Raw genomic sequence first — 1,153,433 nt, forward strand, 5'->3', positions numbered from 1 at the left:
GCCAGTTCTGCTAACACTAGGGCTCAGTGTCCTCATATTAAAGTGGGCACAGGGGCACAGCCCAGCCTGTTTCGCTGGGTGGTTAAGAGGACTGATTGTGCATAGAAAGGATGTCATGTTATAATTAAGGGTGTGAGCACTAGAGGCTGAAAGATCAGTTTCGAACCAATAATGAATCATGGCTTTGGTCAGATTTCTAACCTCTCCAGCTCTCAGATTTTTCATTTGTAAATCTGTAAATTTTATTTGCACTAAACTCTTAGGACTGTTGTAAGGTATAGATGAAAAAATGAATGCAATGGATTAAACAGGACCAGTATATAGTAAGCTCCTAACAAATGGTAGCTTTAAAAAAATACATAGCTATTGAAGAACAAATGTTTTCATAACCTGTCATATTATACACAAGTAGGGTACATTATCTACTCCCTGAATGGTTACAAAAAAATAAAACAATATCCCAGAAGTAAAGGGCTGTTCCCAAACCAAACGGTAATGTACTACTCGGACACACCCTTTCAGGGTGTTTCATTGAAAGGAAGGATCCTGGGCCATACAGATGTAAAGGGAAGCTGATACTCCAGTCTATACATCTTGGAGACAGCAACTATCAGTGTTTTCTCTACCAGCACTAATACTTCCTCCAATCTGCAACCAAGGATTCATTTATTTATTCAATAAACATCCATGAAGCAATTACCAATTATGTGCAGTGTGAAAGTATGTAGAAATCGAAAAATGAATAAGGTTCAACTGCTGTCCTCAAAAAACTTACAGTCTAGTTGAGGGAGATGAAAAGACAAATAAAAAATTAGCCACCATATAGAAATATAGAGATATTAAGTCTAGGATGCTATGAGGGCACATACAGGGGTCTCTATAATGAGGGGCTGTCCCAAGCCTTCCTGGAAGACATAATGAGCTGAATTTTAACAGGGAATATAAATTTGCTATTTGAAGTGAGAAGGGAGGGTGTTTTAGGTATGAGATTTCCGATTTCCTAATCTATAAAATGAAAGAGTTCAACTAGATGATTTCTTAGATGGCAAAAGGGGAGTGGGAAATTATGAAGAAGAAGCTTCCTTGCAATAAATCCTGCTTATCGAATCCTCACTGTGCATGTGGACATGAGGAAACATAGCACTTAAGGGAGCTGCTAAATTGTAAGAACAGGTTTTAAAACAAGGGATGAAGCTGGATTTTGATGTGGTCATAAGGTATCCAGGAAAATCAGTGTGGAGCTGTGTGGAGAAAGGATTGAAGGGGTAGAAGCAAAGAAATGGGTAGCAAATAAGTCAATTGGGGAAAAAATAAGGATGTAACTAAAGGCCAGAGGTTGATACAAAGGGGACTGGAGGCTGGGTGCAGATGTGTTTAGGAGGTCAAATTGACAGGACTTGGTACCTTGGTGGAGAGCAATAAGAGAAGTCAAGAATGACCCCCAGGATCCTAGCTGGGCCCATGGAACCATCTAAGAGCCCCCTTATTAGGCATTTAATGAACTCTCCCTTCATGCCCATAGGATCTATGATCCTTATTCTTTCTGAAATGAAACTTACAATCAAATAGGGGAACTGAGCATGTTAACACCAGATGTCCTCCATCTTTGTTTCCAGTTTGGAGTTGTTCTGCTGTTGTTTTACAAAGGTGGAAGGACTAGACCCTAATGACATCATGGAGTTATCATGGAAACTTTGGCTACCAAAAAAAAAAAATTAGCCCCCTAATTTGTCTAAATCATGGATTACCTTTTTGTTATCTGTAACTGAACACAATCCTAACTGACACTTGACTCCATGACCTAGAACAGCAAACAGACTTCTCATAAATGGAAATAGTCATGTGAACCCAGCACAGGCAGCACAGAAAACAGAGTGAACAGCTCTGCTTTGAATGGGGATGGGGTGGGGGTTGCTAGAGAGCAACAACTGGTCAGGAAGGCTTTCCAAAAGGACAGAACACATGAGCTGGGTCTTAGAGAATCAGCCCTGAAGGAGAAATAGCATTCCAGGGCAAGGGGACACGTTTCCAAAGACAAGAAAAGTATCATGGCATGATCATGGAGCTAAAATGACATCATCTGCCTGGGGTAGAGGACACATGTGGGACAAGGTGGGGAGTAACCTAGGAAAGGGTAGGTTCCAGGTCACAAAAAAATTTGTGAGATCTTGGGCAAGTCTTGAACCATTCACCCCCAGCTATAGAGGGGTCTACCCAGAGGAGAAGAGAGCTGTGAACATGGGCTGCCATGCAGCCAACACTTGCAGAACCCTGGCTGGAGGTTCTGGTTTCCTGGCAGGACATGAAGTTTCCATGGGAAGTGCTGTATCGCCCGGCCCCGCCTCCCTCAATTTCATACCGCATGGTGTATTCCAAGGACTGTGCTGGCATTTCGGTTTGAGCACTAAGTGGTGACTCAGAATGAACAGAAGTGTGGACAACTGTTTACTAAGAAGGCAGCCTTTGGTGTGACAAATTAGAGTAGGCTGCTGGATTGTGCAGTACTCATGAGCTAGGCAGCTTGGAAATAGCACATACCATTGCGCTGGGCAGTTGATTCATTTCTTGTCCCATCATGCCAGGCAGGGCATCACAGACCCACAGTCCATCCAGGCCAGGAAAAGTGTTTATGCTTCTGACAGTGCCCCAAATGCCCTGGAATGTTCCCTCCAGCATCCTTTGTATTTTATATTTCTATCATGCAAAATTACAACACTTTATTGAGACTATTCATACTTTGAATTTACTTAACCTCTTAGAGCCAGGAGACCAGTTTACAGAGAGCATCACAGAGTTTTAGAGTCAGCATATGAGCTTCTGGATCATCAGACAATCCCAATACTGTTTTTAATAGCATTTTAAAAACCAACAGACCTTGATATTTGTTAGGTACAGGAAGCAAGGAGTTAGATACTGTGGAAATACAGATAATGAAGACATCATCCCTGTCTAAAATAGTCGAACTCATAGAAATACAGAGCAGAATTGCAGTTGCCAGGGGCAGGAGAGGGGGAAATGGGGAGATGTTGGTTAAAGGGGACAAAGTTTCAGTTACGCAAGATGACTAGGTCCTGGAGATCTAATATATGGCATAGTGACAACAGGTAGCAACATTATAATTGTAGACTTGAAATTTGTTAAGAGGGTATATCTTTAGTGTTCTCATGACAAAAAAAGGGAAAGAAAATGGTAACTGTGTGGGCGATGGCTCTGTTAACTGACTTGATCGTGGTGATCATCAACTAAGGCATACATATATCAAAAGATCATATTGCACACCTTAAATATTGGGATAAGGCTGAAAATAAAAATTTTAAAGTAATAAAATATAGCAAAACCTGAAAACAAAGAGATGTGATTCCTGGCCTTAAGTTTGTATAAACTTAAGAGCATAGCCTAGCTTGGGCTCTAGGCTAGCAAGCCAGCAAATTGGAATTAGAAACAAATCAGAATTCAAATTCCCGCTCTAGCACTGACAAAGGGCATACACCTAACTTATTCCCTTCACCTGTCCCAGCTTCTGTCTCCTCATCCACAAATGGGATAATAGGACCTGTCTCCCCGAAGGATGTGATTGGAGATAATGTATGTAAGTGACAAGTGCAATGGATGGTGGAGGGTGGTCGATCCATAAATGATGGCTATTTCTGTTTTCAGTGGAAAAGTTGAAGTTTAACTCAAGGCAATTGCAAAAAAAGAGTCAAATGGCAGTGCAAAATAATTGCTGAATTCATGATTTAAAGTGTCAGGGACTTCCATGGCCACACATCATTCTCCCGGGTCTTGCGACAAACCTGTGAGGAGTATCCCCATTTGCAGATTTGCAAACTGAAGGTAGAGAGAATGTAAGTGGCTTGGAAACACTTGGTAAGTGGCAGAGCCAGGTTCTGGTTCTACGTGCTTTCCACACTGCAGAAGCTTCCTGCCAGGTGACTAAGGGCTTCAGTTCAGAAGAAGGAGAAATCATGATGCTGAGGTGGGCTGGCAAGGTATTGGGGGTGGGGGGAAGCCCATCATTCAGTCTACCAATGATTACTAAGCACTTATTGTTTGCCGAGCACTGTTATGAGCAAGAGAGACAAGATCCCTGTCTTTGTGGGGCTTGTAGGGGAGGATTTGAAGAGCCGGGCAACAGGGCATAGCGGATGTAGAATGTGTACCTACGCTCTTCAATGAACCTGAGTCCACTCACATGCCTACCTAAAATGCCACCATCTCTCTGCCAGGGGTATTGTCTGGGCCACTTCCCATTTACTGGTCCTTACTTGTCACTTTGCACCTCACCCATGGTGGAACTCTTGCCCATAACTCCATAGTCATCTCACCTGGATCTGCTCTGTCCTCCTGGCCTCATTTCTCTTCTAAGTACCACTTATGCAAGTAAGAGGCACTCAGGTAGCATGCTCTCTAAAACCCCTGTGGGAATCACCCCAGCTGAGCTGGCCCCCACTCACCCACCATCTCACAGGGGATGAGCAATGAAGAAAATGCCAGAAGTATTTGTTGAGTATGACTGAACCCATATGCTGGAGTGAGAATGACTTAGGTTTGCCTATTGGTTCACACACACACACACACAAGGGTTTGTGCATGCAACTCAATCACCAAATGTGTGTTTGCATGCATATTTACTAGATAAAACTTTACTTTCCCCCATTAGGATGGAGGTTCCAAGAGAAGAGGTTTTTGTCTGTTTTATTCTCCAGAGAAGAGTCTCAGCACAAGGTAGGCCCCCAACAAGTACATGATGAATGAGTGAATCCGTGTGGCCTACATGGATGCCCTTCACAGGGAGAGCTCTTGGGTGGAGTCGTGCTCTGAGGAACCTATGCTGGGGTGGGAGGGAACCTCCCAGGCTGAGTACCAGGCTGAAGTAGTGCAAAAGTGCTCTTCAGAATAAGGGGAGAAGATTTAGATGTCACAGAGGGAAAAGAAAATCCAGGAGCAAAGGGAGATCATGGGTGTTGGGCTGAGAAGAAGCCCATGAAAAGAGGGAGCCTTGCCAGTGGGTTCCAGCCCTGGGAAGTTCACTGTGGATTCCATGTGACCAAATACATGACAGTGGAACATTCTTGGGGTGAAAGGGTGATACCCAACTTTATTCCCGCGGTGGCAGGTCAGTCACTAGAATCCTGTCCACTCAGAGCGAGTCTGCATGCAGCAAGCTGGTCTCTGCCTCCAGGCCTCTCTGTCCACACAGTCATCCTGTACAGCTGTCCTCTGGGCCTCTCTGGTACTAATGGTTCAAAAGCAAGATCTTCCTGCAGCCTTGCCACCGTGTCGCCCAGACCACTGGGTGGAGCTCTTTATATAGAGTCAACAGCAATGTACTGCCCACACATGTTAAGTGAGCTAGCCAACCAGGGCCAGGTGAGAATCCTGGCCACAGGACCTTTCATTTTATCCACAGAAGGCCCCATTGAAGGCTCTGTATTAAAGGGGCTAAGTGGCGAAGAGGTTTCTCTAACAGACTTTATGAACCAGATTTCAAGTATTGTATGTTATGAGACTTTTCATCCAATCGCCCTACAGGACCACCAGGCATGCCCCACACTGCTTCCTTCTACTCTTGTATGGGGGTTTGGGGGGGTGAGGGGGTTGTAACCAGCAGAGAGCAGGCAGAGCTAAAAAAAAAAAAAAGACAGTGACAGCTGACAGCTGGGTTCCATCTATTGCTGTGGGTTCTGATATAAACTCACAGGCACTTCCCCCAGGGCCTGGCAGGGACCACCAGCCAGCATTTTCAGAACAGACTCTGCTGTGGCCCAGCTTAGCCCTCTTCTTCCAGAGTCTTCTCTATGTTCCACACTGTTCTTGTCCAGTGCTGCTGGACTGGGATGGGCATTGTCCTTGTATAGGAACCTTATTACTATTTAAATTAATTACATTCGGTCTCTGCTAATGGGATTGCACTCAGGTGCAAAAATGTTTATCACTCGGACTTTAAGTTTAGGTAGTATTCTGAATACATTTTGAAAGACACTGACTGTTGTCTATTATGCAACCTAGAATGGCTTCACTCTCTAAGATGAATGCCCCATGTCTTTGCTGGCTGTATTGCCTGGCTCTCTACAATGGCTGGAGAGAGTTACACTGTTTCTTTTGGCAGAAAGAGTCCCTTCCTGATTGGACTCCACTGGGAACCTAGATCCCCATCAGATAGCACCATAATTCTCCCCACTTAACACCCTGAAATGTATGTTTCCACAAGAGAAGCCCAGGGGAGTTATCTTAACCATCCCAGGCCTGTAAAAAGTAGGGCTTTCAGAACCTGCTTCAAAGAGTACCTGGAGACCCACCACGATTCTCTGAGGCATTTCTGCAAACCCTGGGACAGAACAACAAACAGTTATTGAGTAGACTAGCTAAAATTACAAACTTAAGTTTGATCAAAAGAGGAGCAAATGGTGAATTAATAGGCAACTTGGGCTAGAAGCTCTATTACTCTTGTGCTGGTGTCACAGTCTGAGATGCTGTTCAATAGGTGGCCCAGACCACAAGTGTTTGGATCTATATCCCCAAGCCAGCATGCCTAGCTGCTATGCAGACCTTCTCAGTACCCCTGCTCCAGACTCTTCAACATGATATATATCCCTGCAGTAAGGGAAGGAAACCCCAGGGGAAGCCACTCAACTTTCTGAGTGTGGTTAAATTCTGTGCTGGAAAAAAAAAATGTAGTGTCTTCCACTGAAAGTCAATGGTAAGCTATCTGAGTTCACCCTCCCTGTGTCCAAACTCTTAAAAATTATTTTCTTTTTCTTCCTTCTGGAGGTTACTTAAGTGAGCTTCATTTTCCAAGTAGACAGTGTCTGGGCACCTCTTTTATTGGGCCAGGTTGCATTGCCAGGATTCTGAACAGTCAGAGTAAAGGGTTAGCTTTCGCTTTGCAGTCTTAGTAATGTGCCTGCAGCCAATAGAGACACTTCCTGTGCATAGGGAGCCCAAAGCATCAGCTTCTGGTGAACTCAGACAGTGGGCTAATCTTCATTCCAGAGCTGCTGGAGCATCCTTATCTTGTAGCCAATGCAAAGCTGCAGGTGCACTGCCCACCCCAATGGGCAGCCTTCAGCAGGACTTCATCTAATCCCCAGGGAGTCTATGGCAGGGGTGGGGGGTGGGGGTGGGCGGGGGATGGAGAAAGAGGGAATCTACAGAACTCCAACTAAACTCTCTTAACTGCTAGGGAAACCTGGCCTCTCATTAAGCTGGTTTCAGGCCATTCTGCCTGAAGAAATCAATCAGACCAATTCTGCTACTGGGAACTGCCTCTCGGTTCTGGGGCCCCTGGATTGACCTTTTTTTCCTCCCTCTCCTCAATTCTGGCAGCATTTTCCATTCCTGAGGTCTTAAGAACAATAATACCAAATCATTACAAGACAACCACTGTCTTGGGTAGATAGCCTTTCCAGAGAACTCAGGGAACTCTTTGACAATAACAGTAGCTAATGTGCAGAGAGCACTTACTATTAGCCAGGTATTAATGCTCTGTTTGAGTTCTCTCATTTAATTCTCAAACCTGAATGCTCACAAGCCACATAAGCTGAGTTATTTGCTGAGACTAAGAAAGGTTAGGTAGCTTGCCCACAGTCACATGGCTAGTAACTGGGACGCCAACACCTGGCTTTCTTATTCCAGCTCCTGTGCTCCTGCTCCTGTTTCTCGTTAATGAGCTGCTACCACCATGAAATCCCTCTTACAGTAAGGCAGCTCCAGATAAATGACCTGCCCAATGGAGAAAGTCAAAACTAGAGTCAGAGCAGTGGTTTCCAACCTGGAGAGTTAAAAATACACCAGAAAACAATGCCTAGGCTGCATCCTTAACACATCTGATTTAACTGATTTGGGAAAGGACCCAACATTGGTATTTTTAGAAAGCCTTCCAGGAGATTCTAAAAAATGCAGCCAAGTTTGAGATTCTCTGATCAGTTTGCCAACTCCCCATCTAAAGCTCAACTGACTGAAATGCTTCACCATCTCATACTCCAGCCAGTCCAGCTGGGAAGTGCCTGGGGTGGGCAGCGAGGCCACCCTGACACAAACCTGTGGGAGCTGAGAGCATTTGCTCAGTTCATTCACCTGTACAAATGGAGAGAATGAGATCTCACAGAACTACCGATCACATCTGAGGATGTAAAGTGCTCATCCTAGCATAGAGGGGGTGATTAGTGAATGGCAATGGTGGTGTGCACAGTCGCCAGAAGTTTTCTGAACCTAGTCTGAGCCTTTGGTAAAACACTCCTTCAAGTCAGTTCTACACCCATGGGTGCGCATGCATGTGCACACACACACACACACACACACACACACACACACAGAGCAGCATCTTTACACCTACGTACACACCCAGGAAGCGGCCCCTTCAGCCACATTCTCTGTGGATAAGCCATGATGACAACTAAGTGAAGTGTCCGGGGGTATCAGGGCTCATCATGGCTGTTTGCACTGTCTGAGTTTGCAGAGGTCCAAGTAGGACCTCCCAGTGTGGAGGAAACACAGAGAGGAATCTTTTACTACTCACTTGCCTAATCATTTCCACTTAACACACAGTGAAAGCAGAACTTCATGACACACTTGCCTGTCTGACAAAGGTTCTGCTTTTTCTAGAAGATCTTGGAAAAAGAAAAAAAATACAAAAACTTGGCCATGAGTGAGGGAGAGCTTTTCAACCTTTCATCCTTTCAACTGGCATCTGTGGTTAGTTTCCTCAGCTGTATGCCATCCATTTGAGTGCCCAAACCTGTGCTGGGTGAAAAACACCTGAGCTCAGGTTAGAGACGTCACTGCCCCAGAATCAGCAATGGTCCCAGGGAGAAAACAGATACACAGGCAACCCCCATTCCAGCTGCTAGGCCCTTTTTGCTGAGATGCCTGGGAAAACTTTCCATTCTGTGGTGAGCACCCTGTTTCAGGAATTTCGTGGCAATGTTGATAATCAGCCAAGTATGCATGAGTATAAGCTAATGGTTATCAAACTATTGAGACACTTCTGAATCAGTTGGCAAATCGCCACTGCCCTGACTACACTCACCACCCCAACTAACCCCCCAAAAACGCAGCACAGGAAGGCATAACTCCTGACACCCAATTCTCCAGGGCTCTTTTCTTGTGATTGGTTAGTGCCTGTGGCAAGTGGGCAGGCTATCCAGCATTCGGAAGTTTATCCCTGCCTCTTAGTAAGTGGCAGCTCAAGTGTTCCTATATGTATATGTCTTTATCTACTTGCCATGATCTACTTGCAAGAGAGAGATTAGGGACCTGTCTTGAAGCTGCATATACACAAATTCATGGGGTTTACTTCAATTGTAAGTCTATGTGGGATAGCTTAGGGGAACTATGGCTATTTTAAGGGGTTGAAGTCCTTGCTGCCAAAACCACTTCTTGGCAATGCTTCCACTCTAAATTAAAAATTTCAGGATGCCTATATTTCCAGGTAGTTCCCCCTCATAAAAAAAGAAAATGAACTCAATATATGGAAATCCAAATAAATGTATTTAAAAAAATTTGTCATTCGGAAAGATTGATAGTAGGGTTCCATTATGTATGAGACTTTCCCTATTGGGAGGCTTACAAGGAATGCATTCTGACAAAATATGACAGCCCCCCATAGCTTGCACATGAGAAGTTGCTACCAAGAGATAGTGCATCCTTCAAGAACAGTAGCATTACCCAGAGGGGTGCCCCCAAGGAATGACTGTCAAATGATGGACAGTGTAGTCCCAGGCATGAGCCCTCAGACTCACTCTTTGCTCTTCCCCTGCTTTGCTCAGTGTCAAATCTCCTGCCCTCACTGCATCTCCTGCCTTCCTGCTAGATTTGACCAATGGAAGGCATTGGAGGGTAGGAGTAAGGGAAAAGCCGAGGTATTTCTCCTCCTCCTCTCTATCTCAGACAGCGTCCCTGGCTGCAACCTACAGGACAAAGCTTTCAGCTTCTGCCAGGACAGCGACCCCTGACCTCCTGCATTTCTGCCTCCTCCTCCTCCTCCTTTTCCTCTCCAGATGAGGTCATTGACTTACTCCTGTTGGTAATCTTGGGCTGCCACACTGGCCCCTGTTGGCTTTTCCATATCCACATCACCTGTGCAACCAATTCCCGGCATGAAATTCCCTGTTTCATTCCATGTGGTGTCTCATTTTCCCATTGGACCTGGACTGACATACTTGACTAACTTCCCTCCCCTAGGTTTCAGTTTCCTTGTTTGTCAATGAGACTGGAGGAAATACTCACCAAGCCTTATTCAGCTTCATGCTATCTATGGGTCTGGGGCCCTGCGTAATAGGGGGCCTCCATGTATTAAAATGCCCTTCACACTTCAGGATAGTCTGAAAACAAGTACCTCATTCTGTTTTTCCCAAAGTAGTTTTCATTTTGGACTGCAGCTTCAAATCCTTTCTTTGGAAACAGGCAGGGTACAAATAATAAAGAATATATTTTTACTATGCCATTTTAAAAGCAACGGAATCATTGTTTCTTTCTCACCCACTTCATAATTTGACATTTCCTTATCTCTTCTCTAACTGAGTGCTGGAGGTTTAGATAGTTTCCCTCCAGCTTTACCACTCTGTCATTTGGTGGTGTGGCCTGTGTTTGTGGTTGTCTTCCCAATTCTTCTTTTTTCTTTTCTAGATTTTTCTAGGGTTTGGGGCCACATAAATCATCATCTTCCTGGACTGAGATCATTTCGTTTCTCTTGAAGCTCCCACCCACACCCTGGATCCCTCTAACTGCCTTTCTCGGCACCCTTGGAAACACTTAGCTGTCTTCCAGGCTGCCGTGGGCGGCCACTCAGAAGCTACACATGGACCTGTGTTTAGGTGGACATGGCTCTGCTGGCTTTCCATTTTGCCTCTCCAGGCACTATGCTGTAAGCAACCCCTCACCTGCCCATGCCACCTCACTCCCCAGGCAGAGGTCTCACTGAGCCTGGCATGGAGCAACCCCAGTGGCCCTTGCCAGGCTCTCTTCAGCAATCCTAGTGGCTGGGCCCACAGACTTCCTTAGCTGCCTCTTGAGAGCATGGGTAGGAAAGACCCCTGCAGCTGGAGGGAGTTGGAAGCACATGTTTTTTGTAGCCGGATCCCTGTCAGGAGTGATTCAGCAAGGCAGTCCCATGTCAGCTTCCTAGAACAGACTCTGAGAGGAAGAACAGGGATGGCCACACATGTGGCCTCATAGAAGCAGCTAGAGGGTTTTGGAGTCAGATGTGGTTCCATTGCACACTCATTTTAGGAACTTCTGTAATAAAAATAGTAATATTTATTAAGCTCTAGCTATGTGATACATACAGTGCAAAGTTTTCCTGCATGCATTTTCTTGTTTAATCCATGTAGTCATATGGGATAGATTTTTCAGATGAGGAAACAGGCTGAGAGAAATTAGGCAACTTGACCAATAAATACCATAAAACTAGAAAGTGATGGAATCAGGAAATCCCCTGGGTCTATCTGCTTTCCACAGTCTCTTTGCCACATTGCAAATGAATTATATTTTCCAAGTGTCAGTTACTGTTACTGTGTCTTCATATCAGAACATTAGGGCCTATCTTGTAGTATTATTTCATATTCTCTGTCTTTCTGTCTTTCCTTCCTATGTAACGCTTGTTGAACTTCTATTTATCTATGCAATGAGTTACATCTGGATAACAGTAGGATTCACTAGCCAGAAAAACAATGTAATTTCAAATTCAATACATACGTAAAATTTACTTACTGAGTTTCTATTTGGGGTATCTTTCTTAGGAGTTATGGGGGCTTGAACTCAAATAGGTCCTCAAAATGCACATGAAGAATTCATAACACTGTAAAACAAGGGAGGTTCATCTCCCTCAGCCTCTCCCCATGTGCACACACACACCCTCCATCTGTACGTGGGGACCACGGGAGTGGCTGCAGTATGAGCAGAGCCAGCTTTCAGGGTACAAGGAGAGCCATCAGATCTCGTTTGGGTGTTTTCCAGCTGAAGTTCTGATGGAGAACTATCTCAGAATCAGCTTTGAGGCAGTGGGCTGACCCTGGGAAGTTACTTGGAGGTAGCCGGAGCCAGTATGGGAGCAAGACAGCATCCCTTTCCATTTGAGAATTTGACATTCAAGGTCTCAATAGCTTAGAAGCATACTGAGAGGGCTTTGAGGGAGAGTGGGGTGGGAAGATAGGCAGAGTGCATGTAGCACATTTGCAGAGCCATCACTTGACTCCCTTCTCTTGAAGACAGGTGCGTCTCAGCAGGAATGGGTTATCCTCCTCTCGGGGTTGCCTATGCGGAGGAACCCTCTAGATATCTAAAGCCAAACTCATTCCTGTGGGGAAAAGGAATCAGGGAAGGCATAAGTTTAATGAAGGAATTTGAAGGTTTTTTCAAGGAAATGAAAGCGTGAGAGGTTTTAAAAGAAAGTGTCTGAAATTCATACCACCCCATCCTGCGGGGTTGCAAACCAGGGTTTGTTACTGCCCTTCTGGTGGTTGACTGCAATGGGCAGCTCAGTATCAAGGAAAGGGCAAGAATTTTCTATCCATTTCTGATTGATGACATGCCTATTAGTCATCTCCTCTCTCTCTACTCTGCTCAGCAAATGTGCTGCATTGCACAGCAGCCCCTGTGAACTTTGGCAGGGCAGTTTAATGTTAGCCAGCCTGGCTCAGTGTGTGAATCTTGCTGTAAATCAAATGAAATTCCCATGACTGCTAAGAGACAGAGTATCTTTAAGTGTCAATTACCATTTCCCTCAACATAGCTCAAAATCATCGATTGTATCTTTAGAAGTTCCATGATATCCTAGATTTAAAATGACGTGGTTTAAACTCCTGACCATTTCCTACCTAGGTAACTTTGGCAAAGCTACTTCTCTGAAACTTATTTTTCTTCTCTGTTAACAGGGAATGGTGATGGGGAAAAATTTCATAAACTGCAAAGCACTCCATCTGTATTAGTTTGAACTACTCAATATGATTCACATATGAGAATGTATGTGAAAAAGACTGACATTAGAAAAGACATCAAAATACAAATGATTATGAAGGGAATTCCTGCCTTTTCACTTATGTATTATTTTTACCATGTTGGAGGTAGATATTAAAACCTGTGGGATGTGAACAAAAGGTGACCTGACACCTCAAAATTAGTATTTATGTTTTAAAAAGGAATTTGGGGATTATTTCTTGGTAATTCTCTATATAGAATAATGGTTTAATATTATTATTATGTAATATTATATAGTATTAGATTAATATTATTAAGGACCAAGCTCTCCTGGTTCATTTTAAGTGTGATTTTACAAAATGTTGTTTTGAGCCCAATTTGCAGAGACACAGTATTGTGGCATAACAGGTAGATGCTAAGCTTTTCAGTAGACACTGGCAAATGAGACTTTACATACCAGATGAGGAATTGCAGCTGACCTTTCCATGATCTGTATATGGATACCTCCAGTGGGTATATTCTGACACTGCTAGTGGAGCCCAGCCATGGGTTTATGTAACTCTCCTCTGAGCAGAGAAAAATCCCTTCCTTTGGTCCTTTTGCCACTGAGCAATCTCTGGGTTTGTCCACTGGGCTGCGTCCCTTACACCTGTGTCAGGGACTCTGTGGTGGCTCTGCGGGGCCCCCAAACTCCGCCCCTGGCGCCTCTGCCTTAGTTCCAGCGGGGCATGGTGCTGACACACTTTCTGAGGCCATGTAGTATTCCTCATGCTCTTCCTGTCGGAGCCATCCTGACTGCAGATAACTAAACAGCAACTGCTTGGAATCCAGCTACTTGGACTTTGGTATTAGATTATCATGGTGCACATCCTGACAGTGGTAGTGGACAATTATTGATGGTGGGACCCTGGGCAGAGTCCTGGAGTTGTCAGTGCCTTGAGTTTCCTCATCTGTAAATGGGGATCATAAAATCTATCACAAAACTTTTTGTAATAAAAAGAGGCTTTTTTAGCATGGTGCCTAAGAGGTATCAAGCTTTCAGTAAGTGATGAGTATCATTGCTGCTATTGTTGTCATTACTACTGTTAATATATATTTTTAAATTTTTTATTAAGCTGTGATTGATATACACTCTTATGAAGGTTTCACATGAAAAAACAATGTGGTTACTACATTTACCCATATTACCAAGTCCCCACCCATACCCCAATGCAGTCACTGTCCATCAGTGCAGCAAGATGCCACAGATCCACTATGTCCCTTCTCTGTGATACACTGTTCTCCCCGTGATCCCCCACACCATGTGTACTAAACACACTACCCCTCAGTCCCCTTCTCCCTCCCTCCCCACCCGCCCTCCCACACCCCTCCCCTTTGGTAACCACTAGTTCATTCTTGGAGTCTCTGAGTCTGCTGCCATTTTGTTCCTTCAGTTTTGCTTCATTGTATACTACTGTTATTATTATTATTATCATTATTGTCATGGACAGAATCCATCTTAGAAGAACTAGAACAATGTAAACATCAGCTTAGTCCTACTACAATGACTCTAGTATAGGACTTTGTGGCTAGAGGTTGTATATATGTTTACATACAAATGTGGATGATGCTCTCCAGAGCACAGGGATAATCATCTACACTTACATAGAAACCCAAAGCTGGATAACTAAAAGCCAATTCTTTTTTGACTTTGGAATGACCTTCATGATTTTGTTTTTCTGCACATTTGCCTCCAAACCGCATTTAGCTTGGATTAATATAAAAGCAACATGAGATATGTATTCTCAAACATACGTCAACAAACTTAGCAACAGGAATAATCCAAAGTAGTTGAGGGACAGAGAAGGAAATGCAATTGCATGTGGTTTACACAGTTGGATTCAGTTGACATAGAGAGAACCAAAAGCATCTTGAAAGAGAGGGAAAGAAGAAGAGTGATGTAATGCTCAAAAAAATAATAATAAATAAAACAAAAGCAGGAATTTAACTGAGCCAGAGATCAGGAGCTCTCCTGTGGCTCTCTGAGAGATGCTAGAGAGTCTGCCTGGAGAGGAGAAGACTTAGAAAGCCCTGGTCTCATTCTTCTGTAGTTTGAGAAGCCATCATGCAGAGGAAGGAATTTTTTCCCCACAGTGGATAAACAGGATCAATGAATTAGAATAAAAGAGAGATCAAATTTGTCTCAACAGCAGGAAGACCTTCTTAACCATTGTAGTGTTCCCCCAAAAGGGAATGAATGGCTTACCTCTGGGTGCCTATTTCTTGAAGGGTTCAAGCAGGAGCTGTGTACTCACATCTCAGGGATGTTGTAGATGGTATTTGAGTGGGGCAGTGGTGGTCGCAGTGACCTCTCTGATCCTGTTTAAGATTTAACAAAATTTTACCAAGATACAGAATTTCTATGCTTTGTTCCCCTGAACATAAAAGTAGACATAATGTCATTTACTAATCCCATCAAATGGATTGCTCCTTATTAAAATATGCAAGAAATGAAATTTGTAACTATGCTGAATAGATATTATCTTTGAATGTTAAAAATTTATTAATATACAGCAAACTATTTTCAACTTTCCAAAATAACTTTTTAAGATCTATATAGGAGAAGAATCTCTAAAAATATCTTTCAAGCTTTAAAAAAATTATATGGCTATCTCAAAGACATGAGAGAATTACCCTCTGTGTGTTATATCAGGCAAATATTTCAGAAATCCTGATTTATAGTAATATATCATTAATAATTGCACTCATTAAAAATCTCCCATTTTGAGGATCTGTATGCCATATATGATTCTGACAGCCCCCTAGGAGGTAGATATTTTTAGTATTCCCATTTTACAGAAGAGAAAACTGAGGTTCAGATACATCAGGAACTTGTACAAAGCTACCCAGCTACATGTGGAGCTGTCTGACTCTATTCTTTCCACTGTGTCACACTTCTTCTCGACCACTTCCTATCTTGCCTGAACAAACACAGTTCAGGTCAAACATACAAGCGATGATGACGTGCCCCAGTCAGGCCTCCCAATCAAACCCTATAATTTCCAAGTCTGAGTTGGAAATCCTTTGGCTCTGTGTTCTTGTCTGGTCTGCCCAGGAAAATGTTTATTTTGAGATATGCCTCCCTCAGAATGGCTGGATGTGTGTTCCATGGTCATTCATATATGGACCATTTTGAGCTGCAGGTACAGTCTCATTACTTCATCTCACAACTGAGACTGCCACTGAGCCCCCTGCTCCCAATTTGGGATCTGTTTCAAAAAGGGTATTAAGGCTATTAGTAGGTCATGTAGGCTATAAATAGAGCCCTGGGCTTCAGCCAACTCACCATGTTTATGTTTTGGGGTTGCACTGCAACCGTTGTTGGTAATTATAGACGCGTGGGTGAAGATGGGTACCGATGAATAGTTCCTCCTCTTATTTCCTCTTTGCACAAGGAACACTGCGGGTGTCTGAACTTACAATCCCATCATAAGGTGCCTCATGTCTAGTCACTGCTGTAATTCCTAGCCAGCTGAAGTAACTAGAGAAGTTAAAAGATTTTAAGGCAATCCACATCACCATTTGGTTAAACAACCCATGTATTCAATGCCTTCTTCTTGTTCAAAAAAGTAACATCAAAAGAATGTTGCTTCTCATTCCACCTGTAGATAGAACAAGCAAGATATCCCCTTTGTGATGACAAAGCATTTTTCCATGGTCTTTGTAGATAAATGTGTAAGAGGATTCATGAGTCTAATTAAGTGATAATCCCCAAGATAATTCAATGAAATAAATGGTGCACCATGTCCAGTAAATTGTGGTGATCTGTAATATAGCTCCTTTGGTACTCTGAAGGTACATGCAATCTCTTCACTAGAAAGGGGCAGGGGCCCACCTTTTTCCAGCTTTTCTCTTGGTTCTCTGGGGTGCCAGGAGAAAGGGTTACTCACAGCCTAAGAATGCTCCCTGAACTGACAATGTGGCTACCAGAATACTTAGGCACATTTGATTCTAACCCATGAGTTGACGACCTTGGACTGTGACAAAGAGACACCAATGGAATTAGAAAGAGCTGAGAGAAATAAAAGAAAAAAATGCTGTTATCTTCAAGATACGCACTTTGAGGACAGTCCTCCCTACTCTTCAATCCCACCCCATGCTTTTTGGCAATAGCAGAAAGTCAACTAGTGGGAAAGAGAGAAACTGGAGATGTCTGTGAGGATACTCGTCCCATTCCACCTTACAGGCTCCTGTGGTGTTCTACCTTTTCCCGCCCTCATCTAGTTCATCTGCATGATGACAGGCTAAGTAGGTAGCTGTTTACGCTTTTTTTAGGATTTGGGCCAGGGTTGGCATAATGTGGTGCATGAAGCCAAGAGGAAGATACCCATGTGGTATCCAAAATCAAGATTCTGACATCAAAAAAGCATGGGACAGGTCATCAAGTAAAAGGTAAGCAGGGAAAAAGCCAGTCACAAAGGATTGTGTATCACATGAGTCCATCTGTACGAAATGTCTGGAAGAGGCAAATCTAGAGAGATGGGAAGTTGATTAGTGATCACTTAGGGCTGAGGGGCATGGGAGATTGGAGGGTGATGGCTAATGGGTGTGGGATTTCTTTTGGGGGTGGTGAAAATGTCCGATTGTGGTGATGGATGTACAACTCTGTGAATATGCTGAAATCCACTGAAGTACACACTTTAATTGGGTGAATTGTATGGTATGAGAATTATATCTCAATGAAACTGTTAAAAATAAAAGGTAAGAAGTGATACATTTGGGGAGCTGAATCTGTGGAAAAGTAGAAAAGTTGAGTGACGAACAGTGAGATGGATAATGTTAACAGGTGGTCTGCTGAGTGGTCCTGGGAGGGAGGTCGAGCTGCTCCCAGCAAGGGTTTTATGCAGTTCCAATTACAGGTCATGTGTTTTGAAAAGGGCTGAGATGGATACTCGTCTCACGTAAAAGACCTCTGGAGATCCCAACAGGATTACTCTAATCTACTCCCTCCATTTTAGGGGAATCAATTTCTTTAATGGTAAAGCCTGGTGAGTTTGGTGGAGCTCACTCCTGTGGTAGAATTCTATCTATAGAAAAATTCACTTCTTTTCACTTCCTGAAGCCAAATTAGAAGTTTAGTTTGTGCATTTTGACACCTGGGGATTAACTGCTCTTCCAGGTAGCAGTATTCTTCTGTTTGTATCGTATCAGGGCTTCACTCAGAGTTGCAGAGCTGGCCAGTAATTGGAGTAGGAAAGTGGTCTTAGTTATAATCAAAGAGGAAACAAAATTATTCCAGTATTTAGTCAACAAATAATGAAAGAGGAGGCATTTGTACAAAGTCTAGTTCCACATGCAGTGACCTGAGACTTTTCATCCAGTGTTTAGCATGCCCTGGTCCTTTATAACTCTCCGGCCACTTCTGCCACTCTCTGTCTTATATAGATTCAGAACTGAGCCCCAAATGTATGTCTACATTTTTCTTATGTTGTTTCTTCTATCTAAAACACCCTTTCTCTTTCTTTATACTCAACTAATTCTTACCTGTTCTTCAGGAATCTTCCAGAAAGCCTTCCCTGAATTCTCAGGATGGTTTAGGAATCTGCCTTAAGTTCCCACAGCACCCTGTTTATACTTTAAAACACAGTTGCTGCTTTGTAAAGGGGACGATCCATATATCTCTGTGTCTCTCCACTGGTCTGGAAGCTCATTAGGGCTCATCACCATGTCTGCCCATCTTCAGCCCTGGACTAGTTTTCTAATTCTTAGTAAGTATGTGCTGAAACCCTTCATTGCAATGAGGCTATGCAGTGGCCACCTGGGAGATTTGACCAAAGAAATTTGGTGCCATTCCTTATAACCCCAAGTATCACCCCCAAAAATGGTCCCATTCAAAAGGATCATGGAGTAGCAGGTTATTCTTAGTGTCCATAAGGCCTAGCACAAGCAAGTACACAGTAGGCTCTCCTCAAACATTTGCTAAACTGATGTATTTATAGTCCTTGACTGTCATGTTTTACTATCTTACAACCCACACTTTCTACACCTCAGGCACTCCTTCCCCTAAACTGTTTCCATACACTGAATTCTGATATTCATTCATTAGCTAATAAAAAACACTGGGAGTTTTTCCATAATGGAGCTGTACAAGTGTTCAGTTTTGACAGGAGCACCATCTTGGTAATGGTAGATTCATGTAATCATCTGATTATTCAAATATTCATTTACAAAAATGAGTGGGAAACAAAAAAATAAAGTGCTAATATTAGTGAAAATAAGCAGAGAGGTCTCATCAATTTAATAAAATTAAGACAAAAATAGAAATCATTAGGTATGCTAAGAGTGGCCAGTCTTCAGCCTCAGTTGGATGTTCAGTGGAGGACAGGTTGATCATATGTCAATTATGAAAAAAAAGAATAAATTAAAGAGCATGGTGAAATTCTGGGAGTATAGTGTCAAATATAGTATTTAAAAGGCAAGGCAAGTTAATATTTTTATAATTATTTTTATGCCTCTGGGAGTCCTCCCACCCCTTAATCAAACCAAGTAATACCTAAGTCTATTGTTTGATATCTATCCCTTTGATTTTCAAATGTTTTCAATTTTAAGATGCTTTACATATCACAGAAGGAAGTGACCTGTGTTAGATTAGAGATTTTTTTAAGCCTTTTCCAGCCCAAAAGCCTTTGGAAAGACGAACACTTTAAGAGGAAGTAATAGCCAATGGAGGAAAAAACTCGATTAGGTGTTGGTACTAGCCTTATTGCTGAGTGTTAAAAGCATGAGAATCAGACACATCCAGATCACCCGGCAATGTGTCTTAAATTCTTTAATCCTCTAAGTCTCAGTCTCTTTGTCTGTAAAATGAGGATTCTAATAGAACCCACCCAGAGGTACTATTACCTACAACATGCAAATGGGTGAATATGTTCAATATGCTTAGTCCAGTGCCTGTTACTTACTCTGAGCTTATAATAGAGAGGCTATTCCCTAGGAGGGAAAGATGCTAGAAGAAAAGAGATAGGAGGGGCTAAACTTGGCCTACTTCACAAATTATCTGGGCCCCTCCTGCCCCCAACCAGAATCCTGAGCTCTATTAACAACTCAATTCAGAAACACAACTTCTATTACTACTCCGATCTACCCACTGGGTCACTCTGGCTTCTGAGGGGGTGAGTGGGAGTGCGCTGTTTATTCAGCTAATGACTCCTTCCAAGTTAGAGAAGTTGGAAACCCTGACAATTGTTCCACCCATTACTTCTTTCGTTTTACCACCCCTGCATCAGGCATTCAGAAGGTGTATCTTCTGTATTATTGTCACATCTGCATTTTGATTTTTCAGTTGTCTGAGGTTCCCAGTCCTTTGAGATAGGTGATTTTGACTCTGTGATCATACAATTAGAACAGGCTGGGTTTAGGATATGCTGTTAAAAACACCACCAGGGCAGGCGTGCCCTGTGAAGGATGCTGGGTACCAACTCCTCCTGAGACACACATTCACCAGCCTGGGCCTCCGGGTTTGCTTCACCCTGCCATGCTTGGGACTGTAACCCCTTTCCATTCTAATAACACTCTTGCCTAAGTCAATCTTTAGTGGTTTATTAGAATTTAATGACATTAGTTTTTTACTGTTTAACATTTGTTATTTATTACTATTATCCCCGCTTATTCAAAAATTTTGAGAAAGCTTGTACTTCTAAGACTGTATCTGGACCTCACATGCCCTCAGGGAGCAAGCCCTGTTACAATATGGAATCCAAAATGGGAGGGGAGGAATGGGGTGTGGCAGCAAAAATCATGGAACAAAATGAAAGAACAAAATAAAAGAAAAATACTCAAGACTATGATGCCAAAGTATCAAGCCCAGGGCCTAGAACATGGCAGGAAGTGATCAATAGTTTAAAAGTCTACAACATTTCTTATAGAAAGGCTGCCCTAGCTTTTTCACTTGTGAAATAACTTGCAGACAAAATCAGTAGTCCTAAATATTTTGGTGACCTTTCTCCTTCATAGACAAGCCTTGTCAACACTCGGATTCTCCATGTACATGCCTCCCACATTCCGCCACCTACCCTAATGTGACGTCCACATCCACTGTCTCACTGTGGTGGCTCTGCTCCCAGATCACCCATCATTTCATGCCGTGGGCGCCTCACTGGCCTTCTTCAAGTATTCGACACTGTTGGCCAGTTTCTTCATCTCAAAATCCTCTTCCGTGCCTTCCTTGACCCCCTGCTTTCCCTTTTCCTTCTTTGTAGTTTTCCTTTCTGACCCCTTCCTCTTTGCCACTCCTTTCAGCTGATGAGCTGAATGATCTGCCCTGGCTTTCTCTCCTTCCATCCTTCTCACAGGTCATCCTCTGCCACTGTTTTATCTACCACTATATATAAACTCATATTTGTTTCCTCCTCTCTGACCTATCTTTTGAGTATCAAACCCACATAACCAAGTGCATACTGGGCCTCTCCACTTAGGTGTCCCCAGGCATCTCAACTTCAACATTCATGAAAGTGAATTAATTCTCTCTTACCCTAACCCCCTCCCTATGTCATCTATAGTCACTCAAACCAAAACCCTGCATTCATCTTAGATTTCTCATTTTTCTTTAACTCCCAACCCCTCCCTCTACTCCATGTTCACCAGATCTTGGGAATTCTTTCAAAAACTTCTCTAGTTCTTTCGCACTCCCACTCATTAGTTGTAACTCACATCTTTCCTGAATTATTTTAATAGCCTCCCAACTATTTTCCTGCCTCCTGTCTCACCACCTTCAGACCTGTTCTCTCCTCAGATACCCAAGTGACCTTTCTAAAATGAAAGTCTGGTAAGTCACTATCTTACTTAAAGTCTAACCATTGTTTACATGGTGAATAAAAATCCCTTTGCAGAGCCTGCAAAGGGCTCTTTGACAGCCCTGATATTTCACCTCTACTTTTCTCCTTCCCTCTCTCCAACTTATACCTACCTGGCCATCAAAATTCTAGAAATTCCCCCAAAGCATCATGCTGTTCTATGTATGTGCACATGAAAATGTCTATATTTTGTATTTGCATCTCATTTCAACCTAGACAAGTGCCTATTTATCCATGAAATCCTAGTCCAAGAACTAGGTCTCTAGTCTTCTCTGACTCTGCCCCTTCCCCTCCTTAAGAGAGCTGACTACTCTCACTGATCTGCCACAGTATGTCTCTGTAAGGTGTCTACCACACTTATTCACATGTCTGTCTCTCTGCTGGACTGAAAACTCACTAAGAGTGGGGGTGGGGATGATGTCTTATTAATCTTTGCCCTCTCCCCTGTGCACAGGACATGCAGTAAAACAGACACTTGTTCCATGTGTGATCAATAAGAGAACATAGTGCCTCATTATCCTTCAAATCAATGAGGATTAAAAACCCAAGAAGCCACCATTGGCAACTTTAGTTTCAGTCTCAATTGCTCAGTCTGGGCAGCTCAGAACAGCTTCCTGAGCCCTCCACCAGTTCAGAAAGCATCCAATTTGCCATGAAGCACTCACAGTCATTTGCTGAAGGGAAGTCAGCAGTGATCCTGCCGATAAGGTGGCCTTTGCCTCTTTGCGTGCCAGTCTTACACCCCACAGATTGTGCACATTAAAGGTCATGGTCATGGGCAGTCCTTATCAATCAAAGCATCAAAAGAGAAAAAAAATCCCACTCTGGAATATATAGTGAGACATATTGGTTTCAAAATATTGCACATTGTTAAATGAGTAATGTTAATGTGACCTCAGAATAGTAAACACACCCCCACATGGATAATGATATTAGTTGCATTATCTGAAAGAACTGAAAAAGCAACACTTGGCTCCAAGGACCTTAGAAGAGATGTCTGCCTAGATAATTCAAGTTCCATCAGGGCAGGTAAACTGTGTTTTTCTAACTGCCCCCCCACACACCCCTACCCAGTGTGGGCACAGGCATTCCCATACAAATCTTTCTGCTGGGGTAGGGTGTGTGATTTGGGAGAAGGGAAGGGAAGAGGGAGCACACAATAAAGAAAACAAAGGCCTTCATTTTCTAAAACTGTCACTCACTCTGATTGGGAAAGAGTTTCTCAAGAATTGTGAATGCCTGCACAGGAAGTAAGACTTCATCACACGGCTAATAATCAGCTGCGGGCTAGTCAGGGACTGGTTTTTCCCTTCCGTGGTAAGAGGCTGGTCCTTGGTGAGTGTGGACACCTTCCCAGCAGCCTCATGGTCATCTGAAAGCATCCAGCAGCCATCTTTCAAAGCATTTGTGTGGCCTGGTTCTATTACATCAGACTCACGCAAATGACCACATGGAAGGGCTGGGGAAGCAGGCAAGGTCATTCTGCAATTTCAAAGGGTTTTCATGGAGCCAGACCATTCCCTCTCCCCCACAAATAGCTTTTTCTAAACTAAACAGCTTATGCAGGGCCTGCACATCTATCAAGTTAAACAAAGTGTACTTTCTTTTTGCTCTCCAGACAAAATGCCTTTGCCCCTCCTCTGTGACACCCAGTTTTCACCCAGAATCCAGCATCTTTAGGTCCTCTTATCTTTAAAGGAAACAACCCAATCAACTAATTTACTTCAAGGTGTTAACCACTCAAAAGCCACTCACTAGTGTCTACATTTAGAAAAGAGATAAGTACTTTACACAAAGGAATGACTCTCTAATGGTGAAATTTCTGGCCTTATCAAAGGAGCTGGTAGAACTTTCCAGTGCCTCTCAAGTCCTACTGCATTGATGACGACCAATGATGAGGATACACAAGTGTGCACCTCATGCCTAGGTCATACTTCATTCCCTGACAAGATGCTGGTAGCTTTCTTCATCGTTGTCAAATTGCTTTTATGCAGTGCCTGCTATAGCTTTTTGTTAGAAGGACTGGGTATAATAAGTTAAATACCAAGGTTATTTGCCCATTGCCCAAAGATTCTTAGCATGTTACCACTCTATCCCAGACTTCTTTGACAGAGAGGACACAGACTGAGGAAGGGTGGTGAAGTCGTCATCACATGAGCCTGTAGGTATGTCAATTTTAAGGCTCAAGTCATATGATAATCTTACAGAAAAGTGCTCATCCATTCATTTATTCAATAGTCTCTTATCCAGCTCCCACTGTGCACCAGGAATTGTTCCAGAGATGCACCAAAAACTCAAAATTTACCAAGTTCCTGCCCTGGTAGCGTGTAAGGATGGGAATCAGTTTAAACTATTTCCATCCATCTCTAGAAAGCAGAACTGGGACAAATGGGTAGGAGTCTCAGGGAAGCAGATTTCTGTTTCATGTAGCACACAACCAAATATGGAATGGTTATGAGCTCCCTGTCATTGAAGGGGATGGGAAAAACCTGCATGACTGCTTATTGCAGATATTCATGCATAAAGCTGGACTGGTTCTCCTGTCTTCAATTGTTTCTTTTAGTAGCAGGGATTTTTTTTTTAAACAAAATCTTGCCTTCAGTTTCAATATATTAAAAAGCAGAGTCATTATTGTACTAAGTGGCAAATATGGAACTAGAGGCCTCTGTGATATTCCTCTGTCCACTAAATGTTAGATATCCACAAGCCTCGGAGCCACTAGAGAAGATCGTGAAGCTCCCAGCCTACCACAGGGTCATGGGGATCTGTGAATCTGTACAGGGTGGCACAGGTTTCTCACCAGAGTCTTCCCCTCCCTTTACCTACTTCTACCTTGTCCTAGGAGACTCTGGTGAAGCCAGATAAGAGAGTCAGAGACTCTAGGAATATAATAGGACACTTAGTGAATGCTCTCAGAGAATGTCAATATGAGTCAATGACATTATTTCACTTGAGTGGACCTGAAGATCGTGGCATAGCTTCTCCAACTCCAAAAAAGCCCATACCTGGGATCCTGAACCTTGAGGAAGAGCCAATGTGGTTCCAAAAGATGAAAAGGTCCTGAGGGAAGAGGGCAAAAGCCCAGAAAGAGAGAAGGCACTCACAGGCCACTCATGGAAACATGTAAGAACTTATTTGCACCATTCTCTGGTGACCCATGTGTTTATCTTCTAGCATAAGGTTTACTTTCTACCAGTGGACTCTAGCATCACACCCTCTCAGACGTAGCAGGTGCAACTGAGGGACTGCACATTATTCTGCAATCTGGAGCAGGAAGTTAGAGAAGCAGCCTCCCTTCAGATACCATGCCTGGAATGTCCCATCCCCACTGGGTACAGTGTGCTAGGAAAGAAAAGCCTTCAGGGACACAGACGACTCTGGGCCAGCAGCTATTCACTGGCTTCAGGCTAGTAATGGGGTGTGGGAGAAGAGGATCTGACAACTGGAAATAGAGCTCAAAGTCATCCCAAGCAAACAGCTACCACATAGAGCTTCAAGTTTGGCCAATCAAAACCTTAATATCCCCCCAGCCAGAATTTTCCTGACAGACCCAGAAAAGTTCTTCAAAACTACAGTCACATCTTCTAGCTTCACAAGTCCACAAAGTTGCATGCTAAAGTAAGTGATTCAGCTGAGCTCTTCTTAAACCCATTTTTTTCCAAAGTGTGTAACATATGAAACATGATTTTGGGGGAGGAGATGTTAATAGGTGTTATTCAATAGAATTCAGTAGTATTCAATACTACTTGAGGAAACTGATCCAAACAAACCTAAGCAGGTTTCTTTACTGCAGGACTTTTTGGAGCCTTGAAAATGCTAATATGAATTGTGACTCTCCAAAAAGGAAATGTAGTATATAGTATTTCCTCATCCTCACAGGGCAACTTAAAGCACTCAGTTTTCCTGAAAGTCACTTTAGAAAGTGCTGTCATAGTCAAACACTTAACCAAATTATATGAATTTATACTTTTATCTTTCATTAAAGTAAGCCAGTATTTTCAAAACAACCATCTTGGGAGATAATACTGCAGATAGATGAATTGTCTACATACCTGAAGTTTCAAACACCAAAACCATTTTATCTGAAAATCTTTCTAAAGTGTAATACGCACATCTCTACTTTCGATTATTAAAAACAAAACAATACATTTCTGAATACAAATGTAAACAAATGCTTATTTTTAAAAGCTTGAAAATTTGGAGAAGAAAAAATAAGGCAAAAGTTACTCATAAACCAATAACTGTTAACATTTGGTGTAATTTCTCTCACCTTATTCTGCATAAAATGTATGCTGAAACATATGCCACAATTCAATGAATATTTTCTATAGCATTAAACAGTCTTTGAAAATATCTTCTAATGGCTCTATTATTGTCTGTAGTATAAATGTATCAAATGTCATTTAACCATTACTTTCATCAAATAAATCAGTTATTTTTATTATAAATAAGGATGAACATCTTTTTGTAGAAATCTGTGTCTCTATTTCTATTTCTTTTGAATAGTACCTATAAATAAGTGAAATTATTATGTCAAAATATTATAATATCTGTAGGCTCTTGGTACATATTGTCAAATTGCCATCCAGAGGATTTGTACCATTTATGTACAACCAGAAGTGTATGAGAGTGTTATTTTACCACACCCTCATCCACATTACATACTATCATTCAAGAAAAATCAGTGGTAATTTGATAAGTTAAAACTGTCATAACTTTTCACTTTTCATAACCAGTGAGTTTAAACATTTTTATATATTAATTTGGCACTAATATTGTCTTTTATGAATTGCCCACATATAATATGCTCACTTTTATTTTGTGGCCTTAATATTTTTCTTGTTCATTTGCATAACTTCTGTTAAGGTTACTGTTATGTTTGTGACAAATAATTTTACAACTTGCTGCTTACCTTTTAATTTGGTTTCTGATTTTTAATATGTAAATGTTAATATCTATTTATATGAAAATATGGATCCTTTTCTATTTTTATTTCTTCCTTTGCTTGTCTACTTTGAAAATCCTTTCTTATTCAGAAGTCAGATGAATATTCACTAGATTGCCTCTGGATGCTTTATGGTTTCATTTTTTAAATTCTTTTTAAAAATTATGGTATGCTGCTTTTTAAACTGAACAAAACATTTTCTAAATGACTCAGGGTCACAGTTTTGAACAGCACTTAAAGTTTTAGTCCATAAAACAAAACACCCCCAGGAGCCACTCAAGTAAGTAGAGAGAATTTTCCCCATTCTGTGACCCCAGAGTCCTGTGATTTGCTAGTTCTGTGGCTGATTTCAGTTTTGATCTCTTATCTTGACATTAGGCTCCCAGTTCTCATTTCCTATTGCAGACAGTTGTCCGATATTCACAATTCTCCCTACCTTCAGCAGCTCGCCCACCAAATAACCACATTTGTGTTACTGTGAACTAAGCATACGTACAGTTGAGCCTAGATATGGAAGGCAGAATAATTCCCTCCCCCCTGCAAGATGTTCATGTCCTCATCCCTAGAATCTCTGGATATATTACATTATATGGCCAGGGGGAATTCAGGTTGCTGATCAGCTGACCTTGAGATATGGAGATTTTTCTGGATTACTGGGTGTGCTCAGTGTAATCACAAGGGTCCTTATAAGTGAAAGAGGAAAGCAGGAGATTGAAAGAGGGAAGCTGGAGTGTCAAAGTGATTCAATAAAAAGACCTAACCAGATACTGCTAGCTTTGCTGATGGAAAGCAGCCAGAAGTCAAGGAATTTAGGCAACTAGAAGCTAGAAGCTAGAAGCTGGAGAAGACAAAAATGTATTCCTCCCCAAGAGCCTCCAGAAAGGACTGCAGCCCTCCTGACATCTTGACTTAGTCCAGTGAGACCCATTTCAAACTTCTGAGTTCCAAGACTGTAAGACAATAAATCTGTGTTATTTTAAACTACAAAGTTTGGGGTGATTTGTTACAGCAGCAATAGGAAACTAACACATCAGGCCTAGGAGTCTGCTAAACTGAGAAGACTGCATGGGCTTTAGTGCATGACCTCAATAACTATTTTGGTTGCTCTGAGATTTTGTTTCCTCTACTCCTCCTCCCAATTATTTCCATGGTTGCTTGGAAATACTACATCCAGATCAGAGCCTAAGAAGGGTATTAATATTTTACAAGAACTGGCCCCAACAATTTAAGTACAAACATTGGGTGAAAGGATGAAGTAAAAGGAAGTTGGAGAGACAAAGTATTTGAAAAGTTTTTCAGAGAAATCACAAGGTAGGACCTTCTACCCAGTTTGGAAGAAAGAACATCCAAGAGAGGGTCATGACCCCTGGACTGGGTGACAGCATCACCATTTAATTAACATTTACACTGGGTCAGATAACCATCCCTGTAGGTAAAATCCCCTGTCTCTGAAACACTGGATAGTTCAAATGAGACACAAAGAGTCCACTTAGCAGAAAGACTCTTCTGGGAGTAGGGCTGGGGGGTTAAATGGATTTTGTGCCTCCAAGAGCATTGGATATAGACCAAGTGGTAGAGCATGAACTAGCACACTAAAAACTCAGGTTGTTCTCAAGAACAGTACACAAATAAGAATAAAGCAGGATCAGAAAAGAAGGTGCCAGTGCTGGGCAGAGGGAATCTGCCTCTAAAATGCACTAGGATGTTTGCCCAGGTGTTTCAGTGGAATCTGTTGTGATGACTTTGAAGAGAAATCTGAAGAATATCATCCCTTTATTTCTGTATCCCTAATGTCTACCACAGTGTCCTAATATAGTAAGTGCTCAATATATTCTTGTTAAGGGAATGAACAGATGAATGGATTTAGTAACTCTCTGCCATCTTTAAATCCCACTTTGGATCTAATAACAGATATAATATCACTCCTTCATAAAAGTTGCCAACTTTAACATAAAATACTAATTCATGCAGCCCTAGCTCAAGTTTACTCAGGAAGCCAGAGAGCAAGAAGGAATTATTTTATTAATGTATCAGAATTCTTTTTATTTTAAGGGAAGAAAAAAAACTGGCTTTCTCTGAGTAATAAGATTTGGGGTGGTATTTGAGAGAGAAAAACAAAATGGTTAAAGGTAAAGAGAGAATACGATGATATCTAAAGATAATAATTTAATGTGTATTTTTAATAACTTGATGTATGTATGGCATTCAGAGAGCAGGACCTGGTATAAATGCACTCAGTAGATGGTAACTACCATTATTATTCTTCTGCATTTTTACATGTTCTTCAATGATTAAAAAATAATACTCAGAAAAATAACAAAGTCATAATTTACAAGACAAAGAATAGATGGGATTGTTAATTTATGAGAAAGGGAATTAACTAATGGGTGATGATAGGATACTCTTTACATGTATAGGCTGATAGATATGATATACACAGGTATGAGAACAGAGATTTAAATATATTTTCTTGGCTGTGTTCATTATTTAAAGGATCATATAGTGAATCTTCTACTAAAGAATACTTCTTCAAAGTGATATTAATATTATAATTTTTTCACACAATGAGTTTATATATGGGGTCTCATTCAAATAGGACAACTTAGGATGAATAAGACAGAGTTTCACTCAGGGTCTAAGAACATAAGCATCAAGATGAAGATAACATAGAGATCAGATATTTGGGCAGTGTCAGTTAAGCCATATCTTTTAGAGAATAAAATACTCTTTCAAAGTATTGGCCAGGGCACTTAAAGAGTCATAAGAATTGACAGCCACCTGAGACCAAATGTAAGAAGAGATCAACTCTTATAAAAAAACAAAATGAAATAAAAACATAAACCAATTAAAAACAAAAAACAAATGAAAATCCTCCCTTTTAATTAGGAACTGTGACTCCATGTTTGCTGTTACAGAGAAGGGGAGAAGTCAGATCCATATGCTGTCCTCCAGGAAGGGCTAGCCTGAGTGTGGATATGAGGCTGCCAGTGTAGACTGGCTAAATAATACACTTTCAAAAGAAATGACTGTGCAGCCTTTTCCTTTTTTGATTATCAAAGAAAGGTGGTTAATGTACAACTTCAAGACCACTGTATTAATTATTCCAGCACTTTTTTCCCAACAGCCTGCCCTCCAAAGTCCCTAGATATGCCAATAATCTGAGCCCTTGTTCTTGAGAGAAATGTACTTAAGCAATCACTTTAGACCTAAGTGAGGCCCATGTTGATGTTACAGTTGATGTACGTGAGCACCATTGTTCAGCTCACATTTGTGGAAACCGACCAAAAAGATAGTAGATTCTTTTGTTTCTCAAGCCAAGACTTCCAAGCCCTTGGAAAAGAAGTTGCTAATCACTGACAGGTAGCGTGGTTCACTGATAAAGAGTTATGCCAACCAATGGTCCTTTGTTTTTTGATGGGGCTTCTAGTGAAGTGAAAAATAAACGGAGCAGCACACACATTGTGACCTTGATTTTGGCAAAGCATTTGACCAGGTCTCTCATAATGTCCTTGGAGAAGCTATGGCCTGGAGGATAGTAGATCCAACGAACTGTTCTTTCAATGGCCAAAGAATACTGCCTAATGGGCTGACGAGGGAGTCTCTCCTCTTAATGCTTCAAGGCAACTAAACTGTCCCAACACTTTAATCAATTAGTCCGGTGAGGCCTGGATTAGATTATACAACATACTCACTACCACTGGGAAGAGTCATAACTCATGGTCCTGGTGGCAACTAGGAGAAGGGAACAGAAGATCTCCAAGATGCATTAAAACTTTGGGCCCAGGGAGACATTGCCTAAACCTGGTTGCACATCAGAAACACTTGGGACTGGGTGGAAAGATACAGACACCTAGGCTTAGCCTTACTTAACTAGGATTTCAAAGGGGTAAAGTTTTGGCTTTTTTTTTTAACTGCTCAGGTGATCCAGAGGCAATCAGCCCAGCACCCCAGTGTTTTAGAAACACTGCATGAGTGGAATTTAGTAAAGAAGCTTTTCTAGGGTCATAATGGCCCTTAGTTAGTAGTCTACAGGTATTTCGGGGCTTTCAAACTGTGAGAAAATCCTTGCCTGCACTGGCCTGATGATCCGACCTTGACTCCTCCTGCGGGCAGAGCAGGGCAGAGGAGAGGAGGAGCAGAGCGCCTGGGAGAGCTTTCCTGGCTTTACTGTCTGCCAGGTTTGGAGTCAAGCTTTGCTTCTGTGACCCACAGCCAGGCAAGAGAGGGCGTGGTGGTGGGGCGCCTGTGTTTCCATTTCCTCATTTTAAAATTTGAGGATTTAATGAGACACACGTATAAAGGCTTGTCTGGCACAAAAGTGATCAACTGACGCCAGCTGTTATTATTAATAGACTGTTCAGTAAACTCCCCACTTTGTGGATCTTGAGTCTGTAGTTTCACCAGAACATGCTGTTTCTGCTGCTCTGCCCAAAGAAGAAAAGCAGCCACCATTTATTGACCATCAACTGTGTGCTGGGCATCAAATCCCTCACAGATAAAATCTTATTTCCTTTAATTGTTACCCAAACCCTAGTTTTCACATATGAGGGACCTGAGAGTGAGAGGTTAAATGAGTTCCCACAGATCACCCAGCTCGAAAGGGACAGACACCAAGAATTTAGCTAATAAACTTGTACTGAGGGCTCGCCACAGCACTTCATAAATGGTTAATATAAAGAGCGGAGAAAGCTTTGCCCTTTGGAAAAATCTAAGGAGAGAAATTTTGAAACTGCGCGGGAGGAGGGAAGTCACACCACCTACACTCCCCATTACCTGAACACTCAGCAACCAGCCAGAGGAAAAGCCCTACAAACAGGCGGTCATTGCTTGCTGTCTTTCTCTCTCTCTCTCTATCGCCCTCTTACACACATACACACACACTCTCTCTCTCTTTCTCTCTCTCTCCTCTCTCTCTCTCTCTCTCTCTCTCTCACACACATCGCCAGCTAACTTGTTTAGAATTACAACACCTCCCTCATAGCACTCATTCTTTTCACTTGCTTTATTTTTCTTATTACTTAATCACTATCTCACATAGTATCATTCTGATTACTTATCTTGTTTATTGTGACTCTTCCCCACTACAATGTTTGCTCCTTGGAGGAAGGAATTTTTGTCTATTCTGATATACACGTGCCTAGAACAGCATGGCACTCATTGACAGTCAATAAACATTTGTGGTATGAATAAATGAATGGAGGGATGGATGAATGGAGGAATGGATGGACGGAAGGATGGATAAATACAAAAAGTCTAGCAAGGTGTCAGTCATAAATGTTGAAAGAATTATAATTTCTTTAAATAGCTCATATTCTGGTTTTCTGTTATAAATATGTTATTATTTGTAACCTCAGTTGTCCAGGTGTTACTTATTTAAGCTGAAGTGAGAGCAAAGATAGGACTGGGTTTATCTTCTAGGAGGTGAATGTGCTGCATATTTTTACAGGCCCCTCAAACCCACTCTCCACCCTTCCTCATTGTGCCCTGTGCCCTGTGACCTCTTTGAACTGAATTAACAAGCACTCTTGACCTTTGGCTTCCAGCTAGGAAAAGAATGAGCTTGGGTTATTCCCCAGCTCTCCGGCCTCTACTGAAGGCCCAGCACCTGTCCCGCACCTTCTCCATACCCCTCTTCTCTCTGGTTTCTGTACCTGCATCCACCCTGGCTTCCCTCAGGCCTGGAGCTCTCCATTTTTGCAGGACCTGGAGTGCTTCACTTGCTTTGCTAGTCATCTTAATTCTTCCCACACCTTTTAAACAGTCCCTTTACTAAATTTTTCTCAATTACTGGTTGAATGTGCCCCCAATTTCTTGCTGTGTTTCTGACTGATAGAGTGTGAAATGGGGAAATGCACCCAAAGTTAGAAGAGCTGAGTTCTAATGCCCAGTTTCACCACAGGCTTGCTCAAGCTTAACCTCCTTTCTGGACTCAGTTTCTTCATCTGAAAACTAGGAAAATTGGGCAAGATGACCTCTAACATTCTACAATTTTAAGAAGCCCTTTGCTTAGAGAACAAAGTTGTTACTTCCCCATTGGCTAGAAAGTGTTAACTTGATCCAGATTCTGGAAAGGGCCCAGTCTCCCAGGAATGGAACTGATCCATCTGGGTGCAGCTATACTACTCACAATAAAGCTGAACTTGGCAAGAATACGGCCAGCAAAAGCCAGTCCCTTCTTTGCCCTCATGTCAGCTTCACAGCAGTAATTTCCTGGAAAATAGAGATTACATTTTTTAAACCATTACTACACAAATAATACATATTTATAATTTAAAAAAAAACAGTATTTGCAGCTATTTAAAAAGATCATTGCTTTCAACACTTACAATTGATACCTTTGGGTTTTTTTTTTCTATTCACTCATTCATTCCACAAATATTTATTGAGTGCCAGTATATGCCTGGCTATTAGGCATATGGACATAGAGCAGTGTTGCATTACTGTGAAGTATTTGTGTTGCCAAATTAGAACTCTGGATGCTACCTCAGTTCTCCACTTTGGTATATATAATACCTGAAGAATTATGTAATCTGTTCTCTGAGCAGTGTGTACACAGGACACCTAAGGTTCTGGGAGGGTGACCTTGTCTGTTAGGCCAAGTCAAACCCTTTTGCTATTTGACTAAGCTGCTCTGTCTCTGACAGCCTCCAGTTTCTAGTAAAGAGTCTTTTTCAATCACCAACCCAAAATATCAATAATAAAAATAGATGGGGAAGAACACCCTTCCAGGAAGTGGAAAATGTTTAGCCAAATAACATTGGAAGTTTTGGAGTAGTGTCCTTGGAAGTCAGAGCAGATTTGCAGCAGTGACCTTCATCTGGCTGCCTGGGAAATGGATGTGTCCAAGCTGACCCAGTGATCACTGGAGTGGCTGCACGTACAGCTGGATCAGGACAGGCTGTCTGACACTTTCCTCCACTTCATCTCTCCCCATCTTCACGCTGGTTAAGTAAAGCTTTATTTTGTTTTGAAACATATTGCATCATGCTCTGAGAAGCATTAATATCAGCAAGAAATGGATTTATTTATCTTACTGACTCTCTTTTTTAAAGACTATCTAAGACCTAGACTTACTTCAGTGAGGGCAGAAAAAGAGCCAGCAAGGCTCTCCTGGGAAAAAATCAGAAATGATTATCACCTCATCTTTGACCATGGAAGGCTTCCTCAGAAGGCAAATACATTAGCTGCTGGAAAACTGTATTTCACATAATAATGACTCAAAGAATTTTGTGAGTATTAATGAGTGAGCAAATGACTCTTAATTAAGCCACATTTAAATATTTAATATTTAGCAGTATTTAACATTTATCAAACAATGTTTTGAATGTATAAGGTATGAACAGAATGGGAGATGGAAAAAGAGAAGGACAAGGAAAAGGGGGTCCCAGGGCCCAGAGTGAGACTGCGTGCACCATAGGGCAACCTGCTTTCTGTTTTGCACCAGACCCATCTGTAAAATGAAACAACAGTACCTTCCCCATAGGGCTGTTGTGAGTGTAAAATGAGTTAATGAAAATGCCTATATAGGACCTAGCACATGGAAAACTGTCAATAAATGTTAACTAATACCCTTCTCTCCTCCTCCTCTTTCACTTCCATATTCACACTGAAAGGGCTTTCCTCATCTGCTCCTAGGAAATCCAACTTCCTTCTGGCAATCAGCTATACCTGTGTGCCCTTCCATATATTATGAGATGAACTGATGGTTCTCCAGTACCCACATTAGAGGCATTCGAAAACTTTAAGTAAACTTGACACTGAAATTAGCTTCAGTCAGCAACAATCCCATCTGAGACATTCTTCCTGAGCCAAATACTATCACTATTCAAAGAGAATGATGAAGCAACGTGGACCACAGTCAATTTGGTGACTAAAAAGGTAATTTAGGTTCTTATTCCCATTCAGCCAACAGATATTTATTAAATGCTTGGCATGTTCCAAGTCATGGCAGGAATACTGGTGAATCAGATATTGTTCGTGCCTTAGGAGAAATTTCCATCAGAGGGTGGGGGAAAGTCAGATAGTGATTGTTAGTTTGGGTACAAAGTGATGTGGGCCAAGAGAAGCCCAGCTAGAGTACTGTGGACCTCCAGTGACAGGAGGGACTGGTTTCTACTGAGGACTCAACAGGGAATGCAGTTCATACAAATGTGGGTCCACCAAGGCCTGCCATGAGTAATGACTCAACTTGTCTTAATACAATTACCTTAGGCATAAGGATTGAGTCTTTGTATAGGGTGTTCCATTCATCAGTATTGTATGCAGGCCAAGTCTATCATGCCTTATGCCTTTATATCAGCAGTCTCCACAACCACCACCCATAACCCTCCCACCCACTGCAGTGATGCATCCAGATTTGAATCTTGACCCGTGCTTCTTAACATCCTCATCCTGATCAAAATGTCCCCATTAAATATCCCTTGTCGGCCCCCAGGTAGCAGTGGGCCAGTCCTCAGAGGAGCGCTCACCAGCACTGTGGGCATCACATATTTGACATAAGGGAACCCTGAAGTCATGAACATACTCTGCCTGTGTTTAAAGCTGTGGCCCATGACATTGTAGATACATAGTCAGTGGTAATAACCAACCAATGGATTTTGATCAGTGCAATAACAACTGGCCAGGCAACCTCAAAGTTGAATGCAACTTCAGTTTAATTATCACAATGAAATCTCTGTGAATGGCATCAGCTAGGTTACATTGAGTGCAATTTCTTTACCCAAATTTGGAGGCCCTGACTGAAAAAAACCACAGGGCTTCAATACGTCAACAGCTAGATTTATCAGATGAATAGTAAACATTTTTAGATAAAACATTATCACAAAGAAACAATGAAATTTGTTTCATATTTTAAGCCTGCTAATTGCAAAGATGCATGCATGTAGCTTTGTAGATGTCTTTCCAAGTTGCATCTATACCTTTGTCAGTATAACATCATCTTACCTCTGTGTAACACTGTATGATTTGGGTAACACTCTTACAAGAGTCTCTTACAAGATGGTATTCTGGAAAGGTCAGCACTGTGCCAACCCACCCACAGCCTCTTCTGAGGGGATGCACCCTGACCACACTTCCTGCTTGAAGGGGCAGGCCCAGGCAGCCATGTTTAGTACTCAGTGCCTGACCTCCTCTGTCCATAGATGATTGGCCCTGGCCCAGGCACCTGAGCCAATACTACATCAGCCATAGGCTGGTCAGGGAATTATAGTCTGCCCTGAAAGATGGACTGGACCAATCAGATTCTCTCTGAGGACCCTGAACTGAAGCAAATGTAGTCTCCGCGAGTACTAGGACCAGAAGTAGACAGGTAGCGTGTTTGTTACTTAACCACAGAAATCAAAGATCCATGAGCAACTGCCACTGAAGCTGTGGGAACCTTTGTGAATCTTGAATCACCTTTGAGCTCTGGGCTCCCTGAGGCCAAGATTTAGTATGGCTCCTTTTCTTGGGTTTCTATGAACATTGCTTTATTGTACATAATATAATATGCTAAGGCCCTTTGTCTTGAGCTGTCTTGAATGGCTTTCTGTTACTGCAAGGAAAATAACCAGATTAAAACCAATGGGAAATTAAAACTGACTCCCAACTGAACTCCTAGGCTGCAAGGCCTTCTAGAGAAATCCTAAGAAGAAAGACAAACAGGTGACACCTTAGCCATTACTGGGAAGGCAATAGAAATCAAAAAAAGAAAAAAGGGAACTGAAAACCTTTAAAGACTATTTGGAAAGTTTGTGTGTGTATGCCTCCCTGCTGGGTGTGCAATGACTTGTAGAATCAACACCATGAATGGAGAAGACGGCATCGCTGAGTTCTCTCTCATGAGCAAAACCTAGCATTTAACAACCAAACTTAAAATAGGCTATGAATGAATGACTGCTGGTTATGAGATATGCTAGATGCACAGGAATCACAAGTGACTGAAGCGAATTCACAAGAAAACAGAATAGTAATATTTGAGACAGCTTCAAAAGCAGGTGCCTGTTTTAGGGTGTGTCTACATGGCCCTGGTTTTTGTTTCCACTGAACTTTGGAAACTAAATGACGCTGCTCTCTATTTAAAAATGTAAATGTATTGATTCATATAGACTGTGTCTAAATAGAATACAGTTTCCAAATATCTCCTCAATGGGGCAAAGATATTTCATGGCTTATTGTTAAATATAATTTGACCACTACCTAAATATTTCAATCGACTAGAAATTAAATTGTTTATATTTCACCCATAAAGACATCTCACTAGTTTTAAAAATAAACTTTATAAATTGAATTTTCACCACTTAAATAGATTTTTCTCTGCCTGTTCATATAAATTGTGTCTTCTTGCCATGGTAAAGCAGGGTGGTGAAGCAGTTAAGTTACGGACTATGGAAACAGATGAGCCTGGGTCCAAACCTAAGCTCAGTGCTTTTCTAGTCTTCTGGCCTCGGGAAAGTTACTCCAGCAGCTTCTTTATTTTTAAAGATAATGAGAATAGCAGTACGTAGCTTATAAAATGTTGTAAGAGTTAAGTGAATTAAGGTAAATAAAATGCTTAACATAGTGTCTGGTCCATAGGAAATGTTTCTATTATGATCTGTATTATTTTCATTGAACTCAAAAAGTAAATCATTGACTAAATGCAAGTACTGTATTGGGTGTGTACTTTTGTAATCTTGTTTAAAACTTAAAATAGGAGGCTAGGAATTATCATTCCAATTTTACAGTTGCAAAACTGAGGCATAGAAAAAGTTAACTAATATGTTAAAGGTTACCTAGTTACTGAATGACAGAGTTAGGGTTTATTCATTCACTCATTAATTCATTCAATGCGTTCTTATTAAGTAATGGCTACACGCTGTTCTAGGTGCTGGAATGCAGAGAGGAACCACGCAGACAAAAATCCTTGTATTCATGGAACTTACCTTCAGCTAGGGAAGACAGTCAAAAAACAAGAGACGTCAGTAAGTGTACAGTAGTGGAATAGTGGGGTGTGCTAAGCAACTAGGGCAAGGGAGGGGAGAGGGAGAATGTGTGTGTGTGTGAAAGGGTGGGGGTTGGAGTCCAGAATGTAATTGGGAATAAAACAGGTAACTAGGGAAGGTCTTACTGAGAAAGGGATGCTTGAGGAAAAGCCTGAGAAAGGAAGCAAGCCAGGGGGGCACCTGGGGAAAAACTTCCAGGCAGGAGAAAGAGCATGTGCAAAGGTACTGAGGCAGAAGTGTGCCTGACATGTTTCAGGAAAAACAAAAGGACCCCATGGCTGAAGCAGAGAAAATCGGCAGAATAAGACATGAGGTCAAAGACGGGAGGTTTGGGCTGATATTGGTATCTGATAAGGAGAACCCTGCCCATATTCGTGCTAGCTGGGGTTCTGTCTTCACAAAGTCAACACATCTGAAAGGAGCCACTGACGGAAAAGTGTCCCATCTTCTCCATCCCGTAGAGAGAAAAACCCAGGGTTGGCGTTATCAGTCAGGTAGTTCATCGGAACTGGAAACCACCTAACCAGCATCCCCTCAGCAACTGGAAGCAGCCATGACGGTGGTGCTCAGAGCCCTTGCAGAATGTGCTGTGGTCTTTCTGAGCTCATCACGGCACCTTCCTATGCAATAGTTTCAATTCAAGGTCATTTTTGGCTCCTTTTCAGTAGCAGACTCAGAACTAGATCTATTCAAGTATAGGAACGGTGCAGACACATTAATAGCCAGACCCCAGTGGGAGTTTTATTTTCCATTTCCTCCTCCTCCATATTTATTTGTTTCTTTATCTCCTCTGTGTGGTAAAGGTGACCTTGCATGATATTTTCAGATGCAGCTTAAGAAGAGCAGGTGGAGAATGAGAGGAAATCACCCTGTCAGGCTCTGAAGCTGGGGAGCCTAGGTTTAAATTCCCACTTCTCCACTTAAAAGCTGTGTGACCTTAGTCAAAATGCTCAACCTCTTGGAGCCTCAGTTTCCTTATTTTTAAATTGGGGATGATGATAATATCCACTTCTAGTAGGCTTATACTAGAGAATTAAATGAGGTCACTTAACTGTTTTACAATTTAGCCAAAACTGGGGGTTGCCTCCCATTCCTTTCCATTGCAATGAGACGGAGATTTCAGGATTCTCAAATGTCCTAATGATGTTTCTTTTTCCATTTCCACTCAAAACATGTGAGAATTTCCTGCATGCTTTAATCTTGCTACTGAAAGTTCTATTCTTCTCCTGCTAGGTGGTCCCAGCCCCTCAAGCTGACAGGTCTCTTGAGTTCTTGAAGCAGATGCAGGGAGGTCTCAGCCCCAGCTCTGGTCTAGGGAAGCAACTGGCCCACTGCCTCAGATAGGGAAAGTGTTCCAGTTGCACTTATGACCTTCCTTGGGGCAGACTCTGAGCTTTTCTTACTTCATGTGGGGCACTGAGGGAAATGTTTGCAAATTCTCCCAGTGAAATATAAAATAACAAGTATGCTTCCTTTCTAAGCAAGGAAGTTTTCAGCAAGAGAATCTGCTGGGGTTACATTTTTCCTCTTTCAGTGTAACTTATCTTTTTGGAGAAGAGCACACAGAATTTGGTGAATGCTGTTTAATGGTCACAGCTTATTAATCCTATGCGATTCTGTAGAAAAGGAATATACCACTACATGATTATGTCAGAAAGCCTCCCATGACTGGGATATAGCAAACAGTCAATACTACTGTTGGCAGTAGTATAAATTAGTGAAAAAATCGACACATTGGAAATAGCTATGGAATTTTATAGGAACAGCCAAAATAATTAGTATCATTATAATTGAAAAACTGTGTCCTGGAAATGTGTCTGGGGCTCACTGATTCAAACAAATAGAATGATATTTTCTTATTGTCTCAGATAACCATTTTTGAAATCACTTATCATGGTTACTGACTAAGAAAACCCTTAATCTATAGGCAAATCCCCTTCAGATTATGATTTTTAAGTTGCTCAGGCCTGTCACCACACAGGCTCAGTAGCAAATGGTAAGATGACTTTAACACAAACCCCTGAAATGTACTTAAAGAAAAGCCATAGGAAGGATTCCTCACAGGCAAGAAGCCTAGTGTAATACGGATAATCACCCCAACTTGCCTCAATTGTAAATTCAGATTGATATGTGCAAGGATTTTTTAAAGGACGAAAGAGAGCACAGTTTAAAGATAGAGACCCAGTAGTTCCATTCTTAGTTCTATCCCCAAAGTCATGTCCACCAAAAGACATGTACAACAATGTTCATAGCAACCTTATTCATAATAGTCCAAAGTTGAAAACAACTGTCTGACAATAGTAGAATGGACTAAATGTAGTACATACATTCAATGAAATACTACTCAATAATTAGAAACAAAATCAAACAAATCTATTGCTACATACAGCAACTTGATGGATAAAACATATTGAGGAAAATAAAAACATATGTACTGTATGATCCCATTTACATGAAGTTTTGAAGCAAACAAAACTAACCTTATGGAGATGAAGATCAGATCTCCAGTAAACCTGGCCAGGATTGGAGGTTGGGGAGGAAGTTATGGAATCAGAAGGTTACAAGGAAGCCTGACTGGATGCTGGGGTATTCTTGGTCTTGATTGGCGTTCCATGGGTATATACATATGAAAAACTCACCATCTACACATTTAATAGTTGTGCAGCTTACTATGTGTAAGTTATACCTCAACTGTAAAAAGGAAAGTAAGGAAGCAAACAATTAAAGATGGAGGTAAACATGATCTATGCTTTCTGGAAGGCTTTTGTAAGACTCTGGGATTGCAAACCCAAGAACTATGACTTCCCTGTGAGGAGAGAAAATGTGAATCTCATACAGATACACTGATCCCAGGGCTACATTGTGAAATATTTGTTAATCCTCAACCAGCATGACTGAAACCTGCATGTGCCAGGTGGTGGGCTAGTTGCTGGCAATACAATGGGGAGCAAGACTGGTGTGTTCCCATTCTATAAGGAGGGACAGCACTTCAGAAAGAAACCACACACCTAACTTTGTAATTTTGAAATATGACATAGGCTATAAGTAAAGCATAGAAGAGATTTTCTACGAGAAAGAAAAAGAGGTGGCTTAGGAGTAAAGTCTCCCTGAGAAAATTACATACGAACAAAGATGCGAAGGTTGGGTAGGAATCAGCCAGAAGAATGAGGGAAGGGAGAGGTGAGAGGAGGGGAGAGAAGGGGTGGGAAAGGAGGGGAAGAGAAGGAAAAGAAGCATGGGTAAAGGCCTTGAGCTCACGGATCCACAGTTCCGGGAGAATTCCAGTGTAGCTAAAATGTAGTGAATGAGGGGAAGAAAAGGGAAATGGAGCTGAGGGAGGAGGAGTGGACTGGGCCAGGATGTGGAACACTTTCCAGGCCAAGATTAGGGTTTAGACTAAATGACAAGTGTAGTGCAAAGAGTTGACAGGACCTAGCATTTTAAGTAAGATCTGATTTACATTTTCAAGAGATCACTGGTTTCCAAGAAGAAAATAAACTAAAAGAAATAAGGACAGAGTCAAAAGAACGAGGTAAATCTATTGAAATAATCCAGGTCAGAGAGGACAATTTGAATTAGGATGATGGCAATGGAAATGGAGAAAGCAAATGGAAATAGCCAGTTGTTCTAACTTATTTCATCTTCTGGTGACTTTTCTCCATTGCAGAACTCACTCTCTTTCTCTCCCCTTCCACTCTATTAAAACACCATATATATACTCACTAGCTGGATCCCAAATGTGATGAGATTGCAATAACAATGGTGCATCCCCAGTTCCTTACTGATAAGTCCAAGTGCATTACTCAGTTCCAGAAAAGAAGATCAGGAGTCATTACTAGCATTCACTCAGCATCATCTATGTGCTGGGCATCATGCTGAGTACTTCATATTTGTTGGCTTGTAGACAATGATGGACTGAATGTTTGGGTTCCCCATACTAAATTCATATGTTGAAATCCTAACCCACAATGTGATGATATTAGGAAGTGAGGCCTCTGGGAGGATATTAGGATATTGGGAGGATAATAGAGCAGAGTCCTCATGAATGGGATTAATACCTTTATTAAAGGGCCCACAGAGAGCCCCCTGGTCCATTCTACCACGTGTGGACACAGTGAGAAGGTAGTTGTCTGTGAACCAGGAAGTGGGCCCTCCCCAGACATGGAATCTGCCAGCCCCTTGAGCATGGACTTCCCAGCCTCCAGAGCTATGGGGATAAATTTCTGTTGTTTATAAACTACTCAGTCTATGATACTTCTGTTATTTCAGCCTGAATACACTAAAATACATCCTAAATTGGGTATCATTATTCTCATTTTAATAGACAAGGAAAGTGCAGCTTGAGGAGATTAAATACTTTATGGCAGTTTTATAGCTATTTTAAATGGCAGACAGGATTTGAGTTTAGAGTTATATGATTCCAGAAACCTTGCCCTTTCTATTACACTTTGCAGATAATCCCTTTATCAAAGGGATTGATATGTCATTTTAAGTGACACCCATCAGAAGGAGTAATCCAAAGGAATGATTCTCTAATGGTGAAATTTCAGACTCTAAAACACCTGGAATGAAGGTAGGTGCCTTTTAGCATCAGTTTGCAGGGTGTTTAGGATCACAGCACTTACTATAGGGAACTCCTTACTCTAGTTTGACTTGTGACTGACTAATCACCAGCCCAGCTCCATGCACAGAAGTTGAAGGCTGGTGATGCCTGAGGGCAACCACAAAGGGGCGGGGGTGGTCACACAACCTCCAAAAGCAAAAACAGCAAAACTGAGTTCAGCTCAGGTTTGCTTGTGCAGGTACAGCCTTGAATAATTCTGGGGCATCTTACATTTGGTTTCACTGTGAGTCAAATCTCATTTAGCTCCTGCTTCCAGAAATAATACCAGAGTCTTATGGGGAGGGAGAGAGAAAGGGCATGAGGGGCTTACCCATTTGGGGTTTCTTCTGGCTTTGATAGTGACTTTGCCCAATCACCACAAATGAATGTCTTTGGGGCAGCCACATGATCAAGGACATTGTATCCTGGGACATGGGGCAGAGGGATGAACCAGCTATGGTTTGCACAGAGATGCAGAGCCACTCTGAGTGGTACAGAACAAGAAATTTGTTATAAAGATTAGACTTTGCACAACTGTGGTTGCTGGTGGAGTCAAGGGCAGGCTGTTGCCTCTGCACCCGGTGGGGTGCACCTGCAGTTGTCAGTATCAGAAAGGAACATAGCACCTAAAGGAGGGCAAGAAACACACATTTGAGACATGGGAAACACTGGAACCAGCAAGCACGAGCCCAAACCCCCAGCTGACTCTTGCTGCCTCCACCTCGGTTTATGTCAGGGACCTGCAAAGCGGCACCTTCTCTGTTGCACTGACCACACGCAGGGCAGGCCTGCAGCTCAGGGGACCGGGGGGAGGAGTCTGGGCGGGAGCTGGAGGAGCTGCAAGCCCAGGTCCACTCCATACCCCACTAGACCAGCCTGAGCTAACGGGGGCCTACCTGGCACCTACACCAAGTGAGGAGGCCTGCCTGCTGCTTCCTCCCTGCTGCTTTTCCAAGAGCAAACAGGTTCCTCTTGTGTCCAGCCCCAAACTGGAACCACAGGTTGAAAGATTCTGGGAAACACTACCAGCTGAGCTAAGTCAACACAGTACACTGTGACATCAAAGGGAGAGCTCCACAGACCAGTGATTAGGTGAACTAATAATTTCACAACATGCGCAGGGTGTACAGAGAATTCCTATTCATCTTTGAATGGGGCAGCCCTGGCCAGGTCTTTCTATAGGAGACACTTGAAATTCAGGCATGGAGTGGGTTAGAGCTGGGAATCAATTAATAAACTATTAGTGAGTGTTAATGATCTGCAAGGCACTGTCCTCAGCCTCACTGGAGGGGTTCAAAGAGCTTCAAGATAGGACCCTGCCCTCACTATGAGAAAAAGTAAGACAGACATAGTACCTCATATGCATTCATACATGGTGAGACCTGGATGCCTACAAGATACTTCCAAAAGCTGCTTGGTGTTTGGTGTGTAGAATAGGCTTCAGCATCATCAGACTGAGTTCAGCTTAGCCTTGACCCACATAAGATGTATGATTTGGGGCAACTTACATACTTGCTCTGGGCCTCCATTTCTTGGTATATAAAGTAGAAGTAGCAGTAATACTTCATTCATAAGTTGATTATATGCATAAAAAAGCTCAGGTATATAAAACACTGGCATATAGAAGATACTCAATAAATGGAAATGGTAGGCATTTTAATTTTCCCCATCATTGTATCATCATCAATATCACTGTTCCTTCTTAGACACAAAGCCCACCTGCACAAACACGTGCCACAGACCCACTAATATGCAAAAGACATATGAGTGCCCAATCCCTTAAAGAAACAGCAGTTGGAATAAAGCAATGTATTTTATGTATTTCTTTGTTCATTCAACAAATGGTAGGGCCTACAACCATGCAAGACACATGTGATCAAAACATGTTATATGTCTCAAATGAATGGTATAAATGATGTCCTTAGTACTTCAAGTTCAATTCAGCAAACATGTTGTGGGGAAGTTGGGGTTCCTATGACCAGGATCCTCACTGAACTTAAACCACCTGATGATGTAACTGGCCTGTTGCTAGACTACCACTTCCACACCTTTAGGCAATATGCTATTATTGCTCTATATAGAGAGCTCGGCCCAGTGCTCTGGACAGAGGCAGAGACACTAGTGCTCAACTTGCCACTGGGAGAACAAGCTGGGTAATAAACCCTTTCACCCCAAAGAACGTTTTGCTGTCCATTTCTTTGGTCACATTGAATCCATAGCGAACTTGTCCAGGGATGAAACCCATTGGCAAGACAATTGGTGACAGTTGGCAAGGTTCATTGTTGATCAAGGAAAAAGAGAGACTTCCCTTATGGGAAGGAGGCTTCAGTGGGCTGCCCCTGTGAATGGGGAGACAGTAGATTGTCCCCCAATGGGTATGTGGTCTGAGGTGGCTTGCCTCCTAGAGGACTGGGCCCCAGCCCAGGACTGGAGGCAAGTGGAAGTGATACCTGAGGCAGTAGGGGTAGCCCTTGGTATAGTACTTAGGTCTTTTGAGAGACAGAGTGCCCATGAGGCAGCGGGGACTGTGGGTTAGCTGCTTCTCACAGTATTAAAAAAGTCTACAGTATAGAAGGACATGCTCCTGAAAAAGACCCAAGAAATGGTGGCACAAGAACATGAGCTGCAAACTTCTGTGGATTCCCTGAAGAAGGAAATAGCATTGATGTGAGAGGAGGCAGCACGAGAACACCGTCAGCGAGGTGGCATTGAAGAGGTAAAAGATTCCTTACAGAATGAGACAGCAGTGCTGCCAGGTGCTCTGAAGGAGGAAAAGGCCATCAAGGAAAAAGATGAACTCCTGAGGGAAGCACAGGGGAAGGTGGCATGAGAACACCAGCTGCAAAGCACTGAGGTGAAGGTAAGAGAACTGAAGACTGAGCTGGCACTGCTGTGAGGCACAGTAGAAAAGGTAAAGGTTGTAGCAGAGGAGACACTCGGGGGAGAGGAAGGGTGCCATTAGCCCCAGAAATGGAGGAGCTGGGGAAGGATGAAGGGGTGGTGCTGGAGGCACTGACCCCTCCTGTATTGAAAGCATGCCGAGTGGTTCTAAAGAAAATAAAGACCCAGCAGCTGAAAGTTCCCCAAGGAGAGGAGCAGCCCCCTCCCCAGGTCGTGGAGCACTCTATGCTCCACCCACATACTAAGGATGAACTGGTGGATTTGGGCTCCTGGTTTAGGCAGAAGCCCTCAGAGTCAATATTAGCTTGGCTCCTGCATCTGTGGGACTTAGGGGTGGATGGAATTGTTCTGTCAGGATCAGAGATGGGAAAGCTGGCTTCCCTGACAGTGCAACCCACCTTGAGGCAGGGATTACAAAACGCACATCGGACCCCAGGGAGTCATTCTCTGCTGCATTTTGTGCTGTGTGGCCCAATCAGGGTGATCTACCATCCTCTCCTGTTATATGGCAGATGTATGCTGAGCTCCAAGAGGTGTTATGAGAGCTAGGCATAAGAAATGCCATCTATAGTCCAGAGAATTATGGCCCAGATGGAAAGATTTTCACTATTGGGATGAGAAATATTGTGCCTCAAATGGCGCTCACATCCCTCTTTGGGTCTCTAGTGGCCATTCTTTCCCCTTGCTTAGGGCATCCCATAAGTGAGGTGACATGTACAGTAGCAGCCTTAGGAGAGGCTGAAGCAATGAGAACACAGAAAGAAATAAGATCTGCTACTCACAAGAATTTAAAGGGCCCCATGAAGGTTACAAGGACCCAGATGTGGGTTGATATAATATGGGCAGGAGCAGATGGAAGGAAATTAAACAGGAAGTCAAATAGGATCTTACTAGAGCTATGGCAACAACTGAAACCAGAGCAGCAGTTCCAGCCATTAAGACCAAAGAGGCAGAGATCAGATACAGAGCCACAAGCCCAGCCTGTGTATTTGCAAGACTTTCTGCTAGAGAGCGAGCCAACCTCACTTGAGCCCACACAGGAAGATGATTGGGGAATTTCGAGGGGAAGATTGAGGTATCTGCCCTGAGGGACCAGGCGGGGACTGGACAACACATGTTGGAATAGCTATCCATTGGTCCCCAGTGAACATACAATGTGTCCTGGCTCTGGTGGACACAGGGGCTGAATGTTCACTGATTCATGGTAACACTGAGCAGTTCCCTGGGACCCCCACTATCAGAGATGGAAATGGGGGTAAAGCTATCAGAGTGAAAAAAGCCCAAATCCCTTTGGGAATAGGGAATCTACCCCCAAAAGAGTATACTGTGTATATGTCTCCTATCCCTGAGTATATTTTGGGAATTGACATCCTGCAGGGTATTTGGTTGCAGACCACTGCAGGTGAGTTCTGACTGAGAGTACGTGTGGTGAAGGCAGTTCCTAGGGAACATGCTAGGCACCCACCCATAGCTTTGCCGGTGTCTCAGCGGGTAACTAATACCAAACAATACAAATGCCTGGAGGGCATAAAGAGATTGAAGAAACTCCAGGAGCTGGAAAAGGTGGGTATTACAAAGCCCACCCATAGTCCTTTCAATTCTCCTGTGTGGCCAGTAAAAAAGCCAGATGCCTCCTGGCGTATGACTGTGGATTACAGAAGATTGAATAAAGGTATACCCCCTATGCATGATGCTGTCCCCTCTATTGCAGGCCTGATGGATACTCTCAGCCATGAACTAGGAACATATTATGTGGCAGATCTTGCTACTGCCTTCTTTTCCATTGATATTGAGCAGGAAAGTCAGGAACAGTTTGTCTTCATGTGGGAAGGACAGCAATGGGCTTTCACCATCCTTCCCAGGGATACCTCCTCAGCCCCATTATCTGTCATGGACTTAAATTCCAGGACTTGGCTACGTGGGAGAAACCGCCAATGGTACGGCTGTACCATTACATTGATGATGTCATGCTCACGTCCAATTCTCTTTCAGATCTAGAAGGTGCAGCACCCTAGACTGCTGCAACATTTACAGGAGAAAGGATGGGCTGTGAACAGTACCAAGGTTCAGGGACCTGGTTTGTCTGTCAATTCTTGGGGGTTGTCTGGTCAGCTTAGACCAAAGTTGTACCAGAAGCAGTTGCAGATAAAGTCCAGGCCTTTCCTACCCTTACAACTGTAGCATTGTTACAGGAGTTTTTGGGTCTTCTAGGCTACTGGAGAGTCTTTATCCTGCACTTGGCACAAATTCTGAAGCCCTTATACTGGTTGGTACAAAGGGCGTCAGGTGGGACTGGGATGTGACATGTGCATCTGCCTTTACTACAGCATAACGGGCAGTCAAGGCTATGCAGGCCTTGAGTGTGATAGACCCATCAAGGCCCTGTGAGCTGGATGTTCATATGACTGAAGACAGTTATGGCTGGGGTCTCTGGCAGCGGCTTGAAGGAACTCCCCAAACTATTAGATTCTGGTCACAACTCTGGAAAGGGGTGGAGGTATGATACATTGATAGAAAAACAACTGGCTGCCATGTATCATGCCTTGCTGGCTACAGAACCCATCACTATAATGGCCCCAATAAATTTAATAACCACCTATTCCATCTTGGGGTGGGTATAAGACTGGACCCAAAAGCCAAGGAGTGGTGTGGCACAAACACCCACACTGGCCAAGTGGGATGCTAAGCTACAGTAGCGTAGTGCCCTCTCTAGTAGCCCCTTGAGTGAAGAACTCCAATGTTATTGTGGCCAGTGACATATAATAGTGGAAAGCAGGAAGAACTTGCTTTTGAACCATTAGTAGCTGAGAGTCCTTATTGGGAGGGAAGAGCCCCTATACCCAAAGATGCATGGTACACAGACAGCTCCAGCCATGGGCCACCCTCAAAATGGAGGGTCATAGCTTTCCATCCTAAGACTGAGACAATAAGGATGGAAGATGGTGAGGGGAAGAGCAGCCAATGGTCAGAGTTGTGGGCTGTGTGGCTTGTGATTGGTCAGAAGCCCTCCCCTATAGTTGTCTGCATTGACAGCTGGGCTGTCTATCAGGGCTTGACCCTGTGGCTACCAACCTGGTACCATGCCAACTGGCTGGTTGGCCACTGACCCCTTTGTGGGCAAGAATTGTGGCAAGACTTATGGGTCTGTGGTCAGACAAAAATAACTACAGTATACCATGTGACAGGTCATTTGCCACTGGCATCCCCAGGAAATGATGAAGCAGATAAACTGGCTCAGATATGTTGGTTAGAAGGAAAGCCTGCATCTGATGTAGCCCAATGGTTACATCAGTGTTTGTTGCATGAGGGGCAAAAGACAATGTGAGGCTGTAGCCCATTGGTGGGGCTTGCCTTTGAGCTTTGAAGAAGTTAGTAGAGCCCGGCAGGAGTGTGTCATGTGCTCCAAAAGGGACTTTTACTGAGTTCCACAGCAACATGGGACAATAGCTAAGGGGCGTATACCCCTCATCAGGTGGCAGATAGACTACGTTGGGCCTCTACCTGTGTCAGAAGGATATCGGTATGCTAAGACCTGTGTGGACACAGCTGGACTTCTAGTTGCTTTTCCTACCCCTTGTGCAGACCAGCAGGCGACCAAAAGAGGCCTGGAGCATCTCTTTGCTGCCTATGGCCGACCACAGGTAATTGAGAGTGATCAGGGCACCCATTTTACTGGACATACACTGCAAGAATGGGTGTGACAGCTGAGAATCAAATGGAAGTTCCATGTGCCATACAATCCTACCACAGCAGGCATGATAGAGAGGCACAATAGCTTGTTAAAATCCAGACTAAAGTCAGATACCTATAGTCTGCAAGGATGATCAGTCCGCTTATGGACTGTGCTATGGCATTTGAACCAGAGACCCCGAAAGGGAGCCCTGAGGCCCACAGACATGTTAACACATACAGCCGCCTCCCCTGTACAACTGCAAGTAGAAACCAAGGAAGAATCACTGAAGCCGAGGTTTGGCCACCATGATAATATCTTGCTGCCAGCACCAACTGCACTGAACACCGGAGATTTCATTGAGTGGACGTGGCCTTGGACCTTTCGACAGATGGACCAATGATGACTGGCTCTCCTGGCACCTTGGGGAAAAAGCCTGGAAGCTGGCCTCCTGTGTATTCTTGGAATAACAGCAGAGTGACCCCCAAAGTTCACAGTAGTATATCCTGAATGGCCAGAAGGTAGTAGCATCTTACCAGGGAGTTTTATTTTATCATTATGGCCTGTGCATGCACCTCCAGTAGTACTATTTATAGACCCTTTAGTAACCCCCATGGGGAAAGAAGTGAAAGTATGGAATACTAGACCTGGAAGGGACCCCCTTCCTGCTACAGTCCTATCACAGGACCACTCTCTTGCATGATCCTACCTGATGGACAAGATTTGCCTATGTCAGTGTCATTAAAACATGTGTCTTATTGCCCCTAAAGTCTTTGTGGATTGGGGACCTCCTCTGGCTTGAGGATTATTATAATTTTTGTTACCAGTATCAAAATCTTGTTGTATCTTACTTTTTGTTATCTCTAAGTTGTTGTTATCCTCTGTTGCTGTCATGGGATCTGGTTACAGTGCTCCAGCTTTCTTGCACAGGGACCATTGCGGAAGATTGCAAGCATGTAGATTGTAAGGTGAGAATCCTGCAGGGGTGGAGGGTGGGGAAGTTGGGGTTCCTATGGCCAGGATCCTCACTGAACTTAAACCACCTGATGATGTAACTGGCCTGTTGCTAGGCTACCACTTCCACACCTTTAGGCAATATGCTATTATTGCGCTATATAGAGAGCTCGGCTCAGTGCTCTGGGCAGAGGCAGAGACACTAGTGCTCAACTTGCCACTGGGAGAACAAGCTGGGTAATAAACCCTTTCACCCCAAAGAACGTTTTGCTGTCCATTTCTTTGGTCACATTGAATCCATAGCGAACTTGCCCGGGGCTGAAGCCCATTGGCAAGACACATATCCTGGGACTTCAGAGAGGGCTTAAAAGGAGGAAATATCACTGTGGCTTACAAAGGTCAAGGTTTCAGAGAGCATGTAGCATTGGGGTTCAGCTTTGAAGAATGGGTGGTGTTCACATGAGGCAGGAGGGAGGTGCTCTTGGAGCTAGGAACAAGGTGACTATTGGGCTGGATACTGGGAACAGAGTAGGTATGTTGGATAATAAATAGGTCAAGAAGCAGATTGTGCATTACTTTGAATGCCAAGTTTAGGAGTTCAGATTCTGTCTCATGGGCACCAGACAGTCATTGAAAGTCACTCAGAAATGGATCACAGTGAAAGCCATGTTTCAGGAAAGCTCATGTGGTAAGTCTATGGGCTGTACTGAATTGGGGAGAGCCTGTAGAAAGGAAGGCAAATGGATATTCTGTCACATAAATTCAGGAAGTACATGGAGGTCTCAATTGAGACGAGAGTACAAAGAGGAATGCGAGAAATATTCTGAAGGGAAGGAGCAATAGCCCCTGGCTCTGACCTGCACAGAGGAGCAAACAGATGCTAACGATAAGCCAGCATGGCAAGCCTGGGCAGCACGAGGAGACACAGAGAAGCTGGGGGTGGGGACGAACAGTCAACAGAGGCTGTGTCATTGTGGAGATTCAGTGGGTACCATGGAAGGTCTGGAATAACCTCCCTGTAGGTGGGTTGATAGCAAAGTGGTTGCATGTGAAAGAAGGGCTGACTGAACTGGGGGAATCCCCAAGTGCAGAGCATGGCAGCAGGTACCAGAGAAAGAACCAGCAGACATGTAGCCTCAGTAAACCTAAAGTATCCAGTTCATTAATGGAGGTAGCAAAGACTTCCAAACTCTTCTTATTCTTCAAGATCTATCATGTTCATTTCTACAAGAGTAGAATCATTTTTGCAGACCTGCCCAGTGGCTAAGAACAAGAGAAAACACAGACTATCTGTTGATAACATGAAGGTTCCTGTGGCCAGGATTCTCACCTGGCCCTGGTTAGCTAGCTCACTACACACGTGTGGGCAATGCATTGTTATTGACTCTATATAAAAGAGACCTGCCCAGTGCTCTGGGCAACATGGTGGCACAGCTGCAGAACTGCAGGAGAGCAGAGCAGAGACTGGAGTGGTGGCAGTGCAGAGGACAGAGACTGAGACGGCTGTGGGGGCAGAGAGGCCCAGAGGCAGAGACCTGCTTGCTGCATGCATGCTCACTCTGAGTGGATGGGATTCTGGTGATTGACCTGCCTCTGTGGAAATAAAGTTGGGTATAACCCTTAAGTCTTACACCACAAGAACGTTCTACTGTCATTTCTTTGGTCTCATTGAATCCATAGTGAACTTGTCGGGGGCTGAAACCCATTGGCAAGACGTTACCCTAAACAAGAGAGACAATTATTCACTGAGAAGAAGTTGAGTTAATGCCCACATTGGGGTGGCCATGGCTGCAGTCAGAGTCCCTTGAGAATTCAAAGAGCTGACAAGTGATAAAGAAGGGACTGTTTACAGAGACAGACAGCAAGGACCAGCCACGGTAGTGGTTGAAGAGGAGGAGAGGGAATACTGCTTGGCATCTAGTGAGGACCGCAGGGTGGAAGAGGCTGTCCAGCTGGAGCTGCAGCTCTACTGCCCAAACCTCCAATGGTAAAGGAGAGAACAAGAGGGATAACTACCCCCAACCTTTCTCTCCTCCCACCTTCTCATTTCCTATCAACAGGTCTCGCTAGCCAAACCCCAGCTGAAGCCACAGATAAGGAAGTCTAGCTAAGGCAACCTGAGGGGCTCGGCTTCCCCAGGCAGAGGGCAGGGTAGAAAGGGTGGAGAATGGATCTTGGGGAGAAAATGGAGAACAAACAGAACATTGACTTATTATGGGTCCTTAGTTCAATGTCATCTCGTGAGAAGTAGAAATGATTAGCTTTCATCATGAATCATATACATTTGTATAACATTTTATGCTTCATTAAGTATTTTCACATAATTATCCCTTTTTGAGCAAAACAGTTTCCCTGTGAAGTAGACAAGACCATGTTATTCAGATCTGAAGACCACGGCAGTTAAATGATTTATACAAAGTTATGGTGTCTTGCCAATGGGTTTCAGCCCCAGGCAAGTTCGCTATGGATTCAGTGTGACCAAAGAAAATGACAGCAAAACATTCTTCGGGGTGAAAGGGTTATACCCAACTTTATTTCCAGGTGGCAGGTCAGTCACTAGAATCCCATTCACTCAGAGCGAGTCTGTATGCAGCAAGCCAGTCTCTGCCTCTGGGCCCCTCTGTCTGCACAGCCGTCCTCTGGGCCTCTCTGCACAGTCGTCCCGCACAGCCATCCTTTGGGTCTCTCTGCCTGCACAGTCATCCCACACAGCCGCCCTCTGGGCCTCTCTGCCTGCACAGTCATCCCACACAGCCGTCCTCTGGGCCTCTGTCCTCAGCACTGCCACCACTCCATCCTCTGCTCTGCTCTCCTGCAGCGTTGCAGCCCTGCCACTGTGTGATGCCTAGAGACTGGGCGGAGCTCTTTTTATAGAGTCAACAGCCATGTATTGTCCACAGGTGTGCAGTGAGCTAGTCAACCACGGCCGGGTGAGAATCCTGGCCAGAGGAACTCTCATTTTATCCACATATGGTCATACAGCAAGTAAATTGTGAAGTTCATATTAGAAATAAGCCCTAAGGCTTCTAGGCCAGTGTTCCTCCCCAGGTGAAATTAACTTACCTGGGAGGGCTGCTCTGTTGTGAAAGGCATTAGGACACAGATATCCTTAATGTGGCAAAACCCTTATGGCCCTGTCCTGTCTGGGTGTACAGGGCCTTTTGGGCTGTTTTCAATCAGCAAATATTCCTGACACTTCAGTTATCCCAACTCAAACAACAGTGCACTGTTTAAGAACTTTCATAAATTTCATTCAGCTGGATGCAATGAGAATAATGTAAGTCAAAGCTTTGTGTGTATCCCCTCAAAAAAAAGCCACCCAACAAAATACAGATTGTTGTAAAGGAAACATCTAAGCTAGAAAAAAAAGCAGCAACACAGGCTCCATGTTTCAGGAAACTGGCTCTAATTCTTTCATCTCCATCACCGCGTCTTGTCACAGAAAGTGTCTTCTGTAAGGAACCCCAGGTTTTCCACTCTCCTACAAATAAAAGCAAAGGCTTTTTACATGTTGGCAACTCCAAAATTGTATTTGAAAGGTATATTTTTTATCTTCCTTATGCTTTGTGTCTTGTCATTTCCATATATATCTTCCCAAAATACTCTACTTCACTGTTACAACTTGGGTATATATATATACACAATATGTTACACATATTGGGTTGAATTATGTCCCTCAATAAAGCTTTGTTGAATCCCTAACCCCCAATATGACTTTACTTGAAAACCAGCTCTGTACAGAGGTAATCAAGTTAAAATGAGGTCATCAGGACAGTGTCCTTTAAAAAGGGGAAATTTGGACAGAGACAAGCACCTAGACAAGGCAAATGATATGAAGAGAGGGAGAAGATGGATGTCTAGAAGCCAAGGAATGCATGAGGCCCCAGGAGCTAGGAGAGAGGCCAAAACAGGTCCTTCCCTAGTGCTTCCAGAAAGTATACGCACCTATACTCAAGATGTAGCCAGAAAACGGTAGTTATTTTCTTGGCAAAACTCAAATTTTTACAGAAAAATGCCCAAAAGAATGTTAGGAAATGTTATATACATTAAATATTGCTCTTCTTTTCTACTTCTGGAGAAGAGTTCTAGTGACAATATGGATTAGTTGTAGTGACAATGTTTGATGTATTGATACCTGAATTAATTAGGACTCTGTTGGTTGTAAGTAATAGAAATTCCATCCCAAAGTGGTTTAAGTAAGAAGGGCAACTTGGCTCCTATAAAAGAAAATGCAGATGTATTCTGGCTTTAGACATGGTTTGATCACAGCTCTGGAATAATTTCTATGTGAGTCGTTTACTCTTGCCTCTTACGTATGGTGAGTCCTTCCTCAAGCTGGTTTCCCTCACAGTAGCAAAATGATCACAGTGGCTCCAGTGTGCATGTCTGAACCCAACATGTCTCAGAGGAAGAATGCTTCTATGCTCCAGAATCCCCTGCAAAAGTCCTGGATGTGGTGCTAATCACCACTCCTAACTAATTCTACAGGAAAGCCAAATGCTGACTGGCTTATACCTGACTTGTGTGGTCCAGTTGTTGCAAGAGGCCTGGCATTCCCTGATGGCTGAGATAATTCAGGGCCTCCTTCTAGAGCTGGAGATGAGTGAGCAAACCTCCAGACCACTACTGGATGGAAGATGAGTAAGATGGGTACTGAGGAATTATGACAATGTTTATCTAGTCAAGGACTAAACCTAATCTTTACATATTAACCTTAACAAAAACCTTACTATATCAATGTGGAGATCTGATGTTTAGAAAAACATGAGCTTGAGCTATAACCAGCTGCTAGAATATGGAATCTGGAATATGAAGGTTTCCTTTCATATATTAGGAGGAGTTGTGAGGAGGTGAGATTATATTTAATTTATTTATCAAGGACTGTTCCTGTTACTATGACTACCTAAGAAGTTATCTCAAAACTCAGTGTCTTAAAATAACAATAATTATGTATTCTGTCTGTTTCTGTGGATCAGGAATTCGGGCCCATCATGATTGGGCTAACATCTGATATCCCAAGTATCTGGTTGAAGGTCTCTCCTGTGGTTGTAGTATTTGATGGCTATGGCTGGGGTCATGTCTGAGGCTTCCTCCCTCACCCATCTGGCACCTGATCTGGGACAACTCCAACAGCTGAGGCTCCTTAGCCATCTCTCTCTGTTCCTATATTGTTTCTTCATGTGATCTCTCCAGTGTGGCAGCTTCAGTGGAGGGCTCCCAAAGTGTGTGCGTGTGTGCGTATGCATGCGTGTGTGTGTGTGTGTGTGTGTCTATCCAGAGACAGAGAGACAGAGATGGAGAGACACGCAGGTCCGTATTACCTAGCCTTGGGAGCCAGCAGCCTCACATCCCCAGCACTCTGCTTGTCAAGGCAGCCACAAAGTCCCATGGGGCTCAAGGAGAAGAGAAATAAATTCTACCCCTTACGGGAATTTACAGTTCAACATAAAAAACAGGAAAGAGATGGTAGGAGGAAGGTGAGAGGAATGGGTGCAAGGAAGAGAGGGAGGAGAGGAATAGGGTGTGGGCTGAGGAGGGAATCTGCCAGTCTTACGGTTTGCTGTGGAAACCTTTTGTCTGTTCCCCTTCCACAGCCCATTTCTGGGCACTTTTCCTCACCCCTCCAATTCACACAGGTGCAGTGTGAGCAAACGCTATAGTAAAACGTGATCCTCTTCCCCAGACTCCATACTAAATGCAAAAATAAGCAGCCTGAAGGAGCACTTGTAGGGAATATAAGTGTTTGTAAACACTGGTTGCATTTCTTTTCAATATTACCAGCTAACATTGTTGAGTCTTACTAATATGCCAGGCTCTGTGCTAAGCACTTTCTATGCCTTACATTATTTAATCCTTATAACAACCACAGTGCATTTTGCAGAGGCAAGTTACCTGTGGTTCCAGGGTTGAGATGGGTAGAGCCAAACCCAAGACTGCCAGCTCTAGAGCCCCTTACACTTCCCTATATTAAACTGTCAATCTAGCATAACCTTTTAAAAAAGGTGCTCGTTACAAAAGTAACAGTCAGACTCTGTGTGTACGGGTGGTCACTGTAAAATATGGATAAATAAAAGAGAAGAACATGAAAAATCCTATTCTCCCGACATCCAGAAATAACCAGTGTTAACATGTTGGCATATGTGCTTTCAGACTCCTGTATGCCTATACACACTATTCTTTAATAAAAATGGAGTTATACAGCCTATACAGTTTTGTAATTTTTGTTCATGAAACAACATGCATGCATTTTTTTATCATAAAATACTTGTCTATTCTATAAGAGGCCATGAAGGGCTCCTATATTCCTTTGAATGGATGCAGTGTAAGTTATTTAACCAATCCTTAATCGTTAGATATTAGGGTTTTGTTTTTCAGTTTTTCACTCTTGTAAGTAATAATTCTGTGATGGATGTCTGTGCGGCTGAAACCTTCCAACTGGGCTCCTCACAACTCTTCCACACCCTATGACACATTGCAGCTGGAGGCATCAAGGCGTGGCTCGCTTCCTCTGCTTGGAGTGCTCCTCACTCTCCACTCACCAGCTAACACACGTTGCATTTCAAATCCCAGACAGAATGCAACTTCCTACAGGAAGCCTTCCTAGAGTTCCAAGGTTAGATCCCTTGGTTGGTTGTGCTCATGGATGCTATGCAGCTCCTTCACACATTTAACATTATTATGATTAATTAACTGTTTATATAATTCTTTGTCTAATGGTGATCCTCCCCACTAGATTATTAGTTTTATGAGGACAGCATCTGTGACTCTATTTTTACTGTGCTAACCCCAGAGCCTAGCAAGGGCACAGAGTAGGCACTTAGTAAGTATCTTTGAATAAAAAATGAATGGATCTTTGTGGACACCTTTGATTATTAAATAAAGCCACCTTTGTGGTTCAAACAACCCGCACATTTTTAAGACTTTTCACATATTGCTCAATTGTCCTCCAGAAAAGTGTAATAACTCTCATTTTCATCCTACTGTGTAGAGGGCAGATCTCCCTTATCTGTCAAATCACTACTTACTAAATGCCAGTTTGTAAAATGATTGGCCAAATTGCATCAATCAGTATTGGAGTTTCCCCCCAAGTCAATTTAGAGCACAGAAACAAAGAGTAAATTACTATTTTGCAAAATGTACTCTGAATCTACAGAGCAGATGTTTCTGCTTGTGTATTTATTACTTTATGACATTAGTTCTACTCTCAGATCTTAGGTTGCCTAATTATTACAATGATGACTACCATTTGCTGGGAACCTAGTACATCAATACACCATGCTCATGCTTTTCTTTCATTGTTTCATTTAATCCATGTGCAGCCCTAATGCAATAAATGTAATGATTACTTTTAATCACAGATGAATAAATGAAGCACAGAGAGATTAGGTGATCAGCCTGAGGTCACACAGCAGCTAACTAATGAAGGAGCTAATATCTGAATGCTGATATTTGATTCTGGAGCCTATGCTCTTAACTAAGTATTACACAGCTTCCAGTTTCAACAAACAGCCCCTACCTTTTCAGATACCACTTTCAAGTTGCCTTGAGATTAAAAAGAAATCTTGGATGCAATACTATTTCAAAATCATTCTTCTAGAGAGATAATTAAGTGCCTGCTAAATACCATATGTCTTACATTAACTCATCTTCAGTATTTTTATTTCAGTATTATTATTATTGTTGCCATTTTTCAGATGACAACTGAGGCGCACGTTATTTATGTAAGTTACCCACACAGCTAGGAAGTGGTAGAGCCAAAATCTGACTGTACAACCTGTAACTCTTATCCAGCTGAATCCCAGCTATTACATGTTATTCATTAATCAACTTTTTTTAGCCAAGAGTCTTATGAAACAAACTCATCTGCTATAGAAGTATGTGAATAGGAGACAGAAGATTCTAATTCTAACATGGGCACTAACGAACTTTGCAATGTTGGGCATAGAGAAATTATGAACTCTAAAGTCCCTCTCAATTCTGAATTCTGCAACTCTGCAGTGGGCAGTGGAAAGAACATAACTTTGACATCAGAAAATGTGGCTTGCCACTTTGTAGCTGGTGGATCTTGGCCATGACAGTTAAATTTTCTGAACTTCTATGTCTTCATCATTGAAACAGGGATAATGTCTTCCTTGCTGTATTATAAGAATTAGAGCTAACACATTGGGCCATTCCTAGCATGTAGTCAGCCTCAGTAAAGGGGAGTGACGCTGGCACCAGCACTGGCTGTGCTGATGGCACAGTGGTAACCTCCTGTTATGTCTGTAAGCCTCAGTCTCACTGTCGGGCTCTATACACAGATTCATTCTGAGTAACACCTAAAACACATGCACCCCGTGAACTTTCCTGTGACTGTGATACAAAGCTTTTCAATGGATCTTCAGGCCACCTTCACTTGTACATTAAGTCTGAAAACGTACAGTCAGAGTTGCGTAACTGTAAGGCTAGCCTGTTAAGGAAGGGGTGCTTCTTTTCCTCCTTCAAATCGTTTTTCAGCAGCTTGAGGCATTCCCCTTGTGGGCGTGCGAGCTCCTCAACGGCAGCAGTAGCTCAGGCAGCTGCAACCACAGGCTCAGCGCTGCAAGTCAGCATGCGGAGCACCTGGCCTCCTGCAGACCCAGAGCTCCAGAGCGGTTCCATCTGCTGGCTGCTTGAAAGGAGGATGGCTAAGTTTAAAGGCCTCTGGGCTTGCCAGAGAAGTGAATGTGTAGGAGCCAGTGGTCCCTCCCTCAGGATGGCACTGATACTGGGAGAACCTCTGGTCAAAGCCCGACAGGCCAGGACCACAAAAATGCTGGAAGAAGCAAGACTCTCAGATGACCCTGCGTGCACTCAAAATGCGTCCCACTCTGTGGCCCAGGTAAGAAAGTGAAGGGTCACCATATCAGCTCAGGGTCATGTTACAAGAACAGCAGACCATTTCAGATACAGGACAAGGGCCCCAGGAATGGGCCCTCTTCTGCTTGGTGGCCCTCAGCCCTGTTTGCACTTCAATATCACCAGGAGAGAACAACAGGCAAAAGATGTGGGCAAATATTATGATAGCTAAGTCTTACATTGAGCTCGCTATGTACCAGGCATGTTTAAATACTGAATCTCCAAACGTCGAAGGGTAGATAGCCTCACTTCACATGAGGAATGGGGGAAACAAGGGGTTAAATAACTGGCCTATGGTCACACAGCAAACAAGTGACTAAAACAGAGTTTGAATCTACATAGTCTGGTTTTAAACACCAAGCTCTAAACCACTGTGTCTCACAAAAGAAACATTACTGGTCAACATGAAAAATTGCTTAACCTAACTGGTGACCAGGGAGAAGGTGTAGTGAAATGGATGTGCTCAAATAACCTGAGAATACACATTGGTCTTTTTAGAAAGATGATTCGTCGGTGTCTATCAGAGTGTAAACTGTGAATTCCCCTTAGCCCAGGATTCCCCTTCTAGTAATCTATGCCATCGGAATACACAAAAAGTTTTATGTACAAGGATGCTCACATGTGGCACCATCTGTCCAAGATCTCTAGTCATCTCTGTACATGACTCAGAGTAAAGCACCTGACACTTGTTAGGAGTGCCAGAACTGCCTGTAGGAATACATGAACAATACATATTTATTTAGCTGAATAATGATATGTTTGCCCAAGTACTTCAGTATTGCTACTAACAAGTCAGTAGTGCAAGTGTGACTGACCCAAGTTCTGTGAAGCTAAGAAAAATCAGAAAGAGGCTCTGTGTGCCAGGAGGACGGCCGTCACCCACTAGGTCATCTAGGTCCCCTGCTCTGGGGCTTCTGGTTGGAGTCAGCCAATGGGAGACATCAGCAGATTAGAGGGGAGGAGTGACAGCTTGGAGAATATATCCTACATCCTCCCCATCAGCAGCCCTCTCCCTTGGTGCCAAGTTGCCATTGCCTCAGTGGCTGAAATTCCTTGCAGCCCCAGCTCTCTCCAAATGGTCCCTCTTTCATAGCTGTGACTCACACTGGTTTGGTGACACCTCTCCTTCCCCTTCAGGTCTGGAAGAGGGGGTAGTCTCTGGTTGTGTCACCATCCACGTTGCTTCCACTCACCTGTCCTCAACTCTGTAGATAGTGCCCCCACTAACCAGGCTTTCATTAAAGCCCCTCCACTGAAACCATTTGGTTTGACCAGGATCCTAAGTGATTCAACCTCTGATTTTCATCCACTGCACATTTGTTCAGCACCCTCTGCATTCTGGGAAATCACTCTGTCACTGGGGTTACCAGCATGAGGAAAAACAAGTGGCAGACCAGATTTAGCCCAAAGGCTGAAATTTGCCAACCCTGGTCTAAGCGAGTCTAAGCTGGTTGGCTTGGTCTACCAGCTGTTCAGGACCTGGTTTCCATTTAAATTTATCTCCTGACCCTCTTACTTCACACTTTACTCTCCATCAATACCACGCCTCTCACAATCCCTCAAATGCACTACATACTTTCAAATATCTGTGAATTTGCACTTGCTGTTCTTTTCTACAACCTTCCTTCCCCATTCATATACCTATGAAGCATATGCTTTCAAGACTCCGTGCACTGAAGCCGTGTCTGTAGGTGCCCCCTTCGCCCCTGCCGCAGAGAAGAATCTTGCCTTCCCTTTGTCGCCTTTTGTTTGCCCCTGCTTCCATTACTGACCTTAGCCCTTTCGGGCCTTTACTTATTGATATGTCTGTGCCCAGTTATGCAAGGGGATGATGCCTGTGCACAGGTGCTTAAGAAATGTTAAATCGAACTGAGAACGAGGCACCTCTCAGTAAAGTTATTTCAAGTTTGCAAGACACAACTCTAGTTTTTGCCTGTGGACCCAACATAATTATTAATTAGTGCCCCTTTTAACTCTCAGAAGTGACCCCAGCTGGATGATAAATAATACAGTTTTCCTACTTTTCAGCATTCTTTGAGCTATATGGCACAGTGGGCTACCTGCTCATCCTTTCTGTGGGGCCAACAATAGAAGGGCTCAGGGTCTCCCTTCCTGGTGTTGGCCAGCAGATCAGTATTCCTGGCTTTCCCAGGCCCAGCCCTGCACAGCCATGGCGTCAGGCAGAGAGAGGTGGCCCAAGCAGCCTCAGCTATCTGCGCGTCCACACAGCCCCGTGGGCTAGGGCCGGCCAAGGCACCGAGAACAGTAACACTGCAAGGAGGGTACGATCCCATGCGGTCAGTGATCTCTGCCCCATCCATGACACAGAACAGCTCTAATTGAAGCCAGGGCAATGGGAAGAGAGCAACAGGACTCTGCGCAGTATAGGAAATTCTTCAAACCCTGGCCCCACTAAGGACAGGCCATTTGTGGTGCCTTTATATGCACAACAGGGGAGTACTTCATTGCAGCGACCCCCCCTCCCCAAGTCATAGCACTGGCTTCTGGACAAGGTGCCCAGAAAAGACAAAGGGAAACATGGAATGACCATTTCCCCCCACACCTCCTCCACTTGTTTGACAAGCAGTCTGGCTGCCCTAACCTCTTCCCTGAACTTCCTCCCTCCTCCCCCACACCTCGGACACTCCCATCTCTGTTCCCTGGGCCCCTCCCAGGAATACAAAATGGCCCCCTGGGAGTGGGGCTGCATAAGGAGCCCATGGTTTTTTGAAAGCTGTGTCAAATCCAGGAGCAGTTCCCACAGCAGTCACACCTCTAAAGTTAGAGTGATAGGCAACTGAATATATTTACCAAAAAGGGGTCTCTCTGCATGAGAATCCCAAGATGTTATCTGTATGGTCATCTTTGCAAATCTGCCCTCCTGAAAGGTCACACTTATTTTCAAGAGAACAGAGCTCCTTTACCTCAAGATTCTAACTCGTGACCTTGAATCTATGCTCTGAACTTTTTGCTTAATAAATTATTTGAGTAGCTTTTGAATAATTCCCACCCCAGCCCCTGCTAAATTCAATTTTTCCAAAGAGACATACCTCCTTCACTGTATATCAAACAACACCCTGCTTTGAAAATACATGCCAGTCACCAAAATTCAAACTTAGAAAACAAAATGAAGTGATCACTAGTAGACATTTGGAAGGATTCTTTGTGTGATGAGCACTGACTGCAGAGTTTCTTTACAAACTGAAAGTGCTCCTGAATTTAAGTGTTTATTTGTGACTCCTTAAAGAACTACTGTCAAATAAAGATCATAAAACCATAACAGAAGGAATATAGGAATCAACTTATTCCAAACATTCCTCCCCCCACAACAATGTACATTACATAGAATACAGATATGCTTAATATATAACCAAAAAAATTAAATCCAAAAAAAGAGTAAGGCAAACCAATTTGGTGGCAAAGCTGTGAATTCTGAGGCTTTTCAGTAAATCGGTGGTTTATTGCCCACCTTGCACAAGACACTGTATGGGCTTAGAATAGGGGATCATAGCTGAACAAAGAATGCTCCCTGTTCTCAATGAGCTATCCATTTAGAGGATAAATAAGAGGGAATATAAACGCTTCACTAAGACAGAAAATGAGCTATGTGATCTTAAACAGTTTACGTACCCTTACTAAGTAGGTTCCCTCACCTATAAAACAGAAAGTTCGTGTCTCACAGGATCTCTGTGAGGATTGAATGGGATGATGTGGCTAAAGAGTGTAGTACAGCACCCCGGAATAGAAACGGCCATCATCAGACATTAGCCGTACTGTGTGCCTTACACTGTCATTATCCATATGTGCCTTACACAGTCATTTCAGCAAAGTAGAAAGAAGAGATTATTCAATTAGGAGAATCAAGAAAGGCTGGGTGGTGGAGGTGAAATTTGAGCCGCATCTTAAAGAATGGGTGGGATTTCAGGGAGAGGAGATGGGGGATGGGGTGGCCCATGATAAGGAGATGGGTCAGCTTGAGGAGGAGTAAGGACAGGTTCAGCAGGAGCGCAGGGCAGGTTTGGCTGGCATGAAGGACATGGAACAGGGAGAAGCAGGAGGTAAGGCTGGCAACAGAGGCTGAGATCAATTGTGAAGTATAACCTTCCCAGCTAAGACATTTGAGTGCTACCCTATGGGCAATAGGGATCCACAGAAGGTTTACGAGGAGTAGAAGAACACTTTCTGGGTTACATATTTGAGATACATTTTTATGGTAGCAGTGAACCAAATGGAGAACAGCAGAGAGACTGATCAGAAGGTTAAAATAGCCTGGGCAAGAGATAAGAGGATATAACAAAACTCAGAGACTATGGAATACAAATGAAGAGGACAATGGGAGAGACATTTTGGAGGAAGATCAGCAGGCCTAGTTTAAGGAAGAAGGGGAGGTGGGTCACCTTCTCTTCCAAGAAGTCACCACTCTCACCTAAGCACTAATTTAGGGGAAAAGGAGAGGTGAGTCACCTTCTTTTCAAAGGGTTACCACTCTCACCCAATTGACCCACAGATTTTAAACTTGGGTACAGATGCCATTAAAAAATTTGGGAACACAGGAAGAGCAATCAGTTCAGGGGCCAGGTGAGAAGACATGTGTAGCTACAGTGCCTGACTTTGAGGCTTCTTCTGGCAAGAAGGCCTTGAATGGAAATTAATCTTCCTGTTTCCTCATCTGCAAAATGGGGATATCTGTGTATATTCCATAGCTTTCAACAAATAGCTTTACTGACTTCTAAGTTTGGGTTTCTCGGAGGCTAGAGTCTATCTAGTCATGATTCACTGTAATTTTGGGAGTAAATGAATGAATCACCCCTGTAAGCCTATTTAAATCTATTACTACTTAGCCAGGAAGCCTTAAATAGACTGCTAAAGTCAACTGTGGGCCCAGCATTCTCAAAGCATCGAGTTGGAAACCAGAAGATGGGTTTCATCTGTTTGCTAAATGTCAGTTCCTCTGGTGTATAAAATTCCAATAGTGGTTACTGAGATTCTACAGTTTCTTGGCAACTTGGATGAACATTATAATATTGCAACAGTCAGGGTTAGTCAAGAAAAGAAACTCTACTAGGCTGTTTAATAGAGAAAATATAATATAGAGATTTGGTTAAATAGGTGTTGGAGGACTGAAAAGCAAAATGAAAACACTGGGCTAACACCAAGGTAACAACTACAGGCAGTGGCCACCACCATGGATAGCAAAGAATGGGGTCGTCAGAACCCACAAGCTTAGAGGAAGGGCCAGTGGAGCTGGGGCTCTGACGTCCCTGGAGGGAGTCTTGCCTGGCTAGGCATGCTTTAGTAATGGGGGCATTGAAGCTGTTTCTAGAAGTACTGGAAGGGGCTGAACCCAAACCAAATGCCCCTGGTGGGTGATGCTGACATGAACAGCCAAATAGGAAGGAGCAAGTCGCCTGTCCCCTGCTCCTGCCCTCCTGCCCCCTATTAGAGGAACCTAACATGAAGCCAGCTATAAAGGAGAAATACAGTTTGCAGAGTCCCAGAGGCACAAAGAGACTACAGAAGGCTGGCTTTGGGGCTGAATATCTATCATGAAGACTTTCATACAACACACGATTTGAGAAATATCAGATTGCTCTATTTTCTGAATAAGCAACCACAAAATATAAAAACTGATTCAGATAATGGAGTACAGAATAGAAGTATTAAGCTATTTTTCCTGCAAGCTTCAAAGAAAAGAAACGTGTGTGTGTGTGTGTGTGTGTGTGTGTGTGTGTGTGTGTGTGTGTACTGGAGGTACTTGTAATAGTAGAATCAGTTACGTATAGAGACTGAGGCAGACAGACCCCCTCTGGCTTACACTCTCGTGTAATCCCATCCTTCTGAGTGTGGGCAAAACCTGGGAATAGCTTCTAACAAACAGAATACAGCAGAGGTGATGGGATGTCACTCTTTTGATTATGTTATGTTATCTCGACTCTGTCTGAGCCAACTGGGGTGAGAGATGATTCTCCTGCAAGTCTTCAAGAAGCAAAGATCAATGTTGTGAATTGGTGGTGGCCTCTGTGACCTGAGTGAGGGCAGTTTCCAGTCAACAGCCAGTAAGAAGCAGCGATCTTTGGTCATCAAACCACAAGGAAGTTGAATTTTTTCAGCAACCTCAATGAGCCTGGAAACAGATCAACCCCCAGAGCCCTCAGGTGAGACTGCAGTCCAGGTTAACACCGATTGCAGCCTTCTGAGACCGTGAGCAGAGGACACAGCTAAGATGTGCCCAGACCCTGATGCATGGAAACTGTATTAATAAATTAAACTGTGTTAATAAGTGTATGGTGTTTTAAGCCACTAGCAATGCAAAACTAATACAGGGATGATCCTTATTTCTCTATTTCCCATCTACATTTAATATTTGCTTAATGTTTATTGTGCATTTAACATGGTCCAGATGTTTTGAGTCTTCAAGAAGCCAGTTTAGTAGAGAAAGCAGACAAGTAACCAGGCCATTCCACCCTAGTGTGATGTGTTCATGAGTTAGGTGCTCCTGAGGGGCTACAGGGTCTGGAGGAGGGCAGCCTGACTGGAACAGGGGCATGGGAAGGCTTCAAAGAAGAAAGTCTTGGTTAAAAGAAGATTATCTAGTTAACCAGGAAAGGGGGCTTTACTCAGAGGTCCAAAAAAAAATAGATTTTTCTTGATTGCTTGCTGATCAATTTTCTCCAACTTTATACATGTAGCAGAAATCAGAAACGGTTCTTCCTTAAATTGTTTTTCTTCCATCAGATTTACACTCATATTCCAGCATTCAATTGAAAATCCAGAATCTAGAAGAGTAAAAAAAAATGTGTGCTGTACTTAAATATGTCTCCTGATAGAGATTAGATTAGCGATTGTTTGTCTTAATAACCGGCACTTCCTCTTGAAACTGTGCCCAAAACAATCTCAAAAAGCTCTGATTTCATGAAACGTGTCACTTCCTCTCCAGTCACAGCCCCCTTTTTCCTTCCTTCCCCTGGGTCTCACATTTTTTTTTTAATGTAATGCTGTAGTGTTTGAAATAATACTCCTCTTTGGCAGGCTGACATAACTTCCATTTTTCTGGGGAGAGTTTTGATCTTGGCCAAGGTCACAGAGAGGGTTAGAAACAACAGAGCCCAGACTCGGCTCCTCTCCCGGGGAGCCTCTAGATGAGCCCCACAGCAGTCTTCTTGCCATCATGTGAACTCAGAACTGCCTCCCACCCACACCCAGTCTTCTCAGGCGCCTCCTACCCTTCTCATAACTTCACAAAGCTAGTTCTGCAGGATCCACATACATAACCAGCTCAGCCATGCCTCCCATTTACATGCTACTCAAGGAAACTTTGGGGCAGAACCAGGACGGTGGGGACAAGATCCCCCCCAGCTCAATGTGGACCTGATTTCACTCAGCAAAGAAGTAGAAGAAAAAGCAAATGAAAGAACAGAGAGAAGGAAAAAGGCAACCACATTCAGTAACACCAGCGTGACCAGCTGCAGGCTTTTATGAGTGTTTGGGCACGGGTCTAATGCCTGCCTCCATTCCTGTCTACCACACGTCAGGCCCCCAAACGCCTGCTGGTCAGCCCCTCAAGCACCTCGAGTCATCACGGAAGCCATGTGGGGAGGAGCTCTGTCTCCCGCAAGTTCCCCCAAGTGCCGTGTACACCTCCCACAAGGGCAGTATGTTAGTGACATAAAAACACTGCGGGGCTACCATCTCCTCTAAGGTGAGCTATTAACATTTCAGAGGGCGTGAAGAGTTACCACTCTTTTAAATAAAGCTAGTGCCAAGGAACCCACATTTAAAGTTCTAAAACAGCAGCTAGTCACCCACTACCACCCACAGATCTAACGATTGAGATTTTCTTTTTCAGCTTGGCCTATTATTTATTTAGAATCCAAACTGATTCCTACCTGTATCATGCAGTGACTCAAGCTGACATCTCAGAAGCATCCAATAGCACAGCTGCTCTCCCTTAAAAAAATACCAGCGAGCTTCTGTCACGTGACTTCCATAGTTTGATAGACTTGTCCCAAATACAAGAGTGTTCATGGACTGACCTGGATCACCTGCTTCTCCCTACCTTGCTGAGACAATGCTCAGGCAAGAAACGCCTCAACTGGAGGTATCCAAAATGGAAGCAGAGGCAACGACTCCTTCCCAGGTAATGAGGGCTCATTTCTATTTCAGCGACGGCCTTCGACACACTGGTAACCATTGGCAGTGGCTTTGAAGCCAAAATTATGGACTTAACACTTGGTCCAGTTTTCCTTTTATTTTCTTAATTGGAAATCTTGAGGAAGGATTTAGGGTGGGGGGTGCTGGGGATGGATGGGGGATGGGGATGGAAAACAAAAATAGATCCTCTCTTTAAAAAAATACAATTAACTTAAAAATTAAAAACTGAAGTTTAAAAAAGCAGGCAGCAAGAGAAAACTTTCCCTAAAGAACATCTTTGCTGTATGTCAATTAGTGAGCCTGTTCTTACTGTAGGCTTTCTTTGCTGCCTCAGAGCCAAATCTTCAGCCTCCCACACAGATCTGTGAAACCAATTGTCTTCCCCAAACATGTGGTAACCACAGAGAAGTGAAATTAATAAAGCTGCTCCCAAAGATAATTTCTAAAGATGGCATTCCTACTCTAGTTTGAGGCTTTTTTCCCCGCGGCCAAGTAGTGGCCTGCAGGGGTAGTAGGAGCGGTTGGGTAAGCAGCTGGGGACTTTTTTTTTTTAGAGGTTTTAGTTTAACTTAGCTGTTTTTATTCGGGGACTAGGTTGGAGGGTGGGGGGTGTAATGGAGAAGAAGTAAGGGTAGAGGCCAAAAACCCAATAGCCAGCAATTATGACCAGATCAAGTGAAGCCTGTCATTCCTGACAAACATGCGTGTCAAAGCCGAGGGGGGTTAAGGCCTGCTCTCAACGCCCCCACCAAACCCCTCCATTTGTGTCTCCCATAATCCCCACCTTGGTTGAAGGCTACCACTTAGGAAAGTGTGGATGACATACCCAACCTGCCACCAAATGAAGAAGGCCCAGCTCCGCCCCAGCCCGAACAATGCCAGGAAGAACAAGCAAAGGCCATCAGTCTCCATTAGGAAGACAGTATTTTCCTCCCATATTATCCTATCTGTCATGTCTTCCTCCAACTCCAAAGGCCTTGCTGTCTCATACATCATCATCATCTTCTCCCCACAAAGATGCAGAGCCCAGGGGAGGGGTCCTTTTTTCCTTTTTGCCCACCATCCTGCCCTGGGTGGCCAAGGGCTTTCCCCATGACAGCCGCAATGCTCAGCTACCAGGGGAGACATCTGCATCCCAATGAGGCCCAGGGCTTTGAAGAGTGGGGGAGGAAGGCACTGACAGCCAGTGTGTAAATCAGAAGTTTAAATAAACTTCCACAATCTCTGGAGGCCTAGAGGGGGCTCCTGTGATGCTGAGGGGGAGAGGGAGAGAAAAACCTCAAAAACCTAGGGATATGGATACCCTTAGTCTTGACAGAGCAAGGCAGCTTGTCACTGAAAATTGAAATATTATTAATCATAGTTATATTTAATTAAGCATCATGTACCAGCTTATTGAATTCCCACAACAGTCTCATTTTACATTTATAGAACATTTTTTTAGGGGACAAAATTGAGGATTTGAGTATCAGCCAAAATTAGAAGAACCCTATTTGTCTGATTCTAGACATTGTTACCGATTACTACAGTGTATTAATGGTCAGCAATGGAACACCCTAGAACTTTAGCATATGTCCTGAATAATAATATTAGTAGTTATTATTCTTTGAGACCTACTATGTGCCTGACCCTTTTCTAAATACTTTACATATATATTTTCATTTAATACGCACAATTAATACCACCTTGAAAGACATGTATTACTAAAATCATTATCTCCATTTTATAGCCCGGAGATTGGAATTTAGAGAAATAAGTAACTCACCACGACTCCCACTAGCGATTGCTGGAGTTGGGATTCAGACTCAGACTCCAATGTCTATATATAGCCAATATAAACTCTGATCTGCTGTCCAAAATCTGGACTATCACAGTAAAAGAAACCAGCCATGGAATGTGGGGGCACGGCATTCATCATTGGGTTCCTCACCAATGATAATCTGGATGAAATCAGTTGAAAATGAACCTCACAGCAAGTCTCAAAGGAGAAAACACATCACCAAAGCGAAGAAGACCCAAGCCTTTCCTTGGTTTTGAGAGAGGAAGCTTATTAGCTTATTAGCTAATGTGGGTATGAGTTCGGTTCTTTCTCAGCATTAGCTTGCAGAGCCACGGCTTACTCTCCAGCAGGCACTGCCATGGGCAGAGCAAGGAGACCAGGGACTGCCAGTCAACAACCAGCAGGTAGGGCTCTAGCTCCTGAGCCTGCCAGCAGGGTAGGATAACCCACACTTTCAGCTTAAAGGAGGCACTAGCTTGTCCTGAGCCCCTAGCAGTTCAGCTGGGTAATCCTGCGTGGCATGTGACCCACTGCTTAGGGACTGCCTTCTACTATGACCAGTGGTGAGCCACAACAACAGGAACTCAAGCCAACTCAAAATGATTGTAAGAGACCCTGTTGGTTCCTAACTACATGTCAGTCATTCCCCTTTCTTTCTGTTAACAGAATGCTGAACAGCAAATCCTCCTCTTCACAGTCTTATGTTTCACTATACCCATAATGGTGACTCCATTTCCTTTGCTAGTGAGACTAAACAGTGAGCAAGTGATAGCCTTCTGGCCAACTAGCTGTGAGAGATGCTTGCAGGGGGGCTCTGGAAAACTTTCTGCTGAATTAGAACAAAAAAAAGATATACACAGAGAAAGCAATGATCTTTTTTCTTCCACTAGAAATTGTCATGACAGATTGTGATGGCTGGAACTGCAACAGCCATGTTGCCACCTCAGGCTCTCTCCCCTATGGCCAATTTGGCCACTCTGAGAAGGGCAGCCTGGAATGATAGAAAGAACTTGAGTCCTTTATGGTACTGTTAAATCACTAAACTAACCAACCCTAGAGCTGTCCTACTTTGGACTTTGTAAGATATATATTTTCCTTATGCTTCAACGCTTCAACACAGGTTAGTACAGGAGAAACACTGGTATATGAAATTAAATAAAATAATCCACACTAATCACTTTCAACAGTGCCTATCACACAGGAAACTTTAGCTATTATTACATTCACCATACATGTGTAAAGCTCCAAGCTCTGCCTTCTTCCCAGTCCCTTGAGTAATGGCTAATGATGAAGGTAATAGGTCTGTGTAACCCATTTCAGCTCTTCAAAAAGTCTCAGAAATGTTAGACCTCAAAACATGTTATTTGAACCATGACAACAATCTGAATGGAATCTACACAAAGCAAATAAGTTCAGAGATTTGAGCTAAGACTACCACCTCATCTCACCTGACTGCAAAATCACAAATACCTTTAATAAAGGGCATCGTTTAGAGATTTCTTATGAATTTCCTGGCCTTGTTAATTAATCGGATAAAAAATTGTGTCTCTCCTCTTCTTTGTAAACTGTACACTTAGGAAGGAAAAGCAGTAATATTCCCAGGCAACATGCACATATTATGTAATAAATGCACACTACAGAATCTTTGGAAAGGGTGTGATTTATAGTTGGATCCTGCTTTGAAGCATACAATTTTTCACTTAAGGCTAATTAGAGAATTCTTAATTAGCAAATCTTCCATCCAATAGATGAGACAATGAAGATTTTTCAAAACCACTGTACTATTTAGTTCTCCTTTTCTCACTTCAATGAAACAAACTAGAAAAATCTCATTTATAAAAATCTGTGTTTAAGGCCTACAAAACTTACAAAACCAGGAGATACTCAAGGAGAATCGAGATAATGTGGAACTCTGGTCCCATCCTTGATTCTGATTTGTTTTGTGATTTGGAGCAAGTCATGTCCTTTCTGGTCTTGGTTTTCCTACCTATGAAATGGGGAGGTCAAATTAGATCAGTTTTTTATCAACCTCAACACTACTAGTATTTTGGATCAGATCATTCTTTAGATGTTTTAAAGCATCCATGTCATTTACCCACTGGATGCCAGTAGCACCCCTATTCCCACTCCAGCTGGAACCATTGAATATATCTCCAGATATTGCCAAATGCCCTGTGGTGGTGCAAAATGACCCCAGCTGAGAACCACTGAATTCAATCAGGAGCCATAAATGCTGACAAGGGCTAAGCTCTTATACAAATGAGAAAAATATCAGATGAAAGAAAGGCAAATTCCAGAGCACGAATCCTATCAAAAGGGGAGACACTCTTCATCTCTAGTGGACTCTTACTATATGTTACAATTGTTTGAAAGAGGGCATAAATCCCATGATTATGTGAAATATTTTAACACTTTTTTTAGTACTGTCAGTTCATTCTTTATAGCAGCTAGAAGGTGGGTTCAAGAGTTAGATTGCCTGAGTTTGAATCTCAGGTTTACCACCCACCAACTTCAATATTAGCAAGTTCTTCAGCATCTCTAGGCCTTGGCTTTCTCACCTGTGAAATAAAGATAATAATAATGCCCATTTCATAATGTCATTGTAGGGATTAGATAGTACAACACATGTAAAGGCTTGGGATAATGCATATAGTTCATGCTCAATAAATACTAACTGTTATTATCCTTAAGATATAAAAACACTATAAAGCCAAACTAAACATATCTATAGAACAAGTTCAGCCTAGAGGCTCCAGGTTTACAACTCTGTACTGTAGGATTTCAAGGGTCTGTTCAGGTTCTGTGCCTTATGATTCCATTTTATGGAAGCAAGGATACCAATCAACTTCTGATTAATTCTATAGCATCTTGCTGAGGAGATAGAGCTCTGAATCTAGCAAAGATCAGGTAACCAGAAGAGAATTCTAATCAAATGCCAAAATATGTGTCTTTTGAGATCAAAAAGAGAGGACGAAGAGCCATTGCTGCTTCACATTTAAGAAAAGATTGGGTTTTGTTTCTCTTTATAAAAAAAAGTACATGAAAGGGAAGAACATCAAATTTGGAACCTGTCATCCTCAATAGTACCCTTTTAACAGATACTATGACAATACAATGAGTTATTGTTAACTTTCAAGCTAAAATAAATCGACAATTATAAGTTGGTGTCATTAGCCCACATGCTTTTCAGCAAGATAGCTGATAGAGGCAATAATAGATTGGCTTCTCCATCCTTATCCTCCCACTGGAAAGCAACATATCCACTCCTGATCAATACTTAGATCTGAGTTACTTATAACACTGTCAGCATGAGTGTCTACTTCACTCCAGGGTGGAAAAATGAGACAGTTTTACAAAAGTTAGGTAAAACATTAAATTGCCTTGAGTGAGATGTTATTCTAGTCTAGAGCCACATAACCAAATCAGCATTATAGAGAATTACCAGAAACCAAAGGAGTAGCCTGAATAAATGCTGCTGATTTTGTTAAAACTATTTCATGGAGGCATGTGGTAGAATGAGGTCTTGGTAGTCCATGTATTTGAATTACATTTCAGGGAAATGAGTTGTGGACATGGCTTACAGGCTTTAAACTGAATAGTTTGCAACATTTGACCCATAATTCCCTTCCCAGGAATCCGTGATTAGGAAATATTCAGAAACTGTAATCAAAATATATGCAATAGAGATGTTCTAGACAGTGTTATTTATAATAGAAAAGTAGATACCAACATAAATAACCAATATTAGAAGAATGTAAAATAAACTAAGGAATTGCCCTAAGATGGACTGTGTGGCACTGCCAATTATAAATGGTATTTCAAAGAGTATTTCACTACATGGAAACTTGCTTAATATACAATGATTTGCAAAAAGGTGATAAAAAATTGCATATCCAGTGTGATGCTAATTTGATGTATATGTATGTATTCTTGAAAACACTGTACATCAAAATATGAACTTGAGTTATTGGTGGGTAAGATTGTAAGTAATTTTCATTTCTGTTTATAAACCTCTCTGCATTTTCTAAGTCCTTACATGGCTGGGTTGTGCAGGTTGCATCCTGCAGAAGGGAGCCAGCCCATGGGGGCACTCTGAGTCAAGTGCCCATGCACTGCATCTGTTCAGAGTGGATGACTTTTTAAATTCGTATGATGGCACCATGCAGGATACTGATGCCCTGTTGTATGTCTATAGTCAGAAAAACATATATATGTAAAAAATAATAATAATCATATATGCTAAGGCTGGATAAGGGTCTGTGAGGAACCTGGGCTTTTACAATTTAGGGAGCCCTCTTTGTGAAAAGAATGCAAACTCAATTATAAATTTAGTGACAGATGTGAATTTCCATTTAGAATGAGAAAATAAATAATCCTAGAGATTTAGATATTGGACCCTTTCTCCCTAGGTAATTTACCAGAAATGTTATATAGAAGTACTTTCTGCTTGCAACCTGGCTCCCCTCCCCAGCTGAACACTCTAAAACTCCCAGCAACTCTCAGCTCTCTTGGGGGCCCATGCAAGTGAGGGATCCTGGAGCTTAAGTTCCATTAGTGCCACAGTAAATATGGCTCTGATCTTTGGGAAAAGAAAAAACCATATAAACTGAGTCATGTGCTATTTTCACAGGTAAATTTACCTAAATAATATGGTTCCCAGTGAAATAGTCCAGAAAGTAACTTACATAGGCAACACTACTAAAAGAACCATTTTATTCCAATTTACTGAGCAACTGGAAGTTTACTGTTCTAAGAAGAGAACAGAGAGAATGGAAGACGGCAATGTTTGAGGAAATTATCACCAACAACCTTCCAGAAACAAAGATAAGCATCCTCAGATTGAACGAGTGCTACCACCACAACCATTAAATGCCCAAGTGCCCAACAGAATATTTTTAAACTCAGTGAAATCCCAGGACCTCAAGAAAATATAGAAAATACTAAGAGAAAAACTACTTCTGTAAGACAGAAGATTTTTAAAAAACATCTTCAGATATTCAAGTCTCAGAAGATTTAGCACTCACAGATGATCTTCTAAAGAAATACTATAGAATGTACTCCAAACAAGGAGCAAATGAACACAGAGGAAAGGAGTGGGATCTAGGAAACACTTGTAAGCAAAGGATACAGTAAATGGATTAATTCTAAGTATGTATTTACTTAAAAGTACTGCTTGTCATAGCAATTTGGAAGTACCATTCTGGATTATATGAACACTGGAAGTGAAGGAAGCACCAAGAGAAGTACAGGTCCTTGTCTTGGTCTAGAGAAGGACATACACTGACTAACTCATGTCTTTATTATTAAAATATATGTTCATGTATATGTAATAAAAACTAAAATGTAAAAAAAAAAAACTTAACCAGTAAAAGAAGTAACAGGAGTATATAACTTTAAACCAATAGAAGGAAAAATGGAACAAAGAGCACTTATTTTTATGTATGTAACAACATAGAAAATTATATAGGATAATACCGAACTAATCTGTGTGTGTCTTTGGGTATGTGTTTGGTGTGCATCTATGTGTATATATCTGATGTGAGTCTGGGTACAAATACTGTTCTATACCATTTTTCTTTTATATAAGGAAATAATTTATTATATACAAAAATAGGATCATACTGTACTGTTTTGCCTTTTCTATATAGCATGCCACAAATGCCAACCTAACATGTCATATAATCAACCTGTCAAATAACCCTGAGGGGTACTAAGGCCAGGAAGTACCTGGGCCCCACAGGTCACTGTGATTGGCCCTGGAAATAATAGTGGAGCTGGGAAAGTTGCCTCATTTCCCCAGAGGAACAACGCTGTAGATGAGCTGCTACACACTGGCCACGAACCAAGGACTGAAATATCACCAGTTCAGCCCTTTCATGGAGAGCAGAGGCCCTAGTGCAAGGAAAAGAAGGCAGCTCAAGTTCCCAAATCTTGGTCAGCTGAGCAGTCCAGTCTAATGGTTCAAAGCATTCCCGCCAGAGACAGACTGACCAGGTTCAAGTACCACATCTATCACTTTCCAACTGTGAGACTTCAGCAGGTCACTTAATCTTTCTGCTCCTGTTTCTCATCAATAAAATGGTGATAAAAATGGATCCTCCCTAATAGGGATGTGGTGAGAAATAAATGAGCTAATATTTGTAAATTACTCCATGCCTGGCTCATAAACAGCGTTAGTAATCCATGAGGTTGACTAGGATTCGGGGGAAGTGGGCAAAGGTGTGAATGGAGCAGGATGAACCATGGGCTAACATTTGTGGGGCCGAGCATTGGGCATACAGCATTCTACTTTCAGGGTATTTTCACATTCTCTATAATTGAATTGCTTTGTAAAAAAAAAAAATTCTTTAAATATTAGCTGTTATGATAGGCGGTGCCAAGGGATTCACTGTGGTCATAGCTCGTTACAATGAGAAAGATAAGGTGCCAGTACACAAAGCAGCTGTTAGACGCTGATACATATCTCATCTATTCTTGCTATATGGGGCCATCTTAGAGGCTCTGACAAGGTGTTGACCTTCCTGCCCTTCCCTACCCCCTAAAAGTCTGTCCCTCTGGCAGCCTCACAGATGCCTGAAATACTTGCATTGAAACCTCAGCTTAAATTGTTATAATGTAGTCGAAAAGGAGGAAGGGGGAGAGGAGTGGGAGGGAGCAGAACTAAATAGTTAAAGCAAAGCTGCTATCATCGTCCTTATAAAACACACAAGTTGATTCTCTTCTGAGACTAGATTTTGATGGGAAGAAAAGGGACAGAACATGAGGAAGCAAAGGGGAGGTACAGAGGTGGGGAGGGAGGGGGACCTAGACGCGAGGCAGAGCTCTCTGTCCAAATGGGCTTTGTGATAGCCCTGAAGAAAGCACAAGAAATTGCTGCAGGAGAAAGGAAAAGAGCCTTCCTAGTCTCACTCCCCAAAGCATGGTCCAAAGCCCAGCAGCCCGAGATCACCTGGGAGCTTGTAGGACAGGTAGAACCTCAGCCCCACCCCAGACCTAGAGAACCAGCCTCTGCACTTGAACATACACAGGTAAATCTCATGCACTTGGAAATGTTAGAATTTTACTGCCTAATGCAGTACCTCAACAAGACTGGCCCTTAGTAAATGTAGATAGCTGCCTGAATAGGTAGAGGAAAACAGTGCTATCTTTGCTTGCATTCAGTGGCCTTGCATTTATTCTGTATCCATAGGGTGTATAGAATGGTGTAAGGCAGTGGTTCTTTGGTTTGGAGCCCTGGTTGTGGGAATCACTTGGGGTGCTTATAACAACAGTCAAGCAGGACCCATCTCCAGAGATTCTGATTCAATTGGTCTGGGAGGGAGTTAGGTTAAGCTGGTGTCTTTTTTGCAAGTAATGGAACTCTCAGTGAGCTTCAGGGATGAACCACTGATCCCACCCTCAACGAAGACGAAGGCAGTGAAGATGTCAGGAGTCAATGTCATAGAAGGAGGGAGTATTTATCTCCAACTTGTATTGTCCTTTTTCCTGCAGATGTCCCAGAACATATAAACCTATAGCTGGTCAGTGTGTATGCTTGGAGGGGAAGGAGGCTGATGTATCTATGATGGAATTTACACTGTTGGCCTCTCCTCAAGTAGATTAACATGTTGCCTGAGTCATGATCCCTTTGGAAATATGTTTCTTCTGGCCTCTATCTTTCTTCCTACCCCCTTGCCCCTACATAACACATGTCACATATAACCTGGGTAGCCTCAACTTCTAGTGAGTCTCCTTTCTTTGGCTTCCTTGAACTCAGGCAGATTAAGCAGAGCAAAGCTGTAAATAAATGAAGCCGTGCTTTACATAGCTGTCCCTGAACCAACTACCAATATGTGGATGTAAGTTAACTCCTCGCTGGTTGGGAATTACTTACTTCTGAAATACCCCATCAGTAAGGAGGTGCCCTTTAACATAACTGGTCCAGTTGCATCTCTTAGTATCCACTGCTAGAAAATTTAATAAAGTAATCATGTCCTTTGCTCGTCTCTCTCTTTAACTTATTTCAATTAATATTACACCCATCACAAGATAAGGACAATGGGAAGTTGAAACTTGGGCCATGGTTTGTGTACTTTTCTCACTAAAAAACTTTTAGCAGAAAACTCAAATGTCATCACAATAACTCAGAATTCATCAAGGCAATTCAGACATCTGAATCCCCTTTCCTTTGTTTTTATGGGTCTTATTCAGGGAGAAGAGAAATGGGAAAATGAATGATGAGTGAATAAGCAAAGCTAAGTCCAAGTTAAGGAGAAATAAATTAATACATGAAAGTCACAACTTGTGATGAAGGAGTGTGTGTAGGTGAAATTAGCTCTACCTTTCAAATGCTTTGATCTGTCTGAACATTCGAAAACTTTTAAAGGCATGAAATGCCTGTGCCAAGGTGGCTTCATGGAAGGGAGAGAAGTGATTAAAGTCCAGGCTGCCTGTCAGAGATGCTGCAGTCTCTCCTACCTTGCGATGCTTCTCTGGAGTTCTCACTTGAGAGCAGGCTGCCACGTTTGGGAAGAGACAGCTCCCTCACGCTAACTCCTCCTCCCTTTGATGCCTACAGAACTTGGCCATTAAAATCTGCCTTGGGCTAAAACTCAGCAGGCAAGTTTCCAGTCCAGGAACAGATTTGACAAAATTTTAATAAAATTAGAACCAGATAGGCACTGAGGGATTTGAGTTAGAGAAAAGTGTATCTATATATGCAGACAGGTGAGAATGGCCAAACTCTCACGATGTGGAATGCTACATAGCAGTAACTCTTGGCCTACTGGCCTGTCCTACACAGCTGCTAATATCCTTGATCCATGAATCACACAGGGGGTTGTGAGTTTCCTTAGGCGCTGTTAAGGCATTGAAAAGGTCCTATGTTTGGGTGAATTTTGCTAACTTCAGTATTATTCTGTACTATTCAGTACTGCTCTGTAGCTGGCAAAAGAGGGTAAAAGCTTTAAGAAGACCAAAGATATTTCAAGTCATTTTTAAGTGAGGCATTTCATTAAGCTTTGTTTTAAATTAGAATGACTGCATTGTTTGAAAACACAAAAGTAGCTTCTTTTGAAAACTTACTTGTGTAATTTTTAACCTTTCTATAAAATTCTTGGTACTTTAAGAAAAGAAGATTAGTTTCTGAATATTAGTAGCCATTATACCTGTATGCCTACTATAAGAGATGTGGTTGTGTTTGCACTTCATTCAAAAACACAGGAAAAAAAATCAGAGAAACTCAAAATATTTAAGCTATCTGCTCATTTGCTTTTGCCACCTTCCTTACCACTCACTTCCACCACACAGGGGAACTGCAAGTTGCAGTCCTGTCCTTCACCATTTACTAGGAACTGTAGGTACTCATAGTGATGGAATCTTTCCATTACTTTGGGTTTGTACTCAATATGTTACCAACACTTTATAGAGAAGCATTGGAAACTTCTTCTCTAACGACTTAGTCTTGACATATACAGTAAAGACCGTCCTGGTGACTCTTCAAATATGCCTTATAGATGTATTATGCCAGCAAAGACTGAAAGAACCCCACAAAAATGCCTCATTTGTGCCTTTTCTCCAGTTGTTCATTTCATGATGGTCAAAGACAGACCATGTTCTAAGAATGCTATGCAAATTATCTAAAATTAGTGTGAGACAATTTTCACCCTACCCACCCCAACTCTCCTGATGTTAAAAAAGAATACAAATCAGAGATTATAAGCAGTTTGGCTCCCATGAATGGTTGCAACCTAGTACCAACAAAGAAAATACATTTGCTAAACATTCACAACCAGAACCACTCAACTACCATTTGATCCTTTGGGGATTCAAACTGACATAATAACATTAAAATTGTAGGTTTTTTTAAAGCATTCAAAGAAGCCAATCTATTGTTTTGGTTTAATTTATGTTTTCTTGCTGCATTAACAGATTAATTTTGTGAATGTATGTATTTTTATTCTATTTTTCCTGACCTCATAGACACAAGGAGTGTGCTTAATCTCTGGCACACTGCAATACCAGAGCTAAACAGATGTGAAAGGCATCCAAGACAAACTCTTCTAAAAGCACATCCTCACTTTTTTCCAGGTCAGCTCTTCTCCTTAAAAGTGTGTACTAACTCCTAATAGAAAATTTATGTTTAATGTTTCCTGGATTTTGTCTTCAGGAGAACCCTTCGCATGATTGCAAAAGTACTCTGGGCCAGAGTCAGAAAAATCCTTGTTGTGAGCCTTTAGGAAATGTTTTATTTCTGGGTGTAGTTGCAGAGTGGACTTGTTCTTCTTCCTTGACAAAAAATCTATCAGTTGATTGTTTTTTTTCCCAATGTATTTTGGATCAGAACCCTCAAGGTCTCATGTGCCCATTAGTCTCTGCCTAGGGTCCAAGATCAGATGACTTCCCACAAAGCCAAATATGGAGAAAAAACAAAACAAAACACAACTCACTGTGTCCTACAAGAGGAGGAAGAAGTTGGATGTTCCACTTTCACAACAGCTTAGACTGTATTCCTATGATGCAGTAAGAGCCCCTCCTACATCATGCACGTGTTCCAAAGGGCTATGGCAGGTGGTATTTTGCTATCACTATGCTTAGCTTACAGCCAGTAGTAGATAATGAGCAATTCCTGATCTTAGAATGCCCTCAAATTTTTGATAATTTACAGACACAAAATGACTGGTAAATTACCGGCAAACAAGGTCTAAGATATATTTCTGAGGAACAGCTAATAAATGCACCAAATCTATTTTTCAGAACCCTTCATTTCATAATGGCCCATCATGAAGTTATCTACCATAAACACGTCATCCCTAATAAGAGCCCTAGTTTCTAATTTTAATACACAAGCCTAGTCACTGCTAATTTCTAATTAACCCCCTAGTCAATGAGGTTCCCTTATAGATTGACTGAATGGTTTTTAAAAAAATAGAATGATGGGACACCAAAAGATACTATGAGCTGTCAGTACACTGTCTTCTAGTTATTTTGACATAGAGATGACTGTTATGACTCAATAAATCTATTATTGGAATCAAAACTTTTTTAAAAAAGTGATTTATCATTGTAACTGAGCAAACCCACAAATCCAAAAAGTCATGTGGCCACAGGATCACATGGAGTGGTGAAGTGTCAGCCACAGACGTCTACCAAAAAAACACTGGTATTTTCACTTGCACAATCAAAACAAACTCTTACTAAGGGCTTATGCTATGCCAAGAGCAAAGTATATAAAATGAATGAAAATAAATGGTTAAGAAATACACAACAGAACAAATCAATAAAATGTGATAATTACTATTAGTACAAGAATTGGAAAGTATAATAGGGGCACTTACAGGAAAGAAAAACTTTTAGAAGGAATCAAGAAGGTGCTACAGAGAAGGTAACTCGATATGGGTCTTGAAAAATGAATAGGAGTCATGAGTAGAAGTATCAGGCAAAGAATATATACATCAACAATAATATTTACCATTTTGAACAAAATGAAGTTTAGAAGTATGAAAACACACATTTCCAAGTAATTGGCTTGGCATAGCTAGAAAGGAGGGCTGGGGAGGTGAGGGCACCATGATTAGGAAAAGATAGTTGCGGGATTATGAAGAGCCATATATATCCTCCTAAAGAGGAAGGAGGGGAACTACTAAATGCTTTCAAGCAGGAGTAACATAATTAGTAAGTAAAGGATATATAGGAGGAGATATTTGAAGTGGGCAAGGAAGGCCAATATTACACCAGCTAGTGAAAGAGGTAATGAGGACCTGAACTATTTGTATGTTTTTTTGTTTTCCACCTCACTCCAGAAAAAACTGAAGTTAGTGTCCAAGGATACATAAAATATGCAGTGGTATAAAATAAATGTGGAACCAAAGAAGAATGAAAAACAAGCGGCAAAAATTTCCTTTTGAGATGAAGCCACATATCAAGGGTTAAAAATAAGCATTCTACATATTTGTTTGCCAATTGTCCAAGAGAAGTACAACTCACTGTCCTGGGTATTGACATGAGACAAAAATGTCTCCTGAGTCAAAGGAGGCCTCTGTGAGGTCTGGAGGCTAGCTCCCTGAAAATCTGGTTTGGTACAGGGTTAGATTAGATTTGAAGGAGTCCTTCAAGCCATCTTCTCTTCAAATTGCTTTTCTGGGCTGAGATCTTAATAACTGGGTGGTCCAAAGATAGAAAGGGCTGTAACTAAAGAAAAGACTTTGGCTAATTTGTGCTGGCATTGAACACAGGTCTTTCTGTCTTAGTAAATGACCAAGTTAGAGGAAGGACTGGTATCTTTTATAAAATTTCAGGATGTCTTTTTATAAGAATGGGGTGAACTATAAAAGAAAGCCTTTCTCCATGGAAGTGAGCCAAGGGAGCTAACCTTCCCCATGCAAGCAGGGAAGGTCCTGAACAGAGGCAGAGAGGATGAAGGTGGAGAAGACAGGAGAGATTTGAGAAATATTTCCAAGGCATAATTAGTTGGACTATCACTAATTGCATGTGAAAAATAGGGAAAAGAAAAGAGTTGAAGTTGCCTTGAAAGTTCCTTGCTCAGGCACTTGGATGAATAGTGGTGATAGAAGAAACAAAATGGGAAAGAATAGGTGGGATATCTGGAAAAGATGATCAAATCTACTTTTGGTTGGAAGTAAGATGTTCTGGAAGCAGTTAGAAATATGAATATAAAGCTCCAGGGAAAGGTCTGGAATGCAATTATACATTTATAAATTACTGCCCTCTTGGAAGCAGATAGAGACCTAGTAGTATATTAAATCTCCTGGGAAAACCCTAGACAGGAAAGGAAAACAAGAAGGGAGATGGGAAGAATAGAGGGGAAAGGATGGAGGGGAGTACACTGGAGAAGGAACAGTGAGAGTTAGGCAGATGACAAGGAGTTATGAAAAGAATCAAGAAATAATTCAGAAGTTGAGTTTCTGCTAGGAAACAGCAATATTGCAGAAGCACACAGAAGAAGAGAAGGAAATGGCCATTTGAGCCATCCCTGAAGATTTTGTCCTTACAAACAGAGGTAAGGACCAAAAAGATGCCTCAGGTCATCAGTTATCTTAGTTAATGACAGTTTCAGCAATCTTCATGAGTTTCTGTGGAAGTTATCTAAAGTCAATTCTAGTGGCCTGATACATGGTAGAAGATAAAGAAATGGAGAAAGCATGGGTGGACTACTCACACAAGAAATCTGATAGCAAAGTGAGGAATGAGGATAAGCAGTAACTTGAAGATGAAGTAAACTCAAGCAAACATTTTTGGTTGATAGGTGTATCAAGGAAAGGTTAATTACAAGTGTGAAACTGTCTCTTAAGTCCAACTGCTAGCATTTCTATCTTCACAAGAAAGTAACTTTATGAATTAGGGAAGCAATAAATTACAAATAACAGAAAACCAAACTAATGTGCTGGCTTCAAGGAAGAAGAATTTATTTGTCTCAAGTGACAAGAATTCCAGAGGTAGAAGTTGAAGGCTAGGGCAGTAGCTCAGTTACAGCATCAAGGACCCTGACTCTAAATATTGTTCTGTTCTGCCACCCTTAGTGTGCAGTACTTGGTACTTGATTCTTGTCATTCATGATTGCGGATGATTGTTACAACTTGAGGCTGCCCATCTGCCTTGAAGAAAAGAAAAGAGAAAGGGCAGAGCAAAAGGGAAATAACTACTGAGTCTGTCTCTATTTCTGAGGAAAGGAAAAGCTTTCTCAGAAACCTCACTCAGTTACTTCTGCTTATATTTCACTGGCCAGATTGGTGTCACATAGTCACCACTAGCTAGAGGGTGACTAGGCAAAAGGGATGACAAGTTAGGGCAATCCTCACTATCACTCAAAACAGGGTCTGTCACCCTAGTGAACAGTGGGTCCATTGTTTGTAGGTGAACCTCCAAAATTAAGATAAAAAATTTAAAATATGCCTGAAGTTAAAGACAAAGGTAATTACATACTTCTTCCATCTACCCACTTGATGTCAAGAGCTCCCAGAAGGTTGAGGAGAGTTTGTGTTAAAAAGACCATTGTCACTGCCTTGACCCTGGCAGGCAGAGCACTAGCCCAGACCTCGGCTTTAATCTTCCACTCTTAGACCATACCTCACACTCTTCTGCTTGTTGCAGACATCTAAAGACCCATAGCCACCACCACTCCTATTTCTTTAAGATTTGATCGCCAGGCTCAATCAGTATCACTGTCAACCTTACTCCTGACCTAATTCTTAGTGATGTCAGTATCCAAGTAGGTGACTTTCCAAGAGGCTGGCCTCTTACTTCCATACTTCCCTATGATGGTCTTACTCTCCACCCAAATTCAGCTCTTCTTTGTCATGCCCATACTTTAACCTAGTCCTTACCAACAGCCACATCCCTTCCATAATCTCTATTTCAACCATCCTACTTTCTGTCTTTCACCTTCTATTTCTCCAGTTCTTTCCCTCTAGTGCCTCAACTTTGAAAATTTTTCTACTGCAACTGAACCTACAATCCACTGGGATCTACCTTTTTACTATCCACAACACCTTTGTTGCCTCATCCCTTTACTTACATTCCATTATCAGTTACTCCCTTGGGTCTACCCTCAGTTCTCTTGCTCGGTCTTCCCTTTGTCTTACTTAAAGGACAACACTCAATCCTAAATGAATCTAACTCTCCACCTACTTAGGGTCTGTATCCAAGCAGTTGAATATGACTGGAAAAAAATATAACATGCTGAATATATTCATTTTTAAGTGCTTGACCACTAATCTCAAAAGGGCCCTGAATGCTGCCTGACAATCTTACTGCATTTTGATATTCCATTCACCATTCTTCAAGGCTAGACAACCATCCATTGCCTTTTCCTCTCTTCCAAACCTCCAACCTCTACTCCCCATTGGTTCTCACACTTAGCTGATTACCATCCTTCTTATTCCTCTTGAGAAAAAAGTGGCAATCAGAAGAAAAATTCCACGTTTCACTACCACCTCTTCCCACAATACTCTGCCCATAAGCTCTGCTTCCCACCTGTTACTATGGGTGAACTCTTCAATCTCCCTGGTCTTCCATTAGTTGCTGCCCATCCCTGGGTTTTATCTGCCCAAAGACATAGCTTCAGTAATGACCTCTGTCTTACCCAAATTATCTATGAGACTTCTTTTTTTAAACCATTTCCATCAGCATTCAAATATGTTGAAATTTCTCCCATCTTCAAAAAAATCATTTGTTCCTCATATTTCCCTCTAGTTGTCACCTAAAGTTACTGTTTCCCTTTGAGGGAAATTTCTGTAAGGAGTTCCCTATTCCTGTTGTCTCCAATTCCTTTCTCCTTATTCTTTTTTGAAATTATTCCAATAAGACTGTTGTCCCAGTCATTTGGCCAAAACCCTCCTTTAGGTCACCCCTGACTTTGAAGTCACTAAATCCACAGTCAACTCTCAGGCCTCATCTCACCGGACCAAAAAGCAGCATGTAACAGGTGATCACTCTGCCTCTTCAAGACACTTTCCTCCCTGCAGTCCAAGGACATCGAATCCTCCTGATTTCCTCTCAAATCATTGGCTGTTCTCTCTAGCTGGTTCCTTCTCTTCCTCACAAACCTAAACATTAGGTTGCCCCAGGTCACAGCCATCAAAATTCATCTCTTCTCCATGTGTATGACTTCCCAGGATGGCAATCTCACTGAGTCACACAGCTTTAGTATCAGCCGTAGACTGATGACTCCCAACCTCACATCCAGCCTGGACTGCTCCCCACACTTCCAGATTTGTATCTCCAGCTGCCTACATGACACCTCCACCTGGAGTTGTAATAGTCATTTCTAACATAAGATGTTCAAAAACTAAATCTGATCTTCCTCATTTCTCCACCCTGACCCCCGTGCATGCTTCCCTATCTCAGAGGAAAAGCTTATGGTCACCCTTGACTCCATTTCCCTCTCACCTCATATCAAATCCATGAGCAAATCCTGTTGGTTCTTCTTTTTAAATCTCTCTAGGACTTAGCCTTTTCTTACTTCTCCACTGCTACTATCCTGGTTTAAGCCACCATCACATCTTGCCTGAATTAGTGCCATAGCTTCCTAGCTGGTCTCCCTGCTCCCACCCTTGTCCCTCTTTAGTCTATACTCAACATGGCAGCTAGAGTGATCACTTACTATCTCACTCACAATAAAAGCTGAAGTCCTGAATTGGCTTCAAGGCTTTACATCAGAAATTCCTGCCCATTGTGATGTGAATCTCTTTGACAGGATGGTAGATTCCTTCTCAAAATAACATTTTCAAAGCATAAAATAAAATACATGGGATTAAAAAAGAAACCAACTATACTGAGATACACTGAACAAAATTATGTTTAAGCTCAAATTTGTGATATATCAATATATGAACTTCCTCATTACATTAAATAACAGTACCGAGCAGACACCACATATAAGACTGAATAAACTGGATAATCTGGTCCCAGCTACCTCTGTCCTCAGCTCCCACCACTCTCTCCTCCAGTTCTTGGGCTCCAGCCACTCTGGCCTATTTGCTGGTCCATCAAACATTCTTCTGCCCCAGGAGCTTGTCATTTTCTGTTCCTCCAAATATCTGCACGGGTTATTCCTGCACCTCCTTTAGGTCTCTGATCAAATGTCACCTTGACAGTGATGCCTTCCTGGGCCACTCTGTTTAAAATGGCAACTCCTCTCCCATATACCTACCCTGGCACAACATTTCCTGTTTTATTTTTCTCCATAATACTTATCATCATCTGAAAGACAGACAAATAGATGAGAGCTAGATAATGTCCTGGCTAATTTTTTTGTCTGTCTATACACACACACACACACACACACACACACACACACAATTTCCATGAAGGCAGGGATTTTTATCAGTTTTATTTATTGCTGTGTTTATAGCACCAGGCACAAATATTTATTGAAAGGATGAATGAACATAGTGAATCCCTCCATCCCAGATGAGTGAATCTGAAGGCTGCCCTTTTCTGAGCCAGGTGTCAGGCAGTGACCATGTTCAGAGAAGTGACTGCCAACTTTGCCCAACGTTTTGTAAGATCAAAAACCTATTGTCATATAGTGGCCCAAATGAGACTGATTACTTTGAAAGCTGCACCATGGAGGACTAGGCAGTAGACTGATCCCTTGACTGATGTTTGACCATTTGACACTTGCCCAAGGAGAAAGACCTGGCCACAGCCATTCTTTCTCACGTCAGAGACTTTTAAATAAAGTTGCATCCAGATACCAAATATAAAAGGAGAGGAGAGAAAACTCAGTGATAGATAAGATACTACAGGAGACTGTCAGAACCTTCACAACAGAATAAAATAATGCTCAGGGTCTGTCAATGAAAGAACACACCATTTTCTGAGCCAGAGCACCATCTAATCTATGTATGGTGGCACAGCATATTTCTCCCCAAAGATACCGATTTCAAACTATGACTATTGATCTCTATCTAACTCAGAAAATTAATGGTCCCAAAGAGAAAAAGTGACTGAATTGTTGGAGAATTTCGGACAACATATAAGAGTAAAACTAAAGGGTTGTGGCAGGGTCTGGACGTGCTAAGTGTGAGTGTCCCAGTTTTAATCCATTGTGTCTAGAATAACATAGAATTAGGACTAATAGAGTTGATTTGTTTTAGTTTAATGAAGATTTTGTTTAGTTTTACTTCGAATCATTTCCATTTGAAGGCTCCATGAAGTCATCCTGTTTTTCAATGTGACTAAGGAGTACGAGAGCCAGAAATGAAAAGAACAATGAATCAATCTCTGTAGACTACAGTTTACTCTCAGAGAAGCATGTTAGGGTGATGAGGGTGTAGGTCACTGGGACAGGAGGTAACTTCTACCAGATGGCACTAAGAATATCCAGGAGTACAATATCATTAAGGGAAAGATCTGCTTGTTCTGTCTCTGCAAGCCCATATTCCTGCAAGGATGCAAGTTTTCCTTTTGTGATGTCTTCTGCCCTTCAAGATTTCTTTTTATACCCATTTCATTTGATCTAACACATTAGTGTGATAGGATTGATCCCAGATCGTACAGTTTCCTAGGAACATTTTTAAAACTTTAGGCTCTGGACACATCTTAAACAGGTATATATATGACATAAGGTATGAAATATCCTCTGAGGCACCTTCTCACTTCCCCAGGTTACCTGACTAGCCTGTTAGCCCCTCATCTACTGGTCAAGCAAAAGTTCTAGGAGTTACAGAAGTCAGAGGCCCCAGGGTCAGATTCACCTAATACCCATCAAAGTGCCAACAGGCAGAACTGGTTTGGCAGCCTGAAAAACTCAGGTACCTGAGGAGGGGGAGAGAGCTGAAGGAGGCCATTTGTGGGGCTTCCAGCACTTTGTCCTTCCCCGACAAGCACAGCATATCATAGGGTAGCTGCAATTCCTGGACATTTCCCTGTGAATGTAGGTGATTCTCTAAGTTTAAGGACTGGAGTTGGTTACTCATTTGGGGTGTCATGGGTAGCAGGATCTGCCAACCTGCCCTGGCCTCTCTGATCTCCTGCCAATCCCCCCATTTGCTCAATCAGGACAAAGTACAGCTGACCTGGGAACTTGGGCAACACAGTCTGTTGTGAATGAGAGTTGGCAAAGATCATTACTGGGCTTTCCATAGAGCCAAGGTGGATGTGGAGGGGGGTTTCTGAGGTTCCCATTGGTCTAGGCCAGGTTGGGCCTATGGAAGCAGAGAAACAGAAGCCACTGAAGTATTTATTACAGAAGGACTTTAGAGCAGGGAATTGGTTATACAGCTGGTAAAGGAGCCAAGAGTCAAACAGAGGATGGTGAAGACAACCCAGAAATTAGCAAAGTAGGGATGAATAGTAGCTTTAAGTTGGAAAGACACAGAATAGATGTGGAGGTATTGGAGTGCAGGGCCAGCAACCATGAAGCAGCCATCCAGTGGGAGCTGGAGCTGCAGAGGACACCCAGGGCTGCCAGCAAAGTCACCTGAAACCTCCCGTCTCTTGTCAGTCCCCTCATTTACTCAATTGGGACAAAAACCAGCTGACCTGGGAACCTGGGCAACACAGCTTGTAGGATCAGCTCCTTGCGGTAACAAAGGGTGGGCAGGGAAGGATGAGAAATGATCCCAAGAGTAAAATGCCTGAGACTGGCATTGCAGTCACTTCTCTGAGCATGGTCTCTCAGCAGAGTGGCTAGCCACTCCCCAGAGACTTCCACTGTTGGAAGGAGGAGTGTGGTGGGCCCAGGAGTCTGCCCTCCAAGGATGAGAGAAAAACAGTACTACCCAATGGTGCCGACACTTTCAGGCCAAACATCCAACAGGCCCCAGGAGAAGGCAGCAGAAGGTACCACCCAGGCAAAGGAGCTGCCTCTCACGGGAGTCCCCATCACCGGTACGAGAGCAGACCAGCGAGAAACCAGTGGCTGGGGCATGCTCAGAAGCACCCGATCCATCCCAGTTGGTGAGTTTCCTTCCCACTCATGTACCGTCACCTCTGGGAAAACCTCCTTGCCTTCCCTCCCTATGATGAAGGTATACAGGTGAGCTCAAGGTCCCAGAGGAGGGCAAGGGAATTCCTTGAGACATGGATAGAAACCATGCAGTTGGTGTTTTAAACTGGACAGTGGCTAAGTATAACAACACCTGATTTGGACTGAATGTTTGTTTGAAATGAGACTATTCTAAACCATAAGTGACTTAAAAGTTTTAGTGTCTGACCTAAATTCACAGTTTAGATGAGATTTAGCATCTGTGCTTCCAAGAGGGAATGGAAACTTGTCCAAGAAACATAGTGCTTTCATAAAGAAAATTAAGCATTGTTTGCACATAGCTGAAAGGTGACAATTCCATCATTTCCAGTACACCAAATATACAGGACACCTGTCAAGAACAAAGGAAACAGCTGGAAAAGGATTTTCATCACTGTAAATATCAACAGGGAAGGCTGGACAGCAGTGAATGCAGCACGATGGGCAAGGAAAGCCCTCCTTTTCCCTCTGATCAATCCCAGAAGATCTCATGAGAAAACGGATATGTGGATTTTTTTGCAGTTAGGAATAATGACTTGGCAGGGTGGGGTATGGAAATTCTGGGCAAATGATGATCCTTGTGGAAAGTTCAAAACAGTAATGAGAATGAATGGGCGAAAGGGGCTTTGTCAGAGGTGTGTGTTTATTAAGCTCTTGCCTCTCAGCTACAATCCACTCTTCCACACTCTGTTTTATAATATGGGGCTGGGATTTGGCAGACCATAGTTCACTTTTGCCTGTTAGATTCTTTTAGGTGCTGCTCAGGGGGGCAGCAAGAGACTAGAGGGGAGGAGGAAGGGGCTTGGTCATCCTTATTTTACTTTTTGTTTAGATTGTTTCTATTCTATGGCCTTTATCTTAGCAGCAGCTGTTGCTTCCAGTTCCCAGCGTTTGTTCGTCACTCCCAGCACTCAGAGGAATCTGCTCCCACTGGCCAGCGTCCCTTCTCAGTGGCTTTTATCTCAGTTCTGTGTATCCCCATCTCCAAACTTCTGGTTCCTAATCACTCAATCTCCTCTATCTGTTCCCTTAGCTACTTTCTGTAGCCAAGGTTTCTGTGATACTTCAGTTTTCCCTTTTGTGTGTTTTCAGTTCTTCAATGCCTTTTAACTAATTCCTTATTAAATTCTATTTAAGTGAGGGAAGATATACTGTTTGCCTTAAATCAGTGACAAAAATCTGTACATCAAAGTTCAAAATATATCATAAACATGTTTCTTTAGCAGATTTACATGGGGCAGAGGACCATAAATAGATGTGTGTATCAGGTGCTCTTGTTGGATGACCTTAGTGCAGAAAGTCAGGCCATTTATCAAAATCTTGAGATTTACTGTTGAGTCTACTTGATGTAATTCCTGCATATTGAACACACAGGGACAAGTGGAACTGCTCTGGGTCCTGATTTGTCATTAACACAGTCATCAACCCCAGATGGGGCATTTAGGAACTCCTACCAATTATGGGAAATATCTTAGAAATGTCCTGGAAGAGAAGACAGCCCAGCAGCGATGCTATTGCTTCTTGAGGAGGATACTGACATCGAGAAGTGGCCCACTGGGTCAAGCACCATGGAGACCAGCAAGAGGCACAGAGAATTTCCGTGTGGGTTTAGGAGTGAGAGGATCTTCAGTGATCTTAGTAAGTGTCGTCTCTGTGGAGCGTGGGTGGCAGAGGCTGGCGTGGACAGACTCCAGTAGTGAGTCAGGGCAGCCTTCTGATGCATCATTTCATTAGTGCTTGGGAGTCACTGCTAGGCAGGTGGAGAGCCATGTGGTGTCTATGAATGCCGACCTCCAGCACTCCCATTAGCACCAATTGCAGTTTATGCACAACCTGGTGCATAAACTGAATCTAATAAGAGGTCTGGGAATTTTTATCTCCTCCATTCATCTTCAAACAGACTACAGAGAATTTTTCTCTCCACTCCCAGTAGCCTAAATCCAGATGATGCTCTGGAAATGTTTAGTGCAATTCTCCCTTTCCTAAAAAAGGTATAAAAATGCATCTTACTACCACAGACGGAAGATTTTCTCATCCCTGTTGCTTTCTTCTGGAAGGGAGATGGATTTTCTCAGTCATGTGCAATCACATGGAGGATGGAAAAGAGGATGAGCATGGTGGTCAGTGCCTGAAGCTCTGAATTTGAACAGCATGGGCTTGCATTCTGCCTGGGCCCAGAAACTTACTCAGCCTCTCTAAACTGCAGTCTCTTCATCTGGACTGTAGAAGAGATGACTTTCCCCAGTGGGCTGTTGTGGGACATAATCAAGCATCTAGTACTGAGCTCAGCATAAAATAGGTCTTTCATCAATTCTAGCTATAGTTCTAAGTAGGTGTTTTCAGGAACTTATTTAAAAATCATTACATTGTATAATTCTAGCTTCCGAAATGCCTTCAGAGAAAATAAATTTTAAACTCTGCTCATATGCTCTCTCAGGACGTTTGCAAGTAATTTGAAGACTTCTTTCAGGGCAAGCATGCTGATTACGTGTTAGGTTCATTCCCTGCACACCCTCCACCTCTCTGTTGATGTCTGGGTTAGAAGAATTTAAGAATCTTTGGGGTTAACTGGAAGAAATGAAGGCAGCACTCCCTCTGCCACCCCTGGGATCTTCACACTGGACTGAGAGGCATCCCAAACTATAAAGGGTGTAATGAGCATTTGAAATGTTCCTCTCCAGCAACCTCCCATTTCCTGCTGCAATGGCACTGATTTCTTGGGATCTTTTGTTTGCTGGCTTGCTTCAGGTGATCTACCCTCCCTGACTCTCAGCTCCACAGGGTATAAGAGTCTACCCTTATCCAATGGGTCATAGTGATTCATTCAGGGGTGGGCATGTAACTTAAATTGGCCCAACATGGTGAATTTTAGGAATCTGGCAGGAAATTATGGGTCAAAATGTTTGCTTTCCTCTGATAGGTTTGGCCTTGTGCTGGGAAAAACCTGGAGCATCTGAGGCTATGAGGTGAAATGTGGAATGAATCCAACACAAGAAAGAGCATAGCCAAGAGGAGAGAAACCTGAACTCCAAATCAAGTCAAAGACAAATCAGTATCTTCAGTTTTCAGTGACCAAAGACAGTAAATTCTCCATTGTGCTTAGCCAGTTCAAGCCTGGATTTTTGTCTCTGACAAGAGTTGTGACTGACACTACAGGCAACTGGAGAGTATCTGAACCAGTACTCATTGAAGGAGATGAAAGCCTGATTTGTACAGGGTTGCTACAGAAGTTAGGATTGATTGCTTTCCTTTGGACACTATATTCTATATGTCTGTCAAAGAAACTCCACTGGCTGCATCTAACACAGAAGTGAAAAAGCAGAAATCTAACTTAAGTGAAAAGAATTCACATAAATTTGTAAGGTATGTCCCTAACAGGCTAAACTTCCATGGTCATTTTGCAGATAAATTCTGGTAAGAGCAAATACACAATAAAAATAACATAATGCCTTGTAACTACCAATAACAATTATAATGTATTGACCCAGTATGTATCATCTTTAAGGTAGTATTAATATGAATTTCTTAAAAGATTATTTTCAGCTTTGGGGGCACAGAATATAAATACCTTTTTATTTTGTGCTCAATAGAGTCTATTTTTTACTTGCTGTCTCCTGCTTCTCCAGAGATATGCATGAAGAATGAAGGTATTCCTTGTTAGGAGGGCACAGGTCAGTAGGACCTGGTTTGCTCCCACATGCTGCAGACCTAGGGAATGTTGAGAGAACTGGTAGCTGGCTGAGAAGAACTAAGGTAAAGATTAGTGAACAGGTTGGATCCTTCTCCGCCCTCTGTCTGGCTGTCCCAGGAAGATGAGCGTTTTTTCAACCTTATTCTCAATGATTTAGTTAAAACCTATCCCTACAGGGCTGGGGAACCCTGGACATGGCCTTATTCTCTTAGGTCACATGAGCTTTTCCTCTAGACTGTGCTTTTATGCAAATAGAAAAAGGCACTGCCCACTGTGTGGTCAGATTAGAAAGGAGACTCCTCCCTAGGCACCTAAATTAGCAAAAGGTGACTGCTCTGGTTGAATGCAGCCATGCAAGGGGTCCAGGGGCACAGCTGGGAAAGCAGAGCATGGGCTGTATTTTGGGCTCCCCCCATCCCTTGGCCAGCACCTTTGTGAAGTGAAGGTACTGCACACCCATACGTGGTATCTCTGCCCTAGATGAGCCCTTTCTCCGGCAAAGAAGAGAACACAGTGGAGAATCAAGCCAGGTACTACATACCAATCCATGAGGTACTGTAGGCCCACATACATAACCTCAGTGGAGAGCTAATTGGAAAAGCCATAAGGAAAAGCAGTCTCAGCATCAAGAAAGAGAACCAGATTTTTCCATTTATTTTTTAATTTTAAAATGCCAAACATATGGGAGAGTATAAACATCTGTGTAGATACTATCAATCACCTAAATTTAACAATAACATTTTATATTTTGTGCAAATCATTTTAAGACCTCCCACAGCAAGCCAGTGTCAACCCCTTTTCTTTCCTCCATCTCCAAACTGTCCTCCAGTTGATATCTGTTCTGTTCATGCTTGTTTTTAAGGTTTTCATTGTGTATTTGTACATATACAATATACATGTTTTTAATATGATTTAGATGTACATGTATACTAAATAAAAATAAGCTGCATACATCATATATTAACATATAGCAAATATATAAATGTAACATATAATAAATCATGTTAATGATATAAAACTTGATGTGTTTTTCCATTTTTTTCTAAATGGTATAATTCAAATCTTTCCATAGTTTGCTGTTCCTATTCCACTATTATCTTTCAGTAATTTATCACATTAGTATATGTAGCTCTATCTCATTCATTTTAACTGCTGTATAGAATTGCATTAAATGACTAATTCACAACTTATTTGTCCGTATGTTTATTGATGGGCATTTAAATTGTTTCCAACTTTGTGCTTTTACAAACAATGAGCAATGAAATTCTCATGTCTGTCATTTTGTATACATGTGCAAGATATTTTCTAGGTTATACACCTAGAGGTAGAATTTCTGAGCTTTGGGATGCACATATCTTCAGTTTTGATAAATATTGCCGATGTGCTCTCTAGAGTAGTCTTACCAATTTACATTCTCACCAGCAATGTGTGAAGATGCTTGTTTCCCCACATGCTTGCCGAAACTGCTTTTATCAGATATTATCATTTTGGCCAGCCTCAACGGTATAAAATGGTATCACACTATGGTTTTAATTTGAATTTCCCCTGTTATTAATGAGATTGAGTTGCATTTTCTGTGACTGTCCAGTTCATATTATTTGCCATTTTTCCTAGATTGCCTTTTCTTATTGATTTTTAAGAATTAAAAAAAATTTTCACTGAAAATTCTTTGTTGGTTGTAGGCATTATAACTATCTTCTTCAGTCTGCAGCTTGCATTTTAATTTTGTTATGTCTTTGTTGGTACAGAAGTATTTCAAGATAATAATATTCAAAAACCTCTTCCTTTTAGTGTAGGCCTTTCAAGACATAGTTCCCTGTGTTTGCTCCTCAAAGTTTTAAACTTTCCTTTTTATGTGTAGGTCTAAACTTCATCTGGAATTTACTTGTGTATATAGTGTGAGGGGGACTTTTTTTCCACAACTATCCCAGCACTTGGATAATTCTTCTTTCTCTATAGACTTGTATTGACCTGTCTGTTATTCCTATGTATTCATGAGTCTGTTTCTGGGACTATTAGATTCTATCAGCCTGTCTCTCTGTGCACAAATACCAAACTCTTTCATTACTCTCAGAAAGAGCAGATTTTTCTGATACCCGAAATGACACCTTTCTTTGGGTGAGATGTGAACACCTCCAGGAAGGGCAAGGCTGTAAGTCAATGACAGTATGATGTGCATATCTTGCTTGGATTCCTCCTCATCTGTCAGTCCCTGAGAGAAGCTTTAACAGAGAGAATCAGAAGGAGCTCCAGAGCACTCAGGGCTTCCAGGAGAGGGGGAGGAATTAGGCTTGGACAGACAGGCTCAAAAATGGTATCTCCAATTACTCAAATTTCTTTGAGGCTTGTCCGTGAATATAATAAACACGGTTGTCCATTAATATGGTATTTTGATATATAAATATGCCCCCACAGCATTCTCTATTGCTTCTTACCATAAAATCATAACCAGAATCATAGCTTACATATTGACACATGGGCTAAACACTGGATATACATTACTTTATTAAATCCCATAACATCGGTAATTTCCCTGAAATACACATGAGAAAACTGAAACTCAGAGAAGGGAAGTGACTTGTCTAAGATCACACAATCTAGTTAGTAGTAAAACGCAGTTTATATTCCTTTCTACTAGATTATACTGCCCTCCATGTTGTAGAATGTACCACACTAGAGTAGGATTATCTACTTTTCAGGGGAGAGAGTGAATCTTATTTTACCATTATGTCCTCAACTCAAGCATGTGATGTTAGTCACACAATAGGCACTCAATCAATATTTGTAGACAAGAATGAATAGACGCGTGTTTGCTGTGGGGTCTGTGGTTTCTGAGTCATGAAAGGCCTAAGTGGCTTACTTAGTAGGCTGCAGGAGAAGAATCTTCACCTTACTTCCTCTGAAAGTCATGCAAACCCCTTTTCTCCTTATCCTCAAATGATGAGCTGAGTTACAAACACACAGTATACTTTCTACACAGATCCTAGGATTAGACAAATAAAATTGGGGTCAGTGCCTGCCACACTTCCAGACTGGATATTTGCTACCAACCTCTAGAAATAATCTTTCCACTTTTTAGATATCTCAGCATCACTGGCTTTGTTTCTGAGACAACACAACTTTTCCTCCTCACGAGGCTGTGTGCTACATCTAAAAAGCAGCTTGCCGCCTGACGCCACAAGGACTGTGGCTGTAGTGGGGATTCCCAGCTAGTGCAGAGGCCCCTGCTGCTGGGCGGAGTTCCCCGACATGAGAAGTGAGTGGGCCACAGAACTCACTGGTCTCTGGTCTCTGGGGGATTGTCAGCCCATGACATCTACCCTGAAGAACTGTTTTTTGGGGAACATCTGCAAGGGGTGGGGTAGGGAGGTTAGCCTGTATTGGGTGCTGTTTTTTGGAAGGTGTAGATCTCTCCCCAGACTCTTCAGAGTTAAATGTATTGATTGATGATGACTTCATAGCAGGTAGGCTTCTATCTCCAACCTCCTTGGATTAACCAGTCAGTTTACTGTCTCTGAATTGAGCTCGACTTCAGACCTTACTGAGGCCCTATAGGAACAATATCCCTTTTCCAACCGTAAGCTTTCCGGCTGAGATAGAGTGTCTCGATGTTAACTTCTTTGTGCTAGGGACTCACACCTGCTGTGGTGATCATTCACTTGGATTCTGCAGGTGACTTGCAATTCCCTAGAAGCTCTGTACTTTCTGACCACTTCCCTGACTTAAGGCTCCCAGATCAGCCCTTCCCACCAGCTGGCTGGGTCTGGTCTCAGGTGCCACACTCCATGCCATGGATTCTCTCCTTGGGTCCAGAAGCACAGCTGTCTTGACACACAACCTTGAGGCCTAAAGACCCCTTTCTTTCTAAAGTCCACATGTCCATTTGACAATTATTTCCTGAATACCTACTGTGTCCTAGGCACTCTCCTAGTCATTACAATAATAATAGGTGAAAGTCCCTGCCCTCAAAGATTTAAAAGTTCCAGGAGAGCAGAGAGAAAAATCTACACACAAATAAAGAACTATTCAGCATAATATCCTGTCCTCATGAGCAGCATTGTGAATAAAAAATAAAGTTAGAGAACAGGGAGTCACATGGGGACAGAGTGTCACTTCAGATAAAGGAGCCAAGGAAGATGGTAACATTTGAAGGGATACCTGGATGAATGAGGGAGAAACACCTGAAAATCTAGATCTTGGCAAAGGGGCCAAGGTGGAAACAAGTTTGACAAGATGGAGGAATGGAAGGTAGGCCATGGTAGCTAGAAGAAAGGGAGAGGGGACCAAAGTGGAGGGGAGAAGGCCAAAGAGACAGGCAGTGGCCAGATCACAGATCGTGTGGATATGTGAGGCCATGGTGAGGTATTTTGATTGTTCTCCAAGTGTGTTGGAAAACCACTGGAGGATTTTGAGCAGGAGCATGACATGACCTAATATCTGTTTTTAAAACACGTGTGAAGGACAGACTGCAATGAGCAAGAGTGAAAGCAGGGAGCCAGATAGGAATCTATGACAGCAGACCAGATGAGGGATGGCAGAGGGCACTGGAGGGGTGGCGGTGGGGTGATGAGAAGTGGTCACATCAGCATATATTCTGTCAGGTCTTACTGATGTGCTGGATGGGGAATGTGAGGGAAAGTTGACTCCTAGGGATTACCTGAGTACTGACTTGATCTAGAGGTCTGAAATGAGAAAGCAAGCTTATGAAGATGTACTCTTCATCATCTACTCCTTTTGGAGACAAAGCCTCTTGGCCCACTGGATCTCAGCCTAAATCCCCAAACCATCGACTGGCATCTAACTCAAATTATAATCATGGGAAGGACTGAAAAGTGTCATGTATGTATATGCCTTGAAAACTGATCTAGTGACAGTGAACTCCCAGGAGAGCTGTACTAGAGATTCCTGAAGCCAGTCTAGGGCCCCTCAACACCCAGAAATTACATTTTGATCATGGATTTAATCACAAAAAGGCCCTTGCTAAGCCTGGCACATGTGTGGTCCATGCCTCACCTCCCCCTACCTCCAAGTCCACTATAATCAACAATGTCATTCTTACTCATTGAGACTGGATGCCACCTCATGTTCCTCACTGACACAGCACTCCCATAGTCACTACTGATTAATCAGAACCAGCCTGACAGATGATTTTCGTTTCGGCTCCTGAGTTATCACAACAGTTTAGTTCTTCAAGATCTAAAAACTAGGATACCTAGTTTAGGTGTCTAGGTAACTAGGTATTAGATAGCTAGGATACAAGATCTAAAAGAAAACCTACACATTGAAGGTATCCTTGACAATATCCTATCTAGGCCGGCCTTTGACCATGTTCTGAGTGGAGCAGGAAAGAAAGTATATTTGCTAAGTTCTACACAGACTATACATAGACTACACCATCTATTCTGTTTCAGCAGAGTTCATCTTTGATGACAATGTTAATCACACCCAGGCATACTCAGGCCTCCAGTGCCCTGTGGTCACTAACTACACCACTGTGCTGTCCCTAACAGATTTGCCATTCCTGAATGATTCTGTAGGCCTCATACCTTTGCTTACTTCCTCAACCAGGACTTCCATGTCCCCATTCTCCTTGCACATGATACTAGGTGGTAATAGGTTAGACCATATAACTTAATCCTGCCAAGATGTCAATCAGCTTTTCCCACAAAATGATGCCTTACCCCAGTAAAATAGATCACTCTGTAATTCCTTTAAGGTATGCTAATAATGGAAATTCCTGGAATGGTGCAGAACTTCTGGGGAGAAAGGTATTTCAGGGTTTGGGTGAGGAGAAGCTTTTAGTACAAGCATTATACCAGATAGGCAAGAGCCTAGGTGGGTCACCATCTATCACTGCATGCCATAGAAGTAAACAGTCCTTTTCTGCTTATGCCCAAAATAAAGGAAGAAAATGCTCCCAAGAGCCATTTTTAACACTCTTTGGGGCAGAAGAAAACTAATGTGCTATCCTAATTCTTCTAAAACTCTCCTACCAATTCTACACACATAATACCTCAACTTCTAGGTACTATTTGGAATTGATTTCATCCACACCAAACTACAGGATGAAGAGGCTGAGAAGGGAAATTTCTTAACTGTATAGTTCTCTGACCACATCCTGCCCAGAAAGGAGTGGAGAGGCTGAGCTGTGGGTCACTGCCCAAGGTATCTAAATGCACAGGCCATTTTTTTTTTTTTGGTTGTTTATTTGATTTGGGGCTATGCACTTGGATTTTTGAAAAAAATTCTCAAATTTTTTTAACTAACCCCACCCACACAAATAGAATGACTCACCCAGAGGGGTCTGAGTTGGTGTCTGGAAAGGCAGTGAGATTAAACAACTGCTTTAAAAAGCAATGTCCTAAATTATCTCTCTAGGAAGAAAGGCCCAGAGAGAGGGTACGCAGATACTATTTCATAGATATTATCAGACAAAGTCCCAGCAGAAAATAATGGCACACCGAAATTGTGTAATATGAGGAGACTGTATGATAAAGAGGCTCTTTTCAGAGAAGTGGTCAGGGTTTGGGGTAACAAGAAATTGTGTAGCATCTGGGGCTACAACAGTGCTACTCCACTTACTCTCCCCTAGGCTGAAGAGGCAAAAGAAAGGAGCAGTTTCCAAGGAGGAAGGATTGTGAGAAGAGGGTCCCTCATAGAAAACATGAGCTATGACATAGTATTGGAACCTGGTCAGTCCACACTGTCACCACAGGAAGGGAAGCAGGAGAATATATATACCGCAATTTTACTCTTATCTAATTGCCAGATCTCCTGCTGGTGCCTCCAGCTGCCCAGTTCCAACAGGAAGCTCAGGGAAAGAAATCCCAGTGGTCTTTCTGGGGAGGAGCAAGAGAAAGGAGCACTTACTGGAACCAGAGAGGGTAGCTGTATGAAGGTGCCAATGGAAGCTGTGATCTTTGTAGAGAGACATACTAACATTAGAGTAACTCAGCAGGGAGATCGCCAACTCCCTCATCAACTACCCTCCAAGGCGAGGGCAAGGTTGTCCATTGAGACAGTCCATACAGTGTGGCTCCCTGGGGTAGCCAGCAAGATGGAGAGGAGCAGAGAAGGGGTACACAAAGAAGATACCATGCATATTATCTGTCAGTGTTGTTTGGAGAAAGACTGAGGACAGTGATGCATGAGGTTAATGTTAATGGAGATGAAGTTGACAAACCAACTTCTTTACATTATAGACTGTCACTTATGGCCAGTTAGATCCTCAAAGTAGAAGAAATGCCCAACCTCAGGCCAAGGCAGACCATGGGTCTCTTCCTATCATCAGTTCAAATTCAGTAACTAAATATTGGATGGCACTATGGGATTTCTTTCATGCATGGCAAAGGAAATGGCAACTATATTGTGGGGCTAACCTTAAGCAAACAGGCACTTTCCAAGAACATTTGCATGATTGAAAAAGCTACTATGTTAGTGGTCCAAGAATTGACAGTCATAGTATTCAGTGGGCTTGACTACTCCAGAGCCCTGTCTATAAAGCTGCCAAATTTAGCTTTTGTGATTAATCTTTGAGTCACTAATATCAAGTGCCTGCTATATCTCAGATACCAGCCACCCCAGCTCATCTCATCATTCCTGGGCATACCTTTCCGTTTTCTTCAATTATATTTTGGTATATGCTGATCCCTCTCCCTGATTCCCCCTCCCTACCCTGGTCTGGTAAACTCCTATCCTTACTTCAAAGCTCACATTGGGTATCACATCCTCTTGGAAGACTTCCCAACTTCCATTCTGAAGGCTGAGGGTGCTCCCTCCCTGAGGTAGCTCTTGGCCCATCCTGCTATTATGGCAGGTATCATAATATAGTGAAATACATCTATCTACATGTCTGTCTCCTCAGCTTGGTGGGAGCTACTGCTTAGCCTGTAAGAGACTGGTTTTTATTAAATTTTAGTATGTAAGTATCTTTGAAAGGCACGTGTTAGGCACTTATGGGATTAGGTGTAGAAGTGACGGTGATATGAAAGGAAATAGGTAGAAAAATAAAGAGTAATTGAAGTCTCTGATCCCTGCCCTAAAAAGAAGGGTAATCAGATGAAATTACAGGATGCCCAGTTAAATCTAAATTTTGGATAAGTAACAAACAATTTTCAATATAACTTTTAAAATATATCTCACGCAAATAAATTAAAATATTGCATGGGACATATATATACTAGAGAATTATTTAACTGAAATTCAAATTAAAACAGGCAACCTGTATTTTATTTTGTTAAATCTGAAAAACCTATTCAAAAGACTCATACTCCAGTTGATGATAAAAGATGTGACTACATGGGCCATTAGCAATAATTATCAGACAGAGCATGCTAAGAAAATAAGAGCAGTTAGGGAGAGCTAGGGGAGGCCCTGGTGGCACAGGCCCAGAATAAGTACTGATTTTTTTCAGTATAGCAGGTTCCTGCCAGTAAACATGGCTTCTCTCTGGCTACCCAAGCTTGCAGAATCACAGTGTGCTTGAAAGCACCCTGGATTTGAAAGAGAAGATCTGGGCTTAAGTTGCAGGCAGACAACTGACCAAGCTGTGTATCTTTCAGAAAATCACTAAATTTCCCTTAGTGTCTTTTTCCTTTCCCATAACTGGGAAATGATTATGAAAAATAAAAATAAAAATAAAAATAAAGAAAGAGAAAAAGGAGGGGTCTTTTTATGTACTTAGAATCTTCCTGTAGCTTTGCTCATGGCCCTACCTTTTTCTGCTTCCAATCACTGACAGACACTGGCCTCTAGGCATGAGACAGAAAATTAATACTTATTCCATGCCTCATCCCTCAGAATCCTCTCTATCAGCAGTCAGCAAGCTTTTTCTGTCAAGAACCCTACAGTAAATCCTTTAGGCTTTGCAGGTCATCTAATTTACAAATTATAAACTATTTTAGACTTTTTGAGTTTCTGTTGCAACCACTCAACTCTTCCATTGTAGAATGAAAGCAGCCAAAAACAATACATAAACAAATGAGTGTAGCTGTGTTCCAGTACAATTGTATTTGTGAACATGAAAATAGAATTCATATTTTCATATGTAGTGAAATATTATCATTCTTTTGATTTTTAAAAACCTTATAAAATGCAAATAACCATTCTTAAATGCAAATAACTATTCATAAGAAAACTGACAGCAGGCTAGATTTTACCTTTGGCTGTGGTTTGCCCACCCTGTTCTATTTGACCTAACTGTTAACCTCCGGTAAACTCTTTACCCCAGAGGGGTGGTCCATCTCCTACTAATTGTGCCCTGGAGCAGATCTGGGAAAAGAGCTGGTCTGAATTCTTATCCAGCCCTGGCCCCTGATTATAGGGTGAATCCAGGAAAATTATGTCACTACTTCCAGTCTCATCCTTCATCTGTTTAAAAAAAGACTAGGGTGAGGGGGCATTATATTTAGCAAGCTGCAAAATAAAGTGGTTGGGAAATACAAATGAGGCCAATAAGGACAGACACTTAGCAGGGACGGTCCAAGTGTTGAGAAATATTGAAAATCATATGGCAAGAAAATAGAGAAATCAAATTGTTTTCCTTGTAAAGTTTCCACCATGATATTTTTACTTCATGGAAAGCAGAGTAATGTATGAGGTCATTTTTCCTTCACACACAATTCACTTTCATGGAGTTCATAAAAAAAACTAAAAAAGGGGAAGTTTTTCTCAGCAGAGGAACCCCAGTGCATTTTCTCATGAAGGCCCCATTTCTGTCCCTGCCCCACCCCTCCCCTTTCTTTCTATGCTTCTCCCCACCCCCATCTCCACAACTCCCAGCATATCCCACTTTTCTCAGTTAGAGATAGACCGCATCTCAATTCTTCTCTCCTGCAGGATTGTGGCACTAACATATACCAGGTATACTGCAAAGCCAGGAACACAGCATAGCTACAGTGCTTAGAAATTTTACTTGTTTTGATGAAATGATATCAGAAAATAGAAATAAATTAAAGAAAATCCTTAAAAGCTATATAAGTACAAAGTGCCAGGTAAACAATGAAACAGAAAACCCAAGTACATAGAGAAAGATGCTTGTTTCGATAAACTGGGAATTTTTTGCTGGTGAGACATGGCAATTAAGTTTAAATGACAATCCTAGGAAATTTAAGAAAAGGGCCCTCCAGGTGATAGGAGCAGAAAAGATGAGGTTTTGACAGAAGTAGAAAGCATCCATCAGAATGTAAGGATAATTAGAGATAATTATAGTCACGTGCAAGGGTGCCAGAATACTGGTGTCTACCCAGCAAGTTACAATAGAGTCAAACCTCACTTTTAATCACTTCTACTGTGCCATTTGTATTTCTTAGCTGATGAATCCTTCACAAACAATCTCAGTATACTTGCAGAGGATTTGGTTCGACCAAGGTCAAAGGAAGAGGAACATTCTCCATAGAGTCTTATTCCCTTTCTGATGCTTAAGTAAATAGCTTAACAGAAGCAATGTGGAAGCAGCAAATTCAGGACTTGGTCACTTTTTTAAACCAAGTGAATCTGAAAATGTGAACTTCTTTGAGCCTCAGTTCCGTCATCCATAAAATGGGGATAATGTTCTGTTCTACTAACCACACAGCTCTGTTGTGAAGCTCAAACCACATGACACAAAAAAAGGCTTTACAAATTATAAAAATGTAAGTGATTTTTATGATTATTATTTTTATTGAGGAAGCAATAGTTGTTCAGGTGGGCTACTAAGCTGTTAAACAGCTGCTTCAGTTAGTTGAACAGATGACTTGAAGGGTTAACGAGCACATGTCTCCGTCATCACTTAGGCCCTGGTGAGTCAGAGCTCAAGAGCACGAAGCCCAGATCATGGGCTCCATGGGACCAGCTCATCTGACTTGGACAGCAGGAGCTTTCAAGTTAAAGAAATCTGGGATTGAATCCCATCCCCACCCCTTCCTCACTAGGCAAGTCCCTTTTACCACCCAAGCCTCAGTTTTCCCATCCCTAAAAATGGGACACTACTTACGGGATTGTTTTGAGTTTCAGAGATAGCATAAACTATCTCTGGCACACAGTAGGTTTTTCACAAGTAGCAACAAGTACTGTAAAGGGAAGAGGTGATAGCTTTAAGCCTTACTAGCTATTTTGCAAATGTATGTGGAGATTGCTTATGTGGACAATCTGCTCAGAATCCAGTCTTATTTCTTTGAAAAACAAAGTCCCAAAGACATGGCCCATTGATAATGTGATTTGCATCTAAAAATGACAGTACATTATAAAGCAACTTCTTTCAGTTATATTTCATTATGTCATAGTTCCTGAGATACACCAGACAGCTTTGATAATTTGACCTAAACCGGCCATAAGAATGCCCTGTGCTCAAAACTGTCAATCTTCCCCATCCCCCAACCCTGCCCCTCTACTTTGTACCCCAAACTTCTGCTTCACTTTGCCCCTACATTTAACAAAACACTCCAGCCAAACTGGACATCTTGCTATTTCCCACAGTCATCCTCTACCTGGAAAGCCTGACACTGTCCTAAGTTAGGAGTCTTGGAAACAGACAATGAGCTGCTGAGATATGTAAGCAGGAGGCTTAGTGGGGAGCTCTCAGTAGGACCTGTGAGGGAGCAAGGGATACAGGACTGGGTAAAGGGAAAAACTGAGCCATGATGTGTCCACAGCTAAGGTCTCGGCCGATCCCATGGGAAGCTCTGGAGCTGGGATGATCCTGTAGGGGTGTCATAAATTACACCTAGGGGCTGTGTGCTTTACCCCACATTGACCGGTCATTGGAGGCTTTCCCCAGGCAGGAGGCACACCTTTGGCAAAGGCCAGTTCCCAGAGAGGTACTCCACTGAGATCCATCACAGCCAACCCTCCCTGCAGCTGGGCAGTGTGTGTCTCTACCTGAAGGGGCATCTGGGCAGCAACGCTTTGCATCCACTACTCCCATTTCCAACCACTGCCTGGCCCTCAAGGTCCATATTCACCACTGCCCCACCACAAGGCCCACTCTGACCCTATATTCTCTCCCTCTTCATACTGGAGATATAGCCACCCCACCTACAAGAGGCACTTCCAGATGCCCCTTGCACTGCCACCAAGTTCAGAAGTACAAAGCTCATAATACATACTTGGTACCACTTCTCAAATTCCAGTGAATGTTCAGAATGAGAAACTTATATCCATTAAAACACAGGCAGTGATATGTGTTCTTCTTATAGTTAAAATTTCCAAGATCTCAGCATATTTAAGCATACTTTTTGCTTACTAGTCTGGTTCCTCATTTGGTTTATAGGAAAGAATATTTCATTGGTAAGGATACAATTCTATTCTTACACAATATCCATGGGGTTTTCATTTCCTTTATTTGATGAACAATTTTTCTTTATAAAGTATTCTCTTGAAAATACAACAAGAAGTACTATATATTTAAAGAAAAAGTCAGACTGAACAAGCAGTCAATTAATAAGAAATCTGCCAAATTATACAAATTACACAGAAGTATCAGCCATAAAGAAAATATGATTGTAAAGAGAACCCAGTATTCAGTATAAGCATACCTAACCAGTTTCTTTAAGAAGTGAAGACATGAATTAGTGTCATATTAGTGTCATCATTTTGCATATTGAAATGATTTATTGGAACAAAAATATGAAAATCATTGCTTTGCAATGGATAGGTTACATGAACTTTTAAAGATTGAGTAAAATGCATTAGTGAAGCCAAATTCTTCTACCAAATGGAAGAGATAACTATGTGGAAGATGTATTTGTTTACATACATTTATAAAAATTATATAAAATACATTATGTGCTTATATTACTTTATTGGTATTTATATACATAAGCATGCCCTCCTAACAAATTACATATAGCTTTTGTCCTTGGGAAATTACACCACTTCACTCTGACAGACCATTTGCAAAGTGAAGGTATCTCTGAAGGTCTATCTGAAGTATCTCCAACTCTAAGTCAAGGATGACTGTTTATATATGATCCCCTCAATGTACCACCCTTAGACCCAGGCAAGTGGCCCCAGTCCCATCAACACCTCAGGGTATCTGCGCTCTGGAGGTCTTGTGCAATATTTTTGAAGCCTTCATCAGGTGCCTGGGATCTACCAGGACTAGCAGTGCCATCTGGATGGAGCACCTCTATCCAGACCAGGATTTTCATGGGCTCTGGCCCCCACTTCTCCTCTTCAGGCACTCTCCAACCCTCTGCCCCAGGATGGGGCCAACCATGTTCTCTCACCTCTTGGCTATCTGAGGCCTATGGTCAGGCTCTGTTCCAGAAGGTTGTCCTGGCAAATGGGTCACCCCCACTAGCCAGCATGGTGTTTCTTCACATAACACTGGGCCACCAGAATGATGCTGGCATACTGATGTGGGTGACTCACTCACACTGGCCATAGGATTATTGAGGGCTATGGATTCACTGTCCCTTTGGGGCTTGAGCCTGGCATATGTGGGCCTGTCAGTATACCCACTGCAGTGCTGCCTCCAGTCTATAGAACCCCAGGGCGGTAGGATCGCAGCAGGCATGCTCCATCCTGATTGACCATCCCCCACCTTTGTTGCTGGCTTAAGGGTGGCCACCCTGCTCTCACATGCTCCTTGCCACATGTCAGAGGGTCCCCAGGAATGTTCTCACTCATTTTCTCCAAAGTTTGGAGACTGTAACTCCACAATGCAAATGGCTACAGACCCTTGTAGTAGTTGTCCCCCTTGACTTTGATCAGTGTGGTGACACTGTATTTTCCCCATTGGTCTTTTTGTGGGATTGGGACCACTCTTCTTAATAGGCCCATAGGACCCTCTCCCAACATCAACACTGAAAGAGATGAGTAGGAATGCAGTAATTGGATCCTAAAGTATTCAAGAAAAATGTGTTATTCTACATTAATACTATAAAATTGCAAGCAGTAAACCTAACATGGCCAAGAAACAAATTATTCCCATTTTTCTGCATACTCTGGATAAGCTTGCATTTACAGTCATCAGCAAAGAAGCACAGTAATGATTTCTAAGAATCACTGGAGATCAATATTTACAGGCAGCACAATGGAGGATGAGTACCATAAGTAATGATATGACTAGCACTAAGTGAATGGTTATGAGAGACCTAGGGAAGTAAGATCTATTCGCATTGCTTCAATAATACAAACAGACTCCAAACAGTTGTGAAATTGTAACTAATAACCTATTTCTCACCTTTTTCCCATGGTGAGAGATATGAAATTAGCATGCACTGACTGGACAGTAAACAAATATGTAAGTATCATTTCTTCACCCATGATTCTAAATCTTCATTGATAAATTCCTATACCTCACATGAGTTTATTAATTTTACATGGGTTGTAAAATTACATGTCATTGATAAATTACTATACCTCATATGGGTTTATAATTTAAATTAAATTATTAATTTAATTAATTTTTTAATCAAACTGTTTATCTGTATAAGGGACCTGCAAAAAACATCTTTCCAGGACCTTGTACAACCTAGAGGTGACCCTGATCCTATATGACTTTTAAAAAATCACCCTGAAACCTAGAAACACTGAATGAACAATTCCTTTCACAGGCCCTTTCTCAGTGCAGTAAATTCTGTGAGCACTTTCCAGATTGTGATGAGTATCACTGTTAGAGTCATTGATGATCCTCTGTAGCCATTCAATGGAATGTCTTCCAACTGAATTTCTGAAAAATATATTGACTCTTAAAACCAAAAAATGTTGAGACTAATGAGACCATTTCCCTTACCCCATGTCAGTCATATTCTCTAATGCTCTCCATTCTTACCTATTTTTGTTATCCACTATTTAAAGAGAAAATTCTATAATTGTTTTAAATTTCAAATAGAGGTCATTCAGATTGAAAGACAACCTAGAATAGCATTGACCCACCAAGCTCGCTATCAGTCCCAGCTGCTTCATCTTCTTTATTCCTTTCACCTTGAAGTATTCTAAAACCCAAAAGGCCAATAAAAATGTTCCCTGTTCTTCCTAACCTCCTGAGCAGGGACTCCATCACTCTCGCCAATCACCCCTTCCAATGTCTAACAATGTTCACACTGCCTCCAGATGAGGAATTCATCCTTGACTTGATAAACATCTCCCTTGTATTGATTGCCCATGTGTCTGGGGTCCTAACCAGAGACAGCCAATGACCCCATACAGTCTACCCAGACAAATAAAAAACTTTTTTAAAGGGGCAAGTAACATTTCCACAAAGACTTCACCTCAAATCCCTCTAAATTTATCTGTTGCTTTCAAACACAGACTCAAAGTATTTATTTCTTAAAACTTTAAAGAAACTCATTCTCAGACATGCTGATAAATCCCTTCCCTAGCAGAATATCTTAGTCCCTCTGATAATTCTGTGGTAAGCTATGAACATCAGTCCATTTTCTTTCTAGTGTTTTTGTTTTTGTTTTTGTTCTTCCAGTTGAACTTTTCCTAATCGAAGTCTCTGGATTTTAACCCATGTGAAAGAAAGTAACTTATTATTCAGCCTCTTATCTGTTGGGGGGTTTGCTTGACCAATTTTCTCAATCCCCACAAAGTAGAAAGGTAAAGTTCCACTTTGCCAGCTTGTAAATCCAACTCCACTGTGGTAACACACCACCACTAAGTCCTTTTTCTCCCTAAAATTGCAAAAGAACACATTTCCCCTTAGATCTCCCCAAGCTAATGCCTAATGGCTTCAGAGATTTTGGGGCACATGTGACATCTAGATAAGAGAAGCAAAAGCTAAACTGCAGTTACATTGTAGCAGCTATGAATTTTACATGTTAAAAAGTGGAGCTCTCTTTTATTCACAGTAAATGAACTTAAATTAGTTCACAAACTGACAGTGGAAAAGTTAAGCTTGACAGTCAGATTAAACTTAGTCACTGTTTATCCAGTCTCCTTGAGAGGCAGTCGTCAGTCACTGTAGGGTGCTCTCTCCCCTTTCTTTTTTCCTTACACACACCAGGTGATCCAAGTTGGGGCAGGGGACTTTTGAAACTTCCTGGCATTAGTCTGAGTCATCAGTAGGTGTGACACTCAAAATACCTAACAAGCAATTGGAAATAGGCACCAACCAATCAGAACAGACACCAAATGACACAACTGATGGGGCCTTGCTGGTGAATATCAGATGAAGTCAACCTGGCCCATCAGTACCCATCCACTGACTTCCAATGGAGGTTGTTCTTTGATCCCTGGGGACTACCACGGTACTTGCAATATCTGCATCCTGCTCTGTTCTCAGGTTTGTGGGTCCTCAAAGGTCATGCAGACAAATCCAGAGGCTTTCAGGTCACTTGGCATCTAGATATGAGAGAGTAAAATTAGACTGCAACGGTTCACATTTGTAACAGTTATGAATTTTATGTGTTAAAAAATGGTAAATGTAAAAGGCCACCTTACATACTCATCTTAGAGGAATGGGAAAATTTTGACTCTCTGGCATCTCCTGGGGCTGCAGGCATTTTGGGGTGCTGCTTTGACTTTCTCTGCTTAAACTTTTCTGTTGACTTTTACACTTTGCTACTGCAGAGCCATGCTGTAATGGGAGACTTACCTACAAGAATTGCTTTCTCTCTCTCTCGAGCTAGGACAAATACAAATCCAGGTATTCTGATTTCAAATTCCATACTCTCTTCAACAAAACACAATGGCACCCCCAATTAAATCACATATATTTGGGAGCTGGGACAATTTCCCTATGAGATCATTCCCATCTAAAAAAAAAAATTGTCTTTTTTTTAACATATCTATTGAAGGCTATGGCCAAAAACACTGCTACTCACCTATATGCATGTTTCTCCTCTTCTTTTAGAAAAGGAGACACATTAGAAATTTCTCAGCCTCTTTAAGTGACAAAATATAACCGAGTTATGGCAAATGGATTGTGAGAAAAAATGATGCAAACCACTTTCAGGCCTATTCTCTATGATCACTTTCACAATTCACTGTGTTCTTTTTCTTATCCCATTGGTTGCCCAGATGCAAAAGAAATAGTGGAAATGACTGTATGGAAGGAGTAAGGGCCCCTAAATGACTACATGGAGCAGCAGTAGCCTGTGATATGAATGAAAAAATAAACCTTTAATGGTGAAAGCCATTGACATGTTGGGGCTCTTTGTTATAGCATAGTGCTTAATCCTGTCTAGTACAAAGATCAAAGAAAGTAACATATTTTAATGCCTAGGATACAATGACATTGAATATTTTAAACAATAAAAAGAAGAAGGGGAAGTTGTCTTTGGTTTTTAGTGTTCTCTTATATTTGACAGTGAAAAATCTTAGTGACTAACTGGTTCAGAGAAGGTCCAGGAGTGCTAAAAACCCCCCTGCTCCACACACACACACACACATTTTGCCTTATATTACATAAAATGGTTCTTAGATATGATGGATTCAGGCTTTGAAAGAACAGAAACTTATAAAACTGGGTGGGCAATCTTCTTCAAGAACATAACATACAAATACAATTAGGTCCAAAAGTAAATAATTATTGAGAATTAGAAAATAAATTACAACAAACTAAAAATTCTTAACACTGAAAAATGCTGTGTCACAAAATCCAAAAAACATGACATATCTTTTATTAATTAACTACCTGACACACCTATATGATATTTATTCTTACTTTTGTGGCTGCATACTCTATCACCCCTTTCTATGACAATGATCTTTATTTCCTTAATAGAGAGAACAGAAAGATAAAGAATTGATCAAGTTTGTTTTTATTATTGATGCTAATTTTAATTTTAAATATGTGCATATTTAAAAATATTATCAGTTTTGGGAAAACCTCAAGTTCCTACCATATATGAACTGTAAGGTTTAGAAGGATTATCCACAGACTGGCTTTCAACTCTGTGTATTTCAAACCTTGTTTCTCTTCTTCAGTCTACATACTTCCAGTGCTGGGGACCCTTAAACACATTGATATCAAGGTAGAACCTCTGCCCTGAATCTCTGTGTCATGATATCAGGTGAGTTGGCACAATGGGCAACATAAATTTTCCTGGAAGACATGAGTATACTGAGATAACTAGTCATAACATGGAAGTAACTGAAAATACTATAACTATATCCCACTAAACCCATACTAAGTGTATCCCCAATTGTAATTTCTCTACATCGGATTTTAAAATTATGTAAAATAACATGGCTTCCCATGGACTACCTGATATGAGAAATGTAACATGAGGTAGTGAGATAGTTGGGAAGGGAAGAGTGAACTTAGCTGATTGCAGTTAAAATATCTAGAACTTTTCCCTAGGAATGAATGTTTTCATGAAGCTCAGGCTGATGCCTAAAGTTAGGAGGACACACGGCTTCTGGGGTTAAACACTCTACTCCCAGATTGCAAACATTGTTCAGGAAATTCTACATCAGCTTCATGACCACATTTGCTGAAAGCTAAGCCTTTTTTTAATGCTTTCATCAGGTGAAACAAAATAAAATCTCTTTTTGAAGTGGGTGCAATCCTATCCCACGTATCTCCCTCTCATTGCAACAAAGACAGTTTAGCAGTTACACTGAATTTTGTGTGCTTATAGGAGGCAAGACCATTCACTAAAGTGTCCAAGGTACATAATAAAGATAGACATGACCTATTGGCACAAGAAGGGTGTAAAGCAGTCACATTAACTAAAATATGACCCTCTGAATTTTTTAATTACTTAAGAGGATTGAAATGGAGGGTGGGGTGAGATTATCCAGGTGGGTTAGAAGTTGGGTGGAATTAATCTGGGAAGGCTCTTGGGGGGAGGGGGGATGTGTAATTTAGGGCACTAAAAGATACTGGTCAGCATCAGGGCTGCTCTGTTTACCATGTCCAGTGTCTATAATACTGCCCAGCATAAAGTGTTCAATTAAAATTTTTGGCTTGGATGAATGGATGGATAGAAGGAAGGAAGGTGATGGTGAGGGGAAGGAAGCATGGGGAGAGGTTGGGGGAGGGGAGAGAAGGAAGGAAAGAAGAAAAGGTAAAGGAAGGAGTAGGGAGGGGAAGGAAAGGAGGAAGGAAAAAGTCCTTTGCCTTAAGTAAATCACAGATTAGTGTGTCTCAGGTTTCTCACCTATAAATGAGTATGAAGAGAGTCCTTCCCTCATAAAGTTGTTGTGAAGATTGAATGAGTTAGTACACAGAAATCACTTGTAAGAGCACCTGGTATTCAGTCAACCTCAGTTACTACAGTGAATATTTGATCTTCACTTAGTTCCTTTGAGCTATTATTCAAGGCATCCAGCAAAAGAAGATATTGTTACTGATTGGCACAGAGAGAAGGGAGCTGAATTAGAAGAATAATTAATGAAAAATCTGTCAGGTGACCTGAAATCTCTATTCTAAAATTTCACAATTTCATGAGAGAGTCAGGAAGATCTGGGATTTGATTTTTAGGCAGGAATGAAAAGAAGAGCATGCCCTGTGATGTGGCCAGAAGACTCATCTCAATTGGGTAAATGCAATCAATAACATCCTGTTAGGAACTTCTTGTGGTCTCAAGTAAATATAGGCTACCTGAATAAAAGATAAACCTTCATTTCCTCTCTATGTTGTAGCATGATGATTTAGCTATTCCTTTGAAAGAACCAAACCAAACCAAACCGAACTGAACAAACCTTCCTGGTTACATGTGTCCATTGTAAAATATAAGAAAAAAATGGTGTGAGATTGTAGGATGTATTTAGGGCATTTGCAGAGAGGAGCATTAGAAATGTGGAATACAATCCAATGGGCAAGTCATTATAATTACTCCTGAGATAGCCTACTAGGGAAAAAGTATCATGAGCTGTTTAATCAACCCAGAAATGTGGGGGTGACTAGTTATAATTTAGGTGTTTTCCAATTAGCTAATACAAAACAGTAATAAATGGCTAGCTACATTCTTAACACAATGCTTCCATATACTTAAAGAGAGTTGTTGTAGAGTCCTTTTACAACTTTGAACTTGACTTGGGATATCCATAAAAAATTTTATTTATCAAAATTATAATACATTATTTATCAAAGTCATGGTCTTAAAAGAAATTTAGGTTCACAAAGGAAATATGAAAAATTACTGAGGCATGAAGTGGGGGCTATTTTAACTTATAGGTAAGCCATTGTGAATAATGAATCCTTTAAATAGGGACAAAGTTGAGGTCCAGGCATAAAAGACCAAATCACAACTGGTCTCCCACCATTTATGATCCACTGTTGCTCTTAAGGACAGGCAGTATCATCTTCAACACTACCCACATTTAACATTTTATGAGATGTACGGCAAAGAGCTGGTTGTTTCAAGGTGATCCCATGGAGAAATGTGGAAACACTCTCTTCAGGCAATTTACAAGCAGCAATGGCTCCCCTACTTGAGTTCAGCCTGAAAGGTCATCTCACTTCACTTGGCAAGATGAAACCAAAGGTTTTCCCTGTCAAGCACAGACCTTCAGACCTAAAACCTCCAGAACACATTTATAATCTTAGTGTGATCTAGTACTAGTATAAGGGTGGGATTAATAGTTTTACTTACACCTCAGACTAATTTTTGAAAAATCTATACTTTAGCTCATTTGTGTAAACAACACTAAGGATTATTCTCAAAAGGCATCTTTCTAAAGTAAGGGTACAATTTTAGAATAATATTTCATTTTTTAGCACATGGGCCTCTTCATTAAAGTAAAATCATATCTATTCAAATCCCAATAACTAATGAGGAAGAAGCATGGAGAAAAGAGCTTGATGCTTAAAGTCAGACAAACTTAGAGTAAGATTTCAATTTATTAGAAATAGTACCTGGAATAAGTTACTTGACCTGGACAAGCCTGAGTTTCTTCAACTGTAGATGGAACTGAGGAGCCTCACCTTGTAAGGTAGCTATGAGAAACAATATTATGTTCCAAATAAATAATAGGGGCTTAATATATACTCTGATTATTAGTTATGATCAACATGAAGATTTTATGGTAATTCAACACAGACCATTAATAGACGTAAGTTCAACTCCTGAAGGCCCAAAACTTAGGGGTATGATATTAGACAAATAAATTCAATTTCCTCATCCTTAAATGAAAATAGTATTGCAATCCTTGTAGAGTATATAATTTTAATCATGAAATATCAAAATGCAAAAATCTTCAAAAATTAAAAGCACTATATAAAGAAATATTAATATAATTGCTAGTACTATTAAAATAGCCAGATATCATTTGTGTTTTTGTTTTTTCTGCTTTTTCTGTCCTATTTCCAGTTGAAAGTTAAGTGTTTTATGTTCATCTAGTCTGGTTCTGCTAGTGTGATAGGAACAATGGCAAACCACCTTTGCTCCCTATTCAGTTGAAATATGACATTTCCTGAACTGAAATGATGCAATTCTAGATAGGATGTGGTGAGAAAGAGTTCAGAAAGAGTATGAAGCAATTTCTCCTCCTGGAACGTCCAGGAGGAATCCTCACCCACTGAGCAGGTTGTAATTGTCTGGGACCCTTTCTTCATGATCCTGGTGGTCTTCACCTCCTCAGCTACTCGCTGAGCTTGCCTACTGCCCTTTTGACTGTCTCTGACTCCTTCTGCATGTGTCTTTTCTCCCCAGCTATGAAGTGCTCTTCTTGGGGCCAAAGTCTGTATTTTAATTACCTTTGACCCTTCCATATCACTCCCTATTCTTCACATACTACTGATTAATTCTAATCTTGGGTAAATCCTTCGTTTTTACTACTTGTTACCTGAATATGGAAAAATGATTGTTCAACAAAATAACAAAGAATCCTGAGTTTCTCCATCTAGTGAACAGGATAACAACACTTGGTGCTTTACAAACATGACTTCATTTCATCCTCCCAGTAACCAAATGAGGTAGCCAAGGCACAGGAGAATAAAGTAACTTGCTCAAAGGGTAAAACAGTTTGCCAAGTTCGTGAGGAGTGAAACCAGGATTCTGACCCAAGGCCATACCACCCCAATATTTTTGACACTGGCTTTTGCCTCCAAACCACAGTTTCAAAATTTACTTTGGAATGTCAAAGACCTTGCATACAAACCAATTGCTAATTGTAAGATTTTGATTTGTGGATTTGTATACACATTAACTCTCTCATTTTATGAACCAAACCCTTTTATAATGTTCAATGTTATTTAAAGTAATAAAACTGCCCTAACTCATAAATAATCAGTGTCTACAAATGGTACCAAGGAAGAGTTTGCTTCCTGTTGACAGGGTGATTTATCCATTAGGTACAGCAGACACAGTGCCTACACACCACAAAACTTTTAGCAGCCCATGAAATTCTTCTAATTTCCTTTAAAATAAGAAGGAAAAAAATGCACTTTCAGGTCAAAGGAAATGTAGTGATATATATATAACATTAATATATTTATCTTTATACCAATGTAACTATGCAATTTATTTATTTATTCATTTATTTATTTTATTTTTATGGAGGAAGGGGCCCCTGATGATAATAATGTGTGCAGCCCCCTGAATGTCTACTAATGGCCCCACCTGTTGGCTGTGTGGAGTTTGCCAGCACTCTCTGTGTTACTGATGCAATTTCTCATCACACCTGCCTCACTCAGTGGCCACACTATTGCTGATTGGTGACTTCTAGCTCTACCCTGCAGATGTCAAGTGCAGCAGAGAGGTCTGGTTTGTAAAAAGGCATGACGCAGTGCTTTGGCATACCTAGCATATAATGGGAGTCTGGTATGAGGTGTTGCAAAGGTGGTTTCCTTCTCCCTTTCAGCGTGGGTGAAGAAACATGGCTTCTGGGGTGTCTACGTCACCCATCAGATGAGGGTTTTCTGGCCACAAATTGTCTAGCCATGAGAAAACAATCCACAGCAAAAGGATATTACAGAGAGGAAATAAAAATTGTCAGAGAAAAACATTTTAACTGCTTAGTGGGAAGCATTCTTAAATCTAGGTTCTAAGGAATGTGCTTGTCACAACCAATAACAACAATGACAAAACAGTTAGGTCACCTGGGGGCCAGGCCCTAGAAGGGAAGACTCTCCCCAACTTGTGCCTGCTTCATGTCAGTTCTTTCCCCTCCCCAAGCCCATAATCTTCAGCTCTTTGTAGCAAGCTCAGCTTCCAAAGGTTAGCCCCAAATACCTACAAAGCTTGAGGCAGGCTTCGGTAAGTCAAGGGACCTGAATGAGAGGACAAGAGCCATTTTAAATCCAGCTGGGCTGGGGACCAGAAAGACTTTTGGATTTTAACTTTTGTTATATTTGAACTGCAATAACCTTTATCCTCAAGTCTGGCTCGTGAGTAATGAATATAAAGTCCTCCTTTCAGCCTCTTAGTTTAAAGAAAGAGGAAGGAAATGGTCCATTGTTTTTCTAACCTTGCAGTTTCCTAGTGTAAAATGGAAAATTGAGGATGGCAAGTGAAAGCGGCAGGCGTCTCTACAGAAGGACATCCGGTGAGGCCAGGGCTGCTCCTGAGGGGGCATATAGGCACTGTGGGGCAATGGAGGGCAAGGATAAAAACCAACTGAAGTGAATTTCTTTTAGCAATATATAGTAATGTTCACTGCAACCAACTTTTTATTCCGAAACTTAGTATATAGTCTGTCCATTCTATGTCTTAAGCCCAGGGAAAGAAAATCTTCTTGGTTTTACACAAAGTGGAATAGTGCATGAGTGGCAATTTTCTCCAGCTCTGAGAGCGTTTTTGTTGTACCCAGAACAGTTGAAAGAGGTGACAGAAAAAGTTTTTTTTTTAATATTCTGTTCTGTTCATCCACTAATTTGGTCAAAAAGAGCTCTCAAGTTTGTTCAGCACAATTTGACCTTCCTAATAATGAAGGTGATTATGGGGCCCCCATTAGAGTTTTCAAAGCGCTTTGTATGTAAGAACTGGCTAGAGTCACCCAGGGCCTTAAAAGAAAAGAAAACCATACACTTGCTTTGCTCTTAGATGAGCAAATTTCATGAGTAATCAGAAACGACCCCTTTCTTATCTGGCAACTGCCTCTCCCACGCGGCTCTGTCAGAACAGAGAGTCTGGATCAGCGCTCAGGAGGCAGAGGCTCTCCCCAGGCCTCCCTTCTCTGGGAGCCTCCATCCCTTTCTCTGAGACTCAGTTTCTCTTCTGTAAAACCAGAGTTTTACAGAATGTGCTGTAGGGCTTTAGGATTGGGAAAAGGTGAGCAGGAAGGTGCTGCCCACCTCTTCATAATCAGAGCAGACCCCTTTTGTTGTACAGAGAAAGCTCTGAATTATCTTTCATTAAAAAAAAGTTAGAAAGCCCTGAGACTCAATGATCTCTACAGCACCTTTTATTTTGGACAAATTGTGACTACTAGTTGCTTACTTTGAGTGAACTATCCCTTAAGTCAAGCAATTGTTGGGATTAGAGAGTACTTTTTAATTCATTAATATTTATTAATTAATTGAGATGATTTTATCCTAGTTAGTAGAAAGTTGAATTCTGAAGAATCAGAATATAGGGGTGGTAAGTCCTGATATGAAAATTAAAGGACAAAGGTGGGGAAAGATTAGAGGAGACTCAGTGTATGGTAAGGCCTTACCTAGGGACAGCAGGCCTTAGCGGGGCAGCAGCAGGTGGCGATGGATACCCAAGGGACCCCAGAGAAGGCCCTGGTCAGCAGCCAGACCCACAAGCCTTTATTGGCCAGTGGCTTTCACATATGCCATTTTACTCATTCTTTACAAAGGAATAATTATTATATCTCCATTTTCCAGCTGCAGGAACTGAGTTTAGAGTGGCTAAATGTTGTTCCAGGGTCATCCAGATCATCAGTTCCAGAGTCAGAATTTTGGCACAAGGGAAGGAGAGATTTGCCAAATGGAAGGTGGAAGAGAAGACCAAGTTTCCTGGCCCTCTTTTCCATTTTGTTCCAGTTGCATGTTAAGCTGTACAGTCAGCCAGTCACCTACCATTTATAGCCCTTCTGTTTCAGGCTGTTGTTGGAAGAAGAGCAAAGAGGAACTATTCACTGTCTTTAGCTTCAAGAAGTTTACAGCTGGTAAGATGTGTATAAATGTGGTAGTATTAGCATTATTCACCCAATATTTCTCTTCTCTAACCAAACACAGAGTAGGCTATACATTTCTGCTTCATTATACTTAAATGTGTCCATGCTTCTGCCAGTGACACTGAGCTGAAATGATGTATGCCACTTCCAGGCGGAAGCTTTAGGAGTCTGGGCTCATCCACTCCTCTGTTTCCCTGGACCATGATAACTGGTGATATGTCCCATGGTGGGTGCTCCATCAGCCTAGATCCCCAGGGAGGCCAGTTTGGAGTACAACCTCAGACACACGATATGGATGTGTGTCTAGTAAGGAAAAAATACATTTTGTTTAAGCCGTTGAGAGTTTTGGAGTTGTTTGTTATCAGCATTACCTGGCCTATCCTGACAAAGTAGTAAATATACACCATGGCAGATATATTATGAAGCAGAGGTATATGTCAGTCATCTTCCACGTTAGTTTACCTACAGCAGCAATTCTCTTAAAAAGAGAGTTGTTAGGGGCTTTTTTCTTCATTTTGAAACCTAGCAAAATACATTTCACTCGCCTCCTATACTGTGGCCAGCAGGCTTCTATTCTTTAATTGAATAGTGTAAATGTTAATAAATGCCATTGATATAATTTATTATTAATTAAAATTTATTTCAAAGTTCCTACATTGTAGACTTATACATGTGGATGTAAACTTGAGGTATTTTTTTTTACACCAATTTCTTAACCATGACAAACTCACGGAAAACTGGACATGTGGAGGAAGGGAAGGACCTTAAACAGATAGGGAAGTATAGAAGGAACTTCCATTTTTCCCTTTGCAGAACTTTTTTGACTCACCCCATCAATGGCCATACAATAGTTTTAACCAATTCTCAACTTCAACCTTACCTTTCTACATTACTAAAATGCTGTTGCATTACTCATTACAAATACAATTCTCTGTTCTGATTTTTGCCCCTTCCATTGAGTTCTCTATACCCTAATTCTCCTCTAAATTCACGAAGTATCATTAAAAGTTAACAAGAAACCACCTGTAGACTGTGGCCTGGCTCTTTGCCTTGTATGAGTTTCCTCACTGACCTTCAGAACAACCCTGTGAGGTAGTCATTCTTGTTGTAGATTCTGTAAATGAGGGAACAGGAGTTTTTAAGGGCAAGTAACTTATCTGAGTCCCACAGCCGTTAATTGGTGGAATGAGGCAGTTTGCCTTTGGAACCTACACACTTTGCCCTCACACTTCCTAGGTCCCCTAGTTATCTTACTACTGAGGAGCACTCCTCTGAAGAGTGACTCGGGCATCTGCAGCCTCAGTCCCCTATTCACGCTATCACGTGGTTTAGGAGCAGCAGGGAGGCCAGAAGCACAGGGCTTTATGGGGCACAGAGAGCCAGGCAGCCAGAACACAGAGGCCACACACCCCTGAGAACAGACTGTGCGGCTGGAGGCAGCCAGCCAGAGCCCACTGTCCTGGGGCCTTTCTGAGAGGTCTTAAAATAGCACCTGACAAAGTGGAGACACACAGGTATCTCATATGACTGATCTCTGGAACTCCACGGATCACAGGAAATGCAGAGAATCAGAGGTCCAGGTCTGGGCCGGGCTTTGTTGTTAACTAGCTCCGTGGATTTAGCCATTATACTAATAACCAGCCTCTCAGCAAGGAGCGTGAATGCTGGTTCCAAGTACTGTGCTCAGCACTTCATATGCATGCTCTCATTTCATTTGCTCTTCCGCAAAACTACAAAGAGTAAACGCTGCTATTATCTCGCATTTCAGAGATGACAAGTGACAAGTATGTGACTCATCCAAGTACAAAGATAGGAAGCAGCACAGCCAGGATTTATCCTGGCCATTTTCTTTCTCTGGGCCTCAGTTTATTCATCTATACACTAAGAAGGTTGGGTCTGATGAACTAAAAAATCTATTTCAGCTCTAATACCCAGGCTTTTACACTCTGTTTCAAAGTTCTGTTTACACAGCGACACATATCCGGAGAATGTGAGATATTCAATTATATATCCTTGAATTTGCAGAATACAATTTGTACCACTCTCCCCTTTGCCCATTTTGTTAGAATTGGCCAGAATGGACCAAATTCTGATCAATGTAGCTACTTTTGCTGCAGCTCCTTTTATTAGAGAGTGCTTAGCAAATTCACTAGGAGATTCAATCCTCAATGACAAAGGTAATAATGAGAAAAAGATAGATGTTCGCACATATGCCTTTTTTTGTAGTAAAATGATGCAACCCTTTCCCCATCCTTATAGGTAAGGTTTATAATGTGGAGAAGCAAGTTGGGATTAAAACTAACTTCATCCTTTTCCCACAGTGCTGACTGAGGTTAACATGACCCCTGTGGTCAGTTCACTTGGGCAAGTTTGCATGTATTCATGATTTTAAGTCAACAAACTAACTAACAACAATCCCTAAATAATGAACTTTCTCTAGGGGCTTAGTGTTTCCTTGATTCTAAGCATCTAATTCTAGATAGCTTTGAACTTGAGGCTATAGTAGAATCAGCCAAATATGCCAGGTCCTGGACCCATCCTCAGAATGATTTGTGATTTAGGGTGGAGACCCAGAATCTGTATTCTTAATCTTATCCCCCAAGCAAATCTGATGCCCATGTTTTGCGGACCACATTTTGAGAAATGCTGCCTGGTCCAAGCACTGAATTCATTTACCTTCATTTTCCTCTAAAGAGATATAGCCATGTTGCAACAACATGGATGGACCTAAAGGGTATAATGCTAAGTGACTAAGCCAGGCAGAGAAAGACAAATACCATATGTGGAATCCAAGAACAAAACAAAACAAAATGAACAGAATAGTAGTAGACTCATAGATGCTAAGAAGTGACTGTTAGTTACCATGGGGTGGGGGTGGTGCGGGTGGGTGAAAGAGGTGAAGGGGAGAAAGAGGCTCAAAATCTCAATCATAATATAAATTAGTCACAGGGATGAAAGTATAGAGAATTTAGTCAATAGTCTATAACATCTTTTTATGCTGACAGTAACTACACTAGTTGGGGTGAGGATTTAATAATATATATAACTGTTGAATCACTATGTTGTATGCTTCAAACCAATATAATATTGTATATCAACTATACATCAATCAAAAAAAGAAGAAAAAAGAGATATAGACTGCCCCTGACATTTTTGCTAGAAACAAAGCATTTAGGTCGATTTGGAAGACCAATTCAGTTGTGGTTTGGTTTGTTGGGGAGGTTTTATTGTTTGTTTCTGTCAATTCAGATTTTTAATTGTGGCACACAGTCAATGCCCAAAAACATTCGTTCATGTTGAACGAAAAAAACATCACTATTTGACTTTTTGCTGTATAGCGAATGAACAAATTTTTCATTGAACTAATACACTCCTTGATTTGGGCTGTCTTCACGCCATTAGTCACCGTCTTCACGCCATTCCACATGGTTACTCAATAGTGCTTCACCCCATTCCCTTGAAAAAGTTCTATTTGAAAGTACCATCCTAGGGCAACCATGTAATTTATCATCCAAAACAGGACACTTGTAACACTTGTAAAGGAAGCACTATTTATAGTGTCCCTAGGACAACAGGCATAAAACAAGACTGTCTGGGAGAACTGGGAGATAAGATCAACCCTACTTTAGCCCGTTAACAAAGGAGATCACTAGGAGGCCACCTACTTGCCCAAGATTCCAAAGTGACCCCTCCTTTCTGATCCACAGTGTGGATCAGACACTGCTTTGTCTGACAGGACTTTTCATAGGACCTTCAGCTGCCTAGCCACCAAAATGTTTATCACTGCTGCAAAAGCAAGGGACTGGGTCTCTCTTTTTCATCTCCCTCACAATTCCTAGCCCAGGTGCTCAAGCAAGTGTGCCATATGATGGAAAGGTGAGCTAGGTAGCAGGATTCACTGGTCATATGATACTTAGGGGGCTCCCACCCAGCCTAGGAGGCCTCCCGTGGTAGGGGAAATCCTTTGAACTATAGAGCCAGAAAAACTGGGTTTGCTTTCTAGGTATGTGATCTTAGCACAGTCACTTAACTTCTCTGAGCCTTAGTTCTCTGTACCATAGGATTAATAATGTTAACCTCATAATGTTGTTAGGAAGATCAAGTGAGATAACATATGTAAATCACCTAAAAGGACCTTCTAAACATGGTAATTTCCTCCCACCCCACCCTGCAACACTGATCCTGCTGAACAAGAGTGATGAACTAGAAAAGGCTGTCACCACTTACTGTTCTTTTTTTTTAACAGTGTTTTAGTTACTACTGCAGCATAACAAATTGCCCCAAATCTAGCTGCACAAAAATAACCATTTTATTATGCTTGCTGATCATGTGTGCCAAGAGTTTGGAAAGGACATGCAGTGGGGTGGGGGTGGAGGGTTTGCTCTGCTCTGTGACATCAGGGACCTTAGCAGGAAGGACCTGAAAGCTTGGGGTGATTTAACTTCTGGAGCCAAGAATCATAGGAGGCATTTTTCACTCACATTTCTGGTGGTTAATGTTGGCTGTCACCCAGAAGGCCTATGAGTGACCTGGGTTTCCTCACAGCATGCAGACCCCTGACTTCTTACATGGTGGTTTAGGGCTCCACAGGCCAACATCCCAAGAGAACCAGGAGGAGGGTTAGGGTTAGGGTTAGGGTTAGGTCTTTAATGGCCTAACCTCAGAAGTCACATGGTGTCACCTCCACCATGATCACAAACCAGCCTAAGGAGAACAGAGATTCCACCTCTGGCCAGAAGGAAAGTCAAAGTCACCGTGTAATAACATTGCATGGGATTGAAGAACTTGACCTGGCCATATATGGAAAGTACAGTCTGCCACATTTTCCCTTTAAATGACCATGTGATAAAGGTACATAAATTTTAAAAAAGAAACCACCATATACAACACCTCAGAATCCCCAAAGGCTCTTTGATTTTCTGAACTTCAGAGATAGTCTAGGCTTTGGTTAAGCTGGCCAAGTCCCTGCCTTTAAGACACTAAGACATGGTTTTATGAAGTAAATTTGTGCCCCTACTTTTTAAAGCATTTATTGGTGAAAAACCAATCCTTATCAAGTCTAAGTTTTAGAAGATGGACATTCATATTTGGTGAGTTGTATGAGGAATTTACTTGTATACCAAATAAAATCTTAACCTGGCATTCATGGCCTCTTACAACCTGGCCTCTACCTCCTGTACCCATTTTACCTCCAGCTACACTGAATCACATGCCATTCCTAGAATAGGCATATATTTTTTGCCATGACACCTTTGTTTGGGCTATATTGTCCTCTCCCTGGAATGTTCTTCCACCCATGCCTATCAAAATCCTACCTGCCCTTCCATGCCCAGTTTCAGTGTCATCTCCTTTCTGAAGACTTTCCTGGTTGCCCATGAAGGTAATTGCTCCTTTGAAACTTCCAGAGATATTTATATATGCTTCTTTAATTTATACCACATTTCACCTCACATAAACGTTTCCATTTCCCAAGGTCCATATTCAAACTACACCTCATTCTTTCCCTCTGTCCTGATCCCCACCCTTAACTGTTGTTAAGAAGAAAACACTATTAAAGTGTTCCACCAGTTTTGGAAGTAACAGGTTCTCACCTGGGCAGAAAGTGTTGGCATCAAGAGGTGGTGAGGCATCAAAGTGCTAATGGGGAATCGGAGATGAGTCAGGTATGATTGCCGCTAGCCAAATGATCTCCATCTTGTGTCTCTCATGATATCTTCTTCTTACTACTCTGCTCTGTGACACACATACATACATAAACAACTTAGCCACTTAAAAGCATTATGAGTCTTTATGAGGAGTGCTATATTTTTTCACCTTAAAATTATCATTTATCTCAGAAATGTGGAAATCCATTTTTTAATGAGGAAATTTGTCTCATTGTTATTTCTTTTTTGTCTATTCAGGTCCTCTGCCCATTTTTTAAATTAAAATATCATTGATATACAATCTTATAAAGGTTTCACATGAGTGACATTGTAGTTACTACATTTACCCCTATTATCAAGTCCCCCCCACATGCCCCATTGCAGTCACTGTCCATTAGTGAAGTAAGATGCTATAGAGTCACTACTTGTCTTCTCTGTGCTATACTGCCTTCCCAGTGCCCCCCCCTACATTATGTGTGCTAATCATAATGTCCCTTAATCCCCTTCTCCCTCCCTTCCCGTCCACCCTCCCCACCCCCTTTCCCTTTGGTAACCACTTGTCCCTTCTTGGAGTCTGTGAGTCTGCTGCTGTTTTTTATTATTTCCTACTTAGCAAGAATCTCTTCAACCCTTGGATTCTTATTCCTTGCTCAGAACAACATTTACCTAACTCCCTATGGACACTCCTTTAATTTTTTATTTAATTAAAATATAATCATTTTATTACATTTTTATAAAAATATACTTTACTTAAAATATAAATAATTATATTTTAAATTACATTGACTCAGACTTCAAATTACATTGTATTTCTTTCTAACTGGACCAAAGGGAAAGTTTGAGCAACTAATCTCTCACTAAATACAGCCATCAAAGGGAAGAAAATCCTCCCCTTGGTAACTTTAATCCCATCTGAGGAAGAACACTCTCATCAGTTCAAGCACAAAAGTCCTCTTGCACTATTTAGCCTCACTTTTCATGCCAGAATTATGACTCTCCTTCATATTCCATTACTTGTTTCCTCTAATCTTCATTGTATTCATGACTTCAAATTTCACATCTTAAATTTCAGCTAGTACTTACTGACTTAGAGCAGTTTAACTAATTGCTGTTAAAGATTCATTATCTAGGTCACAGATTCACTCTAAGAACAGCACTCACCAGAATGGGTAAGGATTGGGAATCTCTCCTGTCCCTGTTAACCCCATGAGCTAAATGGTCTCTTGCTTTATGCATGTTCTCCTTCAAAATTCCAACAACTGACCCCAACAGCTGACAACAATCACTACTTAACCAAAAACAACAGCATTATTTTAACATACTAAATGTCATCAAAGAAAGTGCTACCACTTAAGGAGACAATCTACTCTACCCTGTCGAATAGTCAAAAGTGGCCCAACCTACTAATTTACCACGCATATGGGAAACCTCAGCCTGTCTCAGAATTAATTTTTCAAGCGATATCAAAGTGAGGTAAGCAAACAGTGGACATATCAACCCTTAGTATTATGTGATACAATTCATGTCTCATTGAATGATTTATTCAGTAGAACTATAAATATTTCTTAAGCACCTACTCTACCCAATCAAGGACACTATAACCCAATAGTTACCAGTATTTAGATTTTACAGATCAGTAAAATCCAAAAATACTTGATGAACTAACAAATACTGCCAACTTTTTATTTTTCTCAGGAGGGCAAAGACATGAAGATCAGTTAATCTCCCAGTGAAAGACTGGACCAGGACTGGCTGTTGGTATAGAGTGGTAGGTTAAAGGTAACTTAAGTAAATGGTCAAATCCACAAGATGAGAAAAGTGATCCTCTGGTCTCAAAGTTAAAATGTTAAAATTTGAATGTGGTAATTCACCCATACCCTTAGCCAAATTACCATTGCTTTGAAGAGGGATAGCCCCCAGAGTTGTAATAACTAGGCAGTTTTGTTTACCCAGCTCCATCCTTCCCACCAGATTTCCAGAGATGGGCCCACATTGTCCTACCTAAGGGTTTAACCTCTGCCAGAGTCTTAAGCTAACTCTCATCAATGGGAAAATCTTGCTGAGTAATCCTGAGCCTATCAAAGTCAGTCCTAACTCTAGTTTTGGTTACTGGGCTTTCTTTGTGACCTAGTCTGCAACTTTTAACCCAGTTTCTGTTATTCTCTTCTAATATGATTCCTGATGCCTTCTAATGGCTCTTTTCCCAATAATCCTAATAATCCAGATGGGCATTTACCCCTAAATCTCAGTCCCCATGGCTAGGCTTTGACAGTTATACCCTAGCTATTCCCAGCACCACTCTCACCTCAATAAAACATGATTGACTGCTTGCTCCCCTTCCTATAGCTGGAAACTCCAGCTAGGCTCTTTCTGAACTTCCTGCCTGAAAAGTTCTGGCTGGACCTGAAAGTACTGCATATTATCGGATTTTGCTGATGCCACATTTCACCTAAAATGAATGAAACTGGCAACCCCAGAAATCATGTGCAACATTTTGCAGGCATTTGTGTGTAGGTGTTTTTCTTTAGAAAGAGCCCTCAGCCCTACTTAGGTTCTAAAAGTTCCAAGATAAAACCACTGCTCTAGGACCATTTTCCTGACTGATAAATCTGAATTGTATACTTCAGGTTAGTATTTATTCTTATTTTATAATAAAGCCATGCTTTAATGAGGAGAAAGTATTTACCAAGGATCCTCAGTATCTGGAGAAAACCAGATTTAAGTCCAGTTTTCCTATTTATTTTCTAGTTCACCTCTGGCCTATGTACCACCTTTCATCAAACTGCTTTTACATTTTCCTCTGCTGGTCATGCTACCACTGGCATCTCAGTTTTTAAACAAGACAATAAATACAATGCTTGGCATATCATAAGCACTCAATGAACATGTCAGCTTTTGATACTATTTCTCAATCAAGTAGGGCCTCTTAGTTTAAGAAAGTGAAAATTCATGTTTTCTTGGCTGTTCTCCCTGGAAAACACTATCAATTTAATTCCTAGGCATGACTTTTCTCAAGGAAAAGTAAATTCCTCCAGATGTGTCCTCAGTTTCCAGAAGTCTAAGAGAGGCATAAGCGATCAGCAAGGTGCAGACTGGTCTCAGAAATGATGCTTGTGACCCAATGCCTTCACAAGTGTAAAGAAGTGAGGTGATGGCAGCCAACACCTGTCTGAGTAAAACTGTGAGGTGCTGTGTGAAGCTTGTGAAGGGCACGCCCTCCACCTGGCAGTCTTCCTTCCTCCTATCATGCTGTCTCCTACTGACCCTCTTACTCTGATGGTTAATAGCTGATGCATTTATTAGCTGGTAAAAGGAGAGCTGACAAAGGTAAGGAATGAGAATTCATTAGCACCTCAAAGAGAACCTTAAGTTCTGTGCTGAGGTTTCCAACAAGCTACATATCTTGTGAAGGAACAGCCCACGCCATGGTGTCCAGAATGCTGGATATCCCAGGCCTTGGATTTGATATTCCTGGAATATCTCAACTTCACCTCTGGAAACCAATTCCACTAGGTAGGTTTTCCTCTGTGTATCTCCACCTGGGTAGCTCTGGCTTCCCACTGGGTGAGTCTTGGCCTACTACTTCAGAAAGATTCTTAAATCTTAATCCTTTTGCAAAATCTCTGACCTGTGGTCATTCAAAATGTGTCTAGCTTGATGTTATCATACCTCTCACAATTTGACTTTTTTCTTATTTCTACTCAAATTCTTTTATTTACTTACATATATATATATATACCTCAAGATATCTCTACGACTTCTGCCTTGAATTAAGTCTGTCATTTAATTCATTAAAGACAGTAAAACTGACAAGAGTACAAAGGTGGTCAAGATAGTTCTTGTATGCGAAACTTCAGCCTCAACTTAGAAATCAAAAAAATTATTAAGCAAGTCACCCTCATGGGAATTCTAATCATGAAGCAATTTCTACTGATCTCTGGAAATTTTTTAACCCCATGATGCAGTAACACATCTACTTATTAAGTTTTTGGTATTTGATAACAACCGGGGTATTTAATTTTTACCATCCTCCAAAATGGAAACTGTCCTTAGTTCATTACAATCAAGTGAATGTAATTTAAATATCAGGGCCTTTGGAAAACAGAACTCACCTCTCAATGCAAAGAACAAATATTTGCATTACCTATTTATATTAAAAAATGCAGAAATTTCCCAAGCATTCAGCCAAGCTATAAATTTTTATAACTTCTTTGAATTGTTAACATTTTTTTAACACACTGCATTATTTCAGCTTTGTGAAGGGCTCAATAACAATCTTTCTGGTCAGGAAAAAGGAAAGGACATTAGAATAAAGAATGCAGAATAAATAAAAACAAAACAGTACAGCCCGTACATCCACTCATACAAAGACAACTTTCATGGTGAGCTATAAGCAATTATAATAACACAATGTCCTTCATGTTGATTTCAGCAGTGAAAAGAATTTCTCTAGTTATTGAAGACTTTCCTGGCCAAGTTTCAGAAAACAAATCTGATTCTATCCTAATCTGACTTCTGTGCAATGCAAGTCATGCACATTTTAAACACTGATATATAATGCTGCCATTCTTCTACGAACTGTTAACAGCTGTAGAAACTATTATAGCCAGCTTCAAAACATGTCTGTGTAGTCAGTGCTCCCCAGACACTTAGCAATCCCAAAGCTATTCCTGGACTCACTCGGATTGCAGTGCGAACACAAAGTTTTGATTTATGTTGGTAATGAAACAACAAACTTCTGATCTTTCCTCTAAATGGCCATTCAGATTACATGAACAGCATGTGCTTCAGGGGAAAGTGGAGGGCAGAATTTACAGAAACAAAAAGGAAACAAGAAAATAAATGGAGGGGCCACCCACAGTTACCTTAAAGACAATGCACAGTTATATAAAGCAGTGTCTTGGAGTTACATCTTGTGGCCACAAAGGCACTTGTGCTTAGAGAGAAAGAGATAGCAGCAGAGGCTTGGGATGAGGAGTTGACCTAGCAAGAGCATGTGCAGTAAGTAGAGACAAGCAGAGACATGTATAAAGCCAGTGAGAGACACGAACACACCCAATGTGCCAGCCTGGCTATGAGCAAAGATGCACAAAAGCCATGGGAGTCTCATTTAAACTGGAAGTTCCACTTCACTGAATCACGACCAAAATCCCCTGAAGCTGACAAACTCGTGCAAGGGAATTTTTTAGTTGTAGCAATCCAACTGCACCCAAAAGCACAGTGTCCACTGGAAATCTTCCTTAAGCTATGAGGTTCCCTTATTCACATTTGCTAGCTACAACTCAAAAATTTGGAAATGCTTCCTCTAAAATGTTTGTTTCAAGCTAACATTACAAGATGCCACCTAATCCTGCATCTAAGTTGTTCATAAAGAATGGAAATATTGATATGTAAATAAAACTCAAATAATGTCCACTTCTGATGGTAGTGATATAAAGAAATTTCCAGAGGATATTCCATAGCTTCTGTTTCCCAACTTAGAGAACAAGAAGGTGATAAGCTTGTACCTTCTGAAGATAAGTCATTTGCTTACTTCCCTCCCTGATGACTATGATAAAGAGGAGAAGCCACAGTATTCACTCACTTCTCTGTCATTGAGAATGCTCTCTACACTGAGTAGAGGAATAGACACCAGAAGAAAAAGAACAGGCCCAGCCTCTGTCCATAAGGAGTTCCAAATCTAGTTGGGAAAGGAAACATGAATAGGTTCAGAAAAGAAGTGAAAAATAGAGTAGCTTCAAAAGTGTTGAGGGTGTATACAAAGGGAGTAATGTAAGTGAGCTGAAGTTAAAGGGCTGCATAGCTATGGGCAAATTATTCAGTCTCTCAGAATTCAAAGTCAAAGTATAACTAAAATGTTAGGGAAAGCAAGGTGATAGGATAGCCGTAGTATCTACATAACATATTGTTCACTGTTTTTTGTATGTATTAAGTTGCAAACAATAGAATACTCATTCCAATCATTTAAATAAGGCTATTAAGTTATCTTGTATAACCAGAAATTTCAAAGTAGATCATTCCAGGTTTGGTCCTGTGACTCAGGATCTTTTTATCTTTTTGTTCCACCATTTGCTACTGTGAATGTTTTCATCCCATGATTGCTATTCCATGTTGCCAAGAGGGATGCTCTAGCTCCTGACATCACATGTATGTTCATGACAGGAAGAAGAGGGAAGGGGAAGTCCCAGTAAGCTCTCCTCTAATAGTTGTCCCTTTTATCAAGAAAATAAAAGCTTTCCCAGAAGCCTCACTCCAAGAGAATTTCTATTTAATGGCCAGAAATGTATCATGTGGCTATCACTAACACCAAGTAAAGCTGGCTTCCTATTATGTAAGATAATCTCTCCTTATTTAAGAAATTTAGAGTTTGTCTTCTGTGAGCCCAAAGCTAACATGGTACTATTCCCGTCAGCACATGTCCTAGGTTCTAAATTTTCATTAATAAGCTTCTTTCACCAGCAACAGTATCAAGCTCTTACCAATTTCCAGCTATCTATAGGACACTGTGCAGATCTTTGATAAGCTCCAGTTCATTTACCATCCTACTCCATGCTCTGAAGTCCATGTGGTCAGAAAATCCAACCTCTGTCATGGTGAGGGAGGACTTTTGAGGCTCAGCAGGCTCACCACTTAAAGACTCTCTATTTCCCCTCAGCTACCCACAACCCACCTACATGAAGTGCTGCAATAATTGTAGGAGGGGCTACATACACTGCTCCTAAAGTCATAGGTGAAGGAGCATCAGAAGCTTAAAGAAGAGCTATGCAAATCATGAAATAGTTTGATAGAAAAAAGAAATTTGTCTATAAAAAAGTGGCTGTAATTTTGGGCTTTATATTTTTTTATTCTTACTATAAGAGATATGTCTTGTGCACAAATTATATAGAAAGATGAAAAAGCTGTAAACATATGAAAACATATTCAGATACAGATGTATTATAAATTGGAAAAAATAGTATTTGGTTCTATTAAATGGTTTATTATAAATAATCTTTATATAGAAAAAATTTATAATGTAGTTAAATGTCTAAAATATCACCTGACACACATACACGCATTTTTTTTTCCAGAAGCAAAGTTGTCACACACACACAACTGCATGCCTGTCATATAACAAAATCTTGTAAAAGAAAATAATGTATTGTTCTTAATACTTAGGACTTCCAAAGTAAAATATCTCTCTTTACAGTCAATCAGAAGACTTCTCTGAACCCAATTTCAATGTTGCTTTAAAAATGCCCCCTCACTTACTCCTTCTTGCATAAGGGCAATACACTAAAAGGGCTCTAAATAAATACTTTCTACCTTGGAAGGGAGAAAAACACATTGTGAAGTTGTGTTCTATGTTTAGCATGCTTATAGGACCTTAGCAGGACTTAGCATCAGAATTGGGACCAGACTCCCAGCTGAATAGGCAAAGTACTTAATCTCTTTATAACGTAGTTTTCTGTGTACTTCTAAAACTTGTGATTTCATACATTTACATTTCAAAGCTGTTATTTAGATCAAAAGTTTTTGAGACCAAATGAGATTGTCAATGGTACCTAGAACCACGGAGGCCAAGAGAGCTATAAACCTAATCTGTTCAGTGCCACCTTCAGATCCAAATGGCTGAGGTTAGAAATGATTCTATCAAATGCAGAGTGGAATGCTAGCTTCTGGACCAAATGAAAAAACTGTCAGTGACTAGAGTTCAAGATGTTCTGGGAGTGCAATGGAAAGTACCATAGCTGACTTTTAAACAAGCATAACTTTTCAAACTAGAAAGGGCTCTAAGTAGGTACTTTGAGCAGGTATACATTTATCCTGAGGATGCTGCTATTGCTTACAACATATGGAGAACTCTGATCATTTCCTTCAGAACCTTCAGCAAGTTCTTAAGAATATCTTCAATTATTAACATCCTATTCTAGACTTTAATATGTTAAGTCTTTATCGTTTAAAGATTTCTTTCACTTGGGAGTAGGTGGGAAGAGTTTAAGAGGAATGGTAAGAAGACTGAAGTAGGTGGTGATGCTTTGAAGGACAATCCAGTGGGTAAGGTTGGTTATTAAACTAAGTTGGTGCTATTTTGCATTTACCTTATTCACCAAAAAGAATAATTTTCAAATGGGAAAAGATAAAGCAATTAACATTAAGAGGGCACTGAAGTTAAGATAGATATTAGAGAATAATTGTTAATTTAAATAAGAATTATACCCATGTGAACACACACACAAAAGAAAGGTTATAAAAAAACACTCCAAATGGCAGGCATACTTCATTTAATTATGCTTCACAGATACTGTGCTTTTTGTAAATAAAAGGCTCATGGCAACCCTGCACCACACAAGTCTATTGGACCATTTTCCCAACTGCATTTGCTCACTTCATATCTCTGTGTCACATTTTGGTCATTCTCATAATATTTCAAACTTTTTCATTGTTATTATATTTGTAATGGTGACCTGTGGTCAGTGGTCAGTGACTATGACTTGCTGAAAGTTCATAGGATGGCTAGCATTTTTTATTTAAGGTATGTATACTTTCTTAGACATAATACTATTGCATAATGTAGAGTGTAAATATAACTTTTATATGCACTGGAAAACCAAAATTTCATTTGACTCACTTCACTGTGATAATCACTTTATTGTGGTGGTCTGGAACCAAACCCACAATCTCTCTGAGGTGTGCCTGTAATCACAGAACCACAGTTGGTGACATTTAAGAAATCAAGGAGAAAGGCTGAGAACAGATCAAAGTTTCTGATTTCAAAGGGAAGGTACACGGTGAGAGAGGAAAAAGCAGAATCTAGAAACCACGTTGTTTCTAGAAAAATTCTAGAATAGAATGTTCAACAGATGGCCTCAATAATAAAATCCTACAATAATCAAGCTCATAGTTTTACAGACTTGATAACATGGAGAGTAAAAGAGACACACTGACTTGCCTAAGGTTATAAAACTGAGCATAATGGGGAAATCAAGACAATAACTTGGGTTATATCAGGTATCTTAGAATACTTAAAAAATTAAAGTGATGGTCACACGGTGGAAACTGGGTTCAGAAACAGATCAACAGAATCCACAGTCACAACAAACTCATATTTAATAAACAATTAGACTAGAAAACACCACAGAGTCACTGTATCTTCATTCCAGCAAAGCATTTTATGAGGTATCTGGTAATATCCTTGTAGACAAAACGGAAAAATGAAGCAGGGTACTGGTAACAGCTGGGAGGATATAGAAGAATTGGGTGGTTAAAAGTCATAGTAAATTAATGACTGGATATCACCTCTGGTGTGCTACAAGGCTCACACTGGAATATCATTAATGACTTGGGTTAGAGATAGCAAAAACATGTTTATCAAATATATACTTCATAATAATAAAAGAAAAATTGACCTAGAATTTAACAAAAAACTATACATACACACACAAACACATACATAACACTAAACACATATAATTTCTAGCAGATACAGGATGTGAAGAAGCTGGCTTATAATGGTTCACATAATAAGTTTAAAAGTAAATAAGAACAGCAAATAAGTGTTATTTGACTAAAAGCTCAATATAAGCCACCAGGGAGGTAAGGGTATCTAAAAAGGCAAACAAACTTCAAGTTTCTGGTTCCACATGTAGGAAGCTTAGAAGTTGCCATTCTATCCTTACAACAGGAAGATGAACAGACTGAAAAATCAATTTTTCTTGGATCCACAAGAGAGGGGAGGCCACAGAGCAAAGATACTTGACCCCAAGGCAGGAGAGAGAGGCACAAAGAAGGAAAATATTTTGAAATACTCCAGAGTACTCTGTAGTTCTGCATAAGTCCAGCCCTCAGGAGAAGCTAATGAACCAGAGCCTAACCTTCTGGGCTACTCTCAGTACCTAAATGGCCTGGGAGAAATACCTAACTCCAACCTACTGTAGTCATTCCATACCACCTTAGAGGATAGAAAAACACAAGAAACATTTGTGAAGTTCACAGCCCAGAGGCATGGGCTCACTAAAAGACTAAACCTGATCACTGACTACAGATCACTTCCCCTCCCCACATTACTAAAGGCCTATTAACAGCAGTTCCTTTTACCCAGCCCATCAAGAACAAAATTACAAGACATACCAAAAGGCAAAAGTCACAATTTGAAGAAATAGGGTAAGCAATGAACTAGACACACCGATATGTTGAAATTACCAGAGCAGAAATTTAAAACAACTATGATTAATAGTTCAAGGGCTTTAATGGATAAAGTAAACAACATACAAGAACAGCCAGGCAATGTAAGCAGAGATATGGAAATTCGAAGAAGGAACTACAAAGAAATGATAAACAGCAATAGAAACCTCTAATACTGAAAAGCAAAAAGAACAACTGAAAAGATAGAATGGAATAGCTAAGGATTGTAGGACAACTAAAAAGGTGTAACACATGTGTGATGGAAATACTGGAAGAAGAAGAGAGAAAGGAACAGAAGAAATATATGAAGCAATGATGTAATTTCCCCCAAAATTTATGTCAGACACCAAACACAGATTCAGGGAGCTCAGAGAACAACAAGAAGGATAAGTGCAAAAAAATAAACCCAATAAAATCCAAACCAAAAAAAAAAAACAAAAAACATGTAGGTATATTGTATTCAAACTATAGAAAATCAAAGATAAATTTAAAATCTTGAAAAAAAGTCAGAAGAGGTAAAAACACATAGAGGAACAAAGTTAAGAATAACACCTAAATTCTCAAAAACCATGCAAGCAACAGAAGAGTAAAGTGAAATGTTCAAGTGTTGAGCAAACAATACAAGCAGCCTAGAATCCTGTATCCTATGAAAATATCCCTCAAAAGAGAAGGAAAAATAAAGACTTTCTCAGACAAACAAAAATTGAGGGAGTCTGTTGCCAGTATATCTGTCTTGCAAGAAATATTAAATGAAGTTCTTTAGAGAGAAGGAAACTATATAGGTCAGAAACTCAGATTTACATATAGGAAGGAAGAGCATCAAAGAAGAAATGAGTCAAGGTAATGTGAAATTTTTATTTTTCTTACTCTTAATTGATCTAACAGAAAACTGTTCAAAATAATAATAGCAACAATGTACTCAATTATTTATGCTTGTGTATACATATGTTTATGTATGCTTATATAAAAGTAAAATGAAGGACAGCAGTGATACAAGGGATGGAAGGGAGGAGTTAGGATTTTTTTGTTATTATAAGGTACTCACACATCCATGAATTGGTACAGTGTTACTTGAAAGTAGCCTTGGATTAGTTGTAAATGTATATTGCAAACTCTAGGGCAATCAGTAGGAAAAGACATACATGCTCACAAGGGGGCAAAATGGAGTCATATAAAATGCTGAATTAAAACCACAAAAGGCAGAAAAAGAGTGGAAGACAAAAGAGGAATAAAAACATGGGCAAAAAATATAAAACAGTGACAAATATAGTAGATATTAATCCAACTATCTCACTATCTCAATAATCACTTTGAATGTCAATGTTCTACATATACCAATTAAAAGACAGATTGTCAGAATGGTTCAAAAACAAGATCCAACTCTACATTGTCTACAAGCATCCCACCTTAAATATAAAGACACATATTGATTAAAAAGTAAATGGACAGACAAAAATATACCATACTAACACTAATCAAAAGAGAACAGAAGTAACTATATTAATTTAAGATAAAACACACTTAAAGCAAGGAAGGTAAGCAGTGATAAAGAAGGGCATTACATATGACAGAAGGGTTGATTCTCCAAAAGACATAATAATCTTTAACATGCATGTGTACAATAACACAGCATGAAAATACATGAGGCAAAACTGATAGAACTACAAGGAGAAACAGATGCGCCCACTATTATAGTTGGAGACTTCAGTATCCCTCAGTCAGAAATGGACAGAGCCAGTAGGCTAAAAATCAGTAAGAACTCAGCAACATCAATCAACTATCTGTAACAAACATGTATAGACTACTTCACCCAACAGCAGAACACATATTCTTCTCCAGCGTGCATGGAGCATTCAAGATAAACCACATTCTGTGCCACAGAAAGGCAGTCTTAATCTGAGGTGACCCTACCCAGAGAATTATATTCCATTCCCAGCCCTGGGTTTCCTGAAGGACTTCTACAAACTCAATCAGTCCAGAAAAGGGTGATTGGACAGTGAAAGCCAGAAACATAAGGAGAGCTGAAGTATCTAATATGCTTAGCATGCAGAAGAGAAAACTTAGAAGCTGTAGGACAGTTAATTGTCTTCGAATATTTGGAATGAATCATGAAAGAGAGAAGACATTATATGTCAAAGAAAAAATTCTGGCTGCAGATTAGAGGAAGGCAGTTTCATCTTAACATGAAGAACTTCCTTATCAACTGCACTAGCCAGCTAAGGGATGACTGCCTTATCCACATATGTCCAACAATGGGCTCTCCAGCACCGTAAGGGCTGGACGGAAGTCAGATGACTACCAGTCAGGCATCTCTGAGAAGCGTTCCTGCTGCTGAGTCAAAGGATGAAGCAGATTATTTCCAAGAGTCCCTTCCATAGTTAGAGTTGGTTTTTGTTCCCAAATGGTATGACCATGAGGTTCTGAGACTGATTTTCTCTCACAGCTCAAATGCCAGTTCTTTGGATCACTTAAAATAAATGATCTTAACTTTTCCCAAAGGTTGTTATCCATGAAATTTCCAAATATGAAAACTAACATCTTTTCCCAATTCCCACACTGCCTCTTTCTAAGATGTTAAAATGACTGTTAACTTGGTTAAAGTGCCAGCTTCAGGTATTATTTCCCTATATTTGCCTCCTTCCTGTAATTGTCTCTCTGTGGCTCCTTAGATTCTGAATCTTCTTAATGAGCTGCCAGGTCTAAAATTGGCTCTCTGCCTAGTTTGGGGTTTCCCCAGATAAGAGGTGTGAAAAGACACATCACAACCTTGGCACTGGGGAAGTCCCAAGGCCCCTAGAGAGCTGAACTATTTTATTTTAAATATTAAATAGAAGAGAAGATTGACTAATGAGTATGGGAGAGAGGGGGATTTTCAGTTGTAAAATAGTGACTAGATACTATTTTCACACAAAAAAGATAATTTATCTTCACTGATTCATAAATATATACTTCCTTGACTGATTGATTCTTTTATCAACTGTCTGACACTGAGGCTGTACCATCAGAAGGGTCAGGTCCAGGTTTACTAGCATTACGACTAGGTTATACATTAGCATTTGAACCAAGTAGAAAGTTTGTGATTACTTTTCTGAAATACTGAAGAAATCTTAGGCAGATGATGCCTAAATGTTACCATATACCTAAGGTCTGGGACAAAGTTTTTAATAACTTTCATCTGTTTACATTTAACTGGAAAATGCCAGTAAACTTTGGAATATATTTGTTCACTTTCTATGGATTAAAATGTGACAATCCTCAAGTCATCCAGGTTCTTTTAAAAATTTTTTCATAGTAACAGCCCCCTTTAATAGACCAGAGAAAAAAATTCTGGGAAATAGTCTATGTCTAATCAAGACTATGTGTACTTACTGTCTGAGCCCATCGTGTAATGAAACAGAAACAGCTTGTGTGGGTCTACTCATCTTAACTGCTAACCAGGTGGGTCAAAGAATTGGCAGTCACCTTGTCTAAAAACTAACAAAGGAAATTTCCTAGTTAAAGGAATCGGCATGAGAAAATGACAGACAGGAGATGGAAGATGTTAACTCTAAGCATCCAAACCTACACCTGGGTGCTGAACTTTAAAAGCCAGGCAAGATGGAAGGAGTGGAGTTCATACAGGTTAACACTCTAAGGGCCCACAGCTTCCTCTTCGCTGCTCAATCCTATATGAAACTTGTGTGTAAATTGAGTCTGATAACAACAAATCTGTTTCTCTGGAGTGGCTTTGGCTCTTCTCAAGTAACACCAACAGGAAGGGATCGAGGGCTTTCAGAGGATAACCCACCAAGATGGCCAATAGAAGAGAATAACTCCAGGGAAAGATAAAAGTCTAAAGGATAGGAGTTATACATTATTAATGAAAAATTATATTTAGTATACACTAAAAAAGGATACCCTAAAACTAGTTTAAAGCTACCAAGTTTATTTCTGCCTTAGAGACGCTTCGAGGAGTGTTTTACCCAGATGTTACCATGGCTGGCTCCTTCTTGTCCTTTAGGTCCAGCTCAAATGCTACATTCACATTTCTCTCAGTTTCCAGACTAAAGTAGTCACCAACTTACATTCACTTTGTTATCTTTATCCCTGTACTCTGAGCATTTTGAAATTATCTTGTTCTTTTGTTTCTATTGTCTATTCCCACCTTCTAGAAAGTAAGCTCTATGCAAACAGCAATCCTGCCCATCTTGTCACTATTATATCACTCACCCATAGAAGAGCACTTACTACATGGAGAAGTGTTTAATATCCATTCATTGAATGAATGAGTGACCAAATCGGTGGCAGAAACTTCTGAGTTTTGATACCTCAGAACTAAAGGATTTTCTTGTTTTTAATGGATTTGCTAACAAATTTTCTTGTGAGAACTTGATTCCCCAATAAATACCAGGTAAATGAAGCATGTAAATGGGAAAGCCCATTGTCAATGACATTATCTAAGCAATTGAAAGAACAAAATTTCTAAGCACATGTTATTATTAGAAAATACAAACTACCAGACAATAAAACACATTCATAAAATAAAGTTCTCTATTATTTACTGTTTCTGACCAATACACCATTACTTCATCTTTTTTCTGACCCCCAGGGAGCTGCTGTATACAAGAACTGTCTTTTTATTTCAAAAGCAACTTGATAAGAGTAAAAACAACTTTCAAAACCCTACCAGGAACTTAACTTTGCACTCCAAGCATCTTTTTTACCACCTTCATTGTGTGAAATGATATCTGTTTTATCCATCCTCCCACCAACTCCTGCTAAGAAACGTAAGCAGAGTCCCAAATCCTATATCTGGAAGCACCAGAAGACTGGGGATATATACTTCTATTATCCCTATCAATAGTATTTCTTGCTACACCAACATGCCAAAACAATCACTTGCTAAAATGTGAAAATCCCACAACCAGTAAGAAATACCAAAAAGATTTTTCTTTGCAGACAAAATAAACATTGCCATATGAAGTGTATATTGTGAATTAAATAATTAGAAGCTGGATGCCAAAGGGCCAAGGTAATAATTGCATCCACCAGGCTTCCTACATTTTTTATGATAGACTAAGTTGTGCAGGGACTATCTATGGCTAAATGGGAAATTCATTTTCACAAACCCTGTCCATTTAGTCAGAAAATACTCTGTTTTAGCTTTAGTGCAAGAAAACCGCACCATCACATAAAGTCCATTTTGTACATCTAAAAATACAACATGTCAAAGAGGAATTTGCCGCTTGTCCCTGGCTTTCAGCTATAGTGAATAGCTGTGGGCTTCCCCGAGCAGGAGCACAACAGTCTATGCAGGAGAGAGCACACACTGCTGACTGCATCAGGAGGAGAGGCCACCAAAAAGGAACACACTTGCAGGAAATTTCAGGCAGGATTTCCAGAAGGTTGGAGAGAATTCCATTAAGTTAGCCAGACTCCATGCCTCTAAGGGCTATACCATGCACACAAGGCCAAACAAAAATGTGTGCCTCTTCCACAGAAGCATGAGTCAGAGAATACAGCTGAGCCTTGGTCTTGCACTTTCCTGCCTGGATTCCTCTGCTGTCTCCTTTCCAACAGGTTGCTCCCAATTCTTTTGTGGAGGCCTGAGTCAAGCTGCATATCCTCAGAAAAGCTTTTCCTAAACCATCTTGCCTACAGCTGACTTCAGTGTATTTTGTGAGCCCCTGCTTGTCTTTCTCAATGTGTAATGGGATGCTATACACATCCCCATAACCTGCTTCTGTTCTCATTCTAGCCCGTGTGTCCTGTCTACAGGTACATTATAATCTCTTCACCAGGGATGGATGCCCCTTTTTCCCCAGAGTTTTGTACAGTACTTTCACAAGAAAGGTATTTAATAAAGACTGGAGGAATGACTTAGCAAATTATATTCTCAGAGGATTCATTCCTGAAAACCAGGGGGTCCTAGTGTAAGAGCTGGAGATTGGAGAACACTGAAATGTGACTGGAGGGGAAAAAAAGAATTAAACGTAGTAGGCTAAGGAGGAAGAGGTAAAGAACGACTGACCATCCCTTAGGAGAGGGCCAGGAAGAACCTTTGGACCCAGCAACACCATTTCAGGGCTGAGCAGAAGATAGGAAGCCCAGAGGGGATCCAGGAGGGACAAAGACTCAAGGCCAGGAGAGAATGGTGGCACCAAAACCAAAACAGAGGGCTTCTGAAAGAATGTACTACATGTTGAGGCAAAAGTGAGATAATGTGAGCATTTCTGGGTGTATGTGTATGTGTTTAAGGGGCACCCTGAGGTGGAAGGAAGGTAGAATGAGGGGAATGGATGATACAGCACAATCAAGTTCACTTACTGGACACTGAAGACTGGTTAGGCAACATTTTGCTCCCAAACTGCTTTCTTGTCCCAACTGCAGCCCCAGGGTGTTATCTTCCCAAACCACACTAGCTCTGATGATGTTTGAGGACTGAAACCTGAGAGCTTCCAAGGTCACCAACATGATTACTGTGCTCATTTCCATGGTGATGCTTTCCAACACTTCACCTCACTCTTTTAAAGGTAGAATAAGGACTAATTAGGTAATTCCCTCTAGCTCTAAATCTCTCTGGAAATCAAAAGTTGTCATGGCTGAGCTCAATTCTCCTAGTGTCCACTGCTGGCCATTCTGAGCAGCCTTCCTAGACGACCTGACCCAATTAGATAGAGGAGCCCAAAAGAGCTTCCCAATGGGACCAAAAGGACCAGCATAAGATGGAGGCAGAGGCAGTCCCCCTGTAGGGTACTTTCCAGACTTCAAGTACAGCTCATCCCCTAGGCAGTGATACACACGGGGCCATAGCGCTCTCTTCCTAGTCATGTCTGTAGGCAGAGTCCGGCATGCTTCCTAAAGTGTACCTCTCACCAGGGAAGGGAGAGGAGGGGAGTCCCAGTAACACATTCTCAGATCACCTTACTTCTTTGAGCATTCATGTTAATGCTTCATACCTGATGCTTAGACATCTCAAGTTAGACTGTTTATCCCCCCTCCCCTTTTTAGTAGAAAGAGAAAAGAGGAAAGCAATTCAGAATCTGCTCTCCCTTCACTTGGGCAAATTACACATTAAAGCAGCATCTCCACATCATATTTTCTTCCTCCTCTGCAGTGCTGTCCTCACTTCCCCCAAAACTTCCCATTTACCATCTCTTTTAGGAGTATATTCAAGAATGTGCCCTGCTTGGAAAAGTACAAAAGGAATAAACCCCACAGTCACTACATATGCTAAGATATTCATGGTATCATCCTGGGTTCTGCTAAAAATAGATGTAGTATTTGTCTTCAATAAATATATAACCCAATACATGAATTTCCCTCCCATCCCTGTTCCCAATGGTAAGGAAATGGCCCAGATGGCACTGTCTTGGATTTCCATTCTGGGGCTTCTGCTACTTTCTTATAGGTTTGTTAACCGTATTAGCGAACCCCAGTAAAGTGAATAGCCTGAAGCAAGAGTTTCTGAAGGAACTAAATTGCGCAGGTTCATTTTTACAAAATTTTAAAACAAATCTACTCCCATCTAATGTTGTCTTGTAAAATGTTTGTAGGAAGTTTCTTTGCTCAACAGCTTATTAAGTATCTTTCTATCAGTAATATAATTTAGAGAATTGCTATAGAATCTATGGAGTTTCAAGGTAGTAAGAGACATTTGTTCTGGTCTATGGTACTTCAAGATCATTCTGTTGACAAGAGCTTATTTCTGTGTATGTTGCCATAATCTAAAGAGCACGGTTTGACATGATTCTGACTACCCTGGACATGGTCAAGATGGTCTTGGATTGTGCCAGCAGTTTTCACATTCAGTCCCTGGATTTCTATTCACTTCTTTTTTATTGATGGTAGTTCACAAATGTTTGTTATTTTAGGGTAGCTTTACAATAAACAATAAGGGGTAATTTAAGTAATGTAACATGAATCCACAATCACGAAGGATTTTTTTCCTAGTTACTATTCCTTTGGAACAATTTAAACTTCTAATCAGTGTTTTACCTTGTCTGTAATTACCACTCTGTGAAATCACTCAGGAATATTTTGATTTTAATGGAAGGAACGAGTTTCTAAGAGTCCAAACTTCTCACACTATAGCAGGTATTTGGGAAAGTCAAGTGGAATTTGGGACCAGGAGTGTTGTTCCAGTAGCCCCCAAAACCACTCCAAACTGGAAGTCTGTCTGATTAATTTGTTTTATCTCTATTAAAACTTCACTTACTAAAGATTATCTAGACAACCAAACTCAACACACTTCATTTATACTGAAATGCTTTTAAAGGAAGAAATTGCCAAAGTCTTATTCTATATTATTATCAAGTAAGGGTAATGTCCCCCCAAACCCCTGCCCAAGGACTTCTGTCAACATCTGGAGATGTTTATGTTTATTACAAGGTAGGGTGGGGTGAGGGGAATTGACTCTACTGCCATCTAGTAGGTCAAGGTCAGGGATACCGCTAAGCATCCTCCAATGTGCAAGCCAGCCCCCACAACACAGCATTAACCAAGGCAAAATACTACCAGTGTCAAAGTTGAGAAACCCTGCTTTATACAAGCTAACCGCTATAAAGTCTGTATTTGGACGATATAAAAATTACTGCCAGTCAAAGAACTGTGCCCATGGTAAGAGTAAAAATGACCATAATTTAGAAGGATTTGCACATTTTCTTAACATTTCTGGAACATCTTAATTCTGGCTCTGAATTATTTAAATTACATTTTCAAAACAGTCAATTGAACAAAATGAAGAGGCTTTATATAGTTCATGTAAGTTTTTCTATTTTGGAAATGAGAGTTTTGATTAAAATTGGCATTTCTGAAACTCTAATTGCTAGTTATTGCTGAGGAAAAAAAAAAAAAATTTCCAAGCCCAGCCAGATGGGAAGTCTCAAGATAAGAAATTACAAGCCAATGTTCATATTTCAATCAGAAGAAAAATTCTGTTTAAATATTCTGTTTATACATTTATAAATCTGCTTAAATAGTAAGCAATGCATTGCTTCAATTAATTCCTAAACTGCTATTACCTGGCTAATTTTCTAACATTGGGTTTAATTCCCCAAATTTTATTAGCTTACTAATAAGCAAAACAGCATTTTTATAAGAACACTGTATAATAAGGACTCTAAATTCTAATGGAATCAGACTGGTTTCTGATATGGTAAATGGCATCTATTTGTAGATGTATAATCTGCCCGTATAAACTTAAATTGTCCATGTTTCAAAACCCTTTTCTGATTGAAATACAATGAAGTGTTTCAGTTTATATTCATAGAACCAGAGCAACACAAATGTCTTCTTGATATTAAGTCTTAGGAACATGACCTCCGTGTCTTAGGCAACTTCTGCTCTTCTGCATCAGAAAGCTCTCTTTTTCTCATCTGCCTTTCTTCCTTTTCTCATCTGCCACTTCCCAGGAGAAAGGGGTGACAGATGTGAAAGACTCACAGTGGAGATATGTGGGGAGAAACCACCGTGGTTCCTTCTGTCACCCATAAAACTGAAAACTGTCCCCAAAAGGAAGAAATGGCCAAGTGAGGGCTTTCACTTACTGAAATTAATCTCAAACCCTTCCAAACATTAGAATCAAGCCACACACACAAAAAAGGTTCTTTTTGAGGAGCTAGCTTTTTGTAGATTTATGGAACTGTTTCCTTTTATTCAAGTCTGCTGAAAGCCACTGAAAAGAACTCCAAATTGAGGGACATCTTTTGCTAGTTGCTTGGGTTTGACAAATAAAGCAATCATCGAAATCAAGGCATGTGCACTGCTTTTAAGAGCCCTATTTGACATAATACAGCAGTGGGATGGCTAAGCAAACAATTGGCATTACATAACATAATCTCTTAATGTTGTAGAACCAACAGTCAAATCTCATTGCTTTATTGCTTACAAAGAGTTGATGATAATAAAGTTGATTGTTAGTGCAAAGATATGAAATGTTCAGTAGTTAAGAGTTGTTAATGAAAGCAAAGGAACACAAAAGAGGAAAAATAGGTTTTAGCAGCCCAAATTCATTGCTAATTATTTGTGCATTCATTATAGGCTGACCAAGGCTAATTATCTAATTAAACTAAAGCACTGCTGCCTTAGAGAAATTTCTTGCACCGTGATGTTGCTTGTTTATTACCTCAGCAGGTCCTATTGAAATGTGCAGTTAACTCAAGGCATGTTTTGCTTTCCCCAATAGCAATACATGGCACTCTTGTTTCATGATAATTTATGCTTAAAATGAAAAAAAAAAAGTTGTCCCTTAAAAAATACTGCAGAAACTTAATAATAATGGTAAGCATTATTCTAAATAAGAGCTCTTGTTCATTTTATTACATGATTTATATTCAGAAAATGTCAGTATAATCTGCTTTAGGTAAAGACAACACAGACACAAAAGAGAAATCAAATATTATATAAATATTACTGAGTATTCTCGCAATATGTCATTTTTAGAAATACACTTTCAAAGTGTCTTTTGTGATGCTCTGCAATATTTCATGGTATGAAATTCTATTATTTAATTTCATGTAATTATAATTTTTTTAATTCATAAGTTTTCCTTAAGCTAGAAGGAAAGTGGTAAATCATTTAGACTAAATTCTTCACTTTATAAATAAGGGAAGTGAGGTTCCAAGAAGTGAAATGACTTACCCAAAGTCACATAACAGGTTGCTAGAACCAGGAATAGAATTGATATCTCTCAGTTGATTGTTCTTTCTTCCTGAATTCCTGTTGTTCCACTTTCAAATTATACTGTCATTTCTCATACTTCATCTACAATGCTATAACAAAGCATCTAGTTGGAAAAACTTTTCTTTTTTCAAAAGAAGGCTTTAATTAGTAGCATTTCACTCCACGTATAATACTATCCCTATTTGTTTCTAGTCAGTCAAATGTCTCAGGATATATTTTGTTCCTAGGCAATGTGATTCTAAATTGGTGAACCATAAACCACCAAGCAATATTTATTTGAGAAGCATGCCTTGAGAAAAATATTTCCCAAGAAAATACAATTTTATTCTAAACAGTTTTTCCCATCTTTGCTTCCCTTAATCCTGAGATACGATGTCTGTTACCTGCAAGGACACAATACTCAGGAGCCTTCTCCTGCCCCTTTTGCAGTCATTTTTCAGGCAGGCACCAGCAATGAACGTACACTTTTTTTCTGCCAAGTTCAAGAAGATGATTTTCCCTTTCACTGCCTCTTGAAGATGAACATCAACTGTTTCACCACTTGTGATTCAAATCCATTAATTAAAATAAATATAAAGTAAAAATCTGTCTTACAGCCAAGAGGAAAAGGACAGATGGGGAAGCGGAGGAGGTGGAAATAGCTGATGTCTTCTCAGAAAAACAAGAAGCATAAAATTGGGGGAAAAAAAGTTAATTAAGAGAGGTAAAGGGTGTTAATTTACAGTTCAGAATTATTTTGGGTCTCAAAATAATTGCACTAAAGGAGAAGAGGAAAACCTATTATCAAATTGGTAGGAGGATATTATCTTAAATCATCTCCAAAAATGGTACTACCTGGCTGTGGGCAGTGTTTCAGCCTGAGGATAGCAAAAGCTTCTTCCCTTATAGACAGACTTGTGAAAGCCACACCTATTTTCCCCCCTCAACCTCCCTGTGCATGCTCCTGATTTTTTATTTCTTTCTCCCTTGCCTCCTATTGCCTGAAATAAGATACTGGTCAGGCAGAGAAAAAAGGAACCAGTTTAAGTCCTTCATCCCAACCCTACACACAATTGTCTACAGTTAGAAAACAATGCCTAGGGGTTAGACCACACAATACAACCTCTGCAATTTATTGGTACAATGTGTACATCTCAAGTCTAACCTGAACACTAAAAATTCCTGAGCATAGAATATTTAACTGAACAGCCTGTACAGCAAACTGATTTGATTTCAGCAGAGTTACTGTATAAGACCTTAAGGGACATGGACAAAGCTAAGAGAATTGGTATAATAATTTTCAATAAGTGAGATGGAAGAAAATATGTACATTTGGGTTTGTCCAAATTGTCCTTATAATTGTTTCCGTTATCCATGGTGGGCTATTAAGATACAGCAAGAATCTTAAAGATCATCACTTTGAATCATGAAGAATTTGACCTAGTGAACTTAAGAGATTTGCTCAATAACACACAGCTAGTCAGTAGCAAAGCCATATCTAAAACTAGTTCTTCTGCCTTTGGAACCATTCATTTTTTTCTTACAATTTAACATTCATTCGTGATAATCAATGAGAAATACATGCTAACATTTTTTAAAAAGTGAAAGCCATAATATAAACCCAAAATATTTCAAATAAAATTAAGTATAAGTAAATCAGTTTAAAAGTAAGAAAATTTTTGTATCAATTTATTTGCTATGTTCTATACTAACAGAAAACACAGCTATCAGAGTACTGTGGCAAAAGCTACTGAAGAACAAGAAACTTCCTGACACTTTAAAAAACAAACAACTGCAGGCTAGGAACTCTGAGCATATGAGAATGCCAGTACTTTTATACTCTCCTGGCTGGGTCCCAGTATGATCAAACAAAATGGGGAAAAATGAATTCTGAAGGAAGATGTGGGAAAAAGTCAAAAGGTAATCTATCTTATGAATTAAAGAAAATAAGACCTCAGAAAGAGAAGGGCCAGGGGAAGAAGGATAAATGACAAAAAAAACACCCCTAGTTACCAAAGTATGAAGAGAATATATAAATGATCAGGTAGAGTTAAGCAAAGCGGATATGTGTGTGCATGTTGGCTGAGGGCTCTTCCAGTTTTTCTTGGTTTCTGGTTAATTAAGCAACTGTTAAAAAAAAAAATTCTCAACTTTACTCATGCTTCTGTGTGCTTCTCCCATTCCCAAAGTTAATAGACATGGGCAGGAGATGAGATTTAAACTTTATCAGTCTTACCTATCACCACATAGCTGTCAACTCACAAAAAAGAAAATGTGGAGAGAATATACTTTAAGAAATAGACTGCCAAAGCAACAGCTCCTCAGCAAGCCCTGTCAGCTCCACTTACAAAACAGACGTCTAATCTTTACACAAGTTCTCTTATCTTTCCTCTGGGTTACAAGCTCCAATCAGGGTTCCTCTGCTGTTACATTCCCCGCACCACCAATCTCTGAAAAATGTAAAACAGATTAAGTCAATTCTCCCAAAGCACTCCAGAAGCTTCTATTGCACTTACAATAAAATTCAATTCTCTACCATGGCCCTCAATTCTCTAAAACCCCCTAATCGTGGCCTATAAGGCCTATCTAATATGACCCTTGTTTACCACCCCAACTTCATCTCCCTCCAGGAACTCTGAAGGTTAATAACCCCACAGGCCTTCATTCTTAATCCCAATTATACCGAGTTCCTTCCACCTGGTCAAAGTCATGGTATCCAATACCCAGTTTAAAAACCGTCCTGCTGTTTCCTTGTCTTGGAATGTTCTGACCCCAGATTTTTTCTTGGCTGACTCCTTAATATTCAAGAGCCGCTCAAATGTTACCTTTTGGTCATTCCTGACAACCCAGTGTACAGTAACAACACACACACACACACACACACACACACACACAGATATCATGCCACCCTATCATCCTGTTTTGTCTTCATAAATTTATCTCTGACTGAAATTATGTTGCTCATTTATTTGCACTGGGTAACAACCTCCACCCCTAAAATATACACACACACTTGCAGGTAAACTCCTGGGACTGCAGATATTCCTCGCCAAATTCCCTAAGCCTAGAACAATGTGTAGTACCTGGTGGATACTCACTATTTATCGAATGAAAGATTTCATCTATCTCCAACTTTCCCCAAATCTTGTTTCTGCCTTGTATTTCTAGCACCTGTTCACTATCACATGCTTTCTTTTCTGGATTTTTTTTGGTCTTCATTCTTTTTACTGCAACACAAAGAAAAACAGAACAAGGAGGGAAAAAAAGGAGGTTAATGGTAACAGAAACATGTTCAGCCAATGCTACTGCCAGTGGGGCAGAAGGCTAAGTAAAGTGCTCCTTAAGGGCAAAAGCTCTTAGGATTGATCTCACCCATTAGGGCTGCTCTTAAGGACAGCATCAAAAGGAATTATGGAGGAAGCCTCTCTGTGGCATAAAAAAAGTACCACATGCTATGTGTGGACACTGGGCAGTTCTTAAAAATGACAACATGCAAAAGATTCAAATGCAGCAGCTTTGACATCATCTGGGAATCTGTACTTTCAAGAACTCCCCCGGGCGCTTCTGATATAGGCAGTCTTTAGAAACTCTGAACTCTTGGATCAAATAAAGAATAGCAAAGACCTGAGGGATATTATCAGGTAGATGGTTTAATCAATAGAATAATTTTTAAAAATCTCTGTCTTGAAGCTCTCAAGTCAAATTCCATTTCAATATTTGCTACTATTTAAATCCATTGGTCTTTACAGCTTTTAGCTGTTTGAAAACTATAATAGCTACTATGCTGTGAATGCTATCACCAGTGTTTTACACAAGTATCTTATTCCATTTTATAGATGAGCTGCAGTTAAATAAGTACAAACAACTATTAAGAAGTGACAGACTCAGAAATCATCAGATCTGTACGTTACTAAAGTCTGTGTTCTATGGAGGCTATACCTCCCACCAAGTATATGTTAATAAAAGTACCAATAAATAAAAATCCAGATTTGTAAATGAAAGGAAAGGATTTCTTCTAAAATTCCTCACTTGAGAAAATATAAATATTCCTTAATATAAATATTCCTTACTTTAGTATTGCATGGGATTTTATTACAAGGTGAACTTTGATGGTACACTTAAATACCTTAACAATGGCATAGCAACTTCTGAAAATGAATAATCTCAAGAGTCCTTTTCTAAAACAAATAATCACCCTTTCAGTCAAAATTACCAAATATTAAGAACTGGTTCATTAATTATAGATCAAACAGTGGTTCTCAAACTGGGCTGAGAGAATTAAGAATCACTTGGGAAGCATCTTAAAATAAAAATTCTAAGCTTCAAACCAGTTCTTCTGAATTATGTCTCTGGGTATGATGCTCCAATGCCCCAAATGTTTATTTTTATAAAGCTCCCCAAGGGTTTTTGATGAATAACTAGGGTTCCAAACAAGTTAGCCAAACCCCAGGATTCTAAAAGTAAGTTGAGGTCTGATAAGGGTATGGTCTAAAGACAAACAACTTTCAAGTAGCACAATAGTGTAGAAAAACAATATCCTAAGTCCACATTTTAGCACTTTTAACACCAATTCAAGCTGCTGTTTTGGTAAAATTGTACTTATTTCTGCTCTGTTGCTTAGGCCTTGGCTGTTACTATCTTCAGGGAACTTACTTCCTCATCTGCCAACTGGGAATAATAGTGCTTACCTTTTAAGAGTTGCTGTGAGAATTAAACAGTATAACATTCATTAGGTAATGCACTTAACACAGTGCTTGGCATATACCGAATGCTCATCAGTAAGTTACACGGCCCAGTAAAAAAGCATGCCTTTTTTTTTTTTACAGAAGAGTACTGAATTCCTCCAATTACAAAATGAACAAAAAACTCATGTTTAGCTTTGGAAGTTGAAAAGGACTTTATATTCACGGTAAGGTGAAAAGTCCAGGGTTTGCCTGATTCTTGCACACCAGTTCCTCATCAAAATCATCTAATGATTTCTGGATGATGACCAGGAACCTGTATTTTTTAAAAGATCCTTATTCTCCAACCAGACGCTTCCTAAGCAAACCCAGGTTTGATAACCATTTGTATACACAATCCGTGACCAGAGCACAAGGCCTCTCCAGTCCCAACAAAGAACTATCATGCTCGACACCGGAAGAGTTGGGTCATCAGACTCTGATGCAAACAACAGCTGGGGACGGCTGTGCAGAGTAACCATCACGATCACCAGGAATAGCTCGACTCGCTCATCTCCCAAGAAACTTAGAAATTTATGCAAGCGCCTTTCCCGTAATCCCCGTGGCAGACAGTACTGCCTAGGTGGCCACAAAGGGCTAAAGTTAACTCAACAACCTCCTTCCCAAGCATAAAGCCAGAGGAAAGCGACCCTGGATAGCTGACCAAGCCCGAGCGGCGCCAGAAGGTTAACGACCTTCTTGCCCTGTAACCTGTGATGGCCAAGAGCCTCCACCACCCCACAGGCCAGCTGCCGGAAGTGCGTCACCCCGGCCTGTGGGGGATGCCGGGAGTTGTAGTTCACTGCGTCTCTTGCTCCTCAATTCTTTTTTCAAACAAACGAAGACCTTGAAAACTTAAGGTCACTTTATGGCCAACAAATCTAATCCTTCCCTTTTCCGTCTGACAAAGGGAACGCTCTTAGAGCTCATGCAGAATATCGGACTACAAGTCCCAGCATGCCCTGCAAGGCGCCCGGAGCGACTGTCCAACGTCGTAGGTGTGGACTGCTTGAATGGAGCGTTCGGAGTAAGGCAAACCCTGCCACCGTCCGCGCGGACGGTACCTGCTCCCAGAGCGTGAGTGTGGGGTGTGGACCGTGCGCGTGCGCGCTGGGAGAGGGCGCGAGACGGGCGCGCCCCGCCGTTGCGGGCTCGCGGCTGCTGGGATTGGCGGCAGCGGTGCCGCGCGCCCTAAGGGCCGGTAGTTGCGGGGCCTGCAGCCTCGCCCGGGGCTGCGGGCAGCTGTGGCGGCGGCCGGGGACCGCAAGGGGCGTAGGAAAGCAGGGGACGAAGGGGGCCGGCCTCGGCGCGCGGAGGAACAGCCGAGCATGCCCCGCGACAACATGGCCTCCCTGATCCAACGGATTGCCCGCCAGGCGTGCCTCACCTTCCGGGGCAGCGGGGGCGGCCGCAGCGCTTCCGACCGCGGCACGGCGCCAGGCCCCGAAGCGCCGATGCCGCAGGGCTTCGCGGAGAATCTAAACAAGCTAAAGAGCCTGCTGACCCAGGTCCGCGCCGAGGACCTGAACATCGCCCCGCGAAAGGCTACGCTGCAGCCTCTGCCGCCCAACCTGCCGCCCGTCACCTACATGCATATCTGCGAGACCGACGGTTTCAGTCTCGGCGTGTTCCTGCTCAAGGGCGGCACGTGCATCCCTCTGCACGACCACCCGGGCATGCACGGCATGCTCAAGGTGCTCTATGGCACCGTGCGCATCAGCTGCATCGACAAATTGGAGGCGGGCGGCGGACAACGGCCGAGGGCTCCTCCGCCAGAAAAGCAGTTCGATCCTCCGCTGCAGGCCAGGGAGCGGGATGCCGTGCGGCCGGGCGTGCTGCGTTCGCGGGCAGAATACACCGAGGCCAGCGGCCCCTGCGTCCTCACTCCGCACCGGGATAACCTGCACCAAATCGATGCTGTAGACGGGCCAGCCGCCTTCCTGGACATCCTGGCCCCGCCCTACGACCCCGACAACGGCCGGGACTGCCATTATTACCGGGTGCTGGAGCCCATCAGGGCCAAGGAGGCCTCTGGCTCTGCCTGTGACCTGCCCCGAGAGGTGTGGCTCCTGGAGACCCCTCAGGCCGATGACTTCTGGTGCGAGGGGGAACCCTATCCAGGTCCCAAGGTCTTCCCTTGAAGCTGCCGGCGCCCGGGAGCTGTGGGCCGAAGACGTGACCTACTCAGATCTGGGCCTGGCTGCTCGCGACCAGCCACAAGGGCTCCCTCCCTACTCCCAGCCCTGGGCGTTGGATCTACTGGAATGGGCTGTAGCGCTTCCTCTGGAGCCTTGGGAAGCTCTGGCGACTGGACTGCCGCCACCCGGCATGGTTATGGGGGTGGGGTAGGCGGGGAGGCTAGGTTGTTTCCTGGCTCTGTCACTATCACCGGTGTTTTGATTAGCGGGGCAGAGGGCCAGGGGACTATCTGAAGCGCTTCCATTCTAAAGCCATAACGAGAATACTCTTCCCTCTTTTCCCCATCCTATAAGAAATACACTAAATGAATTTCTCCCTCCCATCCCTTTGAGTAAATAGGGTCTGTTCTCCACTCATGTCCTTATGCCCTTTTTCTCCTTATTATAGTTTTAAGTTATTAACTGTGCATGACCCAGTGGTTTGAATTGTTTTTAGTTCAAGACATTGGTAAAAATTAGGTTTAAAGAGATGAGCTACTGTTTAAAGTAAGCTGTCCTATTTAATTAATTCGTTGTAAAAAATTAAATCATTTTTCCGGGGTTGATAGATCACCCGCAAAACAGAACTATGCATATAGAGGGCAAAATTTACTTTCCTACCCTTGCCCACATCTAGTTTACTCCAGCAGCATCTACTAAGAAATTCAGCACCTGCGTTATCTCTGACAAATGGTCACCTAAAGCTTATCTTCCCTGTGAATCTCTGTATCTGTGAGTTGAACAGATTTCTTGTTGAAGATTCACCTTTAATGCAAAAACTGTATTATCCTCGTGACTTTTTTTTTGTCTTAGTGTAATTTAAGAGGTGATAGGATAATTGTGGGTAATTGTGTATTTCCTAACCAGAAGATTCAGAGGAGCTGAATCTGTATGCTTCCAAACAACTGAATGTAAAATACCCCTAGCCAGCTGTTGAATTCCATGCCCCTATATAATTGCAGTATTTTCCTGCAAAAGGAGAGAGAAGTGCTGATGACTGTTTCAAATTCTATCAGGAGCTCTAATGTTCCAGGGCACTGGTGGTTCCAGCTGTTTCCTGGTGGCAGTGTTCTAAGAACTCTCTCCCTACAGGAGAGAGCCAGTGCTTGCTTCATCTAGTGTGGTTTTCAGTAGGAAGAGAGGGAAGGCACAGCTATCAAGTCTAAGAGCTTGAGAATTAATTACATTTTAGGGTACCAAAACTTAAGACAAATTTGGTACCATTTTAGGGTACCAAAACTTAAGACAAAACACTTCCCACTCCCAACCTCTCGAAATGAACAGTTGTGCTATCTGTGACTGATTTTATTTTTGCCCTTTTAATAAGCTGAGCAACTTTACCTTGTTTACAAATGTACTGACACCATTTGCTTCTGGCCATGGAGCACTGTTGTTTCCCCCTTTTTACTACTTACAGGATTCCTTTTTTCACAAAACTTTTAACAAAACAAACTGTAGAAATAAAAACATTAAACTTTGCCTAGCTGTTGTCTAAGCCCTCTTGATTGACTGGTCCATGTGGCAGTCGAGTTCTAATATACGTAATAAAGGGAGGTTTCCTCTTGGAAAGTGTTGACCTTGTAGGAAAACAGTATGTGCCTTTGCCTCCTTATGCACCCTGGGTTACAGAGACCCAAAGGGAAGGAATGTTTTTTCCCAAGTTTAGAATGAAAAAGCAAATTCTTCATGAATGATTTTTTTTTTAACACAAAAATATGCTTATTCCACGTGACATGCTACTATGTTGTAAAACTTGAGGAAAGAATAATGCCTACCTACCATTTCCTCCAGGATTGCTCAAAGTATTTTATGGTAGCTTCACTTTCTGGTGTGATTGAATATACCTTAGGGGCAATTTGAAGCATTTCTTCATGCCATTAAATTTAAAACTAAATTCTAGATTTTAAAAATGATGATTTTTCTTAGAAATGTGTTCACAAATGGCTTTTTTTCTTAGCACAATAATGAATGTGGATGGTTCTCAATCACATGCCTACCTGTTTTGAAATATATTGTAGCAGAAAGTTGATTAACTTAAAAAGATTGTTTATAGGCACGCATGTTATAGTACAACTTGGAGTACATTAAGCTAACCTTCAAAAATTCATTCTGGCAATAAGTAATAGAAGAGAAATTGTTTTTCCAAACTTTATTATGAAAAGTTCTCAAGTATAAGCAAGTTGAATGAAAAAAACTAAGGTGCTTTTCAAAAGAATAACTGTAATTGTTACAGGCCAAAACAGCAATATAATCTCTCTCATATAGTTCAATAAGAACTGTGAAACTTTTGGTTCACTAATAAATTCTGAGTAATTAATGGTGAAAAAATGTAACTCATATAATGAGCCACTAAGGAAAGAATATTCTTATTACAAAGACAAAATGGTGCAGAAAAACCTTGCATCTCTGTGCATAAACTGTCAATCATGACTGATTTCATGTGCTGCTATTATATTTCCATATATTCCTGCAATGTACACTGTTTTAGTAACAACTGTGGGAAAAAGTCTTCCCTACAAAGACTAGTGAGCACAATGATACTAATTGCTTAACTTTTCTGTTGAATAACAAATACAATAATGTCCTAGAAGTTGTCTAAGTACTTCTAAAGCTTTTTAATTCTCTGGTTCTTATCACTGGCCAGTTTCATCAATGGAGAGTATGTGTACCTTCCTACTACTTTATGAGAATTGAGGGTTTACTAAGCCTGATGTACATGGGTTGCATTTACACCAACTGTTGTTTGGTTCTTATCAATGGCCAGTTTCATCAATGGAGAGTATGTGTACCTTCCTACTACTTTATGAGAATTGAGGGTTTACTAAGCCTGATGTACATGGGTTGCATTTACACCAACTGTTGTTTATTAACAAAGGTGGTGGGCCTGTTTTTAAATTAGTGTTTGTCAACAGGAGTAAGCTCTCCCAAACACACCTTTTATTCTTTTTGCATTGTCCCCTTGTAGGAGCCTTAGTCTTGGCATCTCAGGTGGACTGTGTCATCACTTCGCTGTTATAAATGACTTTGAGTCTTTGTGCTGTAGCTCAGTTGCTCAATGAAAAAGCAATATATCTTTTTTTCAGGGCTCTGCCCACTACTATTCAACTCTAACCTGAGGCAGTGCCACTCCTATAACTCTGGTCTGAATTCAGTACTCAAGGTTATAAACAGAAGCGGACCACTGATCACTTCAGCGCAGTCATCTACTGTCAAAAGAAGGAAATCATTTGTTAAGCCCCACATAGACACTGAATCTTCAGATCCAGGAATGTTTACATTTCTGGAACAAAACTGGTGTATTTATGGAAAATAAAGGCATGTTTGAAAATGTTTAGATGTAAATCTTATTTGATTATTGCTAAATGAAGGAAAATACTGCTATGATGCTACAATTTAATTATAATTAAAGGTTCATGGTCTGTAAGATTGTTATACTAAAATCTGGTGGTCTACAGTCCAAGTAATAATAAAAACTTAAAATTAATAGTTGATTTCCATAAGAATGAGCTTTGAAATGTCTGAAAATACATCTGAAACTAATGTCTTACGAGACTGTTTTGCTACAACAGAAAAAAGCTCCTTATATATTTAACATAAAGAAAATAAGCTAGTGAAAATCTGAAAATAAGCTACCAAGGAAAGAATCTTTGGACTTAAGTATTTTCTTGTCTTTCCTTTTTCTGTAAAATTTGTTTCATTTTAGTTTAGGCTGGCAGCATTTTAGGTGCTTGTGATGATTCTGAGTGTTCTTTTCCCTAAGAAAAAAGAATTGTATTGGACAGTTATAATATCACTACAGCCATTTTTAATACATACCAAACAATTTGCCTTCATTTCATTAGCAGGATGTTGAAATTCAATAGCCTGGTTTACAAATAATTGAAAACCTTATTTAGGTTTAATAGGCCTATTTTTAATGTGCACAGAACCATCTCAGATGCATTTTGACCTCTAAGGAATTATTCTCCAGGAGTTTATTTGTAATCTCAGTAACAGCTGAAACTATTATTCAATAAAGCATATTGAATATAAGTAGATTTAGCTTTATATGTATGCTTGATTTCTTGAGCAAAGTAAAACATGAGACACCTGTGAAAAGCACCCTGAAAGTTTCAAGCGAAGAGTAAAATTTGATTAAAGATCGATTACCATGTTGAAATGAAGGCATAGAAGCCACAAAGTTGGCTGTCAGAAAACACAAGGCGTGTTCCTTATGGTATGTTAGGCCACTTCACTAAGCCTCCCAGGTGAAAGTGATTATGTAACTGATTTTACTCATCAAAATGTATTTAATCTTACTCTCTTGAAGATGACTTTTAAAATGCCTTTTTTAGTCTATTGCTCCATAAACAATTGTTTACATTATTTTGATGGAAGGTGCTCTGAAATTAAATTTGGCAAGAATATTACAGATCTAAAACTTTTGTGTACTAAATTTTAAAAGGAAATTTTAGTAGGAGAGAAGTATTCATTAAAGACATAACTACAAAATGTGGCATTGCTTTACATATATTTCTTTAACAAAATTGGCCAAGCAAGGATGATAATATGCTGACAAGCTAGGAAATATGAATCTAACGGATTAACACCAATCACCAGAACAATGTGACTGAAGTTTAGAAATGTCTATCTAGTAATTATTTTAAAAAAGCATTATGCATCCCTAAAATACATACAGGGAGGAAACAAGAAAAGGGTTAATTTACCTCCACAAATTATATCTCAAATTCTAGTGCTGGTAAGGGCAAAAAGTTTCTGAGAGTAGCTGTTGCTGAGTATTGTTCTAGAATATAGGCCATCAATTATCAGCCACAACTGAGGGAGTCTAACAGTGGCAAAGCAAGATGACAGGGTTTTCAGATTACATAGCTAAACTGGGTGTTCCAACATGCTATATTTGGGTAAGGATGCAGAAGCACTGAATGAACTTCAATGACATTAGGCCTAATTTTAAAGGTAACTTTACAAAGATATCCTTTTGCTTGGTATGACTGGTAACTTTTTTGATGAATTTATATTTTAAACTACAGGAGGCTTGCAGTAAAATGAATCCTACAGTGTAATTCTTTTGCAAACGATTATCCAGTACCACAGAGGACTACATTTACTTATTTAAGTCAGTCTGTCTTAAGATTTTCTTAAGGCTGATGTACACCTTATCTAAATTGGGTATTTTGATAGTCTGTAGATGTGCCACTTCTATGGCAGATAAATGATCCTCCCAAATAGGGGTAACTGGGGAGAGAAAGCTGAAGAGAAATGAGTCCTGGGGTAATTCCTTTGACAACCCATTAATGCTGTCATCAGCAGTGTCTGAGTGCATTTTTTATCTAAAGAGGCGATAGCACTTTTCAAAAAGTTTTCTGTGGTCATGAGACTAATCCTGGAACCTAAAAGTCATTTCCAGCTTGACCACGCCACCACACTTTCCACAAAGCCACATCTCGTTTGAGTGGCCCTGGTCAGGGTTCTGAAGGCAACCACAAATTGTGTAGTCTCCGAGTGGGCACTTGTTTGTAAGTATTTATTTTCCGGAGCCCACTCAGGAGCAGAGAGAAGCTATAGGCTGTTAAAGAGGACGGAACAATGAGTCAAAACAACAACGCCTCCCCACTTTTACACTAATGCATAGGGGAAAACCCCAAGACACTAGTGTTTGATTATGAATGGAGATTGCTTTGGGTGAAAGGACCAGTGTTGAGAGGCAAGCAAAGAAAACTTGGATATCCTGGCTTGGTTAAAGCTCTAAAACCCACGGATGACTATTAAATTCCCACCCTACTAGTAAATCTTTCATAAATGATTTCTGCAACAAAAATATTGTTGAAAAGTATTTATTTACACTATAGTCATAAACCATCCATTATTTGAACTTCAGTTAGTGGTTTTGTGTTAGAATAAATCATTGATATTTCCACAGCTATTAAGAGCTAATAACCAAACAAGTCAGCTCCGGTAACATTATTTACATTCTTACCTGCAATTTGACTACAAAGATAACACTTTTAAATCACAAAACAGAGCATACAAAAATATACTTTCTAAAAAAAATTCCAAATATTAATAGGCAGAAATATACAGCCACACTAAACCCAAGGGAGTGATTTTTTTTTTCCTTAGTAAGGCAACCCATTTACATGCAGACCCTGTAACACTGTCTACATCACACAAGGCACCAAGGACACTTCCAACACAATTGCATGCAACCTAGTTTCAGAGAATATATGTACATCCCCCTTTAATAAGTTAACCTCTGACATTTTAAGAGATCATAAATGCTTTACTTTTTTTTCCCAAAGGTTCAGAACTTGGAGAACAGTGCACATCAAAAATACACACAAAATCTGAATTGGATATACACTGAAAAAATAGTCTACGTTTGTCAAACAACTCAAAAAGGAGCAGATATTGCTATGTCCCTCCCATCACATTGCACTTCTGTTCTCTGGGTTTATAATACATATTGCTTAAAGGGTTGAGACAACTAGATAAGCTTCGATTGACTGTTCTAGAGCCACAGAATGCAGTATAAAGGCCATGCTTCACTCACTGGACAGCATCCCCCAAATCAGTCCCAAGCCATAAAGTGCACATCAGTTTTGCTTCTGTCTTTTTGCTGTCCCCACCTGAAGGGATCAGCATCTCCCAACCTACTGCAGAAAAAGTCTCACGCCAACTCTGACATCAAGTCAAAAACCTGTAATGGGTCAAAATAAAAGTGAGGGGAGCAAAACCTAGTCAAACAACCCTTAAAAGCAGGGTCAGGCCTCTGCCCTCTAGGCCTTCACCCAACCGTCTTCTGAGCCACTCCATTTCCTTAGGCTGCTAGTCAACTCAGCCAAAGAGAGACTAAGGTGGGCTAAGTTCTAGAAAAGACCCTCTTCTAAAAGGAAAGGAGGGCAGTGCTAGGCTCTGCCAAGGCCCTTTGCCCAACGAAGGGAAGGATGGGCAGGAAAGAGTGGTAGTGTTTATCGTGCAACTCGAATGGACAAGCGAGCAAAGGGCCTGCGGGGCCTCGTGGAGCTGGAACGTCAGCCTGAGCCTCATTCTCAAGGAGTCCGGGTCCGAGAGGAGCACGGGACAAGGGGCCCTCCACCAACAGTGCCGCTGGTGCTGCCGCACAGGGGCCCCCCCGCCTGCGCACCCCCAGTGCACGAGGCTGTGGAGGCAGCTGGCACCGACGAGGAGGGGGCACTGCTTTTGCGCTCCTTCTGTCTCAGGTGGATCTTGGTGTGGCGCTTCCTCTCGTCACTGCGGGCAAACTTACGGCCGCAGTAGTCACAGGCAAAAGGCTTCTCGCCAGTGTGGGTGCGAATGTGGGTCGTGAGGTGGTCACTGCGGCTGAAGTTGCGCATGCAGATCCGACACTGGAAGGGCTTGTGCCCTGTGTGGATTCGGATGTGCCGTGTCAGCTCGTCAGAGCGGGAGAAACGCCGGTCACAGCCTTCTGCGGGGCACGGATACGGCCTCTCGTGGACTGGCGTCTTGCTAGGCCTGTTGGGGTACTTTCGAGGCCTCAGAATGGGCCGCAGTGGCAGGTGGTGTGGGTTATAGGCGGCCGCAGCCACTGCAGCTGAGCTGCCGCTGGGCAGCCGGGGTCCCTCGCTGCCTCCACTGGCCCCTGGCCCTGTGGACCCAGTAGGGGGTCCCCCCAGGGTAAAGTTGCGGATGGTGGAGAGTGGAGTGAGTGGAGGGGGGACTCGCAAGGAGTCCAGCGGGCAGGGAAAGGGCTTGCGGTCTGGGCCAGCTGTACCATGGAGGTCTCTCTGGCACTGGGACGGGAAAAATCCAGGATAGTCTGGAATCATGGGGAAGAGCCCTGGATCCGTGGCTGGCTTGGGGGACGGGTAAGAAGGAGGTGGTGGGTATGCCAGAGAGGATGAAGCAGAGGTGGTGGCTGCCGACAGAAATGCTGAGGGGTCCTGGTAGATGTCTCCTGCACAGCCAGAGTAAGGAGGAGGCGGTGGTGGTGGAGAGTAGAGATGGTCCAGGTCAGGCTGGGTCTGGGACATGGTGCACACGCCCAGGGGTCCTGTGGCCAGTGGGTTGGGGGAAGCAGAGGTGACGCTGGATGAAGCTGTGGTCGAAGCTGGGGAGGTGACCCCTTGCAGGATGCCTGCACTCACAATATTGATGATGCCTTCTGGATAGCAGCTGGCAGGGTACTGGGGGTCAATGGAGAACTTGCCCATGTAAGTGAAGGTCTGGTTTCGGGGTGCAGAAACAGGAGCAAAGCTGCTAGGATATGGGAGATCCAAGGACCTCTTCTCTCCAGTCATGTCAATGTTGATCATGCCATCTGAGGGAGGGAAAAGGAAGAATGGAGGTGGAGTGATGAGCAGCTACTAAGAATCCCTTCTCATCTCCCCTCACACGGGCCCTTCCTAGCCCAGGATCCTAGCCCTGCAGCACTGGGGCAGAGTCCAACAGGCGGAGAAATTGAGGCCCAGAGACAGTAAGAAGAGGCTAGGCCAAGATCCCACTGTGGCAGCCAGTGACAGTCTGGGACTCAAGCTACCTTCAGGAAAGCAGGATGAGCTTCTCCCAACACCCCCACCCCCAACCCCCAACCCCCACACAGCCATCTGTGGCTCTAGTGCCCATTAAAAACACCCAATAATAGCAACAACAATATTAAAAATTCCCCATCTGCCTGGAACTTCTCTCCCTCTCCTTTGTCTAGGGTTCCCATGGCTGGGGGTTCAGGACAGACACCACCCAGAAGACTGATGCCAGCCAGTGCCGAGAAGGCGCCAGCCCAAGAGGTGAGCCCAAGAAGCAGGTCAGTGATTTCCGGGCTGCTTCCCATCCCGGTGCCTTCTCTCCCTCTCCCGCTGCGCTTCAGCTGACGGATGCTGGAGGGAACCCGGCGCTGAGGTGGATGGAGCCTGTAGGTTTTCTTTCCCTTCCATCCTTCTCAGCCCTACCCGACACCCGCACGCCCCAGCCCAAGGCAAGTGGCGGGGCTTCGAGGAAGGAGCGGGGCCCGTGGGAGACCACTTTCCACCGCATCGCCAAGGAAACCGGCAGCACCGCTGCTCCCGCGGGCCTCGTTCAGCCAAGGGGCCGCCGTCCGCGGCTGCCCGCCCTCCTCCTCTTCCTTGTTCCCGCCCCGCCAACCCCCTCAACTTCGCGGGCGACGCGCAGGTGGGGGCGCTCCTTCTGGCCGCACGGGGAGCGCGCTCAGGGATGTTCTCCGGGTCCACTCTGCCCATCAAGGGGCAGCGGACGCTTTCCTCTGGCGCTTCTCCGCCTCTCGGTTCTTCAGGCGTGCGGCATTTCTCCAAAGCCCCGAACTTTCCCATCACTTTGCCTCAACCTCGGGAGAGGGGAGGCCGGGGTGCAGCCGGCCAAAAGGCCCGCACAAGTCCCGAAGCCTGGTGGGACACCTCTTCTACTCTCCTGCCCGCGCCCACCAGGGGCTGGCCGCGCTGCGGCGCACGCACGCACGCCCGCTCGCTGGCGACCGACCTGGTGCATCTGCCCGTGCGCCCAGTTCTAGCGCGCTGGTTGCTACTCCCGCGAGCTCCTCCTGCACCCCCTTCCAGTCTTCAAAGCCGGTTCAGTCAACACCGTCCACCACGCGCCCTAACCTTCTCATCGAAGTCTTCCACACGCACGGCACCCCACCCGCCACCTCCGAGCTGCGTGGGTCCCGGCCCGCGAAGGGAGCACGCGGCTTACCTCCAGCCACTCCGGTCATCTGGTCAAAGGGGCCTCCCAGTTCGGCATTGGGGAAGATGGTCACCGACGTGGCGGCGAGGTCCTCCACCGGGTAGATGTTGTCAGACAGCTGGTGCACAAAACCACTGAGAGTTACTGGGATTTTGTCTACAGCTTTGGCGGTCATCATTTGCTCCTCGCACAACCTGGAGACCCAACTCCCTCGCTACCTGGAGTGTCACAGAAGCCGTTTTGGAGAGGGATTGGACTGAGCCTACGTTGGTATCTCTTTTTGCCCTCCACACTTAAAAGCAACCACAAAAACAAAAACAAAAAATCCACCAGAAATAAAACTAGCAAACAAGTTGCTGGGTTTTTTTAAGAAATAAGAAAAATGGTTAATTGCCACTGACTCTCTCCTGTGTTCCGGCTGGGAAGCCAGGAGTTGCTGGTGTAGTGTTATTATAACAGTCAGTGTGTCCCCTCGCCGAGCTATTAATCAATTGCAGCTCTCTCGGTTAGACGGAAAGTGTTGCTCTAAGTATTTATGGGCAGGTTCTCAATGCCCGTGACGTCGCTGCCCATATATGGACTGAGGAACAGGGCTGGGCCAGGCAGCATTTGCCGTCACATGGCCGATTTGCATACCGGCTCGGCTGCGCGGGCTCCGCCAGGCTCGCTACCCTCGGCTCACTGCCCGCTGGGATCCGAGGGGGTCTAGGGGTGCAGCCTGAGCCGCAGCCGGGATACAGGGCGCACAGCCCAGCAGGGAGCGGGCGCGCCTGCGGTCCGGCTCCGGCCACCCAGGGAGCGCGAGAGGGTCCGCGCTGCAGCAGTGTCTCTCGGGGCGGGGAGGAATTCCGGTTCTTCGGGACTTTCCAAAAAAGGCGAAGATCCGGTGCTGGCGGCTCCTCCTCCCCAGCCCTTGTTTGGGAACCATTCCGGAAAATTAAACTTCGGAAAGAAACCGAGCGGAGCCGAGACACTACAGTCAAACCCCTACTCACTTTCTTGGCAGCTCAAAACCGCAAGCAAAAGGAGGCAGCGAAGAAAAAAAAAAAAAAAGCTGCATGCATTCACGGAAGCTGACTGCTTTTTTCTGAATTACTTGGTGGAAAGAAGTGGCTGGTGATAAGAGTGAATGCGGTATTGCTTTTTTGGAAAGTCTGTTCTATTTATACAGGAGCGAAAACGGAACAGGTTTGGGGTTGTTTGTTTGTTTAAGTATTTCGAGCACCCTGGGGCTGGGGCGGGGTAGACCCTAGGGGAACAGAATAACTGAGGAGCTTCGAGAGAAATCCTCAACGGGAGACACCCTGCTTCCTCTGCCCGCGCGCTACTGGCCCCCCTTCAGCTGCTGCGCGGAGCGGGCGCCCTTCCCAGCGCGTCTGGGCGGTCGGCTGTGTGGGGGCGTCCAGATGGAAGCTTGGACACTCACCCTGCCCCGCCACACACACGCTTTCTTACACTCACACTCCACTTCCGCTACACACACTCCCGCCCCCGCTGACTTCTTCACACACCCACTCGCACACCTTACGCTACACACCTCCCTGTTGACAGCGCGCCAGTGCGCCCGCCTCGCTACCAGAGTGCCCGGACTTGCTGGACAGGGGGTCCGTCGAAGACTCATCCTCACTCTCACTGCCAATGCCGGCCGTCACCGCTGCCCCGACCCCCGAGAGCCTCCACTCCGGGGGTGCCCCTGCCCGCTCCCGAGCCCTACGCCAGAACACACACAGTAGGAGGAATATTCTTTCTTTCCCTCGCCAACAGCCATCTCCAGGAGCCCAGCCGAGGTCCTGAGTGGTAGTAAACAGCGTCGCTAAAGCCAGTTGCCAAGCCGCCATCACCCCACACACGTTTCCCTTTGCGGGGGGGGCGGGGAAGGAGGGGGAACAGAAACAAAAAACCTGACTCCTAAGGGAACCTTTCTGATTAGTTACCAAAGCAATTTTTAAAAACTTTAGAGGTCCAGATAGCGGCGGGTTCTGGCTCGCTGCACCCCAGCTCCTACCCCCCGTCCCGCCCCAGGCGCTCTCCAGGCCTCGCCGGGCCCCCGCGGGATGCTGGTCCTAGATGCCCAAGCCTGGAGCGCCGCCACCCGCCTGGCCCTTTCCCGCTCCAAAGCCGCCAAGGCCTGGGCCAGAACGTGGGGGCAGCCTGTAGGTCCCAGCCCGGCCCTTTCCCGCCTCTGGCCCGGACGGCCCCAGCCTCGTGGGGCCCGCGCTGGCGAGAGCCACGGCGCCACGCCGTGGGGAAAGCGCGGCGCTGCAGGCGGCTCTCCCTCCGCTCACCTGCCGCGGCGGCCACTGCAGCTAGCCCGCTTCCACCCGGCCCCGTGCGCGGCGGTCAGGACCCCGGTCGGTTGGGCGCGGCCTGTACCCCTCCGCCCCAGGGAATAGCGCCGCTTCTTTCCTGGTACGCCGTAAAATCTGTACTCCCGCGGCCGGCAGTCTTCCCGACTTCAAATGCCCAGAGAAAATTTGGGAAAGTTTCTCGCTCGCGCCGCGCGCTCTTTTCCAATTGAAAATAAGTATAAACGGGAAAAAGAAGGAAATCGCAGCATGGTTGGCACCCTGATAGATACTCCACCCTCGGCAAAAATGTGCAGTCTCCTTTCTTAAAAAAAAAGAAGAAGAAAAAGAAAAGAAAGCCGCATTCTTACCACGTGCGCCAGCCCGCTCCGCCTGTGCTCCGGCGGGTCCCGCGGCCCCCGCGCTGACCACCTGCAAGACGACGCCTCGGAGGGGAGCCCGACTCGCATCTCCAGCCCTGAGTCCGAAAGAAGTGAAGGGGAGCTGAATTATGCAAATGTAGGTTGCGGCAGCAGGACTCGGGTTACGGCCCCCGCCGGCCTCCGAGGTGAGGCACCCACCTCAGCAAGCGCGGGCGAGGCGACTGCTAGCGCTTCGCTCCTCTCCACGCACATGGGCGGGCAGGCGGGCGAGTCTCCGGGGCCGCCCCGCGGCGGGTGCTGTTGGCAACCCCGCCGGCGGCCACCTCCCGCCACCCGGAGGGGGAGCTCCTGGACGCCCGAGTGCCGAGCGAGCCGGGCGCAGAGGACACAACGCAAGCTGGGGCAGCCTGGGCGAGGGAGAAACGCGGGTCTTTGGCTGCTACCCTTCCAGAAGGAGAAGGCTGAGTAGGGTCAGATAGGGCAGGGGACGCCACCGAGGAGAGGCGGGCTTGCCAGGTCCGTCTGAAAGCACGTTGGAGTAAATGGGAGGGACTGACCCTCTAGAATGATTCGGAGCTTTCCAGCATCTCACACCTCCCTTAAGAGCTGCGCCACCTCAAGCCCGCGGTGCGCCGGGGGTGAGTTGGGGGCAGGGGCGACCAACAGCGTCTGGAAGGCTATGCGGGCTCCCAGGAGAGTGCCTGGAGCCAGTGCTGGGAGGCCATCCCTGAAACTCCGCTGTAAACGGTCAGTAGATACTTCTGTAACCCTTTTTTCTTTAACGGTAATAATGGAACAAAGTCTAGGCACACTCACTGCAAGCCAGCCACCCTGTGGATGGATAATAAGTTCAGAAAACTGAAGTTACTTGCCGAAAGTCACGCAGCTGAAAAGTGGTGGTATCCAAACTTGGAACTGGCTCTTCTGACTCCAGGTACAGTGCTCTGGTCGCTACATCACTGGCGCAGAAAAGCCCAGTTCCGGAAAGAAAACGGTTCTTTGAGCATTGGGAGCCTGGCTCAGCACACTACAGAAGAAACAGGTCACTTCTCCAAGTTCATCTCTTTTCTTTGGAATTTCTGAGTTTTGGGGCTCTCCAGATCTATGTTATGAATGGAGTGACCAGATTGGCATAAAGGCAGCATACTAATAGATCCTTTAATTAAAGAGACGCCAACCCCATCGGTATGCTTCCTGGAGGGAAGAAGTGTGAAAAGAAAGAGGTAGAGACATACACAAATTCTAAAGGTGTTAACAGAGTAAGATACAATGCTGGGGAGGAGGTAAGGAAGGGGGTTAGAATGTGGTAGTTGAATACAGAGATGTACTTTAGTCTCTACTTTTAGGCACTCGAACTTATTCAGATCAAAAACTTAACAAATAAATGTCTTTCTTTAAAACAGAGTTGTCAAAATGTCCAAGTAAATGAGCATCTCCAAGATGTATCAGGGTAATTAAAAGAGTAGCAAATTGATGCCAGATTCTGGTTTGCTTTGTCCTGATTCCAGAAAGTAAAAGAGGAAGGAAGCAGAGCAGCCCTTCAGCAGGCTTGCCTCTGCAGGTGGAGGATTAGATAGGGTTGAGGAGGAAAGGAGGCAGCCTGCGGATCCTGCCTGGCTCTCAGAGTCCCCTCTCTGAATGGTTTTCACCCTTTTCCCCCACAATGTGGACTGAGATTCACAATCAACCATGAGGCATATCACAAATAATTTGTCTTGTCAACATTTGCATTTTGTTGTACTAACATTTTGGGGCATGATTATGTGCTATTACTGTTATAAAGTCATTTTTACTCATTTCCATTCTAATACTGCTCCTGGAGTGGGAAACAAAGGAGGGTCAGAATTGCCCTTAACTGTGGACACACACAAGGGTGTGGATCCAGAACTTGAATGGCATAGCATGTGTGAATCTCAGTGAATATCAACCTAATTGCCAACTCTGCCATGCAGCCAAGCCTTTTTTAAAGGTGCCTCTGTGTGCTCAGTAAACTGATAAATGTTTCCCTGTATCAAGTCAACAGATATTTTTTGAGCATCTACTATGTGTCAAGCACTGTGCCAAATCCTGGGCATAAAACCAGGCCTGGTTCCTGCCTCTATAGAGCTTGCAGTCAATTACACAAATACTCAGTTAAAAACAATGACAGTATTTGACCCCAATGAAGGAAAAGGACGAAGGACCCAACTGAATCTAAGAGGCTGAGGAAGGCTTCTCTAAGAGGAAATCTGAAGGATATGGAAGGATGGAGGCAAAGTCAGTGGGTAGCATTCCAGATAGAAAGAGCAAGTGTGGAAAGGCTCCGAAGTGGGAGGAAGCAAAGTGCATTTGTGAAATTAAAGTCCAGAATGGGTGGAAACCTCCAAACCACCTTCCATGCTTAGTACACTGGGGCTAAGGGTAACCAACAGAGACAGCCCCCTTGAAAGTCTCTCCCCCCATCCCCCAAGAGATTTTTAACCTCTACAGTGACTCTCCTTTTTCTCTGTCATTATCTTTTCTGACTAAGGACAATGGCATTATAAGTTTTACATTTCAGATTGTTTTTTTACCACTCAGCTTCTGGAAATGAATAACAACATGCCAACAAGATTTCAGCAAGAGAACATATACAGAAATCCTTACTGACATCAGCATTATGTTTCAGTGGCAGTCTTAATGAAATAATATTCCTTAGTTGTCTATTTCTCAATAAGGAAATGACAGACAATGTGAATTTTGTCCCATTTAAAATGAATAGAGTGAAGAAGTATGGCTTTTCCAGTACAAACACATCATGTCAAGCCTGCAGATCACTTTTCGAATGCTGGCAAAATATAAAAGGTAAACCAATGCATCATTTATCATGATTGTTTAAGACAAGGTACATATCTACCTGGGATCCAGGTTAATAAGTGTTACTCTCAGTCTGCTCATAAAGGTTCAAAGCAAAATCTCCATTCCAAATCATACCTTTTTATGCCTTTAAATTTTAAATCTTTCAGCTTATACATTTAATTGTATGAAAAATAATGTTTGTTGTAACTAAAGAATTCCTGAATTTTTTAATGCACATATCACGGGACTGCTTACATTACTAGGTAACCAGAAGCAATTTCCCATTTTCCAAATAATGACCAGGAGCTTCATTTTTATATTGAGAAAAGGACAGAGCAAGTCAGTGCATCCAGTTGTCAGTTGTTTTGCAGCATTTAAACCAAAAAAGAAATAAATTCAAATATTTCATACATCAATTGAATTATCTTCAAAGAATGGTCAATGTTTCTTGTGGTTAAGATTATGAACTCTGGATGCCCATTTGACCTGGGTTCAAATCCTAGGACCTAGGTTCAAATCCTAACTCTGACACTACTGGGCTTTTTGTTCTTAAGCAAGTCATATAACTTCTCTATGCCTCAGTTTCCTCATCTATAAAGTGGACAAAATTATTTAAATATCTCATATGGTGTATTGAGGATTAAATATAGTAATATATGTAAAGCACATAGTACACTGGTACATAGTATCACTCATTGTCAGCTATTAAATTATTACTACTGATTATTCAATTATTTGGACAGACACAATACACAATATGTGTACTGAGGATTATATATAGTAATATATGTAAAGCACATAGTACACTGGTACATAGTAGCCACTCATTGTCAGCTATTGAATTATTACTACTGATTATTCAATTACTACACTATGTGCTTCTGTGTTCATTGCTTTATTCTTCAAAACCGTCTTGAAGATTAGGGCTTTTTATATACATTTTACAGATGAGAGAAGTAAGGCTCAGAGAGGATACAGAGCTTACCCAAATTCACACAATTTGGAAGTTGCAGAGACAGAATATGAAATCTATTCTCTCAATTGGAAAAGCCCACATCTTTCAAGTACATCATGTGACACATAGCACCCACAGCAGATAAGAGTAGTGTTACTTCAAATATTGATATATAAAATATTTGTGATATTTATTCCCTAATTCTGAGTTCCAGCTTCCTATAAAAATGATGATGGCGTTACCCAGGAAGTTCAGGTTTAGTTTGTAAGGAGAAAAGTGAACCGAGAAAGCAGCAGTTATTTACATGTAATTTATAACAAGCTATATATATACCCTTGTGGAAAATGTCATCTAAACTTGGAAAATCAAGTTCTACATTAATAATAATCTAACTGACATGATACCTTTTTCCCAGAAGATCAAAATGTGCCATGATAATATTATTATTTTCCCAAGGAGGTTTAGAAATGGAACAGAAATTTAAAATTTACAAAGAGTGGGTTAGGGAGTGACCTGCAAAATCTGGAGACAGTGCTCCGTAAGAGACATTTGTGGCCTTAGTGTAACTAAGTGTAGTCTTACTTCATATAACTAACTAGTACAGAGGATGTGCCTTGTGCTGTTGGCTCATATGCTCTATGCCCATACATTTTCAACTCCATTGTAAATTTCCTGAAGACAAGGACCTCAAAATGCTCTTCCTGTCTGTATTTTAGCAAACAGAATTCTGGTTAGGAACCCATATACATCTTCCCAGCAGTAAGAGGGAATAAGGCCTGGCCCATCTGAGATTTTTGCAGGCTCTCTTATCTGAGAGCTCCTAATGAACTAATTCTGGCCAAGCTGTGGCGTGCTATGCCTGATGATTTCTCCAGGAGATGCTGGATTTCAGAACAAGGGCAAGGACCCCAGAAAACATTCTCTGAAGGGATTGTTTTCAGATATGTCCCTTTTTTTAGAGGTTTAAATCATGAAGTTCTGGGCTGCCACTCTGCTCTCAGCACAGCAAGTGCCCCTGATGTGGTAGCAGCCACAGTGAAGACGTTGTACAGATGTCTACCTAGAAGCCAGGTTCAGGCCTCCTCCCCTCCTTGCTGACTCTTTCATCCCATGCACTACTGGTCACAGATGCAGGGGGATGAGAGCATCTGGGAAATGGAAAGGACTCAGGGCAAGGAACCCCAAGACCCCCTTTCCCATTCCACCTCTGCCACTGACTGGTGGTATTATCCTGGGTTGGTGGTTGACACTGGGAGGAACCAACTGTGCTTCCTGCACTCCCATCACTCAATCCTTCAGTAACAGCCTTGGGAGACAGGTTATTCTTTCTTCATATCTGATGATACTTCTTAAGCATATGCCACAAAGATGTAGAGACATCACATTCCCTCATGCCCGCCCAGAATTTTAAATAGCAGCCCCAAAGGCCACAGTGTTAGAAAGAGAGTATGAGTTTTTACTATTTTGAGTGAGGAAGGTGGTGGGGGCAGAGGAAAAGGACTGGATGGATCGAAGGAGAATGTCAGAATCTGGTTTTGGGGGCAGCACTGTGTAGTAGAAAAAGCACTAGATTAGGAATCAGGCTCAGAGGTGTCTCTCCATAATAATAATAATGTCTTTAAAAATAATAATGCTAATATTTATTGAACATTTAAGGGTACTAAGGACTCTGCTGACTTTGTTGCCTTATCTCTTAAGTCTACCAACCATCCCATGAAGCAGATATCATTACTATTTTCACTTTACAGATGAGGAAACTGAGTCACCAAAGCCCAAGCCATGGAGCTACCTAAGTGGAAGTGCCAAGATGTGAACCCAAGCAATCTGACTCTGTTGCCTGTGCTCCCAGTACCTTCCCTAGCCTGTGAAACCAGACAAGCCACTTAACCTCTCTAAGCCTCATTTTCTTCATCTTTACAATGGGGTTGGGCATGTCTCCTTCAACTGCTCTTGGCCAGAATATCATGGTGAATCAAAGAAACAGGATCAAGAATACATTCTGAAAAGCAGAGTACCATCTGCAGGTCTGGTCACTATCTCCCAGAGCCTTTGTTTGGGTTGCAGGACTTTCAGCACAGAAGTGGATGCGGACTGGGATAAGACAGGAGGCAATGTTTATGATTCGAGATCAGGGACAAGACATCCATGATTGAACTTTCTAGCCTGTTTGCTTGCTGACCAATCCGAAGGCCCTTCACAGTGGCTTTTTATCCCCCCACCCACTGAGGATGCTCCAGATCTGTGTACTGCTCTTGGTTCTGAGACGGGGTTGGGGAAGGTACCCAGGGGGACTGGGAGCCTTTGGAATGAGTCTTTGGCAGGTCTGTTTTTTCCTGGTGCTAATAACAATCCTAGACACATGTTCACTCCTTCTTGGATCCTAATAATTAGCTAGAATGCATCTTTCTGCTCAAGGGCTGTTGTGCCTGAGAAAATATTGTGATCGCCATTGATAATAGAACAGTTTCAATCAATGGCCTTGTGAGAGCACAATCAGAGCCTCCCCAGAGACCTGGCACCTCCCAGCATTTTAGAATTAGAAAGTTTGCTTTTTAAAAATATGATTATTTAGGATACAGACTGTGGAAACTCCAGAGAAAGGAAAACTAGATCCTTTCTTTTTTTCTGTTTGTATTTTATAAACAAGAGACACCAAAGACATGACTGAAATGACCATTTTAGCGTCTTCTGTTTTGTTCTGTTGATCAGAAATTTAGAGACGGACAATGTATTAACAAGACACTTATTTTCTTGCTTTTCCTGCGTTTCAGGCTTTCCATCACAAAGCTGTTTCATGTAATGGCAACTTGAGTGGAATGTAACAACAAAAAAAATGGAAAATGGTATCTGGAAGCCCAATATGTATATCTGTATTAGGTAAAAGCTGTTGGTTTCAGTGGAACTGGAGTGGGCTTGACTCCTTCCACTCCATGCAAATTCCCCAGGATCTAACATCCACTGCTGTGACTTATGGAGCCAGTCCACAACATGCTAGGGCTGGGGCTACTTCGCTAGGTGAACGAGAGAGCAAGTGAAACATAGACGTGGGCCTGTCTCACTTCCAAATGCTGGGACAAGCTTGCGGTGTTTGTTAATCTATATGCCAGGTACTGTGTGAGATGCTTGAGATGCATCAGTAAATATGACTCCTTGTCTTCATGTAGCTTATAACCTGGAAGTTCTTGTGTTTTTAATTCCAAGAACCAAAAGAGAGAAAAACTCAGTTTGTAATACCTTCCCTTGTCTTTAGCCAGAATCACATTTAAGCCACCCAAACTCAGGTACAAATCTCTCATAAGGCCTTTAGAGAAAGAATATCAAACTTGCTTTGGTAACATATTCTAGTGTTTAACACACTTATAAGACATTCTTCAGAGATGGAAAGCACCCCCTTTATATTCTGCATTTTATTTTGTTTTCTCCTCAGGAAAAATGAAAGTAGTCATGAAGTTCAGAGTAAGAACCAGTCATAAGCTGGAATATATAGTCCTTACCCTTTTCTGTTTAACACAGAAAAATTTGAGTTCCTGTAGCCTGCTCTCAGAACTTTGCCTTTTGATCCTTTCACCATCCATGTCAACTCTTTGATGAGCTTCCTAATTTCCCACACTTCCCAGTGCATGTAAAGCCTCATAAGACATTTTATGTGCCACACCACCCTTTCCAAGTCCTTTCACACCTTTGAGACTTGAAATATAACCCCGTGATGGTGGCAAGGCCACGGTCGCCTTCCCCACTGCCCGCAGAAGCCAGGTGAGACCCAGAGAGGCCAAGTTACTTACCTAAGTTCACAGAGCTAGTAAGGAGGCAGAGCCAGCATTCCCAGACAGGTCACCAGGTGCTGATGTTGAGACCTCTGTGTAGTTCTAGCTTCACTCATTGGTTGGGAAGCCTCACGCATGTGAAAGCTTGTGACATCCCTAACACGCTTGGATGGCTGGTGGCCAGTTAATATTTAGGTCATATGATTGCTTCCATAGGTGTGCGCAGGCCCTGTTCTGCACCCTCGTGTCATCTTACCCCCAACAGGAAAGACTGGAAGCATACTTCAACAGTAACAACTGACCAACCAGATTCTAGCCTTCCAGGTCATCAAAGGTGGTTCAAGGCCACCAGCCCCAAGTCCATCCTTATGGTCCTCATTTGTCCCATTTCTGTGAGGCTAGCACTGACTCACTGGTCACCGCCCTCCGGGTTATCAGTCTGTGGTGCAATCAGAAGATACTCGTGTGTGGGGTAGCTGCAATGTGGTTGGGTCTACCCTACTGGGATGACCAGCCTGACCAGGGGGTGGAGACAAATTCATCAGCTTCATCAACAGAAGGCCTTGATGGATTTGTTTTATCTAAACTTAGCTAACCTATGTCACAGTCTGCTCAAAGATGGTCACCATAGTATTTTCAGGTGAAATCTTTTGTGATTATGGCTAACATTTGGCCAATTTTAACTTGTTTCTCTAATGGGTAACACACCTCCCCCCATTTCATTCCTGCCCAGAGGGTTGCTAGAGGATGATTAATACAATGGAAGAAGGTGACGTGCAGACCCAAGAACCGGCCAGGAATTGTGCTGGTCCATCTTCAGATCTGACTCATCAGAATCCCAGTCCCAATAATCTGTATTGAAATAGCACCAACAAAGAAAATAACCTTTTAAAAAGTTAAATTTGTTGCTGAGCTGACTGCCAATTACAGTTTTAAAAATCCACACTCCTTACCATGGCCTACAAGTCTTTACATGCCCTGGCTTACCCCTCTCCTCCACCAACAACTCTGTCCTCTTTCTCCCTGATTACTTAACTATCTCAAGCTCATTCCCATCCCAGAGCCCGTGTGCTCAGTACTCCCTTTGTCTACAATGGATCCTGCCCCAACCCTTTAATCATCCCCAGGCTAGTCCTTCTGCAATAGACCAAATGTTTGTGTTACCCCCAAATTCATTTGTTGAACTCTAATGCCCAGTGTGATGTATTTGGAAGTGGGACCTTTGGGAGGGGATTAGGTCATGAGGGTGGTGTCTTCAAAAATGAGATTACTGCCCATATAAAAGAGGCTCCAGAGAGCTCCCTTGCCTCTTCCACCATGTGAGGACACAGTGAAAAGACAGCCATCTGTGAACCAGAAAATGGGTTCTCACCAGACCCTGAATCTGCTAGCATCTTGACTGTGGACTTCACAGCTTCCAGAACTGTGAAAAATAAATTTCTTTTGTTTATTAGCTACCCAGTTTATGGTATGATGTTATAGCTGCCCAAGCAGACACTTTCTCATTCAGCTCTGAGCACAAGCCTTCCCTTCCCAACCCTCCTCACTCCTCCCTCATTACTCTGTCCATTTCTGTGCACTGTTCTTGGTGCTTGGCATACATGAGGGTAAGGCCCATAGCCACCTTAACCATCACTGTATGCAAACCCCAAGAATAGTGCTAACATAGAGGAGTATGCAGTAAACATTTGCTGAATGAATGGAATGCATGAGAAATGGTCAGCCCGGTTTGGGCTCCACTGCCTTAATAAGGTTCCTTTCCCTCCCTGGCTCCCAGTTCCCTATTTTTAAAATAGAAGTATTAGTTTATGTAGCATCTAAGGCCCCAATACAGCTTTGGCAGCCTATGAGCTGGCCCTGAGGACCCGTGGGGAGTCCAACGGGCGGCAACCTGAGCATCACCCCAAGCTGCTCTATGCTTTTGTAAATAATGGTAGCATCTGGAGTCACAATAAAGCAAAACAGATTAGCGCCATGGAAGAGGCCTCTGTCCTTCCAAAGAGAAACAACTCAGGCTTTGCTTTTTCCTAGGAAGAGGTCAGATAATTCTGATAGGAATTGTTGTCTACAAAATCTCATTGATTGAATCTTGTTTCCTTGCTCGTGCTAAGGCATTTGCAAACAAATGTAGCAAATCAATTTCCAGACATATACTTGAGTTATGCTTAGAAGGTAGACTTAACTGAATCTGAAAATCCAGGGGTCTCTTTTTACATTTATAAATAAAGTGATTTATTGTTTTTCAATCTTTAGGTAAGACCCAAGGATTCCATTAATTCTTTGAAAGGGATGTTCCACTTAAAATGATACAGAATATAATGGAAAAGAGACAGTTAGTAAAAGGAAAAGAAATGATTTTTCTACCTAATTAGAGTACAGACACCTAAAGTAATTTGTATTCTTTGGTCTAAGGCATTTAGGGCTGCATATCGTTTTTGAATGAATTCTGCTAAATTTCAGTAAATACCATTGTTATCAAATTTGGCTTTGAATACACTAATAGCACTTCTGTAGGCTTATTTTAATTTCAATGATGTATTTTAATTTAGGCTATAGAAATGAAACTACAATTTATATAATTTTTAGAAAATCAAAAATAAGTTGACCAAGAATAGGTTGGCTTAATTGGGGCCTGGTTGTTTAAAAACACACACAAATCTATGTGTGAGGTAAAGAGAAAATGGATGTACAAAGAAAGAAGTCAATTTTTTTATTGTCATGTTCCAAAAGAATAATAGATTTCACATGTAAATTGTAACTGACAGTTATATCAATGTCACCTGGTAGAATTGGGGGGCCAGTGCTGAAAAAATAATCCACTAAGTATTTTGGAGGCCTAGCAGGTGGTAGGCCCCTTGCCAGAGGTTATAGGGAATGAAAGATGAATCAGACAGAGTCTCTGCCTCTTGGAACCAGTAGTCCAAGAAAGAGGTAAGGCAAGTGCATAAATAAATAGAATACATGAAAGGCACTATCAGAAATGTTCAAAAATGTTGTTATGGGGTCCCAAGAAGGGGGAGACCTATCACAGGTATGGTAGGTGGGAATCAGATAAGGCAAAGCACATTAAGGTTACTCATTTTTCAGATTCAGCTGGAGCCATGTCAGTCATAGATCAGTACCCCTCTCTACCTTGCACCTAATACAGTGGCATGGCTGTGGGAAATGACCAATAAACATTGATAAATTAACTAATTTGTTGATATGCAATAAAAGACAAAGGAACCATATTCCAAATGTATGCAATAGCAGCCAATTGGTGGAATTAATGGATCCCGGGGACTTACTTGAAGACTGGTAAAAAAATGTTTGGCTACATAGTTGCAAATGCACAAATGTACGTTCTGTATGTACTTATCACCTTTTGTTTTCTGGGCAAACATTATTGAACCCAGTCAAGAAAGAAGAAATACACATTTTTGTGCAACCTACTCAAAAATGAAGGAGGCTACATTCAGAAGCAGCTAAATGTTCTTTTTCCATCAAAATGCTCTGATAATTATTTCACATACACCTCACCAAAAAGTGGTTATGTGACTCTGTGAAGGGAGAAGTTGGGCCCCAAGTTGTGCCAGCTTGGTTTTATATAATAGGCAGAAATGAAAGTTCAGCCTTGTGCAGAGGGCTGTCAGTCTAGAGGACCCTTCAGGATATGGCAGGTTCCTAAACAGAGAATTTCCCCACCCACCTTAAGCCCTTGCCCCTGGCCCCTTCACAGTTGCTCCGCCATTGACTGATAAACTTAGGTCTGGGTGCTCTGTGCAGGCAGCTCCTCTGGCATCCAAGGCCCCTGCTAGAAATGAACCATGAGAAACAATCAGCCTGTGAATTTTAGTTTGTCACCTCTTCTTGCACCTCCACAGGGCTCCTGGAACTGAGAACTCACTTGAGCTACAGTCACTAAGTTTGCAGAGCCGGGGAAAGCCCATTTCGTAGCGGGTGTCCCTTTGCATTAGACTGGGGTGCCAGAAATCAGGAACTGGGGGCACACACAGGGCCTTAGCACCTACTCTGCCCCTGCCTTGTACGTAGCTTCTCCCTTAGTGAGAACCTGGGGAAGTCTACAATGAAAGTCTCTTGATAAGGCAGTTGATAGGAAAGACAGAAACCTGTGCCTGGCTCTGGCCCACAAAGTTTCTACTTGGAGTAGATTTTCAGAACAGAAAATTGATTATTTAAACTTCCATGAATTAAAAAAAAAGAATGGACTTCAGTTGGTTCTGTCTCAGTGATTTTAATTAACTTTCAGAAATCTACAGCAATAATTGTTACCTATGATGCTATTACAGATAAAATGTGATGGGCATAGATAAAATTAAATGTTAATTGGTATAATTACCCACTTAATATTTTAAGATTTGTTATCTGTATTTCTCTGCTTTTAGTTTATTATATACTGCAGTTCAATATGAAGTTTTTTTTTTTAAAGAACTTTCTCTTCATCTCCACTAAGTTATTTTTCACTTTGACTTCTCTAGTTATTAGTCAGAGATATAATAATAATTTTTCTTAAAGTGCAGGCTGCAACTGAGAATTTCCAAATTTCAGTGACTCATCTCTGGAGCAGTTAAGTCATTTATCCCCAAACCTCAGACTCAGACGTTGTGCCAGGAAGGGGATTCAGGATTCCCCATCCTTGTCACCAAGCATCAGTACCATAACCACGTGGGATGGCTGTCATTGGCCAGTCAGTGTGAGCTGCTGTAGTGCCTGCAAGAAGGCCTTGGAGAAGGTCTATAATTTTCATTTCCCTCTAACCAGTAGCTCACATGGTTACTATGTCAGCATCATTGGACACATCATGCTGCAAACTTATGTCCTATTGCCTAACAGTGTGGCTCAGTGCTAATCTTTCAAACTTCAGTCATTTTTATTCTGCACTATTATTCACTTTATACTTTTCTTTAAATGACTTAATGAATAAGTATATTTTTAAAGGAAAACTTTATATTACTACTGCAAAGTAGAAACCTGTATCATTTGACAAAATAAAAATTAATCATAAGATTAAACACATTGGAGTTTCCAGCCAACCCAGTGAAGTGGCTGCTGATGCTCAGATTCTGGAATAAAAAAGATCAAATGTGGGGAAACTAGCTCACTGTTTAAGAGCAAAGGCTGAGACAAACTCTCACTACCATTTTATATAATGTGTATAAAAAAAAATTGACCCCTGTCTGAGGTTATGGCTCAAAGAAGTGTGTAAAGATAGACACAGCCTTATGAATAGGACTTCAACCATGCCACCAGCTGACTAGTGTATCTGATGTGTGAATGAAATAACAATAGGAACAAAGAAAAAAAACTGATTAGAAATCTTGGAAATAGAAAATATGCTAGTGGAAGTAATAAAACAACTTAATAAAATAAAAATCAGGGCTAGAGATATTCAGAGAGAGTATTATTAAATGGGAACATATTACTGAAGATTCACTAGAACATGACACAGAAAAAATGTGAAGATGAGGTAGAAAAGGAAGAAACAAAAAGCAAAAAGAAAGCTCACCTCTTCAGTGAACTTTTTGTAAGTTCCAAGACAAGAAAGAAAAGAATTGTGGAAAAGCATTATATGAAGAGAGAATACTTGCAAATTTTAGCATGATGACCTAAGGTTGAAAGTGTGTTGTAAAACGCCATTCACACACAGCTCTTTGGCTTACACTACCATTCTCCACCAAAAGGAGCCAGAGCTCCTTAGAAATGGCTGATTCAGGGCCTGGGGCAGGAAATACACGAGATGAGCCTGAAGTATCTTGTATTTCCCAAAAGTAAGATAATAATAGGCTAAACAAACAAAATACATTGTGGGAGGTACGTCAAAGAGATACAGGAGCCAACTGAAAGAGCTCCTAAGGACCAAAGCTGAAACAGCTTGAACAACAAAATAAAATATTGAGCTATAACCCAAAGAATACAAATACCATGAGTCCATACTGATATAAATAAATAAGGAGATGGAGGAGAATAGACAAATCTCCTATGCCAAAAATTCTAAATAACTTACGTAGATACTTTGCCCTTGAGGAGGAGACTCAGAAATCCTTATTACTTAAGCATGGGTTTCACAGAGTGACTACCTCACAAGGAGAACCGTATGGAAAGGGAGGGGAAAAAACAATAACTTCATAGGGAGAAACCTGACCAACATTACCTCAAGTCAGGTGATCAAGGTTAATATCAACAGTAATAAGTCATACTGAGAGTATGTACCCTCACTATGATGTGATGAGAATGGCCCTCCACTGAGTGATCTTCCAAAAAACACATTATTCCAGGATAATTATGGGGAAAACATTAGACAAATCCCCTTTTGAGATACATTCTATAAAATTCCTGACCAGTAATCTTCAAAATTATGGAGGTCATCAAAAATGAGAAAAGCCGAAGAAACTGTCACAACCAAAAGGAACCTAAGGAGACATAAGAGAGCATGTAATGTGCTATCCTGGTGCAGAGAAAAAAGGGCATTAGGGAAACTTGAGAGAATAGCCATATAGTTTGGACTTTAGTTAATAATAATGTAGCAACACTGTTCATTAACTGGGGACAAATGTACCATAATAATGCAAGATATTCATAATTGAGGAAACTGAGTGTGGGGTATTTGGAAACTCTGTACCATCTTCTCAATAACTCTATACATAGAAAACTGTCCTAAAATTAAGTTTCTTGTTTTTAAAAGTGCAAGTGACCAAGCAAGGCTAAACAGAGACTCACTGGAATTGGAATAAAATATAGAACATCAAGGATAATGAGACCATTCTAACAGCAGCCAGACTAAAAAGACAGTTTACCTACAACTATAACTAAGGTACAGTTAAACTTATTTAATCAGCAGTAATAGAAGCCACATAACTGTGGAGATAAATCATAAAAGCACTGAGAGAAAACAAAATAACAGTCAACTTAGAGTTTTATACCCATATAAACCATTATCAAAGGCAAAATGAAGCCATTTTCAACATAATATTTACTATTTACATATCTTAATTAAACTAACAAAAGATGCACATGAAGAAAGATAATTTTGAAGAATAATTTAGTTGGAGGTGGAGGATCTATACTTCCAGATTTCAAAATTTATTATAAAATTGCTCTATGTTAAAAAAAAAAGATGAATTTTTATACCAGAATACACCTCAAGTTCAAAGTCTCAGTATTGCTGGAAGGCCAATGGAACAGATTAGGATCTAAAAACACCCACATATATATGGTCACCTGAATTATGACAAAAGTTCACTGCAATGTGACCGAAAATAATGGTCTTCAATCAGCAGTGCTAGATCAATTAGCTCTCCATATGTCAAAAAGGAACCTTGGCCTTACTTCATACCATATACAAAGATCAATTCAAATAGATCATAGAACAAAATGTGAAGGGAAAATCAAAAACAATGAGCAATTTTTTAATGATCCTGGAGTGGGAACAAGATTCTTAAATAGCATATAAAAGTACTAACCACAAAAGACAATACTGATTATTTAGACTCCATTAAAAAGTAAAACTTGTGCTTATCACAGATACTTTAAAAGAATGAAAAGGCAAGCCACAAAGTAGAAGATATTTGTCATAAAGATATCCAACAAAAGACTTGTGTACAAAATAAATTTTTTAAAAACTGTTACAAACCAATGTTTAAAAGGTGACCTGATTTAAAAATGGCCAAATTCTTGAGCAAGTGCTTCACAAAATATTATGTTTATGGTAAACAAACTTAAAAAACAATTTCAATATCCGTAGTCATCAGGGAAATGCTAATTAAAACCACTGTATATCACTACATATGTGCCAAAATAGCTACCATTTTTAAAACTGAAGATAGCAAAAATTGGTGAAGATGTGGAGCAGCTGGAACTATTACTTACTCCTGGTGGGAAGTTGATACCATTTTGGAAAACTGGCAGTATCTTCTAATACTGAAGATTAAACTGCTATAAGAGTTGGCAGTTAACTTCTCAGGTATTAAGCTGACAGACATAAGTACATATCTACACCAAAAGACCTGTACTAGAATATAACCAGCAGCATTTTCTATAAGAGCCAAAAAACTGGAAACAATCCAAATATCCTTCAGAAGAAGACTGGACAAATAAATTATAGCATTTGCAAACAATGCACAACTAGCCAGCAATCAAAAACCATTTACAATAATGCAGAAAAATTTCACAGACATAATGTTGAGTGAAAGAAGACAGGCATATATGAGTGAGTGCATGATTGACTTTATATAAACTTCCCAAAACAGCCCAAACTCACACATGATGATTGAGATCAGAATAGTGGTGATTTTTTGTGTTGAGGGCAATGTCTGGGAGGGACACAACAGAGGCTCCCAAGGTGCTAGTCATGTTCCTGATCTTGGTGGTGCCCATCACTTGGGAAAAATTAACTGAGCTATAAACTGAAGATTTAAGCACTTTATGTACGTTATACTTAAATAAAACTGATCCATAGCCTCCAACCTGGCAAAGGAGGAAAAGTAATACAGAAAGTGTAATGAATTCAATAGAGATCAATGGAGCTAAAAAGAGAAAAGAAAATGTATAATTAACAGCACACCCAAAGTACGTGACAGAAATAAGTCTGTATGAGTCAAAACCTGCCATATCTATAAGTAGATTAAATTCCTGGTTAGATGTTAGAGATGATAAAAGATTTTTCAAAAAATACAAAATCTAGCTAAACACTGCTTGTAAGAGTCCACCTAAAAGCAGAATCTATATTAAAGTTTAATTAAAGTGATAAACACATTTGATAAAGCTATGTGATGGGTATGTGGGTATTTTATTATTCTTTATATTCTTATGTATGGTTGAGAAAAGGAAAATGTATCTGTTAATTGGAAACAAAACAAACTTTCACATTGAAACTGGGTCCTGTTGCTTATTGAAGGCTTTGAGCTTGAGGCCTACTCCACTATAAAGAAAGATTAGCAAACACAACTGGCACAGAGATGTTCCTTTGATCCAACCAAATGGATAAAGATAATTTAAAAGGAAATACTTTTCTCACTCTGCAGAAAACTGTTACCATCTAAAGTCATGTTACCCAGCATGGTAGGGGAAGCCCACACTAAGGGACCCTGAAGCCACAGGGACCGGAATCCAGACCCCAACACACACCACCCTATTTTCCCATCTGTAAAATAAAGACTAAATCAATCTTGCTAGCTCTTACAAGAATGAGAAGAAATGGCTTTTGTGATGTGCTTGGAGCACACAGTTGCCAATCCATGGCAACTGCTAATCAGCTCAGTCTTTTTATTATGTTTTACTGTAAGTTTAGAGTTTTTAATCAGTAATCACCCCTCTGCCCCATCCAAGGCTCTCAGCCAAGGGCACAGTATGACTTAGAAACTCAAAGAACAACTGGGTTACCGCAAGCTTGACATTTGCATGCTAGTAGGTCCTTTGTAGAATAATTTCTTCCTTTATACTTTATGGAGTTGATAGGACACTTTCACAGTGAATAGACATGGAAGGCTTTAGAAAGTTAAAAGCACCTTCCTAACAAAGGAAGTGTTAGTCCTATGATGAATACCATCGAGGGTGTTAAATAAATGGCAACATTGTTCTTCTACATGTTTATAAGAAACAGATAAGGCTATCTGTTCAATGATAAACCATGTTTTTTGCTTACTTCTGAAGCATACCATGCTCTTCTGGATAAGTATGGCTGCTTTCCTTACCACCACCTCCAGAGCGAGTCAGGAGACTTCCTGTGTGCTCCCATGGCTGGGGTACTACGTTGACACACTTGTCCATTTTTCTTTTTTTCCCAACATACAGTAAGCCTCTTAAAGACAAGACCTTTGTCATTCCTGCTGTAGTGTTCCTCACACCCTGCCCAGTACCACAGCCAACCCTCAAAAATGGAGCCCAATTCATGGTTCTGTGACTTAGTAAATTGTATTTGTGCCTGTTTCCTCATCTGTAAAATGAAGTTTAAAATGGTCTTAGGGTTGTATTATTAAAGACTAAATGGAGTAACTCATGCAACATGTGATAACTTAGCACAGTGCTTGGCTCTTAGCATTATGTAGGTGTTAGCTTTTATTATTGCTGTCATATTTAACCCTGAGGGAGAAAAAAGAACAACATTTATTGCATTGTCACTTGTTACTTTCTGTGCTGACTCTCATTCCTCACAACTCTATGAAATGGGACTTATCATTCTCATTTTGCAGATGAGAAAAGCAAAACTCAGATAAGTCACAGGCTTACAGATTGTCACACAGGTAGTAAATAGCTGCATCCAGGTCTGTCTCTACCATACTTATAGTGTTAGAGTATAAGTATATATGGAAGGGGGGAAGAAGTATTGATTCACCTTGGATTGAAGGAGCATCTACCTAAGACAGCCCAAAGGGAAATGCTAGTCCCTGAACTCACGCTCCCAATTCCAAACAAAGGTAAGATTTAATGACTGCAGAAAAAGCAAGAGGTAGAAGAAAGCCTGCTTAGCTCTATTGAATGCAACATATCCCCAATTTTTTTTAACATGGGATCCTTTTTTTCAGGACTCATCTAATACTGTGTTGAACTAGTTTTACATGGAATAAAAACTGGGAAAGACTCAGTCTGCAAAAACCTAAAATTCAATCTGATACTTCTATGGGAGACCTTGTTTACTAAGAGCTGACAATGGTGGCCAAGGGCCCTCTGCAATCCCCAGATACATATGGCTTATCTTGCCCCGTATTGTAATTCTTTTGTTAGATTAGTTTTTCATATTCAAAACATTCCTATAAAATTTTAGATCTCTAGCTTCCCCTAAAGTATCAGCAGATACACCAGCAAAAGATCCACATCCCCATGCAGCAACAGTAGGCTAGAATTGAGAGACTTCTCCCCTCTTAAAAAAAAAACATGTTTAAGTGCCTTCCATTTTGCCACAGACCTCACCATGTCCTGTTAATGTTCTGTTGTCTATCCAGTCTGCTTTATTCATTTCGTTATCTTCCTGGTCCCTGTTGGACCTTTGCATTTATGACATTGCTCTAAGTGCTAGGAGAAAGAGTGACTTCATGAAAAGCTTTTGGGAGGTCTTGAAACTGACTTACATCACATCTGAACTCTTACCAACTTCAGTGTGAGATGAAAAATATATAGCAAACATTCACTAAGATTCTACAATGAATTGGTTAACTTACCAGGCTCTTGTGAGAAAAAGCACAAAGAAAGATATAACAAAGAAAAGATAACAGATCCTAGGCTGATAGGGAAGACAGACAGATAAAAACTTGCAATACAATGTGATAACTGCTCTGAAAGTGGCATAGCTAAAGTGGAGTAGATGAAGTGGTATAGGTATAGCTTTCCCTAGGGGAAGCCCACCAAGGCTTCCAGAAGCATGATACATAAGTTGTAACTTGAAGTTCATCAGGTAAAGGAGAAAAGGAAGTAGAATCCAGAACAGTGGAACATGACGTGTGAGATTCATGGTGAAGGACATCCCAGTGTGACTGAGAAGTTATAGGTTGTTTGGTAGGGCTGGTAAGCAGAGACTGCAGGGTGGAGTACTTGGAGATACAAGCAAAAGGTGAGTTGAAGCAAGACTGGCCAGGTCTTTCACTCCATGCTAAAGGGTTTAAGCTTTAACCTACAGACCAGTGCTCTTCCATCTTTTTTCAATTAGGCACACCTATTACTTAAATATTTGTAAGTCCATACTACCAAAAAATGTGTTATTTATTTATAAATGATATAAACACAGTAACAGGATCACTAACACCCAAGGCACAAACATAGATTTAGGATGGCATTCTTACTAAATTCAACATGAATTCGTATATCAAATAGTCTTTGTTTAAAAACACAGAAAGGTAATTGTTGTAGAAGGTAGAAGTTATAAACAGTAGTGAAAAATCATATTTAGTACTTAACATCAGCTACTCTTTTCAAAGTATAAATGATTAAGGACCTAAAAACATTTTCAGATATTAAATGTAGTTAACTACTGAAGGGTCACAATTAATATGTTATAATAGTTAATAATGCCCAGGTTTTTCCAACACCAAACCATATGTTTAGGTCAGGGGTTCCTACCTAAACTATAATAAATGTTCATCCTGTTGAACAAACATGAAAAGACATCTCTTTTCCCTTAGAAATTCAACAAAAGTCTTCATTTGCCTAAAGAATTAACAGTTAAAGCTGAACAATAATATAATAGCAAACATTTATTAAACACTAAAACTGTGCCAGACATCATCATAAGCAGCCTACATACATTAGCTCATTTGATTCTCCCCCAAATCTTAAGAATTGCTATTAGTGTCCTTGCCTTACCAAAAGGAAACTGAGGCACAGAGATATTAAGGGTCCAAGGTCACAGAGTTTGTAAGAGGGGATCCTGCATATGAACTCAGGCAACTGCATACCAAAGTCTGTGCTCCTAGGTACTCTAGTACAAGAATGCCCATCCATAAATTGTTTAAAATAGAGGAAAACTAAATATAAATTCCATAAACTATGGTAGATTTCCAGTATGGAGTCATACATTCCCACTAAAAACATTCTTTCTCAGAAAAATTTAATGACATAGGAAATGTTTATGAACTATCAAACAGAAAGCTAAATATGATAAACGACATTTATTGAGTGATTACTGTGTTCCAGATTCATTCCAAATGATTTGTAATGGGGTATCTCAATTACCTGCTAATTTCATGTGATACACACTTTTTCATTCCTGTTTTACAGATAAGATAAAACTTCCAGAAGTTAAATTATTTGCTCAACATTACACAATCTTGAGTTCAAATGTGAGTAGTCTAAGTCCAGAAACAGTGCTCTTAAATAATAGTCTATTCAACTTCCCCTTTATTCTCCTATAAAATTGAATGCAATTATGAACATCCATTAATTAATTAATTCACTAATTCAACCAACATTTATTGAGCACCTGATATGATCCAGATACTTCCTAGCAATGGGCTACAACAGTGAACAGGCATGCAGTGTTCCTACATTATATTCTAGTGGGAAATAGACATCAAAGCCCTCATTACTATAAAGTTTACTGAGCACTAAGACAAGGGAAGTTCTAGGGTGTCTTGGGAACCAGTAGTCTAATTAATTCCTGGTATGGCAAATCCCTTCTAAATCCTATAATGTTTTATATTAGACTGGGCAGGGCACAATTCTGATGATCAATGAGCACTGCACACATCCACCTTGTGAGACAGGCAATCTCTAGTTGTTCCTTATTCAATGGTTGACCAGCTACCTTGGCCACAGATTGAAATAGGACCTGTCATAAGTAGCTGTCTTAGGCAATGGTTGTCATGTCCCTGGTACCCAGAATGAGAGCAGGAGAGAAAGAGAAGGAGAGGGGACTGAGGATTCACAAATGGATACTCTGGACAGAGACTTAAAGGAAATCCACCAAAACGCTACCATCAGATAACTTGATCAGTTATCTCCACATAGGAGGTGGGTGATGCCATTTCCTTTTGTACATTGATATTTGCCATATTTTCTATAGTGGATAATGTGTTGCATTTATGCTTTTGAAATATTCTAATTGACATTTTGTATATGTGGTCTTCAAAACTCCAGACCACCTATACAAAGACAGTAACTTGTAGAAAATAAATAAAATAACCAGTTAAAGAGATTCAACATCTTTCTGACTACAGGAATCAAAATGCTATGTCTTGTTGTTTTTTTAAATTGTGGTAAAATGCACATAATGTAACATTTCCCATCTTAACCATTTTCAAGTGCACAGGTTAGTGGCAGTAAGTGTAGTGTAGTCACATTGTTAGGCAATCATCAGCACCAGTCATCTCCAGACTTTTTTTTCTTCTTGCAAAACAGAGACTGTGCCCATTAAATAATAACTCTCCAATTCCATCCCTCAGCCCCTGGCATCAACATTGTACTTTCATCTCTATGAATTTGACTACTCTAGGTACCTCATGTAAGTGATGCCTCATACAGTTTTGTCCTTTGGTTACTGACTAATTTCATTTTAGCTTAATGTCTTCAAGGTTTATCCATGTGGTAGCATGTGTCAGAATTTACTTTCTTTTGAAGGCTGAATAATATTCCACTATATGTATATATCATACATTTTCTCCCATTCCATGGGTTGTCTTTTCACTCTGTTGATTGTGTTACATCCCATTTAAAATTAGTTATCTTTGTGAGGACTGGGGGCATGAAGGAAATTGATTTTTTTCCCAGGCCAGCAATTTATGTGGAACTGACTGAAACAGGGATGGCCTCAGTTGTGTGACCAACCATTCAGAAGGCTAGAATGGATGCTTGTGACTTTTGGTATGAAGATATAATAGCACAAGTAAGGAAATTTCAGTTTTTGACACATCTCTCTCTCTGATCCCACATCCAAACAAACCCTCCCAATTCTTCCTTCTCCAGGATGGTTGCCTCCATCCTTCCTTTCCATTGTTCTGCTGTCACCCCCCATTCAGACTTCTGATTCTGCTGTAGAAGATTTCCAAAGAGCTTAATACTGTTCAGAATGCCATTGTGGAAAATACAGGATGCAAACTAAATATTCCATACTCAAATAAATTTGTGAAATGCTGGGTTAACAAAAACTAAATAGAATTTTAATATAGGTCTTTTCAGAGACTATACTATGCTAAGAGTATTGCAAATCTCCAAAAAAGAGAGTTAATGTTCAGGTTTTCTAAGATTTAGCTGCTGAACACATCTAGGGAGGGGCTTGGGAGAAGCACTATTGACTTTGAATAGGACCTAGAAAAATATTAATATACAGCAATAGCTCCCTAAATAGCTCTCTCTGCCTCCAGTCTCACTGTCCCTCAGCCTTCTGATCACATCACAGTTGAATTAATCTACGTAAGATGTTGCCCAGTGGTATTTCCCAAAGAGTAACAAAGGAAGCATATCAAAGGCTCTAGGCCTAAGGAACCCTTCTAGATATTTTGCTAACTGTGCCTCACACAACCCCTACATTTCCATGTATTAGAATGTCCTACCCAGAGAAGGTGAGGCCTTGTTCACCTTCCTACAAAGATGCCCTCATGCTGTTCCCTGGCAAAACCCTGCCATCTACTGGGGTCCATCTCTTGACCTTGCCTTTCTCCAGGCACAGGGAATCTCCTTCATCCAGATTCCCTAACACCTTGCATGGTGTCATACCTTCATTATCTGGATGTTGCATTATCCCTCCTATTGGATTTTACTTTGTTTTGAGGGTAGGAAACAATGCTTTCTCCACCTTTGAATTCTTTATCTTTCCTAATATTTACTTGGAGTTTATTTCCTCTGTCTTCTAAAAACTTTTTAAAGTCACACAAGTAATAAATGAATACATTCTTGTAAAAATCCAACCACCAAAATATGTAGAGGAAAAAAACAAAATCCATTCTCTACTCCTACCCTCCTCTTTTCCATTTATGGAAGTGCTGAACTATATTTAACCATTCCCCTTTGAAATTTAGTTTGCTTATTTTTTCATGATAAAATTAATGCTGCAATTAATGTCCTTGTGCATATATCCTTATGCTCATTATATGAATGATCTGATATGTAAAACAAGGATAGAATGTTGGACAAATATTAAAACATAAGCAATTCTGTTGCCGACAAATTATCCACTAAAAAGCCAGTACTAACAATAAATATGTGTTGAATGAATAAGTATCAAATTATAATTCTCTAAAGACCTTATCTCTTTGGTCCAATGCCCAGCACAGGACCACACACAGATAGACAGTCAATGCACATTCCTGTTTAGCAACAGTGGTAACCAGTTTTAAAATTCCTATCAGTTGAATACAGGATGGGTAGCAGTTTGTGAGAAAGCAGTCTAACGGTCCTAGCTGATTACAAGCTTAATACAAGGCAAGATGAAGCAGATCTTTTCAAAATATCAACTTTTGGGTTATGTTAAATAGGATAATTTCCAGATCACAGGATCAAATAATCAATTTAATTCAAAAAACATCTATCCCATAGACTTCTGTGAGCCACTTTACATATTTTTTCAATTTGGGGCACTGGTCGTAAGGCAGTCATTGACAGCCTGGGGCTCACTCAGGATGATGAAAGCTCTAATGCCTCACCAGAGGCAGAGTCAAAAATGAGATATTTAGCCTAGAGAAGAAAAAACTCAGGAGGCCCATGATAGCCATCTTACACTTGAAAGGCTGACACGGGGGAAGAGGAAGCAGATATGCTCTGTGAATCAGAACTAATGGGTGGACTTGTCAAGCAGAGAGACTCCAATCCAGTATAAGCTGACCACTGCTAACCACTTAGGTCATTCAGCAATGAAATAAGCTGTCTCATGAGGTAATGACGTTCCCATCACTGAGGAGGTTTGCAGAAGAGATGTGTGGACTTTGAAGGACCTTGCAAAACCTATCCTGAAGAGTAAGGCATCTCTTGGTGTCCCATAAGCATGGACAGAAACCAGCTTCCTTAGGGCAAAGCTCCTTCCATTTATCCCAGCACCTCAATCTACAGTACCTTGAAGAGTTCTCTCCTACCTTTCTCTCTAACTGTGGTAGGGAGTGGTAGAGCACATGCCATAGAGCTGATAGGCTTCCGCTAAGATATTACTACTTGCAAATCCCTGGGGAGCAAAGAAATACTATTACAAAAGGTCTTTGGGAAGAGGGCAATGCTTAATCCAAAAAGGGGGCTTAATAATAGTGAAGATTATAAGCATTGTAGTATTTTAGTGGAGGCCATATCTGAAGGCAAAGGAACAACTCCTGGTACCCCTATAGCCTTATCACAGAGGTGGGGTCCAGTTCCACTCTGTGTTGGCCAGGCTCTGGGAACCAAAGAGGGAAGGAGTACATCAACATCTACAGCATGAAGATTTTCCAATTTAGGTCCAGCAATAAGGCTAATGGATTTTTGCCCCGATATTATCATGGTCATCTACCCCATCAAGACCCAAACCAAAGAACTGAGGGGATAAATAATTCCTTAATTTCCTCCTGTCTTTGGATTCTGGGTTGCCTGTCTGCTGATCATGCAAGGGCCTGTGAGCCTTTTTCAAGTGTCCCTGTTGCTCTTGTGCCCCACTCAGGCCCTCCATCCCTTCGCTAGGTAAGTCTGCCCACTCCCTGAGGCTCCCACCCACCTCGTAGAGGCCCGTTCCAAGTATTATGGTGATGTCAGTGGTTTCTGGCTCCTTGCCTGCAGCCCACGCTTTCCTCCACAACAAAAATGCTTCAATTCTTCTGCCCCCATTGCCTTTCAAGTCGCGGGTCCCCAGCCAGCCACAAAGGGCTCTGTTCTCCTCCTGGTGTCTCCTCAGCACAGACTCAGGACTGCCCGAGGGCAAGGGTTGGTGGGGAGGGGGAGGAGAAACTCGGGGCCTTCACAGACCCTTTTCACGGCATAGCGAGGAAACTGAGGCCCTGAGAGGAAAGAAGATTCACTCGAGGCCATACAGAGTTGGCGACGGAGGTGCTGCTGGAACCCGGAGTGCCCCACACGGTGTCCAGTCTTTCTACCCCATAAGCTTCCGTGGCAGCTCAGGCTGGGACTGCTCAGTCTGGTTTTTACTTTATGCATTTTATAAGCAAAACCCCCTCCTGTCCTCTTCTTCCCTCTCTTCCCCCTTTTCTTTCCCCTTCTCTCCTTGTTTCTCTCTGTGACTCTTCTCTGCCTTTTCTCTGCCTCCCGTCCCCCTTCCCTTCCTTACATCCCTTCTTTCTTTCACTCCTTCTCTCGCTCATTCTCTCCCACAAGAGCTGCTTCCTCACACAGGTGTGGTGTCCTCCACAGGCTGAGGAGGGGGCAGAGGAGGACTGCGTGTCCACGCCCGCCGTGGTCAACTGGGTCACGTTCCTCCAGCCTCCATTGTCTGACTCTAGTCTCGGTTGTCTGTCTGTTTCCTTTTAAAGGGGTGCAATTTTATTTTCCTTTATTTTCTTTCCCTTGACTGGAGATAGAAGCAGTCACTATCAAGTAAAGGAAGGGTGTTTTGCTGCTAATTAAGGTGTTCCCCCATTGAATACTTTGGGGCGTGAGGAGAGGGGTAACTGAGAAGGGAGGGTGGAAGTCACCTGGAAAGGGAGCACTCGCTGAAATGCCAATGTTATCTGATGAAGCGGGTCAGTGTGTTCTGCTTCAAACGCTGACAATGAGAGAGGAGTAGGAGTGCAGGTTTTGCAATCAGATACCTGGATAATGTGTAATAAGTAAGGAACACAGATGAGATGGCCTTTTATTATTTTTCTAACCTATGCTGTCAGGTTTCACATATGAAATGGGGGCAACATATTCCTCTATGGGGTCCCCAGCATGTCCCCTCAAGTGGGCCTGGGGCTACTCCTCCCCTTGGGACTCACAACTTAGACAAGGCTAGGCCACTGGGGCAGTGACAGAGACTCTTTCCCCAGACCCACAAGGGCTGGAAAGAGCACCAGGCGAGGAGTGAGGAAATGGGGGCCCCCTCATCCCAGGACAGCATCATCTATTCTGTCTGATACTGAGTAAACCATTTCACTTTTTGACACCTGGATTTTCTCATATCTGGACTGAAGGAATTAAACCATGTAAGTGGTTTTCAAGTAATACTCCATGCATCCCCAGGGCTCACTACAAATGTATTTCCAGGTTGTACATACAGAAAAAAGTGTCTGTCAAACACTATGTGGAAGGTTGAGACTTCTAGAGAAATCTTCTCATTGCTTTCATTTGTTTAATATATTAGGCTTTTAGGTAAGATTTAGTTTGAAAAAGAGTTCTCCTAAAGTATGAAAATCACCACAGATTATTCCTTTCCTTAGATAGTGGCTGTAGAAAGGTATCCAAATCCGGTAATAAGATGTCCTCTGGGAGTGAAAGAGAAGTCAGCCTAAAATGGCTCAGAGCAGAATTGTGTAGTCATCTCAAAGACACCAAGCACTTTCCAGGGTGCCTGACCTCCCAGTCCTAATGATATGTGTGTATGTGTGTGTGTGTGTGTGTATGTGTGTCTATGAATTTATAAGGCTTTCTTTGTCTAAAGGTTTTCCACTAAGGATGGCTCAAATACAGCACACGTATCACTTCCTCCTAATCTTGTGCCCATGACAGGCATCTCTAATCAACTGTCACTTTCCCACCAAGTCTAAATGTGGCCTCATATTTCTTCTCAACACTGAAGGAAGCCCTTAACAATCAATAAAACTTGTTCATGAAATGAAATCTGTCTTTCATCCCTGCATTTAAGCATTTGAATCATATAAGTAACTCCTTTTGTTTAGATATCTGACTCACCAAGCAACCTTCTGATTAGAGCATAGTTTCCCATGGAGGTTACAGAAACCAAATGGACTTTTCAGAAGATAAGAGTATCCAGTCTTCCCAATAATTTTATTTTTCAATAGATTTATATGTAAGTCTCATTAATTCATTATTGATAATCCTTCTTCTAAAACATATTATCTTTCTTTCAATATGATGACATATTAGGTATCTTGAAACTTCAAGGTCTGAAAACCAAACCTTGGACTCCAGCAGATCCACCTGTATAACATCCCTCAGTGGAGAGCTATCTGGACCACCAGCCTTCTCCAGATAACTTACTCATCATCTTTTTTAAATATAATAACATGCACCTTTGTTTCTTTCAAATTTCCATGGTGACTACTAACGTAACTCCAAAATGAGGTTTCTCTGACTTTAAAGGGATGTTTGCCACTTGCAAAGTGAGCTGAGGTCAGAGAACAATGTTTGCCTAGTATTGATGAGAATATATCCAGCTTAATGGAAACAGGGCAAGAATGTGGAAGTCTAGAAACAAATCCCAAACCCAAGTCCCTCCTGCAGCTCTTGTTTATTAGATCATCTTCAAACTCTAAATCAAAATTTGTACACACCAGCAAACATAGGGCATCTTATCATGAGCGTCTACTCTTCTTACCTGGTTTCCAAAGTGATTTCAGAGTCATCCTAAGAAAATAAGAACTAAATGCTTACCAAGCAAAACCCTTTCAGAATACAGCATATATTGACCAGAGAATCATTTGTCCTTTAATCTGTTTTCTTATTTGGCTTTGTTTGTTGAGTCAGTTCACTAGAGAAACTCACTAAGGCCAGGCTGGTTCAATCTTCCATGTATGTGAGTTCTATAGACACAGTCTGCACCCCAGGGGCCATTCCTTCTTTTGAAAAACTAATTCAGGCCTCACACCTGCCTATAACAGGTCCCATAATTTTGCACAGATGAGTTAGCTCCAAAGCATATAAGCTTCCCTTGTGGAAATGCTTAAATACTCCCAAGATACCAATCTTAGACTTGAACCATGAGACTACCCCACCTGTAAGAGGCTGAATTGGGTCCCCCCACCCACCAAAATTCGTATGTTAAAATTCTCACCCTCAGTCTCTCAAAATGTGACTATACTTGGAAACAGAGATGATAAAGTTAACAAGAGGCCATTAGGGTGAGCCCTAAACCAGTCTGACTGATGCCCTTAAAAGAAGGAAATTTGGACACACGGAGACATCAGGATGCACATATATAGAGGAAAGACTATGTGAGGACATAGGAAGAAGGTGATGATAGAAATCAAACTTTCCAACTTTGGTCTTGCTCTTCTAGCCTCCAGAACTATGAGAAAATAAATTTCTGTTGTTTAAACCACCCAGTCTGTGATATTTTGTTATGGCAGTCCTAGCAAGTCCTGCTTCTCTCTGTTGTTAAGGTGGATTATAACAACCTCACAAAAATTCAGTGAATACAGTGGCCATTTCAGTCAAGCTCGTGGTAGCACCCACAGTGATATTCTGAAAGTAGAATACAAACACTTCTTTTGAATGTGGTATCTTGTGAAACTTGTTGGCGAAGTGTCCTATTATCAGGTTTTGCCTGATTTACCATGCAGGCTATGTTTGTCTGTAACATGGTCCATTTACAACACTGAGATCAAAGTAATCTTTTTTAAACATATGCAAAATTGTGTCACATCTTTGTGCAAAGCCCTACAATGGCTCCCCTTATTCCTGAAAGTAAAGCCTTCCAGACTCCAGGGCTCATCTTCCTACCTCCTACTTCTCTCTCTGACTCCTTCTGCTCCAGTCACCCTGGCCTCCTTGTTATTCTGCAAACAGGACTGGCACAATCCCCCCTTGGGATCTATGCACTAGCTGTTCCCTCTTCCAGGAATACTCTTCTCTCAGATATCTGCTTGGCTAACTTCCCCACCTCTTTCAAGTTTCTGCTTAGATAACACCACCTCAGTGAGACCCATCCTGAGCTTGCACTGCTACTTCCTGTCCCTGCCCCTCCAATACCCAAGTCCCCTTCCTGTGATTTAATTGTCCCTTTTTCCACAGCACTTGTCATATTCTAACATACTAGCTAATTTACTTAATCACTATGTGTATTGTTTACTGCCTGTCCTATTCCCACAGAGAATGTAAACTCCATGAAGGCAAAGATCTTTGTTTGCTTTACAGATGTACCTCAAGCACCCAGGACAGTGCCTGACACATAGTGGATGCCCGATAAATTTTTTTCAATTCAATGAATTGTGTTTTGCATAAGTTAGGTGTTTCTATTTTCTAAGACTAGAAATGACTAAACTCAAGTTTATCCATCAGTGATAAGAAATGTACAGTAACATCTCTCCTGGCTTTATTCTTATGCTGTATAGAAATCTAGAGGAGGTAACTGACTTCTAGGTCTTGATTCCTATGATTCTAAGATTCTATCAGAACACGTCATAGAAAACAGCCCCTAATGGACTGGCAGCACAAATGCACCGTGCATTACAGGCAGTGACCCAATATTATCAATGCCAAAAGCACCAACCAGTACATTCATACTAGTGAAAACTTCAGCAGATAGGTTATTTAGTATCACAAAGTCAAAATGAATAGTTGACAACATTTTCCACCTTCTTAGAGTAGTCTGGGGAAACTCTGCCTTATTCACCAAGAAGACAAGAACCAGAACTTTGGGAGGTTTTTAATATCCTTGAAAATGACATGGGCCAATATTTTTTAACAACCTAAGCCGAGACACCTGTTGACCACCAGGCTAGATGGGAACAGACTTTCAGCAAGACAACACCTTAATTTTTCTGGCTGTACCACTTCCTGGTTAATTCCATGGCACCTAATTTGCAAACCAGATTATTTTCCCCAAAGCAAGCATTTCTGATTGTGCCTAGGCTGAGAGTTAAGACAACTCCCCAACCCAGAGAAAAGGCAATTCTAAAGGCAGCAGTTCTTTTAAGTCTTTATTCTCTGGGGAAGTGTAGAGACAGAATCTCTCAGAACTAAAAACCATTTCTCCTAGGTATCTGTCAAAGTTAAGTTCATTGCATTTTTTTCCTAGAATCTCTGCCTCTCCTAATGAACAATTTTGGATATCCAAAGACAAGCCAGGAATCAGGTATGGGGGGAGCAAGAGAAAACAAACCTGTCAGCAGTATTCCACCACAGGTGGTTTTTTCTTACTTCATGGTCAAAGATGCTCATACATTTTCTATGACATATGTCATTCACTCTCAGAATATGTGTAAGGAGAAAGCCTCGCAAGCATTTGATAAACAGCAAGTTCTTCCCTCCCTCCTTCCCTCCCTCTCTGCATTCCTCTTTTCTTCCTTTCTTAAGGAGTCCTCCCTAGGCAGTTACTATTCTAGGCAGAGAGACACAAGAACTGGTCTCTCACCCCAAGACACTCCTCCTCTAGCAGATACAATAACTCCTCTATAAGAAGATAAATGCCAGGGAGGAGATGGGTGCCCAGCACCAGAAGCATGGAGGAGGGAGAGGACATGAATGAGTTCTACTTGAAAAGGGAATGTTGTCAACAAATGCTTCCCAGAGGAGGTGCTGTTTGAGCTATACTTTAAAGATATGAGGCAAAATTTGCAAGGCAGAAAAATAAAGGCACTTGGTTCAAGTGGCCTTTGCAGAAAGCGACCTTTGTAATTGAATTTTCCATATGCTGTGTCCAAATGGCATCAAAACAACTGATCGATGAGGGCAGAAGTTAGCCAAAATAGTTGTCTGATCTTGGGCGGGTCAAAAAGGAAAAGCACTGGACTGATTTTTTTCACACATGTTGACAGAGTCAAGTAAAATGGAAACATGATCTAGATAATCCAAACTCAGAATGATTCTCTTGGTCCTCCCAACAGTATAATCAAATAATGGAACATTCCACCTCCTGTCTTCTGTTTCCTATATGACACATCTCCAGAGAGATGGTGGCCGAAAGACCATGAGCTCTGGGAAGTGTGGTCTCTGGATCTGACATCAGCTATAGAGACCCAGGAAAGCTGGAGGCACTGGCCTTATTGCTTTCTTTGTGAAACAGATTCCAAAATCCAGAATGAAGGGGACTTGAGTACATGAACTGTTTCATCAAATAGGCAAAGAGTTCAAGCTCGAAGATGCTATAGTTTAGCCCACTTCTTAAGAGGATCATGGAGTCTGAGAAGTGGAAGTGACAACATCATTCTAATGAATGTTTTCATTTTACTCTGAGGAACCTGGGCCCCAGAGATGAGGTCACACAAAACTAGTGACAGGGTCAAGACTAGAACAAAGTTATTTTTACTTCTACAGAACAGCTCTATTCAGAAAATATCCTCTGCATTCTCATGGCTTTACTCATACCCCATTTTCACAGGGAAGAAAGAGCAAATAGGAGTGAATGAAATGACATACCAATATGTAAAGGTGATATTCCAGTGGAGTCAGAATATGAGGTGAAAACTCTGCCTTGGTCAGTTTTACCCTTGAAAATATCTCAATTATACACCCTACTGGAGGCCAGGAGATTCCTTCTCAAAAAGTCTAACACAGCCAGGTTTTCTACCTAGTGTTGGAAAAATGTGTTGCTTGTTTAGCTGAGCACAAAGTATTTAGCTTACATCTGGGGCTATGCTGCGTGAAAAATACCTATCTCATAAAATCACACCCAGAGCAGGTTAACTAGTTCATGCAGGACTGAAAGCTCATAAAATCACACCCAGAGCGGGTTAACTAGCTGGTGCAGGACTGAAAGCTGCAACCTCAATTCTTCTAACCGCACAGGAACCACGTAGCCCTCCTACTGCTCTAGGCAGTTCCACTTTTGGCCCCAGTCAAATTTCACCTTTGCAAGATTTCCTGCAGAACCTCTGTGGAGTCAGCCTTTCCCCTTTCTGTGGTCCTCATTACTCATACTTTAAAATTCTGTTTCTATTACTTCTTCCTCAAAGTATTTAAAAATATTTCCATATCATCTGAGCAGGTAGGGTCATATGTGTTTCCAAAGCAGCTAATGAATTTGAGAATATAAAGGAAAGAGCACGGACAGGCCTCAGAAGACCTGGAATTCAAATTGTGTGGCCAGAGTCTGAGGGAGAAACCCAGGACATATTCATTAACTATTACAGAAAAAGGGACTATGTAGCAAAGGAATGCGCAGGGCTAAGGGTGCCAGCAAAGTCCGATGTACAACCTGAGCCTAGCAACAACTGGGAGCTTTATGTCCCTAGTTCTGAAGAGACAAGAGGAGGAAATGGTTCTAGACCTGGAGAGAAGGCAGCAGACCAGAGCTGTGGCCTTTGATCAAAGAATGTGACACTGGCCCATGTAGCCCAGCAAGGACCTGCCCTCCTCTCATCTCCCAATCTTTTCCTTGCTTCCCACACGATGAACACAAGGGGAAAGTCTGGGGGCAAGAGGGCTTGATCCATATAGTTCAGAAAGCAGGGTGGAAAAGGAGGAACAATGAATCTAGAGGGGCAAATAGATTATCCAGCACAGGATTTGAGTTCTATCCCTTTAGATGAGTCTCCTTACTGTCTTGATCCTTGGAATCTTTATTAGTAAAAATGAGTGGGTTGATTATTAGTCTCTAGGTTACCTCCTTGTATAACACTCAATGATGCTAAGACTCTAGGAAAAAAATTCTTACATATTGATATTTTAGATTCCTAGAGGCAGATACTCTCAGTAGGCCAGGATATATCAGCTGCTATAAAATATTTATTGAAACAGTATGTGGAATTAGAAATCCATGCATTTGTAAGATAATTCAATGCTTAATAAATTTCTAAGAAAAACTAGCTATTACTATTCAGCATTTCATAGTTTAAAAAATGTTACTTTATGCAGCCCTGTTTATGCCACATACTAATGTGTATCCTGACAAATTGTTCAGTTCCCTTTTATGGTGAGGCCTCTGCTTGGCCCTTGGTCTCTAACTGACCTCAGTTACCTTATCTGACCTCTGTGGGGCTTTCTTCAATCATTTGTAAAAATATATAATTTGCCTGTCAAAGCATTTTGTTTTGCTATGGGAGTCAGGAGGCAACCTCTTCCAAAAAGGATTAGCACCCAGAGGCGGCAGAACCCTGAGATCATAGGAAACCTTGATGTCTCCAAACAAGGGTCGTTTGTGGGCAGCCTAGTTGCAGAGGTGGGTACTGACCATCACAGATTGTTGGTTTATTTTTTTCTTCCAACCAAGCTATACTGAGTGTTTGCCAGCACTGTTCTGGACACCTGGGAACAGCTGAGAGCAAAAGGAGGCCCCAGCTTCTAATGGAAGAAGATTCATGATCCAAAAAGACACACATATGAAACACACAGATAGGTAAGATACACTGAATAATGGTAAGTGCAGCAAAGAACGTATACAAGTGGGGTAGAGGGGGAACCGCCTGAGCCAACCAAGGCTTGGGAAGAGGTTGACTTTTGATATGAAACTTTTATTTTAAATATTTTGTGGGTTTTTTTTGCATACATACAAAAATGTTCCAAAACTCCCAAGATCTTAGAAGATAGTGACTAAAAGATTCAAATTAGTCATGTCCATTTAAAGGATTTAGAAATACAAGTCTGAGGACTAGAAAAAATGAAGCATCATAAGATGAATGATTTCTTACAATAACCTGTAAATGTTTGTGTAAATGTATCCTAAGGACTGATTGTTGGGTCCATGGGCACCTGGGTGTGGGGGCAGGGGGCAGGGAAGCAGAGACTAGACATGTCTAGCATTAGGAAAGACAGCAGTAGACGTTGAGGGAGAAAGAGTTGCTGAGAGCAAGAAGCTGGCTCCTGTGGACACTGGGAAGGGTATTAGTTTGTGTTATGTAAACCTGAAGCTCCCTGCATATTTATACATGTGGAGTGGTCATCAGGCAAAGCAGATTCCTGGGATATGGGATAATTACAGTGGCTATTTATGTTGTTGCACATAGTTCAGAGATATTTGAGGTGTGCTTAAAATTATTTAAACCACTTTATTTTATTATCAAAATGATTGCAAAGGTGGGGCTCAGGAAGAAAACATTTAATGATGTTTGCCAAATACTCTTGTATAAAATAAGGTCTCAATTCACAAGCAGAATTTTGTCCTTTATGTAGGAGTGTGATAAATGTTGAGGCCAAATCTATCATCTTTTTGCATTTTCAGTTTAAGGAAATGGCCATTATCTGTCAGATCTGGAGCTTCCATGATTCAATGATGAACTAGCTCAGAAAAGAAGCCTTAATTCCATATAATGCCACAGAATACAATCGTGGCTTCAGATCTTTAGACTGCACATCTGAGCTAAATTCCATGGTAATTGAAACTTAAATTTCCATCAGCACAAACCAAAGGTATGATGTAAAAAAAAAAAAAATTGCTCCAGGACCTCAAAAGATTTAACAAGAACTGGCTAAAAACTTTATGTCTCAGCAATATGACAGCTTCAGCAAACCACAAAAATCAAAAGGTTGTCCCTATATCAGTAGGTTATTTTAATGAAATTCCTGGAGATATTGTAAAAGTTCTTGAACTTGAAGTCTTGGCAGGTGTGACAAGTGACCAATTAAGTGATTATATTTTCTCTGCTCTGAGCTCAGTACACTGGTTGATAAGATGATTAGCATGTCAGCTGATAACCTTAATATTAACTTCAGAGATGGAAAATTCTACCAGCTTAAAGATGTTTTTTCTAGAAACTGATGACTAACTTCATCAAAGCATTGATGAGGATTGATTCTATTGATACACTCATACCAGCTCTGTGAATAACTCATCTGATGATTTTCCAGTTTTTAAGGAAAGTTTTTCTTGTAAAAATATTATATTCATATGATATGATCACCAAATAATTTTATGACTTATTCAAAGTGCACTGCAAATAGTATATTAAATCCAAGATACCTGAGATGGATGCCTTCTCTTGAAAACAGACTAAAAATGTTCCACATAGATCATGACTCTAAGAAAAACAAAAAAATAAAGTAAAAAAATTTAAGATTCTAACTCAAAACGTTGGTTCTGGCTTTATGTAAAACTGTTTACACTATTTTACATGTTGTTTTTTCTAAAGCAAGGGCCAAAACATCACTGAACACTATGTGCTTCTCTAGCAGTATGCAAAAGTTGTAAGTCAGTCTAAGTTTTCACTTTCATTTCAAAATAAGAATTGTGAGAGAATCACTAGCAGTGGTTTTCACTCTGGTTTAGATCTGTTCTACTGCTAACAGATGAGTTACTTATAAAAAGTATAAATTAGATGGACAGTGACTGTAATGGGGTATGTGGTAAGAACTTGATAATGGGGGGAATCTAGTAACCACAATGTTGCTCATGTAATTGTATATTAATGATGCCAAAATAAAAAATAATAAATAAAATACAAAATACAGAGTCTAAATCACAAAACTTTGGGAGAGATAGGTCTAAAAAGGGTCTATCAGTAATACTGGATTCAGCTGCTGGGGGAAGATTATAAATAAAATCATCCAGAGGAGCCATAAATCCCTTTCAAAGCACTGTTCCTTCTTTATCATGCAATGATCTTTGTAATGAACACCATGTCCTTAAATTATAGTTTAATGAGAACTTACTAGCCTAATGGGCAAGGAGAAAGTATCTACACATGAGAAACAACTGAATATGCTGAAAGATGGTTTTGTCCTGTGTATATTAGTATCCCAGTCTTATTTCAGAAGCTCAAATTTGTCCTCTCTGCTGGGTACACCATGAAGGAGAAGCAAATTTCAGTAAATAACAGTTTTGAAGATCTTGAAATATCTTCATTGAATAGTGAACTTGCAGACTCTGTTAGTAACTTAAATACTCAGAAGACTTGGTTAGAGAGATATTTGATAAAATTAAACAAAATACACAGTTATTGAACAATCTGAGTTCTTCAAAAAAATCCAAGGAAGGTTATTTGCTACCAGCATCATTGTTAGGTAAATGATAAAACTGAGAAAGCAAATATTATATTAAATTATTATACATACATATATATGTGTGATAGTTTTAGATTTACAGAAAACTGAACAGTTAAAATAGAGTCCCATATACCTCCTTTCTCCTGTTTCATAGTTTCCCGTATTATGAACACTTTGTATTAGTCTGGTATATTTGTTATAATTGATTAGTCAATATTGATGCATTATTATTAACTAAAATTTTATACTTCATAGGGTTCACTCCTTGTGGTATACAGTTCTATGGATTTTATCATGGATATTGTTACCAAAATTTGTATTTCTCATTATCTAATTTTGTTCTTTTATACTAGGAATACAGATTCATAAATATGTATAGTGAAATGCAATGTAATGTCTATACTTTGTAACACTTTCCATATAAATAAATTATAGGGAAAAAAGTCATTGGTTCCTAGTTTTGGTTCATAATAAAAGGACACGACAGACAGAGGGCATAGGAAACAGCCTGAGTAGTTCTGGGAAAAGAGATTCCAAAATGTGAAGACAGAAACTACTTTGACCACAGTCTTATGCACGAGTGTCACACATCCTTGTCTTAGCAGTTAAATGCCTGGCTCTTTAAATGCACCTCTGACATTAGAGGCCCACCCATAGGAACTTCTGACTGCCATCCGTGACCAATCACTGCCAGTCAGCCTTACCAGCTCCCTTTGTACAGCAGAAACTGACACCTCTCCCACTTTGCTTCAGGGACCACCCTTAGCCATATCATGTACCTCTCTCTGCCTACTGTCTTTTATATTCTGTGCTCCAGATGGATCCCAGCCACTTGGCTTTTATCCAGCAAAAATGGAGAAGACACATTTCTTTTCCTCGAAGAATTCACAGTGGACTTAGTAGCAGGAATTACCAAGTGGTGGCCCTTGAGCTGCCTCCAGCCTCTGGATGTGTTCAGTTTTATAGCAAAATGCTGTCTCACATGCTGTTTTAATTTTGAATTTGGTTGTCAACAAAAGTTAGAAAATTTCATACACAAAAAATATTGATTTGTAGCTTCTCTTGAAAAATCAGAAGCAACCCTGCACTCCCATTGCTAACAGTCAGCTGGAGTTGAGTGGCAGCTACCCCCTTTCAGACATGGTAGGTGCTCTCTAGTTTGACACAGTTCCCACCTCTCTCTATTGTATTACACGTAGATCACTTACTGCATTTACATTATTTTTCTGGCCTCTGTAGACAGTTGAGTTTGCAACCCTTGAACTAGCTGGGCAAAACAGCCTGGGAAATCAAAAATAGAACCCTTTGCCAAGCCCCACCCCTCACCATCCCCTAACAGAAAAAAACAAATGTTTGAATATGGCCACTCATGCCTTTTTGTGCCAAGGAAAACCCTAAGACCACATTTTTCTTTCTCTTATAAAAGTGAGGTTCCAGCTGGTTCAGTGAAATGCCCCTTTATGGAAAAGATCTTCTGACCACTGACCAAATTTTTAATTTGGAAGCATTATCCAAAGTGTCTCTTGAACTGGAGATGATCAAGACAGACCCACCATGCTTGGACTTGAAAGACCTTATCCCCCTTAGGATACTCTGTTCCAAGGATTTCACAAGCTCTCAACTCCCTGACCTTAGGAATTCTGATTTGTACCTTTAGAGAATCTTCATCTTTGAAGTTACCTATAAGCTAACGGAGCAAAGGGTCATGTCATTTTCTTGCCTCTCGGACTGACCAAAATGTAGCAGAAGGCACCAAAGATGTTTCTCCATGCCTGCCCTCCTCATCCTAGGCTCTCTATCACTTGCTCCCAGCCTCCTGGAACTACAGCTCCATGTTCAGCCAATTCACTTTAACCAAGCCCATAAGGACCGTTCAAGCCTTTCCTGTTCTGCCTCCTCAGTAATAATCAAAGCATCAAAAACATCAATCACACCATAGCTTTGCTTGCCTCTTGTACCTGGCCACTGAGACAAGCTGAAGTTCAAAAGTTGGACCTGCAAGCAGACATTTGCAGAATTTGGACCTTATCCAGCATGAAGTGAAGGCCAGGAGGTGCATCGAAAGTACCTTTAAGATAGAGGTCCTTGCAAGCATGCCCCAGGGGCAGCCTTCAATAGACATGGTTTGTTCACCTCTGTATCCTAACACCTGGAATAGCGCCTAACATATCGAAGATACTCAGGATTTGTGAAATAAATGGACAACTCTTGACTTCTGTAGCCTTACTTGCCCTGATCCTGGGCTTCTGATTTTTCCTTCAGCCTCTACCTTTGGCATCTTTCACTAACAGACTGATTCAACTTTGGCCTCCCAACATTTTGGATCTGACATTTACTTTGTCCTTTGCCATAATAATTTATAATACTTCTGTTTTCAGTTTTTTATGCTCTGTGTTTCTCCAAACAAATGAAAAGAACTTGGGAGGCCAAGTCATTTGACTTCCCATTCTAGTTGTGACAATGGGTAAGTCTTGTAACCTCCCTGGGCTTCATACTAAAAGGGGTTGGATGATCCAAATAAGGGAAATGCATGCGATATCTTCTACTTGCCATTTAGGAATGTCAAAAGTTCTGGAGAGTCTTGCAGTAAAGACTTGTTTGATACTATTTAAAGGTAGCATTTTCCAACACTGATTTGATTAAGCCTCTCTTTTTCCCCCCAACATAATGTCTATCAAGACATAAGGAATTTAGGATTCCAGGTAACAGACATTGGGAATTGCTAGAATAGAGACTGGTCTGCTTGAGGACTAACATTAGCTGGTGAAATTCACTTGCATTAAAGTAAAGAGAAAAAATACCTCATCACCAAGGAAATGGTATAATATTAAGAGATGACAGGTCTGAGAGCATCATCTGAAAGGAAACTACAGTGTCCCTCTTTGCCAACTTCCTTTTGTTGGTTCTGTTTTATGGGTCTGTCATTCATCAGCAATTAATGAGACCAAGTGGAGTCAAAGCCTCCACCTTCTTATAGGGGGGATCTAAGTTGGATTGAGAGTAGGGGGTGGGGAGCCAGCTGCGCCTTTTTATCTTTGGTGACAACAAGCAGTTGTGTTCCTTCTTGGGTAGTCACCGGGTTCATGAATAGTGCCACAGTCTTTTAAAGCCAGGACTGCTCTTTTGATCTACAAGTTCATATGACTCTACCATGGGCAAGGCCTTCTGCCCCAGTCCACCCCCTGCCCCTTCCTGTGTTTGTCCCTGCCCTTGCAACTGGTTAGGCTCCCAGCCAGCACAAAAGTAGTGATTTTCCCAATTCAGAGAAATAAAGGAAAACACCCCCCTCCCCAATTTTATGGTCAGTAGTTGTAGGGGAGATATAATAAATCGCTTCATTAAGTAAATGAAGCTTTTAGATAAGTGAAGAATTGTATCACTAAAGCTATTCTTCAAAACTTGTGAGAGTTCCACATGGTCAAAGGTTGTCATGCTGCCATGGAGATGAAATTTAAGTATAGAATTTGAGAGACTTAAGCTGACATGGTTTTCTCCTTCGCAGCTCCACCCTGCTGTTTGGTATATATACAAAAAAGTGTACTGTAAATTAAATGCAACTTCCAATGCGAAGGGTTAAAGAGCATAGATAGTTTTTTAGAGTAATTTATTCTTATTTTTATTCTTTTAGAATCTATTCAGTTTGAGTAATATTGATATTGATGTGTATCAGTCTTACAACAACTTCTAGGAAGACCCAGGCCTCCTGTCAGCCACAACAGTACAAGGGAGGTGGAAAGGGGAACCCCATCGCTGGTGTCACCGCTACCAAATGGAGCAAGAGCTTTGGTATTTTCTGACCAAAACTCTCTTTCTTTCTTCCTGCGCCCAGACATTCACTTGGTTCTTTGTAGAGCAAACCCCACGCATAAGTAAAAGATGAACAAAAACATCTCCTGCCCCGTGACTAACTTCTCATTTTTAGGGCTACTCTGTAAGACTCAGACATTACCTCCAGAAGATTCCAGCTAAGATGTAGTTATCAAGGGTGGGCTTTCCATTCAAACACAGACACAACCCATTATTTTCCACGTATTCTGCTGTGCCCCCTTCCTCTCCCTTATTCTGCTCCATTCCTGCTGACCTTACTATTGTTTGAACACTCCAGGCATGCATCCAATTCAGGGTTTTTGCATTTATAGTTCCTTCCAAATGGAATGCTGTTCCTTGGATATACATGGCTTCCCCTCTCCTTACCTAGAAGCACTGACTCATGTCAGTTTGGCAGTGAGCCTGTCCTAACCACCCTACTTAAAACAGCTGTTTCTCCACTCAACGATTCCTAGCCTCCTTCTTTGCTTTATTTTTTTTCCCATAACCCTAACCACTATCTAAAATATCCTTTGTGTATTTACTTTATTCATGACCTGCTTCCTCCACTAGAACGTTGGTAGACAAGGGCAAAGATTTTAGTCTGTTTTGTTTGCTAGTATGATCTTGGCAATACAATGTCTAGAACAGCACTTGGCCATGGTGGATTTCCTGACTATTTGTTGAATGAATGAATTGCCTAGCTTACTGCCACCTAACAAAGATCAAGACTATGAGACTAGGAGCTTTAGGACTAAGAAGTTTTGACTGTAGCTTTGGTGAACAGTTCCAGGAAAAGAGTCTGAAATCAGAGGGCTCTAGGCACAGAACTGGCAAGCACAGGGATAAAAGTATTAAAGATACTCATTTCTCAAGTCACAAGAATGGTACCTAGTGGTGTTTTAAGCAATTCTCCAAGTCCTCCTTCCTACCGTCTATGAGTTTCTTCTCATCACCAGAAGATTGCAACCCTGTTTACTACTAATAATTAACCCGTTACTCCAGGAATAGCCAGTGGTGGATGGCTCAATCAAAAACAGACCCTGTTTTGCTTAAATGCATAGATGAAGGAGACTCCCAAACTTTGCCCATGCAGCAGCTCTTCTGCCCCAGTAAGTGCCACTTCTACAATGCTCCAGCCTCCACATTAAGGTAGTCTTCCAATTCTCTCTGACCCTCTGTATCCAACTAGTTTCCCAGCTATTGTGATTTTATTTCCAAAACACCTCGTGCTTCCTTCACCTCTCTCATCCTTGTCACCACAGCCCTAATCTGGGCCTCATTAGGTCTCAGCTGGCTATGGCAATAGTTGCCCAGCTGGTTTACCATTTCCAGTTTCTTCCTCCTTCACCCATGCTCTAAACAGCTGCCACAATAATATTCTATTCACAAAGAACAATAATGTCACTCTCACTATTCTTACAATTACAAAATGCCAATAGCTCCCATTACACTTGAGAAGGGTCCTTTAATCTACCTTCCAGACTTCCCACCCACTAGCTCCCTAAATAAACCCGCGGCTTTAGCTGTGTCTACTGATGCACCCAAGCACCTCTTGCCTCCCACATGGAATGTATGCTTTCCTTCCTCCCATCTTGGTTTCTTCCTCCCCTCCTCTGTATGCCCCCTTCCAACCATGTGCCCCATTCCTCTCTCCTATCCAAAGATCTCTCACAGCCTATTTGTTAGTTCATTCAGTCAGTCAGAACAGAAATTGGGAAAGCTCAAACCTCTTTTTCCTAGATTTCCTACGTCAGAAATGATCTTCCTCTGTGTATCTCCTGTGCATGTACCACATGCTTCCTTGCTGAGGTGGTTGTTCTTATAGACATCATTATTTCTCCAGCCAGTCTCTTTGTGTGGCCCTTGAGGGCAGAGACTTTGGTGCCTCTCTTCTATTCCCAGAGCACTTTACAAGACAGCTTGCTCATAGCAGATGCCGAGACCTATTTGGGGATGCTGATAACAGTACATCTCACCGGTCCTCTCAGGGCCCCTATAATCCTTCCACCACCCAGAAGTATTTCCCCTTCTCCCATCCCCACAGTCAATGGGGCTCACAGTCCCAAAGGTGACTAGTTGTTATTCAAAGCTGAGTGAACTAGAAGGCCAGGCTGGAAAATAAATGTTACACAACTTCATCTAAGATTAATTTTCAAAAGGAAATCATCAGGATGAGAAGAACAGAGACTTGATTTACCAGTTGAGGCTGTTGTACCAGGTGCATACACATAATTTATGTCCCCAATGCCCTGTGGCACACACTTGGGTATCCTGGGTGCCTCATTTTTTGGGCGGGCAACTTGGTGGCATATAAAACAAATCTGGAATTAGAGGGGTAATGTGAGAGCATAAGGATAAGAAAAAAAATGGAAGGAAAGAAGGAAGGAAGGAGAAAAGAAGAAAAGGAGAGAGGGAGAAAGAGAGGGAAAGAGGAACAATTTAATTTCATCTTGCCAGGCAAGAACACTGTAAAAGGAGATAATCAGGAAGATATCTTAGCATGCCAGTGTGTAGCCACTGCTGTTGGGTGTGACTTCCTGGCTGTTTGGTGTGTACCCTGCCTTGCCATCAGTACAGACTTCCCACATTTACCAGCTTCCATGTCCTCTCTCACCTTAACTGTGAACTCACAGAGAAAGAAGCATGTCCCTTTATCTCTCTGTCCTTGGTATTGGGAGCAGCATCTGGCATATGGTGGGCGCTCAAGATACGTGTACTGGTGATGTAATATGAAGTTGAATGCCAGTGTTGTGCTTTTTGTTCTAGCCAACTACCACCACCTGTGCAATTATGTTCTTCTTTCAATTGGTTCATGCTTTTTATTTTTTTAACTTTATGCCATTCTTTGCAATACATCTGTGAAATCAAACAGATTGATGAGTGGGTTATATTTTTCCTAATACATATTAAAATAAGTAGCTAACTATTGAATGGTATTCATCCAGGTAACATCTAAATCATTATACCTGTTGTAGGCAGATGACTTTTGGGAAGCACTGATTAGACTTTGTTCCCTAAAATTGTGGAACAGTCAAGTGTATTATTATTTCTATACCTTAGGTCTTTCAGTAGTAATCTGGCACACATTCAACAATAATATCTTCAGAAGAAAGTTAACACTCTGTGTTTAAATTTTTCTGTATACAAACTATTTAATTTGTGGAGCACAATTTGTATCTGAGGAGAGGGAATATTTTGTCTTCTTCCCAAAAATGGTAGTTAGGTCAAGTCTGTTCTTAAGAAGGCATTTAGCCATTTTAGCAATCAGTGATGATTTCTGACTTTTCTCTCTCACTCACTGCCTGCCCCAAAATTTTCCCTAAATCTGAATGATCTACTTGGGAAACAACTCTAAAAATTCTCCAGAAGATAAATAGATGAAGTACACAAGCAGATAATTCACAAAAGAAGAAATTTAATCAACAAGGATAGGGAAAAATAAGCAACTCTATTAGGAATCAAATAAATGCAGATTAAAATTATGCATATAATTTTAAACTTTTTAAATGAGGGATTTTTAAAAAATAATGCTTAATGCAAGTGAGGGTAGGCTAAAATTGATTTTCTCAGACTTTGCAGGAAGCTATGTGATGCATAGTGACTATATGAACTGGTAAAGTATTTCCAACACACAATTTGGCAAAGTGAATCAAGAGTGCACAATTGTAATGAGGCCTTTGATCCTGTGTCCAGTGGTGCTTCTGTTTCTAGAAACCTAGTCTGTGGAAATAATTCTACATATGGAAAATATTGCATGCATGAATGTTACTGTATGAGGTTACTATATTATGTATACTAGTGAAAATTGAGGAAGGACCAAAATACCAACAATGGAGATAGCGAGTAAAATTAGAAGTCTTTATCCATTCAGTGGATGATCATGTAGTCATTAAATTAGATTTATGAAAGCATTTTATGACATGGCAGTATGCTTTGGGTATAATAGGATATAAAATTGTATAGATAATAATAATTATGTAAAACTATATGTATGTAAGAAGTGACTTCGAGGAAATGCCCTTGTCCCTCTCAAGAGCAGTGTGCATAATGCAAAGTGCATGAACTCTGACATCAGATTGTCTGTGTTTGCAGCTCAGCTCTCCAGCTTATTAGCTTTGTGACCTTGGGCAAGTTTCTTAACTTCTCTAAGACTTAGTTTTCTTCATCTGTAAAATGTAATAGCTGTCTCTCCATGGTGTCATGAAGAGTAAGTAAGATTATGTATGTTATCATTCAGCAGAGTGGCACCGACTAAATAGTTAGTTATTCAACCGCAAATACTTATCCATCATTGACTATGTGCAAGACACCTAATATGCTGTTAAATCATGGGGAAATGTCATCTTCTTCTGTTTCCTGCAATATGCTTACATTACCTTTGTAAGGAAGCATTCCACTGCACCCGCTTTGGTCGGCCACACTGTCGGCAGGCTACCCCAGGAGCAGACTTACCACTCTTCCTGGCTTCTCTCTCACCCCCTCCAAATTGAGGATTTGCTCATGTCACACCACTGCATTAATATCATCACGGGGTCCCCATTGTTTGCAAGATGACCTTCAACATATTTACATAGGGATTTTCAAAATCTGGCCTCAATCTGCCCCTTACTGTCTCATCTCTTACCGTTTTCTTTCTGCACTGTCTTTTCCAAACACCCTACCTCCGCCATCCCAAACCTGCACAAGACAACTACTGTCAGAAACCTCGATTTTTTGAGGCATTACACTGAAGTTCAAGAACTCTGGCCTCCTTTAAAATGGTGTTTCTTGGACCCATACCCCTAAGGATGCAGATTCAGAAGTTCAGAGTGGGACCCAGGAATCTGCTTCATAAACATCCTGCATGATTCTGGATGGATCTGCTTCAAACATCTGCATAAGTTCAGGAATATCATCTGAGAAACACGCTGTTATCTTCTCTGCCTGGTAGGCTTGTTCTGCACTCTGCCAGACACACTGAGAAGTTTGCTGTTTCCTGCCTTCCTCTGGCAAAGATGGTCTCCGTGGTCTTTTATCCAAACGTCTACTAAGGCTGTCATAGCCTTGTGCTGTCCTTGCTTACTTCTCTAGCAGGCTACCCCATTGAACTGTGAGCTCCTAGATTTCAGGGACTGTTTCATTTAACCATACTGTTCCCTACCCTGCACAATAACTGGTACATGTAGGCACTTACAGATGTCTATGGGATGTATTCAGGCTCTCATTCATTGGCATTAGTCATGCATGATTGGATGGTTCCACTGTCTACACTGAGCTCTAGGTTCATCTGAAATTACCAAGGCTGACCTTACTGATGCTGATAATTGGCTCTGCTCACTTACTTCTCAGGCCATGCAAAGCCAGCACACTTCCTCACATGTGTACTGCAACCACATAACTAGGATGCTCTTGGAGAGGCTCTGGTATCCAAGCCAGACACCATGATGGCATGTGAACTTCAGTCTGGAGAAGTTAACTAACCTTGAGAATCATACTGCAGAATGTGAGCAGGGCACAGACCCGGCTGGGTGGTTGTCCTGTGCCCACATCCCAACAGACTCACCATGAGCTTTCCTGTTTAAATGCTAGAATAGCATAGTGTTATTCATATGGGCCTGAAGCCAGACTGTCTTGGTTAGGAAATGTTCTATACCCTCTCTGTGCTTCAGTTTCCCCATCTGCAAAATGGGGCTAATAATAGTACCTAACTCATAAAATTGTTGTGAAAAGTGAATAAAATAAAATACATACAATCTTTAGAATGACATTTGGTATATAGTAACTGCTCAACAAATGGCAGCTTTTATAATTAGATTTCTGAGCTATAACATGGATTCAATGCACACTTTAGATTAGAATTTTTGCTCCGGCCTTTTTTTCCAAACACATGTTAAAATTTTCTATAGCAACCTTTGTCCTTGCTTAACCCCAACCTTGGGTATCTGACTATTATCTATCAGATTGGCTTCAATTCCACAGGACTTGGAAAAAACATGGTAATACCAAGCTAATAGAATCTCTAGTGTGTCAGAGATAAGTCTGAAGTTGGAAAAATATGGCAAAAGAGAATGTAAGAGTGTACCATTCATGGGTGGGGGGGAGGAAATTAAGCATGCCCCAAATGAGAGGATGAAGAGAGAGACTTTGAAAAATAAAAGAGCACATAAGAAAAAGTTCTTCCCGTTCAAAATTGCTAGCAATATCTTATATGAAAAGATGCCTCCCCCTTTTACCCCTTTGTTGGGCAAAAAAAGAACTGACATTCAAGTCTGCTTTCGGTGTGAGAGCTGAGTGTGGAACTCAGCATTTTACATAAGCCTCTTTCAGTACTCATTTGCAGTCATTATTTTTCTGATTTTACAGAGGGGAAACTAAAGAGCTACATTGCTAATAATGGCAAAACTGGATTCATACCCAGCTCTGAGATAGCTCCAAAGCTCCAGAGTTTTATGTTTCACACACTCTTTCCTCATTGCTCCTAATTATGCCTCTTGCAAACTTTAGAGTGGTGTTTCATAGCCTAGACATTAATAGCAAATATTTATCCAAGGCCAGCTTCTAGTTCTAGCTCTGTAGTCCCCAAAGCCTGTAATGAGGAAACACCTTCAGTGATGCCCCCTGAGGAAGTTCTAACTCCTATGACCTCAGAATGTGACCATATTGGAAATAGGGTCATTGCAGGTGTAATTAGACTAGTTTACGATAAGGTCGTCTTGGAACAGGGTGCCCCTTACTCAGTATGATTGGTGTCTTTAGAAGAGAAGAGACACTGAGAAGACACATGAGGCAAGGATGCCATGTGAGGCACAGAGGCGCTCCAGCTGCATGCAAGCCCAGGGACCAGGGAGTGCCAAGGGCTGATGTCATCCCCAGAAGCTCGCAGGAGGAGAGCAAGGATTCTCCCCTACTGGTTTCACAGAGAGCAGGGACCTGACACCTTGATTTTGGACTTCGAGCAGGGAGACAACTGTGAGACAATAAATTCGCCGTTGTTTGAAGCCTCCCAGTTAATACTTTGCTATAGCAGCCCTAGAAACTTTAGTTCCCGCCTGGAGTTGTGAAAGGTGTTCTTTCCCACCTGTGAAAATAAGCAGAGGACGTCCTTTTGAGGGCGTGGGCTCCTGAGGCCTGGGCTGTCTGCTGTCACTGTGGTTCTAGAATGGCGATCATGACAACAACATCATGGCAGATGCTGCTGGCTTCTCCCCAGTCGCCATCCTTCCCTGTTTGTGCTAGCAGGCCCTTATTTTACTAAGGGGCCTTTTAGTTCAGCAACCTCCTCCTTTTACCCCTTTGTTGGACTTTATGCATTTGAAAAAAGTTTTGATTGGACCCGTCAAACCAAGTTAGCTTCTTCCAGCCCAATTGGGTTAGTGACACTATTTTGGAGTTCAGGGATCTACCAGGTTGCACCATCCATGTGCAAAAACCAAATAGGGTTTCTGTATCCTGCCTTGCCAGACTTGAAAATATGGAGTACATGATTCATCCACCAACTCAAAAAATTAATAGATTTGGTGGCTTGTGTGGCATACTTACCAGCACTTACTAACAGACCCCTACACCACCACCACTGGCAAACCCACAGAGATGCAAGTAGTCATCTCTCTTCTTTCCTCACCCTCCCTCAAAACACACTGGTCATTGGGCACATTTTTAAATATTTCTTCTTATTCAAATTGAACTTGATAATTTTATTTCATAACATGTTTTTTTTTAATTTACTGTTTGGTTCCACTTATATGAAGTTCAAATAATATAAGCAAAAGAATATAAGCTGTTGGAAGTGAGGAGGGAGGAGTGGATTTGGGGAGGAGGTAGGAGGGGCTTTGGGGCTGTGGCCTTTCTTGGGCTGCCTGCTGGTCATTTTATATCACTTGTGGTTGGTGCACTTTTCTGTGTCTCTGCTGCGTTGCAATGATTTGTTTATACATCATATTTAGGCTCCCACTGATCCTAATGTTCTTTCTTCCACAGTGCTGCTTCCACTCAAGGGCACCCTAAAACAATGCCTCTTGAAAGGCTGACTTAATAAAGGATCCCAGGTTAAGTAATATCAGGATGGCAACCTGGACCCCAACTACTAGGTTTTACCCCTGATCAGGTCTGCCTCCCTATTCCTCCCATTGACACCACTGTCTAAGGGTTCAGAGTCAGTTCCTAACTCACATTTAAAAAGAGGTGTTGTTTTTGTTTTGTTTTTTTTTACCAATTTTATTTCTAGAAAATTTTCTTACTAAGAAGGTCTTCCTATTTCACATGAAATGCTTTAAGGCCTGTTTCACCATGAATTAGGTTCTTTGACTATGCAGCTTGTATCTTACATAATGACCCTGCTCCCCCAAATCACACCTGTATTGCCTTTAATTGAATTTATTAAACTGATCACTTATGTGAGCAAGAGCATTGCTTTCAAAACGAAGCAGTAGGCAAATGACTAACTGCTTTCCCATCTGCTCACATTCTGCACTGCCTTCCAGGGGTGTTTACCTAATATGTAAAGTATGTGAATAAACAAAATACAGTTTTTAGAGGAACTGCTCATTACATGCTATATCACAAGACACTTCCATCTTAGTTCAAGGAAAAAAAAAACCCTTAAGAAATGCATCTGCAGACAAATTTCATTTATTTTGAATGTCATTTTGCTCACTCATGTACAAGGACTTAGGAAATAGTGACAGAATAAATTTGCAAAATTTTATCTAAGGCTTTTAATTTCTTTTGAAATATTTAATCAAAGATCATAAGAACCCAAAGTTTTCTCAGTCTTCATGCTGAGAACCTCTTTTGAAGAAAGCTTCATTCATTCGATAAATATTTGTTTGTTATCTGTTGCAGCAAGCTAAACTCTGTGGCTGTTTTTAAATACATATATCACTCAGAGCATTTAAAATTATCAAGGGAGACAAAAATGTGAAAGAAGGCCAGTAAAACAGATGATGGAAAGTACCAAAATAGAGGAACTGAGGTTATGACCCTGAAGGAGGTAACACTGACTCGTGAAGAATAGAGGGAATTTTTAACTTGGAGGGAAGAAGGTAAGTCATTCCAGGCAAAGCAAGCAACTTTGGAAAATGCAATGGAGTAAAGGAGACAACAGGGAAATATTGGAATACAGCAATCAAACAATGTTCCAGAGCTTTTGGAGAAGGCATTAGGAGTTAATACAGTCCTGAGAAGAAGAGTGGAAAACAATTTTGAAGTTTGAATTGAGAGTGTAAAAAGTTCTCCAAAGCAAACAGGATTGAAGATGTATTGTTACCTGGCTTGCATTCTCTCTCTCTTCTCTCTCTCTCTCTCTCTCTGTGCATGTGTGCTAAAATATATAGAATGTAAATTTACCATTTTAACTATTTTAAGTGAACAGTTCCGTGGCATTAAGTACACTCACATTGCTGTGCAACCATCACCACCAGGCATCTCCAAAACTTTCTCATCTTTCCCAACTGAAACTCCATACCCATTAAACAATAACTCCCCATTCCACCCACCCCATCGCTCACCACTCACTGGCAACCATCTACCTTTCACCTTTCTGTCTCTATGATTTTCACTACTCTATATACCTCATGTAAGTGGAGTTGTACAGTATTTATCCTTTTGTTACTTGCTTATTTCACTTAAAGTTTTCAAAGTTCACCCATGTAGCACATGCCAGAATTTCCTTCTCTTTAAAGACTGATTAATATTCCATTTATGTATATATACCACACTTTGCTTATCCATTGATAACCCAAGTGTCAATGAGCATTCGGGTTGCATCTATCTCCTGGCAATTGTGAATGAGGTGGGGCAGCCTTTGGGGTGGGACCTGGTGGTAGGGGTAACCTGTGAATGAGAGCCCAACAGCCCTCCCCTCTGTAACACAACTTCTGGCTGGAAAAAGATGTAAACAAATGATTATCAAAAGGAGTGATATGATAAGTTCAGTGGTGCAGGTGCTGTGGGAGCCCGGGAGAGGAGGGCAGTAAGTTTGGCTAGGCAGTTGCCAAAGGAGGAGATACTGGAGCTGGTTCTTGTAGGATGAGTAGAAGTTCACCAAAAAAGGCATTCGAGGCAAAAGATGCTGTGTGAGCATAAAGGATAGGAGAGCACAAGGAATAGAAAGTCTCGAGTGGAGGAAGGTGAGGGGGGATTGGGACCTTAGGAGAGCTGGAGCCTCACTCTGGGGGAACCATCTTCAGGATGTGTGTAGAAGGTGACATGAGCCACTGTGTGCTTGGGAGAGGTGACACTCCAGGCAGTGTGCGTGGAGGTGTAGGCTATTTGGGCTTGGCCTGGGCAAACGTGTGGAATGGTTCATGCTCCTTCCATTTCTCCCTGGATTCCTTCACTCCTTTTGTTTTCCCCTCACCAAGGGGCTTTATGTCATTCTCCCCCCACCCTCACAGCAAACCCAGATCCTGTGCCTGTTTATACCAAGTCAGAAGAGGTGATGCTATGTGCCCCCTTTAAGGAGAGCTCAGCATTGCCAGCACTTGCCAGCCATGTATCAGGCATTGTGTTAAGCCAGTTGTTCTCTCACATTTAAACATCACAAGATGTGTATGATGTCAGAAACTCTTAGCTGCAATTTAGGGGTAGAAACTGGCTCAGAAAGTTTAAGTAACTTGCTCCAATTTACAGCCAGGCAGGGCCAACGAGCTGTGCTTCAGACACAATTGTTCTGATTCTGATCCCAGTCTTAACCCCCACACGGATCTGAAAACCTCTGGAAGCCTTGCCCTGTCAGACCACATATTTGCAGTAACAAAGTCCTCAATACTCTGAGCCGTCAACAGATAGGGAGGCCGGGTGGGAAGGAGGGCTGAGCCTCAGGGAGGAGACCGTCAGTCCCTCACAGAGGGCGTTCCGGGCCATGCTCCTCCCGTACGCTCAGAAGGGGCAGCGCCAAGGGCCCGTACACCTGTGTAGGGGCCTACAAAAATGTTTTCTTCTGCTTTAAATTCAGAACAAAAAATATATATAATTTTAGGACAAAAATATTTATCTATAATACTGATACATTTATCCTTAAGAAAGGCAATCATAAAATAGAATTTTAATTTTTTTTAGTGGAGAAAGGGATCCTTCAAGGTAAACATGCCTAGGGTCCACAAAAGTCAGAATGTGACCCTGGTCTGGCATTTTCCACTTTTCCTTCTGCTACATTCATTTCGCTCCTGAGTTCTCTCTGCCTCTCGTGTATGTGCCATCGGCCCTTTCCCTCTGCCCATATTCTAACTCAGGCCCTTTCAGCACCACTGCTGCAGCCTCCTATCGCATGGACCCACCTTCAGCTTCTCTTTTCCCAACCTCTTCCTAACTTGCTCTTTGATCTGTTTTTATTTATTTGATATTGTTACAGAATTGTATTTATTTTCATGGTTGTGTGTGTGTGATGTGTTTAGCCACAGGATTTGGAGTCACTTCTGTCCCTTAGAGGTAGGCCCAATCCATTTTTTCAATAATAAAATATTAGAATTGGTAATATGTAACCTCTGCTCCATAACCAAACCTCTGGACTGAAAGATAAGAATGGAAATGAGAGAACACCATCAACAACTTCTGGGCCTCCCCCAGGTCCCTACCTGCTTAGCTGTTGAGGAGACACAGTGTAAGCAAAAACCGGCATTACCCTCACACTACAACCCTCCCTGCATCTAGACCTCCACCCTGGTTAGCATGAGGAGTTTGGCTGCAGTGACTCATTCAGACATTCTGTGTTCCAAATGATCTCCAGAGACCTCATTAGAAGAAAAAAGTGGTACAGGATGAGGGAGAAGCCCAGGGCCATGCACAGAAACACCCGCTGGCAAGTGTCCTGGGATATGACCTGTTTATTTCTCTCTAAGGTCTCTATGGAGGTCACCTCTGTCCAGAGGAAAGAAGCATCTGTCTCAGAAGATGCCCAGCCCCAATATCTGAGCATCAAGGAGATCAGACCCTGGTACCCAGAAAGCTATCAGCTCTAAATTTCTACTTTCATTTAAAGCACTGCTTTAAAATGTGACTTTAGGCAATAGTTTGCTTATACATATGTTGCACAAAGTATGTAATAATAAATACATTGATTATCTACCATAGGCAGGACCTTGTGCTAAGGGGAACAGAGAATTCAAAAGTTAAAACTGGCCATTCCTGCCTCCCACAGGGTTTCAAAGTAGTTTGGCATATGTATGGGATATTCGCTGAAGCATTGTTTATAACAACAAAATGTTAGAAACAACCTACATATCCATCAAGAGGAGAAGGGCCAGATAAAATGCAGCACACTGCCTTCGTGGAATACAGTAGAGTAATGGAATGGAACTATAGATTATACATGTCAGCATTAATAGATCTCAAAAACATATTGAGTGAAAAAGTCAGTTTGTAAAATGATGCATATTGTATAATACTATTTATGCAAACACACACATATGAAAATAATATTCTATGTACTCTATGAATGCATAATACATCTGCATGTATAAATATGTTTTTAAAACGATATAGAAGGACACACACCAGTTTCTCTCTGGGAGAGAGAAAAACTATATGAGTCTAGATCAAAGGAATCTTTTGCTTTTTCTATAATTACTCTCATTTTTTTTAAGTAATTAGGAAAGCGTGGCCTACGCACATGAGAAGCAAGGTAATGAGTTCATCGATAACCACAACAGTATAAGTGACATCACAAGGCAGAATGGATTTATTGTCCTGCGATCAGCATATGCAATACTAGCTGGGAATTTAGAAGAGGAAGATCTTGCTGGGTGCTGGGAAGCTCTGAGGAGCCAAGGAGTTAGGACTTCCATGAAAGTCTTTGGGAAAGGGAATGCTGTGACAAAGGTGGAGGTTTGTAAAAACATCTGGCCACAGGTGTGCAATACAACAATTTGCATTATGAGTGGTTGTGGGGTTTTTTTTCCTCATACTTGTCAGGCCTGGAGAAATTGAAGAACACAGTATTTCACAAGCTAAGCTCTGAGAGGAAATCAAGTTAGGAAAATGAGGGATGCTTTGGTGTAACCCTTAAGGCAAATAAACAAGTGATCAGGCACTCCCAAGGATGTCTGGGGGGGTCAGTGAAGTTTACTTATCAGTTTCCTTCACTGAACTGTGAGCTTCTCAGTGGCTGGGGCTACATCTTGCTTCCTGGAGCCCCAGTGCACAGAACTGTGCATGACATCGTATAGCAGGCGAATACTTGTTGACAAATGGATGAATGAATGAACAAATATTTCAGAAAGGTCAAAGAGGCTAAGGACAGCAATGAGATTTGCTACTTGAATAGCTGGCTCTCTTTAGCTTTCACATGATTGTCCCCCCTTCCTCATTCTCCACTCCCAGACCTCTCCCTTAGAGTATGGCTGTCACTTGCCGCTGGCCCACCCCATCTCCCTTGGATGACTCCATCCCTAAATCCTGGGGTCTTTTAGTATGGAAGTGGGGAGTAGCTGTCAATCCCCAGGGAAGCCCAGTTATACCAAGCTCAGAAGAGGATAAAATAAAAAATCGTTTGGAGGACTGAGCAGGGAAGATTCTCACAGAAGTTAGGTGTGGGGCAGCAATGTACATTGGCGGGTTGGGCAGAAGTGGAATTCTTACAAAGGCAGAGATAATATGAGCCTACAGGACAAGAGGATCAGGTTGGTGGAGGGACTGGGGCCAGATTTCGGAAAATTGGATGAGGAACTAGCTCATACAGAGGTTTTCAAATGTGGAACTCAGAGATCCAGGATTCCACAGACAACCGCGAGTGGTGTCCCCAAACAATGAGGGTACTTTTGCCAAGGAGAGAAGATTAAAAATGCCAGAGGGGTCTGTTCATTTATTATCTCTTTTAATGTCCTGGGGTTCTGAGTAAGATTTCATTTGGAAGAAGGAGACAAGGGCAGGAGCAAGAGAGAAATTGAAATGCCGAGAGAGAGATCATTCTGCCATAACATTTGAGCTCATAAACCCTCTCTCTCTCTCTCTCTTTCTCTTTCTCTCAAGAAGTGTTATCTTTTATAAAAAGCATTCTAGGTGGAAAGGTTCTCAATGTGTATTTACATTGGCCAGACACAAGACAAGAACTCAACCAAAAGATAAAATTCATGTGGAATTACTGGAAATTGCCCATCCTATATCTTTCTCAGGACTGGGATTACCCACAAGTCAAAATTAAGAGACTCAAAGCCCAGGGTATGGAAAGCAGGGAGATGGAGATGACTGGTGTTTGGTTTTTGTTAATAATCATTAACACTCTATCGAGCATTTCTCAGGAGCTCTGCTACCCTTGCATGCATAAGCTTCTTAATTCTCACAACAGGCTATAGTGTAGACCCTATTACTATCCCTAGCAAGGCTCAGAGAGGTTGAGAAACTTGCCCAACAACACAGCAGACAGCAAGCAGCAGAGCTGGGCTTTGAACCCAGCCAGGCAATGCCCTCAAAGTTGCTGAAGTTAAGCCCGTGCAGTAGCATCTTCCAAAGAAAATTCCAGAAACTCTGTCTCTGTTGGGATAGCTGCCTTCTTGGACCCTTAGGTGGACTGACCACACCTGGAAAATTCATTCCCTTCTGGATGCCACATCTTCAGAGAGCTTAAAGGTATTTCACCTTTAGCTGATGAATAGGAGGTTGTAGGATCTGACCAAGAAAAAAGGGAAGTGAAGACATTTAATTTAAAGAAGAGAAGATTAAAAGGGGAGGCGAGCTATCTCAAATACTCAGAAACCTTTCTCAAGGAAGAATGACCAGACTTGTTTCGTGTAGCTCTGGGTGACAGAACTATGGTCAAGGAGGAAGTAAGAGAGACAAACTTTAAATCAGTAGAAAAAAAATGGGTTTCCTTAGACCTATTTGAAGATGAAATTGGCTACACTAGAAGCAACGAGCACTCTATCAAAGGGAGCAATCAAGCAAAGACTGAGAATCAGGAATTATGATTGCTAAGAGGGAACTCATAGTGGGTAGAAGATTAAATTACTACCAGAGCCTCTTTGACATGAAGATTCAGAGGTTTATAATTACGATGTTTCATAATTTTCCTTTTCCTTTTCAAAATTTCTCAGTGGGCCAAAGACTTAAGAAGGAACTCAATGGACATTCCAGCCACGGAAACGTATTGTCTTATAAATTCATATATTCTGCACATCTGTGCAAAGGGAGCCCCACCTATAACAGAGGTCTATACGTAAGTCATCAGGGGCAACATTTTTTACACTAATAGTACAAGTCAGAATAAATATCATCTCCATTTGGGAGACAGTCCTTGACAGAAGGGAATTGGCCTGCTTGATTAGGAATATATGTCAGGCACTGATAATAGGGAAATCCTTTTCAGCCGATTCCCAGAACCTGAACAGTCATAATGAGACCGATTTAATGAGCCTCCTGTTCTACAATATTAATTACAACCCTGTCACAGAATGCAGCCTACTCAACATAAAAGAGGTGAAATGCACAGGAATTGGACTGCATTCAGAATCTTTCCCCAGATACAAATAGGCTTGCAGTCATGTACATATGTCTATAGCAAGCAAATGGATTTAACGCCTTCTTTAAGCTGTTTGGGAGAAGTACTTATGGAGTCAGTTTAAACAGCAGAAATGTTTGTCTCTCAGAATGCATCTACCCCAAATCTTTCTGGTGAGCCTGATCAGTCCCAACTTGTTTTACCTTGGAAAGAGAATTTTAAAAGAGCACCAAAGGCCCTTCTTGTTGAGCAGGTAGGCACACTCCCAGCTCTACCTTTGGTCAGGTCTCACAGATCTCTCCCCTTAATGAAACAGAATTTCTATGGGTAAAATTTAAGCTGGAAATGATCAACAATCCAGTTCAATAAATCACCACCAGGAGCTTATTTATTGCAAAGTACCAGCCACCAGCTACTGTTTTAAGTATTTCAGTTCATGTGGTTATCACAAAAATACCCTGCGGTCAGTGCTGTGTGCCCTTCACAGGAAGCCAAAAGATGTTAAGCTGTTTGCCTAAGGGCACACAGCCAGTTTGGTGGAACCAGGATTCAAACCCAGGCTGACAGATCCAGAGGCAGGATGCTTAACCACAAGGCCATGCTGTGCACTATGTATCCACAGTTCATCCAGCAAGTATGAATGGAGCACCTCCTACATGCCAAGCACTGTGGGCAGAGATGAATAAGACACAAGCTGTGACCAGGGCAGTTGGGCAATTCCAGCAGATAATAACAAACTGTTCCATTCCCTGGAGGTCAGCAAGGGCTTCTGGACATGGTGAACTGTAACCAGAGACTTGGAAGACAGTAAGAGTTGGACAGTGAGTGGAGCGGGAGCCAGAGGAGGAAGAGGTCACAGAGAGCCCCGCTAGGATCACAACAGCAGGAGCAGGAGTACCGACGGGACACCGAGGAGCTACAAGCAGAGAGGAGAGATCTCCCTGACAGGATGGACTTGGAAGGGAGCAAAGCTTGAGCTAGGTTCTTAAAAATAAAGTAAAAGAAGATGGGTGGTATATTTGATATATAATTGAAATTTCCTATTATTTACCTGTTCCTCTCACTCTAACTCAGACCCAGGGAACTTTGCCACTTAGACAAAGGGCTAACTCCAAGAGTTAATCGCCTGCCAATCAAAAGAGGCCACAGTGGTTCTTTTCTCTTTTCTTATGTGGGTAGGACTTTGATGGTGCAAAAATCAGGGGTGTCTGATGAAAGAGGCATGGGAGAGGACAAATGTGGAATCCTAAGCCTCAACTTGGGAAGACTGTGGTTATCCAGAATCCAGCACAGAGCAGCAAAGCCTATGTCCACATACCCCAAGAGTCCATAGGCCTGAAAAGTCACACCCACCCGGCTCTGACCCCAGAGCCCAGTAACATGCAAATCCACAAAATTGTCCATGCCCACTGCCAGCTCCCCACCAACAGAGTGTATGTAGCCCTGCCCAGACCACCAGGCTCTCCCCATCTCCATCCTGCTTGCCTCTGCAGTGGTTCCCCCATTCTAGCAGACATTGGGATCACCTGCAGGGTGGGTTGAACCACAGACTGCCGGCCCCACCTTCTGAGTTTCTTATTCAGTAGGTCTGGAATGGTGCTGAGATATTTGATTTCTAACAAGTTCCCAGTGATGCTGATGCTGGTGGTCCCGCCCCTTGAGAACTGCTGATTTCTCCTGCAAGTGTCACTGCACATTTAATACATTCTGCAGAGACAAAGCAACTGCACACAGGCCGGGGAGTCAGGGAACTGCATGAGTTCACATGCATATGCACCACGTGAGTGCTGGGAATGACAGTGAACTGGGAAATTCAGGCCCCAGAAAAGTGGGCAGCTCACTCAGCTCTAACCTATTCTCCCTGGGTGTCACTGCAAGCCCAATATTGCCAGGTCTTCGAGCTTTCCAGAGAAGGCAGAAATCCTGATTTTTTTATATAAAATGTACCAATTTTTCAGAGTTGGTTCAAGATTTTTAAAGTCACAGCAGGATAGGTCAGGTGACCTCTTATGACTTTAGTTCTTCATGGTTTGGGCTCATGGTAAAGTGTTCTGATGATAAGTTCTGGCCCACCACAGGGAGGAAGATTAGAAACATGTCAGTGAGGGCCGCTCACCCCTGTTATTCTTTACAAAACTAGTCTAATCGTGAGAAAACGCACACACCCAGATTGGGGGGCATTGTGCAGGACACCTGACTAGCAATCCTCAAGAAAATCAAGGTCATAAAAGCAGGGAAAGACTGAGAGACTATCACAGCCCAAAGGAGTCAGGGGAGACTGACAGCTAACTGCAGTGAGGGGCCCTGGACCAGATCCGGAGGCAGAAGAAGGACATTAATGAAAAAATTGGTGACAGCTGAGCAAAGTCTGAAATTTAATTAATAGGAAGGTACCAATATTAGCTTCTTAGTTTTGACAACTGTACCATGGTAATGTAAGATGGGGGAAAGTGAGTGAGAAATATACAAGAACCTTGTTTTAGATTTGAAACCTTAATGTAAATCTAAAATTATTCTAAAATAAGGAATTGATCCTAAAACAGTCAGTAAAATATAACTTTTTTTGTTTTAAAAAAGTCTGCAAGCCAAATCTCCTTCATGGGCCACCTGTTTTCAGCCTTAGAGTGAAAAAAAACAAAAAACCTCTTGTACTTCATAGAATCCTTACCCTAGATGTGCTATTGGTGTCATACAGGAAAAGCTAGAGTCTCAAAAAGCTTAATTCACTTGTCCAAATGTAATGACAGAGGGAGGTCACCTCCATGTCTCCTGCCCTGTCCTTCCGTCACCACTCCTCACTTCCTCCTGTCCTTTGTTTATTTCAGATACGAAATACCTTACTTCTTCCACCAGCTTGCAAACAATCTGAAGACATGGCCCATGCATGATTCATATTTGTAAGTCAGCGTCTCTCACATTCAAGGGATTTAATAAATAGTTCTATTTTTATTAATAAGTTGAAGAAGTATTAACTCATTTGTTATCTCCCTCACTGTATCAGGAAATGGCTGTCAAGTAATCAACTGTGCAAGTTGCTTAACAACTGTAGGTCTTAGGTTTCCTCACCTATAAAACGATAGGATTGAATTCGCTCCTACTAGAAGTGTGGTCCATGGACCAGCAGCACTGGTCTCACCTGGAAGCCTGCTGGGAATGCAAAATCTCAGTCCCTCCCTACACCTACTGAATCTGAATCTGCATCATCACAGGATTCCCTGAGGTGATTTGTATGCTCCTTAAAGTTTGAGAAGAACTGGACTAGTTCTCTAGATCACCTAAGGTGCTTAAAAATGCAAATATTTAGAACCATGATTTGTAAGATTTGCATGGCGAAAATATTCCCACCACAGCCGATTTCAAGTACCCAATGTGATGTCACTGAACTCGACATTGGGGAAGGATGGGCACAATCGGTTCCTCACAGGAGGGGGCTGCAGCCCTCCACAGCACGTCGCCCTTGTTTTACCAGCACTCAAATTCTCAGTGAAGCAAGCTTACCTTGGTTCTCACTGAATGCCAGTCATGCACTCATCTACTAAAGGTTGTGGAGGGGAGCACAAGGGTACAAAAGATTAGGCAACAGTATAGAGTGATTAAGCACCCAAGCTTTAAGACAGGCCTCCTCTCAAATCCACATCTGCCTCTTAGGACTGTGTAACCTTGGTCAAATTGCTTAACCACTTTAAACAACTTATTTTACAGAAATAAACAAATATATGTGTGCAGTGTATACTTATACATACATACATAATATTTTCCAATTACTAAAGAATTGTATGTCTATAAATATATTCATAAATATTGTAAACACAGCCTCAAGGAGCTTTGGGTCAGCCCATATAAGGTAATATTAACATATTCTAATTTATAAGTTGGGTGGTATTCATTTCATTACTTATTTCATTATTTGTCCTTTAATTACACATATAGCATACAGTCTTTTGAGTATTATTTATTTCACAATAAAAAAGAATAATACAAACCTAAATGAAGTTAATCACTAAAATGTGTCATCTCATTATCCTCCAGCTCATCCATGTTACTGTCTGGAAAAGTAAGGTCATGACCCACTGGTAACTTGGCTGAGAACTTGACTCTGCTGGGATGTCAGCTGGATGCTTGACAAAGCGGTGGGCATCTAAGTCTCTTTGTAGGTTATGACTGTCAAACCTGAAGAGATGTGAGGGGACCCCATTCATCTAAGAAGGAACATTGTTTCTGCTTCATGGGGACCTGAGTCAGAAATTCTGTCACCGCCACTGCCAGCAGTGCAGACCCAACTAAACACAGGAGGCAGGCTCAGAAATAGGGGCTTGGGCAAAGTACAGAGTGACTATCAAAACACACAAGCCATTTTTCCTCTTCCATTTGAACACTCTTCAGGTGAAAGTCTTCCCTGCAACTTAAATAAGTTATTCATACTCTTTCCAAAAGGGACCCACTCAACGCCCCAGCCATCTCCCCCTTTTCCAGATGATGTCTTATTTTAAGGCACTGAGGGATGAAACGTGCCATACCAGGCCAGTGGTGGACAGCAGGCACTTGGCCCTGACAGCCAAGATCATAGGCGTCTCTCTGGACCTCAGGGTCTTCCCTAAACCAGCAGGATGGGTCAAGTGACCTACCAAGCCTCTTGCAGCTTCAGTACTCAATGGTGGGGGGCCATAGTAGAATTTTCTGGCACTATGTCCAGGCTTATTAGGGGGAGGAAGAAATCAGCACTTCCAAATCACATCACCCCTTTGATTTCTTATGCTTTTCCTGCTTTGTTTCTTGTAAGATATTTTTATGTAGGAAATAAATAGTGAACAGTTCATTGCATTTGGCGAAACAAGTAATAAGAATAGATAATGCTCAAATAATGTATCAGACATCACTCTAAGTTCTTTACAATATATTGATTCAACTGAGGAAGATAATATGTTATCATTATCCCCAATTTACAGATGGGTAAACTGAGGCATGGAGCCTTGGTTTGTCCAAGAGCATACAACTTGTACATAGCAAAGACAGGATTATGAACCCAAGTGGTTTGGCACCAGAATGATGTTTTAACAGCCATGCTACACTGCCTTCAAATTGTACATTATCCAGGCATGTGCCTGAAAGAGTAGCCTTTCCTTGAGAAGGTAAAGCTGGCGGATCCTATTTTATCAAACTTGGAAGCTATTCAGAATCCAGAAGTTTGAAGTCTCCATTTAGAATTGTTTTTGTTCCAGATTATAGAAATGATTCTCTGATATTGTCTGAAAGGTACCCAAAGGTTTGCCTTCACTTTTCCTTACCAGTCACTTCTTAACAGATCAGCAGTGGATGGTTTTCAAACACAGGACAAAGGCTGTGCAGAGCCCACGTAAAGGTAGGACACAGGGCTCTAGTCATCCAACCTCTGGCCTACGAAGCTGTGCACCTCGCGGGCAGTGCCTCACCTCTCTGGACCTCAGACTTTTCATTGTAAGATACAAAAGTGAAGATAGAGGACTTCGAAGGTCCTTTGTCTTTCTAAAAGAGACTGTGAGCCTCTATTCTTCCCCCAGCTATACGGGTTGTTAGCGATGAAGCGATAGGGGAAATGACAAGCAAGTTTCAACAGTGCCCTGAAAGCAGACACCAAACATGTAAATGCAGATCCCAGGAATGTGAGAGAAAGCTCTGGCATGGCCTTCCTATTTCAACGAACAGCTAATCAATGCAAAAATAGCCAGGTAATTAATTAGATGCCACCTGTTCATTTTCAGACTTTGCTCATCATAGACTCACTCTTTAATCCACCTATTTTTACCAAAGTTCATCCCAGGCCCAGAAAACATAGACAACGAGAGACCTTTCCCCCTCCACAATCCTTCTGCACATTGCTTTTCACATATGACGATACAAACAAAACCTTTGAAATATTCAACACAAAATGTTTGAGACTTCCAAAGTTTGTGAATCATAACATATCATTAATCTGTCCAAAACATGACAAATAGATTATAAGTTCCTTCGTTATACCTCAGTATCTGATGAAGAGCAGGCACTCAACAAATATTTATTGGTTAATAGCAAACATGTTGATACCAGTGAAAAATCAAACTCACATATATGCTGATGAAACCTCCGCAGGCTTCTCCAGGGTTAATGAGGTCCTCCATTCAACATCAAACCAGGCAGTAAAACCTCTTCAGCATTCATCCCAGTAACTAATATCTTCCCATAACATCCGGTTCCCAGACTGCCCTCCCATGCACTTCTCTGAGGAAAAGGTGGGAAGGATCTAACACACAGACACTGATACCTGATGCTTGGGAAACCCTAAGCTTAGGACTTGAGGTTTTGATGGGTTGTCTCCCAAACCTCTTACCCATTTGGTTTTGTAACTTACAGAGGTCAGAGCCAGTGGAGTTGATAAGTGAATGAAAGTACCTGGGGAGGGGAGGACAGGCAGGATTATTTGTGAATTTAGGAAGTCACAGTACAGCAGCCAGAACTACCTTCTCTCAAGAAGCTAGTGTTATTACTTTGAGGGATACTAGATGACCGGCCTGGGAAAAACCTGCCTCATGCAAGGCAGGAGGCTGGAATCAATTATCTTAGATAGTGTCTTTGCATTCATGACAATGGGGCAGCCCAAGGGGTTTTTGTGTGTGTGTGACCATTCCTTGAACAGTGACAAACATCCATGTTCAGCTTGAACCATAAGTTAATTTGATAAGGGGGTATGAGGGGAATCTGTGCTCAATTATAGAAGATGATTGGTTTGTCTAAAGAAGATTTAAGCTTTCGTTATCAATGTCACTATCTGAAGGTATTAAGTGACCTTGGACCTCTGTTAGGATCAGGGGAAGAAGATCTTCACCCTTGGCAAGTTTAAGTACGTCTCACTTATCCAAAGCAACCATTAACCTTACAAAGCCAGCAAGGTTCCTCACTTAAAAAATTCTAACTGGAAATGAGACTTAGCCGAGGTGTGGAGGGTCTGGTCCCCGAATTTCAATACTGAAGAGTAGAGAATGCATGTGACTCTGGGCTAACTTTTCACTTTCAGTTTACAGCATTCTTTCTCTCCTCACAATCATTATGAGTGACTGTCATACTCCCGTGTAGTGTTATATAGTTTTTTCGACTTCTTAAACACCTTCCCAAATGATATCTCATTTGGATCACTTGGCATTCTATTAAAATTTTCTTTCTTTCAGCCAGTTCTGGAATCCCTCTCAACTTTCTATAGTCAGGCCTTTCGTGACCTCCTCTAAGCTACCCAGCTTAAGAGAACAAAGGGTGAGGAGCGTTGCTGTCCAGAACTGTCTGCAAAGGCAGAAATGTTCTGTATTTGCACCATCCATAGAGTAGCCACTAGCTCCATGCAGACATTCAACACATAAAATGCAGCCAATGTGACTGAATAATTGAATATTAAATTTTATTTCATTTTAATTAATTCGAATGAAAATAGCCACACAGGACTAATAGTGCCATATTGGCCAGTGCCATTCTGGGGTATTTTCACAGTACAGGCTGGAGGTTAAACTGTCAGTCATCATTACTTAACCTCCTTTCATTTTCCAAATAGAACTGATTTCCACACATGAAAATTCAAAGATTTTTCAAACTTGAAAATAAGCTTCCATATAGTGCACACATCTTAGTGCTGAGATTGTGTGCTCTTCCCTCAAATGCAAATATGGCTCAGCACAATGTGCAGCAGTAGCAACTTGATTCTTCTGTAGGGTCTCGGGACCTTAGCATCCCTGCTGGGAGGGCGCCACGCTCTCAGGCTTGTGAACCCGCCACCCTGCACCCACGCAGCTCTGGGCTTCTGAAGAGTGCCCTTTGTCTCCTTGGCTTGTGTGTCAAGGAAGCAAAGGGTTCTGCTGCATGGCAATTAATCAAATGGCCCACTTCCACCTTTGATCTGGGAGAAAATAGTCAAGATAACACTGAAGAGGAGAAAGTAAGAGACAGTGACAGAGAAATGGAGGGGGGAGGGAGAGGAGAAACTGTGCTGCAGGGAAAGGGAAAAAGGAGAGAGATGCTGGTAGGGAAGGACATGGGTGTTTCAAAGAGAGCCAGATATCACACCTGTGATATAATATTCTTCACACCTGTGAAGAATAAGAATAGTCATATTCTTAGAAAAACCAAATGTCTCGCACCACTGAAGTCAGTTCCTTTTCTACTACTGTCCAAATGCAAGCCCCAAGATATCCTAACTCAGATTAAAGGCTTGATAAATGCTTATAGGGAATAGTAGGTTTTGCTAATATCTGTTAAGGCCCTGCTCCAAGGCCCCTATGTCTGGTTTTCACCAGGTCCTCAAGAGGTGTGCTCAGCACTCAGAATAAGTCCTGACTAAGACAGTATGCACCGGGGAAAGGAGGGGAAGCCTGCAGGCCTCTGAGAGCTCCTGTGGACATTTAAACTTCCTTTATCCTTACTGAAAAACCAGAAATCCACGATTCACTGCAGAGAAGGCAGAAACTAGTAATCATTTGTGATTAAATACAAGAGCTTGGTAGCAAAACCCTTCTTGAGGCCTTGCAGAGTTTACCTTTAAATGTAGCTCTTTAGACAATGGTTAAGTGGAAGGTAGCCCTGAAGGAGCGGATTGAAAAAGAAATGGTGTTATTTTGTTCAGCTTCAGAGAAATGAAGTATTCAAAAACAAGGGTTATGTTGGCATTTGTTTTGCTTTCCTTAAAAAAAAAAGAGCTATAATATGTATTCCTTTTGTACATCTTAAAAACATGTTAGGGACACACTGAGCTGATAGATATGAAAAATTATGAATATTCTGCTCAATAATTAAGCATGTCTTCTTTTCTTGGCCCTTTTAGTGACAGCATTTCCTGCACAATCCATTTCAATCCAATTCTTTGATATTTAAAAAAAAATGGAGATTCCTCTAATTGATTCATAGAGAAAGTTTATCCAAAGGAACTGAGAAAAATTAGGTTTGGAGATAATGGCCGGAGCGTTTTTATGAGGCCATCAGTTGGCATTTACAGGGGAGATTATCCAGAGATGCAAAAATTGATCTGCAGTTTTTCTAGAGAACAGCCTGGATGATTTCACTTGACTGCATAAAAACACAGACCCAAACACACCTACCCTCTTCACAGTTGTGAGCTCAGCTGGATTTGGGACCAGGCTACCTTCTAAATGTTCTAAATGAGGTGCCCAACCTCCTGGGTTCTGGAAAAGATGTCCAGTTTTCCCCCACCAGAAATTGGAGTCTGGTTATATCTGTCACAGGTGAATGGACTTGTCCTCAGCCTACCCAACTCAAACACTCTAGGAACCTCTTTGGAAACCACAGAACATCATTCCATGCTTGATTTTGCACTAAGATCTTTCAATGGTTTAACATATACAGCACGTAAGAGCAGGTGTTCCCTCCTCCGCACCTGAGGAGGCTGCAGAGGGCATGCCATTCTCATTAACAAGGCACCATCTCCGTGTCTTTCCTGAAACAGGCTCACCTTGTTTCAGACAGGAGGATGGGGACAGAGGGTCAGGCAGTATCTTGACTACTTCATCTCCCTGGGGAATGTTTGCTTGCAAACCAAAGAAAGACATGAATGAACATTAAGATATGGCTGGTCTCTAAAAACCACTGGAAAGTTTCTAAAGTATCTTGAAGGACAGATCTTGGCCTTAGCCTGATCGGTTCTCACGTATACTGATCCAAATATAGGGGAAAACTCAACAAGTATCTCCTGGTCCCATGTATTATCAACTGGAATTTTAGCCATTATTTTGTGTAAATGGTTGGAATGGTAAAGAAGATTTCCAAATCTGAAGGCTCAAAGATTCATTCTACTTTACTAATCTGCAAATGAAATACACATTTGGGGTCATTAGTGGCTTACACAAGCTGACAAAATACTATCCCTTTATAAACAGCTGCCCCATCAGCTCTGGACATTAGCTAATCTAAAGTACTATGTAACAATGAAACGCTGCAAAATCACAGCATGTTACTATTCACATATAGCGCTGAGAAGAGCACCTCCTGTCAGAGGTCCACCCACAGCCTTCACTGAGGATTTGGTGTGTTTGTGTGTGTGTGTGGTGGAGGGGGTTTGTTGTCCATGATTGTGCAAGCCTGGAACCTGCCATCTCCATAGACAACTTGTTCAAACCATGAGCATTTCCTCACCTTGGCCTGGCTAGCTGGCTGCAGGCCTCCAAAAAAAAGAGGGAAAGAAAGTATCACTTTTGTCAAAAAAATTCATGTTGTTTCCAGACAGTGAATTGCTTTTGCATGTCATGATTGTTATAACAAAATTAAAAGAAGGTGGCTGCTCCACAAAGGATGGGAGAGGATGAAAAGAACCACATGAGGGCAAAAAATTAGCAGGCATAAAAGTCTTTGTGGCTTGATGAATACATTTGTTTCAGAAAAATAATAACACTTATCAAATGTTTATTACATAACAGACATTGGGCATGCATTATTTCATTTACTTCAAATACATACAGTCCCAGGAGGTAGGCATTTGGGCGCACTTTTACAATTGAGGAAATCAAGTTTTGTCCAAAGTCACACAGATGGTAACAGAGAAAGATAGGGTTTATACCCAGGTAATCTAACTCCCAGGCCTGACTCAGTCACTATTGTAACAGCCAGACAGTGCCTCTTGAGGGCTTCTTGTAACCCAGCTGATATCTTGTGAGCAAAAAAAAACTTTTCCATGTCACATTTCATAGTTACCCACCATTACATTGTGGATGCTGACCCTCCAGAGGCTTTTCACTGGCTCCCTCTCTAGGGCAGAGGGCACGGACCATCTCAGAGGGAGCTGTGTGCACAGGAAATCAGAGCAGGCACAGGTGGCCAGCACAGGTTCACAAGGACCAAATCAGGCCAGACGAAGTCCAACCACATTTTCTGTTTAATAAGGTTTAGTCTGCTCAATCAGGGTACATGATGTATCTGATTTTCCACAAGATATTTGGCCTAACTTCTCAGGATGTTCTGGTGGACAGGATGAAGAAATACAGTGATTGGAGTTGTGCAAACTCTCCTCCCCTAAGACTGCTGGTTAATGGACTGGTGTCAGTCCCAGACACTGCTGACCAATCTTTTTATCAACCCAGGGAGCCTGAAATTGCGTCTAGGTGCTCCTGTTACCTTTTTCCTCGTTCCTATCGCTGCTGCCAGTCCCATCCACACATACCCATGACCTGCTCTCCAGACCATGCTTTCTTTTGTCTCTAGTCATTGACTCATATGATTTCCCAGCTTGGAATACTATTTTTTCTCTAATGCCACACCTTTCATGTCTCAGCTAGAGGTCATTTCCACAAGGAAGCTTTCCCTAACCACTGCCCACCAAGACCAGACGAGGTGCTCACCTCTGGTCCTCTCTCTCTTGCCATGTGTGTCCACAACATGCCGTACTGCTCTCATCATACCATTTATACCATTTAAGGCATACTTTGTTGATGACTCATTTATTTACCTCATTAGACTATGAACTCCAGGAGGGAAGGGATATGTCTATCTTGGTCATAACATCCAATATCAGATTGGTATTTAGTAGGTGTTTGATAAATATTTGTGCAATGAATGATCGAACAAAATCCAATAATCTTGGATTGATGACAAAATCAGAATCCAAAAAAGGTGCAAATAATCTGGAACAGTGGGGTGAGCCCAACAAGAATAATTTCAACTGGATTATTGTAAAATAAAATGCATGGATGTAAAAAAAAAAAAAAAGTCCCTAACACAAACTAGGTGAGAGACACATGATTTTAGCAGCATACGTAAAAAAGCTGGGATTCTTAATTGATTATGAGTCAAATTTGATAGGGCTACCCAAAAAAGATCATGTACTTTCAGTCTTTACAGTTAGGAGCAAAGTATCTACAAGTAATAAATTCTGAGCTGGTCAAACCACACTGAGTACTGTGACTATCCAGGTGCTGCATTTTAATACAAAAGATGGACAAACTGACCACAGTTAGAGGAAAATAATCAGAAGGAAGAGAGTATTGGAAGCCAAGTTATACAAAGAATAGCCAAGGAACCTTGGGTTATCCAGCCTAGAAAAGATGATTTAGGAAGAGAGCATGAGCATTGTCATGTGGAAATGAAATTAGACTTGTTCTGAATCTCTCTTGAAAGTAAGACCAGCATCAGTGGTAGAAGCTGCAGGTGGGGAAGAGAGATTTCCAGTTCAATATAGAACCAGCTGTAATGGGATCAGAGCTGTTAGAAAATGGATGGAGGGGGTTGGGGGAGCTAAAGATGAGTGGGAGCATCTCCATGCCTAGAAGTCTTTAATCAAACAAGTCTTAAACCAATGGATGCCCATCTGGAAGGGATGTCATATTGGGGATTTTCAGAACCAAATGCAAGTGTAGACTTAACAACCTCCACAAAGACACTTCCAGATATTTCAGGAAAGAATCTGTTGCCCTCATATTGCTGCATTTTAGTAACATCCTCAAATTCACATGCTAGAGGCAGCCACATTGCTCAGCCCCACAACGCTGAACTGTTTTACTTCTGTATTGTTGTTTCTCACCTTGAAACTTAGAGTCTCATAAGCTAAAAGTTAAGAGACCTAGTTTCTAGTCCCAGATCTGCCACTAAATAGCTGTGGGCTTATCATCTTGTTTAAGTTCCATTTCTTCATTAGTCACTTAGTTCTTTCCACATTAAAGTTCTAAAGCATTAATGTTTCTCAGACTTGGTCCTTAGACCATAAGTATCAAAATCACCAAGGGAACTGCTTTGACATATAGATACTTGGACCTATCATAGAATTTGTGAGTGGAACCCAAGAATATGAATTTTTATTAAAGTACTATAAATTGTTAACATGCACATTGAAAATACACAATCAACTCAAAAGAGTCTGTGTTCCCTTGAGATCAGAACAGCAGATAAACAGAACTGAGGCACAGAAAGGTTAACTGAGGTTAGCCCAAATCTCATAGCAAAATCAGATTGTTCCTAGATGAAAATACTCAGGTTATTTCCTCTTTTCTTCGAGTTCCTGAAGACTTTTATGAGGAGGTGGGTGAAGAAATAGAATAGTCTCCAAGACTTGAGTAGTAAGTAAGACTGGAGAAGCCCTACACCCTGTCTGGTGAGGAAGCAATCAGAGTTTTGTTTTGTAACAAGAAGAAGCCACCATTCTGCAAGCCTCCAAAAGCAGGTGAGTCCTAGACAGCAGGTGAGTGCCATGACAGACACCAGATTGCAGGGAAAAGGGCCAGGTTAGCCTGTCAACAAGCCACTCCTGCACACATTTACACCTTGGGAGCCACATGAGTCTGAGTTTGAGAAATTGGGAAAATGGAAAAGCAAGAGATGCTCTTAATGAGCTGAAAAGCCAGGCCCTGGAAGCAAACCTTTCACATGGAGCAATGACACTATCATAGGAGTATTCATCATCCAGAAGCAGCCCTGTGAAAATTTTTTATTTCCCTCCCCAATTTCGAGGTCCCAGAGAGCCATTTTCCCAAATTTGCCATGAAACTCTCTTGGTTTGAAGACCTGGTGAAATTAGTAGAGTTCTTTATTTGAACTGGTAAAGAGAAGTTTGTTTTCGAAAGCCATTTGGAAGCAGATCCCACATACATGTATGGCTATTGCCGCTAACAAGTCCATTTTCTTATATATATTTTTACTGCGGTTTTCCCAGTGAAAACCCAGTGAGAATCATAGCATAAGTTTTCTTTAATCTATATTTTAAAAACATATGACATCACAGATTTTTTAAATCCTGGTTTGTCCTATAGCTTATTACCCAGGCAAGCCCTCTAAAATAACAGTTTTACTAAATCAGTTGCTTGCATAAGGCTTACTGTCTGATATTTAAGCTGAAAAATCCCAGATGCTGGCACATTCAACATTTATATATTTAACAACCACCTCAAACCCTCCCCCTCCTCCCTTCCCAAAAGCAAATCCACGAATGCTCATCATAAATGTAAATATTGCCTAATACAGGGTTTCCAACTGCTCAGATGAAACACATTGAAATAGTTAAGACTACAGGTGTTCTTATGAACATGTCAAGTATGGGAGTGTTCACAAACCAAAACAACATTTGATGCCCCTCTCCTCTTAAAAAGGATTGAAAGGCTTTTCTTATAAATCATGGGCTGTGGTCAGTCACTAAGTCCTCATCACAGTGAAACTTCTGGCCGCCTTTCCTAAAAGGACACCTTCTACGTTTCAGCTCTGAAGTCCCTTAAGTGCCCCCACCAAGTCAGCTAGAATGCAAATCAACTCTAGGAAGACACCTCAACCAAACACAAATATTCCTAATGCTGAGAAGACTAAAGAATAAAGCTTGTCTGTGAAAAAATCTAATTTCATATTCCTATCTGAGAGTCATCAAGTAATACTGCTGGAAAAATAAAAAGTACCTTACCCAGAAACAGTCGAATTAAGCAGATGGATTTTGACAGGATCCGCATAATTAAAGTTTCCTCTGCAGCTTTAGAAACTCCTGTTCTGAAACCCATTTTGTCAGCCAATGCTAAAGAATGTTTTTTGGCTCAGGAACATAAGATCCAAACAGTTCTAGTGGAGAAGCTGCCTAGAAACCTCAGACACTGCCTTTCAAAGAACAACTCTTTCCCCTGGAAATGGACCCTGTCACTGACATTGTCATGTTAATTGGCCAAACTCAAACAAGTCATCTCTTGAACCAGCAATGGGGAAGACATTGGTTCAACTGTTTTAAAACTTTTTCCTAAAGGAAAAGAGACATGCGAATAGAAAGTCAGCCTTGGCCATGTTAGTCCTTAACAATTAAGCACCTACGACCAAAATGCTTCCGGTGAGCTGCTGCCAGCCAAGCAGCCTTCTCCTTTGCACTCTTCATTTGGCAATAAGAAAATGCACACAGACCTTAAAACTCCATCTGATAATAAATGGATGGAGGTGGTATGAATAAATTGTCATCCACATATAACTCAAAAACTTTTATCAACCTACAGTTTTGCTTTTCTGAACCAAATTTCATTCCAGACCTGTTCACAAAAAGCATAAATCTAGGTTTAAAGGTGAAGCACTGAGGGTCCCATGGAGCTTGGCTCCTGAGGCTTGGCCTCTTCAAGAGGTAACCAACTGAGGGACCCAGGGAGCAATGCAAAGGTACAGCCTTCCTCAGTAGATGAACGGGGCAATTCCTCCAGCCCTATGCTTCCCACCTACTAAAAGGAAGTGAAGTGAACAACATTCTTAAGATGGGATTTGGACTTCTGGGCCTGAAGGTAAGGTGGTGTGCAACCGAAACCGGTGCTGTTTCTGAGTCATTCCTTTCCTGGCTCTGGAAATGTCGCTGGCAAAGCCCGGAGGAGGTTGACTTGGTTTCTGGGGCTCTGTAGCTGGAAACCTTAAGGCTCTGTCTCACCACTTCCTGGACAAGAAGTTAATTTTGACAGACTTTTTCTGCCTATTTCAGATCTACTACTGAGGACAAAGCTTTTAAAATGGTTAAAATAAATAAGTGGCAGAATTAGAAAGAATAAGTGGAAAAATCTGTTCCATTTAGAAAGAGTTGATTTTAAATACCTGAAAACTCATAAATGTTGGCTACATTACAGTTTCTGTAAAACTCCTCCCATTGACTTGAACCCCCCCAAGCATTTGTTTGGAGGAGTCACTTAAGAGGTTCTCTTACCTGAAAGGCTGCAAGAACTGGGTGCTGGCAAGGGTACAGAATGACTCTTAGGTTTAGAAATCAGATGGTGCTGGGCCACTAGTGTTGTGAAATAATCTCGCCTCGTAGGAACAAAGCTGCAGACTCCAGCAGTGTATGCCTGAAAACTATACAAGCCCAGGAAATTGACCCCCTCCCTAGAAGTGAGCAATGAGTCAAAATCGAGATTTAACTAAGTGACCTGGAAGCCAGGGCTGGCTGACTTTGGGCAAGTTCAATGTGGCTCTGTAACCAGGTCCGGGATGACAGATATTTCTGACATTCCCCAGAGGAAATCCACTTAGACATTTTGGGGGGGGGGTGCCTTCCCCTACCACCTAGAACTGTGGTCCCAGGAAGGAAGGAGCAGGGAAAAAAGGTCTCCAAAGTTTGGGACAGCTATTTAAGTCACTTGATCCCAAAGTGTTTACAATGGGAAAAATACATTGGATTCTGGGTTGGGTTTAATATAAGTGATGTAGAAACAGAAATGTGAGTATAGAACTCTACCTTGGTACTGGTATTATGCACAGTTGGAAGAAATCAGTAGTTTCTAAGGGCTGGGCCAATTTTAAAAATCACTCTCCCCTAACCTACCACCCTGGCCCCTACACACTCACATACACACATATATATTTTATACAAGTGAAATCAGGCTGAAGAACTATATGTCCGGTCCTACTCTGAAGCCTTCAGAGAACACCTAATCTTATCTGCTTATGTGACCCAAGAGAAAATTGAGGTTAGAGAAAATTGTGACTTACCCAAGATATAGGCAAGCCTAAAGCGCAGGCACCCAGGCTCTTAATCAGTTACTCTTCCCTCTGCACTACCTAAAATGTCAGACAAAGGACTTAACCCCAGTAATAGGCCCTAACAGCCATCCTTCCACCCCCTTCATCTACAGCACATGTGTTCACCAGTGGGCGTTTCCATGGCCTGGCCCCTCCTGCACAGCTCCCACTCTCACCCCTCAACCTTCCTACACCCTCAGCTCCAGTCTAAGGTTTGTCAGCTAAGAAGCCAAGGGTGTCTCCATTCATTTCAGTGAACCCACAGAAACATAAAATTGGGTGGCTCCAAAATGGTAATCTGAGTCCAGTGGAGCTGGAACACTGTGTTCACAGGAGAAGGGCAAAGGATGGCTGGAGATGGATGGCAGTGGAAGGCGCTGTGAGGAGAGATTACAGTGGGTCTTGGATGTCCTGCTGAGAGGTAGGGAATAAAAGAGATTAGGAGCCTTTCATATGCATGGGCCCAGTTTGCTTAAAAAAAGATGGATTGATAAAAACAATTGTATTTCTTCCCATGTTTGACATGTGTGATCCCACTGGCATGGACGCTCCTTAAAGGCAGGGACAGTGACTGTTGTGTTTACCGCCTCCCCAACAGCTAGCAGAGTGACTGGCGTGCACAAGTCCTGCAAAGAGATGGGTCACTGAAGGAATGCAAACACATCTACAGACATGCAGCTCCCCTGACATTGGCTATGTGTTAGTTTTTGTAGCCAACATTTGTATTTTAGAAAGTAAGGATAGCCCACTTGGCATTCCCCCTATAGTTTTTCTGCACCAGTTATAAGAACAGTGGGTCAAGTTATATATTAATATTTCTGTTTCTATATCAGTTTTATGGCATCCACCACAGAATACAATATATTCTCCCCATTTTAAACACTTCAGGATCAAGCAACTTCTATATCCTTTCCAAACCCTGAAGACAATTATCAGGAGGATAGAACAATAGCCTGGTAGTGAAGGAGCTTCTCCTGCTGGCTCAGGCTCTGACTCACACCTGACCAAGGACAAATCACTTAACCTCAGCTTGCCTTGTTTTTACTGTATGCAAAATAGAGCTGATAACAATTCAACTCCTCCTTCCCTCGGAGGAATAGTCTGAGAACTGGGAGATGCTATCTGGGAAGTGATTAGAGTTCCTAAGAACTGGGCTCTTAATACAGAAGAGTGTTGTTCTCAGGCTGTGCTACAGCTGCTGTTTTTCAGCATGAAAGGTAGATATTGTGGGGCCTTGTTGGCAAGAATAGGAAGCTGTTGCTGTGTGTTGACACAATGATACAACAAGCAGGAAGGCAGGCACCTCAAAAGTTTAATGATTCTGATTTCATTCATTAAATTCCTTCTTCCTCACCTCAAACCACAATCTCCACTATTCTTCATGGATTGGTGTTGTTTTTTTCTTTCCAACTTTCCCCAGCTGCCAGGACACCTAAAGAAAAACAAAACTCATCGAAGACATAAATATATTTTCCTAATTGAATCATACACTAAAGAGGGACTGTTGCTTCTTAAGGAGTCACTTAGTTCATTCAAGCTAATAAAGAATTTCTGAGCATATTCTGTAATGGAGATATATCAAGATGAACAAAAGATAGAGCTGTTTTCTGAACAGGACTCAGATAGTCATGTGTGAATTTAGGGGAACAAGACAGAAAAGTCACTGCTCTGGAAAAATCAAGATCATATAGATACTGTATGAATTAAACATGATTTTCTGCTTTGCAAAGCTCATAGGTGGTGGCAGAAACAAACAATTAATTAAAAAACGAGGCGAATTGTAAGTGACCTCTAAGTAAATTTGCCTGAGAGCACAGAGCAGAGAATATGTAATTCAGACTGAGCATTAGGATGAGGTATTCAGAGGAAGAATATCTAAGCCCAGGGATGGCAAGTTTCGCAGCAATGAGATCAGGGTGTGCAAGCCACAGAAATATTAGACTGAGTGGGACAGGGATGTTGATCAGAGTTGAAGTTATGGATGCAATATGTATTTGGGGGATGTGTTGGATGTGGTTAGAGATGGAAGGGATTTTGGAGAAAGCTTGCAAAAAGTTAGTGAATGCTTGCTGAGAAGCTGGGGGGAATTCATATTTGCATTGGTAGGCATCACAAATTTTGAGTTGGCCAGTAGAATATAAGCTCCTGGAGTCTGAGAGATGAGTTGGATGAGTACTGCAATAATCAGGAAGGGGATGGTGAGAGCCTGAAATCACTTCTGTAAATGGCTGAAGATAATAAAGAGAGGAGACAGAGTCAAATCAAACAGGGTTGCTTACAAACTGGATGGAGTTCTTGAAGCAGAAGGAAAGGTGAAAAATGATGTCCAGGAGAACTGTGGTCTAACTATTCCTTATGCTTGCACTCTTGGCCCAAATGGCCACCCTTCTTTGCCAAGACCTATGACCTAGAGTAGAACTACTTTATGATTTAGCATGAAATCCTCACACCAGAGCAAGAATAAAGTACTCTTTAGACTGGATCACCATAACCGAACCATATCCACAGGGCCACAGAATATCAATGGTAGGAAAGAAGTAAAAAAGAGTTGGAGAAAAGGAGAGGAAAAAGCAAGGGAGGGATGAAAAAGCAGGAAGAGGGGTGAATGTCTGCTAGAAATGATGCCTCACTCTCATTGCCTTTCCCAATTCTAGGGCTTAGACATTGATCTGAAAGAATATCCCCTGTTTCCACAGCCTAGAGACAAGCAGCTGTTGCTCTTGGACTTTTTCAGTGCATAATAACTTCTGGGGACTTGTTTAGAGCAAAGACCTCTTTAAACACAATCATACTCTCTCAGACCTGGAATTGGTAATGATTGGAGTTCTATTTGAAATGTCTTAGTAATAAATAAATGATTTCATTCATTCACTCATTCATTCATTCCGCACCTGGTTTGACTGCCCATTATGATTTAAATTCCTCTATGAATTAATTCATTCAACATTCAACCAAGTTTGTTATGCACCTACTGTATACAAAACTTTGTGCTAGGTGTTAGAGAACCTGAGGTGACCAAAATTAACATAATCCTGATTTCATGAGCTTAAGCTCTAATGAGGGAAACAAACATTAAAGAAATACAGGTATTTTAACACGTAAGCACTTTAATAACAATTCTGCCATGAAGGAATAGAATAGGTACCAAAGGAGCGATCAGATTTAGTCCCATTGATCCCCATAGACTTGAAGGACAGGAGGAAGTGTGCTGAGCAAAAAGAGGAGGTAAGAGTATTCTGGGCAGCAGGAGCTATGTGAAGCCCTCAGATGGGCCTTGTGGCATAACAGAGATCAGAAAGGACAAAGTGGCCAGAGCACAGAGAGCAGCAGGAGGTTCTATGGCAAGTCATAGAGATGAGCCCTCTCTGTTTCCTGTAATTACTGCTTTAGCCCTTAGCAGAGCAAGGTTCCAGAACATATGAACAAATGCAACTTGGAGTACTGAAGGTATTCTCACCTACTGGCAATAAGATACCCCCGGTGTGAAATCCATCTTTATCTAATTGTGTGAGGTTGGATAAAATGGTTTCCACAACTGTGCTTATGCTGGGAAGGACCTTGCAGACCTAGAAAATTGCAAGAATGAAGATATGATGTGATCTCACTTTCCCTCTTTATTATTCATCTGTCTCATGGTGGTAAAACCAGTATTGGGGCTGCTATGGAAGACTTGCAGAAGTAAGTATAGTTAGAAATTTTGGTTTTAAAGTATTGAGTTGCAATAATATAATGCAATTCATAAAATCAAATTCTGTGTAACTCAACTTTCTCTACAGCATAATATCCCAGTAACTTTAAAGATATGAAAAGAAAAAGGTATTTGTACATTCTGCACTATTCCACTCTATTTTGCCAAGACTTTCTTTGAACAAAGGGGTGAAGGATTATATCAGTGCAAATTCAAGTACAAAACAGAATTCATCCCCAGATGATTCAAATGAAAAGACTTCCATGACCAAAACATATATATGTAGTTAAGAGCCAGGGTTAAGGGAAGAAATAAACAAAGGATGCCGAGCCTTCCAGGGAGCAGGAAGAGTGGAAGCTGTTTCACCAAGACCAGGACTGAGGATCAGGAGAGGGAATAGTGTTATGCGTATCCAGGACAGAAGCAGCAGCCATGCAGGAAAGAAGCTGGGAAGAATACGTGCTGACACTTCTCTCTCCTGTCTCTCCAGGGTCTCCACCACACCTCCTTTTGCTGAACCAAACTGCAAGCCAGTCACCACGGGAGGGGGCGTGGATGACGGAGTCCCCAGAGTCACCCTCTGGGGCGTAGAGCAGGGAGGGAAGCGGGGCATGGATCCCAAAAGGGAAAAAGAATAAATGAAGAATAATCAACACAATTATAAAGAGAAAATATGTTGTGACTGCAACAGAAAAGGAAGCGAAAACTTCTGGTTATATAACATATAAATATTCTAAAAAGAAACATACAACATGTAATATAATATATAATATACTATAATATATGATCAATTCACAAATATATCTACTTTTATGTTATACCATATGTCAGCAGTTACAGATATTGTGCACATCGTGCAAATGTATAATACATATGTGCATATATATATATTTTTTCATATGTAGGTAGGTTGAAGACTTCTGCATGGGCAAGATGTTCTCACCCCATGGGTGGCTGATGCTGAAAATGAGCAGGGGCCTACCCTTCTTTGCTCTTCTTGCCTGCTATGTACATGTGTCTGGCATTGTCAAAGATTTGCTTCCAAATAGAACAGGTTGTAACCTTACTCAGTGTCAGTTCCATAGGAGGTGAATGTAGTAGACACTTCTCAAGGTTTACAAGGTCCCTTCTCTCTGGGAACAAGCCTCTGATTTGCAAGAAATGGTGCCCAACAGCCATACTTGTATGACAGATAACATTCTTTTAGAGCAGATGTCTCTCCACCATCCACGCATCAAACCCTTTCCTTTGTTTCAGGATCCAGTTCAAATGTCATCTGTCCTGTGGAACACGACCCTCTCTCCACAGTCACGTTCTTATATCTTTGTAATGCTTTATGTATTATGTCAGGTAACAAAGACATGTCTTATATTTATTTCTGTTACCTTCTAATGGCTGGCATGAATGAACTGTCCCTGTTATTTTAAATGTCCATGACTGGATGAATCATGCTGGGGTATCAAAGTGATACCCTGATCAAGCTACAGAGGCATTCTTCTCCATTGGGAGCCTCTCTCTGATTCTTTAGGGTTGGAACCTGCATTGGGTTTATAGTCTTACTTACCTTCTTGGGAGAAAATAGTAGAAGTTAAGGGGGAAAAGAACTCCCTGTTCTTAAAGCATATAACTCCAGTGTCTAGACTCAAATGAAGTCAAGAAAATGGTAAAAGACACAGATGAATCCAGACAAGCATAGAAGAGTAAAACACCACTCTTTCTATCAACCAGTCATTTAGTCACAAGTCCAGGATTGGACCCAGCACAGAGAACTTCTCATCCATGGATACACCTCCTTGCCTGGTAGCTAGAGAAGGAGATGTCAGGTGCTAAATGTCATTTGAGGCCAACAATCCATGGGGGGGGGGGTCACTAATCTATAGAGGGGCTGTAACAAAATATGATCCTATAAAGCGATGTCAAAAAGGACTCTTAATCTCTCTTTTCACATGCATAAGTAAGTGTACACTGCATGTCAATGAGTTTTCTCTAAGCAGCCAGGCCATTGAAAACCATTTATGTGGTACCAGGTATTATTTTAATGGCATTAGTCTAAAGGTCAAGCAGTACAAAGAAAAGCATCCAGGAAGAAGCCCAACAGCTCAGGCAGGTAATTGAGTGCGCAAATCACTCCATCACCATAGCACTTAGTTGCATTTTGGGTTATTTCTCCACCGGATGGTGTAGAAATGGTGTTCTTTTCTCTTCTCTGTTTATGTTACCAAGCAGCCATCAAGACAAACATTATTCTTCTAGAAGTAACACTGCAATTGGCGATAGTCTATGGAGAAAAATGGGACCTTCACTCTAGGAAAGAGAGGCCGGGAGAGTCAGTTACCAGCTTTTAGAATGAGCCTCAAGTATCATAGTGAAGATTGGGACAAAACTGAGAGTGGGGGTGGAGCTTTAAAAACATGGAAATCCCCAGCTTCTAATTCCAGTTTGGAGACCTGGCAGACCAGACTTTTGTGGAAATACTTGTGTGATTCATTGCAATGTCTGCTTGCTACAGCTATAATGACATCCCTTTCTCCATCCATTTGTCTGTCCAAACATCCAGGAAGCATATATTTAACACATAAATAATAGTGATAATAATAAGTAGCTAGAATTTCATTTATTTCTCATTACATGCCAGGAACTGGACCCAGTGATTAATATAGATGAGCTCTTTCAATGCTCATAACAACCCTAATATTCCTATTTAACAGATTATTTAACTTTTTTAGAGCCTGTTTGTTTTTTTTTTTTTTCAATCAGTAAATGGAGCAAAAGAACATGCTTTATAAAATTGAGAGTATAGAGGTATATACTCTAAAATCATGTAGTGTAGCTAGCACAGATCCTGGCACATTGTAAGCACTGAATCAGTGGTATCTACGGTATCAAGTGGATGGATTCTTTTGAAAGTTCTGAGAGAAATTTAAAAATCTTAAACATTCTTCCTCTATCTCTCACACACTTCTGACCTGCCCTCAAAGTTGGTTGATGTATTCTGAAGGAATATAAAACCATTTTGAAATTAGCTTCAGCAAAATAGTTCTACCCTCAATTTCATGAAGCATTTTCTTATTCTCCACATAATATTGAAAAAATGAGGCTCTGAGAAGTTAAATAATTTGCCCAGGTGCATACAGCTGTATGAGTCAGGCTAGGATTTGAGAACAGTTCTCTCCTATACACAACCAATAACTAAACTACATTGGGTTCATAAATCTATAACCTAATCCTAACCATGGGGCGACTGGTAGCACAGCTTTCAAATAAGTGCTAAGAGGTTGCTGGTGCTGGAATGGAACATTTTCCTAAACCCTTCCTTCTTACCCAACGTAACCACGTTTTTTCATTTTTGTTTTTAAAGAAGGAGGAAGGGGAGGAAGAGAAAAAGATAAATTAATTTAGGGTCTAGATGATGCCAGTCATTCATTGTACTAATTCATCTCACAAAAGTGATATGCAGGAAGGCAGCATTTCTCAAAATTCGCTAGCCGTAAACGGCCAAGTATTGGTCTTTCAGGAGCTCTGCTTGAGAGAGGAGAGAAGATAAAGATGGAAAGAGACAACATTCAGGAGACCCAATGTCAAAGGTCCTTTAGAGAAACCTACTAAACTATCCCTCCTCACCCCACCGCCCCAAACTTCCCTCCATGTGTGGGAAGCTGAGGGCGTTTGCCTTTCTCCCCTCCCGTGAGTCACCAGGAATTCTGTCCCATTGCTTATCAGAAGAACAAGCTGTGGGCAGGAGATTTCCTAAGAAGAAGGGAAAGACTAGAAGTGCAGATGTTGAAGAGGTCGCAGGTGCCTGATGTCACTTAGCCTGGAGTAACTCAGAAGGAAGCTGTCCCCTTTGCCTCAGCACCACAGACAGACATACACTGTCTTTGGAATAAAGTTCTATGATTTGTAGCCAAGAGCTGCTGAGTCCCCAAACAAGAGCTTGTGGAAAAGACAGTAGTTCTCTATACTACGTAAACCTCCTCTTGAAAATCAAAACTCTTTTTCCAGACTAAGATTTCTGAGATATTTGTAGTTGATACAACAGTAGGAGAAACTCACAGTGATTCAGAAGGGATCGAATTGGGTCTGTCTTTGTAAGGATGCAGGGAAGTGTACAAGAGCTTGCCTTTAAGGAGCAGAGGGCTTCTCCCAAATAAGAATGCCAGTCCTTAGGAACCTGAGCAGAGGGAGGGGAAAAGATGCAATCCAAAGGGGGGGTGTGTTTCATTCAGGTAATGGAGACCTACATAATTTGGAATGCTCTCAGGACATCACAAGTAATAAAGTTTGCCCCAAACCAGCATCTTACAGGCCCTAAATATGGTCAGAAAAGAGAAGAGCCATCTGATGATCAGTCAGGACTAGGAAAATATGATAATGAAGGAATATCATATGTGAATGGTTCTTCTCTTCTTGGAGAGACAGGCTCGGAGGTGAAAATGAACTTGAGTCGTCATTAAATCATCCTAAAGAAGGCACAGTGAAGGAGGGTCAGGCCAGCCTGAAAAGGCCGAAGTGTTGAATGAGCCAGGGAGAAAACCAGAGAAGTACTCACTAGCCAGCAGATCCAGCTGGGGAGATTCTTTCTCTTTCATGTTATCTCTATTGGTGGCCTTCAGAGCAGGATGAAGCTGCTGGTGGCCCTGGCTGCAGTTCACGCCAGTCCTTGAAGCTTCATCCTGAGGCCCCCTCCCTTGGCATGCCTAGTGACTGGATAGGTGGCAGCCAGAATCAGTGAAGATAGTTCTGGAAGGGCCACTGTTTTGCTCTGGTTGCTGCCAAAATCAGTCTCAAATGATGAAAAAGATGCAAGAAGGAAGGGTCTGCCTAACTAGCCAGGACATCTCGCCCCTTTTGCAACCCCTTGCCTACACATTCACTCCCTTGGCAGGGGGTACAAGCCTCTGACTGCTACTGTTCAGCTGGGACCCTTCACTCTCTCTGCTGAAGCAACAGAAACAAAACAAAGCAAAAACGCTTCTCATCCCAGGAAAGATGAGAAAACTGTTCTAATCCTATCAAACTTCCACATGGACATGAGGAGAAGCACAGGATGACACACCAGAGCCAGAGAAACGTTCCTGGGTAAGGCCAGAGCTGCAACAACAGTTTGGTTCCTAAACTGTTTGCATCCCTCTGACATAAAAGTGGGTGCCATTCAGAAATGGGGGTTCCAGATAACAGAAAGAAGTGTGGGCTTTTATTAGTTATTACTAAATACTTATGTCCCATTTATCACTTATTGTTGACTGTAAAAAACCCAGTTAAGGAAATTTGCATGGGGCTTTTGATCAATAACAAGCCAGCCTAGCAGAGGGCCCAATTTCTGACTGCTCTGCCTCTGACAAAGGTCCTTTGTAAACTCGAATGCCCCAGAGCACAGGCTTGGAGCTGTGTGGCTTGCAAGCAGAAAGGAAAAGGGGGAGAAAAAAGGAAAAGAAAATCTTTTGCTTTTGTCAGCAGAAACTTAGTACTGAGAGCAGAGACTTCTTAAAGGCTAGGGCTGCCAGGAATGATGAGGACCAGGATACACTAAAACCCTTTGGCAGATTGCCTCTCCAGACTGATATCACAGCTCTGACCTGGCTGCAGAGGTCTCTGAAATGAAGCTGCAAAGCTGGATATGAATTTCCAAGCTTCTATGACTCCCAACTCATCCCCCATATAGCCTCTAACTGGAGGACTCACTGTTTTCCAAACATGCTTCTATGCTTTATGGCTTTAATGCCTTTCTTTTCACTGGCTGTTCACCACTTGGCATGCATTTCGTCACCACTCCTGCTGACTCCTCCACCATGAAGCCTTCCCTGCTCTCTCTAGCTTGGCCATATCCTTCTCAACTTTGAATTCCTGTAACTTTTTATTCCTATCTTTCTAAAGGAGCTTGTTATATTCCACTTTTTATTATCATTATTTTGGGGTCTTTCTTGTTTCCCTGACTAGTATGAAAGATCATAGAGAGTGAAGATATGGTCATTTCATATTCTGTTTTCCACAAACATGGAAAATTGCACAATTAGAAGAGGTGGGGGTTTAATAAATGTTTCTTAAGTAAATGAATGAATGAAATAAATTGCATTCTTCTCTCTTGAACCTACAGGTCCTTCAAAAGACCATTAGAACAACCCTTACTCTCTCTGCAGTGAACTGCAGGGATGAGTTGCAACATCAACTTCTGGAGAGCAGAAGAATCTAACTAAACTCAGGAGCTTGCCAAAAAATGATGTTCTAACATTAAGTCAAGTCTCTTTTATGCATGGCCCAGGAGGTCATGCTACTTTCCTATCCAAAAACCCTCTTGGGGATGGTGTTTAAATTCAGGGAGACTATAACTCAGAGCTGTCAACACTCACTCCACTTGCTTCAGCCTCACAACTCGACTCTGACTGCAAAGCAGCATTCTCCCCATCTGTAAGTGGAAAAGGAAGTCTATGTCTATTTTTACAGGACTGAGGGGGAGGCAAAAGGAAGCATTTCATTTCATTTCTATTTCTTCTATTGGCCTCCAACTATCTGGCCAGGGTTTTCTATTTCCAAAGCTTTGTATTATGTAAACATAGGAGGGTCCTTCTCAAAAACAGAAGCAAGCTCTGCTAATTTCCCATCTCCCTTCTGGCATTCTTAGAAGCCTAAGTATCTTGATCCAGGCAAATATGTCTTTGGCTACAAGTCATTTATGATGGCCAACCTCAGGTCAATAGATTCAATTGACTCTGTGCATCCAAGATATTTACAGTACCCTGTAGTTGAAAACTTTCCTAGTGAAAAATCATGCCCACGACTTTTCTGTTAGGCCAATTCACACACAGCCAAACATGTTCCCATTGAACAAAGCCTGCCAAAGCCAAAAATAATTCTTAAGGAAACTTCTTGTAACCCGTCCCATAATTACACAAATAAGTCAGGCAAAAAGTGACTTGAGAATTATACCATCCATGTCTTGATGCTTATGTGGACTATGTAGCCTGAACTAGTCCTAAATAGTAGACTCTCCCTACCTGCCTCCCTGTTGAGGAGATGTGGCAGAAGGTAGACAAACACACAGGTGCAAGCTCCAGTGAACAAAATGTCATTTTTCAAATCATCCAACACAAACATGCCTTTGAGATTACTACCAAAGCTGGACAACCTTCATGGCCCCATATCAAAGAAAGAGGGCTGGGCCTGTGCCCTAGAAATCTGAGATCTAAGATTAGAAAGCTCACCTTGATGCAGTGATGAATCAGATGAAATTATAAGAAAACAAGAATTATTTTTATTTTCCCTACCTTTATCCCAATCACTCTGATTTCAGGGAAAGAATTTCTGGAACCAGGATACTATGTAGATGAAGTACATTAGACAGCTTGGAACTATTCTAGACTCTTAGCCTTCCAGTCTACCGAGAGTGGTAGCAGATGGTACAGAACCCAGTCTGTTTTCAAACGTTCCATTTGTGAATAGAAACAGGCACTTGGACAGATTCCAGTTGGTAGATTCAATGAAGAATAACAGAAGCCTCAGATTCCCCCTTGGTAAAACAAAGGAGTTTGGGTGAGATATTCTCTGAGATCCCTTCCAGCTCTAATATTTTATGATTCTCAGTGGTAAACATGAAAGGATTTAGAATGGCCAGTCTCATTTCTCCCATTAAGCTCTAGGTGAACTGAGGGCCAGTATTACATTGCATCATCTCATGTACAGTAATATGTGAATGACATTACACAATGCCTGCTTTTATCAATGGGAACACTCTTCCAGCAATAATGTAATACCCTTGAGCTCATTCTGGACTTCTTTGTTAGCACCCAACCCAGTTGCATTGTCAGGAGCTACAAGAACATGACATAGACATTGGAAGCTGGAGCAGCTGACGAGGGCAGGCGCATAAGGGAATGCCACAGACTAACAGCCCATAGTCTTGTTCATGCTCACAGTGGTCACTTAGTGAATGCCCAGTGACTAAGAGTGAGTAATGTAGAAACACTAGTAGACTTGTTAACTGCTTAGAGTCAACACCTTTGCACCTTGCTACTTTGCTGGGACCAGGCCTCAAAGGGGGTGGAAGGGAGGGAATTCAGGTTTAGGAGTACTTTCAGAGTTCCCATATGTGGGGGCTCTCATTTATTGTTGTTCCATCTCCTAATTACATGGGATGGACTCTCTTTCAGTAACATATCCCATTCATAAGAGATTTGGCACAGAGCAAATTTTGAGTCAAATCTACACACTTGATTCCTGACTTTGGCTTCTATCCTAAGTCCCTGTCAGCTCTCTAATGCAGGATGCACTAGAATGAAAATCAGAGATCCTCAGTTATCTCATGTCTCTACCCTGGATGAGTCTCAGCAGTTCTCCTTTCTTCTCAGCTTTGGAAGCTCCATGACCCTGTGAAATTCTCTGCAAGCACTACTCCTGGCCGAAGGCACCAAGTTACAGCTCTAAAAGGAGGGAAGGAAAAGTTACCAGCCTCAGACAGTATAATCTTCTTTCTGCTCTCTACAAATGTCTCACCTCCCTACTCCGATCTCAGTAAGGGGTTGAGTTCAGTATTGTCCTTTAATAGCCCACTTAATGCTATTTGTCTTTGGAAAACATGAGTAACCAACACCTATCCTATGTGTGATACTTTTGTCATATAAAGATAAATCCTCTATAGACTCATTTTCACATGACCATTCTTTGAACTGTTTCACTGAAATTGACGCACTATTATTTGCTGGATCCTTCAATTCTCTCTCCTTTGGTCTCTTAGAGCCGGGCAGCAGGATACAGTTAAGAAACAGGCCACGGTCATGGGGCAGAACTAAACTAATTGGCCATATAGAAACTACATTTGGGGAGAAATAAACTTTTGATAATAAGACATATTTTATATGGAATAAGAAGAATTTTAGGCTAGAATAAGTTTTCTGTCCATTTTGTGCTACTGTCTCTCCAAATCATATCACATTCATAATGTCAGAGGAAGAATTAGTTAACATTATAAAAGGAGACACCCAGCATAGCTCCTTCCTTTAAGGTTCTGATTTTTCTTTATGCTCATTCCCCCTTTGTGGGTATTCTTCTCCTCTTGTCAACTCATATTTCACTGTTTTCACTTTAAGTGCATTGAACAGGTTGATATCCTTCATGCTTTAAAGGTGTGGCTGCACGTGGCCTTGGACAAGCTTGGAGGACTTATTCTTTTTCAGGGAACTTAAAGCTGACATATTCCACTAAGCCAGTCATTTGCAATCGAAAAACAGTTTACACTGAACCAAAGTCACCAATTAGAAGTCCATATAGATAATCTCATTAGGAGATATTTGAATTCTTACACAGATAGATATTTAGATAATCTCCAAAAAGTAGAAATACAAAACCTAGAATGGCCACTTGTGTGATGAGGCTGAGGTGAAGCACCTGGATGAGAATTCCTATAATTTTAGAATTTGCACAGATTCTTAGAAATTCCAAAGAGGTATGTAAAGAAAAGGACCTCAACAGATTCTGTAATAATTATCTAAGGTGTACATTATGGTTCCCTTTCAGAGACTGGGTCATGGGGAAAGAACTAGGTTAGTGCTACTAGTCTTCCCCAAAAGGATGAGGGCCTTGTCATTATCTGGGACATCTATCTGTTTTTCCCCAAAGTAATTTTTAGAATCATGTCTTGGAAATATCAGGTATGTGATTTTGGGACTAAGTGACAGGACCTGACTGTGATATGGGGAAGGTGGCCCAGCTAGCTTATGCTTAAAGACATGTGACATATCTTACAGAGTTATTTTGGCTTTTGGCTTAAAGGATTCTTCATTTTAACATGACTACTAAACAAACCATTAAACATTGTGGTGTTTCTTCTCACTGAATCCCATGTATCTTCAACCCATTTCTCAGGCTTGCCCCCTCCCTGAGCCTCACCCTGTTATTGTCCCTCATATCCTTCCTGGATCTCTGGGTGAGGCTTGAGTATGGTGAGAATCAGAGACAGAGTGTAACGTGGGGATAGGGAAATGTTGCTTCTCTTACTTGGTAAACAAAATATTTGCAAAAATTACTTGTTAATAGAAAGCAGGAATTTTGCATTTTTGCTACAGCCAAATGGGTAGCATTAAGGTGCTCTGCTTCTTGCTAAATAATCTGTGGTGCTCAGAATCAGTGCTTTATGGCACCACAAAAGCCGATGTCCAAGCAATAGCTCCTTGCCCCTATCACCTTCCTGTGGGAGCTCTAACAAGCCAATTAAGAATGCCTCTCTTCTCCTCCCAAATTTTGAATGGATGGAAATATAGACACTGGAATCTGCTTCATTATAGATAAAAGCTAGTATTGGAGATGTGAATTAAATGGGTAGGCACATGGTTTCCTAATTCACATCTGAGTAAATCAGACTTACTCAACCAGGCACTGGTAGAACTGGACAACCTCAGGCCTAACTCCAGGCAGACACAGGTGGCTTACCTCATGGCAGAGGAGGAAGTGAGCCTAGCCTGAGGACAGACTGCTCAAAAAAGGCGTGGGAAAAGATCTACCATGCTTGCACTATTCAAAAGAAACCTGTAATGGCTATATATATATATAGTATATTTTAGATCAAAGAATATTACCAGGAATAAAGAAGGGTTTTCCTGTTTATAAAGAAGTCAATTCATCAAGAGCCCAGAACAATCCTAGACATTCATGTGCCTGATAACAGAGTTTTAAATTACATGAAGCAAAAGCTGATAAGAACTGAAAGGAAAAACAGACAAATTTATAATTACAGCTGGGACTACAATGCTCATCTCTCAATAATTGATAAAGCAGTAGACTAAAAAAACCAGTAAGGATAGAGAATAGCAAATGGGTCTTTGGTCCAAATCCAGATCATGGTGGGTTAAATATAGCCATACCCACTTATGTATTTTCCCACTACAACTAGATATTTGAGTAGTTGTGACAAGAAATGCATGGCCCACCAAACTGAAAATATTGACTATCTGGGCCTTCACAGAAAAAGTTTATGGATATCCAGACCCCTAATATTCAAGACTTGACAACATTATCGACCAATTTGACATAATTGATACTATAGAACACTCCATAGTACAGAAGAACATAGATTTTTTCAAGTGTACATTGGACATCTGCCAAGATACACCATATTTGGCCATAAACCAGTTAAAATACATTTTTAAAGGACTCAAATGTACAAAATCTATCTTCTGACCATAATGGAATTAAATTAGAGATAAATAACAGAAAGATCTTAGGGAAGTCCCCAAATATTTGAAAACTAAATAACTCACGCCAAAAATCTCATGAGTCAAAGAAGAAATCAAAAGGAAAATTAGAAGATACTTTGAATGATATGCAAATGAAAACAAAATTTGCAGACTACTGCTAACACAGTGATTAGGAGGAAATACATTGCACAAAATGTCTGTAGTAGAAATCTTAAAAGTTCTTGATGACTTCAGCTTTCACATTAAGGAGCTACAAAAGAAGAAGAAACTGAACCTAAATGAAGCAGAAAAAAATGAAGAGCAGAGCAGAAATAAATGAAGTAGAAAACCAAAAAAAGCTCAGTGAAAGCTGAGTATTTGAGAAAAATCAATAAAACTGATAAACCTTTAGCCCAACTGATAAGGAAAAAAAGAAAGAAGATACAAATCATGTCAGGAATGAGAGAATATACATCACTACAGATTTTACAGATATTAAGAAGCTAGTAAGGTAGTATTTTTAACAATTTTATGCTTACAATTTCAACAACTTAGATAAAATGCACAAATTCTTTAAAAGCTATAACTTACATAGTCAAGAAAAATAATCAGAATATCCCTAAATTTATTTTTTAAATTAAATTTCTGGTTTAAAATTTTCCCACAAAGAAGAGTTCATCCCAGGTGGCTTCACTAGTGAATTCTATCAAACATTTAAGGAAGCAATAATTTCAATTCCACATAAAATTTTAAAGAAATTGAAGAGGAGGGAATATTTCTTAACTACTCTGCAAGAGTAGCATTACTCTGATACTAAAACCAGACAAAACCATTACAAGAAAAGAAACTATGAACCAATAGTTCCATGAAGTTCATGAATATAGATGTAAAAATTCTAAACAAAATTTTAACAAATTGAATACAATGATATGTAAAAAGGATAATACAACATGACCAGGTGGAGTTTTATCTCAGGAATGCAGGGTTGGTTCAATATTCAAAATCAGTCAATATAATTCACTATATTGTCAATCAAAAAAGTCAAACTATATGATTATCTCAGCAGATGCAGAAAAAATATTTGACACAATTCAATATACATCTCTAATAACTAAAATATTTAGTAATCTAGGAATGGAACAGAACCTCCCCAGTTGTATAAAGGGCATTTATAAAAATCTGAATGGAGAAAGACTGAGGGCTTCCCCACTGAAATCAGGAACAAGTTATACATATCCACTTCACTTCTTTACAACATTGTACTAGAGTCTCTAGCCCTCTAGCCAGAGCAGGAAGGTAAAAAAATAAAATAAAAAGCATCTAGACTAGAAAAGAAGGAGCAAAACTGTATTCACAGATGACATATCATATACACAGAAAATCTTATGGAATTATAAAAGAACTGTTAGAACTAACCAGTTTTGCAAGGTTGTGAGATACAAAATGAATACAAAAAATCAATTGTATTTCTATAAACTGGCAGTGGACAATCAGAAGTTGTATTTAATCAACAATACTATTTACAACAGCACCAAACATACAAAATACTTAAGGTTAAGTCTGATAAAGGATGTGTTAGACTTGTACATTAAAAACTATAAAACATCACTGAGAGAAATTAAAGAAAACAAATAAAAGGAGGGATATACCTTGTTCATAGGTCAGAAGTCTCAATATTATTGAGATAAATTTCCCTACAACTGATCTGTAAATGAAATGCAAACACAATCAAAACCTTAGCAGAATTTTTCTTAGAAATGTTCTATTATTAACATGTTTAATGTTAATATGTTTAAATATTATCTAACAACATGTTTAAATATTATCTATCACATTTAATCTCCATAAATTTATGGAGTAGGATTTGTGGGATAATAATTCCCATTTTCAGATGAAGAAACTGAGGTGAAGCTAACATGCCCAATATTTCAAATGAGTAAGTGGTAGAACTGTGATATGGAACTCCATTTGACTCTAGAATCCTTGCTCTTATTAATCACTCTACTGTACATCATAACGTGCTTTCCAGGAAAACAAAACATCAGGTGCCACAACTCTGAAAGGAGCCCAGAAACCATTTTATAGAAATCCAACAATTTAGCAAATGAACATTTAAAAATTACAGAGATGAAGAATTTAAAATAACTTTTCAATACTCTGGAAGCACCCACATAGTTCAGTCATTCATTCATTAAATATGTTGTGAGTGTTAAGTACAACATGCTTCCTTATACACCAATAACTGCTTACATACCAACAATTGATATACGACTATTACATCATTGAGATTCTGTATTAGAAACATGTTTAGATTAGTGTAAACTATCCCATGCACGTTAAAGTAATAAAAACAGCATTTCTTTGTTTTAAAAATCCCCTTCTTTACAATCTCAAATTGGATTTCTCCCTTCTCTCAATTACTTCCAAGCTTTGATTATGCAAGGCTCATAAAATGTCTTTTTTGGCATAATAAAAATATAGTTCTAGCTGAACCACAGGGGGAAAAAATAATCTTTCTGTCCAACTTGTCGACTGTTATCACAGTTCTGTGCTTAGTAGAAAATACATATATGGAAATTAGTATGTCAGAAACAGAGCTTGAAGCCTTAAAGTACATAGTTAAAATCCAGTATCTATTTAATTTTAGATAACTAAAACCCTTTCTATATATACAGCGTGAAGTACAATACAGCAACCCTCCTTACCCGAAGTTTCACTTTCCATAGTTTCAGGCAACTGCAGTCAACTTGTCAACTTCATTGGAAGTAGATGATCCTCCTGATGTATTGTCAGAAGGCCAAGAGTACCCCACTCTAGTCACAATGCCTCCATCAGTCACCTCACTTCATCTCATTATGTGGGCATTTTATCATCACACATCATCACAAGAAGAAGTGTGGGTGCAGTACAATAAGATATTTTGGGCAGAGACCACATTCACATAACTTTTATTACTGTATATTGTTATAATTGTTCTATTTTATTATTAGTTATTGTGGTTAATCTCTTACTTTGCCTTATTTATAAATTTAACTTTGTCATAGGGATGTATGTCTAGGGAAATCATAGTATACATAGAGTTCGGTTCTATCTGTGGTTTCAGACACACGTGGGGATCTTGAGACATATCCCCTGCAGATAAGGGGGGACTACTACGAAGTTTTCTTTAACCAACTTCTACTTAATCAGCTCACCAGATTAGCTAATGATCTCCATTCCCTCTACTAACCCAGTGATCAATGACCCAAACACACTGGAGACTTGTAACTATAGACAGTTCTGCAGCACACACTTCCGATTAAGTTGTCTGCTCACCAAGAGTAAATTGTATTTGTTCCCAAATCTACTTATGCTGGTTCTGTTTGTTTTTTGACTTATGTAATTTAATCAAGTATTATATAAACCCATGTAAGTATAATATGAGTGCAAAAAAGTTTATGGTTTCTGTAAAAACTTAGTTGAATGTTTGAGTTGCCTTTGAATCAAATGGCAAAATAACTAAATTTTTAGAGGTTTTTCATAAAATTATAGATTCTGCAAGAATTCTCTACTCATGAGACAACTTTGCACATGTCTTCAAATTTCAGTAAAGAACCCACTTCAGGGATAATGAAACTTGAAAAGTAGATGAAGAATTGTAAGTGTGGTTTATGCAAGAAAGATGACAAGAAACTCAGTAGGCAAAGATAAGGCCATGACCCTACATAAAAGATTGTCTAAAGACATATGTTTATACATGTAAATTTTAAATAAAATAGTAAAAATATATGCATATCTTATTATTCCTCACTCTTACCCTTTAATCTAACCCAAAAAACTACTAGCTCTAAGAGCATAGAATAAGAACACTTCTACCGAATCGATGCTCCCTGGGCTAATTCTAGATCAATTGTAAACTAGGAGAACTTCTCCTTTTCTCCCCTTAGAATCATAGTTCATCTGACCTGCTTGCTTCTCTCCCCAGTTCTGCCCCCATAGCCGATCAGTGCCTACTTGGTCTAATCTAGCAGTATTAAAGCTTGATTGAGAATCACAATTATCCTGGGAGCTTTAGAAAGACAGATTTCCTCCCAGAGCTAGTTCCCAAGGGGTACCCTTGTAGAGGGACGGTAAGGCCAGGAATCTATTTACAAAGCTTTCTAGATGGTCCTTGTCATCAGCCAGATTTGGGGATTATGACAATTAACTGAAGCATAAATGACAAAGAATACAAGACTGCAGGTAAGATTTAAAAGTTACCTGTAGGTCAAAATGATAAATGTTGAAGATTTACACAATTGACATTTCATCGCAATATGTTAGTGGTTATTAAAAAATTGCATAGGAAGGAAAACAGACTGCAAGGAAAAAATAAGCCTCTTAAGTCTCATATTTTAGGATGATGTTCAACAAAAGATGAAGTGAATTTTCTTTAATATGCAAATTGCAAATTCTTGAAAGGACTTTTAAACTTTTAACTGCAGTAGAACCCTTCCTTCCCATGAAATCTCATGGAAAAAAAGTACGCCAAACAGAACAAAGTGCACTATTGTGGCTGATGGCTGAAGGCAAGGAAGTGTCCATTTAGTATCCCCCTCTTCCCCTGTAGAGGCCCCTGAACAATTTCTTGGAACCCCTAAGGGAATCACAGGCAATATTTTGAAAACCACTGGTGTAACCAAAATCTACAGAGAATGGGAAGTTCCCTCAAGACACAGCTGTAGATCTTGTCATCCAATAGCAACTCTCTTGACCCAAAGCAACCCTCAGAACGGTGCCACCAGAAAGGCCACACTGCCCTTAAGGCTTAGTGTAAAGACATGCTTCTCTGACTTGCTACTGACTCCCCATTCACATCCTTCTCATGGCTTCTGGTTATTGAGGACTTCTACTCATGGATTCTGTGCACTGCTTTTTCTCTGTACCTCTCTACTGTCTTCTATATCTTTTGGAGTCTCCCATATTTAAATGCCTAAAGAATCTGATTGTATTTCCCATGCAACATTCAGTATAGTTAGTCTTTTGGGGCAGAGGTGTGTGTCAAGCTATCTTTGGATCACAGGCCAAGTATAGATAACTGATTATCTGAGTCAGTTGCCACTCCCTAGAATATTTTGTTAATGATGCCTGGGTAATGGGATCATATGATATAAAGTATAGTGACATGTTTATAGGGAGCCAATTTAAATTGCTTTTTTTTAAGGTGGGTTGTGGGTGGCAGGTCCTCGGATCATCATGTAGTATGTGGGGGTATTGGAATCAATCAATAAATATAAATTTAAACCACAGTATAAAATAAACAATTGTAGTACAATTGCAAGGCCAAACTCATCTGACGTTATATTGATAAAGTTACCAAATTTAAGTAAAAGCATATAGAGAGGAAAAGCATATATGTTTAATTGTGAGTTTTAAATGGGGAGAGATTTCCTCCATTTTAAGTCTCCACTGTGATATGAATAGCTTTTCATTTAAAAAGAGGAATTAAAAAATCATTTCTACTCTTTCTTTCATAGGAAAATCCAACTATTTTTGAAATGAAGGAAAAACTTCAAGCATACATTATGAAATATGAAGAATCTTGGGACTAACTGACCACTTCAGTGATTATGAAAACTGTACACTATTTTCAAAAGCAGATTTTTCACTGTTCTTCATTAAGGTCTGATTACCTCATCCATTAGCATTTGGCTCTTTTATTACTATGATTGTGAAATACTGTAGACGTTACCACTAATGGACAAAGAAAGTTGACATGGTTATCTTGATTAACTCATCAATAATCATTTGGAATAATTTTTCTTCATTCAGTGAGTGGATTGTTTGCATGCCCTATAATTGTGTATATTAAGGTGCAGGAAATTAGCATAAAATTATCTACCCTGGAGAGCTAGTTTCCACTTCTAATACCACTAAAAGTTAGTTCAGACTAACATTTGAAAGCTTTGTTGAATGAGTGAAAGTAAAAAATGTTTCCTTGACCATTTTTCCCATAATGCTATTATACAGACAACCTTTCATTTTTAGGGTCCCACGCTTATGAAGAGCAATATCAGAAATACTACAACATTACTAAATCCTCCTTCTTACTACTTTACTTTTGATAAGGAAAAAATATCAATCAGTTCTTATAAAACAATGTAATGGCACTTTTTATAAACAGAAAGTTGCACAAGGATATTATTCCACACTCTCTTCCTCTGATGAAAAAAGTCAGAAAATGGTGACTCTTGAATTCTCTTTCTTAGAATGGAACTGAGATTTTAAGTTAGTTTTACATAGTTTTGGCTTCATATCTCAGCTACTTTCAGAACAACTTAAAAATGCAAAACCTTGGTTCTGGAAGATTTCTTGTAGATCATCTGATCTAATCTAATCCAGAACAGAAAAACGAGACTATGTGATTTACCCAGTCATTTACTTAGTAAAAGACAAGATGGGACCTCTCACCCAGATCTCCTGACTTAAGTCCAATAATTGCTTTTTAAACCACAAGGCATCATTATCATGAATACCCTGAATCTGGCATGAATACAGACATGAAGACAGTATGGAAAAAGTGTCTAGGGGACATATGGAGAGATTTCCAGGTTGCTTTTCCCTCTTTGGCAATCTCTCCTTAACCAGGCTCAGGAATGTATTGATTCTGGCTGGTCTCTATTCTCCTTCAGGAACTTAGACAATGACTTTAGCTGTTGTCTTATCTCAAAAAGGCCTTGGCAGGATGAGTCCATTTGTTTCAGGTGCAGGTGAGCATATCAACAGTGACTGACATAATCCTATAGGATTTGATTTCTGGTGAACTTCCCAGCAGGGCTTACCTCAGTTGATGGAAGTAAATGATAATCACTTCGGGGTCACTGGTACAGTTCCTTCATAGACAGGCAAAGTTCTCAGGGAAATGCAGTTCCACGACCACAGACTGGACTTTGAACTTCTGTCCAGGCATCTCACAAACACACACCCTAGTTTACAATGGGGAGAGGATGTGAGTGGGTCAGTGACTTACAACTTGGCATTACATGACAGTTGCCATTGATCTTGGTGATGCTATATATGTAACTAGATACTGAAACCTTTGGGATTTTGGAAATATTTGACAAAATCCGTAATGCTGTGACTTTAGGGAAAGAGTAGTGTAACAGAAATATAATATAAGCAATATAAATAATTTAAAATGTTAGTTACCACATTAAAATGGGTACAAAAACAGATGAAGTTAGTTTTAATAATAAATTCTATTTAACCCAATATACCCCAAATATTATAATTCCAACATGTAATCAACATAAAAAATTACTGAGATATTTTACCTTCTTGTATTAATTCTAAGTCTTCAAAATATAGTGTCAATTTTATATTTTCAGAATATCTTGGTGTATGTGTCAGAAATACTTTCAAAAACTTAGTTAAAAAAATGGATCCCTCTACTCAAGTTGTTTCAAATATACTTAAGTTTCCAAAAATTTAATCAATTATCCAAAAATCAATTTCCTTTAGTACTTGCATCCACATTGACAAAATTGGTTAAAAATAAATTTAACCAAAGAAAATTTGATTCGACTTTGAAGCAAAAGCATATCAGTTTCAAAACTATATGTGTCCAAGTTAGGTAAATTCAGCCTCTCCTGTGTCCACTCACTATTATTATCAAACTCAAAATATTTTTAATACATTGAAATACAATGCTAAATTTTTCAGTATCAATAAAGTGTTCAATTTTCCCTTGTACTATTGTCAGCCAGATTTCGTGAAAATACTCTCCATATGGATTCATGTCATTAAAATGTGTAAAATCATTACTAATTTGTTTTATGAAAGGTTCCCATTTCAATATAATTTTTCTGTCTGTCCAGCTAGGTCACAAATGAGTTTTCCTTTTTCTTGGAGCTCCGGTTTAGCTCGTTCACATGTGCCGTGATATCAGCGAAAAAATGTAAATTACACTGCCATTTTTATCTTTGATAATTGATATTTGTCAAGCATTGTTTTTGTTCCAAGAAAATCAGAGTTAACAATACAGAAAATCTGTAAAGCTCTTCCATAACTCAGCCATGAACATTGGCAAAGAACACAAGATCATTAAATTCATTGCCTTCTGTATCTTTCAACAGTCCCATAACTACTGGTGACTCATAGCATATGCACATATATATTAAAGGACCTTAACAACTATATCCATAACACTCTCATAGAGTCTGTTACATCAAAGTGAACACAAATGTTTTCCATATATATCATATACGTCATATAAGGGAAACATCAATCCCTTATTTTAAAATTCCAATGAATTTGAATTTTTAACCTTATAGAAAAAAAAATGAATTTGTTTTATGAAAGCTGATACAGTGGGAGTGCCATCCATTATGATAAAAAGTAATTTTTTCCATATCAAGCTGAAACTCTCCTTTGACAGTTGTAAAAGATTCAAAAACTATGTACATCATGAGTTTAATATTAGGTCAGATATTGATAATATTTCTTTGAGAGATAAGTAACCGGGAAATATCTCTTATGTCACATGGTATCTAACACTAAGGAAAAGTATTTGCAATTTTTCAAATTTTGAATCAATTGATCTTTTATATTGTTGGAAAAAGTCATGTTTGGGTAACTGGTGGCTTAATTGAAAAATCTTTACTTTTTATAAACAATCTTTCGTAGTCTTTTCCTTAGAATTTTCTGTCAAAACTTCCATAACAGTAATAATGTTTTACCCATCTTTCCATCCAGATAGTGTATGTGTGTGCATATGTGCGTGTTTGTACATGTGCAAGAATGCAAGCAGTTTTCTAGTTAGCCAAGGCATAGCTCAGATCCTCTGAAAAATCATTTAAAAAAATTTATGGGACATTAAAGTCTGATTTCAGGTGACTCTTCTCTTCAATATTTTTTGACTGTTAAGAGGAAACTTTTTACCATCTCTTAATATTGTTCACTTTGTTATGTTAAAAAATAAATTTTATACAAAAGACAGGTGGTTTGACTTTGCTCTGCCACTGCAAATTACAGTTGCCTTTCACTGTGAAATATACAATGTACCTTTTTCCAATCTCTTTTTTCCTTTATTGTTGTACTACTTCTGCATCTCCACTCATTTTCCATCAGTAGTACGCCTTCATTTTAAATTTAAAGTTAATTCACATTTATTTTTAACTAGAAAAATAATTTAATTATATTACAGCTAAAATAAGAGGCGTTTCAATTTATTAATATTATGGTGACTCATGCTGTCTGCATACCATATTCAAATAAACACATTATTGTGTTACATCAATGCATAGAAAAAAATAATATGAATTGAATCAATTTGTTGACACCAACTACCTGATTTTGTGTTTATGTATCGCACTAGAAAAACACACACGCCCAACACATGCACTACAATACAGTATCGAACACTAAGCAATGTACGAAACGTAGCCTTACCAAAACAATAAAATCACATTATAGGAAAAATATACAGCTTCAGTTTTTTAATTTAAATTAATTAAAATTAAATAAAATCTAAAATTCAGTTCCCAGTCATCCCAGCCACATTCAGTTGCTGGATAGCTCCATGCAATGGGACTACGGTATTGGGCAGTACGGCCGTAGAGTTTTATGGACTACATGATGTTTGAGAACCGATCAATGTCTGTTGTTTTTTGTCTTTCTCAATAAATTCGAATTTCACATTCAGTTTTAGAGGCTTTACACTTTTTTCTCTTGGATGTTGTTTGCTGTTCCAGAAGCTGCCACTTGATGAGGATTAGGAGGCGTTTGAAATAGACACAGGTTTCAGGCTTTCACGCAGAAATGGAAAGGAAAGAGAAAACATGTACACACTCACCTAGGCTTTCTACATTTGGAACATTCAGAATTTGTTATATCTTCTTTAAAAACTGTGGGGGGAATAAAACAGATAAGAAAAGATAGCTTTTAAAAATAACATTTTTTATTTGTTAGATTCATAAAAATCTTTTTATTTTTCTGAAATATGTAAGTGCATCTTGTTCTTCTGTTGATAGGATGCCCACATCAGGTCACTTTCTTCCAACTTAAACCCAGCTGCTCCTTAACCTTTAGTTCTTTGTAACTATGCCTTTCCTGTCAACAAGACTAAAAGTATCTTGGTGACTTTGACTAGCAACAAAAAAATAATAAGCATAATGTTTGTCAAAATAACAAAACCTCTGATTTCAATAGTGTGAAATGATGCATTGCTCACAACAATGAAAAATATCCAGTAGTAGAGATTTGGGTAAATTTTCGCACATCTGCACAACATAATGCTCTTCAGCCTTTAGAAATGATGAAGTAAATAGGTATTTACATGGAAAGATTGCAATAAATGTAATAAGAGCAAATTTTACAACAAATATTGCATCATCCCATTTATGGTTTAAAATGTGTGTATGTATATAATATGTATGGATAGATGTATACTGCATATGTATATTTAAATATAAAAGTCTGACAATATTTAATAGTGTTTCTTTTAACCTTTTAAATTTCACTGTTTACTATGGACTTTTTTTTTCTTCATTTTGTTTTTCTATGGTTTATATAATAAAAGAGCACATTTCATGTTTTTATATTTTAAAATATAATATTGCTTAATTCTTTTTTTTTTAAATCACTTTCTATAATTGCCATTCCTGGCTACCTCTAATACATACAGAGCCCTTCCTTGCAGGTGAATATTCTAACCAGTTTTAAACCTGGATCAACCTAACGAGTCTAGCTTCCACCATTTCTGGCATTTTGAAATCACCAGACAAAACAAAAAAAAAGGTCGAAAAATATTTAAGTGAAGATTTGTCCACAGTGTCATAACTACTCTGCTCTGTGTATGTAATGAGATTTTTGAGATTTATGGTAACAGGCCATTTTCCAATACTTTACCCTTTTTATGAGCTTAATATGGTGGTTAAAGCAAAGGACATTTTAAATTGACTGAGTCCAAAGTTCCGTGTGGTTTCCTGGCCTCCCAGAAACGCGGTGTGACCTCCACCCTGGAGAAAACCTCCCTGCTGGGAATCGAGGTGAGCAGCGCAATTGTCAGCCTCCCTGGTCTGCATCTGTACACCAAGCCGCAGCTTCTCCGTAGCTGCAGGAGAGCTCCCCTTCATTTTTTTTTGGCTCTTTTTAGTACAGAACAGATGCTTATCTTCCTTACCTATCAGTGCTCTGTCTCTGCTGGAACAAGCTTCTCACCAAAAGGCTCTGCTGCCATTTTCGTCAAGGCCTCAGAGATGAAGTAATGAGGACATGTGTAGATAATGAAGGGTAATAAAAGTATCATGTCATTTGATAACAGGATGCCAGCCCTAAAGGAGGTCATGGACCAGTTAGGAAAGAAAGGGCCACATGTGACCTGTCGTAGGAAAAAGCTTACCTTTCAACAAGCACAAAATAATGCAGAATGGACTGAAGTTTCTAAATGCTCAGGGAGAGGTAAAGATGGGGCAAGATCAATACCAAAGAACTTCAACTGGGGGCATTAAAGCATGGATGATTCTTATATAAACAATTTTAGGGAAACAGATGTCAACGCGAAGTCCCTCTCCTCTGGATGCTGACTGCTTAACTTTCCCAGAGAAATAATTCCTCAGAGTCAAAGCTCTGAAGACCTCTATTAAATTGAAAGGTTAATAAGAGGATAAAGCAGTTATCAGCCTTTCATTACCACCAATTTCATTCATGGGTTATCAGATTAGCTAGCCAGCCATCTAGCTGCTTCTGAGGAAATAGAACCCAGATGGAAGCATTTTGATGGAGAGGAGCATGAGGTGCCAACATGGGCTCTGGCCTGCAGGTGTTGAGGATGGAAGGATAGAAGAGGGGAAGGATAGCTCAGGAGTTGGAGCACAGGGAGAAGCCAAGAGACCAGTAAAGTCTTTTGAGAAGTGTAGAGGGCAAGGCCATCAACTGGTGGGCAAAGCAGGGAGGAGAGGAAGAGCATGCCCCAGCCTGCTAGAGGCTTTTGGAGTTCACAGGGCCGCTCATTCGCCACCCCAGCTAAAGGCTGTTTGCTCCCTGCCTTGCCTCGCTGTGGTTCCCCAGACAGAAGTGGCTTTGTTGCTGGGTGAGCGCTGGGGCCGGCGAGCAGCTGGGAGCATCTGGACTTCCTGGTCGCAGCCTTTCTCCTCAGAATGCCTTGCTGGGACCTCCTAGTCACGAGCCTTTTATCTCCTGTGTTTCATCTGATTCTCATTGAGTATATTCTGTAATTTGCTTTGTCAACTGCCACTCCCAAGGAATCATTACCTCTTGATCTCTTGTAGTCAATCCATTTTTTTGTTCTGGCTAAAACTGTAATTTCTTAATTAATTTTTTAACTTAAAAATGTACCTAAGTTCAAAAGTCAAATAGTCTAAAACATTTGTCACTGAAAAGAGCAATTCCTTGCTTTTCCCATCTCACCCAGATGCAACTACATTTCTTCTAGTGATTTTTTTCCCTCTTAAATTTACCCCAATTCATTACATAATATAAATATACTGCTACCCCTTAATTCACCAATTATAGATATTCTGTATTGACTTATTATGGCAGAGGAATATTTTGCCTTTCTCCCAATACCCTTCTCCTCTCTCATCTTCCCAATTAGTTACATCATAACTTTGGGGTCAGCCCATTTTAAATATTTTAGTTATTATGATTCAGTAAATACTCTTTGCTGTTAAGCCATGTAGGATACTATGGTTGTATTCTTGCATAAACTTTTTTCTTTCCTGGAGTCCATAATTACTTCATTTTTTTCATTTGCTTAGTTTAAAAATAGAAATTTCATCAATTTGCATGTCCTTCTCAAGCAAGGATCACGCTAAGCTTCGTTTTCTCTTTTCACCAGTGGTGCACAGCCACCCGAATAAGTGCTTCCATCTGCTTTGAGTGTTGATGGCTGTTTCCCTTTCATTCAGAATCCCATAAAGCTATAGGTCCTTCCTGATAACAAAAATTACCCCAGATGACAGAATCAACACTGAGCCCTACACATCACCGTTCTCCATAAGTATTCCCCGCTTGGTTTGTGGTCTATGATGGTGCTCTGTATTCAGCTCCTGCCAACACCTTGACGTATTCCGTGGTAAACCAAGGCTTACCCACTAAGGCTCGACACAATGAGCCAAGACACACACATCATGGGAAGTGGAACCAGCCCTTTACACTGACTTTCAGAGTCCTCAAGAGGCACTGTAACTCTGGTACCTGGAGGTAAGACCTGTAGAAACCCCATTCTTCTGGAAGATATTTTAAATTTAGAAATAAACAAGTGGTGTCTTAGAACCATCAAAGGAAAACAGGATGTCATAAAGCCTGGACCTTCACTCAAAGCTTATTGGATCTTATTTGACACAATTCTAGGAAACATGATGGTTTCACAGTCTTCAGCAAGTTAGAAGTAGTCTCAAACAGTAAAGGGGTGTTAATAAGAAAGATACAAGAGCAGCAGTAGACAAAAAGTTCAACTTGCCCTTTAGGCAAGAACAACAACCTAAAGTCAGAACTGCATTAAGTGGCAGCAAAACAAATGTTTATAATTATGAGTTACACATCACTCAAAAAGGCATCTTTCACATGTTTCTCTCTCAGATTTGAAGTCCTGCTACTTGGTGGAACCCACTTGAGTTATCTGGAAAATATGTGTAATGCTTCGCTCTTGATGATGCCAGAAAAACAAGGTAGATTAAGCTCCATTTGGTCTTAACTCTCTGCCTGGGAAAGCCCTCATTTTTCATAGACTGTATTTCTCAGAAACTTTGCCTGAAGGCTTATAAAAATAAATTTGAGTAAAACAACAGGCATTTGTTTTATTGCATGTCAACAAAACCTGCAACACATATAATGTAAAAATTGTTTTCAATAGTTTTACTTTCTCCCAGGGTGTCATGTAATAGACAAAAATATCTGAAATATAAGCATTTTGTGCAGAACAGATCTCCAGCTAGGCAAAGCTGATAGCTGTATTTTATATCCCTCTTTCCAACTAAAAACCAGGAACTTGGTCTCAAAGGAAAAAGAGGCGCCATTAGAACCACATTGGAACTGGAGAGTTAATAGCCTTATGGTCATGCTTGACCACCAAGACTTGGGTAGGAAAGCTTTGCTTTCCCTAAAGAACATACATTTGTTTCTTCTTTTTCACACTGAAGACAATATGTGTGATTATCTTATTCATGTCTTCTTCTCCTTATTAACGATGAGCTCCATGGTACAGAGAACACATCTACTTTTCTGATCAGTACCTCCTTAGAGCCCAGCACAATGCCTGGAACCTAATAGACATTTAATAACCTATTAAATCTATTGAATTAATGCCATTGAATGATACTCCTTTTTCACTGTGGTCCTCGGGAACCTCTAGGCTAAGTTTACAACTTCTCCACTACTGTATTAATGGTTGAATGGTGTTCAAATCTGTACACTTATTTTTTCACCCTCTTTACTTTCTATTTTAATATTAATTTCCACGGACACAAATTTTTATTTTTATTTGGTTGTATTATTGCATGTCTTTGTGCTGTGGGTCATCTTAAATCAATTGTTGGACAAAGTGGGCATAAAATAATAAAGTTACAATTAAAAATAGGTTATCTGCTACTATCAATAGAAACATTCTCACAAGCCTACTATTCACTTCACCTAATTTCTCTTAGATTAAAATGCTGAGACATTTCCTTGGAATTTGTACCCACTTAGTTGAACAGTAGCCAACATTTACTGAGTATCATTCACTATTTCAAGCATCTCATTGTTCTAACTTATTTAATCCTCACAACTGCCCTCACATGCTAAGAATATTTCTCAGAGGTGGGAAGAATCACATGGAGAAAGTGTCACTAAAATTGGAGCATTCCCTAGTTTGTCGATCAGGAATTTGTCAGTTACAAAAAAGTTTGGCTATCCATAACACACACTTAATAAATAATGACTCAAAAAAATAAAGGCTTATCTTTCTCACACAACAAAAACTCCACTGGAAGGCATTTAGGGGCTGGCATGGAAACGCCCTGTGCTGTCTTATATTTCTAACTGACCTTCCCTTTGTAAGTCTTCATGCTTGTTGCTTCATGGACCAAGATGGTGGCACCATCTGTCATCATATCTGCAGTCCAGGCAGGAAGAAGGGAAATGCAAAGAGCAAAAATGTTGACTGGCTGAGTAAGTCCCCTCTAACAAGAAAATTGCTTTTCCTAGATGCTTCACCTGTGACTTTCACTTACAACTCATTGACCAGAAATGAGGTCAGTGGCTACTCCTATGACTTAGAAGGGAATCATGGAAATGTTTTTTAGGCAAAGCACATTGCCACCCCAAATACAACTGAGGTCCTATGTAGAGGCTATCAGCAGCATCTCTAAAGTTCTCATATATGGGTAAACAATACCAATACATCATGAGGACCATCACATTATAGAGAGATAATAGAATGGGGCCTATTTTTATTCCTGTGCTTCCTAAGTGCAAGATGATTTTTAGACTTTCTTTGTGCTATAGGTCTAGATCCAATTTCCCACATATAATCATATTTGTTTTAATGACTTTCTTGTGCACTGAGATATCACTTGATAGTCTGCCCTAGTAGAATTTCTGACAGTGGTCTTGCAAATATCCTCATCCAAAAACTTTCAAAATCCACAATTAAAAAATTAGTGTATTTAAACTCTCACATACACAAATACACAAAGACCTCCTCTTCCCACCAAAAAAGTAGTGGGAAGCACTACTTGGCATCAAGTAGCAGAGAACTTGGGAATTAAGTAAATAAAGAACATTTAGAGATAATCAAAATTAATTTTAAGGAAAATGATACTGTCAGGGTTTTCAAAAGAATAAATTGACATAATGAAGTATTTGCAGTATTTTTTTCACCTTATGTGAAGGGAGTTGTTTTCCCAACAAGATGTGAATATCTGTTACATAAATATTAAATATAATTCTTATAATTACAATGGGGAGGAAACCTTTGAACACTCTGGTTTAAATTAAGTTTATTTCCTCTATCCAAAGTCTTCTCTAGCAAGACAGTGAAGCTCTAACTCCTACAACTTCTAAAAGATTGGAATCTAAGTATGAGTTGAAGAAGTTGATTTTGGTTCCATCGTGAGGCACTGTCACTGCCCAATAGTATTCTCTACCGAAAACAACTTAATAAAAATATGCAAATATTAACAAACACCTTTAAAATGGTCAGAACTAGACAGCTGAAAATAAGGCAGTAGGTCTCATAGAGGAATTTGGTTGCATTCTGCTTTTCATTTTAACTTCTTTAGGTTTGGTTGGTTTAAGGTGTGTGCTTTAAGGGAGAATTCAAGATATCTGTATTCTGTGAGCCAAGTACTTCTGTGCTTTACTGTACCAACAGGAATGCCTCCCCTACCTTCTTTGCCCTGTTGGAAATCTGTTCTTCCTCAAGGCTACACTTTCCAAGACCTTCCTTGTTACCTCTGACCACCCCTCTCTCCTTCTCCATAATCGAATAAAATTCATTATATTATTACCTGTGTGTATCATGACCTTATAATTTATCATACAAATGAGGACTCCTCTGAGAAAGAATGAAAACACTATTAACTAGCATGTCAGCTCAACAGGAGTCTGTCAGGAACAACCCAGGCAACCTAAGATGCACAGTCACCTTACTTATTTGATTCAGGGATCTTTGATGTCCATGATGGCTACATTCCTGTGATTTCTAGAAGGTCAGAATCATGAAAGTAGGTTCAGGTTCCTGGCTGTCTCATGAATTCCATTGCATTTAGACCCATTTGTGTCTGAACATCACCGATACACTGTAAGAAAACCGCCTTTTTGAGTTCTATCTCTCAGTTGATGACCCTTTTTTTTTTACAAAGAAGCAACACCCTTAGAGACTTCACACAATGGGATGTGGACGGAGTGGGTGGTGGACTGTTTGCTAGGTTCACAAACCAGCTAAGTGACAGACACCCTTTTAGCAGCCTCAGCATGCATGCAGTTAAAATTCCTACCTCAGCAAAGTGCCAGATTGCTACATCATGATCCTCCTTGTCACTTCTTGCAACTTAAAGCATGAATGCTGAATGCACAGTAATTGTATATTGCCTAGACACTCTTAAAGTTTCAAGATTCCATGATTTCAATGAAGTCCTTGTTCAAGTGTTTGAGTTGCTATGAAGCTGGAATTTTTTGGGTGGGGTTTTGTACTACTCTACAGGAGTCCCAGTGGCCCATTTCCTCAGAAAGATGGAGGGACCCTTTTCTATCTACACATTAGTATTTAAGACTATTTATGCCTAGAACCCATCCTTCTCCTCACCACCAAATTTCTGGAAGACTTGTCTACACTCTTCACTTACCCTGCATTTCTCTCTATTAACTTCTGGCTCCTCTGTACCATGGGAACTGTTCTGACAAAAGCCAACAGGCAGGAACTTGGAAAAGTCACTGGAAACTTTCTCAGGTTTTATTATACCTGAACTCCTCCCATTGACCATTTTGTCACTGATGGATGTTATTCTCTGTTGGTTTCTGGCAGGCCACTCCTTCCTGGCTACTTGGTGACCCTTCGACCACTTCTTGAATATCAGTGTTCTCCAAGGTTCTGTTCTGGACCCTCTTTCCTCCCAGGTATCACATTCTTTCCTGGCAAACACAGTGATACCTATAATTTCCACCAATACTACACAACCAGCAATCACGGGCTCTAAATTTTTTTAATCCACTCCAAATTATTCTACTTTATGTATTTTATAAAAGTTGCTTTTATTATGTAATTAACCATGATTTTATTTTTGGAATTTCATAAGAATTTTCCCCTTACTATTCAAATGCACCTGTCTTTGTAGCTTGTCACACTATCCTTTGTGTATGGATATTTGATTAAGTAATTTGCCTTACCTTCACCACTTGATAGTGTGAGTATGGGGGGGTAAATCATATAACCTCTTTGTGCCTCAGTTTCCTCATCCTATAAAATGGGGTTAATAATATTAAGTCCAACTTCATGTAATTATTGGGAAGATTACAGAAGCTAAACTATACGCAAAACACTTGGAATAGTACCTGGCACTATAAGTCCTATATCCTTAACTGTTATTATTTCATATAGTCAAGACTCTCATATCTCTCTTTAAGATCCATCCTCTTTTGTGAGCATTAAACTGCCTGTTCACATGGTGGTCCCATAGGTGCCTCAGTCACAACACACTCAACACTGAACCTTTTATTTTTCCTAACAGACCTCCTCCTCTATTCCATGTTTGCATGAGTGGTATTACCTACCACTGTCAGCCCAACCATGAAATATCATTGTTACTTTTAAGTGCTCACATTCATCTATCTAATTGGCCATGTTATTTCTATCTTCCAAATGTGTTAGATTGAACCCATGTCATCATTATAATTGTCACTCATCTTCTCTCAGCTTGACCCTCAGAACTTCCTTTTCCACTGTTTATAAGTCTGTCAAGCACTCCAGTGTCTATAATAGTACAAACCAGTATAACTTTCTGCAAAGACAGAAATTTCTTTCTATGCTTTCCAGGATGGTCCCAACATATGGCTATTGAGCATTTGAAATGCAGCTAGTGCAACTGAAGTAATGAATTTTTAATTATGTTTAATTCTAATTAGTTTTAACACAAATAGCTTCTTATGATTGGTGGCTACCAGGTTGAACAGCAGAGATCCAGAGAATAGAGCCCACACAACCTGGCCTTGCAAATCCTACATCTTTCATCCCCTAATGCCCTATACTGTGACCCCAATAGTCTAGTCATCCTTTCCCAACACTTCTTATGCTTTTATATATCCATGTTTTTGCTAACTGTGCCCTTTTCCTAGAAGGTATTTCTTAGGTTCTCTATCTGATGAACTCCTATTCAGCTTTGCAAACCTAGATCAAATGTCACGATCACTCAGAAGGCTTTACCAATATCACATCCATATAGATACACACATTTACTTTTTCTTCTGTGCTCCCTAGCAGTTTGCATTAATCGCTATTACGATAGTTATACCACATTAGGTTTTAACTATTTGTTTGTCTCCTCCCAAACTATGATTTACTGTAGGGCACTCCAGTGTCCTCCAGTGTCCCTAGCTCAGTATCTTGGACTTATTGAAATGAACATTTGTTAAGTGCATGAATGAGTAAATGAAACAAGAAAACTAATTTGATCATGACTGCAAAACCCTACTTTGGATTTCTGGGCATTTAGCATATTGTGTTTCTGTCATTTTTAATCATCTTCAGTCATTGATACAGTGCCTGTCAAAATACCAGTTAAAACAACTGACTTTGAAATGGGTTTGCCAAAGATTTAGGCTGGTCATTCTGATTCTAGATTATAAAGGCTCTACCTCAGTACTAAATCAGATTATTGGAAAGGCATATCTCTAACATCCCTCAGAAATACTGAGGACTACAATTTAACACTATGTCTTCTTTTTTTTCTCTCATTACTATAAGAAATGGTCATGTGGAAAGTAATTTTCAATAAAATTCTATCAAAGACACTGTTCATTATGTGGTTCAATGCTCCTTATAGAAAGACCTATGTGAGAATTATTTTAGAATAGTACTAGGAAGATTCTGTCCTTTATAACATAACTTACACACATCCTTTCATTTGCTAATGACAGCTACATGGCCCTTCACATGTTCCTCTGGCTGCCAAGAAGCTTCAAGTTAAGTTGTATCATTGCAATTAGTCATTTTTTTAATTTTTAAACTCAAGGTAAATACCATTCTTTAATCTCTGTCTTAAAAATTTTATTGGATCCATGCTATTTGTTGTTAGTCAACCCAGATGCTTTCTATCAAAATATTTATCAAATATTCTTTCAGATGTTATAAATATTAAATAAATAAAATATATAAGTTTCCCCTCTTATACATTCATCTACTTGGCTATATTTATATTTTCTCTCAGCAGATCAATTTCTTAGAGACAAAAACTCACCTTTTCTCGAGAGGATTAAAGATGGCAGCATGAGAGGTGAGACAGAGGCTTCCTCCTAAAACCGCATATAATACAAAAATATAATTAATACAACTTATCCTGAAAGAGCAGCAGGAAAGAGGACTGCACCAGACTGCATACACCTGGAGAAAAGAGCAGACCTCACTGAACGGGGTAACGTACCAAAGCTGTGGTCCAGCAGGACCCAAGCCCTTGTCCCACCCCAGCTCACCAGCTGGAGGAAATGGAGCAGGGAGGGAATGGAGGCCTGGGACTGCTGAACACCTAATCCGGAGATCTGCTCTGGGAGCACAAACCTGCATTTCATGTGCTTAGATGGTACTCTCATGATTAGGGGGTTGGAAAGCGAAGACAGGTAGAATTCCTGGAGAAACTGAGATTTGAGCCTCTGGTGGAAAGCAGATCCATATCCAGCTGCTCTGGGACAAAAGAAAGGCAAGAAGTCTGAGAGACTTCCTAACAAGGAAGCCCTTAGCAAGAGGGCTGCTAAAGGGGCAAGGATTGCACAGAGCTTACTGCACAGGAGAAAGGACAGGTAGACAAAATTGGGTGCACTCTGCCCAGCAGGTTGGGAGCGTTCATGATCTTCAGGTGCTCCAGCTCCCTGGCTGGCTATACAGTTCCAAGGACCCCCTCTGTGAAATGCAGCCTATTGTGCCTTTCTCCCAGCCAGCCCCACCTGGCTCAGAAACCACCAAACCTTACCCTGGCATTAGGCCAGCCAGAGGGAAGATCTGTCTATAGCAACTACAAATGCAAAGCATAGAAGCTTATATCTGTGTGCTTGGCCCACTGCTTCAGGCAGTGGAGACAAGCATAGCAGCTGGGAAGCAGGAAACAGCTCTTTCCTCACCTCAGGCACAAATACCACTCCCCTGCAACCCCTAACATTGCTTTAGGGGCTTAGCAGTACCAGAGAATAGAGCTTCAGGACACTAGAGGGTGCCATATACAAATATGAACCACCAAAGGAATCTTGTTCAAAGTAAAATTATTAATACAACTCCTGAAAAGGGTTTAAATGACATCAACCTCGTGAATCTTCCTGAAATGGAGTTCAAAATAAAAATCATTAACATGCTCATAGAATTACAGAAAGATATTCAAGAACTCAGGAATGATGGTCAGAGATCCAATCATTGAAGAACATGATGGAGGGTATTAAAGGCAGATTAGATATTGTGGAGGATATGATAAATGAAATAGAAACTAGAGAAGAGGAATACAAAGAAGCTGAGGCACAGAGAGAAAAAAGGATCTCTAAGAATGAAAGAATATTGAGAGAACTATGTGACCAATCCAAATGGAACAATATTTGATTTATAGGGGTATGAGCAGAAGAAGAGAGAGAAAAGTGGATAGAAAGTGTCTTTGAGGAGGTAATTGCTGAAAACTTCCCCAATTTGGGGAAGGAGATAGTCTCTCAGGCCATGGAGATCGACAGACCTCCCAACACAAGAGAACCAAGGAAGACAACTCCAAGACATATAGTAATTAAAATGACAAAGATCAATGATAAGGACAGACTAAAGCAGCCAGAGAGAAATAAGATCACATACAAAGAAAAGCCCATCAGGCTATCATCAGACTTCTCAGCAGAAACCTTACAGGCCAGAAGGGAGTGATATGATGTATTTAATGCAATGAAGCAGAAGGGCCTTGAACCAAGACTACTTTATCTGGCAGGATTATCATTTAAATTTGAAGGAGGGATTAAACAATTCCCAGGTAAGCAAAAGCTGAGAGAATTTACCTCCTACAAAACATTTCTACAGTGTATTTTGGAGGGACTGCTATAGATGGAAGTGTTCCTAAGGTTGAATAGCTGTCACCAGAGGTAATAAAACCACAGTAAAGAAAGTAGAACAGCTAATTACTAAGCAAATGCAAAATTAAATGAACTATCTCCAAAGTCAATCAAGGGATATACAAAGAGTACAGAATATGATACCTAATATATAAAGAATGGAGGAAGAATAAAAAGGAGGAGAAAAAGAAAAGAACCTTTAGATTGTGCATGTAATAGCATATTAAGTGAGTTAAGTTAGACTCTTAGATAGTAAGGAAGTTAACCTTGAACCTTTGGTAACCATGAATCTAAAGCCTGCAATGGCAATAAGTACATACCTATCGATAATCACCCTAAATGTAAATGGTCTGAATGCACTAATCAGAAGACATAGAGTCACTGAATGGATAAAAAAAACAAGACCCATCTATATGCTGCCTACAAGAGACTCACTTTAAATCAAAAGACATACACAGACTAAAAGTGAAGGGATGGAAAAAGATATTTCATGCAACTAATAGAGAGAAAAAAGCAGGAGTTGCAGTACTTGTATTAGACAAAATAGACTTCAAAACAAAGAAAGTCACAAGAGACAAAGAAGGACATTACACAATGATAAAGGGGTCAATCCAACAAGAAGATATAACCATTATAAATATCTACGCACCCAACACAAGAGCACCTACATATGTGAAACAAGTACTAACTGAAATAAAAGGGAAAATAGAATGCAATGCATTCATTCTAGGAGACTTCAACACTCCACTCACTCTGAAGGACAGATCAGCCAGACAGAAAATAAGTAAGGAGACAGAGGCACTGAACAACACATTAGAACAGATGGACCTAACAGACATCTACTGAACTCTACACCCAAAAGCAGCAGGATACACATTATTCACAAGTGCACATGGAACATTTACAAGAATAGACCATATTCTAGGACACAAAAGAAGCCTTGATAAATTGAAAAAGATTGAAATTGTACTAACCAGTTTCTCAGACCACAAAGGTATGAAACTAAAAATAAATTATGTAAAGAAAATGAAAAATCCCACAAACACATGGAGGCTTCACAACCTGCTCCTAAATAACCAATGGATCAATGACCAAATAAAAACAGAGATCAAGCAATATATGGAGACAAATGACAAGAATAATTCAACACTGCAAAATCTGTGGGACACAGCCAAGGCCGTGCTAAGAGGAAAGTCTATTGCAATACAGGCCTACCTCAGGAAAGAAGAACAATCCCATATGAGCAGTCTAAACTCACAATTAATGAAACTAGAAAAAGAAGAACAAATGAGGCCCAAAGTCAGTAGAAGGAGGGACATAATAAAGATTAGAGCAGAAATAAATAAAATTGAGAAGAATAAAACAATAGAGAGAATCAATGAAAGCAAGAGCTGGTTCTTTGAGAAAATAAACAAAATAGATAAACCCCTAGACAGACTTATCAAGAAAAAAAGAGAGTCTACTCACATAAACATAATCAGAAATGAGAAAGGAAAAATCACTATGGACACCACAGAAATACAAAGAATTATTAGAGAATACTATGAAAAATTATATGCTAACAAGATGGATAACCTAGAAGAAATGGACAACTTTCTAGAAAGATACAACCTTCCAAGGCTGACCAAGGAAGAAACAGAAAATCTGAACAGACCAATTATCAGCAATGAAATTGAACTGATAATCAAAAAACTACCTAAGAACAAAACCCCTGGACCACATGGCTTCTCTTCTGAATTTTATCAAACATTTAGTGAAGACCTAGTTCCCATAATCCTTAAAGTTTTCCAAAGATTAGAAGAAGAGGGAATACTTCCAAACTCATTCTATGAGGCCAGCATCACTCTAATACCAAAACCAGGCAAAGACACCACAAAAAAAAGAAAATTACAGACCAATATCCCTGATGAACATAGCTGCAAAAATACAAAATATTAGCAAACTGAATTCAAAAATATATCAAAAGGATCATACACCATGACCAAGTGGGATTCATCCCAGGGATGCAAGGATGGTACAACATTCGAAAATCCATCAACATCATCCACTACATCAACAAAAAGAAGGACAAAAACCACATGATCATCTCCATAGATGCTGAAAAAGCATTGGACAAAATTCAACATCCATTCATGATAAAAACTCTCAACAAAATGGGTATAGAGGGCAAGTACCTTAACATAATAAAGGCCATATCTGACAAACCCACAGCCAACATTATACTGAACAGCGAGAGGCTGAAAGCATTTCCTCTGAGATCGGGAACAAGTCAGGGATGCCCACTCTCCCCACTGTTATTCAACATAGTTCTGGAGGTCCTAGCCACAGCAATCAGACAACACAAAGAAATAAAAGGCATCCAGATTGGCAAGGAAGAAGTTAAATTGTCCCTGTTTGCAGATGACATGATATTGTACATAAAAAACCCTAAAGAATCCACTCCAATACTACTAGATCTAGTATCTGAATTCAGCAAAGTTGCAGGATACAAAATTAATACACAGATATCCGTGGCAATCCTGTACACTAATGATGAACTAGCAGAGAGAGAAATCAGGAAAACAATTCCATTCACAGTTGCATCAAAAAGAATAAAATAACCTAGGAGTAAACCTTAGCAAGGAAGTGAAAGACCTGTACTCTGAAAACTACAAGGCACTCATGAGAGAAATTAAAGAAGACACCAATAAATGGAAACATATCCCATGCTCATGTATAGGAAGAATTAATATTGTCAAAATGGCCATCCTGCCTAAAGCAATCTACAGTTCAATGTAATTCCTATCAAAATACCAACAGCATTCTTCAACGAACTAGAGAAAATCATTCTAAAATTCATATGGAACCACAAAGACCCCAAATAGCCAAAGCAATCCTGAGAAGGAAGAATAAAGCTGAGGGGATTATGTGCCCCAACTTCAAGCTCTACTACAAAGCCACAGTAATCAAGATAATTTGGTACTGGCACAAGAACAGACCCATAGACCAATGGAGCAGACTAGAGAGCTCTGATACAAACCCAACCATATATGGTCAATTAATATATGATAAAGGAGCCAAGGACATACAATAGGGAAATGACAGCCTCTTCAATAGCTGGTGTTGGCAAAACTGGACAGCTACATGCAAGAGAATGAAACTGGATTATTGTTTAACGCCATACACAAAAGTAAACTTGAAATGGATCATTGACCTGAATGTAGGTCATGAAACCATAAAACTGTTAGAAGACAACATAGGCAAAAATCTCCTGAACATAAGCATGAGCAACTTCTTCCTGTACACATCTCCTCAAGCAAGGAAAACAAAAGCAAAAATGAACCCATGGGACTACATCAAACTAAAAAGTTTCTGTACTGCAAAGGACACTATCAACAGAACAAAAAGGCATCCTCCAGTATGGGAGAATATATTTGTAAATGACATATCCAACAAGGGGTTAACATCCAAAATATATAAGGAACTTACACGCCTCAACACCCAAAAAGCAAATAACCTGATTAACAAATGGGCAGAGGATGTGAAGAGACAGTTTTCCAAAGAAGAAATTCAGATGGCCAACAGACACATAAAAAGATGCTCCACATCACTAATCATCAGGAAAATGCAAATTAAAACCACAATGAGATATCATCTCATACCAGTTAGGATGGCCAACATCAAAAAGACTAAGAACAACAAATGCTGGTGAGGAAGCGGAGAAAGGGGAACCCTCCTATACTGCTGGTGGGAATGTAAGCTAGTTCAACCATTGTGGAAAGCAATATGGAGGTTCCTCAAAAAACTAAAAATAGAAATAACATTTTACCTGGGAATCCCACACCTTGGAATTTACCCAAAGAATACAACTTCTCAAATTCAAAAAGACATACGCACCCCTATGTTTATCTCAGCACTTTTTACAATAGCCAAGATATGGAAGCAACGTAAGTGTCCATCAGTAGATGAATGGATAAAGAAGATGTGGTACATATACACAATGGAATACTATTCAGCCATAAGAAAGAAACAACCCTACCATTTGCAGCAGCATGGATGGAGCTGGAGGACATTATGCTCAGTGAAATAAGCCAAGAGGAGGAGAAAGACAAGTGCCAAATGATTTCCCTCATTTGTGGAGTATAACAACGAAGCAAAACTGAAGGAACAAAATAGCAGCAGACTCAGAGACTCCAAGAAGGGAGTAGTGGTTACCAAAGGGGAGAGTGGGTCGGGAGGGAGGGAGAAGGGGATTGAGGGGTATTATGTTTAGTATACATGGTGTGGGGGACCAAGGGGAAAACAGTGTAGCAAAGAGAAGGCAAATAGTGAATCTGTGGCATCTTACTACACTGATGGACAGTGCCTGATTTGGGGTATGGGTGGGGACTTGATAATATGGGTAAATGTAGTAACCACATTGCTTTTTCATGTGAAACCTTCATAAGAGTGTACATCAATAATATCTTAATTAGAAAACAAACTAACAAAAAAAACCTCACCTTTTCTCATCTGCTGCATCCTCTCTGTGGCTGTCACAAGGTCCTGCAGATATCAGTGCTCAATATGGTTCTTGATTAATGGTATGAAAGCTAATTAATTCAGCCAAAATGTAAGTTTTGTGGTCTAATTCTAAAATACATATTTTTAATTATTTGCAATGCTCGAGCTACTGTGTTAATAAATCCTAAAGCTGACAATAACAAAATTATGTTCAACCTCATTAATAATCAAAGTAAGACAGATCAAAATACTAAACTACTATTCTTGAACTGTTTCATTAGCAAAGATTTTTTTTGTAATGATAAGCTACATGCCGGCAAGCTTCCTGATAACTAAATGGAATTCTAATCACTGGCGGTGAGAGTGAACATTTCTAGGAGAAAAAAGCTTCAAAAAATGATTATGTATTTGATACTGCAACTGCATTTCTAAGGATTTTACCATAAGAAAACCATAGATGTGTGAAAAAATGTTCAAGGATGTTTTCACAATAAAACTTTCAATAACAAAATTGAGTATAACCTGTCAAATAATAGAACGGTGATAACTGGAAAAAATGTTGCAATTGGGCAACATTTACCCATACTCTCTACCTAGCAATTCTTTTTCTATGTGAAGTAGTATACCTAAAAGGATATTTATTTCAGCATTATTAAAAATTTCCAACTCTAAGGAATTAGATAAATAAAACTTGGAAACTTTATGTGTTGTGGAATACTAAGCAAATATTTATTTGGTATTGTTGAAGAAAATTTATTGACATAGGAAAATGAACACAATAAATTGTTTTAATACAATTATAGTATACAAAACACAGTATCATTTTGTAAATAAAAACTATGTTAAGGTTTAGGTATGCCTTGTGCTTCTTTGCATTTTTCAAATCATCTACAATTAATAGGTAGTACTTTTTAAAAATCTGAAACTCTATCTAAGACAAGTATACATTTATGATTTTAAAGTGTCAGTGTGGAAACAGCTAACAATAAAATGCCAGAACCTTCTGGAGAAAGTTGTTCTGTAGGTGTGGATCAGACACTTTATACTATCTGGCCTCAGGCACTTTACAGAAGCTCTATTAGGGCTTCATGAAGTGCATTGCTCAACCACTTGGACAATGTCAGTAAGCCAGGGCTACTGAGGCAGGAGGCTCCAGACCACTCCAGAGCCCACACACAGACCAGAGCCTGCTCTCCATATTTTCCAGCTGTAACCACCACCGAGCCCAGCACCCCATTTGTGAGTTCTCCATCAGAGAGGCTCAAAAGCCAGCAACATCTCTCTCCAGAAAAGAGCCCAACCTCTGGGACAGAGACAGGAGGATGCAAGAGAAAGTGGAGCCTGCATATTTTCTCTTTAGCAGCTGCACCCCACCAAACAGGCCTCCCCTTACCAAAAAAAAAAAAACATGTAAAACACAGTGTTTGCTTTCTGATCTATTTGAAAATTACTATTTGGATGCACTAAGTAGTACTAAGAAGTCTGAAAAGAGTTAACATCGCTGGCAAAGTCCCAAATCCACTTCCTTATTCAATTTAATTCAATTTGGAAAATGCTGCTGAGCACCTTAACACAGCAGGTAACTACTAAATGATGCAGAATACATAAAAGGTGAGCATCTACTAGAAGTCAAGTGCCAAGCTTAGACTTCACATCCTGATTTCTCATATCCTCTCTATTACCCTGTAAGGTAGTTGATGTGACCCCCATTTAACAGATGCCATAGAAACACAGGGCAGAAATAGGATTTGCTGAAGCCCAGATACTAGATAGTGGAGCTAAGATTTGAACACAGATCAGCGTGATCCCAAAGTCCATGTTTTCCCCACTGTTTATCAATTTATCAATCTCTAGCATAGACATTTATAAGCCATGCATAGAGTTTACAAGTCATGCATCCAAATATCTTTAAAAAGATTTAAAAAAAACAGGTCATATCCTAGAAGCTCAGTTCAAACCTGAAGGAGGCAAAGGAAGGGGTGCACCCCTTCTAGGGAAGCTGGAGGAAAGTCTTCACTAAGGCAATAGACACACCTATGCTGGGCCGTGGGGTTTCCATGGGGTTCAGGCAGGACGGCAGCACAGGCATTCTGGTGACTCCCAACAGCAAGGGTGAAGGCACAGAGGTGAGACCCCAGGACTGTGCCTGAGAAATGGTGAGCATCCGTGGGCACCTGGAGGCAACAGGTGGAAACACAGCAGGCAAGGCAGGCTTGAGCCAAGCAAGACACGGAGGCCTGAATTATCCCATGGGCAGTTTTTGAGCAGAAGAACAGCACAATCAGAATTGTGCTTCAGAATATTTACTTAGAAGTATTTGGTCCAGTTAGTGTTTTCCCCCTTTTAATTTCATAAGGGAATTTTTATCTGAAGAGCAAATAATGACCATCTTGAAAGGTTGGGGGGATTTTGTTTTGTTTTTTTCCTTTTATGCTTTTTAGTGTGTGGATTTCCTTAGCTAGTTTCTTAACCACAATGTACATCTGACTGTTTAGGGACTCACTGTCTGAGCCTCACATATTAGTCTTTAATTACAGACTGATGTTATTTTCCCATTCACCAAAGTACTTCAATAAGGACAAATGTGGATTGATTGCTAAGATATTTCAATCAGCTCATCTTGGTTAATGAAGAATATGGACATTGCTGAATGGGGGAGTCCATCTGTCCCCCCTTAGGAGCTGTGTCACTTTAGCCTTACCACTTACTAAAATCAGCTTAAGTGGCTTCGTGTTTTAGTATGGAAAGCTGAGCTAACTGGACAAAACCAATAGAGACTTAATTTCGAAGCTGAAAAAAAAATTGTACATGAACATAAAGAGCCAGAGAGATGAATATGGCCTGCTTTCTTTTTTGTTGTAACTCTTCAATGCTACCTGACAATCAATTCAATTTAATATAACCTCCTGGGAAGCACACTTTCTTCCTAAGCAGGAAACCATAAAATTCAGAAATACATAAAAGCAGCTTGCATCTGGAAGAGGAAAGACAGGTATGCTTCTAGAAGAACACCCATGACTTGAACCCCGAGGATTAAGTAGTTGCCACTGCTCATCTATCAACGTTTCTTTTTTCCCAGCGTGAAGACTGCGGTTTAGAATGTTGAAAACCCCTCATTCAATATTCCAAAGATGATGAGGAGTACCAGTTCTGCAAACGAAAGTCCAGGGGCAGTAGAAAGTATCGTGATCAGTTTTGATAACGACATGGGAGGCAGGACAGGTGACTGTCTTCAACCCAGTACCTCTGCCTTCCTCTCCCCGCCAACCTCACCCAGACCCCAGCCCTCAGCACCTCCCACCTGTGCCCTCCTTTCCCTGCTCCTTATGCCAGCTCAAGCTTCCGGGGAAGTTGCACTCTCACTCTGACCATTCCCAACTCTGTGACAGCTCCGTTCTTCCTACTGCTCTGGATTTGCAAGCAGCTCTCAGAGGATCACCTGCATACAGCGGACAGGCCTCCAGGGTAGGGCAGGGGGCATGGCATTTGAGAGGTGGGTCCCCGAGCTTCAGAACTTCGCCCAAAACTAATCATTTTCATCTGTTTTGTTCTCTGAACTTCACTTAATATTTCTTAGTAAGTAAAAGCTTTCATCACCCAAAGAAGCTTGAGAACCACTGAGGTACATCATTGCAAGACTTGGTTCACATTTTTCATTAGGTCCAGTGGCTTCATGGCATGGTTTCCCAACCACTTTCTTGCCCATTGTTTCTCAGATATTCAGTCTGTTCCAGCTCCCTCCAAGTCATAAAGAACTCTTCCTTCTTGGAACTCCTTATTAGGAACTTCGACTCATACCATGCCTGCATCCCTTTCTGATGCATTTTCATCCCTGTATGTCTTATCTGCGGGAGTGGAGCAGAGGTCCCAGCGGAGGTGGAGGCCCCACCTGCAGAGACATGCAGCACTCGTTCACACCTGGGATCCTCACACCTGGCTCTTTCCTACCTCCCTGCACAGGCCGACACCCTTTTCCATCCCGGCTCCACTGCCCATTCAGAACACTGAGCCCTTCTTTCTCGCAGCTCACCTGTGTCCTCTCTCACTCATTTCCAAGGCACCAATCTGTTCTGACCTCCCCTCTTCAGATCTAATCACACCTACTCAAGACCACATGATGTAGCATGTCATTATCCCCTGCCTTTAATTGTTCTCGGGCTGTTTCAGGTGTTACTTCAGTCTCCGGTGCCTGAGCTGCAGGCTCACTGAGGCTGTGCACTGGGTCTTACACACTTCTCAGCAAAGACAGGTGGCCCGATTACCTTTTGGCAGAGTCCACTCCGAGGTCACTGGATGAATAAGCGCCTCCTTAATTCCAACCAAAGAGAATTTTCTTTCTGTTTTGAAAGGCTAATCCTACCTTCATTTTCAATGCTACAAATCCCTGATATAAAGTCATGACGATGAATAAATCAGCACGTTTTACAAGGAGAAGCTGCAGCACTGTTGACCCCGTTTCCATCCTTGTTAGGCTTCTGTAGTTGTAATATTTGTAGTTGTAGATAACTGCAGTGGCGGTGTTTGTGAGGAGTCATGGGGCCCACAATCCATGAGCAAAATGGGGAGTGACCCCAAGGCCTCCTCAGCGCCGGAAGTGCCGAGCTGAAACTGACTGCTCTCGGCACTTTCCCAGAGGTCGCCAGATCTCAGTCCGCACTGCCCGCGCCGCAGCTCAATTCCCCGGGGCCTCTCTGCGTCCACCTTCCTCTGTTTCTATGGTTTCTCAGCTTCCCTATAGCTTCAGAATGTTCTCTAGACACCATCCTCTTTCTGCAGCCCCAAATGCTATGAGATCTTACAGTTCACCACCAGGTGAACTTTCCACCCCAGGTCCCTCTGTTCAAATCAAGAGTCCGTCAGATTGACTCAGCCCAGTGCAGGGCTGGGTTCTCCATCTGTCTCGTGTCCAAAAGGAAAGAAGGAGGCATATAGTACGAACAGGGAAACCAGTGGATTATGTTTTCTAAACATGCTATTTTCTCATAAAGTTCTTCTTAATTCAAAGAGCATGGGCAGAAGGAAATCAGTAACCTGAAACCTATCTGGGTTAGACTGAGGAAGCCTAGTCAGTCAAAGCTGAGTATCCATCCTCTTAACGATCCATAAGTTTAAACAAACTCAAACTTTGCATCCAAATTTGAATGCTCTCTTAAACTAAAGGGCTTACATTCTATTATATGTAGAACGAAGCCTTTAAAAACACAATCTTGTCTGGTTCTCTCAAAAGAAATTCATGCTTATGTGATTTTTCACTGTGAATATCATTATATCATGGGATTTTTTTTTACACTGGACAGTATTTGTTGTTCAATAAAGAATATTTTGAGATATAAGGTGGGGTGTGAAGATCAGCACTTTTTCTCAGATGAAAACTCATAAAAAGCAGATTTAAAAAATTCTGTCAGATCTTGATGTTGCCAGTCTTATTTTCATTTAAAAAAACCTGTTGTCCTATCATAGTATTATTGGCCCTATGGTTCTCCATTCTGCAATTTTTAACATAGAAATTGTTTCCATAAAGTGAAGACCAAAAATAAATGAGAATTCCCACCAGATCCCTAACAAAAACATAGTCAAGCTGTAAATTTCAGAAACAAGAAACATAATTCTCCAGTAAAGAATTATGGAGACACAGGCAGCATTTTATGGACTGGAGGTGTACAAAAGCAAAACCAAACCAAACATTTTTGAAATCACTTTACCTTCGGTGATAACAAATTATTGAATTTTCTGCCAAAGGAAAGACTTATAGAACCCACAAGACTCAGACTTAACAGCAAACAAATCAGTGTTATTGGACATTAATGATTTCTGAGTCTTTGAGATGGATTTTATAGTCAACGACAATGATTCTGTCTTACTCACACTGAATCGTGTAGAAAGGAAGAATTTTGAAATTGGCATTTCCCACAAAATTTATGCCTACAACTGAAGGCAAACACTGGTTTCCCCTAGTATCTTTCGACTTCACCTTTACTACTTCAGTGTGAGAGTAGAGCTCCCTTAACAAGGTTTTCGTGTGAAATTAGAATGCTGCTGTAGGAAAGAAGCTTTTCAGATCCTTCCTGCTACCACTTTCTTCCTGATCCTGTAGATACACTCTGATATATACAGTATTGCCTTTGCCTAGATTCTCCCTAATAATCTACTTGACACAATATACACATGACTATATTGTTATTTTTATCAGACAGGCAGATCCTTTCTTTCTGACTCTGAATATAGAGACAACACACTGTCTGAGAATTGATGGCTGCCACCTCTGTGCTCCCTTGGCCAAGATACCTTCATTCTAACCAAGTCGTATAAGTTGCCTTACATACAGAGTAAGCTAATCAAACCTCAGCAGCCTCCCTAGATGGTACTGCCTGAGGAAAGAGTCTCTCCACCATCATTGTCTCTCCCAGGTCCTCAGCATTATACTTCTGGATGTTAGTGTCCATCCTTGGCCATCCCAGACGAGCACATAATCCAGGGGGAACTGCACTTTGCAATTCAATCTTAAAACAAGTATTTTTTAGGCCACTCCTCTTCACCCTCCAAACTGATTGTATAACCTAAGTCTCCTTCCTAAATGGAATTTCTAGAGCTGCCTGACACTTACGAGAAGGGAATAGAGGGCGGGAAGGGGAAGTGAGTCAGGAGAGAAAGAGAGAGAAAAGGAGAGGGAGGAAGAGAAATGGTTAACATATTTTAACCCCCATATGCCTGGAATCATGTTAAGTACTTTACATGCTTTATCTCATTTAATCCTACCAAGAGCCCTAAAAGGGAAGTACTATTATTGTGCTACTCTTCAGCTGAGAAAATTGCAAAGGTTAAATAACTTTCCAGAGTCACCAGCAAGAAGGAAAGCCAAATACTCAGAAATTGCCAGAGGATTGAATAAATGATCTTATCACTAGCCATCACCTTTCCCCTGGCACTTCAATGTGGGTAAGAACAAGAGTAAGATAAAAGTAGTCCATTTCAGGCACTGTAGCATTTCAGGCATACACATACACATTCACCTGCCTGTCAGATTGGATTAAGTGTTTAGTGTACTTAGCCAAGGGTATGGAAAATTATTGGAAGTGTGGCAGCCACACAAACAGGAGTGAGTACAACATACCTTAGTGTGGCTTCTCACTGCTCTTAGAACTGCTGAAGTGGGGACACAGCCAGGTTTTGGAGACAGCATCCACAGAAAGTAAGATCTATCAGAACATGGAAAACCCAGTTTTTATTCCACCAGGATTCCAGACAAAATTCCCATTCCAGACAAACTTCCACTAATTGGTGTGCCTACATTCTGGGAATACTTACAAATATTGGGTTCTCCTGCTTCTTGAATCAAATTCAGCCTTAGGGAGGCCACTGCTCCTCCAAAGAGAGAAACCAGTTAGAAACACCAGAAAGAAACTGCTCAGGTGCTACTGAGCAGCCTCTTGGCCTCAACTTCCCCAGCTAGAGAAGCCAGTTCCCTACACACTCAATAAACCTCAAAATATTTTTTCAGTCTAGTATTTCCAAAAGGGTGAGCCACTACTCTCTGTGTCAAAATTTCTTGTTGGAAAATTTCATGCCTCATCCACCCTGGATCTACTGAATTAGGGTATCTAGGACAGGAAACCAGAAATAAGCATTATTAACAAGCTCCTAATGCTGCCCCTGTTCACTAACATCTCAGCATGGCTGTATAAGGAGAAGATGCTCCTGGCTTGCAAGGAGAGTCTCATTTATGTGAGATTAATTTTCCATTTAAAACATTCAAAACCCATTACTGTTGCAAACTTTTTATTCCAGAGCTTGGCTTTGTAGAAGGATTCAGGGACCTAAAGTTTCAAGCTTTCTGAAAATTGTACTCATTAAACTACATGTTAATCATGAATCAGAGATGGCACATTATCCAACCCATTAAGCTTTTGTATGTTCTTGGATGACTGAAGATTGAATAAAAATACAAATGATCCAGTGGTTAAAATAATTGGCTATAATGAACAGCAAAATTAATTATAAGTGACCACATTGCTTATCCAATTGACCTAAGTCATTAGCAGATATACTGAGCGGGGTAAAAATAAGAAGTTTTTTGGCTTCTACCAAGTACTCAATCAGCATCCACTGTAGTCTCAGGACCTCACTGCCAGTGCAGGGTATATATAGAGGAGACAGTATATGTGAAGCCAATGATGATCCTCTAGAGAAAAATCCTCTATGAATCCATGATAAGAACATAATCTATTATGAGATCCTGAATTTACCATAGAGCAAGAAGAAAACTGTTAACTTTTATTTCAGTTAAATGAACTCTTCTGTACCACCAAGATATCTTCTGATTTAGCTAAGCAGTGACTTAACTGAATTAGCATGTCTACCAGTGTGTTTCATGGAACACCAGCCCTAAGCAATGTTGTGGTGGAGATAGAAGTGGATGTGGAGGCAGAGCTTCTAGAAAAAATACTTTCGGAAAATGCAATATTCTTGAGGACCTTTTGGAGAATCACAATGCGAAAAGGCATATGAAAGGTTCTGGGAGTCCAGCAGGAAAGAAACTCACTTCAGTTCTTCATTAGTCAATGTTCTTGGCTACAGGCAGCAGAACAAACTCCGCCTACCCTAAAGAGAAAAGGGAGTTATAAAGAGGATATGAAGTAGCTCACCAAATAGATGGAATGCTGGAAAACCTAGGATGTCAGGCACAGAAAAACATGGAGTCCCAGCCACCGTGAGTCATCTTGTGTCTTCTTTGACTTTGTGTCATTCCCCAGATAAACATCTCAGTAGGAAGCATTTGAACAGTCAAGCCCAGGTTAGAGGCCCATTCTCTAACCAATGGAAGCAAAGAAAATTATCATCTACCCCATCAAATTTTTTACAGGAAGCAGTGAAGACTCTCACTTCAGCGTATTTACATTGTATGGTTCTGCCCCCTTGGACTCACACACCCAGTAACAATTTTCCAGCTCAACTTTGTTTAACCCAATGTTTCCCAAATTTTTCTACCACCATTTCGTCATGTAACACCTATTAACAATAGAATACACTTTTGCAAATGGGGAAAATAATAGCCAATGGGGTATGAGATTCACATGTAAATGGGGTATATGAATAAGGTCTCACATAGTTAGTATATCCTGTCACCAGTGTGGTTAATTTTAAAGGTATACTGAGCTGTCAGTTATGCTTGCAATGGTATTCTGAACAGGGCACCCCTAGAAAGAAATATATACTGAGGCAATATATTCTAAATGATCCTATTCCTCCATTTTTAAAAATCTGCATGAACGTTGAGTCAAATGAATCCCAAGGGCAGCCTTGATGGGGAGGAATTAACGAGAGGGCTATCTGCCATCTCTGGATGTGTTGAAGGGGGTCATTACCCTGTGGTCTCAGTAATGGGAATGAAGATGGTTTTGTTGTATTCTCTCCATTAATACAATTAAATAATCTGCAGGGCACTTTATATTTCATAGTGTGCTTCCACCCACCTTTCCACTTTGATAGTAAAAGCTCTGGGTGGATAGTTCTCATATGGGCCCAGGATCCTCTGAACTGCCGCACACAGACCTGCCTCCTTCTTGTTCAGCATCAGGCTGCCGCCCTGAGTCACTGCTTCCAAGTGTCTCTGACTATGAAACGTCAGCAGCTACAAAACCGTACAAGACTACATGCCGAATATGAGATGCCAACCAAAGGAAAAATGTACTCCCTGCCCCTGGAGCACGAAGGCGTCTGTTGTTTGTGTCTCCAGCTTTCCCACACTTTCGAGTCCAGAGCATTCACAGTCAAATTAATCCCCAGAGAGTAAATGAGCTCAGTGCAGGGGAAATGAGGCCCAGTGAGGATGCAGCTGGCCCACACGACAGGGAGAGAGGAGCAAAGCTGAGCTTGACAAGCCTAGAAGTTTGAGACAGTCATCCAGCTGCTTACAGCCCCCAGAGATGACAGCCGTTCAGCATACTGGTTCTGCCTTAAAGTCTCTAAAAAAGCATGGGCTACATCAGCCCCTGCCTGCTTTTGCCTCTGTCCAACCCATGTCAGACCCTTAAGGCCTGCCTTTTGCAGGCCCAGCTGTGCCCAGCATGTGAGTACCTAACCTGGCTGCTCCTCCCCACTGATGAGTAGGGCCTGGGTGGCCCACACCCGTACACCGGGCTACAGCTCTAATACTGAACCTGACAGGTCAGCCAAGTGGTTGCCAGGACGTTGCTACTTCCACTCCAGTTTTACCAGGTCTCTGAAATCAACCATGTTTCTGTACCTTCTCGTTAACTCTGACTCTCTATCGGGTAGGGTTAGATTTGGTTGCACCTAGTTTAAAAAAACCTGAATAATGAGGCTTAAAACCAAAAGTTTTATTTCTTTGTGTAAAAGAAGCCCAGAAGAAAGTGGTCTGAAACTGATAAGCTGGCTCCACAAAGTCATAGAGAAACTTTGGAAGACACAGGAGATTTCCTATTTTTCTGTTCTCTAGGACTCCCGTGATGCAAAATAGCCCCCAGAATGCCATCCGCCACTACCATATTTCAGGCAGTAGGAAGGAAGAAGGGAGGACACAAGGTACTTTCTTCAGCTGTCTATGCCTCTTTTAAGGAAACTTTCCAGAATTCCTTCAGAATTTCTTCAGAATTCCTTCTTCCCATATTTCAGTGGGAAAATCTTGGCACATTGCCATAGATAGCTTCAAGGGAGGCTGGGGATGTTTTATTGTTGCATACCTTGCCATCCCCAATAATACAGGGATTCTACTAGTGTGCTGGGATTAAATCCATGTTAATACAAGCAGTCACTGGCTGTTCGGTGGCTCCTCAGCTACCAGGGTGTCAGGTTCCTCTCACTGCAGCTCCACCATTGTCAGCGTGGGACAGCCACATTGTCTTCATCAGACGTTTGTGCTGCTATAACAGAATATTATACCACGGGCTGGGTGGTCAAACAACACATGTTTGTTTCTCATGGTTCTAGAAGTTGAGAAGTCCAAGATAAATGTGCTAGCATATTCGTTTCTTGGTGAGGACACTCTTCCTGGCTTGCTAACGGCCGCCATCTTGCTTGTATGCTCACATGCTCTTCTCTTTGTGTGAGTGCAGAGAGAGAGAGAGAGAGAGAGAGCTCTGCTTTTTCTTCCTCTTTTTCTAAGAACACTGATCCCATCCTTATGATATCATCTGCACTTAATTACCTGCCAAAGACCCCATCTCCTAATACCACCCCTGGGGATTACAGCTTCAATGTATGAATTGAGTGGGGGGATATAAACATTCAGTCCACAATACAGACAATTCATAGTCTGTAATGGCTGCTCTTGTTGCAGCTTTCACATCTATAGTACAACTGGCTAGCAGGAAGAGAGCCAGGAGATTTAAAATATACTTACATGTATCACTCTGCTTACATCTCATTAGTAATATCATCACACCTAGCTGAAAGTCAGTCTGAGCAATAAATTCTGAGTGACCAATGTGCCCAGCTAATATTTAGGAATTCTAATTCTGGAAGATGGTAAAATGCATATTAGAGACAAGAATAAATTTGTCACCACTTGTTTTTAAGAATGGATGTAGGATAAGTGATTAATAACACTTACCATTACCATACCTTTCCTAAGTCCAGTGGGACGCCCACTAAATGCTGAGACTTACCGTGGTCAGGAAGCTCTGTCACAACCTTGATCCTTGGATTAAATCTTTGGGACTCGCCGTGTTGGATTGGATAGATTTTGCCAGCTCCTTTGGGGCCTGAAGTGACCGTGTCACCCTAGAGCTGGCCAGTCATCCATCCTAACCATCCCCTTCCCCTCCCTAAGCTTTGCTAAGAGCCCCCAGCATGTTTATATTGCAGGTCTAGCCAGTTTTAACAAGAAAGGATTATTGGTTACTCGAAAAAATGTCCACCATTTTCTGATCTTGAAATAGGTTTAGTCTCATGAAAGTGCCTCTTTTTAAATTGACCTTTTGACAAAACCAGATGGGTTTCCATTTATAAACAGAAGCACATGAATGAATGAATGAATGAATGATTGAAAGAAGTAAGGTTTGGGGTTCAACTCAATCATTGAGCATTTTATATTTGTCCTCTGCATGATAACTTAGGAAGGAACTTGCCGATTTTAACCAATAAAAATCTCAAGTTCAGCCCAGCATCATGACATAAAATAGTAGCCAATAAACACTTTTAAATAAGTATACCATGACTAATCGCTATTTTGCCAAGTTCAGAAAAATTTTTAAGTTTAGAGATTATAGATATATGTCTGGTGGTCCTGTGTCAGAACAACAGATGTCAGCACATTACCCTTGGGAAAGTTATAATACTACCATAATGGCACCCAAGTTCACGTCATCCTCAGGACAGGGACTGGTGAGAACACTGACTTCACTATAAGGAAATTTGTGTTTGTGTCCCAGTTTTGGCACTTTTTAAACATTGGAGTTCAAGTTTCTTCACTTACAAGAGCCTCAGACTCTTCTTTTCCCTGATGAAGGTAACATCATGGGGCTGTGAAGTTAAGTGACCACATATGAGGAAGAAGCTAGCACTATGTTTGACCCATGGGAAATGGTCAGTAATCCTCCGAATCTGAATTTACATAGAGAAAAAGGTCAGTGCGACACTAATTAAATACAGCATCCATCACTCTTTTTTAAGTACTTAAAAAAAACTTCGTTCTGGGTTTCCCATTTTAGAAAAACAAACTAAATATTTTCAAAGCTCTGTAACTAGTTTAGTATTTAGTACAATGAGCTAGTCAGTTATTTTTCATTTAAAAATATAAAAGCTTGTATTGGAAATTATGTCCATAAAGTCCATTTAGTTTTACAACTTAATTATATGTGGTTAAACTTTATTACCACATTTAACAGGTATTAACCTAATTCTTTTTAAACAAAAGCAATATTTGACTGGAAGTGAACCTGAAGTTGAGGGGGAAAAAAGGAACTCCCTTAAAATATTTCTTTAGTATTTATTTTTCAGGAAAGGTCAACTCAGCTAATGCATGAGGTTGCTTAATGTCTTATTTGTGTTATCTCAGTATTTTTAGTAAAACAAATTTGTTACTATGGTGTTCAATTTTAGCATTAGCACGAAATAGGCCAATATCAGGAAGGCCAAACCAACTGTGAGCTTTGCAACAACACATTTTAGTGAGCTGGGTTTAGAATTAGTTGAAACAATTTTTAAAACTCAGGGAACAGCTGGGAAAGATGAGTATTTTAGGTGGCTTAATCTCTTACTGTATTCTGGAATATTTGTCACTTTCTTTTACAATAAAACCAAAAAAGAAAATGAATCCATGCAAGTGTTGAAAATACATTTACTTTTAATCTTCATGTACTTCAGATTGAAATCAACCAGAATTTCTACTTTCACATGTTCCTTTATAAAATAAAATATTCTTAAATTTCTCAATAAAAATCCGTAACAGTATTAGGTCCTTAAAATATGTTTCATATAAGATATTTACAACTCATAGCTTCAGAAGTTGCCAGCATACATATGCATGAGCAATAATACAGACTTCTTGGGTAATTATCTGAAATTCAATTTGACTCTACAACTATTTATTAACTAGAGTATAATCAGAGATAACAAGTTTATGTAATGAATGAGATCCACACTTCACAAGCCACCGTATCAGCATCACCGACTATCATTTGTTGAGCTCCCCACTAGGTATGTAACCATATTGTAGATTAAAGAGATACAAAGGTATATAAAATACAGCCCCTGCCTCAAGAAGTTTGTATTATATATTATTTTTAATGTTAATAATGCCAGCAAATTCCATTTGTACACTGCTTTTAAATTTATAAAATGTACCTACTTATATCCATTATTTCACTTAACAACCTCAATATCTTTATAAGATAGTTGCAGAACAGGTAAAACCATTTTGTTTTATAGATGGCACGAGCCTCAGCAGGATAAGATAACTGGTGATTTCCAGATGCCAGCATTCTGGAAAATCTCAGGCAAACTAATTAGAAACCCCAAAACACCAGAAACCCAAGATAAATTGAATGCCTTTCTGGGGAAAAAAATTCAATGCTCAAGACGATTGTTCTGTTATTTTTCCCTCTGAAATGTGGCACCACCCCCAATAACACTGTCAACATAAAGAAATTAAAAATAAATAGAATAATCTTTGAGACTCAGTGAGACTCCCATGTTCTTTAAAATGCAAAAACAAATTTTTAAATTTACAGAACTATTTGGGTTTAAGCGGAAGACTAGTATCTGTCCAGGCTGCCTTTCTTGGAGGACTCAGCCCTGGGATACTGGGAGACTGTTAATCATGGGCCCTCTCATCTCCTTTCCCAGAATGGCCCCATGACACAAACTGGACCAATCAGGCTCTTTTCTGGGCACTAAGAAGGAAGATCATGGATCAGAGTCACCTGATGTCTTGTCCTGGAGAACGTGTCTATGCACCATACCACCATGATCCCCAAGGGTGCCATGACTCTTGCTTTCCATAACCCTTGTGACCCATCCAGCCTTGGCTCCTAGGAGAAACTCCAGCATTCTGCTGATAACTCACTTTTTCTTTCTTGAGTTAGCCAGAGTTATCATCTTTTCTTGAACCAAAGAACTCTACCTGATATGCTCTGGTATTTTGTTTTAGGAATGGACAGTGCCTCAGAGAAGGCTATAGAAAGAATCAGAGCTTCTTTTTTCCAATTGCTTATCCATCCTTCCAACCCCAGCACCCACCACACCTGCCCTTGAAACCTTCACTGCTAGTTTCCATGTGGGGTCACCTTTCCATAGACATCATTGCCTGAAATGACCACTATTTATTTAACATACATTCCCTTTTACCTCTAGTGTCTTTTGCTAGGCTGTAAGAGCAAGCCTATGAAGGCAGGACCATCCTTAGTATTTCTCCCTTTCTTTCACATGGATAAGTGAATATTCAGTTAGGAATTGTTAAATGAACAACTGTGGAAGTCGGTCTCCAAGATACCCCCAATGATTCTCACCTCTCAGTGTTCATGCCCTCATATTGTCCTCCCACACAGTGAATAGGGCTGACTTGTGTATCTAATAGGATACCACGCAGATGAAGGTTTATGACTTCTAAGGCTAAGTCCATAAAAGACATTTGAGCTCCTCCTACCCCTCTCTTAGATCACTCTGTCTGGGCAAAGGCAGTCACTGTGTCATGAGGACACTCTTGTCACCTTATAGAGTAGTCCACTTGGGTAAAGAGTCAAATCTCTTGCTTACAGCCAGCACTTCCCTGCCACTGTGATCCATCTTTTAATTGACTCCTCCAGCCCCAGTCAAGGCTTCAGGCAGCTGGTGCTCTGGACAACATTTTGACCTTAGCCTCACGAGAAACCCTCAACTAACCATCCAGCTAAGCCACTTCTGAATTCCTGACCCACAGAAACCGTAAGATAATGAACATTTGTTGTGTGAAGTCACTAAGTTCTCAGGTAATCTGATATACAGCAATAGATAATAATACAATAATTGATTCCATCCTGGGAGAAACACAAAACCATGTTTATTTGACTGTAAAAATGAACGGAGGGAGGAGACAAATTTGTTTCTCCGAAGAAACAGTTTCTATAAACAAAACCTCTTTATTATATGATGACTAAGCTCTACTTACAGGCTGAAAGCAAAAACAAAAATAACCTGTACCAATTATAACTCTTAACATGTGAAATATTTAACAATAAATTCGAGACCTTTATAGGTACTTAGCTACTAAGAAATGAACAGGGTAGATTTCTCACAGAGAAAAGTCTTCTTGTGAAAAAGTAGGAAAAAAGATTAAGGGTGGGTCACCAGATTTTCTGAACCCAAAATTAGAAAATATGTTTGATTTTTATGAAGACAATGGACTGAATATTTGAAATCAATATAGTCTTAGAAAATGCAAGAGATATAATCTCATTACCCAACACCAAACTGGATGCTTAAATCATGCTGAAGACTGCATTTAAACTATGGAAATAGACAGCAACTATTAGATTTATTCACAATGTTTTGATTTGTCTGTGAGAAGAACAGCTTTAAAAAAAAACCTGGTACCATCCTGAGAAGGCTACTTGTGATTTTAAAATAATACTGACTAGGAAAATCCCTGCTAAATACTGAAAAATAGTATATGAGTCATATGTGTTTTAAAAATCTAGTATTTTTTCTCAAGAGTCATGATTTTACTAAGCCAAGAAGATCTGAATGTTAAATCTAAATGACTGTGTTTTTTTATTGCTTCTTTTTGATAGATAATAGAATATAAATTTGATTCTATCTGGAAAGTTCACCACAAACTAATCTTTATCTGGAGATATTACATGTATACATATATGTGTGTGTTGTATTTGTGTATATTTATTTCCATAAAAAAATTTAACTTACAGGGCACTATAGCTGTCTCCTAACAAACATAACTGAGTTCATGTATCTAAATAAGTTTTTGTCTCCAGTACTGAGTTCATAAACTTATTACTAAGATATTATCATTACTCAAAATACTTGCAGAACTCCTCATTTGCCCTTGTCACCATGGAAAAGGTGGTTAGGAAAAGGCAAATCATTTAGTGGTTAGGAATGGGGACTCTGGATTCAAATATTCTGGGTTAAAACCTTGTCTTTGCCACTTATAAGGTGAGTAATCTTACAAAATCATTTAACATCTCTGTGCCTTAGTTTCTCATCTGAAAAACAGGAATAATAAAAGAACCCTTCTCTCAAAGTTGTGAAATAGTGTTTATAGTACTCTTAAAACAGTCCCTGGTACATGGTAAGTACTCAACAACTGTTAGGTGGTGAGATTAGTTAGTTAGCTAGTTAATTAACTAGTTAGTTAGGGATGAAAATGTTTTCCCTGAAAAAAGTCCTTTTAAAAATGTGCGCAGTGCTAGACACCAAGAAAGGACTAGTGGTTACCAAAGGGGAGGGGTGTGGGAGGGTAGGTGGGGAAGGAGGAAGATGGGGATTGAGGATATTATGTTTAGTAAACATAGTATGGGGTCACGGGGAGAAGAGTGTAGCACAGAGAAGGCCAACAGTGTATCTGTGGCATCTTACTACACTGATGGACAGTGACTGCATTGAGGTATGGGGGGGACATGATAATATGGGTAAATGTAGTAACCACATTGTTTTTTCATGTGAAACCTTCGTAAGAGTGTATATCAACAATACCTTAATAAAAAAATTTTTTTTATGTGCAGTGCTGCCATAATGATAAAACACATTTACCCTCCCAAAGACAGCCCCTGCCCAGTCAAGAAATGAATACTCTTGGAAGGAAATTATAAGTTGTGATACACTGTTAATGTTATAGTTAAATGAATGTAGTTGTATTCCTGTACTTTAAGGATGCTTCTCCATTGCAAGAAGATGCCATCTTGAATTTTCATAGCTAGAGAGAAGTCAGTATCTGGTCTCAAAGCTTCAAAGACAGGCTGACTCTCTTATTAGGGGCTAATACAGCTGGTGACTTAAAGTCGAAGCCGGTGCTCATTGACCATTCTGAAAATCCTAGCGCCCTTAAGAATTACACTAAATCTACTTGGTCTGTACTCTATAAATGGAACAACAAAGCCTAGATGACAGCACATCTGCCTATAACATGGTTTACTGAACATTTTAAGTCCACTTGTTAAGACCTACTGCTCAGAAAAAAAGATTCCTTTCAAAATATTGTTGTTCATTGACAATGCACCTGGTCACTCAAAAGCTCTGACAGAGATGTACAGCAAAATGAATGCAGTTTTCATGCCTGCTAACAATACACATTCTGCAGCCTATGGATCATGGAGTCATTTTGACTTTCAAGTCTTATTATTGAATAAATTCATTTTGTAAGGCTATAGTTTTACATCTAAGGCTAAATCAGCATAGACAGTGATTTTTCTGATGGGTATGGGCAAAGTCAATTGAAAACCTTCTAGAAAGGATTCACAATCCTAGATGCCATTCATAATATTTGTGATTCATGGGAAGAGGTCAAAATATCAATATTCATAGGTGTTTGGAAGAAGATGACTCCAATCTTCATGGATAATTTTGAGGGATTCAGGACTTCAGCAGAGGAAGTAATGGCAGATGTGGAAATAACAAGAGAACTAGAATGAGAAGTGGAGCCTGAAGATGTGACTGAACTACTGCAATCTCATGATTAAACTTGAATGGGTGAAGAGTTGCTTCCTATGGATGAGCAAAAAAGGTTTTTGAAGTGGAATCCACTCCTGATGAAGACATTGTGAAGACTGTTGAAATGACAAAAAAGGATTTAGAATATAACATAAACTTAGTTGATAAACTAGTTGCAGACTTTTTTTCAAACTCCAATTTTGAAAGTTCTACCATTGATAAAATGCCATCAATAGCATCACATGCTACAGAGGAATCATTCATGAAAGAGTTAACTGATGGACTGGACTTCATTTTTGTCTTATTTTAAGAAATTGTCACAACCACCCCAACCTTTACCAACTACCATCCTGATAGGTCAGCAGCCATCAACACTGAAGCTATACCCTCCACTAGCAAAAAGATACAACTCACTGAATGCTCAGAGGATGATTAGCCCTTTTTAACAATAGAGTATTGTTTAATGAAAGTGTCCATTATTTTTTTAGACATAATGCAATTGCACACTTAGTAGACCACAGTATAGTATAATCATAACTTTCACATGCACTGGGAAACCAAAAAATTCATTTGACTCTTTATTGTGATATCTGCTTTATTGAAGTGGTCTGGAACCAGTCCCACAATATCTCCAAGGTATGCCTATAATCGGATGCAAGAAAATCTATACAGAGTGAGGAGAGAGAGAATAAGACAAAAATAATATGTGAAGAAAAAGCCAAGGGGTATTCAGAATTAACACAGACATCAAAGTACAAACTAAAGCACTTTGATCCCAAACAAGTTAAATATCAAAACAAAACCCTTAAATACTAAACTGCTAAAAACCAAAGAGAAAAATTTCAAAAAAAGCCAGAAAAAAAGAAAGCACATTACATCAAAGGCCCAACAAAAGATTGACAATAGCCTTCTCAACAAAACAAATGGGGCTGGAGAAGTAGGAAAAGGGTATTATGTAGAGCCTTGAACACCATGTTAAGGATTTGCATCTTTATTAAAAGAGAAATAAAAAGTTGTTAAAAAGCAGAGAGCAAATTTGTGGGTTGCTTTTTTTTTGTTTTTTAAGGCAGGTGTGAAGCTATTAGGAGCCACCACATGGGAAAGCCTGCCTGGAAAGGAATTCAACAGAGAGAAAAATCAAAGCAGACCTATGGAGAGGAAGCCAACTCTTGAATATTTAAACTCCTGGTCCCTGGACCCATTTATGCCTGGAGTTTCATAAGTCATTAAATTCTTTAACTAATGTTTCTTGGGATTGTGCAGGAGCCCTAGGATGTCAGGTCAAGAATCTCAGCTATGGGAGCAGAGAGGAAAGTACCCTAGTCTAATCCTGGAGAAGGAGGTTTAGGAAAAGCTTTCTGAAAGAGGAGAAGGATTCTGGGTGACTAAAAATAGTCATGTGGTAGCAGACATATATGGTGGGAGAAATGTTCCTAGCAGCGGACTAGCCCTTGTGAAAGAGACGACTTGTAAGTCATTTGGAGTCATGTTCTGCTAAGGCAAAGGCTGTGAGAAGGGTGGTCATGGAAGGCCTGGCCAGAGGAGTAAGCAAGACACCCCCCACACTCTATCCTAAGGAACTTGGGCTTTACATGAGGGCTCTGGAGATTTGAGTGATATAGGAGACATAATACTAGTAAGCCTTTTCAATTGCATACAGATGAGAGAAGGAAAGGCTCAAACATAAATCCCATATTTCTGTTTAGGACAACATGACAGCTATAGCTTGTAGTGTAATTTATAAGACAAGGAAAGCAGGAAGAGGAGCCAGTCTAAGAGTAAAAGTGTTAAGACTATGGTAGAGGAAGAGAATACATTCAGTTTGGGGATATGATGGCGTAAGGGATGTCTGTGATGAGAACGGCACTAGGCAAGTGGGTCTGGATGTTTAGATCTGGAAGCTAGAAGAGAGCCCGAAATGGTGAATGAAAGTGCGGGAGGCCACCACTTACCTGCTGTGGTCAGAACCTCAACAGTGGGTAAACAGGCTAGGATGAACAGGTATGTCAGAGGGCCAAAGGCATCCATGAAGGAAAAATGTTCACAGAACAACTCAGGAGGAGGAATTATTAGCCAAATGAGGAAAGAACCAAGAGAAAAGGAAAGAAAGACAGAGTTTAAGTAGCAAGCACTCAGGGAGACATCAGGTTTCAGAGCCAGAAGTAGTCTCAGCTTCTTCTGAATATTTTGTTTGTATTCCTTTCTTCGAATTGGGTACTAGAAAACTTAGACAATTGTGACATGCACCTAGCAACTGTACTAATTGCACTAGAACTTTAAAATCATTATGTTCATTAATTTTGTCCTTAGTTTTATTCTTATCATTATTTCCCTCTCATTCTATTACTTACTTTTTAATTGCATTTCTTTGTATGAACTTAAATCCTGAGATGGAGGGAAAATAAGTAAATAAATACATTGCACTAGAATGAGATTCCAAGCTCCAGGCATGCCACAGTGCCTACCACTTGCAATTGTCTTGTGCACAGACTGCTTCTCTCATTTACCTTAACTGCCTCAACTCTGTAGGCATTTGAGTTTAGACTCCTAGTCTAAACAATCACCAAGATCCTTTTCTGTTCTAAAGTGGATGAATCTGTATTCCTTTAATGCTGAAATCTCATGAGTTAAGCTACCAAACACAATATCAAGTATTAAGAAAAAGTTGTTTCCATTAAGTTCCACTAAAAACACTGAAACAGTGAACATACATGATATGCACAGCACTTGAGAAGAGGTGGGTTGGGCTTCAAAAGCAGCAGGAACTGCATTTACTCTAGATCTTTGTTTACTCATCACTATGAGTTCTGGAGCTAGTGCGTGTATTCAGTAAAATTTAAAACAAAATGATTGAGTGACCCATCATTAGCCATGATGTTCAAGGCTAATTCCATGAGCCTCTGCATTAAGGGAGCAATATTCTGTTTGGCTTTATTCTATTAATATTTATTGAGTACTCATTACCATAGCAACTAAGTGCTTTCCACAGAGAACTGATCAAATTATTGGAAGAGGTGAACAGCAGAGGGGACTGCAACTGTAGAAGTTGAAAGGAAACTTCTGATCTTCTTCTAGATAACTCTTTGCTTCCCCTACATGACAAAGCAGGGTTCTCATAGAGCATTTCTTTCATACATTCCCTCCCAGAATCCTAGCAATATCTAATTTCAGTTTCCTGAAGTACTTACTACATGCTATATTGGGCTCATTCTTGGCAGAAAATGTGAAACAGAAGTAATTAGTCTTCAACCCTGGTTTTTCTTCTCTGCACCCCTTTTCCTCTTCAGGGAGCCAGTAGAGCATATTGTTTCAGAGCCAGGCTTTGACATCAGACTGTCTAGGTCTGAATTCCCACTCTCCCACTTATGTCTCTTTGGCAAGATACTTAATCTTTGTGCATCCTGGTTTGCTCTTCTATGAAAAGCACTAAGACTGCCTACTTCATAGACTTATTATGAGAGTCAGATGAGTTGATGACCATTAAGTGCATTAAAGAATTCCTGGTACATAGTAAAGGTTCAATCTGCGTGCTGTTATGTCAGCATATCCTGATCTTTTATTCCCAGTCACCAGAACACTCACGCTGCCCTGCTCTTCCTGGTTCTCAGTGAATGAACAAAGCTTCTTCTGTAAGATGAGGTGCCTCCTTGACACCACACAGAGGAGTGAGGAAGGAAGGTGACTCCTGCCTAGCAGACCAACTGGCCAGATCAAAAATGCCTACACTTCTACTATTGGGAACTCATTTCTCTGGGTAAGCTAATTCCTTTATAGGTATGTTCTCCTACTAGATTTAACTTTCATGAAGGCAAGGAGCGTGCCTAATTACTTGTCTCCAAATGTAGAGTCAAATTCACCCTCACACCTCATTCATATTAAGGTGTAAATAACTTACTATCTATCAGAGAATATGTATACTTACATACATGAAGAGTTATATCAAGTATATTATTTCAGGCTTTACAATAGATGGTAAAAACTAACAAAAATGATTGAGGCATACTCCTTTGAAGCAGGGTCTCTAGGGGTTGGACCTGGCAATCTATTTCAACAAGTTTTCCAGGTGATTCTAATGTACCTAAAGATTGAGCATCACTGACCTACAGTGACCAAGCATGACCCAGTGGCACTGGTGCATTTATCAGGGAGCTGAGGCAAAAGGGAACTAGGAGAACAAGGCCTCTGAGCCCTCTTATCACTCCTCCCAGGAGGCTACTTCTCTGTCTGTGGAACAGAAGTAATTAGTCTTCAACCCTGGTTTTGCTTCTCTGCACCCCTTTTCCTCTTCAGAGAGCCAGTAGAGCATATTGTTTCAATAAGTTTTCCAGGTAGATCTGTGGTAGGGCCCAGTAATTTGCATTTCTAGCAAGTTTTCAAGTGATGCTAGCTCTGCTGGTCCAGGGACCACACTTTGGGTGCCATTGCTCTAGATCATGACAGCCATTCGGAAGCTGTCTCCACCTGGGCTGGACTACACTCAAGCTGTCATCAGCCTCTTACAAATAAGGGTGGAGAAAGTCTCCAAAGTCAGGGTTAGATTGGGGGGAGGGGAAGAGCTTGACAGCTGGGAAGGGACACAAAGGCTTGTGTTCAGTGCTTTGCTGTTTTGCTCAGGAGAAGGCTTTGGGCTGCTCCCCACATCCAACTCTGTCCCTCTTACCTCCGCCTGGTTTCCTTATTCTTGGACCATTTTCTGCAAGAGCCCATCCTCCACCACAGGACAGCCAGCCACCTCCCAGGCTGGCTCTTGTCCATCTCCCAGTCAGGCAACAGCTGCTCCCAGTCCTCAGGAACTGACCTATTAAGGAGTCACTGGCCAAGGCTGTGAACTGCAGATCACCCCAGTACCAGGGCAAGCTCCCTGCCCAAAAGGCAGCTATTCTAGGGGAGGGACCCCTTCCCCATTTCATACACACACACCAGCCAGGCACGCCAGCAGAATGCTTCAAGTGGCCACTGTTTCCTCCACCCACACAGGGATCCTTCAGGGCTCGCTCTTAGCCTCCCAAAGCTCAGCCTCAGACCATGAGAGCAAAGATCCAAGGAAAAACCTGAATCCCCAGCAAAGTGTGGCAAAGAGGAGGGAGGCTGGGGAAGACGAGATAATTTATTATTCAGAGTAAATACTAGTCACCAGTATTTGTTTCTGGAATCTTGACATGTTTAGTCTCTTTTATCCACACATGTCAATTGAGAGAAACTCCACATTAGGAGAGGATGAAAATAGTGAATCAATGCACAGAGCAGTATCCAGGATCTCTGAGTTTGCCCACGGAAATAAGACTGAAATGAGTAATTCTCTCTGAGCCCACTCATTCCTCTTCTCACATTGATCAACTGGAAAGTTTTTCAAAAGTTCAAGCACACCCATACTCTTTCTTAGTCTCTAAAGAAGGACTAAACTCCTTGTTCTGGAAACCCTGCCTGCTCAGTTAGAAATCACATGCATAAGAATCAGTGGAGAGACTGGTCTGGCTGGAAGGAGGCTGAATGACATTCTGTTGCTCCTTCCCACCCTCCCTAGTTATCTTGCTCCCCTCCACCACCTCAATAGGCACATATTTCCTGCTCTGGTTGCACTTCGCCACTGTGAACAAGGCACCCGCTATTTTCTACAGAGCCCAAGCCCCTTTGAAAAATCTTCTAGCCCATCCATCCTTCTAAATATTTTTTTTTAATGGAAGCAGTCACTTTAAACAGTGTAACTGAAGTCCATTGTCAGAAACTTTTTCCTAAATAAATAATATAAAAGAGTAACTCTGCATCAAGTTAAATACCAGCATATCCACCTTTGTGGTCAAAGGTAAAAATATTAAATATGTTACCTCCATGAAAAGCAGCTTGTGATAAACCATCAGATATTTCATTTCCATGGAGTTATTTTTAGGCAGTTAAGTTGATGAACATGCATCTTAACACCCTAAGTAAAAATTAAAACTTAGGGGTAAGAGTGTGAACACATTGTGATTCTAAATGTGCTTTAACTGAAAACAGTGTCTTCAGAGAAAACTTTTAAAAGGCTCATTCTAATGTTCTTTGTACAATTAAGTTTATTTCCCAGGTTTATAAAATTCAAATGCATATCCACAAAAGAAAGAGAATTCACTATCTTCCCTTCCTTATGACAAAGCCCCAGTAGCAAGTCATTATCACTTTTGGCTAATCAGAGAGAAACCACCTGCAGGAACACTCCCCTTTCTGTTGGTTCCCAGCAGAACCTTCCAAATGATGATTAATCACTGAATAAATGCCGGAATTGACAACAGCATAATGACAAAAAGAAAGCAGAGAAGGGGCCTGAACAGGGGGTGCTTGTGGTCCAGCCCCAGTGGGTGGAAGGGCCGAAGAAGATGGATGACCCCATAAGCCTTTGACACTTGAGTATCTTGTCTTTTAAGAGGGTGGGGGGTGTCACTTCTGCCAAATTCAACAAATAAGGCAGCATGCATCAAGTGGACGTGCTTCCTCTGGCTGTCAGAAGCAAGGAGAAATGTCTTAAAAATTAAACTAATGAGCTTAAATTGACATCCTAAACTCTGAAGATAACAGAAATAAGAGATACTACAAGTGACAGCCTAATCCATTATTGTGGAAGGCATTCGGAAGGTTTCACTGATTACAGCTTCAGATTACCCTAACCATGTCCCTGCTAATTTGAAAAATGATAAATCACTAAGTTCAAACAGAGCTCAGAAGAGTCAATTATACTAAGCAGTGATATCAAAAGCTCATATTTTCTACACTAAGGAATAAAGCATGTTATGCCTAATAAGAAACAGAAATGAGGTCTATTACCCACTCTCAGTTGACCAAGTCATTAGCAATAAGAATGTTTCTCTAATTTTTCAATATTTCCTTTCAGTATATATACTGCCTGCCCCAAGGACTCTTACTAGCCAAAGTTTGTTAACATGAAAAAGATCTGTAGTAAATGAAATACTGGTTTGCAGCCGGCTTAATGTCTTCCAGATACCATCAGTTTTCAGGCCTTTCATGCTCAAATGAAAAGAGCAGTAACTGCCTAGGCTCATTGCCTCCCAGAAGATGGTACCATCAATACCAGCATCTTCTTTACCATGATCATCTTCACTTTGATCAGTTTTTTTTTCTGTAAAACATGAAGAACTTGAAATTCACCGAGAAGTTTCATGAACATCTTTCCATTGGTCCTAACTTAAACAGATACCCACAATCAGGGTCCCTTCCACTGACATAACCTTCTTTGATACTTGTCAATTGCACCTTGTCTCATGGACCACTTTCGGTATTAATTTTTATCAATAGAAAGTATGTCACTGTGGCTGTGACATCATGTACCAAGATTTCCCTGTATTGCTGGGTACATATTTTCTGCATCGTGTCTTGTTCTCAGCCATGCCTAGAACAGTGTTTTGCACATTGTAGGTGCTCAGGAATAGCTGTTAAATGACTTTATTTTCTGTATCCTTGTTCGAGACTCCACCAGCACAAGGTCCTATGTGTGAGATCTTTGAAATCTTTCCCAAGGGAGTTCTCAGGCATGTGTAAGTCATATTAAGACCTGAGTAAAACAAGTACCTTGAAACAATAGAGGAATCTAGGGGTAGATGATTAGAGATGGACTTGTAATAGTCAGTGAACAATCCCATTTCTCACTACTTAAGGTATGGCTGCATTGGGATTGATTTTTCCCGGCAAAATTCAATCTCTACCATCCTCCAATAGCTAGAGAGTTTAACCACGTATTTCAAACAGCTTCAAATTCAAATTCTTTGGCCTGGCTCTAAAACCCCTACCTGAGCTGGCACACATAGCCTGCTTAGCCAACCTCCCCAACCAGCCCACCCCGCACACAGACTCACACACCAAACACCATGCTCAATCCTGCCTCATCTGCCCCCTTCAGCAGGCCTGCTCACCCCCTCCACTCCCATTCAGACCTTCTCTCCCTTCCTGAGGCCACCACCTTCCTCTGGGACTCCTTAAAAGCATACCATCTTGTATCAGATGCCTCAGGAGACTATAACCAGCCACAGGTAAGAGAGCACAGACTTCGGGGTCATCAAGCCATTCCAACTTCTCCATTCACTTTCCCAACTTCATGTTGCTTAAACTTTTGAAGACTGTTTCTAAGTCTGTGAAATGGAGGTGAAGCTATGTACCTTGGAACATTACTTAAAAAAATTAAATGGAACAATGTTTGAGAAATGACTGGCCTAAATACTGCAAAGATTGTGTCATTCACTTCCAAATCCCCAGTAGAAAGCCTTGGGCCTGACATGTAATGGTAAATGTTTACTCAATGTTGAATGAAAAGTGAGCAGACACAGAGAAGGATAAAATTCACAAATGATACAAAGTTTTTAATTCAGTAAAATGCGACAGCTTTGGTTTTTCTCATTATATCTTTTATATTTAGATTATCTTTTTGTAATCCCCTATTTCCCATATCTAACCAACAAAGTCAAATATTAGACATCATTCATTAATAAGCAGCAGAAATTATGAATTTAATCTCTTACCTCGTGTGGAGTCCCAGTTTTTCTTCTCTCCTCCTCCCACACCCTCCCACAGCCCCAAAGGGAAACCCTAAGAGCACCTGAGGGAGCTCCTATGCAGGACAGGTGGGAATTTACTGAGATGGGAGAGCCCAAGGCTCCCCCTGCTGAAGTTTAAAATCAACCAAGGACAGAGAGTTCCCCCTGAAGGCAACTTAAAGCAATATACTTAAGATCAAATAGAAACTAATTTATTGGGGCAACATCATAGAAATTGCTAAGTCATTAGATAACTAATACTTAAGCAGACAAAAGCTGAATATAAAATGTCAGAAAATAAAAGAATAACATGAGGTAGGTATAATTTGATGGATTTGGGGAATTCTTAGTTTTTCTGTTTGGGGGGTGTGTGTGGGGGGGTGTCTGTGTTGTTGTTTTTTGTCTGTATTTTCTAACAACCATATTTTTACTCACAACAATCTTTGTTATAGCTAATTAGTAACCACAAAAAGGAATAACCTCTATTTATAAATTAAGCTATTGGAGTAAAAGAGCAAAATAAATCAGAAGATGGTCCTTATTTCTGAAGACTTTTCTGGGAGTTATTTGTCCCTCATCTTTCTGGATTTTTCACCTTTGAATTTCATATCCAGAAACACACAAAACATGGTCATTTCATAAACAAACCAAACTGTGTCAAATGTACCTTTTGTTCCTAAACCAAAGGGGTTTGAATTTCTAAATGGTGCCATTTTTAACAAGTGTAGCATCAATAACTGTTGTATACAATTCGTTCATTCTCTTCTCTACTGGTCTTCAAAATAGATTTCTTTTCCCCCTATGATTTAGTTTTGTTGGTGATGCTCATAAGGAGAGGATTCAGCATGTAAAATTTGTACCACTGATTATTAGCCCGTGTTAGATATTTGAATTTGGTTCTACAAATAGTATGTGCTCAATAAAATTTACTTCATTATACCCAATGTTCCCAACTCCAAGCTGTCTGCATGCAGTCTAGGAGGGGACTAGACTTCCTCTCAGAGGGCCCAGACCTCCAGAATGTTCTTCTCCTCTTGAGGGGACACAGGCTAATAACTGAAAAGCTGTCTTCTCAGGCAGGCATTTTCCTAAAACCTGTGGGTGGACTGGGATCAGAGATTAAAGTAGTGGCAAGTCTTTATTTATTATGACTTCAGAGTAATCTATCCAAGCCAACCATTTATAGGAACACTCGATGCTCTTATAACTGCAAAGAACATCATTAGTGTTTTTTTTCCTCTCCCAACTACCTGTCTCTGGATGCTGTGCTCACTTTGACCCAGTCAGGGCACAGAAACAGTTTCCTGGCTGAGGGGATGAAATGTGAGGTGGTCACCTCTCAGGCCAGGCTGAACACACTGAGACAGCATGGTCCAGTGACCTAAGCAATGGGCTGAAAATTCCAGACTAATTTTGCTCTTTCTAGCATCAGACTTGCTTTGTGAGGCCAGGTGAAGTACCTACCTTCTCTGGACCTCTGCCTGGCCTTGGTTACTGCATGAAGAAAGTGGCTGCTATGAGATAACACATAACTAATAATGTCTCTGAGCCTCGGCTTCCTTGTCTATAAAACCAGTATGACTATAACTAATGCCTTCATTGCCTCACAGGGTCAATGTAAGACAAAAATGCATATAAAAACTCTGGTAATTTATATAGTGCTCAACAAGTGGTTCCTCCCAGTGCCATTATTAGTAACAGGGTAAACCTGGGACTGAATTCCAGGGCTGCCTATTCCCATTCCAGGACCAACAAAAGCTAAACAGACTGAATTCCCTCTTCTTTCCATTAACATTCAACAAATATGGAACCCACAGACACACACATTTCTGCAAGGGTTTGAACATATTCTGACAATGGCTAAATCCAGAAAATTCCTGAAGCCAACAGCTCTTAATGGCATTTGGCAGTTCTTATGAAACCAAGAAAATGTGGTGCAACATTTTTATTTAAAGCAAATGCTCAAGCTAGGCTCACTTCTCTTTTAAATTCTCAAATGTATAGAAAGTTTCCACATGAGGATTAGATAGAGAATGGCGAGGCTGCTTCCCTCCAGGCTGAATCACACTTGGTCCTCCCTCATTATACCCCTAGTTAATACTTCAATAATTGGGGGGCTATGGTCTTTGCAAATGTCACAGTTTTACCACAGTGTATTTACTTCTGGGTGGATTAGCATGAATGTGTTGATTGTATTGGATTGCCAATTTTGTGGGAGTGATTTGAAAGCTTGCAGAATAAACTATTATTTAACTTGGGGAAATGGGAAGAAAAAATGGCAGCTTTTTATGTTTTGCTCTCTTTGGTTCATATTTGCATGAAATCCTTATAACCAAAGGCAGCTGGAATCCCAAGTAAAATGATAACATTGGTGGTGAGAACTTTAGACCTGGCTGGAAGGTGGGGCTTGTGTAGGAGGCAATTTTTCCACACAAATGTAAAGCATAAGAAATATTTATTAGTAGAAATTACATGTAAAGATTAGGACAAAATAGGCTTGTTTTTGAGGAAACTTGTTCACAGTTCAAGCCAAAAATATTCAGCCAAGTTGGTTTCTATATAAAGACAGAAACCACTTGCAAATCCACTTGCAAATATTCCACTTGCAGTGGATATATTCATATCCACTTACAAATATTCAACATTCTGTAGAATGTTTGCTTGTTATTCATTATCCAGAAGAACCCCTCATTTGGGGTAATAATCCATTTGATTGTTTATACAAGTAAGTAGTTAACTGCAAAATTAAATCTTACCTTTTCTGAAATCATCAGAATCAAGGATGGGACAATTAATAAAGCCAATGTAAAGAGAGTGTTGAGTTTTCACACACAGGCACTGCTAACTATACATGAGAATCCTGTGTGACCACATCACTGACATTACAAGCCGAGGGAGTTGCTCTTTTCTCCTCTTTGGCTCCAAAGTATCTCTTGTGCCTTGTTCCTCTGCCCTCTTTAGTCTCCTGAACATACTACTAATAATCTCTATGATGATCACAGTGTGCATGTCATAGCAGAGACACACACACGGGGTGAATGGCAGCCACCCTTGCCATACTGCGCAGGTGATGAGCTTTGCCCAGAGTGTGTTGGTGAAGCTGGGACTCCAACTGACTGCCTCCAGAGAGCAGGACATCACTGCTAGCTGAGCCGCAGGACTTACCAGGTCTTGAGTAAGCAGAATCTAAATAATAGGAATGCCTAATTATTATTGTTGTTTGTCTCCTTTTTTTCCTTAAGTAGAAAATGGAAATATACAGTGAAAGTGTGCTATAGTAAAAAAAAAAAAAAAAGTACTGGGATAAAAGGCTAGAAATTTGGTAGTCCCAAGACTGCTTCTTACAAGTTCAGAGAGTCTGAGCAAGTAACTTATCTCTCTGGTCCTCAGTTTTCCAATCTGAAAATGAGTGGATTAGACTACACATTTGAACTTTTTCAGCTTTTAACCTCTTTGATTCTATTTTTATAATATTAACCTTTTTTCTTATTACATAAGCAATATATATCCTTTATGTAGTTTTAACAAATAATAAATAGCAAATTTAAAATCACCTGCTGTTTTACTACTCTGAGATTACTGGGTTTGCACATACATTGAATATAAATTAATTTGCAAATGTATCAAAATGAACTGATACCATATATACTGAAGTATATTAAATATTGAAAATATATTAAACAACCTGATACCAACATTTTTTTCCAAAAAGATAACATTAAGTTTTTTTCCCTATTCCTAGAGCACATTGGGCCCATTCACTTTTGCTTTCTCCATTTATTGCTCCAGCCTTAGATATAAATTAATGTTGGGATGAGGATGTCCTTGCCATCAGAAAGAAAGTATAGAACTGAGAAAGAACACTCAAAGGAGCCAGAAAGATCCTTTGCAGCTACCTTCTCATTTTAGAGATTAGAAAGTTGAAGCTAAAAAGTCTATGTTAGGTCAAACATCACAGCTTCACTGGCTGGGAGAGGCAGAGCTTAAACAAAGGTCTCCTCCCCTCTTCTAGAACTGTTTGCTCTCTTACATTCGTTTTTTTATTTAAACAGCAGGGTTGAAACTTCTTTTCTGATTGAACTTCAGTTAATAATAAAACTTGATTTACCCAATTTGCCGGGTTAATAGAGATCTCACCTTACCACACAGCCTGACACTTAGCAGGCCCCAGAAGAAAGGCAGGAAGGGGTCCTGGCAATAAACTGTGCTTCATAGAAAAAGTACACAAGCTCGTGTCCCTGCTACCTTTCTCAGTGATATTAAACAAGTGATAGAACCTCACTTTTCTCCTAATTCCCAGAGTTCACCTCTGTATTACATCAAATGAAGGGACCTCCCCACCTATACCTTTTAAAAAGGGATGCCAGGAAATAATGTCACATACTAAATAAATATTTGTTGACTGACCGAACTTGCTCCAATCAAAGGCACTGATTTTCCTGGTGTTCTTGTTTACTACAAGATGGGGAAATAGCACCCACCCACACCTATCTCACGGAGAGGCTTAGTGTGAAAGAGGCAATGGAGATCAGACACTTGGAAGAAAAGTACTGTGTGTTCAGCTCTCATTTGTATGAACCACCAAGCCAAAGCACCTGGTCCTTGAAAGGCTGCTTCGCCATCCTTGAGAACTATAGGGTTTGTTCCCAGTCTATAAATGGCCTCATTCCCCCTATCACTCCACCTATCCTCTAAAACTCTTCACCTGCAATTCTCTGCTGTTTGCTTTCCTGAGGTCATATCTGATCCCAGTCAGAGTCACTTCAAGAGCACCTAGCCCAGTTGTCTTTTGTTTTATTTTTTTCCCCTTAAACCCCCCCAACTCACTGGAAGAATACCATACTTTCTCAAAGACAAGATACAAGAGAAGCTTTCATATTCTGAATAAAACCTTCTGGATGTTTCTGATAGCTCACCACCTCCTAATTTCTGGATAGGAATCCCTGATTCTGGGTCTGCAGAAGAAACTGTGATCCAAAGACTGGATAGCATGTACAGGGTTTCATCACTGGTTGGAGGAAGAGAAGGGGCAATCTCTTTCAGATTTTAACTTTTGATGATCCTGTTCTCACTAGGCCCCTGTGTTGTCAATCATGATATTGTTTCATTTTATTTCAGAGTATATGTTGGTATCTTCCTAGAGATCAAGCAGAGTGCTTTACACATAGAAGATGCTTAATAAATACATTTATGCATTAATCCCAAATTTATTTTTCTCTTGCTGCTCTTTACTCAGTTTTTACCACTTAATCAGGACAAGGGTTTATTCAGTTGGTCTCAAACTTGAGCATTTATCAGAATCACTTATAGTGTCTATTAAACAGATTGTTGGACCCCACACTTTGAGTTTCTTATTTAATAGATCTGGAGTGTGGCCTCAAAATTTACATTTGTAACAAGTTCCCAGTTGATTCTGATGCTACTGGTCCAGAAACAGTACTTTGAGAACCACTGTTCTATCTCATACAAGGACTATATAAGGTCTCGCCTTTTTTTAAAAGGTTGCTTTTCAGCCACTTAAGGATTCTATGCCTACTTACCACTTCACTTGGGCATATTCTTAATCAGTGGTCTGGCTTACTTAACCAATTCTCTTAAGCAACGCTATGGTAATCTGCAACATATGTATATATATGTGTGTATATACAAATATATATATAAACTAAACTTTCTATCAAGGATCAAGTCTCATCAAGAATATTTTTCCTCATTTACACTGTTATTCTCTTCCTATACTTACAAATAATGTTTATTAGCATAAGCCCATGTCTTAAGTCTTCAGCTAAAAGAAATTAGCACTAGCACGGTATTTTGTTGAATGCTACTGTTCAGTAATATTTATTATAGATTTGTCAAATTCAGAATTAGAATTGGCCACAAATATAACTACCAACTCATTTTCTAGATGAAGAAACTGAAGCCCATAAAAGTTATGAGTTTTCCAAAATTTCACAGCTAAGTTGTAGCACAACCAAGACTAGAATCCAGCTCTCCTTTCTTCTGTCTCTTGAGGTTATTTTGTTATAATTTTAAGCCTACCATTATGCCTCTTTGGGATTGCATGTGAGGCTATTGGAATGTTTAATTCTTCATTTTTTCAAACCAACCTCTACCTATGGAAGTCTTCCAACAATTAACAAATAATTCCTCCAGTGATTAATTATACAAAGAACTGGATTTTTTAAATGCATTTGCAATAAAAGTATTCTCTATTATCATAAATACCTCCTGGTTCTCAGGTACTGTACTAAGTGCTTTATAGAAAAAACTCATTTAATCGTAGAATGAAATCTGAGGGTGAGCATAATCCCCAATTTCCTCATTATACCCCTAGTTAATACTTCAAATTAAGTAAAATTTTGCACTTGCCCACATCCTTAGAATTAGAATTTACTATTACTATTTTCTTTTTTGTATCCCCACTGAAGAATGAGCTTCATCAGGGCAAGAGCATATTTAATTACTATTACCAACTCAGTTCATAGATCATAGAAAGAGCTTAATAAATATATGATGAGGTAGTAAATGTATGAAAATCTCTTTCAATATTTTCAGTCTTATCTACTGCTTCTGCACTCCTTATTCTACCATGGAGTGTCCTATAATAAGAAAAGCTTACACATGTCCTGAAATTTTGGAAGAGCATGTTTCCTTATGCAGCAAGATCTATAGTTTATTGTTACTGCCTTGAATTTTGTGTACTACCACATTTTTTCCAGCTGTTTTAGCATGACTGGGTCCCTGTGGAAGCCCTTTTTGCAAAATGCTTTTTAGTTAGTCACAATTAATTGTCCCAGTGGTAAATGTGACTCATCATCTCATCATTCCCATTCAACAGAGGGGAAACACATAATCAAGTCACATCCAAGGTCAAAGCCAAATGAATGGAGGAGTCAGGCACGAAACCAGTGACCCTGGTCCCGAATCCAGTTAGGTACTCCTCTGGCTCCTGTTCTCTTCCCAGATTTTTACATAGTTCCAAACTCTCCTCACTTTGCCAGATGCCACATCTTTCAAGTGGAAGCAAGTTCTTTCAATTTGGCTCACCAGGGGAAACCCACCGGCTTCTCTGAAGGAGGAATGGCCAAACCAGTTCGTCTAAAATAAGAACTGACGTGATTCTTTGTCTGCACTCTGAAGCTGTTCTAACAGCATTTTCTTTTTGGCTAAGGTCCCACCAGTAATGAACTGGAATATAAAAACAAAGGCTGTTCTCATGTTGTTTCCCAACCAAAGAAGGCTAAGCACCGGGTGAGTACTGAAATGTCGGCATGTTTATCTGAGCCTTTAGCTTGATTTTTTTCTACCTAAATAGTCCATCAAGTTCCCACAAGTATGCAAACACACAAAACCTATGTTTCCATGTCTGTAAGGGAGTCCCAGAAAACAAGCCAATTTCTGCAGTCATTCAACAGTGTCACCCCTGATACCTCTGAATTTTGTTTTCTCTTGGAATAAATGAGCAGCTGAAAGTGAAATAGATAAAAATTGCACTTAAAACTTAAGTGCTATGACTTGTCTCTATTCCCAATTTCATAATGCAATTTCATGTTCATACTAGCATTTCAGTGGAGCCACATTTATGTAGTTCCTTTGAAATTTTCATAATCACATTAATTAAAGAATTGAGGCACATAAAAGATGAGAGTAAAAAGATCATGCAAGAACAAAAGCATAGCTCAAGATTTGGATATTTAATGAGATTTACCATTAAGGTATTCCTTCTGGAGTGAAAAAAATCACTCTGAACTAGCTACTATGGATCTAATCTAAGAAGTAATTAAGAAAGGTCATTGCAGTAGTCTTCGCAGATTTTGCCAAAGCCCTCAAAGTTGGAGACAGCAAACCTCAAACCCCAAAGTATCTCTCTGCAGAGATCTCCAGGTTAAAGTGAGAACCACAAATAATTAGAGCAAACCTACCTGTAGACAGTAGCTGCTCTGGCAACTTCACCACCAGGGCATTCCTTGGCATACTTGGTGAGTTGACTTCCAGACAAGGGAGGCTAGAGGAAGAATCTCCACTCTCACATCACTGTCTTGCCTGTTTCCTCCCTGCACTTCTTTTCCTACAAAATAGAGAACCTCAAAATTCTAGCCCTGATCTCTTCAAACTGGTTAAGGAATCATAACCAAATGGAACATATAATGGGGTGGGGAGAAGATCAGGGCTAATATTTTACCTCTTGGGGTTTTCTGGTTTAGCTGGATTTTTTTTCTCTTTACCGCTTCAGTCAAGGACAGAGCTTAAGTTAGGACAGGACTTGAAAACTCAGTTACCTGCAGAAGGGAGGCATACAACATCGACATGTAAAGTAGACCGGGTGTGAGAAGCACCTGTCTCAATCAGTCTAGTTTTTTTCCCCACTTTTAATGGAGATAGGGATATAAGAAATAGATTGCTTTTACCTTCCCTCTACTACATGAAAATAACATTCCAAGGCAATGGTAAATGGCAAGTGACACTAGGCCTCAAAGTTGGCAATAGAGAATGGTAGGGACTGCGGAAAACAGGAGCACAGTAAGCCTATCCAAAAGTGGTAGCCACAGAACACCTTCAGCAGGTTGCTGACATACCAGATTCAGGACCCAGGGTTGCGAAATGTCTGATATTTCAAAAAAAGGCATAAATCTGGATTTTCCCCAATCTGGACGTTGCCCAAGCTGGCAACTTAGCTTGTTGTTTTGTTGTTATTATTGTTTGTTTTCTCTTTTTTAAGAAACACTGTTACAAGTAATATTGTGTGGGTCAAAAAACAAACAAAAAAAGTTGTGTGCCACCTCTGCCTGCAGCTCTTGAGACCATGGTAAGGTGGGTTCCTTAAGTGTTACGCCCATGTCTCTCCACCCCGCCCAGTCAACCTCCAGCCTTCATGCACACCTCTCCATTCCCAGCCCTTGCCTTTGGCCAAATTTAAATTCAGCACACAAACTTGGGGGCAGCAAAGAGATTTTTTTTGCCTCCATGCTCCCTGCATGAAGTTAACATTTAGTAGGACATGTATTTTGAGACTTTTTTTTCCTGCTGTGTCAGCTGGAGTGCTCTTATCTATGTACAACCTCTTATCAGGGATAGCACTTTTCTATTTAAAAAATTCTGTCCTCATGAGGTGTCACATCTATGGATTAAGACAAAACAATACCAATTGGCCCTCACTGAGTTGAATTCCATGTACATGAGAAGAAATCAAGTAAACAGGGAGAGCAAAGACTGTTTCATAGCAGTAATACTGAAACTGTCAAAATGAGAGGATCATTCAACATTAGACATGGAAATATCCTCAGACAGAAGCTCACTTCAATCCACTCTTTTTACATCTGAAGAAACTGAGACCCAAGGAATTTTGATGTTTGAGGATGATCAGAAACCTAGTTACCTGGTCAGGAAATTGGATTTAGGACCCAAGTCTCCAGTTTTCCCATTCAATGTGGAGTTTTTGCTATTGGCTATTAACAATTGTAACCATACCATCATGGGACTGGTGAATTTTTTTCACCAAGTAGAAAATGTGCAAAAAGAAGCCTACCGTTATCCATCAGACTCATAGATTTTAGGATCTACTCTTGACTGGCATATCATAATACTTTGTAGCTCCAGACACAACAGTTAAATATTTTCTTTAGGCAGACCCCATGAGGAAGGCAGAGGTGGTCTCTTGTAGTCACTGTTTCTAGCCCTCAAGATTCTGGGCTGCATTTTGCCCCGAGTACCTAAGCTTATGAAAAGAGGTTCTACCCACCGAATTCCCATAGCATGATGGCATATGCTGCAGAAAAACAGTGCACCCCCAGCAGGAAAGAGTGGTGGCAATGGATATGTCTGCTCTGGAATTCAGGTTTCTCATTGGTGAAGTGAGAAAATTGAACAAGATGACTCCATGAGTCTCCTCGTTTCAATACCTGCATTGCTTCTACCTCAGCTAGTAGAGACTGACTAGAAGTTTTTTGATGAAAACACTCACACAAAATTGACATCTTAAGACTAACATATTGTATAGGTTAGTTGCTTATGTTGTCAAGAATATATCCTGACCTGATATAAAATTTTTGGTGTTTTGTTGCTGCCACTGTGTATGTTTCAATATTTTTAAATATTTGTTATTTGTTAAAAACACACACACAAATCTAAGATTTGTTTTTAACCTTAATCTTTGAGGAGACAGAAACAATAGGGAAGAAGACACTTGCAATTTCTTGGCTTTTGTCTCAGTGAGGAAACCCTTTTAATTTTTTTAAGTCTTTGACTTTCTTCAAAACAAACATCACAGGAAAGGCAAGAAATCATAGCAGAGACACTAAAAAATCCATACACTGCATTTCCACCCATCCTCTCAACTTTTCCACATCTTGTGATGCTTCTTTAACAATGAGTTGAAGATTGATGCTTTCCAGGATAATGAAGCATGGAACTACCTTAAAGACATACAGTTCCTTTTCAGTTCCTTCTCTGCATGGGCCAGGATATTGGAGAAAATCAGCAGATTTCCAAGTGTTAATGTTCAACCAGGTACAGTAATGGGGATAAAGCACAGAAGGGAAGACAGATTCGTTTGACAGATCCAGCGCTCCAGCCTATTGAAGTTGGCATGTACTAGCCTTGTATGTTGCCTTGTCTAATTAGCTGCTGAGCTATGCCCTGGCTCCTTGCTCCTGATGGAAACCTAGTGGGAAAACTGTCACCAGGCATGATGAAGTGGTGCTTGATTGTGCTACAAGGTGTCCTGTGGCTGCAGTCCAGACTGTTTCGACTAATCATCAACTTTGCAGATTCCAGCACCAGGGCTTGTCTACCAGGGCAGGAGCTTTGCAAAAGTCAGCATGAATGATCTGTACCTGCAAAAAGCATATAAGAAATTGCTTTGTTTATATGTTTCTTAAAGGACCGACTACCATAGGCAGCACCAATGCATGTGCCTGAGAAACGGGGCCACTTCAAATCGCAACACTTCACAGCATCGTCAAGGGAAGTCAAGAGAACCAGCAGCTTGCTGTCTGCACACAGCCAGATTGGTTCTCACTTTAGGTTAAATTTTTAGTCATTTTGTAACTATGTAACTATTCACTTAGCTCCTGACTTCCTTTCCTTGAACAAGAATTCATATCCCAGTTGCATCACAAAGTTGCAACTCTGTGCCATTGGACAAATTACTTATCTTCTCTGAGTCCGTTTTTCCACCTGTAAATGATTTTATAGGGTTGTGGTGAATGGCTTTTAAAGCGCTTAGAACAGTGCCTAACACATAGTACGTGTTCATTAATTTTAGCTGCTAGTATTATTTTTATGGTGTTTGAACCCATCATTCTATAAGTAAATATGATAAAAGAACACCTGGTCATAAACATCATCTCTACAGTGTAGATTCTAAAGTTAACTACACGTTTCAAAGGATAGTTGAAGGTGTATCTAGAATCATCTTTAGAGGATTCTAATAACAAGGAAGTTTTCCCATGCAGCTTCCTTAGGTGGCTGCAGGAAAAGGAGGCTGTTTCTCTCCCTGTTGGTTAGCATCATCATATCTTGGTGATGACAAAAAGCTACTTCAGTGTTTCAAAGAAAAAGATATATGTCCACTATCAGTAAAATAGACCCAAGTATTCATACTTAAAATTTGGGGTATCTGTCACTGACACATAATTATAACTAGTCCTGGGGGAATTACCCCCTGTAAAAACGCAGCTTTGAGGTCAGAAAATAGAAATAGAGGATGTCAGATTTGGACAGGACAGGACCAAATCTGGCCCAAACCACCCCAGCTCCCATTTTCAGACAGAGAACTTGAAGCCCAGATAGCTGACTTGCTCTTTTGTTTCAGAGCCAGATTTCTCACTGCACCTGGGCCGGATCAGGGATTCACATCCTCTTACCACAGGACGGGTTCCCTCTTTGGATGTGGTCAGAAGGGGTCAACACAAACCAGCCACTTCACTGACTGAGGTTCACAATGAGGTTTTCCTCTAGCTTATCTGTGTCTAAAGGAGACTTCCTAAAATAGAGGGTAACATGAAAGAGCAAAAGTTATTTCATAGAACAACTTAATAGTTAAAAATAGGTATTAGCAATTTTTTTAAAAAGCCTTATATGTATATGTGAAAAGTCACTCAAAACATTTTTAGGTGAAAAAATCAGTTGCAGAACAATCTACAGAACCTATAGAGGGTGTGTGTGTACATACTTGTACTTAAATTCATGGAGAAAAGTCTGGAAAGATATGCACCACGTTAACAGCAGCCCACTATGGAAAGGAATAGGACTGAGGAAACCAGAAAAGGAGGTAGAAGAACACTTTTTATTTTTTATTCTCCTTACTTCAGCATTGTTCAAATGTTTTTACAGCAATAGTTTTTGGGGTTTTTTTTTACAATAATTGTTACTTAGGTAATTATAAACTGTTAACATATTCTAATATATTAGCCATGGCCTATCATCATCTAAAGCATCCCCAAAGCTTAAAGCTTTTGCAAAACCCATTATAACAAAAGGAGACATGTGGCCTGTGAAGTTCCTTAATTTGCTTCTGCTCTCAAACCAGGGCACACTGCAGTGAAAGTGCATCTCTGCTGTGGTCACTCACACTGTTAAACCTTGATTTGGTTATTAGTGGTGTCAGTAATACAAATGCTATCTTAGAATATTGATTAAACTTCTAAAGCATTTTGAGAACAATATATAAGCATGGAAGTATATCAGTACCCTGGGTACTGGGTACAGTTTGCACATAAACACACTTAAAATTAAACCACGTCTCTCATTTGTACAGATAAATTATATCATTTTAAGAATTAACCATAGAACCATGCTTTTCACTTAGGAAATTCCATCAAAAAGGAATTTTAACTCACAGCAATTTCATTCCCCAAGCCATGCTTAGTATGGTCACCAGCAGCAAAAAAGAAACCAAGCTATGTTAACCCCTCCAAGCAAAATTACCTTTTAATTGTTCTCTTACTTTTGGCTAGGGGATGGTAAATTATTTCACATTAAGAGATTTTTATTGGATAGTCCTTATATTTGAATGTCAACTGGAATTTTAAATTCTTAAATTTTAGTTGAAATTTTTTATAAAGCATTAATAAAAAATCCAAATTGTTGTTTTGCTTATGTAGGGAAATCATCAGAGAACACGAATGAACGTCTGCTTGCACTAATAATGACTAGGTAGCCGTCATTTTTAAAAACAATGTCACAAAAGCTATTTCGTTGCTGTCATGCTTAAGAATAATTAGTTTCCATCAAAGCAACAGATTATCTGTTCATGTTGTCCACTGGGTCATTACAATGAACAACCAATACAGATAAATGATATCTAATCTTTTCTGCTCTTCTATTGGGCTGATGGATGGTTATGACATCTCCAATATTATAAGGCAGAAAAATTATGCTGACATTTAGAAGCAAAAGCACAGAAAGATAAAACTAAGTACAAAGCATGCCCAACACTGTTTGGGAAAAAAAGAAATATCTGAAGACAAATAGAACTGAAAACAGAATGGCAATTAGGCCAAAGGAGAATTATGGAAGAGAATGACTATACCTTGTGGGTGGCAGGCAGCTCAATTAATTATATAACAAGGAGAGGGAACCCAGGCATTTCTGTAAGACACATTATTAAAAGGAATATTGACTTAAGCATCTTTTAAATTTTATGCCCTAAAAGCAGACAAAAGGGTTTCCCTAGTATTGATCTGCTCTTGAATCAGGTTGACTTTAAGGGATCTTATAATGAGAAATGGTTGAGCTACAAATGGGACTAAGAAGGAACTGCAATTACTTACAACTCACATTTACCAAGTTCAATAGATTACAGCTTCTCCATGGCACTTCGTGCTCATGTTGTATTTGTCAGGCAGAACTGGAAAAGAACCATTCAGCTTGCCCTCAGTATGAAACAGCAATTTGGGACTATATTTTTGGTACCCTCCATTAGCATTTATCATTTGTAGAAAAACTATGAAATGAGGATGGCTTAGATTGAGCCAAGACAAAAGCCATCTTTAGGCTATTTTTTCAGAGATTTAGAAAATATGTACCATTACAGCTGTTTTTGCCTCTGGAGAGTGTTGATTCTACTTTCTATTAAGCAGAAATAAGGGAACTTTTTAGCTCAATGAATGCTAATGCATATTAGCCCCTATTTAGAAAATTCTGATCACTGCCATCATCTGAAAATCAGCAGTTTTCCAGGAAAACATTATACTCTTTCCATTAAAAAAAAAAAACATAGCACCAAAACACAAAAAAAGCTACACTCTCTCTAAATGCAATGAGCTATCCTGGATTGGACCCTGAGACAGAAAAAGGAAGTTTGTGTAAAAACTGAGGAAATCCAAATAAAATGTGTAGTTTAGTTAATAATATATCCATCAATGCTAAGATCTTAGCTGTGATAAATGTACCACAGCGACATAAGATGTCGACATTAGAGGAAGTTGAGAGGCAGATATACAGGAACATTCTGTACCATCTTTACAAACTCTTCTATAAATCTAAAGTTATTTCAAAAGAAAAAAAAAAAAATGCTCCCAGGCACCAGGCTTCCTACCCCCATCACACTTCAGAATTAATAGTAAACTGACAAGTGAGCGGATGCTTGTTAGACATACACACAATGGCATCTTTGTGGTCCACTGGCAAGACTTTATAGCAAGATAGAAGAGTTTAAAAAAAAAGAACACCTAAAGTTTGTTAAGGTTCTTCCATAACACAAATGCACACATGAAAAGAAAATGGCAGGTATGCTCTTTTCTTTGAGCCAATCATTCTCATTTAGGGGTGATTTTGCCCCCCAGGGACATTTGGAAATCTCTGGAAACTTTTTTGGTTGTCACAACTGGGAGGTGCTACTAGCACCTGATAGGGAGAGGCCAGGATTGATGCTAAATATCATATAGTGCATAGCAAAGTCCCCCACATCAAAGAGTTATCCTGCCCAAAATGTCAATAGTGCTGAGGTTGAGAAACTCTGCTTTAAACAATTAAAATTCAAGAGCAAAATGGATGAGAAGAAATCAGACTAAAGAAAAGCTGTGCTAGGTCTTCCCTATAAAAGAACACAACAAAGGTGGGAGAGGGTCTAAGAAGGAATGACTAGCCAGCGAGACCATGCAGGTAACTGTGCGCTACCACAGCTTCTCTGATCAGCATGTCACACTGGCAGCTTCTCTCTTCCTGGAATCCCTACCCCTCTTCTTGAAGCTTATCCAAGCCCATTTTCCTTATTTAACAACTTAGCTCAAGGCTGACCTTGGGAGTCCTTTAAACCCCTTATAACTGCCTTAAGATTCATTCATTTCTCCAGTGGTTTTCCCATTTTCCATATTCATAGAATTTCTCCTAAGGGGTATGTTTGATTGTGCTTATAACCTATTCTACCCTTTACCTGGTCTGTGGTAAATACTGTTTTGAATGCTACATATTACTACTAACTATCAAATTTCATTGAATCCAAGACACCATCAGTTACAAGATGCACCATTATTTTATATACCACTAAAAATGAAAAGATGCTGCCAATTGTTAAATAAATCACTATCAATTATTAGATGCACAGCAATAATAAAGATATAAATCATGAGAAAGTCTGTATTAGGAACAATGTTATATAGTTTTATCACCCCTTTAGGACTTACTTACTGTATATTTTCACTGTTACTGTATGGAAACATATCTTCTTAAAAAATTGGAAATCTCTGTAAAATCTCCTTTTGTTCATCCTCATCACCAAAATCAATATCTATTGCACCAGTGTCAGTACTGTAGAAACAGTAATGATGATGACACTTTACATGTCATATACATACGTTACATTACACATCCCTGTGAGTATTTCATCGTTCAAAAAACCATATGAAGTAATACTTTAATTAACTCATTTAGCAGATGAAGAAAACAAGTTGTGATTGTGCCCAGCTGGTGCATGTCAGAACTTCAAATCATCCAGTCTTCCCACTGCAAAGCCCAGGCTCCCGACTCCTATGCTGCTCTGTCTTCATGAACCTTGTAAACAGCTATAAGCTACAGAGGGCAGGTTTAGGATGGGAGGGGACTGACCATAGTATGACTTTTGATCACACTCTACATGGACTACAATTTTACAGTAAGTATTATCATCTTCAAAACAGGATATTAGCAATAGCAACCAAAATTTAAATCAAAATTGTCTGCTTACAACTTTAAACCACTAGAGGGCAAATATTAATAACCCTCAGCCACAAACCAACAACATTTTAACAAATACGCGTTGCATGTGATGATACCTCTTATGTCCCTTTGCGAAATGGTTTGTTTTCAAGTTTTCCTTAATATGAAATTTGGGGTACTCTTTGGATTAAAGCCTCACAAGGCTTTACTTTAAAAACCGCTGATGAGATATTACATCAACATTAAGAAACATTTCAGTAAAAGAATAACTCAGTAAATTCCATCTCCCTAGCCCCCTCCACATTCTAATGTCATAGTTTTCTTTGCATGGGATTTTCCATTTTACATGTTTGTATACATGGGTCAATTCAGATTCTGCTTTTTCACATGACCTATCATAAGCGTCCTTCCATCTTTCTGTATCAACCTTCCCAACTGTTGCATCATGTCAGCAAAATATTTTTTTATACACGTGATTATTAAAGCATTTCCATAATGGTAAATATTTGGATAGTTTCCACTTTGCTTGTTTTAGTTGAATTTCTTCCCATGTTGAAATAACACCATGATAATTGAGTAGTGGGGGCAAGGAGATTTTTACTTCTGTGGGATTACTTACGTTGGATTCAGCCCTAAATTGGGGATTATTGAGCCAAAAGATGAAGATTATTGAGTCATAAAGATTGAAAATCTTTATGACATGATTTCTTGATAGTTCAATAGTGTAAGACAAAGATCCCCACACTGAACTATTTCATTGTCCTAGAAAAAAAAAAGAGTAAAAAATGGAATAATGATAGCTAGCATAAATGTAACACCTTGTACTTTCGAAAGTGATTTCACAAATGAAATAAAATGCTTCATCTCCAAGCTGTTTGGATGTTTCTCAGGAACACAGTCACTGATGGAGCTCATCAATAACAGAAGTGTGTTCAGGAGAGAATATGACCAGATCAACCAGTGTTTGCTACATTAAGAGATGAAATAAAGTCCATCAGGGGGGAAAAGAGGTACCTTTAGATTCTTCAAGTGGAATATTGATTTGATTGATCACAGACATGCTAAAGGCATAATTACATCTGTCTTATGAAATTTAGTTTATAAAGTATTGAACAGAAACAGTAATTGTTTTCTGACTAATAAGGCTGTAGGCTATGCTTTCAAGGTGACTTATTTGTTATTTAGCTTATTTCTAAAAGAACTGTGGTTCCTCAGCATTAAGCTAAATTGGATGGCTTACCACCAACAACCATCAGCCCTAAACTCGGGCTCCTATCCAAAATATGCAATGGAGCTCTCCCAGAAAACCAAAAGTACACAATTCTTTGAGTCATAAGAAGGCCAAACTGTACTCAGACCCACAAGTTACTATTTCCTTTGACTTGATTTTCTTAACATAACTTAAAATCATCCTAATAGAAGCTTTTTCTGTTTTTAATTATAATAATAAAATTAACCATATAAATTTGTGAATCGCATGTAAACAGGATATTCCTGTATCCGCTTCCAGACAAGATCTACGTAAGTGACTCGTTATAATGGTGGAAGTGCCACCAAAGCAGTAGGCTCCACATTGTGGCTTTGGAACGATCCTCCAAGTGAAGGGTGTGGTGAGGAGAGGGGAAGGATCAATCGGTAGAGCACAGAGGGTTTTCAGGGCAGTTTCACTACTCTGCATGGCACTACAATGACGGATGCGTGTCATTATACATTTGTCCAAACTCATAGAATGTACAACACCAAGAGTGAACATTAATGTAAACTATGGGCTCCGGTAGATATGATCATAGATATGATGCTGTAGGTTCACCCACCGTAACAAAGGAACCACTCTGTTGGGGGATGTTGATAATGAAGAAGGTTTATGTGAGGAGTGGGGCTGAGAGGCATATGGGAAATCTCTTTACCTTATGCTCAATTTTGCTATGAACCTAAAACTGTTCTAAGATTATTGTTTAAAAATCCACTCCTTCACCTGGATAACTACTACCTATCCTTCAAGATGCAGCATGAGGACACCTTGGAACCATATTCCTTTTGTCCACTTTCTCATGCCTCTCCACTTAACTTCCAGGAGCTTAAGGACAAGGACTATATTTTATTTGTCTTTGCACAAGCACACAAGTAGATCAGGAAATGTTAGTTGAATGAATATGTAAGGGAGAAACCTTTTCCAACCAGCTCTAGTTTCGTGAATAAAATACCTTGTTGGCTTTTTATAATTACCTAATACATGGAGATGTATTGTTAGAAAAGAACAGAAAACCTGCCTAAACTAAAAGACCACCCAGTAATCTACCATATTCAAAAGTCCAGAGGGACACTTTCTACCATAATCTTAAATGTTAAAATCTAAGCATCCTATAACAGTTCAGGAAAAAAAAAAAAAGCCTCTATGAATCCTGCTTTCACTTCAAGAACCAAAATGATTAAGAGGAAGGGGAATTCAAAGCTCTTGTTTAAACCAGGTGAAAAGTGCATGCCAGAGCTCCCTCTGCTTGTTTTCTGCCCACACAAGGGCAGACGAGTATAACCTGCTGGCTTGCGGAGAATGCTTCACTGTGGTTCCAGTCACAGAGGGAAAAGAAACTCCCTTGGCTCCAATTTACATAGTCGCAAAACAAAACCCAACTTTACAGGCATAAAGGGCATATACATGGTGGAGAATAAACACCTGAGAGCCCAGTGGGCAAAGTGGTATCCGCCTAATGCAGGGTTTAAAGTGAATAATTTGTAGCTAGGAGGTGGCGTTCTCGGGGAAGACACCTACTTTAGCTTCTTCCTGCTTCTCCAGATAAGATTTTTAAATGCCTCTGATTTGGGGCAGTCTAGCATACACAGAAGCAACCATCAGGTCCTGATAAAAAGCTATCTGATGACACACAAGTGAGAAGGAGAATTTAGCTGTATGGAGACAAGAAACAGGGAATTCATTTCTTTTCATTTCCTTCCTCTGTTATTTATTATCCTTTCTTTATTCATTATCTCCTATCTATCCAAACTTCCATCACTCACTCCTTCCAAGGACATTATCGCTGAGAGAAATTTGGGGTAGAATTAGTGTCATCCTTTCACTCTCTAACAATGGCCCCATTTTTACAGCTTTTTCGAGTCTTCAGAGCAATGCTGTACAGCGTATGGCTGAGAGCCTGGCACCTAGCACAAGCAGCAGATGTGTAAGAAAGATGGAAGACAGGGCCTATCACCACTGGGGGGGTGGGCTCAGGCCCCACATTCACAAAGGACATCCAATTTAAACTTCTGAAGTCACTCCAAATAAGATTTTACAAACAATTTACAGAAATAAATTGAGATGGAAAAAATTCCCTACTAACTTTCAAATAGTGCCCCATAACTGGACCACACCACCTTTATTGCTTTCTTTTTAATCAAGGGACAGATGCTCAAATTGTCTATGGCTGGCACAGTACATTATATTGCAATGTATTTTTACATTAAAAGCATTAATTAAGTGGAACATTTCACAATAGGAAAACATAAAACCATTTATGTGACTCTACTTCTTTTATTTCCCATTTTTTAACTTACTAGGAAGTTCAAAAAAAATGGAAGCAGCCTGTGTCTTTTCTCATTATCTCTGAGATCCAGACTGGAGAAGTGTAGACTTAGGGTCTTTCTTGGAACGGATTGGCAAAATGCACAATCAGCAATCTCTCCGGACAGTGCTATCCCATAGAAATATAATACAAGCCAAAATTATGAACTACACATGTGATTTTAAATTTTTTCTTAGTCACAACTTTAAAAGTAAAAAGACACAGGGGAAATTAATTTTAATAAAAGTTTTTAACCTAATAGACTTAAGATATCATTTCAAAATGCAATCAATATAAAAACTACTAAGCAGATGCTTTTACATTCTTTCTTTATTATGTCTTCCAAATCTGGTGTATATTTTGTACCTATAACACATCTTAATTTGGACTAGCTACATCTCAAGTGCTCAGTAGCCATGTGTGGCTAATGACTATCATATGGGACAGCAGAGGTCTAGAAGCCACATCTTAAAGAGGCTTCCCTTCAGGTTAATTTAGATGAAGCAATATCTGGACATTTGCCATTTTAATGATTAATAGTGGTATTTATAAGAAACAGGTTAAAAAAGATATAAGAGACAGCAACTGACACCTAGTGGACCTGAACTGAACATTTGTAGCAGGAAAGCCAACTAAATAGGTAAGAATTCACAATTTAACAAAAATATTTTAGCATCTCTGATAGCTTTCCCAGGCCATGTCTTCCTCCATGGAAAATGTTCTGTGAATATTTCTACAAGAAACCTACTGGAAAAAGCATAGAGGTTCTGAACTGGTTGCAACTGTGCAATAATAATGCTAAAATAAATTCTATGGGAAATTACAATGTCCTTCATCAGAAGGAAACTTAGACTTGGCTCCTCACCCCAATTTCATGAAAACAAGTCCATTTCTACTTGTCTCAAATATTGAGTTTCTGCATAAAGGTTGACTAAGTGAAGGGAGTCAGACTTAAAAGCTACATACTATATATGTTCAATTATAAGACATTCTGGAAAAGACAAAAGTATAGGTACAGAAATCAAATCAGTGATTACCAGGAGTTGGGCAAGGGATGCAGGACAGACTTGATCACACAAGGACATATGGGAACTTCTTGCAGTGAAGGAAATATATCTAGACTGGTGCTCTGTGTCTTAAAAAGGTGAGTTTACTGTAGGTAAATTATACTACAATATACCTGACCCTGTAAAATGACCTAAGTTCCCTTTTCCTCTAAGTAATATAATTCATGGGGATGCTGGCTGTCAGGCAAAATGTGTGTAATGTAATTTGGATATTCAAACCATCATGCCTTATTGTTTAAACTCTATAGTGGCCACTTGTAGGTTTTTTGCCCCAAAGTACATGTCCCTTCATTTTGGCAATAGCATTCCATTTTTGGGGGGGAACTACTTCTTGATTGTATGCTATTTTGGTAAGATTATCAGTCCATTCCTCCTTTACCCAAAAAATAGTCACATGACCAATCTTTGCTCACTAGACACTCTTGTCTAAGACTCTGAATTTTTATCATAAAGGGAAGATTTATATCCTTAAAATAAATGTGTGTTGCACAACTAAAGGTACTAGAAAAGGAAGAACAAAGCCCAAAGTTAGTGAAAGGAGGTATGTGATAAAGATCAGAACAGAAATAAATAAAATAGAGAATAAGAAAACAATAGAAAAAAATCAATGAAACAAAGAGCTGGTTCTTTCAGAAAATAAACAAAATAGACAAACCTCTAGCCAGACTTACCAAGAAAAAAAGAGAAGACACAAACTAAATCAGAAACAAAACCCAGGAAGAAACAGGAAATCTGAGTAAACTTATTACCAGTAATGAAATTGAACTGGTAATCAAAAAACTCCCAACAAACAAAAGCTCATTTAAAGAAGAGCTAATACCCAGCCTTCTTAAAGCATTTTAAGAAACTGAAGATCATGGAATACATCCAAACTCATTCTGTGAGACCAGCATCACTCTAATACCAGACGTAGATGAAGACAATACAAAAAAAAAAAGAAAATTACAGACCAATATCTCTGATGAGCAGAGACGCAAAAACCCTCAACAAAATATTAGTAAACTTAATTAAAAGATACATCAAGAGTATCAATTGTCAAGACCAGTGGGATTTATTCCAGAGATGGAAGAATAGTACCATATTTGTAAATCAACCAATGTGACACACCACAATAAAAGGAAGGATAAAAATTATATGATCATCTCAACAAATGCTGAAAAGCATGAAAAATTCAACATCCACTCATGATAAAAACTCTCAACAAAATGGGTATAGAGGGAACATACCTCAACATAGTAAAAGCCCCATACCACAAACCCACAACCAGCATCATACTAGATGGCAAAAAGCTGAAAGTTTACACTCTGAGACTGGGAACAAGACAAGGATTCCCACTCTCACCAGTTTTTTCAATACAGTACTGGAAGTCCTAACCATGGCAATCAGACAAGAAAAAGAGATAAAAGACATCAAAATAGGTAAGGAAATAAAACTGTCACTATTTGCAAATAACATGATATTATATATAGAAAACACTAAAGACTCCACAAAAAGAACTTAGAACTAAATACGAGATTCAGGAAAGTTGCAGGATACAAAATCAATATTCAGAAATCTGTTGCATTTCTCTATATTAAAAATGAATTAGCAGAAAGAGAAATCAAGAAAACGATTCTTTTTACAAGTGCATCAAAAAGAATAAAATACCTAGGAATAAACTTAACCAAGGAGATGAATAACCTGTACTATGAAAACTGTAAGACACTGATAAAAGAAATTGAAGAAGACACAAATCCATGGAAATCTATCCCATGCTCATGGATAAAACTAATATTGTCAAAATAGTCATCCTTCCCAAAACAATTTTCAGATTACATGCAAACCCTAGCAAAATACCAATGATATTTTTCAAGTAACTAGAGCAAATAATCCTAAAATTCATACTGAATCACAAAAGACCCCAAAGAGCCAAAGCACCCTTGAGAAAGAAGAGCAAATCTGAGAGTGTTGTGCACCCTGACTTCAAGCTATGTTACAAACTACAGTAATCAAAACAGACCCATAAATCAATGGAACAGAATAGAGAGTCCAGAAATAAACCCACAAGAATATGTTTAATTAATATATGACAAAGAAGGCAAAGATATATAGTGGGAAAAAGGCTTCCTCTTTAGTAAATAGTGTTGGGAAAACTGGACAGCTATATGCAAGAGAATGAGACTGGATTACTCTCTAACACCATACACAAAAGTAAACATGAAATGTTTTAAAGACCTGAATGTAAGACATGGAGCCATAATACTCTTAGAAGAAAACATAGGCAAAAATCTCTTGAACATATGCATAAGCAATTTTTTCCTGGACACATCTCCATGGGCAAGGGAAACAGAAGCAAACAAAACAAGTGGGACTGCATCAAACTAAAAATCTTCTGTAAAGCAAAGGACACAATCAGCAGAACAAAAAAAATGCAACCTACAGTATGAGATAATATATTAGTAAATGATATATCTGATAAGGGCTTAACATCCAAAATATATAAAGAACTTATATGACTCAACAACAAAGAAACAAATAACCCAATTAAAAATGGGCAGAGGACCTGAACAGACATGTTTCCAAAGAAGACATACAGATGGCCAATAGACACATGAAAAGATGCTCAACATTATTAATCATCAGGGAAAGGCACATCAAAACCACAATGAGATATTACATCACACCAGTTAGAATGGCCACTAACCAAAAGATAAAATATAATAAGTGTTGGTGAGGATGTGGAGAAAAGGGAACCCTCCTACCCTGTTGGTGGGAATGTAAATTGGTGTAGTCACTATGGAAAGCAGTATGAATGTTCCTCAAAAAACTAAAAATAAGAATACCATATGACCCAGTAATTCCACTTGTAGGAATTTACCTGAAGGAAACAAATCTCTTATTTGAAAAAATATATGCACCCCTATGATTATTGCTGTATTGTTTACAATAGCCAAGATATGGAAGCAACCCAAGTGTCCATCAGTAGATGAATGGATAAAGAAGATGTGATACCTATGCATAATGGAATATTATTCAGCCATAAAAAAGAAAGAAATCCTGTCATTTGTGGCAACATGGATGGACTTAAAGAGTAATTCTATAAGTGAAATAAACCAGGTGGAGAAAGAAAAATATCATATAATTTTACTTGTATGTGCAATCTAAAATCAAAACAAAACAAAAGGAATAAAACAGCAATAGACTCAAACACTGAGAAGTGACTAGTGGTTACCATGGGAGGGTTTGGAGTGGGTGGATAAAATAAGTGAAGGAGAGAAAGAGGGAAAGAGGGACAAAATCTCAATCACAATGTAAATTAGTTATGGGGAATGAAAATACAGCATAGAGAATATAGTCAATACTTCTGTAAAATCTTTCTATGCTGACAGATAATAGCTACACTAGTTTAGGTGAGCATTTATTAATGTATATAACTGTTGAATCACTATGTCGTGCACTTGTAACCAATACAATATTGTGTATCAACTATACTTCAGTTAAAAAATACATCAATCAATAAAAGCAATACTTCCAACAGCAACAACAAAAAGAAAGTAAGTAAAAGAAGAAATGTGAGTTGGTTTTTGTGATCTAGACCTCCAAAGCAGCCCTGGCCTCCACCTTTTTAAAATTCTCTTTCCTGGCCATCCTTTTAATTTCTGTATCAGAAACTGCAGAATGGCTCATCCAATATCATCTCTAAGCCCTCTGGCACATTTTCCTGTACTATAGAGGCTGGAAATTTAAAGTACATTTCCAAGATTCCCTTACAGCTAGGGTTCATAAATGACTTGGGTCCACCAAGCAGATGTACCAGCAAGAAACTTGGAAGACAGTTGTGAGCTATGTGAGGTGATGGCTTCACATAGGAGATAAGGTCATTTGGGGCAACATGGGTGGATGTTCTGTTGTTTACAGAAAAAGAATCCTACTCATACATCTAAGCATCTAGACACTCAATAAATGTTTTCTGGACACTTACTATGGGCCAAATATTATATTAGACCCTGGGGATACAAAGATGACAGAAATAGTAGCACTGTCCTGCAAAAGATCACAGCCTGGTACAACCACTCTGGAAAATTATTTGTCAATATTTACTAAGCTATGAAAGCTAAACACAGGCCTATGGTACGACCCAACACATCCACTTCTATATGTGTCCCTAAAGAAGCGAAAGCATACATCATCCAAAGAAATGTGCAAAAATGTCTGTGTCAACTTTTTCATAATAATGAAAAATAAGAGTCAAATTGTCCTTTAACAATAGAATAGATAAATAAATTGTAGTACATTTGGGATATCATATAATGGAATACTATACAACAAGAATAAACTGTTGCCACACTCAAACACATGAATGATTCTCAAAGATATAATGTTGAGAAAAACAAATCAGACACAAGAGAGTTCATCCAATATGATTCCATTATATGAAGTTCAAGATCAAGCCAAGCTTCTACTGTAATAGAACTCAGAAGAATGGTTACCTCTCGGCCTGGGTGTTGACTAAATTGGGACCCAAAGGCACATTGTGGGGTGCTGGAAATGCTCTGAATCTTCACCTGGGAGGAAATGTAAAAAATCATCAGTCTGGACATTAAATATTAGTGCATTTCAGGTATGTTATATGTCAATAAAGAAGGTGAAATGGATTTTAAAGAAGCTTACAGCTTAGCTGGACGACCAAGTGGCATTTAAAAAACTCTAATTTAGATGGTGAGTGCTATGAGAGAAGGGTGAATGTGATCCTCTGGAGCTGTAGAGAAGAGAGCAGGTGTAGCAATAGCATTTAAGGAAGGGCTTTGAATACCAAGCTAATAAAAACATTTTCTAACAAAATCATCATCCATCTTTCTTTTGAAACAATTGAATTTTTTAAGGAAGAAAATTAATTCTATTGTCACATTAGTTCTTTCCCAGGCTTTTATAATATGCAATGTACTTCTATGAATTATTTAAATTATCTTACATTCAAATTGGCAGTGAAAAAAATAAAATTTTTAATTACAAAAAACAATCATACAGAGCCTTTGGGATCTCTCACATACATAATTCTTTTACCCTACAATTTGTAATATGATGCTTAAACTAGTTTTGCTTTTGGTTTTTCAGAGTTAAGCTTTCCTTACAGCAAACCTAAGGCTGAGAACCAAAAGAAAATGAGGATTTTATTTACCATTATTGGAAATCTCTCAACCTTCTTACTCAGTGCTTAAGTGGGTAATATGTAATCCTCAAGCTCAGCTTAATGTCTGGTGGATCTGGACATTGACCTTTTAAAACATTACAGTATAATTGGAGATAAAAGTAAGGTGCTCTTTTGACTGGTTAGCCAGAGATGGGTAACATTCCTCAAGGGAGGAACAACCTAAGACAGGCACAGTCACAGGGGGGCCATCAGGTGAGAAATTGGGGATCAACAGAGGGGAGGCTTAGAACCTCATCCCCCCCTGTTTTCAGAGAAATCTTCTGCATCCGTGGATGTTTTGTTGCCCTTGTCTGGCTTGGATTAATACTTAGTCTATAGGCACACACCTGATCATCTACATTTGCCCTCTTACAGCACTAAACTATGTTTTCTACCTTTATCTTGCATCTACCTACCACTTCAGCATTTGATTAAAATAATAATAATAATAATAATAATAATAAGGGAGAAATGTGGGATTCACATATAAATCAAGTATAAAAATCAAACAAATATTCATATTTGACCTGATTGTTTACAGTTCATAATGCATGATCAAAACTGAAAGTTTCTGTGATGACTGCCCTTGTACTGCTCACCATGTAAGAACTTACTCACTGTGTAAGAATTTGTTCACCATGTAAGAACTTGTTCGTTATGCTTCAGAAGATTGGAGACTGACGAGAATTAGGCTTGGGGTGGATTAATGATTGTGCATTATGCATTGAGTCCCCTATACAGAATTTTATTGTTGTTAACAACCATCTGATCAATAAATATGAGAGATGCCCTCTCAAAAAAAATAAATAAATAAAAGTAAGGTGCTCTTTTATGGGTGGTAAGTAAGTAGATTTCAGACTTTTTCATGTTTGTTCTATATTTTAAAGAAACTTTCTCAAAACTACAATGACCCATCACCTCACACCATTCAGAATGGCTAGTACCAAAAGGACAAGAAGTATTGGTGAGGATGTGGAGAAAAGGAAAACCCTCTTACACTATTGGTGGGGATGTAAGTTGGTGCAGCCATTGTGGAAAACAGTATGGAGGTTCCTCAAAAAACTAAAAATAGAAATACCATATACCATGTACAATCCAGTAATTCTTTTTCTGGGTATTTATCCAAAGAAAACAAAACCACTAATTTGAAAAGATATATGAACTCCTATGTTTATTGCCACATTATCTACAATAGCCAAAATTTGGAAGCAACCTAAGTGTCCATTGATAGATGAATGGATAAAGAAGGTATACATATATATATATATATGATTTTTCAGAGTTAAGGTTTCCTTACAGCAAACCTAATGGCTGAGAACCAAAAATATATATATATATACAATGGAATATTAGCCACAAAAAGAGGAAGAAATCCTGCATTTGTGACAACATGGATAGACCTAGAGGATATTATAGTAAGTAAAAGAAGTCAAACAGAAAAAGACAAATACCATATGATTTCACTTATATGTGGACTCTAAAAAAATTAACAAAAAAACAAACAGAACAGAAATAGATTCATAAATACAGAGAACAAACTGGTAGCTGCCATAAAGGAAGGGGCCTGGGGGGGGGTAGGGGTGAAATAGAAAGGGATTAAAGAGATAGAAGCTTCCAATTATAAAATAAATTATGGGAATGGAAAGTACAGCATAGGGACTATAGCCAATAATATTCTAATAACTTTGTATGGTGACTCACGGTAACTACATTTAACAGTGGTGAGCATTTCATGACATATGTAATTGTTGAATCACTATGATGTACACCTGAAAGCAATATAATATTGTATATCAAACCATACTTCAATTTAAAAAAAAATAAACTGCATCTAAGTACAGGGCATTTCTCCCCTTTATTTCTAAGAGTATATACTCTATTTAAAGACTACAATTGTCTTAAATATGTTTTAAACAAGATGAGTTATCAGTAAATAGGCAGAGTTTAGTCATGCTCTCTTTCCATTCACAGAAATACCTACCATATTTTGATTGCATGTGTTTATTTGAGTTGCTTCACATCTTGGGAGTAATGGAAGGGGTGCTCACCAACTTGAATCTGTGGAATTGAAGGGCTGTTGCAAAATCCAGTACAATATTAACAATACTGTACTGTACACTTGAAATCTTCTAAGAGATTAAATATTAAATGTTCTCACCACACACACAAAAAAAATGCAACTATGTGACATGATGGATGTGTTAACTAACCTTATTGCAGTAATCATTTCATAATATATATATGTCAAATCATCATGTTATACACCTTAAATTTACACAATGTTACTTGTCAGTTATATCTCAGTAAAGTCGGAGGAAATAAACCAATACAGAAGGCTCCTCTACAACACAAACAAAATGTTTAGGGTATTTACACAAAGGGTGGGGCTGGGAGGGGAATGAAAATAAAATTTTGCAACAAGGTCTTTAAAAAATTATTGAAATTACCAGCAGCCTATGTTTATATTACAACCATACATTTCTAAATTGCCATCTTATTTTGGCATTTCTTTCTACTATAAAATTGTGACACACACACAGATCAAATGCCATTTCAACAGATATAATTATGATAAATAGCAAATTCCAGTTATGCATCACAGAGACAACAATAAGACATTCAGCAAAAGAAAATAATTTAAACAGCCCTTTGGAGCTTACTGAGTCATTCAATTCTTCATTCAATGAATATGCATTATGTCATTATCATGCAAAGCATTGCACTAGCAACTGAGGGAACAATGAATAGAATACAGAACTTCCTCTTGAGGATCTCACAGTCCTGTTGGGGAGAGACATAATGAATAATTATAGCAGATAAGGAGGAAATAGGACCATAGAGGCATGACAGGGCATAGAAGTGGTTACCTGCACTGCAGCATCATCAGAGGAGGTGATGCTCAAGTTTACTCTTTGAATGTGGAGAGGAGTTTCAGGTAGGAGGGGAAGTGTAGGGGAAGGTGACAAGAGATGAAATTGGAGAGTTAGGCTGGAGCCAGGTTCTGAAGGGCTTCATCCGCCCTGCCAAGGACTGTGGAGTTAGTCTTGTAGGCAATAGGGAGCCAATGAAGACTATTCAGATAGGTGGTAAAGTCCATTTGGTATTTCCCTATGCATCACTCTTGGACTAGCATAGATGATGAGTGATGTGGGGTGAAAATGGAGGCAGGGAAACCAAGTAGAAGGTTTTAATGATTGTACAGACAAGAACCATGAGGACAATAGCAGAAGGATTGAAGTGGAGACAATTTTTAAGCTATTTGGAATTCATGGGAGTCAAGATATTATGACAGGTTGATTATTTTGGAGAGAGAGAGGTCTCCAAAATATCTTGTAATTTTTCAGCTTGACTGACTGAATGGACGGTGATATCATTAATGAGAATAAAAACATAGGAGGAAGTGCCATTTTGAAAAAAAGAAGGAGAATTTGGTTTTATAACCAAATGTTGAGCATAAATTGAGTGTGGGGATTCTCAGAGCTCAAGTAAGCAGTTGGAAATACGGAACTGGAGTCAGATTGACCTAATTATTTTGTTTCCCATTCTTGCAAAGAAAACAAGAGCACCTGGAAGTACAATCCCTGGTGTCTTTTAGAAAAACTTCCTGATAAACTAAAGTTCTCCTCTTCTTGGGACTCTATGTAATTTTTTTAAAAGGTGGAGATATTCAGTGCTTCTCAGAGCTGTCAATTCAAGGTCAAGTCCTCATAATTCCAGACAAAATTATTCATATTTTTTCTAAAGGAAAGGCAATGAGAAATGAGATAATATATTAAAGGAAATCAAATAAATTTACAATAAAAGATCATTAGGAAATGAAATCTTGTCAGCCTAGATAAATGGGCTTGATTATTGCATTTAAGTCAAACTAAATTACTGTCCATGTATCTATTAAAGCATTTATAAGTGTCGAAAATCAAGATGTTAGGATCCCGAATGTAGGTGTAAAATCAAAGTGATTTTGATAAGTTTCAGCAATCTTTTACTGTGAAGGAAAAGGATTTAAAAATCAGAACATAATAGAAGTATCACAGGAAGATTTATAGTGTTTCTTTTCTTAAACACTGTCAATGATTAAATTGAGGTTAAATAAAAGAGACACTATTTACAATTAAGCATGACAGTCAAATGACATTAGCTCTAATAAGTAATTAAGAGATTTCTTAAGTTAGCAAAATTTTATACTTCCTTCTTGAAGAACTAAGAAGAAGCTGCTGAGATAAATTCAGTTCCTATAGACAAAAACAACTGGTTCACTCACTCTCTCTCTAGCAGGAAACTTAAGTCATTATTGTTCTGATTTAAATGAAACACCCCTTAATCATATTCTGTCTAGCCAGATCCCTTAATTAAGCAATTAAGCTGATATTGTTTACTTTCTCCTTTGTAAGAGAAAGAGGCAACAGATAAGAAAAACTCTGTGTGTGTGTGTGTGTGTGTGTGTGTGTGTGTGTGTGTGTGTGTGTGTGTGTGTGTTTGGTGGTGGTGGTGGTGTTATTGAATTAAACTGAATTTATTATTGAGTATTTCCAAGGATGACGATCAAACACCGGCGAATGTTTTGTTCTGGAAGCTTAATGATACCTGCTTACCAAACCTGGAAAAGCAACCCTGTAGCCTGAACCTCTCATGTTTTCAGTTTCTCTCATGTGCAAAAGAGATGACTGCACTGGACAGCCTCCAAAGGGGCAAATGCCAAACCCTGAGAAGTGTGCTGTCAGCACAGATTCCTGGGCCCTGCCCCAGCTCCCTAGCACAGAGTCCTTTCGGAAGAAGGGAGTTTGCGCAGTTAGCTTTTTAGTTTGGGGTTTGGTGTGGTTTGTTTTTTTGGTTTTGAGGGTTTTTTGTAAGTTCTTCAAGTGATTTCAATGAGTGAACAGCCATATTTAGGAACCACAGCACTAAACTGCCCACTTTAAAGGCCTGTGGAATTATAAATCAGACATTCTAAGATTCTTAAAAGCAAGAATTCAACAAAACAAATGTATGGCTAGCCGTTCAATTAAACACAAATGTGGCAGCAGTTGTCACCAACTGTCCAGCACCCCTGCAGTGGTGGTCGTCCTGCACCTCACACCCATGACCCAGTTCTGGCCACTGAGTTATGGCAACTTCCAAGACAGTTTTCCTTGGTAGAGCTACTCAAACATTCTGTACGTCTTACTGGCACCAAGGCCAAGAGTTGATTACCAGCAGCACTTATTTCAGGCTGAGAACCCACTGAGGAAGTCTCCTTCTGTGCAATCTCTGCCATTTCTCACAGCTCACCAGCACTATTGCATCACTTAGGATGATTCTTAGCTGCATGTATCAGAAAATCCCAATTCAATCGGTTTAAACAGTCAGGAAAATTGTTATCTTGTATACCAAGGTTTGCTATGGGGTCTCAGGCTAGATTGGTCCAGGGGCCTAACAATGGTGTCAAGGACCCAGATTCTTTCCCTTTCTCTACTGCTCCATCTTTGAGGTATTGTCTTTGTTCTTAACTCTAGGTCATGGAAATTGAATACTGGCACTCATGCTATACACTGACCGAAGGCTTAGTGAGAAGGGGCACCTCAATACAAAGCAGTATTTAAAAATCAACATGTCAGTAGTATTTAGGATAAGTAAGGGCTATAAGAAAGTGGGGGAGGTAACTAGAAGACTACAATAACAATCATTTAAGCCTTTCAAGGATCAACTGGTTAGGTTAGATTAGTTGCACCAGAAATGGAAATGAAAGAAATATTTGCAGAATATTCTAGAATGGTTCCCTAAGACATGGAATTTGCTGGATATAGACATAAAATAGAAAGAAGAGTCAAAGGTGCATTTAAAAATTACTGAAGTTACAAGGAGATGTTATTTAAATATAAAAGAAGCAAAATTTATTCATTGAATCCTTGCTTTCTTTTTTAAAAAATACAGGTATATTCATTATGATAATTTTCTTTTTAGAAGCTCTTTTAAAAGATAAAGGGTGTATTATTCGCTATTCAAATAAAATTTTGATCATTAATACAGGAAAATCCAGTATTTGTATTAAAAAATTTTTATTTGACAAATAATTTGACCATCAAAACTGAATGTATTCTAATGGTAAGCTGTATTGGGTTTCTGAATGGGATAGGAAAGACATTAATATAAGGATGCCTGTTTTCCCCAAATTATGTAACATGTTGAATGTAGTTCTAGTCAGTATTTCAATAAAGATCTTTTTAAACTCTAACTGAATGATTCTAAATTTTAAAAATTCACTTGAAGGGAAGAAATGCAAGGAGACAAAGAGAGGGTTTTTTTTTTAATTTTTAAAGAAAAGTAATGAGATGGTGTCAAGATGACACAAAGGACAGAACTTTTATTAATCATGATGAAGTGGTGCAGGTTATATGGCAAGGGGTGGACATGGAAGTTGGAGTGGAAATTAGGAATTTTGTTCGGGGCAGATTAATTTTAGTTGGCTGTTTCAAGTGAAAATTAAGGGAAGTTGGAATTACTTCCTCATAGGACAAGTCTTTTAGGTGTACAGCTCTCCCATTAGAAAAGTTAATGATGTATCAGTGAAGTGACTCCAGAACCTTCCCTGGAACTGGTAAGAAGCCTCCCAGTTACCCATTGTGCAACTGTAACCTAGCTGAGCCCTCCCTGTTTTTGTCCCAAGGTTTTTATCTGTAGGAACTCACTTTTTCCTTAAATAGTTTTTTTTTAATGCCTTAACAATTTTTGAAACTGAGTGATGGATAACCAAGATCTCATTGCTATTTTTGATGTTTTTTTAAAATTTTCTGTAATGAAAAAAACTTTCAAGTGCCCCACACCTTCAATGCCACACTGTGGGAAAATGGGTGTCTTCCCAAGATTGACCTCTCAGGGTCAACCCTCATTCGAACTTTCTGTTCCCATGTGGTCTCACTGGAGAGTCTTATTCCTGCACTTAATATCATCCCAAAAGTTGCACAAGTCCCTTTTTTGCTTTCACTCCCAAAGCTACCTCTGAAAGAAGGTTACTATCAATAGCCTAATTGTAATAAAGGGTGGGGGAGGTAAACGCTTACAACAGTCATAGTTAGGCATCCTTGTTTTAAATTCCCCTGACCATCCTGTCATTAATCATCCTTTTTCCTTGAGCCATGACTTCACAGTAGACTTCTGGACCCTCTCTCACCAAACTGCTTCTCACCTCCCCACTGAGTTCCCTTCCTGGGCTCTTATGCCCCTCTTTCCTGGGAAACTCAAGAATGCCTCTCACCTATTGAGCACAACACTCAGCGCTCTTTGTTTCACCTTCTCCTTGCAGAACTGCTGAAATCACCTTTTCAAATCGAAGATGTCCTTCAGGTTATTTTCTTAAATAAGCAAAAATTCATCCTCCCTGAGATGAACTATGACATTCCCCCTGTAAGATAAAAAGGAGCAGTGAATGCAGTTAATTTTTATAAATAACAATATTTTTCTTTTCACTGTGCCAGGATGCAAACACTTTAGTCAGTGCAAGAGGATGTTAACATGGGACAATTTCTGCCTCAATTTTGGAAAAGACCTATTAGCCAATAAAGTCAAAGCTCATGGAATTCCAACTTGAATTCTAAACCATCTAGGAGGGACTTGCCAAAGGGGTAGCAAAAAACAGTTTGTTGACCCCTACCCCATCACCCTACCTAAGTATATAAAAGGATTGAAGTTGTTAAAGAAGAAAGAGGATTTATCTGGACAGCTATTGGTGTTCTGTGCATTTCCCTCCCTCCCACAATGAAGGAAAAGATGTAGAAACTTCTGCCCCAGTTAAGCGAAGTGAGAAAAGGAATTTCATGAGAATCACTCAGAAAGCTCGATATGTCTCTTGGAGATCAGGGAGCAAAAGGACTGTGTGGTTGCATTGGAAGGAAACTGTACCTACATCAACGGCACAGCAAAACTGCAGGAGTGTTTCTTGTGGATCAAATGGGATCAGATGGGAGGGATCCATCCCTTGTGGCCAGGTTGAATCCTGCCCAGGAGGACTTCCTCAAGGAATGAAGTGAGAAGTGATCAAGTGAAGGGTATGGGCCAGGAAATGTCCAGGCACTCAGGAAGGAATTCTGAGTGCCAACCAGGAAAGTGAACCATCTCCTGCTATGGGCACTGTAGACAGGGTTTTCCAGCATGGATATCTTGCAAGGACCCTAGGAAAGCATCATATGAGAAATGGGTCAAAAATACCAACACTGGGTATGCTATATTCCCTGCAGGCACCATCACTAAATTATGTGTGCCTATCATTAGAGATGTTTCATGAGTCTCACTTCTCTTCCCATCCCCTGTCAACTCTGAAGGAGCCAGAAACAATCAAGTAAGGAGGAGAAGAACAAGGTGGAGACGTGCTGGGGTCCACCTCCCCAGACGCAGGCTTGCCAACCAGGAGGAGGACCTTGCTGCTGGGGAGGGAAAGCATTTCACTTTGAAAGAGGCTCTAAGTGTTAATTATTACACTAGTAAGATGAATCAGTTACTGAAATAAGCCTGTTCTTGTGAAATAGTATTATTAGAAGACTTTTATTCTCTGAGATTGATGATAAAAGATATGGGATCTGCTTAATAGTTCATCCAAGGCAGGGAAAAAAAGGAATCCACAGACAGTGTTTGACACAGCTGCGCATAGTAATCTATGCATATTTAAGGTCAAGGAGGAGCTTGTAAGGTGTGACAAATACGAAGAAAAACAAAGCTCAGCAAATTAGAAAGAAGGATAAGGATAACTGAATTTGGCCTAGAGGAAAAGTTCCATTTTGCAAATATTCTTGGCTTTGTTTTGTTTTTTGTTTGTTAATGTTGATTTTTGTTATGGTTGTTATTTTGTTTATTCACTACTGTAGGTCTGTTGCTCAGAATACTGCCTGGCACATAGTAGGGGCTTATTAAAATAAATGTTTATTAGGTGTATTATGGGTTTAATATCATATTGAATAGCCTTTAAAGAAAATTTTAAATTTTATTTTTTATTTTAAAATGCATACAATGTACCTGGTGAAGAGGATGTCAGACATTTATAAATAAAATTCTGTCTAATGGTGAAAGTATTTTTTTAAACTACTTAAAGTGAATGGTCTTAGCCACTATAAAAGCATCTAAGTGTTCACTTGCATACACATGACTGCTGGAAACTTTGAAAATAAATAAGAACAATCAAGATGAACAAATATATCCTTAAGACAGAGAGAGAACTAAAATTGTCATCTATGAATGATCTTATAATTAACTTTCTGACATAAAAATGGGCATTAATAATGTTACAGGATTTTAAAATGAGAAAAACAGTGTATCTGGAAAATACAAATAGTAATGATTTTTCAGCCTTTGGATTCTAATAATGTCATTTGCACCATGCTTTCCTCTAAAGACAACAAGAAACCCTGAGCAAAGTAATGGAAAAGACTACTTGAAAGCAATTAAACGCTAATAAGGAAGTGAAACTGTATGCTTTTGTTAAAGAAAATGTGTAAACTGATAAAAAATATAAATAAAATCTGTTCTTAAACAAATTAAATTTTGTCAAAACGTGGTGCATTTCTTAGCTTTTTTATATGACTATGTATTTTACATGATTTAGCTTTGTATAGTATACATACTTTCAAATATTTTATTTTTCATCCTCCTTTCTTGTTTCACTGAAGAGTATCATGGGCAGTTTTCCATGGCTACATAAGCTTCCATCACATGGTCATACTATAATTTATTTAACCATTTACAAATAAACATTAAGTTTCTCTTCATTTTTGCTATAATACTTATTGCTTCAGCATCCATAATTGTGGGCTTCTTTGATTATTAAACTTCTTCGATTATAAAACAGTAAAGTCCTAGGAGTAAAATAACTGGTCAAAGGACATGAAAACTATAAATCTGGTGTACATTATAAAATTTCCCTCCAGAATTGTAATACTAATTTAAATTGCTATCAGCACTTTCTGAGAGGGCTTATTTTATTATAGCTTTGCCAACACTGAGTGTTAACTTTGTTTCACCATTCTCAATTAATTGCAAAATAATATTGTTTATTAATTAATTAGACAAGTACTTATCAAGTGTATGTCTAGGTATACAATGTCAAGCAAAAGGAGACCTAGCTTCTGATCTCTTGGAGTGCATAATCTATATAAGAAATAAATATTGAACAAATAGTTATGGAGATTGAAATATAATTACAAACATCAATGCACTGAAGGAAATGAATAGAGTACCTATGTGAGTGGTTTCAGGTAAGGATCAAAAGACAATGGGGAGTTTAGCATGGGGGTGACATGATTGTATTTGAATTTTGAAAAGTACCTTCTTGTTCCAACATAGGAAATGGATTCTTGGTCAATCAGGGTGGATCAGGGAGGACCAGTTAATCAGTTATTGCAAGAAAGATAAAATGGTAGTTCTGATGAGTAATACAGTAGGAAATTGAGAAATTGAGAAATACATTATTGATATTTTAATCTGAATGTGTTTGCTTATTAGTGAGATGGAATACCTTTCCATGTGTTTATTGGCATTTTGTGTTTTGTGGTTGTGTGTGAGAGGGAGAGCAAGAGAGAGAGATCTAGAGAGAAGTTAGTCTATTCTTGATTTTTGCTCAATTTCAGTTGAGATTTTGAGCATCTCCTTGATTGATTTATGAAAGTCCCTTATTGGTGACTATATTTTCATCATTATGTTCTAAATAACCAAAGAAAACCTAGTGGTTTAAATTACAAGCACCCATTTCTCCTGTATGGGCCTGCAGATTGGCAGGCCAAGCTCTGCTTCATGCTTGTGTGGATACAGGTCTGTTGCACATGTCTCATTTGGGGATCAGTACATTCTTATACCCAAGACAGATGGCAGAAGCACAAGAGGCCAAACCCAACTATGCAAGCATATTTAAAGCCTCTGTTTTTATTATATCTGCTAACATTCCATTGGCCAAAGCAAGACAGATGGCCAATTCTAGTGTCAGTAGGCCTGGGATGTTTACTCCACCTGTTTTATTTGGAGGCCCTGCCAAGTCACATGGCAAAGTGGATAATGTGTGACCCTATCACAGAGAAGGTGCAAGGAATTGGGAACAATAACCTGACTTACAAAAAGGACATTTGTCATTTGCTCTTTATATATGTACACATATTCTTTCACAACATTTTGTCACCAATTTTTTATTCAAAATGTTTGAATTTTTATGTAATCGAAGTTACAGATTCTTCCTTTTCATTTTCCTTCATTACTTAAAGTTTTAAGAAATCCTTGCCTACTCTAAGTTCAGATAAACATTTGCTTAAATATTTTTCTTATACTTTTTATCATTTCATTTCATTTCTCCACATAGGTATTTAATCCACCTGAAATTTATTTGGAGTATATGATATGTGGTAAGGATCTAAATTGTTCTTCCCAAATAGTTAATCAATTACTTAAAAATATTTTGGAGAGGGCAGAACCAAGATGGCAGAGTGAGTAGACCAGTGGAAATCTCCTCCCAAAACCACATATATCTATGAAAATACAACAAAGACAACTCTACCTAGAATAGAGACCAGAGGACACAGGACAACATCCAGACCACATCCACACCTGTGAGAACCCAGTGCCTCGCGAAGGGGGTAAGATACAAGCCCCGGCCCGGCGGGAGCCGAGCGCCCCTCCCCCCAGCTCCCAGCGGGAGAAGAGGAGTCGGAGCGGGGAGGGAGAGGGAGCACAGGACTGCTGAACACCCAGCCCCAGCCATCCGGACCAGAGCACAGACACAGTGCATGCACGGGGCCCTGGATACTAGGGAAATAGGGCAGCAAGAACGGTGAGCGGGTACCGGAGGCCTGGCGCCAGAGGACAAAAAACAAGCGAGCAGCCATTTCTTTTTTGTTGTTGTTGTTGTCGTTTTGTTGAGGTGAGTGCTTTTCAGAAGTCTTAAAGGGACAGGGACCCCAATACTAGGGAAACAGGGCAGCAAGACCGGTGAGCAGATGCCTGAGTCTGGCACCAGAGAATAAAGAAAAACAAGCGGCCATTTTTTATTTATTTTATTTTTTTTAATTTTATTTATGTATTTTTTTTTGTGGTCGTTGTTTTGTTTTGGCGGGTGCTTTTTGGAAGTCTTAAAGGGGCAGGGCAGTACACTTAGTCCAGAGGTAGGAAATCCAGGTATCTCTGGGCACTCTAATCCCCTGGGCTGCAGGGAGCACGGAGGCCCCTTACAGAGATAAATAGCCTCCCAGCCACTCCCCCTCCAACGCGACTCCACCACTTTGGAGTAGCTGCCCGAGCCAGGCCATGCCCACAGCAACAGCGGAGATAATCTCCATAGCAGCCGGGCAGGAAGCACAAACCCTGTCTGCTCGCAGCTACCCAGCACAAGCCACTAGAGGTCGCTGTTCTCCCAGGAGAGGAGGGCCACAAACCAACAAGAAGGGAAGTTCTTCCAGCCGTCACTCATTCCAGCTCTGCAAACTATTCCAATCACCATGAAAAGACAAAATTACAGGCAAACCAAGATCACAGAGACAACAGAGAAGGAGACAGACCTAAACAGTCTTCCTGACAAAGATTTCAAAATAAAAATCATAAACATGCTGACAGAGATGCAGAGAAATACGCAAGAGAAATGGGATGAAGTCCAGAGGGAGATCACAGATGCCAGAAAGGAGATTACAGAAATGAAACAAACTCTGGAAGGATTTATAACCAGAATGGATAAGATGCAAGATGTCATTGATGGAATTGAAACCAGAGAACACGAACGCATAGAAGCTGACATAGAGAGAGATAAAAGGATCTCCAGGAATGAAACAATATTAAGAGAACTGTGTGACCAATCCAAAAGGAACAATATCCGTATTATAGGGGTTCCAGAAGAAGAAGAGAGAGGAAAAGGGATGGAAAGTATCTTGGAAGAAATAATTTCTGAAAACTTCCTCAAACTGGGGGAGGAAATAATTGAACAGACCACGGAAATACACAGAACCCCCAACAGAAAGGATCCAAGGAGGACAACACCAAGACACATAATCATTAAAATGGCAAAGATCAAGGACAAGGAAAGAGTTTTAAAGGCAGCTAGAGTGAAAAAGGTCACCTATAAAGGAAAACCCATCAGGCTAACATCAGACTTCTCGACAGAAACGCTACAGGCCAGAAGAGAATGGCATGATATATTTAATGCAATGAAACAGAAGGGCCTTGAACCAAGGATACTGTATCCAGCATGACTATCATTTAAATATGATGGCGGGATTAAACAATTCCCAGACAAGCAAAAGCTGAGGGAATTTGCTTCCCACAAACCACCTCTACAGGACATCTTACAGGGACTGCTCTAGATGGGAGCACTCCTAGAAAGAACACAGAACAAAACACCCAGCATATGAAGAATGGAGGAGGAGGAATAAGAAGGGAGAGAAGAAAAGAATCTACAGACAGTGTATATAACAGCTCAATAAGCGAGCTAAGTTAGGCAGTAAGATACTAAAGAGGCTAACCTTAAACCTTTGGTAACCACGAATTTAAAGCCTGCAATGGCAATAAGTACATATCTTTCAATAGTCATCCTAAATGTAAATGGACTGAATGCACCAATCAAAAGACACAGAGTAATAGAATGGATAAAAAAGCAAGACCCTTCTATATGCTGCTTACAAGAAACTCACCTCAAACCCAAAGACATGTACAGACTAAAAGTCAAGGGATGGAAAAACATATTTCAGGCAAACAACAGTGAGAAGAAAGCAGGTGTTGCAGTACTAATATCAGACAAAATAGACTTCAAAACAAAGAAAGTAACAAGAGATAAAGAAGAACACTACATAATGATAAGGGTTCAGTCCAACAAGAGGATATAACCATTCTAAATATATATGCACCCAATACAGGAGCACCAGCATATGTGAAACAAATTCTAACAGAACTAAAGGGGGAAATAGACTGCAATGCATTCATTTTAGGAGACTTCAACACACCACTCACCCCAAAGGATAGATCCACCAGGCAGAAAATAAGAAAGGACACGGAAGCACTGAACAACAACAGTAGAGAAGATGGACCTAATAGACATCTATAGAAGTCTACATCCAAAAGCAACAGGATATACATTCTTCTCAAGTGCACATGGAACATTCTCCAGAATAGACCACATACTAGCCCACAAAAAGAGCCTCAGCAAAATCCAAAATATTGAAATTCTACCAACCAATTTTTCAGACCACAAAGGTATAAAACTAGAAATAAATACTGCAAAGAAAACAAAAAGGCTCACAAACACATGGATGCTTAACAACATGCTCCTAAATAATCAATGGATCAATGAACAAATTAAAATAGAGATCAAGGAATATATAGAAACAAATGACAACAATAACACAAAGCCCCAACTTCTGAGGAAAGTATATAGCGATCCAGGCACACTTGAAGAAGCAAGAACAATCCCAAATGAATAGTCTAACATCACAATTATCGAAATTGGAAAAAGAAGAACAAATGAGGCCTAAAGTCAGCAGAAGGAGTGACATAATAAAGATCAGACAAGAAATAAATAAAATTGAGAAGAATAAAACAATAGCAAAAATCAATGAAACCAAGAGCTGGTTCTTTGAGAAAATAAATAAAATAGATAAGCCTCTAGCCAAACTTATTAAGAGAAAAAGAGAATCAACACAAATCAACAGAATCAGAAATGAGAACAGAAAAATCACGACAGACTCCACAGAAATACAAAGAATTATTAAAGACTACTATGAAAACCTATATGCCAACAAGCTGGAAAACCTAGAAGAAATGGACAACTTCCTAGAAAAATACAACCTTCTAAGACTGACCAAGGAAGACACACAAAAGTTAAACAAACCAATTAAGAGCAAAGAAATTGAAATGGTAATCAAAAAACTACCCAAGAACAAAACACCCGGGCTGGACGGATTTACCTCGGAATTCTATCAGACACACAGAGAAGACATAATACCATTCTCCTTAAAGTTTTCCAAAAAATAGAAGAGGAAGGAATACTCCCAAACTCATTCTATGAAGCCAACATCACCCTAATACCAAAACCAAGCAAAGACCCCGCCAAAAAACAAAATTACAGACCAATATCCCTGATGAATGTAGATGCAAAAATACTTAATAAAATATTAGCAAACCGAATTCAAAAGTATATCAAAAGGATCATACACCATGACCAAGTGGGATTCATCCCAGGGATGCAAGGATGGTACAACATTTCAAAATCCATCAACATCATCCACCACATCAACAAAAAGAAAGACAAAAACCACATGATCACCTCCATAGATGCTAAAAAAGCATTTGACAAAATTCAACATTCATTCATGATAAAAACTCTCAGCAAAAAATGGGAATAGAGGGCAAGTACCTCAACATAATAAAGGCCATATATGATAAACCCACAGCCAACATTATACTGAACAGCGAGAAGCTGAAAGCTTTTCCTCTGAGATCAGGAACTAGACAGGGATGCCCACTCTCCCCACTGCTATTTAACATAGTACTGGAGGTCCTAGCCACAGCAATCAGACAAAATAAAGAAATACAAGGAATCCAGATTGGTAAAGAAGAAGTTAAACTGTCACTATTTACAGATGACATGATATTGTACATAAAAATCCCTAAAGACTCCACCCCAAAACTACTAGAACTCAAATTGGAATACAGCAAAGTTGCAGGATACAAAATTAAGACACAGAAATCTGTAGCTTTCCTATACACTAACAATGAACCAATAGAAAGAGAAATCAGGAAAACAACTCCATTCACAATTGCATCAAAAAGAATAAAATACCTAGGAATAAATCTAACCAAAGAAGTGAATGACCTATACTCTGAAAACTACAAGTCACTCTTAAGAGAAATTAAAGGGGACACTAACAGATGGAAACTCATCCCATGCTCGTGGCTAGGAAGAATGAATATCGTCAAAATGACCATCCTGCCCAAAGCAATATACAGATTTGATGCAATCCCTATCAAATTACCAGCAACATTCTTCAATGAACTGGAACAAATAATTCAAAAATTCATATGGAAACACCAAAGACCCCGAATAGCCAAAGCAATCCTGAGAAAGAAGAATAAAGTAGGGGGGATCTCACTCCCCAACTTCAAGCTCTACTATAAAGCCATAGTAATCAAGACAATTTGGTACTGGCACAAGAACAGAGCCACAGACCAGTGGAACAGACTAGAGACTCCAGACATTAACCCAGACATATATGGTCAATTAATATTTGATAAAAGAGCCATGGACATACAATGGCGAAATGACAGTCTCTTCAACAGATGGTGCTGGCAAAACAGGACAGCTACATGTAGGAGAATGAAACTGGACCATTGTCTAACCCCATATACAAAAGTAAATTCAAAATGTATCAAAGACCTGAATGTAAGTCATGAAACCATTAAACTCGTGGAAAAAAACATAGGCAAAAACCTCTTAGACATAAACATGAGTGACCTCTTCTTGAACATATCTCCCTGGGCAAGGAAAACAACAGCAAAAGTGAGTAAGTGGGACTATATTAAGCTGAAAAACTTCTGTACAGCAAAAGACACCATCAATAGAACAAAAAGGATCCCTACAGTATGGGAGAATATATTTGAAAATGACACATCCGATAAAGGCTTGACGTCCAGAATATATAAAGAGCTCACATGCCTCAACAAACAAAAAACAAATAACCCAATTAAAAAATGGGCAGAGGAACTGAACAGACAGTTCTCCAAAAAAGAAATACAGATGGCCAACAGACACAAGAAAAGATGCTCCACATGGCTAATTATCAGAGAAATGCAAATTAAAACTACAATGAGGTATCACCTCACACCAGTAAGGATGGCTGCCATCCAAAAGACAGAGAACAACAAATGTTGGTGAGGCTGTGGAGAAAGGGGAACCCTCCTACACTGCTGGTGGGAATGTAAATTAGTTCAACCATTGTGGAAAGCAGTATGGAGGTTCATCAAAATGCTCAAAACAGACTTACCATCTGACCCAGGAATTCCACTCCTAGGAATTTACCCTAAGAACGCAGCAATCAAGTTTGAGAAAGACAGATGCACCCCTATGTTTATCACAGCACTACTTACAATAGCCAAGGATTCGAAGCAACCTAAATGTCCATCAGTAGATGAATGGATAAAGAAGATGTGGTACATATGCACAATGGAATACTACTCAGCCATAAGAAGAGGGCAAATCCTACCATTTGCTGCAACATGGATGGAGCTGGAGGGTATTCTGCTCAGTGAAATAAGTCAAGTGGAGAAAGAGAAATACCAAATGATTTCACTCATCCGTGGAGTATAAGAACAAAGGAAAAACTGAAGGAACAAAACAGCAGCGGAATCACAGAACCCAAGAATGGACTAACAGGTACAAAAAGGAAAGGGACTGGAGAGGATGGGTGGGTAGGGAGGGATAAGGGGGGGAGGAAGAAGGGGGGTATTAAGATCAGCATGCATGGTGGGGGTGGGAGAAAGGGGAGGGCTGTACAACACAGAGAAGACAAGTAGTGATTCTACAACATTTAGCTATGCTGATGGACAGTGACCGTAAAGGGGTTTATAGCGGGGACCTGGTATAGGGGAGAGCCTAGTAAACATAATATTCTTCATGTAAGTGTAGATTAAAGATAACCAAAAAAAAAAAAAAAAGAAGAAAGAAAGAAAAGGGGGATTACTCCATGATAGGCTAAAACTAATTGTAAATCAACGATTAATACATGCTTTAAATATCCTTAATTTTGATCACTTAAAGGGTGTCAGATGATCGGCTATGGTGGTACACTTTTCTGATAATATTCCTTTCTCTTAAAAAAAAAAAAAACAAAAAAGCAGTTCCTGTGTGGTGACCTCCAATAAGTTCTACACAATGGTATAAAGGGCATATCAAAGGGTGGGCAAAGGGTCTGTTTGTGTTTATACAGAGGATCAAAGCCTGATTTGGCTACCCAGAAAATGAACTAAGATACGATATGAAGAAGAACTTCCAACATCAACACTCTCTGGAAGAGTCATACCAGATGATCATCAAAAAACCTCAACAAAGATCCAGGTGATGCTGCGGTTGTAGCTGCATTCATCCCACCGGTTCCTGGACTTGCCATTGGAATGAAGAAGGAAATATCTAAGCTGGCCTGTGCATACAGTAAAACAACAAATTTGACTGGATCTACACTGTTGGAACTCAACCAAGAATTAGGAGAAATGCAAGTTGTAGTGCTCCAAAATCTTACAACTACAGACTATCTACTGTTAAAAGAACATATGGGATGTGAACAGTTCCCAGGAATGGGCTGTTTTAATTTGTCTGATTTATCTCAGACTGTTCAAGTACAGTTGGACAATATCCATCATATCATAGACAAATTTTCACAAATGCCTAGGGTGCCTAACTGGTTTTCTTGGCTTCACTGGAGATGGCTGGTAATTATAGATCTGCTTTGGTTATGTAACTGTATTCCTATTATGTTAATGTGTGTGCGCAATTTAATTAGTAGTTTAAAACCTATACATGCTTAAGTTACTCTACAAGAAGATATGTCAAAGAAATAATCAATCTTCCCAGGTTTTCTTCCGTCTGCTACCTCTATAGCTTTTCTTCTTCCTTCCTAATTACAACCCTTAAATAGAATTCGTGCCTCATATCGAATTTACCGAGTATCATAATTCCTCCAAGTGGTAAAGATACCTCAAGACAAATGCTGGGCATAGAAGCCACAGGGCATAAATCTGCAAAGAAGTAAAAAGCTAACCTTTTCAAACAATATGGCTTCTCTCTCACTTACCAACTTTACATTTCCCTGTATGGCCCCGGAAGATGACTGGTTAGCCAGAGATGGGTAACATTCCTCAAGGGAGGAACAACCTAAGACAGGCACAGTCACAGGGGGACCATCAGGTGAGAAATTGGGGATCAACAGAGGGGAGGCTTAGAACCTCACCCCCCCTGTTTTCAGAGAAATCTTGTGCATCCGTGGATGTTTTATTGCCCTTGTCTAGCTTGGATTAACACATAGTCTACAGGCACACACCTGATCATCTACATTTGCTCTCTTACAACACTAAACTAAGTTTTCTACCTTTATCTTACATCTACCTACCACTTCAGCATTTTATTAAAAAAAATAATAATAATAAAGGGAGAAATGTGGGATCCACATATAAATCAAGTATATTTGACCTGATTGTTTATAGTTCATAATGCGTGATCAAAACCGAAAGCTTCTGTGATGACTGCCCTTGCACTGTTCACCATGTAACTTATTCACTATGTAAGAATTTGTTCTCCATGTAAGAACTTGTTCGTTATGCTTCAGAAGATTGGAGACTGACGAGAATTAGGCTTGGGGTGGATTAATGATTGTGCATTGAGCATTGAGTCCCCTATACAGAATTTTATTGTTGTTAACAACCATTTGATCAATAAATATGAGAGATGCCCTCACAAAAAGAAAAAGAAAAAAAATATTTTGTTGAAAATTTCTGCATACAATATTAAGAAAATCACTTTGCTGAAGGCTGTTAATAAAACAAAATTTAAATAAATGAATAAATGTGGCATATTCCTGAATAAGAAATTAAATATTATGAATTCACCAATTTCTAAATTATAATTTCTATACAAATACAATAAAAATTGCAATGAGTTATTTTTTGACCTGACAGGAAAAACAAAAATTACCTAAAAGAATAAACATTTCTAAGTCATGAAAAAAGGTTGACTAAACACTTTCTATTGTAATTATTAAATATTGTGGTTTAGGTATCAAGTATAGAAAGGTTAGTAGAATAAAATAGGCCAAAGTACATGAAAACTAAGTATATGGTAAAGGAGACACATTAAATCAATGGGAAAAATGAGTTTTGTAATAAAATAAAATAGGAGATAAGTTTCTTTAGGGAAATGATTTGTTTAATAAATTTGGCAGGTTATGCATCTGAAATCAATAGCAATAATAAAATTATAGCTATATATCTCTCATAAATTAATTTTTACCAAATAAATTTCAAGTAAACTAAAGCTCTAAACACACACTCAAAAAATAAACAATGAAAATAGAAAAAAAATATTTGTATAAGTTCCGAACTGTGGGTCATTCATAAGGAAAAATAAACCCAGATAATAAACAACTGAGAAGTATAATTACACAAAAATTTTAAATGTCTATGTGGCAAACACATAAACAACCTGCAGGGATAAGTAGCACAACATGGATGGACTTTGAGGGCATTACACTAAGTGAGATAAGTCAGACAGAGAAAGACAAACACCACGTGAGCTCACTTAAAAGTGGAATCTGAAAAAAAGAACAAAAAAAACTGAAGTCAAGACAGAGAAAGCCGATTGGAATTTTTTTTTCCTTTTTTTTGGGGGGGGGGTTGAGATATAATGGACCAGGTATACAACATAATGATTGATATATAACATAATGATTCAATATATGTATGAATTAGTCACTTTTTGATTAAATGACCCAGCACTAGGTCCTTACCTTTGCAAAGAAACATTAATAGTTCCTAAAACATCAAAGTTAACCTAAATGTTTTTCTTGTATCTGATTTTATAAATCTCTCCCTCAATTTTTAGCAGAGCCAAATGAAATTGACAAGGGGTATAGTCGGGTGTATTCTATCCATGTGGGCATAAAACCAATGGAATTCAGGGAACAATGATTATCCCACCTTGATTTAGTAAACCAGATAGCAGTAAAAGTCAAGGCTAGAAGACAAGAGATTTGATTTGCACTGCTGTGCACCCCAGTACCTGGAACAGTGCCTAGGAAGCCGATTGGAATTTGCACGAGGCAGTGGTTGGGGGTGAATGAGTCAAGAGGTATAAATTTCAGTTATAAAATAAGTAAGTAATGAGATATAATGTACAGCATAGTGACCATAGTTAATAATCCTCAGTATATATTATACATTTGAATAGATCTTAAGCATTTTCATCACAAGAAAAAAGTGTGTAACTATGTGTGGTGATGGATGTTTACTAGACTTGTGCTGATCATTTCACAAATATATACAAATATCAAATCATATGATGTACACCTGAAACTAATGAAATGTTACAGTCAATATCTCAATTTTTTAAATGTCAAAAAAAGCTATATATCCATAACAAGCAGTACTAGACAGCAATGAAAGACTGAACTGTTAATGCACACAACATGAGTGAATCCCCAGAGTTACATTGTGTAAAAAAAAGAGCCCAGCTAAAGAGTTACATTCTGCATGATTTCATTTATATAACATTCTTGAAATGACAAAATTATAAAGACAGAGAAAAAAATAGTTTTCAGGGGTTAAGGATGTGGCAGGGGAAGGAAGGAGGTGGATGTGCCTGTAAAAAGACGTGAGAGGTTTCTGCAGCAATAGAGTGCCTGTGGTTCTGTATCTTGACTATATTGATGTCAGTATCCTTGTATAGTTTTGTGAGATGTTGCCATTAAGGGAAACTGGGTAAAGGCTGCACAAAATCACTTATCCTCCTCCTTTAAGGTGTATCCTTGTTCTAGATAACAAATGGAGGAAGTTGCAAAGAAGGGACAAACAACACATACGAACTGTTTCTTATGTAAAGTACCCAGAATCTGTTACATGGCATGTCCGTTTATATCCCATGGGCCAGAATGTAGCCACATGGCCCCACCTAGAATAAGGGAGGCTGGAAAATGTAGAATTTATTTCTAATATCAGCACCATATTACCACCTAAAAATTCTACTAATTGCACTATTGCGAAACAGAAGAAGAATGGATAATTATTCCCCACTGGTAGTCTCTACTGCACAGGCAAACCATGTTTAAAGAGAATCTAAGCATTGTGAGGACAAGTCGTGAAAGAACTGTGGGAAGCAGGCCTAGGTGGCCAGTCCCAATTAGAGCAAATGCAGAAGGGTCCAGGGAAGATACTTCTAAGGGGGAAAAAAGTGGAACTGAGAGACTACAGTTTGTTTGACCCACTGAGAGCTACTTCAAGGATCTAGCAGAGAGTTTGGGAAATAATTCTACATATATATATTCACCCAGGAATAATAAAATAAAGTTGAATTTTAAAAGGAAATGCAACATTAGTATGCTATATGTATTATTTACATAGTCATAAAAATCCAACACCAAATATAGACTTAACCAAAACACTGAAGAGTGTGTCAGGGGGTGAGAGGGAAAAGGTGAAAATTTTCATCTTGCATAATTCAAAGTCAATAAGCAATTTCTAAAGTTGAAAAACCAAGAAATAACAGTATTAGATTAATATTTAGAAATACGGTAGAAAATAGCAAAAGAAACAGCTAGACAATTGAAAACCATTGTTTAATGGAAACCATTAAAATAGCTGTTTTATAGTATAAGCCTTTGGTTTTAAATGTATAGAAATGATATTTATGTGTACAAATATCCAATGTATATAAACACTCTGATTAATTATTTTTAATTTTTAAAGGATTAATAGCAGTTTTCATTCATAAATCTTCTTTATCCAGTCAAGACTTAGGACACTCAGGAAACTTTAATGTAACTAATAATAGTAATAGTAATAATACTATATGGCTTATATAAACCTGGATTTCCTTTTAAAATTTTTCTTCCTTCATTTATTAAAATATGTCAAGGTCTTAAATGAGTACAGAAGAAACTTTATTTAATGTTTATATTTCTTTGACCATCTCAAAGTTGCCATTCTACTTTTCTGGATGTCTTTTCTTAACTATTGTCTCAACTTCAAATTTTCCATTGAATCAAACTCTAAATAATTCATAGAGGCTAAATAAATGGGATTAGGGTTGGTAGCTTTCTGAGTCTACAGAGCTCATCGTCTTCAGGGAGGGTGTAGCTTTCCAATGCCAATCCCCCAGGAATAATGATCCAGCCTGCAGCCAGCAGCGTTTCAGCTTCCTTGATACAATAGTTTTAATACATGTAGGTCTTGTCATGAGACAGGATGTCACCTCTCTCAGCAAGTCAGCTGGCTTCTTTTCCGATGTCCCGGTGCTTGCACTGTCATCTTCTAACCCATAACTTCATTTTCAGCGGCCACAGCCCTAGAGTCTCCCATGCTTTGTAGAAACAGCCTCATTATCTGTAGTGTTGTAACAGCAGTTAGAAACTGAATGACATTCAATTAAAATGATATTAGCAGCTCAGGAGTGATTTTGTTTAATTTACTCCTACTCAGATGTAAAAACATTAGCGACTTTTTAAATTGGACCTCATAATGTCTAACTCCTACTCGAATGCAATGAAATTAAAGACTTTGGTGCCTAAATACCGCTTAATTTACTCCTACCCATCTATAATGACATTAAAGATGCTTTAGAGTAGATATTGTTTCCAATCAATTTTATTCAAAAGAAATCTGAGCTCACAGGTACTATTATTAAGCATATAATATAATCACAAAAGAAATATATCTTTGCAATTGGGGATAGGATAGTTTCTAGTAATATTAAAAAGTAATCATTTTCACTTTAATGCAAGGATATTAAAAAGTAGTATCTTAAATACAAGATTTGGTAAAGTTTTCAATTGTTTAAACAAATATGGAATTCACAGCCTGTCAAAGACATGTATGTTGTTATATACAAATTTGAAGTGAATTTTATTCAGTTATGGCATGTGGTTGGCTTCTTCCTGATAAGAAACTTTACCTTAAACATGGTTTAGAGAAAAGCATTTTTTTAAAACTATTGTTAATAAATTTTTTAATGATTTTCCCATTATCAATTTCAAGAATAATTTTTTCAAATCTTTGCTTTCCTAAGCTATTTTTAAGCTCAGCAGGATTTTGAGTCCATATGTGCTTGGGAAAGAGTAGGTATTCAATAAATGGTTGTGGTTAGGGGGAATAAAAACTATTATCAATAATAATAGCTAATATTCATAAAGTTCCTACTATGTACCATACATTGTTATGAGCATTAAATATATAAATTCATTTAATCCCTTGAATTAAGTAATATTAAGTTATATTCTTAGTTTGCAGATAAAACCAATAAAATGATAGATGTTGCTATTAAAATTCTACCATACATGTATACACATAGATGAGCTAACTGGAAACACAGCTTTCTCTACTTGGATTTTTAGGAATAATTTCTCAAGATGTTTGCTTCGAAAAAAAATTGATTATGTTTTAAAAGATCTAACACTAATAATATTGGTGTGCCTAAATGTGTCCTGGTCACAGTCTATGCTCATCAACGCTCACAGTGTCAGAGGATAGACATCTTAGTCTCCCAGTGGCACTGCTTTCACTGAAATGCATGGCTCCTCCAAGGCACATAGACAGGGCCTAAGATTGAGAAATATTTTAACAATAGATGTCAATACAGTTGTGTAGCTGCTAAGGTTTGAATCCTTGCCTCTTGTTGGTTGTTTGATTTTAGGCATGATATTTAATTCTCTAAACCTCAATATTTTTACCTGTTAATGGGAATAATAAGCCCCATTGTTTTCCCCCAAAGTACTACTCACCTATTTCCTATTTAGGTGAATGTCACTCAATGTATTTATAACTGTTATATCCAGACACTTAAGAGTCATCCTAGATCAATTGATCTCTTTTTTTCTCTCTTCCCACATCCAATGAGTCACCAAATTTGTCTGTTTTATCCCCTAAATATTACTCATTCAAAGCATTAATTGCACTGAGACACAATAGAATATATGTGACAGTAGAATATATACATGATCATTCACTCAGCCAATATTTATAGAACACCTGCTTTTTGCCAGGTGTTAGAATACCTGCGATATAAAGGTGATCACCTTTGGACTCAAGGAGTTTCCTGTCCAAGGAAGAGATGAACAGTAAAATCCTTGGTTCCAATAGGGTATGCTAAGGGCCTTAACAGCACTATGAGAATATGGTCATGCCTTACTGCAAACAATATCAATCAGGAGTGCATCTGGCTGCATGTAAGAGAACATCAAACTAGAGTGATTGTACCAAATGGTTTATGGGAACTGCAAACATTTAAAATTAAAGGGGTAGTTTTGAAGAAATCAGTGTAATCTGGCATCTGAATATTAAATGCTGATTTGCTGATTTTCCAGGGGACCTATTCCACTGAGTCGTTGTGAGGACTTAATGACAAAATGCACATAGCACATTGGTACAATGTCTGTCATATATGAAGTGCTCAGTAAGTATCATTATAAATATATAATAATCATAATAATATAAATATATAAATGATAAATGTTATTACTAATAAACAGTAGTTCCTAGATAAATAAATACATAAATGTTGATTTCCCTTTTTTCTGTTTGAATTCCAAGCATCAATCTGTTAATGACAATTTCCACACTTCTGGAAGGTTATTATTGTATCTCACATAACTGTACCTCTAAAAGTGTATCTCTCCCTCATTCTGCAGAGGCACAAATTCTAATTTCTCCTGAAACCACATCCTGCCAAGAGAATCATAGTCAAATCCTATCAGGCGTACACTCCAAATTTCATAGAATGCCAACCGGTCAGTCTCACACAAACCAAAAAACAGACTGAAACAATGCTCTTTACATAGATGAAAATGTAAAATGTTGCAGTAAAGATAGGAAAAAAAAGATATCCATTTTTTAAAAAAGGATAGTTCAGAAAAACCAAGTATTTATTTTGGCTCTTTTAAGAGAGTGATTTATTATTTTTAAAAGTGCATGATCAACAGTGTCAACAATGAAAGTACTGACAGAGCTTGACATGTCATTTCCAGTCACATAATTGATACAATTTGGTAGGTCAAATTCTTACATGTTAGTTTGATTTTTGGCTATTCTTTTTCCCAGGATTGGTTCAAGTTCAGCACTATGAACACTACAGAGAATGTGTTCCCTACGCCTAAAGAGACAGACTAATAATAATCATAGCAATAATAATATAACATTTTTAGTAACAGCAGAAGCTGCTGCAGCCATAGCAACAGTGGTAGTAAGAGTGGCAGTGGAGACAGTGACAGTGGTGGCAGTGGTGACAGTAGTGACAGCAGTGGCAGTGGTGGCAGTGGTGGCAGTGGTGACAGTGGTGACAGAGGGGACAGTGACATTGGTGGTAGTGGTGGCAGTGGTGACAGTGACAGTGGTGGCAGTAGTGGCAGTGCCGACAGTGACACTGGTGGCAGTTGTGACAGCGGTGATAGTGGGGATCATGGTGGCAGTGTTGACAGTGGTGGCACTGGAGGCAGTGGTGACAGTAGTGACAGTGGTGACAGAGATGATAGTGGCAGTGGTGACAGTGGCAGTGGTGGCAGTGGTGGCAGTGGCAACAGTGACAGTGGTGGCAGTGGTGGTAAAGTTGGCAATGTTGGCAGTGGTTGCAGTGGTGACAGTGGTGGCAGTGGTGGCAGTGACAATGGTGGCAGCGGTGACTGTATGACACTGGTAGCAGTTGTGACAAGGGTGGCAGTGGTGACAGTATTGACAGTGGTGGCTGTGGTGGCAGTGGTGACAGTGACAGTGGTGACAGTGGTGACAGTGATGACAGTGACAGTGGTGGCAGTGGTGACAGTGTTGACAGTGGCAGTGGTGGCAGAGGTGGCAGTGGGGGCAGCAAGCCACCATAACAATAGAGCTATTCTAGTCCATCATTCATTATTTTGGTAGAACCAGCCCTCCCTAGAGAGCACCCATTGTGATTTCCTGGAGTTCCCGAGAGGATCTCACACAGCTTAGCTCTAGGTCACCTGCCATTTCCCCCTTGTTGTGGGCAGAATGTTTGTGACCCTCCCAAATTCACAAGTTGGAGTTCTAAGCCCCAGAGTGATAGTTGGAGGTGGACTCTTTGGAAGGTAATTAGGTTTAGATGATGTCATGTGGGTGAGGCCCCCATGATGGGATTGCTGCCCTTATAAGAAGAGAGAGACCAGCTCTCTGAGAACACAGTGAGATGGTGGTCTGCAAGCCAGGAAGAGAGTCTGTACCAGAAGTCAAATCTGCCAGCACCTTGGTTGTGGACTTCCAGCTTCCAGACTGTGTGAAACAAATTTCTGTTGTTTAAGCCCTCCAGTATGGTGTTTGTTACAGCAGCCTGAAATGATTGAGACACCTCCCCTCTTGCTCCAGCAACCTTTGGCCACTGGTGAGGCTCCTGAGAGCCCCAGAGGCCCATTTAAGAGCTCTGTCTCTGCTCTGTGCGAGGGCACCTATGCCCCTGAAGTCAAGGCCATACTCTGTCACGTGAATCGTATAGCACGGCTCTCAGCAAACAATGGAGGTATTTTTCAAACAACCATAGTTACTTTTGAATCAAAGCCTCTCTCCCTAGAAATCAGTCACAAGTCCAGGCAGATCAGACCAAAGAGTATTTGCCTTACCTACACTCTGCTCAGATTAGTGTATCTTCTCACTGCCATGTCCTCAAAACTGTCCAAGTGACTACAGAATGGAAGGCCCTCAATACAGTAAGTGTCAAATGAATGAACACACAGGCGTCAATTTTGGAAGGGCCCTCCTCTCTTCCCTAGGAGCATCCTTGATCCTTCATGCAAAGAATCTCCTAGCAGGGAATTATTTGTGAGGTAGCAGAATGTGTATTACATTTCCCATTTTACAGATGGAGAAACTGAGGCACAAAAAGATTGTGACTTGCCTAGGAGCCTCACTACCTCACTATGTTTACTGAATGCTTCACATATATTTTTTTAATCTTATGTGACTAAAGCATCTTGCCTTAAACAGCTTTTTAGCTCAGTATTTATTCAGGGAAACAGGGGAAGGGGTATGTTTACAGACTGGAAAAAGATTAACTGATAAGTTCATGATGAAAAGCCCAGTTTTTGAAAGTCTGTGATCACACTTTTTCCAAAGAATGCCCAAGGGCACTCAAGCCATTTACTTCTCCTTAGAATAAGAAGAGTGTGAGCCTTGTAAAATTTCCCACACTGCCTGACCCAGCAAGCTTTTGTAAGGAGAAAGGAATTCTCTATTAGCTTCCAGTCTCATTTCTATGCTTCTGCCCTGAATGTTCAATTGTCAGGCAAAATTCTGGGGTATATAAATATATAATTACACTGCACAGCCAAAACCAAAATAGGTTGGGTTTTTGGTAAGAATCTGTTTTATTACAATCCTTAATTTCTAATCAAACAGTTTAGACTTTGGATTTCTAATGCACTGTGGAAATATAAATTTTACATTTCCAAATCTGTATTAGTTTAAAGTATTTAAAAATGGGATAATTTAGGTATTTTATTTTACAGCTTTGCAAATGCATTTTTGTGTGTCATACAAACAACTACATTTTAGGATCAGCCTCAATAAATATTTTTCTATGAGTAATAACAACATGACAATTGTACAGATACCAGCCATTCAAGAATTCCTTGATAAACTGGAAGGGGCCTCACTGGTGAGGAATTCTGCTTCCCTTCTATTACCAGATTTTCATATTTCATTGTCAACCATAGTCCTATACTGCACTGGTTTTAAAGAGGATACTTTGGCCAGAGGGTTCAAAAACCTTCTAGGTATATGATCCTTAAAGCTTATCACTCGTATGCAAAATACATAAACAAGAGGGAAGGAAAGGGAAGTTAATGTTGGCCAAGCAATGGCATGTATTAAGGAAGTCCAGTTTCCTGACTCCTTGACCCATGCTAGGGGAACCAAATTTTATTATTACCCTAGCAAGCAAAGACATTATGTTGGTCTATATGATAAATGTAACATATCATAGGTTTTCAGTAACTGAAAGACTATGAAAAGTCTTATTTTCAGAGTTGTGCTATTTGAAGTTGTCATAGGTCACTGGCCTTTGGCCTCTTACTATGGGCATTCAGAGTCCTCCCACGCCCTCGCTTCCTTTCTTTTCATCTTCTTCCTTCTTGAAAGTCAAAGCTTCCATCTTTGAAGACCGGCACCAGCACTGTGCTACTGGGAACCTCCGACTTCCAGATGCAGCAGCAAGGCCAGGAGGGAGCAGCCAGAAGACAGAAGACTGTGTCCTCACAGTGCGCCAACTGCTCCAGCTCCAGCCAGCTAGGAAAGTGGCTGGGTAGATCGGGTGTCAGGGGTCTTTAGAGTCCTGGAAATAAAGCAACCAGTGAAGGGTTCTTTGTTTATTTTTCTCTCTCCCTTTCCACTGGTCATCTTGGAAGGGATAAGGCACAGAGTAGAAGACAAAAAAGAAAAAAATAGCAGCCATATAGGCAGACTTGTATTTTCATATACTTTTAGTCTTAAAAAAGTAAGAGTTTGTGTGGTAAAACTTCATGCTTAGTCAAGGCTTTCTAGATCTGCTCACCCCCCAAACAGGATGAGTCATCTCCTTTCTTCAAAGCCTTCTCCTTTGAAGGCTCCCTGATGCTTTCATGATGATTAGTAAGTATATCCTTTTCCTAACAGTCACTTTGGTCCATGTCAGAGACTGAAAGTCCCCTGAGGGAAGGCACTGCAGCGTTTGCACTCTGTGCTCCCACATCACCAAGCCCAAGACTGCACCCAGAAGTCATGAAGAACAGTTGATGGATTGCGGTTTGCTGGGTTGCATATAAAGTATACCACCTGAGCAGTAACCTGTAACTTAGAAAAGGGTCTGTAGCAAGTGCTGAGAGAAAAAGATTAATTTGGGGATTTAAAACCTAACTAGATTGATTATTTTAAGGTGAGAGGGTTTTTTTTAATTAATATGCTTTGTAAATCAGAGAAAATGCCAGTTTTCTAAAATGAATTATTATTTTTAAATATTCCTTATGATTACCTCTGGGCAAACTGTACTAAAAAAACAAGAGAATGGGAGGGACTAATATATGCCCCTTTAAACCCTTTTTAAGAACAAGTAGAATGTTATATATACATGACATTTTTAGAGAATTGGGTATTAAAAAGTAAAATCTAGTCACTGATCCTCATCAAATTCTATAAGTCTGTGTGATGTCATGAGACATAGAATTCTGCTGTTCAAACATGAACAAATAGAGAGGTTTATCCTGAAAATAGAACTCTTAAAAGAAGAGAAGAGGAGGATCCAAGATGGCGGCATGAGTAGGGCAGTGGAAATCTCCTCCCAAAACCATATATATTTTTGAAAATACAACAAACACAACTATTCCTAAAAAAGAGACCAGAAGATACACATACAACAGTCAGGCTACATCTACACCTGCAAGAACCCAGCGCCTCATGAAGGGGGTAAGATACAAGCTGCGTCCCAGCGGGACCCGAGCATGCCCCTCACCCCAGCTCCCTGGTGGGAGGAGTCAGAGCAGGGAGGGAGAGGGAGTCCAGGACTACAAAATACCCAGCCCTAGTCATCCGCACCGGAAGCACAGACACACAGTGCGTGGTGAGCTGGATACTAGGGAAACGGAACAGTAAAACCTGCAAGTGGGTCTCCACAGCCAGCACCCCTGGGACAAAAGAAATGTGGGTGCCTTTTGAAAGTCTACCAGGGACAGGAGCCTCACAGCTGGACGGAAGTGTCCCAACACACTCAGCCCAGCAGCTGGGAATCCCGGGGAACTCCAGGCACCCTAACCCCCTGGGTGGGCAGCACAGCTCTGAGGTCCCTCACTGTGATAAACAGCCTCCCGCACAATTCCCCCTCGGGTGCAGTCCCGCCATAGCGGAGTAGCAGCCTGAGACCAGCCACACCCACAGCAGCCACATGGAGCCTACTCCGCAGCTGCCTGGGCCAGTCTCAGAGACCCCATCAGAGCACAGCTGCCCAGCACAAGCTGCTAGGGGTCGCCGTTCTCGCAGGAGAGGAAGGCAACGAGCAAGCGGAAAGGGACTTTATTCTCCCAGCTGACACATACGCCAACTGCCCACAATTACCTCTATCACCATGAAAAGGCAGAAGAATTTGATACAGACCAGAATAAACCAGACATCCTCCCCTGAGAGGGAACCTGAGGAAATAGACTAAACCAATGTTCCTGAAAAAGAATTCAAAATAAAGGTCATAACCATGCTGATGGAGCTGCAGAGAAAAATGCAAGAACTAACAGATAAAGTTGGGGGGGAGAATATAGAAATAAAACAATCTCTGGAAGGACTTAAAAGCAGAATGGACGAGAAGCAAGAGGCAGTTAATGTAATACAAATCAGAGAACAGGAACTCAGAGAAGCTGATGCAGAGAGAGATAAAAGGATCTCCAGGAATGAAAGAATGTTAAGAGAACTGTGTGACCAATCCAAATGGAACAATGTCTGCATTATAGGGGTACTAGAAGAAGAAGAGAGAGAAAAAGGGATAGAAAGTGTATTTGAAGAAATAATTGCTAAAAACTTCCCCAAACTGGGGGAGGAAATAGTTGCTCAGACCATGGAAGCACACAGAACTCACAACAGAAGGGACCCAAGGAGGACAACACCAAGACACATAATAATTAACATGACAAAGATCAAGGACAAGGACAGAGTATTAAAGGCAGCCAGAGAGAGAAAAAAGGACACTTACAAAGGACAACACATCAGGCTATCATCAGACTTCTCAACAGAAACCTTACAGGCCAGAAGAGAATGGCATGATATATTTAATGCAATGAAACAGAAGGTCCTTGAAACAAGAATACTATATCCATCACGATTATCATTTAAATATGAAGAAGGGATTAAACAACTCCCAGACAAGCAAAAATTGAGGGATTTTGCCTCCCACAAACCACCTCTACAGGGTATTCTAGAGGGACTGCTCTAGATGGAAGCACTCCTAAAGCTAAATAGATGTCAACAAAGAAAATAAAATCACACCAAAGAAAGCAGACCAACCAAATACTAACTAAAGGCAAAAAATAAAATCAACTACCCACAAAAGCAGTCAAAGGAAACACAAAAGAGCACAAAATAAAACATTAACATATAAATATGGAGGAGGAGGAATAAGAAGGGAGAGAAATAAAGAATCATCAGACTGTGTTTATAATAGCTCAATAAGCGAGCTAAGTTAGATGGTAAGATAGTAAAGAAGCTAACCTTGAACCTTTGGTAACCATGAATCTAAAGCCTGAAATGGCAATAAGTACATATCTTTCAAAAATCACCCTAAATGTAAATGGCCTGAATGCACCAATCAAAAGACACAGAGTAATAGAATGGATAAAAAAGCAAGACCCATCTCTATGCTGCTTATAAGAGACTCACCTCAAACCCAAAGACATGCACAGACTAAAAGTCAAGAGATGGAAAAAGATATTTCATGCAAACAACAAACAGAAAAAAGCAGGGGTTGCAGTACTGGTATCAGACAAAATAGACTTCAAAACAAACAAAGTAACAAGAGATAAAGAACGACACTACATAATGATAAAGGGGTCAGTCAAACAAGAGAATATAACCATTATAAATAAATATGCACCCAATAAAGGAGCACCAACATATGTGAAACAAATACTAACAGAATTAAAGGAGGAAATAGAATGCAATGCATTCATTTTGGGAGACTTCAACACACCACTCACTCCAAAGGACAGATCCACCACACAGAAAATAAGTAAGGACACAGAGGCACTGAACAACACACTAGAACAGATGGACCTAATACACATCTATAGAACTCTACATTCAAAAGTCACAGGATACACATTCTTCTCAAGTTCACATGGAACATTATCCAGAATAGATGACATGCAAGGCCACAAAAAAGAGCCTCAGTAAATTCAAGAAGATTGAAATTCTACGAACCAACTTCTCAGACCACAAAGGCATAAAACTAGAAATAAATTGTACAAAGAAAGCAAAAAGGCTGACAAACACATGGAGGCTTAACAACATGCTCCTAAATAATCAACGGTTTAATGACCAAATTAAAATAGAGATCAAGGAATATATGGAAACAAATGACAACAACAACACAAAGCCCCAACTTCCGTGGGACACAGCGAAAGCAGTTCTAAGAGGAAAGTATATAGCAATCCAGGCCTATTTAAAGAAGGAAGAACAATCCCAAATGAATAGTCACAATCATCAAAATTGGAAAAAGAAGAACAAATGAGGCCTAAAGTCAGCAGAAGGAGGGACATAATAAAGATCAGAAAAGAAATAAATAAAACTGAGAAGAATAAAACAATAGAAAAAATCAATGAAACCAAGAGCTGGTTCTTTGAGAAACTAAACAAAATAGATAAGCCTCTAGCCAGACTTATTAAGATACAAAGAGAATAAACACACATCAACAGAATCAGAAATGAGAAAGGAAAATCACAACAGGCACCACAGAAATACAAAGAATTATTGGAGAATACTATGAAAACCTATATGTTAACAAGCTGGAAAACGTAGAAGAAATGGACAACTTCCTAGAAAAATACAACCTTCCAAGATGGACCAAGGAAGAAACACTAAATCTAAACAGACCACTTACCAGCAAAGAAATTGAAGCAGTAATCAAAAAACTACCCAAGAGCAAAACCCCCGGGCCAGATGGATTTACCACGCAATTTTATCAGACACACAGAGAAGACATAATACCCATTCTCCTTAAAGTTTTCCAAAAAATAGAAGAGGCGGGAATACTCCCAAACTCATTCTATGAAGCCAACATCACCCTAATACCAAAACCAGGCAAAGATCACACCAAAAAAGAAAATTACAGACCAATATCCCTGATGAAAATAGATGCAAAAATACTCAACAAAATATTAGCAAACTGAATTCAAAAATACATCAAGAGGATCATATGCCATGACCAAGTGGGATTCATCTCAGGGATGCAAGGATGGTACATCATTCGAAAATCCATCAACATCATCCACCACATCAACAAAAAGAAGGACAAAAATCACATGATCATCTCCATAGACACTGAAAAAGCATTCAACAAAATTCAACAACATCCATTCATGATAAAAACTCTCAACAAAATGGGTATAGAGGGCAAGTATCTCAACATAATAAAGGCCATATATGACAAACCCACAGCCAACATCATACTGAACAGCGAGAAGCTAAAAGCTTTTCCTCTGAGATCAGGAACAAGACAGGGATGCCCACTCTCCCCACTGTTATTCAACATAGTACTGGAGGTCCTAGCCACAACAATTAGATAAAACAAAGAAATACAAGGAAACCAGATTGGTAAAGAAGAAGTCAAACTGTCAGTACTTGCGGATGACATGATATGGTACATAAAAAACCCTAAAGAATCCACTCCAAAACTACTAGAACTAATATCAGAATTCAGCAAAGTTGCAGGATACAAAATCAATACACAGAAATCTGTGGCTTTCCTATACACTAACAATGAACTAACAGAAAGTGAAATCAGGAAAACAATTCCATTCACAATTGCATCAAAAAGAATAAAATACCTAGGAATAAACCTAACCAAGGAAATGAAAGACCTATACCCTGAAAACTATAAGTCACTCTTAAGAGAAATTAAAGGGGACACTAACAAATGGAAACTAATCCCAAGTTCTTGGCTAGGAACAATTAATATCGTCAAAATGGCCATCCTGCCCAAAGCAATATACAGATTTGATGCAATCCTTATCAAATTACCAACAGCATTCTTCAACAAACTGGAACAAATAGTTCAAAAATTCATACGGAAACACCAAAGACCCTGAATAGCCAAAGCAATCCTGAGAAGGAAGAATAAAGTAGGGGGGATCTCACTCCCCAACTTCAAGCTCTACTACAAAGCCACAGTAATCAAGACAATTTGGTACTGGCACAAGAACAGACCCACAGAGCAGTGGAACAGAATAGAAACTCCAAACATTAACCCAAACATATATGGTCAATTAATATTTGATAAAGGAGCCATGGACATACAATGGGGAAATGACAGCCTCTTCAACAGTTGGTGTTGGCAAAACTGGACAGCTACATGTAAGAGAATGAAACTGGATCATTGTCTAACCCCATACACAAAAGTAAATTCACAATGGATCAAAGACCTGAATGTAAGTCATGAAACCATAAGACTCCTAGAAAAAAACGTAGGCAAAAATCTCTTGGACATAAACATAAGTGACTTCTTCATGAACATATTTCCCCAGGCAAGGGAAACAAAAGCAAAAATGAGTAAGTGGGACTGTATCAAGCTGAAAAGCTTCTGTACAGGAAAGGACACCATCAATAGAACAAAAAGGCATCCTACAGTATGGGAGAATATATTTATAAATGCCAGATCCGATAAAGGGTTGACATCCAAAATATATAAAGAGCTCACGCACCTCAACAAACAAAAAGCAAATAATCCAATTAAAAAATGGGCAGAGGAGCTGAACAGCCACTTCTCCAAAGAAGAAATTCAGATGGCCAACAGACACATGAAAAGATGCTCCACATCACTAGTCATCAGAGAAATGCAAATTAAAACCACAATGAGGTATCACTTCACACCAGTAAGGATCGCTGCCATCCAAAAGACAAACAACAACAAATGTTGGTGAGGTTGCGGAGAAAGGAGTACCCTCCTACACTGCTGGTGGGAATGTAAATTAGTTCAACCATTCTGAAAAGCAGTATAGAGGTTCCTCAAAAAGTTCAAAATAGAAATACCATTTGACCCAGGAATTCCACTCCTAGGAGTTTACCCTAAGAATACAGCAGCCCAGTTTGAGAAAGACAGATGCACCCCTATGTTTACCACAGCAGTGTTTACAATAGCAAAAAAATGGAAGCAACCTAAGTGTCCATCAGTAGATGAATGGATAAAGAAGATGTGGTACATATACACAATGGAATATTATTCAGCCATAAGAAGAAAACAAATCCTACCATTTGCAACAACATGGATGGAGCTGGAGGGTATTATGCTCAGTGAAATAAGCCAGGTGGAGAAGACAAGTACCAAATGATTTCACTCATATGTGGAGTATAAGAACAAAGAAAAACTGAAGGAACAAAACAGCAGCAGACTCACAGAACCCAAGAATGGACTAACAGTTACCAAAGGGAAAGGGACTGGGGAGGATGGGTGGGAAGGGAGGGATAGGGCAGGGTGGGGGAAAGAAAGGGGGCCTTACAATTAGCATGTATAAAGTGGGAGGGGGCGCACGGGGAGGGATGTGCAACACAGAGAAGACAAGTAGTGACTCTACAGCATCTTACTACGCTGATGGACAGTGACTGTAATGGGGTATGTGGGGGGGACTTAGTGAAGGGGGGAGCCTAGTAAACATAATGTTCCTTATGTAATTGTAGATTAATGATACCAAAATATACATACATACATACATACATACATAAATAAGAAGAGAAGAATTTTCAAGAAAGTCTGATTTGCCTGAAGATGCTGAGACAAAGGAGATGAGCAGGATTTCTCAAAGAAATACATTAATGTAGAGATTTATCTTACTTTAAACTTCCAGTTTCACATATTTATAACCTTCTCAGTGAAAATTAACTTCCCCAGTGAGCATCCTACAATCATGCTAGGCATAGTGGGGACACAGGTCTGGAGCAGGCCTCCTTAGACTTTAGTGTGAAGGCACGTAGCCTGGGATCTTCTTGAAATGCAGATTCTGGTTTGGAATGTCTGGAGTGAGGCCTGAGATTCTACATTTCTCACAAACTCTCAGTTGAAATCTGTGCTGCTAGTCCAGGGACCACAATTTGAGAAGCAAAACCCTAGTAGGCACTAAATACTTACCTCAGTGACCTTACATGCTGACTATCCATTCAAGGACTGAGTGTTCAAGGACTAACTGCTGGGCCAGGCAGCTCAAAGTGAGGGCCACTTCCTAATTTCACTACATCAGCATCAGAGGCCCACAGTCCCTCCAATAGCATTGTCATTATGGAGTTGTCAATCCAGCCGGACACAATGACACAGGGAAGACAGAATCCAGAGATAAACCAAAATTTAGAAGGTAAAAATACTGTGAATTGGAACATGCAATAAATATAGAAACTAGAAGAGAGGATGTCTAATGAAAAGGCCAAGACAAACAAATAGATGCAACTAGTTAAAAACAGGGCAATGTGTTCTTTAGATCTCCATGGGGGCATTAATTCTATGTGCAGTTTGGCTTATTTCTCTTGCTAATAGGCAAACTTTTAAAAGCACTCAGGTAGGTTAGGCAGCATGTGGAAGTAATCTGGGTAGTATAAAATATTTGTATAGGTTCAATGAAATCACTGGGGCCAAATGTTCCTCAGAATTTAAACTTTTTTGGATTTTGTACATGTACGATATGCTACATAACATCCCCAGCAGGGCCTTGGACACACCATCCCATAATCAAACCTATTAATATTTTCAGGAAAGCATATGAACTTTCAATCTCACTAAATGGGAAAAATAACTAATCTAAACAGCCTCATATCCATTCAGGGCAGGTTTTGTTGCCACATGAGTTGTAAGAAACTCTTGTAGTTTTAAGATTTCAGAAGTATAGTTTAAGGTAATGCAGACATCTTTTCCAATCCCTCAGCCACCTATTTAGGGTGTTCAACCTTCTTCAAACAGGCAGTACTCAAATACTTCTTCCTTCTTAAAATAAACTTCTTAATCTCTTCTCCATTATACTAAGGTGTAAATGACTAATAGACAACTCAGGTATACTTGCATTTTAACAGGGATGACAATTACATTTTTAGGTGGGACTTCAGGCCTTAACCAATAATTAATTTCATCCAGGAATTTAGCATCCAGGAGATTCTAATTAAATGTGAAAGGATTAAGTGGTTCAATTCAACAAAAATAATTTTACCTAACTAAAATGTGCTCCCTGCTTTTGACTTGACTTTGAGCTAACCTTTAAAATTTACTGTACTCTACATTTGCACAGGGTACTCTAGTTTTAAAAGTAACTTCACAATCATTCTCTCATTCTATGTGTATTAATCTCTCTCTTTTTTCAGTTGAGGAAACTGAGCTTCAAAGAAGTGACCTAAGGTGAGAAGTAGCTGGGAATCAGACCCTGAACTTTGACCAAATTAGACCATTTCTACAAACCACTGTTACACAGTAAGGAGCAGTGTGTGTTTCCTCCCAATTGGTGAAATGCAAATGTGAACTTAGGTGATGCTGATTCACTGTGGAAAGAGTAAAAGACATAGCAGAGAAAATACATGTGTTCTTCATTAGAATGATCTCATTTTGCCTGATTATAGCTAATAGACCAACTTTGAGCAAATGTTCAGCCTGATAAAATTATTATATTCCTTGAGGTGTTGTTACTGTCTCCTTGATCCTAATAGTCACAAGGTCCTAGTCTCTGAATCCCCAGACCAAATTCACTTGGGTTATTTTAACCATCTGACACAGGAAGTTTGAAGTATGGTGGATGTGGCAAGAGACCACTTCCACAGATGTTGACTGCACACACTGCCTAGCTAACAATAGGTGCTCAATAAATGTTAGATGAATGGATATATCCTCCATAATTACAAGATTCCCTCCTGTCATTTTGACTGAGTCAGTAACTCCCCTCCCTCTACTGCCTCAGTAGATGTAACATCCCCTAAAACAAACGTCTGAGTCAAAGCATAGGAGGAAGGTTAATTTGCTTCAAAGAATGAATCTGGGAGTTACTTTAAAAAATAATGCCACTATCTCTATGGGAAAAGATTCAAGAGAAATATAGAGTGTATACACAAGCAAAATGGAAGCTAAAGCATATTGTCTATTTATCTTCTCAAGGAAATTTCATACCACTCATGTTTTATTTTTTCTGAGAGAAAGGCTCCCTTGACTATACCAGTTGCACTCCTCTTTTATGCCTAGTGTGACACATGGTAGTAAAATTTTGCCGGGCCACATACCTCACTCTCTGCAACGATACTCCTTTTTATGTTTCACTTAACAAAAGGTGTTCATGAATCAGCTTGAAATCTTAGTTCCTATTTAGATGACGCATTTTCTTCGACTGAACAACAGTCCACAGTTACAAATGCCAAACAGGAAGGGCACATCTGCGAAAAACAAGCCTCTTAAGCTGGAAGAATGAATAATGATGATGTGTGGGCTGTGCTTTCTATACAGCAAACTCTGGGAAGACCTTTCTGTGAACAGCGATCTGATCAGAATTGAAGAGGCTTTGTCCTCCTCACCTCCCACACTCTGTATCAGCAACTCCTCGGGAGCAAGGGAGATTGGAGGTAAAGATTCATAGGTCATTAGAAACTCAGGTATCAATTCAGAATCTCAAAATCTTAGGGTAGAGATTCTTTTTCTCATCATTTGTAGTTATTAGTACTGAGTAAATCCTACAGATGAGTGTTTTCTTCAACATAAAAGTTGTTTCCACTTTGAAGTTTCAGATCCCCTGTAGAAGCTTCTAGATAACAAACAACATACCTCAATAGAAGACTAGTTCAGTTTGGGTATAATTAATTTTTTTCAATTATAAACAATTCCATTTTCACTATTGAAATCTTATAATAAATATGGGGTTTCCCATTTTTGTTTGGTATAAATGTCAGTCGTTTTAGGGAAATGTATCAGTTTGCTTCTAGTTTGAATTGTGTGTGTATGTGTCTGTGTGTGTGTGTCTGTGTTTAAATAAGCTCACTGCTCAGTAAAACAATAAAATTTGAGTTTGGTTAAGAAGTCACCAAATTAGCATATGCTTTGTTGCAGTTTTTTGATTCATAGTAACATTCATAACTAACTTTCTTTAGTTTGTAGATCCTTCTCTGTTACTGTCATAAAATCACCGTAATAATAAAACCCCTCCTTTCCATATGGAATTCCATTAACAGTTTGGCTGCTTCATCCATCATGAGAAGAGTTTGCTACTGAGGAAGGCACTAACAGTATTAACCCTGGAACCTCCCACCTCCTCCCCCCATCCCCAAACTCAATTACACCAGCATCATACCAAGACACACAAAAAAAAAACTGCCGCCTATTTACATAACACAATGATCAAGTAATAAATCAACATTAATCATGAATGTTGCAACAAGTCACTGAAAATGATGTTTGACCTCACCATGGACTGGACTCATCCAGCCATGAAAAGCATTCATTTCCAACTGGCAGCAACTTCCCACTCCCAAGGACAGGGTCAAGCACTCGGACACATACGACAGGCAGATTTGATCTTTCCTTCCAATATCCCTTTCCTTTTTTCCTAACTCTATTACCTCCTTATTCTGAATCAATCTCATCTAAATATGATTGCATTTCCAAGACTAAACCTCCAGTTGTCCATTTTCCTTAAAGCCCATTTACATGTTTCTAATGGGTTCCTTACTAAGGTGGAGTTTAGCTACAACATAATATCATAGTCTTAGGCTCCCCGATTCTGTCTGCAATTGAACATTTAAAGGAAAAATTAAAGTTACATTTTTTTTGTTAGTTTCTGGGTAGTGTTTTATGTGTCACAGTTCTTTAGGACAAGGTCCTCACATCCGTTACAGTATTTGCTGCGTGTGTGTGTCACCTCGGCCGGTTGTTCAGCATCCTTGTCTTCCCCTTTAGGTCCACAGCTATAAAAACAACTCCTGTGAATAGCAGCATCCTCACGCTAGGGCTTGAAATGGAGTCATAGCTCCGTGTGCAGCACCCTGAGGCAATCTTGACATCTCTATCACACCACACTTTTTAGTGGGCATTCACTAGAGAGAGGCAGGTTTGTGAATTTCCCTTCTCCCAAAAATGCTTCCTCATGTTGCTGAGCCTTTGAACATGCTGTTCTTTCTTTCTAGAATCTGACCACCCTTACCCCTCACCCACATTCCCATGCCCATATATGCTTTGAGGAAACTGTTATTTACACCTCAAGTCTCCACTCAAGGCAACTGCAGCCCATGAGACGCCTTTCAGAGATGCCCAGGCTCATTCTACCACTCTGCTCTAGCCCCATTGTGTTTTGTGCAGACTCCATTTTGAAGCCCACTCTTGCTTGTATCTGTTTCTGCTCGTGACTAGATTGTGAGCTACCAGGAGCCAGGGACCATACATTTCATTTTGTATAGCAGAACCTAGGACAATGTCTAACATGAGAAATGTGTAATGACAGTGTGTCAGTAAAGAATGTGATGCGTGAATGAGTGAAAGAAATGAAATTCAACTCATTTTTTCAAAGGGAACAACTAAGAGGTAATTGTGTTTAAATAATCATCATTCTCCTGTTAAGTTAAAATTAAACTATTTTGTATTTGACTTTTTATTCTATCCAATAACTCTCCAAATGTGTGCCCCTCCTTAATTATTTTGATAAACAAGACGTATAGGTGTTTATACACCAGTTGGTCCATTTTAGTTGATTAAAATGGTAGTATTAAAAGAAACAGTTTATGACCGACTCAGTGCTGTAATAGGAAAAAGAGAACTCTTGCACACAAAACCAGCCTGTGTCAGACATCAATTATGCATCATCACACTGATTACCTGCTATGGTCAACAACATAGAAGTTGAAAATGATAGAAATGTATGATATTTAAATTAGTATTTTACACAGCCATATGTTAAATATATGCCATTTCCCCCATGACAAACTGATTAAATAACTTAGATAATGTTTAATACACATCATTATACAAAAAAAATTAGAATAAACTATGAATCATTCTTTCAACTTGTGGTTCAATAGAACAATGTATATCTTTCATAGTTACTAATATTTCATGTCTTTAAATAAATTAAAAAATCAAGCTTAACAAAGGTTAAAAATATCTGATGATACATAGATGATTGTAAAAGTAATATATATTAATGAAGTTTTGTATGACTGACTTTTTTCTTTTTTGGTTAATCACTCATGGAATTATGTCAAACATATATCAAGACTTTGGCTCTTTTTTCATCCAAACTTCCAGCATTTCATTACTATAGTTACCTGATTAATGGATGCAATAATATATATGGCATGATATGATATGTTCACATTAAATTTTAATCAAATATTACTAAATTCAGAAAACATTAAGTAAATCATGACTGATGAGGCAATATTGCTCTACTGTCATATTGATGACTCTCAAACTTCACTACTGAGAGTAACAGATTAAGCACAAGAAGTGAATTTTATGAGGAAATATAAGTATCTCAACTTCCACAGTTGTGTTTTGTTAATTGCTTTATAGCCACCAGAGGAGACGTTAGATCCATCAAGTCTACCAGTGTCATAGATGCTGTAATTCCTTTTCTCAGTCTCAAAAATTATATTTGCAGTGAAAGAGGGGCCCATTCATTATCCATGGGGATTTGTGGTTTTCTAATCATAGTTTTTAACTAAAAGTTGTTGTTCTTGCTCCATTTATATGAAGCATCAAAAGCAGTCAAATCAATAGAAACAGCAAATAGAACGATGGTTCCCAGGGAATGGGGAGAGCAGGTACTGGGGAGTTGATGTTGAACGGGTGTAGAGTTTTGGTTATGCAGGTTGAGAAAGTTCTGGGGATATGCTGCACAGCAAAGTGAACTTAACACAATGGGACTGTACCCTGGAAAATGGTAAAGATACTAAATTTCATGTTTATGTAATATTTCATGTTTATGTAATCCCCTTGACACTTTATATGTGATCTCTCATCTAACCCCACAGCAAAGCCACACAGTGGGCATTCATCCATACCCCATTCACCTAGTTTTCCTGGACTCCTGAAGGAAAACACATCCCGGCCTCTCGTTGCTGAGCAGGGCCATGTGACTCACACAGGTCACTTTGGGGCTTGAGTGTTGCATCCCGTGAGACTCTCCAGGTGCTCTTCCTACACTGTGACAGCTCTGGCAGCCACGCACTGAGGCAGAGCAGCTCAGGATTGGATCTGAGTGATCCTCGGACAGAAGATGCCTCAGAGAAAGTATTTAACCTACAGCATGCTTTGTGTGAGGAAGAAGCCAACTAGCATATTAAGTCACCTAGACTATGAAGATTCGTGGTACTTCAGGAATGCTTTGTTTGGCCTGTCTGTTAACATGGTGAGACCTAAAATATGGTTGGTCAGAGCTAGTGCTACAAGCCAGAAGTATTAGTCTGTATGATAATCAAAACTTTTCTTACTTTAACCTCATCAACCAAAAGCCATGTTTTACAACTACCTGTCCTCCTAATTATCAAGTTTCTCCTTGTCCTTTTGTTTTCTCTCCCTCCTCCTTCTTCCTCAAAAGAAGAATGAATCTTGTCTCATGGTAGAATATTCTGGAATCAGCTCAGTTTTAACCTCCTCACATTGGCATGGTATAATGTGCTTGACAGGTTAGTCTTGCCCCCCAAGGCCAACATACCTACTCCAGTTTCCCTAAAACTCCAAATTAATGTAGGTGCTTCATGAATTCATACTTTTTACTTTATTTTTATACTTTTTATTTATTTTATTTTATGTTTTATTTTGGCAGTTACATATTTATTTGAAGGTATATTAGAAAACATCAAATTTGTGATTTCATGGGTATCATTGCTTAGAAAAAGGCTAAAGGAGATGTTTATGTTTTGAAAGTTTTGGAAACTAATAAGCAAACCACAGGGCAGCCTGTGCACTGGAATGGCAGAAATCATGAAGCTGAGGACACGCCCTGAACCACAGCGTGAACTCTTCCTGCTGGTCAGTGCCAGCCATGCCAGGTGGCCAGCTGTGCCTCCTCCCTGCCAACCTTTGGACAGTCTGGCCCCTCATCTGTGTTTCTGCACACCACTGGGCCAATAGGCACTTCATCCGGGTCCCAGGTTTACACACCACATCAGAGAGCAATCAATGAAAGTGCAGACACCACCAGACAGGGCAATAAGTAGTGTTCAAGAGGTAATCTCAATCTCCATCTTTTTATTGGAGCCCAAGATCTCATTATCAGAAGCTGACTGATTGTTCAATTGATTCCATAAGGGGCCAGGCTGCTGTCAGCTGGCAGGAGAAGACAGTGGAGGGGCAGAACCTGGGCAGGGAAGGAGCCTTTCTTGCTCAAATACTACTGGAATGTTTAGCCTGGGCCCCTGCCAGGTTTTTGGGAGGGGGCCAGTCATCCAACTGTGTGCAGTCTGAGCACCTGGGTTCTCTGGTGGAAGGTGGTATAAAAATGCAGAGACAGACAGAATGATCCAGCCTCCCACATGTTTAGGCATATTCAACACAACTCAAATATATGAAGAGCTTGCCCTGATCAGAACTCCAAACACTGCTTTCACAACCATAGCTCTGCTTCTATGCTGTACCAGATTTAGACAAAGGTGCCATCTTGCTTTTTTTAGAGTTCTCCCTGACTTTCTGCCTTCAGTTGACATGGGGAATTCATAGTGTATTCTGGCTCTTATCTTCTGCAGTAGTTGCAGTTTCCTCACAACAGCTGCCTCCTCCCTTAGCCGCGGGATGTCACGTAACACCAGGCTGAGTCTTGGCTCCACTTCCCTTCCTCTGATCTACCAAAAACAACTCCACAAATTATCCTTTCTTTGGATTTAAATCAGTAATCAGGCCCAAAATGGAGAAGGAACAGAATCATGGGACCAGAACATTGATTTCCTCTCATCTGACACCAGCTTGATTGAGAGCATGGAAGACAGGTCCAGCTACCTGGCCCCCAGTGTGGGATGTGGGAAAGGAGGGGAAGGTGTCCTTCTGGGTATATTCCATCACATGTTGAAAAGCATCTGTGTGCCAGAAGAGTCCATCAGGAAGGAAAAAAAAAAAAAAAAGCAAGGAACACAGCAGAAACTGGAGAAGTTTTTCCAAAGGGATTTTCTGAGATGGAAAAAATCACAGCACTAAATTGTTAGACTGCTTGAGAGCCTAAAGCTACTGGAAAGGGAGCTGCGTAAGCAAGGAAATTTCAGATTTGCAGATGAGTTAGCTGCCAAGGTAAAGACCATGTGGCCAAAAGGGAAGGTGGGGTGGGGATCAAATAGAGAAGATAAAGAGTTGGAGGGCTGAACCAGTTTTGTCAATTGATGGAAAGCCCCCTGGAACTGGTATACCTTCTCCTGAGCTAGTGTTTGGGCCTGCTGGGGCAGCACAAACTTCTGCCTAGGCCCTTGCTCACTGGGTGGGAGCCACTGTGAGACCTGGGCTCAGCCTCCTGTTGTCTCAGTCTGTGCAGCAGAGCTGCTGTCCAGAGAGGGGAGCCAGCAGGACTTGGGCAAACACATGAGAAATGCTACAAGACCCACGACGGCCCCTTAGTATCATACCCCCATGGCAACTGATTTAGTTCCCACCTGAACTTGGGTTGCAGGTCAAATTGTAGAATTGCTATAGGACCAGAGTGGTCTCATCTAGATCACAGAGGCCCAAGAAGTCTGGCCTGGCCAAGGCTATTCCCTCCCAAGGAGATCGGCAGAGTGGGTTTATTTTGATACTGATCAGGCAGTGCAGGCCAGTCTTAGTGGGAGCAGGTCAGTGGTGCATTGCTCCAGGGTTGCAAATCTGCTGAGTTACAGAAGACAATGTGGAGAAGGCAGGCACCAGGCACCATAACTGCTATTTCCATCATGTATGCAATTCTATCATGTTTCAGAGAATAAAATTTAGCCTCTGGTATATCCAAATTAAGTAATAATAATCTGTGCCCTAGCCAGAGCTACTATACTGGAAGTCATCTTTTATTTCCAAACACAGTTTATAAATCTACAATTGCATCTTTGCCACTTGAACTTTTAAATGAGTGGAAGACAGAGCCTAGATGTCCAAGACATTTATCATCTATCTATCTATCTATCTATCTATCTATCTATCTATCTATCTATCTATCTATCTATCTATTTCTCTGGCACCATATGGCCTAACAAGTACAAATAGACAGCCATCCATCTGTGAGTTCTACCCGATGTGGTGGGAAATGAAGACTTGTCAGGCATACCAGCACATAGGGGAATCCCTTTTGTTTAAGAAATGCTTCTTCAAAGGAATCAGCACCCCTGCCTCCCTTTGAGGATGTGGCTGTGTGGGAGGCTCTGTCGTCCCCCTTACAATAACAAAACTGAGGAGCCTGTCTTGAGTTGGTGCTTCACTCAAAATGCACAGTCTGGGCAAAAAATACAGACACAAAGCATGCACAGAGAAGAAGCTGGTGCTGAGCAGAGTGTGGGCTGAAGAATCCTGCCTCCTAAGGAGGTGACAGTCAAATGACGCTGGCTCATCATGTGTGTCAAAGGCAGCTTTAGGCAGGTAAATAGCAATTGAGCATTTCCCACCCACTCACAAATTCCATGCTGGAAACGCTGGTTTTGCAGGAGCCTCTTCCACTATTGGTTCCATTCATAGCCAAGCTCTTTTTAAGAAGGAAACAAATAAACCTCCAATACATCAAGCACGATTTCAGAATGTTTTCAATAGTACACCACAGGAAACCTGTAACTTTTCTCTGTTATGCCCTGGCATTGAATCACTTACAGTTGCCTAGCTTTGTGTTCTGTAAAATGAAATGAAAAGTCAGTGGCCCAACAGTAAGTACAAAATCAATGTGTAGTGACTAAACGGTCATTATAAGAAAATTTAACTGAGCAGGACATGTGTTCTCCTGAGCTTTGCATTATTATCCATCACAGCTGTGTTCAGAAACACAGAATCAAAGTATTCTCATTGGGACAAAGTATGAAACTAGACAGAGTTCCACAAACAAATGAGTTCTATGAGGCACTATCATATAAATTAAGATGATATATATCAAATTTAAGATAATTTGTATCAAAATATGATTATATGTAATTAAGACTGTGATAAATTTCAACTGTTAGAGAATGAAGGGAAGGAGCAAAGAATCATAGCAACCATGGAAGGCTGAGTCAGTGAATTAACAGTAAAGAAAAGCTGATACAATATGATTTTTGTGTAGATTTTGCTTTATAACTTATCATTAATATATAATGCAAATAATACTTCCATTGAGTTAAGAATGCACCCAGATTTGGCTAATGGCTCACCAACCCATACCACTTAGAATGCTCTCTTCCAAATAATTGATATCTATGTCAGTCAACAACATCTGTATCTGTATTACTCACTTGTTCTAATCTATGGGAAAATATAGCTTTGCCTGTGTAAGCTTCCATCTCAGATAGTGTTACTTATCACAGAAAAACAAAATAATAAACCATCTCTCCTTCTCTTCCAAATTCACAAGGAGTAATAACTGCATTTTTCTGTAAGCCAGTTATGCTCTCGAGACCTGGATTGTCTATGAGAAAGTGGGAAGAGGTAAGGTGAGGAGGAACAACGAAGACTAGGGATACAACTAAATGAAACAAATTGTGGTTTGTCTGGGGCTTTAGTCTACAACCTGCTAGCCAGGGAGTAAAAGAGATTTCATCGGCAGGTGCTGCATTTTGGAAGAAGGCTTTCTTGCAGCCTGGGTTAATCAGCACAGTGCCAGCCTTATGTGTAGAAATAAGGGCAACCACCTACATGGCATAAATTAAGGTGTTCAACAAGCCTTGCTGGTTGTAAAATAGCTCTTCCACTAGCCTGCATCAACCCAGTATTCTCTTCAACTAATCAGTATTAACTGGTAAATGTAACACTTACATATAATAAGTATAAGCATTTATTTTATGCCCAGTAGCTGCTGAACACAAAAGTAAATATGAGTTATTATCCCTGACTTTATGATCTAACAATTAGTTCAGAGAGACAAAAATAAAGCAGGTGAGAATATCAAATACATTAAGATAATATATATTTAAAATTGTGTGACACTTTCAAGTACTATCAAATTAAGACAAGAAAGAAATGGAGCAATCATGAAGGGCTTTGTCTATGATTGAGTAAAGAAATGGAAGAATAGAATCTAAGATGATAGCATGGATTAGACAAAAGGACAGAAGATCAAAAGGTACAATGGAACAGAGACAGAGTTAAATGAGGACTTTCTTAGGAAAATGAGACCTGTCTGATTAAAAGAGGGCATTGAAGGCAGGGGTGGAAAATAACTGAATAGATACTGCAGGATCAGATGATGGGAGGCCCTCCTTTCTGGTCTATAATGCTTCCCTTCATAGTTTTTTTCCTTTTATAAAGACTTTAGAAATGAAACTTCTACCCCAGTTATCCTATGTATTATCACCCTATTTATTTCCTTCATATGATTGATCAGACTTTTATTATCTTATTTTTAATTCATTTACTTTTATACTTACTCATTACTACTTATTGTCAATTCCTGTCTGGCACATAGTATGTGCTCAATAAATAAATAAATAATGAATGAATGAAAATTTCCTACAAGACCACTTGGTGGAGCTGAGTGGAGTGGTCTTTAGCTCTGTTGCATTATCTCAAACTCCCTGAGTTACTTAGTTTCTCTTGAAGGTCAAAGGAGCCCAGTCCCAAAGAATCCAAAAGAAAACATTCTTTCTGAGGATTATGGGATAGGGATCTTCAGTATCAAGGCAAGTCTTGTAAAATTTAAGAATATATGAATGCCACCCCAGGGAACACTGTCAGTAATGGTCTAGAAGCAAGTTGGTACCTGAGGAATGAGAGGGAAAAAGGCATCAGAAAAGCAAGAAAGAATAGAATTGTCAATGCATGTTAAATCTTTGAGGATATTTTCATGAAATGTGGGATATTTGCATAGTCCTATCAGCTGCCAGAAAGAGAAAATAATGGGAAAATCAAACAATATCTTAACCAGAGTTTCAAAATTAGTATCACCAACAGGAGACAGATGGACATTGTATGCTTCTAGATGCAATGTCCAGAAAGGAAGCATCACCTTTCTCCTATGCAGTAATCTGGTTGAGAATATACAACTTCAATCTAACCATCAGGCAAACACAAAATGAAATATGTTATATTTTATTTTAAAGGGGGGAAAATTATATTCTTTTAAAAATGTCAGTAATATAAAAGACCAGGAAAAGCTGGGGATTTGTTCCTGATTCAAGGAGGCTAGAGAGACTTGGCAACAAAATGTAATACCTAGTCCTAGACTGGATCCACTGGAGAGGAAAACATACTATAAAAGGATATGACAAGATTACTGATAAATTTGGAATATGGATAGCAGATGAGAGAAAAGCTTTCTGTCAGTGTAAATTTAAGAAGTAATTGGCTGCATTGTAATTATTCTTAGGAAATATACATTGAAGAATTTAGGTGTAAAGTGCCATAATGTTTGTAACTACCTTAAATAGTTTAGAAAAACTACAGAGAGAGAGAGAGAGATTGAGCAGCAAAAATGACAAAGCAAATTGTGGTAAACTATAGCAATATATGAATCTGGATGAAAAGTCTAGGAGTATTCCTTGTAATTATCCTTACTTTTGCAAGTTTGGAACTATTTCCAAACAAAAATCTTAAGGAAAGAAATGCTTTGATATTCTGTAACTCTTAAGAACAAAGGAACAAAAGGAAACAATTCCATGGCATACTTTATTGTTATCTTTTAATCATAATGGCAAATCAATTGTTTTGCTTACTTATTTGAATGTGAAAGTTTATTTGGAAAATACATGAAGAAAACTTACTTAAATGTGACATTTTTAGATGTTGCAAAGCCCTCCTATATCATCAATATCTTACACTAAGCATCACGGAGCCTTACAAATAAAGTCAAGCAATCTTCTGGCTTGCAAAAACAATCCCCTCCCTAGCCCAATGTTCTTTGACCCCACCCACATTGATCAGCGTCAAATCCCAGTCACGTCCCTATCTTCAAACTGTTTCCCTTTGGTTTAGAGAACTCGATCTTCCCACTCTATATATTGTTTTTAGAATTCTCCCCAAGCCCAAACCTGTAATAACAAAGGAAAACAGTTTACAGTCTGGGACTCGCAGCCTGACAACCTCACTCCACTTTAGAGTTTACTTGGACTGTCTTTTGTGCCAACTCTATTTTGCAAAATACAAACTATATTAACATATTTTAATAAATACAATTTTTATTCCCCCCAAGAAGAAATGTGGTTGTTTTAGCCCCTGAGAGGTTTTTTTTAACAATTTAATTCAAATCACTTACATTAAGAGAATGTTTCCTAAGTCGTCACATTGTAGAAATCAGAGAACAGCATTTCACCTAGGATGAATGGAAAATCTTGTTAATGTTTAGGAGAGATGAACTTAATTTTTCTTTTAATATTTAGAAGTATTTATTATACAAAAGACACCTGTGGAATCCAAAATATTTCATTCTAGGTCAGCAAAATACTCTAAGGAGCAATTGCAGAACTTGTTCTAACAAGTTGAACTCCTTCTGGCCCATGTGCACGAAATTCTCAACGAACGCTGGTCAGTGAAGACACCTAGAGGACATATTTAGAAACTACATGGAAACAGGACCGCAAACGCTCAGCACTTCTTAACTGCTGCCGCTGTGTTTAAGAAGCATTTTATTCAGGCCTGGTGGGAGGAGGGAAGCAGAGTTGGGAATCGGGCCTTGGGTACTGAGAGCTGGGAAATTAGATCCTCAGCACACGCCAGAGTGATTTTTCATGATGTTTAATGTTTAATGTATTTAACTAGCTCCATAAGAACATGTTCTGTGATATTCCTGTTAAAATAATAAGAATGCATTCTTTAGCTAAAGAAGAAAATCATTGGAAAACTCCATTGTGGTTGATGGTGGTCAAAGAAGGGGGAAAATGTGGGTGCATCTGCTCTGATGCCTTGTGTGCTTTCCAATGGCTACTTTCCCAGTGCTACTTGTACCATGGGTTATGCAAACTTCAAAAAGTTATTTTAAGGCTCTTGAAAACTTCTGTTTGGCTTATCAAAAGCCCCTTTGCTAGAAAAGAGAGATGATCCACCTTCTCCCTTTTGGCCCATCAACCTATTCTTTACAATTAGTAGCAGGCTGGTGGAAACAGTGCTTTACTGCTTTAAGAAGCAAGGCTTGTATAGTCTGGGTGGGCAATAGCATGCAGTTAAAGCAAATGTCCTGACTGTTAAAACACAGCTACAACTATAAGAACAACTATTCTTAACACAAAATTCCAGGGCCCAGAAAGAAGTTTAAATATTTCAAGCAACATTTATTACAACAAGAAGGCAGGGTGTGTCAAGCACACCTTTATAATGGAATTTCACCACAACCTCCCATGGAGATGTCACACTACTTTATGAGAAATTTTCCTTTTCCTTTGTTAAAAAGGTATTAGACTATATATTGACCAAGGGTATTACTTCTGCTTTATTGATCCAACCATTGATTAAAAATACTTGAGCTTTCTGCCTAAATTTTTTCTTCTCTTTTTTGGAATAGGAATCAGGGGACAGGAAGAAGTTGCTTACCAGTGTCTGGAAGTACTTACCAAAAACAAACTCAAATATGAGGCTGCATTTTTATGTCCAGACAGGGTGTGGTTCGACATAGACTTTGAACTGGAGAAAATGTGCATTTGGCAATTTTCATTTTCTTTTTCAAGGAGGAAAACAATGAATATATTTGTTAAGTTTCCCTAAGGTCTGGAGGAACAATCTGTCAATACACACAGAGATACCTTTATTGCTCAATCTTTATTGAGCACTTACATAAAATGGCAGAATTAAATGATGTGAATAATTGTGAGGTCCATACATAATGTGTTTCAGTGTGGGGCTTGAATGATAAGATTCATTAAATACATGTAAAAAAAATAAGCACAATCAAATGTTTTTAGATTGTTAATTAAGTCCAGATGGTGTTAAGAGATTTTGAGTTAAAGTGGAACCAAGTGACCATTGCTGGAATATTTAATATGAAAACAGGAACCCAGAAGACTCAAAAGGTAAAAGAAACAAAGGCCTCATTTAAAAGAAGTAAACTAATCAAAAAATATTTTTCTCTTGGAAATACCCTGCATGCCCAGAGCATCTAGAATCATGGATGCTGTGTTTTTCCTTTAAGAAGTCTAAGCAATTTTCTCAATTTTAATTTAATTATTTATAAATACATAATGGACCACATAAGTTAAAATTTTTGAAAGGAGAATAAGATATGCTATAAAAAATTTTCCTTCTATTCTTGTCCTTTAACAACCAGTTTCCTGACTCAGAAGCAGCCAATGTAATCATTTTTTAATGTATCCTTTATTTTTTAAATGAATACACTCACACATACCTTCTTTCCCTTACCTTTTGCAACTGCATGTGCATTCTAAACGTTATATTCTGTACCTTGCTTTTTCCATTTAATTTATCTTTAAAAACATGAAGTACATAAAACTCTCTCATTTTTATAGCTGTATAGTATTTCATTGTATGGAATTTATTCAATGAACCCCCTGTTAATGGATATTCAGATTGCTTGCAAACCTTTACTACTACAAAATGGTATAAGGAACAACCTTGTATATACCAGTATACAAAGTATATACCTGTATCTCTAGAATAAATTCCTTGAAGTAGAATTCTGGGTCAAAGGACATGTGCATTTGTAATTTTGTTAGCTACTGCCAGAGTTCCCCCAAAGAGGTTATACCATTTATATTGCACCAGCATTATATGAAAGTTTTGTTTCCTCACCCTCCCCAATACATAGGCTTTTAAAAAATATCTCCTTCATCCCTGAACTTGAAATGTGATAGTTTCCAGGATTTCCCTATCCTGGACCCAATCTGCAAAAAAAATCTCACTACACTTCAACATAGACCCTCTACTGCCATCTGTCACTGTCTCTACCCCTTCCCAGATCCCACAGACCTTACATTCACCCTCAGCGCTCTGCCCTGTTTTATGTCATATTCTCAGCTGGAGTGTCTTTTTCCCATCAATCCTGTCCCTCCAAACTACCACCTTTCAAAGACAAATTCTACCTTCACATACTCCATGAAACCCTTCTCAGTTACCTGGCCCTTACTGATCTCTTCTCTTCTAAGAACTTCCCGAAAGGTATGCCATAAGAGAGTTACAGGTGAATGGAGCTCTTAACCTCCTTCAATTCTGTGTCTGGGATGAGAGTCCCCAGATTGGTCCTTCTGGATAGGTTTGCATTGTTCATTTACCCCAGAGTTCATACAAAATTATCATTTGTTATGCATGCCTGAGCATGAAAAATGAGAAGTTTTCTAGATTTTCTATATCCTTACTGTTTTTTTTTTATTAATCTGTCCTGGAATGAGAAAATTGTCTCTCTTGAATACAGCAGTTGGGTTTTGTTCAGTGGTCCAATGGGAAAATATTTTTCTTTAAATAATATTGGCCCAGACTTCCAGTTTTATGTTAAATAGTAGATTTAACAGATTTACAGATGGAGAAACTAAGTCTCAGAGCAATGAATAACTTGCTCAAGGTCACACTGAAGAGCCATGAGTGAAGAAGCCCCAGCCTGAACCAATAATGAGAGCATATCATGAACCACAGATAAGGATGTATTCTGCTCTGTGCACTTGGGGTCCAAAAAAAACTTTCAGTCTGTCTGACCCCAAGGCCTACGCATCTGGCCATCAGTGCTCAAGCGAAGTCTCGCTGATAGACTGATGTGGGTCTGCTGAACCAAGAAAATGACCTCATGCGTCAGTGACAAAGTCGAAGCCACTGGACAGCAGGCATTGCTACAGGGCTCTTGCCTTTCCCTCACTGAATCTCTAAGCCTTTCAACATCTGTGTTCGTCCTTGTCTCATTACAATAAGGGGGGGTCAGTGGGCCTCTCCTCCTCTCTGAGGCCCAGTGTCCAGATCCCAACCCCTCCTTTCCCATGCATTATTCCTTTTTTTTCTGTGTCTTCATCCTCTCCCTCCCTAAGGGATCATGCAGAAGCAGATATAGTCCAGCACCCCCCACCATTTAAAAAAAATCACTCTCTGACCCTTCTCCTACCCATCTCTCTGGGTTCTGTTCCCTCCAAACTCAGTGAATGGCCTGCAACAATCTCCACTCCCAACAGCACTCTATTCAATCATTCCTGCTTTTAAAATTAATTAATATCATTTATTTTCATGACATGTTTTTTATATATATATATATATATATATATATATATATATATATATATATATATATATATATATATATCTGTATGGTTTGAATAAATAATGAAACAAATACCTGTGCACCTATCCAAAAAAAAAATACCATGGAGGGAAGCCCTCCTAGAACAGTGTGCTAGCACATAGCTGATACACAATAAACATTGTCTGATTAGCATGATTTGCCTGCAGTTTCTTCTTTCCTTCTGTAATCATTTCTGGTTTTAGCCATAATTAGCCATTAATAAGTACTGCCATTGCTTTTTTCCTTCCACTATAGCAAAACCTACATTCTAATCCAACTGGATCATTTTCTACCTCCTGAACATTCCTGAGTCTCTGTGACCACCACCTACCCACACCTTAAGCAATCCTCTTGGATGATCAGAAAGATTGGGCAAACCCCCCATGAAGCATGGGAACAGTGGCCCAGGCTCTCACAGTGTGGGCGCACACTGCAGCGACAGAGATGGAAGATCCTGCCAGAGAGGGTGGTCTGGTCACAGGCCTGATGGGCCGCAGCGATGACTGAGCCTTAGCTGGGCTAGTAGTAAAGTCTTGGGAGGCAAGGATGCTATGCCTCCCAGCTTTGATAGCCGAGGTCAACTGCTGTGACATTTTGTAAATATCTCAAAAGTGGGGCAGCATAAGGAAAGGGACGGCCTTCATACCTAACCCTTCCATAGGGTTACTGTATACTTCACATATATTAATTCTTTTTAAGTCTCACAACTTTAATAAGGGAGTATTATTATTATCATTTCTCTTCTCAGTTGGGGAAATTAAGGCATAAAAAAGATTAAATTACTTGCCCAAGGTTACACAGCTAGTAAGTGGCTGAGCTGGAATTTGGAACCAGGTGTCCGGCTCTGGAGTTCATTCAGGAAGCTCTACGATACACCAGCTTTCTGGTAACATGTGCAGGTGGTATAGGTGCCATTTTGACCTTGGCTGTGTCTAGAGGCATCATCACAGAATCCTCAAGGTGAAAAAGAAGGAAATTGACAGAAGAATTAAGGCATGGACTCCACTAGTCCATACAAACATTTCATGCAAATTTAAAAGACCTTTTTTGGTGGACCACAGTCCCAAGGATTGGTGAGCAGATAGTATTCATATGTCAACTAAGAAAAAATACTTTTCTCCCAGGCAAAAGAAGTCCATGCTAGGACGTAAGGTTTGGTGAGTGAAGCAAGAGCTGGATTTCAACTCCCATGGGATCCCTCAGCTGGGGGCCCTTGACATTCACAACTGTATTTGGTGGTTCCAAATTAAGGACAAGAGAGAAACAATACAGTTATCATGTAAATCAATATTGTCTCTTATATAAACTATATTTAAAGATTATGTCAAAGACTAGATGACTTAAAATGGAGTAATATGTATGTAATCTGTAACTTGCTTGCCTATCAGCTAATAAATGTAAGAAAATGTAAAAGTTAATTTTGATGCCCACATGGCCATGACACTAAATATTACCCTCCTAGTCCCTACCTACTCAAGCAGAACTTAATTCACCCCCAACACAAGTAATTTCTGGAAAACCCCAAAGCGAGCCTCACATGTGCCTACAACCCAAATGGTAGTCCCAGGTCCACATGGTGTTCCATCACTTCCTGCTCCAGTTCCAACTTGCCAACATCACTGTCTTCTCCTAAAACCACAGAAGCCTTGCCAAGGCTTTTGGAAGCTACCAAAGTTACCAGTCCTCAGAGTGCCAGGGGAACACTGGGAGCAGTACAGAGGAATGAGAATGGTCTCCTTTCCAATTCTGTGCCACATCTTCTCACCTGGGGCCAAAATATCTCTGTATCCAGGATCTCTCAAAATCTCCTGTAAAAAGTTTTTACCCATGCTCAGAATCTCACTTAGCCTTTCTATCAGTTTCTGATCATCATTTTTTAAACTAGAGAGACTCAAATCCAACCTGAGGAGCTGAACAGGAAACAGACACTGTTGCCAGCCTCTCCAGTCATATATTCATTCATCCATCCACCCATCCATCCATCCATTTGATTAACATTGAGGTCAGTTCTGTTCTTGACACTATTCTAGACACTGAGGATAAAACATTAGATAAGACAGATAAGGTTGCTACTCTCATAGAGCTTGCATTCTAGAGGGGGTAAGCAGAGAACAATCAAATCAATTAATTAACAAAAAGCTATTGGCTAGTGATTATTGCTATGATATAAATAGAACATGTTGTGATAGGAAGACACTGGGGAGTTGCTTTGAACTAACTCAGTTTTTCAGCCCTATCAAACCCAACAGCTTCTATTGATAACAAGTATCTTATAATAGAATTTGTAATTCTAAAATGAAATTCATAGGTAATAATCTACCTCACACATTATTAATACACACAGATGCATATACATTATTACATATAGTATACATGTATTTTATTATATATTATAATAAAATATATATATGCATCTATATATTTTTCTAACTGTAGTAAGAAAACATAACTTGTAAACAAAAAATATGCCTTTCAGTGTGTAAATGACCAAGCATGACTACACTTGAAGACATAATGAAGCTGTCAGATGTTTGCTTGCATACATTGCATCACCATGACTGCAATAACCATGAATGCCCACTGATTATAGGAGTGTTACAGGACTCAGATACCACTGTCATTGCCCCTAGTGACATGATTCACCTAAATAGGGAACAACTTCAGGTAATGCTTCAAACAAAACAATGAATTATCATCGTTTATCAATTTATAAGGTAATTGCATCCCCAGAAATTTCAGTAGATGTTAAAACTAGGCAAAAAAATGCTTAGCTATTAGCTATCTATGGGTCCATGGAGTGAGCTCTTGGTACAGGAAATTATAAATAAGTGTTTCCCCTTCATGACTGTCCAGTGGGCAGTCAAAATCATGCATTATGTAGGCCAGTCCTTCACCAGGAGGACTATACTATACAGTACCAGACATCTGGCATCCCCTCACACCCCATCACTAAATGCCCATAATACCCCCAATCACTGTGACAAATATGTCCCCACATGTTTCCTAAACACCTCCTAGGTATTGGTGCCACCCCACCCCACCCCCAAGGAGAACGACTAGAAGAAGTGATGAGGGAAGAGCTTGCTAAGGAATTACTGTTTAAGATAAGAATTGAAAGGCAAAAAGGAGTGAGCCATGGGAACAAAGCAGAGGGAACACCAGCCCATTTTCCCCACCATGATACAACAAGCTTGCAGGGTTCAGGGAGCAGAAAGCCTGGTGGGACTAGAATGTGTTTAGTGAGAAGCATGACAAAAGATGGCTCTGAAAGGGTGGACAGAGATCAAACCCATAGGGCCTTACAGGCCAAAGTAGAGATCTGGACTCTTTATTATTAGTGTGACAGAGGCTTGTTGGGAAGGGTTGTTAAGCGAGGGAAGGTCATTCTCTAACTTTGGTTGGCCATGGAGGTATGGAGATGGATCGTGAAGGGACAGGCAAGGAGACCAGCTGGGAGGCCTCTCAGACATGCAGGGGGACATGATGGTGGCTTAGCCGAAGAATGCTAGCTGCAGACATGGAGGGAAATGAATTTCTTCAAGAGCGGGTTTGGGAAGAGACAACAGGATTTGGTTACATATTGGAACCGTGTGGTGAGGGGCAGCTGAGTCAGGGACTATCACTGGTGTTGACATGAGCCACTGAGTGTCACTGGCACCATTTCCTGAGTTGATAAAAATGAGGGAGGAATAGTTTTTGTTTGTTTGTTTGCATTCATGTGTCAAGATTTCTGTTTGGGAAAACGTTTTGTTCACGATGCATGTTAGACATCCAGATTGTTAAACAGACATCTGGAGTTAAGTGGGAGGAAGAGGCTGAGTGACCGTCTGGGTACCACTGGCTTCTAGGTGGCACTTACAGCCAGCCTGACGAGGGTGCTGAGGGTAAATGTGTGCGTGAGGAGTCCTGGCTCCCCACCCTTGGGCACAACACCCCTGACAAACTGAGGAGGGGTGCAGGGAGGGAGTTAGGAGGGAAACCAGGGCCATGGTGTCATGGAAACCAAAGCTAGAGAGACAGAAAAGGAAGATACACGCTTTGAGGAGCTGCAGAGTTTTACCATTTGGGAAGAATCTGCTTTAAGTTAACAGATGCAAAATTATGAAAACAAAATTAAGTGCAGAGTGAATACTTATTTAGAAAAAGAAAAAAATATTACATAACTATTTTTTTCCCTACATATTTTAGCTTCATAGTGATTGTGTAAATGACTATAACTTTGTAATATAATTGTCTATGGTTTAAATAGAATTCAGTCTTTTCTCTAGCACTGTTAATTGACTTAGTTTTATTACTATTATTAATTTCTAAAAGCTGCTTTCAGCTTCACAAGTCATAATTTGCAATGTCATGTACATTTTTTATCAAATTTGGAAAATCTCTGTCAAGTTTGTTTCACAAGCTCTAGGATATCAGGGCAATTTTCCTCTGCAGTAGCTACTTTAAATGTTTTTTGAATTAACAATGCTCATTAGCCAGTTGCCATTGATGTCCTTCTTATAGTGTCATTTTAGAAATTTTATGTTGGTTTCATCAATATCAGTTTTTCATGTAAATTAGCAAGAAATTTAAATATTTTCCTAATGTGCTTATATGATTCACTTCTCTTGATTAATGGGATTTCCAAACAATGTACTTTTATTCATTTTTTCTATTCAAAATATGTATCTTCCTCTTAATGTATTACTGCTTTTGGTATAATCTGCAAACTTGTTGTTATAATTTGCTTCTCAATATCAGAACACTGTGATTAACCTATCACTTTTGTTTCACATTCCATTATCTTTTCTTCTGAATTCTCTCTATAATATTTACTATATAAATAAATTTAAAATGATGTAGGAAATACTTCTATATAACTCCAAATCAGAAGTTTATAATTTCTCACTTGTTTTTCTGACATATTCCAAAACATCTCTCTAAGTTGCAATTAAAACCATAGTCTAATTTCATCAACTTTTTGAATAAACTCTTTGCATCTGGTTATATTAAGTTTTCTCTTCTGAGTCTTTAAAAAATATGCTTTAGAGTCCATGAAACATTGTTCTATCCATATTGCAAGTCATAGAACAGCTTTACAAAGAGCAAATCATCTCATTACACTTAGATTTCTTGAAGAAAAATCCATGTTGGCATGTTTGCTTAAAATGCTCTGTATGTGCCAAGAACCCAAAAAAGGAAAATATAACCATTGCAAAATATCGAAACAGTCAATAACTTCAGGCACTGTGAAGACAGATTTTTCTTCACCAAATTTAAGAAAATTCCACATAGTTAATATTTTAAAAGAAAATTTGTAACCCCTTGCTCTCACCTTTCCTAACAGTCACATGATGGTATAATGGACCATGAATACTGTTCAGTGGAAGATTGCAATTATTGAGTAAAGTCACAAATAGATGGTTTTCAGTTAGTGAAAAGTTAGAAATTATTCACAGGTGTTTCTATTGTTACTGTAGAATAAAACAATCACCATTTGGTGTTTGTCACTCTAGTATATACTCTAATAAATGAAGTAGTATTGGATATCTGGTTTATTTATTTGATTCACTAATTTCATACACTTTTCCATTACTTTGATTAATGTTTAATACATTTTTAGATAGTCATATTTGTTCTTTTATTTTGACATTTTTCCCAAGTCCTTACGCAAAATCAGAATTCAGCAATTTGTTCAATGATTCCCAGAAAATTACCTTTTTTTGAAGAACATAATTTTTTTACTCTGACTTTCGAAGACACTTTTATTTTAAAAACTAACTGCTGCTGCTATACTTTGTAGCATTTTAAAATAATCCAAAATAATTTCCTGTTAATTTTTTATGAAACTAGTCTAAATACATTTATTGGACTTACATGTATTCCAAGTAATCATGGCTTCATAACAACTAAAAATCAATTTTAAAAAAAACATGGCTTCATACTGTTAGGTAGAAAGATAGGCATGAGCAGCCAGGGAAAGGGAAGTTAAAATTCAAGGAAAGAACAGCCCAAATTCCTCCCAGGTCTGGGGTCCCAGGTGAAGACTGCAAGTTTTGCAGGGAGATAACTTCTTGGCCTATTGGGACCAGGATAAACCTGATCCCAACATGGGTGCAATTGAACAAAACTAAGATCCACCCAAGCCACACTTCATCATAATTTCATTAAAATAAAACTGTAGTTTTGCTCCTCCCACCCCCACAACCTTGTTGGCTTTTCTATGTGCATTTTGGGAAAAGTCATGCATGCCCAGAATAATGTGTGTATAACGAGAGCTGTCAATCAAATGACCTCACCCTGTCAATCAAAAAACTGCCTCTTAGCTAGAACTTGATAAATAGACCCTCTCCTAAAAGTTGGGGGCCTTTGTCTACCTTGACTCTGACCCATTCCTCCCTTGGAGTGTATTCAAATAAAACTTTTGCTGTACTTTGCTGTAGTGTCTCTGTCTTTCAATTCTTTGTTTTAGTAGAGACAAGAACTGAGAACAAACTCAACCCATAACAGTAGTGCTTTATGGAATGTACTTGACTTTTGAAAAGCCTTAATACATTTATCCAGTCCTAAAACCCATCTGATGTCAAATCTATCCTATTGAAAAAGTTTACAAACAAAATGATAAATGCAACCCTTAGTTTTATAATAGGTTAGCCAGGTTCTCATAGCAGTTTGACCATTTAAAAGTATTTTTAAACATATCTGTTTGAGAAGTATGTTTTTCATGATTTGTTTAACTCTCAGTATTATTAGGTCAAAATTTGGAAAAGGAACACTTTCCATTTTTTAGAGTTGAAGTTTTATTGATTCTTGTAATTGCCTCATGGCAATTACCAAAATCAATGAACTCATCAAAGTGAAGCATTTTCTGATCTTCCCGTGCTCTACTGACTGTGCAAAGTTTGTTTTTCTTTACTATTACTTTCATCTTCCTGCTTCTGTTTTCTGTGCTTGGTTTAGAAACATTTTTTAAATTAAAATATCATTGATATACAATCTTATGAAGGTTTCACATGAACAACATTGTGGTTTCAACATTCACCCATATTATTAAGTCCTCACACTCCCCAACCCCTTATTGCAGTCAGTCTTTCAGCTTAATAAGATACTGTAGAGTCATTACTGGTGTTCTCTGTGCTGTATTGCCTTCCCCATGTCCTACCTGTACTGTGATTGTGCATTATAGTGCTCCTTAATCCCCTTCTCCCTCCCTCCCCACCTATCCTCCCCAACTCCTCCCCTTTGGTAACCACTAGTCCCTTCTTGGAGTCTGTGAGTCTGCTGTTATTTTGTTCCCTCAGTTTTGCTTTGTTTTTATACTCCACAAATGAGTGAAATAATTTGGCACTTGTCTTTCTCTGCCTGCCTTATTTCACTGAGTATATTACCCTCTAGTTCCATCCATATTGTTGCAAAAGGTAGGATTTGTTCTCTTTTTATGGCTGAATTATGTTCCATTATGTATATATATCACATCTTTATCCATTTATCTATTGATGGACACTTAGGTTGCTTCCGTATCTTGGCTATTGTAAATAGTGCTGCGATAAACATAGGGGTGCATATGTCTTTTCAAATCAGGAATCTTCTTTTCTTCAGGTAAATTCCTAGGAGTGGAATTCCTGGGTCAAATGGTATTTCTAGTTTTAGTTTTTTGAAGAAACTCCATATTGCTTTCCACAATCGTAGAACCAATATACATTCTCACCAGCAGTGTAGGAGGTTTTGCCTTTCTGCGCATCCTTGCCAGCATTTGTCATTTCTTGTCTTTTGGAAGTCTGCCATCCTTACTGGTGTGAGGTGGTATCTCATTGTGGTTGTAATTTGCATTCCCCTGATGATTAGCGAAGTAAAGCATCTTTTCATGTGCCTGTTGGCCATCCGAATTTCTGGTTTAGAAGCATTTTGATTCTCATAGTCATTTTTATCTTTTCATTGGCTATCATGAATCTTTCCCTAATCATGCTTTTGAATACCAAAGCCTTTAGGTTCTGTTTTGATCTAATAAGAAATATTTTTGGCATTTTAAAACTTCTACCTGTCTTCTTTCCTTCTTTGAGTTTATGTTTTTGGCTTCCACAAGCATGCCTCCTCATCACATTTGAATAGTGAAATGATTGCTAATACAAAAAAAGAAAAAATCTAGACTTAAGGAAGACACAATAGCAATTCAAATGTCTTAAATTGTTGCTACATTGCATCGAGCAATGCAGTTGTGATATCAGATTCCTTTTATTCTGAGTACATTGACTTACAGATGGAGAAGTATAGGAATTTTGTGTTTGGAACATGGGTTTCTTCGGACCACTTTGCTCTTTTCTTGCCAACTGTAGTGCCATTTCATCTGGAACAATCAGATTTTGAAGGACAAGATGTGGCAAAAAAACGAAAAATGTAGTCCAATATGTCAGCTTCATATATGTATTCACTGTAGTGCTGCTCAGGCTTCTGTCCTACAACACAGGAATTCTGATAAATTCTATTCTGTGTAATTTCCGTTTTTAAAAGAACAGTGCATTTTTTAATGTATATGCTGCATAACCAAGTGTATTCCTAACAGAAGACAACTTAATTTGATAAGCTGTTGAGGAGAATCTAATTCTCCTGCTTACAGATATACATATCTAAAGACTGGGAGACTTTTTCACAAATTAGCTTCTTGCTCTATGTTTCCCCCGCATCATATGTACATACAGAGCAGGGTGCTGTAGGACATGTTGATGTCATTATATGACCTCAGGTCCTGCACTTTCATGTCACAATTGTGAGTGAGGTGACATAGTGTGCCATAGCCTTCCTAAAACCTCTTCCATACTGATACCACTACACTTGTAAGACTAAATCCAAACTAACTGTATTTGCAACTCAACTTCCACACAGCTGGATCACAAAATACAGGGAGAAATGTGATGAAGTGGAGATGAGAGTGAAGAGCTGCAGTGATCATGACTGATTGCAATGAAAATATTTTGCAAATTTCACAGTTACATGATCCTGTGAACACACGGCTAGAATCCTTAAAGGTCTTTGGGAAGGAGGAATAGGTACCAGTGAGGGGGCCTGTGGCTTATGCATTGCTTTACAAATTCTTCTCTGCAAGACAATGAAGTGTTTTAAGAGGGAAAGTGTTGCTTGTGAAAAGCTGCCAAGCAGTATAAAAAGATGAGGACTGACATGCAACCTGTGGAGTTAGAAAGTAGAGTTCTGTGGTGACCTTGAGGACAGTCATTGCATTGAAAGGGAAATAAGGTTATTTCAATGTATTTAAGAGACAGAATGGGAGGTTAGGAAAGTGAGACGAAAAAACTACCAAAAGTTTGGCTGTGACCTTTTTGTGCTGATGTAGAAAGATTTCCAGGATATGTTGTTTAGTGAAAGGTAGAGAATAGTGTATACACTATGGTGTACACTATGAATACACCTATTCAGCAACAGGCTGAAGGCTTCAATATGTTTGTCTTTTGAAGCACATACAAGACGCCTCCTGCAAGGGGAATTGACCTTTGGAATTTTTGAAGAATGTGAATGTATTATGTGTCTAAGAGAGGGTGTGTTTTTAAAGGAATGTTGCTGTGATAGGAAGCAGTGACGTGGCTGGAGCCAGAGGAGCACACAAGGCAAAGGGCAGGGTATTGAAGGATGAGCTCCGCTAGGTCAGGCTTGTATTCTGACCTAGTAGAGAGGAAGGGAAGAAGAATGCAGAAGAGAAAGCCTACCTGTGGGAGCTAACACCTGCGGTGAGGCGGGAGCCAGCAGGCTCCCCTGAGCAAGAGCTGACCTCGCTGGGTCTGTTCTCACTGTGATGACAGAGCACCCCCTTTGTGGCATTCAGGTCTCAGAGTAGGGAGGGCAAAGTCAGAACGTTTATGAGGTTTTGGAGCCTGGTTTAAGATATGCCTGTTAATATTGGAATATGAGGTGGACTGGGGGCTCTATTAGGGTTAAATAGGGATCTTAGTATGACAGTGTAGGATCTGTGGGCACAGAGAAGGAAGGCTGAGGAGGTATAGCTGCAGGCAACTGGGCAGATTTTGCTGAAGGAAGAGATTTAAAGGAATAATTCCCAAATGATTAACCATTTTCTTTTATTTTTCCTGGTAAAGTCTGAAACAAGGTCATCAATTAAAAGTCAAGAGGGAGATAGTGTGGTGTACAGGAGGTCTAAAGAGGGGGAAAAGGTAGAAATGATCTCTTTGGAGAGTAAACAAGAGAAAGTACAAGGGAAGAATAACAGGAATGTAGGCTGACCCAGCATCCTCCCCCAGTCTTTCAGCCAAAAGGTGGTCCCTTCAATGGTAACTAATATCCCAGATGCAATTCACGCTTTCCCACAAAAAACATTTCTGGTTTTCCTATTTTAGTTCATGACTCTTCCATTTTTCATTTTTTACCCTCCCTTTTCCTATCTTCCAAAATAAAAAAATCAGCATATTAGGAAACTAAAGGTAGTTTTCAGATGAAACCAGAGAGGGAAGTAGATAACATTCGAAGGCCTTGGAAGACATGATAGAATTGGGACTTTATCTCAGGATAAAGTGGAATACTGTAAGCAGGAGAGTGGCATAAGCAAATCTGCCATAATCACTTTGGCTATAGGGTGGTGAGGGAACTGAAAAGTGACAACACTGGAGAGAGGAAGACAAGTTTGGAGGCTGTTACAATTAAATAGGCAAGATGGTAGGAGGAATGAGAAGTATACAGGAATGGGAAAACCTGAGGATGTAGAAATGACAGGACTTGCTAATGGACTACAGAAGGAGAAATAAACTAAGGATGATGCTTAGGTTTCCCAGTGGAGCAAATGGGTGGGAATCTGGTGCTATGCCTGAGCTAGGGAACAAAGGCAGATGGTCAGGGGGAGCGGAGGATAAGCTCAGTTTTCAATATATTGAGTTTTAGATGTGTGAGTCATACGACTAAAGATGTTCACAGCCTTGTGAGTTAGCTAATTCAATCCCTGTTTTAGAGATGTGATTAAACAAAACAAAACTGAAGTTTCAAGAGGTTGAGTGAAGTGGGATCCATACCTAGCTTTATCTGACTCCAAGGGCCACAGCCCACAGGATTTTACCTGTAACCCTAAGAGTCAGATAGATTTCAGAATTCAGAATTCTCTGGATTTTAGAAAACTAATATGGTGCCTATATTCTCTATTACAGAGCAGGAACTGGGGCAGTATCTCATAATAAACATATGCATTAATAAATCTCCAATGAATTGTGTGAATATAACAGGTGTGATAAAGAAAGACTATGAATAGTCTCATATGATAGTTCAGGATAGGTTTTGCTACCAAATGGGAAATATAAAAACTTCTGTTTTCAGGGTGTACTGGTATGATATAATGAGCGATAAGTCATTCATATGACCAAATTATGTATTTCCCAGGTATTTTTGGTCTTCATCCACAGTTTCTGAAAACACTACAGTCTTAAAGGTGAAATGGGTGTTTTGTCATGTTGATGAGAGACTTTTGGACCTCACCCAAAGGCAGGGGCTGGAGGTTGGCTTGGACCCCCACCCAAGGGCTGGGGCTGGAGGTTGGCTTGGACCCCCACCCAAGGGCTGGGGCTGGAGGTTGGATTGGACCCCCACCCAAGGGCTGGGGCTGGAGGTTGGATTGGACCCCCACCCAAGGGCTGGGGCTGGAGGTTGGATTGGACCCCCACCCAAGGGCTGGGGCTGGAGTTTGGATCAGCCAATGGCCAATAGTTTGGTCAATTTTGACTTTGCAATGAAGCACTCACAAAACCTGTAAGAAGAGCTCTCTGCTCTACTCTTCACTCTGCTTTGCCTACTCTGCTGCTTGGTTTGAGCTTGCTTCTCAGTCGGAGAGCTTCTATGCTTGGGGAAACAGAAAGCCTCCACATGCCACCAAGCCAGGCCCCAAGCTCTACAAGGATAGTAGCTCCTTTATTTGGGACCTTGCCGTGTATCTCTCTTCATCTGACTGTTAACTTGTATCCTTTATTAAACTGGTAAATGTGTTTTCCTGAGTTTTGTGAGCCGCTCTAGCAAATTAATCGAACCTAAGGGGGAGTTTGTGGGTAACTCCAGTCTGTAGCTAGTACGTCAGAAGTACAGGTAACTCTAGGCCTTGTGACCTGTGTCTGGAGTGGGGTTTGGGGGGCAGTCTTGTAGCCCTTAACCTTGGAGCCGGCTGCTGTCTCAGGGCATATAGCATCAGAATTGAGTTTTTTCCAACACTTTGCTGGTGTTCGAGAATTGCTTGGTGTAAGTATGCGTGGGAAGATCCCCCTCCCACACATTTACACACATTGGAATTGGGTCCGGGTACCCAAATGAAGTTACAGTACTATTACTGCTGTGTATAACATTGTTACTGTTACATATATATATATGTAGGGAAGAAATGCACCATGGCATTTGGTGTTAGAGATGTTGTAAATGGATTTTGAAGTTGTGGATAAAGGTGTACCTTCTAGGATAATGCAATGTCATGGAAGTCAAAGGAGTAGAGTTTCCAGAAGAAAGTGGTAGTTGAAAATGTCAAATGTTACTGAGAGATGAAGGGCAGGAATTAATGAAAGGTGGTTAGACTTGGAGATCAAGAAGTTAATAGTGATATCTTTAGAAGCATACCTTAAGTATAAAGTAATGAGAGCATAAATCACCTTTTAATGAGTTAAAGAGTAAGACAAAACTACCTGCCAATAGAATGGTTAAAATGAAAAAGAAAAAATATGCAAAATATTGACAAAAATTTAGATCAAGTGGCATTTTCATTCTCTGCTGGTCATAGTGTAACATTATGTAACATAGTGTAACATAGTGTAACATAGCATTAACATTTTGGCAATTGCGACTAAAGCAGAACATGTACATAACATATGACCTAGGAACTCTGTTCCTAAAGATAGCTCAACAGAAGTACATGCATATGTGCTCCAAAAAACATAAAAGAATAATCATATTAGCATCGTTTCATTGTTTGGAGTAGTGGTGGGTTAGTGGGTGTTCATTACATTGTACATAAATTAATTACAAATAAAACAAAAAGTACTGTACAAAGACTACTGATGACATTTAGTCAAAAAACAAAGCTTATAAAGCGGGAGCCAAGATGGCGGCGTGAGTAGAGCAGTGGAAATCCCCTCCCAAAACCACATGTATCTATGAAAATATAACAAAGACAACCCTTCCTAGAATAAAGACCAGAGGACACAGGACAATATCCAGACCACACCCGCACCTGAGAGAACCCAGCGCCTCCTGAAGGGGGTAAGATACAAGCCCCGGCCCGGCAGGAGCCAAGAGCCCATCCCCCCAGCTCCCGGCGGGAGAAGAGCAGGCAGAACGGGAGGGAGACGGAGCCCAGGACTGCCGAGCACCCAGCCCCAGCCATCCGGGCCAGAGTGCAGACACAGTACATGCCCAGGAGGCCCTGGATGCTAGGGAAACAGGGCAGCAAGAACAGTGAGCGGGCACTGGAGGCAGGGTGCTGGAGGAAATAAGAAAAGCGCGCGACCATTTTTTTATTTTTCTTTTTTTTTGCTGTTTTGTTCTGGCGAGCGCTTTTTGGAAGTCTTAAAGGCATAGGGCCTCCAGTACTAGGGAAACAGGGCAGCAAGACCGGTGAGCAGATGCCTGAGACTGGCGCCAGAGAATAAAGAAAAAAGAGCAGCCATTTTTTTTTTTTTTAAATTAAAAAAAATTTTTTTTTTTATTTAAATTTTTTTTTTTTTTTTGTGGTCATTGTTTTGTTTTGGCGGGTGCTTTTTGGAAGTCTTAAAGGGGCAGGGGCAGGGTGGGACACTTAATCCAGAGGTAGGGAATCCGGGGATCTCTGGGCACCCTCACCCCTGGGCTGCAGGGAGCAGGGAGGCCCCTTACGGAGATAAATAGCCTCCAGGCCGCTCCCCCTCCAACGCCACTTCACCAGTTTGGAGCAGAGGCCCGAACCAGGCCACACCCACAGCAACAGCAGAGATAAACTCCATAGCAGCCGGGCAGGAAGCAGAAGCCCTGTCTGCGCGCACCTGCCCAGCACAAGCCACTAGAGCTCGCTGTTCTCCCAGGAGAGGAGGGCCACAAACCAACAAGAAGGAAAGTTCTTCCAGCTGTCACTCGTCCCAGCTCTGCAAACTATTCCTATCACCATGAAAAGGCAAAGCTACAGGCAGACAAAGATCACAGAGACAACACCAGAGAAGGAGACAGACCTAACCAGTCTTCCTTACAAAGAATTCAAAATAAGAATCATAAACATGCTGACAGAGATGCAGAGAAATACGCAAGAGAAATGGGATGAAGTCCGGAGGGAGATCACAGATGCCAAAAAGGAGATCGCAGAAATGAAACAAACTCTGGAAGGGTATATAAGCAGAATGGATAGGATGCAAGAGGCCATTGATGGAATTGAAACCAGAGAACAGGAACGCATAGAAGCTGACATAGAGAGAGACAAAAGGATCTCCAGGAATGAAACAATGTTAAGAGAACTGTGTGACCAATCCAAAAGGAACAATATCCATATTATAGGGGTTCCAGAAGAAGAAGAGAGAGGAAAAGAGATGGGAAGTATCTTAGAAGAAATAATTGCTGAAAACTTCCCCAAACTGGGGGAGGAAATAATCGAACAGACCACAGAAATACACAGAACCCCCAACAGAAAGGATCCAAGTAGGACAACACCAAGACACATAATCATTAAAATGGCAAAGATCAAGGACAAAGAAAGAGTTTTAAAGGCAGCTAGAGAGAAAAAGGTCACCTATAAAGGAAAACCCATCAGGCTAACATCAGACTTCTCAACAGAAAACCTACAGTCCAGAAGAGAATGGCATGATATATTTAATACAATGAAACAGAAGGGCCTTGAACCAAGGATACTGTATCCAACATGACTATCATTCAAATATGACGGTGGGATTAAACAATTCCCAGACAAACAAAAGCTGAGGGAATTTGCTTCCCACAAACCACCTCTACAGAACATCTTACAGGGACTGCTCTAGATGGGAGCACTCCTAGAAAGAGCACAGCACAAAACACCCAACATATGAAGAATCGAGGAGGAGGAATAAGAAGGGAGAGAAGAAAAGAATCTCCAGACAGTGTATATAACAGCTCAATAAGCGAGCTAAGTTAGGCAGTAAGATTCTAAAGAGGCTAACCTTGAACCTTTGGTAACCACAAATTTAAAGCCTGCAATGGCAATAAGTACATATCTTTCAATAGTCACCCTAAATGTTAATGGGCTGAATGCACCAATCAAAAGACATAGAGTAATAGAATGGATAAAAAAGCAAGATCCATCTATATGCTGCTTACAAGAAACTCACCTCAAACCCAAAGACATGTACAGACTAAAAGTCAAGGGATGGAAAAACATATTTCAAGCAAACAACAGCAAGAAGAAAGCAGGGGTTGCAGTACTAATACCAGACAAAATAGACTTCAAAACAAAGAAAGTAACAAGAGATAAAGAAGGACACTACATAATGATAAAGGGCTCAGTCCAACAAGAGGATATAACCATTCTAAATATATATGCATCCAACACAGGAGCACCAGCATATGTGAAACAAATACTAACAGAACTAAAGGGGGATATAGACTGCAATGCATTCATTCTAGGAGACTTCAACACACCACTCACCCCAAAGGATAGATCCACTGGGCAGAAAATAAGTAAGGACACGGAAGCACTGAACAACACAGTAGAGCAGATGGACCTAATAGACATCTATAGAACTCTACATCCAAAAGCAACAGGATATACATTCTTCTCAAGTGCACATGGAACATTCTCCAGAATAGACCACATACTAGGCCACAAAAAGAGCCTCAGAAAATTCCAAAAGATTGAAATCCTACCAACCAACTTTTCAGACACAAAGGCATAAAACTAGAAATAAACTGTACAAATAAAGCAAAGAGGCTCACAAACACATGGAGGCTTAACAACACGCTCCTAAATAATCAATGGATCAATGACCAAATCAAAATGGAGATCCAGCAATATACGGAAACAAATGACAACAACAACACTAAGCCCCAACTTCTGTGGGATGCAGCAAAAGCAGTCTTAAGAGGAAAGTATATAGCAATCCAAGCATATTTAATAAAGGAAGAACAATCCCAAATGAATGATCTAATGTCACAATTATCGAAATTGGAAAAAGAAGAACAAATGAGGCCTAAGGTCAGCAGAAGGAGGGACATAATAAAGATCAGAGAAGAAATAAATAAAATTGAGAAGAATAAAACAATAGCAAAAATCAATGAAACCAAGAGCTGGTTCTTCGAGAAAATAAACAAAATAGATAAGCCTCTAGCCAGACTTATTAAGAAGAAAAGAGAGTCAACACAAATCAACAGTATCAGAAATGAGAAAGGAAAAATCACGACGGACCCCACAAAAATACAAAGAATTATTAGAGAATACTTTGAAAACCTATATGCTAACAAGCTGGGAAACCTAGGAGAAATGGACAACTTCCTAGAAAAATACAACCTTCCACGATTGACCCAGAAAGAAACAGAAAATCTAAACAGACCAATTACCAGCAACAAAATTGAAGTGGTAATCAAAAAACTACCCAAGAACAAAACCCCCGGGCCGGATGGATTTACCTCAGAATTTTATCAGACATACAGGGAAGACATAATACCCATTCTCCTTAGAGTTTTCCAAAAAATAGAGGAGGAGGAGATACTCCCAAACTCACTCTATGAAGCTAATATCACCCTAATACCAAAACCAGGCAAAGACCCCACCAAAAAAGAAAACTACAGACCAATATCCCTGATGAACGTAGATGCAAAAATACTCAACAAAATATTAGCAAACCGAATTCAAAAATACATCAAAAGGATCATACACCATGACCAAGTGGGATTCATCCCAGGGATGCAAGGATGGTACAACATTCGAAAGTCCATCAACATCATCCACCACATCAACAAAAAGAAAGACAAAACCACATGATCATCTCCATAGATGCTGAAAAAGCATTTGACAAAGTTCAACATCCATTCATGATAAAAACTCTCAGCAAAATGGGAATAGAGGGCAAGTACCTCAACATAATAAAGGCCATCTATGATAAACCCACAGCCAACATTATATTGAACAGCAAGAAACTGAAAGCATTTCCTCTGAGATTGGGAACTAGACAGGGATGCCCACTCTCTCCACTGTTATTTAACACAGTACTGGAGGTCCTAGACACGGCAATCAGACAAAACAAAGAAATACAAGTAATCCAGATTGGTAAAGAAGAAGTTAAACTGTCACTATTTGCAGATGACATGATACTGTACATAAAAAACCCTAAAGACTCCATCCCATAACTACTAGAACTGATATTGGAATACAGCAAAGTTGCAGGATACAAAATCAACACACAGAAATCTGTGGCTTTCCTATACACTAACAATGAACCAACAGAAAGAGAAATCAGGAAAACAACTCCATTCACAATTGCATCATAAAAAATAAAATACCTAGGAATAAACCTAACCAAAGAAGTGAAAGACTTATACTCTGAAAACTACAAGTCACTCTTAAGAGAAATTAAAGGGGACACTAACAGATGGAAACTCATCCCATGCTCGGGGCTAGGAAGAATTAATATCGTCAAAATGGCCATCCTGCCCAAAGCAATATACAGATTTGATGCAATCCCTATGAAACTACCAGCAACATTCTTCAATGAACTGGAACAAATAATTCAAAAATTCATATGGAAGCACCAAAGACCCCGAATAGCCAAAGCAATCCTGAGAAAGAAGAATAAAGTAGGGGGGATCTCACTCCCCAACTTCAAGCTCTACTATAAAGCCATAGTAATCAAGACAATTTGGTACTGGCACAAGAGCAGAGCCACAGACTAATGGAACAGACTAGAGAATCCAGACATTAACCCAGACATATATGGTCAATTAATATTTGATAAAGGAGCCATGGACATACAATGGCGAAATGACAGTCTCTTCAACAGATGGTGCTGGCAAAACTGGACAGCTACATGTAGGAGAATGAAACTGGACCATTGTCTAACCCCATATACAAAAGTAAACTCAAAATGGATCAAAGACCTGAATGTAAGTCATGAAACCATTAAACTCTTGGAAGAAAACATAGGCAAAAACCTCTTAGACATAAACATGAGTGACCTCTTCTTCAACATATCTCCCCAGGCAAGGAAAACAACAGCAAAAATGAGTAAGTGGGACTATATTAAGCTGAAAAGCATCTGTACAGCAAATGACACCATCAATAGAACAAAAAGGAACCCTACAGTATGGGAGAATATATTTGAAAATGACACATCCGATAAAGGCTTGACGTCCAGAATATATAAAGAGCTCACACGCCTCAAAAAACAAAAAACAAATAACCCAATTAAAAAATGGGCAGAGGAACTGAACAGACAGTTCTCCAAAAAAGAAATACAGATGGCCAACAGACACATGAAAAGATGCTCCACATCACTAATTATCAGAGAAATGTAAATTAAAACTACAATGAGGTATCACCTCACACCAGTAAGGATGGCTGCCATCCAAAAGACAGAGAACAACAAATGTTGGCGAGGCTGTGGAGAAAGGGGAACCCTCCTACACTGCTGGTGGGAATGTAAGTTAGTTCAACCATTGTGGAAAGCAGTATGGAGGTACATCAAAATGCTCAAAACAGACCTACCATTTGACCCAGGAATTGCACTCCTAGGAATTTACCCTAAGAATGCAGCAATCAAGTATGAGAAAGACCACTGCACCCCTATGTTTATCGCAGCACTATTTACAATAGCCAAGAATTGGAAGCAACCTAAATGTCCATCGATAGATGAATGGATAAAGAAGATGGGGTACATATACACAATGGAATACTACTCAGCTATAAGAAAAGGGCAAATCCAACCATTTGCAGCAGCATGGATGGAACTGGAGGGTATTATGCTCAGTGAAATGAGCCAAGCGGAGAAAGAGAAATACCAAATGATTTCACTTATCTGTGGAATATAAGAACAAAGGAAAACTGAAGGAACAAAACAGCAGCAGAATCACAGAACTCAAGAATGGACTAACAGGTACCAAAGGGAAAGGGACTGGGGAGGATGAGTGGGTAGGGAGGGATAAGGTGGGGGAGAAGTAGGGAGGTATTAAGATTAACATGCATGGGAGGGTAGGAGAAAAGGGAGGGCTGTACAACACAGAGAAGGCAAGTAGGGATTCTACAACATTTTGCTATGCTGATGGACAGTGACTGTAAAGGGGTTTATAGGGGGGACCTGGTATTGGGGAGAGCCTAGTAAACATAATATTCGTCATGTAAGTGTAGATTAGTGATACCATAAAAAAAAAAAGGGCAGTTCCTGCGTGGTAAACTCCAATGAGTTCTACACAAGAGTATAAAGGGCATATAAAAGTGTAGGCAAAGGGTCTGTTTGTGTTTATTCAGAGGTTCAAAGCCTAATTGGGCTACCCCAAAAATGAACTAAGATACAATATGAAAAAGAACTTCCAACATCAGCACTCTCTGGAAGACTCATGCCAGAAGATGATCATCAAAAAACCCCAACAAAGATCCACGCACTGCAACAGCTGTAGATGCACTCATCCCACCAGTTCCTGGACTTGCCATGGGAATGAGGAAGGAGATATCTAAGCTGGCCTGTGCATACAGTAAAACAACAAATTTGACTGGATCTATACTGTTGGAACTCAATCAAGAATTAGGAGAAGTGCAAATTGTAGCGCTCCAAAATCATACAACTACAGACTATTTACTGTTAAAAGAACATAAGGGATGTGAACATTCCCCAGGAATGGGTTATTTTAATTTGTCTGATTTCTCTCAGACTGTTCAAGTTCAGTTGGATAATATCCACCATATCATAGATAAGTTTTCACAAATGCCTAAGGTGCCTAACTGGTTTTTCTTGGTTTCACTGGAGATGGCTGGTAATTACAGGTATGCTTTGGTTATGTAACTGTACTCCTATTACGTTAATGTGTGTGCGCAAGTTAAGTAGTAGCTTAAAACCTATACATGCTGAAGTTACTCTACAAGAAGATATGTCAAAGAAATAATCAATCTTCCCATGTTTTCTTCTGCCTGCTACTTCTATAGCTTTTCTTCTTCCTTCCTAATTACAACCCTTAAATAGAATTCGTGCCTCATATCAAATTTACCGAGTATCATAATTCTTCCAAGTGGTAAAGATACCTCAAGACAAATGCTGGGCATAGAAGCTACAGGGCATAAATTTGTAAAGAAATAAAAAGCTAACCATTTCAAACAATAAGGCTTCTCTCTCACTTACCAACTTTACATTTCCCTGTATGGCCCCGGAAGATGACTGGTTAGCCAGAGACGGGTAAGATTCCTCAAGGGAGGAACAACCTAAGACAGGCACAGTCACAGGGGGGTCATCAGGTGAGAAGTTGGGGATCAACAGAGGTGAGGCTTAGAACCTCACCCCCCCTGTTCTGAGAGAAATCTTCTGCATCCGTGGATGTTTTATTGCCCTTGTCTAGCTTGGATTAACACATAGTCTACAGGCACACACCTGATCATCTACATTTGCTCTCTTATAACACTAAACTATGTTTTCTACCTTTATCTTGTATTTACGTACCACTTCAGCATTTTATTAAAAATAATAATAATAAAGAGAGAAATGTGGTATCCACATATAAATCAAGTATAAAAATCAAATGAGTATTCATATTTGAACTGACTGATTATAGTTCATAATGCATGAGCAAAACCGAAGGTTTCTGTAATGGCTGCCCTTGTACTGTTCACCATGTAAGAACTTATTCACTATGTAAGATTTTGTTCTCCATGTAAGAACTTGTTTGTTATGCCTCAGAAGATTGGAGACTGACGAAAATTAGGCTTGGGGTGGATTAATGATTGTGCATTGAGCATTGACTCCCCTATACAGAATTTTATTGTTGTTAACAACCATTTGATCAATAAATATGAGAGATGCCCTCACAAAAAAAAAAAAAGTACACACTTCCAATGGTAAAATATTAAGTAACCGGGATGTAATGAATATAGTCAAGATATTGTAACAGCTTGGTATGGTGATAGCTGGTACCTAGAATTGTCATGTATATAAATGTTGAATCCCTATGTTGTACACCTCAAACTAATGTAATGTAATACTGTGTGTCAACTACCCTTCAATAAAAAATAATTATCTACAAAAAAAAAAACAAAGCTTATAATCAATTCAAATCTGTGCCCTGAGGTTTGGAAGAAAACAGGAGAGGTGTAAGTTGTTAATGAGAATGGTCCCTGAGGACACACTACTCCTTCCAAGCACAATGATGATAAAAGGGAAGGAAGAGGTAGGAGGGTAACTTGAGGGGCAACTTTGAGATGGAAACCAGGTGACAGCAGGTGTAGTATGGAGTGAGCTTGGCCTCCGCTATGAATCTGCCGGGCCAGGCATGCACTGCCTTCCTCCAGATTTCTTTTACAGAATTCTATGTTGTTCAAGCTATTTTTATTCTGGGATTTTATATTATATGCAGGAAAATGCAATTCATACCTAATAAATTTCTATTAAACTCCCCGTATGATTTAATCTAGTCAAGGTTGAGTTCTGCTATTGGAAACAAAAAGAGTACCTACATTTTAGTACATGTTAGGTGGCACAGGATTTATGATTTAAAAGTCAAAATTTGCTAGTCCTTATTTTACTTACTTTAAGGCTTATTATAAGTAAATATGTGAAGAAAGCATATTTAATATTTTATCTATATCCAATGATTTTAAAAGATGATATAACAACAATTAAAAATAGAGTGGAAGAGTAGACATTTGGCTAAATCTCTTCCACAAGTAAATATTATGAAAAAAAAAAAGGAAGAGTAAGGATTTATGTAGAAGAAAAGAAAATTAAGAGAATTAAAGAGACCTAGCAATCACATGCAAGGTGTGGACTTTCATTAGATCTTGACTTACTACAGTTTTGACATTTTAGGAACAGTTAGAGAAATTTGACTATGGTATAGGTTGATGTTAAAGAATTAGTGTTAATTTTGTTACAAACAACTAAAGTATTAGAGCAAAGTAGGGAAAATGTTACTATTCTTTAGAGGTGAATACTAAAGTAATGAGAGGGAAGTAAAAATATTTATAATTTACTTTAAAATTTTTAGCACACAGATGGAGAAAATTCGCAAAATGTCAACTACGAAATAAAGGGTTTGCGTATAGTGTTCATTATACTATTGTACTTTTTGCTATATTTGAAATTTTGTATAAGAGGTATAAATATGCATGTATGCAAAAAAGCTTTAGTTTATGCAATTACAAAATAAACTAAAATGCAGCAAATAATTTTGATTTAATCAAGTGGGATATTTGCTCTGTGATAATTGAAGAATTCAAGAGAGTTCTGTAAATTATTTCAATAATGTAACCGAGAATTGTCCAATTTGTCTATTTTCCCAATCACTTTTCTCCCTTCCCCCCAAAACCTGCTCTAGAAAGGAAGAGTGCAACGCATATGGCAGTCGAGCGATGCCAGTGCTGATCAGAGCCCAGCAGATTTTAGAACTGGTGAGGGAGAATTCAGTGTGGAATGACCTGACTGTCTGGCTAGAGCTGAAGTTTGGCCAGCCTCCATGAATGCCGTGAAAATTCCTTGGCCCAATGTCCTGGAGTCCTGACACCTGAGGCTGCCTCATTTTTCCCACAGTTGCTTCTGGAGCGAACGTCAACAGAATCTGAAGTAAACATGTCCAGGTAGAGTGTATGAGGTGTCTGCCACATTTCTTTCTCTTCTGCCTTTCTTTCTTCCACCCACCTACACCTCTCTCTCTCTCTCTCTCTCTGCCTCTGTCTCTTTCTCTCTCTGTTCCTCCTTACCTTCTACCCTACCCCTTCTTTCTTTTCGTTTGTTTTGGAATCCCTTGCCCACATAGTTCCAAGAGAGATTCCCAAGGGTTTTTCAGATCCTGGAAGGGCAACGAAAGCATAAAGATTTGTGATAAAGATCATCTGAGAAGTAAAGAGTACAGTGGAAGTGAGAAGTGACAGATTCAGTAGTGGTGAAATCTCTATGCCACTTTGCTACATCTGAGCCCTCCCTTCCTGAAAGGCCTCCCATGGCTCCCCTGGACGTGGGGCAGAGGCCGCCTGGGCCCACCTGCAGAGGTGGAACGGCAACAGGAGCGTGAACCACAGAGGGGCTGAACAGGTCAATACTGGATTTGAGAATCTTGTCAACTGTAAAAAGTACTTTTAAAAGGGAGCTGGAGACAAATCTTCCCAGAAAACTTGTGGAGGAACAGGCTCTGAACGTCTGCCTTATGACTTCAGTTGTCTCTTTCCTGACTCTTCTCATCCACATTTGTTTAAGAATAATGAGACTGTACTATTTTTCAATATCTCATGATTCCTTTGATGTGTGACCACTGTTTGATATAAAGTCTGGATGGCCCAGCATTTTGCATTAGAGGGCCAGAGCAAAAGGTAGAGTAGAAGTTTGAGTTCTCTGTAATTGGGGATAGTGAATATAATGGCTGCAGAGAATTTGATTAAACATGCCCTATGTTCTGAGATGCATGCAAAGAAAATACAGGTGAAAAAGGTTTCCCTTATGTCTGGCCAAGCACCAATTAATAGGAAAGTTATTTTTTTCTGGATGGAAACAAGGCATCCCTGCAGATGTGCCAGCAGGTACATGGTCCAAGACATTTGGGATTCTGGAGAGCTCTTCTCTGCTCCGTCATATGACAAACACTAACCTAATACAAAGATACTTAAATTACTGCCTTTCTGCCTTTATTTGACTGACTTTTTCCAGGTGTCAGCTTACTGGATAAGAAACCTGCCTTGAAATTCTACTTTCCTTAGCCTCCCCTCTGTTGAACTTTGTTGAATAGAATGCCTGACTCCTGCCTGACTTGGCTCTCTTCATCCTGACTTATGCTGAAGCAACTGAAGAGCTGGGTTCCGAGTTCAAGGATTGCATCCCCCGACCTCACAGCTACCCTCCCCTCCTCCTTCACTTGGCCTGTTCCTGCCCAGTTTGGTTTGTGAATAGTTCTTGGCAAATACCCTGGAGGAGAATAGAGGCACTAACAATAGCACCTCTCTTTTTAGCATGAATCCCTTGGTACTCAGGGCTGTGAATTTGGGAAAACCCAAAATAATTACAGTGGGTTGCCCTAACAGTCTATTTCTGCTATTACCAACATTAGATGTCACTCCAGTCGGTATTGAGTTGCTTGTAGTGGAAAGAGTACTAGGCTTATGGCCAAGGAGACTTAGATTCAAGACCTGGCTTGGCTATTCAATGATTTTATGACACTGGGCAAGTCACTCACTTGAGCTTGTTGAAATTAAATGAATGAATGTATACATAAGTGCGTGAAACCCTTTGAAGCATTGTACAAAGTTAAACCACTACTACTGGGAAATGAGGATAAGACAGTTTCAGGAAAAAAAAGAAATTTAAATCTTTAAGAAGCACTTGAATCAACTTGAAGCAAGATAATGCTCACCCTCTGTTGAATACCACACTCAGTCTTAAAAACAAAGAAGTAAAATTATAGTTAGTTTCCATTTAAAGTTAAAGGCAGTCTTCCCTTTTTTTCAAGATGAAGTTGGAAATGGGAAAGGATTTGGTGGTTCCTTTCTTATCAAGGAATGAGGAAACAGCAAAATGCATCACCATATTAAGTATAGGAAAGAGGGTCATCTATTTACATGCCAGCTATGACAGCAAACTGGTTCTCTCAGAAGCTCAGTCATTGTTTTTGTCACTTAAATTTTTACTTTATATATAGTGAAAAGTTAGTTTTTCAGATTTAGACATATTTTTGCCCTATATCAATCTTGTGCATGCATAAAAAGGGAAACATAAGTGAAAGAAATTGATTAAAGGTTTTCTTAAGCAATATCAATTCATCCAACTGCCACCTGGCTAACAGTGATTGTAAGGTCACCTGATTTCAGAGATAGTAAAATAGGGAAAATTACAATGGTAAGGATCTAGTACCCACCACCTTGTCTACAGAACAAGTCCCCACACTGTTGTGACCCTTTGTGCCTACCTCCTAATCCAATTTAGAAAGTACCCTCCAAGGACATGTGTGGAGCACCCCCCATAGCCACTTTAACACCCACTGAGGACATGTTGGTGGCTCTGTCATGATCGTGCTAGCTCCCTGTCCTCTTGGGGCCTTGAGAACTGCTCCTGACTCGCTGTGTTAATCTGCCTTGGCTCTGCTGTCTTGATGCTGCCTGAACCCAGCACTGCTGTACTATCCCTGCTGTTACCGCTGTTACTGCTCCTTTGGCAGGCCCCATAGATTTTGTGACTACAGAAGAGACTGTGCTTGAGGCTGATTCCCTGGCGAGTCTATAAACACAGCAGATGTGAGAGGCACACTGAAAGCTCTTTCCCACAGCATAATCAAAGGAGGGAGCCTCAGACATCTCAGGGACCATGTAAAGTTTCCCAGTGCTGACCTAATCTTGATCCCCTTCTCTGGAGCTCCTGTGCTGAGGAGGAAACAGAGATAGAGAAAAGAAAGCAGAAAGGTGGTTAGAAGGGTCTGTTCCCTCTCTTCTCATAAATGAGCACACCAAAGGCTTATAACTATACAAACTTTTGGGGTCATCAATCCAAGTTCCCATTAATGCAGAATTCCCTCTACAGCATCTGTATCAAATGATCTTTATAGTTTACTTGAACTGTTCCAGAACTATGGAGAGCACTATTAAAATCGCCCCAGTGAAGATTCTCACAGAGTTTTATTTTCTATACTTGTGCTAGTATTTCTATAGGGATTGCTGAGTCAAAGGTATGTACGTTTTATATTTTGGTAGCAGGGAGAAAATTGGCATGTATTCATGTACTCATGTTATAGTGATTTATACAAGCTCAGGGCATGGCAGTCTTGAGAAGATATATTACAGTTCAAACAAAGGAAGAACTCTCTAATCATTAAAAATAGATCACAACAGATCAACCTCCTTTCATTGGGGTAGTAAGCATTCAAGAAGAGGCTGGGCTATCATGATGCTGTAGATGAGTATGAGATTACAGCAGCTAATATCTAAGGAATGTCTGAAATTGAGCCTTGTAATATACTCTAGAGAAGCACAGGCAAATCCCTCAGTGTGGTCCATTTAAGATTAGATTCTTTTACATGGAATGCATTTTCCAGGTGAGTCATAGAGAACACTAAAATCTTTGCAACTTTTAAATATTCTCCCAAAGCCCCATGGCTCCATCTTGTTGAGACACAGCAGAGACTGTTGAGCTCTTCTCGTCTCTGATTCAGTAATAAGCACGGCTACTGTATCCCCAGCCTGGCTGACCTGGGGATTTCTATAACTCCCCACTGACGGTCTCAGGAGGTAAGTGGACTTTTCCCAATAGGCAAAAAAGTCTTCCACTGAAGGGATACAAACATGCAAGTAGGAAAAACAGCTAATGGCAAGCTTTAGGAGTAGCTGTTTCCTAAACTTCAAGGGATAAGCTTGGATAATTCTAAAATCTTTGTAGGCCTGTGACTTCTTCCTTTGATGACCTGACCATGTCCTTCATGCTCTTCATAAGCCTGTGGCTGGCCAGGCCAATAGCATGACTATAGTGACAGAGAATAGGGCTGGCAGATGCAATGTCCATATTACCATTTGGACATGATTATGTACATCTATCGTATCTCCTCTTTTGCTGATCTAGATGAAGTTAATTTCAAACATTGGCATGTGATTGAAAATACACTCTCTTGTCCAGCTGTTTGCGAAGTTCCCTTTAAAGGTATTAAACCTGTCCACTGCACAGCCAGCCACTGTGGTTTGAGTAGTGCAGTGACATGGACTACTGCATGTCACTATATATAGTTTATCAAGAAAGTTCTGCCTCTGAATTTTACCCTCTTGAAGATATCTAATGGTTTTCTTTGCTGTGTAACAAATTACCACAAACTCTGTGGCTTAAAACAACACACATTTATTATCTCACAATTTCTAAGAATCAGAGGTCTGGGCATGGCTTTGATCTGCTCCTCAGCTCAGGATCTCACAAGGTTGAAATGAAGGTACAGGTCAGGGCTGTGGTCTCACCTGAACCTTGGGGTCTTCCAATCTCATGTGGCTTTTGAAAAGTTCGCTTCCTTGAGGAACTCGTGGTTCCTCTGTCACGGCTCCCTGTATATTCCCCTTACAGCATACACCACGATTACATTTCCTTGTCAGTGAATTCCTTGACAAAAGGAACCTAGCATAGTGGTTTGGCACATTATTGTTAAATTAATCATTTATTATGTTCGGCTATTTGTGACTCATTATTTTTTTTTTATTAGTTTGTCAGCAACTTGAGGACAAAACCCTTAATCATCCATGTTTGCCTCTTTCCAGGGGCGATTAAACCAGTGCATGGTTTAGCACTGCTCAAATCTGATTTTTAGAAAAAAAATCAGGTGCAAGAATGAGGGTGGGAAAGAGAGAGCAAGAGTGTAGCAAAGCGAAAGGAATTTGGAAAAAGGCTGGAAGAAAATGGGTAAGGACAATAACAGAACGCAGACACGTCTTTAAGTTCCAGCAAGGTCGCACCGCCTCTCGCGACGTCAGAAGATTCTTCAAGAAGCTGAAGATAACCCTGTCGTGAGAGTAAAGACCAACTGCGAGAAAGCGCATGTCAGTCCGTGCTCCGCCCTCCCTGAGCTCCACCCACCTCCCGTCCTCGCGCCCACCTTGAACCAGGCGCGTGTGACGCCATGACGCGTGCGTGCCAGCGGCGCAGGGGGCGGGCTTGCGGCGTCGGAGAAGGAAGTGGTGCAGTTGCTCCCTCTGCGCTTACTACTGGCTCCTGAGGCGCGGAGAGGGTCTCGTGTCGCCGCTGCAGCGTAGCACTTTCCTCAGACTGTACCCCTCCATGTGCCCGGCCGCCGTTTACCCCGGGGTCTATGGAAGTAATGGAAGGACCCCTCAACCTGGTGAGTGGCCCACAGAGGGGCGCGTCCGCCCTTGGGCTCCTCGGCCCCTCGAGTCCGGTCCCGACCGCGGCGTGCCGCTGACCCTCAGGCCCTGAGGCGGGTTTGGGCCGGTGGTCCTAATGGCTGGGGGGCGACGCAGGCTGGCGTGGCCCAGCGGCGGCTTCGGACCGGCGGATCCAGGCGCCGATCCCCTCGGGGGTCCGCGGGAAGCCCTCGCGTCCCCTTTCCCACCGGCTTCGGGCGCTCCTACCGCAAGGCCCTGGGCTAGGGGCTCCTACCAGCCGGAGCAGCCCAGCTTTCTCTGGGCCCGAGGAAATGCTTCTAAGCGCCACGTAAACACCTCCGTGCAGCGTGGAGAGCCTCTGAAGCCGTCCAGGGCAGAAATAGTGTGGAATACTGGTTATAACTTGTAGCAAAGGGTCTGAAGTCTGAGCCTCCCCACTTGGGAGAGATGTAATACTTCCCTTCCACCCCCCATTTCTCACATTCAGATGCGTAAATTGAGTATCCTTTCTCTATAAGTAGAGACAGCTGAGAAAAGTCCGTCTTGTTTTTAGCTCAGTTTCATCACTTTAGGCATCATGAAATTATGTAGGTGTTTGCCTTTCTCAGAAAAAGTACTGATAGCCCATTTACTTCTGCTTTTAGACGTTTCAGGTTTTGCCATGAAAACAAGGAGAAACACTAGTTCCTTTCTGACTGATCATTGCATCTTTTGGTGTCCCAGAGAGTATATACTTTGGATACAAAAGTCACGTTACCTAAGGTTTCAGACTGACAGAAGGAACTTTTAAGAGTCACAGGTTTGCAGTTCATTTACGATGGTGAGATTAGAAAAAGAACGAGTGGAGAATTAGTTTTTCAGGTTGGGAACTCTGAACCCTGGTGTTGTGGAAGAGCTCTCAGCTGTACTTAAGCCATTTGATATAGAAGCAGTTGAGCCTGGTATTTTAGGAGTATAGGTTCTGGAGTTAGACTGCTTGGATTTGAATTCTGACTTTGTTACTTAGTACCTGTGTGAACTTGGGCAAATTAGTTGACATTCTGTTTCTGGTTGTGTGAGGATTGGTGGAATAAATAGGTGTAAAGGGCTTAAAAGACTACCTGGTACATAGTTTAATGTAAGAGTTAGCTATTACGACAACCAGACCATAACCTTAATTTAAAAATCTCACTTGTAAAATAAAGGTTAGGACTTGAGCTTGTAAAGCCTAAGATTCTAGCACCAAAAATTGTGGTTCCCATGTGACCGCTACCAGGGTAGCTCATCCGAAAAGCGCCTCCAGTTTTAAGTCAAACCCTGCCCCCATTGGTAAGAGTTGTTTACTCTTAAAAAAATAACTGGAATAGATTTGTGAATTTTTAAAAACCAGGAAAACATTTTGCACTTTTCTTGTTTTTAAGGTGATTTATAGTTTGTAATGAAATATAATGGGTGGCTCAAAACCGAAATTTCAGAGGAATATTATTAGGATAACCAGCAGTTTAGCAAGTGCTTCAAAGTTTAAGTGTCCTTTCAAAACGACCATTGGTTCAGTTCCAGTTACTTCCCTTTATTTGGCTGCTGCATAACTCCAGCCAACTGCCCCACTAGTGTGTGGTAGTTTATAAGAAGACTGGAACTGGTGACAGTTGTAGATGGAGCAGCAGAGTCAACAGTTTAGGAAAAATTAAATGGTGGCAGCAGTATTATCTTTTTATACAGGAGAATTCTGAATAAAATCTTGTTAAGCAGGCTAGCTTCCGTAATTCAGCCACACAATTTATGTGGCTAAGTATCAGAAACTTGGCATTTTGAATTCTTAAACTACTTGAGATTTGAAAGATCTGGATTCTAGCCTAGCTGTTTATTGGAAGGTAACAATAGAGCAAAGATAAACATTTACTTAAATCATCTTAACTGCTGCAAAGTACCAATGACAAGCCTCTGAATTTTTTGTCCATTTTAGAAGACAGGTTTGTTTTGAAAACAGTCATGTTCTTGTATGTCTTCAGATGTCCAGTTTAGTATCCAGTTAACTGGACATGAGAAATAGTTGTCAATGCTGTGATTTAATGAGTGCCTTTGAAAATCCCTGTAGTTATACAAGCTTTTTCTATTGATACCATATTGTAGTCCAGTTGATTGTATAAGATCTTAAATACAGTGCCTGGGTTTATAATCATGTGTTCTCAGAGCATCCTTGGATTTCAGTGGAACTGCTTCCCAGATTCACAAATGAGCCTAGACTGACAGAAATTAATTACTTAGTTCAGTGACTCAAATTCATTATGCATCACAACTTATTTTGATATCATGACCTCTTTCACATAATGCTTCTATACTAATGTATTTTATATTACTCTTGTATTAATGTGCTTCTATATTGAGTACATTAATCCTTTTCATTTCGGTGTGATTCTTATCTATATTGAGCTGCAGGTTCTGTGTCAACATTTAATGCTTCTGCTCCAGTATTGATTCTTTTATTTTTGCAGTAAGGGCCTGTAGGTTTATTTCCTCACAGTGAATTTTTAAGGTACAGAGAGACCAGTTTGAAGTAGTCATTTTAATGTGTAGCACAGATACTGTGTTGTAGTTCTTTGGTTTTTGAAGTTGGTCAAAAGGAAAATAAAGTAAATCATTTCCATTGAGGGGAGAGAATAGCTAGATTTTTGATGGAATAAGTTTTGTTTCATCAGTTTTTTACTTTTGTCCATTTTTAATATGGAAAAATTATAACCTTAGAAATTTACTGAGTGTATATTTAGACATTTCTTTCCATTTATATTGTTTTGGCAGTATGAGTGCCAATAGTAAGTGTCAAAACTTGCGTGAAATAATTTCTAGTTCTTTGTTTGTTGCCTGTTTGGGAAATGATATCATACCTTAATTTATACATGACTGTTGTTCCTGCTTTGTTTACCTTTAAGGACAGGGTCCATGTGACTGTGTGGCCAGAGTGTATTTGGTCCTTATAAGGGTGCTGAGAATGTTGAGTAACTGAGCTTCCCTCTAGAGTGGTCAGTTCCCCTTCTCTAAGGAAAGGAATCAGATTATCATGATCCAAAGAATAATGATCTTCTACATATCTGGAGTCTCTGTAATTATTCCATGTTAATTATATTGGCAATAAAATCTTTAAGGTTCAGAAAAAGGGCTGTTTGAACCACTTCTTTGTTGCCCTGAAAAATTTTAAGGAAAATTCATCCTGTTGCAAGTGAGGCTGGGCTTAATGGAAGCACTGTAGGGAAAAGTGGTAGAGTACCAAGACTTATCCAAGAATTACTAAGTGCTGGTGTTGGCATTAGGCACTTTACATATATTAACTATTTTGTCTTCTTAGTAACAATATGCGATAGTCCCCCATTTTACTGATGAAGGCATCACATGCAGAGTAAGTGGTGATAGTGAGATTTGAAAACAAGACTCCAAATAAATACTGATATCTCTATTAGATCAGTGTTTGCCCATTTGTTTTGACTGTGACCCACAATGAGAAATTTTTGCATAATGACCAGTACACATATGTACGTGTATATTACTGTAGAGCTGCTACATTGTAGATTTGCCTCTTGGAACTGAGCAAAATGCAGGGGTGTCCATAAATTCCACCTGAAACAAAATCCTAAAACTAACTTTAAATGATGCCATGTATGATGCTATATATGATGCACTCTAATGTTTGCTATTAGATTGTTTAAAATGCTGGTTGTGACCCACTAAATTGATTTCACAACTCACTAGTGGATTGCGTCCTATAATTTGTCTTCACAGCAGATGGTGGCAGTTCTGAAAAAAGGCAAGCTAAACTGGAAACTTGAAGAAGAAAAAAAGATGCAGCAGAGCTGTGTGTGGAAGAAATTGATCCTTAAACTTAAAATCGAAAACTGGACTTCTCTAACACTTGAGCAGTTATGTTAAGTATAATAGCACTACATTAGTTAGCTGGTCAATTCTGTACTTACTATTAGTAGCTACTACCCGCCTGTAAGAGATTCATAAAGAATTGATTGGGAAAGAGGAAGTAAACGATGTTTCTCCTTTGTTCTCTGTTGAAGACTGTCCCGCAAGGTTCAGAAGTACAGTAGATTTTCCTTTACTGCATTTTGGATATTGTGTTTGGAGTGGTGTTCCTTTTCTTTTCATCTTTACATAGAGCTTTCCCCAAGGACACAGAAATCAATGGAAAGTAATAAAAAGTAATATTATTTTCCTTTGGGAAAGAGGGTAATATTGAACCTGTATTTTTAAAGCAGCATGTAGAAGTACAAAATACTTGGTGAGGGCAGTCACTTACTTAATAATCTAGTTGTAATTGTTAGGATTTTTGTTCGTTGTAAGTGATAGAAACTCACTTGAAATTAGCTTAAGCCAAAAGGGATATTTTACCGGAATCAAAAGAAAGGTGCAGGAAAGTCAGGATTAAAATGTAGGTGGGTCTAAGAATATAATGGGACCTGGGGCTCAAAGATGATCAGATTCTTCCTTTTGTCTCTTCAGGCTTGACTGTTTTACTACTTCTCTCTGCAGTGTGTACATTTTTCACCTGGCTAACTCCTGAATGTCACGTTAGGTATAACCACTTAAAACTTTATTGACATACTCTCATTATCTTAAGTTTGAAGATCTGGTGGAACATATTATTTAGGTGTTCAGGGAACAAGGTAATATAAGAATATGGTAACTCCCATGGGACATATCCACTGCCTATAAAGAAGAGCAGTTGACAGGTAAGGAATGTGCTAGTTATTTATTTGAGGAAGACATTCAGCAGGGGAGGAGTTTGTTCATGGCACACAAAGTAACGTATTACTTACTCTGAAGATGTTTTGCCTTTGAATAAAAGTTTTAGAACATTTTGTAGTATTGTATTTTCATTTTTGCTCAAGAGGGAGTGGGAAAATTCTGGTTAAAATGTCCTAGAGATCGGATAGATGAAATAGCGTGAATATGTGCTCCATCTTTTTTATTCATTCATGTATTGGTGGACATTGAGGTTGTTTTAGTATTCTGGCTATTGTAAATAATGCTGCGATAAACATAGGAGTGCATGTATCTTTTCAGATTAGTGATCTTGTTTTCTTTGGCTAAATTCCCAAAAGTAAAATTGCTGGGTCATATGTTATTTCTGTTTTTTAAGTTTTTGAGAAATCTCCATACTTTCTATAGTGGCTGCACCAGTCTGCAATCCCACCAGCAGAAAATGAGGGTTCCTTTTTCTCCACATCCTTACCAACACTTGTTATTTCTTATCTTTTGGATAGTAGCCATTCTGACTGGTGTGAGGTGATAATCTCATTGTGGTTTTATTTGCATTTCCCTGATGATTAGCTATGTGGAACATATTTTCATGTATCTGTTGGCCTTCTGTGTCTTCTTTGGAAAATGTCTATTCAGGTCCTCTGCCTATTTTTATCACATTGTTTTTTGGTGTTGAGTTGATGAGTTCTTTATGTGTTTTGGATGTTAGCCCCTTATTGGATTTATCATTTGCAAATATCTTCTCTCTTTCAGTAGGTTGTCTTTCCATTTGTTGGTGATTTCCTCTGCTGTGCAGAAGCTTTTTAGTTTGATGCAGCCACTTGTTTATTTTTGCTTTTGTTTCCCTTACTTGGGGAGACATATCTGGAAAAATTAATAACAGGCATACTTTGTTTTATTGTGCTTTGCTTTATTGCATTTCACAGATAACTGCATTTTTTATAAATTGAAGGTTTGAGGCAACCCTGCCCTGAATGTCTGTTGACACTATGTTTTCAACAGTATTTACTCTCTTTGTGTCTCTGTCATAATTTAGTAATTCTTACACTATTTCAACTTCTTCATTGTAATTGTATTTTATGGTGATCTTTGATCAGTGATCCTTGATGTTACTGTTGTAATTGTTTTGGGGCACCATGAACTGTGCCCATATAAGATGACAAACGTAGTAGGTAAACGTGTGTATTCTAACTGCTTTCACTGATCAGCCATTCCCCATCACTCTCCCCCTTCCTGAGCCTCCCTATTCCCTGAGATACAGCAATAATGAAGGTAGGCCAGTTAATGCTATGATGGCCTCTAAGTGTTCAGATGGTAGGAAGAGTCACACGTCTCTCACTTTAAATCAAAAGCAAAAGTAATTCAGCTTAATGAGGAAGGCATGTCAAAAGATGAGATAGGCCAAAGGCTAGGCTTCTTGTGCCAAATAGCCAAGCCTTGAATGCAAAGGAATTCTAAGTTCTTCTCTGGTGAATGCACGAATAATAAGGAAGTGAAACAAGCTTTATTGGTGTGATATGGAGAGAGTTTTGGTGATCTGGATAGAAGATCAAAACAGTCACAACATCCTAATCCAGAGCAAGACCTTACTCTTCATTGAAGGCTGAGAAAGGTGAGGAAGCTGCAGAAGAAATTTTGAAGCTAACAGAGGTTGGTTCATGAGATTTAAGGAAAAAAGCCATCTCCATAACATAAAAGTACAAGGTGAAACAGCAGGTGCTGATGTAGAAGCTTCAGGGAGTTATCCATGAGATCTAGTTATAGTAGTAAATGAATGTGGTTACACTAAGGAACATATTTTCAGTGTAGATGAAACAGCTTTCAATTAGAAGATGATGCCATCTAGGACTTCAATAGCTAGAGAGAAGTCAGCAGTTGGCTTCAAAGCTTCCAGGGGCAGGCTAACTCTCTTGTAAGGGCCTAATGCAGCTGGTAACTAAATTGAAGGCAGTGCTCCTTGACCGTTCTGAAAATACTAGAGCCCTATTTAATAATTATGCTAAAACTACCCTGCCTGTGGTCTATTAATGGAACAACAAAGCCTGGGTTATAGCACATCTATTTACAACATGGTTTACTGCATATTTTATTCCTATGTTGAGATCTACTGCTCAGAAAAAAGGATCACTTTCAAAAGGTTACTGCTCTTTGACAGTGCACCTGGTCACCAAACAACTCTGATGAAGGTGTAAACAAGGTGAGTGTTGCTTTCATGCCAGCTAACGCAGCATAATATAGCCCATGGATCAAGGAGTCATTTTGATTTTTGAGTCTTATTGAAGAAATACATCTTGTAAGACTAAAACTGCCGTAATAGTGATTTCTCTTATGGATCTGGGCAAAATCAATTGAAAACCTTCTGAAAAGGATTCACCATTGCTAGATGCCGTTCAGAACATTTGTGATTCATGGAAGAGGTCCAAATACCAACATTTACAGGAGTGTGGAAGAGGTTGATTCCAACCCTCATGGATGACTTTGAGGGGTTCAGGACTTCATTGGAGGAAGTAACTAGATGTGAAATATCAAGAGAACTAGAATTAGAAGCGAAGTCTGAAAATGTGACTGAATTGCTGCAATCTCATGATCAAAATAGAATGGCTGAGAAGTTGCTTCTTATGGATGAATAAACAAAGTCGTTCCTTGAGATGGAATCTACTCCTGGTGAAGATACAATGAAGATTGTTGAAATGACAACAAAGGATTTAGAATATTATATAAACTTATTGGCAAAATTTGAGAGGATTGATCCCGATTTTGAAAGTTTTATTGTGTTAAAATGCTGTCAAACAGAATCGCATGCTACAGAGGAATCATTTGTTTGTGAAAGGAAGAGTCAGTTGATGGGACAAACTTCATTTTTGTCCTATTTTAAGAAATTGCCCCAGCTACCCCAGCCACCCCAGCCTTCATCAACTACCACATTGATCAGTCAGCAGCCCAGCCATCAACACTGAGATGAGATCTTCCACCAACAAAAATACTACAACTCACTGCAAGTTCAGATGATGGTTAGCATTTTTTAGGATAAAGTTTTTTTTGTGTGTGTGATATCGTTAATGTACAATGACTGGAGCAACATTATGGTTACTAGACTCCCCCTATTATCAAGTCCCCCCCACATACCCCATTACAGTCACTGTCCATCAGCGTAGCAAGATGCTATAGAGTCATTACCTGTCTTCTCTGTGTATACTACCTAGGATAAAGTATTTTTAAATTAACTTATGTACATTGATTTTTTAGACATAATGCTACTGCACCCTATGATAGACTATAGTATAGCATAAACATAAATATACTAGGAAGCCAAAAAATTCATTTGACTAACTTCATTTCAATATTTGCTTTATTACGGTAGTCTGGAAACAAACCTGTATTATTTCCAAGGAATGATTTTTTCCAAATTTTAGCAGCTTAATACAACACATACTAGTTTTCTGAGTTTCTGTGAGGCAGGAAAAAGGGCATGGCTTAGCTGTGTCCTTTGCTTCAGGGTCTGTCTCAAGGCTGCAATTAAGGTGTCAGCTGGAGCTATGGTCCCATTTGAAGGCTCCAGTGGACTAGGAGCTGCTTCCAAGCTCACTTGCATGTTTGATGACAAGATTCAGTTCCTGAGGGCTTTTGTATTGAAGACTTCAGTTCCATGCTGGCTGTTGGCAGGCCACCCTCAGTCCTTTACATGTGAGCCTTCCTAGTGCAGCTTACAACCTGACTGTGGCTTTGTTAAACTGAGCAAAAAGAGAGAGTGCTACCAAGATGGAGGTGACAGTCTTGTAACCTGATTGTGGTAGTAACATCCTATCACCTTTCCTCTATTCTGTTTCTTGGATGTAAGTCACTAGGCCCAGCCCACATTTGAAGAAGAAAGATTACATAAGAGTGTAGATATCAGGAGGTGTCATTAGAAGCCACAGCATAAGCTGCTTACCACAATTGTTGTTAGAGAAGCAGAGAAAATAAGAATTGAATCAACAAAGAAGGTAAAATGCTGTGTGTGGGACTACATCAAACTAACAAGCTTCTGCACAGCAAAGGAAATCAACAAAATGAAAAGACAACCTTTTGAATGGAAAAATATTTGCAAACTATATATCTGATAAAGGATTAATATCCAAAATATACGGGGAGCTCATACAACTCAGTAAACAAAATACCAAGCCAATAAAAAAATGGGCAAACAACTTGAATAGACCATTTCCAATGAAGACATTCAGTCATATGAAAGGGTGCTCAATATCACTAACCCATCAAGAAAATGCAAATCAAAATCACAATGATATGTCACCTCACCCCTGGTAGAATTGATATTATCAAAAAGACAAGAAATAACAAGTGTTGGTGAAGATGTGGAGGAAAAGGAATCCCTGTGCAGAGTTGATAGTGGGAATGTAGATCAGTGCAGCCATTAGAACACAGTATGGAGTTTCTTCAAAAAATTAAAAATAGAAATACCATATCATCCAGCAAGTTCACTTTTGGGTATTGTCCAACAAAAATGGAAAAACTAACTTGAAAAGATATATAAACTCCCATGCTCTTTGCAACATTGTTTATAATAGCCAAGGTACAGAAATAGCCTAAGTGTCCACTGATGGATGAATGGATACAGAGGATATAGTATTTATATGCAATGGAATATTATTTGGCCATAAAAAAAGAATGAAATCTTGCCATTTGCCAGAACATAGTTGAATCTTGAGGACATTATGCTAATCGAATAAGTCAGAGAAAGATAAACACCATATAATCTCAGAGAACAGATTCGTGGTTGCCAGAGGCAGGAGGTGGGGGATGGGGAAAATGGAAGAGGTGAGGTCAGAAGGTACAAACTTCCAGTTATAAGTAAATCTTGGGGATGTAAAGGACAGGGTGATGACTATAGTTAGTAATACTATATTGCAAGTTTGAAAATTGTTAAGATTGTAGATCTTAAATGTTCTCCTGAGATGAAATAAAATTTTGTTGTAACTGTATGGTGTCAAATGTTAACAAGATTTACTGTGATTATTTTGCAGTATGTACACATACCAAGTGTTGTATATCTGAAACTAATATAATGTTATATGTCAGTTATATCAATTAAAAAAACTAATCCTAAAGGAGGCAACTACTAAAGATTAGTAAATTGTGACATAATGGGAAAGATATTTAAGATGGAAAAGAAAATACTGATTTTTATGAATCAGATTTATGTAACTTTATGAGAAATCCAGAAGGTTAAAACAGATAAAATTAAGCTTATTTTCATATATCAACCAGGGAGATGGGCTAATGAAGTTCTTAAAGAGTGTTATATTACCTTTTCTGTCTTAGCATTATCCTCGTATATCTTGACACTTTATTTAAGAAGAAAGTAAATAGAATTCCAGCCCAATTAGTTTAATACCCAAACTAGATTCATTCTTGGCTTAAAATATTATTTGAATTGTTAGTGAAATCACTCAAACAATAGAGTGTGCTTTATCTTTTCTGAATGAATATGAAATATTGAGATAAAGGCTTTTCCATAAAAAGTGCTTCTTGAAATACTTCCAGCAGAGAAACATGTTATCAGAACTAGCTAAAATGGCTTTTAGAACCTCTAACAAACCTTTGCATTTCAATTGCTTCTTGTTTCTGTTTTATTTTTAATTACCAAAGAAACATTTATGGACTTAATACCTTAATGACTGTAATTCTACCAAGAACAATATTTAAAGAGAGGTCAATTTTAATATTAAGGAGATCTTTAAATAATGTATTAAAAGTAAGAATTACTACCAAATTAAATTTTCTACAATATCTTCAGTTTAAAAAAATGCAATTTAGTCCAGTCCACCAAGCTACATTGTAAAACTTTTGATGACAGTCACCTCCAATGTGTTTATTTTCTTTTAACTAGTTTAATTTTCACAACTTTCTCATTTAGACTTGAGAAAACTTAGGCCAAAAGTTAAGAGACAAATACGTGTGTCTAATAAGTGTTCAAGTTGAGATTTGAACCTATACAGTCAAGCTCTCTCTAGAACTTGTACTTGCTGGGTGACTAAGAAGAACTTGGTAGGAACTGTATTTTTTTAATAGGAAATTTGATAGCTGTGGTGTCAAATAACCTATGGTACATATATTTGTTTTTAAATGAGATGAAACTCTTTAAATGGCAGAATGATCAGAAATTGGACTTAGATTGGTTTTGAGAGTCAGGAGACCTCTAAAGTCTTGTTCTCACAGTTTGAGAACTTTCTGTTTGTTTTCTTTGGTGTTTAAGAAACAATTTGTGTTGTTATGGAGCTTGACATTAAATTAGGAAGTTTAAAGTACAAAGTAGAAAGTGATGAATGCCATTAGAGACACAGATGATAGAGACACAGCATTAGAGTGAGGTAGCCTCAGGTAGCATTTCATCCTTGCTTCTCAAAGTGTCCAAGAGCCAGCAGCTTCTGCAGCGCCTGGATAGACTCTTGCACCTTACTCCATAACCCTTAAATCAGAATCTTAATTTTAACTAGATCCTCAGGTGACTTGTTCCATTAAAACTTGAGAAGCATAGATCTGATCTGATAGCAGTTTTACAGGTGAGAAAAGAGGCCCTGAATGATGAAATAACTTGGCTGATTAAGTGGGAGAGCTAGGACTTGAGCCCAGAGTCTTGGGTTCTTGGTAGGGCTGGATCTGTGCTTTGCCATCCATAGGAGATATTACAGAATTTCAGAGATTTGTCTTCTTATGTAGGGCTTTTTTCAAAGCTCAGAAAGGTAGTCACCTACAATTCACCTTTTATTCTTCCCTGCCCCAACCTTGTTAATGAGTGCCACTTGCTTTAACTATACTGTCAGAACATGTTCACTAGAGATACTGTGTTGATCATTGTAGGGAAAATGAAAGTTCCTATGGCCAAGATCCTCACCCATCCCTAAACTACTTGATGATGTAATTGGCCTACTGCATGGGCTAATGCTTTCACACCCATTAGCAGTGAGCCATTATAGTCAGTGTTACTATATCAAGATCTCTAGCCATTGCTCTCCCTGGAAGGCAGAGACAGACGGATTGTAAATGTCCCAAAGGCAGATGTGATTCCAGCACTGGACCTGCTACCATGAGAAAAGCTTGGTATAAACCCTTTTACCCCTAACGTTCCATGTTCCATTGTTGTTACTCGGTCTCACTGAATCCAGAGTTAACTTGCCTGTGGGCAGTCCCCATGAGGCAAGACAATCATAACTTAGCTTTCTTTATCATTTACAGTCTCTATCATATACATTCTCTTCCCAAAATATCTGTATCATTCTGGGTACTATGAAATACTTCTGTGTTCAGAACATATTTTTTGCCAAGTCCAAGGCTCCATGGCTAGAAATAATTTAATCCCTGAGTCATTTCTTGTTACCCATTATTTTTACGAGTAATTGAGACTTAAGAGAAAAAGTTTGTTTAGTTACTATTTGAAGAATAAAAAGCCTCTGAAACAGTTGAAAGGGATGATCTTTTAAGAGTGTTGCTTCTTCCTTACAAAAATAGAACTGGGGAATATATAAATAGCAGGCATTGCTGCAGTGCTGTTTTCTGCTTTTTTCTTCACCTCTTTTTTACACTGAACATGATTTGCAAACATGCCCAGAATATTTCTAACCTCAGTTGCAAAAGTGATTCTCTGAAGTATATGAGGCAGTAGTGTCACATTTTTTGAAAAGTATTTTAGGTAAATCACTTTACATCTGACAACAGATTTGCTTTTCATTTTTTTAAGAAATAAAGGTAAAGTACATATAGCAAAAAATTTATCCTTGATACCATTTTTAAGCATGCAGTTCAGTATTGTTAAGTATATTTACATTGTTGTGCAACAGATCTCCAGGACTTTTTCATTTGCAAAACTGAAACTCTGCATCCACTAAACAACTCTCCACTTTTCTGTACCCCCAGCTCCTCCTCTCAACCACTACCTACTTTGTGTTTCTGTGAGTTTGACTACTTTCGATACTTCATATTATTGGGATCGTACGGTGTTTGTCTTTTTGTAAGTGGTTATTTCATTCGTAGTTTTATGTTCTCAAGAGTTCATCCATGTTGTAGCATGTATCAGGATCTCTTTCCTTTTTAAGGCTGAATAATACTGTTGAAGGTTTATACCACGTTGTGTTCATCCACTCATGTATTGATGGACATTTGGATTGCTTCCATCTTTTGACTGTTGTGAATAATGCTGCTCTGGACATGGGTATACAGTGCTTTTTGCTTTTTTTTTAACAGAACCTTTGCTAAATCATCTCTTGAGTTTGTTAAGAAAACATTACACTAGTTAGAAGACTGTATATAGCTGTTCATTTGTATCCTCATCTGGTAACTCTGTAATCATATATAGGATATGTGACCCCTGTGAGTCTGTTAGACTCTTTTCTACTCTTATGTAAAAGTAGGAAATACATTCATAAAGTTGTAATCCTTGAAGTGTAATACAAATCTAAGGAGGCCAGTGACTATTTATTTAATCCATTTACCTTTACCTTGAGGGGCACATAGGTCATTTGCTTTCAGAACTCAGGAATTTATCTGTTGTTTTGATGAGTTGTACCTGAAAAAATCTCTACCATAATATTAAATATTGGCATCATAAATTGCTCAGCCATACCATGTACACATTTTTTATCTTAAAGACATAAATAGCAAACTTTAATATTGAAAGGGAAGAAAAAGTTGATACAAGAGAAGTTTGAATTTTTCTATGTGATAAGTAATTTCTTGGTTGTTGTTTCTAAACTACTATTAGCGAAAGTTTCTACATAATAACTTTTGTTTTGAAAGGAGCTAATATTGAAAGGGAAGAAAAAGTTGATACAAGAGAAGTTTGGATTTTTCTGTGTGATAAGTAATTTCTTGGTTGTTGTTTCTAAACTACTATTAGTGAAAGTTTCTACACAACAACTTTTGTTTTGAAAGGAGCATGTTAAAAATCAAGAAAATACACATTTTGAGTAACAGTATATGATTGTAACTCTTGGTTAATCTCTGAAGAATGAAAGACCATGGGTCACTGAAGGATTTGTGTGCTTGGTGTTAACCGTGATTCTTTATTAGTAGAGTTGAGAGAAGTCTAATCCTTACAGATACTATAGTTGAAGGAACTATTCATTAGGTTGCCCTAGTTATAGATAACAGTTGTGATAGTTTGATGTATGGCAACAAATACCAATGTTTATCTTCTTAAAAGCTTTTTTTTTATGTCTGTCTTTTTTTATGATGCAGAGGTACTTACGAATGTTTGTCTTTTAGGCTCATCAACAGAGCAGACGAGCAGATCGCTTATTAGCTGCAGGGAAATACGAAGAGGCTATTTCTTGTCACAAAAAGGCTTCAGGTAAGTATTCTTTTAAAGAAATACTGAGTCTAAAACTGGAGGACAATTTATCTTCTCCGGTATCTCTCAAACACTTCAGTAGAAGGGAAATCACACCAGTAATTATTATAAATGTTGTGTGGTTGCCCTGTATATACAAGGTGGACCCTACTGACTCACCAGAATGTACATGTGGATTGTTTCTCAAGTGTGTGTGTTGGATTTCCCAGCTCCTCCTGACCCAGTCTACTTTCTAACCTATGGAGACTGCATATGCCGTATTGGTAAATGATTCCTGGACACAGCTGTCTGAGTCTGAAGATCCATAAAGACAGAAGTGATTGAGAGAAGTCCGTCACTTCACCTAATTACAGAAAAGGAATCTGGATTCCAGATAGTTAGCCATTTTGGGTTCTGAAAATAATAACTAACAATTCCAACCAATTAATTTTCCTTGCATTTTTGTTTTGTAAGATGCTGATAATATAAGACTTACCAAAACTCTTTCCTATGTATGGTCTTTCTTTAGCTTCCCTTCTGACTATTGCAACTATACATTTCTTGCCTATTGCACTATGCTGATGATAGCTTACTTTGAGGTATGAAATTTAGAATTGGTGGCTTCTTATCCAACATCTCATTTTATCCCAGTCAGCCAACACAACCTACTGTATGTTGAATTCAGAAATAGATTTTTGGGGTCTGTTTTGTTCAGGCTGCTGTCTGTTGACTGTGTAACAAACCTTAAAAGCTTTGGGGAGGGGGTGTTTCACTCAGGCTGCATGGGTATAGCACCTTTCTTAGACCAAGCCCTGCAGTCTTTCTGCAAGAGGAAGGCACCTTCCTTTCCCTCCAGGCCAATATGACTGTCAACTGAAATCAACATGACTACTATGTAATTTTAAAAAGATAAAAATTTATTCATAGTGTTACTGAGTAAGGACCATGACCTGAGAGCAGCCCGTGAGTGTGCTCTGTTAAACTGCACTAAAGCCTATTCATCTGGAGACATCTTAAACACCTTTTCTGTAGCAGGAGATGTGTGCATGAAAAGTTATGTTTATCAGTACATCAAGCAGTGTGGCGTGGATACATCTAGTGAGTGTCCTAAAGGATCATGCTGTACACATTGCGATGCTCTGTGTGAGGTCAGGGTGAGGGTCTCATTAGGTGGATGACTTCATCTTCCTTTGCGGATGGAGAGGTCATGTGTGACATTACCTTATCAATGCTAACCAGAAAATTCCTGACAATTGCATGTCTGGGAGAAGTTGAAGGTAGTTAGCTTAGGTGTTAAGCCCTAGTGTGGTGAGTTAGCCCAGCAGTAACAGCATGTTGGGTCTGTGTCTTTCTCTCTAGTCTGATGATCAAAGCCATGTTCTTTCCTGGCAGTCTGCCCCTCCAGGGCTGCCTTACTGCTGAAATACAGACTACACAGCAGACACTGCTTTGGATAAGTCCTCTTATATCAGTGATTTTTGCCTACAATAGTAATTTTCATAGAAAATTTCAAGTCTTATTTTTAAAGAATTGGATTAGATGTGTACTCCTTCAACTGTAGGGCTGAGCATGTAGTGTGTACTCCATAAATCTTTGTGGATTTTTATGGTGAGTTTTTTGGGAGCTTTACACAACATTAAACTTGGCAGCTGGTGCTCTTTAAATCTTCCATAAACAATATTTTGTTATGAATTAAGTTAAATTTGTAGTACTATAAAGAAAAGACAATGTACTTTACTCATTAACAAAACAATGTTGTGGGTTAATGCCACAGTAAAATGATGCCTTTCCTTAAGTAGCCCACAGTGGTTATGGTTATACATATATAATGTATGTTAAAATGGAGTGACCAGCATATGTTGTGCATTGATCAGTAGGACATTCTCAATATATAAAAGGGAAAAGATTTCTTTCATTGCTGATATATCTCCCTGTGTTTATTTGAAGACTTAAAAGTTATGTTGGATTTTAAATGCCTCTCCCTACTTTTCTCTATATCTAAATTCTGTGACATTCTTAGGAGTAGAAAAGATAAAGGCAGGCTGTTGGATCCCATTAGCTTTAATTGTGGAGATAGAATTTAAGTGTGATTAGGTAATCCCACTGAGCAGATCTGTAGTTTAGACTGTTAAAAATAGCCTTCGTTGTGTTTTAGAGTGGAGTTGTGAATGTAATGCTAATTTGAAAATTAATGTGGTTGTAACAAGTTCAGTATTTTCCAGATGGACTTAAATCTAGGGACTTTAATCTAGCAGAAGTGTTTTGAGGGTATGGATGTGGATATATTCTGAGAGGAAGGAACTTAGTATTTGGATTTCATTTAGAAGTATGACAGGAAAAGATCATTATCTGAGAAAGACTGATAGGAAGGAAAGTCTGAACAGAGAGAACTTTAAGTTCAAAAGCAGGGGCCTCTGTGTCCAACTGTCAGTGATCAGAGGAGATTCTGAGACTAAAAATTTACCCCAAGATTACATAGCTAAGGACTCATAGCCTTTGTACTTTATAATGTTCTGATAATGGTTTTTTTTGTAAATGTGTTGAAATAAAACAGGCTACTTGATTTGTTTTTCCTCTTGAGGACAGGTAGAATTACTCCTGAGATGGTAGTGGCTGAATTAGATGAAATTCAGCATATGAGCATTCATTTGCCAGATAAACTGAGATACCAAATCTGGAAGAAAAAATCTGTTTACATCTGGCAGGAGGTAGGGAGGAGGAGTTCATGTTTTACTATCCTATATTGAAAAATAGAAAGTTTAAGAAGCCTTAAACTCCCAAGGATTCAGCATGACATTGTTGGGAAAATCTGTGACTTTAGACCCTTGATTAGCAGCTGTAACTGCATTGTTGTAATTCTTGCCAGTCCGATGAGTCTGGTTTCCTAAGTGGATTTCATTTTTTTCTTAAACAGTGCAAAAGTAGCAAAAGCTTAAATGGGAAGTTGGTAATAGCCCTAAACAATGCTTAGAATTCAAAATGAACATTTCAGAAGATGAACAGACCTCAGAGTGCATAGTGTTTATATGTGGTTGAAAACACATCTTACCTGGACCTTCCCTGAGACTGACATGAAGGTGATTCAGAGCCAGTCTTTGTCATTGAAACCAGTGTTTTACTGCATGTGTGCATGTAGGCTGTATACTTCATACTTTGGTACCAGTTTAACAAATTCATGATAGAGTAGTAATAAATGTTATTTTAAGAATAGATTCTTCAGATTTTCTTAGTTCCTTTTGCCCATCATTTACTTAATTCCTACTTTGACTAACTTTGCATCATAGTTGAAGGAGACAGTTTAACCAGAATTGTGAGATTTTTCTGTTGTAAGTATTCGCTTCCTAAATTTTTGTACTGATGGCATTTATTCCTGTTGTGCCTTTGGAGTAAATCCATGAGCAGGTAGTCAGATTAAACATTGTTTTTCTTTTAACATAACTTTTTTATTTTTTAAGGCCCAGATTTTAAATTGAAATGTGGGCAGTACTTTAAATGACAGCATGACTTTTGTCGAATTCTTCGTGGTTTGGAAACTTGGTGTTCTTGGGTATCCTCTTCTGTCATGTTACAGTTTCAGAGTTCTATAAAGGGAGATATTGCAATTGGTTTAACCATAGTTTAACCATAGTGTTTTTAAGAAAGTGGATTTAAAGCCAACTATAGTTTGGACTGGGAGACAAATACATGTGACATAATAGGGATATCTAGAGAAATTCATCCACACTATCAGAGCAGTAATAGAATGTCTCAGCAGACTTAAACATGAACAAAAGAAGAAGAAATGATCTATTTGCAGCTAAACAGATTGAGTATAAGAATAAAAGACAAAAGGTTGAGGAGAAAAGATTATGGCTAGAGCAAAGGCTGTATAATCAAGTTGTGTTTTCTATTGGGAAGGGAGCCTCTAGTTAATCTATCTTAAAGAGTGTATTAAAGACAACATTCTAAGTCATCAACTCAGAAAACCATTAAAATATTTGGATTAAGACTAGGTAGAAAGCAGTGCCTTGTAATATCTGCAAAAAGGCCAAAAGGAACTTAATATAGGAATGAGATACTGAAAGTTTATGGTAAGCAAGAGAAAAAAAATGGAGATTGTGTATAATCTATTATTATAGTACTGTTATTTATACCCCATCTTGTTCCAGACAGAATATAAAAGGACTTACAGAGAAACACAACAAAATATAAACTGTGATTGAAAAAAAGTACATAAGGAATCCATAGAAAGATAAAAGTGGGAAGGACTGGAAGTATTATAGTTCACAAAATTCACTATGAGTTCTTGCGTAGTTGATAGAGGGAGAGCTTGGTGCCCTAGGCTTTCTAGCAGTCGGTTCAAACAGGAAAATTAGAGATTTTTATACTATTTAAATTCAAACAAATTAAGTCACCCAGGAACTGATCCAAAGATCAGACAGAAATTATGAGTTATTGACCATTTATGGCCTTTATAAATGACATTATACTGTCCTCAACAACTTGTTTACTATAAATATGTCAAGTTCTTAGGGCTTTTAAATTACCTAATTTATAGTAAGATGACGACATATAGCTTAGGAACAATTCAAGAAAAATAGTTCTGTAGGAGGCGAAAATGATATAGTCCAGGTATTCATGTGGGTAAAAAATAATTGATAATCAGTCTCTTGATCTTTTGTGATTATAATGAATAATGGGGTTTGAAAGGTTCAGCCTTTATTTCTGACTAGGTCATCATCTTAATTGTGAAATCTATAGGGGTTTTAAAGAACAAACCCCTTCAAGATACAGTAAGCAATATCTATCTTTGATTACCACTGACATCTTTTTTTGGAGAAGTTAAGAATCTCATCCTTTTTAAAAATCTCTTTTGCGTTTCTTTTTTAGGGACCAGGTAACTATGTAGTAGAATTGGTTCTAAGACTACTTCTCTTTGTAGTATGAGGAGTATTAAAATTCTTACATTGATCTGTTAATTCCAAAATGGTGACACTCGTGTTGATGTGCCTTCTTCTTTTTTTTAACCAGCATATCTTTCTGAAGCCATGAAGCTGACACAATCTGATCAGGTGAGACAATTTCATAATATTTGCAACAAGGGTTAGAAGGATTTCCCTTGGAGATTTGAGTTGTGTATAAAGCATTGGGCCCCTCTTAAAACTAGTCAAAAATTTTGGAAAGAAAATTGAAACTAAATGATGTTGTTTAACAACAGACATGGCATATAGAAACTTCTGTCCTTTTTTCTAGTGGTTACTTGATTCTCACACATTTCAGGTCTGTCAGTATGTGACCCATCTTAGGGCCTTTACTTGTAGCTCATTTGACCATTAGCTCACAAAAAGTAAGCAGGCCTGGCCAAGGGAAAACCAGTTGGCCTTCCCTTTGCTTGTCAAACAAAATCTAAATCTGAATTTATGTTTTCCTGAACTCTTAAGCAATTGTGGTACTTGAAACTTTGTTTCACCAGTGTCTTTAAATTGCCTTTTGTGTTTGGGAGAAGACCTGTTTAGGTTTTAAAAGTGCCTTTATTCAAAGATAAATTTTTATCCAAAGATGATTTCCTGATTATAAAAGTGATGGGTACATAGAAGGTACTTAGTAAATGTTTGTTGAATGAATTGAGACTCTTTTTGCGAGGGGTATCAGTGACGGAGGGGGAAAAACACCAGTTCCTCAAACTGAACCAAGAGAACCTGAAAGCTGGGCTCTCTTTTTTGTATAGATGTAATTTTTTGTATAGAATTGTTCATGCTGCCCAAGTATTACAGACATGCATTAAGTTCTCTGAACAGCCTGCTGATTGAGACTTTTCAGCTAGTTTTAGAATTAATGTCTAAAGAGGAAAGTTAACTAATTTTAAGCTGAGTACAAATGGCATGGCAGAGGGGTAAGGCACGTTCAAAAAAGGTTTGATTCATTGTGTTGATTTGGAATAGGACTTCTGACTTCCTGAATGAGCAGTGTTCTGTTTAATGAATGAAAATGTTGGCTTACCTAGAAGTAATTAATTATTATATTTTTTAACCATACCAGGTTGAATAGAATTCTAATTTAAATCGCATTGTAATTTTTTGGACTTCAGTGTTTTTCTCATTTACAATGTTTTTTAAAATACAGTGTGGTTGACATAATGCCAGACAGTATTTTAAAGAAAATATTAAAGTTTTTTTTTCACATAAACTACAAAGAGTATTATTACTTTTACGAGTGGAAAATTGTTAACATAAAGTTTCTATGAACACTCACTGACAAAAAAACTTAAATATTCACCATAGAAAATATAGATAATACATAAATGTATTAAAAAAAAGGTAAGAGTGACAGTTCCACCACCTGAAGATAACACATCAGTATTTTCTTCTAATTCTTGTCATTTGTGTATATATTTACATAATTGAGATAACATGCAGTATAGTCTTAAATCATGCTTTATTATCTAATGGGCATTTTTATTTAATAATATTATTCATAAACATAACTTCTGTTTTTTAAAATTGAAGTATAGTTGATATACAATCTTAAATTGGTTTCAAGTATGCAACACAGTGGTTCAGCAGTTACCCATATTGTTAAATCCTCACCCCCATTAGTACATTTACTATCTGGGAGCATAGGAAGATGTTACAGAATCATTGGATACATTCTTTATGCTATACTATCATCCTTGAGATCAGCTTAAATTATGATTGAGAATTTTGTAACTATCCCCCTCTGTCTCCCCACCCACTTACCCACCTCAGCCCCCCCCCCTTGGTAACCACCAGTCACTTCTCAGTGTCTGAATTTACTGTTCTTTTGTTCATTGTGTTTTCTTTGTTTTTCTATTCCACAGATAAGTGAAATCATATGGTATTTGTCTTTGTCTGCCTGGCTTAGTCACTTAGCATAATACCCTCTAGGACTGTCCATGTTGTCACAAATGGCAGGATTTAGTTTTCTTATGGCTGAATAATATTCCTTAGTGTACCACATCATCTTTATCCATTCATCTCTTGATGGGCACTAAGGTTGCTTCCATAACTTGGCTATTATAAATAATGTAGCAATAAACATAGGGGTGCATCTATCTTTTTGAATCAGGGATTTTGTTTTCTTAAGGTAAATTCCAAAAGTGGAATTACTGGATCTTATGGCATTTCTGTTTTTAGTTTATTGAGGAACCTTCATACTGCTTTCCACAGTGGCTGCACCAATTTACATTTCCACCAGCAGTGTAGGAGGGTTCCCTTGCCAGCACTTGTTATTCCTTTTTTGGATGGTGGCCATTCTAACTGGTGTGAGGTAATATCACACTGATTTGGATACCTTTTATCTCTTTGCCTTGTCTGATTGCCTCCAGTACTATGTTGAATGAAAGTGGTAAGAGTGGACATCCTGTCTTTTTCTGGTTTTGTTATTAGACCTATGCGGTCCTCCTAAAATAAGTTGGGAAGTATTTCCTCTTCTACTTTTTGGAATATTTAAGGGTGGGTATTAACTCCTATTAAATGTTTGGTAAAATTCAGCTCTGAAGCCATCTTGTTCTTGACTTTTGTTTTTTGGGATTTTTTTTGCTTACCAGTTCAGATTTGTTACTGGTAGTTGGTCTGTTCAGATTTTGTTTCTTCCTGGGTCTTGGGAGGTTGTACTTTTATAGGAATTTGTCCATTTATTTTAGGTTGTCCAAATTATTAGCATATAATTTTTCATAGAATTCTCTAATGATTTGTATATTTCTCTGGTATCCATTGTGACTATTCCTTTTTCATTTCTGATTTTGTTAATTTGTGTATTCTCTTTTTTTCTTGAAAAGTCTGGCTGGGGTTTGTCTATTTTGTTTATCTTCTCAAAGAGCCAGCTCTTGGTTTTGATTTTTTTTTTTATGTTTTATTTTTCTCTATTTCTGCCTGATCTTTATTATGTCACTCCTACTACTAACTTTGGGTTTCATTTGTTCTTCATTGTCTAGTTCTTTAATTGTCAGTTTAGACTGTTTATTTGGGACTGTTCTTGTTCCTTGAGGTAGGCTGGTATTGCTGTGTACTTCCCTCTTAGAACCACTTTTGCCAATGTCCCACAAATTTTAGATTGATTTATTTTTGTTTTCATTTGTCTCCATGTATTGCTAGATTGTTTTGATTCGTTCATTGACCTGTTGATAATTTAGAAGTGTGTAGTTTAGCCTTTATGTGTTTGTGGGCTTTTTGGTTTCTTGTGTAATTTATTTCTAGTTTTATACCATTATGGCCTGAGAAGTTGCTTGATACAATTTCAGTCTTTTTGAATTTATTGAGGCTGTCATCTGTTCTGGAGAACATTCCATGTACACTTGAGAAGAAATATGTATACCTGCTGCTTTTGAACGCAGTGTTCTGTAGCTATCTGATCAAAGTCCATTTGATCTAATGTGGTGTTCAGTGCCTCTGTTTCCTTATTTATTTTTGTCAGTTTGCTCTATTGATATAAGTGGTCTGTTAAAGTCCCCTAATATGTATGAGTTTCAGTCTATTTCCCCCCTGTAGTTCTGTTAATATTTGTTTTACATATAGGTGCTTATGTTTTGTGTGCACAGATGTTTATAATGGTTATATCCCCTTGTTGGACTGGTCCCTTTTTCATTATGTAATGTTCTTCTTTGTCTTTTGTTACATTACTTGTTTTGCAGTTCATTTTGTCTGATACAAGTACTGAAACCCCTGCTTTTTCTCCATATTATTTGCATGGATAATCTTTTTCCATCATTCACTTTCAGTCTGTGTATGTCTTCAGGTCTGAACTGAGTCTCTTGTAGGCAGCATATAGATGAGCATATAGATGGATCTTGTTTCTTTATCCCTTCTGCCACCCTTGTCTTTTGATTGGTACATTCAGTCCATTTACATTTAAGGCAGTTAATGATAGGCATATACTTAGTACCATTTTATTAATTGTGTACTGGTTGTTTTTGTGGTTCCTCTCTGTTCCTTTCTTCCTCTTTTATACTCTTCTCTTGTTATTTGAGTTTTTCTTTAGTGATATGATTGGATTTCCTTTTTAAAAATTTTTTATGTATCTGTTGTAGGCTTTAGGTTTGTGGTTACCATAAGGTTCATGGATAGCTTCCTAACCATGTAACAGCTTATATTAAGTTGATGTCCACTCACTCTATTTCAAACACAGTCTAAAAGTACTCATTTATCTATTATTCAAACACAATCTAAAAGTACTCATTTTATTCTTCTTCCTTCTCTGACACACTTTATGTATTAGATGTCATATTCTGCACTTTTTGTGTATAGTTGGATTTTCTGCCTTTGTTTTAATTTCATACTTTCTTGGTAAGTCACTCGTCTGCTACCTTTACTGTGGGTTTATTTTCAGTGGTGAAAACTATTTAGGCTAAAGAACATTTCCATCAATTTGTTCTACATGTAAAAACTTGTTTGTTATGCCTCAGAAGATTGGAGACTGACAAAAATTAGGCTTGGGGTGGAATAATGATTGTGCATTGAGCATTGACTCCCCTATACAGAATTTTATTGTCGTTAACAACCATTTGATCAATAAATATGAGAGATGCCCTCACAAAAAAAAAAAAAAAAAAGAATAAAGGCTGAGGAGCCGAGGAAACTGGGGACCAACTGGCCTCATTACTCAGTTGTAGAGCAGCTCCAATTCCAAGGCCAAGCCAGCTTCAGTGAATTAGTTCACTGCAGCCAAAATTTGAAGTGTCCAGTCAAAAGCAGCCCTGCACTGATTCCTCCATGACTACATGAGCTACTCATCAGAAATGCTCCTTCACTGGAAGCTTTCTAATTGGTACTGAGATTTTTCTGAGAAAATAAATTTTGAAAATTGTGGATATGGGAAAATATAGTTGTTATGTAGTATATGGGTAGATCTAATTTCTAGATTTAAAAAAATCTGCATAAAGTAAAAAAAAAAAAAGAACATTTCCATCTACAGAAGTCCCTTTAACATTTCCTATAATGTCAGTTTAACAGTGGTGAATTCCTTCAATCTTTATTTATCTAGGAAATTTTTAATCTCTCCTTCAAATTTGAGTGATAATCTTGCTGGGTAGAGTATTCTTCGTTGAAGGTCCTCTGTTTCAATACATTAACTATTTCATGCCACCCTCGTCTAACCTGTAAAGTTTCTGCTGAGCAATCTGATATCCTGAGGGGGTTTCCCTTTATAAGTAATCCTTTTTTTCTCTTTGACTGCTTTCAAAACCCTCTCCTTATCCTTAATCTTTGTCATTTTAATTATTGTATGTCTTGGTGTTATCTTCCTGGGGTTCCTTTTGTTAGGAGCTAGTTGTGCTTTTATAACCTTTCTAACGATTACTTCTTCAAAGAGACATCAACCCTTTTGTCTATCTCTTCTCTTTCTGGTACCCCTATTATGGGAACATTGTTTTATTTGGAGTTGTCACACAGCTCTCTTAGCAGCTTCTAATTCCTAGAGATTCTTTTTCCTCTCTGTTCCTTGGCTTTGTGTTCCTGTTCTCTAATTTCCATTTAATTGATTATCTCCTGTACTTGCAGAAATCTATTACTCATTCCCTCCATTGTATATCTCATTTCAGTTATATATTCTTCAGCTCTGAGTGCCTTTTTTTCAACTCTTGTTTCTCTTTGTTGCAGTCGTCGCTGAGATTGTCAATATTTTTCTGCAGATCGTGAGCATATTTATGACTGTTACTTTGAAGTCTTCATCAAGAAGATTTGTGATCTATGTCTGATGTAGCCCTCTTACTGGTATCTTATCCTGTAGTTTTGTTTGGAACATATTCCTCTGCCTCCTTATTTTGTCAGGGTTTCTGTCCTCCTTCTTTTGTATTAGATGGATCTGCTATGCCTTCTGGTTTAGCAAGTAATGGTTAGTGAAGGAGCCTGTGATGTCCAGAAGCTCAGGACTCTTTCCTCACCAGTGCCTGGTCCTCCTTTGGAGAGGAGCCCCAGTTGCTGTTGGTGGGCTGTGAGTGGGGTGCCTTTCTGCCTGTCTGCCTGCTGTGGCTGATACCAGTCCACTGTGGATGGCAGCCCGCCCCTGCTGGCCCTTTATGAGCTGAGTTGTGGCACTTCTGCTGGGATAGTTGTTGGTGGCTGCCTTCTGCCTGCCCTGCAGGTATGGCAGCGCTGCTGGGCTGACCGTGTGGGAAGGTTAGGTGTGCATGGGAGCACGGCACTGAGCTGGGCCACCCGCAAGGAGGAAGGAGTACCAGGAGCTGGCTCTGCAGGCACCTCTCTAATTGGGCTGATACAGGGCTGAGAAGCTTGAGAAAGCCTCCCTTTGCCTGCCAGGGAGCAAAGTCTGATGCTGCTAGGCTGAGTGGGCTGGCGTACATGCAGGGAAGTGCCTTGGGGCTGAACCGCAAGCAAAGGGGATGGAGTGTTTGGGGCTTCTGCAAGTACCTGACCAGTTGGGCTCAGGGAGGGCTGGGGAAGCATCATCCACCTGCCCTTTCTTTTGAGGAGCAATCTCCCTCCAATTATTGCCCTTCTGGCACCTTTCCTACTGTTGGTAAATCTTTCAAACTCCTACCTCTCTTTGGGTCTCAGCAGGACCATCAGAGGATGTCCTTCACAAGTGGCAGGAATCTCATTCTCCCAGAGGGCTCCTGTCCCTCATGTCCAGCCCTGCTAATCACCAAAGCCCAGTGCAGTGTGAACTCGTGTCCCAGAGCAGATCTCTAGGGCCGGGTGTATAGGATTCCTGAGCATATATCCCCTTCCTGCTCCGTTCCTCTCTCCCATTTGTGGGCTATGGTAGGGGAAGGGTTCGGGCCCCGCCTGATTGTGGCTCTGTCACTTTACCTTTCTCTGTGTTCTTGTCTTCTTCACGAGGTGTAGGTGGTCTTTTCTGCAGTCTTTAGGACATTTTCACAGTTAGTTATATTTGCTGTGGTTCCTTCCTTGGTGTGTGTGTGACAGGAGGTTTCCTCCTTGCCTTACTACTCAGCCATCTTTTTCCCCCTGGAAGTCTCTGGAGATAGTACTTGTTGCTTGCTCTGCTTCCTGTGTGACTCTGACTAAATGTTTTTTCCCCCTGTCTTTTAAGATTATCTTTTTTATATTTAATTTTTGGCATTTTAATTGTAGTGTCTTGGTGTAGATTTTTGGGTTCATCCTGTTTGGATTCTCTGTGTTTCCAGGACCTAAATATCTGTTTCCTTCCCCAGGTTAGGGAACTCTTCAGTTGTTCTTCTTGTAAGTTTTGTGCCATTTTTCTCGCTTCCTTGTTTGATCTCTGACATTGTGAATGTTAGTACACTTGATGTTGTCTCATGGGTTCCTTAAACTATATTCACTTAATACATTATTTTTTTTCTTTCTGCTGTTCAGTTTTGATGATTTCTGCTCTCCTGTCTTCCAGTTGCATATTTGTTGTTCTCTATCATCTTACCTGATCTTTATTCTCTCTAGAGTATTTTTCATTTCTCTTACTGTGTTCTTTAGCTCTGATTGGTACTTATATTTTCAATCTGCTGAAGTTCTGTTTTCATCTGTTCTTCTCCTGAGTTCAATAAGCACCTTTATAACCATTAATTTGAATTCTTCATTGTGTAATTGCTTCTCTTTTCCCATTGATTCTTTTTTTGAGGATTTGTCTTGTTCTTCCATTTAGAATATATTTCTTTGTCTCTTCATCTTGCCTTTCTGTGTTGTTTCTCTGTATTAGGTAGTTCAGCTGCATCTCCTAGTCTTGAAGGAGTGGCCTTATGTAGATGTCGTATGGGGCCCAGAAGCACAGTCCCACCACACCACCTGAGCCAGGTGCTCCAGAGGTTTCCCCTGTGTGAGCTCCATGTGCCATCCTGTTGTGGTGGGGCCGCAATTGCTGTGGGCATGATCGTGGGCAGGGCTGGACCACTGGCCTGGCTGATACCTAATACAATTTTTGAAAAAATTGTAATGTTCTATTGCATTGTGAATATAGATTATAAATTTTAAGTTTTCTTGGATTATTCAGAAAGGAAGAATTTGAAATAGTATTTTTTAGACATTACTAAGGAGACTTAAAATATTCAATTGTACCTTTTGTTCCACATACTAGGCTCATTTATCACTGGAACTGCAAAGGGATAGTCACATGAAACAGCTCCTCCTCATCCAAGAGAGGTGGAAGAGGGCAAAGCGGGAGGAAAGATTGAAAGGCCAACAGAGCACAGACAAGGATGTGGCTGCCCATCTTCAGGCATCTCACAAACCCTCTGCTGAAGATGCAGAGGGCCAGAGTCCCCTTCTCTCTCAGACATACAGCCCTTCCCCAGAGAAACACCTGCCTGAAATTAAGGGAGTCTTTGACAGAGATCCAGACACACTACTATTTTTACTTCAGCAGAGGAGTGAGCCAGTAGAGCCATTCATTGGAAGCAAAGCCCCAAAAGACGATAAAACAATTATAGAGGAGCAGGCAACCAAAATTGCAGATTTGAAGAGGCATGTGGAATTCCTTGTAGCTGAGAATGAAAAATTAAGGAAAGAAAATAAACAACTAAGGGCTGAAAAGGCCAGACTTCTAAAAGGCCCAATAGAAAAGGAGCTGGATGTAGATGCTGATTTTGTAGAAAAGTCGGAGTTATGGAGCTTGCCACCACATTCAGAAAGTGATGCAGCCTCTTCAACCTGGCAGAAGTTTGCAGCAAGTACTGGGAAAGCCAAGGATATTCCAATCCCCAATCTTCCGCCCTTGGATTTTCCATCTCCAGAACTTCCCCTTATGGAGCTTTCTGAGGATATTCTTAAAGGACTTATGAATAATTGAATTGGAAGGCCATTGAAGAGGAAACAATACAATAATATGGTTAATCCAGCAAAAAAAAAAAGGGAAACCACGTGCAAAGGTAGTCCCGGAGATGCTCCATCATTTGGCATGTACTGCAGGGGGAAGAGGAAGCACGCCAGAACTTGGGAAACACTCACTGTGAAATATGTCACATATCTGATTTATTGACTTGAGCTTATGATTCCACACTTGGCAGACACTGAACTTCCGGAGGTTCACTTTCTCCTGATACAAACCAAATGACTACCTGGAATGATTTTTCAAGAAACAATTATTTTTCTTATCTTCAGGGTTAAAATGTATAAAAGTATGTTATGTGTAATTAATCTATAATGCCATAAATGATAATGCAAAACCTAAATAATATGGTGGCCCGATGGGCTGCCTTGTATTTGAAACATGCTTTCTATCATGCATTTTGTTAAGCACATTTCATCTGTGTGATGAGGTGTGTAAGACACACCTTTCTAGATGAAGTTCTGTGTGCTACACTTTGCACTACTCATGACATGACAATAACCTCAAGACTATCAGGAGAAATATTTAAATTTCCATTTTATGAAGAAAGGAACCAAATTATTAGTTATGCTTTTTAAAAAGATTACCAGTTTACATAATTAATCAGGGTGCATTTTAAGTTCTAACTCTTTTTGTTTATTGTATAATGCATCATTTGAAAATACCAAGGAAGTAACCTTTTATTTTTAATGATGCATGAGTGGAAGTACTTGTTAGCTGGCAGTATTTGATTATAAGAAATGAATAAAGTAATTGTGTTTTATACCTTTGTTGAATGTGGTTGGTAGTTATAACGCAAATTTTCTATGGCTTCTATGTTGTAAATTTTGAACAATAATTTTGAGGAGATTCTGTCGAATGATTACTCTGGTATGTTAAAGATTTTCTTCAGTGTTTTGTAGTCAGTTTCCCCTACTAGAGTGAAAAAACAAGGAAGTTCCTGAGGTTTAAATGTGTTCCCAACCTTTTTCTTGCTCTACACACATGGCAAATACTCAGGCTGGATTCTGCTGTCCCTCGCGCACCTGCTCCCCAATCAGAGCTTAGTGCTTGCAAAGTACCACACAGGCATTCTCTCTGCAGAGTCCAGTAATGTGCCGGGAGCGGGAAGAAGAGGGCAAGGATATAAGTGGAACATCTGGGTACAAGCCACTGGGTGTGTTTAAAGCATATACTTAGTTTATTGTGTGGAGTTACAGGAGTGACAGGCAGATGAAGAGTGCATGCCTCTCCTGAGCGAATTGGACTGCTGTGTTGAAAGGGTAGTATTGGGCTCATATGTCTAGTGATGACTAGGAGAAGTAGGATGAGATAAAGGGACCATCCAGATGTCACATTTTTTTTCCTGTCTCATCTTGCTGAGATGAAACCAGAATAAACTAGCTTCTTAAAATATCTTAAAGAGTTCTATTCTCTGTCAAAATTTGTCAATTTGTCCATCTGAGTGTTGTAGTATCCCTAACTCTGAAAATATTTTGTTTGTCTAACCTTTCATATAAAATGTCAGATTTAAAAGCTTGTGCCAAAAATAAACCATTAGCCTAGTCATTTCTTTTTAAGAATGAGCTTTATGTTTTGACATGAACACCCTCTATCACCCTCCTTTTCTACTACTGCCTTCTTCCCTCCTTCCCTGTCTTACCTTCCCATTACTTTTAGCAATTTGACATTTATTTTGCAGGACTTGTGCTTTGCATTTCCGTAACAAATGCATGCTAAGTGGAATAATTTAACTTTTGTATTGTCCTTGAAGCTGTTAACACTATTTAGTGTTCTAGTTTATTAATCTGGTCTTTAAGTTTTGTGTTTGAATTTATTAATGGAATGTATGTGCCTTTTGACGAAGATGACATGGTAACTACAACAAAACACTTGTTTTATTTGTTGTTAGGACTGAGTGTCTGGGCACATGGCCCATCTCCTAGCTGGGGTTTTAGGTTTTCTGGTGTCTTTGCTGTCTAGCTTAAGGCACTGAAAGGGGTCTGAGGATAGCTTGCTTCCATTAAATACCAATGCCTTATGCTTGTATGGGAAGCTAGCAGGCTCCTGCCCTTCCTTACTCAGTGGTGGCCTCTTGCTATTGAGCCCAAGTAACTAGCTGAACATTAAGAAGCCCAGAAATTCTAGCCCTCCCTGAGTTCTTATTTTCAGCTTTTTACAGAATGACAGAAATATTTCTGAAAGTAAGTACTATGTAGTAACAGTCTGGGTATAGTGTCATGGTAACCATGGTAATTGATACTTCCTAGAGAGCATTGCTTAAAAGGAAATAGGAAGAAGGTATTTTCAACATAGTTTCTTCAAAGCAATTCTCTATCCAGTGTTTCATCAAGGTTGTTGAAGTAATAAATATTTTGTCTCTAGGTAAATCAGTTCAAAATGTTGAATATATATTATCTTTCTTCTTTTAACACCTCTAGGTACTTTTTTGTCTTAAAAATATTTTGGATGTCAAAATTTTAGGACCTTTAAGACCTATTACTTTATAAAGAAACAAATTGAGGCCCCAAAGATTATTATTTATGTGAAGTTTTAAACCAGATTGGGAGCAGAGCTGAGAGTAAAGAGGTATGAGCAGTAGTCCTGTGCTGTCTTTAATGAGGGGATTGGGGGAAAAACTGTGTTGCCTAATTTTCCTACTTTGGCCATGGGACATGGTCATTCAGATTTCTCTTCAGTTATACATTATACCATTGCACCTTAGCTACTCTGCTTCCCAAAGAGAAGTTTGAGACCACCTGGGAAAAGTTGTATTTGTCCTTATGTTCCATTGTAAATATAAAATAGCCATTTTCTGTGGTATACATTTTTAATTTCTGGGGAACTGTGATTAAAGTTTTAAAAGGTGAAGATGAATACAAGTGTGAGGCAGTCTGTCACAGGGTGTTTACAGTCTATTTGTAAAGAGGCAAGACATGAAGTACTAATATTTTTTGAGTCATTCTAGAGTAGTAGGCTATATATGAAATGATCAAAAGTGATCTTAATCAATAGCATATTAAGTGAGTTAAGTTAGACTCTTAGATAGTAAGGAAGTTAACCTTGAACCTTGGTAACCACAAATCTAAAGCCTGCAATGTCAATAAGTACATACCTATCAATCACCCTAAATGTCAGTGGTCTGAATGCACCAATCAAAAGACATAGAGTCACTGAATGGATAAAAAAACAGCACCCATCTATATGCTGCCTACAAGAGACTCACTTTAAACCCAAAGATATACACAGACTAAAAGTAAAGGGATGGAAAAAGATATTTCGTGCAAATATTAGGGAGAAAAAGCAGGAGTTGCAATACTTGTATCACACAAAATAGACTTCAAAACAAAGTCACAAGGGACAAGGACATTACATAATGATAAAGGGGTCAGTTCAACAAGAGGATATAACCATTATAAATATCTATGCACCCAACAGAGGAGCACCTACATACATGAAACATACTAACAGAATTAAAAGAGGAAATAAAATGCAATGCATTCATTCTATGAGACTTCAACACACCACTCCAAAGGACAGATAAACCAGACAGGAAGTAAGGAGACAGAGGCACTGAACAACACAGAACAGATGGACCTAACAGACATGTACAGAAATCTACATCCAAAAGCAGCAGAATACACATTCTTAAGTGCACATGGAACATTTTTAAGAATAGATTATATACTAGGCCACAAAAAGAGCCTCAGTAAATTCAGAAAGACTGAAATTATACCAACCAGCTTCTCAGACCACAAAGGTATGAAACTAGAAATAAATCATGCAAAGAAAACAAAAAGTCCCACAAACACATAGAGGCTTCACAACATGCTCCTAAATAATCAATGGATCAATGACCAAATAAAAACAGATCAAGCAACATATGGAGACAAATGACAGTAATAATTCAACAATGCAAAATCTGTGGGATGCAGTGAAGGCCATGCTAAGAGGGAAGTATATTGCAATACAGGCCTACATTATGAAAGAAAAACAATCCCATAAGAACAGTCTAAACTCATAATTAATGAAACTAGAAAGAGAACAAATGAGGTCCAAAGTCAGTAGAAGGTGGGACATAATAAGGATTAGAACACAAATAAAATCGAGACGAGTAAAACAATTGAAAGAATCAATGAAAGCAAGAGCTGGTTCTTCAAGAAAATAAACAAAATAGATAAACCCCTAGCCAGACTTACCAAGAAAAAAAGAGAGCCTACACACATAAACAGTCAGAAATGAGAAAGGAAAAATCACTACAGACACCACAGAAATACAAAGAATTATTAGATAATACTATGAAAAATTGCATGCTAACAAACTGGATAACCTAGAAGAAATGGACAACTTTCTAGAAAAATGCAACCTTCCAAGGCTGACCCAGAAAGAAACAAAATTTGAGCAGACCAACTACCAACAACAAAATTGAATTGGTAATCAGAAACCTACCTAAAAACAAAACTCCTGGACCAGATGGCTTCACCGTTGAATTTCATCAAATATTTAGTGAAGACCTAATACCCACCCTCAAAGTTTTTCAAAAAGTAGAAGAGGAAATACTTCCAAACTAATTCTATGAAGCCAGCATCACTCTAATACCAAAACCAGGCAAAGACATCACAAAAAAAGAAAATTACAGGCCAATATCCCTGATGAACATAGATGTAAAAATACTCAACAAAATATTAGCAAACTGAATTCAAAAATATGTCAAAAAGATATTTACCATGATCAAGTAAGGATATATTCCAGGGATGCAAAGATGGTACAATACTAGAAAATCCATCAACTTCATCCACTACATCAAAAAGAAGGACAAAAACCACACTCCATAGATGCTGAAAAAGCATTCAACAAAATTCAGCATCCATTCATGATAAAAAAAATCTCGAAAAAATGGATATAGAGGGCAAGTACCTCAACATAATAAAGGCCATATATAACAAACCCACAGTCAACATCATACTTAACAGCAAGAAGCCAAAAACCTTTCCTTTAAGATTGGGAACAAGACAAGAATGCCTACTCCACTTTTATTCAACATAGTTCTTGATGTCCTTGCCACAGCAGTTAGACAACACAAAGAAATAAAGGGTATCCAGACTGGTAAGGGAAAAGTTAAATTGTCACTGTTTGCAGATGACACGATGTTGTACATAAAAAACCCTAAAGAATCCACTCCAAAACTACTAGATCTAATATCTGAATTCAGCGAAGTTGCAGGATAAAAAATACACAGAAATTTGTTGCATTCCTATACACTAATGATGAACTAGCAGAAAGAAAAATCAGAAAAACAATTCCATTTACAATTGCATCAAAAAGAATAAAATATCTAGGAATAAACCTAAATAAGGAAGTGAAAGACCTGTACTCTGAAAACTGCAAGGCACCCGTGAGAGAAATTAAAGAAGATACCAATACCTGGAAATACATCCCATGCTCATGGATAGGAAGAATTAATATTGTTAAAATGGCCATCCTGCCTAAAGCAATCTGCAGATTCAATGCAATTCCTATCAAAATACCAAGAGCATTCTTCAACGAACTACAGCAAATCATTTTCTAAAATTCATATGGAACCACAAAAGAGCCCGAATAGCCAAAGCAATCCTAAGAAGGAAGAATAAAGCAGAGGGGATTATGCTCCCCAACTTCAAGCTCTACTACAAAGCCACAGTAATCAAAACAATTCGGTACTGGCACAAGAACAGAACAATAGACCAATGGAACAACACAGAGAGCTCAAATATAAACCTAACCATATATGGTCAATTAATATATGATAAAGGAGCTATGGACATACATATCATGGACAACAACTTGTTGGCAAAACTGTACAGCTACATGCAAGAGAATTAGAAACTGGATTATTGTCTAACCCCATACACAAAAGTAAACTCAGAATGGATCAAAGACCTGAATATAAGTCATGAAACCATGGAACTCTTAGAAGACAACATAGGCAAAAATCTCCTGAATATAAACGTGAGCAACTTCTTCCTGAATGCATCTCCTCAAGCAAGGGAAACAAAAGCAAAAATGAGCACACAAGACTACATCAAACTAAAAAGCTCCTGTGTGGCAAAGGACACCATCAACAGAACAAAAAGGCATCCTACAGTATGGGAGAATATATTTGTAAACGACGTATCTGACAAGGGATTAACATCCAAAATATACAGAGCTCATGCACCTCAACAAACAAAAATCAAATAACCCAATTAAAAAAATGGGTGGAGGATATTCAGAGATAATTCTCCAAAGAAGAAATTCAGATGGCCAACAGATACATGAAAAGATGCTCCACATCACTAATCATCAGGGAAATGCAAATTAGAACCACAGTGGGATGCCACCTCACACCAGTTAGGATGGCCAACATCCAAAAGACAACAACAAATGCTGGTGAGGATGCGGAGAAAGGGGAACCCTCCTACACTGTTGGTGGGAATGTAAGCTAGTTCAACCATTGTGGAAAGCAATATGGAAGTTCTTCAAAAAACTAAAAATAGAAATACCATTTGACCCTGGAATCCCACTCCTAGGAATTTACCCAAAGAATACAAGTTCTCAGATTTAAAAAGACGTATGCACTCCTGTGTTTATCGCAGCAATATTTACAATAGCCAAGATATGGAAGCAGCCTAAGTGTCCATCAGTAGATGAATGGATAAAGAAGAGGTTGTATATATACACAATGGAATACTATTCAGCCATAAGAAAGAAACAAATCCTACCATTTACAACAACATGGATGGAGCTGGAGGATATTATGCTCAGTGAAATAAGCCAGGTGGAGAAAGACACGGGCCAAATGATTTCCCTCATTTGTGGAGTATAACAATGAAGCAAAACTGAAAGAACAAAACAGCAGCAGAATCACAGACTCCAAGAAGGGACTAGGGGTTACCAAAGGGGAGGGTTGTGGGAAGGCAGGTGGAGAGGGAGAGAGAAGGGGATTGAGGGTATTACTTTTAGTACACATGGTGTGGGGGGTTACAGGGAAGTCAGTGTACGACAGAGAAGGCAAATAGTGCATCTGTGGCATCTTACTACACTGATGGACAGTGACTGCAATGGGGTATAGGTGGGTACTTAATAATATGGGTGAATGTAGTAACCACATCGTTTTTCATGTGAAACATTCATAAAAGTGTCTATCAATTATACCTTAATAAAAATAAAATGTATGTACATCTTTAAAAAAAAGTGATCTTTATCGTATTTTGTCATAATCCCAGTGTAGCCTAACTGAAGACCTCTGTCGGAGCAAGTGACATGGCTGTTTAAAGAAGTCTCTTCACATTTGTCTCTTGGCTCAGTTGGAATCCTGTCTTTTTGAGTCACTGCTGACCAAGATTGCCATCTAGTGGAAGGTGAGACACTTTTGTGGTTCTTGGGTTAAAGTGAGTATGGTAAGCTGTTAAAAAAAAAAAAAAAAGTCTTGCTTGCTAGCAAATTCTTCATACTTAAATGCTTCCTAGTAATTACTAAATATTTCCATACACAAGAGTGGTTTATAGACACGGATAGGTCAAAAAATTTTAAAGCCTCAGTTTAAATCTGAGTGTAATCTGAATACAGGCACAAGGTATTTAATGAACACCATTTTCCCTTCTGCCACTAAAAGTGTAAAATAACTAATACAGCTTTGGTGGAAGAACAGGGACCAAAGGATGGGGAAACGGCTTTCTAGGTAGAGAACAGCATGAACCAAATGCATGAAGTCATACATAGGAGGAGGAACTATGAATGTGGTCAGAATCAGATCATGGCAAGACAATTTTGGGGGGTTCATGTGGATTGTCCTTCCCATTTCCTGAAAGTGAAGAGGCTAGGGTCAGGGCTTGGTCTTGTGGAGTGGAAAATACTGGGAATATGCCCTCCTAGGATTGCTCAGTAGCCAAGAGTCCTAGTGAAGCTGGGGTCAGTTTTTGTGCTTCTTTAGCTTGCTTCTCTTTTGTAGATGTTAAATTGGAGAAAGAGGGTAGAGTACTTTTGGTATGATTAAAAGATAAAAGGGGAAGGAACCAAGGATCGGAATTTGGGATATTCCCAAAGAAACGGGAATATTTTTAAGGTTCTCCGAGTCTGGGATGCAAAGACAAGGACACAGGATAGGTTAGATCATTAGGAAGTGGGGTAGGAATGAATGACAAAAGCCTCATAAGGGGTTCCCAAAGGGTAGTTTCTACAAAGAGGAAGAAAGAACCCCTGAAAGGGCTTCTTGATTTGAGGGACCAGACAGCCTTGAGGCCTATGCTCCCTTGAAGTTTATCACCCAAAGAAAACTGCTGCTGAGAGTGTCCTGAAGTGCAAGGCCTCCACTGCCACCAGTACATCTTTTGTTGCCTTTAGATCAGTTACTTCCGTGTAAGAAATGAGGAAATGGTTATTCAGGGAAGGGCCCAGCTACTTGAAACAGATTTTAACCACTGCCGCAAAATCTTTTAGTTTCAGGGTCAAAACGAAATGAAGTTCTATGGAGGCAGCAAAAAGTTAATAGGGGCAGTACGGTCATTGACCAGTTTCCAAATTAGGTAGTTTCCAATTACTTAAATATTCAACACTGTGCATTTTTGCAAATTCTAGAATGACCTTTGTTTTGGTTTTTCAAGTTGGTTGAATATAGTTATTTGAGGTATTTGTTGAATTTTTTAAATGTAGGTTCATTTATTGGAAGACTGGCAACGGAGTGACTAGGATCACAATCCAAAATTGGGGGATGTGGACTTTGGCTCAGTTTTTCAGCACAGTTGAAAAGTAAGAACATTGTCTTTCCATGGTTATGCGGTGGCAGATCTATTTGTGGGATTATATAAAGCTATTAGAAATATTTAGTGTGAATGTTAGGATGATATAATGGTAGTTGGAAAAACAAAAACCTAGCATGCCAATCTTCATAATACATGATTGCTGCTCTGTAAAGTGGAAAACATGCTCAAGAAAGATTTGTAGGAAGTAAACCAGTAACAGTGGGCCTCTGGATAGGGAAACTCCAGGCACTGCCCTTTGCCCCCAATTCTTCATACTTGTTGGGAATCACATATCCTCTTGATAAATCAGGAAAAAGTAACTTTAAACTTCTGAGGTTTTTAAGAATCAGAAACAGTTTGAGCTTGACTCAACTAGTGGTCATCCTTGCCTACTTCTTTTTTTTAATGAACATATTTTAATTTTTTTCTTAATGTAAAAGTTACAAACTTACAGAAAAGTTGGAAGTATAGCACAAATAACTTTTCCTGAATCATTTGAAAGTAAGTTGCTGATCTGAATCCTCCTCATCCTAAAGACATTAATGTATAACCACAATACAACCATCCAGAGCAAGAAATTGACATGAATACAGTATTTAACTAATATAAACATGGTATTAATTATTTCAATAACTAACATTAACACTTGTTACTGGGAATTAACATTCCCCAGACCCCTTCTAGTTTTACCCGTGTGCCAGCCAACTAACGGGCTGCATTCAGTTGTCACGTCTCTTCTGTCTTTATCAGCCAGTTCCTTGGTTTTTCTTTGACTTTCATGATGACATTTTTAACAGTTACAGGGCAGTTGTTTTCATAGAGTATTTCTCAGTTTGGGCTCACCTAGTGTTTCTTTGTGATTAAGATTCAGGATATACGTCTTGTAGGAATGGCACAGAAGTGATACTGCTTCCTTATTGCACACTCTGTCTTTGTTACTTAGGCCTGCAATCTTAGTCAACTTTCCCCATATTTAAGTCAACTTTGGTTGTTTCTGTCTCTCACTTCGGCTTATTTCTACTGCCACATTGCTATTTCAGACTCTGATTACCTACTGCAGCAACCTGTAACAGCCTTTTTCTTGCTCCAGTCTTTCCTACCCACAACCTTCTGTTAATCTTAACATATGCTGTCGTTGTCTGCTTAAAGATGTAGTAATAGAAAGTAACAGTCTTTGGTACATCCCAGTTGTTATAGAATAAAGTCCAAATTCTTTGTATGATGTTCAAGATCCTCTATACTTTGAATTTAGCTTAACCTATCTTTTTCTCTACCCTCCCGTGTACCCTTATTTAAACCATTTTGGTCCCACTAATAGAATGCTTATACTCCTGTCCCCCAAATTCTGTTCATTCTTCAGGGCCAACTGGAATGCTGTCTTTACTCCTTTGTATTAATACCATTTTTTCTTCCAAAAGTCTTATTTAACAACTTTATAATGCCACAAATTTATAATTTTGTCTCACACAGCCAGTGTTTAATGTTTGAGCAGAATGTTTTCTTCAAAGTGTCTGCAAGTCAATCCATAGATGTATGTGCTAGAGGTTACAATTGGTGTCCAAAAATATTAAACATAGAATGAAATATCTCAGCTTTTCATTATAATTTTTACTATCTCAAGCACTTTGTTACTTGATTTTGATATTTTTGCCTCATAACTGAACTTGTAGCTACAGTGTAATTCCAATGAGTATATAAAGTTTTTATTGCTGTATTCAGTATGCCTAATAATTTTTGTTTTTGTCTCAAGTGAATTAAGTTTCTGAGTCCTATGTCTCACTACTATTCACACTTTTTTTCTGTTAGCAAACATTTTTGGTAATGCAAGGATGAAATACAATAAAATATTAGAATAATGCTATTATAGAAAGATGGAGACTTTACAAAAATATGAACTCTCAGTTAATAGGCAATATTAATTGGACTGTAACTAAAAGCTTGTTGGTCAGTTGATGTAGACAGACCGATGGCCTAGGGATTTCATCATGTAATGTGTGAAAGTATGAGTTATACCAAAGCTAAATGTAAGAAAGCTGACTAACCTTTCATTATAATTTTCCATGTAGTTGTCATCTTCCCTATTATAAGGGTATGGATTTAGAGGATACAGACTTAGGTGTTACTCCTCCTTTGCATCTTAAATAATGCTTGTTGCAAGACCTTAGAGTCAATAATTATTTGTCTGACTTGATTACTCTTTTTTTTTTTTTTTTTGTAGATAATTATTTTTTATTGAAGGGTAGTTGACGCACAGTATTACATTACATTAGTTTCAGGTGTACAACACAGTGATAAAACATTTATATACATAATTCTAGGTTCCAGCTATCACCCTACCAAGCTGTTACAATATCTTGACTATATTCCTTATGCTATACATTACATCCCAGTTACTTATTTATTTTACCATTGGAAGTCTGTCCTTTTTTTTTTTTTTTTTTGTGAGGGCATCTCTCATATTTATTGATCAAATGGTTGTTAACAACAATAAAATTCTGTATAGGGGAGTCAGTGCTCAATGCACAATCATTAATCCACCCCAAGCCTAATTTTCATCAGTCTCCAATCTTCTGAGGCATAACAAACAAGTTCTTACATAGAGAACAAATTCTTACATAATGAATAAGTTACATAGTGAACAGTACAAGGGCACTGACTTGATTACTCTTAAAATTATCTTCCCCAAGTAGAATATAAATTTCATGAAAACGGAATTTTGGCCATCTTGTTCACTTTATTCCTTCTGTTTAGAACCATGTATGGCACATAGTAGGTATACAATATATACTTGGTGAATGGTTAAATAAATAAGACTTTGGTGTCTTGAAGAGAGGCAATATAAGACTTAGTGACCTATGATTTAGTCCATTACTATTTTTTCTTTTTTTCTTCTCAAATGTACATCACAGTGGTTCAACAGTCCCCCTCCTTCTACCCCCAGCCCTGGCCCACTCCTCTCCCCCTTGGTAGCCACTAGTCACTTCTCAGTGTCTATAGTCTAATGCTATTTTGTTCCTTCTGTTTTGCTTTGTTTTTATATTTCACAAAAAAGTGAAATCATATGATATTGGTCTTTCTCTGCCTGGCTTACTTCACTGAGCATAATATCCTATAGATCCATCCATGTTGTTGCATTGGCAGGATTTCTTTTCTTTTTATGGCTGAGTAATATTCCATTGTGTATATGTGACACATCTTCTTTATCCTTTCATCCTTTGATGGACACCGTCCTTGCCTACATTTTAAATAAGCCCTCTTCCCCAAAGTTCAGTTAACAGTAGTGGCTCCCAGCCACCACAGAAAATGCTTTAAACACCAGGGCAACACTGGGTGACCATATGAGAAGTAAATAGATGACTTGAAAAATTGGACAAACTGCTAATGGTTGGGAAAATGTGAATGGAATATTTACAACAAAATGTGTACTCCTAACTCAGGTTTCATACATATGGTGGACCAATATGTCCTATAGAGTTCTCCAAAAGTTCCACTGACCAGGTGTGAGCAGCACCTGGTGGAGATGTACATTTCTTTTAGAACACATAGTCATTAGTTACTGGGTTCAATCTAATTGGCCTTAACTGCTACTTTTATTTCTCCCCGGTAGGGAATGTGAGATGATGGGTCAAGTCATCCACCAAGAGATGGACCACCAAGAGATGTGCCAATTTTTTAATGAGCTGGAATTGTTTCTGAAAGTCTATGACTTGATTGGTTTGAAGTTTTGATTCAAGAATCTTTTGTCTACAGTCAATACAGCTATGTTTTGAAAATGCAAGTTTGTCCCAACATGATCAATGTATAGGGAGCAATTTGAACATACTGTGAATTTTGTGTTTGCTTAATGGGCAATTTTGTCTGCAAGAAAAACTTAAATGAATGCAGAAAGCAGTACCATCTGAATCTTCATGGCATTGCTGCATATCCACATGCATCCACATCTGGTGTGACAACCTTCCCTACAATTTCAGGTAAGGCTCCTTCCACCACTTAACAATATCTAAGTCACAGGCAGTAACCCTTCTGACACCCACTTCAAAAGCAAACAAACTTCTGGTCTTCTTTAAGGTAAAGTGCCATCTTTTTTCTTAAACATTTAACATACGTAAAATGACTACTGTTCCATTTTTACTGTGTTACTGATAAAGTTTTTGAATGTTATGCCCAGACCCTATTTCCCCCCCACCCCGTACATCCTGTGATTTTTATTGGACTTTGCATATTGCAGTGATTTTTAGGAACTGACTGAACTGGGATTTGATTTCCTTTCTCAAGAGGTTATTGACTGGCCTTTTCCTTTTATGTCTGGAAAACGTTTGCTAACAAAATTAAGTTTCTTGTTCTATGTAATGTTTTTGCAAAATGAGAAAATTATAGTTACTTGAAAATTTTGGTGAAGAGTTCCCCTATGTGCTACATACAGTTACATTTCCACAGAACTAGGGAGCAAAATATATTAGATTGGTTAAAATTTCAGTTGACTTAAGAAAAGTACTTCAACTATCACAGTGTCTGTAGATGTTGGATATGAAAATACTTTGTACTTGTAACTATAGTATATGGGGGAGATGAGACTATACCTGCTTGCCTATGACATATCTTAGAAATTGTCTTTTGAATTATATCCTTGACAGACATTTGTCTACTGACATTCATCTCTTATAATAAAAGTCTCAGAATCAGCTCCTGCCCCTCTGCTCCCCTAGAAGAGTTGAATGAATGCCTTTGTAAGTTTTTTTTATTGACGTATCATGATATACAATCTTACATTGGTTTCAAGTGTACAGCACAGTAGTTCAACAGTTACCCATATTATTAAATCCTCACCCCCACTAGTGCAGTTACTATCTGTCAACATAGGAAGATGTTAAAGAATCATTGGCCAAATTCTCCATGCTGTACTACCATCCCTGTGACCAACTTATATCATGACTGACAGTTTTTGTGCCTCCTTTATCACCCTCAACCTCCCCACCCATCTACCTCAAACCCTCCCCTTGGTAACCACCAGTCACTTCTCAGTGTCTATGAGTCTAATGCTAGTTTGTTCATTTTGTTTTGCTTTGTTTTTCTATTCCACAATCAGTGAAATGATACAGTATTTGTCTTTCTTCACCTGGCTTATTTAACTGAGCATAATAAATTCTAGGTCCATCTGTTTGTCACAAATGGCAGAATTTCTTTCTTTTTATGGCTGAATAATATTCCATTGTGTATATGTACCACATCTTCTTTATCCATTCATCTATTGATGGACCCTTAAGTTGCTTCCATATCTTGGCTATTGTAAATAATGCAGCAATACACATAGGGGTGCATGGATCTTTTCTAATCCGGGATGTTTTTTTCTTAAGGTAAACTCCTAGAAGTGGAATTACTGCATTGTATGGTATTTCTGTTTTTAGTTTTTTGAGGACCCTCCATACTGCTTTCCACAGTGGCAGCACCAATTTACATTTCCATCAACAATGTAGGAGAGTTCCCTTTTCTCCACGTCTTTGTCAACACTTGTCATTTCTTGTCAGTTGGATAGTGGCCATTCTAACTGGTGTGAGGTGATACCTTGTCATTTTGATGTGCATTTCCCTAATGATTAACAATGTGGAGCATCTTTTCATGTGCCTGTTGGCCATCTGAATTTCTTCTTTGGAGAAATGTCTGTTCAGGTCCTCTACCCATTCTTTAATCAGGTTAATTATTTTTTTTGGTGTTGAGGCATATGAATTTTTTGTATATTTTGGATGTTAAGCCCTTATTGGCTAAATCATTTATGAATATACTCTCCCATACTGTAGATTGCCTGTTGTTTTGATGATGGTGTCCTTTGCTGTATGGAAGCATTTTAGTTTGATATACTCCCATTTGTTCATTTTTTATTTTGTTTCCCTTGCCCAAGGTTATGTGTCCAGGAAAAAACGACTCAGTCTTATGTTCAAGGGATTTTTGGCTTTGTTTTCTTCTAAGAGTTTATGATTTCATGTTTTACATGCAGTCCTTTGAACCATTTCTAGTTTTGTGTATGGAGTGAGAGAGTAATCTGGTTCCATTCTCTTGCATGTAGCTGTCCAGTTTTCCCAACACCAGTTATTGAAGAGACTGTCTTTTCCCCATTGTCTATTCATTGATAAAGGAGTGGCTCCTTTATCATATATTAATTGACCATATATAAATGACTTTATATCTGGGCTCTCTATTCTGTTCTAGTGACCTACAGGTCTGTTCTTGCACAAAGAAGCTTTTTTTAGTTTGATATAGTCCCATTTGTTCATTTTTGATTTTCTTTCCCTTGTCTGAGGAGATGTATTCAGGAAAAACTGTTCATGTTTATGTTCAAAAGATTTTTGCATATGCTTTCTTCTAAGAGTTTAATTGTCTCATGCCTTACGTTTAGGTCTTTACTGTATTTTGAGTTTACTTTTGTGTATGGAGAGAGTAATCCAGTTTCATTCTCTTGTATGTAGCTGTCCAGTTTTCCCAGCACCAGTTATGGAAGAGAAAATCTTTGCTCCATGGTATACACATGACTCTTTTATCTTATACTAATTAACCATATATGTGTGGGTTTATATCTAGGCGCTCTATTCTATTCCATTGATCTATGGGTCTATTTTTGTCCCAGTACCATACTGTTTTGATTACTGTAGCTTTGTAGTATGGCTTGAAGTCAGGAAATGTAATCCCCCCCAGCTTTGTTCTTCTTTTTCAGGGTTGCTTTGCCTATTTGGGTTTTTTTATGATTCCATGTCAAGTTTAGGATTATTTGCTTTAGTTCATTGAAAAATGCCATTCATATTTGGATAGGGATTGCATCTAATTTGCCAATTGCATTGGGCAGGATGGCCATTTTGACAATATTAGTTCTTCCTTTCCATGAGCATGGGATGAATTTCCATTTATTAGTGTCCTCTTTAATTTATCTTAAGAGTGTCTTGTAGTTTTCAGGGTATAGGTCTTTCACTTCCTTATTTAGATTTATTCCTAGGTATTTTGTTCTTTTAAATGCAAATGTGAATGTAAATGTTTTCCTTATTTCCCTTTCTGCTAGTTCATCATTAGTGTATAGGAATACAACAGATTTCTGTGTATTAATTTTGTATCCTATAATTTTGCTGAATTCAGATATATATGATCTAGTGGTTTTGAAGTGGATTCTAGAGGGTTTTTTATATACAATATCATTTCATCTGCAAACAGGGACAATTTAACTTTTTTCTTATTAATCTAGATGCATTCTATTTCTCTGTGTTGTCTGATTGCCATGACTAGGACCTCCAGAACAATGTTGAATAAAAGCAGGGTGGGTGGGCAGTTTGTCTTGTTCCTGATCCTAAAGGAAAGGCATTCAGCTTCTTGCTGTCAAGTATGGTGTTGGTTGTGGGTTTATCATTTATGGCCTTTATTATGTTGAGGTGCTTGCCCTCTAGGCCCATTTTGTTGAGAGTTTTTATCATGAATGGATGTTGAATTTTGTTGAACGCTTTTTCAGCACCTATGGAGATGATCATGTGGTTTTTGTCCTTCTTTTCGTTGATGTGGTGGATGATGTTGATAGATTTTCAAATGTTGTACCATCCTTGCATCCCTGGACTAAGTCCTACTTGATCATGATGGATGATCTTTTTGATGTATTTTTGAATTCGGTTTGCTAATATTCTGGTGAGTATTTTTGCATCTATGTTCATCAGGGATATTGGTCTGTAATTTTCTTTTTTTGTGGTGTGTTTGCCAGGTTTTAGTATTAGAGTAATGCTGGCTTCGTAGAATCAGTTTGGAAGCATTCCCTCCTCTTCCACTTTTTGGAAAACTTTAAGGAGGATGGATATTAGGTCTTCACTAAATGTTTGAGAAAATTCAGCTTGAAGCAGTCGGGTCCAGGGCAACAAAAACTACTTAGGTAGTTTTTTGATTATCAGCTCAATTTTGTTGCTGGTAATTTGGTGTGTTCAGATTTTCTATTTCTTCCTGGGTCAGCCTTGGAAGGTTGTATGTTTCTAGAAAGTTGTTCATTTCTTCTAGGTTATCCAGTTTGTTAGCAAATGATTTTTTATAGTATTATCTAATAATTCTTTGTATTTCTGTGGTGTCTGTAGTGATTTTTCCTTTGTCATTTCTGATTCTGTTTATGTGTGTAGACTCTCTGGCAAGGGTTTATCTATTTTGTTTTTCTCAAAGAATCAGCTCCTGCTTTCATTGATTCTTTCTATTCTTTAATTCTTCTCAATTTTATTTATTTCTGCTCTAATCTGTATTATGTCCCTCCTTCTACTGACTTTGGGCATCATTTATTCTTCTTTTTCTAGTTTTATTAATTGTGAGTTTAGACTGTTCTCATGGGATTGTTCTTCTTTCATGATGTAGGCCTGTATTGAAATATATTTCCCTCATAGCATGGCCTTTGCTGTGTCCCACAGATTTTGCAGTGTTGAGTTATTGTTTCATTTGTCTCCATGTATTGCTTGATCTCTGTTTTTATTTGGTCATTGATCCAATTGATTATTTAGGAGCATGTTGTTAAGCCTCCATGTATTTGTAGGCTTTTCCATTTTCTTTGCATAATTTATTTCTAGTTTCATACCTTTGTGGTCTGAGAAGCTTGTTGGTACAATTTCAACCCTTTTGAATTTACTGAGGCTCTTTTTGTGGCCTAGTATATGATCTATTCTTTTTTTTTTTTTTTTTTTTATTGAAGGGTAGTTGACAACAGCATTGCATTACATTAGTTTCAGGTGTACAACACAGCGACTCAACATTTATATACATGATATTTCTAGGTACCAGGTATCACCATACCAAGTTGTTACAATATTTTGACTATATTCCTTATGCTATACATTACATCCCGGTTACTTATTTATTTTACAATTGGAAGTGTGTTTATATATATATATATATATATTGTGAGGGCATCTCTCATATTTATTGATCAAATAGTTGTTAACCACAACAAATCTCTGTATAGGGGGGTCAATACTCATTGCACAATCATTAATCCACCCCAAGCCCAATTTTCGTCAGTCTCCAATCTTCTGATGCATAACGAACAAATTCTTACATAGTGAATAAGTTACATGGTGAACAGTGCAAGGGCAGTCATCACAGAAGCTTTCGGTTTTGTTCATGCATTATGAACTATACACAGTCAGTTCAAATATGAATATTCATTTGATTTTTAAACCTGATTTATATGTGGATACCACATTTCTCTATTATTATTATTTTTAATAAAATGCTGAAGTGGTAGGTAGATACGAGATAAAGGTAGAAAACATAGTTTAGTGTTGTAAGAGAGCAAATGTAGATGATCAGTGTGTGCCTGTAGACTATGTGTTAATCCACGCTAGACGAGGGCAATAAACATCCATGTATGCAGAAGATTTCTCTCAGAACATGAGGGGGGAGGTTCTAAGCCTCACCTCTGCTGCTCCCCATTTTCTCACCAGATGGCCCCCTGCGACTGTGCCTGTCTTAGGTTGTTCCTCCCTTGAGGAATCTTACCCGTCTCTGGCTAACCAGTCGTCTTCCGGGGCCATACAGGGAAATGTTAAGTTGGTAAGTGAGAGAGAAGCCTTATCGTTTGAAAAGGTTAGCTTTTTACTTCTTTGCATATTTATGCCCTGTGGCTTCTATGCCCAGCATTTGTCTTGAGGTGTCTTTACCACTTGGAAGAATTATGATACTCGGTAAATTCGACATGTGGCACGAGTTCTATTTAAAGGTTGTGATTAGGTAGGAAGAAGAAAAGCTACAGAAGTAGCAGGCAGAAGAAAACCTGGGAAGATTGATTATTTCTTTGACATATCTTCTTGTAGAGTAACTTCAGCATGGATAGGTTTTAAATGACTAATTAAATTGTGCACACACATTAACATAATAGGAATATAGTTACCTAACCAAAGCATACCTGTAATTACCAGCCATCTCCAGTGAAACCAAGAAAACCAGTTAGGCACCTTAGGCATTTGTGAAAACTTATCTATGATATGGTGGATATTATCCGACTGAACTTAAACAGTCTGAGAGAATTCAGATAAACTAGAACACCCCATTCCTGGGGACTGTTCATATCCCATATGTTCTTTTAACGATAAATAGTCTGTGGTTGTAAGATTTTGGAGTGCTACAATTTGCACTTCTCCTAATTCTTGGTTGAGTTCCAACAGTATAGATCCAGTCCAATTTTTGTTTTACTGCATGCACAGGCCAGCTTAGATATCTCCTTATGATCTATTCTTGAAAATGTTCCATGTGCACTTGAGAAGAATGTGTATCCTGCTGCTTTTGGGTGTAGAGTTCTGTAGATGTCTGTTAGGTCCATCTGTTCTAATGTGTTGTTCAGTGCCTCTGTCTCCTTACTTATTTTATGTCTGGTTGATCTGTCCTTCAGAGTGAGTGGTGTGTTGAAGTCTTCCAAAATGAATGTATTGCATTCTATTTTCCCCTTTAATTCCGTTAGTATTTGTATCACATATGTAGGTGCTCCTGTGTTGGGTGCATAGGTATTTATAGTGGTTATATCCTCTTGTTTTACTGATCCCTTTATCATTATGTAATGTGCTTTTTTGTCACTTGTGACTTTCTTTGTACTGAAGTCTATTTTGTCCGATACAAGTACTGCAACTCCTGCTTTTTTCTCCCTATTAATTCCATGAAATATCTCTTTCCGTCCCTTCACTTTTAGTCTGTGTATGTCTTCGGGTTTGAAGTGAGTCTCTTGCAGGCAGCATATAGATGGGTCTTGTTTTTTTATCCATTCAGTGACTCTATGTCTTTTGATTGGTGCATTCAGACCATTGACATTTAGGGTGATTATTGATAGGTATGTACTTACTGCCATTGCAGGCTTTAGATTCATGGTTACCAAAGGTTCAAGGGTAACTTCCTTACTCTCTAACAGTCTAAATTAACTCATTTATTATGCTATTGCAAACACAGTCTAAAGGTTCTTTTTCTTTTTTCCTCCTGAATTATTTACATATTAGGTATCATATTCTATTGTCTTTGCTTATCCCTTGACTGACTTTGTGGGTAGTTGATTTGATTTTGCATCTGTTTAGTAATTAATTGTTCTACTTTCGTTACTGTGGTTTTATTTCCTCTGGTGACAGCTATTTACCCTTAGGAACACTTCCATCAATAGCAGTCCCTCCAAAATACACTGTACATGTGGTTTGTGGGATGGAAGTTTTCTCAGCTTTTGCTTATCTTGAAACTGTCTAATCCCTCCTTCAAATTTAAAACATAATCTTGCTGGGTAGAGTATTCTTGGTTCCAGGCCCTTCTGCTTCATTGCATTGAATATATCATGCCACTCCCTTCCAGCCTGTAAGGTTTCTGTTGAGAAGTCTGATATTAGCCTGATGGATTTTCCTTCATATGTGATCTTTTTTCTCTCTCTGGCTGCTTTTAATAGTCTGTCCTTGTCTTTGATCTTTGCCATTTTATTTATAATATGTCTTGGTGTTGTCTTCCTTGGGTCCCTTGTGTTGGGAGATCTGTGCACCTCCATGGCCTGAGAGACTATTTCTTTCCCCATATTGTGGAAGTTTTCAGCAATTACCTCCTCAAAAACACTTTCTATCCCTTTTTTCTCTCTCTCTACTTCTTCTGGTGCCCCTATAGTGTGAATATTGTTCCATTTGGATTGTTCACACAGTTCTCAATATTCTTTCATTCCTAGATATACTTTTTTCTCACTGTGCCTCAGTTTCTTTGTATTCCTCTTCTCTAATGTTTTTTCCATTTACCGTCTCCTCCCTTATATCTTATGTACTTTTAAATCCCTCCATTGTGTTTTTTATTTCAGATATTGCATTCCTTACTGATTGAATCTCTGTCTGCAATTCTTCCCTGAGTTATTGAATATTTTTCTTCACCTCCATGAGCATGTTTATGATTTTTACTTTGAAATCTCTTTCAGGAAGACTGATGAGTTCAGTTTCACTTGGCCCTTTTTCTGGTGTTTGTGGGAGTTTGGTTTGACGTAGGTTCCTTTGACATTTCACATTTGCATGTGGTGTTCTCTAGTGCTGAGAAGCTCTATTCTCTGGAGCTGCTCAGCCCCTGGAGCAATGTTGGGAGTCGAAGAGGAGCAGTGCTGGTGTCTGGGAATAGGAAAGAACTGTTTCCTGCTTCCTGGCTGTTGTGCCTATCTGCAATGCCAGAACCAGTGGGCCGAGTACTCAGGCGTAAGCCTCTGTGCTTTGAGTTTGTAGCTGTCATTAGCACGGCCTCTTTCTGGCTGTCCTGACACCAAGGCAGGGGCTGCCAGTTTGCAAGCCGGTATGGGCCGGCAGGGAGGATGTGCAGAAGGCTGTGTATCACAGTGGGGGTTCTTGGAGCTGGTATCCAGCCAGGGGGATGGAGCACCTGAAGCTCCTGAAAGTTCCCAACCTGCTGGGCAGAGCGCACCCAGAGAATTTTGTTCACCTGTCCTTTCTCCCAAACAGTAAGCTCTGTGCAATCTTTGCCCCTTTAGCAGCTCGCTCACTGTTAGGAAGTCTCTCAGACTGCCCGCCTTTCTTTTGTCCCAGAGCAGTGGGTTGTGGATCTCTGTTTTCCGCAAGCAGCTGGAATCTCCATCTCTCCAGATCTTCCACCTGTCTTAGCTTTCCAACCCCACTAATCCCCAGAGCACCATGCAATGTAGGTTCGTGCTCCCACAGCAGATCTCCAGGGCAAGGTGTTCAGCAGTCCCAGGCCTCCACCTATTCCCTGCTCTGTTTCTCTTACTCCTGACGGTGAGCTGGGGTGGGGGAAGGGCTTGGGTCCCACTGGGCCACAGCTTTGGTATGTTACCCTGTTCCATGAGGTCTGCTCTTTTCTCCAGGTGTGTGCAGTCTGGTGCTGTCCTATTTCCAGTTGCTCTTTCAGTATTAGTTGTATTAATTGTATTTTCATATGTATGTGGTTTTGGGAGGAGACCTCTGTCTCACCTCTCATGCCACCATCATTTATTTATGTCTTTGACTTTAATTTCTGTCATGAGCATTTTAGAGTTTTCAGAGTACAGGTCTTTCACCTCCTTGGTTTGGTTTATTCCTAGGTATTTAATTTTTTTTTAATGCAATTGTAACCGGAATTGTTTTCCTGATTTCTCTTCCTGCTAGTTTGATGTTAGTGTTTATGAATGCAATAGATTTCTGTGTATTATATTATGTAACTTCTCTGACTCCATTTATTAGTTCTAATAATTTTTTTGTTTTAATCTTTAGGGGTTTCTATATAAAATATGTCATCTGAAAATAGTGACAACTTAAATTCTTCCTTTCCAATTTGGATGCCTTTTATCTTTTTATGTTGTCTGAGGGCTATGGCTAGGACCTCCAATACTTTGTTGAATGAAAATGGTGATAGTGGACATCCTTGTCTTGTTCCTGATCTTGGAGCAAAAGCTTTCAGCTTTTTGCTATTAAGTATGATGTTAGCTGTTGGTCTGTCATATATGGCCTTTATTATGTTGAGGTACAAACCCTCTATATACATTTTGAGTTTTTAACATGAATGGATGTTGAATTTTGTCAAGTGCTTTTTCAGCATCTATTGAGATGATCACGTGGTTTTTGCCCTTTTTCTAAATGTGGTGTATCATGTTGACTGATTAATAAATATTATACCATCCTTGCATCCCTGGACTAAATCCCATTTGGTCATGATGGATGATTGTTTTGATGTATTTTTTAATTCAGTTTGCTAATATTTTGTCAAGGATTTTTGCATTTATATTCATCAGGGATATTGGTCTAAAATTTTCTTTTTTTGTAGTATCTTTGCCTGGTTTTGGTATTTGAGTGATGCTGGCCTCATAGAATGAGTTTGTAAGTATTCCCTCCTTTTCTACTTTTTGGAATACTTTAAGAAGGATGGGTATTAGCTTTTAATGTTTGGTAGAATTCAATTGTGAAGCCATCTGGTGCTTAAGTTTTGTTGGAAGTTTTTTGTTTAACTGGTCAATTTCATTGCTGGTGATTGATCTGTTCAGATTTTTAGTTTTGTTCCTGGGTCAATATTGAAAGGTTGTACTTTTCTAGGAATTTGTCTATTTCTTCTAGGTTTATTGGATATAATTTTCCATAGAATTCTCTCATTTTTTTTGTATTTCTGTGGTATCAATTGTAGTATTCCTTTTTCATTTCTGGCTTTGTTTATTTGTATGCTCTTTTTTTTTTTAAGTCTGGCTATGGGTTGTCTGTTTTGTTTATCTTCTCAAAGAACCAGCTCTTGCTTTTGTTGATTTTCTTTTCTATTGTTTTTTTCTCTGTTTATTTCTGCTCTGATATTTATTACGTCCCTCCTACTTCAGGTTTCATTTGTTCTTCATTTTCTAATGTGCATTTAGATTGCTTAGTTGGGATTGTTCTTGTTTCTCCAGGCATTGCCATGTACATCCTTAGAACTGCTTTTGTGATATCCCACAAATTTTGGACTGTTCTGCTTTTGTTTTCACTTGTCTCCATGTATTGCTTGATTTCTGTTTTGATTTGTTTATTGATCCATTAATTATTTAGAAGCTTGTTATTTAGCCTCCATGTGTTTGTGGGCTTTTTTGATTTCTTTGTGTAATGTATTTCTAGTTTCATTCCATTGTAGTCTGAGAAGTTGCTTGACACAGTTTCAGTCTTTTTGAATCTATTGAGGCTGTTTTTGTGGCCTTGTATGTGACCTGTTCTGGAGAACATTCCATACACACTTGAGAAAAATGTGTATTCTGCTGCTTTTGGGTGGAATGTTCTGTAGATCTTTGATCAAAGTCCATTTGATCTAATGTGGTGTTCAATGCCTCTGTTTCCTTATTTATTTTTTCTCTGCTCTATTGATGCAAGTAGTGTGTTAAAGTCCCCTAATATGTACGAGTTGCAGTCTATTTCCCTCTGTAGTTCTGTTAGTATTAGTTCTACATATAGGTGCTCCTCTGTTGGGTGCACAGATGTTTAAAATTGATATATCCTCTTGTTGGATTGGTTCCTTTATCATTATGTAATGTCTTTCTTTGTCTCTTGTTACATTATTTGTTTTGAAGTTCATTTTATCTGATACAAGCACTGAAACTCCTGCTTTTTTCTCCATATTATTTGCATGGATAATCTTTTTCCATCTGTTCATTTTCAGTCTGTATATGTCTTTAGGTTTGAACTGAGTCTCTTGTAGGCAGCATATAGATGAGCAATAGATGGGTCTTGTTTCTTTATCTCTTCTGCCACCCTTGTCTTTTGATTGGTGCATTCAGTCCATTTACATTTAAGGCAGTTATTGATAGGCATATACTTATTGCCATCTTATTATGTCCTGGTTGTTTTGTGGCTCCTCTTGTTCCTTTTATCCTCCTTTATACTCTTCTCTTGTTATTTGATGGTTTTCCTTAGTGATGTGATTGGATTTAAAAAAAATTTTTTGTGTATCTATTATAGGCTTTAAGTTTGTGGTTACCATAAGGTTCATGGATAGTTTCCTAAGCATATAACAGCTTATATTAAGCTGATGTCTACTCTATTTCAAACACAATCTAAAAGTACTTTTTTATTCTTCTTTCTCCTCCACACTTTATGTATTAGATGTCATATTCTGCACTTTTTGTGTACCTTAGCTGATTTTGTGTATATTTGATTGTACTTTTGTTTCTATTTCATACTTGCTTGGTAAGTCACTGGTCTACTACCTTTACTGTGTGTTAATTTTCAGTCGTGAAAACTAGGCTAAAGAAAATTTCCATCTATAGAAGTCCATTTAACATATCCTGTGATTTCAGTTTAGCAGTGATGAATTCCTTCAATCTTTGTTTATCTGGGAAATTTTCAATCTCTCCTTCAAATTTGAATGATAATCTTGCTGGGTAGAGGATTCATGGTTGGTGGTCCTCTGTTTCAATACATTAAATATTTCTTGCCACCCTCTTCTGGCCTGTAATTTTTGCTGAGATATCTGCTGATAGCGTGAGGGGGTTTCTCTTTATAAGTAATCTTTTCTCTCTCTCTGACTGCTTTCAGTACCCTCTCCTTATCCTTAAATCATTGTCATTTTAATTATTGTGTGCCTTGGTATTGTCTTCCTTGGATTCCTTTTGTGAGGATCTCTCTGGGCTTCCATGACCTGGGTGTCTATTTCTTGCCCGAGATTGGGGAAGTTGTCAACAGTTATTTCCTCAAAGGGACTTTCTATCCTTTTGTCCCTCTTCTTCTGGTATCCCTATTATGTGAATATTGTTTTGTTGGATTGGTCACACACCTCTCTTAGCATTCTTTCATACCTAGAGATCCTTTTTTCTCTCTGTTCCTCAGCTTCACTGTGTTCCTGTTCTCTAATTTCCATCTCATTGTTTTTCTCCTCTACTTGCAGCAATCTGTTTTTCATTACCTCCATTGTATATTTAATTTCAGATGCTGTATTGTTCAGCGCTGAGTGGCTATTTTTAAACTTTTTGTTGAAATCCTTCCTGAGATCATCTTTTCTGTAGATCAGTGAGCATATTTATGACTATTGCTTTGAAATCTTTATCAAGAAGATTGGTGATTTGTTTCATTTAGCCCTCTTTCTCGTATCTTATCCTGTAGTTTTGTTGTGAACATGTTCCTCTGCTTGCTTCCTCATTTTGTCAGGGTTTCTGTGCTTCTTCTTTTGTATTAGATGGATCCGCTATGTCTCCTGGTCTAGAGAGTAATGGTTTATGAAGGTGTCCTGTGGTGCCCAGGAGCTCAGGACTCTTTCCTCTCCAGTGCCTTTGCAGTGAACCCAATTTGCTGTTGGTCTATGGGCAGGGCTGCTGTTCTGTCTCTATTGGCAGTGTCTGTCTCAGTCTACCATGCATAGCAGTTTGCCTCAGCTGGGCCTTTGTGAACAAGCAGCAGTGCTTCTGCTGGGATAGTCATTGGTGGGGCTGCCCACTACCTGCCCAGCAGGTATGGGAATGGTGGTGGGGAGTGGTTGCTGGGCCAATGGGGTCGGTGTGGTGGGCAGAGTGGGTGTAAAGCAGTGGTGGGGGTATTAGCAGTGGTGGGACATAGCACTGCACTGGGCCACAAGCAAGAAGGGAGCACCAGGAACTGGCTCCTGCAGGTGCCTAATTGGGCTGACAAAGCTGGGAAAGCCTCTCTCTGCCTGTCAGGAAGCAAAGTCTGAAGCTGCTCTGTGTGCAAGTGTGAGGAAGGCACCTGGAGTTGAGCTGCCAGTGAGAGGGATGGAGCATTTGGGGCTTCCAAGAGTGGCCAAGGGAGGGCTGGGAGGTATCATCCACCTGTCCTTTCTGATGTGTAGAGATCTCCCTCCAATCCCCGGCCCTCTGGCTCCCTTCATACTGCTGGTAAATCTTTCATGCTGCTGTCTGTTTTGGGTCTCAGTGGGACCCCCTGAGCATGCCTGTCCTCTACAAGTGGCTGGAGTATCGCCTCCCAGAGTGTTCCAGCTGTCCCTGGTGTCCAGCCCCGCTAATCACCAGAACCCAGTACAGGGTGGATTCTTGTTCCCAGAGCAGATCTCCAGGGCCAGGTGTGCAGAGTTCCTGGGCACCTATCTCCTCTCCACTGTTCTTCCTCCCACCTGTGGGCTGGGATGGAGGAAGGCCTTGGGTCCCATTCAGTCACGGCTCTGCCACTTTACCCTTCTCTCTGTGGTCTTCTCTTCTTCCCCAGGTGTAGGTGGTTTGTTCTCCCATCTTGGGGTTGTTTTCAGTGTTAGTTGTATTTGCTGTACCTGTAGTTGCTTCCATGTTGTGTGAGAGGTGTTCTCTGCCTTATCTTCCTACTCAGTCTCTTTCTCCCCCATAAGTTACCTTTAAAGTGTGTTGGAAGTCTCTACTGTGTTTATGGTAAAGGGCTGGAAGGCAATTTAAGTAATAACACATTTGCTGTCCCATTTTTTCTCTTCTTGAAGGGTTTAGCTAATACTGACCCCTCTGTGGCCTTCTCTTACTCCAGACAGACCATTTTCATGTGCTTTGTATGTAGTACTTGTTACACAGTACTTAGCATTAATGGCAACAATCCTGAGGTTCCTGAGGGGGAGTACATTCTATTACCAGTGCCAAATGTTTAACAGATGTCAAGTGAATTGTAAAAGACAGACATCCTACCATGATATCCCCATATTGTAATTCTCAAGGAACATGTGGCTGGGGGCAGTAATCCCTGAATCCCCTTTATTTTGTATCTCCGTTTATTAAATCTGTGTGTTCTACTTTGATTTTGTGTTTTGTGTTCTGCAACAGCTTGACAGGATCTGTCAGTGTTACCATCCTCACTGGATGGCAGAGTAGTATACTGGCTTTCCTTGGGAAAGGAGTCAGTCCTTCATTTTGCACTTTATTTCTACTTGTCCCTGACCCAGTACCCATCTTTCACCCTCTGTCAAATCTGGGGCCAAAGCGTAGGAGGCAGGAAAGCAGTATTGGACTCATTTGTCCTCACATGTACCTCCTCTCAAAATGGGAGTCTAGCTCTGATACACACATGCAATACACATACCTTCTGCTCCCCTGGGCTGAGTTCTTTTCCAGAAAAGACAGGCAGTCTTCCAGTCTTAGCTGCAGCTGGTTGGCTCATTTACAGAGAACTGACTGAACAGCTTGTCAGCTGTGAAAAATCTCCCTATTCAAGAAAGGGAACTCACTTTGTATGCACCCAGTGACCCAGAGCTTGCCAACATTTCATGTTTGTTTGAAAGTCATTTTGCTTTCATTAGAAGAGCCAGACTGATTACTCTTGAGAGCCCAAGTAGTTTATATAATACAGTTCTATACCTTCCAAATGGTTTCAAGGTACAATTATTGAGATAAATCTATTATGTAACCAGGTATGTCATAACTTGCAGTGAGAAAAAGTCTTGAGTCTGAATCTTGGTGACAGGCCTGCTGGCATATAGCTTTGAATCTTGGTCATTTTCTGCACCCGGATTCATAATGCATATTATACTGAATAGCTATAGAATGTAAATTAAAACATTTTTTTTCCTCTCCGATGGGTGACAATTCTGATCTGGTCTAGGAAGGCGTCTTTGACAGGTTGGCATCTAGAAACAGAGCATGCAGAACCTACAATGTATAGTATGTGTACACACACAGAGCAAGCAGATATGTGATCACATATTTCTCCTGAAGCTCACTCACCTGTCATTAAATCCACACACCATCTACAAAGGGAAGTAACAGGAAACTAGACAATAATTTGCTGGGTGTCACAATTCCAGAATGCATGGCTAAAATAAATGATCTGGGTATGTAATTCATTAATCAGAAAGGAGTTCAAATTCAGGTCCAAATTACACTAAGATAGGAGGGACCTAAGTATTCAACAAAAGTTTCCCTTTATAAAGTCTCCTTAAAGTCTTTCAAATTATTGTACACATTTAATACTGTCACTGTCTGGAGGAAGTGTTTTCATACGTGAAGAGCATCTGGATCAACCAAAAGGATGGAGAGAACAAGGTAAATGGTCAGAGGAATCACTCCATCAAGGATATGACAAACCCCCAGCCTTCTAAAAAGCCAACAAATGTCTTTAATGATGTAACTATTATGGTCCTTTCTCTACACCCCACTTTATGAAGAATTGGGTCACTAGCATGTAATTCAGATGGTGGATGGATACTTTCATAAAGGAAGTGTGCTTTGAAAGAAACCACATTGCTGGGCTTGATGTGACTTTGGCGTCAGCTGTTCTGTGGGGGCTACAGTATGGTTAGAAGGTGGCCAAGCAACAGCAAGAGAAGCAGAAAGCTTTTGGAGGAAAATCATCAGAGACTTGGCAGACTTCAGGGGACCAGCATGATGGTCTAGTGCAGAATTAGTATCTGGGGCTTGAAAGTAATGTCTTATCAAAATTAAATCAGATGGGACATGAAAGCATTAAGCAAAAGACACTATTTAAATGAGCTGAGGCATGTTTTGACAAGTGGCATTAAAAAGTCAAAGATTCACATGATCACTTATTATTCTTCAGCCTAATTTTTTAAAATTAAAGTATCATTGATACACAATCTTATGACGATTTCACATGAGCAACACTGTGGTTTCAATATTCACCCATATTATCAAGCTCCCCCCACCAAACCCCATTGCAGTCACTGTCCATCAGCATAGTAAGATACCGTTAAGCCTATTTTTTCCCCCTAGCTATTAACTCTGTGCCAGGCGCAGCACTAATGTGAAATATAATTGCTCACATTCCTTGCCTGGAGTGCAGGGTGGCCTACATGGAGCCTAAAAGATGGTGGTAATAAGCAACAGGATGAAACTTACGAGGTCACAACCTTGGCTACCATTTTTTTTATTTTAAGCTGTGGGCTTTCAGATGAGAAGGAAAAGTCTATCCCCTCAATGTCCTGCAGATGTCAGTGGAGGGCTATATATTTCCAGTAAAATTCAAATGGTTAAGACTCAAGAGCCTTAAAGCAACCACCTGATAATAATAGCTATAAAAAACAAAGACTCCAAATTAAAGCAACTTATTAAGGTCATACAGTAAGTAGCAGAACTCATTCAATCCCCCTCATTCATTCAAGCCAGAGTCCAGGCTCTTCCCTACCTGCTTCCCAGCACTGTATTAGCAAGTCAGCTGTGAAAGACTTAATTGAAATTGATCATATACTCTCCTAGTCATGGCTTTTAAAATTAATGTGAGCTCCTCTTTCAATTAAATGTGTTCATAAGTAACAAATTAAGCTGGGCTACAGGACACGTAACTGAGGCAGTTGTGATGGCCCATTAAATCCCAAGAAAGGTGAAAAAAGCTTAAATGAGTAAGAAGAGGGAGCAGTGTTCCAGGAGAGAGCATTAGATCATGCGAAAATGCTTGTAGTCACCCTGATGAAACCCCCCAGTGGTATGCAGTGCAAAAGAGGAAGAACTCTGGGACATGCCAATTTTTGATAAAGTCCTTTTAATGGAAAATGTAAAACCCTTTTCAACTTTAATGTACAAAGCCATATGTAACACTTGCACTTTAACAAATAAAAGCAAGCCAGTGTTTTAAAAAAATACATCATTAAATGTATATATGTATATATTTACATAGCATATTAAGTTTAATATTTAGCTTTAAAAGTTCACATAAATTTTACCAAAAAGAGACAATTTTAAATAAATTACACCTTTGAAAATGTTTAATTGTACAGTCAAGAGCTTCAACAAAATATTGAAGTGTCTGTATTTAGTATCTACTTTATATACTTTGTATTTTACAAATTTTACAATTATTTGGCAGTAATTTTCTGATTATGACATGAATGCTGTGCGATTCAGCAATTTCCCAAATGCAGGCAATAGCTGGTGTTTGTGTCCTATTCTCACAGTAACTGTCTCAATGTAGTGAAAAATATCAGTTATTTTAGTAAACTGTACAAGGTCACATTTACACTTGATCAACCATATAGCATAGAATTTTGTATTTTTCCAAAAATAAATACATCATTTTAAATCTTGTATTTTCACAAACATCATATACACTATAATACAAAAACAGCTATGAAGCACTGCTTTTTAAATTTAGCTTGTTTTAATTAATGTTCAATCACAGGAGCTGTGACTTATGCTATACTGCTGCGGTGTCAGTAACAAGTAATTACTACAAAGAGAATTTCTTGGCACTGAAGGTTTTATGAAGCTTAAGTGTACATACATATCATAGTTCAAGAGTAAGTAATCCCAGTTCAACCGATCACACCTAATTTTCTTCCATATCCTCTACTTCATCTTCACGTATCTTCAAAGCTCTCACCATTTCCTTGACTGCATGATATAAGATATTTTTAACCTGAAAGGGATGTTGATATTTTTAATCACTTCAGCTCAAGATAAAAATTTTTTTTTCATCTGGTAGTTTTCATTTGTTAATTAAAGTGGAAGAAGACCAAATTCAAGAAAAATAAATGTCAAAGTTAATAAATGTTAAAAATAAGGGCCAGCAAATTTTGTGATACCATTAAATGCATTTTGTTATTTATCTTTGGCTATTATCCTAAGGTGACAAACTAGGTAGTGACTTCCTAAGCTGTTATGTGTATGTACTTCTGAGTATAAAAATCCTGCAGAATAGGAGCTGGTTATAAAACTCATCTCTTACCTGTAGTTTATCATCATAATTGATTTCTTCCTTCAAAAGTCTCAGTTCCTGTGTTAAATGAAATGACTGTACAAGATGTTCTGGAGACACAAAGTCTTCCGTTACTTGAATACAGCTGTGAAAATTCTGTACCTATCCCCAAAACACAAACAGTACAATAGGAATTTTAGAAGGTGGGAATAAAGGAAAGCAAAGTCATCTATTAACAGTAAACACAATGGATACTTAACAGAGGACTATTCTCCAAAACATCAAATGTATTTCAAGGCAAACTGAAGTATCACTGAAAAGCTTCACATAAAATGACTTTGTAAATGAATTATTTTTAAATGATGAAAAGACTTTTTTAGGAATACTCCAGAGAGGCTGACAATCAGATCCTAAATTATCAATTTTATTAAGGTGGATTACTTTTTTGTGTTACTTAAAAACAAACACACTGACAACTGGGAACTCTCTGTCGTCCCCATCAGTCTGGATGTTTACTGTTGCTCCTTTGGTTTCACTGTTAACTTTTTAAACCAGAGAGTAAAGAAAAGGAAATGAAACTTAGTTTGATTATTTGTGAGGAACTGAGATGAAAACTGTAGTTCCAGACAGGTCTACTGACCACAACGGTTTGGGAGTTATCCTATGATGTTGTTTATTTGTGCCTTTCAAATTACTAGCTAGCTACCCTTCAACCTCCTGCAGCATCAGCACAACTATTTTTCAGCAGTTGTCGCTCCCTGACTAAATGGTTTTTACAAGAAGCCAGTCAACAGTCTTATAAAGCTAGTTGTTCAACAGGTAAAAACTGACTCCACACTTCACTCTTTCTTAGAACTGTTTTCTGTCAATGTTTAGTATTAAGAGAAAGGACCAAACTGACCCAGTCTGGATTTTTTGATGTTTCTAAGTTGTCTTTTAGTGAATTAAACAATACCATAAAATTCCTGGAAAGGAAAAATAACTAATTTTTTAGAAGTATGAAAATTAAGTTTGATTGGGAGGACTGAGAAGAGGGAGACAGTAAGTGGGGATTAGAGGACTGTGAAAAAGATCTAAGTGATGGCAGAGTGAGAGAATTCCTCCTCTGGGCAAAATGGCCACCTGAACAGCTGCTGAAGTCTTCAGAGTCCTTTAACTCAAACTCTGTGCCTCTTTCAATAACTTAGCAGCATATACATACAGAAAACATTCTTATCGTTAGGTTGTTGGCTCCTCCGTAGGATTAACATAGCGGACGCCTCATTCTCAGCACTGCTCTGTGGCCTTCCTGGACCTTTGTTATGTGTCTGCCCAACAGATGCTCTATTTTATAGCGCAGGACATTCTTAGGAGGTTCTGCGCCTGTTCCAAAATACATCAGCCAACAAATGGCAAGTCAACAGGAACTGAGATCGTGTGATTTCTTCTTGTCTAACAGATGCTTTCCAGTCCTACATTAATTCAGTCATACCAGCAATACAGTCTCCAAATGCCATCTCCTTATGTCTTCCACTTGCCTGAACATGCTGTGGGGAGTCCTTCAAAAGTTCAAGCATGTACTTTTAGCATGTCTAACTCTATTTTTATAGTTTCTCTCTTCACTGACATTTTGTTCATACATCATTTTTCTGGTTTTCTTTAGTTCTTTGTCATTTCCTTTAGCTCTGAGCATATTTAAGACAGTTTACATAAAGTTTATGTCTAGTCTTATCTGGGCTTTCTCAGGGAAAGTTTCTGTAGCTTTTTTCCCCTATGAATGAGCCATAATTTCTGTGTATGCTTTGTAACTTTTTGTTGAAAACTGGACTCGTGAACATTTTGATGTGACAACTGAAAATCAGTTTCTCCCCCTGCCTCAGGGTTTGCTACTGTTGACTATTGATGGCTACAGGCTTTCATCCACTTGTTTTGTGACTTTTCCAAACTGTTTTTGCAAACATCATATTCCCTGTTGGGTGGGGTTACTGAAGTATCAGTTCCATATCCTCAGTGGTCAGCCAGTCACCTGCCAGAGACTTCCTTAAACACCAAAAACCAGCTTCTCTTTCCTTCATTAAACAGACCCATGGCTGTTTTGAGTTTTGGATTTGTTTCCAGAGCTTAGAAAGAGTTGGCTCTATCTATCCTTGCCAGTTTACAGGTGTTTTAAAATAACTTTTAGAACAGTGACTTTGTTAGTACTTACAGTAGGATGCTACTGTTTCCTAATGACCTCAACCTGATGTACTTTGCTTAAAGGCGTAAAGGGTTAATTTGAAGAGACAAGGTCCAGTTTTAAAGAATACATTTGAACTTCCCATTCTGCTCATCCCTTTTGGGGGCCATCTTTGAGTCATTTACGTTTTGCTTCCTTGACAGACTGTCTTAATTCTTACTTGCCTTAAAAGATCAGTTTTAATAAAAAACAAGTAATGTTAAGAAAATGTAACACTTTTGTGTTCATGGTAGGAAGGTCATTATCTTGACACTAACTGCCAAATTAATGGTGACTTGTGGGAACTTCAGAATGGATTTCTGCCAAAGTCCCTTTAGTCATATGCAGAGACCTACAACTTAGCAATATTAGAAACTATGAATGACCTATCAATTAAGCCAAATAGTTAAGGGCAAATTATTAAATATTTCATATTTTACTTAAACAGCAACAATTTTTTAAGAAATTAAGGCCTTAATTTGCTTGACTCACAAGTGATGGAAATGTGGTTTTGAGAGAGAACTAAACTTAAACCTCAGGATACCAGAGCTGTGACAAAGTAAATCCTGGAAATCAGGCTGCACCTGGTCTGTCTAGTGATACGCAGAAGTTTCAGACTCAGTCACATTTGCCAACATCAGGCTTTTAGGTCTGTTATTCTAGAGTAATTCTTAGACTATAAAGGGCATTGTTTATATACTTTACTTCAGCTTGGCTTCTCCAAATGCTCACTTCTGGTGTCTGTCATACAGTATTATAAGATCAAACAGTTTTTTGATAGATGCCTTGGTTTGCAAGGGTTTCCTACTTGTGTGATTTTCAATGTGTGGTCTCCAGACAGTTGCAAGCATCACCTGGAAACCTGTTAGAAATGTGAAATTTCAGGTCTCTCCTTAGACCCACTGAATCAGAAACCCTGTGGATGGTAACCAGAATCTGTGTTTTGTAAGCCCTCCAGAAAATTCTGGTATATGCAAAACTGTGAGGAGCACTGACTTAAGAGTTTGGGATTATTTTAAGGGCCACCTGAAATCTACTGAAGTCCTGAAGCCATCAATGAAGTTTTCAAGAGCTCTAAGGACTAAAGTTGTAAACATAATATATCTCAAATACAATATTGGTAACAGAATTCTTACTTCCTTTTAATTCTCTCTCAAAACCACATTTCCATCACTTATGAGTCAAGGATGACACCCTTTCATCAGAGTATAAATACCTGTGCTGTCATTATCATACCACAAGGGAAGGGAAGACAGAAATTCTTGTTCCTATAGGTGGAAATTCTGTGCCAAAATATGCAGCAGAGGATTTTTTGTCTTGGAATCCTTAGCAACTAATGGTGGAAGTCAGAATAGAATTTGCCAGTCTAGGTCATACATGCCGCACCAGTCTATGTTAAGTATAACATCTTTTATCACAAGTGAAATGTCTACATATCTCAAAAAAAGCATGTTTTCCCATATACTTACATGTCCAATCATCATTAGGAGTTAGATTCCAACCTAAGGAAATTTTCTGAAGCAGCCAGAGAAGGCACATATAGGGAGATGCTGAAATTTACATGTCTGTACAAAGAGCACACTATAAATTATAAAGTCATAATTTTGTTTTCATCTACACCTATGTATATGAGAACATATTTTCAGGCCTTACAAATATTTAAGTGCATTATGGGAAAGAGCTATGAAAAACACAGAAATCCCTGTCCTCATGAACCTTGTATTCTAGCGGGGGTTAAAAGAGAGTAAATTTTGAAGCATATTCAGAGGTGATGACTAAAATGACAATACAGCAGGGAAGATGACAGGGGTCTGGGAGACACATTTTGCAGTTCTGAACTAGGCTGTTAGGGAAGATCCCACTGAGGTGATAATTGAGTAAAGCCTTAATGAATATTAATAAACAAGTCATAACACTTGAAAGGAAAAAGAATTTCAAGCAAAAACAGCAAGTACAATAGACGTGGGGTAAGAACTTGCTTATTAGTGTTTGTGAGAAATGAAAAACAAAGGGTACAGGGTGGCAGGAGAAATAAGAAGAGCAGTAGGAGAGGAACGCAGTGAGGGTGTGTGTTTGTGGATAGGTAGGATACAAATACAGACTGTTTAGCGCCTTGTGAGGTTTTGAGCAAAGTATGTGAGCTAACCTTTCTAAACAGGATCACTTGCCTACTATTTTCAGAAACATGGTTCTTCTTCCTCTCTCCCCCTCTACAAAAGTAGGAGCAGCAGAGAGACATGTACAAGCACGGAATCTCTCTGCAGTAACAGTAGTTGCACAACATGGATCAAATTCAACTGCATTGTGTTGAATAAGAAAAGCCAGATTCAAAGGCTACATACTGTATGATCCCAATTATATAACATTCTCAAAAAGTGAGAATTATAGGGACAGAAAACAGGTAAGTGGTTGTAGGAATGTCATGGGAGAGGTTGACTAAAAAGAGGCAAGAGGGAAGTTCTTGGAGTGATGGAATGTTCTGTATTTTGATTGTGTTGCACCTAATAAATCCATTCATTAAAACTTACAGAACTGTATACTAAAAAGGGTACATTTTACTATATGCAAATTATACCTCAGTTAAAAAAAAAGCTGCACTGTCCAGTGTAAGTTGAATATATGAGTAAGGATTTTCAGAGGAAACTGTTTTGTATTATAAAAAAATTACTCCTACTTACAGAAAGATTTACTGTACTATTCTTTTAAATAGGCTGCTTCACTGAGAGCATTTTACATTTGGACACAGATTAGCTGCTAAGGCCAAAAATGGTATGTGGGATGAATCCCAATTAAACTTCAATCATAATGATCTCTCTGAAATGAGTGTGTAACTCCATGGGAAAATCAAACAATTCAACATAATACATTAACTTAAAAAATACATTCCCCCCCAGGAAGTTAATAACAAAAATTTATTTATTTATTATTAACATTTATATTTCACTATCATAAATGTTATTTGAGATTTAAGAATGATCAACCGAACCCTGAACTTGACACTTAAAAACTAAGCAAGTCTTATCATTTAAGGAATTCTGATGCTGTATAGGCAGTAACTGCATATATGGTTATATGGAACTTTCCTTAGTAAAAATACATACATATCAGATAAATTTCAATTACCAGGTGCTGGAAAAAGATGAGGAACCATGTGCGGCAAACTAGGCCTTTTGGTTCTAAAGTTTCATTTGCACACTTTGTTACCGTGAGGGCTAAGGTGGTCTGTGATACTTCCAGTTTACTTATAGGAATCCACTGTGCTTTTAATCCAGTGATCCATATCCACAAACTATTCTATGCCATTCTTCCAGGTATCACACAGTCAAGCCACAAAAACAAAGATTAGGTATCTTAGTTTTTAAGTTGTGTGGACCAATAGCCATAAAAATTGCACACTATCTTTGGATGGGCTATTGCTATGTCAGCAAACTAAAAAGAGGTGAGGTACACTGAAAGCCTGAATTTTGTAATGGTCTAGCCAGTAATTCATTCTACTCACACTTGGTGCCTTAGAAAATGTATGATCTCTAAGTCTTGACACTCCCCCCTCACTGCTAAGTGTCACTATTGAGAATTAAATATATTAATATCTCTCTTTATCCCCTCAGAAAGTCCTAAAAATTATATTTTAAGACACTGAAACAGGGATAATAGAAAAATGGAGATCTGGCTCATGTTAAAACAATTAAAGCTCTCAAAGCATTTAATTATATCAGGTCTCTTCAAGCACTGGAAAGCTATTTTTATGGTTTCTTAATGAATGCAGACCAGAGCAGGTCCCTGTCTTATGTCTTCATTTTTGTGTATACTCAGAACAATCTCTTGCTCAAAATCGGTCCTTTCAGTAACAGGTACCTGAGAAGTTAAGTTTTGCATACCTGATGAAGTGCTCCTGCCGGTAAGACAATTGCATCGCCGAGGAACTGAATAAGGGTGCAGGTTCTGACTCCGTACTCCTCAAGCAGTCTCTGGCGGAGCTTTCTGTTCACATACCAGCTCTGGTCACGCACTGGATCATGTTCTGGCAGAACCTCGAGACCTTGTTCTTTTGAAATCTGAAATATGGATTAGATTTAAAATATACACCCTAATCTAAGGGAAATGATAAATCTTACTAAGTTAGATTTCAATTTTCTTTACAATAATAGTCTTGTTTTCAGAACTTTATGGAATAATGATTAAGTTAAAATAATATTCTACAATACTTTGAAAACACAAAGGATATTAAAATATTATGTACTGATATGCTGTTAATAAAAGTGAACTACCTTCTCACCTCGTCCCCTTCCATTATGAAGTTCTATCCATTTGCTTCCTTCTTTATAATATCAAGAGTATAGTAGAGATGAAGAAAACTTAGTTCAGTTAGCTTTCTTCCAAAAGCCAAATCATTCATGTGTGAACTTAACAGAAGAGTAGGATCAAGACACGTTAAAGGTAGGTACAAAGATAGTACCTTTTTTTTTTGCTAACCTTCTAACCCTTGATGAGTCAATTTCAAGGAATCCTTTAACCAGTGAAATAACCTGCTTTAAAAAGCATAATATATAGTATTTTAAACTGAAATACTGCTTAGGTGTTCTGGGATGAGGTAGTAGGTACAGGTCACAGCTCTTTCACTTCACACTGATCACAGAGACAAATCTTGAGTCAATTTAGAAAGAAGATGAAGCATAATAAGAAAAGCAGCAGTGATGGCCCCTAAGAAAAAAGTTCTATAATTACAAAATTTGGAAAGTATCTGAGCAAAGGGCTGAACCAATTTACTTCAGATTAATGTGTCACTTTAACTCACAGTGTCTAACAACTAAATTAAACAGTCTCTATTAAAGTAAGTATCACAGAGCAATCAGTAAAATTATTGCAAACTATCTCAAGATGGACAGATAAAACTATTTGCAACCTAAATTATACCTTTTGAAGAAATTCCCTTATCTTGTCAATGTCTTTCCCAGCATAAATATGCCACAGAGCACCAGGTATTTCACTTGAGTCCTTCAATCGTTTTCTTAAAATGTCATCTAAATCTTCTTCCTCAAATTTCTTGAGTATTCCTGAAGCAGAGGAAAATATTTTCAAACTGGTCAATGAAGACTACCAGAAAGCCAGGTATCTTAAAATTGACCATCAGAGTAGCATAGTGCCTGATCAGACTGGGACTCTTGGGGAGGAAATAAATGCAGTTACAGCTCATAGTGTTAAAACTACAAAAGCAGAGAACAATGACCCTGCATAAATGGGAAAAGAGTAACAGCAACTTTCCCAGTTCGTTTTCTGCAAACCAAGGAAGGAACAGGAGAAAATAAACTCAAGGGCTTCTACTCAAACTGAACCAACTTTCACCCTGTCCCAGGGAGTGGTCAGTAACAATGATTTGTACTGTATAGCATTTCATAACTTACAAAGGACTTTCATGACCACTATTTAATTAAGTGGCCTCTATAATCACTTACTTATTAATAAAGTAAGCAAAGATCATAATCTCATTTCTTATCTGAACAAATATGTTCACTGAGGTAAAGGGATTTGTTATTACAGTGAATGAATGGCGGAGTAAAATGTCTAATTCCTGGAAGATCTCATGTAATCAAATGCAAACAGCTTGATGTGCCAGTTTTGAGGAACCACTAGGACACTCTTCTAAAAATGTTGACAAACTACAAACTGTACATATGTACATGTGTAAAAAATAGTAATTGCAGTTATCTCTGAGTGAAGCATACATAGGAAGGTCATCTTTTTCAAATTCCTGATTTCACTGCAGTGAACATTTTGAAAAAATTTAGTTTTGAGAGAAAAAGAAATCTACTGCCTGCTACAAAGAATACATCATTAGTTTCCTAATTTGTCATAGTGAAATCTTTAAAGCTGGCTACAAGGATTTATCAATTCAAATTTTTATTGTGTCTACATGTGTCAGACAATGTCCTAGAATATCAGGGATTAGAGTTGAAACTCAGTCAAGACCTCACAAAGTAAAAGAGGGTATTAATAAATGTAGGCAATAAACAAAAGTATCACAGTGCTAACTGCAGACATATGAATACAACGGGTACACAAAGACTGGCTTAGTTTCCAAATGTTATCTATATTTAAAATATTCTCTTTAAAAATGACAGTTGATACTTTTAAAATGAGCTTTCTTAACAAAATTTTAAGTTGGCAAGCTTAGATTGGTTTTCGAATTTTTTTTCTTTAAATTTTACCACTCTGTGAATTAGAAAGTGGGAAAGGGAAGGTGTCGTAAGGAAGAGAATGACTGTTGAGCTGGAGAAAGTTTATTTTCTTTAATGAAGCCCTTAGGGGGAGATAACTATCTGAGCTACACTTTGAAAGGTGAATACAGGAATATGCCAGGGAGATAAGGAGGGAGGAGAGCCATGATAGGGGGAGAAAAAACCATATGGTTTAAGTAGGTCAGTATTTCCTGATGTATTTTAAGCACTATTATAAACCTAAAACATCCCCTTTTTAATGATCACCTAGAAAAAGTGGCAAAAGCTCTAGGTAAAGACAGCCAAATAGTAAAAATGTTGATGGTGTTTTCTCAAAAGACCAAATATTATGCTATGAATGAGGAATAGGGATAGAAAGTATGTAGAAACAAAGATCAAGTTCCAGCACTTAAGGACATGAAAGACTAATAAAGGAGAATAGTAGGTATTGCAGAGTAAGAGCTATATAGGGGATGATCTGCACAAAGTATAATGAGGCACAAAAGAGATAACTGTGTGGCGTCACCAGTTTTGGAAGGGTAAGTAATCTGAATCACAGGTCACACTTTTCTGTGCTAGATAGAGCTGGCACTACAACTCAACTGTACCTCATTTTCAAATCCCTGGTAGTGGGGGAGGCTAAGAGTTTTTATGCATTATATAATAAATAGCGTCAGTTAAGGGAGCTTGAGAAACAATATAAAACTCAGTCATAGTTTTAGAGAAATTCATGTTGTGTATTATAGAAACTGTGAAATATACACAAAAGTAGTATGAATACTATTACAAAACCCCCATTTCCTCAGCACCTAACCACCACTAAACTCCTGGGCTCCAGATACAGAATTCATTATCTAAATGGTGGTTGGAAGCCATGTATAGAATTCCAAAGAAGTGCATGTAAAGTAGAAAATGTAGAGAATTAAAGTCTGTAACTCAAGGAAAGTCTAACTTCATATGGTATTTAAGGACCGGGGGGTGTGGTGTCACAGATACCAAGGACAGTATTTGAAAAGGCAGTAATTAACAGTGCCAATTAGTGTAGAGGGGGCAAAGAAAAAAAGGACCAGAAAAAAGCCACTAAATTATACAATTGTGATCGCCAGTGAGAGCTGCAGCAACAGCAGGTTCAGTGGGGACGAACTGCACTGAGCTGAAATGTGAAAGGAAGGTAATAGCAAAGAATTTGTTATTATGGGCAAGAGCAACAGGATGGTTGCACAGAAGCAGGTTTTGAAGGGGGTTTACTTTTGAGAAAGAAGGAATAGTCTAGAATCGTCTAAAGAAGAAAAGCCAGTGGAGAGGGTAAGTTTAAAGACACATGTCTACAAAGAAAGGAATAACAGATGAATAAGGGTTTAGAAAGAAATCCAAGAAAGAGGAATCTAAAACCTATACACCAGACAGAAAGGTTATTTCTTCTTAGGAGAAAAGGTCCCTTCTCTCTCATACTGGAGGGGACAAAAGAAAAATGCTTGAAGTACAAACTGTACCTTAATCGTCTTCAGAGCCCCAGGACCTAGTTTCTATACATCAATAATGTTTCTAAGTAAGCATGACAGTTTATGTTCATAAGCACAACATTTAATGACAGAAAAGAATAAAAATACTCATTTTTAAAATTGAAATTCCTATTACATAAAAAAACAGGTAAATTAATCACTCTTTAAACATAAAGATTAAAATATCTCTATATCCACTGCAATTCAATGGTTATTCCAAAGACCACTTTCTTGAAGTTTATTTACCTGCTTTTGAAAGACTGCCATTTCCTTTTGCTATGCCGACATAGACCAGAACATTTACAACGTCAGAAACTTCAACATGGAGATTTGTTGTTCCTACATCATGATCTTTAGCAGCGGCAACTCCTATGCATAAAATATGATTTTACTTGGCAGAACAAGTTAGGGACCTAGATAAGTCTCCCCAAAGTCAGCTCTGTAAGGAAGACTTGTGAATTCTAATTTTGAGTCTTACAGTCTCTGTTCCAAAACCTGCTCCCAAAAGACATCCCATGAAATGGCCCATAAAAATCAAATTAATAGAAAATGTAAATACTTTGCAAGGAATTATCAGGTATCTAACTACATACTGGCTATTAAGTCCTAATATACTACTTGATATGAAAAAGATTTCAATGGATTATTAAAAAAAGATTCAGTAGAACCTAAAAATATTAGACAATTTATCTTTGGACAAAAGTTAAAATTCCATATAAATCCAAGTCGACAGAAATGCAAATATATACCTACCATAGGCACTACACAGCCTGGGTCCTAGATCTGGGCGTACAAAAAATCCTGGCAAATGAGAAGCCAAATTGAATTTTCCTTCTGGATTACAATATTCTGGCAATGGCAAGCTTTTTAAAAGATCTTCATACCTGAAGAATAACATTTACTTCTTTTGAATAAAGATTTACATTCTTAAGTGTTTTCAAATATATAATTTTCAAGTTGTTCAAATAAACAAGGCAACCTTTCCTGAAGGCCTGACAGGTTACGCCTTCTTTGACTTCAAAATTTAAATGAATGCATAACACATGGGCAAGCATAGAATACTGTAGTGATACTGAAATTCAGTTCTGCTTCTCTAATCACTGCAAAGTAAAAGCACCAACAGGGCCCTGTGTCCTTTGACGTCAGCACTTTTCCTTTACTGCCCTAACATAAAGACTTCCCCCTACTGAAACCACAGGGATTCAATTTTGGTTTTTAGTTTTTTACTTTTATTTGACAAAGAAAATGAGTCAAGGTCAAATTTCTAGTTTTTTGTCCTACTTCTGGGGATAATCTCAGCTCAACTTCAAAAAGCCAAGAGTCAAATTAACAAGTTTCAAAATATATATATACATACCTTGCTGGCATCATAGTCTTGAAGTCCTCTCCTGAAGGACAGTCTTTCAATTTTAAAACAACTGTTTCCCCACTTCTCGTTTTTTGCCGTTCTACAAAGAATATAGTTAATTACTAAAAAGGCAATATCTGTCTTTTAATTTTAATGTTTGAAAAGGAAGATATAGAACAAAATGAATGATATGACTGTTGTACATTAGGTAATTCAAATAAACGCTGAATTTATTTCTTATGTACTTACACAGTACTAAAACTTTTGTAATACAGCAAAAATAACTCTCTTCAAACATCAGTCTTACATTTTTACTTTAATTTCTTCAAAGTGTTTTAAATAAAGTATATAATACAATTTACAAAGGTTTATGGGGTTGCCAGAAATATTCCCCCTGTGATATAAGGAGACATAGCATAAATGACATGTTTATGGCCAAAAGAAATCAAGGGTAGAGCCAGGAACAGGACCCCATTCTCTTTTCCGAGTACTTGTTTGTTTTTATTACATAACAAAGTAATATATAAGTTTCAAAGATTAGAAATTTGCAATTATCATTTTTGGGAGATATGTTTCAGAAAAGAGTAAAAAAACCAAAAATCAACATACTTGAAACTTCTTCAAAACCATCCCAGAATTCCTTAACACTGGCATTTGAAATAATGCTGTCTTTACAGTTCAGAAGGTCAGCTTGGTGGTCTCCAAAATCAAGACTAATTGATTCTGCCTTCCATAAGCTAATGTTCATTTTCTTATGCACACCAGAAACCACTGCAGGCTTATGAACAAACAAATAAATAAAAGTTAAATGGTACATGGACACTTCCAAAATTAGACTTTACATGCAGATACAACAAATGGGTAACATATTGTTTCAGGACTAATGACAAACAGTGAGAATAAAAAAGACTATTAAAAATAAGAACCTGACATGAGAAGATGTTCACAATCTATTGTCAAGGAGAAAAAGTGATGAAAGAGTGCCATAGAGAAGACATTAGCATTTTTAAAAATAAAAACCTGTGTAGTAAAATTTTCATTAAAGAAATCTGAAAGGCTATTCTAAAAATTTCATTTCTAGAGAATATATGAAATTTTTTTGGTTACTTACAAGACTCATTTAAGAAGAAAATTATCGTTGATATACAATCTTATGTTGATTTCAAATCTATAACACAGTGGTTCAACAGTTACCCATACTATTAAATCCTCATCCCCTCTAGAGTGATTACTATCTATTAACATAAGATGTTACAAAATCACTTACTGTATCTTCCATGCTGTACCACTGTCCCCATGACCAACTTATATTGTGATTGCAAATTATTGTACTCTTTCATCCCCTTCACACTTCCCTCACACCCACCCCAACCTCTCCCCTTGGTAGCTACTAGTCTCTTCTCAGTGTCTGTTAGTCTACTGCTATTTTGTTCCTTCTCTTTTTGCTATGTTTTCATATCCCACAAATAACTGAAATCATATGGTTTGTCTCTATGCCTGGCTTATTTTGCCTGGCTTATTTCACTGAGCATAATACCCTCTAGATCCATCCGTTGTTGCAAATGGGAGGATTTTTCTTTTCATGGCTGAGTAATATTCTATTGTGTATATGCGACACACATCTTCTTAATTCATTCATCTATTGATGGACACTTAGGTTGCTTCCATAAACTTGGCTATTGCAAATAGTGCAGCAATAAACATAGTGGTGCATATGTCTTTTTGAATTAGGGATTTTTTTTCCTTTGGGTAAACTCCTAGGAGTGGAATTACTGGGTCAAATGGTATTTTTATTTTTACTTTTTTGAGCAAATTCCATATTGCTTTCCACAACAGCTGAAACAATTTACATTGCCACCAGAAGTGTAAGAGGGTTCCAATTTCTCTGCATCCTCACCAATATTTGTTGTTATTTCTTGTCTTTTGGATAGTGGCCATTCTAACTGGTGTGAGGTGATTATATCACTGTGGTTTTAATTTCCATTTCCCTGATGATTAATGATGTGAACCATCTTCTTTTCATGTGCCTGTTAGCCATACAGACTCAGTTTTTACAGACAGAACCTACTTATTACATATATTGCATGTGTATAAATATGTAAGATTTTTAATATACTACATACACTCCTTGAGAGTAAAGCATAATTTATATACATTCTGAATTTATACTACTTAAAATGTATGCTCATATTATTTACTTCTATAAGGATCTTGATAAATAAAAATATTAAACCAGGCATAACAACATTAAATTTCAAGCCTAATGACTGGTTTCCTCAATCAAGGCTCTCTAAACTAAAAACCAAGAACTGAAAGACTTAACAGCTTCCAAAACTCCAATGCTGATATAAGAAAACCTCAAGACAATCCAATGTATCATTCCCAATTTTAAAAATTCCCTTATTATAAATGAAATAAAGGTCTGGGATATAGAGAACATGGAAAGTTGTGACTTAAGAGTCTCTTCTATAAGATGATATTTTAAGTACTCTCAAACTTTCACAGATAACTTTTTGGGAACCATAAGAGCAGAATAGCCTCTAGCTAAGGTCTCAAAGGAAAAACATAAAACAAAAAAACCATCCTAAAGTCTGGTTAACTACATACTTGGGTGACTGCTCCACTAAATATCCCTTCAATGGGCTAAAAACGTATTGAACTATTAAAACAGTTCCAGCTATTACATACTAACTATTATTGGCAATTCACATATTAACTCCCAGCCCCTGTTATGCCTATCCAATAATAATCCCATTCATTCATATGGTAACCATAAAAGCTTGGAAAAAGTAGATTTAATTGGACACTCCTTGACTTTAGTCTTATTCCCCTCTAATTCAATTTCCAATCTATTTTGTTGCCAGTTACTTTAAAATGACAATCTGATTATTTTGATTCTCAACTAAAACAATTATCTATAGGATAAAGTTCAAACTTCTTAGCATGATTTGATATACAAAGGTACTTCATAATCATAATCCTAACCACCTCTTTTCCCTACCATTACCCTCCAGAGCTCTTACTTATGTTGCAAACACAACCACTTAGCAATTTCCCCAACACCTGACCCAATCTGCCCACATTTAGAAACCTGTAGCAATAATTCAGACTAATCTTTTTGAATCAGTACTCTAGCCTAATAATTCCTTTTTTTGGGCTTTTTAGAGCACCTTAACAGAATTACTAGAATATTTAACATATTTATACAAGTATTTATTTATGGTGACTATTCAATCTCATCCAAAATTAAGTGGTCTGAGTTGTGACCCAACAATGGGATTGGTGCTTCAAGACAGTCAATCAAAAAAATATATATATACTGAATCTTGTGTATATGCAATGTATGGGCGTCTATTTTTTCTGGGAGAGAGGAACCCAGATTTCATTAGATTTTGAAAAGGATTAGTGACCTAAAAGAATTGAGAACCGTTGTACTATAAAATGGTTCTTACTCAGATCTTGGGCATTTTTGCATAACTTATCTGTATATCCTTTATTGATAGTGCTAAGACTGGACTTTATTAGGTGCTCAATAACTATCTATTGAATGCAGTGAAACAAAATGGCAATAATGTTTTCAAGAAAGAAAAACTGAACTTAATACTAAATCATGCAGATTCTTAATTTTGTTCATAACTTGTACATTTAATGTAGTAAACTGCCATCTGAAATGTACGCCAAACATATCAAAACTGGTCAAACAGAAAAATCATTTTTGTTTGAGCAGAATTAAAAAACAGAGCTTGTCATTCAAGATTTGATGAGCTAATTTAGAATAAATGTTCTATAGATAAACATTAGAGGCAAAAACATGTATACCTTTCATTGTTAACATTTTAATGGTAGATATGAAATCTGTTACTTGCATTAAAACACAAATGTAAAAAAAGGAAAGAGGTACTGAACTTTTTAAATAAATGGGTTTTTAAAAGTCTGCTGACAGCTCAAAAGTAACATCAAATAATCAGTTCTTCTCTGTTAATTCATACAAATCTGACCAAAAAGTAAGAATTCAGAAGCATAATTCTCGTAACTTTTTGGTGTTTTTGGTACCTTATGTCCACCTCAAAAATGTTAAATAACACTGTCTTTCTCCTTTCTGTCCCTAAGAGAAAAACCACTTTTCCTATTCAACCAACTTGTTTTACCAAGAGTATACTGAATCAGCTTAAAATACGCACCTGTCCATGTTTCCAACACTCTTTGAAAAGCTTCCAATTATTAATATTTTTATAATCCTTAAGCCACAGAATATGCTTCTCACAGATCCAAGAATGTGGTATATCACCATACAATTTATTGTTTTCATCCATGGCAGATTTCCTGCTTTTTTTAGGCTCTTCTTTAAGCTCCGGTTTTACATTTATCTTAGAGGCTTTATTTGGTGGAATTTTATTTTCAACAACTGAAGCAATTATGTCATCAAGAATGTTTGGCACAGTCCTTCCACTTTTACCACTCTGTTAGGAGAAAGAGTTGTACTTTGAGTTGTACTTTTTAACTTTCATTTGGATTTACTACTAACAAAGAACTAACACACTTCTCTTCAAGAATATGCAATCATGTCAGTGGATATGGATCTTCAGTCCTACACTGTTTCTGACAGGTGGGAACCAGGAATTTGCTGGTCTCCATGTGGGACACAGCCAGATCTACAGAAGTGTGACCTTCCTACCTTTTATATTGTAGGAAGAGGGGACATATACATGGAATCTTCCATATACTTTTAAAAGTCACTAAAAATTTAGGCCTATCCATGCTGATTACTGGTTATTTTTTTTTGGTAAATAAATAGAGCAAAAATTGATTTCTAAGTATTTTAAATAATGAAAAATTCACTTTCTTATGCCCCCATCTCTCCCACCCCCCACTAGAAACATGGTTTTCAAATTCTGAAGGAGTATCTTAGAGCTCTTCTGGCCTCAAAATGCCCCTCCTCCAACTCTTTTCACGTGGCAAGGAACAAAATCTCTGGCCTTTAAGTTATGAGAATTATAATGTAAATAGGAACATGTCTAGTAATTTGGTATACTGATTTCATTTGCACTTATTTATTGTGTAGTTTACAGCCAAGTATCCAAATTATCTAAAATTAATGCATATGAAAGCTAAAAATCTGGCATCTCACTCACTGGGGTTCCCATTGAATACACTGGTGCAAAGGCAATGCCAGCATCTGTAGAACCCACACGTAGCTTGCCAGCTGTTGTGGTCAACAAATCCCGTAAGGTAGAGCCTTGTTCATTACTCTGGGATGCAGGAGGTGATGTTACACTGTGTGGAGAATCAGGGTTGTCTGGTTCTCTCTCTTGTTTAATTTGCTTCTCAAGTACAAATTCTTTATTTTCTGAAATAAAACATTTTACAAAATTCAAATAAAATTAGGTGTGCTTCTAAAGTACAAACAAAACTGGTACCCTACATTTTAGAGAGGTAGAAACTGTAGTACTAGTGGTTTATTCACCTGAACACACTAGAGGATGGTTAGATCCTTCAAAATGGAGTCAGTTTGAATATGAAAAGGCCTTCCTCAGTATCTTAGACATGTATCCGAGTTTGTATCAGTGACAAATGAAAAATGCTATAGCTAACACAGGGCGAAAGTATACCTAAGTTACAAATCAATTGCCCTGGTGGCTTTATGGATATGCTCATCCACAAATGATATATAACTAATTTTGATGCAATCATAGGGAGGCAGGTTCCTAATAAGAGAAAACAAAATGTTTTACTGAACCTATGTCATAATGCAAGCAAAAGACATAAAGTTAATTGTTTAGTGAATAATCCATTAATGTATAATAGCACATTTGTTGGTTGTATTATAATGTCTACCATATACTTCAATAATCATATATTCACCTTTTTTTTCCTCTCTGGCCTTTTGCTCTGCAAGATCTGCTAACCAGTGCAGTGGTGACTGGGATTCTGGAGGAGTTAACTTGCTGTCTATGCTCACATCACTCCCTGGGCTGCTGTTGCCATTACTCTCAGACTTCTGAGGGGTGTCTTGCTGCTGAGACTCGGGCATGCACAGAGAAATTTTATTACTGTGATTAAGAACATTCTGTAAAACCTATAAGAGTAGAACAATTGAGTTTTTAAAATACTGTCTCTTCAATTACTAAGAGTTAAAAAGTAGTACTTATATTTATTCTGTAACACAGATGACAATTTACAAAACACGAGTCCTAAACTGAATTTCAAATATCAAAGCTTATTAACTTAAGCATGCATTTTATTTGAATAGAGAATTTTTACTCACCTGAGACACACCATTCATTGTAGGAAAACTTCCAACTTGCGTATTCTGTTTATTTGTGCAATGACAATGGGATTTAATACCATATTTTTCTCTAAGAGTATGCATTGCATCTAGAAGATCTGTCAAAACTACAAAATGTAACAGTGGTTAATAAAAAGATTCCCTGTAGTTGTTAAGATTATAACATTTTCTTGTGGAGGCTTTCTATTATCTTTTCACTTTTTTTCTTCAATGCTTCCATCTTTTTCATGTTTGATCATTCAACCAAATTCATGTTTATTCTCTTCTTTCACCTCTATTATTAAAAATTGAGTACACTCAAAAGAAGTAAAATAGTAACCTTTCATCATGAAGTCCAACAAGCTTTTTCATTACACTCTAGTTTTCCATTCCAAAAAATGGTTCCTTTGGCTTTGCCACTGAGCCTGACCTTGTCTTGCAGGCTTTATTACAAAGGATTCTAAGCACGGAGCAACAACAATCCTAGATTAGATAAACTTTACCTCTCCTTTCTAATAATTGGGAGCAACCAAGAGCTGTTTCACAACTAAATAATGTACACTTATACTTACCAGAACCAGGTATAATTTGAGTTGGCATTAAATGTTTGTGATCATGAGGCTGTCCCTTCACACACTTCATCCAAGCATACAGTTCTTTATCTGTAAGATATACACCTACGTTTATATCAGTCAGTTAGAAAATTGATGGTCTGTATATAAAGAGTTTAACAATTACATAAAATATCAACAGTAGACTTCAAATGTTTGGTTCTTAAAAGTATAAGACATCTCCACTATTCTGAAAATTTTATAAAAACAGGATACAAAACTGAAAAAATGTTAGCCTTTTCTGAAGTGATTATTCCTTATCATCATTAATGTCTTAGTTACTTCAATCTTCCATTTGATTCAAGCTTCTCTGTAGCTAACCTTCCTTTTATCTCAGCTATTTCCTATGCCAAAAAAGGCTTCTGCCTAATTTTAGTACATTACACTGATAGAAGTTTGAGGGTATTGCTCATTTCCCTTTTATGCTTACAGACATGTGAAAAAGTCACTATGTTATATAGTATTTAACTGCAATTACTGTCTTTAAACAACAGTGCATACCTGGAATTGTAAATGTAGTAAGGCATAGCATGTGGCATATCATACACAGGAAAAATACACAATATCTGGATCTTAAGGTGATATTTTTCTAAAACTTTAATGACAAAAAGCTACTATGGTGTGGCTATAAGAGCTTCCTTCCATAAATACAATATAAAGCTTAGTAAATTCAGCATAAAAAAACCTAGAACTATTGTTTCATGTAATGTCTCAGACTAAATAAAAACTCAAGTCCAGTCTGAAACTTGCTTTTAAAAGCTTTTTGACTTTCCACTCCAAAGCCTACATACTAACTTGTAAATGTTTCCTAACTGCTTTTATTTTAGACAGTTATGTTAATTACAACTATATAGTTATAACCTAGTCAATGTGAGTTTATTACAATATTTAACAGTGAAATAAGGAGATACATTGGTAACACAGAATATAACTCAAGACATACAGGTTATACTAAGAAAAAAATATATAAGTCAAGACATATAGGTTATACTCAAAACCAAAACCAAAACCAAACAGTATGGTGACTGATATTATAACTTTCAAAATTAACAATTTTGAAAATCAACAGTAACACATACATACCCTCTCATGCTTTCACATACATGTATACCATTAAGCAAAATATAATAAATTAAAAAGTTTCTTTATAATTAGGCAAAGGGAAAACAAGTTATATAGAATAAGGAAGAAAGAATATAAAATGCATGTTACGAAGTTCCTAAAAGTGCAGCTGGTTCTATCAACTGAAAATATCCAAATATATTTTGTGGTTTTGAAGATACTTAAACTGTGCCTAAAACTTTTTCTAAAACACTTTTAGTATATGAACAGGTCCATTTAGTTACTTTTTAAACTTCCTACTATCTACAAGTGTATTAACATGCAGAACACTTTTTATACCATTCTATTTATCTAGAAAATATTTTCAAAGGCTGTTTGCATAAATAAATATTTCTTCTTTATCCTGTAAGAATGGTACTAGTGGCAACATATTCTTAGGTATTTTGATTGGAACTTTATGGACCAATATTTAGAAAAATCAATTCATAGCAGTAAGTATTCAATTATAACTTATGTGCATGACTGTTATTTAACAGTTTCTAGAAGAGACTTCAGGCTTCTATACATTGGAATCCAAAAGCAGCAAAGCCTAACCTAAATTTGGGCTACATCAAGAAACTATCTGCCTGAATGGGAGTGTGGATCTATTCATCGGGCTGAAAAGATGCAGATGGACTTTGAATCTACAAAACCTGGACATTAATAAATTGTGGTTACTCCTACTTTAAAAAATGAACTTCATAAAACTTTCTTAATGTAATATATATCCAAAGTTAAGGAAGGGACAAAACAAACCACATTCACCTAATTTTCCAGATGAGTGACCCTAAAAAAGGGAATATTACAAAAATTTTCAATTTATATAAAGTTATAAACTGACCTCTAGAACTTTTCCTTTCCTTTCCCTTGTAACAATCTAAGCAGACCACAAATCCACATTTTTGGCAGACCCAGTGAATATTAAACAATGTCGCTTCACATGCATCACACATTTCCCGTACTCCTCTCACTGCTCTTTTCCAGGCAATTTTGGCTGAAACATAGAGAAATAAAAATTTTAAGGTATACATTGTTTTCCACTGAAATACATAAAAACAAAAACAAAAGTTTAATGTTAAACCAAGAACTCTGGATATATTAACTAAAGAACAACAGCAGATTGTAATTAATAATTCTCTATGGAAGATGTACATCTAATGGAGTGTTTCTCTACATTGGCCTTTTACTGAGTAATTTTCTGTGTGTTGGAGGATGTTTATTGCCATCTGTGGCCTCCACCCATCAGATGCTAGTACTCTACACCCCTACACCTTTTAGCTATATGACCAAAAATGTCTCTAGTCATTGCCAAATGTCCCCTGGGGGCAAATGAGTATTTTAAAGGAAAGGGAAGGTGAAGTAGCTAACACTTAAAGCACCCAATGTTAGGTGCTTTATATAAGTATTAACAAATTTATGAGGTAGTCATACAGCTAAACAAGGAGTAAAGTTGAGATTCAAATATAAATCTAACTCTATAGGCTGTGACCACACATTAAAAATTTAATAATTGAGATGGATTATGTCTTTATATGACAAATGCTGAAATTTCCCAATTTCACATCCAAGTGTCTTTATTGCACTAAATTATAATGGCAGAAATAGCAAAATGCTATTGTGATGTCATTCAGTTTCACTGTTAATCTACTTAGTTCAACCTCAACTGGAAAATCGTTACCTTAAGAATATTTGGTACATTTTTCGTCAACAGGTGTCATCAAATTAAAGGTCAACAAGACTAGGTAAGATTAGGGACTTTTCCCACATGATTAAACATACTTCAAAGAGAAACTGTTAAAAAGAAATTTGCACAGTTGCATATTCTAAGTACTTAACTTTCTTACCATCCTTTTTCACCCAGGACAAAGCTGTTTTTTCAGATGTTACTAATTGGCAGAACTTATCACCTATTATATCCAAGATGTATTTTGAAGTATCTATGTCTAGTTCATCATCTTCATAATTTTCATGTGTCCATAAACTCATAGCTTCATCATCATATTGGTCAGGAGAAGAAAAACCATCTATTCTAACCACTCCATTTTTACTAAATGACAATCTGAAATTTTAACACACAAAAGCATTAGATACCAAGACAGAAGTACAGTTTTAAGTTGTAAATTTATAGTTAATTTAAATTATATTATAAACATAGAAATTATTCACAATTAAAATATAAGAAACCAGGGTAGTCCTTATACACACACACACACACACTTTATTCATTAAATTTAACCAACTTAAATTACTTGCATAGTACAACTCAAATGGCAGTGATAAGCAGCACCGATTTCAGGTTATTTCAAGAAATAAGGTTTTCCCCATCACTTATACTTAATTCCAGCCAAATGAAAACTATGTCCAAATATTTTATGAGCCAAGAGCTTGTAAGATGGCCACATGGTACCTAGAGCAATGCTGTTCTTTTATATAATCTAAATTAGGAACTTCTAAAGTTGAAAATGCTTTAAATCACCTTAAAACATTCACTGGGAGGATTTTTAAAAATGCTAAGTAAACATACATTTTTTTCATTAATGAAAAGGATACTTTATTACATGATTCACAGGAACAAGGATAAAGTTCTTAAAAGTGTGTAAGGAACCCACTTAGTGCTTACTTCCTCTTTAGCTTCTGATATCCAATTAATACAACTACTCAATTCAGAGACATGTAGGGAAAATTAAAGACAAAAATGCTATTCTCCCACTACTGGCTGGTGATTGTCTTTGTACTTACTCTCTTTACTTTTAAACAGCAGATATCAAAAAGTTCATTACAAGTCATTCTGTATTTTTGAAATAGAAAATACCAATATTTCTTATACCCCCTTTTCACATACCTTTATTACCTTACCCTTTCCCAATTTTTCTTAAACCAAATTTCTTCCTTTGTTACAAGTCATGTTTCAGTTTTGTGTTTTTATCTCTACCTGAACATATCTTTCCTTTAGATTTTTCTAAGGTTTCTAATCTCTCTTCAAACCATTATTGATTCCTTTCATTTTTCTGTACTCTCATGTCAACTACGCTCTATAACTATTTTTTAAAGTTGTCCTTTGTGGAAGTATTGGCTAGAAGACAAGACTATGAAGTAAAGAAGAAATAAGAAACAACTTGGGGGAAGGAGAAAAGATGGCTGCGTGAGTAGTGTGATAGAAATCTCCTCCCAAAATCACATGTTTTGAAAATATGACAAATACAACTATTCCTAAAAGAGTGACCAGAAGTTAACAGTACACCAGCCACTCTACGTCTGGGAGAAGTCAACATCTCATGGAAAAGGGCAAAGAAAAAAAACTTAACCTGGCAGGAAATGAGCACCACCCCCCAACCCCAGCTCACTGGCGGAAGGAAGAGAATCATAGCCAGAAGGGAGTGGAAGCACAGGACTGTTAAATACCCAGCCCCAGAAATCTACCCCGGGAGCACAGACCCACATTGCATGGTGCTCTGGAGATTAGAGGAGCTGAAAACCAAAGTCAGAGACTAAGACTGTGAAAGGTTCCCCAAACCAGCTGCCCTGGGACAAAAGAAAAGGGGGTACTTTAAAAGACTTATCAACAGTCAGAAGGCTGCTAAAGGGGCAAGGGATTAGGAAAAGGAACAGGTGGACAAAATTGTCATGGTACACTCAGCTCAGCAGGCTGGGAACTTTGAGGAGCTTCAGGTGCCCTATTCCCCTGGTTGGCAATGCAGCCCCAAGGTCCTTCACTGCGGTAAGGAGCCTGCTACTCCTTCCATCCCACTGGTACCTAAATGCAAACCTGCTGTCCCTGCCACTGGAGGGAAGCCCCAGCTATAGCAACTGCACAGCTTAAGGCAGAGGCTTCTCGCTGCATGCCGCTAATTGGACCAGACAGCAGAGACAGGCATGATGACCTGGAAGCACGAAAGGAATTTGCCCTCCCTGCAAATACCTGGGCTGCTCGCCTGTGACCCCCTGCCATTGCCTAGGCGAGCAGGAAGGTAGCCCCAACCATGGCAGCATAGGGCAGATTCCTCCGCATGGCTAACTGGCCCAGACAGCAGACAGGCACTGCGACCAGGAAGTAGGAAGGGACTTTGTTCTCCCAGCTGATATCCACACCACTCGCCTGAAACCACAACCATCACTCCAGTACTATGAAAAGGCAAGAGAACCTTGTTCAATTCAAAATCCCTCAAACACCAGAAGAGGGCTCAGTGAGACTGAAATCACCAAACTTCCTGAAAAAGAATTCAAAATGAAAGTCGTAAGGATGCTAATGTAGCTACAGAAAAATAGAAATATTTAAGATCGAAGTGACAAAATCAGGAGGGAGATGGAATAAAGAATACTCAGAGAACATTGTGACTAATCCAAACGGAACAATATTCATATTATAGGGGTACCAGAAGAAGAAGAAGAGAGAAAAAAGGGATAAAAAGTGTCTTTGAGGAAGTAATTGCTGAAAACTTCCCCAAGCTGGGGAAGGAAATAGTCTCTCAGGCCATGGAGGTGCACAGATCTCCCAACACAAGGGACCCAAAGAAGACAACACCAAGACATATAATAATTAAAATGGCAAAAACTGACGGACAAGGACAGAGTATTAAAAGCAGCCAGAGAGAGAAAAAAGATCACACACAAAGGAAAACCCATCAAGCTATCATCAGACTTCTCAGCAGAAACCTTACAAGCCAGATATAGTCAACACAATGGAACAGAAGGGCCTTAAACCAAGAACACTCTACCCAGCAAGGTAATCATTTAAATTTGAAGGAGGGATTAAACAATTCCCAGATGGGCAAAAGTTGAGGGAATTTACCTTCCAAAAACCATGTCTACAGTGAATTTTAAAGGGATTGCTCTAGATGGAAGTGTGCCTAAGGCTAAATAACTGTCACCAGAGAAAATAAAACCACAACAAAGCAGACCAATTAAATACAAACCAAATGCAAAATTAAATCAGCTACCCACAAAGTCAAGGGATACACAAAGAGTAGAGAATATGACACCTAACGCATAAAGGTGGAGGAGGAAGAAAAAGAAGGGAGAGAAAAAAGAATATTCAGATTGTTTTTAAAACAGTGTAATAAGTGAGTTAAGGTAGAATGCTAGGTAGTAAAGAAGCTGCCCATGAACCTTTGGTAAGCACGAATCCAAAGCCTGCAATGGCAATAAATACATATCTATCAATAATCACCATAAAGGTAAATGGAGTGAATGCACCAATCAAAAGACATAGAGACCCATCTATATGCTGTCTACAAGAGACTCACTTCAAACCCAAATACATACACAGACTAAAAGTGAAGGGATGGAAAAAGATATTTCATGCAAATAATAGGGAGAAAAAAGCAGGAGTCGCAGTACTTGTATCAGACAAAACAGACTTCAGTACAAAGAAAGTCACAAGAGACAAAAAAGCATATTACATAATGATAAATGAATTGGTCCAACAAGAGGATGTAACTACTACAAATATCTATGCACCCAACACAGGAAGACCTACATATATGAAACAAATGCTAATAGAATTAAAGTGGGAAATAGAATGCAAGGCAATCATTTTAGGAGACTTCAACTCACCACTCACTCCAAAGGACAGATCAACCAGACAGAAAATAAGGACACAGAGGCACTGAACAACACACTAGAACAGATGGACCTCACAGACATCTACAGAACTCTACACCCAAAAGCAGCAAGATACACATTCTTCTCAAGTGCACATGGAACGTTTTCCAGAATAGACCACATACTAGGCCACAAAAAGAGCCTCAGTAAATTCAAAAAGATTGAAATTCTACCAACCAACTTCTCAGATCACAATGTATGAAACTAGAAATAAATTGTACAAAGAAAACAAAGGGCTCACAAACACATGGAGGCTTAACAACATGCTCTTAAATAATCAATGGATCAATGACCAAATAAAAACAGAGATCAAGCAATATATGAAGATAAAGGCATCCAGACTGGTAAGGAAGAAGTCAAACTGTCACTGTTTACAGATGACATTATACTGCACATAAAAAGCCTTAAAGAATCCACTCCAAAACTACTAGAACTAATATGTGAATTCAGCAAAATTAATACACAGAAATCTGTTGCATTCCTATACACTAACGATGTACTAGCAGAAAGGGAAATCAGGAAAACGATTCCATTCACAATTGTATTAAAAAGAACAAAATACCTAGGAATAAACCTAACCAAGGAAGTGAAAGACCTATATCCTGAAAACTATAAGAGACTCTTGAGAGAAATTAAAGAGGACACTAATAAATGGAAACTCATCCCATGCTCTTGGGTAGGAAGAATTAATCCTGTCAAAATGGCCATCCTGCCTAAAGCAATCTACAGATTCAATGCAATCCCTATCAAAATACTGACAGCATTCTTCAACGAACTGGAACAAACTGTTCTAAAATTCACATGGAAACAAAACAGACCCTGAATAGGCAGAGCAATCCTGAGAAGGAAGAATAAAGCAGGGGGGATTATGCTCCCCAACTTCAAGCACTACTACAAAGCCACAGTAATCAAGACAATTTGGTACTGACACAAGAACAGACCCACAGATCAATGGAACAGAACAGAGAACCCAGATATAAACCCACACATATATGGATACTTAATACATGATAAAGGAGCCATGGACATACAATGGGGAAATGACAGCCTCTTCAACAGCTAGTGTTGGCAAAACTGTACAGCTACATGTAAAGAGAATGAAAGTGAATTACTGTCTAACTGCATACACAAAAGTAAACTCAAAATGGATCAAAGACCTGAATGTAAGTCATGAAACCATAAAACTCTTAGAAAATGAACAAGTGGAACTATAACAAACTAAAAAGCTTTTGTACATCAAAGGATACCATCAGTGAAACAAAAAGGCATCCTACAGTATGGAAGAATATATTCATAAATGATATATCTGATAAGGGGCTGATATCCAAAATACATTAAGAGCTCATGAGCCTCAACAACTAAAAAGCAAATAACCCAATTAAACAATGGGCAGAGGATCTGAATAGACACTTCTCCAAAGAAATTCAGATGGCCAACAGGCACATGAAAAGATGCTCCACATCGCTTATCATCAGAGAAATGCAAATTAAAACCACAATGAGATATCACCTTACACCAGTTAGGATGGCCAACATCCAAAAGACAGACAATCAGAAATGATGGTGAAGATGTGGAGAAAGGGGAACCCTCCTACACTGCTGGTGGGAATGTAAATTAGTTCAACCATTATGGACAGCAGTATGGAGGTTCCTCCAAAAGCACAAAATATAAATACCATTCGACCCAGGAATTCCACTCCTAGGAATTTATCCTGAGAAAACAGAATCACATATTAAAAAAAGACATAACCACCCCTATGTTTATCGCAGTATTATTTACAATAGCCAAGGTATGGAAGCAACCTAAGTGTCCATCAGTAGGTGAATGGATAAAGAAGATGGAGTACATACACACAATGGAGTATTATTCAGCCATAAGAAGAAAACAAATCCTACCATTGGCAATAACATGGATGGAGCTAGAGGGTATTATGATCTGTGAAATAAGCCAGGCAGAGAAAGATAAGTACCAGATGATTTCACTCATCTGTGGAATATAACAACAAAGCAAAAAGTGAAGGAACAAAACTGGAGACTCACGGAACCCAAGAATGGACTAATAGTTACTAAAGGGAAAGTGACTGGGGAGGGTAGGTGGGATAAGGGGATTAAGGGGCATTATGATTAGCACACATAATATAGTGGGTGCACGGAGAAGGCAGTATAGCACAGAGAAGACAAGTAGTGACTCTATAGCATCTTACTATGCTGCTGCATAGTGACTGTAGTGGAGTATATGATGGGGACTTGATAATAGAGGGGAATGTAGTAATCACAATGTTGTTCATGTGAAACCTGAGCATAAGATTATATATTAATGATACCTCAATTAAGAAAAAGAAAGAATACTTAAAAAAAAAACTCCAAAAAATAAACAGAACTTATTCTCTTCTTACCAATACAAATATTGAGCGTCTTTACTGGGCCACTGAGAGAGTATATTTGCCAGAGAAAAGTGTTTCCTATCTTCTCAAAAAAAAATGATGATGATGATTAGGAAACTAACTGCAGCTAACATTAATAGAGCATTTCATATGTGCTTGGTACTACAGAGTACTTTAATCTCATTTAACTTTCATTAAACTTCTCTGAGGTAGGTACCACTATCATTCACATTATGCAAATGACACAGCCTTAGCTGAGGTCCTACTACAGTCAATGTAAAAGTCATACAGGAACTATGAGACAGAACTGGAACTGAAACCCCAAACTCCAGAGTCTGAGAAATTAACTGGTCTCTAAGGCTGGGTTACCCAGTTATTCTTTAGCTGAACTCATACAAGCCTGCAACTTTTAGTATTAATGTATTTTGTAATATTTGTATTACATCAATATGTTGGTTAAAAACAACTAAGTTGCTTTTATATTTACTTCAAAACCTGTGAAATGTGACACGGCACTAAAAAAATATTTTCTTGTCATGAGTAATTTCTATTTTTACAGCTACAAATATTTAACAAAAGTATGGATATTCCAATGTAATGCACAGAGACTTTAGATTAATCCCTACACTGTTTACCTAAATAATAGACTATTTGTGATTGCTAGCTAATGCACAGATATAAATGTGACATTGTTTTGGCCAAAGTATATAATTAAATAAATTGTTAAACTACTGTTTCCTACCATTTTCTAGAAAAACATATACTATTGTTTTTGAATATTGAGGAGGAATAAATCTCTCAAAAGAAAAAGGCCATATGAACACAAGTAGCAATGTGAATATGAATTTAGTCCAACAGCTAGTTATTACTAAATTTAGTGCACAGAAAGTTTAATATTCTCTTATGTTTCAGAAACAAGTAGGCTGAAAGACTCTTTCTCACCACCAAAAGGGACCCTCAGAAAGACAGAATTTCCAATGTTAAATAAACATACCTTTTCCCATATAAGTTATTTCACTTACCGTCTAAAGTAGTAAAATCTACAAAATACCGGTGAGTGACTTGGTTCTTCTCCTTTTTTACTCCGAATAAGCCTACATTCTCGGCACTTCTGCAAATTAGGCCCTATCTCACAGCAGGAGTCATCCTGTAAAAAGGATTCCCCAGTTTGCTTCAGCTTCTTGACTTTACGCCAGTCTTTTAATACTGAACGAGGGATGCCAGCTGTAAAATCAGTAAGAAAGTTTAGTAAGACTATCTTTTTTTGAAAGGTACCCCCTTGAGATAAAATTCAAGACAAAAATACAGTGGTGTCAATATATTAAGACTGTAGGAAAGAAGCAAGATTATAGTTCTAGGTATTCATTAATAATTAACAAATCCACAGCAGCATTACTATTTTTTTTACTATTCTACTACCAAATTAACTCTTGTTAGTATATTGGAAATGTAGAGCTGAATAAATCTTCCTGACATCTTTACATATTAAATATTCAAATTTGTGTAACAGCAAACACAGGAATCAACACAGGAATCAATCATTTTCTGTGTAATCTATAGAAATTTCATCCTTTTTACACAGAAATTTGGTATATGTAAGAAGACAATATATTTGGTATATCCATAGGAAAAACATAAAAGAACAAAAGTTAATACTTTTAGAAACTACAAGCTAATTTCAACCTATTTGTATTGTTTTTAAATATTTAAATCATGTTAAGTGTAGCTCATTAAAACAAGTGGTGATTTTATAATACCAATATTTGACTCCCTTATTTTAAATACCTCCAATACATTGTTGGAAGCAGTTATCTTTTAGAAAAATAGAAGGTTTTGAAGAAAGTTAAAAAAAAAAGGAAATCAGAGAGGTCTAAAAGAAAAAAACCTCAAATGCAGTGTACCAGCCTAGTATCGGAAGGAAAAAAACTTATTTACTATGCTTGATGTCACTGTTCCAACACATTTATTTACTTGGAACTTAATTGTTATAGTAACATTGGCTCCAATAATCAGTAATTATTAAAGTAGGAAGAAATCAAAACATTATACATAATTTTGCCTATTAAATTAAAAAAGAACCAGTCATTTAAAAGCAATCTATGCTGGAGCAAATTATGTTGAGTTTTTTAAGTTGTACTTACACTGTCCATATTTATATAGCTTGTCAGACATGAGATTTACATAGTTCGCTATCCCTGTCATGTTGAAAAAAATTGTACTTCCTACCTTTTTGTTTCTAATCATGCCCATTTTGTGGGTCAGAGGCAGTAACAGCTATTCTACTGAGACTATAATATTTCTTGCAGAAGCATGCAGCTGAACCCTTGTCCTGAGCTCCCATTATCACTTACCTGTTGATACCATATGCAGTAAAATTACAGCAGTATCACACATCTTAACACAGGAAGTACTGTGTTTAGACTCCAGGGTGGCCCATCTAAAATCAGCTCCAGTTATTAAGTACTTCTAAGGATTGCTGCCTGGTTCTTTACAATTACATGTTCTTCCCTTTTTTGTCTCCAACTTAGGGCAAGGAGCCATTTGGTTTAAACCACTAGAGAAACATATGTGTGCATAAACACCACTTAAAGAATAAAAATGTTTCTGGAAGGCTTGTGTAAAAGAGGTTTATTTCTTCCACCGTGTATAAGACTGATTTCTCCTATGGACTGTATTAAATTCAGAGCTTTTAGAAGTCAGAATGAACAAAAGAAATGGTACACTGGTGAAAAAGTTTTACTTGGCACATTTTCTTCCAATCATTTATTTATTTTTTATTTATTACATTAGAATAAACTATGAATGCAATCTATTTCTATTTTCACTAGAAAACTATTAACCAATACACTTTTACATTCCAGATAATGGAACAGTTCAAAGAGTATGGAAAACATACCATTATGAACAATTTAATTATTATAACAAAAGCCAGATTTCCAAGCAAATCTCAGTTCTGTGGCATAAAATAGACACTTAAGAACTTTAAAAAGAAAAAGAAAAAAGAGTTACAAAGACATGAAGTCCCAGGTCAAGCAAATCTCAGTTCTGTGGCATAAAATAGACACTTAAGAACTTTAAAAAGAAAAAGAAAAAAGAGTTACAAAGATATGAAGTCCCAGGTCATAGATACAGTTTTTGTTATTATAAGTTTTGCCTTAGATTAGGCCACACATGACTATAGCTAATGCTTGTGAATTTTACTGAAATAGTATTTCTATTGCAAATAAAACTTCATCTTTCAATTCTATATATCTAACTTACTGGCAATATCTAAAATTTCAAACTTTGAAATTAAGGCAGTCAACAAAAAACAGTAGGAAGTCAATGAATATTTCTACTTCCTTTTTATCTTAAGAACCTTTTCAACCTTAGTTCTTTACTAGCAAATCCTCTAAAAGCTGCTGTAGCAACAGAAAACTAGAGAGGAAGAAAATGAGAGAAATTCATGCTAACCTTTTATGTATGATACACTATCACCTTTTAAAATATTTTTTGAGATATAGAAATTAACTCTGATTACAGTCAAACCACTGTTTTTGTATATCCTAGGGCATCTATTTAAATTTTATGGGCCATTTCAGCTCAAGAAACAAAACTACATAAAATATTAGTCACAGAGAAGAAGCCAACTTTTAACATACCAGTAACAAAAGGCAAAAGATATAAAGACTATCCAAAACAAAACAGATAAAGCAAAATCTATTATATTTGGCTGCAGAATGTACTAAGAATCATACTATTGTATGTGTTTATGTATATATGTGTATTAACTGTGTAAGAAATCATATTATATTCTCTAAATACATACTTAACTTACTTTTTTTTGAATGACTGTGACTGATGACAATCCTAATGTTCATTAGAAGAATAAAGGTCGTATTTAATCCATGAGGTAGATAATTCACTCAGATTTAGAAGTTGGACTTATGAACTCCCAATTTAGAGAACTTTTCTAGATAGCCCCAAACTAAAGTAAGTCAACTCTGCCCATAATTAATAGATGGGATTTAACAGACACTTACTATTATGTTGGACTTGGTCATAAATGTACTTAAAACAGCCTCTCTGATGCTAAATGTTAGTTCCTAAAAGGGGAGATCTGACTAAAGCATCACAACTTGTGGTGGGGGAGGTACTGATTTCAGTCTTTGTCTTAGAACTCTTTACTTGGGAACATGTTCATTCAATCTTAAAATGAAAACAGAATATGTACTTCATTAAGAGTTAAGCTAAAAAATTTAAGTGTTAAAAGCTGGAAGGTTTCTCTGTCTTCTGTAAATTTAACTCAAGTATTTGAATACTCAACACCAAAGGAAATGTTATGTGACATGGTATAGAAACAATTATTGATCACACTAAGACTCTTAAGAACTCATTGGGGAAGAAAGTAGAACACATAAGAAAAAGCAATACTGTATACAATCCAATACTCAAATAAATGGCATGTATCCCGTATCCTCTATTGTCAAGCTCCATTTCTTTTTTCTGACTATATTTGCATTTCAGTCTGTCAGCCTGTCTCTAGTTGAGCTTTTTTTCCTTCATTTTTTCACTTTCTGACTGTCCTTTTCTATGATTCCATACTTCTGTTTTTCTCTTTCACTTTGCCTCTGGTTTCCACACAGACATATGGGAAAACCTCATTCAGTCAAAAGGCTCCAAATAGGAGCTCTCAAGCATCCAAGTGCTTGTGAAAGTACTTCTTGGAATGTCCACACTGTCAGATATTTCATGTATTATATGTGGATGAATACATGGATATACTGAAACTATTTAGAGCTTTCTGCATTGGTCAACATACCTAAAAAGAAATAAGCGAACTGAGAAAAACTAGAGTAAAAACATCCAGAACACTTTACAGTGAATATTAATGGCAAGTACCACTTATTTTGCCCTGCTATAGCCACAAACAAAATGTGAATTGATCAATTTTGGAACTTCTACTTACTCTGGAAGTTCTTGAATACAGAAATAAATACATAAAACTAAGCACCCCTAGCCCCTTTTAACTTTTACCCATTGTTCAGGACTGCTTCAATGAGTAGCATTACAGTTAAATAAAGATAATTTCAATTAAGCTTTCTATTTTGTTACAAGGTGAGAGAAGGGTGAGATATAGGCCACACTCACACTATGGTACTTTTGAAGTATTTCTCTTCTAAAATGTGACTTAAAGGAAATATATATCAGCAGGATTTCTTTCTCAACTGTATCTTGTTACATACAGGTAAGTACCTAGTATTAGGAATCTACTTTTGGTATATAGCTGTACCTGTATTTTGACAATTCTTAAAATTCTGAGTAACTACTACATTACATACTGGGTTTTTGTCAACATGAGTGCCAGGTAAAACATTTCTGTGTGTCTTAAAAATGGAGAGAGATATCATCTCTCATTTCCTCTTATAGGGTACTTGTGAAATGCAGAAATGACGTCAGTCAGCACATACACTCTGCTAGGGCTATATACAAATAAAGTTAAAAGGTGCCTTTAAGCACGCTCATCTTTAGAGTTCCAGCATTACTCCAAGAACAACATGCAGTCCATTTTACCTAGATTTTAAGAAGTTATTAATTTACTTACCACTATTACTGTTGCTTTGCAATTTTAATTTGCTTTTTTCTTTGGCACTCCTGCTGAGAACCCCATTGGGTTTTAAATCTTCTTCTAATTCACCTCTTCTCTTCTGCAAATCATTTTGCTTCTTTTTATAAGTTGGCTTAGGTTGCCTTTTAGTCCTTTGCTCTGACTTGCTTTCACTTTCATCTGAGTCTCCACTTTCAGAGCCAGATTCATAAGTTCTTTTGGTTTTTCTCCTACTGACTTTATCATCTTTTATGTATTTATCTACTATGATCTTACTATCTACACTAGCTTGTATATCATTAGATGTAGAGGCTATCAAATTGACAGAACATGGCTTAATAATTTCTGATACAGAATTCCCTGGATTTTCCATTTTATTAGTATTTTTATCTTCTTCTGAGTGTCTAGTAAGCCAGGCCTTTTTCAGTTTAGTATGGTAGTTAGGTTGACTTGCCTGGGATGCTTGCCCATTTCCAACAGAGTTTGCTTTGTTTATTGTACTACAAACTACAGTGCTATCCAAGAGAAGGGAGGCTGAAGATGTCTGATTTTTCACAGCATTAGGCTCACTCTCACTGACATTATTACTTTTAAATTGAGCTGCAGCCAATGCTGCCTTGTGCTTTTTTAAATGGATAAAATCAGTGCCTGAGAACCCGGAGCTCAGCTGAACAGCACTTCCTGTCTGACTACTGGCTGGTGTAACTGGAGCTGTAGTGCTGACCCTACATGCCTGTGTTTGAGCTGCTGAATGACTGTCACTCTTTGAAGAGGTACATTCTAAGGATTTAGAGGCCAAAATGGTATTTGACAAAGAGTAAATTATTTCTGAACCACCCCAGCTGGAGACACTGGTGGTAGTGGCAGCAGATGTGAATACATCCGTTTTAGTATTACACACTGTATTTGCAGCAGACATGACTGAACTGGGAACACTGCCCTGTGAGACAGCCTGGAAGTTTTTTTCAGATTTTATGTGAGCACTGTCTGAATTCACACTTGGCAAAGTGATTCTTCCAGACTCTCCAGCTTCTGTCGGCTTAAGGCAATCTGTTTGATTTGCCCCAGTTGAAGATCTTTCACTAACTCGACCTTTGGAAGGTAACTGCTTTGTTGGCATGCTATCAAGTTTTGTCCTAGAAGGTGGACGTACAATGACAGATGCCATAGCAGCCTGTGACTTTCCGCTGCTTTTCTCCACATGCCATTCAACTTTCTCTTTGCTGAGGTTATTATTAGATTTCCATATTTCTGTCAAACTCTTTTCAGAAGAAATCTTAAAATTTGCCTGAGAGTCTTTTGGCTCGGGAATTAGAGTTGGGGGCTTTTGTGATTCTGGAACTTTCCCACCGGCACTCACAGGCATCACTGGAGTTAAAGTTGGAGGGGAAAGGCTACTATAGTTGCCTTCCTTTCTTTCCAGGCTGTGATGGATTGGTGGGTGAAACACTGGTGCTCTATGTAAAGCAGGCATGCTCCGGAGTGTATTTGTAGAAGACACTGTCAAATGAGTAGGACTCCTACAATCAGTTCTGAAGGTTGTTACTGACTGAGAGGCAATTTGATGAGAAAGATGTTCTGGTATCTTGGCTATTAAACTTTCACTTTCCGGTTGGTGTTTAATCAAAGGTGGAGGCTTTGAAAGAGATGACAGAAATGAAGTCAGTGTCTGAGGATTAGCTGCTGCTGCAAGAGTATTACTCTGTTTTTCACTGTAAATATTTGAAACTTCTTTGGATGGGTATGACCTTGGTGGTTCATTGACCACACTATTAGACAATGTAGTAAAGTAGTTACTTTGGGGTAAACTCTGAGGCATTGAGTGCTTCATTTTATAAAGATCTGATACTGAGCACTCTACATCTTTGTCTTGTTTGATAACATGGCTTTTAGGGCTAGAAGATGATGATGCTACTCTGGAATAATTATCTCTCTCACCCTCAAGCCCCTTGATTTTAGTTGTAAAGGGAGCAACATCAATGCTTTCTTGAAGAATTCGACGGTGTTCCTCCTTGTATTTATTTAATCTCTCTCCAGTCTCCTGGGCTGGTCTCTGCAGTTGATTCAATACAGGATCCACAAAATGCCTATGCAAGTGACCATCTTTTCCACTCTGTGACCTACTTAGATCCAGGTCATTTTTTGCTGATGTGGATGCAACAGAACGTAATGGTTCAAAAAAAGCTTTCCTCTCCAAATCTCTGTAAAGGAAGTAGAAGGTTCTGTAAACACTTTTTCCTGTGTGATATGAAGACAGTTCTATACAGTATCATGCTATTATTAAAGTAAAACATAACTTTCTGTATACTAATATTACACAGTAAATCAGAAGGTGTATCTGAACAGAAAAAAAGTTTCAAGTCATTTACTAACTCAAACTTACCTGTTTAGAAAGTGAATTAAGAAAAACTATAAAAGACAAGGTATTTGTAAGTTTTAAGCACTGGTGAACTTACTCTTTATGATGATCTACTGAACTTTTTGTCAATGGTGGACTGGAATGTGCTGTAATTTTAAGAGACCGATGAGACTCTGCACTAGAAGGTCTGACGGGAATGTGACTAAGTAATCCAATACCATCTGCTGAGGTCGCGGGGGTGGGTTGATGTAACCAAGGACTGGGAGAATTCTATTAAGAAAAAAAACTCAGACTTTAGTTACTAGAAAAAGCTAAACACAGTAGCATAGTAAGACTTTAATTGCAGTATATTTATAAAACACAAGACTTTTCTAAATATATCTTAAAAGAAATATTCAGGTAAGTAAGTAACCCAAGATAATAATATAGTTTTTTTTTTGGTGTGATGTAAAAAATTAATCAGCATTAAGATAGTAATTTCCAGAAATTTATTGTTATTTATTTCAGTGAATGCAGAGCCTTTAACTTACAAATAATATATAGAGAACCTAGCTTTTAAGATACCCTAAGATTCTAGCACCAAAATAGACTGGTAATAGAAAGAAAACAATTTATTATTCCTAAAATAATTTGACCAGAAAATTATAATCAAGTTCATTTGCCAATTTTTGTTATCAAAAATAACAAACTTTTTCAATGTGACACATTTACTTAGAATTGTCAGAAAATTACATTTTCAAAGGTCATCCAGTCCTTTTCACTACAAGCTGTAAGAACTGTTGGACCAAAAAAAAAAAGAACTGTCGGACCATTAAACTTTGAGGTGTGGAGCTGTAACAAAATTTTTTATATATCATTATGCTGCCTTTCTCATACTGAATATTTGATGATACTGATGTCTATATTGAGACTTAGAACTATCTAATAACATGCTTAAGAACTGTTTCAATACTATGGCTGACATTCTTCAGAACATACTTTGTTCAGTTATGCTTAGTTGAGTCAGATATTGGGAAAATACATCTTTAGTCTTAACAGAGAGAATAAATTTTACATTTCAAAATGATAATGCAAAAGCAATATGGTACCACACCTACAATATAATGAGTTATGAGAAATACATATTTGGTCATCTGAATGACCGCATACTTCCCAGGTATATTTGGTCTTCATTCAATTTCTGAAAATCCTCCAGAGCCTTAAAGGCGAAAAAAGGGGTGTGGGTGTTTTGACATGTCAATGAGGGACTTCTGGACTCCACCAAAAAAGGCAGGGGCTGGAGGTTCAATAAGTCAATGGCCAATGATAGTCTATCATGAGTATGTAATGAAGCCCTAACAAAACCTGTAAGAGCGTGTCTCTCCCTTGCACCCTGCTTCTCTGTCAGAGAGCGCTTATACACTTGGTGAACCAGAAAGATGCCACATGCCCCTGAGCCAGGCCCCAACCTCCATGAGGATAAAAGCTCCTTTACTTGGGACCTTGCCCTATGTATCTCTTCATCTGGCTGTTAACTCTAAGGTATCCTTTATTAAACTAGTAAACATTAAGTGTTTTCCTGAGTTCTGTGAGCCACTCTAGCAAATTAATCAAACCTAAGGAGGAGGTCATGGGAACATCCAATCGGTAGCCAGTTGGTCAGAAGTACAGGTTGCCTGGGGCTTGTGACTGGTATCTGGAGTTGGGTGGGGGGCAGTAGTGGTAGTGGAGGGCAGTCTTGTAGGATGGAGCCCTTAAACTGGGGAAATCTGGTGCTGTCTCTGGGCAGATAATGTCAGAATTCAGTTGAGTTCTCTGACACCCTGCTGGTGTTCAAGAATTGCTTGATGTTGTATGCGGCAAGACCCCTCCCTCTCCTACACACACGTGTGTACTGAAACTGGGTCTGGGAACCTGAAAGAAGTTGTACTACTGCTATATAGAAAAAAAAAAAAACCACCAAAGATATGCTACTATAAATTACTGAGAATAAAAATAAACATTATAAAACCATAAACCTCATGAGAAAAAAATACACATATATATATGCACATAAGGATCATTCATATACATGTTTACAAGGCCTGTTATATAAGATCTAGTAATCTTAAGCTGCGATCAATTATGGCAATGATAAAAATTTTTGATTATGAAATACCACTAAAATTTTTAAATCATAATACTAGAGTTTAAGATCTTTATTTTTGCTCAAAATGTTAAATTTACTCCTTTATAATTTTACATAACAAAATGAGTCTGTTATACTTGTTTTTAATAAGTCTATTACCAGTTAATAAAACATTTTATGCCTTCATAATCCTGGAAGCTAGGGTGACACATACTGAGAGAGGATCCCATCCAAGCAATTTCTAATAGTTATTTAAACTTGTTTTCCAGGGTTTGGAAGTTAAGGAAGACGACTCAAAACTATTTGCCAGTTCTTGGCTCCCATGTATCCTCTACCCTGCAGCTGTATTCATGACCCATCAGAGTGGAGGGTTGGAGTAAAAAGGTGCTTGCACTGGGCACTAAGGTTTATCAGGCCTGCTTCCAACTCTTGCAAATAGAGTATCGTAGTAATTAGTGACTTTTAATTGATTTTTAACTACCTAATGTACACATTCCAGTAAGATACTACCTACTGCAAGTTCAATAGCACCATCAAGAATGGGAAGTTTATAATAATGCAAGCATAATTCTTCTAGAACTGAAATCTTGCCAACATTAAATGTGGAGATGCTGTTGCAGAATAAATTGTGGAGTTCACTGATGACTTCATTAAAGAAGGCCAAAACTCATATGGAGGGGGAGCCAAAAGGAGCTGACGTTTGTTATGGATATAAACCACAAGAAATATCCATCAAAATTGTTGGAACTCTGTTGCACAACTAACCACCTGACGCTCCTTACCACCAAGGTCAACAATAACTACTTGGAAATCAAGGAAGGACTATGGCTAGTCTATGTCATCACTGCTACCTAGAAGGTAACAGCTCCTCTGACAAACTGTTGGCATGAGGAAGACCATCTTTCCACCTACTAACAAGGCTCTCTACGTAAGCAGTATTATCCTTAAAATAAATGAGAAGCTCAAATGAGTATTCATATTTGAACTGACTGTTTATAGTTCATAATGCATGAGCAAAACCAAAAGTTTCTGTGATGACTGCCCTTGTACTGCTCACCATGTAACTTATTCAATATGTAAGAATTTGTTCTCCATGTAAGAACTTGTCCGTTATGCTTCAGAAGATTGGAGACTGACGAAAATTAGGCTTGGGGTGGATTAATGATTGTGCATTGAGCACTGACTCCCCTATACAGAATTTTATTGTTGTTAACAACCATTTGATCAATAAATATGAGAGATGCCCTCACAACAACAACAACAAAAAAAAGTACACACTTCCAATTGTAAAATAAATAAGTAACCGGGATGTAATGTATAGCATGAGGAATATAGTCAAAATATGGTAACAACTTGGTATGGTGATAGCCGGTACCTAGAATTATCATGTATATAAATGTTGAATCACTGTGTTGTACACCTGAAACTAATGTAATGTAATACTGTGGGTCAACTACCCTTCAATAAAAAATAATAATAAATAAATAAATAAATGAGAAGCTCACAGGCATTTTCTTTCAAATTGCTATCCCTAATATAGCTAGTATGGATCTTGCCCAAGTTGAGAAAGGCATTAAAAATACCGAAGTTTATCACAACAGCCAATGGGTGGAAGTAACCCAAAAGTCCATCAACAAGTGAATGTATGAAGAAAATGTGGGATATATGTAACAGATGATGCAGCTTAAAAAAGGAAATCATGTGAGATACTACAACATGGATAAACACTCAAGATATTATGCTGTATGAAATAAGCCACTAAAAGACAAATACTGTACGATTACACTCAATGAGGTATCTAAAGCAGTCAGAATCATAGAAACAGAAAGTAGCAAGTAGATGCCAAGGACTAGGGTGAAGGGGAATTTGTTTAATGGGTATGGAGTTTCAGTTTTTAAGATGAAAAAGTTCTAGAGATCTGTTGTTAACAATGTGAATATTCCTAACACTGCTGAACTGTACACTTACAAATGGTTATGATGGTAAATCCAATGTTAAATGTTTTTACCACAATAAAAATAAATTTTAAAAAGTGTTAACATATTCTGGGGAATATCTGAAGAGCATCCTAGGCTAAATCAAGGACTAAGTTGTCTCCTGGAGTTTAACAGTGATATACCCACTCCCCCCATTCTTGATTCTGGAGTTGGGAATGCCTTCAACAGCCATTTCTTAGTACGAAAATGAATTTGGCTAAAGAAATGACACAGCCCATGAAGGAGTAATAGCCCTTTACCACCACCTTCAGCCAACACTCTGTTAGTAATATTTGATGTTGGCAGGACCTCAGTCCACTTTACTCCTAAGTATCAGAAATTTCCAACCTTGGTATCCTTAAGAAAACAAAGGGCTTAGAGAGTCCTAGCTTATAATATACCATTAATACCACGTATCTAGATAGGGAATGTAACAATCTGCTTTTTAAGAGTAGCTTGTTAATACATATCAAAAACCTTACCATCTTATATGAATTTTAATCCAGAAACTTTGCCTCTAGGTGTTTAGCTGAATAAAATAACTACATATGTACCATAATAGTTATAATGATATTAATTCTTCCTAATTGGTATATTACAATCTAAGAAGTTCTACTTCTTTGAACTGGCTTTTGTTATAAATAGGGCTTTCTGAAATATCAGTTTCCATAGATCCCAAGTTAGTAAGCATCAGAAGTTTCATTATAATTAGAAAAATAACTGCTTGAAAATTCAAACATGTTTTTTTAATAAGAAATCTAAAGAAAAGAATGGGATATTTAAAAAACACTTGTATGTATATTTGATTAATAAATACACTTACTATGTGGCAAAGCATGCATGACTTACCCTTCTTAATGAAGATTCAGCATTAACTGCATTTTCTGGGTGAACCCACTTAGAAGAAGGTAGACCAAGTCCTGAGTATGCATGTGTTCCATTTGGATATTGCCAAATAATTGGATAAAGTCCAAGCTGATTGTACGAAGCAGAAGGGTGGGCTTGCCCAAGAAGATGAGGCGACTGGTGCTGTAACAACTGCTGCTGGTGGTGCGCAAGCGCCAAGTGGCTCAGGCTGCTGGCGTGCGCAGTCTCTAGTCGTGGGTGGCCACCAAGTAAGGAGGCAGCAGGCACTCCAGGTAACACAGTAGGAAGTAAATGAGGGTGATGAACAGAATGGTGTGGACCACTTGTCAGAGGGTGAGTGTTAATGGCAGGTAATGGAGTTTGACTCGATGATCCAGCCAGTAAATGAGGTGCAGGAGTTAAGGCAGGGTGATGGGTGCCTGGATTTAAACAGGTTCTATGGGATGAAGAATGAAGAGGAAAAGGATGCTGGTTTAAAAAAGGTGAAATGTGATTAGCTCCTGTTTCTAACCCAATAAGAGCAGGATCTCTGTAAACTGTGAAATGCTCATTTTTATCAATGATAAGAGGGCTCTTGGTAGTTTCCACTGTACTGCCTCGAGAAGGAACTGGATGAAAACTGCATCTTGATAACTCATGTTCTATCTTATTTGCCAGTCTTCTTTCACCAGCAGCTTGGTTGTTCACATAAGTGGCTTTAGACTTTACAGTATCAGGAGAATGGGTAGTTTTAGGTTTAACAACTTCAGGTGAAGGATTAGATTTTGTCTTGTGAGCATCCACTGAAGTGTTAAGTTTAGATTTTACAGTCTCTGGGGGAGGACTTCCCTTATGCAGCTTATCTTCTGTGATAGAAACTGCACTTAGAGATGACATGTAGGAAACATACTGATTTTTCTCTTTTTCCATATTTAGGTGATCATTTCCTGAAGAAGGATTCCTAACACTTGATTCGATTAAATCTACCTTAACAACATCACTGACCCAGCTCTGGTCAGAATCTTGTTTTGCTCTTTGCAAGTATTTTGCATTTGCAATTGAAAGTTTTGAATCACTAACATTAGGATCCATTTTCTGAAGTGCCTGAAGGCCAAAGGTACTTGAGTTTTCCTGAGCCACCTTTTCTGAATTAGAGTCATTTGTAATATCAATAACACATTTTGGTGTGGGTGGTCTACATAAGAACTTCTCCTTTGGTAATAATTCCACTGTATGTGTTTTTTCCATATTGCATTCCTGAAGAAGTAAATCATTAGGACTATGATCAGAAAGTGTGGCCTGCTCTGATGAATGGATAATCATTTTTTCTTGAAGCTGAGAATCAACAGACTTCTGCTTCTCTGCTTCATGTTTTTTATCATCCTGTATTTGATCCCAGGGAGGCTGGCTATCTATCAGTGTCTCTTCTGCCTTCTCATTATCCTGGGATTTTCCTTCTTCTCCATTTATCTTTGAAGCATTTTTATTTTTCAGCTCATTCTCTGGCTTCCGCTCTGAGGAATTATTTATTATTCTCTTATTTGAATTTTCTGAGTCACTGCTCTCAGAAAAGTCTGAAACATTGTCTATTCGTAGTCTTTTCATATTTAGTTTTTTTTCATCTTCCTCGGGTTTCCTTCTTTTATTCATCAATTGTTTGTTTTTACCTTTAGGATTTTCTGTAAGATTAAAAGAAAGAATAGTTTTATTTTTAATACCAATGTTAAATAAGTATATTTCAAAAGCACTTTTATTTGTTCTCATTCCCTTAAAACAAAAAGGTGGGTCTTACCTCCTCGTGCTATATAATCGTACTTTTCCTCTTTCATCTTCTCTTCATCTGGTATACTGCTATCTGAGCCCTTCCTCTTATTTGGACGTATATTTCTTTGCTGCTGTTGCTGGTGTGTGTTCTGTTTTGGTACAGCAGCGTGGGGGGGGTTGTTCATTGCTGGTCTGGGACTGTTTGCTTGGGCACGTGTGTAATGACTCTAAGAATAATCAATTTAACAATGAGTTTTTTAGTAATGACCCTAAGTAATCTAAGGAAAAGTATTTTACAAGAATCCACCATTAACAGCATACATACGTGAACAGTGTTGCTATTTTGACTGGCACGAGACCTTCGTCGAGATGTAATGCCAGTATTTTCACCTTTTAACAAAGAGTGAACAACATCATCTAGAAAGGTCATTTGAACCATAGAAGGATCGACATTCTGTGGTTCTAGTACCTAATCCATGACACAAAACAAGAACAAAAATTAAATCCAATCAGCTAGCCAGTGTGATACTTCTTTACTGAGTAGAAATGCTTAGAAATCAGTTTGGGATCTTTAATTTATAAGATACTGTCAGACTTACAATAAATCAGTTTTAATCATTAAAGATAAAATTACCTTTATAACCTTCTGAAACCTATTTCAACTGCTAAACAAAAATTAAAAAGTAAATATATCTATTGTTAAGTACACCTTAAAAAACAAGGGTAAGAATTAATTGAGAGTATAATACTGCCAAGTCATGAATATATTTTAAAAATAACTAATTTTTAAAAAAACAGCTATAAAAAAACTAATGAATAAAATTCAGGAAGAAGAAAATGATAAAAATTGTGTAAATGAGTAATAATTTTTAAAAGACAGATTAAAGGAAGAACTATTTTAACAACTATGGTCAATTTTATGCTTCATTAGATGAAATTCTGTCACCTTTCATTCTTTAAAAAAGAATTCTGTCTTTTTTAAGGAAAAAAAGGAAATACAATTAAACAGTCTATTTTTTTTTAGCATTTTGACTATAATTTTATCCAAAGCATTTGAAATTGTTTATAAAGAGATACTCCTTTATTCAGATACCCTCTACAATCCACTCAGGTAGGAAGGTGTCGATACCTTTCCTCTTTTTTCAGGTAAGTAAACGACAGCTTTAAAAGATCTGAAATCATGACTTTCAGACTGTTACTCAAGACTAAATATGAAATTGAGTTAACAATTGTTATCATACCTTATTAACATACCTACTATAAAAGCTTAAAGGAGCATACCAACTCTGAAATTTGATATGAAAAGAACTAGTGTGCGTTAAAGTTTTCATGAATGAAAAAGAAGCCATTTGGGATCAAGAAGTATTTTTATTACTGCAGAGACAGAAAAGATGAGACTAAGAAAATTTTATCTCACTTTTAAGGTTGAAAAAAAGTAATTTAAAAAGTTTGATGCCCTATTTTAGGGACTGATTTTATCAGTATTGTCATAAATTTGGCATCACTATCTCTGTGACCTAAAGTGACCTCTACGTAACATTAAATACATGAAAACTAGCGAGTATTATATAACTACAAAAAAACCTAGAGACGAAAATTAGTCTCAACTTGTTTATCTATTTTCTGGGGTGCATGGAATATCTAAATTGAAAGTATTTCTTTTCAAAAATATTAGTTGGACTATTTACCTGATCATTCATAACGATCATGGTGCGAGTGAAGAGATCATGATGAGTAATTATTCCAGTAAACCACTGGGTGGCAGAATCTTGTCTATACACTCTTACTCTGTATCCATTTAAGGAATAAGGACCTTAAAAAAAAACACATGCACAGACATAACAGGGATATCTTTAATGGAGACATTTTCATTTAAGAAGCACCTTTCAGGGGAAACATGAACTATGTGATAGATGAGTAATACCATACTCAAATAAGTTTTCAAAAAACTATATTAAGTGAATATATTTTAACGCCATATCATTCTGAAGATGTCATTAAATACACTCTGCTAGATACACCTATTTCCTGTATATATGGAAATGAAATACTTTAAAGTCAGAATGTTTCTAGGATCATGAGTTAACAGTACAAAATGTAAAGTTACAGTGGTTTATAAAGTCGTCTGGTCACAAAGCTACCTATAAGATTGGGGTACATGAATGACTACATGGCTGAAATGGAAAGTAACTTGGAACTTGATATCTGAGTCTTCTAGATTCCAAAGCTTTACCATACACAAATACAAATTTTGATTCCTCTGTGACAGCTAGGAAGAAAAGATGTTTAAGTTAACAAATGTAGAGAATGTTCAATGAATTTTTAAGTATGGCAATAAAATGCCTTTTAAAATAAAAAGTATGGTGTATTTTTCGATTAAACTCATTTTTAAAAGGTTATCTATATCTGTGTATCTTATATATAGCTATCCTTTAGCAAATAGGGAAGGATTAAATAATAAAATATCTATCTGTATATGTTCAAATATGCCTACTAAAACAAAAGTCAGTCCCACAGAAGATAATGGAGATAAAAATTTCTTCAATTCATAGGTACTAGTGTAAATGATATCAAATACTCTGAAGTTTAATAAGAACTGTAGGGAGGAGGGGGAACTTAATTATAGCATTATTCATCTTAATTATTCACCTTAATTGTAGCATTAAATATTAAACATCAACAGTTTGCAAAGTGCCTTGAAATTACGCAACTCCTTATTTAATCTCTAACACTTAGGTATTGTTTTCCCTTTTATAAAAATTGAGTGAAGTTTATAGGATTAAATAGATTTTTAAGTGATCACAAGCTAGGACTGAATTTATTTTCTTGATTCCCAAGCTGATGCTTTCTTCTATGGTTATGAGACATTTAAAACGTACCAATTAATGGTATATTTGCCAGGTAAAAAAAAAAATGCCAGTATCCGCCTAAAATATAAATCAATCAACACATCTGCAGAAAGTAGTCCATATGACCTGTAAATACATTCATAGCCATAATTAATTATATAAACTCTAGTCTTTTGTTACTATAGAAGAATAATATTTATTTTTTTCTGAATGTATACAGAAAAAGCTAGAGCTTAACTCCAAATATGACCCAATTTTCCATTCCCATTAACATTATCATCTTAGGCTGCTTCATTCCCAACATTAAACATAATTTGGAATCAGTCTCATGTAATCTTCCTAGGATGGGTAGTTAGGATGGGTAGGGACTTACTGCTCTACCTTTCCCTGTTAAGAATATAAGGAAACAAAAAGTTGTTTTAAAAAATATTAGCCTGATTTATTCAATAAATAAATTGCAAGTAAGGAAGAAAAATAGAGATGGGACAATTTGTGGATTTCTTTAGATCCCTAGATTTAAAATAATAAATAAAAATTAAAAAAATCAATCTTGTTAAAAATCATTTATAAGACACTATGAGACAAATGGAAATTTCAACCTGAATATCCATCCAGTAATTGATATTAGGAACTATTAATTTTTTTCAGAGTAATGGTATGGAGGCTATGCTTAAAAATGGATAGAATGGATAGGCAATAGCAGCATGTCTGAAATTTGATGGAAGTGGGAGTGTAGATGGGGCAGGATTTGCCAATGTTTTATAGCTGCTGGGGCTAGGAGATAGGCACTTGGAAGTTCTCTAAAATACTCAATTTCTGTGTATATTTCCAATTTAAAGTTTATATATATATATATATGTAAAGAATTTAATAAGTATATGATCTGCTGCTATAAATACCCATACAAAGCAAAACAGTCAGAACTTTGAGACAATCTCTGTTAATGCTTAAATTAAATGGCATGCAAGTTGAGGGTTGAAAAGTTCCTACCCATCCTACAAAGATTATGTGTGGCTGATTCCAAATTATGTTTAATGTTGGGAATGAAGCAGCTTAAGATGATAATGCTAATGGGAATGGAAAATTGGGTCATATTTAGAGTTAATCTATAGCTTTTTCTATATACATTCAGAAATTAAACAATTCCTTTTTAGAAACATTAAGCAAAGTATCAATACTTCATGCCATACTGTCCGTTTCAATTTCAAAAAAATCTTAGGATGGTTTTACTGACAGAAAAAGAGTCACCAAGAATTGTTAAACCTCAAGGGTTTGAACTGTCACATATTGTAGACAAACTTGTAACTTACTAAAAAAAGAAAGAAAACTAAGACTGGTACTGTGGTCATTACTGAAGAAGGTGAACTGAAATAGGCCACTTTTATCAGATACGAACAGCATTCTTCAAAGGAAATCAATTGCGGCTTAGGGCAACACTCTACTGCAATGCTTCCTTCTCTAGGAAGGACACACAAAGCATTCTGTAATATGGAAATTTTCCTATCAACAAAACACCTGTGTGGTTACAATTTCATGCTGGACATTTGGCTCAAATTAGTTAATAAACTGGTTCTACTGAAATTACTATGATTTTGCTATTATTTTCCTGCACTGTATAAAACACAAAATATTAGACTAGATCTTCTATTTATATTGTATGTAACTCAACAACCAAAACCAAACAAGGGAAATTGCCCAGCCACCCGCCAGACAGAACCCCTCAAAAATTAATGCATAATTTCACAACAGTTACCTTGCATAAAAATCTCCTGCACCTTTTGTTCCTTTACCCAGATTTTCACTTCTTCCTGAAGCTGTAGGTTGTCCCTGAGAACTGGGTTTAGGCTGTCTATGTCGTCCTAGAATTACAGATTAAAAGAAAGGGCCATGTTATGCTGTCCTAACATTAATATTACTGACTTTCCCTCCTATGTTTTCTAAGGACTGAAGAAAATTCCTTGATCTGAAGGTATGCAAAAACACAAGTTCGTAAGTTACAGTTCATTAGTAATTACTTAACAAAAGTGTAAGAAATTAATCTGTGGTAAAATTTGATCCAGTGTCCTAAAGACAAAATTTGAAATTTACCAATGTGTTTTCTAACTTAAGTATGGCCTCATACAGGTCACATTTTTAAAGATTTCACTATTGGAAGCAAATACGAACCAAATAGCATCAGGTCATCTAAGGTTGGTAGCTAAAGAATTTGAGTTGAATATTTTAGTGACAATTCATATATACATGGATGAGTTACCCTTTCTCCATGACTAAAATATTAAAAGTTTTAAACTACAAGTCATTATTCACTGTCTTGATTTAAACATCAAATTCAGTTCTACTCAAACTCATCTGACCAGTTAACTTCACTGCTAAAAAGTTCTTTTTCTTTTCAAGCCAGTGTCAAAAGCATCCAGGCAATTAAAATTACATTATTGTTGGTATTATCCTCATAACAGGGTGGATCTAGACACAGAACAACCGGTTCTCTCTCCTTGGAGATGTGAATCACACAGTCACATGGTTTCCCACAATCTGTTGGTCCCCCGCTGGACTCTCTGCCATTCTGTTCTCTCTTTCAACGCACCTCTCCGCTGCTCCTGCATTTGAGATCAGCGGCAGGAGCCCTAGAGTAGAGCTGGGAAGAATAACAAAGCAGCACCGTCAATTGGCGGCCCTCTAAAAGTGGACTTTCAGACCACGGAAACCAGTGAACAGAAGGCAGCTACATGAAGGAAATTTATCTGGTGAATGAAAATAATCTGGCAATTTTGAAAAGGCAAAACATGGTTGAAGAACACAAAGAAGGAACACTTATCAAGATGTCATACTTCACTCTTCTGCTCTAAAGTTTATACAAGTAAAGCTTTTCTTTCTCATCTTATCACTGCTTTAAGGAACTACTCTGTATTTCTGCAATTTTGTAGTTAAATATTATGATTTTTTTTTATACCCAGTCAACATCAACAGGCAGAGGTAAAGACCTTTAAAGTTATCAACTATGTTCCTTGGAAAATATATAGAAATGCTACTTGATTAGAAATACTAGAGGGAAAATTGTTATATAAAAAGTAGGCAAGATTTGTCATTTTGGGGAAAAAATATCCATGACATATCTTCCTTTTTATAGAGAAACTTTCTAGCAATCTTTTTTCGCCACGTCCCTTTAACACACTGCACACTTAATTAACATCATTTTAGAAACAGAATGTAACATGGTAACTTCAGACTCTGTCTTGATGCACAGTGACAGTCTAGTCTATGACAGACAAAATGCAGGAAACTGTACTTCCCAAGGAAAACCATTACCATTTCCAGATAGCTCTAACTGCTAAGATCCAAGCTTAACTCCTTGGAGTCAAACACAAGACTAATCACTTTCCTACTTTATAGTCTTTCAAACATTTGAATTCTGAGTTTATGCTTCCATAGCCTTGAGTCTTCTAAACACCCACTTTCATTACAACTGCTTTTCTCATTCTTACTTAGACATTTAACTGGCATGCAGAAGATGATCACTTGCCTGTACTATGTCTGTACTATACTATGGTCTGTTGCTCCCAAACCTCTTTTGGGGGAAGAGGGAGGGAGAAAGACATTTAACTGGCATGCAGAAGATGATCACTTGCATTTACTATGTCTACTATACTATGGTCTGTTGTTCCCAAACCTCTTTTGGGGGGAAGAGGGAGGAAGAAAGAGGTATACTGCTATCCAAGCAGCCTTGCGAATACTTTGAAGACTGGTACAGGTATGGTCTATAAAACCAGTTGCCTGTATTGAAATGTTAAAACCATTTTCTAGTGGAAAAAGCATACCATTTAAAAACTGATAATTTATGTCTACTTACTGAAATGACCTCACCGAAGTTCAAATTTCTATGTATGTTTCCTCATGTATAATGCTAGTATCTGCCTCTTTCTATCTTAATACTTCTTATAATAAGATTTTTAAAAAATACTGAAAACTAGTTTTCTGAAAACATCTGATTTTGAATCATCCATGGTATTGGATGACATAAATTACAAATTAATTAAAACCCTTAAAAATTATCCCAACACACGCCTGATTATGATAATCATATTGTTGCTGACGTCCTTTTCTACGTTAGTGTTTTGTAAGTTATAAGTATTTTTGTTAAGTTGTAGTCATCATCTCCATTTTAAAGAGGTTCACAAAAAGATAAATGATCAAATCTTCTAAGAGTTGCTAGCAGGCAACCAAATGAAGGTATAAGACTCTCAGAAAGAAGAAGCCAAGAACTAGGAAAAGAAACTAAGAGACTGTAATTAAAAATTAGCTATGAATATTCACTATCTTTCACAGAAGCCATTGACTGATAAAGAATTTCAGCAGTGCCTTGAATTTTTAGGAGATCAAAGAAAAAAAATGTAACTGCGAGTACATCACTCTTCATTAACTAGTATCTATACACACACATGCACAATTTCATTCTGAATAACTAAAATTTGTATTAATTCCCTGAAAACACATCACCTAGACACTGAAGTAAGGCACCCTCTGTGAATCTCCACTCCTCCATAAACCATCCAATGTGTTATACAACTAGTCCTAACCTCCAGCAAAAGACTAATGCAAAAATATTCAATTCAGCAAGATCTGCTGTATTAGAAACTATGAAGAAAACATGGAAAAGTTTTAAACAATGTCTTCAAGTGAGATTCTGCACTATATTTATTGTTCACTTGTGTGCTGTTTTGTTTGTAAAGACAGGTTAGCTCTCACTGAACATCACTGGGACACCTTAATGTAAATAATAACAAAGAATTTGTTAACATGATTGTGCATTCACTAGGGTAGATACCATGCTGAGTGCTTTCCATATATATCAATTTTTAATAATTTTGTGAGGCTTGAGTTATATCCTTTACATATGTTATACCCAGAGATGTCCAAGTATAGACAGAACGTGTTAGAGAGATCTAGTATTTGAATTTAATTCTGTGGCTCTGGAGCTCAGGCTTTTTTCACTTACTCTCTTTCTTGAACCAGTATAACAAAAACTAGTTCCCTGTATTGAAATGATAATGAGTAATATGGACTGTTTACTTGCTGTTAATTCCTCTCAAAATCTGACATCTTTCTTTACATTGTATTTAAGAGGTGGAAGGTAACATTACCTCGCAAAGTCAGAGTGGGTCAAAAGAAAACAAATCAGAAGTTATCTTTCTATAACCTTCTCACATTGGTTATTTGAAATTCTGTATATGTAGGAACAGTCTAACATGCATCAAAGAGGGAAGACTTAGGATGTTAAGCTCATGCCATCATACAGTCAGAGAACATAAAAGAGAAAATACTCTCTTTGGCAATGTGACTCAGTCATGACCTACAAATTCATAAATGCTGTATTTCTAGGTAAACATTGCCCTGAAGTACTATTTGAGAAAATCAAAAAACATTTTTTTTTCATGTACTGAATAGTATGATGGAATTTTTAAAGAAGCATTCCTCAAAAGATAAACGTTAAAATTAGGTTGGAATATGTACTTTGACAGTAAGACTAGTGGACTAACCTAATTTTTCATTCAATTCTCTACTTCATCACAGTTCAAAGGAAAAAATGATTGTAATAGCATAAAAATAAGACCACAGCACTAAAATAAGCAGATATGCCTGACTAGGTTTAACAATAGCAATATTATAAGTGTTCAAATTATAAGCAACACATTTTCTAAGGTAATAGGGAGTGATTTGTCTTGCCATAACAAAGTGCTCCTTTCTAGTTCAACTAATTATTTTCTGTATGTCATACATACTCTGGATTTAACTACTGATAAAAGAGCCAGCAGAAGCATGAATTAGATAATAATATACCATTTGTTAGTTTTTATCTAGGTGACTGAGCTGACTGGCTTAATAATTATAAAAGATTTGCTCTAAAGTCTTAAGTGATATCTAGAGCAACACTTTCATTTTAGGATACAAAAAGTATCCCAAATTTGAGCAGTTTCTCCCCCTTTGGACAATTTGTTGTTAGAGAATGACCTAATACCTGCTTTCAAACTGATACTGATGGTGTGGCTTAAGTATTAGAATCATTTTTCCCTCTGCAATAAAACTCTTCATCTTTGTGGTGACATCTTAAATCCCATCATATTACATAAACTCCCATAAATATCATACTTGGCTGTATTTTATAAAAGTTATCATAAAAGTAACTATCTGTACCTTAAATGTTAGGTTAGGTGATTGAACATGCATTAACACAGTCATAATTTAAATTCAAACTTCAACAAAACTACTTAGATCTCTTGGTTTGCTAGCCAGTTAAAAACATGAATGGTAATTCCACACAGGTCAAGAGTGACACTAACTGTTATCATACCAATTCTTGCATGACCTACAAAAGAATTCACTTTGTTAGTAAGGATTTACGGGAACAGAAAAACTACTAACTCTGAGAGCTACTACAGAGGTCTTCAAAAAGCACAGTTGTCTCCATCTGCAGTTAGACTAAATGTAGCTATCACTGAGGGCTTCTATATATTTTCATGCAAGGGTTGGCAAACTCTTCCTTATATAAAGGGCCAGAGAGTAAATATGTTAGGCTTTGCAGGTCATACCATCTGTGCTGCAACTACTCAACTCTGCTGTAGTAGCACCAAAAGCGCCATAAAAAATACATAAATAAATGAATGAGCACAGCTAAGTTTCAATAAACTTAATTTACTGGTATGTGAAATTTGAATTTCACATATGTTCAGACATCATGCCTTATTATTTTTCTTTGGAGTTTATATGTAAAGGACTTTATAAAAAACAAGAGGCAGGTTGTTGGATTTAGCCTGTGGTTGTAGTGTGCCTACCCATGATTTAAAACAAGAACAAATAAATTACTGGTACAAAGCAAGATTAAAAACTTCTAATCAATGCAATGCAATGCAATCTGATGGCAAATTCACTGCAAACTCTATTTCTGTAAATGGCTGCATTATATATATTCATGAGCATAAGAATATAAGTCAATTAACCAATACTTTTAATTAATTAAAGAAAAAATATTTTAAGATAAATAATTTTTTAAGGCTCTCATCAGCAAATGAATTTCCCTGATATATCCCTATACCACGTTTGGCCTTTCAAATATAATAATGTACTTGATTTTAGTATGGAAAATTTATACTTTGAAGGGTAAGATTTATTCCTTTTTGTCAACAAGACACATTCTCATTACATACAGAAGTTGGTTCCATCACCTCTGGACTCCAGAGTAGGGTAAAAATAGGTACATGCACTGAAAAAGAAAAAACTTTCTAAAGTACTGTTCCAACATTAATCTTATGTTTCATATATCTGATTAATAACTCCAGAGATCAATTTCTAAACTTCTGTAAATATATAATCTTAAACATATTTTAAAAACTTACATAATCATAGGCAACAGACAATTAAGTTCTATGTATACATGATTTCACAATTTCTGGTTGATTTTCGTTAATTCAGAAGCCCAGAATCCATATTATAGTTCAAAACAAAACAATAAAATTTCTGTTACAAAAACAAAATTATAAAGATTTAAATGGCAGAAAGAGAAAATAAGCTAACGGTTTATATTATCCATATGATTCTTTGCTCAATCACACAGTCAAAAAAATGTGAGATCCATACTCATTCAAAATTACTGACATTCTGAAACTGCATGAGAAAAATCTAATTTCTTAACAGAAATGTTATAAAAATTAGTCAATACAATGAATGAAATTCTATTTTTGCTGAATACTCTTAATGGAAATAGTCCTAGAAATGGGAGCCAAGTACAGAAAATCTGAATTATGTTAAAGTGTACTTTCTATTAAATAATATATAATTCAGTTATACAAGGGAAAATGGCAAACTCCAACATTTCAGTCTTTTGTAATTCTTAAATGTTTTCAAACAATATTCTTAACATTAGTTTAATTTTTATTTAGAAACAAAAATAGAAAAAATAAAAGTGATGAATCACCCTGACCTGTTGATTCAAACAAAGCAACTTTAGTCAATAACTTAAAAAAATTAGAATATTTTAGTGCTTTACATTTTCTTTCCTAAAAATAGCATTTCTGTAAGTATCTTCATCAGACACTGTGGCCAACAGCCAACTGATGCCTTGAAGTCATTAAAGACAATATCTAACATGCTGCTGGGCAAGTCATTTTAAATTTATCCATGCATAAAATGAAAATACCACGATAGCTTCCCCCCACCATTTTTCATGTTTTCAGTATTATCCATTTTCACAGCAGCATCATTTAATCATAAGAATTTAACAGAATAACATATTAAATTATCTAATATTCAGAAGGTTCTATAAGCTGTGTAAGATCCTAGAGGTAAATGTTTTGTCCTTTCATAAAATAAGAACTATAAATACATTTGGAGCTTTGAGTTGTATTTGTAATGGTGGTTTAGAGGATGATAAACATAGGAGGTACACATTTATAAAATATCTGGTTAGAAGACTGAAAACTTGAGTGTTTTCTCCTTGAGAAGGTAATTAAAGCATTTCTTTATGGGCAGACTTATTCAATGCTATCATATATACTGTTACCCAAAAACACAGATATTCATTAAAAAAAAACAGAGGGGATGACCCAAACAGGGAGATAAACAATTTATTCTTTGCTTCTCTACTTCCTCCAAGGGCTAACTATGATACGCTGACAAAGAAAACAATTAGGCTTGAGGATGAAGAAAATGCCACTAACACATCCTGACAAAATTGTCTCCAAATGCTACTGGGGAAAGGGATCAATAGTTTTAAAATACATTAACCTGTTATTTTCTGCTACATATGATTAATGCTATGTTATTTCTAAAATGTTTCTAACATAAATCTGAATCCACTTTGGTAACTTGATTCTTTACAAGTTCTGTGATAAAAACTACAATTTTCCAGATTTATTGTCATTGCTAAAATTTTAAATTTTAGGCAGAATTATAAAATTATTATAATTATTTAGGAACTACTTGATTCCCAGTATATAAACCAAACATCAGTATTTTAGAGTCAAGAGTGTTAGAGACTATATATCCACACTAGAAAACAAAGAAACTACTCAAGACCTTCAGGTACATGAATCAGAATTAAACTGGTATACAGGATTCAATCAACTATGATTTTTAATTTGTGTGACTTTTGCTTTGGAGAACAAAACTGACTTCAATGGCAATTAAACCTTGCTTTCAAAAAAGCAACTTTCTGAAGCAATGACAAGGCTGCTGCAAATAGTCTGGGTAGTCCTAGAGAGGTCTTGCTAAATTCAAAGGCATTGATTGCCTGGTTGTAAAAAAATCAGTGAACAAGTCTGAGATCAGCAGTGAACCTAAAGATGGGGACTATGTAGTGGATTACAACCACATAAAAAAGACTATTTCTTTTATTTACCTTAATAACTTAATTTTACACTGTATTTTCTAAGGTTTTGTCACAGTCATTTGAAACCAACATAAGATTGTATATTAACAATACTTAAAAAAAAAAAAAAAGGCAGTGCCCTTCTATAGTATCTGCTTTCTGACACTGTCCTGATTAAATCAATCTACCCATCTTTCAAAATTGTTTTACAGGCATATCGTCTTTCATTGTACCTAGTTTTGTTGTGCTTTGTAGATATTGCATTTTTCACAACTTGAGGTTTTGTGGTGGCAACCCTGTGTCAAGCAAATCTTTGGTGCCATTTTTCCAAAAGTATTTGTCCACTTCGTGTCACTTTGAGCATTTGGTAGTTCTCACAATATTTCAAACATTTTCATCATTATTATATTTGTTACAGTGATCTGTGATCTTTGGTATTACTACTGTTAATTGTTCTGGGGTGCCACAAACCATTCCCACATAAGTTAACAAACTTAAAAATGTGTGTGTGTCTGACTGCTCTACTGACTAGCTGTTTCTCCCTCTCTCTCTCTCTTTGAGCCTCACTATTCCCTGAGACACAACAACTGAAATAAGGCCAGTTAGTAAGACTTGCATGTCTCCAACTGTTACTTTAAGTCAAAAGCCAGAAATGATTCAGCTTAGTGAGGAAGACATGTCAAAAGCTGAGATAGGCCAAAAGCTAGGTCTCTTGTACTAAACAGCCAAGTTGTGAATGCAAAGGAAAAGTTCTTGAAGGAAATTAAAGTGCTACTCCAGCAAACACACGAATGCAAGAAAGCATACAGCCTTATCACTGATATGGAGAAAGATTGAGTGGTCTGGACAGAAGGTCAAACCAGCCACAACATTTCCTTAAGTCAAGCCTCAGAGCAAAGCCCTAACTCTTAAATTCTATGAACACTGAGAGAGGTGAGGAAGCTGCAAAAGTGAAGTATGAAATAGCAGAGGTTAATGCATGAGGTTTAAAGAAAGAAGCCATCTCCACAAAAAAAAAAGTGCAAGGGGAAGCAGCAAGTGCTGATAAGCTGCAGCAAGCTATCCAGAAGATCTAGCTAAGATGATTAATGAAGGTGACTACACTGAACAACACATTTCCAATGTAAACAGCCTTCTAGCAGAAGGAAGATACCATCTAGGACTTTCATAGTTGGAGAGGAATAGTCAAATGTCTGGCTTCAAAGCTTCAAGGGATGGACTGACTCACTGGGGCTAATGCAGCTGGTGACTTTAAGGTGAAGCCAATGCTCTTTGACCTTCTGAAAATCCTAGGGCTCTTAAGAATTATGCTAAATCTAATCTGCCTGTACTCGATAATTGGAACAACAAAGCCTGAGTGCTAGCACATACGTTTACAACATGGTTTACTGAATATTTTAAGCCAATGTGGAGACCTACTCCTCATAAAAAAGACTCCTTTCAAGTATTACTGCTGACAATGCATCTGGTTATCCAAGAGCTCTGATGGAGATACACAAGGAGATGAATGTAGTTTTCGTGCCTGCTAACACAATGTCCCTTGTGCAGCCCATGGATTAAAGAATTAGATTTTCAAGTCTTATTATTGAAGAAACACATTTCATAGAAAGGCTATAGCTGCCATAGATAGTGATTCCTCTGACCAATCTGGGCAAAGTCAGTTGAACACCTCTGGGAAGGATAAATCATTTTAGATGCTATTAAGAAAATTTGTAATTCATGGGAAAAGCTCAGTCAAAATACCAGCATTAACAGGAGTTGGAAGAGGTTGATCCCAACCCTCAAGGATGCCTTTGAGGGGTTCCTCTTTCAGTGGAGGAAGTTACTGCAGATAAAGTGGAAACAGCAAGAGAGCTAAGTGGAGTCTGAAGATGTGATAAAATCTGAATGAGTGAGAAGTTGCTTTTTATGAATGAATGAATGAAGAAAAAGTGGTTTCATGATATAAAAATTATTCCTGGTGAAGATGCTGTGATTGTGGTTCAAACAACAACAAAGATTTGGTTGATAAAGGAGCAGCAGAGTTGGAAAGAACTCACTCCCATTTTGAAAGTTGTTCTACTGGGGGAAAATGCTATTAAAAAGCATTGCATGCTACAGAGAAACAGTTCACAAAAGGAAGAATAATCAATAGGGCAAATTTCACTGTCTAATTGTTTTAAGAAATTACCCCTGCCACCCCAACCTTCTTCAATGCAGCCTGATCAGTCAGCAGCCATCAATATCAAGACAAGGACCCTCTACCAACAAAAAGATTATAATGCACAGAGAGCTCAGATGATGGTTAACATTTTTTAGCCAATGAAGTACTTTTAAGTTAAGGTACATAGTTTTTATTTTAGACAGTGCTACTGCACATAACAGACTGTAGTATGGCATAAACATACTTTCATATGCACCTGGAAACCAAAAAATGCATCTGACTTGCTTTACTGAAGGGGTTCTGAAACGGAACCTGCAGTCTCCCTCAGATACGCCTGTACTTACCCTACCTTGTGGCTCCTACTTTCAGAAAAGCACCTTTATGAAGCACATGAATTAATTAACAACAACTATATTTGGTCCTCTGCAGTGTTAACGTAAGTCACCTTTACCTGTAAATACAAAATTGGGCAAAACTAATAATTCACTTCAAGGAATGACTACAGCTAAACCCTGTAGCTTGATTCTCAAGTTTTAACCCAGGGTTGAACCCATTATGGGTTGTGGATGAACCCATTATAGGTTGTGGATGAACCCATCATCCTCAAAAACCCACCTTTAAGCTTATTTCCACTGTAAGCAACCAGCCATTATATATTCATCTAATTAATTTAGGAAACTCTCCATGAAACTTCCATTTGGTGTTATCTGAAATTAATTATATCATTAATAACCAAAAAGGAAATTTTTACGATTAATTTTAAAAAAGCACACACCTCAAGAAATTAGAAAGCAGTGAAAACGCTCTAAAATTTAAAACAGTCTGAAGATTTTCATTTCATGTATAGTAATAAATAGTTCTATGATGTTACTCTGGACTCATGATTTACCAGATTTGTACAAACTGAAATCTGAAAATGTGAAACAACATTCGAATTATGATTTTTATTATATGCCTTCACCACTGAGTGAATTTCAAAGTTCTTTCTGTTTACTTAGTATTTCCTCTATTCACGTATTTGGCAATCTATATTCTATATATATTGGAGTTCTTGGGAACTCCAATGTTACAGTAAACATCATTTTAAGTGAGTAAGGTTCTAACTACAATGATCTCTATTTTCACTGAAAATCTTAAGTTATTATTTCTTTTATCAAATTATGACACTGATTTGGAAAAGTGACTTCGGCATGAATTATCTTTTACCAAAAATTTCACCAAAATTGCCAAATACAAAACAAAAAAACAAAAACAAAACTGTATATTAAATGGAATCCCAACTCACAAAAGAATGCAACAGTTTCAGTTAATTCTTTTTTTTTTACATTCCTTCCTGTCTCTAACCCTTACTTTACATTACAATACAGCTATCCATACTGTTAGCTCTCCACCCCCAGTAGTTTCTCCATTCAGATTCTTTTTATCTAGTAGTGTGAGGGGAGGTAAAGTATCTTCCTAAGTCTTACGGGCCTTGATGGTTTTTCACGTCAAAATAATCTGCTTGCCAAAGTGGTCCATCTTGGGGCAGCCTGCCCATATTCCCTACAGGATGTTACCCATAAAACCAGTGGTTAACATGTGGCATCAGGAAATGCCTGAATGGGTGTCTCTGCCACTTTTTTTTAAGGTTTCATTAATGTACAATTACATGAGCAACATTATGGCTAGTAGACACCCTCCATTATCAAGTCCCCACCACATACCCCATATTACAGTCACTGTCCATCAGTGAAGTAAGATGCTATAGAATCACTATTTGTCTTCTCTGTTGTACTGCCTTCCCTGGACACCCCCCTCCTACATTATGTGTGCTAATCACAATGCCTCTTTTTCCCCCTGATACCTCCCTTCCAACACATCCTCCCCAGTCCCTTTCTATTTGGTAACTGTTAGTCCATTTTTGGGTTCTGTGAGTCTGCTGCTGTTTTGTTCCTTCAGTTTTCTCTTTGTTTATACTCCACAGATGAGGGAAATCATTTGGTACTTGTCTTTCTCCACCTGGCTTACTTCACTGAGCATACTATCCTCTAGTTCCATCCATGTTACAAATGGTAGGATCTGTTTTCTTCTTATGGCTGAATAATATTCCATTATATATATATATATATACCACCTTTTCTTTATACATTCATTTACTGATGGACACTTAGGCTGCTTCCATTTCTTGGCTACTGCAAATAGTGCTGCAATAAACATAGGGGTGCATATGTCTTTTTGAAACTGGGATCCTGTGTTCTTAGGGTAAATTCCTAGAAGTGGAATTCCTTGGGCAAATAATATTTCTATTTTGTTTTTTGAGGAACCTCCATACTGCTTTCCATAATGGTTGAACTAACTTACATTGCAACCAGCAGTGTAGGAGGGTCCCCCTTTCTCCACATCCTCACCAACATTTGTTGCTGTTTGTCTTTTGGATGGTGGCCATCCTAACTGGTATGAGGTGATTATCTCATTGTGGTTTTAATTTGCATTTCTCTGATGATTAGCGATGTAGAGCATCTTTTCATGTGCCTGTTAGCCATCTGAATTTCTTCTTTGGAGAAGTGTCCTTCAGGTCCTCTGTTCATTTTTTAATTGAATTGTTCTCTTTTTGTTTGTTGAGGTATGTGGAATCTTTATATATTTTGGATGTCATCCCTTTATCTGATATGTCATTTACGGATATATTCTCCCATACTGTAGGATGCCTTTTTGTTCTATTGATGGTGTCTGCTGTACATAAGTTATTCAGCTTGATATAGTCCCACTTGTTCATTTTTGCTTTTGTTTCCCTTGCCCAGGGAGATTTGTTCATGAACAAGTTGCTCATGTTTCTGTCCAAGAGATTTTTGCCTATGTTTTTTTCTAAGAGTTTTATGGTTTCATGACTTACATTCAGGTCTTTGATCCATTTCAAATTTACTTTTGTATATGGAGTTAGACAATGATCCAGTTTCATTCTCTTAGATGTAGCAGTCCAGTTTGGCCAACACCAGCTGTTGAAGAGGCTGTCAGTTCCCCACTGTATATCCATGGCTCTTTTATCGTATATTAATTGACCATATATGTTTGGGTTAATATCTGGAATCTCTATTCTGTTCCACTGGTCTATGGATCTGTTCTTCTGCCAGTACTAAATTGTCTTGATTACTGTGGCTTTGTAGTAGAGTTTGAAGTTGGGAAGCGAGATGCCCCCTGCTTTATTCTTCCTTCTCAGGATTGCGTTGGCTCTTTGGGGTCTTTTGTGTTTCCATATGAATTCGGAAACTATTTGTTCCAGTTCGTTGAAGAATGCTGTTGGTATTTTTATAGGGATTGCACTGAATCTGTAGATTGCTTTAGGCAGGATGGCCATTTTGACAATACTAATTCTTCCTAGCCAAGAGCATGAGATGTGTTTCCATTTATTAGTGTCCTCTTTAATTTCTCTTAAGAGTGTATTGGAGTTTCCAGAGTATAGGTCTTTCACTTCCTTGGTTAGGTTTATTCCTAGGTACCTTATTCTTTTCGATGCAATTGTGAATGGAATTGTTTTCCTGATTTCTCTTTCTGCTAGTTCATAATTAGTGTATAGGAAAACAACAGATTTCTGTGTATTAATTTTGTATCCTGCAACTTTGCTGAATTCAGACATTAGTTCTAGTAGTTTTGAACTGGAGTCTTTAGCATTTTTTATGTACAATATCATGTCATCTGCAAATAGTGACAGTCTGACTTCTTCCTTACCAATCTGGATGCCCTGTATTTCTTCGTTTTGCCTGATTGCTGTGGCTAGGACCTCCAGTACTATGTTGAGTAAAAGTGGGGAGAGTGGGCATCCCTGTCTTTTTCCCGATCTTAGGTGAAAAGCTTTCAGCTTCTCGCTGTTAAGTACGATGTTGGCTGTGGGTTTGGCATATATGGCCTTTGTTATGTTGAGGTACTTGCACTGTATACCCATTTTCTTGAGAGTTTTTATCATGAATGGATGTTTAATTTTGTCAAATGCTTTTTCTTCATCTATAGAGATGATCATGTGGTTTTTGTCCTTTTTGTTGATGTAGTGGATGATGTTGATGGATTTTCTTGCTGTTGTTATCATTAATCTACAATTACATGAAGAACATTATGTTTACTAGGCTTTCCCCTACCCCAAGGCCCCCCCCACAAACCCCATTACAGTCACTGTCCATCAGCATAGTAAGATGTTGTAGAATCACTACTTGTCTTCTCTGTGTTGCACAGCCCTCCCCTTTCCCCCACTCCCCACAATATACATGCTAATCATAAAACCCCCTTTTTCTTGCCTGCCCTTATCCATCCCTACCCTCCCATTCTCCCCAGTCTCTTTCCGTTTGGTAACTGTTAGACCATTCTTGGGTTCTGTGATTCTGCTGCTGTTTTGTTCCTTCAGTTTTTCTTTCGTTCTTACACTCCTCAGATGAGTGAAATCATTTGCTTTTGTCTTTCTCCGCTTGGCTTATTTCACTGAGCATAATACCCTCTAGCTCCATCCATGTTGTTGCAAATTGTAGGATTTGTTTCTTCTTATGGCTGAATAATATTCCATTGTGTATATGTACCACATCTTCTTTAACCATTCATCTACTGATGGACACTTAGGTTGCTTCCATTTCTTGGCTACTGTAAATAGTGCTGTGATAAACATAGGGGTGCATCTGTCTTTTTCAAACTGGAGTGCTGCATCCTTAGGGTAATTCCTGGGTCAAATGGTATTTCTATTTTGAACTTTTTGAGGAACCTCCATACTGCTTTCCACAATGGTTGAACTAATTTACATTCCCACCAGCAGTGTAGGAGTGTTCCCCTTTCTCCACAACCTTGCCAACATTTGCTGTTGTCTGTCTTTTGGATGGTAGCCATCCTTACTGGTGTGAGGTGATATCTCATTGTGGTTTTAATTTGCATTTCTCTGATAACTAGCAATGTGGAGCATCTTTTTATGTGTCTGTTGGCCATCTGAATTTCTTCTTTGGAGAACTGCCTCTTCAGCTCCTCTGCCTATTTTTTAATTGGATTATTTGATTTTTGTTTGTTGAGGTGCATGAGCTCTTTATATATTTTGCATGTAGAGCCTTTATTGGATCTGTCATTTACGAATATATTCTCCCATACTGTAGGGTACCTTTTTGTTTTATTGATGGTGTCCTTTCCTGTACAGAAGCTTTTCAGCTTGATATAGTCCCACTTGTTCATTTTTGCTTTTGTTTTCCTTGTCCTGGGAGATATGTTCATGAAGAGGTCACTCATGTTTATGTCTAAGAGGTTTTTGCCTATGTTTTTTTCCAAGAGTTTAATGGTTTCATGACTTACATTCAGGTCTTTGATCCATTTTGAGTTTACTTTTTTGTATATGGGGTTAGACAATGGTCCAGTTTCATTCTCCTACATGTAGCTGTCCAGTTTTGCCAGCACCATCTGTTGAAGAGACTGTCGTTTCCCCATTGTATGTCCATGGCTCCTTTATCGAATATTAATTGATCATGTATGTTTGGGTTAATGTCTGGAGTCTCTATTCTGTTCCACTGGTCTGTGGCTCTGTTCTTGTGCCAGTACCAAATTGTCTTGATTACTATGGCTTTGTAGTAGAGCTTGAAGTTGGGGAGTAAGATCCCCCCCACTTTATTCTTCTTTCTCAGGATTGCTTTGGCTATTCGGGGTCTTTGGTGTTTCATATGAATTTTTATTTGTTCCAGTTCGTTGAAGAATGTTGTTGGTAATTTGATAGGGATTGCATCAAATCTGTATATTGCTTTGGGCATGATGGCCATTTTGACAATACTAATTCTTCCTAGCCAGGAGCATGGGATGGGTTTCCATTTGTTAGTATCCTCTTTAATTTCTCTTAAAAGAGTGTCTTATAGTTTTTAGGGTATAGGTCTTTCACTTCCTTGGTTAGGTTTATTCCCAGGTATTTTATTCTTTTTGATGCAATTGTGAATGGAACAGTTTTCCTGATTTCTCTTTCTATTAGTTCATTTTTAGTGTATAGGAAAGCCACAGATTTCTGTGTGTTAATTTTGTATCCTGCAACTTTGCTGTATTCCGATATCACTTCTAGTAGTTTTGGAGTGGAGTCTTTAGGGCTTTTTATGTACAATATCATGTCATCTGCAAATAGTGACAATTTAACTTCTTCTTTACCAATCTGGATTCCTTATATTTCTTTTTTTTGCCTAATTGCCGTGGCTAGGACCTCCAGTACTATGTTAAATAACAGTGGGGAGAGTGGGAATCCCTGTCTTGTTCCTGATCTCAGAGGAAAAGCTTTCAGCTTCTCGCTTTTCAGTATGATGTTGGCTGTGGGTTTGTCATATATGGCCTTTATTATGTTGAGATACTTGCCCTCTATACCCATTTTGTTGAGAGTTTTTATCATGAATGGATGTTGTTGAATTTTGTTGAATGCTTTTTCAGCATCTATGGAGATGATCATGTGGTTTTTGTCTTTCTTTTTGTTTATGTGGTGGATTGTGTTGATGGATTTTCAAATGTTGTACCATCTTTGCATCCCTGAGATGAAGCCCACTTGATCATAGGCTATGATCCTCTTGATATATTTTTGAATTCGGTTTGCTAATATTTTGTTGAGTATTTTTGCATGTATGTTCATCAGGGATATTGGTCTGTAATTTTCTTTTTTAGTGGTGTCTTTGCCTCGTTTTGGTATTAAGAGTGATGCTGGCTTCATAGAATGAATTTGGAAGTTTCCCTCCTCTTCTATTTTTTGGAAAACTTTAAGGGGAATGAGTATTATGTCTTCTCTCTATGTCTGATAAAATTCAGCGATGAATCCATCTGTCTCCAGGGGTTTTGTTGTTGGGTAGTTTTTTGGTTACCGATTCAGTTTCCTACCTGGTAATTGGTCTGTTTAGATTTTCTGTTTCTTCCTTGGTCAGTCTTGGAAGGTTGTATTTTTCTAGAAAGTTGTCCATTTCTTCTAGGTTATCCAGCTTGTTAGCATATAGATTTTCATAGTATTCTCTAATAATTCTTTGTATTTCTGTGGGGTCCGTCATGATTTTTGCTTCTCATTTCTGATTCTGTTTGTGTGTAGATTCTCTTTTTCTCTGTTGCTAGGGGTTTGCATTTTGTTTATTTTCTCAATGAACCAGCTCTTGGTTTCACTGATTTTTTTTCTGTTGTTTTATTCTTCTCAATTTTATTTATTCCTTCTCTGACCTTTATTATGTCCCTCCTTCTCCTAACTTTGGGCCTCATTTGTTCTTCTTTTTCCAGTTTCAATAATTGTGACTTTAGACTATTCATTTGGGATTGTTCTTCCTTCTTTAAATAGGCCTGGAATGCTATATAGTTTCCTCTTAGAACTGCCTTCACTGCATCCTACAGAAGTTGGGGCATTGTGCTGTTGTTGTCATTTGTCTCCATATATTGCTTGGTCTCTGCTTTAATTTGGTTATCGATCCATTGATTTAGGAGCATGTTGTTAAGCCTCTATGGGTTTGTGAGTTTTTTTTCTTTGTACAATTTGTTTCTAGTTTTATATGTTTGTGACCTGAGAAGTTGGTTGGTAGAATTTCAATCTTTTTGAATTTACTGAGGCTCTTTTTGTGGTCTAGTATGTGGTCTATTCTGGAGAATGTTCCATGTGCACTTGAGAAGAATGTGTATCCTGTTGCTTTTGGATGTAGAGTTCTATAGATGTCTGTTAGGTCCATCTGTTCTAGTGTGTTGTTCAGTGCCTCTGTGTCCTTACTTATTTTCTGTCTGGTGGATCTGTCCTTTGGAGTGAGTGGTGTGTTGAAGTCTCCCAAAATGAATGCATTGCATTCTATTTCCTCCTTTAATTCTGTTAGTATTTGTTTCACATATATTGGTGCTCCTGTATTGGGTGCATATATGTTTATAATGGTTATATCCTCTTGTTGGACTGAGCCCTTTATCATTATGTAATGTCCTTCTTTGTCTTTTGTTACTTTCTTTGTTTTGAAGTCTATTTTGTCTGGTACAAGTACTGCAACACCTGCTTTTTTCTCCCTATTGTTTGCATGAAATATCTTTTTCCATCCCTTCACTTTTAGTCTGTGTATGTCTTTGGTTTTGAGGTCTCTTGTAAGCAGCAAAAAATGGGTATTGCTTTTTTATACATACTATTACTGTGTGTCTTTTATTGGTGCATTCAGTCCATTTACATTTAGGGTGATTATTAATAGATAGGTACTTATTACCACTGCAGGATTTGGATTCGTGGTTCCCAAAGGTTCAGAGGTAGCTTCTTTAGTATCTGTCTAACTTTAAATTTAGTTAATTCTTTATGGTAAAAAATGTGTCCAATTAATCTGTATAAACTAAAAATTGCTCAACTGAGCATTACTGTTTTCCAAACTCTTAACAGCATATTAATAACTTGCACTATTTATAAAATATTTTTCCCTAGTATTTAGAGTATAATCATTTTCCTTCTGGAAAAAACACTGCTTGTAACATTACTACTGATAAAAATAGGCTAAATAAAATAGAAACAAGTTTCAGACTTCATATCTAACAAAGGGACAAATCTCAAATCACAGTAAACATACCAGGCAAACACAATTTATGATGAAAATAAGAGTATTTTAATATAACTTTCTATCATTATTAGACTGAATTTATATCCTGGAATTTAAAATATTTCCCCAAAGAAAATCCAGTTATATAACTGGATACAGCTTTCAAAATACTATCTTGGCTCAAAAGATCACAAATACAATCATAGTAACACACTCTTTTTCTTCATTATTTTTCTAACTAGAAAGATTAATACATTTCAAGGATAATTCCTTTCCTAAATTATTTGAAAGATCAAAGCCTCATAGACAAAGTTCTTATGTATTTACTATGAAAGACACTATGCTGAACATTTTATTTTAATAGCACTTAATTCTCAAAATGACCTTATGATGCAAGTATTATTATCCCCATTTTGTTGATGAGGAATCAAGGGAGACACTAATTAGATCTGTCCATGGTTACAGAATGCAAACAGTGGTGTGCAGATTTAAAATAGGCAGTATTCTCCCTTGAACTTCACACTTTTATTATCACAATATACTACTTCCTTTATTATCTTCTTGCCTTTGCATACCCTTACTCTGGTTGTTAATAATGTCCCCACCCATCAGTGGGTATTTAACTTGTTTAAAATTTAAGCCAATTTGAAATATTTATGCATTTTGATGCAGTACTTCTACTACTAACAATTTCTTCTAAGGAAATGCAAAAGGCAAATAAAGATTTACAAAGATTTACGATAGGACTAATAGGAAAAAAAAACATCAAACATCTAAATGTCAGCCATTAGGGGACAGAAGATAGTAATTCCAGCTTGGGAATTATTATATTTCCATTAATGATTTTTAGTAACAAGCAAAAATGCTGATGCAAAGTTCAAATAACAAAAAATAATATATATGAGAGATAAATACATTTCTTATGCAAAGGGAAGAAGAGTAAATATTTTAGGGCTTGGCAGGCAATATTCTACAACTCAGCTATGCCATGTAGCACAAAAAGAAGCCATAGATAATATATAAACACATGAGTATGGATATGTTCCCATAAAACTTTTATTCATGGGCATTAACAGCATGAAGTATTATTTTTATATCTGGCCTGTCCTCCTCCCCGCCCACAACTGCTTAAAAATGTACCATTCTTAGTCTGCAAGAAGTATCAAACAAGCAACGGGTTGACGTCTGGCATACAGAAGCTACAGTTTGCTGACACCAGATCTAAGCGGTCACCTACTATATAAAGAAAATACACACACACACACACACACAAGCCTGGAAGGAAATGTGGCAAAATTTTTAATTATGGTTGTGTCTTGGTGGTAGAGTTATGGGTAGCTATTATCCCTCTTGTTCATTTTTCTGTATCTTTTTAATAAAGAGTTTGTTAATGAAATCAGAAAAAGTAACTTAAAGGTTAAAGGTTAAATAACTTTGGACAATTATTTGCTGTATTCTCTGTGCTCTCTCTTCGTCTTGAAGATAACATATCTTCATATTACAGTATATTACAATTTTCTTTTCCCTCAACTTTACTAAGCATCTTGGGAAACTTATCTTTTTATTTCAATTGCCTAGAATTTATTAACCAGTAAACCAACTTATTAATCATCAATAAAATTGTATTGGTTGAATCTCATGATTTCACAAAGGTATCATTCAAAAGTACATTCTTAAAAAATAAAAATTCAAAAGAGTTCCAAAGTGGGGGAAAAATTGTAATTATAACAGTATAATAAACATTGTCTTTTATTTGTACAAAGCTCTTATACAAAGGAGTAACACCCAAATAAACATAAGGGCTAATGATAAAAAAGTGTGTTCACAGAAAGCATAGATGAGAAAAAAAGAAGTCTTATTCACCATTATTCAAAAATCACAGAATTTAAGTGTATTCCAGTTTTTTTGCTGATCAAATTGAGGAAGTTAAAAAATGTAGGATTGGCAAGGCAAAAACTAAGGCATACTCAATTGGTAGGAGAGAAAAAGCCTCTTTTGAAAAGGTAGTTTGATCATACATCCTATTCTAAAACAGTGGTTGTTTCTGTAACTCAAATTAGCTCAAAAGGACTTGGAGAAAATAGGTGAATTATGTCAGTCTAACAGAAGTATGCTGGTTCATATGCCCCTGATTTTTTTCCACTACCTAGTGTAAGTACCTGAATTAAGTATGCAAATAAAGCTGAAAACAGTACTAGACATAATACCCATCCATTCCACTTTATTCTCTTAATTTAATGTAACTGCATGCTGACTTTATAAACTCAATTGATTAGATTGCCCCAATTTTCCTTTATTTTGCTCTTGACTCCATAATACAGCAATCTCAATTCCTCTTTATACATTCTTAATATCAAGCAATCTTCCTTTTTCTGTATTTACCTACCTTTATTTATTAGAACTATAATGTGTCTTTTTAAAGTCTACTAGTTTTTGATATTTTTGTTTATGCTAGGATTGTTCTTTTTAGTACTTTTGTTAAAAACATGCATAAGCTTTTAACAATCTACTCTGACACTATTTTTCTCAAAATTCTTGACACTGCAGCATGAGAGTTTTGTAGAACAGGTTTTTTAAAGCTATGTGTATGTCTTAAGTATGTACTCCTCTCCCTAACAATTAACTTTAAGGAATCTAAGGAAATAATAAAACAAAATAATGCATGTATAAGAAGGGTCTGTCTGTGTTTTAAAATAGAAAAAAAGTCTTTTTTTAGTTTGATCACATATCCATACAACAGAGCCAGTAAAATTATTATGGAGACATATCCTTACCCACATGGAAAGCATGTGGTAAGGCATGTCTCTTTCTACTGACACAGAAAGAGAAAAATAGATTACAGAGTAAGAATTAGGGTGTGTATGTATGTACTGTGTCTATGTAGCATAGATAGATAGATGCAAGATATACACTAAATTTTAACAACAGGTTCCTTAGCTAACTGAATTATGGCTAATCCTTTTTCTTGGCTACACTCATGTCTTTTGTAAGAGTTATTTTGCCAGGAACATGTATTTATTTTATGAGAAAAATAAACTTGTTTTAAAACACAAAGGAACGGTGCCAACAATTTTTTCATATTACTACTAATTTCCTTTGTACATATTAAAGTTCCATCTGAGGAAACAAGTTTAAATAACAAATACAATGCAATCTGGTAGTTAAGTACAATGAAAACGTTCCATAGATTTAAGCTAATTAGACATTTTGTTGATAAACTTGACAATACTCTGCATCCTCACATCCAGATTATGATAAAAACTAATTTTATAAAAATCACTAAAATAAAAACTTTAACACGTTGCTACTTAAATTTTTAGTTACTAAAAATAGAGTTAAAGGCCTACAAAATGCAGTTAGTTAATGAAATTCTAAGAATGCCAGTGATTATACAAAATGGTTCAAATGAATGTCTTATAAAAACTCTATAAAAATAAAATCTTTAAGTGTGTAATACATTTTTTATAAACATTAACTCAAAAAAGTCAAATTTCACTGAGCTAAAGGCAATAGTTTTCTTTTTTAACTAATTGAGAGATTATGTTAAAGAAATATTTTGCTATACATTTGACAGTCAACTTTCAAGGGAAAAAAACTAGTATGAACACACACACACAAGTATCTGACATTTAAAAAAAAGTGATTTAGAAAGCTCCATGTAAAATAGATTATTTTATATTCATTGTAAAACTTGATGTGGCATTTTCAGATATTGTGCTAAAGGATTAAATGCCTATTTTTAAAAGTATTTTGTCAATATAGCAATTAAGAAGATCAAAACCAAACTTCATCAGTTCCCAATTATTAACAGAAAGATTACCATTTTAATGTATCTGGGCCAGCTGCCCCTTAACTTGTACAAAGTTCATCTCTATAGTATCACTTTTGAAAAAAGCACCCCCAATACTCCGGCTATGCAACTACTCAAATTTAACCAAAACGAAGCCAACAGGAGAGAAGTCGTATCTGCTACCTCTCAAAAAATTACAAAACCAAAATTTAAAGACTGGATTGTGGACACTACTACTCTTCAATCATCCTAAATGAACAGTACCTTTAGGCTTTAATATAGTTAAGTATACCCTAAATTAATACATGCTTTATGGGACAAATCAACTTTCTGTTTTTAAAAAATATCTACTTAAAGAAGTACCATACGACCCAGAAATTCCACTTCTATAACTAAGAAAATAAAATCCCTGATTCAAAAGGATATATGCACTCTCATGTTTACTGCAGCATTATTTACAACAGCCAAGATATAGAAGCAACTGAAGTGTCCATCAATAGATGAATGGATAAAGATGGTAGTGTGTATACACAATGGAATATTAGTCAGCCATAACAAAGCAATCTTGCCATTTACAACAAACAGATGGACTTAGAGGGTATGTATAATAAAAAATAAGCCAGGCAAAGACAAATACCATATGATTTCACTTATATGCAGAATCTAAACAAGGCAAAACAAAACAAAAAACCCGAATAAAGCAGAAATACTCATAATTACAGAGGTGTCTGGTGGTTACCATGGGGAAGGGGCTAGGCTAAGTGGGTGAAATATGTGAAGGGGATAAAAAGGCACAAAATCTCAATCAAAAATGCTTCACAGGGATGAAAGTAGAGCATAGAGAATAGAATCAACAGTTCTGTAACATCAACCTATGTTGACAGACAATACACTACTTGGAGTGAGCATTTAATAATGTAGATAACTGTCAAATCACCATGTTGTATACTTGAAACCAATGTAATATTGCATATCAACTATACTTCAATCTAAGAGGAAACATATTTACTTGACAATGCAAATGAACATTCTAATTGACAGAAGAAAAGTGCTTTCACCGATGTTAATCTCATTTACTCCTAACAACTCCTGTGCTATCTTGATATTCTTTCCATTTTACAGATGGGGAAACATAATCAGAGATAGGTAATTTACTCCAAATCACATGGCTGGAAGGCAAATCAGTGAGGGTCTGTCCAGTATCAAAGCCCTTCCCACCTAACCTTTTTCCAGTCCATGCACTTTTAGAATCAAATTTTTAAATACGCTCTGTTGGGTTTTAAATTATTTACTTATGATATTAGTAACATGATCAGACAGTGAAAGAAAATCCAATTGACCAAATTATTTTATTGTTGTTTTTAAATAGAGAAAAGGATGTTTGCTAAATTAAAATCAGTTCACAGGAATATGGTATTCTAAGATTTGGGATGGATGTCATAAATAACAAAAAACTCTACGATTTATTAGATAAAACTAAATAATAAAAAAAGATTTTGGAATGGTATATACTCTATTAATATACATGTCCTAATACATCAAATCATAAGAAAATGACTACATATCTCACTTTACTTGTTCAATTACATCAAGGTTAAATAAAAAACTAACTAGATTATTTTTATTATATTAATTAAAAGTAACAACTATTTGGGTTTTTCTGCTAATCTCCCAGCCAAAACTGACCTTTCAAAAAATATTCTCTTAAATAAGCTTTATGTAGACCTGTAACATTTCTGCATTTTTAACAAAAACTTGCTAAGTGTTATTGGTGTAAGGTCTTCTCCCTTGAGAATTACTACAGAACAAAAATCAGAACAATTAAGAAGTACTTACAAAACCACTAAAGGAAAATGTGTTTCTTTCTAAAGCCATATATTAATACTCTTTGTGATACCTTTGATAATAGTCTTGGAATTTTTATGGCAGTTCAAAAGTCTGTAAGGCAATTCTTTCAAGCTATTTATCAGCATGATTTTACACAATTGAGTCATCATGAGTTCAACCTATTGAGTCACCTGCTTACAGCATCTGCCAACCACAATTTACTGAACTGCAGCTTCCTCAAACTTACAACTGAACAAAAAACTGGGAGGAAGGCCTGAGAACTGTTTGATGTTTTCCAAAGTAGCAACTGAAAATATTCTTTCAAAACAGACCAGGTTTAAAAAAATAAAAGAGGCCAGCTTCCTTGCTGATGAGCACTACTGCTTTCCTATATTCTTCCCTCCTAGTGGAGAAGGGAAAGAGGGAGTTTAACCTAAGGAAATGAAATTATATGCTTGCCTAACATTTTCTGGAATGTATTCTACTAAAAACAATTCCTAGGTATGAAATAATACTGAGCTAGAGTATACATACAATTGTGTCAATGACTATTAGATTATAGACTGAACATTTACTTTAAAAATTATTAATATAAATAAAATGCAAAGGATATAACTTAAAAATTAATGCCATACCACACTAGACACTTTTTGGGGCTGATTTTTGCTATTACCAATATGCTGCTATGGAAATAGTAACACTATAAACTTTAAGAACTATTGTACCATACTTATCTTTCCTTACAAAGAATGAATACAATCTAATGCAAACTGAAATAATCAACAAGTCCTATAACTTGATAGACTTGTATCTGCCAAGTGACTTGACTTAGTCTTTTATCATATGACCCCTTTTGAAAGTCGTTGTCTTCACTGGATCTATGTAGAGCAAATGCAAATACATGAAAATGTGTAAGTCATTCAGGAAAAGGGAGGGAGTTAAAACCACAACTCCAAAGTATTGTATATAACACAAGTATATCTTATACCTAATACTGTTAAGGAAGATAGTAAGCACAATGTTTTTCACAATGATTTCCAATCATTATTTTGCTATTAGTAAAAGGTTAAGTTTACTTAATCAGAAAATCTAATTAGAAAAAAGGTAAGAGAACAGATGAGATATGTTAGGTGCTTATTATATATAGTTCTAAAAGATAACTTATAGAAATAAAATTTATCAAAATCCTACTAATGCTAATTGAAAACATTTCTAGAGTTTCTTTATTAAATGACAATCTGAACACAATTTACAGCTGTTCATCAATTCTCATGGTTATCATTATTGATTACTGTATTATGATACAATTGAAATGGCTGATTTATGAAAACTGGTGTTGTCTCTATATGAAACTGTCCTAGAAAGAGAAAAATCTGTGTTGTAATTACTTTTTAGTTGTTTTTGTGACCTCTTATGTTGCCAAACTCTTAATTTATTATCATACTTCTTAAAATTCTCCTTTTGGCTTCTTACATGGTATGCTAGGGGAAACCAGATTAGACAACTTGTTGGAATTATGTTTTTAACAGTCTCTAAGAGTGTGGGACTAAATATATTGTGAATATACTTCATTCAACAAGATTTTCAACACTTAGATGTCAATTACTGTGCCAAGAGACTGGCAATACATGAGTTCTTGCCCCCAAGGATCATATATGTCACTGCAATACAGATTAAACAGTTTTGCATAGGAAAGAGGTGAGAGGTAAAGATAACTTAGGTCTTATCACGAAAGGTGTCACAGAAGAGAAATCTGATTTGGAGCTTGAAAAATCATGGCCACTCAAGACTTTTTAGCTGGAACACCAAAAACCCAGGGACACCTGCCATGACATGAGAAATCAGAAAATAAGAGCTTTCAAGACAGAGGGAATAAATGTGCAGGCATGGGTGGATGAAACTGGCAAATGTGGAGAAGTACACTAGGTATGGACTACATACATGATGACAAGGGAATCGGTAAATAGGAAGACTGAAGGATCCTATTTGGAGAGCTCTGTAATATTCCAGTCAGGTGAGGATGGAAGCCTTAAAATAGGGATAAGTTGGAATGGATATAAGCAATGTTAAGAAGGCAGAATCAGCAATTTTTGGAGGACAATAAGTAAGGGTAACAGAGGAACCTAAAACATCCCCAGATGTTGATTTGAGTGAGAAAACTGGGTATATGTGGTTATGCTATTAGCAGGATAGAGAATGATCCAGAAAAAAGAAAAGGTCTGAGTGCTCAAATTTAGTATAGTAAGTTATAGAATATATGGTCTATACCTTAATGACATCTACTGTAACCAGCCTACTTAATACTCTAACCTACTTCTATCCTCTCCATTCCTATTTGCTCTAACACCTTACTTTAGTTTTTCCTTTTGTCCCAGCAGTATTTAAACTATCATACTGTATCATTTACTTACTATTAATTATTTACTATGCCTCCTCTAGAATTTAAGCTCCAGAGGGGTCAGAAATTTTTGTCTCAACAGTGTCTGGCACTCAGAAGACGCTAAATAAATAGTTAAATGAATGATAATACAGCAGAGGTATGGATTAAAATTACAGACTCAGAATATATGGTTTTAAATAACAGTGAAAGCATTGGAAATAGGACACTGCTCAGGTTAAGTAGTGAAATGAGAAGATACCAAATGGAACACTGTGGAAACCCACCCAACATTAATTACAGAGGATAACCAGCCAAGGAAGACTGATGAAGATAGGCAAACCTGAAAAGAGATGTCATGGAAGCAATAAAGAGTAAAGAATTTCCAAGACGGTGATCCCCAGTGCTAAATGCAAAGGTTCATTAGGATAGAGACGAAAGCTGGAATATTTTTAATGATATTAACATCAGTTTTATGGAGCTGGAGGCAGGAGCCAGGCTGCAAGGATTAGAGATGTTTTTGGGAAGTAAGAAAATATAGATATATTTTAAGTCAAGATATGTAATGTCTAGCTTTGAAGCAAGGAGTAAGATAAGACAATAACCAGAATGGGTATGATAAAATAAGCTGTATTTACTGTATATGGTAAATGGAGCAAGGTATCTGTGAACACAGATTCCAGTGCATAAGGACAGGGATTAATTAGCCTTTCAAAACAAAAGGCAGAGAGGAACAATTTCAAGATATGAAACAAAAACCTCATTGAGTATATCTCTAGTGGGATGTATCTTAAAGATGAAAAGAACTGCAATAAAAAATTTAGACTGCTTTCAGTAATTATACTGCTGGTGGTACTATTATTATTCATAGCTGTATAATGTAGGACAAAGCAAATTAGAAATATATTATGCTAATTCCATAATTCCTGATGTTGCTCAGACTTTTAACTTTTTAAAACATAACTACTATAATTAGAACTGACTATATATAAACATTTATTTATGCATAGTATGTATGCACAAACATAAAGAGAAACATTTAGGGATGAAATAATGTATGTGGGATTTGCTTTAAAATAATACATGAAAAGCAGTAAGCTGAAACAATATTAGCCATGAATTGGTAATGTTAAAGCTAGATGACAGGGACATGGGAATTCACTGTACTATTCTATGTCTGTATATGTTTTAAATTATTTTGGGGAAAAAAAGTTTTATCACATCACTCTTCTGCTCAAAACCCTCCAAAAGCTTCCATTCCAATCTTAATCAGAAAAACACTAAAATCTTTATAATAGCCTACAATAGTCCTACTTATCTCCCTTTCTTACTTGACTTTCTAATAATCTCTACATAGTTGCCTCCTTGCTATTCTTTGAATGCTTTCATTTTAGGGTCTTTACATTTTTCTGTTTCAGCTAACACTTCCTATCAGGTTTTATTTTTCTCCATAGTACTTATATTTTTCTAATATACTAAAATAGTTATTTTATTTGCTGTCTTTCTCTTCTCATTAGAGGGTAAACCATATGGAGTCAGGGAATTATTTGTTTTATTCATAGCTGTACTTTAAGTACCTAGAAGTAGTGCCTGGAACATAGCAGGTATCCAATATTTGTAAAACTGAATTTAACATAGAAAAAAGGGATACCTCCTAAGAAAATGTTGGTAAGAAAACGCGCAAAATAGGTATAAGAACAGGAAGTTAAGGGGGTTCCTGCTTGGTAACCTCAATTTCCTTTGTGGTATAGGAGAAAGGTCTTCCACTAAGAGAAAAGGAGGAAGCTGAGTGGAGTAGCGATAATTTAGAATAACTGCTTTAGGAAACGGAAATTCAAGAGTATAGAAAAGGATGCTAACTGGTACTAAAGGCTCAGCTGAGATTGGAGACAATACAATGACACCGAATACTTAGGTGTAATTTTCTTCTGCTTTTAAGCCTTAAAAGCCCTGAAGCATTTTGGGCAAGGCTTTCCAAAAGAACTTTCTGTGATGACGGTTATGTTATATATCTGTACTGTCCCACATATGGCAATTTGAGTACTTGAAATACGGCTAGTATGGCTGACAGACTTTATTTTTTAATTTACTTTTACTTAATTTTAGTAGCCACATGTGGCTAGTGGCTATCAGTAATGGACTGGGCATTTTTAGGGTGTTAAGTGGAGAAAATAAACAGTATGACTGTTCTAAGACAGGAAATTAAAAAGTGTTTGTGACAAAAAGACAAAGGTGTAAGAGAATTAAGATGCTGGAAAGAATGGTTGAAATAATATACCACAGGAAACATCATGGCTAGAAAAAAAAAAGAAAACTAGGAGAATGTAGGAAATTCACCAATTATGTGACCCACTGGTTAGGTGGTAGGTAATGCCTGTGAATGACATCTATTTTGTCTGTTTAGTGTTTAAAAAACAATTACTTCTAATGGACTTCTTCAAAGTATACATCTTATGAACTGAGATTTACCCAACCAGACCCTATTTATTTTCTGAACTCCTACCACATTTATTGTCACAAAAATTTTGTAGGGTATAAAGTTCTTTCACACAGATTATCTCAAACAGCGGCAACACTGTCATGAGTCAGGTATTATATACCAAATATAGATAAACAATTAAAAATTGTTTAGCGTATTCTATGTCTTGCCCAATATTTTACAGGAAACAGCAGAGTTGGGATAGAAATCCAAGTTGGCCTACTACTCTACTATCAAATGCTAATACTTTAATAAATATAACTTTTGCCTCCCCCAAAAAAGCCAAATTCCCTAGGAAGATACATTTTATACATGTGTATGTATGCACAAGACGGTATCTTAAAAAATAGAATCATATTAAAATTTGGCAACTTATTCTTTAACTGTTGTATGCCGATTTTGGTTCTTCTCTCTATACTTTAAAATTTGATTAATTTGTGAATTATTTCTGATTTTAATAATATTAGCGCTAAATCAGACAATTCTAAAATTCTTGGAGTGCTGAGGCAAAAGGCAGAGCTAGCCAAGTTGTGCCATCACTCGAGTTGAATTCATAAATATTTAACTACAAATACACATTTTTATATATATTTGCAACACAAGATAGAATGGGAAGAGATACCATGGAAGTGATCAAGACCAATAAAAGTAAATCAGTAGTTCAGCAGTCTTCCTTTACAGTGCTGGTGGTAAACATCATTAACTACACACTCTCTGCCAAAGCAGAGCCTCACAATCCTTTGCCACACTAACAATATGATGGTCAGATACTAGATTGATACACATATGTGCAATGAACATTAAGTAAAATTCTTAACAATAGATTTTATTAAGCATGGGAAGGAACTGGTAGTATGTAATCAAACTTAGTAAGTGGAAAATAGGAGTGGATGTGGGAGTAACAAGATGAAAACCTTCTGAGGTGCTTCAGATATTGCTTTTCTGAAGTCCACATACTGGATAATTAAAGGTCTTTAAGCTTGAAGACTATATATATGAGGAGGCCTTATATATGCAGTTTTTAAATTCAGCCTTGTTAGAAATAATTATATTTCCAAAAATGGCTATTTGATAATGGCAGAAGGGTTATTAACTGGGAAAAAAAATAACATGTTATTTCCATGTAGAGCACATGACTCCCAGGCAAAGAACATCTAGATGGGGAGGATGGGAGGGAAGGGAGGGATAAGGGTGGGGAAAGAAAAAGAGGGCATTACGATTAGCATGTATAGTGCGTGGGGGGTATGGGGAGGGCTGTGCAACCCAGAGAAGACAAGTAGTGATTTTTACAGCATCTTACTACGCAGATGGACAGTGACTGTGAAGGGGTATGTGGGGGGGACTTGGTGAAGGGGGGAGCCTAGTAAACATAATGTTCTTCATGTAATTGTAGATTAATGATACAAAAATAAAAAAAAAATAAAAAAATAAAAAAACTGAAAACTGGAAATTGAACAGCTAACAGACCTCAGGGAAAATGGAAATTCATTAGCCAATTTCAACCACAGCATCACACAGTTGGTGAATGTGAGAGAAAAATGAATACCATGATTTTAGGGGTGCCTCAGCAATGAGCTTCTTCCATCTTGATCTAAGATACCTTGTCAGCTATGACAACTTTACAACCAAGTATCAAAATTAACTGAACTTAGAAATACACTATGAGTTATTATATCCAGCTTTTAAAAACAAATAAGACAGCTGTTGCGTAAGATGTAACCCTTAGGAGAAACTGGGTGATGGACACCCCAGGACTTCACTGTACTATTTGCTGCAACTTTCTGCAAATCTAGAATTACTTCAAAAACAAGTTAAAAAAAAAAGCCTTGTTCATTCATATGTATTATATGTATAACATTCTTGTATAACATTAATATAAAATGTACTGTATATAATAATAAAATCATATATAAGATATGCAAAAAAAGAACATCTAGAAAAGCACTGGATTAAAAAAATGAAACAAAACAAAAACTTGTTAAATTTTATAATCACTTACATTTTTGAGATATACAGGTATCCCTGTTTAAGTACAAATATGATAGAAAGATATTATCCATTTATAATTAATAACCTTTATCAAATAACTATCAAATAAAAGTCTAAAGAGTCTGGAGAATGTGTGAGTGATATAAAAATTTGATCTGGAATTAGATTGAATTGGAAGACTATCATTGATAGCCAGGAGAAAACATCACAGTATCGAGAATCAAGAGGAAGCACTGTTATGTTAACATTCAGAAAGGCATGATGGTTACTTCCTCACATGTAGGTTTCTGGCAATACTTGGTAGGCCACTTCCTGTTGACCACTTCTTAGTTGACTTGACATGACTGAATGCTTCTACCTGTCCAGTAACCTTAATCTATAGTCCAATAGATCTAAATAAAATGGAAGAAGGCAATGGAAATGTGTGGAAGGTTTTTTCATTAGCATAATGTCTGGGAAGAGGTATCACAGGCATTTAACCATTTCAAAGCCAGAGATGCTTGAGGTCCTACAATTCACTACAAAGCAAAGAATTAATTAACAATAATAAATGTGACTGTTATTTTGTGTCAATTTGGCCACTTGTCAAACATCAGTCTAGATGTTGCTGTGAAAGTATTTTTCAGATGTGACTAACATTTCAATTAGCAGACTTCGAGTAAAGCAGACCATCCCCCATTACGTGCAAGGGCCTCATCCAGTCAGCTGAAGGTTATAAGAAAAAAAGAACGAGGTCCTCCAAAGAGGAAAGATTCTGCCCCCAGACTGCTTTTAGACTCAACATCAACTCTTGCCAGAATTTCCAGACTACCGCACTACTCCATGGATTTCAGACTTGCCAATCCCACAAACAAATGAGTCAATTCCTTAAACCTCTTCCTACTCCCACTCCCTTTCTCACTAAGCACACGCTTGCATACACACACATTCTATTGGTTTGTTTCACTGGAGAATCCTAATACAGTCCCCCCACTGAGAAATGTTATTAGCTTTGTCTCTTTACCATCTTCTAAATCCTTGACTTCTGAGAAAAAATAAAATCAAGAAAAACAAACAGGCAAATATCTGGTATTACTGCATAAATTGATTCCATAGTGTAAAACATCATAAACATAACTCTTTTAGAATTTTTGGCATGTTACTATAATTATACTTATGTCTCTCCCCTGACCTGAAAGAGAATCAAGTATTTTATCTGTCCTTAAATTCCCACTATCTAGCAGAGTGATTGGCACATAGCAATAAATGAATGACTATGTTATAGTTCAGCATCACCAGATCTTTTTTCCTTGAATCTTAAAAAAACATGCCTTCTCTAAAAGACAGGTCTGTGCCTAACTCCAAAGACTGATCAGGTGCTTCAGAAAATCTCAACAGTTAAACACAACAGTATCCTTTAATATGATTTAGCTTTAGGGATAAAAATCATTTGGACAAATCATACAGTTGTAGAGAAGTGACAAGTAATCAAACCTGTGTGATATTAGCATTAAGGACAGATAGACTAAGAGCCTAGAAAAAAATTTTTTTAGAGTAAGTGGTCAACTGGTATTCAACAAAGGTGCCAGGACTATTCAAAATGGAAAGGACAATTCTTTACAACAAATGGTGCTCAAAAATTGGATATTCACATGGAAAAGAATTAAATTAGATCCTTAATACCATATAAAAATAAATTAAAAATGGGTCAAAGACCTCAACGTAAGAACTAAAATTATATAAAATGCTTAGAGGAAATTTTTCATGATGTTGGAGTTGGTAGTAATTTCTTGGGTATGACACTAAAGGCATAGACAATAAAAAAGTAGGTAAACTGGACTTCCACAAAATCAAAAACTTCATACAGCAAAAAACACTGAGAAACACTCCAGATATGGGAGGAAATATCTGCAAAACATCGATCTGATAAGGAATTGATAATACTCCAAAAAACCAACTAAATTCAAAAGTAGACAAAGAGCTTCATACTCATTAGAATGGCTTATTAACAAAATGTAAAATAACAACTCTTCTCACACATATGGAGAAATTGAAACCCTTGCCCATGGGGAAGGTAAAATGGTACAGGGATTGTGGAAAAGTCTGGCTGTAAGACATGTAAGACAAATTTCTGTATGCTCCAGTGATTCCATTCTTAGACATATATGAATAAGTACTAAAAGGTGGGACTCAAATAGATATTTGTATACCAGCTCACAGCAGCATTATTCACAGAAGCCGAGAGATACAAACAACCCAAATATCCATTAACAGATGGATAAACAAAATGTGGTGTATACACACAAAGGAGTATTACTCAGCCATAAAAAATAAATGAAATGCTGACATATGCTACAACAAATGTTAAAACTTGAAGACATTAAGTGAAATGAGCAAGTCACAAAAAGACCAAGTCTAGACTAGACAAAAAAAGAATATAATAAAGTAGAAAAAAGGCTACCAGGAGCTGAGGACATTAAATTATTGGGAAATGGGGAGTTACCACTTAATGAATACAGAGTTTATACTTGGGATGATGAAAAAGTTTTGAAGATAGAAAGGGAAATGATTGTGAATGTATTTAATGCCACTGAATTGTATACTTAAATGGTTTTAAATAGTTAAGTTTTACTGTTTGTTTCCTTTTAACAAATGTACATTATTCATCTACTCCATGAGGACAAGGTTGAGGTCAGTCTGATAACCCCACTAAAAATGGTTTAAAAGACTCCTTCTCATTACCATTCCAATCTTCAAAAGAAAGATATGGCTAGGGTTTATGCAATCAGACCATGCAACACACATTCTGCATATTTGCTTCATTTCCTGCATTTAGCCATTCCTGCTGTCCTAATGGCTTAGGTACTTTCTATTCATACTGAGACACTCAGGGGTCATCTATTCTAAGAATAAGGGCATCCCTTCCCTATCTCTCAACATCAGGGTAGATTCTGTATCCCTCCCTATCTGTTACTTAATGCATTTTGCCTATATTTACTTTCATATTTGTGTGTTTTTCCCATGATATTGTAAGTCCTATGAAGCCTAGGTATTTGTATTCCTGAATGCAATATGGCAGGCACTCAAATAAAATACATAATTAAAATGGCCCCAGTCTATTATTTGTTGACTATGAGCTAGTGGTTTTTACTTCAGTCTGAAGCCTAGGAAGACTTGGAGCTTAGAGATGATCTTTTTGGTAAAGGCTTAGAAGGGCTTCATTTAAAAATACTGTTTTTCACTTTTAACCCTGAGCAAACTGGGACTTCAGGATACCTATATGCACAACAGAGAAAACCAGACAGCTGAGAAAACAGAGTGCAAAATATCTTAAATCTGTTTGGATTCTTTTCCTAGGGAACAAATGAAGTCTGAAAATGATGCATAGAGAGTGCAGCTTAATGCCAGTGCTTGAAAAGCTGACAGAACATGCACAGGCAATACAATTAAGGAAAACATTATATTTAGTAAAGATGTTGACTCCAAGACAAATAATGAAGTGTTAAACAAAGGAATAATGTGTAAATAAGAGGCATTTCCCATTTGGTGGCTCACAAAGGCCAGGTGGTATTAGCAGAAATAATATCTTGCTGTTAAGTGTTTGGTTCAACTTCTGTTTAGGCTACCACTTAGGTGTGTAAATCTAGAAGCCAAGTCTCAACTTCCCAAAACCTCACTTTTCTTGACTATAAAAATTGCTATCATTTATTCTCTCCTTTCCTCGTATCTCTTCCTTCTCCTTTCAGCCTTTCATGCTTCTATACTGATTGTACTAAGAAACACAAACATTAGATCTAAAACGTTTTATAAAAGACAGGAGGCAAGTGAGTGAGTCACCACTGATACAGAAAAGTCACGTGGAAACTGGTATTGTGAGAAGCAAAGCCTATGAGTAAGCAGAAGAAACCTATGCAGAAAGGAGATTGAGGAAGGGAGAAAGAAGGAATATGTGACTTGAGTTCCTGACTTTCTAGTTCCTAATTCCATTCCAAATAAGGTTTACTGTATTTTCCTGCTCTGCATGTCCATGACATTGCCTGTTCCATCTTTATATTTATATCCACCGTTTTAAAATTTAATCTAGGTTAAGTGGGTTTCTATTTCTGCTACTTATTCATTTGTAAATTAGACATCTCACCGATTTATGTGGATTAAATTAATTTATGTATTCTGAAAGGATTATACAAAATTAAAGTGACAATACAATGTTTTCCTTGTAAGAATAACACAAGAATCAACTAAAATAATGCACATGGAAATTTTGTCTATCTTAACAAATGTGAAACATGTACAACACACTGAGCAAAATAAAATTTTAATTTGAGAGTTAATATGGCTGTGTGTAAGAATTTGCAACTGGGCAACAGGAATAAATAAATAATATCAACCTATTTTGATTGGCAAAAAGAAATAAGAAATCCTTCTCAATGGTAACAAGTGGTGGTTTAGACTCTTTAGAATATGCTGCCTACAAGTGCAGTTTCACATACTTTAAATTCATAACAGCAGTCAGAAAAATAAAAAACTAAAAAGGGACAGATTTTTCAGCATATGATCATACCCGCTTTGGGACCAGGACAGAACTACTGCAGACTGTGAAATGTTTTTAATCTGAATATTGCAGAACTGTTCATACTTGGGCCAAATTTCAGTCAAAATAACATGTTCCTGGACTCCACAGACACATTTTCAACACACCAAGTTTTGCAACCAATTTCTACAAATGAAGAACTCCCTTCTTAATGGCAGCAGATATGCATTTGGGGAAATCAACATAATAACATACTTGATTTGTGGAACCTTAATAAGTGTGTCTCATACTATTTTTGAAATTATGGGCAATATAAAATCAGTCAAATAGAAGAAGTACTTAAAGAGAATGCACAGCAAGTTTACTGAATATTAAAACACGATGTATCAACTTAAAATTTTTAAAAAGCCTGCTTAAATAAGGAAGTACAACGACTCTGTTTTAGCTACTGGTTCCCCTTTTTCTTGTAGTCCATCCTACTTTCTAGGCTTCAGTGTGGCTCCACTATTGCAAGCTGTCATTTCTGACCAGAAATGGAATAAAGCCAACTACTACACAAGAGTAGCTTCCTGCTCTGGCCTCATCTCCTAAACTGCCCCCAGGCCAACGCCTGCCACAGATGCTGATCCTACGAAGCCAATAGTCCACCAGCAGTCAGTTCATAACTATGGCTATGATCCTGTATTTTTTGCACTCCTGGCACAGTGTATATCCTACAGTCTCACAGTTCTCCTTTCTACTACTGACTTTATGGTAACAAGGCACCTCTAAGTTTCAATCAAATGGTAATATAAAAGGCAAACTGAAATTGAAAAGGGAGTTGCATATGAAAACGTAATGTGCTCAACTTCTGTCAAAATGTAATTCAGAAAACGGATATAGAAAAATACAGAAAAGGAAGCTCTCTTAGTAAGTACTATTATCCCAAACATCCTCTTAACCCAATTTTGCATAATTCTGATTTGCATCTGGCACTACCTGACTCATTACTTCTCTTTTCAGACAAACGTAGATTTAGGCTGAATGTCTCTCTCTTGAGACTAACTTAATTATTCAGGGATTAACTTGATTACATTAATGTTGGCCAGAAATGGTTGTTTTTCCACCTTGAGCAGGTTCACAGAATTATGACTCTAATTGTTGGGAAGGAACTTCAAGGGTCATTTAGTTCAACTATTACTCACTGCATAAAGGACTTCCAAACCATAGTACTATATTCACAGGGGCTCTCATCCCGCCAAACAAAGAAAAGCAATTGTGTAACTAAGTATCACTTATGCTTTTTTGAGATAAAAATAACTATCAGCTGCAAATGGAGCTTATGACTCCCCTGAGGAAAAAAAGGTAAGTGTGTTGTGGAGGGTAATACCTCAATAGGGTTCTTTCTGCATCTTTTTTAATACCATTTTCTTAGAACAACAGTTTAAGAAGTCACTATGGAATCTTATCTAAATATACCCCTTAAAAAGGGGGAGAAAGAATAAACACTATGACAAAGCCATATTCTGTTACACACTGACCATGGCTTATAACAACAACAAAAAAGTTTATCTAGCACCAGGTGCAGAAAGAATGGTAAGACTTCCAGAAAAAAACAAGTAAGACAGATTATTAAAAGTAAGAGATGCAGATGGTGGAAGAGTAATATCCAATAGTTTCATATGGAAGGAAGAGAAAGGAGTTTCAAATATCTACAAGAAAGGCTTAAGACACCACCTACAAAAAGGAAAATTTAGGGCATGTCTAAATAGCTACCTTCTACTGAGTGATTTCTCTGTAATAATAAGCTTTCTAATATACTATTTCATTTAATCTTCCTGACAACTCTGAAGGAGATAGTGCCTTTATCTCATAGGTGAGGAAACCATGATTTAGAATGCTTTAGACTCTTCCAATGTCACAGAACTAGCAAATGGCAGTTAAAATTTGAAACAATGTCTGCATGAATTGATTTCAAAATTCATGTCTTAAACATTATGCTAGACTGAGTCTCTAGGACAAAAGACTAGTGAAGACTTAAAACAATTAGCTGCTTCTATATAATAACCAGATGTCCCTGTTAATGTAGAGAATTTTGTTATGCTCTTGCTTCAAAGTTTCCAATGATTCATATGGCTTACAAGATAAAAGCCACTGAAGTAACTGTATTTAGCAGTCCTTTTCCCCTTTTATCTGACCCACACTATTTACCTAGTTTGATGCCTACTACTGAAAAGCAAGCTCTCCTCTCTAGCTACACTGATCTATTGTCCCCTAAATCTACCTCCTCTCATTACTGATCCATGCTGTCCCTCCTGCCAATGTCTGCTTTATTCTTTCACTTCCAATTCCATCCAAATAAATCCCATATTCAAGTTTTACTCCTTCGTAAAACTTAACCATTTAAATTTTTACTGACTTTTCTGTTCTTTGTATTCCTAGTCTTTACTATGCATTTTGACTCATTAAATCAAGTATACTTCAAGGAAAAAAAATTTTTTTAAATATGTAAGTTCTTATCATTGATTATAAATGCTTTGAAAGCAAAAGAGGACTATAACTTATACTTCTATCAACTTTTAAAAAACATTAAGCAATAGCAGGAAGCTATGAATAGGAAAACCACATAATTTAAATAACTGTTGAATGAAATCAGCTGGGATGTTTCCAAGGCCAGACATTAAAAATTTTTAAGGGTTAAGTCAAAGGGAAATAGAGTCTAAGCAGAAAATTTCCATTTAAAGACTCCTTTCTGGGGAAAAATCAGGTGAGTCAACACTCAGTAGAACACTAATAATGAAATGATAGCACCTCCTATGCTCCTGACCTCTGTCTTTCCTATCTTAATTACACTGTAGATGCCCTCATTAATGGGTGGGTGGGGAGTGTAGGCTCCACTTCCATGTCCTAACAGGAGATGTGCTTCCAGTGTTTCTTACAAATTCCTATAAAACATATTAATACCAAGTTCAGTCAATATTGCAAAAAAAAAATCTAATTCCTATCTTAAAAAAAAAAACCCAACCCAACAGTTTGCTGGGCAGTTTCTCGAAGTCGATTTTGTTTTTCTTTCGGTAAAATTAATGAGGGAGCAGTAACTTTGATACCAAAAAGAGAATAAATCTGAGAGGAATTCTGGGACAGAAACATTTTCATAACTATACCAATAAATCCTGTACCAGGTCAAATTCTCATTTCCTCTACAGGAAAGTTAGTTTTAAAAAAAGGTCTAAAACATGGTATATCTATGCTACAAATTTGAGAAACAAGTCTTTTCCCTGTCCACCAAAGCAATGTTAACATGATGTTCTGTTTACTTCCTTATGTAAACTATCAGCAATTATCGTCATAGTACCCCTGAGGAATAAATCTGCTTATAAGCCAAACTACTACCAAGATTTTCAAACTTCCATCAGTGGCTCACTTATGTCAAATAATTTAGAAGGTAAAAATACACGTCTCTGTTACACTCCACTCTCTAAACTACTAGAAACTTCTCATAAGCAGTCATTTTTACATTTTTAGTTAATTAGAAGTGTTGAGCAACAACTACATCAGGGATATTCTGAAATCACAGCCAATAAATTTGTATCATCAATGATGGAAAAATTGTGGGTCAAAATGGACTGAAACTGGGAAAACAACTTTTTTCACTGAGGAATACAGAAATGATAGACATACAGAGATATGACACAGTCAAGACACACTCACACTGATTAATATAAGACTCTTCTTTGGTTCAAGTATTTAAGCAATCTTTACTCCAGTACTAAGAAAATACTCAGGTTTGCTCCACTCACTCCCTTTTCAATTCACAGCAAATAGTACTCTACTTTGTATTAGTAAAGTAGTTCAATGTCTATATCCTATGATAATAAAAACTGTAATATGAATAGTCTTATCACTAAACTTTTATCAGATTATAATCCAAAATGTCAAACTGGATCATTCCCTCATGTCTAGGATGATTCTAACTTTATTTTAGGGAAAATACTTCATTACTACAATGAATTTTAATATATAATTAAGATAAACATAGGGTATAATTTTGAACAAGCACATTCTGCTTCAAATCTCTACTGGTTTTAAACTGGTGCCCCAAAGAGGACTGTGATCTCTAGAAAATACTGGACTAGTAAGGCAGACCAACCTACATTAGTTGATATGAGTCATGTACAATTTTCAGGTAAGAAATAATTTATTCTACATCCTCTATGAAGCAACTAACCTGAAAACTGCAGGTGTGTGCATGGCCAGAAGCCAAAATTCAGGACAAGATGATTTCAAAGTCATGCTAAAAGTTCAGTGTTCATATTTCATTATCGAACTGTTTTTTATGAATTGGATCAAAACTTCAAACTTTAATGAAGTTTTTTTAGAACATCTGTATTCATTCTCTAAAGTAAAGCAACAATACCACAGAAGTCACAGTAACTTAAAAAATACTGACATATATAAAGCATCTTTTAAAACAACTAATTTGTTTTGTCCTCCTTCCCAGCCAGTTGAGATACATAGTAGAATCTGCAGTGTTCCCTCCTACTTCCTCTCTTTTCCCCTCCCCCTCTACTTCAAAGAAAATTAACTGCAGCCAGGCATGATCAGAAAATCTAAAAGGAGGAAGCAGAAACTCATTTGTGTGCATAAGGAAGGAAAAAACAGAATTAACAATACCATGGTATGCTGCTTCAGTGATCTAATTAATATGCATCCATTGTATTGCCTAAAAGATGCTGATGTGATTTTTCTCCTCATCCAACTGTTTCCAATATACTCAACACTATGATCTACAATGGTTGCAGCCCATCCCCCAACTTCATGTCACCTAAAAATACCAACCAGATCAACTAATTTAATACATGCCACCTGATGTTTAATGCATTGAAATCATTTAGAGAGATAATGCAGGATTCTAACCAGTAACCTATAAAAATGAAAGGATCTGTATTAATCCGAAGTCATCTGTTCCCTAACGATTATTTCACATTACCATTCTGATATATTAAAATTAGGGCTGTACAAACTTTATCAAGGAAATTAAAGGGAACATACTACTACAGAATAAAATGCTGAGAACTCAAGAAGAAAGATGGTGTATGGAATTCCCACTACAAAAACATTTAAGTCAATTCACAGCAAAGCACCATTTGTGGGAATTTTTGAAACAAAATGTATACATACTCATCATTCTAACATAAAGGCCATTTTCAAAGAAGACTTTTCTCTCCATCACACTTAAAAAGTCTATGAAGGATTATTAACATCCAGATTGAAAAGAAACTGCCTCATGAAATTTAAAGAAATGAGAAAAAACGAAGCCCATTTAAAAAACTTGTTCAATTTTCCCTAAATTCCCTTTGACTTATATAGGGTTAACCTAAGGTTAAGATATGCTGAGGCATTATTTACAAAATGTATGCCAGTAACAGCTGCCATGTTTAAGATGCCAAGGAATTTAATGTACTGTTTAGACAACTGGTCAGAGAAAAGCATTCTGGGATAAAGCCACTCTAATTATATGAACTCTAAAATTGTTTCCTTTACCTAGAAAGTGTATACTTCAATATTTAAATAAATAAATTTGAAAAACTAGACTGAGCGATCTTAGGTCTCTGGAGTAAATTCTCATTCAAAATGTTATGGTAGGTGTCTATCATTTACACACTGAAGAAAATATTTTTGTATTATTTTAACCTGATAAAAATTTAATGTCAAAGTTAAAATACAAACAAAAAAACCACTGTACACCATAAATTGCTTTTGAAACTCCTAGGAAATTCAAAAATTAAGATATGCTGTTTCCTAAATCAAGTGCTGCTAGTGTCATCCCTTCTGGTTTCTCTGAGTTAAGAATTCACCTTTGTGAAGCATAAATGTTTAAATCACTTCACCTCTGGGAGATACGGTATCCTTCAAGAATAGAGGATGACTTATATTGATAGCAATATAAATAAGTAGTTTACTAACAAAGACAATCAAACAATTCACCAAATAAGACTTTCACTCATGTGCCTTTATTTTAGAATTATCAGAATCTAAAACAGTTTAAAAATGAATAAAGAAACTGAAATGTTAGCACATTCTTTCAATCATTTGTAGTTTTTAATGAACATGTTGTAGAGTTTTAGGCCACCTGGCAAAAGTTTATTTTTAAAAGTAATTTCTACATGATGATTTCACTTCTCTAAATCAAATCCAAGCTGAAATTTCCAGAGTGCTGATCAGCAACAAAAGAAAACAGTTAAGAGTTAGAAGTTCCCTTTGATGTTACCTGGATTCAAATAGTCCAGTTCCCACTAAAAGACTGTTAGAAATGAAAAAAGTCTTAATAAAGCCTATAATAAACTTAATGGTATTCACAATGAAAAACAAAACAAAATAAAACCCAAGGGAAAAACCTCTAACACCTCCACTATTAGACTGGGACTTGCTATGAATTTTTAGCTATAAATATTGTAAACAAAATGCAGAAACTTAATAGTTCAAAAACAAGGCCATCTGTTGAAATAAAAATAGTGAAAAGACAAAAGCACATCTATATAGTACTTTAAGATAGAAAATAACACTTAACTGAGGGAACTATCACTTCAATTTGGTAGCTCTAACAGAAGAAGCACATAACTACTCTAATTCCCTAAGTATTATAACTGCACACAAAACAAATCTCTGCTCATTAACTCAAGCTCTTATTTCCATGGAAACAATGTTTCTACATTTTATTTTGAGAAACGGTAACTATTCTGAAATGAAATAGTAATATGGACTTCAGCTCCATTTAACAAAAAAGTCAAACTAGTTCACTCATCCTTTCTTTCAATGCAATTATCTTAAATATTTAGGTGTAAAGAAACCTATAAAGAACCTATAAACAGACTTAATTCAGTCTAAAAATCCAAATATACGAAGAAAACAAACTTCTGTGCATTTTTATTTTTACCTTAAAAAATTAGCTGGTAGAATTCCTAGAAATTCAACAATTTTAAAAATAAAAAAATATAGCTTACTACTTTTGATCTGAGTTTCTTCACATGATTTAAATTTAAAAGCCTACTAGAAAATGTTTTTCCAGTTAAATGTATTTGTGTTTAAACTGCAACTGGGAACTAAAATTTAAGAACTACTCAATTAATGACAATCTGAAGGAAAATTCCCAATTAAGAAGAAAATGAACTACTATTATGCTAAATTGATATGTATGCATATAACAAACATTAATCTCACTTAATCAACATTAATTGACCTAATTCTTAACTTTTAGAGCTGGAGACAAAAGATAATTTATACTAACATTAACTAGTTATTTTCTAATAACGGACATTACTAATAATGTCAGGAACTTTATTTTCCTCTTTTGTGTATTCCCAGTGAAAGAATGCTTGCTGCCTGGCTTAACAGTAAGTTCTCATTACGTATTTATTAATTGGATACATGGATCATTTATCCTATAGTCTAAATTAATGAATGGATTGGGTTCCTTACACACATAGATGATAGCCGGAACTGAGTATTTAAAAGAATATCTGAGTATCAGTGAGTTTAATGAAAATTTAACGTGTAAAAGCAACCTTAAATTTCTTACCTGGTAGGGCTGAAAGGCACTATCTTCAGTTAAAAAATCCAGTTGTTTATCTATAAGGAATTCTACTGCAGTGATTGAATTGAGTATACTTTTTTCAACCAGGGGTTTGAAAATCTGGTAAAAGAAAAAAAAATTTCTAATGGTTATTTTCTGCGTTGTATCCTCAAAATGTGAAGTTTATATATAAATACAATGTATTAATGCCATTATCATTATGGTTTTAGGATACTAATTATTATTGGTTATCATAATACAATCTAACATTTTTATCCATACAATAGAATATCTTATATATTAAAGAGGAATTAAGTACATTGTTGTGCTGTTTGCAAAACTCATTAATGTAGCTCTTTACTAGCTGACTATATTGTAATCATTTTATATTTTATACTGTTAAGTAGCAGAGAACCATACTTTATATAAAGCAGTTTTTCCATGTTATTGAAAAGAGGAATTAAGTAGATTTTGAAGAATGATATGAAAAAAAATTCCAGTATATTAAGTCCCAGTTGTTTATTTTTTAAAAGGGATATAATCAAACATACACTTGCATAAAAATTTCTAAGATAAATTGCTTCTGAAAAACTAGAAAAGTTAATTAAGACCATATTTACACCACCTCTTTTTAAAAAAATTTTAAGTATTAAACTTTATAAAACCCAGTAGTATTAACGAGTTTTTGGTTTTTTTTCCTAGCTCATTTACATCAAGGATTTTAAATGATCAGGATGCATCTGGTCTTCTAACTCCACCCATGTACTACCCACCCCTGCCCCTGAACCAAGCACAAATAAAAATCCAGCTGCTTGTAAGAGCTGCATGGGGGAAGGGAACAGGAAAAGAAGAGGGAGATAAGAAATATTACACAAAACCCATCCTTCAGTATAGTCTCTCCAGATCTCCAATACTTAAAAAAAAAGTGGGGGGTGAAGAGGAGGGTTTCACAGTCAGTCATTTAGTAATTTTAAAGAAGACTCGCTCATTTTTTATGTAAAAGATTTTACTCAGATCTTGGAGTGGGGTGGGTGGGAGGGAGGTAGGCAGGAGAGGAAGAGGAAGGAAGGAAACAAAGGTAACATGTTTGCATTTTTAAGACTATCACACTCAGTTTCGAAATAGATGCAGCTTAAATAAAAAGGAAGTGTCATGTATCTATGGTACTGTTCTAAAAACTTCAAAATGAAAACAATTCCACCATCTTAAAACAGTGGCTTTACTGTAAAAGAATGTAAGTTTGGAAATTGGAATTAACAACCAACTTAGTTTCTAAATTACCTATTATCACATGAAGAGATCTTGCGACAAGGCCTCTTGTGACGGTCTGGATACAAACCAAAGCTTTTGGCACAGACAGTAAAAATACCCAGGAGATCCAAAGCCATTGTGTTTCCCCCTTCTCTTACTATGTCTTAGAAATCTAACATACCGCTAATCATAACTAATGAACACTCTGAGGGAAAACGTTTCAAGATCTTTAGTTCAGAGTGACTCCTAAAGAGTTAATTTCTATATTTAAGAAATTCCTCTTAAAGCTTTCAGTTGGATTCATTGAAGAGTATATTACACAGGGTTTCGAAAAAGCTAAAAACATGAGAATAAATGAGCATTTTAAACTTGCCTTATTTCTACATTACTGCACAATGAATTTGTAATTTCTTTCCTAAATTATAAAAAAAATTCCCTTACATCTCCATTAACTTAAGTATTTATTAGAAATACCTAAGCAGTTAAGATCCTTCCCCTGTCCCAGGACTAACCTTTTAAGTACTACATATGTACCAGAAGTATTTTACTTGGGTGAAAATCACTTTTTCAAAACAAGATGTTTCCCCATTACTTAGCTATACCTATGCTCCTATTGCCATCTAACATTTTCCACTTACTAACACTAAATTCCTAACACTGTTTCACCTAACAAGTGACTGAGGTTTGCAAGAAATCCAAGAGCATTCGTTACTTAAAAATCTACCAGTACGTGATTGACGTGAAATGCGTAACATTTCTTCATATTATTTTTTCCGTATTTTATCTTTTACTTGGTTGAAAACTAGAAAACACTGGCACCTTCTCAAGGGGATTTTTAATCTTTAAATTTCACCAAATGCTCTTTTCTTTTCAAACAGTATCATCTCAGGTGAACTTGTGAAGGTTAACAAAAAGGTCCACAAAAGGTATTATCTAAGTAGCTAAAAAAAAAAAAAATACAAAAAACAATTCAATTAAGTAGGATTTGAAAAAGAAGTAAACTCATGTGAGTGCCTCTTTCTTATGCAAATAATACAGGTGGTTTGCATTTCCTATGAGATCCAGTCATTTTATAATATGAAAAACATTCTTGTGAAGACAACCTCTCAGAACTATGCTTTAAGGTAGGTCAGAGTTCTAAGGGTAAATTTCAACAGGCCAACTTACCATAATTTAAATCACTCAGTTGGGGGGAAAAAGTTTAGTTTCTAGGCTAAAATAAAAAGTTTCTCACTTTAAGATACCTAACTGAAAGCCATTGCTAGAATTTAGCTACCAGAAATGTTAAGACTAGTTCCAAATAGTCTATTTCTGATATATTAATAGTTATAATCATGTAAAAATGGAGGTCAGAAGTATACCATGCTTCTTAAATAGCAAATAGGAAAGAGACTTCCAAATTTTAAAATGTGCAGTTGTATTTGAACTATAAATATGTTCTCACCAAGTGCCGATAAATATGCTTATAGTACTTGTTTAATGTTTCAATATATAATAAATGAGCAACTCTGAAAATGTGTGACTGTTTCTACTTTATGGAAAAATTAAAGACAACATGTATAACTTTACCTAAATACATCATGATTTTTTAATGTGGCAAATCAACGACGTAACCATTAATTTTTGTATCCAAATTGAACATATTTAAAAAGTATTTTAGTTTAAAAAATGTTTTAAAAAGAAGTATTTAAAAATAAATGGATCCTACAGTTTTTATGATGAATCTGTAGTAAATATTTCATGGGTCTAGGTGCACTGGAATGTAAAGAAACTAGAACTCATGCATAACTAATTCAAGACTAAAGATATATTATTCTATGAGGAACTTCCACAGCCTAAGGGGAAGCAATGAGCCACCATCTGACGAAAGACACAGTAGAATATGGCCATAATCACAAAAAGACTATTATTCCAATGCTGAAAAAAATCTCTGAAAATCCAAATGAAAATTATTATTTAAAATAAAATATTCATAGTTGAAACAAAATACTTTTTCAATTTTGTTAATGGATCAGGAGTTCTTTTAAGGTCCTTTGTGTTAGCCATACTTTAAAAATAGTCTAAAGCCAAAATAAATACTTAGTTGAGAGCCTGCATTTCTAGTAAGGCCTACCACGCTATAGGAAGAATGCTTAGAACAACTGTATCCTGTTTGGGGCTCCATGCTGCACCACATTCCATTCACATGAGGAAGAGGCAAACAGATGAGTCCTTCTTGAAAAAAATTTTTTAAATAAATCAGCTACAGCTTTCAAACATAACTCAGCTGCTCAAACAAACCCATGTTAAAGCTCACCATTTAATTTATCTGGAAAATCATAGAGTTTATGTCTGAAGTCTGAGTTTCTAACAACGTCAGTTTAACATTTAACAATTCCCTTTCCAAGTAAAAAAAAAAAAATCAGGCTCATCAACTCCAAAAATTTGATATAAATCTCACTAAAAGAAAATACTGAAGCAGAAAACTAAGTAGTATTTTAGAAGTCAAGGTTTAGTCTATTAAAAAAAAAAAAAAAAAGACTGGAGTGCCCTGAAAGAACAAAGTCCAAATTCCCACCCAAGCAGGTCTACTGAAAAACACGGTACTGTTAGAAAACAAGCTGGGGGTGGGGACGGGAATAATCCACACGAAACAACCTCACAAAACAAGTACCTCCACTTCCCTTAAAACACTGTATTCTTAAAAACCCTGATCTGAAACAATTCTGCTGTAATACTTTAAACAATTAAACTTTACTTTTTAATCTTTTTAGTGTTAAAAATTACTACATAAACAATAAATCTTTCTAAAAAAGTACAATGAAATTTCTTAAAACTAAGAACATTAAGGCTGTATATATAAAAGGCAGTGACCTTAATTCCTAAGGCTGAGAAGCAAAACCAAATGTAAATTAAGACAAAAGAAAAAGGAAGCAGAAAAATACAAACCGTACTCTGCTCTTTACAATTTTAAAGTATCTTTAAATCTCCGAAATCCACGACAGGTCTTTAAAGGTCAAGAAGTATCGCTGACATTCCCATTTTGTTCTTGAGCAGTATTTTTTATTTAGCCTAAATACTTTAGTCTTCAAAAATCACAGGCAAATGGCTCTCATTTCTGAGCTCTCTTGCAGCGTCGTCATTGTATAGGAAGAAAAGCCAAGACCACAAAACGAAGCAGAGGCTGTAACCTAACAAGTCTCCAACAAGCAAATGACGATTTTCTGTCTGCTCTGGCTCAGCCCTGGCAGTGAGGAGGATTACAACTCGCTCTTTGTCATCAGCACTCTGGTGTTAACGGCTAAGAAATCCTGCAGCTGAAGCACTACTGCATCCTCCGATTTGGGTCAGGATAATTTCTCCCGAGGTCGCTTACATAACCAGTAAGATACTCCAAATAGAGAGAACAGCCATCCATCAGCTAGAGAAAGCCTTTCCCACTGTACTCTGCGTGGAAACACACTGCAGTAGCTTCCAACAGTGCAGACACCCAAATGAGAAAGACTACTTGGCTTAGGGCACACTGAGAGAAGGGAAGAGGCGGTGCTCTGTAAACTGTAACTAATCCCCCGTCACAGGTGCTGATGGAGTCACTTCCAGCACGAGTCACATTACTGGTGATTACTCATTTGGCTGCGGCCATAGACTGGCTCATAATTTTAACAACAGACAAAGACAGACTAGTGGTGAGACTGAGAGCTCAAGTTTACCATCTTCTTCGTAAAGCAAATGCAAATACAAAGTTTTTGCTTACCAGATTTTACCAAGGTGAGAAAGTGCGGAAAACTAATATGTAAATCTCTCTCCAGTTGGCAAAAATGAAGCATAACTTTAAACCATTAAAAATACTTTCAGTGTGTCGTCAAGTAAAGTATATATTTTTAGTTTAATCATTTGTCCTTAACAAATACCAGTATAAAAAACCTCAGGGTGAAAAAGTTTAAAACATTTTTAGATTAACAGTCTTACTGAAATCAAATGACATAACTAACAACTTAAGAGGCACTTTACTCAAATGAAAAACAAAATAATAATCCTTATATTGGCAGATTTAAAAAAATGCTTCTGAAACATTTTTATTTTTTATAAAAACAACATAATCTAGACAGTTCATTTAAAAAACCTATCATTTGAAAGCATAAAATATATTTTTCTGATGTGTTGTCTAATACTCTTATTTCTGTAATTGTAGTTATATCGTCCAATATAGTAGTCACAAGGCTACTGAGCACATGAAATGTGATTAGTCTGAATTGAGATGTGTGCTGCATGTATAACACATTGAATATGAAAAAAGGATGTGAAATACCTGTAAGTGCAAGAAAACATTCACTTATTTCTCGATGATGTATATAAATGGTCTTTTATTATAAATTTGTCCCATTTGAGATACCAATTTCAGTAAATCTACATATACATATTTTTTTTGAAATAATACATACAAAACCAGTATGATGAATCATGTTAAGGGAAAAATTTCCAGTCACCAACCAATGCTCTGTCTCTCATACCTACTCACAATGTTACCAGTTTCGTTTCACAGGAAACATCAGGTTTATTACTAAAAAGAAGATGTTTTAAATTTAGTATATGACAGACTTGCACTTCTAAAAATCTCAATCCTTTTTTGTTTTATGAAGGGTAATGACTATTCTAAGAATATCTGTAAAATATAGCTTTAGAACATATTTGATAGTACTAAAATATTTGATAATACTAAAATATAACTTTAAAGCAAAGTATTTTTAATAATGAGTAAACCAAATATTAAATGATATACAACATCCCAATAATTCATTCATATTCACTTAAGACATGAATATAAACATATACAGAAACAGAAGAATTCACAATGTTATAAGTTACCAAACACACAACTGGACAAACATGGCAGTCTTATTCTTAGCCCAAAACAACAAAGAAACATCAAATGCTTGATGCATATATCATTACACTGTCAAATTTTAAATACATGTCATACTACAGTCCTACAATTTACTTAACATTAGAGAATTAACTTAATATTTCACAGGATTTATCCTACAATCTCACATAAATTCAGGTTTGACCATATATATTAACTTAAAAACAGCTGTCTCTGTTCCTCAAGTACTATCAAGTCCCCTACAGAATCAAACAGCATAGAACTACGTTTAGCTAACAATCCAATTGTCACAATATTTATATTCCTAGTGAAAAAGAATGTAATTTTATAAAATTATTCTGGTATTCTGGTAAAATTTACTCTGGTGAATTTCTAACACAAAAATGAAGTAACAATATTGAGAAAACACATGGTAGCAAGCTTAAATTGCTGTTTTTAACCTCAAGTCTCCTTAATTCTCTTATGTTCTTACAGCTCATTAGGGATCATAGAGACCACCTTTCAGACAGTGAAAAGCACCAATTTGAGGAGAGCAGCATTTTAGTCTTTTAAATTGGTTGTCCTTATAGCTTAGACCTTCCTTAATGGATTAAGGAAGGAAGTTGAAGAGTTACTGTTAATTTTTCTTTTCTTTCTTTTTTTCTCTGTTGCAGTGGGGAGGTAGGGATAAAAGGTCTTTTCTGGCAGCTGAACTAGGCTAGAGGAAGAGGAAACTACTCCAGTTACTGCCCACAAATACACATCTCTGACTTCCTTCCTTTTTAACTGGTTTCTAGGTTACAAGCTGAATAAATCAACAGAGGTGAGAAAGTAAACAGAGGCTAAAAGGAAGGCAACACTATATGGCTATCTGAAAAAAATGTGTTACTTCCAATAATGTAAGAACCTTACACAAGCAATTCAGAGTTAATATGAGCATTTTGGTTCCATTTACCTTGAGCCATGAAGACATAAACCCCTCATCTTTATAGACATGGAAAACTAAGGAAACAAGTGTGTTCCTCCAGGTGTACAGACTTAACAAAAAAACAAAAGCCTTTAAGTTCAATGGCCTAGCATTGTAAATATTTTTATAGACATAAGGGTAGAAAAAGAAGATGAACAATAATAGTTGAAAGGATTTCAACTTTGTATGGCCTAATATGAAGGTTAATTAGATAAAGGAAAATATTTTTCAATATGCCATCTTATAAATCTATGAAAATATATAATCAAATGTGTAACTCCTGCACCATGGTAATGTCTAAAGGATTAAACTCTTCATATAAACCCATAAAGATCTTCAAGGCACTGCAAAGGTTGTGTAGCAGTTTTGTACTTTCAATAGAGTATTAGTTCTATAAGGATTTTCAGATGAAATGGACATATCATACTAAGTTTTTAAACTTTCTTCACTCCTTCAAGCAGGCAGCACATTCATTCAACCAATATATATGGGATGTCTTTTATGTGCCAACCACCCAGCTTGACCTTGAGAACACAATGGTGTGGAAAAGACAACCAAATTCCTATTCTAGCCTACTTTACAGATTTTTAGAAGGAAAGAGAAAAGAGACAGTAATTGAGTGATTATAGAAAAAAAAAAACTCCAAAAAATTAGTGCTCCTCTCCCTCCCTCCCTTCTTCACTATATCCTGCCCCAACTCATGAGGAGTACAACAGAAAGGGCCCACTTCTTAAAGTTGTAGATTTCATTTCATAGTTTTTAACAGCATATAGTTGAGCTAAGAAAAATCACTATTGAAAATATTAAAACATAAAAACATTCTACACAAATAGTCTATTTTTCAATAAGCATCATGGCTGAATTTAGTGTTTTGTCTTTTGTTTTTTTCCTTTCAGACTTTCTGGATACTAATAAGGCCCATACTCTAACTTTAGAGTAAGTTCTTAGGGTCTGTTATCTCTATGACTTCTCTTTCAGTATTTCCCTGTTCAGATAGTCCCCCTTCCTCCCAATATTATGAGGTTTCAGTTACTTTTCTTTCTCTACAACTTCAAGGTATGTGCCATTAAGATAACCAGTTGTTCTTTTCACAAATAAATAATTCCCAACTATCTTTTAAGACCTGAACTTTTACCTTCTTTTAGCCTGTATTTTGTACTCTTACTAGAACATAGTCATATTTATATCCTGTTACCACATAAAGCCAAATATAGAATTAAATGTTTAACTATCTTTCATAAGTTATTTGCACTTCTTTGAAAACCACTAGTACTATTACATCAGGATACCTTGAAATTCATTAATACAGTGATTACGCTTGATTATTTGTTTCCCTTGCTTCTTTATATAATACTCTGAATAGTTGGTATTTTCCTTTCATATGAATAAAACAGTCATCAATGGATAGTTTAGAAAGTTCCAAATAGTATCACATAAGTATGGGCATTCAGTTTAAGGTAAAGGTGGATTTTTCAAATCAGATGGGGGGAAAAATGAGAAAACTAAATGAAAGAAAAACAGTCTGTTAAAAATGGAAAATGGAACTTTACAGATTAATAATCTCATTTTTACAAATGAAGAAATGGACACTCCAAGAAATTAAGTGACTTTTGTCAAAATCTTGTTTATAGAAGCCCTAGAAGTAGTCTCAATATCTTTAATTTAATTCATAGCTGAATAATATACATTCTAAGATGGCATTAAAGAACTATATTGTTTTTATGCTTACTGGCATGAAGCAGCAGAGAGCAAAGTGTTTTGCCATCTACTGAATAAAATGGAGAAAAATGAAACCAGTCTAGAAGAAAATGCAAAATCATATACTATTGAGAAAAAGAGGTAGAACATAATAAATTTTTATACTCTCAATATGCTTCACTGACACTTCTGTCACCTTTCAGAGAAATAAACAGGATTAGGAAAAGAAAGCAAATCATCATAAAGGAGTTTTTAAAGCTATGTTCAGAAAAAGATAACTTGGGAAGATGATACTAATAGTTAAAAGAAAAGGAAACTTTAATTCCTACTTTGGTACTATTTATGTATGTCAAGAAAAAAATTTTAATATTCCAAGTGTACACTAAAGAGTAAAATAATCTAAATTTTAAAAAAAGCTTTGTTTTAAGAAACAGAATTAGTTTTCCTTATAAATAATATATTACATTAGAGATAATTTGGGAAAACAAATGGGTAAAAGAGATCCTACACTGTTCACCATGATCTCAGCCAGTTAACCATGTAATTGAACTTTCACAAATATATTTGTTACCAAGTTTCAAGAAACATACAATTAATAAGCTGCTTATTTTATTTAGTACCCTTTTCTTGTTATTACACTGGATATCATTTTAAATAGCTACCAAAATACTTAAATCAAAGTAAATGAGCCTTAAGTGTTACTCTGCATTCTCTTCGTTCTGATTAGACCTTTTCAATTTTCTACTATCACAAAAAATGATAGGAACATCTTCATGCCTAAAATCAATCCAAGTTTATATGGGGTCAAATAAATTACATGTTAGAATATTAATTTGATACATACAAACTCAGAGCCATTACTGGTAGTCTTTGAAATGATGATAATCAAGATATTAGAGATAGGTATCTATCAATATTTATAAAGGAGGAAAGGGACAATTTAGAAATAAACTACATGCTAATGAACTCGAAGTACATCAAAATTCTGAGATGGATAATTAGAATTATAAAAAGAAAAACGGTTCCTAAGAGCCAAATATATTCCTTGAGAGTAATTTCTCTTTTTAAAAACAAAGGTTACTTTTATGAAGACACTTTCCTATCTGCAATAGAAAAATCAATGAAATATGAACTGGATGACATTTCTTGATATTTTGTAACTGGTTAAAGAATAATGGAATAATAGTACTGTTTTTATCCTGTAACATGTTATCACTTCATCTTTGGTCTTACCATCATGTGAAGGCTACCTTTATTTGCAAATTAGCAAGTGACGAAATGATTACAAAAATAAAATTAAGACCTAGATTTTAAAATTATCAAGAAAAGTTGGAATAAGCATTAATCCCCAAACTTAATAATAAAAAGTTTAGGTCCTATTTTTTAGTTAAAAAAAAAATCAACTATGTAAGAAGAATGTAAGGGAGATCTAGTTTCCTAGAAATTGATATGAAGGAGTCCTGGAGATTTCACCACGCAAAGTCAATCCAGGTTTCTCTATTTAAAAACAGTGGTATACAAATCAAATATTGAAACAAAATACCAAGACCAAGGGAGGTAATAGTCCCTTTATATTTTGTATTGGTCATACCTCTCTGAATATATTGTTCAATTTGGGGTATCCAATATTAGAGAAGCAATTACAAACTGAGATGTGTCAGAGACTTTTAAAAATAATGAATTATTAGGATTATTTGAAGTGATGGAGAATCTCTTGCCTGAATAAGAGAAGGATAAATGATAATTATGTAGAGTCATTTAACAGGTCAGATGATTTGGAAAGGAAGAACCTTAAAAGTAAAACTTCCAGGCAGGCTAATTCTAACTCAGCACAAAGAATGAAGAAAATTTCTAATAATTAAACACTACCAAACCAAAGCAGACTTACTCCTAAGTAGTTAGGTTTCAGTAACTAGAGGTTAATTAAGAATCTGAATGAAAATTAAACCTGACAAGTCTGTCATTGAAGGATCCCATTTCTGGCTTTGGCAAGAATTATTTATAAAATATATTAAAGATTCTTTGCTATTCTAATATTATCTTCTTTAAGCCACTTTATGTTTAAAAGCAAGTGAATATAAGCAAGATTAAAACAAACTTTTCATAAACACTGCTACTACTTTTGCATATATGAAAGCATAAAAGGAGTACTGATCAATGTTTATTATTATTTGCTTAAGGTGGAAGAATTAGAAGTAAAATATAACATCTCCTGTTTCAGAATAAATTAAGTTAACCAACACTTGTTCTGCCTGGCAGAAATAAAACTACATGGTAGACTTCTGTGGCATGGGGTTTCTGTAATCCACAGATCCTTTATTATTTATGATGAAAAACCAAATATAATTTTGTGGAAATAAGAAACATTACAAAATTAAATCAACCTAACCATAAATGCAAAGCATGTGTTAAAATGGTAATAAGCACAAAATCACAAAAGAAATTCAAAGTTAAGCTAAAATAAAATGTCTTACAGTCTTGAGTCTTGTCAAGCATGCTATCCTCAGTGAGTACAGTAGATACATGCCTTTATGTTTGTATGTGATGGGATTTCCTGGCCTCTTGTTCTAAACTAACTTTAAAATATTTGTTCCATTTTTTTCTTAACCATTTCACTGTTTGTATTGTGGAAACTTGAATAAGGTATCTATTTCTTTACTGGTTTTGTTCATTTTCATCTGACAAACATCTGTTTCTTGTGCAGAACAAGTCAACAAAGCTGTACAATCATTTCCCCATTACCTCGTTTGTCAAAACTCTGGTGATGTCAGCAACAGTCTGGAAACTGAATTTTTCAACTAACAAGGGGGATTCACAATTTCCATTAAGTATAATACAGTAGCTATTTTCGGTTATTTTAAAAAATAAATACATTTTAGGTGATAATGATAATCTATGTTAGATAATATTTGGATTCAAAATATGGTAAGGTAATAACAAAGTTATCAAGATTTCAATCATATTTCTTCAGCTATATAAAATGGAAGAGAGAACTTTACATAAAGATTTTGGCAGTAAAGTGCTTTTTTCAATTACTAAGAAATTATGATTCATTTAAAATTAACTTTGCTATGTGTCTAGTATGTTTTAGGTCAATTGAAAATTATATTGCAAAAAACTACAGAGAAAATGCATTCCCATAATTTAATTTCAGGTCACCAACCACTAATATAATTTTGACATACTTCCTTTAAACAAAGTCCCTCCCCTCTAAGCTCTACCTTTTCCTAATTCAGATCACTTCCCTTTTCCTGAGGACATCTCCCTCTAAAAGGATGAGAGAACAAAAGCCCCAAGGCTAGCTAGGAAAGGAAACCGCTGAGGCCCACTAATGATGCCCAGAAGCCTTGCTTAAGTTTACTTCTGTAGAGAGAGGAAACTTTCACAATTGGACTCTCCATGGATAATGAAGATTCCTTCCAGGTCTCAGTTTCCTTCAAAATTTCAGACAGCCTGTAAGCAGTGTGGGCAAATAAACTTCTTTGGGACTCCTGTGGATTTAGTAGTGTTTTATAGCTTTTGAAACAGTTGCTTTTTCTTTGGGATCTGAAAGCTTCCCTGTATTGACCACCTGACCATCAACTTTAGGAGCGTTTTAAAATAGAGTAAGTTTTCCTAATTTCAGGAATCCTTACAGATAATATTTCCCGTCTCCTGTCACATTTAAGTAACTACATTTTATGTTTTAACGTTGAGCTGTATTCTACTTGGCCTTGGAGAATGTAAACATACTTAAAAATATTATTATTTAATAAAAAAAATTAAAGCACTTATGGAACTATGTATGCATTTTTCTACTGATAGGAAGAAAAGCTACATAGTAGAGCAATTATTTATGACACCAGTTTATCAATGGGTTAACTAAAAATGCTTATGTACTTTAAATTGCTGCTTCCTTTATCAGGAAGGAGGGAGTTTTCTTTATTGTTCTCTTAGATAGTAAACTTGATTGAGCTTTGTTATGTTACATTTTGTTTATTACTATATTAATTGGTGAAGAATCCTGAAAGGTATACTTTGCTTCCAGAGCTTGATGCTGAAAGCACAGAGTGGTGTCAGCCAAATACTAATATAGTGGTTTTCAAAGAGTACCCCCTGTCCAGCAGCTGATACCAGCAGTACCAAGTTGCTAGTTAAAAATGCAAATTGTCAGGCTCTACCACAGACTACCCAATTAGAAATTCTAAGGCTATCAATCTGTGTTTTAACAAGTCCTTGGGTAATTCTGAAGTACTGTAAACGTTGAGAACCAGTAAGGAACAGCAAGTGCTCTTAACCTTTTTGGGGTCGAAGAACTTTCAAAGTTTGATGAAAACTATAGTTCCCTTAGAAACATGACACACACAGTTTTGTACTACAATTTCAGGGGTTTCCAAGATCATCTGGAGAACATTCTGAGAATGTGTATTTTTCACCTTTAATCCTGATGATCTACTGAATCAAAAACTGAGGACTGAGCACTATATAGTAAAAATTTTTTAAACTGCACTTTTAAGTATTTTCCCTGCTGTCTCAACATCCCCATAAACAGTACATAAGCACCCTGCCTAGGTGACCCCTGCCACACATCCCCCTTCCTGTCCTCTGTTGACCATGACCTAGTAACATTCAAATGCACCATGAAATCTGCTTGCTCCTTTTCTTGTATTCCCCAACCTGACCCCCAAGAAAGGCGCTAGCCCACAGGTCTTTGTGCTCTCTCTCGGCTCTCCACGTGCTTGGTTGAGCCTGCTCCCCTGTGCCACGCAGAGACTTTATCTCATGCACTGACTTTATCTTGCTAGGATCTATGGATATAATAAACTTGGTTCTCCTGTGCCTCTCCTGTTTCTCCTCTTGTGGTTGCACCTGACTGACCATCACATAAAAGAACACAGAACAGGCCCAGGAATCCTTAGTTTTAAAATGCTAAGTTAAATCTGAAATTCAGTCAGCTTTGGAACCATTATTTCAGGGAACCATGAATCTTGGATGAGACTTCACCTTTGGAAAAACGGCCTAGAGTGAGTATAAGATCAGAACAGAGTGCTCCTGTCCAGGTGTTAGATCAGTCTCCTTGTCACTTTGCTACCTAACCTATTTTCTCAGAAGTGCAGCAATAGCTTACATTGGAAAGCTGCTCATTCTCAAGGTGGGGCTATCTGAACCATGTAGGCCTCAATTTCATATACCAGGTTTTCAAATTCAAATAACCTAGGGCTAGTAGAGGATAAACTCTTTGGTATTATGCAGAGAGATACCTATTTAGAAATGATTTGGCATCTTAAAAATATCAAGCAGCTAAAACAACAGGCTCAGAAAGTGGCAATGATGCTTCTCTAGATTAACTGGTAACAGAGACCACCCAAATACTATATATATATTAAATATATATGATATATTTAATACATACATATAAACAGTAAATATATATATATAAATATATATATAATAAAAATAATATAATAACAAATGTAGTTTCCCCTTGATGTTTAAAAAAGAAGAATTAAGATTCCAATCATCATTATTCCCTGCTTTCTACTCACAGTAGGAGCAACAAGGAGGTAGTTCCACAAGAGAAGACATAAAGAACCAGAAGTATAGTTAATAATTCAAAAAAAGATTTCAAAGCTCATTAAAATTGCCTGTGAAACAGCAAAAGAAGTTTCCTAGATCACATGAACCATGAACCCATTATGAGCTGGCTCAAGATTATAACCAAGGAAGTGAAGGCCCAAAATTAGACCACAGAATTTTTCTATCACGCATGATCAGCTGTAGCAATGAGGGGTGGTGGTCATGGGAATTAAAGGTTAGGTGTCCTATCTTGACATCTAGAAAGTACACATGAAGTTATAATTTAAGGTGCTCATCTTTGGAAAAATACAAATTACTCATTTTGAAATATAAAGCATAAAAGATTAACTAGTAGGAAATCTAGCTCTCAAAGAAAATGTTTTGGTAACTACAAGTTCACAACAATTAATTATTAGTTGGAAAACATTTATGAAGTACCTATAAAGTGCTACCAACCTACTGTGCATGGTATTATACATAGGAAGTTAAGATTTACAAACATTCTATTTCCTCTGGAATCTAGCTAAATAACAATTGAAGTGTACAATGAAATTTAACAAGAGCAAAAGTCTGTAGTTGAGGTTCTAAAAAGCTATTACTTAAGCATGGTGCAATACACACTTCAACCCATCCCTCAAAGGCACACATCACTATAATATGTGATAAAACTTGCTTAGTAGCTTTTGATATAAAAAAGGATTGGGAAGTTTTATTCATTCTACAAATATTCACTACTTGGAACATCTACAATCTGTTAAGCATTGTCCCAGAAATTTCTGGATGATACAAAGATGAGGCTACACAGAAACTGAGTATAAGGAAAGAATGCACTGTGGTATGAATGCTAAAAAGGTTATTTTAGACTATTACAAATACGTTAACAGTCCCAATATATTGAGATCACTTCAAATGAAGAGTAGACATCCCACTCAGAAACACAGACTTTGGAATATAAAAAACAAAACAGGTCATCGGGATAGTGAAGGTTTCTCTATAATTAGTCATGTTAGGACTGGTTAAAGGTACTGAGAATGTTTAGCCTAAGGTCTTTATTATACTTCAATATACAGGAAAAACTGCATATATCTTGTTCTAGAGGACAGGATCTCAATCTGGGTTTAAAAAAAAAAAACATTCAGGGAGTCCAGAAAGTCCTTGAAATTATTTGTAAAGATTTGTGTTTATCTGCATTCCTTTCCTGGAGAAAGGGTTATTGATAGCTTCTCAGATTTTCAAAGGGATCCATGACTTAAAGAGTTAAGAAATGGTGCATAGAAAAAAAAGACAAACATACGGAATTTATATATAGCCAGATTTTGGTTCAATGTTAGGAAAAGCTTTATAACAATTTTGTCTGCCTGATAATGAGATGGGAAACCTTATAAAGTAACATCTCAGAAAAGAAGCATTCACACAAAGAGTATTTATTTATAGAGGATACCAGGATGTGAGGAGTTGCAGGTACACTTTGAAATCTGTCAAGTCTTTGATTTGAAAAGATATTTGCTTTGACATTTTAAGTTATATTAAACAATAAGAGTTTTCAATGTATCTCAAGACAATTATTAGAGGCTAAAATTGTTATATAAGAGTTTTATTTATGAGTTGGAAAAAAATAATAAGCAGGATATACATAGTAAATACACATTTATTGTAATTTTGGATATCAAATTCTGTCCTAGATTACAAGAAAAACAAATGTGATGGATGAAACTCATTAGATATGGTTAATATAGATAGCAAGCATCCTGTGTGGTATATTAGACACACAAAAGAATAACAGGGAACGCACAGAGAAAACATGGAAACATCAAGTAAATCTCTTTGATTCATTCAGCTCAGATCATGTCACCTACTTACTTTATCAACTACAGAAGCTTATCAAAACATCACTCCTAAAATTGTCATTTACTGGTGATACCCATTATTGCCTCATGTGTCCCTGGCTAAAAATGTATAAGATGAAAGGCATGGCTGCTCAGCAAGTCGTTCATGAGTTTTATTTGTAGCCAGCAAAAATAAACATATATTGAGTCAGTCCAACAAGACGATATAGCCATTATAAATATATATACACCCAACACAGGAGTACCTACATATGCAAAACAAATACTAAAAGAATTAAAGGAGGAAATAGAATGCAATGCATTCATTTTAGGAGACTTCAACATACCACTCACTCCAAAGGACAGATCAACCAGACAGAAAATAAGTAAGGACACAGAGGCACTGAACAACACACTAGAACAGATGGACCTAACAGACATCTACAGAATTCTACACCCAAAAGCAGCAGAATACACATTCTTCTCAAATGTACATCGAACATTTTTCAGAAGAGACCACATACTAGGCCACAAAAAGAGCCTCAGTAAATTCAAAAAGATTAAAATTTTAACAGCCAACTTCGCAAACCAAAGAGGTATAAAACTAGAAATAAAATGTACAAAGAAAACAAAAAGGCTCAAAACACATGGAGGCTTAACAAGATACTCCTAAGTAATCAATGGATCAATGAACACATTAAAACAGAGATTAAGCAATATATGCAGACAAATGATGACAACAGCACAATGCCCCAACTTCTCTGGGATGCAGCGAAGGCAGTTCTAAGAGGAAAGTATATAGCAATCCAGGCCTATATAAAAAAGGAAGAACAATCCCAAAATGAAAAGTCTAAAGTCACAATTATTGAAACTGGAAAAAGAAGAACAAATGAGGACCAAAGTCAGGAGAAGGAGGGACCTAATAAAGATCAGAGAAGAAATAAATAAAATTGAGAAGAATAAAAAAACAGAAAAAAATCAATGAAACCAAGAGCTGGTTCCTTGAGAAAATAAACAAAATACATAAACCCCTAGCCAGGCTTAAGAGAAAAACAGAATCTACACACATAAACAGAATCAGAAATGAGAAAGGAAAAATCATGACAGATACCACAGAAATACAAAGAATTATTAGAGAATACTATGAAAATCTATATGCTAATAAGATGGATAACCTAGAAGAAATGGACAACTTTCTAGAAAAATACAACCTTCCAAGACTGACCAAGAAAGAAACAGAAAATCTAAACAGACCAATTACCAGGAAGGAAATTGAATTGGTAACCAAAAAACTACCCAACGACAAAATCCCCGAGACAGACGGATTCATCACTGAATTTTATCAGACATATAGAGAAGACATAATACCCATTCTCCTTAAAGTTTTCCAAAAAATAGAAGAGAAGGGAAACTTCCAAATTCATTCTATGAAGGCAGCATCACTCGAATACCAAAACCAGGCAAAGACACCACTAAAAAAGAAAATTATAGGCAAATATTCCTGATGAACATAGATGCAAAAATACTCAACAAAATATTAGCAAACCGAATTCAAAAATACATCAAGAGGATCATAGCCTATGATCAAGTGGGATTCATCTCAGGGATGCAAGGATGGTACAACATTCAAAAATCCATCAACATCATCCACCACATCAACAAAAAGAAGGAAAAAAACCACATGATCATCTCCATAGATGGGGAAAAAGCATTTGACAAAAATTCAACATCCATTCATGATAAAACTCTCAATAAAATGCATATAGAGGGCAAGTACCTAAACATAATAAAGGCCATATATAACAAACCCACAGCCAACATCATACTTAACAGCAAGAAGTTGAAAGCTTTTCACCTAAGATTGCGATCAAGAAAGGGATGCCCACTCTCCTGCTTTTATTCATTATAGTACTGCAGGTCCTAGTCATGGAAATGAGACAAAACAAAGAAACACAAGGCATCCACATTGGTAAGGAAGAAGTCAAACTGTCACTATTTGCAGATGACATGATATTGTACATAAAAAATGCTAAAGACTCCACTTCAAAACTACTAGAACTAATGTCTGAATTCAGCAAAGTTGCAGGATACAAAATTAATACACAGAAATCTGTTGTTTTCCTATACACTAACGATGAACTAGCAGAAAGAGAAATCAGGAAAACAATTCCATTCATGATTGGACCAAAAAGAATAAAATACCTGAGAATAAACCTAACCAAGGAAGTGAAAGAACTATACCCTGAAAACTACAAGACACTCTTAAGAGAAACTAAAAAGGACTCTTAACAAATGGAAACTCATCCCATGCTCTTTCTTGGGTAGGAAGAATTAATATTGTCAAAATGGCCATCCTGCCTGAAGCAATCTACAGATTCAATGCAATCCCTATAAAAATACCAACAGCATTGTTCAATGAACTGAAACAAATAGTTTCAGAATTCATATGGAACCGCAAAAGACCCTGAATACCCAAAGCAATCCTGAGAAGAATGAATAAAGCTGGGGAGATTATGCTCCCCGACTTCAAGCTCTACTACAAAGCCACAGTAATCAAGGCAATATGGTACTGGCACAAGAACAGACCCATAGACCAATGGAACAGATTACAGAGTCCAGATATTAATCCAAGCATATATGGTCAATTAATATATGATAAAGGAGCCATGGGTATACAATGGGGAAATGACAGCCTCTTCAACAGCTGGTGTTGGCAAAACTGGACAGCTACTGGTAAGATAATGAAACTGGATTACTCTAACTCCATACACAAAAGTAAACTCAAAATGAATCAAAGACCTGAATGTAAGTCATGAAACCATAAAACTGTTGGAAGAAAACACAGATAAAACTCTCTTGAATATAAACATGAGCAACTTCTTCATGTATATTATCTCCCTTGGCAAGGGAAACAAAAGTAAAAATGAACAAGTGGGACTATATCAAACTAAAAAGCTTCTGTACAGCAAAGGACCCCATCAGTAAAACAAAAAGACATCCTACAGTATGGCAGAATATATTCAGAAATGACACATCCGAGAGTGGGTTGATATCCAAAATATGCAAAGAGCTCATGCACCTCAACAAGCAAAAGGCAAATAATCCAATTAAAAAATGGGCAGAGCATCTGAACAGACACTTCTCCAAAGAAGAAATTCAGATGGTCAACAGGCACATAAAAAGATGCTCCACATCACTAATCATCAGAGAAATGCAAGTTAAAACCACAATGAGATATCACCTCACACCAGTTAGGATGGCCACCATCCAAAAGACAAATAAAAATAAATTTTTTTTGGAACCAAGATGGTGGCATGAGTAGAACAGTGGAAATCTCCACCCAAAACCATATATATTTTTGAAAACACAACAAATATAACTATTCCTAAAAGAGACCAGAAGACATAGGACAACAGCCAGACTACATCTACACCTGCGAGAACCCAGTGCATCGTGAAGGGGGTAAGATAAAAGCCGCTGCCCGGCAGGACCCGAGTGCCCCTCACCCCAGCTCCCGGCAGGAGAGGAGTCGGAGAGGGGAAGGAGAACGAGCCCAGGACTGCTAAACACCCAGGCCTAGCCATCTGCACCGGAGCGCAGGCACACAGTGCGTGTGTGGGATGCTGGAAACTAGGGAAACAGGACAGTAAGACCTGTGAGCAGGTCCCCGCGGCCGGCACACCCGGGACAAAGAAAACCGAGTGCTTTTTGAAAGTCCTAAAGGAACAGGGACCCCACAGTTGGATGGAAGCATCCCAGGACACTTAGCCCAGCAGCTGGCAATCCCAGGGAACTCTGGGCGCCCTAACCCCCAGGGCGGCAGCACAGCTTGGAGGCCCCTCACTGCGATAAACAGCCTCCCGCCCGTTCCCCCTCTGACACGGCTCCGCAATGTTGGAGAAGCAGCCTGAGGCTGGCCACGCCCACAGCAACTGCAGAGCTCCACAGCAGCCAGGCAAGAATTAGAAACCCGCCTGCACGCAGCTACCCAGCACAAGCCGCTAGGGGTCGCTGTTCTACCAGGAGAAGAAGGCCACAAACCAACAAGAAGGGACGTTCTCTTAGCCAACACATGTGCCAGCTCCCCACAAATACCTCTATTGCCATGAAAAGGCAGAAGAATTTGATACAGACCAAGATCACAGAGGCAAACCCTGAGAAGGAGATAGACCTAACGAGTATTCCTGAAAAAGAATTAAAAATAAAGCTCATAACCATGCTGATGGAGCTGCAGAGAAATATGTAAGAGCTAAGGGATGCTGTCCAGAAGGAGATTACAGAAATGAAACAATCTCTGGAAGAACTTACAAGCAGAATGGATAAGATGCAAGAGGCCATTGATGGAATAGAAACCAGAGAACAGGAACGCATAGAAGCTGACACAGAGAGAGATAAAAGGATATCCAGGAATGAAACAATATTGAGAACGGTGTGACCAATCTAAAATGAACAATATCTGCATTATAGGGGTACCAGAAGAAAAAGAGAGAGAAAAAGGGTTAGAAAGTGTATTTGAAGAAATAATTGCTGAAAACTTCCCCAAACTGGGGAAGGAAATACTCAATCAGACCACGGAAGTGCACAGAACCCCCAATAGAAGGGACCCAAGGAGGACAACACCAAGTCACATAATAATTAAAATGACAAAGATCAAGGACAAGGACAGAGTTTTAAAGGCAGCTAGAGAGACGAAAAAGGTCACCTACAAAGGAAAACCCGTCAGGCTATCATCAGACTTCTCAAGAGAAACCTTACAGGCCAGAAGAGAATGGCATCATATATTTAATCCAAAGAAACCGAAGGGCCTTGAACCAAGAATACTGTATCCAGCACAATTATCTTTTAAATATGAAGGAGGGATTAACCAATTCCCAGAAAAGCAAAAGTTGAGGAAATTTGTCTCCCACAAACCACTTCTACAGGGTATTTTAGAGGGACTGTCTAGGGAGCACTCCTAAGACTAAATAGATGTCACCAGAGAAACTAAAATCAAAGCAAAGAAAGCAGACCAACCAAATACTACCTAGAGGCAAAAAATAAAATCAACTACCAACAAAAGCAGTCAAAGGAAACACAAAAGAGCACAAAATAAAACAACCAACATATAAAGAACAGAGGAGGAGGAATAAGAAGGGAGAAAAATACAGAATCACCAGACAGTGTTTAAAACAGCTCAATAAGCAAGTTAAGTTAGACAGTAAGATAGCAAAGAAGATAACCTTGAACCTTTGGTAACCACGAATCTAAAGCCTGCAATGGCAATAAGTACGTATCTTTCAATAATCACCCTAAATGTAAATGGACTAAATGCACCAATCAAAAAAGACAGAGTAATAGAATGGATAAAAAAGCAAGACCCATCTCTATGCTGCTTACAAGAGACTCAGTTCAAACCCAAAGACATGCACAGACTAAAAGCCAAGGGATGGAAAAAGATATTTCATGCAAACAACAGGGAGAAAAAAGCAGATGTTGCAGTAGTATCAGACAAAATAGACCTCAAAACAAAGAAAATAACAAAAGATAAAGAAGGACATTACATAATGATAAAGGGCTCAGTCCAACAAGAGGATATAACCATTATAAATATATATGCACCCAACACAGGAGCACCAGCATATGTGAAACAAATACTAACAGAACTAAAGGAGGAAATAGAATGTAATGCATTCAATTTAGGAGACTTCAACACACCACTCACTTCAAAGGATAGATTCACCAGACAGAAAATAAGTAAGAACACAGAGGCACTGAACAACACATGAGAACAGATGGACCTAATAGACATCTATAGAACTCTACATCCAAAAGCCACTATTTACAATAGCCAATACATGGAAACAGCCTAAGTGCCCATCAGTAGATGAATGGATAAAGAAGATGTGGTACATATACACAATGGAATATTATTCAGCCATAAGAAGAAAATAAATCCTACCATTTGCAACAACATGGATGGAGCTAGAGTGTATAAATAAGCCAGGTGGAGAAAGACAACCACCAAATGACTTCACTCATATGTGGAGTATAGGAACAAAGAAAAACTTAAGGAACAAAACAACAGCAGAATCACAGAACCTAAGAATGGACTAACAGTTACCAAAGGGAAAAGTACTGGGGAGAATGGGAGGGAAGGGAAGGATAAGGGTGGGGAAAAAGAAAGGGGGTATTACGATTAGCATGTATAATGTGGGGGAGGCATGGGGAGGGCTGTGCAACACAGAGAAGACAAGTAGTGATTCTACAGCATCTTACTATGCTGATGGACAGTACTGTAATGGGGTTTGTGGGGGGTACTTTCTGAGGGGTGGAGCCTAGTAAACATAATGTTCTTCATGTAATTGTAGATTAAAGATACCAAAATAAAAAATAAAAAATAAAAAAATAAAAAAGATGTTCAGCCTTACTAATATTTGAACAAATTGAAAAATCAAAATTCCCTTTTTACCCAACAGTAGCAAGTGAAAGGCTGAATCCCTTTTATAACAGAAATTTATACACAGAGGTGTATAAATTTACTGTTATACACTGTATACAAAATAAAAAAATAAAAAAGATGTTCAGCCTTACTAATATTTGAACAAATTGAAAAATCAAAATTTTCTTTTTACCCAAGAGTAGCAAGTGAAAGGAAGGCTGAATCCCTTTTACTACAGAAATTTATTACAGAAATTTATCTTTAAAATAGAGGATGTGTCTGCCTGAGAAATGAAATCTGTATCACAGTGAGCTGCACAGCCCCAAGAGTGAGGTTGGGGGTCATAGGGGAGCGGAGCTGGTGTCTGGGGTGAGGAAAGATCTGTTTCCTGATTCCCACCTGAGGTGCCTGTCTCAGATGTCAGAGCCAATGGGCTGAGCACACAGGTGTAAGCCTCTGTGCTTCGAGTCTCTAGCTGTTGTAGGCGTGGCCTCCCTCTGGCTGGCCTGATGCCAGCATAGTGACTGCAAGTTTGTGAACCAGTGCCAGCAGGCCAGGAGGAAGGAGCAGCAGGCTGCGTGTCACAGTGGGGGGGCCTCGGAGCTGAGTAGGGAGCCAGGGGGATGAGGCACCTGAAGCTCCTCAATGTTCCCAACCTGCTGGTTAGAGCGCGCCCAGACAACCTTATCCATCTCTCCCCTCCCCCACGCAGCAAGCTCCGTGCAAACCCTGCTCCTTCAGCAGCCCTCTCCCTGGTAGGAGGCCTCTCAGACCGCCTGCCTTTCCCTTCTTTCAGAGCGGCCGGGTGTGAATCCATTCCTCAACACATGGCCAGAATCTGTCTCTCAAGCACTCCACCTGTCTGAGCTCCCCAACATCCAGAGCACCACACAGTATAGGTTTTTGCTCCCAAAGCATACCTCCAGGGTTGGGTGTTCAGCAATCCCAGGCTTCCACCCCCTCCCCAGCTCCATTTCCCTTCCTCCCGCTGGTGAGCTGGGGTGGGGGAAGAGCTAGAGTCCCGCCTGATTAAGGCTTTCATACGTTACCCTGTTTCGTGAGGTCTGCTCTGTTCCTGAGGTCTGTGTGCAGTCTGGTTCAGCCTTCTTTCTTGTTGTTTTAGGGTTAGTTATATCGATTAACTACATTTTCATACTATATGTAGTTTTGGGAAGAATTCTCTCACCTCTCACCATCTTGAATGCCCTATATATTTTTTTAAATCTAGTTCTTGAACAGGGCTCCCTTAACAAAGAAATGATTATCATTTTTGATAATCTGCCTCTAACAGGATCTATTTAGTAGGGAGTTAGATCTTACCAGGACTAGTGCTGAGATTTCATTACTGATTCTTTTTCAAAATCACAGTTCTGTTAATAGGGAAATGATTTCTTTTTGGTTATAATACTACTCAAGTGAATTTTAATAAATTATTTCATTTCTCAGGCAGACACATCCTCTATTTTAAAGATAAATTTCTGTAATAAAATTCTGTAATAAAAATAAATTTCATGTAAATGTGCTGAATTTCATCCCCTCTTAAAAACTCCTATGTTGAAGTCCTAATTTCTGATATCTACAAATGTGACCATATTTGGAGAAAGGGATTTTACAGAGGTAATTAAGTTTAAATGAAGTCATTAAGGTGGGACATAATCCCGTATGGTTTATGATGTCTTTATAAGAGAAAGTTTGGACACAAGTACAAGTACAAAGGAGAGATGATATGAAGAAACAGGGAGTAGGAAACCATCTATATATGTCATTGAGAGAGACCTGGAACAGATCCTTCCCTCACAGCCCTCAGAAGGAACCAACTCCGCAGATACCTTTACCTTGGATTGGATTTCTAACCACCAGAAATGTGAGAAAACAGGTATCTGTTGTTTAAGGCACCCAGCCTGTGGTACTGTTATGGAAACCCTAGCTAACTAATACTGAGGTGTTTCATCACTTAATCTGCTTTACAAAAATGTTCTAGTGAAACTTCAGGAAACCCATATGGGGAAAAAAGTGAGCACAATGTATATATACTGTCACCAAATAATTTGGTCTTCTAAGTATAACTCAGAATGAGTCACTATATCCTGAGTAAAATTCACACTAAACAATTCTAGCCTGTACTGAAGCAGGGCTTTTGGGTAGAATATTATGTGGTACAGAGATAAAAGGATTTGGTCCAACAAGTTTGCTTCTTGCCTTTGATTTTTCTTCAAACAGAGCTCAGATATGGAGAAGGACAGTTAGATAAGGGATATTGCACTAGTTATAATTCAAGAGATAACATAAATATAGTGGTATATAAAGAACGGTAAGTGTCTCTCAACAGTAAATCATAAAATAAATAATTTTAAAAGTACCTGTGATGCACTGATGACTAAATTCTGCCCTTTCAGATAATTTTTTTGGATCTTCTTCTGCAGTTTAGACTCCCAAACTTTGTAGGGATTAGATGTATGTGAGATGAGACTAGAAAACTCTTTTAACCTATTTCATATTTTTTATAATCTTAAAGACATACAATATATTCTGAAAATACATATTCAAGTGCAAGGACTTTAAGTGTCCCCACCACTCAGCCTGTACAGGAAGTGTAAGAATTTTAAGCATCAATAACCTATTAATAACACCAAATGCATCACCAAAATAACAGAAAGACATTTTTCTGTTTTCTAAATATTCAAGTAAACATCACAATAGATACATTTTGTGAGTGGCTTTACTATCATACATAGAAGTACTTTCTAGTACCTTCTAACATGTTTATTCAGATTATGATTCAGTCTGGGCAACCATTTTACCCCTCCTCTTTTTTTTTTGGTTAAGGCACCCTGAGTTAACAGTATTTACTTTATGAGAAGACCTTTCTTCCATACACCTAATAAGGCTTGTAATCAAACTTTGTAACACTACAAATAAATTTAATATTTAATTTAATTAAAATATATATTTTCTGACATTACTTCTTAGTAACTATTGGAAAAGGTGGTATGAAATACAAAATTTCTTTACCTCAGTATTTTACAGAGAATATTTTATTTGAATAGTTTGGCAGATTTATTTGAATTTTCCTAATATGTCCTTTCCTTTTATCTAGTTCCTAATCCAAAAGGGAAGCATGAATGCTGACATTTACAAAAACAGCTAACAGTCTTCACTCAATGATTTGGTTAAAAAATATGGAAAACCTCGATATCACCCATTTCAAGATATTTCAGTGCTTCATCATAAATACCACACGTATTAAAAATAAGTAGGACAATTAAAAAGTAGGACTAGGTTTCTGGGTTACAATAGTGATTTATATATGTGCATTTAATTTTTGTCCATCCTGAAATACTTCCACATCATGGAAATACTTAAGAAGGAGGCGGGAAATGAAAAAAGAAATAGAAAAATCAGTGATATTTTGGAAGTTAGAAAGGAAATGGACCAATGGTAAATGACTTACATGAGAGATAGATAAATTCCAGTCTGAGACAGAAGCTGAGAACCAACCCATTTTCTACCACAGAATTCTCAAAAAACTTGAGAACTGCCAGTAATAGGTAACATTAGATCTGAGGACAAAGGGAGGAGAGGACTAAAGCAAGAAGGATGTCAGTGACAGCCATTAAAAAAAAAATCAGATCTCTCAATCTCCTCCATGATCCCAAGAACTAGGGCGATAGTCTTGGTTATTTATTCTTTGGGAAGTTTAAAATAGAGGGCCTCTGGACAGAGACAGCACAAACCCAGTTGTGGGTTTCATCATCTTATCCAAACCAAAATAGGAAAATTAAGTGACTGTATGCATTACTAACACATAAAGAGTAGAGAATTCAGCCTTCTTTCCCCACATGGTACCCACCCACAATCCTTACAATGTAACTCTTCCATACAGGCATAAGGAATGATTCTTCCCTGGGAAAGTAGCCTGAAAAAAGATAACTAAAAATCCTACTACTGGAATTTGGCCCACAAATACTTTTCCTGGATCACCATCCAATGAAGTTCAAAATAGACAAACTATCAATGCACCTTGAACTTCTAATCAGGAGTTTAGCTTCCTTCTCAATAATGAGTTGCAAGCCAGTGATTACTTAGTATCTACGGAAAGCCTCTTATTTAAAAGATACCATCTAAAAACAGACAAAAGGAAAAAGGTTACATGTAGGAAACACAGACTCTAAAGAAATCAAAACATTAACAAAAAGCAAAACTTATGTTCTCAGAATAAGATCTCACCCAGGAAACAAAAACAAGATGCTATAAAAGAAAATCAGTTGGAATCTTGAAAGTTGGGGAAATACACTTTCTAGGAAATTAGAAATTAAAAGTAGAAAAAAAAACCCACAGAGAAGTAGAAAATAAGAGAGAAAATTAGAGAACCAGAATAAAATGAAGGACCAACATCCATTTTAATAAAGAACAGAAAAAATGGGTGGAAAGCTATAATCAAGGAGAGAAAACAAACAAAGCTAAAGAAATCTCCCAGGACTGAGGAAAAATAACTGCCAGCTTAAAAGAGCCTAAACACAGTACATGAAAAAAAACTCACATCACAGTAAAATTTCAGGACCTTTGGGGGTAAAGAGAAGACTCAACAAGCTTCCATAAAGGGAAAAAAAGTGATACACAAAGGATCAGAAGATAGAATGCCCTCAGCCTTCTCAACAGTTGGTTTGGAATCTTTCAAATACTGTAACTTTTTTGTAGCTTCAGGACAGAATTCACAGGTTAAATGTACCTGGCTTGTCTTGGATCACGTAGAATGAAGCTCATACTTCATGGCTACATACTGGGTTATAAAGCTATAAATAAAGCCAAGGGAATGGTAACACAAAAGTCACAAACACTAATTGTCTGTTGTGATACTGAGGAGAGAGAAATGCAACTAAGGAGGGAAACATTGAGGAGCACTGGTAATGTTCTACCTTTTAACCTGGACGGCAACTAAAGAGTAGGTCATTTTATAATGTAAATTTATGTAAAATATTATGAAAACATGTTTTACACATGCTTTTATTTTCATAGTGCATTTCAGAATTTTAAAAAATAGGTTTATTTTTCCTGAACTAGCTACACTGTAACCAGATAAATAAAAAACTTTTCAGTTAAATTCATCCAGAAATGCTCAACATGGCTTCTCCCAAGTGTGGAAAGACTGTTATGACTGCAATTTGCCACATTAACATATTAAAAGAGAAATACATAATTATTCTCAGTAGATGCAGAAAAAGCATTTGATGAAATTCAATAATCATTTATGACAATAAAAGCAACTTTTAAGCAATGTAACAAGAAATTCCTTAACCTAATAAATGGTATCTTTATAAAAATTTATAGCTAATATCACTTTTAATGGTAAAACAGTAGAACAGAGATTTCTAACTACAATGCCTCCAATAGGTAATGGGGTAGTGTTCCTGATTTTGATCTATTTAGCCTTGAGACAGGTGGGCAGGGACTATGGCATTGGGAACCCCAATTACAAGACTCTGCCATAGTTTAGTTCAATGTGCTATACAAATGTTACATTTTCTATGTATGTCATGACATGAGCAAGGTTGAGAAAGCATTGCTGACTCATAGTAATTGTGTATTTTTAATTTTGAAAGCTACTGGAAACCTGTTCTTCAGAGATGTTACTATTTCCTTTACCATCAAGAAAGGTATAATGATGTCCACTATGAAAGGCACAAAGATGCCTGCTATCATTGTATCCAACAATGACCTGTAGGTCTGTAGGTTTTATTCAACATAGCAGAAAAGAAAAGGAAATTTTGAAAAAAGTAAAAGCATTATAAAAGAACAAAACAATGTTCCCTAGAGAAAAATTCCACAACATAATTTATAGTCAAACAACTAGAACACTTACAAGAGTTCAGGAAGTCTACTGGACAAAAGGGTCACACACAAAAATAAACTGTAATTCTGTATGTATCAGCATCTATTATAAAATGTAGCATAAAATGATTTTACTTGTAATATCATTTACTATTATAAGATCACAGTAATTAGTCAACAAAGATCTGCAAGAGATTTATGGAAAAAACTGTAAAACTAAGGTGTGGGTAAAATTGCAGTATTTCCAGAATCCCTCACCTGGCTTTAGTGAATCTCTGTATCAATAGGGAATTACAAGGGCCACCAAGGGACTGGGAAGATAGGGTGGAGTTTTTTACTCTGCTGCTGCAGCCGGGTTGAAACACAGAACTGCTTGGAAGCAATAAACGAGTTTCTGAAACTTTATTTCTGCCTTTGACTGATTTCGGTTTCAAAGGTATTTTGCTTCGGGATTTCCCTCCTCGGAATTACATCAGACAGTAGTCGGCAGGACCTCTGAACCCAAAATCTGTCTACATGGGTGTGACCTTTGGGTGGGCTACCCCTAGAGACACCCAGACCCTTGGGGGAACTGGGTGGAGAGATGCCTGGAATTCCCCCTGTGGATACTGGGGTAGCCCCAGGGTAGAGAGTGCAGCATCACCTGGGAGTCCCTTATCTGACTTCAAATTGGGGAGCTCCTAATGGGCAACTTGGTCGAGGGTAAAGCACTTCCTAGAGAGGTGGAGCCTTCCCAAGAACTGGGGAAGGGTGGAGACACAGGAAGCTGTGGAATTAAACCTCTATGGGATAGAAGGCTGCTTAGAGGCCTGAGTGGCTGTGTAGCATCTGTAGGATCTTTACTCATCAAGATAGTGGAAAGGGTTATTGAGGAGAGAGACAGACTTTGGCATGGCTTGAGGGAGATGGGCAATGACCTATGGGATGCCCTTAAGGAAGAGACAGAGTTATTGAGAAGACGGGTAGGGCTCCGGGAAGATTCCTTAGAAGCAGCGAGGGGGAGTCAGCAGGAAAAGACACATTGCAGAAGGTCATGGGGGAGGGGGAGGAAAGAGTGGTGCCTTCGGCCCTGGAGATGTTGGAGGAGGTGCTGGGAGAGGATGAGGACGCAGGGCCAAGGGCTGATCTGTTGCCGAGGCCACTGCTGGAGACACCAGCCTCTCCTTGTATTAAAGGCCCACCAGGTTGTAGCTAAAAAACGAAAATGAAACAGTAACGGGCTCCTCAGAAGAAGGAGCCACCCCGATCCCACATTGTGGAGCACTCCATGCCCCGCCCCTATAACCAAGATGAGCTGGTGGATATGAGCGTCCATATAGGCAGAAGGCATCGCAATCTCTCCCTACATGGCTTTTACATCTCCTGGATATAGGAGTGGAAATCATTGTTATGTTGGGTCCTGAAATGAGTAGACTGATTTCCCTAATGACTCACTCCCATCACGCCTCAGGAAATCAGGAACCTCTGGATTGGCTGAGAGCTGCCATCAGAGCAGTTTGGCGTAATCATGGTGATTTGCCAGACTTACCCGCTAGCTGGAAAACACAGAGCTCCAACAGGGGTTGTGGGAATTGGGCATGAAACATGTCACCTATAATATGGACTCCCAGAGCCCTGATGAGTTATTGTTCATGATAGCAAAGACAAATCTGTTACTGCATACAGCTCTCACATATCTCTTTTGGTCCCTAGTGACTACTCTTGCCTCCCACATGGGGTAACCCATGATTCGAGGCTACATGTACTTTAGCAAATCTGCGGGAGGTTGAAGTAATAGGAGCCTGGAAAGATGTATGGGCTATGACTGAAAGGTGAGGTGCAAAAGGCCCTGTGAGGGTCTCAAGGACCCAGATATGGGTTGATTTGATAAAGGCCAGGGCAGTGAAAGAAAAACTTGATGGGAAGAATAGAACCTTCTTAGAATAGAGGTACCAATTAAAGAAAGAGTAGCAGTTCCAGCCACTGAGATGCAGAACACAGAAGCCAAAGTCAAAGCCTCAGCCTCATGTTCGGCCTGTGCCCTGAAAGACTTCCTAGTGGACAGTAGACAGGATTTGCCTGGGCCCTCATGCCCACAGGAGGATGATTGGGTATCGTGGTTTGACTGGAAGGGGGTGGATCAAGGTACCCACCTTGGGGGACATGGTGGGGACCGGAGAACACATGTAGAATTAGCAATTCATTGGTCCCCTGCGAATGTACAACGTGTCCTGGCACTGGTGGACACAGGAGCTGACTGTTCTCTCATTCATGGCAACCCTTAGCATTTTCCTGGGACCCCTGGTATGACAGATGGCTATAGGGGTAAGGCAGTTAGAATGAAGAAAGCCCAAATCCCACTGGACATAGGGCGTTTAACCCCAAAAGAATATACTGTGTATGTATTTCTCCCATCCCTGAATATATTTTGGGAGTAGATATCCTGCAGGGCCTGTGGTTAGAGACCACTGCAGGTGAGTTCAGGCTGAGGGTACATGCGGTAAAAGCAGTTCTGAGGGGACATGCTAAGCATCCAGCTGTAGCTCCGCCTGTATCTCAGAGGGTGAAAAATACTAAGCAGGATAAATTGCCTTGGGGACACAAGGAAAATAGAAAAACTCTACATGAGTTGGAGAAGATAGGCATCATAAAGCCCACTCATAGTCCCTTTAATTCCCCAGTGTAGCCAGTAAAGAAGCCAAATGGCACCTGGTCTATGACTGTGGACTACAGGAATTTACACGCTGCTGTTCCCTCTAAAGCGGCCCTTTGCACACACTAGGTCATGAACTGGAGACACATCATTATGCTGTAGACCTTGCTAATGCTTTCTTCTCTATTGACACAGACAGGAAAGTCAGGAATAGATTGCCTTCATGGGGAAAGGCTGGCAGTGGACATTCAGTCCTTCCACAGGGATACCTCCACAGTCCCACCATTTGTCACAGACTTGTAGTCCAGGACTAGGCCACATGGAGGAAACTGCAAATTGTACACCTCTATCACTTCGTTGATGCTCATGTCTGATTCTCCCGAAGATTTAGAAGGGGCAGTTCCTACACTGCTACAACATCTAAAGGAGAGAGGATGGGCTGTGAATGGCACCAAGGTTCAGGGACCTAGTTTGTCTATAAAATTCTGGGGGATGTCTGGTCGGGTAAAACTAAAGTTATTCCTGAAGCAGTCACAGACAAGGCCCAGGCTTTCCCTACCCCGGCACTGTGGGAATATTACAAGAGGACTTTTTTGGTTTTTTTGACCTACTGGAGAGTATTTATCCCACACTTGGCACAAATTCTAAAGCCCTTATACCAATTGGTACAGAAGAGTATCAGTTGGGACTGGGATGAGACATGTGCAGCTGTTTTTATTGCTGCTAAGCAGGCAGTCAAGGCTGTGCGGGCCTTGAGTGTAATGGACTCATCAAGGCCCTGTGAGTTAGATGTTCAAGTAACCAAAGACAATTTTGGATGGGGTCTTTGGCAGCAGCTTAAACAGACATGTCAACCTATTGGATTCTGGTCACAACTACGGAAAGGAGCAGAAGTCCAGCAGAGAAGCAACTGGCTGCTATGTACCACATCTTGCTGGCTATGGAGCCCATCACCCAAACAGCTCTGACCAAGGTAAGAGCCACCTATTCCATCACGGGGTGGGTGCTAGACTACCCAAAGGACACGGAAGTGTGGCACGGACGCCTACAAGAGCCAAATGGGACATGAAGCGAAAGATGGTGGCATGAGAGGAGAGACAGAGGCTTCCTCCTAAAACTGGATACAATTAGAAAATACAGTTGGCGCAACTAATCCTGAGAGAGCAACAGGAAAGAGGACAGCACCAGACTGCACACACCTGGAGAAAAGAGCAGACCTCACCGAACGGGGTAAAGTACCAGAGCCGTGGCCTGGCAGGACCCAAGCCCTTCCCCCACCCCAGCTCATGGGTGGGAGGAAGATAAACGGAGCAGGGAGGGAGTGGAAGGCTTGGGACTGCTGAATACCTAGCTCCGGAGATGTGCACTGGGAGCACAAACCTACATTTCATGGTGCTTTCATCATACTCGTCTGATTATGGGTTGGAAAGCTGGGACAGGTGGAGTTCCTGGGGAGATTGGGATTCCAGCTGCTTGTGGAAAGCAGAGATCCATAACTAGCTGCTCTGGGACAAAAGCTTATACCTGTGTGCTCGTCCCACTAGTTCAGGCAGTGGAGACAGGCAGAGCAGCCAGGAAGCGGGGAACAGCTCTTTCCTCCCCCCAGGCACCAATACCACTCCCTTGCGACCCCCGACATTGCTACAGAGGCAGAGAAGCTCCAGAGTAGAGCTTCTGTACACTAGAGGGTGCCATATACAAAAATGAAACACCAAAGGAACCTGGACCAGAGTAAAATTATTAATACAACTCCCGAGAAAGATTTAAATGATATGGACCTCGTGACTCTTCCTGAAAGGGAGTTCAAAATAAAAATCATCAACATGTTAATGGAGGTACGGAAAGACATCCAAGAAATCAGGAATGAATTCAGGTTGGAGATCCAATCGTTGAAGAGCACGATGGAGGGTATTAAAAGCAGGTTGGCTACAGTGGAGGAGACGATAAATGAAATAGAAACTAGAAAAGAGGAATACGAAGAAGCTGAGGCACAGAGAGAGTAATACAATGCCAAAGATCAAGGATAAGGACAGACTATTTAAAGCAGCCAGAGAGAGAAATAAGATCACATACGAAGGAAAACCCATCAGGCTAACATCAGACTTCTCAGAAGAAACTTTACAGGCCAGAATGGAGTGGAATGAAGTATTTAATGCAATGAAGCAGAAGGAACTGGACCCAAAATTACTATATCAGGCAAGATTATCATTTAAATTTGAAGGAGGGATTAAACAATTTCCAGATAAGCAAAAGCTGAGAGAATTTACCTCCCACAAACCATCTCTACAATCTATTTTGGAGGGACTGCTATAAATGGAAGTGTTCCTAAGGTTTAATACCTGTCACCAGAGGTAATAAAACCACAGTAAAGAAAATACAAAAGCTAATTATTAAGCAAATGCAAAATTAAATTAGCTACCCTCAAAGTCAATCAAGAGATAGACAAAGAGTACAGATTTTGAAACTTAATATATAAAGAATGGAGGAGGAAGAAAAAGAAGGAGAAAAATAAAAGAACCTTTAGATTGTGTTTGTAATAGCATATTAAGTGAGTTAAGTTAGACTCTTAGATAGTAAGGAAGTTAACCATAAACCTCTGGGAACCACGAATCTAAACTCTGCAATGGCAATAAGTACATACCTATCAATAATCACCCTAAATGTAAATGGACTGAATGCACCAATCAAAAGACATAGAGTCACTGAATGGATAAAAACACAAGACCCATATATATGCTGCCTACAAGAGACTCACTTTAAACCCAAAGACATACACAGACTAAAAGTGAAGAGATGGAAAGATATTTCATGCAACAAATAGACTGAAAAAAGCAGGAGATGCAGTACTTGTATCAGACAAACTAGACCTCAAAAAAAGAAAGTCACAAGAGATAAAGAAGGACATTACATAATGATAAAGGGGTCAATCCAACAAGAAGATATAACCATTATAAATATCTATGCTCCCAACACAGGAGCATCTACATATGTGAAACAAATACTAACAGAATTAAAAGGGGAAATAGAATGCGATACATTCATTCGAGGAGGCTTCAACACTCCACTCACTCTGAAGGACAGATCAGCCAGACAGAAAATAAGGACACAGAGGCAAATAACAACACATTAGAACAGATGGACCCAGCAGACATCTACAGAACTCTACACCCAAAAGCAGCAGAATACACATTCTTCTCAAGTGCACATGGAACATTTTCAAGAATAGATCATATACTAGGATACAAAAAGAGCCTCCGTGAATTCAAAAAGATTGAAATTGTACCAACCAGTTTCTCAGACCACAAACCTATGAAACTAGAAATAAATTATGCAAAGAAAATGAAAAAACCACAAACACATGGAGGCTTAATAACATGTTCCTAAATAACCAATGGATCAATGACCTCATAAAAGCACAGATCAAGCAATACATGACAACAATAATTCAACACTGGAAAATCTGTGGAATGCAGCCAAGGTGGTGCTAAGAGGAAAGTATTGCAATACGGTCCCACCTCAGGAAAGAAGAACAATCCAATATAAGCAGTCCAAACTCACAATCAATGAAACTAGAAAAAGAAGGAGGAATGAGGCCCAAAGTCAGTAGAAGGAGGGAAATAATAAAGATTAGAGCAGAAATAAATAAAATGGGGAAGAATAAGATAATAGAAAGAATCAATGAAAGCAAGAGCTGGTTCTTCAAGAAACTAAACAAAACAGATAAACCCCTAGCCAGACTTATCAAGAAAAAAAGGGAGTCTTAACACATAAAAAGAATCAGAAATGGGAAAGGAAAAATTACTACAGACACCACAGAAATACAAAGAATTATTAGAAAATACTATGAAAAATTATATGCTAAGAAACTGGATAACCTAGAATAAATGAACAACTTTCTAGAAAAATACAACCTTCCAAGGCTGATCCAGGAAGAAACAGAAAATCTGAATAGACCAATTACCAGCAACGAAATTGAATTGGTAATAAAAAAACTACCTAAGAGCAAAATTCCTGGACCAGATGGCTTCAACGCTGAATTTTATCAAACATTCAGTGAAGACCTAATATCTATCCTCCTTAAAGTTTTCCAAAGAGTAGAAGAGGGAATACTTCCAATCACATTCTATGAGGCCAGCATCATCCTAATACCAAAACCAGGGAAAAACACCACACAAAAAAAGAAAATTACAGACCAATACCAGTGATGAACATAGAAGGAAAAATACTCAACAAAATATTAGCAAACAGAATTCAAAAATACATCATAAATATCATCCGTCATGACCAAGCACGATTTATTCCAGGTATGCAAGGATGGTACAACATTCGAAAATCCATCAACATCATCCACCACATCAACAAAAAGGAGGACAAAAACCACATGATCATCTCCATAGATGCTGAAAAAGCATTGGACAAAATTCTACATCCATTCATGATAAAAACTCTCAACAAAATGGGTAAAGAGGGCAAGTACCTCATAAAGGCCATATATGACAAACCCACAGCCAACATTATACTTAACAGCAAGAAGCTGAAAGTTTTGCTTTAAGATCAGGAACAAGAAAAGGATACCCACTTTCCCCACTTCTATTCAACATAGTGCTGGAGGTCCTACCCATGGCAATCAGACAGCACAAAGAAATAAAATGCATCCGGATTGGCAACGAAGAAGTTAAATTGTCCCTGTTTGAAGGTGACATGATATTGTACATAAAAAACCCTAATGAATCCACTCCAAAACTACTAGATCTAATATCTGAATTCAGCAAAGTTGCAGAATACAAAATTAATACACAGAAATCTGTGGTATTCCTATATACTAACAATGAACTAGCAGAGTGAGAAATCAGGAAAACAGTTCCACTCACAATTGTATCAAAAAGAATAAAATACCTAGGAATAAACCTAACCAAGGAAGTGAAAGACCTACACTATGAAAACTACAAGACACTCATGAAAGAAATTAAAGATGATACCAATAAATGGAAACACATCCCATGCTCATGAATAGGAAGAATCAATATTATCAAAATGGCCAACCTGCCTAAAGCAATCTAAAGATTCAATGCAATTCCTATCAAAATACCAACAGCATTCTTCAATGAACTAGAGAAAATCGTCCTAAAATTCATATGGAACCAGAAAAGAACCCAAATAGCTAAAGCAATACGGAGAAGAAAGAATAAAGCAGGGGGAATTACACTCCCTAACTTCAAGCTGTACTACAAAGCCACAGTAATCAAGACAATTTGGTACTGGCACAAGAGCAGACCTATAGACCAATGGAAGAGACTAGAGAGCCCTGATATAAACCCAACAGTATATGGTCAATTAATATATGATAAAGGAGCCATGGACACACAATGGGGAAATGACAGCCTCTTCAACACCTGGTGTTGGCAAAACTGGACAGCTACATGCAAGAGAATGAAATTGGATTATTGTTTAACACCATACACAAAAGTAAACTCAAAATGGATTTAAGACTTGAATGTAAGTCATGAAACCATAAAACTCTTAGACAGTTCTCCAAAGAAGAAATTCAGATGGCCAACAGACACAGAAAAGATGCTCCACATCACTAATCATCAGGGAAATGCGAATTAAAACCACAATGAGATATCACCTCACACCTGTAAGGATGGCCAGCATTGAAAAGACTAAGAACAACAAATGCTGGCGAGGATGCAGAGAAAGGGAAACCCTCCTACACTGCTGGTGGGAATGTAAGCTAGTTCAACCATTGTGGAAAGCAATATGGAAGCTCCTCAAAAACTAAAAATAGAAATACCATTTGACCCGGGAATGCCACTCCTTGGAATTTACCCAAATAATACAACTTCTCAGATTTAAAAAGACATATGCACCCCTATGTTTATTGCAGCACTGTTTACAATAGCCAAGATATGGAAGCAATCTAAGTGTCCATCAGTAGATGAATGGATAAAGAAGACGTGGTACATATATACAATGGTATACTATGTGGCCATAAGAAAGAAAGAAATCCTACCATTTGCAACAACATGAATGGAGTTGGAGGACATTATGCTCAGTGAAATGAGTCAGGTGGATACAGACAAATGCCAAATGATTCCCCTCATTTGTGGAGTATAACAATGAAGCAAAAGTGAAGGAACAAAATGGCAGCAGACTCAAAGACTCCAAAAATGAACTAGTGGTTACCAAAGGGAAGGGGTGTGGGAGGGTGGGGAGGGAGGGTGAAGGGGATTGAGGGGTATTATGTTTAGTACATATGATGTGGGGGATCATGGCGAGAACAGTGTAGCACAGAGAAGGCACATAGTGAATCTGTGGCATCTTTCCGCACTGATGGACAGTGACTGCATTGGGGTATGGGTGGGGACTTGATAATATGGGTAAATGTAGTAACCAGATTGTTTTTTCATGTGAAACCTTCATAAGAGTATATATCAATCACACCTTAATAAAAAATTTAAAAAAAAAGAAGTAAGAGACAACAAATTTAGACAGTGATTACCTATGGAGAGGGACGGAAGCTGGAGCAGGAGTACACAAGGAACCCTTTTATTTCAAACACAGAAGATCTTGAACTATGTCAAAACATTAACATAGCAAAGCTGCACAGTATGAACATACAGGGGTACATTAGTAGTTTTTCTTCTCATTTGCTGTTATTTTGCTACATAATTTTTCATTCAGATTTTGAGAAAACTTTAACTATATAAGCCACATAATCCGTTAAAAGCCAGGTTAAACTGAATTCTTGAAATAAAAAGTTCATAATAAAGAATACTCCCAATCTCTCATGGATTTACCATAAGTAATCTAAATATTACACCTATGTGTGCACTTGTAATGGCAAAATCCTAAGAAATGTGAATAGAGGTTAACCTATTCTGAGCTAAAAAATTATTTTTAACTCTATGAAGAAATCCAAATAAAAACATCTTTCAGTTCTACTTTAAAAATGACTTTCTTAAAACATACATATTTTCAAAGTTGTAAGAAGTTATTTCAAAATTGTAAGGATAAATGTGAAGTAGAAAATTAGCCTTAAATGTTACTTAACAATATTGTCAATTCCTGATTTGTCTCTCCTCTCTCATTCTTATACTTAATTCTGATATTTACTTAAAAAAGACAGTACTTTTCTTATACCAACTTTTCTACCTCATAGCATTTCAGAATGGTTTACAAGTTGAAAACCTAGAAACTAAGACTGCAGAACAGGAAGCTAAGAGTATCTTCTCCTAAAATGAATATAATAAAAATGACTGTTATTCTAAGTGCTTTTAAATCCATCTTCCTTCCTTTTCTGATTTGCATAAGCATTCTCTTATGGTAGTTTAGTAAGCCACAAGGAGTACAAATAAATTTCTAGTGCTAAACTGACACAATGTTTGAATACCAGTTTTGCAACTCATTGAGTATATGACAAAGAAAAGTTATTTAAGGCCTCTGAGCATAGGGTATTTAAAAAAGAAACAGTGTTATAGAGATCAATGGGGGGATATAAAGTTATTTAGGAGGAGGAGTGGGGCATGAGACTTGTGTTTGTTTATGGAAATGTGCTCAGTTGATAATGAAATTTCTTGTAATGTGCTTTATCCCTGGCTCTTAAAGTAATACTATTAGGAAGTATTTATTAAATGTTATTTTAATATAACAAACATGAGAAACCATTCAAAAAACAAACGCTACATTAGTAGTCAGTTTTAGAAGAAAATATAATACTATTTTATCAAATTATTCTATCATTTTATATTTCAACAAGGAAAATAAGAGATACTAAGGATTTACATTCATTCTCTCAAACACCTGGAATTGTCACATTTTTAAATATGTGCCAAAAATCCTTTGTAAAATAGTATCTCTTTATACGTATTTTCCTGATCATTATGATGCTGAGTATCTCTTAAAAATGATTATTAGCCACGCAGTATTTTCCTTATTTGTGAAATGTCTGTTCATTTATCCTTCCATTAGTTTGTGCATTTCTTCTTAAGTTTACAGAAATTATTTAATATGCTCAGCTATTGAAAGGCATTTTTAGATGAAGAAAAATTAACCACAAAATAGGTTTATCAATCTTTATAAAAAAAGAAATTATAAGTCTTGTTTTAAAAAATGTTCCCCAGTTTATAGCCTTAAATGTTCACCTCTATATTTGGCGAGCTTTAAATTTATTTTTGAAACCGAAATGTGTACCCATTAGATTCTAGTGAACTGAACTAATTGCTGTATATGTTTGGGAAATGTCAAATGCTTTTTCATAAGTATATCATTTTTTTTCCAAGCTGAATATATTGAATAGTCCCCGCTTTGCCAATTGATCTAATGTCTTATCTATTTCATAAACTTCCACAGCATGCTCAGTTCTTTTTGGAGGATATCTATTCTACTGTACTGATCAATTTGTTTATTCCAGTGTCAAATGTCAAATGCCATACTGTTTTAATTATCCAAGTTTCATAGCAGTCCTCATATTTGGTAGGGAAAATAACATGTATACCTGGATCTTCTCCAAAAAGTATCTTGATAAATATTGAGTCTTTATTGTTTCAAATCAAGTTTAGAGTCACTTTATCAACCTTCAAGAAATTCCACTGGTATGTTACCAGAAATTATATCTGTAAGTCAATTTGGTGCAGAATTGACATTACACATTCCTGTAAACATAGCATGAAAGTTTTACAAGTTTTATGACTTTTTCTATAGACGTCTTGCATGTTTTTTGTTAAATAGATTCTAAAGTCTTCTCTCTGATTATCTAATATAACAAATGATAACTCCTATTAATTATACTTTCTAACTGATTAGTACTGATATATAAAAATGGAAGTGACTGAATATTACATTGGTCTGTGGTTTCTTCTCTTAAAATGTCTTTGGTTTTGCTATGTGGGTAATGCTGGACTCATAAAATTTTTTGGAAGTATTCTTTCCTAATCTACTTCTTGAAGCTGTATAGGTCTGGTATTATTTCCTCTTGAAATACGCTTGCTAGAATTCACCAGCCAAACCATGTAGTGAAAACTGGAGCTATAGTTTTCATTGTGGGAAAGCCTCTCATTATAAATTACATTTAATTACACGTACGGCTAATTTAGGTAATCTTTTTTTGAGTGAGCTTTGTAGTTTGTACCTTCAAGAAAATTGGCCATTTTAAGGAAGTAATCAGATTTATTTAACAGAGTTGTTCTTTATATTCTATTCTTCTAATAATACAGATCCCTAGTGATGTCCTTTCATTCACTTACATTTAGTACTGCATTACCTTCTCTTCTTAATCAGGCTTGAGGTTTTTCAATTCTGTTTATATTTTCCAAGAAATAGCTTTTAATTTCTTGTTAGTCCCTTTTGTCTGTTTCTTGCGCCGATTTCTGCTTGTATCTTTATTTCCTTTCTTATTGTGATTCAATTTGCTCTTTTTTAAACATTCTCAAGATCTAGCTTCTTAACCACTGATTTTAGTCTTTTCTTCCTTTCTCAAATATTTCAAACTATAAATTTCCTGCTAAGCAGTTTTAGCTGCATCTTACAAATTTTATTTTCATTTTCATTCAGTTCAAAGTATATCTAAATTTCCTTGTGATTTTGCTCTTTGACCACTGATTTAGGAATGTTTAATCTACACATATATTTGCAGACTTTCCAGGTATCTGTTATTGATCTCTAATTTAAATTTCTTCTTATACTTTTACTTTTTAACCCATCAGCATCTTTAATTTTTCTTTTGCTCCTAGACGTCATATCATTCGAATTTATTTTAGTTCCCATCTAACAGTTTTTGCCACTTCATAGGGGTGTTTGAGAAGTTTATATTTATTGAAAATATTTATTTCTTTAGGCTTAAATCCACCATTTGGCTATTTGATAGTTATTTGTTCATTTTTTCTTTTTCCCATCTCTTGGCATCCTTTTTTTCTCTCCTTCATGTTCAGGCAATTTGATACTAAATTGACATTCACGAATACCTATAAAAGTGTTGAAGAACACTCCCACCACATGAATTCTTAATTTTCACGAACAGATTTGAAAGATAATGCAGTAACAAACTTGTGCTCTTGTCAGAACAAAGCTCTTTCAGGCTTGAGGAGGTCCTTTACCATTAATAGGTTTCATTTAGTGGGTTTCAATCACATTTATCTTTTCTGAAGAGAACATTTTTTCTGCCATTTATATCTGGTCATGATTTTCTCATCTGAATCCACTAACACTGGAAGAGCTGTATCTGTGAATAAAGAGGGAATATGCCATTTATATCTGGTCATGATTTTCTCATCTGAATCCACTAACACTGGGAGAGCTGTATCTGTGAATAAAGAGGGAATATTTTCTTCTACCCACTTCAAATCTGCATCTTAAATTTCCAGATGTTACCATGAATTCTTCAATTTCATCATCAGAATAATCTAGGAAGAGCAGGAAGTCATATCTCTGATTATTTGCTGATGGTTTCCACAAAAACATTACTGCAATAAGGATAAGGCAAAAAAAAAGGAAGCTCCAAAATGCATCATCAATTCCGCATTCCATGCAATCTAATATACATTTTACAATTCTAAATGTCTTGGTTGTCCATACTATAAACACTATTGTAAACAGTACAGCAGAGATTAGAGTATTTGTAAAGTGCCTAAAGAAAATTTCACTGTGTCCTCTTTTAGCCTTAAGATCTTCCTGGTTTGTGCCAAACTTGTAAAAATCCACCAGTCAAGCCAGAATCTAGAGCAGAGAGACAGAAGCACAGTATCAGTCATTTAACCCAGTGACTCTCATCACACCTTCAATAGCTGCAAAGAGAAACTAAAGAATCCTCAATCTACCCGAGCATGACTATTCCTAAAAGATGATTCACAATGCCATAACCCAAGCTAACAATGATCACAAGGAGGCAAGCTAATTTCCTCTTAATCAGACATAAACTCCACAAATATAAATAAACCTTGGGTTGATGCCCAGTGCTGTCGATGTTTTGATACTCACTATAAGAAAATGCTTTATCAAGCATTCCCAGGAAAGCAACATTTTCAATCCAAAAATGATTTCTTAACATATCCTTCCAATTACAAAGAGAGCACAACAGCCAGAGATAAGCTACATAAAATATAAATAATGAATATCGCCATGTAAAAAATCACTACAGGTCAATCTGATGCAGAGATTAATCCATGAGGCCCCATCATAGAAATAGAAACATTCAAATTCTACCTCACATCTGTTTGGTTTTTTTTTTAACAAAAATAATAAAATATGAAGCCCATCTCTCTGTGTCCTATAACATTCATTAATCATTCGTTTTGAAACATTTCTGATATATGTAATTAATTCCTTATTATTCAATGCATTAAACACCTGTAACCACTGCTGCAATCTAAGTTTTCATTTTGTGTTGTCCCACATTGATATTTTTGAAATAACCATCACAAGTCTTCATCAACACTAAGTTCGTGTTTTTGTGACAGCTCCTCTCCTAGCTGAGAAAACTCATTTTGACAGGTATGATGACTTAAATACCACTATATAGCACATTTAAAGTGGCTTCACAGAAAACTTGCTATTAATGGGGTTAAACATAGTTTTCCTGAATATCAAAGGTCCTGATTGGTTGTTGACCTTTGCTGCACAAAGCCCAAGCTTGGGGTTGGCGCCTACAGCCACTGGGGCCCAGCAGAGGAGGCAGAGAACAATGTATAGCAGCTGGGTACAAAGTGGGAAGGTGGCAGCAGGGAAGGGGCCAGGCATCAATTATTTTTTGGTATTTGTTTTTATATTCATTAAGGACTTAATTATTTTATCTCTTTATTATTTCAAGTGGTTGATTGATTTTCAGTAAGCATCATTAACTTATATAACACTCTACCTTCAAATAATATAACATTTGATCTATAATGTACTATTCTATTTTTTTAAGGTATCATTGATATACAATCTTATGAAGGTTTCAATGGGCAACACTGAAGTTACTACATTCACCAATATTATCAAGCCCCCCACCCCCACCCCATTGCAGTCACTGTCCATCAGCATAGTAAGATGTTATAGAGTCACTAATTGTCTTCTCTGTGCTATACTGCCTTTCCTGGGACTCCCATACATGATGTGTTAATCACAGTTCTCTTTAATCCGCTTCTCGCTCCCTGCCCACCCACCTTCCAAATCAAATTCCCTTTGATAACTGTTAGTCTCTTCTTGGAGTCTGTGAATCTGCTGCTCTTCTGTTCCGTCAGTTTTGCTAAGTTGTTATACTCCACAAATGAGGGAAATCATTTGGTACTCGTCTTTCTCCACCAGGCTTATTTCACTGAGCATAAAACCCTCTAGCTCTATCCCTGTTGGTGCAAATGGTAGGATTGGTTATCTTCTTATGGCTGAATAATATTCCATTGTGTATATGTACCACTCTTTATCAATTAATCTAGTAATGGATACTTAGATTGCTTCCATTTCTTGGTTATTGTTATTAGTGCTGCAATAAACATAGGGGTGCATGTCTTCAGAAAGTGGGCTCCTGCATTTTTAGGGTTAATTCTTAGGCATGGAATTCCTGGGTCAAATAGTATTTTTATTTTTAGTTTTTTGAGGAACCTCCATATTGCTTTCCACAATGGTTTAACTAGTTTATATTCCCACAAGCAGTGTAGAAGGGTTCCCCTTTCTCTGTATCCTCGCCAGCACTTACTGTTCCCTGCCTTTTTGGATTGCTGACCATCCTAACTGGTGTGAGTGACATCTCATTGTGGTTTTAATTTGCACTTCCTAGATAATTAGCTATGTGGAGCATCTTTTCAAGTGCCTGTTGGCCATCTGAATTTCATTTTTGGAGAAGTGTCTGTTCATCATCCTGCACCCACTGTTTAAAAGGGCTATTTGCTTTTTGAGTATTGGGGTGTGAGAGTTCTTTATATATTTTGGATGTTAATCCCTTGTCAGATATGTCATAATGTAGGATGCATTTTTGTTCTACTGATGGTGTCCTTTGCTGTAGAGAAGCCTTTTAGTTTGATGTAGTCCCATGTGTTTTTGTTTTTGTTTCCCTTGCCCAAGGAGATGTGTTCAGGAAAAATTTCCCCATAATTATGTTCAAGAGATTTTTGCCTATGTCTTCTTCTAAGAATTTTATGGTTTCATGCCTTACATTCAGGTCTTTGATCCATTTTGAGTTTACTTTTGTGTATGGAATTAGACAATAATCCAGTTTCATTCTCTTAAAAGTAGCTGTCCAGTTTTGCCAACTCCAGTTGTTGAAGAAGCTGTCATTTCCGCATTGTATATCCATGGCTACTTTATTGTATATTAATTGACCACATATGCTTGGGTTTATATTTGGGCTCTCTATTCAGTTCCATGGATCTATGGGTCTCTTCTTGTGCCAGTACCAAGTTGTCTTCATTACTGTGGTTTTGTAGAAGAGCTCGAAGTTAGCAAAAATAATCCCTCCAGCTTATTCTTCCTTCACAGGATTGCTTTGGCTATTCAGGGTCTTTTGTGGTCCCATATGAAATTTAGAACTATTTGCTCTAGTTCCTTGAAAAATGTTGTTGGTGTTTTGATACAGATTGCACTGAACCTATAGATTGCTTTAGGCAGGATGGACATTTTGACATTGTGAATTTTTTATATCCATGAGCACGGGATGTACTTCCATTTATTGATGTCTTCTTTGATTTCTCTCATGACTATCTTGTAATTTTCAGAGTGTAGGTCTTTCACCTGCTCCTTTAGTTTTATTCCTATGTATTTTATTCTTTTCATGCAACTGTGAATGGAATTGTTTTCCTGATTACTCATTCTGCTTGATCATCGAGAGTATTAATGTCACAGATTTCTGTGTACTAATGTTCTTTCCTGCATCTTTGAATTCAGTATTAGTTCTAGTAGTTTTGGGGTGGATTCTTTAGGGTTTTTACGTACAATATCATGTCATCTGCAAACAGTGACAGTTTAACTTCTTCCTTACCAGTCTGATGCCTTTTATTTCTTTGTGTTTGATTGCCGTGGCTAAGACCTCCAGTACCATGCTTAATAAAAGTAGGGAGAGTGGGCATTCTTGTCTTCTTCCCAAACTTAGAGGAATACCTTTCAGCTTTTCGCTGTTGAGTATGATGTTGATTGTGGGTTTGTTGTGTATGGCTTATATTACGCTGAGCTACTTTCCCTCTATACCCATTTTGTTGAGTTTTTATCATGAATGGATGTTGAATTTTGTCAAATGCTTTTTCAGCATCTATTGAGATGACCATGTGGTTTTTGTGATTTTAATTGATGTGGTATATGATATTGATGGATTTTCAAATATTTTACCATCCTTGTATCCCTGTAATAAATCCCGCTTGATCATGATAGATGACCTTTTTTGATGTATTTTTGAACTGTTTGCTAATATTTTGATGAGTTCTTATGCGTGGTGTCTTTGCCTGGTTTTGGTATTAGAATGATGTTGGCCTCATAGAATGAGTTTGAAAGTACGCCCTCTTCTAATTTTTGGAAAATTTTAAGTATGACGGGCATTAGGTCATCTTTAAATGTTTGATAAAATTCAGTGGTGAAGCCATCTGGTCCAGGAATTTTATTCTTAGATAGTTTTTTGACTATAAATTCAATTTCATTGCTGACTAGTGGTCTGTTAAAATTTTCTGTTCTTTCCTGGGTCAGATTTGGAAGGTTGTCTTTTTCTAGAAAGTTGTCCATTTCTTCTAGGTTATCCAATGTGTTAGTATACAATTTTCCTGAGTATCTCTGATAATCTTTGTATTCTTTGGTGTCTGTAGTGATTTATCTTTTTTAGTTATGATTTGGTTTACATGTGTACACTCTGTTTTTCTTGGTAAGTCTGGCTGGGGTTCTTTCTATTTTATTTATTTTCTTGAAAAACTAGCTCATGGTTTTATTGATTTTTTTCTATTGCATTTTTCCTTTTCCTTTTATTTATATCTGCTCTGATCTTTATTATGCCTCTCTTTCTACTCATGTTGGGCCTCATTTGTTCTTCTTTTTCTAGTTTCTTTGATTATGAATTTAGACTGTTCATTTGGGATTTGTCTTCTTTTTTGATGTAAGCCTGTATTGCAATATACTTCCCTCTTAGAATGGCCATTGCTGCATCCCACAGCTTTTGGGGTGTTGAGTTTTTGTTTTCATTTGTTTCCATATATTGCTTGATCTCTGTTTTTATCACTGATCCACTGGTTATTTAGGAGTATGTTGTTAAGGCTCCATGCGTTTGTGGGCTTTTTTGTTTTCTTTCCACAGTTTATTTCTTGTTTCATATATTTGTGGTCTGAGAAACTGGTTGGTACAATTTCAATCTTTTTTAATTCACTGAGGCTCTTTTTGTGGCCTAGTATGTGGTCTATTCTGGAAAACGTTCCATGTGCACTTGAGAAGAATGTGTATCTTGCTGCTTTTGAGTGGTGTTCTATAGATGTCTGTTAGGTCCATCTGTTCTAATGTGTTGTTCAGTGCCTCTGTATCCTTACTTATTTTCTGTCTGGTTGATCTGTCCTTTGGAGTGAGTGGTGTGTAGAAGTCTCCTAAAATTAATACACTGCACTGTATTTTCCCCTTTAATTGTTAGTATTTGTTTCACATATTTAAGTGCTCCTCCTTTGTTGAGTGCATAGATATTTATTGTGGTTATAGCCTCTTGCTGGACTGACCCCTTTACCATTGTGTAATGTCTTTGTTTGTCTCGTTACTTTATTTGTTTTGAATTCTATTTTATCTGATACAAGTACTGCAACTCCTGCTTTTTTCTCCCTATTCATTGCATGAAATATCTTTTTCCATCCCTTCACTTTGAGTCTGTGTATGTCTTTGGGTTTGATGTGAGTCTCTTGTAGGCAGCATATAGATGGATCTTGCCTTTTTATCCATTCTGTAACTCTGTCCCTTGTTTGGTGCATTCAGTTCATTTACATTTAGGGTGATTATTGATAGATATGCACTTACTGCCACTGCAGGCTTTAGATTTGTGGTTACCAAAGTTTCAAGGGCTGCTTCTTTACTATCTAATAGTTTAACTGAGATTGCTTATTACACTGTTTCAAACATAATCTAAAGGTTTTTTTCTTTCCCTTCTTTTTCTTCCTCCTTCACTCTTTATATATTAGGTGTCATATTCTGTACTGTTTGTGTATCCCTTGACTGACTTTCTGGGTAGTTTATTTGATTTTGCATTTGCTTAGTAAATTAATTGGTCTATTTCCTTACTATGGTTTTATTTTCTCTGGTGACAGCTACTTAGTCTCAGGATAACTTCCATCTAGAGTAGCCCCTTTAAAATACACCATAGAGACGATTTGTGGGGGATACATTTCCACAACTTTTGCTTAGCTGGAAATTGTTTAATCCCTCCTTCAAATTTAAGTGATAATCTTTCCAGGTAGAGTAATCTTGGTTCGAGGCCCTTCTGTTTCACTGTGTTGAATATATAATGCCACTCCCTTCTGGCCTGTAAGGCAGACACTTAGAAAGACTTCCCAATAGCAAGAGAACTGCTAAAGGGGCAAGGATTGCACAGAGCTTGCTGCTCAGGAGAAAGGACAGGTGGGCAAAATCATCCTGGCACACACAGCTGAGAAGTCTGATGATAGCCAGATGGGTTTTCCTTTGTATGGTATCTTTTTTCTCTCTCTAGCTGCTTAAGTCTGTCCTTATTCTTGATCTTTGTGCCATTTTAATTATTATGTCTTGGTGTTGTCTTCCTAGTGTCCCTTATGTTGGGACATCTGTGCACTTCCAAAGCATGAGAGACTGTATCCTTCCCCAAAGTGGGGAAGTTTTCAGCAATTATCCTCACTTTCTATCCCTTTTTCTCTCTTCTTCTCCTTTTGATAGCCCCATAATGCAAATATTGGTCCGTTTGGATTGGTCACAGAATTCTTTTATTATTCTTTCATTCCTAGAGATCCTTTTTCTCTGTGTCTCAGCTTTTTTGTATTACTGTTCTCTAACTTCTATTTCAGTTACCATCTCTTCTACCTCATCTTATCTCCTTTTAAATCCCTCCATTGTATGTTTCATTTCATATACTGTAGTTTTCAAAGTTTCTCTATTTCTTGGAGTCCTCCCTGAGGTCTTGAATATTTTCTGTAGCTCCATGAGCATGTTTATGATTTTTATTTTGAAATCTTTATCAAGAAGATTGCTGATTTCAGTTTCCCTTAGCTCTCTTTCTGCTGTTTTAGGGATTTTGGATTGTAGAATATTTTTTCGCCGTTTCGTATTTCTAGTGATTACTATGGAATAATAACTTGGTGTAGGCACTGCCTTATAGTGCCCAGAAGCTGTACTCTCTGAAACTGCCCAGCACTTGGACCAATGGCGGGGATCACTGGTGAGGAGTGCTGGTGCCTGCCAGGAGCAAAGACATCTTTCCTGCTTCCCAGATGCAGTGCGTACCTCCATTGCCAGGGCCAGTGTGCCATACACTCATGGAGGAGCCTCTGCATTATGCCCGTGTAGCTGCCATCGGTGGGGCAGCGTTCTGGCTGACATGGCAAAGTGGCAGGGCAGCAGGTTTGTGAACTGGTGCTCACTGGAAGGAAGGAGTGGAATGCTGCACACTGTAGTGGGGGACCTTGGCACTGCATTGTCAGCTGGCGGGCTAGAGCGCCTAAAGTACCTAAAGTTTCCAACCTGCTGGACTGTGTGTGCCGGGACGATTTTGCCCACCTGTCCTTTCCCCTGAGCAGCAAGCTCTGTGCAATCCTTGCCCCTTTAGCAGTTCTCTTTCTATTAGGAAGTCTAAGTTTCTGCCTTTCTTTTGTGCTGGAGCAGCCGGTTGTTGGTACCTGTTCTCCACAAGCAAGTTGGAATCTCAGTCTGTCCGAGTATACTGCCTGTCTTTCCTTTCCAACCACCATAATTTCCAGAGCAGCATGTAATATGAGTTTGTGCTCCTGGAGCAGATCTCTAGTGGTGGGTGTTTAGCAGTCTTCTGTTTCTTCAACTTCCCTGTTCCGTTTCCCCTCCCCCTACATGTGAACTGGGGTACAGGAAGGGCTTGGGTCCCTACTTTACCCTTTTCAGTGAGGTCTTCTCTTTTCCCCAGATGTAGGCTGTCTGTAGCAGTTCTCTTTCCAGTCACTCTTTCAAGATTAGTTGCATTTGCTGTATTTTCATGTTATCTGTAGTTTTGGGAGGAGTTTTCTGTCCACTTCTAATGCTGCCATCTTTTTTCACTTCCTAATGTATTATTCTTAGTAGTATACATACTTACATTCCTCCCTCCTGTTCTTTTTACTAATGTTACTATATACTTAGTTTTAAATATTAGTCAACCAACAGCACATTACTATTGTTTTAAACAGTCAATGCCTTTTTAAATAAACTAAAAAACTGAAAAGCTTCTAATAGATCTCCTGTTTAACAACAAGTTATTTATGGCAGTTTTCATTCCTTTATGTAGATTCACATTTTCATCTGGTATCATTTTCCATCTGCCAAAAGACCATTAACTCTTCCTATTGTTCATGTCTGCTAATGATGAATCCATTCAGTTTATGTTTACCTGTAAAAGTGTTTACTTTTCCTCACATTAAAAGTTAGTCTTCCTGTATTAAGTATTCTAAGTTGAGAGTTTTCTTTCAATACTTTTATACAAAGACATCATTCCATATAAAAACAAAATGAGGGGCAAAGCCAAGACAGCGGCATGAGTAGGACAGTGGGAATCTCCTCCCAAAAACATATCTATTTCTGAAAATACAACAAATACAACTATCCCTAAAAGAGAGATACAGGACAACAGCCAGACCACATCCATACCCGTGAGAACCCAACGCCTCGTGAAGGGGGTAAGATATAATCCCCAGCCCGGCGGGATCCGAGTGCCCCACACCCCAGCGCCCAGCGGAAGGAGAGGAGTCAGAGCGGGGAGGGAGAGGGAGCCCAGGGCTGCTAAATACCCAGCCCTAGCCATCGGCACCCATGCGTGGGGTGCTGGAAACTAGGGAAACAGGACAGTAAGAACTGTGAGCGGGTCCCCGCATTCAGCACCCCTGGGACAAAGAAAAGCAAGTGCTTTTTGAAAGTCTTAAAGGGACAGGGACCCCACAGCTGGATGGAAGCGTCCCGGGACACTTAGCCCAGCAGCTGGAAATCCTGGGGATCTCCAGGCACCCTAACCCCCTGGGCATCAGCTCTGAGAACCCTCATGGAGATAAACAGCGCCCCTGTCTGTTCCCACTCTGGCATCCCGCCATAGCAGAGCAGCAGCCTGAGGCTGGCCATGCCCATAGCAAGGGAGCTTCCTCCATAGCAGCTGGGCAAGAAACAGACGGAGTCTATGCGCAATTGCCCAACACAAGCCACTAGGGGTCACCGTTGTCCCAGTAAAGAAAGGCCAGGAGAAAGTGGAAAAGGTCTTGGCTCTCCCAGCTGACAGACGAGTCAATAGCATACCACAGCATCTATCAACATGAAAAGGCAAAAAAATTTGATCCAGACCAGGCTAACCCAGACACTTTCAACATCCTCTCCTGAGAAGGATTCTGGGGAGGTAGATTTAACCAATCTTCCTGAAAAAGAATTCAAAACAAAAGTCATAAACATGCTGATGGACTTGCAGGGAAATATGCAAGAACTAAGGAGGGAGAATACAGAAATAAAACAATCTCTGGAAGGACTTCAAAGCAGAATGGACGAGAACCAAGAGACCGTTAATGGACTAGAAAACAGAGAACAGGAACACAGATAAGCTGATGCAGAGAGAGACAAAAAGGATCTCCAGGAATGAAAGAATATTAAGAGGACTGTGTGACCAATCCAAAAGGAACAATATTCGCATCATAGGAGTACCAGAAGAAGGAGAGAGAGAAAAAGAGATAGAAAGTGTCTTTGAAGAAATAATTGCTGAAAACTTCCCCAAACTAGGGGAGGAAATGGCCTCTCAGAACACAGAAACACACAGAACTCCCATGACAAGGGACTCAAGGAGGGTAACACGAAGACACATAATAAATAAAATGGCAAAGGTGAAAGACAAGGACAGAGTATTAAAGGCAGCCAGAGAGAAAAAAAAGGTCACCTACAAAGGAAAACCCATCAGGCTATCACCAGACTTCTCAACAGAAACTTTACAGGCTAGAAGAGAATGGCATGATATATTTAATGCAATGAAACAGAAGGGCCTTGAACCAAGAATACTGTATCCAGCACAACTATCATTTAAATATGAAGGAGGGATTAAACAAGTTCCAGACAAGAAAAAGTTGAGGGAATATGCCTCCCACAAACCACCTCTAAAGGGTGTTTTAGAGGGACTGCTCTAGATGGGAACACTCCTAAAAAGAGCACAGAACAAAACACCCAACATAAGAAGAATGGAGGAGGAGGAATAAGAAGGGAAAGAAATAAGGAACCATCAGACAGTGTTTATAATAGCTCAATAAGAGAGTTAAACTAGACAGTAAGATAGTAAAGAAGCTAACCTTGAACCTTTGGTAACCAGAAACTTAAGGCCTGCAAAGGCAATAAGTACATATCTTTCAATAATCACCCTAAATGTAAATGGACTGAATGCACCAATCAAAAGACATAGAGTAATAGAATGGATAAAAAAGCAAGACCCATCTACACACTGCTTACAAGAGACTCACCTCAAACCCAAAGACATGCACAGACTTAAAGTCAAGGGATGGAAAAAGATATTTCATGTAAACAACAGCAAGAAAAAAGCAGGTACTGCAGTACTAGTATCAGACAAAATAGACTTCAAAACAAAGAAAGTAACAAGAGATAAAGAAGGACATTACATAATGATAAAGGGCTCAGTCCAACAAGAGGATATAACCATTATAAATACATATGCAACCAACACAGGAGCACCAACATATGTGAAACAAATACTAACAGAATTAAAGGAGTAAATAGAATGCAATGCATTCATTTTGGGAGACTTCAACACACCACTCACTCCAAAGGACAGATCCACCACACAGAAAATAAGTAAGGACACAGAGGCACTTAACAACACACTAGAACAGATGGACCTAATAGACATCTATAGAACTCTACATCCAAACATCCAAAAAAAACAGGATACACATTCTTCTCAAGTGCACATGGAACATTCTCCAGAAGAGACCACATACTAGGCCACAAAAAGAGCCTCAGTAAATTCCAAAAGATTGAAATCCTACCAAACAACTTTTCAGACCACAAAGGTATAAAACTAGAAATAAATTGTACAAAGAAAGCAAAAAGGCTCAAAAACACATGGAGGATTAACAACATGCTCCTAAATAATCAATGGATCAATGACCAAATTAAAATGGAGATCCAGTAATATATGGAAACAAATGACAACAACACAAAGCCCCAACTACTGTGGGACGCAGCGAAAGCAGTCTTAAGAGGAAAGTATATAGCAATCCAGGCATATTTAAAGAAGGAAGAACAATCCCAAATGAATAGTATAATGTCACAATTATCGAAATTGGAAAAAAAAGAACACATGAGGCCTAAGGTCAGCAGAAGGAGGGACATAATAAAGAATAGAGAAGAAATAAATAAAATTGAGGAGAATAAAACAATAAAAAAAAATCAATGAAACCAAGAGCTGGTTCTTCAAGAGAATAAACAAAATAGATAAGCCTCTAGCCAGACTTATTAAGAGAAAAAGAGAATCAACACACATCAACAGAATCAGAAACGAGAAAGCAAAAATCATGACGATCCCCACAGAAATACAAAGAATTATTAGAGAATACTATGACAACCTATATGCTAACAAGCTGGGAAACCTAGGAGAAATGGACAACTTCCTAGAAAAATACAACCTTCCAAGACTGACCCAGAAAGAAACAGAATATCTAAGCAGACCAATTACCAGCAATGATATTGAAGCAGTAATCAAAAAACTACCAAAGAACAAAACACCCGTACCAGATGGACTTACCTCAGAATTTTATCAGACATACAGAGAAGACATAATACCCATTCTCCTTAAAGTATTCCAAAAAATAGAAGAGTAGGGAATACTCCCAAACTCATTCTATGAAGCCAACATCACCCTAATAACAAAACAAGGAAAAGACCGCACCAAAAAAGAAAACTACAGACCAATATCCCTGATGAACGTAGATGCAAAAATACTCAACAAAATATTAGCAAACCAAATTCAAAAATACATCAAAAGGATCATACACCATGATCAAGTGGGATTCATCCCAGGGATGCAAGGATGGTACAACATTTCAAAATCCATCAACATCGTCCACCACATGAACAAAAAGAAAGACAAAAACCACATGATCATTTCCATAGATGCTGAAAAAGCATTTGACAAAATTCAACATCCATTCATGATAAAAACTCTCAACAAAATGGGCATTGAGGGCAAGTACCTCAACATAATAAAGGCCATATAGGACAGACCCACAGCCAACATCATACTGAACAGCGAGAAGCTGAAAGCTTTTCCTCTGAGATGCAGAACAAGACAGGGATGCCCACTCTCCCCACTGTTATTCAACATAGGACTGGAGGTCCTAGCCACGGCAATTAGACAAAACAAAGAAATACAAGGAACCCACATTGGTAAAGAAGAAGTTAAATTGTCACTATTTGCAGATGACATGATATTATACATAAAAAACCCTAAAGACTCCACTCCAAAATTATTAGAACTAATATCAGAATTCAGCAAAGTTGCAGGATACAAAATTAACACACAAAAATCTGTGGCTTTCCTATATACTAACTATGAACTAACAGAAAGAGAAATCAGGAAAACAATTCCATTCACAATAGCATCAAAAACAATAAAATACCTAGGAATAAACCTAACCAAGGGAGTGAAAGACCTATACCCTGAAAACTATAAGACACTCTTAAGAGAAATTAAAGAGGTCACTAACAAATGGAAACTCATCCCATGCTTCTGGCTAGGAAGAATTAATATTGTCAAAATGGCCATCCTGCCCAAAGCAATATACAGATTTGATGCAATCCCTACCAAATTACCAACAGCATTCTTCAATGAACTGGAACAAATAGTTCAACAATTCATATGGAAACACCAAAGACCCCTAATAGCCAAAGCAATCCTGAGAAGGAATTATAACGTGGGGGGGGGGGTCGTTCTTGCTCCCCAACTTCAAGCTCTACTACAAAGCCACAGTAATCAAGACAATTTGGTACTGGCACAAGAATAGACCCACAGACCAATGGAACAGAATAGATACTCCAAACATTAACCCAAACATATATGATCAACTAATATTTGATAAAGGAGCCATGGACAAACAATGGGGAAATGACAGTCTCTTCAAGAGATGGTGCTGACAAAACAGGACAGCTACATGTAAGAGCATGAAACTGGATCATTGTCTAACCCCATACACAAAAGTAAATTCGAAATGAATCAAAGACTTGAAGGTAAGTCATGAAACCATAAACTCTAAGAAAAAAACATGGGCAAAAATCTCTTATACATAAACATGAGTGACCTCTTCTTGAACATATCTTCCCAGGCAAGGGAAACAAAAGCAACAATGAAAAAGTGGGACTGTATGAAGCTGAATGCTTCTGTACAGCAAAGGACACCATGAATAGAACAAAAAGTTATCCTACAGTATGGGAGAATATATTCATAAATGACAGATCTGATAAAGGGTTGACATCCAAAATATATAAAGAGCTCACACACCTCAACAAACAAAAAGCAAATAATCCAATTAAAAAATGGGCAGAGGAGCTGAATAGACAGTTCTCTAAAGAAGAAATTCAGATGGCCAACAGTCACATGAAAAGATGCTCCACATCGCTTGTCATCAGAGAAATGCAAATTAAAACCACAATGAGATATCACCTCACACCAGTAAGGATGGCTACCATCCAAAAGACATACAACAACAAATTTGGCGAGGGTGTGGACAAAGGGGAACTCTCCTATACTGCTGGTGGGAATGTAAATTAGTTCAACCATTGTGGAAAGCAGTATGGAGGTTTCTCAAAATGCTCAAAATAGAAATACCATTTGACCCAGGAATTCCACTTCTAGAATTTACCCTAAGAATGCAGTACTCCAGGCTGAAAAAGACAGATGCACCCCTATGTTTATCACTGCACTATTTACAATAGCCAAGATATGGAAGCAACCTAAGTGTCCATCAGTAGATGAATGGATAAAGAAGATGTGGTACATACACACAATGGAACATTATTCAGCTATAAGAAAAAAACAGATCCTACCATTTGCAACGACATGGATGGAGCTAGAGGGTATTATGCTCAGTGAAATAAGCCAAGTGGAGAAGGACAAGTACCAAATGATTTCACTCATATGTGGAGTATGAGAAAAAAGGAATACTGAAGGAACAAAACAGCAGCAGAATCACAGAACCCAAGAATGGATTAACAGTTATCAAAGGGAAAGGGACTGGGAAGGATGGGTGGGAAGGGTGGGATAAGGGTGGGGGAAAAAGAAAGGGGGCATTATGATTAGTATGTATAGTGTGGGGGGGCACAGGGAGGGCTGTGCAACACAGAGAAGACAAGTAGTGATTTTACAGCATCTTACTATGCTGATGGACAGTGACTGTGAAGGGGTATGTGGGGGGGACTTGGTGAAGGGGGAAGTCTAGTAAACATAATGTATTTCATGTCATTGTAGATTAATGATACCAAAATAAAATAAATAAATAAATCCAAGAAATAAAAAAAAATGAACAAAATAGCAGTAGACTAACAGACACTTAGAAGTGACTGGTAGTTACTATGGGGGAGAGGTTAGGCTGGGTAGGCACGGAAGGTGAGGGCACAAAAATTCTCAGTTATAGCATAAGTTGGTCAAGGGGATGGTAGTACAGCATAGAGAATATAGCCAATGATTCTTTATCATCTTCCTATGTTGACAGATAGTAACTCCACTAGTGGGGGTAAGGATTTAATAATAGGCATATAACTGTTAAACCTCTGTGTTGTATACTTGAAACTAATGTAAGATTGTATATCAATGATACTTCAATTAAAAAGATGCCATTCCATTGGCTTTTGGCTTGAAAATTGGCAAGTCTGAAGTCATTCTTATATTTGTTCCTCTGAAGGTAATGTGTTTTTATTCTCTTGTTGCTTGTGATATTTATCACTGATTTTCAGGGATTTGATTATCTTGTGCCTTGGTATGTGATTTTTGGGTCAGTTTTTGTGTGTGTTCTGTTGATCTTGTGATTCTTTGAGCTTCTTGAATCTGACAGTTTATTAGGTACTTCCAAATAGGGAAAGTTTAGACACTGCTTCATTGAATATTTTCTCTGGCTGCCATTTGCTGGTACTCGAATTACACATTTTAGAATGTTTGATATAATTCTACAGGTCAGTAAGACTGTTTTCCCCTCCAGTCTTTACTCTTTGTTCTTTTGTTTTGTATAGTTTATATTTTTACATTAAGATCATTGATATTTCCTTTTGCCATGTCTAATATACTGTTAAGCCCATACAGTGAATTCTTCATTTCCAGATGTATTTTTCACCTCTAAATGTTTATTTGGTTCTTTTGTTATATCTTGTATTTCTGTGTTCATGTTTTCCTTTAAACCCTTGTGTATAGATTACATTTATAATATTGTTATAGTATCTTTGTCAGCCACTTCCTTCCTCTCTGCAATTACTGCATCTCTTTCTATTAACAGTTTGCCTCTTTGAAGTATCTGTTTCTTGTCCAAGAAGAACAGGAAGTGAGAATGCACGTCTGAAAGTTCTTATACAAACTACACATTTTTGGGATATCAATGCTAATGATTTTTAAAAATAATGTATAAAAGTTATGTCTGAAGCTTAATGGACATTTTTAAGAAATGTTCTTTCAACATACAAGTTGAAGCATACTCACATAGGCTTTTTAAAATCAGGGTTAGTATGGACATATTGTTGGTCTTATTCTTTGGTGTTAGCTGTATTCTTTTAAGGAAGAAAACAAAAAACTTTACACCAAGGTATTTTATTATCTCTATTTCATCTGTCTCAGCTTTAAAAAAAAAATTATCACTTTATTTCAGTACTTCATCTAAAGCTACTGCTAATGTGAGAATTTATGTAGCAGACCTTCTGAGACTAATATGCGTAACATTTTTTATTATGCCTTTATATTTCAATGACAGTTTGGCTAGATAAAAAATTCCAAGTTCTTTCCCTTTGAACTTTTGAAAATGCTAATGAATTTCTGCTTGCATCTCTTCAGAACTGTTATTGAAAAAAAATGTGATGTCAATCTAATTCTTCATTTCTTTGTGCCTTCTTTCTTTCCCATCTCTAGAAGATTTTAGATTTTTCTTTCTCTTTGGTAGTTTTATATTCACTTTAATGTGCATGGTGAGTTTTGCCTTATTTCTCCCTTGACTCTTCGTGGGCCTCTTTTACCTGAAAATATTTATTCAGTCCACTCTAATTCTGGAAAATCCATCCCCTTTATTCCTTCAAATAATTTCTCTCCATTTTTCAATTTTTTTCCTTTCCTATTATTTGGAATGTCATTAATTTGGCCTGTGTGCACATTTTCTCCTAGGAAAACTCACTCAAGCAATGTATATATATACATCTGAGGTTGCCAGACCACAGTCTGTCACCCACATTAACAGCAGGCACCTTGGGATAGACAACACCTAACGTGGAAAGTTCCAGGCAGCAGAAAACTATAATCAATCTCTCTCTTTTCTCAAAACATAATTCCTTGGGAAGGGAACTTCATTCTTTGTTCACAGAGAAAAATATCATCAATGTTAGAGTCTCCTTAGACTACGATTTATCAGTACTAGGAATTTGGTGAATATAAAGTGAGGAAGCAATAGTTCATATTTTTCATTCCCTGCGAAGGAAAAGGCACCACCCTGGTTTGACTTCCTGAGGAAACCTGGATGAGCATTCTAAGACACTGCAGGTATGGAGAGGTTAGGCAACTTCGGTTCAAAGGAGAGAAGTGCAGAACTCCAATAGTTTTCTTATTTTTTCCTCCCATAGCCAAAGCAGGACACCCCAAATCAGCCCCAAATCAAAGCTCCCATTCCACGTACCAGTTGAAAATTCTCTCTTCTATCTTAGGAGTTTTTCACTATATGTTCTGAACCTGTAATTTTCCCTTATAACCTTGACAAAGCTGATTTTGGGTGAAGTAGCCAATTGTCATGCTACTTGAACATATTTTTAGGATCTGAACCAGCACATTCTTTTTAATGATGAAATATTTTCTCATCTCTGAATGTATTTGAGGATCTTTTTCCCCTTGGGTTTTTAAAACTGTGCTTTGAAATTTCTTGGGTGCTCTTTTTTCCCTATATGTTTTCTCTCTCTCACGCTGGAAGTTTTCCTCAAATGTCTAGCACACTTTAGCCATTAAGTTTATATAAAAGAGGAACAAAAAATATGACTGGAAAATGAATGGTGCCAGCCTCACTGCAGGATGAAAGTGCTGACTGTTTTAGTGAAGAACTCTCAAAATGTCAAAGTATTTTTTCCTATGGAAAATATGAATTTCTACAAGAAGGAACCTCCCTCTAATCTCTTACTTAGGAGGTATATGCCAACTTACAGTATTCTGAGGGCAAGACAGGGAAAGTGGCAAAGGGGGAGGGGAGTCCCACTACTCAGTATGAAGATTTTATTAAAGTTGCTAGATTCTAAAATTATAAATGACAGGATTTAAAGTCAGGATAGATTAGTATTTTGTAACCTTTTACATTTATTAGACGTGTAAACCATTTCTAAACGTTACAGCACAGTTGAGAGAACATAATATATTAAATGTTTCCATATCCAGTCATAAATACTAGGATGAGATTCTTGATGGAGAAGGCGGGCTCTGAAAAATGTATGATATATATGTATGAAAAATTCACATATATATGAAAGTTAGATAATACTAAGTAAAGAATAGGGAGGAAAGAATAGGATGGATATGTCTGCTTGGACAAAACTCAAGCAGGGTTGTAATGAGAGAATGGGAAGAAGAGGAAAGTGAAGAAAACTGTACTCATAGTCATGAAAGAGAGGAGCCAAAGCCAAAACACTGGGAAAGCTCACTGGCTGCAACAAACTAACTAAGCCTAGAAATAGGACTGGTGTGTCCAGAAGCACAAGTTGGAAAACAATGGTATTCATTCATAAAACAGGAATCACACTGATAAGAGCACAATAAGGAAAGTCTTGAACAGAAAATTAGAAAACAACCTCTCATATATCCATGGCATATTTAGATGTGATATAAAATGAGATGACAGGTATAGAGACCTGGTTTATTTCTTTTTGAAAATTATTATGTAAGTAACAGAAAGGAATGAATCAATCAATGCTTTCCTCATCTACATAATGACAATGGCTAAATTTTATCAAGCTTACTATATACCAGGGACCATGTTATGCATTCTCTCAATTTTCAAATAACCTATCTTGCATGTACTCAAATAACACTATCTAGTATATCCTCAAAACAATGATTTTTACCACAGTAGATGGAGAAATAAAGGTTTGGAAAAGTTATATAGTTTCACAACACTACATAATTGGCTGAGCCCAACTCAAATTCATGTTCTATCTGAATCAAGAGCCTAAACTTGACAATCAGGCATAGTGAGATTTTGTGAGAGAGGTTGTAGTACAAAATAGGGTCCTTACCCCAAGAAGCTTCCAGTGGTGATGGACACGAATTTATCACATCAAACACTACAAAAATTAAGATATTTTATACTGACTACAACTTATAAACAGAGGAGCCAAGTAAAGAAGATTCAGAATTAAACAAATCCATTCATTCAACCAATGCTTATCGAGAGCCTGATATGTACTAGAAATGGTAAAAGAGATACAGCAGTATATTTACAAACTCCCTACCTATGGAGCTCACAATCCTACTGTGTATGGATGTATATGTAGAGAGGAAATGCCAATAAACAAAATAACACATAAGTGCTTTAGAGAAAAATGTAGCATTTTAGGGAGCATAGAGATTTTTCAGGATATTATCTTGAGTAACCTCTGCATAGAAGTCTAATCAGAGAAGTTCCATAGAAAAGACAGAAATTGAACAAGACCTTGAGATAGATTTTAAGTTAGACTGTATAATGTTGGAGTCATAAAATCCTTGGATTGCTTCAGTACAAACCAAACACTTATTTTTACCATGTACTGCTGCTGATTACCTTATAAAGCCATGATGTGTGGCCTTTATCCTGGTGAAATGGCCAAGATGCCTAGTCTATTATCAATGTTATAAACTCATAAATCTGTTTTTATAAGCACACTGCTGTTCTTAGGGACAGACTTATTATTAATCAAGCTCACTGACATTGACACATAAACCACAATGCAAATGTATTGTTTAAAAATGAACAATATTAGCTATCAATTAGTGAGGAATACATGGATGAGCAAAAGTACAATCTTTTCCTTAGGAAAGGTACTTAAATCAAAATATTACTTGGTAAACAAGAATGATGTAAAATAGAATAATAATCAGCCCAAGAGTAGAAGACAGTATCCTCTACTACAGACAACGCTTGGATGGGCAATGTCAACTTTTAGCTCTTTGTACTTACCTCTCCATATAATAGTCTAACCTAAATCTCTCTTTTTTTCCCTTCCACTTCCCTTCCAAATACAACTGATCAGATAAATATCTGCACTAAATTTCAATTACATTTTAGTCCTATCTCCCATATCCCTAAACTATCTTAACAGTTAATTTGTACTGTAACTAATAACAGTTAATTTACACACAAAAAATTTCATTTATTCCAGAGACAGCTAAGCATAATCCTTGTTAGAATGAACTTTATCAGTTTAAATCTCAGAGAACTATTGTGTTTCACGTTTTAGGGGCCATATATCACAGCTGTCCCCATATCACTCCAGTATGTCTTAATGCATATATTCTATGTACATCAACACACTTATCCTATGTAGCTTATACACAGAATTTGTTACAACACAGTGGTTTACTTAATTATGAAAAAATATTTTATGTGATAACAACATCTAGGATAGCAAAGATGTAAGTATGAGATTTTACGTTCTGATACAACTAAAACAACATATTTCAAGTAGTCAAACATTCATAGGGGAGAACAATGGGCAATGTGAATAAGTGGTAATTCGGAAAAGAAAGTTTGTAATTGACAGGGAAGAGTACTAGGTAGAAATCTCAAGGTTTTGGAGAAGTGTAATAGAACAGTGAAAGTCATGTATAAGAAAATTAAACATGACAGAAATGTGTTAGTAATTTATTAGCAGCTAATTAGTTAGGAATCAATATGCATTAATTTATGCAGTGATTGCATAAAAATACCAGGGAGCCTCCAACCTGAAAAGGAACAAATTTTGTAAGAATACAATCAAGACACATCTTAAAGATGCTTCATCTTCATGCTTTATGAATTTAAATAAACTTATGTAACTCAAGTTTCAACTGCTGTAGCTCAATTTCTAAAGGATAGAACAAATGGAGAGTTACTTCATTTGCTTAAGATAGAGATCTCTCTATGTACATATACATCTCTAAATATATACATACTATATCTTTTTCCTAAGTAACTAAATCCTTTCAGTGCTTTGGAAGAATGAATTTTGTGCTAGACACATACCTCCAAGTTACAAATAAGGAAGCTCTCACTTATATGTGAAACTTAAAAAACAAAGCAAAATTAAAAACCACACACACACAGAGAACATTTGCCAGAGGAAGGGAACGCAGGTATGCAAACTGGGTGAAAGTAGGTCAGAAGGCACAAACTTCCAGTTATAAAATAAATAAGATTTGGGGATATAATGTATAGCATGATTACTACAGCTAATACTGTTTTCCAAGTTCTAAAGTTACTAGGACAGATTTTGAAAGTTATCATCAGAAGAAAAATTTTTTGTAACTAGGTATGGTGTCAGATTTTAACTAGACTTACTGTGGTATCATTTTACAATATAAATAAATATCAAATTATGTTGTATACCTGAAACTAATACATCAATTACAGGTCAATTAAAAAATATACATATGTAATCCTAAGGGAAACAATTACTAAAGATTAGTAAATTGTGACATATTAGAATGGGAAAAACAGTTAAGACAAAAAACACTGATTTTTCAGAAAGATTTACACAAATTTATAAGAAATCCAGAAGGCTAAATAAAACAGATTAATAATTGAGCTCATCTTCATTTGAGCACTTACTATTTTGTCTTAAGAGATTTTTTTTAATACTTGTGATAAAAAGCAAGGAAGGTATGTGATTCACAACACTCCTAAATAACCTTCAGAAGACTATACTGATACAAGAATACTGTCACAGAATGTATTACATGCATTCATGTTTACTCAAGAAGAGGTAATAGACATACTCCATTATCCTTCACTGTGTACCACTTTATTAAGTACCATTAAATATAATTTATTAGCATCAAAATTTTGATCAACGAAGGAGAAACACAACATGGTCTTTGCTATTCCTTCTGAATATAAAGTTGTCTTCAAACAAGCTTTAAAAAAAGCTTGAGTTTTTTTTATAAACTGAGACTTCACTCTTTAGATTTAGGAAAAGACATTAATTTGGCTTTCACATTAATAAGTCAAATTTTACCAATTTTATAGTCTGAGTTAAAACAGTAATGGGCACAGGTTACTAAAATTTGTAATTATATATATGCTCTATGATAAGAGAACATCCCAGGAGGCTTTAAAAAAAAGTTGTGGTTTCTTCTGTTTCTGAATTGTTCCCTAAGCTAAGGAGTTCCAGTCCTTCCCAAAGAGAAATGGCCCAGAAAAAAGGGGACACTAACGCACAGAGGATAAGGTCAGACATAGCAGTCTGACAAAATGCCGCTGAATATTGCTATCAAAGACTGTTGGTTTATGTAGCTTCAACCTTGACAATAAAATTTGTAAGAAAACCAACATGGATACCCTATTAAAAAATGGCAATGATCTAGGAGTGGGAATAATACAATGAAAGGAAAATCTTTGCAATAGCAACTAAAGCTAAATATTCAACTCAATATTCAGTTATATGGAAACTTGATACCAAATACAATTGTTCTTAAAAGCTGGTATTTTCACTGTGATATGCAATTTGAACCATTGTACTTGTTTAAAAAAATTCCTGAGGGAGAAGGAAGGGAGTGAAGGGGCACAATAATTCAGTCACAATATAACTTGGTCATGGGAATGGTAGTACAGCAAGAACACAATTAATGATTCTGTAAAATCTTGTTATGTTGATAGTTATCACAGTAGAGGGAGTGAGGATTTAATACATGGTGACTGTTGAACTACTGTGCTTTATATTTGAAACCAATATAACATTGTATATCAACGATAGCTTAGGAAAAAAAATTCCTATCAGAAATATCTAAACCATCTTAACATCTTAATCATATGTGAGAAGAAAATAAAATCTAGGCATCGGGGTTAACGTGACTATGTACTTAACAAGTTACATGTAGCTGTACAATGCAGGTCAATTTCATTTTTAAGATATGATATGGGGAGAGGGGCGGAAGATGGCGGCGTGAGTAGAGCAGCAGAAATCTCCTCCCAAAACAACATATATCTATGAAAATATAACAAAGACAACCCTTCCTAGAATAAAGAAAAGAGGACACAGGACAATATCCAGACCACATTCACACGGGAGAGAACCCAGCAACTCGCGAAGGGGGTAAGATACAATCCCCGGCCCGGTGGGAGCCGAGCGCCCCTCCCCCCAGCTCCCGGTGGGAGAAGAGTAGGCAGAGCAGGAGGGAGACGGAGCGCAGGGCTGCCGAACACCCAGCCCCAGCCATCCGGGCCAGAGTGCAGGGCCCTCGATACTAGGAAAACAGGGCAGCAAGAACAGTGAGCGGGCACTGGAGGCCGGGTGTTGGAGGACATAAGAAAAGCACGCGACCATTTTTTTTTTTTTTTTTTGGTTTTTTGCTGTTTTGTTTTGGCGAGCACTTTTTGGAAGTCTTAAAGGGACAGGGACCCCAATACTAGGGAAACAGGGCAGTAAAACCGGTGAGCAGAGGCCTGAGACTGGCACCGGAGAATAAAGAAAAACTAGCGACCATCTTTTTTTTTTTTTTTTAATTAAAAAAAATTTTTTTTTTTTCTTTTTGGTGGTCCTTGTTTTGTTTTGGCGGGTGCTTTTTGGAAGTCTTAAAGGGGCAGGGCGGGACACTTAATCCACAGGTAGGGAATCCAGGGATCTCTGGGCACCCTAACCCCTGGGCTGCAGGGAGCAGGGAGGCCCCTTACGGAGACAAATAGCCTCCCAGACTCTCCTGCTCCAAGGCGACTCCACCACTTTGGAGTAGCTGCCCGAGCCAGGCCACGCCCACAGCAACAGCGGAGATTAACTCCATAGCAGCCGGGCAGGAAGCACAAACCCTGTCTGCGCGCAGCTGCGCAGCACAAGCCACTAGAGGTCGCTGTTCTCCCAGGAGAGGAGGGCCACAAACCAACAAGAAAGGAAGTCCTTCCAGCCGTCACTCGTCCCAGCTCTGCAAACTATTCCTATCACCATGAAAAGGCAAAGCTACAGGCAGACAAAGATCACAGAGACAACACCAGAAAAGGAGACAGACCTAACCAGTCTTCCTGAAAAAGAATTCAAAATAAGAATCATAAACATGCTGACAGAGATGCAGAGAAATACGCAAGAGAAATGGGATGAAGTCCGGAGGGAGATCACAGATGCCATAAAGGAGACCGCAGAAATGAAACAAACTCTGGAAGGGTTTATAAGCAGAATGGATAGTATGCAAGAGGCCATTGATGGAACTGAAATCAGAGAACAGGAACGCATAGAAGCTGACATAGAGAGAGACAAAAGGATCTCCAGGAATGAAACAATATTAAGAGAACTGTGTGACCAATCCAAAAAGAACAATATCCGTATTATAGGGGTCCCAGAAGAAGAAGAGAGAGGAAAACAGATGGAAAGTATCTTGGAAGAAATAATTGCTGCGAACTTCCCCAAACTGGGGGAGGAAATCATCGAACAGACCACGGAAATACACAGAACCCCCAACAGAAAGGATCCAAGAAGGACAACACCAAGACACATAATAATTAAAATGGCAAAGATCAAGGACAAGGAAAGAGTGTTAACGGCAGCTAGAGAGAAAAAGGTCACCTATAAAGGGAAACCCATCAGGCTAACATCAGATTTCTCAACAGAAACCCTACAGGCCAGAAGAGAATGGCATGATATATTTCATACAATGAAACAGAAGGGCCTTGAACCAAGGATACTGTATCCAGCACGACTATCATTCAAATATGACGGTGGGATTAAACAATTCCCAGACAAACAAAAGCTGAGGGAATTTGCTTTCCACAGACCACCTTTACAAAACATCTTACAGGGACTGCTCTAGATGGGAGCACTCCTAGAAAGAGCACAGCACAAAACACCCAACATATGAAGAATCGAGGAGGAACAAGAAGGGAGAGAAGAAAAGAATCTCTAGACAGTGTATATAACAGCTCAATAAGTGAGCTAAGTTAGGCAGTAAGATACTAAAGAGGCTAAACTTGAACCTTTGGTAACCACGAATTTAAAGCCTGCAATGGCAATAAGTACATATCTTTCAATAGTCACCCTAAATGTTAATGGGTTGAATGCACCAATCAAAAGACACAGAGTAACAGAATGGATAAAAAAGCAAGACCCATCTATATGCTACTTACAAGTAACTCACCTCAAACCCAAAGACATGTACAGACAAAAAGGCAAGGGAGGGAAAAACATATTTCAAGGAAACAACAGTGAGAAGAAAGCAGGGGTTGCAGTACTAATATCAGACAAAATAGACTTCAAAACAAAGAAAGTAATAAGAGATAAAGAAAGACACTACGTAATGATAAAGAGCTCAGTCAAACAAGAGGATATAACAACTCTAAATAAATATGCACCCAACACAGGAGCACCAGCGTATGTGAAACAAATAATAACAGAACTAAAGGGGGATATAGACTGCAATGCATTCATTCTAGGAGACTTCAACACACCACTCACCCCAAAGGATAGATCCACTGGGCAGAAAATAAGTAAGGACACGGAAGCACTGAACAACACAGTAGAGCAGATGGACCTAATAGACATCTATAGAACTCTACATCCAAAAGCAAAAGGATATATATTCTTCTCAAGTGCACATGGAACATTCTCCAGAATAGACCACATACTAGGCCACAAAAAGAGCCTCAGAAAATTCCAAAAGATTGAAATCCTACCAACCAAGTTTTCAGACCACAAAGGCATAAAACTAGAAATAAACTGTACAAATAAAGCAAAGAGGCTCACAAACACATGGAGGCTTAACAACACGCTCCTAAATAATCAATGGATCAATGACCAAATCAAAATGGAGATCCAGCAATATATGGAAACAAATGACAACAACAACACTAAGCCCCAGCTTCTGTGGGACACAGCAAAAGCAGTCTTAAGAGGGAAGTATATAGCAATCCAAGCATATTTAAAAAAGGAAGAGCAATCCCAAATGAATGGTCTAATGTCACAATTATCGAAATTGGAAACAGAAGAACAGATGAGGCCTAAGGTCAGCAGAAGGAGGGGCATAGTAAAGATCAGAGAAGAAATAAATAAAATTGAGAAGAATAAAACAATAGCAAAAATCAATGAAACCAAGAGCTGGTTCTTTGAGAAAATAAACAAAATAGATAAGCCTCTAGCCAGACTTATTAAGAGGAAAAGAGAGTCAACACAAATCAACAGTATCAGAAACGAGAAAGGAAAAGTCACGACGGACCCCACAGAAATACAAAGAATTATTAGACAATACTATGAAAACCTATATGCTAACAAGCTGGGAAACCTAGGAGAAATGGACAACTTCTAGAAAAATACAACCTTCCAAGACTGACCAAGGAAGAAACAGAAAATCTAAACAGACCAAATTCCAGCAACGAAATTGAAGCAGTAATCAAAAAACTACCAAAGAACAAAACCCCCGGGCCAGATGGATTTACCTCGGAATTTTATCAGACATACAAGGAAGACATAATACCCATTCTCCTTAAACTTTTCCAAAAAATAGAGGAGGAGGGGATACTCCCAAACTCATTCTATGATGCTAACATCACCCTAATACCAAAACCAGGCAAAGAACCCACCAAAAAAGAAAACTACAGACCAATATCCCTGATGAACGTAGATGCAAAAATACTCAACAAAATATTAGCAAACCGAATTCAAAAATACATCAAAAGGATCATACACCATGACCAAGTGGGATTCATCCCAGGGATGCAAGGATGGTACAACATTCGAAAGTCCATCAACATCATCCACCACATCAACAAAAAGAAAGACAAAAACCACATGATCATCTCCATAGATGCTGAAAAAGCATTTGACAAAGTTCAACATCCATTCATGATAAAAACTCTCAGCAAAATGGGAATAGAGGGCAAGTACCTCAACATAATAAAGGCCATCTATGATAAACCCACAGCCAACATTATACTGAACAGCGAGAAGCTGAAAGCATTTCCTCTGAGATCGGGAATTAGACAGGGATGCCCACTCTCCCCACTGTTATTTAACATAATACTGGAGGTCCTAGCCACGGCAGTCAGACAAAACAAAAAAATACAAGGAATCCAGATTGGTAAAGAAGAAGTTAAACTGTCACTATTTGCAGATGACATGATACTGTACATAAAAAACCCTAAAGACTCCACCCCAAAACTACTAGAACTGATATCGGAATACAGCAAAGTTGCAGGATACAAAATCAACACACAGAAATCTGTGGCTTTCCCATACACTAACAATGAACCAACAGAAAGAGAAATCAGGAAAACAACTCCATTCACAATTGCATCAAAAAAAAAAAATACCTAGGAATAAACCTAACCAAAGAAGTGAAAGACTTATACTCTGAAAACTAAAAGTCACTCTTTAGAGAAATTAAAGGGGACACTAACAGATGTAACTCATCCCGTGCTCGTTGCTAGGAAGAATTAATATCGTCAAAATGGCCATCCTGCCCAAAGCAATATACAGATTTGATGCAATCCCTATGAAACTACCAGCAACATTCTTCAATGAACTGGAACAAATAATTCAAAAATTCATATGGAAACACCAAAGACCCCGAATAGCCAAAGCAATCCTGAGAAAGAAGAATAAAGTGGGGGGGGGGGTTCTCACTCCCCAACTTCAAGCTCTACTACAAAGCCATAGTAATCAAGACAGTTTGGTATTGGCACAAGAACAGAGCCACAGACCAATGGAACAGATTAGAGAATCCAGACATTAATCCAGACATATATGGTCAATTAATATTTGATAAAGGAGCCATGGACATACAATGGCGAAATGACAGTCTCTTCAACAGGTGGTGCTAAGTAGGAGAATGAAACTGGACCATTGTCTAACCCCATATACAAAAGTAAACTCAAAATGGATCAAAGACCTGAATGTAAGTCATGAAACCATTAAACTCTTGGAAGAAAACATAGGCAAAAACCTCTTAGACATAAACATGAGTGACCTCTTCTTGAACATATCTCCCCGGGCAAGGAAAACAACAGCAAAAATGAACAAGTGGGACTATATTAAGCTGAAAAGCTTCTGTACAGCAAAAGACACCATCAATAGAACAAAAAGGATCCCTACAGTATGGGAGAATATAGTTGAAAATGACACATCCGATAAAGGCTTGACGTCCAGAATATATAAAGAGCTCACACGCCTCAAAAAACAAAAAACAAATAACCCAATTAAAAAATGGGCAGAGGAACTGAACAGAAACTCCAAAAAAGAAATACAGATGGCCAACAGACACATGAAAAGATGCTCCACATCGCTAATTATCAGAGAAATGCAAATTAAAACTACAATGAGGTATCACCTCACACCAGTAAGGATGGCTGCCATCCAAAAGACAAAAAACAACAACAAATGTTGGCGAGGCTGTGGAGAAAGGGGAACCCTCCTACACTGCTGGTGGGAATGTAAGTTAGTTCAACCATTGTGGAAAGCAGTATGGAGGTACATCAAAATGCTCAAAACAGACTTACATTTGACCCAGGAATTGCACTCCTAGGAATTTACCCTAAGAATGCAGCAATCAAGTATGAGAAAGATCAGTGCACCCCTATGTTTATCGCAGCACTATTTACAATAGCCAAGAATTGGAAGCAACCTAAATGTACATCGATAGACGAATGGATAAAGAAGATGTGGCACATATACACAATGGAATACTACTCAGCCATAAGAAAAGGGCAAATCCTACCATTTGCAGCAACATGGATGGAGCTGGAGGGTATTATGCTCAGTGAAACAAGCCAAGGGGAGAAAGAGAAATACCAAATGATTTCACTTATCTGTGGAATATAAGAACAAAGGGAAAACTGAACAAAACAGCAGCAGAATCACAGAACTCCATAATGGACTAACAGGTACCAAAGGGAAAGAGACTGGGGAGGATGGGTGGGTAGGGAGGGATAAGGTTGTGGGAGAAGAAGGGGGGTATTAAGATTAGCATGCATGGGGGGTGGGAGAAAGGGGAGGGCTGTACAACACAGAGAAGGCAAGTAGTGATTCTACAACATTTTGCTATGCTGATGGACAGTGACTGTAAAGGGGTTTATAGGGGGGACTTGGTATAGGGGAGAGCCTAGTAAACATAATATTCGTCATGTAAGTGTAGATTAGTGATACCAGAAAAAAAAAAAAAGGGCAGTTCCTGTGTGGTAACCTCCAATGAGTTCTACACAAGAGTATAAAGGGCATATAAAAGTGTAGTCAAAGGGTCTGTTTGTGTTTATACAGAGGATCAAAGCCTAAATGGGCTACCCCAAAAATGAACTAAGATATGATATGAAAGAGAACTTCCAACATCAGCACTCTCTGGAAGACTCATGTCAGAAGATGATCATCAAAAAACCCCAACAAAGATCCACGCACTGCAACAGCTGTAGATGCACTCATCCCACCAGTTCCTGGACTTGCCATGGGAATGAGGAAGGAGATATCTAAGCTGGCCTGTGCATACAGTAAAACAACAAATTTGACTGCATCTATACTGTTGGAACTCAATCAAGAATTAGGAGAAGTGCAAATTGTAGCGCTCCAAAATCTTACAACTACAGACTATTTACTGTTAAAAGAACATAAGGGATGTGAACATTCCCCAGGAATGGGTTGTTTTAATTTGTCTGATTTCTCTCAGACTGTTCAAGTTCAGTTGGACAATATCCACCATATCATAGATAAGTTTTCACAAATGCCTAAGATGCCTAACTGGTTTTCTTGGTTTCACTGGAGATGGCTGGTAATTACAGGTATGCTTTGGTTATGTAAGTGTATGGTTTATGTTAATGTGTGTGCGCAATTTAAGTAGCAGTTTAAAACCTATACATGCTTAAGTTACTCTACAAGAAGGTATGTCAAAGAAATAATCAATCTTCCCATGTTTTCTTCCGCCTGCTACTTCTATAGCTTTTCTTCTTCCTTCCTAATTACAACCCTTAAATAGAATTCGTGCCTCATATCAAATTTACCGAGTATCATAATTCTTCCAAGTGGTAAAGATACCTCAAGACAGATGCTGGGCATAGAAGCTACAGGGCATAAATATGCAAAGAAATAAAAAGCTAACCATTTCAAACAATAAGGCTTCTCTCTCACTTACCAACTTTACATTTCCCTGTATGGCCCCGGAAGATGACTGGTTAGCCAGAGACAGGTAAGATTTCTCAAGGGAGGAACAACCTAAGACAGGCACAGTCTCAGGGGGGTCATCAGGTGAGAAATTGGGGATCAACAGAGGTGAGGCTTAGAACCTCACCCCCCATTTCTGAGTGAAATCTTCTGCATACGTGGATGTTTTATTGCCCTTGTCTAGCTTGGATTAACACATAGTCTACAGGCACACACTTGATCATCTACATTTGCTCTCTTACAACACTAAACTATGTTTTCTACCTTTATCTTGTATCTACCTACCACTTCAGCATTTTATTAAAAATAATAATAATAAAGAGAGAAATGTGGTATCCACATATAAATCAAGTATAAAAATCAAATGAGTATTCATATTTGAACTGACTGTTTATAGTTCATAATGCATGAGCAAAACCGAAGGTTTCTGTGATGGCTGCCCTTGTACTGTTCACCATGTAAGAACTTATTCACTATGTAAGTATTTGTTCTCCATGTAAGAACTTGTTTGTTATGCCTCAGAAGATTGGAGACTGACGAAAATTAGGCTTGGGGTGGATTAATGATTGTGCATTGAGCATTGACTCCCCTATACAGAACTTTATTGTTGTTAACAACCATTTGATCAATAAATATGAGAGATGCCCTCACAAAAAAAAAAAAAAAAGTACACACTTCCAATGGTAAAATAACAAGTAACTGGGATGTAATGAATATAGTCAAGATATTGTAACAGCTTGGTATGGTGATAGCTGGCACCTAGAATTGTCATGTATATAAATGTTGAATCACTATGTTGTACACCTGAAACTAATGTAATACCATGTGTCAACTACCCTTCAATAAAAAAATAATTATCTACAAAAAAAAAATAATAATAATAATAATAATAAAGAGAGAAATGTGGTATCCACATATAAATCAAGTATAAAAATCAAATGAGTATTCATATTTGAACTGACTATTTATCGTTCATAATGCATGAGCAAAACCAAAAGTTTCTGTGATGACTGCCCTTGTACTGTTCACCATGTAACTTATTAACTATGTAAGAATTTGTTCTCCATGTAAGAATTGTTCATTATGCTTCAGAAGATTGGAGACTGACGAAAATTTGTCTTGGGGTGGATTAATGATTGTGCATTGAGCACTGACTCCCCTATACAGAATTTTATTGTTGTGAACAACCATTTGATCTATAAATATGAGAGATGCCCTCACAACAACAACAACAACAACAAAGTACACACTTCCAATTGTAAAATAAATAAGTAACCGCAATGTAATGTATAGCATAAGGAATATAGTCAAAATATTGTAACAACTTGGTATGGTGATAGCTGGTACCTAGAATTATCATGTGTATAAATGTTGAATCACTGTGTTGTACACCTGAAACTAATGTAATGTAATACTGTGTGTCAACTACCCTTCAATAAAAATAATTATCTAAAAAAAAAAAAAACAAAAAAAACCAAAAAGGCATCCTACAGTATTGGAGAACATATTTGTAAATGACATATCCAACAAGGAGTGAACATCCAAAATAAATAAAGAACTTACATTCCTCAATACCCAAACAGCAAATAACCCAATTAACAAATGGGCAGAGAATATGAAGAGACAGTTCTCCAAAGAAGAAATTCAGATGGCCAACAGACACATGAAAAGATGCTCCACATCACTAATCATCTGGGAAATGCAAATTAAAACCACAATGAGATTATCACCTCACACCAGTTAAGGATGGCCAGCATTGAAAAGACTAAGAACAACAAATGCTGGCAACGATGCAGAGAAAGGGGAACCCTCCTACACTGCTGGTTGGAATGTAAGCTAGTTCAACGATTGTGGAAAGCTATATGGAGGTTCCTCAAAAAGGTAAAAATAGAAATACCATTTGACCCAGGAATCCCACTCCTTGGAACATACCCAAAGAATACAACTTCTCAGATTCAAAAAGACGTATGCACCCCTATGTTTATTGCAGTACTTTTTACAATAGCCAAGATATGGAAGCAACCTAAGTGTCTATCTGTAGATGAATGGATAAAGAAGATATGGTACATATGTACAATGGAATACTATTCAGCCTTAAGAAAGAAACAGATCCTACCATTTGCAACAACATGGATGGAACTGGAGGACATTATGCTCAGTGAAATAAGCTAGGCGGCTTCAGACAAATGCCAAATGATTTCCCTCATTTGTGGAGTATAACAATGAAGCAAAAGTGAAGGAACAAAATGGCAGCAGACTCAGAGACTCCAAGTGGTTACCAAAGGGGTGGAGTGTGGGAGGGCAGGTGGGGAAGGAGGGAGAAGGGGACTGAGGGGTATTATGTTTAGTATACATGGTATGGGGGATCAAGGGGAGAACAGTATCAAAGAGAAGGGACATAGTGGATCTCTGGCAACTTGCTGCACTGATGGACAGTGACTGCACTGGGGTATGGGTGGGGACTTGATAATATGGGTAAATGTAGTAACCACATTGTTTTTTTCATGTGATACCTTCGTAATAGTGTATATCAATTATACCTTAATAAAAAATTTCAAAAGAAAAGATACACAAATCAGCAACAGACACACAAAAACATGCTGCGTCACTAATCATCATGGAAATGAAAACCAAAATCACAATGAGGTACCCTTCACACCAGTCAGAAGGCTGGTATCACACCACCACCACCAGTGCTGGCAATTACATGGGAAAGGAATCCCAGCATGGAGGGCAGGGGTGTACACAGTGTTGCCACGATGGAAGCAGTATGGTAGCTTCTGAAAACTAAAAATAGCAATACCACAAATCCTGGAAAATTCCATTTCTATAAATTTACATAAAGAAGACAAATCATAAATTGAAAAGATATGTACATCTGTGGGTAAAATTGCAATATTTCCAGAATGTCTTGCCTGGCCTTAGTGCAGCTCCGTATCAATAGGAATTTCCAAGGGGTGTAGCTCTGCCAGTACCTCGCCAGGAGACAGATACTAAGCAGTATAAATTGCCTGGGGGGTGACAAAAATATTGGATAAACTCTACAGGAGTGGTAGGTGGACATCATAAAGCCCACTCTAGTCCTTTAAATTCCCCAGTGTGGCCAGTGAAAAAGCCAGAAAGCTCCTGGCATATGACTGTGAACTATGCAGAATAAAGTCACATCCCCTTTGCATGCTGCTGTCCCCTCTATAGCAGCCCTTATGAACACCCTCAGTCATGAACCAGGCATATCATTATGCTGTAGATCTTGCTAATGCTGTCTTCTCTATTGACATAGCACAGGAAACTCAGGAACAGTTAGACTTCACATGGAAAGGCCAGCAGTGGACACTCACTGTTGTTCCACAGGGATACCTCCACAGTACCACCATTTGTCACAGACTTGTAGCCCAGGACTTGGCCACATGCAGGAAACTACAAATGGTTTGGCTCTATTACTACACTGATGCTCACGTCTGATTCTCCTGAAGATTTAGAAGGGGCAGTTCCTACACTGCTGCAACATCTAAAGGAGGAAGGATGGGCTGTGAAAGGCACCAAGGTTCAGGAACCTGGTTTGTCTGTAAAGTTCTTGGAGGTTGTCTGGTAAGGAAAAACTGAAGTTATTCCTGAAGCAGTCACAGAATAGGCCAAGGCTTTCCCTACCCCTACCACTGCGGCAGTATTACAAGGGTTATCAGATCTTTTGGGCTACTGGAGAGTGTTTATCCCACGCTTGGCACAAATTCTGAAGCCCTTATACTGGTTGTTACAGAAGGGCATCAGTTGGGAGTGGAATAAGACATGTGCTTTTACTGCTGCTAAGCAAGCAGTCAATTCAGTACAGGCCTTAAGTGTGATGGACTCTTCAAGGCCCTGTGAGCTAGGTGTTCAGGTAACAGAAGATGTTATGGATGGCACTTTCAGCTAGAATGGACCCACCAGCCTACTGGGTTCTGGTCACATCTATAGAAAGGAGCAGAGGTCCAGTACACCATGATAGAGGAGCAACTGGCTGCTGTGTACCACACTTTGCTGGATATAAAGCCCATCACTGGAACAGATCTAACCAAGAAAATAGCCATCATCCCATCGTAGGATGGGTGTGAGAGTGGACCCAAAAGCCACAGAGTGGTGCAGCACAGATGCCTATATTGGCCAAATGGGGAGCATATTTACAGCAGAGCAGCACTATTTCCAGTAGCCCCTTAAGTGGAGAACTCCAGCACTTATTGGGGCCAGTGACCTACACCAGTGGAAAGCAAGATCTTGTTTTTGAGCCATTGGTAGCTCAGAGTCCTCATCAGGAGGGAAAAGCCCCTGAAGATGCTTGTTGAACAGATGGTTTCAGTTGTGGGCAGCCCCCAAAGTGTAGAGCTATGACTTTCAATCCTAAGAGTGAGACAATATGGATATAGGATGGAGAGGGAAAGGGCAGCCAAAGGGCTGAGTTGTGGGCAGTATGGCTCGAGGTTACCCAGGAGCCCTCCCCTATAGTTGTCTACACTGACAGCTGGGTCATCTATCAGGACTTGACCCTGTGACTACCGACATGGTACCATGCCAAGTGGATGGTTGATCACCAGCCCCTTTGGGGACAAGAGTTGTGGCAAGACCTATGGGCCTCTGGTCAGACTAAGACAGTTATCATATATCATGTGACTGGCCATTTGCCTTTGGCATCCCCAGGAATGATGAAGCCGACACATTGGCCTAGATAGGTTGACTAGAAGGACAGCTTGCCTCTGATATAGCCCAATGGTTACATCAGTGCTTGTGCATGCACGGCAAAAGACAGCGTGGGCTCGTCAGTGGGGCTTGCCATTGACGTTTGAAGAAGTCAGCAGAGCCCAGAACAAGTACCTTGTGTGCTCTAAGAGAGACTTACACAGAGTCCTGCAGCAACATGGGACAATAGTAAGGGGGCCAATACCCCTTGTCAGGTGCCAGATAGACTATACTAGGCCTCTGCTCGTATCAGAAGGATATCAGTATGCCATTACTTGTGTGGGCACAGCTACTGGACTTATGGTTGGTTTTCCTGCACATCGTGCAGGTCAGTAAAAGACCAAAGGGCACCTAGAGCACCTCTTTGCAGCCTATGGCTGGCCACAAGTGATTGAGAGCTATTAAGGTACCCATTTTACTGGACATGTGTTACAAGAATGGGTGCAGAAATTAGGAATAAAGTGGAAGTTTCATGTACCATATAACCCTAGTGGGGCAGGCATGATAGAGAGGTACAATGGTTTGTTGAATTCTGGCCTGAAGTCGGGACACTAATAGTCTACAGGGCTGGTCAGTTCACTATTCAAAGTGCTATGGTGTTTGAATGAGAAGCCCCAAAAAGAAGCCTTGAACCCTGTGACATGTTAACAAACATCGCTGTGTCTCCTATACAACTGTATGTGCAAACCAAAGAGGAGTTATTGAAGCCAAGATATGGCCACAGAGCAACATCCTGCTGTCAGCCCTATGACCCTGGCATGGACCAGTGATGGCTGGCCCTTCTGGCATCTTGGGGTGAAGACCTAGAAGCTGGCCTTGTGTATATTCCGGGAGGAACAGCAGAGTGGCCCCCAAAGATCACAGTAGTGTACTCAAAATTTACAGGAGGTAAGAGCATCTTCTGGAGTTTATCTTTATGGCCAGTACATGTACCTCCCAAAGCCCTATATATGGACCCATCTGGTACTCCCACAGGGAGGGTGTGAAAGTCTGGCATACTAGACCAGGACAAGATCCCATTCCTGCCACTGTCCTATCACAGGACCACCCTCTTGCATGCATCCTACCTGATGGACAAGATTTGCCTAAGCTGGTGTCATTAAAACATGTACCTTATCTCCCTTAAGGTTATTTTCTTCTACAGTCCCTGTGGTCTGGACCTGCCCCTTGGCTGCAGTTGCCGGGTGATGATTACTCTGAACCCCCTACCTGTTTAGCTACTGGCTGCCTGTGGAATGGGTGAGCTATAGATTTAAACTGCATAGGACTTTAAACCTTGCTGAATCCTCTGGCTTGAGGATTATCATGATTCTATTAGTATTGTTATTGTATGTTATTAGTCTAGTTACAATGTTCCAGTTTTCTCCCACAGGGGCCACTGTGGAAAATAGGGAGCAAGTAGATTGTGAGGCAAGATTTCTGGGGGGTGGGCTTTGGGTAAAATTGCAGTTTTTCCAGAATCTCTTGCCTGACCTTCATTCATTACCATCAATAGGTGTTTCCAAAGGATGGAGAATAATCCATCTCCGTATCAATAGGATACGGAGTGTGAGGGTGTGAGGTGTATCTGGGCCAGAGAGGTTCGGTGGGGTCCTTTTGCAGCTGATCACGAGAGACATGGGCAAGCTGAAGTGGATGACTGCTTATAAGCAATAAACGGGTTTCTCCCACTTTATTTCTCCCTTTGACTGATTTTGGCTCCAGAGGTTATTTACCCCAGGGTTGGAACATATTTCCCCCCAGAGTTATAGCTTCACTGTATTTATTGCAGCACTATTTATAACAGCCATGATAAGAAGCAACTTAAGTGTCCATCAATAGATGAATTAATAAAAAAGATGTGTGTGTATGTGTATATATATATATACACACATATACACACTGTAGACACAAGTCATAAAATAAAAATGAAATCTTGCCATTTGCAAGAACATGGATGACCTGGAAAGTACTTTGCTAAATGAAATAAGTTGGACAAAGAAAGACAAATACCATATTATTTTACATTTATGTGGAATCTAAGAAACAAATTTACAAACAATATCAAATATGTTTACAGAAACTACACTATTTGGGTAAGCACATAGTGTTGATAAAGAATCACTACATTGTATATTTGAAACCAATATAACATTGTGTATCAACTATACTTTAACAATAAATAAATTGATAGATAATATTTATTTTTTGAAGAAAAGAGAATGATTGTAGATTATACTTGAGTTGTATATCCACGATATCCTAAATCAAGGTAAAGTTGTTATATTATATAAGATGAGGTTCTATCAGACCACTGGAACAAACTTGAGAATACAGAAAAAAACTTTAAAAACCAAACAAAACAGAGACAAGTCACAAACACAAAGAACAGACTGGTGGTTGTCACAGAGGAGCAGGTAGGTGGATGGGTCAAATAGGTTAAAGGGATAAATTAATATAAAGTTTCAATTACAAAATAAAGTGGCAAGATGATCAAAGTATAGCAGAAAGAATGCAGTCAATAATACTGTAATATCTTTGTTGACAGATGATAACTATACTTATCATGGTGAATATTTTGTAATGTATGTAATGATCAAACCACTATGTTGCATACCTGAAATCAATATAATACCGCATATCAAATATATTTCAATTAAAAAAAGAAAAAGAAAAAAGAATCAAGGACTAAATCCTGTGTAATGTTCTATAAAATGAAGTAAAGTATTGTTATTTTTCAAAAGTATATACCCAGATTTCAATCCTAAGTATATATTAGTTAACTTTCCACTGGCTTCCATATTTCGATCCCTAGAACCATTTCCTGGAATACTTTAATAAAAATAAAGAAACAATGAAAAGCTCAGTCTGAATGATAATACTTAGAATACAAAGGACAAATATAAAGGGTCTCAGCACTCACTATGTATTTCAATGTTGTAATCAATGTATTGTAATGGCTCCTTGGTTTCACACAAATCCTTTATTAGGAGACCCTAAGAACCCTACAGAAGAAGAACCCTACAATAGAAGAATGCAAATAAAGAGGACCATGGTCAGGAAAAGCTAATTCCTAATTATTGTCCACTGCACTAGACCCTAACCCTCTCAATTTCTGTGCTCTTCAGAAGTGAGATGCTTTGTAAAGTCATAGAAATTCACCATTGTTCTTTATAGCAAGTATTGCTCTATTACAGTAATTCCCTTCTAGTGGCAATCCTATTCCCTCAGGCATTTTTATGTGGATTACCTCATTCAGCATAGCCACAGAGGAACACAGCATGTAGATGGACCAGGAGCATATTTCCTGTTCTCCCAGAGGGATGGTATACTTAAGTGACATTGTGTAGGCCTATTACTACAGTAAGGAAACACTTCACATTTAAAAAGTACAGCAGAACCCTGAACAATAGGGGCTAGGGGTGCCAACCCAGTGTGCAGTCGAAAATATAAGAAACTTACGACTCCCCTTAAACTTAACTATTCATAGCCTACTGTTTGACAGGAAGCTTTACTGGTAACCCAGTTGACTAACACATATTTTGTATATGTATTATACACTGTTTTCTTATAGTAAGGTACACTAGAGAAAAGAAAAATTTCTTCCAATTTTTCATAATTCTAAAATTTTCCAATATATTTATTGAAAAAAAATCCATGTGTAAGTGGACATACAATTTACACCCATATTGTTCAAGGGTTAACTGTACCCTTCCAGAAGAGACATCTTCAAGGTGAATTGGGACAAGTAAAACTGAAAGAGATTAAATGACATATAAGCTCTTAAGGTTAATAAAAGAGAAGTGAGACTAAAATGGATGTTAGCTGACAAATAACCCAAGTTTCTACAACAGGCAAAACTTAAAGATAAAAAAATATTTTTTAAATGCTATTTCGAAAGAACTTCTCTGGAGCTCTTTAGATCAAATCTTAGTATGATCTGGATTTTGTTTTTGTTTTTTTTTAAAGGTTGTTCAAATAAAATTTAAGTATGTACCACCAAGACAGACACAGATTTAGTGACAGAATTTTAGGGAAGACTACACACATGCTACATGGACTGCATAAGCTTTCAAAATTTGTACAAACAGCTTTGTATTAAGCTTAATTCTCTATCTTTTGTATTAGGATGAGTTTTTTTTTTACAATGAAGATGTGAGAATGGGCAAATGTATTTCCTTCATTCCAATGGAGTTTCCTTGCTCACAGGAAAAACAAAAAACAAAAAGAAAAAAACTATTCTCTACTTTCATTACCATTCTTTTTGAGCAGATACATAAATCACTTTAATAACAGACTAATAATAGATCTAGTCACTCCAACAGAAAGAGGATAGTACTGTATATATCAAAGAAAAGGAACACAATGGGAGAATTGTGAAACATAATGTATTCTGAATATCTGTATTCTTTTGACTGCCCAGATTATGAAACTATTACCCCTATCTTTTCAAGCAGTCTCTCACTATAGAAACTGGAAAATGCAAATACATTTCCAGATTCCCTAGGAGCTGAGTGCTATCAATCAAATTTGCCCCAAAATTTGAAGCTGAAGCCAGTGGGGAAGCAAAGGATAAGTGAACTCAATGCTGGCAAGGGTGCTGGAGGTAGGAGCATCTTCATCTGCTGTTAAGAGGCAGTAATGTTCCAACATAAGAATGATGACCATGTAAATTATGGGATACTGCTGAGAGTGAAATGAACTATTAATTCTTACCAAGGAAAACTAAGATGTATGGCTACTTTAAGCAACAATGGTATTAGTATAGTGCCTTTGTCCAACAACAGAATTTGAATTTGATTTAACATGCTACACTGATTCCTGCATAGTCTTCAACCATGGTTTTTAGGTCTTCTGGGGGGAGGTCCTGTGTTCCAAAGTTCTTTATTCTAGTCCCTTTTCTACATAAAATTGTCTTAATTGGTCTTAGATGATTTTATTATTGTAACAAAGAACTCTAGTAAGAATATCTCCAATGAACAGATGCCTACTTAATAAGAATATAGTTGAATTAAATTTGGTTGTCTAAAATTCTCCTTGCTTTTCAAAACCACTGAAGTAAATATATTATAAGCCAGGTGGAGAAAGACAAGTATCAAATGATTTCACTCATATGTGGAGTATAAGAACAAAGAAAAACTGAAGGAACAAAACAACAGCAGAATCACAGAACCCAAGAAAGAACTAACAGTTACCAAAGGGAAAGGGACTAGGCAGGATGGGTGGGAAGGGAGGAATAAGGTGTGGGGGCGGGGGGGGAAGAAAGGGAGTATTACTATTAGCATGTAGGGGGGCATGGGGAGGGCTGTGCAACACAGTGAAAACAAGCAGTGATTCTACAGCATCTTACTACATTGATGAACAGTGACTGTAATGGGGTGGGGGGGACTTCGTGAAGGAGGGAGCCTAGTAAACATAATGTTCTTCATGTAATTGTAGATAAATGATAACAAAATTTTTTAAAAAGGCATAACCTGAAAAAAAAATTTACCCACAATATTTTCTAGTTCACTCATATTTCAAGAAGATGAACTATTTTCTCTACTACGTTTTTCTATGTTAGTATATGGTATTTTCCTATACCAGACTGTCTAAGAATTTATAGTTAAAAAATATAATGGCTAAATGGAAAGATCTGTCTTTTTTGCAACCAGCTGGAGTGAAGGGAAAGGACTGCTAATTAGTACTCATCCTCTACTGCCCCTCTTAATGTTTGTATCCTCATCTTTCTTATTATTCCTCTTGGAAGTTGGGCCAGGAGTCCTACAGTATGCTTCAAAGACTGTTGGAACAGTACACCAAATACTGTGGTGCTGTTGAATCCACTGTGACTCATTTTACACCTCTCTCTCAGGACCTTTATATTCAAAGTATACCTTCTGTTATCCTGGTTTATTTCTCCATGGTGGTAGGTGAGAGGTGGGAGACGGGAACCTCTTGCTTTCTGGAGACACCTTGGTGGGAACTCATTTAAGTCTACAACCACCAAAAAATAGAAACAAAGAAAGGAAAAGTCATACAAATCTAGCACATGTATGTCCCATTTGTGTTGGAGCTTTAAATTAATAGTTCTTAAAATTAATGGACAAGAGAAACTACTTAGTAAGAGAAGGATCTACCCTATGCTCTTAACAGAAATATGCCTATGACCATATTTAATAAATGTGATGTAGGCATCCTCTTTGCCTCTTCTAAAATCCCTATGAATAATTACTCTACACCTATGCTAACTTTATTTCTTATGTGAGAAAAGTGATAAGGCAAATGAGTGCATAGGAACTATAATAGGATAGTTAAATAGAATAGTTTCTGAAGGCAAATTCTAGTGCGCTAAGACCCCCACCCCTTAAGATCCAATCACCAATGACCAGATGGTCACCCACCCTTTAAGATCCAATCACCAACACAGAACACGCCCTACCCCTACTCCTTAAAAATGTGCTGCTTCTCCCACGAGCTGCTATTCCCTCTCTCAGGGAGCAGCCATTTTCTCTTTCAGATAATAAAATCTCTTGCGTGGGCCCGTGTCTCCTGAGTTGTTCTGGGGTAAGGAGGGTCCCGGCGAGATATCCTTTCAGTTTCCTCATCTACCCAATGAGGCAATTAAATTTAAACTTTTTCAGGTCCCTTATAGCACAAATATTGTAGAACTCAATTACATTTAATCATTTCACATTACAGGAAAGTAAATTTTATGATTTAAAATGCTTGTAGTTGTGAAATAATGATAGAACAAACCTTACTAATGAACATGCAAAATAAAATGTATATATTCAAATTCAAATATACAAAACATAAAGCTGTAATTTAACAATAAGTTGTTTTTCCAGTAATGCTCATAAACATTAACTATCCACCATACTACATGGTATCAATCCACTTTACACAACAGGAAACCTAAAAATCACATGGAGAACAATGAGACCTTGGTTTTATCACTAACCATGATACCTACATTAGCATGATAACCTTGAACGTATCAATCACATAACCTCTAACAGTCTGTAGAGTAATATAAGGAGCACTGTTTAAAATAAATGATGACACTTGACATTCTTACCTTGTTCCCAATGTCAGTGTAAAAGCATTCAATATTTCACTATTAAATATGTTAACAGCTGAAGATTTAGTATAGATATTCTTTATCAGAAAAATTAAGTTCCCTTTATTCCTGTTGCCAAATTTTTAAAATCATAAACAAGTATCAAATTTTAGATACATTTTTATAATTCTTTGTATTACATTGTTTTTCTCCTTTCTTCCATCAATGAGTTACACTATTTTGTCAAATATTAAACCAGCTTTCAATTTCTGAAATAAACCCATCTATTCATGTTGCATTTACATTTTTTATATCTCATGGGATTCTATTAGCTAACATCCTTTTTATAAAAGGTTTTTGCATCCGTGCACATGCTATATTGGTTTGCAATTTTCCTGTCCTGTAATACCCTATTCAGCTTTTGTTGTTAATGTTATTCGAGCTCATAAAAATGAGCTGGAAAGGCCTTTTCCTGTTTCTCTACTCTCCAGAAATGTTTGTGATATAGCTTCTTAAATAAGTAGGAAAATTTACCCCATACAGCCAGGCGGGTCTAGAGTTATCAAATGGAAAGGTTTGTGGGCTAAATTTCTTCACAGATAAAGGATTACTTAAGTTTTCTATTTCATTTTGTGTATATATCATTGACATCTGATTTTTAAGAAATCTGTTAAATTTCACCAAAATTTTCAAATATACTTGTATTAAGCTGTATGTAATAGCCTGCTAGTGCCTTGTTAATATCTGAAATATCTGCAATAATAACCAATTTTTGACTTTAGATTTTTTATTTTTGTATATTGTTTCCTGTTTCAGTGACTACTATTTTTATTATATATTTCATCCTACATACACTGGGTTTATTAATTTGTTGCTTGTCTTCTAGAATCTTGAAATAGAAACTGATTTTCAACCTTCTTTTCCAATATACACGTTGAGAACTATAAATTTCCCTTTACCCCATCCTATTATTTCTAACCTCTTTCATATTTAAAGTATGCCCCAATAAGTAGTACATGGTTGAGTTTTTTTTAATTTAGTGTACCTAATTTTAATTGAACTGCTTAGTGCATTTCAATTTAGTGCAATGATAGGTAATAGATGGATTTATGTCTAATACCTGATTATTTGTTATCTACTTGTCCCATGTACTTTGTTCCTTTACTTCTTTTTAAATGTATTTTGGATTAACCAAATGTTTCATTATTCAATTCTTCCTACTTTACTCACATTTTTACTTTGAAATTTTTCATTAACTATTTTAGTGGTTACCCTACAGATTACAATAAAAATCCCTGAATTACTATTACTTTACCTACCTTAATTCGCACATTTTAATAACTTTGCAAATAATGCAACCTACAGCAGTTTAATTCCATTACCTATCCTGTCACCAATTATGCTACTGTCATGTATTTTACTTTTATGATTTAAGTGCTACAGACCACAACAAATATTGTTTTTAAAAGGCAGTATTTTAAAATTTATCTACATTTTATATTTTTATTTACCTAAATTTTATATTTTATAAAACATCTTTACATTTACCAAAAATTCCTCTGGCACTCTTCACTTCTTCCTGCACTTATATTCTTTTAACTGGAATCATTTTCCTTCAACCTGAAGCTCATCCTTAACTGGTTCTTCCTGTGGCAGATCTGTTTTATTGTGTCTTAAGTATATTCACTTTGCTTCATTTCTGAAAGGATATTTTCACTGGATATACAATTCCTTATTGGTAATATTTTTCTTTCAATATATTAAAGCTGTCATTCTATGCGCTTTGAGCTGTCATAGCTTCTACTAAAAATCAGCTCTTGATACAAGTGTTGCATTGCTTTTTACCCAGGTTCAGTATTACTCCTTTTATGTGTTTTTCTTTGAAAATTCTATATCACAATCATGTTCATGCAGACTTTGGGAATGAATTTATATGACCTTACAGTCCAAACACTTTAAGTGACGGTTTCACATGAAAGCCTAATTAGAAAAAACAAATGTCAATTCAATGCAGAAGTATCAAAGAATTCCCAAAGATAAGTATCTAAGGAAAATGAGCAGCTACCAATTAAAAAAAGACCCACAAAAACATAATGAAGCAAGGCACTATAAATGATGTCCACACACACACATGGCATTAGACCCTTAAATGGTAGAGCTGAAATGACTTTTGACTCAGAATCTAAAATGACCAGGTTTAATAACCTTGAATAAAAGACAAAGTGGAAAACATAGTGAGGACAATAAAACTTTAAAGAATGTGCAAACAATCTCAAAAGAAAAATGCAACAGAATGTTGAAAAGTTTTTAAATCTCATTGGATGTTTTTAATAATAAACAACATAAAACAGAAGAGAATTATTATGAACTGGGGGATATAACCAAATAAATTCTCCAAAACATAGCCCATAATGACAAAGTATCAGTCTATAAAAATGAGAATATAAAAAGGAGAGAACTAGAAGGTCTGTCACATGTGAAATCAGAGTTCCAGGACAGTGTAGACAGATAAGGAGAAGAGTTAAGTTCAAAGAGATCGTGGCCGAGAATATTAACAGAAGTGTTCTATACCATCTCATGTGGAAAGTCCAACCAATCTCAGAATAAGTAAAACAAAATCCAACGTGAAATACAACACAGTAAAACTGAATGTTAAGAAAGATTAAAAAGAGATCATAAAAATATCCAGAAAGAAAAGAAAGAAAACAAAACAAAGAAATATTACCTAGCTGTAACTTAAGTGGAGCTCAGTAGAAAAACATCTTTAGTCTCTGAATATAAAAAAACCATCAACCTAGAATTCTGAGCACAGTAATCTTTGACAACGAGGTGAAATAAAGAAACAAACAATAAAAACTGATGATTTTCTTCCTAACGGTCACTAAATGAAATTCTAAAGAACAACTGACATAAGGAAATTACTTCAAATAAAAAGTGAAAATTACCACAAAGAATCCTAGTCATAGTCAGTGGAAAATGTGGGAGTAAATCTAAACAAACTGTATAACATAGTAGTAATAATATCTAAACATTAAGATATAAAACAGATTATAGCAAAAATTTTGGACAAGACCATATAGGTTGGGCGAAGTGACTGGAGTTGCAGAAGGATTTAAGTATGCATTTTGAAATAACAAAGCTTATCTATTCAAAAGGTAGACATGAAATACAAGATGCACAAACAAGGAAAAATAATGGAATAATAATAATAAAAGTAGCAGGGAAGGGGAACTGTAAAATAGGCAGCAAAATTAGAAAATGAAAACTAAAAATGCAGGACAAATAAAGATGGTATAAATAATTTCAAATATGTTGGTTATTTTAATAAATATAGTGACATAAATTCTTCAGTTAAAAGATGAATCTTGTAAGACAGAACATACTATCCATAAAATTCATCTACATATACATACCTCTTCAAAGTCACAAAAATTTTGAATGACAAAAAAATGCAAAAAGGTAAATCAGCACATAGTATCCAAAAGAAAGGTGTTGTATTTATATTAATATCAGACCTAATAGATTTGAGGATAAGAGTGCAACTGGACAGGAAGAGGATCGTTTTGTATGTGTTAGGAACATGTAACAATTCTAAACTTGTCCAAGTTATAACTTTAGCTTCAAATTTTATTTTAAAAAACTGACAAGAGCAAAGAGAACTTGATAAATTCACAGAGTACAAGATCACAATATTATTATTTTAAAAAAATGATGGATCAAAAGACCATAAACTGCCTGTCAGAATAAATATCTGAATAGCATAATTAATAAGGTTGATTTAACAGATATATGTAAGATACTGTGCCTTATTATAAAAAATATATTTTTATCCCAAAGAACACGTAAGAAAACTGACCATATTTATTTATATGAGGATGGCCTCAACAAGTTTCAAAGTACTGGTATTAAAAAGACCATATCCTCGGACCATAATAGCATTAATTTGGCAGTAAGTAGGCAAAAAAATATAACTAGAAAATATACAGTAAAGAAAATGTTAATAATTCATTTCCATTTGTAGTCATAGGTCGAAGAAAAACTATAATGGAATTCAGGAAATATTTTACACTAATAATGAAAATATGTACCAAATATGTGGGCATCAGTTCCAGCATTATTCAGAGAGAAATTCAGAGGTATGCTGATTATAAAAGCCACACCCGAAACTACTGAGCTAAGTATTCAAGGTCTAAGAATAACTTAAACAATAAACTCATAACATAAGAAAGAATAAAACATAGAACAAAATTAAACAGAAAAAAATTATAATGAAGAGTATAAATAAAGCCAAAAATAAAGTTATTTGGAAAAGAATAATAACACACAGACCTTTGACAAGGCAAATCAAGGTATAAAAAAAGAGAAGTCACAATGAACAACATTTGGAAGTAAAATGCCTTTACAGACTTTAGGTCTCACAAACATTAAAAAGAAAAAAGTATTAATCTTACACAAATAAACTTTAAAAATAGATAAAATGAACTCTTCTCTAGAAAAACACCATTTACCAAAGACAAAATAAAAACCTTAATATTCCTACAGTTATTAAAAATAATTGAATCAATGGGTAGTCATCAGCTTCCAAAGAAAACACCAGACTGGGAGAGGTTTGAAGTTGAAGTTGTACCCTGTATTCAAGAAATGTTTAATTCCAATCTCAAAAACAACTTCCAGAATAAAAGGGGAGAATATTTCATAGATCATCTTAGGAGTCTTCAATTTCAGACAAAAACAATGTACAAAAAAAGATGCAGGCCAATCTCACTCAGGAACACAGATGCAAAAAATTCTGAAGAAAGTTACCAGCCATCCAAGGCCAGCAATATATGAAAAGTAATTCATTAGAACTAATTTTGGTTAACCCATGAAATACAGGGATGGTTACCATTAGATATTTTATAAACGTCACCCAACATAGTAGAATAATATGGAAATAATAAGGAAAAATAAGAAAAAATAAGGAAAAATGTGGTCATTGACATGCAATATTCCATACAATTTAGCATCTATGCATGATAAAAAGAATAAAACAGGAAGAGAACTTCCTTAAAGAACATCTACAGCAAAGATCAACTTTAATGATGACAAAGAAGCTCACAATCATATCTGTTCAACACCTGAATGCAGTTCGAAGTACGACAGGAAATAAAAAATTTTAAATAATAGTTTAAAAGATTAAGAAGAAATCACTATCATTTCTTGAAAATGATATATATCCTCTCTTTTAAAAACTCTATTAAAGAAAATTCTGTAAGGTACTTGGATACAAAAGTAAAAATTTCATTTCATTTCATTTCATTAACAAATGCATCTATTAGACAAAAAAATTTTTTAAGCATTTTATAAAGTATCTAGGAAAAAATCTAACAAGATTTGCAAGCCCATTGTGTACAAAATTATTGAAAAGACATTAAAGAACACTTAAGTAAATGCAGAAAAGAGAACATATTTGAACAGGAATGCCAATAGAGTAAAGTTGTTAGTACTTCCTACATTGATGCAATTGAAATAAAACCAACACTGATTACTGTGAAATTTGACAGGGTAATCTGCTATTAAACTGGCATTTCTGAGTTCTAGAATGTCCCCTTCTTTCAATCTTATCTTTAATGTCTTAATTTTCTTAATTATTGTGGGTAAAATTGCATATTTCCAGGAAGATGGAAAAGCAGAGATAAAGTGCAAGGGTGGGGAGGGGAGGGCGTGCATTAAGACAAGGATGCCAGCTGGGGCTGCTATGCTGACCACACTCCCCAGAGGTCAGCCTAGGGGTTATGAGGAATTCGGAGGTTTGGCCCCTTGTTTAACTTTGGACCGGGCTCCCGCCTAGGGAACTGGGCTCTCAGCCTTTAGCTCGGCCCAGCCAGGACTCTTCCGCCATTCCCACCCTTGCCTCCAGCCTCTCTAGTGCATCTCCATATCAGTAGGTGTTTCCAAGGGGTGGAGAGAAGTCAGTCAATCTCCATATCAGTAGGTGACTACAAGGGTTAGGGGAGCGAGGGTGTATCTGGACCAGAGAGATTTGGTGGGATCCCTTTTTGTAGCTGGGTCCCAAGAGACAAGGGTCAGCAGAAGCGGCTGACTACTTGTAATCAATTAACATATTTCTCCTACTTTATTTCTCCCTTTGACTGATTTCAGCTTCAAAGGTAATTTGCCCTCCGCTGGGAACATATTTTCCTCCCGGGAGTTACAACTACATACTTATTTACAGTCACAGTCTTACTTATTCCACTACATGGATTATCTCTTCATTTGTTTCTCCTGTATATTATTTGGTTTTTCTTCAGCTGTTATCTTGTATCTCGGTTAGGCTGGATCTAGGTCTTCTAATCGGTTTTGATTGTCAAAAACCATATTTGAAAAACTGAAGAGAAAATGTGAGTCTTTTGATAATATTATCTTTAAAGGGTAGACTAACATTTGCTTTTAATAGACAGATTAAAGCAAAGGATACTACTAAATGTCAGATCATCTCAATCCTGTAAGTGACTGAGGTGATTCAAAACTGGGCTTCAATCCCTATAAAGTCTTGTCTATTCCAGCATACACTTTGGGGAGTCTTTCTTAAATGGGGGTGGCTTTTGTCCATTGGGAGATATTGGACAATATATGGGGACATTTTTTATTGTCACTGTGGAGGTTTGGGGTTAGTACTGGCATCTATTGAATATAAGCAAGGAATGCTGGTAAACACCTTTCAATGCACAGGACAATTCTCTCCAGCAAAGAATGATCTAGACCAAAGAGAAACCCTGACTTAGAGTAAAGTCCCTAGAAATTGTAACATAAATCCAACCAAAGAGTTCTCCCCTTGGAGGTCCTGAACTCCAATTTTTGTCTCTTTAGCTCAGTATATGTGACAAAACAACTGCTTAGCTTCTCAATTTATCAGTGGTCTTCTCTGTAATCGATATACCATTTGGAGAAAAGAAATCTTCAAATGTCACTCTCAATACACTGTCTTTCTTTTCCTATAGAACTTTGGTCCTGTAATTCTTCACAACTTTGGAGACTGACTGATGTCTTCAAAATAAATTATTTATTTTTATTTTAGTTCAGCTTTTCCAGTTGTTCTGAATAGTAGAGCTAGTTCAAATTACTTTCTCTAGCTGACAAGATTCTAACAGTATTTGGGAGAACAGAGGGACAAGAAACAGCCCATACTACTGAGGAACAACAACCTGGAGGGTTTGCCCCACCAGATATCCAGTCATATTATATTATAAAGCCAGAGTAACAACGAACATGAGAAAAAAAGACAAAGACAAAAAAAAAAAAAAAAGGAAAGAAAATTAAAATAAGAAAAACAAAAACCCTAAAAAGCTACAAAAAAAAATCCTCTAAAATTTAAATAAAGCCATACTAATTAAGGTTGTGTGTAGTAAAGTAGGAATATGGGGGAGAAAAAGGATAGAAAAGTGAAACCCTCCAAATAAGCAAAACATTTATGCAAATGACAAAAGTAGGCATTAAAGACTGGCAGGAAAAGGATGGACTCTTCCTTGCCAAGACAACTAATTATCCAAATGGAAAAGAAAATGAAATTTTAGTATTACCTTACAGCATAAACAATCACTTACAGGTGGAATATTGAATAAAAGGGCATGGCAGTAAAAAAAAAATTTTTTTAAACAAACCACAAATTGCAAAACAGCCAGTTATTCAAAAATAAAAAGTTTATATTTAAAAATGGGCAAAGATCTGATCAGGTGTTATAAAAAAAAAGATGTATGAAAGGTAAATAAAGATACTGAAAATATACTCATTATCAACAACCATAGTTTCTGGATGTTTGGCAATCTGTTATGATGTTAAACATGCACTCAATACAACCTAGTAATGCTATTTCTTGTTATTGATCCAAGATCAATGAAACCACACCCATGCAAAGACCTGTGCTGGAATGTACATAACAACTTTATTTACAATGGCCAAAAATGTAAACAACTCATATGTCCATTATTTGGTGAATGGATAAACTGTGGTGCATCCAGACATTGGAATGCTTTTAACAACAGAAAGGAATGAACTATTGATATATATATAATATGGATGAATCTCAAAAGCATTATGCTAAATGGAAGAAGCCAAATACAAAAGGCTTCATATGTACATATGATTCTATTTAGATTACATTTTAGAAAAGGCAAAGCAACAGAGATAGAAATCTGATCAGAGGTTGCTAGGATCTGGGGGTTGAGTGAGTAGATAGGCTATAAGGGTCATGAGGGAACTTCCTGGGGTGACTGAAATATTTCATGTCAACTGAACAATTAGGTGGGGTGAGTTTTACTGAATATGAATTATACATCTGTAAGAATAAAAATAAAGGACACATTTTGAATGTCAAAACAAATAACCAAAAGGTATTTACTAAATACATAACAAATGCCAACCCAGTGCTGGGCTAGGCTCATAAGGTAACAAAGATAATGTTTTTTTGTATGTAGAGAATGATTTAAAAAAAAATAATGGAAGAATTCTCTGGCATTTTGTCTGTATACCTCTCACCCGCTCCCTAACAATTTGGCCTCATCTACTTCTCATTTTTCCTTGACCACCTGCATAAAAGCATGATTTTAAGTGAAAAAAGAAGAGAAGCCATGAGGATGGGGGTTTAGAAGAGAACATGGAGGACTATATTTGGGATTAGTTTGGGACTACTTTCAAAAGATAAAAGACTTTTACAAAACAGTCTCCAAGCACAGAAAGCAAATCTACAAATGAAAGAGGTATGGAAGATGATTTTGTTTTAGAAAAGAAGCTTATTATGCATTACGCATGAAATGTACTTACTGCATTTTCTCAAGAGGCTACAGGAAAAATAAAAATAATTTCCATATCCTGAAACAACTGCAATAATAGATTTCAAGAGTGCCACTGGGATAACAAAGTAAGGAAACCAGACCTAACTTAACCTTGATAAAAGATAGCTCCAATTTGAGTTTGGAAGAACTGGGGGTGGGGGAACAGGGGAGAGGGCTCTTCCAAAAATCATTAAATTCTCCCTTGATGTTTTGAACTCAAAACACTAATTTTTCACCTTGTGACTTTCTGCTTATGTGCTTCAGGTGTTTCAAGACGCAGTTTGTTTCTTCTGGCTAGTCACCTGGGGTACAGGAATGATTTTGTGTAGTATAAATACTTAAAATATCGCAAATAAATTTGAAATGTAAACAACATAAAGTACCTTTGATTATAAATAACATAAAAATAGCATGAGGATAAAACCAGAATTATAAGATTATACAGATATCTCAAAATCAAAAGGCAAGAAAAGATTAGGATTTCAAAAGCCTATACCTACAACTAGTAAGTTGTTAAGAATCATAACCATTCTCTTTAATTCTTTCTCAGTGCTAATTCTCTTTATGTCTAAGGCTTAATTCTAGCACTAGAGACAAAATGAACTTAAGAACTTTTGTACATGTACCTACTCAAAGAGGGCCATCACATTACTCCATATTTATCTGTTAACCAGTTTGGCACTATGTAGGGTAGGTATCCATCCTTGGTCCAGTCATTAAGTTTGGAGAAAGAATGATGCAGGATTCTGCAGTACCAAAGTAGGCCATCAGTGTTCTCTGAACTGACAATGGAAGGAAGCAGTTCTCGGAGAAAGTGCTATCTTCAACAAAGAAGGTAATTTTCAGCAAGGTTTAAAAATACTATGAATGCATTCAGCATTTTGGGGTCTGGCATATATTTTATAGGCAGATTACCAAAAGTAATTAGTGTTTTTATATATTAAATAAACTTTTAAAAGTAAAAATATTACTATTTGTTTGTGTTACATGAAATACCAACTAAATAGCTCAGGGAACTCAGTATTTTCTGACCTCCCCAGACACTATTTTATGGCTTTATATTCAAGGTCACTACCATGGTCTAATATCAATCAGTTTTTACTTTGGTCTGATAATTAAACTAGAAAAGGAATGGTCTGATGCAGTGATGCAACTGTCTATTATTAGCTGGCTCTTAGGAAAACCTGCTGTAATTTTGTGCTTGCCTAAATAGGAAGAGAGGATTTAAGCCACCAAGAGAAACTCTTGTATTTGCCAATTAGGCTAAAGGAAAGACACAGAGCCTTAAATTTATATTGAATTTCCCCCAAAGATCCATTTGGCTTATCTATATTTGAGCTGAACTGAATTGATATCAACATTTAAAAAATTTTTTAGGTTTCTCTTTAACTTAATTCCATATCAAACTTCCTTTCAAATCAGTGGTTCTCAAACTTAACATCAGAATCACCTGGGTGGCTTTTAACCTGATGCTGTCTCATTTCAGATTACTGCAATCATAACTTTTTAGGGTTGGACCCAGGCATCAATTTCCAGAGATTATTTTCATAAACAAAATTTTACTGTAACATCATTTTCATGCCATGCTGCCTAGAGGTGCAGCTGAAACCATCTGGCCAGCAAAGCCTAAAATATTTATTATCTGGTGCTATACTGGGAAAGTTTGCCAACATCTGTTCTCCTACATGTATATACAATTGATCCTTGAACAATTTGGATTGAACAGCACAGGTCCACTTACATTCAGATTTTTTCCAAAAAAATATACTGGAAAATTTTGGGGAGATCTGTGACAATTTGAAAAAACATTTTCTCTAGGTTACTTTACTGTAAGAATACAGTATATAATATATATAACATATAAAATATGTGTTAACTGTATTATCAGTAAGGCTTCTGGTTAATAGTAGGCTATGAGTAGTAGTAAAGTTTTGGAGGAGTCAGAAGTTATATGAAGATTATCAACTACATGAGAGGGTCAGTGCCTGTAACCTTCAAATTGCTGAAGGATCAACTGTATATATTTAGTAAAGCAGACCAATTGCACTAAAGCAAATACAATTACATCAGGAAATTTCATGCTTGTAAGCAACTTTATGTGCCAGCTATAATTAACATATTTTTCTCTAAACCTTTTCTCATTCCTAGACATAAGAATAAGAAAAGTGAGTGATCAGGAAATACGACTCCAACTAACATTATTAAAAAACAAGAGTTGGCAGGATGAGAAGGTAGTGGAGGAATGAAAATGAAAACATTCCAGGCAGATATAATGACTGGAATAGAAGGAGGGACAAAGAACATATATATTTACAAATTACACATTTTAATTTAAGCTAAGATACAGGCTGTTGTACTGCTAAGGTTGGTTGGTGATTTCATAGTTTTTCATTAATCACTAATAGAGCATAAACATGCACAGATATTAAGCATTAAGATTTTGTCAAATTATATACTTTACATTTCTGTTCTACTCCAATCAACATCTCAAACTGGATAGAAAATCTAAAATTCTAAAATATTTTTTAAAAATAGGAAAAAAACTTTGTGACCACAGGTTAAGCAAAGAGTTCTCAGATATGACAGCAAAATATGCTCAATCACAAAAAGAAAACCTATAAACTAGAATTCACAGAAATTAAAAACTTTTGCTACAGACGGTGAGAAAATACTTGCAAGTCACATATCTGGAAAAAAATTGTATCTGATGTTTTTAAAAACACCTCAAAACTCAAAAAAAAAAAAAAAGGCAAATAATTTGAAGATACTTCTCCAAAGAAATTAGTAAATAAGTTCAATATCAGAGCTTAACACCCATTACCATAAGGGGAAAACAAACCATAATGATATACCACTATACACTTAATACGATGTCTAAAATAAACCAGAAACCAGCTCAAACAATACTAAATGAAGACAAAGTGCAACTGGAACTCAAACATTTCAGGTGGGAATTCAACGTGAGACAGATACTCTGGACAACCACCTAGCAGTTATTTATGAAACTGAATATCATCTTACTGCAAAACCCAGCAATCTTCCTTAGTTATTTTACCAAGTGAAAAAAATTTACATTCATACAAAAACATGTATATGAATGTTTTTAGGGATATTCATCAACACCCAAAACTACAAATAACCAAAGTCATCTTTCAGTGGGTAAATGTATAAACTATGATACATTCATACAACTGAATACTCATTAATATAAGCAACTGATAAAAATTACTGATACATGGAACAATATGGAAAACATTCAAAAGCAAAAACTGTAAACAAAAACAGTTAAGAGGCTAACAGAGGTCAGAAGTAGGAAAAGTACTTTGACTACAAACGGGGCAGTCACAAGGAAAATTTTGAGAGGTAACCATTCTGCATCCTGTTTTCAGTAATGGTTACATGAGTCTATGAATTTGCCAAAATTCATGCAACATTATGTGTAAACAAATTAATGAATTTTATTGTATGTATTTTTAAGACCAGTGAATTTTTTCAGAAATTGAACAAATTTTTTGTAAGTTTCAAGTACTTATAAAAATAAAGCTATTTACTTTTGTAAAGAAGATAAAAAGAAGTATTATAGAATAAAAGAGCTCTTAACAACCATTACTTCTGGCAAAATATTAAGGATGACTTATTTAACTCCTTACCAACTTTCTGTGTTTTTCAAAAATCCTAGAATGGTTATATTTATAATGAGAAAAAAATGCCATTTTTAAAAAGGGTTGGAAACCATTTATAAAATTTCTCTGAGTAGCTGAAAAACAAGTGAAATAACGCCATGGAAGAAGAAAAATAAAAAAATAAATTAAATGAACAGGACGTACTAATAAAGCCTGTGAAAAATAGACCAGTGGGAAAGAATAGAGACTCCAAACATTAACCCAAACATATATGGTCAATTAATATATGACAAAGGAGCCATGGACATACAATGGGGAAATGACAGTCTCTTCAACAGACAGTGCTGGCAAAACTGGACAGCTACATGTAAGAGAATGAAACTGGATCACTGTCTAACCCCATACACAAAAGTAAACTGAAATGGATCAAAGACCTAAATGTAAGTCATGAAACCACAAAACTCTTAGGAAAAAACATAGGCAAAAATCTCTTAGACATAAACGTGAGTGACTTCTTCTTGAACATATCTCCCCGGGCAAGGGAAACAAAAGCAAAAATGAACAAGTGGGACTGTATCAAGCTGAAAAGCTTCTGTACAGCAAACGACACCATCAATAGAACAAAAAGGTATCCTACAGTATGGAAGAATATATTTGTAAATGACAGATCTGATAAAGGCTTGACATCCAAAATATATAAAGAGCTCACACACCTCAACAAACAAAAAGCAAATAATCCAATTAAAAAATGGGCAGAGGAGCTGAACAGACCAAAGAAGAAATTCAGATGGTCAAGAAACACATGAAAAGATGCTCCATATCACTTGTCATCAGAGAAATGCAAATTAAAACCATAATGAGGTATCACCTCACACCAGTATGGATCGCCACCATCCAAAAGACAAATAACAACAAATGTTGGTGAGGTTCTGGAGAAAGGGGAACCCTCCTATACTATTGGTGGGAATGTAAATTAGTTCAACCATTGTGGAAAGCAGTATGGAGGTTCCTCAAAATGCTTAAAATAGATTTGACCTAGGAATTCCACTTCTAGGAATTTACCCTAGGAATTCCACTTCTAGGAATTTACCGTAAGAATGCAGCAGCCCAGTTTGAAAAAAGACAGATGCACTGCTATGTTTATCGCAGCACTATTTACAATAGTCAAGAAATGGAAGCAACCTAAATGTCCATCAGTAGATGAATGGATAAAGAAGATGTGGTACATATACACAATGGAATATTAGCCATAAGAAGAAAACAAATCCTACCATTTGCAACAACATGAATGGAGCTAGAGGGTATTATGCTCAGTGAAATAAGCCAGGCGGAGAAAGTAAAGTACCAAATGATTTCACTCATATGTGGAGTATAAGAACAAAGAAAAACTAAAGGAAAAGAACAGCAGCAGAATCACAGAACCCATGAATGGACTAACAGTTACCAAAGGGAAAGGGACTGGGGAGGATGGGTGGGAAGGAAGGGATAAGGGTGAAGAAAAAGAAAGGGGACATTACAGTTAGCATGTATAATGTGGGTGGGGGGTGTACAGGGCAGGCTCTATAACACAGAGACGGCAAGTAGTGATTTTACAGCATCTTACTACGCTGATGGACAGTCACTGTGAAGAGGTATGTGGGGGGAACTTGGGACTTGAAGGGGGTAGCCTACTAGACATAATTTCTTTATGTGATTGTAGATTAATAATACCAAAAAAAAAAAAACTTCATCTGCTAGTGAGAACTTTAGTTTTGGGGAAAAGAGGGAATACAAAAATTTCAGGATTTAGGTGCTTCTGCGTGATATGGCATACTGTCTTGCTAATGGGTTTCAGCCCGGGCAAGTTCGCTATGGATTCAGTGTGATCAAAGAAATTGATGGCAAAACACTCTTTGGGGTAAAATGGTCTTATAAAACTGCCATCTGGCCCATCTCTTTCTCCTGCTCCAGCAGCAACCACACTGGCCCTCCCCCTCACCTCTTAGGTACAGATAAGCCCTCTGTTGCCCAAGTAATTACCCACTGATATGGAGATGAAAGATGCAAATGCACTAAAGACTACTTCTTTATACCTCTGAACACGTTGATATGCAGATGTACCAAAGCCAGGCGAGATATTCTGGAAATATTACAATTTTACCCACACTCCACCCCTCCAGGATTCTCACCTTACAATCTACCCGCTTTCAATCTTCCACAATGGTCCCTGTGCGAGAAAGGTGGAGCACTGTAACCAGATTCTACAATACCAACAGAGGATAACAACAACTTAGAGATAATGAAAATTAAGATACAGCAAGATTTTGATACAAAAATTATAATAATCCTCAAGCCGGAGGAGGTTCCAGTCCACAAAGACTTTAGGGGCGATAAGACACGTTTTAATGTCACCAACACAGATAAATCTTGTCCATCAGGTAGGATGCATGCTAGAGAGTGGTCCTGTGATAGGACTGTAGCAGGAAGGGGGTTCCTTCCAGGTCTAGTATACCATACTTTTATTCCTTTCCTGTGGGGGTTACCAAAGGGTGTATATATATATATATACATATATATATATATATATATATATATTGCTACTGGAGGTGCATGCACTGGCCACAATGATAAAACAAAACTCCCCGGTATAAGATGCTCTTCTGGCCGTTCAGGATGTATTACTGTAACCTTTGGCAGCCACTCTACTGTTATTCCAGGAATACACAGAGGGCCAGCTTCCAGGCCTTGTTCCCAAGGTGCCAGGAGAGCCAGCCATTGCTGGTCCATGTGCCAAAAGGTACAAGGCCACGTCCACTCAATGGAGTCTCTGGGGTTCAGTGCAGTTGGTGCTGGCACCAAGAGTTATTCTGGTAGCCAAACCTCAGCTTCAATGATTCTTCCTTGGTTTGTACTTGCAGTTCTATAGGGGAGGCAGCCATATGTGTTAACATGACTATGGGGCTCAGAGCTCCCTTTCGGGGTCGCTCATTCAAATGCCATAGCACAGTCCATAAGCGGACTGACCATTCCTGCAGACTATTAGTATCTGACTTCAGTCCGGATTTTAACAAGCCATTGTGCCTCTCTATCATGCCTGCTGCGGTAGGATTGTATGGCACATGAAACTTCCACTTGATTCCCAGCTGTCATATCCATTCTTGCAGTGTTTGTCCAGTAAAATGGGTGCCCTGATCACTCTCAATCACCTGTGGTCGGCCATAGGCAGCAAAGAGACGCTCCAGGCCTCTTTTGGTCGCCTGCTGGTCTGCACAATGGGTAGGAAAAGCAACCAGAAGTCCAGTAGCTGTGTTCATACAAGTCATCACGTACCGATATCCTTCTGACACAGGTAGAGGCCCAAAATAGTCTACCTGCCACCTGACGAGGGGTATAGGCCCCTTAGCTATTGTCCCATGTTGCTGTGGAACTCAGTGTAAGTCCCTTTTGGAGCACACGACACACTCCTGCCGGGCTCTACTAACTTCTACAAAGATCAAAGGCAAGCTCCACCGACGGGCTACAGCCCACATTGTCTTTTGCCCTGCATGCAACAAACGCTGATGTAGAATGGCTACATCAGCAGCTGGTTTTCCTTCTAACCAACATATCTGGGCCAATTTATCTGCCTCATCATTTCCTGGGGATGCCAGTGGCAAATGACCTGTCACATGGTATACTGTAATTATTTTAGTCTGACCACAGGCCCATACGTCTTGCCATAATTCTTGCCCCCAAAGGGGTCAGTGACCAACCAGCCAGTTGGCATGGTACCAGGTTGGTAGCCACAGGGTCAAGCCCCGATAGACAGCCCAGCTGTCAGTGCAGACAACTATAGGGGAGGGCTCCTTGCTGATCACAAGCCAAACAGCCCGCAACTCTGCCCATTGGCTGCTCTTCCCCTCACCATCTTCCATCCATATTGTCTCAGTCTTAGGATGGAAAGCTATGGCCCTCCATTTTGGGGGCTGCCCGCGGCTGGAGCTATCTTTGTACCATGCATCTTTGGGTATAGGGGCTTTTCCCTCCCGAAAGAGACTCTCTGCTGCTAATGGTTCGAAAGCAAGTTCTTCCTGCTTTTCACTAATATATGTCACTGGCCCCAACAAGCATTGGAGTTCTTCACTCAAGGAGCTACTAGAGAGGTCACTATGCTGCTGTAGGTAAGCACCCCACTTGGCTACTGTGGGTGTTTGTGCCACACCATTCCTTGGCTTTTGGGTCCAGTCTTGTACCCACTCCAAGATGGGATAGGTGGTTATTACCTTTGTTGGGGCCATTCCACTGATGGGTTCTGTAGCCAGCAAGGCGTGATACATGGCAGCCAGTTGTTTTTCTATCAGAGTGTATTGTACCTCTGCCCCTTTTGTCTTAACGGCTGGAACTGCTGCTCTGGTTTCAGCTGTTGCCATAGCTCTAATAAGATCCTACTGGGCTTTCCATCTAATTTCTTTCCATCTGCTCCTGCCCGTATTAAATCAACCCACATCTGGGTCCTCTTAACCTTCATAGGGCCCTGTGAATTCTTCTTGTGAGTAACAGGTCTTATTTCTTTTCAGATTCTCATTGCTTCTGCCTCTCCTAAGTCTGCTACTGTATGTGTCACCTCGCTTATGGGATGCCCTAAGTGAGGGGAAAGAATGGCCACTAGAGACCCAAAGAGGGATGTGGGAGCCATTTGAAGTACAATATTTCTTATCCCAGTAGTGAAAACCTCTTCATCTGGGCCATAATTCTCTGGACTATTGATGGCATTTCTTATGCCTAGCTCTCAAAGCACCTGTTGGAGTTCAGCATATGTCTGCCATCTAACAGGAGAGGATGGCAGATCACCCAGATAGGGCCACACAGCACGAAGTGCAGCCATAAGCCAATTGAGGAGGGGATGACTCTCTGGGGTCTGATGTGCATTTTGTAATCACTGCCTCAAGGCAGGCTGCAGTGTCAGGGAAGACACCTTTCCCATCTCTGATCCCAACAGAACAATTCCATCCAGCCCTAAGTCCCACAGACGAAGGAGCCAAGCTGATATTGACTCCGAAGGCTTCTGTCTAAACCAGGAGCCCAAATCCAACAGCTTAACCTGAGTATAGGGGCGGAGCATAGAGTGCTCCACGACCTGGGGAGGGGGCTGCTCCTCTCCTTGGGGAACTTTCAGCTGCTGAGTCTTTATTTTCTTTACAATGACTGGGTGTGCTTTCAATACAGGAGACGCCAGTGCCTCTGGCACCACCCCTTTGTCCGTCCCCAGATCCTCCATTTCGGGGTCTGATGGCACCTTTCTCTCCCTTCCCGAGTGCCTCCTCTGTCACAACCTTTACCTTTTCTACTGTGCCTTGCAGAAATGCTACCTGTCTTCAGAAGCTCTCTTACCTTCACCTCAATGCTGCGCAGCTGATGTTCTCGTGCCACCTCCGCCTGTGCTTCCCTCAGGAGCTCATCTTTTTCCTTGATGGCCTCTTCCTCCTTCAGAACACCTGGCAGCGCTGCCGTCTCATCTCCAATGGCTCCTTGCTACAGGTGCTCTCGTGCTGCCTCCTCCCGCCATCCAGGCCATCTCCGTCCTCAGGGAACCCACAGAGGTTTGCAGTTCGCGTTCTCATGCCACCTCCTCCAGCATCAATACCATCTCTGTCCTCAGGGAATCCACAGAACTCTGCAGCTCGCGTTCTAGTGCCACCTCTTGCAACAATGCCACTTCCCTCCTCAGGGAATCTACTGAAGTTTGCAGCTTGCGTTCTCGCGCCACCATTTCTTGGGTCTCCTCTGTAGACCTTTTTAAGACTGTGAGAAGCAGCCAACCAACAGTCCCCGCTGCCTCATGGCCACTCTGCTTCTCAAGGCTCTGCTTACTGTATTAAGAGCCATCCCTACTGCCTCAGGTGTCACCTCCACTTGCCTCCAGTCCTGGGGTGGGGCCCAGTCCTCTAGGAGGCAAGCCACCTCAGACCACATACCCATTGGGGGACAATCCACTGTTTCCCCATTCACAGGGGCAGCCCGCTGAAGCACCCCACCCATAAGAGCAGCCTGTCTTCCCTTGGTCAACAGTGAACCCTGCCGACCTCGTCAATTGTCTTGCTACTGGGTTTCAGCCCGGGCAAATTCGCTGTGGATTCCAATGTGACCAAGAAATTGACAGCAAAATGCTCTTTAGGGTGAAAGGGTCTCACAAAACTGTCATCTGGCCCATCTCTCTCCTGCTCCAGCAGCAACCACAAGGCCCTTCCCCTCACCTTTCAGGTACAGATAAGTCCTCTGTTGCCCAGGTAATTACCCACTGATACGGAGATGAAAGATGCAAATGCACTGAAGCCTACTTCTTTAAAACTCTGAATACCTGTTGATATGCAGACGTACCAAAGCCAGCTGAGATATTCTGGAAATATTACAATTTTACCCACACATACCAACTGTATTTTCATACCAAAAGTAAAGTTGGCCCCTGAAGGGTAACATTTTCAATAAATTTAAAATTCTACAGTATGGAACAAATGAAAGTCAAGTTTTTAAACAAGTATATAATGCTATTTTTAAATCTAACCTCTAATTTTTTTCGTATATGTAGACATTCAATCAAAAAGAAAGAGCTTTCTTAATTTTAACTAAGAATAGGTACAGAAGTCAATGAGCAAACAGATGCTTAAAAAAAATTTAAGTAGATACATACATTCAAATGGTTCTCAAAGTACACAAAATAGAGAAAATTCTATGCCTTTTCCCCCCTTTCCCATATGTATCCTTCAAAGACTCCCATCTGAAACACACCAAGATAACCACAATTACTGCTTTCTCATGCATCTTTTTTGAGTTTATGTTTAAATATATAAATGCTAATATATTTATTTTCTCACCTACTTTACAATTATTTTGTGTAAAAGAAGAAAGGAACTACATAAATCTGCTTTTCACTTAAATAAATATTCTATTTATTATATAAATCATATTTATCATTACCTTTAAAGTACTATGAACAAAGACAAAATGCTAAATATAAGGCTAAATAAAAGTCCTACACACACATTTAGGTTTTAAAGCTGCCAGCAGTGCTGATGTGAAACTACATAAAGAATATGTTAATGATTTACACGACTGTAAAGGAAAAACAAGACTTAGTGGGAGTTAGCTTAAGTCACTTGCCTATCTCCAGTAAAACATTAACATGAGATCCCATAAGGCCTCTTTAAAGTATGGCAACTCTTAAGGCTTAACCAGCTCATAATCAATATGCAAATGACCAAGGTACCTAATTTAAATCAGGGATCTCCACGTTCAGCACAGCAGCTATTTATATGGAGTTGCTAAAAACATACAACTGAATAGAGAAAATACAGTTCATAAATAGGCAATACCATTTCAATTATCATTTCCTTGTGGCACAAAGCAGCAAATGAAAATTCTAGGAACATTTAAAATCCAGAAACTATCCTGTGAAATTTTTCTTTTGCTTGAAAATTTTAATCAGGGAATGGAAACAGAAAGATTCTATTCTCAAAGCTATAATAAAGCCTGAATTCTTGTCATCTTCACTTTGTCTTGTAAAAATTTCCATAAAGAAATTGTATTTGTTAATCTGAGCACAAGGCACTTATCCTCAAATTAGTACTTTAGAAACATTTAAAGGTTTATCAAAAAGAAGATTAAGATCTAAAACCTACTACATATTATCTATTCTTTAAGCAAAGAAATCTAAACTGTTTACCAATGATAACAGTGTTAAGAAACATTCAAGTGTCAATCAAGGTACCAAAAAGTCCTGGCATTTGGCCAAAAGAATACCCTAAGCAAGTATCACTGGGTTAGCTACAAGAATTTGTTATCTCAGACCATGAGACTATGGAGATGTACTAGCTGTCTGAATTGAGACTAGCCCAGGCTTACACATAACTGACAATAAACTTTACATAACCCATAGGTATGATTAATTTCCCGGAATTGGTAAGGACCAAAGCTCAGGACAGCCTGGGTTTTAATCCCAGTCTGCCACTTCCAGGTTGCAGATCCACAGGCAAGTTGCTTACCTCAGAAGCTTCAGTTACCTCATCTGCAAAACATAGATAAAGATGTTGTAAAGATTCAATTAGATGATACCCACACAAAGGTGATTTCCAAGAGCCTATATGATACAAAAAGTTATCGATGTTTTTGTTTTGTCATATACTGTATGTCAATGATGTTTCAGATATTATGCTCTAGTACTTGGAAAAGGGAAATAAAAAATCTTTTAAAAATCAACAACTCCTGTCCTTAAAGTGCTTGGGAAGGCAGGCTTATATAGCAATTACTGTAACTCAAGGACTCATGTAAATGTGGAATGTCTTCATAAAAAGTATTGTACCTATAAAGAGGATTATGTGATTACAACCAATGGAATTCTTGAAATGAAGAAGACATATAAGTCACTCTGGGTTTGGGGGAATTTAGGCAAACTGGTTTTACAGGTGAGGCTAAAGCATGAACAAAAAAGAGAGATGTAAAACTATACACTATTTCCTGGAAGTGGTAAGTACTCTTACATATGGATAGAATATAGCACTGTGGGGAGGTACAGAGAAAAGGTAATAATTTAGTAATGTACTGAATTCACTAGAAGAATAATTCACAGATTTCAGACATTAAGAATTGATGGTAAAGAGAATCTAAATAGACATATTATTTAAAAGTTTAGGATTTTTTAAAACCTTAACATTTTATACCCAGTAACTGGAAAAAAGCAACCTGGCTTATAATTAAAAAGGGAAGTATTTAGTACTTACTGCTTCTACGTCACAAACATCCCACAATAGCATAAAAATTTCTATCTATAGATAGGGAGTAATAAGATTTTTATTTATTATATATCTGAAAAGATTTCTTCATTTGTTTCAATGCAATTCCACAGATGAATACTCTTTTATTTAACAGAAAAATAGACATAACTTTCTCATGTTTTAAAACTTAATTTACTGACTTGAAAATTAGTTTACCATTTTACATATGATTAATAAATACACCAACAATTGTTAAAAACAACTTTTTTCATTTTTCAATGTCAAAATACATTTTGCACAGTAAATAGTACCAACATATGCCATGAATTCATTTAAGGGCTCTATAGGAGTAAATACATTTAACACTCACAACCAATTATAATCTGCATAAACATTCCAATATGTGGATCAAAACAGTGCAACACTAATTCCTAAAAAATATTAGTATCACTTAATTCTAATACCTCATATTTAAAAAATAGGCACTGCATAAAGACTTGTTCAGAGGCAAAACTTGAGCTGAAGTTTATAGAGACCTTGGGGAAATAAGTAACAGTACACAAAAGCCATGGTACTGTTCAAAGTGAGAAGGCTAATAAGAGTCACCCCTCAGAAACCTAGAATGGAAAAAAACAGATCCAACCATTTGCAACAACATGGATGGAGCTAGAGGGTATTATGCTCAGTGAAATAAGCCAGGCAGAGAAAGATAAGTACCAAATGATTTCACTCATATATGGAGTATAAGAAAAAAGGAAAACTGAAGGAACAAAACAGCAGCAGAATCACAGAACCCAAGAACGGACTAACAGTTACCAAAGGGAAAGGGACTGGGGAGTACGGGTGGGAAGGGAGGGATAAGGGTGGGGAAAAAGAAAGGGGTCATTATGATTAGCATGTATAGTGTAGGGGGGCACGGGGAGGGCTGTGCAACACAGAGAAGACAAGTAGTGATTTTACAGCATCTTACTACACTGATGGACAGTGACTGTGAAGGGGTATGTGGGGGGAACTTGGTGAAGGGGGGAGCCTAGTAAACATAATGTATTTCATGTAATTGAAGATTAATGATTAAAATAAAATACAATAAAATAAAATAAAATAAAATAAAATAAAATAAAATAATAAAATAAAATAAAATAAATAAAAATAAAATAAAAAAATAAAATAAAATAAAATAAAACAAAATAAAAATAAAAATAAAATAAAATAAAATAAAATAAAGAAACCTAGAATGACAGAAGGGTAGCTAAGCACACCTTAAGAGGAGTCAACCTACCCTACTCTCTTAACTTTCCTGGGTCTACAAAGAAAGCTGGGTTGAACTTACCAAAACATAGCTTAAAAAAAAAAATTCCAAGGATGGGATTAAAGATGGCGGGCGGCATGAGAGGAGAGACAGAGGCTTCCTCCTAAAACTGGATACAATTAGAAAATTTAATTGGGGCAACTAATCCTGAGAGAGCAACAGGAAAGAGGACGGCGTCAGACTGCACACACCTGGAGAAAAGAGTAGACTTCACCGAACGGGGTAACGTACCAGAGCTGTGGCTCCAGGAACCGAGCCCCTCCCCCACCCCAGTTCACCCGCGGGAGGAAGAGAAACGGAGCAGGGAGGGAGTGGAAGGCTTGGGACTGCTGAATACCTAGCTCCAGAGATCTGCGCTGGGAGCACAAACCTACATTTCATGGTGCTATCATGAGACTCGCATGACTACCGGGTTGGAAAGTTAATACCGGCAGAACTCCTGGGGAGACTGGGATTCAGGCTGCTTGTGGAAAGCAGGGATCCATACCTGGCTGCTCTGGAACAAAAACATACCTGTGTGACCGGCCCACTGGCTCAGGCAGTGGAGACAGGCACAGCAGCCAGGAGGCGGGGAACAGCTCTTTCCTACCCCCAGGCACCAGTACCGATCCCCTGCGACCCCCAACATTGCATCAGGGGCTGAGCAGCTCCAGAGACTACAGCTTCTGGACACTATAGACGGCACCATATACAAACATGAAATGCCAAAGGAACCTTGTCCAGAGTAAATTTATTAATACAATTCCCGAGAAAGATTTAAATGATATGGATCTCGTGATTCTTCCTAAGGTAGTTCAAAATAAAAATCATCAACATTCTAATGGAGGTACAGAAAGACATCCAAGAACTCAGGAATTAATTCAGGTCGGAGATCCAATCATTGAAAAGCACGATGAAGGATACTAAAAGTAGGTTGGATATGGTGGAGGAGACGATAAATGAAATAGAAACTAGAGAAGAGGAATACAAAGAAGCTGAGGCACAGTGAGAAAAAAGGATCTCTAAGAATGAAAGAATATTGAGAGAACTGTGTGACTAATCCAAGCGGAACAATATTCGCATTATAGGGATACCAGAAGAAGAAGAGAGAGAGAAAGGGATAGAAAGTGTCTTTGAGGAGGTAGCTGCTGAAAACTTCCTCAATCTGGGGAAGGAGATAGTCTCTCAGGCCATGGAGATCCACAGATCTCCCAACACAAGGGACCCAAGGAAGACAACACCAAGACACATAGCAATTAAAATGAGAAAGATCAAGGATAAGGACAGATTACTAAAAGCAGCCGGAGGCAGAAATAAGATCACATACAAAGGAAAGCCCATCAGGCTAACATCAGACTTCTCAGCAGAGATCTTATAGGCCACAAGGGAGTGGTATGATGTATTTAATGCCATGAAGCAGAAGGACTGGAACCAAGTTTCCTTTTCCAGCAAGATTATCATTTAAATTTGAAGGAGGGATTAAACAATTTCCAGATAAGCAAAAGCTGATAGTTTACCTCCCACAAACCATCTCTGCAGTCTATTTTGGAGGGACTGCTATAGATGGAAGTGTTCCTAGGGTTGGAAAGCTGTCACCAGAGGTAGTAAAACCATGGTAGGGAGGGTGGAGCAGCTGACTGTGAGGCAAATGCAAAATTAAATTGACTATCCCCAAAATCAATCAAGGTATAGACAAAAAGTACCGAATTTGATACGGAATATATTAAGAATGAAGGAGGAAGAAAAAGGAGGAGAAATAGAAAAGAACCTTTAGACTATGTTTGTAACAGCATACTAAGTGAGTTAAGTTAGACTCTTACATAGTAAGGAAAGTAACCTGGAACCTTTGGTAACCACAAATCTAAAGCCTGAAATGGCAATAAGTACATACCTATCAATAATCGCCCTAAATGTAAATGGACTGAATGCACCAAACAAAAGACATAGAGTCACTGAATGGATAAAAAAACAAGAACCATCTATATGCTGCTTACAAGAGACTCACCTCAAACCCAAAGACATGCACAGACTAAAAGTCAAGGGATGGAAAAAGATATTTCATGCAAACAATAGGGAGAAAAAAAAGCAGGTGTTGCAGTACTAGTATCAGACAAACAAAGAAAGTCACAAGAGATAAAGAAGGACATTACATAATGATAAAGGGCTCAGTCCAACAAGAGGGTATAACCATTATAAGTATATATGCACCCAACTCAGGAGCACCAGCATATGTGAAACAAATACTAACAGAACTAAAGGAGGAAATGGAATGCAATGCATTCATTTTAGGAGACTTCAACACACCATTCACTCCAAAGGACAGATCCACCAGACAGAAAATAAGTAAGGACACAGAGGCACAGAACAACAACACACTAGAACAGATGGACCAAACAGACATCTATAAAACTCTACATCCAAAAGCAACAGGATACACATTCTTCTCAAGTGTACATGGAACATTCTCCAGAATAGACCACATACTAGGCTACAAAAAGAGCCTCAGTAAATTCAAAAACATTGAAATCCTACCAACCAACTTTTCAGACCACAAAGGCATAAAACTAGAAATAAATTGTACAAAGAAAGCAAAAAGGCTCAAAAACACATGGAGGATTAACAACACGCTTCTAAATAGTCAATGGATCAACGACCAAATAAAATGGAGATCCAGCAATATATGGAAATAAATGACAACAACAACACAAAGCCCCAACTTCTGTGGGATGCAGCGAAAGCAGTCTTAAGAGCAAAGTATATAGCAATCCAGGCATATTTAAAGAAGGAAGAACAAACCCAAATGAATAGTCTAACGTCACAATTATCGAAATTGGAAATCGAAGAACAAACGAGGCCTAAAGTCAGCAGAAGGAGGGACATAAAGATCAGAGAAGAAATAAACAAAATTGAGAAGAATGAAACAATAGAAAAAAATCAATGAACCAAGAGCTGGTTCTTTGAGAAAATAAACAAAATAGATAAGCCTCTAGCCATTATTATCTCTAGCTTCTTAAGAGAAATCTCTAGCTTATTAAGAGAAAAAGAGAATCAACACACATCAACAGAATAAGAAATGAGAAAGGAAACATCACGACGGACCCAACAGAAATACAAAGAATTATTAGAGACTACTATGAAAATCAATACGCTAAGAAGGTGGAAATCCTAGAAGAAATGGACAATTTCCTAGAAAAATACAATCTTCCAAGACTGACCAAAGAAGAAACACAAAATCTAAACAAACCAATTACCAGCAAAGAAATTGAAGCAGTAATCAAAAAACTACCCAAGAAGAAAACCCCCGCACCAGATGGATTTACCTCGGAATTTTATCAGACATACAGAGAAGATATAATACCCATTCTCCTCAAAGTTTTACAAAAAATACAAGAGGAGGGAATACTCCCAAACTCATTCTATGAACCAACATCACCCTAATACCAAAACCAGGCAAAGACTCCACCAAAAAAGAAAATTACAGACCAATATCCCTGATGAACGTAGACGCAAAAATACTGAATAAAATATTAGCCAACTGAATTCAAAAATACATCAAAAGGATCATATACCATGACCAAATGGGAATCATCCCAGGGATGCAAGGATGGTACAACATTTGAAAATCCATCAACATCATCCACCACATAAACAAAAAGAAAGACAAAAACCACATGACCATCTCCATTGATGCTGAAAAAGCATTTGACAAAATTCAACATCCATTCATGATAAAAACTCTCAGTAAAATGGGCATAGAGGGCAAGTACCTCAACATAATAAAGGCCATATATAATAAACCCACAGCCAACATCATACTGAACAGCGAGAAGCTGAAAGCTTTTCCTCTGAGATCGGGAAGAAGACAGGGATTCCCACTCTCCCCTTTGTTATTTAACACAGTTCTGGAGGTCCTAGCCACGGCAATTAGATAAAACAAAGAAATACAAGGAATCCAGATTGGTAAAGAAGAAGTTAAACTGTCACTATTTGCAGATGACATATTGTATATAAAAAACCCTAAAGACTCCACTCCAAAACTACTAGAAGTGATATCGGAATACAGCAAAGTTGCAGGATACAAAATTAACACACAGAAATCTGTGGCTTTCCTATACAATAGCAATGAACCAATAGAAAGAGAAATCAGGAAAACTATTCCATTCACAACTGCATCAAAAAGAATAAAATACCTAGGAATAAACCTAACCAAAGAAGTGAAAGACCTATACCCTGAAAACTATAAGACACTCTTAAGAGAAATTAAAGAGGACCCTAACAAATGGAAACTCATCCCATGCTCTTGGCTAGGAAAAACTAATATAGTCAAAATGGCCATCCTACCCAAAGCAATATACAGATTTGATGCAATCCCTATCAAATTACCAACAACATTCTTCAATGAACTGGAACGAATAGTTCAAAAATTCATATGGAAACACCAAAGACCCCGAATAGCCAAAGCAATCCTGAGAAAGAAGAATAAAGTGGCAGGGATCTCACTCCCCAACTTCAAGCTCTACTATAAAGCCATAGTAATCAAGACAATTTGTTACTGGCACAGGAACAGAGCCACAGACCAGTGGAACAGAATAGAGACTCCAGACATTAACCCAAATATACATGGTCAATTGATATTCGATAAAGGAGCCATGGACATACAATGGGGAAACGACAGTCTCTTCAACAGATAGTGCTGGCAAAACTGGATAGCTACATGTAAGAGACTGAAACTGGATCACTGTCTAACCCCATACACAAAAGTAAATTCGAAATGGAACAAAGACCTGAATGTAAGTCATGAAACCAAAAAACTCTTAGAAAAAAACATTGGCAAAAATCTCTTGGACATAAACATTAGCGACTTCTTCATGAACATATCTCCCCAGGCAAGGAAAACAAAAGCAAAAATGAACAAGTGGGACTGTATGAAGCTGAAAATCTTCTGTACAGCAAAGGACACCATCAATAGAACAAAAAGGTACCCTACAGTATGGGAGAATATGTTTGTAAATGACAGATCCGATAAAGGCTTGACATCCAAAATATATAAAGAGCTCACACACCTCAACAAACAAAAAGCAAATAATCCAATTTAAAAATGGGCAGAGGAGCTGAAAAGACAGTTCTCCAAGGAAGAAATTCAGATAGCCAAGAAACACATGAAAAGATGCTCCACATTGCTAGTTATCAGAGAAATGCAAATTAAAACCACGAGATATCACCTCACACCAGTAAGGATCGCCATCATCGAAAAGGCAATCAACAACAAATGTTGGCGAGGTTGTGGAGAAAGAGGAACCCTCCTACACTGGTGGTGGGAATGTAAATTAGTTCAACCACTGTGGAAAGCAGTATGGAGGTTCCTCAAAATGCTCAAAATAGACTTACCATTCGACCCAGGAATTCCACTTCTAGGAATTTACCCTAAGAATGTAGCACTCCAGTTTGAAAAATACAGATGCACCGCTATGTTTATCGCAGCACTACTTACAATAGCCAAGAAATGGAAGTAACTTAAGTGTCCATCAGTAGATGAATGGATAAAGAAGATGTGGTACATATACACAATGGAATATTATTCAGCCATATGAAGAAAACAAATCCTACAATTTGCAGCAACATGGATGGAGCTAGAGGGTATTATGCTCAGTGAAATAAGCCAAGCGGAGAAAGACAAATACCAAATGATTTCACTCATCTGTGGGGTATAAGAACAAAGGAAAAACTGAAGGAACAAAACAGCAGCTGAATCACAGAACCCAAGAATGGACTAACAGTGACCAAACGGAAAGAGACTGGGGAGAATAGGAGGGTAGGGAGGGATAAGGGCAGGGAAGAAGATAGGGGGTATTATGATTAGCATGGATAATGTGGGAGCTGGGGGAAAGTGGAGGGCTGTGTAACACAGAGAAGACAAGTAGTGATTCTACAACATCTTACAATGCTGATGGACAGTGACTGTAATGGTGTTTGTGGGGGGGGGTGCTTGGGGTAGGGGAGAGCCTAGTAAACATAATGTTCTTCATGTAATTATAGATTAATGATAACAGAATTTTTTTTAATGTGAAAAAAAAAATTCCTTGCAAGTTGTAACCACAAACTAGCCCTTATATGGATTCATTCATGTTACCTTAGTGATACAAAAAACTTCAAGCTTTGAATTTAACAACGTTTAAGATTATCACGATGGTGTCAGCCCAAATATATGGCAGACAACAGCAAATCCTCTCTGAAGTAATCTTCTTTCATTCTACACCTCAAAATATTCTCACAAAACTCTCTCAACCACCTCAGCCTCGAAAGGCTGGTGGAAGACTTCAGTAAATAAAGAGTAAAAAATTAAGTGAATAGAAGATAACAAGGTAACATGACTGAGAACCAGCTAATAGGAAAAATTTTAGATGTGAAAATTAAACACAGATTAACACAGAATAATTATGAGTACTATGTTTAAAATAAATTACACATATTTAGAAATGTGTATAAAATATTTTTTTCAAAAAAAAGGTAAGCAGAATTGGAGAACCAAATATAATTTCTAAGTATAAAAAAATTGAATTTTTAAAAAAAAACCAATGGATATATAAAATCCTATTAGATACCATAGAAAAGTCAGATCAGAGGAAATACAGCACAAAGTAATGAAACAGTAAAAAATATACAGATATGGAAGAAAGTGTGATGAAGTTTACCTTAAGTTTATTCAGAGTTAAATTAATGAAGGAGAGGGGTTATAATACTTAACAAACATAACATGACCCTGTTAACATGGATATACAGAAGGTAGGAAAGTCTGACATTCATCAAACAGTATCACATAAAATGTACAAAATTATTCGTGAGGTAAATAAAATTAGGAAAACTTACCAAGTACTTTTCTTAATTTAGACATTAGGTTGAGAGAGCCCTTCCATGCAGACATGAAATAATAACTAGGAATGTGTTCTAAGCAGAGAGAACAGTTCGTATGTGCGAAGGCATGAGGCAGGAGAAAATATGGTATTATTCAAGAACTCAAAGAAAATTACAAAGAAGGACTATCAAGAACAATGAGGAAGCACAGGGTAGGGAGTGTGGGTGGTTCATACAGCTAGAAGGGCAGATCATGCAGTCTTATAAATGGGTAAGTTTGGTCTTTTTCCTATGATTAACGAGAACTGAAGGATTCTATGCAAAGCAGGTGAAAATTTTGATTTTCATTTGTAAAATATACTCACAAGAATTGACTGCATCTTTTTGGGAACCAAAGAACACTGGGAATTCTTTCTATAACTCCGTTACTATATTTACATTTTTATAGTAATCAGGCACTTAACTGTAAGCACAAGCATAATTAGTTAAAGACAACTACAACAAATAAAGGTTATTATAAATCAATTTTCCCAGTAAAGGAGAACTTCCCCCTCATATCACTAAGATAAGAGAAGGTAGTCACCAGATATTCTTTATTTTCTTTTATGCCAATGAATGAAATTTTACATTTTTAATTTCCTTGACCTGAAACTACTTAGTTTTTTCAGTGTTTTGACATTTTCTATTTAATTTTTAAATTTCTGATTGTATTATATTTATTTACTGAGTCTAACAGGATCTTTACTAACCATTTTTTTCATTTTTCAATCTTTTTTTTAAATCTCTAGACTTAATATTTTGTTTTTATTACAATTGAGATGAACATGCTAAATACTTTTATACATAAAACTTGTATACTTCACTATTCCTCTAATTTAAAAAATAACTTTAATGTTTTAGTTATCTTATATATTTACTTTCTTTTACCTTTATTATTGAGTATTTTCTATTTGAATTTTCAACTTCTTTATAATTTTTATCATTTCCTAATCTTTTAAGCTTTTTGTGTTAATATTTATATATTTTAAACATCTTTACTTCAATTAATAATAAATGTCTTTTAGCACTTTGTTGAGGAAAATGGTGATTTTGTTTAAAAAAAATAATAAAGCATGTGTTACGCTAATTTCTCCCATATATGTTGTCATCTAGTGAACCTTTTCCCTTTTTATTTTGAAATAGATTCACAGAAAATTGAGAAGAAAAAAATCTCATCAACTAGAGTCACCTAACAGTTACACCATGTATAAAATAGGCTAAAGTCAAAACCAGCAAATTGATGTACAAACGACATATCCCATTTCACCAGATATACATGTATGCATATTTATATGTGTCTGTGTATGTATATGTATGTGTGTGTAATCTATTGAATTTTATGTTTAGATTCATGTAACCATCACCACAACACTGATATATAACCATGATACATAGAATCCATCACCACAAGGATTCCTAATGCTCTCACACCATTTATAAAATCCTTGAAACAGAGCCTAGATTGATTTACATAAGAAAGGATATAAAGTATACTCGTGAAAGAGAAAGTTTCAGACAGTTTTTGGAAGAGGTAAAGGTCAAAAGGTTGAGGAGTAGGCAAAATGGTTTTTTGAGGAACACATGTTATGACAGTAGCTCTTGGTTGAGGAGAAATACATGCAAAGAAGATTTTGTAGAAATTTTCTTCTGTGTTCTGTGATGTCTTCTCTGGTTACTTATTCAAAAAAGATAAAGTATGCTCATGTGAATTGATTTTAGATAATATGTAATAATGAGAAGGGTACCAAAGTTAGGAGGCAAGCACACCCAGCTTTATTTGGACTAAACAATTTCAAGATGAGCTGATTTAAAGCCCAATAAAACCGTAATTTAATAGACTCCATGCATCACTATTTTTTAAAAATAAAATTCTGGTGTTCCAAATTACTAATATGTTTTTCAAATATGTTATATTTAAATGAGTATTCTTTGTACTCCATTGAGAGGAATATTAAGTTTAAATGACATTTATGTACATTTAAAATTACAACAATATTACAGTTATACAACTATATAGCAGTACATAGCTGTGGTACAGCATAGTAACAGAAGGATTGCAAAAGATGTCATCTAACTCTGTAACATACCACCACTATAAACATCTTATTGGCCACTACTTTAGAGATTACAAAATAAAAGACAAACTTTATCTGCAAATACAGCTTTGTCAGAGTACCAGAGATTTCCTGGAATTACTTACTAAAAAGTAGGAGACAGAGCCAATCAAAATGATAAAAATATTTCTAAATCTGTAGTAATTTCTTTAACCAGAAAAGGTTAGACTGCCTTTTTTTACTCCAAAAGTGAATTTTTGATAATGTTTTATCTCCAAACCATCTCTGAAGAATAGAAAAGACCTTGGAAATCATTCTTAACATTCCTTGAAATCCCTGGGTGAGCCCCAAGATTAGAATAATCATCTCTGGGTTTACCCAGTTTAGAAGGTACTACAATGATAACGGTAGGGGTCTTTATTAGTACATACACCCATTAAGATATCAAAACTACATTTAAATCACAAAGCAGTACATACATGGTAAGGTCCCTATTTGGTTTTAAAACAAGATTTTGGGGAAATATTTACCTGTTTACCAAGAAGGAAAAAAGTGTGTGTATGTGGTGGGGTAAAGTCAAAATGGACATGTGATAACCCGTTAACTAGGGATACCTATGGGAAACACACAGAAGAGAATAAGACATTACCACTTTTAACCTTATATAATTCACAATTATTTAAATTTTCCCATACACAGTTGCCTCTATTCTCAGTAAGTTACTCAACTATACCATGTCTCAGTTTACTGATTTGTTACATGGGAAAATCAAAAGTATCTACCTCAAAGGGATAGCACACCAGAAAAATGACTGGAACTTGGTCAGCCTTCAGAAATTAAATTATGTAATATTGATAGTATTATATGTAATAATAAAAACTTAACACAAATCATATATTTCTCCAAAGGCAAGTATAAATATGCTTTAAAACGGTATCAAAAGAAATATATATTTATTTTTCATAGAACTCTCCATAACTGCAGTTAAATATTATGTCAGACAACTTGGGCCATGGTACCTACGTAAGGCTCAGCACTTGAATGAATGGTAAAAAAAATATTTACTAACTAAATAAAGAAATGATCATGCAACATATATGTGATGCTGCTGTGTTTTCAGTTATTTACTATTTACAAATTTAAAAAGTATATATAGAGTGAAAGAGAAGTTAAGAAGTAAAGAAGTCAGCATTTTTAGACCTGGTTAGTATAACTCAATACCAAAGTAGACTTTTCCACCTAAGAGCTGAAAAAAATTTCTCGAATTGTAACACATAGTACACGTGGCAACCACATTTCTGGACAGGAAGAAAATGGGCTTAACACTTTCCCATCTTTATTTTACACGGGTAAGCTGCTTTTGGCTGCTTTGAATTATAATAGCAGCAAAATGAAAATCCCCAGCAATTCCAAGAGTAACAGAAAAGATGAATAAATACAGGAAATACTTGTCAAGTAATCAAGTAAATTATTCCAAAATAATTTTAGGGTGTAAAGATTTTTCATAAATTATATCCAGAGAATAACACTGTGGCCTAAGAACATAGCAAAAACAAAAAAGCTCTATCAGAGCATGAAAATCTTTACTGAGAAAACTAACCACCTGAAAAATAAATTCTATGTTAATTGCACTTAATTGTCATTTTTAGTTATAACAAAGAAATGTGACAATCTAAAGCACAGGGGAAAAAATATGAGACAGATCATAGATTAGGTTTAGAATATGGAGGAAAAAGACAGAAAGAAAACAAATTAACTGCAAATTCAGTAATAATGTCCCTCCAAGTATAACTCTAAATAAAAATAAGATTTTAAAATGCAAAATCCTACATTTGTATAAAAAGTATAGTTTCTCTTATCTTTTAAACTGCTTTTGATAATCTTAAACATTAAAAAACTGTTTCAAACATTACCTATGGCTGGCACCTTAAAATTATTTTTTTGCTTACTTCTCTTTGCAAAACTAATGTTCTGATTTTATTTTTAGAAGAGTTCTTTGTAATGTGTGAAGAAAAAATAGCTTGATTCTTATACACCTAGAACTTAGCATACTGTAACTAATAACAACAAAGTAAAGTAACAGATAAAAGAAGAAAACTGGCTTCTCAATTTTATTTATGGCATGTTTTAAATTTATGACTTGCTCCTCAATTTGATCCCACTCAACAAACTTGGAAAGCAAAAGCCAAGATTATGGATTAGAAAAAATTTAAATCTACTTTTCAAAAGCACTCAATTCTGGGAAGGACTTTGAGGGTATTTAGACTATTAGTTCACTTTTTTTTATGTGATTTTAGAAATATTGGTATTAAAATTATTAGTTTGAAAAATGAGGTTTAACACTGAAAACAAGAAATTCCTTTCAATTCATGTGCAATTAAACTCTGATGTCAAATGTCCTTGAAGCCAAAACCTCTAGTGTTCAGATTCTTGAAAGAATTTACCCTGCTCCTCCCACCCTTTTGTTCAAGGTTAGAGGACTGGCTGCCTGGCTATAAAGGAGTGGAAGGTCCTGAGAGTCTACTTCTTTTCATGTCACCTTTCAACTAATACCTCCATTTTCAACCCCTCCCATTATTTCTATTATGCAAAGCATACAGTGCTCCAATTTTTTAATCTTTCTGTATCTGTTATCATTCTCTGCTTGCTAACATTTATGTTTGTTTTCTTGAATCTTGATAAGTCAGTCACTACTCATCCACTCTCAATATCATAAAAATTTATTGACATGTTGCCACTGTTGGCTCCTATTCTTTGTCCTTTTAAATTTTTTATTGTTATTTTAGTGTAATTTTGGATGGAATGAAGATAAACATGTGTTCCAACAGGTATATTTATCCAAGTGTCACCTAGATTATTTAAACAAAGGTATATATATATATATATATATATATATATATGACTAAATCCCAGTTTTTCTCCAACCATTTCACTCTGATACAGTAATCTATCTAAAATCTATCTAAAGTTGACTATTTAAACCATGACTGTGATTCAAGGGCTTTCCATTATGTACAGGAGGAATGTCCAAAATCTTCACTGTAACACAAGATCCTTATGATCTGGACTCAGCTTACTCTTCTTTACATCATCTTCTGCCACTTTGTCACATTTACTCTATATTCCAGCTTGGCATACATTTTTGGGATTTTCCAATCATGATCTGTTTTCTCACAAAAAGCCTTCTATACTTTTTCAATCAGAAAATGCCAATTCAGCATTCAAAATCCTATGAAGCATCACCACGGTAGCTTTTCCTTAGCTCCCTTGCCAAGGGATTTCCTTCCCACTTCTACTTTCATAAACTTTCATTATACCATTAACTGGTTCATTTTCCACCTGTGCACCAGTCTCTCTCCTTACTCTGTAGATTTCTGAAACAAAATATTTTAATTTATTCTAACTTTTAGTTTATATCTGTAGTCTTATTAAATTATCTGATCAATAATAAACTGAAATACTAGGCTGTTTTCCTTTTAAGACTTTCTGTGAAACTAGATTGACTGAAAAATACAAATGCTCTTCCATGCTATTTTTCAGCAGGATTCAATAACTGGAGGGATATATACTCCATTATAGAAGAGAAAGCATTCTCTTGGAAATAGGAGACTTGGGTTCCATTTCCACTTCCAGCTGTGCTAATTAAATTGAACATAAATGTAAACAAATCAACTGACATAATTACCCTAGCACTTTCTTTTCTTACTGGAAAAAGGAGAACATTAAAATGGATAATGATAACAATACCATTAACGAGAGACTTTTTATAAAATGCTTTATTTATGATATGTACTTACATAGTAAAGTATTAACCTAATCCAAAAAGAGGTCTGTCTCTGTCTTGGTGACTGGGAGGTTATCTCTAGGCCTCTGAAATGTCCTAATAGGCATGTCTCTGTTTTGCCTAGAGGCTTTGGCCACTGGACAGTCTAACAATGTTTTTTATTACAGGGGCTTTGGGCCACAAAGTATCAGCTGTGACTTCCAAAGTATATGATAACTAAAGGTACCAGTCTGACCTTCTGCGAGGGGCTAGGGACTAAAGGTCAGCCATGTGGACAGTATGTGATAAAGCACCAATAAAAACAATGAAATCCAAAGGCTTGATTGAGCTTTCCTGGTTGGGAATAATCTGCATATTGTCACACACTGTGGCTGGAAACAAACTGTGGGCATGAATATAACAGTTTTCAATGAGTTATATGAGTCCTTCTAGTGAATTATCTGAACTGAGGGTGGTTTGGGGAAACCCTAGAACCTGTAATGGTGTTAGAAGAGAGGGCAGTTTTGTAGAGACTGCACAGTTCAATGTAACAGTTCAATGCACAGTTGGCTAAACTCATTGCAATTGGTATCAGAAGTGGGATTCACAGACAGATGCTAACTAGCTTAACTATGAGGTGTGGGAAGAGAAAGAATGAGGGTGAGGGATGACAAACTTCTGATTCCTCAATGGCCAAAGGGCCACCCACGGTATGGAACTGCAACTATACTGTGATTAGTTACTAATAGTAAAAGATTCCAGTGAAAATTAGAAGTAATGGATACAATGCCTAAGGGGTTGGCTCACTGGACAAAAATAAATGTAAAATTTTTTAAATCTAACTACAGAATCTCTTTATTATTGTTATCAGATAATTGATAAAGAGAATGTAAGGGAATGTGTTGAGGTGGATCCTGATGCTGGCCAGAACCAGCTACAGCCACTAGCCACAGATATACTTCTACAGGGAAAAGTCATGCTGGTAAACAGATAATAAAGATTCATAAGAGAATAGGAAAAAAGAAGGGGAAGAGTTAAAGGATTCCTATCAGCTGGGTAAAATCATTAAGTGGTTATTAAAGAAATAGGATGAATGAAGTAGACACTGATGGCATCAAACAAAGATCTCATTGCAGCATTCTGAGAGATTCAGCAGGGTGATGGGAGTCCTTACCGGTCTCCCAACATCAAAAGGCCCTAAACAAAACTACTTTATTCACTCTAGTTTGAGGAAACCTTAAAATCCACGAGGCAAAGATGACTATGAGAGACCTAACCTCGAATTGCCTAAGCTGATGCTTGCACAGCCTAATCAACAAAAGGCCTGGGTCTTCTGGCTAAGTACCAGCAGGGTCCAAATATCACAGGCACATAGTGAGTAGAACAGGATAGAGAAGAGATGTTTCTGGGGCTCCTAAACATGAGAGTGCCATCACTAAGGATATAAATCTACTGGTGAAGTAGAGGCTACAGTTAGATTGAGGGGATACATGCATACAAGGATTGATGGGGTTAAGGTACAAGTTTAGATGAAAATTGGAATGTCTGAACAGATTTTATGTAAAGTGGTTACATCTCTTTACCTGAATGTATTAGAGAGATACTTATTATGTCTGACTAGGGAAAGTTTCTCTTATTTAATAATGTAAAACAGAAGCATATAAAGCCACCTTATAAGCAATATTGATTATATAAGCTAAGTGAGAACAAATGAGAATGGTCTAAACCACACAAGTTAATTTCAAATAATATAGTAAAGAAGGTGGACAAATACTTTGTGCAGTATATCTGTGGGTGGAACTCTAAAGCACCAGTATACTTCGACTCTTATTTTTCAGGTTACATTTACTATAAAGGATACCATTTCAGATGGAATCTCTGAGTACTCTTCCTACTGGGCTACTGGACTGTGTGGTATACAACTCCTGGTAGACTGAACACTAAAGTAACTTGATAATCAAATATTTTAAAAGGTCTCTGTTTATAATGGAGAACACATGGGAGTGCCATGCCGACCATGCCAGTGTGTTACGCACAAATATACATCACTCTTGTTTTTGTTGGCTAAGTGTTATTACATAGAATTAAGAAATAATGGTTTTCACACAGGATTAAAACAATAGGTATCACATGGTGATCCTAAAACTTCTAGAAAAAAAAAAGCTTCATCCTGAGACTAAGGAAGGCTATGGGAGGCTTTAAGGCACATTCTAAATTACATCTAGGTACAACTATCACTAATCTAATCCTAGCAGTAATCTAACCTATATTAGTGTAGCATTTATAAGACAGTCATAGCAATAGCAACTTTATGGTAGGTTCAAAATCTTGAGGAGCCAGTGTGGAGTAACGACAGATTTAAAGAAAAGTTAATTTGATTCATATGAAGTCATTTCGTAGGGGAAATATATGGGAAACTATGGGCACAACTGCAGTATTTCCATAATCTCTCCCCTGGCCTTAGTGCATCCCCATATCAATAGGTATTTCCAAGGGGTGGAGAGAAGTAGTCCCTCTCTGTATCAGGAGTTAATTACAAGGTGTGGAGAGGCTAGGGTGCACTGGGACAAGAGAGTTTTGGTTCTTACCAGCCAGGAAGGGGAGAGATACATGGGAAAGCAGAAGTATTTCCTCTAAGCAATAAACGGGTTTCTGCCACTTTATTTCTCCCTCCGATTTCAGTTTCAAAGATATTTTGCCTGGGATTTTCTCCCGGAGTTACAACTGGCTGTAGTCGGCAGGACCTCTGAACCCTAAATCTGTCTACATGGGTGCTACACTTGGGTGGGTCACCTCTAGAGATGGTGGGAAGATGCCCGGAACCCCCCCTGTAGATGGTGGGGAGGCCCCAGTGGCTGCAGCGGTAGAGGATGTAGATTCACTTGGGAATCCACTATCTGTGGGGCATCTTAGTGGGGAATTGGTCAAGTGTAAAGCACCTCCTAGATGGGTGGGGCCTTAGGGAAAGGTGGAGACATCAGAAGCTGTGAAATTAGCCCTACGTGAGAAAGAAGACTGCTTAGAGGCTCTGAGTGGCAGTGAAGTAGCCGGGACTATTGGATGTCTTTTTCTCAAGATAGTGGAAAGGGTTATCAAGGAGAGAGAGAGAGAGAGAGAGGGTTATCAAGGAGAGAGAGAGACTTCGGCAGGAGAGAGATACACTTCAGCACTGCTTGGAGGAGGTGGGCGATGACCTATGGGATGCCCTTAAGAAAAAGAGACAGTTACTGAGAGCCCAGGTTGCGCTCCTGGAAGATATCTTAGCAGCAGCAAGTAAGGAGGAGGCAGGAAAAGGCGCAATGCAAGAGGTCATGGGGGAGGGGGAGGAAAGAGTGGTGCCTTCAGCCCTGGAGACAGGGGAGAAGCCTGGGGGAGAAGATGAGGAGGCAGGGCTAAGGGCTGATCTGCTACTGAGGCCACCGCTGGAGGCACCAGCCTCTCCTGTATTAAAGGCCCACCTGGTTGTAATTAAGAAAGTAAAAACACAACAACCGTGGGCTCCTCAAGGGGAGAAGCCGCCCCCTTCCCAGTCTGTGGAGCACTCCATGCTCTGCCCCTATACCCAGGATAAACTGATGCACAGGAGCATCAGGTTTTGGCAGAAGCCGACAGAACCTCTGCCTACATGGCTTTTGCATCTCTGGGATATGGGGGTGAAAAACGTTATATTGGGTTCTGAAATGGGTAGACTAGCTTCCCTGATGACTCCCCCTACTCTCTGGCAGTGGTTGCAAAGTGCCTGTCACACGGCAGGGAATCAGGAGCTTCTGGATTGGCTGACAGCAGCCATCAGGGCAGTTTGGCCTAATCAGGGTGATTTACCATACTTACCTACTAGCTGGAAACTGTATGTAGAGCTCCAGGAGGTGTTACAGAACCTGGGCATGGAAAATATCATCTACAACATGGACTCCCAGGGCCCCATGAGGAGTTGTTCACCACAGGAATAAGAAATCTGGTGCTCCATACAGTTCCCCCATCTCAAGGTCCCTAGTGACTATTCTTGCCCCCCACATAGGGAAACCCGAAAGTGGGGCTACTCATACTTCAACAGATCTGGGGGAGGTTGAAACAATAAGAGCACGGAGGAAGTACAGTCTACAACTGAAAGGAGAGGAGCAAAAGGCCCTGTGAAGGTCTCGAGGACGCAGATGTGGGTTAATTTAATAAAGGCTGGGGTCATGAAAGAAAAACTTGATGGGCAGCCCAATAGGATCTTGTTAGAACAGTGGCACCAATTAAAGCCAGAGCAGCGTTCTAGCCACTGAGGTCCAGGACACGGAAGCCAGAGGCAAAGCCCCATGTTCAGCCTGTGTCCCTGCAAGACTTCCTGGGGGACAGTACTCAGGTTCCACCTGGGCCCTCACCCCCATAGGAGGATGATTGGGCATTGCTCATAGGAGGATGATGGGCATTGACAAAGGGGAGGAGTTATGGCCTGACCTTGGGGAACGTAGCGGGAGCTGGAGAATTAGCAATTCATTGGTCCTCTGAGAATGTACAACATGTCATGGTACTGGTAGACACAGGAGCTGAATGTTCTCTGACTTATGGCAACCCTGAGCATGCTCTTGGGACACATGCTGTGATAGATGGGTGTGGGGGTAAGGCAATTAGAGTGAAGAAAGTCCAAATCCAATTTGGGATAGGGTGTTTGCTCCAAAAGGTGTAAACTGTATACATTTCTCCCATCCCTGAATATATTTTGGGGGTCAATATCCTGCAGGGCCTGTGGTTACAGACGATGGCAGGTGAGTTCAGACTGAGGGTACATGTCCAGGAGGTAGGAGCATATTACGGGGAAGTTTTGTTTTATCTTTATGGCCAGGGCATGTACCCCCCAAAGCCCTATATATTGACCCATCTGTAACTTCCACACGGAAGTCTGGTATAGTGGACCAGGACTACTTCTCATTCCTGTCACTGTCCTATCACAGGCACTCTCTTGCAAGCATCCTACCTGATAAACATGATTTGCCTATGCTGGTGTCATTAAAACATACATCTTATCACCCTTAAAGTTATTTTCTTCTACATTCCCTGTGGTCTGGACTTGTCCCCTGCCCTGCAGCTGTTGTGTGATGATTGCGGTCAACTCCCTACCTGTTCAGCTACTGACCAAAAGTGGAATGGTCAAGCTATGGACTTAATATGCATAGGACTTTGAACCTAGCTGAATTCTCCACCTTGAGGATTACTGCGATTTTATTGCTGTTGGTATCATATGTTATCAGTCTAGTCACAATGTTCTAGGTTTCTCACACAGAGGTCATTGTGGAAGATGGGGAATGAGCAGATTTTGAGGAGAGATTTCAGGAGGGGTAGGCTGTGGGTAAAACCACAAGATTCCCATAATCTCTTGCTTGTCTTTAGTGCATCTCCATACAATAGGTATTTCCAAGGGGTGGAGAGAAGTAGATAATTATACAGTGAGTGAGGATAAATCTGGACTGGACAGGTTGTTGGGGCCCCTTTTTGCTGTAGAAAGACACGAGAGAGAACAGAAGTAGACAACTGCTTTTAATCAATAAATGGGTTTTTTCCCATTTTATTTCTCTCTTTGATCTCAATTTCAAAGGTATTTTTTCCTGGGATTTTCCCCTGGAGTTACAGGAACCTAACATTTTGGAGTATAGAAAGATATATCCTAACTGTACTCCATTAGTACATAACAGTAATAATGTGTATGGTGGGTTAAACAAACATAGGCACATAAAACAGAAAAGGGCTTTAAAGGAGATTGAAGCTGGTCTAGGCATCAAGAGAGAAGATGAATTCACTTTTAATGAGGAGCAGCAATTAGAAGAAAAAGACTTAGCAACTGGAATGAGCAGATAAGAGGGAGTTCTTTTCTTGGAGGAAAGCAAGGGATGGGAAACATCCAACGAAGATACTAAAGTTTTAGTGAAAATGGTCAGGCAGACTCAACAAATAATGGTAACATAATGCTAGGAACCAGCGTTAAGAAAGGACTGTACCTTGATCCAAAAGGGCCTCTAAATTACATATTAATACAGATGAAAGCCAAGAAAGCCTGGAACAATGACCCTCATCTTACTTGATAAGGTTCAAGGGGAACATGTATGGGAATCTTATTGACCTTCAAACCTATGGAAGATCTCCTGGGGCAATTTATATTCATGCACTGTGACTGTTCTTCCCCTATGACTGATCAAAATAAGAGATATCTTATAGTATAATTAGCAGGGACAGGAAATACTCTGAATACTCTTTGTGTCCTCACTGTAAGAGAGAGGCAGCCCCTACTATATAATAGCACACACTGAAAACCAGTTTTAGTACAGAGCTTGTGAACTGAGACATGTAATAGGCAGTGTAATTGTCCCAAACTGACTTGAAACACAGATATAACTGAATAAGGGCCAATTGTAACTAAGTATGTCTATAATAATAGCTGGAATATGGTAAGAGTCAATTCTGTTAAGACATAGGAAATTCTTCTGCAATTCTGACTGATTTGTTGGTCATTGAAACTACACTGTATCATAACCAAAACATATTATGGCATAACACTTGAAATTGTTGGTTAGATTCAATTACCTTATGTAAAGTCTTACAATAATACTGATAATGAATGTATCAGGAGAATGAGTGAAAGCCTTCTCAGGACACAATATAATAGAAAAAGAGTGGCTTGAGGAAAAACTAGATTTAACTAATCATTAACTAATTTCTATACTAAATAGTTTTGTACAAGTTTATTGTAAGGTACAAATACAGGTAGATCATGGTGGGGTTACAAAGTGAATAATTACATTAGAACAAGAGTATGAAAATGTATGAAATGACTTTTTATGAATCAAATAAGCTGTTGTTTTAAATCTATCACTACTCCACACTAGCTCCTCCAAATGTTGGGTATATTCATAAAGTTGCTATTGCTGTGACTATCATATAAATGCTACACTAATGTAGATGTACAGACAAATACAATCATTTTGCGGTAAGACAGGATAGGCTAAAAGCTATGGGGTGGCCTGTATAGTGAAGAAGCAACCCTACCCAAAGAGAGGTCTCACCTACACTTTAGCTATAGTGATCTCTAGGTCCCTAGAATGTCCTATGTCCTGCTTGATCAGAGTATCTTTGTCTCAGGACTTTGGTCACAATGTGATTAATCATCCAATCCAACCTTCAGAGGAAGTAATAACTACAACTATTAGCTCTCTAGGAGGAAATACAGACCAAAGCTCAGGTATGTAAATAGTATGTGATTGAGCTCCAGTAAAAATTGTGGACAGTAATGGTTTGGATGGACTTTTCTGGTTGACAATACTCTGAATGTTAGCTGGAACATTGTAGCTGGAAGGACATAATGATGTCTTCATTATGGACACCATGACTTCACAGTCCACACTGACATCTCCTATACTCTTTGCATCTTTCTTTGGCTGATTTTTAATCTGCATCTTTTCTTCACAATAAACCACAGGCATGACTATTACATTTTTCAGTGAGTTCTGTGAGTCCTTCCAGTGAACTATCAAACTTGAGAGCAGGTTTGGGAAACCCTGTAATTTGCAACTGGTATCAGAAGACAGCGCAGTTCTGGTCAGGATTCCCCTAAAACTGTACAGTTGGGCTAAATTCATTGCAGCGCTATGCTGAGATTTTTATTTATATATTTTGTTGCTTAATTTAACAACTCTATGGAGTTGCTTAAGAACCCTCTATGGTAGGTACTACTATTATTAAGACAGTGAATCATAGAATAAACAACTCAAGTTCATTCAGATACTAAGACTAAACAGAAGAGTAGGGACCTGGACCCTGAAATCCAACATCAAGGTAAATATTTTTAATGTACCACACTGCCTTCCCAGATGACTACTAAAGTTCTCTTTTAAGCAATTACATTCTCTGAATTTATGAATACAAGATTTCTAAGGTCACATTAAACCACATAAACCTATGAAAAACAGAGTTAAAATAATCTCAAATAATCGTCATTGTATTTTGCCCACTGTTTAAATTGTCATTTTACATTACAATTCTTTCTCTTGTTAGGGACAGATGTTAAAAATGTTGTATTAATGAAACATACGAAGTAACTGTCAAAATATATTAACAAAGCCTAAAGCAAATCTACTATATTAATTCATTTGAAGAAAACTATCTCCAAAATAAAAGTTAAAAGACAAAGTTATTACATTAGAATTTCTAATTTTTTGGAAAACAATAAATGTTTTCACTAAAAAGACAAACTGTGGTCAGGTATAACCCCACCATTCTAAAAAAAGATTTTAAGTTCTTTATGATAGAGTTAACAGTGTGTGGGTTAGGGGTGCCAACCCCCAGCAAGTCAAAACTCCATGTATAACTACTGATTCACCCAAAACTTAACTGTTATTAGCCTACTGTTGACCAGAAGCCTTAGTGATAGCAAGAATAGCCAATTAACTCATATTTTGTATGTTATATGTATGAAACAGTGTATTCTTACAATATTAAGTGAGCTAGAGAAAAGAAAATGTTTTTTCAAATTGTCACAAATCTCCAAAAAATCTTCCAATGTATTTATTGAAAAAAAGATCTGCATATAAATGGACCCATGTAGTTTTTAACCTGTGCTGTGCAAGGGTCAACTGCATTTTCTAAGTACATGACTTTGACACCACTATAATGAAGATTTTTTTACTTGAATTTTATTTGTCCATTTTTCTCTAACATAATTGATAATCATCATTTTTAATCTGTACATCTCAGTAATTTAACAACATTCACAATTGTTAGACATCAAAACTGTCTCCTTTTTTCCTTTAGAAGGACTGTAATGAACATCTTTCTGCACGTAACATTATGCCTTTCATTTTTGTATCTGCAGTCCTAGCAAACTATCTGGCTCATATATATCTGATTAATATTAGCTGAACTGAATATAATTACTTTTTAAAAATTGTTTATAAATTCTCAATCATACTGTAGGTTGGTCATGGGGATAGTAGTACAGCATGGAGAATATAGCCAATGATTCTGTAACATCTTCCTATGTTGACAGAAACAGCTGTACTAGTGGGGGGTGAGGATTTAATAATACGGGTAAGTAACAGTTGAACCACTGTGTTGTATACTTGAAACCAATATAAGACTGTATATCATTAAAAATTTTTTTCAAATAATTTTATAAGGATAATTTCCTAAGAGTAGAATTAATGAATCAAAGAGTATGAACTTCTCTATGGTTCTTACAACATAATACCTTCCAAAAAATTGTCATTTATAACCAGCATGAAATGAGTAAATATGGTCATTCATTGCAGTCTTTTCCAGTATTAGACTTTTTTTTTTTTCGAGCAAGTGAGAAGCCTTTATTTAAAAAGTACACACTCAAAGGGAATACAAGCAGCCTCAGAGAGGAGGCGCACTTAAGGGTTTGGAGTTTCATAGGGTCTTTGGGGGAGGGGTCTTCACTAAAGCATGATGTATACAGGTGATTCATAATTCCTTTGAAGTTTTGTTGCTTATATAAATATTACTTTATTTAAGTGACTGTTGGTCCCAGTCTTGGCATTCTTTATCCACATAGGTTCACTTTGGAGGTCTATCTACTGTCCTGGTTGCAAAGTTATGCAATTGACTAAGGGGAGGGAAGAAGAGGGAGAACAGCCTATAGATTAAGTTAAAGAATAACCTGGGCCTTTTTCACAGACTAAGTAGATATTACAATGTCATGATCCTTATCCCATTTCCCTGCCCTACCTTAATTCCCTCTGCTGCATTGGGTATTTTTTGTTGTTGTTGTTGTTATCATTAATCTACAATTACATGAAGAACATTATGTTTACTAGGCTTTCCCCTTCACCAAGTCCCCCCCACAAACCCCGTTACAGTCACTGTCCATCAGCGTAGTAAGATGTTGTAGAATCACTACTTGTCTTCTCTGTGTTGCACAGCCCTCCCCTTTCCCCCTCCAGTATTAGATTTTATCATTTAAAAAGTTTAATAATTCGTATAATTTGATTTCATAAGGTGCTTTACTAAACATAGAAATAATAATCCTGACAGTATACCATCTTTGCTGCCATTTCATTATTTGCCAAAGTAAAAAGAACTGTAAAACAAATAATTCTACTCCTGGAAACTCAATTATCAGTATGTAAAAACTATTCAAATGAATTTATTTCAAAGTTTAATGAGTAGTTGGAATGTGGAATGTCTTCACATTTCAGAAAAATTTGGTGGAGTACATAATCTAAACCAACTCCTTTAATTTTAGCATAAAGTAAGAGCCAGGAAACTTACTGTAACTCCCAGTAGGGTTCCTTTTCACTAATTGGGGTAAATGTGTCACTTAAAAATAAACACTTACTCTCTGAGATGGGTAAGGCACTGTGCTAGACTCTTAGGAATGAAACAAAGATGACTAAGACATGATTCCTGTCCTCAAAGAACTTACAATCTAATGGAGAAAGACAGACATGCAAACAAATAGGCATCATATAAAGCAGAATGTGCTAGCTGTTAAAACACATGTACAAAGTTCTACAAGAGTACAGGATGGTGATATTAATTCTGGTTGGGGTGATCTGGAAGGCTGGGCCAGCAGAAAAGTAGTAGAAAACTCTGCCCCTTAGAAAATGCAGCAGTGTTACAACCCAGCTGGGTTAGGGTCGAAGCCCCACTCCCCACAGAAGGTTTTTCTAAAGGAGATGGAGCCAGGGCCCTAATCCAGTTAGGTAGGTGAGTCGTTGATTTCAGTTATGAGTGCCAACACTTTGTTTCCCTGGTGTAGATAAATGTGATTTCAGGAGTATTTTACTTAAAAAAAAATAAAATAAAATGAAGTTTAACAATGTATTTAAGCAACTTACATAAGTGTTAAGTTACCTCAGCCTCCATCATCAGAATAGCTTCAGGTGGTACCCTGATCAAACAGGACCAAGCCAAACAAAAAACAAAAAAACAAAAAAACAAAAAACAAAACAGACACCAGTTTAACAAGTTACTCACGTGGTGCTCCAATACATGTTTTGGTATATTTGTTTCTTCCTGGGAAGAAAGATGAAGAGACAAATCCAGAGAAGTAAACTGGGTAATTACACTACCCCATATTTTGTTGAACATTTTTTCACTTTCCAATTTTGAAATAAAGTTTAGAATAGGGTAATGAGATAACAAGATACTTTTTTGTCCTGTCATGATTTCAAGAGCCAGCAGGTACACTGCTGTTTTCTATCAATTTCTCAGAATAAAAGTAGACAAGATAATATAACCAATATATATTATTTAACAGGTACCACGGGAGGAGTGAAACAATTAGAAAGAGGATAATAGACACAAACACGTTTCAATGCAAAAGAACATGAAAGCAAGTATCATGTGCACAGAATTAGAAACATTAAATTTATAGAAAATTAAAGACAAGAGAATTAGTTTCCACTGTTTCATTCTATTGCCACCTATAGATCCCTAAAAATGTCTCTAATTTGTAGAAAGGTCATTTTAATCTACTATATGAATTTAAAATTTCTGAACTTTGTAACTACTGCTTGTAGATAAGCCTCATGTTAATGAACCATAAGGAAACAACAGAATCTCAGTTACTTGTACTATACATAACGAATGCTTGCAAAGCCTTTTACGTAACTTTAAATGATTAGTTTCTAAAGTATACCAAGCATTCCTTTCAATTATTTGTCTCAGTAATTTTTACAACCTTCTTAAAGAAAGGAAACAGCAGAAAGTAAGACACACCATACCCTGATTGTCTGAATTAAGATAATCCATTCTAAAGACTTTATTTAAATATAGACATACAGTCCAAAGACTTGCGATCATAAAGTTAGCTGAGCAAACCATGAAACAAATACAAAAAAGGGTGACAGCAGCTGTAATATAAAGAAAGCTCATAACAAATATTAGAAAAACACAAAACCCTAATAATTGAAAAAAGACAATCCATGAAAAATATAAATTGCTAATATGAAAAAGTATTCATCCCACTAAAGAAATGCAAATTAAAATGAGTTACTATTTTCAAGTATCAAATTAACAGATATAAAAATGGTAACATTCAATTCTGTATTCCTTACTTCTAAAAACCTTCCTTTTATAAATGGGTTTTAACACAAGAGGTCTAAAAACAAGTAATCAACGCTTGCAGGTGGGAGTTGAATGATGTTGGGATGGGAGGAGTTGGGGTTTGGGAACGTGTAAACACTTTTATAAACTAAGGGAAATGGCAGTAAGTATGACTTTTAACTAATTTGTGGAGACTATCATGAGTTGTTTAGATTTTTATTGTTCTCATATTCATCCTCTTTGATAAGTAATTCTACTACTATGAATCTAAATTAAAAAATAGGAGGTGAAAAGATTTATATATTACGATATTTATCACAATTATAATCACATACACAAAAAAACGAGAAACAACTAAAATACAAAACATTAGGAAAATAGATCATTATAAGATCAAATATTATGCAGCCACTAAAAACTGAAGTTACTACATGTGAGGAGAAATGTATAGGATGAAGTATTAAGTTAAAAAAACAATCTATAATTTTAAGGCAATCTCAGCTAAAAAAATTATAAAAGGAAGCAGAGATTTTGTATCCAGGTGCTTTGCTGAATTCATTTATTAGTTTTAGTATTTGTGTGTGTATGTGTATAATCTTCAGGGTTTTTATACATAACATCACATCATCTGTAAATAAATAATTTTACTTCTTTTTAATTTAGATGCCTTTTTCTTTATTTTGCCTAACTGCTCTGGCTAGAACTTTCAGTACTATGTTGAAAAGAAGTGTTATCACTATTTCTTCCCATTAGAGAAAAAACTTCCAATCTTTCACACTGGACTACGTTAGCTAAGTAGAAGGACATGAAATCAACACATAAAACTCAATTGCATACACCTGATCATCTACATTTGCTCTCTTACAACACTAAACTATGTTTTCTACCTTTATCTTGTATCTACCTACCACTTCAGCATTTTATTAAAAATAATAATAATAAAGAGAGAAATGTGGTATCCACATATAAATCAAGTATAAAAACCAAGTGAGTATTCATATTTGAACTGACTGTTTAGAGTTCATAATGCATGAGCAAAACCGAAAGTTTCTGTGATGACTGCCCTTGTACTGTTCACTATGTAACTTACTCATTATGTAAGAATTTGTTCTCCATGTAAGAACTTGTTTGTTATGCCTCAGAAGATTGGAGACTGACGAAAATTAGGCTTGGGGTGGATTAATGATTGTGCATTGAGCATTGACTTCCCTATACAGAATTTTATTGTCGTTAACAACCATTTAATCAATAAATATGAGAGATGCCCTCACGAAAAAAAAAAAAAGGACAGACTTCCAATGGTAAAATAAATAAGTAACCGGGATGTAATGTATAGCATAAGGAATATAGTCAAGATATTGTAACAGCTTGGTAGGGTGATAGCTGGAACCTAGAATTATGTATATAAATGTTTTATCACTGTGTTGTACACTTGAAACTAATGTAATGTAATACTGTGCATCAACTACCCTTCAATCAAAAATAATTATCTTAAAAAAAAAACTCAATTGCATTTCTATACTCTAGTAATGAACAATATGAAAATGAAATTAACAAAAATACCACTTACAATAGCATTAAAAAGAATAAATTACTTAGTAATTAATCAAGAAAATGAATGATTTGAACACTCAAAACTACAAAACACTGCTAAAAGAACTGAAAGAAGACATAAATAAATGTAAAGACATCCTGTGTTCATGAACTGGAAAGCTTAATATTAAGATATCAACACTAGTGCATTCTGCCCAGCAGGCTGGGAGCTTTCACGATTTCCAGGTGCTCCAGCTCCCTGGCTGGCTACATGGCTCCAAGGACCCCCCTCCGTGATGGGCAGCCTACTGTGCCTTTCTCTTAGCCAGCCCCACCTGGTTGGCAAACCAGCAAACCCTACCCTGCCATTAGGCCAGCCAGAGGGAAGATCTGTCTAATGCAACTACAAATGCAAAGCATAAAGGCTTATACCTGTGTGCTCAGCCCACAGGTTCAGGTACTGGAGACCAGCATAGCAGCCGGGAAGCAGGGAACAGCTCTTTCCTCCCCCCAGGCACGAATACAATATACCACTCTCCTGAGATCCACAACATTGCTTCAGGGACAGAGATCCAGAGAGTAGAGCTTCTGGCCACTAGAGGGCGCCACATACAAAAAAGAAAAGCAAAAGAAACCTGGTTCAGAGTAAAATTACTAATACAACACCTGAGAAAGATGACATGGACCTCATGACTCTTCCTGAAAGGGGGATAAAAATAAAAATCATTAACATAGTAATGGAGGTACAGAAAGATATTCAAGAACTCAGGAATGAATTCCGGTTGGAGATCCAATTGTTGAAGAGCACAATGGAGGGGATTAAAAGCAGATAGGATACGATGGAGTAGACGATAAATGAAATAGAAACTAGAGAAGAGGAATACGAAGAAGCTGAGGCACAGAGGAAAAAAAAGGATCTCTAAGAATGAAAGAATATTGAGAGAAACTGTGTGACCAATTCAAACAGAATGATATTCGCATTATAGGGATACCAGAAGAAGAAGAGAGAGAGAAAGGGATAGAAAGTGTCTTTGAGGAGGTAACTGCTAAAAACTTCCCCAATCTGGGGAAGGAGATAGTCTCTCAGGCCGTGGAGATCCACAGACCTCCCAACACAAGGGACCCAAGGAAGACAACACCAAGACATATAGTAATTAAAATGGCAAAGATCAAGGATAAAGACAGACTATTTAAAGCAGCCAGAGAGAGAAATAAGATCACATACGAAGGAAAGCCCATCAGGCTAACATCAGACTTCTCAGGAGAAACTTTACAGGCCAAAAAGGAGTGGAATGATGTATTTAATGCAATGAAGCAGAAGGGACTGGAACCAAGACTGCTTTATCCAGCAAGATTATTATTTAAATTTGAAGGAGGGATTAAACAATTTCCAGATAAACAAAAGCTGAGAGAATTGACCTCCCACAAACCATCTCTATAGTCTATTTTGGAGGGACTGCTATAGATGGAAGTGTTCCTAATGTTTAATAGCTGTCACTAAAGGTAATAAAACTACGGTAAAGAAAGTAGAGCAGCTAATTATTAAGCAAATGCAAAATTAAATTACCTATCCCCAAAGTCAATCAAGGGATAGAAAAAGAGTACAGAATATGACACCTAATATATAAAGAATGGAGAAGGAAGAAAAAGGAGAAGAAAAAGAAAAGAGCCTTTACATTGGGCATGTAATAACATATTAAGTGAGTTAAGTTAGACTCTTAGATAGTAAGAAAGTTAACCTTGAATCTTTGGTAACCACAAATCTAAAGCCTGCAATGGCAATAAGCACATACCTATCGATAATCACCCTTAATGTACATGGACTGAATGCACCAATCAAAAGACAAAGAGTCACTGAATGGATAAAAAAAAAAACAAGACCCATCTATATGCTCCTACAGGAGACTCATTTTAAACCCAAAGACGTACACAGGCTAAAAGTGAACAGATGGAAAAATATATTTCATGCAAATAATGGAGTGAAAAAAGCAGGAGTTACAGTACTTGTATCAGACAAAATAGACTTCAAAACAGCAGAAAGTAACAAGAGACAAAGAAGGACATTACGTAATGATAAAGGGGTCAATCCAATAAGAAGATAAAACCATTATAAATATCAATGCTCCCAAAACAGAAGCACCCACATATGTGAAACAAATACTAACTGAATTAAAAGGGGAAATAGAATGCAATGCATTCATTCTAGGAGACTTCTAGGAGACTGAAGGACAGAGCAACCAGACAGAAGATAAGTAAGGAGACAGAGGCACTGAACAACACATTAGAAGAGATGGACCTAACAGACATCTACTGAACTCTACACCCAAAAGCAACAGAATACACATTCTTCACAAGTGCACATGGAACATTTTCAAAAATAGATCATATACTAGGCCACTAAAAGAGCCTCAGTAAATTTCAAAAAGATTGAAATTGTACCAACCAGTTTCTCAGACCACAAAGGTATGAAACTAGAAATAAATTACACATAGAAAATGAAAAATCCCACAAACACACGGAGGCTTAATAACATGCTCTTAAATAACCAATGGATCAATGACCTAATAAAAACAGAGATCAAGCAATATATGGAGACAAATGACAACAATAATTCAACAATGCAAAATCTGTGGGATGCAGCCAAGCCAAGACTGCGCTAAGAGGAAAGTATACTGCAATACAGGCCTATGTCAGGAAAGAAGAACAATCCCCTATAAGCAGTCTAAACTCACAGTTAATGAAACTAGATATATAAGAACAAATGAGGCCCAAAGTAAGTAGAGGGACGGACATCATAAAGATTAGAGCATAAATAAATAAAATCGAGAAGAACAATAGAAAGAATCGAAGAAAGCAACAGGAGGTTCTTTGAGAAAATAAACAAAATAGATAAACCCCTAGCCAGACTTATCAAGAAAAAAAGAGAGTCTACACACAGAAACAGAATCAGAAATGAGAAAGGAAAAATCACTACGGGCACCACAGAAATACAAAGAATTATTAGAGAATACTATGAAAAATTATATGCTAACAAACTGGATAACCTAGAAGAAATGGACAGCTTTCAAGAAAAATAAAACCTTCCAAGGCTGACCAATGAAGAAACAGAAAATCTGAACAGACCAATCACTAGCAATGAAATTGAACTGTTAATCAAAAAACTACCTAAGAACAAAACCCCTGGACCAGATGGCTTCACTGCTGAATTTAATCAAACATTTAGTGAAGACCTAACATTCATTCTCCTCAAAGTTTTCCAAAAAATAGAAGAGGAGGGAATACTGCCAAACTCATTCTATGAGGCCAGCATCACTTTAATACCAAAACCAGGCAAAGACACCACAAAAAAAGAAAATTACAGACCAATATCCCTGATGAACATAGATGCAAAAATACTCAATAAAATATTAGCAAACCAAATTCAAAAATACATCAAAAAGATTATCCATCATGATCAAGTAGGATTTATTCCAGTGATGCAAGGATGGTACAACATTCAAAAATGTATCAATATCATCTACCACATCAACAAAACCACATGATCACCTCCACAGATGCTGAAAAAGCATCTGACAAATTCAACATCGTTTCATGATAAAAACTCTCAACAAAAATGGGTATAGAGGACAAGTATGTCAACATAATAAAGGCCATACATGACAAATCCACAGCCAACATTATAATTAACAGCGAGAAGCTGAAAGCTTTTCCTTTAAGATCGGGAACAAGAAAAGGATGCCCACTTTCCCCACTTCTATTCAACATAGTACTGGAGGTCCTAGCCACGGCTATCAGATAACACAAAGTAATAAAAGGCATCCAGATTGGCATGGAAGAAGTCAAACTGTCCCTGTTTGCAGATGACATGATATTGTATATAAAAAACCCTAAAGAATCCACTCCAAAACTACTAGATCTAATATCTGAATTCAGCAAAGTTGCAGGATACAAAATTAATACAAAGACATCTGTGGCATTCCTATATACTAACAATGAACTAGCAGAGGGAGAAATCAGGAAAACTATTCCATTCACAATTGCATCAAAAAGAATAAAATACCTAGGAATAAACCTAACCAAGGAAGTGAAAGACCTATACTCTGAAAACTACAAGACACTCATGAGAGAAATTAAATAAGATACCAATAAATGGAAACACATCCCGTGCTCATGGATAGGAAGAATTAATATTGTCAAAATGGCCATCCTACCTAAAGCAATCTATAGATTCAATGCAATTCCTATCAAAATACCAACAGCATTCTTCAATGAACTAGAGAAAATCATCCTAAAATTTATATGGAACCACAAAAGACCTCAAATACCCAGACAAATCCTGAGAAGGAAGAAAAAGGAGGGGGAATTATGCTCCCCAACTTCAAGCTCTATTACCAAGCCACAGTAATCAAGACAACTTGGTACTGGCACAAGAACAGACCCGCAGACCAATGGAACAGACTACAGAGCCCAGATATCAACCGAACCACAAATGGTCAACTAATATATGATAAAGGAGCCATGGACATACAATGGGGCAATGACAGCCTCTTCAACACCTGATGTTGGCAAAACTGGACAGCTACATGCAAGAGAATGAAACTGGATTATTGTTTAACACCATACACAAAAGTAAACTCAAAATGGATTAAAGACTTGAATGTAAGTCATGAAACCATAAAACTCTTAGAAGACAACATAGGCTAACATCTCCTGAATATAAGCATGAGCAACTTCTTCCTGAATGCATCTCCTCAAGCAAGAGAAACAAAAGCAAAAATGAACTCATGGGACTACATCAAACTAAAAAGTTTCTGTATGGCCAAGGACATCATCCACAGAACAAAAAGGCATCCTACAGTATGGGAGAATATATTTGTAAATGACATATCCAGCAAGGGGTTAACATCCAAAATATATAAAGAACTTATATGCCTCAATACCCAAAAAGTAAATAACCCGATTAACAAATGGGCAGAGAATACAGAGACAGTTCTCCAAAGAAATTCAGATGGCCAACAGACACATGAAAAGATGCTCCACATCACTAATCATCAGGGAAATGCAAATTAAAACCACAATGAGATATCACCTCACACCTGTAAGGATGGCCAGCATTGAGAAGATTAGGAACAAGAAATGCTGGGGAGGATGCGGAGAAAGGGGAACCCTCCTACACTGCTGGTGGGAATGTAAGCTAGTTCAACCATTGTGAAAAGCAATAAGGAGGTTCCTCAAAAAACTAAAAATAGAAATACCATTTGACCCAGGAATCCCACTCCTTGGAATTTACCCAAAGAATACAACTTCTCAAATTCAAAAAGACATATGCACCCCTATGTTTACCTGAGCACTTTTTACAATAGCGAAGATATGGAAGCAACTTAAGTGTCCATCAGTAGATGAGTGGATAAAGAAGATGTGGTACATATACACAATGGAATACTATTCAGCCACAAGAAAGAAAGAAATCGTACCATTTGCAACAACATGAATGGAGCTGGAGGACATTATGCTCAGTGAAATAAGCCAGGTGGAGAAATACAAATGCCAAATGATTTCCCTCATTTGTGGAGTATAAACAATGAGGCAAAACTGAAGGAATAAAATGGCAGCAGACTCAGGTACTCCAAGAATGAACTAGTGGTTACCAAAGGTGAGGGGTGTTGGAGCGTGAGTGGGAGGGAGGGAGAAGGGGATTGAGGGGTATTATGTCTAGTACACATGGTGTGGGGGGCCACGGGAAAACAGTGTAACACAGAGAAGGCACATAGTGAATCTGTGGCATCTTGCTGCACTGATGGACAGTGACTGCATTGGGGTATGGGTGGGGACTTAATAATACGGGTAAATGTAGTAACCACATTGTTTTTTCATGTGAATCCTTCATAAGAGTGTATATCAATCATACTTTAATGAAAAAAAAAAAAGATCAACACTACACAAAGCGATCTCTACAGTGTGAATGCAATCCCTACCAAAATCCCTATGTTTCTTGCAGAAATAAAAAATATCCATCCTGAAACTCATATGCAATTTCAAGGGACACCAAGTAGCCATAACAATCATAAAAAAGAACAATGGTGGAGGACTCACACTCCCTGATTTTAAAACTTACTAATCCAAACAATGTGATACTGGCATAAAGACAGACATATATACCTATGGAGCAGCATAGAAAGCCCAGAAGTAAACTCTTGCATATCTCCAAGAGGAAATGACAGTCTTTTCAACAAATGGTGCTACAATAGCTAGATATCCACAAGCAAATGAAAGTACTTGGACCCTTATACCTAAAACCATAAAAACAATTAATTCAAAATGGTTCAAAGGCCAGATAGTAACTGCACTTGTGGATGTGAAGACTTAATAATATGAACAACTATTGAACAACTGTCTTGTACATTTGAAACCAATATAAGATTGTGTATCAATGATACTTCAATAAAAAATAAATTTCAAAAATAGAAAAAGATGAATCAAAGGCCTACAGTAAAACCTAAAACAACAAAACTCTTAGAAAACATACATCAAAAGCTTTATGACATTAAATTTGGCAATGAGTTCTTGAATATGACACCAAAGGCACAGGTAACAGAAGAAAAAATAGACAAACTGGACTTAAGAAAAATTTTTAAATCTGTTCATCAAAAGATACTGTCAACAGAGTAAAAAAGAAACCCACAGAATCATAGAAAATGTTTGTAGATCACATTTGATAAGGGATTAATATCCAGAATATACAGAGAATGCCTAAAACTCAACAGTATGAAAACAGCCCAATCAAACATACACAAAGTAATAATTGAATATAGACATTTCTCCAAGGAAGATATATACCAATATGGCCTATAAGTACATGAAAAGATACTCAACATCACTAATTAAAGCAATGTCAAGGATGGAAATTATCAAAAAACTAAAAACAGTGTTTGCAAGGATTTGAAATAGTGTAACTGCTATGGGAAACAGTATAACAGTTCCTGAAAAAAAATTTTTAAATATAATTAACATATGATCCAGCAATTCCAATTCTGGGTACATAATCTAAGAATTGACAGCATGGTCTCAAGGAGATATATGTGCATCACACAGTCACATTATTCACAAATAGCTGAGAGGCGGAAGCAACACAATATCCATCAACAGCCAAATGGGTAAACACAATGTAGTACATATAGTTGACCCTTGAATAATGCGGAGGTTAGGGGTGCTGAGTGTTGGTGCAGTTGAAAATCCGCCTATGACTTCTGACTCCCCCAAAACTACTAATAGCCTACTGTTGACCAGATGCCTTACTGATAACATAAATGGCAAATTACCACATATTTTGTATGTTATATATGTATTATATGCTGTATTCTTACAATAAAGCAAGCCAGAGAAAATGGTTTTTGTAGAATCTCCAAAAAATATTCCAGTAAATTTATTGAAAAAAATCCACATATACTTGGACCCATACAGTTCAAACCTATATTGTTCAAGGGTCAATTAAGACTTATAAAGGAAAGAAATTCTGACACAGGCAACAACATAAATGAACCTTGTAGATATTATGCTAAGTGAAATAAGCCAGTCACTAATTCAAATAATAAATGATTCCACTTATATGAGGTACTTAGAGTAGTCAAAATCACAGAAACAGAAAGTTAAATGGTGATTGCCAGGGGCTAGGATGAGGGTGGAATGGGGAGTTGCTATTTAACTGGTTTTGTAAGATGGAACAAGCTCTGTAGGCAGATAGTTGTACAATAGTCTCAGTGTATGTACTTAGTGCCACTGAACTTTACACTTAAAAATGATTAAAATGGAATATTTTATGTTAAACATATTTTACAATTTAATTTTTTCTTAAAAGTCTATGGTGGAAAAATAAAAGGAGAGAAACATATTCTATATAAAAATATGTCAAAGAGGTAAGTTAATTATACCTTGGTGGTAGAAGTAGAATACTTTCCTTATATAAATAATGTGTATTTCATATACAGTTTTTAATAATGTGTACTTTTTTGTATAATAAAAAATAAGTTGAATTCTAAAAAGAGGTTTGGTGATTAAGTAGTTTAATCAGAAACAGAAACAAATTTCTAAACTTATGACAAAAATTATTAAACAGTATTTTGTAATAGAAATTTTCTCCATAATCAGTAATTTATGAATATATTTTAGGAATTCACCTTGATTTTAATTGTCTCTAAAAAAGCGCAAAAGTTTTTTATATTCTATTTTTTCTTTAACTATGACATGAGGCATAATTTTTGGTATTATTAATGTTGTTCCTTCATGCTTTTGAAACTTTTCATATAAAACTCACATATATGTCATAAGCACAGGCTTTAACCAATTTTTGAGTTAAGGTTTATAAAATCAAAAAGGATTCTAGTTATGGTTTTAAGAACTTTGTATTAACAATCCAACATACTCATTCAACAAAACTTTCTTAAAATCTGTAATGGATAAAATTATCTTCTTTATTTTGCTATAGTACTCAAAGAATCCTATCAAACCTATTGAAGCTCTCGGATATCATCTTTCACCTTTCTATATATCTTCTTTTAAAATTCTCTTCATTTCCTCCTTTTTTCCCTTCCTGTCTTTTCTTTCTAACTGCTTACCTCCTCAGGCTTTTAAAGGGTTAACTAACTAAAAGAGAAAATTTATCAACACTACAATTATTAGCAAACAAAGCTATCCTAACAAGTAGTAAATTTACGTTAAAAAAATCTGAAAGTACCTACCCTGATAATACATACACAAATACCTGAAACAATGTTTCAATGACTTTAAAAATATTTCTTTGATGTTAACTGTAAGAAAAATTATTTTATATTCAAACATATACAATACACTTGTTACATGCTAGACATCTGACAGAAAACAAGGGTAACATTGGTTAAACAGATGTGGCTTTTTTCATAATAGAATTAATAATCTTGTTTGATTAGTATGCTTCCTTTATAGAACTTCAAGCTAGCTCAGAATTTGTTGAAATCTGTATTTTCTTAAATGGAACACTTCCTGGTATAAAAGTAATTTTACCTGTTACTTGGACACATAATTTCACATCAAATATCGGCTATTATCCACCACAATTTCCACTCAATATTTACTAAGTTTAACAGTCCAATGAAAACTATATGCTATTGAATGCTTTATAAAAAGTATCTTCTGATCATCCACCTACAGTCTCATTCATCAAAGTTGTTCCACACTGCACACAAACCAAAGATCTCATAGTAGCCTTTAATTCAATTAGTATGTTTCTCCTTATTAGATAGGATTAACTATTTGTGGACTAAATACATTAAAAGAGTAATAACAAAAAGATACACATAGTTAAAGTAGTATTTTGAAATTTCTGCCAAATACTTCAGAGCCTTTTCATGAATATTAATCTGTAATCACCAAGACAAAACTAAACTTATATTCAGTTCTTGTCCTTTTAAAACAAACAACTGAATATGCTTAATGAAACAGGAACAGCTCTTACCAAGGCAGGCCACTGAATCTGTTTGATTTTTGATCCCTGAGTCTGGCTAGGGTCGTTCCTTCTGGCCCAGATTAAGTGGTATTCCACCAAGAAGGTCGAAAAATCTTCATAAACTTTAACCCACTCTCGTTTATCCCATTCAAGATCATCAAATTCCACATACACCTATGGAAAAGAAAACATAGAACTCCATAAGCAATAAAGAGTGTGATACTTTAAAAGAGAAGCCATAAAGCTGAATTAGAAAAGACATTAATAAATTTATTATCCAAATTAACATTTCTCTTAAAATCACTATTTAACTTTTCCTTAATCACATTAGAACCTTCTACTTACTGTGACAAAAAGATAAAGAAAAGCAATCTACATGATGTTTGCCAGTATGAACTAATTGGAACTTATTAAAGATAAACTGAAGAGCTATGTGAATACTTATGATTCTTAGGAGCACAGATCAGGAAACATTTCCTGTAAAGGGCCAAATAATAAATATTTTAGGCTTTGCAAACCATATGGTCTCTGTCATAACTACTTACTTCTGACTGTGTAGTAAGCAGTCACAGACGATATATAAGCAAATGAGTTTGGCTTTGTTCCAATAAACCTTTAATTACAAAGATGAGTGGCAGTTCAAGGACGGTTCAACACATGGCAATCAATGAATATAGTACAGCACATTAACAGAATGAAGGAAAAATTACACAATCATCTTAATTGACACAGAAAAAAAAGTCTGACAAACTCAACACCCTTTCATGATAAAAATACTCAAATTAGGAGTCGAAGAAAAGTACCTCAACACAATAAAGGTCATATGGAAAAATCCATAGCTCAAATCATTTTCAATGGTGAAAGACTGAAAGCCTTTCCTCTACAACAGGAACAAGACAGGGATGTTATATTTGGAAAACTGAAGCTCTTTTATACTCATTCATTCAACCCCTTCTTCCCCTACTTTAATCCTGTTTAATTCATTCCCTAAAATTCTCTTTAGAGTTGTCTTCCCTGCTAGATTATGAATTATGTTGATAGCTGTCATCTTTTTCTTCCACCCATCTTCTGCTCCCTTACACCTTGTTTCAGGTTCTATTTACTTAAATCCTGCTGCTTCTGGTGTCACTCAAGTTCTTCCAGAATGTTTACAGTCCCCACTTTAACTCAAACTTAGCCTTGAACTCCAACAAGCAGTTTTTCACATAGTTTACACTAGTATATAAACAAATAATGCCCTATATTCTTCAAAAATAATGAGAATATATCTTTAAATTATGGGTTCACATTCACACAGAGTAGAGCTGTAAGTGTCCAGTATCACTGCATATGTACAAAGTGTTTAATAAATATTAAGTGTCTCCTTATTTTTGCAACATGGACTTTTAAACATGGAAACCAACTTGTAAAATATATGTTTGGTTTTGAAATATTTGTGCTGTTACACATTAGAAGCTAGTTAGATGCGCCTACCTGTCAAAACTGTGAAAGAGAGGAACACACTGCTCAAGGAGTTAACATCTACTCCTAGTTATCCACACCAAGAGAGAGTAGGAGGGCAAGTTAAGGAAAAAGCCAACAAGATCTTTGGCTTCTTATAAAATGCATCCTTAGGGGTTAAGCTGAGGTCCATTTGGTGTTATGAAAAGGTTTCAGACTATACCAATTTCTCCACCACTTGAAAGCTTTTAGGATTCTTGTATTTAATTGCTAAATTGTGGTAAAAATGGGCTTTTGAAAACTCCAGAAAACTGAAGCAGAGACAATGCTCCGGAAAATCTGAACACTATTTCTGTTTTCCTCTCATAGACAATAACATGTTCTTTTTGACAAAATGTTTCAGTTATGAACCTAAAGAGCCAAGCTTTTAAACATTTCCCTGCCCTAAAGGATATAAATTCAATGTAAATTCTTCTTAATGTAAAGCTCTTGATATAAAATTAAAGTTTTCAGCATGAAGTGAACTTTCTAAACTCAGTTTATCTTGAATGGGCAGTGTCAATGGCAGTTTTAGGAATGTGTTAAACTTTGGCACAAAAAGAAACTAAAATTAGACATTCTGCTTCTTCTCCTTTAGTGTGTAGCCAACCCTTCGCATATTATCAAGAACAGTGAAGGGTTTAGGATCTGACTATAGATAGACAGATACTAATAAGCTAGTCTGTTACTATTTCATGGATTTGGCAAAAGATATGATACTACTGGGGCTTTATTCTTTAGAGCAAAAGCTACCCATCACTTAAAGCAGAGTATTAGCATGTTGCTTGTACTGGCTCCTCATGCCTCCCAAATCCATGGGAAGGATGCAAGGGACTCAGGATGAATACTGTGTATGCAGAGAGAGTTGTGTTCTAGGAGAGGAATTCCCTCAGGGAGGAACTTTCACTTTTTTAGAGTGGAAGCAAGGCTCCTCTTTGTTTGGAGGAAGTTTTTACCTCATCTCTTATTGCTGTTGACAACAAACACAATTGTGAGAAATGGTTAAGGAAAAGAATGGTCAGGGTCTGCATTCTTGGCATAATAGCAAGAACATTCATAGACACTCATGCTCTTCTTGGATTACCTATACTAACACAGGTAAGATTTTGTATCCAGAGGTTAACTAAATCAGTAACTAATCTATCCATACAGTGATGGGTATGGATGTGGGTATGGAGATTTGGGAAAGTATAGTTTCTTTCCATTAATCAGCAAACCTACTTAAAACACTGTATATACTTACTTGGTTGTGTAATTATGTATTGTTTTATATTGACTCCCTTTTCATTCACCTTTTTGAGTCCACTGTCTGCTTAGTTCCCTGAGTTGCTAACTAAAATTTTGGCGGTATGAATTAGTATGCCTTTATCTTTTTTTTTTCTTTTTCTACATTTCTAGTGCATGGCACAGTGCCTATCATACAAAAGTGCTCAGAAAATATTTTTGAATACCCAGCACCATACATACAAAACACATCACAAGTACAAATAAATGACTAATTTGCAAAATAGAAAAAAAGAAGGAAAAAAGGTCCTAAGTGCAATATGCTTAAAGATGCTATATTATATAACTGACTAATCACTGTTTTTGCAATTATGTAGAAAAAAAGAGAAGGACAAAGATTTTACTGAACAAATAATTGAGTGAATATTAGAGAAATTGACTGCATATTAGAACCAATCATTACAAACACTGGGACTTCAGAAATGACAGATATAAATCAAGAGTTAACAGCCACAAACACTGTACTTCATTACCATAAGAGTGAACATGATGTGACAAAGGGCTAAGCAAAATAATCACTAAAGGAATTAATAGTTAACATGTGGTAAATACTTTTTTAAGATAGTAGAACAATGAATTCTAAGACTTGGTTGCAAGGTAGTTAAAAGACTGTCACATTTAATACGTCTTCTTCAACATATGTCAACATAGAGAAATGCTCAGTTTTAAACAGGTGTAATAGCAAGCACAGAAAAGAAAATCTGTCAGACTGTCAAAGGAACCACTGGCAAGAAGAAAAAAGAGTAAAAGCAGCAGTGATGCAATTCGATTTCTGTTACTTCGCCCATGAAAAGTAACCGAACCCTTGAACTCTACAAACAATTATTGTATATATGGAAAATGTCTTTTTTCTACTACATGGCATGAAGCTTCAAAGCAGTAAAGTACTGATCACTTGGTTTGGAGACATATATTCAGTTAATATATACCAAAATAATAGGATGTTAAGACTAAGAATGATTCAAATGTAATTTCAGTTCTGACAATGTATTTTTGGATCTCCTAAATAGGTTACAATCTTTATCTGCAATGATGTAATATAAATTTGGGGAAACAATGCAGGAATACTAAAAATATAAGCTATACAAAAATAAAGCTATATTAATAGGGCAATTTGAAAAAATGTTTCATATTAGTATGATAGGGCATACTTTTGGGAGTTAAAATTCATCAACAATTATCACAAATTTTGTAAGATCATATGAGAATCCCTTATTTCTACAGAAATATGACCATTCTTAGTCTTAACATCCTATTAATGTCTCCCCCCACATTATACATGCTAATCAAAATGCCCCCTTTCTTTCCCCCACCACCCTTATCCCTCCCTTACCACCCATTCTCCCCAGTCCCTTTCCCTTTGGTAACTGTTAGTCCTTTCTTGGTTCTGTGAGTCTGCTGCTGTTTTGTTCCTTCAGTTTTTTCTTTGTTCTTATACTCCACAGATGAGTGAAATCATTTGGTACTTGTCTTTCTCTGCATGGGTTATTTCACTGAGCTTAATACCCTCTAGCTCCATCCATGTTGTAGCAAATGGTGGGATATGTTTCCTTCTTATGACTGAATAATATTCCATTGTAGTGTATATGTACCACATCTTCTTTATCCATTCATCTACTGATGGACATTTAGGTTGCTTCCATTTCTTGGCTATTGTAAATAGTGCTGTGATAAACATCGGGGTGCATATGTCTTTTTCAAACTGGGCTGCTGCATTCTTAGGGTAAATTCCTAGAAGTGGAATTCCTGGGTCAAATGGTATTTCTATTTTGAGTTTTTTGAGGAACCTCCGTACTGATTTCCAAAATGGTTGAACTAGTTTACATATGCACCAGCAGTGTAGGAGGGCTCCCCTTTCTCCATATCCTTGCCAACATTTGTTGTTGTTTGTCTTTTGGATGGTGGCGATCCTTACTGGTGTGAGGTGATATCTCATTGTGGTTTTAATTAGCATTTCTCTGATGACTAGCGATGTGGAGCATCTTTTCAATGTGTTTGTTGGCCATCTGAATTTCTTCTTTGGAGAACTTTCCGTTCAGCTCCTCTGCCCATTTTCTAATCGGATCTTTTGCTTTGTCTTTGTTTAAGTGCGTGAGCTCTTTATATATTTTGGAGTCAACCCTTTATTGGATCTCTCATTTATGAATATATTCTCCCATACTGTAGGATGCCTTTTTGTTTTATTGATGGTATCCTTTGCTGTACAGAAGCTTTTCAGCTTGATATAGTCCCACTTGTTCATTTTTGCTTTTGCTTCCCTTGCCCGGAAAGATATGTTCATGTAGAAGTCGCTCATGTTTATGTCCAAGAGATTTTTGCCTGTTTTTTTTATAAGAGTTTTATGGTTTCATGACTTACGTTTAGGTCTTTGATCCATTTCAAATTTACTTTTGTGTATGGGGTTCGACAACAATCCAGTTTCATTCTGTTACATGTAGCTGTCCAGTTTTGCCAACAAGAGCTGTTCAACAGGCTGTCATTTCCCCATTGTATGTCTATGGCTCCTTTATCATTCATTAATTGACATATATGTTTGGGTTAATATCTGGAGTCTCTATTCTGTTCCACTGGTCTATGGCTCTGTTCTGTACCACTACCAAATTTTCTTGATTTACTGTGGCTTTGTAGTAGAGCTTGAAGTTGGGAAGCGAGATCACACCCACATTATTTTTCTTTCTGAGGATTGCTTTGGCTCTATTCGGGCTCTTTTGTGGTTCTATATGAATTTTAGAGCTACTTGTCCCAGTTTGTTGAAGAATTCTGTTGGTATTTTGATAGGGATTGCACTGAATCTATAGATTGCTTTAGGCAGGCTAGCCATTTTGACAATATTAATTCTTCCTAGCCAAGGGCATGGGATGAGTTTCCATATGCTAGTGTCCTCCTTAATTGCTCTTAAAGGGACTGGGGAGAAAGGGAGGGAAGGGAGGGATAAGGGTGGGGAAAAAGAAAGGGGACATTACAATTAGCATGTATAATGTGGGGGGGGCATGGGGAGGGCTGTACAACACAAGAGAAGACAAGTAGTGATTCTACAGCATCTTACTACGCTGATGGACAGTACTGTAATGGGGTTTGTGGGGGGGGATTTGGTGAAGGGGGAACCCTAGAAAACATAATACTCTTCAAGTAGTTGTAGATTAATGACAAAATAAATTAATTAATTTAAAAAAATTAAACAAAAAAAAAGAGTGTCTTGTAGTTTTCAGGGTATAAGTCTTTGACTTCTTTGGTTAGGTTTATTCCTATTTACTCTTTTTGATGCAATTGCGAATGGAATTGCTTTCCTGATTTCTCTTTCTGTTAGTTCATTGTTAGTGTATAGTAAAGCCACAGATTTCTGTGTATTAATTTGGTATCCTGCAAATTTGCTGAATTCAGATATTAGTTCTAGTAGTTTTGGAGTGGAGTCTTTACAGTTTGTTAAGTACAATATCATGTCATCTGCAAACAGTGACAGTTTGACTTCTTCCTTACCAATCTGGATGACTTTTATTTCTTTGTTTTGTCTGATTGACGTGGCTAGGACCTCCAGTAATATGTTGCATAACAGTGGGGAAAGTGGGCATCCCTTTCATGTTGTGATCTTAGAGGAAAAGCTTTCAGCTTCTCACTGTTAAGTATGATGATGGCTGTGCGTTTATCATATATGGCCTTTATTGTGTTGAAGTACTTGCCCTCTATATTCATTTTGTTGAGACTTTTTATCATGAATGGATGTTGAATTTTGTCGAATGCTTTTCCAGCGTCTATGGAGATGATCATGTGGTTTTTGTCCTTCTTTTTGTTGATGTGGTGGATGATGTTGATGGATTTTTGAATGTTGTACCATCCCTACATATATGAGATGAATCCCACTTGGTCATGGTGTATAAATCCTCTTGATGTATTTTTGAATTTTGTTTACTAAAATTTTGTTGAGTATTTTTGCATCTTTGTTCATCAGTGATATTGGTCTGTAATTTTCTTCTTTGGGGGGGGGTCTTTGCCTGGTTTTAGTATTACAGTGATGCTGGACTCATAGAATGAGTTTGGAAGTATTCCCTCCTCTTCTATTTTTTGGAAAACTTTAAGGAGAATGGGTATTAAGTCTTCTCTGTATGTCTGATAAAATTCCGAGGTAAATCCATCTGCCCCAGAGGTTTTGTTTTTTGGTAGTTTTTTTATTACCACTTCAATTTCGTTGCTGGTAATTGGTCTGTTCAGATTTTCTATTTCTTTCTGGGTCAGTCTTAGAAGATTGTATTTTTCTAGGAAGATGTCAATTTCTTACAGGTTTTCCAGCTTGTTAGCATATAAGATTCTCACAGAATTCTCTAATGATTCTTTGTATTTCTGTGGGGTCAGTCATGATTTTTCCTTTCTCGTTTCTGATTCTGTTGATGTCTGTAGATTCTCTTTTTCTCTTAGTAAGTCTGGCTAGGGGCTTACCTATTTTGTTTATTTTTTCAAAGAACCACCTCTTAGTTTCATTGACTTTTTTCTATTCTTTGATTCTTCTCAATTTTATTTATATCTTCTCTGATCTTTATCATGTCCCTCCTTCGGCTGACTTTAGCCTCATTTGTTCTTCTTTTTCCAGTTTCAATCAATTCTGACTGTAGACTATTCATTTGGGATTGTTCTTCCTTCTTTAAATAGGCTTGGACTGCTATATACTTTCCTCTTAGAACTGCCTTCGCTGCATGCCACAGAAGTTGGGGCTTTGTGCTGTTATGGTCTTTTGTCTCCATGTATTGCTTGATCTCTGTGTTAATTTGGTCATTGGTCCATTGATTATTTAGGAGCATGTTGTTAAGCCTCCATGTGTTTGTGAGCCTTTTTGCTTTCTTTGTACAATTTATTTCTAGTTTTATACCTTTGTGGTCTGAGAAGTTCGTTGGTAGAACTTCAATCTTTTTTAATTTACTGAGGCTCTTTTTGTGGCCTAGTATGTGGTCTCTTCTGGAAAATGTTCCATGTGTACTTGAGAAGAATGTGTATCCTGCTGCTTTTGGGTATAGAGTTCTGTAGATGTGTCTATTAGGTCCATCTGTTCTGGTGTGTTGTTCAGTGCCTCTGTGTCCTTACTTTTTTTCTGTCTGGTGAATCTGTCCTTTGGAGTGAGTGGTGTGTTGAAGTCTCCTAAAATGAATGCATTGCATTCTGTTTCCTCCTTTAATTATGTTAGTATTTGTTTCACATATGTTGGTGCTCCTGTATTGGGTGCATATATATTTATAATGGTTATATCCTCTTGTTAGACTGATCCCTTTATCATTATATAATGTCCTTCTTTATCTCTTGTTACTTTCTTTGTTTTGAAGTCTTTTTTATCTCATAATAGTACTGCAACATCTGTTTTTTTCTCCCTATTGTTTGCATAAAATATCTTTTTCCATCTCTTAACTTTTAGTCTGTGGGTTTGAGGTCTCCCGTAAGCAACATATAGATGGGTCTTGCATTTTTATCCATTCTATGACTCTGTGTCTTTTGATTGGTGCATTCAGTCCATTTACATTTAGGATGATTATTGAAAGATATGCAGTTATTGCCATTGCAGGCTTTAGATTCATGGTTACCAAAGGTTCAAAGGTACCTTCTTTACTATCTAAATATCTAACTTAACTCTCTTATTAAGCTATTATAACATAGTCTGATGATTCTTTATTTCTCTCCCTTCTTATTCCTCCTCCTCCATTCTTTATATGTTAGGTGTTTTATTCTGTACTCTTTTGTGTTTCTTTGACTACTTTTATGAGTAGTTGATTTTATTTTTTGCCTTTAGTTAGCATTTGGTTGGTCTGCTTTCTTTGCTGTGATTTTATTTTCTCTGGTGACATCTGTTTAGCCTTAGGAGTGATTCCATCAACAGCAGTCCCTTTAAAGTATCCTGTAGAGGTGGTTTGTGGGAGGCAAATTCCCTCAACTTTTGCTGTCTGGGAATTGTTTAATCCCTCCTTCATATTTAAATGATAATCGTGATGGATACAGTATCCTTGGTTCAAGGCCATTCTGTTTCATTGCATTAAATATCATGCCATTCTCGTCTGGCCTGTAACGTTTCTGCTGAGAAGTCTGATGATAGCCTGATGGGTTTTCCTTTGTAGGTGACCTTTTTTCTCTCTCTGGCTGCCTTTAATACTCTGTCCTTGTCCTTGATGTTTGCCATTTTAATTATTAAGTGTCTTGGTGTTGTCTTCCTTGGGTCCCTTGTGTTTGGAGTTCTGTGGGCTTCCGTGGTCTGAGAGACTATTTCTTCCCCCAGTTTGGGGACGTTTTCAGCAATCATTTCTTCAAAGATACTTTCTATCCTTTTTTGTCTCTCTTCTTCTTCTGGTACTGCTATAACGTGAATATTGTTCCGTCTGGATTGGTCACACAGTTCTCTTAATATTCTTTCATTCCTGGAGATCATTTTATTTCTCTCTACCACAGCTTCTTTGTGTTCCTGTTCTCTGATTTCTATTCCATTAATGGACTCTTGCACCTCATCCAGTCTACTCTTAAGTCCTACCAGAGATTGTCTTATTTCTGTATTCTCCCTCCTCACTTGATCCTTTAGCACTTGCATATTTCTCTGCAGGTCCATCAGCATGGTTATGACCTTTATTTTGAATCCTTTTTCAGGAACATTGGTTAAATCTGTCTCCCCAGGCTCCTACTCAGGGGTTGTCTGGGTAATTCCAGACTGGATCAAATTCTTCTGCCTTTTCATGACAACAGATGTAGTCGTAGGCAGTTGGCACGTGTTAGCTGGGAGAACAACATCACTTCATGTGCCTTGCCCTTCTCCGTTGCCTGTTCCGCTTACCTGCACACAGGGAGCACCTTCTGGTTTTATTTTCTGAGCTGCCACAGGCAGGGCAGCCATTGGGGCAACCCAGAGCCTTGCATGGAGAGTCAGGCGTGCCGGGTGTGCTCTCCTGCGAAAACAGCGACCTTCCATGCCCTCTCCCGGCTTCCTCTGTCTGTGCTGGTTTGCTGTGCTTCAGCAGGGCCTCTGAGTCAGGCCCAGGCGGCTGCAGAAGAGACTCTGGGCAGTTGCTGTGGGCGCAGCCACTCCCAGGCTGTTCCCCTGCTCTGGTAGGGCCGTTCTGGAGGGGGAATGGACAGGGAGGCTGTTTATCGCCATGAGAGGCTTCAGAGCTGCACTGTCGCCCAGGGGGTTAGGGTTCCTGGAGTTCCCCAGGATTCCCAGCTGCTGGGCTGAGTGTGCCAGGTCGCTTCCATCCAGCTGTGAGGCTCCTGTCCCTTTAAGACTTTCAAAAAGCACTCGCTTTCTTTTGTCCCAGGGGCGCCGGCTACAAGGAACCCCTCACAGAATTTACTGTTCCACTTCCCTAATATCCAGCATACCACGCAATGTGTCCGCGCTCCTGGTGCAGATGACTAGGGCTGGGTATTTAGCAGTCCTGGGCTCCCACTCCCTCCCAGTTCCGACTCCTTTCCTCCCGACAGGGAGCTGGGGTTAGGGGAGTGCTGGGATCCTGCCAGGCCGCGTCTTGTATCTTACCCCCTTCGTGAGGTGCTGAGTTCTCGCAGATGTAGATGTAGCCTAACTGTTGTACTGTAACTTCTGGTCTGTCTTTTAGGATTAGTTGTATTTGTTTTATCTTCAAAAATAGATGGGGTTTTGGGAGGAGATTTCCACTGCCCTACTCACGCTGCCATCTTGGCTCCTCTTCCACAATGCATTCATTTTAAGAGACTTCAACACATCAATCACTGCAAAGTACAGATTAACCAGACAGAAAATAAGTAAGGAGACAAGAGACACTGAATAACACATTAGAACAGATGGACCTAACAGACATCTACAGAACACTCCACCCAAAAGCAGAAGGATACACATTTTTCTCAATTGCACATGGAACATTTTCCAGAATAGATCACAAAAAGATCCTCAGTATATTCAGAAGGATTTAAATTGTACCAACCAACATCATAGACTAAAAAGCTATAAAAATAGAAATAAACTGTGCAAAGAAAACAGAAAAGCCCACGAACACATGGAGGCTTAACAACATGCTCCTAAATAATCAGTGGATCAATGACAAAATTAAAACAGAGATCAAGCAATATATGAAAACAAATGAATACAGCAGCTCAACACCTCAACTTCTGTGGGAAGGCCATCATAAGAGGAAATCATATAGCAATACATAATAGCTTATGTAAAGAAAGAATAATAATCCCAAATGAACAGTCTAAACTCACAATTACTTAAACTAGAAAAAGGAAAAAATTAGGCCCAAAGTCAGTAGAAGGAGGGACAGAATTAAGTTCAGAGAAGAAATAAATAAAATTGAACACAATAAAACAATAGAAAGAATCAATGAAAACACGCTATAGTCCTTCAAGAAAATTAACAAAATGGTAAACCCACTGCCAGGGTTTTCAATTTACACACATGAACAGAATTAGAAATGAGAAAGGAAAAATCACTATGGACACCACAGAAATAAAAAGAATTAGAGAACACTGTGAAAAATTATATGCAACAAAATTGGATAATCTAGAAGAAACTGAGAACTCTCTAGAAAAATACAACCTTCCAAGAATGACCCAGGACAAAACAGAAAGTCTGAACAGTCCAATTACCAGCAATGAAATTGAATTGGTAATCAAAACACTACTTGAGAACAAAATAACCAGACCACACAGCTTCACCACTGAATTTTATCAAACATTTAGAGAAGACATAAAACCAATTCTCCTTGAAGTTTTCAAAAAAGTAGAAGAGGGTGGAATATTTTCAATCTCATTCTAAGAGGCCAGTATCACTCTAATACCAAAACCAGGCAAGATACGACAAAAAAGAAAATTACAGAACAATACCTCTGATGAACACAGATGTAAAAATACTCCACAAAATATTAGCAAAAGGAGTTGAGAAATACATCAAGAGAATCATACACCAGGATCAAGTGGGATTCATCCCAGGGATGCAAGGATGGTACGACATTCAAAAATTCACCATCATGCACCGCATCAACAACAAGAAGGAAAAAAATGACATGATCATCTCCATAAATGCTGAAAAAGCATTTGACAAAATTCAACCATTCATTCATGATAATACTCTCAACAAAATGGGTATAGAGAGCAAGTACCTCAACATAATAAACACCATTTATGACAAACCCACAGCCAACATCATACTTAACAGCGAGACAGTGAAGGCTATTCCTCCAAGATCAGGAACAAGACAAGGATGCCCACTCTCCACACTGTTATTCAACATAGTACTGGAGGTCCTAGCCATGACAATCAGACAAAACAAAGAAATAAAAGGCATCCAGATTGGTAAGGAAGAAGTCAAACTGTCCCTGTTTGCAGATGACATGATATCATACATAACAAACCTTTAAGACTCCACTCCAAAACTACTAGAACTAATATCTGAATTCAGCAAAGTTGCAGGATACAAAATTAATACACAGAAATCAGTTGCATTCCTATACACTAACGATGAACTAGCAGAAAGAAAAATCAGGAAAACAATTCCATTCACAATTGCATCAAAAAGAATAAAATACCTAGGAATAAACCTAACCAAGGAAGTGAAAGACTTATACCCTGAAAACTACAAGACACTCTTGAGAGAAATTACAAGATGACACTAATAAATGGAAATTCATCCCATGCTCTTGGCTAGGAAGAATTAATATTGTCAAAATGGCCATCCTGCCAAAAGAAATCAGCATATTCAATGCAATCCCTATCAAAACAGAGACAGCATTCTTCAACGAACTGGAACAAATAGTACTAAAATTCATATGGAATGACAAAAGAGCCCAAATAGAGCCAAAGAAATCCTGATAAGGAAGAATAAAGCAGGGGGGATCTTGCTTCCCAATTTCAAGCTCTACTACAAAGCCACAGTAATCAAGACAATTTGTTACTGGCACATTAATAGATCCACAGACCAGTGGAACAGAATAGAGAGTCCAGATATTAACCCCAGCATATATGGTCAATTTATATATGATAAGGAGCCATGAATATACAATGGGGAAATGACAGCCTTTTCAACAGCCTGGTGTTGGCAAAACTGGACAGCTACATGTAAGAGAATGAAACTGGATCATTGTCTAACCCCATACACAAAAGTAAACTCAAAATAGATCAAAGACCTGAATGTAAGTCATGAAACCAGAAAACCCTTAGAAAAAACATAGGCAAAAATCTCTTGGATATAAACATGAGCAACTTCTTCATGAATTTATCACCCCAGGCAAGAGAACAAAAGCAAAAATGAACAAATGGGACTATATCATACTAAATAGCTTCTCTACAGCAAAAGACAGCATCAATAAAACAAAAAGACATCGTACAGTATGGGAGAATATATTCATAAATGACATATCTGAGAAGGGGTTGACATCCAAAATATATAAAGAGCTCACGTACCTCAACAAACAAAAAGCAAATAATCTAATTTAAAAATGGGCAGAGGATCTGAACAGACACTTCTCCAAAGAAGAAATTCAGATGTCCAAGAGCCACATGAAAAGATGCTTCACATCACTAATTATCAGAGAAATGCCAATGAAAACCACAATGAGATATCACCTCACACCAGTTAGGATGGCCACCGTCCAAAAGACAAACAACAACAAATTTTGGTGAGGATGTGGAGAAAGGGGAACCCTCCTACACTGCTGGTGGCAAGTAAATTAGTCCAACCACTGTGGAAAGCAGTATGGAGTTTCCTCAAAAAACTAAATACAGAAATACCATTTGACCCAATAATTCCACTCCTAGGAATTTACCCTAAGAATACAGTAGCCCACTTTGAAAAAGGCATATGCACCCCTATGTTTATGCAGCACTGTTTACAATAGTCAAGAAATGGAAGCAACCTAAGTGTCCATCAGTAGATGAATGGATAAAGAAGATGTGGTACATATACACAATGGAATATTATCCAGTCATAAGAAGAAAACAAATCCTACCATTTGCAACAACATGCATGGAGCTAGAGGGTATTATGCTCAGTGAAATAAGCCAGACAGAGAAAGAAAAGTACCAAGTGATTTCACTCATCTGTGGAGTACAATAACAAAGCAGAAAGTGAAGGAACAAAACAGCAGCAGAATCACAGAACCCAAGAATGGACTAACAGTTACTAAAGGGAAAGGGACTGGGGAGGATGGGTAGGAAGGGAGCGATAGGGAATAAGGGCCATTACAATTAACACACATTATGTAGTGCGGGGCCACAAGGAAGGCAGTATAGCACAGAGAAGACAAGTAGTGACTCCATAGCATCTTACTATGTTGGTGGACAGTGACTGTAATAGGTTATGTGGTGGGGACTTGATAATTGGGGGAATATAGTAACCACAATGCTGCTCATGTAACTGTTTATTAACGATACCAAAATTTAAAAAATAGAATAAAAAAAGATCAATGATCATGATCAAATGAGATTTATTCCAGGGATGCAAGGATGTTACCTTATTGGAAAATCCATCAACATCATACACCACATCAACAAAAAGAACAAAAATCACATATCATCTCAATAGATGCTGAAAAAGCATTTGACAAAATTCAACATTCATTTATGATAAAAATTCTCAAAAAAACAGGTGTAGAGGGCAAGTACCTCATCATATTAAAGTCCAAATACAACAAACCCACAGTCAACATCACACTTTACAGTAAAAAGCTGAAACATTTTCTTCAAAGATCGGGAACAAGACAAGGATTCCCACTCTCCCCACTTTTATTCAACATAGTACTGGAGGTCCTAGCCACGGCAATCAGACAACAGAGAAATAGAAGGCATCTGGTTTTGTAAGAAACAAGTTAAACTGTCACTGTTTGCAGATGACATGATATTGTACATAAAAAACCCTAAATAATCCACTTCAAAACCACTAGATCTAATATCTCAATTCAGAAAGTTGTAACACACAAAATTAATACACAGCGACCTGTTGCATGCCTATATACTATGAATGAGCAGAAAGAAATACCAAGAAAATAATTTCATTCACAATTGCATCAAGAATAATAAAATACCTAGGAATATACCCAAACAAGGAGGTGACTTACACCCTACAAACTACAAGACACTCATGAAGCAAACTAAAGAAGATACCAATAAATCAAAATAAATGCCATGGTCATGGACAGGAAGAATCAATTTTGTCAAAATGGCCATCCTGCCTAAAGCAACCTACAGATTCAATGCAATCCTTTTTAAAATTCCAACAGCATTCTTCAACAAACTATAACAAATAGTTCTACAGTTCATATGGAACCACAAAAGACCCAAAAAGCCAAAGCAATCCCAAGAAAGAGGAATAAAGCTACAGGGACTATGCTCCCCAACATCAAGCTCTACTACAAAGCCACAGTAATCAAGACAATTTGGTACTGGCACAACAACAGACCCATAGTTCAATGGAATAAAGAGTCCAGATATAAACCCAAACATATATGCCCAATTAATATACAATAAAGTTGCCATGGATATACAATAGGGAAATGACAGCCTCTTCAACAGCTGGTGTAGGCGAAAACTCAACAGCCACCTGTAAAATCATGAAACTGGATTACTGTGTAACCCCATACACAAAAGTAAACTCAGAATGGATCAAAGACCTGAATGTAAGTCATGAAAACATAAAACTCTTTGAAGAAAACATAGGCAAAATTATCTTGAATATAAACATGAGCAGCTTTTTCCTGAACGCAACTTCTCGGTCAAGGGAAACAAAAGAAAAAATAAAGAAATAGGACTACATCAGGCTAAAAAAATGCACAGGAAAGTACACCATCCGTAGAACAGAAAGGCATTCTATACTAAGGGAGAATATATTTGTAAACTACATATCAGACAAAGGGTTAACATTGAAAATATACAAAGAACTCACATGCCTCAACACCCAAAAAGCAAATTACCCTATTAAAAAATGGGTGGAGGATATGAACAGACACTTTTTCAAAGAAGAAATTCAGATGGCTAACAGACACATGAAAAGATGCTCCACATCGCTAATTATCAGGGAAATGCAAATTGAAATTACAGTGAGATACCACTCACACCAGTTAAGATGGCCAACATCAAAAAGACTAGGAACAACAAATGCTGGTGAGGATGCAGAACCCTCCTACACTGCTTGTGGGAATGTAAATTAGTTCAACCATTGTGGAGAGCAGTATGGAAGTTCCTCAAAAAATTAAAAATAGATATACCATTTGACCTGGGAATTTCACTCCTAGGAATGTACCTGAAGAAAACAAGATCTCAGTTCTGCTCTCTGGAGTTGCTTAGCCCCTGGAGTGATGGTGGCGGTCAGTCATTGTCACTGGTGCCTGTCAGGATGAAAAGAGCTCTTTCCTGCTTTACGGCCACAGTGCGTGCCTCCACTGCTAGTGCCAGTTGGCAGAGCGCACAGCAAGATACCTCTATGCTTTGCAATTGTAGCTGCCATAGGCAGGACTGCCCTCTGGCTGGCCTGGCACAATGGTGGGGGCAGACTGTTTGCAAGTTGGTGCCAGCCAGAAGGAAGGCACAGCAGGCTGCGTATCATGGTGGGGGGCCTCGGAGCTGCACAGCCAGCAAGGGGGATGGAGCACCTGAAGCTCCTGAAAGTTCCCAGAGTGCATCCAGACAATTTTGTCAACCTGTCCTTTCTCCTGAGGAGCAAGCTCTGTGTAATCCTTGTCCCTTTAGCAGCCCTCTCACTGTTAGCTCTCTCAGACTACCCGCCTTTCTTTTCTCCCAAAGTGGTTGGTTGTGGATATGTTTTCCACAAGTGGTTGGAATCTCAGCTCTCCAAGTATTCCGCCCGTTTTAGCTTTCTAACCCTGCTAATTTCCAGAGCACCATGTAATGTAGGTTCGTGCTCCCAGAGCAGATCTCCAGGGCTAGGTGTTCAGCAGTCTTAGGCCTCCATCCACTCCCTGCTCCATTTCTATTCCTCCCTCTGGTGAGCTGGGGTGGGAGAAGAGCTTGGATCCCTAGACATCATGGCTTTGGTATTTTACCCTTTCCCTTGAGGTCTGCTGTTTTCCCCAGGTGGAGGCAGTCTGCCACAGGATTCTTTCCTGTTGCTCTTTTAGGATTAGATGTATTTGTTATATTTTCATATTATATGTGGTTTTGGGAGGAGGTTTCTGTCTCACTGCCATCTTTAACCCCTTCTCCCACTTTAGCAATTTCGAATCTACTTTTTATTTGTATGAATTTGCCTATTCTAGGTAGTTCATATAAATAGTATCATATAATATTTGTACCTTTAGTGCCCGTGGTATTTTATTTAACATAACATAATGTTTTAAAGATTCATCCATGTTATATGATCAGAATGTTACTTCTTTTCATGGCTGAGTAATATTCCACTTTACATGTATATATCAAATTTTATTTATCCACTCTACTGTTGATGGGCACTTGTTTTCACCTTTTGGCTATAATAAATATGACAGCAAATAAAATTAGTGTACAAGTATTTCCTTGACTTCTGTTTTTAATTATTTGAGGTATATATCTAGGGGTGGAATTGTTGGGTCATATGATAAATTCTATGTTTAACTTTTTGAGGAATCAATAAACAGTTTTTAAACAGTGGCTGCACCATTTTCCATTTCCACCAACAATGTTATGATGGTTGCAATTTCTCCACAGTCTTGCCAACACTTGGCTCTTTCCTTTCTTTTTTATTACAGTCATCCTAGTAGATGTGATGCAAATCATCATTTTAATAAACAAGTATTATATACTCTGTATAGCCATATTAAATTTTCCATGGTGAAGTAACATAGTACATACCAATTCTTGAAAGGAGTCCACATGTATTCACATCAAGACATAAGATTACTAGAATGACAATCAAAACAACTAAAATTGAAAATATACATTGTAGTATATAAGTCTAGGTTCTAAGAATTCTAAAGTAGTCTGCTCTCACAGGAATAATCTTTCATCTCCCAAGAGGCATTCAAACATTTACCAAAAATTATCAGTATTATTATAATGGTAGTAAAAGCAATACCAGTAACAACAAAAACAACATATACTTTAATAGTGCATATTTTGTGCTAGGCACGTATATTAAGCCATCTGATCACTACAGACACCCTGTAAGTAGGATTATTATCGTCAAATTTTTCAAGTGTGGGAACTTTAATACAGAGTAATTAAATTAGCTGTCCAAGGTCAATTAGCTAGTAAATGATGGAGTCGATGAAAGCAATAAAATAGCTGGTAAGAGGCTTAACAGCAGCACAGTGCCTATAAGCTGCACAAGCACATGTGATAAATCACTGAATAGAGTTATATTTGGGTAGGTGACTCCTTTGTGGCTGAAAGGTAGAAGACCACATACTTAATGGCCTTGAGATTTACCACATTGAGTCTGCAAGTTAGATCCCTAGAGGGAAAAACAAGAAAAAGGGTATATGAAAATAGTAAAGAGTAAAATAAGAAAGAGAAACTATGTTTGTTTTCAATATCTATACTGCTTATTCCTCTTATGAATTATTTACCTAACAATCTTTTTATAATACTTGAACAAACAAATATGTATCAAGATTTGCAAACTATTTGGATCTGGAAGTTTCAGTAACTTTGTTTACATTCAGTGAAAAAGAACTGTATTTCTGTTATGCCAATTCATTTCTTTATTACATTACAAAATCCAGTATGTATATACTACTATCTTTTAGGTAAATTATGCATACTATTTAATGTAATATCATTGATGATGATGATGATCTTAGTCAGCCTGGGCTGCCCTAACAAAATGTCATACAATGGGTGGTTTAAACAATAGAAATATACTTTTTCACAGTTCCGGAAGCTGAAAGTCTGAATTCAGGGTTCCTGCACAGTCTGTTTATGGTGAGGACTATCCTCTTGGGTTGCAAACAAGCTGCCTTCTTGTTGTACACTCACATGACTTCTTCATAAGTTTAAATTTATATCCAGTGTAGTCTAAGATAATGCAGAAATGTATTTCATAAAACTTTCATGAGAATGGCTAATGTATGTAATACCTATATTCTGTAGCATGTATATATATACCAGCTTTATTCATAATTGCCAAAATATAGAAGCAACCAAAATGCCTTTTACTAGATGAATAAACAAGTTGTGGAACAACCATGCAATAAAATATTACTCAGTGATAAGAAATAAAATGGACTACTAAGGTTATGAAAAGCCATGAAAGAACCTAAATGCATACAGCTAACTCAAAGAAGTTACTCTGAAAAGGTTATATACTTTATGATTCCAAAAACATGACATTCTGGAAAATGCAAAATTACTGGTACAAAAAAAAGATCAATAGTTGGTAATGGTTTGTTTGGGGAAAGTGAAATGTATAGTTGAAGCACAAAGGATCTTTCAGGACAATATAGTGGTTTTGTATGATGCTGTAATTATGCAGTTGTCAAACTCATAGAACTATACAACACAGTGATGTGTATTATGGACTTAATGTAAATCACGAACCTTAATAACAATGTACAGGTATCATCTCATCAATTTTAACAAATTACCCCACTAATACATGATGTTAACAATAATAAGGGAAATTGTGGAGGGAGATTAAGTAATCTTTACTTTCTGTTCAATTTTGCTGTGAACATAAAGCTGCTCTAAAAAATAAAGCCTATTAATTAAAAATATATAATTTATTAGTTTAATTAACTGGCTGTGATATGGCATGTAATACATTTGTTTAAAATAATCAGAGAAAGCAATAGTCCCTTTCCGTCAAAATGAGATTCTAGTGTCACAGAGGGCCCACTATGAGTTCATATTTCAAAAGAAAAGAACTGAGGATGGAAGATTACTTCACAGCAGGGACTGTGTAGCTCAGCCCAGCATAAGCACATTTAAATAGAATAAGGAATTACTACAACAACTCTGAAGAATCCAGAGGATGCAAGGGATAGACAAACCATTAAAATTGAACAAATTCATAGTAACACCTATCTATAGCCGCAATAGGGAAAAGGTCACCCTAGGTAAACAGAAGTTAGAATTATAAATTTATTTCCTTGTTCTTGAAACCAAAAAATTAATTTGAAGGGCTTCAAAATAAAACAAACTGTCTTTACATTTTAACATAGATCTATTAATGGACTTTCTAGCCCTATTACATAGAGGGCCTAAAACTAGGTCTCTGGAAATAGCAAAGGTGTGTTCTATGTTGGTCTCTTCTCCATAGACTATGCTCTTTATGTCTGCACAGAACACACAGAGCTTTCTATCCCCCAAAACATGTCAAAGGTAATTTGGCAGCCAAGGAAATTTGAAATTTGAATGTTTACAGACTCAAGATTAAAGGAACTGAGGCCTAAGAAGTCCAAATGATCTCTACAAGCTAAGCACCAAAATCTGCAGTGATACTTGTGTCTTGGAACACAGCACAAATGGGTGAGACACTTAATAATGCATTTTGCAATGGCCCTTAGTAATCACACCTATTATCCTTGAATACAGGTATAATATCAGCAAGGTATATGATAATGGTGAAACATAATTAGGTCATTCTCCTATACTTCATAGTGTTACCATTTTTAGAAGGGAGATTTATATGAGCTTGTGTTGTCATCTTCTTCATTAAAATTGCCTATCCACTGAGCTATTTTAGCTATTCTCTCCACATCCGAGACCCACATAAAATTGTTTGTTACATCACCTCCTATTGGTGAGTCTGAAATATAGCATTACTAGTTACAAGTAACTGAAAAATATCGTCAATATAAAAAGAATTCCAATTCTAGCAAAGGAAAGTGTGAATATATCGTACTTCTTAGCTACTGTTGTACACTAATTTGGCCTTATAACATTTTAAAACATAACTCCTGAAAACCTACCACAGTGATCTTTGGAATAATACCAGCAAAGATCTACTACAACCTCAACGTCTTCTCTGAATTCTGTATCCTTTGTGTAACTCCTTTAAATAAAATATGGCTCTTCTTCAAATACAGTGCTTTTTGCTGGCACATTTTCAAGTTATGACCATTTTCTCTCCCATTTACCTTGTACTACTGAGCTTAGAGTTGGAGTAGGCTCCTCTTTATTCCTCTGCACAGATCATTCTCCCTCCTTGATCAATCATCCTACCCCAGTCACTCCCCTGGTTATACTTTTTCCATAACCTCAATTTCAAACACTTCACTCCTGAATGCCACCTTCTATATTTCCAGCTCACTCATTCATAATTCTGGTTTGACCAATCACTCTCAACCCAATCCAGGACCTATACTTTCCACTATTGTTCTATGATACAATTCAATTATAAAATACATAGAACTAAAAGCACTTTGTAAAAAGTTAAAATTATCTAAGAGTGATGTACTGATTTTTCTTTATGTTTTGTTAAAATTTTCAGGAGTAAACATACATGCCAGTTTTAAAATAACATTGGAAGTTTAAAAAAAAAGTTTATGGAAGAAAATTACCTTCAGGCAATTATTCTTCTCTTTCCCTTTACCTCTGTTATTCCTTTAAACCATTTTCTAGTCTCACTGGTAAAATTTATACTGAGATAGCTAAGAATGGCTTAAATTACTATGTAATGGTAGGACAGTGAGGAGTATGAAAAGGATGTTATGAAAATTTGCTAAAACTAAAAGATTTTTTAAAAATCAGCCAATATAACATTTATCAGGACAGAAGCATTAAAACAAATGCCATATTGTCTTAAACAAACAAACCCATGTGGAGTGCCTACAGTTTCTGTTTTCTAACACTCCAGTGTGGAGTGCTGATTGTTTCACAAATTCTCTCATTTCATCATTAGCACATCCCTACAAGTTAGGTACTGTTGACTTTATTTTAAATTTTAAATGAGGATGCAGGCTTAGAGGATTAAGTAAATTGCTCAATGCTACATAAATACTAATGATCAAAACTAGGATGCAATCACTCTCCTTTAAGTAACAATATCGTGTATGCAATACAAGAAAATTTTGTAAAGCTATGATAAAAAATACACTAATGATGTAACTTTTATTAAATCTAGATGTATACTATTTTCAAGTTTGGAAAATTGCTAGTAATAAATGAATAAAATATATTTCTATAATATTCAAAATTATACAAATATATTTCATCATGGATAAAAATGTATGCTTTTGTTATTAAACAAATTTTCCTATTTATCATTAGCCTTAGGATTTTAATAAATGAACTTACCTAAAAGCTAAAGAGCTTATCTAAAAGCGCACTGGGAAGTTTCTCACAGAGAACAACTTTCTATATATTTACAGAAATATCTCTAAATTCATCATACTAATGTAAAAACATCAGAAGAAAGCTTCATTCTTAAGACAGAGAATGATGTTATGCAACCATAGAGCCATAGATCATAACCACATTGAGGTATAAAGTAAAAAGTTTCATCACTGATAGTTTTCATTTAAAATGCTTTATAAGGTAGATGTATTACTTATGTAAACAACTCAACTAATAGAATTTCAGTTTCAAACTGAAAATAAGTATGCTAGTACTAACAAGTAGAATTCATTTTCTTATAACATGGTAACATAACAAGGAATGCCTTGATGAATACAGTAATTATCATAGAATACTAATTAGTATTTTTTATTAGATGAAACTTTTCAATTCTGAAACACAGATATGTTAACAGTTAAGGAAGGTTCCAAATACAAAAAACTAAGCCTCACTAGTAGGGTTAAGAAATTCAATCTATAGAACTCAGTTCCATAGATCTGAGGTGTAAATGCATTAAATCTCAAAGGTTCACAGGTTGCTTACTATCTGCAAATCTCTGGAGTAAGAAATAATACTCAAAGTTACTAATGAGAAAATCTATGACATACCCCATATATTCAAATAATTTATTTACAGTTCAGGTAAATCTACCACCACTACAACAAAAACAGAAGACAATATAAAAGTACTGTATTATAAATTTAGCTTTTTCCCCTCCCCTAATACAGGAGGAATAGGTTGTATCCCTCCTAACAATAATGATCTTAAGAAACAAATGAAAATAAAACTGATTTTAAAATAATACTAACCTAAAATCTTTAATAAAAATGCTAGAAATAAAGTACTATTAAAATAAACAATGAGAGTGGGGCGGAAGATGGCGGCGTGAGTAGAGCAGCGGAAATCTCCTCCCAAAACAACATATATCTATGAAAATATAACAAAGACAACCCTTCCTAGAATAAAGACCAGAGGACACAGGACAATATCCAGACCACATCCGGACCTGAGAGAACCCAGCGCCTCGCGAAGGGGGTAAGATACAAGCCCCGGCCCCGCGGGAGCCGAGCGCCCCTCCCCCCAGCTCCCGGCGGGAGAAGAGCAGGCAGAGCGGGAGGGAGACGGAGCCCAGGACTGCCGAACACCCAGCCCCCGCCATCCGGGACAGAGTGCAGGGCCCTCGATACTGGGAAAAAAGGGCAGCAAGAACAGTGAGCAGGCACTGGAGGCTGGGCGACAGAGGACATAAGAAAAGCGCGCGACCATTTTTTTTTTTTGCTTTTTTGCTGCTTTGTTTTGGCGAGCGCTTTTTGGAAGTCTTAAAGGGACAGGGACCCCAATATTAGGGAAACAGGGCAGAAAGACCGGTGAGCAGAGGCCTGAGGCTGGCACCGGAGAATAAAGAAAAACGAACGACCACCTATTTTTTTTTAATTAAAAATTTTTTTTTTTTTTTTATTAAAAAAATTTTTTTTTCTTGTTTTTTTTTGTGGTCGTTGTTTTGTTTTGGCGGGTGCTTTTTGGAAGCCTTAAAGGGGCAGGGCGGGCCACTTAATCCAGAGGTAGGGAATCCGGGATCTCTGGGCACCCTAACCCCTGGGCTGCAGGGAGCAGGGAGGCCCCTTACGGAGATAAATAGCCTCCCAGCAGCTCCTGCTCCAACGCGACTCCACCATTTTGGAGTAGCTGCCCGAGCCAGGCCACGCCCACAGCAACAGCGGAGATTAACTCCATAGCAGCCGGGCAGGAAGCAGAAACCCTGTCTGCGCGCAGCTGCGCAGCACAAGCCACTAGAGGCCGCTGTTCTCCCAGGAGAGGAGGGCCACAAACCAACAAGAAAGGAAGTCCTTCCAGCCGTCACTCGTCCCAGTTCTGCAGACTATTTCTATCACCATGAAAAGGCAAAGCTACAGGCAGACAAAGATCACAGAGACAACACCAGAGAAGGAGACAGACCTAACCAGTCTTCCTGACAAAGAATTCAAAATAAGAATCATAAACATGCTGACAGAGATGCAGAGAAACACGCAAGAAAAATGGGATGAAGTCCGGAAAGAGATCACAGATGCCAGAAAGGAGATCACAGAAATGAAACAAACTCTGGAAGGGTTTATAAGCAGAATGGATAGAATGCAAGAGGCCATTGATGGAATTGAAATCAGAGAACAGGAACGCATGGAAGCTGACATAGAGAGAGACAAAAGGATCTCCAGGAATGAAACAATATTAAGAGAACTGTGTGACCAATCTAAAAGGAGCAATATCCGTATTATAGGGGTCCCAGAAGAAGAAGAGAGAGGCAAAGAGATGGAAAGTATCTTAGAAGAAATAATTGCTGAAAACTTCCCCACACTGGGGGAGGAAGTAATCAAACAGACCACGGAAATACACAGAACCCCCAACAGAAAGGATCCAAGAAGGGCAACACCAAGACACATAATAATTAAAATGGCAAAGATCAAGGACAAGGAAAGAGTGTTAAAGGCAGCTAGAGAGAAAAAGGTCACCTATAAAGGGAAACCCATCAGGCTAACGTCAGATTTCTCAACAGAAACCCTACAGGCCAGAAGAGAATGGCATGATATATTTAATACAATGAAACAGAAGGGCCTTGAACCAAGGATACTGTATCCAGCACGACTATCATTCAAATATGACGGTGGGATTAAACAATTCCCAGACAAACAAAAGCTGAGGGAATTTGCTTTCCACAAACCACCTCTACAGAACATCTTACAGGGACTGCTCTAGATGGGAGCACTCCTAGAAAGAGCACAGCACAAAACACCCAACATATGAAGAATCGAGGAGGAGGAACAAGAAGGGAGAGAAGAAAAGAATCTCCAGACAGTGTATATAACAGCTCAATAAGCGAGCTAAGTTAGGCAGTAAGATACTAAAGAGGCAAACACTGAACCTTTGGTAACCACGAATTTAAAGCCTGCAATGGCAATAAGTACATATCTTTCAATAGTCACCCTAAATGTTAATGGGTTGAATGCACCAATCAAAAGACACAGAGTAACAGAATGGATAAAAAAGCAAGACCCATCTATATGCTGCTTACAAGAAACTCACCTCAAACCCAAAGACATGTACAGACTAAAAGTCAAGGGATGGAAAAACATATTTCAAGCAAACAACAGTGAGAAGAAAGCAGGGGTTGCAGTACTAATATCAGACAAAATAGACTTCAAAACAAAGAAAGTAACAAGAGATAAAGAAGGACACTACATAATGATAAAGGGCTCAGTCAAACAAGAGGATATAACCATTCTAAATATATATGCACCCAACACAGGAGCACCAGCATATGTGAAACAAATACTAACAGAACTAAAGGGGGAAATAGACTGCAATGCATTCATTCTAGGAGACTTCAACACACCACTCACCCCAAAGGATAGATCCACTGGGCAGAAAATAAGTAAGGACACGGAAGCACTGAACAACACAGTAGAGCAGATGGACCTAATAGACATCTATAGAACTCTACATCCAAAAGCAGCGGGATATACATTCTTCTCAAGTGCACATGGAACATTCTCCAGAATAGACCACATACTAGGCCACAAAAAGAGCCTCAGAAAATTCCAAAAGATTGAAATCCTACCAACCAACTTTTCAGACCACAAAGGCATAAAACTAGAAATAAACTGTACAAAGAAAGCAAAGAGGCTCACGAACACATGGAGGCTTAACAACACGCTCCTAAATAATCAATGGATCAATGACCAAATCAAAATGGAGATCCAGCAATATATGGAAACAAATGACAACAACAACACTAAGCCCCAACTTCTGTGGGACACAGCAAAAGCAGTCTTAAGAGGAAAGTATATAGCAATCCAAGCATATTTAAAAAAGGAAGAGCAATCCCAAATGAATGGTCTAATGTCACAATTATCGAAATTGGAAAAAGAAGAACAGATGAGGCCTAAGGTCAGCAGAAGGAGGGACATAATAAAGATCAGAGAAGAAATAAATAAAATTGAGAAGAATAAAACAATAGCAAAAATCAATGAAACCAAGAGCTGGTTCTTCGAGAAAATAAACAAAATAGATAAGCCTCTAGCCAGACTTATTAAGAAGAAAAGAGAGTCAACACAAATCAACAGTATCAGAAACGAGAAAGGAAAAATCACGACGGACCCCACGGAAATGCAAAGAATTATTGGAGAATACTATGAAAACCTATATGCTAACAAGCTGGGAAACCTAGGAGAAATGGACAACTTCCTAGAAAAATATAACCTTCCAAGATTGACCCAGGAAGAAACAGAAAATCTAAACAGACCAATTACCAGCAACGAAATTGAAGAGGTAATCAAAAAACTACCAAAGAACAAAACCCCCGGGCCAGATGGATTTACCTCGGAATTTTATCAGACATACAGGGAAGACATAATACCCATTCTCCTTAAAGTTTTCCAAAAAATAGAGGAGGAGGGGATACTCCCAAACTCATTCTATGAAGCTAACATCACCCTAATACCAAAACCAGGCAAAGACCCCACCAAAAAAGAAAACTACAGACCAATATCCCTGATGAACGTAGATGCAAAAATACTCAACAAAATATTAGCAAACCGAATTCAAAAATACATCAAAAGGATCATACACCATGACCAAGTGGGATTCATTCCAGGGATGCAAGGATGGTACAACATTCGAAAGTCCATCAACATCATCCACCACATCAACAAAAAGAAAGACAAAAACCACATGATCATCTCCATAGATGCTGAAAAAGCATTTGACAAAGTTCAACATCCATTCATGTTAAAAACTCTCAGCAAAATGGGAATAGAGGGCAAGTACCTCAACATAATAAAGGCCATCTATGATAAACCCACAGCCAACATTATATTGAACAGCGAGAAGCTGAAAGCATTTCCTCTGAGATCGGGAACTAGACAGGGATGCCCACTCTCTCCACTGTTATTTAACATAGTACTGGAGGTCCTAGCCACGGCAATCAGACAAAATAAAGAAATACAAGGAATCCAGATTGGTAAAGAAGAAGTTAAACTGTCACTATTTGCAGATGACATGATACTGTACATAAAAAACCCTAAAGACTCCACCCCAAAACTACTAGAACTGATATCGGAATACAGCAAAGTTGCAGGATACAAAATCAACACACAGAAATCTGTGGCTTTCCTATATACTAACAATGAACCAACAGAAAGAGAAATCAGGAAAACAACTCCATTCACAATTGCATCAAAAAAAATAAAATACCTAGGAATAAACCTAACCAAAGAAGTGAAAGACTTATACCCTGAAAACTACAAGTCACTCTTAAGAGAAATTAAAGGGGACACTAACAGATGGAAACTCATCCCATGCTCGTGGCTAGGAAGAATTAATATCGTTAAAATGGCCATCCTGCCCAAAGCAATATACAGATTTGATGCAATCCCTATGAAACTACCAGCAACATTCTTCAATGAACTGGAACAAATAATTCAAAAATTCATATGGAAACACCAAAGACCCCGAATAGCCAAAGCAATCCTGAGAAAGAAGAATAAAGTAGGGGGGATCTCACTCCCCAATTTCAAGCTCTACTATAAAGCCATAGTAATCAAGACAATTTGGTACTGGCACAAGAACAGAGCCACAGACCAATGGAACAGACTAGAGAATCCAGACATTAACCCAGACATATATGGTCAATTAATATTTGATAAAGGAGCCATGGACATACAATGGCGAAATGACAGTCTCTTCAACAGGTGGTGCTGGCAAAACTGGACAGCTACATGTAGGAGAATGAAACTGGACCATTGTCTAACCCCATATACAAAAGTAAACTCAAAATGGATCAAAGACCTGAATGTAAGCCATGAAACCATTAAACTCTTGGAAGAAAACATAGGCGAAAACCTCTTAGACATAAACATGAGTGACCTCTTCTTGAACATATCTCCCCGGGCAAGGAAAACAACAGCAAAAATGAGTAAGTGGGACTATATTAAGCTGAAAAGCTTCTGTACAGCAAAAGACACCATCAATAGAACAAGAAGGATCCCTACAGTATGGGAGAATATATTTGAAAATGACACATCCGATAAAGGCTTGACGTCCAGAATATATAAGGAGCTCTCACGCCTCAACAAACAAAAAACAAATAACCCAATTAAAAAATGGGCAGAGGAACTGAACAGACAGTTCTCCAAAAAAGAAATACAGATGGCCAACAGACACATGAAAAGATGCTCCACATCGCTAATTATCAGAGAAATGCAAATTAAAACTACAATGAGGTATCACCTCACACCAGTAAGGATGGCTGCCATCCAAAAGACAAACAACAACAAATGTTGGCGAGGCTGTGGAGAAAGGGGAACCCTCCTACACTGCTGGTGGGAATGTAAGTTAGTTCAACCATTGTGGAAAGCAGTATGGAGGTACATCAAAATGCTCAAAACAGACTTACCATTTGACCCAGGAATTCCACTCCTAGGAATTTACCCTAAGAATGCAGCAATCAAGTTTGAGAAAGACAGATGCACCCCTATGTTTATTGCAGCACTATTTACAATAGCCAAGAATTGGAAGCAACCTAAATGTCCATCAATAGATGAATGGATAAAGAAGATGTGGTACATATACACAATGGAATACTACTCAGCCATAAGAAAAGGGCAAATCCAATCATTTGCAGCAACATGGATGGAGCTGGAGGGTATTATGCTCAGTGAAACAAGCCAAGCGGAGAAAGAGAAATACCAAATGATTTCACTTATCTGTGGAATATAAGAACAAAGGAAAAACTGAAGGAACAAAACAGCAGCAGAATCACAGAACTCAAGAATGGACTAACAGGTACCAAAGGGAAAGGGACTGGGGAGGATGGGTGGGTAGGGAGGGATAAGGGGGGGAGAAGTAGGGGGGTATTAAGATTAACATGCATGGGGGGGTAGGAGAAAAGGGAGGGCTGTACAACACAGAGAAGGCAAGTAGTGATTCTACAACATTTTGCTAAGCTGATGGACAGTGACTGTAAAGGGGTTTATAGGGGAGACCTGGTATAGGAGAGAGCCTAGTAAACATAATATTCGTCATGTAAGTGTAGATTAGTGATAGCAAAAAAAAAAAAAAAAAAAAAAAAGGGCAGTTCCTGTGTGGTAACCTCCAACGAGTTCTACACAAGGGTATAAAGGGCATATAAAAGTGTAGGCAAAGGGTCTGTTTGTGTTTATACAGAGGATCAAAGCCTAATTGGGCTACCCCGAAAATGAACTAAGATACGATATGAAAAAGAACTTCCAACATCTGCACCCTCTGGAAGACTCATGCCAGAAGATGATCATCAAAAAACCCCAACAAAGATCCACGCACTGCTACAGCTGTAGATGCACTCATCCCACCAGTTCCTGGACCTGCCATGGGAATGAGGAAGGAGATATCTAAGCTGGCCTGTGCATATAGTAAAACAACAAAATTGGACTGGATCTATACTGTTGGAACTCAACCAAGAATTTGGAGAAGTGCAAATTGTAGCGCTCCAAAGTCTTACAACTACAAACTATTTATTGTTAAAAGAACATATGGCATGTGAACAGTCCCCAGGAATGGGTTGTTTTAATTTGTCTGATTTCTCTCAGACTGTTCAAGTTCATTTGGACAATATCCACCGTATCATAGATAAGTTTTCACAAATGCCTAAGGTGCCTAACTGGTTTTCTTGGTTTCACTGCAGATGGCTGGTAATTACAGATATGCTTTGGTTATGTAACTATACTCCTATTATGTTAATGTGTGTGTGCAATTTAAGTAGTAGCTTAAAACCTATTCATGCTGAAGTACTCTACAAGAAGATATGCCAAAGAAATAATCAATCTTCCCATGTTTTCTTCCGCCTGCTACTTCTATAGCTTTTCTTCTTCCTTCCTAATTACAACCCTTAAATAGAATGCGTGCCTCATATCAAATTTACCGAGTATCATAATTCTTCCAAGTGGTAAAGATACCTCAAGACAAATGCTGGGCATAGAAGCCACAGGGCATAAATATGCAAAGAAGTAAAAAGCCAACTTTTTCAAACAATAAGGCTTCTCTCTCACTTACCAACTTCACATTTCCCTGTATGGCCCCGGAAGATGACTGGTTAGCCAGAGACGGGTAAGATTCCTCAAGGGAGGAACAACCTAAGACAGGCACAGTCGCAGGGGGGCCATCAGGTGAGAAATTGGGGATCAACAGAGGTGAGGCTTAGAACTTCACCCCCCCGTTCTGAGAGAAATCTTCTGCATACGTGGATGTTTTATTGCCCTGGTCTAGCTTGGATTAACACATAGTCTACAGGCACACACCTGATCATCTACATGTGCTCTCTTACAACACTAAACTATGTTTTCTACCTTTATCTTGTATCTACCTACCACTTCAGCATTTTATTAAAAATAATAATAATAAAGAGAGAAATGTGGTATCCACATATAAATCAAGTATAAAAACCAAATGAGTATTCATATTTGAACTGTTTATAGTTCATAATGCATGAGCAAAACCGAAAGTTTCTGTGATGACTGCCCTTGTACTGTTCACTATGTAACTTATTCATTATGTAAGAATTTGTTCTACATGTAAAAACTTGTTTGTTATGCCTCAGAAGATTGGAGACTGACAAAAATTAGGCTTGGGGTGGAATAATGATTGTGCATTGAGCATTGACTCCCCTATACAGAATTTTATTGTCGTTAACAACCATTTGATCAATAAATATGAGAGATGCCCTCACAAAAAAAAAAAAAAAAAAGGACAGACTTCCAATGGTAAAATAAATTAGTAACCGGGATGTAATGTATAGCATAAGGAATATAGTCAAGATATTGTAACAGCCTGGTAGGGTGATAGCTGGAACCTAGAATTATGTATATAAATGTTCTACCACTGTGTTGTACACTTGAAACTCATGTAATGTAATACTGTGTGTCAACTACCCTTCAATAAAAAATAATTATTAAAAAAAAAAAAAAAAAAAAAAAAAAAAAAAAAAAAATAAACAATGAGAAAGAGGTACCTGGGTAGATTCACAAAAAGTAATGAGATTGTGACTGTATATATAAAATTCATCTGAAAAGAATGCTTTTAGGAGTATCTCAATGAGCCATTCCCTCCCATCAGGATGGAAAAAGTAAATATAACTCCAAGACTTCAGGACTATTTCCTGCCATGTTGCTCCAAAGTATGAACTAGCTTCTAAGAGCCCCAGATGAAAGTTGGGAAGAATCTGTACCTACATTCAAACAGTACCACATTATAAATCAGACTTCTGTTGTATTCTCACCACTCTATTTGTATTTTAGCAGTTTAATGGGTGTATTTTAGAGTCTTCCATTTGTTGTGCAGTAAGATATTAAAAATTCAAAAAGGTAAGTCATCCTCCTTACTTTAAGCCCCTTTATTAGGTTCCCATGGACCAGAATAAAGTCTAAACTTACGTTGTTTGACAAGATTCTAAAAACCTACTTTCTGCATTCTTCTGATCCTGCTACAACCACTAGTATTTTACTACAGATTGGTACCATGATTTTCTTCCTGTTCCTAAAATACACCATGCTCATTCTGTTTCATGGTGGAAAAAGAACCATAAGATAAAACTTCACTTCAGTGATTAAAAATAATAATGAAATAATGTTTGAAACCTAAAGAAATGTCAAGAGAAAGAGAGATGGACAGACCAATCTCTGAAGCTATGTTTTAGCTCTTTAAAGAACAAAGATCAGTGTCAGAAAGCTGGAAGTGTGTCACCAGGAAACTCAAGACTGCCCTAGGCTAATATAAATTGTCCTACTACTCTCAAATACACATTACTTATCCAAACTGTATGAACATTTAAACTCTAGAAATGTATTTCCAAAGTGCATTCTAGATAATATCAATTAATACCAACGATGAATTAAGTGCACTGAGAATTATTATTTATAATCTAAGACACTGAAGGTCTTAAATTCAGATGATACAGTTACTTAAGTGATTCAGTCTTCTGCATCATTACCTTCCAGGTCATACATTAGAGGGGCAAAGAGAATATTCTTGGGAGTCAGAATGCTGAGACCTGGAATGATAAAATTTCTTTGAGCCTCAGTTTTTAAACTACCGAAACAGAGGTAATAATTAGTATTTCAGAGGGCTGTTGTAAGTATTGAACATTACTATCTAAGAAAAGGATTAACAAAGTAACTGACACATGTCAGCTTCTCTTTCCTTTTTTTCTTGACCTAAAAGTATAATGTACTTCATAAGGACTAGAAAGATGATGTTTGGCTACAGATTTGTCACCTTGATCAAGACTGCGTTGTACTGAAATGTTACAAAGGGGAAGGAAACACAAAATGCAGTTATTCAGAAAAAGAACAAATTTAATTTTAAAAAGAACCATCAGAGAAATTGGCCAATCTCATCCAAAAACTAGAGAGAGAATACAAGAAGGAGAGAGAGAGGGAGAGTAAGACAGACACAATAATATTGTTAATCTTGGCTTTATATAATACAATGTCTACACTACACATTAACTTTTAAGTTAAATTTAATATTTTAACATAAAGAGGTAAAAATATATCTTCATATGAGAAAAACAACAAAAATGGAATTTGCTACTGGAATACAGCAACATCTGTGTAATTTATCTTTCAGAAACAGACAAAAGAAGAAGGATTCCTGAGTAGCAGAATGTAAAGATATCCAGAAATCCATGAACTCAAGGGTGATAAACATGGTAGTTTAGGACAAAGAAAAACTAGGAGCTATAATATTTATAAGTATATAACAGAAATTGGCCATACAGAGAACGTTTTCTTAGCATTAAATTTTCAGGTGCCACAGAGGCAGTACATACAGAAGGGTGAAAAGAAGTATCCACTATGTTAACACTTGTTCTAAGTCCATTTTTAAAGAAATTCCATCCAAAAGTACAAGTCATTGCTATTTAACAGTTACAATGGATAAGAATTACTATGGTGCAGTTCTTGCTCCCAAGGAGACTTATAATCACATTTCAAAATGACTGCAATAAATATTTAGATAGCAATCTTCATAAAAATAATACTGTCATACAGCTTTTTAATTTTAAAATGCTTATATAATACATGTATTGTGCATTCTCTCAATTCATCCTACAAAGTACGTAGCAGGTACATTTTAGAGCTGAAAACTCTAAGACCCAGAAAGATGAAGCAATTTATCCAACATTATATAGTTAATAATTGGTATAGCTAGAACTCAAACCTGAGTCTACTTTATAATGCCACACATAGCTCCAAAAGGAAATAGTATTCAACAATGTGGATGGGAAGCCCGAAAGCAAAAAGTTACAGTTTTTGATTATATAGATGTGGATAATTCTAGTAAGAAATGGGTGGAGATATTCATTATGAAAGTATGAACTCTTATTAAGTACCTTCTTATCAAAATTTTGTCTCCCAGGGCCTGATATACTTCAGGAACTTAATAGTTGTCAGTGGACTGAATAATGAAGGTGATGAGTGAGTGAAACAATATGCTACATACAGTTTTCCGATGTTAGATTTTAAAAGGACATATATAAATGATGGAAGAAGGGAAACAAAGCTAAGAATATTTACAAATTAATATCATAAACCTTATCGATAATATTGTCAGAATAAACTAAATTTTATAAATAATACAAAAGAAAACCAAACAGGATCATTAGCTGCATTAATACAAGAGGATGAACCAAGAATAAAGTAGGAATATTGCATGGGAAAGATGATGTAATGTTAACAGATGCAGAGAGAATAAAGAACTACTCACACCTCCTCTTTTGCATCCATCTTCTCCACCAAGGAGAACTGAGTAGAGAACTGGAAAAGGCAGAACAAACATAGTTAAAAAGTAAATGAAGTTGAAATGAGAAAAGAAGACAGTAAGAGAATACCTAGCCACTTTTTAATTTAGCTTTTGTCTACAAAGCCCAAATAATCACAGGCTTGAATTTAGGCATGCATCTCTAGTGTGTGTAATTCTAAAACATCATAAGAAAACAATTTCTAAAATGCCCTAATTGTGGATATGAAGAAAAAATTTTTTAGAAAATTATATATCAGAGAAAGAAAGATTCTTCAAGTTTAAAAGGCTGTTGACAATCTATTAATGTCAACCTATATACAAGGTACAAAAACTGTGATTTGCAAGATGGCTTCTAAGCACTGAAAAAGAAAAAGATTATACCAAGAGCAAATTTTATTTCACTACAAGTGATTGTAAACTTTTCCTTTATCAAAAAATTTTTTGTTTTTTGGTAGGCTAGTGTAACTCATACACAAGGTCTATAAAACTAGAATATTGTAATGAAAGATCCTGAAAATACTTTTAGGAATGCAAAAAATATAAGCTCATTAATAATACACCATACCAGGTACTCCTAGCTGAATGAACAACAATTTATAGTAGTAATCAAGAACTAAAGTAAAACTGATTGAATCGTCTTCAAAAGTAATCTACAGGGCTCTATTCTCACACTTTAGTCAAGATAATCAGATGACTTAACAGGATTTAATCTTAAGAAGAATAATTAACATGTTGGAATTATAAAATCAAGATTTCAATAGACTGAAAAAATGGGCAGAATCCACTAAATATTAAAATAACAGCGGTTATATAAATACATAAAATAACAGTAGTGGTAGGTAACGTCATGAAATTTTTTAAAAAGTTAAGCTAAAGGGAGAATTTGGGAAAGCTGATAAAAACTCCAGTTTAAAACAGAGAAGTTTCAAAAACTGGCTGAGGGGAAGACAGAATTATTAGGAAGAATGACAGCCAGTTTAAACAGCAGCTAGACTCACAGATCTCTCCCTGACTCTAGCATAGCAACTGCCTCCTCTCCCACTGTGGCAGAAAAGGAGGGTTTTTTTTCCTCCTAAAAAAAGATTATCAGAGGGTCTCTGGACCAGAGAGCATATTAAAGCAAGTTGAAAGCAGAGATTACTACTGAAACAGAAGGATTAAGTGAAACTTTATATAATGAAATATGTTCAGAACCCCATCCTCCAACTCCCAGTTTTTTACCTCAATTAGTGCAACTTTAAGAGCCAGGGAAAAGATTGGTAGATTTATCTGGAAAACCTGACCAGTTTAAGATAAAGGACACCTAAATACATAGATATTAGGTGTTCCCCAGGGAAATGGTCTGATCTTCAAACATATAAGACTACAATCAACAAACCCCACCCACACAATCAAGAGCTTCCAACGTGCTTTTATAAGTGTTAAACTATTAAATATGAATAGTCAGAAAGAATCATCAGATATTTCATGGGAGGAAAAGAAAACATCAAATACAAAACACAGAGACTGGAAGAAAACAAGATTCTGAAGGAAGAAGAAAACCAAAAATTACTATTAATATTTGCAGTAAGAAACATAAAACACAGAAACAGGAGGCTATCATAAAATAACCATTTGGAGAATAAAAAGGTTTTAGGAAATTAAAATATAACATCAGAAATAAAAAACAATTAGAAAGTTTAGAATATAAAGTTGAAAATTTTCCCTCTAGCAAAAATAATATAGGAGAGAAAAGATATGGTAAAAAGAGAACCGTGTGGTTCCATATCCCAATATAAAAGTTCCAGTAAAGAGAAAAACAATACAGAAAATAGGGAGTTGAAGAAACAATTCAAGAAAAATTTCCAGAACTAAAACTCAAAGTTCCCAGACTGAAAATCAACTACTTGACAGCAACACACATGGATGAAAACAGATGTACATCAAGAAACGTCATTATGAAATTTCCAAGTACAAACAAAAGAGAATATCCTATGCTTCTTTCATAAAAAGATAAAAATATAGAACGGTGTGCTTTTCAAAAGCTACACCAGAATCTGGAAGACATAAGCTCAATGCTTTTAAAATTCTGAAGGAAAAAAAAATCATTGCTATCTCTAATCCTGAATTCTATACCCAGTCAGGTATGAGTCAAGTTTGAGGTTAGAATGCAAATTCTTTCAGATGAACAGCCATTAAAAAATGTTCAAAGAGGCAGTCCTTTTTAAAGAAATTACTAAATGATATATTCACCAATACAAGAGAATAATAAAGCAAGACATGGAATCCAGAAACAGAATCCAAGAGAGCCAAGGGAATCACCAGGATAATGACAAGATCTTAAGACATCTGGAGAGTCCAGATATAAAGGCCCTAAGAAAGATTACATAAGTAAGATTAAACTGACAGAATACCTTTATTCACATACCTGAATGTACTGAAAGGATATAACTCGGGAGTATATGATTAATGACAAGTACAAAGAAAAATAAGTAAAGGAAGGAATGCAACACTCCTTTAACTCCAAGAAAAAAATAATAAAGAAAATATTTTCCTTTAACTCCAAGAAAAAATAATAAAGAAAATATTTTCCAAGAAATTAAAAGGCAACTTAAAACAGTCTTTGTGTAGTCATGATAATATAAACATCAGGTGCCCATCTAACCAAAATCATATGGTGGGATGCAGTTTATCTAGTTTTTACATTTTTATCTACTCTTCATATTTTGGAAACAATTTTTAAATGTTTTTCTCTCCTCTCTTGCATGTTAATTTCAGAAATACATAAGGTTTAATAAGTATTATTGGCATTTCAAAAGAACAGACATTAAGGAACCACCTGTAACTGAAATCTTACTATATACAAAAACATCATGGATAGAAAGCTGTAAGAGCAATGGAACTCTATCTGGGATGTTTAGTAACACAGTACCTGGCACACAACAGGTCATCAATAAATAATGTTCAAATAAATAAAATTCAATCACATAAGGAACTGTCTTACTTTCTGGAAATATTAAAAGGTCTTACAGCCCTTTTGTGAATATGTGGAAGCATTATCAAATATCTATCTGGAAAAAATAAATGAGCAGAAGGCTAGTCTTAATTTAAAAACCCCAGAAGGCCATAACATAACATGTTATTGCACCAAGGTACAAATTTAATCTCACATACTTCATGGCCTTTGTGCAGAGGAAATTACTATGTAAATGAACTTGGTTGAACAAAAACCATCCATAGCCCAACACAACTATGGATTTCTCCTAAATCAACACATTTTTTAAAAATCTCAACTTAGTCTAATATAATATTTGTAAAGTCTTAAAATATACCAAAAAAAAAAGGTTAACAGTGTTCATGAAGGAAATAATAAGTGAAGAGGTATGATACTGGTGATATTTGTGAACTTGGGAACCACTGCAAATAACAAGGAACACATGAGGAACTGGAAACATGTTAACTAACAAATCAAAGACACAAAACTGGTTAATGACAGAGCCAGGACTAGAAATCAGCACTCTCCTATCTTCTAATCTAATCATCTTTCCAATGTATCATATTGTCCTTCCTTCAGTTAGCACTTTCTTTTTAAAGATAAAGAATATACTGGGCCCAAACCAGCAATTTTTATATTTTTATTACATATTATTTTTATCTCTTATTAAAAATTCTAGCTATTATAGGCTTTTATAATACTTGCCATAGAGTACACTGATCAGATGATTATATTTTCTTTTCAGTCCCAAGAGAACTACAGAGGTCTAGTGGAAGAAAGTGAGTCAGAATGAGTCCTGTCTTCCTATCTGGAACAATTTCAACCATTTTTAGGTCTAAATCAACTTTAAGCCAGGCAGGCTAGACAGTTCAATCGTCACATTAAAAATACTGTTCACTGTAGAACTCATGGGGAAAGACAAGTAAATCCTGTTATTAATTAATCTTGTGTCCCATTTAAAGAAGTTTCAGGAGTCAAGAACAAATGGATTATCTTTTTTTCTTACTGCGTGCCCGAAATCATGCCACATTTGAGTTTGCTTGGAATGTGAATCTCTCCTTTAACTTTTGGATTTGATTTCTGACAGCTCTTTTTTCTTCTCAGAGTAAATCCACTGGATTAGGTGATCTAATCCCTAAAGTTATCTTCATCATATCAACTAACCATTTTAATGGATTACCAGTGTTCCAAGTGCAAGCGTGTACTAAAATGTATCTATTCGGTTCCTCAAGATACTTGTGTATAAAATATTTTGACTTTCAAAAATCTGGGAATACGTATAACAAATATTTTCTTCTTCAAAAAATATCCCTTTTCAGGTTTTCATAACCCTAGATTCTGCTGGTTCCCCCACTTGCTACTTATGTATCTCATTTCCTGTATATTAAGAAGGTATATTCCAACTCGGGGTCTTGATGTCACAAAATTCTATTTCTATATTTAATCCTTCAGAGAAATTATCCTCTCATATTGCTTCAACTATTATTTTATTCTGTCACTTACCAAAGTCTTGAATAAAGGAGGCACTCAAGATATGCTGAAATAATGCTAATGACTCCCAGATTTGAATCTCTAGATATATTCTCATAAACCTTTAGCTGTTTATTCTCAATGATACAGCTCCATGCAATAGTGTTTCATCCTCATTTCAAACAATGTATCATCTTTCCCTAATGAGTTCTCTTTCTCATATACCATATGTACCATGAAGAATATTTCCCATCTTCCTGCTACAATCCTTGGGAATTATTTTTTACCCTAATCTTCTCTTTTCCCTAATCATTCTCCTCCACTTACATTTAGTCTGTCTTCACAATCCGGCCCATACTTGATTCACATTCCTCATTATTATAACCCTATCCCTTTCACTGCCACAGCCTAGTTCAACTCCTAACTACCTTACAAGACAGTAAAACAACACTGATAAGGAACAGTCTAGGTTCAAACAGTGCTCTTAAGAGTTGTGTGAACTTGGGAATATTATTTAGCTTTTCTATGCTTCACTTTTTCCTACCTGTGCAAAGGGGTTAATAATAGTAACTACCCTATATGGTTTTTGTGAGGATTAAATGAATACATATAAAGCATTCAGTACAGTGTCTCACATATAGTGAGCTTTATATATGCCTAAATGTTTCATAACTATTTTATCTGCCTTCAATTGACTTTTTTCTACAGCTCACCTACTACAACCAGGCTAATTTTCTTAGAACATTTCCCTTTTGTCCTCTCACTTTATTAATGTGAAACCTGTCATAACTATCTTGTGAATCCCAAGATCGAGCATTTAAGTCTCACATTTATAGCTCTCCATTACCTAGTTCAGGAGTCAGCAAAACATGGCCAACAAGCCAACTGCCTATCTTCATACGTAAACTTTTCTTTCAACTTCACTGTTTCATTAATATTTAACATATATTTATTGAGGACTTTTTATGTACCACAGTACTCTAATAACAGGGTAACATTAGGAAACAAAAAGAAAGCCTCAACTCTTATAGAGCAGATATTTTCTTTTAGAGGTCAGCAGACCAAAAGTAAGAAAGCATACACAAAAAGCATAAGTCTGATTGGTGATAAATGATACGAAGAAAAACAGAGGTAGCTAAGATGACGACATGGCAGATGAATGTGGTGCTACTTTAGATATAATAGCCTTTGTAATGAGACAACATTTGCACAGTCTTGAACTAGAATTCCTGAGTCTTGAACCACAGAAATGTTTTAGGGAAATGCAATCCCAGAACAGAGGAAACTCAACCCTAGAAGAGGGTATCTCCTTAAATTTGTAACCTAAATGCCCCGTTTGCCTCACTCTAATCCCAAATCATGCAGTCAATGACTTACATGCAGAATATATAAAGACTTTGTACTAATCAAAAAGATAAAGACAATCTAATTTTTGAAGTGGGCATTAAGATTTGATTGGGCACTTCCAAAGAGGATATAGATCCAAACAGGCAAAAAACATACGAAAAGGTACTCAACAAATTACTCATCATGAAATGCATATCTGCAGTCATATACACACCCAAGAGAATGGCTAAAATTTCCAAGTGAACAGGACTTTATTGAAAACCAAAACCTAGGAAGAGCCCAAATGCCCATTATTTGGAGAACAGCTAAATAGTGATGTGTTCATATAATGAATTATTACCTGGGCAATAAAAAGAATGAATATCTGGTATATGAATGACTGTTTTGGTTCTCTAGGGTTGCAGTAACATATCACCACAACACTTGGTGACTTAAACAACAGAAATTTATTCTCTCAAAGTTCTGAAAGCCAGAAGTGTAAAATCAAGGTATCATCAGGGTCCAACTCCCTCTGAAGGCAAGGAAAGCTCCTCTGCCTCTAGATCCTTCCGAGGGTGGAGCTGCCATCACCTAATTTCATACTTCTGGCCTCCAGAACTGAGAGAATAAATTTCTGTTGTTTTAGGCACCAAGTTTATGGTGATTCATTATGGCAGCCCTAGAAAACTAGTACCATTAATTTCACAGATATTATACAGAATTCAAAAAGCCACTGCAGGACTCCCTTTATATCATGAAGTTCAACAACAGGCAAATCTCATCTATGGGGACAGATTTCACATTAGCAGAATAGAGGAGAAAGCTGGGAAGGGATTCTAGGGTAAGTATGGTGTGTCAGAAACATTGTGTTTTTATCGGGGTAGTAGTTATGTGAGTAGATAAAAATGTATTTTTTAAAATTAAACAACAGTGTATATTTTGAGCATGACATGATTTAATTAGAAGAAATTAGAATCACAAAACAGTTCCTAAATAAATTATTACTGAAAGGCTGACCAGTTCAGAGCTAACTTAAGACTTAAACCATTTTAATCAGGCAGACTGAAACATGCAATTTAGAAATACCTAGTCTCATCTTTCAACATACATGTTTGTCTATATACCTTAAAGAGATAATGGGAAAACAGGTCAAAGAGAAGCACTTTTCAGTATTTTGATATGATTTTTGTTTGGACCTTAACAGGTCTGGTGCTGAATACCAAAATAGATTGATTTGGCTTTTGCCATCCTAAATACATGGTTTTAAGATGAAGTAAATTCACCTCTGTTTAGTAACATTTTTAAAAGGACATATAGTAGGTTGATATGTGTAGATTTTTAAGAATGGGTTTCCTTAGCAATGTTATGAAATAGAGACACCATCTCATATTGTAGGGAAATTTTATGTAAATGGTGGCAACTACTGGGGAGGAGAAAATTTTATAAAACAGTTGGCTAAACTCCATTCTGGTGGGAAACAGCTCCTCACAGCTGTCTTACGATCTTTTCTTTTTTTCCTGCTTTGCTAGAAGGAAATCTTACCAAAAAAAAAAAGAAAAAAAGATTATCAGGAGGTGAGACAATGGCAGATTGTCTGACGTGTGACATAAAAAATGCTAAAAAATCTAAATGAAGCTATTCTTTTAACTTCAGCAAGTATTTAAATTTTTCCCTCTTAAATCAGAGTAAAAAGCAAATAGAAGACAGTCACAAATTTTGGGGACAAACATTAGAGGATTTCAAAATTACAGTGATAAATTATACATCAATGAAGAAAAGTAAAAAGGTGATTTGATTCTATCCAAATCTGAAAGAGAAACAGAGTAAAGGGTGATCAATAAATACTGAAGAAGATTGATAAGTACACACTTTTATGAAGATATTTGGCTTTCTTAAAATGTGAGCTGAACACTATATATTCTTCTAAAATTATTAAGAAAATGTTATCTATTTAACTTCCTTGAAGTTTTTTTTTTAACTTAAGAAGCATACTGACTTTTATTTTCTGATTTAGAAATTTCAGTTTAGAGATATCAAGTCTAACCAGACATAAATCTAGAGTTTTTTTCTTCACAGCTTCCTATGGCTCTTATAATGTGAGCACCCTGCCCAAAAGATGAGTGTGTTTCTAGTATTTAGAGATACAAAGAAAGCATTTTGTATCTAATTTAAAAGAATCATTCCAATAATGAAAGAAAAAAGGCCAGCTGTGCTGGATGAATTGCAAATCAACAGGTTAGTCTTCCCATAAAAGCTTTAAGAATGCATTTGATTAGATGCAGTTTTCCCTGCTGCTGCCCACTCTACAACCTAATCCCTTCTTTACAACTCCATTCACTGGTTCTGAAAATGAGTAAATATAACACTATAGGTATGAGTAAGATTATGGTTACTTACCAAATCTCACCTAAGATCATAATTTTTTTTCATATAAAGTGACTTCATTACAACTTTACTATTAGTATGTAATATTACAAATAATATAGACAGATAAGATACACTTCAGTAGAATTTTATACAGATGTTAGTACCTATCTGTATATTTTAAAAAGCCATCAATTTGCAGCAAAACAGACACACAGACATAATAGCAGTAGACTCACAGACACCAAGAAGGGACTATCAGTTACCAAATGGGAACGGTTGGGGAGAGTAGTGGGGGAAGGAGAAGGGGAATAAGAGGCACAACAATTCAAAATCACAGTACAGGTTGGTCACGGGGATGGTAGTACAGCATGGAGAATATAACTAATGACTCTATAACATCTTACTATGTTGATGGACAGTGACCACACTGGAGGGGGTGAGTACTTGATAATACACGTGAATGCTGAACCACTGTTTTGTATATCTGAAACCATCATAAGATTGTATATCAATGATACTTTAATGAAAAAACCCCCATTACTTTATTAAAATAAATAACCTTTACTACCTAATAAAATTTTTTATGATAACTATATTGTACACTTAAAACCAACACAATAACTGTATGCCAGCTATACTTCAATTTTAAAAAAACCCTTATATGTGACTTTTATCAGAACACACCAACAGGAAAGGTTACACTAATGTGATAACATGACCGGAGAAATAATTACCTACATTTAAAAATTGTTTATGGGCATATAATCAACATAATATTGTACTAGTTTCAGGTATACAATCTAATGATCTGACATTTATATACAAGGTTCATCACCATAAGTGTAATTACCATCTGTCACCATAGAAGTTCTTATGATATTATTGACTATATTCCCTATGCTGTACTTTTTATCCCTGTGACTTCTTTTAAAACTGGAGGTTTAAACCTCTTGATCCCTTCACCTATTTCACCTATCCCCCACTCTCCTCCCATCTCAGACAACTACCAGCTCTCTGTATTTATAAATCTGTTTCTGTTTTTTGTTTATACATTTGTTTTGTTTTTTAGTTTCCACATATAAGTAAAATAATGGTATTTGTCTTTCTCTAATTTCACTTAGCATAATACCCTCTAGGTCTATCCATGTTGTCACAAATGCAAAGATTTCATTCTTTTTTATGATTCAGTAATATTCCATTGTGTGTGAGTGTGTGTGCGCGTGCACGTGCATACATACATATTTTCTTTATCCATTCATCTGTTGATGGACACTTAGGTTGCTTCCATGTCTTGGCTATTGTAAATAATGCTGTAATAAACACAGGGATGCATATACTGTTTCCTTGAAAGTTTATATATATATATATACACACACACACATACAAACACCTGAAACTGGCTTTCACTTACAGTGCAATCAGTAATAGCCATTAGTTTGCTTCATGTGGATTCAGCAGAACTATAGCATAGATGTTTGATTTTTGAAGTTTTAGTTTAGCATAGTTTTTCTTGGCTATACTTGATACTGAATCTGTAACTTTAAAAACACTTTTCTTTAAGGTGATATATATATATAACTGTATACCACACTTAACTACAAATCATAAACTTTACATAGGAGAACTAATTCAGTATATAAACCTAAGACATATATAACTTAGAACACTATAAAATGTAACTATATTCCTTAACCTTTTCTCAAAAAATTGTTTTCCCCACATCTCACAGAAGGAAAGGCAACTGCAATGTCCAATGAAACAGTTAACACCTGCAGGAAAAGATCCAGTCTGTCAACTACTGGTACTTTCAATTCATGATGAGATTCTCAAACATCAAGCACTCCTTCTCCCCCTTCCTGTACACTCAATCAATGAAATAGAAGAAAACAGACCTTAGAGTGTTCATGCTTAACTCCCACAACTATAAAGCTGAACCTCTCTCACCCTCTAAAAAATACTGTCCTTCAGAGAACAGGCTTTAACACATTCATGCGCTTCTTGTTCCTAGCTAGGAGTTCCAGATAGGATAACTGCTTTGTGATACATTTAACCTTTATAAAAAGGTTTCTATTTTTACAAAATGCTTCCAATTAAATAAGAACTAAGATGTTTACAACTAAATAACACTAAAATAAGAGACACCTGCAATGTTTAAACTACATGAGGAAGAATATGACAAAGGAAAAATATATCACATATGAAAATGCTTACTGATAATTAATTTGATAGGCAAAAACACTGCAAATAATGAAGTAGAATATTATTTACACAACAATCAGAATTTTCCCTAAAAATTTATTTTTAAAATAAGTGGACATTTAAAAATTACCTGGACTGTAACTCACGATTTAGAAAAAATAATCTACTTCATTTTGTTGATATTTTTCAAAAGTGTTCTTAATATTTTAAAAAGCTTTTGATATTGAAAAGTTTAAAATTTCTTTGGCAAGTCACTAAACCACTAAAAGCCTGTCATTTAAAGAGAAAACTATCTAGTTGGCTGATCATACTGTGCTGGCAATTTCTCAAACATATGCTAAAGGTCAGATTCCATTTCATGGAACCAATCAAGGGAACTATATAATTCTCCTAGCACTGTAAGAAGCTAAACAAAAACACTATTTTACATAGTAATTAAATAAAACCTTACCTTTGTAATAAATGGTAGTGAAGTCTATCCCTTTCTCATTACAGAATTCATACCCTTAAAAAAGACTACAAAATTCTATTTGTACTTTATTCTAAAATTATGTTTATTATGTTCATGAAATATGCACATAAAATCCTTCTATGTGAAAAAAAAATACACAATCGATTTTTTTAATTTCTCAGCCCAAAAAAGTGCTATATGTTCAAATGAATTTTTAAGGATAATTTTGACACAAAAATTATATAGTATGACTTTTTTATGAGTTGAAAATGTTAATAGGTCACTTAACTCAGTGAGAATTATTCATTTTATAACTAATTCACTTTAGATGATTGAGCTTACAAGAAGCTATACCATTAAAACTAAACTTTTCATAAGAACACTGGGATTTTTCTATGATTATAGAGACTAATGTCACCTATTTTGAAAAAATTTTGAGCCTAATCACCTTGAAAACATTCCATACATTACAACTCTGTGAACTTGTTCAATTATTTAAACAAGTAATGAAACACAAGTTTACCACAGAATTCTATTAAATACTACAAGAAGCATTTTCAATGTACATATATAGATGAAGTACTACTTTATTGGAACTTCTATATTTTAAGAGAGATATTAAAGCTAAACTTAGAAGTTTAAGTATTTTTCTCTTCAAAGTACCACCCTATCTGTTAAATACCTGAAGTGCTGCCAAAGTTCTGACAAATACACTGTAGCTATGAAATGATGGTAAACATTAAAAATGTGCCCTTTTATATAAGCTTGCCCAATTATGAATGGATAGTTTTAAATCTTAGATAAAAACACTTTTCCAAAGGCCCTCAGAAAATCAGTGAGCAAAATTTAAATGATCAAGGGACTGTTTGAAGCTTTTTTCAAAGTTTAATGTTGACATTTTTATGTAACATAGGAAACTTATCTCCTTTAAAAATGTTAAAGCTACTAAGAAATGGATGGATTATATAAAACCCTATCTGTGATCATGTTTTACATACACACACACACACACACACATACACTAAAGAACTACCAACACATAGATGTAAATCATTTCCTTCCAAACAATGAAAAATAGAGAACTTACTTCAAATGAGACTGTTAAGAAAAGTTGGGTCCTGAATATTATTCAGCTATAAAAAAGAAATAAATCTTGCCATTTGTATAAAAAAAAAAAAATGGATGGACCTAGAGGTTATTTACACACAGTGAAATAAGACAGGCAAAGAAATACACATACCATGACTTCTTTTATGCAGAATCTTAAAAAGCAAAAGAACAAAACAGAAATAGACTCACAGACACAGAGAAAAGACTGGTGGTTACCAAGGGGGAAAGGATGGGGTGGGTGGGTATAATAGGTGAAGGGAATAAAGAGGTACACAATCTCAATCATTACATAAATTACACATGGGGATAAAAGTACAGTGCAGAAAATATAGCCAATAATACTGGAATATTTTTCTATGTTGACAAGTTAATAACTACACTTACTAATGTGAACTTTTAATAATGTAGGTAACTGTCAAATCACTGTGGTATACTTGAAATCAATATAACATTGTATATAAACTATACTTTAGTTAGAAAAATAAAAGTTGGGTCCCAACCAATCCAATCCCTTCAGTAAGAAAACTGAAATAAGACAGGTTGTCAAGTTAGAACTACATCATTTTCCTGTGTAATGAAATTTTTTAATTTTTTAATTAACTCAATTATTTAGATTATAAATTTGATCTAATAACCTTCATTACCTTATAAAGGCTTACAATTTGATTTTAAAGAAAGACTACGATTGTGACTATGTTAAATATCTTCTAAGAATATTATCATCATAGAAAGATAATGAGTTGCCAGGTAATACTAATGCCACTGGTCTGGGACTACACAGAGAATTACCATACTGAAGGATTCCTGTAACATGCACCCTCACAAAATATCTAATCTATCCTGCATACAGTTTCAAATTAATCTCCCTTTAACAACACTTCACTGAACAGTTGTTCAGAGATCTCTCCGTGATTTGCCACTGCCAAAAGCATTAACATCCAAATTTATTAGGACTAGTATTGAAGGTATTAAAAGAAATAAAACCATTAGACTGTTAGTCTTACTTTTCTTTGATGGTTCAAGGAAAATTATGTCTACATATTTTTTAAAGCCATGCTAAAACCATTCAGTATTTGCTATGTACCTAAGTATCATACACTGCCAAGAACTGAGTAACAAAGAATAAAAGCTAACTCTGCCTAGAAGACATATACATAAACAAGCAATCAAAATACCATGTAGGAATTTCTGCTTCCTATATAATTCATACCACCACTACCTGTGACAATTAAAAATCTACATGAAATACATATCAAGTTTGGTTGTTTTTTTTTAAAGCCAAGAGCTAACAAGACAGAGGAATTACTGAGCCAAGAATCTGAAGAGATGAAAAATCTAGAGATAAATAAGCAAAAAACACTGTCAGCAACTTTTGTCCTGAAGTTGAAAGGCCAAGCAATACACAAAATGCAAACTTAACTGGTGGTCCCCCAGGCTACATCTAACAGATTTGGGAAGCCCAAATCTAGGGCCCACCAAAAGTAAGGACCATGGCAACCCCTCTTTACTGAGTTAAGACTTCTCAGAGTTCTATATCCTAGGAGCAAGAGTTACCCAGAATTAAATCACCTCTTAAATCATCTAAAGTCCAGCTTTGATTAATCATGGTGGCAGGGAGGGCAGGGAATACAAATAGATCCCACAAAACTTTGGGGATTAAGAGATGAGTCTATTTTCTTGATTATGTTGGTTTTACCTTGGTTTTATGTATGTTTACATATGTCATTTAAATGTGTAGTTTATTGTATGTCAGTTATACCTCAGAACTGCTGAACATTCTTAGACAAGAAAAAGTACAAACCAAAAAAAATGTGTTATTATATTTCTGAAAGTAAGATTGATCTTAATTGTATTTTAAAGAGGATGATTTAAGAAGAGTAGGAAAATGGATGTACTAGAGAAAGGTAAACCTGAAGGATAAAAAAAAGAATGTTCACCCAATTTAAATGAAGAAAAGAATACAAAATAAAAATGTTTTTACACATATTTTTATTCATACTAATGAGAAAAGATGGGGAAAAGCAGCATAAAAAGCATTTAAGTTCTAAGAATTGAACAACACAGAGGGGAAATACTGTAACCTAGTCAGAGATGCCGATTCAAGTCCACATAAACCATGTCCAGATAATCCACGCTGAATTCTATCAAAAACATTGGTCTGATTATTTTTTCTATTTAAGTAATTTAACAATTAGGATTATTTAAATTTTGCTTTGTCTTTTGACCCCATTCTTAAACTCTGTGTCTCCAGATACCTTTTTCTAAAATATCTTTTTAAGTAATTATAGACATCTGTTCAATCTCTTGATGGTTTCTTCTAATACTCTAAATTACTTTAGGCTGGCATTCAAGATCCTCTATCAGCTCATCTTCATACTTTTATAGCCTTATCACCCCTTGACAAATTTTCCAGTTAGGCCAAGTAATCTATTTTTAGCATTAAAAACAGTCTTTCCTCTTCTTACCTCTGCCTGTGGCTCTCAAACACCAATTTCCTAAAACATCCTGCCACACTGCTCCTCATACCAATATCATATCTTTGGAATATCAATTAAAATCCCATATCCTCTGTGACACACTCAGCTGAGACAGAAATATTTGTCTATACCTCTGACCATTTGATTTGAACTCTTTTCACTTGGCATAAATAATTTCCTGACCTGAACAGTCTTCACATATAAATTACTTTTAATCATTCAACTGCAGTTATAACTTAACACTTATTACTGTCCATAATGCCTTTCATAAGATTCAGTTTTCTTCGTGCCAATACATAACACATTGCTATTTTAGTCAGATTCACTTTCATTCAGCAAAATGAACAAAATCCCCTGCTTAACAGTTGCTAGCTTTAGTTTAATATTAAATTATTCCAGAAAAGAAAGAGACTTTTAATAGACTGAAAAATTGAAAACCGTAGAACATTTTTTTCCACTTGGCCTTCTAAACATCACTTTCTCCTGGTTTTCCTTACCCTCCTGGTTGTTTAAACATTACTCCAGGGGTCAATCCTTAGATGTCTCTATCTACACTCACTCTCTACAATAACTTAGTATCCACTTCAACAGCTTCAAATGCTGTCTGTATCTTGAATACTCCCAGATTCTCCAGTCTGGACCTCTCTTCTTGAACTAATAAATATGACAGTTTAACGAAGGCCTACTTCACTTAAATGCTAATATCTCTATCTTGACTTATCTTTTTCTTTTCAAACTTGATGTATCTAAAACTCAAATTTGTGTTCCCCAGCACCCCACCACCACCACCACCAAGCTCCCCCACCATCAATCCCTACTGGAGAAAATGACAGCTCCATCTTTCCAGTTGCTAGAGCCCAACATCTTAGATCTGACCTCTAACTCCTCTTTCTTTCATGTCATAAGCAGTTCAACAACCCATCCTTATCAATTTTCTGTTTGAAATAAATGTGAGTCTGAGCATTTCTCACTACTTCTAGCACTGAGAACTGCCTCCTAACTGCTCTCCCTGTTTCTGTTCTTGCCCACATATCCCAACAGTCACCTCTCCACAAAGCAGGCAGAGTGATCCTTTTAACACCACATCACTTTTGCCCTCCCATATAACTCAGAGCAAAAGCCTTTTTCCTCTCAATAACCTATAAGGTCCTTCACAAACTGCCTCCTGTACCCTTATGCTCTTACTTCCTCCAACTCTTCCACTTTTCATTCAGCCTGCCATATTACCTTCACTGCTCTTCAAATATGCTTGGCTTGTCCTGGTCTCAGGAACTATGTGCTTGCTGTTTGTATGTGTAGGGTACTTCTACTGAGACATCTGCATAGCTGGATCCTTTTTTTTCTTAAGTCTTCCTCAAATCACCTTCTCAAAGCGACATTCCCTGGCTATCTTATCTGAAATGTCACCTCCACCTCCTCAACTTCCATACTTTATTTTCCTTTCAAGCATTTATCTTACATACGACTTGGCAATACTTATTTATGGTCTTTATCTTTTGTCTCTCCTTCAGTAAACTAATTTCTATAGGGCAAGACTTCAGTCTATTTTGTTAACTACTGTATCCCCACTGCCTGGTATATACAAGGCATGCAATAAATATTTGTTGAATGGGCTTTAACTTTACTATTCCCCTCTCCCTGTATTCAGTCTTTAATTGCTACCCAACACCTGTCAAAGACAGGCAGACAAATGACATTTGAAGAAAATAGTACAGCAAATGGTCTTCAGTTACCATGCGATAAATTATTCACCCTTTTACTACGCATTCAAAACTCCATCATTTTATAAAGCTGGATCTTTAAATCGTCTTTTATTCTGTAGAATTAACAGTAAGTTGCGGTGTAATGGTTCTACCCTGGCCCTTACTGAGAATTATTTTTTAAAAGCCATATGAAAAACACCTCTACATAAACAACAAAATTGTTATAAATTACTCTTTCCATTATGACAAATGCTATTAAATAAAAATAACTTTGTAAACTCTTTATAGAGTCAAGAAAAATTATTCTTTAAAAACATGTTCATTATTTATCAAATAATGACAATTTCTAGCCTACAATATATCCCTGACTCTCCCTATCTCCAGACACATAACAAATTTCAGAGTTATATTCAACAATTACCATTAATTCAAATCTCTAAGTTTTGGAGAATATTTATATTGAACCCATCTCAGTTTACATATTTTTTTAATGTCCTATTTGTTTTGTCAATCTTACTGATAGTTATCTTTAATAAGAGCCACCTCAAATTATTTTATTTAGGTAAATAGACAAATATACTGTATAAATCTCTGATGCTATCACATATATAAGTCAAAGTATAAATTATAAAAATTACCTGTATGTCATGAAAATCACTTCAATGACAAATATACTGTAATCTGCTAGTCTAATTTGGCATTATTAAATATTTCAACCAATTGCAAGGATGATGGTACTACTAAGCAAAGGAATGAAATGCAATAATTTCACCTTAGGTGACAGTGAGATATGAAAGCAATCTACAATGTACAAAGAGAAATATGGGCGCCATTATAGAGAAAGAATAAGAATTAGTGATGAAATCTTAAAGATAACTACTGCTTATTTATTTACACCAATAAGAAAGCATAAGTAGACAATTACAAATAACTAACCAAGTATTCACTTTTGCCATTATAATACCTCATATGATTCTAATTACAGTTGATTCTTGAACAATACAGGTGAGGGGCACCATCCTCCACACAGTCAAAAATCTGTGAATAAACTGATTTCCCCGAAACTTTACCAATAGCCTACTGATAACATTAAGTCGATTAACATATTTTGTGTGATATATGTAATATATAGTACAATAAAGTTAGAGAAAAAATTTTCTAATTGTGACATATCTCCAAAAAATTTTCCCATCTATTTATTGAAAAAAATCCAGTGGACTCACACAGTCAAACCCATGTTGCTCAATTCAGGGTCTGTAAAAAAGTTTCTACTTATTAAAGTTAAAATGCATTTTATGAGGATCCACCAAATAATAGACACAGCTTCTACAGTTTCTAAGGTTTATCATTCAGCACACCAGTGACCAACTAACTCTCAGAAACACCAGAACCACTGGATTACTGCCACTCTTTTGGTGTATCTTTTGATTCAAGCTATCTTTCTTGAAGACTGAGCCTTGAAGTTACTGTTCTTTATAATCTATAGTAGTGCTATAGTCTACTGTAGTCCCCAGAACACAATTGCACGCTTTAGTAAAGGGAATATAAAAGGCACTGTGATAAAAACATAATTTCATTTAATTCTTACAGTAACACTTCTAGGTAAAATATTCCCTATTTATATACATCAGAAAATGAAGAGGGGTTGAATCATTTTCAAAGACACACAGGTAATAGTTATGAGGAAAGCCTGCTCCAAGTTACCTTACTCATGGAGGAGGGAAAGTGGGTGGTATCAGGAAATACTTCCTGGAAGAGCTGTGCCTTAAGAGGACAGTACAAATCAACCAAAAAGTAGGAAAAAGAAAACCAAGGGATTAGCAAGCAAAAAGGGCCAAACACCTGAAGATAAAGTGTAAAACAGTACTACATGTGCTGAAGAACTAAAAAGCTCTCAGATCCATGGGTTCAGGAGACCCTCCTTTTGTGTATGGTTTAAACAGAATCATGGCAAGTCACCTCATTCGGTAACTCTTAAAGGGTTCCTTGAACTCTTACTACTGAGAGGTAGAATAACACACAAAAAAATTGAACTCGAGTTACAGGAGCTGGGTTCAAAAACTTGTCATCACTTAAACAAGTATGACCTTAAGCAATTTCCCAAGCCTCTATATTCCTCAGCTGCCACATTTGTAAAACTGAAGTAACATCAATAATTAACTCATAAAGTTAATATGAGGATGAAATGATATATTTAAAATGCTTAAAATTAAGATAATTCCTGGCATATACCAAGGGCTATGAAAATGGAAACTAGTAGTATTACACTATGAACCCACCAGTCCTCCCTTCCCTCTGCCTCAGATTTTTAGGTCTTTCAGTCATCCTGTTTTGCATTCTCTCCTACTTCTATTCTTCAGTTTCACTTAAAAGTTCTTTTTTCAGTTTTCCTTTTGCAAGCATCATGTTCAATAAAACATGAGACAGTTGCTGACTCAAAAAGTTAACTCCAATATATGCTGGTAGTGGAGAAAAACCTGTCTTTTGCCCCTTTTGTATATTACCCTCAATTCTCTTCTTTTGGTTTTATTCTCATTATTTAATCTCTTTCAGTTTTTGGCCCCAGTTATTCTGTAGAGTCAGTCATCTTTAATAAATATCTCTGCTGTTTTGCTCCTCTGATTCTTCCTCCTCTCACTGTTACAGTGTTGGCGTTTTTGAAGCATGGGGGACCTAGGAGAATAAATTTTACCCAACATTTAATATATTCAATAATATTTATCTAGTACCTGTTATTTGCTAAGCACTGCTCTGGGGGCTATATGTTTAAGATGATACACATACATAAGGGTGACTGGTCAAGGTAACTGGTGAAATCAACAAGAAACAATCAGGTTTGATAAATGATATATAGAAAATACTCCAAAATACCATCCAGAGACAGAGGGAGGCTGATCTAGTAGAAAGCTAGGTTTTCCCATTATACATTAAAAATCACAATGAACAAGTCCAGAAACACAGTATCCTAGATGGCCAGGGAGAAAAAGTAAACAATGATTGGAGATACTATAAAGTTTCTGACTCTGGACCTGCTATAAAAGTTCCTCACAGTTCTTTCAGTATTTAGCATGTAACAATTAGATACTAAGTCACTCTTAATAAACCTAGGATACCAGAGAAGTTACAAAATAGTTGAAACTACATTATATGCACATACAAAACATAAAGAAAGTTTTGGATATACAAATGTCTGTATATGTGTGTGTTCTCATGTTCTTTTGGATTTTTACTTGATTTGCCTCCAAGAGTCATTAAAATTTCTACAAAGAGGAGACTTGTTAGTTCATTATATTCTCTACAACTTCTAGCAACTCAGTAGAATGTTATACATAGTGTAGATAAAATTAATGCCCTGTAATTTAAAAATGTAACCAATTAGAAAATGAAGAGAAGGAAACATGGCATAAAAATTTCCACTTTCATGCCAAACATATTCTTGCCCCCAAGGCAATATTCACATTATTCCCTTCTCTGGAATGTAATCTCTTCATCAAACACAAGTGATCCCTATCCTTTTAATCCAGCTTCTCCATGAGGCCTTTCTATCACAGAAAGTATGATGACACACTTTCATAATGCCCCTTCTTTTCATTTCTATAGCACTTACCATTACAGTATAATTAATCCTTAATTGTTGAGTGGGTTTTTTCCCTTCCTAATATCAAATACATGGTGTATTTTCCAAAACCACTTTTCCAACAATCTGATATTAATGGGTATCCTGCAATTCATTCTGACTCTGTTACTACTGGAGTTCACATCGGACAGGTTTAAGGGCTTAGTCCCACAAGACTGCTGTCACTTCAGTCACCTGTCAAAAGTATGGATGCACTAGTACTCTTGACTAATGAGTTATAAATTGGGGGTTCCCATGACCCCATTCTCTCAGGATTGCTGATTACCTGTAATAATTAACAAAACTCTACCTAACTATAACCAGCTTATCATAAAGGATATAACTGAGAGCCAAATGGAAGAGATACACAGGGCAAGGTGAGTGGGAGATGGCACTGCCATGCCTTCCATGGGTGTACTACCCTCCCAGCACCTTGATGCTGGTCATCAACTCAGAAGCTCTCCAAACTTCACTGGTTTTGGAGTTTCGAATGAAAGCTTCATTACACAGGCATGATTGTGGCCATTGGTGATTAACTCATCTTCAGCTCCTTTCACCTCTCCAAATGTTGAGGGTGTGGAGTTGAAAGTTCAATGCTTCTAATTAAGGCTTAGTCTTTGAGGTGAACAGCCCAAACCTGAAGCTATCCAGGGGCTCATAAGAGGTCACCTCATTAGAACAAAAGATGCCCCACCAGTCTTATCATCACTTGAAATTCCAAGAGTTTTAGGAGCTCTGTGTCATGAACCAGCAACTTATAGCAAATATATATTTACTAAACCACAACTGTTTACTATAGCATAAAGCAACAGTCAAGTATGTTAATCATCTCCCTCCACTAGAAGTATAAATTCCTCGAGAGTGGGGTACTTTTTAAATTTTGGATTGGCCAACAATGATAATGACTTAATAGATACTTGGTATTTATTCATTCTACAAAACTTCCTAAGAGACAGTGCATTAACATAACGGACTGGATTTCAGATTTCATATATAAATATTACAAAGTTCTCTTTCATTGACATTATTAGGTATTTCATTATAAAGCAATGAATCTCAAAGAATTAGAGCTAAATTTCAGAAGATTCTATGACTTCTCTTTGTATTTCAGTTAATTAAACAAATATTTATTGAATATCCACCACCTGATAAGCAATTTCTCAGTGCTGGGAAGATAGCAGTTACCAAAACAGGCAAAAGTCCTTTTCATCATGCTTAATCTTAATGCAGAACAATAAGAAAAGTGCTTAGTTTGATAGAAATTAGAAAAGGAGAATAGAACAGGACAGAAAATGTTGAGGAAGGATGGAAGGCGGTCAATTTTAGATAAGATAGAGAAAACCACAATAAGCAAAGCATATTGATATCTGAACAGATCTACCTGGGGGAGTGAGTCATGTGGATATCTTCAGGAAGAGCATTCTAGGCATAGAAACAAGTGCAAAGGCCACAAGGGAGGCTAATTATCTGGAATGTTAGAGGAACAGCAAAGAGGCCAATGGGCTGGAAAAGAACACATAAATCACAGAGCAAGAGAAGATGAGGTCAAAGTGGGCTGATGGGGAGCAGCATATAATGTAGAACCTCTCAAGCCATGAATGAGGAGTTTTTCAGCTCTTACTCTCAGTTTAGATGTCTTTGAAAGCATCTGATCATAGGAGTACCATGACTGCCCAATTGCTATAGGCTCTTTTATGGGTAAGAACTAGTTACTGGGCTAGTTAGATACCTATCTGTTGCTAGTAACTAGTTATGAGCCTACTAGAGTTAGTCAGAATCTACTAGAAAATCTAGGCAAAAGATGATGCTGTCTTAGAATAGAATGGTAATAATAAGGTGGAACAGTGGGATTCTGGATGTGTTTTGAAGGTAGGGCCAAAACAACTTTGCTGACAGTCTGGATATGGGACATGAGGGAAAGTTGTCAAGGACAACTTTAAAGGACCTGAACTAGAATGAGCTGCCATTTACTGGATGGTAACACCTCAAAGCAGTGCAGGTTTAGGGGACTAGTATCAGGAGCTCAGCTGCAGACAAGTTTGAGATGTCCATTAGATATCCAAGTGGAGACAATGAATATGATGTTCCACTATGAGTCTGAGGTTCAGAGAAAAGGTCCAAACTAGGATATAAATGTGGGAATCACTAACACACTGATGGTATTTAAGGTCACAGGAACAGATGTAGTGATGAAGGGCAAGAGTTTAGATATATTTTTAAAAAAAGAGAGATCCAAGAAATGAGCCCTTAGTAGTTGTAGAAATGAGGAAAACTAGCAAAGACCACTTCAGAAAAAAGTTAAGAAAGTTAGGGAGGAAATAAGGTGAGCATAAGGTACTAGAAGCAAAATATTTGATGGAAGAGCAGGAACAAATCATATTAAATGCTACTGATAGGACAAGTAAGATGAGGGCTGAGAAATGACAATTGCATTAGAAAGGATCAAACCATTTATGACCTCCATCACAGCAGTTTTCTTGGGAGTAATAATGGAGGCAAAAGCTTGCTAAAGTATGTTCAACAGAGAGCAGAAGCCAAGAAACTGGGGAGAGTTTGGATAATGTCAAACACTTTATATGTCAAAGGACCAAAGATACAACAGGAGATCACTACCCTGACAAAACAGGGATTCCAATTTCCTTGCAATCAGTCAGCAGGAAATTCCTTCCTATGCAAGACAGTTTTTTTTGTTCTTGCTGTTGTTTTTATTTTATTCATGCTTCAGGTTATTTGTAAGAGATTGTTATAACTTTAGAGACAAAATATTTATAAGCATTTCAGAAACAGAGAAACAAAAGCTACAATCAACTTTTAAGTAAAAATCAATCTTCCCAATAGATTCCACAAAAATAGTGCACTCTAAGGTCTCATTTTTAACAAACAAGTTTCTCAAGTTTCATCTTACACAGAGTCTCCCAAAGAGTATAGCACATCACAAAAGCACTCAAAGGTTTATAGCTTCCCTGACCTCAACTTAGTTCTTCCCCATGTTCCCACATTATTTCTACAAAGCTTCTTAGAAACCTCTTTATCACCAGAGTAAAAAGCAACCAATGGTAACTGGAAGACTTTGGAACAGATATATAATTTTAAAGGGTACAAAATGGTCTGGGTTTAGATACCCTCCCCGCTTTTATTCCTGTTACCAAAATCAACAAATTTCTGACCTCTTTCATTTCCGTTTGCACCACTAAGTGAATAGTTAAATTTCACTAAGCCTGTATACTTTCTCTCCAACACTCAGAGCCCTCTAACTTTAACATGAATCATAATATTCCACATTATTTAAAAGGACAGAAATAACAAAGGTATTACTTTAAAATCTGAAGAGACATCTTTTTTCCTATAGCTGCATAACTACTATCACAGCTATAATGAGACAATCAGTGTAAGTGCACCTAATTTTGATATGTCAAGTATGGAGAAAGGTGGAAGGGGAAAAACACTTTTGTTTTTTGTTTTTAATCACAATAAAAAAAGCTCACTTGGAAGATAATAAGATAAAAATTAGGATTTTTAAAATGTATCCATTGTTTGTCAGTCAAAACTACCTAAACAAAACAAAAAACTTCCTTGAGACCAAATCTAAATAAAAGTTTTGGGAAAACCTGGATTAGTTTGTTCTGTGTAAAAAATAAAAAAGACCAGACAATAAATTAGAATCTATTAACTTACATTCCTTTCATTCTTTTTCCATTTTTGCAATTTAGTAAAACTGAACATTTTCCTCATACATTTTTAAATTTCACAAGTAAGTGCCTCAGTTAAGAATCCACAAAGTGATAGGAGGGGGAAAAGATGGTGAAGTAGGAAGGCAAGGTGGAAATCTCCTCCTGCGGACACACCAAGGAAATAACTACAGCAAATACAACTAACTCTGAAAATGACCTGAAGACAGCAGAACAGACTACAAACACCTGGTGAAGAAGCGAAGACCACACTGAGAAGGGTAAACTGGCAGAACCATGACTGACCTGAACCCAAACCCATCCTCCATCCCAACCCAAAAGCAGAAGGGAGAGGAGCAGGGAGGGGGTAAGCACACAGGACAACACCAAGACATACATTAACTAAAATGGCAAAGATTAAAGATAAAGAGAGAATCTTAAAAGCAGCAAGAGGCAGACAGTTACTTATCTCTGAGGGAAACTAGAAGGATATCAAATTTCTCAGCAGAAACTTTACAGACCGGAGGGAGTGGCATGAAATAGTTAATGTACTGAAAGGAAAGAACCTACAACCAGGAATACTCTACCAGCAAGGTTATCATTCAGAACTGAAGGTCAGACTACAAGATTCCCAGATAAATGAAGGGTAGAAGAATTCACCACCACTAAACCAGATTTACAGATGTTAAAAGGACTTCTGGAGATGCAAATGTTCTTAAACCTAAATAAGTGAAAATAAATTACAGTAAAAATAGTATACCAATTACTTCCCAAGTAATAGTATACCATACTTCCCAAGTAAGTATGAAATTAAAAAAAAACTAAAACTAAGTTAAATCAATGATATACAAAACCAGTCAAGGAATAAATAAAAGATATAGACTATGATATCTTAAAGTGTAGAGGAGGAAGAAGAAAAAAGAGGTACTTTTAGAATGTGTTTGAAACAGAGACCACCAACTTCAAATGGACCATTATATATTTGGGAAACTATAAACATTATGGAAACCAAAATCCTGAAGCCTATAACATATACACAAAAAATTTTTAAAAAAGCAATCAAAGTATAAACTAAGAAAACCATCAAATAACAAGAAGAGTATAAGAGATTAAGAAAGGTACAGAGAGGAACTACAAAAACAACCAGGAAACAAAAAATGGCAATAAGTACATACCTATCAAACATTACTTTAAATGTAAATGGACTAAATGCACAAACAATATAGGGTGGCAGAATGGCTAAGCAAGACCCATCTATATTCCTACAAAACACTCATTTCAGACCCAAAGATATAGACTGAAGGGATGGAAAAAGATATTTCATGCAAATAATAGGGAGAAAAAAGCAGGAGTAACAGTACTTATATCAGACAAAATGGACTTCAAAACAAAAAAAGTAACGAGACAAAGAAGGTCATAACATAATAATGAGATAATTCCAACAATAGGATATAACAATTTTAAGTATCTTGTCACCCAACATAGGAGCACCTAAATATTTGAAATAAATACTAACAGACCTAAAGGGGGAAACAGACAGCAGCACAATCATATTAGGAGACTTAAAAAGCCCACTTACATCAATGTACAGATCATCCAGACAGAAAAAAAGGAAAAAGCAGCACTGAATGGCACATTAGACCACACAGACTTAATAGAACATTGCACTGAAGAGCAGCAGGATACTCATTTTCCTCAAGTACACATAGAATGTTCTCCAGAATAGATCACATATTAGTACACAAAAAGAGCCTTAATAAATTAAAAAACACAAATTGCATCAAGTATCTTTTCAGACCACAATGGTATGAAACTATAAATCACTTACATGAAAACAAAAAAAACTTACAAATACATCGAAGCTATACAACATGCCTCTAAATAATCAGTGAAACAATGAACAAATCAAAGAGAAAATCATACATGGAGACAAATAAAAACAGAAACACAACAGTTCAAAATATGTGAGATGCAACAAAACTAGTTCTAAGAGGGAAGTGCATAGCAATACAGGCCTACTTCAAGAAACAAGAACAGTCCCTAATAAACAATCTAACTTTGTAACTAAAGGAACTACAAAAACAATAACAAAGAAAGCCCAAAGTTAGTGGGAGGGACATAATATCAGAGCAGAAATAAATATAATAGAAAATATGACAACAGTAGGGAAAAAAAAATCAAAGAAACCAAGAGCTGGTTCTGTGAGAAGATAAACAAAATAGACATTTAGTCAGACTTAGCAACAAAAAAAAGAGGATATAAATAATAAGAAATGAAAAGAAGCTACAATTGACATAACAGAAACTCAATTAATTACGAGAGAATTCTATGAGAAATTATATACCGATAAACTGAACAACACAGAAGAATTGGCCAAATTCCTAAAACATTCAATCTTCCAAAGACAAACCAGAAACAGAAAATTTGAACAAACCAATTAATAATAATGAAGTTGAACTGGTAATCAAAAAACTCAACGAACAAAAGCACAGGAAAGATGGTTTCACAGGTGAATTCTACCAAACAGTATGCCAAAAATAGAAGGAATACTTCCAAACTCATACTATGAGACCAGCGTCACTCTAAGACCAAAACCAAAAGACACTACAAAAAAAAAGAAAGCTCACTATTATGCCTGATGAACATAAATGCAAAAATCCTCAAGAAAATATTAGCAAACCAAATTCAAAAAGGCATCAAAAGGATCATCCATCATGACCAAGTAGGATTTATTCCAGGGATGTAAAGATGATACAGTATCTGCAAATCAGTGTGATATACCACATTAACATAACAATTAAAAACCATATGATCACCTCAATAGATGCTGAAAAAGCATTTAACAAAATTCAATGCGAATTCATGATAAAAACTGTCAAAGTGGATACAGAGGGAATACACCTCAATATAATAAAGGCCATATATGACACACTCTCAGGTTAAAATTGTACTAAGTGGCAAAAAGCTGAGAGTGCTTCCTCTAAGATCAGGAACAAGACAAGGATACCTACTCTCACCACTTTTACTCAACATAATACTGGAAATCCTAGCCATGGTAATCAGGTAAGAAAAAGAAATAAAAGTCATCCAAAACTGGTAAGGAAGAAGTAAAATTGTCACCATTTGCAGATGATATACTATATATAGAAAACCGTAAAGACTCCACCAAAAAACTATTAGAATGAATGAATTCAGTAAACTTGCAAGACATAAAATCAATATACAAAAACCTGTTGCATTTCAATATACCAATAACAATCAGAAAGAGCAATCAAGAAAACAATTCTATTTATATCTGCATAAAAAAATTAAATAACTAGAATAAACCTAACCAAGGAGGTGAAAGACCTATACTCTGAAAACTATAAGACACTGATGAAAGAAACTAAAGAAGACACAGACAAAATGGAAATCTATCCCCATGCTTATGGATAGGAAGAATGAATATTGGCAAAATGGCCATCCTGCCCAAAGCAATTTACAGATTGAATATAATTCTCAACAAAATACCACTGGCTTTTTCAATGTACTAGAGCAAATAATCCTAACATTTATATGGAACCGCAAAAGACACCAAAAGTCAAAGCAATCCTGAGAAAAGATCAAAGCAGGGGGTATTACACTCCCTAGCTTCAAGCTGTATTACAAAGCTACAGCAATCCAAACAGTATGGTACTGGCACAAAAACAGACCCATATATCAATGAAAGGAATAAAGTCTAGATATAAATCCCACACATAAATGGTCATTAATATATGAAAAAGGAGCCATGAATATACCATGGGGAGAAGACAGTCTCTCCAATAACTGGTGTTGGGAGAACTGGACAGCTACATTCAAGAAAATGAAACTGGATTATTGTCTCACTCCATACACAAAGTAAACTCAAAATGGATTAAAGACCTAAATGTAAGACAAGAAACCATAAAACTCTTAGAAGAAAACAGGCAGGAATCTCTTGAACATCAGCATGAGTAATTTTTTTCTGGGCACATCTCCCAGGGCAAAAGAAACAAACAAACAAACAAAATAAACAAGTGGGATTACATCAAACTAAAAAACTTCTTGTACAGAAAAGGAAACCATCAACAAAACAAAAAGGCAACCTACTGAATTGGAGCATATATTTGCAAAAGATATATCCCACAAGGAGCTATTATCCAAAACACATGAAGAACTCAACACCAAATGACATACAATGGAGGGATTTAAGAGTAGACTAGAACATGTAGAGGAGACGGTAAATGAAGTGGCAATTAGAGAACAGCAAAACAAAGAAGCTAAGGAACAGAGAGGAAAAAGGATCACTAGTAATGAAAGAATGGTAAGAGAGCTATGTGACCAATCCAAACAAAACATTATTTGCAGAAGGAGAAGAGAAAGACAAAGGGAAAGTCTCTGAGGAAATAATTCCTGAAAACTTCCCCCCTATCTAAGGAAGGAAACAGATGCTCAGGTCATGGAAGTACAGAGATCCCCTAACAAAAGGAATGCCAGGAAGACAATACCAAGATACACATAATTAAAATGGCAAAAGATCAAGGATAAGGAGAGAGTGTTGAAAGCAGCCAGTGAGAGAAAAAAAAGATTACTTACAAAGGAAATCCCATCAGGCTATCAGCAGACTTCTCAGCTGAAACTCTACAGGCTAGGAGGGAGTGGCATGATATACTGAAAGTCCTGAAACAGAAGGACCTCCAGCCAAGAATCCTCTACCTGACAAGATTATAATTTAAATTTGAAGCAGGTATTAAACAATTTTCCAGATAAACAAAAGTTGAAGAAATTTGCCACCACTAAACCAGCCCTACAGGATTATGTTAAAGATACTGCTACAGATGGAAATGACCCTAAGGCTAAATAGCTTTCAACAGTGAAAATAAACCCACAGTAAAGGTAGTAGACCAACTACTTACCAAGCAAGTACGAAATGAGAACAAAGCAAAAGAAGGAAAATCAACTATATACAAAATCAGTGAAGGGTTACACAAAAAGTGCAGTTTTATGACATCCAATACGAAAAATATGAAGGAGGAAGAAGAAAAAAAACCTTTAAATCATGTTTGAAATAGAGTAATCAGCAATTTAGGATAGACTAATATGACTCTAATATATAGTAAGGGAGCTATCCTTGAAACTTTGGTAACCACAAAACTAAAACCTACAATAAATACACACGCACACACAAAATAAATTTAAAAAGAAAAATCCAATTACAACACTAAAGAAAACCATCAATAACAAGAGAAGAGAATAAGAGAGGAAGAAAGGAACAGAGAGGAGCTATAAAAAACAGACAGAAAACAATAAAATGTCCATTAGTACATATTTATCAATAATCACCTTAAATGGAAATGGAATGAACACACCAATGGAAAGACAAAGAATGGCAGAATGGATAAGGAAACAAGACCCATCCATATGGTGCCTACAAGAGTCTCATTTCAGATCCAAAGACATACACTGACAAAAAGTGAAGGGATGGACAAAGACATTACATGAAAATATGGAGAAAAAAACAGGAGTAGCAGTACTTATACAGACAAAATTGATTTCAAAACAAAGAAAGTAACAAGATCACAGCAATCACAACAGAAGTTGATCACTGGGACTATTGAACCACTCTGATGTACATATGAAACCAACATAAGATTGTATATTAACAATACTTTAATATAACATAACGGCAATTTTTACAAATTTTTTTAAAAGGCTCATCTTAAAAAAATATATGAGATAACACCTCACATCAGTCAGAATGGCTACTACTGAAGACAGGAAACAACAAATGTTGGCAAGAATGTGGAGAAAAGGAAACCCTCTGACACTGTTAGTGGGAATGTCAATTAGTGCAGCGACTATGCCAAATATGGAGGTTTTTAAAAAAACTAAAAATAGAAATACCACATAACCCAACAATTCCACTTCTGGGAATTTACCCAAAGAAAATAAAATCAATGATTCAAAGAGACACATGCAATTGCTATGTTTATTGCAGCATTATTTACAATAACAAAGATATGGAAGCAACCAAAGTGTCCATCAACAGATGGATATAGATGATGTACATACATACAATGAAATTGAAAAAGAAAAAAATCTTGGTATTTACAACAACATGGATGGCCGTAAAGGGTATTATGCTGAGTGAAAGAAGTCAAGCAAAGAAAGACAAATGCCATTATGATTACACTTCTGTGCAATCTAAAAAAACAAAACAAACAAAACTGAAATAGACTCACAGACACTGATAACTGTCTGGTGGTTACCAAGGGGAGAGGTTGGGGGTGTGTGTAAAATAGGTGAAAGGGATAAAAAGTCACAAAATCTCAGTTTATAATATAAATTAGTCACAGTGATGAAAGTACATCATAGAGAATATAATCAATAATAATGTGATCTTTCTATGTTGACAGTAACTACACTAGTTGGGGTGAGCGCTTAATGATGTAGATAACTGTTGAATCACTATGTTACATATTTGAAACCAATATAATATTGTGTATTACCTATAGTTCAATAAAAAATCAATTTATTGAGTTATAATTTGCATACAATACCAATTTAAGTGTACAACTCAATGAGTTTTGACAAATGTATGCACCATGAAACCATCACTCCAATGAATATACAGATAATTTCTACCACCTAGTAGTATACTGGTAAATAGTTAATAGTAGACTCTGGAAAAAAATGTTATACTTTAACATCTACTGACTTAACATACAAATATTTTAACATATTAGAAGTATTACACATTTTACTGATATAAAGCATGTTTATTACATAATTTTAATTTTTTTATTTTGACATCATTAATGTACAATTACTTAACATTATGGTTACTAGACTGCCCCCATTATCAAGTCCCTCCCACATACCCCATTACAGTCACTGTCCATCAGCATAGTAAGATGCTTAGAATCATTACTTATCTTCTCTGTATATACTGCCTTTCCCGTGTCCCCCCCCATTATGTGTGCTAATCGTATTACATAATTTTAAAGTAATAAAACAGATGGAATTCTTTATTACTACAAAATTTTTTCACTGACTTTTGTCACTCTATATCTGTAACCAACCAATGGTTATAATTAAGTAGTATAGCTCTGACATAACTGTTGTTTGCTACTTCCATTTACTTTAAGGAAAAGACAGAACTAAAACAAGAAAAAAAATGCTTAACCCTATCTACTGGAGGACTGCAATAAACACAAAAAAGGTTGAAAATCACTGACTTTAGTTCTTCTAAGGTTCCACTGATCATAAAAAATTACATATCTGGAGCACATTTGCTTAATCTCTTACAGGAATATTCTCAAGTATTACTTTATGATATACCTTTGATCCTTAATTACTAAGAAACAGTTAATTTGCTATAGTATCTTTACTAATAGCTGCATGCTACTTAATACTATCTTTGTAAGAGCAGTTTTAAATTTGTCAGGAAAAGTTTCATTTAAGAGTGCTATACTTCCTTTTCCCTAAAAAATAACTGCATAACCTAATTTTTTTGACCTGAGAAATCATTATAAAGAAAACTGATAAAAATCAAAGCTGCTCTGTAAGTGAACGGGTCAAGGACCAGAATTTAGTACCCTAGGGTTTCTTCCTTTTCTCCTATACTCTCTAGCCATTCTCTTTTCCAAAAAAGCAATCCAAAAAGCTAGTAAGGCTTAGTGAAAATCACTTTGAAAATTAATGATATGTTAGCTCTTTTTATAAACATATTTACCCTCTTCCTTTTTTAAAGCTTTAACTTTATATTTCAGTAGGAATTAATCATTATTTCCATAAATATGTATGTATGTTCAAAAACCATTATGGAAAGATGGGACACAAATATTCTGTACCCACATACATTATTTATTCCCTTTATTCAGATTAACATCATAAAGTAAAATGGTTCCCATTAAAATAAATCACTTTGGTATTAAAATATCCTAAGAGACTTTGAAAGTTAAGGCAACAGAACACTTTTGGAAATAAAATTGGAGAAACACTCTAATACTATATGATCAATATAGTTTCATCAATGCAATTTTGAAAAAAAAATAGTACGGTGCTATTCAAGATATTGTTGAACAGCTTACCAACTTTAAATTGTTTCACAGTTTAAATACCTTACCTAGTACTGTATAGCCTTGATGCTAAGACTCAAAGTAATAACAATTTAGGGCAGAAATAAATACTGTGTGAAATACACATAAAGTCATTTTACATTAATGCATAAATGGCAATGCATAACTTTCTTTATCCATAAGTTAACATACTGCTTCCTGCTTTGATAGTTCTCTGAGCCTAAGGATGTTTTCTGAATCTTAAACTCTTAATTCTGACAGGTGGATCAGATGTTTCAGCTGGTGACAGTCTTAGAATATTCATTAATCATACAGACCTAGGAAGCTTTGAAAAATTCTAAAATTTCTTCTAAGAATGACTCAATTTCTGCTACATGTTCTACTGTTTCTCCCTTCGCTGGTATGAGACAGAAAATCTATGTTTAAATAATTTTTGATGGGCGGGGACAGCTACGTGACAAAGCCAGGATCCGCCTTCCCGCCCCTTTCGGTTCTGGGCGTGAGGACTCTTTGGAGACATAAACATATCCAAGTGGGCAGAGTGGGTTGGCCTCTCTGCCATTTTATCGCCTGGACTGTCTCTGGAATAGGGTGGGGTAGCTTCCTTGAGGTGTGGAAACACGAGAAAAAAAGGTGAAGTCAAGAGAGTGCAGGCTGAAACATCCAGGTGGTGGATGGGTCCACCCACCCTTAAAAGGGACGAAAAACGGGCAACTCTGGGTGAGAGGCCGCGGGGGCTGGGGGTAGGGGCGAGAACATGGCAGATTCTGGAACGGGGGCAGGCACTGCGGCCTCTGCGCAGGGGTGAGGTGACTAGGTCATAGAGCGGCTCCCAGCATTCTCCGCAGCAGCGGCTACAGTCCACACTACAAAAATAGCTGCCAGGACGCAGCCGGCACCTCATTCATTTCCACCGGCCTCTTGCTGAGCAGCTCCAGGGCCTGTCATCGCCATCCCTCTGCTGCAGCCGTCCCCGCAAGGCTTCGCTGTCACCAAAGCCACCTCTGGCACCTCGTCGCACCCAATTCTCTCAACTTCATTCCCCGGTCATTCCTCGGGTTATCTGAGTGACAGACCGCAGCCGGGATTGAAGGTTTGGTGCACCTCTATTTGGAGAAATCAGGGCAGGGCCCCTATCTGGAAAGAAGTTTGGAAATCCTGGGGAGAAACTAGTTAAGAAGTGGAATCTTGATGAGCTGCCCAAATTTTAGGAGAATTTTTATCAAGAACTCCCTGATTTGGCTAGGCGCACAGCACAAGAGGTGGAGACATACAGAAGCAGCAATGAAATTACAGTTAGAGGGCACAACTGCCCAAAGCCAGTTCTGAATTTTTATGAAGGAAACTTCCCTGCAAACATCATGGATGTGATTGCAAGACAGAATTTTACTGAACCCACTGCTATTCAAGCTCAGGGATGGCCAGTTGCTCTAAGTGGATCGGATATGGTTGGAGTAGCACAGACTGGATCTGGGAAATCACTGTCTTATTTGCTTCCTGCCACTGTCCATATCAATCATCAGCCATTCCCTAAAGAAAGGTGGTGGGCCTATTTGCTTGATGCTGGCACCAACCCGGGAATTGGCCCAACAGGTACAGCAAGTAGCTGCTGAGTACCATAGAGCATGTCTCTTGAAGTCCACTTGCATCTATGGTGGTGCTCCCAAGGGACCACAGATTTGTGATTTGGAGAGAGGTGTGGAAATCTGTACTGCAACACCTAGAAGGCTTATTGACTTCTGAGAGTGTTGGAAAACCAATTTGAGAAGAATCACCTACCTTGTTCTTGATGAATCAGACAGAATGCTTAATACAGACTTTGAACCCCAAATAAGGAAGATTGTGGATCAGATAAGACCTGATAGGCAAACCTAATGTGGAGTGCAACTTGGTCAAAAGAAGAAAGACAGTTTGCTGAAGATTTCCTGAAATAATCTTCATATAATGTTCATATAAACATTGGTGCACTAGAACTGAGTGCAAACCACAACATTCTCCAGACTGTGGATGTGTATCATGATGTAGAAAAGGATGAAAAATTTATACGTCTAATGGAAAAGATCATGAGTGAGAAGGAAAATAAAACCACTGTTTTTGTTGAAACCAAAAGATGTGATAAACTCACTAGAAAAATGGGGTGATGGCCTCCCATGGGTATCCATGGTGACAAGAGTCAACAGGAATGAGACTGGGCTCTAAATGAATTCAAACACGGAAAAGCTCCTATTCTGATTGCTACAAATGTAGCTTGTAGAGGGCTAGATGTGGAAGATGTGAAATTTGTCGTTAATTATGACTACACTAACTCCTCAGAGGATTATATTCATCAAATTGGAAGAACTGCTTGCAGTATCAAAACAGGCACAGCATATACTTTCTTTACACCTAATAATATAAAGCAAGTGATCCTTATCTCAGGATTTCCTGAAGCTAATCAAGCAATTAATCCCAATTTGCTTCAGTTGGTCAAAGACAGAGGTTCAGGTCATTCCAGGGGTAGAGGCATGAAGGATGACCTTCAGGACAGATACTCTGCGGGCAAAAGGGGTGGATTTAATACCTTTAGAGGCAGGGAAAATTAAGACAGGGATTACTCTAGTTTTCCAAAGAGAGATTCTGTGGCAAAAACTCAGAATGGTGTTTACAGTGCTGCAAATTACACCAATGGGAGCTTTGGAAGTAATTTTGTGTCTGCTGGTATACAGACCAGTTTTAGGATTGGTAACCCAACAGGGACTTACCAGAATGGTTATGATAGCCCTCAGCAATATGGAAGTAATGTTCCAAATATGCACAATGGTATGAACCAACAGGCATATGCATATCCTGTACTGCAGCTGCGCCTATGATTGGTTATCCAATGCAACAGGATATTCTCATTAAGACTTTAGAGGTATGTGTAAATGTCTGCTTTTCATAATTGCTCTTTATATTGTGTATTACCAGACAAAATAGTTATTTAAGAAACATGGGAAATGCAGAAATAACTGCAGTACCGCAGTAATTATGGTGCACTTTTTCACTAAAGTTGGATATTTCTCTACATTCTTGGAACAATTTTTAGGGTTTTTTTTGTACTAGAAAATGCAGGCACTGTTTTCACATAAGTAAATGTACAGTGATTTGAAATACAATAAATGAAGGCAATGCATGGCCTTCCAATAAAAATATTTGAAGACTGAAAAAAAAATAAATAAATAATTTTCATGGCAATACAGCAACACATCAAACATTAGAAAACATTTTAAATGATGAAAAAACAAATTCCACTTAAAATTTAAATACCTGTTATGATACCAACATAAATAATTGCAAGTAGGGAGACAACTAGATGAACAGAAAACTTCACGTTTTCCAGGATAACTGAACCCACTCAAGAGGTTAAAGTAAAAACTTTTCACACTAAAACTAAGATGTTACTTGTCTTTTCCACTCTTATTGTCTTATCAACGTGCAAGCAGTTTTCTACCTTCTACACGTAGTATGGTAACACTGCTTTGACAGGTAATGGAATGTCTGCTTGTATGCCCAACTTCTCAGCTTTTTAAATATAGTAAACAAATTTCAATAGGTAAACCCACAAAAATCAAAGCTCTATGGGATTCTCAATTTTTAAGAGCTTAGAGGGGTACTAAGAAAATTCTATGAAACTAAGGTCTCATGTTTGCAGGGAGACTACTGCCAGTATATTGCCACTTGATAGTCTGCCCAGTAGTAAACAAGTAGCTCTTGACATGAACTGTATGTAACTGTGTCTTAATTTCAGAAACATTAAAATGTGGAAAATGTATATCTTAAAATCAAAGAAAAGTAGTATTTCCAGGTTCACAAATACTGCGTAAAATGCTGTTAAATTGTATTTTGCCTTTTATGAACCGAAATAGAATAACTAAGACTTTATACCATTTGATTCATTAAGAATCTTTTCTCATTTGATTCAGTTCAAGGAACAAGCAATACCCTTTTTAACAGAGGATGTGTCTAACATCAGACATCAGAAACACTTTATCAGCAAATGAAATTTAAAAGAAAGCATGAAATGCATTTTATGATTTCATGAACAGCTACTTATATTTTTTAAAACCAACAAAAGACTTTCACTAACACCACAACAGTTTGCATAGGTGATTGGTGAATTTTAAATTTCAAGACATAGTGGCAATTAAGTAGGTCTAAACACTGGAGAATGGAGTTTGGACTTCATGAGATTAGCCAAGGAGAAACTACTAAAGTGAGCTAAAGGGAAACTCCAGATAAGTAATGTGTCCATATTGAATAAAAAAGACTAGAAAAGTAAACTTTAAAGTAGAAAGATTACATAACACAGGCCTGTGGCAATGAAGGTTTATACCCAGTAGTAGTACAGACTGAAAAAAAGAAAATGGGTGGGAGGGTGAGTAGGGAGAAAAGACTGCAGTTTGAAGGAAGAAATTTGCAGAATGAAGTACAGGCCTACATTCTAGGTGGTAGAAAGGTGAAATAAGGAATTTTCAAGTCAGTAAGTCTTCAAGATACAGATAATACATTAAATTCACATACACATTGGTAAGTTTTGGACACATTATAACATACTCAAATGTAGGATATATTCATGTAAAGACATCAAAGAAGGCAGAGATGGTGGATTCAAACTGAAGGCCAATATTTAAATTGCATACTTGTAATAATGCAAAGTAGTACACGTAAATTCTCCAAAGGGAATAGATTTAAAAAACAAATGAAAACACTGTAAGCAAAGGTCTGAATCTCTAATACTAAATTGAGAAGATGGAAGGAACTACAGTAAGGAAAGGAAGAATTTCCAAGAGTACTTGAATCAAGGGTCTGCAAAAGTCAAAAGCAAAGATTGAGGGAGAATATTTATCACAGCAACAGAGGGGCCTTTTTTTTTTTTTTAACTTTGAAAGTCTGAATTGCTAACCATTTGGAGAAGCAATAGTTGACTTCTTTTGATCAGTTTGAACTCTAGGGTATTTTCCCACACAAAAAAATTAAAGGTACAGCTGATCAAAACTTGTAAGTGCATGAAGAAATATGAATTATTTCAACACCCAATATTGTAGCCTTGGGATATTTATTCTATCTCAATTTCTCTGATCATAAAAATCCAAATCCTATGAATTTGTTTTTATTAGGCTCTGGTCCCCAAATCACTTTATAATATTTCTACTGAAACCTTAGGCATTGTGCAGGTATCCTATATAAAATTCTCACTCCAACCCATTGCTCCTCACAGGCAAATGGGGATCCTAAATGACTATTTAAATATTTTCACACAGAAAATAATTTGCCTTCTTCGATTGTTCTTCAGTATCATCCCTTACAGGTACTATATTTTTTTAATTGAAGTTTAGCTGACATACAATATTATATTAATTTCAGATGAACAGTGGTACAACAATTACATAATTAGAAAATGGTCATCACGATAACTGTAGTTACCATCTGTCACCATGAAAACTTATTAAAATATTATTGACCACATTCTTCCCTATGCTGTATTTTTCACCCCCATGAGATTTATTTTATAATTGAAAGTTTGTACCTTTTTATCCTCTATGAACTCATCTTGATCATCCCAAAGAAACACTAAGCAGAAATCACTGTTTATATAAGAGAATTATACTCCTTGTAATCTAACACAGTAAGTATGACATAATGAAAAGTTTCATTAACTCAGAATTCAGAGCTTTTGGATTCAAGTATTCAAGAAATGCATGATATTCACTCATTTATTTACCATTTAATGAACATTTAATAAATACCTAAGTACATTCTAAGTACTGTACTAAATAAATATGTGAAGGGAAAATGAGTATGAGTTTGAGAGTTGAAGACATTCTTTGTACATAAATTGAAAAATGTTCAAAAGTAATCAATCGAATCTATAGAAGTAGGGAAATAACCTACAATCTTTCAATTATTTTGAAATATCTAGACATTTTTACTTTCAAATGTGATGACATCCTTATATGAAGGTAGGAACAGAGTTTTCATGATAAAGTGTCTTTAGTCCAATTACCCTTATAAAAAAATTCTCTACCTCAAATTAATGGAACTCAAATATGTGCCAGAATGTATATATGACAAGTCAAAAGGGGGAAAAAAATACCTTCTTTATTTTATTTCACACAGAAGCATACGATTCACACTATTTACTGGTTGATTACCATTTTAAAACCAGCTAGTGGTTACAACTGCACGTTAGGTGCCACCAGAGCTACAATTTACATACTCATTGTTTGTTACCTAACTCTGTATGACCAATAACAACAACAATTCAAGAGACGGTAAAAACAAGTCTATGTTCTCAAATCAGACATGAGGTCTACCTACCTACCAGCTAAACCAATTTTCTCTATGGCTAACTTAACACAGGTCATACTGAGCAATGAAATAAATATCATTCATTCATTCATTAACTATTTTATGAGGAGACCAGAAATTAGCATTATTGATAGTGCAAGGCAATGATATAAACTGCACTTACCTAAAGAATTATCCTAACAAAAATTATAAGAGAATCAAATATTACCAACTCAGTATGAAACTTCAGTGTAAGAGACAGTTGACCAGAAACATACAGAACTAAAAATGGAAAGAGCTTCCTTGTAAACAAATAAATCATAAATCATTTTAAATTTCCTAACATTAATATTTTACTTATATTTAAGATATGTAAGATTTGCAAAATAAGTTGTCTATAGGCACACAGTTTAGAACAGAATAAAATCTGCATTCCAAGACTAGCTAATCCCTAGTAAGTGACAATCATAAAATCCCCCAAATACAAGCAAATTTATGTGGTCTATGAAAGAATACTTTTTGCTGCTTTTATGTATTGAAAAAACTTATGTGTTTTAAAAAATACTCATTTAGCTTCACAATGATGCAGTCTCCCTAATCATCAAGGGAAGGTGTGTTCATAGATTACTGGATGGATGCATAAATAAGTAAATCAATGGCTTATAGGTGTGGAAGGAAGAAAAACTAAGAAAAAATCAATGTTCTTTAACAACCAATATTATTCAAGGATAAATAATATGCAGGAGTATTTTTCAACTGCCAGTTTTCCTTCCATACTAATCTCCTGGAAAAGTTCCTTAAAAAGTAGGGCAGTAATCATTCAACATGTTTACCAAGGCAAAAACCTTCCTAAGTAACAGAGCAAAACATAAACTCAACATGCTAAGGGCTCACAATGTATTTCATGTATTTCAACATCGATCACTTTGTCCCCATGAATAAAAAAGGTTCAGTTAAAGTGGTTTTTTTGGTTAATGTAATTCCAATACATGTAACCCAGAAGATTTTCAAGTCATTGTTTAAAAGTCACCAATAAAATATGTGAAATTACCTAAGCAAAGTCTAGTAAAAATTCCACCAATGAAGCCCATTTACTTAAGAGATCATATATAGTGATATTATCACTAAAACTCATGGCATTAAAAAATAATTAATTTTAGCCTTAATTTATTTTTATCAAATCATATACATTCATATTATAGAAGAATTAATTGCTACCATGGTGTGGTGGACAGCATAATGCCACCCCACATACGCTCATGTCCTAATCCACGAAACTTGTACCTATTTACATTACACAGTAAAGGAGAATTAAATTTCAGATGGAATTAAGGTTGTTAATTTAATTAGCACATAAAGAAATTATACTGGGATGTCTGAGTGGGCAAAATATGATCACAAGGGCATTTAAAAGTATAAAAGGTAGCAGGAGATTCAGAGGGAGATGTGACTACAAAATAATGGTTAGAGAGATACAATGCTTCTGGCTTTTGAGGAGGAGGAAGAGGGCCATGAGCCAAGGAATGTGGGCTGCTTCTAAAAGCTAGGGAAAAAAATGGAACTCCCCGAGAGCCACCAGAAAGTAATGGTTCTGCCACACCTTGACTTTAGCCCACTGAGACTCATGTTATACTTGTCATCTACAGAACTGTAAAATAAGTTTGTATTGTTTAAACCACCAACGTTGTGTTACTTAGTTAACAGCAGTTACAGAAAATTAATGCACTTCGCAATTCCTCATCTATAAGACCAAAAATAACTGATCAACATTTGAGACAAATATTCCGTTTTTAAGTTTTGAGTTACCCTTCCAAATCATGTACAATAAAAACATAAAACTAAGATTTCTAATGAATTTGCAGGTTTTAAATTACAGACATTTATAATTTTTTTAAAAAGCCTCTTTAGCAGCATTTTTAGAATTGATTAAGCTATTTAAAATTTATTTAGCAGTAAAAAATTCTAAAAGGGGAAGCATGGTGAAGCTAAACTGTTCCAAGTTTAATTTAGGAAATATCAATGTAAAAAAAATTAGAAATATTAAAAAAGAAAGTTTGGAAATAACTGTCATTTCCAGGCTAAAAAAACTCATATAATACTGTAATAACAAATTTTTCAAATAAAGACTGTTAAAAAAAGGAAAACTGTTGATGTTCACAGTTATGGTTCAAAACACATTTCCTTTTTTGTGGGGGTGTAAAATCAGCATATAATGAAGTGCACAGATATTAAGTGTGCAATTCGATGAGTTTTGACATATGTGTACTCCCCTGTAGCCAACAATCAAGATAGGAAACATTTCCATCACCTGAGAAAACTTCCCCTTTCCAACCATGCCCCACCTCCACATATATTTTTCATTTTTAAATATTTAACTTTATACCTTGTCTTTCATGAACATATGTAAACCCCTTTCTTTTATATCATATAAATTTCCATGTATGAAAGTAATTGTTCTGGATATATTTAACGATAACTTGACTGTCACCAAACCAATGATTTCATCATTTTAAAACTGTATTTCCTAATTTTCATGTACCTATTAAAACAAAATATTGTGGGAAACACAAAATATCGTTCCCTGTTCGTTTTGAAATGTTTTTTAAATGCTAAGCCCTAACCCATAAAAGCGAAGACAATTTCGTATAACAGTAAAAGCAGGAGAAATAAATCATCGATGCCTTTTATATAAACAAGTTACTGAATTGCCACAATTTGTAGAACCATTAAGATGGGAAGCGTTTTAAGATTCTTTTTCGTCTTTTCAAAGAATAACCAAAATCTTCAAAATACCTACTAGCCAAACAAATCTATTTTGCAGTATCAAGTGAACATTAATACATGACGCAAAAACCGTATCATTGACCATAGTTATGGACAAAACAGTAAGAAACTCTAAAAAAAATATTAATATCGGTATGTACAGATAGATGTCAAAGTGAATCTGGACTTGTAAACCCGCATACATTAAAAAAGGGAAAAAATATTTCCAAGTTTGAAATTTTCAGTGAAAAATTATATATGCCGGGACACTAACCAATAAATTTCATGGATTATGTATATGTATTCGTAAATCAACCTTGTCAAAGCCTAGTCAATGTCTTGCCTCTACTCTGCTCTTATCTTCAACCTATGTCCCCCAGAAGAAACGTGCTTGGAACACTAACAGAGCATATACCGCCTTGAAATCGTGCGCATTCCTTCTCTACTGAAAAACAGTGGCAGTTTCATATGTAAGTAAAAGAAAGCAAAAAACAAACAAAAAAACAGTTTAAGGTTCTACAGCGCATTTAAAATTTTTTTATTTACAGTATTTCTTACTTTATTTAAAATCATATAAAACCCGGCCTGATGCTTTTAAAGCACTATTCACTTCGACAAAAAGCCAAAACACTACGGAAAAAAAAGGGAAGGAAGGAAGGGGGGTTAATTTCACTGCCCCCCGCCCCCAAATTAAAAATTTTCATTCTCATCGTTTCCGGTTAAAAATACAAGCATCTACCACAGAAAGAGGCTGAACCAGGGGCACCGCCACGGCCTTTGCCTTGAGAACAGACGCTAATCCCAAGACTGGAAAAACAGAGATGTCTTTCCTTTTCTCCCTCCCTTTCAGCAACCTTAGGGAGTAAGTTTTCAGTCTCTAACCCCTGCACTATTAAGACATTTGCAAGGAAATAGATGATGATGAAGCCGGCCCCTGTCCCCACGAGGCGTCCACCCCCTACGCCCCTGCCCGCACCAGCCCCACCTTCTGGTGAGGTCTCAGCAGCCGCCGCGGCCCCGTGGGGTTTGAAACCGCAGGCCGGCCCCATCCCGGACGGCGGCGGGGGGCCGGACTCGGGCCTGGGTGGGCGCAGGGGGTTTCTCTCCGTCACCCCTCGCGTTGGAGAAGCTACTGTAGAGGAGGCAGCGACCTCTGCAGACGCTGTGGCAAACCCGTTGGGAGGTAGGGAGGTTGGGAGAGGGGCGTGACCGCCAGTTGGCCGAGCCGAGGAAGATGCCAGAAGTAACCCCAGGAGATGCGGCTACAAGAGAGCGGGGACGCTCGCGTGGGCCAGAAGACCGATGGGCGCGCGCGCTCTTACCGCTAGGTCCGGGTCACGGCTGTCCCTGTGTGACACAGCTCGGATGACCCCCGCTCGCCAGCCCCGCCGGCAGCGTACGCTCTCGCCGCGCTCCGGACGCGCCTCTTCGCCGACCTCCACGCACAGGAACCGCTTTCCCACCAGCTCTGGCCGTCTCTCCACCGCCATAGCCGTCGCTGCCAAAGCGGCCGCTGCCTCCTCCACTGCGAGGAAACCAGCAAAAACCCCGCTCCTACCGGCCGCCCATGCTGAGGAGAGCGGACCAGGGTCCACGGTCGTCCGGTAAACGAGCGAGCGCGGACTCGGGAGCGCACCGGACGCTCCACCCAGAAGGGCACAGCGACCTGGGTCCTCAGTCTTCAACACTCTCCTGGACTTCCCGACTAGCAGCCTCTGGCTGCAGCTCCACACACACGAAAATGACAGAAACCCTCACACCGCCGTCGGAGGACCCGAGGCAGACCCGGCCGCCACCGCCGCCGACGCCGCCGCCGACGCCGCCGACGCCGCGGTTCCGCGGCCAGTACCACTCCGCCACCCATCCACTACAACGGCTGCGAACGGCGCCGCGCGTCTCCTTCCGCCAGCGTGAGCGGGGGAGGGAGCCACGGCAGAGGGTCGGAGGAACCACCGCAGAGGCGAAGTAGTGCCCCGCGCTGTGGCTGCAGCGGCTGCGGGGGCTAGCCAGCCGGAGAGGTAAAGCAGCGGGTGGGAAAACGGAAAGCTCTCCTTCAGGAACACTATTAAGGTCCTTTGAGGTCCTCTCTCTCCTCGTCACTTAGAAGAAAGGATGAGGCAAAAGTGAAGTGTGCTCGTTCCACTCACACACAAAAAACACACCAGGTTAACGCCGCATCTCCAGAGCGAGGTTTTTCAGAATACATGTATGTACAGCGCCCGCCTTCCGAGTTGGCCCCAATTTGCCTGGATTACCAGTCCTGTAGTCCCAGGAGCAAAGCACAGCAACACTTTCAATTGAAAACTAAGCCCACAGAAGTCAGTCATTCCAGAACAGTCCACGACTTTAAGTGAAAGTGAAGAAAACACTGTCATCCTTTCAATTCCTCCTGTTGTGGCGATACCTATTACGTGTTTGAGCTATGCAGAGATTTGTATCTCGCTACCGCTTTGTTGTAAAACCGCCAAATGCGTGATTGAGGGCTTTTGTCAAGTCCTTAAAATTCATGACTGTCTCTCGCCAATCTGACTACTTTCAGTGCTAGTACATATATACCTCAAACTCACTGCTCAGATAAAAAGCAGAAGGAGGCTCTGGATTCAGTTAATAGGAAAAAAAAAACGTGGAAATAAAAGGATTTTAGCCAATCACAGTTCAGGAAAATAAAGTACGTTTACTTGCCGTCCAATCACAACAGGACTTTGTTACCCATACACGTACCCATCTCTCAAACTTGGAACAGTTATTCTTAGATTCAACCATTGAATTCTTCTAGATCAAACATTCTTATAAAGTTAGTAAGCAGTTCGATTTCAGACATACTTGATAGTGTTTTTAATCCCTGTCGTGTTTTTTTTCAGAGCCACTGACTACAATCAACTCCAAAAGTTCTCTAGCTTAATAAAAACTCATTCTAAATGTCAGTTTCGTAGAGATTTTCCTAAACCTCTATTCCAAAAAAAGAAATCTACCCTTTAAAGGAGTTCACACTAGTAATCTGAATGTTTAAAATAAACATAAGGCTTTTATTGGCTTTCTCAGAACACCCAAGCCGAGCTGTTTCCAGTGTTGGCGACTACTAAACAGGTTATAAACTAAAATTACAAGGAAGACAGACTTTAGGCATCAAAGTCTAATTTTGCTAATGTAAAAATTAAATATAGAATTATTATAAAGGAAAACCGTATCAGAAATGCATAATGGCAAACTAGGAGAAAAATTTAATTTTACTTGTGTAATTTTATTTCCATGTTCACTCTTTTAGTACATACTACATAATACTTAGTAAATAATCTTGAGAAGTACAGATTTAATTAAGATTTCTAAAATCTCAACTTAGAGTAAGGAGCCAGTAAAAAACCTGGTGAAAATAACCTAACATGTTAAGAGAAAGGACAGAGTAGGAAGATTCACATTCAGATACCAAATTATCAATGATGCACTTTGTGATTTTGGGCATGATATAATTGTTACAATGGAAATTGCTTCCTTATCTTTATGATATTCTAGAGCAAGTCAGAAAATATAAAGTCTTTTGAAAAAGATGCAAATAGCATTCCTATTACATGAATCCCATTCACTAAACTCTATTTTAAGAGTATAGAATGTTCAGGTTACTTTATATAAAAGTTGCCAGCTGATTTCAAATTTGTAGGCAAATTCCTCTAAATAGACCCCCTATGGACCCTCACTACATATTAAATACTGTCCTCTTAAGTGCCCCGAAAAGCATGTAAATGCACCAAATCAATAAAAATATTTCAAGTGAAGAAATTAAGTTTTTTCTAAGGTCATATATACTTATAACATTTCCAATCAAATGTCTTATATTCTCAGGACAGTATTCCAAACAGCAGTCTCTGAATCCCTTGACTACAGCTAGTGCGTAAGGTTTATAAGGAAAAAAAAAAACCAAAAAACACTACTTTGTGGGTAATTTGCTTTTGGAAAAACTTCAAGTTCATTTTTTAAAATGTAAACTGAAAAGGAGTTAAAGGATTTTTGTTTGCTGTTTTTTAATTTTGTTTGAGAACATTTAGAGGGGTCCATTTAGAGGAATTTGACTACAAATCTTTGTTTGAGAACATTTATTTTTGCCACCAAATCTTAACTACAAAGAACATGAAATTAAATTTTCAAGTCAGATTTGAAACCTCAGAGTATTTGTACAATCAGGTGGTTCCCTTACATCCTTTACTTCCATAAAGATTTCAGAAAATGCCAGCATTAGTCAATATAAAGAAGAGTTATAGTATTTGTAATTATATAGGCAAACAGATTAATACAGAAGTATTTAAGTGACTAAATTTACTTACAGAAGCTGGAAGATCAGAAATACAGACTACTTTTTCCATCCCCACATACAATATGTACATTAAATATACCCATACAAACACACACACACACATATATCAATGCAAGAAAACCTTAATCTCCATAAAAGATGCATTTGGGTATTATTATTTCATTTTTTAAAAATCCACACAGATTTATGAGTGAAAACTATTTGGTTTATTTTTAAAAACCTGACTTGCATTATAAAGGATTCCAATGCTAAGGGCCATAATTATCCACTTAGTTATCAACCATTAGTAGTTCATGAAGTTTACTTTCAATAGGCAAACTGTCTATTAGTTAAAATATTTCCACTTTTTGACTTGGTATAATTATACAAAGGGCCAATTATCTGCTCTCACATAAACTTCTATTTTGTGTCACTATATGTGTTTCTTTTAAACATCACAGATAAGACAATTTTTTTTTAAAGTTTAGAAATGTATCTTACAATATTAGCTACCATTTATGGAACATTTACTGTGTGTCAGACACTATGCTAAGTACTTTACATAAGTATCTCACTGTATTTTACAGATGAAAAAATGAAGTTTAGAAAAGTTTACATACTTTCCTAAGAATGCACATTAAGGAGTTGGGATTCAAAACCAGGTTATATGATTTCAAAGGCCACTGCATTATGGTAAAGAGTCACCGAAAAGAAACATGAAGGTCAGTGACCAAGTTGCTTTCATACATCATTCATAATTGATTTGTTTATTTGCACTTACCATGTGTCTTACATCCTGTAAGGTTCTTGGGAGATAGAGCCTCTATCCTTGAAAATACAGATAACAGAAATGCCTTGACTTGTTTATTTAAGGAGGAATCAACTGAATGCCATAGAAGATAAATTTAAGACATTTTAACAATTTTCAAATCTATTATAACTTGGAGGATTTTATTAATTTATAATTAGATTGGGTTATGATTGGGTGATCCATATCATCTATATATATGAGTACATCTAGGAACTGTGGAAGCCAGTATTAATATGAAAAAGTCAAGAGTCTCAACTGAATTATTCAAGTAGAAGACCAAGAACAGAATGGAAATAAATTTGTTACCATGTTTACTATTAAATCTTACATAACTTTTATTTAGGTATTTCTTTAACCACTTATTTAAACTGAATTCCTCAATCACATTTATGATAATGATAAAGTAACTCAAATGTCACTTCTCAAGGAAGCCATCTCTGATTCTCAGTGTCAAATCTCCAATTTGGATTTTCAAAACATTTCCCTATTTGTATTAGTATTTATCACAACAGTATTTATGCCATTATTGTGTGATCGATTGTTTTATGTTTGTCTCTGCTGATGGAATATAAGCTCCATAAGTGCAAGGGCATTGTGTCTTTTTCATAACTATACTCCCAGAATCTAATAAGCCTTGTGCAGAGCAGGTACTCAGTAAATATTAATGGATGAATTAATGGATGAATATAACAAAATGTACCTTTTCCTAAATTCAAGCTAATAAAGAGGAACTTAGAATTTCTAAGTTAAGGGTCATTAATAAGAGTTCATGCTCTTCTTACAGGGTTATTTATTGCCTTTAAAATAATGTCTTAGCTACATTATCTCAATTTATCATGGAGGTACACTATAAAGCCTTCAAAACTTGAGCTTCACAAGAAAAGCAAGGTTGTTCTTGGGGAAATTTTCTAAGGAACAGATACAGAGAAAGAGTTACAATTCACAAGGAAAACATTCATTTTGTTACCAAACTACCAATTTAGTGTAAACTCAAAAATGATCCCATTAGTATATGTCCAAAACACCAGTCTATTCTTAGTATTCTAAGGAGAACAATCTCAAATGATATCTTTGATGAAGCCAACACGTAAACAACTTTCTGTCTTCTTGAAGCCATGTGGAATGAGCCTGAGAGAGAAAAAGAAAAGAAAAGAAAAGAAAGGAAGATAGGAAGGAAGGAGAAAAGAAGTAATCTATACTGGGCCTTCTAATTATAAGCTCTTCACATTTGTTATCTCATTTCAATTTAAATTCTGGTTGCAGAGGAACCTACCACTTTTTTTCAAAATTTTCTATTAAAAGTAAGACTTTACATGTGATTTCTAATAAAAATAATTTTTAATTTGGAACGAATGCACATAGCATTGGAAATTTCCTCATCTGTTGCATGAGGAGCTGTAAGGAATAAAGAAATGGAAAGTTGCCATTGAGCATCCAGCAAGGGTCTTCCCAGGGTTCCCTTAGCACTTTGTTCATCATCCCTTTCCTTAATGCTTTAACTATTAATTACCACTAAAATATGCTAAATGGCAGTTGCAGTTTGCACATTGCATCTTCAGATGTTATATTAGCTCCTTTACTTATGAATAGGTTAGGTTCCTGAAAGGTTATGTTCCTAACAGTCTCACAAGCTTTCACTATTGCCACATGTTAGCAGCAATAGAGCTAAAAGTCCTAAGGAATGATGGTTCATATCCATGAAGCTTAAATGAAGGAAACAAACTTCTACTATTCTTGTATTTAAAGCTAAAAAGTGAGGAAAAGTCAAAATAAAATCTAAGCTAAAAAGTAATACTGACTTAAAATCTCAGCATGCTAACTATACTCCATTGATGTTCTTCCCCACAGATGAAGCTAGATTCTATGTAAGGAAGGAACTTTATGATCAAGAACACACAGCTCTGAGGCACATTTCTCCAATTAATGGCTCTGGCTTCAGAGAAACAAAACAAGACCTAGCAGTGAAGTATGGGGACTCTTTAATCAATCTTTTCTTTGGCACATTCTGGAGAAAGCCACATGATTACACCTATAATAAGACTTGAAACATACTACAAAACATAAATATGTAATAAAAACAAATTACTCCACATAAAGGAGAGCATTGTCTTCTGGCTCCATATGTGCTTCACTATCACAGATTATTTATTTATTGAATTAAAGAGAGTACATAAAATAGTGCTCCAATTCTAAGGCCTGTGTTCACAGAAGCTAAGTATTTGAAGGCTCCTACACTTTTCTTTTAAAAAACCACAGTTGACTCAGGGGACACATGTTGCTCATGTAATTGTATATTAATGATACCAAAGTAAAAAAAAATTAAAATTAAAAAAAAAATGGGCAGAGGGCCTGAGTAAACATTTTTCCAAAGAAGACATACAGATGGCCAACAAGCATATGAAAGCATGCTCAACATCACTAATCATCAGAGAAATGCAAATCAAAATCACAGTGAGGTATCACCTCATACCAATCAAGAATGGCTACTATCCAAAAGACAAGAAGTAACAAGTGTTGTTGAGGACGAGGCCTCCTACACTGTTGGTGAGAAGGTAAACTGATCCAGCCACTGTAGAAAACAATACAGAGGTTCCTCAATAAACTAAAAATAGAAATACCATATGACCCAGCAAAGCCATTTGTGGGAATTTACCTGAAGAAAACAAAATTACTAATTTGAAAAGACATATGCACCCCTATGTTTACTGCAGCATTATTTAAAAATAGCCAAGATATGGAAGCAACCAACATGCCAATCAACAGATGAATGAAGAAGATGTGGTACACATACCAATGGAGTATTATTCGGCCCTAAAAAAGAAGGAACTCTTGCCATTTGTGATAATGTGGATGGACCTAGAGGGTATTATGCTAAGCGAAATAAGTCAGATAAAGACAAATACCATATGATTTCACTCATATGGATAATCTAAACAACAAAACAACAAAAAAAGAAAGAGACCCATAAATAGACAATAGACTGCTGGTACCACAGGGGAGGGGTGAAACAGGTGAGGGGACAAAGAGGTACAAACTAAAATAAAATACATAGTCACAGGAATAGAAGTACAGATTAGAGAACATAACCAAAAATATCGTAATTTCTTGGAATGGTAGCAGGTGGTAACTACATTTGCCTTGGTGAGCATTTAGTAATGTATATAATTATCAAGTCACCATGTTGTACATCTGAAACTAATATAATACTGTGTATGAACTGTATTCCAATTTTTAAAATCTAGGCCTCCAAAATACAATTAGCTAACGTCACTGTAGGCAAAAAGAAAAAAAAAATCACAATTGACACATCTGAAAACAAGACCTCTAACATCCCCCAAACATTCTCCACATATTTGTATTACCTAAGATTAAATGTCCAAAAGAAATACTCAGAAGCAATCAATGTTGCTTTTCACATAATAGTCAATATAGTTTTTAAAACTGGTCAATATCCATTCCACAGAGTCATTTACAAAATGATATTCTAAGATGTATATCCCAAATGTAGCAAACTATAAATTGGCAGTCATATAATGTGTGGAAGTCTATGTTACTTCTACCACTAACTAATATATACTTTGGGCAAATCACCTTGCTTCCTTAGGAATCATATATAAAATGCAGAGGCTGACCTAACCTTTAGAGTTCCTAAAAGTCTGCTTCTAAGGTTTCTGAATAATTAAGCAAGTAGCAAAGTATACTCTCCTATTACATGGTAGGGTCAAACCTGAAAAATATTAAAGGATTGACAAAAGTAACCTTGCTCAGGAAAACAAATGTTTTTAGCCAGAAAGGTTCTATCTCAAAGATATCACAGCAATACACAATCATTAATACATACATACTAATAACACAGAACAAAGAATTTTTCAATTAAACAATTTTAAACACCATTGTAGAGTTGCTTATTTCCCCTGCTCTCCAAATTTGCTCTTAAAATTATTATATTAAAGTAATTAGGACTAACTTCAAGTGCAGGAATTTTTGAGATGCCCTTCATTGCCAATAACCTTTATATTTGAAACCTTTACCTTGCATGCCTTTATATTCTTCTTTGTTAATAATATCTAAAGATCCTTTTTTCAACTATTCTAACTATAAAAATTACCTTAAAACCAATTGTTCATTGGATTTTATGCATAAGTTTACATGAATGCTTCTTTCCCCCACTTGCAATTTGTTTTGATATTTACAAGTTTTTTATTTTTTCATAGTTAAATATGCCAATATCTTTGTTTCAACATTAAGACATGCTTAGAAAACATGTAAGTATTCTTCTAATTTTCTTCTAATACTTTCGTAATGCAAATTTTTATAATTCCTTCAAAATTAGATGATACTATCTATCCTTGAGGAAAGGATAGGAAATCATCGTACTCCCAAATAACAGAGGTCTACTACTACTGGGGGAAAAGCCAGATTACTGAGAAAAAAGGGAAACAGAGCCTAACTAATACTACTAATGCTGTTCTGGGACAAAAGATAAGGCCCCATGCCTACCACCACAAAACTAAATAACTAGCAAAAGACCCATGCCCACCACAAGGTGGATTAGCTCCCAGTAGTAACAGGACTTTACTAATAGAGAAAGAACTAAAGAGTATACAGAGAGCCTCTCTGAAGTACAGATGTGCAAGTAAGGCTTAAAGATATAGGAAGAGTAAAAACACTGAGTTAAAACTTTCCAGTGAATCAACCCCCACCCCCAACACAAGGTGATGATCGACTTAAAGTTGATGATGCACTGACAGTAACTATACCAACAACAAAACATAACCCTGATCAACTCCAGGCAAGACTGATTCTACCACCCCCATACTACTAGCTTAGCAGAACAAGAGCCATGCCCATTTCTTGCCCTAAATACTATATACTTCAATCTGTCCATCCTGTAAATGATGGATGGCATCTAATCAAAATTTATAAGCCTAGCTGTGAGGGTGACATCCCTGGTTATCAAGGCAGTACATGAATGCTAGAGTTACCATCACCTTTTTTCTAAGTTGTACAAGTACATCTACTTAAGTTCTTCATTTGTACCAGTTTCCTTCAAATAAAGTAATTTGGTAGCCCACACTCTTCCCATCAAATGATATTAAAAAATCTCAAGAACAAACAAATCACTGTTAGGAGACAAAACAATTAACACAAGCAGACTTAGAGATAACTCACATGTTGGAACTGTTGGCCAAGAAATTAAAAATAATTATTAATAATGATGAAGGCTCAAACAGAACAGGTGAACAATATGCATGATTAGATGGCAAATATTAGAAACTACAGGAGTTGAACTGAAACACTAAAAATGTGAAATGCATGAATAAAATTTTTTTTTAAAAGCCTTAACTGACATAGCTGAGGAAAGAACCAATAACCTTGACAACAAGACAACAGTAATTACCAAAGCTAAAACCAAACAGGAAAAAAAAGAGCAGAAACTTACACAAACAGAATAGGAAGGAACTGTTTCTAACTCATTTTATGAGGCCAGCAATGCCCTGATACCAAAATCAGACAAAAAAATTACAAGAAAACCATAGGTAATTATTCCTCACAAATGAAAAATCCTCAACAAAATATTAGCAAATCAAATGCACTAACTTATAAAAATGATAATACACCATAACCAATAAGTTTATCCCAGAAACGCAAGTTGATTCAACACTGAAAGATCAATCAGTATAATTCAACGGGATCAATGGACTAAAGAAAAAAATATGATGACTTCAACAAACGCAAAAAGCCAGTGCTTGAGAAAATCCAAGCCCTATCCATGGTAAAATGCTTAGTACATCAGAATAGAAGGGCACTTAACACAACCTCATAAAGTACATCTACTAAAAACTTACTTCTAAGATGATATTTAATAATAAAATTTTTAAAGTTTTCCCCCAAAGATTCAGAACAAGAAAAAGACATCAGCTGTCACCACTCCTATTCAATAGCAGCATAATGAAAATCCTAGGAAGTGCAATAAGAAAGAAAGGAAAGGCATAGAGATTGAAAAGGAAGAAATAAACCTGCCTCTATTTGCAGATGACATGATAGTCTATTTAGAAAATCACAATATTCAAAAAAGCTCCTAGAACTAGTAAGTGAGTTTAGCAAGGTTACAGGATACAAGATCAATATGCAAGCATCAATTATATCTCTACACACTGAAAAGAAAAAATTTGAAATTCAAATTTTAAAATGGTATCATTTACAATATCACCAAAAACATAAAAATGTGTATAAATGTAATAAACTATGTGTAAGATCTCTATCCTGAAAACTACAAAGAATTGATGAATGTAAAGAAGATAGAAGTGGAGAAATATATCATGTGCATGTATTATTAGAAGACTCAGTTCTCCCAAAATTGATATATAAATGAATAATAATCTCAATGAAAATGCTAGCAAACTTTTTTATGTTGACATCAATGAGCTGACTGTAAAATCAGTAAGGTAAGGCAAACGAGCCAGAACAGCCAAAACAATTTGAAAAGAAAAAATTTAGAGTCATACTATCTTACCTCAGGACTACACTATAAAGCTATATTAATCAACTTATCATGACATTGGCAAAATAGTAAATAGATGAATAAAACAAAATGGAGAGTCCAGAAATAGACACATACATATATGGTTGATTTTTGACAAAGGTAAAAATGCAATTCAATAGAGAAAGTATAGTCTCTTCAACCGATGGTGCTAGACCTAGTAGACATTCATATGCCAAAAAATATTAACCTTTACCTGTATTTCACACCATATAAACTTACTCAAAATGCATCATAGAACTAAGTGTAAAATATAAAACTAAAAAACTCTGAGAGAACAGAAAATTTTTAACACATTGGGTAGACAAGGATTTCTTAAAACCCATGAAATTCATAAAATTAAACATTATTGGAATTAAAAAAAAAATTCTTTACAGGTCATAGACTGGGAGAAATTTGCAAAATAGATTATCTGATAAAGGACTGGTAACCAGAATATTTAAAGAATTCTCAAAGCTCAATTAAAATTTTTTTAATGGGCAAAAGATTTAAACAGATGCTTCCTCAAATAAAGATATACAAATGACAAATCAGCACATGAAGACACTCAACATCATTAGCTATTAGGGAAATGCAAAGTAAAACTACAATAAGATATTATTATATACCTATCAGGATGGCTAAAATTAAAAAGAAAAACAAAACTGGCAATACCAAATATTGAGGAGGATGAAGAACAATTAGAATTCTCATGCAGTGGTAGGTGGGAGGAGTATAAAATGGTACAATCACTTTGCAGAACAGCTGAGCAGTTTCTAAGCAAGTTAAATGTATGCTTTCATATAAGCCAGAAATCCCACTTTTAGGTACCTACTCAAGTGAAATAAAAACCTATGTTCACACAACAACCTGTACTCAAATGTCTACAGTTTTATTTGAAACTACCAGCTCAACTAGTGAATGAACCAAATTTGGAATGCTACTCAACAATAAATAAGAACATGTAACAATAAGGATGAACCTCTGCATTTCAAAGATCCCCAAGGCTATATAACCTCAGGTTCAATGATTCACTAGGACTCACAAAACTCAAAAGAACTATTTTACTCATGGTCACAGTTTATTATAGCAGGACACAGATTAAAATCTGTAAAAGGAAGAGGGACATAGGGCAGGGCCCCAGAAACACCAAGCTTCCAATGGAGTTGTGCAGACAGTGCTTATTTCTCCCAGCAAGAATGTGACACAACATGGAGCTACATAACAAGGGAAGCTCACTTGAGGCTTGGTGTCCAGCACTTTTATCCAGAGTTTGAAATGTACGCAAAGGTAATCATCTACATGACCTTAGTCTCCAATTACTCCATATGTCAAGCTGATACCATATGGTCCAAGGTCTCCACCACATTGTTAGCCACACTGTTAGCATAGGCACTCTGGGGTGGCCAAAGTCCCCTAAGCCAACAAAGACACTCTTATCAGACAGGATATTCCAAGGACTTAGAGGTTTCACTTCCCAGGCACTGGGCAAGGGCCAAACCTTAGGCAGCTGAGTTTCCCATTCTTTGGTCAGCTAAGCTATTTTTACTCAAAACAACACTTCTGACACCAACTGGTTTCCTACAATTCATTTCAATTCTGACACTAAATAGTCAGCTTCAGACTCCTCAGGCTTTTGACTCAGTCCCACAAGATTGCCATCACTTCAGATGTTAGTTCCAAGGATCAGGTCCTTATATTACCCATACTTCTGTCTGATTTGGCTACAGGGTCAGAGATTCCAACAATCCTGAAGGGCCCCCACCAGTAAGATGGCGAACTTCCGGCTTCTCTTCCGGGTCCTCGGTTCCCGACGGCGCCACCTAAAGACCAATCACCTCTCTCCCCACTCCACTCCCAGCACCTAGCCAATAGCCACCAGCCCCGTAGAAGTAACACCACAATCACCCCATGCCCCTTCCTATATAACCCAGCACCTTTCCCCAATAAAGCGGAATTCTCCGGTGAATTGCTGCTGTGTGTCGCTCCTTTCCTTTCAAATCCCATACCCTTTCAGGTTTGAGAATTTGCTGGAAGAGTTCACAAAACTCCAGAGAAACTTTACTATTAACAGTTCATAATAAAGGACACACATGGACAGCCAGAAGAAAAGGAGCATGGGTCAAGGTCCAAATGGATCCTGAGCACAGAAGCTTCTGTCTCCATAGAATTGGAGTGTGCTACCCTCCTAGCAAATAGATGTGTTCACCAACTCTGAAGCTCTCCAAACCCCATTTAAGGGGTTTTATGGAAGCTCTATTACGTAGGCACGATTGATTAAATCATTGCCCACAGGTAACTGAACTCAATCGCTTGCCCCTCCCCACTCCTTGGAAGTCCAAGGAGGGTGGCTAAAAGTTCTAACCCTCTACTCACATGGTTGGCTCCTCTAGCAACTAGCCCCCATCCTGAAGCTATCTAGGGCCCAAGAGTCATTTTATTAGCGAAAACTCAGGTATGGTTTTAAAAGGCTTGTTATGAATAACAAAAGATGCTCCTTTCAGAAAATTATAAGGATTTTAGGACCTCTGTGCCAGGAACCAGGGACAAAGACCAAATACATATTTCTTATTATGCTACAGGAATGCTATTCCTTTGCTGAACAACCTCAAATGCATTATATACTAAGTGAAAGCAATCAAGCCCAAAAGCCTACGAAGTATATGAATCTATTATAATGACATTCTCGAAAAAGCAAAACTACAAGGACAGAAAACAGATCAGTGATTGTCAAAGTCTAGGGTGTATGAGGAGGACTTGTCTACCAAGAGACACAAGATAATACTCCATATCTTGACTGTGACAGTGGTTACATGAATATATACATGTGCTTGTTAAAACTCACAAAAGTATACACAGAGAACGATGACTTTTACCGTTTGTGAATTATACCTTAATTAACCTGATTAAGACAACCAGTAATATACACTCAGTGGAAGCAATTTCACCCCTTAAAAATGGCAAATAGAAACATTATGTAAGCAATGAAATGCCTCTGCTAAATGAAACGCAATAAAAAATTTTATTTCTGCTCTATAGGTAGTTTATATAAAAATTATACATACACATAGCCATAGGAAAACATTTTGATTCACTGGATAGCAGGATTATGGGTAACTTTTTTTTCTCCTCTACTTCAAGTTACATTAGTATCGTCTATATAATAAACAAAATAAGCTACTTAAAATTTTTAGTAGCATAAACTTAAATTAATAATAACAAATATATATTTATTTATTACTATAAATTATATAATGACAGATGACAATGCATATCGGCAAGAAAAATTTTTAAATGACCCCCTAATGACCCATGGCCTTGTCTATCCTCTCCTTGAGTGTGGGTGGAACTTACTTGTTTCTAACCAATGGAATATGGCAAAGATGATGGGAATATTCTTCCCATGACTATGTTATTTTAAATGGCAAAGTGAAAAAGTTTTGCAAACGTAACTAAGTCCCTAATTGGTTGACATTAAATTCATCAAAGAGGAGATTTTCCTGGCTGGGCATACCTAATTAAGGTGACCACTTTAAAAAAGTATCTAGAGGTCAGATTTTCCTACACTCTTTAAAACAGCAAGCTGCCCTGAATTCTACAGCTAGAAGGAAATGAATTCAGCCAACAACCATGTGAGCTTGGAAGACAAACCCAGAGGCTCAGTGACACCTCTGCCCTGGCCAAGACTCTGATTTGGATCCTTATAAGGCCCCCATCTTAAACTGTGCCAGCATTGTAATCCATGGAAATTGTGAGATAAAAAATTTGTGTTGTTTTAAGCTGTGAACTGTGACAATTTGTTATGCGGCACTAGAAAACTAATCTGGTAATTAAAATTATTTTCTAGAGAATCTTGGCTTTACCCATGGGTACTCCCTTGGCTTATCTCAAATTAGAGGTAATACCCTGTTCTTATTCCAATTTTCACACACAAAAATGTTAAATTTAACACAGCTTCACTGAAAAATGGTTCAGACTTAATCAGTAACAAAGGATCTGTATACTTCAGATAGTTGCCAGGAAACATAATCTCAAATTCACTGCTGTCCAATACCTAGGAAAAGCCCCACATAAAACTGTATTTATGAAGAATGTCTACAGGATACTTTATACAGTCCACCTAATTACTCTAAAACTTAGATTCTTTGGGGAATGGGAGAGGAGCTAGTATCCAGATCTCTAAGGGAATAGATAACTATTATATTTCAATGCCTTTTTTAATACTTTCACAATTTAAAAAAGACTTGTTTTTGAGACAAACCACAGAAAACAAAGTTCAATAAGATTTTCTTGACTAATAGGAGTAGCTATAAGGAAATTTTTCTTTTATCTATTATATTAGTTTGAAATAGAGGGTTAGGGGAAGAATTCCTAACAGAAATGGAAAAGAGGAGGGGTCAATAAATGGATGGGAAGTCATCACATTTGTCTAAGCTTTTAAAAGATGGGAAGGACACCTTTAATGAATTCTACTGGGGAACCCAGCACAGCAGAGAGTGAGGTTCCAAGAATGTATCATATTGGTTTGCCATAAAGCTGGTTTCACTGAAATTAATCATGGATGGTATCCCACTGGACTTTGAGAAACACTACAAAAAGTAGATTCTACTTATTGGAGGGATATGATTTAAAACACTTTTTACACTACAATGACATTGGTGCCCTCAAGGACACTACCAAGGAAAACTTCCCTTTTTGTCTTAATATTGGGAAGAGTCATGCTTTTCCCTAGCAGATATTTTTGTTTTCATCATACAGACACTATTTACGTTATTGACGCAGTTTTCTTTCCATACAGGCTGCTAGAAAACTTTGTGATATATGTTTTTTAGGCTTTAACTACACATTGTATCTGACTGATAAATCTCTTAAATCTCACTTAGTCTGTAACAAATCATTTGTCCTATAGAATTTTTCAACCTCTTTTTCTCAAAATTTTCAAACATTCGGATAAGGAAGTAGATTAACTGTAGATGAATGTCCGTGCAAATTAACATATCTCATTTCTCCTATACTATACAACTTTTCTCTTCTGTGGGTGGGTTGGAGTATTTTAGAGCAAACCTCAGACATCATCTAATTTCACCCACACTTTGCAAAGAATGTACACTATCAAAGACTTTTCTTGATACTACAGTGCCATTATGATATATGACAAAATCAGCAATAATTCCTCAATTTCATCTAATACACAGCTTATGTTCAAATTTCAATTGTCTCAAAATGAAATTTTTACTGTTGGTATGTCTAAACCAGGAACAAAACAAGAACCACACATTGTACCTGACTGATATATCTCTTTAAATCTCACTTAATCTGTAACAAATCGTTTGTCCTACAGAATTTCTCGTATCCTAAATTTAGCTGTTTGTTTCCTCATGGTGTTAACTTATTCCCCCATTCCCCACATTTCCGATAAACTGTAGTAGGATGTAGAGACATGACTCATTTTCACTCTTTTGGCAAGAATACTCCATTGACACATGTACTTTCCTAATCTATCACATTAAGACTCAAATAATGTCTGGTTGTCCCCTTAAAGAGATACTCAAATTGGTTATTGAATTCAAGTGTTGCCAGCCTGATTCACCCAAAAATCATTCTCCAGTATATAGTTAGAGGTTACCCAAAAGTGGTTTTGGTTTGCTAATTTCACTGATTTGGATCCTGTGCATTTATTATCTGAAATTCTTCTAAAAAGAACCTTCCCTATTTAACTTGTTACCCTGGAATCCAGCTTACATAGGAAAAACAGTATAAATTCTTGATTCTTTTCATTTACAAATTCTCAGAATAATGAAATGGTGATCTAGCACCTTCCAAAAGCTATGATACCTATTTATTAACATTAATTTCTTTTTAGCCTTCTCACTACTTTCTAAGTTATGTTATCTTGCTGAATTCTATGGAAATAAGTAACAATGATACATATATTTGGAATTTTTTGGCCAGGTTCCTGAATGCTAATGTGAAGTACTGAGAACTTTAAATACTGAAAAGATGTTCTGAGTATTTTTAACAAAAGAGAGTGCCTTTTTCAGAACAAGTTTGAACAGAGATAGCAATGAAGGTAGGACTAAGAAAACCATATCAAGTTTTTTGCTTTGTTTTTTGTTTGGGTGGATCCTAGAACCTTTTTACAAAATTTAAAAACAACACGGCTCACTGCCTTAAAAACATACTCAAAATCTTTTGGATATCTTTGGCATAGAGTACAGATGTATATAAAAAATCAATGAGAATACTATATGTATACTATCAGTACAAGAATTGTAAAGGCAAAATGATAGAACATAAGTCAAGCAATAGAGAAAGGCATAGTTGTGAAACAAAATTTTCTTCCTTAGAAATAACTTCTGACCGTTAAAACTATCTTGTGATTCCAAATCATAGGATATTTATATTTTCCTTAATTAACTAGGAAATCAGAAATGTACATAATATATACAACATGGCAAGGCAGTATTAGGTTCCCCGGAACACCGGAGTTAAGTAATTGTATCTGGAACAGTTTGAAAATGCTTCCCAAAAATGATGTCCAGGTTATGTTTTGAAATTTAAGAAGCATTTTTGTGAAAAGTTACGTTAAAAGAAAAAGGATTTCAAGGAAGAAAAAATAACATAAAACACAGTATTAGTGTTTAGTGTTTAGAAATACCTAATATTGGGTTTAGGGGATCATCAAATTGTGCGGTTTGTTACATAGAAAGTGCCTAGGGAGGGGCCAGCTATGGCTGAGGCCACTATAAAATGTTGCCAGTGCTTCTAGCATATTATATATACTGTAATATGTGGTCCACACTTTCCTTTAAAGCTTTCAGAGACACAGAATGTCTTTAAGTAAGGTGATAGGATCAGATTTGGTTTTTAGAGAAATAAACCTATTAATAAATATGAAGAATTAAAGATGAAAGCCAATTGAAACAGAAAGACCAGGTAGAGAAGACAATGGAAGACTGTGAAAAAGAATGAGTTGGCACAGACACTGGAGGTCCTAACCATAGCAATCAGGCAATACAAAGATATAAAAGGCATCCAGATTGGTAAGGAAGAAGTCAAACTGTCACTGTTTGCAGATGACATGATATTGTACATAAAAAGCCCTTAAGAATCCACTCCAAAACTTGTAGAACTAATACCTGAATTCAGCAAAGTTGTAGGAAACAAAATTATTACACAGAAATCTGTGGCATTTCTATACACTTAATGATGAACTAGCAGAAAGAGAAATCAGGAAAACAATTCCATTCACAATTGCATCAAAAAGAATAAAATACCTAGGAATAAACCTAACCAAGGCAATGAAAGACTTATACCCTGAAAACTAAAAGCAACTCTTGAGAGAAATTAAAGAGGACACTAATAAATGGAAATTCATCCCATGCTCTTAGGTAGGAACAATTAATATTGTCAAAATGGCCATTCTGCCTAAAGCTATCTACAGATTCGATGCAATCCCTATCAAAACACTGACAGCATTCTTCATCAAACTGGAAAAAATAGTTCTAAAATTCATATGGAACCACAAAAGACCCTGAATAGCCAAAGCAATCCTGAGAAGTAAGAATAAAACTGGGGGAATCTCACTTTCCAACTTCAAGCTCTACTACAAAGCCACAGTAATCAAGACAATTTGGTACTGGCACAACAACAGATCCATAGACCAGTTGAACAGAATACAGAGTCCAGATATTAACCCAAGCATATTTGATCAATTAATATACAATAAAGGCAGCCAAGGACATACCATGGGGAAATGACAGCCTCTTCAACAACTGGTTTTGGCAAAACTGGACAGTTACATGCAAGAGAATAGAACTGGATTATTGTCTAACCCCATACACAAAAGTAAACTCGAAATTGATCAAAGACCTGAATGTTAGTTGTGAAACCATAAAACTCTTAGAATAAAACATAGGCAAAACTCATTGATTATAAACATGAAGAACTTCTTCATGAACATATCTCCCTGGGCAAGGTAAACAAAAGCAGAAATGAACAAATAGTACTATATTAAACTAAAAAGCTTCTGTACAGCAAAGGACACCAACAGTAGAACAAAAAAGCATCCTACAGTATGGGAGAATATATTCATAAATGATATATCTGAGAAGGGGTTGACATCCAAAATATACCAAGAGCTCATTCACCTCAACAAACAAAAACCAAGTAATCCAATTAAAAAATGGGCAGAGGACCTGAACAGACACTTCTCCAAAGAAGAAATTCAGATGGCCAACAGACACATGAAAAGATGCTCCACATCACTAATCAACAGAGAAATGCAAATTAAAACCACAATGAGATATCACCTCACACCAGTTAGGATAGCCAACATCCAAACGACAAACAGCAAACTTTGGCGAAGATGTGGAGAAAGGGGAACCCTCTTACACTGTTGGTGGGAATATAAATTAGTTCAGCCACTGTGGAAAGCAGTATGGAGATTCCCCAAAAGCTCAAAATAGAAATACCATTTGACCCAGGAATTCCACTTCTAGGAATTTACCCTAAGAATACAGCAACCCAGTTTGAAAAAGACAGATGCACCCCTCTGTTTATCGCAGCACTATTTACAATAGCCAAGAAATGGACGCAACCTAGGTGTCCATCAGTAGACGAATGGATAACGAAGATGTGATACATGTACACAATGGAATATTATTCAGCCATTAAGAAGAAAACAAACCCTACCATTTGCAACAACATGGATGGAGCTAGAGGGCATTCTGCTCAGTGAAATAAGCCAGGCAGAGAAAGACAAGTACCAAATGAATTCACTCACATGTGGAGTATAAGATCAAAGAAAAAACTGAAGGAACAAAACAGCAGTAGATTCACAGAACCCAAGAATGGACTAACAGTTACCAAAGGGAAAGGGACTGGGGAGGATGGGTGGGAAGGGAGGGATAAGAGGGGGGGTAAGAAAGAGGGCATTACAATTAGCATGTATAATATGGGGGGGCACAGGGAGGGTTGTGTAAGACAGAGAAGACAAATAGTGATTCTACAGCATCTTACTATGCTGATGGACAGTGACTGTAATGGGGTATGTGGGGGGGACTTGGTGAAGGGGGGAGTCTAGTAAATATAACGTTCCTCATGTAATTGTAGACTAATGATATCAAAATTTTTAAAAAAAGAGAGAACATTAAAAAAAAAAAAACTGAAGGAACAAAACAGCAGCAGACTCACAGAAACCAAGAATGGACTAACAGTTACCAAAGGGAAAGGGATTGGGGAGGACTGGTGGGAAGGGAGGGATAAGGGGGAAAAGTGTCATTATGATTAGCACACATAAAGTAGAGGGGGGCACAGGGAAGGCAGTATATCAACCACAATGCTGTTCATGTAAGTGTGTATTAATGATACCCAAAAAAGTAAAAATTAAAAAATTAAATAAATACATGAAGTCTTTTTCTAGATAATATTTGATAAACAGATGTGGGAATTGAATAGCTGTTAATGTTATTTTGATAATTCATATTTCAGGATTTGAAGGAAACTAAGATACCTTAACTTTAATGTCAGATTTGAGAAATTTTCTTTTGGATATTATATTGCTAGAATATGTCCAAAGTCATATTCTTTAAAACTGGCATATCTACTGGATAAAATATTTGTTGTAATACACAGACACATTTCCTTTTAAAAACAGAATTTTTTGCTTTTTTTCCCTTTTAAAAATCTGAGTAGTACTCAAACTGACCAGCCTTTCCTAATTCTGTGGCTTTGAGTTTGTCTGAAGCTTCACTGAACAAAAGAAATTTCATAAAAAAAAAACAAAAACCCAGTCAATTACAGATCACCCATGTATAGTTTATTAACTGTGTAGTTTTTATGTCTTCTCCAACCCAACATATTATTGAATGTCTCCCATGATCTCACTTAGTAACAGAAACATTAATCTCCAGTTTATTAAGACCATTTTGGGACAGAAAGAAGCTAAAAATCAGGGAATAAACAAAATCCAAAAAACAAAGTAGTAAAACACATGGGAGGAGGAGGAAATAAACAGGAGCTGGAAGGAAGCATGTGGCAAAGATAAATTTAAATTACAGAGAATCACAGGTTTCCTGGATTGAAGATGATCCCCACCAGAAGCTACATGAAGCTGGCAAAAAACTCCAAATTTCCATTCATTAACATTGTAATGCAGACAGCTGAACTTAAGACACTGCAGTGCCACAAGTACATTTTCAAATTATATATGTCTTACAATTTACTTCTGGCCACATGTTGATGTATTGTAGACAGATATAATTAATCAAGAAATAGTTTAACATTCCTGGTTAACAATCGGTATGATGAAACGTAGTGGTTAATGTAGCAAAATTGCGTTAAACTGCCTGAATTTTAATCCGAGCTCCACCATTTACTAGCTGTGTGACCCTGGGCAAGTAGCTAGGTCTCTCTTTTGCAAAATAGGAATAATAGTTCCTATATAAAGTGTGGATAAAATGAGAGTTCCTGTGGCCAAGATTCTCACCTGGCCCTGGTTGACTAGCTCACTGCACACCTGTGGGCAATACATGTCTGTTGACTCCATAAAAAGAGCTCTGCCCAGTGCTCTGGGCACAACATGGTAGCAGGGCTGCAAGGCTGCAGGAGAGCAGAGCAGAGGCTGGAGTGGTGGCAGTGTGAAGGACAGAGGCCCAGAGGATGGCTGTGAGGGACAACTGTGCAGAAAGGCCTGGAGGATGGCTGTGAGGGACAACTGTGCAGAGAGGCCCAGAGGTCGGCTGTGTGGAATGACTGTGCAGAGAGGCCCAGAGGACGACTGTACAGGCAGAGAGGCCCAGAGGACGGCTGTGCGGACAGGGGGGGCCCAGAAGATGGCTGTGCAGACAGAGGGGCCCAGAGGACAGCTGTGCGGACAGAGAGGTCCAGAGGCAGAGACCGGCTTGCTGCATGCAGACTCACTCTGAGTGAACAGGATTTTAGTGACTGACCTGCCACCTGGAAATAAAGTTGGCTATAAACCCTTTCATCCCAAGAACGTTGTGCTGTCAATTTCTTTGGTCACAGTGAATCCATAGCGAACTTGTCTGGGGCTGAAACCCATTGGCAAGACAATTGGCGAAAGTTGGCAAGGTTCATTGTTGACCAAGGAAAAAGACAGGCTGCCCTTATGGGAGGGGTGCTTCAGTGGGCTGCCCCTGTGAGTGGGGAGACAGTGGATCATCCCCCAATGGGTATGTGGTCTGAGGTGGCTTGCCTCCTAGAGGACTGGGCCCCACCCCAGGACTGGAAGCAAGTGGAGGTAATACCTGGGGCAGTAGGGATAGTCCTTGGTGTAGTAAGCAGATCCCTTGAGAAGCAGAGTGCCCATGAGGCAGTGGGGACTGTGGGTTGGCTGCTTCTCACAGTACTAAAAAAGTCTACAGAGGAGACCCAAGAAATGGCGACATGAGACCATGAGCTGCAAACTTCTGTGGATTCCCTGAGGAAGGAGATGGCCTTGATGTAGGAGGAGGCAGCACGAAAGCACAGGCAGCAAGGTGCCATTGGAGGAGAGACAGCAGCACTGCCAGGTGTTCTGAAGGAGGAAGTGGCCATCAAGGAAAAAGACGAACTCCTGAGGGAAGCACAGGTGGAGGTGGTACATGAACGTCAGCTGCGAAGCATTGAGGTGAAGGTAAGAGAGCTCCTGAAGACTGAGCTGGCATTGTTGCCAGGCACTGTAGCAGAGGAGGCACTTGGGGGAGTGGAGAAAGCCCCAGAAATGGAGTTGCTGGGGAAGGATGAACAGTTGGTGCCGAAGGCACTGGCCCCTCCTGTATTGAAAGCATGCCCAGTGGTTGTAAAGAAAATAAAGACCCAGCAGCTGAAAGTTCCCCAAGGAGAGGAGCAGCCCCTTCCCAGCACTCTATGGTCCACCCCCATATTCAGGCCGAGCCAGTGGCTGTTGTACTTAGGGGTGGATGGAATTGTTCTGTCAGGATCAGAGATGGGAAAGCTGTCTTCCCTGACAGTGAAGCCTGCCTTGAAGCAGTGATTACAAAATGCAAGGTGACACGTACAGTAGGTGAAGCAACAAGAACCAGGAAAGAAATAAGACCTGTTACTCACAGGAGGAATTTGAGGGGCCCCATGAGGGTTACGAGGACCCAGATGTGGGTTGATTTGATACATGCGGGAGTAGATGGAAGGAAATTAGATGGGAAGCCAAATAGGCTCTTACTGGAGTTATGGCAACAACTGAAACCAGAGCAGCAGTTCCAGCCATTAAGACCAAAGAGGCAGAGGTCAGAGACAAAGCCAGGAGTCCGGTCTGTGTGTCTGCAAGACTTTGCTGGAGAGGCTGGAGAACAATGTTCGAGTTTCCTTGCACAGGGACAACTGCAGAGGACTAAGGGCACATAGATTGAGAGGAGAGAATCCTGGAGGGGTGGAGTGTGGATAAAATAAGAGTTCCTCTGGCCAGGATTCTCACCTAGTCATGGTTGACTAGCTCACTGCACACCTGTGGGCAATACATGGCTGTTGACTCTATATAAAGAGCTCCACCCAGTGCTCTGGGCACGACCCAGTGGCAGGGCTGCAAGGCTGCAGGAGAGCAAGAGGCTGGAGTGGTGGCAGCACTGAGGACAGAGGCCCAGAGGATGACTGTGTGGGATGGCTGTGCAGAGAAGCTCAGAGGACAGCTGTGTGGACAGAGTGGCCCAGAGGCAGAGACCGGCTTGCTGCACGCAGACTTGCTCTGAGTGAATGGGATTTTAGTGACTGACCTGCCACCTGGAAGTAAGGTTGGGTATAAACCCTTTCACCCCAAGAACGTTTTGCTGTCAATTTCTTTGGTCACATTGAATCCATAGCGAACTTGTCTGGGGCTGAAACCCATTGGCAAGACATAAAGAAACTGCTGTGAGGATCAAATGAGTAAACACAATTTACAAACACACCTAGAATGGAGCTGCCAAAGGAAGCACTAAATATTAGATATTGCCAGGAATCATCAGTAATGGCCCATTCCTTACTCTTTAAGTGAAATGCTTCCTAATTTTTAAAAATTAAATTCCTAACTACCATAGCCAACTATGATCATTTTATAAAAATCTCAGTATCTCTAGTCTAAATATACATGTTCATAAAGGAACTCATTGCAAACTGGAATAACGATAAAATCAAATGGATAAGAATTATCAATCAAAACAGTCTTTAAAATGGGTCAACTGGATTGTTTCTTATTATGCATAATGAAGACAATAAAGCAATTATCTAAAAAAAAATACTACTTATTAAAGAAGATAAAACACTATTTTCAGGTACAGATAAAGCATGAAATTTAAAAACAATCCAGTCATTTCTACAAAGTATTCACCACATATCAGTATTAGCTCCCAGGTAAGCTGGCACCTTAGTCTAAATCAGGGGTTCAGCCTTGGTACTGCTGACGTTTTGAGACAGATAATTGTCTCTCGGGGAAGGAAGCCTGTCCTGGACACTGCAGACTGTTTTGGAGCACCCCTGGCCTCTACTCACTAAATGTGAGCAGCAACTTTCTTCCCAGTTTTTTATCCCTTACCCGCCTTGTGACAACCAAGAGTATCTTCAAACACTTTCAGATGACCCCTGAAAGGCAAAATCACCCCAATTGCCCTAGATTGTGAGAAAAGTTCTTTTTGTCTTAACAAACGGGTTATAATAACAATTAGATTTCCTCACCCCCTCCATATTTTGGGGCTATTTCCTAGAAAAAGTAGAAAAAGATGGATTACCTGCTCACAGTGCATTTTGGTATCTTGGTAGTATTTGCAAATAAGATTGCCCTGATACCAATTTTACACTTACTTGTTTCTCTGTGTAGATAAAGTGAAGGTTCCTATGGCCAGGATTCTCACCTGGCCCTGGTTAGCCAGCTCACTACACATGTATGGGCAATATGTCATTACTGACTCTATATATATATAAAGAGCTCTGCCCAGTGCTCTGGGTAACACGGTAGCATGGCTGCAAGGCTGCAGGAGAGCAGAGACTGGAGTGGTGGCAGCACCGAGGACAGAGACTGAGACGGCTGTGAGGGTAGAGAGGCCCAGAGGCAGAGACCAGCTTGCTGCATGCAGACTGGCTGAGTGGACGGGATTCTAGTGATTGACCTGACACCTTGGGAATAAAGTTGGGTATAACCCTCTGACCCAAGAACGTTCCACTGTCATGTTTGGTCTCAATGAATCCAGAAGTGAACTTGCCCAGGGCCCAAACCCATTGGCAAGACATTCTGTGAATCCAAAAGGATGTAATTCTTCATTAATACTTCTTTTTTAACTTTTTAAACTATGAGTTGGCATTAGGATTGAAAATTTTAATATTATCTTCCCTTTAAACCAGATATATTATGTTGCCAATCATGAGCACAGTACTTTAACAAAGGAATGGCTAACACTTATCTGCATTTGAGATCTATTAAGCTTGTGATAAGCATTTAACATGAATTACCTCATTTAGTCCTAACAATATAAGTCTTATTACCGCCAGTCTTCAAGGTTAAAAAAATGAGGCTAAGAATAACATGACTAAGCCATACTGCTAGTGACAGAATCTAGATTGGACTCCAGAGCCAGTATTCAAACTCAGTGCACCAGATGTGTTTCCCTATTAAGATCTAAGAACCATCCTTTCAAAATACTGAATTGATAGGCCTCTCACCTTTTGAGATAAATACTACTTTCCTCTTTGAACAATTTTTAAATATATAACTTCTGGCATATGTAACTTTTCCAAATCAACCATACCTTTTTCCCAGTAGTTAGCTCCTCTCTCCTCAAACCAGGCACAGTGCCTCTTTGAACTTCAATAGTGGCCTTTGTGATAGAATTTGTAGTTGACAAACTTTAGATTTTGTGAAAAAATAAGGTTGAAAGTGTAAGATCTTGATCAAACCAATGAAAGCAATGTGAATGTTATTTTTATATTCTCTTTAAAAAAATGACAAGAATAGATAAAAATATCCACTCCAACTCTGACATCTAAAATTGATTATATACTATACACTTCATATTTTTGGACCTTTGACTTGGAAATAATGACATATTTCCTACAATAGCCAGTCTCAAGGAGAAAAGAGAGAAAACAAAGGAATAGTTTCCTTAGTTTTTCTAGCCCCACTACTGTAAGGCCCAGGGATTTTCACAATACTAGGGCAAGATGAAGTTCATGCTGCTCTCCCTCCCTTACTCACTGGAAGATGAATTAGAATTTGATATAATGGTTTATGAACTTCTCAAAATTATCTCTGCTGAACAAACTGGAAGAAAAAAATTCCTGGGATAGAATATGCACTAAAGGAATAATAAAAACACTGCCTCATGAGAATTCAATGAAATAAAACAACTAGTACTGCACCAGTAAGTGAACAGTAACTGGTAGGTATTCATCATTTGTTGCAGTTGTTAGTAAATATCAGTATAAAGACTTCAAAAACACAGAGCAAAGGAAAGTATCTGCAGTTCTTCCAGAAATATTTTCTGTGCTCTCCTCTTTCAAAATCCCCTTGCATTCTCAAAGAATGCAATTTTTTCTTACAACCTCAATTTTGCTTCACAAATCTTTATTCAAACAGAACAAAATAGTAATGGGAAAAACAAAGAAGAGTCAGAGGAAAGACATCCCATCTCCTCTTACCAAGGCCAATGTCTTCTAGCAGGTTGCTAGTATTTTTCACTTATCATCTTGTTCATTCCTCACCTAAAACTTGTAAGAAATTATTCCCATCTTACAGATAATGAAATTGAGATATGGAAAGGGGAAAGGGAGTATATACTGTCATACAGCATGCATGACAGAGCTGGGATTCACTCCAAAACAACAGGATTGCAAATGACCATCTTTAGGAACTGATACACTAAGATCTGTGACTGTTTTAAAAAGGAGAAGTAGGCGGGGAAGATTGGTCTATATGTTTACACACATCTGTTTCATACCCTCAGTGTTTGACATTCACAGCATAGATTCATGTATGTGAACACCTCTTTATTTGGATTGAAGATCCTCATAATACATCTTGCTTTCAAACAATGGAGTAAAATTCTATCAAACCAGAAGAGCTCATCTATGTGGAGCCTCCCTAGAGCTGGGAAAATAGCATTTTTAAACAGTATTTAAATAATATTAATTCTAAAGCTTCCTGTCTTAGATTAAAACCAGATTGGGAAAGAAATACGGTGTTTAAAAGATAATATGAAATGCACATTAGAAAAAAAAGACAACTATTTTAATACTTCCATGAAAAAACATTATGCTCAGGTTCTTTTCAAAATGGGTTAAAAAATGAACCTTAAAAGAAAAATTGCTGTCCTATATTTAAAGATATTACTACCGATACTATAACAGCAACTTGCTCTCAGAATTGATCACAACCATTTAAGAAGATAGCAAGAAACAGAGAAACAGGAATAGAGGTTTATATAACATGTTATATAAGTATGTTATATACACATAACATATATAACATATAACATATGTTAATAAGCTGAGATTAACTCTACTTTTCCCAGAATTTGGTAACTGAAGATATGTTACAGTAAGAAATAGCCTAACTTTATATTATAGCAAATTAAGAAAATGCAGTGACTGAGGAGAGTTTGAAAGGAGCTTTAGGGGGCTGGTAATGTGCTGTTTCTGGCTCTGGGTGCTACTTGTATGCATGTATTCAGTTTGTGAAAATTCACTGAGGTATATAGTTGTTATATTACTCTTTTTGTGTGTAGAATAAGTTTCAATAAAAAAATTAATTGCTACAAAAAAATTATGTGGAGAAGACTGAAAAGGTAAGTGAAAGAGAGATCCTTAAAATCCTTAAAAATACAAGACAGAAAAAAAAGATAAAGACATGCTGGGAATAACCGAGTGAGAAAACTAAAAGGATAGGAGGCTGTGATTAGAATGGAATCAAATTCAGTATATCAGAGGTAGAGCATTCAAGGTGACTTAAAGGACTACTGTTTGGTTTGGAAATCAGTAGAAGAAATAAAGTAAACATGAAAGTTACTAGAAATGAGGTCAAATAAATGAGAAACTATGTTTTGGGTGGGTCACACACATGGATGCAGAAGACACTAAGTAGGATGGCAAGAACAGATGGCAAGAAAGTGAGCTCTGTTCTTCAAGGGATGAGTGTCCACAGACAACTGGAGTGAGGAAGGAAAGAAAATGTTATGATTAGAAGGCATGAGCCTCAAGGACCAGGGATTGTCATAAGAGAGAAGAATGTTCTAGAAATGGCACTGGGCATTGAGGACCTGACTATATATTTCATGACCCTGAAAAAAAGCATGATAGGAAGAAATTAAAGCCAAATATCAATAATGCAAGATGATTACGAAAAAGACAAAGGTGTTCCCCAAAAGAATAACATCTTAAAAAATTTATCAAAAATTAACTGTATAAACAAAGCGAGATTTGGGAAAAGACATATACTTACCATTAGAATAATTTTTTTTTCCTCTAGAAGCAGCTTAAATGTTTTAAGTGATACACTTTGTTGCCCTCTGCTACAACTAGGCTACCAAATGTAATGAGTCTAACTTTTCTGTTTTTAAAAGTTTCTGGAAAATGTAGAATGCATTAGATATTAAATATGATAGACAGCCCCTGTCTAATTTTTTATAGAAAAATATTTTTGAGCATTCTACAGAACAGTTTTAAAATGATATGCAACTTTGAGGGTTTAATTCAACTTGGTCATCCTCAATAGGCCAAGGATTATGATTACATGATAGTGATCAAAAAGATAAAACACGATCATTGAATACAGCAACAAACAAGGATATAATTTCTTACATAAGAATATATCCAATACATAAGCCATTTAAAAAATCCCTAATTATAACTAACTACAAGTCTGCCTCACCACAAAGAGACATCCTATTTCATTAAAAAGCCAACAAGAGGCAAATACATTAGTCTCATTTTATTTTTCCCTGAATACTGGAATTCTCTCCTAAGATTAAGGTTAAACAGAAAACTAATAAATAAAGGCAATTTTCCAAAGTGTTTTCAATGTCTTGGCTTCAAAAGTAACTTTTAAAATTTTTTAATAGTAAGATGAGAGATAAAAATTCAGATGAACAAAACTGCCTGTAAGTATTGAAAAAAAATAGCTGAAATACCCCACTTTTTGTAACTACTTCTCTGGCAAAAATTCCCCCAAACAGCTAAGTCTAATAGTTAACATGTGACTCATAGTAGGCAAGAGAAATGTGTCTATTTCACATGATGCAAAACATTTCTGTATCTTTTTATTTTTTCTTCCTCCATCCCATTGATAATCCCTTACTCTTTCTATTCTCCTAGTCCATTTTACAGTTTTTACCTCTTCATACCATCTTTTCACAAAATAAAATTTTATTTTATTTTTTTAATAATCTATTTTACTAAGTAAAAGTTTAAAAATATATATTCAGAAGCTTAACATTGCAATTATGAGAAACCATGAATAACACAACCAGAAAAAACAAGGATTCAAACTTTAATAAACTAAAGCTAAGTAATGTCTTTTCTGAAACAACTGGTAATAACTGGTTGAGTTTAAAGTCTAGAATTAAAATTTTAAAGTTTTTAATAAATAATTGGCCTTCTGATCAATCTGAAAGGGAAAGCTATGGGGGTCATCTAGTATTACTTCCAGTGTGTCTAGAGGGGTTGACTTCCCTTGGGGCCTCAAGTAGCACCAAGAGCATATCAGGCAAGATGCACCAGAAGCAGAGCTTGCTTAATAGAGCAGAGGGATGGGGGGCTGTGGGCCCTCTCTCAGACCATTCTTGCTTTCTATGGTCCAGGCCCACTTTTCCATGTTCTATTCAACAAATGTGTCAGAGCTGCCTCCAACCTATGAGCCTTGCATATGCTGCTGCCTTTGTTGGGATGCACCTTCCTAGGCTCTTGACCTAATGGGCTCTTCAGGCCTCAACTAAATTGCTACTTCCTCAAAAATGCCTTCTTGGATACCCCCACCTAAAGTGACTTCCCCAGTTACTCTTCCTTTCTCATCCCTCTATTTACTTCCTAACACTTAGTAAATAATACTAGCTCATACTTGTCTCCTTAACAAGAATAGAAGCTTCATGAGGGCAGGGACCTTATTTAATCACCAACTTCCAAAATGGTACTATACCTGTTTTGTTGAATACATGAATAAAAATGGTATTAACAAAAATAGTGATTGTAATAATAACAGCTAACATTTATTGAGTACTTACCACCCGATAGGCACTACTGAGCAAATTATAAAGCACTAATTTACCAGCCATAGAAATTAGAAAACTGAAACACTGACCTGTTAAATTTCCTCGCCCATTGGGCACACAACTTAATGTGCAGGCCTCTCCACAGGGCAGCCCAAAAGGTGGCAGGCAGGAATTGACTCATTAGATGGAGAAAACAGGAATTATTCTTTCCTAAACTCTTCTACTTCCATCTTTTCTCTTACCTTCTTTTTCATCACTACTTTTCCTTTTCCCCCCTCACAATTATTTTTAATTACTCTTTACTCCACTTGATTTCATTCAAAATAATTTTATGGTATACTTTAATATTTATATGTAATATTTTAATACAAGGTAATCTGCTTTTTCATCACTTTTCCTTTTTCCCCCCTCAATTATTTTTAATTACTCTTTACTCCACTTGATCTCATTCAAAATAATTTTATGGTATACTTTAATATTTATATGTAATATTTTAATACAAGGTAATCAGTATCACTAAAATGTATAGAAAGACCTACAATTTTGTTTTTTAATAAGAAACAATCTGCACCGATATTCTCAACCCTCCTTTTTCTCGCATAGTGACTCTCTTACAGCAGTCAGGTTGGTTGTGAACTATTCAGAATAAAGAAAGAAGAAAGGAAAGGAAAGGCTTTCTTTTCTTTCCTCTCCTTTCTTTCTCTTGGTCTCCTAAAGTAGATATGAATATAAATATCTGTGCCATAAAGAGCCCCTTCTTTACTGTGTGAAATTTTGCTTTGGAGTACAAAAATTTTAATGTATCCTTTGGTATTGCTATGTTTCACACTGTCATTCAGAATCTTTCATGGCTGTTCCCATACCAGCTTGGAGCTACAATCATCCTCAGGGGAAAAAAGCAGGTTTAGGCTCGACTCTTTCCAGACAAATAAGGCAACTTCCAGAGAGCTTTCTAAGCAGTTGAATCAGATAGCTGCCACAACACTTCAGTAATAGTCCCAAGAGGAAGTTTCCTTGCCAACTACAGAAACAGCTATTTGTCACCACAAAAGAGAGTTCATTCTAAACTAAGAAAGAAAAAATAAATCCACTCTAGAAGAAATTCCTTGCCCTTATAGTTTATTTTTAAATAACATATAGAGTAATTATCACTTTTTCTTTGTATGTCAAGTTGAATCTTCAAATAAAAGGCTCTTTCTGATATGAACAAAGACTGATGAAATTAATCACCAGATGGGAAGATTGCATTTACAACAAAGATTTAAAAGATAATTTTCAAAAAGTTGATTAGTAAATAATAAAAATCATTAAAAATGTAAGAAAAATAAAACAAATTACCACTTTTATATATTAAACTCAAAAAATGGCAAGTCCAAAATTTGCAGAGAGGTAGAATCAAAGCAACTGAAAATAGTTCAGACAAGTAACTCACCACAGCTTTGCCTGAATAAACCTAGTATTAACTAAAGTCTTCACTTTCACTTAGCTGTGAGGTTCTGACGAAAAAGTAAATCTAGATAACAGTTGGCACCTTCAAGCGAAGCATCAGATGAAAGTGTTAGCTTTCTATTTAAGGGGGGAAAAGAGGATTCAAAATCTAATTCTTTCTTTCAATTTATTTCCCTACTGTTCTTTATTCTTTCCCTAGCTTACTTTTCAACACCATTTATAATTTAAGAAAATTCTTTAGGATTGAAGACCTGATGAAATAATATTTATCTATAGCAGAAAATTTTAAATAGAAACTTAAGTAGAAATAAATAATATTAAAACCTGGGTTGACACATAAGTAAAAGTCATAGGCTATTTTTAAGTAAACAGTAACAAAACTTAAAATTTTAAGTACAGATTATTAAAATAGTAAATTCAATAGCACCTAAGAGAGAGAGCATGTATGTTCTGCTTTCAAACACGAATTAACTACGGTTTAGCCATTTTCATAAACCACACATGTGGTCAGTATAAATGGAGGTAATAAAGGTAGAAAGAATATGGTAAAATTAGAAGGCTCCTAAACTACTTTAAGAATGTTTTCTTTCGTTGTTTCATGGGTGTACAATTTCATTTTTACAAGGTGAAGAGCTCTGGAGATTGGTTTCACAGCAATGTCCGTGTCTGTGACATGACTGAATTGTACATTTAAAACTGGTTCGGATGGCAAATTTTGTGTTATGTGTATTTTACTACAATTAAAAACAGGACTCACAGACTAAAAAAAAAAAAAAAAGTTTTCTTTCCAATCCAGATCACATTTCAAAAAAGGGGGGAAAAAAGGGAGAAAGAAATTAGGAAGCCTTTTATTCCTGTAACTGGTGGGAAGCAAGGTATATGATTAATGGGTACGCTGACTTTTAATTAATTTACAAAATATGGAAAGCTATTAATCCATAGTAAAGAATTCCAAAGTTCCATTACAAAATAAGTCTCTAGATCCCATAAGCGCTGAAAATATTTTAGATATAAATTTCATTATATTAATTCTGTACTTCTAGAAGCAAACATGTGCAAAGACAAAGGCACACTATTCACATGACCTAGGCAGACACCTCGCAAAACTATTCTTCGCTTTACTTTTTTCCTCAAAGCTGAGATCAAGTGCTACAATCCTGAGGAAGCCTACCTTGATGCCTCTATTTCCTATACGTGAAGCAAACTCCCTAAAAACTTCCAGACCAAAAGCCAAACATTTTAGTAGTTATTATGCTGTGCTTCGATTCTTTAAAAAAAATCAGGGATCATGTTTTTACATCTATTTGTCCAAGTGCCAAGCAAAATGCCTATGCATTAAAAAAAAAAATTTCCTGTTATCTGTTCACTTAAAATCCAAGTAGCAATGAGTAACCCTAGTACTCAGATTGTTTCTAAAATACCAAGATTCTTTGATCAAATAGCTGACTCCAGGTCTCAGTCAGAACACTTACAAGATGACCCTGTGTAAGTTATTATACCAAAAAAACAAGAACACAACGAAGGACTACTGAAGTCATACAAGAGGATATAGGAGCCAATTTGAAGAAACTTTCACTGGCCATTTGAGCACCAATAAACAGAAATGGACTGAAACATCAAATATCTTAAAAGAGAAATAACTGAGCATTTATCTTTCCTTTCCCATTTAAACTTTACCTCAGGATATTAAACAGGTGACAAGAGAAAATTCATCTATTTAAAACTGTTAGCTATTAAATATGAGGAAAAAATTTTAAAAAAAGAATATTACCATTTTGCAACCCCTACTGAATTAATGGATCTATGCAATGACCATCAATGGCTACTAACAGACATTATATGCCTCTTAATGGAAAAATACAATTTATGATGTAGGTATGCCAAAATACTCAAACCAAAATTTGATTAAGCCTCTAAATCTAACTACTGATTTGTAGGAATTGCAAGGGCAGAGGAAGAACATGTCAAATGACACCACAGGTATGAAATCAGGAAAATCAAGACTGAAGGAAACTACAGGATAAATAACCTAATTTCCTAAACAAAAAAGTACAAGAATTTTGGGGAGGGGAGGGATGTTCCATGTTTAAAAAGTTTAAGAGAGTACATGGTACAAACCTTATTTTGATCTCAATTCAAGCAATTTTTTAAAAAGAGAAAAAAAAACATAATTGAGGAAATATGAAAACTGAATATTAATAATATTAAGAAATTATGACTTTGCTTGGTTCTTTTTTGGAAAGGAAGGCTAGTGGTACACTGGTTATGAAAGAAAGGGAGGAAGGAAGGAAGGCCCTATCTTCTACAGAGACTTACTAACATATTCAAAGATTGATTGATATGATTTGCTGAAAAATAATCTGAGGCAGGATGGGTGTGATTGAAGATAATGATGAATCTAGTCTTGGCCATGTATTCATAATTGCTGAAATTAGTTATTGAAAATGTGGGGATTTTTTCCTATTCTCTATTTTTCTTACATATCCAAATTTTCAGTAATGAAAACTAAAAAAAAAGAAAACAGCTGCAAGGCTTGGGACATGAGAAGCATATTGGTAGGAGAAAGGGAAGGAATTGATTAAAAGAGGGACAAATTGATTAAAAAAAAAGACTGGACTGGGGTGGGGGCTGGGGGGTCATGCACAGAGAAGAGCAGGCAGCATAATACAGTGGCTCCCAAACTCCAGTGTGCACCGAAATCACTTGTTAAAACGCATTGTTAGGCCACAGCCTAGTAGGTTAGCATGGAGTCTTGAGAATTTCTAGCAAATTCCCACATGCTAATGTTGTCACTCCAAGGATCATACTTTGAGAACTACTGCAATAATAGAATAGATAGTTGGGCTGGGAGGCAAAGTATGTACTTAAGTAGGGACTGGTCTGACTTGAGATTCCTCTAAACTCTCACCCCAGCAAGCCCCATCTCAAAATCTTCAAGACTGGAAACCCCTCTGTGTCAAGTATATGACCCAGAGACAATCAGTAAAAGCTCTTTTAACGCCTCCTATAGAGGGAAAAGGGTTATCAGAAAAAGTGGATACGTAGAATGAAAATAGGGTTGGTTCAGTTTTATTCCTGGCTCAACTTCACAAGTAATTGGCTGACAAAGAGGGGCCTGGAGAAGAGGATCTTCTATAGAATGGGCTGTCAGAAGGGGAATGTGACTGGTCAAAAAACTGCACCCAGGATTAAGTCTCTTCTACTCTTCTCTGATAAATTATCTCCCATGTATCATATGGAATAGGATCTTTCACCTGCACTCTTATCATCTTGCCTTGGGTCTCTGGTTCACTTTCAGACCCTGTAGTTTAAGCTGGCCGTCCCATGACCTTAGTGCTAGAAATTATCCTTCCTTATGAAGTTGTAGGATATTCCCTTGAATTCAAAGACACAGTGCTCCACCAACTTCACCTCCATCTTTCTTCATCTTCCCTCCATAGGTTTAATTATTTTCTATCTCAGGTGTGATAACCTGAATTTCTGTTCCCAGTCATCTGTGCCCCCTTCCATGTAACATAATGCAATGTGACTTGCAGTGCCCTGTGGTAAGATTACATTTCTCTGCACAATTGTTAGGTTTGCTATATGACTTGCCTAAGCCAATGAAATATAAGTAGAAATGTGATATATGCTAGCTTAAGCAGAGGATTTAAATGCAGGTTTCCAATAGTTTTGTTGCTTTTTCCTTCAAAGAACAGCATGTTCTAAATAGCGGGTATCCCTTCAGTCTGAATCCTGGAATGAGAAGACTGGTGGAACAGAGTCCCAATCACCTGCAACTAACATGTAACATAAACAAGAGACAAACATTTATTGTTGTAAATTACTGAGATTTTGAAGTTATTTGTTAGTGCAGTAAACCTAGCAGAAGCTAATATATGGGGATAAAAAGGATAGAGAATTTTTAAATACCTTCAAAATATTTTTCTAAAAACATACAACTGCTTTTCCTTTAGAACTTGGTTGTTTTAGTTTATAAAAATAATTATCTATAAAAAGAAATGAAGATATTTCCATGCAAAAGCTTATACATGTATATCATAGCAGCATTATTCATAATGAGCAAGATGTGGAAATAATCCAAATGTACATAAAATGATGGTCTAAATAAAATGTTGCATATCCATGCACTAGATTTTACTGCTAAATAAATAAAATTTGGCAATAAAAATGAATGAAGTAGTGATACATGTTATAAATGAATTTTCAAAACATTTTGCTCAGTGAAAAAAACCAGTTACAAAAGCCCACATACTGCAGGATTCCATTTATATGAATGGAAAGTTTAATGAATGCATGGAGTTTCTTTGGGGGATGATTTGGATGTTTTAAAACTAATTGTAATGATGGCTGCAGAGTTATGTAAATATGCTAACAACCATAGAATTTTATGTTTTAATTGAGAAAATTACATGGCATGTGAATTAAATCTAAATAAACCTGTTATTTTTAAAGTCTATACATAGATCATTTAAAAAATTTAAATCACTATAAATGAACTAAGTCAGTTTTATGCTCTAAAGTTGTACAAGCTTTCTTTGCAAACTAGGAGAATACCACTGAGTAACAACCTGACTAAAAGCCTAAGAACCTAGAAAAGAATAGCAAGCTGCCCACTTTAGAAAAAGTTCAGGATAAAAGTGCAGAGAAATATTTTTTAATTGGTTCTAAATGTAACCTTCGGATTATACAGATTAAAAAAACAAAAGCCTTCAATAATAAAGTAAAAGTACTTACTTTTTAAAAACCTTTCTTTTATGTCAAGGTAACCAATTACTATGAATTGTTCTGTATAAAGGTAAAATAAAATTGTTCTTCACCTTGGAGAGATATCAGCCAATAAATATTTAATGAGTACAGTGCTCCTTAAGGTACACAAAGGTTATCTCCCACACAGTCGCAAATCCCCAAATTCGGAAATAAAATGATGGTCTATGCACTTGTTGGGGAAAAAACATAAAGTCACCACTACCCTAGGTAACAGTGCTCATCTCCACTAGATGAGTGACTGACTTCTACACACAAGGATCCATGGTAGTGAAATTCTAATTTGTGTTTAAACAAAACTATAAGAATTATAGGTCCTGGACCTTCAAGGTCTCAAAAAAATAACTAATCTGTAAAATATCTTTGCATACAAAGTATAAGGTAAGTGGTAGATATTAAAAAAAAAACTATCTTCCTTCTCAACCACTTTACAAATTAGTTCAGGAAACTATACAATCAAGTAACAGTATAAAGATGTCACTGAATTTGGCAATTAAAAAAAAAAGAGTAACCATTTTCTGCCAAGCTCTATTCTAACCACATTAAAAACAGTAGCTAACTTAATTCTAACAAGCACATGAGCAGCCTTATCACCCACAGACTGCAAAGGAACCTACGGAAAAAGTTAGAAACTGGCAAGGAAAGAATACAAACATAGTCACTCACTTTAAAATACTCACTCCTAATCATGAAGCTATATTGCTTAATGACTTTTAAACATACATTATCAATACTGGGATTAGAAGGCATATTGTGAAGCAGAAGGGAGGGAGATAGATGTGAACAAGGGATATGATTGCCATGATAAAAATATCACAAGCATCCTGAGGCTTAAAGATAGCAAAGTGAGAGGTGAGACAGAAACCTCCTCCCAAAACCACATATAATATGAAAATACAACAAACACAACTAATCCTGAAACAGCAACAAGAAAGACGGCTGCAGCAGACTGCCTACTCCTAGGGAAAACAGCGGACCTTGAGAAAAAGGGTAAAGTACCAAAGCCATGACCTGGAAGGATCCAAGCCTTTCTCTGCACCCCAGCTCAATGGGGGGAGGAAGAGAAAAGGAACAGGGATGGGGCGGAGGCCTAGGACTGCTTAACATACAACCCTGGAGATCTACTCTGAGAGCACAAACCTACATTACATGGTGCTCTGAAGATTAGTGTGTTCGGGAAGTTAGACAGGCGGAATACTTAGTGAGACAGAGATTCCAGCTGCTTGTGCAGAACAGTTACTTACAACTGGGCACTCTGTGACAAAAGAAAGGTGGGCAGTCTGAAGGGACTCCCTAACAGCAAGAGGGCTGCTAAATGGGTAAGGATTGCACAGAGATTGCTGCTCAGGAAAAAAAGACAAGTAGACAAAATTGTACGGGCACACCCTGACCAGCAGACTGGGAATTTTCAGGAGCTTCAGGCAGTCCAACCCTCCTGGCTGGAAATGCAGAAACAAGGCTGCCCACCATGCTACACAGCCTGGGTCCCTTTCCTCCTGGCCAGAACCGGCTCGCAAACCAGTTGCACCCACCACAGCACCAAGCTACCTAGAGAGCAGCCTTGCCTATGGCAGCTACAAGTGCCAAGTATAGAGGCTTCTCGCTGAGCGCTTGGCCCACTGGTCCTGGCGGTGCTGCGAAGAACTGCAGCCAGGAAGCAGGAAAGAGATCTTTCTTCCCAACAGGCACCAATGCTGCTCACCTGTGACCTCTGCTATTGCTCCAGCGGCTAGGCAGCTCCAGAGAGTAGAGCTTCTGGGCACTAGAGGGCACCACCTAAAAATATGAAATGTCAAAAGAACATGGTTCAAACCAAAATCACACAAACACCAGAAAGAGGACCAAGTGCAACTGAACTCACCAACATTCTTGAAAAAGATTTCAAAATAAAAATCACAAACATGCTAATGGAGCTACAAAAAAATATTCAAGAACCCAGAGAAGAATTCAAAAATGAGACACAAGCTTTGAAAAATATAGAATCCAAAATGAAACATACAATGGAAGGATTTAACAGCAGATTACATAAACTAGAGGAGATGGGAAATGAAAAAGAAAAAAAAGAACAGGAATACAAAGAAGTTCAGGAATGGAGAGGAAAAAGGATGTCCAGAATGAAAGAATATTGAGAGAACTGTGTGACCAATACAAATGGAACAATATTCACATTATAGGGGTACCAGAAGAAGAAAAGAGAGTAAAAGGGATAGAACGTGTCACTGAAGAGGTAATTGTTGAAAACTTACCCATTCTGGGGCTTAAAGAGACACTCTCTCAGGCCACGGATGTGCACAGATCTCCCAACACAAGGGAGCCACGGAAGACAACACCAAGACATATTATAATTAAAATGGAAAAAATCAAAGACAAGGACAGAGTATTTAAAACAGCCAGAGGAAAAAAAAAAAGATCACGTACAAAGTAAAATCCATCAATCTATTATCAGACTTCTGAACAGAAACCTTATAGGCCAAAAGGGAGTGGCATAATATATTTAATGCAATGAAACAGAAGGGCCTCAAACCAAGAATACTCAACCCAGCAAGGTTATCATTAAAATTTGGAGAAGGGATTAAACAATTTTCAGATAAGCAAAAGCTGAGGGCATTTACCACCCACAATCTATTTCTACAGAGTATTTTGGAGGGACTGCTATAGATGGAAGTGTTCCTAAAGCGAAATAACTGTCACCAGGGGAAATAAAACCACATGAAGGGAATTACATCAATTAGTTACTAAGCAGATGCAAATCAAATCAACTTACCCCAAAGTCAATCAAAGGATAGACAAAGAGTACAGAGTATGATACCTAATATATAAAGAATGGAGGAGGAAGAAAAAGGAGGAAAAAAACATGAACATTTAGGTTGTGTTTATAAAAGGATACTAAGTGAGTTAAATTAGACTGTTAGATAGTAAGGGAATTACCCTTGAACCTTTGGTAACCACAAATCTAAAGCCTGCAATGGCAGTAAGTACATACCTATTGATAATCACCCTAAAGGTAAATGGTCTGAATGCACCAATCAAAAGATATACAGTCACTGAATGGATAAAAAAATAAGACCTGTGTATATGCTGCCTATAAGAGACTCATTTCAAACCCAAAGACATACACAGACTGAAAGTAAAGGGATGAAAAAAGATATTTCATGCAACTAATATGGAGAATAAAGGAGGAGTTACAACTTGTATCAGACAAAATAGACTTCAAAACAAAGAAAGTAATAAGAGACAAAGAAGGACATTACATAATGATAAAGGGGTCAGTCCAACAAGACGATATAACTATTATAAATATCTATGCACCCAACACATATCACCTACATATGTGAAAAACTATTATAAATAACTATTATAAATATCTATGCACCCAACACATATCACCTACATATGTGAAAAAATACTAACAAAATTAAAAGGGAAATAGAATGGAAAGCATCAATTTTAGGAGATTTCAACACACCAAAGGATAGATCAACCAGACAGAAAATACATAAGGAGACAGACGCACTGAACAACGTATTAGAACAGATGAACCTAACAGACTTCTACAGAACACTATATCCAAAAGTAACAGATACACATTCTTTTCAAATGCACATGGAACATTTTTAAGAACAGATCATATACTTGGGCACAAAAAGAGCCTCAGTAAATTCAAAAAGATAGAGATTGTACCAACCAGCTTCTCAGATCACAAAGATATGAAACTAGAATTAAATTACACAAAGAAAATGAAAAAGCCAAAAACACATGGGGGATTCATAACAAGCTCCTAAATAATCAATGGATCAATGACCAAATAAAAACAGAGATCAAGCAATATATGGAGACAAATGACAACAATAATACAACACCACAAAATCTGTGGGATGCAGCCAAGGCCGAGCTAAGAGGGATGTATATTGCAATACAGGCCTACCTCAGGAAAGAAAAACAATCCCATATGAACAGCCTACACTCACAATTAATGCAACTAGAAAAAGAAGAACAAATAAGGACCAAAGTCAGTAGAAGGAGGGACATAATAAAGACCACAGCATAAATAAATAAAATCGAGAAGAATAAAACAATAGAAAGAATCATTAAAAGCAGGAGCTGGTCCTTTGAAAAAATAAACAAAATAGATAAACCCCTAGCCAGACTTATCAAGTAAAAAACAGAGTCAACATACATAAACAGAATCAGAAATGAGAAAGGAAAAATGACTACAGACACCACAGAAATACAAAGACCTATGAGAGAATACTATGAAAAATTACACACTAACAAACTGGAAAATCTAGAAGAAATGGTTAACTCTCCAGAAAAATACAACTTTCCAAGGCTGACCCTGGAGGAAAAAGAATACCTGAATAGACCAATTACAAGCAACGACATTGAATTGGTAATCAAAAAACTACCTAAGAACAAAAACCTGGATCCAACGGCTTCACACTGAATTTTATCAAAAATTTACTGAAGACCTAAAACCCATCTTCCTTAAAATTATCCAAAAAGTAGAAGAGGGAATACTTCCAAACTCATTCTATGAGGCCAGCATCATTCTAATACCAAAACCAAGCAAAGACACCACAAAAAAAGAAAAATACAGACCAATATCCCTGATGAACATAGATGCAAAAATACTCAACAAAATACTAGCAAACTGAATTGAAAAAATACATCAAAAAGATCATGCATCATGATCAAGTAGATTTATTCCATGGATGGAAGGATGTACAACATTCGAAAATCCATCAATATCATCCACCACACCAACAAAAGAAGGACAAAACCCACATGATCATCTCCATAGATGTTGAAAAAGCACTTGACAAAATTCAACATCCATGCATGATAAACACTCTCAACAAAATGGGTATAGAAGGCAAGTACATCAACATGATAAAGGCCATATATGACAAACCCACAGCCAACATTATACTTAACAGCAAGAAGCTGAAAGCTTTTCCTCTAAGATCGGGAAAAAGACAAGGATGGTCACTCTCCCCACTTTTACTCAACATAGTTCTGGAGGTCCTAGCCATGGCAATCAAACAACACAAAGATATGAAAGGATTCTAGATTTGCAAGGAAGAAGTTAAACTGCCACTGTTTGCAGATTACATGATATTGTACACAAAAAACTCTAAAGAATCCACCCCAAAACTACTAGATCTAATATCTGAATTCAGCAAAGTTGCAGGACACAAAATTACTACACAGAAATTTGTTGCATTCCTGTACACTAACAATGAACTAGCAGAAAAAGAATCAAGATAAGAATTCCATTCACAACTTAAGTAAAAGAATAAAATACCTAGGAATAAGCCTAACCAAGGAAGAGAAAGACCTATGACCTATCCTCCAAAAACTTCAGGACACTCATGAGAGAAATTAAAGAAGATACCAACAAAAGGAAAAACATCCCATGCTCATGGATAGGAAGAATAAATACCATCAAAATGGCCATTCTGTCTAAAGCAATCTATAGATTCAATGCAATCCTTGTCAAAATACCAATAGCATTCTTCAACGAACGAGAACAAATAGTTCTGAAATTCATACAGAACCACAATAGACCCTGAATAGCCAGAGAAATTCTGAGAAGGAAGAATAAAGCAGGTCCTTGACTTCAAGCTCTACTACTAAGCCACAGGAATCAAGACAATTTGGTACTGGCACAAGAACAGAACCAGAGACCAATGGAACAGATTAGAAAGCCCTGATATAAATCCAACCATATATGGTCAATTAATATACAATAAAAGAGCCATGGACATACAACAGGGAAATGACAGCCTCTTCACCACCTGGTGTTGGCAAAACTGGACAGCTACATGGAAGAGAATAAAACAGCATTATTGTTTAACTCCATACACAAAAGTAAACTCAAAATGGATCAAAGACCTGAATGTAAGTCATGAAACCATAAAACTCTTAGAAAACAACATAGTCAAAAATCTCCTGAATATAAAAGCATGAGCCACTTCTTCCTGAATGCATCTCCTCAAGCAAGGGAAACAAAAGCAAAAATGAACACATGGGACTACATCAAACAAAACGTTTCTGTATGGCAAAGGACACCATCAACAGCTAAAAAGGTATCCTACAGTATGGGTTAATATATTTGTAAATGATATATCCGACAATGGGTTAACATCCAAAATATATAAAGAACTCATACACCTCAACACCCAAAAAGCAAATAACCCGATTAAAAAATGGGCAGAGGATATGAAGAGACAATTCTCCAAAGAAGAAATTCAGATGGCCAAAGGACACATGAAAAGATGCTCCACATCACCAATCATCAGGGAAATGCAAATCAAAACCACAATGAGATATCACCTCACACCACTAAGGATGGCCAGCATTGAAAAGACTAAGAACAACAAATGCTGGCAAGGATGTGGAGAAAGGGGAACCCTCCTACACTGCTGGTGGGAATGTAGGCTAGTTCAACCATTGTGGAAAGCAATAGGGAGGTTCCTCAAAAACGAAAAACAGAAATACCATTTGACCCGGGAATCCCACTCCTTGGAATTTATCCAAAGAATACAACTTCTCAGACTCAAAAAGATATATGCACCCCTATGTTTAGTGCAGCACTATTTACAACAGCCAATATATGGAAGCAATTTAAGTATCCATCAGTAGATGAATGGATAAAGAAGATGTGGTACATATACACAATGGAATACTACTCAGCCATAAGAAAGAAACAAATTCTACCATTTGCCACAACATGGATGGAGCTGGAGGATATTACACTCAGTGAGATAAACCAGGCGGAGAAAGACAAGTGCCAAATGATTTCCCTCATTTGTGGAGTATAACAATGAAGCAAAACAGAATGAACAAAATAGCAGCAGACTCACAGACTCGAAGAAGGGACTAGTGGTTACCAAAGGGGTGGGGTGTGGGAGGGTGGGTCAGGATGGAGAGAAATGGGGATTGAGGGGTATTACGTTTAGTACACATGGTGTGGGGGTCATGGGGAAAACAGTGTAGCACAGAGAAGGCAAACAGTGAATCTGTGGCATCTTACTACACTGATAGACAGTGACTGCATTGGGGTATTGGTGGGGACTTGATAATATGGGTAAATGTAGTAACCACATTGTTTTTTCATGTGAAACCTTCAGAAGAGTGTATATCAATAATACCTTAATAAAAATTAAAAAAAACAATGTAAATTTTATTTAATTTCACCTTTCCCATATTAGCCAAAGTCAATCACTGTAAAAATCAAAGCAATATCCTGGAAGTCACCGAAGTACAAGTGTGGGACTGTCTGATTTAACAAACAAATTGTTGCATTTGTTCGTGCTGTTTATCTGCTCCTTAAAATTTTCATTCTCCCTAGGTAAGAATTCTAAATTAATATAAGTAAGCTTCAATTCTATGTCTGATGAGCTAGTAACACCTTATAACAAAATAGATAATCTATATGAAAACAAATGAGACATTATTAAAGCAAAAAACAAGCATATCAAAAACATCTCTAGTTAACAATTGAGAACTAAATGACTTCAAACCATTCGTTACGGTTCTTAAACTAGGAATTTGCCATATATTGACATCAAATCAAAACCTGTGATTGATTTAACTATCAGTCCAATAAATAGGAAATTTCAATTCCAAAAATACATTAGCAGAACATGCTTTCTTAATAGGACTGTAGGAAAAAATTTGGAAGATCCCATGGCCAGGATGCTCACCTGATACTAATCTACTTGCCCACTGTGCATGTGCAATGATGCAGTTGGTGTACTGTGCAGGCACATGCTTACACACATGTTGGCAATTAACCATTATTGTCTGTATTGCTATATAAAGACCTCTGCCCAGTGCTTGGCGGAGGCAGGCAGAGACAGAGATGGATTGTGGACTTACTGGATGTGGATGTGATTCTAATACCACTTTGAGAATAAAGCTTGGTATAAACTCTTCGTTGTTCCTTTGTGTTATTTGGTCTCACCAAATCCAGAGTGAGCTTTTCCAGAGCTGAAGCCCTCCAGTGCTACATTTTGGCATAGTCAGCAGGATTCGCTGCAGACCAAGAAACACAGTAAGATGCCCTCATAAGGAGTACTTAAGTGATTGGGAAGACTGATGGGAGGAAGATACTTCGGTGTCCCCCAGTGGGATGTGGTCCAAGGTGGCTTTCTTCCTCGAGGAGTGGGCCCTGCCCCAGGACTAGGGGAAGTGGAGGTTACACGTAAGGAAGTATTTGAGACTCTCCATGAGATTGTGAGATCCCTGGAGAAATAGAGTGCCCACGTGGCAGTGGGAGCTGTGGGTTGGCTATTTATCACAGTGTTAAAAAAGGCTATAGATAAGAAGGATGTACTCCTGCAAGAAGCACAAGAGGAGGCAGCACAAGAACACAAGCTGTGAGATACTTCGGTGGAGGTAAAGATTCTTTGTTATGTTTAGTACACATGGTGTGAAGGGGTCATGGGGAAGATAGTGTAGCACAGAGAAGGTAAATAGTGAATCTGTGGCACCTTACTACACTGATGGACAGTGACTGCAATAAGGTATGGGTCATTGATAATATGGGTGAATATAGTAACCACATTGTTTTTCATGTGAAACCTTCATAAGAGTATTTATCAATAATACCTTAATAAAAAAAAGATTCTTTGAAGAATGAGATGGCATTGTTGCAAGGCACTGGGAAAGAGGCAAAAGGCCATGAAGGAGAAGGACATACCCCTGTGAGAAGCACAAGAAGAGGCAGCATGAGAACTCCAGCTGTGAGATATAGAGGGGAAGGTAAGAGAGTTGTTAAAGATTGAGACAGCGTCACTGTGAGGCACAGTAAAGAAGGTAAAGGATGTAGCAGAGGAGATGCACTGCAGAGCAGCAAGAAAGCTGCCATAAGCCCCGGAAATGGTGGAGTAAGTGGAGAAGGATGAGGATGAGGTGGTGGTGCAGGAGGCACCAACCCCTCCTCTACTGAACTCCCACCAATTTTCAAGAAAATAAAGACACAGCAAAAGAGGTGTAGCCCCCTCCCCAGTTAATGGAGCATTTCATGTTCTGCCCCAATTCACAGGCTAAGCTGGTGGATATGGGATCCCAGTTTGGGCAGAAGCCCTCAGAGTCCATATCAGCCTGGCTCCTGCACGTTTGGGATGTAAGGATGGATAGTATTCTCCTGTCTGGATCAGAGATGGGAAGACTGGCCTCCCTGACAACTCATCTGCCTATGGCAGTAGCTGCAGAATACACACTAAACCCCAGGAACCCATACACTTCTTGAGCAGCTTACGGCCATTTGCACTGTGTGGCCCAACTGGGGTGACCTACCATCTTCCCCAACTAGATGGCAGACATATGCCAAGCTCCAACAGGTGTTATAGGAGTTGGACATGAAAAATGCCATTTATAATCCAGTAAAACAGGGCCTGTATGAGGAGCTGTTTACTTGAGGGATTTGGATATGGTGCTGCAAACAGCTCCCCCATCCCTATTTGGGCAATAAACCCTGGAGACTCCATTCAGTGGACATGACCTTGGACATTTTGACACACAGACTAGCAATGGCTGGCCCTCCTGGGATCTTGGGGACAAAGCCTGGGAGCTAGCCTCCTGTGTATTCCTGGAGTAACAGTAGAGTGGTCCCCAAAGATCATGGTAGTATATCCTAAACATCTAGAAGGCAGGAGCACCTTACCCAGTTTTGTTTTAACATTATGGCCAGTCCATATACTTCTACAGACCCCTAAGCAACCCCCAAAGGGAGAGGGGTAAAGGTATGGTACACTAGACCCAGACAGGACCCCCTTCCTACCACATTCCTACCACTTTCTTGCATGCATCCTACCCAATGGACAAGATTTGCCTATGTTCATATCATTAAAACATGTTTCTTATTAAGGTTAATCTCTAATGTCTTTGTGGATTGGACACACACCCTAGCAAAAAACTGCTACTCACTGGGGTACATGGAGCTCCCTATCAATACCACTACTAGCCTCCTGTGGACTGTACAAATCAGGAACTGGGACTGGTTTGAATACAGATGGGATGACCACTTGGTGGCAATAAATCTCCTTGGGCTTGAGGACGATTATTATTACAATTTTTGTTGTTACAAGGTTCTGGCTTTCTCTCACAGGGACTATGGCAAAAAAATGATTTCTGTGATAGAAAGTGCAAGTTATGAACTCATCTGAGTAGAACTGGTTTGAATACAGCTGGAATAACCTCCTCAGGCTTAAGGATTATTATAATTTTGTTACCTGTATCATAATTTTGTTACTATCTGTATGTTCTTATCCTCTGTTTACTATTGTGGAATCTGGTCAGAATGCTACAGCTTTCTCACACAGGGACCACCACAGAAGACTGAGGGTGTGTAGATTGTGAGGCAAGAATCCTGGAGGGGTGGAGTGTGGGAAAAATGGAAGTTCCTATGGCCAGGATGCTCACCTAACCCTAAACTACTGATGATGTAAAATGGCCTACTGCTCGTCTAATGCTTCCAAACCCATAGGCAATGAGCTCTTACTGACTGAGTCACTATATAAAGAGCTCTGCCCAGTGCTCTGGGCACAGGCAGAGACAGAGGTGGATTACAGACCTGTAGACTATTGGATGCAGATATGATTCTAGTGCTCGACCTACTACAGGTAGTATAAAGCCAGGTATAAACCCTTTTACCCCAAGAACATTCCATTATCATTTCTTGGTATCACTGAATTCATAGTGAACTTGCCTGGGGCTGAAACCCTCAGGCAAGACAAAGAGTACCACTATTTCTGTGAGGCTTTTGTTTTACTAAATATCCAGAAAAATCATCACGTGAGAATAAACTGGTGGTGTTATGAAAAAGGAAAGAGAGAGGGAGGGATGCCAGGAGAGGAGAAAGACTTCATTTTAGTAATTAAAATCTAGCTAAACTCACAATTTAATAATCCTTTGAATAAAGTTAGTAAATAAGACTGAACTATAACTTCTAAGGGAAAGATTTTTCTTCCAGTGTTAAAATAACATCCCAGTAGCTACCAAGGAAATAAACTTTATTCACTTATGTACATTCCTTCTTATATTGATTCCAATTATGAAATGTGTTACAATAAAATGGGGTGCATGAGAGACACTTCAGGTCAGAATCATATTTACAAATTCTGCCAATCTGCAGATTTTATCCCTTCTATCTCTTTACTTCCATATAAGGTGACCTCTAAAATATCACTGGCAGCTCATTATAGCACCTCAGCAATCTACTTACTACTGAAGTTGAAGCCTATTTCCTCTCACCCTGTGCTCAGTGAGTGGAGAACAACTTTGTGTTTTTTTGTTGTTTTGTATAGGATGAAGGCTTTAAAAATCTGCCACCTCTTCAATTCTTCCACTCACAACTACCAAAATAACAGATTTTGTTCAACTCTGTCTTTCTTGGGGTTGAAGGAGAGGGAATCGATTCTTGGGTATAAAAAGATCAAACTCTGAATCAAAATCTATAATACAATTCCAGGACTATGAGCTGCATAGCTCTAAATAGCAATCATGATTATATAAATAGAATAATGGCTAATAATTATTGAGGCTATACTACCTATCAAGCAATATACCAGTGCTCACGGGCAAAATTTCATGCAATACTCAAAATAACTTCCTCAAGTAAATGCTATTACTATACTCATTTTGCAGATGCAGAAACTAAGTCTTAGAGCTAAGTAACCTATGCAAAAGAACATAGCTCTGAAGAGACAAAGAAAAATCTGAAGTCAAAGGGCCTGAAAAATAAATTTAGGGTTTCAACTGGCAAGCACCAAAACTCTCAAACGGAAGGTCATTTTTAATATTTGAAAAATGTAAATGAAACAACCATTAAACTATAAAATGCCATACAAGGTAGTTAAAATTTTAGAGGTTTTGTTTTTGATTTTTTTTTTTTGCCTTACCTGAACTTTTGTCAGTTCAGTATGGTTAGCATATGCTGCTCTAATTACAGTCTTTGGTGAAAATGGAGAAGCAAATTATTAATAATTCAAGGAAAAACATTATGTAATATGGGGTTCACTGTGGAAAAAAGAATTTAAGAGATCTTTTGTGTGAAAATTCTGGGAGACAACAGAGTAACCTACCTCAATGATCTGTGAAGGATCTAACAACATCTTATGCTCTACCAAAAAAACATTTCTACTGAAGATATATATCTATTCAACTTTAACACCAGCCTGTTCCTCCCTCCAAAGCTCACAGATATAATGCAACAGTGATTTTTATTACCACTGACAGGACTAGGAAACTTTGGTATTATTTCTCAATAGGGTGAGCTGAATAAAGTTGAACTGAGGCTGAATTTGTATTTATTCTATGATGTGATCATGGGCAGTTCATTTTCTCACATATCTGGCTTCTCCCAATTTTTTCTCTGGTTCCCTGGCTATGTGTTTAATGGCTTACCATCTGTCCAACTGTCCAGTTCTTCTTCAACTACTGAACACACCCTAGTAGTTACTTAGTATATGGTAACTGAGTCTCCATCCTAGCCCCTCTCTCTGGGATCTGGATCATTCTGATGGATTGAGAAGTATCTAACTTCACCAGTGTCCAGACACTTAAGCCTCATAAGCACTTACTATGTTTTCCCTATTCTACTTCCTTCCTAGTTCTATTTCAGCTGCTATAAGCTACACTCTACCATGATACTCTAAAATCATTTTATTATGACTGAATTTAATTGGGGCACATTTCATAAAATACTATGGGCAGTCTGTGGACAAAAAGCATAATATCATACACAGTGTACAAAGTTATTACTTACTTCTGTAGTTTCTTAGCTAAATCCTAAAGGATGTTGGTCTTGACAATGGGTTTCAGCCCCAGGCAAGTTCACTATGGATTCAGTGAGATCAAGGAATAACAATGGAATGTTCATGGGGTGAAAGGTTTTACACACAACTTTATTCCCACAGTAGCAGGTCAGTCCCTAGAATCCCGTCCACTCAGAGCGAGTCTGCATGCAGCAAGCTGGTCTCTGCCTCTGGGCCTCTCTGCCCCTTCAGCCGTCTCAGTCTCTGTCCTTGGCTTTGCTAGTATTCCAGTCGCTGCTCTCCTGAAGCCTTGCAGCCGTGAGGCCCTGCAGCAGCCCAGCACTGGGCAGAACTCTTTATATAGAGTCAATAACAACGTACTGCCCATACATGGTAGTGAGCAAGCCAACCAGGGCCAGGTGAGAATCCTGGCCATAGGAACCTTCATTGTATCCACAAGGTCTTATACAGCTAATCTCACAGTCTTCCCATCCACAACTCCCAAAATGAAACAATTATGACTCACTTCCTTGGAATGTTTAAAAGTTATTTGTATTTACTATATGGTGACATCAAGTCATAAATAACTCTTAACTTTGTCACACCCGCTCTCGTGGACAAAATGAAAGTTCCTGTGGCCAGGATTCTCTCCTGGCCCTGCTTGGCTAGCTCACTACACATATGTGGGCAATACGTTGCTATTGACTCTATATAAAGAGCTCCGCCCAATGCTCTGGGGAACACAGTGGCATGGCTGCAAGGCTACAGAAGAGCAGAGCAGAGGCTGGAGTGGTGGCAGCGCCAAGGACAGAAGCCCAGAGGACAACTGTGCAGGCAGAGGCCCAGAGGATGGCTGTGTGGACAGAGGAGTCCCAGAGGACGGCTGTACCATAGCATTAGTCACATTGAATCCATAGCGAACTTGCATGGAGCTGAAACCCACTGGCAAGAAAACTGGTGAAAGGCGGCAGGGTTCATTGTTGACCAAGGGAAAACACAGGCTGCCCTTATGGGAGGGGTGCTTCAGCGGGCTACACCTGTGAATTGGGAGACAGTGGATCATACCCCAATGAGTATGTGGTCTGAGGTGGCTTGCCTCCTGGAGGGCTAGGCCCCATCCCAGGACTGGAGACAAGTGGAGGTGATACCTAAGGCAGTAGGGGTAGCCCTTGGTATACTAAGTAGGCCTTTTGAGAGAAAGAGTGCCCATGAGGGAGCAGGGACTGTGGGTTGGCTGCCTCTCACAGTATTAAAAAAGTCTACAGAAGAGAAGGACATGCTCCTGAAAAAGACCCAAGAAATGGCAGCATGAGAATGAGAGCTGAAAACTGCTGTGGATTCCATGAAGAAGGAAATGGTATTGGTGGGAGAGGAGGGAGGACGAGAACACCGGCAGCAAGGTGCCATTGAAAATGTAAAAGATTCATTACAGAATGAGACGGCAGTGCTGCCAGGTGTTCTGAAGGAGGAAAAGGCCATCAAGGAAAAAGACAAACTCCTGAGGGAAGCACAGGCGGAGGTGGCACGAGAACATCAGCTGTGAAGCATTGAGGTGAAGGTAAGAGAGCTTCTGAAGACTGAGCTGGCATTGCTGTGAGGCACAGTAGAAAAGGTAAAGGTTGTAGCAGAGGAGGCACTCGGGGAAGGGGAGAGAAAGGTGCCATCAGCCCCAGAAATGGAGGGGCTGGGGAAGGATGAAGGGGTGGTGCTGGAGGCACTGGCGCCTCCTGTGTTGAAAGCATGCCCAGTGGCTGTAAAGAAAATAAAGACCCAGCAGCTGAAAGTTCCCCAAGGAAAGGAGCAGCCCCCTCCCCAGGTCGTGGAGCACTCTATGGTCTGCCCTATATTCAGGCTGAGCTGGTGGATTTGAGCTCCCAGTTTAGGCAGAAGCCAATATCAGCTTGGCGCCTGCATCTGTGGGACTTAGGGGTGGATGGAATTGTTCTGTGGGATCAGAGATGGGAAAGCTGGCTTCCCTGCCAGTTCAGCCTGCCTTGAGGAAGTGGTTACAAAGTGCACATAAGACCCCAGGGAATTACTCCCTCCTCGATTGGCTTATGGCTGCACTTCACGCTGTGTGGCCCAGTCAGGGTGATCTACCATCCTCTCCTGTTAGATGGCAGACGTATGCTGAGCTCCAACAGGTGCTATAAGAGCTAGGCATAATACCATCTTTAATCCAGAATTATGGTCCAGATGAAGAGACTTTCACTACTGGGATGAGAAATATTGTGCCTCAAATGGCTCCCACATCCCTCTTTGGGTTTCTAGTGGCCATTCTTCCCCTCACTTAGGGCAGCCCATAAGCAAGGTGACATATACAGTAGCAGACTTAGGAGAAGCTGAAGCAATGAGAACACGGAAAGAAATAAGGTCTGCTACTCACAAGAAGAATTTAAAGGACCTCATGAAGGTTACAAGGACCCAGATGTGGGTTGATTTAATACGGGCAGGAACAGATGGAAGGAAATTAGACAGGAAGTCAAATAAGATCTCATTAGAGCTACGGCAACAAGTGAAACCACAGCAGTAGTTACAGCCATTAAGACCAAAGAGGCAGAGATCAGAGACAGAGCCACAAGTCCAGCCTGTGTACCTGCAAGACTTTTTGCTGGAGAGACTGGAGAAAGAGGGTATTGTAAGGTCCACTCATGGTTTTTTTGGTTAACTCATTTGAGTAGAACTGGTTAAATACAGCCAGGATGACCACTTAGTGGCAATGGATCTCCTCAGTCTTAAGGGTTATTATAATTTATAACTTATCATTTGTTATTTGTGTATTTTATTATGTTGTTGTGGAGTTTGATTACAATGTTCCAGCTTCCTTGCACAGGGACCATTGCAGAGGACTGAGGGCACATGATTGAGGAGAGAATCCTGGAGGGGTGGAGTGTGGATAAAATGAAAGTTCCTGTCGCCAGGATTCTCACTTGGCCCTAGTTGGCTAGTTTCCTACACATGTGTGGGCAATACATTGCTATTGAATCTATATATATAAAGAGCTCCGCCCAGTGCTCTGGGTGACACAGTGGCATGGCTGCAAGGCTGCAGAAGAGCAGCGCAGAGGCTGGAGTGCTGGCAGCACTGAGGACAGAGGCCCAGAGGACAGCTGTGCAGACTGAGAGGTCCAGAGGACGGCTGTGTGGGATGACTGTGCAGGCAGAGAACCCCAGAGGACAGCTGTGGGGACAAACAGGCCAGAGGATGGCTGTGTGGGACAACTGTGCAGGCAGGAGGCCCAGAGGACAGTTGTGTGGACAGAGAGGCCCAGAGGATGGCTGTGTGGGCAGAGGGTCCCAGAAGCAGAGACTGGCTTGCTGCATGCAGACTCACTCTGAATGAATAGAATTTTACTGATTGACTTGCTAACATGGAAAAAAAGTTGGATATAACCCTTTCACCCCAATAATGTTCTACTGTCATTTCTTTGGTCACACTGAATCAATAGCGAACCTGCTGGGGGCTGAACCTATTGGCAAGACACCACTTTACTTACTTTGGACACATTTCTCACTCTTCGAGGTATCACCAGGCCTCTGTGTTTTGAAACCCTGACTAGTTTGACTATGTGAGAGGCATAGCACTTAGTGTAGTCTCAAGTAGTTATTCATTAAGACTTAATATAGTCCAAAATGTTTCAGTACTTATTGTAGGTACTAGGAAAGCAATACAGACAATGTTCCTGTTTTAATAGACTTTACGTTCTGAGTAGAAGAGGATACAGAAACGAACAGCAGCACTGGGGAGACCTACTGTGGAAAACTAGAATAGGATGACCCAAGCGACTAGGTTAGATGGGGTGATAAATGAAGAAGGCATCCTGGAATCTGAATGGTATTAAAAAGCTAATATATGGGAGGCGGAGCCAACGTGGTGGTGTGAGAAGGACAGTGGGAATCTCCTCCCAAAAACATATATATTTTTGAAAATACAACAAATACAACTAATCCTAAAAGAGAAACCAGAAGACACAGGACAACAGCCTGACTACAACCACACGCGCAAGAGCCCAGAGCCTGGTGAAAGGGGTAAGATACAACCCCCGGCCCAGCGGGACCCGAGCACACCTCCCCCCAGCTCCCGGCGGGAGGGAGAGGGAGCCCAGGACTGCTAAATACCCAGCCCCAGCCACCCGCACCAGAGCGCAGAAACAGTGCATGCGTGGAGGGCTGGAAACTAGGGAAATAGGGCAGCAAGACCTCTGAGTGGGTGCCGAAGCTGATGCCCCTGTGACAAAGCAAAGCGAGTGCTTTTTGAAAGTCTTAAAGGGACAGGGATTTAACAGCTAGACAGAAACAACACAGGTCACAGCCCAGAGGCTGGAAATTACAGGGAAAACTGGGCGCACTAACCCCCTGGGCAACATCTCTGAGACCCCTCATGGAGGTAAACACCCAAACAGCCCCCCGGTATTACCTCTCCGGGCGCTGCGAAAACAGAGAAACAGCCTAAGGCAAAATGCGTACAGAAAGGAAAATTCTTACACTTAGGCCGGGCAAGACACAAAAACCCAGCATACACGCAATTACCCAACACAAGCCACTAGGGGTCGCAGTTGTCCCAGTAAAGAAAGGCCAGTAGCAAGTGAAAAGTTTGGCCCTCCCAGCTGACAGTCAATAGCACCTGTCAACATGAAAAGGCAAAAAAATATGATCCAGACAAGACTAACCCAGACAGCTTCAGCGTCTGCTACATCTTCCCCTGAGAAGGAACCTGGGGGGATAGATTTAGCCAGTCTTCCTGAAAAAGAATTCAAAACAAAACCCATAACCATGCTGATGGACTTGGAGAGAAATATGCAAGAACTAAGTAGAATACAGAAATAAAACAAGATCTGGAAAGACTTCAAAACAGAATGGACGAGATGCAAGAGACCATTAATGGACTAGAAAACAGAGAACAGGAACGCAGAGAAGCTGTTGCAGAGAGAGATAAAAGGATCTCCAGGAATGAAAAAATTTTAAGAGAGCTGAGTGACCAATCAAAAAGGAACAATATACGCATTATAGGGATACCAGAAGACGTAGAGAGACAAAAAGGGATACAAAGTATCTTTGAAGAAATAATTGCCGAAAACTTCCCCAAACTAGGGGAAGAAATGGCCTCTCAGACCACAGAGGCACACAGAACTCCCATGACAAGGGATCCAAGGAGGGCAACTTCAAGACACATAATAATTAAAATGGCAAAGATCAAAGACAACGACAAAGTATTAAAGGCAGCCAGAGAGAAAAAAAAAATTACCTACAAAGGAAAACCCATCAGGCTATAATCAGACTTCTCAACAGAAACCCTACAGGCCAGAAGAGAATGACATGATATACTTAATGCAATGAAACAGAAGGGCCTCGAACCAAGACTACTGTATCCAGCACGAATATCATTTAAATATGAAGGAGGGATTAAACAATTCCCAGACGAGCAAAGGTTAAGGGAATTTGCCTCTCACAAACCACCTCTTCAGGGCATCCTACAGGGACTGCTCTAGATGGGAGCACTCCTAAAAAGAGCACAGAACAAAACACCCAACATATGAAGAAGGGAGGAGGAGGAATAAGAAGGGAAAGAAATAAAGAATCATCAGACCACGTTTATAATAGCTCAACAAGCGAGTTAAGTTAGACAGTAAGATAGGAAAGAAGCTAACCCTGAACCTTTGGTAACCACAAAATTAAAGCCTGCAATGGCAATAAGTTCATACTTTTCAATAATCACCCTAAATGTAAATGGACTAAATGCACCAATTAAAAGACACAGAGTAATAGAATGAATAAAAAAGCAAGATCCTTCCATATGCTGCTAACAAGAGACTCACCTCAAACCCAAAGACGTGCACAGACGTAAAGTCAAGGGATGGAAAAAGATATTTCATGCAAACAACAAAGTGAAGAAAGCAGGTGTTGGAATTCTGGTATCAGACAAAACAAGACTTCAAAAAAAAGAAAGTAACAAAAGACAAAGAAGGACATTACATAATGATAAAGGGCTCAGTCCAAAAAGATGATATAACCATTATAAATATATATGCACCCAATACAGGAGCACCAACATACCTGAAACAAATATTAACAGAACTAAAGCAGGAAATAGAATGCAATGCATTCATTCTAGGAGACTTCAACACACCACTCACTCCAAAGGACACATCCACCAGACAGAAAACAAAAAAGGACACAGAGGCACTGAACGATACACTAGAACAGATGGACCTAATAGACATCTACAGAACTCTACATCCAAAAGCAACAGGATACACATTCTTCTAAAGTGCACATGGAACATTCTCCAGAATAGACCACATACTAGGCCACAAAAAGAGCCTCAGTAAATTCCAAAAGACTGAAATCCTACCAACCAACTTCTCAGACCATAAAGGCATAAAAATAGAAATAAACTGTACAAAGAAAGCAAAGAGGCTCACAAACACATGGAGGCTTAACAACACGCTCCTAAATAATCAATGGATCAATGACCAACTCAAAATGGGGATCCAGCAATATATGGAAACAAACGACAACAACACTAAGCCACAACTTCTGTGGGACACAGCAAAAGCAGTCTTAAGAGGAAAGTATATAGCAATCCAAGCATATTTAAAAAAGGAAGAACAATCCCAAATGAATGGTCTAATGTCACAATTATCGAAATTGGAAAAAGAAGAACACATGAGGCATAAGGTCAGCAGAAGGAGGGACAGAATAAAGATCAGAGAAAAATTAATAAAATTGAGAAGAATAAAACAATAGCAAAAATCAATGAAACCAAGAGCTGGTTCTTCAAGAAAATGAACAAAATAGACAAGCCTCTAGCAAGAGTTAAAAAGAGGAAAAGAGAATCAACACAAATCAAGAGTATCAGAAACGAGAAAGGAAAAATCACGACGGACCCCACAGAAATACAAAGAATTATTAGAGAATACTATGCAAACCTATATGCTAACAAGCTGGGAAACCTAGCAGAAATGGCCGCCTTCCTAGAAAAATACAACCTTCCAAGACTGACCAAGGAAGAAACAGAAAATCTAAACAGACCAATTACCTGCAACGAAATTGAAGTGGTAATCAAAAAACTACCAAAGAACAAAACCCCCGGGCCAGATGGATTTACCTTGGAATTTTATCAGACATACAGGGAAGACATAATACCCATTCTCCTTAGAGTTTTCCAAAAAATAGAGGAGGAGGGGATACTCCCAAACTCATTCTATGAAGCTAACATCACCCTAATACCAAAACCAGGCAAAGACCCCACCAAAAAAGAAAACTACAGACCAATATCCCTGATGAACGTAGATGCAAAAATACTCAACAAAATATTAGCAAACTCAATTCAAAAATACATCAAAAGGATCGTACACCGTGACCAAGTGGGATTCATCCCAGGGATGCAAGGATGGTACAACATTCGAAAGTCCATCAACATCATCCACCACATCAACAAAAAGAAAGACAAAAACCACATGATCATCTCCATAGATGCTGAAAAAGCATTTGACAAAGTTCAACATCCATTCATGATAAAAACTCTCAGCAAAATGGGAATAGAGGGCAAGTACCTCAACATGATAAAGCCCATCTATGAAAAACCCACAGCCAACATTATATTGAACAGCGAGAAGCTGAAAGCTTTTCCTCTGAGATCGGGAACTAGACAGGGATGCCCACTCTCCCCACTGTTATTTAACATAGAACTGGAGGTCCTAGCCACGGCAATCAGACAAAACAAAGAAATACAAGGAATCCAGATTGGTAAAGAAGAAGTTAAGCTGTCACTATTTGCAGATGACATGATACTGTACATAAAAAACCCTAAAGACTCCACCCCAAAACTACTAGAATTGATATCGGAATACAGCAAAGTTGCACGATACAAAATCGACACACAGAAATCTGTGGCTTTCCTATACACTAACAATGAACCAACAGAAAGAGAAATCAGGAAAACAACTCCATTCACAACTTCATCAAAAAGAATAAAATACCTAGGAATAAACCTAACCAAAGAAGTGAAAGACTTATACTCTGAAAACTACAAGTCACTCCTAAGAGAAATTATAGGGGACACTAACAGATGGAAACGCATCCCATGCTCGTGGCTAGGAAGAATGAACATCGTCAAAATGGCCATCCTGCCCAAAGCAATATACAGATTTGATGCAATCCCTATGAAACTACCAGCAACATTCTTCAATGAACTGGAACAAATAATTCAAAAATTCATATGGAACCACCAAAGACCCCGAATAGCCAAAGCAATCCTGAGAAAGAAGAATAAAGTAGGGGGGATCTCACTCCCCAACTTCAAGCTCTATTATAAAGCCATAGTAATCAAGACAATTTGGTACTGGCACAAGAACAGAGCCACAGACCAATGGAACAGACTAGAGAATCCAGACATTAACCCAGACATATATGGTCAATTAATATTTGATAAAGGAGCCATGGACATACAATGGCGAAATGACAGTCTCTTCAACAGATGGTGCTGGCAAAACTGGACAGCTACATGTAGGAGAATGAAACTGGACCATTGTCTAACCCCATATACAAAAGTAAACTCAAAATGGATCAAAGACCTGAATGTAAGTCATGAAACCATTAAACTCTTGGAAAAAAACATAGGCAAAAACCTCTTAGACATAAACATGAGTGACCTCTTCTTGAACATATCTCCCTGGGCAAGGAAAACAACAGCAAAAATGAACAAGTGGGACTATATTAAGCTGAAAAGCATCTGTACAGCAAATGACACCATCAATAGAACAAAAAGGAACCCTACAGTATGGGAGAATATATTTGAAAATGACACATCCGATAAAGGCTTGACGTCCAGAATATATAAAGAGCTCACACGCCTCAACAAACAAAAAACAAATAACCCAATTTAAAAATGGGCAGAGGAACTGAACAGTTTTCCAAAATAGAAATACAGATGGCCAACAGACACATGAAAAGATGCTCCACATCGCTAATAATCAGAGAAATGCAAATTAAAACTACAATGAGGTATCACCTCACACCAGTAAGGATGGCTGCCATCCAAAAGACAGAGAACAACAAATGTTGGCGAGGCTGTGGAGAAAGGGGAACCCTCCTACACTGCTGGTGGGAATGTAAGTTAGTTCAACCATTGTGGAAAGCAGTATGGAGGTACATCAAAATGCTCAAAACAGACCTACCATTTGACCCAGGAATTGCACTCTTAGGAATTTACCCTAAGAATGCAGCAATCAAGTATGAGAAAGATCAGTGCACCCGTATGTTTATCACAGCACTATTTACAATAGCCAAGAATTGGAAGCAACCTAAATGTCCATCGATAGATGAATGGATAAAGAAGATGTGGTACATATACACAATGGAATACTACTCAGCCATAAGAAAAGGGCAAATCCAACCATTTGCAGCAACATGGATGGAGCTGGAGGGTATTATGCTCAGTGAAACAAGCCAAGCGGAGAAAGAGAAATACCAAATGATTTCACTCATCTGTGGAGTATAAGAACAAAGGAAAAACTGAAGGAACAAAACAGCAGCAGAATCACAGAACTCAAGAATGGACTAACAGGTACCAAAGGGAAAGGGACTGGGGAGGATGAGTGGGTAGGGAGGGATAAGGGGGGGTAGGAAAGGAGGGGTATTAAGATTAGAATGCATGGGGGGGGTGGGAGAAAGGGGAGGGCTGTACAACACAGAGAAGACAAGTAGCGATTCTACATTTTGCTACGCTGATGGACAGTGACTGTAAAGGGGTATATGGGGGGACCTGTTATAGGGGAGAGCCTAGTAAACAAAATATTCGTCATGTAAGTGTAGATTAATGTTAAAAAAAAAAAAAAGCAGTTCCTCTGTGGTGACCTCCAATGAGTTCTACACAAGGGTATAAAGGGCATATAAAAGTGTAGTCAAAGGGTCTGTTTGTGTTTATACAGAGGATCAAAGCCTAAATGGGCTACACGAAAATCAACTAAGATACGATATGAAAAAGAACTTCCAACATCAGCACTCTCTGGAAGACTCATGTCAGAAGATGATCATCAAAAAACCCCAGCAAAGATCCACGCACTGCTACAGCTGTAGATGCACTCATCCCACTAGTTCCTGGACTTGCCATGGGAATGAAGAAGGAGATATCTAAGCTGGCCTATGCATACAGTAAAACAACAAATTTGACTGGATCTATACTGTTGGAACTCAACCAAGAATTAGGAGAACTGCAAATTGTAGCTCTCCAAAATCTTACAACTACAGACTATTTACTGTTAAAAGAACATATGGGATGTGAACAGTCCCCAGGAATGGACTGTTTTAATTTGTCTGATCTCTCTCAGACTGTTCAAGTTAAGCTGGACAATATTCACCATATCATAGATAAGTTTTCACAAATGCCTAAGGTGCCTAACTGATTTTCTTGATTTCACTGGAGATGGCTGGTAATTACAGGTATGCTTTGGTTACGTAACTGTACTCCTATTATGTTAATGTGCGTGCGCAATTTAATTAGTAGTTTAAAACCTATACATGCTGAAGTTACACTACAAGAAGATATGTCAAAGAAATAACCAATCTTCCCATGTTTTCTTCTGCCTGCTACTTCTATACCTTTTCTTCTTCCTTCCTAACTACAACCCTTAAATAGAATTCGTGCCTCCTATCAAATTTACTAAGTATCATAATTCTTCCAAGTGGTAAAGACACCTCAAGACAAATGCTGGGCATAGAAGCCACAGGGCATAAATATGCAAAGAAGTAAAAAGCTAACCTTTTCAAATAATAAGGCTTCTCTCTCACTTACCAACTTTACATTTCCCTGTATGACCCCGGAAGATGACTGGTTAGCCAGAGATGGGTAAGATTCCTCAAGGGAGGAACAACCTAAGACAGGCACAGTCGCAGGGGGGCCATCAGGTGAGAAAAAGGGGGATCAACAGAGGTGAGGCTTAGAACCTCCCCAACCCCTGTTCTGAGAGAAATCTTCTGCATACGTGGATGTTTTATGGCCCTTGTCTAGCTTGGATTAACACACAGTCTACAGGCACACACCTGATCATCTACATTTGCTATCTTACAACACTAAACTATGTTTTCTACCTTTATCTTGTATCTACCTAACACTTCAGCATTTTATTAGAAAGAATAATAGTAAAGAGAGAAATGTGGTATCCACATATAAATCAAGTATAAAAATCAAATGAATATTCATATTTGAACTGTTTATAGTTCATAATGCATGAGCAAAACCAAAAGCTTCTGTGATGACTGTCCCTGTAATGTTCACCATGTAACTTATTCACTATGTAAGAATTTGTACTCCATGTTAGAACTTGTTCGTTAAGCTTCAAAAGATTGGAGACTGACGAAAATTAGGCTTGGGGTGGATTAATGATTGTGCATTGAGCATTGACCCCCCCTATAGAGAATTTTATTGTTGTTAACAACCATTTGATCAATAAATATGAGAGATGCCCTCAGGAAAAAAAAACATACATACATACATATATATATATATATATATATATATATATATATATATACACGCACTTCCAATTGTAAAATAAGTAAGTAACCAGGATGTAATGTATAGCATAAGGAATATAGTCAAAATATTGTAACAACTTGGTATGGTGATAGCTGGTACCTAGAATTATCATGTATATAAATGTTGAATCACTGTGTTGTACAACTGAAACTAATGTAATACTGTGTGTCAACTACCCTTCAATGAAAAAAGAAAAGCTAATACATGGGAAAAGGCTGCAAGAAACAATAAAGGAAAAGATCCTAAGACAGAAAGTAGGATGACATGCTTATAGGAACAAAAAGATGACCATTGTGTCTGAAGCTGAGTGGGCCAGAAAGAGAGTGATAACAGACAAAGTAGGAAAGGCAAGCAGAGACTGCCTTTTAAAATCTTACACAGAGATTTTAATCCAAATGCACAGAAAGCCACTGGAGGGGTTTTAAGCAGTAAATGAAGTCCTATCATTTGTGTACTAAAAAGGCCACTCTGGTTGCAATGCAGATAGACTAACGGGTCAACAGAAATAGAAAAGACTCATCAGAAGACTTGCAGCAGTCCAGCTAAGAGCTGGTAGAGACAGAAAGGAACAGGCCGACTCAGAAGGCTAGGAAGTAGAACTGATGGGACCTGGAGTGGTGGCAGTATAGTGGATGTAACAGGTGGGAAAAAGAAATCAGGGATTAACTCCTATGTTTTTACCTCAGGAACTGCATGGAGTGATGTATATTAGTGAGATAAGGAAGGCAAGGCAGGGGAAGATGTTAGGTTTAATGATGGGAAAAATCAAGAATACAACTAACTTAGTGAGTTGGGGAAGGATATACAGAAGTATTACTAATATTACTATTGTTGCCCACATTCACAACTAACAGATACGCTAAATTTCATGAAAAAGTGGGAAAAATGTAATTGTTTTATCTTCTAGGTTCATGGCCTTGTGAATTCCATCAAAGAACTAACTTGTGAACCCCAGGGTTAAGAGCCTTTGATTAAACCCCTGATTTTCCCTTCAATTAATATAACAACCTGGGGACTGATCACCCTGCTTCCAATAGTTCCTCAAATCTACCCTACATCCAGATGAAAGATCAGAGAGGTCAATCCAACTACAATACTCCAGTGCTTAAAATCCTTGTAAATTCCTAGCATATGGGACGGTGTGACACTGACAGACACACTCTCCAGGCTCCATTTTGCTAATACAGTTCTTCAACTTGATTCCCAGCATTGTACTGCACTTTGAAGACTTTCTGCCCATGTTCTCTTCTCTCTCTTCTACAAGACTTCACCAAAGGATCATCTTTTAAAGTATATAAGTTCTTGCCCCAAACAGCAATCTCACCCTTTCTTATGAACTTAAAAATCTAAAGGTTTTGCCTGGCATATTATGCTAGGGTGTGGTCATTATTTATACATATGTTTTTACCCATAAATAACAGTATGCACATGTAGAAAAACCTTCAAACATGAAACTGGAGCCAAAAAAATATTCAAACATACAAAATACCCTTAAATGGAATGAAAAATATATTGTTGTACATATATATAATGGGATATTACACAGCAGTCGTGATCAAGGAATACAGTCTCAAGTAACAACAGGATAAATCTCAAAAAAATAGTATGAAGTAAAAGAGGGAAGGCAGTAGACAGGAAAAGCAGAGTGTCTGGGAAGAGGCGTTGAAGTTGGGAGTATCAAAAGCTTCCAGGGGTGATTTTTAGGAAGGAGTATGTTTTCTCAGACCTGGGGGTGGGGGGTGGGGGTAGTTAAAAAAGAATGATAAATGATATAAAGGAATTTCAAGGTAAGGAGAATCAAAATTCAAAGATTAAGAGACGGACAAGTATTCTGGTCAAATCCTTTCACGGTTGGAGCTAAACAGGATTGGAACTCGATCAGAGCTGAAGTTCAGTAACCTTAGAGTCTGAAGGAAGGGCTCTTTTAGTTTTATATCTAATTATGGTGAGCTTTATAAAAAAATTTCCTAGACCTTACCCAGAGATTCTGATTTAGTTGGTCTAGGGTAGGAAGTGAGAATCTGTTCTTTTAAGAAGCATCACAGGTGACTTCAATACAGACCATACATATATTCAAGGTATATGGTCTGGAGTGAGTTTTGAGAATATAACGTTAAAAGGATGAAAATAGAGCTTTTAAACACATACTTGATGCCCCCCCCACACACACAGACTAAATCAAAAGACCCAGGATAAATTCTTAGAAGTGGAATTAAAAATCAAAGACCTGGTACCTATAAAAATGTAAAAAATGTGTTCACTTTATACCAAGAAAATTTCAGTAGGGACTTGGGTGTACCACACAGCCTCACCAACACTAAGCAGTAACATCCTATTTAATACTTGGTAATTCGGCAGTAAAGGAAACAATTTTTATTTGTACTTCCTTAACAATCAGTGAAACAAAATATTTTCTTAGTGTGAAAAGGGAATATTGATTAATATGAGAATGTCTACAGCCCTCTTCCCTGTACTTATTTTTCCCTTCCTAAAAAGTAATGAACTGCTGATACTAAGTTGATAAACATAATAAAGGAAACAAGCAAGGGTATAGGGGAAGTGACCTTTTTAAGCTGGACTTGAGGATCTGGGGTCCACAAATCCTTGAGAATTTTACCTTTGACAAGCTGCAGGGGCAGTAAAAATGGGAAGAGGAGACACTTTGCAAGATTAATCTAGTTATGAACTAAATTCCCTTTGAGGACAAATGGAATTCCTCTTTAATAACTTTTTGTGTTGAACTATGTATCTCAAACAAGACACAGTTCTGAACTTAGACCATACGTATCTCTGGATTAGTTAGGATCACAATACATCCTGACCATTTGTACTAATTTTGTTAATTGCCTGTTGATAGTACTTGTACATTTTTTTCTACTGAGATTTATTTATTTTCATAAATGAACTTCAATTTTTACAGCAGTTTTATGTTCAAAGAAAAACTGAGGAGTAAGTGATAGAATCTGGACCTGAGAGAGTACCACCTTTTGAATAAGCCCACCCACCATCACAGAGAGACCTAGGTATCATCTTACCTAGGCTACAAGCATTTTCCAGAGGACATGTCAGCAAGCCACAAGCCCACCTTTCCCCAGACCCCTCCCCTCAAACAGCCCAACAAAAACCCTGGCCATAAAAAGCCTCTTGACCTGTTAGAGACTCTTTCATTTGTTCTGCTGGCAGGACAGAGGGTCCCCTCTCAGGTTCAGCAGTAAACCTGCTTGGATGGTTGAGTTCGCATCCCCTCTCTTCTTTCAGTAAGGACAGTGAGTTTCCATATACCTGCATTCCTTACACACCTAATAACCTGCCCCATTAACATCTGCACCATGTGGTACATTCGATAAAAATGATGAACCTACATTGACAAGTCTATCACTCAAAGTCCACAGATTACATTATAGTTCAATCTTGGTGGTGTACACTCTATGGGTTTTGACAAATATATAATAACATGTTTATACCTTTGTAGTAAGCTACAGAATAGTTTTACTGCCCTAAAAATCCTCCATACTCTGCCTATTCATTGTTTAACTTACCCCTACTTACTGGCAACCATAAATCTTTCTAGTGTCTACATAGTTTTGCCTTTTCCAGGACATCATACAGTTGGACTCAAACAGTAGGTAGGCTTGCAGATTGGTTTCTTTCACTTGGTAATATGCGTTCAAGTTTCTTCCATGCTGTTCAGAGCTTGATATCTCATTTCTCTTTGGCCCTGAACAATATTCCACAGTCTGGATGTACCAGTCACCTGCTGCAAAGGACACCTTTAGTTGTTTCCAAGCTATTACAAACATCCATGTGCAGGTTTGTGTATGGGCCTATGTTTTCAAGCCCTTTCAGGTAAATACAAAGGAGTGTCACTGCTGGATCATATAGTAAGAGCATGTTTAGTTTAATAAGAAACTGCCTTCCTTCCTAATTACAACCCTTAAATAGAATTCGTGCCTCATATCAAATTTACCAAGTATCATAATTCTTCCAAGTGGTAAAGATACCTCAAGACAAATGCTGGGCATAGAAGCTACAGGGCATAAATATGCAAAGAAGTAAAAAGCTAACCATTTCAAACAATAAGGCTTCTCTCTCACTTACCAACTTAACATTTCCCTGTATGGCCCAGAAAGATGACTGGTTAGCCAGAGATAGGTAAGATTCCTCAAGGGAGGAACAACCTAAGACAGGCACAGTCGCAGGGGGGTCATCAGGTGAGAAATTGGGGATCAACAGAGGTGAGGCTTAGAACCTCACCCCCCCTGTTCTGAGAAAAATCTTCTGCATACGTGGATGTTTTACTGCCCTGGTCTAGCTTGGATTAACACATAGTCTACAGGCACACACCTGATCATCTACATTTGCTCTCTTACAACACTAAACTATGTTTTCTACCTTTATCTTGTATCTACCTACCACTTCAGCATTTTATTAAAAATAATAATAATAAAGAGAAAAATGTGGTATCCACATATAAATCAAGTATAAAAATCAAATGAGTATTCATATTTGAACTGACTGTTTATAGTTCATAATGCATGAGCAAAACTGAAAGTTTCTGTGATGACTGCCCTTGTACTGTTCACCATGTAACTTATTCATTATGTAAGAATTTGTTCTCCATGTAAGAACTTGTTCGTTATGCTTCAGAAGATTGGAGACTGATGAAAATTAGGCTTGGGGTGGATTAATGATTGTGCATTGAGCATTGACTCCCCTATACAGAATTTTATTTTTGTTAACAACCATTTGATCAATAAATATGAGAGATGCCCTCACACACACACACAAAAATATATATATATATATACATATATATATATATATATATATATACATGCACTTCCAATTGTAAAATAAATAAGTAACTGGGATGTAATGTATAGCATAAGGAATATAGTCAAAATATTGAAACAACTTGCTATGGTGATAGCTGGTACCTAGAATTATCATGTATATAAATGTTGAATCGCTGTGTTGTACACCTGAAACTAATGTAATGTAATACTGTGTGTCAACTACCCTTCAATAAAAAATAATTATCTACAAAAAAAAAATAAATAAAAATAAAATAAAATAAAAAAAAAGAAACTGCCAAATATTCTTCCAAAGTGGCTCTGACGTTCTGCAATCCCACCAGCAATATATGAAAGCACCACTGCTCCATATACTTGCGAGCATTTGGTGTTAATATTTTGGATTTTGGCCATCCTAGTAAGGACAGAGTATGATCCTCTTGATGTATTTTTGAATTCGGTTTGTTAATATTCTGTTCAGTATTTTTACATTACGTTCATCAGGGATGTTGGTCTGTAGTTTTCTTTTTTTGTGGTGTCTTTGCCTGGTTTTGGTATTAGAGTGATGCTGACTTCATAGAATGAGTTTGGAAGTATTCCCTCCTCTTCTATTTTTTGGAAATCTTTAAGGAGACTGGGTTTTATGTCTTCTCTAAATGTCTGATAAAATTCAGCGATTATTCCATCTGGTCCAGAAGTTTTGCTCTTGGGTAGATTTTGATTACCAATTCAATTTCGTTACTGGTAATTGGTCTGTTTAGATTTTCTGTTTCTTCCTTGGTCAGTCTTGGAAGGTTGTATTTTTCTAGAAGGTTATCCAGTTTGTTTGCATATAAATTTTCATAGTATTCTCTAATAATTCTTTGTATTTCTTTTGGGTCCGTCGTGATTTTTCCTTTCTCATTTCTGATTCTGTTGATGTGTGTAGATTCTCTTTTTCTCTTAATAAGTCTGGCGAGGGGTTTATCTATTTTGTTTATTTCCTCAAAGAATCAGCTCTTGGATTCATTCATTTTTTTCTATGGTTTTATTCTTCTCAATTTTATTTACTTATTCTCTGATCTTTATTATGTCCTCCTTCTGCTGACTTTGGGCCTCATTTGTTCTTCTTTTTTCCAGTTTCAATAATTTTGACTTTAGACTATTCATTTGGAATTGTTCTTCCTTCTTTAAATAGACCTAGATTGCCCTGTACTTTCCTCTTAGAACTGCCTATGTCCCACAGAAGTTGGGGTGTTATGCTGTTGTTTTCATTTGTTTCCTTCTATTGCTCGATTTCTGTTTTAATTTGGTCATTGATCCACTGATTATTTAGGAGCATGTTGTTAAGCCTCCATGCGTTTGTGAGCCTTTTTGTTTTCTTTGTACAGTTTATTTATAGTTTTATACCTTTGTGATCTGAGAAGCTGGTTGGTAGGATTTCAATCTTTCTGAATTTACTGAGGCTCTTTTTGTGGCCTAGTAGGTGGTCTCTTCTGGAAAATGTTCCATGTGCACTTGAGAAGAATGTGTATCCTACTGCTTTTGGGTGTAGAGTTCTGTAGATGTCTGTTAGATCCATCTGTTCTAGTGTGTTGTTCAGTACTTCTGTGTCCTTAAGTACTTTCTGTCTGGTGAATCCATCCTTTGGAGTGAGTGGTGTGTTGAAGTCCCCTAAAATGAATGCATTACTTTCTATTTCCTCCTTTAATTCTGTTGTTATTTGTTTCACATATGTAGGTGCTCCTGTGTTGCGTGCATATTTATAATGGTTATATCCTCTTGTTGGACTGACCCCTTTATCAGTATGTAATGTCCTTCTTTGTCTCTTTCTTTTGAAGTCTATTTTGTCTGATACAAGTACTGCAACACCTGCTTTTTTCTCCCTATTGTTTGCATGAAGTATCTTTTTCCATGCTTTCACTTTTAGTCTGTGTATGTCTTTTGGTTTGAGGTCTCCTGTAGGGAGCATATAGATGGGTCTTGCTTTTTTATCCATTCTATTACTGTGTGTCTTTTGATTGCTGCAGTCAGTCCATTTACATTTAGGGTGATTATCGAATGATATCTTACTGCCATTGCAGGCTTTGGATTTGTGGTTACCAAAGATTCAAGGGTAGCTTCTTTACTATCTAACCGTCTAACTTAACTCACTTATTATGCTATTATAAACACATTCTGATGATTCTCTATTTCTCTCCCTTCTTCTTCTTTCTCCTCCACTCTTTACAAGTTAGGTGTCTTATTCTGTAGACTTTTGTATTTCCTTTGACTAATTTTGTGGATTAGTCACAAAATTATTCTGTAGACTTTTGTATTTCCTTTGACTAATTTTGTAATTCCTTTTGACTAATTTTATTTTGCATTTAGTTAGTATTTGGTTGGTCTACTTTCTATGCTGTAGTTTTATTTTCTCTGGTGACATCTGTTTAGCCTTAGGAGCACTTCCATCTAGAGCAGTCCCTTTAAAATACACTATAGAGATGGTCTGTGGGGGGTAAATTCCCTCAACTGTTGCTTATCTGGGAATTGTTTAATCCCTCCTTCAAATTTAAATGATAATCTCGCTGGATACAGTATTTTTGGTTCAAGGTCCTTCTGTTTCATTGCATTGAATATATCATGCCATTCTCTTCTGGCCTGTAAAGTTTCTACTGAGAAGTCTGATGATAGCCTAATGGGTTTTCCTTTGTAGGTGATCTTTTTTCTCTCTCTGAGTTCTTTTAATTCTTTGTCCTTGTCTTTGATCTTTGCCATTTTAACTATTATATGTCTTGGTGTTGTCCTCCTTGGGTTCCTTGTGATGGGAATCTTTGGGCTTCCATAGTCTGAGAGACTGTTTCCTTCCCCAGATTGGGGAAGTTTCCAGTAATTATTTCTTCAAAGACACTTTCTATCCCTTTTTCTCTCTCTTCTTCTTCTTGTACCCCTATTATGCAAATATTGTTGTTTAGATTGGTCACACAGTTCTCTTAATATTCTTTCATTCCTAGAGTTCCTTTTATCTCTCTGCCTCAGCTTCTCTGTATTCCTGTTCTCTGATTTCTATTCCATTAATAGTCGTTTCCACTTCATCCAGTCTGCTCTTAAATCCTTCCATGCTTTGTTTCATTTCTGTTATCTCCCTACGGAATTCATCCCTTAGCTCTTGCATATTTCTCTGTAGATCCATCAACAGGCTTATGACTTTTATTTTGAACTCTTTTTCAGGAAGATTGGTGATTTTGCTCTCCCCAGGTGCTCTTCTCAGGGGTTTCAGGGATTTTGCACTGAACAAGGTTCTTTTGCCTTTTCATGGCAATGGAAGTGATCACTGGCAAGTGGCGAGTGTGTCAGCTTGGAGAACAAAGTCCATTCCTGCTTGCTGGTTGCCTTGGCCATCTCCGCTGCTTGTGCCAGTCAACTGCACACAGGGAGCAGCCTCTGCGTTAATCCCCTGAACTGCCATGTGCGGGGCGGCCCTCAGGATGGCCTAGGGCAGGGGCAGTGGTTGCAGGGGATCAGCACGTGTTAGCTGTGAGAACAGAGCTCCTATGTGCTGTCTGGGGTCCACACCAGCTTCCTCTGCCTGTGCTCGTTGGCCACGTGCAGGTGCAGCCTCTGGGTTAATTCCCTGAGCTGCCATGGGCAGGGTGGCCCTCCGGATGGCCTAGGGCATTGGCGGGAGTTGTAGGTGAGCAGCAGTGTGTTCACTGCAAGAACAAAGCCCCTTTGTGCCTTCCGGACTCTGCCACAGTCTCCACTGTCTGTGTCGATCGACTGTGGGCAGGGGGCAGCCTCTGGTTCTGGCCCGGTTAGCCGCGCGCTGAAAAAGTCTCTGTGTGGTTGCTGTGGGTGGGGCTGGGAGGGCTGTCCCCTGGTTGCTCCGCAGCAATGGTGGATCAGCCGGTTCGCTTGCAGTGCCAGCGGGGGGGTGGGGGGTTAATAAACAACAGGCTGCTTATCTCCATGAGGGGATTATTCAGTACTGCATTGCCACCCAGGGCATTAGGACACCTGAAGTTCTGGTTGTTTAGCTGTCCTGTGCTTCCACTCTCCCCCGCACTCTAATTCTTTTCCTCCCGCCAGTGAGCTGGGGTGGGGGAAGTGCTCAGGTCCTGCCGGGTCGTGGCTTTGTATCTTACCCTTTTCATGAGATTTTGAGTTCTCGCAGATGTAGATGTAGCCTGGCTGGTGTACTGTATCTTCTGGTCACTCTTTTAGGAATAGTTGTATTCACTGTATTTTCTAAGTATATATGGTTTTTGGAGGAGATTTTCGCCACCCTACTCATCCCGCCATCTTGAGAATCTGTCATAAGTATAGAGTAGTATCTTGTTTTATTCTGCAATTCCCTAATGACATGTGATGTTGAACATCTTTTCATGTTTACTTGCCATCTCTATACCTTTAGTGAGGTATCCACTGAGGACTTATGTCCATTTTTAATCGGGTTTCCTTGTTGAGTTTTAAGTTCTCTGTATTTTGGAGAGCAGTCCTTTATCAGATGTGTCTTTTTCAAGTATTTTCTCCCAGTCTGTTGCATACCTTCTCACTCCCTTGATAGCGTCTTGCACAGAGTGCAACTTTTTAATTTTAATCAAGTCCAACTTATCAATCATTTACTTCATGGATAATGCATTTGGTGTTTACCTAAAAAAGTATTGCCTACCAAGGTCATCTAGGTTTTCTCTTATCTTCCAGGAGTTTCAGAATTTTGCATTTTACATTTGAGTTACGGTACATTTTTAGTTAATTCTTGTGAAGGGCATAAGGTATACATGGACAGTTGAAACAGCACTATTTGTTAACAAGACTATCTTTGCTCCAACATATTGTCTTTGTTTCTTTGTGTCAAATGTCATTTGACTATGTTTACACGGATCTGTCTCTAGGCTCTCTATTCTGTTCCACTGATCTCTCTTCTATTTGTTCACCAATACCACACCATATTGATTAAAGTGGCTTTATACTAATTCTTGACGTTATGTAGAATCAGTTATCTTTATTCTTCTCAATACTGAGTAGGCTATTTTGGGACTTTTACCTTGGAATATAAACTTTAGAATCAGTTTGTCAATATCCACAAAAGTTATATGCTGGGATTTTGATTGACACTGCATTGAATCTATAGATGAAATTTGTCAGAATTGACATCTTGACAATATTGAGTCTTTCTAACAATAAGCATGAAATATCTCACCCTTTATTTAGACCTTTGATTTTACACATCAGTTTTGTAGTTTTCCACATACAGATCTTACACATTATTTTACTAGGTTTATACCTGAGTATTTCATTTTGGGGGGGGCACTAAAGTAAATGGCACTGTGCTTTCAATTTCAAATTCTACTTGTTCCCTGATGGTATACAGGAAAATAATTAACATTTGCATATTACTCTTTTGTTCTGCAACCTTACTATAATCATTTGCAGTCCAGGAATTTTTTTTGTCAGTTCTTTTGGATGTTCTACATAGATGGTCAAGCAGAAATAAAACTGTAAACAAAGTTTTATTTCTTCCTTCCCAATCAGTGTAAAATTTTTCCCCTTTTCTTGCCTTACTGCATTAGTTAGGACTTCTATCATGATGTTGAAATCCAATGGTGGGAGGGGACATCCCAGCCTTATTCCTAACCTTAGTGGGAAAGCTTCTAGTTTTTCACCATTAAGAAAACAATTAACTGTAGGTTTTTTGTATATGTTTATCAAATTGAGGAAGCTTCCCCTCTATTTCCAGTTTACTGAGAGTTTGTCATCATGAATGGGTGCTAGATTTTGTTAAATACTATCTGCATCTATTGATAGATCATGTGGTTCTTCTTTAGCCTGTTGACATGATATATTATATTAACTGATTTTTTCAAATGTTTAATCAGCCTTTCGTACCTGGGATAAATCCCACTTGGTTGTAGTATAAAATTATTTTTACACAGTGTTAGATTCAATTGGCTAATACTTTCTTGACGTTTTTTTCATCTATATTCATGAGGAATATTAGTATGTAGTTTTCTTTGTCTGGTTTTGGTATTAGGGTAAATGCTGATTTCATAGAATGAGTTAGGAAGTATTCCCTGAGCTTCTATCTTCTGCAAGAGATTATACAGGTGTGGGATAATTTCTTCCTCAAATGTTTAGTAGACTTCACCATGAACCTGGTGCCTTCTGTTCTGGAAACATATTATTGATTCAATTTTTAAAATACATATGGGCTATTCAGATTGTCTATTTTTTCTTGTGTGAGTTTTGGCAGATTGTGACTTTCAAGGAATAGATTCACTTCATCCATGCTATCAAATTTGTGGGAATAGATTTGTTCATATTCCACTATTATCCATAGGAACTGCAGTGATGTCTTCTCTTTCATATGTGCTATTAATAACTTATGAGTCTTCTTTTTTTTTAGCTTGTCACAGACTTACTGATCTTATTCATTTTTTTCAAAGAACTAGCTTTTACTGAATTTTCTATTGGTTTCCTATTTTCAATTTAATTGATTTCTACTCTAATTCTTATTCCTTCCTTCTGCTTACTTTGGGCTTAATTTGTTCTTCTAATTTCCTAAGATGGAAGTTCGGATGACTGATTTTAGATACTTTTTTCTACTACGTGCATTCAATGCTATATATTTCCTTCTAAGCGCTGCTTTTGTTGCATCCCACAAATGTTAAGTTGTATTTTCATGTAGTTCAAAATATTTTTCAATTTCTCTTGAGATCTCTTCTTTGACACATGTGACTTAGTCTAAGTTTTGGGGGATTTTTCCAACCATCTTTGCATTACTGATTTCTAGTTTAATTCCATTGTGTTCTGAGAACAGATACTGTATGGTTTCTATTATTTTAAATTTGTTAATTTAAAGGTACATTTTGTGACCCCAAATGAGGTCTATCTTGGTGAATGGTCCATGTGAGTTTGAGGATATGTAACCTGCTGCTGTAGAATAAAATCCTCTCTATATGTCACTTATATCCAGTTGATTGGCAGTGCTGTTGAGTCCTTACTGATTTTCTACCTGCTGAATCTGTCTAATTCTGGCAGAGGATCATTTAAGCACCCAGTGATAGTGGATATACATCTATTTCTACTTGAAGTTCCATCAGATTTTCCCTCATGTATTTAGACACTCTTTTGTTAGCTGTATATACATTAAGGGTTATTATGTCTTCTTGGAGTACCAACCCTCTTATCATACGCAATGTCCCTCTTTATCCCAGACAACTTTCCTTGCTCTCAAGTCTGCTCTGTCTGAAACTAATACAGCTCTTCCTACTTTTTTTGATTAATGTTAGCACAGTGTATCCTCCTCCAACCCTTTACTTTTAACTTACTTATGTTTTAAAGTGAGTTAAAGACAACATAAAGCAGGGTCTTGTTTTTATGATCCACCCCATATGATCCACTAACCTATTACTGTATTTAGACCACTGAGGTGATTATTGATATAGTTGAATAACATCTACCATATTTGTTGCTGTTTTCTACTTGTTGCTCTTTTTTTGTTCCTATTTTTGTTTTCCACTTTTCCTGCCTCTTAGAACCTTAACTGAGCATTTTATAATTCCATTTTCTCTCCTCTCACAACATATTTTATTTTTTTATTGATACACAATCTTATATTAGTTTCAAGTATACAACACAGTGGTTCAACAGTTACCCATATTATTAAATCCTCACCCCCACCAATATAGCTACTATCTGGCAACACAGGAAGATGTTACAGAATCATTGACTGTATTCTCCAACTGTACTACTATCCCCATGACCAACCTATATTATGATTGAGAATGTTTGTGTCCCTTTATTCCCCTAAACCTCCCCATCCACCTACCCCAACTCCTCCCCCATAACAATCACCAGTCACTGCTCAGTGTCCATGAGTCCACTGCTGTTGTTCATTGTTTTGCTTTGTTTTTATATTCCACAAATAAGTGAAACCATACAGTATTTGTCCTTGTCCACACAGCTTATATCACTTAGCATTATATCCTCCAGGTCCATCCATGTTGTTGCAAATGGCAAGATTCTTTTCTTTTTATGGCTGAATAGTCCATTGTGTATATGTACCATTTCTTCTTTATCCATTCCTCTATTGAGGGACACTTTGGTTGCTTCCATATATTGGCTATTGAAAACAATGAGGCAATAAACAGAGGAGTCCATGTATCTTTTCAAATCAGGGATTTTGTTTTCTTTGGGTAAATTCCTAGAAGTGGAATTACTGGGTCAAATGGTATTGCTATTTTTAATTTTTTGAGGAACCTCCACACTGCTTTCCAAAGTGGCAGCACAAATGACATTCCCACCTATAGTGTAGGAGGGTTCCTATTTCTCTACATCCTCGCCAACACTTGGTATTTCTTGTCTTTTAGATAGCAGCCATTCTGACTGATGTGAAGTGATACCTCATTGTGGTTTTCACTTACATTTCCCTGATGATTAGCAATGTGGAGCATCTTTTAATGTGCCTGTTGGTCATCTGTATTTCTTCTTTGGAGATATGTCTGTTCAGGTCCTTTGCCCATTTTTTAATCAGGTTATTTGGGGGTTTTTTTGGTGTTGAGGCACCTGAGCTCTTTATAAATTTGGGATGTTAAACCCTGATTGGATAAACTGTTTACAAATATATTCTCCCACACTGTAGGCTTTTTGTTCTGCTGATGGTGTCTTTTGCTGTCCAGGAGCTTTTTATCTTGATACAGTAACACTGGTTCATTTTTTTATTCTGTTTCCCTTGCCCAAGGAGATGTGCCCAGGAAAAAATTACTCAAAGTTGAAAAAAACGTTCAAGAGATTTTTGCCTATGTTTTCTTCTACGAGATTTATGGTTTCATGCCTTACACTGAGGTCTTTGATCCATTTCAAGTTTCATTTTGTGTCTGGAGTTAGGCAATAATCGTTTCTTTCTCTTGCATGTAGCTGTCCAATTTTCACAACATAAGTTATTGAAGAGGCTTTCTTTTCCCCATGGTATATTCCTGGCTCCTTCATTGTACATTACATGACCATATATTGGTGGGTTTATATCTGGGCTTTCTATTCTGATTCTGTTCCATTTTATTTTATTTTTACTGATTGACTTAAGAGTATGTAATACACAAGTAAACCAAGTCCACTTTCAAATAATATTCTATTGCTGCACAGGTAGCACAAGTACCTTATAATAACAAAATATTCCTAATTCCTCCCTCCCATCCTTGTCTCCTTTGCTTTCATTAATTTCACTTATACATAAGCATGTGTAGCCATATTTATACACATACACAGAATCAAATACATTGCCATCATTTGAACTGTCATCTGTTAGATCAATAAAAAGCATATGTTAATTTTGCCTTTACTTACTTCTCCATGCTCATAATTTATGTAGATGTGTTTCTGATGTATACAATTTTCCTTCTTTTTGAAGTACTTCTTTTAGTATTTCATCTAAGACAGGTCTATTGGCAACAATTCCCTCAATTTTTGTTTGTCTGAGTAGGTATTCTTCAATTTTGAAAAATAATTTCACAAGTTTCATTATTCTAGGTCAGTGGATTTTTTTTCTCTCAATACTTTGTTTTACTACATTCTCTTCTAACTTGTATGGTTTCTGCAGAAACATCATCCTCCTGTCCAATTAACTATGTTGTATACTTGAAAGCAATATAATATTGTATATCAACTATACTTCATAAAATAAAGAAAAAGTAATCCTCATCCTTGATGTTCCATACATAAGGTATTTTTCCTCTGGCTCCTTTCAAGGTTTTTTGTTTTGTTTTGTTTTAATCACCGGTCCTCTGAAGTTTGAATACATTACACCTAGGTGTAGTCTTCTTGGTATTCTCTATGCTTCCTGGATCTGCAGTTTGGTCTCTAAAATTAAGTTAGAGAAATTCTTGGTCATTATTGCCTCATATATTGATTCTCTTTTCTTTCTTCTCCTTCTGGTATTTACATTCCATGTATATCTTTTGTAGTTGGCCTACAGTTTTTGGATATTCTGGGTTTTCTTCCATTTTTTTTTCTTTGCTTTTAGTTTTGGAATTTCCTATTGTCATATCCTTAAACTCAGAGATTCTTTCCTCAGTCATGTTCTGTCCAATAATGAGCCCATCAAAATCATTCATTTTTGTTTTAATTTTTTAGTTTCTAACATTTTTTTATTCTTTCTTAGAATCTCTACCTCTCTTATATTACCTACCTACTGCATATTGACTTTTTCCATTAAAACCCTTAGCATATTAACTACAGGTTTTTTTTCCTTATCTGATAACTCCCACATTCCTTCTATATCTAACTCTGGTTCTAAAGATTGTTCAGTCTTGTCAAACTTTATTTTTTGTCTTTTAGTATACCTTGTACTTTTTTGTTAAAAGACAGACATGATGCACTGGATAAAAGGAACTGTGGTAAGAAGGCCTTTAGTAATATATTGGTATGGTGGTGGTCAGGGAGAGATTATAAAAGTCCTATGATTAGGTCTCAATCTTTCATTTGGCCTGTACCTATAGATTGTGAGCTTCACAAATGCTTTTCAGTCCTCACCTCCCCAATCTCCTTAGATGGGAGAGGATAACTGGAGGGGGCTGGGGTTATATATGTCCCTTCCCCTACATGTACAGCTAGCTAGAGGACCTCAAATTCGGTTTTTTCTTCCCCCGGATAGAGGCTAGAGCTGGCGGCTGTTGGGTATTTCCCTTCCCCCAATTAGGCTCTTGTACAACAATTTCTCCTGACAGCCTGTCTTGTTAAGAAAAGCAGAATGTACTAGTGTATTTCAAAATGGTTCCTTTTTCCACTCCCACCACTGGAAGCACAGGAAGATTTTTCTCCAATATTATCTGTGAGGACCTGGTAGAACCCTGCTAAAACTCACAAATATGTGTGCTCCCCCTATGATTAGATTATTTTCCAGTCTTTTTTACAAAGTTGTCCACATTGAGCCTCCAGACTCATTAATTAGTTTAGGTTTACCTACCCGGCATTGGATTCTGTGGGGGTTTCTGCTCTGTTAAGTTGTGATTCTCTGTATCTGCCTAGCTGCCTCTCCCATATGGGGAGCAGCGGTTTATATTGTGACTTTACTTCTCCGAAGGACCTAAGAAGAATTGTTGATTTTTTAGTTTGTTCAGCTTTTTACCCATTATTAGGACAGGGTAGCAACTCCTAAACTCCTTTTTACATGCCAGACCAGAAGCCAGACAATCTGAGTTTTGAGATATATTTTTAATTAACGGTCTTTATGAGTGCTTTGTATATTTAGACTATTAACCCTCACCTGGTTTTACAAATATTTTTTCCCAGTTTGTCATGTGTCTTGAAATATTATCTGTATTGTTTTTGGAGGTGTAGGAGTTTTTAAATTCTTATGTAATCAAGTCTATGACACCTTTTCCATTTCTGAATTTATATCATGCTTTTTAAAGGCCTTTTCACTAACAAGATTATATATTACCTTCGCATATGTTTTCTTTTTGTACCTTAGTAGTACTTTCAGATTTTACATTTATACTTCTTATCCATCAAGAATTAATTTTTCTTCAGTTTTTATCAAATGGCTGTGTAGCTGTCACAAAATCATTTACTAAATAAATTCATCATATTTCAACTGATGTAAAATTCTACCTTTATGTAAGACTAAATACCTATATCTATTGAGTCTATTTCTAGAGTTTACCCTGGTTAAAAAAAAAAATACACTGGCAAGAGAGAGCCTCTGAAGGGAACTGGATAGCTAGAGACAAGCAGTAAAAGAAGACTAACTTTTTGTTTACCACTTTGAATTTTATTCCATGTGGTTTGAATTACACCAATATTTACTTACTGAAAATTTTAAATTTCAGATTATTGAATAGTTATTGAAAACATCAATAAAAGATTTTTTAAGTTCTGCTTACTAGACATGAAGTCATTATCAAATATATCAGCTATCTATACATTACTTCATAACCCCATATGCATCTAAACAATACTTGAAATCACTCATCTACCTTGATTTTAAAACTGGTAACTACAATTTAATAATCAGTTTTAAATGAATAATGACAGCGCTTCAAATATGTCGAACTAGATGTTCCTCTGCCATTTAACATGAGCAAACACAAAACAATTTTTCACCCTGAGGAGAAAAAAAAAGCTCCTGTCTAAATCCTTAATTGTTGTAAGTAAAACTACTGCTTCAAATATGCAAGAACCTTATATAAGATAGATTCCTTACTATGTATTCCCTAGATAGAGCCATCACAGATAAACTTTGCTTTCTTCATTGATTATTAGCTAGCACTCTTTTTCTATCAATACTATAATTAAATACTTAATTCAGAATCTAATCTATACTGCAATCCAGTAATTGTATTTTCACAATACTATTTCTTTAAATTCAATTTCAGTGTCAGAGACCAAATTTGACCTCTGTTGTAACCATAAATACATAAGGCAGATGGGCTAAGACAGAAGAAATGTTCATCTGGCTACAGACGGAAAAGGAACAGGTTTCTTCCTTAAAGTCACTCTTATAAGGTCCTCTCCCTCACATTATTTTCAAAACAACTATTAAAGATATACTCATTTAGAAATCTTAGCCTCTCTCCAAATAGAAATATTTTCAAGCTACAATAGAAATGGAAAGATGACCTAGTATTTAGTCTTATTAGCACACTCATTAGTAACTACATAGATTAGATACTATCTCTATACCCTGTATTTCTGCTCTTACTACTACCCACTCACCTACAGACTTTCCTATTCTTTTTCTTAAATGAAATCCTTTAACATGTACAAGATGCACATTCTGTGGATCTCCTAGGAACACTAAGCGAAAATGTAGGAGAGAAAGCAATTCTTTTGATTAGAGTTTAATTACCCTACGGTTTTAAAACCCCTTGCATTTGATTATCATAACATTACCATCCCCATTAACATGAAACAGAGATTGACTTGCCAAATATCACATTACAGGTAGTAGAAACAGGTCTCCTGACAGAACATCCCCTGCCTTAAATATGCTGCCTCCCACTGTGATTAAACTAAATGCCCAAAGAAAAGTGTCTTTACAGAACACAATGCAGGAAGCACTCCACAGCAAAACAAATGAATAACTAGTGATATTTGTTAAAATGTAATGTTTAGTATTTAAAGAAATAATTTTCTTTCACCTATACAAGAAATGATCTCAAGTATGCCAAATGAGACCACGCTTTAAAAGCTTCGAGATGGCAGGTAATTAATTTTTCTTTTTTTCCCCTGTCTCTAGAGCTTTGCCTTACCCCATGAAGCTCTTATCTCATGGCCACCTACCAGTATATCTCAATCATCCAAGGCACAGCCCAATACAGAGACTGGAAACACCACAACAAAAATCTGGAATCTGAGCACTTTCTGTAACATCCTCCTCAGTTTAGGCCAACAATTCTCAACCATGTCAGACTCAATGTCCCCTTTCCATAAAATACTTTCCAACTTCTGCTTTATCACCCTGAATGAAATTAGTACCAATCTTCCTACTTACAACTTCAAACCCATATATACTCTGAAATAAAATGTAGTGGAAAAGGGAATGAAAAGAATTTATAATACATATTTTAATGTTAATCTTGAAACAAAGCTGAACTAGAAGACATAAAAGTTATTAGTAGCTGAACATGAGAGCTATGAATGCAAAGTTGTCTGTGATGCAATTTTCCAAAACTAAACAATTCTTGGTCAAGATGTAAACAAAACAAATCTCCTTTCACAGAGCAGTTGCATGTGAAAATAGACCATGGAAAATTCAGTCTCAGTTAAAACCATGAGTTTATATGTAAAATGAAGGTTCTAGGTTCATATATTTACAGATATTACACAATTTACACAAATATTACACAAACGTAGGATATTCCTAAACCATGTAGAACATAGGGACATTATTTGCTCAGGATAGTGCATGCACCGCAAAAAGTATAGTATCCCTGGCCCATATCCGTCAAATGTTAGTAGCAGTGCTAATCAGTCCAACAGCCAAAATAAAAAATGCCTCCCCCATTTCCCCACGGAGGGCACTCTCCCTCTGGACCCCTGCCTTAGACACAATTCAACTGGCTATCACAGTGTAATGTAAAGAACTCTTAGGAAGTATGGATTAGACCTATCAGTTATGTGGTCATTGGTACTAGGCTCTCTAAATCTGTTTCCAGTGTATCAAAACAAAATAAACTTTTGGATTGTAAAGGTTGGCTCAACAACATGCGTGTGACACAGAGTAGGTGGTTTCTAACACATGGTATATTGAAATGTGAAGAAGGGGGCTGTTCCAGATTGAAAGCTGCGAAGAGTGACATGAGCGTGGAGGAGGCTGAAGACAGAATAAGCATGCAAAATGAAATTCAACACACAGCAGCCATGAGACATTGCAGAGAGCGGCAAGCAGTCCTCCATATCCCAGCAACCCCTGATGGCGTTAATGTATTATGATGCAGTGAAATAATATTCAGTGATGACCCCTAAGCAAGAAACACTTCTACTGGGAGACTTCTACTGTACATGACTAAAATTTCATGAAGTTTTGACATTTAAGAGAGTGACTGTATTTAACATTCAAACATTCAGGTAACTTACTGGGCAATTACCCTATTACAGATACTGGGAAAACACAAAGGTATCTAATATACTCTATCTGTTCTCAAACATTTTACTATCCAATATATTAGACATTGGTAAATCATAACCATAGTTTAAAGCAGAATGACACAGACATTAAATAAAAACTCAAGTAATAAATTATGGGGGCCTAGGGAAATTAAGAATAATTATCACTGAGGAAAACCAAGGACATCTTCATTGTTTAGGACACTGGAAAATAAGGATTCTGATAGGTAGAGAACGGGGAGCAGGTCATTAAAGAAAAAAATGAAGTCCAGGCAAAAGGCACTGAGCTTGAAAATACAGCTTGGTTCAGAGAAGAGAGGTAGGAAAAGTGTTCATTAGGGGTTGGGAAGACAGTAAATATTAAGGCTGTAAAAACATTTCAGGACCTGTTTGTGAAGGAATCTGAATGCCATTCAAACGAGTTTGGATTTTACTGAGCAAGGGTTTTCCAGAAAACTGGTGCTTATGTGGCACACTAGATCCCCAAATAATGCTGAATAATGGCCAAAAGTAAGATTCCGAACAAACGCAAATTTTCATTAATGAGATCTTGAATTAAAACATTCTTGATATGAGTAAGTAAGCAAAAAGAACCTAAGCAAGAGTAGAAAGCTGCTTCTGAGTTCATTTCCTAAATAATTAAAACATTACTAAATTTACTGAACCTGGAAATTTAAAAGAACCCATGATAATCTTATATATGTCCTTGATTTTCTACCAGGCAAGTCAAAGAACTTCCTAAACATGTTATTTAGCAGTGCCTCATGTCACCCCTGGAAGATAAGAAGTAGGCTACAGTATTATTAGCCTCTTTTTACTATGAGGAAACTGAGGAACACAAAAAATAATTACAGTGTGGTCACCAAATACGCTACTGTATTTTCTATGTCTCTAATTAAAGGCTCAAAGCCCACATTTCATCCTTATTCTTCATACCATCTGAATACTGGAATTATCTTTTATTATCGTCTTAACTGAAAAAAATAATGACCAAACTTTTAAGATCATTTTCTCCATTTGGTACAGTCACTAAAAAATTAGTTTTTTCAAATTATGGTATCTGTAAGGCCGACAAGGTGTAAGCAATAATCCAACTTCCCAAAAAAGACACCTTAAATAGCACAAGTCAAGAATCCTGGGCCCCACTTTCACTAGGCAGGCTCAAACCTATCTGTAAAACAGACTGTGGATGCTGTGCTGGACAGGTACCCTAAGAGGCCCAAACAGTGGTACCAACAAACTCCCTGCTGCAAACAGGAAATACAACGCTTTCCTCCTCTGCCGCTCCCTGCATTGCACCAAGGGCTTCGAGAATCCGGTGTACACTGAAGCCTACGCAAGGATCCTCAGACGTTCCCTATAAATGCAGTACCCCTGGGTCCTTTAAGGAAGCCGCTGTGACTGAGTAAACAGTGAGGGCACCGGATGTGGTTGAACACATCCCAAAACCTTGCCTAGCTAGAATCTAGAGCCTGGTCTGGGCGATTCTATCCCACGCAGAGCTGCTCGTATTTTGTTTTTAATACACACATCAACAACCTCTGCCACCAAGTCCTTCTTCAGCCTCCCGCCACCCTGACTCCCATCCTCTCCAGGTGACCACCCCGAGGATGTAAGGAAAAGGGAGAGCGAGGTTAGAGCGCAGGGGTTCCGGCCCAGATGCTCCGGAGCCGGCCGGGGTCCTGCCCGCCCAACCCCCGGAGCCCAGCAGCCCAGACCTGGCCTCGGCCAACGCGCCGCAGCTGCTGCCGCCGCCTATCAGCGGAGCGCAGGGGCGGGGCCGGCTGGCTCGGCGGCTGCTTGGCGGCCGCTCGGCCGGCGGGCGGGGACGGGCTCGGGACGGGCTCGGGACGGGCTGGGGACCGGCCGCCGCGTACACACACCAGGCCCAGCTCCCGAGGGCGCCAGCGCGGCCCCGAGGAGCCCGCGGAGCTGGCGAGCGTGCGGCCTGCCGTTGGTTGCCTGTCCACCACGCTCGGCGCCCACCCGCCCCCGAGGCAGGGTCCGAGCGCCCGGGAAGATGGTGTCCTGGATGATCTCCAGAGCAGTGGTGTAAGTGCCGCTCATGGCGCCCCGCGGCCCACGCGAGGCCCCGGGAAAGTGTGGGGAGGCAGGAGCCAGGAGAAGGCAGGCCTGGGCCCGGGCGGGGGTGGGCCGGCCCGGCCTCGGGCCTGCCCCGGGGCTGGGGGCCCTCAGCCTGCTCACCCTGGTCCACGACGCTGCGGCGCTCCCGCGGGGGACGAGGGCCCGGCGGAGGCGGCTGCGGTGTTGCCGGGCTGCGTGCGGCGCGGCGGCCCAGCTCCCGCCGCGCTCGGTGGGCCGGCGCTCAGGACGGGTGGCGCGCGCTCCCCGCTCCCGCTCCCTGCGCTGCGCGGCACCGCCCTGCGGGCCTGGGAGCGGCGCGCCTCGCGGCGGCGCCGTGCGCAGTCTCCGCAGACGCCGAGCGCGGGAGGCTCCGCGGTCCTCCCGAGGGTGCGGCGGCGGCAGCGACCCTTTGTACCCGCGGTTGGTGCGTTGCGGTGTCTCTCTTGGTGGCTGATTGCCATTCGGTCACGTGTGGTAGGAGGAGAGATTTGTCTCAGAGTGCTCCCGGCTCAGATCCCTACGAAGGGTCCCTGTTGCCCCAAGACTTACAGGCTTACCCAGAAAGGAGCTCATTATATTGAAAGGTGACACCCGCTTTCTCGTCCAGATACTAGCGGCCTATCTTGGCAAAGTATTTGCTAAGTGATTGAGAACCTGCAGGTGCCTGTTGCGTTTGTTCAGATTATCGGCTCATTCCATTGTGCTCTTACCAACAAGTACTACAGGTCCTAAGAAAAATTGAGTTGTGGTGTTTGCTCTGTAAAGGTATTTGACTGCAATTTAAACTGACTTCTTTCTATCCTCCCCATCTTAACGCCTTCCCTCCTTAAAAAGAAAAAAGTCACAAACTGCAATGACATAGTTACAGCCAGAGGCCTGTAGGTTCATTATTCATGATCTCCGTAGGAGTAATACCTCAGTACCTTTATGAAATGTTTTTGTGAGGCGGCAGGCTTCTCTGATTGGCTTTAGAATGTGGAAAAAATACCAACCAGACTTTATTTTGTTTCTCACTAGGAAGGAGGAGCTAAATTATCTGTGAGTTTTGGTTTTTGTTAAGGAATGAATCAATCACTTAGGAAGTTGCCCTTGTTCGACTTGATTTGCATTACCCTTCAAAATTTGTCATTTGATTGTCTTAATGCAGTTTGTTCTTCCTTGATACAGTTTCTAGAGCTTCCTGTGTGCATCTGAACAACACTAAAAATCAAGAAATAATTGATTTGTAATCCAGAAACAATCCGATTTTTTTTAGACTTTTTGAGCCTCTGAGTCTGTCACTTATTTGTAATTCAGGCATACCTTTCTTGACCTAGTAGATGTCTATCAACTGTTGTGCTTGCACCTAGAAAATCAAGTGCCCCATTAAGAAGCTGTACCTTTTTCTTTGACCAGTTCTTTAACTGATAGAAAATTGTGAAGCACTTTTAGTTTGCCTTACTCAAATCAGATTTTTGTTTTTGATCATTAACTGTGAATATGAATGTCTTTTCTAGGTGCTGTGTATAATACAGGTTAGTAAAGTAGAGTGGATCCTAATGGACCTGGCAGTTCTGAAACTCTGATAACTGTAGAACAGGCCAGAAGGCCAATTCTTGTAAGTTACACCCAAGTGCTACAGGGGTTAGACAAGGAAGGGATTGTATCTGGTTGGAGAATCAGAAAAAGCAAGGGAGAACATTTGTGATGAGCCTTATAGTACAAACTGAATTTAGACAGCCAAAGATAAACAAAGGATTCCAGATAAAGGTATCATTGTGAGCCAGAACAAGAGGGAGAGCCCAGATTAGTTACAGAGGACTTGAGGGACTGGGGAGAAAGCTGGAAAGGTAGGCTGGAGCCTGTTTTCAAGGACTTTAAGGAAAAAGTGATAGATTTTATTAGGCAGCAGTGGCTTTGCTTTGGAAGATTTTGTCTTCTTGTTGAAATAGTTCTAAGTGGAGAGACACTGAAGACAGGGAGGTATCTTAGGGGCTTCCCTAACTGGAGAGAAGAGATTAAAGCCTATGATGCTGGAACCTACAGAATTTAAAGTGTGAGGCAAAAATGTGAGTGGGAAAAGGTCTTGGAAATGTATTTATCAAGTGTCAGGAAATGTGTTTCATGAGCCACTGAACAAACCATTAGCATATTAGAAAGTAACACTTGTCAAGTAATATAAGCTTCCTTACAGTTTGCCCCTTCACTCCTCGTTTCTCTCTCTATAAGCACTGAATGTTTCCTACTCCCTTGATCATACTATAAGGACATGAAAGATCAATCCCAAAATCTACACAGCCCTGTTAACCTTTTTCACACCAGGAGACAAAATTTACTTACATTCTTTCTAACCTGCTGAAACAGCCAGCTAATCCTCTAGTAGAATATGCAAGAAACGCAAGTGCAGGTCCAGGGAGAGGAAATCCCGGGTCAAAATACCTCTAAAAACCAAAATCAGTTAAAGGGAGAAATAAAGTTTAAAATCTGTTCATTGCTTACAAACTGCAGTCGGGGCCTTCTCTCTTTCCTGCTCCAGCAGAAGCAAAATGGCACTCCCCCTCACCTTTTAGGTACAGATAAGCCTTCTGTTGCCTAGGTAATAACCCATTGATATGGAGATGAACTTCTCTCCACCCCTGAGGAATGATGCAAATGCAATAAAGCCATACTTATTTCCACCTCTGAATGCCTATTGATATGCATATGTACTAAAGGCAGGGGAGACATTCTGGAAATAGTACAATTTTCCTCACAGCAAGGAACCTCCGTAACCAGAGCTCCGTGTGTACACAAGCACTTTGTCTCCAGGCCTTATGGTAGACAACTGGGGGAAAAGCACTGCCTTCCGAATCAGACCTGGATGCCAGCTAATAACCTGGGCAACGTAATAAACCTACTGGAGCTTCAGTGTCCTCATCTTAAAATGGTTATGTTTACCTCCTCACAACTGTTGTAAAGACTAAATTAGTTTAACTAAAACACACTAAATGAGGGGTCTGGCTTTTATTGTGCACTTAAAACATAAAAGATACACGGGTATGTATGCCGGAGGGGAGTAAGATGATACAGAAAGAAATGTCATTGGACTATCTTTGGGATTTAGAATTAGCTTTGTTTCTATCAGCCAGTTGAATGATCTTGCGTCAGCTTATTACCTGATTACTGATTCTTACTGATTCTTTGTAGAGGTAAAGGAATCTGGGAATTTCCAGAATCGTGTATAGCTCTAGCATTCTGTGATAGTATGAAAGGATTTTTCATTACTATTTCATCTATTTAAAATCAGTTTACTTTAACTTTTACAGGCAAAATCGAAAGGTTAGTTAGCAGTTATTGAGAGGGAGTAATCAGACTTTAAGGACAGATTGCCTGAATTCAAATATCAGCTGTGCTATTTATTGGCTGTAATCCTACCCATAAGATTAAAGTGCATTTGTATGTCCATAGTCCAGCAATGGGCACATGCTAAATGTTCAAAAAGTATTAGTGTTTTGGAACAAGGAAGAACATACTTCCTTACAATCTCAGCATGCTAAATATTTAAACTATTTTCAGTTTACATTTTCTTGCCGTTTCTTTGTGTGTAGGTGACAGTTGTAATTAGAGTACAATAAAAACTTTTACACTTATTATTTATTATATTGTAAGCATCTTCTGTGTTGCTCTGAAATTTTGTAACTTCTATTTGATCAGGCCAGTATCTATAATTTTCAGAGCCATTCACCTATTTTTAAAACTTTGCTTTCAGATCATTTCTAATATTACATGTTCATAAGTAATGCTACAACATAATTATAATGCTACAGTGAACATCATTTTTATGTATTTTTATTTTTAAGTAGTTTCTTAGGCTAAATACTCAAGAGGAATATTTCTGAGTCAAAGATTATGAATATTTTTATGACCATTGATATGAATTGCCAAATTGCTTTCCAATAGTAAACTAGTATTTTATACTGCCACCAACACTATTATTAGAGTACTGACTCTATTATAGTATAGCCAGATTTGGGCATTTTAACTTTTTTACACTTTCCTCATAAATGCAGCAGACCTCATTGTTTTCTTTTGCACTTCTTATTAATGAGGTTTAATATTTAATCTATTGTGCAGATAGTCTACATGCACTTTACCCATTTATCTCTTGTTATCTGAAAATTTACTTGTTTGAGCTCCTTACATGATAAAGAAATTAACCTTAAGTCATATTTGATGTAAATATGTTGCTCAATCTAATTATACTTCCCTTTAGATATTTTTAATTACATAATTTATAGTTTTAATACAGCTCAACTTGTTCATTTACTGCATTAGTAACACACTTTTATTTTTGTTTTACCATAATATTATCTGGCAATACTAGTAAAACCTCAGTCTTCTTTCTTTAATTGATCCTCTTTATTATATTTAATGGGTATCTGTAGAGTGTAAATTATATACCTTAGAAACCATATTCCAGCAGTCTTACTTCTGCTTTTCAGTATCAGCTATTTTCTCTCTCTGCTAGATCTTTCTTGTCAACATGTAAACATGCTATTATTTCTCCCATCTTAAAAATACAAAACAAAGAACAAAAACTCTTTCAGCCTGTTATAGTTTTCATCTTAATCCCCCATTTCTTTCCCTTTCTTAAAGAAAAAAGTATTTTATACATTTTCTCCACTTGCTCTCGAGTGGGTCATTCTCAAACCCATACCGTTTAGTCTGTCACAGCCACTCCAGCGAAATTGCCTTTAGGTCAGCAGTGACCTCCAGGCGGCCAAATTGTTTGATCCTCATCTGATTTACCAGTAGCTTTTGATATAGTTGCTCACTCCTTGAATTACTTTGTTCACTCTGTTTCCAAGAAAACTTGCTTTTGTTGTTTTCTTCATAACTCCCTGGCCACTCCCTTTCTCAGTCCTTGTCCCATTCCTCCAAATGCCCTGACTTAAAGTTGGCATGTCCAGGGGCTCAGTTCTTTGATCTTTCCTATCTATACTCCTATGAGGACTCTCATAATGTACATCTCCAACCCATACCTCTCTGCTGAACTCATGGATCATATATGTTTTCAACTGCTTACTTAACTCTACTTAGAAACATCTGAAAGTCATCTTGAAATTACAAATACCCAAAACTGAGCTCCTGAATTTCCTTATCGATCTACTTTTCTAGCAGCTTGCCCCAGCTCAATTAAGGACAACTCAGTCATTCTAGTCACTCATGCCAAAAATCTTAGGATCACCCTTGATTCTTCTTTTTCTCTTTCCCTACATTGAATCCTACAGCTAATCTTGTTGACTGTACTTTTAAAAGATTCCCAAGACCCACCCAATTCTCACCACCTTTACTTATATTAGCTCAAGCCAGCATCATCTCTTAAATGTATTGTGATAATTGCATCCTACTTCTAGACTTTGTGTGTTAAGATCTTGATAGGGTTAGTGAAAAGCATCTTGAATAATTTTTAAATCCTTGTAGAAGATTAAAGGTAGTTACAATTTATAAGTGATCTTTTTCTTCCTTTATATGTGCTTTAAATATTTTTAAATGGTTGTAAAATCGCAATGATACTAAAATATTTTCCTTCAGTTAGGTTAATGTAGATTTTATTTTTATGTACAGTTTTGATCAAATCCATCATGTGACTAGCTTAAATGTCCATAAGTTGTTTCTAAAAATGGATATTTACCGAAATTTCCATTAAACAATGAGAAACAAGATAAATAGAAACAATGATGTTTTCAAGAAAATTTTTTAAATTAAAATCTTAAAAATTCTGTTTGTTGTAAATGCTCTTCAAGGAGTCATCTTTTCTGTCTTTGTTAAGACAGAAAACACAGCTATACTATCAGGTCTTATTCTCAGTGCATAGGTCAGAATTTCAAAAGAATTCCTTTATTAGCCTTCATTTCAGAAGCAATTTGTTTTTGTCCACTTTTTGTTACTGCTGCTATAGTTAATTATTTTTTTCTCCACTGGATTTTTTAGCTCTTTTAGAATGGAAATTTTATATTCTCTATTTCCAGTATAGATTACAATGTTCAGGGAAATGCAAGTCAAAAACACAGTGAGATATCATCTTATACCTATTAGAATGGCTAGTATTAAAAAAAAACAAGAAATAATAAGTGTTAAGATATAGAGAAAAGAGGACGATTTTGCTCTGCTGGTGGGATTGTAAAATGGTACAGCTATTATGGAAAACAGTATGGAGGGAGATTCCTCAAAAAATTAAAAATAGAAATATCATATGATCCAGCAATTCCACTACTGGGCATTTACCTGAAGAAAAGAAAACGCTAATTCGAAAAGATATATGCACCCCTGTATTTGTTGCAGCATTATTTACAGTAGCCGAGATATGGAAGCAACCTAAGTCCATCAATAGATGAGTGGATTAAAAAAAAGATATATACAATGGACTATTAGTCATTAAAAAAATGAAATCTTGCCATTTGTGAGAACATGGATGGACTACACTAAGTGAAATAACTCAGAGAAAGACAAATACTGTATGATTTCACTTATATGTGGAATCTTAAAAAACAAAACAAACAAAAACAGAAACAGACTCACAAATACAGAGAACAAACTGGTGGTTGCCAGAGGGGATGATGGGTAGGGAAGGCAACAAATAGGTGAAGAGGACTGAGGGGTACAAACTTAACAGTTATAAAAAAAAAGCCAAGGGGATAAAAAGTACAACATAGGGAATATAGGCAGTAAATATTGGGATAACTTCTATGGTGATAGATGGCAACTGCAGTTATTATAGTGAGCATTTCATAATGTGTACCATGTCAAATTACTATATTACACACCTAAAACTAATATAATATTATATGTCAACTATACTAAAATTAAAAATAAAAGATTTTTAATTGAAATAAATAAATAAATAAAGCACCATTTTAACAAACACAGAACAAAATTCCAAATAAATGGTACATTATAATAATCATGGCATAAATGGGTCATTTAAGTATCTTAAAATATATTACTGTTTTTTCACATGGAAAAAGATTACTGCAGAGACTGTTAGTAGAACATGAGGTAATTTTTATGTCATTGATTATGCATTTGTGCTATACTACCGCTTCCTTACAATTTTTTATGTTAAGTTAAAGGTAAAAATTAATATGTTTTCATGTTAACTGTCTGTTAAGAGTTTATGCATACTCATACCTATAATCAAAGCAAATTTACCAGCTTTACTCATGTTAAATTTGCAGAGGCCATTATGACAAAATCATGCAGGAAAGCATATTCATTAAGATACTGTGGACAGAGAAAACAGTAGCAGTTAGAATAGAATTATTGAACAGTGGCTAGAGATTATTCTAAGAGCAGACTAGCTAATATTTGAATATCATGAATGGCCATGTAATATTCTAAGTATTTTAAATTTCACTGAAACATCTTTAAATATGTCAGGGTTTGTTAACCTAGCACCATTGACATTGGAACTAGATAATTCTTTTCTGGGAATTATCCCCTGTCCTGTGTATTACAGGGTGTTTTATAGTACCCCTGGCCTCTACTTACTAAATGCCATTAGTACTCTCCACTTATGACAGCCAAAAATGTCTCCACATAGTGCCATACGTCACCTATTGGGCAGAATTGCCACTGGATGAGAACTACTATTTAAGTGAAAAGGCAAGGAAAAAATGTGAGTGAATGAGCCTAGAAGCTCATTCAATATGGTAGCCACCAATCCCATGTGGCTACTTAGATGTAAATTATGTTAAATCTTAATTTAAGTTCCTCAGTCACACTGGCCACATTTCAAGGGCTCAGTAGCCACGAGAGCCTAATAACTACCTTATGGGACAGCACAGAAATAGCACATTTACATCATTACAGAAATTTCATTTGGTGTGATCCCATAAGATACAGTCTGCTCAGCATCCTCATCTGAAAATGGGTTTGTTGTTTGCTGTTGGCTGCTTCTGTGAACTTTGTGGGAGAAATTTTAGGCTATAATGAATACTTGGAAACTTTTAAGTATCTCAGGATCTCTCTCACTTAAGAATATTCTGTATAATATATTGTTGCTGATCAACTGTCATAACTTTTTACTATTTCAAAATCAACTTGTATTTTAGTATTTACAGAGAACTTCCCAAAATGTATGAAAATCATTTATATAGTACACTTTGAAAATAGTTTATATAATCACATTCTGCACATCAGCTCTTATATTCCTTATTTTCTAAATTTGTAAATGAAATATGGTTTACAAGTTACAGTGATCTTGGTCCTACAAGTTGTTTGGATAATAGGATTTGAATACAGAGCAAAGGGTTACCAGTATGCTGTTATCCTTAGTATTAATAGTTTTGTCAGCTCTTCCAAAGCAGAGCTACTAAGAAAATCATGAATACAGTAGTCATAGGAAAAATCTAAACATGATAGGTTTGTACTGACATGCAATTCAAAACTTAATTTCAGGAAGTACTCAAATATAGTATTGCTCAGAACATTACTATTTTCACATAATGAAAGCCCATTTTAGGAAAGAAGTATTCTTACCCATTAATAAAACCAAGCATTTTCTGCTGTGGAAAAGTCCCTTAACCTTTTATCATGTCATATTTCTGAGAAGTGCATTAGTTTGCTGTGGTTGCTGTAATGAGGCACCACAAACTGGATGACTTAAAAAACAGAAATTTATTTTCTCACAGTTCTGGAAGCTACAAGCCTCAGGTGAAGATGTCAGCAGGTTCTGTTCCTTCTGAGAGCTATCAGGGAGAATATGTTCCTTGCCCCTCTCCTAGCTTCTGATGGTATGCTGCCAGTCTTTGGAATTTCTTGGCTTGAAGATGCATCACCCTCCTCTCTGCTGTTATCTTCCCGTGGCATTCTCCCTTTGTGCATATCAGTGTCCATATTCCCATTATAAGGAACACAAATCATACTGGATTAGGGCCCACCCTAATTACATCATTATAACTGATTATATGGACCCTGTCTCCAAATAAGGTCTCATTCTCAGATGGGGGCATTTAGGACTCAAACATGTTTTGGAGTGGCACTGTTCAACCCTTAACAATGTCTTTTATGTATTCTGAACAAAGCTAGTATATATGCCAAGGAACAGTTTTAGGGATTAGATTAGAAAAGGAGAAAAAGCTAACAAAATAACTCTCTGAATGTAATTTAAGAATTGTCACATGGGCGGGGGAACAGATACTGATTTTTTAAATTGTGAAATAAAAGGCTAGAGCAATGAGTGGATGTTAACAGGGAAAACAGTTTTATTCAGTATATAAGGGAAAACTTTCAAACACGTTGAGTTGTTTGGCTTTGAGACTGACAACCTTGTGAAACTGTGTTTTCCATTACTGGAGGCAGAGAGCAGAACCCTGATTGAAGATCTTGACTATATTACTTGTATGCTTCCTGTGCAGAAGCAAGCATAAATAGCTTTTGTGAGAAGCTGTGAAGTAGTTTGTATTTAATAAAACAACTTAGATATTTAAGTAAGTGAATATATTAACCTTGTATTATGTGACTACCAGAAGAGATTAATAAATAGCATTGTTTGGCATTAAAAAGTAGCATGAATATTTTATATGCTAAATAAATTACTTGATAAAGATTCTGCTAATGTGATACTTTTTCATCAAACTTCAGTCGTCAATCTGTAGGACTCCCAAAATTTGGAATACATTTTCACCAAAACTATAAAGTAGCTAAACTGACTTATTTTCTTTGTTTAATCTTTGAAAGAACCACAGAAACAATGAGCAGTAGGCATTCTTGAGTCCTGACTTAGAGGAAGTGCACATATGAGAACAGAACTTGGTGATACTTGATTATTGCCCTGATCAGTACTTCACTGCTTTGTGCCTGTGGTCTTTTTTTTTTGCCTATTGGGAATACTGCCCAGTCTATTACTGAACAAACTTCCCAGTTGTTCTTTTAATGTTTATTTACATTGTACTTTTTAATTATTAATTTCCATGAACCTAGTTTTTATTTCTGATTTTCTGAAATACAGGGCCTTTCAACTTTCACTTTGCATCCCTGATTTTGCATATAGAAATAATAATGGTTTTTTCAGTGTTTAACCGATCGTTGATAGGAAAAAATACCTTTGAAGGTATACCTCTAGATCCATATAAAAGGGCTTTGGAAAAGATTTGTTTATGAGAATATTAAAGTTTTAAATTATATGAGAAAAGTGGTCTGAAAGCTTTGGGTAAAGATATTCTGAAAGGATATCTGGTCTTTTTCCTTGCCAAGTAAAAATAACAAATCCAAGTTGGAGATAAACTTTTTTTCACAAAGTTTATGCCTTTTTATTATGATTAAATGCTTTTTAGGAACTTCTAAATCCTAGATCTTGTAGTATTTTATGTGGTAAATGTGGTGCAAAAACTGCTTTGTTTCAGTTGGACTATCTTCTCGTAAATCTATACCCAATTAACTTAGAGTTTTGCTGGTGACAGTTTCTTATAGTGCTTTAACTAAAATGGCTTACTACTAAGATCAGAAAAACAATAGTGGCAAACCATTTTAAGATTAATAGTTACAATAAAAAGAAACATTGATTACCTTGAATGACTGAGAAATATAAAGGAAATGCTGCAAGTGATACAACCTGTAACCTAAAAGTGACACTACACAAAAGTATATGATGACAGGAGGAGCTATACGAGGAAGGTAAGCATTCAGTTTCTTTGAAGAATTCAGTTCTGCTCCCCTCCTTCAAAGTATGTCATCACTGTCTCTGGTCCTCTCTTCTATACTTACTTCACATTTTTCTCTGGTTTTTCTCTCTACCCCTTCACTCTCAATAAAGGTGAGGAGAAAATGATGTGGTCTCTGTCATGTGCAGAGAGACAATTTTAAAAGATATATATATATATATATAATCTATAGTTTCCAAACCAACAGAGGCAAAAAAAACTATTAAGGATATAAGAAGACCAAAATAAAGGCGATAGGATGGGGGACATATGGACAAAAAAAGATGGTAGAAATGGGTTCAGTTATATCAGTAATGACAATAAGTGTAAACACTTGGGGGAAAAAAAACTACAAATAAAGTTGTAAACCATGATTGAAAGATAGAAGATCTGAATAAATGGATAACCCATGTTAATGGATCACTATTAGTTGATGACTTATCAGTTCTTTCCAGATAGATCTATAAATTTAGTATGATTCCAACAGGATTTTTATTGTTTTTGTTTTCATGGAACTAATAGACTAATAAAAGTTTATAAGAAAGAGCAAAAGCTCAGGAATCAAGAAGACAGTTGTAAACAAGAAGGAAGATTTATTTGTCCTATTGCATATCAAGATGTATTATAATGTTGTAATAATGAAGACAGTATAGCACTGATGCAGTGATTGACAACAGACTTAATGGAATGCCATTATGAATCCAGAAATTAATAACCCAGACATATGTGGAAATCTGATACAACTGTATTCAAAATCAGTGGGAAAGGATGGATAACTTAATTAATAGTGTTGTCTCAGAAAAAAATTAAATTACAGCTGTAACTTCACAGCAACTCAAAAATAAGTTATAAGTTGGTTACCAGCCTATATATATGAAAACATTTAAACTTTTAGCAGAAAATGTAGGATAATATCATTTATGATTATAATTTAATAGGGAAGAACTTTTAAGAATACAACAAACTAAAAGGGAAATGATTGGTAAATACAGCCTAACATACATCAGTATCATTCTGCATTAGGCATTATTCTAAGCACTTTCAAACTAATTCATTTATATGTACAGCCCAACATTACAGATACTGCTGTCATCCCCATTTTGCCATTGAGAAACCCAAAGTTTAGAGATGTGAAATAACTTGCCCAAGGTGGTCATATAGTTTGCTAAGTGGCTGAGTTAATTGGCAGTCTAGCTCTAGAACCAAACCTTAAACAATGTGCTATACCCCTTCCTTATGTTGTAATTTACACCTTTTTTTAATGTTTTAAATCAACTACTGAGAGAATTTACATACAACGATTTCAGTGAATTTTGTCAAATGTGTACATCCATGTATCACCACCCTGATCAAGAGTCACTCTACATTCACAACAATTGTACTTGAATGTCCATTTCTACTACATTTGCCATCCTGAATAATTTTCTCTCTGCCAATCTATGTTTAAAAAAATACCCAATTATTTTAAATTTCCTTTTCACAACATGATTTTTTAAATTCTACTTAGAAACTCTCATTGCTGTTTCTCCATTCATCAATAGCTTAGGTAGGGGAGGGGAGGAGAGTGTAAAAAGGGAAGCCAGCACTACAACTGTGACCTAAGGAGGGTAAAGAAATGCAATTTTTTAACATATAAAAGAAGGTATGATAGTCAGAAGATATTAAGAATTCTTTGAAATCAATAAGAAAATAGATAATCTAAAAGAAAAATGGGTAGAAGAACAAAGTATCTCCTAGACAAGGAAACCAATGGCAACTAGACATAAAAAGATATACAAAATGCATTAGTTCTCAGGAAAATGTAAATTAAGACCACATTGAAATTCCATTTCACACATTCTAGACTACCAAAATTAAGCAGTCTACATCTGAAATTACTAAGTGTTCGCAAGGATGGGTAGAGTAACAGGATCCTTTTTTGTGATGCTAGTAGGAGAATTAAGGTGTTACAATTGCTTTGGGAAACAGTTTGGCTCTGATAGTGTTAATCATTCACATACCCTACAACCCAGCAATTCCACTATTAGGTAGAATTTGGTCCATATACCAGGAGACATTCACCAGGATATTTATAGGGAAGTTCTTAAAGCAAAAATCTACCAAGAATGCTAGTTTACATAGAAAAGAGAATGGTAAGTAACTGTTGGTATATTTACATAATGGAATATTATACAGGAGTAAAACAATGCAATACCACTTTAAGCATCAACATGGATGAGTTAGAAAAATTATGGTTTGTTTTTTTTTAAACAAGTCAGGTATGATTACATTTAGTATGATACCATTTTGAAGACACCAGCATAAGTAAAACTAACAAATTTTATGATTTGGGGATATATGCATATATGGCAGATCTAATTTTCAAAAAAGAAAGAAAAACACATTTTAGGATAGGGGTTAGCTCTGAGGGAGTACCTCAGGCAGAAGAAAGAGCTCTGGAACAATGGTACTGGTGGTATTTTACTTTGAAATTGGTTGACTAATTCACTTCATTAATTGTGCTTCACAATTTGAAGTATGTCACATTTTCTTTATATGAGCTGTTACAGTAAAACATAAACAAAACTGATGAACACTTGGAGTGAGTTAAGCCCAGTATATCTACAGCAACTAAAGGGACAAGCTAAGACAATGTGGAGCAGACACCAACAGAAAGGAGACGCTGTCCCTGTCCTAGCCCATATGCTTCTTGGTGGTGTAAAGGCCAGTTTTAGCGCTTAGCCAAGCTCCAAAGGGGCAGGGGGCATGGGGGACATACCTAACTGTCATGAAGAGTGTGTGAACAGAAGGCCAAAACCTCTATGAAATCGCCAGGCAGGCTATGTCTAGTCCCTTTTTCTCAAAGCTGTTATGAGTCCAGTGAAGAATGTCCAGTTTCTTATTCAGAGGATTTTCAAGGTTCTAGAAGTAGGTACATAAATAGCCACTTAAGAGCTTTCTCTTTTCCCCTACTTATTTTCAGATGACAGTAGTTTTGGGTTTTTTTTTGTTTTTTGTCTGTCCATTTGCTATGTGGGATATGCTGTAAAAAGTAATCAGTGTCTTAAAAAATGTGCTTCAATATAGTCTCTTCCAGATTAAGACATACCTAAGAGTGTTGATGTTGAAATGTAAAATAAGTTAAACGCTTCTGCCTTGTATTCTTAATGTTGCTTGTCTATTTTGATAGTTTAGCTGTTCAAAAATACTACATTACTTCAAGTTCCCTAATACTTAACTCTAGCTTTCATGTTTCAGAGCAATTCCTTGCTATTACAAAGGAAATGATATTAGTCTTAGGATCTGGAATGGGTTTGAACGTACCTGTGGGAGATGACATCCAATATTAACCTTCTATACTAATGCCTAGCTCTGATTTCTTAGGCATGCTGAGCCTCATTTATAGAGGAGGAGGAAAATGGAAACTACAAAGTAGTTGTGTGTTTTCCATGTGGTCAGCATTGCTGTGGGGGTGATCTGGCAAAGACATCTGTCACCCACTGATGGCCAGGATTTGTTTTGCCTTTCAGGCTGCCCCTTTGCTCCTTTGTCATTCCCTGTGCTGTGCCCACTTGGTTAGTAGAGGAGAACATTAAGAGCCTTGCAGCACCTCAGAAACATGATCTTGAGACATTAGCTAGTAGATTTGCCAGATCAGTCTATAAATTTACTAGATTTGATTCTAAAAGGTATTCATATCCTTGAACTCCCCCAGCAGTCTCCCAGAAATACCAATAGGACTGTCCACTTTAGTCTAAATTACACTTTTTTTTTTTAACATGAATGCCACTACCTTATTTGATTGAGGAGTCCTGGAGGATTTCATAAAAATGGTTTAAAAAGAAGGAAATTAGAAATTGAATCCTCCTTGAGCCTCTCAATGAGAAGAGGACTGCCCAACGCCCAAGCATGTACTGATGGGCTACATGAAGTGAGCTATTGTGGGACACCTCTTGTTAAAAAGGATTGGAAATTCATGAGGCAAAATGGGCCTCCTAATATAAATGACACGTTTGGAAGCTAGAATAAAAAGAAAACAGCAAATGAAAATAATGTTAGCCTACAAATGAGCTCTGAAATCCTTGACCATTTATTCCTTTTACTCTTTACTGAATTCTTATTTTATTATTATCGGTCAGTCATGTGTTTTGCTAACATGTAATCCCTCTAATCCTAAAACTTCCCAATAAACAGGCAAGATTTCTTAAACTTATTCACCCTTTTGAAAGAAATTTTGTGTGATATGGTGCTTTAAAATTACAGCTTTGAACAAGAAAATAAGAGTTCTAAAGCTTTACAAATGTTGAAAATTGATGCTACCATTTATATGAGAAATATGGTTGGTAGGATAACATTCACCTCTTAATCTTAATTATTTACTTTTCCTGAATACAGGATGAGTTAAGAATATCTATTTTCATAGAGATGCTTTGAGTTCTTCATTTAGCATCAAACTCAGAAAGCCACTATACTGTATTTAAAACCTTGAAACACCTTTCCCAGATCCCATTCCCAAAGGTTCAGACTTACTTGACCTGGGATAAGACCTGTACATCCTTAGTTTTTAAACTGTCTGAGTGATTGGAATGTACAGTCAGGTTTAAAAACCTTTACACTAGAGATTACAAGACAAAATCTGGTGATGATTTTTTTTCGAGTAATAGTGTTGGGAAACTATCACCGAATTGAGATGCTTAATATTGTAACCCTTTTTAAGACATGGAAACAAAAATTGAAAAATATCTTTAGTTTGATTTTCAGTGATTTCATGATATTAAAACAAGGAAGTTTGAAAATAATCTGACACTTAGCAAAGAGCCAACATTAGTGGTCTATCAAGAAGTAATTTTTCCAGACAAACTTGATTGGCTTTTTTAGATTGAATTAGAGAAGTATTAGAGGAAACGAATGTAGTAGATGAAATTTCTGGATTTTATTACAACATTCTCTGTAATAGTACTTAATGCAATTCAACTTGGAAATGTATTTCATATTCCTAGTTAGCATGTGAACAAAGTCTAGCAAACAGTAAAATATCACATTTCTCATATTGGCTGAATAGGACATAAGCAACAGTACATAATTTATGCCCCCTTAAAAAGATCATTTGTAAAATTTCTTGGTGTAGGACTTTATGTTTATTTTTAGTTAAATTCATCAAAATCATTCCATGCCTTTAAAAGCATCCCCAGTATTAATAGTGTAGGTTAGGATGTGTTCTATCTCTTGGTTCAGAAAATAAATAGGTAATGAAAATCTGCAGACAAGAGAAGATGGGAGGAAGCACTGGACAAATTTCATCTTTTATAGCAAAAAGACAGATGCTGTTTAGAGTTGAAATGCCAGACTTTCATAATCCTTTCCTTAGAGTCAAATGATTGCATTAGACTTTGACATTTGTACTCTTTAGGTAAAATTTTACTTATCCTTCCAGTTTTACTTCTCATTTGTTAAATTTAAGCAAAATTAGAGTTTTTATTTTAAATGCTGTCTATTTTAGGACCCCATTTTATATACTTTTATCTCTTCTTTCTCTAATAAAACTGAAAGGTGTTTGGATCATCAAATGTTCTCACTGATTATTCCTGGATAGTGGATCTGGGGATGATTTTAAGATTTTGGGGGGTAATATTTCTGTAATAAATATGAATCATATCTCTTAAAAAACTTATTTAAACCAAACATGTTGCTTTTTAAAGTAAATATTTAATTCATTTACAATTCAAATAAAATTTCCCTCAGAAAAATAAATGCCTTTATTTTATAGTCTCGACTTTTAATACCAACCATAAGTGAAATCTTTGAAGTGCTGGTCTTAGAATAGCTCCTGTGTGTACAAAACAAACTAAAATACTAGCATATCTATGTAACCTTATGATTTTAATTTTCCAAAGTTTTTTTAAGGGGAGGGATTTGTGACTAGCTCTTTTCTGGAGGTTCATACGATTCTAGATTTCCCATAGAACCCTAGGGTTTGCTTACTAAGAATTAGTTTTTCTTAAACAGATGAAAATGAGACATTGTACAAAGCAGAATGAATTTTCCTTGAATTCTACATTAAAACAAAAAGAAAGTGGTAGCATTTGAACCCAAATAAAAGCACTATTAGCTAGAGAAGTATAACCACCTACCAATATATAACTTAATAGGAAGTGATGGTCTTTATTCTAACATTTATTGTACAATGAAAAGCACTTTTTAAAGGCTAAGAAACCCTCCAGTTATATTGAAGAAAGAACTGCATATTTAGTTTATTTTAAGTTCAGTTGGTAGCATTTTATATGAAGTTTAAGTTCTTTAAGATTTCATAATAAAGATGTCTCAATGAAGGATAAAGAATATTTCTTTCTGCCACCTTAAATGGCACTGCCTTATAGACCAGCATAAAAAAATATTCAATTTCTTCCTTCAGGCATCTTTGAAATTTTTTTTAATTAATTTGTTTTGTTGTCATTAATGTGCAATTACATGAAGAATATTATGTTTACTAGGGTCCCCCCTTCACCAAACCCCCCCACACATACCCCATTACAGTACTGTCCATCAGCGTAGTAAGATGCTGTAGAATCACTACTTGTCTTCTCTGTGTTGCACAGCCCTCCACATGCCCCACCCCCACATTATACATGCTAATCGTAATGCCCCCTTTCTTTCACCCTACCCTTATCCCTCCCTTCCCTCCCTTTCTCCTCAGTCCCTTTCCCTTTGGTAACTGTTAGTCCATTCTTAGGTTCTATGATTCTGCTGCTGTTTTGTTCCTTCAGTCTTTCTTTGTTCCTATAGTCTTTGGGTTAGAAGTGAGTCTCTTGTAAGCAGCATAGAGATGGGTCTTGCTTTTTTATCCATTCTATTATTCTGTGTCTTTTGATTGGTGCATTCAGTCCATTTAGATTTAGGGTGATTATTGAAAGATATGTACTTATTGCCATTGCAGGCTTTAGATTTGTGGTTGCCAAAGGTTCAAGGTTAGCTTCTTTAGTATCTTACTGTCTAACTTACCTCGCTTATTGAGCTATTTTAAACACTGTCTGGTCATTCTTTATTTTTCTCCCTTCTTATTCCTCCTCCGTTCTTTATATGTTGGTTGTTTTACTCTGTGCTCTTCTGTGCTTCCCTCAACTGCTTTTGTGGGTAGTTGATTTTATTTTTTGCCTTAGTTAGTATTTGGTTCGTCTGCTTTCTTTGCTGTGATTTTATTTTCTCTGGTAACATCTATTTAGTCTTAGGAGTGCTCCCATCTAGAGCAGTCCCTCTTAAATACCCTGTAGAGGTGGTTTGTGGGAGGCAAATTCCCCCAACTTTTGCTTGTCTGGGAATTGTTTAATCCCTCCTTCATATTTAAATGATAGTCTTGCCGGATACAGTATTCTTGGTTCAAGGCCCTTCTGTTTCATTGCATTAAATATATCATGCCATTCTCTTCTGGCCTGTAAGGTTTCTGTTGAGAAGTCTGATGATACCTGATGGGTTTTCCTTTGTAGGTGACCTTTTTCCTCTCTCTAGCTGCCTTTAAAACTCTGTCCTTGTCCTTGACCTTTGCCATTTTAATTATTATGTGTCTTGGTGTTGTCCTTCTTGGGTCCTTTCTGTTGGGAGTTCTGTACACTTCCGTGGTCTGATCGATTATTTCCTCCTCCAGTTTGGGGAAGTTTTCAGCAATTATTTCTTCAAATACACTTTCTATCCCTTTCTCTCTCTTCTTCTTCTTCTGGTACCCCTATAATGCAGATATTGTTCCTTTTGGATAGGTCACACAGTTCTCTAAATAATGTTTCATTCCTGGAGATCCTTTTATCTCTCTCTGCATCAGCTTCTATGCATTCCTGTTCTCTGGTTTCTATTCCATCAGTGGCCTCTTGCATTTTATCCATTCTGCTTATAAATCCTTCCAGAGTTTGTTTCACTTCTGTAATCTCCCTCCAGACTTCATCCCTTAGCTCTTGCGTATTTCTCTGCAGCTCCATCAGCATGGTTATGAGCTTTATTTTTAATTCTTTTTCAGGAAGACTGGTTAAGTCTATCTCCTTCCCAGGGTTTGCCTCTGTGATCTTGGTCTGTATCATTTTCTTCTGCCTTTTCAAGGTGAATGATATATTTGTGGGGAGCTGGCGCATGTGTTGGGTAAGAGAAAGCCCCTTCTTGCCAGTTTGTGGCCTTCCTCTCCTGGGAGAACAGCGGCCTCTAGCAGCTTGTGCTGGGCAGCTGCGTGCAGACAGGGTTTCTGATCTTGCCCAGCTGCTATGGAGTCTATTTAGCTCTGCATTTCCTGTGGGCGTGGCCTGCCTCAGGCTGCTTCTCCAAGATGGCGGAGCCGCGTTGGAGGGGGAACAGGCAGGAGGCTGTTTATCGCTGTGAGGGGCCGCTGAGCTGCACTGTGTGGGTTCGGGTGCCCAGAGTTCCCCAGGATTCCCTGCTGCTGGGCTAGGTGTCCTGGGGCACTTGCGTCCAGCTCTGGAGTCCCTGTCCCTTTAAGACTTTCAAAAAGCACTCGCTTTTCTTTGTCCCAGGGCGCCGGCTGCGGGGACCCACTCACAGGTCTTACTGTCATGTTTCCCTAGTTTCCAGCACCCCACGCAGCACGCATGACTTGAAAATATGATGTTTTTATCTTATGAATAAAAACTGAAATGTGGATCCAAAATTATTATAATTTCATAAAAATTTCAAAGATGGAGAGAACCAAGATGGCGGCTTGAGTAGAGCAGCAGAAATCTCCTCCCAAAACCGTATATATTTTTGAAAATACAACACATACAACTATTCCTAAAAGAGAGACAAGAAGACACAGGACAACAGCCAGACTACATCCACACCTGCGAGAACCCAGCGCCTCACGAAGGGGGTAAGATACAAGCCACAGCCCGGCAGGACCCAAGCGCCCCTCACCCCAGCTTCTGGTGGGAGGAGAGGAGTCGGAGCAGCGAGGGAGAGGGAGCCCAGGACTGCTAAATAGCCAGCCCTAGCCATCCGCACTGGTGCACAGACACAAAGTGCAAGGTGCGCTGGATACTAGGGAAACAGGACAGTAAGACCTGTGAGCAGGTCCACACAGCCAGCACCCCTGGGACAAAGAAAAGCGAGTGCTTTTTGAAAGTCTTAAAGGGACGGACCCCACAGCTGGACGGAAGCATCCCCAGACACTTAGACCAGTGGCTGGGAATCACAGGGAACACCAGGCACCCTAACCTCTTGGGCGGCAGCACGGCTTGGCGGCCCCTCACGGCGATAAACAGCCTCCCGCCTGTCTCCCCTCCAACGCGACTCCTCCATATTGGAGCAGCAGACTGAGGCTGGCCACGCCCTTAGCAACCGCGGAGCTTAACTCCACAGCAGCCAGGCAGGAATCAGAGGCCCCTTCTGCATGCAGCTGCCCAGCACAAGCTGCTAGAGGTAGCTGTTCTCCCAGGAGAGGAAGGCCACAAACCAGCAAGAAGGGATGTTCTCCCAGCCGACACACGGAGCCAGACCCACACAACTACCTCTATTGCCATGAAAAGGCAAAAGAATTTGATACAGACCAAAATCACAGGGTCAACCCCTGAGAAGGAGACAGACCTAACCAATCTTCCTGAAAAAGAATTCAAAATAAAGTCATAACCATGCTGATAGAGCTGCAGAGAAATATACAAGAGCTAAGGGATGACATGGGATGACTTCCGGAGGGAGATTACAGAAATGAAACAATCTCTGGAAGGATTTATTAGCAGAATGAATAAGATGCAAGAGGCCATTGATGGAATAGAAACCAGAGAACAGGAACGCATAGAAGCTGATGCAGAGAGAGATAAAAGGATCTCAAGGAATGAAACAATATTAAGAGAACTGTGCAACCAATCCAAAAGGAACAATATACGCATTATAGGGGTACCAGAAGAAGAACAGAGAAAAAGTGATAGAAAGTGTATTTGAAGAAATAATTGCTGAAAACTTCCCCAAACTGGGGGAGGAAATAATCAATCAGACCACAGAAGTACACAGAACTCCCAACACAAGGGACCCAAGGAGGACAACACCGAGACACATAATAATTAAAATGACAAAGGTCAAGGACAAGGACAGAGTTTTAAAGGCAGCTAGAGAGAGGGAAAAGGTCACCTACAAAGGAAAACCCATCAGGCTATCATCAGACTTCTCAACAGAAACCTTAAAGGCCAGGAGAGAATGGCATGATATATTTAATGCAATGAAACAGAAGGGCCTTGAACCAAGAATACTGTATCCGGTAAGACTATCATTTAAATATGAAGGAGGGATTAAACAATTCCCAGACAAGCAAAAGTTGAGGGAATTTGCCTCCCACAAACCACCTCTACAGGGTATTTTAGAGGGACTACTCTAGGTGGGAGCACTCCTAAGACTAAATAGATGTTACCAGAGAAAATAAATTCACAGCAAAGAAAGCAGACGAACCAAATACTAACTAAAGGCAAAGAATAAAATCAACTACCCACAAAAGCAGTTAAAGGAAACACAAAAGAGCACAGAATAAAACAACCAACATATAAAGAACGGAGGAGGAGGAATAAGAAGGAAGAAAAATAAAGAATGACCAGACAGTGTTTAAAATAGCTCAATAAGCAAGTTAAGTTAGACACTAAGATACTAAAGAAGCTAACCTTAAACCTTTGGTAACCACGAATCTAAAGCCTGCAATGGCAATAAGTACATATCTTTCAATAATCACCCTAAATGTAAATGGACTGAATGCACCAATCAAAAGACACAGAATAATAGAATGGATGAAAAAGCAAGACCCATCTCAATGCTGCTTACAAGAAACTCACCTCAAACCCAAAGACATACACAGACTAAAAGTCAAGGGATGGAAAAAGGTATTTCATGCAAGCAACAGGGAGAAAAAAGCAGGTGTTGCAGTACTAGAATCAGACAAAATAGACTTCAAAACAATGAAAGTAACAAGAGATAAAGAAGGACATTACATAATGATAAAGGGCTCAGTCCAACAAGAGTATATAATATAAACATATATGCAACCAACACAGGAGCACCAGCATATGTGACACAAATACTAACAGAAATAAAGGATGAAATACAATGCAATGCATTCATGTTAAGAGACATCAACATGCCACTCTCTCCAAAGGATAGATCCACTGGACAGAAAATAAGTAAGTACACAGAAGCACTGAACAACACACTAGAACAGATGGACCTAATAGACATCTATAGAACTCTACATCCAAAATCGACAGGATACACATTCTTCTCAAGTGCACATTGAACATTTTCCACAATAAACCACATACTAGGCCACAAAAAGAGCCTCAATAAATTCCAAAAGATTGAAATTCTACCAACCAACTTTTCAGACCATAAAGGTATAAAGTATAAAGAATTGTACAAAGAAAACAAAAAGGCTCACAAACACTTGGAGGCTTAACAACATGCTCCTAAATAATCAATGGATCAACAAACAAATTATAATAGAGATCCAGCAATATATGGAAACAAATGACAACAACAACACTAAGCCCCAACTTCTGTGGGACACAGCAAAAGCAGTCTTAAGAGGAAAGTATATAGCAATCCAGGCATACTTAAAGAAGGAAGAACAATCGCAAATGAATAGTCTAACATCACAATTATTGAAATTGGAAAAAGAAGAGCAAATGAGGCCTAAGGTCAGCAGAAGGAGGGACATAATAAAGATCAGAGAAGAAATAAATAAAATTGAGAAGAATAAAACAATAGCAAAAATCAATGAAACCAAGAGCTGGTTCTTTGAGAAAATAAACAAAATACATAAGCCTCTAGCCAGACTTATTAAGAGTAAAAGAGAATCAACACAAATCAACAGAATCATAAATGAGAAAGGAAAAATCACAACAGACTCCACAGAAATACAAAGAATTATTAGAAACTACTATGAAAACCTATATGCTAACAAGCTGGAAAACCTAGAAGAAATGGACAACTTCCTAGAAAAATATAACCTTCCAAGGCTGACCAAGGAAGAAACACAAAATCTAAACAAACCAATTACCAGCAAAGAAATTGAAGTGGTAATCAAAAAACTACCAAAGAACAAAACCCCCGGGCCAGATGGATTTACCTCAGAATTTTATCAGACATACAGAGAAGATATAATACCCATTCTCTTTAAAGTTTTCAAAAAAATAGAAGAGGAGGGAATACTCCCAAACCCATTCTATGAAGCCAGCATCACCCTAATACCAAAACTGGCAAAGACTCCACCAAAAAAGAAAATTACAGACCAATATCCCTGATGAACGTAGATGCAAAAATACTCAACAAAATATTAGCAGACCAAATTCAAAAATACATCAAGAGGATCATACACCACAACCAAGTGGGGTTCATCCAGAGATGCAAGGATGGTATAACATTTGAAAATCCATCAACATCATCCACCACATAAATAAAAAGGACAAAAACCACATGATCATCTCCATAGATGCTGAAAAAGCATTCGACAAAATGCAACATCCATTCATGATAAAAACTCTCAATAAAATGGGCATAGAGGGCAAGTACCTCAACATAATTAAGGCCATATATGATAAACCCACAGCTAACATCATACAGAACAGCGAGAAGCTGAAAGCTTTTCCTCTGAGATTGGGAACAAGACAGGGATGCCCACTCTCCCCACTGTTATTTAACATAGTACTGGAGGTCCTAGCCACAGCAATTAGACACAATAAAGAAATACAAGGAATCCAGATTGGTAAAGAAGAAGTCAAACTGTCACTATTTGCAGATGACATGATATTGTACATAAAAATCCCTAAAGACTCCACTCCAAAACTACTAGAACTGATATTGGAATACAGCAAAGTTGCAGGATACAAAATTGACACACAGAAATCTGTGACTTTCCTGTACACTAACAATGAACCAATAGAAAGAGAAATCAGGGAAACAATTCCATTCACAATTGCATCGAAAAGAATAAAATAACTAGGAATAAACCTAACCAAAGAAGTGTGAAAGACCTATACCCTGTAAACTATAAGACACTCTTAAGAGAAATTAAAGAGGACGCTAACAAATGGAAACTCATCCCATGCTCTTGGCTAATAATAATTAATATCATCAAAATGGCCATCCTGCCCAAAGCAATATACAGATTTGATGCAATCCCTATCAAATTACCAAAAACATTCTTCAAAGAACTGGAACAAATAGTTCACAAATTCATATGGAAACACCAAAGACCCCAAATAGCCAAAGCCATCCTGAGTAACAAGAATAAAGTGAGGGGAATCTCACTCCCCAACTTCAAGCTCTACTACAAAGCCATAGTAATCAAGACAATTTGGTACTGGCACAAGAACAGAGCCACAGACCAGTGGAACAATAGAGACTCCAAACATTAACCCAAACATATATGGTAAACTAATAGATGATAAAGGAGCCATGGACATACAGTGGGGAAATGACAGTCTTCTCTTCAACAGATGGTGCTGGCAAAACTGGACAGCTACATGTAAGAGAATGAAACTGGATCACTGTCTAACCCCATACACAAGAGTAAATTCGAAATGGATCAAAGACCTGAATGTAAGTCATGAAACCATAAAACTCTTAGAAAAAAACATAGGCAAAAATCTATTGGATATTAACATGAGCGACTTTTTCATGAACATATCTCCCCGGGCAAGGAAAAGAAAAGCAAAAATAAACAAGTGGGACTACATCAAGCTGAAAAGCTTCTGTACAGCAAAGCACCATCAATAGAACAAAAAGGTACCCTACAGTATGGGAGAATATATTTGTAAATGACAGATCCAATAAAGGCTTGACATCCAAAATATATAAAGAGCTCACCCACCTCAACAAACAAAAAACAAATAATTCAATTAAAAAATGGGCAGAGGAGCTGAACAGACAGTTCTCCAAAGAAATTCAAATGGCAAACAGACACATGAAAAGATGCTCCACATTGCTAGTTATCAGAGAAATGCAAATAAAAACCACAATGAGATATCACCTCACACCAGTAAGAATCGCCACCATCCAAAAGACAAACAACAACAAATGTTGGCGAGGTTGTGGAGAAAGGGGAACCCTCTTACACTGCTGGTGGGAATGTAAATTATTTCAACCATTGTGGAAAGCAGTATGGAGGTTCCTCAAAATGCTCAAAATAGACACACCATTTGACCCAGGAATCCCACTTCTAGGGATTTACCCTAAGAATGCAGCAGCCCAGTTTGAAAAAGACAGATGCACCCCTATGTTTATCGCAGCACTATTTACAAAAGCCAAGAAATGGAAGCAACCTAAATGTCCATCAGTAGATGAATGGATAAAGAAATGTGGTACAGATACACAATGGAATATTATTCAGCCATAAGAAGATAACAAATCCTACCATTTGCAACAACATGGATGGAGCTAGAGGGTATTAAGCTCCGTGAAATAAGCCAAGCAGAGAAAGACAAATACCAAATGATTTCACTCATATGTGGAGTATAAGAATAAAGAAAAACTGAAGGAACAACAGCAGAATCACAGAACCCAAGAATGGACTAACAGTTACCAAAGGAAAAGGGAGTGGGGAGAATGGGAGGGAAGGGAGGGATAAGGGTGGGGAAAAAGAAAGGGGGTATCACGATTAGCATGTATAATGTGGTGGGGAGGAATTGGGATGGCTGTGCAACACAGAAGAGAAGCAGTGATTCTACAACATCTTACTATGCTGATGGACAGTGACTGTAATGGGGTTTTGTGGGGGGGACTGTGTGAAGGGGGTCCCTAGTAAACATAATGTTCTTCATTTAAATGTAGATTAATGATGACAAAATAAAAAAAAATTAAAAAGAACCCTTTATTATATCTCATAATTCTGTGCTGTATAAGAAAGGAAATTGGCTTTAATCTTTCTAATGTTATCACATGGCAAACTTGTTATTACATGTTTAGAATTATTTTTTAAAACTATTTCGTGCATTAATTTATTTTATTCTCCAAACTATTAGACCAAGGTCTTCAATTTGGTGGTGGAATAACAGAATTTACAGGTGTTATCTTTAAGTATTTAACTCAGTTTTTTTCCATGTATGCAAACCACACTTTCTCTTTTTCACTTTCTTTTAAACTGAGAAGTTCTAAGATGATTTGATTAAGTTACCTCTATTTGATCAATAAGAGAGTAAAACTGTTTCTAAGTGAAGAGGAAAATAGATAATTTGTCAGTTCTTAGATAATCATGAGTAGCTAAATTTTAGCTTACTAAAAATGTGCTTTGATTGTTAAAGAATAAATCTCTTAGGAAACAATCTTAACAGGTTTAAACATTTGTGTTGAAGAAAGTATTTCTCAAAATTAATTTTTTTCCTGAGTGATGAATAAGGTCACACATGATTTATTATAATACTATTGCTAACAAACAATACTTGGAGGGGTGTTCATTTTGTGACTCTTGTTTCTTTATAGCTGATATGTGTTTGTTTTAAAAAGAAATTGTTGGAATTTGTCCAGCCTCTCTTTTATGCCCCATCCCTGAAGGAAGCTGTATGATATTTAAAGTATATTTCATTCTGTTGCTATGGAAACATTAATAAATAAAATAAATAAAAGGTAAACCTTTGGCATTAACCAATAACAAAAACATTCTGTGAAAAATTTTTTTTAGTGAAGCAAATACATTTTAAACAAATTGAGAGTAGATGCTCTCTATAAAATAGGGATGAATCAGAAATTAGGAAAATCATCATCCCAATGAATGTAATAACTTTGGGAAATATTACTGCTTTTGACTTTATGGCTTAATAAATTATGATAAAAAGACAACATTGTGTGTCAGATTGACAATTAAAATTGCCAACAATACATGTGTTTAGCTGAGTGATTATACTTAGCCCACCAGAAAAAAATGTTACTGCTGTCATAGTTTTCTAATCCAAAATGGCCATCACATTGTTTAAAAGCCATAAAAGAAAGTCATAGGACTGTCAGATTGAATATTTAGCCCTCTGTCAGTTTCTTTGTCACTTTTTCATTTTCTCTCCTCAGCTTGGGCTTTATTGGTATGTTAGATTGTGCATACAAAAGATTTCACTCTGCCCTTCTATGCACAGTAAAGAAGTTTTGGTTCATTTTCTTCTGCAAATATTTATTGAGCACCTAGCATGCATCAGAGTGTGTTCTAGGTGGATACAGAACTAAACATGGCACAGTTTTTCTCCTAAAGTAACACCTGACACACCAACAGTAGATGGGAAATGCCAGTGAACATAATATTGTGGGACAATAACACTGGCTAATGTTTGAGGATTGTGTACTGTGTGCCTGGCATTGTACAGGGCTTAACTCTAATGATCACAACAAGGTAGTTACTGTTATTGCATCATACGGAAAAGCAAACAGGCACAGAAAAGTTAATGACTTGTCCAAAGTCACCCTGCTAGTAGTGTCATGTCACGTATATGCAGGGTGCTGTGGGAACAGGGAGGAGGGGTTACTCACCCAGAGGAGAATTCCCTCTTCAAAGTGATCCTCCTTGGAAAATATGGAAAAAATATGGCAAGACACAGAAATAATAACATGACTCTCGTGGGAAACAGCAGGTAGTTCAGTATCATTGGAAGACTGAGTTGCAAAATATGAGATTAGAGATGTCAGAAAAATCACATCAATTAGGTCTAACCTTACATAACCTGATGAGGAATTTTCTTTACTGAAAAAACAAGGAAAAGAAGTTGAAAGATTTTAATGATACTGTGGGCTGGAAACAGTACTAAGAACAGATAGTCCCCATGAAAAAGAAGAGCCCAGAATTAAAGTTGAGGTAAGTGTTTGGGGCCTGGGGAGAGAGATGAGATATTTAGGGGGGAATTTGGCAAAGCTTAATGATTCGATGCGAAAATAAAGGAATTTCACATGTCTGGCTTGGATTACTTGAGTGGGAGGTGTCTCCATTTTGTGAGATGGGAAATATGAGAGGAAGAACAGGTTTAGAGAAGAAAAGGAATAATGAGATTGAACACAACAGCAGTAACTACAAGGTGTTGAACTAAGAGAGAAGGGTGGTCAGAGCACTTAGAGAAGCACAGAGGTAGGTGGATGTTAATGGTAATGTTCTCATTTTAATTTGGTTATTGGGTTCACATGTGTTAGACTTAATATTTTCATGTATGTTGTATATTCCAGTATAGATCAAATTTACATAGTTTTAAAAGTAACATTTGGTATAACTGCTGTAGAAAGAAATACACCCTAGTGCCTTAGGATTTTTAGAATACTTCCCAGTACTCCTTATATGGATATGCATTAGGATTTAGTTAAATGCCCCTAAAACAGACCATTTATGTATTCCTCTTTCCATACATTACAAATTAAAAAAACAAAACTATTGGATCAATGGCCAACAGAAGAGACTATCACCTGCCACTTTGTGGTAGTTATCATGTGGTAGATTAATCTCCATGGCTGTCTTAATTTTTAACAAATACAAGGAAGACAGTTGGCTACTTGGAAAAAAATAAAACTTCATTTACATTGCTTATGGTTATTAAGAGCCATACTTCACCATATTATGTTTCAGTTAAAAGATGAAGTATCTTGTTTGGAATAGAGTTTTCATTTAGACTCAAGGAAACTTGGCATTTTAAGTAAAGATGTTAGTTAGGGAAGGTGTTGGTGAGAAGTTGACATTTATTTGAACAAAGACTTGAAGGAGGTGGGGGCATTAGCCATACAGATCCTAGGGAAGAACTTCCCAGGAAGGGAGCTGACCCAGTGCAAGCCCCAAGATAGGGCTGTGCTAAGTAAGCTCAAGCTCAGTGTGGCAGTGGTTTGACTAGAGATGTAGGCCACTCTTAAGGACATTGGAGTTGACTCTGAGTGAACTGGGAGGCCACTGGAGGGTTATGAGCAGAGGAGTGATATCAGATTTTATTTCGAAAGATTGCTCTACCAAAGTAGTAACTCTAGCATCTTACTGTGCTGATGGACAGTGACTGCAAATGGGGGAGGGGAGGACTTGATAATATGGGTGAATGTTGAAACCACAATGCTGCTCATGTGAAACCTTCGTAAGATTGTATATCAATGACACCTTGAAAAAAAAAAAGATTGCTCTACCATGAAGAACAGACTGTAAAGGGGCAAGGATGGGCCTGAAAATCAGTTAGGAGGCTATTTTAATAAACAAGTGAGAGATGCATGGTTATTTGGACCAGGTTGTTGGCAGTCATCAGATTCTGAACTCTGATTCCCAGAGGACGTTTAACAGATTGGTTGTTGACACATTGATGAAACTGAATGAGTTCACATAGGGAGTGAGTATACCTAGAGAAGAACAGTAGCAAGTTATTCCTAAAATGTATATGGAAATGAAAAAGACCAAAAGCAGCCAAGATGATCTTGAAATAGAAAAGCAAAGAACTAAAGTAGTAGGATGACATACTTGATTAGATATTAATAGCAGAATGAGTTAATCAGATATCAAGATTATAAAGCTATAGTAATTAAGACAATGTGTTATTGGGGCAAGGAAATAGGAATAGGGCAGTGAAAGAGCATAGGATCTAGAAAGAGTCCCATTCATGTACGGATACTTGTTTTGTGACAAAGGTGACACCACAGAGCAGTGGGAAAAGCATTGGTCCTATGTCAGTTGATATTTATATATGGATATAATAGTCCTAACTCAGATGATACACAAAATCAGTTCGTCTGATAACAGATAAAAAGTGAAATAAGGTTTCAAGAAAATGTAGAAAAACATCTTTATGATTTTGAAATGAGGAAAGGCAATCTCAAACAGGACACAAAAAGCATTTGTCATAAAGGAAAAGACAATGATAAATTGAAACAGACTAAAATTAAGCACTTCTCTTCAACAAAAGACACCATTAGAGTGAAAAAAGGAGGCAGAGTGGGAGAAAATATTTGTAATGTATGAAGGTGACAGATAGCTTCTATTCAAACTCTATAAAGAAAAATGGACAAGGGACTTCAGCCTAAAAGGCGGGAAGGGGAAACATACAAATAGCCAAGAAACATGGTAAAAGGACCTCTTATTTCTCTGGAGTGGTGGTAACATTACATAATGCTAAGCCACATTTCCATCCTCTTTATATGTCTTTGGAAAAAGAACTAGAGCTTTATTTGTATTACTGAATCTTTAACATTGAATAGAAATTGACATTGTTCGAAGTTAGTCTAAAATTTGAGTGGCTATTGATTTAAAACAAATGAAAACCTGTTCTTGAACATGGATTACTATTTTAAGAAAAGCCCTCCTATCATAAGCACAGATAATAATAGTTCCACTCATTCATAACCTCTTTATTAAAAGTTGATGCTTTTGGCCTTGCTGCTAACACTGTGAGCATGAGAGACCGAGTAGAAAAATACCAACAAGAAAACTAACATTTGATGTCTTAAAAGAAACATGATCACTGGAGAAGGAGAATGCAGAAACTATTCTATATACAAAATGCATGTTTTCTTATAATGTTTCAAAATTTATTTTGCCTTCTTTTCAAGGACGTAACCGAAAGGTAGAGGCTGCCATGAGTGGCAGTTATTGTCATAAGAGGAAGGTTTTCATGAGATGGCCCTGGGATCCAAGGTAACCAGCATGTATTTAGCTGGGACTGGAAGTGATAAAGATGGAAAAGCATCTGTGTTTAGAATGCTCCAATGAGCAATCAGCACTCTCCTGAGATGACCCTTTACTGTTGCTAGGCACTCATTTCTGTATCTGGTGTGGGTGGCAACATTATGTAATGCTGAACCACATTTCCACCCTCTTTATATATTTGTTGGGGAAAGAATCACAGCTTCCTAGTGTTTCATTTTATACTATTAAATTTGGGGTATTAAATAGAAATTGAGATTGTTCAAGTTGGCCTGAAATTTGAGTAGCTATAAGTTTCAAGAAAAAAAAGAAAGAAAACTGTCCCTGAACATGAAACTGCTTTTTTAACAAAAGCTCTTTCACCATAAGCATCCAATGTTAGGAACTCTCATGTATAGCAATAGTTAGGTAATTGATTTACATAATTCACATGAGATATAGGGAACTCCCATCTCCTACTTACATCCTCCAACCCTAGAAATGTCTGGTAAGAGATTGATTTACTTTCTTCTTGCAGATTTTTCAGATTGTCCTTTATATATTTAAATTTTCAGAGGCTTTGTTCTAAAGAACAATTTAGAGTTTCACTTTCAGCAGTCTGGTGGACAAAATGTAACCTATGAGCCCTCTCATTGAAAACATGGAAAATACTACATAAAATATTTATTTACATTTAACGTTTTCTAAACACCAGTGATGAAAGATATTAAGACCATGAGTATTCTTATAAATAAAATATTAGTCAAACATAACCAATCAAAAAGTTGACAACCAAAGAATATTATATGAATTTTTATATATAATGGTTGGGAATTGGAAATGTTTGATGGTGATCTCCTCTAGCAATCAAAATAAATGCCTGTTGAGTTACTGAAAAACAAGCAGAAATAACACCACTGAGCTGACTAGGAAGTGCAGACTGACCAGAGGCCAAACGCCCAACAAGGTAAAGGGAGCACTAAAGCTAGCTTTCACCTAAGGGCATTTCCTGAAACACGATGGCCCTGAGTTCTTTGTTTTACCTGTTCTCATGGGGCATGTTGGGACAGGAAACAAGGTCCAAGGGTCCATGCCACATAGGCAGTCTAATAGCATAAAACTAGAAACCAAAGAACTAGGTCTCATTAGTTCCAGAAAAGGCAAAGAGAGAGAGAACAGGTAGGACACTTAGAAAGTAGAGAATGTTAGATTTAAACCTAAATATGTTGGAATTACAACAAACATAAGTGGACTAACAGTTCTAATTAAAAGATTTTAACAGCATAACAAAACAAATCTGGTTACATATTTAGGAGATGATGTTCTCAAGCAAAAATCAACTGAATTATAAGAATAGATGAATCCACAATTATGGTAGGAATTTGACATAAAATATTTTTAATATTTTTGTCTTTAGTTCTTACTATTCCTCTTTTATATTTTTCTCTAGGAATGTGGTAGTTTGTTGATCTATGTTAGATAATCCCATTTTCTACATAATTACAGTCTTTCATTAAACTGAAACTTAACCCTTTCAGAATTTAATGAAAACACTTCTAAAATGCGTTTCATTCTTCCCTACCTTCTTTGTAAAAGTATTTCACTGCTTTCTGTTGATAAAAGTTAAATCTACAGAAAATTTGAAAGAGAACAATGAAGTCCATATACTCTTCACTAAGAATCACCTGTTTATGATTTGTCACAGCTGCTTTATCTTTCTCACCCTTTCTCTCACCTCCTCACCCATCAGTATTCTGCAGTATACAGCTTTTTGTTACTCATGGCTTTACTGAACCTTTTGAAGTAGGTTGCTTCAACAAATTGGTACTGTAACAATTAGATGTGCTTGTGCAAAAAAATGAGGCTACACAAAGACCTTAACACCTTTCACAAAATGACCTCAAAGTGAATCATAAATCTAAATATAAAATGCAAAACTATAAAAGTTCTAAAAGAGAACATAAGAGAAAATCTAAGTGACCTTGGTTTAGTGTTCATTTTTTAGATACAACACCAAAGTCATGCTCCATGAAAGAAAAAATATTGATAAATTGAGCTAAAAATTCTGCTCTGTTAAGAGAATGAAAAGACAAGCCACAGACTGAAAAAATATATATATATATATATATATATGTACAAGAAACACTTAAAACTCAAGAAACAAAAATAATGCAAATTTTTTAGAAAGTGGTCAAAATAAATGAATATACACTTCACCAAAAGAAGGTATACAGGTGGCAAATGCACATATGATGAAAAGATGCATTACATCCCATATGTCATTAGAGAAATGCCAATTAAAACAACGGTGAGATGCCACTACACACCTATTAGAATATCTAAAATCATAAAAATAGACAATACCAGTTGCTGGCAAGGATGCAAACAATAAAACTCTCATTCATTGCCATGGGAAGACAGCTTGGCTATTACAAAGCTGAACATACACCGTAGGATCTAGCAGTCACATACTTAACATATTTGTTCAGCTGAATTGAGGACATTAGGTCCACACAAAAACCTTGGAAGAATGTTCCTAACACTAAATACTAAAAGCAACCAAGTTGTCTTTTACTCTATAAATGGGTAAACAAATTGGTACATCTATACAATGGAACACTATACAGTGATAAAAAGGAATGGGCTATCAGGCCACACAAAGACATGAATGAATCTTAAATGCATATTGCTAAATAGCAGTCAAGTCTGAAAAGGCTAAATACTATGTGATTCTATATATATGACATTCTGTAAAAGACAAAACTATAGAGATTTTAAACAGCAGTGATTGCCTGGGGAAAGGGAATGTTAAATAGGTCAAGCACAAGGGTTTCCATAGGACAGTAGAACCATTACATATGGTGGATATGTGAAATTATGCATTTGTCAAAACCTATGCAACTTTAAGAGTGAACCTTAATAGATGCAGATTTAAAATAATCACTTAGATCACTTAGGAAGTTGATGGAAATAGGATGTGATACAGAATCTATATTACAAATGTATTAAACAACTGTTGGAGAGAATGGAGGGAAAAGGTGCAGATCTAAATAAGTTTGAAAATGATTGGAGGCTTTAAGACCAAAGTAAAAAAGAACTTCTCATAGCACTATACTCTAGGTGATGAAGTTGTATCCCAGAAGGTACATGTCAGCCATTTTGAAACCACTATACATGTATACTTGAATAGAACAGTAAGTAAATGTCTCTGACTGTTGCAATTGGTGGTTATAAATAAACAAGGGGAGGAAGTTAAATGGTCCATGTGGAGAAGAGAAAAGATGAGGGAGGGAGGCCTTGCCAGCAAAAAGCACACACAGCACTGAAGTAGAAATAGAAGTGTATTGAGGAAACAATGTTGTAAGATGTGGATTATATAAAACAGTGGTTTTCAAAGTATGTTCTGATGAATTCCTCAGGAGCTGGTCAGCAAAGGCATGAGAAGCCAACAATTGAAGTCTTTAAGCAAAGCAGTGCAATAAGCATATTAAGAAGACTGATTTGACAGAGGAGCCAGAGGCATGTATTGGGTAACTATTCAGTAAGTCAGATGGTTTGGTATGAACTTAAATGTATGATTGGCCACTTGTTTGAAAATAAAACAAGAGGATGGATGTGTGGACTCTCACCAATGGAAAACTGACAGGACTGGGTTACAGATTAGATGGATGTTGTATCCAGGGAAGGAGAAGTCAAAGATCCATCTAGTGATAGAACTGGGTAAGAGGTCAAAAGGTACAATCTTCCTGTTATAAAATAAATCATTGGGATATAATACAGTATGATGACTATAGTTAATAATACTGTGTTGAATGTTTGAAAGTTGCCACGAAAATAGATCTTAAAAGTTCTCATCACAAGAAAAAAAATTTTGTGACCATGTATGGTTAGTTACTTTCTTAGGATTCACTAAACTGGATAGCCTCTGTGCTTTGTAGGGGCACAGGGGAACCAGTATTATATTGAAATGCCCTTGATTCCTGTGGCACAGTGAAAAGTTCCATATCCAGAGACTGGATACTGGCCTCTGATGAGGTAGCATTCACATGGTAGTATTGTTAGGCATGGCATAGATTGGTGATGATGTGGCACCTAATTGGTGAGGATAAATTTCCCAGCAGGAGAATATCTGTTCTTGCTGACCTGGATCACCCTGAAACCCAGGGTTCAGCTTTATCCAGGAAAAGAAAATTGTCAAGGATTTACTGTCCAATCTCCCAAGTTAAATAGACTATAATAGATATGTACTTGCTCTCATTGTAAGAAAGATTTATCAAATATAAATGCAAATGTTTAAGTTTCACAAATATGCAACATTCCTATCAGCAAAATTCATAAACAAAATCAAGATAATTAGCCTAGAAAAATGTTGGTTAAGATATCAACAAGGACCTAGAATGAACAATATTTCAGTATTAATGAGGACACTTATTACCCAGATCTTGGTTTCAAATACATTCTCCAAGATAACAGAACCAGGGCTTCTTAGAGAATGGCTGATTCTAGGAATGAGGCAAGATGTATATAAGATGAGCCTGGACCATCTTCTAATACCAGTAGGTAACGAAATGCTTGAAAAAAAATTTTTTTTTAAATACTGACAGGTGAATGTCAAAGGGACAGAGCCAACTGAAAGAGATCCCAATGACCAAATCTGGAATGGTTTGGGCCACAAATTAAGCAGTATTGAATTAGAATCCAAAGTATACAATAAACATCCATGAGTCATACTGATAGAATGATTGAATAAATAAATGGAAGAGAACAGAAAAATCTCCCATGCAGAAGAATTCCAAATAATTTATGTAGATACTTGGCCCTTAAGTAAGCAAAGTGTAACTTGCCACTCCTTAACTATAGGCTGTATATAGTGACCTCCTTCCAAAAAGTATGGTTTGGGAAGTGGAGCAGGGTTTCGGGGAACATCTAGTAACATTATCGTACAAATGCAGCCAAGTTATCAAGGTTAACATCATCAGTTAGTTATGTTGATAGTACCCTTGATACATGATGAAAATAGCACATCATGTTTGTGAACTCCTCCCAAACACCTTTATCCCCAGTCTAACCCCGGCAGAAACATTAGACAAATCCCAATTGAAGGACATCCTAAAAAATACTTGATCAGCACTCCTCAAAACTATCACATCATCAAAAAATAAGGCTGGACATAAGAAGAAAACAAATCCTACCATTTGCAACAACATGGATGGAGCTAGAGGGTATTATGCTCAGTGAAATAAGCCAAGTGGAGAAAGACAAATACCAAATGATTTCACTCATCTGTGGAGTATAAGAACAAAAGAAAAACTGAAGGGACAAAACAGCAGCAGAATCACAGAACCCAAGAATGGACTAACAGTTACCAAAGGGAAAGAGACTGGGGAGAATGAGAGAGTAGGGAGGGATAAAGGTGGGGAGGAAGAAAGGGGCTATTATGATTAGCATGTATAATGTGGGGGGTGGGGGAAAGGGGAGAGCTTTGCAACACAGAGAAGACGTAGTGATTCTACATCTTGCTATGCTGATGGACAGTGACTGTAATGGGGTTTGTGGGGGGGACTTGGGGTAGGGGAGAGCCTAGTAAACATAATGTTCTTCATGTAATTGCAGATTAATGATAAAATAAAAAATAAATAAAAATAATAAAAAGACATGCACCCCTATGTTTATTGCAGCACTATTTACAATAGCCAAGATATGGAAGCAACTAAGTGTCCATCAGAAGACGAATGGATAAAGATGTGGCACATATACACAATGTAATACTATTCAGCCATAAGAAAGAAACAAATCCTACCATTTGCAACAACATGGATGGAGCTGGAGGATATTATGCTCAGTGAAATAAGCCAGGCAAAGAAGGACAAGTACCAAATGATTTCCCTGATTTTTGGAGTATAGCAATGAAGCAAAACTGAAGGAACAAAACAGCAGCAGACTCACAGACTCCAAGAAGGGACTAGCGGTTACCAAAGGGGAGGGGAGGGAAAGGGTGGGTGGGAAGGGAGGGAGAAGGAGATTGAGGGGTATTATGTTCAGTACACATGGTGTGGGGGGGTCACGGGGAAGACAGTGTAGCACAGAGAAGGCAAATAGTGACTCTGTGGCATCTTACTACACTGATGGACAGTGACTGCAATGGGGTATGTGGAGGACCTCGATAATATGGGTGAATGTAGTAACCACATTTTTTTTCATGTGAAACGTTCATAAGAGTGTACATCAATAATACTTTAATAAAAAAAATAAGTGGATGAAATAAAATTAATAAATAAAGGCTGGAGAAACTATGAGGAGCCTGAGACAAGACTAAATATAATAGTGTAGAGAGAGATCCCAGATGGTATCCTAGAATCAATATATGTAGAAAGTAAGCTAAACTGAATAGAGTATGGACTTTAATGAATACTAATGTATTGTTAATGGTTCATTAATTGTGCAAATGTACCATACTAATGTAAGATTTTAATCATAGGGGAAACTGGGTGTGATATGGGAACTCTATAATCATCAGAGTTTTTCTGTAAGTCTATACTGAAACTAAAATTTTAAATCTTAAAAGTTGAAGACATGACATTTCAGCCCTAATTACTGTGTCAAGGATACTTTTATGTAGCCATTAGTCACCTAAAAAATATAACAATAATATTAACATCTAAATTACAATTCATAATCAGATTGCCCAAGTTGCCTTAATACTTAAGTAGCTGCATTATTTTTCTTTTTTAAAAAAGGCACAGAATCCAATCAAGATCACCTATTGCATTTGTCATTTCTCTTTAGTCTCCTTAACATAAAATGGTCCCTGCGTGATGAGGAATTTTAACACCCCATTCTTTTCAATTAATAGATCAGCTGCAGTTTGTTTAATCACTTTTAGGTTTTAGGGAGCAAAAAACAGCAGTTACAATTGGTGGAGACTGTACCATTTCTCAAGAATGAGAGTAGGGTCATCTGAACTGTCTTTACTGAAACAATGAGTGATGTTTTGTAAGAGGCGGAGGGCTTGGTAGTGCCAGGCAGCCAGCATGCTGGCTACATACTCTGAATACTGATGTAAGAAATTAGGTGGTGGTATAGTTCTCATGACACATGTTTATTTGTTTTTTGTTTTTTTCTGTTGGTGAGTTGCCCAAGATAATATATAGTTCCCAGCTCTCTGATTTTCTTGTACAAAGAAAATACTGAGACATTCTCTAATCAGTTAACTATCTCAAAAGGATATAGAGAATATGTTAAAGTGATCTTACAAGGTTTAATTGTTCTGTTCTGGTTATTTTAGTAATTTAATTTCTGTTATTATTTGTTTGCTGTACAAAATAAGACGAAACTTTCCTTCAATCCTGTTACTGAAAGAATAGTAACATGAAGAGTGGTTATGAAAAAAGGGGGAGCTCAATATAAAGAGGGAGATCATGCTAGCTGTAGGGAGTGGCGTATGTAAGAAAAAATTACTCAGTTGGAGAATACTGGGGGTATTAGAAAGATTTGAGTAAATGAAATGAAGTAGTTTAAAATATATGAAAATACAATGTTTTGATTTCCAGATCATCACAGACTTAGTTTTAATCAAAATTAAAGACGAGCTTCCTTACAGAGGGCATGGTGCCTGGCTGCAGTATGCCATCAGTGATATCTACTTTTGTGTAATGGAGAGGATTTAAAAAGATTGTTTAAAAGCAGAATGTTAAATTCATTTTAGATTGGGTGGAGCCTAGAAAAGAATTGCTGCTCTCATTTGAGAGGTGACTATACAAATGACTAGCTTCGATTGCACAGTAGGTATGAATGTCCGATGGGTGGACTTCACAGCAATTTTAGATCTAAATTCAGTTCAGGGAAGTTCACTTCGTGGTCATATGAACCAGATAAAGTGTACAGAACAGGATAGAATCCATGTTTATGGCTTTCTTACTCGTTTTCTTATTTCTATAGAGGCATGCACTTAAGAGGGGGAATTCTCAACATTTTCAAAGTAGTTTGCATGTAACTTTTTCACCAAAACCTTTTTTAAAACCTTAGATTACAGCTGAACTCTCTTTATCTTTAATGTCTGTGGGGCTAATGCTAAGTTTGGGTTTCAACTAATCTGTGCTTAAGTGGCTAAATAAAGAAAAGTATTCCTCTGAGTTAAGAGTTACTCAGGAGTCAGGTTGGTCAGATGATATGATAATTCTTAACTCCAAGATAGCCACCTGACCAGTTTGATAGGAATTGGAGAGGGTGTGTTAATTTAAGTGGATATTATTCTATACAGATTTCATACACAAAAAATGGGCCTCAGATATCTCTTTGTATATGACAGCAGTATATGGGCAGGTTATGGTTATTTAGATACCTTCTGAATATTGGCTTCATTAAACTACCAGTATTGGGAATCTACTTGCTATGAGTTTATATTCATATGAAATACAAAGGTTTTTTTGGTATAGAGGAAAGACCCTAGGTCTTGAAACTGAAGTTCTTTGTTCATGATGTTTGCTGGGAACTTAATTTGTAAGAGCCTTCATATCTCTGACACACTTACCATTTGTAGAAATAGAGCAATAATACCTGTCCTGCCAATGAGTTTCTCATTTGTAATGACTCTCAGAGTGGAAAAATTACAGCTGGTAAACTGGGGAATGCTTTAGATTGTAGGGACCGTCATCTTTTAGCTATGTGGGCCATTCTGTGGACCTCTGCCCACAGGATGCCAAGTTACCTGAGTCCTTCAAGGGTTTGTAGCCTTTGGCTCTACATTGTACTCTGTGCTGAGTTTGGCATTCTTTCTAAGCATTTTTCTTTGGTTTGGGTCTAACACATAGTAGGATCCGGTGGTGTGGAAGAGTGGGGAAAGTGGCTAGGGTAGAGAGTGAGAAGATGATGAAGTACAAGTCCAATTTGCTGTGGATTGATTTCTTTGTCCTAGTTTTACCTTGAGCTTTCCTTCTGGAGTAGAAATTAGAAGTTCTGGAGTAAAATTAGAAGTTTAGCTCTGCATAAAATTCCAAGCTTCGTAGCTCTTGATAACTATAATTAAAATATGTATAAAGTCTTTCAAAGGAATTTTTACTGCCCTGTTCTCTCCTTGGCAGGTTTAAACTTGCATCATTTGTTGTAGAATTCAGGATTTGGGTTTTTCTCATGGGTCTAGCTTTTTCTTCCTGTATGTTATTTTCATATTTTTGTTTAAGGTTATAGTTACCTGGTAGCCACTTAACTATTGTTTTACTAAATGAGAATTTTCTACTAGGAGATATTCTTAGCAACAGATGTCTTCCTTGAAATTTCTAAAACAGCAGTACGTATTATTTTGGCAGTGATCATCCATGAACTTTTGTTACATGATGGCTGCTTAAACAGTGGCATGATGACTCATGTAGGAAGAATATATCCAGGTAGATTAGTGATCACTGGACCTTGCACAGGTTATAAACATTTAGCCTTAAACGAGGATAAATTTGTTATTTTCAGAGATTAATTAAATTTTATCAGTTTAGTTTACTTTATGTAACTCTTCTCTCTCCCTTATGATTTATTACATTTATTTAAGGATAAGTAAGGATAGAGTTTGGCAAAAGTCAAGATCATCTATATTAAATTTCATTTGCTTTGAAAAATCCAGTTAGACTGAAACCAGCTTACCTTACTTACAGCATATTGCTTAATTATAATCAGTTTTAATCCAAAACCAAAGTAAACATAATAATATCACACATTAGTTTGTTGAAGATGGAGAATTCGGAAATTGAAATTCTTGAACCCCTCTTCCAAAGATTCTCATTCCCAATTGATTGTTATACATAGACAGGTTTGGGGAACTGGACTATTCATAGATGTTCCTTTTCAAATAGTGCTGAAGGGCTTAGGATTCCTCAGGATTCTACAATCAATGAAATTAAGTTCTCTAAGGGCAACTTAATTGCATTTGTCTCTTATTTATTGAGGAAAGATTCCCTCTCGAGAAAAAATACTGCTGCTTTGGAAAAAGGTCAGAAAACTATTGTTGCCAGTTAGACTATTTCTAGGATACCTTATTTTTTAAGATTCTGATTCTATTTTGAAAATTCACCAGAGTTTGTATTAATATTAAAGACCTAATATTCAAACAGAATTGAAATGAGCTATAATGAAGAGCAGAAAACCTTTGTCCTCTCTTTATCCTGCATGAAGCCCTTTATTTTTTGGTTGCCATTATAGTCTGTCTTTTTGATTCACTAAATTCTCTGAATTCCCTCTACATATAGTGTTTCACTGTCTTTCTGATAAAAACATATTTTACTTTCTCTTAGCTAAAATTCATACAGGCAGTGGTATGCTAGTAATGCTTAACAACTGGGGGAAAGAGGACTGATTCATATTAATGCTAATTTTCATGACGTAAGTATTCCCTACAATAATGGCCTTCCTCAAGTTACCAACATGATGTCACTGAATGTGGGGCTGGGAAGAGCAGCACAACACACTTAGGGTTTCCACTATGGAGACAGAATAGCTGTAAATAGCTTAAAGACCATAGTAAAATATGAAATGATTAGGAATAAAATAATTAGGAAATAATGAACTTGAGTATTTACCATTTTGTTTTTAATATGTCATATATTTATTTTACTATAGGATACCCAAGAAACTGTTTTCATGCTTATCTTTGGGGAAACAGATTCTTTCAAAATGGGAGAAAACTTACTTTGCATTTTCTCCCTTATTCTGTTATTTAAATTAATTATCTATGTTAAATTTATGAGCAGCAACCACAAGAACAGTACTGAAGAAGCAGCTTTCCAGGTGGTTTGATGTGTGGCTAAGTTAGGGAACCACAGGTGGTTCCCAGTCACATGCTAGGTAAATTAAAAATGTTTTTCTTGATTCTCTGACACCTTAGAGCTGATTTTGTGCTTAATTGCAGTGACTACTACATTTTAACTATTTATACTCTGTTGTTTTTCAACCCATTTAAAAGAACACATTTTGCTGAAAGTATATGTTAAAACATGAAGCAAAATAACAACTAGAAAATGTAGCAAAGTAGAAAATCAAGATCTGATAAATACAAACATAAATATGCCAATTTTAAGGCCAACCATAGTTAACACAGTTGAACAACAGATTTTGCCTCTGAGCTTCCTGCAATCAGTGGAAGAAAAGGAATAATGTAATTTTTATCAGACAGAAGGAAGGGCATTATTTTCTCAAAGCTAGAAATTGCATTGTATTGAATTCTAAAGTAAATCTCACACATGAAATTTCATATATAGGGATACTAATATAATATTGTTATATTGACCTTAACACTGCTCCTCTAGTATTTATAGCAATGGGTTTTATATGGCAGTTTCTTAGAATATATTTCAAGAAAAAAACAAGAATGTAATATTAAATAGCAACTCAGCAAAAGTTACTTTTCCCCAAAAGAGATAGGTATAGTAGTTTAGGAAGATAATCTGGTGGTCAACCTTGATTCAGATTTGTGTGATACCACCTAAAGGATAAAGATTTAGATAAGGGTTCTGAGACCAGGATCAGCAGAAGGGAATAAGTGAATGACTGGAAATCTGTCTTGGTCACAAGAATGGGGAGCAGCAGAGAAACCTCTATGTTTGCCATCCTTATGCCAAACTATCTTATGTAAATTTCACTGGTCTCTGACAGTCTCCAGTGTAAACTGGATTACAGACAAGTGGGGTTTATACTCTTTGATAAGACTTCAGGTATTGTCTCTACTTTAATCGTGACTAACATCCTAACAGCCTGGAAAATCTTTTATCATTCTGTTTTTTGATCCTGTAGTTTGTTTTGTTTATTTAATATTACTATGCTTATTTAGTTACTCTCTAGTCTCATTGAGTTGTTTCTTGTCTCTTAATGTAATAGAACACCAAAATTACATTGTTTTGGTTTGGGAGCATGATTCTGAAAACTGGAATAGAACTGGCCAAGTACTTCCTATATGAGCATAGTCATATTACATATGAGCATTACATAGCTTATTATCAGCAGTAAACTATTTGTTACATTTACTTTTAATGAACTACAATTCTTTCATATTACAAAAAATTTACAATCTAAATACAATTTTAGGGGAGATTAAAATAGTTAGGAAACTAAATGTTAGTATCATGAACTAATATTTTGGGATTTTTAAAAAAGATTTATACATTGCCTGTGATTGTTCTAATCTGTATCTTACTATCTTAGAAACATAGTTCATCTGTTCAAAAATGCCTACTGACTCTACTTAATCTGGCCAATTTTCTAATCCTGTTTTTAGAAACAGCCCCTTAAAAGGGTGTTTTCATATACATTCCTTATAAGATATAAACTGATGTTACTCTGCTAAAGAGCAGTTTAGCAGTATATATTAGAGACCTCAAAATTTCAGATCCTTTGACCTAGTTATTCTACTTCTAGGGTATTGGAAATAAACAGTGATTTTAAGTGTGGATTTTGGAGTTTGCCTAGCTTTTAATCCAGCCAATAAACTTGCAAGCTATATGACACTGGATTGCTTTTTTAACTTCTGTAAACCTCAGTTTTTGTGCCTGTAAAATAGGTATGAAAATAATACCTACCTTGATGTTTTTATGTAAATTAAATGAATATATGGAAAGTGTGTAACATCCTGGCTAGTACAAAATGTTGATAATTGTTAATAGTAATCACAGAAAGATTGTTCATATTGTAAAAATAGTAGACATAATAGGTAATGATTTGAATGATTTTCATCCATATGAGGGAATATTATACTTTGTAGTTGTTAAATGACATTCTTAAAGAATAATAAAAATATAAGAAAATGCCCTAATGTAACATTTAGTGAAAAGGCAGAATAATCTACATGCAATTATGTTTAAATTGTGTTCTAATTGTTATAGGATTTCTAAAATACTGTCTTGAAAATGAATTGATCATGTTTTAAAATGTTTTTAAAAGATATTTTAGAAAAAACTGGAAAAGGTAATAGCAAAATGTTAAAAATGGATCAATGTTAAATTCTTAAAACTAGGTGATAGGTATAAGGTATTTATTATATTAATACTGTTTTATTTCTGTATATTTTCATTTTTCATAATACATTATTAGAATGACAATAAGAAAAACAGATAAAAGAAATGTAAATCCTTGGAACTAACTAGTGCTTTGTAACTTGTTTGAATGTAAATTAACTAATTTTTGTTCTTAAGTTTATTGATGCCTTTTAAGAGTTTTTGAACATTTCAGAGAATGATTATCAGGCTTGTGAAACTTTAATAAAAGTTGTATATAAATTTGTGGAATAACAATTAATAAAAAAGAAAGATGCTTCATTCAGTAATGAAATTACTAGTGATTTGTATTGTTTTTATACTTTTTACATCTTCCAAAAATTTTATAGTAAGCTGTGTTTAGGATGTTAATCAGAATAAATGATTTTATGAAATGATGCCGACTTTTAAGTATTTTCTATATGTGAAAAATGATACAACGATCATCTCCACTATTACATTCCTATACATTTCAATTCTTTTTTTAAACAGTACATATTTTTTTAAACATAGCCAGTGTTCATACAAGCAACTTTACCTAGGAAGTTAGTGGGAAGGAAGGGTGTCATGAGGGTTTTGGCAGAGCTCTCCCTCTTCAGGCAGAAATAAGATTAAGGAAATGAGTAACTATTTCTTCCTGCTCTGTATAATATTCAATTTGTACATGAATTTTATTTGTAGCAAATACTCCCTTTATATACTCTCAGTTTATCTTGTAGGTGGCTTTTTAAAATAAACTTTGATTTTATCCACTGTGTTCATGCTTTGGCTTCATGCCTGACCTCCCAGGTGGCAAACATCTAAAGTAGGACCCAATATTAAAGAAAATAAACCAAGAAAAGAAAATGAGAAAATATTACAGATGTTAGTAATGAATTACTCAGTAATATTCACATTGGAGCAGTAACAAATTAGAATTATAATAGTTGTGGTCCTTAAAAATGTCCCAGTATTCAGTAATACATTTAATTTTACCCATGTTCCAAATGAAATACATTCTTGTTCTCTTATAAAGAGTTAGGTGTTAGGGATATTGCATTTATTCACTTGACTGATTCTGTTCAATACAAAGGTTAAAAAGTAAAGGCAAAGCACCTGTATGCATATTATCAACTGGCACCAAGTCTTTATTATGTGTAAGAAAATTAACTTGTTTTGGAAGTCAATTACATACATTAAAAAAATATGTCTAAGAATCTAAAATAGAATATGCTAAGGCAAAATGATTAACCCTGACAAATTCTAATTTTAAAAATAAAACTAATCTAGAATTCTATGGAGGAAAGTTGGATCTTGAAGAAAAAAGTAAATTTGGTGCCAGAAAAAATATGGAAGAAGAGGAAAGATAAGGAGGAAGGGAGGCTTTGCAGGCAATAGCATATACTCCAGGATTAACTAGAAATTCAAGAGGCATATTGAGGAAACTACCTTGGAACAGAGGGGTCATATATAAGGCAGTGGTTTTCAAATTATGTTCTAATGAGCCCCCATAAGGGCTGTGCGCAAGACGGTGAGGAGGCCAGCTATTGAAGTCTTGAAGCAAGGTGATGCAGGTGGCATCAAGAGGACTGATTGGACAGAGGAGTCAGAGGCATGCGCTAGGAAACTATTCAGTAAGTCAGATGAGTTGGCATAAGCCGAAATATATCATTGGCCACAGGTTTGAAAATAAAATATGAGGATGGATTCATGGATTCTCCGCAAGAAAAACCAACAGGACTGGGTTACAGATTGGATGGATGTTGTAGCCAGGGAAGGAGAAGTCAAAGATCCATCCAGTGATAGAAATGAAGAATCTAATGCTGAATTTAAATCCAGTGGTACTAAATTGTATTGGAATATAAAAGATAATATGTTGATTGCTTCCAAATTCTAAAGTGAAATACAATGTAGATTGAAATTACTAACTTGATTATATAAACTGTAACTCTGATGGCTAACTGTGGGATTGTACCTGTGTCAGCAGTGAGGATGAACACAAAATAGACTTGGGAGTTGTACTCTTGTTCACACCTCAGTTCTTAAGGTTAGTTGCTTTCTTATAAATCACTAAGCGGGATAGCCTCGGTGCCTTGGGTTGGGGCCCCTGTGTTAAATTGGAAAGCCCCAGATTCTGTGGCACAGCTAAAATTTTCCATATCCAGAGTCTGGGGATTGGCTTCGAGTGAACTAACATTCTCAGGATAATATTGTTAGGTAAGGCAGAGATTGGTAATGATGTGGCTTCCAATTGATGAAAATAAAATCCTCAGCAGGAGACTTGCTATTCTCCTGACCTAGTGACATCAGCCTAAACCCAGTGTTCAGCTTTGCAAGGGATAAGAAAGAGATTTACTGCCCCCCCCCGCAGTTAAACTATAAATGAACTAAAAAATAAAGAGACGTAGATATTTACTTGCTCTCAATGTGAGAAAGTTTAATATAAGTGCAAACACTTATTTAAAATAAAATTTCTTAAATATACAAACACATGTGCTGAATTGTATTCTCCTCCCCTGCCAATTTCATACATTGAAGTGTTAACTTCTACTACCCCTCAGAATGTGACTGTATTTGGGGATAAGATCTTTAAAGAGGGAATTAAGTTAAAATGGGGTCTTTAGTATGCACCCAAGTCCAATACAACTGGTGTTATTATAACAAGAGATTGGGACACACATTCAGACCACGGGATAGCCATATGAGTTCACAGTGGGATTTCTGCAGTTGAAGGATAGAGGCCTCAGAAGAAACCAAACCTGCCAGCACCTTGATCTTGAACTAATAGCCTCCAGAACCATGAGAAAATAAATGTGTTGTTTAAGCCATCCAGTCTGGTATTTTGTTATGGAAGCCCAGCAAGCATAAAATGTGTTAAACAGGCTTCAAACATAATCTAAAAATAATAATAACCTAGAAAAATACTAGTTGACATAAAAAATAGACAGAGAAGGGCCTAGAATCTATAACACTCCAGTAACAATGAGCATACCTAGCACTCAAATCTTGGTCTTAAATGCCATCCTCCAGTGAAAGGAACTGAGGCTCCTTGGAGAAGTGGATGATTCTAGGAATGAGACAGGTAGTATACACAGTGAGCCTAGTATATCATGTAGTGCCCCAAAGTAACCAATTGCTCAAAAAGTCTCACAATTACAGAGGCATGTCAAAGGGACACAGGAGCTAACTGTAAGACCTCCCAATGTTCAAAGCTTTGAGCAAAAATAGAGTATTGGATTAGAACCCAAACTGCAAAATAAAACATATTGATGTAAATAAGCCATTGAATAAATGGGGTGAATAGACAAATCTCCCATGCAGAAAAATTCCAAATAACTTATGTAGATACTTCATCCTCAAGGAGGTGTGAAGCATAACGTTACTCAAGTGTGGCCTGTGCATAGTGACTTCCTTCCAAAGAGTGCAGTGTAGAGCAGTGGTGGGGAGGATAATCTTACAGTGGTAAATCTAACACTGTTTCAGCCTGGTGACCAAGATTAACATCAACAGTGATAAGCTGTACAGTATATGTTGATGTTATATATCCTTGATATAATATGGCGATGGTACTTCACCCCTGTGGTTTTCCTCCCAAAACTCATACTTAAGTCTAATCAGCAGAACATCAGACAAATTCCAGTGAAGGAGACTCCTACAATATATACTTGACCAGTACTTCTCAAAACTGTCAAGGTTATTGCCCAAGGAAAATCAGAAATTGTTGTGACCAAGAGGAGCTAAAGAGACAAGACAACTAAATATAATGTGTTACTCTGGATAGGATCCTGGGACAGAAAGAGATTGCTAGGGAAAAGTTAAAAGAAATGTGAATGGAGTATGGACTTTATCTAATCACTGTTGGCACTGTAACAAATACACCATACTAATTCAAGATAATAATAGGGGAAATGTAGGGTATATAGGAACTATCTATACTATCTTCTGGACTTTTCTGTAAAGCTAAAACTATTCTTAAGTGTTCCTTTCAAAAATAGACCACCAAAAGAAGTAGACAAATGGGATGTCAAAAATGCACATTAGACATCTATGAGATTATTAGTTTTCTATTTAGCTGGCAGACTTTTTTTATTAAATGATAATACCCAGGATTTCCAACATCAAGGAATGGAAAGTAGAACTACCTCTCTGGAGGGTATTTTAGTAATAGGTAAATGTGTTACTTTTTGAAGCAACATCAGAACCAGGAGGTGAATATCAACGTTCACAGAAATGTTGGTTACAGTGCTGTGTGCAACAGCAAAAATCTGGAAACTAACCAAAAGCCTATGAATATTGTTTAAATAAACATGGGAACCTCAGTATGGAATATAGTGAAGACACTAATACTGTAGAATAGTATCTGAGGGCAAAAAATTCCATGTTTTACATGAAAATGACAGTTGGAAACCATGTATACCGTGCCACATCATTTCTGTCTGTCCTTGCATTATATATGTGTTCTTGTGTGTGTGTATGTGTCTCTTGGTTCTAGGATTTGGTGAAATAATCTTAACAAATGGCATTCAATTAAGTTCTGTTAGTGATTTCATTATTTTATAACTACCTAAGGAGTGTTAGTTTAACACATATCATAAATATAATCAAGTATGGTTTCACAGCACTGTCATAATTAGAAGCCAGTCCTTCTCAAAATAATGAGGAACCACTTTTTCATTATCACAAGTTTGTGTGTATATATATGTTATGTTTATGTTTTAGGTATACTGTACATGGATAAAAAGTAGGATTTGCATGCAATAAAATGTTGCCTGTGGTTATCTCTGACTGGTAGGGTAAAGACAATTTTTTGGCAATTTTCTACATTTTCTAAATGTCCAAGTAACCACAAAATAGTTTTTGTGAGAAGTTTTTTAATTGCAATTTTTAAAAAAACTTTTTTCCCCTTGAACTGTATGATAGAATACTGAAATCATCTTTTTATTAAAAAAAGTATTTTTACTTTGCTTTTCTGAGTGGATTCATTTATACACACATTTGCATTCATACAAATTTATTTATACCATCGTGTTTTCCATGTACCTTCTACTTTTCTATTAGGTGAAATTTTCATGAGTTGTTAAAAGTATTGTTGTGTTTGATTAGTTCTCTCATACTTTTTATTTTTAGGTTGGTGTTTGGAATGCTTTACCCTGCATATTATTCATACAAAGCTGTGAAAACAAAAAACGTAAAGGAATATGTAAGTATAATTTTATGAGTTATTTATTCTACTTTAATTAATACTGCAAATTTTAAAGACTAGAAAAACTAATTTGAGAAACAGCTGGCATAATATTTTGGGCTAAATGTAATAAAAAAATACTAATTTTGTTACTTCACATTTATAACTAATTCTGAATAGAATTCCAAAGTGGAATTTGAAAAATGTTCAGTCAGTTGGCATTTAAATAAGTCTGTGATTAGATATAAAGAGACTGGTAGTCACCATGGGGGAATGAGAAGGAGGTGGGAAGTGGAATAGGTGAAGGGGATAGAGAGGCACACAAAAAAATTATGATATAAACTAGTCATGGGAATGAAAATACAGCATAGAGAATATAGTCAATAATATTGTAATATCTTTCTGTGTTGACAGTAGCTACTTGGAGTGAGCATTTAATAATGTGGATAACTGTTGAATCACTATGTTGTACACCTGAAACCAATATTGTATATCAACTATACTCAATGAATAATCTATTACAAATAAATGATTCCCAAATGGAGTAATTGATCTCTTATTTAGTCTGTATTTTCCAGTATGAGAGGATGGGGGATTATCTGTTTTTTAGCCTTGTATATTTATAGGTATACTGAGAATCTCTCTCTCTGGCCCTAAACCTTTTCCTTCTTTCATGTTTTGTCACTTTCTAATTGATTTAAATATGCAGATACCTCATCACTATTGACAATGGCAGTCTTTTTTTCTTCTCAAGTCAGACCGTTAGTAATGATCTCTTCAGTCCTAAGTGTTTCTTCTCTTTCAGTTTCCTCTTCCTCATTTTTTTTAACTTCCATTAATTGTTTTTATTTTTTCACTCATTTCTGTAATTTTCCTGATTCCCAACTTTATTCATACTGCTTAATAGTAAATGGCCTTCCCCACATGTATTTCCTGGCACAGTATACTATTTGTGAAAGAGTGAATTTTCAGAGAGAGCAAGAGCATAGCTTTTTAGTTAATCAACAGGCTTATGCAGCCAGCACTGAGAATACTGCACATCAATAACTTTTTTTTTAATTGAGGTGATATTCACGTACATATAATTAACCATTGCGTACTGAACAATTCAATGGCATTTAGTACATTCAGAATATTGTGCAAATACTACTTCTATATAGTTCCAAAATATTTTCATCACTCCAAAATAAACAACATACCCATTAAGCAGTTACTCCCCATGCTCCCCTTCTCTCAGGCCCTGGCAACGGCCAATTCTGTTTGTATGGATTTACCTATTCTGGATATTTCATATAAATGGAATTATAGTATGTGACCTTTTATGTCTGGCATCTTTCACTTAGAAAAATGTTTAAAATTCATCCACATTGTAGCATGTATCAGTATTTCATTCCTTTTGGTAGCTAAATGATATTCCATTGTACACTTACACATTTTGTTCCTCCATTCATCCACTAATGGATCTCTGGCTTGTTTCTGTCTTTTGGCTATTATAAATAATAGTACTGTTACGAACACTCAAGTACAAGGATTTGAGAACCTGTTTTCATTTCTTTTGGGTATATAGCTATGGTTCTTTGTAGGGATCTTGGATGGTAAGCTTATCATCCAACTCAAGTGATCAGAGATTACATGAAGATTCTCTATTCTGTTTGTTCAGGTTTTTTGTCCCCAGGGGTGGTGGGTTCTGAAACCTTTAACTCAGCCATTCTGCTGCCTTGTTACAGTCATTTTGTTCTCTTTTACATAAAACTTTTAAAGTGTAATACATGCATCAGATAGAATGGTGGACTATATCTAGCAGAGGTAAAGGAATTAGTTGAGCTCTGAAATTTTTCTGTCCTTTTATGTTATATATATTTTGCACACACACACCTACACACCCATTGGATCTTGGATTGGAGAAATAGTCTTAAGAGATGAAACCACATTAAGTCCTAGCACTTTAAAGTAGCTTTATGAATGGCTTGAAATGATATGTTTTAATATATACTGTAAAAAATTCTTCAAGTATTGCTGTATAGTACTAACATGTTTGTTCTGAGAAACTGAACATTTTTTCTTCTTTTAACAGTACTTCTCAATATACCTGTGGTAAAGGACCAATTTTGGGTTGGTTTGTTTTTAATTGCAATAAATCATACGCCAATAATCTCATAAAATAAAAAACTTATCAGTAGAAAAATGAAATAAAAACCCAAAAACGTAAATACAACCCCAACTTTATTACCAGATTCAGTAGATGTGAAATTGTCAATTTTTATGTTTAAACAAAACAGTAACACTTCACAGACTTTCACTAGTCCATAGACAACACTTCGCCCAACTGTGTAGTATTTTAATTGGGATTCTCTTTTGGAAGATAAAAATAAGAGTTGTTTTTCACTTCCAAACATCATGAAAACATGAGTTGGCAAGGACTTGATAAATGTATTGGCCCATACATTCCTCCTTATTTCAAATGGTTATGACACTTATTATACGAGATCTTTTTTCTGAATCTGATTAATGCTACAGTTCAAGTACAGGATGATAACTTTCTCAACCTTTGGCCCATTTCACCTATAAAGATTGGAAGCCCAGGATATTCAGTAACTGATAATACCAGTGTTTGTGCTTCTGGTATTCTGTCTTCCCTCCCAGATCTTCATGATTTTTGGGGGGGAAAAAGTTAAGTACAAATTGAAAATGAAGTTTAGATGAGAAACTCTAATTATCTGAAGATATTATAAGAGAACACACAACTACCATCCCCTAAAATATAGTAATAAATATAAAGGTATAATAAATTAGAGTAAAATAGGCCTGCCATTATGTAGATTAGTGCTAAAAGAGCAGAAAAGATGGTGTCATTTAGGGATTGGCCTAAGAACCATTGTAAAAATATTAGTCCATTTCTTGCTATGCATTAATTTAACTTTGTTAATGTTAAATTTTAAAGACTTAAAAACATAGGTTTGTGTATTTTATTTCCTTAATACGACATTCCAGTTTTTATTACTGGACTATATATAAACTAGGAATTAACCCTGAAATTTTAATTCTGCTTCATAAATTAAAGATAATTTAACCTATGAAAGGGAATCCATTAACATTCTTATTCAAATTGATATAAGAACTATAAAACTTGATATATATTGATACACATATATGTACTTACCCATGTATATGTGCATATTTAGGTATATTCTTCACATATGCCTTGCACGGTTGTTTTTAGAGAATAACTTAACAAAGTAGTAAATATATGTATATAGTTTTGCTGTAGTACTGTGACTTTGAAAAAAGTTTTCTTAACCAGCCTTTTAGGAATATCAGAATAATGAGTAATTGAAGAGAAGTTAGGGAAGTAGAAAGGCAGGTAGCAGGAGTTGGTTTGGTAATTACATGGTAATCAACTCTACTTCGCAAATAGCATGAGAGCTAAAAATAATAGTCAGGCAAGGAAATAAGGCCGGACATCTGCCTGTATAAGGAAATATGGTAGAACTCTAAATACCTCCTGGGGACCATGTTGTCTACCATCAAAGCTGCTACAGAAAGTCTAAGCTGAAATAACATTAGAATACTGACATCTCACATTTATGTGATTTCCTACCAATTTTGAAATACCTTTATATTTTATTGTTTCCAATCACTGCAGTAACAAGTTACCACACAGTTATTAACTTAAACCAACACAAACTTATTCTCTTACCATCCCAGAGTCAGAAATCTGAGATGGATCCAAAGGGCTGCATTCCTTCTGGAGACTCTAGGCGAAAATCTGTTTCCTCACCTCTCCTAGTCTCTACAGGCTGCCGCCATTCCTTAGTATATAGCTCTATTCCTTCATCTTCAAAGCTAGAAATGTTGAGCTGAGATATTCTCACACCATCGTCTCTCTGGTTCTCCGTCTGCCTCCCTCTTCCTCTTATAAGGACTCTGTGATGACATTGGGCCCACCTGAGTAAACCAGGATTCCCTCCCCATCTCAAAGTCAGCTGATTAGCAACCTGAATTCCATCTGCAACCTGGTTTCTCCTTTACCATGTCACCGAATATATTCAGAGACTCCAGGAGTTAGGAAAGGGACATCTTTAGAGGAGGAGAACCTTATTCTGCATACCACAATATCTCACTGGTCCTCACTACAACACTATAAAGTAGGTGGGGAAAATATTTCAATATTACAGTCTCAGAGAAGTGAATTAACTTCCTCAGGGTCACATGGATAATTAAGATAGGAATGATACCAGATTGGATATTTTCTACTCCTAATACTTTTTCTTTCTCATCTACCATGCTACTTTTAGAAAAGGAGATAAGAAATCGTAGCTTCATGAAAAAGTTGAAACAGCTTTCACAAACAGCTAGTGAATATGCTTCCCATTAATTCAAGGTAGACCTTCAAGGACTACAGTTACATAATGATTCAGAAGATATCCCCCAGGAAGGACAGTGAGGCAGCTTAGCCAGTACTAGAGCAGGACCTATAAGCATCTAAATCAACTGATCAAAATGGCTGAAGATGAAATTAGAAGTTTTTCAAAGTCATGTAAAGTCTTAGCAGTTTTTTAGGTATTTTCATGCTAAATTTACTAGTGACAACATTTTTGATGATTTTCTTGCTGAGTCTCATTTTAGGATGACCTAAACATCATCATCCAGTTTAACCTCTGATTATAACAATTTTGTCAGAACTCTGTTTTCATGAAGTTTTCCTGTATAGTGATCCCATCCAAATTTGCTCTTTTGCCTCTGGTATTTTCTTAGTAAAATTAAACTTCTTCAAATTTCCCTGTTATATTTTTAATAGCATTTTATACTACCTGATAATACTTAATTTGTATATGTGTTTCTCTTCCCCACCAGAGTAAGCTGTGGAGTTTTGTTAATTTATTAATTGTTACATTCCTGTATCTGGAATAGTATGTGGTATGTAGTAGGTGTTCTTCAACGTCTTTTATCTAATGAGTGAATGAAGAGTGTATACATTCTTAAGTTGGTTGATCTAGTTTCTCAGCTTTGATTCTGCTGGGTTGAAGTGTATACTGTCCAGTTCTGACTTATCCAAAGCCCAGTTTCTTTGTAGTATTTGATTATTACCTAAATTCCACTGATACCTACTTCAAAATAGTTTTCAGAAGGGAAACATTTTGATTAATTTACTTCTTCCCACCCTAACTACCACCATTCTCCTTAAGCCTGCAAATAATAGATTGCACCTGATAAAACAGATGTGGTGCTCAAATCCAAACAAATGGAAAGTGCTGTGTATTTTGGCAACAGTCCTTTCTTCCTTTGCCTATTTTTAAAACAGAGCTTTCCTAGGATATAATTTCCTGTATAGTGTGACTGAGATGGCCTACTTAAAGTCTTTCAGCCTTGCAGTAAGTGAAATGTAAACTTACTGAAGAATTAGGTTTTGCAAATTTTTTCAGGCTTATACCACCTCATGACTACTTCTGAGTTGCATGTAATTGCTGTTGCTTTTCTAGGAAACCATGTTCTCATTCTAAGAATGTTGGAGAAAGTGGCAATGAAAAGATTGGCTGACAGCACTTAAAAATCAAAACCAGCATTTGGTCCGAAATTTACTGTGAGCAAGAACAAAGAAGAGGGAAACTGTGGGAGATTACCCTTTTAAAGGCCTAGAAATGGCCCTCTAAAACCCTGTTGACTTTGAAAGTGACCTAATTTTTTACTGAATATTTGATAATATTAAAATGAAAAAATATACCACATACTTGTTGTACAGTTCTTGTCAACTGGTAAAATCTGAAGCTGTCTACTGCTTTTAGGGTGGAGGAGAAGGGGGAAAAATTACTGAGGAACTTTATTGTCAAGAAGTGTTCCCCAGGCAAGGCTTCTTTTCATATTTTGCATTAAAAAATACTCATTTGATTGAAGGGTTTTAATTTGGGAAGTATAAAGTTTAACCCACTAAGGTGGGATTTTTTGAAAATAAGTTTTGTCAAGCCACCTACTTACCTATTTTCTATTCTGATCTTTTAATTTAGTTTTTATTTTACCAAAGCTGTATTTTTTATAAATTTATAAATAAGTACAAGCAATCTTCTAAGGCTTATTATGAAACAGTTCCCCACCCTCCCCATCCTATTTCTAACACTTTAGAGACAACTACTCTCAAATTTTTATCAGAATCCTTTTTTATTTCCATATCTAAATAACATGCTTATATTGCTATTTTTTAATTTTTCAGATGGATATCATCAGTTGATATCCTTCTACTAGAGATGATTAATAGTAGTTACCCAATGTCACTGTACATATACATATTTCACCATCCCTATAGCCTCCGAGTCATTATAGTGTAATTTGGGTTGGATCAGTGTCTTGCCTGAGGGTTTCAGCCCCAGGCAAGTTCACTCTGGATTTGGTGAGACTGAGAAATGACAACAGAATGTTCTTGGGGTAAAAGGGTTTATATCCAGCTTTATTCTCACGGTGGTAGGTTAAGCACTAGAATCACATCTGCACCCAACAGGCTGCAGGTCTGTAATCCTCCTTGTCTCTGTCTCCACCCAGAGCACTGGGCAGAGCTCTCTATATAGTGACTCAGTCAGTAATAGCTCATTGCCTATGGGTATGGAAGCAGTAGCCTAGCAGGTTGATTTCATCATCAGGTCATTCAAGGTCAGGTGAGGACCCTGGCCATAGGAACTTCTAGTTTCCCCACAGCCAGTTATTCAATATTTGCATTATTTAGGTAAAGTTAGAAACAAGCAATAGTATATAAAGAACACAGCATCTAGAACTAGGCTGCCTGGGTTACCATCCCAGCCCTATCCATTACTAGCTTTATCTTTGAACAAGTTATTTGACCTGTGCCTCAATTTCCTTATCTGTAAAATGAGAACAATAGAACTTACCTCCTCAGGTGGTTGTGAGGGCATAATGGATATAAAGCATTTAAATCTGTATCTGATATATAACAGTACTTGTTATATGATATTTTTCATTATGTAAACTCGGTTTGCAACTGATCTCTATAGTATCCTAGCATTACCATTCCTTTCCTGAACAAGTTTGTTTCCCTGGTGTTATCATTATCTTGTGTTTGTTTTCTTTTTGCTTTTTTCACATATTTGTATTTTCTGTTCGTATTACAAATTTAGACCCAAAATCTGCCACAGTTATGTGAATTTCTTCTTAAGGCATTCTCATCCATTAGATACTCTGGACTGGCTCTTGTTTTACATCCTCAGATTTCTTAATCTCCTGTCTTCTCCTTTCTCATTTCACTTCATTTCAATTAAATGCATCTTTCTGAGAAGGTTATATGAGAGGTAAATGTTTTGAGATGCTAGTTGGAAATTTCTTTTAGAATTTTGAAGGCATTTCTCCTTTGTATTTTAGCTTCTTGAGTTGCTATGGAGAAGTCTGAAGCCATTCTGATTCTTACCTGCTGTGGGATCTTTTCTTTGTCCCCGTTGTTTGAAAATTGCATGATGATGTACCTTCCTGTCATTTTAAACTTTCATGATGATATGCCTTGATATGAGTGAGTCAATTGTGCTAAGCCCTTAGGAGTCCCTTTTAATCTGGGAATCCTTTATTCTTCAGCTGTGGGAAGTTTGGTTAGATTATTTCTTTAAAGGTTTTCTCCACTCCATTTTCACTATTTATTCTATATGGCATTCCTTTTATTCAGGTATAAAGTCACTTGTACTAGTTCTCAAATTTTCTGATCATTTTTCTTCTCTTCCCCATCTCTTTTTCTTTTTACCTATTTTATGAGGAGTTTCTCGATTTTATCTTCTAACCCTTCAGTGAATCTTTTAATTTATTCTCCCCTTGTGCTTAATTTCTAAGAGCTCTTTATATTCTCTGAATGTTCCTTTTTCTATAGTATACTATTCTTATTTTGCTTAAAATATCTTCCCTTTTGTCTGAGGATAATTGACAATTTTTAGACATGTTCTTTTTTCTACATAGTTCCTCTTTACTTTGAATTTTGTTTTTCTGTTTGTTTTTAGCCTCTCTTTTTCCTGTATTTACTCAGTGCTGGGTGATCATTGGTTCATGGCTCACATTTGAATATTGTAATGAAAAGCTGATTGGAAGCCCTTTACCTGCTAAGAGGCTTGCTTCACTGTAGGGTGATCTGACTAGGCAATTGTATTAATTCCTAGGGCTGCCAGAAGGAAATACCCCAAAATGAGTGGCTTAAAACAACAGAAATTTTCTGTCTCAAATTTCTGGAGGCTTGAAGTATATAGACAAGATGTCGACAGGGCCATAACCCCTCTGAAGCCTGTTGAGGAGAATCCTTTCTTGCCTATTTCAAGCTTCCAGTGGTGGCCAGCAGTCCTTGGTGGTCCTACCTTTCAGCTGGAATACTTTAGTTTCTGCCTCTCGTCATATGGTATTCGCTGTGTCTCTGAGTCTCTTCTCTCTTCTTTTAAGAATACCAGTCACCTGTCGTACCCCAGTTTGATCTCATCTTAACTGATTCCACCTGCAGTGACCCCATTTCCAAATGAAGTCCCATTTTGAAGTACAGGAGTTAGACCTTTGTATTAGTCTGCTCAGGTTACCATAGCAAAATACCGCACACTGAGTAGCTTAAACAATGCTGATTTATTTCCTCACAGTTCTGTAGGCTGGGAGTCCAGGGTTCAGGTGCACTCAGGGTTGGTTTTGGGCAGGGCTTCCTCCTGGCTTATAGACGGCCACCTTCTCACACAGCTTTTTCTCCGTGCATGTGTGGAAAGAGATCTCCGGTATCTTTTCCTCTTCTTCTTACAAGGAAACTTCTTCTTATAAGGACATAGCAGTTCTATCAAATTACAGCTCCCTTATGACCTCATTTAATTTCCTTAGAGGCCACATCTCCAATACAGTCACCTTGGGTTTAGAGCTTCAACATATGAATTCTGGGAATCAAAATTCAGTCTATAACAGACCTCAACCTATCCTTCTGGGGAACAAAATTCAACCCATAACAATCATTTCCTTGAAAAATTATCAATGTCTCTGTCTTTAGGTATTTTTCTCTTGTGCCAGTCAGATTCTTCAGCAGAGACTCTTCTGTTCTGAAAGGTACTTGGTTGCTAGCTTTCTCATGGGAGAATAAAGGTAGGGGCTCAGTACTCAATTTATGAATTTTACTTAATTCCTATGAACCCTACTGTTAAGTGTGCCAGAGGTTTGCAAATCCATAGTCCCTCTGATTCACCCTTCCCAGAGAATGAGCTTGGGTTATGCTGAAGGTAAGGGGAGCACCCCAGCCTCCTAAAGTGGAAGGGTCTGGGGGCCCACCTTCTCCTAAGCAGACTTACAGCCATTCTTCCTATCTTTTGTATTTTGGGCCAAGAATTGTGCCACCAATTCTTGAGCCTTTTGGGAGTCTCAGTGTAAAGTTGGATTGTTTCTCAGTTTTTCTCACTGTCAGTTTAATATTCAGTTTTTTCAGGTCTCTTAAGTCAGTTACTACTCACCCATTTCTTTCCTAGCTCTAAAATATTTGATGCTATCTTCTGTTCTTTATTCTTCTAGATGTATATCTCTTAAAAAAAATCATCTTTACTGTTTTAATGAGATTTGTTGGGGAGGGATATTGTATATATTCGGTCTACCATCTTTACCCAGATTTTCAAACTGACTTTGTGAATGGAATACTTGTTGAATTATACTGTAATGTCAAATAAGATGTATATTGTCATCAACATTGGTCTTGATAAGTTTAAAGTAGTAATACGTACCACTTTTTTCAATTCTTGACATTTTAAAATTTAATTTTAGCTGACATACAATGAATAGATGTGTACCTTGCCTTGAGTTATAATTGCAAGATTAGTTTTTATAACTAAAATCACATTTTTCACTTGGGACAGTTAAGTAACTCACTTGGGACAGTTCATTATCTTTTAATGAGTAAATCTACTTAATTTACTTAGTGTGAAGTAGGTGATGAGTATTCTTTATAAACTTAATTTTTGATGTGACAGGTTTACTTATTTTATATTATTTATATATATCAGTATGTAACTCCACTGCTGAAGAAATTGATGCTGTCTTAACATACTCTTCCTTTAGTTTCCTAAAAACAATTTCTTCATGATCATCACAGTGTCATTACAATGGATCCACTTAGGAAACAGTTCTCTGAATGAAGCTTTAAATGAATGCCTAACACAGTTCCTTCTAAAATTTTAGGATGTAAATTAGAGTACCCCTTGACCATTATGAAGTAAATTGAAAGCATTTCCACAATTTTCACGCTAAGCTAAAACTAGCCAACCGCAGTTGTCTTGTCTTTTTCTAGCTACGAAAGCAAAGAAAAAAATTCTCACAGTGACATTTAAACCTAAGAGGCTAACTCAGACTTTTGCTAATATCTAGGAAGAATTCTACCAACTGTAGTGCCAGTGGAAATAGACTTTTTAAAAACAGGGACAGAAACCATTGTTTCTATTAAAGGAAATGTTAAGTAGTAAATTGGAGGGAGGCCTAGCCACCTCCACCCTAACCCCTAGTGATGGAACAACTTAAAATCATAAACACTACAGTAACTGAAAAACTGAGCTGCCATCACCCTAACTGCAGAGAGAACTGTGTTCAGAGGCAGCCACTGTTCTGCCTCCCCCGGATCTGTCAGAAACCATGACCTCATTACTGTGAAGGTACTCCCCAATAAGTTCCAGAAGGGAGAAATAATAATTGAGTGCAAGAGAAAATCAAAAGTGTAGTACTAGAAAAATTCAAAAATAAAATGACAGTAATGACATACTACAATTTATATTATTGAATACAATAGCTTTAAAGGCCTGTATTTTGAGAAGGAAGAAAACTAAAACATTATACACACACAAAACAAGAAAAATATCACAATGAAAACAATTTTCAAAACAGTAGGATGAATAAAGCAATAAAAAAATTAAGTAAAAATGAAAACAAAATGAGAGAATTAAAGCATGTGAGTCGTTCCCTTGATGAAGTCTAACAAGATAAACACTTAAAATAGTTAAGATAGGGGAAAGAGTAGAAAAAGGATTTGACAAAACGAGAAACAAGAGTTAAGTAAGCAATGATAAACTTAAGTGACAGAAAATATTAAACTACATAAAATTTTTTATTAAAAAATGGAATGTTTTCTAATAATACACCTTATCTTTTTTCCTTTTCACCTAAGCTTCCATTACTTATGCAGAGATATTTCCTCTTTTACGCAATACCAGAATTAGCTTTAGAATGTTCAGATATGTACATCACCTTTCCATTAAGCAATTTTGGGAATATAGTGCTTTACCAACTACAGCTGTAATAATCAGATTGTCAGCCAGATTGCCATGACACTGTGAAAGGTCCTCCCAAAAATATAAAAGCTAGAGCTGTTCCTGAAGCTTTTAGCTAAGTAAGAAAAATAAAATATTTCCCCAAAACCTCATGTAATTTTAAAAGTTCATGAGAGATTTTACTTCATAAATGTAGTAAAAATGAAAAAGATGAAACTCTTCTGAAAAACTATAAGAAATTTATAATATATTGAATATTACACAAATTTATGAAATTTTGTCTCTCTCTTGGCTATCAGAAGAAATATGGCCTAATTTTTTTTTTTTTTAACTGCGGATTCAAACACAGGCAAAATGGAAAAATACTCAAAAGGCTTTGAAAAGTCACAGAAATAGATTAAGTGGCATAGTTTCATTTTAAAATAACAGTGTTAACTTTCAAAGGTTTCCAACAGGCATCTTTTAAATGAAAATGTAACGCTTTAGTTTTATTATGTTACGTCCCTCTTAAGAAGATTGTCAAAATAATTATTGGAGCCAACTGGAGAAGTTTTTGCCATTGACATAGTGTTTGAATATAATTTCAGACTACTAAATCAACATTCTTACCTTCTGTCTGTATGAAGCAGATTTAGATTTACTCTTAGGGAAAAGAATCTAAGGGTACTCCCTTCTTAGGAAGAAAGGGAGTTGCCACTTAGTGTTCAGTGTCCAGATTAACTCTAGGTGCTTGGTATGGGTAGACATCAGGGAGGTTATTCATGGGACTTCTGGGTAGAAGAGCCTGTGGGCTGCCCATCCTTGCTCAAAGCTTTTGTCTGTTCAGTTCATAGCCATAAACAGTGTCCCTGAGAGGTGGGCGAAAGTCCCTGCCCCTTCATTTTTTGAGCTTTTTGGTTTGTTCGTTTTTTGAATGATGTGCCAAAACACAGTTATGAAATCAAGAGTACATTTTTAACTGTTTGCATTGAACAAATTATCACAAAACTGAGTTCACCATCTTTTCTCCAAATCCAAGTCTCTCTTAAGTTCTCTTTATGAACAATACCACTTTGCTCTAGGTGATACTGTCAAAACATTACAGAGCTGCTGTGCTGTTCAAACTTAAAGGAGCACATGAATCCCCCTGGGATCTTGCAGAAATGCAGGCTCTGATTTAGTAGGTCTGGCCTGGACTTGAGATTCTGCATTTCCATCAGGCTCCCAGGTGAGGCTGCTTGTCTGTAGGCCACAGTTCACGCAACAAGAAGTTTGCACACATTCTGTACTCTGGTTACACATTACAAACACTCGTGGAGCTTGCCTTTTAAACACCCACCTGCCTTCTCTCTGCACATTATAATGGTGGGAACTAGAAATCTATAGAATTTTTTTTTCATTTCCAAGTAATTCTTATTCACAGCCAAGTTGAAAATCATTTATTCAGAGGTATCTTATTTCATTGTGGTAAGTGAATAATTACCACACTGTGCTTTTTTATTATACGTTTATGTATGCAGATAGGCACTAAATGACAAATAGCATGTTTTAGAAACATCTGGATGTAAATGGGCTGATTAACAACTTAGAATATCTTATACAAAAACATTTCAACAAAAGTAACCACATGGTACAATTAGGAGTAAGGGCATTCAGTTGGACTTTCTCCTAGGTCCCACATTGTAGGGCTGGGCATACACAAAATTTCTACATTGGCAAGTTTCCCTTTAGAATCATCCATCTTTCTTTCTACACCTTTCCCAGCCTCTTTGTTCCTCCCGCTGCATTGACCCAGGGCCTTCAGGCTGCATGTACCCTGGCACTCAGCCAGCTCTCCCTTATCCCAGGTATCCAGTGCTGTATTACTTGCCTCTCTCTCCAATCACCCAGGTATGAACCTAAGTTCTCTGTATGAGGTTGATTGTACATGCTTTTGAAGGGAAGTAATCTGATAACACAGGTTCGTTTTCAATCGTGGCAGAGATTTTGTTCTTCCTGGAGTTTTTTTCCTACCATTTTTTGCTTCTGAAAACAGTGTGTTCTCACATATGGTACAAAGGATGGTTCTTGCTGTTGGAATGATTATTGTATGTTTAAAGAATGCTACCAAGCCTATAATAAAAAAAGTTACAGCTTATATATAGAAAGTGTTATCTTATTAAAGAATGAAGTTTTCATTTACTGTGTTAGTCAGTCTTGCCAGCACCTGGAGAAAGGAACATACCTTTTAGTGGTAAGGTTAATTCACTGTGGAAATAACAAGATGGAATTGACTATGTGAAGACAGATGAGGAACCGAGAGACCTAGATGCCTAAGAAGTGATTCCAGCCCTTGGGAATGCCTCAAGCTGGAAACATAGTGGGCCAAAACTTGGGAACACTAAGGGAAAGAAGAAGGTAGGATGACAAGTTAGTATGGAGACTTGGATGACCAATAGGATGGCTATATGCCCCAATTTACTCCTATCTGGATAGGCTCTTTGCCATGATGAATCCCAAGAGATTCTGTGTGGTACTATTATAAAGGAACTGTGTCTCTTACAAATACTTATTATCCCAAAGAAATCAATAGGACTTGAAACAATATAAAAAGTGTCCATTCTCAGCTACTGTGGATGGTGAGAGTTATTTAGGACTGAGAGGTCATTCCATTCTAAATTCTGCTCCTCTGGACAGTTGTGAGAGAAACTTCCATAAGCAGTTTCTGCTTTTTGCATTTTCTGTTCAATGTCCCTTTTAAATATCATCTAGTTTTTAAATACCTTTGCACTTTTTCCTTCTTTCAAGTTCCTCAAACTGCTAAGGTCAGGGATGAGATACATAGGGTTTCTGGATTCATACATACTCAGGAAGACCAAGGCAAAAATGTGACAGAGATATCCACATGCCCCACTTTAATTTATTTTAACAACAGATACATCTATATGATATAAGATTTTCTCCTTAAGAACTACAGGATTATTCTGTGTGGTCTTTGATGGTGATACCCATAAACAGCAGGGTAACCCACTTTGCTGTGTGTTCAGCATCTGGAAGTCTGACTTCCAAACATCAGAGTCCTGGAGTACTGTAGAAAGTTAAGACATTCTTAAATGGGGCAGCGGGGGAAGATACAACCCAAGGTTGAGGAAGACCAAATCACCACTAGCCTAACATTCACCCCCAACACACACCACATTACAAAAAAAAAAACAAAACTATTTCCATCTATGGTCTCTATTCATTTGGACTGAACTTCAACTAGCTTACTTTCAAGCATGTTTCTACCTTGGCACAGTTCTGGGGAAAATCCCATAACTGAGCCATCTGGGTTGGATAAAAGAGGGAGTTTTTCTATTTGATTTCTCACATTTTGTTCCTTTATGTTTTTAGTGTGGAAAAAACCATTATGAAGTAACCAAATTATTGCATAATGTTAATGAAACAGGACAAATCTTTTCAACTCTATACTATTTCTAAAGAATTCTATATTAGAAGGTCTCTCTGTTGTCTTTAAAATGTGGTGTAGAAAGAACATTTTGGGTAAGTTGACTTGATAGAATAACTAATAATGGTCAGAAAATAAAGTTCTCTTTGGGTGGTCTGAAATTCAGCAGTGTTTATTTCCTTTCAGACTCAGCAAAGGTTTTTTTTTTCCAGTGAATCTTATTTCGGCATTTTATGCTCTGTACTTACTTAGTATGGTTGTAATTGAAATCATTAGGCATACGTAACTTCTCCTTTTTTTCTTAAGGACCAGCATTAATTGTTTATGATTCAAAGGACCTGCAATTAAGAGTTAAGAGATGTTGGAAAGTTGTTTAATCTCTGATAACTGTGAAAACAACTTTGACAAAACAGACTGTTTTGTATGTTTTAACTGCTGTTGGCAGTCCAGAGTTGCTTGTTTGAATCTTGCATCAATTCAGACCTTAAAATTAAGAAACTTAAATAAAAGCCTTCCTCTGGGCTTGGTTTACCAGGCACAAGGTAAACAAGATGATGAGCAAGACATTTTTGGTCCTTATTTGTTGCTATAGTCAAACAGCAGAGGCAGCTATTAAACAAAAAATTACACAGATATGCTATAAAGGAAAAGTATGGTATACAAAGATTATATATGACCTGTGTTGAGGATGGGGATAGTTAAGGAAGCCTTTCCTTTGGAAGTGAAGAACTTTCATACATACATGACAAATAAATCATATATAATACAATGTATAACAAAGTGTTAGTAGTAATTTTTTGCATCAGACATTGTGCTGGGAATCACTATGCCTATATTTTCATGTCTTTTACTAATCCCTCCCATGAACGCTTCTTGGGGGTAGGAACACCTTAACATCAGGATTTATAACGATTTCCTGTCGAAGGGCTTTGTTTATAATAGGCCCTAAATAATCTTTAGCAAATTAATATATTATAATATTTCTTTTCATCATGCAAGTATAATTTAGTGGTTATATTATTTAACATACAATATTGTTAATATAATTGCTGTTAAGATATCACACCGGTCATAGCATAGAAATAAGAATAAGTTATATAAAGATATAACTTAAGAAAAATACTTTTTAACTAATATGCCATTACTGCTCTTAGCCATGACTCTTATTAATCCATAGCAACCTGCATTTCACCAAAGCATGATATTTCCCCTAGGTATTTGGAGCCTGTGCATTGCTCTTAATTTCTGTAATGTAAATCATGAGGATTATTTTATAGTTGTAGTTCACTTTTTATTTGCCTTATTTGGGGATCTAAATCAATTTCTTTAAAAAATTATCTAAGAATGCAAATCATAAAAAGTTTAAGAATGTAAATCATGTTGAAAAGCATTAAAAGATCATGAAATGAGGCTTACTTTTCTTTTGGCATTAAGGGTAGGCAAATGCATACCTATTAAATGGAGCGTGATCTTTTGATAGTAAATTTAGCCTATGGGTATGTTCATTTTATAGTATTCACTGTCTTAAAATATTCTCTCATTCCTTTGAGAGAGTAAAGCTAAGGACACATCACATGACTGACTGGGCTTCTGAAATGCTAAGACTTTATAAAAGCCTTGTGGATTTTGAGTAATAATAAAGCAAGTACTGTCTTGTTAAACAAGGGAATCTGATCCATACACTATATAAACCAGAATGTAATTTTAGTTGCTCTGGTTTTATACCACAGATGACTCCATAATCTTCAAAAGAATTTGCCTAATTATAGGAATGTATTTTCTTGGAAAATAAATTCATTTTGATATTTAAATGATATTAAGATTCCATTTGAATACTCTTTTATTTATAAATTTTATATTTTAAATTAAAATATTCATCACATTTCTCTAGTCACAAAAAGTATAGAGGGTGAATTTCAAGATTGAAACATGACTGCCATTTCATTGTGACCACTTTCAAAAGAAATATATTACTAGTTAGGAAAAATGGGAATTACAGTCTTGCTTGTAAGTTAATCCAGTTAGTTATTTTAATAAATATTTTTCAACATCTGTTTTGTTCCAGGTACCATAATAGGCATTAGGTATATACCTGGAGAAGAAAACAAAGCAAAACAGACCTTTGAACAGCTTTTTTCATGTAGTCATCCTACTGACTTTTATGCAGTACATTCTTTGGATATCTCAGTCTCCAGTCAGAATACATTTACCTTAAACTTTATTCATATTTCTAACAAGCTTATTTATCTGATTTCTTGGCCTATTGAAATTAGAAGGTGATTGCCACTAAAGTCATAGGTACTGGCAATGCAAATGATACTAACAAATTCATGATAGAAGCCATATTTGTCAAGGGATCACAATAATAATTTGAAATATTATTTCTCTGGATCTGCCCCAATCTGCTACATGAGAACATCAGGTCTTCCTATCCTCCAGTTACTTCCCAAATCCTTATGAGAGTCCCCTGGTAGTATCTCAACCAAAATTTCTTTAAATGGCCATCCTCTTCATTTCCAGAGCATAGTGGTAGTGTTACCACCAATCAGGGCATTAGCTGTGCTACAGATGGCAGCCAGTGGAACCACGACTGATGCCTACTTAATTCTGGAGCTATTATAGCCTTGCTCTCTCAATCTCCAGAGATTAGAGTGTAACCTTTCATATTAGGGTAAGCTAAGCTGCCATGATTAAATATGCAACAAAATGCAATGCCTGAAGGAGTATAGAAATACATTTCTCTCCTACATAACAGTCCAGCTTCGGCATTCATTTCAGGAAGAAATTTTCCTCATGCAACTATTTAAGAAGAATTGCGGCTCTGCCTATCCTCAACACATGCTTCCAAGGTTGCTCTGCTCCCTGCCTTCCCAGTCATCGGGAAGGGGGAAGAGCCTATTAGGGAGATACACCCACTTTTCAAAAGCCTCAGCTCATGTTATCTTTGTGAAAACTGGACACATGGCCCCACCTACCTGCAAATGGGGGCTGAGAATCACCGACCCTGGCTGGGCCACTTCCCCACCACAACTCTGCTTTTATGCTTTTTTATGGACAGCAAGCTGTTGCCTCCATCCTCTCCTTTTTCATTGTCCTAGACCTTTCATGGCAGCCCCCTAGCTCTAACACCAGAGCAGCTGAGGGCATCATCCTTGGTCACATAGTCTATTCCATCTCTATCCTAGGCAGCTCCTTTCTGATTCATATGAAGTTTTTCTAAATTTCTACCACTCTGTTAAAATCCATTCTCCTTCCCACTCATCCCCAGCCTTAAATGTTTTTTTACATTACTTTATTACTGCAGAGTAAAGAGTGGTCCTCAACTATGAACCACTTCACCCTTCTTCCTAACACAGCCACTGTTTTCTTTCCATGTATCCCGAAGGAAGATGCCTCCCTGCTTCTTTCAAGAGCCCACTCTTCTTCCTAATCATACCTATCTCATCGAGGATCTTGTTCCCTGTTTTCCCATAATTTGAGTCTCATTATCTTCCTTGTAAAATCTTCAAACCTTGAAGATGTAAACATAGGTTCATTTTGTCACATGCTATTTTTTATTCCCCCCTCTCCTTTTTTTCTTTAAAACAGATCTCTCAGAAGACAAGTTTATATCTGTTCTCATCATGTCTTCACCTTCTATATACTGTCTACTCTTTTTAGTCCTTACAGAAGGGAACACAGTATGCTATGTGCAGCCACATAGTCATGCAATAATTCATCAATATGTATTTATTGAGCACCATCTGTGCCAGGAACAGGGGGTTCAGCAGTTAACAAAGTCTTTGCCCTCTTGGAATTCACATTCTAATAGATAAAAGGTAGGAAAAAGTAAATATTTGTTGGATATTGTTATGATATGTAATATGCACTAAAGAGAAAAGTAAGTCAAGATAAGAGTGGTAGAAAAACATTGGTATGTTAAACAGGGTGGTCTCTCAGCTAAGTGTCTGAAAAGACCTGAAATAAGTGAGAAGCCATCCATCATGGATAACTATTGAAAGAGGATCTCAGGCAGGCAAGGGAACAACATGTACTAAGGCCCTGAGGCAGGAGCCTGTCTGCATTCAAGGGACAGTAAAAGGGCTGATGAAACTGAAGCAGAACAGGGGGAGGAGTAGAAGGAGCAGATGAGGCCAGAAAGGCAGCTGGTACCAGATCCACAGGGCCTTCAAGGCCATGGTAGGAATTCCAGTGGTGCCAACAGAGGATTTGAGTGGAAGAATGACGTGATTTGACTTCTGTTTTGAGAAACTCTGACTGTTATATGCAGAATAGACCCAAAAAAGCAGTAAGATGCTATTGGAATAATCCAGACAGGGGATGAGGGCCATCTGAGCTGTCGAGTATCTGTGGAAATAGTAAGAAATGACCTCCATTCTAGTTATATTTCAAAGATTTGACAGGCTGAGTAGTGCTGGGACCTTCTATCTGCCCCACAAGCAGAATTTCTCCCCCATACTCCACATTTCTCTGCTTCGTTTAAGGCCCAGGAGGCTGGTTCATAGACTACATCATCTCCGGTTTCCTTGTAGGTCTCCCCCCGTGAGAGGTTCCTGCCAAAGATCAGAAGGCAGGATGAGGATGAAGTCAGGTATTGTTTTCCTGGCTCCCTCCCTGCCACCTAGGGTTGGCTGTGACTGTCTACCTGAGGCTACAGCTCTCCCCCGGAAACCTTTCTTTCTCCCTCCTTCACACTCAGAGGCAATGCCAGTTCCTACTGTTAACTAGCTCAAGGGTGCTCCACTGTCTTTTACTGGTTTTCCTGAACCTTGCCCACAACTCTATAAATAGTCACTTTAGTAAGCTTTCCTCAAATTCTTGCCATCTTGACTCATACTGAGAGCTAGGGCAACTAATGCAGTAAAAACAGCAGAACTGTTTTTTTTCTTAATCACAGCTGTTTACTTCTTTTTCTCCCCAGTAAAATGTTAACTGCTTGAGTACAGAAGCTATCATATTCATGTTTCTCTTCTCATGACTTGAAGTAGGGTTTGCTACAGTTGTATCAATGAATATTATATGTAATGATGCCATCTGAGTTCTTAAGAATTGCCCCAAAATTATGTTTGGTATGAAAGGAAATCAAAAGCACTGTTGTATATTCATCTTAATGTTTATAGTCATAAGCTTTGCCTGGATAATTCATTTCCCTGGCATCAAAGAGACTTTTTAGAAACAGTTGGGTGCAGCTCTCTTACACTTACTGTTCTCTTGAAGATAGCTAAACAACAGTTTGTTGATTTTACCAGTTATTTCTGAACTGGAAATAAATACTATTTGTTCCCAGTTAACCAAGAACATAAATTTTTACTCAGTAAAGATAATGCCAGTAACCATTTTTCCCAGTAACTTAAAGGGTGGCTTGTGATTACTGGCTTTTATTGGCACAACATTTTAATAACACTTATTTCTATTATGTTTGGCTATATACACCCATAAAATTATCACTATGACTATTTTCCTACCAACTGTTTGGCTTTAGTGTTGCATTTTGTAATTGATATTTTCTGTTGATCTAAAGAATATTTTATCTTTACATGTCTAACTATAATTTTATGACTGGCTCTTTTCTTTCTTTCTTTTGACCTTGACTTCTTTCTGTTATTTCTTTTGGCAAAACCTTAAACAGTAGACTGAGTGGCCTTGAGATATGGTCTTAATAAAAGCTTTGCTGAGTAATCATTTGATATAAAATCCTAACCAAATCCATTAACCGAAAAAAGAGAGCAATATCTTTTCAAGGTTAACTTTCTTTGTGGTTGCTCCCATGAATAACACACTCATTAAATTCATTTAATTATTGCCTGCCTATTACAATTTAAGGACCATACTTATTAAAAATAAGGAGAATTTTTAAATCCGTAAGTTTAAGAGAACAGATTGTCAAAGACAAATTAATACCATGGAATTTTGCTTATATGATACCCCAGGAAATAGCCAAGAAATACCCTATTGACTGGATAATTTATTGTTGTTGAAAAAGGCATGGCCTTCCTTCTCTTCTTCTTTTATTTTTGACACTACTAAATATTCTCACAACCTAAATAAGTGTATGACATTATTTTAGGGATAAATATTATATACTTCAAAGCACTTTAAAGTGACTGTGGATTATTATTTATAGCTGTTACCCATTTGAAAGCTTACAAACCATAAAAATGGTTGTGAAATAATGAAAAATAACAAGCATTGATATAGAACATTTTAGCTTTCTGAACATTCCCAAAACTTTGTTTGAGAGAGACAATTTAAGCTTCCACTCTCCTGGGGTAGAAGGTGATAATGTCTACACTGAAATCCCTGTCCTGAGTACAGAGAGGAAAGGGGAGAAAACTAAAAAAATTGGTTTGATGACAATCACTTGTTTGAAGAGCTGCCTCATTCAGGCTGCAGGGTAGACTGTGCTGCCTTGAGCCATTTCTTAGCTCAGTGACCTCATGCAATAAGTCACCCTATTTATTTTGGCCCTCAGATAAGAGGAGTTTAACTATATTATTTGTTTGCAAACTCTACCCCATGGAGTGCTAGGGTTTCTTGGAGTCTCAAGAGTCCTACTGCGGATAGAATAGGAGACCCAACCAGAGCAGTTTTTCTTGTAATTGTTTTTTTTCAGTAAAGGATTGTATAGTTTTAAAAAGCTTTATCACTTCCAAGGTCCCTTCTAGCTCTGTAAAAGCTCATTGCTCTGTTTGCAGTCTTTTTTCTTTTTCTCTGTGGGAGGCTTAGAGTCAATCAGGGTAAAAGATAACCCTGTGTATAGTTGAAAGGTAAAAGTACTAAATTAGATTTAGAAAGACTAGATGAATGAGGTCATATGAGAGCATCACTTGCCTTTAAAAAGGGAGGGGCAGGAAGAACATATACATGGGATTTTAGCCCTGGAAGAAAATTTCCATACTTGGACAAAAGCTTGGAATTGGCAGCAATGAAGGATATAAGAGAACTCACAAAAAATGAAAAACTAAAGAGAACATTTAATCAGCCTTTTTAAAAATTTGAGATGATAATCTTATTAATTTCCTTGTATTTCACATGTAGGTAACATGCCCTGTGATTTGCTTTGGGAAAAATATTTTAATCTTTTAGGAGTCTCTATAAATTAGAGTAAATTGGTATTATTTATATTTCATGATACATTGCTTCCAAAGTTATCCATGGCTATTTTTAATGGATTTGTCCATGTAAACAGAAAACTCTAAAAGCTACTTGAGTTATAGTTTCATATTGTCTATGGAATACCCAAATAAGCATCTGTACTAAAACTAGTTAGGTCAATTTTCTAGCTATTTATAGAGACCTAAATTTTTTTTGTCATCCCATTGGGATGAGAACAAAGAAAGTAGTGGCTATTCTTGGACCTCACATTCAGCAGTTACCCACAATTTATTTCTCTACATGGTGTAGTTTGTTAATTGTACCAGTTCCAGAGTCAGGCAGCCTGAATTCAAATTCTGGCTAAATGACCTTGAGCAAGTCATTTTACCAATCTATGCCACCATTTCCATATCTATAGTAAAAAAAATTGTATTTCCCATCTCACAACACTGTTGTGGGGATTAATGAATTAATATATGTGGTACAGTTAGTACAGTCCATAGTCTGTAGTTGGCATGGTTTTGTGTATTAGCTATTATTATAATATTGAACAGAAGAGCAGACATTCTAATTTTTAATGAAAATCCAATCTATTTGAGAGATAGGAGAGTCCATGTATTCACATAGGAGGAATGGTGTAAATCTGAGGGAATAAGTTCAAGAAATATTAATCTAGCAACATTCTATGAAAAGTATCAGCACAAAGAGACACCACGAGTCTGACAGACCAGTTAGGACACTCTGTTGCAGGCAAGAGGTGAAAATGTCTTGAACTGCTGTCCTAGTCCATTCAGCAATGAAAGTACCATAGATTTCCTACAGCTCTGGAGCCTGGGAAACCTAGACCAAGGTGCTGGCCGACTAGGTATCTGATGAGAATCTACTTCCTGGTCTATAGATGGATGTCTTACTGTGTCCTCACAAGGTAGAAGAGTCAAGAGAGCCCTCTTAGAAAGATACTACTCCCATTCCTGGGGCTCCACTCTCAGGATCTCATCACCTCCCAAAGGCCCCACCTCCTAATACACATTTGAGGTTAAGATTTCAGCATAATGAATTTGGGGGCAGATACAAAAATTCACTGTATTGCAATTACCATTGTGGTATTGGAGCAGAAGAAGGAAAAGGATGTGTGGTTTCAGGCTTAAGATAAGAATAAGATCTTTCAAAGAATTTTCTTCTAGTTAAGGAAAATATATTCTATTCATCCAATTCTTTCATTCAGATTCCTACATCATATTGTGTCAGGTCTATAGATTTGCTGTTTGATTCTTGTATCCCAAGACTGTTGATTTAGTGATGTGAGGAACTCAGACATAAAACCTGCTGGGAATTAATCCATTGCTTTTTATGTTTGATCTAACATACTATACATCTAGAAACAAATATATTTACATAATTATTCAGAGTTGCAAATAGTTTTACTCTATTATTTCATAACTATTTTTTATTATTTCCAGGTTCGATGGATGATGTACTGGATTGTTTTTGCCCTTTATACTGTGATTGAAACTATAGCAGATCAAACAGTTGCTTGGTAAGTTCTACCACTGAGAAAGGGCCAGACTGCAGACTTGTTATCAGGTATCCTGAGTTCTTACCCTTTTCTTACTGTTAACTAAGTGAATCTGATCGTTACCTAATTATCCAGTGTCTCATTTTCTCTATCTGGTTTCCCTGTAAGAGCATTACTTTCCTTAGAGTCTCCTTCAAATAAAAGCAGCTCATTCTTTTCCCCATGTGCCATTCCTGCCCACCTCCCACATCCCTTTTAGTATCATGGAATAGAGAAACTTTTTTGTCATTATCCTTTTTCCAGGCTGATGACTGATTTGGGGCTTTTTCTCTTTATCACTTCCTGAAGGATTCCTCTTTTGAAGCTTGCAACATCTGGTTTCAGCACTCCCTCCCCATCCTTAAAATTCTCACCTGCACGCATTCAAACTGAATGATGTCAACATCCATGTGGACACCCACTCAACACCAACTAGGCTGCTCTGTTCCGAATAGCTGCAACAAAATTAAAGCATGTTTACACCCTTAAAGATTTAACATTTTACTGAGAAACAATACTTAATAAACAACTTAAATCTTCTTGTGCTTCAGTAGTGCATTACCATCTAAACCTTGACATCACTTGGAGAAACCCTTCTTTCAAAATCTTTAGACTTACTATCTTACTGGTACCTTCAACCTCCCTTGGTGCACAAACCTTCAGCCTCAATTAGCCCTTCTTTACTTCTTTTCCACTGCTACTATATGCAGCCAAAAAAATTAGCTACTAGAGTTAACAATTTGAACCTCCCCATTCCTTTTTCTTGCTCCTTCCATTCCCTCCTGTATCTGTTTCAAACATTTGCTATTCTCTCCATAAACGGTTTTTATGACTTTGCTATTCTTGTCATCTTCTCACAGCACATTAGGTCACATTGAATTAATAGGAAAAAATAGAAGTCATCTGACTTAAATGTTCTTGACAACTTGCCCTTATTTATGAACTTTTCTGTATTTGAACCCATCTTTCTTTCTGATTTGAAATGTAAGTTTTCATTCCTCTGTCCCAAAGCTCATTTATTTCTAAGTTTTTGGTGTAGGTGTTTAGGGGAGAGTTGGCTGGTTGTTTTTAAGGGACAGAACACAGATAACAAACCATGCTAGGTCTCTTAAGTTTCAAAGTTCTCTTTTTAAAGAGATTTCTTTATTTCTGATTGCAAATGTAACATATATGCACTATGAAAAAGTGGACAAGAAGAAAACATTTACCATGCAATGGAAATTCAGACACTCCTCTAATTGCACTGTGGCAGGGACCCTATGGTGACTATACAATAGTCGTTCCTCACTGTCCCCTGCCCATCTGCCTCATCAGAAGAACCCAGATCTGTTCAGTTATCATGTATCTTAATACTTCATGGACCACAAGGTGACAGGCCCCTCATGATGGATGAGTTAACATCATGTTGTGGCAACAAAGAACCCTAAAAGCACAGTGGCTTAGGAAAACGTATTTATTTCTTGCTTAAGCTATTTGACGGCAAATGGTTGGCTGTAGCTTTGCTGGGTTCAGCTCAGTTTTAAGTGTCTTTTCATTTCAGGACTGAAGCTGTAGAAGCAGTTGTTCTCATAGCAGAGAGCACGAGTTTAAACCAAGAGGTTGGGGGTGTTGGGATGAGGGAGAAAGGGCATTTAAAGCTTCTGCTTGCATGTGACATATGTCCAACCCATATTCTACTGGCTAAAGAGGGTCACATGGCTAATCCCCCAATCACTGCCTGAGGAAATGCACTTGGCCTTCTGGGAAGGCACTGCAAAGTCACGTGGAAGAGGGCACAGGTATATATATACCTTAGATACCAATCTACCACAATGGTAGTTCCATCTCCCTTGCAAGTGGATGACTTAGGTCTGCAAAGTGCTGCAATTCTGGCCAAATGGGATTAGAGAGGAAATTTTCTGGGAGTTCTAGGAAGGAGAGGGAGATAGGTGTAGTCGATAACATTGTGCACTTGGAGCATGTGAAGTTGAGTCCTGATGCTTGGAGGTACGTCAAGTGCCGCCATGGCAGTTGGGCTGTGCAGACATGGTGGGTGTACCTTACTGCCCTGGCTAAATGCTATTAATGCCCTTTCTGAACTACCACAGTCAGTTGGCAGCTTGCCTGGGCTTGCTTAAACAGAATATCTTGTGCTAGAAGGTCTACATCTCTGCAAGGATCAAGTCACTTGGTTAGCTGATGTATAGTTAAGGAGATTAATTCACAGATTCAAACATAGTTGTGTCACTGATCACTCACTTTGTGTGTGTTTGTGTGTGTGTGTTTCAATAAAATGTATTTACAAAAACAGGTAGCAGGCTGAATTTGTCCCATGAACTCTAGGTTGCTGACCCCTGATATAAGCACAAAAAAATCAACAAACTTATAAACATGGAAATAATTAACTTCAAGGAAAAAAAAGAGTTATGCAGAGAAGTAAATGTTATCATGGCTCAGATAAGTGGGAATAATATTTTTTTATTGAAGTATTGTTGATATACAATCTTATATTGGTTTAAGTATACAATACAGTGGTTCAACAGTTACCTATATTTTTAAATCCCCACCTCCACTAGTGTTGTTACTATTTGTCAACAGGAAGATGTTACAGAATCATTGGCTATATTCTCCATGTTGTACTGCCATTCTCTTGATCAACTTATATTATGATTGAGAATTTTTGTGCTCTTTGATCTCCCTCACCCTTCACACCCACCCACCCATCCCAACCCCTCCCACGTGGTAACCACAAGCAACTTCTCAGTGTCCAAGAGTCTATTGCTATTTTGTTCATTTTGGGTTTTTTTTTATTCCACAAATAATTGAAATCATATGGTATTTGTATTTCTCCTCCTGACTCATTTATCTGAGCATAATACCCTCCAGGTCCATCCATGCTGTTGCAAATGCCAGGATTTCTTTCTCTTTTTATGGCTGAATAATATTTTTTTTGTGTATGTGTACCACATCTTTATCCATTCATCTATTGACGGACACTTAGGTTGCTTCCATATCTTGGCTATTATATACAATGCAGTGATAAACATGAGGGTGCATATATCTTTTTGAATCAGGATTTTCTTTTCTGCAGGTATATTTCCTGTAAGTGGAATAACTGGGTGGTGCGGTCCTGATCACTCACTTTTACCTGCAAAAACCTAACACAATGACTGAACTTTTTAAAAGTGCTTTTTTTTGTTGATTTCCTCATTGTTTATAGTTCATTTCCATCAGCAGTTTTTTCAAATTTTCTCTTTTTAGGTTCCCTCTGTACTATGAGCTTAAGATTGCTTTCGTCATATGGCTGCTTTCTCCCTATACCAAAGGAGCAAGTTTAATATATAGAAAATTCCTTCATCCACTTCTTTCTTCAAAGGAAAGGGTAAGATATATAAATTATTTCCACAAATCACTTATTAGAAATGTACACCATGACATATTTAAAATGAGTGAAACTTATATTAAAGGGGAAAAGTCCTACTACTTGGTTTCTTGACATTATTTTTAAATAAAATTAATATCTGTGGATTTGTTTGTTCTTCCAGGAGATTGATGATTATATTGTACAAGCAAAGGAACGAGGCTACGAGACCATGGTAAACTTTGGGCGGCAAGGTTTAAACTTAGCAGCGACTGCCGCTGTTACTGCAGCAGTAAAGGTAATTTTTTATATACATTTTTTATCCAATTTCACATTAACTCAGTGGATAAAGTAGGGTGGCTTTTTATTTCAGATCATTATAAAATTTTTGCAGAATTTTGCTTTCTATTTATTTTTGTAATGCTAGAAAGAACAAGCAGATAATTTAAAAAACATTTTAACACATACTTTCTATAACTAGTCAATATTTTGAAACTTAACTGATCATAAAATGAGAGCTAGTTAATAAATAAACCATACCTGGTACTGTTATTTTGTCATAATTTTCCTACTTTATGACCTTAAAATAGGTTTGAGTAAATCACCTTTAGTAAAGATGACCATTCTTTCTTTCTCTGTCTTTGGTGTTCTCTCTCTCTCGATGGCAATATCTTGGTAGGATTTCTGGCTTACTTCTGCACCCCTCCTTCAACCAATTTGAGGTAACTGATCATTCCAAATAAGGCATGAAAAAATTCTGTTCTTAAAACTTGAGATTTTACTTAGCCAATTACTAATGTCATGTGTTGTGTTTTGCAAGCCAAGTTATCAAATGAGTGCCATCTGTGAAAACTTGCATTATGGCTTTTAGATTTCTTTGCATGTAGTATTCAGTGTGGCTTATTTTAAATACCATAGCATAATTGATTTTGGTGTGTGGTATATGGAAAGAAAATAGGCTTGAAATCCAGAAAGTGCTGAGTATGACTTTCTAAATAACTGTTGGTGATTTATTTAACTTCTATATTCCTTAATTGCTTCATGTGAAATGGGGATAATATACTTATCTGTGAGAGCATAAAATAAAAGCACATTGCTTGCCAAAATATAGTAGGAGTCCATAAAACATTAATATATATCACGTCTGTATCTCCATTCAAGTAAAAATTTGAGTTTGCTGCTATTAAGTTAAATTGAGACTAAATGATATTCCAGCTTCTGAGTTAAGCTTTTTCAACTTAGTTATCTTGAACTAAGACAACAATGTTATAGAAATAAGTATTCTAATTAAGAGGTGATTATATATTAATAGCAATGGTGGAGAGATGTAAAATGTCAAATGGAATTCCCAGAATGAGTCTTCACTTTCAGAATGATCTCTGGCTCAAGTACAACAATTAATATACGATCAACAAAATTAAAAATCAAAATTATATTTATATGATATACCTAGAAGCATTACATTGAGGATTAATTGGAAACTTAACTATGCAGCACTAGATGTGTAAAACAATTGTATTATTAATGATTACTAACTGTCAGCACTTTAATGTATAGTTTGCTGCTATTTGGCTTTCCTTTTATTAGTATATAAACGTATACTAAAATGGCAAAATTTTCATCTTATTTAAGGACTATTTTCAATTGTGGAAGTTGATTTTTTATTTCTTGCTTAATGTAAATACATTCCTGATTTCCATATATACTATGAAAGATTTAGGAGATTCAACATTCAACAACTAGAAATTCTACAAGAGAGAATAGATACATTTGTCAAAGAAATAATACAATAATATTTCTCAGAACTGAAGGACATGAATCTTCAGACTGAAAGGGCCCACAAAATACCCAGCACAATGAATGAGAAAAAGACTGACTTTACGCAAGGTCATTGGAATATTCCAAAACACTAGAGATAAGGAAAGAATTCTTAAAGGTTCCAAAGATTCCAAAGATAAAAGGTATGTCACACTCAATTGATCAAGAATCAGAGTGACTTTAAATTTCTAAGTAGCAATAATGGAAGCTTGAAGACAGATGAGTAATACTAGCCATGACACCTTAATAATTTTTACCCTCAAATTCTGTAAGAGTCAGGCTCTCAGTCATGTGTGATCTTAAATTAAATCTTTTTTTGTTTGTTTAAGCATGCAGAGCCACAAACTTTACTTCCTGTGCATCCTTTGTCAGGGTAGATACGGTCTGCCAAAGTTAGGGAATAATGTTTTAAAAAGGAAACACCCGGGATGCAGGGGTATCCAACACAGAAGGGAGGTGACAGGAATTCCCAGAATGAATGCCACACAGCAAGTCCAGAGTGAGACTGACCAAAATCAGATGTGATGGGTGAAGGGTGCCAGGACAGGTGTCTTTGGGAAAAGTATGGAAATGAGACTGTCTAGTAGGTTTAATCCTCTCCAAGGATGATACATAAACCAGTCAACACATGCTGTGACCAGTCAGAAGACAGCAGGTGTGGTGATGGAGCAGCTGCACATCAGCCCTGAGCACCATGAGAAATGGTGAAGAGGGAGGTAGTGTGAAGAGGGAGAGCGTAGGATGACTATGCAAACGAATATGAGAAAAAAATGGGGTAATTGTTAACTCTGAAAAAAAACAAAAGTTATATATAAATAAGGCAATATAATAATGGAGCCTGACAGTCCAACAGCAAAACATTTAAATCATCATCATGTGAACACAGACTGTAGTTGAAAAACTGTGATTTTTGTCCTTTTGGGAATACAGGAGAAGGAGAAAAGGAGGTGGAAGAGAACTAAAGTCCTCATCTGTCAGATAGGGAAGTGAAGGGTTTTGCATGATGCCTGCAGTGGGTGGAGAGGAGAAGGACCAAGGAAAAACACAAGAAAGCTTACTGCTTTCTTTTGTTATAAAATTTGGCATTATTTGACTTTACACATGAAGTACACATATTTATTTAAATCTCAAAGAAGATGTTTCTGAATTTTCTGTATTTAAAGGCATCATTCAACATAATTTTATGACAAAAAAAGGGAAAATTATATTTCAACTTGAAAAATGGCTTAGAAAATACAGACATTTTAGAACACTGTTTTGAGAAACATAGAAGTCTACAGATCCCATTTTTCCTCCTCCCTGTAACACTTAAGTATGGTTCATAATCTTACTACTCTGTGAGACACCTTCTTACATATTGTGACTAGTTTGGGGAATATTATGCTACTTTTACTTACATTTATTACCTTTAAACCCTCTATCTGGGGAACCAGAAATCCCAACTGTATTATCTCATCCTCATTCTCTCCTCATTCATTTTTACTGTATACTTTGCTGCCACCAGTATTTAGCATCCTGCATATTTATTCAACATCTATTTGTTTAATGCCAGCTGCATGGTAGGTAGTAGGAATGCAGTAATGAACAAGATAGGTACAGTTACTACCCTCACAGGCTACTGTTTAGCTGAATGTCTGTATTCACTAGCTGAATTTCATGGCATCTTTGGTTGTTAAGAATACTCCCTTTGCCCTCCATAATTAAAGTAAGCATTAACTCACAGAAACACCTTTCTGTAGAGAGGCTATAAAAGCAATCCTATACTTATATTTATCTGGCTTTCTTCTTTGTGAATCATTGTTTTTATTTATATATTTAACATCTTAAAACCACCTCCCCACTTCAAAGACATGAAACAGCATAAAAATCATCTAAGTTACCATTGCAAAACAAACACATATCCTGTGGTCTGAATTCATCTTGGAACTTTCCCTTCTCTGTGATGTGGTGATCCTTTTGTTATCAAGATCACTGTTTATGAGGGAAGTAGCTTGCCATTCTCAGCATGAACACAGGAATGTTGGCATCAACCATCCTGGATTTTATCCAGTAGCAATAGACATTAAGTATGCTAAACATAATACCATGTTAATAGTATTTGCCTCAAGTTGTACTGTGCCTATTTTCAAGTAGGGGAAATTAGTTTCATCTCTGGAGAGGTCAGAGAAAGGCACTGCGATGGAAGAATCACTGAACCAGACACTTCATACTGAAGAGTAAATTGAAACTGAAATAGGAAATAGGTCAAGTTTAAGGAGAAACTGCAAGAAAGCCAATAGTAAGACTCAAGAATTAATTTAAGATTTTTACATCATATAGTTTGTTAAAAATATCTTTCAGGGTAAAAATGATTGGACTCTTGGTGTGACCTTTAAAAATCAGTAATACCCCTGACTAGGTTTTCCAGGTTGAACCACTTGAGCATGTTATAGATGAAAATAAGAATCTAATCAGAACATTTATTACACCGTAAAGCAATTTTCTGAAAATGTTACTCAGTTCTATGACCTCATTACTGGGCATCTGTTCACAAGGTCAGTGTACAAGTTTATTTTGGCTGAGCAAAGCATAAACATATGAAGGACCTTCAAGGATTTTGCTGAGGATGTTCACCATTCCATAGCTTTCACGAGAAATGCAGGTGGCTTTTGTACAAATGAGCCACACTACTGCCAGGTAAAGGACATATGAAGAAAATATTATTAGTTGTAGTACATATCTCTGAATTTTTTGTGGCAGCCTTTTCTTGGTGACTTCTTTAGCACACATTACCAAAAAATCAGATATCACAAAAATTAAAGCCTGACAGGTAAAATGGTGAAATCTAATTAACTTTTAATGATGGTGATGAGGCCCAAAATCCTGACATCTTACTGTCTGTATTTTAATGGCTTTCTGTTTATGAAAAAGGATTTGAGGATATTTAGCCATTTAATATCATCCACTAAAAGAGAGCATTTGTCCAGACAATGGAAAAGAAAGGTCATAGTATTTTCCCTAAAATCTAGGGAAGCAGAATGTTATGATGAGTATGGAATTCTCTTAGTCTAGTTTATCTGCATTTTTTAGCCCTGATGCTGCCACATATTAGCCTTGAGATTTTGGACAAATTGTTGCACTGATCTCTCTAAGGATTAATTTTCTTACCTATAAAAGGAGGAGATGAAAACTGATGTCTGAAATCTCTTATATCTTTAAAACAGTGGTTCTCAGCTGGTGGGGAATGGGGGCAGTTGCACCCCAAAGGGACATTTGGCAATGTCTGGAGATATTTTGGGTTGTCACAACTGAGGGGGGCAAGGTGCTGCTACTTTCATCTAGGGAGGTAAGAGGTCAGGGATGCTGCTTAATATCCTACAGTCCACCAACAAAAAATTTTCTAGCCCCAAATAGCAACAGTGCTGTGGCTGAAAAACCCTGCTCTAAAAGTATGAGTCATAAAAAGCTAAAAGGATATATAAATATGTGTAGGTAGTTTTGCTGGTGGGTTACAAATAACTTTTTTTCTCTGTTGAAATGTTCTATCAATATATATTATTTTAATCTTAAAACCACTGTATTATTCACTTAATGCAAATACAGTCAGTTTCATTCTAGGCTTGAACAGATTAATTTGTTAAATGCCCACAGGGAGAAAGAGATTTCCCTAAAAACTGGGAACTGACCTTATCAGAAATTATTATGTAATATGTCAAACATCAAAAAGAAATAGTTCAATCACCACTCACTACTGAAACAGTGTAGTAAGAATTATTCTGTAAAAGATTGTGTGCTTGTAAGGTTATTAAGCATTACTGGTTATGTTTTTAAATCTTAATAAAAAATGTGGATAGGTTGAAGCTTTTATACAAAGATGCTAAAAAGCATAGTGAATTCCCCTTATTTAACACAAAATGCAGTAATTTTAATATAATGTTTAACCAGGAAATGAAGTATTTAAGCAAAGGCAGCATTGTTTGGTTTAAAAAAATTAGAATTAGTCATACATACACAGGGACCTATTTATTATTTCTCAGCTGAAGAATCCTTCTCAAAGCATGAATGTGTTAGATCTGGACCTAGACACCCACACCCCAACCCGGCCAGCTCCTACAGTGTTCTCATTTTCTTAACTGGATAGTCTGCGACCAATCAAATTCAAACCCTGATCACTCTGAGCTATCTGAAGGGTTTAAAAACACTTCTGCTAATGATGATCAGTTTTGATGTAAAATATTCTACAAAATACTGTTTTTAATTACTTTGACTCTTATATTTGCATCATAATCTTTGTTATTTTCTCATCAATTTTTAGGATTGATTTTAATGTAAACAGTGTACAAACAGTTCTGCAGAGAATAGGATCTAAAATGCTGGGGTATAGAATTACCTTACAGATGGAAACTCCCTTCCTCCTTATTGACTATGACTGCTGTTGCCACACATATTTTTCTCCCCATACTAGAACACTTCCTCATTTTTCTTAGACTTTTGGCTTAATGTTGTATAAACCAAATAGAAGAAAATAAGTAAAGCATTATTAATTTAAACAAAACCTCAAAACCTTTTAGCATTATTATTGACAAATGGCTATACTTTCCTATTGGTGCTCTCAAAATAGTAAATAGTTTTTCTTATAATAATAGGTGTAAGGGAGTAAATACAGGAAAAATGAGTAGGAAATAAATCAGAAATTCTCATAGTCCACTATGTTAGAATTAAAACTTCACTGTACTATTTATGACTAACTTTCTAATATGAACTCAATTATTGAAAAAAAAAAATCACCCAACCAATATGCTTAAGCATTATACTGTTCTCATTTTGGGGTATTTTTCTGTCTACTTATAACACACTACATACTTGCAACCATATTATGCATATGATTTAGAATTCTGAGGTAACAGGGAGGTACTTTCCACTTAACATTCTATTGCAAACATAATTCCTTTATTAATGGACTTTTTGTGCTTAGGATATAAAAATTGAAAAATTGGAGGGAATAGGTCTGCCTTTAAATGTGATTATTGTGTAAGTACACTTCTTTCAAGTAATGCTTTTAAAGTTCACAATACTACATTAATTTTCTGTTCCCATATTAGTTCTATTCTGGGCCCATAAGAAAATATACAGTGGAAACCCCTCTTTCTCAAAGTGGTAATGGCTTTGAAGTGTTGAGTCTCAAAGAGGGTACATAGTCCCTTTTTGCTTTTACCTAAGGTACCTGGCCTTCTGTTAATCCTTGAGGGTATTGATAATACTTGGGACTATAGGGTTGGTTACTCAAGAGCTACATTAAAATCCAGGCTATAAGTAGATCACCCAATCACCCAGCTACCTCAGGGTTGGTCCTTGCCCATCCTTGATTTAAACCTGGTGGATTGTGTAGCCTACCCATGTAGATACCCATGACTGTACCTGTAGTTTGCTAATGAACCTCTACATATAAATGCCACAGTTTACATTAAAACAAACACACTGCTATGAAGAATTCTCTAGCAGTCAAGAGTAATGAATTAAAAGGAGTATTTAGTTTATTTATTGCATGGCCAGTATCAGTTCCATACCAGGCACACTAGGAGCGTAGAAGAAGCCTACTAACTGTCATTCTCCTTTTAAGTTTGTTAAAATCTTGCTCTGGAGGCAAAATATACACAAGACAACAATAGAGCTAATCATAATGCATGAGTTCATTTGTGAGCTATGCCCTAAGCAATTAGTTGATTATACTCATTAAAGATACCAATGTTTATAGATTATATGAATCTATATTGATTCAATGGCACTTGGACTCATTTGTATTCTAAGATGTTCTTTTGTGAGTGGGAGGGTTTGGAAGTTACAGCTGGGCTTTGAAATTGCACCTGAGTCAGTAGAAGCTATCATAGAAGTGTATGCCATTTATCATCTGTTTGGCAGTGGGTAAATCAAGAATTGCTGTGAGAGGGCACAGAAATACAAAAGTGGGATAAAGCAAATGACAGTTCTGAGAAAAGAGGCGTCTGTTTTAGATGAGCACTGGTCGTCTGTGACCAGTTACTGTGTCTTCAAAGTCTTCTGTCACCTATCTGTTGAAGAAGTAAATGATATATAATAAAGAGTAAGAAAGTAATTAACCAAATCATGCCAAGAAAATTCAAAGATGTGTAGAACCCAATTATTTTTATTGAGGAATATACCCTTTAATAATTCCTTTCCACAATTCAAAAGATATGGTAGAAATACAAAGCTTAAATGGGGTATAGAAATGGTGTTTGGCTTTAACACAACATGGTATCATCACTAACTCAGGATAGCTGAATCAAGACTCATGAATCAAGACCTTTTAATTCAGTGTTAAGTACATGCTAGTAGTAACATTTAAATGTTTGTAGTGCCTTAGGCTTTGAAATTTTGAGATGAACCATTATGGATGAGTTTCTATGGTAACATTATAACTAGAAGCAATCATAAATTCACATATGTGAGAAGAAATAATTTGTAAGAAAAAGCCTTCAGAAGAATATTCTAATCCAGCTATAAATAAGAAATGAGTCATCTGTATACCATGCAAATTTTCAAAGTGGGTAAATTTAGAAATTATTTTTTTCTTTTCATACTTTGAGGAGGAATATAGTTGTCTGAAAACTTAAGAAAGGTCCTTTTCAGAGCTGTGCATTGATGAAATCATTGAACTTTCTGCAGTGTTGGAAATGTTCTGTATCTGCACTATTCATTACAGTAGCTACCAGTCACATGCGGCTATTGAGCATTTGAAATGTGCAATTAAGGAATAGAATTTTTACATTTATTTACTTTTAGTTAATTTAAACTTAAATATACACATGTGCCCAGTGTCTGTCATATTGTTAGGGCTTTAAAATGACTTAAAGTCAAATTGTTTAGTAGTAGATATGCATTGCCAGGTACTGAATTTGTTAACTAAATATTATTTCATATCCAAGATTCTTTGGCTCTTAAATATTTTTTTACCTTGTTCTAACTACAGCCATTACCATCCCTGACTTAGCTTAGCTTTAAAAAACAGTATCTCTTTTATTTTAAGAAGTTCTTCTAAATCATACCCAGAGTGCTAGTTTTAGGAGAGAGCAAAATTATTGATGCTTTTTACTCAAACAGTAAGCTTATCATACTTTTCTTACATATTAAAATTAAATATAAAGCTGAAATACTTGAGAGTGGATGTACTGATGTCTACAACTTACCTTGAAAGCATTTTATGTATGTAATTATCAAGTCACTATTTTTACATCTGAAACCAATATAATATTATATATCAACTTTGCTCCAATTTTTAAAAAATGGATTGATAGATGGTAGATCTGTGATAAAGAAAATATAGCAAAATGTAAGCGATATGTGTGTATCCACTGTGTAAGTTCTTTGAGCTTTTCTGAAAGTTTCAGAATAAAATCAGTTAAGTTTCATGGTAAAATATTGGGGGAAATTTAAATGTAAGCATATTAAATATTTTTAAGTGTATTTTTTTTCTTGAATCTGTTGCTTCTCTATTAAATAGAGCCAAGGAGCAATAACTGAACGCTTACGAAGTTTCAGTATGCATGATCTAACAGCTATCCAAGGTGATGAGCCTGTGAGACAAAGACCATACCAACCTCTACCAGACACAAAACGGAAAAGTAAAATGGCCTCCAGTGAATCAGCAGGTGTGCTTGCTTGTTTTAACATTGTTCTTTCACAGATGAAATTCTGAACCAAGATGGGCACTAAGATAATACATGGTAACTGTCTGAATTTGGGTAGATAATATTTTTAAGCTTATATTTTTTAGTTTGCATTAAACTATAGTTCTCTTTCTCTAAATTTTCTTTAAATAAAGTTAGTACTTGCCCTTTGTTGACTCTGGAGATAATGCATCCAAGAAAGTAGCAGTGGCCTCTTGAGCTACCATGAATTTTTAGAAGCAGTGGGTGTGATTACCACCTCCCTCCCGCAAGCACCAGTTCTGACCTGTGATCAGTATTCTTTCCACTCAAACTATGCGACTTTTAAGGAGTTTTATAAGTTAATAAGTTTAACGCTCTTTACTGTAAATGCCATCAACAAATAAGGATATTGAAACAATATAAAAAGTTTTAAGCAAGTGACAAAAGATAACTCAGTTTGAAAACAGGATTACTCCAGTGGAAAATGTGTTGAAATCACATATTCTAGTTTAATAACTAACTTGTGGGTATATTCTAATGTAAATTATGAGCATATCATAATTGACATGTTTTAAAATGTTAATAAATTATTGTGATCTTAGAAACATACACATAAATAAAAACATAGTTCCTTAGTCCTTTTTATGACATATAAGAAAGTCTTAGTTCAAGGCTTAGCTGAGAACTGAGATCTTTAGGACATTTCTTAATGTATTATTTAAGTCCATAGGTAAAAGGATACATGGTCTTTTTTGTTTGTTTGTTTGTTTGTTATCATTAATCTACAATTACATGAAGAGCATTATGTTTACTAAGCTCCCACCTTCACCAAGTCCCCCACACACACCCCATTACAGTCACTGTCCATCAGCATAGTAAGATGCTGTAGAATCACTACTTGTCTTCACTGTGTTGCACAGCCCTCCCCATGCCCCCCCACATGCTAATTATACATGCTAATTGTAATACCCCCTTTCTTTTTACCCGCCCTTATCCCTCCCTTCCCACCCATCCTCCCTAGTCCCTTTCCCTTTGGTAACTGTTAGTCCTTTCTTGGGTTCTGTGAGTCTGCTGCTGTTTTGTTCCTTCAGTTTTTTTCTTTATTCTTATACTCCACATATGAGTGAAATCACTTGATACTTGTCTTTCTCTGCCTGGCTTATTTCACTAAGCATAATACCTTCTAGCTTCATCCATGTTGTTGCAAATGGTAGGCTCTGTTCTTATGGCTGAATAATATTCCATTGTGTATATGTACCACATCTTCTTTATCCATTCATCTACTGATGGACACTTAGGTTGCTTCCATTTCTTGGCTATTGTAAATAGTGCTGCGATAAACATAGGGGTGCATCTGTCTTTTTCAAACTAGAGTGCTGCCTTCTTAGGGTAAATTCCTAGGAGTGGAATTCCTGGATCAAATGGTGTATCTATTTTGAGCTTTTGGAGGAACCTCAATACTGCTTTCCACAATGGTTGAGCTAATTTACATTCCCACCAGCAGTGTAGGAGGGTTCCCCTTTCTCCACAAGCTCGCCAACTTGTGTTGTTTGTCTTTTGGATGGTGGCGATCCTTACTGGTGTGAGGTGATATCTCATTGTGGTTTTAACTTGCATTTCTCTGATGACTAGCGATGTGTAGCATCTTTTCATGTGTCTGTTGGCCATCTGAATTTCTTCTTTGGATAAGTGTCTGTTCAGCTCCTCTGCCCATTTTTTAATTGGATTATTTGCTTTTTGTTTGTTGAGGTACGTGAGCTCCTTATATATTTTGGGTGTCATCCCTTTATCAGATCTGTCATTTATGAATATATTCTCCCATGCTGTAGGGTACCTTTTTGTTCTATTGATGGTGTCCTTTGCTGTACAGAAGCTTTTCAGCTTGTTATAGTCCCACTTGTTCATTTTTGCTTTTGTTTCCCTTGCCCGGGGAGATATGTTTATGAAGAAGTCACTCATGTTTACATCCAAGAGATTTTTGCCTATGTTTTTTTCTAGGAGTTTTATGGTTTCATGAATTACATTCAGGTCTTTGATCCATTTCGAATTCACTTTTGTGTATGGGGTTAGACAGTGATCCAGTTTCATTCTCTTACATGTAGCTGTCCAGTTTTGCCAGCACCATCTGTTGAAGAGACTGTCATTTCCTCATTGTATGTTAATGGCTCCTTTATCATATATTAATTGACCATATATGTTTGAGTTAATGTCTGGAGTCTCTATTCTGTTCCACTGGTCTGTGGCTCTGTTCTTGTGCCAGTACATGGTCTTCTTTTTTTTTCAAGTAGAAGTTTCTTTGAGGATATTAAAAATCATTCTTTATAATTAAAACCAATTTCGAAAAATAACAGTCACTTCTTACTGAGGAAAAATAGTGAACTTTCTTCTAAGTTCTCCCTAGAATGAATAACTTTACAAAGCTGGTGGCTATTATCTAAGAGGTAGTAATTAAGTATTAGCCATTAATTAAGGTAGTTATGTCTTTAAGAATGAGAAGCATTGGACTTCAAACTATCATCCTTAATACATCAATAATGTAAAAGTAGTACCTAATATAGGCATTTTCTTAATACACATTTAAATATTAGGTATACTGATTTTGATTATAGGGTCTGCTATATATATTTTGTTGATTTGAACCAGTTATCTGAGTCCTTTATCAGCAATTTACTCATAAATATACCTTAGACCTGGTTAAGAATTATACTCCAATTATTTAGATGGAAAGAGTATTATAAATATGAAAATACATAGCACTATTTTTATGAAATTAATCTATTAAATTTAAAATGATGTGATTAAAGTATTCTAAGATAGTAAGTTGCTGTGTCGTTTTTTTGTTAAATTCCAAACCATGAAATTAAAGTAATTTAAGGTTTATAAAAATATGAAGTAAGTGGTAGCAGTATAAAAAAGGTACTTTTCAGTTAGGAAATTAAAAATTTAATATGTGCTACTTTGATCAAGTTCTGGGTTTCCTATAGAATAGCATATATCTGAGCTTTTCTTCTCTAAGGAAAAATTTTAACCAAAACTTTCCCTTGGCAATATTTTTAATAAAGTAGTATGGTTCCAGGATAGGAATAGTTGAAGAGAAGATAGTAATAGATAGTCTAGATAGATGTAAGTCCAGATATACATGGAAAGATTTCAAATGAGAAAGATAGCCTTTCAAATTGCCTTCAGAAAGGCAGATTAATGAGTGGTGTCAGGATAACTGTTAGACTTAGAAGGCAGGGAAGGGAATGAAGTTATATTTCTACTTCAAACCTTTGGTCAAAATAAATTATTAAAGGATTAAGACTTAATTGTAAGAAATTAAACAACATAGTAGGAAATTCCTGTGTATATTTTTATACTCTTAGGGTAGATCAAATTTCTTAAGCAGAACATCAAAAGTAAGAAACATAAAGGAGTTTGAGAGATTTTCATGTAGGCAAAATAACATATAACATAAAACTACCATATAAGGGGAAAAAAACACAAACCATGAAAAAGACAAACCACAAGAAATATCCTCATTATATCTTACAAGCAAAGGGTACAGAGCTTAACAATCCAAGAACCCTTGCCAGCTAATTATTGTCAATTATACCAAAGAATACAACTGATCAATTAATACATGAAAAAAATACTCAGCCTCACAAATAGTCAAAAAGATAGTAAATAAAATAGTAAAAATGACAATTTTTGCTCACCAAATTGGCAAAAAAACCTTTTTTAAATAAACAGTGCTCTTTTTAATCTGTTCTGTATCTGCTCTATCTATTCTAGTTATCTATTGCTGTGTAACAAACCACTCCCAAACAGTGGCTTTAAAAAATCGTAGTCAGTTATTTTGCTCAAGAATCTGAGGGTGACTGAACTCAGCAGGGCAGTTCTTGCTCAGGGTCTCATGGAGCTGCAGTCAGACAGCAACTGGGGGTAGAGCTGTAATCTCAAAGCCTTCTTCACTCACATGACTGTTGTTTGAACTGGGAAGGGTCAAACAGCTGGTGGCTAAAACAGTTGGGGCTTCTCCAGCGTCTCTCTACCTCTCCTTTCATGGTCTCTGAGGGTCACTGAACTTCTCACCTGGCAGATGAAGACTCTAGGAACCGGTGTCCCAAGAGAAAAGGCCTTAAGAATTAAGGGAAGGGGAGAAAAGTGTCAGAATTTGTAGATAAGTCTTAAAATCACCAAGCAAGCATGTTGGGAAATAAACACTCTCATATACTTTTTATGAGAGTTTAAAGTGGAATTATCCTTTTGGATGACAATCTGGCAATAATTATCAAAATATATTCCCTTTAACTCAGCATGGAATGTCATAAGGAAATAATCAGACAAGTGTTCAAAGATGTATGTACAAGAGTGTTCATCTCACTGTAGGTGGTAACAAAATACTGGAACAAACCAAATGCTGAAGAGAAGTGGTTAAGCAAGAGGATGGTTTATTAGCCATGAAAAATACTGTTAGTCCAACTTACTGACATGAAAACATATCTAGATTATGAAGGAATAAACAATAACAATGAAACTGTTGTAATTCTATACCATAGAGACACAATAGATAGATGATATGGTGTAATATATGTAAGGTTATTTTTCAAATATACATACATAAAGCAGAGACTAGAAGGGTATTGCTAAAAATGTTAGTAGTGTTTAGCTCTGAGTAGTGGGATTTGAGGATTTTTGTTAAAAAAACCTATTTCTTTTTTTTTTTTTTTGTATCATTAATCTACAATTACATGAAGAACATTATGTTTACTAGGCTCCCCCCTTCACCAAGTCCCCCCCACATACCCCTTCACAGTCACTGTCCATCTGCGTAGTAAGATGCTGTAAAATCACTACTTGTCTTCTCTGTGTTGCACAGCCCTCCCCATGCCCCCCCCACACTATACATGCTAATCGTAATGCCCTCTTTCTTTTTCCCCACCCTTATCCCTCCCTTCCCACCCATCCTCCTCAGTCCCTTTCCCTTCGGTAACTGTTAGTCCATTCTTGGGTTCTGTGATTCTGCTGCTGTTTTGTTCCTTCAGTTTTCCTTTGTTGTTATACTCCACATATGAGTGAAATCATTTGGTACTTGTCTTTCTCCACCTGGCTTATTTCACTGAGCATAATACCCTCTAGCTCCAACCATGTTGCTGCGAATGGTAGGATCTGTTTTCTTCTTATGGCTGAGTAATATTCCATTGTGTATATGTACCACATCTTCTTTATCCATTCATTTACTGATGGACATTTAGGTTGCTTCCATATCTTGGCTATTGTAAATAGTGCAGCAATAAACATAGGGGTGCATCTGTCTAAAAAAAAGCCTATTTCTCAAAATCAGAAATGTTTTGACATTTATGTCAAAACAGTACTCTTCCTTTTGCAAAATTATTAAGGTACTCAGTATTTTATATCATGAATTTTTCTTTTACATTTCATTTACTTCCAAAATTCTCCAAGAACAAAAACAAATTGGTAAGTTCATCAGTGTGGGAATTTCATTCACATTGCAAAGTCTGCTTACCAGCTCATGTGATCAATACATTTACTTCAGAAGTTCTAATTGTTAGTTCACACAAGCAAATCCAAATAGCTGGAAAAGTGGGTCCCTTTTGAATTCTCATCAGGGTCTGCTCTGAGCATTTTGAAGTTAGCTGATCAAGGGAAGTCCTGCTTTGATGAAGTTATTCAAATCTACATATTGTCACTGTGGGAAAAAGAGCTCCCTCCAAAAACTTTTTTTGTAAGAAACGGGATGCCTTGAACATAATGTTCATATCCCTTAAAAGAACACCATATTTTGATAAATGGAAATATCTTTTCAGGAAAGAACCTGCTGTTCTCACATTACTTAAAAGTGGTCCAATATTCAGTTTGAGTATGAGCACATAAAGAGATTTTATTTATTCTTTGTTTTAGGTGCTTTAATATTTATTTAATCCTTAAGATAACTGCAGGTTAAGTATTATATGCTTATTCTGTAGATGAATAAACAGACTTGAGATTAAATTAAAATTACTTATCAAGGGCTAATACTCTCAATGACATAAGTTAGCTATCCAGGGTTCCTAAGCTAATTATTATTCTTTCTCTTTTTAATTTATAAAGAGGCTACACTTAGACAGTAGGACTGGAGCCATGAATTCAAATACTTTGAGTAGGAAGAGACCTTAGACATGTTTGTCAAAGGTGGCAAATAGGTGGCATGCCAACTCTCTGCTCCCATACCTGTGGTGGCAGACATTGCTAATGATTTGCGGCACTTTGCCCTGCTGGCTCAGAATTCCACTCAACATAGTGCCCCAGACAGCTCAAGTGGCTCAGAGTTGGCATTCACATGGAAACCTGTTCTTCATCTCTCATCTGTCTCATCACCTAACCAGATAAGAAAACGGGCCTGGAGAGGGACAAAATTCACTTGAGATCTCACTATTAATAGATAGCAAAGTTAGTCATTTCTCCTCACATAGCTCCTTCCGTCACAATAGTGAAGGCTCTTTCCAAGTCAAACTTTCTGTCCTTCTGTACTTACTACATTAATACATGAAGACTTCTTAGAACAGTGCCTCGTATATGCTAAGTACTTGATTAACATTTGCTATTATTGTTATCACAAGGAGAGAAAACTTAAAAGATACCAACCCTAAGCTGTTTAAGTGGTCAGTAAAACCATGTCAGTTTGCAAAAAGCATCTGCTAGGTTCCTAAAATGGTAACGGAACTTTGCCAAACAGCTGCAGCCTTATGCCCCAGGGTACCTGGCAACACAAGCTCATCAGCCTTGGGTCCCCAGGCACTGTTCCTCTGGAATGTGCAGGGAACGCACCCTTCTAAGGGCCTGTCCAGTCTAAACTGATGACATAAAGCAGCCAACCCTAGCATCGCCTTTGTAGGATGCCGGCAGTATTGTACCAGCTTCTTACCTGGACTGGGCAGACCCATAAACCACTCAGCCAACTTGCTGAGATCCAGATTTGGCCTTCTCGTAATCTCAGGTTTCCCTCTTCTCCAAAGACTTAAACTTGGTACAACTTTGATTATTTCTATCACTCACAGCAGAATTTTCATACATACTCCTTTCCAGGAGTAAGTAGAATAGAAAACACACATTTTAGTGAAACTTTTGATGTAACTCCTCTCTCTTTTTTTTTTTTTTTTTTTAATTTTGGTATCATTAATCTACAATTACATGAGGAACATTATGTTTACTAGGCTCCCCCCATCACCAAGTCCCCCCCACATGCCCCATTACAGTCACTGTCCATCAGCATAGTAAGATGCTGTAGAATCACTACTTGTCTTCTCTGTGTTGTACAGTCCTCCCCATGCCCCCCGCCCCACATTATACATGCTAATCGTGATGCCTCCTTTCTCCCTCTCCCCCTTATCCCTCCCTTCCCACCCATCCTCCCCAGTCCCTTTCCCTTTGGTAACTGGTAGTCCATTCTTGGGTTCTGTGAGTCTGCTGCTGTTTTGATCCTTCAGTTTTTTTCTTTGTTCTTATACTCCACAGATGAATGAAATCATTTGGTAATTTTCTTTCTCCACCTGGCTTAGTTCACTAAGCAGAATACCCTCTAGCTCCATCCATGTTGTTGCAAATGGTAGAATTTGTTTTCTTCTTATGGCTGAATAATATTCCATTGTGTATGTGTACCACATATTCTTTACCCATTCATCTACTTTGGACACTTAGGTTGCTTCCATTTCTTGGCTATTGTAAACAGTGCTGCGATAAACATAGGGGTGCATCTGTCTTTTTCAAACTGAGCTGCTGCATTCTTAGGGTAAATTCCTAGAAGTGGAGTTCCTGGGTCAAATGGTATTTCTATTTTGAGTTTTTTGAGGAACCTCCATACTGCTTTCCACAGTGGTTGAGCTAATTTACATTCCCACCAGCAGTGTAGGAGGGTTCCCCTTTCTCCACAACCTCACCTACATTTGTTCTTGTTTGTCTTTTGGATGGTGGCAATCTTTATTGGTGTGAGGTGATATCTCATTGTGGTTTTAATTTGCATTTCTCTGATGACTAGCGATGTGGAGCATCTTTTCATGTGTCTGTTGGCCATCTGAATTTCTTCTTTGGAGAACTGTCTGTTCAGCTCCTCTGCCCATTTTTTAATTGGATTATTTGCTTTCTGTTTGTTGAGATGGGTGAGCTCTTTATATATTTTGGATGTCAACCCTTTATCAGATCTGTCATTTATGAATATATTCTCCCATACTGTAGGAGTAACTCATTTTTGATGCACACTTTAGTTTGGTAAGTTGCTAAATTAAACTTGTCAATTTCATCTCCTGTGTGATCCCAAATTTGGCTATTTTCTCTGTCCTCACTCCTTGGACTCCATCATTTCTGACCTGCCATATTGCAATAATCTCCCTGCTTCCAGTCTCATCCACATCTGATTCATTCTCCAAAGTGCAAGAAGAATCTCTTTAAGAACCTAAATCATATCATATCACCCTTCTGCTTAATTAAAATGCTTCAATGGCCCCCGCATTTCTCCCTTATGAAGTCCAAACTCATTAGCATGTGGAGTATTATCTCCCTGGCCTTGTCCTCCCACTTCATCAAGTGCTTGCTATATAGAATCATGAGCCTTTCAGGGTTTAGCTTAGCCACCACCTCCTACAAGAAGTGTCCTCTCACAACCCACTTCTTCCTACCCACAGGGCTGAGTTAAATTTGCTTACTATATGCTTCCATAGCACCTCATCCTTAACTTTTATTTATAGCATCTTATATATTATTGCAATGCTCATTAGAGTCTGTTACCCCCATTGGACTATAAGTTTCTCAGAGCAGGAAATGACAGTTGTCTTTTTCATCACTGTATCCCTATAATTTAGCCACTGCTTCACACATAGTAGATTGTCAACAATATTTGTGGAATAATGAATCAATCTATCACTTTACCTGAAACTGTAATCAGGAAGATAATAGGCTTTTTTTTAACTGAAATTAGAAAACAAAGAATAAGATGTATCTATAATCATCTTTTAAATAAAATTCCAACTCCTAATCATGTAAAGGAGGGCATTGAAAATAGAAGGACCGTGTTTGTTGAGCAGTCTTAAATTTCTTCTGTGGCCTTAGAGAACTTTCTAGTCATAGCTGCTTTCTTTCTCTTTCCTTGATTCCTCATTCCGTGTTTTACCTTAGTTTTATTAATCGGGATCAGGAATATTATGTCAGCAACAGCAACAGAGAAATGATCTTCTGGAAGCAATTTTTTTGTTGTTGTTTATTCTCCCCAGTTATAGAGTAATACAATGTTTTAAGAAAAATTCAGCTAACTAAAAAACAAAAGGAAAACTGAATACATTTAAAATCACCTAAAAGCTCACTTCCAAGAGATTTTTATGTTTTTCCTCTGTATCTGTATGTACATTTTTTCCCCACTTACTGTTGCATCAGGAGCACTTTCCCAGGAGAGCTGACCCCATCCCTCCCCTGGCCACACTGGCCTCCTCACAGTTCTTCCAAGCAGTCGTGCTCTCTAGTGGTTTTGCAAGTGCTGTCTCTTCTATCTAGAACATGCTTGCTGGACATGCTTCCTTGAATGGCTGCAGAAAGACAAAGGATCTTGGCCTAAATTATGACTGATTCTACTCCCAAGTCCTTCCTAATTTGTAGCCTAGAAGTCTAGCAGCATAATGTTTTGTAATTGCTTAATACACAATTAAAGCTGTTTATGAAACTACGAAGCTTATTAACAACTCTTTGTGGCTTAGTGAGTCTGAAGTTATTCATGTCCTGGGAAAGCAGATTAATAAACATTAATTCAATATATTTTTCTTCACATGCAAGAAGTCCATCCCTTGCCCCTTCCTGAGCCTGGTAAACCTACTCCTTTTTTCTCACCTGAAGATTTGGGTATTTATGCTCCTTATCTTTATCTAGGAGAATTTGAAATTTAATAAAACCTTGTAACCTCACCCCTTTATAACAACAACCTATGTAGTATTCCTGTGGCCTTAAACTTGGGCCCCTCGCTTACTCCATCCAAGCAGTGGTTCTCAAAGTGTGGGCCCATGGACCAATAGCCTAAGAATCACTTGTTAGAAGTGTAGATCCCCAGCCCCGGCCCCACCCTAGACCCAGAAATCTGCATATTAGTAAGTTCTACAGGTGACTCTAACATTTTCTAGTAAGTCTGTGCTAATGAACTCTAAGAAGTTTGAGAGCCACTGTTTCAGGAATGGGAGTATTCTAGTCCCTGGATCCCAGTGTCAGGATTCTCTCAGACTTCCTAACAATAACCAGCCTGACTACCTTTGCACAGTGGCCAGTGTTAAGTCTTTGGAGCTACATATAGCAGGCCGTTAGCACACCCACAGGATCTCTTACTGACCTTCCCGATGCTGGCTATTTTCTTTGACTAACATCTGTCATCATAGCCTGTGGTGTTTCTAATTACTACAGCCTGTCTGCCTGGGTTTTATCTCAGCAGCTGCAACAGTGCTGGTTTAACATCTCCATCACCTGCCCCCAGTGAACTTAATCTTGCCCAGAATTCCAACCAACCCCTTTGGGTCTTATTTGACTCCTTAAGTTCCCCCTAACATTCCCAATCTGCACAAAAGGTTTGACATATGGGTGGGGGGAGTCCCTTAATTCCTAATTAAAATCAAAGGTATAAATAACAGACTAAAACAATTGCTTAGGTTGTTTAGAATTCATGAAAAGGAGAAAGGGCAGGAAGAGACTTTGCACTACATACCTATTTATATCCTTTAATTTTTGGACAAAATAAATGTACTAAAAAATAAATCATCATTAATATTCTGAAAAATGTATAATAAAAATAAGAGTGGTCACAGAAAGCTCCCTGGAAGAAATGAGTTATGAGCTTCATCTAAAATAGTGCAAGAGGCACAGATTAATGATGAAGGGCAGGGAGCACATTCCAGATGAGAAGGGGAGAGGAGTAACCAGGCAAATTCATACCGTGCGGAGAGCTACAGACAGAGTGAAGAGGCAGTGCTAACTTGTATCCTTTTACCAAAGCATGCTGGTTTTGACAACTCATTTAGGTTATGGAATTCCACTGAAGGACGGAGATGAGAAAACTGATGAAGAAGCAGATGGGCCATATTCAGATGATGAGATGTTAACCCACAAAGGGCTTCGAAGATCACAAAGCATGAAATCTGTGAAAACCGTGAAAGGCCGCAAAGAGGTTAGTTAAGTATAGAGTTGTTTTCCTAATTATTAGTATTAAAGGATTTCCCTGCCTGCATTATCATTCAGCATACTAATGATCTATACATGAAGGATTAAAATAGTAGAGCAGCAGTTATGTTTAAAATTATTTATTCAGATCAGATGTATTAGAATCTCTGGAAATTTAGAAAGTGGTAAACTGCTAGTCTTCCACTATCAGCACAAAATAATATTCTCAAGTGGCAAGTCATATGGTTGTTATGACTATTATTACCAGCCATAAGCATAAGCATAGAAAGCAGCAAAATTAACTGCATAGTTTTGCTTTGAAGAAACCCTTTAAGAGGATTAAACGGTTAAAGTTTATACACAAAAATGTACTGTTTATGTGCCCAGAAAGCAGTGAGGATTCCAGTGTATGGCCTCAGGTCATTATGAGCAATGTTCATTGACATGTATCAAGCAAAGCATACATAGTAATGGTTAATGTTTTTATTTGTTATTAGTGATAATAATCTGCAGCACATAATTTGACATAGACCAACTCCATTTTTGAGTATAAAAGTAGTGCTGTCTTTTGAGTACACACTGATAGGATAATTGGTTCTTTATATCAGAAAAATTTAGAAGTTATTACTTTTATTATGAACTATACAAGCCTATCTGATTTCAAAAAGTTATCAGCTAATTCATAATAATAACACATTTCTCTCTCCAGGTGCGGTATGGGTCACTAAAATATAAAGTGAAGAAGAGACCACAGGTGTATTTTTAGTCATATGCACTTCAAGAATCCCAAGACAAATTATTCTAATACATTGACTTTTTTTCTAATATTACATATTCAGGATTTATATATTAAAATATTTCTTTAAACTGTGGCAGTGATAAGGTTTACTTTAATCAGTTTAAAGTTTTCATTTCTTTAACAATTACTTACAAATATGATTACTAAAAGTAGTTATGAAGAGCATATATAAATATATATGTCAGAAATAATAGGAATTTGTGTTAACAGTTTTCAAATTCCTCAACAACACTGAGTGCCTGAATATAAGATAAAACACAGACCCATAGTATACTTGAAAAGAGTCTTTTTATGATTCAAGCTACATCAGCCTTTGTGACATTGTGTTTACCTCCATTTATGTTATAGACATCATATAAGGATAGTAATTTAATAGGCCTCTAAGCCAATAGTGATAGGACAAGGGCATAATGTAAGACAAAGGATATTTATGTATTCTTTAAATTTTTACATTTTTAATACTTCCCAGTTTTTCCATCATCAACTGAAAGTTTTTGAAACAATTATTTGAAAACTTGGCATCAACATAGCACTTTTATTCCAGCCTGACTAGTTCTGCACACTTTGTTCATTTGCTTATTTTATGACTGCACATTTATTTTAAGCTTTAAGGACACTATCTTTATTGTTACTTGTCACATCCTGACATAACAAGTTATGCCTTGAATTACATCGTGTCTTTTCCTGTGAGTTTCATTTGTTAAACTCATTAGATTGTAATCATATAAAAATATAGTTAATTGTTTAATTTTAACTATTTTTAATTATCTTCTGTACAGATAAGAAGTTATGTCAAACAGTAGCCAGTTTCCATATGTAGCTCTACTTGGTAGGTGAACTTAGCACGTTTTTGTTATTGTTGGTTACATTTTCAGCTTTTAAAGGTGGTAACTTTTATGAAAGAGTCAGATCAGTACAGCATTTAGGTCTCTTCTGATTCATGAAATTCTCCAACAGCCAATTCATTCACAAGCTTGGCACTGACACGTGCTACTGATGTATAAATCTGGCTTTGACTAGAATGATTTGAGTCACTTCGCTTCTGGCTGTGATAATTTTCTGAAGATAGGTGTTAGTGAAAAATACAGATGTTAATCTTACATATTAAAAGCTATTAAAATAGACATTAGAAAAATATTTTTTTAATCTAAGAGATTTTGAGTGACTGACCTTTAAGGCTCTTTTAGGTTGCACTGATGACTGTGCATTATGAACTCTAAGCAAATATATTCTTGCTGATAGTTCTAGTGATCAGTAGTTAAATTTGTACAGTAGTACTTGTTCAGGTAACTTACTTAATTGTTATACTTGTTTGTCCAAAAGAAAAAAACAGTGGAAGAGATTTGTGAGATCTTTGACCTTTCTACCTTTTAAGAAATGAAGCCAGCTGGCAATACATATTCAAGACCTCCTCCAAGTGTTGGCAGAGAAGACAATGTTTACTCAGGAGGACCTTAGTATAATTCCTAGTTTTCTCTTGAAACAAGTCTTAAAATATTTTCTAGATTATCTAACATTTTTTATGTATAATACCAAGTAAAAATTCGTTCAACTTCTTTTCTCCCAAAGTTTAATTCTATGAATATTTTTAACCTTTACCTTGGCTAATTTTTACCCTCCTAGTTTCTAGAAACTCTTTGTGTTCAGGATTCCTATGAATTCTGATTATAAACTCTCAGAAGAGAGTTTTATTTATATTGACTAGTATTAGATTTACCAGTATAAATGCTACACCATGGTTGTCTTCCCTATGCAAAGGCAATGTCATCTCAAATTGCCTGAAGAGGTCATGTAAGGGACTTTGTATCAAAAACATTAATTGTGGGGGTGGATTTGTACCATTTTATCTTTTCAAGTCTAATCTCGGTATTAAACCTATTATTTAATTATAGTAAACTCATAAATACTGTTCTAAATTAGAGGAATTATTTGTTCCCTCTACACTTCTAGAATTAAAATGTCAAATCAAAGACACCAGTCTCAAAGAGGTAATGCATGCCCTTTTGTTTAATTGTATCTCTTCACATTCACAATGCTTCCTCTGATATATTTCCAGTTATATTTAATATATAATGATGTCATTTTACTATTATCTTGTTTCCCTTCTCTTCTATTCCTTAAGTCATGCTTCTTATCTCTTATATGTATGTTACCATGCCCTTTGCTTTGAACTTTGTATAATAAACATACATTTTTGTTTCTTTTAAGGTGGAGCAGGTCATTTTTCATTCTTCTGCTTTTAAGTCTGTTCTTTAAAAAGAGGTAAAATCTATCCCTAGGCCACCGTGCCTTGCTTTCCTACCACCAACACTTGGTGAATGGATATCAGATGTTGTGCAGGCCTAGATAGGGAGCAGCTTTGGTAGGTGTTAACAGTTTTTCCAGACATTGGACCTGGTGTTTTGTTTTATTATATATGCATTCAACTTATTCTATAATATTAACTATTTCCAAAATTTCTTTGGAAGTAAGAATTGATCTGTTCTTTAGTTTACTATATTTTTTCCAGTATAAAAATTAGCCAGAAATAAGCATTATTGTTAAGTAATTAATTATGTAAACCCAACTAGTCCTGCATAAGATTCCCTCTACACACTTCACTATATATATATGGATTTGGCTAGAAAGTGATATTGCCAGCATTACTAATTATAAATACTTGACTATACAGATTGGTGGAACAAAATTGTTAAAGTGTTTTCAGGGAACTTAATTCATATGTCACCACCAAAGATTTCTACAGTGTTATTAAGTATGTAAATAAATATTCCATATTTCTGTAAAACATTGGTTAGATAAATGTTTCTTTATTTGGCATAAGTTTGTGCTTCTGGAATGATTGAATTTCTGTGTTGTTAAAAATAATAGAAGATATATTAAGTATCAGTAATGTGTAATTTTAATTGGAATCAACTAAATTTTTATTTTAATTTATCAGGAAAATTAAGAAGTTAGTATGTATTGAAAAGCAATTTCCTACTTTTTCTTCTGTGTAGGCTGATTCATTTAGAAAGCAGTCAGGTAAATCTTCAGATGTTCATTGTTTCTGTGGTATGTAGTGTGTATTTCTTCATAAATATCATTTAAGAGTAAAGCTTTCTGAAAGGAAAGTATAGCTTTTTCTCTAAATGATTTTAAGATTTAATCTTTTTGTAGTGTCCTACAGATTAATGTATATTAACTATTTAAACATTGACCATGAGTTAACATTTTCTCTTTTAACACCTTTTAAATCTATGTACTTTAATAATTAAAAGAAAGCAGTTTTACAATTTTTTAATCTCTTTGTAAAGGCTATCTTTAGGCCTAGTTGGAAGTAATATTACAAATGTGGGGGTTTTTTGAAAATGTTAATATCAAATAAACTCATTTTATTAGTGACAGCTTGTATTTTTTTTCTTGTGTCAGAGTACGTATGTTGGGTCCCATGAATTGATATTATTTATTATTGAGTATGTCTTAAATAATATACAATGTATGCACACACTTAAGATTATGAATCATAGAGCAAATTATAAAAATCATATACATTCTGGAATGCTTATCCATAGGATTATAAGGGAAAAACTGAATTGTTAAATTTGGGTGTTAGGAAGGGAAGACAGGAAAAACAATTAGTACAGAAACCATAGCCATCAATTTGTATTGGTTAACTGTCTCAGACATAAAACATAACATAAAATTCAGTTTTATATATCCTTAAAATGTTCTGGAGTTTCATCTCTTTTGAAGTCAGATGCCCACCTGCCTCACATTTAAGCTTTAAAGAGAAATCCTGTTTAAAAAATTTTCCTTGTGTTAGTTCATTATGATACATAATCTGTTAAAAATATTTCCAAGTAGAGTTACAGTTTCATCTTTATTAGAAGGTATATCCTTGTGAAGAGCCAAAGAATTAGAAATTTAATTAAAAAGTCAAAAGAACCTAATGAATATATGAACTGTAGCACTTTTTTTCCGTGTTTTATTCTCCCTTTAAGTGGTTCTCTATTCTTGAGAAAGATTCATAGAACAAAAGTCAAGTCAGAGATTGATTGTTCCCTGGAAAACATTCTTTTAGCTACCCATCAATATTCTAGCCTTGAAACATTCCTCATTCTGGCCTATTTTGGGTAATGTTTTTAAACTGCTTTTTATAAAATAATACTTTGACTTAAATTTTAAAGCACAAGATTGGTAATTATAAGTGTAAGATACTAAAAGATACAAAAGCAAGAAAATCACCATGTTTACTCTTATTTTACCTGGCAGTCCCAGGTTAAGGGCAGAGGAACAGTTAAAGAAAAAGGAAAGTATGGCATTTTGGCATTATGTGCAAATAAAATTAGCATCAATTTGTTTCATTCAAATATCTCCCTTGAGTGCCTGAAGTGTACAACAGCGCTGCTGTTTCTGCACAATGTCTATATCCAAATAGGATTCCATAACAAGGAATTTAAGGAAAATAATTCTTGCTTTAAAAAACGCATTCACTATTACCAAATGTTTGGATTATTTGAGTATTACTTATGTTGTGATTTCTTCTAGGTTATTGAATAATTTATTTGATTTATCTCAGAGCAGGTAAAAAAACCTGTTTGTTTGTGTTTTTAATCCCCAGTTCCCTTCTTTTCCTTACCTCTTATATTCGATACATCAGTAAGTTGTTTTGGCTCTCTCCAAAATATATGCCTAATTTGACTATTAAACTCCCCTCTTTTCCAACTTCCCTATTTAAACCATCATCCTGTCACCTGGAGTACTCAGGGCATAACTTTTGTTTAAGGCAGAATTTCTGGAAATCTTACTACATTATTTGTAGCCTTGCAAATTTTTCAAAGTGACTTTTAACCTTGAGTCCCACAGAACTGTCAGTTTCTTCCTTTTCAACAAGTATCTTTGGGCTCTTTAATACAAAAAGAGAGAAGGTTGTGAAGAGAGAAGAAAGGTGAAGAACAGGAGCAGATGGTTTGTACATCAGCCTTGGAAGAGAAGTTTTTCCTTCCAAGCATTGTTTAATGCTGAAATTTGGAAAAGGTGAGTGAGAATAGTTAATGAAACCAGATTACGGTACATGGCTGAATTTTAATGTATTTTGACATGGTGCCATTTCAAAATATTGAGAAAGAGTTTGGGACGTAAGTGGAAATTTTTTTTCCCCCTTCCTTAGGCCTAATTTAAGTTTCATTTAGAGTGTTACAGTAGATCATGGTAGTGCCAACAGTAGGTATCTGTATTAGTCAGAGTTCTCTAGAGAAATGGAACCAGAAGAGAGAGAGAGAGAGAGTGTGTGTGTGTGTGTGTGTGTGTGTACAGGAGAGTTATTGATTTTAAGGAATTGTTGGGGAGGCTGGCAAGCCCCAAATCTGCAGAGCAGGATGGCCAACTGTAGACCAAAGGAAGAGTTCATACAGCTTCCATCTAAAGGCATTAATTACACAGGTAGAATTTCCTTTTAAGGCCTTCAACTAATTGAATTATTACAGGTTTAATCCACATTATAGGGGTAATGTGCTTTACTCAAAGTTCACTGATTTAAATGTTAATCTCAGCTAAAAAATACCTTCACGGTAATGGCTGATGTCAAATATCTGAGTGCCATGGCCTACATACTTGACACAATTAGCCATCACTGTATCGTTTAAGTTCCTTAAAGGAAACTCTATCTTGAAATATAAAATTGTTTGACATTCAGTGTGTAGAAATTATAAATCTTGGATTTTATTAGTTTTATTGCAAAGAAAGGGAATGTTGCAGCACATGGTTTATTTGGAAGAGGAAGGATTATACTTTATCAAGCTTCTGCTGCCCCTTGTATTTGGTTGTGATAACTAACATTTCTATACAGTTTGTTTTCATACTGGGAAAGATATCACCCCTATTTACAAATAGAGAAACCAAGACTCAGTAGTGACTAACCTAAAACCCAACCACAATATTTGTGACTTCAGACTCCTTTGTTAATTCCATTATACTGGGTTGTCTTGCTGATCACAGAATACGTAAACACTCACACAGAAGTATATGTGTTATACAAATTTCAGATTATTTCTCAAGATTAAATGAACAAGTTTTTGAGCCATTTGATGTTTGTAGGTTTTGCTTTTAGAGTAGTTTCAGTTAGGAGAGAAAGGATGCTTTTTAAATGAATAGGAAAAATAGAAGAATAAGAATTTACTGTCAATCACTGGCTAAGCCGAACAGGAAGAGATCTGAAGAGAGGATGTAGCTTGAATGGGAGGAGTATCCTCTCAGGAAGTGCTTTCCTTCCTTCCTTCCTTGCTTTCCCATCAGCGTTTGCTCTGTGGCTTCCTCCCTTCAAACCACACCTTGTAAACCCTTTAATGTGTTACGTTCACAAGAAGAAAATTTTTCGTGCATTGTTCCATACTGGTCTTTCACTAATAAAACACACAGAAAGGACCAAATGCCTTTTTAATCAGGTGATAAACTTCGTTCAATCTTTGAGTTGAAAGTAAGTACAGTTAGGATATACAGCAGGTGACAGATACCACATGTACTAGGAAAGTGGAAATGTATTATTTGTAGTCTACATGTTGTGTAAATAGAGACTATAAATTTAATATTTTAAATTTAGTAAATACAATTTAAAGCTTGCATGGGGCTCCCAGGGAGGTAAATTAGACAAAGAAGGGAAGACTTGGAGAACTCTTTTTTACTACATTCTGAGATGCCTATAAAACAATTTCTTTTTAAATATTTAACACAAAGTGATGTATAGAAGAGAAGAGGTGGTCTTCACAATAACTCGAATTTTAAAATTAGAAGATATTGAAGGCTGAGGAGTGGGGGGGGAAACCCTTAATATTGAAACTTTAAAAGAAAAAATGGTTTCAGAAAATCCTAGATAAATAATTGGCATTAAACGACTGTATCTTCCAAAGGGCAAAGTAAAGTTGCATGAGATCTGGTTGATATTTGACCCGACAGTCTCAAAGCACATTAGACTGCTGCAAGTAGTAACTGCTTCCTCATTTAGATTAGACAATGGACTCTGCAAGCTGCTCTCCTCTAAATAGATGTAGAGAGTAATTGAAACAATTTCTACTGGGAAGTGGAGTGACCGATTCCTCAAAGTGTGAGGCAGAGCTATGGTAACCTCTTAAGCCTGGCCTTCATCCTGTTCCTATTTAAGGAATCCGCAGGGCAGCCAGCGTGGAGTGGAGTGCAGTCTGCAGTTCGCCAGCTTTGTTGTTTAGACTTGAAGGGAAGGTCATATGCCCTCTTTGACAGAGAGGTTTATGGGCTCTCTCTAATTAGCAGCACTCTCCACCAGACAGACTGTTGGCCACCTTCCAAGAACAGAGCTTGGTAGCGGCCACTGATGAAGGAGAAAACAAGGTTATTTACCCTGTGACTATAATTCTTGGCACAAATTCTCTCCTTACATTCAGACACGTTTCCTTTTGTTCCAGCTTGCTTTTGGAATTCTGAGTAGGGCGTTGAGGGAGGGAACCACGGCTGTATATTTAGTAGTGTAAGCAACCCATATGTTGGCCTTGTATTTCTTTCTTTTTACTATTCTAAATAGGGCCGCAGGGCCATGTCTAAAAAAATGACAGCACTTTTTTTTTTAAAGAAAAAAGGAACATTTCAGATCGTTGCTTGCAAGTACGTAAATGCACATGCCCACACACAACCTCATAAAAGGAAGTTTAATTTGCAACATATACAAAATTACAACTGTACGTTAGGATTAGAAATCCCTGTGGTAAAAAGTGCTTGGGTTTAACAATTGCTGGAGTGTTAAAAGAGTACGGGGAATATATTTGGCTTGTCCTATTCTGTAGGTTCCATAGGACAGCGGGTTAAGTCGATAGAAATGCTTTTTGGTTGATTTAAACCAGATGCTCCGACTATTTTTGTCCTGTTTGCAGGCACAGCAGCACTGCAAAAGACAATACTGCCCCCCTTGGCTGCCGGCCAACTGCACGCGCAGGAGCCACGTCTCCACCAGCTACCTCTGCCACAGGGAACCTTTCAAGTCCCCATTATTACTCCACGAGCGTTCCAAGGGGGTTGAGTCACAGAGTTCATTCGGCTTTTCTCCCGCCCTGAATTGCTTGTACCTGGTGGAATACGACCTTCAACTTAAAAAAAATGGAGTCCTTAACCAGCCGAAGAGCACGTTAGCAAGTCCCAGATGCAGCCCTACCGCACCTTCTCCCACACCAGGTGTTTGCGGACCCGCGCCTGGAGTCACACCGCCAGGACTAGGGTCTCATGGTCAACACAGGGTTTTCCTTTGAGAAATACTGTAGAGTTGCTATTTTCCCGGCTGGTCAGAGAAGCTCCGGCGGCTGCTTGGCAGCGGGCAGGGAGGGACTCGGTTGGAAACTTTTGGCAGTGAGTCCGGGATCACTAGGAAGCCAAGGCCGGGAGCCCAGGGTGGTGAAGTTCCGCCAACTTTAAGTCAGCTCGGAAGGAAAACTCCCAGCCCCTCCCACGCGTCCTCCCAGTCTTCCCGGCTGCCTGCGCCGGGGGATCGCGCACATCTGGCAGTTTCGGAGCCACATCTGGAACGCTAAAGCGCGCTCCCAGATGTCCTTGAGGCCGGGAAAGTCCAAGAACCCTAAGGGCGGTGCTACGGCCCCTGCAGCCCAGACAGCAGCGGTCCAATTTCGGGAGAGGTCCCTGGGACACGAGAGAAGCCGGCCGGGGTTCTGGCGTTTTTTCGGCGGGGGTAGAGGCGCTGGAGTCACGCTGGGGGGTCGTTGGGACGGGGTGTCGGGATGGTGGAGAGAGGATAGGGACTCGCCAAGGACTGGGGGTGGAGGGAACGGCTGGATACTGGGGGTGCTGGGCCTCGTGAGGACCGAGCCCCTCCCCCACTCGGCTTGCGTAGGGTTTTACATCACACGTCCCCAAGAGGTGAAGGGAGGAACGGGTGGACACATTTCCCGTGGGGAGGGGTGCGCTGATCGTGCAGGGGACTGAGGAAGGTTACCCACTCCTCGCCCTCTGCACCAAGGCTAAGACTCAGGACTTTCCTCCTACCGAGCAACTATCCAGGGGCTCCCCTGCACGGCGAGGGGCGTCATCACAGACAAGGCGAGGGCGGGAACCCAGTTCCTCTTACCCTCTCCCCTCCCCCCATCCTAGCGGAGAGAAGGAGGAGCTGCACGTGCCCCTTAGACTTTCACCGAAACTTGAGCTCGTCTGTGACCGCTGCGTAGCGCCGAGCGGCGCGCCCCTCGGACGTTTGTTTGCGCGTTGAAGCTTTGACGTCTCCCCAAGCCAAAGTGTTTGCCAAGGAGTCAGGGCTGTTTTCAAAGAGCTGCGTCTGTTGGATGCTCGGATCTGAACAAATCCTTTCCATTCGGTCTGTTTAACCAAGACCCTAGGGCAGACGAGACCCTGCGCTTACTTAAAAGTTGTCCTTCATCCAAATTGTCCTTAGATTTACATCTAAGGGTGTCATAACGCCCCAGGTCATCGCGCAAACGTTTTGTGATTATTTAGAAAACCAGAGGGGGGAAATACCCTAAAAGGAAAAAAACGAAAAGCAACAGACAGGAAAATGTTGAAAGATGTTGGTGCTTTTTCATCTGACAGCCTCAGTCATCACATACGCTCCACCAAAACAGAATAATTCTATTCACAGCCTTCTTCAATTTAGGGCAAACCGCCCGTTTGGGGCACAGTGTATGCATAGGCTCTGCTCCTATCTTAGTCACCAGCTTGAGAAACCGAACAAATTTAATGTTTCCTCTCCCAAGGACTGCCGGGCTTCACTGAGAATCAAAAGAATACAGGGTACTAAGTGCTCCAGGTACAGTGTCCACATAATAGCTCTTACATTGCTTACCTGTGTGACCCACAGCTAGTTACTCTACCTCTTCGTGCCTGGTGCCTCAGTTTCACATTTCTAAAATGTCACATACCAATAGCATAGGAACAGTGTAAGGATTACAGATTAATGAGGCAGTGTAAATCAAGGGCTTAACACAGAGCCCAATGCCTAGGAAGAACTCTGTAACTTATTATTAATGAGAGTAGGCTCTCTTTGTCACTAAAAAAAAAAAAAAAAAAAGGTGGCCAATGGCAGTTGGAAAAGATAGCCTCCAGAGGTCACTCCTCTAAGAGTATGAGTCTTCTTTACATCTATCTGTTCAACAAGTAAAACCTGCAAGCCTCTAGTCACAACTCCAAATCCTTGCCCTGGTAAAGTTTTCAATCTAATTAGAGGAAATTGGGTGAAATGATAATGACTCATAAGCTTTCCTCATAATGTGACTTTTAAAAAATTATGTGAATTTGACTTGGGTTTCCCGTTATAACCACTTCCCAGAGAAGATCACTCTTCTCAGAGAAAATTTCACTATTTTGATGGTGATGATAGACCAGGTATCCACAGATGTATGCAAAACACATCTCTTTCCTACCTTCTCTTCCTTTTTCCTTACATCTCCTTCTCCCTTTGCTAATTATAGAAAAATATGATCACGGCAGCCTCTGTATCAAATAAAAATGTGGAAACCTAGAAATATTTTAGATGCACATGAAACAAATCTAGAAAAGTCAGGGCTATTGTATACACAGGGAAGCTGTTAGAACTTAACTGAGTCTCACATTCTACAGGCTAAGTTTCTCCACTTCAAATTAAAAGGGTGCAACAGGCTTTTCCTTCCTGCACTAACGTTCTTTGGTTTCTAAAGGTTGCTATGTCCAGGTGATATTTCCTGGATATGCCAGGGTTTCCAAGGGGGAAGGAAGGGATTTTAAGAGGCTTTGGGCTTGTGAATGGTCATCGTTGGGTGATGAAGGAGGGATATTTTTGGCTTAGCTGGAATTTATGATTCCTCATCCTCACACTCCACATCCAATCTATCAGCCACTCTGTCAGCCCTAAATTACAGATGTGGATATGGATATGCATACAGACATATCACAAACCCCACCCCTTCAAACTACCTCCTACACCAGCAACTAGTCCAAGTATCATTTCTTGGCAAACCTGCAAAAACTTCCTAATTATTCTCCCTGCTTCCATGCCTTCACCCTACATTTTTTCATTTTCCATACAGCAGTCAAAGCGGTCCTTTTAAAATATAAATGAAATATGCTCATGCTCTTGTTTAAAATCCTCTAGTAGTCTCCCATCACACTTGGAATACAACCCACACTCCTAACTATGGCCCATAAGATTTGACTCATGTCTAATTCTCTCACCTCATCCTTTATCACTTTCTTCCTTGCTCATTCATCTCTAGTCACAAACTTCACTGTTTCTCAAAAAATGTCAAGCAGACTCCTGCTTCAGGATCTCTGCATTTGCTGTTTTTCCTGCCTTTATTCCCAGATCGTAAGTGTGGTTTCTCTTGAACTCATTCAGGTCTCTGCTCAAATATCACCTAGGAGAGGACTCCTGATCATTCCCCCTAATATAGATGCAACATAATCAATTACCCTGGTTAATTTTCCTTCATATCTCTTATCAAATCTCTTAAATGCTCACCTGTTTGCTTATTATTTATCTTACCTCTAGAATGCATGCTCTGTGAGGGGAGGGACTTGGTTGACCTTGTTCAACTAAGCTTCTCCAGTCTCAAACAGTGCCTGTCTTATAAAAACCTAATAAGTAATTGCTGAACGGGTAAGTAAAAATAGTCTCCACTGGAACAGCAGTGGGGAAACAAGGTATTGCTCAGTCAGTGTAAGCACAAGCAATTTCATGCTTCCCCAATCTTATGAGCTTATTCCTGATTGGCTCCTGCTCTGAGATGGATCCTATTAGAATGGAGTTTAATCCTACATGTGTATAAATATGTAAATCAAACTATATTCACTCGCTGGGGTAGGGGGTTGGAGAGATACAGAGAGAAAGAATTTGAGAGAGAGAAAACTGTAAATAGTGTGAGTAATTCTGTTTTCCATTTTACTCAAGAAGTGCATGTACTGAAATAAACATGAGATGGGAAATGAATCTGCTCTTTCCTTAGTCACTCTCAGTTCCTCTGCGCTTTTCATAGTATGGTTAATGTGTCATGCTGGGTGTTTAAAGATGCTGATTGTCTGAACAACATGGCCTTTAAGTGCAAGGCATTTGGGAAATGAATTTAAATTAGGAATGTACGACACTAGCATGAGACCTTAGGCAAGTTATTTACCCTTACAGTGTCTCACTTTCCTCATCTATGAAAGGGACTAATAATAATGCCTCTTTAATAGGATTGTTAATAAGGATTAAATAGACAATATGTGTAAAGTTCTTAGAATAGTGCCTGGAACATAGTAAGCAATGTATGAGTATTTTTTTAAGAAAACACATCTAAAACGTTTGTACTTGATTTTCATTTTTTTCAATGACTTTCTAGCATAAGATACTTGTCCATTATGATTGGCACTGGAGTTTTCATTATAATTTTAGACCTGTCATTTTAGTTTTAACACCAGGCACACTAATTATTTTACAGGCATTTTTTACTCTAGCATTTATGCTTGGCCATAAATTCCAGCTAAGCCAAAAATATCCCTAACTTTGCAAAAAAGAAATTGTACCTTCAGGGGGTCACCCACTCTATGATAGCTGAACAAAAGATGTTCCTTACTTTTCAGTTCTGTAAGTTTTTCTTGGCCATCTTTTCTATAAAATAATATTGTTATTTGGTAGTTGAGTCTCTGTCAGCTGACAGAAAAATAAATATCAGTGCTTTTCCTAAACCTGTGTGCCAAATCATCCCTGAACTAAGAGAATTGGGCCAGATAAGCTCTAGAAGGCTCTTTAGCTCTGTTTTTCTATGTTTTCATAAAAATGAAAATAGTTCACAAATGGGAGGTTCAAGACTTAGCATTATTTTAACTGTGCCTGGCTGCTCTGTGAATCGTGGACATTGAGATGGTTTAAACTCTGCTGTACTATTTGGAACATACTAGGTTCACATCAGATTCAACAAGAATAAAATCTATTTGAGCTGCAGACAGTCCATCAACACCCTTCTAGGCTCAGCATTTCACCACTCTATTCCAAGCCTTGATCACTCATTCACACATATCTGCATCAGAACCTCTTAAGAAAGGACTGGAAATACCCCAGCTAGTGTTTGTTTAAATCTCCTTGAAATTATTCTATATATGATACATTAATAAACATATCTTACAGTCTTTACCTTAGTTATGCTACCATCATTCATTCAATAAATATTGACTGAGGGCTTCATATGTGTTAGGAATTGCGCTAGTGCTGGCCACTTGGTTGTCCCAGTTGGAAATCCAGGAGGCATCTTAAATACACCTCTGTCCCTTACTCCCCACCTATTAGATCAGCCACCAAACTGGCACCAATACTACCTTCTAAATATCTCTTGAATTTTTGTCCTCTTTTCCACTCACTCTCCCTGTTACTATGTTGGTAGAGGCAGGCTAAATAAGCCAAACTACTGCAGAAAGCAGAGCATGAGGCACTCCATCTAGGAGATGGCAGCCCAGAATGGTAAGAGTGAGGAGAACAGGGGAATGACACAGGAAAGATGTGACTCAGTGAGATACACTGTGTTACTACCTTGGTTACTGTTGTGCAATGATACAAGGAATCACTTAGCAGGCATGGGACTTCTTTGGAAGTGTTATAAGGAGGAACTGCACCTGGGACGAGTCCACAGGAGAAAGGAGGAGGAGGGTATCTATGGAAATCTCTCCTGGCTCCATTTGCCATTGGTGAAGGTTTACCCCACACAGAGTTAAATACTTCCAGGCTTCTCGGTTGTATCATCTGGCCATTTGGTGGCACTCAGGAAGGTGGATGACGTACTGAAGATGTGGTACTTCATCCAAACTCAGAAGTAGAGTGGCACAGGTAAAGCTATGACCCAGAAAGAGAGAAAAAGCAAGCAGTAAGACTGGAGAATGTATACAGGTTTGTGTCTCAATATAAACAGACTTCATGATTTTTCCTTTAGATACTTGCATCTGCCTACTAAGTGGACTTTGTGCCTCTTATTTGCTCCTTTTCAATCTTTTCTTCATACACTCAAGCTTAGGCAGACTCAAATCTTTCACTAGCTCTTATTAAACTTTATAATAAGATCCCATTCTAATACCATGGTATGTCAAAGTTCCACAGTCTCCCCTCACAGAACTTTCTTTTTTGTTTTTTGAATTTTTTTTTGGTATCATTAATAAACAATCACATGAGCAACACTGTGATTTCTAGATTCCCCCTATTATCAAGACACAACCACATACCCCATTACAGTCACTGTCCATCAGTGTAGTAAGATGCTATAGAGTTACTACTTGTCTTCTCTGTGCTATACCGCCTTCCCTGTGCATCCCCCGACCCCACCTACGTTATGTGTGCTAATCGTAATGCCCCATATTCCCCTTCTCCCTCCCTTCCCACCCACCCTCCTCAGTCCCTTTCCCTTTGGCAACTGTTAGTCCATTCTTGGGTTCTGTGAGTCTGCTGCTGTTTTGTTCCTCCAGTTTTTGCTTTCTTCTTATACTCCACAGATGAGTGAAATCATTTGGTACTTGTCTTTCTCCACCTGGCTTATTTCACTGAGCATAATACCCTCTAGCTCCATCCATGTTGTTGCAAACGCTAGGATTTGTTTTCTTTTATGACTGAGTAATATTCTATTGTGTATATGTACCACATCTTCTTTATCCCCATTCACCTACTGATGGACACTTAGGTTGCTTCCATTTCTGGGCTATTGTAAATAGTGCAGTGATAAACATACGGGTGTATATGTCTTTTTGAAACTGGGATCCTGCATTCTTAGGGTAAATTCCTAGGAGTGGAATTCCTGGGTCGAATGGTATTTCTATTTTTGGTTTTTTGAGAAACCTCCATACTGCTTTCCACAATGGTTGAACTAGTTTACATTCCCACCAACAGTGTAGGAGGGTTTCCCTTTCTCCGCATCCTCGCCAGCATTTGTTGTTCCTATTCTTTTCTATGTTGGCCATCCTAACAGGTGTGAGGTGATATCTCATTGTGGTTTTAATTTCCATTTCCCTGAGAATTAGCGATGTGGAGCATCTTTTCATGTGCCTGTTGGCCATCTGAATTTCTTCTTTGGAGAAGTGTCTCTTCATACTCTCTGCCCATTTTTTAATAGGGTTATTTGCTTTTTGAGTGTTTAGGCGTGTGAGTTCTTTATATATTTTGGATGCTAACCCCTTGTCAGATATGTCATTTACAAATATATTCTCTCATACTGTAGGATGCTTTTTTGTTCTGCTGATGGTGTCTTTTGCTGTACAGAAGCTTTTTAGCATGATGTAGTCTCATTTGTTCATTTTTTATTTTGTTTCCCTTGCCTGAGGAGATGCGTTCAGGAAAAAGTTGCTCATGTTTATATTTAAGAGATTTTTGCCTATGTTTTCTTCTAAGAGTTTTATGGTTTTATGACTTACATTCAGGTCTTTGATCCATTTTGAGTTTACTTTTGTGTATGGGGTTAGACAATAATCCAGTTTCATTCTCTTGATGTAGCAGTCCAGTTGTTTAGGAGGCTGTCATTTCCCCATTGTATATCCATGGCTCCTTTATTGTACATTAATTGACTATATATGTGTGGGTTTTTATCTGGGCTCTCTAGTCTGTTTCATTGGTCTATGGGTCTGTTCTTGTGCCAGCACCAAACTGTCTTGATTACTATGGCTTTGTAGTAGAGCTTGAAGTCAGGGAGTGTGATCCCCCCTGCTTTATTCTTCCTTCTCAGGATTGCTTTGGCTATTCGGGGTCTTTTGTCATTCCATATGCATTTTAGAACTATTTTCTCTAGTTCATTGAAGAATGCTATTGGTATTTTGATAGGGATTGCATTGAATCTGTAGATTGCTTTAGGCAGCAAGGCCATTTTGACAATATTAATTCTTCCTACCCATGAGCATGGCATGTGTTTCCATTTATTGGTATCTTCTTTAATTTCTCTTCTCAGTGTCTTGTAGTCTTCAGAGCATAGGTCTTTCACTTCCTTGGTTAGGTTTATTCCTAGGTATTTTATTCTTTTTGATGCAATTGTGAATGGAATTGTTTACCTGATTTCTCTTTCTGCTAGTTCATCGTTAGTGTATAGGAATGCAACAGATTTCTGTGTATTAATTTTGTATCCTGCAACTTTGCTGAATTTGGATATTAGATCTAGTAGTTTTGGAGTGGATTCTTCAGGGTTTTTTATGTACAATATCATGTCATCTACAACCTTTGCAGGCTTTTCAATCTTCTTATTAAAGAGAATTTTTTACCAACAAAATCATAGTCATTCTTCTTAAGATCTTTTTTTAGCATTTTTGGGTTTATTTGGTGACTCAAAAATTAATTCACTCATTATGGAAAATTTGTAAAATCCAAAAAATATAAAAAAGGAAATAAAAATCAGTAACTTTGAGAAGAAAACTATTAACATTTTGGAATACATTCTGGCCATATTTTTAATTCCCTGTGGCATATATTAAATAAAAATTATACCTCAAGAATTACTGTATTGAAATTTATATTCAACCAAACTACATGTCAAGACCACCCAAGTGGTTCAATTTGATAACATGCACTCTACTACAATTTTCATTTCTTTGTTTTACTTCCTTAACTGTTACTTAAGTATGCATCAAAAATGTATGTTTACATTCCAGAAATAAAGCACATTTAAAAAGCCCTCTGTAAATCTAGTCTCTTCTCAATATATTTTCCTTTGTTTTAAATAAAACAGCTTAATGATAAACAATCTAAAAATCATAAATGCAACTACTAACTTTTGCTCTGTTATACTGGAATAGATAATTTAAGGTGTTTTCTATATTATAGCCTAAAACCAGATACTAAATGTGCCCTATATTAAGGACCTGACAAAAATTTATTTTATGATTTTATAAATACCAATATAATATTTTTACTCTTTTTAGTATCATGAATTGATATGTTAATATCATAAATTACTATTTTCTCCCAGTCTGTTAAGTATGGACTTTCTATAGTAGTTAATAAAATTGCTGTGTGTTCACAAGAAAACCACGTGGTCAAGACCAGATTTTGAAAATAATAACAGAGAAAGTTGATATTTAAAAATCACTAAGCCTTATTAAACTGCATCAGCTTATCTAAAAAAAACAATAAAGCTACTAAATAGTGAATGATTGTATAATCATTTGTTTACAAGTCTTAAATTCAAGAAACACATCAGATTAAATTCATTTTAGTATTATAAAAACTCATCAAGGTTCTATTAGAAGAATAGCATCAACTTTTCTAAAAATTATTTTGAACCACCACTTTTAGATAACAACATCACACAAAAATTATCTTAGAAAGGCACAGTTATAAATCTGGATATTGGGGCATTTAACTAGTCTATATTTAATGACTGGAGGTCCTGATTCTTTGAGAACATATTAACATATTTATTAATTAAAGCTATGTCTTGTCTAATGATTTATTAGAGAATGACTTATAGTTCATAAGATAAGCACTCAAATTATTTTACTTAATACAATTAGAAAAAAATCTGCATGTTGACCATCTCTCATTTTACACCTTACTTTATTCTCTTAAGACTTCAATTAAAAGGTATAAATTATAGAAAGCAAAGCATAACATTCTCAAATAATAATACAATTATATTTCAGGGATTCAAACTGTACATAATTATTTTTAAAAGTTTTCAAACATTTGTTTTTTTAAAACAAAACAATCTGATTCACATTTACTATCAGCTTAATTCATACTTAAGAAACTAAGTAAAAAAGAGCATTTCCCATCCTCATAAAAAACAAGGTTCTGATATCCACCATGAATTTAAGTCAGCATTCACAAAGGCTATCTGAAATTCTATCAACTTCCAGCCCACTGTAAGGTAAAACCATAGTTATGCATAAACAATTAAAAATTAGATCTAACAATGGAAATGTCAATAAGTCATAACTTCAGTATCTCTGATTGATTCTACTAAACTTCCCATAAGATGGCAAAATTTGATAGATTCCAGAAAGTTAATGCTATCAGAGCTCTAAATAAGTAATATATTAAACACTAGCACATAGCAAGGCCAAATCATTAACGCTGTTAAAAAGTGAATAGGATGTGAAATAAACATCTCTGAAATATGGAACATAAGCAGACCACAAAACAAAACATGTCACTTTACACTTATTTATAAATCTATGTTTTTAATAATTATTTTTAAAAGGAAAACATTTTCTGTACTGTGGCAGGCAGTGATTTTTTTTCTACCTCCCTGACTACTATTCAATCTTCAAACCCTCTTCCAGACTAACATTAACTCATCATACTTTCTCCCTGAGGTCAGCTTGTCATATTTTCAGCAGGCTTTCATGCTTAGATGGTCTTGCAGAGTTCCCTTCTCCTTTTCCCAGCCTGGGGCTTCTGCCAGCCTACCCCTATACTCAGTGTCCCATCCTTAGGACATTGGCTGGAACAGGGGGAGGGCATGCATAAGTTTCTGCACTGTCTGTTTTCCACCAGTCACACGCACAGCATGGGAAACTGAGCTTTCTGCCAATGTTAGGTCATTGCTTCTAGGCCACACAACACTAATGGAGTTTCCCTTCTCTTGCACCTTGCCTCTACCTATTCCCAGAGGAGGCAGCCACTAGCCCCAAGGTTCTCAGTCTCATCTGAACCCATCTGGATGTTTCTATCATCTCCCCACAAAGATTCCATCCCAAGAAGGGTAAAGTGTGGACTACAGCATTCAACCTCCTTTCCCTTATGTCTCCTTTGTTTACCCTCTCCCTGGGAAATACCTTCTCTTCTCTGGGGCCATAATGGTAGAATGGCTGCAGGGGGACACAGTTTATGGGAAGAATAAAAAATTCATCAGTATTTTCTAGGTAATCCTCATTATGCTATGGTAAGTGGTATCCAGAGTTGCTGATAACTTTATGGTTTTCAAAGCGCTTTCTTATCTCTTATCTCACTATCATCATGTTACAACAGGATGCGGTGAGTGCTCTCAGAAATAGCATCTGTGAAGGAAAAGAAGGAGACAAAACAGCAGAGAGAGAGAGAGATTGGACTGTGTGCATTTAACAAGAGGCTCAGCCAATCTCAGAAAGAACTAAACTGAGGCAAGAGAGCCGGCCTGTCCTTTACAGCCCTGAATTGACAGTCATTGGATATGAGTTCCTTCCTGGGAAGCTAATGTGATCTTGGATAAGCAGATGTTTTCAGCAGTAAGAAATTCTCTAGAGAGACTAAGATGAGAACTGCTTCTCAACAAACCCCAGGCAACTGGGGAATAAGTGTTGCAGTCCTGAAAGGGAAACTTGGGGGCACGTCACAACATCCACTATATTTTATCAGAAGTGAACTTCCTTCTGCCGGTTATATGCGTGGGAAACTAGGATGCAGGGAGTGTAACTGGATCATGTTCCCAGAGCAAACAAATATTTACATATTTTATTTCATTTGGCATGCAAAATAATTCTATCAGATACGTCTTGTTAACTCCCTTTAATGAACAAGGCTACTGAGATTCAGAAATTTTAAATTATTTCTTCAATATTCAGTGCTAGCAAAATGTAGAACAAAGATCCAGATCATCTAACTCCAAGCCTAAGTTTTTCCTGTCTCACACACTGACTTGATCTTGCCAAAGATGCTCAGAATAAAAGAATTTTAGGACTCAGAGATGCTTCAGAAAACAGTCCAACCCACTCCTTTCTCAGAGAGGTGGTGTAACTTGGTAAATTGTTCAAGGAAATGAGGCTGGTGAATAACTCCAGACCTCAGTTTTCTTTTCTGTTAAATGTACAGAGCTTCTTATCTACAGAGTGGTTTTAAGATTCAGATGAAATAATGGATGCAAAATAAATGTGAAACTGATTAAAATGGTACAGATCGTCAGTGTTTAATGATTTATTTTATTTTATTTTATTTTTACTTTGGTATCATTAATCTACAATTACAGAAAGAACATTATGTTTACTAGGTTCCCCCCTTCACCAAGTCCCCCCCACATACCCCTTCACAGTCACTGTCCATCTGTGTAGTAAGATGCTGTAAAATCACTACAGTATTTAATGATTTAGACACCATGTTGTGGTTAAGAAGGGACTCCCAACTGTTAACAATGGCAGAGTCAGGCTAATAGAGCAGAATGTAACATTTTAAATATGGGGGGTGCTTGCACAGAAAATGAGTTTCTGATGTAACTAATTCAGATTCCTATGAAAGGTGGACAAGTTTCCAGAGAAACAAAAACAAGAACACTTACTTTTTGTCAGGTTTTAATTAGAAGTTATATCCTAGGAGATACTTGCTGTGAGTAATTCTGAGTGATATTCAGAATTCAAAATACCCTAACTTCATATTCTCAGATAAGTGAAATAGCACAGTTTAGTCTGCTTTAGAATAAGGAAACATCAAAGTTCCTTCCTCTGGACTTTGGAACTGTTTGTGACATACAAACAAACGATCCAAAATATCTTTGTGCTTTCTTCTGTCATGCAGGCTGAGTTCCTAAAACACCACAATTTAACATATTCACGTTATTTGGCTTCTCTTACCATGAACAATTACAACTTCTGTTGTGTTGGTTCCTTAGCATGGAGCTTAGAATTTAAGGGAGTCTGGTAGTTTAAGCTTGAAGTGTAGACACCACATTCAGTATTTCCCATTGCTGGCTGTGCCTACTTATGTTTAAATCACACAACCACCTTAACACTTGGAAATTAAGAGAATTTTGTTTGGCTGTTTCTCTTCTAGAAAACTCACAGGTAAATTTTGCATGTTTTTAACATCACAAGATAGAATATTCTAATCATAAGGTCGTTATGATTAACAACAATGCTATCTGTTTAAAGGATGAACTGGAATCGTATCTATTACTGAGACAGGGACCATGGATGTAGTCAGAGTAGGGTGAGGGCCTCTGGAGGGGGCAGGACGGGATATTTGCAGTCAGAGCAATGTAACTACATGCAAGGAAACCCCCCTACTAAAACTCTATGTTAAACATTGAGCTCTAGAATCATTCTTCAGTGAGATCAGTTAATGTTCCCCAGATAAAGAAGAGTAGCTCATGTTTTATTATGCTAATCATTTGTAACCATGTGTAAGATTCACTTTAGCATACTAAAAGGCCCAGGCCTATGTGCTGTCTTTCTTCCTTCAGATCTGACAAGGTGATTTTGCAAACTGAGCAACTTAGCATGCAGACCCAGCTGTAAACAGCATAGTAAAGGGCAGGAAGAATTCCATCTTGAAGATAAGATAGCATTTTAACACCCAGGAAGTTCAAGAGGCAAGATTCTTTAGCAAGTAGGCAAAACCTCAGCCCACCCTGGGGGCTGGGCAGGCAGCCTTTTGATATGCTCTCAGACCAAGGTGCCGGTGTCCCAGAGAGAAATCAAGGCAGGAAATTCCTTATGTTAATTTAATTTTTAATATTCAGGAACCACTTAACAAGTCCCCACCCCTAAGTTTTTTCATGGTCTCAAAAAATCCTCAACTGCCTATAAAACCCCCTAGACAATTCACCACTACGGACTCTCTTATCCCCTCCTGGCGTGAGCCGGGAGCTCTGTCCTTTCACTTTATCTCTAAATAAAAGCCTGTACCTTGCTCTCCTACCTTGACTGTTTGTGAAGCTCATTCTTCAGCTCTGCAAACAAGAACCCCGGCATCATTATTACAACAAATCAACCCAAAACCTGCAATAATAATAATCATATATTATCTCTGAGTTAGGAATTTTGGGGAAGTTTGGATAGGTGGTTCTGGCTTGAGATCTCTCAAGAATTTGTAGTTAGATGTCAGAGGAAGTCTTCTGAAGACTTGACTAAGGCCGAAGCATCACTTTCAAGGGGGCTCACTCACATGACTGCCAAAGTGATGGTGGCTATTGGTGGGAGACCTCAGTTCCCTTCCACAAGAACTCTCCAAGGCTACTTGAGTGTCCTCAGTATATGACACCTGGTTTCCCCCAAGGTGAGCAATTCAACAAAACAAAGTGGAAGCTGTAATGTCATTATGATCTAGCCTTATATATCACCCATCTTTACCTATTGGTAATGCAGAGTAACCCTCAGCCCTGATTCAATGCAGGGCAGATTACACAAAAACATAAAGACAGGTGAGAATCAACTGGGGACCATCTTGAAGGAGGAATATCAGCTGATGTGTGAATTCCAGTCATTTAGATTTTCATGACTGAAACATGGGATGTGAAAGACATCTGATGGTTCTCCTCACCTTTCTCCAGAGATGAGATATGTCATGACAGTTAAGAGATTAAATATGGAAAATCCAAAACCTTCAAGGACATTTACACAGAACTCAGAGCTTCAATCAGAGAGGGTTGAGTTGTCTATCTGTGTGCTTCCTCTATCCTTTAAAATCAGGCTGATCAATCCTCAGAATTACAAACTGAGTGTTAATGTGGTTGTGTGATTTAAAGCTAAGTAGGCACAGCCAGCAATGAGAAATATTAAATGGGGTGTCTATACTTCAGCACTAATGTGTGGGAAACTCCTCTCTCCTACCTGATACATCAACTCTGTCGGAACCATCATGCCATGTGTACATCTTATGCCAAAGAATTTAACTTGGTGCTGAGAGGGCTACATGCTCAAAATATCTGACTCCCCAGCCCCCAATTCCAACTTTAATCTCCACTTGGATAGCTAATAGTATGTTTTAATTTACACCTCTCTAATGTGCAAAACCTGTTCCTCTCAATCTTAATAAATGTTACCCACTACCACCTTCACCCACCCAGCAGCTCAGGCAAATAACCAAAACATCCTTGGTTCTTTTCCTCAAGCCCTAAGTAGAACTCATCAATACATTTTATTAATTCTCCTCCAAAATATACCCCAAATTCTTCCACTCTTTTCCATTTCTGCCACCATTATCTCCAACATTACCACCACAATCCTAAATTTAATCAGCATCACGTCTAATTGAACAAAGCAAGGGTCTTCTAACTGGGGCCCTCATTTTTACTCATGGAGTCCTCTCTTTTCCATTTTTCATTCAATGGGCAGTGTGGTATTCCAGGAAGCCAGCAGACATCACCCTGTCACTGAGCACCTGAGGTGTGAGTATCATCAGAGTCCACCTCCTTCCCAGTTTTAACTCAAGGGTCCTAAACAAAGTGCCAATATCTACATCACCTTTATTCTTGTATGCTCATTTAGACTTGGAAATTAGCACGTAGACTCATTCTGCCTAGTTAGAATCACTGTAATACAAATTTATGATCTCAGAAAATTGAAGTAGATTTAATAATAGTTCACACATTACAATATTCATCATAATTTTTGTTACCCTACAATTAACAATACATGGTAAGAAGACATGCATAAATAAGTTTTTTCAGGGCATCAAACCTTTAAACAAGTCAAATCTTAATCCCCCAGGTAAGGGAAGACATTGGTAAAGGGAGCAGTGAGGGTAGGGGTGGAACCAATCTGTACCATTATAAGTAAAAAAGAAAGATGAGTTCTGAGTGTGTATGACAAATAAAGAAACCACGTGAAAATTATGGTAGATGTAGATCTTCAGTCAAACATAAATGGTGTGTTCTTTAAAAAAAAAGATTTAAGGGTGCTTATTTATGCTTATTGTTTTGCAGGGATATTGGGCCAGAACATCATCTTGACCAGGAAAAAAGACATATGTGTCATGAAAAGCTCACTGAGCATGTCCATCTAACAGGAAAATGACATGTATAGTAACTGAGAGAAACCCAAAAGCTTCTGGTAAAATATGAATTCCTCAGCCTTTCTTATTTCACTCTTTATCTGGTGTTCAAAAAGATACTGATGGTTGGCTTTTCTCTGCAGGGATTATGTATACAATTAAAGATTGCATTTTTCTTATAAATAAAAATATGATGAATATTATATATAAAGACAAGGTCTGAAGCTAGGACCAGATCTTTTGACCATGTTAATAATAAAACTTTCCTCAGGTGGAAGACATTTAAAACAAATTTACATTAAATGATTCATAGGATTTGCTCTTACATGTTTCCCTCCAAATTTTGAATTTCCCACCTTGAGTGTCAATTAAGAAAGGTCATTGAAGTTGTTACCAAAGGCTGATTCAAATCAGAGAATGATTCAGAGTTGCTGAAAATACTTTTTTTTCTGTTTGTGGTCTATTTATATTTATCTACTGTCCTAGATAAAAATGTGTATTTAGTTTACTTTTTAAATAGGTTTTTAATTTTTAATGTATATTCTGCTATAATAAACTGAAAAGATGAATATTTACCATAAACTATTAATGACACCATGCTTCAAGAATGCCAATCCCAAAGCTCAATCAACATCAGGCAGAGATTTTCAATCCTAGTTTCAAAAGACTGTGAATGTTATATAGAACTAGTTTCAAATATATTATAAAATTCTAAAACAAACTGACTAACTTAACAAAGACTTCCCAAATAATCTGATTTCATTTTAATCTTGGAGCTCTTTAGCACACTTTTAGAAGGAGGGAGAGAGTCTTTAACTTGAATAAATAACATTTTTGAACCTGTTAATACATTTGGGCAACAGAGTCATGGACTAAAAGGGCAGCAACTCCTGTTTACTTCTCTTTGGCCTTGGTTGATACAATTAGAAGATTTAAAAGAGGCCCAAAATATCAAAAGGCTAGGTTCCTCACAACCCTAGTTCTGCCACTTTCCCACTGGATGGCCTATATATATTCAAAGAACTGATGACTTCTGAGTTTCATTTGGTCTTTTCAAAACAGAAACAGTACCACTGACCTCCCATAGTTGCTTCAAGACTTAAGCAAGATAATTAATGTGAAACCACACTGCATGGTACAAATATAAGACATTGTTAAACTCTTTAAGTGAGGATGAGTATTTTGGGATAGGTGCTACCCCTTAAATAAAATGTATCCCTCTATTTTAAGAACAAATACATACTTGAAAATACCTTTTCAGTTTTTAAATTTTAAAATAAGCAGTAACAGATAGATGACCTCTTTTTGAAGAATTGGAGAAGGAAAACTCAATCCAAAAATTCAAGAAAAAGAGACATCTTAAGACAGATTAACTTATTAGAAAACATGAAACATACAATTAACGAAAATTAATATATTGAACATAAATAGAAATTGTTTCTCCAAATGAAAATCAGAGAAGTGTCTGAGAATTCAATGAATTGGTAAATCTTGAAATGTCCTATTAAATATAAGGGAAACTGACAACCACGTAGTTTATATTGGCCTGATTTTTAGGAACTTTGGGATTATTTTTATATTTTTATTAGTACTTCTGATATGGGTAGAACACTGAAAAGTGCTTTCCTCACTTAATGCAGGTAATGAATCACCTTGACTTACTATAAGTAAAGAAATATCTCTCTTTTTTAGCTCTCTGTAGCTTTTGCTCTACCTCATCTAACACAATGCTTTTGCTAAGAATGAGCCATAGAATTGCAGATTGGTCCAAGTCATGTTTTTATTTCTCCCACTCAATGCACTTTCCACTCATTCCAACATTGTTTCACATATACTTGATGTAATATAGGTGTGATTTATGCTGAAAGACAAGACAAACTGATAAAGACCATTAAAGGATCCATGTTCCCAGACTTGCTTCTACATGAAAGATGGGTGGATTAACGTACATTCATATATTTTAAGTTAAACTAAAATGTTTAATTTATGTATGTATTTTTTTAAAAACACGACCTTTACTTTAAATGCATTTTTATTGTTACCTAAGCAACTACCAGTCCCAATTGTGTCAAAAAAAGGCTGATGTGTGTTTCCCTGAGGATAAATCTAGGACCAATGGTTTCAATTACAGACAGATGCTGGCCCAATATAGACAAGGGATTTGAATGGTCAGAACTGTCCAAAAAAGTCCAGATCTCTGTCCAAAACTGCAGAATCCTGAGATTGGAAGGTTTTCATCAGAGGCTGATAAATATGTGTTTGGGCTGTTCATTCATCCACTCACACCCATTCATTGACCTAGTCATTGAAAATGTATTGAAAACCAACTACATGGGGTCAATATGTATCTGATACAATGGAGGATTCTGTGGTGAGATTTACCAGCAGGTGCAAGCCCATGGAGTTTAATCCAGAGGACTCAGGTATGAATCCTAAAGCAGTTCCTTCCTTTATTCTCTCACACAGTCCATGTTCAGGTTCTTCATTGTACTTCATTAATAATCCCTGTGTTTTTATTAGGTTTTTGATTTGTTTATTGTCCTTTACACCCCCCCCAATTGAATTATAATGTCTCTGAGGGCAGACACATTGTCTTATTTTCCCTAGCACAGTGCATAGCTCATAGTAGGCTTGCAATAAATATTAGTTAAATGAATTAATGGATACATTAAAGTAACCTTTTTATTTGAAAGTTCTGTCTCAATGAAATCCTAGGCAACTATAGCCATTTTTACAGAAAACTTCCACAAACATAAAAATAGAAAAGCTTCAATATTTATTGCAAAAGGAAGGTAATTACAGAATGAAGATTATAAATTTTCTTTTTAGGGTTGGAATATGTTTTGTCACCTGTAACCTTGATAATACTATAGGGTGTTAAACTGCAGTTTTTCCATAGGTAGATGACATCATTTCAGCATAATCTTTTTCTTTTTAAACCTCTGACAGTCCTATTAATCAAACACAAAGCCTATAAAATGAGCCTGATGTCATCTTGTCCTTTGCTGCTTTTCTGATTGAAAAGCTCACCCTTGGCCCATGATCACATTCATTTGGCAGAAAGTCAGTTTATTTGATGGGCAAGGGCATCAAAATGTTTCTTTTCTTGGTTGAATTATTCCCCCTTCCACCAAAATACAGTATACATAGAACTGACGTTTCAAATAAACCTGCAGATACCATTTCTCCTGATTCTCCAAATGCTACTCTGGCTCATGCCTAAGGAAGAGAGTGCAGGACATGGGGGAAACTAACATTAAATATAAGCTCAATGAGTTGACCAGCCTGGTACTTCATTTGACTGGGAGAGCTCATCTTCTTTCCCTCCCTTTTCACTGAGTTACAGTTTTTTAAGCATACCTCATTATTATAATTTTGCAGACATATATGGTGACTGCCTGACTGATTTGAAATATTACCAATTACGCACCATGAAGTGGTTTGGACTTCATGGAAGAATGTTTCATATAATACAAACTGTTTAGGATATGAACACAATTTACTTACCTGAAAAAAGAAATCTCCCATCTGCTTCTTGGAGCAACACTAAGTAATGCACAATAGCTGCAACTAATACAATAATGTTGAGTGCATATTCTACGCTAGGCATTGTTCTATATAATTCACAAATAAATTATTTAGTACTCTATTATAGCTTGCCAACCATGGAAATGTATGGGAAAGAACTAATGTAGAGAATGAGCTGTTGTAAAGAACTTTATTGTTTGCTTGTTTGTTGTCCATCTTTGCTGAGAAATAATTGATGTAAGTTTATAGAGTACAACGTGAAGAGCTGATACATGTATATATTGATTAGTTGACACATCCTTATCTCACATGATTACCATTTTGTTGTGGTGGTGGTGGTCAGAACAATAAAGTTCTACTCTCAGAGAAGCTTTCAAATGTACAATACAGTATTGTTAACTACAGTCACCATGCTGTATATTAGATCCTCAGAAATTATTCATATTATAACTAAAAGCTTGTACCCTTTGACCAGTATTTCCCCCACTCCTCAGCCTCTTGTAACAGCCATTCTAATCTGTTTCTTAGTTCAATGTTTCTGGATTCCACATATAAATGAGGTGATACAGTATTTGTCTTTCTCTGGCTTATTTCACTTTGCATAATGCCCTCAAGGTCCATCCGTGTTGTCATAAATGGCGGGATTTCCTTCTTTTTTATGGCTGAATAATATTCCACTGTGTGTACATACCACATTTTCTTTATTCATTTATCCATTGATGAATACTTAGGTCATTTCCATGTCTCAGCTATTGTAAATAATACTGCAATGAACATGGCAATGCAGATATCTCTTTGAGATAGTGATTTCATCTTCTTTGGATACACACGCAGAAGTGGAATTGCTGGATCATATCATAGTTCTATTTTTAATTTCTTGAGGAACTTCCATACTGCTTTCTATAGAGGCTGCACCAGTTTACATTCTCACCAGCAGTGTACCAGGGCTCCCTTTTCTCAACATCCTTATTAGGATTTGTTATCTTTTCCCTTTTCTCAACATCCTTGTTAGGATTTGTTATCTTTTCTCTTTTTGTTAGCCATTCTAACAGGTGTAAGGTGCTATCTCATTATGGTTTTGATTTGCATTTCCCTAATAATTTGTGATATTGAGCACCTTTTCATGTACTTGTTGGCCATGTATAAGTCTTATTTGGAAAATGTCTTCACTTGCCCTGCCCATTTTTCAATCAGAATGTTTTTTTTTTCCTTTTGAGTTACATGAATTTCTTATATATTTTGGATTCTAACTCCTTATCAGATATATATTTGCTTTTATTGTTCATTTATTAGCACACTTAACAGAGACATCTGGATTCACCCTCTTTTCTTTAGGTTTTAGGGTTGGATGGAATTAATGCCATGTGACCAGAAATTTGCCTTCATCCATTTTTCTCCCTCATATTACTACATTTTAATATACTTATTTTCCTGATGAGGATGTTGAGATTCAGAACAGTTTAAGTCTTATAGGTGGCAGATGTTAAAGTCAGGCTTAGGCTGTGGTTTATCTGATTCCGGAATCCACAGTCTTGACAAATATTCTATAAACTGCCTATAATGTTTGTTTAAGTTCCTGATAATTGGTAATGGTTTCTTTTATTATTCCCAAAAAGTAGTCTTTACTTTTTAGAAACTAAAATCAAAGAAATATTTGAAAGAACATTAGGAGGAGAATCCAGGGACATGGGTTTCATGTCTTCTCAAAATGAGAAGTTACTTAATTTCTATCCTCAGCAAGGTTTTTGAAAGAAAATTCCATGATTTCATTCCAAAGCTTTTAAAAACAACTTTACCAAAAAATAAAAAGGCTATCTTATGGCTCATCTAAACTTCATCTATACACATACCTATGTTTTTTACTTATTGTAAATACTGTGTAGATGTTATTTTATGTTTGCTTAGTAATTGTAATTTTTTAAACCATTAAGTTCAGAGAACAGTCGTTAGAATAAATTACCATAAAGTAAATATTTCACAAGTGTACCTGCTGCTCTTTATTGCTTTTATCAATTATAAATAACAGTTCAGTATCATAAAAAGCTAGAAAATAATCTAGATCAGGAGTTTTTAGCCTGATTGCATATTAGAAACACCTGGGTAAGGATGGGGGTGTGGGAGTAGTTTTGAAAAAAGTATGGTCTTAGAGCTTCCATAACCAATTATGTCGGAATCTCTGAGTTGGGGCCTGGGTGTCGATATTTTTTATATGGCCCCTCTCCTGTGATTTTGATATATAGCTGAAGTTTACAACTGCTTATCTAGAACAGATCATTGTTTATTGTGCTAAGGTTTCTGATCATTGCTCAACTGCTTTCTCAAGAGCCAACTAATTCAGTAATACAGTATTTCCTTATTCTAATATTATGATTTGGGCTCAGGATTTTTTTTCATCAACAATATCAAATCAGCCATTATAGTTTGTTTTATGGCTATATGCATCTTTAAGTCTTTAATAATTAGAGTAGAACACTTCCTTATCTAAGTACTTGATATTTTTTTTTAATGTGAAAGAAAGATGAGCATCTGGCTGTCTGAAAAAAAAGTTGTGGGTTGGGGCTTTGAGTTTTTAAGTGCCCTTTTGAATTCTAATAGGTTGACTTATTTTGAAATCTCTATTTTAAAATTAAAACAGTGATATAACTTTGTATTTTTCCCCCAAATTCTTCAACAGTTCTTAAAGGTCAGCAGTTATTTCCAAAGTGAAATGGGACCCAGAGGTTTTCATTAAGTCATTCTAGAAAATATAGTAGTAAAACTTTAATTTATATTCCATTACTGAAAATATTTTATTACCAAAGGACTCTGAAAGTCATGGTGAAAGATATTCGCTTCTAGGTCAGGACACAAAGGACACTCAACTCTTTGAATGACTGATTAACGGAATTATCTCAAATTCAACAGTCGTAACATTAGAACAGACTTGGTGGTAATTTATTTATTTACTTAGCCATCTGATGTCAGGCACTAGAGGAAAGAAGGTTATTAATGTGAGACACAGATGAACCTGCGATTATTGGCACCAAGACACCAGAAAGGCTTACCTTCTTAGAGCCCTCTCCACTGCCCCAAAAGGCCCACTCTCTGGTCAGACTGCAGAATCCCTGGCCCAGGACCACTGGTAGAGGCCAACTACTATCAGAACCATCCAGTGACCTCTCTTTCTCTAGGGAATGGGGAGCAGGGAAAAGGTTTCCATAACTTTCCTGCAGGTGTGAACCACCTTTCAGAACACATGGAGAATCTTCTCAGTGGCAGCCACAGAATTCAAGAATGGAACAGTCTGTTACATCCACTCTATACAACTCAAGTCCAGGACTGAGTCTTAGTTAGGAAAGGAAAAGACAGGTATATCCAGTGTTGTATAAGTTCTTTCTGCTTGTCACCCTTGACCTCTTATTGTAACCTTACTGGATAATAGAATTAAATGTATAAGAAAACATTCCCTCTTTAGCAAAGAAGGTGGTTCCATCCAAGTATGATTCTTCTTATGTTGATATGTATTTTTTTTGCTTTGTGCAACCCATCATTGCATTCTTATTTGCTTGTGTTGGGACTGGTTCCTGTATTTCAAAAGCTACCATGAAGGGCAGCAAAAGAAAAGACCCTTCATTGTTCAGGATGCTGCTCCAGGGAAGAACTTTAGATTGTGTCTCATATGTAACACAAAATCAACAAACCAATAAATATTAAATTTTTATATTTATAATAATATTATTCTCCAGGGAAGAACTCATGTCACTCAGTGGTTCTTTTCATGGTCAGTGTTATTCTCCACTTGAATCTGAAGTAGGTCTGATGACAAAGCTGATCAAAAGCAGGATGGTAAAAAATGCACTTACAGAACTATGAGGGTACTTCCATTGAATGTGAAAAATCTTCATTAAGGGTCAGTGGAGTGGGGGGACAGGCTGAGGAGGAGGCCTCAGCACTGACAGCTGTAGCAATGATAGCCACTAACTTTGTTGTACAACCAATAAGGAATTTGCTTATCCTTTATTTGTACAACCTTTATTTGTTGTATAACCAATAAGGAATTTGCTTATCGTATATTTGTATAATTATTTGTATAATTTTAAAGAGATAATAAAAGCCAACATGTTAAAGAAATGCCTATTTAATCTGATTCTCAAGGTTTCTCAAGAACTTTCTTTTTAAATATGTATTTATGAATTTTACATACTTTCTCCTCTGCAATTGCTATCCTTTATAGTAAGAACTGTCATGAATATCTTTTCCATACTGGTAGTACTTTGGCACAATGGTCCACACACGGTAAGTTCACAATTAATATTTATTGGTTGGTTGATTTTGTGTTACATATGGGACACAATCTAAAATAATGAGTTTTTATGGTACCAGACACTAACAAACTTTTTGAAACAAGTAATTTTGCTTCTGTTTCTGTTTCCTCACATCCACTCTGTCCCCACTGAAATGTAGCTCCTACACTCACCAATCCACTGAAATGGCCTTTGATGAGATCACTAGTGGCTACCTAATTGCAAATCCCAGTGCTTACTTTTTAGTTGATATTTTCCTGGACCTCTCTGTGTATTCTGAAATTCTTCCCTCCTTTGGCGTCCATGCTATTCCCTACTTCTCTGCTCCTTTTCAGAATCCCTTATAGATTTATATTCCTCTGCAGACCCTTTAATTATGGTGGTAGATTCATCTTAATACCCCTTCTTTTCTTACTCTACCCTCCTTAAGAGAGTGGACTTCAGTGTTACATACTGGTGAATCTTAAATTGACCTGCTCAGGAAAGGCAAGGTTTTCCTGAGTTCTAGACTATGTTTCCAGGGGTCTGTCAAACATTAGACCTGGATATCTCAAAGCATCACAAACTCAACATACAGAAACTGAATTCTTCATCCCATCCCTACAGTTCCCATCCTATCACATGGCTCCTGCTCCTTTCCCCTTTATATCCTGACTTAGTGAATTCCATCCATTTCCCATACTCTATTAGTTGTAGCAGATAAAAAGCTTGGAACTATTTACAAACGTAGCCTCTGCTAAGATTCTATTAGTCATGGGAGAACAAATTCTTGATTTTCTCTTCCTAGTTACCTTCATCCCTCAGCACTCAAGTCAAGCTCTGCCTCCTTTCTGAGGCCTTTGTCATACCTCATAAAGAAGAGTTAGATACTCTCACCTCTGAATACTCATAGAAGTGTTTACTGACTTTTACTATAATACTATAATACAGAAAAGCCATGCTGCAGTTTAATTGTCTGTGTATGTCTGTTTCCTCCAATGGACTGTGAACTTCTGAGTTCAAAATGATACCTAAAAATTACAACAACTGATAAGTCATTGTAAGATAGTAGTAAATCGATTCATTATTTTGAAAGCTGATAATAAAAATAAAGAAGCATTTATCCTGCCTTTGTTTTTATTGACTGTACTTCTGGAGCTATATTGTTAAGTGAAGGATTTCTTTTTGTTCTGGGTGAAGAGAAGAAAGACTAATAGAATTATAAAATCATCATTATGCAATGCTTAATGAATTAATTAATCTACACACTGAGCACCAATACGTGCTAATATAGAACAAGAGATAAGCAGACATTAGTGCTTTCTGATGGAAAAATAAAGAACTACCATCTATAAAATACTTTTGCCAAAGACAATCAAATCTGAATCTTTTCAAACCTGTCATATTCAACTACCAATTTAAGAACAGAGAATTGAACAACATGTTAAACAGTAACACAGGACTGCAATCAGCAAAATTCAGTCTGTGTCTACAGGACAAATGAATTGTTTCTTCAACAAATAAGTTACAAATTAAAAAAGGAGATGGAGGGAAAGCCTAGAAATTTTTTAAAAGACCTAAAATTGTAGTGAATCACAATGAGTGGAATTTATTTGGATCTTGATTCAAACAAACCATTAAATTATTATATTTATGAGACAGTTGGAATGCTGAACACTGTATATTTGAGAGTATTAAACAATTATTATCAAATGCTTTAGGTATGATAATAGTATTGTGGTTCTGATTTTTTTTAAAAAGCCACATCTTTTAGAGATACACACTGAAATATTTATGGATGAAATGGTATGATGTCTGGGATTTACTTTAAAATTATATGGGAAGAAAGAATTTGGTGGGATAGAGCTGAAATAAAATGGACTGTAAGTTTAAGATTCTTGAAGCTGAGTAATGGGGTCAAAGTATTCATTGAAATGTTCCATTATACAAAGTTTTTTGTTTTTTTTTAAGAATCTAAGTCCCTGACTCCTATAGCAAAGCTCTTTCCACCACTCCATTAAATTGGTCATGGAAAAAAACAAGCAAAATTCCAGAATTTTCTACTTTTTTTTTTTTAATTCAAAAAGCATTCCCAAAACAAGGAACAAAGACAGTGGTTGAAAATGTTAGCCCTTGGAGTTCATGAACTGTGCTTTCTCATCTGACTTTGCCAAGAACTTCCTATGCGGTCTTTGGCAAGATGAGATATTTCTATCTTGATTTGGTCACCCTCCAAAAGTGGCCAGAGATCAAGGTCCACATCATGACTTGTCAGCAGCAGTTCCTGCTGAGGAGGGCTTCACCATTTGTATAAAGATGGTGTTTAAAGTGAGTCTCTTATAGGAGAAATAATAAACAGCTTTTAAATAAAATTTCTAAATTTTAATATAACAATTTATAAAATTTAATATAATGATTAATGTATAATGGATTACATGACAAATGTAAAATGAAAAACCTTCACAGAGGGAAAAAAGGTGCTTTATATAAAAGGCTGTTATTGACTAAAACTTTATAAATAACAATATTATTGACTAAAATAGTAGGACTGTTTTCACTTTAACATAAGATCTCATGGTTGGGGTCCTCCATAACTATTCTTTTTTCTTTTCATATTTTCCTTAATGCTTGTTATTTGAAATATGGTAATGTTAATGCTTTTTATGCTGGTTCTAATCTCTGGTTTATATTAATTTCTTATAAAAAGAGCTGCACTCAGGTTTGAGATGTTTTCAGTACCAATGATCCACTGACAGCTTTGCAAACAAGTGAAAAATGATGGTCATTTGATGTTGATGCATATATATATATATATTATTATTTATCTGTCCTGCCCCAGAAATACATGAGGTGGTGAAGTAAATGGAATCAACTTTGTCTTTTACCCACCTGGCATCATTTCCAACTCTAGATAACTAGTTGAGGATATTTTGTCAGCCAAAGAGGCTGAAGGTCATCCTAGAATTCTCAATTGCTTATGTAGCAAACAGACAATACTGTTTTGTACAGCAGTTCTTTCTCCATACTAATCCTCTCCCCTACATTTTGAACAGACATGTTTTCTCAACCGCAAACATATGCCTACTCTAATTTTCTTTCTCATATTTGTAAGTTATTTTGCCCAAGATATACTTATTCATCTGTTTCTTATTTAGATAGCCTGCCTTAATGTAAGGATTAAGATGCTGTCATGGCTACTGGAAAAAATTTTTTTTAATAAAGAGAAACATGCATGTCAAGTAATTATAACACAGAGCTATTAAGTATTTTATATAAGGGAAGAGAAAGAGGGAGGGAGGAAGTTGAAAGTAGAATGGGCAAACCAGAAAGTTTCAAATTCCCCAACTCACAAAAATTAATAGTGAATCATGGGTTGAAATCCTTTGCTCTAGAATACTGAGAGCATGTGCTGATATCTAAACAAAATGCAGAGTATGAATCTTGGGTTGTAAATACAAATATAAAAGAAAAGCACAATGATGACGTGTATGTGCATGGAGGGAGTATCTCAGAAATGTTCAAAACTAGCTGTCATTAGTCAATTTTCTACTGGGTCTGATATAAGTGTGCAGAGAGATTCAGTATTAGGATAAATCTGGGATTATAAATGAGTGTTAGCAGTTCATAAATAAGATTTTGAATTTATTGCCCATTCTTCATATTGTTCTCTATCCTATACTCTTTTTGAAAATGGTCTTATAAGGCATATTATAAGAAGAAGGGTTTAGTTACCCTCCATATTCCAGAACTGAACTGAAAAATTTGCCATTCTGAACTCTGAATACTTTCTTTTTAATTCACACACTACCAGAGAGTCCTGCATTTCTAAAAGTTTTATTGAGAATCTTAGCTATTCCAATAATGACATTCAAATATTTATTGCAGTTTTTAATAATATATTTGTGAAGTTACACTGTAAAACATGCTTAAACAACTTTGGGAAGTTGTATGATTTTGACTAAAACAGAAGTAGACTATGGATTAGTAGTCACCAGGTGGCAGAGATTGGGCAGATGCTCACCAATCCCATTTTCTCTTCTTGGATATACAAGAAGATTCATGTCCCAGTCCTGCTTACAGTTAGGTTGATGATACTTGAGTAGGTCTGCCCCATGGAATGGAGGAAAGTAACATACACCACTTCCAGACTTCTTTATTTTTCACATCCTGGGTGATCGTCCTTACTGTCTCTCTTTACCTGATGGCTTGAGTGAATAACAAGAAAAGGGGTCCATGGAGGCACTAGGGGATAGCAGAGCCCTAATACAGAAGTAGCCCAGAGATCTCAGTCACTGTCTGGAAGATAGCCTCCAAGGAAAGCTGCCCAATCTTTATTGCACAGGAAGGTGAGAAAGAAAGAAATTTTTGAGCTAGATGGTGAGAATCCTTACAATGTATATGTATGTCAAATCACCACATTGTACACTTTAAATATCTTACAATTTTATTTGTCATTTATAACTCAATAAAACAAAAATATATTTTTATTAAGATTTTGAGACTTGGTGGGCACATATTAATAGCTGCTGATGTTGATGTCCCTGAAGAAGAACAACACTGTTTGCAGGTATTTGGTATAGCATTCTTTCATTCTATTTGCCAAGAGCCACTGTGCTCAATACCTTGTCTCTTTTCTTACATAATAGTCTGAACTTCTTATGGACTCCTAGACCTCTGATGTCAGCCCTAGGCCCCATATCATGTAGACCATGATATTATACTTTCAAATATAGCTCACTTTCTGATCATAGATTTGAGGAGTTCACAGAGGACTTATCCATTCTGTAGGTAATAAGTACTTCAATTCAAGCAAAATACTATCTTCTGGAATAATAAAACAATTTTTATGAGATGCTTTACATTTTGGAGATATCTTTCTCCATATACATCATCATTCTCTTTTGTTCATATTCTTCTTTTGACACCCAAGATTCACAGAGGCATTTTGTTGGAATCAGAATTTCATCTCAATATTTCAGAGAAGTAAAGTTTAACCTATGATTCACCATTAATCTTAGATTGTGAAAGTTGTAAAGCTTTCTTGTGTATCCATTTTGCTTTCACTACTCCCTTATGTAAAGTGTATAAATCTTTTTACAATTATTCAATATGTATTTTTTTCTTTATTTTAAAAATGTTTCTGTGTTAGGAAAAACTCAGTCCTTTTCCTGTGATATTAGTTTACTCTCACACTGCTATCAGACTCATAACACTTCTGACAACAGATGTGAGGTTTTTTTTTCCCCCACACCAAGCAACAAAAGCTGGGTGTTCTAAATTTAACTCAATTCTGACACTGTCTCCCTGGAGATAGTATCAGATCCCACAGGTGAAGGGCTCAGTACCACAAGACTGTCTCCACCCTACTTCAGTGGCCATATACAAATCCAGATTGTCACCTGTGCTTCTGCCCCATTGGCTATACATCAGAGGTTCCCATGACCCCTCCTCTGGTCGACTGATTTGCTAGAGTGCTTCACAGAGTGGAAGAAAAGTTAACTTACTGTTTACTAATGTATTTTAAAAGTTTATGATAAAGGATGTAGATTCACATCCAGATGGAAGAGATGTATGCATAAGGCAAGGTATGTGGTAAGGGGCTCAGCACTTTCATGCCCTCTCTAGTATGCCACTCTCCCAGCACCTCCTAATGTTCACCAACCGGCAAGCTTTCCAAACACCACACTTACTTTTGTAATTTTTATAGAGTCTTCATGATGTAGGCATGATCAATCATTAACTCCATTTTCATTCCCTCACCCCTCTCTAGAAAATTGGGGATGGGAATGAAAATTCTAGCTTCTAATCTTGGTTTGGTCTTTCTGGTGACCAGAACCCAATCCAGGAGCCTACCAAGAATCACCTCATTAGAATAAAAGATACTTTTATTACCTAGGAAATTCCAAGGAATTTAGGAACTCTGCTAGGAAATGGGGGCAGAGACCAATGTATATGTTTTCAATTATCTCACACTTTCTAATAACCATGACAACATTTTGCACTCCCTTCCCCAATCTCAGCAAAGAGGGTACAGGCTTTACCAGCTGTCCCCTCTCTACCCAGCACAGTCGGCTTAAGGAGCAGCACTTGTATTATGTGCCTGGGAAACTCCAAGGCCCTTACCTGCTCCATCTGACCATTTCCAAAACCTCAACAACAGAAACTCCGTGCTCTTCTCCATCCTCACCACTGTCAATCTGTTGGCAAACCTACCTACAAATTCTGTTATCCTTGAGGCTATTCTGTGTTCAACCAGTCTATCCCAAATGAACTTCAGCAAGATCTCAAAATCCACCTAGTGTCCATGCTCTCAAATTATTGTTATTCAGGAAAGTCTCCATTTAGTCAAATGCCTTTTGGTACTAGAGCAGACTATCTGGTGACCTGGACAAGTGGAGGCATTCTCTTAGGGCCCACACCCAACCCAGATCTCAGACCGGCTCTAGATCCTGGCAGAAGTCTAAAACAGAGATTTCCAAAGTTTAGAATCCATTAGAATTACCAAGGTGATACTTGTTTAAAAGCAGATTCCTGGACCTAAAATCTTCAGATTTTAATCCATACAATTTTGGGTGGGCCCTAGGAATCTATATTTCTGTGAAGTCCCTCAGATATAACTACTGATGCAGTGTAAATGGAGTGATGTCAGATATCAAGTGACGTATTTAGATGCCCTGAAAAAAATGTTACTTTGTGTCAAAACAAAGTCAGTTAAAGATCTTTATGATAGATTTGCCTTTGCCACTTGAAGACATTCCCAGGATTTGGTTGCATGCTCCCTCTTGCTTATAGCTTTCTCATTCCCCTTGGAGTATGACTCATACTTTTTGTTATGTGTCATTAGCTTTGCCTCTCTCAATGTTTGTTTCTATCCTTACATTGTGCCAGGAAATCATCCAAGTGCCAGGTCATTGAAGTGTGTGCAGAAATTATTCCAATATCCAGTTTTATTCCTTTTCCTGGCACAACTGCCACAGCACTTCTCACCCCTCTTGTGTTAGAAGGAGCCATAAGGTTAATTCTGGCTAAGGAAATACAAGCAGAAGTGATCTATGTGGGATTCTCCAATCTCTTTACTTCCACCACCTCTTCCTGGCCACATGTTACAGAAAGTGCAGTTATGAGCTGGTAGATCTTTAATTTGCTCAATTTTTTTAGTGATTTATATGTAGAACAGTTTTTGCTGATTCACATGGAGCACATGGTGTGAGCAAGAAATAAACTTGCATTGGGTTAATCCACTGAGAGTTGGTGGTGGATTGTAATCACACAAAAAAACAAGTCTATTCTGACTAACAGGAAGTGGTATCATGCTTTAAAAGAATTTGCTCAAGGCCACCTCTTTCCTTGCTTATTTAACTGATGGCTGCTGATTGCCTTAGAGAACTCAGTCTTTATTAAGGTTAGCAATGTAATAATTTATCTTTATTTAGCGATAATCAGATGAGCATCTAATAAATGTATGCAAGTAAATAAATTTTTAGTTCCAGACAGGAATGTTCAGGGGACTTCCCTCCTGACCAATTAGACTATGAGTTCTTTGAATCTGAGTAGCTCAGAGCTGATAAATTATTGAGGATTTATCTTTTAATATATTTCAAATGTCCAGATTTGAGATCTAACAGCCATCATTGGCACTGACATAAATCTGGACAGAATTTTCTACATTTCTTTAAAAGCATTTATTGTCCATATAAGACAAGTTGTCTGCACTGTCCTTGTTTTACTTTTGCAAAGGCTTAGTTTAAATTTTGCAGCTGAAAGAATGGCCTTTTAACAGATTCTGCTGAAGTGATTGTATCTAATTCCTGGACCAGAGTCAGATGCAAACTGGTAGTTTTCTTTTGTTTTCTGCACCTTCTCCCCCACCCTTCTCCCCATTCCAAATAGTTAGTGGCTTTTGAAAATTTTTTGTTTTGTTTTGTTTTTGTCTAGTAGTATGCACTCCTACTCTGGCTGACTTTCTGGGCTCTGACTTTTTGGTTTGACAGTGTTTAACGTCTTTCAGAACCATCTTAGGAGACTGGTATTCTGTTTAAGAATATACTGATTTTAGATACTAGAAAATATCTCTCCATTTTAAACCTCCTTAACAGACTTTTCACTGACCTCTAGTCTCTTCTTAAAAATGATGGCAATCTATATGGAACATATTTACATTGTTGAATGTAGTTTTCTTACAGCACTCAACACGTTTACTATACCTTGGCTAAGATATTCTCTTCACCATCATTTGCTACTTTTTCCCCTTTTCCTACATTTTAGTTTATCTGTACCTCAAAGGAATCTTTAGCTCAATATGACACATTTAAGATAAAAAGAGGATAATTTAACATTAAATATAATAGTTATTATCAATAGTTGTAATACTTTAAATCATAACCTGTTTAATAAGGAAATTTGGTGGTACAAATTTTTTTTTGGTATCATTAATAAACAATCATATGAGCAACACTGTGGATACTAGATTACCCCCATTATCAGGTCCTCACCACATACCCCATTACAGTCACTGTCCATCAGCATAGTAAGATGCTATAGAGTCACTACTTGTCTTCTCTGTGCTATAATGCCTTCCCTGTGCACCCCCCCCATTATGTGTGCTAATCATAATGCCCCTATTCTCCTTCTCCTTACCTTCCCACCCACCCTCCCCAGTTCCTTTCCCTTTGGCAACTGTTAGTCCATTCTTGGGTTCTGTGAGTCTGCTGCTGTTTTGTTCCTCCAGTTTTTGCTTTCTTCTTATACTCCACAGATGAGTGACATCATTTGGTACTTGTCTTTCTCCACCTGGCTTATTTCACTGAGCATAATACCCTCTAGCTCCATCCATATTGTTGCAAATGGTAGGATTTGTTTTCTTCTTATGGCTGAATAATATTTCATTGTGTATATGTACCACATCTTCTTTATCCATTCATCTACTGATGGACACTTAGCTTGCTTCCATTTCTCGGCTATTGTAAATAGTGCTGCGATAACCATAGGGGTGCATATGTCTTTTTCAAACTGGGCTGCTGCATTCTTAGGGTAAATTCCTAGAAGTGGAATTCCTGGGTAAAATGGTATTTCTATTTTTAGTTTTTTGAGGAACCTCCATACTGCTTTCCACAATAGCTGAACTAGTTTACATTTCCACTAACACTGTAGGAGGGTTCCCCTTGCTTCACATCCTAGCCAACATTTGTTGTTTTTCTTTTTGATGTTGGCCATCCTTACTGGTGTGAGGTGATATCTCACTGTGGTTTTAATTTCCATTTCCCTGATAAATAGCGATGTGGAGTATCTTTTCATGTGCCTGTTGGCCATCTGAATTTCTTCTTTGGAGAAGTGTCTCTTCATATACTCCACACATTTTTTTAATAGGGTTAGTTGCTTTTTGGGTGTTGAGATGTATGAGTTCTTTATATATTTTGAATGTTAACCCCTTGTCAGATACGTCATTTACAAATATATTCTCCCATAATGTAAGATGGCTTTTTGTTCTGCCAATGGTGTCCTTTGCTGTACAGAAACTTTTTAGCATGATGTAGTCCCATTTGTTCATTTTTATTTTGTTTCCCTTGCCCGAGGAGATGCGTTCAGGAAAAAGTTGTTCATGTTTATGTTCAAGAGATTTTTGCCTATGTTTTCCTCTAAGAGTTTTATGGTTTCATAACTTACATTCAGGTCTTTGATCAATTTTGAGTTTACTTTTGTGTATGGGGTTAGACAATAATCCAGTTTCATTCTCTTGCAAGTAGTTGTCCAGTTTTGCCAACACCAGCTGTTGAAGAGGCTGTCATTTCCCCATTGTATATCCATGGCTCCTTTATTGTATATTAATTGACTATATATTATGTGGGCTCTCTAGTCTGTTCCATTCGTCTATGGGTCTGATCATGTGCCAGTATTAAATTGTCTTGATTACTGCGGCTTGGTAGTAGAGCTTGAAGTCGAGGAGCATAATTCCCCCCTACCCCCGCACTTTATTCTTCCTTCTCAGGATTGCTTTGGCTATTCAGGGTCATTTGTGTAGTTCATTGAAGAATGCTGTTGGTATTTTAATAGGGATTGCACTGAATCTGTAGGTTACTTTAGGTACGATGGCCATTTTGACAATATTAATTCTTCCTACCCATGAGCACTGGATGTGTTTCCATTTATTGTTGTCTTCTTTAATTTCTCCCATGAGTGTCTTGAAGCTTTCAGGGTATAAGTCTTTCACTCCCTTGGTTAGGTTTATTCCTAGGTATTTTATTCTTTTTGATGCAATTGTGAATGGAATTGTTTTTCTGATTTCTCTTTCTACTAGTTCATTGTTAGTGTATAGGAATGCAATAGATTTCAATAACTAATTATTTATTAAGCTCCTGATATGAGATCTATGAGGGTTGCCCTTAATATTTTAATATTTTAAAATAGATTATTCTAATTCTTAATATTTTAAAATAGATTATTCTAATTCCACTCTGAAAATGGGGGAAAAATGTATGAAATACCAGGTAATTGACTAAATAATTGGGAGTAAGGCTCCTATTGTCTTAGTTTGGGTTCCCCAGCCTTCAAGAAGACCTTGAGTTACTGATTCAAGTTCAAATAGTTTATGTGGGAGATGATCCTAGGAAACACTGATAGGATGTGGAAAAATGAAACAAAGAAGGGAAGGAAGCCAACAAAGGGTGAGTCAAGCCATTTCCTCTGTGGGCTAATAGAGCTTAGTCCCTCTTGGGAACTCTGGGAGACAGTGTGGGACATTCCCCCAGAGTTATCCCTCTGAAGGGCTGCAATTGGGGTATTTATCCCTTAACTTGATTGAGGCTGCTCCTGCTGGTATTGAGTCTATGATACTTCCAACTTGTGCTGCATAGCTTCTCACTGCTAGACAACCAAATACCCTCAACAGTGGAGTAAGCAGCTAGAGGATGTAAAGTTAGGTACAAGGGGTATACATAGGAGGGCCTGGCAATGTCTGCTACTGATATGAAAAGATGATTGGTTTCACTAGTACTTAAATACATGCAAATGAAAACAATGAAATATTATTTTTGACATAATAGAATAAAAACTAATTTTTTCCAAAAGGGAGGATTTTTGGAAAACATACTCCTGGTGAGGGTAAAAGTTTGTGCAATCTTTCTGTAAGGGCCATTTGGGATAAGAATTAAAAGCTTTAAAAATGTGCTTTTTGAAAACAAAATCCCTGATTTGAAAATATAATATACACCCCTATGTTTATTGCCTCATTATTTACAACAGCCAAGATATAGAAGCAACCAAAGTGTCTATCAATAAATGAATGGATAAAGAAGATGTGGTAAATATACACAGTGGAATATTATTCAGCCATAAAAAAGAAAGAAATCCTGCCATTTGGGACAACATGAATGGACCTAGAGGATATTATGGGACATGAAATAAGCCAGGCAGAGAAAGACAAATACCATATGATTTCATGTATTTGTGGAATATAAAACAAAATGAAACAAAATAAGTACAATAGCAGTAGGCCCATAGACACTGAGAAGTGACTGGTGATTACTAAGAGGGAGAGGCTGGGTGGTGGGTCGGGAGAGTGAAGAGGACAGAGGGGCACAAAAATTCTCAATCATAATATAAGTTAGTCACAGGGATGGTACTACAGCATGGAGAATAAAGCTAATGATTCTGTAACATCTTCCTATGTTGCCAGATAGTAACTATACTAGTGGGGGTAAGGATTTAATAATATGGGCAACTGTTGAACCAATGTGTTATATATTTGAAACCAATATAATATTGCATGTCAACAATACCTCAATGAAAAAAAAATGTGCTTCTCTTTGATCCAGGAACTCTGCTTCTAAGAATGTATTCTGAGAGTATTAGTAGTGGTATTGGATCAGTATGTGGCATTCATTCAATCATTGGTTAAAAAAGTGAAATAACCAGAAAAATCTAAATGTCTAATAATAACTAATTGGTTAATTCCTTATTTATCATACAATCTATATATCCAATGGAATACAATGGAACCATTTGAACTGATGAATACAACGGAACCATTTGAACTGATGAGGCTGGGTGGTGGGTGGGGAGAGTGAAGAGCATAGAGGGGCACAAAAATTCTCAATCATAATATAAGTTGGTCACAGGGATGGTACTACAGCATGGAGAATAAAGCTATTCTCCATAGATGTTACAATACTTCAATGAAAAAAAAAATGTGCTTCTCTTTGATCCAGGAACTCTGCTTCTAAGAATGTATTCTGAGAGTATTAGTAGTGGTATTGGATCAGTATGTGGCATTCATTCAGTCATTGGTTAAAAAAGTGAAATATTAAATTAAATATTAAATTTTTTAAATATTAAATTTAAAAAGTAAAAAGAGAAATGATTACCTGGAAATATTTTCACAATATATTAATAAATATTCAAAGCAGATGCTCCTATTTTGTTAAAATATGCATGTGTGTGCGCATATAAAAAATTCTGGAAAGATGAAAGTCACAATTACTTATTATGGTATTATGATGTCCTATAACAAAATTAAAGTTATTTTTAAAAAGCACACACATATGTAGTTTATGAGATTATTATATAAAGGCCACTTAGGATGCAATAAATGATCCATTAAACATGCCAGTTATTTTTCCTGAATGCATCTCCTCAGGCAAGGGAAACAAAAGCAAAAAATGAACACATGGGTCTACATCAAGCTAAAAAGCTTCTGTACAGCAAAGGACACCATCGGCAGAACAAAAAGCCATCCTAAAGTATGCACGAATATATTTGTAAATGACATATCTGACAAGGGATTAACATTCAAAATATATAAAGAACTCAACACGCCTCAACAACCAAAAAGCAAATAACCTTATTAAAAAATGTGTGGAGGATATGAACAATTTTCCAAAGAGGAAATTCAGATGACCAACAGACACATGAAAAGATGCTCCACATCACTAATAAGGCAAAAAGGCCCTAGAATTATCAGGTAAATGCAAATGAAAAACACAATGAGATATCACCTCATAACCATTAGGATGGCCAGCATTGAAAAGACTAAGAACAACAAATGCTGGTGAGGATGCAGAGAAAGGGGGAACCCTCCTACACTGCTGGTGGGAATGTAAGCTAGTTCAACCATTGTGGAAAGCAATATGGAGGTTCCTCAAAAAACTGAAAATAGGAATACCATTTGACCCAGGAATTCCACTCCTAGGAATTTACCCAAAGAATACAAGCTCTGAGATTCAAAAAGACATGTACACCCCTATATTTATTGCAGCACTATTTACAATAGCCAAGAAATGGAAGCAACCTAAGTGTCCATCAGTAGATGAATGGATAAAGAAGATGTGGTACATATACATAATGGAATACTATTCAGCCATAAGAAGAAAACAAATCCTACCATTTGCAACAACATGGATGGAGCTAGAGGATATTATGTTCAGTGAAATAAGCTAGGCAGAGAAGGACAAGTACCAAATGATTTCCCTCATTTGTGGTGTATAACAATGAAGCAAAAATTGAAGGAACAAAACAGCAGCAGACTCACAGACTCCAAGAAGGGACTAGCAGTTACCAAAGGGGAGGGGTGGGACAGGGTGGGTGGGGAGGGAGGGAGAAGGGGACTTAGGGGTATTATGATTGGCACACATGGTGTCATGGCTGTCATGGGGAAGACAGTAGCACAGAGAAGGCAAATAGTGACTCTGTGGCAACTTACTACACTGATGGACAGTGACTGCAATAGGGTATTGGGGGGGTACTCAGTAATATTCATAAATTTAGTAACTACATTGGTTTTCATGTGAAACCTTCATAAAAGTGTATATCAATAACACCTCATTAAGAAAGTGAGTTAATGAAAAAAAAAATGCCAGTTGTACAAAATATACAGTAATTCATTTGTGAAAGCTACTTCAGTGAACTGAAAAGCATTAGATATACATCAATCTAATCTTAGAGAAGACTTTTTGTAAACTTGAAATCACTTCTAGAAAAATGTCACATAGTGCTTTTTCCTTATGCAAAAATATGTCTTCAGTAGTTACAGCTTATGTAATTTCATAACTTAGAAGAAAAACTTCTCATGGCAGAAACCAAAATTAGAAGTACATCATGTTTAAAAGTTCATGTATATCCTATAGCTACTAATGTGGAATAGCAACTGAGAATGTATTTTCTAATAAGGCAAAAAGGCCCTAGAAATAATGATGACCAAAATGCTATGACATTTTAGGACCTAAAATCATGGTTACATAAATGATCTAATTTGTTTCTCACCAAAACTTTTTTGAGGTTATTACCTTATTACTATCCCTGTATCACAGATGAAGTTCCTGAAGTCTAAGAAATTTCAACTAATTTTTTTTTACCTCAACTAAAAAAGCAACCATCTTAGGAATCAGACATTATCTCATTCTTACACTGATTCTTTTCTTCCAATACCACACACAGGATTCAGAGTCACAAGTACTGGCTCTCACCTAGGCTCTGTAAGACAGGTTATGTGTGAACTCATGTTCCTTCACTGGTAAAATAAGGATAATAATATGTATACATAAAGGCAGTTGTTCCACAACTGTAGTGTACCTCAGAATCACTTGGGGGCTTGTTTTCTGTTTTTCTTTGTTTTAACTGAGATATAACTGACACTTAACCTTGTGTGAATTTAAGATGTATATGTTGACTTAATAATTGGAATCCTTGTTGAAGCAGATTGTTGGGCCCTCAGAATCACTTGGGGGCTTGTTTTCTGTTTTTCTTTGTTTTAACTGAGATATAACTGACACTTAACCTTGTGTGAATTTAAGATGTATATGTTGACTTAATAATTGGAATCCTTGTTGAAGCAGATTGTTGGGCCCCCATCCCAAAGTTTCTGAATCAATAGGTCTGTGGTGGGGTCAGAGGATGTGCATTTCTAACAAGTTCTCAGGTGATGCTGATGTGGTTGGTCAAGACACCATTCTTTGAGAACTACTGGCTTAGGATCTATTAACTATTTCTCTTTGTTTTAGCTGTCCGTGGCATTCTAATCACAATTTATATCATACATTGTTTATATATGTGTGCATGTGTTGGTGTATGTATATACATATATATGCATACATAATATATATTTGAGGTATTTCTGGCAGATGTAGGTCAGTTTTTATGTTATGTTTAACTGCCTCAGGTGTCCCCCAATTATTTCTTTGCCATGTTGTGCCCCTGTGTTGGAATTATGAATAATCTCTCTGTTAGCGACTCTAAGAAAGCCTAACTCACTCCATTTTGAAGCAAGCTAAGAAGTTCCCTCCATGTTGCCCTCTAACTAGACCTTTCTGAGTTTCAGGAATTTCACTTGGGAGGCTCCGACAGGAGACCACAGATAAGGACATTCCATGCTCCAGGCAGTTTGGAGCACAGCCTCCTTTTGGTGCCAGCAAGTCTGCCCTCGAGCCATTGATTAACTGTCGATTTTGGATTCTGCAAGTAGGCTGCTCCTGCCTCCTTGAAGTTCCCCTTTAAAATGCTCTCACTTTGAATGGCACTTTGGAGATGGTCTTGGGACAGCAGTCCACCAACTTCCAGGTTGCCGCTTCCTGAATAAAGCAACCTGCCCTTTTCACCAATACTTGTCTTTTGAGTTTTGGCCTCCTGAGTGACAAGCAGCCAAACTTGGGTTCAGAACCAGGCTATGGCCTGGTAACATCTCTAATAATATGAAAATTATTTTGGAGAAGAGTAGTGTTTATACTTAGCACTGTTGATTAAGTAAACATAAGCAAAGGACCAACTTTCATTGTGTTCAAAAATTTGAGAATATAATGTCTGAAGTACCCACCCAAGCGTGAACACTCTACCCTCTCAGGACTGCTATTTACCAGATCTCCTATATCATAAAGAATGATGGTGAAGTATCTTTGTTATGGAAACAGGAAACAAATAAAGCAGAAATGACTGAAATACCTGCTGATTATTTGTTCCTGTCCTTTTGTCCAGCTACCCTGGGAACTTGAAAGTAGTTACACAATCTTGCCATGCTAGAAGAAATGTGAGTATCTGGGTCACAGACCACAGACTCCAAGGGAGAAGTGGACCTAGAAAGGGTAGTGTAAGAGAACTAAGATTTGTTAAGCACATTTCATGTGCCTGATGCTGTGCTAAACAGCGATTAAGACTTAACCCTCAAGGAACTGATAATTTAGATAAGTAATCAGAAAATTACAATACTTACATGATGAGTGGTATTATTTCCTCCTGCCTCTGAATCCCATGGTTCAAAGCAGAACTTCTTTTGGTTTTTGCTAAGTGCACGTTGCTCAAGTTTCAAGAGAGAATCTCTTATCCTATCAAGTTAAAGACAGTCATTTTTTTACCCATACAATTCACTAACTTTTGTATCTTTTTAGCATTTACCTTTTTTCAATTAAAGGCACTGACTTTTTTATATTTTTAAATATGAACATAAATAATAGCTGCTGTTCATAATCCTAACATGTGCTAAATGGGTTTTAACCAACTAGATATAAAATTTCAAGATTGATATTGTTTGCTTTTGGAGTCCGTTATTTTTGGTAATAGAAGATAAACTGGGTGTTGAGGTTTAGTGGTTAGCCCCTGGTTAAATATCTGCAGGCCCAGGCCCCACAAGATTTCAGATTTAGATCAGGACCAAAAACTTCTGATGCTTAGCTTTTTATTTTGAAAGACAATCAGGAAAGGACATCCTGACCCCTAGGGAGATCTCTATACTTTCTTGATAGTGGGATCCACTTACCAGTTAATATACCTACTTTATTTCTAACTGTGGAGACCATTGAGCTATTTGAGATTTCTCTTACTGCATTTTTACAGTGACATATGTTCTTTGTTTAGCTTCATTCTCTCTCATAGGGCTTTGGTTTGAAATAGCTCTGAAAGGGGATTTCATGTCTTGTAGCTATCTAATTTAGAATTGCCTTTTCATTTCTCACAGTAATTTTTAGCATATGTTAATAAAAGTTGTCTCATTTATTTCCTCTTCTTATTTCTTGTTTTTACATGACTATTTTCTTTTTGTCTATCTCTGCACAAACAATCAAAAGTTCCACAAAAAACTTATAATTTGGACCAATTAAAATAACAAAATTTTTAGGACAATAGGACATTTATTTTTAGGCTTTCTGTACTAAAAATAACAATACCTCAGATATATGCTGCAGCTTAAGGCACTTCGCTGACATTTATCTTCCTATTATTCTCAGGCAGGAGAAATATTTATTATAATCCTGATTTCATAAATGGAGAATGAATGATTTGTCCAGAGTTTCAAAGCTAGTGGTAGAAGTGAGACAAAGACTCCAGGTTTCTTGATTCTCATCTAGTGTTCTTCACAGTAGATTTTGTTGCTATTGTTCTAAGAACATGATTTTATATTATAATAATAGACAGTTAAAAGAAGCATCAGTTATAGATGATGTTTCATTCCTTGCAGAAGCTTTATATTGGTTTTCTTTAACAATTGCAAATGGAATTTGGCTTTATTTTAGATTTGTTTAGAAAATTGTAGATAGCATGAAAATCTATGTTACATGTGTTACAGCATCATGACTGGTCCACCTTGGCAGATATATCAAATACCTCTGGGGTTTTTATTCTTCACCCTTCTTTTTAGGTTACTGAAATATTCACAAAGAGTAAACCAAAGCTTGCATGTATCTTCCCAGGGGTTGACCACTGTCGTTTAAAAACAAAGGGTTATGTGGCAAGTTTGAACATGACTTACCATGGGGTATTCACATTACATTCAAAGCGTGGAAAAAGGTGACCCAAGTCAATAACTCTACCACCCATCATCTGTCCTACCACAAGACCTGTGAATTTTCATATTTACTCCTTTGGAATAAGAGACTATTGCTATTATGAAAAACAAACATCCAGGGAAGACGGTGAATAATAATAGTTTGAATTTTTGCAATAATTTATCACATTAGATATGATATCCTGGTTGTGCTTTGAGATTGAGGAGGTTGGATAGAAATGAGATCTATGGGTGAGATGCTAGAAGCAGCATCAACTCACTCAGCATCTGGAAGTTCAGAAGGTTAAAGGAAAACTAGAAGTCAGGAGGAAGCCACCAACAGATACTCCCACTTTAGTCCATCGTGCATTATTTACAGAAGGTCAAACAATTTGTGAAATGAGAAATGAGTCCAATAGGAAGTAGCATAAAGGGTTACAGTAGAATGTTTTTTTACCTAACAGAAGCTTATAGATTGCAACTGGTTTTATTTTGGACAAATATAGTCTATTAGTCTATGTCATCATGGTGTGTAAGGACAATAAATAGTCATGGATAAGATGTGAGATGATATAATGCATAGAAAGTGATACTTTTATCAGAATGGATGATTGCAAATAAGCCTTGGTAAAACAGAATCCTTTTTTCCCCACCCCCGAGGCAACTTCTTCTATTCCATCTAAAGAGTATAAGTACAACTATTTCAATTCGATGCATTTCAATTCAAACATTTTGGGGATGTCCACTTTGTGCCGGGGCACCAGGACTTCAGAGACAGGAAGCAACCAGTGCTGCCCAAACCTAGAAGATAATCTCAGTGTCTTACAAAGCAATTTATTACTAAAAAGATCATGAGCAAACTATTCCAGAGAGAGACAGAAACTATAGGGTAACAATCCTTTGGTTTTCTTTAATTTGTAAATAAACTATTGTCAGTGTTTGCTATCTTTGTAGTATATATATATATATAAAAAAAAAGACAAGATGTATTTGGCCACTAAGCACACAAAAAAGATACCTAATATTATTACTAGTAGTGGTCATCAGGAAAATGTAAATTTAAAAACAAGATACCACTATTCACACACTAAAGTATGGCTAAAAATAAAAAGACTGATAATACCAAATGTTGATAAGGATGTGGAGCACTTGGAGCACTTATACATTTAACATATGACCGAGAAAATTCTACTCTAAGACTTATACATGAATGTTCCTACCAGTTTTACTCATGACAATCCAAACTGTAAACACTCAAATGCTTATCAACAGGAAAATGGATGAAAAATTTTGGTATATCTTCATTCAATGCAACACTATTCAGCAATAAAAAGGAATTAACTGATAGATGCAAAAAAATGGATGGGTCTCAAAAACATGCCAGACTAACAAAGTTAGACACAAAGAATACATGTGGTATGATTCCATTTATCTGAAGTAACAAGTACAGTCCAAATTAATCTGTAATGGTAAAAAGCAGACCAGTAGCTTCTTGGGGCTGGATGTTTTGGGGGTTGGGGAATTGACTGCAAAAGAGCACCAGGGAATTTCTTGAGGTAATGGAAATATTTATATCTTAACTGGGGTAAGGATACATGGGAATATACATTAGTCAAAAATCATCAGATTATATACAGTACTTACTGTCATATAAAAATTATACCTCAATCAAGTCAATTTAAAAAGATCAATACTCATATCATTATTACAATTTATGCACTAAAGTTATTTTTCACAAGGTAATTCTTTCATAATAGATTCGAATTAGTCTCAACATGGTGCCCAGCAGTAAAATAAGGAACACTTCTATAGTTAAATGGAAAGTAGGTCACTGATATTGGGGGAAGCTGCTCTAGCAACTGATGTGAGGTGACTCTTTCTCAGTCAAGCATGGGCAAAGCACGATGACTCTGGATTTAGGCTGTTGGGGTTTGAATCTAGCTTACCATGTCCTAGCTGAGTCATCTTAGGAAAGTCTTAATTTCTTGAAGCATCAATTTTCTAATGTATAAAATTAGGATAACAATGGTCTCCAGGTTGTAGTGTGTGCAAAGATTAAATGAGAAAGCATATAGAGCCTAGGCTATAGAAAATGCATCATAACCATTAGCTATTATTTCTCGTTTCACTCCTTAAAGGAAGATGGAGATCCAGAGAAGAAAGGACACAGACAGGCAGGAGTAGTCTCTACAGATACATATCTGTTTTTTTTCCTCAAAATGTGCATAAGCCTTTCATGAAAGGAATACTGTTTTTAATTCCCAGAAGGATGGACCTGGGAACACAGGGCTGAATCTGAGAAAGTGAACTAAGAGAAAGCAAAAAGCTGAGTTTTGTAGCATTCCCAATTTGTCCTAATGGTTTTGAGAAGCAGATGTATTTTATGGTAGGCAGCTGCCCCCCAACCATTCACTCTCCTTTACTGTAGCAGGTGATTATGGACCATACCAAGCTAGGGAAAAATAAAGACCTACCCATGTCACTTCATGTCCCCATTTAAGATCATAAATCAAAGATCTGAATCATCTTGCATCTCTTTCAGATTCTTTTTAACTTTAAACTATCCAATTACATTTAACTTAAAACTATCCAATATTTAGGATCCATTAACACAATCAACAGGGATGGTGTGTGTTTGAGAGTAAATAGTTTGAGAAATGGAACTCCCTCTGCTTGTCCTATTTGCTTTTTACTCAAGCATTTAAAAATTCGGTTTAGATTCTTGAAGTAAAAGTAAGTGGATTTTTAAGTTTTTCTGTGGAAAGAAATGATAAGTAAAAATATTCTGGAGGATTCATTTATTCAGAAATACTTTCCTAGTTGCTCAGTGTGTGTGTGTGTGTGTGTGTGTGTGTGTGTGTGTGTGTGTGTGTGTGTGTCTAGTAGACATTTTTATGGAGTTTGGGGGAAGGATTTTAAAATTTTAGGATGTCAAAACTATCTGATTATTTTCTTTGCTATGAAAAATCTGGCTGAGTTCTTGATTTTTAAAGTCTTGAAATTAATGTGTAATTACCTTATGAGCTATTGTACACATTAGTTTGCAAAGAAGAAAAGACAGGGAACCAATTTTGTTTAAATGGAATGAGCTTTCACAATTGAATCTTTTCTTGGGTGTGCGCTTCCTGAATTCTTAAGATGGCTGTGATCCCAAGGTGATGTGGAAAGGCAAAGAGGATGTTGCAACATATCACCCATGAGAATGCAAATGTAAGTCTGAGTATAAAATTGAAGACATCTGTAGGAACAATGAAAATGTGTGACTTAACATCTAGTGTCCCAAAGAAGGTCTTTTTTGGTTTATATACATATATAATGTGATAATGTGAAGAACACCTGAACTAGTCCAGGTTAACCAACCATGAGAAACTGATTAAGATTTTCCTGTTTTGTCACTTATTTAAGAAGAGATTTTTTTCACATAAAAATATCTAGTTGGTTGATTGTTTCAAGCTATGTGTGTAAATTTAATTCCTCTTGATTATGGTGTGATTGGCAGAACCTATAAGAAATTCAAAGGATTTGAATGTTATCAGTATTACAAACACTAAACAGAATAACTGAATATTTGGGTAAAGAGTTTAGTCTATATGAAAAAAACACGTAGACTGAGTTCTCTGGATACTTAGCAAAACAACTTTGACTCACAATCAGGAGATTTTACTGATATTTCCAGTTTTGCTACTAAATGCTTATGAACAAATCTTGTTAACTCCCTGGGTTTGCTCTTGTCACAAATAAGGGCAGAGGTTTGGATTTTATGGTCTCAAGCTCTATAATTCTTCTCTGTCTAAACATTGATGACATTTTCAAGTTACCTATGTATAGAGAAGTAGGACGCTGCCTTTCTCTAAATTTTGTGACTTTAAAATAGTTTCTAAACCTTTTCATTAATTAATTATGAGATACATAAGACATCTAAAAGATATAAGGAATTTAAACAGAAGTTATATTGTTATATAAACTGCCAGGTAAAGGTAGTAGCTTGAATACACACATAATTTCAATCCCTCCTGAACTACTGCTTAAGCTACACATAAAGGAATTTTTTATTAAGGACATAAACCTACAATGATAAGGAGACTATGACTGTCTCCCCCAAATAACACTGAGAACCCACCTACAAACCACACATAAATGACCAGGCTTAGTTTGTATTTTGTTTCACATGCCAACATGCAATAACACTTTAGCAGCTGAAAAGTAGATGCACAAGTGGGAATTGATTTAGCAAACCTGAGAGAGCCAAATTCAAAACTGATATTGGGTGAATATGACAACCAATTGGATTTATGCCACACAATCCTGAAAAACCTAAAAAGTAGTGGCATCAGGGAGGCAGAGTGGGTAGGAAAAAGAGAAGCAGGGTCTAAGCTAAGAGTACTGATTGAAAGTTAAAGAGAATTGGTAAGAAGCATTCAGATCCCTAGGTCCCTCTTTACCACCACAGCAGAAGTGTGAACACTTCTTATAAAACAGTCTCTGAACTTGAGAAAACCAGACACAATTGCTTGAGAGTGTGGATAGCATACTTGAAAGAAGGGGATAAATTAAGTAAATGTACATATTGATAGCTAAAATCCCCTAGCTCTCTTCTCTCACTCAGCTCCCCAAATATTAGCTATTCAGGTTTCCCCTGCAGGCAGGAGAGTGAAAGAGATATCCCTGGGGAAATTTGATGAGTGGAGGAAATACCTAAAGATACTACATCAGAGGTTTCCCCACAGCAAGTCCAGCCACATCACCCTACATGGAAGTCCCTCCCCACAGGGAAGCTTTACCCATATGCTCAAAATTTCCATTCAGCTTTCTGCCCCCACCACCCACATCACCTTTAAACAACCAGAGAACCAAGGATTATCAGATACCCAAGATAAATGTCTCACATAAAAGCTAGAAACTAAAATAAACAAATGAGAAAAAACATCTTGGAGGAAATGGCAGGTAGGCAGAAAAAAAATTTTTTAAGGAAATTATCATTATTATTTTTTGAGAGTTAGGAGATGTTGCATCCATGGAACAGGAATAGAAATCTCTAAAATGGCAACATTAAGAGAAAACAAATGAAGTTTGTTGGAAAGAAAATGCAACAGAAGGGGTAAAACATAAATTTGCACAATTACTCCAGAGCAAAAAAATAAACAAATGAAAAAGAGACAGAAAGGGAGAGAATATGAAGAAAATAAAGAACCAGGGATAGAATTTTAAAATCTGAATAAAAGAAGCAGCAGTGAAAGAGGAAATGGAGGAAAGTAAATTATAAACAAAGTAATTCAAAAAGCATTTATCAGAGCTGAAAGACTTGAGTTTTTCAAATTGAAAGGGCCAAATGAATTCTCAGCATGATGGATTAAAAGAGATTCATACCAGGAAACAATGCTGGAAGCTAGAGGACAATGGAGAAATGCCTTCAAAATTATGAAGGCAGGAGGGGCGGAAGATGGCGGCGTGAGTAGAGCAGCGGAAATCTCCTCCCAAAACCACATATATCTATGAAAATATAACAAAGACAACCCTTCCTAGAATAAAGACCAGAGGACACAGGACAATATCCAGACCACATCCGCACCTGAGAGAACCCAGCGCCTCGCGAAGGGGGTAAGATACAAGCTCTGGCGCGGCGGGAGCCGAGCGCCCATCCCCCAACTCCTGGCGGGAGAAGAATAGGCAGAGCGGGAGGGAGACGGAGCCCAGGACTGCCGAACACCCAGCCCCAGCCATCCGGGCCCAGACACAGTACGTGCCCAGGGGGTCCTGGATACTAGGAAAACAGGGCAGCAAGAACAGTGAGCGGGCACCGGTGGCCTGGTGCAGGAGGACACCAGAAAAGTGAGCGCCCTTTTTTTTTTTTTTTTTTTTTGCTGTTTTGTTTTGGCAAGTGCTTTTTGGTAGTCTTAAAGGGATAGGGACCCCAATACTAGGGAAACAGGGCAGCAAGACTGGTGAGCAGAGGCCTGAGGCTGGCACCGGAGAATAAAGACAAAACGAGGGACCACCTTTTTTTTTTAATTAAAAAAATTTTTTTTTTTAATTTAAAAATTTATTTCTTTTTTTTTTTGGTGGTCGTTCTTTGTTTTGGCGGGTGCTTTTTGGAAGCCTTAAAGGGGCAGGGCGGGACACTTAATCCACAGGTAGGGAATCCGGGGATCTCTGGGCACCCTAACCCCTGGGCTGCAGGGAGCAGGGAGGCCCCTTACGGAGATAAATAGCCTCCCAGCCGCTCCCGCTCCAAGGCGACTCCAACACTTTGGAGTAGCTGCCCGAGCCAGGCCACGCCCACAGCAACAGCCGAGATTAACCCCATAGCAGCCGGGCAGGAAGCACAAACCCTGTCTGCGCGGAGCTGCGCAGCACAAGCCACTAGAGATCGCTGTTCTCCCAGGAGAGGAGGGCCACAAACCAACAAGAAAGGAAGTTCTCCCAGCAGTCACTCTTTCCAGCTCTGCAAACTATTCCTATCACCATGAAAAGGCAAAGCTACAGGCAGACAAAGATCACAGAGACAACACCAGAGAAGGAGACAGACCTAACCAGTCTTCCTGACAAAGAATTCAAAATAAGTATCATAAACATGCTGACAGAGATGCAGAGAAATACGCAAGAGAAATGGGATGAAGTCCGGAGGGAGATCACAGATGCCAGAAAGGAGATCACAGAAATGAAACAAACTCTGGAAGGGTTTATAAGCAGAATGGATAGGATGCAAGAGGCCATTGATGGAAATGAAACCAGAGAACAGGAACGCATAGAAGCTGACATAGAGAGAGACAAAAGGATCTCCAGGAATGAAACAATGTTAAGAGAACGGTGTGACCAATCCAAAAGGAACAATATCCGTATTATAGGGGTCCCAGAAGAAGAAGAGAGAGGAAAAGAGATGGAAAGTATCTTAGAAGAAATAATTGCTGAAAACTTCCCCAAACTGGGGGAGGAAATCATCGAACAGACCACAGAAATACACAGAACCCCCAACAGAAAGGATCCAAGGAGGACGACACCAAGACACATAATAATTAAAATGGCAAAGATCAAGGACAAGGAAAGAGTTTTAAAGGCAGCTAGAGAGAAAAAGGTCACCTATAAAGGGAAACCCATCAGGCTAACATCAGACTTCTCGACAGAAACCCTACAGGCCAGAAGAGAATGGCATGATATATTTAATACAATGAAACAGAAGGGCCTTGAACCAAGGATACTGTATCCAGCACGACTATCGTTCAAATATGATGGTGGGATTAAACAATTCCAAGACAAACAAAAGCTGAGGGAATTTGCTTCCCACAAACCACTTCTACAAAACATCTTACAGGGACTGCTCTAGATGGGAGCACTCCTAGAAAGAGCACAGCACAAAACACCCAACATATGAAGAATTGAGGAGGAGGAACAAGAAGGGAGAGAAGAAAAGAATCTCCAGACAGTGTATATAACAGCTCAATAAGCGAGCTAAGTTAGGCAGTAAGATACTAAAGAGGCTAACCTTGAACCTTTGGTAAACACGAATTTAAAGCCTGCAATGGCAATAAGTACATAATGTTTCAATAGTCACCCTAAATGTTAATGGGTTGAATGCACCAATCAAAAGACACAGAGTAACAGAATGGATAAAAAAGCAAGACCCATCTATATGCTGCTTAAAAGAAACTCACCTCAAACCCAAAGACATGTACAGACTAAAAGTCAAGGGATGGAAAAACATATTTCAAGGAAACAACACCGAGAAGAAAGCAGGGGTTGCAGTACTAATATCAGACAAAATAGACTTCAAAACAAAGAAAGCAACAAGAGATAAAGAAGGACACTATATAATGAAAAAGGGCTCAGTCCAACAAGAGGATATAACCATTCTAAATATATATGCACCCAACACAGGAGCACCAGCATATGTGAAACAAATACTAACAGAACTAAAGGGGGAAATAGACTGCAATGCATTCATTCTAGGAGACTTCAACACACCACTCACCCCAAAGGATAGATCCACTGGGCAGAAAATAAGTAAGGACACGGAAGCACTGAACAACACAGTAGAGCAGATGGACCTAACAGACATCTATAGAACTCTACATCCAAAAGCAACAGGATATACATTCTTCTCAAGTGCACATGGAACATTCTCCAGAATACACCACATACTAGGCCACAAAAAGAGCCTCAGAAAATTCCAAAACATTGAAATCCTACCAACCAACTTTTCAGACCACAAAGGCATAAAACTAGAAATAAACTGTACAAAGAAAGCAAAGAGGCTCACAAACACATGGAGGCTTAACAACACGCTCCTAAATAATCAATGGATCAAGGACCAAATCAAAATGGAGATCCAGCAATATATGGAAACAAATGACAACAACAACACTAAGCCCCAACTTCTGTGGGACATAGCAAAAGCAGTCTTAAGAGGAAAGTATATAGCAATCCAAGCACATTTAAAAAAGGAAGAGCAATCCCAAATGAATGGTCTAATGTCACAATTATCGAAATTGGAAAAAGAAGAACAGATGAAGCCTAAGGTCAGCAGAAGGAGGGACATAATAAAGATCAGAGAAGAAATAAATAAAATTGAGAAGAATAAAACAATAGCAAAAATCAATGAATCCAAGAGCTGGTTCTTCGAGAAAATAAACAAAATAGATAAGCCTCTAGCCAGACTGATTAAGAAGAAGAGAGAGTCAACACAAATCAACAGTATCAGAAACAAGAAAGGAAAAATCACGACGGTCCCCACAGAAATACAAAGAATTATTAGACAATACTATGAAAACCTATATGCTAACAAGCTGGGAAACCTAGGAGAAATGGACAACTTCCTAGAAAAATACAACCTTCCAAGATTGACCCAGAAAGAAACAGAAAATCTAAACAGACCAATTACCAGCAACGAAATTGAAGCGGTAATCAAAATACTACCAAAGAACAAAACCCCCGGGCCAGATGGATTTACCTCGGAATTTTATCAGACATACAGGGAAGACATAATACCCATTCTCCTTAGAGTTTTCCAAAAAATAGAGGAGGAGGGGATACTCCCAAACTCATTCTATGAAGCTAACATCACCCTAATACCAAAACCAGGCAAAGACCCCACCAAAAAAGAAAACTACAGAACAATATCCCTGATGAACGTAGATGCAAAAATACTCAACAAAATATTAGCAAACCGAATTCAAAAATACATCAAAAGGATCATACACCATGACCAAGTGGGATTCATCCCAGGGATGCAAGGATGGTACAACATTCGAAAGTCCATCAACATCATCCACCACATCAACAAAAGAAAGAGAAAAACCACATGATCATCTCCATAGATGCTGCAAAAGCATTTGACAAAGTTCAACATCCATTCAGGATAAAAACTCTCAGCAAAATGGGAATAGAGGGCAAGTACCTCAACATAATAAAGGCCATCTATGATAAACCCACAGCCAACATTATATTGAACAGCGAGAAGCTGAAAGCATTTCCTCTGAGATCGGGAACTAGACAGGGATGCCCACTCTCTCCACTGTTATTTAACATAGTACTGGAGGTCCTAGCCATGGCAATCAGACAAAACAAAGAAATACAAGGAATCCAGATTGGTAAAGAAGAAGTTAAACTGTCACTATTTGCAGATGACATGATACTGTACATAAAAAACCCTAAAGACTCCACCCCAAAACTACTAGAACTGATATCGGAATACAACAAAGTTGCAGGATACAAAATCAACACACAGAAATCTGTGGTTTTCCTATACACTAACAATGAACCAACAGAAAGAGAAATCAGGAAAACAACTCCATTCACAATTGCATCAAAAAAAATAAAATACCTAGGAATAAACCTAACCAAGGAAGTGAAAGACTTATACTCTGAAAACTACAAGTCTCTCTTAAGAGAAATTAAAGGGGACACTAACAGATGGAAACTCATCCCATGCTCATGGCTAGGAAGAATTAACATTGTCAAAATGGCCATCCTGCCCAAAGCAATATACAGATTTGATGCAATCCCTATGAAACTACCAGCAACATTCTTCAATGAACTGGAACAAATATTTCAAAAATTCATATGGAAATACCAAAGACTCCGAATAGCCAAAGCAATCCTGAGAAAGAAGAATAAAGTAGGGGGGATCTCACTCCCCAACTTCAAGCTCTACTATAAAGCCATAGTAATCAAGACAATTTGGTACTGGCACAAGAGCAGAGCCACAGACCAATGGAACAGACTAGAGAATCCAGACATTAACTCAGACATATATGGTCAATTAATATTTGATAAAGGAGCCATGGACATACAATGGCAAAATGACAGTCTCTTCAACAGATGGTGCTGGCAAAACTGGACAGCTACACGTAAGAGAATGAAACAGGATCACTGCCTAACCCCATACACAAAAGTAAATTCGAAATGGATCAAAGACCTGAATGTAAGTCATGAAACCATTAAACTCTTGGAAGAAAACATAGGCACAAACCTCTTAGACATAAACATGAGTGACCTCTTCTTGAACATATCTCCCCGGGCAAGGAAAACAACAGCAAAAATGAACAAGTGGGACTATATTAAGCTGAAAAGCTTCTGTACAGCAAAAGACGCCATCAATAGAACAAAAAGGATCCCTACAGTATGGGAGAATATATTTGAAAATGACACATCCGATAAAGGCTTGACGTCCAGAATATATAAAGAGCTCATACGCCTCAACAAACAAAAAACAAATAACCCAATTAAAAAATGGGCAGAGGAACTGAACAGACAGTTCTCCAAAAAAGAAATACAGATGGCCAACAGACACATGAAAAGATGCTCCACATCGCTAATTATCAGAGAAATGCAAATTAAAACTACAATGAGGTATCACCTCACACCAGTAAGGATGGCTGCCATCCAAAAGACAGAGAACAACAAATGTTGGCGAGGCTGTGGAGAAAGGGGAACCCTCCTACACTGCTGGTGGGAATGTAAGTTAGTTCAGCCATTGTGGAAAGCAGTATGGAGGTACATCAAAATGCTCAAAACAGACCTACCATTTGACCCAGGAATTGCACTCCTAGGAATTTACCCTAAGAATGCAGCAATCAGGTATGAGAAAGATCAGTGCACCCCTATGTTTATCGCAGCACTATTTACAACAGCCAAGAATTGGAAGCAACCTAAATGTCCATCGATAGATGAATGGATAAAGAAGATGTGGTACATATACACAATGGAATACTACTCAGCCATAAGAAAAGGGCAAATCCAACCATTTGCAGCAACATGGATGGAGCTGGAGGGTATTATGCTCAGTGAAACAAGCCAAGTGGAGAAAGAGAAATACCAAATGATTTCACTCATCTGTGGAGTATAAGAACAAAGGAAAAACTGAAGGAACAAAACAGCAGCAGAATCACAGAACTCAAGAATGGACTAACAGGTACCAAAGGGAAAGGGACTGGGGAGGATGGGTGGGTAGGGAGGGATAAGGGGGGGGAGAAGTAGGGGGGTATTAAGATTAGCATGCATGGGGGGATAGGAGAAAAGGGAGGGCTGTACAACACAGAGAAGGCAAGTAGGGATTCTACAACATTTTGCTATGCTGATGGACAGTGACTGTAAAGGGGTTTATAGGGGAGACCTGGTATACAGGAGAGCGTAGTAAACATAATATTCGTCATGTAAGTGTAGATGAGTGATACCAAAAAGAAAACAAAACAAAAAAAAAAGCGGGCACTTCCTGTGTGGTAACCTCCAGTGAGTTCTACACAAGGGTATAAAGGGCATATAATAGTGTAGGCAAAGGGTCTGTTTGTGTTTATACAGAAGATCAAAGCCTAATTTGGCTACCCTGAAAATGAACTAAGATACGATATGAAAAAGAACTTCCAACATCAGCACTCTCTGGAAGACTCATGCCAGAAGATGATCATCAAAAAACCCCAGCAAAGATCCACGCACTGCTACAGCTGTAGATGCACTCATCCCACCAGCTCCTGGACTTGCCATGGAAATGAAGGAGATATCTAAGCTGGCCTGTGCATACAGTAAAACAACAAATTTCACTGGATCTATACTGTTGGAACTCAACCAAGAATTAGGAGAAGTGCAAAATGTAGCGCTCCAAAATCTTACAACTACAGACTATTTACTGTTAAAAGAACATAAGGGATGTGAACATTCCCCAGGAATGGGTTGTTTTAATTTGTCTGATTTCTCTAAGACTGTTCAGGTTCAGTTGGACAATATCCACCATATCATAGATAAGTTTTCACAAATGCCTAAGGTGCCTAACTGGTTTTCTTGGTGTCAATGGAGATGGCTGGTAATTACAGGTATGCTTTGGTTATGTAACTATACTTCTATTATGTTAATGTGTGTGCGCAATTTAAGTAGTAACTTAAAACCTATACATGCTGAAGTTACTCTACAAGAAGATATGTCAAAGAAATAATCTTCCCATGTTTTCTTCTGCCTGCTACTTCTATAGCTTTTCTTCTTCCTTCCTAATTACAACCCTTAAATAGAATTCGTGCCTCATATCAAATTTACCGAGTATCATAATTCTTCCTAGTGGTAAAGATACCTCAAGACAAATGCTGGGCATAGAAGCTACAGGGCATAAATATGCAAAGAAATAAAAAGCTAACCATTTCAAACAATAAGGCTTCTCTCTCACTTACCAACTTTACATTTCCCTGTATGGCCCCGGAAGATGACTGGTTAGCCAGAGATGGATAAGATTCCTCAAGGGAGGAACAACCTAAGACAGGCACAGTCGCAGGGGGGTCATCAGGTGAGAAATTGGGGATCAACAGAGGTGAGGCTTAGAACCTCACCCCCCCGTTCTGAGAGAAATCTTCTGCATACGTGGATGTTTTATTGCTCTTGTCTAGCTTGGATTAACACATAGTCTACAGGCACACACCTGATCATCTACATTTGCTCTCTTACAACACTAAACTATGTTTTCTACCTTTATCTTGTATCTACCTACCACTTCAGCATTTTATTAAAAATAATAATAATAAAGAGAGAAATGTGGTATCCACATATAAATCAAGTATAAAAATCAAATGAGTATTCATATTTGAACTGACTGTTTATAGTTCATAATGCATGAGCAAAACCGAAGGTTTCTGTGATGACTGCCCTTGTACTGTTCACCATGTAAGAACTTATTCACTATGTAAGAATTTGTTCTCCATGTAAGAACTTGTTTGTTATGCCTCAGAAGATTGGAGACTGATGAAAATTAGGCTTGGGGTGGATTAATGATTGTGCATTGAGCATTGACTCCCCTATACAGAATTTTATTGTTGTTAACAACCATTTGATCAATAAATATGAGAGATGCCCTCAAAAAAAAAAAGGACAGACTTCCAATGGTAAAATAAATAAGTAACTGGGATGTAATGTATAGCATAAGGAATATAGTCAAGATATTGTAACAGCTTGGTAGGGTGATAGCTGGAACCTAGAATTATGTATATGAATGTTTTATCACTGTGTTGTACACCTGAAACTAATGTAATGTAATACTGTGCATCAACTACCCTTCAATAAAAAATAATTATCTAAAAAAAATAAATAAATACAATTATGAAAGTAATGATTTCTATGCTAGAATTTTATATCCAGCCAAACTATTAACCAAGTGTCAAGGTAAGACATTTTCAGGCTGAAAACTTTCATCTTCCAAAAATAATTTCTTAGAAAGTTATATTCCAACAAAACAAGTAAATAAATGAAGAAAGAGGAAGACATAGGATACAAAAAAACAGGATACATAATTTAGGAGAAAGAGGAAGGACTCAGGATGATGGTGAAGGGAGTTCCCAAGATGACAACTGTACGTGACTAATAGGCATATATGACATTTTATTTTCTACCTAAAATTGTTTGGTGAGCCTGACCCTATGCTTACTTCTACTTGGCTTTCTTGGGTCATGTGCAGGTGAAGTTCCATCTCTTTTTTTCCTGCTTGGGTCAGCTAAGGACACTTATTTCCTCCATATATATGTTATGCTTGGACATGTTCCTGAGAGCTGGGGATCAGCCAAGATGAGACTTGGCCTCCTATCTCTACAAAGAGTTTGGTAAACTCTGAGTGAAGATACGTTCAGGCTATGATCCAGGATCCTATTGTAAGCACCCTTCTGTAAATTTATCTTTTTAATTTAACATTATTTTTATGAGGTTCTTCCATGCTGATGAAGCTCTAGTTCATTTATCTTCATAGCCATATAGTTTTCTATTGCTTGATTATACTATACCTCATTAATCTAACCTTTTGTTGTTTAGACTTTTAGGTTGTTTACATTTTTGTTATTATAAACAATGCTTCTTTGACTATTTTTGTACATCTCCTCTGAGCATGTAAAAGAATTTCTCTTTGGTATTTACTTAGAGTGGTGTTGCTGGATTATGGCATTTGTATACAACTGAATGGATATTTCCAAAACTTCCTAAGTAATTTTTACCAATTTTTTATGCCTACCAGCAATACACAAAAATTTCTGGCATTCTAAATAGTCATCAATTTTTGGTCTTAATGAACATATTAAAGCTTGATAATTAAATGAGTATAAAATATTTTCTCATTGATTTCATTTTCATTTACATGTGAACAGTGAGTTTGACATCTTTTCATGTTTATTGGCCATTCAGAATTCTTTTTCTATGACTTGCCTGTTCATATTTTTGCACAGTTCTCTATTTGGGTATTCATCTTTTACCCTAGATTTGAGGAAGTAATTTACACATTCTAAATAATAATCTTGATCATAGGTGTTAAAATTATCTTTACCCAAGGTATATCCTACCTCTTCCATTTTAATATACTGTTTTGTTTTTGGTAAACTAAAAAATTAAAATACAGTAATCACAAAGAGAGTACACAAATTCTTTAAAAATTCAATAAATTTTTCCAAATAAATATATTATGTGTCTTTTTTTAAAGTGTGCATTTTTAAAATGTGATTGTATTAACACATATGTTTCTTTATGCTTTGTGATTTTTTGATTTAAGGAATCTTTCCCTATCATAAAGACATTCTCTTATTTTTCTTCTAAACATTTTAAAGCTTTTTTTTTTTACATTTTATGGACCTGGAATTGCTTTTTTGTGTGTTTATGTGTGATTATAAATTGAAGTTGTGATCCAGTTTCTTTTTTTAATATGGATAACCATTTATTCAAGCACTATTGAGTGGCCATTGTTATCCTCTATAAATATACCACTTTCATGAACCAAGATTCCTTATGTGTGTGGGCCTAATTTCTAGGTACTCTGTTGTGTTCCATCAGTCTCTGTCCAGCTTTGCACCAATACCTACTACCTTAATTACTGTAACTTTAACATAAAACTTAGTATTGGGTAGAACAAAAACTCCTCCATGTTTTATGCCACGAGTTCCAGTTGGAGACCCAAGTACGAGGGCACTCAAATGATTCTGTGAACTCAGGTTGTTAAAGGAGAAACTGCCTCAGACTTGTGGGAACAGACTCGAGCTTCAGTTTTACCTTAACTGGGTCTGTGGTTTTTTGCAGGGCACACTTCGGTCTGGTCCTCAGCTTTTTCATATTAAAACATGTAAATCTGACTGTCTCCAGAAGGTCCCTTCCCAGTCAAAAATCCCAACTCCGTCATACCTGTTTGGCCATTATTTCCAACAACCTACCCTCTGTGCCCAATAAGCAGTGTTATGGAATTTACCACTTTTATTTTTGTTCTTGTGTTTGAGGACTAAACTGGATTATCAGGTTTTTTTACTTTTAAAGTCTTCTCAGATTTTGTCAACTATCTAAGCTCAGAAGAAAACAACTGTTATTGAATCCTCATAAATGTCTCATCTATTTTGTTCATTCTTTCTCAAACAACTTGGTTTTCAAAGAGATTTTAGTTGATCTCATTGGGACTATAAAAATACCACTTCCTCTTTCTGAATGGATTATTTTGAGTAGTGATTTAAATGAAAATCAGTATGTAGTTTTAGTTTGGTCAGTTAGAACTAGTACCACCAGATGAAATGTTTCTGCTCTTTTAAAGCAAATTAATTTTACAGAGACATGCTATAATGAGTGAGATTTATTTTAAGAACTATATTCATTCACTTATATTTACAAAATAAATTCCTAGTTGGAGGGTGGATATGATTATTTACAGTACTGAAGACTTAAAATTTTTTTAATGAAGATATACTATGAACTTTCTTTAAAATATTTTTTATTGAAAAATAATATTGGAAGTATGGCAAGATAGATATGAAGTCAGGATTTTCTGAGTTGGAAGGGATCTTACGGAGACAGTAAATCTGCACATTTTATGATGAGAGAGCTAAGGTCCAGACAGAAGAAGAGTGACTTGTCCAAAGATTCAACTTAGGGAAGCCTTTTTATTCCAGATAACTCTTTAAGGTGAACTGAGATTTATTTACAGGCCTTTCTCGTATTGTTAGATTACAACATTAAACATACATTGAAGGAAAATCCAGGTTTTGTGGAATCTAAAGTAATTCCATTGGGGGGAGGACTTTTATTTTTTTAAAAAAGGACACACAATTACAAATATATAATTCAACATAAAAGAAGAATACTTATTTAGAATAGAAAAAAACATCACAACAAATTACTGAAGATTTAGAGATTCCAGTCCCTTTCTTCTGAGATCTCCTTAGGCAATTTACCAGACACACATATAGCAATGTTTCTAAGCAGTCTGTCTTCCCTTACCCACCAAGAACACTACAGAACTCCCAGCATCAGTCAGCATTTGTGGCTTTATCAGCTTCATGGTAAACCCACCTCTGCACACATTATCCACATTGTTACGCTGACTGTAATAAGAAGCTGTATAATATGGAAAGTAAAAGCATCTCTATTTCATTTAATGTCCTAACAAAAGATGGAAAGCACATTTGTTATGTGTATTGGAACACATACACTTAAGCTAAAAATAAGGATAAAAATATATGATACCATTTATTTATTGCCTGCCACATGCCAGACTCTCCCTTGTTTTCACATGAAGAAACAGGGACTCATAGAAGTAAAGCAAACTGAGCAAGGAGATACAGCTCTTCTCATGCTATCACTCCAGCCTCCCACCAGTGATTCTAAAAATGACTGTTCAAATGCTCTGTAGAGGGCCTAGTGCATAAGATGGAAAATGACAAATGAGGCCATTCCTCAGTGGTGGAGCTCAGAAGCACAGAACATTTTCCCAAATATAACAGATTCAAATAATGTTGGAAGCTATCTTAACAAAAATAACAAACCACACAGCTGGTCGGAGGTAGAGTCTGGGTTATTTCACAACATTTTAGTTTTAAATACATTACATAACCACAGCCTGCTATGTACCAGACTGCCAGTATATTTCCTTTAATGATTTTATCCTTTTTAACAGAGAGTAGAATATAGTAACATTTTCAGAACTTATGATTTCTAGGATAGCATATTGAATTTGTCTGAATAAGCCACTTCAACACCCATGTGATAAAATATACTTAATTTTAAAGGAATGTATCTTACATACCTAGTAAATATGTTAAGTGAGCCAGAGCATGCAGTCTGACAGTTGAGAGAATTAGTCTTGGTCCTGCCTTTGCTACTAACTACTTTTCTGTAATGTGATGATTTCTCTCTTTTGCATTAAGTCTACAAAATCCATAACCTCTTTCAATGTAGGGTCCTTGGTGATGAAATGAAAGTGTTAAACTCTGAAACAGTCTATGATCTTTAAACAAATTTTTTACAGAGGACTGATATATGAAAATATTTACCCAAGCATAGTTCATAATGACGGTAGTGGGGCAGGAGTGGGGAGGGAGAGCTGACAGTAATCTAGGGAACTATACCAGGATAATGGATAAGTAACTTGTGTAGCATGATTACTATGGGATATTACTCAGCTATGAGAAGCACCAAACTACATGTCCATACTGCAGTGCAGATAGATCTTAAAAATACAGTATGTAGTGAAAAACTAGGAACATTATTCCAAAGAATAATAGTTACATAAATTATCAACATTAATTTAAAACACAAAATAACAGTATGAATTTTACAAAGATAAGTGGATATTCAAATACACATGCTAAATTCACAAGGTGTCAGTTTGGATCGGTACTGGGCATGGAGATGAGGGAAGAAAGGGCGTGGTGGTGAAAAGAAAATCCTTGCATAAACCAATGATTCTAGGGTGCTATGAAATAAAAGATATGATTACTGTAAGCCTGTGCATACAATTTAACAGTCACTTGCTCAAGAAAGCCTATGGATTTCTAAGAGTCAACACCAAAAATATATACTGAGAACAGTATGAAATAAAAATTAAAACTAACAAATAAAGGAAGTATAAACCTTCTCATGTAAATTCAAAATTACTGATAAAGTAAAGAGAAATGAATTTAAGGAAACAATCAGAACTTATATATTAGAATCAGGTCCTTGACTGACATGTGTGAATGTGGGTTAATTTAGGTGTTGAAGAATTTATAGAAAATCCACATGTGATAATAATGAAACATTAAATGTTCTCAGTATTGGACACTCACTAGCTTCATTGTTCCTATCATCTTTCCTTCTTTCAGCCAAATTATATTTGGCTTTACTTTTTCTAGCTTGCTTGTATAGCCAGTACTAGGCTTCCTCTTCCTTTAACTACTGTATTGGCATGAATATTATTGATACTTCTTTTAAAGCAGTAAATAGTGCTTACTTTGGCCACAGACAATGTAAACTCTCTTACCCTCTCTCTCTTACAAGCACAAGGGTGTGCAAACACACGCACACACACAGCTATTCCTAAAACACTGAATAAAGCCAACCCTACAATTAGTGGCTTAGGAATGAAATTTAATACAAGGGTAAAAAATGTGGTATTAATATGATGATGTGAACAAAAACATTTCAGAGAATTCCAAGGAGTTACTTGTTCCATAAAGAGATAACTAGAACCAAAGCATATTCTTTATCATATTGACATTCTCATAGCCTAAATCTAAAGATTTAAATTATATTGCTATACAGGCATACCTCATTTTATTGCACTTCACTTTAATGTGCTTAGCAGATACTGGATTTTTTTTTTTTTTTACAAATGGAAGGTTTGTGGAAACCCTTTGTCAAGTAAGTCTATCAGAGCGTTTTTCTGTTTGTTCACTTTGTGTACCTGTGTCACAATTTGGTAATTCCAGTAATATTTCAAACTTTTGCATTAGCACTACTTTTGTTATTTATGGTTTGCTTTAAGATCTGTGATTATGACTTGTTTAAAGTTCAGATGATGGTTAGTATTTTTAGCAATGAAGTTTTTTTTTGCGACATAATTCTATTTTTTCTTTTTGGTATCATTAATCTACAATTACATGAGGAACATTATGTTTACTAGGCTCACCACATCACCAAGTCCCCCCCACATACCCCATTACAGTCACTGTCCATCAGCATAGTAAGATGCTGTAGAATCACTACTTGTCTTCTCTGTGTTGTACAGCCCTCCCCGTGCCCCCCCCCACATTATACATACTAATCATAATGCCCCCATCCCCCCCCTCCACTTATCCCTCCTTTTCCTCCCATCCTCCCCAGTCCCTTTCCCTTTGGTAACTGTTAGTCCATTCTTGGGTTCTGTGAGTCTGCTGCTGTTTTGCTCCTTCAGTTTTTTCTTTGTTCTTATACTCCACAGATGAATGAAATCATTTCTTAGTTGTCTTTCTCTGCCTGGTTTATTTCACTGAGCATAATACCCTCTAGCTCCATCCATGTTGCTGCAAATGGTAGAATTTGTTTTCTTCTTATGGCTGAATAATATTCCATTGTGTATATGTATGACATCTTTATCCATTCATCTACTGACAGACACTTAAGTTGCTTCCATTTCTTGGCTATTGTAAACAGTGCTGTGATAAATATAGGGGTGCATATGTCTTTTTCAAACTGGGATCCTGCATTCTTAGGGTAAATTCCTAGGAGTGGAATTCCTGGGTCAAATTGTACTTCTATTTTGAGTTTTTTTGAGGAACCTCCATACTACTTTCCACAATGGTTGAACTAGTTTACATTCCCACCAGCAGTGTAGGAGGGTTCCCCTTTCTCCACAACCTCACCAACATTTGCTGTTGTTTGTCTTTTCGATGATGGCGATCCTTACTGGTGTGAGGTGATATCTCATTGTGGTTTTAATTTGCATTTCTCTGATGATTAGCGATGTGGAGTATCTTTTCATGTGTCTTTTGGCCATCAGAATTTCTTCTTTGGAGATCTGTTTGTTCAGCTCCTCTGACCATTTTTTAAATGGATCATTTGCTTTCTGTTTGTTGAGGTACGTGAGCTCTTTATATATTTTGGATGTCAACCCTTTATTGGATCTGTCATTTATGAATATATTCTCCCATACTGTAGGATGCCTTTTTGTTCTCTTGGTGGAGTCCTTTGCTGTACAGAAGCTTTTCAGCTTGATATATTCCCACTTGTTCATTTTTGCTTTTGTTTTCCTTGCCCAGGGAGATATGTTCATGAAGAAGTCACTCATGTTTATGTCCAAGAGATTTTTGCCTATGTTTTTTTCTAAGAGTTTTATGGTTTCATGACTTACATTCAGGTCTTTGATCCATTCTGAATTTACTTTTGTGTATGGGATTAGACAATTATCCAGTTTCATTCTCTTACATGTAGCTGTCCAGTTTTGCCAACACCAGCTGTTGAAGAGACTGTCATTTCCCCATTGTATGTCCATGGATCCTTTATTGTATATTAATTGACTATATGTGTTTAGCTTAATATCTGGACTCTCTATTCTGTTCCACTGGTCTGTGGGTCTGTTCTTGTGCCAGTACCAAATTGTCTTAATTACTGTGGCTTTGTAGTAGAGCTTGAAGATGGGAAGCAAGATTCCCCTGCTTTATTCTTCCTTCTCAGGATTGCTTTGGCTTTTTGGGGTCTTTTGTGGTTCCATATGAATTTTAAAACTATTTGCTCCAGTTCGTTGAAGAATGCTGTTGGTATTTTGACAGGTATTGCATTGAATCTGTAGATTGCTTTAGGCAGGATGGCCATTTTGACAATTAATACTTCCTAGCCAAGAGCATGGGATGAGTTTCCATTTGTTAGTGTCCTTTTTAATTTCTCTTAAGAGTGTCTTGTAGTTTTCAGGGTATAGGTCTATCACTTCCTTGGTTAGGTTTATTCCTAGGTATTTTATTCTTTTTGATGCAATTGTGAATGGAATTGTTTTCCTGATTTCTCTTTCTGCTGGCTCATTGTTACTATAAAAGAATGCAACAGATTTCTGTGTATTAATTTTGTATCCTGCAACTTTTCTGATTTCAGATATTAGTTCTAGTATTTTTGGAGTGGAGTCTTTAGGGTTTCTATGTACAATATCATGTCATCTGCAAAAAGTGACAGGTTGACTTCTTCTTTATCAATCTGAATGCCTTGTATTTCTTTGTTTTGTCTGATTGCCGTGGCTAGGATCTCTAGTTGGTTGGTAGAATTTTAATCGTTTTGAATTTACTGAGGCTCTTTTTGTGGTCTAGTATGTGGTCTATTCTGGAGAATGTTTCATGTGCACTTGAGAAGAATGTGTATCCTGTTGTTTTTTGGGTGTAGAGTTCTGTAGATGTCTGTTAGGTCCATCTGTTCTAGGTGCTGTTCAGTGCATCTGTGTCCTTACTTATTTTCTGTCTGGTGGATCTGTCCTTTGGAGTGAGTGGTGTGTTGAAGTCTCCTAAAATGAATGCATTGCATTCTATTTCCTCCTTTAATTCTGTTAGTATTTGTTTCTCATATGTTGGTGCTCCTGTACTGGGTGCATACATATTTATAATGGTTATATCCTCTTGTTGGACTGAGCCCTTTATCATTATGTAATGTCCTTCTTTGTCTCTTGTTACTTTCTTTGTTTTGAAGTCTATTTTGTCTGATACAAGTACAGCAAGACCTGCTTTTTTCTCTCTATTGTTTGCATGAAATATCTTTTTCCATCCCTTAACTTTTAGTCTGTGTATGTCTTTGGGTTTGAGGTGAGTCTCTTGTAAGCAGCATATAGATGGGTCTTGCTTTTTTATCCATTCTATTACTCTGGGTCTTTTAATTGGTGAATTCAGTCCATTTACATTTAGGGTGATTATTGAAAGATATGTACTTATTGCCATTGCAGGCTTAAGATTTGTGATTACCAAAGGTTCAAGTGTAAAGGTAACTTCTTTACTATCTAACTATCTAACAACTCGCTTATTAAGCTATTATATACACAGTCTGATGATTCTTTATTTCTCTCCCTTCGTATTACTCCTCCTCCATTCTTTAGATGTTAGGGGTTTTATTCTGTACTCTTTTGTGTTTCCTTTGACTGCTTTTGAGAATAGTTAATTTTATTTTTTGCCTTTAGTTAGTATTTGTTTGGTCTGCTTTCCTTGGTGTGATTTTATTTTCTCTGGTGACATCTGTTTAGCCTTAGGAGTGCTTCCATCTAGAGCAGTCCCTTTAAAATATCTTGTAGAGGTGGTTTGTGGGAGGCAAATTCCCTCAACTTTTGCTTGTCTGGGAATTGCTTAATCCCTCCTTCATATTTAAATGATAATTTGCTGTATATAGTATTCTTGGTTCAAGGCCCTTCTGTTTCATTGCATTAAATATATCATGCCATTCTCTTCTGGCCTGTAAGGTTTCTGTTGAGAAGACTGATGATAGCCTGATGGGTTTTCCTTTGTAGGTGATCTTTTTTCTCTCTCTGGCTGCCTTTAATACTCTGTTCTTGTCTTTGATCTTTGCCATTTTAATTATTATATGTCTTGGTGTTGTCCTCTTTGGGTCCCTTGTTTTGGGAGATCTGTGGGCTTCCATGGTCTGAGAGACTATTTCCTCCCCCAGGTTGGGGAAGTTTTCAGGAATTATTTCTTCAAAGACATTTTCTATCCCTTTTTCTCTCTCTTCTTATTCTGGTACCCCTATAATATGAATATTGCTCCATTTGGGTTGGTCACACAGTTCTCTAAATATTCTTTCATTCCTGGAGATCCTTTTATCTCTCTCTGCCTCAGCTTCTCTGTATTCTTGCTCTCTGATTTCTACTCCATTAATGGTCTCTTGCACCTCATCCAGTCTGCTCTTAAGTCCTTCCAGAGATTGTTTTATTTCTGTATTCTTCCTCCTGACTTGATCCCTTAGCTCTTGCATATTTCTCTGCAGGTCCATAAACATGGTTATGATCTTTATTTTGAATTATTTGTCAGGAAGATGGGTTATATATATCTCCCTAGGCACTTTCTCTGGAGTTGTCTGGGTAATTCTGGACTGGACCAAATTATTCTGCCTTTTCATGGTGAAAGAGGTAGTCGCAGGCAGGTGGCTCATGTATCAGCTGGGAGAACAAAGTTCCTTCCTGCTTGCTGGTGGCCTTGCCCTTCTCCACTGCCTGTGTCAGTTACCCGCACACCAGGAGCAGTGTCCAGGTCAATTCCTCGAGCCACCACAGGCAGGGCAGCCCTTGCGGCAGCCCAGAGCTCTGCGGGGAGAGGCAGGCACACTGGGTGTGCTCTCCTGCGAGAATGGCACCCCTCTGCACCTTGCCCCAGCTTCCTCTGCCTGCGCCAGGCAGCTGTGTGCTGGTGGCGGCCTCTGGGTCTGGCCCGGGCAGTTGCATGCTGGAAGGAGACTCTGGGCAGTTGCTGAGGGCAGGGCCGGCAATAAAGTATTTTTTAAGATACTTTTTTTTTTCGACAAAATGCTATTGCACACTTAATAGACTACAGTGTAGTGCAAACATAATTTTTATATGCACTGGGAAAACAAAAAAAATAATTTGACTTGCTTTATTGTAATATTTACTTTAGTGTGCTGGTCTGGAACCAAACCTGCAGTATATCTGAGGTATGTCTGTACATAGATTTAGTATTTTATCTAGAAAAGAACTGATGATCATAAATCCCATAACTAGGTGGTAACTAGTTTCAAGCCCCCTGCCACTTTTTCTGTGACTGCAACCAAATGATTTATCTCCTTTAGTTGTGGGTTTTTGCCTTGGTATTCAGAGGTTTTACAGGACAAGAAAATTTCAATATAGAGGCTCAGATGTTTGTTGTTTAAAATGCAAAGAATTTGAAATATATCATTACTATTTTACTTATCTGTCATTAACAGGAAATGAGGAAGTTCAGGTTAATATATTTCCCAGATACCTCAAGTTTTTATTTTTTAAGGCCAAATATTGTTATTACAATGCTATGATATTAGTAGTTACTACTATCTTTACTTTTACACAGAAATACTTTACACTGAAGAAATATTTTACACTGAATTTTTCACTTGGCTTTATAGCACAGAATTTGTTAGTTATTTATCTAGGCTGCATTTGCTGATGGCAGGCATGAATAAGTGAATAGTAGTTACAATGCTTGCTGTACTGCAGTGGCAGACGTGGTAGTGTGGTGCGGTGGTTAAATGAATGCGGCCATGAGCTAGTCTGCCTGTGTTGAATCCCAGTTCTGCCAATAATGAAGTATATGGCCTTGAGCAAATTATTTAACCTCTTTGTATTTTATAGGGTTATTATAAGGATTAAATGAGGTAATATTTACAGAGCAATTAAAATAGTGCCTGTCAAATAGTAAGCACTATTTGTGTGTTTCTTAAGTAAAAATACATACACTTGAGTAAGTGTTTCTGAGGTGTGAGTGGACCTCAGACTGCTGGAGTTCTGTAATTTTTCTGCCTCCTCTTTTTCTGTTAGCTGCCACTTGAGTCCATTTCTCATACCTATTTTCTTCCTTTGATTAAATGAATCTTTTTAATTTGTGATGGCCTGGGAAATGGAGACATCAACTTATTAGAATTATGTCTAAAATTAAGTTGAGTAGTCTGAATATTTTCTTATGAATCATGCACATGATTATTAGTTCTTAGATGAGGACACATCTATCTAACTTGCTCAGAAATGGTTTTTTGCTCCTCTTCAATCATCAATTATGTTCTGAATAATTGAGTTCAGTTGCTAAGTGTTCCCTTGTTGACAGTGTTATCTTTTATACTATAAATATATTTTGCATTGAGCATCACAGTTCTGTACTCTTCCCTCCCCATTTCTATGAACACTTACAAGAAGTAGCAATCATTCTGGAACAGCATAGAAGATGTTGGGCTAAGGGTAAGAGGAAAGGATATCATCATAGGTGATTGTGAGACAGTCTCCTGTATGCTTAACTATTTATTGTTAACTGCAGCGACCTGTCATAACTCTCTGCTAGCTTCTGAAGTAGGAAGGTTTCTTTAAAGTTTTTAAAAATCTAACCTGTGTCTTTCTTATGTGAAAGTAGGTGTGTAATTCAGTTAAATATGAAATAGGCCAAAGCTGTTGAAAACTCATCTAAGTCATCACTGGATTAACTTTCCTCTATTCCCTTCCAGTCTCTGCTTTGAAAATGCCCAACAACCAAAAAACAAACAAACCATCTCTTTGGAATTACTCTTCTTGGCTTTGTAGGGAATGGAAAAAGTGAACTTAGAACAATTGTGAAGGTAGCCAAGAAGACCTTAATTTAAGACATGGTCATAAAATTTTAGAGTTGGAAGTGTCCATAAAGATTATTTAGCCCAATTTCTGGATTCTTAGATAACGAGGAAACTGAAACTAGGAAAAGTTAAATGACCTGACAAAAATCACAAAGCTAGAACTTGACATTTTAAATGTAGCTGAGGCTATAATTTTTTTTTTTTTGCCATGATACCTACAATGGGCCCTGAGATATACTGTAAGCTGTACCCATTTGGTTTATCTCAGTGGCAAGTGATTAAAAAGAAACCCCAAAAGACTAGCCCAAACTAATTTAAGGAAAAGGGAAAAATTATTGTCTCATGTAATTAAGAAGTCTAAGGAGAGGTTTAGCTTCCGGAATCCCAAAATCCAGCAGCTGAAATAATGTCAATGAAACCCATTTGCTCTATCATGGATCTGCTTCACTTTCAGACAGATTCTTCCCTCTTACTTGAAAGATAGTGGTAGCAGCTCTAGCCTCTTCTTCCTCTCAGATTCAATTACAGTAGGAAAGAGCCAGGAGTCCTAGACGTAGGCTCTTATCATCCTCGTGGCTCTGACTGGGACTATGCACCATCAACAAGCTAATTACAGAGGCCAAGAGGAATGAGATACATTCATTGGCTTATTCTTGGGTCATATACAGTAACAATCAATACAGTAGACAACTGACTTGAAGAAGTTAATACATGTCATTAATTTTTTTCTAACAAATTATTATACAGCACTTCCTGTCTTAGGTTGTTCCAAGAACTTTATAAATATTAATCTATTTAAGATCAATGGAACAGAATAGACAGCCCAGATATAAACCCAGAAATAGATGGTCAATTAATATATGATAAAGAAACCATGAATATATAATGGGAAAGCCTCTTCAATACCTGGTGTTGGGAAAACTGGACAGCTAAATGCAAGAGAATGAAACAAGATTACTGTCTAACTCCACACACAAAAGTAAACTCAAAATGCATCAAAGACCCAAATGTAAGACATGAAACTGCAAAACTATTAGAAGTAAACATAGGCAAAAATCTCTTGAACATAAGCATGAGCAATTTTTTCCTGGGCACATCTCTTCGGGCAAGGAAAACAAAATGAAAAATGAACAAGTAGGACTACATCAAATTAAAAAGCTTCTGTACAGCAAAGGACACCATCATCAGAACAAAAAGGCAACCTACTGTATGGGATACTATATTTATAAATGATTTATCCAATAAGGGCTTAACCTCCAAAACATATAAAGAACTCCTATGCCTCAACATCAAAAAAACAAAACAAAAAAAGATTAAAAAAATGGGTGGAGGACCTGAACAGACATTTCTCTGAAGAAGAAATACAGATGGCCAACAGGCACATGAAAAGATGCTCCACATCGCTAATTATCAGGGAAATGCACATCAAAACCACAATAAGCTATTATGTCACACTAGTCAGAATGTCCACCATCCAAAGACAAGAAATAACAAGTGTTGGCAAGGATTTGAGAACAGGAAACCCTTCTACACTATTGGTGGGAATGTAAACTGGTGGAAAACACTATGGAGGCTCACTCAAAAAAGCTAAAAAATAGAAATATCATTCGACCAAATAATTCCACTTCTAAGAATTTACCTGAAGAAAACAAAATTCCTGATTCAAAAAGATGCATGCACCACTACGTTTATTGCTGCATTATTTACAACAGCCAAGATATGGAAGCAACCTAAGTGTCCATCAGTAGATGAATGGATAAAGAAGTGGTATATATACACAATGGAATATTTTTCAGCCATAAGAAGAAAACAAATCCTACCATTTGCAACAGCATGGATGGAGTTAAAGGGTATTATGCTCAGTGAAATAAGCCAGGTGGAGAAAGACAAATACCATATGATTTCACTTATGTGTGGAATATAAAAACAAAACAATACAAAATGAACACAATAGCAGTAGACACATAGATACTGAGAAATGACTGGTGGTTACCTCTGGGGAGGAGTTGGGGCAGGTGGGCTTGGAGGGTGAGGGGAATAAAGTGGTACAAAAATTCTCAATCATAACGTAAGTTGGTCACAGGGATGGTAGTACAGTCTGGAGAATATAGTCAATGATTCTGTTAATGTTTTCCTATGTTGACAGGTAATAACTGCACTAGTGGGTGTGAAGATTTAATAATATGGTAACTGTTGAACTACTATTTTGTATACTTGAAACCAATATAAGATTGTGTATCAATAACACTTCAATAAAAAATATTAATAAGGGAAGTATGTTTTAGAAAGAAAAAATATTAACCCAGTTAATCATCTTAATAGCTCAGTGAGATAGGTATTACTACCATCCCTATTTTAGACATGAAAAAACAAGTTACAGAGAGGTTAACTAATGTACTCAAGGTTGCACAGTTTGCAATCTGCAGAGCAGCCACTCTTCCATCTGAGGCAATCTTGAATACCTGCTTTGCCACTGCATGTACCAAGTGTTTTCATTCTTTCTCTTTATCTAGTACATCTATCTTCTTGATTGCAACAGTTTACTAAGCCGAGAGTATGATTTCTCTTCCTTCTTGTCATGAGGAGGCTGATTAACAGAAAGGGTAACAGAAGGTAAGCTGGCAGAGCCTGAGGTAAGGGTCAGATTCAGCTCAGCACAGGTTACAGTTCTCACTGTCCTGGGCTCCCTTTTTAAAGAGTCTTTTGGGGCTTTTGTAGAATGTGTTCACACACACACTCCCATTTGCTAATTCTGGGAACTGAGAAGATTTGCCAATAAATTCCTTGGAGATGGATGACTTCTTAAATGTCAAATGCAACATTGAGCAGTAAAATTGTGCTGTTTAGAATGTCAGGAAAAACCATTATTTTTGCAGACAGAGCTTCAGTGTGGTCTGATTCAAAGCTGTGAAATGATACCTGTCTTTAAAAAGAATCTTCTTTTGTTATTTTGAACTGTTGCTGTTGTTTTGTCCAGAGAAGTGTGGTCTGAAGGCAGTTCTGGCCTCTAAGCCCAACCTAACATGGGTAAATTGTTTAATTTCTCCAATGCACTTCAACTCTGTATCATCCTAGTCTTCCCAGAAACTCTAAGGACAGCTAGCCAGTGTCCTATTCTCTTCTCATCTTCCCCTTCCCTTCTTCCTCAATAGCAGAGCTCTAGGTGATGTTTCCTTCAGATTCCATTCTAGTTACGTTGTTTTATACCATTTTTCTGCAGAGTATAATGGGGACTAGTAGAGTAGAATTTATTCCTCAACATAATATTAGAGTTGAGTGATTTAGAATGAAGCAGCTTGCAGGCAAGTATCAAATGACCAGTCCCAGAGGAGCGCTGTAGCCTTGAAGATTTGGGTCTATTTTCGCCTGTCATTTTCATCCAAGTATGTCTCGTCATTAAGAGACTGAATTAAATTACCAAAGAGTAACCTGAAATTTGAGTGATAATGTGTGGACATGGGCCAGAGAGAGGTCAACTAACTCCCCTTGTTGAAGAGGGACTGGAAGAGGAAGGTTTAGAACTGTGACCCTCCAGCCTTAAAAAGGTCTGTTGTAGTACAGTCAGCTCCCCCGCCACTTGCCTCCTCTCTCACCATGACTCAGCTTGATCATCTCAGAATTGTTAGGCTGTGGGAGATGGCTTCCAATCTGTCTATATACATAAAATTATATGGTAAGGTCTATCACGTAATTTACGAGAAACACAATTAACTTGGTGGGGAAAGGGGTAACTCTGTCTTGGTAGTGTAGGAGACTGCCATCTAGTGCCTTACCAAGACTCAACATGAATATATTATTTTACATGCTCATACCACATTTATAAAGCCCTTTGAAGGGAGAGCAATATGGCACAGAGCCTGAAGCACTGAGTTGCATGTCAAAAGGCCCAGTGTTTAGCCTCAATTCTAGAACCATCTAACAGGGTAATATTGAACAAATAGAATTTTTTCTGACCTTTTTTTTCCCTCATGTGAAATGATGAAATAAACTAGCTAATTAAAAAAATCTGCTTCCTACTTGAAGAATCAACTCTGTATCTATGAAATGAGATTTTTATAAAATATTATCTCCTATCTCCACAGTGTTGGAAATCTAAACAAATATTTGTTCATGTGTAAGAGATGAGAAAACTGAGACAGAGAGATTTTTAGCCCATGTAACATCAAATCCCAAGTCGTTAAGAGAGCTCCTGTTCCCTTGTGTGATACTTTGTCTGTGAGTCACTGACCTACATCACACAGGCCATTCTGGCTCTTCCACTCTGGGAGTAACACGGTTAAGTCAGAGGGTATGAATAGTTTGGTTCCCAGATCACTCAGCTGGGAGCTGATATTTAGAATGATGGCTTAAAAACAGTTCTGACCAAGCAAAGCATTAGTCAGCTTGGGAAAAACGTTATGGCTTGGGAGGAACTTCTCAGGGAGGGAGAGGTAATAGTATATTCTATTCATCCCAGGAGGACCATTTGCCATAAGTCAGTCAGGGAAGAATTTGTTTTGGACCCACACAGAGAAAAGGGAAGCAGTGAGGAAAGCAGGCCCAACTGTAAGTTAGAAGACTTCACTTCTAGTGTACCTTTGCCAAATAACTTAGTACAGGACAAAGTACATATACTTTCTGACCTTAACTTCTTTATCTATAAAATGGGAGGACAGGACTAAATAGATGGTCTCTAAGTTTCTCTAAGCTCTGACATCTTCTCTTGGTTCATGGCAGTGATTCAAAGGCTTCTCCTTAATTTTCAAAACAAATCCAAAAGGATCCGAAGGATCTCTCTCCCCATGGTCTCCCTCTCCTATGGCTCTCTGTTCTCTTTAACTTATGAATATGTTCCAGTAGGTCACCTCCTCACTATCTGATTTTATTATTGAGAGTGATATGTGTTCCTCTCTCTCCCGTGGTGGGCTCTTGGCAAACAGGCTCTAGTCATCCATTTTAAGGTCTCCTAGAGCACATATAAGTGCTGCCTTGCCTTTTGTTTAGTAGAATTGCATATCCAGGAAATTGTAAGTCTATGATTGCTCAAGTGTTAAGTACTACAATTTTTCAATTTTTGAATGCTAATCAATAATTTCTTGTGTAATTTTCATAGCATGCCACTGGTATGCAAATACAGAACTCCTTCACTTAAGTTTACAATTATTGGTTAACAATTATTTTTTTCACCAAGGGAATAGCAACTTATATGTGCATTTTGCTTGTTTTATGTGATTTTATATATCCATATACATTTTCTCCTATGCCAATATATATTTTATTTGTTTAAAGAACTGAACATCTTTTCCATTTGTTTTTAATTTTTATGCTGGAGCTCTGGTTGCAGTATCTCCTAATTCTATTTGCTTATTATGAAGCTCTCATGCAGAACTTTAAAGCTGCAAAGTTCCTTTAAGGTCATCTTTGATCTAACCCACTATTTTACAGTTGAGAAAATTGAGGCCCAGAGAGGTTAAGGTGTCACTGCTGGTCATGGCCAAGGGAAAGCTAGAACTGATGAGTCTTGTCCCCCAGCACAATGATTGTTTCCCTGCTATAGAAAAGTAATATTTATAGACATATAATACACATATACGTTTATATAAACAGCAATATTTATGTTTTGCTTACAATTCTGCTACAAAAAGGTAGAGAAATTCGGTTATAAATAATCCTCTAGAATGTTTCAGAAATGTGCATGTTTATGCATATTATTCATTGGTTGAAGAAAATACTGCTAGGTAAGTAGAAGATATGCATCGTTTTTTTAGAAGCCTAGTTTGTGCTGTGCCAAGGGGATAAAGCACAAGTGCTAGTTTATAATTTATAGTATGCATTCATCTCCATTCCTCTTTGACTAAAATATTAATCTCCCATTGATCATCATTATTTGCTTTTTGCCCAGGCAATGTACAATGTGCAGAGAGTTTGATGAAAGGGTTATTTCCTAGACTCATCATGGCCCCCTGTGCTCTGCCAGTAATTTACTGACTTTATTTACTTGTGGTAATGAGCACACTATGTAGAGGATGCCAGCTGCTGTGATTGTCTTGGGTGTCTTTTTTCTAGGGTGGGACAACGTAAAAAGCACAGCTGTTTTTTCTAATTTAGTATTTGCCACATGTGCCTGCATTTTATTACATTTTTAATGGGACAATGCAGGTGAATATAAAATATAAAAAATCTCAGCCTGATTTCTATTAATAAAGTGAGTTTGTTTAAAAATATCTCTAGAAGTGTTCAGGGGGTTTGTGTGCATTTGTTCTAAAAAACAAGAGGCTCTGGAAAATGCGACATAGAAGATTTGGTTTAGTGACTTAGAAACTGTATAATTGTATGGATTTATTGTATATAAGCATATATTTTTTGTGTGTATATAATTAGTGTAACTTTTCATAAATTATAAGAGATAGAAGAAATTGAATATGTAAGCCATCCTTTACTATAAATGTTAAAGAAGAAAAATTTTATATTTTAATTTGCAAAAAGGAAATTGATCTGCAAATCATTCTTTGTTTACTGTGAAATAATTCAATAAAGTTTTGAATTTTTATTTGTCTGAGAATATCTGTCTTTCCAAAATGTGGGCATTTCCAAAATGTGATGCCATAAGGATGACCTAACTAAGGAGGAACCAGCACTTTTCCTGCTTCCTCATTTGCCTCTTGTTCATTCCCTTTCTGTCCCTTGTCCTCTGATGGGAATTGAGAGCATTGCTTTTCAGACCTCAAGTACCCATGAACTAGCTCCTTTCACCCCTTCTCTTTCTTTCTTTCATCTTTGCCTTCCCCTTTTTTTTAAAAAAATGGGACCGTTTCTGCTTTAATCTTCTCTCACTACCTCTTTAAGTCTTCTGCTAATTTAAATAAACTCAAGAGTTGCAAGAGCTCTTGGTATACCCAAGTTTGTGAGCTGAGCTGTCGGTGCATCCTATACTCAGAGTTTCTCATAGCTGATGATCCAGTGATATGGCAACTGTGGGGCACTTAGTTGCTAATAACCCACTTTAAGGACAATGGTTTCATATTACAATTGCTCCTACTTAGCTGGTGAACCAGTTTACCCTGAAGCTCACTGAGATACATCTTCTCTTTGAATAGTCATTTATGTAATTCCTGAATATTGGGGGTACAGACAGGCAGAGAGGGGAGACTTTGTATTTGTGCTCTACTTTTGAGTCTTCTGAATACTGTAGCTGTACTACTTGGCAAGTCACTATTTTAATATATTAATTCTTACATATGATTATAAATATACATGTAATTCTTATATACACATGTATCAGTCAGGATCTAACAAGGAAATCAGAAACCACTTTGAGTATTTACAAGAGAAAAAAATTCAATACAGGTATTGTTTACACAGGAGGATGGAGAAGCTGGGAACAAAACAGGGGTTTATCAACAGAAAGAGAAGTGAAGGAGGCAGAGTTACAGGTAAGGCTTGAGGAGCCAGGGTCACCTAGCAGTATCTGGAACCATGACAGCCCTGTCCAGCAGGACTGAAAGCCAGAGAGGAGACCCAGTCACCTGAGAAGCTGTCCAAGATGGAGGGAGTTGTGGCCTCAGGTTTTTCCCCACTTTCCATCTTCACAATGTCATGCCAGTGCCTCCCCGTTGGTCAATCACAGAGAGAAGCCAGTGACACTGGAGTTCAGGAAATGCAAATTACAGAGATCAGCTCCCCTTAACTTGCAACACAGATCAGAGTAGGTTGGGGGAGGGTGGACACAAGGTGAAGGGAGAAGAGAACGGATCACATAGTGAATAGGCTCAGGACACCTACATGAAAGTGGCCGTGTGACCCTAATTGAACTTGCTTGACTTCCAATCCTGGAAAAATCATTGTGTGGGTTTATGAGTCCAAGGGGGCAGGGACTGCAGAATCTGAAGGTTATCCAGAGCCTGCCTGTGGCTCTTGGGAGTACCTGCTTAAGCTCCTTTCTCTTTGAGACTTTCTATTTTTCCTTCTCTTCTCTCCCACCTCCACCATTACTTCCTTGTTTAAACTTTCCCTGTGGTCAGTAGTCAGAATTATTTAGGTTTTCTGGGGAAAACCTCAACTCTTCTTTAGCTGACTCACAGCCTTGGTCTAGGACTAGAAAATTAAGTCAACCATGATGCCTGAAGAAGAGTTACTCAAGCCTCAGAGGTGGGGTCTTGCTGTCTCCAAACACCTGCATAGGCAGTAATCTCTGAGCTCTATCCTGGATTCTTTGCTCCACATGCCATCACAAGTTGCCAAATATTTGAATTATTTGGTTAAAGTCTTTGCAATCTATGGGTAAAATTGCAATATTTCCAGAATTTCTCACCTGGCCTTAGTTCATCTCCAGATCAATAGCTGTTTCCAAGGGGTGGACGGAAGTAGACCATCTCCATATCAATAGGTGATTATAAGGTAGGTGGAGAGGCAAACGTGCACTAGGACAAGAGATGTTTTTTGCTTCTTCCCAGCCAGGATGGGGAGAGACACGGGCGAGCAGGACTAGCAAATTCTTATAAGCAATAAACACATTTCTCCCACTTTATTTTTTCCTGTTGACTGATTTTTCCTTCAAAGGTTTATTTGCCCGTGGCTGAGAATACATTTTCCCCCAGAAGTTATACCTGGAAGTAGCTGGTAGAATCTCTGAACCTAAAATCTGTCTTCATGGCTGTGATGGTTGGGTGGGCTGCCCCCGGTGGCTGCTGTGCAGGGGACCACCCTGTGGACAGTGTGGCTTCACCTGGGAATGCCTATCTGTGGGGCTTCCACTCTGGGACCTTCTTGTGGGGAATTGGTCTAAGGTAAAGCACCTCCTAGATGGGTGGGGACTTCCCCAGAACTGGGGAAGGGTGGAGACACTGGAAGCTGTGAAATTAGCCCTCCGTGAGATAGAAGACTGCTTAGAGACCCTGCATGGCTATGTAGTGACTGGGATTGTGGATTTTTTGTTTCTCGAGATATTAGAAAGGGTTATCAAACAGAAAGACACACTTTGACGTTACTTGGAGGAGCTGGATGATGAACTATGTGATGCCGTTAAGAAAGAGAGATGGTAATTGAGAAGACAGGTAGCACTCCTGAGAGATATGTTAGCAGTGATGAAGGAGGCAGCTGGAGGATCCACATTGCAGGAGGCCGTGGGGGAGCGGGAGGAAGGAATGGCGATAGGGAGTTTACCCCAAAGGAGTATACTGTGTACATTTCTCCCATCATTGAATATATTTTGGGAGTTGATATCCTGCAGGGCCTGTGGTTACAGACCACTGCAGGTGAGTTCAGACTGAGGTTACATGTGGTAAAGGCAGTTCTGAGGGGACATGCTAAGCACCCACCTGTAGCTCTGCCTGTACCTTGGTGGGTGACAAATACTAAGCAGTATAAATTGCCTAGGGGACAAGGAAATTGGAGAAACTCTACAGGAGTTGGAGAAGTTGGGCATCATAAGGTCCACTCATAGTCCTTTTAATTCCCCATTGCGGCCAGTGAAAAAGCCAGACAGCTCCTGGCATATGACAGTGGATTATAGGGAATTGAATAAAGTCACACTCCCTTTGCATGCTGCTGTCCCCTCCATAGAGCCCTTATGAACACACTCAGTCATGAACTAGGGACATATCATTATGTTATGGACCTTGCTAATGCTTTCTTCTCTATTGATATACCACAGGAAAGTCAGAAACAGTTTGCCTTCATGTGAGAAGGCCAGCAATGGACATTTACTGTCTTTCCACAGGGATACCTCCACAGTCCCACCATTTGTCATGGACTTGTAGAACAGGACTTGGCCGTATGGAGGAAACTGCAAATGGTGAGGCTGTATCACTACATTGATGCTCACATCTGATTCTCTTGCAGATTTAGAAGGGTCAGTTCCTAGACTGCTGCAACATCTACAAGAGAAAGGATGGGCTGTGAACAGCACCAAGGTTCAGGGATCTGGTTTGTCATTAAAGTTCTTGGGGATTGTCTGGTCGGGTAAAACTAAAGTTATCCCAGAAGCAGTCATAGGCAAGGTCCAGTTTTTCCCTACCCTACCACTGTGGAAGACAAGAATTTTGGGGTCTTTTGGGATACTGGAGAGTGTTTACCCTGCACTTGGGACAAATTCTGAAGCCCTTATAGTGGTTGGTAAAAAAGGGCATCAGGTGGGACAGGGATGAAATATGAGCAGCTGTTTTTATTGCCGCTAAGCGAGCAGTCAAGGCCATGCAGGCCTTGAGTGTAATGGACTCATCAAGGCCCTGTGAGCTAGATGTTCACGTAACGGAAGACGGTTATGGATGGGGCCTTTGGCAGCGGCTTGAACAGATGTGCCAACCTATTGGATTCTGGTCACAATTATGGAAAGGAGCAAAGATTTTGTACATCTTGATAGAGAAGCAACTGGCTGCTGTGTATCATGCCTTGCTGGCTTTGGAGTCCATCACCAGAACAGCTCCGACCAAGGTAATAACCACCTATCCCATTGCGGGATGGGTGCAAGACTGGACCCAAAGGCCATGGAGTGGCATGGCACAGATGCCTACACTGGCCAAATGGGACATATATTTACATCAGTGTAGAGCCCTCTCCACTAGCCCCTTAAGTGGAGAACTCCAACGCTTATTGAGGCTAGTGATGTATACCAGTGGAAAGCAGGAAAAACTTGCTTTTGAGCAATTGGTAGCCAAGAGTCCTCATCAAGAGGAAAAAGCCCCTATACCTGAAAATGATTGGTATACAGATGCTTCCAGTTGTGCGCTGTCCCCAAAGTGGAGAGCTGTGGCTTTCCATCCTAAGACTGAGATGATATGGATGGATGACAGGAAGGGGAAGAGCAGTCAATGGGCTGAGTTGCAGGCAGTACATTCATGATCACCCAGGAGCCCTCCCCTATAGCTGTCTGCACTGACAGCTGGGCCATCTATGGAGCTTGACCCTGTGGCTACCGACATGATACCATGCCAACTGGATGGTTGATCACTGGCCCCTTTGGGGGGCAAGAGTTGTGGCAAGACCTATGAGCCTCTGGTCAGACTAAGACAGTTACTGTATATCATGTGATTGACCATTTGCCTTTGGATATCCCCAAGGAATGATGAAACAGACACGTTGGCCCAGGTGCGCTGGCTAGAAGGAAAGCCTGCCTCTAATATATCCCAATGGTTACATTAGCTTTTGTTGCATATGGGGCAAAAGACAGTGTGGGATCATCAGTGGGGTTTGCCATTGACCTTTGAAGAAGTTAACAGAGCCCAGAAGGAGTGCCTTGTGTGCTCTAAGAGGGACTTACACCAAGTCCTGCAGCAACATGGGACAATAGTAAAGGGGCTGATACCCCTTGTCACATGGCAGATAGACTATATTGGGCCTCTGCCCATATCAGAAGGACATTGGCATGCCGTGACTTGTGTGGGCACAACTGCTGGACTGTTGGTTGCTTTTCCTATAGCCAGCTGCAGGTGATTGAGAGCGATCAAGGTATCCACTTTACTGGACATGCGTTACAAGGTGGGTGCAGCAATTAGGAATAAAGTGGAAGTTTCATGTACCATATAACCTTACTGAGGCAGGCATGATAGAGAGCTACAATGGTTTGTTGAAATTTGGCTTGAAGTTGGACACTAATAGTCTATGGGGCTAGTCAGTTCACTATTGACAGTGCTACGGTGTTTGAATAAGAAGCCCTGAAAAGGAGTCTTGAGCCCTGTGGATGTGCTAACACACATTGCTGCCTCTCCTGCATATGCAAACTGAAGAGGAGTTATTGAAGCCAGGGTATGGCCAGCAGAGCAACATCCTGCTGACAGCCCCAACTGCATTAAACCCTGGAGACTCTGTTAAGTGCATGTGACATTTCAACACATGGACCGGCAATGGCTGGCCCTTTTAGCACCTTGGAGAAAAGTCCTCGAAGCTGGCCTCCTGTGTGTTCCTGGAGTAACAGCAGAGTGGCCCCTAAAGATCACAGTCATATACCCAAAATGTCCAGGAGGTAAAAGCATCTTATGAGGAAGTTTTATGTTTATTGTCAGTGCATGTACCTCCTGTAGCCCTATATATTGACCCATCTGGAACTCCCACAGGGAAGGGGTATACTAGAGCAGGACAAGATCCCACTCTTACCACTGTCCTATCATAGGACCACTCTCTTGCATGTATCCTACCTGATGGACAAGATTTGCCTATGCTGGTGTCATTAAAACATGTAACTATTCCCCTTAAGGTTACTTTCTTCTACAGTGCCTGTGGTGGCCTGGACTAACCCCCTGGCTGCAGCTGCTGCTTGATGAGTTCACTGAGCTCCTTACTGGTTTAGATACTGGCCTCCTGTGGAATGGGTGAGCTATGAACTTAATCTGCATAGAACTTTGAACCTAGCTGGATCCTCTGGCTTGAAGATTATCATGATTTTTACTGCTGTTGTTATTGTATGTTATTAGGCTGGTTACAGTGCTCCAGTTTTCTCACCCAGGGGCCACTGTGGTAGATGGGGAGCAAGTAGATTGTGAGGGAAATTTCTAGGGGTGTGGGCTATGGGTAAAATTGCAGTATGTCCAGAATCTCTCCTCTAGCCTTAGTGCATCTCCATATAAACAGATGTTTCCAAGGGGTGGAGAGGAGTAGCCATCTCCATATCAATAGGTGACTATAGTTAGTTGGTGGAGAGGCAGAGTGTGTGCTGGGAGAAGAGAGGTTTTTTGCTTCTTCCCAGCTCAGGGTGGGGCTGGTCAGGGTGATGGGGAGGGAGACACAGGTGAGCAGGAGTAGTTCTTGTCAGCAATAAACAGGTTTCTCCCACTTTATTTTTCCTGTTGACTGATTTTCACTTCAAAGGTTTATTTGCCCATGGCTGGGAACACATATTCCTCCTGGAGTTACACAATCCTAATCCAAGTAATCCTGAAAGATTTCTTGAGGAAATCTACTGTGCTCCTCTAGAATTTTACATCGCATCACATAGTGGTGCTCAAATATTAGGTACTTCAACATTTTTGATTGAAAGGTAAAGGTCCCTAGATGAGGAAAGATAGCTTTAGTGTCTATGGTTTTGGTTAAATTATATAAAGTCTCTGAGACTCATTTTAATATTTCTTAAAATAGAATTTTAAATAAAGAACATGCATCTATGACCTGTCCAACATATCACAAGCAATTTGAGGGCAAGGACAGTACCTTACACTTCTATGTATAGCATTTAGCACATTGGCTTGCACAAATAAGATACTCGATACATGTTTAATAAAGAAAGGTATGTTTGAAAAATTGGAAACAAGATTGGCCAAACTGAAATGTGAATAAGCTTTTAAAATCTTTAATTCTTTTAAAACTTTTTATTTCTTTTTATAATATTTAGTAGTAACAAAAAGTTAGGAATCTATCAGGGGTTGCAAACTCAAATGCCTACCAGAGATCACACAAGTAATGAGAAATGACAATGGTTAAGACAAAAGGAACTGTGGAGAACTGGCGATTATTGGAAAGAACTTTAAATGTCTGTCCCAAAAGGGGGCAGCTGATCCGTCCTAGCCAACTGTCTTATGGAATAGGGGCAGCAATATTGCCAGAACTCTAGATATGTATGTGAAATTTCTGTATTTGTGGCTTGACTAGCCAGTTAGTGCATTCTGCTAAAAAGAATACATAAATCAAAAAAGATCCCATTTTAGACTTCCTGGTGTCTAAAATGTTCTTTAAAAAGTACGTATTTAAGATGGAATTATCTTATCATTTTTGGGCTTGAATTTTCTGTTCTCATTTCCAATTTCAATTGGAATACTTCATCAATGCCACTTTCTATTGTACTCAGTTGCAGAGGTAACTGAAGTAAAACAGAGTGCTATTAGCTATTACTGAATTTTGACTTTCTATTGACAAAAGTATTAAGTAGTTCCTTTTTCAGATTATTCTGTACCACAAACATTTTAAAAAGCATGAGTGATAACAGATTTTCAACTAACCAATAGATGATCAAAAAATGTGCTTAGCAAAGATTATGGATATTCTTATGTTTAGATGTAGGTGGCTCAGATAAAAGCAACATACTTTTGACAAGGCTGGACTTGTAAGTTCATGTCCAAAAAACCATTCCTTTTAATACACAGAAATCCTCTGTGTATCAGTAAAATCTAATGGCTTAAGCAGAGCCACTTGAGTTTCATAAGACCTACTCCAATTTGCAGTTGATATGATGTTGCGGGGAGTTCATAAAGGTAGTATGTGAGTCATTTTCCAGCGTGATATAACTAGAATTGATTCTTGGCCCAGAGAGATGTGAGTCAATTCAGTCCTGACTCAGTTCCCAGTCTGATGGACAGTGACTCACTTCCCTATGTGATGTCATGTTTGTTCCTTATAAGATTTGACCTCCTCATTGTTTTGTTGTATTAGGGTTTGGGTTTTTTTTTAACTAAAGAAGAAAGTGAGAATATTGTAGAATAAAATGAAATACTCCAAGGAATATAGAACCTGACTAATAAAGAAAGCTTTGACTTTCTTACAATAAGCCTGAAGGAATAATTAAGTCTTAAATGCTTATATTGTTGTTCCCACCTATTAGGATTGTTAATTTCTAAACAGCCTAGCTATTAGCCAACATTTGATTGAAATAAGCTTGTATGTAAAATAAGAAAAATTGGTATAGCAACAATTCCATCATTTGGTAGATAACTTAAAAAAAGCTGCATTGGAAAAAGTTAACAAGAGATGGTCAGATTAAAGAGGACATATGGATTGATCTTTCTAGAAAGATACATTAATTTATATACAAATAAATAAAAAATGGAACATTTGTTATGAAACCCATGAGTATTTTCAGAATATGTAGAATATTAAAAAAATACTATAAAAATGGCCTTACACTTATGTCAATTGTGAATGAAATTCAGTGTTCATGATACCATTGGTGGTCAAGTTTGGAAGCTGAGAAGAAAAGCCACTGATGCATCTCAGACACTATATGGTGAAATGGATTAACTTTGGTCTTATCCTCAAGGATGCTCTCACCCTGGGTAGATAACTATATTAAACAATAGAAGCTCCTTTTGATTACCTTATGCTAAAGGGGGAAATTTTAGGGGATGGATGAATCAAAGGAATTGACAAATAACCAAGTCCCAGAGCACTTTGGGGGACTTGTTCCAATTCTGGCAACTTGCAGCCCTGTCTGACAGCCTTCTCTATCCATTTCTCACTATTTAGGTTATAAATATCCAGGAATATGACCAGTTAATTGATCCACTTAGCAGGTGTATTTCCCCTTGGATGAATCATCTCTGACAGAGGGGCTAGCTGTATAATTCTCACTGGGAAAACTGTTATGAGCTGGCAGTCATCCTAACTTGTGTCTGCTCCAGAGACCACTGAGTTTGTTCTCCAACTTCTTTCTTCTACAGCCTTAATCATAACAACTACAGTGTTTTTTTTAAATCTATCCTGTAGATAAGTGCTGTTCAAAGTTTTATGTTCATACAGATTAACTGGGGATCTTGTTAAAATTCAGATTCTGATCCAGTAGAACTGGGGTACTGCCTGAGAGTCTGCATTTCCAGTATGCTCCCCAGTGATGCCAGTAATGCCAGTCTGTGGACCACACATTCAGCAGCAAGACTATAAAAGACGTTTTTGGCTGCCTCACTAATATCCATTCTCTCCTCCCCCTTTCTAATAGTACAGAGGTCTTTATCCAAGAATTCACTTCCACCCATGTGGATATATGTGCTTTGTGGGGAATACAGTCCAAATGCTTTGAGGAGAACTAAATATACTCCCAGCTTTAGTGGTAGGGACCAATTGGCTAAAGCCAATCATTTCATATTACCTGAATATTCCTGAATCTAAAACAGTGGTTGGCAGGTAGTAGATACTCAACAAATATTTTTTAAGTGGATACATCAATTAATGTAAGCATAAATATGTGACATGAGTTTATTTAATTAAGGTGAATTTCAGGACATTGGCTTGGAATGCTGGTCTGGAAGCCCTATCTGCTATTGGATATGAAAGTTTGAGACTTGATTGTAACTGGCAGCCTTCCTTCCATAGTTAAGGAGTCAGCCTTAGAATGAAGCTGACAATAGAGAAAGCAGAGCAAAGAGACAGAAAGAAATGGGCCATGGGTAACAACAGTGAAGCATTAAACTTCTCTATGTTCAACCCAACAGTTATGTGAACCAAAAACCCCCTTCTTTTAAAGTCAGGTTTAGTCGGATTTTTGTTAGAACATGAAAAGTCTTAACCAGCAATGGGGAAATGTCTTATACCATTTCTAGGATATCCTATTTCGGTGCAATGTGGGTGCCTTCATGGATTGCTGTGGTCAGAAGCAGAGTCAGAAAGCATTGCACCCTATGGTACGGATTTAGAAAAAGGCTATTGATGAAACTTACTAAGGAAGTGTCAGCAGGAAGAGCAGATGTCTGTGATCTTAGCCTCTCATTGATATAAGGAAAGGCACCTACTGGAATATGGAAAGTTTAGGTTCCAGGCAAAAGACCCTAACTCCTTGTTGCTTCTATCTAGGGAAAGTGAGAGAACAACTTGTGGGGATACAAACAGATATTGGGGTACCAGGCAATCTGAGTTAGATACATGATGTTCTCAGGACCTTTCCAGGAAAGCCACTTTTGCAGTTTTGGAGATTTGAGGCCTGCAGGGAGGCCTGTAGCTCATCTGGCTGGAGTGGGGAGGAAGCCATCAGTTCTGTATAGGAAGCTGAGTTTGGGGCAGCACATCTCATGGGGAGAAGTTGGCCTGTCCAAGCCACCTAAAGTGACCTTCCAGAGTCATTTCTAGATAATTTTGCTTGTTACACACACTAAATTAAACTCTTTACCTTACCAGTCATTTAAAATCCTTCAAGTGCTTCTCTACTGCCTTTAGGATCAAGTGCAAGGAGTTTGTTTTCCAAGACAGTCCCCTCCGGCCTAAGCTAACACTTGAGTGTTTCTTGTGTCACCCCTACATTACACTATAAACTCCAACTATACCAGTCAACCTTCTATGCTCTGAACATTTCATATATCATCACTTCTCAGTGTCTGGAAGACTTCTGTACCATGCCTTTTCCTGGAATGCATCTTTCTGAGCACTCTGTCCACTAAATTTCCTCATGATCAAAGCCTGCTCATCCTTTAAGGTTCAGCTCAACTGTTACTGTCTCTGGGAAACATTCCCAGATCTTTAATCTCCATACCTAACATAATTAATCATTGCTGCCTTGGCACTTGGTTCACACTGCCAGCGCATACTACACTTATCACCTTGTTAAGCAACATATTCACGGCCTCCCTAGATTATGGTTCTCCCCTAGATTATGTTTCCCAAGCATAGATATTTGTCTTATTTGTCTTTATAGCTTAAGTCCTACTGGGCTGCTCTCCCTGGAACTGACCCTGCTGGCCCCATTGTGGGTTCATGCCCTTAATTCTCTTTGGGTGCATGCCTTGAGGCCAAAGTTTACTGAGAAGTACTACAGGCCTTTCTGTGGTGATAAGAGAATCTAAAGATGGGCTAGGTGCAGACTATTAAAATGCTGAAATTTGTACTTATGCTGTAAAGGGCCAAACAAGTTTGGGAGAGAACAAAATAGGAAGAGAAGACACTTGGAGAAAGTTCTCAGAAGGTCAGTAGGATCTGTCTCCATGGAAAACAGCCACTGATACAGAAGATGATCTAGTATATAAAAGGTATAATATTTAAAATATATAATTTAAAAAATAAAATGTCCCCCCTTTTTAACCTTTTCTCAATATGATTGTATTGCTGTTAACTTTATTACTAAAGCTTAATGCCTAAGATACCAGAAAGCACTCCTAGAAACAGCAGTGAATGTGGACATTCATTGATTTGCCTCCACCATTACAGTGTACAGGATGGGATTTCTATTTCTACAGCCATGGTGCCTGGTTTGTCCTTGTTAGAGTGCTAATGACAGGCCCTTAAAAATTAGAGCACACAGAGGTGAGGGAAATAGTTGAGTCTTCCATTTTCTTCAGGCCAACAAACTTCAGTGATTTACAACTATACACCTTGATCTCTGTGGATTTTGGGAACAATGGTGTAATGTCCAGAACGATAAAAACCAGGAGGTCACGTGGCTTTTCTGAAGGTTTGTTCAGTCACCTCAGGATACACCTAAAGGTAAGCTGATGTCAAAGTACACAGGCTACTGGGTGTGAGCCTGACGGGAGCAGAGACTGGGAGGTCTAATGGAGCAGTTGGCACGGTGACAGTCTGCAGGCCCAGTTTGGCCTGCACAGCAGCTGCACATGTTCCTGGGATCAGAGCCAGCTGGTGACTTATGGCAACGGTTTCTGGGTCCTGGCTGCATCCCAAACCAGCCCAAGCTCCTTAGCCCTAACTTGGCAGTGGCTTTCAGCACCTTGAGCAAGAAGGTGAAGCTGCCCCTCACACCCTAACCCACACCCTCCTCCCAGCCTGACAGGCAGCCTGCCCCAGGCAGGGTTACAGGTCAGCAGGAAGGGCTGATCTTCTGAGGTTAACTTTGGTCAGCCTCAGAACTTCTGCAGTGGTTTGCCTTCTCTGGGGCCAGGAGGCACTTCACTGTTGCTATCTGTGCATCTGGCCCCACCCACATTGGTGTAGACATCACATGGGATGGAACAAAAACCCAGTAGATTTCCCTGACTCTACCAATCCAGGAGCACTCAGAGGCAGCTCAAGCACTGGTTTCAAAACTGGCCTTGGTTTCACAGGAAGTGTCCCCCTTAATGAGGGTCTCCCAAACAGGGAATCAGGAGTGCCACAACATTCAAAATAAGATGGGTTTTAGTCTCCATTAGAACATTTCACAAACACTCCAAATAAAAACATAGATGCTTTCAGTCTCCTGCCAAGTATGGCTAAAACATCTTTAGAACACTGTGGTATCTTAGTTGATTGGAATGGGCAATCTAAGTAAAAACAGAGTGCTTGCTATGCAAATAAAGCTTCCAGACAAGTCTCCTGTCTCCCTTCCCCAGCAGATTGTCATTTCCAGCCCCTCCCATGTGGAACTCTGAAATCTGCTTTTAAAATATAGTCTATTTGCATTTTTTCCCCCTCATGTTTCAGTCTAATTCTCCCAGATTGAGAGAAACACAATAAAGAGAAAAAAATTGTTTTCAGTGCTTCCCTTTTCACAAACTCTTTTTTTGGAAACCACAACCTCGGATCCCAGCAGAGGTTCCTGGGGGTTTTAAGAACATCAATCAGTTTCACAGCTGGAGGCCGAGGCTTTCCTCAGGGAAGACTTTGTACATAAAACAGATTTACTTTGTCCTTGCCAGGGTAGACAAAGGTTTAAATTAAATATGCAGCAAGCTGCACTTGGCTGCTTGCCACAGCCTGAGGGTGGGGGAAAGGAGACGGTGTCCCTGCTCTCCTTCCCTGCTCTGTGGCTGCTGCTGTTTTTTTCTGTTTTTTCAGTGGAAACAGCCTGGAGTTAGCACATCAGGCTCTTTTCTGTAAATAGCCTATGTGATGCTTTACAAGTCACTTAGGCTCCTGGGACCTCAGTTTCCTCTTCTATATAATGAAGAGTTTGAGATGATCTGTAAAGGTCTATTTTCCATATTTAATCTTCTAAGATATCCCCAAGTTCAGCTGTATGGATTTCCAACAAATGCCCAAGCCTCATCTCTGAATTAATACATGCTCATCATTCCTGGGGTGACTGGGACACCCTGGTTCCTTTTTCCCCAGACTGCAGGGGCCAGGAGGGTTACGTTATGAGAAGGAGGCCCAGAAGCACATGATAAATGGCAAATGACTGTACTTCAGTCTTGGGGAGTCATAAGTGGTGGGGATTGGAGTAAATTGGAGAAATATCCCTCAAAAACGAGGCAGCCTGTACCCAACTCAGCTCAAGCCAATTGTTACTATCTGGAAATATGGGCCCCTGGGACAGTTTTTTCATTTTTTTTTAATGTGAAAGTTCTAAACTTTTAAATATTGGTAACTAAATAAGAAAAAAACTTTGTATATCATAAAATAGGTAAATAGGTCTGTGGATTGAATTCCACTTAAAGAGGGTCAGTTTGCAGGGTTCATGGACCTTAAGAAGATAAGAATGTTTGCCCTATCTCAGAGAGTTATTTAGAGAATCTGTGTATTTAACTGTGTTCTAAGCTGCAGCAAAGAACTGTAGAACTGAAAGGTAGAACCTTAATAGGTTGTTCAATCATATTTTTCTGTATAGAAATGTTCTACTGGAGGGTAAGATTCAGCAAAATAACTACCCATATTCAAAACTAAATTCCACTTAACTTTTGGCATGGGAAGTAGTGGTTCTTTTTTATTATTAGTTAAAAATAATTTATAATATGTACCTCCATGTTAAAAAAAATAGATTTCATGCTACTAGCTTTGTGGGGAAAGCAGGGTTATACAGGAGTATATATTTAAACTTAGGAATTCTATTTTGCATTCTGTAATAATGGTAACCTTTTATGTTATTATTAGCATATTAAATGAAAATCTTTTAGCCTATAACTGAATATTAAAGATTTATACTATAAGGTAAAATATGCATTTCAGCCCATATCTCTATCATTTGGGTACATGTGTTCTAATAATATAAAAATTAAAATAATAAGTCCACAAAAGACAAAAGCAACTTCAAGTTTTGTTCTCTGCATAGTGAAGTAGGCAGTCTGTTTATCTTGATACTCAAATAAAAATGGGATTTAATCCTTTAAAACATTCCTGTTAGTGGATAGATTGCCTCTTTTCCTATTTTATGTAAGACAACGTAAATTTTAATTTCAGAAATGTATATGAAATACATTGCAGTGATTCTACATTTGTTCAAGTGATGTACAAGTAACAAACAGGCAGAGGTAAATTATTAAGAAACAAGATAAAATGATTTCTTTTCTTGGAATGCTACAATTTTACAGAGTAAAGTAATTGATGGTACCTAAATATAAAAGCATTTCCTTTAACATGGACAGACAGTAAATCTCTTTTCAGTTTTCTTTCATGGTGTTAGTCTTTTAAGACATAAAGATTATTTCTTCTCCTTTCTTCTAGAGTATGTTTATCTTCTTTCCCTGTATTTAAGCTTTTTATCTTTATGTCTTACATAGTAAGTCTCTTGAATTTGATCCATTAGTTTATAGTTTCTATTTATTTATTATTTTAATATTGTTTTTAGCACAGTAACAAATGAAGACTTAAGCTGTCCACTGCATATAACCAACTCACTGACCAACTCCTATTCCATGCTGTACATTTGACAGCTTAAGGTATTTTACTACAGGCTTTCCCAAGTCCTGAATCAAATCTCTAATCCATCTGCAGTAGATTGGGATATGCAATAAAATACATAACTTCTCATTTCCTATATGGTTTCTTAAAGCCAGATGTCCACTTTATATATATGACAGTCTCTAAAAACTATTAAATATTGATGTTCCCTTCAAAGAAGGGAAAATCCCGATTTTTAATACAAAAAATAATGTGCTTGAAAATTACATAAATGGCCATGTGTGTAAACTATACAAAATTAAGCTGTTTTAAATTTACAGACTATAAGCAACTGAACCCAAATGTATTCTTCTCTGAACATTTCAGCTAATATTGAAGAACTAGTAACAGTTTTAGAAATTGCTATTACAGGTTCTACTGTACCAAATACCCTAAGTTACAACAAAATCATAGGAAATAAGACTGAATAATACCTGTTATAGAAATACCCTACTCTTTATCAACTTCCATCCTCCCCAACCCCTTCAAAATCATAAGTAGCTTTGCGACAGACAAATAAGGTAAGAACTGTGAAAACCTAATTTATGTAGCATATCTCTTGGTCCGTTATATAGTGTATCTGTCTGGCTATTCTGTCATGTTTGGCTCTATTGGTCACATAGTGAGTGGCAATATTTCACACCAGTGGGTTTGCAGGATTACTGTAGCTAAGAAGTGAGCAGATAGAAAGGAAGACTTTTAAATGGTTAGAGCTGGACTCCAACTATCTTTCAATATATACGAGCAAATAACAACTTGACTATTTATATCATGATGATTAATTCTTGTCTTAAATGTAAACTTCGGTGGCTCAAAGGGATATTCTAGTGTAGAAGTGATGTCAAGGAAGACTATGCCACCCTTGCACGTGGATCCCAGAGGCCCTAGAATGGTTGATCCCATTCACAGATGTCATTGCCTTTGGGACCTGCACTGCAGGTTGCTGGTCTAGGTGGAGGGTCTAAGTGATGCCTGCCAGTTCATTCTGAATCCTCTTGGCACTGGTGGAAAGGAGTTTGGAGTATTTGCTCATGCCTACTTTAGTCTCCTCCTTGGGGGTGTTAGTTTCTGTACCTCTGGGCCAGAGGGGGTTCCAAGCTCCAGGCAAGTTCACTATGGATTTGATGAGACCAAATAATGACAACAGAACGTGTAGGTAAAAAGGGGCTCATAGCAAGCTTTATTCTCATGACAGTAGGTTGAATGTTAGACTCTTGTCCACCTTTGCCTCTGCCACTGGCTCAGCCTCTGCCCCTCTCTCAGCCTCTGCCCCTCTCTCTCCTGCTCTCCTGCTCTCTTCTCTAGGCTCTGCTCTTTGGCTTCCCTCTGCTTTTAGCACTGGGAGGAACTCTTCTTAAAGCAGTACCCTCCGTGATAGCCTATTGCCGAAGAGTATGCAAGCATGCCCCGGCACAGTAGGCTAAATATTACCTCATCATATGTACACAATGGGTATTAGGTGAGGATCCTGACTTCCATTTTCCCTAAAGTTTCTTTCTTGGTTCTCTGGTTGGAGAATGAAGATGAGAAGGCCCTTAGATGAACATATGATATAATGAACCCCCCCAACTCAACTCCACAAACAACACCTCTCTTTGAGTCTGGGTCCACTGTAATGCCAGGGTGGCTATGGCTGTAGCTGCAGCTCTCTGCCTTATAATTTAAATATATATTTCACATTTTAAGGCTTTCTTTTACAATATAAACTGAAGGTCACATGTAAATAGGGTTTCCCTATTAACAAGGCAATATGTGAAATTTTTACCAAATGTGATGGCATGGGCAAAATCAGAATGTACACTGCCATGGTCAGGAAAAACATCAGCTGTAAACAAATGTTCCAGACTTACTGGTTCTTATTTATTTATTTATTTATTTAGTTAGTTAGTTATCATTAATCTACAATTACATGAAGAACATTATGTTTACTAGGCTCCCCCCTTCACCAAGTCCCCCCCACAAACCCCATTTCAGTCACTGTCCATCAGCGTAGTAAGATGCTGTAGAATCACTACTTGTCTTCTCTGTGTTGTACAGCCTTCCCCATGCCCACCCCCAACACTTACTGGTTCTTTTTAACAACAAAGTACAACTGTGCAATTATTATCACTTGTAACTATAGCATGGGAAGCACTGAATATTTTGTTACTATACGAGTCTGGATAACCATTGTGCAACAGACCAACTCTGAAATCTCAAGGGCTTTACACAACAAAAAATTATTTCTTGCTTACACAAATAATGTAGTTAGCAGGGATTCTTCCACTCAGAGAATAGAGAACCCAGGCCTCTCCAACTTGTGAAGCTGCCATATTAACTGTGACTTTCAAAGTCATTGCACAAGGAATGGAAGAGCTGGAGGGTTCCTTATGGGCCTCAGTGACCTTAAATCTGGAAGTGATATGTGACACTTCTCACCTTTTACCAACCAGAACTAGATATGTCTCCATTCTAACTGCAAAAAGGATTAAAAAATGTAAGGGAGGTTATCTCTTGTTTTGTAACTTTGCAGCCCAAGTAGTATTGATGATTTTTATCTCATTTATTTAACTGATAGACCTAGAGCTGCTGACTCATGGCCTGATTCTGTGACTTCTTTGCTTCTCTAACTATATCATACTCTTTCCAATGCATTTCTAGATCAGGTGCCCAAGAGGGACAATCTGATTGGCTTATCATCATTGTCTATTAAGACAGAGGCTTTGTTTAAAGCCATCTGAAATGCACTGGCCAGGCTACAGACTGCTCTTGATTATGTGTCCACACCTGTTTTAGCCAACTGTGGAAAGGAGGGAATAAATTACATAGGAATTTGGAGATAATATGAATAAATTAACTTGGCAGAATAATTTTGAATAATGAAGATTTTAAAACATATCTAAAAAATGTCTTCATTATTATTAAATTGCTACTATATCCAATGATTGCAAGATCAAAATTTGTCAAGGTTTTGTAAAGAACTATAGCTTTATTTTTTCAAGCATATTTAAATAATATAAATTAAGAATAGCTGTTTATAAATGTCAGTCAAAAAACTAAGGTGTATATAAATGTGACTATTTTTTTAATAGCTGAATTTAATTTTGTCTCTATTCCACTGAGTGGAAGAAACTTCATTTTGTTAGATTTCAGGCCTCCTCTACCTGTATACAATCTTGACCTCTGTAAACATCCCTCCTGGTTTCATGAGCTACTGACCATGACAGAGATTACCACTTACCTACCGATACCCATTTTCTCTTTCTTTAGTCAAAGAACCACCTTATTTTTTATTTGGGCACATGGCTGCCCACCTAGTGACCATATTTCCCAAGCTAGGTATGGACATGTGACTATGTTCCGGCCGGTGGGTGGAGAATGGGAATGATGTGTTAACTTCTAGGTCATGTCCTTAAATGGCATCTGCTGGTCCTCATTTTTCTACATTCTTTTTCTCTTTTTCCTAGGCTGGAATGAAGATATGGTGATGGTGAGCCAGCTTTGTTTCTGAGCACAGGGGCAATATTCCAGTAGTGGCAGAGCAAGATAGGAGAAATACAGGCTCCTGGATGACCTGATGGAGCAGACCAGCTCTAGCCTGCTTGAACTTTCTACCTTGAACTTTCAGGTGATAGAAATGAGTGTACTATCTTGTTTAAGGCTCTGTCATTTTGGTCTTTATGAAAGCAGCTGAACCAATATCTTAAAGGACACACCTACTTTCTGAGGTAGTTCCTGCTAAGCCCTTTGTTTCTGGTGTCCAAATCTCTTCTAGCCTGCTGTTTCTTAGGCTCTGTTCATGTAGCTCTATGTATTGGTAATAAGCTATTGCTTCCTTACCAGCTGCCCTATGAGAAACTCTGCTTCTGTGCCTGTCTTGCATTTCTGGCATCAATCTGCTGCCACCATACCACTTTGTGGCTTTGAGAACTTTGTGAGGTCCTTATAGGACCATCTGCCTAGACATAGCATACAGATTTTTCCATTGACTCCTATACATGCCGGACATAGGAATCTAGGGAGTCCTTCATCTCCCAGATTCCACGGAGAGATGGGGAAGAATATTCTGCTCTAGAGTCCCCAAACATACCTCGGTATATTTCATTATTCCTCCTCTGACCTTAATCAGAGGGTTCAGCTCAGGATGGGAGGGGGATCAGATTTAGGGTCCTTTCTCAGGAACCCCCTGGTGTCTTTACTTTTCTTTCAAATCTCTACTCCTTATTAGAAAAATATTTCTGAATATTGGCAGCACAGGAATCTCTGTTCTAACATGTCAGGTTTCCTTATAAGTCTTTTTGCTTCAATGCCTGGGCCTAAACTTTAAAAATATTTTTTCTGGATTCTTTTGTGTCATTCCTCCTCTGAGGAAATAGGTGGTGGGTAGTGACAAGTAGAATAATGTGGATGGATAGAAGTGTCTGTTAATGTTTCAAAATTTCATCTGTCATTTAATTAGCACCCAATATTGCCAAATACTTGTCTTTTAAGAGTTTCTTTAGTCAAAAAATAAGAATTATTTGTTGTAGTGTGGTGGAAATTTCACTGGCTCAAGATTTAGAAAGTCTGTGCACTAGTCCTAGTTTATTCCTCATCTGTGGGAGCATACATTCTCTGTCAACAGTAAAGTGCAGTTCCACATGGCTGTCTCTTTTATCTGTGGACTTTGATTCTGTTGATTGTGTGACATTGGGAAACTGACCTAGATTTCGATCTTTGGTGTTTACTGTGTATTTCCATAGCACTTTGTGCCTCAAAATACAGGGAACTTGTGTGGAATAATTATAGTTCATTTTTACATAGCACTTCTAAGTGCCAAGTATTATTTCCAGTGCCTTACATATACTAATTCATGTGTGAGGTAGATACTGAGATATAATCCAAAGCAGAGCTAGGAGGTCAACCTACACAATCTAGTTTCAGGATCTGTGCTCTAAATATTAAGTGAGACAATCTCTTATAATAAGGAATAATCTGAAAGAAAGGAATGAGAAATATATTGTAGTTATCAGAGTACTTTCCTACTTTTGTCTATAAGTACTAATCTTTCTAAAGTAAACTATGTCTAACTCTGCCTATATTATTCCAAATTTCAGGTATGCTGAGGAAGAGATGAATGAATGCTAACAGTACAGTTAGTAAAATTACTAAGCTGTTAATTTTATAAAGTGAATAATAAATACACTTATTTAACCTACCTCCTTTCAAAAATGGATTTAGGTCAGGAATCAATATAAGCAACTCAATTTAAATTCCTATTATTTAAAATGATAATTCAAAACTAGTATTAACTAAGTAATAATTAAGGGTTTTCTTAGCTTTGAGTTAATGCTCATTAGAAGTATTTTTACCCCCCAAATTACATAACACTTTATTGCCATCTAGTGCCAGTCAGGAGCATTGCAGTAGTGTCAGTTTTTTGTCCCCCTCACCCCCCTCCATGCAGCACCCTACTCTATCTATATTAACTGATTCCAGATGGTAATGTTTGATTCCTTTACCAGAGACTATTGATTTTCTAGATTATTTTAATAATATGATTATTTCGGAGTAACTCGTTTTGTGACAGTTTCTCAAATCGCAGGCATGTGATTTTTTGTTTTTTTTCCAATGGGAGTGCCCTCAGGGAACTGTAAGAATTTTCATCCAAATTAGACAGTAACTAAATCCTTCTAATGTACTCACACCTCTAAAAGATCCCTTTACTTTAGCTTTAAGATGCTAAACATGGGAAAAATCTTCATGATATATATTTAAATTTCTATGAAATACTGTAGACATTCAGAATATAAAGAATAATACATCAAACATTTATGTACTTGATATATTTGTTATATATTGCTGTGTAACAAATTGCCTCAATGGACTATCTTAAGTAGAAAAGCATTTATCATCTCACACAATTGCTAAGGGTCAGGAATCAGGGTGTGGTTTAGCTAGGTTTTTTGTCTTAGGGTCTCCCACAAGGCTGCAGGCAAGCAGTAGACTAGGGCTTTAGTCATATCAAAGCCTAACTGGGGCTGGAGAATCTTCTTCCAAGCTGGCTTGTGTTTCTGACAGGTTTCAGTTTCTTGCTGGCTGTTGGCCAGAGGCTCAGTTCCTCCACATGTGGGCCTCTCATGGGACTTGATTCCCCCAGAGCAAGGGAGAGAGGAGAAGGGAGCTTGAGGGAGAGAGACAGAGAAGAGAAGGGAAGAAGGGAGGGACAGAGGGAAGCTACAGTATTTTTTTAAAACATAACCTCAGAGATAATGTTTCACTTCTACCGTATGTTACTGGTCACACACACTGATGTGCCTGGGCCTGGTACCATGTGGCAGGGGACTACACAAGGATATGAATAATAGGAGGCAGCCATCCCTGGGGCCATCTTGAAGGCAGGCTACTACATCCACCTTCAAACTTTACTAAATAATAACAATATGCCCCATTTGTGCAACTGCTTCAGAGAATATGTTTAGCCCAGGGCCAAACTCTGAGAGATACAAATGGGAAATTATTTTTTCTCTTGTACTGGCATTTGGCCACACTGCTAAATCTCCTTTCCTCCCACTGTGATTGATATCTCTGATAGATCCCATAGCTTTTTGCTCACACTTAGCTATAAGAACAGTCCTGTTCTCAGATATGAAGTGGCTTAGTTCAATTTCAGATGAAGCTCAAACTTCATGTCCTTAACTGTTGACTCAATGAAGAAGGAGATTATGGTTGTTATTTCAATAATTTTTCTGACTTCTTCGTGCCTCTTTCTTGCTTTCTAATTGCTCTAGCATGGGGTCCAGAATGTAGAGTATATACAAGCAAAAACCATAGTACTCAGCTAGTGGTGTATGTAGTACTCTCTTGGCTGATGCTGGCTGGTCCTATTCCCTCCATTAATCTAAACATCCAAGTACAGGTTCTTCAGGTGGGGATGTAGGTTATCTGGAGAACACATGAATGGGGCTTCATACTGTTCAAGTCATTCTTCATTTGGCTTCTTAAAACTTGCTCTCAGCCTTTGCCCCCTCATCTTTGGGGTTTCATCCTGTACAGCCTCTTCCTGCAGGGTACTCCTGGCTCCAGGAAATACTGTTCTTGGGCATCAGGGTCTCTTTATGATGGTTCATGCCTAGCTGCTCCCTGCAATGGTCAATGGGAAAACATTGTGAGTCCTTTTCCTGCCAAAAGTTTACCCATCTAATCAGCCATCTCTCCCAGCATGTGACTGTGTGGGGCTCAGCCAGCCTCCTGCCTTTGGAATTCTTCAGATGGGCACAGGAGCCCAGGCACAGGTGCCAACAAATGCCTGTGGGTGCTTGGTGGTTTTCCTCAGAACCCTTGTTGCTCTCCTTTCTGGTCTCAAGCAGCATCAGGGCCTGTAAAGTTAGAGCTCTGTAAACATCCACATGGAAAATGAGACACCAATTCACTCTCTTGTAGGCACTCCAGGTCCCTGTGACTGATTGGGTTGTGGCCCCTCTCTTGGCTTTGCAGTGAGTGGGAAGCGTCCGACCATGGGAGGGTGGAGAAAGCTAAACAAATCCCTTTCAAAGCATCCCTTTGATGAATGTATACCTTTCTTTTAAAATGGCTGGAGATCATTGATAGGCATTAATATTTAAAGGACCAACTTGATCATTTTTTATAAAATACCATAGAAATGCATCTAGTCTCTTTGATTTCAGGGCCTTAGCTGAATTTCAAAGATAATAAGAAAACCCCTTTTAACATCCTATCAAATTTTGCTCAGGTTAAAAAAATGCAGAAATTTACAGATTTAGTTGAAGTCTCCTGTATACTTGTCCTCAATTCCACTTCCTTCCTTGTATACCTAGATGGTAATCATTATTCTGAATTTTGTGTTTTTCAGTGCCATATATGTTTCATACTTGTCTTAGTCTGCTTTAACAAAATATCACAGACTGGGTGGCTTATAAAAAACAGAAATTTATTCCTCATAGTTCTGGAGACTGGAAGACTGAGATCAGAGTGCTAGCATGGTCAAATGAGGGCCCTCTTCTAATCACAGACTTCTTGTATCCTCACAGGGCAGAAGGGGACACAGGAGCTCTCTTGCGTCTCTTTTATAAGGACATTAATCACCTTCCAAATGCCCTGCCTCCTAGTACTATCATATAGGGAATTAGCATCTCAACATACGAATTGTGGAGGGGCATAAACATTCAGATCACAGCAATACTATTACCACATATGTGTGTGTCCATAAAGAATACATTGCAGGTATTTTTTTAGGCTTATAGATATGGTATTTTAGCATACACATCCTTCTGAAACTTGGTTATAATGCTCAACATGTTTGTGAAATTTATCCATGTTGATACCTGAAATTCTAATTCTCCCTTTTAATAATTTTATATATTTCACTTATGAATATGATATACTTTATTTAAAAATTTCCTCCATTTCTTGCTATTGCAGATGATGCAGCAATAGTCATCCTTGAACTTGTGTCCTTATATAAATTACAGTTTATATACCTTAAAGAAGTTTAGAGGAATTGCTCCCTTGAGGGTTATGTTAATTTACATCTTTACTAGATGTTGTCATATTTCTCACTGGTGTTATTTTTCTACTAGTTATTTTCTACTACCACCAACAAATCCAAATCTTCAACAACATTTGGTATTGTTAGATTAAATAATTTTTGCCAATTATATTGTTTAAAATTTTATATGCACTTTCTTGATTGTTAGTGTTCTTTTATATCTTTTGGGATAGGTCACAGCAATGCTACTCACAAAGTCCTTAGGCTAGAAAACCCCTACATCATGTGAAGAATCCCGTAATTTGAAATCTCCAGGCTCTAGAGCATAACTAGAAACTTATAAACATGGAATTCAGATATTACATTGCACATGGCAATTCCAAGTTCATCACTTTATTGTAAGGGCTGAGCTGGACATCAATGATAAAATCTCCAGGGCTGTTATGAGATAAAGGTCCAAATACCCATGAGATTCAGCACTCTTTTGTTCTCAAGGGATCCCCCTGCCCAAGTGGGAATTTTTTGAAGCCACTAATCTTTCTGCTGGAGCTCACTTGTACACTCTCTCTGTATATATAAACTCAAGTTTTATATTTTGTTGCTGATAGTCTACATCCTTTCTCTTATACATTTCTTCTTGAGAGAGATGTATTAAAATTACTTCAAATCAATTGTGGATTTGTAAATTTCTCCTTTTATACATTTAGAGGCTATATATTTTTTAATTGAAGTATAGTTGATACACAATGTTATTTTGGTTTCGGATGTACAACACAGTGATTCAACAATTATACACATTCGCTACAACCCCATTGAAAAGGTTAGAAAAAACCTTCTATGCAGAGAACATGAGGCACAAATCTTGAATATTTCAACATGGTCCTGGGTGGAAGGAGGAAAACTATTATTTCCCCCCAAAATTGGAACCACAAACAGGTTCTCATTCTGGTTTGTGGTCTAAATTTACTCTACTAATATGGCTCAAAAAATTTCAAGGAGAGAATTTAACTTAAAGTGGTTTCAGTTTGGTATGGATCCATGTGACTGACAGAAGCAAAGGCAAATCCTGTAGAGAAAAACTTGACTTCAATCTAGGCTGACAGCAATTGATAAGAGCCTATCAACAATAATAATGTCTCAATTTCAGTGATATAACAGTATGAAAAATACGTATAATAGAAATGATGAGTTGCAATTACTTCTTAGGGAAGAATAGATTAATGTGTCTTAGAATTAAATTGCCTGTAGGTCCAAACACTCTAGGTAGAAAATAAAAGGAGACAGCACTAATAGAAGCAATTACAAATTACAGGAGAATATCTTCCAACTCCCTTTTATCCATACTGGAAGTGCAGGATGCTCTTTTGCAAAATATCACCCTTTCACATGTTCCAGTGATGATGGGGCTAGCCCACGTTTTCTGAAATTTGGAGCTAACTGTTGTTCACCATGATATCCCAGTTCCTAGCATAGTGCTTGGTGTAAAGCAAGTGTATTAGTCTGCTTGGTCTGCCATAACAAGATACCATAGATTGGGTGGCTTAAAAAGAAATGTATTTTCTCATAGTTCTGGGGGTTAGAAATCCAAGACTGAGGTACCAGTTTCTGGGAGGACTCTCTTCTGGGTTTGCAGATGACTATTTTCTTGATATGTCCTCACATGGTGTTTCCTGGGTGCATATGTGGAGAGAGAGAGTTCTAGTGTCTTTTCTTTCTTTTTTTTTTGTATTTTATTTTGGTATTGTTAATGTACAATTACTTGAACAACATTATGGTTACTAGACTCCCCCTATTATCAAGTCCCCACCACATACCCCATTACAGTCACTGTCCATCAGCATTGTAAGATGCTATAGAATTATTACTTGTCTTCTCTGTATTATACTGCCATTCCCATGTCCCCCTAGTGTCTTTTATTTTTATAAGGACACCAGTTTTATCAGATTAGGGCCTCTTTTTATAAGGACACCAGTCTTATCAGATCAGCACACAATTCAGTCCATATTATCATATTTTCAATAAATATTTGTTAAATTAATATCACTTATTTCCATAGGTTCTCCTATTTGTAATGGTCATAACCCCTCAACATAATCCTGAGTTGATCTTTTACGGAGAGTTTATTGTGCCTGTATGAATTTGATATTTTCCTTTCCCTTGTGGGTCCCTAGTCTTTCAGATATTCCTTTATATTTCCTGATTTTGGGTATATGCAACACACTTTCCAGAATGGTGAAAACAAGGACAGAAATATCAAGTGGTGGCAAGGATGTGGGGTAGCAGGAGTGCTCATACATTGCTGCTGGGAGTGTAAATTGATACAACATTTGGTAAACAATTTGGCAGTATATCAAAGCTAAACAGACCAAACAATATGTATATATCATATATATCAGAAAGTCTATTCCTAGGTATTTATCCAGCAGAAATACACCCATATATTCACCAAAAGACACAGACAAAAATGTTTAGAGCAGTACTGTTCATAAAGCCCTAAACTAGAAGTTATCTAAATGCCCCTCAAAAATAGATGAATAAATAAATTTGTGGTAAAGTCACTCAACGAAATCTTACACAGCAATGAAAAGGAATAATTTACATCTACATGCAACCATATAGATAAATCTTCTAAGTAAAATGGTAAGTGAAACAATAGTGTATTGATGCAAGTGGATGGTGGAAGCAGTTCATCCCAGTTGTAGACAATAAGGGTATGCATTAAGTGTACACAATTTTAAAACAATAATAAAACAGACTAAAAAGATGTTTTTCTTTTTTTTTAATTTTCACAATGTGCTATCATTCTAAGCAGTATCAGTGATAAAATACTCCTTTCTGGAGGGGCAGACCATTCCTTGCCTCACTCCCACTCCTCCCTTCACTGGAGTGAAAGAAACCCACCACAGAGAGCACACTATACTATATGATCAGCATTTATATACTATATGATTCTGTTTACATAAAGCACAAAAACAGGAAAAACTGGTCTATGCTGTTAGCAGTCAGGAAAGTTTTTTTAACCCTTTGTGGGTAGTGACTGGAATGGAGCACAAAGGGATTCTAGGGGCTGGAAATGTCCTGGAGGTTGGTGTGTTCAATTTGTGGAAATTTACTGAGCTGTACTCCTATGGTCTGTGCACTTCTCTGTGTATCATACTCTGCGTATTAAAAAGTTTTCAAAAAAGCTACAACATATTTTTTTAAATTAGGGGTACTTAAGAATTTATCATTTTGCCTAGTAATGCATTTCTGGGTTGATTTTAGAAGGTAATCTTTCAGTCTGCTTCGATGGAAATTTCCATCAGGATCACTCCACAGCCTAAAACTGATACTTTACGAGTCAACTCCTACAAATTTAGCACAGGCATTTGTTGAGTGCCTGCCACAGGGAGAGGTACTGAGCTCCATGCTCTGATGATAAGATAGAGAAGTTGCTTCTTGTGCTGAGAATTAAAACTGGCTTACAAAGAAATTGGACTGCTGAAGACTTAATCACATGAAACTAGATATTTACCTTTAAACACAGATGGCAGATATCTGTAGTATCTCTCCTCCGCTATGTCTGTCAAGTGTGAATTTTCTGAAGTCACTAACTTTGCGGAAGAGTAGCAGCAGTAGAGCTGGGAAGCATGAGGGAGGGTGGGTGGAGTAAATGGATGCCAAAGAAAGGCAAGAGAGAGAAGAGGAGACGTTGTTCCTTCTAGTCCCATCAACCAGAGTAAATGAAGAGGTTAAATGGAACCAAACCATCATTCACTACCAGTGAATAACAAAAAGGACATCTCTTCACTCCAACAAAAAGCAGGAAGGATGTTACCTCAGGATAAAGGGCTCTTCTTTACAATGAATAAATTTACCTTTATGCAAAATCTACTTTATATTATTATTTTTTATATTCTCCTGTAAACTGGTAAAATTTCAGTACTATCTGGTATTAGAGAGAGACCTCTGCTTTAGCCCAACCAATTTTTTCTGTAATCCTTGAGGTACTAAATATCTTAGGTTTTGGGGGCCACACTCTCTGTTGCAACAATTCTGTCATTGCAGCAAAAAGCAGCCTCAGACAACAGGGAATGAATGAATGGGGCTGTGTGCCATACACACTTTGGAGGCTAAAATTTTTGGACACTAAAATTTGAATTTCATATGATTCCTTGGGTCACTAAATATTACTTTTGTTTGGACTTCCTCCTCCCACCTTAATCATTTAAAAAGGTAAAATCCATTTTGAGTTTGTAAAGCTAAGCTGCACAAAAACAGGTGGTGGGTTGAATTTGTCCTGCAGTCCACAGTTTGCATTCTGGTACTTTATTCCAGCATGTCCATCTTTACTCAAGCTGTTCATTCTGCATATCTTGCCCTTCTGTCACTCCTTCGCTCTTCCAACCCTTCTTCAACAGCTCTTCTAGTCTCATCTCCACCATTGATTTCTGCCCAAATATTCTCAGTAGATCTCCTTTACATGTTGACTTACAGTGGCTCTGCCCTTTATTAGATGGAACACTGTGGACAAATTATTTAACATCTCCAAGTCTCAGGTTTCTAACCTGTAAAATGGAGATAATTCTAGTACCTACCACAAGGTTTTGTATGTGTATTAAATGAGATAGTCTATATAAAGCATTCAGCATAGTGTCAGACATAAGTGCTCACTAGTGTTATCTAAGTTACTTAATGTTATTTAAGCACTTACGTTATTTAAGTGTTTTATAATAGTTTTGTTTCTTCATTTAAAGCTACCCAGACTGTGATGTTTTTCTTGTGTTCTTGCAACAATAGCCTAAGGCTGTATTTAAAGCAGATGATATAAATATTGAAAGTAAAAAAATTAGTTATGTTTAAGAAAACTATACATTTCTAGAACCAGTTATATGGAATGTAGGCATTACAGCAGCAGCCCAGGCCATACCTACTGCTGAAAACTATAGGGCAGGCTCGTATGGCATTCCCAGGCCCTCAGGTTTGGTGCCTCTTCAAACTCCTGTTCTTTAAGTATTTGTTCAAGATAACTCTTCAGTCAGGGAAAGATTAAACATGCTTTGTCGGAGAGGCAGAGCCAGCCTTCTCAGCCTCTTCACTCTTATTAGGAGCACTCTACTCTAGGCCTAAACTTGATCATCACCTACAAGTGAAACTCAGAGACCAGGTAGATTCCTCCTCCTTAACAGGCAATCTAGTGACCACATTAATACAGCCCTGTGAGATCTTACTAACCATCTGCAAGTGACTTAACATATTCCTCCCAACCACACGCCACACTCTTCGTAGAAGGAATTTTGGTAAATATAGTATTCTGTCTGGCTACATTTCCTGCATTATTTTAGGGCTCACCTGTCTCTTAACCCAGCTCAGTGTGCAGCAGTTAGATTGCTAGTGGGTTTTGACAAAAGGAGGATAAAAACCTTAGATCCTTGGGGAGGGGAATGCAGACTACCTGTTTTATATAAGCATAGGGGGACAGCGATCCCAGGCAGAGGTGAAGGTATTTCAGAAGATGCTGTGTGAGATACTGGGTTAATGTATCATTTGGATATTTAAGAGGGATATGGGATTAGGTAAGTGATGCATTCATGCACCCCTGTGCAGTTCTTCTGTGCCTGAGACCTCGGAAGGTGGACACAGATATGCTACTGTAAGAGGAGGGGACTGACAATGGGCTTAAGAGGTATGGCAAGGTTCCCTCAGGCAACTTTGCAGGTGAAGAAGGCCTGGACAACAAGTCTTACCCAGGAACTTGTCCACTGGAAACACACCCTGGTAGTGGATGCCCAGAAACCACTGGTGTGGAGACTGTGTGGAAGTTAGGAACACAGGCTTTAGTGTCAGATGCTCTCTCACTTACTAATAACCTTGAGCTATGTCTTCATTGAGAAATCGAGATGATAGTACTTATTACATAGGCTTGTTGCTAGTAAGTAAGATAACACATGTAAAGCATGTGTTAAGTGATACTGAAATATCAGAAAGAGGCATGGTTCAGCAACATAGGGGATATTCCTGGCAATGTGACCCCATCTGAATCTATAAAGAGTGGTTTGGTATGTAGACACATGAGTCACACATGTTTCTGTGTGCCTTTGGTGGCCATGAAATTGATTTTTTTCCCTCCCTTTAAAAAACCATATCCCTTTAATAGAAAACTACAGCAAACACCATGCAATATGTGAAAAGGACCACTTATTTATTATCACTCCATGTCAAAAACCATCTGGACCATTTTCTTGTAGCAGATGTTGCCAAATTAACTTTGGAAACAGAGAATTCATGTAGGGTATTTCTGTTAGCACAATGAATGCAACTAGGACAGACACAGAGAAATTTTTCAAAACAATATTAAGCCATATTACAGTCAGGTAAGAAACCACGGTGATTGTACACTTTTTTAGAATTTGCAGACTGCTCAGGAAATGTCAATAAACTATCTCTTAATTTAAAAGAAATTCATTTAGAAATGATCTGAAATTCAGAAGAGCTTTAAAAATGACCATGAAGACTTAAAAAACATTTAATTTTTGTTGTTCATGGTAATGGTAATTATTAAGTATGCTATTGTGATTTATAATAAGAAATATATCATAAATATATTGGTACAGAGTTCCTAAAACACTTGTAATTTCCTGTGTTGAGAGTGATAAAGGTGTCTTTGCTAATGAGACGACTATTGCAAAGCTCCTTGTGCTGGTTGCTGGTGGAACCAACCAAACGATTGGAGGGTTGAAACTTTCACTGTTCTCTCCTCTCTGTGACCCACCCAGATGGGGAGAGGTGCCGAGACCGAGGCCAATCACCAACAGTCAATGATTTAATCAAGGGTGCCTATATAATGAAGCCATCATAAAAACCTGAAAGGATATGGTTTGAAGAGCTTTTCATTGGCGAAAATATGGAAATTTGGGGACAGTGGTATACCTGTAGAGGGCAGGGAAGGTCTGAGCTCTTTCCACATACCTTGCCTATGCATTTCTTCCATCTGGCTTGTTCCTGAGTTATATCCTTTATAACACATTGTTAATCTAGTAAGTTAAATGTTTCTCTGAGTTCTGTCAGCTGTTCTAGTTAATTAATCAAACCCAAGGAAGGGATCATTGGAACCTCTAATCTACAGCTGGTTGGTCAGAATCATAGGTGACAGGCAACTTGGCCTTCGACTAGCTTCTGAAGTGTGGGGGCAGGGGGCAATCTTGTAGGACTGAGCCCTTAACCTCTGGGATCTGATGCTATCCCAGGTAGGTCATGTCAGAATTGAATTGAATTGTAGGACACCCAGCTGGTGTCATAGAACTGCTTGGTGCAGGGTAAAAACGCACACATTGGAAATGGGTGCAGAATCTTATTAAGATGTAGAGTTACTTTCTGTTGGATCTTAAGGAGTATCTAATTCTCTTTCATGCACAAACACTGTGCTAGGGTGAGGGTATGAAAAGTCTATTAAGAGTTAGCCTCTGCTCTCAGAGATCTTTTAGTCTAATGGGAAGCAGATAAAGCAACCCTCTAGTGTGATCGAGGGCTAAGATTCAGGTGTGCCTTGGATCCTGTGGGAAGTCCACAAAACGGCCATAAAACCTGACTGATGGGCCAGGGAACATGTCTTGAAGGGAGTGAAACTTGAGAGAGCAGGGGCAGTTTGCAAAACAAAAAGTAGGTGCGATGGGACATTATCAGTGACTAGTCTTTGTTTTTGTAATCAACACACACAGGACAATACGATAATGACTATAAAACCTAATAGATTAAAAAATGTCAATCTCTAATATTTCCAACAGGTTTGTGTTAACTTGAGATTTACTAAAAATCCAGTATTTGCCTTCTGTAGAGTCATAGAATGCCAGAACATGAAAGGAAACAATTTCTTGAGTCCATTTCCAATATTAAAAACCTCTTTTTAAAGTACCAAAGTAATTCATGATTTTATACAACATGTAGATAAGCAAAAGAAAAGAAAAATTCATCTTTAAACCTACTTCTAAGCAGTCTTGACTATTTTGTTGTTAAATTCTTGACAATGCCCATGACTATTTCTTTGAGGTAAATTAGGATTAACTCCAAGATGGGAACTGCAAATTTAAAGAAAATATCCATTTTAAGACCTTTCAGTAATGTTAAACACAGACCGTATTTACCTTTGGAAGTCTGACTGTGCAGTAGGCTGTCCGGGTTTCCATCGCTGTCCATCATCACTAACTCTGTGCCCCTGGCATGTTAGTTTTCTAAACTTTGGCTTCCTTATTGGCCCATGGGGAACCCCAGCTAGGGCCAGGCAATCAAGGGGCATCCTTTGGGAGGTAGCTGCAAAGACCGGCAGTAAAAACCACGGCAGCAGGCGCTCGTAAAAGCACCTCTCCAGGTGACACAGACGCCCACCTGCTGGGCTGAGGCGGAGGAGGGGCAGAGATGGCGCGCCCAGCAGCCTCTGTCCTCAGAGAGTACCCAGCAAGGCCTCACACGTGTGTCAAATGCGATGCCTGCCGCTCAGGCTGAGCCTCCAAAGCAAGTAAATGAGCCTCTCCCCACAGCGTCCCAGCGTCCCTCAACGGGCCGCCTGCGCTGAGCCCTGACAGGCAGGTGAGTCCGAACGTGAGGCTTCTGAGCCATTTCTCAGATTCTTAGCCTTGCTGGTCTGTGGACACGAGCCCCTGTTGGTTTTCAGAGGTAGATGTCCTGGGGGCTCATCTCTCAGGTGAAGGTCTTAGAAGTGGCGGGTGCCTGCCTGGTGTGGGGTTGAAACCTTTCGGCCGTCGGGGAGGCTCTGGTGTGGCGCTCCTGGCGGGCCGAGGTCGCGGCGGAGGGGCGGGGTCTCCAACGGCGTGCGCCTCAGCCTCTCCCGCCGCCCCCTCAAGGACTTCCTCTCCCTGGCCGCGGTGCGCTGGGGTCAGACTGTTAGCTTTCCTCAGAGGAAATTGTTCCATGTGTAGCTGATGGTTCCGTGTGTCAGTGGGAGGACGTGATTGAGGATCTGAGGTCTCTGTCTTGAACTCGATTTTCAAAATGTTAAGTACTTAATGATATGTTTTTAAACAAAGTCCCAAGTAAAGCAATATTTCAGCCTGCCTATTGAGCAGTAGTATTAGAATACTTTAACTTCTTTCAAATATTCCTTCCATTGTCTGTCTTTGAGCAGCTTTTTCATCTTCTGTGCTATCTTTATTTAGTATTTTAATTCCATTTTATTTTTTAATGCAAAAAAATTATTTATTTATTTAAGAAAATACCCTTTTTAGAGTAGGTTTAGGTTCACAGCAAAATTCGGAAAGTACAGTGTTCCCAAATATACCTTGCTCCCATCCTTATTAGTTTATAGTCAATTTTTACTTGAATTTACCAGCGTATGTCCCCTTTGGTTTCCCATGAGTCCCCTACCTTCCTTCTGGATTTATTTTCCCTTGTGTGACGTGAACCTCAATTATAATTTCTAGAAATGCAAAATAAACGTAATTATAGTTTTTCAGGTGTAAAAGCTTCTACTTTTTTGGGTCTGTGGACTGATCTAGTCACTAGAATTCCCATTTTTTTCTGTATTTTTTCTGAGTGGGCTCATCTTCATGGGCATTGTTTCTTCTTTTTTTTATTGAAGTATCATTGATATACAATCATACTGGTTTCAAATGTGCAACTCAGTGGTTCAGCAGTTACCCACATTATTAAATCCTCACCTCCTCTAGTGCGGTTACTATGTATCAACACAGAAAGATGTTATAGGGTCATTGAGTGTATTCTCCATGCAGTACACCGTCCCAGTGACCGACTTATATTGTGATTGCCAATGATTGTGCGTGGGCATTGTTTCTTTTCAGAGTCCCGTACATGCCTGGGATGGGAGGCCTTTCAGGGGATGGTTGTTTGCCTCTGTCCAAATTCAATAGTGTGCATGAGTTCCAAACCAGTTTTTGTTTCAAATGATTATAGACTTACAGAAGAGTTGTGAAGATAGTACAGAAAGTCTTCACAGTACAGAAGTTTCCAGCTTCTCCTATCACTGAAGCCTTTAGCTAGCTTACATTTGGCCTTTAGCAATTTGTAAAAAAATTTCTAGCTAAATTCTTCGTAAAAGCCTGTATGGGACAATGTCTGTCCCAGCTAAGCAAAGGTCTAGGTCCTGTTTCTTCCTGTGGATGCCTGCCTTTCCTCAGATTTTGGGTTAGTTGTTGGCTCTGTGACCTCAGCTTTCTGATGGCTTCATAAAAAAGTTGTTAATTTTCAGTTTGTCTACCTTGATCCTTGTGTAAGTGTGGGAGTGATGCTTTCTATCCTATCTTTATATTTCTAAGTGAAACCAATTTTTGGGTAAGTTTCTTCTTCCAGATTTTTGCATTACTTAGGTGGTACAAATCTGGAATTTGCTCTGGTAGCCAGCACAGCTGGGATGGGTGGTTCTCTGTTGGTTGCAATCCTAGGTTCATAAGTAGAGATTCTTCTGTCTCTGTTTATGGACAGGTAGGTGGGTTTTGTTTATTTATATTCTCCTGATTGGTTCTACCTTTGTAGAAAATTGTGGTTACCAATGACTCCATGGGGATTCTCCTGAAGATAGAAATGACTTAAAAAAATACCTTTTCTTTATTTAGTGTTATCTGTTTTATAAATTACACTGACTGCCTATTCATTGAGACACTTACCTTATAATCTGTTATACATGTGATTTTCATCTGTTCTACTTCCTATTATTTTGTGTATTAAATTGAAAGCACTTTCAAGAAAGAATACATGATTTCTACTTTGGTCTATTATGTTAGTGCTGAATATATTTCTTCATTCAGCAAGTATTTTCTGATTTCCTGTGGGGTGCCAGGAACTATGCTAGGAGTGGACATACAGTCAGAGTGAGCATCAGGGTTCCCCACTCTTTAGTATTTTTGGGAGTCAGATATTAAACACAATAAACATATAATGACCAACTATGATAAAAAAAATATGGTGCTCTAAGGCCTAATTTATTCTTGGGTGCTCAGAAAGACTTCTCTGAGAGAGTGACTTTTAAATTGAGAGATTTGATGGCTGAATAAGAGTTAGGTGAAGAGTGGGAGGGAACAGCATCACATACACAGAACAGCATATACTAAAATCTTCTGGTGGTAAAGAGTGTGGGGCAGTCACAGCACTGAGTGAAGGCTGTTGAGGTTGGAATATGGTGAGTGAGGTAGAGAGTGGCATGAAGTGAGCCTAGAGGAGAGGTCAGAGGCCAGAACATAACAGGGTCTTGGAGGATTTGATATTTCATGTTAGTCTTGGCAAGAGTTTTGATCTAGTTTGCATTTAAAACATTTCTCTGGATGCTGGGTGAAAGACTGATTGTAAGGGAGAAAGAATGGGAATAAGCAGGTAGACAGGGTAGTGCAGGCAAGAGATGACAGTGACCTGGAAGAGGGTAATACCAGTGGGTTTGAGGGAAGAGGAGGGACTCAAGGTGCAGTCTGCAGTTCAAAATGGCAAGACTTGATATTTGGGGAAAGGGTGCTGGGGAGGAAGAGGAAGGTAGCAACATCCTTTCTGGTTGATTTATTTGCTTCCTCTGCCCACCTAAATAAGAGAGGAAATACAGGTCTGTCTGTGTGGTTTTTGCTGAGCAAACAATTGCTCTAAGCCTGGTTTGCTTCACCGGCAGTAGTCCCTTCTACAGTCTGTCTTCATCTGTTGGGATTTTCCTTCCTAACTGGATTGTTAGCTGTGCAACAGAAAGGACTGTGTTGTTTTAATCTCCTGGCTTGTATAGCCTCAGCATAGTCCTTTGCTCATAGCAGATACTGTAAATCATTTTTAAAATGCATTTCTTTTGAGCACTTTATAAACAATGTAATTTTTCTTCAGCTGGACAAAAAGATTTAGTTTTCCTTTAGACTTTACCAAATCCTTTACATTTTTAGACCATTGGTTAACTACAGTGTATTTGGCATACTAATTATAAATTCAACTTAATTTTTCCTTTGCTGTTTGATTTTTAGTCTACAGCAGAATCGAGTTGCTGGACCAGAAAAAATATCAAACCTGGTATTCATATCTGTGAGGCGAAAGCTGCCAACAAGCACATTGAAGTATTTTGCACATATGTTTTTCTCTTTTGCCTCTGTGGTAAGCCATTTTCCTAGCTGTGTTTTGGATTTTTCCCATTCCAGTTTTGAAATTTCCACATGGAGTTTAGCTGCTTAGTGACGTGTTTTCAGATTTCCTGCTCACCATCAGGTTTGGCTTCAGCTGCGAGATCTTTCTCTTTTCTGGCCTCGGTTTACTGCACCACTTGCTGGCTTGTTTGCCTGTATTCTTTTCCAGTATTTCATGGTTGTAATGTATGGGCTTTTCCTTCCAACAGTTCTCTGTCCTCAGGGAAGCACTCCATATTGTCTGTTCCCTGGTTTTTGATTTTGACTCTGTTGCAACCCAGCTGGGACTTTTGCAGCTTGTGTCACGGGGCCCTGGAGCAAGGGCCAGTTTTCTTTAGTTTTGCCTGTTTCTGATCTTCCTCTGTCCTGTTTTAGACATAATTTTTAATTCAGCAGAATTTTTCTCATTATTCTGTTTCTTAGTGCTGATTCCAGTACATCTCTAAAATAAAGCCAACTTTGTCAATTTCTTTCTTTCTTTTTTTTTTTTTCCTATTTGGCAATGTCGGGATTGCCACTGTTCTTGACAGCTGCTATCCAGTATGTCATTACTCAGCTTTGGAAGTAATGTTGTGCACCCCTGGCTATGGAACACTGTGTCACCAAGGTCCCGAGGGTGGTACACCTGAATGTGAGGATGACCTGATGAAGAACTTGTGACATTTGTACAATGTCTTATGGTAACTGGGGCTCTTTATATGTGTGATCTTGCTTAGTGCCCACAGTAAGTTCAGGAGGACTTCCTTGTTTTAAAGTCAAGGAACTTGAACATCATAAAGTTAAGTGTTTTCCTAAAGTCGTCCAGCTAGAAGGTGATGGAACCAGAATCTGAACTTATGTCTCACCAGTGCTCTTTATACTATAGGATCTTGTCTTTTCAATATCATTTAAATTTCAGGCTGGGGTAGACAGCATAGATTTCAAGCACAGTTGGAGCCAGGGACTCAAACAGTGTTATCAGGGTCTAGTCTTTCTCTCTCTGGCTCTGCCTTCTGAATTGGCTTTCCATTTATTAAAGGTCTTCCCGTGGGGGGCAGCATGGCTTCCAGTAGCTCCAGGCTAACATCCTCTAATCCAGGGGAAAGGAGATTTCTTCTGCAGAAATACAGAGATTGCTTCTCATTGTCCCTAATTCAGTTGTATGTTTTTCTCCAAGCCAATCACTGTGATCAGAGGGTTGTGATTCTGATCAGGCAGGCCTGAGTCCTGAGTCACACGACTTCTCCTGGAGTCAGTTGGGCTTAATTGCGTAGTGGGAAATTGATGAGGGTAGTGGTTCTGTAAAAGGAAATGTGGGGTACTAGTACCTGAATAAAAGTGAATGCATGCTGGAAAGATGAATAGTAAGATGTCCTCTGTGCTGGGTATTTTCTATTTGCCCCTCAGATCTACTCACCACCCTGCTCTGTACCCAGTAGTCTAACCTGTATAAATTGCATGCATTGATGGACTCCCTTTCTGTCAAGCTTATGGTTGCATTTGGCCAATGGAAAGCTGTGACAGACTAGACTCAAGAAGAGTGAGGAAAGGTTATTTATTCCACCAGCTCCTTTCCTATGTGGCCCCATCTATAACTGAAGGCAACAGCTCCTGCCAACTAACCCTCTTTACATAGCTTGCCCTGACTCCAGGTTCTGCTGTTTTTCTTGTTCCTTCAAGCCTAGAGTGATACTACCTTTGGGGTATTGCACAATCCCTTTTAGATTCCCTGTATTCTGCTCCCACTTTCATAAATGGTTCCTTTGTTAAACTGTCCTCAGGTTACTAAATTTGAGTGTGCCATCTCTTCCCTGCCAGGACCTGGTTGACCTCTGCAGGTAGGGAAATGAAAACCAAACCCATGCCATGTGAAAAAATGATTTGGAGCATCTGGGGTGTTAGGTTAGGAGTTGAGAAGATTTAGGTGGAATATAGCTGTGATCAAGATAGATGTGAAGGATGACCATAGGGAAGAGGGAGTCAGTGGGTTTGTGTGGCTTCATCAAAGCAGAGTTATTAGAGGTTTTAAAGAATTAGTGCTGTCTAAAAATGAAGCAAGCTGCCTGAGGTAATGAATTGACCATTATGGATGGTATTTTAACTGGACATCTCTAGTGACATCCATTTTACTGAAGGACATTCTTTAGTCAGATAGTTGGTAGGCTAAATAACCTTGTTTCCTATTACGGTTCTATTCATACAGGAATATTTTTCATGTCCTTTCTCTTCTTGGGACTCATGGCTTTCTCACTGTCTGGAAGACCTTGTGGTATTGAGACCAGAGGCTGTGGGTATACTACTGAGGCCTGGAGTCTTCGTGTTGGTTTTCATTGATCTCCTGGGTCATTCTGGTTCCTGGGCTCCCCTGAGTGTCGGGAATCAGAAGTGGTGAGCTGTGCGTTGCTTTCTTGTCAGCTACATTATAGAGGCATTAAAAGACTTCATCTGGGCCTTTGCCATCCCAAACTGGAAAATGTCCCCAAGTGGAAGCCATGGGAGGTAATCTAATTATGCTCAATACTAGGGATACTGTGTTGCCACAAGTAAATCAGTTACTGGTTCTAGAGAAGTAGAATTATATCATACATAATAGGAATTCACTTTTGTATTAACCATTGGGACTAATTTAAAAAATCTGTGAAATAACATTGATATTCTCTTTATTTTCTGTGTTTCTGCATTAAACATTGAATAATAATTAAAAAAAACTTCCAAGGCTTTATAGTTTAAATCAAGACCTTCCTCCCCTAATCTTAATTTATTCAAAAGGAATCAGATTCCTTAGAGACAAATTCTCATGCTGTACAGTTTTACGGAACTGCTGTATCATCAGCTAGCTGGGTCTGGGTTTAAATGGCATACACTGATCTGGGCCAACTTAAGTAAAAAAGAAAAAAATTTGCAGAGCTAAAGGAAAAGCTGAAGAACCAGGCTTGGGAAGGATGGTTTGCAGAGCAACAGTAATCAAGGGTCTTGGAAGGTTACTGCTGCAGGTACAAAGCAAATATCATTAAGTTTCTGTCCATGAGTCATAATATGCAAGATGTGAAATTGTGGGGTAAGAGGACCTGATGAATTGTTTGTATCTCAAGACTGTTTTTGGTTGTAGGAAGGTGGGAAATTTTGACTGAAAGTCCTACCAAAGTGGCACAGAGTGGGAAAGGTAACATCGCTGCCTGCTGGGAACATAGAAACCAGTGTCTACATGGGAACTCTTATGGCAGCTAAGGAATTAACACATGAATGTGGAGATTGAAGCAGATGTTATAGTAATTCTGAAGTGGTATAGCCTAGTCAAGAAAAGTGGATTGTGGTTAATGAAAAAATATCAACACATAAGCATGTATTTAAGGAATATCCATTAAGATAAATATTTCAAAAGATTGTGATTCCACTGTTTCTTTCACATGGTGGTTTTAGGATTACAGTAATGAGATATATTTGTCAGCACATTGTCTAAGGGTTGACCAGCTGTTTTTGCAAAGGGCTACCTAGTAGATACCTTAGATTTTGCAAATCATACCATCTCTCTTGCAATTAATCAACTGTGCCATTGCAGTGTGTAAACAGCCATAGACAATATGAAAACAAATGGGCATGGCTGTGTTCTAATAAAACTTGATTTACAAAAATAGCAGTGAGTTTTAGCCCATAGGCTACTTTGCTGAGCCCTGGTCTGGGAGTTACTTTATTACTATGGAAGCTTGGTAGAGCACAGTCAAAGCCAATGATTATACTAGGCTCAGTGTGAGTAGATAGTTTATGCAGTAGCTGAGTCTTTGAGCACATTGTGTTGGACTCTTGCAAACATGTCTGGTACAGAAGGAAGTACAAGCATTTTACGTCGGATAGCCTGAGTTCATATGCTGGCTCAGCTACTCTGTGATTGAAGGTGAGCTGCTAAATCTCCCTAAGTCTCAGTTTCCTCACCTTTAAAATAGGGAATATTATTATAATGCCACTTAAGTTTGTTGTTTATTTAAATGTAGTAATACATGGAAAGTAGGCAGCATGGAGCTTGACACACAATACTCACTAAATGCTCTGTTCCTCCCCTCCTTTCCTAACATTACATGGAAAGCACAAATTACATAATTAGGGCACCATTGAAATATCACTGACATTTCGTCCAACTCAGGCAATGTTTGAAAAAAGCCAATGCCATGTCTCTAAAGAGTCTCAAAAGCATAGATTGAGAGGGATGGGGAGTAGTGAGCAGAAGAATGAAGAAACGATCTGCCCCTTTTGTTATTTGTACATTCCTCTCCCCAAGCTGTCCTTTCCTCAGAGCTAGAGAGATTCCCTTCTGGGTACTGGGTAGTTTTTTATTTTTATTTTGGTAACATTAATCTACAATTACATAAAGAACATTATGTTTGCTAGGCTCCCCCCTTCACCAAGTCCCCCCCACATACCCCTTCACAGTCACTGTCCATCAGCGTAGTAAGATGCTGTAAAATCACTACTTGTCTTCTCTGTGTTACACAGCCCTCCCTGTGCTCCCCCCACACTATACATGCTAATCGTAATGCCCCCTTTCTTTTTCCCTGCCCTTATCCCTCCCTTCCCACCCATCCTCCCCAGTTCCTTTCCCTTTGGTAACTGCTAGTCCTTTCTTGGGTTCTGTGATTCTGCTGCTGTTTTGTCCCTTCATTTTTCCTTTGTTCTTATACTCCACATATGAGTGAAATCATTTGGTACTTGTCTTTCTCCACCTGGCTTATTTCACTGAGCATAATACCCTCTAGCTCCATCCATGTTGTTGCAAATGGTAGGATCTGTTTTTTTCTTATGGCTGAGTAATATTCCATTGTGTATATGTACCACATCTTCTTTATCCATTCATCTACTGATGGACACTTAGGTTGCTTCCATTTCTTGGCTATTGTAAATAGTGCAGCGATAAACATAGGGGTGCATCTGTCTTTTCCAAACTGGAGTACTGCATTCTTAGGGTAAATTCCTAGAAGTAAAATTCCTGGGTCAAATGGTATTTCTATTTTGAGTTTTTTGAGGAAACTCCATACTGCTTTCCACAATGGTTGAACTAATTTACATTCCCATCAGCAGTATAGGAGGGTTCCCCTTTCTCCACAACCTCACCAACATTCGTTGTTGTTTGTCTTTTCTATGATGGTGATCCTTACTGGTGTGAGGTGATATCTCATTGTGGTTTTAATTTGCATTTCTCTGATGACAAGTGATGTGGAGCATCTTTTCATGTGCCTGTTGGCCATCTGAATTTCTTCTTTGGAGAACTGTCTATTCAGCTCCTCTGCCCATTTTTTAATTGGAATATTTGCTTTTTGTTTGTTGAGGTGTGTGAGCTCTTTATATATTTTGGATGTCAACCCTTTATTGGATCTGTCATTTATGAATATATTCTCCCATACTGTAGGATACCTTTTTGTTCTATTGATGGTGTCCTTTGCTGTACAGAAGCTTTTTAGCTTGATATAGTCCCACTTGTTCATTTTTGCTTTTGTTTCCCTTGCCCGGGGAGATATGTTCATGAAGAAGTCGCCCATGTTTATGTCCATGAGATTTTTGCCTATGTTTTTTTCTAAGAATTTTATGGTTTCATGACTTACATTCAGGTCTTTGATCCATTTCGAATTTACTTTTGTGTATGGGGTTAGGCAGTGATCCTGTTTCATTCTCTTACGTGTAGCTGTCCAGTTTTGCCAGCACCATCTGTTGAAGAGGCTGTCATTTCCCCATTGTATGTCCATGGCTCCTTTATCATATATTAATTGGCCATATATGTTTGGGTTAATGTTTGGAGTCTCTATTCTGTTCCACTGGTCTGTGGCTCTTTTCTTGTGCCAGGGTACTGGGTAGTTTTGAAGCAAGAGTTCCTGTGGATGGGACCTTAAATCAGGCCCCCAGGGTAACAGTCTTGGAATGTGGGGATATTCAATCTAGAAACATGATAGTGTCTGTACATGTCTGAAGGGCTAAGCATGTGTAGAGGGGGAGGGAAACTTCTGCTGGGTGGCCTCACAGGCAGAGGTAGAACCAGTGGGTATGGAAGCCATGGGCTATCCAAAAATGACATGCACAGCCTGGGGAAAGGGTGAGTTTCCTGTTGCTAGAGATACACAAGCAGAGGGTTTCTGGGATGACAGATAGGGATAGGATGTTAGATATGGTCTGGATAGGGTTCTGGATCAGGCTGTTTCAACTCATGAATCCTTTTTTGAGCCTATGGAGGTTCAGAACAGAAAGGGCATGGACTTCTTCTGAAGAGCAGTTGCCCAAAAATATTAACAGTGGTCCACCACTGACTACTGGACAGGTTCTTCTCCATGATTGAAGAGTGACTAACAGGTCCCTTTTGGGGAAGGACAATAGATAACATTTACTGAACTCTTAGAATATTCCAGGAGCTCATATATGTACTTCAAATGCTTTATTTTTTTTTCCTAGTGGTTTTAGAAGTATGTGCTTATTAACATTAGGTTATGTTTATTTTATAGATGAGCAAAGTGAGGAAAAAGGAAAGTTAAATACAGTGCCTTAGACCACACAGATAATAACTAATGTTAAAGTCTGAACATGAATCCCTTATTTTAACTCTAGAGCCTGCACTCTTAATCCTAGTTTTATTCAAAACTAATAATTAGGGGAGAGAGGCCTTTCTGGTATGATATTGTGCTATATTAGGCTCTCCTAATGACTAAAACACAGACATAAATGTACATGTAATAAAAAATTGTATATCAGGAACTACAAGTTTGAAAATTTAATGAAGACAAATGGGCCCTTTTAGCAAAATTAAATAATGATGTGTTAGTTGCTGGCACTCAGGTTGTGGTAGCCCTCTTGGAGTCGGAAGCTTTTGGGTTTAGTTCTGGCTGCAATTGCTACTTACTTGCATTATAACCTACAGTTGAAATATATGTAGAGTGTTAATGTACAGTCTGTTTTTTGAGGAGGCCCCACAGGGAAGTGACCCATCCTGGTAAATGATGCAGGGAGAAGGGAAGGAAGGGAATGCTCTGGCAAGGTGAAAAGGAGTCCCAAGATATATATGCAGTTGGGTAAAAAAATGCATTATTTGGACAGCTGGCCTTAGGAGAGAATGGTCTTTGTTTGGGAAAATTGCTTAATCGGTCCTCTAGCATGGAAGGAGAGGGCTGGAAGGAATGATCTGGAAGACAGCATCTGGGATGGGAGTTTAGGCCCTTTGGCTTGCCTCTCCAAGGATGTGGTGATCCTAGTTGACATGTATGTTGCACATACATGCAGTCTCTTAATCACCCATTCTCTCCTCAGTAATAAAGGGAGGCTTATTCTGCTGACTTCTTACACATGCTAGGCTACATATTTGGGGCTTTTCCACTTAAGGATGTTTATTTTCTTTTTTAAGTTTTCAAATTTATTAATCCTCATGAAAAATCTGCGCAATCGCCACAGATCAAGTCACTGCAGAATCTTTACTCCTTCTGTTGTCCAGTCTCCAGCTCACTTTTTGCCAGCACCAACGTTTGCCTTTGCAGTCCCCCTACTTTCTCATTCTGTTCTTACATTCCTTTTGTTGATTTCTTGAGGTCTTTTTCTTCTCATACAGCCCATGTCTTGCAAGTCTACATTTGGGTTCATTTTTCTTTGCTTAATCCAAAGAATCATAGATCATGCCAAAGCCAATGGTCTTGCCACCACCAAAATGGGTTCTGAATCCAAATACAAAGATGACATCTGGTGTGGTCTTGTACATTTTGGCTAGTTTTTCCCGAATTTCTGTCTTAGGTACAGTTGCCTTCCCAGGGTGAAGGACATCAATGACCATCTGTTTCTGCTGCAGTAGTCGATTGGTCATGAACTTCCTGGTCTGGATAGTTACTATGTCGTTCATGATGGTGGTGAAACTTCAAGCAGCAGGGAGGAAGAAAACAAAAAAGCTTAAGGAGGTTAATTTTAACCTGATTTTCCTTGGATGTGAATGTTAAAAAGCTGAGGAGTTGGTGGTTGACATTGATTTCTACAGGCCTGGAAACATTTTAGGTATGTGATTCAAGAGAAAAAAATAAAAGCCAAAGAGAACATAGTTGGAGTTTATATTGTGGAAAGCACAATCCTAAACCAACCCTGGACTTCTGCTAGCCCAGTCCTGTGGGAATGGCATTTGTGTGACCTTGGGAAAGGCATTTAGTCTCTCTGAGTCTTCGTTTCCCATTTGCAAACTAAATGTGGTTGGACTGGATGATCTCTCAGGTCACCCCTTCATGCTGTAAATTCTGTGAGTCTTCAGTATTTCTTTCTTGATTGAAGAATTTATATGTATTTTTTATTCTCTTCTGTATTCAGAAGAGAATAAATAATTCACCCAAGGAGAAGAGTGGTGAAATGATCCTGGAAAAAAAAAAAATCAATGTATTTTCTTAATCTTTTTTTAAATGTAAATCCTGCATGTGTGTTTCTTGCTCCCTCTTCTGTCCAAACTCTAGTTTACTCTGGATATTTTCATATTTTGAAGGCCATTGTACAAACTAGGCCTCTATTGTTTGCAACCTATGGTATTATTGTAATTGTTAATATTTCCGGTCTCTCCTTTATAAATTTATTGAGGTAAAATTCAAATAACAAAATTAACCATTTTCAGGTGTACAATTTGGTGGCATTTAGTACATTCACAATATTGTGAAATCCCACCTTTATCTAATTTAAAACATTTTCAATGCAGCCAAATAAACCCCATACCCATTAACTAGTTACTTCTCACCCTGCCTCCCCTCAACTCCTGGCAACCACCAGTCTGCTGTCTGTCTCTATGGATTTACCTTTTCTGGATATTTCATATAAATGGAATCATACAGTAGGTGACCTTTTGTGTCTAGCTTCTTAGCATAATTTTTTTTGGTTTATCCACGTTGTAGCATGTATCAATACTTCTTTCATTGTTATGGTTGAATAATACTCCATTCTATTGTATGTATATACTATAATTTGTCTATTCATTCCTCTGTTCATGGAAATCTGGTTTGTTTCTACTTTTTGGCTTTTATGAATAGTGCTGCTGTGAACATACATGTACAAGTATTTATTTTAGTACCTGTTTTCAATTTTTGTGGGTATATACCTAGGAGTACAATTGCTGTGATAATTTTATGTTTCACTTTTTGAGAAACTCAGTGGCTGCACTGTTTTATATTCCCATCAGTGATGTATGAGGATTCCAGTTTCTTCACATCCTCCCCAACACTTGTTTCTTCCCATTTTTTAAATTATAGCCATCCTAGTAAACATTAAGTGGTATCTCATTGTGGTTTTGGTTCTTACTTTTAGGAGGTCACAAGGTACCTTTCATACTCCCACATTCCCCAACCCAGCACAAGAGTCAATAGATGCCAGGTAAATGCTTTGGTAAAATTCATTTAAGCCACCAATCTTGACTTATCCTCTGGTTTTATATACCTGGCAATTTACTTTCATGCCTGTCTCAACCCTGTTTTTAGGGTACAACTCCGTGCCTTTGTGTGAAAATGTGGAACTGCTCGCACCAATTGCACCTTCTAGGACAAGCATCTCCTGTAGGACCACATCTAAGGTCTCAGCTATCTGCTGTCTTTGAGAGGACCTTGAAACTGTTTTGTGTCAGGCTCAAAGGGTAGTCTTTATCCTCATCCACCTGGGGAACTACTGCTTCTGCATGATATGCATTTGGATTTCTAACTCTAGTGGTTCTCTCTTGGGGAAACTACACTCTGGTGGTCCATCTGGCACACAGAGAAGAGAACATGATTTCCCATTCTAAATTCCAGACTTCATTGTGACATTGTCAGTGAGGACTGGCAGGCTAGCAGATGGCCAGATTAGCAGGGCTTAGTTGTTTCCCATTGTCATCTATCTGAGTGACCTTTACAATCAGGAATTTCTTATTTTCCTCATAAACCATTCCTCTTGCCAATCAGTCAAGGCCAAGGCCAAGTCCAGTATTTTGTATGGACAGCCCAGTTTTTAAACATTTGAAGTAGGGAGGGTCTCTAACTTCTGTGATTAATGAGATTTATCCACCCTCTATTACAAAATTAAGCACCAAGGAGCTAAAAAAATTATTTAAAACTTGGAAATAAAACAAAAAGATGGGTAATATGTCTTTTTAACATCGTATGGTAGTAGGCCATTTAGCAGGCACACCCAAGGAGTATTTAGGAAGAAGAATGTACTTTGTTCAATGCTCTCATTACTACTCATCAATTTCCATACTTAGTGAAGTTACATGTTAACATATAGTTTTGACAAATAATTTTTGTTCAGTAGAAAAGATAACTCTAAAGTTATAGCTTTTTGCTCTCTATATAACTGGCTTGTTATTAGCCAGTTTTATATTTAACTTAGTGATCTTGTTCTAATATTGTTCTAAATACTTATGAAAATCTAGATCCTCAAAATGTCCTTTGAATGAGCTTTACCATCTTATTGTTTCCCTTGCTAATTAACAAATTAACAACTTTGATACATATTCACTTGATGTTTGTACAAGAGTTATGTTTTTGACTTTTTGAAAATTATACTTTGACAAGGGTTTCAGATGATTTCATTGGTAACAAGGGGAAGATGGATATGGGTCAAAACTAGCATCAGTGAAGGGATTATGCCATATGGGGACTATCATTGTATGTTTTCCTAGACAAGATGCCCTAGATTCATTTGCTGGGTCTGGCTGAGCACTGTAGATTTTTGGGGGGCATCTGGCTCCTCTAACTTAAGTCTATGACTCGAGGGGTATTTCAGAACCTTGCCTGCCATTGGCAATGCTAATTAGTCCAGCATCTAAGTAGCTCTGGGACTTCTGCATCTGGCTTCTTTGTGCTCTTCCAGCTCTTCAGCATCTTTCTGTTCACAACCCTAACAGCCAACTGGTGAGTTCTTTCACTCCCAACTTTTAAACTTCTTTTGAGTGTGAGACTTCTATACTTAGAGGTTTTAGTAGCTGGATTTTTGGGCCACTCCTCAGTACCTGTTGAAACTTCTTTCTCCTGCTGGCTGTCTATGAAGCACATATCTGATCTGGCCAGAGAAGAAACTCTGGGGCAGAATTTTTTATAAGAACAATTTGTGAGTTCTAAAGTTAAAAACTTGGCTTCAGACTAAATGGATTCTTTTCTTGTCTTTGAAGATGAGCAAGCCTGTATGCTCAATTCTATTACTACAGTACTTGGAAATCTACTTCCTGTCATCAGTTCCTCTGGCCGTTTAATCTCTTGGCCACTCTTCAGCAACTTGGGCTGTTCTATTTTTCCGCCCTATGTGTATTTCTTCCCACAGTTCAAACCAGAATTTTCTGGAATGTAGGCTCCCTTTGACACTCTTTCCTCTTCTCCCACCCCTCAGACAGTCTTCCTTCTCTTTCTTTTAGTTCAGAGTTTGTTTGTCTTTTACCTTCTCCATGTTTCTTGGACAGAATGAGCTTGTGGGAACCAGACCATCCTGTCCTGATTTAATTTCATTTTTTTTAGGGCTTCTTTCTTGCTTTTCTATTCTTCTGTATTCTCATAATGGCTTCTCTGAGGAGTCTCATCTCTCCCAACTTCTGGGATTTCATGAGTGATCAGTGTCAAACAGCTCAGGGACTGGCTCTACATCCAGAGGTCCTATTTGTCCTGAAGTAAGCTCAGTTTTCTTCTCCAGTCACACATCCATGTTAGTATCACTCTGGGAGAATAGAAATATCCTCAGTTGTCCCCTTTTGGGTCAAAGGTGTCATAGGCCTTATCTGCTACAGCTTTATTAGAGGCTGAAGGAAGCCATGAACCCACTTCCATTTCTCATAATCTTTGTAATGGGCTTCTCAGGGGAGCAGGGCACTGTCTTTATGCCTCTCCAGTAGCACTTTTCCCAGTGTGAAATATCAGCTTTATAGACTCCCCCCCACAGTGCCTAGAACAGGTATATAGAGATGTTGCTTAATTTGTGTTTGATGAATAAACAAATGAATCAAATTACTGGGATTTATTTTGGCACTTGTGTTCTGCTTTGGTTCATGCCCTGATTGGTTCACAGGTAGCACTTCAGAGATTTAGCCTAGCAGTCTTCATTATTTAAAATGTTATTATAATATAAACTTAAGAAATTTCATATAAAATATAGATGCTGGTTGGAGAATATAGTCATTGTTTCTGAAACACCTTCTTATGATGATAGATAGTAATCGCACCAGACAGGGTGAGGATTTAATAATATGGATAACTGTTGAACCACTCACTGTGTTGTATATTTGAAACCAACATAAGATTGTATATCTATGATACTTTAATAAAAAAAAGATTGATGCTGGTGTAAATATAGATGTCTGTATAATTAAAACCTGGGCCCTTCCTATTTTTTAAATTCTGCAAAACACAATTCCCATCTATATTGAGAAAATTCAAACTAAAACATGGCAGGTCTATTAGACACTTGTCAGACCACGACTGTACTAACAACTCAGCAAGGATTTGTGATTAGACCAGTGGAAAGAGGTCAGCTATGGAGTTTTGACGTTACACTCCTAACTAAAGTCTAAGTAATGTTATTGAACTGTGTGGTTACTTAGTAAAAAAAAAAAAAAAAATTAAATCTTTCTTGCACAGGCTGACTGTAATGAGAGCCAGAACTTCCTTTCTGAACTCAGACTGAAGGAAGATTTATTTTAATTTTTAAGACTTCTTTCTTGCCTTTGTACTCCTCTCAGTTCTATTCTCAAGCTGTTGTTGATGGGATCTAGGTCTTCCCAAATGGGACAACTTGAAAGAGAAGTGAATTCATTCTCAAATGAAATACATGAGAAAAGAGAACTGCTCTGGAATGTATTTTAGTGATTAGCCATCAAGCCAGGAGAGAAAAGGAGGTAGTTGGCTGGAAATCATCCATATGAAATCTACATACATTTAGCATCTTTGAACATAAGTCACTTTCCTGTTTTAATGGAGAAAAAAAACAAGTAAACATCTTTAAGCATACATTTTTCTGGGAAAAGGATTTAATCTTAAAATAAGCTTTACACAGTATTTGTGCAAGAGAATTTGAACATTTTTAGAAGCAAATGATATTAGGCTAAAATTCTTTATGAACTGATATGATGTGTACAAATAAATATAATCAAGAGAGGGTTCTCTAACCAACTTTGTGTGCAGGCAGCTGGGAGATAAGAAGATAATAAGTTTGGAGGGATTGAATGAATAACATTTTAATGAGAGGTTTACGAAATTGCAGCTTTCAAGTTGGACATTGACATATCCGGAAAAGAGAATCAAAAAGATGTTACCAGAAGAAAAGATGGAACAGAATGTGACTCATAGTGTTTTAAAGGGACTTCAGAGGTTATTTTGATCAGTCTCTTTATTTTGCACAAAGGAAATTGGAGTTTAGAGAAGTGAGTGACTTGCTCAATATCATCCAGTGAACTTATGGTCACATCCTTGGATTGAATCTAGTCTCCTTTTAAAGAAACCAATATTCCTGTAGTGTTATGACTCTCCAGCCTGTGTTAACCTACTGTGGGCCAAATTAAAGGTTTGGGAGAATCCAAAATATTCCAAATGAAGAGACAAAGAACTGCAGAATAATTAATAATTCCGTGACCTTGCTTTGCAGTGGTAGAGTTTAAAATTTGATAATCTTTAATGGATAGTCTTACAGAATACTTATAAAGTGGTATATAAAGTAGTCCCCTCTTACCCACGGTTTCACTTTCCACAGTTTCAATTACCCATGTCAGTCATGGTTTGGAAGATGATGTCCTTTCTGACATATGGTCAGGAGGTCAGTAGTAGCCTAATGCTACATCACAGTGCCTGGATCATTCACTACACTTCATCTCATCAAGTAGGCATTTTATTATTTCATATCATCACAAGAAGGGTGAGTACATTGCAATGAGATGTTTTGAGAGAGAGAGACCACATTCACATAACTTTTATTACAGTATATCGTTATAATTGTTCCATTTTATTATAGTTATTATTATTAATCTCTTACTGTGCCTAATACATAAAGTAAAATTTATCATAGGTATGTGTGTAGAGAAAAAAAGTATATATAGGTGTGGGTAGTATCCATTGTTTCAGGCAACCACTGAGGGTCTTGGAATGTACCTCTTGTGGATATAGGGGGACTTGTGTATTTTTAAACGTTTGTGTTCTTTGGAAAACAGTGAAAACCCCCAAGGTAGATTGCAGGTACTCTGGATAGGCTTTTGCAGTAATTTAAATTTTGGGGCTCTATTCTGCATTCAAAACCATGTGAAACAAGGACATTTTAACTTCACTCTTCCAATTGCTGGGTCATGTGGCAGCTGAGAATCTGAGCATTTATTTTATTATCCTGGCACATATCTCTGTGAACATGTATCTAGTTTATAAACATTATTGCATTTAATTGTTTCCAAAAGTTTTTTTAAAGCTTTTTCTTTAAAGCTTTGTTCATGTCTCCTGAAGATTTACCAACTTTTGCTTTTTGTTGCCTAAATGTTTTTTTCCCCTATCCTTTTGGCTAACTGGATAGATTTTCTTCTACTTGATCCCCTACCTTTTTCAAACATTACTATTTGGTTTTGAATAGGCAAAGATTTTCTATATAGCCTTATTACCTCTTCAAAGCTTAATGCTTTTTTAAATTATGATAAAATATACATTAAAAAATTTACCATGTTAACCATTTTAAGTGTACGACTTAGTGGCATTAAATACATCAGCAGTTCTTACAATGGTGTGCAACAATGACAAACTAATCATTTCTAGACCTTTTTCATCACCCCAAGCATAAACTCTTATCCATTAAATAACTTCCTCTTCCCCCCTCCCCTCAATCCTTACTAACTTTATTGTACTTTCTCTTTATGAACTTGACTATTCTAGATACCTCATATTGGAGGAATCATGCAGTATTTGCCCTTTTGTGTCTTGTTTATTTCACTTGACACAATATTTTTAAGATTCATCTATGTGTAGCATGTTTCAGAATTTTATTCTTTCTTAAGGCTGAATAATACTCAGTGTTACGTTTATACCACATTTTGTTTATTCATTCATATGTTGATGGACATTTGGTGTGTTCGCATCTTTTTGGCTATTGTGAATAATGCTACTAGGAACATTGACTATCAGTACATGTTTGAGTGCCTGCTTTTGATTCTTTTGGATACCATGAAGTGAAATCACTGGGTCATGTTATTTCTATTTTAACTCTTTGAGAAAGTGCCAAACTTTTTCCCACCAGTGTACCATTTTATATTCCCAAGGGCAATACACAAGGGTTCCAGTTTGTTTACATCCTCATCTACATCTATTATTTTCCATTTATTTGATAATAGCCATCCTAATGGGTACGAAGTGCCATCTCATTTTGGTTTTAATTGGTATATCCCTAGTGCCTAGTGATGTTGAGCAACTTTTTATGTGCTTTTTGACCACTTGTATATCTTCTTTGTAGAAATGCACGTTCATACCCTTTGCCCTTTTATTTTTCTTTTTGATCAGGTTCCTCTGTTTGGTTGTCAACTGATAGACATTCTTTGTGCATTCTTGATATTAATCCCTTAGCAGATACAGTGATTTGCAAATATTTTCTCTTATTCTGTGGGTTGTTTGTAGTGTCTTTTGATGTACAAAAGTTTTCAGCTTTGGTGTAGCCCAGCTAATTTTTTCTTTCATTGCCTGTGCAAAGCTTACTGCATTTTGAGCATCAAGTAGGCTGGTGACTGGGTTAGAACTTTGAGAGGTCAGATGTGCAATGACAGTGATACCTCCACCTCCACAGCTGCAATCATCAGACTCAGGAACTCTGGGTTCTGCCTTGCCCTAGGAGCGCCTCTTACCTGCCTCTCTAGAAGGCTGCTTAAAAGGCTGGCAGAAGATGGACAGGCCATTATCAGACCAATCAACCTGTTGTAGAAGTCACCTACCACAATACTGACAGAGGCAAACAGGAAATATCAGTGTGGATTTGGCTGAGTGTAAGAGTGGGCAGGGGAGACAATGACAGGTTGTGGCTAATACCACATCTAAATCCTGGCTCTGCTATTTATTCACTGTGTAACCTTGGGCAAATTACTCAATTCTCTGTGCCTTCTCATAAGTAGTTTGGATTGCTAACAAGCATTCATGAGCTAATATACAGAAAGTGCTTGGAATAGTGCTTGGCATGTCATGAACATTCAACCAGTGTTCTCATGAGCATTAAATTGGGGATTCACATGCACAAGCACTTAGAACAGAACTTGCTGCAGCGAGCATTATTTGCTCATGACATTCAAACAGAAAGGTTAAACAGTTTTAAAGAAAATGAGTGCAGACCAAACGACATATTTCCAAGGGCCAAATTCAGCCTAAGGACTGCCAGATTGCAATGCCTGAACTGAGACCAGAAGTTTGTCAAGCCTCCTGGTTGAATTTACTTCTAAGTATGCTTCCTCCAACTTTACTAGAACCTTGGATCCTGATCCCACCCAGCCTGCATCTTTACCTGAATACAGCTTCTGTCTCTAATTTAAATTCTGCTTCCAGCTCTTTTAAAGTAGGGGACTTCTACCTTTCTTCCCTTCAATTTGGCCTGCTATTTCAAACTCTGTTCTGATTTTCTCCTCCAGATTCCTGGATCCAGCAGATTTGTCCTTGTCCACATAATCCACTAACTCCATCTCCATGCCTGCTTCCCAGGCCTGGTCTGACCACAAGCTGATTCTAACAAATAGAAATACATTTCCATAGACCCAACTGAGCCAAATGCTGCGATCATTCTCTCCGATCCCTGTTTTAATCCAGTGTGTTTTGAATATAAGTATAGACATCGATATATCTTAAAAGGTCCAGGAGAAAAATGGAACCCCCAAATGAAAACTCTTGAAAACTAAGATTCTGGGAAGCTACGGCACTGTTTCTACTCATTAGTTTCACATAATTTCATTTCATTTCTTTAATGCTGTATCTTGAAGAGTTACTGTCACTTTTATAAATGTAATCAATTAAAGAACACATTGTCATATTTGATCAAATAGACCTGTTAGTTGTTTAAAGTAGATTTGTATCATTCATTCATTCATTATGAATATACCGGGGACCAAGAATATAAAGATCAAGAGATGTGTTTCTTAACTCCTAATAACAAAGAATCTGGTGGTATATAGGTATTGTCTCAGCCTGAATTCAAGATAATGTCTGGGGATTGATAAATTAATAGCTAATATTTATTGTGCACTATTACCTGCAAATGAGGGAAGTAACTCAGACTGGTAGCACTGGATTTAGGAGTTAAAACAGTATCATCGAGATCACCAGGACCCTGTCTCTCCATGTTTTTCAACTCTGCTTGCTTTCCCTTAGCTTCATTTTTAGGCACTTGTGCTCCAAGTGGTGATGAGGTGGGCCCCAGCAACTACTAGCATACCTGGTTCTAAAACTTTTGATCCCAGAGTCTCCCAATCTCCATATTTTAGTCTAATAGTGCAATAAGGATTGGCCGTATTGGTTACATGCCCACCTCTTAGATCAAACCCTGTGTTGGGTGCCATAACATACCAGATCTGAGTCATATGCATGTTCCCATGAACACAAAGAAAGAAGGGATTTATGTGTACAAATTTACTAATGTCTGTCTCAAGAACTTTCTGTTAATATTGGAAAGATACATTAAAAACTTTTAGATAATAGTGTTTTTCCCAAGTCTGCTCATTAATATAAAAGTAGTTTAGACAATTTCAAGTTCATCCACTAGTCTTTAATTCCACTGGACTTGTTTTATATAAAGTTAACAGTGATCATTAGGCATTGTTTTAGGTGCTAGCAAGGTGACATTAAAGTTAACTCCAGAAGCCCAGCCTCGGAGGTAAAGTCAACCTTGCAATTGGCTTTCTCATACCATTGGACTTACTGACTTGTTGGGGTCCCATTGGTCTCCATGTGTTGGGACATAATCTGACAGGAGAGTAGTAGGTAAATTCATGAGATCTGTATTTTTACTATCCATTGTGATATAAAGTGTGATGCTTATTTTGTCACAAAGCAAATTTGACTGTGATTTGCTTCACATTTTATGTACCTTTTTTCATATAGTATATTTCACTTGGAATCATGTTTGTGACAGAAAAATAAAAATGGTTTTATAATTTTTATTCTGACTATAAAAGTGATAAAATTCAAGAAGTATAGAGAAGTTTAAAGAAGAAGGAAAAATTGCTCTAATTCTGTCACTCAGAGGTGAATACTATTAACATTCTGATGAATATCCTTCTGGGTGTTTTGCTATGCCTATATTTTATTATCTGTCTAAAAAGGCCAGAAAGAATACTGCATTTTCTCAAGTGGCTTTGGAGGTCTTTGAAATGCTCATATGACTTATGGAGTATTTTCTATATTGACCTATAGAAACAATGAAAAAGAGTATTTGTCTACATATTTATCTATCTGTATACTTTTCCCTATAGAAGCTACTGTTGGATTTACTTATCAGTTTGGTTTTCAAATTACTTAATTTCTGCTTTTTAAAATATTAAGTCTTTCTTATTTTCCTTAGTCTTTTGTTCTTTTTCTAACTTCTTGGTTAAATTCTTAGTCATATATTACAGCAACCTAAATTGAGTCCTGTTTTTTTACCATCCTTTTGCTATCAGAAGAAACACAAGAGATCATACTAAACAAACATCTTTCTTTTTGTTAACTCTTGGAGTAAAGAGACAATGAGAGAGGCTGGTGACCTTTCACATAGCTGGCTGTAAAAGATGGTACTGACATTTACTTTTGTTTTGGAAGCTAGAGGCAAATAACCATAGCATCTGGGATGAGACCAGTTAAATTTAAGAATGGAAGAAAGGCTTTGGGTTTTTCTGCTAGATGAAGATTTAACAGCCCACTCTAATGTCACCATGGAAGGAAATGTTACCCCCTGCATAAACTTAGCTGTGCGGGCTTACCAGACAGTTAGCATTACTATGGATTGTGGATGAAGGGGCCTGATGCAGAGTTTGGTGATTTCTCTGACCTATTAAAATAGGAAGTTTCTGGAAATCATAGTTCCCCTGTTGATTTACTTAGCATGGCCAGTATATTAGAATATTCAGTCTTGGGTCCCACAGTCTCCACAAACCTGTCCTTTTAGGGTGACCAAGAGCACCGACTTGTGTCAGAATCTGTGCTTAGACACTTATAAGCTGTGACCCTGATCAAGTCTCCTACCTCTTTGAGTCTCAGTCTCTTCTCCCAGAATGTAAGAATAATTTAAGAATTAAATTGGCTAATTCATGGCATACAGGGGTGATTTTCAAAATACTTAATAGGGACATAGACCAATTAGAAGAGGCACAGGTCATAATGTTGGAGAGCCTCCTTTTGTGCTTTTAGTTCCTGGCAGCAGGGGACCCAGGCAGTGCTAGGGGAGGAGCTCAGATGATCAGAGCTCCCTAAGGGTGCTCAGAGTAATAGCTGTTTGATCATGGGTTTGATAGCATTTTTTCAATATTTTAATAGCTAGTATTTCAGCCTGGAGGAAAGAACTTAGCATAGTGTCTGACATACGGTAAGCATTCAATAAATTTAAGTTATTTTTTGTTATTATTTTAAAATTGTCAACTTTTTGATCATTATGAGGATGAGGATGATGATGATGACTGTACATATTTCTGTTCCCAAACTTTTGCTTTTGTTGCTACCCTGCCTGAAGATCCAGAGTGTAAGTAAGGAATGTGGCCCAGAGCAGCTTTTTGTTGTTAGTATTTCCTATGAAGCCTTCTGTTTCTATCATGATCCTTCTTACCCTCCTCTTAGCTCTTGCCCTAAAGATCACTTTCCTCATTAACAGGTACCATGTCAATCAGTCCACGAGTATTAAATACCTCTGATGTACTCAGCCTTATGTTGGCAGGCTGGGTCTGGTCCTTGGCCTCAGGGTCCCAAAATACCTCTTTGGTGGCCTCTCTGGGATGTTTTAAAGCCTTCAGTGTCTCTCCTGAACTCTGCATTCCTCATCAATATTTCCAACCCTATCTCCTGGCACTCTTCACACTACAGAATGTCTTCACACTAGACAGAATGTCTAATCCCAAGTTTTAGACTAGTGGGACTATTTGTCGCTCTTCCCCAAACATCTTGGATAACTTCCAGCCTCCATGACAATTCTGTTTTGTCCTCATGGCATATGCTCACCTCTCTCTTTGCCAGCTTGGCTACCTCATATTTCCTGAAAATGCCATGAGAGTTTCTGATCCTTACTCATACTATTCCCTCTATTAAATGCTTTTCTCCCCTGACTCTCTACTCATGTCTCCCCTTCCTCTGACTACCCCAACCTCGTGATTACATGCTCCACAGAATTTTTCTGGCTCTGGCTATCTGCACCATTAATCTGATATATTATCACGTGGATAGTTTTACATCTTTTAAAACTTATGTCCTATGTAATTTCTTTAATTATATCATAGGGTCCTGGAGGATGTTTGAAATCTGTATGCTCAAGCATCAGTAACTATTTATGTAAGAATTCAGTAACTATTTATGGATAATTGTGATGATGAGCCCACTACTAGTTCTGAAAAGGGGAATTACATGTCCCGTGTAAGGAGGTGGGGGAGATTTTTTAGTTATGTACAGAATGGATAGGATTAAGAGGATGGAGAAAGTAAGAGGTCAGTGGAGAGTTTGTTTAATTTTGTGCTGGGACAAAGGTAATGTCATGGGGATGAGGAGGGTGGAACAAATACGGCAGGATTATAGGACAGATTCAGTTCAAGGGATAAAGAGTAGAGTCAGAAGTAAGTTCTGAGGTTCCTTGTCTATTGAAAGGAGGTAGATAACAGGAAAATTTAGATGCAGAGATAGTTTTGCTTTTTTACATGTTGAATTCAAGAGGACTTATGGACAAGTAAGAGTTGAAGAATAGAGTTAAAAGTCATAGGCCTGGCATTGGGTAAGGCCATTAAAAGAAATAATTAATAGACTTTTAAAAGAAGAGTAGAAATCCATGGACTGAACTAAGGACCAATCACAAACTTGACACTGAAGAGAGAGAAGAAGCTGGAAGACAAGGGAATAGACTGAATCTAGCACAGTGTCATGGAAGACAACAGAGGCCAAAGTCTGAAGACTGGGTGGTCAGACTCTATTATTACTTGTGGAGAATGAAGAACAGCAGACAAATAAAACAGAACAGGACCTGAGATGGGATGGGGATAAACCTATTGCTGGGGAAGGTGCGGAGGTGCTTTAGTAGGGTGGAAGCCAACCTCTGAGAAAATGGTGGGTAGGAAACTGGAGGAATTTGATTTAAGCTATAGTCTTAGCTAGCTATTGCTGATAAAAAGGAAATGTTCTCAGAGCATGGGGAGATATCTCATGGCATTTGGGGTTAGGTTGTATGGCCAGGCTCTATGGGAGTCTAGAGCAGGAACTGGACAGCCATCAGCCTGCTTCATTTTTTGTTCATAAAAAATAAAATCTTATCCCCAAGTATCATCACATTGGGACTTAGGGCCTCAAGATGTGAATTTTTTTAAGGGGGAGGGGCACAAACATTCAGTCTATAACAAAGGCATATTTAATAATTGGGAATAAGCATCTCTAAGTGGTTGCAGAGTTGAAGTTCCATAACATTTATAGGATGCACTCTCAGAAAACCTAGACTGTGGTTCAGTTTAGTAAACTCATCAATGTGCACCCTCACACATTCCAGTTTGAGTCAGGCCCCATTGCTTACTAATTTCATGAAACTAAGCATGTTGTTCAGTGTGTTTGAGGCTTCTCATTTGTAAATAGACCTAATAATAGTAGAATCTTTGTGAGGATTACATGAGATTACTGATGTTAAGTGCTTATAATAGAGCCTCAAGAAAATGCTTAATAAATTTAGTGTTATTATTATAGTCAAGAAGGAATGAATGCCGCAAATCTACTGATAGTTCTTGGGCTTGGAAACTCCTTGATGCACTGTTATTTACTGCACTTACTGTTCTTTGAGCTCTTCTATTAGTAGCTATCAGGGTTGCTAGATTTAGCAAAATTTAGGACCCCCTGTAGGTAACCACAGTCCTATACTGGTGCTTACATTCCCATGGATGTCTTTATATTTTTACTGAAAATGATGGGTAGAATATTGTTTATTTTTTAATGTGATAACATATTCTATGTATTTTATAACAATTTCTTGCTTCAAAATTGTGAAGTTCATATTTATTGATTTGTGTAGCTATAGTTTGTTTCATTTTCATAACTTACTCACTCATTCTCTTGATAACAGATATTTATATTGTTTTGACTTTTCTCCTACTGCAATTAATGTTGCAATCATAGTAACTTCTGTGTGCCTTTGTTTCTTTCATTTGTAAAGTAAAATCAAAGCATCTTCCCTGCCTATATTGCAGTATCTCTTACAATGACATTTTTAGAACATTTCCCAGTTGACAGAATACCTTTAAATCCATTGTAGTCTCTTTCAGATGGAGACGAGACTCACACAGGGGTTTTCTAGGTCCCAAACCAAGACTCATCACAGTACCTGATACTGTGAAAGCTCTTTATAAACTCCAAAGACTTTTATCAATATGGAATAACATTATGATTGCTAAAAAGCTCCTTTTGCAGTAGCTCAAAGCCCAGTTCTTCTTTCTGCTTATCTTTCAAATAGGATTTCAGATTATCCAGCTGAAGCTTCCCAACCAAAATATGCAAAACAAATTCAACTTTCTGTTTTCCACATGAGGTAAAAAATAGTTACTTGCAACAACCTTGGCATTTGCTGCCTGGTCAATGTGGCTTTTTAGTGAGTTTCTCTACAATCGAGATTTCCATGGACTTTTTTTTAGATTGAGTTTTTCCAACTATAAAATTAGTACAAGATTATTGTATAAGATTTGGAAATTGTAAATTCAGAAAGAAGATAACAAATACTGTTATCTTGGCACATTTCTTTCCAATTTTTTTAAACATGTTTATATAGTTGGGCTTGTGCTTTGATCCAGTTTTGAACCGGTATTTTTCTCCTGACATCATAATATCTGCTTTCTCTGTATGGATGTTAAGTGGCCAGAATTTACCCAGAAAGGAAGTCTGTGTTTCCAAGGAAGTTCATTCTCAGAAAGAAAAAAATTCTGTTCTTCATATGGTTATGAGAAAAATAATCTTTTTATTAACTGAATAACTCTTATTAAATGTGCAAGTAAACTTCTGTTTTCTGTCCAGTTATGGTTTCCATTAAGATAATGGCTGGAGTCAATAATGTATGTAAAATGTGTGTGTTTATATATACATTTATGCATTGTGTGAGTATGTGTGGGTATATATGTGTACATACAGCTAGATGCTTGTATTTACATACATACACACACAGAGAAACATACCTGTTAGAGAAGGAATTGCAGTAACAGACAAAAAGTATCATATTACTATTACTTTACTATTTTGAATAGTCAACTTGACTTTATTCTGACTCTATGTTATTATCTTAATCTCAGCCAGGAAGGGGGTGAAATAATTATTAAGGATAGCTTGTAGTCCAAATTAATTTGTTGTTGGAGGAACTAATTATCCATTCCAGGTATTCTTTATCAGTGTAACAAAACAACCTGTAACAATCGACCATTTGTTTATGATGAAGCTAATGAAAACTAAACAGATTTGAGTTTATAATACAACTAATTACAAGTAATTAAGGTACACTAGATTTGTAGCATGCATAGAACAACTACCTTTGAATCTAGAGTCTAGTTTCCTCAGATTCAATGAGCATGTTTGAAATATAAGCAGGAACCAAGTCAAGAAATCTGCCAACAAAAATATTTTTAATAATCCATCATCAACTTCTAAAAGTTCTAAAAAAGTTACATCATGGAATGTTGCCTAATATTTTAATTTCTAATATATATAAGGGGATGAATTTTCCTAGGCAAGGTACAATATACAGAGAAGCCAATTAGCTGTGAAGTTATGGAATAGATTATTTTTTGGAAGTGTTGACCTGCTTTTAAAAGGCATAATGAATATTATTGAAAGATATTCTCCAGTTTACCTGAATTCACCATAGCTTCCTTTTCTGACTCCAGGGTATGTAACGTTACCTGTTGCCCCGGAGGAAGTGGAAAACAGCTCTTGATTCCCAGTCTGATTGGCTGGTCCCACAGAGAATTATTCTCCTTGCCAAGGCTCCTGAGTGATCAGCCCAGCCTGTCCCTAGGTTATTTTACAGGCATGAGCTGGAAGGCACAGCAATCATTACTTTCTAACCCAGACCTCTGCTGGCCCATGTTTGGGGTAAAATGGAAGTTTGATGAAAGAGAAGTATCATGGGGAATTATTTCATTTGGGTGCTGTCCTTAGAAAAACCCTAGTTGGGTGGCTGTTGCAAGGGGCAATGAGAGCCAAAGTTAATCAGTGGCTGTGACAACAGAGAAAAAGGGAGGAAATGAGAGATGTTTGTAAAATAGAAAGGATTTGGCAATATTTGGAGGCAGATTGTATTGAACATATCTTTTGTAGTGCTTCAAATCCTTTTGCCCTCACCTTTTTCCAGCCAGAGCCTTGGTTTTAAACTTCATGCAGTTTCAATCTGACAACACTCTAATGTGTGCTTCTTGCTTCCTGCCATGGGGCTTTTGTGCCCTTGAAGACTGGCACTCAGTATTCATAACAGGAGAGTACTGGGGAGTTAACACCCTGTGGAGCAATCCTGGACCAGTGGGGCTGGGAGCTGATACATGCTTCTTTTCCCTTTCCTTGGTGGGGAGCCTGGGGATCCATTTGATAAGGTGATTGAACACCCAGTAGCCTGTAGTGCTGGCCAAGTTTATATCATATCCTTGTAGTGGTTTCCTTCCTTTCCTATTTTATTTCTTACCTTTCTTTTTTGACCCCTGGGATCCTAGCACCAAACAAACTTACCTTGAATGTAAACCATTGTCTCTGGCTCTTGCTTTTGGGATAACCCAGGTAAGACATGTTAAGTTTGTATGCATAGGAGGATGGTGGGCTTAAGAAGGAGAATAGAAAACCATGGATGAGGGGCAACTGATGAGATCAGTTCATGTTACACTGAGTTTGAGGCCACAGATGGGACTCTGACACGTCAGCACGTCAATAATATTGCTAGTCAGAGCTTTCCTGAGATTAGAACTTGGGTTTCTTAGCTCCTAATTTTAGTTTCTGATACATGCAATGACGATTCTTCAGTTGCTTTTATTTCCTCAGGGGTAGCAGTCTGTATTATCTATCTATTGCTGCATAACAAATTACTCAAAAACTTGGAAGCTTTAAATAACAAGCATTTATGATCCCACAGTTTCTGGGAGTCAGGAATTCAGGAATTGCTTGGCTGACTCAGCGTCATTCCCAAAGTTGTAGTCAAGTTGTTGGCTGGGGCTGCTGTGTGGGAAAAGTTGACTGGGAGTTGGGAGGGTCTGCTTTCAGCTCATTCTTGGTGCTGTTTTCAGAGACCTCAGTTCCTCACTGTGTTGGCCTCTCCATATGGCTGTTCACAGTAGGCTTCCCACAGCAAGAGTGATCTGAGAAAAAAGTCTATCATGAAAGAGAGGGCACCCATGACAGAGGCTGTGATCTTTATTAACTTGGAAGTGACTTCTGTCATATACTGTTGGTCACAGATGCAACCTTGGTACAGTCTGGGAGAGGGACTATGCAGGAGAATGATTATAGGGAAGTGGGGGTCATTGGGGGCCACCGTGGAGCATGGCAACCACATAGTCTTTCATCTTCTTCTTTTTATATATTTTTTATTTTTTTTATTTTTTTATTTCTTTTATTGAAGGGTAGTTGACACACAGTATTACATTACATTAGTTTCAGGTGTACAACATAGTGATTCAACATTTATATACATGACAATTCTAGGTACCAGCTATCACCATACCAAGCTGTTACAATATCTTGACTATATTCATTACATCCCGGTTACTTATTATTTTACCATTGGAAGTGTGTACTTTTTTTTTTTTTTTTTGGTGAGGGCATCTCTCATATTTATTGATCAAATGGTTGTTAACAACAATAAAATTCTGTATAGGGGAGTCAATGCTCAATGCACAATCATTAATCCACCCCAAGCCTAATTTTCATCAGTCTCCAATCTTCTGAGGCATAACAAACAAGTTCTTAAATGGAGAACAACTTCTTACATAGTGAATAAGTTCTTACATGGTGAACAGGACAAGGGCAGTCATCACAGAAACCTTTGGTTTTGCTCAAGCATTACGAACTATAAACAGTCAGTTCAAATATGAATACTCATTTGATTTTTATACTTGATTTATATGTGGCTACCACATTTCTCTCTTTATTATTATTATTTTTAATAAAATGCTGAAGTGGTAGGTAGATACAAGATAAAGGTAGAAAACATAGTTTAGTGCTGTAAGAGAGCAAATGTAGATGATCAAGTGTGTGCCTGTAGACTATGTGTTAATCCAAGCTAGACAAGGGCAATAAAACATCCACGTATGCAGAAGATTTCTCTCAGAACAGGGGGGGTGAGGTTCTAAGCCTCACCTCTGTTGATCCCCAATTTCTCACCTGATGACCCCCCCGTGACTGTGCCTGTCTTAGGTTGTTCCTCCCTTGAGGAATCTTACCCATCTCTGGCTAACCAGTCATCTTCCGGGGCCATACAGGGAAATGTAAAGTTGGTAAGTGAGAGAGAAGCCTTATTGTTTGAAATGGTTAGCTTTTTATTTCTTTGCAAATTTATGCCCTGTAGCTTCTATGCCCAGCATTTGTCTTGAGGTATCTTTACCACTTGGAAGAATTATGATACTCGGTAAATTTGATATGAGGCATGAATTCTATTTAAGGGTTGTAATTAGGAAGGAAGAAGAAAAGCTATAGAAGTAGCAGGCAGAAGAAAACATGGGAAGATTGATTATTTGTTTGACATATCTTCTTGTAGAGTAACTTCAGCATGTATAGGTTTTAAGCTACTACTTAAATTGCGCACACATATTAACATAATAGGAGTAGAGTTACATAACCAAAGCATACCTGTAATTACCAGCCATCTCCAGTGAAACCAAGAAAACCAGTTAGGCACCTTAGGCATTTGTGAAAACTTATCTATGATATGGTGGATATTGTCCAACTGAACTTGAACAGTCTGAGAGAAATCAGACAAATTTAAACAACCCATTCCTGGGGAATGTTCACATCCCTTATGTTCTTTTAACAGTAAATAGTCTGTAGTTGTAAGATTTTGGAGCGCTACAATTTGCACTTCTCCTAATTCTTGGTTGAGTTCCAACAGTATAGATGCAGTCAAATTTGTTGTTTTACTGTATGCACAGGCCAGCTTAGATATCTCCTTCCTCATTCCCATGGCAAGTCCAGGAACTGGTGGGATGAGTGCATCTACAGCTGTTGCAGTGCGTGGATCTTTGTTGGGGTTTTTTGATGATCATCTTCTGACATGAGTCTTCCAGAGAGTGCTGATGTTGGAAGTTCTCTTTCATATCATATCTTAGTTCATTTTTGGGGTAGCCCATTTAGGCTTTGATCCTCTGTATAAACACAAACAGACACTTTGCCTACACTTTTATATGCCCTTTATACTCTTGTGTAGAACTCATTGGAGGTTACCACGCAGGAACTGCCTTTTTTTTTTTTTTGGTATCACTAATCTACACTTACATGACGAATATTATGTTTACTAGGCTCTCCCCAATATCAGGTCCCCCCTATAAACCCCTTTACAGTCACTGTCCATCAGCATAGCAAAATGTTGTAGAATCCCTACTTGCCTTCTCTGTGTTGTACAGCCCTCCCTTTTCTCCTACCCCCCCATGCATGCTAATCTTAATATCCCCCTACTTCTCCCCCCCCTTATCCCTCCCTACCCACCCATCCTCCCCAGTCCCTTTCCCTTTGGTACCTGTTAGTCCATTCTTGAGTTCTGTGATTCTGCTGCTGTTTTGTTCCTTCAGTTTTTCCTTTGTTCTTATATTCCACAGATAAGTGAAATCATTTGGTATTTCTCTTTCTCCGCTTGGCTTGTTTCACTGAGTATAATACCCTCCAGCTCCATCCATGTTACTGCAAATGGTTGGATTTGCCCTTTTCTTATGGCTGAGTAGTATTCCATTGTGTATATGTACCACATCTTCTTTATCCATTCATCTATCGATGAACATTTAGGTTGCTTCCAATTCTTGGTTATTGTACATAGTGCTGCGATAAACATAGGGGTGCACTGATCTTTCTCATACTTGATTGCTGCATTCTTAGGGTAAATTCCTAGGAGTGCAATTCCTGGGTCAAATGGTAGGTCTGTTTTGAGCATTTTGATGTACCTCCATACTGCTTTCCACAATGGCTGAACTAACTTACATTCCCACCAGCAGTGTAGGAGGGTTCCCCTTTCTCCACAGCCTCGCCAACATTTGTTGTTCTCTGTCTTTTGGATGGCAGCCATCCTTACTGGTGTGAGGTGATACCTCATTGTAGTTTTAATTTGCATTTCTCTGATAATTAGCGATGTGGAGCATCTTTTCATGTGTCTGTTGGCCATCTGTATTTCTTTTTTGGAGAACTGTCTGTTCAGTTCCTCTGCCCATTTTTAAATTGGGTTATTTGTTTTTTGTTTGTTGAGGCGTGTGAGCTCTTTATATATTCTGGACATCAAGCCTTTATCGGATGTGTCATTTTCAAATATATTTTCCCATACTGTAGGGATCCTTTTTGTTCTATTGATGGTGTCTTTTGCTGTACAGAAGCTTTTCAGCTTAATATAGTCCCACTTGTTCATTTTTGCTGTTGTTTTCCTTACCCAGGGAGATATGTTCAAGAAGAGGTCACTCATGTTTATGTCTAAGAGGTATGTGCCTATGTTTTCTTCCAAGAGTTTAATGGTTTCTTGACTTAGATTCAGGTCTTTGATCCATTTTGAGTTTACTTTTGTATATGGGGTTAGACAATGGTCCAGTTTCATTCTCCTACATGTAGCTGTCCAGTTTTGCCAGCACCATCTGTTGAAGAGGCTGTCATTTCACCATTGCATGTCCATGGCTCCTTTATCAAATATTAATTGACCATATATGTTTGGATTAATGTCTGGATTCTCTACTCTGTTCCATTAGTCTGTGGCTCTGCTCTTGTGCCAATACCAAATTGTCTTGATTACTATGGCTTTATAGTAGAGCTTGAAGTTGGGGAGTGAGATCCCCCCTACTTTATTCTTCTTTCTCAGGATTGCTTTGGCTATTCGGGGTCTTTGGTGTTTCCATATGAATTTTTGAATTATTTGTTCCAGTTCATTGAAGAATGTTGCTGATAGTTTCATAGGGATTGCATCAAATCTGTATATTGCTTTGGGCAGGATGGCCATTTTGACGATATTAATTCTTCCTAGCCACGAGCATGCGATGCGTTTCCATCTGTTAGTGTCCCCTTTAATTTCTCTGAAGAGTGACTTGTAGTTTTCAGAGTATAAGTCTTTCACTTCTTTGGTTAGGTTTATTCCTAGGTATTTTATTTTTTTTGATGCAATTATGAATGGAGTTGTTTTCCTGATTTCTCTTTCTGTTGGTTCATTGTTAGTGTATAGGAAAGCCACAAATTTCTGTGTGTTGATTTTGTATCCTGCAACTTTGCTGTATTCCGATATCAGTTCTAGTAGTTTTGGGGTGGAGTCTTTAGGGTTTTTTATGTACAGTATCATGTCATCTGCAAATAGTGACAGTTTAACTTCTTCTTTACCAATCTGGATTCCTTGTATTTCTTTGTTTTGTCTGATTGCCGTGGCTAGGACCTCCAGTATTATGTTAAATAACAGTGGAGAGAGTGGGCATCCCTGTCTAGTTCCCTATCTCAGAGGAAATGCTTTCAGCATCTCGCTGTTCAATATAATGTTGGCTGTGGGTTTATCATAGATGGCCTTTATTATGTTGAGGCACTTGCCCTCTATTCCCATTTTGCTGAGGGTTTTTATCATGAATGGATGTTGAACTTTGTCAAATGCTTTTGCAGCATCTATGGAGATGATCATGTGGTTTTTGTCTTTCTTTTTGTTGATGTGGTGGATGATGTTGATGGACTTTCGAATGTTGTACCATCCTTGCATCCCTGGGATGAATCCCACTTGGTCATGGTGTATTATCCTTTTGATGTATTTTTGAATTCGGTTTGCTAATATTTTGTTGAGTATTTTTGCATCTACGTTCATCAGGGATATTGGTCTGTAGTTTTCTTTTTTGGTGGGGTCTTTGCCTGTTTTGGTATTAGGGTGATGTTAGCTTCATAGAATGAGTTTGGGAGTATCCCCTCCTCCTCTATTTTTTGGAAAACTCTAAGGAGAATGGGTATTATGTCTTCCCTGTATGTCTGATAAAATTCCGAGGTAAATCCATCTGGCCCGGGGGTTTTGTTCTTTGGTAGTTTTTTGATTATCGCTTCAATTTCGTTGCTGGTAATTGGTCTATTTAGATTTTCTGTTTCTTTCTGGGTCAATCATGGAAGGTTGTATTTTTCTAGGAAGTTGTCCATTTCTCCTAGGTTTCCCAGCTTGTTAGCATATAGGTTTTCATAGTATTGTCTAATAATTCTTTGTATTTCTGTGGGGACCGTCGTGATTTTTCCTTTCTTGTTTCTGATACTGTTGATTTGTGTTGACTCTCTTTTCTTCTTAATAAGTCTGGCTAGAGGCTTATCTATTTTGTTTATTTTCTCGAAGGACCAGCTCTTGGTTTCATTGATTTTTGCTATTGTTTTATTCTTCTCAATTTTATTTATTTCTTCTCTGATCTTTATTATGTCCCTCCTTCTGCTGACCTTAGGCCTCATCTGTTCTTCTTTTTCCAATTTCGATAATTGTGACATTAGACCATTCATTTGGGATTGTTCTTCCTTTTTTAAATATGCTTGGATTGCTATATACTTTCCTCTTAAGACTGCTTTTGCTGCTTCCCACAGAAGTTGGGGCTTAGTGTTGTTGTTGTCATTTGTTTCCATATATTGCTGGATCTCCATTTTGATTTGGTCATTGATCCGTTGATTATTTAGGAGCATGTTGTTAAGCCTCCATGTATTTGTGAGCCTCTTTGCTTTCTTTGTACAGTTTATTTCTAGTTTTATGCCTTTGTGGTCTGAAAAGTTGGTTGGTAGGATTTCAATCTTTTGGAATTTTCTGAGGCTCTTTTTGTGGCCTAGTATGTGGTGTATTCTGGAGAATGTTCCATGTGCACTTGAGAAGAATGTATATCCTGTTGCTTTTGGATGTAGAGTTCTATAGATGTCTGTTAGGTCCATCTGCTCTACTGTGTTGTTCTGTGCTTCCGTGTCCTTACTTATTTTCTGCCCGGTGGATCTATCCTTTGGGGTGAGTGGTGTGTTGAAGTCTCCTAGAATGAATGCATTGCAGTCTATTTCCCCCTTTAGTTCTGTTAGTATTTGTTTCACATATGCTGGTGCTCCTGTGTTGGGTGCATATATATTTAGAATGGTTATATCCTCTTGTTGGACTGAGCCATTTATCATTATGTAGTGTCCTTCTTTATCTCTTGTTACTTTCTTTGTTTTGAAGTCTATTTTGTCTGATATTAGTACTGCAACCCCTGCTTTCTTCTCACTGTTGTTTGCTTGAAATATGTTTTTCCATCCCTTGACTTTTAGTCTGTACATGTCTTTTTGTTTGAGGTGAGTTTCTTGTAAGCAGCATATAGATGGGTCTTGCTCTTTTATACATTCTATTATTCTGTGTCTTTTGATTGGTGCATTAAGTCCATTTACATTTAGGGTGACTATTGAGAGATATGTACTTATTGCCATTGCAGGCTTTAAATTCGTGGTTACCAAAGGTTCAAGGTTAGCCTCTTTAGTATCTTACTGCCTAACTTAGCTCGCTTATTGAGCTGTTATATACACTGTCTGGAGATTCTTTTCTTCTCTCCCTTCTTATTCCTCCTCCTCGATTCTTCATATGTTGGGTGTTTTGTGCTGTGCTCTTTCTAGGAGTGCTCCCATCTAGAGCAGTCTCTGTAAGATGTTCTGTAGAGGTGGATTGTGGGAAGTAAATTCCCTCAGCTTTTGTTTGTCTTGGAATTGTTTAATCCCACCGTCATATTTGAATGATAGTCGTGCTGGATACAGTATCCTTGGTTCAAGGCCCTTCTGTTTCATTGTATTAAATATATCATGCCATTCTCTTCTGGCCTGTAGGGTTTCTGTCGAGAAGTCTGATGTTAGCCTGATGGGTTTTCCTTTATAGGTGACCTTTTTCTCTCTAGCTGCCTTTAAAACTCTTTCCTTGTCCTTGATCTTTGTCATTTTAATTATTATGTGTCTTGGTGTTGTCCTCCTTGGTTCCTTTCTTTGGGGAGTTCTGTGTATTTCCATGGTCTGTTCGATTATTTCCTCCCTCAGTTTTGTGGAAGTTTTCAGCAATTATTTCTTCTAAGATACTTTCCATCTCTTTTCCTCTCTCTTCTTCTTCTGGAACCCCTATAATACGGATATTGTTCCTTTTGGATTGGTCACACAGTTCTCTTAACATTGTTTCATTCCTGGAGATCCTTTTATCTCTCTCTATGTCAGCTTCTATGCGTTCCTGTTCTCTGGTTTCAATTCCATCAATGGTCTCTTGCATCCTATGCATTCTGCTTATAAACCCTTCCAGAGTTTGTTTCATTTCTGCGATCTCTTTTCTGGCATCTGTGATCTCCCACCGGACTTCATCCCATTTCTCTTGCGTGTTTCTCTGCATCTCTGTCAGCATGTTTATGATTCTTATTTTGAATTCTTTTTTAGGAAGACTGGTTAGTTCTGTCTCCTTCTCTGGTGTTGTCTCTGTGATCTTTGTCTGCCTGTAGCTTTGCCTTTTCATGGCGATAGGAATAGTTTGCAGAGCTGGGACGAGTGACGGCTGAAAGAATTTCCCTTCTTGTTGGTTTGTGGCCCTTCTCTCCTGGGAGAACAGCGGCCTCTAGTGGCTTGTGCTGCGCAGCTGCGTGCAGACAGGGCTTCTGCTTCCTGCCCGGCTGCTATGGAGTTTATCTCGGCTGTTGCTGTGAGCGTGGCCTAGCTCGGGCAGCTGCTCCAAAGTGGTGGAGTCACGTTGGAGGGAGAGCGACAGGGAGGCTATTTTTCTCAGTAAGGGGCCTCCCTGCTCCCTGCAGCCCAGGGGTTAGGGTGCCCAGAGATCCCCGTTTTCCCTACCTCTGGATTAAGTGTCCCACCCTGCCCATTTAAGACTTCCAAAAAGCACCCGCCAAAACAAAACAACGACCACAAAAAAAAAAAAGAATTTTAATTTAAAACAAAAAAATAAAAAAACAAGGTGGCCGCTCGTTTTTCTTTATTCTCCGGCGCCAGCGTCAGGCATCTGCTCACCGGTCTTGCTACCCTGTTTCCCTAGTATTGGGGTCCCTATCCCTTTAAGACTTCCAAAAAGCGCTCGCCAAAACAAAACAGCAAAAAAAAAAAAAAAAAATTGGTCGCTCGGTTTTCTTATGTCTGATGCCCAGCCTCCAGTGCCCGCTCACTGTTATTGCTGCCCTGTTTTCCTAGTATCCAGGGCCCTGCACTCTGGCCTGGATGGCTGGGCTGGGTGTCCTGTGCTCCGTCTCCCTCCTGCTCTGCCTATTCTTCTCTCGCTGCAAGTTGGGGGGATGGGCGCTCGGCTCCCGCCGGGCCGGTGCTTGTATCTTACCCCCTTCGCGAGGCACTGGGTTCTCTCAGGTGCGGATGTGGTCTGGATATTTTCCTGTGTTCTCTGGTCTTTATTCTAGGAAGGGTTGTCTTTGTTATATTTTCATAGATATATGTGGTTTTGGAAGGAGATTTCTGCTGCTCTACTCACGCCTCCATCTTCAGTCCCCCCATCTTCTTCTTTTAAACAGATGTTTATTTTATTGCATAGCTAAAGTATGCATATATTGAAAATAAAAATCAAACACTGCAGAAGAATTTAAATGAAGAGTATAACTCTTCCTAATGTCCTACTTGCAGGTCCAGTCCTCATAAATAATCACTATTAACTGTTGTAACACTGTGTTTAATAACTTTAAATACTATACTTTGGTAGAGAAAATGAAAGTTCCTATGGCCAGGATTCTCACCTGACCCTGGTCGGCTTGCTCACTACACATGTGTGGGTAATATGTTATTACTGATTCTAAACAAAGAGCTGTACCCAGTGCCCTCAGCTGCATGGCTGCAGGAGAGCAGGGACTGGAGAGGTGGCAGCGCTGAGGACAGAGACTGAGACGGCTGCCGGGGCAGAGAGGCCCGGAGGCAGAGACTGGCTTGCTGCATGCAGACTTGCTCTGAGTGGATGGGGTTCTAGTGATTGACCTGCCACCATGGGAATAAAGTTAGGTATAAACTCTTTCCCCCCAACAATGTTCCATTGTCATTTTTTTGGTCTCACTGAATCCATAGTGAACTTGTTTGGGGCTGAAACCCATTGGCAAGACACTTTAATTTCTAAATTTGTCAGTGGTTATGCAATTATTTTTAATTGCCTTAGTAGTTTGAAGCATGTACTGAAACATCTATTTTTGACCCATCATATATGAACATTATCTCTTGACTCCACAATATTCAACAAGAAACTTGAGTAACACTTTGCCTTACTTTTGACTTTTGTCAACTATGTCATTCCTTTAATCTTATGGAGGTTGGTAATATTTATATTCTGTTCTGTAGGTATGCTTGTTTTTCAGACCTGGACTATAGATTGACTCTAAAATTTTAACACTTGCATGTGTGTAAGTATTGGAATAAAGGCCTATTGCAAAATCAAGCATTTGAACCAAAAATAAAGAAGCTCAACAAAGAGATTATGCTAAGGGCAAATGGATTCCTTTTTTTCTTTTTTCTAAAAGCCAACTGATCTCTTACAATATATCACATGTTAGTGTGCATCATGTTTGTACAGTTGCTTTGTTTTATATTTTTCCTAGTGTTTCTAGTTGTCCTTTTTCTGCTTTCTAAAAGAGATGTAATGCTTTCATTTTATCTCTAAGAAATTTTTTATTCTTAATCATACATTTGTGTAATGGAATTCTCCTTTAGCTTAATGCCATTCTTTATAGGACTCTGACTTCCTGTTCTAATGTGGAACAATTTATATCCTATCCTGATGCACACTATTTCTTCAATAGTTCTTTTGAATTAGTTCATTCCACATTTCTTCTCATTTTTGGATCCCTTTAATGATTTGTTAAATCACTGTATATCCTCACAAGAATATTTTTTTGAATGGGTTCCTGGGAAGTAAACTTTCTGAATTCTTTCATGTCTGAAAGTGTCTCTATTTTGCTCTCACATTTGATTAATAATTTGCCTTAGTATAGAATTCTAAGTTAAAAAAAACTTTCCTTAGAACTTCAAAAGCATTTCACATTGTTCTCTAGCATCCAGGGATGCTGATAAGAAGTCAGATATCAATGGGATTCCTGTTCTTTTGAAGGTAATTCTCCACGGAAGCCAGTTCCATTATTTTATAAGTCTTTAGTGCATTAATCCTTGGAGTGTTTGGTGTGGGTCTTTTTCTATCAACGCTGTATGGCTCCAGGTAGACCCTTTCCATCCAAAGATTAGAGCCTTCCTTCCCTCCAGTCTCCATGGTTTCATGTCCTCTCATTCTGTAACTCTTATTATATTAATCAGATGTGAACCTTATGGGTTGATCTCCATTGGGTTGCTCATCTTTGCTCTCAGAGTTTTTATTTTGTATTTTTGCTCTCCACTCTGGGAAATAGCCCCAACTATGTCTTTCAGATCAAGTACCTTCTTACAAGAACTGAATAACTTCAATTTTTCTTTTGGATTTTTTGTTACTTTCTGATTGCTTTTTCACAGAAGCCTGTACATGTGCATGTGTGTGTCCTTTCTAATTTATCTGTGGATACTCATAAGCATTAAAAAGTTTTCTTTTCCTTGTATCACTTTTATATTCTTTGAGATTGGTTGTTCTCTTGGTCCATTTTGGTCTTTCTCATCCATCTTCTTAGACTTTTTTGTTCTTTCTCCAGCCCCAGCATCTACATAATGTGCTCTCCGCAGCCTAATGTTTTATTGCATTTTGAAAACCGTTGTTCAGGCTTCTAGCAGGATGACATTGTTGAGGCCAGCCTTCTGTATTTGCAAGAAAAAGTGGTCCAACATTTAATTCTAAACTTCCTTGCCTCCTAACTCTACATAGAGAAGACCTATTACCTGTTTTATAAGAAAAATGTTAACCTAGACTCCTTTCTTTAGAAGGAGTTGGGGATCTGTATCTGTGAAGATGATAAGACTTAGCCACCATTTTACTAAGAATCGCAACTGTTTATTAAGCATTGTCTGTATGCCAAAGACATGACATATATATTATCCCTTCCTCTCTAACAACTGAAAAATAGTTTATATTACTATAGTATTACTACAGTTACTATATGTGGGTAAAATTTTGCGATATTTCCAGGATCTCTCGCCTGGCCTTAGTGCATCTCCATATCAATATGTGTTTCTATGGGGTGGAGAGAAGTAGTCCATCTCCATATCAATAGGTAAGATTGGGGAAGCGAGGGCATATCTGGACCATGGACTGAAGAGGTTGGGTGGGATCCCTTTTTCTGCAGCAGGGTCACAAGAGACACGGGAGAGCAGAAGTAGACGACTACTTGTAAGCAATGAATGGATTTCTTCCACTTTTTCTCTTTGACTGATTTCGGTTCAAAGGTATTTTGCCCTGAGCTGGAAAAATATTTTACTCCCAGAGTTACACTATAGTAATAGTAACTATCTTAACTCAGTGAGTTAAGATAACTTCTCCAAAGTCACCTAGGTAGTACATTCAAGACTAGATTTGAATTTAGGACTGTTGGAGGTTCCAAGTCATTGCTTTGGAAAGGCTCCTTTCTATGGCTTGACAAAAGATGAATAAATACTGCAACATTTCAAAAGGATCAGTTTTTTTCCTGTTTCTCAATTATTCAAAAGAGTGTTTAAAAAAATAGCATTTGGCATAGTCTCATCTTCTCTCACATACAATACTATTTTAAGAGACCAAGACTTGCTGTTTATTGGAGAAAACTGGTATAGAATTTTGAAGGACTCTTACAAATAGATGGATCTATAATCTTATGGAGAGAGAGGGGTACATTTTTTTTTTTAAATGAGACTGAAGTTTGTATCCCAGGGAAAGAGATACAGAAACTATACTTGATGAATTAAAGTAAATTATTTTATGAGTATTACTTAAAGTGAGTTTTAGATAATTTGATCTTTATCAAGACATTTTTAGCAAAAGGTCTTTATTGAGATCTGCAAGGGTTAATCAGATACTATAATTTGTGGGGGTCATAGGCCAAAGAGTTCCTTGGCTTACAAAACATAGGACTATGGGAGAAATGAGTAAACTACTTGTCAATTAAAATTCTTATTTTGGAAATACATCCCATCATTATGTATGCTAGCAAAACAAATGAAACAAACCATTCACACACAGATAAACAAAAAATGAGGAAGAGGTTCAAGTAAAGGGTTAAACACATTATGATACTCCCATTAAATGAAATCACTTGTGCCCCATACCCATTTGCTACTCCCACAGGCTACTAATATTTCTCTCAGGGCACTTGTGCTCATACAGTTACACCAACTTAAGCCCTACCATGAATAATTTGACTTTACTCTTATTTTGTTTTAAGGCACTAATTAGTAAGCCTATTCCTTCCAGAATCCTCCCATAAACTCCCTTTTTTGAAGCTGTCTGCTAATGCTTTGGCGTGCGCTCCCCCTGCTGGCACACCCAACTATTAACTCCAATTACTGTGGATTCACCATTGTCAGTCACATAAGTACCAAAATAAACCCTTTCTCTTTAATTGGTTATGCTGTTATGACAGCCACAGGGTGAAATGTCCCCCAACTCCGTGGGGACAGAAGCTCCTGTGCTCAGGGCCCTTTTAGTCCTTACCCTAAATACTGCTTCATCTAGATGTTCATCTGTATCCTGTATGACATCCTATATGACACCATATAACAAAATGGTGAACATTAAGTGTAACTCTGAGTTCTGTGAACCATTCTAGAAAATGACCAAATCCAAGGAGGGGGTCATGGGAGCCTCTGATTTGAAACCAAGTCAAACAGAAGTTGAGGGTAACCTGGGGTCCTAAACTCTCCCTCTTCCTCTTTCTCACATTGTCTTAAGCTTTCTGTCCTTTGTAATTGGTGCCTGAGATGGGGGGTAGTCTCATGAGACTGAGCCCTTACGCTGTGAGGGCTGCATTGACTGATTACTATCAGCATTGAATTGAATGTAGGACACCCAGCTGATGTTGCAGATTGCTTGACGTGTGGAAAACACAGATCTGGTGGCAGAAGTATTGTAAGTGTGGTAATAGTGTGAGAGTAAAGGAGAAGCACAGGAGGAGTGTCTTTTTAACAAAGTGTGACTTTTCTATTCTACTTGATGTTTTCTGAAGTTTGAATATTAAATGTTTCATTTAAAAGAAGTGATCATGAGATGTGTTGGATGTTATTATTCCCATCGTGTCCTTTGTCAAGTAATATGTTTTCTTACATATTTATATTTTCTACATAATACAATGTATAAATAAAGATCATGTAAAACTTATTTTCACCCCAGAATACAAGTGCCTAAAAGGCCAAATTTCTTTCTTTCTTTTTTTTTATTAAGGTATCATTGATATACAATCTTACGAAGGTTTCACAAGAAAAACAATGTGGATACTACATTCATGCTTATTATTGAGTAGCCCTCTATACCCCATTTCAGTCACTGTCCATCAGTGTAGTAGGATGCTGGGGAGTCCCTACTTGTCTTCTCTGTGCTCCTCTGTCTTTCCCAGGACTCCCCGCATACCATGTGCACTAATCATGATGCCCCTCAATCCCCTTCTCCATCCCTCCCCATCCGCCCTCCCTCACCCCTCCCCTTGGGTAACCGCTAGTCCCTTCTTGGAGTCTGTGAGTCTGCTACTATTTTCTTCATTCAATTTTGCTTTGTTGTTATATTCCACAAATGAGGGAAATCATTTGGTATTTGTCTTTCTTTGCCTGACTTATTTCACTCAGCATAATACCTCTAGCTCCATTCATATTGTTGCAAATGGTAGGATTTGTTTCTTGCTCTTGGCTGGATAGTATTCTATTGTGTATATGTACCACATCTTCTTTATCCATTCATCTATTGATGGACACTTAGGTTGCTTCCATATCTTGGCTATTGTAAATAGTGCTGCAATAAACATAGGGGTGCATATGTCTTTTTGAATCTGAGAAGTTGTTTTCTTTGGATAAATTCCTAGGAGTGGAATTCACGGGTCAAATGGTATTTCTATTTTTAGTTTTTTGAGGAAGCTCCATATTGCTTTCCACAATGGTTAACTAGTTTACATTCCCCTCAGCAGTGTAGGAGGGTTCACCTTTCTCTGCATCATCACCAGCATTTGTTGTTGTTGTCTTCTGGATGTTGGCCATCCTAACTGGTGTGAGGGGATATCTCATTGTGGTTTTAATTTGCATTTCCCTGATGATTAGTGATGTGGAGCATCTTTTCATATGCCTGTTGGCCATCTGAGCTTCTTTTTTTCTTTTTAATTTTGGTAACATTAATATACAGTCACATGAGCAACATTGTGGTTACCAGATTTCACCTATTATCAAGTTCCCACCACATACCCCATTACTGTCCATCAGCATAGTAAGATGCTATAGAGTCACTACTTGTCTTCTCTGTGCTATACTGCTTTCCCTGTGTCCCTCTCACCACATTATCTGTGCTAATTGATGCCCCTTATTTCCCTTATCCCTCCCTTCCCACCCACCCTCCCCAGTTCCTTTCATTTTGGTAACTGTTAGTCCATTCTTGGGTTCTCTGAATCTGCTGCTGTTTTGTTCCTTCAATTTTTGCTTTGTTCTTATACTCCACAGATGAGTCAAATCATTTGTACTTGTCTTTCTTTGCCTGGCTTATTTCACTGAGCATAATACCCTCTAGCTCCATCCATATTGTTGCAAATGGTAGGATTTGTTTTCTTCTTATGGCTGAATAATATTCCATTGTGTATATGTACCATAGCTTCTTTATCCATTCATCTACTAATGGACACTTAGGTTGCTTCCATTTCTTGGCTATTGTAAATAGTGCTGTGATAAACATAGGGGCGCATATATCTTTTTTGAAACTTGGATCCTGTATTCTTAGGATAAATTCCTAGAAGTGGAATTCCTGGGTCAAATGGTATTTCTATTTTGAGTTTTTTGAGGAACCTCCATACTGCTTTCCACAATGGCTGAACTAATTTACATTCCCACCAGCAGTGTAGGAGGGTTCCCCTTTCTCCACATCCTCACCAGTATTTTTTTTTTTTGTTTGTCTTTTGGATGTTGGACATCCTAACTGGTGTGAGGTGATATCGCATTGTGGTTTTTTTGTTTCTCTAATGATTAGTGATGTGGAGCATCTTTTCATGTGCCTGTTGGCCATTTTGAATTTCTTCTTTGGAGAAGTGTCTGTTCAGATCCTCTGCCCATTTTTTAATTGGCTTATTTGCTTTTTGTTTGTTGAGACATGTTTGTTCTTTATATATTTTGGTTGTCAACCCCTTATTGATATATCATTTATGAATATGTTCTTCCATACTGTAGCATGATTTTTTGTTCTACTGATGGTGTCCTTTGCTGTACAGAAGCTTTTTAGTTTGATATAGTTCCACTTGTTCATTTTTGCTTTTGTTTCTCTTGCCCAGGGAGTTATGTTCATGAAGAAGTTGCTAATGTTTATATTCAGGAGACTTTTGCCTACATTTTCTTTTAAGAATTTTATGGTTCATGACTTACATTCAGGTCTTTGATCCATTTTGAGTTTACTTTTGTATATGGAGTTAGAGTAATCCAGTTTCATTCTCTTATATGTAGCTGTTCAGTTTTGCCAATACCAGCTGTTGAAGAGACTGTCATTTCCCCATTGTATACCCGTGGTTCCTTTATCATATATTAATTGACCATATATGCTTGGGTTAATATCTGGATGCTAATCTGTTCCATTGGTCTATGGGTCTGTTCTTGTTCCTGTAACAGATTGTGTTGATTACTGCAGCTTTGTAGTAGAGTTTGAAGTTGGGAAGCCAGATCCCCCCTGTTTTATTCTTCCTTCTCAGGATTCCTTTGGCTATTTGGGCTCTTTTGTGGTTCCATATGAATTTTAGAACTATTTGTTTCAGTTGAAGAATGCTCTTGGTATTTTGATAGGGATTGCATTGAATCTGTAGATTGCTTTAGGCAGGATGGCCATTTTGACAATATTAATTCTTCCTCACCAAGAGCATGGTATGAATATCCATTTTTTAGTGTCTTCTTCAATTTCTCTCATTTATGTCGTGTAGTTTTCAGGGTATAGGTCTTTCACATCCTTGGTTAGGTTTATTCCTAGTTATTTTATTCTTTTTAATGCAATTGTGAATGGAATTGTTTTCCTGATTTCTCTTTCTGCTAGTTCATCCTTAGTGTATAGGAATGCAACAGATTTCTGTATATTAATTTTGTATCCTGCAACTTTGCTGAATTCAGATATTAGTCCTAGAAGTTTTGGAGTGGATTTTTTAGGGCTTTTTATGTACAATATCATGTCATCTGCAAACAGGGACAGTTTGACTTCTTCCTTGCCAATCTGGATGCTTTTTATTTCTTTGTGTTGTCTGATTGCCATGGCTAGGACCTCTAGTACTATGTTGAATAAAAGTGGGGACAGTGGGCATCCTTGTCTTGTTCCTGAACTTAAAGGAAAAGCTTTCAGCTTCTCGCTGTTAAGTATAATGTTGGCTGTGGGTTTGTAATATATGGCCTTTATTATGTTGAGGTACTTTCTCTCTATACCCATTTTGTTGAGAGTTTTTATCATGAATGGATGTGAATTTTGTTGAATGCTTTTTCAGCATCTATGGATATGATCATGTGGTTTTTGTCCTTCTTTTTGTTGATATAGTGGATGATGTTGATGGATTTTTGAATGTTGTACCATCCTTGCATCCCTGAGATGAATCCCACTTGATCACAATGGATGATATTTTTGATGTATTTTTGAATTCGGTTTACTAATATTTTGTTGAGTATTTTTACATCTATGTTCATCAGTGATGTTGGTCTCTAATTTTCTTTTTTTTTTTGGTGTCTTTGCCTGGTGTTGCTATTAGAGTGATATTGGTTTCATAGAATCAGTTTGGGAGTATTCCCTCCTCTTCTACTTTCTGGAAAACTTTGAGGATGGATATTAGGTCTTCACTAAATGTTCGATAAAATTCAGCTGTGAAACCGTCTGGTCGAGGAGTTTTGTTCTTAGTAGTTTTTTGATTACCAATTCAATTTCTTTGCTTTTAATTGGTCTATTCAGATTTTCTGTTTCTTCCTGGGTCAGCCTTGGAAGGTTGTATTTTTCTAGAAAGTTGTCCATTTCTTCTAGGTTATCTAGTTTTTTAGCATATAATTTTTCATAGTGTTCTCTCATAATTCTTTGTATTTCTGTGGTGTCCATAGTGATATTTCCTTTCTCATTTCTGATTCTGTTTATGTGTGTAGACTCTCTTTTTTTCTTGATAAGTCTGGCTAGGAGTTTATCTGTTTTGTTTATTTTCTAGAAGAACCAGCTCGTGCTTTCATTGATTCTTTCTATTGTTTTATTCTTCTCAATTTAATTTATTTATGCTTTAATCTTTATTATATTCCTCCTTCTACTGACTTTGGGCCTCATTTGTTCTTCCTTTTCTAGTTTTATTAATTGTGAGTTTAGACTGTTCATTTGGAATTGTTCTTCTTTCCTGAAGTAGGCCTGTATTGCATTATATTTCCCTGTTAGCACGGCCTTCGCTGCGTCCCACAGATTTTTGTGGTGTTGAATTATTGTTGTTATTTGTCTCCATATATTGCTTGATCTCTGTTTTTATTTGGTCATTGATCCATTGATTATTTAGGAGCAAGTTATTAAGCCTCCATGTGTTTGTGGGCTTTTTCATTTTCTTTGTCTAATTTATTCATAGTTTCATACCTTTGTGGTCTGAGAAGATCATTGGTACAATTTCAATCTTTTTGAATTTACTGAGGCTCTTTTTTATGGCCTAATATATGATTTATTCTGGAAAATGTTCCATGTGCACTTGAGAAGAATTTGTATCCTGTTGCTTTTGGATGGAGTGTTCTACAGATGTCTGTTAGGTCCATCTGTTCTAATATGTTGTTCAGTGCCTCTGTCTCTATACTTAATTTCTGTCTGGTTGATCTGTCCTTTGGAGTGAGTGATGTGTTGAAGTCTCCTAGAATGAATGCATTGCATTCTACTTTCCCCTTTAATTCTGTTAGTATTTGTTTCACATATGTAGGTGATCCTGTGTTGGGTATATAGATATTGATAATAGTTATATCCTCTTGTTGGACTGACCCCTTTATCATTATGTAATGTCCTTCTTTGTCTCTTGTGACTTTCTTTGTTTTGAAGTATGTTTTGTCTGATACAAGTACTGAAATTCCTGCTTTTTTCTCTCTTAGCATGAAATATCTTTTCCATCCCTTTACTTTCACTCTGTGTATGTCTTTGGGTTTAAAGTGAGTCTCTTGTAGGCAGCATATAGATGGGTCTTGTCTTTTTATCCGTTCAGTGACTCTATGTCTTTTGATTGGTGCATTCAGACCATTTACAATTCATTTTATTATCTATAGGCGTGTACTTATTTCCATTGCAGGCTTTAGATTCACGGTTACCAAAGGTTCAAGGATAATTCCCTTACTATCTAACAGTCTTATTTAACTCAGTTCATATGGTAGTACAAACACAACCTAAAGGTTCTTTTCTTTTTTGTCCTCCTTTTTCTTCCTCCTCCATTCTTTGATTGTTATGAATCATATTCTATACTATTTGCCTATCTCTTGGGTGACATCTATTTAGCCTTAGGAATGCTTTCATCCATAGTAGTCTCTCCAAAATGCACTGTAGAGGTGGTTTGTGGGAGGTAAATTCTCTCAGCTTTTGCTTATCTGAAAATTTTTTAATCCCTCCTTCAAATTTAAATGATAACCTTGCCGAGTAGAGTATTCTTGGTTCAAGGCCACTTGTGGTTCATTGCATTAAATACATTATTCCACTCCCTCCTGGCCTGTAAGGTTTCTGTTGAGAAATCTGATGATAGCCTGATGGGTTTTCTTTTGTATATGATCTTTTTTCTCTCTAGCTGCTTTTAAAAGTCTGTCTTTATCCTTGATCTTTGACGTTTTAATTATTATATGTTTTGATGTTTTCTTTGGGTCCCTTGTGTTGGGAGATCTGTGAACCTCCATGTCTTGAGAGAATATCTCCTTCCCCAGATTGGGGAATTTTTCAGCAATTACCTCATTAATGACACTTTCTATCCCTTTTTCTCTCTCTTCTTCTTCTGGTATCCCGATAATGTGAATATTGTTCCATTTGGGTTGGTCACACAGTTCTCTCAATATTCTTTTATTCTTAGAGATTCTTTTTTTCTCTCTGTGCCTCTGCTTCTTGTATTCCTCTTCTCTAATTTCTATTCCATTTCCTGTCTCTTCTACTACATCTTGTCTGCTTTTAAATCCCTCCATTGTATGTTTCATTTCAGATATGGAATTTCTTAATGATTGAATCTCCATCTTAAACTTGTTCATAGTTCCTGAATATTTTTCTGTACTTACATAAGCATGTTTATGATTTTTATTTTGAACTCTTTCAGGAAGATTGGGGAGTCCAGTTTCATTTGGCTCTTTTTTTGGGGTTTGTGGGGTTTTGGTCTGAACCAGGTTCTTTTGGCATTTCATATTTCTATGTGGTGCCCTCTAGTGCCGAGGAGCTCCAGTCTCTAGAGCTGCTAAGCCCGTAGAGTGAGGTTAGGGGTCATAGGGGTGTGGTGCTGGTGCCTGGGAGGAGGAAAGATCTGTTTCCTAATTCCTGTCTCCAGTGCCTGTCTCCAGTATCAGAGCCAGTGGGCCAAGCACACAGGTTTAAGCCTCTGTGCTTTGGGTCTCTAGCTGTGTAGGTGGGGCCTCCCTGTCCCTGGCCTGATGCCAGCACAGTGACTGCCGTTTTGCAAACCAGTGCTGTCAGGCCATGAGGAAGGCTCAGCAGGCTGCATGTCACAGTGGGGGGCCTCGGAGCTGATCAGCCACCCAGGGTGATGGAGTGCCTGAAGCCCCTCAAAGTTCCCAACCTGTTGGGCAGATCTTGCCCAGACAACCTTGTCCAGCTATTCCTTCTCCCGCGCAGCAAGCTTTGGGCAAACCCTGCCCCTTCAGCAGCCTTATTGCTGCTAGGGAGCCTCTCAGACTGCCTGCCTTTCCTTTGTCTCAGAGTGGCCAGATATGGATCCCGTCCTCCACAAATGGCCAGAATCTCAGTCTCTCAAGCACTCCACCTGTCCCAGTTCCCCAACCTCCTGAGCACCACACAATGTAGGTTTCTGCTCACAGAGCAGACCTCCAGGGCTGGGTGTTTAGCAGTCCCAGGCTTCCACCCCCTCCCCGCTCCATTTCTCTTCCTCCTGCCTGTGAGTTGGGGTGAGGGAAGGGCTCGCTCCTGCTGGATCAAGGCTTTTGTATGTTATCCTGTTTTGTGAGGTCTGCTCTATTTTTGAGGTCTGTATGCAGTCTGGTTCAGCCTTCTTTCCTGTTGCTGTTTTAGGGTTAGTCGTATTAATTAACTATATTTTCGTACTATTTGTGGTTTTGGGAGGAGTTCTCTGTCTCACCTCTCATGCCGCCATCTTGAATACTCTCCATGAGGCCTAATTTCTTAATTAAGTGTAGGCTGTCCCACCAGACACTGGCAGGATGCTGCGAGGCTGTGCTGACAGTCATGTCTGGGGACAGACATTTTGAGGTCAGCGTGGATGCCAGGCTTCTGTACAGCAGAGAAACTAAAGCAGCTTGGATTGCTGAGTCACTGCATGAGGGCAGCTACCTTGGAGAGTTGCCAGGACCCACAGTGGTCTTGGTTTGAGTGAGAAATAACTGGTATATGTCTAAACCAGTGAGACTTTGGATTAATTTGTCACTGAAGAATCCTTGGCCCAATCTTATATAGGCGACCTTAGTAATCGCAGTCACTAGTGACAAGTGAAGAAAGCCAATAATAGCAATAGCTATTGAGCACTTACTCTTCAGGCTTTATGCCATGTACCTGAATGAATTATTTTGTTCACCTCCCACAATAACTGACTTAACAGATGAGGAGACTGAGGCATAGAGAACTTTAATAACTCAACTAGCATCACAGAGTTCATAAGGTTTATGAACTGGGATTCAGATCTACATTTGATCTGATACCAAAGTTCATACACTTCCTAAGTATGCTCTAGAGTAACTTGGTTTATTCACATATTTTTAACTTTCTAAGTGAATTTAAAAGTAGGATTTGGTCCTGCAGTGTCAAGTATAATATATTTTAGAGGATAGATTGGTAGGTTTTGTCTTCCAGGAAATTTCTTGAGATTTATGGAAACTTTATTTCCTTTGGGGCAAAAGGGGAAACCTCTGGTTCATGTGACCTGCTTTGTTTTTATAGTACCCATATGTAGAGTACGATTAGAGAAAAGTCCTTTTAGGATATAAGAATGCTGATGTGATTAATATGTCCTGATTAAACAGTGATAACAGCATAAAACAATTATCAACTTAATAAATTAAATTTCATTTATATGTCTTCTGGGAAGAACTGTTTGTCAGATTAAGTAAAAATCTGTGCCTCGATTGACCATGAAGTTATGAACTGAGCCTGGCTCTCCACTATGATGATCAAATAAAGTCCTGGCTTTACTCATCCATCATTTCTTTGACTCCTCAGGGAATCATGACTTTAATGAGACAAAGCCTGTTACTTCAAACATTTATTCTTGATAATAAAAACCCAACTGTACCCTAATTAATGAACTGGCAAATTATTTTACTATTCTCTGTTAAAGGTAATATTTGGTGTTGGTTGTTTTTGGAACATTTTATTATTATTATTATTTTGTATAAACGGAAGAAATACTGATCCTTCAGAGCTCCCTGAAGTATCTTGCAAATGGTCTGAGGACAGAGAAAATACATGATGAACTGAGATATCTTGGTGGGCAAGAACATATACGTTCTTGAAATACTCAAAGATTAATGGAGGGGTGTGTCAAAAGAATATTCAAGTCAGCTTGTAGGAGCTACTACTGGCAAAACTGGGGGGGATTACTTGAACATAAAAAATATTGACTGTGACTGATTATAGAAAAAGAAGAGGAGAGTTTAATAGTATCTTAATGTAAGGGGAACAATTCACTGTAGAAGCAGTGAATGCAGGTTAAGAACTTGGTCTGCATCCTGACTCCATTACGTCTTTCACGGTTAAGTTCTTACAACGTCCTATGCCTCAGTTTCTATATCTGTAAAATGGGGATAATTATGATACCTACCTCAGAGGGATGATAAGAAGATTAACTGAAGTAGTATATGTAAATAAAGTGTTTAGAACAGTACCTGCACATAACATGCTCTAAATAATTGCTATTTATTATTACTTTTATTATTATCATCTGTAATACCCATTCTCCATTAGGGAGCTGTCTACTAGCCCTGGGCTATTTTGTTGTGTTTTGTTATGGCAAATTGTTTTATTTTTTCCAGCTTTATTGAGATATAATTGACATATAACATTGTATAAGTTTAAGGTGTACAGTGTATTGACATGATAGGCTAACATATTGTGAGATGAATACCACTGTAGCATTAGTTAACACCTTTATCACTTCACATAATTATTTCTTTTTTGTGCTGAGAATATTTAGGATCTACTATTCTAGCAACTTTCAAGTGTATAATACATATTAACTATGATCACCATCCTGTACTTTAGGTCCCCATAATTCATTCCTCTTATAACTGGGAAGTTTGTACCCTTTGACCAACATCTCTCCACTTCCCCTACCCTCTAGGCCCTGGAAACCATCACATTCTAATCTCTTTTCTTGTAATGTCCATTTCTGGCTTTTGTATGTTGGCCTCATAAATGTGTTTGGAAGTGTTCCCTCCTCTTTAATTTTTTGGGAGAGTTTGAGAAGGATTAGTATTAATTCTTCTTTAAATGTTTAGTAGACCTCACCAGGGAAAACATCCGGTCCTGAGTTTCCTTTGTTGGGAGATTACTGATTCAATCTCCTTATTATTGGTCTGTCCAGATTTTCTGTTTCTTCATGATTTAGTCTAGGTAGGTTTATGTTCATTGGAATTTATCCATTTCTTTTTAGATTATGCAATTTCTTGGCATATAATTGTTCATAATATTCTATTATAATCTTTTGAGTTTTTGTGGTATCAGTTATATCTCCTTTTCTTATTTTATTTATTTGAATTTTGTCTCTTTTTTTCTTAGTCTATATAAAACTTTGTCAATTTTGTTTATCTGATCAAGAAGACAGATCTTAGTTTCATTGTTCTTTTCTATTGTTTTTCTAGTCTCTTTTACTTATTTCTGCTCTGATCTTTGTTATTTCCTTCTGCTAATTTTGAAGCTCTGGGCTTTCTTACTCTGGAATTTAAAAAAATGACTGTTTCTCATTGGATCTTTGTTACACCTAGTTGCTATCTGATACAGTAAGTCATCTCAGAGGCACTGTGGTACAAGGAAGATGATAAAATCAAAAGTTGTGAGACAGAAACTGTAGAAATCTCTCTGCTGTGTTAAGAGCAGTTCCATGAATCATGAACATGTGAGACTTGAGATCCATGCAGAGGGATTGATGAGAGTTGCAGGGGAGGGATCCCAATGCAAAGGTCACAGCTGGCCTTGACAATATTTTCTAATTGAGAACCAATATTCAAAATGGGAAAGTGCTCTTACTGGCCAAATGAAGGGCGAGGGTAAAAACCCTAGAGGCCCAAGAGATTAAAGAGCACTCTGGACAGGGCCACTTAGGGAAAACCAATTATGTAGTCAGTGAACCTCCAGTTTTGAGATGACTTGGCCAGTTGAGGTTTGCTTGACTATTGACTTCCCTATATGACTCCCAAGAAGTACCCTATCAAGAAGACTATGAAGAATAACATCCTCACTGCCCTCCTCTCTCTCTGGAACATTTTAAGACATTTATCTTAATCTGATTCCAATTAATGTTCATTGGGATTATATTTAAAGTGGTTTTACTTCACTATAAAACTTTTTAGACTTCCTTTAAGTCACTTGAAAAACCTGCATATGGAGAGGAGAAAAAAAAATATTTGTCTCAAGATCAATTTCATATTTCATTGTTTAAAAAGAGCTATTTTCTAGAAATCATGTTTTAGTACCAAATGCAGCTTCAATTTTTTAATGTAAGATAAGGATAGAGTTGTGATTCAGATTTTTTCTAAAAGCAAAACTTTTCTGGGCAGAACAAATGCTTAAATCAAGGGAAAACCATGTTAATCTAAAAATATTTTAAGTTTTTTATCTTTTTGCCAGTGTAATTTGCCATATGAAAGAGCCTAAATGTCAAATAGATTGTGTGTGTACTTGGGTAAATTATTTAGTCTCTTTGGGACTCAGTTTCCCCAAACATCAAAGGGTGTACATGGTGACTGCAAGCATCTGTAGTGCTTGTTCATTCTCCTTTTAATTTTTTTATTAAGACAATTTTTAAAAGCAGTTTTAGTTTCACAACACTAATGAGGGGAAAGTGCAGAGATTTTCCTGAACAAAGACTACCAATAATTCCCAGGCCCCTCTCTATTCTTTCTGCCTTCTGAACAAACACTACTGAGATACAGTTACTACTGTATTTGCTTCAAGATAGCTTCCATTCCAAAGATAACTTCCATTTCCTGTCCCCATGCATGCATACCCTCCCTCATTATCAATATTCCCCCCAGAGTTGTACACTTGTTACATCTGATGATCCTACATTGACCCATCATAATTTCCCAAAGTCCACAGTTTACATTTTGGTTCACTCATGGTGTTGCACATTCTGTGGGTTTGGAGAAATGTATTATGATATGTATTCATCATTATCGTATCATTCAGAGTACTTTCACTGCTTTAAAAATTCTCTATGCTCCAGCTGTTCACAGCCCCCAAACCTACCCCTCAACAACCACTGATTTTTTCACTGCTTTCATAATTTTCTCTTCTTGAGAATGTCATGTAGTTAGATATCACACAATATGTAGCCTTTTCAGATTGGCTTCTTTCACTTAGTAATATGCAAAAGTTTCCTCATGTCTTTTAGTGCTGAATAATATTCCATTGTCTGAATGTATCATAATTTATCCACTATCCTACTGAGGACATTTTGGTTGCTTCCAAGTTTTAACTATTATGAATAAACTCCTATAAATATCTGTGTGCAGGTTTCTGTGTGAACTGTTTTCAGCTCCTTTGGGTAAATACCAAGGAGGGTGATTGCTGGATTCTATAGTAAGAGTACTTTTGGTTTTGTAAGAAAATGCAAAACTGTCTTACAAAATGACTGTACCATTCTGCATTCTCACCAGCAATGAATGAGAATTCCTGTTGTTTCACACATCATTGCCAGAATTTGGTATTGTCAGAGTGATAGATTTTGGCTCTTCTAATAGGTGTGTAGTGGTATCTCTCTGTTTTAATTTGCATTTTCCAGATGACATATGATGTGGAGCATCTTTACACATGCTTATTTCTCATCCATGTATCTTCTTTGATGAGATGTCTATTAAGGGCTTTGGCCCATTTTTTAATTGGGTTATTTTCTTATTGTTGTGTTTTAAGAGTTCTAGCCTATTTCCATAGTTTACCATCTACAAGCTGATGACAGTAAAATATATTGAGATAGTAAAAATCAGCTTAGAAATAGAAAAGTAAACATATGTCCAGGGGATAAGGGAATAAATATGAGCTCTGCTAATAATCAGACTGTGATAATAGACATATATAGAACTGATTGTAGACTCAACAGAAAATTATATTTCTTCCAAGATCACACTGCAGCTGTGAAATACTGTAACAGTCATTTCCTTTGATTGATTACCACTTCATTACCAATAATTCCCAAGCCCCTCTCTATTCTTTCTTCCTTCTAAGCAAAGACTACTGAGATACACAGTTCTACTGTCTTTGCATCAAGATAGTTTCCATTCCAAATCAGATCTTCATTTCTCCTAGTCCTCCCTCAAAAATCATTAAGGGCAAGCCCTAATCCTGCAGAAAGCCCCTTCTTATTTCCTCTGACTTAGATGGCCCAGGATTTCTTGTGGTTTAAATTTTTCTTTGTTGCAGCAACTGAATAAACCTCAATTTGTTGGACTACATTTATATTCTTGGTGATTTTTATTGGATTGGATTTATTGCTAGAGTTCCCATGCAGTTTTCTTTCCTGATTCACATTCCAACTACCTACTGAACATCTCAACTTTCCTGTTTTACCAGTGACTTGAATAAAACATGTCCAAAATTGAACTTGTCATTTTCTTCACCAAATCTGTTTGCTTCCTCTTTATTTTCTCTTGGCTAATAAGTCCACTGTCTATCTAATTTTTAAACAGCATTTGGGAACTGTTCTAGGTTCTTTTCTCATTTTTGTCTCACTCATCACCAAGTTCTGTTACTTATAGACCTTAAATATGTTTCAAATGTGTCTTTCCTCTTCCTCATCATTCATGAGATGAGAGCCTCATCATCATGAGATTAGGTTTTTGTCTTTCACACCTAAAGTTCCTCCTCCCCATTTGCACTATTACCATCCCCAAGAACTAGGGTCCTGTTATTACATGTAAATCTTTGTTTGCTAAATTCATAAAATAATCATTAAGCTGTCTAGCCATGTGGGTTAAAATAATTCAATTTTATGTTGAAGGCTAATGACTTATTGATGTCAGTCACATGAGGAAGAAATGTTACTCTCAAACTGGAAACAAATGAGCAAAGATGGAATTCTTCAATGGGCAGCATGAAATCTGGCTCACTTGTTTTTGTCTTTGAAGGTGTTGAGAGTCCAGGAGGATGTGGTGGGTTATAATTCTTTTATAGAGTCAGAACTGGAGCTGGAGGTAGTTATGACAATTCTTGGGTCTCCAGTGTGAGTATCTCAGATGGGACGTGTGGTAGAACAGCACCTGGGGAACTCAGGCATATGCTTCTGAGGGAACTATCCAAACCTGTTAGTGACAAGCCTGATTGGCCATAATTCTATTCCTTTCTTCTTTGCGTTGAATTCTCTTTTTTTCTACCTTAGAATAAAATACATCCTCTTCAAAGGCTCCTGTTTGAACTTGTTTGCTTAGGGTATAAGGAAACAACTGTATCTATTTCTGAGCCAGGCTCTGAAGGGAATCTCTGTACCTGCAGAGAAGGGAGAAAGGAATACCAGGAACCACTTGGTGAATTTCAGGAGATTTTGCTTCCAGAGCTAAATCTTGGAGAGTTTGGGCTTTGTTAAATTAAAAGATGTGGGATTCTCTGATTGAAGTCCTTCAGTGAACCCTTTCACTTTTTATAAGAATAAATCAAGTCCTTAGCCTAGCTTATAAGGACTTTAGTATCCTTCTCCCAACTTATTTTTAGTGTTACACAAACGCACACTCCAAGCATCTAAAAAATATTGAGTTTTCATAAGAATATGCTTGTCTTTCTCTCTTCCCAATTTTTCCCAGTTTCACTGCCATTACTTTTATTATTCTGTCACAAACTTTCTTGTGTTTGGTGGGAAACATGTCTATTGATAGCTTGAGAGCATTACACTTTATAACTTCTGTTCTTAGAAAGGGACTGATTTTTTTGTTTTTGTTTAGGGAAGTCAGAGGCAACACCTTTGGTTGGTCTGGTTTGGGTCAAGTGCCCACCCCAGACCAGTCAGCTCTACCAAGCGACTAAAAGATCAAATAGAACACACAGCACCCACTTGGACCATGTGGTAGGGTAGGGAGAGGAGAATTATTCAGATGTTGGTGGGAGGTTACTTTTTCCAGAGAAGGGCAGGATTCTGGATATGCAATAATTTGCATTCTCTATTTTTTTCTGTGTGAAATAAGACTATTTTATTTGACTTGTACCTATAAAGCCAAACATCGGGACAGGTATATTATTTGTACTGTGTGCCCCTGACAATAAATACTCTCCTTCATAAAAGGAGGAGTGCTTTGAGGAGGACCAGAGAGGGGCAGAGAAGTACAGGAAAGAGTTTCAATTATTGTTCTGAGACAGGAGTGGCAATAGCCTGCTTGAGGGGGCAGTGAGAAGATAAGATTCATATGGGGAGTTCCTTCTGAACTTCCTTTTTGTGTCCATATATATATATGTGACACTCTATCTATGCAGAGGGGTCTTTGAAGAGCAGATTATCTTTTTAGCTCCAGTATTCAGTTTCCAGTTACATCAGGTTATCCAGTAGTTGATTGTTGTTTACTTTTGTATTCCACGGAACATCTATACTTCTAGTCTCCATTCCCTGCCTTCAGGGCACATTTGAAATTCTCTCAGCGTTTTGCTGAGTGACTGTTCAGTAAATGCTATATGACAACAGGGGACTGTCCGTGTTTCTATGTTATACTTTGATTTTTAAAACGTCCCATGTAGTTATTACTAAGATTTCAGAATAGAACATACAGGTGTGTTTCTATTTTGAAAGATCTAGAAGATTAATTTCAAGTTGGATAGGCTTTTTCAGTTTTTCACTAATGAGTTCAGTCCATTTTTAAACTGATGAACTTCTCATGTTTCTTGGTTTCTGTAGGTTCATGCCGAATTAAAAGAAATTTCATGCCACCATTCATTCAACCATTTTACTTTTCCATTTTCACTTAATGTAGCAGAAAACGCACAGAATTTTTCAATGATGAAAACCTGAAACATCAAAGGATATTTGATATTCATGATTTGAATTTCATGATTTTAGGGGAAACTCTTCCCTAATGAAAATGGTTTAGAATAGATCCTTGAAAATATAGCAGAGGATTCACTTTCATATGTATTCAAGCAGCTGCTGTATTCCATTTGTGAATTTATATTCAACATTTTAATTTTGTATTTAAAAGATGGTTTAGGATACCATCATCTATCAATGTTTGTCTTTGCTGAAAAGAAAGCTGAGTACTTCCTAGTTGGAATGACTAAATATATAATGACAGCAATTCCCTCCAGGAAATGGTTCCCTGAAGCCATCTCTTGAAATGAAGAAAAGCAAAAACTGCTGGAGAAAGTGTTTTCCATCATAAATGCTTTGAACAGGAGAATAAACAGAGAGGACCATGACTCTACTCTCTGTGCTGATTGTCTGTAGTCAACTTGGAATCATTTCCAAACCCCTAATATGATCTCTTTTTTAGGGCAGACAAACTGGGTTTTTCAGAATCCTATTGGGTGAGAGTCTGCCAATGAGAGGAGACTGGAAAGTAGAAGAGGAGAGGCCATTATTCTCTCAGGAGGTACTGAGGGGAAATGAAGATGTGAAGTGTGGAATAGTTTCTTAGCTTCTTGTGAGACATTCAAGTCCATGCTATAGGCCCATGTTTTTAGCAAGGAATTTCTTGTGTTTCGTTCCCTTAGCTCTTCCAGCTACCCCTAATTCCTTGTATGAAACCCTGCATACTTCAGGTGCACAGAGTGGCTACTGTGTTTTCAGGCCTTGATCTTGACTGATGTAACCCTTCATGGAGTTACCTTAATTTTGCTCAAATATCAAGCTTCCTCACTTACCAAACAGTTGTGCACATGTGTTTATGAATTCTCCAGGATGATGGCAGAATTTAGAGGAGGTTCAAGAGCCAATATCTAATGCTGCTCATGGAAGGGGAATAATGAACAGGAAAATTGGGAGATGGCAGCTTGAGGAGGAACAGAGGGTGGTGTGGGGCTTGTAGGGAAAATATTTTTATGTTTCTATATGGTTAGAACTTTTAGAGCAAAGAAACCTTGGATCTGGGTCAAAGGACAAGTCTTGATATTTAAAGGGGGATTAGATAGTAAGAGACCATTCTGAGAGGTTTACCTCCCCTGAGGTAAATGTTTACATTTCAGAAGAGGAGTGAAACCCAGACCATGGAGACATCCAGGGATTATAAGTCTGTAGATACTTGGCTTCCTCCTGGAGATATCTGTTTATATTCCAAAGGACCAGAACTCAGGATCCTTCCCTTTAATTCCACAGGACACTTTGTTTACATTAGAGAGAAAAGTTTTCTTTTCCTCAGGAGAGAATGGGGAAACCTGCCCTTATTCTATATGCTTGCAGATTTATATTTTGGGTTCCTTGCCTATAGTACAGACCCTGGTACAGGAAGGGTGACATCTGGTTTTCATTGAATAGTCCCAGAAAGGAAGAGTTAAGACACAGGAGAAGTGATAAGGCTATTGCTGTAAGTCATAATAACTCTGCTCCAGAAAACTCATGTCTACTTTCAGGATAATATAAATAAATATAGATGCCGAAACCTTATCTCATACTAGAGTCAGATGGTTTGAACTCCAAGAGTGGTAGTCAGAGGTTTAAAGAATAAATAAGAATTACCTGGAGAAAGCCCCAAAGAGGTTGTCAAGGCTGACATAAGGGATTGTGGAACATGATGGGGATGAGCAGCCTGCAGGAGAATGGGATGAAGGATAAGGGGCTGCAAGAGAATTTGGTGCAATCATCATCAGCTCCAATGGAAGAAGTCTTACTGAATGAGAGGCTCAGGTTTCAAATAGAATTTAGCCTCACATTTATGGAAGACAGTATACATAGCAGCAATGATTATGAAATTTGGATTAGAGAGAAAGGATTAAAGATGGCGGCGTGAGAGGTGAGACAGAGACTACCTCCTAAAACCGCATATAATATGAAAATATAATTAATACGACTAATCCTGAAAGAGCAACAGGAAAGAGGGCTGCACCAAACTGCATACACCTAGAGAAAAGAATAAACATGGGGGGAGAGAACCAAGATGGCGGCATGAATAGAGCAGCAGAAATATCCTCCCAAAACCATATATATTTTTGAAGATACAACAAATACAACTAATCCTAAAAGAGAGACCAGAAGACACAGGACAACAGCCAGACTACATCCACACCTGTGAGAACCCAGCGCATCGCGAAGGGGACCCGGCTCCACCATATTGGAGAAGCAGCCTGAGGCAGGCCATGCCCATAGCAACTGCAGAGCTAAATAAACTCCATAGTGGCCGGGCAAGATCAGAAGCCCTGTCTGCATGCACCTGCCCATCACAAGTTGCTAGAGGCCACTGTTCTCCCAGGAGAGGAAGGCCACAAACTGGCAAGAAGGGACTTTCTCTTACCCAACACACATGCCAGCTCCCCACAAATACATCTATTGCCATGAAAAGGCAGAAGAAATTGATACAGACCAAGATCACAGATGCAAACCCTGAGAAGGAGATAGACCTAACCAGTCTTCCTGGAAAAGAATTAAAAATAAAGCTCATAACCATGCTGATGGAGCTGCAGAGAAATATGCAAGAGCTAAGGGATGATGTCTGGAAGGAGATTACAGAAATGAAACAGTCTCTGGAAAGATTTATAAACAGAATGGATAAGATGCAAGAGGCCATTGATGGAGTAGAAACCAGAGAACAGGAACGCATAGAAGCTGACACAGAGAGAGAAAAAAGGATCTCCAGGAATGAAACAATATTAAGAGAACTGTGTGACCAATCCAAAAGGAACACTATCCGCATTATAGGGGTACCAGAAGAAGAAGAGAGAGAGAAAGGGATAGAAAGTGTATTTGAAAAAATAATTGCTGAAAACTTCCCCAAACTGGGGGAGGAAATAATTGATCAGACCACGAAAGTACACAGAACTCCCAACAGAAAGGACCCAAAGAGGACAACACCAAGACACATAATAATTAAAATGGCAAAGATCAAGGACAAGGACAGAGTTTTAAAGGCAGCTAGAGAGAGGAAAAAGGTCACCTATAAAGGAAAAACCATCAGGCTATCATCAGACTTCTCAACAGAAACATTACAGGCCAGAAGAGAATGGCATGACATATTTAATGCAATGAAAGAGAAGGGCCTTGAACCAAGAATACTGTATCTAGCATGACTATCATTTAAATATGAAGGAGGGATTAAACAATTCCCAGATAAGCAAAAGTTGAGGGAATTTGTCTCCCACAAACCACCTCTATAGGCTATTTTAGAGGGACTGCTCTAGATGGGAGCACTCCTAAGACTAAATAGATGTCACCAGAGAAAATAAATTCACAGCAAAGAAAGCAGACCAACCAAATACTAACTAAAGGCAAAAAATAAAATCAACTACCCACAAAAGCAGTTAAAGGAAGCACAAAAGAGCACAGAATAAAACAACCAACATATAAAGAACGGAGGAGGAGGAATAAGAAGGGAGAAAAATAAAGAACGACCAGACAGTGTTTAAAATAGCTCAATAAGTGAGTTAAATTAGACAGTAAGGTACTGAAGAAGCTAACCTTGAACCTTTGGCAACCACAAATCTAAAGCCTGCAATGGCAAAAAGTACATATCTTTCAATAATCAAATGTAAATGGACTGAATGAACCAATCAAAAGACACAGAATAATAGAATGGATAAAAAAGCAAGACCCATCTCTATGCTGTTTACAAGAGACTCACCTCAAACCCAAAGACTATAGGAACAAAGAAAGACTGAAGGAACAAAACAACAGCAGAATCATAGAACCTAAGAATGGACTAACAGTTACCAAAGGGAAAGGGACTGGGGAGAAAGGGAGGGAAGGGAGGGATAAGGGTGGGGAAAAAGAACGGGGACATTATGATTAGCATGTATAATGTGGGGGGGCATGGGGTGGGCTGTGCAACACAGAGAAGACAAGTAGTGATTCTACAGCATCTTACTATGCTGATGGACAGTAATGTAATGGGGTTTGTGGGGGGGATTTGGTGAAGGGGGACCCTAGTAAACATGATATTCTTCATGTAATTGTAGATTAATGACAACAAAATAAATAAATAAATAATAATAATAAAAGAGTAAACATCATGGAACAGGGTAACATACCAAAGCCATGGCCCGGCTAGACCCAAGCCCTTCCCCAACCCCAGCTTACCAGAGGGAGGAAGAGAAATGGAGTGGGGAGGGAGTGGAGGCCTGGGACTGCTGAATACCTAACTCCAGAGATCTGCTCTGGGAGCACAAACCTACTTTTCATGGTGCTTTTATGGTACTCTCATGATTAGGGGGTTGGAAAGCTAAAACAGGCAGAATACCTGAAGAGGCTGAGATTCCAGCCACTTGTGGAAAGCAGGGATTCATATCCAGCTGCTCTGGGACAAAAGAAAGGCTGGCAGTCTGAGAGACTTCCCAACAGCAAGAGGGCTGCTAAAGGGGCAAGGATTTCACAGAGCTTACTGCTCAGGAGAAAGGACAGGTAGACAAAATTATCTGGGTGTACTCTGCCCAACAGGTTGGGAGCTTTCTCAATCTTCAGGCTCTCCAGCTCCCTGGCTGGCTACACAGCTCCAAGGACCCCCTCCATGATATGCAGCCTACTGCACCTTTCTCCTGCCAGCCCCACCTAGCTCTCAAAATGGCAAACCCTACCCTGGCATTAGGCCAGTCAGAGGGAAGTCCCATCTACAGCAACCACAAATGCAAAGCATAGAGGCTTATACCTGTGTGCTCAGCCCACTGGTTCTGGCAGTGGAGGCAGGAATAGCAGCTGGGAAGCAAGAAACAGCTCTTTTCACCCCCCCAGGCACCAGTACTGCTCCCCTGCAACCCCCAACATTGCTTCAGGGGCAGACCAGCTCAGAGAGTAGAGCTTTTGGGCACTAGAGGGTGCAATATATAAATATGAAATGCCAAAGAAACCTGGTTCAAAGTAAGATTATGAATACAAAACCTGAGAAAGATTAAAATGAAATCGACCTCATGAATCTTCCGGAAAGGGAGTTCAAAATAAAAATCATTAACATGCTCATGGAGGTACAGAAAGATATTCAAGAACTCAGGAATGAATTCTGGTCAGAAATCCAATCATTGAAGAGCACAATGGAGGGTATTAAAAACAGATTAGATATGGTGGAGGAGACAACAAATGAAATAGAAATTAGAAAAGAGGAATACAAAGAAGCTGAGGTACACAGAGGAAAAAGGATCTCTAAGAATGAAAGAATATCGAGGAACTGTGTGGCTAATCCAAACAGAATAATATTTGCATTATAGGGGTATCAGAAGAAGAAGAGAGAGAAAAAGGGATAGAAAGTGTCTTTGACAAGGTAATTGCTGAAAACTTCCCCAATCTGGGGAAGCCATGGAGGTACACAGATCTCCCAACACAAGGGACCCAAGGAAGACAACACAAAGACATATAGTAATTAAAATGGTAAAGATCAAGGATAAGGACAAACTATTTAAAGCAGCCAGAGAAAGAAATAAGATCACATACATAGGAAAGCCCATCACGCCATCATCAGACTTCTCAGCAGAAACCTTACAGGCCAAAAGGGAGTGACATGATGTATTTAATGCAATGAAGTAGAAGGGCCTCAAACCAAGATTACATTATCTGGCAAGATTATCATTTAAATTTGAAGGAGGGATTAAACATTTTCCAGATAAGCAAAAGCTGAGAGAATTTACCTCCTACAAACCATGTCTATAGTGTATTTTGGAGGGACTGCTATAGATGGAAGTGTTCCTAAGGTTAAATAGCTGTCACCAGAGGTAATAAAATGACAGTAAAGAAAGTAGAACAGTTAATTACTAAGCAAATGAAAATTAAATAAACTATTCCCAAAGTCAATCAAGGGATAGATAAAGAGTACAGCATATGATACCTAATATATAAAGAATGGAGGAGGAAGAAAAAGAAGGAGAAAAAAAGAACCTTTAGAGTTTGTTTCTAATAGCATATATAGTGAGTTAAGTTAGACTCCTAGATAGTAAGGAAGTTAACCTTGAACCTTTGGTAACCATGAATCTAAAGTCTGCAATGGCAATAAGTACATACCTATCAATAATCACCCTAAATGTAAATGGACTGAATGCACCAATCAAAAGACATAGAGTCACTGAATGGATAAAAAAACAAGACCCATCTGTATTCTGCCTACAAGAGATTCACTTTATACCCAAAGATATACACAGACTAAAAGTGAAGGATGGAAAAAGATATTTCATGCAACTAATAGGAAGAAAAAAGGAGGAGTTGCAGTACTTGTATCACACAAAATAGACTTCAAAACAAAGAAAGTCACAAGAGAAAAAGAAGGACGTTACATAATAATAAAGGGGTCAATCCAACAAGAAGATATAACCATTATAAATATCTATACACCCAACACAGGAGCACATACATATATGAAACAAATACTAACAGAATTAAAGGAGGAAATAGAATGCAATGCATTCATTCTAGGAGACTTCAACACTGCACTCACTCCAAAGGACAGATAAACCAGACAGAAAATAAGTAAGGAGACAGAGATGAAGACTCCTGAACAACACATTAGAACAGATGGACCTAACAGACATCTACAGAACTTTACACCCTAAAGCAGCAGAATATACATTCTTCTCAAGTAAACATGGAATATTTTCAAGAATAGATCATGTACTATACCACAAAAAGAGCCTCAGTAAATTAAAAAAGATTGAAATTGTACCAACCACTTTCTCAGATGAAAAAGGTCTGAAACTAGAAATAAATTATGTAAAGAAAATGAAAAATCCCACAAACACATGGAGGCTGCACAACATGCTCCTAAATAACCAATGGATCAATGACCAAATAAAAACAGAGATTAAGCAATATATGGAGACAAATGACAACAATCATTCAACACCACAAAATCTGTGGGACACAGCGAAGGCAGTGCTGAGAGGAAAATATATTGCAATAAGGGCCTACCTCAGGAAAGAAGAACAATCCCGTATGAACATGCTAAACTCACAATTAACAAAACTAGGAAAGAAGAACATATGAGGCCCAAAGTCAGTAGAAGGAGGGACATAATAAAGATTAGAGCAGAAATAAATAAAATTGAGAAGAATGAAACAATAGAAAGAATCAATGAAAGCAAGAGCTGGTTCTTCAAGAACATAAACAAAATAGATAACCCCTTAGCCAGACTTATCAAGAAAAAAAGAGTCTACACACATAAACAGAATCAGAAATGAGAAAGGGAAAATCACTACAGACACCACAGAAATACAAAGAATTGTTAGAGAATAGTATGAAAAATTATATGCCAACAAACTGGATAACCTAGAAGAAATGGACAACTTTCTAGAAAAATTCAACCTTTCAAGGCTGACCCAGAAAGAAACATAAAATCTGAACAGACCAATTACTGGCAGTGAAATTGAATAGGAAATCAAAAAACTACCTAAGAACAAAAGCTCTGGAGCAGATGGCTTCACCGCTGCATTTTATCAAACATTTAGTGGAAACCTAATACCCATCCTCCTTAAAGTTTTCCAAAGAGTAGAAGAAGAGGGAATACTCCAAACTCATTCTACGAGGTCTGCCAGTATCACCATAATACCAAAACCAGGGAAAGACACCACAAAAAAAGAAAATTACAGGCCAATATCGCTGATGAACAAAGATGCAAAAATATTCAACAAAATATTAGCAAACTGAATTTAAAAATACATCAAAAAGATCATCCATCACGATCAAGTAGGATTTACTCCAGAGATGGAAGGATGGTACAATATTTAAAAATCCATCAACATCATCCACCACATCAACAAAAAGAAGGACAAAAACCACATGATCATCTCCATAGATGCTTAAAAAGCATTTGACAAAATTCAACATTCATTCATGAAAAAGATCTCAACAAAATGGGTATAGAAGGCAAGTACCTCAACATAATAAAGTTCATATATAAGAAACCCACATCCAACATTATATTTAGCAGCAAGAAGCTGAAAGCTTTTCCTTTAAGATCGGGAACAAGACAAGGATGCCCACTCTCCCCACTTCTCTTCAACGTAGTACTGGAGGTCCTAACCATGGCAATCAGACAGCACAAAGAAATAAAAGGCATCCAGATTGGCAAGGAAGAAGTTAAACTGTCTCTGTTTGTAGATGACATGATATTGTACATTAAAAAAAAAATCCTGAAGAATTCACTCCAAAACTACTAGATCTAATATCTGAATTACACAAAGTTGCTGGACACAAAATTAATACACAGAAATCTGCTTTGTTCCTATACACTAACAATGAACTAGCAGAAAGAGAAATGAGGAAAACACTTCCATTCACAGTTGCATGAAAAAGAATAAAATACCTAGGAATAAACCCAACCAAGGAAGTGAAAGACCTATACTGAAAACTACAATACACTTGTAAGAGAAATTAAAGAAGACACCAATAAATGGAAACTCATCCCATGCTCATGGATAGGAATAATTAATATTGTCAAAACGGTCATCCTGCCTAAAGCAATCTACAGATTCATTACAATTCCTATCAAAATACCAATAGCATTCTTCAATGAACTAGAGCAAATAGTTCTAAAATTCATATGGAACCACAAAAGACCCTGAATAGCCAAAACAATCCTGAGAAGGAAAAATAAAGCTGGAGGGATTACACTCACCAACTTCAAGCTCTACTAGAAAGCCACAGTAATCAAGACAATTTGGTACTGGCACAGGAACAGAACCATAAACCAATGGAACAGACTAGAGAGCCCTGAAATAAACCCAAGCGTATATGGTCAATTAATATATGATAAACGAGCCATGGACTTACAATGGGGAAATGATAGCCTCTTCAACAACTGGTGTTGGCAAAACTGGATAGCTATATGCAAGAGAATGAAACTGGATTATTGTTTAATCCCATACACAAAAGTAAACTTGACATGATCAAAGACCTGAATATAAGGCATGAACTATAAAACTCTTAGAAGACAACACAGGCAAAAATCTCCTGAATATATGCATGAGCAACTTCTTCCTGAATGCACCTCTCGAGCAAGGGAAACAAAAGTAAAAATGAACACATGGTACTACATTAAACTAAAAAGTTTCTGTACAGCAAAGGACACCATCAACAGACAAAAAGGCACCCTACAGTATGGGAGAATATATTTGTAAATGACATATCTGACAAGTGGTTGACATCCAAAATGTATAAAGAACTCACATGCCTCAACACCCAAAAAAGCAAATAACCTGATTTAAAAATGGATACAAAGAGACATTTCTCCAAAGAAGAAATTCAGATGCCCAACAGACACATGAAAAGATGCTTCACATCACTAATCATCAGGGAAATGCAAATTAAAACCACAATGAGATATCACCTCACACCACTAAGGATGGCCAGCATTGAAAAGACTAAGAACAACAAATGCTGGCAAGGATGCGGAGAAAGGGGAACCCTCCTACACTGCTGGTGGGAATGTAAGCTAGTTCAACCATTGTGGAAAGCAATATGGAGGCTCCTCAAACACTAAAAATAGAAATACCATTTGACCCGGGTATCCCACTCCTTGGAATTTACACAAAGAATACAACTTCTCAGACTCAAAAAGACATATGCACCCCTGTGTTTATTGCAGCACTATTTACAATAGCCAAGATATGGAAGCAACCTAAGTGTCCATCAGTAGACGAATGGATAAAGAAGAGGTTGTACATATACAAAATGGAATACTATTCAGCCATAAGAAAGAAACAAATCCTACCATTTGCAACAACATGGATGGAGCTGGAGGATATTATGCTCAGTGAAATAAGCTAGCTGGAGAAAGACAAGTGCCAAATGATTTCCCTCATTTGTGGAGTATAGCAACAAAGCAAAACTGAGGGAACTAAATAGCAGCAGACTCCCACACTCCCAGAAGGGACTAGTCGTTACCAAAGAGGAATGGTGTGGAGGGCAGGTCGGGAGGGAGGGAGATGGGGATTGAGGGGTATTATGTTTAGTACACATGGTGTGGGGTATCATGGGGAAAACAGAGTAGCACAGAGAAGGCAAACAGTGAATCTGTGGCATCTTACTACACTGATGGACAGTCACTGCATTGGGGAATGGGTAGGGACTTGATAATATGGGTAAATGTAGTAACCACATTGTTTTTTCACGTGAAACTTTCATAAGAGTGTATATCAATAATACCTTATTAAAAACTAAAAAAGAAAAAGAAATTTGGATTAGAAATGCAACTCCACACATAATTCATTTAGGCAATGTTGTTTGAGCATCTAGTACGTACAATGCTTTTCTCTAGGTGCTGAAGAGAGGGATGATCTCTGCCCAAATCGAGTTTGCAGTCTAGTGCAAAAACAAGACCAATTATAAGCAAACAAAGGAGTAAGTATGTACTTACAAACTATGATAATGTGATAAAGGAAAAGGATAGGGTGTTGTCAGAGAAAACAGAGATGATTAACTTTAGATTGGGTGGCCAGGGAAAGCTTTTCTGTGAAGGTGATAGTTGAGCTAAGTGAAAGAGGGAGTGTGATCTTCTCAGGTGGAATAACTACACTTACTAAGTAGATATGAAATGGAACTCCTCAGAGATGTGTTTTAAATGAAGCCTTTAACAATTGGGGCTACTTTCACACTGGTTTGCTTTACTGTGTCTTCATTTATATAAAGGGGATAATGACACCCTCCTCCCAGGCATGAACCTCTGCTGTCCAAATGAGATTAATCTAGAAATGACCACCTTCTCCCAACTTCATGTTCCAGATAAACTCTGTTCTTTATCTGAAGCCACGTGGACATCAGATTTCAGGAAGGGAGGACCTTGTTAGGGAAGTTTATTTAGAGGGAAGGGAAAGTGGCCACAGATGAGTTATATTGCCATTGAAGATCTTATTTTCGATAATAGCCTCCTTTTTAGAATAATTTGAGGATAGAATTCTCAGCCTTAGTACAAAGTCCAGTGAGAGAGAATTTCTGAAGGCTCAAGACTCTTTGTGCAGGGGGTCCCTAATTGTGCAGTTGACTGTGAGGTTCACTTACACCTATGGCTACTTTGACTTGGGCTTCTGGGGCTATCTTCTCTGACATGTCTGACTTCCAGGCAACCAGGCAAGCAAGCATAGTCTGGGGAGGCTTGGAATGGGAGAGGGGGAAGTCAGGATCATAGCAAAGGGGTAGAGATATGGGAACTTCTTCATCTTTGCATTTATTTCTAGAGCTCTTTCACTCAGAGTTGCTGTGAATGCATTTTTTTTCTTCACAATGAGACAGATGTGGAATGAGATTGAGGACTACAGCAATTAATTTTAAGAGTCTGGGCAAGGCTGGAATCAGAGGGAATTCCTGCTATGATGTATAACACATTGATGAATTAAGAAGCAACTTGGCATTTTTATAGTTTCTCAATTGTAGTACTATAAGCTGTACCTTATTGGAGTTACATGTCCCTGAGAAGTGAATGTTTTTCCTACTTTGCCTAGCTAAGTAATGTCCCTAATGATGATGATATGATCCATAAATCTAACTTCAGAAAGATTATTCAATTGCTATTATGATTTCATTGCTGATGGTTATTTTGATGAAGAAGAAACTCTCACTAGTGGGTAAGGGAAGCAATAATAGATTCCCTGGCCAGACTCATTCATATACTGAATGCTTACATAAAGGAAAGACAAAAAAATTTACTAGGTACATCTCACATCGTCTTTGGTAATTTTTCTCCTTTGCTGCTTTCCCTTATCTTGACCTGAGTTCTTAGAAATACAAATACATCTAAAATTGTAATACATTTTATTATAAATAATAAATAAGTAAAAAAATAAATAATAGGTAATAAATGCAAATAGGTATACAAATCACCTCTAAAATTGAAATTTGCTTCCTAGAATTTGCAGCTTTAAATAATTTTCCACTTCTTCAGAGAAAAAAGAGCTATCCCCCTTCTGTGTTCATTCTATCATAGCATCTGCCATTGTCAGCAGAAGTCAGAGAAGACTAGGCTGGAAGACGCATTCTGAATTAGAGCCTTCCTCCAGTCACAACTAAGTCTTAATATTTGAAGTGTCTTGGTGAATACTTACTCCCATTTCCCTCCGAGGCATAATCAATGGCTCCTTCCTCTGTGCCCCAGCCGCACTTAGTCCATCAGTAAATATTACTAAGTCCTAATCATACGCCATTGAATTGATAGTAATTAGGTATACCATGGTGAACAAGAAGGACACAGTCCCTGCCCTATATCCTCTTCTCTCTTCTGTTCCCTTCCCTGCCTTTCTCTCCTTTTCTCACCTAGTGAAGAAAACAGACAGAAAACCCCAAACAATTATTATAAATTGTGCTATGTTCCATAAGAGAGGGGGTATAGTATGGCTACTGTAGCATACAACAAAAATAACCTAGTTTGGGGAGTCATAGAAGGAAGTGATGTTTCAATTGAAACCGAAGAAGTGGAGGTGGTGGTTAGAATAAAGAAGGGAATGTGTGTGTGAGGCACTTGGAACAGCTTGGGGGAAAGAAAGAATTAGCAGCAGATCTGTAAATGAAGTGATTGTGTCCACAGTTTAGTGACCTCATATGTTCAATCTGGGTCAGAGAACATCCTAATATTGTAAGAAAGGGCATGTAGAAGGTCCCACACTTCTCCCTGCTTTACCTCTGCCTTATGATTACTTGTCTCCTTGAAATTGGTGATGCTTGATGTTGAGTAAGATCTCTGAGTCTTGTGAGTCTGATTTGAAAATCTGATATGGTAGCCATGAAAATGCATTTGTCAGATCTCCTGCTGTAGGAAACAGAGTTGCTTAATAGCCTTAGCCCTCCTCCTGGATCTGCCACTGTGTTCACACTAAAACCATACTTCCCCAAAGAGTACCCAGTCAATGACAGACTGAGATTGGTGGGACTACTAATGCAGGCTATTCCCCCAGGATATGTGGTCCCTCTTGTGGGCCACTTTGGCTCAAGGACTTCCCACTGGCCTGGCTGAGACCCTCTTGGAACTGCACTGCAGTCTGAGAATTTTATATCCTCCTCACCTATCCTCTCACAGATACCAACATCACAGTCTGAAGGCTCTCCCTGCCACCAGGTAAGCCAGCTAAGGGTAAGGAGAACATAAAATGGGTAGACAAGGAGGGCAAGGATGACTATCAATTGTGGTCCCAAGAAAAACTACAACAATGGCAGCTGTAATTCATCTCTCTAACCTGCCTTTTCAGTTTCCCCTCAGGAAGAGAGGTCTATGGGAACCATATAGGAGCTGCTCCTCAAATCTGCATGGAGAAGTAGGTCTGGGAGGTGTAATCTGTGGATTTTTGTGGCCATGAAAATGCACCATTCATATCTTCTGTGGGAGGAGCATAGTTGAATGATGGCCCTCCTGTCCCACCTCTGATCTACAATTGAGTTCTCACCAAGATTGTACTCCTCTGGGCTGAACCCAGTAGGACTACTGGTGCAGGCTCTGCCCTGTAGGATGTGGAACTTCTCTAACGGCCAATTTTGCCTTGAGGACTCCCCATCAGCCTCACTGAAACTTTTTAAGATTTGCCCTGCAGTCTGAAACTCTTTCTAACCAGCCTTCTTTCCTTTTCCCTATTCTTTCATAGGTATCATACCCCCATCACAGTCTGAAATCTCTCCCTGCCTACTCTTGTTTCCTCACCTTTATTCTTCACAGGCAATTTCCCTAAACAGTCTCTTGCATATCTACTCCCATCCTTGATCTGCTTCTCTGAGGGCCTGAACTAACAAAGAATAGATAAAATGTGCTGAAGAGTGGAAATTGGGTGGAGAAGGCCAGATGGCGAAAGGTTTTACCTGCTATGTAAAGCCATTTGGACTTTGCTGTCAGATCAATGGAAAGCCACTGAAAGATTTTAAGTAATGAGTGGCAGATTTTAGAAAAATTATTCCTGTTGCAGGGTGGAAAATGAGTTGGAAGGGAACAAGATGGGAAGCATGTACCTTTTTTAGTTACCTCCACAAGCAATGATGATGACTTGGATGGTAGTTCGCTATATTACTTTTATCTGTGCTGGAAAATTGTTAACATCCTGAAGTAGATCTCATTTTCACTTATCTTGCTGCCTTAGCACACGAGTAGCTACTCAACAAATGTCTATGAGAGTATTTAATTTTTTTCTCGATATAAAAATATATTTTAACCTTCTTCATCTTTTTATCTATGTCTGTTAGCCTAAGATCAATTGTTCTTGACATACTGAGTTGTCAGACTAAGCTGTGAGGCATTTTAGCAAATTACCTGTGATTCTTTGCAGTTCTGATTAACTTTCCCACAGAAGCTACATTGTTTTGGTACCAGCTCTGAGAAAAAAGTCAGCTCACTTCCATCTTAAAAGTCAGTTTAAGTTTTTGCTCTGTTAGATATTTCTAGAAGCAATTTATTTGTATATTCAGCCATTCTTTTTTGGTTTTGCTGACTAAATGAATGCTAAAATGGCAAGGAGAAGGATTTGGTAAGAAAATGTGTTAAAATGGCATTTATCCTGGTAATGGACACCTTTGAATTTGAATACATACAAAAGCACAACAATAGGTTTTTTGTATATCATATATCTTATGCTGTCTCTCTAGCTATCCCTTAAAGATATATAGGAGCTTCTATGATTAATAACATTTACATTCATTTAAAAATCTGGAAAATCTTACTGTGAGTAGCAAATGGAGAATTTTCTTATTAAAAATGTGGGACACATTCAAGTGTTACAAGTAAGTCAACATGGTTCTAACTAGTAAAAGTGGGGGTGATTTTAGAGAGAAAAGAATTATGTTTCAATAGTGCACCCTTATGGATATTTGATTCTGGTATCTGGCTATAACTCTTCAAAAGTTTCCACTTTTCTCCCATAACTTCAACTGAAGTCTTGATATTCCTACTCCTCATATTTGGGCCATACATTCTTAATCTCCTTGTCAAGTTTGTTTCCTCCCAATTACAGAAAATCCAACTCCAGATGTTACACAGCCAAGGATTTCAAGCCCTCCCTCACACTGATGAAGATGCACATCATCAGCTCTGTAGCCTAGTTGCATCCTCCTTTATGTGCCCTTGACTATCTCAGCCACTGCGGAGACAACTCCAAGTCCCCTCCTCTCCCTGGGAGAGGGAACTGCTAGGCCCATAGGCAGAGTTAGGGCCCCTCCTCAGCAGGAAGCAGCTACAGAATGACTGACACCCATTTTCCCTTGGAAGATTTCAAGGGTCCAAATTCCTTAAGGTGGGTATGTTATAGTAGGTGGATAGCCAGATATGAGCAGGGATGGGTAGGGGACTTTGGTGGGTATTTGCATTCAGTTAGATGCTTGTTTATATTCTAAATGTTCCATGTAAACTCTTCTCGTGGGAGGGAGGGTATAGATACCACACCTGCCTAAACTGACTAGTTCCATCCTGGAGGAGAAGTTGACCCTGACTTCACCTCAAAGTACATTATATGCTCATTAACATACTAAAAATCACACCCCTTGGCACCATGACAGTTCTGAGGAGGACCATCTAAAGACAAAAATTCTAGTTCCCAGAAATCTTCTCGCTATTCTGAGAAAACCCCAACTAACCTGATGAATATTCCACCCCTGCTTCAATTGCAGCTATCAGACCACTCCACCTGAACCCCCACCATGCTGCTCACCTCTGGAGTGCGCCTGCACTCCCTTCTTGAGTGTGTACTTTGTTAAACTACTCTTTGCTTGTGAAAAAAATGGGGGTGCACTAAAAAACTCAGAATTCAGTAATTAAAGATACTTGTACTATACTCTCCATTTTCCCCCATATTTTGAACTTGATTACTTTCTCCCAAAATTATTCTCACTTCCATACCATGAACCACTTCTGTTCAGAAGTAAGTCCAGAGTAGCTCTATTGTCTATTCCATGTTTGTCATTCAGATTTAAGTCCAGTAGTCTGCTTCTATGGCTTATTCTGTCTCTAGAGGGATTGAGTTGTTTTTAGGGCATGTCAGGATGTATTGGAATCTCTTCTCTTACAAGATTTTGACTTCAAGCAGAAAGTAGGCTTGTTTATCTTATTAGGCTTATGATGGCATCATCTGCTTTAATTTTGTTTCCCTAGCTTGACCTTTAGATATGTAAGGAAATGGATTATGCTCTTCTGTGTTCTAGCTGTGCCCTCCACAATGCTGAATAAAACAGATTCTTATTTCTCTTTGTATTTAGAATTGTTTCCACATAACTTAGGAATTATTGATATCTTCATAGAATCATAAAATGCTAGAATTGTAAGAGATCTTTGAGCTCATTTTAGTCTATTTCCCACTTACAGATGGTAAAACTGAGGCTCAGAGATGTCACATGGCTTGCCTACAAGGTCATAACTGTATTAGTGTAGTGTTTTATCTAGACAGGGCTAACTGCTGAAAAAACAACCCTTCAATCTTAGTGGCTTATAAGAAACAAGAAAGGTTTATTTGCTTACACTGTAGTCCATGTGGGTCCTTGGGATGGGGATGGTGTTTCCCATGCCATCATTTAGAGAAAGACTCAGTAATTCCAGTATCCTACAGGGTCTCAGAGGCTAGAAACTCTGCATCTAGCCATCAGACAAGCAAAGAGGCAGACAATATGGAAAAAACATACTTTCTCTCAAGTTCCTCAGACCCAAAGTGACAAAATCACCTTCACTCATGTGCTGTTAGTGAGAATTGACCATGTGGCTTATCTATGCAAAGGAGGCTGATTAATGTTCTCTCAGTAAGAGAGAACAGGTTTGGTGAACATCTTTCCAAATAGCAGTGATTTTCAGTGTCATCCCAGCAGCATTAGAATCATCTGAAAACTTGTTAGAAATGCATATTTCAGGTCCCACTTAGACCTACAAAATCAGAAACTTTGAGTAATTCTTGTGATTTTTAAGCATGCTGAAGTTTGAGAACTACTGACATATCCTAAAAGACAATAAATAGTTCACTGGTTCTCAACTCTACACATGGGAATCACTCAGAGAAGCCCAAAACAAAATAAAACAAAATGAAATGGCTTGGGCCCCACCCTGGTCTATTAAATCAGAATTTCTAGAGGGGGGACTCAGGCATTGGTATTTTAGAAAAAAAGTTTCTAGTTATTCTTAGTGTGGCCAGGGTCAGGAAATATCCTGGATGATAAAAAATATATAGTTTGCATTTCTTTCATTGTATAGTGCAGCATGCAGCCTATTATCTGTGTAACTTTAGGTAAGTCTTAACTTCTCTGAACTTTTGTTTTTCTCATCATTAAAATAATCCTAGAATTTACTGAGCTGTGAAGATTACAAGAAGCAATTTATTTGTAGCAATTTGTAAATTGTAGAAGCAATTTATTGCTTCAACAGCTGGCACACAGTGCTCTTGCATAGAAAATAAAATTTTTATCACATTTTGATTGCTGAGAGAACTATAAGGAGAAAATAGAGTTGCTAAATCAGAAGTCAGGGAGTATTCATCATGTTTTCCCTTTACATTTTTAGGTTATTTTCTCTCTCTCTCTCTCTCTCTTGCATCTTCCCCCTACATGGAATATTTGAGATTTAGATTTGGAATTTTTCATTATTTGGGATTGTCTGTATTATTTTTTTCTTTCAGCGGCTTCATTCCATGGCTTCCTACTAGGCCTGTTTCAGGCACTGCATTTGGGCAGGACATTAATCTAGTATGCTAAGGAAAACAGGAGAGTGGGTTCTCTCACCTTGAAACCTGCTTGGTGACCATTTGGTGCTTGATTGGCAGTTGGTCAAGGGAGGCCTGGTCATCATTTGTAAGTGACACCTCTACAGTGTTTGAAAAATGTAGCAATTCTTGTTCCTGTGGTGTGCAGCTGGAGAAGAGAAAAAATCGTATCACCTAGTTGCATAGCTTTTCTTTTACATACAGTTTGTTGATAAAATTTTAGTACAGTCAGATCACCTAAAAAACTGCTCAGGAAGTTAATCTATTCACTGTGGCCTTCTAACGGGACAGCTTAATCCATTTTCAAGCAAAATGGCTCATTGACAGGGCAAAATAGCTACTTCATTTGTCCTTACTTTAATGGAACTAAGGTTAGATTCTAACTTTACTTAGATTTAAATGTTGTTTTCTGGTCTGTATCTTCAAGGTTAGCTAAAATATTAGATAACAGCTTATATTGGCTAGTGAAATGCATCAAGTTGTGTTTGAAGTAACTGCAGTAAAAAAATGCTTTGGATGACAGTTGTGATAGATTAAATCTGGAAACAAGACAGAAATTGGTATTACATTTAGTAGAGAGTAGATGAATCATGTTAGGGCTAATATTCTGACAGCAAAATACTTGCATTTAAACTTCTGAATGGATATAGATGCTTCAGTCTACTTGACATCCTGGCAAGACTGAATTTAGGATCCTGGTAGAATGCTGGCTTGTGGGAAGCATAATTTTCAAGGAAGTAATTACAAAGCTGGGTGTTGCCAGCTTTGAGTTCAAATTTCAGACTTTCTTTATAATATTACATAAATCACTCAATTTTTCCCTAGATTTTTTTTTACTACCTGTAAAATATGATACACTGTGTTACTCTCACACATCTCTCATGGTAGTCTCACTCAAATACCTCATATTTCAAGGATTATGAATCAATTAAAAATAGTTTTTGCCCAATTATAGTCATTCAGGGTGCACATAATTTTTCCCTAGAAAATTACTCACTCTCTGTGCCTGTTAGAAAAGTAAAGAAGTCTTAGGCCAATTGGGGTGCTAGAAACAATGGGAAGCATGAGCTCAGGGTGAGTTGTGAACCAAGATCCATTATGAGAGTTGGATGTTAGTTTGTTATTCCCTTGGCTTTGATAATTTCTGTGAGCAAGGGGAAAATCTGACTTTTTCAGAAAGCCATTTTACTCTGTGAGTTCATTATTTTGTCTGACAAATGGAGAAGTAAATTGACAGTGAGTGCCCAGCTAAGAATACTGTGTATGTTTACCACCATAAGGGAGCTGGAATTTTGTCAGTTAGCATGATGTCTTTTTAGTTGTTCTCACTAAGGTTTCCAACTGAATAGAAAACCAGTAAAATTACATTTCTCTCAATGCAAGAAGACTTTTAAAAGCTTGGGAGGTTTACTGTAGGCACTGGCTGTTCCCATGGAGGGCCTTAATGAGACTGTGTTGAACTGTTATTAGGCTGTCTTCAGGCATAATGGGGAATTCTACCATCATCAGCAAACACTGGTCAGCATGGACTAGTTGTGGGTAGTGAAGCCAGTGGTAGGGGTGCAGTATGTTTAAGACACCTGAGGGAGACAGTTCAGCACAGTGGGAAAGGGGCTTTGCTTTGATAGTCAGGTAAGCCTGGGAGGGAATCCTGGCTTAGCATTCAACACACGTGCTACTTCAGGAAACTGATAACTTCAGGTAACTTTTTAAAAAAATTTATTGAAGCATAGTTGATATACAATCTTATGTTGGTTTCAAGTATACAACACAGTGGTTCAAAAGTTACACACATTATTAAATCCTTGCCCCAACTACTGCAGTTCCTATATGTCAACATAGAAAGATGCTACAGAACCATTGGCTCTATTCTCCATGCTGCACTTTCATCCCCGTGACCAATTTATATTATGATTGAGATTTTTGTGTCCCTTTATTATACCCACATGCTCCCCAGCTACCCACCCTAACCCCTCTGCCTTGGTAACCACCAGTCACTTCTCAGTGTCTATGAGTCTTCTGTTGTTCTGTTCATTTTTTTGTTTTGTTTTTAGATTCAACAAACACATGAAATCATATGGTATTTATCTTTTCCTGCTTGACTTATTTCACTTAGCATAATACTCCCCAGGTTCATCTATGTTGTTGCAAATGGCAGAATTTCTTTCTTTTTTATGGCTGAATAATATTCCATTGTGTATATGTACCACCTCTTCTTTACCCATTCATCTACTGATGGACACACACTTAGGTTGCTTTGATAACTTGGCTGTTGTAAATAATGTTGTAATAAACATAGGGGTGCATATACCTTTTCAAATCAGGGATTTTGTTTTCTTTGGGTAAATTCCTAGAAGTGGAATTACTGGGTCATACAGTATTTCTATTTTTAGTTTTTTGAGGAAACTCTGTACTGCTTTCCATGGTGATTGTACCAATTTACAGTCCCACCAAACAGTGTAGAGGGTTCCCTTTTCTCTACATCCTCTCCAACATTTGTTATTTCTCATCTTTTGGATAGTGGCTGTTCTGACTGCTGTGAGGTAATATCTCCTTGTGGTTTTGATTTGTATTCCTTGATGATCAGTGATGTGGAATGTCTTTTCATGTGCCTGTTGGCCATCTGTATTTCTTCTTCGGAAAACATGTCTGTTCAGGTCATCCACCCATTTTTTAATCGGGTTATTTGTTTTTTTGGTGTTGAGTCATGTGATTTCTTTATATATTTTGGGTGTTAACCCCTTATTGAATAAATCATTTATGAATGCCTTTCTGTTCTGCTGATGGTGTCCTTTGCTGTACAGAAGTTTGATATAGTCTCACTTGTTCATTTTTGATTTTGTTTTCCTTGCCCAAGGAGATTTGTCCAGGAAAAAACAACATGCTTACATTCAAGAGATTTTTCCTATGTTTTCCTCTAAGAGTTTTATGGTTTCATGTCTTACATTTAGGTCTTTAATCCATTTCAAGTTTACTTTTGTGTATGTTGTTAAACAGTAATCCAGTTTCATTTTCTTGCATGTAGCTGTTCAATTTTCCCAACACCAGTTATTGAAGAGACCATCTTTTCCCCATGGTATGTTCATGGCTCCTTTATCATATATTAATTGAACATATATCTGTGGGTTTGTATCTGGGCTCTCTCTCCTGTTCCATTGATCTATGGGTCTGTTCTTATGACAGTACCATACTATTTTGATTACTGTAGCTTTGTAGTATAGCTTGAAGTCAGGAAGTGCTATTCTTTCCCTAGCTTTGTTGTTCTTTCTCAGGATTGCTTTGACTATTTGGGGTCTTTTGTGGTTCCATATGAATTTTAGGATTATTTGCTTTAGTTCATTGAAAAATGCAGTTGGTATTTTGATAGGGATTGTTTTGGGCAGGATAGGTGTTTTTACAGTATTCATTCTTCCTATTCATGAATATGAGATAGATTTCCATATTGGTATGTCTTCTTCAAGACACCTCATCAATCTCTTATAGTTTTCAGGGTACAGGTCTTTTACCTCCTTGGTTAAGTTTATTCCAAGTATTCCATTCTTTTGATGCAATTGTAAATGGAATTGTTTTCCTGATTTCTCTTTCTGCTATTTTTAGTATATAGGAATACAACAGATTTCTGTGTATTAATTTTGTATCCTGCAACTTTGCTGAATCCAGTTATTATTTTAAATGTTTTTTGTGGAGTCTTTAGAGTTTTCTATATGTAATACCAAGTCATCTGCAAATAGTGAAAGTTTAGCTTCTTCCTTCCCAAATTGGATGCCTTTTATCTCTTTATCTTTTCTGAATGCATGACTGAGACCTTCAGTATTATGTTGAATAAAAGTGCTGAAAGTGGACATCCTTGTTTTACTCCTGCTCTTAGAGGAAGAGCCTTCATCTTTTCACCATTGAGTATGATGTTAGCTGTGGGTTTGTCACATATGGCTTTTATTATGTTGAGGTATGTACCCACTATACACATTTTGTTGAGGGTTGTTATCATGAGTGGATGTTGAATTTTGTCAAATGATTTTTCAGCATCTATTGAGATGATCATGTGTTTTTATCCTTCTTTTTGTTAATGTGTTTTAAGACCTTGATTGATTTGCAAATAGTGTACTATCTTTTCATCCCTGGAATAAATCCCACTTGGTCTTGATATTGTATCCTTTTGATGTATTTTTGAATTGGATTTGCTAGTATTTTGTTGAGGATTTTTGCATCTATCTTGATCAGGGATATTGGCCTATAATTTTCTGTACTGTCTTTCTCTAGTTTTAGTATTAGAGCAATGCTGGCCTCATAGCATGAGTTTAGAAGTATTCCCTCCTCTTCTACTTTTTGGAATGCTTTACGAGGGATGGGTATTAACTCTTTTTTAAATGTTTGGTATAATTTAGCTGTAAAGCTATCTGGTAATGGACTTTTGTTTTTTTAGAGTGTTTTGATTACCAGTTCAATTTCATTGCTGGTAATTTGGTCTGTTCAGATTTTCTGTTTCTTCCTGAGTAAGTCTTGGAAGGTTGTATTTTTCTAGGACTTTGTTTATGTCTTCTAGGTTCTACAATTTATTGGCATATCATTTTTCACAGAATTCTTTGTTACTTCTGTGGTGTCCATTATGATTATTCCTTTTTTTATTTCTGATTTTATTTATTTGGCTAATCTCTCTTTTTATCTTGATACATCTGGCCAGGGGTTTGTCTATTTTGCTTATTTTCTCAAACAGCTCCTAGGTTTCATTGATTTTTTTCTATTGTTTTATTCTTCTCTATTTTAAATATTTCTGCTCTGATCTTTATTATGTCCCTCCCAATACTGACTTTGGGTTTCATTTGTCCTTCTTTTTCTAGTTTCTTTAATTGTGAGTTTCAGCTGTTTATTTGGGATTGTTCTTGTTTCTTGAGATAGTACTGTATTGCTACATACTTCCCTCTGAGAATCACTTTTGCAGCATCCCACAAATTTTAGACTGTTGTATTTTTGTTTTCATTTGTCTCCATGTATTGCTTGGTTTCTATTTTGATTTGTTCACAGATTCATTGATTATTTAGAAGCATGTTGTTTGCCTACTACCATGTGTTTGTTAGCTTTTTTGTTTTCGTTGTGTAATTTATTTCTAGTCTCATACCATTTCGGTCTGAGAAATTGCTTGATACAATTTCAATCTTTTTGAATTTACTGAAGCTCTTTTTGTGGCCTAGTATATGATCTTTTCTGGAGAATGTTCCATGTACACATGAGAAAAATGTATATCTTGCTGCTTTTGGGTGGAATATTCTGTAGATACCTTTTAAGTCCATCTGATCTAATGTGTTGTTCAGTGCCTCTGTTTCCTTATTTATTTTCTGTCAGGTTGATCTGTATTGATGTAAGCAGTATTAAAGTCTCCTACTATGAATGAGTTGCAGTCTGTTTTCCCCTTTAGTTCTGTTGGTATTTGTTTTAGATATTTAAGTGCTCCTATGTTGGGTGTAGAAGTATTTATAATGGTTATATCCTCCTGTTGGATGGACCCCTATATCATTATGTGATGTCCTTCTTTGTCTCTTGTTAGTTTCTTTGTTTTGAAATCTATTTTATCTGATATAAATACTGTTACTTCTGCTGCCTTTTCACCATTATTTGCATGAAATATCCTTTTCCATCCCTTCACTTTTAGTGTATGTATATCTTTGGGTCTGTAATGAGTCTCTTGTAGGCAGCATATAAATGAGTCTTGTTTCTTGATCCCTTCTGCCACTCTATGACTTTTGATTGGTGCATTCATTCCATTTACATTTAAGGTAATTATTAATAAGTATGTACTCATCATCATTTTATTGTTTTCAGGTTGTTTTTATAGTTTCTCTCTGTTCCTGTCTTTCTTATACTCTTGCTTTGTTATTTGTTGGTTTTATTTAGTGTTGTTATTGGATTTTTCATGTATCTATTATAGGCTTTAGGTTTGTGGTTACCATAAGGTTCATGGATAGCTTCCTAACTATATAACTATCTATATGAAGTTGATGCTCACTCTATTTCAAACATAATCTGTGAGTACTTTTTAAAAATTCTTCTACCTCTTCCACACTTTATATGTTAGAGGTTATAGTTGCATTTTTTTGTGTGTATCGCTTGACTGATTTTGTGTATAGTTGATTTTACTATTTTTTTTGTTTTAATTTTATACTTTCTTGGTAAGTAATTGGTCTACTACCTTTCCTGGGGATTTATTTTCACTGGTGAAAACTGTTTAGACTTAAGAACATTTCTATCTAGAGAAGTCCGCTTAACATATCCTGTAATGCAGGTTTAGTGGTTGCAAATTCCTTCAACCTTCATTTATCTGGGAAATATTTCAGTTCTCATTCAAATTTGAATGGTAATCTTACTGGGTAGAGGATTCTTGGTTAAAGGTCCTTCTGTTTCAGTTCACTAAATGTTTCATGCCACTCCCTTCTGGCCTATACAGTTTCTGCAAAGAAGTCTGCTGATATTCTGATGGAGTTTCCCTTATAAGTATCCTTTTTCTCTCTCTGGCTGCTTTCAGTTCCCTCTCATATTCTTAATCTTTGTCATTTAAATTATTATATATCTTGGTGTTGTTTTCCTGCGGTCTTTTTGTTAGGGGCTGTCTGTATTTCCAGGACCTGGGTGTCTATTTTCTTTCCCAGATTGGGGACATTTTCAGCAATTATTTCTTCAAAGAGACTTTCTATTCCTTTGCCCCTGTTTTCTTTTTCTGGTATCTGTATTATATTAATATTATTTCATTAGGAGTTGTTACACAGCTCTCTTAGCATTCTTTCTTTTCTAGAGATTCTTTTTTCTCCCACTTCCTCAGCTTCATTGTTTTCCTTTTCTCTAATTTCCATCTGATTGATTGGCTCTACTTGCAGCAATCTATTATTCATTTTCCCTCCATTGTATATTTCATTTCAGTTACAGTATTCTTCATCTCCTAGTAGCTCTTTTTCAACTCTTCTATGTCTATGTTCAAGTCTTCCCTGAGATCACCAATACTTTTCTGCAGATCAGTGATCAGATTTATAAATTTTACTTTGAAATCCTTATCAAGAAGATTGGTGATCTCTGTTTCATGTAGCCCTCTTTCCAGTGTCTTATCCTATAGTTTTGTTTAGAGCATATTCCTCTGCCTCCTCATTTTGTCAGGGTTTCTGTGTTTCTTCCTTTGTTTAGATGGGTCTGCTATGCTTCCCATTCTAGAGAGTAATGGCTCTGTGATGAATGCATCCTGTGGTACCCAGTAACTCAGTAATCTACTCTCTAGTGCTTGGTTCTCCTTTGCCATGTAGCCCCAGTTGTTGTTGGTCAGCTATAGGCAGGGCTACCTTTCTGTCTGTTGGCAGTTCTCTATCTCAGTCTGTTGCCAGGTGGCAGTTTACCGCAGTCAGTTCTTTGTGAGTCAAGCAGGGGCACTTCTGCTGAGATCTTTGTGGGTGGGGCTGACCTCTGCCTGTCCTACAGTGATGGTGGCACTGCTGGGCTAACAGGGTGGACAAGGCAGTCATGCAGACGAAGGAGTGCGGGGAGCTGGCTCCCACAGGCACCTCCCCAGTTGGTCTGAGATAAGACTGAGAAAGCTGGGAAAGCCTCCCTCACTTGCCAGTCAGCAAAGTCTGATGCTGCTGGGCCAAGTGGGCCTGGAAGGTGAGCAGGTGGGTATGCAGGGAAGTGCTTTGGAGCTGAGCTGCCAGTGAGGGAGATGGAGCATTTGGGGCTACTGGGAGTGTCCAACGTGTTAGGCTGAGGGAGGCCTGGGGAAGTGTTGTCTACCTGCCCTTTATCCTGTGGAAAGAGCTCTGTCCCACCCTCAACCCGCTGGCACCCTCTCCCATCCTGTTACTGGTTGATCTTTCAAACTGGCACTTCTCTCTTCAGCAGGACTGATGGAGCATGCCTGTTCTCCACAAGTGTCAGGAGTCTCAGCCACCGAGAGTGCTCCAACTCTCCCTGGTGTCCAGACCCACTAATCACCAAAGCCGGATGCAATGTGGACTCGTGTTCCCAGAGCAGATCCCCAGAACCAGGTGTGCAGTTATTGAGCACTTATCCTACCCCCACTCTGTTCCTCTTCCTCCTACTTGTAGGTTGTGATTGGAGAAGGGCTGGGGTACCAAATGATCGTGGCTCTGCTACCTCACCCTTCTCTGTGTGGTCTTCGTTACCAGGTATATGTGGTCTATTCTGCTGTCTTCAGGTCATTTTAAGGATTAGTTATATTTGTTGTACTTGCTTCCTTGGTGTTTGTGTGTGGGAGGAGGTTTCCTACTTGCCTTCCTACTCTGCTATCTTTTCCCCCCTTCCTTACGTAATTACTTAAGTTTAAATGAGACTATCTGTAAAATGGGAGCATTATCACCAACCTTGAAGGGATGTTGTATAGATTACATTAGGTTATGTTACAAATATACGGCAACATCAAAGCCTGGCATGTAGCATGCAATCACCTTTCTCAGGTAGCCCTCCTATTGGTCTTTCCTTTCTGGTCCCATTTGTAAATGGCATTCATTGATCTAAGGAAGGATTTTAAACTGTCACATTTTCAAGTCACTGACCTCCCTCTAGGTGGCATGTAGCAGGAGTCCTAAGTTCAGTTTAGATATAGTGTATGTTATATTGCAGTCATTTCTAGGAGTGGGGGGTCTCTTGGGAGCCAATTACATGAAATTCTGAGTTAGAACTCATCCTGAGGGAAGTTAGCAATGAGGTAGCTAGGTTTGGTTCAAGGCAGTGCCCAGGAGCAGAGGAGAAAACTGATTCTAATATAGTATTATATTAGTCCCTCAGGCCTGATGCTATGCCTCTTAGCACCCCTGACCCTGGCTCACTGCCCTTGGACAAGTCTGAGTTTGAGATGGTTGTCATTGGGGGCTATAAATAAAATCCCTAAAGTGATTTCATTAAAATCTTGTTTAGTCAACAAGGACACAAAAATGTTGAGTTCCACTGATTTTTGTTATGTTGACAGTGATGGAGAATGGTGCTTGTGGCTTTATAGTAATCCTCCAGTAATGGGTAATAGTTGCTAATACTGTTGGTGTTAGCATCAGTGGGAGATAGCAATTTCAGTGTAGGCATTAGTACTGTCAACATATGGCAATTGTGTGCCTTTGACCAAGTGATACTGGGCTTCTGTAGCAGTGGTGGCACCTTTTGTAAGCTTTCGTGGTAGTGGTTTTGGTGGCTGCAGGGAATTTAAAGATAACCTCAGTTCTTGGCCACCCACCCCACCAAGAGGTGGGGTTTATTTCCCTTTCTCTTGAACCTGCCTTGGTCTGCACTGATCCTATGACTTGTGTTGACCAGTGGAATGTGGAAGTAATGATGCTGTGTAACTTCAGAGGCTGGGCTTCAGGAGATCTGCAACATCTAATTTTGCTGCTCAGAACATTCCTTCTTGGAATCTCTTCCCCCATGCTGTGAGAAAGCCCAGGTAGCCACAGGGAGAGGGGGACTGAGGCTCTCTGCTGGCAGCCAGCACCAATTGCCAGCTACTAATAAGGTCATTTTGCAGTGAGGGGCAGTTAGGAAAAAGAAAATATCTATGAAGTTTCCTTAGGGGGATAGTAATAAAAAGAAAGGTTGAGGAAAACTGTTTTAGATCCAAGAAAGTTGATACATCTTAAGAAGATGTAGACTGGAATGAAATAGATGTTATGAAACACCTGTCAGAGGTGCAACATGATTTGAATCCAGCCCAATTTTTGGCTGTGTGAAATGAACATGTAACTTAACCTCTCTGAACCTCAGTTTCTTAATAGTAACCTTTTGAAATCAATCCTTTCTTTGACCATTGGCCCCAGACAACCATTGGCTTGCTTTCTGTCATTACAGTTTCCTAGAATTTTATGTAAATAGAATCACAGAGTACATAGTTTTTCTTCTGATTTCTTTTGCTCATCTTTTGGAGATACATCATGTGTCTATTAGAATTTCATGCCCATTTGTTGATAAGTTCTATTCCATTTATCAGTTGATAGGCATTTGGGTTATTTCCAACTTGGGGCCAGCAAACATTACATATAATGATGCTCTGAACATTTATGCATTAGTCTTTATGTGGACATCTTCCCAAAATGTTTTCAAGATTCTTGATTCTTGCTGCCAGGCCACTGGATACCAGATATAATACTTGGTTAATACATACATATACTATGTAAAAACAAACAAAAGAAAAGAGAGTCAAGAAAAAAATACAAATGGGTCAATTTGATAAGTAGTTTCTTTTAATAAGGTTTCACATGAGAAATATTTTGGTTATTATATTCACCCATATTATCAAGTCCCTCTGCCCACCCCATTGTAGTCACTGTCTCTCAGTGTAGTAATATGCCACAGAGTCACTACTTGTCTTCTCTGTGCTACACTGACTTCCCCATGACCCCCCCCACACCATGTGTGCCAGTCATAACGTTCTTTAATTCCCTTCTCCCTCCCTCCCCAACCACCCTCCCTAACCCCTCCCCTTTTGTAACCACTAAGTCCTTCTTGGAATCTGAGTCCACCACTGTTTTTTTCCTTCAGTTTTGCTTTGTTATACTCCACAGATGAGTGAAATCATTTGATACTTGTCTTTCGAAATCCACCTGGATTTTTACACTGAGAGTAATACCCTCTAGGTCCATCCATGCTGCTGCAAATGGTAGGATTTGTTTTCTTCTTATGGCCAAATAATACTCCATTGTGTATATGTACTACAGCTTATTTATACACTCATCTACTGTTAGACACTTAAGTTGATTCAATTTCTTGACTATTATAAATAGTGCTGTGATAAACATAGGGATGCTTATGTCTTTTTGAATCTGGGATCTTGTTTTCTTTGGGTAAATTCCTAGGAGTGGAATTACTGCGTCAAAAGGTATTTCTATTTTAAATTTTCTGAGGAACCTCTTATATTGCTCTTCACAATGGTTGAACTAATTTACATTTTGACCAGCAGTGTAGGAGGGTTCCCCTTTCTTCACATCCTCACCAGCATTTGTTGTTTCTTGTCTTTTGGATGTTGGCCATCCTAACTACTGTGAGGTGATATCTCATTGTAGTTTTAATTTGTGTTTCCCTGATAATTAATGATGTGAAGCATCTTTTCATGTGCCTGTTGGCTATCTGCATTTCTTCTTTGGAGAAGTGTCTGTTCATGTCCTCTGCCCATTTTTTAATCAGGTTATTTGCTTTTTGACTGTTCAGGCATGTGAGTTTTTTATATATTTTGGATGTTAACACCTTGTCAGATATGCCATTTACAAATATATTCTCCCATACTTTATGATGCCTTTATGTCCTACTGTTGGTGTCCTTTCCTGTACAGAATATTTTTAGCTTGATGTAGTCCCATTTGTTCATTTTTTTCTTTTGTTTCCCTTGCCAGAGGAGATGTGTTAAGGAAAAAGTTGCTCATGTTTATATTCAAGAGAGTTTTGCCTATGTTTTCTTCTAAGAGTTTCATGGTTTCATTACTTACATTCAGGTATTTGATCTATTTTGAGTTTACTTTTGTGTATGGAGTTAGACAATATCCAGTTTTATTCTCTTACATGTGGCTGTCCAGTTTTGCCAACACCAGCTGTTGAAGAGGCTGTCATTTTCCCATTGTATATCCATGGATCCTTTGTCATATATTAATTGACCATATATGCTTGGGTTTATATCTGGACTCTCCATTCTGTTCCATTGATCTATGGGTCTGTTCTTTTGCCAGTACCAAATTGTCTTGATTACCGTGGCTTTGTAGGAGAGTTTGAAGTTGGGGAGCATAATCCCCCAGCTTTATTCATTCTTCTTAGGATTGCTTCTTAGGATTCGGGGTATTTTGTGGTGCCATATGAATTTTAGAACTATTTGTTCTAGTTCGTTGAAGAATGCTGTTGGTATTTTGATAAGTATTGCATTGAATTTGTAGATTGCTTTAGGCAGGATGACCATTTTGACAATATTAATTCTTCCAATCCATGAGCATGGGATGTGTTTCCATTTATTGGTTTCTTCTTTAATTTTTCTCATAAGTGTCTTGTAGTTTTCAGAGTATAGGTCTTTCACCTCCTTGGTTAGGTTTATTCCTAGGTATTTTATTCTTTTTGATGCAACTGTGAATGGAAGTGTTTTCCTCATTTCTCTTTCTGCTAGTTTGTTAGTGTATAGGAATACAGTAGATTTCTGTGTATTGATTTTGTATCCTGCAACTTTGCTGAATTCAGTTATTAGTTCTAGTAGTTTTGGGGTGGATTCTTTATGGCTTTTTATGTACAATATCATGTCATCTGCAAATACGGATAGTTAAACTTTTTCCTTACCAATCTGCATGCCCTTTATTTCTTGTGTTTTCTAATTGCTGTTGTGAGGACCTCCCAAACTATGTTGAATAAAGTGGGGAGAGTGAACATCCTCGTCTTGTCCCAGTCTTAAAGGAAAGGCTTTCAGTTTCTTGCTGTTAAGTATGATGTTGGCTGTGGGTTTGTCATATACAGCCTTTATTATGTTGAGGTACTTGCCCTCTATACCCATTTTGTTGAGAGTTTTTATGATGAATGGATGTTGAATTTTGTCAAATGCTTTTTATGGAGATGATCATGTGATTTTTGTCCCTTTTGCTGATGTGGTGTATGATGTTGATGGATTTTTGAATATTATACTGTCCTTGCATCCCTGGAGTAAATCCTACTTGTTCATCATGGATGAGCTTTTTGATATATTTTTGAATTCAGTTTGCTAATGTTTGGTTCAGTATTTTTGCATCTATGTTCATCAGGGATATTGGTCTCTAATTTTCTTTTTTTGTAGTATCTTTTCCTGGTTTTGGTATTACAGTGATGCTGGCCCCATAGAATGAGTTTGGAAGTATTCCATCCTCTGCTACTTTTTGGAAAACTTTATGGAGGATGGTTGTTAGGTCCTCACTAAATGTTTGATAAAATTCAGTGGTGAAGCCAACTGGTCCAGGGATTTTGTTCTTAGGTATTTTTTTGATTACCAATTCAATTTTATTACTGGTAATTGGTCTATTCAGATTTTCTGTTTCTTCCTGGGTCAGCCTTGGAAGGTTGTATTTTTCTAGAAAGTTGTCTATTTCTTCTAGGTTATCCAGTTTGTTAGCATATAATTTTTCATGGTATTCTCTAATAATTTGTATTTGTGGTGTCTGAAGTGATTTTTTCTTTCTCATTTCTGATTCTGTTTATGTGTGTAGACTTTCTTTTTTTCTTGATAAGTCTGGCTAGGGGTTTATCTATTTTGTTTATTATCTCAGAGAACCAGCTCCTGCTTTCATTGATTCTTTGTATAGTTTTATTCTTCTCAATTTTATTTCTTCTCTGATTTTTATTATGTCCCTTCTTCTACTGACTTTGGCCCTCATTTGCTCTTCTTTTTCTAGTTTCATTAATTGTAAGTTTAGACTGATTGTATGGGATTGTTCTTTCTTGAGGTAAGCCTGTATTGCAATATACTTCCCTTTTAGCACAGCTTTCACGGCATCCCACAGATTTGTGGTGTTGAGTTTTGGTTGTCATTTGTCTCCATATATTGCTTGATCTCTGTTTTAATTTGGTCATTGATCCATTGAATATTTAGGAGCATGTTGTTAAGCCTCCATGTGTTTGTGGACTTTTTGGTTTTCTTTGCATAATTTATTTCTAGTTTCATACCTTTGTGGTCTGAGAAGCTGGTTGGTACAATTTCAATCCTTCTGAATTTACTGAGGCTCTTTTTGTGGCCTAGTATATGATCTATTCTTGAAAATGTTCCATGTGCACTTGAGAAGAATGTGTATCTGCTGCTTTTGTGTGGAGTGTTCTGTAGATATCTGTTAGGTCTGTCTGTTCTAATGTATTCTTCAGTGCCTCTGTCTCCTTACTTATTTGTCTGTTTGATCTATCCTTTAGATTGATTGGTATGTAAAGTCTCCTAAAATGAATGCATTGCATTCTATTTTCCCCTTTAATTCTGTTAGTATTTCTTGCACATATTTGGGTGCTGCTATGTTGGGTACATAGATATTTATAATAGTTCTATCCTCTTCTTGGACTGACCCCTTTATCATTATGTAATGTCCTTCTTTGTCTCTCATTACTTTCTTTTTTTTGAAGTCTGTTTTGTCTGATACAAGTACTGCAACTCCTGCTTTTTTTCTCCCTATTAATTGCATGAAATATCTTTTTTCATCCCTTCACTTTTAGTCTGTGTATGTCTTTGGGTTTGAAGTGAGTCACTTGTAGGCATTGTCTAGATGAGTCTTATTGTTTTACCCTTTCATTAACTCTGTGTCTTTTGATTAGTGCATTCAGACCACTTACATTTAGTGTGATTATCAATAAATATGTACTCATTGCCATTAATGGCTTTAGATTCGTGGTTACCAAAGGTTCAAGGGTAGCTTCTTTACTATAGAACAGTCTAACTCACTCACTTAGTATGCTATTACAAACAGTCTAAATGTTCTTTTTTCCCCCTCCTTTTTCTTCCTCTTCCATTCTTTATATAATAGGTATCATATTCTATACTTTTTGTCTATCCCTTGACTGACTTTATGGGTAGTTGATTTAATTTTGCATTTGCTTAGTAATTAATTCATCTACTTCCTTTATTATGGTTTTATTTTTTTGGTGACAGCTGTTTAGCCTTAGGAACACTTCCATCTATAGCAGTGCCTCTGAAATACACTGTAGACATGGTTTGTTGGAAGTAAATTCTCTCAATTTTTGCTTATCTGGAAATTGTTTAATCCCTTCTTCAAGCTTAAATGATAATCTTGCCACATAGAGTATTCTTGGTTCAAGGCCCTTCTGTT

The 1,153,433-nt window shown here is 38.1% G+C and overlaps 5 protein-coding genes, 1 long non-coding RNA gene and 3 pseudogenes across 20 annotated transcripts; 5 read left to right on the top strand and 4 right to left on the bottom strand.

Annotated features, from left to right (window-relative positions):
• Positions 1–148,836: 148,836 nt before the first annotated feature.
• Positions 148,837–154,074, top strand: ADO (2-aminoethanethiol dioxygenase). The gene has a single exon (XM_036895056.2). It carries the CDS (start codon positions 149,189–149,191, stop codon positions 149,999–150,001), a length of 813 nt encoding a protein of 270 aa, XP_036750951.2. The 5' UTR covers positions 148,837–149,188; the 3' UTR covers positions 150,002–154,074.
• A 1,764-nt stretch (positions 154,075–155,838) lies between these two features.
• EGR2 (early growth response 2) lies at positions 155,839–162,599 on the bottom strand. 2 transcript variants are annotated; one of them, XM_057505899.1, is made up of 4 exons: positions 162,579–162,599; positions 162,369–162,475; positions 159,722–159,830; positions 155,839–158,336 (listed from the first exon to the last, which is right to left on the bottom strand). In XM_057505899.1, exons 2-4 carry the CDS (start codon positions 162,465–162,467, stop codon positions 157,087–157,089), a joined length of 1,458 nt encoding a protein of 485 aa, XP_057361882.1. In that variant the 5' UTR covers positions 162,468–162,475; positions 162,579–162,599; the 3' UTR covers positions 155,839–157,086. The 2 variants fall into 2 exon arrangements, with proteins under 2 accessions (XP_057361882.1, XP_036751008.2); XM_036895113.2 differs by lacking the exons at positions 162,369–162,475; positions 162,579–162,599 and adding an exon at positions 159,931–160,297.
• LOC130684583 (uncharacterized) lies at positions 162,483–177,111 on the top strand. The gene is made up of 4 exons (XR_008998915.1): positions 162,483–163,127; positions 165,121–165,203; positions 166,145–166,299; positions 167,901–177,111. It is a non-coding gene; the product is annotated as an uncharacterized LOC130684583 (long non-coding RNA).
• A 231,611-nt stretch (positions 177,112–408,722) lies between these two features.
• NRBF2 (nuclear receptor binding factor 2) lies at positions 408,723–438,155 on the top strand. 3 transcript variants are annotated; one of them, XM_057505905.1, is made up of 5 exons: positions 408,723–408,933; positions 412,691–412,826; positions 422,931–423,017; positions 428,007–428,047; positions 436,002–438,155. In XM_057505905.1, exons 1-5 carry the CDS (start codon positions 408,904–408,906, stop codon positions 436,710–436,712), a joined length of 1,005 nt encoding a protein of 334 aa, XP_057361888.1. In that variant the 5' UTR covers positions 408,723–408,903; the 3' UTR covers positions 436,713–438,155. The 3 variants fall into 3 exon arrangements, with proteins under 3 accessions (XP_057361888.1, XP_057361889.1, XP_036750999.1); XM_057505906.1 differs by having other exon boundaries at positions 412,694–412,826; XM_036895104.2 differs by lacking the exon at positions 412,691–412,826 and having other exon boundaries at positions 408,724–408,933; positions 422,933–423,017.
• A 28,178-nt stretch (positions 438,156–466,333) lies between these two features.
• Positions 466,334–854,647, bottom strand: JMJD1C (jumonji domain containing 1C). Of its 11 annotated transcripts, XM_057505900.1 has the most exons (27): positions 854,528–854,647; positions 697,353–697,517; positions 659,566–659,588; positions 556,731–556,844; positions 513,964–514,069; positions 511,050–511,174; positions 509,687–509,830; positions 509,390–509,588; positions 507,601–509,276; positions 502,766–502,938; positions 500,307–502,510; positions 495,745–495,946; positions 488,583–488,797; positions 487,580–487,732; positions 485,599–485,688; positions 485,027–485,154; positions 484,624–484,837; positions 483,894–484,108; positions 482,943–483,221; positions 479,371–479,539; positions 478,771–478,861; positions 478,167–478,297; positions 477,660–477,782; positions 474,611–474,750; positions 473,575–473,751; positions 467,533–467,664; positions 466,334–467,223 (listed from the first exon to the last, which is right to left on the bottom strand). In XM_057505900.1, exons 5-27 carry the CDS (start codon positions 513,968–513,970, stop codon positions 467,134–467,136), a joined length of 7,077 nt encoding a protein of 2,358 aa, XP_057361883.1. In that variant the 5' UTR covers positions 513,971–514,069; positions 556,731–556,844; positions 659,566–659,588; positions 697,353–697,517; positions 854,528–854,647; the 3' UTR covers positions 466,334–467,133. The 11 variants fall into 11 exon arrangements, with proteins under 11 accessions (XP_057361883.1, XP_036750995.2, XP_036750992.2 ...); XM_036895100.2 differs by lacking the exon at positions 659,566–659,588 and having other exon boundaries at positions 854,528–854,641; XM_036895097.2 differs by lacking the exons at positions 659,566–659,588; positions 854,528–854,647 and adding an exon at positions 772,963–773,288 and having other exon boundaries at positions 484,624–484,777.
• Positions 763,329–766,647, top strand: LOC118917365 (probable ATP-dependent RNA helicase DDX5; annotated as a pseudogene).
• Positions 854,163–954,218, top strand: REEP3 (receptor accessory protein 3). 2 transcript variants are annotated; one of them, XM_036895103.2, is made up of 8 exons: positions 854,163–854,374; positions 902,716–902,788; positions 925,975–926,051; positions 929,310–929,430; positions 929,594–929,707; positions 938,726–938,873; positions 949,898–950,043; positions 950,746–954,218. In XM_036895103.2, the coding sequence occupies exons 1-8, from the start codon at positions 854,343–854,345 to the stop codon at positions 950,800–950,802; spliced, it is 768 nt and encodes a 255-aa protein (XP_036750998.2). In that variant the 5' UTR covers positions 854,163–854,342; the 3' UTR covers positions 950,803–954,218. The 2 variants fall into 2 exon arrangements, with proteins under 2 accessions (XP_036750998.2, XP_057361890.1); XM_057505907.1 differs by lacking the exon at positions 854,163–854,374 and adding an exon at positions 881,640–881,824.
• A 92,973-nt stretch (positions 954,219–1,047,191) lies between these two features.
• LOC118917368 (ubiquitin-conjugating enzyme E2 E1-like) lies at positions 1,047,192–1,049,887 on the bottom strand (annotated as a pseudogene).
• A 24,679-nt stretch (positions 1,049,888–1,074,566) lies between these two features.
• Positions 1,074,567–1,075,088, bottom strand: LOC118917369 (40S ribosomal protein S24-like; annotated as a pseudogene).
• Between the last annotated feature and the right edge of the window lie 78,345 nt (positions 1,075,089–1,153,433).

Source organism: Manis pentadactyla, chromosome 8 (genome assembly GCF_030020395.1).
Source record: "Manis pentadactyla isolate mManPen7 chromosome 8, mManPen7.hap1, whole genome shotgun sequence".
Classification (NCBI taxonomy): Eukaryota; Metazoa; Chordata; class Mammalia; order Pholidota; family Manidae; genus Manis; species Manis pentadactyla.

What these genes read in the sequence shown, in the direction of transcription:
- ADO (XM_036895056.2), top strand. Translation starts at nt 149,189, where the DNA reads ATGCCCCGCGACAACATGGCCTCCCTGATCCAACGGATTGCCCGCCAG.
- EGR2 (XM_057505899.1), bottom strand. Translation starts at nt 162,467, where the DNA reads ATGCGAGTCGGGCTCCCCTCCGAGGCGTCGTCTTGCAGGTGGTCAGCG. An exon ending in GGAGCGGGCTGGCGCACGTG is followed by an intron (nt 159,831 to 162,368) that starts GTAAGAATGCGG and finishes TTTGTGCACCAG; the next exon opens with CTGTCTGACAACATCTACCC. An exon ending in GATGACCGGAGTGGCTGGAG is followed by an intron (nt 158,337 to 159,721) that starts GTAAGCCGCGTG and finishes TCCCTCCCTCAG; the next exon opens with ATGGCATGATCAACATTGAC.
- NRBF2 (XM_057505905.1), top strand. Translation starts at nt 408,904, where the DNA reads ATGGAAGTAATGGAAGGACCCCTCAACCTG. An exon ending in TGGAAGGACCCCTCAACCTG is followed by an intron (nt 408,934 to 412,690) that starts GTGAGTGGCCCA and finishes TTGTCTTCACAG; the next exon opens with CAGATGGTGGCAGTTCTGAA. An exon ending in AGCTGACACAATCTGATCAG is followed by an intron (nt 428,048 to 436,001) that starts GTGAGACAATTT and finishes TCCACATACTAG; the next exon opens with GCTCATTTATCACTGGAACT.
- JMJD1C (XM_036895096.2), bottom strand. Translation starts at nt 773,130, where the DNA reads ATGGCGGTGGAGAGACGGCCAGAGCTGGTGGGAAAGCGGTTCCTGTGC. An exon ending in AGATTCAGTGGCCTGCCTTG is followed by an intron (nt 556,845 to 697,352) that starts GTAAGAGCTGTT and finishes TTCTTTTACCAG; the next exon opens with ATTTTCAAACCCCTGGTTGA. An exon ending in ATTATGATGATAAACTACAG is followed by an intron (nt 467,224 to 467,532) that starts GTAAGAGATGAG and finishes CATCCCTTTCAG; the next exon opens with GTTAAAAATATCTTATATCA.
- REEP3 (XM_036895103.2), top strand. Translation starts at nt 854,343, where the DNA reads ATGGTGTCCTGGATGATCTCCAGAGCAGTGGT. An exon ending in GCAGATCAAACAGTTGCTTG is followed by an intron (nt 926,052 to 929,309) that starts GTAAGTTCTACC and finishes TTCTCTTTTTAG; the next exon opens with GTTCCCTCTGTACTATGAGC. An exon ending in CTGTTACTGCAGCAGTAAAG is followed by an intron (nt 929,708 to 938,725) that starts GTAATTTTTTAT and finishes TCTATTAAATAG; the next exon opens with AGCCAAGGAGCAATAACTGA.